Source organism: Ambystoma mexicanum, chromosome 5q (assembly GCF_040938575.1).
Source record: "Ambystoma mexicanum isolate Mex_15411 chromosome 5q, UKY_AmexF1_1, whole genome shotgun sequence".
Lineage (NCBI taxonomy): Eukaryota > Metazoa > Chordata > Amphibia > Caudata > Ambystomatidae > Ambystoma > Ambystoma mexicanum.
In genome coordinates, this window is record NC_090933.1 from 259,993,414 (window position 1) to 261,146,846 (window position 1,153,433).

Below are 1,153,433 nucleotides of genomic sequence, written 5' to 3' on the forward strand. Positions count from 1 at the left end.
ATTTCCTGCATTCAGTTTGAGGTAGGTGATGTACTGTTTCGATGTTTCGGGTACTTGACGATGGACTCTTATGAGATTGTGCATGTGCATCGTGACAGACCCTCACAACCTGCACAAGTCTGCAGTATATGAAGAGAGGAGGATCGAAGTCAACACTGTTTCCAAAACGGATAATCGAACACTACAAGATTCATCTGTACTGGTTGTGGGTTGAAGATTCACTGAGGACCACTCACACTCAATCAGGATCAGTGAATCACCAGACAGCCCCTCACTGTTGCTGGATGTATGTGCACAGGGAATTTAAGCTATCATGGTCTCTTGTGGTGGCAGAGAAGAAGGGGCTGAACCACCCAACAATGACACACAGGATGGAAACTCTCATAATGCCCAAGAGGGCTGGATTAGAGTTAACAGACAAAAAAGAAGGGAGGAAGACAACAGGGTTCTTCAAAAAAAAAGAACATCTCAAACAAAAACAGAGGAAACAACTCAAAGGTCCTCAGTGCTTTTTCAGAAGCAATCAAAAATAACTATCTTCCTTGAAACCCGACACATCAACAATGCTGAGGCTGTGCACCTTTCGATAATTACAACAGAACCTTTAATTGTGGATGAGAGAATGCAAAGCAGCACTCAGGTCCTACAGTGAAATGTGGGGATAACTGTGTTGGGTAAACCAGATGGGAATGAACCGACTCAAATTCATTATTGGGAAACACCCAAAAGAATCTCCATCACAAATGACTTCTGGCACCTTTCAAGAGCTAATAATGGGATAGTCAATAAACCCAGATATATGTGGACAACTGCACATGAACAGGGGCCAAATGATAAAGGGGTTACAAGCAATCCCTGCACTGCGTGCACCGCAATCAGATGACATTCAAAGGGTCGCTTTTCCAAAAAAAGACGCAGAGAGCTCAGTGTGCTTTTTTGCTACCAAACTTTGTGGAATAAACAGAAAACCCTGAAATCTTTGGGGCATAATCTGGTGGACCTACCAAACCAAGAATCGGCTGAGTCATTCTTGCATCCACCATTAAATGTAACACTATTGGAGAAGAACACTTCAGGCAAAACAGATGACCAAGGGATAACTAGAGGTTGTATGGAAGACTGGTCATGGTTGGAGGCGACAATAGAGATGCTTAAGAAATTCAAATCCAACCAGATCAGTCTTTAGGGACATTTCCTGAGTGTGATTTCATGGAATGTGTGTGGGTCCCTAGATCTAATGCAGAGAGTTTAAAATTAGTAGGTGTGATCTGGTTGCAAAAAACCATGTCCCTTGAGGCGTTTGTGAATGAGGGGTTCCTCACTTACTGCAAACATGAGACACTAGGTACTAAAGGTCAGCCAAAAGGGGGGCTTGCTATTGCATTGAATCTAAATTATAACTATACCCACTTTGAGGTTGAGGTAAAGTCTCCTTTCTTGATGGCCATTAATGTGCATCTTCCATGCCTTAAAGAAAACATACTTTTTGTAAATGTATACTTGAATTATGCCACTACAACACATGTGGACACTGAGCTGGGAACTCTATTTTTTGTCATGACTGGTAAAACCCCATAATCAACTTGTTGTTTTGGCAGGTGACTTAAATGCAGCATGTGTCGACACACAGGGCTTGAGAGGGTGATCTTATTGTGACAGGGCTGGTTTGAGTAGCAAGCAATTTGGTTTCTGTTGGGATGAGTTCCTCTCTAGAGGGGATATGCAGGTTTGCATTCCAGAGGAGGCACAGGTTTTAAATGGTTTCTATACGTGGTCCAGGGGCCCTAATAGATCTTGGATTGACCACTTATGTGTCTCCTCTTGCCTGGCCAGCCTGTTATTCCCTGGTTAAAGGTGATCCCCAGAGGAGTGACCATATACCATTAATCCTCTACACGGGCCTCTGAATGACTACACAACAGATAGACTACTGTGCTGCTTTCATTACGCCGACTAGGAGTGATCTCACAGTGAAGGGAATGCAAAGTCATGCAGGACTTTTATGATAGCGTAGGAACAAATGATGCTGAATATGGGCCACTCGGGGGGCTCCTTCAATATTGAAAATTACAATCTGACATTGCAGTCATGCACAAAAAACCTCACTAACATGGGTAAAATACATGGGGGGAAAGCCCATCAGCATACTTTTGACCCAAGGGTGAAAGAGGCAATGTTGGTTAAGAGGAAGGCACTAAAGGCTCTCCCACTTCATACCAAGGGGACGGTTGGTTATAAGACAGCTAAGAATTGGGTAAGACCACATATAAACACACCTTGAAGTCAATTAAAAGGGAAATACATGTTGGTATATATCAAGAGCTTATCAGAACCATCATTGATGACGATTCCTTTAAATCATCGTCTCTACTAGGAGGTCAAATTAATGGCCCGGAAATGAACATGCTATGTTCTATACCTTTGCATGTATGGGTCAGCTACCTGTGGGCAAAATATTCTCTACCCAAAGATGTAGTTGTATCATACATAACTACTATACGAGGGGGAGACACCACTAGATACATTTGGGATGAAGAGGATATTGCTTTGGGCATTGGGCAGGCCAAGGCCTCGAGGGCACCGGGTCCTTATAACATTCCCCTGTACTAATTAAAAGTAATATGAATGCTTGGCTCTGACCGTTAAAGAAATTATTCAACAATGTCTCTCTCACAGGTAGGGGCCCAGAGAAATGGAGCCCGTCTCTCATCATCCCTATCTATAATAATAATTTGGCATGTATATAGCGCTACAAACCCTCGGGTATCTGAGCGCTGCTTATTATTACCCACAGTGTGTGGTGCTCATTTATCAACCTCGGAAGGATGAAAGGCTGAGTTTGGCCCCGCCGGGATTTGAACCTGCGTTAGCAGACTCTGCACTGATGTCAAAGCAAGCACTCTACTTGCTGTGCCACTTGACCGGCTAAGCAAGTGACAAGGCTGATCCCAAAAAATTACAGTCCGATTGCTCTTTTGGTTTCATCAAGTAAAATCTTCATGCCCTTATTACTGAAGGAACTAAGATCAAAAATTGCCACATTACACTTGTTGTCTCCCTACCAAGTACATTTTTGCTCAGGTATGGGGACATTGTTAAACACGTTCACCATGTCACACTTACTGGCAGCTGTAATGAGAGGTGGGGTGGGAACTGTCTACATGGCCTCTAAAGACATGTCAAATGCATTCAACATTGTAAGTAGAGGCAGGTTGTGGGCAAAATTCCTTGCATGTAACATCCCTGAACACTTGGCTCACCTATTGGCACTGCTCCATACAAACACAACTCTGAGGGTAAGGCTGAATGGGGAGGGTGCCCTGTCTGACTCAATATCCACCTTTGTGGGACTAGACAGGGGTGTGTGGTTGTGCCAACTCTATTTAACCTCTACCTAGCGGACATGCACAAAATCTGGGAGGCGGGTGTAACTAACCCTATAAAACTGGGCATGGTAATGCTTGATTGGATAGCCTTTGCAGACAATATAGTATTATTCGATCTCACTCCTATGGGTCTGTAGAGAAAGTTGAGCCTGTTTTTTTAACTATACGGTGGAGAATAAACTCAAAATTAATGGACATAAATCCAAAATAATGGTTTTCATGACAAATAAGAGCCCAAAAACCATTAATTGGAGAGTCTGGGAAAACCCATTGATGAGAGTACAAACGCTAAGATATGTGGGCTATGAGGTTTCTAATAAAAGCTTTAAAGAAGGTTGGAAACTCTCCCTCGAAAAGAAATTTGCCCTGCTACTAATTAAAATGAAGCAAATTAATAAAGTAATAAAGTAATAGACCATACACATGTTCTCTATCCCATTAGAACCTGAGTCCCAATCAGAGCATTTAAATACAGAGGAGAGAGGTTTCAAGACACTTTGTTTCCCCAAGGAGACTGTGAGTCTCTCCAGTATTTTTAACAGGGTGTTTCAAATGAATCTAGGAATTTATAAACATTGAGTACTGTGATTCTGTATGAGGATAACCTCCCGGTCTGTAGCATGACAGAAAAGCTAGGTAGAAATCACTCAGTAAATCTTTTGACCTTTTTGGCAGAGAAGGGTTGCGAAGGGAACACGGATAGAGAGCAATATTTTCAGCAATAACTTGTGTACCTAGGGCAGATTATATCACTGGCAGTCAGGAAAATAGCCCCATAAGGGGCTGCAGAAGAACACACCGCAGCCTACTACAGTCACATGATAGTGGTGCCCGGTGCTCTTTCCTGCTGGATCACTGGCCGAAACAAGAATTCGACAGGTATGCACCAAATTCTGTTTCTAATCCCTGCCACCAGACCTAACAGGATGATAACTCCATAAAAGAACACATCTGGATGGAGTGTTGTGCTACTCAGGCTACTCTGGCTGCAGAATGCTTGTATTACTGCTGCAGTCCTAGCGTGATACATGTCAGGTGTGCAGCACACTATCCCCTCCTTTGAGAATGAAATGGTAATATTCAACTTGCTCATAATGCCCCTTACCAGGAGATTAACTGAGGTGTCTTGTGAACACAATAAAGGGACCGATAATTCATGTGTGCCTATGGTGACACGAAAGTCTTCACTAAATGGAACTGATTTGACAGTCTGTTATTATGTCTGACAATGGGACCATCCCCTCCTTAATGCAGGATTTGGTAGTCCTGTGTCGACCAAAAAAGGGAATCTTCGATCCCCTATCCTCACTCCTATATAGGGTTCCTGGGCATACCAGTGCTCCCAATTGGCTGTCATGCTGCGGTTGAACGTTTGATCCTAGGAGTGGGAAAGGATTACCCCCAACATGCCTGCTCCTGTATAGTGAGTGACTCTGCACTGTGACAGGGAGTTCTTATCCCACGTTTGAGCACTTGCCTGGGTAGAATTGTATGCCAGAGATTGCATGGGTTGTTGTCTGAGTCTGGGGCATATGAGCCGAATGCTGTGGGTTAAAGGCGGGTATTAGGCTGGAATATTGTAGTTAAATGGCATGGTTGGGCTGCTCCTCCATTCTTGTGCAAATGTTTCATCCTCCCTCAGGGCCAAGATTGCAGCCCTGGTCAGGGCCTCATGTTTCCTGTACCTCCCCCTCTGCCCCTATAGAAATGTCATCTTCCTCTCTGATAACCCCCTATTTCCCTCCTAACGTCTCCCTGCCCCTCTACCCATCCCTGTGTTGGGATGGGTCTAGGCTGTCCTTCTGTGATGCCTGTTATAACTGCACCATCAATACTCAACTTTGCTAGCTATTTCTGTACCAACTTTGCTTCTGCCCTCTGTGTTTGTTCCGCCCGATACATATCCATCTCCTGTTTCTGCCAAAAATAATGTTTTTTGTGTGCCTGTATTTCTGACCATGATTTGGCTTCTATTCCAACTGCCTTATTTGAATCTGCTTGTACTTATCAAGGGAGTAAGAAGTAGTAGAAGACTACAGTGTTTTTGTCCCAAGCTTCCCCTATCTCTAAGTGCCACATTTCCAGAATCTGCTGTATCTAAAATGGTGGGGTCCTCTTTTATATTACAGGCCATGGTAGAATTCATGTCTTCTCTGTCCGGGTACATGTCCTTTGATACCTTCTATACTTGCACTTGACAGTTATTAAATGGTGCATCAACAGAAGCGGTGTTGCTTAACGGTATTCCCCGGTACCCCACCTTTCTCCATATCTCGTCTGCCTACTCCCATAACAGGGAAGCAAACAAACATTCCATGTCCTGCACAGCTAGAGTAATAGCTGCTGTGTGTTTATCAAGGGCACACATCCACTTGCCAGCTCCTGCTGTAAGGGAGGGCAAGGCCCACATTAGGTTCTCCCAACCCATTTGAGGCCAGGGCACATAATGAGGTTCTCGTAGTCACTTCAGCAACAACTATGTCCCCATGCCTTAACTGCACCTTACTGTGTTCCTTGTCAGGCTGGGATCCTCACACTCGCTTTTTAGTTTTTGCTAAGGCCATCCGGACCGCCTGTGGTCGAAGTTTGTGCCTCCATGGTATTACCTCCTCTGCTGTATCTTACTCCCACTCATCATCTAATAATTCTCTCTCTGTATATACCAAACCATAGTCTGCAATACTGCTGTGCTCATTCGTACATTTCGAAGCCCCAGTAGTGGCCATTAAATTGCACTCTTCAGGGGTTGCCTTGTTTCAAGCCATCTGAGCTACAGGGATTTGGGGATCTTTAACAACCTTACTATCGATCTTGAAAAGAAGCTGTGCCCCCCTCCATTGATCTTTAGCTATAAATGGGCACTGCATCTCTCCTTTGCCCTGCTGTTGATTTGGGCCTTGCAATGCTTGTGCCAGCTCTTGCTCTGCTTGTTGTAGCGCTGCCTCTAGTTATCAGCAGGCCTTATTCTCAATTTCTTAAATTAACACGTCTCTGGTGGTGTCCCTGGGCTTCCCTGATGTCGCCTTCCTTCTTCTGTTGGGAGAATAAACTGGGCGTTGGTGTACCCTACAGCAGGTTGTAAGGGATAGGACCCATATGGAGTGATGAGGCAGTAGATGTTTTGCACATCGGAGTGGACCCCTCCCCACCATTATCAGAAACACTCTCTTCTTCCACAAACACTTTCCATTAATCTAAAATGCTCTGCCAAATTTTCAACTGTTTTTCCTAATAGGTTGATAGCAAGTACGTATGCACATGTTGTAATAAGCTCTTATTGTGCGTGCCTTCATCAGGCCAGGATCTAGACAGTTTACTTGCAGTCCCTGAACCCACATATTGTGGTACATTAGAATATTATTTTTATACTGTGGAATCTCTTTACACATATGCTCCAATGGTGTACCCATACTGTGACAAGGCTCTGACCATGCTCAAAAGAAAGCCTGCTAACACAGCCCTAGTGAACATTCCCTTAAAAAAATCAGACGGTCCTATTCCAAAAACTCCAAATCCTAATAGCAAATCTGCTTATTCACACAACTACAACCAATATTTAATGAAAAACACTGTCATGTACACAATTGCTAAAAATATCTCACTCCAAACACCTTTGTCTAAACAACTGCTAACAATACTTGCCAAAAAACACCTTTTATGCACACAGTTCCTACCGATACCTAACGACAAGCACTATTATTTAAACAATTTCTAACAATACCTAACAAGAAAAATCAACTTTAGTTACACAAAATAGATCTTTAATCTGTTCCCTTACCTCGAGACGAGGATACTCAAAACCTACTCCAGTTCCTTTTACTCTAGAACTGAAGAATATCCTGCCCTTATCATAGGATGAGTACTCCATATACAATGCTGGTTTCCCGCTAAGAGGAGCTTCCCCACAAAAATTCATCGAACACATATGCAATAACAAAATATCAAAATCACTGTATATTATGAAAATCACATACTCACTTAGTATGTGTCCTCTGAGTTCACCCCAATGTTGTTTCCCCATCAACAGCCTGTACAGCCCTGGGAAAGCACCCCAAGCAAGAAACCAAACAGTCATTTAGAGAAAGACAGCATCTGTTCAATTGTCTGTCTGATGTGTGCACAAACTGCTCTCTGGATGGTTCCATGTGTTAAAACCATGGCAAAAATGACCATTTACACAAATAATTGCGGCAAAAGGGCTGTGGTTTTGCCACCGCAATCCATGTAAAGGATGCGGGGGACACCCCCGCAACCCCCAGACCAATTATTCCATTTAAGGGAAGCAGGGGACACCCCCGCTACCCCAGCTCCCCTTAAATGGTATAATGGGGTACACCTTTACTGGGTCTAACCACAGCATTTTTGTCACGATTTTTTGTAAAGGCAACATTTTTGCCGTGATTTTATTACCGCATACCCTCTGGAGGCAGGTGTCACAGCCTGGGACATGTGGTGGGGGACACTAGCAAACTCAGTAGGCACTGAAGATCATGTCAGGGTCACCAGATGGAGACCCTTTGCACTTTTCATGAACCAATAATGAGATGCACAAATTGTGAGAAAACACAGGTTTATTCATCAATTCTAATGGGTATCTCCTATTGACATATATGAAAAATATTTTCACATTAAGAATGGTTAGCCTCTACCATAGTATTATACAGCTAAATCATCATACGTTAGTAAAGTTTCAAATTTTTATTGTCATAACCACTACTCCTATCACCATCTCTTCTTCCACTGGTGTCAAGTCAAATTACTTTCTCACATGTTTGTCTGTAACCACACACAGTCATTTCTCATATAAGTGCAGTAGTACTGTTAATGCATCTCTTGAAGGAGATGCATATCACGAGTAAACCTATGCCATTGGGAGCCCTTGAATCCAATTTTTCAGTGCAGAATGTTTCTCTCTGGTCAATTCTTCTTGTGAAATCTTCATAGGGGATTCTTCTTGGCACTACTTCTACCACTTTTCTCTATGCAGTGCTAGGCTACTGCTGAGTTCATATTTTTTCATCCACATACAAGATTGATGCTCATTCCAGCATTGCTTGCATTGCCCCTCTTTTTGTCCTACAAAATACATCCTGCATGGACATTGTATTGTGTAAATCAAATTGCTTGTGTCACAAATAGTAAAGCTGTGTATTTTTATCTTCTCTCCTGATCTTGGATGGTGAATAACATTACGTTTGGTTACTGTTATGCGTACAGGTTTTCGTAACGGTCTACGTACATTTCATGTAATCAAAAGACACAGGAGAACCAACCAAACGTCAGGCAGTGGATGACGGGGGAGATTACTTCAGAACTCGGCTTTCCGAGGCGGCTGGAGGTTGCCATGGAAGTTAGGCAATACGTTGCTAAGGAGACACCATGTTTGTGCTGGGTCATGGCAGTGATCATGTGATCCTGGATATTTAACCCCTCCTCCCTGCTTGCTCAGTGCTTCTGATTAAGCATTTTTGTGGCGCTACTCGTTTCTTGACCTTGTTCTTTGACTACCTGGTAACTTTGACCCCCTGATTTTGGACCCGACCTTGATTTTTGGATCTTCCTAGTCTGTTTAGGTAACTCTGTGCTTTTCTGGTATCCGACCTCTTCTTTCCACCCGTGGATTCTGTTTTGCCTACTCCTTAGTCTTGTCTTGCCCATGTGATTTCCGACCCGGCTTGTTTAAAGGATTTCTTTGGATAACGTTGATTTCACGTAACTCTTGTTCTTCTATTCGTACATTCTTGTACTGGTTAACAGCCTCAGCTGCACCGTGGGACAGCCTCCGCTGTGCCGCGGGACAGCCTACGCTGCACCATGGGACAGCGTCCGCTGCAACGTGGGATATCATAAGCTGCGCCGCGAGACAGCCTCCGCTGCACAGTGGGACAGCATCTGCTGCATCGCGGGAGTTGTAACCACATTGTTATACCGTGGATATTCTTGCTTACGCATTCCTTTCATCAAAAACAATTACCAGTTATACTTCGTTATACCACGATTTTGGAATCCCTCTGGTAAGAATTTCTGTGCACTTACGTATTTATTGCCAGTCTTGTTCCTTGTACATAAGTGATTGTAAAATCAGAGGGGCTGTTTGTTTTGCAGAATATTCCTACTATATACAGCCCGTACTCGGATTGTGGTACATCTTCTTAGGATCACTTCTTTCACTGATCAGGTTAGTGTGGGAGGAGTGTTAGTAAATGTTTGGAGCCAGAAGGTATATTTGGATACTAATTGTGCTTCTTTCCTTCTACAGCTACGTTGGTCTAGGAGGGAAATCCAAACATCTTTCAATTAATTGATCCTGCTGTATGTGTGTTTGTACCATTCAGAGGGATACATTGGTGAGAAGAATTCTTCTTCTACACTACGGGGTCAACCAGTGAAGAGGAATTCTGACAGTTACAAACCCGCAGTTTGAACAGTGTAAACATGGAAACGTGCCTGTTCTTTTAGTTTGTGACTGTTTTTTTGTCGGAACAGTCTTAACCAGATGATCTTTCAAATTAGTACTTTGTGTACATGCACATATTGGTGGCTCACAGAACAGAATGTTCTCCAGTTTTTTGGGATTATTTATTTGATCTGTCTACTCTGGATGGAATATTTTGAGACATAAACTAAGGACAAACCTTTTTCTCTTTCCATTCTGCAGCAAGTGATTTATTTGAGGAGTGTTGGCTAAGCGTTTCTTGGATGCGCTGACCTCATCGGGTTTGTATCCTCTGGCTAAAAACGCATCCCCCATTTTCTTTATTTGATCATCATAATCATCTGGCAATAGGGTAAATGTCAAGCTTAGCTGGTGAAAACCGAGCAGGTGTAACTGTTTTTCCTGTCCATCTCTTTATGGTAGATGTTGGTTGTGTATTCATTATCAATCAGTGTAATTACTACATCCAAAAAGTGGATTTGATTCTCTGAGAATTCATTGATGAATTGTATCCGTGAGTCAATGGTGTTCAGAAGACATTGTAAACTTTCCATGGTCCCTTCCCATACTCCAAAGATGTCATCTAAGAATCATACCCAGAACCTCAAATTGGTCTGCTTTACTGAATGATCTGAAACATGTTTGCTTTCAAATTTGTGCATAACACAGTTAGCATAGATTTGTGCCATGATGGCCCCCATCAGGGTCCCTGAGGTTTGAAAATAAAGGTGGTCATTGTATTGAAAATATACATTTTCTGAGACAAATTGCAGTAGAATCAATATAAACTCCTTTGAAGGTTTAATGTCTTCTTTATTCAGAAGCAACCACTCAATCGCTTCCATTCCTGAGATGTGTGGGATCGATGTGTAAAGACTTTTTACATCTACTGTAAACATGATGTATCCAGGTGAGTATGCGATTTGTCTAAACCACTAGAGAAAATGTGTAGTGTCCTGGATGCATGTGCTCGTTTTCTGTATGTTGGGCTGTAAGAAGAAGTCAATTTATGTTCCTAATGGTTGTAACACAATATCCATTCCTGCTACTATGGGTCTCTTGTGGGTTGGTTCGGTGCTTATGTATCTTGGGTAGTATGTAAAATTGGGGACTCAGGGGTGGGTAACCTGTAAGTATTTCTTTGTCTTATAGTTGATGCATTCTAGTTCCTCAGCTTTGTCTAATATCTCTGACAGATTCAATATAATAGTTGGCTTAGGAACTGCTTCAAGCAATGCGTAGACTATGTTGTTATATAGTTGTCTCATATATTCATTGTCATAATCTATGGTGTTCATTATTAATAATGCTCTCCCTTTGTCTGCTGCTCGTATTTTCAGATTCTTGTCACATATAGATTTCGTAGAAGGCCCAATTCATGTGGTTTAAGGTTACTGAATGTTGGATGTTTAAAAAATACTTTTTCAAGATCCTTTGGGGTAAGATTGTGAAGAATATCTCCAATTGGGACCCTGATAGGTGACGTGAAAGTGCTCTTGCCTATAAACTCTTGCCAGTCGTGTACTTTATCACTGGCTACTGCTCCATTGCTATCTTCAATCTCATCAAAAATATGTTCAACTTTACCTTTCATATTAACTTAAATAGTTAAACTTTAGTGTCCAATAATGTAGTGTTATATGTTGGGATAGAATTCAAGCCTTTCTGTGAAAGGGTTAATTTCAGAAGGAGTGAGTCTTCTATCGGACAGATTAATTACTATGTTTTCTTCTGTACTCTGGTTACTCTTCCTGCCCCACTTTTATTTCCTCTTCTCCCCTCTTTGTTATTTCCTTCCCTTGTTTTTTCTAAAAAAGTAACTGTGGAAGTTGTGGCTTGTGCTGCATTAGAATTTCCTGTCTCCACTTTATTCATTTTCTGGCAGGTTCTGAGTCTGAGCTAGAGGCATTTGTGGAGCTCCCTTTTCCAAATGTCTTTTTACTGGCTTGTATTTGTCCATCCACTTGTACACATCTTCATATAGTAGTCATACCTATCCCGTCTAAATGTCTTCACTTTGTTCACCTCTAGTTCTCCCTTGCAACCTTAAAGTCTCTGATTAATATCAAGTAATATGGTGTCTAGTTCTTCTTGTCCCACTAATCTGTTCAAGTTTCTCTTTATTTCTTGTATCTCTGTTGTAATTACCCCTAGATTCTTAGATAACTCCTGTATTATTAGTATAGTGAGCATTCATTCGAATTGCTTCCCATTTCTTCACAACTTCTGTTCTCTCTTTACACAATGTCAGTCTCAATTATATCCTCAAACCCCTAGGTTTTTGATGGTTGTTCTAGCATCTATCCAATTTGATGGCATGCAATTTCATTTTGATATCCTTTCGTTATGGGGCAAACAACCCATTTCACTTAAGGAGAGGTAAGTGTAGGAATCAATTGACAGTTTCCTAGAGACTCTCAGGGTAATTCATAGAATTTCGCAGAAAAGTGTCGCAAGCGGCTGGCGCAGAGTGTCCGCGTGCGATTGACTGCGCCAGGTACGTGCGCTAAAACCGATTTCCGCGCACAGCGTATTCATGGATTTTAGGCTCCCAAACCAGCCGTGGCGCAGAGTATCGCAGCGACCCTGCAGCAGCGCCAGTAACTCCCCCAAGAACGCCCTCGCGCAAGGAAAAGCCATCAGAATCGCTAAATCATCGCAAAGGGCTGCGCTAACCCAGGACCAGTTTACAGGGCTGCCAAACAAGGAACGCAAAGCGGGTAACGTGCATATCAGGGGTACGCGTGAAGTTATACACGCGATTAGCCAGGGTACGTGTATTACAGGGGTACGCGGGAAGTTTAACACGCGATTGGCCAGGGTACGTGTATTACAGGGGTATGCAGGAAGTTTAACATGCGATTAGCCAGGGTACGTGTATTACAGGGGTACGCGGGAAGTTTAACACGCGATTAGCCAGGGTACGTGTATTACAGGGGTACGCGGGAAATTTAACACGCGATTGGCCAGGGTACGTGTATTACAGGGGTATGCGGGAAGTTTAACATGCGATTAGCCAGGGTACGTGTATTACAGGGGTACGCGGGAAGTTTAACACGCGATTAGCCAGGGTACGTGTATTACAGGGGTACGCGGGAAGTTTAACACGCGATTGGCCAGGGTACGTGTATTACAGGGGTATGCGGGAAGTTTTACATGCGATTAGCCAGGGTACGTGTATTACAAGGGTACGCGGGAAGTTTAACACGCGATTAGCCAGGGTACGTGTATTACAGGGGTACGCGGGAAGTTTAACACGCGATTGGCCAGGGTACGTGTATTACAGGGGTATGCGGGAAGTTTCACACGCGATTAGCCAGGGCACGTGTATCACAGGGGTACGCGGGAATTATCACATGCGATTTGGCTGTGTACGTGTATTACAGGGGTACACGGGAAGTTTTACACGCGATTCGGCTGGGTACGTGTATTACAGGGATGCGATTTGGCCAGGTACGTGTATTACAGGGGTGCGCAGGAATTATCACACGCGATTTGGCTGGGTACGTGTATTACAGGGGTGCGTGGGAATCATCACACGCGATTTGGCTGGGTACGTGTATTACAGGGGTGCGTGGGAAGTCACACGCGATTAGGCTGGGTGGGTCCTCACAGGTGTTCCCTGTACACCCTCCACGGCCCCTGCAGGCAGCCTACAAAACAGGGGACTACCCTGCACACCTGCTCATGTCCCCCTGCACCCCCACCCCCCAGCAGTGCAGGGGCAGCCTCCACCAGGCCCCAACCCATGCCTCCCACCACCCCCAACCCCCAGCAGTGCAGGGGCAGCCTCCACCAGGCCCCCACCCATGTCTCCCACCACCCCCACCCCCCCGCCACCAGGGCCACCCTCCACCAGGCCCCCACCCATGTCTCCCACCACCCCCACCCCCCCCGCCACCAGGGGCAGCCTCCACCAGGCCCCCACTCATGTCTCCCACCACCCCCAGCCCCCACCATCCAGGGGCACCCTCCACCAGGCCCCCACTCATGTCTCCCACCACCCCCACCCTCCCGCCACCAGGGGCAGCCTCCACCAGGCCCCCACCCATGCCTCCCACCACCCCCACCCCCCCGCCACCAGGGGCAGCCTCCACCAGGCCCCCACTCATGTCTCCCACCACCCCCACCCTCCCGCCACCAGGGGCAGCCTCCACCAGGCCCCCACCCATGTCTCCCACCACCCCCACCCCCCCGCCACCAGGGGCAGCCTCCACCAGGCCCCCACCCATGCCTCCCACCACCCCCAACCCCCAGCAGTGCAGGGGCAGCCTCCACCAGGCCCCCACCCATGCCTCCCACCACCCCCACCCCCCATCAGTGCAGGGGCAGCCTCCACCAGGCCCCCACCCATGTCTCCCACCACCCCCACCCCCCCGCCACCAGGGGCACCCTCCACCAGGCCCCCACCCATGTCTCCCACCACCCCCCCCCGCCACCAGGGGCAGCCTCCACCAGGCCCCCACCCATGCCTCCCACCACCCCCAACCCCCAGCAGTGCAGGGGCAGCCTCCACCAGGCCCCCACCCATGTCTCCCACCACCCCCACCCTCCCGCCACCAGGGGCAGCCTCCACCAGGCCCCCACCCATGTCTCCCACCACCCCCGCCCCCCCCGCCACCAGGGGCAGCCTCCACCAGGCCCCCACCCATGCCTCCCACCACCCCCAACCCCCAGCAGTGCAGGGGCAGCCTCCACCAGGCCCCCACCCATGTCTCCCACCACCCCCACCCTCCCGCCACCAGGGGCAGCCTCCACCAGGCCCCCACCCATGCCTCCCACCACCCCCAACCCCCAGCAGTGCAGGGGCAGCCTCCACCAGGCCCCCACCCATGCCTCCCACCACCCCCAACCCCCAGCAGTGCAGGGGCAGCCTCCACCAGGCACCCACCCATGCCTCCCACCACCCCCACCCCCCAGCAGTGCAGGGGCAGCCTCCACCAGGCCCCCACCCATGTCTCCCACCACCCCCACCCTCCCGCCACCAGGGGCAGCCTCCACCAGGCCCCCACCCATGTCTCCCACCACCCCCACCCCCCCGCCACCAGGGGCAGCCTCCACCAGGCCCCCACCCATGCCTCCCACCACCCCCAACCCCCAGCAGTGCAGGGGCAGCCTCCACCAGGCCCCCACCCATGCCTCCCACCACCCCCACCCCCCAGCAGTGCAGGGGCAGCCTCCACCAGGCCCCCACCCATGTCTCCCACCACCCCCACCCTCCCGCCACCAGGGGCAGCCTCCACCAGGCCCCCACCCATGTCTCCCACCACCCCCACCCCCCCGCCACCAGGGGCAGCCTCCACCAGGCCCCCACCCATGCCTCCCACCACCCCCAACCCCCAGCAGTGCAGGGGCAGCCTCCACCAGGCCCCCACCCATGTCTCCCACCACCCCCACCCTCCCGCCACCAGGGGCAGCCTCCACCAGGCCCCCACCCATGCCTCCCACCATCCCCAACCCCCAGCAGTGCAGGGGCAGCCTCCACCAGGCCCCCACCCATGTCTCCCATCACCCCCACCCCCCCGCCACCAGGGGCACCCTCCACCAGGCCCCCACCCATGTCTCCCACCACCCCCACCCCCCCCCGCCACCAGGGGCAGCCTCCACCAGGCCCCCACCCATGTCTCCCACCACCCCCACCAGTGCAGGGGCACCCTCCACCAGGCCCCCACCCATGTCTCCCAACACCCCCACCCACCAGCACTGTGGGGCACGTGGCCAGCAGGCAGTCAGGCAGCAGCAGGTGGGAGCGTGCTCAGGGCTCTGGGGGGCAGTAATTTGGCCTCCTGGCCAGGAGCGTGGTCTCTCGTGTGTGAACGTGTGGACAGCCTGATAGGGAGTGAAATCCCACACGTCAGCAAAGGCCCTTAGCGCGTAAACCCGTCAACAGCATATGCGCGCCTATAGTCACCTGCACGTGCAGGAAATTGTTGCGTGATACGTCCCAGTGTCAAAGCGTGTGATTGGTGAAAATGGATCTACACGCAGAAGTGACAAAGCGTGTGATTGGTGAAAATGGATCTACACGCAGAAGTGACAAAGCGTGTGATTGGTGAAAATGGATCTACACGCAGAAGTGACAAAGCATGTGATTGGTGAAAATGGATCTACACGCAGGAGTGACAAAGCGTGTGATTGGTGAACGTACACGCCGCGTAAGTGACGCTGTACGTGTGGGCCAGTATATAAGGTACATGTAGAACACCATTTCCTTGTACGTGCTTTTCGTGGAGAGCGAGTGGGTGAATTCTGTACTTCTTGTCGTTTCACACGCGATTTACTTCACGGCGTTTCCAGTTCGTATTCCCTGTTACCTCTGACAGCTTTTTCTCTTTTTTCTCTTTTACTGGTTTACCTGGGCCTGTTCCCTCAAACAGTGTCCCCTTCTACTGTTGTCCTGTCTTCTCAGACAGCGTACACATCTTCTTTTGGCGGGGGTTTAGCCAGCCAAACGCGCTCATTTTTCACGCTCTTTTACCTGGCAGACGGTGAGTCACGCACGTATCCAACTTCTGTGCTTGCCCCGTGTGTAGCCTACCCCTTCAGAGGTCATTCTAGGCTGCGTGTGACACGCATACGTTCATTCTTGTGTTACTGGGTGCCACAGCGTAGTGCAGGTTTTTCTTTCTGCACACGTGGTCTAGGAGGGGTTGCGTGCACGTCATCTCCCTTTTTTGGGCCTCCTGTGCGTTGCGTGACCCGTCATCTTTCCCCAGGGGTTACAATCAGCCGTGCTAGAGCACTAGGGTACAATTACCATCTGGTACCCAACCCCTTTGACCCCCAATTGCCCAGGACAATTGTCTACAGCCACTCCCATACGCACATTAATATCAGTGCCATGGCTGGGAGGCGAGGATTCCGTAAGGGTGGCAAAGGTGGAAGAGCCACAAGTGGTGGCCGTGGTGGATCCGGTAGGGGACGTGGTCGTAACTTGCAGGGTGAGCCTGTCCCCCCATGTGTGGAGGACCAGTCAAGGGCACCCATCACCCCCCCCCCTTCACCCCCTCCCCCCCTCCCGTTGAGGCTGAAGTGGCTGACACCATCCATGCTCAGCCCTTGTTGGACCAGCCCATTGTGGCACCAGACCTGGCTGACTCCATGGCTGACTTCCAGGTCAGCAGGGCTACGACACGTGCGCTGGTGCATGTTGATGCCATCATGCCACGTGGATCTGGGGCAGCAAGGTCATCTGCTGCACCAAGGAGGCAGGGCGGAGAGGCTGCAGGGGCAGCTGCGGCTCCATCCACCCCAGCCCTCACACACCCAGCCAGGACAGTGTCAGTCCTAGTCCATGCTGCTGACATTCCCCCTGACACCATCACACTAGAGCCAATGCCTGCACCAACTCCCATGCTGAGTGTGCAATCCCACACTCCTGATACAGAGTCCACCAGGGCTCCTGCCCCTAGTGTCCAGAGCGGCGCAGGACACTCAGGATCACCACCACCTTCCAAGCGGAAGAGGAAGAGTGCTCGTCCGGCACAGGCTGATGCCCCAGACACGGCTACACAGTCCGGCCCGTCCAGGAAGCCCAGCTTCACGGATGACGAACTGAATGCACTTGTCGAGTATGTGTCCGGACATGACAACGAGATGGTCATTGTTGCAGGATCCAAGACCACACCTGCACAACGCCAGGCACACTGGCAGACCGTTGCGGACATCGTAAGTGCCCTTGGAATCGTGAGGCGCACAGCCAATGATTGCTATAAGCGCTGGAATGACCTAAAGCGCAGGGCAAAGAGTAAGCTGGCCTCAAGTCATGCCGCAACTCTAGTGACTGGAGGTGGGTCTCCAGTAGTAGACATGGAACTCACTCCACATGAGTCAGTCGCTGGGACCTACGTCACGGAGGAACAGATCCAAGGCGTGGGAGATCTGGCTGATTACGAGGCATTGTCCGGTGAGTGCACATGCATGTGTGTGTCATCCATGTGCATGGTGTGTGTGTGAGGGCTTCTGTTCGGGTGCCAGGTGAGAGTGTGTGCGCCTGAGTCGTATGGGTCAGCCATGTGCTTCATGCAATCCTTCCTGCGCAGCTGCATTTGGCCATAGCAGTATCCCTTCTGCCAACAGTAGACATCTAGCACAACTGCACGCCAGTTGCCCTTGAAGTGTCACCTTGACACAACATATTTGCTTCTTTTTCACTGTTCATTCAGTCAGTTTGTTTGCATTCCACCACTTTCACTAGGCATGTCGCTGTCCACTAGTCACATGTCTGACATGGGTATGGTAAAGTGGAGTGACTTTGTTACCTGGATATCATTTGTACACACATGTCCCTGTGCAATTTGACCATTTCAGACTGGCAGCTCCAGGTGAAAAATCTGACCTGTTAGAATTAGAAAAGCTATTACATGCGGGAACTGGACTGAATGAATAGGTGCTGCCCTCCTCTCCATCTTCACTCAATAGCAATGGTACATGCCATCTGTGTGATGGCATGTGTGTTTCACCTGCCAATCACAGGCCAATGTGTGATGCCACTGCCAGGCAGCATGCAGAAAATGTGTTCATCTTCCATCTTGGTGTCATCAGTGTGTGCCATTTGCCTGCACTTCATACGCAGTGAGGGTGCATGCATGGGAGGGTTTTAGTCATGTGGGACATGTGTCAATCAAGTACTGGTTCTCTTGCTTCTCAGCCCTCAATGTGTGCCATGGTGCTAATGCCTGTTTCCATTTCTTTGTTTACATGTCTTTGCAGGGGAAGACGCACCTGATACTGCTGGGGTTGTGGAGATGGCGCAGACCCAGGAGGTGTCCCAGGGCCGACCAACCACCAGTGAGGGACGTGGTGTGGTGGTGGGGGAGAACCCACAAGTGCTGCAGGTCGTGCTCTCAAGGGGTGTCTCTGGCTGCACCTCCCCCGAGCTGTACTCAGGTGTTGATTCGGATGAGACCTACGTGCCGTCGCAGGTGAGTGTTCCAGGGAGGGATTCTGTTCTGTCTCACCCACCTGCACCAGGGTCAGTACCCTCCATGGGGATGTCAGTGTTGGCAGCTACGCCTTCGGTGGTTACGGATGCAGGGTCACACTCCGCGACATCTGATCCTGTTCCTGGGCCAGCAGATCAGAGGGGGAATGCAGTCCTGCAGCCTCAGGCAGTGCCGGCACAGCAAGGCGCAGTTCGCCTTGCCCCAGACAGGTGTGGTGCCCGCCGACGTGGTGGCCGTACGCCACCCGGCAATACCGCATGGGAGCAATCCATTTACGGTATGGCTACCCAACAGGCTGCATCATCCGAGATGATGGCTCAGGCCATGGATAGGGTGGCCACTTCCATTGTCCCCCCAGAAAGGCTGATGGAGCGACTAGAGCAGGCAACCGACTCCATCTGCCAGTCACACAGGGAGGACATGTTGGGGTCCAACAGGGACAGGCGGGCGGCACTGGCGACTCTGCAGGAGGCCATCTCCATTGAGTCCCAGGGCCACAGGGAAGCCCTGAGGCAGGAGCTCCTACACCTCAGGACGACTCTTGTTGAGCTTGAGGCTTCAACACACCAAAGGACAGAACAGCAGCTGGAGCGTCTCACCCGTACGCTCTCAGCTGAGATGCAGGCAACGAGGGCGGAGGTCCGGGCATCCCGTGAGTTGTTGCATGGGGACCTCCGCACACTCATCCTCCAGAACCAGACCTACCACACCCGCATGCTTGCAGCCATGGAGGAGCAGACTAGGGCCTTGCGTGGGCTGCCTCCCATAGTGCAACCACCTCCGGATGCAGCTGCACAGGGTGATAATAGCGACAGCAGTGATACTCCCACAATAGGGTAGCCGTGTGGGCCATGAGCCCATGGAGGTGTTTTATCTTCCCAGGATCCACGCAGGTGGGTTCTGGTGTGCATCCTGTCCTCGGACCTCCTGGGTGGCCTCCCCAACCCCCCCGGGCCCATCAATGGCCATTTTTGATTGTTTCTTATTTTTATTTTTATTTTGATTTCTTTTATTCCCAATTTTTTTGGGACGATCTGTTGGCTTCGATCTGTTGGCTTCGATCTGTTGGCTTCGATCTGTTGGCTTCCGTGGTTCCTGTGGGCATACGCTGCATTGTGGCTGGGCACATGCAGGCTTGTAATGTATTTGGTTCAGATGCTTGGGTTTGAGTCACACACACCCCTCCTGCTTCCCGTTTCCATGGGCTTGCAAAAGGTGTGCCCAAGTGACAGTGAATTACACAGTGACGTTGGACTCCCATGAGCTGTGTGGCCAGTCTGTAGTCAATACTGTGTATACATTCATAGTGCATATTGCTGTTGTGTTGTACACTGCATGTTGCATTGATGTGTAACTCTTCTTCTGTGTCTACCTCCCAATTTGCAGGTCCCTTCCTCAAGTCCACACAAGGACCTCTAGTCTGGAGATGGGGACCATGTTGGCAGCAGTGCACCTACAACTCTACATGGCGCCAACACTGCACAGTTGGTAGTGGTGGGAGTGCAGGCATTTCCAGGTGGTGAGACTACTAATATGTAACATTTGTGATGTCATGTTAATGGTACTACGTGCTCAAGTATGTTGTTGGTCCGGCATTGCTGTGAGCATTTCAGGTGTTGCAGGTTTCTAATAGTGCCACTGTACATAGTGAGAGTGATGTCATGTTGTGGGGATTACTTTGTTTACCTGCAATTAGCATGACATGGCACGGTGTGTCGTGTGGCAGTGCTGGGGTTGGGTTGGCTGACATGGCACTGTCCTCTTGTTGCATTTTGCAAGTGGGTATTCATTTTAGCTGCTTCAATGTGTAACTTCACAAAACTGCATTGGTGGTGTCTGTGTGGGTAGGGATGCACACATTGTGACACTTCCAGGTGAACAATCTCAGGCTGACATGGTATTCCCGGTTCATTCTCCAGACATTCAGGATCAGTGTCAGGTTGAGTCATCATTGATTGTCAGATGGAATGTGCCAGGGCAGTGTGCACTCCACAGGGGTGTGATTTCTATGTGAAGTAATTAGCCACTAGCTGTGTACGGGCTGCCTCCCCCCGTGCCCTTTCCCCTCCCATGCGCAGCGGCTGTGCATGTGGTTGGGGATGTGGGGCCACCACCATGTCCACGGCCAGGCCCCGGCGTGTTGCAACGTTGTGCAGGACACATGCTGCCACTATGATCCTGCACACTACTGGGGGAGCGTATAACAGCTGCCCGCCAGAACGGTCAAGGGAGCGAAAGCGTGACTTTAGCACTCCGAATGTGCGCTCCACTATGCCCCTGGTTGTAATGTGGGCTGTGTTTTATCTTACCTGGGGTGGCGTGGTGGGGTTCCGAATTGGCGTCATCATGTGGGGGCTGAGAGGGTAGGCACTGTCCCCTGTGGAGGTGGGGATTGGTATCATTGGTGAGGTTGTGACCTTGCTCAGTATCCAACATGCATGCATGTGCAGTGGCATACATACTCACCAAGCAGCCATGTATCGCCATGCCGCCCAGCTTCTAGGTCCCGGCTTAGGGTGGACATTCGGTAAATGAAGCTGTCGTGGGTGGAGCCGGGATAGTTGGCATATACTGAGGTGATGATTCCCTTGGCATTACATGCTACCTGCACGTTGATGGAATGCCAGTGCTTGCGGTTCCTATGATGTGCTCAGATGCCCTGGGGGGACGTAGAGCCACATGGGTGCAGTCGATGGCACCTAGCATTTTGGGGAATCGTGCCACTGCGTAAAAATCCAGGGCGGCAGCATGCCTTTCTGCAGGTGTTCTGGGCAGGTATATGTGCCTGCGGACTGATGGGCGTGCAGTCATGATGTTCAAGACCTGGTGTAGGCAGCGTGACTGGGTGGCCTGTGACACCCCACCCACTATGGCACTTGTCCGCTGAAATGATCCAGTGGCTAAGAAGTGCAGTACATTGAGGACCTTCTCCAGGGGGCTGAGTGCTTGGGAGCACAGGGTGGGTGATGTGAGGTCATCCTCCCACTCACTCACCAGGTCCAGTATGATGTGTGGTGGAAACCTGTACCTCCCATACACCTGGTCATCAGGCATCCCGAAAAGGCTGGTTCTGGGTGTGAATATTCTGGCCCTGACTATCCTCCTCCTCCTCCTTTGGTAGCCCACTGCCACTGCTGCTAGGAACGGTATGTTCATCCTGGCGTCTGAGCTTGTTATTGTTAAAGTCCGCAATTTTATGCTTTGCGCGTGTTCTAGGCGAGCGTGTGACCCGCGCACCCCTGGAATCCAGTTCCCAGTCCAATAGCGTGTGGAAATTCACACGCACCACGGGATACAGCGTGTGACCCGCGCACCCCTGGAATCCAGTTCCCAGTCCAATAGCGTGTGGAAATTCACACGCACCACGGGATACAGCGTGTGACCCGCGCACCCCTGGAATCCAGTTCCCAGTCCAATAGCGTGTGGAAATTCACACGCACCACGGGATACAGCGTGTGACCCGCGCACCCCTGGAATCCAGTTCCCAGTCCAATAGCGTGTGGAAATTCACACGCACCACGGGATACAGCGTGTGACCCGCGCACCCCTGGAATCCAGTTCCCAGTCCAATAGCGTGTGGTAATTCACACGCACCACGGGATACAGCGTGTGACCCGCGCACCCCTGGAATCCAGTTCCCAGTCCAATAGCGTGTGGAAATTCACACGCACCACGGGATACAGGTTCGCTGACGTACTTGCGTGTGTAAGTGGCCGCGCACCCATTAAATACACGTACATAGGCCAATCGCGTGTACGCGCACTTTTGTCCAATTACACGCGATGACACTCTGACGTGCAGTATCTCCACGTGTGCCCCGTCATCACGTGCTGAGTGGGGAACACCCGTGCGGGTCACGTCACAGACGCGCTTACGCGCTGAGGGACTCTGGTCCAATAGAATCGCGTATGCGTGCTGACGCGCTTACGCGCTAAGGGCCTTTCCTCGGATTTCACGCTGACGTGCAGGATATTCACGTGCCAAATCACTCCGTATCAAGCTGGCCACGCGAAAACACACGGAAGCCCACGCTCCTGCCCAGAAGGCCGAGTTACTGCCCCCCAGTGCCCCGAGCAGCCTCCCACGTGCCATCTGCTGCTGCCTGCCTGCCTGCCTGCTGCCACCGTGCCCTGCCATTTGGTGCCTGCACATCAGCCATCTGCAGGGGTCCAGTTGCTGTGTCCACCCCTGCTGGAACTGAAGACTCCCGACTGGGATTACATCGCTCCACAGCCCAGCCCCAGGACCCAGTTGCCCACCCACACCTGCCTCTGGGGTTGCCATGTCGGGCACTTCCACATCTGGCACCAGTGGCAACCCCAGGCCAGAGGGGCAGAGGGGCACCAGCTTCACTGTCACCGAAGTTGGTGTCCTGGTGGAGCATGTCCTGGGGCAGTATGATGCCCTCTTTGGATCGTCCCGCGCCAGCAAGGAAGGACGGCAGAGGATCTGGGCCGACTGTGTGGTTGCCATCAACGCGGAGGGGGTGGCAACCCGCGACGTCCTGAAGATCAAGAAGCGCTGGGAGGACTTGAGGTCCAGGACCCTTGTGAAGGCCCGGCGCCTCGTGGAGGGGGGCCGGGGCCGCATGAGTTCCATCCAGATGAGGGTCCTGGAACGCGTACGCCCAGCGCTCCACGCCCAGATCCTTGAGAGGGAGGCCCGTCTGGAGTTGAGCGGTAAGTGTCCATGCATTACTGTGTGAGACAGGGCATGTTGCGGTGTGCTGGTTCTATGATACTTGCCTGTATGTGTGCCATAGGCCATGTATGCATGTATGTGTGCAGGGACATCATGGTAATGCATGTGCGACCAGTGATGTGTGATGCACATGGTTGTTGCATGTGTTGAAATGCCGCATGGGGAGCCCTATTCAGATTTTGAACATGAGAGCATGCCAGTCTCTGTACCTGGACATGGGTGGGGGTGAGGGATGGGTGCTGATGCCAGGTACATATATGGTAGCCATGTCTGTGTGCCTGACCTGCGTGTCTGTGACTTGTGCATGCCATGGATGCATGACACATGTGTGTGACAATGCAGAGATTCAGTAAAGCAGCCAAATTACCCTTGTATCCGCTGTGTTTGGTGTGTTTGGGGCCAGATGGATGTGACTGAGGTGAAGTGTGTGCATGCGATGGGCATGAGCCATGATGCATGTGAGTTACATATCATTGAATGTTTCAAGAGTCCATTGGACATGCATGGAAATGTCCATGGCATGCACCATGCCTGTTACTGTGTGTGTTTTGCCTGGACTGACCCATGTGTTGTGGAGGGACATGATGGAAGTGTACTTTGACAGTGGTGCTCATCTGCTATTGCTTCCTGTCTAGGGGACCATTGTACAGTGCCCTGATGCTTGTGTTCTTTGTCTCCCTCTACGCAGCGGCTAGTGAAGAAGAGGGCGGAGACGGCGCTGTGGAGCAAGGCGGCGGGGATGCCCCCACGGCTGCAGCGGAAGGGGTGGGTGAGCCCCCACAGGGGCCTGCTACGGTGGGAGACGGTGAGGACCCATCCAGGTTGGTGGTTTGCACAGAGGAGGAGGAGGCCGCCACTGGGGCACACATGGGGCCTGGTGGGGGCATCCCTGCTGGTGCAAGTGGTGCAGTCCAGGGCCAGGGGCAGGAGGCAGCACAGGTCACCGTGGAGGGGCCTGTGCATGTCGCTGTCCCTGACCCTGTGAGTGCACCACCATGCACCAGCAGGGATGCCCCGTCCCAGGCCTGTCCGCAGGTAGAGGGGATGTCCATGTCACCTGACTCCCCTCCACCTGCGGACGTGGGAACCCCTGGCCGTGTGGAGAAGGTCCTGATTGGGGTCGCGATGCGCACGGCTGTGATTCGTGATGCCGTGCGTGCTTCCCGGGAGGAGCACGCACGTCATCACGAAGTGCACCGTGCCGACGTGGCCCAATTGGGATCGGCCATGTTCGGGGGTTTCCTGCATGTGTTGGCCAATGTGGCGGCCCTCTCCTCCTCTGTGCAGGCTATCCACCAGTCGTTCTCCTTGCCGTCTTCCAGCCCAGATGCCACCAGGGCCCCCTGTGGACCTGCCCCGACCAATGCAGCCAGCTCGGTGGGGATCCCATCCCTGCCACAGTCGGGAGTCAGAGATCCAGCAGGGGTGGACACCAGAGCAACTGGACCCCAGCAGATGGAGGATGTGACGGCATCATCGGGCAGGGCACGTGCACGACGGCGTCGGTGGTTTCCATCAGCCTGGATGCCGTCGTGCTGGCACAGGCAGTTGCGTCGGAGGCAGCAGCAGGCTCAACGTGGGAGGCATCATGGCTCGGGGCCATCAACATCAGGGGTGCAGGCATCGGCCCGTGTGGGAGAGGTTGTGCCAGCGGATAGGTGCGGAGCGGCAGCGGGCAGAGGAGGAACGGCTCACGATGGTCAGGGCGGAGGACTCCATGCGGAGGCGCTGAGGCGGGCTGAGTGCCTCGAGGGTCTTCGCAGGGAGTTTGAGCTTGACACTGCGTTATCCCTGCGGGACCTCGGGGCCAGGGAACATGCCCGCCTCCAAGCCATTGACCAGGAGTTCGATGATGCCCTGGCCCATGACAACAACCAGTGAGCCGTCCAAATAGCCCGCTGCCTTTGTATATAGTTGTATAGTTAGGGTTAGGTTTCCTTTGTTTTTTTGATTTTTTTTTGGTTGCAATTGGACAATGCACCACTTTTTTGTATATAGTTCACTTTTTAGTTAGTAGTCAGTTAGGTTTAATTTGGTGGGGCTCATGGACCCAGGATGATCTTCTTCATTGGCTTATTTTAATTTTTCAGATTATTTTCTTGGACATTCATCTTGTTTTGTTTGATTTGCTTTGTGTTTTTTGTTATTTCATTTCCATTCTACTTGCTGTTAAATACATATTATTTTTTTAATCTTCAATGTGTCGGATCATCTCATTGCTTTCAGGCATGTCATGTTGGGTGTTTTGTCATTCACTTGCAGCCATTGTGTGTGACAGACATGTGTTAAATTGCATTATTTAAATTGGGGGTGTAACATGTAATTGCCTTTGATATGTGGGTGGGTGTGATAGTTGGTTGGGCCTTTTGGCAGGGGAGGATGGGCATTACGGACATGATTGGGGAATGTTGGGACCCAGGTGCAGGGGGGCATGGATTGGACATGGGTGGGGGCCTGCTGGCAGGTGCCCCACAGTGCTGGGGGGGTGGGGGTGGTGGTAGACATGAGTGGGGGCCTGGTGGAGGATGACCCTGCACTGCTGGGGTGTGGGGGTGGTGGGTGACATGAGTGGGGGCCTGGTGGAGGGTGACCCTGCACTGCTGGGGTGTGGGGGTGGTGGGTGACATGAGTGGGGGCCTGGTGGAGGGTGACCCTGCACTGCTGGGGTGTGGGGGTGGTGGGTGACATGAGTGGGGGCCTGGTGGAGGGTGCCCCTGGTGGCTGGGGGGTGGGGGTGGTGGTAGACATGAGTGGGGGCCTGGTGGAGGGTGACCCTGCACTGCTGGGGTGTGGGGGTGGTGGGTGACATGAGTGGGGGCCTGGTGGAGGGTGACCCTGCACTGCTGGGGTGTGGGGGTGGTGGGTGACATGAGTGGGGGCCTGGTGGAGGGTGCACCTGGTGGCTGGGGGTGGGGGTGGTGGTAGACATGAGTGGGGGCCTGGTGGAGGGTGACCCTGCACTGCTGGGGTGTGGGGGTGGTGGGTGACATGAGTGGGGGCCTGGTGGAGGGTGACCCTGCACTGCTGGGGTGTGGGGGTGGTGGGTGACATGAGTGGGGGCCTGGTGGAGGGTGCCCCTGGTGGCTGGGGTTTGGGGGTGGTGGTAGACATGAGTGGGGGCCTGGTGGAGGGTGCCCCTGGTGGCTGGGGGGTGGGGGTGGTGGGAGACATGAGTGGGGGCCTGGTGGAGGGTGACCCTGCACTCCTGGGGTGTGGGGGTGGTGGGTGACATGAGTGGGGGCCTGGTGGAGGGTGCCCCTGGTGGCTGGGGGGTGGGGGTGGTGGGAGACATGAGTGGGGGCCTGGTGGAGGCTGACCCTGGTGGCTGGGGGGTGGGGGTGGTGGTAGACATGAGTGGGGGCCTGGTGGAGGGTGACCCTGCACTGCTGGGGTGTGGGGGTGGTGGGCGACATGAGTGGGGGCCTGGTGGAGGGTGACCCTGCACTGCTGGGGTGTGGGGGTGGTGGGTGACATGAGTGGGGGCCTGGTGGAGGGTGCCCCTGGTGGCTGGGGTTTGGGGGTGGTGGTAGACATGAGTGGGGGCCTGGTGGAGGGTGACCCTGCACTGCTGGGGTGTGGGGGTGGTGGGTGACATGAGTGGGGGCCTGGTGGAGGGTGCCCCTGGTGGCTGGGGGGTGGGGGTGGTGGGAGACATGAGTGGGGGCCTGGTGGAGGGTGACCCTGCACTGCTGGGGTGTGGGGGTGGTGGGTGACATGAGTGGGGGCCTGGTGGAGGGTGACCCTGCACTGCTGGGGTGTGGGGGTGGTGGGTGACATGAGTGGGGGCCTGGTGGAGGGTGACCCTGCACTGCTGGGGTGTGGGGGTGGTGGGTGACATGAGTGGGGGCCTGGTGGAGGGTGACCCTGCACTGCTGGGGTGTGGGGGTGGTGGGTGACATGAGTGGGGGCCTGGTGGAGGGTGCCCCTGGTGGCTGGGGGGTGGGGGTGGTGGTAGACATGAGTGGGGGCCTGGTGGAGGGTGACCCTGCACTGCTGGGGTGTGGGGGTGGTGGGTGACATGAGTGGGGGCCTGGTGGAGGGTGACCCTGCACTGCTGGGGTGTGGGGGTGGTGGGTGACATGAGTGGGGGCCTGGTGGAGGGTGCCCCTGGTGGCTGGGGGGTGGGGGTGGTGGGTGACATGAGTGGGGGCCTGGTGGAGGGTGACCCTGCACTGCTGGGGTGTGGGGGTGGTGGGTGACATGAGTGGGGGCCTGGTGGAGGGTGCCCCTGGTGGCTGGGGGGTGGGGGTGGTGGTAGACATGAGTGGGGGCCTGGTGGAGGGTGACCCTGCACTGCCTGGGTGTGGGGGTGGTGGGTGACATGAGTGGGGGCCTGGTGGAGGGTGACCCTGCACTGCTGGGGGGTGGGGGTGGTGGGGGACATGAGTTGGACATGGGTGGGGGCCTGCTGGCAGGTGCCCCACAGTGCTGGGGGGTGGGGGTGCAAGGGGACATGAGTTGGTGTTCATTAGTTCAAGGAGACATGTGCCTTTGCTGGGGGGCATGCCCATGGTGGGTGGGCTGCCTGCGGGACATGACCAGGGATGCAGGGTAGTCCCCTGTGGTGTGGGCTGCCTGCAGGGGCCGTGGAGGGTGTACAGGGTACACCTGGGAGGACCCACACTGTCAAATCACATGTGGAACTTCCCGCGCACCCCTGATATACACGCGCCCAGGCTATTCGCGTGTGGAACTTCCCGCGCACCCCTGGAATACACGCGCCCAGGCTATTCGCGTGTGGAACTTCCCGCGCACCCCTGAAATACACGCGCCCAGGCTATTCGCGTGTGGAACATCCCGCGCACCCCTGAAATACACGCGCCCAGGCTATTCGCGTGTGGAACTTCCCGCGCACCCCTGAAATACACGCGCCCCCAGCCTATTCGCGTGTGGAACTTCCCCCGCACCCCTGAAATACACGCGCCTAGGCTATTCGCGTGTGGAACTTCCCGCGCACCCCTGAAATACACGCGCCCAGGCTATTCGCGTGTGGAACTTCCCGCGCACCCCTGAAATACACGCGCCCAGGCTATTCGCGTGTGGAGGCTGTTCGCGTGTGGAACTTCCCGCGCACCCCTGAAATACACGCGCCCAGGCTATTCGCGTGTGGAACTTCCCGCGCACCCCTGAAATACACGCGCCCAGGCTATTCGCGTGTGGAACTTCCCGCGCACCCCTGTAATACACGCGCCCAGGCTATTCGCGTGTGCAACTTCACGCGCACCCCTGGAATACACGCGCCCCCAGGCTATTCGCGTGTGGAACTTCCCGCACACCCCTGGATCTTCCCGCGCACCCCTGTAATACACATAGCCCGCTCCCCCAGGCCCCATCGCGTGAGGAACTTCACGCGAACCCCTGTAATACACGTAGCCCGCTCCCCCAGGCCCGATCGCGTGAGGAACTTCACGCGAACCCCTGTAATACACGTAGCCCGCTCCCCCATCACGCGAACCCCTGTAATACACGTAGCCCGCTCCCCCAGGCCCGATCGCGTGAGGAACTTCACGCGAACCCCTGATTTACACGTATCCCGCTCCCCCAGGCCCGATCGCGTGTGAAACTTCACGCGAACCCCTGTGATGCACGTACCCTGCTGAAATCGCGTGTTAGACTTCCCACGCACCCCGGTATACACGCACACGTATTTTTTGTCAGCGGGTGTCCGTGTTTGTGGGTACCCCTTTGCACGTCATTTTTCCTGGAGGGCCACAGTATGGGACATTCATCATGGCAGTATATAGGTGCGATTTGTTGGCGCACCTTTTGGCGCACATTTCTTACAGCCGCAGAGACGCTACCGCCTGCTTTCTTGTGGCGGTCGTGTTTGTGCCTGTGCGCTGGTTTGAGCGTGCGCTTTTTTCCCCTATTCTATTCCATGAATACGTGTTGTAGGCGAGCGTGTGGGCGTTCCGCGCACTTGTGCCCTGTACTTCCCCCGTGACGCCCACGTTTTGGCAAGTTGTTCCCCATTCCGAGTGTTACGCCCGTGTTCCGCCTACTTTTGTTGCGTGCGCCGCGCTATGTGCGAATTTCGCTGTGGCCTGTGCGATTTTCGCTGTGACCTGGCGCACGCTGTTAGATGGCCTGTGCGCCAACGTGCGCCGCGCACTTTTTTATCGCACATCCGCTGGTTTTCTCGCGCACGGCCTTCCATGAATCGACGTGCGCTGCTTTTCGTGCGATTTTCGCAATTGCACTGCGATTTTCGCTATTCCACTGCGAATCGCACGTTTTTGCCCACTTGCGCCGCGCTAATTATTCCATGAATCGGCCTCTCTGAGTTTTTCCTCGTTTTGAGCACTGGAACATTAATGAAGGGAAGACCTATTCGACCATTGGATTAATCAAGTTGCAAACATTAGGAAGCGGCTTCTAGTACGGACAGGTTTCTATTGATTATACACTTATGTTTCTTTTTTCAGGAGACTGCAGATCCCATTCTGGCAACTAACCAGGGACAGATGAAAACACAGGTTAATTGTCTAATATACATAACAAGTGTGAACGCTATTTATTATTTTTTTATGAGAAATGAATGATATTAGAAATAATAGCCCAATCTATATCTGCTTGTTTCTTTTGTATGTTCTGTTTGCACATAGGGTGTTAGTTCACAGGTATTAAATTAGCAAAATTTGTGGTAATCACAGTCTGTTTTTTCACAATAAAATTCGGCACTAATCTAATTCTCAATGTGTTTTTTGTATTTTTATTTTGTATGTATGTATGTTTGTTTATATTCCCTTCATGTTTGTTTATTTTAGTTATAACCAAAGGGTTCAGACCTCAGGACGGACAAGGTCCAACATGCATTTGCAATATGAGACACCTGCATAAACACTGACTCTGCTTAGAATTACAAATGTACTGTGTTTCTTAATTAATGTAGCGTTCCTTTTAGTCTTTTAATTGATAAGTAATTTGGATTAATAAGTCAATTGTATTGGGAGTTGTGTAGCCCATTTTAGGGCAAAACGAGAGCACATTTGTTTTCAAGGGCGTAATTGTACTTAACACCCTTGTCCCAAGGGATTTTCACCATTGCACTTCACATAACTATGAGTGATAAGTAAGAGTATAATAAGAATTATCAGCTTGTGAATAAGTTTAGGAGAATATCAGAAAGAGAGCGGTGCACACCTGTTATCAATCTACATTCTATGTGCATCCCATCACAGATGACCTAGCCTGCAGTCAGTGAGGAGAGTGAGACTTGCCCCCCATAGCAACAACTAGATATAGGGCCTCATTACATGGAAGGAGGTAACCATGGCGCTATTAGCGCCATGGTTGTCGCCGGTATTTTACCGAGTCCGCCATGGTGAATGCCATGGTGAATGGCGGAATTACCGCCTCATTCCAAGGTGTGCGGGGGCGGTAATTCCCCATTGACCATGGCACTTCCCCATTCCCATTCTTGCCCCCATAGGGCTCAATGGGAATGGGGAAGGCGGTAATTACGGTACCGCAAATTGCGGTACCGTAAATACCTCCAGGGTCCCTTTGGGGGACCCGTACTTAACGGCTGGTAAAGGGACCTCATAGTAAGGCGGTAAGGGATTACCGGTTCTGGTACCCTTACCGGTACCGGTAATCCCTTACCGCCATCCGTGTAATGAGGCCCATAGTGATATTCCCTCCCATGCGACCAGACATCTTGGCATCCCAAGCAATTCCCAGAACCTTCTGCTCTTCCACATTAAAACATGCCCTTGTTACTCTTGCGTACCCGTCTGCATATGCCAAGGACACAAACCATGATTTCATAGTGTGCTTGACTCTCTTGCGGAGGTTTCATGAGAAAATATAATCGAGGGTTTATTCTTTGGAAAATGACTCATGCATATTTCTGCTGTCCAAAGACTCCCTAGGATGTGGCAGAAATGGAAACCAATTCAATGAAGGGCAAAAGTGAATTCGATAAATGGCAGACCTGTTCACTTCAATGACGTTCAATAACATTTGTGCAGCATATATTTTCTCCTACGTTTAAAATGTTGTACCTGCATGTTTACACGTCATACTGAACATTTGTCAAGTTCACTATGAAAAAGGCCCATTCAAAATGGGTTAAATTGCTTTCTTTTTAATTCAACAATAACATTGGCAAAATAAGTGAACACATGAGTGAAGTCACTTGGTAAATGTGGACTGCTACTTGTGGCTCATCCCTTCCTCATCCCATATTATAACAACCGTCTCTATTAGCACATTTCAATAGGTTTCTTTGGTGACGGCAGTACTATTTGACACGTAGTTGAAATCATGACTGATCAAATTGTCAGTGAGAGGTTGTTCAAATGATTCCATTGTACCTAACTTTCAGAGGTTAGATTGGCAAGTTAGATTGGCAAGTTGGTGTGCAAGGTAGGCAGTTTTTAGATTCTAAGATTACATTCATGACTAGCACCTCAAATGAGTAAGTAGGTTAGCTGATCGTTGATACACTGATTGCATGTAATTGAGTGATAACTGCCTCTTGAATCCCTGTCCTCTATCCCCGTTGTTCACTCTGTTTGCCACAAACCCTTTTTTCATGGGCAGCACGCTTCTCTTCACCTCCCTGAAGACATGTTACCACATTACCCTCGTGCCTCGATGCTGCATCCAGCATTGCGGGACGTTTTGAGGAATCCCCACTCTGCCCTTTATCTGCTTCGCTCCTACTCTGTTCATAAGTGACCTCCTGCAGTGGTTCATCACCATTCTAAAATTCGATATGGCTCTGCCCCAACTTTAGGTGGAGGGGGGCGAGTATTGTCATTGTTGCGTGTGGATGACGGTGCTGAGAGTGTGTTCAGGCTTATGCGGCACACTGTGGAAGACATCTGGGAGCAAATTATAAGGAGTTCAAACCCCACTCATGAATGCATAATAAATGCTGTTGGTTATGAACTGGCAAATGTCCCAGCTGCCCAATGAGTTCCGCACTTGAGAAGGTTCGAGCGAAGTTTAAATTGTGTCCCTGCCTATTAACGAAACCACTGTGGAAGGTGAAATGGGTACCAGGAGTTTTCATATCTCAGGTAGCACTTTCCCTTTGACGCAACTGGGGCACAGTATACGGATTTCAGAGAGAAGGAGGGCAACCGAGTGAAAGAGAGCTCAGAGAAACAAAAAGAGAGTGAGATAGAGAGACAAAGATAGAAAGAGAGATGATGAGAGGCACAGACAGACAGGGTGTGAAAGTACAAAGCGAGAGTGAAATAGGATCTGTTTGCAAAGTGCAGTGGTAGGAGCATGGGAAAGACACCAGCATGCTCTACCTTGATAGGCAGTTATCATGCTTCTGTATGCAATGTTATGACTTCTTTCTTAGAACACCTAATGCTTTGTCATGTCTTCATTCTTTCTTTATACCTTGCTATGCTGCCTTAGGATGTTACATTTACTTCTTCAAAATGTACTGCACCACTCATCAACCTGCCCATTGATCTCAAATTCTAAGCTCCAAACCATTATATGATATACCAACTAAGACACCAACACACAGGCATTAAGCACACCTCCTAAGAGACGTGCATCCTTTTATCGCCAACTAATAAGGCTCTGCTTTGATCACAAATGCCAATTTTCTCTCAACACAAACACCTAGAAACTGACCTTCATGCATTGCTCATGGTGCTTCCATTCTAGACCCATCAATGCAAAAACACATCTATCTTACATTTTCCCTCTCACCCCAAAAACCCAACGCAACACACACGCTATGAGATCTATCAGTACACCTGGAGATCATGCAATTGGCTGTGGAGCACATTAAAAAATCCCCGAAAAATAATTTTACATAACATCTGCCTTTCCTCCTTATTTTCTAGCTTATTTTCTCTTTTGCTCTATTTCGATTCCTCTTTTTCCTTCCCCCTCTCATTGCCTCTCTTTAAAATGTGTTACTTTGGCTGTATCTTTTCTGTCATAATATGTATCTACGAACTATAGCACCTCGATGCTCTTTCGCAGGGTTCTATCGCCAGTTGTTCAATCAATCATTTTAAAAGCATGCTCATTTTAAAAAATAAAAAAAGGAAAAGAAAGCTGTATTTGTTTCTGAGAATTGTATGTGGCTGCCTTCTCTTTCTATGGGACTTCCGCCTAATGTTCTATCTACTTCAGATTTTCACATTACTTTTTTCTGTAGCCTATTTAATCATTGCAAGGAGATGCCGTATATTTCAAGGCCTAGCCTTGCTTCTTAGTAACTCCAGACACCGGTGATAAACAACGCGCATTGTGCTTTCTTTCCAAGGAAAATAATTTGGCACATAACTCACAGCTGTGCGGCATAATTATAGTGATCCATTCCATAAAGTGCAGTGGGTGCTGTATCGCTTCACATTTGTATACACAGCTCACCTTCCTTTCTGCTTTGGAGTTAAATACGTTTGATTTCACCTGCGATTCAGATTGGCTCAATTAACAGAAAACAGAAATGAGCCCACACTTTAGAAATGAATCAGATTTAACTTGAGTAATTGCAGATGCGATTCCATTTTAATGTGAAGACACTGAGAGGCCTCCATTGCTCACGATATGTTCTCTCTGCTATAAATAGCAGTAGCTGGTGATAGAATGGGAACTCCTCTCAAGTGCACGGCGTTTCTAATGCCATATTTAATTTAGATTGAGGTGGAAACAAGGCAATCATCAGCGCCCAGCTGCAAGTCAACATAAGACGTGATCTGCGCCCATAAACAGAGAAAATGAATGACCTCTGGGTCCGTCTATAGCAGTGGCTTTGTCTTTTCACACTGAACTTAAAAAGTGTCAGAGTATCTGTGTATTCTGTCACCAGTGCTTTCAAAGCACCCTGGGCAGTGTGTTCATGGAGTCCCATAGATATGGTATGATAGGTTATTTATAACGCACTTCATACCCAGAGGCTTCTAAGCGCGGACCCGGGAATTGAACCTTTGTTGCTCCGTGTTCTCTTGTTTCCAAGGCAAGCACGTTGCCATTGAGCTATCCTCCTGAGACTCTGTAGGAGTCCATAGGACTCCATGGGTGGATTTGCCGTCATTACCCACACCAGCAATATCGGTGCCGTTAATCACAGAGTTTTTCTCCGGTAAAGCTGCTGCCTTAACTCCAGCTTTTTGCTGGAAATAACTGAGTTGCTCCAATGGCAAGCCTGTAGTAGGACAGTCCAGTAATACCAGCCCACTGGACCATGTAACTTATAATGAAGCCCAATGTTTGAACGTTTGCTGATATTCATTGAAAAACTTTGAAGTACCAAGGGTCATGTTAGGCAAGGGGATAACATGCATCCTCAGTGCTTGGCCTGCTATGGCAGATTGCATACGGCAATGTCTGCAACCTTTAGCTCTCCAGGCACCAGATTACAGAAACTTTGCACCAGTGCAAGTGCAAAGTTTGCACGGTATTAGCACTAGCACAAAGTTTGCCCTATTTTTAAAAACAATGGGACACATTAAAAAACCCTTGCACCTCAACTCGTGCAGTTTGGCATATTAAAAGCACCAGGACTAAAATTGCCCTAGTGCTACAAAGATACAACGTTGATGCATTTTTGCATCAGGGCAATGTTTGCCCTAGTGGTAATACCATTCCATATTAGCACGAGGGCAAACTTTACCCTGGTGCAAAAATGTCATGAAAATGCATCTTTTTTGCACTAGGGCAATTTTTGTGCTCGTGCTTTTAATATGCCAAAATGCACTTCTTTAGGTGCAAGGGTGTTTTAATGTGTCCCATTGTTTTTAAAAATAGGGCAAACTTTGCCCTAGGGCTAATACCGTGCAAACTTTGCACTTGCACCAGTGCAACAGTTCTGTAATCTGGCCTGAGATGTTTTGGACTATAACTGCCATGATCCCTAACTGGCCTAATGAATGGTGAGTAATCATGGGAGTCACTATCCATCTGCAGAACTGTTGGTTACAGACACTGGCGCAGACTATCAATACAACAGTGCGTTGCCTTTATGAAGGATAATAAGCACATTGACATTAATTCAACATGTTTACCCCCTTAGCTTCTATTATGAAGATACATCATAATTACTGCCGACTCATCACAGGCATTACTAATGGATGGCAGAAGATGGCTTTCCCAGTAAAAAATCCAAAATATGTTTAGAAATGTTCTTATGATCTCTAAACGGAATATAACCCATTGCCTGCTCATAGGTTTTCTCTTTAACAAAGCATACCATGTCCCATACCAGGAGCGGAGGGGTTGCCATGAAGACTAAGAGTAATGATGATTAGACTATGTAATCTGCCATTACCTCCCTTCCTCGGCAATTGACTTTAAAGTTAAAGATTTCACAAACAACTTCAGGCCATGTGCTAGCATTTTTTTCAACTGACCTAGGTTACTGCTCGCTTACAATATTATACGAACGGTCAAACAAAATGGGCTTCAGGGGTCTGACACCCAAATTCAGCTGAAACTGAACATCCCAACCGAGCTGCAATGACAGGCAAAGGTTTTGGCGGAGGCCAAATTATGTCTCTTATGAAATCACCTTGTGTGTCATCCCAAGAGGTGGCCAGGCCCCTTGTGGAACTTCCCTGAATACCTCAGAGAACTGGTGTCAAAGTCTTTTCATTTGGAGATTATAGTAAACTGGATTTAACGATTTAGGGTGCCCAGACCAGGTTTCTTGCCTTTAGCTTTTCCCCAATATAGATAAAGGAGTTATTAATTCTGCTGGAAGAAAGTTATTTTCTCCTTGTATATTTGAAGAGCATGACCGACATCCAGACTTTCAAGAGATACTTCTTTGGGAGACGATGGGACAGGTAGAAAGACTTAAAGAATCACTTCTTTATTCAGGTGGTACTGGGAGCCAATTTTAGTTTTGGAACGAATTCCCATCCAGTTTAAAACTGAACCAAATTAAGTGAATCACAGGTAGGGTTTTGAAATCTGGAAGGTTTCAAGGTCACTGATATATCTGGCTGAGGTGATGTCCACCCGAACCAACACATTACAAGGAATACATTTTAAGTACAATTGTTTCAAATGTTTGAAGGGAGGTAGTTGTAGGTCTCTTATTGTCACATCCCATGAAGGGAGAACTGGTTGGTTTACTGAAGATTTTACTGAGGATGTTGCCATACTGTGAGTAGGAGTGATGTATACATCTTAATCATTTCTCAGGCAGGCCTAGGGAACCTGAAGGTGCATTTCAAAGTCATAAGAAATTAAGTCTAGAATCTGCCAAGAGGTTCCTGTTTTGGGAATGATAGCTTCTATGCTACACCATAATGAACAAGGGGACCAGTAGCATCAATAGGCCTCAAGAGTAGAGAAGGAGATGAAAACAAGGCACCCTTGATCAATGTCGAGCAATGAGGATGAAAGTTGCTGTTTACTCTGTCTTTTATTAGCACTCAAAGCATCAGTGAAATTGACAGGAATGCACATAAATGCACATGCAATTATTTGAACTTGAGCATAGACAGCGTGCTCCATTCACACTTTTCTCCCAGTTCATAGGGGTATATACGGTAGGAGTAATGTGTTTTCTTCTCACAAAGATAGGTCCAACTGTGGTTAACACCAACAATGCTTAACAACATTAATCCACAATTGTATGAAACACCTTTGGGCACAGGCAGATGTCCACTGATGACGGGAAGACGCTGCTTAATTAATCTGCGTTCAAGATTGGTTTGCCTGCTAAATATGCTGCAGTTATGTCCTGTATGTTGTTTCAAACATAGTACTTAGAATGTACTAATTATGAATGAAAAACCTATTATGAAAGTACATGAATATTTGAGATTGAATGCAATGAGACATTGTGAACTATCCCACCTAACATATTATACTGTGTTTTTTTCACAAAGAAGCAAAGACCTCTCCTTAATTACCATGTACAGCAGACTCAACCTGTATACCCAATGGTACAGCAATCATAAGTAGTATTTGCACTACAATGGTATTGTGTCACCATGTTACAAATACTATACACTGCCCACACACTATTTACAGTTACTGTACCCATATTATGATAATGGTTGTATCCAATTGCCGGATTTAATTTCTACGGCCATGCACTCAAGAATCTAGGCACTGGCCACAACCACCACAGCATAATACGCCCATGCACCCAAGAATCTGGCCACTGGCCATAACTACCACACCATAACTTGACCTGAACCTCCCAATTCAAATGACATGTGCAGACATCGAAATACACCAGCAACCCTATTTTTCACCTATGCAAATGTCCCCATATCACCTAGATTCCACTCCCCTACCCTGATCAAGCCCTCTTGCTGTCACTAAATAACCCAAAATGTGTGCCCCGCGCTGTCCACACAAGCCTCTAACAATCAACAAATAACCCAAGTTGTCTGCACAAACCCTCTTTCAGTCACCAAATAACCCCAAAAGTCTTTCTCAAGCTGCCTGGCCAAGCCTCTCTTCCCAGACTACCACGGTGTCCGCAGACTGACACACCACCCATGCATGTTTCTTCCACCTACACAAAGAGCCCCATATGATTTTTTTTCTCTCCCCCACCCTTCCCAGCCCTTCTTTCTAACACCAAATGACCCTAAAATGTATTTCCCAGACATTCTCCCCACTGCGCTATCCGCGGTCAGTGCGGCTGTCCACGGATACAACATGGCTGGCATTTTGGAAAATATGATGCACTTCACGCTTATCACCATCCAATCACCGGGTGCACCTGGTGTGCACAGACATCACGCCGCCCTCTGGACCAATCAGAGGCCTGTCCACGGAACTAACAGGGAAGTGAGTCCATGGACTGAACCCACATATCACTCATTTTCATTTACCTACTTTTAGCTCTTTTTAAAGAAAACTACTGGATGGATTAACAGCAAATTTACTAAAGCCAAAAGCAAGCTCTCCGCACCAAGCCGCTGTTCCAGCCGCAAATGTGGTCAAAATCTGTCTAGTGGTTTGGAGTGCAGACGTGAGAAAAACATTTTCTCCATGCGGTCTGTGGAAAAAAAAAATATTGGGACCCTCCTTCAACTTTGCCACACCTTAATGAAACCTCACCAAACTTGACAGAAAAGACAGGGCCATAATCTTTTTTTGCAAAGTTTGGTAAGGATTCATTCAGGGGGTGCAAAGTTATAAGCCGTCCAAAAATTGCTCTATCTATGAGTTGAGCAACTTATCCATAAGTACAGGGCTGCTACTGCAGGCCCTGTAATTCAACTTGACTCTAGTACAATAAGCAGACTACACAGTAGCTCTGACTTGCTCTCCAGCGTAGAATGATTTGGTGCACACTCTTCTCACTAATGATGTGTGGCTCCAAATGTTTTGGTGTACCCTCTCCTCTGCCTATGAAATTAATGTTTGACTAGGAAACCTTTGGCATGCCCTCTACCCACCTACACAAACGATGTGTGCCAAATCATAATTTGGCCTGGTCTCTCCATTGCTGTATAATAATGTTCTACTATGAATGCTTTGACATGCTCTCTTAACACCTTTAAAAATGACATGCACCTATACATGTTTTGTCATGCTTCCATCTTGATATCTAAAATGCATTTGTAACTCAAAATACTTTGGTGTGCTCTCTTTCCACCTGCAAAAAGTGAACACATGAGTAAGAGAGCTGTTAATAATAATAATAATAATAATAATAATAATAATAATAATAATAATAATAATAATAATAATAATGTATATATTTAGCATGGACCTAGCTTCGAGAAGCAATTGAGTGCTTTACATAGTTATACACCAATAGAGATACATAACAGAGCTCTGAGCTTCACAGATTCACAGAGGTGTACAACCTTACAGATGCATAACGGAGCGCTTTTCAGTGGTAACAACAGAACAGATTTACAGCGGGTGGTAGGATACAGAGGAGGGGTGGCGAGGATGCGAGAGGCAGGCTTTGTCTCGTGAGTTCGATGGCACAAGGGGTGACATGATGGCCTAGGTGTTGAGGAGGAGGGACTCCTTGAAGTGGTGGTTCTTGAGTTATTTTCTAAATTGTAGGAATGTGGTGGCATGTCTGATGCCGATGGGGAGGAGGTTCCATAGCTTTTGGGCATATGCAGAGAAGGCTTTTTTTCTGGTCCTTTTATCTTTGCAGGAGCGGATTTCAATTCTGCACATGTCCTGGCTTCTGGTTGTGCACTGTATGCCAGAGATGCAGAGTTTCTCTCCAAGGTAACTGGGTGACTTGAGAGCGAATGCCTTATAGATGATGCAGCAAGTCTTGAAGGTAATTTGTGTGTGCAGTTGGAGCTAGTGAAGGTTGAAGAGGGCTGGGGTGATGTGATTGTATCTGCGTAGACCATTGATGTGGTGTGCAGCCGCATGTAGGACAATTCTCAGGGGCAAAGGTGGGATGACGGGAGGCCTTTGAGGAGTGCATTGCCCGCATCTAGGTGAGATAGGACCAGTGCTTGAACAATGGATCTAAAACTGTCCAGGGGGGAGGAAGGGCTTGACTTTTCATAGGAGGGAGAGCTGATGCCAAGCTGTCTGAGTTTTATTAGCTATGTGTGTCTTGAAGAGAGGTGTTTGTCGAGGTGAAGCCTGAGGGACTTGGTGCAGGAGGTGAGCTTGTGTGTGAAGCCCTCAGAATTCATGGTTGATTATCAGGTCTGTATGTCTGGGTGTTCGGTGTTGTTGGTGAGGAGTAGGAATTCAGTCTTGGATGGGTTGAGCTTCAAGTATGCACTGCACATCCAAGACTTGATCAGTGAGAGGCAGGTGTTGAGCCTATGGATGTCCTTGATGAAGTTGATCTTGAGTTATATCTGTGTATTGTCAGTGTATTGGTGGATATTGGTGTAGTGTGTGGCTTGGAGGGCTCCTGGCAGCTCCATTAATAGATTGATGAGCACTGGGGAGAGGATGGAATCCTGCGGTACTCCACAGGTGGCGGGTAGCATTGGCGATCTAGCAGAGTCCATGTGAGCAAAATGATTGCAATTGGTGAGATAGGACTTGAGCCAGTGTAGGACAACATTCCTGATCCCCATGTGCCGATGTATGTAGGGTGTCTGTGTGTGCCTGGTGGTCTACTAAGTCTAAAATGGCTGAGAGCTTGAGTAGAACCAGGAGGCATGGTTGGCCATCGTCAAGGATGTTGAGGGCATCATTAAATACCTGTATGGTTGCTGTCTCTGTGCTGCATCTGGGTCTGAGTCCGGATTGGTAGGTTTGGAGAAGATTGTTGGTGTCGATGTGTTGTTGCAGTTGGGAGGATACTGGTTTCTCGATGATCTCACCTAGGAAGGGAAGATGAGTGATGCTACAATAGTTACCTACGTTGTCGGGCTCCGAGTGGGTTTCATTAGTAGAAAGAGGATATATCCTGTTTTTAGGGTACATGGGAAGGTGCCTTAACATAGGGGGCTGTTGATGATCTCCAGATATGGAAGGAGAGCTTCTGTGTGAAGGGTCTTGAGGATGGATACTGGGAGGATGCAATCTGCATACGATATGGCTTTGAGGGCCACCAGGGTTTCTACCAGGTCCTCTGTCAGAGTGCCTTGAAAGTTGTCCAGGCTGTGGAGATATTGGGAGGAGGGACGTGAGGTGGGTCTGTGGATGAAGAGATGTCTATGTGCAAGCGAATCTTGCTGGTTTTGTCAATCAAGAAAGTGTTGATGGTGGTGGATTTTTCAATGGAGTGTGGTATGGCAGGGTTGGTTAGTGGGTTGTAGCACTGCTTGATCATTTTGAAGAGGACTCTGTTTTTGCTGTCGGCTTCTGCTATAGTATTCTGATAGTAGGAAGCTTTAGCTGTGTTGATTAGTTGTCAGCGGGTTGCTCAGAGATCCTTGAGGAGCACCAGGTCGGATGCAGTCCTGGACCGATGCCAGGTTTTCTCTTGTTTTCTGATGACTCTCTTACTGAGGTTGAGTTCTTGCATGTACCAGGGTGCTGACAAAATCGGTTTGCAGGTGCATTGTTTCAGAGATGCGTTTTGGTGGATGGAGGCTGAGAGGGTGGCGTTCAGTGCTTCCAGTGGAGAGTTGCAGTTCGGTTAGGGGTTTTTGGTCCATGTAAGGTGTAGGTTGGCAAGGTCTTCTGTGAAGGGCTTTGGCTTACCCCTTCTTCCACATGTAAATGAAAACATGATTAGGAGTGCTTTGGGCTGCTCTCTTTATTCCTACAAATATGGTGTGTGCTTAAGAATGTTTAGATGGTGTCCTTAAAGCATGCATATGGCATAGCATAACAAAGAGTGGCAAGTCAGACATCGGAGATGGACAAGAAGACAGGTTTCATCAGTGTCTCTTTTTTTTTTAAAGGAAAGTATACCTCCCCTGTCCCTACTACTACAAAGATAGTTTTAAATGGAAACAACAAACTGTTTCTTGGCAAGATATCCATCCCCTGTCCAAACGTAATCTAACCTAATGTCTGTCCCTGACACTAATGCAAAAAAGGTAAGGTTAACCTGGTAAAGTGAAATTGTTCCCCCTTTCAGTTGGTTAGTGGTGGTTGTTTTTTTATTCCCACGCAATGAGTTCTTGGTTCTCTCTCAGACCATGGGTCTGCTGATACAGTTCAAAATGCATTCTTACACTCTTCCTGGTGGTACTTCCACCCAAATCCCCTCATCCATTCTCTCTACCACTCTGCTCGGCTAGGCAGTTGAAATAATTCTAGTCTGTTCAATGTCTCTGTATATATGCTCCTCGCCAGAGACAGCAGAGTCTACTGCTATGGGTTTGTGTGCCTGTTCATAAATGGAAGATTCTTTCACCCCAGATTGGGAAATCTTGTGTCTCACCGCACTTTACGTGTATCTCTTGCACACCAAAATTTGGGTTGGTGGGTTTGTCTCCCACTGCTGGGGTATCTCCATTCTCATCCCAGTTTGGACTACCTGGCTCTTCAGCCCTTCTGGAGTTATCAGTTCTCCCACCAGCTCATGGGGAATTATGGTTCTCAGCCCAGCATGTGCTACATGGCTTCTCAGCCCTTCTGAAGTTATGAATATTCTCACCCCCTTGTTGGTATCTTGGTTCTCAGCCAGGCATGAACTGTGTGGCTTTCCAGCCTTGCTGGCATTATCAATGCTCTCATCCCCTTATGGGGTACCTCGATGTTCAGCCTGGTGTGAGCTATCTGGCTTTTATGCCCTTCGATTATCAGTTACCTCACCCCCAGAGAGGGGCATCCCGTGACCTAAACCGCCCTACTCCCATTCCTCAGACTACATCCCGCACATGGTCCTTCTTCAGGGATGCATTGTCTTGGGCCAGCACATAGCCACAACTCCAAACTCTTTCTATTCCTTGATGTTGGGACTCTTGCAGGGGTTCTTCCTGTCTTTAGGGTAGAAGTCTTCGGGATTGGTTCTGGAGGATGTCGGTATGCTAGTATTGGCGCTGTTTCACTCCCTTCTTTTCAGTGGCTCCAAGCTCTTTAGGCTACCTGCCTTCCTGGAGATGACAGCACTCCATCGGCCTTTGTGTTCCCCCTTCCATGATGTCATCTCAATGGCTCTGTCTCCAGGTTCATTGTTAACATGCGGCCTTGGCTCGCTCTCCCTCTGGCTGGTTCTATTCCCTGTTGTCAGGTCCCAAGCCCTTTATGATTCTCCCTGGAACAAGATGGAATAATCCATTGGTGCCGCTCTTCTGGGAAGGACAGCAATGAATACAGCCCAGGCACCAAACCATCCATATTTAAAGGTGCCCTGAACATTATTGCCCTGCTCAATTCCCACTTAGCCAACAAATACTTGGGCTTCAGAGTTAAAGGGAGGTGGAGTAAAGCCCCTTATTGGGGATTCCTTGTCCCCTAAGCGGGGTCACCCCAGTGGGATCCCACTAGCCCTGTCCCCTAGGGGGGTGTAGAGCCTAGCAGAATCATTGGTGCCAAAGGCGATGCCTTCCCCTTGGGGAGAAGGGGCACATTCCCTGGAGTCATCACATAACATAGAACAGTTACATAGCAAACACATGCAATAGATTAGCATAACAAACAAATAATAATGTAACCGAATCAGAGCACACACACACACACATACACACGTACACCGACACACCCCATTCTTTTAGATCTAAAGTGCACTGCCCTGGCACTTGGCAGACAATATGGGAATTGAAGGTTGTTTTGGAGAACAAAGCTCAGAAATCAAAGTCAAAAAGACTCCAACCTTCACATCATTCCTTCAATCCAACTTGGGGCAAATTGTTATTCCCTTTCAGTAGGTGATATCTCCTCAGGATGACTCAATCTTTGAAGGAAAAAGGACACTTAAATTAAAAGAATTTTAGTAAGTGTACTTATGTTTTATATTGCAGTAACATTTACTGTTGATACATAGTGCTTTGAGACAATGTAGTGGGTTGCAAATTCCAGTAAATAAAATAAATGACTTAAAATTTTGAAAACATAAGAGGCATGTGATGCACCCAGGGGTTTGCCCTTAAAAAAGCCCTCTCTGTGCACTAGCTTGCAAGACCTGTGACCACATTCCCAAACATTCACCATCCACCTCACATGAATATTATTTTCATCCATCGAGAGGTATTTTTTCCCTTTTATTTATTCACTATTACAGCTATGGAAACCTTTTCACAAGGGTATCAACAAAAAATCACAAAAGGTTTTGGCATTTTCCATTTTTTATTTTTATTTTTGTGGTTAAAGAAGAAAAGGGAAGGGAAAGAATTTCAAAAAACAAAACATCACAAAGGATTCCTCATAAAGGGAGTCAGACTTTAAGTAATTTCATAAAAAAAGCACAAGAAAACATGAAATATCACCAACAATTAATGAAATGTGAAAAAGCCACAAAGAAATATTTCAGTGGCTACAGCACACAACCGCTTGCTCCTCCTTGTAACTGCCATGCCCAACACACAGAGAATCACAAATTGATTTCAGCATTTTATGAACCCCCCAGGAGATTTAATGGTGTCATTGGGGATTTGTGCTTGTGATCAGATCACTAAAAACAGGTTTGTTTGTTTGTTTGTTTATTTGTAGCGCGCGCCAGACCCGAAGGTATCAGGGCGCGGGAGTAAGAATACTTTAGGCTTACAAATTACTTACAGGTTACATAGACAAAATGCAGATTAGTACAAGTACAACAAGTAATACATATGCATTACAAATGAAAATTCAATACAATAGGTAGTCCAAATGCAGTGCAGGTACGAGTTGCGCACAAAGGTCAAGGGTCCAATTTGTTTGCTAGGTCAACTAGGGTTTGGAGCTGTATTATAGGTCACTTTCTTTAAGCCACTTAATCAAATGTGTTCTAAAATGTAGGTATGATTGGTCTGTCCTTAATGTGGGTGGGAGGGAGTTCCACAATTGGGCAGCTTTGACGGGGAAACTATTTCTTCCAGTTGTGGTCATTTTGAATGGTGGAACTGATAGGCAGTTCGTATAGGCAGCTCTCGTGGGTCTAGATGTAACTCTTCTTTTAAATCTCTCTGTTAGGTAGCTTGGTGCTAGGTTGTTGAGACACTTGAATGTTAGAGAAGCAGTTTTGAGTTTAATTTTGTCAAATGTGGAGAGCTAGTTAGATTGACTTCTAGTCATTGATATCTGAGCTCTCTTGGAGATTCCTAGTGCCACTCTAGGGGCATTGTTTTGCAGTATTTCGATTTTTTGCATGATGTATTTATTATACCCCAAATAGAGGTTGTTGCAATAATCCAGTTTGGACAGCACGAGTGCTCTTGCCAACGTGGTGCAACTGTTTGTAGAGAGGTAAGGTGCAGCTGATCGGATCAATTTACAAGTATGGGCTGTGGAGGATGCCATAGCATTTACTTGCTTGGCCAAGGTGAGACATGAGTCGAGGTAAAAACCTAGTGTTTTTACCTCCTTGGCAACTTTAACTGTATGGCCGTCGATGACAAAAGTTGTGTAGTCTTGGCTAAGTTTCTTGATGTTCAGTGTAGTCCCCAGAATGATGAGTTCCGTTTTGTCATAATTCAGGCATAGACCGTGACGTGCCATCCATGCCGGGATGATGAAGTATATCCTATTCACCAAGGCCAAATCCTGTTTGTAATCCCCAGAAAGTGGGTTGAGAATCTGAGTGTTATCTGCATATTTAGTGTAGGTGACACCTAGAAGGTCCAAATCATCAAACAGGAGCTTAGTAAAGATGTTATACATGGTAGGGGAAACACATGATCCTTGGGGTACAACACACGTAATGGGAGCAGGGTCTGCAGCGGCTGAGGTGCAGAAGACCCTCATGGTTCTTTCACTTAAGAAGGATTTGATCCATGCTATAGCCTGGGGTGAGAAATGTGCTGCAGACTCTAGGTGGTTGCAGGGCACTTTATGATCCACCAGGTTGAATGCTGCAGAGAGATCCAGAAGGGGAAGCAGGGCAGTTTTTCCTTGGTCTCTCAGCTCATCAACCTGTGTCTTAAGATCAATGAGTGCTGTTTCGGTTCCGTGCTGTGGTTGGAAACCTGACTGCTGTGAGCCTAGGAGTTGGTGCAGTTCCAAGAATGTGTGGATCTGTAAGTAGGCCACTCTATCTAAAATCTTTAGTAAGAATGGCACTGTGGTGATGGGCCTATAGTTTGAGTATGGCCGGGTCTAGTGATTGCTTCTTGAGGAGGGGGAGGACCCATGATTCCTTAAGATTACTTGGTATAATACCTGATGAGAATGAGGAGTTGATGAGTTTTGAAATAAATGGTGAAAGGTCTTAGCAGCATCTTTTATTATTTGCGCCGGGCAGCTATCGCCTTGACAATTTGATGGTTTAAGTGATAGGATTATTTTTTCAACCTTCAGTATGGACACTTTGGTGAAGTTGAGTCTTAGTTCAGGTTTGGCCGTAGTACAAAGTATGTTAGTTTGGGCGGTTGTGGGAGGTAGGTTTAGTTTTTTCTTATCAATTTTTGCTTGGAGGGTGGCAATCTTGTCACCAAGGGCTTTCTGGATGTCAGAACACCATGCCTTGTTTTTGACACAGTTATCAGGTACTGGGATATGGGTTCTCTAGTTCCTTTAGGATTGTAAAGAGCTCCTTATTTCCTGAATTAGCTTGCATTATTCTAGTGTCAAAGCTTTCTTTTTTAGCTCGCTTTATTTCAGATTTGTATTTTGTAGATATGTCAGTAAGGGTAGCTTAGTTTGCCTCTGAAGGTGCTAGTCTCCAGGAAGATTCACACTTACATTTTTCTAGTCTTAGTGCTTTCAAGTAGGGGGAAAACCAGGCATTTAGGTGTGCTCTAGGTTTGCTGTTTCTCAATTTTAGCGGGGCAATATTGTAAAGGGCATTGGCCATAATTGTGTTGAATTCATTGACAAGAGATGAGGGATCAAGATTGTTGGGCAGTGAGTTTAGGATAGGTAGAATTAACGGTAATAACCTGTCTGTGGTTATGTTTTTTTTGTTGCTTGTTAGCGTTGAAGGTGCTATACTATTCTGTTGGGGTTGGAGGATTTTAACATCTATAGAGAAGGCTATAAGAGTGTGGTCTGTCCAGACTTGTGGACTGATGGAGGTAATAGTTGTGTTGCATTTATGGTCAGCCACCCAGTCAAGTGTTCAGCCTTTCTCGAGGGTAGGCTGTGTCACTCTTTGGGTGTAGCCGAGCTCCGATAGGACACTGGCAATGTTTGTGGCTTGTGTGTCTTTGGAATCATTGAAGACCAGGATCAGGTCTCCTAATAGAATGGCGTGAGATGTGTTTTTTAAAATATCAGAGAGTATCGTAGAGATGTTCTCTTCGAAAGAACCAATGGGGCAATTCTGAGGCTGCTGAAATCTAAACACAGTATTCTGCTCATCCATGAGATTTCCGGAGTGGAAGTTGGCTGAGCCCTACTGAAATTTATTTGTAAACCTAAAAATAATCGTTCATGGTAGATAGAAACTCAATAATCACCCTCTGTCAGTTAAAGCCTATGTTGAGACAATCAGATTTCTAGGAATGCTGTCTATAACCTCTGGTATAGACGGAATTCTGATCCCACTGATCAGCCAAGCCACAGGCGCCTGTCAAATTTTCTTCATTATCTAACCCCACCTGCTCCAATTATGACACCGCAAAAACAGAGAGGTGATGGTTGGAAGGTTTCAAATGCATATTAACCACTGACATTGCTATGGGCAACCCTCCAGACCATTGTTCTTCACCTGCCAAGCCATTACAGAAGGGGAAAGACCATATGAAAATCAGGCTTGGTCCCACCCCATGTGACCTAGCAGTTCGGGTTGGACTGCCCCTTTTGGGGTGCAACCAAGCCTGATTTGCATATGGTTTTCCCCTTCTGTAATGGAGGGTTGCCCAGAGTTGTGCCCGTGGTTAAGATTAATTCAAAATCTTCCATTCATCACCTTTCTGTTTTGCTAAAGTCACCCAAAGTAGGACAGGTATGCCCAGACGTGGGTCCATAGTCTGCCTGGCTTAGAGACCCAAGCTACTCCTCACTGATGACACCCAATAAGGCTGAAACATGTCTGGGGATGCTTGTGGTCTAATGCAGATAGGATGTGACCTAGCAGTTTGGGCTGGACTGCCCCTTTTGGGGTAGGATAAAGCCTCATTTGTATATGGTTTTTCCCCTTCTGTAATGGCTTGGCAGGATGAAAACAGTGGTGTGGAGGGTTGCCCAGAACTGTGCCCATTGTAATGATTCATTCAAAACCTTCCAGCCATTACTTTTCTGTCTGGCCAGATATGACACCTCCACTTAGCTCTCAAGTCATGAAGACACCCTCCTCTTCTTCCACATTGTCATCACAATACCCCATTAACATAGCAACAATACAGTCCCTTTTATGTATACCACGTGAATAGGTGGGTATCCAGTCATAGTATCGGTAGGAAAAATAATAGGATGCAAAAAATAGTTTTTTTACATTTTGTTTGAAAAAAAAACATTGTAAAGTTGTGATTCTCAATGATAATATGACTGGATACCATTTTAAAGTAATGTATTTGGGATGGGGGTTTGGGAGAAGGGAAGGAGCAGTAAGGGGTTCTTGGGTTGTGTAAAGGTGTAGGATAGGGGTAGGAACAGTAAGGAAGGTTTAGGGGTAGCTAACTGTAAATAAAAAAACAAATATGTAAGACATTAGACACATTTATTAATAAGATCTGTTGGAAGTGACATTGTATAAGTTGTTCAACTGTCTTGTTATGCCATAAAAGTCTACTAGATGGCAAAACATGACAGAGAAGCAATATTTGATATGATAATATTTTTAATGAACATGCCTAAATGTTGTTTATCTAAGCGACTTTGACGTGTAGATATTTATTTAAACTGACTGGGTGTGCACAAGAGCAGTCTCTGTGGAAGGGAAAACTTGAATGTGTAACCTCTCCAAATTGTCTTTAATAACGAAATGTGGGGTTAGACTCATTCCATGCTTTAAGAAAGAAACATAGCAAAGTGATCTCTCAGCCTAATCACAGCCACTACATCATGGTTGGGGAGAAGACCATACTCTAAGTGATTGCTAGAAGGGTGCTGGCCTGGATTTTACGTCATTGCTTCTGGAGTAGTTCCAAGTGGGGACTTTGCAGACAGATTAGGTCGACAGATTGTTGACCTAAGAGGGTCAAATATGTAATTCTTCAAAAAGCCTGTCTAGGTTTATAGTCATTCCGTCAGAAAAAAAAGGAACAACATACCAAAGCATTTAATAAATATGCATCGTATACCAAAGCATTGACAGTCTATCTTTAACATGGAAAAGCGCCTTTCCATCTAAACCAGTCCATCGAAAATATATATGGACTTGTTTCAATGGAAATGCACTTTTACATGTAAAACTTTAATACATTACATGGATGTGTCCAGTGCTGACATATCGGCACTAGCCAGCTCCTGGTCACGTTTTAATTTTTTTTTGGTTGTATATTGGGGGGGTTGCCCCCGCAGCCCTCCCAAGCCCCACACCCAGCCCACCCAACCCTCATGGCCAGCCCCCCAACCCTAACCCTTATGTAAACCTTAATCTAACCCTAGCCCCAACCCTAACCCTAATGTAACCCTTAATCTAACCCTAGCCCCAACCCTAACCCTAACCCTAACCCTATCCCTAGCCCCAACCCTAAACCTAGCCCCAACCCTAACCCTCATGTAACACTTAATCTAACCCTAACCCTAGCCCCAACCCTAACCCTAACCCTAACCCTAGACCCAACCTGAACTCTAATGTAACCCTTAATCTAACCCTAGCCCCAACCCTAACCCTAACCCTATCCCCAGCCCAACCCTAACCCTAACTCTAGACCCAACCCTAACCCTAATGTAACCCTAAATCTAACCCTAGCCCCTAACCCTAACCCTAGCCCCAACCCTAACCCTTACACTAACCCTAACCCTAATGTAACCCTTAATCTAACACTAGCCACAACCCTAACCCTAACCCAAGCCCAACCCTAACCCTAATGTAACCCTTAATCTAACCCTAGCCCCGAATTCTAACCCTAACACTATTCCAGCCCCAACACTAACCCTAGCCATAGCCCTAACCCTAATGTAACCCTTAATCTAACCATAGCCCCTAACCCTAACCCTAGCCCCAACCCTAACCCTAATGTAACACTTAAACTAACCCTATCCCCAACTGTAACCCTAACCCTAGCCTCAACCCTAACCCTAATGTAACCCTTAATCTAAACAACCCTAGCCCCAACCCTAGCCCTAACCCAACCCTAACCCCTAACCCTAAACCTCATCTAACCCATAATCTAACTCTAGCCCCAACCCTAACCCCACTAATTTCAATGGATCCATCAAATTATATACAACCATGGCTATTCAATGGAATGGAATTTTTGTTGCATATAATTTGATGGTTTGGTATTAGATGCTTTGGTGTTCGATGGATTGACCAGATACCCCTGTCTACCTAACAGGGTAGTTTGAATGCATGAATATGCTATTGGGTGGGGTCAAGTGCTCCATGCCCAAAATAATGATTTTATATATTCAAAGGCAAGGTCTAAATATCAGCTTCATTAGTTTGTGTATCAATTCCAATAGCTCTGAACAGTATTTTTCCTCTTTTACAGGTCTTTTAAATCAGTATTTGTGCAATGAAGGGAATATCATTACTGCCTCTCAAAGAGAGAGGATATCCTGCATTAATTATCCTGAGGGCTGCTTCCTCCTATTTGTCTGCCGGATCCAGCTATGTGATGTTATCAACTGACTACATGGTTTTCAAGCTGGTCTGGTAAGAATGTGAACCCTCTGAGATTGGTAGAGATTCCTCCTGTACCAAGGGAGCATATGGTGTAAGCATACACATAAACAATTTCCTTTCATGTAGAAAGCATTGGGCCTCATTACAACTTTGGCAGTAGCCATGCCGGTAAAACCAGCAAGCTGACGCCAAACTTGCGATTTTTTCTGGCACCTGTGAATGGGCAATTACCGGGTCATTATGGCCCCGCCAGACCCAGTAATTGCCCATTCGTGGGCGCCAGAAAAAAATGCTTCCCATTCCCATTGACCCAATAGGGCTCAATGGGAATGGGGAGGTGGTGCCGGTGCATCTGACATGCTCTGCTCGTGGGTGCCGGTATGTCTGCCAGGCGGGCAGGAAGGCACCTGCGAGTAGAACTTGTAGTTAGACCGGCAAACTTATAATGAGGCCCATTGAAGAAGGGCATGCAGAAACAGGCAACTGGAACTACACTATGCAAGGTTTGGATGATGGATCTGGTCCCTAAAGTTGTAGGAACCCCCTCTTGTCTCCTAGGTAAGGTAACCCTTTTGTATGGGATACAGCTGCTGCCTTTTCCTCTGATATTTAAGCAGATCTTGCATCCTGGTTAGAGGATAAGGATGAAGCCTGTTTATCTTTGCTGGACATTATTTTTATTCCCAGATATCTATTTGGCTTTGGTAGACCAGAAGCCAGGAGGGCAGGAGCCCATGCCGTCCAAGATCCTCGCCAGCATCAAATACAATGACACAACGATCGAGGAGCTCAGGCACCCACTGCCACCTGGTAAGCAGAATTACGTCTTTCTTGTCCGCATACAAGTTGCTCCATCCCAGCCTTACCGCCACCTGCCTGTATTTGGCCCATCTTTGCTTTATTTCTGATTCCTGACACGAGAAGGCACCGAAAGTGGCTGCCCCAATGTTAGTGTCTTGGTTGCTAGACAGCTGGGCCATCAGCAGCTGATGCACTACGATTGGCGGGCCATCCTATTTGCAGACCCCAAGGGCGCCGGAAGTTGCGAATCGGCACATCCCCCAAGAGTGTACATAAACGGCTGCACTACCTGTGCCTGCACTGTTGGCAGACCAGAAGCCAGGAGGGCAGGAGCCCACGCTGTCCACAACCCTCACCAGCATTAAATACAACGATGCAACGATCAAGGAGCTCAGGCACTCACTGCGGCCTGGTAAGCAGATTTACGGCCTTCTTGTCCGCATGATCCACCCCAGCCTTACCGCCATCAGCCTGTATTTGGCACATCTTTGCTTTATTTCTGATTCCCGACACGAGAAGGCACCCAAAATGGCTGCCGCAATGTTAGTGTCTTGGTTGCTAGGCAACTAGGCCAGCAGCAGCTGATGCACTACGATTGGCGGGCCATGCTATTTCCGACCCCAAGTGCGCCAGAAGGTGAGAGCCGGCACATCACCCTAAGGCACTCAACTCAAGGCACACGCCTGTCCGTGCCTGCCTGAGCCATTGGAGCCAAGGGGTCCAGGGACGCTACCCGCTCACCACATGCTCATCCAAGGTAGCGTCTGGCACCAACGCACAGATTTCTCCAACGTCTCTCCCATTACCTGCTATCAAGACTTTTAGCCAGTTCCCCTATCAGATGTAAGACTTTTCACATTCTGAACCAACCCACTGCGACAATACAGCTGCACTTTATTAACACTATATTTGAATTAGAAACAGCTCCGCATTCTATGCACCATACGAACGTATACTCCTCAACGTGCTGCATAGTTTGAATTAGCCTATTCTTTCAACATGATGCATAGTCTGAATTAGCATATTTTATCAACATGATGCATAGTTTGAATTAGCCTATTTTATCAACATGATGCATAGTTTGAATAAGCCTATTCTTTGAACATGATGCATAGTTTGAATTAGCCTATTCTTTCAACGTGCTCCATAGTTTGTATTAGCCTATTCTTCCAATGTGCTGCATAGTTTGAATTAGCCTGTTTTTATCAACGTGATGCTTAGTTTAAATTAGCCTGTTCTTTCAACGTGCTGCATAGTTTGAATTAGCCGATTTTGTCAACTTGATGCGTAGTTTGATTTAGCCCATTGCTACAACAATTTAGCCTATTTTCATAGTTTGACGCTCAATCTGATTAGAACTAGCCTTCATACCACTGTATACCCCTAACCAGCATCCTCTACTAGCCCACCGTCACCAAACACCTGCTGTATATGCTTCATCCTCGCTAATCCACTAGCACACCAACATGACATCACTAAGGAGAGCAAAACTTACCATGGCCTCCATCCTACCGCTATCCCACAACATACCTCCTTCAAACCTCCCACCTAACACCTTGGATAAAACTCTCCCTCCTATACCATCCAAAGACGTGCACCACCCTCAGCCTATCCAGTCACCCATAGAATGGATAGCCAAATTTGCCACTCTACCTACACCACTCACCCATGCCCCACTTACTTGAGAAATACCAAACTTTGGCACCCGCCTGAACACAGATGACACCAAAGGCCTTAACATTGCATGTCCCGTGCCGCTAAGAAATACAAGACTAAGTTTCCGCACCAGTCTCAAGCACACGCCCTTGAGTATTCCCACCTACACGCGCAGGGAACATCAAATCACCCCTTCATCCTCCACCAGCAGCCCTCACTGACAATTCCAACAACCTCAGCTCACCTCTAACATGTCAGCACCCGCTAGGGGACTCAGGGACCCCTGCCATGACAACTATCAAAGGTGCCTTCATTAACGCATGCTCTCTAGTAGCCCATGCTCTTGATATTGCAGACTTAGACCTCCTCGCAGTAACAGAAACTTGGTTACACACCGCTGCTGGTCCATCTCTCTCCATTGTTGTCCCAGAGAACTACTCTATTACCAGAGCAGATAGAAGACCCGGGATAGGAGGTGGGGTAGCTGTCATTGTAAAATCTAACCTGAATATCCGAGAAGTTACCAAACCAGAAATTTCATCTGCTGAACTCCTATCCTTTAAACTCCCATTGTCCAGCTCCAGAACTATACTTGCTCACCTTGTATACAGACCCCCAGGTGCAATCACCTCCTTTGAGGAGGACATCTCCCACCTATTGACCACCAATACAAACATAGCTCCCAAATTATATTATTGGGTGACTTCAACCTTGGCCTTCAGGATCCTAATGATTCAGATGCCTACTTCATTAATGACACCATTACACAATTAGATCTGACACAACGTACCAACAAACCCACACGTGCTGAAGGCAGAACTTTAGATTGGCTGGCCGATATCAACTGTGACATCTCTGTGACCGACATAACTCCTTGTGTCTTTTCAGATCATCATCTAATCAGCTACACTATACCCATAACTACACGAAAAAGCCTACTCAACACCATCCCTCTGCAATCCCTAACTAGGAACAAACACAACATCTCTATAGAGAATCTCAGACCCTTACTGCACCCAATCACCTCTGCTATTCCAACCACCCCTAACTCCAATCCCACGTCCTTAGTCAAACTCTACAATGACACACTAGAACTAGCCTTAAACCAAATAGTGCAGCCCTAAGCGAATGGTAAATATCCTATTCAAATTGAATGTGTAACTGGATAACAAATACAGTGAAACAAAGAGTCCCAAGCAATAGATTCTTCAGACAAAAAAAACGCTGTTGAAACAGATTTTATGAGTTGATGCAAAAACAAGACTGCCGACACGTGTTTCGACCCAAAACAACGGGTCCTTTTCAAAGCAAGACTGTGGTGTTGGTATGATTCATATACATTCCAATACAGCAAAATATTATATAATCATGCCATAAGGATAAGAACATTTGAAATATAAACAAAATTAACCAGCAGAGGAAGAAGAGGGGTCCAGAGTTAAAGAAGAGAAATGGAACCAAGAAAGAAAAAAGCCCATATGGACATTACATCATGTCAAAGAGCAAAGCAACCATTTCAATGTGAAACATATTTCAAGTAAATAAGGAGAAAATAAAAAACATTTGATTTGTTACCATATGTTGTCGAGCCAAAAATCACGGTCGAAGTGTCCATATGTGAATGTCCATATAATGAAAACAAAATAATATGTAAAAAAGAGAGAAAACACCATAAGCCTGAATCCTAAATGAATAAACAACTGATACATTTTAACAATTTATTAATCCCATGTACACGCATAGTGCAAAGGTAACAGACTATTGTGCCAAGGATCAAAATGCTCATCTCTCATGCGCCTCATGGTGGTAAAATGTATTATTACATTGTCACCCGTGTGTGATATAAATGTTAAAATGAATAAATGTTTTACCGTATGTTATTCAAACTGAGTTGGAAAACCCAAGCCCTCCTTAGGGGCAGATATATGGGCCAATTCTAAAGTAGTTGATTCTCCTCAAGAATATAAATGGCAAATAACTGAAAAATACATAAACAAAGAAACCCAAGACATGAGTTGTCTTGACAAGAGATCGACATATGACTTAAATGGGTTGTCAAAAATATCGAAATGCGTAAAAATAATGGACAGCGATACCTGAAGCAGTCTCTGTTACTGATACATTGTGGTACATTCCCAGAACATGGGAGTTTGTTCAAACGTTGCAACTGCCAAAAAAAGACAATGCATCAAAACCCAATTCCTCAGGTAGGTCGAATAACATAAATATTTGTAAGAATCAGTCTAACAGCGAGATACTCTGAAAGTACTGTCAAGCCCATACATGTAAGTTCAGGGGCTGGTTCCCCACTGTGGCCAGAGTCCAAACGCTTCACGAAATCAGTGTTGTGCAGTTCATTCCTTCCATGTGTTTAGAGAAAAGAACCTAAAAAGGTGTCACGTGACTCAGTCATGTGGTTAAAGTTAGCGCAAGGAATTATGGTAATGGTAGTCCTTGTATTAAGTAAGGCAAGCGCTTGCATCTTGTTTGTGCCCTAGACAATGTCTACATGTGTTAACACTATTAAATATTAAATACAAGTCTAATGCATAATAATCTGTAATGGCAGTGTGCATGCGAAATAAAAATAAATATAAAAAAAAAAAAATAAAATTGAAAAAATCAAAAAATCAAAAATCTCTGGAATGTTTAATGACGGCGACGGACAGATGAGCAATTTGATACTGGCAAAGATTCCTGACGGTCTTGGTTGTTTAAATTTGACTAGATGTAAATACATGAAAACAAACAAGGAATAATGAAAATGCAGTTGCTGCAAGTATAGGAAATATGCACCAGCATTTGTATAAAGCATTACAAAAATACATTTAGTTCCGTGTCCGTGTTGAGACCAAGACTGGTACAACGAAATTTGGCGATGGTGCGTGCCTCAAGCTGACGTAAAAATAATTGACGGTCCCTGCCTCTTGGGTGGGAATGCGCCTGATGAACTTAAGATCGTTTACTGAATCCATTTGATGATAATGTTGCCAATGCAGGGCAAGTGGCAGCTTCAGATCTTGGCTCTTCTGGTGTGCAAAATGTTCTCAAATGCGGACTCGCAGTTCTCTTATAGTAGAACCAACATATACTTTGCGGCATACACATGAAATGGCCCATCACAATTGTTCACTTCCTCCTAAAAATAATAGACTGAGTAGCATACCTCCAAATTCAACAAAATGTGGAAGACAAAAACCTTCTAGGTCTGTGACAATCTGGCTTTAGACCCAGGCATGAGACTGAAACAGCCCTGCTGGATCTAAAAATCCAAATGGGTGAAGCCAAAGACAAGGGCAACCTGACCATCTTGCTCTTGTTAGATTTGTCAGCAGCCTTTTACCTTGTCGACCACCAAATACTCAGCAAACACCTCTCTTTGGCTGCTGCATTCTCCCAGGATGCCACCAATTGGATCCAGTCCTTCCTATCGGACAGAACAACCAGGGTCTTCGCCCTCTCAGGTGGCGCCACAGCAGAGCCTGTCCCGATCCAATGTGGAGTCCCCCAAGGTTCGTACATCGCTCCCACACTTTTCAATATCTTCACCATGCTCCTCTTTGACCGCCTTGATAACCTGGGAGTTACATATACTAGCTATGCTGACGACAAATAGGTTCTCATTGTGCTAACGGAGAGCTATGAGGAGGATGTTGCTAAACTAAATGAGATCTACCTTGAAATCCAAGCATGGATGGCCACTCATAGCCTCTGCTTAAACGATGACAAGACGGATCTGCTGATAGTTGGGTCACAGTCCCGTCTCAATAAACTTGACCCCAGATACCAATCCAATCCTTTGTCATAGATGGCAACATAATAAAAGTATCTAAAGAAGTGAAAACACTGGGTGTGTATCTTGACTCGAATTTCTCCCTCAAAATACAAATCAACGCCACCATCTCTTCCACAGCCTACACTACTAAACTTGTGCAATCCTTTCTTATCCACCAACAGCTGCCTCACACTGGCCTGGTCCCTCATTCTGTCCAAACTGGATTATTGTAACACACTCTTCCTAGGTTCCACAAACCACAACCTGAACAGAACTACAGATACTCCAAAACAACGCACTTAGATGTGCCCTTAATCTCCCATGCAAGGCCCACATCTCCTCCGGCAGGAAGGAATTCCACTGGCTCCCTATCTGCGAGAGAATTAAGCTATGAGCACTTGTTGTTATTCACAAATGCCTTTACCAGACAGTCCCTCGATACTTATCTGACAAATGTACGAGACAGAACTCCTCCAGACCAACCAGATCTCCATACCTACACCAACTCAATGTCCCAAGGTTCAACCTGAAAACAGCTGGGGGAGCCAGCTTGCCCATGCTAGCAGCCAAATCCTGGAATACCTTACCTATGACAATTGGAGCTGACACATCATTCTGGTCATTTCGAGCTAAGGTAAAGGAACTACTAACAACTCAGCAATAGACTATTAACTGCACTCAGCTAAATCCTGCACCTTGAGCTCTCTACATTTAAAGCTTCTATGATCTAAGATGTATCACAAGTCAGATTACAAGTAGCTTTGTAGCCAATATATGCTTTTTCCACGGACCACTCTGTAACTTGGTCCTTCACACTAACTATTGTTTTGTGCCATCCTATGTTATTTCATGTATGTGCAACTTTATGTAACATTGCTGATACTAAGACAATGCGTCCAGTTACCCCGGGGGTCGGCCGTGCTACACAAATAAACAAACTAAACTAAACTAAGCTAAGATAATCAGAACATCCTTAACAACCAGATAAGGCCAGAGACCTAGAGGGATGAGTATTGGGCAACATAACTATCATTCAATGCCTTATTATTCCAATGAAGATGTTGCAAAATGAAATTAATGTGTGCAGTAGGTGGTAATAAATAATCGCCATACCTGAACAAATATAAAGACGTTACTGTAGATGGTTGGCTCTCCAGTCACCTCGGAGTTGTTTGCTTGGCCTCAAAGTAATCAAACACCTTAATCAAAATTCATCTGTCCATGGCGACGGAAGATTAATACCAAGCATGTGATTTACATACATCAAAGTCGGCAAAAGGACTTAAGGATTGGAAGAGGCTTGATCTCAAAATGGGACACTGCATGGCTAGGGAATGCTGAACATACAAGCTCTTCCAAGCAAGCAATAGCAACTTGCTCACACATGATTTAATCTTTACAAGAGATATTCAAGCGTCCCTTATTCGGCCACGTCTATGAATTCGAGAGTCCATGACCTCCTTCAACCTGATGGGCACTGCTCCAGTGGGACCAATCACCAGAGGCACCACAGACAGCAAGCAAGAAATACTCTGGACCGTATTATGAGTTGGTCAGTAACTGAAAACAATTAGCAGTAATGAAATTAGCACTTTTTTAAGTCTACCTGATTATTAGTTTTCAAGCCCATAAGAAGGTTATCCCTCCAGCATTTGCATGTAGGTGTTAACGTACCTCCAGAAACGAGGCATTAGTATAGCTGGCAGTATTATCAATGGTGGAACAAACAGCATTATCTGATGGTGTCCTTTGAGACTTCACAATGGGGAACACCCAAGTCTCTTAATCTGGCGGAGAGGCATCAGTTTCCACTGTCTGTTCACCTTGCACACCGTTATTTTAGTTGCTTCAAAATTTCAGAATGATTTATAGTAGCACCCTAGTGCTTTTGATAAATTCAAGGTGCAGGGGAGATGACAATCAATCCTGGCATTTGGATTGTGAAATATACGTCAACAAGATAAGTTCCTGATGGAGGAACTCCCGTCCCCTGCACACTTTCACAAGCTCATAGATAAGCTAAACATTTAAGATGATTTTTAGGAGTGAATTTCAAATTCATACATTCAGATATGTTTGTTGACATGCAAGCATATTGTATCTTCAAATAATTAATCTCATAGATGAGGATATTTCTTCAGAAGATGTTTTTATTCTTCAAAAGTTCATAGGTGGCCCAACGCGTTTCGAGATAAATATCTCTTCTTCAGGGGTATATTCAACATTGTGTAACACATCCATAGGAAAATTTCAAAAAACATAATTATATTTATAGTAGAGTACTATTTGTATCTGTTTACATATATAATCATAACGTTATTGTGTTCATAAGGAAAATAAGGAAAATAAGTAATTATAGCTTTATATTCAGTTGCTTTGTCATGCTAGAGATGAGAACTCATAAATACAACATTAACTTTGTTGATACATATTGGAATCTACAATCCATTTTTTCAAGTTCAACACGGTCTACAGTAGACCCTTAGTCTAAAAACCACAATTAAAACAATAAACTCATGGCTGAGGGTGTTCTGTTAGTGCTATTTTCAAAAAATAGATCCACAGAGTTTGTCCAGGGAGTATAAACTTATATATTTATTGGGGCATGGTGCCTTCAGTAAGTCATGAGGGCTTGCTGTTAGTTATAGAATATTCTTAAAGCTACAAGTTTCCCAGAAAAATAATTAAATGTTGTGTTTAGTTACCCTTGACTAAGTTAAGTCAGAGTGGATGAATATGGATACAGGTATTTATGTTGTGACTTAATAGGAAAGGTTTTACCCTAAGTAATGTTCCAAAAGTCGCCAAAACGCACGATGTGAACGAAATAGGAACTAAGTCTTTTGGTCGAAATGTCAGGTGAGTCTATACGATCTTTGGCGTGCCGTTTAAATAAAGAAAAAAAGATTTGAAAAGGCAAAGGTAAGTAAAAGAATAAGGATTAGATAGGGTGGTGTCTACAGAGGCGAAAAGAAGCTTACCTCAAGGATAAAATCCAGGATTGTGGAGGTTCTTTTCGCATTTGTTGCGTGATCTCAATGGGGATCAAAATGGCCGTTTATATTGTGGCGCTTAGTGATGACGTCACTACGTCATGGCGTGACGTGACGTCACCAATGTAAACAAAAAAATATATTAAGAAAATATAGAGAAAATATATTCCTTGCGGGATGTAGGGGAAGTTTAAAAGGATTAGGATTGATGTTGGCTGGGTCATAAAAGGCCCGTAGTGTCCAAATTGTAAGTGACGTAGTTATTCAAATCACGTGTTTAAAGAATTTCGGAATGCCGTTAGGGCGGCTAGCAAGGTAAAGATATCATGGCTAATATGGCTATGGCTATAACATGGCTAATAGGCCAAATGTAGCAAAAAGGTGATGGACAGATTGAGGCGTAAATGGTTGTGACTAAATCAAGGGGAGAAAATATAGTGATATAGTTGTAAAATAGTGTTAATGGGGTCCGATGGATTTCAAGTGAAACCTGTAGGAGACTTACATTCTATATAATTTTTACAAGTATTGTATACAATCGAGTTGTCTTGGTTAATCCAGGTTAAAATAAATCAAACTTTCAAACTGGTAATCTGTCAGAGATTTACAATCTGTCAAGTAATTCAAATGTTATCCAAAATATGATATGTAGAACTTGGTCATTGTAGCTTTTATTCTATTAGGGATACCCCCTTAGTTTTATAGTTACATAACTATTGTGGTATGCAGTATCATGCCTTCCAGATCATAAATATATATATTGGATGAGTTCTCTCCATGTCTGACATACTGGGTAGTGTCTATTGGCATGAGCATTCTGGACAATGGGCAGTCTCATTGTGGCTACTCCTAAAATGGTTGTAAGTAGGTTTGTTGATCCACTAGTGCTGATGCTAATTCCCTTTGGCAGGATCAGCGCTACTAAAACTTGCAAACTGACAATGATGCCCTTTGTGTTGGCCCTCGAATCAACCACTTCATCCCTAATAATCCCTGCCATAACAGAACGTGTAAAGAAAAAACAAGTATAGTATATGATCCAAGTTCTTACATCCATAGTTGGAGGGAACAAATAAAATTCGTACATGTGGGGTGCGACCTCCTGAAAAGTAAAGGACTACCACAAGAAAGTGGCATGGCGGTAATGTGAGTGTGCCGTAGGCTGTTATATATTACACGGCCACAGTAGTGGCCGTGTAGTTATGGTTAAGCTGCTGTTTCCATAGGAAGAACACTTTTTGGGCATCTTAAAACTCCGCTCCCCCTGGAAGAATCCTCACCAAGCTTTGCAAAAAGGTATATGGCCCTCTCTGAATTTATTTGCAAAGTTTGGTTCGGTCTGGTCAAGGGGAGGAAAAGTTATAGGGGGGGTCCCAAAATGTCTTTTTTTTCCCATAGATTGAATGGGGGGAAAACTTTGCGCATGCCTACAGGCCAAACCGCTGGATGGATTTTCACCAAATTTGCAGCAGGGGCTTGGTCCCGAAAGCATGCTTTTGAAAATTTGGTGGTTTCCTTTAAAATGACCAAAAAGTGGGTCTGAAAAAATTAGTGATATCTATGTCCGCTCCACGGTCACACTTCCCTGTTCGCTCCGCAGACAAGAAATCTATTGGCTAATCCATAGCGTCATGTCCGCGGACATGTGACGCTTTCACTGATTGGTTGTGGAACAGCATGAAGTGCGACAGATTTCTTCGCTGCCTCCGCCACCTTTTGTTCATATTTTGGTGTACATGGACATCGCCGGTAACACATACAAAACAAGACACCAATGCACTTGTTATACTTATGAAATACTGTTTCCGAAGGTGAGCTTTAATTAGGTTGGGATGGAATGTGGCAGTGCAAACTCAAAAAGTGGTGTTTTCTTGCCACCAAATTCATAAGGTAAAGTGGAAGTTGGTGCTCAATGCACGGCGACCAATGCCTGCGTCTGTGTTACAATGTTTTCAGATTAATACTGATGTCTGACTGGCGTCCTACGTTTTGAAATCTGAGGATGCCACCTGGAGTGTTTGATGGAAACAGTGGTTCTGGAGGCGTATGGGAGTAGCGGTTCTCATGATTGGATTCTCATATGTTGTTGTAAAGTGAGAATGCAATTGCCTTCTCAGTGAAGGTCAGTTGATTTGCTTTTTTGGTTGCGAGCTCAGTAGGCCCACGCATCCAAGTCAATCCATAAGGGACTATTGTTTTTTTACCTTGAGCGAAAGGGAAACTTCAAAAGCTATGGAAGGAATGAAAGCTTGGAAAAAAATACCATTTGATAAGGTTATGTTGTAAAAAGGTTTGTAAGGAACATGAAATATCAGTTCACGAAGATTATTTGATGCAAACACATTGCTGTCTGACTTTGCCAAAAACAATGGAGGCTGTCAAGATCATGTAAATTTAATTTTGACGACTCTACACCGACCCACGTTTTAATTTTATATTACCAAACACTAATTGTGACAATGTAACTGAAGTATTATCTTTTTGCGCAGTTGTAATTTTCCTCCAATAACAGAGAGTGCACATTGTCCACGTTTGCAGGCTATGACTAGAGTCACCCTTGCTGACCGTTATTCCTTCTTCTTTGAAATGTTATGCTTGCCCACATAGCTTTGTGTATCAGTTTGCACATTCTTTTGGTCCTGTGTAACATCAAGACATGTCATTTTTTCTTGCTTGTCCATTCATGTTGGCTTCATAACTGAATTACCATCTCACTGTGTAGTTGGCCGTTTTTTAACCCTTACGGCGAGTGCTGATTCTCGGCGTTTGTAGGCTGTCACTATATGTACCCATGGTCAACGCTAATATTTCCTTAAAATGTCATGTTTGTCTGCTTCCATTTGTGTACTACTTTCCACAATCTTAGTGTCTTTTTTGGAATTTTTCCCTAAAGGTTGTGTATTGACACAGATTTCCTCTTATGTTTTCCGCCTAGCTACATCTTGCTGTACTGTGCGTCCCATGGTTTCCAGGTGCCGAGTGACGGCTTTTTTCAACACCAGATGCAACTGCTCGTGACCGGCTGCCTGTCCATTACAATGTTGTGGGATGACCGTCCAGGCCCCCTCGGTCCCTACACTGAACTAGCCATTAGGAGTAACATAACATCATTTATGGTGGTGTAAGACAATGGTCATGGTGCTGTCTTGGAAATACCGGTGCAAACAAAGCGGGTGCTTTAACAGAAACGCATACTTTGTGTGTGCGAAAATAACTGCGTGTGTCTCACCATGAACATTTTCAATGTCGCCTTTAGAACCATTGTTACAATTTAATTGAAAATGGGATTAGTCCGATGGTCTCTGACAGTTGTTTGTTAAATAAAACTACTTTACAAATTCTAAAATGTTAACATTTTCTTTTAAAATCCAGTGTATCATTTCAAAATGTAAGGTACCATGTTGCACGTCGCTGTATGTTTATTTACAGGTTCTGCGTCACGGCACGTACTCTTGATTTTTGGAGGCTGTCATGGAAAGCGAAGAGGGGCAATGTATGGAACAACCGCCTTCCCTTTCTATGGTGGCCATCTTGAAAAAGGATTTTGTTTTGTAATCCGGCCTGCCGGATTATAACCAGACATCCTATTTTTCAGTAGCACACGTTAATGCTTTGCACATCTATACTATTACTGACAAATCTTATTGCGTCTATGTCCTTTTCTGAGAAATATAAAGTACATGGAGAGTATGCGTTTTTTTTTTTTATATATATTTACACTGTGAAAGGTGGTTCTTAACGCAACATTTACTTTGTTAACGGATGGCTTTCTTTTTTGGTAGGACAGCTGATAAGGCCATTTGCGAACGGAAATAAGGAAAGAGGCATCAAACAGTGATATGCGGGGGTGGGTGGACGGTGCAAAAATATTGTGCATTTGTTATTCCTAAGGTTGGGGCAGTGTTTGTCATGCTCCTTCATTACAGCAGTGCTGCTGTTTCTTGGCTAGGAGGGATGGCCTTAGCTGATGTTATTTTCAGATAACTAGAACTTTTGCTAAAAGTATGTAATGTGTACTACATTGTAAATGGCTGACTACCAATAAGTGTTGGCGCTGTGCAAGGCAAATGTTGCAGGTGGACGTTCCTGCATCAATATAAAATCTGTTTCCACACTGTCCACGAGGCAAACATCTTACTGTTAAGTGTTTACGGATTCTGGGACACGTTACCGTGCTGTACACCAGCATATTGTCATGTGGTATTCTCCGCAAAGTGTGTAAATAAGTCAGAAGTTACTTTACATTATGGTTACGTGCCACTACTATAAACCGATCAACTTCAGCAAAATAACTTTGCGAAAGGGACGGTATGGTTAAGTTGCTGTACTGAAAACCTGTGAAATTGAGTTAAAAAAACTTTGTTAAAGGGACGTTATGGTTAAGTTGCCCTACTAAAAACCTGCAAAATTCACTAAAAAAAACTTTGTTAAGGGGACGTTATGGTTAAGTTGCGCTACTAAAAACCTCTAAAATTCACTATAAAAAACTTTATAAACTTGACATTATGGTTCGCAGTAAAACCGAAAAAAACCCTGAAATTCGCCAGTTATGGTAGGCTAAGCAACCATAACTGGGCGCACCACTGTGCACTGCTAACACTAACACCCAGGACATCAAAGATGGCATCACAAATGTCATTGATGATATCACTGATGACATCACACATGTGCATTTACTTTTTAGACAAGGGGTTGTGAATGTAAATTTAACAAAACAGTATCGGGGATTATAGGGACATGTGTAATAAAGTACATACTTCATCACGCAATGTAGTGTTCTAAAGAAAATTCCATTACAGTGTTCTTTCTAGTACAGGAACCTACTCATACAGAAATGTAGGTATAGGCTGCAGCATACACCACAGAGGTGCTATGTTTGTACTTTCCAAAGTTGTATAATAAAAAGCTGAATGTTTCTGTATCACACTTTTCTAGTGAAATATGTAGTAAGTTGCTAATAATGCATCACTTACTACATATTTCTAGTAATACACACAAAACATAAATAGACTACAATGCATACAAAGATGGGGCTTATATATGGAGAAAAAAGTAAGCATACAAGAGGCAGTAACATTAGGAACTGTGTATAATCTACATGATTGTATTCACGCACAAAAATGATTCCTGTGTTTCAGGCCTGCTTCTACCTCTATATATGTACATCATAAGATGCGATTAAATTCTATGGAAAGTATTGTAAGAACATGTGAGAATAGCAATATCTATAAATGTAACACCTTTTGAAAGTTAACTTTCTGACTGTCAGTAAATAAACCCACCTGGTCTAGATATGGCAGTGAACAAAAACGGGCTACACATGTGATGTCATCCGTAATGTCATCAATGACATTTGTGATGTCATCTTTGATGTCCTGGGTGTTAGTGTTAGCAGTGCACAGTGGTGCAGCCAGTTATGGTTGCTTAGCCTACCATAACTGGCGAATTTCAGGGGGTTTCTGCTTTTACTTCGAACCATAATGTCACGTTTATAAAGTTTTTTTTAGTGAATTTCACAGGTTTTTAGTAGCGCAACTTAACCATAACGTTCCCTTAACACATTTTTTTTTAGTGAATCTAGATATAGGAGAGGAAAGACATACAGCTCATCCATGTAAATCATGGTGAGGGCCACCTACTGGTTAGGCAACACGAGCAATGCAAACGTTCTTGACATTTGAAGTAAAAACCGCTTTCAAGTGTCCAAAGAAACCAGAAAATCGATCTTCTTGTGGTTTCTGCTGTAAATCAGATTTTCAGATAAGAGAAGACACTTGTGCACATTGCATTTTTAGAAAATGTACTTGCATTATTGATTTACATAATATGAGTAGTGACTATGCATGGCTCAATGCCTACTTGAATACTTGCTCTTCTTGAATATTGATATGTGAATGTATTTACATGCCTGTGCGGGTTCACCAGAAGCCTCTGGGTGCAAACGTATGACAAGCTTTGGACTGGCTTCCGAGTGGAGACGGTTTGTATTACCATCTAGTTAGCTTGAAACTTGATAGAATGTATTACTAATTGATAATGTTTTGTACACAATTATATCATTTCGCACTGGCCCACTATAAGTAAGATGAAACAAATAATGTTAACGCAATTTTGCTTTCATCAACAGGATTAAATAGGACATTTATAATATGGTGCCTTTTTCATAATTTTGATCATGACTCAAAACACATGAGTTTACTAAACATAAGCGCACCGAAGATTGTAATTAGTTCTCCATGACCTTTAAATTGCCCTTCCCCGGTTAATTTGTTATTAATGCATGTGTAATGTATACTGAAAATGCATATTGGAAGCAGCTTCATGATTAGGTTTCCCTTGTGTTTGCATACTAAACGTTTCCAATGAATGAAAACAAAGAACTAACAATACATGCGAACAACTACGTATCATTTATCATTGGAATGACAACACAATAGGCGGTATACATCATCAATGCAAACTTGAGCCATTACATTAATCAAGTAACTTGCTCAGGGTCACATAGAGAGGAGATTGCTTCTAGGTCAGGATAGTTTCTGTTACCAATGTGTTGCGGCTTATAACATATAAAACTTGCTGTCCAATAACTTTTGAAAAAAAAACATGCTGGCAACTGAAGTGATTGATACCGTACGATTTGATAGATCTATAAATTAGTTTATTTATTTATTTTTTGCATAGTTCTGTAAACTATGTTTACTCATAGTTGTGAGTGCCAATCACTGTTCAGCAAACGATGCAGCCTTGTGGTCAGTAAACATTGCTTAACAGAATCTACAACACGTTGTATCATTGTCTCATGTCTGCAGGATGAGTAAGATCAAATTCGCGAGCACTGTGATTTTGGTGTGATGACAACACTGTCACTCCTCCTGGCGCACCTGTAACAGTATGGAGCGGTTCTCCAATCTTACGCTGTGAACCGTGCAGTAACATCCTAGATCAGTGGACTGCAGTGGTGACTGGTGATCTCCTTTCACTGAAGCGTGTGCATTTCCACCCCTAAACTCCATCAACGATTACAGCGAGAGAGCCCCAAACAATGATGCAGGGTGTTCAACAAGTGAGCATTTTTTTTTAAACAATAATTGTTGGCATGTGTGCATTTTACAGCACAATTGTTGGATTTGTAGGGTAACAAATGGAACAATTTAAAAACAAAACAATGGATGCTATAACCAACACCAACAGTACACAACAACACAATGCACTCATTTTTATGATGCTTTGCCTATATTATATACACACATTGTCACTGTAAAACACCACAGGATGCTGTGCACAATGTATGCCAGAAAACTGCCAGAGCAGGATGGCATTTTCTGGGTGACTCTAGTGGCAGGGGAGCTTTTAATGCCAGAGGGGGCGTTAAGATCCTGAGGTTGGGCACCTCCATTGAGAACAATTCAAGGTCGCTAGTGGCTTTGATTTTTTTCATTATCGGTGTGTTCATATTTCCCCTGAATTAGTGTGAACGACCGAGAGTATGGTTATTCATTGGGGTATGGGTTCTCACCCCGGGTTATAGATATATGAATAGGTTGAAATTGTGCCGTTTGAAGCATATTTTTGCAAAAATTGTGTTAAAAGTTTATTATTTATAACTGTTTGTGTAGGGTAACAATATAACAAATTCAATAGGTGAAGGATAACAACAGCTCATAGAAACCTTTTACAACTCATGTTCATGATGCCTGTGATAGGGAGTCTAATTGTCTAGTATTTTGCGGGACTGTTCAGATTTCATGGGATGTGCCCCGCGCCCCGTGCCCCGCGCCCTGGTCTAGCCTGACAGGCAGGTAGAAGTCTCTGTTTCTGAAGACTCAGCTGTCTAATACCTTCCCAGCACAAGTAGGGAGGTTGATGATCAGACACAGGGGCGCCTGAGGAAGCACTGCTGTCCCTTAAGAGGTGCAAATGCTGGCTGATTATAAATGGCAGGCAATGCAAGCTAGACAACTCAAGAAGATGGCCTCACATTTCTTTTACTGTGAGTACAGTTTTACAACCCAAATAAGATTTGTTTTGCGGGCTGATACTCTAATCTTTCCTTCAGGACGGGGGCAACAAAGATTTAAGCATGTGGACTTTTCAAGGCAAGGCTTTTCAAATAATTATCATTTAAACTCCGGAAACTCTGACCTTTACAAATACTCATATGACGTGTATAGCAGTGAAGATATGTGGTCTCGTTCTTAAATCACAGACAACCCAAATTCTGGTTTCACCACTTCAGCAAAGTATTTGATATTGGGAAAATCATTCAGTCTCACTGTGACTTATCTGCCAAAAATTGCAGTCCCTAGAAGTGATTCATTTATCAGCGTTTGCTATTATAAATACTACAGAGCTTTTACAGAAACATGTAATAATAAAAACAATAATAATAATAATTATAATAATAATTATGGCATTTCAAATATTGCACATCAATAGTCATGTGCTCTTGAGTTTCAAAGACTGATGACACTTCTTGTAAAGCTATTTTCTGTGATTACACTGCTGATGATGTCAATACACAAATGACATATCTGCATGTCTTTTACAAAACAGGACCATGAAAATCCCAAGATAGGCTCTAGAGAGAAATTAAACAGGTTAGTCCCATATATGCATAACAGTCCAATAGTGTTTTTTCGTGTGTGGTGTGTGATAGTGTTAAAATGTAAAATTTCCTTTTGACACTAATGTTAACATAACAGTCGATAAAGGGAGGGGTGAGAATGATGCCAAAGGCATCCGCGTGCCACAAACTGCTTCTGATATACCACCTCGTCTAAAGCGCCCTGTGAAGCCACTTCGTAAATGTGTTCACTCTAGCCATTGACCACAATATAAGCCACACTTGCCATTGTAAAACACACTTTCATGGTCACTGTGACAACTACAAGTGCCACCCTTGGCACAGTGATGATGTGGTGCCCGCAATATATGCACATTTCTCCCCTCACCTGCTATTGCCACTGATTTGTAAGATTGTTCACACTAGCTGTGCCCAAATTAAGTCAGCATTATCAGTGTAAACCATTGTCATTCTGTCTATATCCAGAAATACCTGTATAAGGACTCACTTCCAAGCTTGCTGTGGGACCAATTGGTCCACTCCAGATTTGTTAGATCAGCTCCAAGGTTGGACTTGTGGAATTTAAGGACCACTTTAGGACATTTCCCATGTGGGAACTGTACCTCGTGTAGATTTGCTAAAGAGATCAAAGAATTCAACATCAATGATCGATCATAGGCACTGCAGAGTTTGACTAATTATGTAACCAAGCACGCAGTGTATGTAATAGAGTGCCCATGCGGCCTAAGGTACATGGGCCAAACACTGAGACCCATCCACATAAGGATATGTGAACACAGATCCAGGATCACGTGTATAAATCTGAGTGCCTCACTTGTAAATCATTACATTGAGGCCCATCATACAGCAGATGATCTACTTAGGTAGATTGTAGGCACTGTTGGTAACTCGGCTAACACCCTTGGGAGTCTCCTACAAAAAGAAGCTAGATGGATCCATAAATTGGACTCGTTCCATAATGGTCTGAACAAGGAATTAATCTTTTCTACATAAGGTGACCTTTCCCTGTGTATCCCCCTTACTCTTCCCCTACAACGTGGGACAAACTCTGCGCTATGCAAGTACCATGGGACATACTATAAACAATTCCATATCCACCCGGACCAAAGGCAATCAGGGATGATGTACTCCAACATTCAACAGTTTTTTGACTATAGATATGCGAGTTTCCTGCCTCATGTGTATGGAACGATCCAGGGCTTTGCAAGAGGTCTGTGCTACATAACCGGCCTGGCCCCACCACCAGCAATACCAATGAATTGCTAAATAAAAGTAGAATACATGGACCAGATGAACCCCTCTTCTTTTGATGCACAGAGCATCAGGGACAGCAGTCAGGGCATTCACAGAATGCAATCAGAGACGCCCACATGGATACTAACTAGCAACCACTGCTCTGGAGAGATGCTTTTAAGTAACATTGGCAACAGTTTACAAATTCATAACATTATTCCCAAACACGAATGTTTGTGCTGGGTATATAAAAGGTGCACTTCCGCATATGGGAAGTGCATAGTTAGAATTCTGCAAATATTCCCTTTAGGAACAACACAGGGAGTTTGCTTTTTCTTTTTTTTCCCCTCTGTGTCTGTGAATATGCCGAATGGTAGCTCGCGCCCAGGCGTGCCGCGTCCTGTTACCACGGCAACAGGCCCAGCTCAGCTCGATGCTTTTGAGGCTGCGTGTCCATAGCATTGCCGTAGCAACACAACACGAAGACACCAGTGGCCGCCAGGTGTCTTCAAGTCTCTGCTCTGACAAGCGGCAGCCCCTTTCAGGTACGTAGCCTGCATGAGGGATTTCTCAACCTCAAATACAATTATATGCCACACCGAATCTATGGGGCATATACCTGGTCACTCTAATCGAGAAAAAATCTCTTCAAGATATTTCAATTATTCGAGAAAATTCCACTTTTAAATCAAAATTTCAAAAAACATGAAAAACACATACCCCGTAAGTGTCTTTTAATAGGTAATTATATTCATCATTCCCACAGTATTCTACGAAAGTTTCAATTTCAAAGTATTCACTAAACACATCAAAAGTGTTTCAAAACAAAAGAGCAGAAGCTTTTCTTATAACACAAAGCAATCTTTTTATAGAAGATTTCAAAAGGAAATATATTTCAACAATATTTCACAACATTTACTAAATATGTACTTTCTATACTGAATTTCAAGAAAATGGGTTATATTTCCCCACAAAATCACAATCACATGATGTTAGTCCACTACGCGTTTTGGGGTCATTCATACCCCTTCTTCAGGTGTTGATGTGATGTTTGTAACCATGTTCTCGTGTCCTAAAAGTAAATTTAACAAAAAACAAACATTTATGTCAATGTTGTCTCTAAAGCACAGCGAGCGCCAATATCCCAAAAAATTAACTTTCAGACACCAATATGTAAATTTAAATTTAACTGACCTTGGAATTAACTAGAATCTCTTTTAGTCTCTTCCGACTACATCTCGCTTTCTGAATGGTATTCCAAAGGTATACCCAAATTTTCAGACACCCTACAAAAGATGTAATCATAGTGGTGAGTTACTTGACAACCCCCCACCTACTAGTCACTCAATCCATCTCTAGATAAATACATCTAAGAAAAAGGCCAAAACCCCATTTCCCAAACTTACTTGCTTGTAACTTCAATGATGTCCCAAACGCAGTACGATGATGGCCAAAAGGCTGCAACCACAGCCTCCCGTCCTGCGGTGCTCTTTAAATACAATACAAGTAGGTCATGTGATCGCAATTCCGATCACGTGACTTTAAGTCTGTATCTTCCCAACCTAAACCTCCAAAGAAGTACTTATCAATCGACTTTTTTCACATACGCAACACGGGAACGGCATGCTGGCTGTAATCACAGCCTCCCGTCCCGTGATGCGTAAAAGGTAAATTTTTACATGGTCACGTGATTCACCCGATCACGTGACCATTAATGGATATACTGCTCATCCTTTCATTCCGTCCAACATAATAACAGAGTCAAATTATAGTGAAAACGCAACGCGGGAATGGCACGCTGGCTGCAATCACAGCCTCCTGTCCCGCGATGCGTTAAAGGTAAATATTTACGTCATCGCGTGATACACCCGACCACGTGACCATATACAGAAAAAGCTTTCAGTCAATACTGGTAAAACCTGTACTGATACATTTCCAATGCAAAGGATCTCTCTCCCTGGCAAATTAAACGGTCAGAGCAGGCAAACCCTGAAATAATATGTTTTCCAATATAATGCTCACTCAGCAGTAAACTATTCTCAAGAGAGAACACTTTATTTAGTAAATGCAAATTTTTGCCAACCCTATTCTTACAATTAAATCAACTAGAGCATACTTCCTAGATGTTAATCCTCTCTTCACCACATAGGGATATGTCACTAATAAAAGTCAAATGATTAAATGACCAGAATTCTCCTATCTATTCGATGTCTAAATTCATTCAGGTGCCATGGGCACTCGCAATGCTGTCGGAGACAATCAACATTTCATTTGTTCATTTTAACATTTACAATTCTTCATTCTAATTGTTAACATATCCTCTCAAATAAATCAATACTACAATCACAGTTATCAAAATTCTATTTACAATTTAAGCCCAAAAACAATGGATAATTCCAGAAATGAACAAAAAAAGCAGTTATACTCGCAAAAATCCCCCAAAAAGAGCTCAATCAGATAAAACAAGTCCAATCAAAATCATTATTCATACCCTTAGGCTCAAGTGTGTCTAGCCGCTCAATCCATTCCACCTCTTTTTGTCTAGGTAATTTGTGTATGTCACCACCTCTTTTAGAGCATTTTACTTGCTCCAAAATAACCAATTTCATCTGTGCCACCGAGTGTTTATGTTCTTTAAAGTGCTGTGCCACCGGTGAGTGGACTGAGCACAATCGGATGATAGATTTGTGCTCAGTCCATCTCAGTTTGACCTTTCTTGATGTTAAACCAACATAAAATATCCCATATGGACATTTAATTCCATACACTACATTACTTGTGTCACACGTGCTGGTGTGTCTAAGAGAGATCTTTTTGCCTGTATGAGGATGGTTAATACTGGGTCCCTTAATCACATTATGACAATGCAGGCAATTATTACAAGGTAAAGTACCCCTAAATTTATTCGAGCTGGTAGCCGGTGTTTGGTAATCTGCTCGAACCACAAAATCTCTTATTGATTTGCTCTTTCTGTATGCAAAAGTAGGTTCTTTCTCAATCAACTTTGCTAGCAAGGGATCCATTTTCAACATTTGCCAATTTCTTCTAATGATTTTCTTAATCTTGAAACTCTGTTGAGAGTATGTTGTCACATACACCATGGCTTCCGACTCTTCTTTCGATAACCGCTCTAATGTATTGGCTCTTGGGACTGCTGAAGCCTTTGTTAAGGCACTTTCTAAAGTGGTTATCGTGTAACCACGTTTTGAGAATTTCTCTTTCAATTTGTTTGATTGAATCTCGAACTCTGGTGGCTCTGAAATCAGTCTGCGATACCTTAAAAATTGACTATAAGGTATACTTTGGATTGTTGTGGGTGGGTGAAAACTAGATGCCATCAACGTGCTGTTTCTGTCTGTGGGTTTGTTGTAGATAGTCGGTTGCAATTGATTATTCTTGACATAAATTTCCATGTCCAAAAACTAGATGCAATTTTTATCAACCTGAGTTGTAAACTTGATTCTTGGTGCTAACTGGTTCATGTATTCAAAAAATTGAAGGAGACTTTGATGAGAACCTCTCCAAATTCCAAAAATATTGTCTATAAATCTCATAAAACTTCTTAAATGAGGCTGATATTGTGGATTATTCAGCACCATTGTTTGATCCAAGTAAGCCATATATGTGTTTGCAAACCCAGGTGCCATTGCGGCCCCCATAGATGTTCCTGCAATCTGAACAAAGTATCTGTCTTCAAAACGGAAAAAATTATTATTCAAGACCAGTTTCAGCAAACTCAATATGCACATGTTATTAGCCCTGCACTCTTGTGATGATAATAATAGCCATTCCATTGCCTCCAATCCTGCATCATGTGTGATGTTTGTATACAAACTGCAGACATCCATTGTAAAAAGAATGTCTGTAGTTTCTTAAAATTCAAGGTCCTTGATCTTAAGTAAAAAGTCTGTAGAATCCTTAAGGTCTGTTGTGGTATTTTGGACAAGTGGCTGAATGGCTTGATCAATATATTGAGCCAATGGTTCTAAAAGGCTGTCCTTTGCTGGTATAATGGGTCTCCCCGGAGGGTTCTGAAGATTTTTATGTACTTTTGGTAAAATATACAGAACACCATTATTGGATAATCCTTGATTAAAAATAATCTTGTTTTGTCCGTTATCCATTCTTGATCCACTGCTTCATCCAAAAATTAATTGATCAATGTTCTCACACGATTTGTAGGGTCAAATGTGACCTCCAGATATGTTTCTTGATCATTCAATTAACGTTCAACCTCCAATTTATATTTCACTCGATCCATTATTACTAATGCACCACCCTTATCGGCGGGCTTCAGTATAATATCTTGATTCTGCCACAATTTGTCCAATGCTGATCTTTCATTTTTAGAAAAATTACTCATTATGTTTCAGTTTTTAAAAAGAAATAGATTTGAAATCTCTCAGTGTTTGTTTATAAAAGACTTCCAAACCATGATTCTGCGTGTGTGGTGTGAACACACTTTTTGGTGAAATTTCCAGATATTTTAGAGGTTCCAATGGTTGTACTCCTTCTGTAGTAGCAAAGAATACTTTTAATTTCATCTTTCGTATTAACCTAAAAAGGTCAATTTTCTCTTTCAGAAGATTACTTGAGTATGTTGGAACAAATGATAACCCCTTTTGAAGAGTCTTTGATTCAAAGTCACTCAATTGATATGATGATATATTAATCACTAAATTTTCTTTTGAGGTATGTTCACTTGACGTGCTGGATTTTTTCTTCTTGGATCTTCGGGTTTTCTTTTGTCTAAAAAAGACCCTCTTACACTTGTTCCGGGCTGATTTCTCAAATCTTCTCCAACCTCTGTCAAATGTATTTGTTGTTGTCTCAAACAAGCTTCTTCTTCTGTTTCAGTACCTGAAGCTTCTGATGACGTATGTGAAACTGACGTTCTCCTTGGTCTTGCAGGAAAAGGTTGTGGATTCCTCTTATTATAATACTCTTTCCAAGTGTACACAATATCAAGTTTATAGTCTATTGTGTCTCTCCGAAATTTCCTAATTTTCTTTGTTTCAATTTCAGATTTGAACTGATCCAATTTAGTATTGATGTCTTCCAATGTTAAAGAAAGTTGTTCTTTAGTCATAAGAGATGACAAACTTGACTTAAGTACATCTATTTCTTCCTTCAATGATGTTAATGATTTCGATAATTCCTCGATAGTTAGAAGTATGAGATCTAATAAACAACGATTTAATATTTGTCTCTATTTTTTAACGAATCCCGGACTTTCCCTACACAATGTTGGTTCCAGATCCACTCGTAGACCCCTTGGTATTCTCTGTGATTTATAGTACTGTGCCAAGGTACTGGCATGCAATTTCTGATAGATTTCTCGCTTGATCACCCTTTCTAACTGCCTGATTAGTTCTTCTGGATTTTTAGTAGCCTGTGTGTTTTCTTTTTCTGTTGTAGTGATCAGATTGAGGATACGTTTTCTCAACCTCAGCAGATGAAGGTTTAGCGTTTACAATATATTCCACATATGTTTTGCAGCATCGTGCCGACAAGCGCGTACTGTGACCACACATGGACTGCAATAACCCGTGTGCTCCACCACACTAGGGTTACAACAACAACGTACTTCAAAAATTCTCACACCCAATAAAAGGGATTCAGGAACCCGTGCGCAGGTATGCAATGTATATATTACGACTTACCACTTGATAGAATAAAACTCTTTCCACTAACAGCTAAATCTCCAGCTATTTAAACGCAGTATGAATTAACTCGCAAGCATTTCCCACAGTGGTGATGCAGTACAATGGATCTGTATCCACAATTGCAGGGTTACAGGGTGTTTAAACATTAACTGCCTGCCAATATACACATACTGTCACATGACAGATATCATAAAATCGGCGAGGACGATGAACAAGGTGTCTCTTCTGAGAAACGCTTCGCTCAATCCATAAAAACCTATTTATCGGTTTCTCCACTTTTCTCTTTAGAGATCTGGGATTTGGATATCCAAAATCTGTTGTCCATCCTGCATCGCCACAAGTGAGAAGAAAAAATAAACTTCTATGCTCTAAATCCCAAGTTTCTCTGAGCCACGAGCAAGGTATTGAATAGGCAGCGCACCTGCCATTGCTTGATTGGTTTACTGATTTAAAGCTGCCATTAGTGTACTATGCACTTACCATTCTAATTTACATTTGTAAAGGAATGACCGAGCCAGGGTATGTTTTCATTTGTTCCCACAGTGGTTGGGCCCTCCACCAAACAAATCAGTCATTGATAACAAGAGTCAGTCCACTCTATCCATAGGAATTTCCGTGTCTGGAAATGAGGCTGCACGTTCTGCATACCCCTGTCTGAGGTACAGGGTGAGTATTGCGTGGATACTTGTCTCCCAAATTGGTAGCAGTAATAATATTTTTTTGTAAAGAAATGTCTTTTTGTGTTTTATATGAAACACTGATACATCTATGTATCCTTTTTATGCCTCCCTTCCCCCTAGGATCATAAGGTTTGTCTGCCCTGAGGAAGGCTCGACATAGATGCCGCAAATACTGGCACGCCGAAACGTGTACTAGTGCTTGCCATTTTAAAGAAATATGCATGAGCACTGTCTGAATATGTATAGATTTTTCACACACACGTAGGCCAACTACAGACATGATCATTTATTGATTGTGCCTTCAGAACACAGAAAAATAAAAACAACTAATCAGGTACCAGGTACCCTATTCTCTTTTCTAAGTAGTAACAAGTCTACTGTATAGGAACACAAATGATTGTCTGATTTAAGTTCATGTGTTTTTTCTGTTCTTATTTTCTTCTGTTTTGTTTTCATTCGCAAATTGTATCTCATACTCTATGTCGTTTTGAAAATAATTTGTACTCTCACGAAAATAAATATTGGTTTTAGGCTTTAGGTATTGTCACTAAGTATGTACCAGTCATTATTTTCTGCATTATTAAAAATGTTGATACACTTAGACACCTCTCTATGTTTTTTTACTTGTGACTCTTCGAGCACAAAACATTCTTCCCGATGAATTCAAATGAATAACGACAACAAACTGTGTTGTCCATAGTGTGGATTCCCAATATTTGTGTTTAATACGGTGCCCACTAAGTGCCAGTATTTTCACTGACAGAACATATTTTAACCCCTTAAGTGCCAGTCTATTATGCAAGTCTATGCAAAAAGGAGGAGCATACTTGTTTAAGCAGCATGGGACTGTACACAGACTCTCACGCTGGTGGTCATAGTTTTGGGTTGCATTGCATGCTCGCTTGTTATTGTTTATGGTTTTATGGCACGCTGAGAAATCTGGAACAGATTACTGTTTGGTTCGATTAGGGCAGAAAGACAGAACATGCAAAATAGCTTTCCTGTTTTGTTGATACTGTTTTGCTGGTGGGTGCAGTACGGCTCAGGAAACTGTAGGTGGGTGTGTTAGTAGTTTGTTTGTGTCTAGAGCACTTGGCCTATCAGTGTCCAGAGGGGAGTGTTGTGTACCCTCAGTGTGAGATTGCATCTGTTTAGAATGTGATACATGCAAGTTGGTTGCAGAGGTGTAGTGGTCTGATATCTGGCTTTGCAATTTCTTGACTGTGTTGCTTTGCATATTATGTGTTGGAGCATAAAAAGTGAAAGTTTCAGTCTGGAAGCAATCAGTGCAGACCTTAATGGGCCATTGGAGCATCCATCTGGCAAGACTGTGTTGACATATTGTTGGTGGTTGACCCCGGTTAGCTAATTGTGAGAAGTTTTAAGGCACCCTGGAAGGTGTTGGTCTTTCTAGCAAAGGCCAGCATGCAATGCCTAGTGCTAAATCATATTCGAGATAAACGTGAAAAGATCTGGGAGCAGGGATATGTGGGCACCAAGGCAATGGTCCTGTCATAAATTCTAACTATGTACACATCATATTAGTGTGGGAGGTTCTGTGTGGAAATATCACATCGCAGGAACAAAGGACAACCCTTTAAGTAAGATGTGACACAGGGGCCCACAAAGACCACAAACGGGTAAACCCTATCTAGGGTTATGTTTTTAGTTTGATGACAATAAAGCTCCTTGAATGACCTCACTCAAACAGGAGGAAAAGGGGGCGCGGCTTAGCACCGAGCGGGATGGACGCATAGATGTGTGTTCACGCTTCAGCAGGATGTTTTTAACATTTAAACTTACTGCACACTTTAAAAAGAAAAGAATTACTCCCTTACCCGAGCTCCTCGGGGTATCCAGCGGTGACTGGGCCTGCTAGTCTACTGGATCTGCTGGTGTACTTCATGGAGTCTGCTGACAAGGCCTCACACTGCGGTCCCGTGATTCGTATGCCGACGTTCCAGTCAGCTGTTCCGGCTCCAGCACGATGCGTGGTGCTGTTGTGCTGAAGGAAGCACATTTTCTTCACCACACTGGTCTTCAAACAAAAAAATACCTGAAATAATGTAAAGAAAAGAACAAACGTACTTTTTTAAAAGCTGCTTTTTATTTTACAAACATCTGCAGCAATGTTATATTTATTATAAGACTCAAATACAGGAAATTGGCAATCAACATTATAAAAAGGCAGTGTTTTTCTTACAGGCACATACTACGCTCATCTAAAATTGCCTTATATGCACGTCAGATTTCAACGTGTCATTGATATATGTTTTCTCAATGACATCCGGTGCATGAATCCAATATAATTTTTTCATATGCGATATAAAATGGATGTGATGTATCAATAATTAGATTTAGGGGCTGATTCATGGAATTATTTGCACCAAACAAACGGGATTTGTGCGCCATTCTGCCTGCAAATCCCTGTTTAACAAATGGAGATTTGCGGGCAGAATGGCGCACAAATCCACGTTTTTCAGCGCAAATAATTCCATGAATCAGCCCCGTAGAGTTTTCTAAAACTCTTCAGGCCGGAACCATGTATTCATTATTAAAGTAGCACTATGTTGCTGCCTCGCTGGAAATATAACTGTGTTGCACCACAACAGCGCACTGAAGCCTCATCCTAGTCGCTTATGTTTATAGCCAATCAACTCTATACACTCTATTTTGCCCTGAAGATTTAACAGTAACCCATAAATATAGACTACTAAGATCTAAAATGTGTCCCAAGCTGTGTGAGAGAGAAACATTATTGCATCCTCAAAAAAGGGTCAAGCCAAAGGATTCCATGTATTAAAATCATTGCAAAAAAAAATATCGTGGCAAAAATGCTGTGGTTTTGCCGCCACAATCACATAAAAAATGCAGTCGACACCCACGCAACCTCTGGATGCATTATACCATTTAAGGGGATCAGGGGACACCCCCGCAACCAGCGATCCCCTTAAATGGTATAATGGGGTACACCTTTACTGGGTCAAACCACAGCATTTTTGCGGCAATTCTTTTTACCGGCAACATTTGTGCTGCGATTTTATTACCTGAAATCGCCAAAGTGCCAGCTCTGACATCATCTCATACACTTGAGCGGAAAAAAGTGGCTCACCAACACCAAAGGAAATGTTTTGGACCTGGCCATGCAAACCATATTGATGGAGATAAGGGCCTTCAAGCCCTTCATGGAAGCAACTAATGCCAAACTACAACAGTTAGATGGTAAATGGTCTACTTTTGAGTCTGGAAGGGTCGAAGTAGATCAACGCGTAAGTGATGCACATGCTGTCACAGGCAGAATAGCAATATTAGAATTTACAGTTAAATCCTTCGAAAAGCAATCCAAAAACCTTGAAAATAGAAATAGAAGGAACAGCCTACACATTGTAGGTCTTCCAGAGGGGATGGAATAAGACAACCCTATTTTATTCCTCACTACCATGCTCCCAAAGCTCTTGGATCTTCCAACTTCATTGCAACTGAATTTTCAAAAGGCTCATTGTATGGGACCTATCTACTCGGTGTGTAACACTGTCAGGATTAGTCAGGCGAGTACAAAGGCAGCGAATATGGCAAGGGAAATGTGCACTAAATTACACAGTGAAAGTCTTCGAATTAAACTACGTGCACACAGGAACAAAGACTCATGTATGCTAGAACCCAGGAGTGCAAATAGAGTGTGACAACAAAACCAATATATGAAAAGGGATGTGGGGTAAGCACCTGACAGCGAGGAAAGTTGGCAAGCGCCTTACCCCCAATTGCTGTAACAGGTACTGACAGCGCTAAACCCACGTGGAGGGCAAGCAATGACAGGATCTGTGAACTAACACTCTTGATGGTATTAAATAAGGGAACTAAAGAACAGTACTCACAAGGACGAGATAAACCTCTTGAATGTCAGCTAGCCCACGAATCCTGTTGATGAAACTGGGACCCAGAAAGGCTATAACAGCAATGAGAGGAAAACTAAATACCTAAGTTGGAATAGTGTTTACAAATTAGTGAGGAAAACATAAGCATTCACACAGGAGCTAGCTACAACCGCACACCACACCTAAATATCAAATGGGAAATAAATGCAGTTGTGCAATGGAAAACATGGCATGGATCCCAATGGAAAATAAGGATCAGGAGCAGGGAAAAACGAAATAACCAATGCAAACTTCCCCCTACCCCTCCAAGGGAAAGACAGGATGCTAATCTAAGAGGAAGGCTAAGGCATACGGGTTTACAGCAGCAAAGGACAGAGTCAAATAAATATAGAACACAGACAAACTGGGCTGCATCTAAAAGGGGAAAGCACTGAGAAATGCTGCCTGCAAACAGAGGAAGACAAAAAGGGAATCAAGGGAGCAGAAATCAATTAGCGCATGAATCCGAAATTCAGGGCGGAGGAACAAGAAAACAGGAACTAGGAACTAGGTACAAAGGCAAGGAACAAGGGACTAGTCACAACAGGAACACTGCAAACGATGACCAGCGCTGGACTGAAGTAAGACTGAGGCTTTTAAAGCTGCTTAACGAGCACACGCCTCAGGTGTGCTGATTGCTGCACCTGCAGCCACGGCTGTTACATATCCTCCACCCAACCTTGTCCTGCAAGGGTGGAGGTGGAGCAGTGGCCCAGGCATTCTGGGAAGCATAGTCATTTGGTTAAAGAAACATGCTGGCTGCCAAAAACCTCGAATGGATCCGGAAGGGAAGTAGCTTGGAAAATAGGGATTTAGCGCTCCCAATTCATCACAGCACTGTAGCATAAGGTTCGGAGGAAAGGTCCAGTAGGGAATAAACCCCAAATCATGCCCCCAAGTGGTGGGAACGGGAGCGAAGGGAGCGAGTCATGACAAACACCAACAACTCTTTGAGAACTCGTGCGCCCTTTTGGATTATACACATATTCATCTCATAATGAACAAAGTGAAACAAATCAAACAACTCATACGGGATGGCAGAAAAATATACATATATCTCAGCATGTTTCCAATGTAACAGGTGAAAGGAACTACTTACATTCAGCTCAACTTTAAGGAAGTTAAATTCTAGATATGGTATTATCCACCAAGGAATCCTCAAGTTTACCCTCAAAAGTCACACTACTACTTTTGAGAATCCAACTGACCTTAGACATTTTATCCAAGCTCATAGAATGGAAGAAATGGATACGTCGATACCCACTCCTCAAAAAGATTCATAAGAACTAATGGCATATTACCCCTGAATGATCAGTTATGACTTCTGCCTTTAGCCATTACAGAACTTAGGAAATGCAAAGCCCCAGGCCCTGATGTATTCTCCTTTGATTTTTATGCCCACTTTAACAACATATTAGTGCCTAAACTTGATGAACTTGTTTCTCATTTCATCACAGTGAGAAAAAAGCTCAGTGGACTAGTTCAGAAGCCATTTTAATTGTGTTTTCTAAACCTAACAAAGATACCGAACTTCCCCAAAGCTACCAACCGATCTCCCTCATAAATACAGACTGTAAAACCATTGCTAAGATTCTGGCAGACTTCTCCCTTTCTTACCTAATCTGATCAAAAATGACCAGTTAGGGTAATGTTAAAGGTAGATTATCCTCTTCTAATTTAAAATAATTCCTTGATATTTTAGATAATATCCATAAGTCGAAAGGTACTTGCGCAGCTCTGGCTCTAGATGGAGAAAAATCATTTGATAGGGTAGATTGGGATTATATGTTTAATGCAATCAAGTGGCATGGGTTATGTGCCCCTTTTCTTTCCTTGCTTAATGTTTTATATTCCAATCCTAAAACAGCATTTTTTGCAAATGGACACATGTCCTCATACTTTCCTCTATTTAGAGGCAGACGTTAAAGTTGTCCTTTGTCTCCCCTTCTTTTTATTTTGGCAATGAAACATTTTCTACAAGCAATTAGACTAAATAATACTATATACAGTATCGGTGCTGGTGGTGTGGAAGTACAACTTGCGGCGTATGAGGATGATATCCTTCTGTTCCTTTAAAATCCTAACACGAGTTTACGATGCCCGTTAGATGTCATTTCACTGTTTTCTTTAGCCTGTGGCTATAAACTTACTACTGATAAGTGCAAAATACTGCCGCTCAATATATACTGCACCAAACATCACATTCAATATTTTGTCATGAAATGTTGTCCAATAGGAATTAAATATTTAGGTATTCACATTTCGTACTCTATTAAAGATATCATTAAGCAAAACACTAACACTTTACTATCCAGAATCAAAGATTTAACCAATTCATGGTCCCCCCTATATCTGTCTGGTTGGGGTCACATTAAGTCCATTAAAATGATGATTTTTCCAATCATTTTATATCTTCTGTTTATTCTACCAATTTCCTTTCCTTCCTCTTTGTATAAAGCTAGTGATTCATGTCTTACCAAGTTCCTGTCGGGGAAGAAGTGGCATAGAATATCAATATGTAAACTCAGAAAATCTCCTGCAAATGGTAGAGCAGAGCTAACTAATTATAACAATAAATGAACAGAATTCAGCCTTAGTTTTCAAACAAACACAGATGTGGTTAACCTCTGCAAACCATAACAATGTGCCTGTATGTTTGACCTTGGGAAGAGCTATTGTACCCCCTTTGTCACTCTTTGATGGTTATACCATTAAAGGGAAGAATCAATGTATCAAATGCTTATGTGTTATCCTATCTACTTGTTACATCAGAACCTACTTGCATCCTACTGTTCTTGACTCATCGCAGTTCATTTTGCAATTTCTCTGGTTCAACTCGTTGGTACAAGTAAATGGCAAGTCTGTCATTTGTAAGCCATGGCTCTCTAAAGGGATTAAGTATGTACATCCGTTATTTTTTCATGGAGTACTGTTGTCTTTTGATCAATTTCCTACAAAGTTCTCTACTCCGGTTTCTTATTTGCACCAATATGCTATCATTATTAATGCCCTAATGGAAAACTTAGAAGTTTTATTGAATTCATCTTCTCCTCACAAAGAAAGATTACAGTACATGCAAAATCTCAATCTTAGTGCCACCATGTTTTATAAAGTATTATCTGCCAAAACATCTCCTTATCCTGTGTGGGGGTCACAAATTGCATGGCAGCACAAGTGTAACCTAAACAATGCAGATAAAGGCTGGTCCCCAGTATAGAAAGGAATTTACTAGGTTACTTCATCAGCCAGCTTACTCCAATTCCTATACTTTTTCCATCACAGAGCTTTTATTAATCCTACTAAACTCTTCAAGTGCAGGGCAGCTCAAAATGACAGATGCTGGAGCTGCTTACATGCTTAAGGATCATTTAAACATATGTTTGTGGCCTTTGCATTTTTGAAGACTGTGATTCTGGAAATGCATCCGAGGGACAGGGCCTCCGTATCCTTGTCCTTTACTGCTTTTCATCGTGTGTTCTGTCGTGTTTTCCACGCAGGAGTTCATGTGGGACTCCTGGCGGTGCAGCTCTCTTTCTTTTGGTTTGGTGAACGGACCCGTGGGATACCCTTATGGTACCCATGGGTGGGGGTACCTGTGGGTGGCCCACAGAGCAGGGTATGGGCTGGTGGCAGCTCCATGCTGAATTTGACAGGTACATTGGGGGGTAAAACCTTAACAGGAAGAAGTAAGACTATTGAACATTTGGACCGGGCTTGTGCTATATATCTTTATTTACAGGTTGCCCAGGTGGGGGGATCTCCACACAGAACTGTGTCTAGGTAACGGAGCCAGCATTCTGCCTATTGTTTCAACCATCTTACGTTCCTGCCTATCTCTATTGCTGGTTTACTCGTTATTGATCTGTGTGACATTTTAACCGTACAGTTGATGCACTTTAATGAGATTTGATAACATTAGTGGTACCACTCTAGACGTGTATATATTTATCATTATTGACTTCCAAGTACAAAGTGCGTTATTGTGATCGTGTACATACCTTTGAATATTAATTATATAAAGACTGTGTTTTCAGTAATACAGTGTGTGGACATTCCTTTGTGGGGGTTCGGGGACTACACTGTACTTAAGAACCAGCCCGCATCACCTCCTGAGAAGCTAGGCCTTGATTGCTCGTCCATTGCTACCTTATAGAGAATCTTGGCTGGGGTCTTCTGTGCCTCTCCTCTACTATATAGAGAGCAGAAGTACAGACACCCCCTACCAGTCTTTACAAAGATGTATTGGAAGAATGTGTGGAATACAGTAAAACTAACATTCAAGATTCAACATGACTTCTGCTTTAGATTCCTTCTGCTAGGTAGTGCTCTTTTATGAGGAGTTTTAGAGCGTAACGCCTGACATCTGTCTGACCCCTTCATCCTAGTTGCAATTCAAACTATTTTGGCCAATTGGAAAAACCTTGATAGCATTATTTGTACAATTTGGTGGAATTCCATATGCAATATTCATAGACTGGAATTAGGCTTCTCCTAATTCATAATACAAGCTACTTAATTATAGGAGATATTTTTATCTCTAAAATGTGTTGCTTTGCATCAAATCTTATGTGGTTAGTTGCTTTCATGAAATCCTATTACTAATATCTGGATCAATTAGCATCAGCTATTACAACATTACATGTTAGATCCACTGATATTTCGTATTGCCTTGTATTACATTCTTCAAATAAAAACATTTTCAAACAAAAAGAAAACAGGAAGAAGAACAGTCACACAATGGGTTGTGTAGGCTTCACGTAGAATTTAAATAGGTGCCTAAAAGAGGTGTGGACTGATGACAAGCATCTGATCATAGCGGGATGCTATGAACACCAAACCGTGATAGAAGCTTTGAATACATTTTAACCAATGTCAATTGTTCTAAGCATGGATTGAATTGCCTGCACCATATTCTATATAATTATTAGTGCATCATAATCATTTGAGACTAGCACAACCTCTGTTGGTATCACTTAATTGGTAAGGACATTTTTTTTGAAAGATCACAAAACCAATGTGATGCACACTCGCTGTGTTTTGTTGACATTCATGTTTTGTGAAAACCTAAAAAAAGTTCTTCCAAATATTCCTTTTTCAATTGGAGGATATTAGCGATGTGTTAATGGTTACATCCTGCCAATAATGTCTTAATGCAGAGGACTGATTCTTGTTACCCAGTTAGGACGCGCTATGAGACTGTTCTTTCCATTGCAATGTAGAGGGTGTGTGGCATGAGTGGCAATGCCTAACCTCAATTCCCTGGGGTCAAACCTGCACGTGTGGCCAAAGTTTAGCTGTTTACCACATGTTCCAGACAGCTGATGGCTGGGCATATTTGCTTGTTTGATGAAAAAAAGCATGTCAGAAATTTTTCTGAAACAGTAAATGCTATGTTAAATAATACAAGCTGAATGTGCAAAAAAATGACAACAAGCTTGCAACTATCTCACAGAGGCTCTTTTGAGATGTGTCTAAATCTTCATGGTAGTAGAACCAGGCAGGATCTCTTATTGGGCCTTGCCCGTGCCAGGTGTGAAATAATCACGCAGTCTATGCTTTGGCTCACACCGAGTTGCATTTTGGTACTTAATGTACTCACTGTATTTATAAACTATACAACAATGCAACATTACATGTGCTAATCATGCCAGGACTTAGAGAATATGATTTGAGAGGCTGTGTCAGCATATTTTGAAGAAACAGTAGAGTGAAGGAAGAGGCTGGCTGAAAAAAGTGGTAGTGGTTTGTCTACATTCCTAGCTTAAGAACGTTTACACTCAGCAGTAATTCTCCATGCAGATTATTTTTCTGCGACAGAAGAAAACACCTTTCCTAATGTATTTATTTATCAATGTATATCTATGGGATGTATATAAGATCAACCTATCTACCAAGAAACATCCCTATCCATAGAGTGTTAGAGTACAGAGAGAGAATGCTGGGTAGAGCAAGGGAGGACAATTAAGAGGATGCACGTCATGGGACCAGGTTCACATACTTTTAGAGCTCCAGATCAGTAGATACAATAAGTACCTTTCACTTGTGTAATAGTAACATACATTATTTACAATGCAATGAAGATAGCATGTACAAGCTCAACCCTTGGCCTGGTAGATGAGAGTGTGCAAAGAAACCCATTTGATAGTTCATGCGGGTGCTGCCCTTTGACCATTTGCAAAATTCTGGCTAGACTACTAGTTATTTCACAGCTGCCCTCATTAACCACGCTCTGCATAACTAAACAATTCCTGAAGAAGGCATTTATTTGCTCAAAATAATGTGTTCTCACCACATCCCTAGCTGTTGTAAGCTCAGTTTCATCAAGTGACCGAGAACTGCAGCAGCTTAATTACTTCACAATGTTTTCCGACTGCCAAAAGACACAGCTTTATCTCACTTACCTGGAAAAAATACTTGCATGTTTATCCAGTCTTTACGCTACCCAAACGCACTCAACACACTTCCAAAAGACCAACATCACCAATGTATTTTTGTAAACAAATGTGAAGTGTTTCTTTCTTCACACAATTTCACACAGACAGATTTATCACACCATTTACTTATATTCCCTAAGACCACATATTATGTTATGTTATTTGATATTTGTATAGCGCCTTTTGTCATCGGTATGTACTCGAAGCACTGTGGTTGGTGAACGCTCTTCGAAAGACTGTAATCTGAGCAGAAATGTGTTTTGTATTGCTCTCCCCAAAAAAGTGCATGGAACAACCCTAAATCACCAATGCAATTATAGAGCAAATACTTTGAACAATAAACAGACAGACACAATAACTCACAACCACTCACTCTTTTGAAGATAATCAGCTCTTTATGGCTATTTATTCAAAGCTTACACGTACATAGAAATAACTCATAAAAATAACAAGGACATAGATCACAGAAGAAGTAAAGAAGTCAAAAAAGAAATACATCACTGTGAGCGTAACAGGATTCCTCATCTCGTCCAGAAGTGGCTGGAAGACCCCGGGAACAGCCAGGCTGAGAGCACCACAGCTCACAGGAAGGCCGGACGTAAGCGTCCTTCTCCGGCTGAAGTCTCACCTGACCACCTCCGGGCTTCCGCATATATACACACTCCACAAAGGGGAGTCAATTCTCGAACCTTCTGGAGATTGCACTTGCGCAGTTGAGCAACAGCAGTCAGTTGCCAGCTGGGTCAATCGAGAGCTCCCCCCAAGAAGCGCAGGGCCTCTCTTCTCTAAAAACACGCTCCACGGAGAACAGTAGCAAACCATAACAAAGTGAGCTTTCCGAGCAGAAATGTCCTTGACCGTATACCAGGTTTGGAAAGCATGTTTTTCTCGACACTGTGAATCTAACACTCAGCAAAATGTGTGCAGCTTTTCACTGCGGCACAAAGTAAATATCCATCGTGGCTCCGAGCGCTCCCAGAATGCATTGCGCACCAGCGCCATTTTAGATCAAGCATAACAGTTTGTACATTCATAGCCAAAATACTACATCTAAAGCAATTGTTTTTAGCCATGCCGCACATTGCAATGAAGAAGGAAGAGTGCTGTGTCATGGGCTTTGTGACAATTGGGCATAATTACTAAAGACAATTCAAAAATGTATTTTTTGTCTTGGTCCAAACATACTGTCCTCCAAAGGAATGAGGGTAGCACAGCCGCTGATGTTTAGGTTTTGTTGAGGTCGGATTTTGGATGTCTGGTAAAGAGGAGCAGCCATAATGTAGACCCGAGGTATGCTACTAAGGCCAGGGAGGTGTAGAGAGACATATTGTAACCCAAATCTTTTATGTTAAGTAATTGGTCTGCTGTAGTTTTCACGCAGGAACATCTCCTACTAGTTTTAAACTTCTGCACAAGATTTAGTGGATGTTGTAGTTTTTGCACAGGAAAATCTACTACTACTTTTCAACTACTGGGCATGTTGGGGATTGGGAATTCCATTCCTCAGATGTCAACTGACCTAGGAGTGCTCCCTCAGTTTGCTGCTACAACTGAGGAAGGACCCCGTTTTAATAAAGCCAGTCTTCTCTTCGCCCCATACTGGTTGGCAAGGCATCTCCCTGTTGCCCATTATGGACGGGCAGTCATTTATTGATTGTCACATGAGAGTTTGATATTTTTTAACATAAACAAAAAAGTAGTGGATGAACCTGAAGTTTGTATTGATGCTCCCCGCTCACAAAGTGGATTCATTCAAAGAAAGGAAGAACGTCTTTCTTTCAAAACATAGCCTCTTTCATTGAGAAGCCTTTTGGTAAAAGGTGTACTGAAAACAATAGGTATTCAAAGCCTAAACACATTGTTGTTAATGGGAGACACAATACCAAATACAATGAAATACAAGTTAAATTACTGATGGACATTCACTTTAGTAGAACATGCAACCTTGATACTGCATCAGTGAAATTATTAAATACTACAGAAATTAGCAGTGGAATTAGTGAATGAATACATATATTTGTGAATGTGTGTTTGCATGTTTGGGATTGGCTACAGCCCCATTACAGTTGGCGGGATGAAATATTGGCCCATGGTTGACATACTAGTCAGGGGTGTACTGGCAATAGTGACATTTCACCAACCCCACCCATTCACCCTGCACAAGCTGGGGTCCAGCCCTGTGCTATCAGTATAGGCGAATTCAGGAGATTGACGATTGTTTGCTCCAGCCCCACAACAGTTGGTGGGCTGAAATCTTGGCCCAACGTCAGCATATCAGTCTGTGGTGTATTGGCGATAATCTCATCAACCCCACCAATTTGCCCTGCACAGGCCAGGGTCTGGCCATGTGCTATCAATGTAGGCATTTTCTGGAGATTGCTGATTGTTCAACGTTGACAAAAATAGGAAAGTAGAACAAAAGGTCGGCATATCAATCTGGGGTGTAATGGTGATAGTGAAATTTGACCAACCCCACCCATTTGCCCTGCACCGGGGTGAGCAGGGTTCAGCCCTGTGCCGTCAGTATATTGGATATTGGGAGATTGGTGATTTTTCCATTTTTCAATAATAGGAACTTGTGAAACAATGAAACATATGCAAGGCTTTAGCAGACCCCCATGCGCATGTCAGCTACAGACCCGGGCAATTCTGGGTGGTACCGCTAGTACTATATAAATTAGCAGACATGACATGCTCTCTTTACCATGAACCATTCACCCAAGTGATTATTTTGCCTAATGAGCATGATCTGAATGAGGAGTCTTGAAGATCAGTCCTTAACAGCAAAATCTACTCAATGTTTTCCAGCTCCCGAAAGTCAAGCAAAAGTACCTGACAATCAATAGGGATTTGAGCACCCCTGCACTTCTTTTAGGGCTGGTTTAGATCTTTCTGTGGTTGTCCTGTAGCCAGGTTCTCACTTATGTCACTGGAGTGTGGACCCTAACTCTCTTTCGATGGTCCTTCCCAATTGCTAGACTCATGTTTGGACTTGATTCAGATGTTGCTGCATTATTTTCACAATTTTCCAGATCTCACAGGGACGTAGGTCATTGGGGTTGTTGAGGGAGACGTGTTCTATTCTGCCCCCCTCACCATTCGAGCACTGAATAGATCCGGTGTATGCCAAAGGGGGGAAATGCTTTCTTTCTCTCTCTTTCTTATTCGCACTAACTAGCCACAGTAAATGAACGAATAACAAAGCCTTTATCAATGCCTAGAGACTCCATTTTGTGACACACCTGACGCCTTCATTTCACTAGGCCCAGAAATGATCTCTAAAATACTGTCTCTCCCCTGCACAGAGCTTTGCAAAGACAGCCCAGGCCACCTCCGCCTCCTGCCAGCTCCGCACAAGCCCTGTTCTCACGGAAGTCCAGCCATTCATTGTTGTAACATTTAGTATCATCCTAGGACAGATGAGCTCACTGCACAATCTGGATGCAACAGGTAAACAGTGCAGGCCACATCTGGCTTCATAGATACGGTCTCTACACGCGGTTCCTGTGACCACTCTACCTGCACTATTCTGTATGACATGTAAGTGCTTGCACTCCCCTTTATTGATGCCAAACAATAGACTGCAATATATTTTAGTCTCGGCATTAGATTGAGTGATAAAAAGGCAGAAATGAGTCAAGAGATTGATGTAGTAAGATGAAGATGACACAAGGCTACTGATATGAGCATTCATGTTAACATTTTGATCACAGACAAGTCCTAATATTTTGACCTTCTTTTGGACAACAATGTTGGTGTCCTCTAAACAAAATCTCTCATAATCCGATCCCAGTTTTCTAACCATATTCGGGGTACCAACGACCAGAAGCTCAGTTTTCTCCTTCTGTTCAAAGCAAGGTTATTCTGTACAATCCAGTTTTCAATGTAGGTATATACTTCATTAAGGTGGAGTTCATCTTTGTCGTGAGTACCTGCGAGAGGGATGACACACTAAGTATCATCAGCGTAGTTCATGAATGCTATATCATTTTGCTCTAAGAGCATAAAAATGGAACCGTGAAAATGTTGTATAAACACAGTGAGATACACTCTCCCTGTGGTGCACCAAATTCCCAAACTGTAGGAGGAGCTTCTGTTTCGCCACACTAGACCCTGCATTCCCTATTATTCAGGAAGTAGTAGATCCATTGAGCTGCCCTGTTCAGGAAGTTGGCCACATCCCTCAACCTGGGGATCAAGATGGAGTGATCCACCAGGTTGAAGGCCGCTGACAAATACAAGAGCATAAGGAGAGATGGGTGACCCTTATCCATGCGATCTACTAATCTGGACATCAATTACAACAGGGCAGTCTCATTCCCAAACCCCTCCCTAAAACCAGATTGATACTTACTGAGAATAGGGTGGGCATAAAGGTGGACCGCAATCTGGACATAATAAACCCGATCCAGAATTTTTAGCAGCAACAAGGTGTTAGTAATGTGTCTATAGTTCAGCGGGATATCATCTGATAAACCTGTTTTTTTTTTAGGATGGGCATTATCCATGCCTTTTTTAGACGCATGGGCACAGAATTCTCTTGGAAAGAGGCATTGACAAATTTGCAAATAGCCTCTAACAGTGTGGAAGGACAGGATTCAATAATAACCACTGAGCAGTGATCTCCTTTACATGTTGGAGACTTAAGGTGTTCAATGATTTTGGCTAATTCAGCTATCGTTATAGCCTTGAACCTGCAGAGAGGAATCTGTGGATTTTTTACACAGTTGACATTATCACTAAGCCCAAAGGGTTTAATTTGATTCTTTCTTTTTTTAACAATGTCTGCCTTAATTTTGTAGAGTTTACCCTGCATGCCTTCTTGAATTGAAGAACACCAAGCAGCGTCCTCGATAACCAGTGTCCTGCCTATACAGGGTTTCCTGTTCTTTAAGTATTTTAAATAATTCTTTTACTTTAGATTGTGCGTTCTGAATCCTAGCATTAATGCTATGTATATTTTTTTTTTTCGTTTACAATAGCTAGTTTGTAATCTTTAGCTGCTCTTTGATAGGCTACCAAAGTGAGTGGAGAGTAATTAAATTTACAGGCATAAAAATACTTAAGGATAAGAGCCTTAGGTTTCTTGAGTTCTGGCGAATACTAAGTATTCCTATTACAAGCAGCTTTTTAGATATTTCATTTTTAGTTGAACTATCACAGGAAGAAGAAATAGCATTGGAAAGTTCCTCAGCTGTGTCAAAAGGTTAGGTATATTTGCAAGAGTAGAGCCAAGAATGGGTTAAATGCGCTCATGAATAAGATTACTCTGATTTCTAGAAGCAAACTCTTGCATATGCAGGACTTTCAGTTTAATAGGAAATACAGATTGTAAGGTAAAATGTAAAAAAACAAAATGATTTGACCACGGGCATGCATGTACAGAAAGATCTTTGATAGTAATATTAAGAGTAGAGACCCAGTCAGGGGTGTGCCCCTTACAGTGTTAACCTTCATACATCTTTTGAGTAAAAACAAGATTGGACAATGTGCACTCAAGATCTGTAGCTCTACTATCCGATTCCAGCCCTAGCCAAAGGTTAAAATTACCCAGTACAAAAAGAAAACTGGTTTTTGGTTTAAGAAATGGGAGGATAAGATTAGAAAGGGTGGAAGTAAAATCCTCCAGAACAATTGGAGGTCTGTAAGGCAGGAGCAGGTTAACAGTGGACTCTGTGTTGAGGCCAATCTTAACAAATTTCAGCTCTATACATTCAATGGTTTGGCATTTCACCTCCCAAATAGAGAGATGAGATTTAAAAATTAATGTGACACCCCCCTTCCCAAAATCCTATCCTGTCTAAGCATGCTATAGCCATCAGGGATCTCTAGACTCAGTGAAGGGCCGGCTGCCTCATGGCCCCAGGTTTCTGTGATGGCACAGGTATCAATTTCTGTAATGTAAGAGGATCCACAATAGCATGTTTAATCAAGGACTTAGTTATTAACATAACGATTTTTAAATCAGATATAACGGTGATTTTTGGTCTGGAAGAAGTTCCCTATGCTCATTTTCCAGCAACGGGCTACATGTCAACTGGTCCCCCAAAGTCTCTTTTATGAGCGAGGGACCTTTTGGACAGAAAAGCTGATAGTCTTGGTCTATACATTCCAAAGAACTGTGGTTATTTATCACAACAAGCGGGGCAGCTGATACTATAGCAGGAATGGATGTAGAAACAGAGGGTTGGGTACCACATCCATGAGTGAGGGATCAAGATTGGTTTCCTTAGAGCTAACCAGAATACAATTAGCAGTTGGAATTACCTTAATTATTGACCTGTGAGACCCAGGAAGACTCCCAATTGAGACTGGGTAGTGGGGATGACCCAATGCACCACTGCCTGGACTTTGGCCTGGAGACACTGCTTCTTACCACCACCCACTTTGCATCATAGGTAAATTACAGTTCCCTCCACTATCTTGCAATTGAAGGCCATGATAGTCAAGGCAGCTTTCTGCATGTCTTGAAGCAACTGTTTCAGATGGGATAGATGGTCACCCCATATATGACTGTACCCTGCAAAATCATCTAGTTAGTGTGGGCCAGGCATGGCATCAAGAGACGACACAGACAAGTGAAACACAGTTTGAACATCTTTATTCTCAATGGTGAGGATGGTAAAATGCCTAACTTGCCCTAACTCTAAAATGGGACTGTTCCCTAAAGGCTATCAAACTAAGGGAAGTCTAAGTCTGTGAGTCCAAAACAAAATGCTGTCTGTCTCAAAACCTATGCTTGCCCTCAAACCTATCCTTGCTCTCAAAAGGTGATTCTTATATATTTATATATATTTATATCTGATAGATTATGATTATATTTTTTCTACAGACCTCGGGTACGTCAATGGGCGCCATCATGGCGCCTATATACTCCTATTGTTTCATGTACAAATTTGAGCTTGATCATATACTCAATAAGCAGGAATGGAAAAAAGATATCCTTCTATGGACACGATACATTGATGACATTTTTGGAATCTGGACAGGTACTGAGTCAGCATTTGATGCTTTCTATGAGTACCTTAATAACATCGACCAACATATCCAATTTAGTAGAGAAACATCACGCGATAGGATCATTTTTCTTGATGTACAAATAATAAAGAAAGACACCGGCTACAGTACTACTCTCTTTCAGAAGCCTACTGACCGCAATAACCAGCTGCACCGCTTGAGTTTTCATCAACCAAGTCTACTCAAGAACCTTCCATACAGTCAACTACTTCGAGATAAGAAGATTGTTAGTGACCCGAAAGATTACACATCACAACTACTTGAGATGAAGGAGAAATTCCTCACACCTGGTTACAAACAGGATGAACTGAATTCAGCAACTAGAATGGGTCAACATTCTTGACCGCGACACTCTACTGTCCGCCCCTAGGAAATCCAGCAGGGAACTTAAATCACCAGTATATGTGTCGAAATTCTCCATTCAAAGTAACAAAATCAAGAAAACTATCAAGAAACATTGGAGTATCTTTAAGAACGATATAAGGGTACAGAATGTATTCAGTGAATTACCAGTGTTTGCTTATGAGAGGAGTAGGAACCTCAGGGACGAACTGGTATACACAAGACCACCTCCAAAAGAACCAATCACACAACGGACGTGTACATTTCCCTGGCTTCACTGCACTAACTGTAACTCTGTGATCAAAGGCAATGTTGTTTACCACCCTCGCACAGGCAAGAAGATTTTACTTAAAACATATGGAACTTGTGACAGTGTAAACATCAAATATGGCATTAAATGCCCATGTGGGAAATATTACGTGGGTCAGTCAACCAGAGCGGCCAAAACACGGTGGAATGCACACCGGTCCTGCATCCGCAACTCTAATCTCAATTCTGCTGTGGCCCGCCATTGGGTCGAAACAACCACAACCTTACACAAATAAGGTTCTTGGTCCTCGAGGTTCTGACTAAAAATAATCCTCATGAAGACTTAGGCCTGCGGCTTAACCGCAGGGAGACATTTTGGATTGATAAACTGGGCAGTCTGGCCCCGAATGGTCTTAATGAGGAAATTAATTACCATTGCTACATTTGAGACATGTGGTTTAGCCTATTATCCTATCACTCCCACCATTGTGATCATTGGTGAATCCTAGCACTTCCCATGCATATTTACTCCAGCTTTCTATATGAATGTTGCCTCTATGATTGTTTTGTTATCAAATTGATTCAGAATGGTTCCTATTATTATGACTCTGTGGAGCATTTTTGTTTAACCAAGCAGCAATCTCGCCGCATGTCCTGGACTTTATGCCTGGGACCCAAGGTGCCGCCTGCTGGCGACACCTTCCGCGACGAGGTTGCTCCAAAATGCCTAGTGTGTTGTTCCTAATGTGTTGTTCCGTGTCCTTAATGGTATATATATTTACCCCAATTGAGTTGTTTCTTAATGTCCTATGCGCAACTTCTAGCATGGACTTTTCTACTCATGGTATCATCCATTAAGTATTTTTTTCTATTTCCATTGTTTCGATTTTTTCAAATTTTTTGATTTTTGAATAAGTTACATGACAATTTGCACCATTATTACATTTAGCCTGATAATTATTTGGTCAACGCGTCAGGGTACACATTCGCCCGTTAAGCACATTTTATCACAGCCGCCAGCCCTTCCAGGTTACTTGGCAGTCACGTGTTGTATAAAAGGACAGTTGCCCTGGCAACGGCTGAACACGGCAGTCGGAGACTCTGCTGTGTGCAGCAGTACACCGACGACCCGTGCTGCTTACAGTATGTCTGTGTTCCGTCTGGATCCATTTCATTTTGTACACACTCTATTCCCCATTACTCACGCTCTCATCCTGCATTACAGCCGCAGGATCTACGGCATTTGTTTGACCATAATACATTTGGGCACCCGTTACGAACGCCTTTCATTCCCTGCATCACTCAAATACAGAGCTTGCGATTTCATACAGGTAATGGATCTTATTTATATTGCTTCTTGGCCTCATGATGTATATACGCACAGCCCACTAATTATGCATATTTTTTCTTTTCTTTTTTTCTTCGGTACACCACCCTCAGAAATCCCAACTGTATGGTATGCCCTATGTTTTACCTTTATAACAATCATGTGTTTGTTTTACCTTAATGACAATTATGTGTTTTCTTGTTTATGCTCATTTCTGTTGTGATTCTTAACTATTATGATGTAACCTATGGGTGTACCCTACTTACCTGCAATATGACAGACTTGCCCTGAAGAAGGAAATGGCTTTCCGAAATGCATTGGCATATTAAGTCTGACCTATTAACGAGCTATGGCAACTGCTTCCTCACTAAGAATGGATTAGTGATAGCTCTATTTTGAATTTTTCCGATAAATTATTTCTTTTGTAAAATAACAACTCTTTTTATTGAAATTATTGTACTACCTTGGATACATGAATACATTTTTTTCTAATTTGAGATAACTCCTCACCTAGGTTGGGTCCAACAGAGAGCGGCTTTGTGATCCAGTATTGTTACTTGGTCTTCAGCTCTATATGTATTTTGAGTCAGGGTGTCTCCAGACTTATCACAGCCAGCTCCTTTCAAATACTTTTTTTGAACAAGACGGATTGTTACTACTTTGGCATTAATTAATTCTAGAAGATTTTTTCACTCAGTGGTGCCCACTCATTTTTATTTTTTTTTATTTTTTTTTAATTTTTTTAATTCCATGTCCTACCACAATAGATAGATAGATAGACAGACAGATGGACGGTTCACCTTGAGTCAATAGGTTGACAATAATTCCCTTGACCTTCACACCTGAAATCAATCAGAGGATTGGACGAAACTTGTACGTTGAAGCCCATTTCATTTCTGACTGTAAGTTGATCGCAATGTTCGGTATTATTGGGTTGTTTGCTAAGAAAGAAGGCATGAAAAGTATCCTGTCAGAAACAGATGGCTCATTTATATACAGTGGACGTTGTACTCCAGCCAGATTGATATTGACTGCTTCACTAGTGCAAGAATGTAAGTTCCAGTCAATCAGAACTTGGAACTTGAAAACAAGCTGAACATCTGTTTTCAGGCTGCATAAACAAAGCCTGTGCGTTGTCTTCCTGATCTCATTCTTTTCTGATTTACAGACGTGTTTGAGAGAGAGGGAACATTCAGAATGCAGGTAGAACTAATGGGAAGCTGGGAACAAGATATTCTGAATACTATTCTGAAAAAAAACAGATGGTGTGTACCGTCCAATTCAAATTACAAAAATCAAAGGCTACCCAGTTATTTTTCATTGCACTGTCATTGCATCCTAGCACACTGTTAAAATTGTGAAAGTTCAAGTATTCTTGAATGTAGGCCTTAGTTGCCGATTTCAAGTACTACTTTTTACATGTACACTGGTATTTTTGCCAGCACTCTACATTGCTTCTCTGCCTGTCTAGTAAGCATTTAGAATATATTGCAATGAACAGGGGAGTTGCTAGGTCTGGAAAAGACCCGGGGCTAAGATGATGTCGGAACTGTTGGGAGTGGGGGCTAGCTAGTCTTTTGTCTGTAGCTCCTGAGATTCTATCCGGGGCTACAACCAAAAGATCAGGGGCTATAGCCCCCTTAGCCCCCCCCCCCTAGCAACGCCACTGGCAATGAATAAATACAAACGCTTCCATTTCAGAATTAAGGGTTCGAAAGATGAATGCAATAGTCTGCAAAATGTGCAATTTTTGAAAGGGTGCACGTGTCACAGAGCCTACGTCCCCAAAAATGAATGCATGAATGAGTGAGGGAAAATGTATTTATTTGGCACATCAATGATCACAAACAGCAACCATGACACCCAATCCGGCAAACAATTCAAGACAAACATAACACATCGAATAGGAGTAAGTACAAAGGGTCAGGACGCAATTATAATTCAGATTACAAAGAATGATATCTGGCATCTAGCCGCGCTCCTAGAGATAAGGGTCAACGGGTTGGCAAACACTATTATGGGCTGTACCTTAGTGATTAATTAATGAACAAAGCAACACAAAAAGAAGCAGTGACCACCGAACACCTACATGCTCCGACTCCCATGGCTACCACCTAATGAACACAGCCGGTAAACATCCCATAGTGACCACGCCATTTGAACCTACTTAGCCTCCCACACTTAATACCAACCCAATACACAGACCATAAGTGTGCCCAAAGTGGCCTTCATAGGCTTCCTATACAAGGAAGCTAGTCTATTAAGAATCTACAGCTCCTTTTCTTAACGTAAAGGTGCTTTATTACACAAAATGGGCTTCTGATGCTTTCAATTCAATTCTCAAACATGATAAGTGTTATACAAAAGAATAGTGTACTCCAGTTGTTATAAAAAAAGAAAAGTGTGTCCTAACCACACAAATTAGACTTCAGAACAGAATAAAGTATACAAGAGAAAATAAGAATTGGGATAGAAAATATATAAAACATGATTAGTATACTTCACCTCATTACAAATCAATATCAGAATTCAAAATTGGGGCATATCACCTTATGACATAGTGATCCCAGAACTCAGTATCTCTGTGCCATGTCATATTCCTTCCCTGTAACACATTGCAATCCCAGTCATTCGCTGGTCCACCACAGTGTCTTTGTATATTCATGTAGGGTAGCAAGGTCTCTACTTGCTAGTGTCCTATGAGCAGCCAAACACCTGGACTTCCAAGGGTGTCATGCCATTGTTAGTGCAGGTTGGGTAGGTTGGTCTAGTCTCACTGTATTCCCAATTGGTGCACTTAATGATATGTGCTATGACATGCGTCTTGTGCTACCAACTACTCATTTGTATTGTTCCAGACTCACCCTAAACGATCGTCATTACATCTCCTGGTTGGATCAGTGTATGCCAGTTGGCTTACGCTCTTCAAGATTTGTTAATTCTATATTAGGGTAAATAACGTTTCTGTTATTATTTGGTGTACTGAGGCATTCTATTGCGTGATCTGGATGTATACTAATCATGTTTCCATGTATTTTCTATCCCAATTCTTATCTTTTCTTTTTCTTTTTTCCTTTTTCTTTACTTGTTTCTGTGATGTCTACCCAAAATTCACCCAACCCCCATCTCCTCTCATCTCAATATCTTTCTCTATATGTATTTTCGTATGCACCAAAAATCATGTAATGGGTTGCTGATGTAATAGATTTTATGTCCACATACTATTTTTTTGAAGTCACTTGCATATTTTAAAGCCTTGATAAGGACCGGATAGGTCGAAACACATGTCGACTAGGGCACACTTTTCATTTTGTACCACTGGAGTGCACTATTGCTTTGTACAACACGTATCATGTTTGAGAATTCAATTGAAAGGACCAGACGTACATTTTGTGTAACAAAGTAAATTTATATTTCTATGGATAAGCACAATGCTTACTGGTGTACCATTGTTTACTTTCTGCATAATTAGTAATAGGAGGGGGCAGAGTCTTAACACACCAGTGGCTGCAGCTATCCGATCAAACTACTTTTTTTGAGTGATTATTTTACCACATCCCAGGCGCACTCATATCCCTGGGTAGCCCCCTGGACAGTACTACCTATTCTTAACTTGCCTCCATTGCGTTGCTGCTGCGATTCCTTGCTGAACTCTGCACTTTGAATCTTGTGATAGGGAAGCATACGTCTGCATTTAACTGGATGGTTCCCATCTAAGGGGCCTCAATTTAGGACTATATTACTTGACATGATATGATGTGGCATGTATTAAATACTTGGCTTTGTGCTTTGGTTGCATGGTGTCTACTGGGAATGGTTACCGATGTCTGCATGATACATTTAGACATAAGGCAGCTTCCCTCCAGTTGTGACATTGTGCTGGGGTTGTCAATTCATGAATTCTGATTTCTGTCAGCCATCTTTGTATGTGAGCACACACGGTAGATATCTTAGGCACACCGATTTCAAGCTGTTGAGGATTCAGTGTCAGTGGGCCTTGTGCTGGTAGCTCATCTAGAGATTAGAGTATCATTATCAAATGAGAGAAGCAGATCACACCAACGGTCACGACTCTGCGTAAGGCTCAGAACTCTATTTGCCCAAAGGAGCTGTTTAATCGGACAGTTCCCTATCAGCTTGGGAGGTCACCCCACTCCTCGGTGGACAATAAAGTGACTGCTTTGTTGATTTATAACTAAACACGGGCCAGGAAGTGCCCACAGGTGTTGGTTGTTAAGATGAGGTGCTCTGGCTGCTGATCTATATCACAAGATGTTTTACAATATTTTTTGATCAGCGAGCTGAGTATATTTTTATAAGCACGGTTGATTGTATGCCTTTGTTTCTCCTTCCGAATCTGAACTCTGTAGCCTGCACAGAGCACAAACAGGTTTAATAAAATACTAGTGTCAAATGTTTGTGCCAGTGTTTGCACCGTGTTGTGCACTGCGTCAGGGTTTCGTTTGTGGACATGGAGTGGGGGCATGGAACGGGAGATACATTACTCCTCGCTCTGCCTGAAAAGATATATATATATATATATATATATATATATATATATATATATATATATATATATATATATATATATATATATATATATATATTTGCTGAAATACCAATTAATTCCTGGCGAATCCGTCTGCTTTTTGCACTTGATAAAAACAAGTACACATTCCATAAGAATCCATTCTAAATGCGGTCTGCCATGCGTAAATGGCAGGTGGAAATCACACATTTGCAACGTCTAGGGCAGAACAATGTTTCAAGTTCATTTCCCCTGTTGAACGCCACCTCTTGCAAATGTGAAACAATGCCTGGAGTGGACCAAACTGCATGGACATTCTAACGTTGGTCGGTTGTACCCCCGTTGAAATTGCCTCTTGTTGCATAATGACAACCAGAGTTGTATACTGCTGCCTCTGGATGTATTGCCCATTTCAATGTTCTGTTTTTGTTGACTGATGTATTGTGTTCGGTGATGCTGATTCCTTTGGTAATTTGTATGCCTAAACAAATGCATTTGTATCAATCAATCAATCAATTATTTAAGGATGGGTATGTGTGAAGAAGTGTTTCGGTAACTGTATGTTTCGGTGATGCAATATTCAATTTGACTGGGAAAAGAATGCAAACCTTCATGACTCTGCTCGTAATGGCTCTGTGCTGAGATCTGATGTTGCTTATCTCAATGTGAGTGAGGCATTAGGAAAACCAGGACTGAATCCTCGATCGCATGCGAGTGGCAAGGACATCAAAGAGGGACTCATGGTCAACCTTGTTGAATACTGAGAAGTGAGGTGACCTGAAAGGCATGGGCTGGTACATAAAGTTCAGTCAGAAGACAAACTGGTTCTCTTGTGCAATGGTTTCTTTTCACAATACTGCTGTGACCGGAAGCTTTCTCTATTACCTTTTTAAATGAAATGCAGGTGAGCAATGCAATAGCAGATGTTATGGTAGTTGGCCCAGTGAAGGCCACAACATATGACTGGTTTATATTTTACAGTTGCTAAATTCACTCAATCATGGGTTTTTCGGCAATAACTACACCTGTGCCTCACAACCCACTTACATTTGTAGTATTATTATTATGGAAACGCTTGTGTATAGGAGCCATACAAAAGTCCAATGAATAAAACATAAACATTATTATGATATTTATTGAGCACGGACCTAGCTTTGAGAAGCAATGGAGTGTTTACAGGGGTATACCGCAATACAGATGCATAATGGAGAGATTTTCAGAGGTAGTGACAGAACAAGATATACAGCGGGGGGTAGGATACAGAGGGGCACAGAGGAGGGGTACAGCTGTACCAGGTGGTGGGGATGGGAGGAGCCGGTGGTGTCTAGCGAGTCAGGTTGCACGAGGGTTGACGTGATGGCCAAGGTACTGAGGAGGAGAGATGCCTTTAAGAGGTGGGTCTTGAGTTCTTTTCTGGATTGTAGGAGCATGGGGGTGAGTCTGATGCTGGCGGGGAGGAGGTTCCATAGTCTTGGGGCGCAGGCAGATAAGGCTTGTTTTCTGGTGCTTTCCTTTTTAGAGCAGCGGATTGGAAGTCTGCTCGTGTCCTGGCTTCTTTTGGTGCGCTGTCTGCCATAGATGCTAAGTTTCCTCGCAAGGTAGCTAGGTGACTTGACGATGACTGCCTTATAGATAATGCAGCAAGACTTGAAGGTGATTTGTGTACAGTGGGAGCCAGTGAAAGTCGATGAGGGCCAGGGTGATGTTATTGTATCTGCGTAGACTCTTGATGACAAGTGAGGCTGCGTGTAGGATGCTTCTCAGGGGCACAAGGGAGGACAACAGGAAGCCTTTGAGGAGTGCATTGCCTGCATCCAGGAGGGATAGGACAAGTGCTTGAACAGTGACTGTCCGGAGGGAGGGCTTGATTTTCTGCAGGATTGAGAGCTGATACCAAACTGTTTGTGTTTTCTTAGTTATGTGTGTCTTGAAGAAGAGGTGTTTTTCGATGTGGAACCCGGGGGAGTTTGCCCAGGAGTTGAGTTCGGGTGTGAAGCCATCTAAGTTCATAGTTCATTTGCAGCTCTGTACGTCTAGGTTTTCCATGTTGTTGGTGAGGAGTAGCAATTTGGTATTTCATTACGTAACTACACCTAGAAAAAAACATTACAAAATACTTACAAACAGGTTCATATTGTGAATCCATCAGGAATCAATACATGGTGTCTGCATAATGCTTCACACTTGATTGTACAAAAATGAAACTTAATAATTCCTTTTTATCATATTTTAGTTGCCTCTTTTTCAAAGAGGTTTCACTTTTAATTCCAGGAACCTTCACATGGGTGTGTTTCATTTTTTCCCTGTGATATCCCATATTCAAAAATTGTGCTCATAACTCCAAAGCATGGAGTTATGTGAATGATTCATGAATAGAGGATATCACACAGAAAATGTGAAACAAGCCCATGTGAATGTTCATGGAATTAAATGTGAAGCCTCTTGGAGAAGTACTCAATTCAATGCTGATAAAAAAAGGGATCTTCAAGAATTACTAATCACATGGGAAATTTTATGTAAAAGTGATAAGAATATGAACAGACAATAAATGAGGATCGTTCAACTTGATTATGATTGGAAATGATTACCCAATAATATTTGCACACTGATAGTCCAGGAATTCGGGTTATTATTTAGTTGAAACAGATATGTGTTTACAAAGTTCAAGACAAAAGTACTTAACATCAATAAAGGAACTTTTCCTTGCTCAAACTGGTCGATGTGCAATAACGTAATGAAATGGACTGCTGTAAAGCATCCCCACATTGGGAACCATTGAATTAAGCCATTATGCCACATCTATGATCGATTATACAAAGACTCTCATCAAATAACCATGTGAAAAATACTACATGGGAGGAACAACACGAACATTAAGAGAACGTATGTTAGAATACACTCTTGACATTTAGACAGAAATTATGTAAATCATTGGTAGCAAAACAACTCATTAACGCTAATCTATCTGTAGCTAAATTACACTGATGCTTGTTGGGAGTGGTGCCAAGATCTCCAAGGGAGGGGATAGACAAGGGAGATTAAAAATGAGAAGGATATTATGGTTCTGGTTTCTACATAGAACATGGATGAATTATCAAATTGTCCGAAACTCCTGTTTGTGAAATTAATGGACTACAAATCCCAGAACACCATTGACCGAGTGGTGGAACATTTGTTTTCAGTCTAATCTTCCCGTGAAGGTGGGACATCACTGAAATGACTTTGATGGGGTGTAAAGGGGTTGATATTTGAATATGGGATAATCCGGTTGGTTAATTACATGACATGGTCAGAAATATGAGAGTGATATGTTGTTTCACACATAGGTGATGATTGAATAGACCATGCGATTTTGCAATGGTTTAGGAGATTTTGTTCCTATTCTTTGTTCAATTGTAGCCATTTCAAGCGGTTTTCTCCAACATGTTATGGCAACAATTATATAGGGACATGTTTTAATTCCAATGATAAAGACATGATAATTGATAGTATGATTTTAGAGCAATCAAATTCTCTTAACAAATGAATAAGTGTGACAAAGGTGGATCTGTGAGGAATAGCCCTCTGGCAAGGGTGCAAAACCCTGGCTTGTTTGATTTTTAGTATATACAAATTATGCAGGCGATTCCGTCTCCAAAGGGGTAATCTGCTAACTAGGCCCCCTTTTTGCTACTGCTTCATGCCAAAAGCATAGTACACTTGTGCGGGTTGCATCAGTAGCCTGATCCGCAGCACCCGCTCCATGCTTGTGGCACAGAGCAGGTTCAAAGGTCACAAGATGTCCATTCGACGGCCACAGTAACAGCAAAACCTCTTCTGCACAGGGGCAAAATGTAAGATATGCCCCCTATACCCAAACTACGATAATCATAAGTAGCCCATGCTGGTGGCAGGGTAATCTCTAAGAATAAGCTATGCTTGAGTTTAGGCATAGTGCAAGGCAATACTTATGATCGTGGGTGCCACAAACCAATTGATATGACTCATGGGTCAACTCCTGTGAGCAGCTCTGCTGTGGAAGGGAATGTGTTTTAGGGTGAGATGGGCCGATATTGCCATCCAGGAGGACCCAACTTCTCCTTGATTCTCTTCGTGAAGGCTGGTAACCCTCTCCCTCAGAGACCGCCACACAGCAGGCAGTGGTCCTGGGCCCAGGTACAAAACAGCACACCCATTCAGGAGGAGTAGCCTCGCACCTGGGGGCTGCATGTCTAAAGGTATTTTGTTGTTAGTAGGAGGTAATGGGTGCAGGAGTAGGATAAGCAGGAGTGCTCTGGACAATGGATGAAGCCAACCACCATCTTGTTTCTCGTTGTCTCTCTTTCCCTTTCCTGTCTCCTCCACTTCCCCTTGGGCAAAGCACTTTGGGTGCAAGATCAAAAGGGCAATGTCCACTACAGCTAGCAGTAGGGACTGGTCTCCAAAAGCAGGCTAGCTTTAGACCAATCATCTAAGGACGTGTGCCTTTTAAAGAAGGATTCTTGCACCTCTTCAACAGAATTTCTTCAGTTCCTTGAGGATCCTTTAAGACCGAAGAGACATTCTGGGGACTCTCACCTGGACTTCCTATGGAACAGTTGAAATGTGCAAAGCACTCTGCCAGAATTGTAGAAGGAGCCATCCAAACCAGAAGGAAGATCTGTGCCCTATCCACTCCCAGGGTCTTACGGGAATGATCAGAGCTGTAGACCAGGACCGACCAATCTGCAACATATCTTCTTTGCCAGAACAGCAGACCCTTAAGTGGATTATCCTGCCCACAAGCCCTTTGTGAAGACATCACAGCAACCCAGAGGTTCAGACCAGCCAAAGCTCCCTGTTCACCTACACTGAACTGGTCACTCTGTTTTCCCCACATCTTGAGCAAGAGGGAAGGCGCTGTTCTGCTATCTGCATTCATCCAACCAGCTGAACAATTGCGCTGCATCTCCATCAGCCTGACACAGAATTGTGTCCTAGCAGATCCTGTAACCTGCCAGGCTGAAGTGTCTGCTCAGTGCCGGAAACTGAACTGAATATCTGGATGGTCACTCAGCGATCCTACCCAGAGATTACCACTTGGCTCGGCGCAGCTAGCCCGAGAACCGCTGCCTCATTGCTTGTATCTCAACGCCCACTTGATCACCACTTTACAAACACTGCCCACCAACCCGAACCTCTGGAGCATCACTCGCTGACCACAACTAGCAGCTAAATATCAACTTGGCCCGAGCCAATGCTGAAGCATTCTTGGGACCACCCTCACCTGCAGTACTTGAACCACTGCTGTTCAACCACACTGAGCACTTGCATTCGACCCTGCTTGACTCCCGCTATCTGCTAGGGCCTTTTGATCCTACATGCCCGACTGAACCATATCAACTCACATTAACATTCAACCCAAGACTGGTGCATCAGCCCACCAAGTATCAAATTCAGGTAATGTAACACTGTACTGTCCCCGGTCAACTTCGGCCCCAGATACTAGTTAGGTCACCTACAACCCTTGGAACTAAGCTGAATGTGCTACTTTCTCAAGTCTGTCGCATCTTCTTTCCTCTGGGGTGGGTTTATATACAGTAAGCTCTTTTTGTTCTACTTGCAGATGCGTGTTTTATTAAATTAATGGAACCTTGATTGGACATTGCCTTTATTTTGGACTGTGATACTGTGGTGTTTGGGTCACTATTGGTTCACCTTCACAGCCCTCTTAAGAGTATAGCCTGCCCTCAGCACGTATTACCATAAAAGGAGAAGAAGGTATATCGCTTGATCGTCCCTCTTTTACCTTTATAATTGAGTTGTGTTTTGGTCTGTAGAACTGTGAGGGCTGAGTTGGCCATTTTACCCCTACTCATCCTTGTATTCCTGTGAGGCAAAATCCAGTTTGTCACAGGTGTAGAATGTTCTAACTCTGTTTTCATGTTACTGATTGTGATTACTGGCCAGAGTAACCCAGGGATGAACTGCCTAAGAGATACATTCAAACTCTAGCATGCCCCTTGAACATGACTTCTTTGTATTTCATCTCCGGTTGCATGGCCAGCAGTTTTCAGAATGTTGTTTTTTTCCAGATTGTTATCAGTTGTGATTGGCGTCCAGATTAGCAGGAAGTGTGGAATGTTGTTGATGGGAACTGCATTCAGAAAGGATAGCATGGATCTAGCGCACAGCAGGCCCGCTATGAGTACTTGGCCTCCTCGTCATGATTTTTGGTGCTAATCATGTTCTTTCTGTTTCTACTACAAATATACATGTATTCTGTATGAAGAATTTCTGAAACTGTATGTTTTTCTTCATCACGTTTGTGTGTGATAAACTGCATTGTGGGTGTACCGTGATAATGTTAACATGACCTTTGATTAGTCTAATAGGAGGTTTGGGAAAGGGTTTTACCAATGTATAACTTTTCGAGGTGTGTGTACTGGGTGATTGTGTTTGGCGTTCTTGCTTTTTGCTCGATTGATGTAAGGGAACATTTGTTCATTTTTCAAAATGGTAGTGGAGATTCTTTTCATTTTTTTCAAGAGGCACACAACTCAATTTTATTGCCCTTCATAAGGCATGCTTTGCATATATTGTGTTTTCCAGTGTTTTCTTGCAAGGTAAGCTGAGGTAAGGCAAAGTAAGGTATGTGCTCTTGTATAGCACCAATCAGCCAATAATGTTGGACTTACTGCAACAGCTATATAATGAAAAGGGATTTGGAGACTGTTATTGGGATAAGAGTATAGGCAGGAGTGGAACAACTGTTGCGTTGATGAAAGCAGGTCTGCATCACCAATTACCTGGGTATTCGTATAGGTACTACTGTGTTTGGGAAGGTGAGGCAACCTGAGTCGTATTAGCCCTAAAGGTGGTTCAGGGTTAGGACGGTCAGCAGGGGTGCATTGACAGCAATGAAAGAGCAGCAGTCTTTGTTAGAGTGCTGGGCATTGTGGGGTATCTGCTGTCCAGTGTATGCGGTGTATAAAAAACTGTAAAGGATTTAGCAGTGAGACATTAGTAAGGGAAGAGAAGGTGTTGGAGGGATGGGGTAACTGGTCATGATTTTTCAGATTTTGCCAAGCTTGCTTTTTTCAGGATGTATTGTTTCAGAGGTTGGGTGAAAAAGAGAGGTGCAGGACGACCTTCCAAAGAAGAGCTGGTTGAGATTGAGTGGCCATAAGATAGTGGTACAGCAAACTGGTTTCTCCTTATCAAAAAGATATTTTGTTTGGTCGTTGATACGCCCATTTATTTTATGAATAGAGTTACACAGAAGTAGGCCATTTCAGTTGGGTTGATCGAGGTTAGATGTATATCCAAGTTACCTAGAAAAATAGCAATTTGTTGAGTTGTTTAGAACATCTGATGGTTCACGTTCATGAAAAGATGCTTGGGTATAGAGCTCCAAAGTTTACTGCCCAATATGGACAAAGGGGTTGCATCTTTTCTATTTTGTTTAAAGTTGAGAACAAGGGCTAGATTGGATTTGCTCGACCTAAGTGTCCTCGACGGTGTGTAATGCTGAAACAACCTTTCACAGCAAGCTGGAACTCTACTTGGGTAAGCACTATCTATGTTGATGTGTTTTAATTTCTATGGGGAGCCAATGCAGCCTGTGAGGTGCAGGGGGAATATATTTGAAATGTGTCATCCTGAGGAGTACTCTGGCTGCAGAATGTTTCACTGTTTGTTGCTTCCCAAGAGGGGGTCTGGCCATCCAAGGTATAGACTGTTTCATAATCTAGTCCTATATTTCAGCCATGTCCCTGTGAATGGGTGAATGAGTGAAAGGTCTGGTGATATGTGTCATAGCAATCAGAGTTGAATAAAAGGCTTCTAATAATAGCTCTTGCTTGTATCCCTAGCATGAGGTTGTCTTGATGTTCCTCATAGTCGAAGATGGTTCTAGGCATTGTGACAAGGCCAGTAGTCTGGCCTTGTCAAGAGGGCCTGGAATCCCCTCTAATCAGTAGAAGGAAACAAGGGTGAGGTCCAGAGCCCATCCTAAGCTTGTGGACACAGACAGATGAGAGGGCCTCAAGTTCTGACCCCCACTCGCCTCCCTTGTGCAGATATGTTTGTTTGCCAGCACTTTACTAAATCAGGTTATGATCTAGACCAGAACCACAGAAGTACAGAGAAGCAGCTGTAGATTTTCTTGGCCAAGAGGGCTTTGGTGCGTACATGTAAAAAATATTATTTTGGAAATTGGGCACCACGAAGCATGAATAATCCCAGATAATATTACCAGAACCCTAAAAGAGATAGTCAAATCTGATCACAGTCTAAAATGCTGTCATGATACCGGGGACATTATTTCTAGATCAACATGGCAAAGTATGTACTGGGAGGGTGGGGGTGGTGGGAGACATGAGTGGGGGCCTGGTGGAGGGTGCTGGGAGAATACAAATACCATAGTTATGAACCATATCTTGATTTTATGAAACCCAGATTATTGTGCATTCTATTTATTACATTGATGTTTAAACATGTGGTATACTAAGTCGTCAAATATGTGCATGATGTGTACTAACAGGATTATAAATGATGATAATTTCTTCCGGTCTTGTCCAACATATAAGCACTTTAGGCATATGACCTGAGGCCAATGTTTCTATCTAGTGGAATTGAAGCAATGCCCCTTTGGATAAGGCTTTTGCTGTTTCTAAATTTGTATACAGATCATGGCTGAAAAGGGCAGGGAGTTAGTAGCACTGTAATGACCACAATTTTTAATATTCATTTATTTGGTAAAATTAAAACTTTACCAAATCTTTCCACAATTGATAATATGTGTCATAAAACATAATATTACACATTAATACTGAATGGCTAAGTCATTTGAATCATATAATCTCATAACAAATGAATTCAACAGAGATAAATATCTAATTTGTTTGATGAATACATACACAGGGTAATTCATAGAATTTCGCAGAAAAGTGTCGCAAGCAGCTGGCGCAGAGTGTCCGCGTGCGATTGTCTGCGCCAGGCACGTGCGCTAAAACCGATTTCCGCGCACAGCGTATTCATGGATTTTAGGCTCCCAAACCAGCCGTGGCGCAGAGTATCGCAGCGACCCTGCAGCAGCGCCAGTAACGCCCCCAAGAACGCCCTCGTACAAGGAAAAGCCATCAAAATCGCAAAATCATCGCAAAGGGCTGTGCTAACCCTGGACCAGTTTACAGGGCTGCCAAACAAGGAACGCAAAGCGGGTAACGTGCATATCAGGGGTACGCGTGAAGTAATACACGCGATTAGCCAGGGTACGTGTATTACAGGGGTACGCGGGAATTATCACAGGCGATTTAGCTGGGTACGTGTATTACAGGGGTACACGGGAAGTTGTACACGCGATTCGGCTGGGTACGTGTATTACAGGGGTGCGCGGGAATTCTCACATGCGATTTGGCCAGGTACGTGTATTACAGGGGTGCGCGGGAATTATCACACGCGATTTGGCTTGGTACGTGTATTACAGGGGTGCGTGGGAAGTTACACACGCGATTAGGCTGGGTGGGTCCTCACAGGTGTTCCCTGTACACCCTCCACGGCCCCTGCAGGCAGCCCACAAAACAGGGGACTACCCTGCACACCTGCTCATGTCCCCCTGCACCCCCACCCCCCAGCAGTGCAGGGGCAGCCTCCACCAGGCCCCCACCCATGTCTCCCACCACCCCCACCGCCCAGCAGTGCAGGGGCAGCCTCCACCAGGCCCCCACCCATGTCTCCCACCACCCCCACCCCCCAGCAGTGCAGGGGCAGCCTCCACCAGGCCCCCACCCATGTCTCCCACCACCCCCACCCCCCAGCAGTGCAGGGGCAGCCTCCACCAGGCCCCCACTCATGTCTACCACCACCCCCACCCCCCAGCCACCAGGGGCACCCTCCACCAGGCCCCCACCCATGTATCCCACCACCCCCACCCCCCAGCCACCAGGGGCATCCTCCACCAGGCCCCCACTCATGTCTCCCACCACCCCCACCCCCCAGCAGTGCAGGGGCAGCCTCCACCAGGCCCCCACTCATGTCTACCACCACCCCCACCCCCCAGCCACCAGGGGCACCCTCCACCAGGCCCCCACCCATGTCTCCCACCACCCCCACCCCCCAGCCACCAGGGGCAGCCTCCACCAGGCCCCCACTCATGTCTCCCACCACCCCCACCCCCCAGCCACCAGGTGCACCCTCCACCAGGCCCCCACCCATGTCTCCCACCACCCCCACCCCCCAGCAGTGCAGGGGCAGCCTCCACCAGGCCCCCACTCATGTCTCCCACCACCCCCACCCCCCAGCAGTGCAGGGGCACCCTCCACCAGGCCCCCATTCATGTCTCCCACCACCCCCACCCCCCAGCCACCAGGGGCACCCTCCACCAGGCCCCCACTCATGTCTCCCACCACCCCCACCCCCAGCCACCAGGGGCAGCCTCCACCAGGCCCCCACTCATGTCTCCCACCACCCCCACCCCCCAGCCACCAGGGGCAGCCTCCACCAGGCCCCCACCCATGTATCCCACCACCCCCACCCCCCAGCCACCAGGGGCACCCTCCACAAGGCCCCCACTCATGCCTCCCACCACCCCCACCCCCCAGCCACCAGGGGCACCCTCCACCAGGCCCCCACTCATGTCTCCCACCCCCCGACCCCCCAGCAGTGCAGGGGCAGCCTCCACCAGGCCCCCACTCATGTCTACCACCACCCCCACCCCCCAGCCACCAGGGGCACCCTCCACCAGGCCCCCACTCATGTCTCCCACCACCCCCACCCCCAAGCAGTGCAGGGGCAGCCTCCACCAGGCCCCCACTCATGTCTCCCACCACCCCCACCCCCCAGCCACCAGGGGCACCCTCCACCAGGCCCCCACCCATGTCTCCCACCACCCCCACCCCCCAGCAGTGCAGGGGCAGCCTCCACCAGGCCCCCACTCATGTCTACCACCACCCCCACCCCCCAGCCACCAGGGGCACCCTCCACCAGGCCCCCACTCATGTCTCCCACCACCCCCACCCCCCAGCCACCAGGGGCACCCTCCACCAGGGCCCCACTCATGTCTCCCACCACCCCCACCCCCCAGCAGTGCAGGGGCAGCCTCCACCAGGCCCCCACTCATGTCTACCACCACCCCACCCCCCAGCCACCAGGGGCACCCTCCACCAGGCCCCCACTCATGTCTCCCACCACCCCCACCCCCCAGCAGTGCAGGGGCAGCCTCCACCAGGCCCCCACTCATGTCTCCCACCACCCCCACCCCCCAGCAGTGCAGGGGCAGCCTCCACCAGGCCCCCATTCATGTCTACCGCCACCCCCACCCCCCAGCCACCAGGGGCACCCTCCACCAGGCCCCCACCCATGTATCCCACCACCCCCACCCCCCAGCCACCAGGGGCACCCTCCACCAGGCCCCCACTCATGTCTCCCACCACCCCCACCACCCAGCAGTGCAGGGGCAGCCTCCACCAGGCCCCCACTCATGTCTACCACCACCCCCACCCCCCAGCCACCAGGGGCAGCCTCCACCAGGCCCCCACTCATGTCTCCCACCACCCCCACCCCCCAGCAGTGCAGGGGCAGCTTTCACCAGGCCCCCACTCATGTCTACCACCACCCCCACCCCCCAGCCACCAGGGGCACCCTCCACCAGGCCCCCACCCATGTATCCCACCACCCCCACCCCCCAGCAGTGCAGGGGCACCCTCCACCAGGCACCCACCCATGTCTCCCACCACCTCCACCCCCCAGCCACCAGGGGCACCCTCCACCAGGCCCCCACCCATGTCTCCCACCACCCCCACCCCCCAGCAGTGCAGGGGCAGCCTCCACCAGGCCCCCACTCATGTCTCCCACCACCCCCACCCCCCAGCAGTACAGGGGCAGCCTCCACCAGGCCCCCACCCATGTCTACCACCACCCCCACCCCCCAGCCACCAGGGGCACCCTCCACCAGGCCCCCACCCATGTCTCCCACCACCCCCACCCCCCAGCAGTGCAGGGGCAGCCTCCACCAGGCCCCCACTCATGTCTCCCACCACCCCCACCCCCCAGCAGTGCAGGGGCAGCCTCCACCAGGCCCCCATTCATGTCTACCGCCACCCCCACCCCCTAGCCACCAGGGGCACCCTCCACCAGGCCCCCACCCATGTATCCCACCACCCCCACCCCCCAGCCACCAGGGGCACCCTCCACCAGGCCCCCACTCATGTCTCCCACCACCCCCACCCCCCAGCAGTGCAGGGGCAGCCTCCACCAGGCCCCCACTCATGTCTACCACCACCCCCACCCCCCAGCCACCAGGGGCAGCCTCCACCAGGCCCCCACTCATGTCTCCCACCACCCCCACCCCCCAGCAGTGCAGGGGCAGCCTCCACCAGGCCCCCACTCATGTCTACCACCACCCCCACCCCCCAGCCACCAGGGGCACCCTCCACCAGGCCCCCACCCATGTATCCCACCACCCCCACCCCCCAGCAGTGCAGGGGCACCCTCCACCAGGCACCCACCCATGTCTCCCACCACCCCCACCCCCCAGCCACCAGGAGCACCCTCCACCAGGCCCCCACCCATGTCTCCCACCACCCCCACCCCCCAGCAGTGCAGGGGCAGCCTCCACCAGGCCCCCACTCATGTCTCCCACCACCCCCACCCCCCAGCAGTACAGGGGCAGCCTCCACCAGGCCCCCACTCATGTCTACCACCACCCCCACCCCCCAGCCACCAGGGGCACCCTCCACCAGGCCCCCACCCATGTCTCCCACCACCCCCACCCCCCAGCAGTGCAGGGGCAGCCTCCACCAGGCCCCCACTCATGTCTCCCACCACCCCCACCCCCCAGCAGTGCAGGGGCAGCCTCCACCAGGCCCCCACTCATGTCTACCACCACCCCCACCCCCCAGCCACCAGGGGCACCCTCCACCAGGCCCCCACTCATGTCTCCCACCACCCCCACCCCCCAGCCACCAGGTGCACCCTCCACCAGGCCCCCACTCATGTCTCCCACCACCCCCACCCCCCAGCAGTGCAGGGGCCGCCTCCACCAGGCCCCCACTCATGTCTACCACCACCCCCACCCCCCAGCCACCAGGGGCACCCTCCACCAGGCCCCCACTCATGTCTCCCACCACCCCCACCCCCCAGCAGTGCAGGGGCAGCCTCCACCAGGCCCCCACTCATGTCTCCCACCACCCCCACCCCCCAGCAGTGCAGGGGCAGCCTCCACCAGGCCCCCACTCATGTCTACCACCACCCCCACCCCCCAGCAGTGCAGGGGCACCCTCCACCAGGCCCCCACTCATGTATCCCACCACCCCCACCCCCCAGCCACCAGGGGCACCCTCCACCAGGCCCCCACTCATGTCTCCCACCACCCCCACCCCCCAGCAGTGCAGGGGCAGCCTCCACCAGGCCCCCACTCATGTCTCCCACCACCCCCACCCCCCAGCAGTGCAGGGGCACCCTCCACCAGGCCCCCACCCATGTCTCCCACTACCCCCACCCCCCAGCCACCAGGGGCACCCTCCACCAGGCCCCCACTCATGTCCCCCTGCCCACAGGCCCTGACAATCCTCAAGCATGTGCCTCATGGCCAGCCACCACAGCCCAAAGACACAACCATGTATTAGATGTGCCCATGATACTACTCCAATGGAAACAATGTAAATCAACACATGTGTCTCACACACACACAATGGTTGCAAGGGAACCTGAAAACCCATATCATGACATGCATGAAAACAATGAGATGAAACCACACATTGAAGAATGAAAGAATCAAAATAATGTATTTAAAACAACAGCAATGGCTATCAAAATCAACCAAAATACACAAGTAAAATAATTAAAAAATCAAGCAGGCTGTCTCTTTTCAAAATGAAATCAATAAATGACAATATGAAAAAATATCTTCCAAAGTTCAAGTCCATGAAAAGTAAATGAAGGTAAAGAAGAAATAGAAAACCATTGCTCCATGGCAAAAAATATTCATAGTTAAAAAAATATCCAAATCCAAAGTCCAACTATGTACAAAGTATTCAGGGTCCATCATCCCAAGAGAAGAAATGAAACCTACCAAAAAACCTAAAATGGAACTATATACAAAAGGTGGAGCAGTGTCCGTCGACTCCAAAGAAAAATAAACTGCAAAGGAAACCTATCACTAAATAACTATATACAATGGCGGCGGGCCAGTCCAGCGGCTCACTTAGTGGTGTTTCGGGCCAGGGCATCATCGAACTCCTCGTCTATGTGCCGGAGGCGGTCCTGTTCCATGGCCCCGAGGGTCCGCAGGGACGCCGACATGTTCACCTCCAACTCCCTGCGGATTGCCTCGAGGCACTCGGCCCGCCTCAGGGCCCTCCGCATGGAGTTCTCCGCCCTGACCATCGTGAGCCACGCCTCTTCTGCCTGCCGCCGCTCCGCATCTATGGCGTGGCCCAACCGCTGCCACACGGAAGACACTTCCCGTCCAGGGTCCTCCTGCCCTCCGGCCGATGCCTGCCCCTCCGATGTTGAAGGCCCCGAGCTATCGTGGCTCCCACCTACAGCCTCCTGCTGCTGCAGCTGCTGCTGTCCATGTGCCCTGTCCGATGGTGCCTGCACATCCTCCTCCAGCTGGGGTGCAGTCGTTGACGTGGCCACCCTTGCTGGACGTCCGAATCCCGACTGTGGCAGGGATCTGTTGTCCACCAGCCTGGCCGCACGGTCGGAGGCAGCTCCACAGGGCACCCAGGTGACACATGGGTGGGAAGATGGCGTGGAGGACGACTGGGGCATTGGGGGTTCTGTGGAGAAGGGGGTCGGAACAAGGTCCAGGAAACGGAGGAATCCAGCCCTGCTGAGCTGTCCCAGTGGGTCAACGCGGTCAACGAGCCATGCGAGAAGACGTGCAGACTCATCATGAAAAGACTGCAGGTCAGCTCGCATGGCCCGTTGACGCAACGCCACCCCACCCTGGACAGGCACAACCTGGTGCAGGATAGCCACATCCGCAGGGAGTGGAAGGCCAGGTGTCGTAAGCCAATCCTCTCCCTGAGAACGGGTCTGGAGGTAGGCATCCCCGCTGGTGCAAGATGATGCAGTGACAGGAGCAGGGACAGGATTGCACACAGGCACCTCCGCGGCGGCCTGTGCTGCCTCCTGTCCCTGATCCTGCACTGCACCACTAGCACCAGTGGAATCCCCACCTCCAGACCCCGCCACTGTCGCTTGCACGGCCTCCTCCTCCACCAAACCCCCCACCAACCTGGATGACTCCGTGCCATCTTCTCCCGTTGGGCCCTGTGGGGTCCCAGCTGCCCCTTCTGCTGCCGAGGAGTCCAACTCCAACCTCCGCCTCTTGGACCTCCCCTCGGCAGCTGCGGCCTGGGACGCGGCACTGGACTCCTCACTCCCCGACGAGATCACAACCTGGGAGGGGATCCGGGCCTTGCGTCTCCGGCTGGTGGTGCGACCCCTGCCGCTGTGCTCCACAGCACCTTCTCCGCCCTCTTCATCAGTTGACGCTGCAGACAGGGAGAAAGAAAACACAGGCATCAGGGCACTGTAAAATGTACTCATACACACATGACAGTTATACATGAGTGGCATTGGTAAACCTCAGACATGGCATCACAATCCCCAACACACATGTCATTTCAACTTGCACACATGAGCCATACCACAGCCATAATGCAACAGCCAGCACCATCCATTCACATACAACAGCATGAGCAGCCAAAGGTCATCCACACATCACATGCAACATAGGGAGTACACTACACATGCACACACAACACCAAACTTGCATGCATGTGTACACCTCCGCCAACTGTCGGAGTGTTATGATCGACATCCATGTCACACCTGACAATCATTCCTCCACATCCTGTGCCATGCAAGCCCACACACACAAGCACCATCCATGTGTCACACATGAGACCCCTCGCATGTGTCACCCTCACGGCCCTGTACACCCCCCCTACTTGGCCACATAAAAATACATTTTCAACCTGCACACTCCTGGCACACCACCACACGCACAGCTTACAATCAGTATGCATGTACACTTACCGCTCGACTCCAGACGGGTCTGCTTCTCAAGGACCTGGATGTGGAGCGCTGGGGATATGCGTTCCAGGACCCTCATCTGATCTTCCGACAAGTGGCCCCGGCGCCCCTTAGCATCTGCTGCCTTCAGGAGGCGCCGGGCCTTGTTGAGGGTCCTGGACCTGAAATCCTCCCAGCGCTTCCTGACACGTTCGTAGTCGCGGACTGCCACCTCCTCCGCGTTGATGGCAGTCACGATGTCCATCCAGATCCGAGTCCGTCCTTCCTTGTCGGCGCGCAACCTTCCGAAGAGGGCATCATACTGCCCCAGGACATGCTCCACCAGGACACCAACTTCGGTGGCAGTGAAGCTGGTGCCCCTCTGCCTCCTTGGCCGGGGGTTGCCACTGGTGCCAGATGTTGCAGTGCCCGACATGGCAACCCCAGAGGCAGGAGTGGGTGGGCAACTGGGTCCTGGGGCTGGGCTTTGGGGCGATGGAAAATCAGTCGGGAGTTTTTGGTTCCAGCAGGGGTGGTCACAGCAACAGCACCCCTGGCTGATGTGCAGGCAGCAAATGGCAGGGAACATGGACAGCAGGCAGTCAGGCAGCAGCAGATGGCAGGTGGGAGCGTGCTCAGGGCTCTGGGGGGCAGTAATTTGGCCTTCTGGGCAGGAGCGTGGTCTTCCGTGTGTGAACGCGTGGCCAGCTTGATACGGAGTGATTTGGCACGTGAAAATCCAACACGTCTGCGTGTAATTCGAGGAAAGGCCCTTAGCGCGTAAACGCGTCGCCAGCGTATGCGCGTCTATGAAGTCACGTGCACGTTGAATTGGGCACACGTTGGAAAATGTTGCGTGTGAAAAAAATGAAAGACACGTCCGAGTGTCAAAGCGTGTAATTGGTGGGAATGGGCCTAGCGCGTACACGCGGCAGTTACAAAGCGTGTAATTGGTGAAAATGGCCCTACACGCAGAAGTGACAAAGCGTGTAATTGGTGGAAATGGCCCTAGCGCGTACACGCCGCGTAAGTGACGCTGGACGTGTGGGCCTGTATAAAAGGTACGTGTAGAACACCATTTCCTTGAACGTGCTTTTCGTGGAGAGCGAGTGGGTGAATTCTGTACTTCTTGTCGTTTCACACGCGATTTACTTCACGGCGTTTCAAGTTCGTACTCCCTGTTACCTCTGACAGCTTTTTCTCTTTTTTTTCTTTTACTGGTTTACCTGGGCCTGTTCCCTCAAACAGTGTTCCCTTCTACTGTTGTCCTGTCTCCTCAGACAGCGTACAAATCTTCTTTTGCCGGGGGTGTTGCCAACCAAACGCGCTCCTTTTTCACGCTCTTTTACCTGGCAGACGGTGAGTCACGCACGTATCTAACATCTGTGCTTGCCCCGTGTGTAGCCTACCCCTTCAGAGGTCATTCTAGGCTGCGTGTGACACGCATACGTTCATTCTTGTGTTACTGGGTGCCACAGCGTAGTGCAGGTTTTTCTTTCTGCACACGTGGTCTAGGAGGGGTTGCGTGCACGTCATCTCCCTTTTTTGGGCCTCCTGTGCATAGCGTGACCCGTCATCTTTCCCCAGGGGTTACATTCAGCCTTGCTAGAGCACCAGGGTACAATTACCATCTGGTACCCAACCCCTTTGACCCCCAATTGCCCAGGACAATAGTTTACAGCCACTCCCATACGCACATTAACATCAGTGCCATGGCTGGGAGGCTAGGATTCCGTAAGGGTGGCAAAGGTGGAAGAGCCACAAGTGGTGGCCGTGGTGGATCCGGTAGGGGACGTGGTCGTTACTTGCAGGGTGAGCCTGTCCCCCCATGTGTGGAGGACCAGTCAAGGGCACCCATAATCCCCCCCCCCCTCCCGTTGAGGCTGATGTGGCTGACACCATCCATGCTCAGCCCTATTTGGACCAGCCCAATGTGGCACCAGACCTGGCTGATTCCATGGCTGACTTCCAGGTCAGCAGGCCTATGACACGTGCGCTGGTGCACGTTGATGTCATCATGCCACGTGGATCTGGGGCAGCAAGGTCATCTGCTGCCCCAAGTAGGCAGGGCGGAGAGGCTGCAGGGGCAGCTGCGGCTCCATCCACCCCAGCTCTCACACACCCAGCCAGGACAGTGTCGGTCCTAGTCCATTCTGCTGACATTCCCCCTGACACCATTACACTTGAGCCAATGCCTGCACCAACTCCCATGCTGAGTGTGCAATCCCACACTCCTGATACAGAGTCCACCAGGGCTCCTGCCCCTAGTGTCCAGAGCGGCGCAGGACACTCAGGATCACCACCACCTTCCAAGCGGAAGAGGAAGAGTGCTCGTCCGGCACAGGCTGATGCCCCAGACATGGCTACACAGTCCGGCCCGTGGAGGAAGCCCAGCTTCACGGATGACGAACTGAATGCACTTGTCGAGTATGTGTCCGGACATGATAACGAGATGGTCATTGTTGCAGGATCCAAGACCACACCTGCACAACGTCAGGCACACTGGCAGACCGTTGCGGACATCGTATGTGCCCTTAGAATCGTGAGACGCACAGCCAATGATTGCTATAAGCGCTGGAATGACCTAAAGCGCAGGGCAAAGAATAAGCTGGCCTCAAGTCATGCCGCAACTCTAGTGACTGGAGGTGGGTCTCCAGTAGTGGACATGGAACTCACTCCACATGAGTCAGTCGCTGGGACCTACGTCACGGAGGAACAGATCCAAGGCGTGGGAGATCTGCCTGATTACGAGGCATTGTCCGGTGAGTGCACATGCATGTGTGTGTCATCCATGTGCATGGTGTGTGTGTGAGGGCTTCTGTTTGTGTGCCAGGTGAGAGTGTGTGCGCCTGAGTCGTATGGGTCAGCCATTTGCTTCATGCAATACATCCTGCGCAGCTGCATTTGGCCATAGCAGTATCCCTTCTGCCAACAGTAGACATCTAGCCCAACAACACGCCAGTTGCCCTTGAAGTGTCACCTTGCCACAACATTGTTGCTTATTTTTCTCTGTTCATTCAGGCAGATTGTTTGCATTCCACCACTTTTACTAGGCATTTCTCAGTCCTCTAGTCACATGTCTGACATGGCTATGGTAAAGTGGAGTGACTTTGTTACCTGGATATCATTTGTTCACACATGTCCCTGTGCAATTGGACCATTTTGGACTGGCAGCTCCAGGTGAAAAATCTGACCTGTTTGAATTAGAAAAGCTATTACATGCGGGAACTGGACTGAATGAATAGGTGCTGCCCTCCTCTCCATCTTCACTCAATAGCAATGGTACATGCCATCTGTGTGATGGCATGTGTGTTTCACCTGGCAATCACAGGCCAATGTGTGATGCCACTGCCAGGCAGCATGCAGAAAATGTGTTCATCTTCCATCTTGGTGTCATCAGTGTGTGCCATTTGCCTGCCCTTCATATGCAGTGAGGGTGCATGCATGGGAGGGATTTAGTCATGTGTGACATGTGTCAATCAAGTACTGGTTCTCTTGCTTCTCAGCCCTCATTGTGTGCCATGGTGCTAATGCCTGTTTCCATTTCTTTGTTTTCATGTCTTTGCAGGGGAAGACGCACCTGATACTGCTGGGGTTGTGGAGATGGTGCAGACCCAGGAGGGGTCCGAGGGCTGACCAACCACCAGTGAGGGACGTGGTGTGGTGGTGGGTGAGAACCCACAAGTGCTGCAGGTCGTGCTCTCAAGGGGTGTCTCTGGCTGCACCTCCCCCGAGCTGTACTCAGGTGTTGATTCGGATGATGAGACCTACGTGCCGTCGCAGGTGAGTGTTCCAGGGAGGGATTCTGTTCTGTCCCACCCACCTGCACCAGGGTCAGAACCCTCAATGGGGATGTCAGTGTTGGCAGCTACGCCTTTGGTGGTTACGGATGCAGGGTCACACTCCACGACATCTGATCCTGTTCCTGGGCCAGCAGATCAGAGGGGGAATGCAGTCCTGCAGCCTCAGGCAGTGCCGGCACAGCAAGGCGCAGTTCGCCTTGCCCCAGACAGGTGTGGTGCCCGCCGATGTGGTGGCCGTACACCACCTGGCAATACCGCATGGGAGCAATCCATTTACGGTATGGCAACCCAACAGGCAGCATCATCCGAGATGATGGCTCAGGCCATGGATAGGGTGGCCACTTCCATTGTCCCCCCTGAAAGGCTGATGGAGCGACTACAGCAGGCAACCGACTCCATCTGCCAGTCACACAGGGAGGACATGTTGGCGTCCAACAGGGACAGGCGGGCGGCACTGGCGACTCTGCAGGAGGCCATCTCCATAGAGTCCCAGGGCCACAGGGAAGCCCTGAGGCAGGAGCTCCTTCACCTCAGGACGACTCTTGTTGAGCTTGAGGCTTCAACACACCAAAGGACAGAACAGCAGCTGGAGCGTCTCACCCGTACGCTCTCAGCTGAGATGCAGGCAATGAGGGCGGAGGTCCGGGCATCCCGTGAGTTGTTGCATGGGGACCTCCGCACACTCATCCTCCAGAACGAGACCTACCACACCCGCATGCTTGCAGCCATGGAGGAGCAGACTAGGGCCTTGCGTGGGCTGCCTCCCATAGTGCAACCACCTCCGGATGCAGCTGCACAGGGTGATAATAGTGACAGCAGTGATACTCCCACAATAGGGTAGCCGTGTGGGCCATGAGCCCATGGAGGTGTTTTTTTTTCCCAGGATCCACACAGGTGGGTTTTGGTGTGCACCCTGTCCTCGGACCTCCTGGGTGGCCTCCCCAACCCCCCCGGGCCCATCAATGGCCATTTTTTATTTTTTTTTATTTTTATTTTTATTTTTATTTTTATTTTTATTTTTCCCAATTTTTTTGGGACAATTTGTTGCCTTCCGTGGTTCCTGTGGGCATACGCTGCATTGTGGCTGGGCACATGCAGGCTTGTCATGTATTTGGTTCAGATGCTTGGGTTTGAGTCACACACACCCCTCCTGCTTCCCGTTTCCATGGGCTTGCAAAGGGTGTGCCCAAGTGACATTGACGTACATGGTGACATTGGACTCCCACTACATGTGTGGGTAGTCTAGTCAATACAGTGTATACATTCCTAGTGCATATTGCTGTTGTGTTGTACACTGCATGTTGCATTGATGTGTAACTCATCATCTGTGTCTACCTCCCAATTTGCAGGTCCCTTCCTCATGTCTACACAAGGCCCTCTAGTTTGGAGATGGGGTCCATGTTGGCAGCAGTGCACCTACAACTCTACATGGTGCCAACACTGTACAGTTGGAAGTGGTGGGAGTGCAGGCATTTCCAGGTGGTGAGACTACTAATTTATTACATTTGTGATGTCATGTTAATGGTAGTACCTGCTCAAGTTTGTTGTTGGTCCTGCATTACTGTGAGCATTTCAGGTGTTGCAAGTTTCAATTAGGGACATTGTACATTGTGACACTTGTGTCATGTTGTGGGGATTACTTTGTTTACCTGCAAATAGCATGACATGGCACGGTGTGTCGTGTGGCGGTGCTGGGGATGGGTTGGCTGACATGGCACTGTCCTCTTGTTGCATTTTGCAAGTGGGTATTCATTCTAGCTGCTTGAATGTGTTTCTTCACGAAACTGCCTTGGTGGTGTCTGTGTGGGTAGGGATGCACACATTGTAACACTTCCAGGTGAACAATCTCAGGCTGATATGGTTTTCACGGTTGATTCTCCAGACATTCAGGATCAGTGTCAGGTTGAGTCATCATTGATTGTCAGATGGAATGTGCCAGGGCAGTGTGCACTCCACAGGGGTGTGATTTCTATGTGAAGTAATTAGCCACTAGCTGTGTACGGGCTGCCTCCCCCCATGCCCTTTCCCCTCCCATGCGCAGCGGCTGTGCATGTGGTTGGGGATGTGGGGCCACCACCATGTCCACGGCCAGGCCCCGGCGTGTTGCAACGTTGTGCAGGACACATGCTGCCACTATGATCCTGCACACTACTGGGGGAGCGTATAACAGCTGCCCGCCAGAACGGTCAAGGGAGCGAAAGCGTGACTTTAGCACTCCAAATGTGCGCTCCACTATGCCCCGGGTTGTAATGTGGGCTGTGTTATATCTTACCTCGGGTGGCGTGGTGGGGTTCCGAATTGGCGTCATCATGTGGGGGCTGAGAGGGTAGGCACTGTTCCCTGTGGAGGTGGTGATTGGTATCATTGGTGGGGTTGTGACCTTGCTCAGTATCTGACATGCATGCATGTGCAGTGGCATTCATACTCACCAAGCAGCCATGTATCGCCATGCCGCCCAGCTTCTAGGTCCCGGCTTAGGATGGACATTCGGTAAATGAAGCTGTCATGGGTGGACCCGGGATAGTTGGCATATACTGCCAACTATCCCGAGGTGATGATTCCCTTGGCATTACATACTACCTGCACGTTGATGGAATGCCAGTGCTTGCGGTTCCTATAGATGTGCTCTGATGCCCTGGGGGGACGTAGAGCCACATGGGTGCAGTCGATGGCACCTAGCACTTTGGGGAATCGTGCCACACTGTAAAAATCCAGGGTGGCAGCATGCCTTTCTGCAGGTGTTCTGGGCAGGTATATGTGCCTGCGGACTGATGGGCGTGCAGTGATGATGTTCAAGACCTGGTGTAGGCAGCGTGACTGGGTGGCCTGTGATACCCCACCCACTATGGCACTTGTCCGCTGAAATGATCCAGTGGCTAAGAAGTGCAGTACATTGAGGACCTTCTCCAGGGGGCTGAGTGCTTGGGAGCACAGGGTGGGTGATGTGAGGTCATCCTCCCACTCACTCACCAGGTCCAGTATTATGTGTGGTGGAAACCTGTACCTCCCATACACCTGGTCATCAGGCATCCCGAAAAGGCTGGTTCTGGGTGTGAATATTCTGGCCCTGACTATCCTCCTCCACCTCCTTTGGTAGCCCATGCCCACTGCTGCTAGGAACGGTATGTTCATCCTGGGTCTGAGCTTGTTATTTTGTTAGCGCGCAAATGTATGCGTTGCGCGTGTTGTAGGCGAGCGTGTGACCCGCGCACCCCTGAAATCCAGTACCCAGTCCAATAGCGTGTGGAAATTCCCGCACACCCCGGGATACAGGTGCGCTGGCGTACTTGCGTGTGTAAGTGCCCGCGCACCCCTGAAATACACGTACATAGGCCAATCGCGTGTACGCGCACTTTTGTCCAATTACACGCGATGACACTCTGACGTGCAGTCTTTCCACGTGTGCTCCGTCATCACGTGCTGTGTGGGAAACACCCGTGCAGGTCACGTCACAGACGCGCTTACGCGCTGAGGGCCTTTGGTCCAATAGAATCACGTATGCGTGCTGACGCGCTTACGCGCTAAGGGCCTTTCCTCGAATTTCACGCTGACGTGCAGGATTTTCACGTGCCAAATCACTCTGTATCAAGCTGGCCACGCGAAAACACACGGAAGACCACGCTCCTGCCCAGAAGGCTGAATTACTGCCCCCTAGTGCCCCGAGCAGCCTCCCATGTGCCATCTGCTGCTGCCTGCCTGCCTGCCTGCTGCCACCGTGCCCTGCCATTTGGTGCCTGCACATCAGCCATCTGCAGGGGTCCAGTTGCTGTGTCCACCCCTGCTGGAACTGAAGACTCCCGACTGGGATTACATCGCTCCACAGCCCAGCCCCAGGACCCAGTTGCCCACCCACACCTGCCTCTGGGGTTGCCATGTCGGGCACTTCCACATCTGGCACCAGTGGCAACTCCAGGCCAGAGGGGCAGAGGGGCACCAGCTTCACTGCCACCGAAGTTGGTGTCCTGGTGGAGAATGTCCTGGGGCAGTATGATGCCCTCTTTGGATCGTCCCGCGCCAGCAAGGAAGGATGGGAGAGGATCTGGGCCGACTGTGTGGTTGCCATCAATGCGGAGGGGGTGGCAACCCGCGACGTCCAGAAGATCAAGAAGCGCTGGGAGGACTTGAGGTCCAGGGCCCTCGTGAAGGCCCGGCGCCTCGTGGAGGGGGGCCGGGGCCGCATGAGTTCCATCCAGATGAGGGTCCTGGAACGCGTACGCCCAGCGCTCCACGCCCAGATCCTTGAGAGGGAGACCCGTCTGGAGTTGAGCGGTAAGTGTCCAAGCATTGCTGTGTGAGACAGGGAATGTTGCGGTGTGCTGGTTCTCTGATACTTGCCTGTATGTGTGACATAGGCCATGTATGCATGTATGTGTGCAGGGACATCATGGTAATGCATGTGCGACCAGTGATGTGTGAACCACATGGTTGTTGCATGTGTTTAAATGCCACATGGGGAGCCCTATGCAGATTTTAAACATGAGAGCATGCCAGTCTCTGTTCCTGGACATGGGTGGGGGTGAGGGATGGGTGCTGATGCCAGGTACATATATGGTAGCCATGTCTGTGTGCCTGACCTGCGTGTCTGTGACTTGTGCATGCCATGGATGCATGACACATGTGTGTGACAATGCACAGATTCACTGATGCAGCCTAGTTACCCTTGTATCCGCTGTGTTTGGGGTGTATGGGGCCAGATGGATGTGACTGAGGTGAAGTGTGTGCATGTGATAGGCATGACCCATGATGCATGTGAGTTCCATATCATTGTATGTTTCAAGAGTCCATTGGACATGTATGGAAATGTCCATGGCATGCACCATGCCTGTTACTGTGTGTGTTTTGCCTGGACTGACCCATGTGTTGTGGAGGGACATGATGGAAGTGTACTTTGACAGTGGTACTCATCTGCTATTGCTTCCTGTCTAGGGGACCATTGTACAGTACCCTGATGCTTGTGTTCTTTGTCTCCCTCTACGCAGCGGCTAGTGAAGAAGAGGGCGGAGACGGCGCTGTGGAGCAAGGCGGCGGGGATGCCCCCACGGCTGCAGCGGAAGGGGTGGGTGAGCCCCCACAGGGGCCTGCTACGGTGGAAGATGGTGAGGAGCCATCCAGGTTGGTGGTTTCCACAGAGGAGGAGGAGGCCGCCACAGGGGCACACATGGGGCCTGGTGGGGGCATCCCTGCTGGTGCAAGTGGTGCAGTCCAGGGCCAGGGGCAGGAGGCAGCACAGGTCACCGTGGAGGGGCCTGTGCATGTCGCTGTCCCTGACCCTGTGAGTGCACCACCATGCACCAGCAGGGATGCCCCGTCCCAGGCCCGTCCGCAGGTGGAGGGGATGTCCATGTCACCTGACTCCCCTCCACCTGCGGACGAGGGGACCCGTGTCCGTATGGAGAAGGTCCTGATTGGGGTTGCGATGCGCGCGGGTGCAATTCGTGAATACGTGCGTGCTTCCGGGGAGGAGCACGCACATCATCACGAAGAGCACCGTGCCGACGTGGCCCAATTGGGATCTTCCATTTTCGGTGGTTTCCTGCATGTGTCGGCCAATCTGGCGGCCCTCTCCTCCTCTGTGGAGGCTATACGCCGGTCGTTCTCCTTGCCGTCTTCCGGCCCAGATGCCACCAGGGCCCCCTGTGGACCTGCCCTGACCTATGCAGCCAGCTCGGTGGGGATCCCATCCCTGCCACAGTCGGGAGTCGGAGGTCAAGCAGGGGTGGACACCACAGCAACTGTACCCCAGCAGATGGAGGATGTGCCGGCATCATCAGGCATGGCACGTGCACAACGGCGTCGGTGGATTCCATCAGCCTGGATGCCGTCGTGCTGGCAGAGGCAATTGCGTCGGAGGCAGCAGCAGAGTCAACGTGGGAGGCATCATGGCTCGGGGCCATCAACATCGGAGGGGCAGGCATCGGCCGGAGGGCAGGAGGACCCAGGACAGGAAGTGTCTTCCGTGTGGCTGCGGTTGGGCCAGCAGATAGGTGCGGAGCGGCGGCAGGCGGAAGAGGAGCGGCTCACGATGGTCAGGGCGGAGAACTCCATGCGGAGGGCCCTGAGGCGGGCCGAGTGCCTCGAGGCAATCCGCAGGGGGTTGGAGGAGCAGATGGCGTCGTCCCTGCGGACCCTCGGGGCCATGGAACAGGACCGCCTCCGGGACATAGACGAGGAGTTTGATGATGCCCTGGCCCGGAACACTACGGAGTGAGCCGCTGGACTTGCCCGCCTCCTTTGTATATAGTTCTTTAGTTTTAGGTTTCATTTGTTTATTCTTATGATTTGGAGTCGACGGACACAGCTCCACTTTTTGTATATAGTTGCATTTTTGTTAGGGTTTTTTGTAGGTTTCCTTTGTTCAGTTGGGCTCATGGACCCTTGGATATTTTGTACATAGTTCTTCATTGGATTGTTTTATTGTTTAATTTTTTATTTCTTCTCCATGGAGCAATGGTGTTTGGATTTATTTTTTTTCTGTCGGATTGATTTCATTTTTAATGTGACCTTGAAGTACATTTTTTTTGGATTTGGTGTTTTTAATTTTTTTGGACGGACATGCACCTTTTCTTTTTTTCATTGGCATTGTAGTTTGTTTCATTTCATTTGCATTCATATTTTTTTAATACAATTTTGTTTTCATACTTCACTGTGTGGTATCATCTCATTGGTTTCATGCATGTCATGTTGGGTGTTTTCAAATTCATTTGCAACCATTGTGTGTGACAGACATGGGTTCATTTGCTTTATGTACGTTGGGGGTGTAACATGTAATTTCCATTTCCATGTGGGTGAATGGGTTACTTGGTAGGGCCTTTTGGCTGTGGAGGCTGACCATTACGCACATGGTTGGTGATTGTGAGGACCTGGGTGCAGGGAGACATGGGTGGGGGCCTGGTGGAGGGTGCCCCTGGTGGCTGGGGGGTGGGGGTGGTGGGAGACATGGGTGGGGGCCTGGTGGAGGGTGCCCCTGCACTGCTGGGGGGTGGGGGTGGTGGGAGACATGGGTGGGGGCCTGGTGGAGGGTGCCCCTGCACTGCTGGGGGGTGGGGGTGATAGGGGACATGAGTGGGGGCCTGGTGGAGGCTGCCCCTGCACTGCTGGGGGGTGGGGGTGGTGGGAGACATGAGTGGGGGCCTGGTGGAGGGTGCCCCTGCACTGCTGGGGGGTGGGGGTGGTGGGAGACATGAGTGGGGGCCTGGTGGAGGGTGCCCCTGGATGCTGGGGGGTGGGGTGCTGGGTGACATGAGCATGTGTGCAGGGTAGTCCCCTGTGGTGTGTGCTGCCTGCAGGGGCCGTGGAGGGTGTACAGGGAATACCTGGGAGCATACAGCCAAATCGCGTGTAGAATTTCCCGCGTACCCCTGTCATACACGTGCCCAGCCAAATCGCGTGTGGAACTTCCCGCGCACCCCTGAAATCCACGTACCCGGCCAAATCGCGTGTGGAACTTCCCGCGCACCCCTGAAATCCACGTACACGGCCAAATCGCGTGTGGAACTTCCCGCGCACCCCTGAAATCCACGTACCCGGCCAAATCGCGTGTGGAACTTCCCGCGCACCCCTGAAATCCACGTACACGGCCAAATCGCGTGTGGAACTTCCCGCGCACCCCTGAAATCCACATACACGGCCAAATCGCGTGTGGAACTTCCCGCGCACCCCTGAAATCCACGTACCCTGACAAATCGCGTGTGGAACTTCCCGCGCACCCCTGCAATCCACGTACCCTGACAAATCGCGTGTGGTACTTCCCGCGCACTCCTGAAATCCACGTACACGGCCAAATCGCGTGTGGAACTTCCCGCGCACCCCTGAAATCCACGTACCCTGACAAATCGCGTGTGGAACTTCCCGCGCACCCCTGCAATCCACGTACCCTGAGAAATCGCGTGTGGTACTTCCCGCGCACCCCTGAAATCCACGTACATGGCCAAATCGCATGTGGAACTTCCCGCGCACCCCTGAAATCGACGTACCCTGACAAATCGCGTGTGGAACTTCCCGCGCACGCCTGCAATCCACGTACCCTGACAAATCGCGTGTGGTACTTCCCGCGCACCCCTGAAATCCACGTTCACGGCCAAATCGCGTGTGGAACTTCCCGCGCACCCCTGAAATCCACGTACCCTGACAAATCGCGTGTGGAACTTCCCGCGCACCCCTGCAATCCACGTACCCTGACAAATCGCGTGTGGTACTTCCCGCGCACCCCTGAAATCCACGTACACGGCCAAATCACGTGTGGAACTTCACGCGCACCCCTGAAATCCACGTACCCTGACAAATCGCGTGTGGAACTTCCCGCGCACCCCTGCAATCCACGTACCCTGACAAATCGCGTGTGGTACTTCCCGCGCACCCCTGAAATCCACGTACACGGCCAAATCGCGTGTGGAACTTCCCGCGCACCCCTGAAATCCACGTACCCTGACAAATCACGTGTGAGACTTCCCGCGCACCCCTGAAATCCACGTACCCTGACAAATCGCGTGTGAGACTTCCCGCGCACCCCGGTATACACGCACACGTATTTTTTGTCAGCGGGTGTCCGTGTTTGTGGGTACCCCTTTGCACGTCATTTGTCCTGGAGGGCCACAGTATAGGACATTCATCATGGCTGTATATAGGTGCTATTTGTTGGCGCACCTTTTGGCGCACATTTCTTACAGGTGCAGAGACGCTACCGCCTGCTTTCTTGTGGCGGTCGTGTTTGTGCCTGTGCGCTGGTTTGAGCGTGCGCTTTTTTGCCCTATTCTATTCCATGAATACGTGTTGTAGGCGAGCGTGTGGGCGTTCCGCGCACTTGTACCCTGTACTTCCCCCGTGACGCCCACATTTTGGCAAGTTGTTCCCCATTCCGAGTGTTACGCCCTGTGTTCCGCCTACTTTTGTTGCGTGCGCCGCGCTATGTGCGATTTTCGCTGTGGCCTGTGCGATTTTCGCTGTGACCTCGCGCACGCAGTTAAATGGCCTGTGCGCCAACGTGCGCCGCGCACTTTTTTATCGCACATCCGATGGTTTTCTCGCGCACGGCCTTCCATGAATCGATGTGCGCTGCTTTTCGTGCGATTTTCACACTTGCACTGCGATTTTCGCTATTCCACTGCGATTCGCACGTTTTTGGCCACTTGCGCCGCGCTAATTATTCCATGAATCGGCCTGAAAATGTTACACTATTTACATGATCAATAGGTAACATTTAATGTAAAATAGTAATGAATCTAGTTAGTGCAAACAATAAAGGCATATTTTCTCCTTCCATACATCTAAACCATAAACATTTGCCAGCATGTAAAAACAATCAGAAAATCTCTGAAAGCAAATAATTGTGAGATTGCTCATACTGGAACAACAGAATGTAAGATGCTTGCTTGATTCCAAGGATCCAGGTCGACACAGCCTACGAACACCGTTTTCCTGTCGGAAGCCACTTCTAGACCCCACACACTCCGATGTGGGTACCTGATTACGCTTAAATCTATGGTAGACAATTTTAGCCCTGTCACAGGAAAGAGAGAAATGCAAATCTTGCCTCATGTTGGATGACAGAGTTGGGAATGGAATGTGAAAGTCCTAAAGCTTTTTTTTGTCCATGCTATGGCTTCAATGGAGTCAAGGAAAACATAGAGATCTAGTGGAATAGTAGACAGGCCATAACTTATGACAGAAAAGTTTTCATGAGATAATATTTAATCATTGGGAGTAGAGACAATCTGCAAAGACTTTTATAAACATGCTTAATTTGAGATATAAGGGACTTAAGTCTGGGAGATTAAAAAAAACTAAACACGAAATAGAACCAATTCACTCAAGTTTTATATTGCAGACAGACCAATTCATGATTTTCATTGACCATTTGTTATTAAGAATCAACGGCCCTCATTACAAGTGTGGCGGTCTGGAAAAAAGAGTGCCGGTAGCAACATACAAGCACCCTTTCTGGACCATCATACTACAAGAATGCCTGCAGGGGTCGGTGCTCCCGGCATGTCTGACCTGCCGGTAGCACCAGCCCCTGCAGGCATGGTATTCACAGAAGCAATGGTGCTAGTGCGTCCGTGTCCCCATTCCCGTGGAGTCCTATGATTCCTATGAGACTCCACGGGAATGGAGACTTACAGTTCCCAGCACCTGACATCCTGGGTCACCGGGACTTGTAATATCCCGGTGGCACTGGGATAGCAGGTGGCGGAAACAGTGTTATGAGGTCGGTGGCAACCCGCCGGTTACCAGCAGGTTACCATCGACCTCATAATGATGCCCAAATTATCTTTGATTTGTGTCCCTTGATTGTTCGATTATTTAGATGGGCATAAGTAGAGAAAACCATTTGTTTTCTCTGTAAGGCTAACAGAGTGTGACACAAAAAAATCAAGTCATCTGCAAAAGCCAAACAATGAAAGAGAGTTGTTGCAAATTTGACCAGAAAACAATTAATATTCAAGAGTTGCACCCCGTAATGCTTGCGCTGATAATAAGGAAGATGAAGATTTTCTAGTTTTTCACATACAGAATTGAATTAGCGATTTAAGATGGTCAGCCGACACGTGTATCGACGCATCAGAGTCTTTCTCGATACTAAATTGATTCTTGGCTGCCCGTGTTGATGGGTGACTGGCTTATTAGTTGGACAATCTGTGCCTTTCATCCTAATACAAGAGGTGTGGGCAACACCTCTCCCTTCTGTGAACTTGCTGCTAATCCACGGATCAAAACCTCAAAAAAAATATAGCTAAAGACTCATTGCTGCACATGTGGGTTCAACCTCTAATGCCCGCTTTCACCTAGTTACAATTAACATTCACCCATAATTCATCAATGTCGGCAATATAAAAGTTAAACAACATAGGAGTCAAGATACAGACCTGTCTGAGCCCAATATTCATTTTTATAGTACAAGACAGAGAATCCTTCTTGTTAAGTCACACATAAATTTGAGTGTCATTATAGAGTAACATAATAATCCTCAACAAGCCATCTGGAATTCCCCACTGCTTGAGTTTGCAGCAAGGTCGATCGCTATCTACCCTATCAAAAGCACAGGACATTTGCATTCTCTCTAAGTATATTGTTTTAGCATGGTCCTATTTAGTTTGTGCCTTCATATTATGCCCAGCATTTTTCCAAATTCAATTTGAATTTTAGGAAGAAAATCCAATTGTTCAACCCACTCTTCAACATCTTTAAGGAGAAGGGATGCAAAGATCTTACTGCAAGCATCTAAAATAACAATTTCCCGATAATTAGAGGGTTTGTTTCTATCTCCTTTTTAAAACAATGGGATAATATTGGAGATATGCCAAGAAGAAGAAGGTGCTGACATATTTTCTTTAATAATATCCACAAATAGGGTTCTCAAAATAAAGGACCATAGCTCTGCTTTGAATTTGATAGTAAATGAAGCTATGTGGTCTGGACATGGATCCCTAGAAGCTTTGCATTTTTTGATAATGCTCAAAATATCTGCCCCAGCAAATCCACCAGTCCACTTATTCACATCTTCCCACCTCACTTTACTCCAAGGGGTCTTGGGTTTAATGAGGGCATAGGTTGTTTTGAAATAATCTACCAATTTAGAATCTTCAATAGAATTATTAGACATGCACATATTCAAACAGTAGAAGAATTAAAAATGTCCCAGAAAGGGAACCACCTTCTGGAACAAAGACTCTTTGTCCTTGGAGAGGCCTTTTATCAACCCTTTTATTTTCAAATATAGCTAACTTGTTTCTGATTTTCATTCCTGACTTCTTACAGATGGGTGTTGCACCTAGATGGATTATTGGGAGGCGGTGTTGCAATATTTCATTAGCCTGTCCATTTACACAGAGGTTTGTGATGATGTCCTGTACCCAGTCCTTTGAAGATCATAGGGAGAACCAGCCATCACACTTGAAGTCCTTTGAGGACAGACTGTTTATTTGCACCTAGAATATGTATTAGGATTGCTTTTTCTCAGAGTCGGGTCAGCCCTCCGATGGCTTACAATGGCTAAATGCACAAACGCAGTCTAATCAACTTCAAACAAGTGATCAGAGTCCACAATTTGAATAGACCTTGGTGGTGTTTTGGGATTATTTAGCACCCATACTTCGAAATACAAACATATATGTAATCATTTTAATAAAATACAGCCATTAAAACAGAATCGCATGTATGTAGCATGTAGTCTCATACCCTGTAAACACAGCATACCACAAAATAAATAAAATACCACAAGGAACAAACTTAAACCTATTTAGATCAATTACATAGCCATACACTGTAAATTGTCATCATTGGCACACCATTAAGCTAATCAAGGGATAGGCACTGTTGTTTCTTATTTCATGTCACAATGACTATTCTACAATTTACTTATTTCTTCACAACCAAACTATGCAGTGTGTTTCAGCCTCAATAGAGCGGTTTATGTGCACCCAGTATGACAGCCTTCATCGGAACAATAAAGAATTTGTTTAGAAGGGCAGATCCTGTGATAGTGTATCTCTTAGAAAGTCTGTCTTGCAGGAATCCTAACTATATTTGAATTGGGAAGGGATGCTCTATGGTCATTCCCAGACTCTCCTTCCTCTTCATGCTAGATGATGAGGAGTTTGATGAAGATGAATTGCAGGTAACCTCTTGACAGACACCAGGTAGCTCAAGGTTCTCCAGTCACGCAAGTGTAATGTGCTTCCGCTGCTGCAAGGCTGAAAAGAGAACTTTCAGCTACCTGGTGCCCACCTAACAGATCCACTATCAAAGGATTGTTCTTTCTATAAAAAAACACCTTTATTGTCCTGATGAAGGCTGTGGACCCTGATCAATTGTTTGTAGTTGTTAGTCCGCCTGTAGTGCATTGCTAGTATAATAACGGTAAAAGGTGCTATAAAAATGACAACTACAATACAATACACTTGTACACTAATATGTATTATGTGGAAATCGTTTTAAGGTGTAAACATTTATGGTGTTAAGCCACAGTAAAGTGTGTTGACTGACTGTTTGCAGACCCTTATCTCCAGCCTTGCCTCACGTATCAAATACTTGCCATATCTCTTTTCATTTTCAGAAACTCACAGACCAATGCTAAAAAACAACAGAGAATGCCAAGCAAGATAATCCACATCATCACCCTGCACTCCGAATGGGAAGGTATAGCTGCAAAGAGAATCCACAGCCCTGTAGCTACCCGATCTCAGCCGTGAACAGCCAAAAGAGAAAGAGACAGCAGCTGAAACCACACGCAGATACAGTGAAGGGCCAATTTTCCTGGACCAGCAGAGACAGCCAGCAAGCTCGCAAAATTAGTTGCAGGTCCTCTAGAACACAAGGAACAATGAGGGGAAAAGGAACCATCCGTCCTCATACTCACCAGAATAATCAGAAGTCCAAGTGGACAGGAGCTATCAGGAGGGGAGCAGCACTACCTTTATTATTTTACAACCATTTTCACCATTATGCAACTGTTATTTACTGCTTCATAATACCAACATATAGCAGTTACAGTGGAAATTGTATCTTTTTCACAAAGGCTGAATGACATCTAAGCATGAATGAACTCCAGCTGGCTCCATCTTGACTACTGGAAGCTGGAGGAGGCTTTGCTAACACCAAGAAATGATCCCTTGTAACACATCTCCGACTGAGTTTTTTGAAAATCTGTCAATTTGTTATTTGTGGGTAAATACTTGGATGTCACAGTTGATAAAGGTCTGGGTCAATTCAACAGGATTTTATTTTAACATTATGTAGATACATGTGATTTGCCACTGGTCAAGTGTGCAGTTATAGTAGGACCTTTGGTGACTAGGCACGTGGGCTACTGTAATGCACCCCTGATGGGATACTTCAGGACCACAGATTATTCATCCCTCTGACAAACTCAGAGCGGAGGAGACAAATTATGTTCAGTGTCGATATCCAGTTTTTGTAATAAATTGCCAATTTTTATTCACGACAGCAGGCTTTTTTTCTAGTGACAGGCCCCTTTTGAATCAGTTGCTGTTCAGGTTGTTGTTAATTATGAGTACCAGCAGAGTTAATGTCAAGGCCATATACCAATGTTCCAAATGACAATAAGGATGACCTCCTTCTTTTACCTATCCATGACCCTGTCAAACAAGTGTTGCACCTGTATCCCTCCCTCCCGCCCACCCCATTCCCTGCCAGAGTCACAGATCTACTACTTTGTTTGGCACACATGAGAGACATTTGACTTCCTATGCTGCAATCTTCGGTACACTGAAAACCCATTGTGATAAAGTTTGTGAGGCTTAGCCCCCTTCTTCGTATTTCTTCGCACAAATACAAGCCCTGGATGAAGAAGACTGGGCCACATTGTCCAGGGGTAGTTGTCCAATCCTCACAGAAGGAGGGTGATTTAATCAGGGGACAGGAAGTAGGAAGTGCACATTTTTCGTGGGTAGGTCAGATGTGGAGGTGGAAGACTTCTAAGAGACCAGCAGGAGGGAGGAGACAGCCATGTCTTATGGAGGAACTTTGTGGAGGAATTGAGGTGTTGACTTAGGGTTGGAAGATACTCTGCAATGTGAGTGTGCGTGCTTGTGTAAATAGAGAGGTTAGTGTAAGGAGTGAATGTGAATAGAATGGTACAGCATGAAATCAGGGTGATTGAGTAGATGGTGGGAGGAGAGTAGAAGTGAGGATAGCAGAGTGGTAGTGATGGTTGGAAAGTAGTAGTGGTGAGAGGAGTGTAAGAATGGGAGGAGAAGAGTTATTGTCGGAGAAGGAGAGTAGTAGTGCTATGACAAGAGTAGTAGTGTGTTGAGTAGAGTAGGAGTATGGAAGAGGGGAACAGTTGTAGGGAGGAGGGGAGTAATAGGGCGGCAGAGAAATAGTGGAGTGGAGTTGGAGAGAAAGGGTAAGGGACATCAAAGCGCAGAGTTAATTTCAGGAGGAGTGAAACATTGATTGAACACCAGGAGGGAGGAGTGAGCCGGAAGTAGTGAGAGTAGAGATGAAAAGGTTAGAGTGGACATGCAAGGGCAGGCTGAGTCAAACTAGAGTAAGTATCAGACACTATATTACTTCCAGTTAGAAGACTAATTTGTGAATAAACTTGGGCCCTTGTTTCATCAAAGTTCATTATGTTGTTATAATCACTTTAATGCATTTACCTTTTTGTAATGGGGTCCCCCAATATCTACCTACCTGCCTCACACGCACCCTCTACCCTTCTCACCCCATGCTATTCCGCGCACCCCAAAATATACACATCAAAATAACTTCCCCACAAGGTAAATGCAACCAATTGAATTGCAACAAAGTAATTCACTTTGATGAAACAACTGAACACTATATGGACAGTTAAGAAGTTTTGAGATACATTAGACAGCTAGGGTCTTCGAGTACCGTCCTTAGTGTAATACAGTCCACAGACTGTAGTGGTTAACATTTTCTAGCACTAACCATGGGAGAAGAGAGAGAGAGATGGCCCCACAAAGACAATTATGCCCCTTGAACTGCATCTACGTCTAAGTGTGAATTTTGCACCATCTGTGACAGCGTGGGCACAGCTCATTTGGCCAGGGATCTGAGGATGTGTTTTGTGGGGCTGCACTGCACAGAATGCGTTCTGTTTTGGAAGTGTTACATGTTAGTCTCTTTGACATCCTCCATGGGTCGATATTTGCAGGCATAATGTTATGTCTGAAAGCAAAGAAAACTGTCTAAATCTAAAGACACACCCGTCCCCTGCACACCATAACTGGCAAATCCCTTTTATCAATGCAGTCAGAATATGGCCATGCCTACGTATATCCGGCATGAAGGAAGATAACACATCTGAAAGCAAGTTGAAATATCAGTTGTATAAAAGCAGAGCTAACATGAACCCTTGGCATGCTCCTTTGGTCACAGGGAAGGGTGGGGTGGGGGAGGGTGTGTGTGTGTGTGTGTGTGTGTGTGTGTTTTGAACCTTGATAGCGATATAAACATATATTTATCACTCACTCATTTACTTGGATGACTTCTCCATACACAGAGACAGGATTTCCAAATAAAAATACATAAAGCAAACACATGTTTTAGTACATTCTGATTGTTTGCCAAATTATGACAATTTTGTTCAGGGTTGTTTAGATCAGCACTCCTCAAGCAATAGAAATATACTTGAAATAGCTGTCTTCTGACACCTCTCCCTCACTTCATTTGCATCTAGTACCATATGTTTGTTTCTGTTCCAGTTACAGTGCAACTTTACCAAATGTATTGTTCAAACAACGATGCAGGACTGCAAATAGACAAAACGATTTGGGTGTGATTTTCAAATGTATAGAACATCATATTTTGTTTATTTATAATTTTCAGAATTGATGGCCAAGTCCCCATTCCCAACATTTCTTTGTGCAACCTCACCTAATAATAGATCTCTTTCGGCTCTCCACTAAGTATTCCTTAAAATCCTCAAGCAATATTGCTCCTGCTCCCTCCTTAGTCAATCTGTCTTCTAATATTCTGCTCACTACTACTCAAATATGTTCACACAAACTCATTTGCATTTTTCGACTAGCATTTCTCCCAATTCTGTTAATTTCCACACATTTCACATATTTGATTTGTGTGGACATAAATGCAATGTTAAACTGCAAAAAATCATATACAGCCAACTCCGGGAATTCATTGAATCAAGAATCCTGCTTCATGAAGCCGAGCAAGGCGATAGATCAACAAGGGGTACATACTCCACTTCATGCTCAACATGGGCCACAATAAAGAACAACACGGAGGACAACTCTGAGAGTGTGCTCCTTCATCTGTTATCCACAAGATTCACGTAGAGAGACTGGAAAATATTGGAATAAAAGGAGCAGCTTTTTTTTATCGCTCCTACACATCCAATCACCCACATTGGAATACAGAGTTCCATAAGGTTTCACACTGTCACCTCTACTGGTGAGCATTTACATGGCACTCCTACTTGGACCAATCAGCCTAGCTGGACTCACCAGCTACAACTATGCAGATGGAAATCGAATGATCTACAAACTGGTAAATAACACTTTAACTAACTTGCCAGACATAACAATATATATAGGAATGGATAGATGCACAACCAATTCAAGGTCAAATATTCAAAATTAGATAGAAAACTTAATAATTTCGGGTGCTGGGGAGGAATACAGGCCCTGACACGGGGCTTGTGGAAAACATGAAAGCAAAGAAAAGTGTCTAAATCTAAAGACACTCCCGTCCCCTGCACACCATTAAAGCTGATACAAAATCAGTCAAAGTATTTGTAGTTTTTACTTCAAAAAAGTCAATAAATGTTCATACAAATGGGAAAAAAAGTCACAAAATAAATTATAGACCAGAAAACATCTGGTTAATGTTGAAATATCATTCAAATGCAAAAGGGCCAACATGAGACAAGTCAATAATCCAATATAATGATTATAGCAATAAAAAATCAAATAAGAAGAATTAGCAAGGAACAATATTCTTGCGATGAACTGAAGGGCTCTACGCGTTTCGGGGAACACCCCCTTCTTCAGGAGCAAAATAATCTGAAATTATATACATTAAGAATCATCAGTTACAAGAAACATAGCATAATATTTACAGAATACACAGGAGAAAAGAACACAGTACATGTACTAAACATTTTTATGGAGCAGAAAATGTGTACTTTCACATTCATTAATATTTATATAAATGCAATGTAAACTGTCGAAATCAAATGCCTGAATACATCATCCAACATACTGTGAGTGTGACTCCAAAAAAGAGCATAAATGACCTCAGAAAACGAGGTATTAGGGTAAATGAAAAAGAGAGGATGAAAAGGCAAAATACACCTATGTAAACAGAAGTTGACGGCAGCAATGCTTGGCTCACCACATCGATGGATCAAATTGATTCGAGAGTGGACAAACTCCACTACAAGTAGGATATTGATGCACAATGGTAATTCCAAAGTGTTGTAGATACCCTATATGGAGAGAACAAAGATATATCCATCCTTAGTTTATCGTCACTCGCCTTGTAACTACCCTGGAGTTCTCCATTTAATTAAGCATAATGCTTACCAATGGTGCAAAACCCCCCGCGTTCACTAAATTATTTATCACATGAGTAGACAATGTGTCAATCAATGACTCTCCACTCATTGGTGGATGTACTCCCGAGTCCACTGTCACTGTTTGTGGTACCAGGAAAATGCCAACACATACCAAGTGAATCACTAAATCTAATAGAGAAAAAAATCAAAAGGTAAAAAGAAAAGCAACAAAATGTATAAATAAAAAGACCAGAAAACTAGTCTACTCTTAAAACAAGTCTCTAAAAAATATTAGTAAGGTTCAAAATCAACCCAAAAAAGAGGTGTTTAAGGAAAAAATTATTAATGAAATACTAGTTGCACAATGCAACCTAAAAAAATAAATGTATAAACTCAGCTAATTCTAAACCACAAAGAATGTCTACAAAGAGATCGCCAATCTATCCATTAAACTCACCTCAGATTCAAAAAGTACTGACTTCAACGATCTCCACAACTCATACTGAAAAGCCTCTAAAAGAGACTAACGCTTAAATAGCATCTGTTTGGAAGTCATATGACCAAGTCACTTGATAAAGACGTGACATGTTCTGAATAAGGTCGCCCTTTGTAAAGGTGCTTAAACACGTGACTATAAAAAGTCACGTGGCCAAGTCATGTGGCTTAAGCATGTGACCGCATTACTTGTCTCCACGGATACACAAGCCTACTCAAATAAAAAAAATTCTGTCAAACGGCAAGAGCACACAAACGCAAATGACACTCTTCAAGAAAGCAATAATATACATCATTCAAGATAACTCTGTGAGTTAAAAATAAAATTCTAATCTAGCCTGATCCGACGCGGAAATGTGTTCGACACAGAACTGATATATAAATCCAATAAAAAGATGAAAAAAAATGTCCAGTGTAAAACCGCAACAAGTGCGTGCAAATATAAACCAGAAAAAAGTACTCGGCCATATCTTATTGCCATGGTGGCGGAATCGCGGTCCCTATCACGTGGAGGCACCACATATAAATAGTGATTGCTACCAGCAACTGTTAAATGTGGAACAGAGTTACCTGAACTCCTTAATAAAGCAAAGTATGTACGGAGTCAAGTAAAGACTAAATAGATAAAAAGGTAAAGTATGCTTAGAATGTTCAAATATCTTAATAGTGGTTGTTCTAAAATTAATCTCCAGAACCTAATAAACAAAAGGGAATGGGGCAATAAAGAAAAACTAAAAAAAAATACAATTAAACGGATACTGATGAGAAAAATCAAACAGGAACTAAGTAAATTAGCAAAAAATGTAAAGTAAGACTAACTAAAACAAGAGTCAAACAGATCAGGTGAAGAATGATAGAAAATAAAAAAAAGTAAAAACAGAAGATAAAAACAATTATCCCAAAAGGGGGACAATCCACATGTCCATGGGGATTCATACAAAACAGTTGAGGGAGAACTCTTCATTGAGTCCTCCAGGTGAAATAGTATCCAAAGTGTCTATCCAGAACATTTCCCTTTGTGATAAGGTCCTCATATAGTCACCTCCCTGGTGGGTCGTCTAACTACTTCCAAAATGGTGAATCTGATCTGGGCTATTGTATGGCGTGCGGCTGAAAAATGTCTTGCAACCGGTGTGATCCACAACTAATCATTCAATTTATCACCATTATCCTACATAATAGTTTTTTTTCGATATCAACGTGAGTATTACTCACAAATATCTGGTACATCAATGGGGTCAGCGATGGCCCCAGCATATGCAAATATATACATGTACTGGTTTGAAAAATTGTTTGTATTGGATAATTTGGAATGGTCTTCTAAGATTATTATGTGGAAAAGGTATATAGATGATATTTTTGGGGTGTGGCTCTAAAAAAGAATTGGAAGATTTTCTGAACTACCTCAATTCAGTACATACTCGGATTAAGTTTACCTTAGAAATGGGGGAACCCATACTTCTCTTCCTGGATGTTCAATTGGAGATTTTTGAGAACCGAGTTATAACATCTGCATACCATAAGCCTACTGATGTGACTAGCCTATTACACTATGCGAGTTTCCATCCCAATCCAATGAAGTCTAGTTTACCATACAGTCAAATGTTACACTTAAAAATAATAATTACAGACAGTGAGGTCCTAAAGGATGAATGTATTACTCTGTCTAAAAAGTTCACCTCAAGAGGGTATCCTAATGAAATAGTAGAAGGTGCTCATGTCAGGACACTTCCCATCTCGAGAGAACAGCTATTAACTTCTAAACCCAAAAAGGAAAATGTTTCTATTCTTCATATTTCGAAATATTCAAGACAATCATTTCACATCAAAAGAATTTTTCAAAAACATTGGTCAATTTTGCATTATGATCCTTCCTTGCTTGAACTGTTCCCTGAACCTCGAATGATGGTTTATAAACGAGGCACAAACATCCATGATAGGGTGGTAAAGACTGAACGAATACCTAAGGATATGCAATTGACATTGGCCACCAAGAAGAGGGGAACTTTTCCCTTTCTATCTTGTAGCCACTGTAATAATGTCTCTAAGGGGGATTACATCATGCACCCCCATATAGGGAAAAAAATCAAATTGAGTCATTTTGCAACCTGTCGTTCAACTGGAGTTATCTACAGTATCAATTGTCCGTGTGGACTAATGTATATCGAGCAGACTGCAAGGTCTGCCCGAGAGAGGTGGACAGAACATAAATCAAACATTAGATGTAATAATGCTAAATCACCAGTTGCAAGACATTTTTCAGCCGCACAACATACAATAGCCCAGATCAGATTCACCATTTTGGAAGTAGTTAGACGACCCACCAGGGGAGGTGACTATATGAGGACCTTATCACAAAGGGAAATGATCTGGATAGACACTTTGGATACTATTTCACCTAGAGGACTCAATGAAGAGTTCTCCCTCAACTGTTTTGTATGAATCCCCATGGACATGTGGATTGTCCCCTTTTGGGATAATTGTTACGAACAATCATAGTGTTCTTGGCAGATGGTCATTCTGGCGCCGTTGGCGGCGTATCTCGAATATACAATCTCCCCAATCCAAGATGGCCGGGGTTTTACCGGTGGACAGTGCAGTGTTTCGGGAGACCGCAGACCAAGCTCCTCCCATTCATCACAGGAACGTATTTCCAGTCCCGGATCCATCACAGCATCGCGTTGCTACTGTACATAGAAGTCACGCTTCGTGAGTATCGCTTCTAGATTTCTCGGACGCCGAATATCAAGAGGACTTTATCTCACTGCCTTTATTCTTTACTCCCTTCCGTTAGGAACCCTCACATCCACCCCCCGGAACTCCTGAGCCAGCCCTTTCGTAGCTCAACACGACACGGAAACCTCCGGGACCCTTCCACTTTAAGTAGGCAGCATTCCTCAATAGTCTTCCATAATATACTTCCCTCCACTAGTGCTTGTTAACCCTCTCCTCTGTTTTCTCTGCACAGCTCAACCCACATCTTGCACGCACACGGACCACACCTCCCGACTGCCACTGCGGTTGGAAACCAAGTCCTGGCCCGCAGATACTAGTTCCAACACCCAGTCGGGATTACGGTACGGGAAGGAAGGTAGACTTCCTTCATCGCAATACTTTCTCTCTTTGAAACTGCATTCATTTACCAACGTGTCTGTTTTCACATAGATATTTACCTTCGTCCTGCACGTGGGATCCAATCTCTCCGCATCTTCGTGCAGTCTCACTCCAAGGGTAGGTTCCACTTGCTTGGACCTACTTTCCTTTCTCACTTACCTTTCTATCAGGTATAATCTCTCCCCTCTCATTTTCAGCCAACACGGACAGCTGAAGGAAGGAGACGTTGAATTCAACACAAAAGAATAAAACGCCAAACCTACTCTACGGAGATACGCATCTGTATCCTGTCCCGTCCAGCCTCTCCTCTGTTGGACTCCACCAGCGAGGGTTTTCTCCCCCTTGAGGGTTTCCCTGGCGTCTTCACTCTGCGCCGATTGATCAGCGCCGAGAGAGGGTGTCAGGTGAATCACTCCCTTCCTCCGAATACCCTCCGAAGACCAGGTAGGAGACACCTTGTTCATATACTCGTGTGATATTGGGAAGGTGATTGTCGGCGCATCCCTCATATTGAGGGACGCCATTTATATAGGCTGGTTCCCCATTAACAGCCATAACAGCTAGCAACGCCAAAAAAAGAGAGTATTCTACTCGATCACCTTCCCCACGGGTATCCGGACAGGAAATCTCGTAGAATGATGGATCAACAGATCCAACAACTAGCGGCAGCCATGCAGGCCTTGTCCACAGAGGTACAGAATCTCAAACAGGAAAATGCCTCTTTAAAGAGTCAAGTGGGTAGATCGGCTCAAAGCTCAGAGGTACCCCCAGGTCCACTTTCCTCTGGCAGGTTCGATGGAAACCCTCATCTTGTGAAAGAGTTTCTAGAATCATGCACTGTTCAATTTGCATTCAAGGCAGCCTTTTTCCCAACAGACCGTGATAAGGTAGGACATATGATTTCTCAAATGACCGGAGCAGCCTTAGCCTGGGCCACTCCGTTAGTGACCAATAACAATCCTATTTTGGATTCTTACACTGCCTTTTGCAATAGCGTAAAGAACATGTTTGGCAGACAAGAGGTGACTATAGCCTCTCAAGAACGTCTTTTGGACCTAAAACAAGGCTCTCAAGATATCCTGACGTATATCACCCGTTTAAAGCAGATGGCGGCGGATACGGCCTGGGCAGATGATGCCCTAATAACATTATTCCGTAGAGGTCTCTCAGAGGAATTACAGGATGAGGTCTCAAGGGTGCCTCGACCCTACAACATGAGTGAATTCATAGCCCTGGTAATGCAGTTGGACTATAGACTCCAAGAGAGAAACAGAGAGAAAAGAAAGGGAAGAAGCAGTAGACCCCACTTGGAGGGAAGCGTTATGCCACATAAATCCGTTTCCACAGAAGAACCCATGCAGTTGGGTGCCTCACGTGGACCACTTACCCCTGAAGAACGATTTAGAAGAAAGTCTCTTGGGCTCTGCATGTATTGCGGGGCAAACACTCATACAGTCAAAGAATGCCTCCTAATCCCCACCAAAAAGACGGGAAACGCCAGTGCCCGGCCGTAAGGGGAACGACGGTACAGGGCCCATTCCCTTCAAATAGTTCCCTCTTTAGTGCTTTTTCTGATCCCCAGAGCCCAAATCCCGAAAACGGTATGGTGGTTTTAGGAGTATCCATCGCCTGGGAAAACATCTGACTGGAAAACGTTCTTGCTCTGGTAGATAGTGGAGCCTCGGGTAATTTTATAGATGATTCCTGGGCTCAAAGGCATAACAGTCCAAGAACCGCAAAAACTATTTCCATCCCTGTAGAGAGTGTAGACGGTAGTCCCCTCATTTCTGGCCCCATTAAAGATCATACGGGTTCCCTGGTCTTGACAATTGCGACACACCAAGAACCAATTGTGTTAGACATCATACGGACAGCTCACTATCCCATCATATTGGGAATTCCGTGGTTAAAAAGACATAACCCGTACATTAATTGGGCAGCAGGAACTTTATTCTTGGGTTCCGAGAGGTGTGTCCAGCAATGCCTTACGGGAAGAAAGACCTATTCTGGAACATGTGAGGCAGGAAACTTGAAACCTCCTGGAACACTCCTAAACCAAATCTCCATTATACCTCCAGAATACCAGCAATTCCAACCTGTCTTTACCCACTCTGAATACACGGAATTACCTCCTCACCGAAGAGATGACTGTGCCATAGATTTAGTACCCAACAGTCCTCTCCCATTCGGACGCATGTATATACTCTCAGCCAAAGAGAAGGAGGTGCTGAAGGAGTATTTACAAACCCATATCCAAAATGGTCTAATCATGGAATCAACTTCCCCGGCGGCAGCTTCCCTCTTTTTTATACCAAAAAAGAACACCTCAGAGCTCCGCCCTTGCATTGACTATCGCGGCTTAAACAAGATTACGGTGCCAGACAAGTATCCAATGCCACTCATCCCAGACATATTGGAGGCCGTAAGGGGCGCACGCGTTTACACCAAACTCGATCTGCGGGGGGCTTATCACCTTATCCGAATTAAGCCAGGGGACGAATGGAAAACAGCCTTCCGCACTCCATTTGGCCATTACCAATACAGGGTTATGCCCTTTGGTTTATCCAACGCCCCAGCCGTATTTCAGCGGTTTATGGATCACCTATTTGCAGATATTTCCCTACACTATGTAATAATCTATCTAGACGACATCCTGGTCTTTTCCCCCTCATTATCTGAACATATCCACCACGTACAGGAAGTTCTCTCCCGCTTACAACAAAACCACCTTTTTTATAAGATAGAGAAGTGCGAGTTCCATAAACCCTCTGTCGCTTATCTAGGATACATACTTTCAGGGGAAGGCATTGCGATGGACCCTTCCAAAATCTCAGCAATCACAGAATGGCCAATTCCGAAATCAGTCAAAGACATCCAAAGATTCCTGGGATTCGCCAATTTTTATAGGCGTTTCATTCCCCACTTTTCCTCTCTTACACATCCTTTGACACATCTCCCAAAGAAAGGGGTGCCCTTCCATTGGTCATCAGAAGTACAACTCTCATTCAGGGAACTGAAAGAACTTTTTACCAAAGCACCAATACTATCCATGCCTGACCAACAGAAGAGGTTTATTGTGGAATCGGATGCATCACACCAGGCTCTGGGAGCAGTCCTCCTCCAACCAGGGACTAATAACGTGGAACAGCCCATAGCCTATCTATCGAAGACTCTTACTCCAGCTGAACTTAATTATACCGTCCTGGAAAAAGAATTACTGGCCATCAAACGTGCCTTTGAGGAATGGCGACATCTGTTGTTGGGAGCCCGATTCCCAGTTGAGGTGAGAACGGATCACCACAATCTCCGCATATTACAGTATGCCCAAACTTGTAACAGTCGCCAAGCGCGGTGGGCACATTTTTTTTCTCCCTTCCGCATCAAGTTTACTTTTATCCCAGGATCAACAAATCTGAAGGCAGATGCATTGTCTCAGAGAGACCCGGTGGAGGAGACTCCATTCAGGTCCGAACCTATGTTCCCTAAACCCATGAGGGTAACAGTGGTCCGAGACTTCCTTCAAAAGATCAAAGATGCGTCAAGAGAATGGGAAACCTCACAGCTAGACTTAATTGGGAGATACCACTTGATTCCCAGCCAAGGACTGTTCCTCAAAGATCAAAGAATCTTCATCCCTCGCAGAGATTTGCATCTAGAAGTATTACGTCTCTGTCACGATTCTAACTCGGCAGGTCATCGAGGCTGTGCAGGCACGTTAGATCTTATACAAAGACAGTTCTGGTGGCCAAAAGTCAAAGAGGACGTCCGGGAATACATAGCATCATGTCCTATCTGTCTCCAAACCAAGAGCCCTAGACGACCTCCCTTGGGAGAACAGGTCCGAATGCAGATACCTTCCAAACCTTGGCAGATCATATCCACTGATTTTATAGTGGACCTCCCGATCTCGGAAGGATGTAATACCATCATGGTGACAGTAGACTCCCTTACAAAGATGGCTCATTTTATTCCACTCCAAAATATTCCATCCGCTGCTGTGATGGCTAGGGTATTCTTGGATCGTATATTCTCTCTGCATGGACTTCCGGAAGTCATCATATCCGATCGAGGCTCTCAGTACACATCCAAATACTGGAAACAGTTATGTCATATCCTCGGAATCTCCAGAGCTCTAAGCTCTGGGTACCATCCCCAGACAAATGGACAGACAGAAAGACTCAACCAAACCCTGGAAGCCTATCTCAGATGTTACATTTCAGCCGCACAAGATAATTGGAAGAGTCTATTACCCCTGGCTGAATTCGCTTATAACAATGCCCCACATTCAGCAATACGTCTTAGCCCGTTTTTTTGTACCTATGGATTTCACCCTTCGGTATTCACACCGCTTTCCTATTATCCGTCATCCTTTCCGGACATCAACGGGATGATAGACATCATTCAGAAAGGACAGAAAGAGGCAAGGGAAGCCTTGATAGAGGCACAACTCAAAGGCAAGATACAAGTAGATAAGCATCGAACTCCAGCCCCCCCAATACAAGTTGGAGACAAAGTGTGGCTATCGAATAAATTTCTCCCTAAGAGACTGGTCACCTCTAAGTTATCCCCTAAGTATTTCGGCCCTTTTATAGTTGTCAAACAAAAAGGTCAGGCAGCCTTTCAATTGAAACTTCCATACTCCTGGAAACGCATAAATCCCACATTTCATGTTTCTCAGTTGAAACCAGACATACGGAATGAATTCCATTTACAAACCACTAAAAATCCTCTTCCAGTGCTTACGGACACCGGCCTTGAATATGAGGTGTCCGGAATCTGCGATTCCCGCTACAGTAGAGGGAGGTTACAGTTTTTAGTGGACTGGAAGGGATATTCCCTGGCCGAACGATCTTGGGAACCGGCTTCTGCAGTTCACGCCCCTCGACTGGTACGATCATTTTATCGCTTCCATCCAGGTAAACCCGGCTTTGTCGCGTATAAGAGGGGGCATACTGTTACGAACAATCATAGTGTTCTTGGCAGATGGTCATTCTGGCGCCGTTGGCGGCGTATCTCGAATATACAATCTCCCCAATCCAAGATGGCCGGGGTTTTACCGGTGGACAGTGCAGTGTTTCGGGAGACCGCAGACCAAGCTCCTCCCATTCATCACAGGAACGTATTTCTGGTCCCGGATCCATCACAGCATCGTGTTGCTACTGTACACAGAAGTCACGCTTCGTGAGTATCGCTTCTAGATTTCTCGGACGCCGAATATCAAGAGGACTTTATCTCACTGCCTTTATTCTTTACTCCCTTCCATTAGGAACCCTCACATCCACCCCCCCGGAACTCCTGAGCCAGCCCTTTCGTAGCTCAACACGACACGGAAACCTCCGGGACACTTCCACTTTAAGTAGGCAGCATTCCTCATCAGTCTTCCATAATATACTCCCTCCACTAGTGCTTGTTAACCCTCTCCTCTGTTTTCTCTGCACAGCTCAACCCACATCTTGCACGCACAAGGACCACACCTCCCGACTGCCACTGCGGTTGGAAACCAAGTCCTGGCCTGCAGATACTAGTTCCAACACCCAGTCGGGATTACGGTACGGGAAGGAAGGTAGACTTCCGTCATCGCAATACTTTCTCTCTTTGAAACTGCATTCATTTACCAACGTGTCTGTTTTCACATAGATATTTACCTTCGTCCTGCACGTGGGATCCAATCTCTCCGCATCTTCGTACAGTCTCACTCCAAGGGTAGGTTCCACTTGCTTGAACCTACTTTCCTTTCTCACTTACCTTTCTATCAGGTATAATCTCTCCCCTCTCATTTTCAGCCAACACGGACAGCTGAAGGAAGGAGACGTTGAATTCAACACAAAAGAATAAAACGCCAAACCTACTCTACGGAGATACGCATCTGTATCCTGTCCCGTCCAGCCTCTCCTCCGTTGGACTCCACCAGCGAGGGTTTTCTCCCCCTTGAGGGTTTCCCTGGCGTCTTCACTCTGCGCCGATTGATCAGCGCCGAGAGAGGGTGTCAGGTGAATCACTCCCTTCCTCCGAATACCCTCCGAAGACCAGGTAGGAGACGCCTTGTTCATATACTCGTGTGATATTGGGAAGGTGATTGTCGGCGCATCCCTCATATTGAGGGACGCCATTTATATAGGCTGGTTCCCCATTAACAGCCATAACAATAATTGTTTTTATCTTCTGTTTTTACTTTTTTTTATTTTTTATCATTCTTCACCTGATCTGTTTGACTCCTGTTTTAGTTAGTCTTACTTTACATTTTTTGCTAATTTACTTAGTTCCTGTTTGATTTTTCTCATCAGTATCCGTTTAATTGTTTTTTTTTTTTTAGTTTTTCTTCATTGCCCCATTCCCTTTTGTTTGTTAGGTTCTGGAGATTAATTTTAGAACAACCACTATTAATGTGTTATAGATATTTGAACATTCTAAGCATACTTTACCTTTTTAACTACTTAGTCTTTACTTGACTCCGTACATACTTTGCTTTATTAAGGAGTTCAGGTAACTATTCCACATTTAACAGTTGCTGGTAGCAATCACTATTTATATGTGGTGCCTCCACCTGATAGGGACTGCGATTCCGCCTCCATGGCAATAAGATATGGCCTGGTACTTTTTTCGGGTTTATATTTGCACGCACTTGTTGCGGTTTTACACTGGACATTTTTTCATCTTTTTATTGGATTTATACATCAGTTCTGTGACGAACACATTTCCGCGTCGGATCAGGCTAGATTAGAATTTTATTTTTAACTCATAGAGTTATCTTGAATGATGTATATTCTTGCTTTCTTGAAAAGTGTCATTTGCGTTTGTGTGCTCTTGCCGTTTGACAGGAATTTTTTTATTTGAGTTGGGTTGTGTTTTCATGGAGATGAGTAATGCGGTCACATGCTTAAGCCACATGACTTGGCCACGTGACTTTTTATAGTCACATGTTTAAGCACCTTTACAATGGGCGACCTTATTCACAACATGTCACTTCTTTATCAAGTGACTTGGTCATATGACTTCCAAACAGATGCTATTTAAGCGTTAGTCTCTTTTAGAGGCTTTTCAGTACGAGTCTTGGAGATCGTTGGAGTCAGTACTTTTTGAATCTGAGGTGAGTTTAATGGATAGATTGGCGATCTCTTTGTAGACATTCTTTGTGGTTTAGAATTAGCTGAGTTTATACATTCATTTTTTTAGGTTGCATTGTGCAACTAGTATTTCATTAATAATTTTTCCTTAAACCCCTCTTTTTGGGTTAATTTTGAACCTTACTAATATTTTTTAGAGACTTGTTTTAAGAGTAGACTAGTTTTCTGGTCTATTTATTTATAAATTTTGTTGCTTTTCTTTTTCCTTTTGATTTTTTTCTCTATTAGATTTAGTGATTCACTTGGTATGTGTTGGCATTTTCCTGGTACCACAAACAGTGACAGTGGACTCATATGGGAGTACATCCACCAATGAGTGGAGAGTCATTGATTCACACATCGTCTACTCATGTGATAAAGAATTTAGTGAACGCGGGGGGTTTTGCACCATTGGTAAGCATTATACTTAATTACATGGAGAACTCCAGTGTAGTTACTAGGCGAGTGACAATAAACTAAGGATGGATATATCTTTGTTCTCTCCATATAGGGTATCTACAACACTTTGAAATTACCATTGTGCATCAATATCCTACTTATAGTGGAGTTGATCCACTCTCAAATTAATTTGATCCATCAATGTGGTGAGCCAAGCATTGCTGCCATCAACTTCTGTTTACATAGGTGTATTTTGCCTTTTCATCCTCTCTTTTTCATTTACCCTAGTACCTCGTTTTCTGAGGTCATTTATGTTCTTTTTTGGAGTCACACTCACAGTATGTTGGATGATGTATTCAGGCATTTGATTTCGACAGTTTACATTGCATTTATATAAATATTAATGAATGTGAAAGTACAAATTTGCTGCTCCATAAAATTTTTTAGTACATGTCATGTGTTCTTTTCTCCTGTGTATTCTGTAAATATTATGCTATGTTTCTTGTAACTGATGATTCTTAATGCATATAATTTCAGATTATTTTGCTCCTGAAGAAGGGGGTGTTCCCCGGAACGCGTAGAGCCCTTCAGTTCATCGCAAGAATATTGTTCCTTGCTAATTCTTCTTATTTGATTTTTTATTGCTATAATCATTATATTGGATTATTGACTTTTCTCATGTTGGCCCTTTTGAATTTGAATGATATTTCAACGTTAACCAGATGGTTTCTGGTCTATAATTTATTTTGTGACTTTTTTTCCCATTTGTATGAACATTTATTGACTTTTGTGAAGTAAAAACTACGAATACTTTGACTTATTTTGTATCAGCTTTAATGGTGTGCAGGGGACGGGAGTGTCTTTAGATTTAGACACTTTTCTTTGCTTTCATGTTTTCCACAAGCCCCGTGTCAGGGCCTGTATTCCTCCCCAGCACCCGAAAGTCTCTCTACGTGAATCTTGTGGATAACAGTATCAAAACCTCCTGAGATATCCAGATGAATGAGCATACTCTCAGAGTTGTCCTCCGTGTTGTTCTTTATTGTGGCCCATGTTGAGCATGAAGTGGAGTATGTACCCCTTGTTGATCTATCGCCTTGCTCGGCTTCATGAAGCAGGTTTCTTGATTCAATGAATTCCCGGAGTTGGCTGTATATGATTTTTTGCAGTTTAACATTGCATTTATGTCCACACAAATCAAATATGTGAAATGTGTGGAAATTAACAGAATTGGGAGAAATGGTAGTCAAAAAATGCAAATGAGTTTGCGTAAACATATTTGAGTAGTAGTGAGCAGAATATTAGAAGACAGATTGACTAAGGGAGGGAGTAGGAGCAATATTGTTTGCTGTTTTTAAGGAATACTTAGTGGAGAGCCGAAAGAAATCCATTATTAGGTGAGGTTGCACAAAGAAATGTTGGGAATGGGGACTTGGCCATCAATTCTGAAAATTATAATTAAACAAAATATGATGTTCTATACATTTGAAAATCACACCCAAATCGTTTTGTCTATTTGCAGTCCTGCATCGTTGTTTGAACAATAAATTTGGTAAAGTTGCACTGTATCTGGAAAAGAAACAAACATATGGTACTAGATGCAAATGAAGTGAGGGAGAGGTGTCAGAAGACAGCTATTTCAAGTATATTTCTATTGCTTGAGGAGTGCTGATCTAAACAACCCTGAATGAAATTGTCATAATTTGGCAAACAATCAGAATGTACTAAAACATGTGTTTGCTTTATTTATTTTTATTTTTATTTGGAAATCCTGTCTCTGTGTATGGAGAAGTCATCCAAGTAAATGAGTGAGTGATAAATATATGTTTATATCGCTATCAAGGTTCAAAACACACACACACACACACACACACACACACACACACACGCACGAGAACAAATAATGGTCAGCAAGTAAGAGAAAAAAGAATCCTGCAAAAAAAGTTCTTCAACATCCATCAAACTCCTCTAAAACACAGGTTTTGTGTCTGCCCTCTGCACTCCTGCCTGCTCTTACAGCCTAACACATCCCACAATGCACAGTGTGTTTCAGTTTGGAAGGACGTGCTGCTTAATTCTTCCCAGACCGAGCAAGCTGCCTGGAGTCTTTCTACATTTTTCTTGCAGCAGTAGTAGACCTTGAATACCCACACAAGCACTGAGCATGCAGTGTGTGCAGTGTGTTTCAATTTGGAAGGAGGGGCTGCCTCAATTAGCTCCTACTCTCAGAAGCCTGCCACTAGATCATTGAGTGTAGAACAGCGTGTTTGTTCTTGACTGTCCTTTTTTGCATGCTCACTGGGCATGTATAACCTGCGCAGCAGTAGTAGGTCAAAGAGAACTGCAATAAGTCCTGAAACCTCAGAAACTATGCAATGTGCCCTAAATCTACCTTTACCCCAATCCACTTGCGATGGTAGTTCAACTGGTTGGTGCTCTGAAGGAGCTTCCACTGCTGTGGCCTGTGTGCCTGTAGAGACTAAGACAACAAAGTGCAAAGCAAATAACAAAAGCAAAACAAATAATCGCTTGATAACAGCCTTTTTGTACCCAGTATAGAATTGGTAGAAAGTTCTAATTTAGATCATAGTAATACATAAGCAGAACAAGTGTCTATCTCGCTTTTTTACTCACACAGAACAAACATTTCAGGCAATGGCATGTTGAGTACCACTGACTATAGAACTGATCAGTATACTAGTGATCAGGAAAGCTTGCAGGACACCCCAAATATAATGGAAGTTTGTACTCACGACCCAAATTCTTCAATATCATCATAGTCCTCCACGCAGGCGCAGGTTCCGTCCAGGAGCTTGTCAGCATTTATTAAAATGTGTTGACAACAATATTTCTGTGCCTATGGAGTCTGGGGAAGAAAGCCTTCTCTTGGAAATAAATCAAGTGCTATGTGCACTGGTGGCTCTGTATGAAAGCCTGAAAGCAGAGTCTCAAGTCCACTCGTCATTGTTGGAGTCATTGGGCCTCATTACAAGTATGGTGGTAAGGCCACAACGGCACACGTATCGCTACCGGCACAGTTGCTACCGTACCGCCATACTACGAGTTGTGCTTGTGGGTCTTGCTCTGCCCGCCAGTGCCGACCTGGCATGCAGTGCGGCACCGGCAAGCACAACTCGTGGATGCACCGGCACCTTTATGAACGGTGCCGGTGCATCCGAGCTCCCCATTCCCATTCAGCCCTATGGGACCGAATGGGGAGTCCCTTATTGCCGGCACCCGCGAATGGGCAATTACTGGGTCCGCCGACCTCAGCATGACCCGGTAATTGCCCATTCACCGGTGCCGGTAAAATCACAGGTCAGTCGGCAGCCGTGCCTTTGTTACAGGCACGGCTACCACCAGACCCGTAATGAGGCCCATTGTTATTGAACTTCAACCATGTTGTGGTCCACACTAAACTGAAAGAAATCCTGATAACGTCCGCTCCCACTCTGGTTGCCACATATGAATTACAGCGCAGGGGTGAGAACTTGGCTTCCTGCTTTGTGCCTTCTGAAACAGCAGTGCTCACATTCTACATCTTGTTGCAGGCAAGCCGGACTGAGTAAAATCGACGACTCTGTCATTTATGGTGTCGAAAATAGCACACATGATGGGGGGGGGAATCAAAAAATAAATCCTCGCAAAATGTGAAAAAAACAGTAATCTTGTAAGTTCTTACGCATGCTTCTGTGGCAGAGACAACATTTTGGCCGCACTACAGAATGTCCCTCAAAAAAAAATTGAAAATACTATGGGAGGCAGTGGCAGCAATAAATGGGCTGAAAAATCTAAGTCTTTGACCCACTTAGAGCAAGAGAACATCATTACTACAGTGAAAGCCTCGCAGGAGGTTCAACCAGACTCTTCTCTTTGGTCTACTAAAATGGCTTCAGTACCGGAGGTGAGAGTGGCATGTACATCAGAGGGAAATGTTAGTGTTGTCACAGCTGGGCTTCTGGAAAGGCAGACATTGAGTTTCCTATCATCTTCAGGCAATGCTTGAAATACAAAAAGCCCAAATACAATAGCCATCTGTCCCTCAATATCTATTGAATAAGATATCTGTTTCTGGCCTGTCAGTTGGACTGACAACTCATGATCAACATGTTGCAGGCCCGTTTTCTGCCTTGCCTGGCAGGACTTATACTTTAGGAGCCTCTCATTTGCACACTCTTCTGGCGCCCCAATCTGCGATCCATTCTCAATCAGTGCCCTGCCAGTCCTTCAATATCTTGAGGGGCTTTAAGGGCCCAGATAGGCCCGAAGTTAAGACTTGCTCGTTTCAGACTAGCCATAGGGGGCATTTTGCACAACTTGGTTCTCTAAGAGTGCCACCCAGTGTTGTATAAGATAGCTTATACACCTGAAAATCTTGGTTGCTAGCCTGTTCCCTGATAACAGAGATGTCTTGTTAAATCAAGTGAACATACCTTGTCTGCTGGGAGAAGTCCCTGAGTTGTGAGCTCTGTCTTTAAAGGATATTGACATAGTGGACTTCATTGATCTGCACAGAACAGATTGTATTGTTCTATAAGTAAGGTCAAAACTACTCTTTGACGTAATCTTGGGGCAGGTACAACCACTGAGACTATTGGTTTTTGACATGTCACCTTATAAGGGTGTGACTTTAAATGACAAGGAACAAGACTGCTTGGGAGGGTGCCTCCCTCTTCTGAGTGAAATTCAAATATCCACTGGCAAGGCTGGTAGGATGGGCATAGAGGTGACCTTTGCCACACTAAAGCTTGTTACACAGGGCTCAACCCGGGATTGTTTGTGGGTCTCGGCAGCCTTGGGCACATTGAGGCTTGATGGAAATAGACAATAATGTTGACATCTGGGAATGTGGGACCAACATTTGAATCTTAGCCTGGAATACAAGAGGCCACCGGAACTTGTTTGTCAACCCAGCATTGGGAGTTTTTCTCAAACTTCATCCTCTGATATTTTTACAAGCGATATGGCTAACAGAAATTCCAGCATTTAATAGATATGCCTCCTATTGTCAGCCGAGCCACAAAGGGTTGATTGGTCTTCCATCAGGGGTCTCCTAACTTTAGTTAAATCAAGTTTGGTTATAAAAGTTGTAAAAATCAATAGAGATCTTGATGGGTTTCCTAGCCAAACATGTCACATTGCAAGAATCAAGGCATCCTCTACACGTTTTGGGTGTGAATGTTTATTGGCATACTGGTGTTATTGGTCTACAGAAAGCTTTGACGTGCCTCTCGATTCAGCATAATGAATGGTGTAGCAATGTTTCTGGTGGACACCTGGTGGTAGTGGGGGATTTTAATGCAAATTGTATTGAAACAGATCAGGATTGTCGTTTATTGTGTGGGCTGACTAAATCCAGAGGTAAAGACTACTGGGGTCGGGTGTGGCAGAATGGTATACACGCATTTCACCGCAGTATTTTTCATCGCGTGTTTTTTCATCGCCGTTTTTATTTTGAAAAAAACTTTTTTTTTTTTTTGGGGGGGTTAAAAAATTAAATATATGGTTGTGGGTGTAAGGGAATAAAAAAATAATAAAAAAAGGTGGGCTTGGGTGGGTAATCCCCCAAAAAAAGAAAAAAACGATGAGTTTTTCTAAAAAAAACGGCGATGAAAAAACCTGCGATGAAAAATACCACGGCGAAATAACGTAGAACCGGCTGAACACCTTACATGGTCTTAGTTTACAAATGTTGAATGAGACTATTCTTGGTGATATACCACCAAAATATGCATGGAACAATAACAACCTGAGCTTCATAATAGATTATATATGTGTGGGAAGTTTTTTCCATGTTATATGCTCAGAGTTCTGTGTACTTGACACAACTTTTAGCGATCATGACATGCTGAGGGCAATATTCTTACTAGACTATTCTAAAGGCCCTAGAGATCTTCAGGTGACTAGTGCAGGTAACGGGATCTCATGGAATATGAGGAATATCAAACTAGTTAATGAGTCTCTTCAGTTCTCTATGATAGAGACTTCAAATACCTGGAAACTGGAAACATTCACAATCGATCGATTTGAGCCTTTTGTAGCTGATCTTGTTAACAAGTCTGTTGGTACACGAAGATCTAAACAAATAAATGGCAGGAATTTCCATATTTATGATGCTGAGGTGGTTGACATAACGCAGGCCTTAAGGGCACAGTTGAAAGCTATAAAAGGGCAGGGTACTGATGTGCCATATGGGACAGATGTGGCCATTAAGTGGGCCACATTAGAGTACAGCTATTGTTTAAAGGGTAATGGTGGTATTATGTTACAGACTCTGAGGCAATGTTGGGAACTTTGAAAAATTAAAACACCCTTGACTTCTGGGACCTTGTAAATCAGTATTCAAACCAACTGCATGATACCAAATAAATCCGCTATCTGAGTCTGAGTGGGTCCTTCATTTTGAGAAATTATTTAGTGGGCACCAGCTGATGTTGTGGAGACTCCCTCCTATCTAGACAATGATGAAAATATATGGACTCTCTCTTTTGATCAGGACACCATCACAGGCATTTCTTTAAAGTTTACCTAATCCCAAGCACAACGGGCCAACACATTGTCGAATGCACTGTTTAAACATTCTCAGAAAATGTGGTCTATTCTTTTAAATGCACTTTTTAAACACATATTGTGCACTAATACCTTTACTGATTCCTGGCAAGTGGCCCGTGTGGTACCTATTTACAAGAAGGGGCCTCGCACCAGTCTGTGTAATTAAGGCCAATAGCCATTCTGGATGTTGATAGAAAGTTCTTTGCAACCTTGCTGTTGGATGAGCTGCAGACATGGGCCAGGTAAAAGTGGCAGTCTGGCTTTCGTAAATATATGAGCACTACACTTAATGGAGTTCTGCTGAAGCAATCTCTTACTTGGGCCGAAAAGTATGACAGTCTTCATTGCCACCATGGACCTATCTACAGCCTTTGATGTTGTCAGAAGAAATCTCCTTTGGGCAAAATTAAACAACCTGGGTATTCCTAAGGGTCTTCTACATCTCCTAATCGCTTGGCACGAACAGTCCGTGATTCAGGTAATATTAAATGTGACTGGTGCATTGTCCAGACGTATTACGACATTCAGGGGAGTCGGACAGGGACGCATACTGGCCCTCTGTCTGTTTAACCTTTATATGCCATTGCCTTTCTAGTGCTGCCCCAGTGCTGCCTTCTATGATTGCATATATTGCCCTTGCCTAATGCTGCCCCAGTGCTGCCTTCTATGATTGCATATATTGCCCTCTGCCCAATGCTGCCTCAAGATTCGCTCTTGTTACCTATGCCACGCTCACGTTGTCAGTAACTACTAGATGTCAGTGAGGCATCTCTTACTTACTCCACACGCTCTGGCACCCTGTATTAGAAGCACTACACCTCCCTACTACCAAGCTCCACCCACTTATTAACTTTATCCAGTTATCCCCTGCAAGCCATCAACTCGTTAGACCCTAGCCTCCACCTTCTGCCACTACCTAGGAGCGCAGCCTCCCATGATGGTCAACCTAAGAGGAGCCACACTGACCATGGCAACGCACCATCACGACTATTCCTGCATCTCCATGACTCCAGCTACAACAACAGGATCAGCTGGGGCCACGAAGTTCACCGCCGCAGCCCAAGGTCCTGATTTGTTACGTCGGCCCGCCCGCCCCTCCCCTCCAGCTTTAAATGGAGGGGGAGAGGGCCGAGAGGCGAAGCCGACGAGAGAAGGCCAGGAGAAAAGGCCTCCTGTGCTCTTTGCAGCTCTTCGCTGCTCGTCTGCTGTGTGCCCAATCCCGATGCCGTGCCTGGAAGGTAAGAAGCACCACCCCTGCAAGCTTCTCTCTATCCAATGCTGTACCTCAAGGCGCATCAGGTTGCGCGCACGTACATTGCAAACCGACATCAACTCACAGCCCATCCTCACGAGCACCCGTAATACACGGCTTTGCTCACGCACTGTACAACCCTCTATACTCGCTGAAAAGGCCAGGCTCCCCCGCAAAACCTCAAAGCCTGCATCCACTACATGTACTACCAACACAGTGACCAACAAAGTACTTAACTCTTCGTATTACTGTACTGCCCCCATAACGAATGTGACTACAAGTGTGTCCACCATCTCTGAAAATGAGCCCCCCAGTGTAAAATCTGCGGTATGCAATTCTTCTACCACCATTTTGAATGCTATTGTGCCAAATGCTATGCCACATGTGTCCACTACCTCTGAAAATGAGCCCCCCAGTGTAAAATCTGCAGTATGCAATTCTTCTACCACCATTTTGAATGCTATTGTGCCAAATGCTATGCCACATGTGTCCACTACCTCTGAAAATGAGCCCCCCAGTGTAAAATCAGCGGTATACAATTCTTCTACCACCATTTTGAATGCTATCGTGCCAAATGCTATGTCACATGTGTCCACTACCTCTGAAAATGAGCCCCCAGTGTAAAATCAGCATTTTGCAATTCTTCTACCACCATTTTGAATGCTATCGTGCCAAATGCTATGTCACATGTGTCCACTACCTCTGAAAATGAGCCCCCCAGTGTAAAATCAGCGGTATGCAATTCTTCTACCACCATTTTGAATGCTATTGTGCCAAATGCTATGCACCATGTGTCCACTACCTCTGAAAATGAGCCCCCCAGTGTAAAATCAGCGGTATACAATTCTTCTACCACCATTTTGAATGCTATTGTGCCAAATGCTATGTCACATGTGTCCACTACCTCTGAAAATGAGCCCCCAGTGTAAAATCTGCGGTATGCAATTCTTCTACCACCATTTTGAATGCTATTGTGCCAAATGCTATGCCACATGTGTCCACTACCTCTGAAAATGAGCCCCCCAGTGACAAATCTGTGTTGTGTATCTCCCCTAACACCCAGAGCGCAACCCCCCCTCCACCTCACCCTCTTTCATCATGAACCCCCCCAGCCACTACTGAACCCCACCTGAAATGCGCCATGATTAACGCTAGATCCATCAATGCCCACGCTCTAGACATCCACGACCTCCTAACCTCCCAGGACTTAGATCTACTCATGATCTCAGAAACATGGCTACATGAGGCCTCCAGCCCCGCGCTCTCCCTCGCCCTACCCCCTGGCTATTCCATTACTAGACAAGATCGCCGCTCCAAAGGTGGAGGTGTAGAAATTATTGCCAAAGACTGCCTCTCTATCAGAAAGGTAGAGAAATCCCTGACCAACAACAACAGCGACTACCTTCAAGTCAAAATAACCCTCTCTCCCCACTGCACCATTACTGTACACACTGTCTACCGCCCTCCAGGCCCAACAGGAGACTTTCAAGCCTCTCTCATCCACCTCCTCTCTGACAACCTCAAAAAACAGTCTAAAGCCATTCTCCTTGCAGATGTCAACCTAGGTCTCCGGGATAGCAAGGACGTAGCAGCCAAATCCCTTGACTCTGCCCTCAATGCTCTAGGCTACAATAACACCATCCTGAGCCCAACTCACACCCAGGGCAGAAGACTCGACTGGATAGCACAGCACAACTGCCCACTCATCATCACAGGAAACAATCCCACCCCATGGTCTGACCACCACATCATCACCTTTAGCATCCTCACCACTAGTCCCCTGCTGCCCCCTCACCTCAACCGCTCCCACCCTGCCTCGCCAGAAGCTCCCGCCAGCTCACGAAGGAAAGGCTACTGCCCTTCCTCCAAGGCCCAGCCTTCAGACCACATTTTTCATCAGACCCAGAAACACTCGCAACAACCTATTATGTTGCCATTAAAGCAGCTATCAACTCCATTGCCCCTCTCAAACCTCGCAAATCCAAACCCACTACCCACTCCAACTCTTGGTTCACCTCTGACCTCCTCACACTCCGAAATGAGAAAAAAGTTGCACTCACACAGTGGCAAACGTCCCACTCTGAAAAAGACAAGATGATCTTTAAAGCCCTATCCACCAAATACAAAAAGGCAATCACCCAAGCAAAGGCCAAATCCTTTGAATACAGAATCTCGGAAGCCCAATCTAGCACAAAAGAAATCTTCGCCATTTTCAGGGAGCTCGAGACACTCACTCCCGCCCCCCAGAATTTCACCAAAGACAAAGACTGGTGTGATGAAATACAAACGGCCATGCTAACCAAATTAAGCCTCCTCAAAAACAAAATACTAGCCACTAAACAAGCCTTACCCAATAAGCATATCCCCATCCCACCACCTGCCCCAGATCCCCCCCCACCCTTCTCCTTCAAACCCATTCAGGAAAAAGACATCATCAACATAATGAGGAACATCAAACCCACTAACTGCAAAGGTGATGCATGCCCAGCCTCCATTATCAAAGACTGCACGGAAGCGCTAGCTCCCTTCCTAACAGCCTTTGTGAATGCCTCCTTTACGACAGGGAAAGTCCCCGCCTCCCTCAAGGAAGCTTGGGTACGCCCTATTTTGAAAAAGCCAACTCTCGATCCCACCTCCCCCAACAACTACAGACCCATCACCACTGTCCCATTCCACCTCGAAATATTGGACAAAGCAGCCTACCTGCAGGTCCAGCACTTCATTGAAGAGAACAAACTCCTTGGACTCCGCCAATCTGGCTTCCGCCCCAGACACGGGACCGAAACCGCCCTACTTGACCTGAAAAACCAGATGGACGATGCTAGAGACTTGGGTAAACCAGCACTTCTCCTACTCCTTGACCTATCCGCGGCCTTCAACCTCGTGGATCATAGTGTCTTATGCCACCACCTTTCCTCCTCTGCCAAATTCTCCCCAGAGGCCACAGCCTGGATCACCTCTTTCTTACAAGACAGAACCATGCAAGTATTCTCTGACCTAGCCGCCGCATCACCAACCATTATACTTTGTGGTGTACCCCAAGGCTCCTGTCTCTCCCCCACCCTATCCAACATCTTCACACGACCACTCTTCCTCATCCTCGACGCTATTGGCATATCCTACACCAACTACGCCGACGACACGCAGATCCTCCTCACTCTCACAGGGAACTATGACACTGACTCCCTGACCCTCAACAACCTCTACAACACCATCCAAGCCTGGATGGCAGACAACGGTCTATGCCTCAACTCTGACAAGACTGAACTCCTCCTGGTAGGTTCCCCCGACACACTAAAAAATCTAGATGCCCAATTCAGCCACTTCACCATTGACTCCATTAAAATTCCGGTCTCTGACTCTGTCAAAACTCTGGGAGTCTACCTGGACTCCAGCCTATCCATGGATAGACAAGTCAGCGCAATAGCCTCAGCAGCTGGATATCATGCCAAACTTATCAACGCAGTCAGACCCTTTCTCTCCAAAGAGAACTGCACCAACATAGCCAGAGCCATCACCGGCTCTAGGCTAGACTACTGCAACGTACTCTTTCTAGGAACCTCCAACAAAAACTTAGAGAGACTACAAGTAATACAGAACAATGCTCTCCGGGCAGCCCAAGGCATTGCTAAAAGAGAACACATCTCTGAAGCCAGAAAACTAGCCCACTGGCTCCCAATAAAGGAAAGGATCGTATTCAAAGCCCTGACACTGACCCACAAGTGCATTCACCTCACTGCTCCAGCATACCTCTCTCAAAGGATCCACCCCGTCTCCACTACCAGGCCAACCAGATCACTGTACACCAACATGCTCTCGGTGCCACTAGTAAAAGGAGTAAAAGTGGGCGGATCCAGCTTCCCCTATCTCGCGCCCACTCACTGGAATGCCCTACCTCCCACTATCCGAGGGGAGGCCTCCCTCACCACCTTCCGCAAAACTCTGAAAACTACCCTCTTCACATAAGCCCCGACACACCAGCACGAATACTTATCATATATGTTGTAATATACGTCCCAATGCAATATCTGTAACAACAGTATGATATCTTGTATTATTCATAATGTGTTAACAATCGCTTTCATGCCTGTACCATGTAACTAAGTTATTGCAAGTAACAGCGCCTCAATGCCCCTGGGCTTCTTGCGCGCTATATAAATATAAATAAATAAATAAATTCCACTTTACCCAAAACCACTATCACCAGTGGAATGGATAAACAGATTTGCTTGCCCGCCCACACCTCTCATACCATGCCCTACACCTGTAAGAAACACACGACTAGGCTCTCGCCTCACTCGACCTACTACCCTCAACCTGAATGTAGCACCACCCATCAAGTCCAGAAACGCCAGACTCAACTACCGCACTAGCCTGAGCCACAAATCCCTTAGAACGATCACCAACCAGACCAAAAACCATATACACCAGACACTGCACATCGATTCCATAGCTAGCCACAACTGCATAACACCCTACACTGCGGCACCCATAAAAGTTACCCCCACTTCCATTCCCATTAAGGGTGCTCTCATCAATGCCCGCTCCTTGGTAGCCCACGCCACCGATGTTGCAGACCTTATCACCGCAAACAACCTTGACTTCATCACAATCATTGAAATGTGGCTCCATCTAACAGCTGGTCCTACTTCAGCCTTAGCTATCCCTGACAACTATAACATCATCCGTGCTGACAGAAAAACTGGAATAGGAGGTGGAGTGGCCATTAATGCTAAATCCAACCTTAACATCAGAGAAGCAACTAACACAACCCTACCATCAGCCGAACTCCTATCCATCAAACTTCCATTATCTAACCACCAAACCATTCTCCTACATATTATATACAGACCTCCAGGCACCCTATCCGCCTTTGAAGATGATATCTCTCTTCTACTCACCACTAACACCAAACCCAATTCTCAAATTATCATCATGGGTGATTTCAACCTGGGACTCAATGACCCCAACGACAATCATGCCACCTCTCTCAATGACTCCATTACTCACTTAGGCCTTACTCAACAAAATCAACAAACCTACTCATACAAAATGGAAGATCCTTAGATTGGCTAGCGGAAGTCAATTATAACCTCTCACTGACAGACATCACACCTTGTGCTTGGACCGACCATCACCTTATCACCTTCTCACTACCTAGAACTGTACCCAAAATGGAACCGCCATCCAGGACACCACAAATAATTTCCAGAAACAATTGCAACATCACTATAGAAAACCTTAGACCTCTCCTTATGCCCATCACTAAAGCCAACCTTCCCACTCAGAATGACAACCCTTCCACCTTGGTAGATCTCTATAACAACACGTTGGAACTAGCCCTCAAACAAATAGCTCCACTCAAACAACAAAAAGCCAAACCCTTTGCCCATACCAACAAATGGTTCTCAGCAGAACTAAAGGCTCTCTGCAACATCAAAAGAGCTGCGGAAACTAGATGGAGAAAAGCTCCATCTCTCTCTACTAAAGACAAATTCTCCACAGCTGCCTCCACCTACAAATCTGCTATCTTTAACGCCAAAAAAGAGATTTATAACATGAGAATACACAACACCAAATCTGGCATGAAAGAATTATTCTCTATACTAAGAGACCTTGAATCATCATTGCCACCCAAAGAGAACTGCATTAAGGACAAGGCCTGGTGCAATAATATCCAACTCGCCCTCTCAAACAAAATTGCCCTTCTACAAGCTAAGATTGAAGCCAAAAAAGCCAACCTAGCCGCCAAAGACAACCTTAATAGTAAAAAAGACCTCACCATTCCCAACTGCCCCCCTTTCCACTTCTCCCCAGTCACTGAGGAGGAAGTAGTTAAGATAATTGCTAGCCTTAAACCATCCAATTGTAAAGGTGACTTGTGCCCCACTTCTGTCATCAAGGACGGAGCCAAAGAACTAGCGCCTCCCATCACCTCACTGGTCAATTCTTCGTTCAAGAACTCAGTGGTCCCCAACAACCTCAAAGAAGCGTGGGTCCTCCCCCTTCTTGAAAAATCCAATCTTGACCCTAACATCCCCATGAATTACAGACCCATCACAACAGTCCCTTTTCTCCTCAAAATACTAGACAGAGTAGCCTACCTACAAATACAACAACGTTTGGAAGACAATAACCTCCTAGGCCTGCAACAATCCGGCTTTAGACCCAGGCACGTGACCGAAACCGCCCTCCTGGATCTAAAAATCCAAATGGACGAAGCCAAAGACAAGAGCAATCTTGCCATTTTGCTCTTGTTGGATCTCTCTGCTGCCTTCGATCTGGTTGACCACCAGATCCTTACACAACACCACTCTTTGGCTGCCGCATTCTCCCAGAATGCCACCAATTGGATTCAGTCATTTCTGTCTGACAGGTCGACTAGGGTCTTCGCCCCCTCAGTGGCTGCTGACCCTATCCGAATCCAATGTGGAGTTCCCCAAGGTTCCTGCATCTCTCCTACACTTTACAACATCTTCACTAAACTTCTCTTTGACTGTATTGACGATCTGGGTGTCAGCTACACTAATTACGCAGACGACACCCAGGTCCTCATCACACTCACCGGATGCTATGAAGAAGATGTTGCAAAGCGCAACGAAATCTACCTAGAAATTCAAGGTTGGATGGCCACACACAGACTTTGCTTTAACAACGATAAAACAGAACTGCTTATCGTAGGCTCCCAGGCCCACCTCAATAAATTGGACTCCAGGTACCAATCTTTCACTATTGATGGCAACATTATAAAAGTCTCCAAAGAGGTCAAAACACTAGGTGTGTATCTCGACTCCACCCTATCGCTGAAAAAACAAATAAATGCCACCATCGCATCTACCACCTACACTAACAAACTTATCAATGCCTGCAGACCATTTTTATCCTCCTCCAGCTGCCTTACCTTATCCAGAGCGCTGATATTGTCTGAATTAGACTACTGTAACACACTCTTCCTGGGCACCACGACAAACAATCTGAACAGACTCCAGATTCTACAAAACAATGCCTTAAGATGCGCTTTTAACCTCCCGCGTAAGGCTCACATCTCCACGGCCAGCAAAGAGGTCCACTGGCTCCCTATCCGAGACAGAATTAAGTTAAGAACCCTTGTCATTACACACAAATGCCTGTCACTGACCGCCCCACGCTACCTATCTGACAAATTCGCTAGACACAGCACCACCAGACCTACTAGAACACCCTACGTGCACCAACTAAAGATCCCCAAATTCAATCTAAAAACAGCAGGAGGTTCCAGTTTCCCTGTTGTTGTGGCTCAATGCTGGAATACACTCCCTCTAGCAATCAAATCGGAAGCTTCCTTCTGGCCATTCAGAGCCATGGTGAAATCCTGGCTCTCCGTCTAACACTATGCTACTCACCTACGCACCAACCATGTCTCTACACTCTACTAATTATTACCGTATGACTTAACTTATATTTTGAACTGGACCACCATGTAACATGGTCCTTCACTGTCTATCGTACTTGCATCATGTCGCCCAATGTACCCCTCTTTGCTCCATTGAATGTATGTACCCTTTTTTTTTTCACGCAACGATATGTAACTATGTTGTCCACAAGATAATGCACCCAGCTACCTGAGGGTTTGGCCGCGCTCCATAAATAAACTAACTAAACTAAACTCACTAAAGAAAACAAAAATCATGCACTGTTCCTGGAGAAAGAAATTATCTACTTTTAGATGGATTGTAGAAGACCAATCCTTAGAACAGGTGGATAGTTGCACCTATTTGGGATTCCCAATTGTCTCAAGACCATGTACATTTCAGATAAGAGAGTGGTTAAAGGTGTGTTACATTGCCTTAACAAATCAAATGGTACAGGTGGATTTAAAATATGGGAAGTTCTCTGTACTTCCTTTGCTTAGATTTTACAAAGGGAGAATTATAGTAAATCTGTTGTATGGTTTCTGGACCATCCACTCCCAAATGTCAATTGGAAACTCTATTTGGAAACAAGTCCTAAACCTGCAGAAGTCAGTAGTACCTTTAGTCATTATTCAGTTCGAATTGGGCATCAATTCCCTGAGGTCTCAAGAAATATGGAGGCTTTTGCTAATGCATGGGAAGATTGTATATTCTTTAGCTGGCTACTTGTATCAGGACTTAGACTCTACAATGTCAAGTAAAAGGGTCAATTTCTTAAATGAAGTCTCTGACATCCGTGAGCAGGCCCTGGATCAGCTGGGTCTTACACAGGACGATCATAGGAGAAACCGAACTAAGGTGAAAACAGCACTCTACCTGCAGGATTTGATTGACATTACTGTGGGCATGCACTCCTATTGAAACACCTGAGTAAAGAAGAAAAGAAACTGGGGTTGCTAGCTCCTTATTTGTCAATCTACCTAATCGAAACATGAAGAGGACCTTTGTATTATTTAGACATAATCTTTTGCAGAATAAGGAGATTTTGATTCAGTATGGTTAATGTGAGGTTTCCATGGCTAAATGCTGCTTTTTCAGAAACAATTATGTGGTGGATGAACTTGACCTGATTATGCTCTGCCCAGCACCGATAACAAAGCAGCTATTGCACTTTAGGAAGTTTGCACACAGATGTCATGGCACCGGGGCTGCTGATTTTTGGTTTGGATTGTTATCAGGGCGTACCACTACTATAGTAATAGCAGTAGTGGGATGTATTAAAAGCCTTCATTTAGAAGAGATGATGAAGACCGCCTCCGTGGTTGCATCAGTGGTTACTGAATAGGCATCAGTAAACCTTCTACAGTATTATAAGGAAAGGAATAGTTATTTTTTTATTTTTATTTATTTCTACAGGATAATGATGGTCCAATGTGCCTTATTATTGAATGGTTATGGAAATGTTGTTGTATGCTAAATCATTTTTAAATATCTTCTTCTTGTTTTAACATGTTTTGTATTTAAAATGATTCTTCTTTTTATGCCTGTATCTTGATGACTGTATTATGTGTGTGTTGGTTAAAGGTTTTATTGACATTCCAAAAAAAACAACACAAACAAAATACATTAATGTTAAAGTGATCTGGTGTTCATACAGAGCCAACAAACTCCTAAGCAGCTTGACTGACACATTCAGTATTTTTGTTTGACCCACTGATGTTGAACACATCCCACACTACACCTTTGCAAGTTCTTGCAATGTGTGTGGCTGTGAGTTATTCCCAAAGAATCATGACCATGGGATTTGGTTTATCCATGAGATTGGCGATGCAGATATTTATGTAGCCTTACTGAGTGGTGTTTCATTTGGAGTATCTGTGAGGTGTCAATGCGAAATAAAAGGGGAGTCAACACAAATTGAATACAATTTCCGGACACTGAATTTGTCTCTGGCACAGTGCAACCTAACATAACATGACATAGGCTTATATTAAAGGCAATCTACCACCTGCCTCAATCAATAATCATGATAGGCAAGCTCATAGAGACATCTGCCTCAATCAATCATCATCACCTCAATACCTTTTCAATGTGATATCAAATGCAGGGTAAACAGAGCCTCCTAATACTCACTAACTTTAGAAGGTAGGTAGTTGAAGAGTGCTGGAAGAACATACTGGATGCCTGTAAAAATCCCACATTTTAAAACAAAATGGAAACATTAAAAAAATGAAATAATTGTAAAGTGTCCAAATTGATTCCCTATAGGTGTTTCATCAAAATGCATAATAATAGAATTGAATGCTTCAAAAAGATTTAAATGTCCTTTGGACTTAATGGTGTTCAGTATATAGCCAATCCAGAATAAGGTGTATGCTGTTAGGCCGTTAGGACGTGAGCTGAATTGACCTAAAGTGCCTTGGGGAAAAAAATGCAAGAAATAATTCCAAAAAGAAGCTCAAAAAGCAGCTAAAAATGAACTTCTGCTAAAAAAAAATCAAAATAGCCAGGACACTGAATAAGGCTTCAAATCTACACAAAAAGATGAAGAAGTGGGCTGACCCCTCCCATCCGGGAAGCCATTTCTGCTCTTCATCTCCGTCCAGCCATCTGCGTCTGCCCCATTTTCCTGCCATCTCCATTGCCCTGAACAACAATGGCCAGGGGCTGAGCTAAGTCTGTTATATACCCTCTGTGCCTTCCCTATTTTCAAGTCCTCCATGCTTACTGCCTGTCCTTCAAAGGCCACTAGGGATTTTGCCAACAATTACATTTAAGATGAAAAATGTTTTCTCTTTCAAAGACTAGCCAAGGACATGGTCCTGTCCTTCAGAGGCCACTAAGGATTTTACCAACGATTGCATTACAGCTTACATCCTTCTTTTGCAAAAACTAGCCAAGGACATAGAGCTGTTCTTCAGAGGCCACTAAGCATTTTGCCACCAATTGTATTTTTAGCTGAAAGCACCCTTCTTGTGTGCTTCATGACTAAAGACATGGCTCTGGCCTTCATAATAGAACTACAGAAGGACTGCATTTTTTAGTTTGCAGTGTTTGTTACCGCTATCAATGTTTTGTGTTTTGCGAGTACATTGGCTTCCTTCCCAGAGAGGGCCTACTTAGTGGTTAGCAGACACTTTTTACACAATCACAATATGCTGCACCAGACTCAAGGCCATTGGCTCGCTGTCCAAACTTTTAGAAAAATCTAAATGTACTTCATCGCAACATGGAAAAGCAAATCCTGTGACTTGCATTTCACTAAGTTTAAACATGTTTATATCACTCTGTGCATTATAGCATGGTGGCCTGTATTTCAAGTGTTTATATTGCACTGCACATTATAGCAAGAAAGCCTGTATTTCAAGCATACATATTGAACAGTGCATTATAGCCTGCATTATACTAAATACAAATGTATTTACTTAGTACAAGCAGAAGGCCTGTTCTACGCCTCATGGGGGTGACATGTATTTTCTATGTCTGTCAATTTTTTCATCATGCTTAAAATGGCATGTGATTTGAGCTGCAGATCAGTCCTTCAGTTTGTACTAAGTAAATATGGCTAATTACACTAACACTTCAGCCCTAATTTCCACTGGCTGTCACAATCTCAGTATCAAGAATCAAGAGAATATATACCTAGATAACCTAATCACAATCACCTAATCACAAGCATTGTATGACACAATTCACAAATAGAAGAACTAAAGAATAGAAATGAGAAACGTACATTGTTGCCTATCTATATAATTATATATATACATGTTATCTAGGTAATTTGGAATACAGAGAAACTTTTGTGCGGGTAAGAAATGGGCTGGAGATGTAAGTAGAGCCAGGGCTAGGGTAATGGAGGAGTTTCTAAAAAAGGTAAACTCCAGACGGTTGTAAGGAATGTTCACATAGGAGCCTGTCAATTGAAAGGTGAAAGGTGGTTGCCATGATTGAGACAGAAAACCTGAACCCAAACAGGGTGGTAATATGTTTGGAAATTCAATGGCATGGGATTGTGGTGGTAAGTACAAAATTCTGATTGATGGAGGAACCCAGGACACAAATCGAAATCTGTTGTTAAGCAAACAAAAGAAGACATCAAGATGCAGACTTGAGGTCAACATTTGGAAGTCAGTCTGGAGAGAAGGAGGAATGGCCAAACATGCCAAAGCCAACAGATTACAATTTGAGAAACAGTTCAGGAAACTGGAGCACAAATATGTCTGTGTATCGTAATCAGATAAAATGCTACACCTGTCAGAGCCAAATAAAAACATACATTGCCATATTTGTGATAGGCAAGCATCTGTATCCAATTCACCACTGCATGCCTGCTCACCTCCTGAGGCAATACTGTTGGTAGTGCACAATTATTGTAGCACTAAGACAATTCACCAATGCTCACCACATGTTTTCTCACACTGCAGGTCACATAGAGGTCTGGCAATCAGCAGCACTCAGCACAGTGGAGGAAGATTTTATCAGACACTATTTAAACTGTGAATTGATAACAAATGCTGCACAAATCAATGTTTTCATTATAACTGTCATTGTGAACGAATATGTTCATATGCATGTTCATATAAATGCTTAATGTGTGATTTGCCACTTCATATCATCACAATATCCTTCCCAGATGCTCTTTGGTTTCAGGAGCAGAGTGCAGTTTGTGCCAAATACATTCAGCCGCTGCTATATGAAGTTGCTGTTTATTGCACTTTTTCAGCCTATGCCTGTGGTGAATATCTTTTGCCCACACCATTGATTTAGTGGAGGACATTTTCTTAAAAATTCTGTTTGGAGTTGAAACCTATCACGCACATGTTTTTCCATTTTTTAGTTCTCAACAATACAGTTTGTGATGAAAATTTGAGAACTATCACCTCATTTACAAAGTTAATTAATTTCAAAATTACATTCTGTGAAAATTATGAATGCAAAAAAAACATTCAAACCTTTTCACTGGTCAAGCGTACATTTAGTGGAAAACAAAATATGCGTAGTTACATTGACAGATGATTGTTCACTCATAATGTGCATGATGTAGTAAGAAGCCATCCCCTGTGCAGACAAAATGTATATTCAACTCTGGCATCATCCAGGTTATTGGCTACCACATTATCCTGGTGACTGCCACTCTGTGCTGTAGTTTAGGATATGGTGCATGGGAACACACAATTCAGGAAGGTGGAGGTAGCCTGCCTGCTATGATATTTGTTACATTGTGTGCCATTCATGGAACAGTGGACTGTGGAGAGCATACACCATCCCACTAAGGAAGGCATTACGGGAGAAAGTGATCTTCAAGACAGAGGAGAGAAATGGCACACAATGTATCCCAAAACAAGTATGTCAACGGTTGGAGGGTGTGTTGCACCGGAGACAAACCCTCAAACAAGCCTTTGCACGCATGTTCTAACTCTAATCTCTTCAAATGAAATAAACTCTGAACTTCAAATTCTGTCTAAACTCTCCATAAATCTAGACTGTGAACACTATAAACTGCAAACACTCAAACCTTTTATCACTGAACTAATTGTATATTCTAAAATAACTGTAAACTCAAATGTATACTAAAATATATGCTAAATACTATGTATATACATGGCTCCTGGAGATAACTCAATACATTAGTTATCGGTGATCTCCTGTAAAAACAGAGCAATAGGCTTTTAATATAAGTCAGTTTGTGAAAACAAATATTTTCTTAGTGACAGAGTTAAATATGTAGCTGTATAGATATCCGAAAGACTTGTGGAGATTTATGATACCTCAACCTCAGAGTCATGTTTAATCTTTTTCAAGGAGGCTTACTTCCAGCGAGAAGGTCTGAGTCAGTTGTATTGCCATTCCAAGAGCATCTTCAATCTTAAATCAATATTAGCACTACCTCTGCACTCACCCTGCTGGATTTGAGAACGGATTTGGCACAGTGAATCAGTCAAATCCTCTTAGAAGACGAGAATCCCAAGGGAAAACTGAACTTGCCCTACAGCAGACCAACTCCTTTCTAATAGTAATTTCACTAAGTGAATTGTAGTCAGTGTTTTGAACCTCAGGCGATGGAGCACCACAGGCTTTGGCCTACTCACCCTTTTTATTTAATATTTATATCTCACCTCTGATAGACCTCATTAGTAGATATGATATTGTTTTCTATAACTATGCTGATGACACATGGCTTACTTTTAAAATCTCGCAATCTACCTAATCATCCAAAAAGATGGTAGATCACTTTCTATCAACACTTCAGTGAATTAGAACTTTGTTAAACTTAAACTTAACCCATCCAAATCGATAGTTAAGGTCAGACCTCATCCGTATATTTGGTATACAAAATGTTGTCCCAATGAAACCAGTTAATTTCCACCTACTGTTGCCAAATTGAGGAATTTGCGAGACACCTTTTAAAATTATTTTTCTTTCACTCCCCAAAGTACTGCAATATTCCAAATGAGCATTATGCATCTGTGATCTCTTAACGTAATCTTTCCCTTCCTTATTCGGTGGCCCTCAGTGCTTTCCAGAATGTGTTATGCAGATACATTAGGGCTTGCTGCCATCCTTATTCCAAGGTTCCAATCACTATGAAATAAGACAACCTTAGCCATCACGGCCCGCAAGTGCATAGCCCATGTTTTGCACTCACTTATTTCTTCATATAAAGTTCTGTTAGTGGTCCATAATTTTGTAATCAAACACCTTGTTTTATTAAGAACACAATTGAAAAATATTGACCTGTTAAGGATGCAAGATCTTCATAAACCATCCTTTATCCATGTTTGAGAAATGGAATTTCCATGGCCCTACATGAGATTTTCAACATTCATCCTCTTAGATAAAAACAAATTGGAAAGTGAATTTGTAAGTGGATTTGCCTGCTGTCTCGCTGTGGCTCGCTGTTCTGCTCTCCGGCTGAGTTCTGCTGTGACATGCCACCATTGGGCTGGACTTGTGTTGAACTCGTGAATTGAAGGCGCTGATTGGACTGGTACGCGCTCACATTCACAGACTGTTCACAGACTGCCATTTGCCATTTGCCATTAGCCATTAGTCAGCCATTAGTTACAATTGCTAAATGGTCACATAATATTGAGTAATTGTTGCCCTCTATCTGCTTTTTCGTAGTACTAATCCCGCCTCCAAAACCGGAAAACAACAAAAGTAAGGTGCACGCGCATTTGCGCGCACGCATTTGGAAAGTGCATTTGTAAGTGGATTTGCCTGCTGTCTCACTGTGGCTTGCTGTTCTGCTCTCTGGCTGAGTTCTGCTGTGACGTGTCGCCGTTGGGCTGGACTTGTGTTTGAACTCGTGAATGCAAGGCGCTGATTGGACTGGTACGCGCTCACGTTCACAGACTGTTCACAGACTGCCATTTGCCATTAGCCATTAGCCATTAGTCAGCCATTAGTTACAATTGGTAAATGGCCACATAACTTTGAGTAATTGTTGCTCTCTATCTGCTTTTTCGTAGTACTAATCCCACCTCCAAAACCGGAAAACTACAAAAGTAAGGTGCACGCGCATTTGCGCACGCGCATTTGGAAAGTGCATTTGTAAGTGGATTTGCCTGCTGTCTCGCTGTCTAGCTGGAGAGCTGGGAGCATGGAGCAAATTTTGCATACACATTATTAAGGCATAACGTGTGCAATAAGAAGAAAGGTCTTTATTGTAGGCTCTAAAATTGCCCACATCATATATCAAAAGAGAGAAAAAAGGGGAAGAGGTTGAATGTGCATTGACCAGGAGTACCAAGTACAAGGCTAAGAGGTATTTGATGCTACTGCTTCACGGCTATACTGTGTACTGTGTACTGTGTACGAAGTAATAGGAAAGTACATTTTCGAACTGCCTGTGAGGCACATACTGTTAAGTAGCTGTATGCCTGTGACACAAATGTAAGCATATTCTTGAGCTAATCAAAGAATGTGATACCATACAATCACTTTTTAGCGAAAGAGACATTCTGGTAACATATTGAAGTGATAACTTGGTTCATACCCGTGCCAAAATGGAATAGGGTCCATATACGTTGAAATCTGGCATGCCGGTTGTGAACATTGCATTATTTAAAGAAGGAACCACTCTGAACGCAAAAGACTCTGTTGTAATCTCGACTGCATTAATGCCCCAACAACTAAAGAAAAAGGTGATATCTCACCTAGGTGAGAAGAAAATGGGGAATAAAAATAGGAATCGCTTGACGCCAAAGGGATCTGATATCCGCTCATATTATAATCAGAGCATGGGTCTGGGGGATGAAACCCGTCAAGCACAACAAGTGAAAAATAGTCTTGCAAGTCAAGACAAACTTCTTGAGCTAAACACTCGCCTTGATATCAAAGTATCTGCAATCAAGGCAAATGTACCAGTGACGTCAAGTACGGGAATTGGTAATATAATATCAGATACCACTATGGAGCATGAAAGTAAACGTTATGAGAATGATAATGTAGTCACACACAAAACCCTTGATAAAATTGTTGAGTGTCCTCCCAAATTTTGTTCGGTAGAGGCTCAACAGAGACTAAGAGAAGCCTACCAAAATGTACACATTACAGGACAAGTGGATGAGGAAGCGCTCAATTTCATGAATTTGTGCTCTGCCTCTGTTAATGAAGAAGAAGTTGTATTTGTCCACTCTAACACATGTGACCTAATGCAGGTAGATACCTGTCTCCAATTCAAAAGCAAAATCCCAGAGACCCCACAATGCCGAGATTTGAAGAGGAGAATGTAAAGGAAACACCAGTAAGTTGAAAGACTAAGACCTCCTTAGACATGTCTGAGTGCTCAGAAGAAGAAGCCTCTGTAAATTAACTCTCTTTTGTTCCCCCAACTCCCAGGTTATGGCAAAAATCTTGTGAAGGATATCGATCAGTAAGGTCGGCTGATACGAGTACAACCTTATTGGCCATGAACTCAGCTTTGTTATCTCTAGCCAAGCTGTATGAAGCCATGGATCAAAAGTTAAATTATCAGACTTTATTGCTAAATAAATTAACAAATCAAAATAATGACGGCCAGGCAATGGGTGAAACAAGAGAGTGTCAGCCGCAGTATGAGATATTTAGGCACTGCGAATCGAAAGACTCAGAAACTCAGACTGAACTTTTACATGACCGAGGGAACAAGATAGCTCTGCATTTAAAACAATTTCATTTCAGTGGGGTAACTCTCCATAAAGAACCTGTGGAAGCTCTAAACTCACAGCTACAGAATGGTGTAAAGTGTGATAGTGGTGGGCAGCCTAAAAACAATGTAAATACAGTGATATCTGTTGTGGATACTACTAGTGAGAAAAAACAAAATGAAGTCCCTAGTGCTCCCCTAAAAACAGTTGCAGGGCATAACAACCATACTAAAGAGAGGCAACCTCCGAAAAATAAAACGAAAAGGGAAATGACCGCTGAGAAGGCCTGTAAAGTAAGGGCCAAAACGAGACAAATCTTGAAGATAACAAGTGCTGTAAAAGAAAACATTGAAAAGCCAAAGGTGGGCAATGAAAGTAGTGGCCAATGAGAATCTTGGCTGCGAGAAATAAAAATAAAATGACCCCAAGTTTATTTTACAAACCATTAAATTATTTGGTTGCTGAAGAAGCTGCCTTGAGAGAAAAAGAAAGATCTCAAGGTAACTATGGATGCTGAACTTGTAGACCCAAGGCTGAGTGGGTTAACCGAGGCTCAAATGAGAGGTGAAATAAACAAAACTGTTGAAAATTACATGGCCACTAGGCTAAATGTGAATACTCAAATTGCCATAAATAAGGAGGCCTGAAAAAATGTGACATATTGTCCTTCAGTGGGTGATCTCAAACCCAATTTGATGGCCTCAAGTAGGAAGCCGGCGGATACTGACAATATGAGGCAATCACTGCAATGCAAGAAGAACATGAACATGACTAAAGAATACAAATTCAAATCGAGAGCAGTTGCCCAAAATAACAACCATTGTTTCATATTGGAATGTAGAGACCACCCATTCCAGCAATTTGATTTTAATCGAGCAAGTGTCATAAATATCTGCAAGGAGATACCCCAATTGAGAAATATAACAACATCGGACATCGATAGAGTCGAGTTCTTGGATGACGAAGATCTTTCTCGATCCCGAATCTCGGTCCGTTCGAATATCCTTGCAGATATAATGTGGCATGCAAGGGATGATCTCTTTCAGATGGGTTTTAACTTATATCGAGAAGATCCCCAAACAATGAAAGGAGTCATGATGGGTTCTAAGAAATGGACCTGCGTATGTATGGCACTAATACTACTGGACAAAATGACGGAGGAAGTTATCAGTTAGACCATGCATAACAATCTATAACAAAAGAAAGAATCCAACTTACATGTTGGAATACACGTGGACGCACAAATACACAAAGTACAGAACTTGATGAATTTGACATAGTGGTTTTGCAAGAAACCTGGTTGGTGGAGGCCCCTATTTGGGATGGGTATGAGATACTTTTAGAGCCGGCCCTATGCCCGCCTCGAGGTAGACCAATGACAGGGCTCTTGATAGCAGCCAAGAAATCGAGGGGCTTTAAAGTATCAATGTATGATTCTAATACTCCCTTCATTCAAACCATCAAGTTGAGTAGTAATACACATTTGTTCCTAATTGTCAACTTCTATTGGGGAAAATCACATTTGACATCAGATTGTTTCTTTGACTCAGTTCAAGAGGTTTTTGCTAGGATTGCCACTGAAAAAAATGTCGATTATGTAATGGTCATGGGTGATCTTCATTTTCATCTCTTGAACAAGGGTAAAAGGAAAGTAGCATTGGAAGAGCAAAGATGGCTTAAAGTCATGAAAGATATGCAGTTATTCATGTTAAATGGCTCAGTGGAGGGGGACACACAAGCTGCTAGTGCGTGGCACAATGGCCCATTTGAAGCAACAATAGATCACATATTTGTGAATGCAGCGATGATGAACATAGTCCAGTCCATGACTATAGGATCGAATGGAAAAAGTGATCATAGCCAACTCTGTCTAATTTGGGAAATGTAGAAAAGCCAGTGTAAAGGAGATCGTGGTAATGATAAAGGTACGATAACTGCAAATAATATAAGGAACAGAATTAAATGGACCAGTGCATCCTTGATTGACTTTGATAAACAATTATCTATATGTCCAGGATTGGATTATGTTTCATCTATGCAAGGATATGTGTATGTACAAAAATATCACACAAGGACATGGCTATAAACACACATATTTTTGATATTGATGTTAAAATCAAAAAAGCTGATATGAGAAGACATATACATCTGTTAAAATATTCATCAAAGGAAGATAAACTGTCACAAACAAAACATATATTGTCAGTTTATAAAAATTGGACGAGAGGGACAGCGAGGACATGTTGAAAATAATTGCATCCAATTGCATCCAAGTCCTCTGCTGAAAGTGGAATGTTTTAAACAAGGTCACATACAAAGACCAAACTTCTGTTCAGGTCAACTCTATTTCAGGTAAGATCTGGTGCGATTACTTTCAGAAAATATACCAGACCCCAATATTGAATTATCATATGCCCTTTACGAGTGTAAATTGGAATCACATGATAAAATTCGACCAAGAAGATGTACTATTTTACATCTCAAAGTTGAGCTCCTCCAGGGCTCCAGGACTGGATGGGCTTGACAATAGGATGATAAAGGAAAATGCAGGACTCTGGGCTTTAATATTCATGAAAATATTTTAGGAAGTGACGCGTGTAGGAAAGTTACCTGAATCCTGGAAAAAATCCATACTGATACCATTATTCAAGAAAGGGAATAGACTCGATCCTGCTTCCTATAGGCCGATTGCCCTTTTAGACTGCCCGGGGAAGATATTTGCTCGTCTGCTTCTCCGTGAGTTTAATACTTGGTTAGATACAGAAAATTTGAGGGATCCATGGCAGACTGGTTTTCTTAAGGGCCTGGGCACAGGTATTAATTTTTTGATGATAAATGCGATCATTGCAAAACAATCAAGCAAGAAACTTCCCTTGTATCTCACATTTGTCAACTGAGTTCGACTCCATCTTAAGAGAGTTACTCTTCATGAAACTAATGAGAAGCAATTCTCCCTGGAATATCTTAAAGTGGATTATCGAGTTTCACCAAGATACTTCTCTTCAGATAAGGCTAGACAGCGATGGTTTGCTGACAGATCCCATTGATACATCGAGGGGTCTTAAGCAGGGATGCATACTTGCCTCAGCAATCTTCAATGTTTTCATTTATGATATGGGTAAAGAATTTCTTAATGTCATAACTGATTCACTGAAGTTAGGGCAACATGAGATAAAATGGTTATTGTATGCGGATGACCTCCTTTTGCTATCCAAAACTCTGATGGGCTTGCGCAATATGCTCCAAGCACTGGAGAAATATGCCAAATTCAATCGAATGACCATAAACATCAAGAAAACAAAGTTGATTCAGTTTGGAAATCGTCAACAAAGAAATAGAAAACATGGATGGCTATTAGATAAACAACAGCTAGAATTGGTGTGTGAGTACACCTAATTGGGTGTAAACATCAATAATAACCTTAATCAACAATAATCTTAATGACATACCATATGAGACCACCATAATGTTGAAATGGAATAGCTTAACATCACAAGCTAGAATCATCAGTGGTAAATATTGTAAGTTCACCATTGCACCTCTGATAACATATTATAAGCAAAAGGCCCTCCCAATATTACTTTACGGGCTGAAACAAGAGCATGTAAACCAAGTAATTATTGGGATAAAAAAGAAGGGCCTATTGGAGGAACCTTTTGAAGCTCCCTAGATCCACACCTGTAGCCCTCATAAGGCATAAATTAGAACTCATATCAATATATGCAATTTATAAGTGGAAAATATGCATGCTATACAGGAAATGTGCTCTGGAAAACCACCAGAATGGGTTGGTCACGCAGTTAGCAAATTATGTGAGGGAGTCAAATGACAGCTTTATTAAGCATTTGAGGTCTCAAGCGCAGGAGTTCATGCAGGAGGCGGACCTAGAGGATGATCTGCTGTTACAAAATCCAGACAAAGCAAAACAAAAAATGTGGGAAATGGACTGGATTAAGACTAGGGAAATGTGTCATCTTTACAAATGCTTTGAACAACATCCTTTTGCCTTAAAGTCCTTTGGAACCCCTGAGGCGTATCTTTTAAAGTCACCAAGTGTCTTGCATCGGGCAGGACTCCTGCGTTTGAGGCTAAACCAGTGGAGAACGAGAGAAGTTACATCCAAATGGGCCGTTGATAATGAAGGAAACAATTTATGTCGGTTTTGTAATGCATATAAGGAATCTCTGGAACATATTATTACTGTTTGTTTAGAGTCTTTAAGAATCAAATATTTTAAAAATCTCTTTAAACATCTCATACACATGGGGCTGAAAGATGTGTGGAAGTATGTATTTCATGTGTATTCGAGAGCAGTTGGTTATGCAACCATGAACTTCCTGATTGAATTAAAACTTGAAAATGATGTCAAGCAATAAGGAAAAAGTTAAAATTGAAATGGTATAATAATGCTGCAATCCTTCTCACATGTCAGATTTAAGATTCATTCTGATGCACTGTGCTGATCACACTTGACCATTTCTTATCTCTCGTACCAGGGCCATTCTTGTTTTATATTTTTTTTTACTTAATTATTTAAAATTGTATACATTTGGTATCTTTATTTTATCGTTTTACCTACCTTGTGGGGACTATGTGTGGGTACCTACCTTGTGGGGACTATCCTTCCCCAATGTTTTAAAAACATGCAAATAGCAGAAATATATTCAGAAAAAATTCATAATATAGGATCCAACTTCAAATTTGCAAAAATGCCTATTTTTAATCACGTGTCCGGTACCATCATTGTGGGGACTTGAACATGTGTTACCATCCTTGTGGGGACTTATTTCATCATTCTTATTTGGAATTATATACATCCATATATAAATGGCTAAAAGTTTTACAGTGCTCTTTTTACATTATACAATTCTATTACTAACAATTGGTACCTCCCCACCTCCTATGGATGCTCAACAGATACATGGTAGAGGTAGTGCACTTCTTATAAAATATTCGCCTTCCTTAAAGGCTCCTAATTCTGGTATTAAATCCTATATCAAATAGTCTAAAAGTTTCAGAAAAGAGAACTGGCACAGAGAAGGATGACATGCATAACATAGGATCACATACTGTCGTCAAGGTGGGAAGCAGTGATTTGAATTCAGGTTTCAATGTTTCACAGTCACCATCTTGCCCAATGATCTGTATGATTAGTATGATGATACAAATTTCACTCAATAGTTTGGGACTGTATGTGATTATTGTGAAGTGAATTTCCCGATAGTGATGCTGCATGATTGTGGTCAAGGGAATGTCCCCACAAAGATTGTGTCTGATAATATTGTTATTGAATTCCCCACATAGATGGTGTGTGATTAATATGATGCTAAGGTCCTTACAGAGATGGCGCGTCATAACAGTGATGTTAGCGTCCCCCACAGAGAAGTGTTTGATAATAATGATGTTCTGGTTCCATAGAGATGTTTTGTCATGATAATGATAAAGCCCCCACAGAGATAGTGTGTGACAATAATGATGGTAAAGACCCCACACCGATGCTGTGTAGTAATACCACTGTTGAAGTCCCCACAAAGACGGTGTAAAAATTATTATGATGTTAAAGTTTCAATAGACGTAATGTGTGACATTAGCGATGTAGAAGTCCCAATATAGATTGTGTGTCATGATACTGGTGTTCAGGTCCTCACAGAGATGCTGTGTGATGATATGTTCATGACCCCACAGAGATGCTGTGTGATGATACTGATGCTCAGGTCCTCACAGAGATGCTCTGTGATGATACTGATGCTCGGGTCCTCACAAGTATGCTTTGTGATGATACTAATGCTCAGGTCCTCACAGAGATTTTGTGTGATGATACTAATGTTCAGGTCCTCACAGAGATGCTGTGTGATGATACTGATGTTCAGGTCCTCACAGAGATGCTGTGTGATGATACTGATGTTCAGGTCCTCACAGAGATGCTGTGTGATGATACTGATGCTCAGGTCCTCACAGAGATGCTGTGTGATGATATGCTCAGGTCTTCACAGAGATGATGTGTGATGATACTGATGCTCAGGTCCTCACAGAGAGGCTGTGTGATGATATGTCAAAGTCCACATAGAGATGCTGTGTGATTATAATGTTGTTAATGTGCTCACAATAGTATTGTGTGATAATGGCTATGCTAAAATCCCCCTCATAGATATGATGTGAAATTTGTGATGTTAAAGTGCCCATAGAGTTGTGTGATGATAATGCTTTTAAAGACCCCACAGAGCTTCACTGTGTCTTGATGATAGTAAAGTCCCAACAGAAATGTTTTGTCCTAATAGTGATGCTGAAATACGCACAAAGATGGCATGTGATAGTAATGATATCACAGTCCGCACAGTGATGGTGCGTAATTATGATATTAAGGTCCCGACAGAGGTGGTGTGCGATAATGAGGATGTTGAAGTCCCCACATACATGGTGTGTGATATTAATGTAAAAGTCCCCACAGAGATGGTGCGTGATAATGCTCATCTTGAAGTCCTCCAGAGAAATGGTGTCTAACAATACTGATGTTAAAATACCGTCAAAAATGGTGTGCGATGTTGATGTCCCTCCAGATTGTATGTGTACTGATAATGCTGAACATGTCCCTACATGAATGGTGTGTGATGATGGTAATATAAAAATCATTGTATGTTTTTAAGATGGTAAAATTGTCTGCTTGTGTCACAAAGACCAAGCTGGATCCAAGGGTTGAAGGCCAGGAATTGACAAGCTGTGAGTTTCATTATTCAACAAAAGTATTTGACTTACTTTTTTCTGTGCCAAGCAGAACATCTGTCTTTGAGGGATTACATTTTAGTATATTACTTTTCATTGTTGGCCAGTCTCCACAATGCATTTCCTAAAAAGATTATCCGTAGACACCAGGTCACTGCATAGTCACCTCCAAGTCAGAAGACCCCCTAAGTATCATTGGTATACATGAAGAAGGTAAGCCAATGGGAATAGACAAGATCGGCCAGGGGTCTTAAATACTTAACCACAAGTCACTGACACAGGAGTCTATGAATTAACCAGAATAGAGGATTCACAGATAAAAGAATGCAGCTGGGAGGGAATAATGACTTCCTTTAGCTTGCATGGGTAGCGCAGTTGGGGAATTGGCTTACTGTTAGGGTGATTGCTAGGGTCCAAAGAAGGCTTTTTTTAGCAATAGAATGGAAACAGCTGATTTAAGACAGGTTAGGCTTAAGTGAAAAATGAAGTGTTACTAATGGTGCAAAAATCAGAATCAACCAGGGCATGAGCATGCATCAGAAATGTGGATGGCATGGATCATGCAGCAATCCCTGGAGGTAACAGAAGGATATCATTTGAAGATGTGACTTCAAAATATACTGAAAATCTAGAACTGTTTTGTCTGAAACAAAAAGAAAGATCACCACAAAGTTCTTTAAGTATTTTTAAAAGTTCCTTAGATGGATCAGAGCTATTAAATATATGATTTGAAAAATATTTTTATTTGTCCTGGCCTCAGCCTCTTTATAAGATCTAGAAACTACACAAAATTGGATTTTCACTCCTTCTCCAATGCATCCAGCTTGTCTCAGAAGCCATTTCAATGCCCTAACATCTGAAGTAAGCCAAGGTTTACTAGTAGGCTGCTTTTTTCTGCTTCTTCAGAAGCTTGAATTGGTCTAAATGCACTTAGATGCTTTTTGTAGTTAGGATAGCTATTGGATTGTTGAGGTATGAAATGTGTGACCCTAGCTGTATTTTGTGGGCAAGATATTTTTTGCACTTCGATGAATTGCTGGAGGCATGAAATATGTGACTGTAGCTGTATTTTGGGGATATGAAAGGTATTGCGTTTAGAAAATCCGATTATCATAGATCCAATAGTTGCCTGCCTGTCTTATCGTGTTGGGGTTCTAGGACAGCCAGTCCATTGCGCTTAGTAGACTTGAGGGTAGCCTTGCTCATAGTGCCTATAAGAGTCTACTATGGTTGCTGTTTTTGTCCCCACAGACGATCTGATGACACAGCGACTTCAAAGATAAAGCTCCATCGGAGCTCCATGTACGTATAAACGCACCACTTCGGTGGTTATCTGCCGCAGGTACATCTATCCATCCACACACATTAATTAGACTGTAGCTACAACCTACGACAAAATTTGGTCTTGCTGGACACTTAACATTTTTAAGCCTACTGACCCCAGACTTGCCTCAACACCTCTGCCACTAGGATACAGCGACAACCTATGACAAAATTCAGTCAAGCTGCACACATAACGAGTCTCTTGCACTCACACACAGTTGTGACCTCACTCAGCACCCACTCATGTGCCTGACCTCTTGAGTTGCTTCCTGGAGCCTAGCCAGCCCATCTAATCCCTAATATTGGCCAAATGCACACAGGCATTCTAAGCCCTTTGAGCATTTTCCCATACCTGGGCTTCGGTCCCTGAGGGCGTTCGCACCCCAAGCGTGTTGCGACCATAATAGCTGGAAAAGGTGCTTTATAAATGATTACTACTACTGAAGTATCAATAGCAGACGACATTTTCTCATAGAACCTTTTCTGCATTATGTAAAGATTGGGATCTATTTAAAGAAAATGGTTTCAGATGCTCAGGGGTAACATTAGTGGCAATCCCCTATTGGACGGCCTTCAAGTGACCGCTGAGACATCTCCTACATGCTGGATCATGCCTCATAAAAGGTCTGTGCAAATGTGACCACATCATTGAATATCCCTGGCTCCCACTGCAATTATGTATCACCTTCAAATCCTGTTGCATCTTCTGCGATGCCGTAACCCTCAAGTCCCCAGGGTATCTCACTGGAAAGTTCAGGGATTCCAGATGGTTATGAACCACCAGAAGCAAGGACATGTGCAGACTTGAACTCTGCCAGTGCAGGAAGGAAAGTACCAGAAGACAGTTCTTAAATATCTATGCTCACAGACTCTAGAATCTCTTCCCGCTCAATACCAGATTCGTCCTCTCGCTTCTGAATTACAGGAATTACAGCAGCTCAAGGCCCTGCTCTTCAACCAATGGCTCCACCCTAACACCCACATCTGTACACACATACCCCTACCCTCTCTACCCCCAATCACCTACCCTCACTCTCTCTACCCCGACTACCCTAACCCCACTCTCTGTACCTGACTCACCCACACTATCCCCACTCTGTCTACTTCACCCAGACTCCCCCCACTATCTTTACACCCACTCACCCACCCTACCCCTCACTCTCTCTACCCCCACCCACTCACAGGGTGGATTGTGCCTGTAGGCTGTGCCCACCCAGAGCACTCAGGTCTATGCGTTTGTCATGCGGTGAGCATAGAAACATGTGTGTGGTTTAGCCCCACACATTTTGTGGAGGTTGTTTTACCATCATTCAATTTGATTTAAACTTTTTGTCCCCCAGCCTCAACATGTGAACCACCACCCTACTGAGGGCCTGGTTCATCATCTAGGTGAAAGTACTGGCTGAGGCCATCTGCCTTTCAAGCTGGTAGCCTGGCCTGTGCTGGATGTCCATATCTAATCCCTGTAGGGATATGGTCCAACGCATAGCTTAGGGGTCTCCCCTTGCATGGCCATTAACCATCGAAGAGGCCGATGGTCTGTTTGGATAGTAAAGTGCGACCCAATGATGTAGGGTTTCAGCTTCTTTACTGCCCCTACGACCGTGTAAGCCTCTTTTTCAACAACAGCACAGTTCCTTTGCGCTTTTTGTCGATCGCTTGCTAATGTAGGCGACAGGTTGCTCTACCCGTTGAGAGTTCAGCTGTGCTAACACTGCTCCAATCCCAAAATCACATGCGTCTGTCTGGATAATGAACTCATGACCTTAGTCTGGCACTTTCAGAACTGAGGCCCTGCTCAATCCATCCCTTAAATCCCAGACCCAGGCAGGAGTCTCTCGCATAGCTCCCCTCTTTGCTTTTACAAACTTTTGGATCTACCATCGGGTATCTACTTAAACAGTCTAAATTGGCTTGCATTCTTGCATCCGCACAAAAGGAATGGGGCCAAAGGCCAGATGCCCTTCATCAATGTGTGGGTTGATGTCCTTAGTTTATTATACCCCAGTTAATGAAGCATGGCCAAAGTAAACTTGCACCCTCCGAGGTAATATTTGGGAGCTTTTATCACCCATTTAATGGCTAGGCACTCATGGTCAATGATGGCATAGTTAATCTCGTAGAGTTGGAGCTTTTGACTTATAAATAGAATGGGTTCTACCCCTTTCTTGACCTTAGCGAGTATAGTCCCAAACTGACCATAGAAGCATCCATTTGCAGAATTAGCAGGCTGTTAAAGTTAGGCATGATTAAGAGGAGGAATAAAGAAGCAAATTCTTCAAACACCTCCTTAATACTCTCAGATCACTGGTTGCAATTAAATTGTTATCCTTTCAGTTGATCATTTAGAGGTCACACAATGATTGAAAGGTTGTGGATGAACCAGTGGTTATAGCTGACTAGGCCAAAAAATCTCCCAGTTCTCTTTTCATTGTGTGAAGCAGTCTACCCTACAAGCTCTTCACTTTTTCTTACTGTGGCTTAACTGTGCCCATGCAAACTTGGAATCCTAAGTACACTACTAGGAAAGCACAAGATTACCTTTAGTCAGGGTTGGTCTTCAGTCCCACCTTCCTGGGGCTCTGGGCAATTACATATTAGTGTCACTTCTGGTCTACTGGGCTGCAACTTTAGATGACAATGTTGTCCAGGCTGTATTTATTTTGTTAATGCATACTTTATCAACAATCATACAGAGCATATGCTCAAATTATTTTTTGAATGAAGCATTACTGTACATTTATACCATCAGCCCTTGCCGCTGCCAAGGGCTCCTCATGTCTGCTCACTAGATAGCGCCGGAATGGGGCCCATATGTCTTTGGGTCTATTGGTGGTCTCCATATATGAGATAAAACTCTGCTCACATTCAGTGATGTATGCCAAGTCTTTGATCCATGCCTGACCCGCAGCGGCCGTCCTCGCCTTCCGGTTCCTACGGATATTGCGTTTAGCGACTGCACCCGCCACCGTGAACAACCTGCGTGTCTTGATGGATACCTTTCCTATGTCGCCTAGAAGATATTTCAATGGAGTGGCAGGAATTTGAATGTCCAGTATACTGCTAAGAGTGGCACCAACACCCACCCAGAATTGAAAAATGACTGGACAGTCCCAGTACATGTGAAATGAGTTGGCATCTGGAGCTTTGCACTTTGGACAGAGTGCCCTCGATTTCTTATCGAATTTAACAATTTTCTTATGGGTGAAATGTAGGTGATTTAGGATTTTGAATTGAATCAATCTAAGGTTTGCATTAAGGGAAACTGTCTTAGTGAGTTGGCAATATCTTTCCCATTGCGTATCATCTATTGTCATGTCTAGGTCTCTTTCCCATTTTAATTTCATTACATTCGCTGATGGGGAGTGGGCTTGTCTCATTCTATATAGCGTGGATGTGCCGGCTTTGACCCCGTCCTGAGTTATGGTACCCAGTATGAATGGATGGGGGGGATGGTTCAGACGGGAATGAGGGCAACTTTTGCCTGCACGCAGCTTTCAGCCAATGGTATTGCAGTGTAATAATGGGTCAGCTCCCTATTTTTTCCTGAACCTCGTCCAGTGTTACGAATGTACCACCCGGAAACATGTCTCCCACTGTCAATTACATCGATAGATCCCCAGCCCTTTGTAGCATTGTGTCAAGTGTGGGGGCAGAATGAGGGTAATGCCACAGGTGGGAAGTGGCGATATATGGTTCTGTGCTTTCTACCCTCTGAAATAGCCTGGACCAAGCCCGCACCATGCAGGCAACTGGATCTACCTCCTTAGTCTTGCCATATGTCTTAGTAAAAATCACGGAGCGTATGTCTGTGTGAGCGGCTACGTACTTCTCCACCTGTATGTGGGCATATTTTTCCATCATCTGAAACCAATATCCTGCGAATTGCGCTTGTGCAGCATAACAATATAGTTTGAAATCAGGGGCAGCCACCAGTGTCATACCTTTTCGCACAGCTTTGCCCAGCTCATTCTCACCGCCCCCTTACAAAGTTGGATGCTAACGTCCACAGCCTGACAAAAAGTCCTTTACCAGGCCAAATCGGAATGTTACTGAAAAGATACAGCCTTTTTGGTACCACTACCATCTTCAGCCAGGCTATACGGCCATGCACCGAAATCAGTAGTTTGTTCCAGATTTTCAGTTTAGTTTCCAGCTGCGAGATGTATGGTTTATAATTGGCTGTGTATAGAGCGTGTCGGTCAGTGGCCGCGATACCAAGTAATGAGGGGATGATGGGGCCAAGCGAAAATCTGCCATGGCGTCCATATGTTGTGTCCCGTGTGTCAGTGGGATCATTTTAGATTTGGCCGGGTTGACTCTGTACCCAGAGTATTTGGAGAATTCCTTTATATCTGACATTACCAGGACTAAGTTCCTTTCTGGGTCTCTAATATATAATAGGGTGTCATCTGCTTATAGCGATCTGAATTGAGGTGGGCCGTGTATCCGGACACCCTGACACATGTGTCTGTACCGTATTAATGCTGCCATACTTTCTATAGTGAGGGCGAAAATAAGTGGGATAATGGGCATCCCTGGCGTGTGCCCCTGTGTAATGTGAAGCTGGGTGAAAGGGTGTGGGTTGTTTTGATTCTAGCACTTGGGTCCTCATATAGGAGTCGTATAAAACCCAGGGACAACCCCAGCACAGCATACATATACTTCCATGATAATGAATCGAACGCTTTCTCAGCATCGAAGGAGATCGCTATCACTCTTGCCTTGGGGTCTAGTTGGGATATTATGGCAAATAACCTGCATAGGTTTAGGGAGGTGGACTTAGTGGGGATGAATCCTGATTGGTTGAGGTGTACTAGTTTAGTCATGTGGGGTAATAGCCTGTTAGCAATAGCTTTGGCGAGTATTTTAGTGTCAGCATTTATCAGCGATAAGGGGCGGTAGGATGTGGCTTGGGCTAAGGTTTGTTTGTTTTGAGTAGGACTGTGATGACTGCTTCCCTCATGGTCAGGGTGAGTGTTTCCGGTTGACAATGCCTCCTCCCACACCGCCATTAATTTGGGGGCCAGTTCAGACATGTAACATTTATATAGATATACCGGGAGACCGTCAGGTCCGGGGGACTTCCCTGCTGCCAGGTCTTTTATCGCCTCCCCAATCGCCTGCAGTGTTAGGGGGAGTTCCAGTAATTCCATGTCCTCTTGTACAAATTTGGGAAGCGAAATCGATTCCATGTATTGGTCTAACTCGCTTGTGGATACCTGGCCTCCGTGTGAGCAGTTCCTTGCCCTCCAACGATACTTGTGATGGGTTTGACATTGTGCTCTGTTTTAATTAGTTTGGCAAGGGTCTTACTTGCTGTATCCCCCTCCCCGTATCGCCTGGCCCTTGTTGGGTGAGTAATATATAATATTTCCTGGTCTGCCAGTCTCCTATATTACTCTAATTGTGCTTGTAAGGGCACGAGAGTATCCTCCCCAGGTGATATGGCATGTGCGTTTTCCAGGGAGTGCAGAGTGAGTTCAGTGTGTTGCAGTTCCGTTCTTATCACCCGTGATGTACCATGAGCCGGTGACAGTAGATGACCCTGCAACCAGACCTTGAATGATTCCCACACTGTGGCCATGGATCCCACTGATCCAACGTTATGGCCCTGTACTCTGTTATGTCGACTTTAAGGGGTTCTATAATAGCATTGTCCTGTAACAGGGCCAATGGAATCTGCCAGAGATGGGGCCCCTGCTCAAGGTCGGCCATGCCCACCTCCAACAGCACCAGTGAATGATCAGACAGCGCACGTGGGAGGATGACACAATCTTTTACATGGGGAATATATTCGGGCAAACACAGCCAGAAGTCTGTGCAGGAGCTTGAATTATGAACAGAGGAATGGAAGGTAAACTCCTCTTCTCTGAGATGTAACTCCCTCCAGGCATCAGTAAGAGGTAAGTAGGGCATACCCTAAAGAATTGTGTGTGCAGCTTTGGTGAGCACCTGGGGTGCCTTGGTAGTCCTGTGGGTCGAGAATGGTGTTGAAATCGCCTCCCCATATAACTTTGTAGTCATCGAGCGGCGATATCAGATCAATAGAAGTCAGGTTCATCCACGTTTGGGCCATATTTATTGACAAGTACGACATCCTGATTGCCCATTGACCCCAGATAATCACATAACGCCCCAATGTGTCCATTATGGATTTTGTAAGTTGAAACCCTGTGTTTTGGTGTATAAGGGTCATCACACCTCTGGACTGTGAGGAATAATCAGTGCTCACTCACAGCGGACCCCAATCACACGCAAATGTGTCCTCCACCTTATGCTGGGCGTGTGTTTCCTGCAACATCAGAATGTGGATCTTATGTCTTTTTTCATAGGCCTGATTTTTCCGGGCTTTGATAGAACTGGCCAACCCGCTAATGTTCCAATTGAGGAGCCTAATCATATGGTCCAGCTCGGCCATCGCCACCATAAGTCAATATATACGAAGGGCAGTCAACCATAATAAACACTCTGTGAGTTTATTTCCAACACAACCGTCAGTTTTTTCTGAATAACCATTCCCCAACTACCTCCCCTCCATTTCCCTCAGCATCATAGGTCAGGCTGCCCTTTTCACGCAACATCCGGAGTATCGGATTATGGTCACGATAGTTCAATAAACGAGTGATGATAGTGCTTGGCAGGGCCTCTGATTTGGGTGGTGGGGCCAGAGATCTGAGCCCTTTCCACAAGGAATTGTGGAGAGAACTGTGCCTCTGGGAACATTGTGCAGACTACCTCTTCCAGGAACACTTCCATTGGCACATTTATGGACCTCTCGCCCATGCCTTCCACCTGAATGTTGTTGCGCCATGACCTAGATTCCAAGTCATTACATTTGATGTGCACCGCTTTTAAACTCTTCTTTATGTCTTCAATGTCCTTGCCATGTGTGGCTGATGTGTCCTCCAGTGCGCTCACCCTGGTTTCTGCCTCCGTGACTCTTGTGTTTACCTCTGCAGGTCGCCTCTTATGGAGGCAATATTGCTGCCTACATCATCGAATTTGCTGTTCACTGCTGAGAAGCCAGCTTGCAGTGCTGTCCTGTATGTGTCCATGTTCATTTCTGCATGAGCCTGGCTCGCCACCGGGGTGTTCTTTTGGATCAGATCAGTTTCCCCCATGGTGTGCGTATTTGTAAAGGCATCCATGGGGATCTTTTTGTTGCCTTTCATGCCATGTGTCATGTCCTTGCATGGTATACAGGCTGAGAGTGAGGCTTTTTGCTATGCAGGCCTGTATGTGGCTTTTAACCAATTACGTCAGGCAGGGTGTATAATGCTGCAGCTATGTGACACTCTTTCCCTTCTCTCCCAACTGGGACCGTGTTGTTATGAAAGCGGTTACCCACCGTAGTGTTCCGGTAGCATTCTGACGATGGTACTAGTGCCCGCGTGTGATTGCTACAGGGCTCCGCTTGTGTTAAGTGCAGGGCATTGGTATTAAAGGTGTGGGACTGTGTTGTTATGGAAGCGGGTACCCACCGTAGTGCTCCAGTAGGGTTCTGGCAACTGGCAACTTTACTAGTGCCAGCATGTGAATTCTGCAGGGCTCCTTGTGTGTTTATTGCAGGGCTTCGGTATTAGAGGCATAAAGTTGTACCTCCCTGACGGCTCCTATCCCACTGTGTATCTGTGTGGCTCCCAACTCAGTATCACACATGAGACGTTCAGTGTCTGCAGACATGGGGGCTCACCACATACCTTTCATGGCTGCGACAGCAGCTGCCTTGATGAAAGCCAGAGGCCCGGATCTCAGATCAGAGGAGTCCACAAAGGGAGCGGGGGTCACCTTTCCTCATGGGTGCTTGGAACGGTAGATCGCTGTATGCCTCACGACATCCCTCGTCTCACAGGATTTGGCACGCAGACCGCGCCACACCCCTGTGGCGGGCATGATGATCTAAAGTTCGAGTAGGGCGATCCACGGCACAATTATGACAATTATGATTCTTGGCTGGACCCTGTCTGCTAACACACTAGCAGCTGCCATGTGGTTTGGCAAGACAGAAGCACCTCAAGACCTACCTCTTTGATTTTGCTTTCTCTCCCCCTTGCACTTTTCCCTTTTTTCCCTCGATCTCGATCTTTTTGCGCGATCTCTACGTCACCTGGCCTAGTAAGATCCCTGTCTCTGTCTTCCCACTGTTCCCCCTCCCTTGCCTCGTCGCGCCTTGAAACACTTGTGTATAGGCGCGTTATCAATGCCATATCATATCATATTGTGTCCCATCGTGGGCTTACATTATTCACGATACGCTGGCTTCAGTTTAAAACAGGTGGCAGCAGTGTGTACATACACGCAAGCACACTGTCACAAGGCCCTTCAGCGCCTGCTCTGGCCCATGTCACGTCAGTCCCCGATTTAGTGGTCATTGGGATGCCCTATTGTGTTCAGCTTTATGTGGAGTTCTTCCATTTGTGGACAAATGTGACCGAGTTTACTTTGCACCTTCTGTCAGGTTAAGACTGCTCCTGTACGTGGCCAGGATATAGTGTTCCCGAACCTCTATAGCACCAGGTATGCACACCTGGCAAAATTAAGGAGGCATGCAAGCGCAGAAGCTTTTGGATATAAAAATGGCGTGCCCTTGCCACCGCACTCCAGTGCATGAGCCGAATGGATTTCTGAGTGCAAAAGAAAAAATAAATTGAAAAATTATATTTTCTCCACCTCCAAAATCCACAAAGGTTTGAGAACCGTGATTTGAAAGTAAAGTCTCTCTGCCCAATTTACGCTGCTCGCTTATGGGTAGGAAGCACACTGCTTTTGAATAAGGCAGTACATATGTAAAGCACTTGAAGGATGCTCCCCATACTTAAGTGGCTTACCCTTGTACCCAGGGGGTAAGAGTGCCCTAGATGGGGAGCCCTTAATTTCGCACAGTATTGAAAATGCAGTGGGTAGCATAACGTACCAGCATTAAGATAGTTCTGCAGTTCATAGTTATTTGAGGCACTGTACGGACCGAGCACATCACTGCCAGCTTCAACGCGTATTCGATAGTTAGGAATCTGCAGTATTTCATGAGAAAATGCTTGTTAACACAATAATGATGCCTGGTCATTTCATGGCCTTAATATTTAAACTATCAGCCAAAAGTTGTTCACTTCAGTGTGCCCGTGCCTGTCCTTGGTGTGCTGGGCTGGGCGAGCCTCCTCCTTTGAAGAAACATTCCAATTACCATGGATACCAGGGAGCTAAGGTGTGAAGGGAAGCCGACAAACTCTCCATAACAAAGGCTGCACCCAATCACGCCTCATCCCCCTCTCTGCTCTCCTGGGAACATCACAAAGTTCTCCATGTGAATAGATTTAAACTCCCTTTACTTGGGAGGTAACTTTAAAGAAGGAACAAAACAACTGCTATGTACTGCTTGCATTGCAAAACAAGTAATGCATTACTTAAAAGTGAAGTGCAGCAGTGAATTCCTTGTTCAACCCGCACACACAAAATAAATATAAATCACATTTTACCGTAACAGATAAGATTGCTCTTTTTGCCAACTGCAAAAAACACTCGCCCTTCAGTAGACACATGTAAGTAGTAAATCATTTTATACAATTCTAATTGAGTAATATTACTAAATATTATTATTTACAGAGCCGCAAAACAACAAAAGCTGTTTTCCGTTATTATTCTTATCAACTCTGGGTCACTACAGTAGCCAGACATTACCCTTGTGATGTCGAAAACAGCACATGAAACACTGCAGTGAATAGCAAGAATACAGTAACCTCTCTCCATGTCAGTCACACATCCATAGGACACCAGAAGCTTTCCTGGTCTGAGGTGCTTTTGTAATGGTATTGTATCTGTTCCTGGAAATGCAGCCCTGTGCCACAGAACGGCATGTGCATGTTTCCACAATATTAATGCTACAGATGAGAGGTTTATTATAGCAATGGAACAATATGATTGTATTGTATCTGACATATGATGTATACTTCAGTTTTAAAAATAGGGGACAAAAATGCATATTTAGGAATCTTAAAATATACTATTACATGCAGAGGATTGCTCATTGAAAAAGCTTACATTGTTTTCACTCCCGCAAGCAGTACTTTAATTTAATGCCACATGATACTGTAGGCATTATGTCCATGTCCTTAAACCAGATGCCACAATAATGTTGTGCTGGGACCTGAGATTCTCAATACTCGGTTTTGCAGCACACACTAGGGTGGCCAACTGTCCCGTAATTTGCGGGATTGTCCCGTAATTGGGGACTGTGTCCCGCAGTTTGCCGAGTGGCTCTGCGGGACCCGGGTTGTCCCAACTTGCTCTGTTCGAGCAAAAGTCAGGAGTCACAATTAGGCATGTATGTCATATATATACATTTCCCACAAATGGGAATAACAGTGGCTGCCAAGTAGCAGCTAATCTGTGAATAAGAGTCGTATTGCATTACATTGCACTCGCAGCTGCTGGCCTGTCACGTCAGCAGCTGCGGGTGCAATGCATTGATTTTGCCCGGTGAATGACGCTGTGACGTCATCACCGCCTTGTGTCCCGCAAAAGGATCTCACAAAGTTGGCCACGCTAGCACACACCTTACCATGCAACTAAACTCACAGGCATGTTATGCAATTTAAAGGCTCCCTTTAAACCTGTGAGGTGCAGTCTGTTATGAGAAGATCCTACTCTGGCCTGCTTTTTCGAGAAAAAAAACCCGTATGTGAGGTGAAGGGTCAGAAAGCAAACAAATAAACATTAGTTCACATGAAACATTCCGGATTTCAATGAAAGGTGTTGGAAGCATGCAGTCTCTCGCCCGGGGGTCCAAAGCGAAGGGCAGACGAAGAAAAGGGCAATTCCTGTTTGGACCAGGAGGACCCAGGGCCCGACCCCCTGCTGAGACAGCAGGTTAGCGTGGACCAACATGTATTTACTCCCTCTGTCCCCACAGGCCATCCCCACCCCCTCTGGTCCACCCATGACGTTTCCTTGTGCCCCCCCTTCTCGCACACAGGTTTTGCCTGTTTTGCTTGATTCTTCTACCCTGCTCCTCCTCTTTCCTCCAGCCCACTTCTGCAGGAGTCTGTCCTTTTACATTCTGGTTTCATCATCAGCTTCTTGTGGTCAATGCTGGATTTGACTTTTATGGACTTCATTGATTTATGGTGCGTCACCGTTTCTCAACTCTCATGCTGGACTTCCTTTGCATCTTGTACTCATGGTGGCCCTGACTCATGCTGTTCCCATCTTCATCTTGTATCCTCGCTTGCAACATTATGTGTTATTATTGACTTCTGCAATTGTATTCACTCTCACCTCTTGCTTGTCCACTCTGTTTGACTGCTTACTCTCTGTTCTCTCATTCGCTCCCTTTCTCTCTGTTCCTATCTCCTCACCTTACTTTCTTCTATGCACTTACTCTATCAGAATTGTCCATGGCCCTAGTATGATAGCAACCTTGTCTGTCTCCTCCATCTCCCCTTAATGTTTTTTTTCTTCTGCCCCCGCCAGCTCTATCTGAAATGTCATCAGGCCTAGTACGATAGTTGCTTGTTTTGTTCCTCCCCTCCCTTTCTGCACCCCTCTCCCTCGCCTTTTGTTTTTCTCCGACTCTACCAGAAATGTCGTCAGGCCTAGTACGGTAGTCACCTGTCTGTTTCCAATTCCTTCCCTCTCTCCGCCTCCCTTCCTTATCTGTATCTTGCACTATCTGAAATGTCGTCAGGCCGAGTACGATAGTTTCACATCCTTACTGTTCATGGCCTGTAAGAATGTCATTGTATTTTCCCTTGTTCCCTCGCTTCCTTGAAGCACTTTGAAACACATTGTGTATAGGCGCTATATAAATGAACTATCATATCATACCATATGTGTCAAAGCTAAGCATTTCTGGACACTTTCTCCTTTACCAAGCACTCGGTTTACAGATCACAATGAAGCATTGTATTGTGGGATGAAAATAACTCCTAAATACATTTCAAATACATGGCCTTCACAGGAATCCAGTTATTTGCATGTCTCTTCAGCGCTCTTCACTCAATCAAAGTCTGCCCTTTATTAAAACATTGGTTCTAGTGATATTAAAATGGACTGCCAATGCTTTTGCATGTGCATTCAAACTCTTCACATAAACTTCAAAATCTTGATTTGTTGTCTCATAGCTCTCTTCTTTTCACAATTGAAAAGTATGATCCTCCTATTTGGAAATGCTTTTCTGAGGGCAGTGTGGACCGGCTAATGTTTTTATTGGTGGTGTTTAAATGTTTCCAAGGAATATGCTTGAGCAGAATATAGCGTAGTGAAGGCGTCTAAAACAACCAATGTGAGTTTAGGGAGGTTCTCCCCCTGAGAAAGTGTTAAAATGATGCATATATCGTCACGGCCACCATGATGGAAGAAGCGAGGGGGGGCACGGTAGCCTCCTCGAGCTCGGAGTCAGCCTCAGAGGAGGAACTGACCGAGGCCGTGAGGAATCTCGAAGTCCAATTCGAGAAGGTTCGATCCCGTAAGGAAGATCCTCGGGAGATAACCGAGGAAGACGACGATGGCGAGGAAGAGCAGCCTTCCCTTCCGGCGCAGCCGGTACCTAGGCCTCAGGATAGCTTGGTGGCCATTTTGTCTGCGATCCAGTCCTTATGCTCTGAGATAAGGACGAGATTACCACGGCCCAGGCCGGAGGACCCGCAACCTGGCCCGTCGGGAAGTCCTCAGAACAAACGACGGAGGACCCAACCCTCTCCTCCACTCGCCCCCGTAAGGCCTACAGTTCCCTCCTCATCCTCCCACGAGTCGGGAGATGACGGTGCGGTGGGCTCGACGACGGGTTCTGAGTGCGACGGCGACGACGACGGAACAGGTCTCCCGTCGCACGGGCCTCTCCGCCCGACGAGATTGGCTCATTCCACGCCATGATCGCCAGGGCGTCCGAATTGTTCCAGCTCTGCCCGGAGGAGCAGAAAAAGGAAGGTTTTCTCTATCAGCGCCGGGAGGCCAAAAGGAAGACTGTCATTGCGGTGCCTCTAATCGATGACATCTGGGAGGAGGGCCTGTCGGTACTCAAGAACCCCTCCACGGCACCAGCCAAACGGGACCGGTACGAGAAGACCGCTCCCCTGTGCCTCAGGGCCCAGCCAACGCCAGACTCGGTCGTCTCGGCGGCGGCGAAGAAGAAAGCGGCGGGGTCAGGAGCCTCAACGTCGAATTCCCCTCCGGACGGCGAGGGAAAGAAGTTGGACGCCATGGGGCGACGGGTCATTTCGTCTGCGGCGACGACGATCAAAGCGGCCAACGCCCTGGCGATCGTGGCCCGTTACGACAGGGAGCTCTGGTTTAAGCTGGCCCCCATATTGGACTTCCTACCGGACGACAAGAGGTCCGAGGCCCTGGAAATACTTCAAGAAGGCGAGGTGGCGTCAGACCATGCCATAACGGTGGCAACCGATATTGCCGATACCTGGTTCCGCCAGCTGGGCAACAGAGTTTGCCTACGACGACGGGGTTGGCTCCGGGCGACCGACTTCCGTCAGGACGTCCAGACCAGGGTGTTGGACATGCCGTTCGACGGCTGCAACTTGTTCGGGAAGGCGGTGGACGAATCCCTCCAAGCCATAAAGACGGACACGGAGACGGTCCGCGCCCTAGGAGCCCTTCAGCAACGACGGCCCTTTCGGAGCTCCGGAGGCAGACAGGGGGCCTCCAAGGGATCCAGCGGTAGCTCGTCATCCTACCGCCAGGCGGCACGATCCTCGTCTCAGGAGGCCTACAGGGGTCGCGGCAAGCAGGGAGCGCCCCGCCGCCATCGGCAAGGCCACCACCTCTGAGCAGGACTGAACCGGCCGTGGCCTCGGGCCCCCACCGAAGCACCCTGGTGGGATGCCGGCTGACGAAGTTCATCGGCGTGTGGAAGTCCATCTCCACCGATCGTTGGGTGCTGGATACCCTGGCAAGAGGTCACTGTATCGAATTCCTGAAGAAGTGCCCTCACATTCCACCTGTGGCCAGGAAGGAAAATCACGTCCCCCAACTGCTGTTGGAAGTACGGGCGATGCTCAGGAAAGGCGCCATCGAGCCCGTCCCGAAGAGGCTCCGGGGCTCCGGGGTGTACTCAAGGTACTTCCTCGTCAGGAAGAAGACGGGCGGCTGGCGCCCCATCCTGGACCTTCGTCGTTTGAACAAATACATCAGGTCACAAAAGTTCGGGATGGTCACCCTCCAGCACGTGCTGGGACAGCTGGAGGAAGACGACTTCCTATCGTCGCTGGACCTGGAGGATGCATACTTCCACGTTCCCATCCTCAGAAGTCACCGAAAGTTCCTCAGGTTCGTCGTCCAGGGACGCCACTACCAATTCAGAGCACTGCCGTTCGGATTGAAGTCAGCACCCAGGGTCTTTACCAAGTGCCTAGCACCTGTGGCGGCGCGGCTGCGCCTGCAGGGGATTCACGTCTACCCCTACCTGGACGACTGGCTCATCCGCTCAAGGACGAGGGAAATCGCAGTTGAACACACTGCGAGGACCGTCCAGCTACTCACAGACCTGGGATTCGCCATAAATTACCCAAAGTCCCACCTGGTGCCGTCGCAGGTGGCCCTGTTTCTGGAAGCGAAGCTCGATACAGTGAGGCGCCTGGCGGCACCGTCGGAATAACGGACGAAGACCATTCTGGGCAAAGTGCAGCACCTGCTAGCCACGGACGTGGCCAGGGTGAGGTCCATCAAGTCCCTACCTTGTACTTTCTGTAACTAATGCCCAGATGCCTGAGGGTTCGGTGCGCTGTAATAAATGCTAAATAAATACAAATTTAAAAAAATCCAAACAGACGACCATCAACCTGGCAACTTTACAGTTCTACTTCTATTCCCCTACCTTACCCTTTGCACTATGTGTCCAATCATCACATGGCAAAGTAACCAAAGTCAGTCCTGATGTGCACAAGCCTCCTTTATGCCTGTGCTCGGAAAATATGTGAAGGCTCTTATAAAGTGTTTCAAGGCAGATTTTTCCCACTTTTAAACACGGTAATATGTGGTAGTATTACAACATGTAAAGGTATTCAATGTTATGGTATTGGAAGGATGAAAGGCTGATCCAGACCACCTAGATTTGAGCCTTTGACTGCAAGTTGCACATCAATATCTTAGATGAGTGGTTAACCTGCATATCTATCTCAACAAAGTCGCAAACAATTTGACAATGTAGCTCTGTTCTGACATGCAACACCCTCATTTATTATATTGCTTGGACTACACACATGTGGTTCAAAGCACCTCAACCTATCTAATTCTCTGAAGACATGACTCTTCTACATGTTCTGTTTCCCTACCTACAGCATCTGTACATTTTGACACTGAGATCACACACAAATACACCTCTAACAATGCACCTCTGCTTGTCATACAGTGTTCCCCTTCCTGATATCCCACGCATGCTGAAAGGAGGCTATACCAGAGTAATTTCTATCATGTTTTCAGATACACAAGCAATAAAGAGTTACTTTTAAAATTATTTGTACCTGATTGCCCCCTGCAACTAAAAACGGGTAATTGCAATTATGAGCTTTTCCTTTAAAGCAGGACACATACACGAGTTTCAGAAATGTTCTTCTGAAACTTAGGAAAACCCAATGAAAACATTGGGAGTTTTAAATCAAAAGCAGGTTGACGTGTCTATTCAGTAAAATCTTAAAGTACTGAAACTGACAGGCCACTTCAGAGTGACCCTGTCTGCCCTGGATTGATCTGCTGGGTGTGCCTCTTTGGCAGCAGTCAAACTCTAATTGCCATGGTTACCAGGCAGAGAGGTGCGAATGATAGCTGGTCAAGTTCTACATGACAAAGGCTTTGAGCTTTGCGCATATCATGGCCCATCCCCCACCGTAAGCTTTTCCTGATTCTGCAAACCAGAAAGCCCAGTGAATGAACTTAAACAGTTAACTTTAATGAAAAAGGATGGAAAAACTATTACGATGTACGGCATGCCTTTAAAAGCAATGATTTAATTACAGTGTGTCCATTATTCAAAATAAAACCACATTTCACCTAAAATACATTGTGGTATGCAAAAGATTTTGCTCTTTTTGCATCTTTAATGTTGCTGGGGTTGGCTAATTATCTCTTAAAGTTGTAATCCAATACGATGTTCAAATGTTTAAAAATAAATAACTAGGGATAAGCAGCTAAGGTTTGCCTAACAATATATACTCTTTCAAGTAAGTCCGCTAAGTTGATGTGTTCCTAAACTCTGAAATTGCAATCCCACACTCCACACCTTCCTTAAAAAAGGCATGTTTTTAAAAAAAGAAAACCATAGCTCTCAACCTTTTTAATCTACTAGGTGGGTGAAAACACTTGTTTTTGGTGGCTGAGAGCCCATTGAAGTATATGGACGTGCAAGGGGCTTGGCGGGTGAGTGAACTGTTTGAATGGTGGGTGACTGCCGCCAAAAGCATGTCAGCTGAGAGGTATGTTAAAACACACCTTGCAACAGCATGTTTTTTAGTATCATATGATCTATCATATTTTATTTATAGAGTGCCTATACACAAGTGTTTCAAGGTGCGAAGAGGCAAGGGAGGGGTAAATGGGAGGACTAGAGAACAATCTTACTAAACCCAGTGACATTGAGATCGCGCAAGTGCATGGGAGGGTGAAGGGGTGGAAATGCAAAGCGGAGGAGTGGAAAGTGCTGAACAAGGGGTCAAAACAACAAGTAGTGTGCAGGCCGGCAAATGCAAGAGTTAATGGCTGACAACAGGTGTCAGTAAGTTCAGGTAAGTAGACTGTAGGGTTGCAGATACAGACAGACCCAAGTGCAAGGGTTTCCAGGGGGCAGTGTGGGTATGCAGCTGGGTGGGCAGGTACCTGGGCCTGATTTCAGAGGGTAGCCAAGTGCCCAGTGCAGTAACAGACAGATCAGCAGGGGCCGGTACACCCTCTTTTGGCGCCCCCATTTCTCTGCAGGCCGTTTCAGCCCGGCCAGTTCACAGCAGAAGCCGATTTGGTGCGCCTATTTTGTGGACATTTGGATGTGGGTGTGGCTGACATTGCAGCTACGTCTAAACTCCCTCACGCCAAATTCAAAAGCATAATTCTTTTCAAATGCAGCACGTTCACAGGTACTGTTAACATGTTGCATTTGAAAAGAATTGTGGGTTGGTTTAAACTTTGTTTTCCCTCTTTCTCCCCCTTTATCGCCAAAACGTCCTGCTCCACATACATTACAGTGCACTAGCATGCACCTATGCCGAAAATGCAGCCCGCTGCACTGTGTTCCTTCCTGTCAGGACTTCTGCATGCCTCTATCTAGTGAAAAGCATGTTGCGATATGTCGGCATAGTAACACAGAGGATTAGATCGAACATAAAGTAGCGGCAAAAGTACTCAAGAAAGATTGCAATTAAAGCTGTCAATCAATACAGAGCCGGCCCACACTCAGACTTTCATTGGTGAACTGCTGATTGCACATGTATTGTTTCCTTAAAATGCACACATTGAATATCCATGACGTATTGCACCATTGTGACTGCATTCTCAACGCTCGTTTATGGCCATGCAACATACGTCAAACATTAAGAGATTAGACTACAGTATGCATATACATAAAAACTAAGGTTTTGCATCAATAGAAGTATTTCCAAACCATGCCACCTACTCCTCATCTAGCAAGGCCGCTGCATCTACACCTGACATTTGTACTGATATGTGCACATGTGCTGGGCCCATGAGCTCTGTATCCTTTGTACACTGTGCATGGCATATGCTTTGCTGCATAGCAAACCTCTGAATGCTGCCATTGGTCCAGAGAAAGCCAAAACAATGTCCAAAATGAGACAGCCAGGCAGTGTAAGGCTTCACAATGTGTTTTAAATATCACTCCCAGCCGTGTAGCCTCAGAAGTATTCTTGAACTGACTGGAATTCCGTTTATCTTCCCTTGAATATTTCCCAGAACCTCTCATACTAGGCGCTATGTACATAGTGGAATTTAACATCTTGCTTACCTACAGGGCCGTGTTGTCTTCTCAGAAACCGTCATTATGGGATGAGTTCTGCATATTTTCAGCTTGGGAGCACAGTTCCTGACCACAACACTGAAGAATATTCCAGCTGAACAACACCTTACGTTCTGGTTACTTGATAAGCCAACTATTTTGTGGGTTCCCTTTAGAAGTCTTGGCATCGGCCATTAGTAGTTACTTTATCTGTAGTTCCTTTAGTCACAAGGTTGCCCACCCATTCACAGCATCCTTCATTCCAGCCAGCATTGCATCCCTGAATTGCAGCCCATTTTGGCAATGTTTGGCATCACAGCATTGCAGCCCATTTTCATTGAAGCCCTTTTTCTAGATCCCTCCCTTGTGCCAAAAGTTCACTGCGGGGTTGCAGAGATGCTTACTCTGAGTAGCACCTGTGGCGTAGGCTCTGGGTGTGGGCTGCATTGTCTGGGTAGTGCCGGCTGGGATCAGACAACTGCCTGCAACTGCTGCCATGGGAGAATGGGCCCAAAAATAGAAGCTGGTCGAACTTGCTCTCTGCCGCAGTGAAATTAGACCATTGTCTGTAGCAAGCACTCAGTGAGCATGAGTTGTTCTCATTGTCTGTAGCAAGCAAGCTCAAGGAGTGATATTGTTTTACTCATCGATACCAAGTTGGGATCAGCTCCTGATCTTGCCTAATCCAGAGCTCGCTGATGGGGGATTACCGTTAAGGCACACAATATGGTGGGATTCAGCATCTTCAACGCCAAATACCATGCTGTATATATTTACCATTGTTGATTTTCGGAGTACAAAGTGAGTTATCGTGATAGTGTACGTGACCTTCAATATTAATTATATAAAGACTGTGTTTTAACCGATACAGGGTGTGGACATTCCTATGTGGGTGCTCGGGGACTACACTGTACCAGCCCGCATCACCTCCTGAGAAGCTAGGCCTTGATTGCTCGACCACGTATCAATAATAGAGAATCTTGGCAGGGGTCCTCTGTGCCTCTCCTCTACCATATAGAGAGCGGAGGTACAGACACCCCCCTCCAGTGGTTGCTTTACAATCGCTTTATAGCATAACTTTATCTCTCCACTTAAATAACTACACCCAAATTAAAAATACAAAGCATGGATTTTTAAACACTTGTTTATCTGTCAGGTGTCACTAATGAATTGGGTCAGGACTATGTTTTGCCCCGTATCTTGTCCTCTTTTCCTGGCAGGTTTGACAAAATATGTGCTACAGAAACATGCAATTAACTATAGGATATGAAACTCTTAGATAGCAGGCTTATTATATGTGGATGAACCTGTAGTCAATGTATACCTATTATTTTGCAGAGGCAACTATTAATATAGGTAGAAAGCATTCTAGAATATTGGGATCAGATGCTGCTCATTTAAGAACATACCAGCGCCTGACTTCACGGTAACACCAGGGTATTACAACCCTGGCGGCCGCAAAGTCAGGCGCCGGTAATCCTGTTAATCCCCATTCCCTGGATGGGAGTGCGGACCACGGAAGCAACGGCACCATTAATTACGGTGCCGGTACTTCCGTGACGGTTTGCCTACCATGACCGCTGTGTCAGGCAGGGTTTGATGCACCTATAGTCAATGTATACCTATTATCTTGCAGAGGCAACTATGAATATAGGTAGAAAGCATTCTAGAATATTGGGATCAGATGCTGCTCATTTAAGAACGTACCCTCAGATACCCTAGAACACAGTTTTGTAATACCAGCAGACTACAATGTTGACGCCTTATTATCAAACTTCAACCAAACCATGAAGGAATTGATAGACATAAGACACAGAAAAATGCTGCTGAAAAACACATAAACCCAAGGACCGCCTCCCTTTAATGGCATGATGTAGTGCATGCTGGGCATTCACCAATGAAGCTAAAACTCTGTTTGCCATGGCTATCATGGAAGCTGCTAACAGGAATCAAGCCCTTTTTGTGCCAGTCAAACACTGTTCCAAAACATTGACTTACACAGTAATTGCAGTTTCCACAGAAAAATGTAACAAAATTAACACATTTTCCATCACCAACATATATAAAATCAGGTAACATACCGCTCACGGTCAGCCTCATGCAACACAACCCCAGACATCCTTCACAACCCTTAATCACAAGGACTATACTGATACTCTTCCATCATCAATATTGGCCTCATACAAGGACCATCCTTACCACTTCCATCATGAACTAGGTCTCAAAATCTGCCCTTACCCCAGACTCCAAAAACACAATGCCTCACTTGAACTAGCCAATTTCCAGAGCACCTTAAACATAGGGTTAATGTGCCCAATCCTCAGAAACCCCACTCTAAACTCAGACAACCTTACTAAATACTGACCAATCAATATCCTTTGTGTCATTGGTAAAATCATAGAGCAGGCAGTTTCCAATCAACTCTCTAATTGGATTAACCAATATGGCCACGTACATGATTACCTATGTGGTTGTAGACCTAGTCGCAGCATGTAAACTGAGACATCCAGGTCATACAAGATGCTTCTCCAAATCATAAATAAATATGACTCCTGCCTCTTGGTTTTCCCTAACCTCTCTGCCACGTTGAACATGGTTGACTATTGCAAACGTACAAGCCTACTCTTAGATAGAATGTGGTTCATAGGTACAGTCCTCAACTGGTATGTCTCCTAGCTCTTGGAGAGATACATAGCAGTTCAGATGTGTAACTTCAGTCCAACCATCACCCAGTCACCTGAGGAGTTAGGAGGGCCTTAGTCGCAACCACTCATATATATGCCTTGTTGCATCTGGAAGGTATGACTGTCAATCATCTAATGCCTGCTGTACCCTACTCTGGCCAGAATTCTATTATTTTTTCCAGGGTTATTTGACTAATTGCAGGTATTCGTCCCTTTGCCCCAAGGGGGAGCCCCCCTGTGAGGCTAGGGAGATGTTCCCACACTGCAAGACCCCCTAGGGGGTCGAGGCAAGTGCCCCCTTTGGGGACAAGGACTCTCATTCCTTTGAGGAACTCCCTAGGCCATCTAGCATGGCTGCATACATGTTAGATCAAATTGTGTGGCATCTTTACTGTTGGCTGAAGGCAATGCAAAAAAGAAACCCATTTGTAAGAGAAAAGGAAGATGTCTCTTTAACAAGAGACATATATTACCTGGACAAGTAGGAGAGAAGGAGGAGAGCCTTGTGCTCAGGGAAAGCCCCCTGACATCATTACGCCTTGTGGAGGTCAAGCAAAGGCATGTCGCGGAGCCTGCAACTTTCAACTTGGCAGATAACGCCAATACAAGACGCCAGAGGCATGGCGTCTGCAGATGCAAGGAAAACATTGTGAAGAAGGAAGAGGAACAATCCAGTTTAATCCTTACTTAGAAAGAATTTTACAGAAACTGGTGGAATCCATTGGGCAAAATTGGGATACAATGATACCCAGGGCCCTATTCGCAGTCCAGAAGACCCGTCAGACTTCCCTGGGGTGTTTTCCCTTTGAGCTACTCTATTGAAGGGAACCCAGGATGTTTTGGAAATGTTGAAGAAACCTGGGAGGAGAGCAAGGAGGCCATCTTACCCATTTCCCAAATGGCCCAGAAATTAAAAGCGCATATGGTGTCAGTAAGGGAAATTGTAAAAAGACACTTAGGTCAAGCTCAAGAACAGCAAAAGGCAGTATATAATAAACATGATGTAACCCGATCCTTTTCTATCAGGCAATCAGTTTTAGTTCTCCTTCTGACAGTGGATAATAAGATAATTTCCTATGAAGTCCTAGTAAAAAAAGTCCCCTGTACTATCAAATCTCCCAAGCTGGTAGGCGTCAGAAAACTCAAGTCTATCTTGTTAATCTCCTGAAAGAATGGAAAGTAGATCCCAGTGAGAAAGCTACAGTCCCTATGGCACCCCTCCTTACTGATCCAGAAATTGAGACCCAATTGATTTGACCTCAGTTGCCATTATCCCACGAAGAGGACCTAGGCGACTTACTGGCTCAATTCCCTTAAGTGTTTTCAGAACAACCAGGGAGGGTCGATAATTTGTTCCACTTCTTCCTCACACCAGCAGGGAAAACTATCAACCTAAAGCCTTACAGGATCCCTGAGGCCAGAAGAAACATTATTGAACAGGAGATAGAGGAGATGCACAAGGCTGATATCACCGAGCCCTCTGAGAGTCCTTAGTCCTCCCCTATTTTCCTAGTTGCCAAACCTGATAACTTGTGGCAATTCTGTATGGATTTTAAGAAGCTGAAATAAATCTCCATCTTTGACGATTATCAAATTTCATGCATTGAGGATTTAATCGAGAAGTTATGGACAACCAAGTACATTTCTATTTTCGATTAAACAAAAGGATACTGTCTGGTCACCATAAATTTAGCACACATGGAAAAGACAGCATTTTCAACAACACAAGGCCTTTTCCAGTTCAAAGTCTTACCCTTTGGATTACACAGAGCTCCTGCCACCTTTCAACAGCTCATAGATAACATACTGAACCTATGCACTGCTTTCTGTGGGGGGTCTCCACTGTAAAATATCTCAGATACTTTGTGGGGAATATTCTAATCCAACCTCAAGCTGAGAAAGTAAGTGGTGCAAAAAAACACCAACCCCTAAAACCAACCAGGATCTCAGATGGGTCTATCCAGATATAACAGAAGGTTTATCCCCAACTACTCCACCCTAGCTGCTAAACTGACAGTCAAACTAATAAACTCACGCCCACAGAAATTGGATTGGAGTATGCAAGACCAAGCAAGTTTCGGAGGGCTGAAGACAATTCTATATCAGGAGGCTGTCCTTAAGACGCCATACTTTAATAAAGAATGTATTCTGCAATCAGATGCATAGAAAGTAGGCTTGGGTGCAGTGTTCTCTCAAGGGTATGAAATAGTTGAACCTCTGGTCTTATATACCAGCCAAAAACTCTTTTCCAGAGAGCAGTCCTGTGCCACCGTGGAGCTCAAAACACTAGCCATAAATTGGGCCATCGCACATCTGAGGTACTACCTCAAAGGAAGGAATTTCAGGTTGCTTACTGACCACCCACCATTAACCTGGATGAGCCTGAGAAAAGACACTAACCCAAGAGTAATGAGATGGTTCCTGGAACTCCAAACATTTTGCTTCACCACAGAACATCGGAAGGGGAAAGAACAGTGGAATATGTATTTTCTAAATTGATTCTCTCAAGAGATGGGGGATCCACCACTGTAAGGGGAAGGGTATGTGACAAATCACAGGTATTCATCCCTTTTCCCCAAGTGGGAGACCCCCCCACTCTGAGGCTAGTGATGTGAGCACACACTGCAAGGCGTCCCTAGGGGTTGAGGCAAGTGGGACCTCAGTGTGAGAGACTTCTACAACACCACCAACCATAGAGACTTCAATATTTTCGCACAACTTCACTGTGAAGATAATCCATATTATCACAAACTATCCCTGTAAGGTACTTCAAAATTACAAAATATTGGCAATTTAAATATCCTCACACACCATCACTACATTGACCTCTGTATCGCCATTGCACCATCCCTGTGGGGACTTTAATATCATGACACAGCAAACCTGCAGGGACTTCATTAGAATTGCACATAATGTTGGGACTATTCTCATTATAATCCCAACTCATTCAGTACGTAAATCAGTATCACACCCAATTCATGTGAAGTATATGAGGACATTAATATGACCATACACTCTGTGGAGACTTATCACACAACAGTGATGTGAAAACACACACCATCCATGTGGGGCCTTACATATCACAGCACACCATCTCTGTCGGGACTTCAATGTCATTCTGATTCCTACTGAATACTGTAGCATAACTGCATATGTTTGGTGGTTAAAGGGGGCATTTTCCCATCAAGGAAAGCACCTTTTGATTTACAAACAAGATACTATTTTCAATGTAAGGAAAATAAATCCACATAACCCCAATTGTCTATTTGGGAGTGGCTCACCCTATTGAATTGTGGTTGTTTCGAATGAGTTGCTCTGTATCAATGGGGATAATTCAATATGTGCATCTGGCTGGCTGTGTGCCCGAGGCTTAAAAAGGCTGGGTGGCCATTTGGGCTCAGGAGAAAATTCTGCTTCCTCTCTGTGACTTTGTCTATGTCCCATTTGGCTCTGGTGGCTCTAGTAGCTCAATTGGTCAAGCGGTTCTCAGTCAATGATTCTGTCTACCTCTTCTGTGGTGAAACAGTGAGATGGCTTACTCAGGGAAATTCCAGGTTTGGGTCTATGTCTAACCTAAGCAGGAAGTGTCTCATGTGGAGCCTGAGTTTGATTGTGGTGAGATCAGTTGAAGCAGTTGTACCTATTGTGCCTTTCTCACCATACGTTGTTGTTACTGCCCTCATAAAACGTTTGGGAACCATACAAGGAGAGAATGAGGAAGCAGCTTTGCAAGGGTATTGTCCCTAATTAATTTAGAAGGTGGTAGGTGGGTATGGGGAAGAGACCACTGACAAACCCTACTCAGTCTTCCTCCAGGTAACTAAAGCCACTGGCCTAAGGGTCCTGGTAAGCTGGACTTCCTGGTCTCCATGCAGGTGTGGCTCAGATAATGAGCAGCATGGAACTGGCCCACCACAAATTATGGAGGATCAAAGCTAGCCCTGTGATAAGACTGAGTGCTTTCTCAGCTGCGGCAAGCCGCTCAGTAAGTAAACCAGGTCTGGATTTAACTGTCAAAGGGAAGCATAGTTTCCCTTTGACAGCTTTCAGTACCCTAGTAGGCATGCCCAATGGGCAAAATTGATAAGTGTTATTGTGTGGCTAGACTGGCTTGCATTGGTGCAGCCCACCTGAACATCTTTTCTTATTGTGGTATGGCATTTTGTGCCAGGCACCAAAGTTAAAGGATCATGATCAGTGTTATTATATGGCTAGATTTCCCTACATTCGTGCAACCAGTCTGCAAATAGAAATGCTGTGGCATGGCATATCTTAGTGGCATAAGGAGGTAAGCCAACATGAGTGTTCTTAAGTTGACATAATAGCGTACATTGGTGAAGGCAGGCTGGATATAGTCTCTTATTGTGGCATTGCATTTTTTACTGTCACAGCTAACAGGAGTATGTTTTTTATCTGGTAATACTGGCATATATTTGTTCAGTCTGCATGGACTTGTATGGGCACAGCCAGCATGAACATTTTTTTAAACTTGCAAATATTGTGCACAATGGCATCATGGAAACGAATTGGAAAATGCTTCTGTTCATTGTTGGTGACTTGCAGTCATTGGAAGTGTTTGTGTGTTACTATACAACATCTATTGCAAACTGAGTGTCTTTTTACCCTATTTGTTACAGAAAATGTGCTGTAAAATGCACTATTTTAGCCTATTATATAAAAAATGTTTTCAGGGAAGGAACTCACACGAGTCCCCCTTTGTTAGTTCATGCTCCATCGCTATACTCAGTCACTCCACCATATTCCAACATACACCTGTCCAATAAAAAATTCTTACAAGCCACCACTGTCCCTAGTGTACCCACTAGCTCAAGGAACAGGGTCAGGACCCAGACTTTTTCACAGTATGAAGAAAACTGTTGACAAGCACCAATCTGAATAGTATTGTATTAGTTTATTACAAAAACATGATCACTGAGGATAGAATCAAAATATTTCATTGCAAAATCTAAAACGTAGATAACGCTGACATTTACTTGCAGCTTTCCCATCCCTTTATTTTACCTGTGCTCATGTTCTTTCTTCCAGCAGATTAAGGTCTGCATACATTTGATAGGTACATGGTACGCCACCCCATGGGCAAGCCTTTGTGTTCTACTGTGCATACCACTGTGCTGGCAATTTGGCACAGTATAAACCATGATAACATAACATAGCACATAATGCCAAAACCTTGCATATTACAGTACATACCCATTCTGATGTGCACCCACCCGTGCCATCCAGTGCATCCTTCCCTTCAGTGCTAGGATTCCCAAAGCTCTGTCATTGAGTGGATCCCCCATTTCTATAGTGGGGGGATAGTCTTACCACGCTGAATGGAAGACAGTTGTAGACGGGCTCAGCAATATACGTTTATGACACAACTTTTAACTTTAAAAATGTAACTCACCTCTTACCTGTCTACAGCAGCCCCCACTTGCCTAAGATCTGCCAACCAATTCTAGAAGGGGCCAGTTATCTTTTAATAGAATGGACAACTGTTTTGGTCAGAGTGGGCCAGTTTCATTACTACACTAGTCTTAACCAATGTTACTAAGCAAATATGATTTCAAACATGTTAGTTGCAGCATATCTTACCAAAAGGACCACCTTGGTTAATACACAAACAGTCTGTTCTGGATAGTGATGAATTGTAATGTGTGATTGTGGCTGACTTTTTCATTGGTGCCTGGACTAATTGTATGCCCCAGTTTGAACCTGCCTTGGTGCACCATGGTGGGAAGTGGACTTGAGATAATAATGCAAAGGTTAGGATGGGATTCCCCAAAAACCTATTGGTAAGAAACACAGGGATATGACTTTTAGCAGACAGAAAAGGAAACGCAGACAGCAAAATGCTGGTGTACGGTTTGTTTAGTTGATCTTAAGCTTTTTCCCTTCTCCCAGTACACCAGCAGATTTTTACATTTGTATATACAAAGGGGTAATCACACAATACCATTTACATTATTAACCTACCTAAACAGCTGAATTACTAAAAACAGTACAGAAAAGAGTCCTTTTAAAATATAAACAGTTCTTCCAAAATATAAAAATCCTTAAGGATATATGTAAAAGTCTCCATACAGTGTGCTGTAACTATGTTTAAAACAACATTACTTGGGAGCCAGCTAGGCTAGGGCTGTCACAAAGTATTTTCTGCTGTGCGTATTTCTCTTCCTCTGTGGCTTATGCCAGGTGCAGCCCGGCATTGATGGCAGCCTGGGGGCGGGGGCCCAAACCAATGCTCCACCCAGGCTGCGTCTGCCAGATGCAGCCCCAGGAGTCTCAGAGGCCCGTCTTGGCAGGGAGCAGGCCTTAAATCATTACACAGCGCTCCCCTCTCTACCAGAGAGTGCCACGCCTGACAGAGGAGGGTGAGTGGGGGGCAATGACTGGGGGTGCTCCCCGCTCACAGAGCCATGTGGAGCCAGGCCACGGCAGTGACAGGAGTGCCAGGAGGCAGTGGTGGGTTCTGGCACTCCCCTAACTGTCTGGGGAGAATCACCCTTTCAGGTCGGGCCCGCAGAGATGAAAAAGAACTATCAAAGGTGCAGGGAGGAGTGCTGCTCAACCCTCCTCAGTGAAGGTTGAGACCAACTGTCCCCAAGGCGCTCTGCTCACGCCGCACACCTTTTCCTTTTTTAAAGAATCCCTGTGTGGCATCACATGTGGATGTCTTTTACTCTAATTTGTTGCATGCTTCCCCCCCATTAAAATATCCTCAACCTTGAGGATAGTCTTGACCTGAATTATGAATCTATCTAGCTAACAACTAGCTCCACACACCCTCCACTCTGCATCCAACCTGAGACTGGGTGATCTGCTCCTCACTGTTTCCTCCCCTGATAGTTTGGAGTTCCCTTTCCCACCCTCCCCCTCCGAATACCCTAACAATAATAATAATAATAATAATAATAATAATATAAAAATAATTGAGCCATGATTTATATCTACAGTCCACCTGCCACAGTACCCCTGAACGCGTAGACGCCTGCACTAAAGAAGGAAGAATGGAAAACTGAGGATCAGGCAATGGGAAACTCACATTGGACCCCTGGTGAATCCTAAGTTAGTTTCATGACAGTCCTGCTCTCCCTGGTGGCAGGACAAAGATCAGCCGGGGCCTCATCTAGGGTTTGTCCATGGCCCGGCGATCAACCCTGTACCAACTCAGGGTCCCTATATTCCAGTGGAGGAATGGGTAAGGGATCCCTACTGCATCCAACTTAGCAGGAGCGCAATGTGATCAGGAATAGTCTCAAATGAACACTCTCAGATTCAGGTTCACGTCCTCTCCTCTCACTGCTGGTGTCAGCTAAAACTCATCCTGGACTTGGAGCAGATGGTTCCGGTGCAAGGTCTTGATGTTTCTTGGCTGTCCTCCTAACCACAGTCAGTAGACAGGCAGCACTCCCAATTGATGCTCAATGATGAATGGTTGAGACTCCCACGTGTGACTCATCTTCTTCTGTCCACTCTTTCCCAGGCTGTGGATCAACACACAATCACTAGGCAGAACACTTGCATCAATGTGCAAGATGAAAGGCAACTGAGGATCCGTGTAGCCCAGAATTGGTTTGAGGATTCGAGGAGCTCAAGTAGTGAGGGGCCGCTTCTCCTTGAATGCCTCATGGCATTAGTCGGTCCACCTATCATCAAAGGGCTCATGTGGATTGTGTAAATGGTCTGCAGAGTTGATGGTAATCCTGCAGCTCATCTGGTTAGGCAGGTATCCTTTGATGAGGACAACAAGTGGTCGTGCGATGTTGGCAAATCCCACAGCAACTCTACATAGCAGTTAAAGAATTCAAGGTAACTCTGTGACTCCTTCAAGTTCTGAGGTCTTGACCAGGTGAGGAGGGCTTCCGTCTTTGAGGGATCTACAGGAATGCTGTCTACAGCGATAATGTTTCCGCTGCATTTGATGCTTGTCCAGCAACACTGGCATTTGTTCACACTGACCTTTAGCCTTTGCTCCCTTAGGCGATCAACACCTTCATGAGCCCCTTGTTGTGTTCCTCCAGGGTCCTTCTGAACAAAATAAAATCATTCATGTAAACCCTTACCTTCAGGTGGTTCATGTGACTGACAGTCTTTTACATGAGGTGTTTCCTGAGGAATTTGCACAATCCAAGCAAGCAGGAGAATGCTGTTTTCTCAACATCCACCGGATGCATTGGGATTTGGTAGTACCCACTCCGCAGGTCCATGACCAAAATCGGTTTTCCCATCCTGATGTCCACCTAGAACGTCACATAGGACTACCATTTTAATACCAATTTTAATACCAATATAGCTCAACATACGAAATATTTTCCATAGCCTTTATTGATGGAACTAATGACAAATGTTGCCAGTACTTGTAACATAACCATATGTGTTTATAGCTTGCTTGCCACTTCTTTGATATATGAAAATACATGCAAATATCAATCTAATATTGCAGCCGCGTTGAGCATAGAACTGGTATTTACTGCTTACTGTTATTTCTACGCCTTCCCACAATTGCTGATTCTTGTGCATGTGAATGTATACTTGCATGATCAATATTTAGGGAGTCTACTTTACTCAATTCTCATTAGGACACCCAATATCCAGCCATATGTATTGAGTGATCTTAGCCTTGGTCTCCACTTGCTAGGATTCTTTGCCAAGAAGGACCCTTTTTGGAATATTGACTTCTTTGCGCCTAATGGTTGCATTCACCATACTATAGCCAACCTCTTGATACCTATCCACCATGATCCTGATTGATCCTGATTGAGCCCTGCTTTTTGCCTACTGTACTGCTGTAATCCTGGGCGAGCCCCACATTTGCCTTTTGTATTACTGTATCCCTGGGAGAGCCCTGCATTTCCTTATTGCACTATTGTATTCCTTGGTATTCCTTGGTGAGCCCCGCATTTGCCCATTGCATTGCTGTATTCCATAGGGTGCCTCGGACTGAGCCACTGTATTATTGTACTATTTGGTGGGCCCCACATTTGCTTACTGTACTGCTGTATTCCTGGGTGAGCCCCACATTTGCCTATTGTATTATTGTACTAATGGGCGAACCCAGCATTCACCGAGTGTATTGCTATATGCCTGGGAGAGCCCCACAGCTGCCTATTGTATTATTGTATTCCCTAGTGAGCCTCGCATTTTGAGCCCTACATTCCTGTATTCTATGGTGAGCCCCGCATTCGTCCATTGCATTGCTGTATTCTATAGTTGCTTCGCATCGAGACACTGCATTGTGATACTCTATTGTGTGCCCAGCATCTACCTATTGTATTGCTGTATTCTATGGCTATTTCTAAAGGTTTTATACTGCCATTTGAACCGTGCCCCTGATTGTGGGACAGCTCTACTGGCACAGTAGCATACCAGATAGCATGACATACACATCTGCTTCTGTATCGCTTTGAATTACACCTCAAATGCTGCGCAACTGCTTCTGCAAACTTTACTGAGCTGTATCTCACCTGCGTACTGTATACACCATCTTATCACCCCATGGGGAACATCCCCCCCTCTTATATCTCCCAACCACAACATGCATGTTGCCTGCCTCCTCCTAGCCACCTTACTGTTCAGTCTAGCTCAGGCTCGCCATCACCTCACGCTGACCCATCATTCGACCTCAGAGCTTCCCAAAGTCACAACCATTATGACCCTGCCCCCTTCACTAGGGATCAAACCTTAGAAATTCCTACCTTCCCTTAACACCAACTCATGTCACCTCAACATCAGACCCACAACATTCTTACCTGAACTGTCCAAAACCCCCAACGCCTCTAAGGTCAACACCAAACCGGATACAGTAGCAACCCTAACTCCAGCACAATGAATTAATCTATGTGCCAGGAAATGCACTCCTAACCAACCTTGCTCTACTATGGTCAGAAATGACAGGCTCTGCTAGACTTAACAATAACATTGCCCAACAGTCTAACCTGCAAGACAAACCTTACACTCCTAACTTGATACATTTCACAACCTCAAAGACACCTAAGAAAAATAGAGAGTCTCTAGAAAAAATTTAAAACAACCCCCCCGCCCATGACTATCCCCCAGCTAAAAGGAGGTCTAATCAATACCATGCCACAGGCATAGTCTATCTAATCACCACAGGTGACCTAGACTTCCTAGCTGTATCCAAGTCCTGGCTACAGCAGGCCCCTCCCTCGTGTTGGCCGTACCAGTCAACTTCACCATTGTGAGAGTCTCGTTGCAAAGGGGGTGGCATCGCCTTTATCACCAAATCTAGCCTACGGCTCAGAGCAACCCCCTCGCCCACTCTTAAGTCCTCTGAACTACTTACAGTTAAACTTCCCACGTCCAAGACTAGCACCCTTACGATTCACTTAATATACAGACCCACTGGCCCTATTGGTACCTTCGAAAAAGACGTCATGACATTACTTTCAGACAACATCAAGCCCTCATCCCGAATCGTGCTGCTAGGTGATTTCAATTTGGGTTCTCCATGACCCTAACCATACATGAACCAAGGCACTACACAACGTCTTAACTGAACTGGGCCTTACTCAAAGAGTCAATCAACCTACTCACGAGAAAGATAGAACTCTTGACTGGGTAGCGGACATCAATACATAGACCCCCATATCATCTATCCTACCCTTAACTTGGACAGATCACCTTCTCATCTCCTTCACCACTCAGACCAAACTGATAGTGCCTCCCCTCCCTACAAGGAGCAAACAAAATATAACTACCGACAGGCTCTTGCCTCTCCTACTACCAACCTTGAACACCGCTTCAGAATCAGCAGACCCAGCCGAACTAGTTGAAATGTACAACGCCACCATGACCTCTGCGCTAGACGCCATCGCGCCTCTCAAACTGCGTAAAGGCAAACCCAAAGCCCCTCTCAACACCTGGTTCACCCCACAGTTACAAATCATGCACGCAGAAAAAAGAAAACTCGAAGTTTATGGAGAAACCTCCCATGAAAAGAAAATAAACTCCATTTAACCGAATCAGCAAGTAAATACAAAGCTGAAATCCTTTCAGCTAAAAGAGAAACTTACAACAACCGGATCAGCAAAGCCAGTTCCAACGCCAAGGAAATCTTAACGATCCTAAGGGAACTGGAATCCCTCATAACCCCTGAAGATCCCTGTATCAAGGATAAAATATGGTGCAGAGACATACAAAATGCTCTGTAAAAAAAAGACACCCTCCAAAAAAAGATTGTAGCCAAAAGTCTCAATTTTGCCAAACCTGACTCAGACCCAGAACCGGCAAAACCCCAAGTGAAATGCACTCCTGAATTCAAATTCTCACAAGTTACAATCATAGAGGTAGAAAAAATCATCACATCTCTCAAGCCTTCCAGATGCCAAGGTGACTTCTGCCCCCCCTCAAATAATTAAAGAAGCTGCCAGAGACCTTGCCCCATTTATCACAAAATCAATAGACGCTTCATTTCGTACCTGCAAATTCCCAACCAACCTGAAGGACGTCTGGGTCATACCCTTGCTAAAGAAAGCCTCCCTACACCCAACCATCCCCACAAATTACAAGCCAATTACCACGGTCCCATTCCTCATTAAAATTTTAGATAAGGCGGCCTACCTTCAGATCCAGCACTTTCTGAAAACAAATAACCTCCTAGGACTCAGACAATCAGGCTTCAGACCACTTCATGGTACTGAAACCGCCCTGATCAACCTAAAAATGCAAATTGACTTACTCAAGGACAAAAGGCAATATGCCCTGCTCCTCCTACTTGATGGCCACCTTCGACTTGGTGGACCACACTATTGTCTGCAAGCACCTTTCCACTGTGGCTAACGTCTCGCACAAAGCCACTGATTGGATCCAACCCTTCCTTAACAGGTCGATGAGGGTCTTCTCTCAGGCAGCTGCCGCTGACACCTCCCCGATCACATGCAGTGTGCCTCAGAGATCTTGTGTGTCCCCCATGTATAATATATTCACTAAACCGCTATTCGACAAACTGGACCGTCTACGGATCATCTACACCAACAATGCAGATGATACCCAGATACTACTCCCCCTATCAGGCGACTACGACCGAGATCTAGCCTTCCTAAACAACACCTACCAAGTCATGGATGGCGGTCCATGGATTATGCCTGAATGATGAAAAGACAGAAATCCTAATCCTAGGTGCTCCAGCCCAACTCAATAAACTCGATGCACAATACTCTGCATTTATTATTGATGGCATCACCATCAAAGTGGCTAAAGAGACTAAAACCCTAGGCTTCTACTTAGACTCCACACTGAACATGGGAAAACAAGTCAACGCCACTTCATCCACCACAGCGTACACTTGAAAGCCTATACATGCCTGCAAACCTTACTTATCCACTAAGAGCAGCAGCACCCTAGCGATAGCCCTAATTATGTCGAAACTCGACTACTGCAATGCCCTCAATGCCCGATATTCCTCTTCACATCTCGGGTCGGTTTCTCACCTGAGAAGGGTCTCAGGCAGATATAGGGTCCATGTTCTGCTGGTCTCATGATACCCTCATTCAACATATGCTTGAAAGCATTTGCCATGGAGGAAGAGTTCAGTATGGTGCCTCTATGCTCTGGTGTAGAACTGGTGCATGCTACACCCAGGTGAACTAGGGTTGCTTGTTGGTGCAGCTATGATGGCACCTACAGTGGTCACTGCAGGGTGAATGCATGCAGTGTTGGTCAAGGAAGGGCAGGGCAGGGCTTGAGCTAGGCATAGGTGGTGTGGATGGTAGGCTAGCCTTTAACACTGGCCAGATGTTTAATGCCCAAAGAGGATAGGACAATATTGAGTCACACCTGTGGATGGTAAGGGGCAATGTCTCAGCATCGACTTTCTTAGGGCCATGGCAGACCAGGATACTGGTCCTGGCTGGGCCAAGGTCTTTACCCAGGCACTTGACCTAGCCTCTGAGGGACTCTAGGGACACCGGCATTTTGAGCATCTGTTGTAGGGGTGTGCTCCATGCAACATCACCTATAATTTATTAATGGTCAGTCTTAAACCTCTCACGCTCAGCCCAGCTAGCTACTGGAACCCGATTTATGAAGATGGTGCCTGTCTATCTGCTGTGGTGGCAAATCACAATTATTACAAGAATATAATCAAATCCTTTTCCACAAATGTGCCCACCTGGTGCCTTCCTGGTTGCCGCTCTTTTTCACCACTTAGCAAGCCCCGCCCACCTGGTGCCTTCCTGCTTGCCGCTCCTTTCCCTACTTAAGGAGCCCTCCAGCCTCTGTTCCTTTGCAGCTGGGGAGCAGGTGCAAGTGGATCTAGGTCACATGCCCTAAGCCCCGCCCACCTGGTGCCTTCCTGGTTGCCGCTCTTTTTCACCACTTAGCAAGCCCTGCCCACCTGGTGCCTTCCTGCTTGCCGCTCTTTTCCCTACTTAAGGAGCCCTCCAGCCTCTTTTCCTTTGCAGCTGGGGAGCAGGTGTAAGTGGATCTAGGTCACCTGCCCTAAGCCCCGCCCACTTGGTGCCTTCCTGGTTGCCGCTCTTTTTCACAACATAGCAAGCCCCGCCCACCTGGTGCCTTCCTGCTTGCTGCTCTTTTCCCTACTTAAGGAGCCCTCCAGCCTCTTTTCCTTTGCAGCTGGGGAGCAGGTGTAAGTGGATCTAGGTCACCGGGCCTAAGACCCACCCACCTGGTGCCTTCCTGGTTGCCGCTCTTTTTCACAACTTAGCAAGCCCCGCCCACCTGGTGCCTTCCTGCTTGGTGCTCTTTTCCCTTCTTAAGGAGCCCTCCAGCCTCTTTTTCTTTGCAGCTGGGGAGCAGGTGTAAGTGGATCTAGGTTACCGGGCCTAAGCCCCGTCCACCAGGTGTTCCTGGTTGCCACTCGTTTTCACCACTCAGCAAGCCCCGCCCACCTGGTGCCTTCCCGCTTGCCACTCTTTCACCACTTAGCAAGCCCCGCCCACCTGGTGCCTTCCTGCTTGCTGCTTTTTTCCCTACTTAAGGAGCCCTCCAGCCTCTTTTCCTTTGTAGCTGGGGAGCAGGTGTAAGTGAACCTAGGTCATCTGCCCTAAGCCCCGCCCACCTGGTGCCTTCCTGCTTGCTGCTTTTTTCCCTACTTAAGGAGCCCTCCAGCCTCTTTTCCTTTGCAGCTGGGGAGCAGGTGTAAGTGGATCTAGGTCACCTGGCCTAAGTCCCGCCCACCTGGTGCCTTCCTGGTTGCCGCTCTTTTTCACCACTTATCAAGCCCCGCCCACCTGGTGCCTTCCTGCTTGCCACTCTTTTCCCTACTTAAGGAGCCCTCCAGCCTCTTTTCCTTTGCAGCTGGGGAGCAGGTGTAAGTGGATGTAGGTCACCTGCCCTAAGCCTCGCCCACCTGGTGCCTTCCTGGTTGCCGCTCTTTCTCACCACTTAGCAAGCCCTGCCCACCTGGTGCCTTCCTGCTTGCCGCTCTTTTCCCTACTTAAGGAGCCCTCCAACCTCTTTTCCTTTGTAGCTGGGGAGCAGGTGTAAGTGAACCTAGGTCACCTGCCCTAAGCCCCGCCCACCTGGTGCCTTCCTGCTTGCTGCTTTTTTCCCTACTTAAGGAGCCCTCCAGCCTCTTTTCCTTTGCAGCTGGGGAGCAGGTGTAAGTGGATCTAGGCCACCTGGCCTAAGTCCCGCCCACCTGGTGCCTTTCTGGTTGCCACTCTTTTTCACCACTTATCAAGCCCCGCCCACCTGGTGCCTTCCTGCTTGCCGCTCTTTTCCCTACTTAAGGAGCCCTCCAGCCTCTTTTCCTTTGCAGCTGGGGAGCAGGTGTAAGTGGATCTAGGTCACCTGCCCTAAGCCCCGCCCACCTGGTGCCTTCCTGGTTGCCGCTCTTTTTCACCACTTAGCAAGCCCTGCCCACCTGGTGCCTTCCTGCTTGCCGCTCTTTTCCCTACTTAAGGAGCCCACCAGCCTCTTTTCCTTTGCAGTTGGGGAGCAGGTGTAAGTGGATCTAGGTCACCGGGCCTAAGACCCGCCCACCTGGTGCCTTCCTGGTTGCCGCTCTTTTTCACAATTTAGCAAGCCCCGCCCACCTGGTGCCTTCCTGCTTGCCGCTCTTTTCCCTACTTAAGGAGCCCTCCAGCCTCTTTGCCTTTGCAGCTGGGGAGCAGGTGTAAGTGGATCTAGGTCACCTGGCCTAAGCACCACCCACCTTTTAAGCCCTGCCTCTTCTTTCCTGCTCTTAACTCTTGGATCAAGGGCATCTCTCGCCCGGGCGTCCAAAGTGAAGGGCAGTCAAAGAAAAGGTCAGTTCCTGTTTGGACCTGTTCGGACAAGGGGGATCCAGGGTCCGACCCCCTGCTAAAACAGCAGGTAAGCATGCACCAACATGTGTTTACACCCTCTGTCCCCATTTGCCATCCCCACCCTCTCTGGTCCCCCCTTGTTGTTCCCTTGTGCCCCCCCTTCCTGCACACAGGAGTCTGTCCTGATACATTCTAGTTTCACCATCACCGTCTTGTGGCCAATGCTGGATTTGACTTTTATGGCCTTCATTGATTCATGGTGTGTCACCCTTTCTCAGCTCTCATGCTGGACTTACTTTGCATCTTGTACTCATGGTGCCCCTGAATCATGCTGTTCCGTTCTTCATCTTGTATCCTGGCTTGCAACATTATGTGTTACTACTGACTTCTGCAATTGTATTCGCTCTCCCCTCTTGCTTCTCCACTCTTTTTGACTGCTTACTCTCTGTTCTCTCCTCCCCTCCCCTCTCCCTTTTCCTATCTCCTCCCCTCGTCCCCTTACTTTCTTCTATGCACTTACTCTATCAGAATTGTCCCTGGACCTAGTATGATAGCAAACTCGCCTATCGCTCTCCCATCCCCTTACTGTCCCACCCCCTCCAGCACTATTTGAAACGTTGTTAGGCCTAGTATGATAGTCGCTTGTTTTGTTCCTCCCCTCCCTTCTGCACCCCTCTCCCTCACCTTTTGTTTTCCTCCGACTCTACCAGAAATGCTGTCAGGCCTAGTACGGTAGTCGCCTGTCTGTTTCCCTTTCCTTCCCACTCCCCCCTCCCTTCCTTATTTATGTCTTAGCACTATCTGAAAAGTTGTCAGGCCGAGTACGATAGTTAATTTCACATCCTTACTTTTCATGGCCTGCAAGAATGTCGTCGTATTTTCCCTTGTTCACTCCCTTGCCTTGAAGCGCTTTGAAACACATTGTGTATAGGCACTATATAAATAAACTATCATATCATATCAAAAGAAAAATTTAAACTTACACTAGAAATATGTACACTAACCCAGAGAAGAGAAAGAGTAGGTATGCCTAGGTTGGTAGGTAGGGTAGGATAGGTATAGGCACACGAGAGGTGAGCTCTGCAGTGCCCCCAAGAAATGTAAGGGGGGTGATCTTGCCGTGATCCACCCATGCATCCGCATAAGATTTGGTGGTGAAGGTCATGATGGCTAGCTTCCAAACCACATTTTCCTTCTTTTGTCTCCTGACAGGGGGAGCAAGGGACTGGATGCTTAGGGGCACAAGATATTAACTACGGGCATCCTTGCCCTGAACGCACTAAATGCACCCTGCACCTTGGCCAAGTTATCTTTTGAATTTTGGGCCGTGGTCTCTGAAGCAACAACAAATCTCCTAAATGGAGTTGAGGGGCAGCTTCAACATGCCGGTAAATAAGGACAGTCGTGAATTTCATGTTAAATAAATGGGCACAGTGAAGTAGGTGAAATGTGGCAGACGTTTGGCAGAAATGTAAAGGATTCACCTCCAGCTATGAACTGGAGCTAAATCTGCTGACTTTCTACCCATTTTCAGTGAAATTACTGAGGCAGAATTACTGCTGCCAAAAATGCCCCATAGAGTCCAATGTGAAAAAATGGGAACATACTCCGCCACCACCACGTGTAATCCAGCGGTAAATCTTCCAGACCAAGTGAAAGTAACCGAAAGTCCAGTGGATTTACAGACAGAATATCGCCCAACTCGTAATGACCCCCATTGTCAGGTGAGATTTTATTCGATTTCTGATTTGGTCATGTGCTAAGCAGAGTTTGATGTAACGTTACCATTACATGAGTTCAAATTAACATAAAACACACTCAGGCCTATGAATACTTTCTTAAATTATTACATCTTCACAAAACCTCTCTTTTACTTCCTTGAAGCATTATATATCTGTAAGGCATGTAATGTCAAAGAGCCCACATGAAAACTTTAATATCATTATACATCTTCATTAAGGAGACTTCAACATCATCACACACTATCCATGTGAGGACTTCAATATCATCACATATCAACCCTGTGGGGACCTCACCATCAGCACACACCATCCATGTGAGGACTTCAATATCATCACATATCATCCCTGTGGGGACCTCACCATCAGCACACACCATCCATGTGAGGACTTAAATATCATCACATATCAACCCTGTGGGGACCTCAACATCAGCACACGCCATCCAGTTGAGGACTTCAATATCATCACATATCAACCCTGTGGGGACCTCAACATCAGCACACACCATCCACGTGAGGACTTCAATATCATCACATATCATCCCTGTGGGGACCTCACCATCAGCACACACCATCCACGTGAGGACTTAAATATCATCACATATAAACCCTGTCGGGACCTCAACATCAGCCCACACCATCCATGTGAGGACTTAAATATCATCACAGATCATCCTTGTGGGGACCTCACCATCAGCACACACCATCCATGTGAGGACTTAAATATCATCACATATCAACCCTGTGGGGACCTCAACATCAGCACACACCATCCAGTTGGAGGATTCAATATCATTGCATTCCATCTCTATGGGAGCTTGAGCATAATTACACACTATTCTTATGGGGCCTAATATGCCATGACACACCATCCCTGTGAGGACCTCTTTGTCATCAAACAACATCCCAGTGGGGACCTGAACATGACCACGCACCATCCTTTTGGTGGACACAGTACCATCATATCAGCTCTATGGGGAGTTCAACATCATTACATACTATTCGTATTCACATACCTTTGTATGGCCAATTGGGTGCATCTGTGGCTTCATTTGCATCACCTGAATGCATTTTCCTTCGCCTTTTGCGTATTTTTGGTTAAATCGGCCACTATTTTTGGCAGTGTTTCGTTCAGTATTTTAACCTGAAGATAGGATGGAATTAGCATTTTTATTTCCAGCTCTAATTTCACTGGAGGATTTAGCCCCGGGGGAATTATCACTGGTTTTCATTGCTTATTCCTCCAGTGCTAATTTCTTCAGGGTTAATTCCACCAGAGGAATTAGCGTCCATTTTCAATAACCGGTATATCAGCAGATTGATCAAAGTGGCGGCAATTCCACTACTGCCACTTTGACTCTTAGAGATGAACTTGTAATGAAACCAAATTAGTATCAATTAAACATTAACCCTGTGAATTGTTTGTATAATCAGATAAATTGTGATGCCAATATTCAATTAATTCACATATCAGACTATAGACAAGATGACATCAGTGCACATAATGCCTTGTCTTCACAGTGTGGAATTCAATATCATCACACACCACCCCTATGGGGACTTCAACAAAATCACAGAAAAATAAGGAAGTAAAGTAAGTCACATTGTGATTGGTTTGTTACAAAGTAGCCAATGCTTAAAATTAATCTGGAAGTGTGTTGTGCAATGAGGGAAGACTTATGTTGCGTATCAATTATATTCAATTCTGTAAACATACAAAATACACAAAAAATAGCTTAATTTCGTTATTTTACATTTAAACGCAGAGTTCAGGCCATTTAAAACATAATTGTATTTGTGTATAAATGGTTCCCATGAATCTGCTGTCTGCTGCCTAAGCATGTAGGGCATCTGATTTATCAAGTGTGTTTAAATTCCTGTCCGTGTGTTGATGACTGCAATACCACACCCAGCCTGCGGGGGCAGAGCTGAGTAAAAAATCAACACACCAAAATAAACACAGGTCCCCACAAAGCCATTTTTTTAAAAGTTCTAAAAATTGGCACAGATGTCTTTTAAGTTGTTTTAAGTCATTTGGAAGGCATTACCATGTGGGGACTTGGGTTTAGGTCCCCACAGTGAAATCAAGTCCCCACAGCGTGTGCATGTTTACACACCCAAGTCCCCACAAGGATAGTAACACAAACTCACACACACACACACACACACACACACACGTCACCCTTCCCTGTGACCAAAGGAGTATGCCAAGGGTTCATGTTAGCTCTGCTTTTATACAACTGATATTTCAACTTGCTTTCAGATGTGTTATCTTCCTTCATGCCGGATATATGTAGGCATGGCCATATTCTGACTGCACTGATAAAAGGGATTTGCCAGTTAATGTAACAATTCTCAACTGCTAATCATTGGCCATAAAAAATAAAACTCATGGTTTCCTTTTATATGAAAGGAAGCCACTTTCATGGAGTGGAGGAATGCAATTACCCAGGCATTGCACTTTTGTCAACCTAATAGGTAGTATCATTATAGAAAATAAGTCAGCAAGGATGTGTCATGTTAATGAAGCTACATTAGATAGATTTTGAACATAATGATCAAACTGTATGATGGCAGATCAAGGACCAGAGGATCTAGGGCCATGAATGAGATGGCCAAATTGAAAGTGTGGATAACCCTTTCTTTAGGAGAGTACTGATTTTACCACCATTCACATCAACTGCCTTTATCCATAAGGATTCCTGCCTTTGACATCTAGTGGACGCTCTCTGGCCGAGACCTGTCCATTTATGATTTCCCACGCAGAGGACCCACAGGCTACTCTTACACAATCTGTTTTGGTAGATGTAATTTGTAGTGAACAAGCAGATGGTGGAAGTATGTGGACGCTAAATTGACAAAGCGAAAACAAGAGAAATGTTTCATAAACCCTGACTAGTTACTAAGGAAATGAGTAACCCCATTAAACATTCTATCTACACCTGTGTTGTGGACATTTCTTTAGCAACGTTGCATGTATCGCTGTTTTCATGTTACCTAGACATTTATGTTTGTATAGTAATAAACCAGGAGACATGCTCTTTTTATGTTTTGTATTCACACATGTTTTTAGAATTCACATAACATGTTATTAAATGAATTTTGGATAGGAAATTATTTATTGAAATGCTTTTTGGGATTGTATTATTGTTCAATTAAACTGACTGACTCATAGATTGCCTAACAATCTAGGCAAGGTCATCCACTTCAGTATAAGAACGTGCCTGAATAGAAAGCTCTGGGGTGTTGAAACCATGTCACTCTTAATGAAATGTACCAGTTGGCACAGAAAAAACATCATAAGGAAAATATGAAGTTGGTCTAAAGCTAACAACCAAATTATAAATTGCATGAACAATGACCAAATCAATTACCTATATGCTATACATAGCTATCTTGAACATATAACACCACTGTAGACAGAGACCTGCAAAATATAAACTTCTAGGGAACATCACCTGGATCTGACACTCACAAGAATAAGTACTTTCACATGCATGTTCTATAGACTTCTATTTTTCATTCTTAAGCTATATGCAGCTGCAACTATGTTATATCCAGAATTGCTCCTCCAAGAATAAGACATCCAATTAGACAAAAGATGATTCCAATCTTCTAAGCAATGAACCAACTCCATGTTTCAATTCATTTAGGACAAATGCAGGAAGCACAACACTTTACAGTGTTGCTAAAATGGGCATGTGCAAAAGGCTTGCTCTCAAAAGTACTAACAAACTCAAACGCATTCATAGTTTGATTTAAAGGCCCAGATCCGGTTTTAACTACATCAGAGGTTTTCATTTGTATGATACATAGACTGGAAGAGAATCAACACATCTAGCCATTGAAACGATGGCAGTCCTAAAACCGTGGAATAAAAACAATCGACATGACAACATAATTACTGCACATCTTTGTAAAGGAAAGAAAACAAGGTTTATTACATGCAACAAGGGTCTCAGACAGTCCCATAGAGCCAAACTGACACGGAGCGCTCCGATTTTCCAAAGGTTCACAGGTGATACCAGCCAGACCGCAAATTACCAATACTATGCATAATAATGAGTACAGCATAATCCCACCACCCCTCATTGACTCCCACCCCCAGAACATGCTAATTGCCTCCTATAGTTCCTTGACCGATTGGCCATCTACACTACCCCATTGCCCTAGACAATTGATCCCCTGCATTGTTACTGTTGAACCAAATTATAAATTGGTGGCTTCTTATCAATAGGTGTGTACATTTGTGACCATCCCTTGATATGCACCCTCCTATTACTATACACTATCAAAGTAACATGACAAGTCCAGCTCTGCTTGAATTAGACAATATGCTTCCTCATTAACCCAGACGCTGTGGCGCACACAAGCTGCACCCCAGACCTTGTACTAAATGTATTGACATCATCTCCTCTCCTTCTGTCCCAAATCACAAGATGCTCAAGACACACCTTCCCCATATCTGCTCCTGCCCCATGTGCTCATGGAAGACGTGACCAGGGCACCTCTCTCGAGTCCGAATTTAGAGGATTTGTTTGCTTAAGTTGTGTATCTAGGCACAGTTCAAATGGGGTGTCTGCTGTGGGGTGAGGGCAGCAGTGTTCTAAATCTCTATATGGCTCTTTGGCCTCACAGAGCCTTGTGCCCTATTCTCATGAATTGGTCCTTCAATGGGTGCATCCCTTCCTGCTCTTTTACTAACTAACATTCAATTCCCACTAACCTCAGGCCCCATAGCTGGATACAATTAGTGTGTATCTGTGCACCATGGGTGCCTCTGACCATGGCTTCTCTCCTGGAGAATGGGGCATGGGAAAGGAAATGTGTTTTTGGAGCTAAATTACCAGAGCCTCAGCTCCACACCAAGGCCTGCATTCTCTTCTGTTCATCGTGTGCTAGGACTTAACATCAAAAATGGCGACACTTCTGCCACATTTACACACCAATCTCACTTCTACCGCACTGCCATTTTACGCAGCTATGCTGGTGGATGCTTGCAATTGGATGATGGGGTAAATGCACATGTTCAAGCAGTTGGACTTAATGCCATCACCTTGAGTCCCTGCTCAGGCCGCAATGCTTCCTATGCCCTTGATTCCCTCCATATGCAGGATACTGCTGGCTGTCTCCTCCCAGGGCTTGAGGCAAATGTGGTTTGCTGTGCCTCGTCCGGTGGCATTGCACTCCCTCCTGTGCTTGGCAATGAGACCAAAGACCTTTGCCTTAAGCTCATCCCATCTCTTCCTACAGGTTCTATTGTTGTGGGGACAGTTCCAAAGGCTGTTTCCCTTGCCACGACGTCAACCCATATGGCACTCTTTTGCTGGATGCTGGTCCTCCTCATCCTGCTCCCAAAATGTTCTTCAGCATGCTTGACTACAGTATCTACCAAAGTGGTGAGCTCCGCAGCAGAGAACTTGGGCTTTCTGTGCCAGGGATCTGGGGCCTGGGACCTTTTCTCCTGTGATATGTTTCTGGTGCTCTTCTGGGCACGATTGGCAGCAGGAGCAGGGGCTTCAGGACGGATGACATTTTAAAAATGTCCTCACAGGCCTTCTGGTTCAGACAGTGACGCTATTTCCAGCACCTCTAATGCCGGCGACCTCCATCGATGTGCTGGTATCACCGGCAGTCCTGGCCCGGGACCAGTATTATTGTCACTTATCTGCGGCTGATTCCCACAGTTTGTTGTTGTTGCCAGTAATACTGGCATGCCAGGATTACCGTTTCCAGCAGGGGGATGTGCCCACCCCTGTGGACATACTATGTTGGTAATTCCGGCAATCACCCCACTGGAAAAGTGATTACCGGCACAAAGGTATTTTCACCGTTTAATTGGCCAACTCGGAATGAGCCCCTTTTTTTGAACATCTGATTAATACTTAATTTACATACTTAAAAATCATGCACTTTGTGAAACTTGCACATATGCTAAAAAAGAGTCTGCAGCCAAAAGATGTTTGTAATATTTCCGTATCAGAGCGGCATACTGAATACAACAGACAACCTCTAAACATGATATGGAACCAATGACCACCGTTTGTTCTTCCTGTATCTAATAAACACAGACAGTACATCAGAACAGGCTTTGCTGCGCATGCTATACATATGCCATGCATATAGTCAATATAAATGTGTTACGAACATGGCTGTGCACGTTGTGTACTATGCATATGCATAGAAATTCATATGCACATTGAAGAGTTGACATAATTTCATGGCTGCAGACCATGCAATCTCTGTACAATGTGATTGCACTGAAAACAGGAAGAAACCAAAGGTCACTATACATTTTTCATAAGAGAGGTGCACAATCACTTAAGCTGCACTGCTAGTACAGCATACATAAAAATGGAGAGAATGCATATAACGTTTATCCATTGCAGTACCACATGCTATGCACTAGTATGCTGTGCAATTAACATAACAACATTGTAGAAGGAGCTTAGAAGTTCCCTTATCCCTGCTTCTTCCCAACTCATTGTACCTGATCTGGAAGGTGGGGGGCACTTCTTTCCCTCAACAGTACCCTTACTCCTGCTTCTTCTCTACTCATTGTACCTGATCTGGAAGGTGGGGGCACCTCTTTCCCTCGACACTACCTACTGTCGATTCTGTTTACCTGTTCCTCTAGGTCGGGGGCATGCATGGTTGAATTGCTACCTCTGAAACACCATACTCCCACCATTTGTAAACCATAAATAACCACCTTCATCCCACCACCAGAGTACTAATGTTCTCCTGCTTCGCCTGGTGATCACCTGTTGTTCTTTCTGCTCCATGGGAAGGGGGGATACTCTCGGCAGGTTTGGATTCGATTCTTTTGACCAAACCTGAATCATTTACCACCCGGGCCACTGTGTAAACTGGTGCACTTGCTCCTAAAGGCTTGGTTGTCCTCTACTAACATGCTCCTCCCTCTTTTATTTCCACACTGTGAGACACAGTGTTGCCCATCACCTTACATCAGCTTCTCCCTCCCACATGGAGACATCATATTCTTTGCTGGCTTTGAGCACATTCATTCCTCGAAATGGAAAGCCATGGCCTCATTGCCTTTGACGTCATCCACAAACTAGTTTAAACATGTAAAAAAGGAATGGCAGGAGAACATTGTCCATTAAGAAGAGACCTTAACGTCGAGAAGAAGGGTGTGCACTTTTGAAAATGTTTTACGTTCAATAACTAAATTACTGTGTACGGCCTACATTTCTGAATTGGCCGTGAAACCATATGCCTCTGAACTCAGACTCCATTTTCAGCTGCCCCACATTTCAGCCTTTACATCACGCGCCCTAAAGAAAACGTATCAGTTATCAATTATATAACTGTTTATCAGCTATCCAAAGCTGCTGGCATGAAATACTTGAAGTAACTGAAAAAGTTCGCAAGATATACTGTGATACTGAACTGATGAACAATCTCCCCTATACTTCCTCCCATTGAAACTTTGTCTTCTTTAGCATAGCCCAGTATCCACAAATGAGATGGCCTGTGGAGCTTAAGTCTTTTCATCACCCTCTACTAGCAGACACTGACTGCCAAAAGGTTATAACAATTACACTGAGCTAGTGCCCTCTCATCATGGCCACACTTTTCACAATTGAAAAAGACCAGAACGAGCCTTGGCACTGACAGATAACAGGAAGACTGTGAAATCTGTGGCTGGCTGGGAAGTTTGCCCCGGTCACTCCTTTGGATGGCTTCTTCCCAACTCAGAAAAGACATCTTGCATCTCATTACTAGGTCTGGATGAATTTCGCTTAAATTGACGCCCAGCAGCAGAGTCATATTTTATAGATTTGTCAATATAATGAGATCAGCATCTATTTTTTTTTTTTTTTTTGGTGCTGACGAACACATGTGCACCTTGCTTCTCGTTCTTGCACGAAGGTTCATTGTAAAATCAGTAGAGGCAGATCTTGTGGCAGATTGTGGCAGGGTTGTATTTGTCTGTTTAATTTTGCTAACGAGGACCCTTGATATGATGAGTCATTAATAATGTGCCTGTGCACAAGTGTTTCTAGATGCGACAACACAAGGTACGGAGGGAGGATAAAGACAACAATATTACTAGGCCTTGTGTCATTCAGATCGTGCAAGTGCAGGGGGCGAGGGATAGGAGAAGTGCCAGGGGGAGGGAAGAGGTAAGTGCAATCAGGGCAGCATTGCTCTGAGCAAGTGCAGCCAGGGGAGCCGGCTCTGGGTAAGTACAAGGAGACAGGGGACTGAAGGGTTACAGATACAGACCCTAAGTGCGCAGTAAGACAGGATACAGTGCGGGTGCTACTAGTCTTGGAGGAGCGTAGTACCCATAGGGTTCAGAGGGTAGCCAAGCAACCAGTCAGCACAACAGACAGGAAGGTCAGCCAGGGAGGGAGAGAGAGAAAGCAAAAGTGAAAAAGGTCTTGAGGTTCTTCCGGAACCTGAGGTGGTCCTGTGTTTGAAGGGAGCAGGGCAGGGATTTCATTTGGGGGTAGCCAGGGATCGCAGTTGCGACTGCCGAGGTCTCTCTTGATACCCCTGTGGTCTCCTTGCTAACGCCCTTTTTTCCTTTTTTTCCAAATTGAGGCTGCTGGGCTGTGGCCAGTGCCATGAGGCTCTTTGTTTCTAGAGCGGCTGGTTTTATGTGTAGGCTTCTTAAAATAAACAGGGGGCTCCACAAGTGTAACACTTTGAGCAGTGACCCTAAATAAGTGGAAATAGGAATAACAAATCATTTGTCTGTCTGGAATTCTATACAATAATTTCTAGATTCATTAAAGGTATATTTCAGGCACACTTCTGGGGGCGAGTCACTGATTTTGTCTGTTCCTAAACACTTCAAATTCACAATGCAGACAAAAACCTCCAAAAAGCATTTAGAGTAGAATAAGCATTAATTTCGGACTATGGGCCTGAGTCACAGAGTCTGTTCCTATGTGATTGTGCCATTATACAATGCTTCTGTGAATCAGGCCCATAATGTATTTTGCTTTTCGCAAGTTGCAGTTATAGCATGTTTTTTTCTTCCGTTGTCTCTGTTGCGATCATCACAAGACATTCCATCTTGGTGTCCTCCGTCACTTGACAAAATCCTTTTGATATGATATATATGTTATGATATGATATGATAAGTCAATTATAACCGCCTGTACACAAGTGTTTCTGGGTGCACCTAAAAGCTTGTGTACAGTGTAGAAATGTTTGAGCATAGCATATAAAGTGGCCCTTGATTTCATTGTGCCACGATTAGTGCTTTGTTGTAATGTGTCTATCTTTCCTTGCTCCATGGCATGCTGCTTAGGATGTTTGTTTGCATGTAGGAGGTAATAAATGCCCAGAGTACGGGATGTCATGTGAGTGTGCTGCTTTCCCTCCGCTACTCTAAATTATTTAATACAGAGTTATGAACCCCCCCCAATGGTATGCATTTTGCCAACTTCTGAAGCCTGAAAAGTAGATTCACGCAGGCTTGACATGTGGCCAACTTTGCACCAGACCTGCAGATGAACTGGCCTGCTGTTAAATCTAAGTTACCAGTTAAATGGTATCCACTACAGAGTGCAATTTGCTTTCTGACTTTGAGACTATTCAGACATGTAATTGATCATTTTACTATAGTCAGTATGCTAGCTGTAGCCGGTAAGGTAGCTCAGGGGCTTCAGTGATGAGTGTTTGATCTGCAGGTTGCAGGTTCGAATCCCGGCAAGGCCAAATCAGCCTTTCATCCTTCTTAGGTTGATAAATGAGGTGATATTTTGTAAATTTGTTCTATATAAAGGGCTTAAGGGTAAGTTCTATATAATAACACATTATTATTATTTGATAATATGGGCCTTTACACACTGATATTAACAATACATATGGTGAGCCATTCTTGTATGAAATGTATATCACATTACATTGATATTGTAACCTTATCTTTCGTAGTGTACTTAGGAGCAATGCTATGTGATGACCGTTCAGTTTTTTTTAAGGGGTGAAAGGTTGTGTTCCATTGCTTCCTGTGATGTCACTTTGTCGTGGGGTGAAATGGCGGGTGAAATGGCATCACTTCCTGTGATGTCATCAAAGGTCAAGTGCCGTGTAATGTCACTTCCATTACCCCAAGCATTTTGGTGAAATGACGTCCATGGGGCAGGGAGGCCGTTCCATAGGGAGGCACCTGCAGAGGAAAGAGATCTACCCCCCACTCTCTGCCTGGAGAAGCGTCTGACCATCAGAGAGTTGGAGGTAGAAGAGCAAAGGGCTCGAGAAGGAAGGTGTTTAGGAAGAGAGAGATGGATATAGTGCAGGTCAAGCTGAAGAAAGCCTTGTGGACAATACACAGGGTCTTGATCTTGATCCTTGCAGCCACCACGAGACAGTGGAGAGATTCCAGGGCTGGAGAGATATGATCCCTGGGCTTGAGGCAAATGATTCATTTTGCAGTCCTGTTCTGGATTAGGTGCAGAGGGAGGAGAGTAGAGGACAGCAGATTAAGAAAAAGGCTGTTGCAATAGTCCAGCCTAGAGAGAACCAGGGCTCTGCTAGACAGTGAGCTTCTGGGGGAAAGTGTCAGGAGGTGCAGCTGGTAATGGGACATCTTAGTGATGTTGATGATGTGAGAAGAGAAGGATAGAGTGGAGTCGAAGATGACACCTAGGTTTTTTGCCTCACGGGAAGGTGCAGGGAGAGGGCCCAAGGAGGGCGGCCAGAGTGAAAGAGCAAAGCCAGGAGCAGTGGCCCCAATGAGAAGGATCTCAATCTTACCGGCATTGAGGCAGAAATCTTCAGAGGTGCAGCACTCCTGAATCGCGGATAGACTGTCAGGAATGAGCGAAAGAGGGGAGGAGAGGAGGGTGAGGGGAGCCTAAAGGAGATCTGAGTGTCATCCGCATAACATTGAAAGTTAAAGGAGAAGGTAGAGATGAGGTGGCCGAAAGGGGCAAAGTAGACATCGAAAAGCCAGGGTGAGAGGTTAAAGCCCTGGGGAACACCAAATGTGGAGAGAGAAGTGGTGGAGAGAAAGGACCCCAGTTGGACCTGTGAGGGATGGTCCAGGAGGTGGGAAGTCAGCCGAGAAAGAGCCTGATTTTGAGGCTGAGGTATTGGGTGATGGCTCAAGTGGGAGAGGAGGAGGCAGGGCCATCTGAGATGGTCCCAGTGATGATATGTAGAGGAATGGGAGACGGAGGGGCTTATATGGACACCACCACCATTCTGGAAGTGGCAGCAGGCCCTTAATTCGATGCCCCCACAAAGGCATTGTAATTGAAGTATGGCATGTTCCTCATCTGGTGTTAATGGGTCACTGCAGCAAGCACACTGGAGGAGGTGTTTGGGACAGGTCTTTATTAATTTGGGTCATAAAGGGGGAATATGTATCAATGCATCAGGGTGAAATTGCTGCTGAAGTCCAGGAGGATTGTCAGGGAGCTTAGAGAGAGTACAATTCTGCAGAGGTGCCAGAGCAGGAGATTGCTCTACCTGGGGTGGTGGTGGGGTATTTTTCTGCTCCCACAGATTTGGAGTGGGATAGCCAGTAAGAACCTCAAACAGCTGTGACCTCAACCCCCTCTACTTCCCACAGAATCCTGGGGGTGTGATTGACTAATGTTTTATGCCACCAGGTAAGAAAATCAGTTGAAGTGGCCTAGGTCTTCTGCTGGGTCCAGGTCTGTGGGAAGATGGTGAAGTAGAGGGAGAAGACAAGGGTAAAGGAAGGATCTACTTTACAGATGACAACCATGAGGAGCTACACAGTGACACAAGAGGGTGTTTCTATATCACGTGCCCTCAGAGGCTAGAAAACATGTAGATATCACCGCCTTCTGCAGCAGTTTTGAGGAGGAGCACATTAGCATGTTGTAGGGACAAGGTACAGCATGGCAGCAACTTTGTGAACTATGTGACCAAACCACAGCCCCACCCTGCCAGCCCAATTGGTGTCATTGACAACAGCAACTGTGGCCACCAGATGGCCTTTTTTGCTGGTGCTGTCTCCTTGAGTGGTTAGGGTTTGTACACCACTTACAGCATGCATCTTTGTGCAGGACCGCAGACCACATCAGGGATCATGGGGAGACCTACTGCATTTACTGCAGTCAGTCAGTTAGCTATAGGGAGCTGCACTATGTAGTGGGCACTAGCAACTTGAGATGCCATATGGAGCTCCACCAATATTCTCTCAGTAGGGCATTGCAGTGAGGTGAAGGAATGAGGCAGCCTTTGGGTAGGCACTGACCTCCCCGGGGATATATCTCAACTCGCAATACAGTCTGGGGGAGAGCTGTAGAACTGTATGGAACTCTATATGGATGAGCTTCATATCTTTAATGGGTGACTGCAGGAATTCTGGTTGGTTGCCTCCCCCTGTGACAACCCAAGAACGTTAGGTTGTATCTGTGCCATTAGGAAAACTAGATAACCTTAAAGGGTGGCCATGACTTGTGAGGCCTTTTTGAGGCTGTGCCTAATGAAAAACTCAAGAGCCTTAAGGGGTGGCTTTGCCCTTTGAAAAACCAGAGAACCATGGAAGGTTGCTGAACCCTGAGAACAAGCCCAAGAACCTTAGTGGGTGGTTGTGCCATGTAATAAAATCAGAGAACCGTAAGGGGTGGGTTTTCCCTGTGAATGATCCTTAGAAACTTAGGAGGCGGCTTCACCCTGTGAAAAACTAGAGCATGGCAATGGGTTGCTTCACCCTGAGAAAAACAAAAGAACCTTAGAGAGGGTATGTGCACTGTAAATTAGACAGAGAACCCTATTGGTTGGCTTTGCCCTGTGAAAAACCTGAGAACCTTGAAGCGGGTCCTGGTAACTGTGTGATCAGCATTCCTATGATAAATACAATGGAAAATGTGAGACATCAAATTATCAGTGTCTCTTTGTCACAGTCACTACCACAGCTATTAATTTTACAAAAACACAGAGAATGAAAAATCCCTTGCACCACTTATTATAATGGGTAACAATTCATCAGCATGATCATCATCTTCACCTGTGCTTGTGTGTTGGCTATGGGTATGGTATAAGCCATTCCATAGTCTTCAAAAATGCAGTGACTGTTCAATTTTATAAATGTAATTTCTTCAACATGCAACACTGCTAGGCTTCTCCTGCTGTTTGAGACAATAAAGCTGGCTCCACTAAAATCTCCCTTGGACTCCACACCAGCTGCATGCAACTTAGTAATTGAACAGAAACGCACACAAGTGCCACTGTTTAGATGGACTGCATGCTGTATCAATACTGTAATCGGTCATCATGCCAGTCCATGGGTAAAGTATCCAGAAGATGGACATCGATCATCTGTGCGATTGATGTCCAACTGTCTGTTCCTATTGATTACCCATCTGTATTCCATATGCCTGTGTCACTGAGGAGGCTCTCTCACAGATTCTGTCCAGTTAGCATGTGCCAATACTGCTCACAAAGCTTTCAACATATGACACTGAAGCACTGCCTAATAATGAAACCAACATCCATGAGCTTCCCATGCATAGTGCAGTTCAAATCATGTGAGTTGGTTGGTGATCTTTCTTTTGCCTTCATTCTTCCATCATGCACTTTGCATGCACTGCATCAAGACTTTGTGTGTACTGTCTCTGAATGTCCTCCTCCCCTGAAACATGTGGATGAGAATTGGACAATTTTACTTTGAATAGTAGGAATACAAATGAAGCCCACACGTACCCAATAATGCTTTCAAATCCAACCACCTGTGGATCACTGTGCAAGATTAATAGTGGTTCCTTCACCAGCTGTGCCACACCAGAATCACCTGCCATGGCACTGGCCCTCAACGTGTTATTTAGGTTTTGATCAAGCAGGTACACCAGAGAACCTCAATCAGGGACAACAGCTGAAACTGACACAGTGTTGAAAAAGCCTCATCTAGTGCTGTGTGTGTTGTGGTAATGTGTGAGGGTATTGCTCTGCTCATAAAGCCTGTCCAGTAATTGTAAAGTAGAGTTTCAATGGGTGGCCTCTGAGTTCTTCAGATTGTGCAGTGGCAACTTGTGGTGCACTTGCCTCATAGTAAGCCTAGCAAGAATGAGTGCTCATCTTCAGAGCCACAGTGAACATGTATTTCACATGATCACAATAGATGATACAAATGTGTAACCATGAGAGGAAGAACATGCACAAAGCAGGGAATGTGCATTGTCTTGTCAATTTGTAAGGCAGCAAGGAGCTTTGATTGTCTGCTGCAACAGCCAAAATGCAAACTTCAATGCGTAAGCCACTGTACTTCTGCCTCCTCCACTTTCTGCCAAATTATAGCTACCCTGTGGTTTGTCCACTGTAACCCTTGCATGCACAACATTGTGTAATGGCAAACTGCACACACCTGCTTCCCCGTGAATTACTTTGGGACCTCAAGTATCTGGTGGAGGAAGGAAAAACCACTGAGTTTGCAATTGTTGTCCAAGTGGTGAGTGCCCTGATCACTGCTCCACATGCCCATTGAAGAGTCAACTTTTTGGTCCATGGTCAGCCTCCGTTTTCACCCGACTGTAGCCTTAAACTCACCATATAATTACAGTATTGTTTTGCCAGTGTACAAATGTCAGCCAGGAATTTTGCAGCAGCGATCAAAGTGTTCCCCAAGGTGCCAGCAAACAGTTTTGACCACAATTGAGACTGGAAAGAGATGTATTGCCAACAGTATAACCAGGTTAGCATCATGCAGGTGCCATATTTAATTGGACATTTCTGACCATGTATAAAATCTTCCATGCCACTGCCCTCATGAAATGGGGATCAGTGCAGTATGCCACAGTTGTACATGGTGTAGATATTGGTGTCCTTCTCCAAATCCAAGGCACCAATGCACCTGGTAGTGCAAGGGACATTTTGCATTGTCAATGGGATGGGCTGAGATACAATTCAGATCTTTTCACATGTCCCAGTTTCTATTCAAAGAACCACTCTCACTAGGACCACACAGATGTGTTACAAAAGTTGGTCCCTGCATTCCAAAGGTACAACATTTTCTAGAAGAGAGTACAAGTGGGAGAATTTGGTTGCTTTTTATTCTCTGAAAAGTATTGCCAGACCTTTGACTTTCTTTCATAGTGTAGCAGTAATCGTTATTAATACTGGATTCCTCCATTAACAACACATAAACATATGAATACATATACTTTTGCACTTCTTAAGACCTTCTCAGGATGTCAAATTTCATTTTACTTTTAGCCAAGATAAACTAAAAATAAAAGTTAATTTGTACAGTTCATTATTAAAAACAAAGCATCCACATGACATCTAACACCACAGTCCTTAAAATATGCTTTTAGCCACTTCCTTCTTAAATCAATATATCTCCTACAGATTAATAGGAAGTGGCCTAAATCTTCATAAACTCCCATACCACAATGGCACCACAGAGACTCGACTTCCCCTCCCCATCGTCTACAGGCAGTTAGTGGTAGCATATTAAGTCTGGTCATCAGAATTAGGGGATTATTCATGGAATTTGTGTGCCGAAAAACGGGGATGTGTGCGCCATTCTGCCCACAAATCCCCATTTGTTAAACAGGGATTTGCGGGCAGAATGGCACACAAATCCACGTTTTTTGGAACACAAATTCCATGAATCAGCCCCTTAGTCTCTGGCATTCAAGTGAATTTATTTCCCAAACTTCACCTTTTACTCCCAAATGGTGCTGCATGTTATAATTTAATGCAAGCAAGGAGAGATTTCCCACTTGTCTCTTATCTGCCTCCCATTCGCGCATGAGCACTTTTTTAAAATACATTATTTTTACAATGTTTGTACCCATCATTTGTTATACTTTCATTTATCGCATATCCAGTTCCTGTACAAGTTTGCACCCTTCATTATACTATCTGTACTTTCCTTTGACCTCCAAGGCAGCCATTTCTCAGTGGGCATTTTGAATATGTGTGTTCTCTACATGAATCCTCAAAAAGAAAGTGCCAAATTGTAATTTGGGAGGCAATATTAGGAAACCCCAGTTCCAGACGTGTGGCACTGTCCGGGGGGCCGGGCAGGAGACAAATTAATCTTTTCAGTGTTCCATACAATTAGTATACCCCAGTTTGAATTACCATATGATACCATCAAAACTACAATTGCCCTATATACTTCAAGTCATTTCTTTAAAAATATGAGGCTCAAATCTATTTTAAGGTCTTGCTAACTCTTGCCATCTGAGGGGTAGCTTTCTTGATAGTGGATTTAATGTGGGAAACCCATTTTTCATTCTTAGAGAACATGAGACAGAAAGAGCAGCATGTGCATATTCCTTATTTTTACTCTTGTTTTAATGAAACTATAGTGGGCTAGAAGCACTTAGGATAGGTTTGCATGGGTGTGATGATGCTAGAGGTGGTCATGCTGGTGATTTATCTGGATGGCACATAATGATGCAATGTGCTTTCTGGTGTGCATCAGGAGATATGTTTCTCAAAGAAGCTCTATAAAGGAAAGGGTAAGCTTCTATTAATACTACAGCCTATCCCTCTTTGCTGTCATACTCCCTTTCCACCTTATTACCACTGATTTCCAACACAAATGCTTGTTCTCCTTTGGGTTCTAATGTTGCACAATATGTGTCTTGATAAAGACCCATCTGATCATCATCATTATTATGGTCTGACATAGTGGATGGAGCCAGCAGGGATAGAGACCTGGGAGTTTCAGTTTCCTACTGCTGTTCAAGTACTCCATCTCTTGCCTGTTCCTGATCTTCATTGGATGTGATCTGCAGACCTCACACTTCTGCGTCTAAGATACTGGGAGGGTACTGAAAGTTCAATCTCCTCTGCTGAACTATGTGGATTATCAACGCTTCTGTGCAAAACATGTGCCCTTTCTTGTCCCACAGCAAGTACCTCTGAGTGACCTGTGCTTGCGGGTGTTGAACATGATTTGGATAACATCGTTAGGTGATCATGTGCAATTCTGGCCTGCCCAGTGAACACAGCAAGTGCTGCTGCAAATGTGAAAAGGACACTAGTCACATGTATCCCCCTGACTCTCACTTGTCTGGTTGCTGAGATACTTTCCAAATGTGACCAAATGTGTGTCCCCCAATGCCTCACTCAATGGCATTGGTCTGATATACTCACTTTAAAAGACAGACACTGACTGGTGTGTCACCTGCTTCCTCCCTGAATCAATATTGCTCCATCTGAGCAAACTCAGTTAATTGCGGCTCTCTCACAAGCTGCCTTAATGGAGTCCCAGCTCCTCCCTCCTACATCAAGCTGTCACCCCATGGCATCTGTCTTATCCACTCGCTGTATGTCGCCATACTCTCTCTGATGCTCCGTGCAGGCAAAATCAGTCAAGCATGACTCTCTCTCGAGTTCCTGTCAGGCATTGCCAGCTCCTCTCAAATGTAACACAGTGGTATGTGTCTCATATTCCCATTAGTGTCACATCCACCTCCCCACATCTCTGTTGGTGGTACTTATGTTATTCACACACTCCAAATCACTGGGAGTGTCACACAGCACTGAACATGCAAAACCTGCCCTCAATCTCACTCTCTGAATCCGTCAGTCACTCAATACCTCTCCATAGATTTTTCCCAAACTATAAATCAATCCAGTTTATAAAATGTTTCCCCTACATATCCCAAGACTGTCTTCAGGGACAACCTGCTCCTTCTCTGAAAGCTGCCTGAGGCTGACTGGAAACTCCAACCACATGTACTCTCTAAGTCATGTGAATGAGAGTGACTCTCACACAAGGTGGTCTCAGAGATTCTGACTTCCACCTCCTCCTCTCAGGTGTCACTCGATGGTGTGTGTCTCATTCACTCAAACCACTGGATTGTCACCCTCCTCCCTGATTCTCTGTGGCACCCTGTCAGCAAAATCCTGTGAGTCTTACTCTCCCATGATGCGCCCTCATGGATTCCTGGCTCTTCCCACTTCTCCTCCCAGGTGTTTCCTGATGGCACATGTCTTCTCACTCCGATACATGGACAATGACCAGTGATCCCCCGCTGCCTCCCGAAATCTCTGCTGCACCAACCCAGCAAACTCAGGTTAATGTAACACTAACACAGGATGCTGTCAGATATTTCTGACTTCTCCCACTGCTCCCCTCAGGTGTCATCGGATAGTACATGTCTCCTCTATTCACATCAAGAGGCATACACTGTCTATCTCTCAACTGTAATTGACTGGTGTGTCACGCGCCACCACTCCGAATCTCTGCTGATCCCTCACAGCAAAATCCAGTGATAGTAACCCTCCCAAAAGTTGCTCTCAGATATTTCCGGATCTTCCCTTTCTGCTTCCCACGTGTCACCTGATGGCTCGTTATCCTTCCACTCCCTCCAAAACATGAACACTTAACTGGTGTGCCACTTGCGGCCTTCCTGAATCTCTGCAACTCCTATGCAACACATTCAGCCAATTGTGTCTCTTCCACAAGCTGAACGCATGGAGCCTTGGCTCCTCCCACTCCTCTTTCTTGGTATAACTTGATGGCACATATTTTGTTCATTCGTCCCAAGAGACAGACACTGACTGGGGTGCCACCCACCTCCCAAATCTCTGGTGTTGGGACTTATTTGGTTCACTCACTTCAAATCACTGAAAAATGTGCACAGCGCTACATTTGGAAACACGCCCCAAAACTAACTTTCTTACTGAATCCTAGTCACTCCAACTTCTCCATAACATTTTTCCTACAATTGCACTAAATGTTCTCCAGTTAAGTTTTACCGATATATCCTAGCCCTGCCTTCAGGAACAACCTCCTGCCTCTTGATGTTCATTCTTGACAAATCACCCAGAATTCAGGTGAACTTCACACTTACGTTGCTGCTTTAAATAATAGAAATCTATTTCTAATGATGGTGTTTTTCGGTAGCAATGTGTAAGCATTTAAGCTGACTTGCTCTGTTTGTGGGTGTTGTGGCAGTCACTTAATTTAGTGAATTTTACCCTTTTGGGTATTAGTTTTTCTTTTTTGATACAGGCCTTTTACTCTGTAGTATGAGATTTCAAAGAGACAATTACACACACATACAGTGTCACCTTTATCCTAGTGCTTATACATATAATTGGCCAAGATAGCTTTGAGCTCTTTTGAAAAAGTGACAGGCTTCTGAGATGCATGTGTTATCCCATATAGTTGTTATCCCAGATGTATGTTTAAATCAGTGCATGCCTTTTGAGTAATCACAGGGCATATACTGGTTTTGCAACAGTGCCATGTGTAAGTAATGATTTGCGGGAAGAAAAAGGGCAATAAACCCTGTGTCCTCCCCACTAATATATCGGTTAAACTCAGGAAATCATGTTATTGTCCTGTCACTCTGGGATAATGGGTGCTCTTAAAAAGTTAAAGTGGCAATCTAATCATATATAATTAGTGTTTATCATCCAATTGTATAATAATCAATGTTATCCTGGGGGAGTGCAGGGGCAATCCCCCCATTGGTCACTTTTTTCCTGCCGATACGAGTCTCTATATCTCTGGAATCCCGTATTGCTGGAATGTAGCCATTACAGGGTTGCTGCATCATTTCCCCAGGTGGGAGAGCACTGGTGGCAGGAACCTCAACACAGTGCTCCTTCTGATCATGGGAGCGCCACGGAGGGACTTCCTGTCAGAGCCAATTCATTCAGCGGCACTCGGACCTTTAGCACAGTCTTGGGGGAAATAACTCCTGGTATGGCCGTGGGCTGCTTAATTATAAAAGGGACACATTATGAGCCACATCTCCAAGTTGAGAGTCAATGTAAAGTGAAGAAAATAAATCAATACGTTCATTTAAAACCAGTCCATTAATAATAAATCATATATATAGATATATACATCTTAAAAGCAAAAATAAAAGGCGGTTTTATATTTTCTCTGTAATATTACTGTTTTTCACCATGTAACACTGAAACTAAGACTTAGCCAATCACATTTTTTTCCCGCTGTGTTTGTTACCAGTAATTGAGACCCAAAACTGCAAGTCTTTGTTATTGCTTATCATGCTTTTGATTTGCTTCCTATCTCACAATGCAGACATGGCACTTCGCTGTATTCTTTGATTGTATGAGACCATCATGGTCTCTCCTCAACATCAGCGACTCTCAAATGTTCCTGGCACTATAGCTTATTGAGGTCCTTAAAAACATGTATGCCATATTAACCACTGCCACAGGGTACACAGGTGCAGCACTCATATGCTGAGCCAGACGGAGACCAGGCCTTTGCACCCCATTACCCAAAATTAATGTTCATGCAAGTCTGCATACAAACATACACGCAACCCTCAGGCATAGTGCCACTTGAGCCCTCAAGTCTGTGCCCAGTGAAAACTGAAGACAGAAACAAGTGTAACACCCAACTATACATTAGGAACAGGTGGGAGAGAGTGCAGTTTGTAACTACAAACAATCACATAGGCAGGTCTCTATGTGGGCTGAGCCTAGCCGTGACCAAGCCCCGGCAGTCTCCAGAAAGGGCTCCTGAGCCAGGGCCCTACCAAGACGAACCCTACCAGCCCCAGTCATGTGGACACCTCAGGCGGCTGATGTAGTTGAAGCACTGCACAGATACATGGACTACCTGCAGGTGTCAGAAACTTTGGCAGTGTTGGCATCTGCAGACAGTTAGTGTAACCATGGCTTCGGGCTGCCAGATGACTCTGTACTCCGGAACAGGGGAAGGGCTGGAGGGCCCAGTCTCTCCTTTTGCTTCTGAGTAAAGAGTAATCACGCAGCATGAAGTCTTAGCTTCATGCTGCGTGATAACCCTTTACTCGGAAACAAGAGGAGAGACTTTGCCTCCAGCCCTCCTCCTGTTTCGGGGAGTACAGAGTCATCATGCAGCAGACAGCCCTTTCATTGAAGGAGGCCATGGTTTTTAATGACACAATGCCTTAAATGAAAGGGCTGCTTGCTTCTCATGAGTCCTGGGGTGCACTGGTAGCACACCTTTGGTGCGCCCAGCCACAATGGGCTGGCTGCACCAAGCACTCTCCATCCCCCATTTGATGATGGGGACTCTCGTTAAGGGGTGTGTCCTAAGTTAGGCCACGCCCCCTAATGAGAGCATCCCTTCAATTTAGCATCCCGCTTAATGCACTGCACATAGGGCAATCTCTGGAATGCTCCTGCCCCCCTGTATGTTTGCTCCCTCTGGGCACAGATGTGTGTGTGTATGCGTGCATGTGTGTGTGTGTGTGTCACTCCCCCACACCTTACAAGCATATCATGACTGGAACTCTAACCTAATTATCTCTATGTTTCCCCAATCTCATGAAAAATGGAATCTCTTTTTAAATTTCCAAATTCCACTTCTCTCTACTACACCTAATAAATCAATTCATCATGCATAATAGTAATCCATATTTTGCTCAATAATTGTGCCAAGCCCTCCTTTCTCTTTGTCAGCTCCCAGCCTGCTTGCATTTATTCATGAATTTGTTTCATTTAAACAAACCCTGCAAAAATCTAAATAATGCACTTCATTATTAAAAATCATACTAATCAGGGTGTGTGCTCTATGAAAAATACTCCTTTGACATTTTTCATGTTCAGGCCTTAACAATACTAATGTGATTTCTTGTGTGTCTTCATAACTAATCCCTAAACTAGTGCATGTTATCTTCTAGTTATTTACTGAGATATCTCCTCAATACAACTGTCAATTTGTTATAAAATATATCATGCTTTTTTTATCTATAGCGTGTGTAACCTTAGCCCTGGTGCGTTTGAGAGTACTTCATCTCATTACTTACTGCTTCCCCATTCTAAATACAAATGTTTGCATCAATACATGCACTTTTAACATTGTTGCTGAAAAAGGGTGTTTTATCTTATTCATTTTTACCATTCCCCATAAATATTTATCGTGATTAATCTAATATCATTTGCTAGTCTGTTAACCTACTTTTTAATGTAATTTGCATTCATAAATACAGTTTTATTCTCAGTGCATGTTTCACAAATTGTGTAATTCTGGGCATATTTCTTTTTAATGCCTCTATGCTGTGCAGTTGCGGATATGCTGTCCCCCCCTATTGAAGCTTGCTTTATTTTGTTGTGGTTTTGATATGCTTGAGTCTGCATGTGCAATATCCGTATGACTCTCTGTTGTATTATGGTCCAGATCCCATTCCTCCTCTCTCTGTCCTTAATTGACAATATTCTTACTGTTCGGGTTACTTTTAGCACTCTCCTATGCTATCATGTGCAATCTCTGTCTTACTTTTCCTCTCCCAATCATTGTGTGCCCCTCTCTCATCTGCCTTCTCTCCGTCTGTAATCACTATCCCTATTTCCTTCTGCTGACATACTCCCTTGTCTTTTGTTACAACTTCTATGAAAATAAAATGTGTGCATCTGCTGTTCCTTTTGGTAGTGCACTGAAACCTTTTAGCGAAGCACCTTTCCTTTTTCCCAATTATTTTCCATCAATGTGTCTACATATTTTTTTTAAAATGGTTAATTTCCATTGCCTTTTCCTCATCTGTGTAATTGGCCCATGCATGCCTTGTGATATATGCTCTTTCAAAATGCCCCATCTATCACTAATAATATCACTAATAACACATCCCTGTATTGCTTTAAAATGAGATTAACAAAACAGGGGCACTCTAGTGTGCGCCTAACAGAGAAAGTATCTGTCCTTAATTTCAAAATAACTAACAAACCCCTTAAAATGGGAAGTGGCTTGCATGATTTTAAAAAGTGACCTAATGGGACCAATCTGTTCACATGTGTGCAATGACTGGGGACAATTTGTAGTGTAAAACATTAAACTCACAATACGGTTTGGTCACATACAGCTTTTTTGGCACAACAGCAATATTTCAAAATATATACCTTTACTAACTAAGCAACCAAGGGATAAACCACAAATAATCTCATATAATTCAATCAAGGTCTCCTCTATCACCTGGCATCAACAAAATGGTTACATGTCTTTATAATGAAGCATTTTATGAAGAATGCATTTATAACAAAACTTTTATATCGAAAAATATAACACTTTTTTGGGGGGGCCCAAACCCCTGTTTCCCACCCCTAAAGCCCCCAACCATTTCCCCACAAGATGTAACCCTTTACCCCACCCCACACACATTTTCGTTATATTTTTTGTTATAAACGATTCAATATATGTGCATTCTTCATAACATTTTTTTTATAATGACTCTATACCCAACAAAACATGCACAAATACCGTGCAAAAATGCTGTTCTCAAAACCTACTCAATTTTCAGTTTCTTCAACTGGTGTTTGTCATATGGACCTAAAGCTGAGCTTCCCTACTCCAGAAAAACAAGCATACCTATAAAATACTATTGTCAAAGATACCTCCACACGCCCAAAAAGAACATGCCATGCCAACAAACTACGCATCACCTCCATCAAAAAGGCCAAAGCTGGGGTATTGGCTTCCCCACTTATCATAAATTGTGCAGCGCGGACTACCTACATTTGCATGTATGTACAAAAAGTTTCCCTCCTGGAATTTTTCACCAATGACATTGCAGCGTGCAAAAGGGTTGTGCAAATTGCCTTTATATAATACAGAATGGAGTAAACAGACTGAACCCCATTTCATATTATTTAAAAACATGCTCACATGAGCAAATATGAAGCAGACTGTTTTATTTACTATATTTGTTATGTAAAACAAAAACAAATGTAGTAAACACATTTCATTGTACTGTTATGTAGACATCATATTACTCGTCATTTGTTCCTCTAGTGTAGTGCAGTACATAATTGATTTGCATTTGGCTGGGCCCCTTTTGCAATAGTGCAGACAGGCTAAAAACCGTGGTGTGGACATCACTTTTTTGGTTTTAGTATGTCTCCCTGTGTGAGAGACGGTATGCCCAGACATGGATCCCTTGCTCGCTGAGCCACAAGGAACCAAGCTGAACCTCACTGAGGAGGCCCTACAAGGCCAACACATGTCTGGTGCTGCTTGTGTTTCTATGCAGAGGGGACCTGGCTGAGCTGTTTGGGCAGGGCTGCTCCCATTGGTGGCAGTACCTGACTGATTTGCATATGGCTGGACTCCTTTTGCAATGGAGCAGATGGACTAAAAAACAGTGGCGTGGAAGGTTGCCCAGAGCAGTGCCAGTGGTTCAGATTAATTCAAAACCTTCCACCCATCATTTTTTTGATTTTATTATGTCTCCCTGTGTGAGAGAAGGTATGCCCAGACATGGATCACTTGCTCGCTGAGCCACAGGGAACCAAGCTGCACCTCACTGAGGAGGCCTTACAAGGGCCCTACAAGGCCGAAACATGTCTGGTGTTGCTTGTGTTTCTATGCAGATGGTACCTGGCCGAGCTGTTTGGACAGGGCTGCTCCCATTGGTGGCAGTACCTGCCTGATTTGCATATGGCTGGACTCCTTTTGCAATGGAGCAGATGGGCTAAAAAAAACAGTGGTGTGGAAAGTTGCCAAGAGCAGTGCCAGTGGTTCAGATTAATTCAAAACATTCCACCCATCACATTTTTGGCTCTAGTGTAGTGCAACCATTTTGAGATAATATGGATTGTGGTAGAAAGGTTTTTGATCCATTCCATGTGATCTAAGCCTATGCTCTATTTTAAGCACTGGTGCAAATGTTAGACCATCTGGCCCCTGTTCTCTTCTCTAATATCAAACATCAGCTCCGATGGCGCAAAACAGCACAAAGTACATTTTTTTCAGGGGTGCTCATTCGTTAATACAACCCTGTAAACTATGTGAGATTCTACCTGTTTTTAGCAAGTAGCCGAATTGCCCGTTCATTCCATCAGAAAGCCACTTGTTGAAATCTAATCAGTACACATTCAGGGTATGTTAGTTGTTGCATTCTAACAACTAACTTTTCTAGGCAACACATTCCCACGTGGCTCCATTCCACAAGAAGATGTTGAAAAACACCACTCTCTTTTCAGAGTACCACAATAATACAGTAAAGCACACCCATCACTGCGCAGTGCAAATTGCGGAAAAACCACCTGACATTTGCAAATGGCTGTACAGGGTTCCCAATGGATTCCATTGAAATCCGCATCATTTACACAGCATATGTTGACATACATACATGTGGAGTATGTGTACACCATACAAGTCAATGAACATGTGGAGTGGCATGAAATGCATGTACAACATGTTTACGCATGCATTTTACACGCACACTTCACAGTGCACTACCAGGAACACTAGCCCAAAAATGATAGCCATAGCAATAGAGGTGCACCAAAATGGGAGAACAAATCCATTCAGTTGCCCTACCGTCTTGTCAAGTAAACATCAACCTCATCTGTTTAGGCACTTCTGTATGTGTTTCCATATTAGAGCATGTAACATAACACAATAGGTCAGAGTACAACTTGGTTGAGCAAAGTTCCTCCTGGAGACAGACCAATTGATTCCCAAAGCTATTACCGGCAGTACCTCTGACATTTGAACTTGTTCCTCTATTTTCAGAAGTGTGTCGGAGTTAAAATTCGCGTAGCTTCTTTATTACTCGGATAGTCTTTCGGCCAGAGTACGGTACGAGTAAATACGCGGTTATTGACTGTTATCGCATTGTGAATGAATCAGCGACAGTGTTTTTCCATAGCAACAGAACAGGCTTTGCACCTGCATATTCGTAAACATCCAAATGCCGGTACGTTCACCATTAAAATACCTAGCATATGCCTTTACTTAATGGATACTGACAGACGTGCATCAACGTGATGTGTTAGCAATAAACTGTTAGACGATATGGGCATAAACAGAACACGCATTATTAATTCCACACAAGTGATAACTTTTCAAGAAGTGACTACATCGCCAGCAAATAAGTGAACACTGCACTGCTCAAGCTGTTGCCATTCACACTCGCGCGTGATGCAGAAGGTGATAAATATTTATAAATACAAGCTGTGTTTTTTAGAGAAATATTGATTAACAGTTTCAACTCACTTCTATGTTTGTTCTGTCATTTAATCATAGTTGAAATGCTAAATACATTTAGAAGCAAGCTGTTTTTGTCAGAAAGGGCTTTCATCTGATGCTTCTGTATTCTGCCTTTAATGCAGCAGCCAGGAGACAGGGAATAATCAGAAGTGTATTTGCAGATTGTGAAACCATGTTCGTCAGGCGATGCGAGAGACCTGTTATGATTAAATAGAGGTTTTTTTCCAGCGTGAAGTGACGGGTGTGCTTTTGTATCATTGTGGCTCTCCGACAAAAGTGTTTTTTTTTTAAGTATGTTTTCTGGTCGTGTTTACTGGATCAGCGTGGTGATATTAACCCAAATCTCTGTGGAGGTGCAATACAAAGTCACCCTTTTATAATGCTGGGAAACACCTAGAAATGCAATAACTTGTGCAACTAGTGTATGTACCACCAATATCTAAACATGCCAGTTGCTGATTGAAAGCACTGTCATTTCAAAGCAGGTAGACTCTGGAATAGTTCGCGGATCTGGATTGAGAGCCCCTGAGCCAATGGCATTCTTTAATATTAGAGAAGGGACGTAGGGCAAGATTATCTAACATTTGCACCATTTAAAAACAGGAGATCACATGTTCAGACAACTTGGAATGGAGCAAAAAGGGTTTGACAAGATCTGTGTTATCTAACAAAAAGTGTGCATTAGAGTAAAAAAGAATCACAGTTTTTTTGCAAAATGTTTCCTGAAAAACCTAAAAAATATGTTCTCACTATATTTATTTTTGTTTTATGCAGCAAACATTGTAAATAAAACAATCGGCTTGACTTTTCACCTGCTGAAAACATGTTTAAATAATATTGATTGGGGCTAGGCTTGTTTGCACCCTTCCATATCATCTAACGGCAATGTTGGTGCTAACTTCATTTGGCCCACCTATTGCACCAGGGCAAAGTTTTGATAATGTGGCCGCCAGGCTTTCTGTAATATTGAAAATTGAAAACACCTTCACACACACACAAACACCTTCACACACACACGCACGCGCGCGCACACACACACACGTACGTTTTACCTACCTTGTGGGGACTATGTGTGGATACCTAGCTTGTGGGGACTAACCTTTCCCAATTATTTACAGATATGCTAATAACGGAACTATCTTCAGAAAAAATATCATAATATAGGATTCATTTTAAAATGAGCAAAAATGCACTTTTTTATCGCGTGTACATGAATTTCCTTGTGGGGACTTGAACATGTTACTATCCTTGTGGTGCCTTTTCTATTTTTGTTTGACATTGATCGTATTCATAATTAGAAGACTAAACTTTTCTTTCAAAGCACTCTTTATATATTAAAATGTTCTATTTCTTTCTAGGAGGAAATGCCAACATCCTAGGCATAGGCATCGGATAGACGATAATGGCATTGCATTTCCCCTATGATATTCACATGTAGGTCCTTAAATCTGGCATTAGACCTGGTTATTAACACTGCAAATGTGTCTGCAAAAAGAACTGGACATGGAAAGACGACATGAATACCCCAGGATCACACACAGTGGCCAAGGTGGAAGCAGGGACATGAAACCAGATGTATGTGTTCCTACTAGTCACTATCCGGCCCACTGATACACATCTCCACTCCAAGATTCATGTATTGATAAAGATGTTTTGTCTACTTTGAGACTGAGTGTGTGATGATAGTCACATTATTTGCCCAATAGGTATGGTTCATGATTATGGCTAATGGAAATTCCCCACAAAGATGCTATGTAGATAATAATGGAAGTCCCCACAGAGATGGTGTGTTATCATACTCTTATGAATGTCCTCATAGAGACAGAGTGTGATAATGGCAATGTTAAAATCCCCTTTGGAGGTAATGTCTGATAATAGTATTTTAAAGTCATCATAGAGATGGTGTGTGTGTGTGTGTACATTGATGGTAAAAACCCCCTGATAGATGTTGCACGACAATACCAATGTTAAAGCCCCCACAGAGATAGGGTGTGTTTATCATGATGTTTAAGTTCCCATAGGCATTGTGTGTAATGTTGGTGATGTAGTCTTAATAGAGATTGTTGGTCAAAATACTGATGTCCAGGTACTCATAGAAATGGTGTGTGATAATAATAATATTAGAGTCTGCATAGTGATGGAGTATGATAATAATTATGATGAAGTCCTCACTGAGATGGTGTGTGGTAATGGTGATTTCAAAGGGCCTCATTACACGGTATGCTGTAAGGGATTACCGGCACCGGTAAGGACACCGGTAATCCCTTACCGCCCTACTACGAGGTTCCTTACGGGTCCCTTCCTTAACGCCTGGTTTTACCAGGTGTTAAGGACGGGACCCGCTAAGGGACTTCAGAGCTAATAACGGTACCGCAAATTGTGGGGCTCAAATGGGAATGGGGAATGGTTCCCGGAATGGGGACTTACCGGCCCCGCAAAGGTCAGAATAGACCGGTAAGTCCCTATTCCGGGAACTCGGACACGGAATGCGGTAAGGGTGTAGCCATGGCGCTAATAGCGCCATGGCTACCGCCTACCGTGTAATGAGGCCCAAAGTCCCTTATGGAAGCAGTGTGTGATAATAATGATGTTAAAGTACCCATAGATATGATGTGTGTATGAATATTAGTGTTAAAGAACACACACAGATGTTGTATGATAATACCAAGTACACCACAGAGATAGTGTGTGATTATCACAATGTTAAAGTGGCCATACATATTTCAAAGGGCCTCATTGCAAGTTTGGCGGTACAGGAAAAAAGTGGCGATAATTCCATTACGCCACTTTTCCCACACCTCCAAATGATCATTTTGGTGGATTTACCGCTCGTGAAATTAACATGCAGTAAATCTGCAGATTTCTAGGGGTAAGTAATGGATTAACCTCTAGCTTGTTGCTGGTGGTAAATGCTCGACTTTACCTCCAAAAACTGGTGAATTTACCATGTGGTATGGACTCTAGAAATGGGGATTTACCACCACTCCACAGGACCAAGTTGCAGTAACAGTAATGGAGTTTGGTGGTATTTTGCTGGATTTACTGTCCGAATACAGACAAAATCATAATGAGGCCCATTGTGTGTGATGTTGAAGTTTCAAAAGAAATTGTGTCGTGATACTCTTGCCATCAAAGGTGCTCAAAGAGATGGTGTGTGATCATATTGAAGTCCCTGAAGTGATGGTGTGTGATAATGATATTTAAGACCTCACAGAGCTGTTGAGTGATTATGATGATATTAAGGTCCCCACAGAGACGGTGCATGATAATAACAATGTTAAAGTCTCCACATAGATACATAGATAGTGTGTGATAATAATGGTGTGGGAGTGAGTCCATACAGTGATGGTGTGTCATAAAAGGACATAAATGTCCCCACAGAGATGGTGTGTGTTGTGTATGGTACTAATGCCCTCACAGAGGTTGGGTGTGATAATGTCATTATTGGAGGCAGTCCTGTGCATGATTATAATGATGTTTAATACCCTCTCCGATGGTGTGTTATGTTGATGATGTTTAAGTCACCATAGAAATGATGAGTGATTACAATGGTCAGCAGGTCCCCACTTGATTGGTGTGTGATAATGATAATATTGAGTTAAGGATGTATGTGTCCTCTGAGGGGTACTTTGTAATAACAGGAAACAATGTACACTTCGTTGAAGGTCAAGATCCAGTGATCCATTTTTGCCACATTAACAGGGAGACCACATCTACAACAGCAGGTAGACTGCTTCTCCTGAACACATGTTCGTATCTACCTTATTTGCACAACCCACTGATGTTGGTTTACCATGGCACTAGTAACCCAGTGTATCCAATTCAAACTACTTTTTTCTGTGATAAATGTCACCTCTCTAGTAAATGGGACAGTGTTTCAAAACCTCATCCCAAGCACCTCTCAACTTGGTGTACTCATATTGCTCCCTTTCCTGCAGTTCAAGATTCACTCAGAGGTAGGCAGCTGAGTGAGCAGTCCACCTTTAATTCCAATGCAAAGGAAGTTTGTAAGTTGAAGAAATCATATACCAATACTTGAATTTACACACTTCTCAAGAGATGCTGAATGGAAGGAAGATCTGCTCTTTTGCCTTTTGAATGGCTCTCTCCTTCTCGAATCGTACCAATCTGGAGTTTAACATTGTTCAGGTTGAAAAAGTGTTTCTGTTGTGCCAGCTGTTCTTTCTACAATCACAGTAACATTTGTGTTAGTCACTTTGTCTTTAACTTGGGTGTAATTATTACTGGGATGCCCACCGACACAGATAATAGTGTCAGTGGTAATAAAAAGGTCCAGTTCAGGGTCTGTAAGAGCAGGGCTCCTCTTGTTCTTTGGTTATGGTGTCTTTTATTTCTTGTTCCAGAGGCCCTTAGGATTGTTGTCTCTGGTACTGGTAAATGATATCAAGAGTGCCTTTTTGATCAGGTTTCCCACCTTAGACTTTCTCAGCTAATATTATGTTAAAACCTTTCAATCTTCATGGTGCCCAGAAAGAATTTTTAGGGGTGGACATGGATTTTTTAAATTGCATTTTTAAGGACTTTTGTAAACACTGTCTGCTTTATTATTGTATTTGTGTGAAAAGTGCATATTTGTACCGTAACACACAAATAAATAAATATAAATAAATAATCAGCATGGCTTAGATCTTTCTGTGCTATAACTACTGTCTTGAGGCTATGTAGGACTATTTGTCTGAGGGATATAATCAGATCTCCATTGCTGTCACCAGGAGACACTGTAGATCTTTTTCATGACCGTTGGTAGTTGCAATGTTGTGCAAAAGGTCTGCTCATTGGAACTGTCCTCCTTTACACTGCATAGTGTGAAAATGAGGAGTAAACAAAGGCAGTTACTGTCTTTATTCTCCACTTTTCCACCAGTTAGTTCAAAAGTGTAAATGCCATGTACATGTTTTGCAGGAAGCATTTACAATGGATTCCTATGCAATCTGCCTCCTTTTATGATGTGGTCATTTCAGGCAGATTGCATTGGAATACACTTTGTTAACATTAGTATACAATCCATGCTGGTGTTACAGTAATGGCATTTGTTTGGCAGAACGTGAAGAGCAGACAGAGGGCCTCATCACAAGTTGGGCAGTAACGCCGACGCTAATAGCGCCGCCGTTATCTGCCCTACCGCCAAACCCACCGGCGCTAATAGCACCGGATCACGGGTTTGTGGAACGGGAAATCCCCATTCCCCATTGAGCCCATTCGGGAATGCCCCATTCCCCATTGGGCTCAATGGGGAAATTTCGCGCTCTTACCGCCAGCGGATTTCCCGCGAAATTTCGGTGGGGGAAATCAGCCAAAGCCGTGATTTGGTGGACCCTTAAATGCGCATTTAAGGGTTACCGCCAAACTCATGATGAAGCCCAGAGACTATATACCCTCCTCGCTCTCCAACTCTAACACACAAATTGAGCAAGATGAGGCAAATCCCAAAAATTAGGTAAACACAAGTGGTGGTTGAAGGTGAAGATTGCGAAGTGGTGGTTTGAAGCGAAAAGTAGGAGGTGGTTCTAGGCGAACACCAGAGGGTAAAGGAGTTAAGAAATGGTGTTTTCAGAAAACCTAGGATGGACAAAGTGGACAATCATTTCCCAAGGCACGGGCTAGGTACAAGGTCAAATCTGAAGGCGTGGAGTCATTAATGGGATGAGGGGCAGGAGTTCTGCATGATGATGAGAGGAGATGTATCCCTAAGGGAGTAAAGAGAAGGGGGACAAAGACATGGCATCAGGGTACGGCTCAAACCAATGTTCCTAGACTACATTTTAGAGGCTTCATGTGAACCTTTTGTTCCTGGCAGAGACAGAACAGCACTTATGGATAGATGAGGGGGTAGAATTGCCTACTGGAAAATAGCACCACAGAGGTAAACAGGTAGAGATACTGGACAAGCAGGGAGCAGGAACCCTTTCAAACCTATGTGTACTGACTTTGGATTTGTCCCCATTGTAGGTGAGGGATACATTGAAACACTTAAGCCAGAGACTTTATGAAGAGACTGAACTTTTATTGTGTTGGCTTCCTCATCTTTTGGCTGCATAATTAAACTCAGTTCCACTCAATATCTGTTTGTGTGCTGTCTCTTTTGCATACCCTCTAGGGTAGTGGCATTAATATCAATACTGCTACATATTATTTGTGTCAAGGCCCTCAACATCATTACCATAGCACACTATCTAGGTTGAACATATGACCTCATGCTTGACAGGCTCACTATTGTAAAGCATCAACAGGAGATTGCAGAAGATACCTCAGTGTCTAACCAGTTAGAGCTACATGAAATGTAATAGTTGCTTGCTGAGAGAGAATCAATCAGACTGATATCTTCAGGGGACAAGGGAAGTGTTAGACTCTTAAGGTCTGAACAGACAGGCTCTTGCCTACTTTAGAGTGTTTTGAACAAAGAGGGTGTATCCATGTTGTAAATACGATTAAATTAGATAAGAAAATATATTACCACTATTGCTCCATATTTTAAGAGGAGTCTATGGTGCATGGGTCTGATACAAGACTCCCACTTCTTAATGTTGCCAAAAGAAATTGCTTTTAATTCTTAAAGTGTAGACAACTCACTGATACATATAATGCAAACTTGACCAGACAACAAATGTAGTGCTAAATAATACAAATAATTATATTTAAAACATTCAAAATCATCAAAGAACTTAAATACTGGTAATACAAACATGTGCAGTACTTCAAGTTTTGTGACATAGAGAAAAAATAAATATAAACTTTGCTCATTTGTTAATTCAAATGTCTGTATATTCTTGTGTTTGTGTTCTTGCTATGCATCCTTATGCATGCTATTAATGAAATGGCCCAGAAGACGACAGCATTTGCAGTGACTGGACCAAATGTCACAGTGTCAAAAGATTATTATCCTTCAGGATCATAAAGGTGCAAGAAATCTCTACCAAGAAATCTCTGCCCATAAAGGTGCAAGAGGTCTCTATCAAGAAATAAAACTTTATTGCGTAGCCAGTGGATTGTGTTTCATGCTGGAGTAAGGAATCGGCCAAAGGGGTTGCATGTTCACAATAATCTTTACTTAAATAATAATGAAAAAGACCCATCCTTAAAGGGTTTCCCTACCTAACTAAAGAATAACTTGGATACTCATCCTCAGAGTGGTTGTCAAACTCAGTGTCTGCCCTCTGTCCAAACTAACCTGCTCTAGCCCTACCACTAACGAAAGACATTAAAACAAATAGCTCCATGAGAATGACTCCCTTCTCCGGGTTCAATGTGATCAGCCCTACAGGCTTATTTCTATATCTCTTTGATCACTGATAATAGTTCAACCTCTGTTCTTGTAGAGAATACCAAGAGAATGGGCCTCATTATGAATGTTGCGGTAAGGCAGCAACGGCGCCAGTAGTGCGAGGGTGCCATTGTTGCCATGCTGTTACATTACGAGTTTGCTCGCTGGTTTGCCCTATGGGGGCTCAAATGGGAATGGGTACGTACCTGCTCCGGGAGCCGGACCTGAGTTTGGGGGTAGCCATCTCCTTATTAATGGCATGGCTACCTCCAAAGTCATAATGAGGCCCAATGACTCCCTTCTCCTGGTCCAACAGTTCAGCAACTACTATCTTCTCTTAGCCAGTTTAGCGTTGGAGAAGTGTGGATGTTCTTTGGTTTGTTATCTGCTTTCCAGCCCTTAAAGAGTAAGTGATATCAGAGCAGAGAAAGTGCAGCCATCAGATCTATTAAATCGCCATTTCAATTATTAGGGGAGTGGACGCACTTTCCTCTACTAAACCTCATACGATCTATAGGTTTGGTAAACTGCACCATGACCTGTCAACTAGAAAGATGAATCAACCCTCCATTAAATCAATCTGGAAACCCCCAGGCCTCAGTCCAGCCTCCTTAGTCTCTAACCAAAGGTTATTTTACCAGAGGTTGGATGACACCTGCCCACAGAGATCATCAGCAGACATGATTGAGAGGAGAGGCAACTGCTAGGCCAATTGGAGGGCCAACCAAAAGGGGCTCGGATACTACAATTACCGACTTCAGTTAGGAGGTAAATGAAACTTTTCATACTGGGAGGGCCATGCAAATTGTAGATAGGGGAATGTATGAGGATGATAAGAGCCCACAACAAGAACAATCAGTGAACTTGACATGCCGAAAGACAAATGAAAACCTGTGAAATCCCACAGTCCCGTCCCTAATACATCAGCGGGAAAAAACTCTTAACTGATGAAGATATTTTAATGGACATGGCTGCGTCACACATGAAGGACCAGGCATCGACTAAGGTGCAGGTTGATACTAACCATATATCAACTTTAACACTCTCACTATACATGAAATTGTTAGAGTCCCTAAACGATCAAATCAGGGACCAATCAACACTTCTAGCGATTGTTCATTTCAATATGTTATTTCTAGAAGGCTTTGTAACTGCCATTCAGACCAATTTAGATAAAAACACAGAAGACATTGCATCAAAGACCTGATCATTCAAGATAAATTAAAGGGACAGGCCCACTTGGAAAAGTTGCACCATCTGGCAAAGGAAGCAAGTGTGGCAACAGGTCCCTTCTCTGATCAAACTATGCTGACGAAGAGGCCATTAAGTAGCAAAGGAACAAGGATCCATAATGCTCAAGAAGAGAAAGGGCAATTGTCCACCCATGCACAAATGGGGGGAGAAGCCAAACTGCCACTGGTCTTGGGCACAGTGACTCAGGAGGGGGATGGTGCACATAAAGACACTTTTACACTGACCCTTCCATTATTTATCTCTAATAATAATTGACTGGTGACGGCCGTGATAAAAAGTTTATCGGCCCATGTGACCCCCTGAAGAAATATGACATCTTCTTTAAATTGGGCCCAGAGGCAAATAAGGGACATTTACCCCAAACTAAGAGAACATTTCTAAAAAGGGCCTTTACCAAAAACTCTGAGCAACAACAAACACTGAAACAGCACTGTAAAAGGGGACAAACTAAAAGTGCAGGCAGGCATAAAATGGCAATCAGAAACATCATGCTCCAAATACAGTTGGCCTTCTGACGCAAGGTAGAGGCCCGGACAAAGGTCCCCCCGAACAGTCTGGAGCCCGGAAGGTCCCCGACAGAGCATATCAATGCTGAAGACGACATGGAAGACTTGACTAATATCTCGACATATAGCATTACGAAAAGTGAGGATAGCAGTGTGGATGTAGACACTTGCAAAACAACAATCATTTCCCATAAGGATGAAGGAATTGAACATGCAGGAGTGGAATAGACCCTAGTGGATTAGGAAGAGTCATCACCAGTCCACAGGGCTGCACCTAGGAGGGGCACCCCTAAAAGTAAAATCATTGAGCTTGATCTCTCCCCGGCAACACAAAGTAAAAAAAGGAGGCACCTCTCGTTGGCCACGGAAGAAGATGTTGATGAACCACCTTCTTCCTTTATTCCATCAATGTGTCCAAGGTCGACTACAACACTGTCTCGCAGATTTCAAACATTAGAGCAAAAAAGAAACAGCATTAAAGGTCCTTGTGGAAATCGTGAGACTTGGCCGGCCCAAAAGGGTTCCAGGACAGACCCTAGAGGGCAAAGAATTCAAGGTGAAGAATTCAAAGACCATACTGTCCACAGCCTGCTCCTTCAAAGAATCATGCTATGTAAGGATGAACTGATTCTAAACAGAGAAAATACACCACGCCTCCTGCATTGTGTACATCCGTTAAAATGTCTAAAATCATCAGACTTTTACTTGATAGTGTTCTCAGAGGAGGAACGACTTGATAAACTTGTTCTGTATGTTTCAAAACTACAGAACAAAAATCGCCCAATGCGAGAGGGAAACATACTTATGTCTCCAGGCTTTGCCCTATCAAATTATGATAGGGAGGACAAGTTGCCTGATTCCAAGATAGAGAATTTGGCAAGATCATAGATGGAAAAGAACGAATAACCACAACATGACTAACTTGAGGCCGGTGGCCCAGAAATCCCCATGCCTAGGAGATCAGCAGAATCAAACCCACAAGACCCAGAAAGGCAAGCTGAAAACTACAGTCGTAAATACTCGGCCATGGATGCATGTACATCACAGTAGGAACAACTCAAGGAGTGGTACTCAAGAGTCCTCTTGCATGGGCATGGTTGGCAGGGGCATTGGCCGAAAATCAGCGATCAGCATAGCCGCTATCTAGCTATGCTGACATCTCCTGTGAAGAACTGCCCAATGATATTTATCTAGTCTCCTGGAACAGAAGAGGCTTCACCCACCTCTTCAATGGGTGCAAGCTGAACTTCGAAGACCATGACATTGTGTGTCTTCAGGAGACATGGCTTAGAGGTCAACCACTCATATAGGACTTTACTGTCTACATAAATCTGGCCATTAAGGGATCTACTGACCGTCCCATGGTGGGCCTTCTTACGGCATCGAAAAATACATCTGCAATGAGAGTTATTATGGAAAAGTGTCTACCCCCTCTGATCCAAGCACTTTTAATAATTACAGGTGCGACAGAGGAAAGACTTGTGTGTCCACTTCTTCTATTAAATCTCTACTGGAACATTGTATCTCCAGCCACAGAGGCATTTGTTAGTTCTGTTCTGTCTCTAATTGAAGAAGCAATATGGGGTCCTGGACGACCTTGGATATTCTAATTTGTGGCAATTTAAATGTTCACGGTTTCAGCTTGACTGCCAGGCTCATATCATACTGTTCCAATGCCTCTACTCGGCAGGAAATTAGGGGCCTGTCCTGGAGGGGTGACTTGGAGGACAGGAATATTTATATGGCGAATGGCCAGATGAAAGGAGATATTCCTGCTTCAAGTACGTGGAGGAGAGGGGATTACAAAGAAAACCTAGATTACATCTTTTTATCCGAGAACATGTTTTCTGGCCTGATTTTGTTGACAGTGAAGCAGTCTAAAGCAAGTGATCATGGCATGGTATGGAGGAGGACTCATCCAATGATGTTACAGTCCAAGCTTACTGTGAACCAAGGGTGCAACGGACTTCAAATTTCTAAGAGCGTTCCCTTAAGCAATCAACATGAGGACTCATACAACTGCTACTTAAAAGTTCAATCAAACATTCTCATGTTTAAAGAAGGGGGGTGCAGAGCTCACACCCATCTTTTGTAAAATGACACACTTTCCACAGGGCAGATCTCCTCAGGAAGAAAGAACTGAAAAAGCAAATAAAGGAGTCCCTATACAACGACCCAAATAACTTACTCGCTAGGAAAAATTCTATGCAGCAATACAAAAATTGGCTGAAAGGCCACAAGTGGTTAATGCACCAACGGTATGCTGAACAAATGTTGAAAATAGTCGCAGCAAAGAATAGATCAGAAATGTGGAGACTATTCAACAACCAAACCGTTCCTCAAGCATCCATTATTTCTAGTGCTGTTACAGAGGGTGCATGGATAAAACACTTTAGTGACCTCTTTAGATCAGTCAAAGACAGAACATATAACCAGGAAGGAGGCTGGTCATTTCCAACTGATAGAGAGACCATTGAGACACTAATCAAAGCAGCAAGTAATTCTAGGGCGGCAGGCCCTGATGGAATAACTAACATCATATTGAAGAAAGACGCACATAAATGGGCCCACATTTTGCATACACACTTTTTTGAGATTAAAAGAACAGGGTCTATTCCGATCTCTTGGAGCCCCTCTCTTCAAGAAAGGCAATAGGTCAGACCCGGCAAACTACAGGCCTATCGCCCTCTTCGATCTTTCAGGTAAGATTTCTGGGCTTTACTGCTGAAGGCCATTAAATATTGGAGCACGAATATGGGCCGCAATGAGAAGTTGCAGGCTGGCTTCATCAAGGGAATAGGGACTGCCCTTAACCTTTGTTTGATTAATCTCTTCTTGTCAACAATAAAATGGAAAGCAGTGGTCAAGATGTATTTTGCATCAATAGATCTGGCCCAGGCGTTTGACACCATTGAACGACAAAATCTCTGCAAGAAATGAAAATCATGGAACTGTCCCAATGACATTACAAAAGCTCTGATTGTCCTCCACTCTAATACCACTCTGCGGGTCAGACTCGATGGAAAAGGCTCCCTGTCTATACCAATAAACACATCAAAGGGTCTGAAGCAGTGTTGTTCCCTAGCGCCTGCCATATTTAATTTGTTTATCTCAGATATGAACAATGCCTTTAATGCCATCAGATGTTTTCCACCGCGATTAGCAGGTGTACCAGTTAATCGACTGCTATACGCAGACAACGTTATTCTGTTAGATCAAACCAAGGTTGGTCTACAAAGACAATTGAATGCCCTAGAGCTTTATGTAGAGGATAACAGACTGAAAATCAATGTGTCCAAATCGAGAATAATGATGCTGGGAGGAAAAACAAGCCAAAATAAATCTTCAAAAACTGCTGCTTGGTTCTTGAAAGGAGAAAAACTAAACAAGGTCTCATCCATTGCATTTTTGGGAATGACCATGAACAACAGCGCAGCGGATGCTCAAAGGGAGGTTGCACTCAGAAGACCCGAAACTTGGCTTCACTGGCTTGTCTATTAGCAGTTAAATACTGTAAGTTTTAATTGAACCCAATCATTGAATTTTACCATCTTAAGGCTGCTCCCATTCTCACATACGGAGCAGAGACCTTGTTTACATTGCCAGCCTCGGCCTGGCCCAAACTGGAGGGCATTTTTTGGAGAAGGGTCCTCCACCTCGCGATCATACCTATTCAAATAATGCAACTGGAACTGGGTCTCACATCTTTTTACGCCATCACAGTATGGAAATCTGTGGCCTTTTCTAGGAAATACCTATTGGGTGAATCAGAAGGGGGCTTTTAAGTCCTGTGTACTGCACTTCAGTCTACCTCGGAACCAGTGCTACACGAATGGAAACAGATTTGGGCTGCAATACTCCATCATCTGGCTGTTCCGAAGATTTTTTTAAATCTCACCAGGAAAAGTGAAGTGCATGCTATACGACCAAAACTGGATAGACATCTGTGAAAATACAACCAAAAAGAACCACTGTGGTCATCTAAACTTGGAGTGTAGAGCAAGAGGAACACTTCCCCAATACCTCGAAAGATCTCCAAGCCGCCCGCTAAGAAATCAATTCATGATATTTCTCATGAATCTTTTGCCAACAAGAGAAGTTAATGAAATAAGGATCAAAAACAAACATAGGAGAAACTTTGAATGTAGACTCTGCAATGCGCCCCGAGAAACCCTGTTTCATCTGACATTAATATGTCTGTCTCTGGGCGAACAAAGAAGTAGGTGGTTGGGAAGTTTACTGACTCGATTTACAACTTTATCAGTTGAGGATTGGTGGGTGCTTCTACTGCGAGGAGAACAAGTATCTATAACTCTTGCCCTCCTTGCATACTTGAAGACCTGAAGGAAGTTTATTGTATTCTAGATAAGGCAGTTTCACTTTAAAGGAAAACAGAGGAATCAGTTTATATTAACTGTGTTTCATTTGATTATGACTAGGGAGGCTCTTCCCCCTGGTAAGATATGTTACAAAAGATATTTTTTTTCTTTTTCTTACATTTAATTTTTTATGAATTTGATAAAACTGTACGTGTATATAGTTTAAGGTTTGACTTGTTTAAAATATGACTAATAAAAAAAATGGTGTGCCTTTCTTAAAAAGAAAAAGAAAAAAAAAACAATCTTCTCCTGGTAACTTCTTCATGCAACAGTTTTTATCAACTGTTGCAATACTCCTTTGGATTTGAACACACCAATAAGCCTTGCCTTTGTTTACATTCTTCCCATAGTGTCCTTGGTTCCTGCTAACACTCTAACAAAGGAGACTGTTCTAGTGGCACTCTCTAGCCTTAGTGTCCTTCTTGAGGATAGAATTTTGAGGGAGACTTCTCCCGGTATGTTCCTCTCTTTTAGTCTCTTTGACACAACAATGGAGATGAGGGAGATTACGCCTGAGGCTTTCTTTCCATTGAATACTCTTGAAAAAACTACTGAGACGTGGGCGATTGCTTCCAATGCTGTCTTTACATTCAGTATATCTGTCACAAAGACTGAGATGAGGGAGATCACCCTTGATGCATTCAGTACTTCTGTGAAAAAGACTGAGACGAGGGAGATTAATCCTGATGCCATCTTTACATTCCAAACCCTTAAACAATCGCTTACTGTGTCTCCCGTGACTCCCTTTACCTCTTTTCTGGTGGGGACACCTCACCAGTTCTTCCTGGGGTGTTCTGTCACTGTGTTCCCACCGAATCCTCTCCTTGCTTCTAGTTCCTTTCCCTGTTGCCGTGGGTTGGTGCTACAGGGTCTCCGGCCAGGCAGTGTTGGCGCAGTAAATGGCCTGCTCGGTCTACCTCCTTGAGGACATGCCACCGTCAGTTGGTTCCCAGATTGCAGTCAGGTCTGCTCTGCATCATCCTGCAAAAGACTAGTGCAACCTTCTGTCAGCATCCTCCCAACTGTAGGTTAGCTTCTTGCTTCTAGGTTAGAACTTCTCAGGTCTTCCAGGCTTCATGCTTCCTTCACCTCACATTGAGTCCTTTCTCCATTTTTATATCACCCAGCTTGGTCCTCCCCAGCGGAGTATCATAGTCATTTGTTTGTGTATTCCTCATGCCTCCTTGGGGCCACCTCTTCCCAGTACCTTCTGTTCTTGACAAAGGAGTAGTTTGTACAACTCCATCAATCGTCTCATTGCAGTACTCTTGGAAGATGACTTGCGATCCAGACTGTATGTTTATTTTAGACTTCCCTGTCTTGGTGTTATCAATTCGTACACAAAGAAATGAAGGAGTATTGCAATAACTGTTACAATAGCGTCAATAAACCATTACCGGTACACTATTATTACCCCCAGAGTTCATATGAGAACTTGTAATGGAAAACACTAACCTTACAGGACAGTGACTTGTCTGGAGCAACAACTGCAGAAAGCAAGGATCACCCGGAAGCCCCTGCTCCTCCTCCCTACCGGAAATATGAGTACCAGCGAGGAGGAGCACGAACCCCAGGGAAACCCTCTGGGGGGAAAAAACCCTGGATGTCTTGGATCAGTGTCTTGGATTGTAGATCCTTCTCAAGGTGGAGAGTGTTGGAGAGGAGTCCCACAAGGCGAAAGAAGGACAGGCAAGTACAGAGGGCACAGAGGATTAAGGATGGAAATTCTGTGGATAGGAACTGCACTTACTGAAGACCAATGAGGAGGGAATTAAATCATTAGAGTGGACAGTCTGGGAATCTGGGAAGATTCTAGATCGACAGAGAGGGAGTTCCTAACAAAGTTAAGATTATTAATAGTGGCACATAAAAAAAGAAAGAGAAGAGAGAGACGGAAGTTGTGAAAGGGACTTACTTACTCGCAGCAGATTCCCTTTCTATTTTGGGGAGATAACTGGAACCGGTAGCCCAGCTCGGGAGGAAGTGAGCGACTCGAGGAAGTGAGAAGGGAATGAATGGCTAGGAGACCGAGACAAGATCGACTTCTAGGAAAAAGGGAGGAAAGGTATTTAGCAGGAAATGTCAGTTTGTATCAAGGTAGAACTAAAGAAAACAACTGGGAAAGGGTTTCTCGGCAAACTCACGGAGCATCACTTTCGGCCGAAGCGATGCGTTGAAGCGCTGTTCCGTGTTCCTTAAGAGAGGTCACGTGATCCGTGATTTGCGTCTGCCGGCAGCGTGCAACAACTAGACTGCAGAGGCATTTCTCTCTAGTCGCATAGGAAACTTTACGCAGCATGCCTCCGCACAGAGACCAATGCCGCCTAACCTGCCATCGCAGGTATGGTGTAACAGTATGTCCCCTCCTCAGGGGAGGCAAACCCGGTTTACCCGGGTGAATATGAAAAAAACATTGCACCAAACGAGGCGCATGAACCCCCGATGCTGGTTCCCATGTTCTGTCTGTAGGTGAGTAACCCTTCCAATCAATAAGGAATTGCAGTCGGCCCTGACGATATCGAGAGTCACAAATGTTGGCCACTTCAAACTCTGCTCCAGAACTCGTCATAACAGGTAGAGATAAGGGTTTAAAGGATCGAGGGAATCAATCTTGTACATCCAACTTGATCTGAGACATGTGGAACACTGGGTGGATACGGGACCAAGGGGGAGGTAAGGACAATCGAACCGCTGTGGCACCCACCAATCCTAACACCTTGAAGGGTCCAAAGAATCTTGGAGACAATTTAGAAGGAACCAAGTGTTTGGGTAGAAAACGCGAGGCCAACCACACCTTGTCTCCCCTGTTAATGGTTGGTGCATCTCGGTGATGTCGATCCGCACACTTCTTTGCACGGTCTTAGGCTGCTTGTAGTGCTAAAAGAGAAGTCCAGTGTCCCTCTTGTATATCTGCTACCAGACTGTCTACCCCGGGAAATTGTGTAGATACCGAGGAAATGGTCGATACAAACGAAGGATGGTATCAGTACGAACAATAGAAGGGGCTAGTGTTCAACGCTGAATGTCTGGCATTGTTATAAGCAAACTCTGCACATGGTAAGACTTCTACCCAATTGTCTTGGGCTGCTGAAACAAAGCAGCGTAGGTAGCACTTGAGGGTCTGATTTAAATGCTCCGTCTGCCCGTTGGTCTGGGGATGATAACCAAAACTTAGAGCCCTCTTGATACTTAGAACTTGACACAATCTTTTCCAGAAATGTGACGGATACTGAGGACCTCTGTCGGAGATGATAGTATCTGGAAGACTATGACACGAAAATATCTCAGAAATGAAGACTTTGGACATCTGGGCGGCTCCTGGAATTTTAGGCAATGGAGTAAAGTGGGCCCATTTGGTGAAATAGTCGATTGTGACCATGATAGTGGTATTCTGAGATGAGGGAGGAAGATCCACAATGAAATCTGTAGAGAAGACTTGGCGGCGTCTTTCTGGTATGGGCATGCAGGCAAGTAGACCAAAAGGGGGAGTGTGCAACAATTTAGATTGATTACATATGCTACATGCCGTGACATAGACTGTGACATCTGAATGAAGGGTAGGCCACCAAAAATGGCACTTAATCAAGTCAAGAGTAGTTTGAATGCCTCAATGTCCTGCTGCTCGGGTGTCATGGCACATCCAAAGAACCTCCAATTGTAAGGATTGAGTGGGAACTAAAACTTGGCCAGCATGAAAATACAAGTTCTGGTCCCTAGTGAGATGGTGTGAAGTAGCTAGCTCTTCACAATGTTGACGTTGGTGTGCAGTTTCACATTTAAGGATCTGAAGGAAATCGGAGAGAATGGAAATAAATCGGGCTCGGGGAAACATCTTCTCTGAGCAGAAACTGGTGGAATGAGGATTCTTGTGAGGCAGGGCGTCAGCCCGCAGGTTCTGATTCCCTGGTAAGAAAGTAAACTCGATCCCATACGGAAGAAAGAAATGTGCCCATCGTGCTTGCCTGCTGTTAGTTGTTTGGGCTTGTTGAAGGACCTTAAGATTCTGGTGATCCGTACGGCCCACTACAGGGAAGGATGAGCCTAATAAGAGATGCCTCCATTCTTCAAAGGCTCTCTTTATAGCCAGGAGTTCCTTTTCAAGTACAGAATAATGTTCTTCGGACGGAGTGCATGTCTTGGACAGATAGGCTACAGGTCTTTCTTCTCCTTGAATTGATTGCTGTAGTAATACCGCCCCTAATGCATGATGTGAGGTGTCGGTTTCCACGATGAAGGGGCGAGTCTGATCAGGAGTGACCAATACCGACGCAGAAGTAAACAATCTCTTCAAAGTTTCAAAGGCTTTCTGTGCTTCTACGTCCCATGAAAATGTGGCCCCCTTCTTTAACAATCGTTTTATGGGTAAGACGATCTCGGAATAGCAAGGAATGAACTTCCGGTAGAAGTTCGCAAATCCGAGAAATCATTGGATCTCTTTCACCGTGCTTGGGGATGGCCAGTCTAAGATGGCTGAAACCTTCCTCTTGTCCATGGAGATGCCGTGCGCTGACAAGACAAACCCGTGGTAGGTAATTTGTGCTTGATGGAACTCACACTTTTTTCGGCTTTACAATAGAGTTGGTTGGCCTGTAAGCGATCCAGTACGATGTTGACATGGCGGATATGATCACTCTCATTTGCAGAATAAACCAAGATATCATCCAAATAAATGATTACAAAATGAAGAAGGATATCAGCAAACAGGTCATCCATGAATCTTTGGAAAACAGCAGGTGCGTTTACCAGACCGAATGCATCACCTGGTATTGGAAGTGGCCAAAAGGGGTATGGAAGGCTGTTTTCCACTCATCTCCTGGTGCGATTCGAATCAAATGGTAGGCTCCTCGAAGATCCAGTTTGGTGTATAGTGCGGCTCCCTATACTGCTTCCAAAATATCTTTGATCAGGGGCATAGGATACCTGTCCAGAATGGTGATTTTGTTAAGCCCCCGATAATCGATACACGGACGCAACTCTTCTGAGTCCTTTTTGGGAATAAAAAATAGAGAAGCCCCTGCTGGGGATTTGGACCCTGTGATTAATCCGTTCTGTAGGTTAGCCTGAAGATACTCCTTGAGAGCCACCTTTTCTTTCTGTGAAAGGACATGCATCCGGCCAAACGGAAGAGGCTGGTCTGGGAGCAATGTGATATGACAATCATCCCGGTGATGAGGCGGTAAGGTGGGAAAAACAGGTTTTGAAAAGACTTTGTAGTACTGCTGATGACATTTTGGAAAAGTATTTAGCTGCCCAATAGAGGGCACTTCAGGAACATTAGGGATCTCAGACGGGATCTGAATCCCAACAGCATGTTGAGATAGACAGTGGGCTAAACAATATTCAGACCCCAAGAAGAGAGTGCTTGCCGTCCAGTTTATAAACGGGTTATGGATGCGTAGCCAAGGACGACCCAAAATAACCAGGAAGTGAGCGGCTTTATCAGGTCAAACTCCAAACTCTCCTTATGTGAAGCAATCAGGCAATCCACCGGTCTGGTCTGTTCCCGAATGGGCCCAGAGACTAAAGGATTTCCATCCACTCCTTGAATAGGTGTGGAACAGGGCTTAAGAATTCTAGTTATCCCGTTAGTAGCCGCCCATTGGTCATCCAAGAAATTCCCTGCGGCACCACAATCAAGTAATGCAGGAATATCTTGTATTAATCGGTCTGGTAAACTAAAGGTCATAGACAAGACTATCATGAACGGATTGAAGGCAGAGGGTTCAAGAGATAATCCTAAATGATGTGGGGAACCCTGTTCTAGCCTCCCTGTCATTGTTCCCTCTACGGCAGGGACTTGGCATTTCCCGGCATCGGAACTCTTGTCTGACGCGGAGGAACAATTGGACAATCACGTAACATGTTAGAAGAGGATCCACAATACATACAAAGTCCTAATGCCTTCCTCTGTTCTCTTTCTGTGTTTGATAATGGACCTTTGACTGCCCCAATCTGCATTGGTTATTTGGCTTTTGAAGGTTTGCCAACACTTGGGAGTGGGTCGGCTTGAGGACGAGTTCCCTTCAGTTTCTTTTTCTCATGGGCCCGTTCTTGAAGTCTATAGTCGATTTGCATAGTGAGGGTAATCATTTCCACCAAATTAGCTGGCCAAGGAACCTTTGATACCTCATCTTTCAGTTCCTCCGACAGACCTCGACGGAACAAAGTCAGTAATCCGTCATCTGGCCACCCAATCTCTGAGGACAATTGTTTAAATTGGGTGATGTATGATATCAGGTCTTTACTTCCCTGATGGAAGTCTAGAAGTTTCTCTTGGGTAGAAATGGAAATTTCATGACGACTGAACATGGTTCTCAAACTATTGACAAAGGCTGGATATGAGTCTAAGATTGCGTTACCCGAAGTAACTGATGGGGTGGCCCATGCTAAAGCGGGGCCTGACAAGTGAGAGACAAGGAATCCCACCTTATCTTTGTCTGTCGGGAAGTATTGAGATTTAAATGTGAACTGAACAGTCCAGCTATCCAAGAACGCCTTTAATTTATGTGGATCTCCATCGAACTTGCCTGTGCTCAAAGCTATTGGGGGTGTCTCTGAAAATGCTCGGGTAACCTGCTGTCTCAACTGGGCGTTATCCTGTTAAGTGTCTGCATTTATAGTGACATGGATTGCATGGCGGCCATTAACTGTTGGTTGCATTTGTTGCTCCATGATATCGCTGCCCGAAGTGGCAAGGGTAATTTGTAATATTGGGCATCGCTTACTGTTACAATAGCGTCAATAAACCATTACCGGTACACTATTATTACCCCCAGAGTTCATAAGAGAACTTGTAATGGAAAACACTAACCTTACAGGACAACGACTTGTCTGGAGCAACAACTGCAGAAAGCAAGGACCACCCGGGAGCCCCTGCTCCTCCTCCCTACCGGAAATCTGAGTACCAGCGAGGAGGAGCATGAACCCCAGGGAAACCCTGTGGGGGAAAAAACCCTGGACGTCTTCGATCGGTGTCTTGGGTTGTAGATCCTTCTCAAGGTGGAGAGTGTTGGAGAGAAGTCCTACAAGGCGAAAGAAGGACAGAGGGCACAGAGGATTAAGGATGGACATTCTGAGGATAGGAACTTCACTTACTGAAGACCAATGAGGAGGGAATTAAATCATTAGAGTGGACAGGTCCGGGAATCTGGGAAGATGCTAGATCGACAGAGAGGGAGTTCCTAACAAAGTTAAGATTATTAATAGTGGCACATAAGAAAGGAAAGAGAAGAGAGAGACGGAAGCTGTGAAAGGGACTTACTTCCTCGCGGCAGATTCCCTTTCTATTTTGGGGAGATAACTGGACCGGTAGCCCTGCTCGGCAGGAAGTGAGCGACTCGAGAAAGTGAGAAGGGAATGAATGGCTAGGAGACCGAGACGAGATCGACTTCTAGGAAAAAGGGAGGAAAGGTAGTTAGCAGGAAATGTCAGTTTGTATCAAGGTAGAACTAAAGAAAACACTGGGAAAGGGTTTCTCGGCGAACTCACTGAGCATCACTTTTGGCAGAAGCGACGCGTTGAAGCGGTGTTCCGTGTTCCTTAAGAGAGGTCACGTGATCCGTGATTTGCATCTGCGGCAGCGTGCAACAACTAGACGACGGAGGCATTTCTCTCTAGTCGTATAGGAAACTTTACGCACCATGCCTCCGCACAGAGACCAATGCCACCTAACCTGCCATCGCAGGTATGGTGTAACAAAAACACACTAGTGCTTTCAGATTTTTTCCCAGCAAACTTCATTGGTTTCATGGTCTAAACGGCATGAGGGAAACTGAGTTCCCTCATGGAAATGGAGTCCTTTTGTGAGGTTCCACTTTCCCCCACCCCTAGTGGGACTGTTGTATAGCAGGCTCAACTCCATAGCCTCATAGGGAAGGACTTCGCCTGGGGAGAAGTGACATGTTTCCATGAATAGTTACATTTCTTTCCACTCAGGAATTTGCCTTCCTCTTTTAATATTAGATTGCCGGGAAAAAATCTTTTTAACTAGAGGTACTGGTAACCCTTCCAAAGTCCAAGATCGATGGTTCTACTTCAAACCCATTATCTTCCCAGTTATGATAGGCCCTCTCAAAGGCTGTCTATGGCTAGTTTTAGCGGGTGAGTAGGCTCATCACAGTACTTATTGTATGAAGGAACTCTGGCTTTTCACAGTACCCTTTTCGCAAAGATCTTATTTTTAACATTGTATTACTCATCTCACCCTTATGAACCAGGACTAGGCAGCACCTGAACAGTTCCATAATCTTCTAGTTAGTTGTGTGTCTTTCCTTCAGAACAGTGAATCCTGAAAAGGCCAGCTGGGCTTGTCTCTTGTTTTCTAAAAAGGTTGATCACATTGTGGGCCTTTGTGGGTCTAACTCTCTGGTTTGTGAGTTCCCCCTCCGTCCCTGCAAGGCTTGTACTTGAGGAGGTGGAGGGCGGGTGGTGTACAGCCCAGGACCTTGTAAGTTTGGGCATCCCTGGAATTTGGCTGGCTTGAGCACCAGGAGTGGGACGGCTTTTGGGTGACTGCATATGGATAGCGATAGACATGCAGAAGGGCAGGAAAATGGAGTGAGCAACACAATTCAACAGCACTGAATCTCATTGGGGACCACGCTTCAGACATGACTTGAGGAAGGAGTCCTGAAGTTGATGTTGCCCTAACACCATGCCAAAAACCTGGGCTGCTTCAATTTTTAAATGTTCTGTTGCACACATTTATTGGTCTCTAATTCGTACTATACCCACCCACCCTGCCCCAGAAATATTCAGGCCTCTTAAGGGAGGCTTCTACACAATTTGCATACCACTGTCCCACCGTCTGAATACTGAAGGAATGTGTCAAGTTTCTGTTGTATGGTACTCCATTATGTCTGGCATTTTGGAAGATGGTTGAGATGGTTCTCCCTCTCATTCATCCCACACTTTTCGATTAGCTGTGAGGATGAAGTCATTCTCACACTGGGTATGCAGAGGGCTGAGTCCAGTGTTCTTTAAAGTGGCTTTGCAGTGCCTGGTTTCTGAATCAGCCTATATCCTTAGCAAACTCCCACCGCCGATCTTTCCAGTTCTGCAGTAGCAAGAATTTTCTGCTTGGTCAGCATGTTGGAAGTTGCAGTTGGGGGTCTGAATCTGGGCACTTTGGCACCTGTTTCTGGCCGTTTCCATATCTGCTTGTCCAGAACACCTGAGCCCCAGCCTTGCTCTGTATTTCATTAGAGGTCTGGGAGTTTGGATTTTGGCTAGGTTTACTTTCTTTCACAGTCTTTACCTATGGCTTCTATGATTCTCTATGGGTGTCTGGGCTTGGACTGTCTAGTGCTAGGGGTATCAGGCTGCTTATTATAGGACTATTGAACAGACTACATGTCATGATCACCGGGTGGGGGCTCACTAGCCTGCCTGCATGCTATCCCAAGGGGACTCATGTATACCATGGTATCCCTGCCATAATCACAATGGGGCTCATATACACTATTCAAGTACAGTCAAGAGGAAGACAGGCTGGACTCTGTTATGGCACAACTGCAATTCCCATTGTTACACCACCATGCTAGGACCTCCAAGATGGCCCCCACAGAAGGATACTTTGGTCCACCATCATGTCTGACAGGTGAGTCATCCACATTCAATGAGAGCAGCAGGCTAGTTCGCTGGGTGGGCCTCTATAAATGGCCACACCCATGCATGCAGCCTTGCTTTGCATGAGACTGCTTGGTGCAGCTGAATGCTTACCACGGCTCTTCTCCAGAGTGAAGTCCTGATCTCAGAGTTTACCACACATCTATCTGGTGCAGCCGGCCATCGCAGCAGCAGAAGGTGAACCGGAGGCTGCCTTCTGTCTGTGAATCTGCACCTAAAAGGAAGAAAGAATAACTAAGGTTAGTTGACATCCCGCGACAGCAGGTAGCACAAAAAGAACATTACCTGGAGCCAGACACCCCGGCGTATATCCATATCCACTACTACGATCCAGAAAAGTTGGTTGGCACTTCACGCCATCCAGAGCAAGCAGGTGGCTCAGCACCCGCAGCGTGCTATGCTCGCAGTAGAACAGTTGATATCAGGAAGCAAGCCGGACCACTGTACAACTGCGCCTATAACGTCCAAGACATTGAGATTGCTGAAAAGGAATAAAGACTAATGCAGGCAGCGCTTGAGACATTTAGACACGCACAACTGTGCCTACAGCTCCCAAGGCATTCAGCCCTGCGCAATGGCGCTGAAACAGTAAAAACTCGCGCAGACTGCACTAGAGGCACTAAGGCTTGTTATAAGGGACAGCAACCAGCGAATCGTTCCACAGGTACTGTTCCCTCCTGCACGACTCAAGCAGGAAACAAACCAAGCCACAGCCAGACTGGGCTTGCAGCACTTTCCAGTGAAATAACTGGACCCAACAGACTTCTCCCATCGACGCACCTCTGCGCAAGAGAGCTCCATTAAGTAAACACTCAGGTGGGGACCCAGGCAGTAGGTAGCGGTGCAGTGGGGTCACATCGCTCAACACCACAAAGCACCATTCTACAGAGCTCTGCACCAGGTGCCCCCGTGGAGTTCTCAGGTAAGCGTTACACTGCATACATCTTTGTTGATTGTGTGTGGCTTTTACCCCTCTCCTGTTGGTCTGTTGTTTTGAGGGATGTCCTCCGCATTTCCCTCCCTTGATTTTGTGGGTGGGCCACTCTTGTGACTCTCCAAGGGATGGGATGTGCTTCTGTTGTGCATGGAGAGAAATACATTCTTAGTAGTGCGAATATTTGCCAGTCTGATATTTTGAAGGTTGGTCTCCATTGTTGGCTGGGTACTGTGACAAGTAGGTGTAGACGTAATGTGGATTACCAGTGCCGCTTGTCACAGAGCACCTTCATAGTGTAAGAACTGTGATGAGGAGGATTAGGTGGAGATGTAATGGGTATAATCTGTACACAATTGTCACAGAGAGCATTCATAGAGTAAGTACTGTGACAACGATGAGTAGGTGTAGGAATAATGTGAATTACCAATGCATGATTGTGGTGGAACACCTATATAGAGGAAGTCATGTGACGAGAACAGTAGTAGTAGTAGGTGGAAGGGGGATTACAGTACATGATTGGCACTGAGCACCGTCATGTGTAAGTACTGTGATGAAGAAGGGTAGGTGTAGGTGTGATGTGGATTACCAGTGCATGATTGTCACAAATCACCTTCATAGATTAAGTATTGTGACAAGGGAGAGTAGCTGTAATGGAGATTACTGGTGCCTGACTGGCACAGATCACCTTCATAGTGTGATACTGTAAGTACTGTGACAAAGAATAATAGGTGTAGCAGTAATGTGGATTACCAGTGCATGATTGTCGTGGAACACCTTTATAGAGTAAGCACTGTGATGAGGAAAACTAAAAAACTAGAAGTAGGTGTAATGGTTATTACTGGTGCAAAATTAGCACACAGTGCCTTCATAGTGTAAGTACTGTGTTAGGAAAGATTTCTCTTTATAGCACCATTTCTTCCATTTCTATGGAACCACACACTTGTTTTGCTTTTATTTTGTATTCTGACCTACTTCACTACACTGGCTTTTCCTCAATTATCATGGGGAAACTGACATTCAGGCTGTCAGTACTGGGGAACATTGTTTACCTTATTTGTGTTACTTTGGTGCCACTTTTGGTAACTTGTTATCACTCTGGTAACATTTTTATCATTGTACAATGTATCTTACAATGCAGTATAATGTGGTACACGTTTTGTTTTGCCCTAGGGCTAGACTAACACTCTGATGATTTTTCTGCTACTCTCGCTGGTGGCAGCAGTTACTTTTTGCTATTTTTGGTGGCACAAAGTGTGGCTAGTGTCCAAACATGGCTGTGCCACATAGTTTTTCATTTGTTTTTCATTTGTCCCTTGGCCATCTTGTCTTTAACCCTTCTTCCTGGCCTGTGAGGCCAGGAAATTCCTTATATGGACTTCCAGCGCGTGGGAAAACAGAGGCCATTTGTGGGCTACTGCAGGGCCATGTTTGTTTGCTGCCAGGAAGTGGGTTGGGACTGTCTGGTCCGCATCTGGTTTCGATGTGTGAGTGATATTCATGAGGTGTGCCACTAGTGGTCCTGATTGGACCACTGCTGGTGTGTGTGTGTGTGGGCTAGATCTCTCATTGGCTAGTGGGAGCTTCAGCTCTTACCTGAATTTTTTGATAAGAGGAGGACTCCAGGAACCGGACTCCGGACTCCGGGCTCCTACAAGAAACCAAAGGAGCCAAGAATCCTGTCCAGCTGCAAGACCCGCAAGGAGAATGGAGACCCGTTGGAAGAAGGCCTGGCAACCAACTTCTGCTGCTCTCCTGGTAGAGCCCTGTCTAGTTGAAGATCTACAGCAGTCCTGTGAAGGAGCTGCAACCCTTGGAGTGGAGGTAACATCTATTCTCAATGTTTGCTCAGAGTTCTATGGAGAAGTTTCTTTGGAAGTGCCACTGGGTCACACAGTGACTGACCAGCTCAGAGTTTTGGGCACTATGCTGGGATCACTGGCTTGCGTCATAAGACTCACCTTTCATAGTCATAGCATAAAGATGACCCGAAATAGGAGGCAAAGTCTGACCGTGGCAGGTGAATCTACTTGAGTTGCCATGCATCGGGGGCTGTTGTCTGAAACTGCTTGCCTGCATCCAGTCTTGTCCTGAGAGGGGCCCTATAATGAGTTCCTTTGCATTTTTCAACTGGAAGAACTTGCACAAGCATTAGGCACTAACCAGAGAAGTGCTCGAACCTGCAACTGCAGGTTATCAAGGGCTGAAGCTGATGGAGAGGGAAGAGCAACCTCAGAACCTCTAAATCTGACCCGCCAAGTCCTACGAAGAATTTGAGTTTTGGGGGTGAGTTGAAGTGATACTTACCTGAACCTCTAACTCCCTCTTAAAAGTTGATAACTTTTATAAACTTTTGTAATAGTTTGGCTTTGCCAATGCTTGTTCGCGCAAGCACTCCGAATGTTGGGGACACTTTTGTTAGTTAGAACAACTTGGCATTTACCACTTGGAACTCTTCATTGGACCCCAAAGACCCTAGCTTCATTTTATACAGCCTCATAACAGGGCATAAGGCAGCGCAATGTGGCCATACGGCGCGAACTGGTTCTGCACAGGGCGTGTGTTGTGGGCGTGCCCAGCACTACGTATTTTTATTTTGCACCATAGAGGCGCTAGCTGGTTCTGTGCAGGGCAAGTGTTCTGGTCGGGGCCAGCACTGCAGTTTTTGCTTTACACCGTTGAAATCGAGCTGCTTATATTGTGTGAATCGTTTTGGTGCACAATAGGATTATGCTTTGCAATTTTAGAAGGAGCACTAAGGCTTTGCGCTTATTGTTGCACTTTTTTGTGGGTAAATCGGGCCCTTAGAAGAAATGTATCATACTTTTTCATCTTCTAGGCCCCACAAATATTCTTGCAAGTTAATGTATTTTATTGAAGTAAGGAGGTATAATAGTCACATAACATCCATTCACTTGGACAGCTTCACCAAGGCTGCACAGTTTTATATTATATCAAAACACTGCCACGATTAAAAGTGCATTCTTTCCTGGCATGATTCGGAACATGGGCGAGTTTGTAAATGATTGTATTAGAGACCAGTTTGCTTCAAGCTTTCCCTTCCCCCACGCAGTAAAGAATCCAAACCCAGGGGTGTGGTAATGAGGTGCTAAATTCTTCACAGGAGCATCTCAATGACAATAGCGGCTAAAATGGGCTCTCCTTAGGAAACACAGACATGAATGGCAGGCCAAAACGAACATGCAACAAGCCCATAGAAAATAATTCTGCATTTAAAATACATTAAGTTTGTTCTAAAAGTACTTACGTGTTTGTTTTAAAACATAAGCATATTTTGCAGTATTGAATTGGGCTCCTAAAGTGAATCTCCCTTTATTTGGCAACACTTTAATACAATGGTTTTATTTTTAAACTCTTTTCATACTGTGGTCAATTATTGTACAGAAAACATTATTTTGCAAACTTTGCAAACAGTAAAAGCAGCTATTCAGAATTAATTAACAGTGTACTTTCTTCCTACCTGCTGGCAAGTGTTTGTTCAGTGGGTATCTATGCTACCACCTTTGAATATTTTTCCGACTGCAAATGTTTTATACAAAAAGGGGAAAAGCCCTTTACATTTTGATTTTTCCAGCAGAACTAAGGTTTTGTGGTTTCAAGCCAAAGCCTATTTGAAGGACAAAGTGCAGCATGTGAGACATGTGACTGGAGTGTGGAATAATGTCATTCCTAGGATGAATTGTAGATCAAGAGAAGACTGGTGTTTGTCAATGACTGGACCCAGACTCTGGAATAGTCTTAAACTTGTTCTGAGACAGGCTAATTCTTTGATGAGCTTTAGAGCAGGTTTAAAAACATATCTTTTTAAGTAAACTGAATGATTTTTGCTTTCTGTCCAGTTTTTGTCTGCTCTAACACTATTTCTTTGGGCTGTTGCTCCATTCTGCCTTGTTAAATTGGTACCATCTGTGCCAATTCAGTTTGTTGTGTGCGCGCTATAAATGTTTCAAAATATAAAATTCATAGAATGATGGTGATAGCAACATGTGCACATACACACCTGTACATGAATATATTTATAGCTTTGTCCTGTGCAAATCTATGCATCTCGCCCCATTCTGTGACCTTGTAATTGTTATTCTTTAGGAATATTGGACATGAACGTTATTAATTATGTGTTTCATTTGTTGGATGTGGGATATATTGCTGCACCATTGTATGTGTAACCAATCCCTGTGCAGCATTCTACATCTTCCCCTCGGAGGGTCTGCTTCTGGGAGCAACATCTAATGAAGCCATGCTTCCTTGTCTTGTCCCTGGGAAAGGAATTCACCTCATACTCCTGACAAATCACAGCGCAACTTTACTGCCGTGTTCAAGGTTGCTAGCCTTGCCAGTGCATTTCTCATATGTGAACTTGAACTTGAATGCTTTTTACTGTGTGGAGTAATCTATAAGGTTCTGAGGCATGCCAAAATCTAAATGGTCTACAAACTGTCTTCCTTTTGAGGCCTAGTATTTGCTTTATGTGCCTATGAATTATTACTACATGTATGTGGCTGTGTAGTTATGGTTAGGTTGCTAAACCGGTAGGAAGAGCACTTTTTGGGCATTCGCTCCCCCTGGATGAATCCACAACAAACTTTTCAAAATCTGGTGAGGTTTGGTCCGGGGGGGGGGGGGGGGGGGGAGTTGTAGTAGGGGGGTCCCAAAATGTATTTTTTTCCCATAGACTGAATGGGAAAAAAAACTTTGCTCACGCCTAGAGCCCAAACCGCTGGACCGATTTTCACCAAATTTGCGGCAGGAGCAGCGGCCTGGTCCCAAAAAAGTGTGCTTTTGTAAATTTGGTTAGAAACCGTCTGGTAGTTTTTTTTTTAAACTACCAAAATGTAGGCCACAAAAAATTAGTGATATCTATGTCTGCTCCGCGGACGTACTTCCCTGTATGCTCCGCGACAGGACACCGATTGGCTAATCAGCTTGCATCATGTCCACAGACATGCGACATGTCCGTTGATTGGTTGGGATGAAGCGTGAGATGTGTCGGATTGTTTCAATGCGGCAGCCATCTTGGATCCGTGTTTGATGTCCGCGGACATTGCGGTAAAAACATATTAAAAAACACAACATTGCACGTGTCAAACTTATCAAATAATCTCTGGGGAGTTGAGGGGTGATGAGGATGGGATGGGATATGGCTGCAAGAAGCAAAAAACAGGTGTTTTTTTGTCAAGAAAGTCCGAACAGTTAGGATGTTTGTGAACAGTCCTGTGTAGGAACGGAAGAAGTGGTTGATTCCATCTCCGCCTCCACACAAAGCACTTGAGAAGATTGTGTTTGATAAAACTCTCAAGAGATCTGACTGGACTCACAGCATTTTGTCACACGGTAGATTTGGAGGTGTTAAAGTACAGGCCAAAGAGATTGCATTTCGGCATTTAAGGGATGGAGATGTATAATCATGGAATTGTGTGCGATTTTGTTCCGAGTACACGTACATTGTCAGAAAACATTACCAGCGTGCCCTGTCCACCTAAAACAGAGCTCTTGGAATTGTTTAAATCCAGGTACAAATGATTACCATCTGTTTTTTTGATCAACAATGTTTTTAAGAAGTGTCCAAATAAAGCATCCAATTTATATGTTAAAATGTATCCTCTTTGTTATTTTTTTTCAACTATTCCACTTTTTACAATTGTCTTATAATCCCACAAAAGGGATGAGACCTAGGCTACATAAGTGAAGGCGTCTGTCACCTAAGCATAGATGGGGCTATTGCTAGAAACACATTAACTCTTTCTTGTGTACCCTCTACTTCAATGTTGGAGTAGGGCGCATTCTGTCATTGCAAAGTTTCCCTACCCGTTAGCAGCGCCACGATCATCAAGCAAGGGCAGCCCCCAAATTTTTCCTACTGTGAACGTGCACAGGGACGGTCTTAGACCAGATTGCACCCCAGACAGAAAGCATCATTGGCTCCCCCCCAAAATGTTGGCAGAGGTGCTAACTTCAGAGAGGATGGGGAGGGGCAAACGTCCTTGTTTGGGCGCATCTACCTTCTTTACACATTCTAATGAGACTATTCTAGTGCAGCTTCAATGTTACCATCAGTTTTATCTCTTTTTCACTTATAAAATCACTCAGAAACCACACACTTAAGCTCTGCTGTGGAAATGAACGGCCTCCTGCCCCTACACTTACAATCACTCCCCTGACATGCAAGAATGAACACCCATCTGATTTCAATTGCCTAAAAATGTATGCATACGATTGCAGGTGCTAACAATAAAATGGTTTACATGCCGGTCATTTGTTAAATGTGTTGCTGCCACCACCATTTATTTTCTGTGCCTTGTCCTACTACGGCTCTGTTCGTTTTACCAAACATGATGAACGGAAGAGGTGTGATCGCTGGAGTCTGAAATGTCTTACTAAGATAAGGGGAGGGAGTCATGGTGTTTTGATGTGTTGGTGCTTAAGATTCCAACTCTCACATCTGTACCACTGAAGCTGATCATGGGTATTTGGCTGGGCTCTGCTTGATTCACTCAAGGTTAGGGTTTAGGTGCACATGGGTGGGTGGGTGTTCATTGTAACCGGTGGCTGTGCCCACCTTTTATCCACACCCTCTGATTTGTGTCTGATCTGGTGATTCTTCAGTGCCTGTGTGTGCCTCGGCATGTGACTTGGTGCAACACAATGATGGGTGCAGCTTTGTGTCTGTGTGTGTCCTGTGCAGTCTCTTAGCAAAACAAAGCAGCATGGGGAAGCCTGGCTTGGGGCACATTTAAGACAGATTGCAGAGTGCTAGAGAAGCGAGGACGACCAACAAAATATATAACGCATGTGGGTGCTGTATCACTTCTCTGTACCGTGCTTTTAGCCTGCAACCTTCACTAATTTTCAAGTTGATAGCATTATTTCAGTGACAACACAGATGGTGATGCAGAAACGTAAATGGTGGACTTCTAAAATAGATTGTTGCTTCTGTAGTCTGCAACTCCAACCTTACCTTGTGGTATTACAGAGTAATACTACATTTCGAATGCCTGTTCCTCTATATTGTTTATATTGGTTCCCCAATATTTATTAATATTAAATAGAAGCAATTTCAGGTTATTTTACACTCTTAAGTAAAACACTTGATGTTTATAAATTGATGTGCTTGTGCTACACCCAGAGCGTGGTAAAGTAAGGGCTATTCATGTCTGTGTTCAAATGTATTTAAAATAATATTGGAGTCATACTGGCGCCCCCTAGAGCCTGGCACCTCAGGCAGCCACCTGCAGTGCCTGTTGCAAAGACCAGCCCTGCACGTGCATCAGAATTACAGTTCTCATGGATGCGGTGAGGCAAGTTGTTGCAAACTAAGAATGTATTTTGATTCTGAGTGAAGGTCACCAGCTTTGATTTTTTGCTTGTGAGCTAAGGAAGCCCACGCATCGGACACACAGTATGAGGTTCAATTGTTTTTTATCTTGAGCGAAAGGGACCATTCTGAAAGGAATTGAATGAAAGGAGGGTTGTAATAATGTAAGATATGATAAGGTTATGCATTCCAAAACAGGACTAAGGAACATGTAAATTCAGTTTATGAAAAATCGTTGGTGCGAACGGAGTCTGCGTTATGGTCTGAGTTACTCCAAGAGAATGGAAATGGCGAATATAATGATTTTCGACGATTTTATACCCGAACGAGCATCAACTTATCATTATCTGACCATTATTTCTGGGTTACATTCTACTTGTTTGTTCTGTGTGGCATATTGCAATGAAACACAAGTATAACCTTTGTGTGTAATGTTCTTTCTACCGCCCAGATGGGCAGGCCAGGATTGAGATGCATGTAGACCACTACTTGGTTCTCCCAGGTTCAACGCTAATATTTAATTAAAATGCCATCTATGAGCACTTAGAATTGTAGTGTCAGCTTCCGTGCCCGTTTAGAGTTGATCACACTACATAGCAATGTCCTCGGAAGCAAATTGTGTACTACTTTCCACGTTGTTTTCTTTCTTTGGCATTGTTTCATGTCTGTGCTAATTGTTACTTTAAACTCTATGCCGAATTAATATGTCAATAGATAAATTGTAATAAAGATCGGCTAGTGAGACACATTTCTATTATGTTTTCGAAACAGGTACATCCTGCCATTCTGCGATTATCATAGATTCCAGTTGCCAACTGATAGGTTCTTTAACCGGCGGCTGCAGATACTTGTGAAGAACTGGATATATTTGACTATTTTTTGGGACGATTGTCAAGGGCCCATATGCCCTTACGCTGTACTAGCAATTAGGATCAATATAACATCCTTTACGGTGGTCTAGCCCCAAGTTGATGGACAAGCCCTGGAATTCACTGTGCGACCCAAGATCTTCTTTTACCCAAAACAAACACCTTGTGTACGCAAAAAGAACAACGCGTGACTCACGATGAACATTTTCGTATTGCGAGCGAAGAAACAAATTTCCAATTTGATTGAATATGGCAAAGCCGGATGTTCTCGGAGCGTTTATTGTGAAATAAAAGTACTTTACAAATCGTACAGACTTGTTGTTTCCTTTTAAAGTACGGTTTAATATTACGAATTGTGACGTGCTGTGTTGTGAGATGATGTGTGTTGATTTTCGGGTTCTGCTTCATGTCACGTAGGTGATGGCTGGGCGCGTTTGTCTACGCTCCCCAGGAACGTCACCGAGAAAGGCAGAGAATATCACTAGGTTTGTTGATGTGAGGCTCAGGAGCGGGGCATATGATTTAGTGACATCAGGGCAGTTCACCTTAGGTTGGTGCAGCAACGGATAAGATAAGCACAAGGTGGCTGCGCCCTGCTGCCAGAATTTGCATGTGTACAAAAGAGGAAAACTAAGGTATGGTACATTGGAAATGTTTGTGCGATCATATTCTGAGTGTTGCACTTGTCAAACTTATCAAATAATCTCTGGGGAGGTGAGGGGTGATGAGGATGGGATGGGATATTTCTGACCTGATTCCGAATGAGTTTACAAAGTTTGGTGGGATTCCGTCATGAGGGGGCAAAATTAGAGGGGGGGTCCCAAAATAATGTAATGGCTTATAAATGAGGTGCCATTTGACAAATCTACACTTAATTTGGGGAACTGATAATAGATCGAGATATAAATGTTTTTCCGTAGTTTGGTGGGATTTTGTCAAGAGGGGGCAAAATTAGAGGGGGGTGCGAAAATATTGTAAAGGCTTATAAATGAGGTGCCATTTGATAAATCTACATTTTATCTGGAAAACTGATAATAGATCTAGATATAAATGTTTTTGCAAACTTTGGCAGGATTCTGTCAAGAGGGAGCAAAATTAGAGGGGGGGTCCCAAAATAATGTAAAGGCTTATAAATGTGGTGCCATATGACAAATCTACACAAAGGTTTGCAAAAAGATTATAGATCTAGATATAGATGTTTTCGTAACATCTGAATGGATTTTGTCAAGTGGGGGCTAGGTTATATGACGATTGTATGTGCATACATTTGATACTTTTGAAAAAATACAGCATGGGTAGATTTCTAGCAAACTTGCGTAAGGAGCATTGGCAAGGAGCTACAAGCATGGTTTTAAATGTGCCAGTGTTTTATTATTTGACAAGTGTCATAATGTAGCTACAAAAAAATAGCGGTATACCTTTAGTGACTGAGGGGTAGCCTGGGGCTATGGGCAGTGGACAGATTGTCCGGGTCATGGAATAAGGTCATGATCCGGACAATCTGGCTACTGGCCATGACCACAAGGGACAAAACATAGGACTAAAGTGGCCATGTCCACCTGGGACTGGCTTTGTGGTAAAGTTATTCAAAATTAGGATAGATCTGAAAGGAAAGAAAAAATGTGCTTGTGGTAATATGGTCATAGGGTTCTCTTTTTGTCTTCTGCAGGCTGCCATGGAAAGCGAAGATGGCCCTGTATGGAACCCTCACCCTCCCTTTCCATGGTGGCCATCTTGGAAAAGGATTTTCCTTCCTACACCGGGACGCCTGAGAAAAATCCTCTTTTTAGCACCCCGGGTTCCCGCTTTGGGAACCTAGGTTGATAATGGCCTTCATCACCCATTTCAGGGGCTAGAATGGGGGGATAATGGTCTAGAGACCTTGTTATCCACCCTTGCCTTGCTTGGGCTGATAACTTGGGCTGCTGGGCCGGTATCCACTGTTCCAGTCCCTGGAACGGCAGATGAACGCCAAAATTTTCCCATTAGCATAACACAAAATGCAAATGGAAATGTTAGAAAATCTTATTCAGTCTATGTACTTTACTGAGAAATATAAAGTAGATGCAGACTATACATGTTTTTTTAGTTCTATTTTTTAACTGTGAAAGGTGGTTCCTAAAGGAACATGTATTTTGTTGGTTTTGGATGTATTTTTTTGGGCAGGAGATCTGCGAACGAAAGGTGGGGAGGGGAGAAATGAGGGAAGAGGAACCAAACACTAATATGAAGGGGTAGGTGGACAAGGGAAAATGTTGCGGTTGAGTTATTTCTAAGGTAGGGGGCAGTTTTTCTCATGCTCCTTGATTACAGCAGTGGTGGTGGCTCTTGCGGAGGAGGGATGGCATTAGCTGATGCCATTTTAAGATAAATAGCAGTTTTATTAAAAGTATGTACTGTGTACTAGATTGTTAATGGATAATGAGTAGGAATAGGTGTTGGAGCTGTGCAAGGGAAATTTTGAAGTTGAAAGTTCCTAGATCAGTAGAAAATGCAGTTCTGGACTGTCTGCGAAGCAGAGAACATATCATGAAGTGCGGACGGGTTCTCGGACACGTCATCATGCCGCGCGCCAGTGTGTGGTCATGTGGCACTGTCCGGAAGGTCCGCTATGAAGTCAAATGTTCGTAGATGGCTACAGATGCAAAACTAGTTGAATTAGTTGCAAAAAGTGTATAGAAGTGTTAAAAATTATTCCAGAAGGTGGGAAATGGCAGATTTTTAAGGTGACACTTTGTAAATGGGACACAAATATTGCTATATTGGGTAAGTATGATATTAGTAAATTGTAGGAAAATAGCATGCACTGGTAAAAAAAACTATGAAAACCCCTTGTTAAAGGGGCGTTATGGTTCAGGTGGACTAATAAAAACCTATGAACTTCAATGAAAAAACTTTGTTAATGGGACGCTATGGTTAAGTTGCACTAATAAAACCCTATGAAATTCAATGAAAAAACTTTGTTAAAGGGACGTTATGGTTAAGTTGCGCTACTAAAAACCTATCAAATTCAGTGAAAAAACATTGTTAAAGGGACGTTATGGTTACAAGTAAAACCGGAAAACCCCTGAAATTCGCCAGTTATGGTAAGCTAAACAACCATAACTCGCGCCACCACCATGCACTGCTAAGACTTATGGGTGTTTGTTAAATGAAGCTATTAAAACGGTTAACAAATTGAAAAAGGTTCTGCAACACATCAGAGTAATAGGCACACACATAACAGTTTCTCTCTCTATATATATATATATATTACACAGCTACGGTAGTGGCTGTGTAGTTATGGATAAGTTGCTATTTCCATAGGACGAATCCTCACCAAACTTTGCAAAAAAAGTATATGGGTCACTTTGAATTTTTTTTGCAAAGTTTGGTGAGGTTTGGTTCAGGGTGGGCAAAGTTTTAAGGGGGGTCCCAAAACGTCTTCTTTCCCATAGACTGAATGGGGAAAAAACTTTGCTCATAGCCCAAACTGCTGGACGTATTTTCACCAAATTTGGACAAGGAGCAGCGGCTTGGTCCCAAAAGCGTGCTTTTGCAAATTTGGTGAAAATCCATCCAGTAGTTTTTTTATAAAATGAGCAAAAAATAGGTTAAAAAAAAATAGTGATATCTATGTTCATTCCGCGGACACACTTCCCTGTTCGCTCCACGGACGGTGTCCTGATTGGCCAATTGACTTGCATCATGTTCGCAGACATGCAACGTGTTCGTTGATTGGACGGTGAAGAGCGTGAAACCTCAGATTTTCAGGAACGCCAGCCATCTTGGATTCGCGGACGTCCGCGGACAGCGCAGTGAAACTGTTGAAAAATACTATTTAGTACAGTGTTTTGTTGTGTGAAAGTGTTTGGGGATGGTGGGGGAATAAGAAATGGGTTAAATGTTTTATTTATTTAGGTGGTCAACCCCCCTGTTGTGTTTACTTTGTCCACGGACAACGCAGATGTTCTAAAATGTTCTAAATAAACGAAATGGGGATGTTCTGAGGACACTACTCCTATCTGTATTGTTCGCAAGCAAGCTGAAAGTGTTCTAAGAACACATCATGTGTCCTGGGATGTTCGTCAATAAATGAAATGGGGGTGTCCTGAGGATGGTATGCATGTGCGTTCTGTTCACAAGAAATTTCAAATTGTTCTAAGAACACATGTTCGCAAGCATGTTCAAAGTGCTCTTAGAACACATTATGTCTCCTGGGATGTTCGTAAATAAACGAAATGAGGATGTCGTGAGGACGCTATGTCTGTCCGTACTGTTCGTAGGCAAGTTGAAACTGTTCTAAGGACACTCATGATGTCTGCGGACATTAAAAGTGTCCATATGCATAGTTGAAATGTTTGACTCTATGGGTGTGATATGCTGCGATGGTGCATGTCCATATGGCCATGCACCCAAGACTCTATGCCCTGGCCGCAACTACCGCAACATATCACACCCATAGTGGTTTATAACTTTGGGATCGAAGAACACATTTATAAGCAACAAAGTTATAAGCCACTATGGGTGTGATATGTTGTGGTGGTTGTGGGCAGGGCCTGTAGTCTTGGGTGCATGGATAAGATCAAATTTATAGGCAGCAAAGTTGAAACTGTTCTAAGAACACTCATGATGTCCGCGGACATTAAAAGTGTCCATATGGCATAGTTACAATGTTTGACTCTATGGGTGTGATATGCTGCGGTCGTTGTGGCCAGGGCATAGAGTCTTGTGAGCATGGCCATATGGCCATGCTCACAAGACTCTATGCCCTGGCCACAACCACCGCAACATATCACACCCATAGTGGCTTATAACTTTTGGATCCAAGAACAAATTTATAAGCAGCGAAGTTATAAGCCACTATGGGTGTGATTTGCTGTGATGGTTGTACTTAATATAATATACTTACTGTTTGGTTTAGTAACTGTAGTACATGCATTTCTTGTTTATTTCTGTGATAAAAGAAAATATCATGTTAGTGTTGGTATTTTGTAACAACTTATAACATTGAATAATCAACATTTTTTTTACCCTCATATTTAGTAGATTACAAACCAATGTACTGTGCAATTAGCTCAGGTTCTGTGTTTGTTGCTAAAATCGTTGGGTCTGTGGGAGAAAAAAAAATCCATGTTGGATTAAAAAAAAAACTTTTTTTTGTTATGCTACAGTCTATTTATTTGTTTGTTTGATTTCAGTGTTCACTTGTTGTTTCTGTCTAATGCTTTATATATTGGCTTGTTGCAGATTTTTGAAGCAGTTAGATACCTGTTGACATATTCTAACAGTCTATTTTTTGTTATAATGAAGTGGTATTGATTTATCTATTTGGATATTGTAAAATTTTGGGTTAGTTAGATACCATTTGGCGTATTCTAACTGTCTATTTTTTGTGATAATGTAGTGGTATTGATTTATCTGTTTGGTTATTGAAAATCTTGGGTTATTCTGTTTATGTTTTGATATAATTTAGTGGTATTCATTTATCTGTTTAGTTGTTGTAGAATCTTGGGGCAGTTATATAGCTGTTGGCATATTGTAACAGTTTATAGTTTTCTAATAGAAGTTTAGTTAATGTTTAAGTACAGTTTAGTTAATACATTTTGGTTTTAAGAAACTATAATGAAGTGGTATAGATTTATCTGTTCGGATATTGTAAAATTTTGGGGTAGTTAGATACCATTTGGCGTATTCTAACTGTCTATTTTTTGTTATAATGTAGTGGTATTGATTTATCTGTTTGGTTATTGAAAATCTTGGGGTATTCTGTTTATGTTTTGATATAATTTAGTGGTATTCATTTATCTGTTTAGTTGTTGTAGAATCTTGGGGCAGTTATATAGCTGTTGGCATATTGTAACAGTTTATAGTTTTCTAATAGAAGTTTAGTTAATGTTTAAGTACAGTTTAGTTAATACATTTTGGTTTTAAGAAACTATAATGAAGTGGTATAGATTTATCTGTTCGGATATTGTAAAATTTTGGGGTAGTTAGATACCAGTTGGCGTATTCTAACTGTTTATTTTTTTATAAAATTTAGTGGTATTCATTTATCTGTTTAACTGTTGTAGAATCTTGGGGCAGTTATATAGCTGTTGGCATATTGTAACAGTTTATAGTTTTCTAATAAAAGTTTAGTTAATGTTTAAGTACAGTTTAGTTAATACATTTTGGTTATAAGAAGATTAAATAAGTGTTTGTAAGATTTGCAGGTAATCTCTGCTTTAGAGTAATGGTACTATCATTACATTCGAACCATCCACAATTCTTTTTTATATATGCAGTATAGGGACCTGCATTGGTTGTGGCTACTGTGTGGTAGATTATACATATTGTTGTGAAGGTTTTTTTACCAAGTGATACTTGACCATGTGTGAATCCAGTCAGCTTGCAGTTGTTTTTGGTACCATTTGCATTGTAATGTAGAAGCATTAGTATTACGTATTTGCTATGTGTTTGTATTAGTAAGGTGGAGCGATTATCTGAATTGCAGGTAGTACATAATCTACCATGGTTTACATTTTGTACAAGTTGCTGAAATGGAACGGATTCACAATTAGGTATTGATACATACACAAAGCGCTCATTGGGGATTTGTGCTTGTGTCACATTGTTGCACAGAGTGCATGTATGTTTCCAAATGTATGAAATCTGGAAGATTTCATTTATAGGTATGTTTTTGTTTTCCAGTACTTGTAGTAAGTACATTAGAAATTCTTGTGGATCTTCCTGTGAGTTTATAGTGAATTTCACCATTCCAGCACAGTAGTCCAATTGTAGTCTTATTCAATAAACCCTATACGTGTTGTCAGGATTGTTCGTTGCGTTTCTATGAAGTACTAACATTTGCAAACAAAAAATTGGTCTGTACTGTGTAAGTAAATGTTGTCAACTATTGGTGGTAATTGAAATAGAGTATTCATTGCTACATTTGCGCATCAACTTACACCATTTACATTTGAAAGTTTAAATGGACCAGGTAGTTCTGTATCTGAGTGCTTTTTTTGGAGTTTGTCTTCCTTTTTTGAAGAAGTACCTGGTTTACTTTCCCTAATAGGTTCTTTTTTGATTGTGGTACTTGATGAAGTATTAGTGTCATTTAATCTCTTTGGAGGATTTGCAGTGACATCCTGTTGCATTTCTGTTTGATTTAGTTTTCTTTTAGAATATTTTACTTTTTGTGGAATAGGATATGTTTTTAGATGGGGGTGTACAGTGAATGAAGTCTATTGTATTATGAAATTCATGGAATATCAGTGTTTACTTTACTTGCATCAAAGTTGATTAGAAATAGACTGTCAAGTGTACGTAAGCGTGATAGTGCTACGTAGCTCATGCCTTCTTTAAAGACTGTGTTACCAATGTCTATCAATGCTTTGTCTAGGGTAACACTTTGTGATTTATGAATGGTGACTGCGTTGCAAGAGTTAGAGAAAATTGTTCTCTTCGTACATACATGTCTTTGAAGAGAAGGAATCAAGCTGTTGAGCATCCTATCCTTTTCACTTCTGAAAGTTTGTCAAAGAGAATATTGACAAACTGTATGTTGGTGTCACGTGGGTATGTTTGAAAACCAACAACTGTACCCAGCACTTCATTAACTAGTCCTTGATCCACGTCAAGGTTACATTTAAGCATTACTCTGCAATTCAAGGATAATTTTAATATTCTTTCCAATCCAGCTGTGTTGGAGATTGAATTTTCTAAACTATTTAGTCTCCTTGTGGCTTGTTCACACATGGGTAGTGTCATACCATGTATGTCTAGTTTGTCTGTGGCGCTAATTTCATTTATTGGTTGCATTTCTTTTTTTAACATTGTTTCGTTGAATTTGAAACAGCTTGCAAGAGTTGGCATTAAGGCCATACAATTTACATTTTTGTGGGCTTATTGTTCCATAACATCCGTAGCACATGAATTATGGCAATAAAGTGCATGAATGTGCCTGGCTTTCAATATTGTTTGTGCTTCTTGAGATAATATACCAACTCTAATACTTTTTAAGATGTTGGCATAAGGGAGATCTGCAGATTGCCGCATATTTTCTGTTAATTCTCTGTATTGGAAATGTTGCCAAAGGTTGACATTTCCAATGCTGCCAACAGTTTTACGGCAGAGTTTGTGTCCTAAGATTTTAAAAATAGGCTCACCTTTCACTGGTGTTAATTGAAGAAGATCTCCGAAAACAATAATGTGTTTTCCTCCAAAGAGCACTTTGTAGTTTGTTTTGAGTACTTCTTGTAATCTGAGGTTAATCAAGGCCAACATTAGGTTGGAGACCATGCTCACTTCATCTATTAGTAGCATTTTCATTCGTTTTAATACTCTGCGTAGTTCCATTGTAGCTTCTGTAAAAGTTTGTAATAGTCTAATTTGTTTTGGTGTTCTACTGGTAGGAGTAGTAATCGGTGTAAAGTGACACCGCCTACGTTGTAGGCAGCTAAACCTCTGGGGGCAGTGACCACAGCTGACAGTTTGTTATTTGTCAATTGTTGAAGGAATTTACTAATGATTTTGATTAAGAATGTTTTGCCAGAACCAGCTTCGCCACTGACGTACAGTAGTATAGGTTTGTAATTTTGGCAGGTGCATTCTTTGTTTTCATGTTGTACACCATGTTCAATTTCTTTTGTTACTCCTTCAAAAATGCTATGTTGTTCATAGTTTAGTTTTGATTGTAGTATAGTTAAGTCTTCTTTATCTTCATACTGACACATGGTGTTTTCTACTTCTGTCATAGCTAATTCTGCCTCATTTTTTATTAGTGGCTCTCCCAGTGGTTCTTGGCTTCCTGTTACAGAAGGTTGACTACTGTCAGGAATGTCTTTATCTAGTTGGGCCTGCGGTTCTTCTTCGTGTTGCTGTTCATTGTGCAACATTGTTTTGTACTCTGTAAAGTTTACATCAGTTATAGTGCTTTCATTTGCTTTGAAAGCGTCTTCATAGGAGTCATAGTTATCTAGTATTTCTTCATCTTTTCTCCATGGTTTATAGAGTCGTAGCAGGGACATGTAATATAGTTCTTTATGTTGAGGAGTCTTTAATGACAATTTGATATGATTAATTAAATTTGGTTTGGTGAGTTTTACTAAGCTCTGGCTTCACAATTTGACATTCTGAATTTACCTTTTTTTTCATTGGGTTTTATATTATTTTTGTATGTGAAGTTTTGGGCTATGGGGTATAGACACATGGTTTCCAAAGTGGTACTACTGTTAGGGTAGTATGTGTCCAGCAAATTGTTTTTTAAAATGTCTTGGCTGTTGGGATCATGTTTAGCTATTGTTTCTATATCTGCGTATTATTTTAGAACTCTTTTTCTAGATTTAGCAGGACCAAGACTTAGCCATACTATATTTTAAGATTTTCCATGCAAAGCAATACCAGTTAAACGATCTGCTGCTTCATAGGAGCCACATTCTCTATGAGAGAGCATTTTTATGCCGAAGCTGTATAATTGTTGAGACAGTGTTTTGTCTGATGACAGGTCATTCCAGAGGTCTTGAAGCTCTGTTTTTTCTGCTTTGGTTAAGTATGCTGTAACATATCGTGCAACTGCAGTTGAATTGTCTGCAATGTACTGCACATCTATGTTTGCATTCCATAAGTGTGCAATGATTGCATTGTAATCATTGATATATTTTTCTTCTTCTGTTCTTTTTATGTAATATGTATTTTTAGGTGATTTGGCTTTAACACTATGGGCCTCATTAGGACCCAGGCGGTAAGGGGTTTACGGCGGCGTAAACAGCGCCGACCCTTACCGCCTGATTCCGAGGTCCCTTAGCGCCATGGAGGTTTTAACACCTGCTTTTAGCAGGTGTTAAAATCCATGGCGCTAAGGGACCTTGTTGTTAATTACGCCACCGTAATTTACGGTGGCGTAATTAACGCCTTCCCCACTCCCATTATGCCCTATGGGGCAAAAATGGGAATGGGGAAGGGTAAATGGGTTAATGGGGACTTACCGCCCCACTCACCTCGGAATGGGGTGGTAAGTCCGCCAACCACCATGGCGTAAACATAGTTTACGCCATGGTGGTAAAGGTACGACCCAGGCGGTAACTTACCGCCTGGGTCGTAATGAGGCCCTATGTCTAACTGAAGACATGAAGCTGTTCACTTGACCTGTTTTTGTAACCGGTCTAGGGAAACCAAAGCAGCATTTGGTGTAGTATTTCCCTTTGTTTTTGTATTTGCAACGACAATATTCGCCACATTTGTGTCTTTGAAATTGTAAAATTTGTAAATGGAGATCACTATTTGTTGCTTCTGATGGAATTTGACAAGTGACATATTTTTCAATAAACTGTAAAACAGTGGCGTCACTGTCTTGACCAAATTTAGGAGCATCTTTAATCCATAAAAGCATGTGGATATGTGGTGCTCCTCTGGTTTGGTATTCTTTTCTCCAAAAGAAGTGTTGCACTTCTTCAAGGGGAGGAGCATTTTTATTACAAATTAAGTGTAACATAGCAATGAAGCGATGGTGAAAATATCTTGAAACAGGATCTAGAGAACAAAGTTCTCCAGGTGTTAGTATATCTATGTTTGTTTTGTTTTTGTTTGATATGCGTAGGAAATCATGTAAATCTTCCCATGCATATTCTGCACAACTTAATGTAACAAACCAAGTGGGTGGGCCAAGGTTTCTTATCATACAACGTACATCTCTGTGACGTCGAAACCAGTATTCCTCAGTACCACGCATATTTGCTAATAGATTTGTAATATTTGATTGTAAAACCTCATCTTTTGTTGCACTTTTTGTAATAATTGTGTAGCTGACATATTTTGAAAGTGGGATCCTGATTTTAATGTGTGTGCAACTCTGTAACATAAAGTTGCTAGTTAACTTTCAAAGAGTAGGTGGAATATGTATTCCACATTTTGTCTAAATCTGGAATCTTCAGAATACATCCGTAATGAGCGATATTTTGATGCTGTTATTTGAATAGGTCTATCATTGTACCTTCCTCCTTTGCCAGTAGGAAAAAGTAGAGGAAAAGCATGTGCTTCTATTCTTTTTTCCCATATGCTGATTGGTGATCCTTTTGTTTGACGCATTTGGTACGTTTCTAGTGCATCTTCTACGGTGTCATTAGAATGCAATGGGTGAATTGTTTAATGTATTGGATATTGTAGCAGGATCTAGGAGCTCAAATTGACCAGCTTCTTGTATCTCTTGAATTATTTCAGTGGTATCCTTCAAGTTTTCTTCAATATTAATTTCTTTGTAGTATTCATTATTGTCTTTTAGATATTGCAAAGCTTGTCTAACTTTATGTAAATCTACCAGTTGTCAATTATTTTTGTCTTCTGTAGGTACACCATTTACTAAGATAATTAAAGATTGCTCCATTGGACGTTGCACTCCTAGAGTGTGCACATTTTCTTTAAGATCTAATGGTAAATAGACTACTTTTTCACAAATACCTTTCACTAATTCAGAAGGAGGTAATTTTGCTGTTTTTGGTTGAAGGCTCATTATTGCTTGAAAGGGGTGCACTGTTTGAATTATGATGCTCTCATATAGTTGTTGTAGGGGTGTTGGTAGTGGGAATCATTCTAAGTTATTTGTGATAGCACGTGAAGGAGTTTGGTTGTTGTCAAGTTTTGTATTGCAGTAACTGCAAAGTATTAAAGGGTCAGTTATTTCGTATTTGTTTTCTGCTATAAGGTAGAGAGCTAATTCAAACCATTTAGAATCTTCATTGTCGTCTATCTTGTATGTCAACAAACACACAAATGGTTTGGTATTTCTGCAGATGTACTTTTAAATTTTAGTATTTCTTTGTTGTATGTGTGTAGTAGAAGGTTGCCATGTGTACAATTGTTGCTAGTTTGTTGTAAAGGTATTACATTTTGTAAGTGGCTTTCACTTCCAAAATATTTTTTCTCAATATGGTCAATTTCTTCAAGTAGTTCTTTGGCTGTACCATGTAGAAGATTGTTATTTAAATTGGCTAGTGCTAATGCAGGACTTTTAGTATAGTACAGTTTATTGACTAGATTTCTTATAGTTGGATGATGTGTTGATATCATTTTGATATGATGGAAGGTGCTTTTGCAAATAGGTCCTGAAATGCAGGCTAACAAATGTCCTTGTAGCCCTGTCTATTTACACACTGGACGGGTATCCATATTTTGCAGCAGTTTCATTTTGATTTTGTCTTTACCTTTCACATACTGATTTTAGGAATTGGCGTAAAGATTTGAAAGATTTTTTTGGGAATGTTACACATTGACGTGCATGACCATTTGTATACTGTATTTTTTGGTCCAGTCGAATGGAGAGGTAACTCTGAGTTTTCAGGGGATATTTTTGTAAGCAGTATTTCTTGTTCCATTATGGTATTATACATTTTTTCATAACCTCGTCCACTGCTATGAATAGCAATTGTATTTGTTTGCTTTTGTTTGTATGCTTCTTCATTAAAATATGGTTCTGTGTTTGTGCTGTGACTCCATTCACCTCCACAGATATTTAAAAAGTAATTTTTGTTGATATTTCGTTTATTGAGAAGTCTTTTTTGTAATTTAGTAATTCATTTTGTTAGTGGTTTCATTCTTTTTAACATGTGTTTGTGCTGTTACTCCATTCACCTCCACAGATATTTAAAAAGTTATTTTTGTTGATATTTCGTATATTGAGAAGTCTTCTTTGTAATTTAGTAATTTGTTTTGTTAGTGGTTTCATTCTTTTTTGTATGTATTTGTGAAGGTGTAGGTAATAAATTGGAAGGATGTGATTTACAGGGAGTGGTGTTATTACAGTTGGGAGTTTTTCAATGTTAGTGTCTATCTGTGTGAGTGTATGAAGGTGCATGACCTTATCCTGGCTGTGTGTAATTTTATAATACACTATTTAGTGTTTTTCTACAATTATACTGTTATTTCTCACATCTTCTAATATTATACTTTTTTAGATAGCTGTGTGTGTAGAAATGTGTTTAGATAGCAGACAGGTTTGGAAGTGACAGTTGATTTTAGCAGATGGGAAAAATGACAGTAAGTTCATTTTATAGGTTATACAGATTAAGTGACAGTTACTCTCTTTATATGCATTCATAAGAGTTGTACATGTACTGTGCAGAAAATATGCATACCTGTAGTTTGTATTCATGCATGTGGATATTTTGGGGTGGAGAGGCATGCAAAAGTTTGGTGGGTGTGTTGTATAAGAAGACAGTTTGTCAGACAGTTTGTCAGAAGGTATTTTTCCTGAGAGAAGAACAGTTAGCTATGGCTGTGTGTTTCAGAAAACAGATTGTGTGGATTTTGGGAGACTCATGGATACATTGGTTGGAGGTGCATGCACAACGCTGTGGAGTAGCAGCAGTTCTTGGATTCCCTCATGTGGAAGTTCACTGGCATGGAGTACGCGGAATGAAGTGGCTAGACTTGCTACCTCTCTGTGCTAGTTTGCAGACAGAGCATCATCCAGACATAATTATAATTCATTGTGGAGGGAACAGTTTGGGACATGTATCAGGAAGGTCATGGATATGTTTCCAAATGGAGAAAGCGAGGTGCAATGTCAATAAGGCTGTTTGTGCCTTTCTAAGAGATGTTGGCATGTCCTCTTTTCACAATGAAAATATTATGTTTCGTAGAACATATATTTTTTGTAGCGATGGAGTCCATCTTACTTATGCTGGTAATCAGATTTTTCTGAGAAATGTACAGAATGCATTGTGCCCTTTTGTGGAATTACAGCCATCTTTTTTGCAGTAGGTGTTGATTTTTTCAAGTTTTTCAAATATAAAAAATCACCACAAAAGGCTCTTTTCAGAGCCACCACCTCCTCCCAGAGAAAAGTGCAATAATTTTGATAGGGCGGCACCCCAACATTTTTGATGTTCGCGAACTGTCCATGGATTTAAAAATAAAATACACAGGAGCCTGCTCAATTTATTTCCCACTTCTATTTTTTGACTGTGAAAGGCGGCTCTGTAAAGAGTCTTTTGTTGTTTTATATTTCTTTTGTTTTTTACACACGACACACTAGGAGAGGAGGGGAAAGGAGGGTAAGGGGGACACCAACCACAGGGATAAGAAATGGCGGGTGGAGAGAGGAAGATGTAGGGTGGGCCTTACTTAGTTAGTGAGCAGGTCTTCTCGTGCTCTGAGGCCAGAGTCTCAAAAGCACTTCAAAGTCTCTTCCCACAGTACATACAGGTAAGGGTCATCAGCATTGTGAATGGCCGGTGAGGCAGCTGGAGGGATGCACTCTCCTATAGGAGTGTCTCTTGTGGTGAGAGGAGCAGAAACAGAGGATGAAGTAGAGGAACTCAACCTAGTACGCTCCTTGCAAGGTACAACCTTGCGAACGGCCCCACTGTGGAACGACCTTAGGTGTCACTTCATGGTAGTCGACCCAAAGCTGTATGAACCAAGCCTCCCGCGACTCAGTACCATTTTGCACTTGTTGCAGGTGACTTTGTTTGCACGTGCCTTGGATACGTTACCATGAATGGTAAATAACCGCCACACCCAAAACTCACGGCGAGTGCTGGTAGTAGGGACTTCCAATACCTCATCCTTGTCATCCTCTTCATCCTTCTCTGCATCTTCACGCCTGTTCCCCTCTTCAGGCCCTTGGGGAGGTAGTGGTGGTGGAGTGGGTAGGGGTGGTGCTGAGGCAGATGTTGCTCCAGGTAGCAGTAGAGGAGCCATGTATGCCATCAGGTTTCAGAAGAAAATCTGGAAAATTAGCAGCAAAATACACCGTGTTCTGAAAGGTAGCCAGAAACACAATGAGGATGAGGTCTGGGGTGTGGCCTTTTATAGGGTGCTGGTGCACGATTCGCGGACACCCGTGCTGTCCGCGGACAGGACGAACACCTCAAAAGTGCTCAAAAAGTTCTAAAAAATATGTAGAAAGTCATGGTTATTGTCTGGGACATGTGCTATGGTGCATTCTTAGTATAAAATACTGTGGATTGCCCGAAAAGGTACTTTTAAAATGTTTGGGGACACGGACAGTGTCCGCAATTCAGGACACACGCTCAGTGAGGGTGCGGTCACATGATGGCGTTGTGAACATGTCCGCGAATGGAAGAGGTGTTTGCAGGACATCAAATGCACGGGAACGGTTGTGTGCATGTGCGCGGGTGTTCTACGACAGTTTTCGGGTCCTGAAATTAATTAAAAGTGCAACACAAGCGACGCGAACACTAACGGACAGGCGCGATGTTCAGAGAACTTACGGGTGTGGTGCGCATGTGCGTAGATGTTCTTTATTCAGTACGGACAGGTTTAGTGTCCTTAGAACACCTACATGTTGGTTAATTGGACATCCCGGACACCGAGTGTGCTTTTAGAACAATTTCAACTTGCATGCGAACAATACAGACAGATATAGTGTCCTTAGGACACCTCCATTTTGGTTAATTGCGGACATCCTGGACACCGAGTGTGTTCTTGGAACAGTTTCAACTTGCCTGCGAACAGTACGGACAGGTATAGTGTCCTTAGGACGCCTCCATTTTGATTAATTGCGGACATCCTGGACAGCGAGTGTGTTCTTAGAACTGTTACAACTTGCCTGCGAACAGTACGGACAGGTATAGTGTCCTTAGGACACCTCCATTTTGGTTAATTGCAGACATCCCGGACACCGAATGTGCTCTTAGAACAGTTTCAACTTGCCTGGGAACAGTACGGACAGGTATAGTGTTCTTGGGACACCTCCATTTTGGTTAATTTTGGACATCCCGGACACCAAGTGTGTTCTTAGAACAGTTTCCACTTGCTTGCGAACATTACGGACATGTATAGTGTTCTTAGGACACTGTAACGCTCACATGGTATCCAGGGGGACGTCACTCAACATGTTCTGACCTCTTACGACCTCAACCCTTCCCTGGAGTCTACTCGACTGGAGACTGGGCCTGAAACACAGGATTGGTAGAGTTTAACTCCCTATTGTATCTGTGTGCTTGAACCCCTTCTTCCCCGGGGTCCAACCCTTCCCTTTGATCCACAGCTCACCTTGTTTTCTTGGAAAGTGTGCTCTCCATCCTGCTTTCAGCGCAGGGGCGTGTTGATTGATGCGGGCTCGTTGCTGCCTACTCACTTCATTGGCAAGAGTCTGACAGGTAAGTATAATGAGTCTTTTGAGTAGTTCTCTAACTTCGTTCCTTTCCTTTCTTAGATGAAGGCCGGCATCCAGCGATGGCGACGTGCTGTTGAGATGAGTAGCGCTGAAGGTGAGTGAGAGCGCAATGCGACCCTTTTGTATTTGTATTGAACTGAGTAATTTTTCTGTATCTTTTAGGTGCTGCAACATTTTCAGCCTGGATGCCGGTCATGAAGAAGAAATGCGGTGAGTAAGCGTGGTATGCAGCCCCTCTAGATATTTCCACGCTAACCTGGAGTGTCTTTTCCCTCTTGCAGATGGATGAGAAATTCTGGAGACAGAGTTACCCCAGAGCGGCTGGGATTCAGGTAAGCATTTGAAGCTTGAACCGTCTTTAAAAATAAGCAACGATTTGCTGAATGCTTACTAATGCCTTTTTTCTGTTCTTTTCCCTTTTCCTTAGGAAGCGGCGTGCCAGGATGAGAATGACACTGCGAAGATGCCCGCAGAACAGAAGAAGCGATGAATGATGGACAGAAGAACCACAAGGTAATGCTGTTCCTAACGGTGTTCTTGTTCTTGCAGGAACTGAGCACAGAAGAAAGATGCAGGCCTACTGGAGACCAATCCAAACACGGTGAGTGTCACGCTGCAGATGCAGAAAACACAAAGCATGTTTATCAGACTGGGCGTGGCTTAAATAGTCTCTGGGTATCCCAGGTGTCTCTGGGCTGAACCACATCCAAAAGACTAGACTACACATGCAGTTCTGGGAACTGAAATATGTGGGGGCATCCATCTTGTCCCCATCAATGCACTACAAGTCCAATCCCCAATGTTATCCTATGGCAGTGAGTGAGTCTGGTGCCACAAGCGCCAAGTCTGACTCCAAGTGCGTCTTTGGAGGGATGGAGAGGCCCTTGAGGGCCATGTAGGTGATTGTGTCCTGGCTCCAGCCTGACATCTTGGAGGGCTGGGGACATGAGGGGCAGAAATCATGACAGAACTCGCCTCCAAGGCCCCTCTCAAGGTGGCTCTTCTGTCTGGTCCTGGTTTGTTTGGATGGTTTTGATGAAATCGTCTAAGCAAGCGAGGTGCATGGATGTACTCACAAGGCTCCCATGTCCTGTTTTGTGGAGCATACCCCTTCCAGTCTACTAAGTAGTAGAATTTGGATCTGACGTACTTTGAATCCAGGATGTCCTTGACTTCGAATTCTGGCTCCCCGGCGACTACTACTGTCCCAGGTTGAACAGGTTTAAGGAGAGACACGTGGAACACAGGATGAATCTGCATGTTTGACGGCAAAACTAGTCTGACCGCCACAGGATTTATCATGGAGATGACGGTGAATGGACCCAGGTATCTTGGATGGAAAGTTCAGGTTCCTTTAATGGAAACGTGTTTAGACGCCAGCCAGACTTTGTCTCCCACTTGGTAGTTGGGGGCCTTAGCTCAGTGTTGATCAGAAAACTTCTTTTGGAGATTCTTAGCTTGAAGTAGGTGTTCAGCTGCCCTTTTAAAGGTTTGAGAAATGGTCATGTGCAAGGTTTTGACTGCTGGCATTTCCAGGGTTGTAGGAACTTCCAACTCAGAAGTACGTGGGTGCCTGCCATACATGGTATAAAAGGGTGTCTGCCCAGTGCTGGTGTGTAGGGAATTATTATAAGCATATTCAGCTATCCATAATAGGTCGAACCAGCTTCCTTCAGCTTGGTGTAACATGCAAAGCAAATACTGCTCGAGCGTCTGATTTGTCCTCTCAGTTTGACCATCCGTTTGGGGATGGTGACTGGTGGATAGCCGGATGTCGATCTGGGCCATAGAGCAGCATTTTCTCCAGAAGTTAGATACGAATTGAGTACCTCGGTCTGAGACTAAAACTGAAGGAAACCCATGGAGCCGTACAATGCCTTCAAGAAATACCTTTGCCAGGGTGAAAGCATTTGGGAGCCCCTTAAGAGGAATGAAATGTGCAATTTTTGAAAATAGGTTCTCGACCACAATAATAGTGTTAAACCCTTGACTAGGTGGTAAGTCAGTAATAAAATTGAGGGACGACATGTGCCAGGGAGCTGGTGGGATTTCCAGTGGTTGTAATAGCCCAGCTGGTTTCTGCTTGGATGACTTGTTTTGAGCACACACTCCACAAGATAGCATGAATTGGATAATGTCTTTACACCACAAGGACCACCAATAATTTCGTTTTACCTTGGCTAGGGTTTTAGCGATTCCGGGGTGGCCCTCGATCAAGAAATCATGATAACCGGACATGACTTGTTCTCGTAGTTCTTGGTTTGGTAAGAATAAACGATTCCTGAAGTAGGGCAACTGATCTTTTATCATGTAATTTTCTCCTTGTGCACTCCACGCTTATAATTGCTCTGGACTCATCAGGTTTTGGATTTCTTCATGTAATTCTTTCTGAGTTATGGTTGCTGTGATTCCTAGGAGCTTGTCTTCCACCCCCATACGGGAAAGGGCATCAGCCTTCCTGTTTTTCACCCCTGGTCGAAATGTAATCACGTAGTCATATTCAGGAAAAAAAAGAGCCCAACATACTTGTCGTGAAGATTAACGTAGTTGTCGTGAGGATTGGGCCTTTGCCATTTTTAGGTACTGGAGGTTCCGGTGGTCATTTATTACGGTGATTGTGTGTCTGGTGCCAAGAGGTAGTGCCGCCATGCCTTAAAGGCTGACTTAATGGCCGGGAGTTATTTGTCTGTGATAGCGTAATTGAGTTCAGGGTGTGTGAATTTACGCGACCAGAAGGCAACAAGGTGTAACTGGCCCGTTGTGTGGTCCTTTTGTGAGAGGACGGCTCCCATAGCCATGCTTGAGGCGTCAGTTTTTACCAGGTATGGGAGATCAGGGCGAGGATGGCTTAAGATTGGGGCAGATGTGAATCTTGTTTTGAGTTCCTGGAAAGATTCCTTGGCTTCTGTTGTCCACTGGAACTTTGTGTTGCTTTTCCTTAGCAATGACGTGATGGGATGCACGATTTGTGAAAATCCTGGGATGAACCAGCGGTAGAAGTTTGCAACACCGAGCATACTTTGAACCCCCTTGAATTAATTTGGGGATGGCCAGTTCAGGATAGCATCTACCTTGTGTACATCCATTCGGATTACATTCGGGCTGAGAATAAAGCCCAGAAATTCCACCTTGGAGACGTGGAATGAGCACTTTTCGAGCTTAACGTAGAGCTGGTGTTGATGGAGTTTCTCCAATACGGATCAGACGTGTTTAATGTGGTCCTGCTTTGATGCGAAATATACTAGAATATCGTCGATGTACACTAGAGCACAGATATCAATCAATTCCGTAGGACATTGTTCATGAAGTATTGAAATGCTCGAGGCGCGTTGCAAAGGCCAAAGGGCATTACTTGATTATCGTACAAGCCATATTGGGAGCGAAAAGCGGTTTTCCATTCGTCCCCCTGTTTTACGCGAACAAGGTGATATGCCCCCCTCAGGTCTAGTTTTCTGTAGATTTGGGCATCTTTGACTTGATCAAGCAATACAGGGATCAGTGGTAGGGGGTAGCGTTTTTTTACAGTAATCTGGTCCAGTGCACGATAGTCGATGCACATTCTCAAGTCCCCCTCCTTTTTCGGTACGAATAATAGAGGACTGGCTGCTGGAGACTTCGAGGGACGGATGAACCTGTTGGCCAGGTATTGGTCAAGATAGGCCTTCAGGTGCTGGTTTTCTGGTTCCGTGAGTGCGTAAATTCGCCCACAAGGGATTTTTGCACCGTGTATCAGGTTGATTTGCCAATCGTATGGTCTATGCGGTGGCAGGGTATTAGCCTGTTCTTTCTGAAAGACATCTTGTAAGTCCTGGTATTCACTTGGTAGGGTGCCGATTGCCACAGTTGCAAGCATGGAGGTTCTGGTGTCTATTGGTTATTTCTCTTGGCGATAATATGTGTGGGCGCAAGTCTCGGGAAAGGCCAATTCTTTTGCTCGCCAATCGATTAGAGGATTGTGAGCTACCAACCATGGCATTCCCAAAATCAAACGGAACTGTGGTGCCTTAATGAGGTCGAAAACGATAGATTATTGGTGTCCATCCTGGCACAGAAGGGTTAAAGCTGCAGTGCATTGGGATACTGGACCAGAAGCTATTTCTGTGCCGTCGACAGTGGTAACAGTGTCAGTGGTTGATTTAGGGCGTAATGGAAGGCCCATCTTTGCCACAAGATCCTGGTCGATGTAATTCCCAACGGCTCCACTGTCAATGTACGCTCTTACTGCGTGCATCCGAGATGGTTGTTGGTGATTGATCAAGACCACAGTGCAAAATGGGAGGTCTGTAGTTCACTTTCTTCGCTCGACAAGTGGACCCCTACACTTGCCGGGCTGGGGAGTTTTCCGATTCCTTGATGGTATCTTCCTTGTCCATGGCCCCTACCGTCCTCCTCGGTGGCTTTGCAGGGCACTCTTTAAGGAAATGATCTGACCTTCCACAGTACAGACATAACTGCTGCTGTCTCCTTTTATCCCTTTCCGCTTTAGTCAAGGGGCATATGACCCCCCCATATGCATTGATTCTCCTGAACCTTCCGTTGTGCGGGGCAATATTGTCCTTTGAACGCACATACATAGGGCGAGGGTCCGGTCTGGTTCGATCTGCTCTTCGGTCCTGCAACCTATGATCCAGTTGAACAACAAGGTCAATGAATTCTGAGCAGTCTTTTGGGGGGTTCACTACTTGTGCGAGAACATCCTTGAGCTCCCCCCACAACCCCTGATGAAATAACGTGGTTCTCTTCTCCACTGGCCATTCTGCTTCAACTACGAGTCTATTGAACGTGGCTATGTATGTTAATAGGTCTTGATTCCCCTGGCGTAGGGACAGAAGTTCATTGTCTAATGCCTGCCCATGAGTATGACGGGCAAACAGATTTTCCATCTCCTGCTGAAAGCCCCTGAAGTCATGCAGCAAAGGATAGTCTTGGGCCACAAAGGGTAGAGACCAGTCTGCGGCGCTACCACTCAGGTAGGATAGCACAAAAGCGACCCGTGATTGGTCATTCGGAAAGGCCCCGGTCTACAAAGGAAGTGCAGGCGGCACTGGTTCATGAACGTTGCAAACCTCTTGGGATCCCCCATAAATCGTTCGGGCGGGGCCCAAGGGAACTGCCCCAGGAAGGGTTATCTGAACAGGATTGGCTGATGGTGCTGGCATCGAGGGCACACTTCCCTGCAATGGTGCATGCCCTGCTTGTGACTGGAGAAGTTGCCGGCTTAAATCATCAGTGCGTTCTTTGGCTACTAACAGCTCTCTCCTCAGGGTGTTGGTCTCCTGCCTGGCTGCATGTACTTCGGAACGTAGCTGCCCCAACATGTGGGCTAACTGGTCGGTTTCTGACATTTCCATGACGCCCAGGTGGATTTTGACGTGAGGCTTTGTGTTCTGTAACGCTCACCTGGTATCCACGGGGACGTCACTCAGCCTGTTCTGACCTCTTACAAACTTGAACCCATCCCTGGAGTCTACTCTACTGGAGACTGGGCCTGAAACACAGGATTGGTAGAGTTTAACTCCCTTTTGTCTCTGTGTGCTTGAACTCCTTCTTCCCCGGGGTCCAACCCTTCCCTTTGATCTACAGCTCACCTTGTTTTCTTGGAAAATGTGCTCCCCGTCCTGCTTTCAGCGCAGGGGCGTGTTGATTGATGCGGGCTCATTGCTGCCTAGTTACTTCACTGGCAAGAGTCCGACAGGTAAGTATAATGAGTCTTTTGAGCAGTTCTCTAACTTCGTTCCTTTCCTTCCTTAGATGATGGATGGCGTCCGGGGATGGCGACGTGCTGCTGAGATGAGTAGCGCTGAAGGTAACTGAGAGCGCGATGCACGATGCGACCCTTTTGTATTTGTATTGAACTGAGTTCTTTTTCTGTGTCTTTTAGGTGCCACAACGTTTTCAGGGTGGATGCCGGTTATGAAGAAGAAATGCGGTGAGTAAGCGCGGTATGCAGTGCCTCTAGATGTTTCCACACTAACCTGGAGTGTCTTTTCGCTCTTGCATATGGATGAGAAGTTCCGGACTAGATTCAGTATAAGGGCAGCTGGCAAAACCATGAACAGCCCAGGTGGGCGTACTTTAGTGAACAAAAACGAAAATTCAGGGTGAGAGGTCACACCAATCCTACATATAAACACATATCACAGTCATGAGTATAGAATATTTGAACTGAGTGTATTTAATGACATTTATCAAAGAATAGTGGGGATAGAGCACCCAGGGGTATTTTAAAATACAATACAAATCTGTATAATCCAGTAGACAGAAGAGCTGGATTTAAATGTAACCAACATAAACAGAGGCACTGCCAAAATGTAGTCAATTCTTTCAATTGTGCAGTTGTACAATGAACATAAACATAGTTTCATGGACATTTTGAGAAAAACAAACAAACAACACTGCTTAAACTGTGCATTGTTCAACTGGTATGATCGTCGACACAACAGTGTTTCGGCCTAGAGAAGAGCTGTAAGATTGAGCTGTGTGGGCAGGCCTTCATCAGGGCGTGTGATGGGGTAGTCCCGGGGTCTCTATCACTAGCTTATCCAGTGCTTGGATGAGCAGTAATATCCATCTTAGGTGTAGATACCTGGGTAGCACCAAAGTGTGCCACTTCTAGGAACAATTGTGTGCCTAGGGTGGTAAGCGGTGTGCCTTCTTGAGTGGTAGAAATGGAGACACCCACTATGCATGAATAGTGTCTCCTATGGTTGAAAAGACTGGAGACTTTCACTGTGCTCCAAGAATGTTAAAGCTGGCTGTCCATGTCTTCACAATTCTCTCGCTGCCCGAGACGCCGTGCAGCACTGTTCCGCATGTACGCAGAATAAACCCATTGCAAGTTGGGCAACGTATGGACATTTGTGATGTCATCTTTGATGTCCTGGGTGTTAGTCTTAGCAGGGCACAGTGGTGGCACGAGTTATGGTTGTTTAACTTACCATAACTGGCGAATTTCAGGGGTTTTTTCGGTTTTACTTGGAACCGTAACGTCCCTTTAGCAAAGTTTTTTTTACTGAATTTCATAGGTTTTTAGTAGCGCAACTTAACCATAACGTCCCTTTAACAAAGCTTTTTTAATTAATATATATATATATATTTATTTTTTCTTGTATATATAATAATTCTTTTGTGTATCTTTTGATTTTTTTATTGATTTTTTTGTTTAAAATGCATTCTTTGTCCAACTGCTCTTCTTCTCTACCAAATTCGGAGACACGTTTCTTTTCCTTCAGCACTGGGTTTCTTTTTCCACTCAACCTCTTTTTTTCTTTCTATCTTTATACCGAAATTGGGGGGTTATTTCTTTGTTTTTTTGTTGACCACTATCTTTGATGTAATTTGATCCTGCATCTGTACACGCTGACTACAGTGGACCGCATACCAGAGAATTGTTAAAAGTGTCATCAATATTCTTTTCCATTCCAGTTTTATTTGCAGTTTTGATTCATCATTGTTTTGCAAATGTAATGTCCATCGCCAAAAATTGAACGACAATTAAAATAATTATTTATTTAGCACATCACGACATGTGTGTTGTTTTTTGTATAAATTATATATTGAATGAGTTGACTGGGATCTGATTTAGTCGCGGCCCGAGAAAAGGTACTCCACCTATATAGCATAATTCTTAGGTTGCTAGTACCGTTTCCCAGCAGTGCTCTTCCTTTTGTTGCTCATTGATTGACTGGACACTGCCAAATATATCTGCAAAATGTATCTAACGAACGGCTATTGGCAGGTCCCTCTGAATCCTGATGATAAAGCCAAAACAGCCTTCTCCACCACCCAGAGGATAATGTCACTTTAAGGCTCCTACCTTTGGGGTCCATGGAGAACCAGCAACCTTCCAAAGGTTGATGGACCGATTCTTACAAACGTGCTTGAATTTCTGCGGGCCTATTTAGATGACATCATCATACAAAGCAAGAAATGGAAAGAACACATGTTGAATCTATATCAAATAGTTAGAGCCCTACATTGTGGCAGAATAACAGATAACCCAAAAATGTGCCACCTGGCCCAGTCTGCAGTTAACTACCTAGGCTTCTTTGTGGGCAACAGAATGGTCCAGCTGCAACTATAAAAAGTAAAGGCAGTCATGGAGACCTCTATCCCTAAAACCAAGAGAGCCCTAAGGACCTTTTTAGGACTCATAGGGTATTATTGAATATTTATACCTAATTTCTCCTCTATGACTTTCTGTTTAAAAGACAAGTTGAGAAATGCAGAGCCACAGAAAATCGAATGAGTGGAAGAAGATTGTGCTTGCTTTGTCTCTTTGAAAACAAATTTGTGTAGTAAATCCGTTCTTAAAGTGGCCAATTTTAGCAAAGAGTTTTTCCTACAAACTGACACCTCCAAAATAGTTCCAGGAGCAGTCTTATCTCAGTCTATGATGGGATAGAACATCTGATGCTCTTTATCAGTAGAAACTATTTCCTAGAGAGAGGACTTATGCTTCTGTAGCGCTAAAGGCCTTTGATTAAATGGACAGTAGGACATCCCCAGTACAACCTCACAGGGAGAAAATTTACATTAGTCACTGACCATTCCGCGTTAGTATGTCTCAGCTTTATGAAAGAGACCAATCCCGGAATCATGCAATGGTTCCTTGACTTACAACCATAGTTTTTCTGTGTGGAACATCTCAAGGGCAAAAGAACAGGGGAATGTAGACTTCCTCTCCCGCTTTCCTTTAAGGGGAGGAAGTAGTAGAAAACATAAGGGAAAGGGGTTGTGATGAATCCCAAGGTATTGTCACTGCTTTAGATGGGGTGCCCCTTTTCATGAGGCCAGGGAAGTTGGGCCGCTACACGATAGTCCCCCTGGAGATGGTAGTCAGTGAGAGAATCTCATGAAGAGCGAGGACCCCATTGAGAGTAGTGACCAATTTTGGAGAATACAGTATCACTTTGACCCTCCCAACTTCCTGAAAAACCATTCTCTTACCCCCTCACCTCCACCAGATGCCCCAATGTACTGTTGCTATACATCACTCTTGGAAACCACTGGGAAAGAAAACTCCCATTATGTACCCAATGGTAGTACTGGGACGAGGATGAGGCCAAAAGTAAAATGTATTGATACTAAGAACAAAGACATTGGGGGTAATTCATAGAATTCGGCGCACAAGTGGCGCACGAGGCTGGCGCACAGAGTGTGCGTGCGGCAAACTGTGCCAGCCGCGTGTGCCAAAACCCATTTCAGTGCACAGCGTTTTCATGGATTTCAACATCCATAACTAGCTGTGGTGCAGAGCGGCGCAGCAACCCTGCAGCAGCATCAGTAATGCCCCCAACCCCACCCGGTATGCCAAAAACATCGCACAAATCCCCTACGTGACGCAAAGGCAAGTGGACCAGCATACAGCCCCCAAACATGAAAATGCGTGGAAAACTCCCTGCGCACCCCTCGGAATATGTGTACCCCAATCGCGCTATCGAAAACGCATGTAAAAGTCCACGCGCTCCCCTCGGAATATACGTACCCCGCCTGCGCTGGCGAAAACGCATGTAAAAGTCCACGTACACCCCTGGAATATGCGCAGGCAGCCCATCCACTCTTCCCATGCCCCACAGGCAGCCAACACCACAGGGAGAACTTTTTCCATGCATTTTACATAATGCAAGCAGGGTTTGTGTATTCCGGGGGTGCGCATGGACTTTTACACACGTTTTTGCTAGCACGGGTGGGATACGTGTGTTCCGGGGGTGCGCATGGACTTTTACACGATATTTGGCAGTGTGGACCCTCCTGGGTGTGCCCTTTCCGCCCCTCCCCATGCCCTGCAGACAGCCCACACCACAGGGGACTAGCCTACACCCCTGGGCATGTCCAGTAGGCAGCCCACACCACAAGGGACTAGTCTCCACCCCTGGGCATGCCCCATAGGCAGCCCACACCACAGGGTACTAGCCTACACCCCTTGGCATGCCCCGCAGGCAGCCCACATGGCAACATGCACTCTGGAGCACCGACACATGTACCCCACCAACCCCCATTGACGGGCACCTGCCAGCAGGCCCCGACTCATGTCCCCCTGCACCCCCTCCCACCCCCATTGACGGGCACCTGACAGCAGGCCCCGACTCATGTCCCCCACCCACCCAGCCACCCAGCAGTAATGGGCACCTGCCAGCAGACCCCGACTCATGTCCCCCACCCACCCAGCGACCCAGCAGTGATGGGCACCTGCCAGCAGGCACGACACATGGCCCACCAAACAACATGTCCTAACAAAACAGACCCATGGCCTAATGCCAACCCAAATCCCCCTCCCCCAGTACAGGCATGCCTGTACCCACTCCCAAATTACCCATGCCATAACAGTCTTAAAAGTACCACCATGCCCATGCATAAATGCACAACTGAGCCACACAGTGGCAACACATGACTGAGGCAATGTTCAATGTGACATGCACAAAACCAATGAAAGAACACAACACCAACATGAAGTTAGAAAAAAATTATTAAAAACATAATGAAGTAACATAGAGAAATTCAAACTTGAAAATCAATGTACAATGACAGATTTAACCCAAAAAAATGGTAATCCAATGAAACAAAAATAAACGTCATGTTGAATAAATAAGTGGTCCATTGCCAATGTCAATAAGAAAAGAATAATCCAAATAAAAGAAAGCCATTGATCAATGGGAAAATTGAAAAAGAAAGTATGTACAAGTCTGCAACTATATACAATGGAAGTTCAAATTGTCCATGATCCACAAACAAAAAGAAACCTACAAAAATGTCCTATGAATAAAAAACGATATACACGAAGTGGAGCAATGTCCATGAACTCCAAAAGAAAAGAAAAAACAAAGGAAACCTAACGCTAATGAAATATGTACAATGGCGGTGGGCAAGTCCAACGGCTCACTTGTTGATGTTCCGGGCCAGGGCATCATTGAACTCCATGTCGATGTCCCGGAGGCGGGCCTCTTCCCTGGCCTCGAGGTCTCGCAGGGATGCAGTCATGGACTGTTCCAACTCCCTACGAGATGCCTCGAGGCACTCAGCCCCCACAATGCCCTGTGCATGGAGTTCTCTGCCCTGACCATAGTGAGCCGTGCCTCCTCTGCCTGCCGCTGCTCCACACCTATCCGCCGGCCCAACTGCTGCCACACGGAAGACACTCCCAATTCAGGGTCCTCCTGCCCTCCGGCCGATTGCCTGCCACTGTGATGGCGAAGGCCCCAAGCCATCATGGCTCCCACCCTGAGCCTGCTGCTGCCGTGCATGTGCCCTGCTGGTCGATGCCTGCACGTCCTCCTCTTGCTGGGGTCCAGTTGTTGGGGTGGCAACCCCTGCTGGACCTAAGACTCCCGACTGTGGCAGAGATGTGTCCTCCACCAGCCTGGCCGCTGATTCAGGGGCAGCTCCACAGAGTGCCCAGGTGATACTTGGGCAAAAACATGGCACAGAGAATGACTGGCGCATAGGGGGTTCAGTTGAGGAGGGGCTCACTAGAAGATCCAGAACACATAGGAACCCAGCCTGGGTGACCCATCCTAGTAGGCCGATGCGGCCAATTAGGTATTCGAAATGACGTGCATTGTCCTCACGAGAATCTTTAAAGATGTGAAGGCAGGCGCTCTGTTACCAGTCTTTAGCTTCTCCATCTAACGCACGTTTTCATGACTTCATCAATCTTCAGGGAGGCTGAGTTTCTTTGTTTTTTCAGGCATGTCTGCATTTCTGTTTCAGGTGCGACAAGTTAATTAGCTCTGAGGATTCTGGTACCAGGGCCTTTTCAGACATATGTCCAAGCTGCACACTCCTGGCACACCTCAACATGCACTGCGTCCAATAAGTACGCATGGACACTTACCGCTCGACTCCGGACTGCTCTGCCTCTCGAGGATCTTTCGGTGAAGCGCTGGGTTAATGCGTTCCAGGACCCTCACATTCTCGGTGGTAAGGTGGACCCGGCGACTCACTGGACCCGCTGCTGCCAAGAGGTGCCAGGCCTTCCTGAGGGTCCTGGACCTGAAGTCCTCCGAGCACTTCCGGACGTGTTGTATGTCGTGGACTGCCACCCCTCCACGTTGATGGCAGCCATGATGTCCTTCCAGATCCCCTCACGTCCATCCTTGTCGGCAAGTCTTATTCCGTAGAGGGCATCATAATGCGCCAGGACTTCCTCCACCAGGATACCAACTTCTGCGGCACTGAAGCTGGTAGCCCTCTGCATCTCTGGCGGGTGGGTTGCCAGTGGTATTTGATGGTGTTTCCCCCGACATGGCAACCCCCGAGGCAGGTGTAGGTGGGCAACTCGGTCCTGGGGCTGGGCTGTGGAGCGATGGAACTTCAGTCTGGAGTCTTCTGTTCCAGCAAGGGTGGTCAAAGCAACTGGACCCCTGCAGATGGCTGACATGCAGGCACAAAATGGCAGGACACATGGCCATCAGGCAGGCAGGCAGCAGCAGATGGCAGGTGGGAGTCTGCTCGGGGCTCTGGGGGGCAGGAAAATGGCCTTCTGGGCAGGGGTGTGGTCTTCCATGTGTTGTCTCTTGGCCAGCTTGATACGGAGTGATTTGGCCTGTGAGAAAACAGCACGTCAGCGTGTAATTTGAGGAAAGGCCCTTAGCGCGTAAGCACGTCTGTGACGTAACGTGCGCGCAGGCCTTTCACTGGCACGGGTTGAAGGTCCCACGTGGGTTTCCATCGCTGTGTACGTGCTTTTCGTGGAAAGCGGTGTGTGTTTTTTCCAGAGGTTGGGTTCACACACGATTACTTCACAGCGACTACAGTGCGTACTTCTTCTTTTGGTGTGGGTGTTGGCTTCGCGTTCTTCTTCTACATGCAAGGCAGATGGTGAGTCGCACATGCTATTTTTCCTACTGCGGGTGTCCCTGTTAGTCGCGTACCCCTATTTTTCGGGCATACTAGCCTGCATGTTGATCACATATGCATTTTTTGTGTTCCTGGCTGCCACAGCATACTGCGTGTGTTTTTTACACGCACGTGAGCCACAGGGGTCACGTATCTCTTTTTTTTGCTTGCGTGACAAGTCATTTCTCCTAGGGGGCCACGGAATTGGACATTCATCGCAGCTGTATATATGTGTTTGTTGTTTGCGCACACTTTTGTAATGCGCAGGGACGCTACCGCCTGCCTTTGTGTGGCGGACGTGTTTAGGCCTGTGCGGGTCTTTGGCCATGAGCGGGTTTCCCCTATTCGATTCCATGAATACGTGTAGTTTGTGTGCGTGTGGGCGTTCCGTGTATTTCCCTGCAGTACTTCCCCAGTTATGCCTTCTTTCTCATGCGTTGTTCCCCATTCCGTGTGTTCTGCCCTGTGTTCCGCCCCCTTTTTGGTGTGTGCGCTGACTTTGTGCACTTTGGCTGTGCACATTACGCATGGCATTCTGGATGTTTCAATGATGTGTGCGCCCATGTGCGCCAAGCGTGGATTTGGCGCACACCCTGGGGAAAACATGCAGAGGGCATTCCATGAATCGTACGCGTGCGCGTGCGCTTGCTTTTTCACGCTTGTGCCACGATTTTTGGCGCACATTTGTTCCATGAATTGGCCCCATTCAGTCTTGTCATTTGCATCAGCTGATTGCGCAGTATTCATTCTAAGTAGGCATGAACCAGGAGCGCGGAAAACGCTTGTTCAAGGAAGTAGCTGGCAGAGGACAGTGTCAGCAGGACACGCTGGAGGTGCAGAAGGTCTGGAGGCTCACTGACGAGGATCCCAGCAGCATCAGGCAGCAGAGAAAATCATTTGGGTGGTGAAGGACCAGCTGGGTCCAGACAGAAGCTGACAGGCCGTGAACAGACACCGTAGTAAGGGACGAGACCTCCACTGAGCCCGGGTGCTTCCAGGAAGACCGTGGAAGATCTTAATCAACCAGAGGACGAATGCCAAGTCCCCACAGGTACCGGGGTGGCTTATCCAAAGGCTATGGGTCCCCAGAGAGCACAACGGTCACCAGTGGCCTTGAGGCATGGGAAGTGGGAAGAGTCTGGTTTAAACCTGTTTCCCAAAAACTAAGATACCAAGAATACAGGGTTTGGGACCTGCATGCCGAAAACAAATCTCAAAGAGCATTAAGATCAAATATAAACTTTTCGCATACAGTTGCCACTCACAGACCTTCACTGTAGAGTAAACCAAGGCTCTGTCGTCAAGAAGCATCAGATAAAGAGAACAGTGAGATTAACCAAGCAAACATTGTCTGGGACTCTGCTTGGCGCATTTACCCCAAGCAGTGACAAAAGAGAGATACAAAACTAACGTACACAAGTGACACTCAGAGACCTTGGCACGAGAGTAAACCAAGGCTGTGGGTGCACATGATACCAGAGAGAAGGACAATGAGAACAAGTGTGTTGAATAATCCACTTGGCAACAGATTGGACCAAGAAGGGGGTATTGAGAACACAGCACCAAGGTCCGTCAGCTCAGTCTGGGACAGAAAGCTAGACTATTCTTCTTCGTCGCAGTACCATGGGCGCCAGGTCTTCTCACAAAGGGTGTTGGCCCCTCAAAACAGCTTGGTAAAGGAGTCCAGGCCATTCTTCCTATTTGTGGGTCCTGGGAAGCAGATCTGCCAAACATAGTTAAGTGCATATTTTGAGCCTTAAAGAGACAGAAAACATTTTGGATAAAGCTGGAAAGGGAAGCAACCCCTTGAGTTTTGTGGAACCTTTCTTTACATTTCTATAACTTTTTGGAACTTTTCTTTTAAACTGTATAGCTGGAGGTCAGAAGCCAAAAGTCATTTCCCTTGTCACATTATAGTAAGGTTTGCTTTTGCGGGATATGTTAGGACTTGGACACAGGACGGCAAACTTTACTTTGGACATGCTGACAACTTGAGGCAGGGAAACCCCTCGTAGGGGTAGGGTTAGTAAGGATTACCTCTGACTCCCCCCATTTTTGTTGTTGATAACATTCTTTGCCAATTAACAGGCCCCCCTTGTGTCTGCCTCTTACTCCTAGATCCTCGCAGTAGGAACAAGCCCATGCTTAGGTACAACAAGTATGCTTCTGCCTGATGTCTTAATGTAATCTCGTATCATCACACACTGAAGTAATTGCTCATGTTGCACTTTTTCTAGCAAACGGAAGGAAACGTGGGAAACACACATCATGTCTTCTTACATGGTTTCCGTCACACCAATTAATGCAATGTCCGCACTTTAAATAAAAACATCATGGTCAGTTAATCACTATACTCGGCTTGCTTATCTTGTTGTATATCGAGAAGCACCATATTATTTAAATAATAGCCTTATCTATGTTTACAGCACAGACTTCTCCACACTGAGCACTGAGTCAATCCACTCGTACTGCCATTACACTCTCCTCCGTTCATCACCTGATCTTATATTTACGCCAACGAATGACAGTCTGTGGACACTCTGCATTCAACTGCTAAAGGCTTTCTTTCTTACAGGTACAGCATCCCATAAAGTAATGATGATTTTCAATACTAGTCAAGTACAATACCCTGTTTTTACTAACTCCCCTTACAATGTCTCAAAACCTAATATTAGTTACCTGCAAGCTAAGGATTACCTTCCGGGTGCTGTAGAATGCTGCTAGTGTGCAAGTATGAATAGGATGCCATATTACTTACCTAATTTGTTTCTCTTTCCTGCAGGTCTTGCTATTCATTTAACTCAACCCAATGTTTGGATTTATAAAAAAAAAAAATGTTCAGCAAAGGGCACTTATATCCTTATAACCAAACATTATGTTATGACGGATTCAGCTTTGGAGTTTATACCACTTGATCCATTCGTTCAAGCGATTTAGCAAGTGGTTGCTTGTAAGGAAAATTAATTCCTGTAAGTTCCCTAACATAAGATTCTGGTTGGTAGCTGCATCTGTGCCCTTTTGCAGTTTGTGGATAACTGTCCCTGTGAAGGTGTCATGAGTGTGTCCTGCCTCAACAAAATGTGCAACTAGGGTGCACATTATTCCTGATACAGCTCTTGTGTTCAGTAATCCTAATCCTCACTTTTCTTTCTGTCTTCCCTATATACAACGTGTCACAGGGACACTGGATCCCATACACAACCATATCTGTTTTCCAGTTTATGAACAAATTGTGTTGCCATGCATACACCAACCTTTTGTCCACCTCGAGACTACAGAACGTTTGTTCATAATATTTACATTTGCCACGTGGGATGTGTTCCCTTATCTTGCCTATGCCTGATAACTCAGGTAGTGACTTATTGGTCACATCCGTAAGGCTAACATTGTTACTCATGACTTGATCTTTTTACATTTTTGCTGAGTTTTAAAGTGAAGACTGGTCACCCCAAACGATGTGCACCTTGATCAAATGTTTCCAGTTTCGCAAAAATTTATATATATATTTTTTTTTAGATAAATTGGTGTATGTATTCACACAGACCAGTTCATCCTGTCCTTTATTCTGAGGTTTGTTTTATGACATTGCTTCTCTGCTATTATGTTTTGCTCTGTGACATGACTGACTAACCAACTTGCATGGTATCCTCTGTCTATTCGTTTCTTACAAAGTTCCTCAGGTTCAGATGTATAAACCTTTATTGTAATACCATTCCATTTGAGCAGGAGGAATTGTCCAAGCATGATATTTTCCTGAATGTGTCAAGGATGGAAGCTGTTGTAGGTTAGCACTGAGCAGACCCTCCAGGATATTGCGGCATGAAATGGAAAATTTTGCGGCACAAAAAAGAAAAAATTGCGGCACACAACTGCATTTTTTGCGGCATTATTTATTGTAGAAAAATACATCATTTAACATCTTTTTTATCCAAAAACAGAGAACTTGAACAGTACAGAGTGTTGCACATTGAAACAGGAATGTTTGAGGTGATGTGGAGAACTTTTAACAAACCTTTGAGCTAACTTTATCGAGCAAAAGCATCAAACTGTCAGCCTGAAATGCCTGTCATTGTTTTTTCAAAGCAGTCTTCTGAGTTAATGCCTTCTGCCACTTGATTTATAAGCACTATAACGGCACTGATTGCATAGCTTTCTGAGCACCCCCGTCCATTCCTGAGCTACATCAGTTTCAGTACTTGGTCTCAATCCCATCTCCCCTAATCACATCAGTCCAGACTTGCAGCTCCTCTTTTATTCTGTGGGTTCCTAAATATAGCTCTACCAGTCGACCTCAGTCCTGACTTTCAGCACTCTACGCAACTCCTGCTTTGGTACCTTCATAATGCTGCCCAGCTATAACCCCTGCATTTTCAGTACTGGGATGTAGACACATACAGGCACACACGCACACAGCTCTGCTGATCTACCTAAATTCTAAAATGTGCCCCTTCTGCTATCCCCCTACTGAGATCCTCTCACACAGGTGCGTCCAGGCACACCTGTCCCTAGTTAAGGTAACCCTTATGGTCCATTTCTGGAAGCCCATCACTGCTTCACTACCACTCTTTAGTCATGGCATGTGAACCCAATGTGTACGGGCAGTCCTCCGGGGTTAGGTCCACACATTTCAAAACAATGACATTGAAGTGGAGCTAAACACCCTCAAAGCCTAAATTGGCAGATAAGTACCAAAATCGAAAATTTTAAAAGACTGGGGAGTGAAGTGTTGGGTATAGATAGTGGGTGAGTGCAGTGAAGAAAGAGGAAATCCAAAGATGGCATGGGGGTGGTGGGATCCCTATAAAAGTAAATGGAAGGTGTATCTTAATTAAAGATGACAACGTCGATACGATAATCTCAAAAAGACTCAGTCTCCCATCCAAATGAGCCATGAGAATCCTCCCTTCAGCGGAGGACAGGAGCATCCTCTGCAGGCCATCTGGCTTGCCTCCAAGGCTGAAGGCACTTCCCTCGCCAGCATTCGTCCCCCAGATCTATACTCCCAGTCCGTTGCTGCGCACTGCTAGAATTGTTTTGCATAAATCAGGGCATTTATGTAATTCCTTTAGCTCATAGTCTTCACTGTGGGTCACCTGCGTCTGAAAATCACCTCCTTCCCAGTTCCTATTCCAGCTTTCTACCAGATTCACTGCCTGCTCCTCTGGAAGCACTCTCGAAACCGCATAACACTCTGAGGTGCTCCCACAGTCGGTCCATCGCTACTAGTGTTCTGTGAGTTGCTCCCAAAACCTTAATCCTCCACAGCAACACTGTGTTATTTGGGGAAGGGGTCCCTCAAGATGCTTCTTAAGCTCAAGGGATCCAGTAAGCGCTCTTGCCAGTAATCCTGCCAGGTTTCCTGGCACCTTAAATCCTTTAAGTCATTTAGTGCGGTGGACAGGCCACATCACTGGTGAGGGTCACAGCACAGCTGTGGCAGCAATGCGCTTTACAGGAGCTTGCTGCCATGTGAAGAGGATATGGGATACTGCTGTTGCCGAAGCTTGGTCTCGGCAAGCTTGGTGTCAGTGCAGACCCTCCCTAGAATAACCCTGTTACACTTAATCAGGTCCAGTACCTCTGCCAAACACAAAACGTGGGTTCCTTCCCCAAGATAGTTTCTATGAGTGTCCTTCACTGAAGTCCTGCTAAAAACAAGCATTTGCAAATCCAACAGTATTGACTTGATTTTAACATAACTGTGTATAGGAATTGCCAGCTGCTGCTATGGTAATTAATTGCAAGGCCTTTGTCATTTGTGTCCCGTTCTGCTGGCCACGCTCTTTAGGACAGCCAGGCTGAGTCACCACAGCCTAACATTTTGGGGTGTGGAGGGGGGAGAGGGCTACAGCTCGATCAGCTCCATGGAGGGGCTTGAATTCAAAGGTGTCAACCCTGGCTCACACCTTTGAACTGAAGCCCCTTGGTTTATTTGCTTTTTGCTCAGTGGAGTTGTTAACCTTTGAGCTGCTGCAATTGGCAACCCCTCTGTGGATGCTATAAATCATTAAATGAGCGTGAAAAAGATACATAAAGCTAATGTGTCTTTTTTGCGCTCATTTAATGATTTATAGCGGCCATAGCGGGAAAAGGCAAATTTTGCGGTTTTTTTGCAAATCGCAAAATCGCCATAAACTGGGTGGTCTAACCGAGTTCCTGTCAATTGGCTTATGAAATAGTTTATCGCGTAGTTGTCCTGAGTCCAATAAAAAGTATACTTTCCTCCAATATCTCACCATAGAGATTCACCACACTTGGGGCTACAATAGTTCCCATTATGGTTCCATGGATTTAACAGTAGAATGTGTTGAGAAACATAAAGTAGTTCTCATTTAGTGCCATTTCAGTGCACGAAGGAATGAACGAGTTGAGAGTTTAATTTACTTTATGTTTCAAATAGAGAAGAACCTTTACCATTGACAATGTCTTTGCTTGTGGAATCATCTTGTAGAGAGAAGGTATATCTAGGCCTATCAGTTCCTTCTGTAGATTAAACTCTTTAACTTTGAGTGTTTTAAGAGCTTCCACTGTGTCTTGAACAAATGAATGTCATGGTACGTTCAGAAGGATGTATGTACTCATCTGTCAATTTTGATAGTGGGTAATAGATGGAATCTGAACCTGAAACAATGGGACAGCCTGCAGGATTAACCAACGATTCATGAATCTTTGGAGGTATATTGAATTTTGGGATTATCTCTGACTAAAAAGTCTGCCTCTTGCTTAGAAATCCACCCACTTTCGGGTGTCTTACTCACTTTACCAGTGACCAAGAATTTTAATCTATCTTTGGAGTCTCCATCAAAGTTCTCAGAACACATAGTATCGTTTAGGTGTCTCTTGCACTCACTAATATATTCCCTCCTATTCCCTCCTATTCAGAATAACTGTGGTGCCTCCCGTGTCTGCTTTTCATATAATTTCTTTATTGAAGGCAATACATAGTGACCACATTCACATGGCCAATGTCGTGGCAAAGGTATACCTAAACTGCTTTGTCAGCAGAAAATCACACAGTGCACCATTTAGCCATCTGGAGATCTCCACTTGCTGAGGTGATTCTATTGTCTCCTGAATCCTCCTCTATCACAGAGCTGGCGAACATCATGCCAGACAGCTAAACAAGTGTGTTCTTGTCCTAACTTGCCTATTCCTAAAGGGTCCTTGTGTTACGGCATATATGCACTCAATACATTATTAATACGTAACCTGCAATTGCACATTGAGCCCCTACTAATTATTGCTTATTAATGAGAGGAATAGAAGTATCCATATCTTCCATTTTAGATGCTCTAAAAATTGCTGCCAAGTCCCCAGGATTATCGAACACCAATGTTTTCCCTTTGAGTGTAATTTTAAAAGTACATGGGTGAATGAGGCCAAACCCTGCAATGAGATATCTGGCAATTGGCCTCTGTATTAGGAAGTCGTTTCAACGTTGTGCAGTCACTTTGGAGACATCATGTAAAATGGAAATGGTATGACCTTTCCACATCAATTGACTGGCTACCTTCGATTTAGAGATAATCAAATGTACTTGTGAAAATTCTAGAAGGTAGAAAATCATTGTACGCGATGCGGGTCTCCCTTGAAAGTTATTATGATCACAGGGGTACAGTAATTACGGTAGAGGATTGAAGGTCAAGGAGCTGAGGTAACATATTGCTGATTAAATGTCTTGCATTATCACCTTCCATTCCCTTCAGTAGACAATTAATGCAAACATTATTCCTGCAGTTCCTCGTTTTGCCTTTCACGGTTCATAACAGAATTTTCAAGAAGAGTAACACACTGAATGACATCTACAGTGCCACTAATTCTCATTTCGACCGCCTCCATTAGGGCTTCAAAGGAGGATCATTTGTCATCTAGTTGTTGGAGTTTGCTTTTTGTAATTTCCATAAAAGGCTTTGAGGCCCTTAATTCTGACAGGATAGTCTACATAGCCGGATCAGGGTTAGGTTAAATGGGTGTGAGGGCACTTGTGGGACTTTTTAGAGTGTAGAAGCAGGGCTAGCAGTTTCTGTGTTGCCAGAGCCCTTCTGTGCACCATTTTGCGACGACATATGTACATATATTAGTAACTATATACATGGACCTTAACAACAATGACGCACAAGCCACACAATCCACCTTGTGAAAGTTAAGGTTGTTATAAGGAGTCGCAAAGGAGCCAGTTGACACTGCAACCAAAAAAGTAGTTACACATGTTTAAAGAGTGCTTTCGTTGTAAAGGATCAATATTCCAACATATACCACTAGGGGGAGCACTAGAGTAAAAGAAGACCAGAAGTTGTCGACCGGCCTTCCGACGCGCAATGGCTTTACGTGCTGAATCCTTGAATAGTAGACCCAGCCAGGAAGAGCCGTGAAGAATGGTGAAGTGATGACGTCAGCAACTCACCAACGGATGATTCTTACTGCGGCCATCACCGCTGCAGTCCAAAACGTCCACACGTCAGCCAAAGGTACCCGGAGATTAATTTATGTACACATTTCAATATTTACTGTCATTTATAGTGAACAGCAAAGTTAAAATAATGTAGGCAGGCGAAAGAACGGCATTTAGGTGACCACCTTCAGCGTTATTGTTTGTATGCAGTGCTGCCTGTTTAATGCGTTCATTTGTACGCAAGATAGTTCAGTCTCCAAACATATATGCTTGAGAGCCTCCAATTCAGAGTCTGGCTTCGGAGTTGTACTGGTTCTGCACGGTAGAGCCTCACCACATATGAATCCTCAATTGGTTTTGGATTCCACGAATGTAAGTACACATCATGAAAAGATTTTCCAAATCCGTCATTCCATTGCTTTTTCTCACAATCCTACACATCCTACCACACGAAAATCTTTGTGATGACATCATTTCGATATTCTCCACTGTTTATTTGGCCATCTTTTTCGTGTACGTTCAGCTATCTCACTTTTCTATCAGCAAGCACACAAAAAGCACAATCCTTGGTCAGCATCTGCAACGTTACGAAATACCTCCTTTTGGATCCCATAAAAAGCTGTCGGGTAAGAGAGGCAGCTCCGTATGCATCTACGGTCAATCTCCCCTTGCGCTGGCAGTTCCTTTAAAATTACAAAGAATCTGGTATTAGTTATTTAAAGTGATCCCATATTAAGTCAGGTTAGTATGGCGACCATCTCTTGACCTTGGGTGCAAACCAAACAACAACGGTCAGCATGGATAACCTATAATGTCATCATTTGGACACATAACATCAAATCAATGAACCTCAGCACCTTCAATCTATCTCCCATACAAATCTAAGTTTAGGAAATATCGATTGGGCTTTCAAAACAAGACACGTTGAGGCCATGTGCACTAATGATGATATCCATTAAAACTCAACATACACTGAGCAACTTTCATACGAACACAGCGTTACTTTTTCTAGTACACACAGATATAGCTTACTATTTACGTTCATAATATATGTTATATGGGTAACCCTCTGCTCATTTCTATCTTCATTCTGTACCACAGGTGTTACTTTGGAGTACAAGAAGCAGATTATTCTAGTATATGGCATCAAAACAGATTTTCTGCAATAATTGCATGGGAAGGCCTGCAAAAGTGCACTTTTGATGGTTTGTTCTACAAAGTACAATGTGCCGAAACCCAGTGTGGTTTAGGGTTTCACTGCATTGCTTTAATTTCATATTTCAAGAAATTGCAAATGCCCCTCATCATGTACGTGCATGGCGGGAGCCATTTACATGGCTTTCTATAGAAATAGGAAAGAATTACATAGCATTTCGGTGCTGGACTGCCCCAGGGCAGGACAACGGCTGATATGCAGGGATATCTCTCCTCTGTGAAAGATAGTGAGCTAAAGAATCTGGGTAAGGCTCTCCTTAGTGGAACTAATATCCGGCAGAGGGACTCCTAGGACCCCCCATGTTTTTTGCATTTTATTTTTCTATGGAAACTGCCAGTGATTAGTGGGTTCAAAAAGCTGGCAGATCCCACAGAATTCCAATGCATTTCCAGCAGCATCAAAATCAGATGCTTCCAGAAATATGGTGAGATTTGCATGGTGGAGCTGATGGTGGTGGCAAATTTCTAAATAAGAATTCAGGAAATTGACTGGTTCATAAAAAGCAGGCAATACACTATTATGTATACTTTCTACACATGTTTATTATGAAAAGAGTTTTTAAAAATTGCCCTGCTAATGAATGATTGCATACATGACAAGTTGCGAAGTTCAAGTCCAGCTTTGTAATTATAGCATCTCTATTCTTAGTAACCTCCAAATCGGTGTGATGATGTGTGTACAAAAATTCCTCCACTTCCCACTCACAGAATTATTCACCCAGAGTGTGTACTTTCAATTGTGGGGCTATTTATTGAATAATTCACTCTATTAATTAATTGCACTCTATTTCCCTGCTGCTTCTGCCAGGGATCAGCTAGCTTTCTTGGGTCATCCGGAGCCATGAGGAGGTTTTTCACTTCTGAAACTCCACACCCAGAGTGGCGAGGGAGTAGCACAGATGGTGATGTGGCATCCTGCAATAGGGCTCCTGCTGGGAGAAGTCTCCAGCAGCTGCACCCTGGTGATCCTGAAGTGGATCTGTAAGAGGTTGGTTCCTGCTCCTCCCCTTTCATATGGAGCCTCTGGAGGCATACATTTGAGTCTATTGTATTGTATCTCTGTTGTCATTCATATAGCACCTTTTACCAATATTATATTCTCAATGTGCTGAAAGACCAAAGAAATATTGAGGCTTAGTACCAAAAAATGAAATACGCCAATCACGGGTCTAAAAGATACAAGTATCTTTTATTCTGTACAGTTCCAAAGCATATAGATAGCTATTTAGCTCCCAACACCTCGCAGTGTGTACCAGCAGACACAGTGAGGGATGAGAGTGCTGGACAGCTTAACGCAGTCATTTTTATACAGTTTCAAATACGCTCACCTGGTTCCCACGGGGGCGTCGACCGGAACTGGGCCGCTGTTGTTGGTGTCGGAGGGCGGCCGCGAGATGGAGAGAGCGTGATGGAATGCTGAAGTACCGCCAAGCAGGTGAGTTCAGCGCGGCGCCGTAGGAATACGAAGCGATGCTTCAAAGACTTCTGTCTTTCAGTTCCGTGGCGAAATGGATCAGGATTCAGGTAAGGATTAAAGTTAAAACTCCTGTTCAAACCTTTATCCTTCTTTTCTTCTTGTTTCAGGAGTCCCAGGACTGAAGCAGGCGTGGCTGAAGACTGGAGCTGCTGAAAACACGGTGAGCGTTACGCTGCAGCAAGCAGAATAACGCGAAGCACGTGTGGCTGTCCGGGCGTGGTTTAAATAGCCTTGGAAGAAGATCCAGGTAAGTATTCTTCCACAGCCCCACCCAAGTAATAAAATAGTCCCTTCAGTAAAATAGTCCCTCCTAATCCTCATTTGGCTTGAGTCTTCATGCAGCATGGTCTGCCTCAGGTGAGTATGCAGCATGGTCTGCTTCAGGTAAATTATCAATAATGAGCCTGGCGCCCATGGCGCCAGGACTGACTTTATATTTATGAGCCTGGCGCCATAGGCGCCAGGACTGCACCCAAACAGCCCATAACTGGGGCTTTTGGGCATGCTCCAAGTGGCATGATGCCTGCTTCCGGGGCTGCTGGGCCTGGTGTGGTCTTCCGGGGGCAGGCATCATAACAGGTTCATGCTCAGTTCACATGTCAAATAATACAATATTGTAGAACATTACTCAGACATTCGCTTTACTCAAAACCCCACGCCTCAATGTCTGTACATCCCGAAACACATTCTTCAGAAATATCAATCGCCATAAGTTCCTTAATAGTGATATCCTTCATTACAATCACATTAGTAGTTTCTTGGGCGCATGTACCTTTGGTTCTAATGTACCTATAGTTTGTGCACATCATCCTCCTAACATCGAACATATGGCAGGAAGACATTGTATACAACAACAAAAAAACAATAGAACACCAAGAACTATCATTAGGACTGCAATGAGCTTCCAACCCCACGAACGTAACAAGTCCCAGAACCAAGCACTAAGAGGCCAGTTTCCCTCGGGGACATGTACTTCTGTACTCAAGGTATACAGATTGTGTATTGCCTTGAATTTGGTAGGGGAGGAGTCAATGACAAAAACACAGCACACAGATCCCACCAATTTACATACCCCACCACGCTCAGCTAGGATGACGTCTAACACCATCCTATTTTGAAGGGCCACTAATCTAATGGCCTTTTGCTCTAGCATCATGTTGTACAGTATATCGGTGGTTCTGTTGATGGTTTTCTCCAGTACCCTTGCTAGTCTTCTAATATCTTCAGAGTTCATTATTTGTCCCCAAAATGGCACAAAGGATTTTGCTACATCACCCAAGACTTGTAAAGGAATATCACCATTCTCAGCCCACCTTGGACGAGCTCTAGAGACTTCAGAGGTGCTGGCCACATATACCACTGGTAACAGGATACCCAAATAACAAGTACCCTGCCAATCTCTAGCTAACCAAGGATAAGCTTCATCGCCACAGACAAAGTAAACAGGGTCTGCTACATACAAAGGTCTGTCTTCACTAGTTAGGTTTGCAATGTTGGTACAAACCTCGAATGTACCCATTGGCTGAGAACCATCCCTTTGTATGCAGAAGGGAACAGAGTTGGGGATATGATTGATGGTATAGGAAGGAGGCATGGCATCCGGGTTGCTTACGGGAGCTATCTTGAAAGAAATCAGTGATTGCAAGGTCTGGAGAGCCTAACAGAAGGCCTAATAGAAGCAACATTGAGTTTGCTCCTATTTGCAAAGAGGGAACATCCCAAAGGTGTCAGGACTCATCTTTCAAATTCATTCAGATTTGTCCCATCAAAGTTCCCAGAAATACTGCCATTTCAATGACAAAAGAATAGTGTCCTTAGTGAAGCGTAGCATGCAGTAGTTAAAGGAAGAGGATGAAAATACCACCCCAACCCCTTTTCTCCATGTTGTGGCAAGTGCGAACACACCGAGCAATTTGTTCTGTTAAGAATCGCATTGGGGCACATTCATAATCATTAGAAAAGTGTTATTATGATAACCCTGTCTATGTTGGGAGTCCCGAGGAGGAAGAGTGTGCAGATGCACAAATGGTGGAGACACAGTGGAGATAATTTCAGTGGGTAACAAGGTCTCAAGTGGACGTACCCCTTTAACGTACCAGAACCCAAGCGCAAATACAATTAATATGCAGACCAGTACTGTGATATAAAACAATGGTTCCTCAGGGACCATGATCTTTGATGAACAGATTCCTTGTCAGCCACAAGACCAATAATTTGTTCCGCACAAGTAGATTTAGGAAAGGACATTCTTTCCTAGAGTCCATTTAGAAGCCTCTCCATCAGGATCTTTTAGTTCATCCGTCGGTGGCTCCTGACCATGTAGTCTATCTTGCTTGAAGGTAACTTTGCCAGTCGCTGCCTCTTATTTATGTTTCAGTGACAAGAGTGAAAGAGACTGGCTCAACGATGATTCCTTGTGGGCACAGCCGATGCTGTGGTGCAAGTCTGATTCCTTGGATGCAGATCGTACCTCAAGACTCCAGGTATGGCATGATCTGCGAACAGAGTGTTGTCGCTTCCTGAAGGAAGTGATGAAGCAGAAGCAAGATTGCTCAATGATGAAGACATATCCAAAGAAGAACTTGAAGGCAAAGCGACAGTCTTCCCAGGCCCCACGGGATCAGGAAGGATTTCTGGGACATCCTTGGCGTCGGCTAGAAAAGACTTGTGATGCAGAACAGAGTGAAAAGGTATCTTCTTGATGTGCGTTGCGTGGGTCCAGTGTCATTTTCTGTCTACTCGTACAACGGTCTGTGTGGCAAGGAGGACTTGAAATAGTCCTTGCCAGCGAGGCGCGAGACAGGATGCTCTTTCAAATGCCTTAGTGAGCACCCAGTTGCCGGGTCGGAGTCGATGACCTGGCCCCTTGTATTTTACTAGGAGGGCTTCTCGCACCTGTTGATAAATCAAATACAAGTTTTGAGTAAACTGGTCACAGTACTCAAAAAGGGGCAAAATCTCTACATCTTTTAACCGCTTGGGCTTGGGCACATTCCAAATATTGGCTGGTCTCCCCATGATTATCTTATAGGGAGAGAGTCCAGTTTTTGTTTGTGGGGTCGTCCGCATGAAAAATAGAGCTATCGGTAAGGCATCTGGCCATTTCAAATTGCTACTGGGACAAATCTTTGCCAATTTGTTCTTCAATATACCATTGTGGCATTCTGTGGCGTTACGCCAGACACGCTCTGAGCGTGTCTGGCCGAATGGAACCATTTATCGATCTGTAATCCTGCGCATATTTTCAGGATAACAGCAGCGATAAATTGTGTACCATTGTCCGACCAAATGACTCTCGGCAAACCAAACCTAGAAAAATATTCCTTCAGCATGGTTTTCACTGTCGTTATTGCTGTGACATCTTTTAAAGGGAAAGCTTCGACCCATTTGCTGACAGCACAAATAACTACCAGAACATATTTGTAATTCTGACAACACTCCATCTCAATGAAATCGAAAAAGGCACAAAGGGGGTACCAAAACTACCCCTCGTGTCAATGTACGCTTACCCACATTATGCTGTAAGCATACCATGCAATTTTGGACCAAACGCTCAGCAGTTTTTGAGATATTTACATTTACCCCAACAGGTTCTAACAGTTTACAAATCTTTCTAGGACATATATGAGTTGGACCATGAGCCATCGTAACCATATCGGTGACATAAGCATTGGGTAGCATCCATCTTTTCCTGGCATTATTTATCCAACAACCTTCATCTTCTAAACTTGCTAAACCCTCAGCCCATTGCTTAAGCTTTTCTGAAGTGGCATCAGCCCGAATGTATTTTATACAATCAATTCCTATATCTATTACACAAGTATTAGTGACTTCTCTCATTATATACATTTCAGAATACAAATCGGTGGCAGTTTGTTTGGCTATTCTCTCAGCAAAATTGTTTCCTCTCCCCACATCATCTGTTACTTTCTGGTGTGCTGCGTACTTCATTATTGCTAGTTGAGTAGGAAGCGCAAGTGCTGAGAGTAGCCAAACTATCAAAGTGCCATGTTGTATCTTAATTCCATGTGAGGTCAATAAACTTCTATCTGCCCATAATCTACCGAAGTTGTGAACTACCCCAAAGGCATACTGACTGTCTGTAAATATATTCACACTGCGCCCTCGGAAAGTTCACAAGCTCGAGTCAATGCAATAATCTCTGTGGCCTGCGCAGAGTTATTCGGGATTCTTTTGGTTTCCACAATAGTACTTAATGTATTCATGGCATAAGCAGCAGTGGATGTACCATCTGGAAGTTTGAAGCAGGAGCCATCGCAAAACAGCTCTCCTTGTGGATCTTTTGACGTGTGTATCATTTAAGTCAATTCTGCCTTTAGTCTCTTGCTCTGTGGTATGGAGGCAGTGATGTGACATCTCTTCAATGAAAGCTATTTCTTGCGGAAGAGGCAATCGTTAAACCGTATTTAATGCACAACATCTCTTAATTTGGATATGTGGTGCAAATAGAATCAGCTTGTATCTTGTAAATCATGCTGATGTGAGATGTTGCATTTGCGTTCTGTTTAATAGAATGTCTACAGAGTGAGGTACCATCACGGTTAAGGAGTGACCCAGAACCATGCCCTCACTTTGTTTTACAGATGCAGTGGCAGCAGCAACAGCTCTCAGACATCTCGGCAAAGCACATGCAACAGGGTCAAGCGTAGAGGAAAAATAACCGCATGGTCTATTTTTCCCTCCATGTTCCTGCATCAACACAGCCAAAGTGCATCCATCACATTCATGCACATTCAACGCAAATGACTTGTCATCATTTGGTGTGCCCAAAACTGGTGCTGAACACAACGCAGCCTTGAGCAGATAAAAAGTTTCTGTCAATCCAAGTTCCAAGGTAAAGGCAAAGAAATGCCCCTCTTTGTCAATTGCAACATTGGTTTTATCATTAATGAGAAATTAGGGATCCACTTTCTACAGTCCGAAGCCATGCCTATCAAAGCTCTGACTTCCTTCTGTGTATTTGGGACAGACATGCTAGAGATGCTTTTTATCCGTTCAGCTGTCAATCTTCTCCCCTCCTTTGACAGGAGATAGCCTAAATAGGCGACCTCCTGTCGACAATACTGAAACTTTTTCAATGAAGCCTTATGCCCATGCTCTGCTAGATGAATAAGCAGCAACACAGTGCCCACCTTGCAAGCAACTTCTGAGTCTGCAGCTAAGAGAAGATCGTCGACATACTGAAACAAGGCACAAGTGGAAGGCAACGCATGTGTATCGAGCTGCTCCTTCAAACCTTGACTGTACTCTGCTTGGACTCTCAGTGTACCCTTGTGGCACACGAGTGAATGTAAATGAGCGTCCCCCTAGGGTGAACGTGAACAAGTATCTACTGTCAACATGTACAGGAATACTAAAGAAAGCATTCTTTAGATCCACAACACTGAAATGAGTAGCTGAAGCTGGAATCATTGTCAATATAGTAGTCACATCAGGCACAATTGGAAATTGTGGAGCAACAATCTTATTGATAGCACGTAAATCAATAATAAAACGGAAAGGAATCACATTATCCCCTTTCTTGTACACCGGTAGAATCGGACTATTACACAAACTTCCGGCAATTTCCTCAATCACTCCTCGATGTACAAAATCAGAAACTATACTCTTCAAAGCTTGTTCACTGTCAACTGAAATCTTACAGTGTGGAATACGTGGTAGTTTAACACCTGGTTTCAACACAATTTTAACAGGTTCAATTTGTAAAATACCAATGTCATTATCGTCAACTGCCCATAAACATGCCAGAACTTTATCCAATTCAGTTGGTAAAGGCCTTGTCAAGAATTGCGAGACAGAAGTTTGCTGAGGTGAAATCATCAAATGCACTCCATCCGGAGAACAATAAATGATCACATTTAACTCTTTCAACAGATTCAACCCCAACAAGTTTTCACCACAATTCGTCTTCAAAAGAAATTGACATGTATCTGTGAATGGCCCCCATGAAATCGGTACTGGCAAAGAGACAGGACTGACCACTGGCGTACCATAGAACCCTACAGAAATGTTGTTCTGCCCTGACAGTGCAATATCTGGAACCCGCAAATGATCAACAGAACACTTCTGTGCTCCTGTATATATCAAAAATAGATGCTTCCTATTCCCCACCTTCATTTGTACGTAGGGCACTTTCTGATTGATGGGAATAGGTACTGGTTCCAGACTCTGCTTCGGGCTGTCCTAATGGAACAGTATATCATCAAATGCAAGATCCTCAGAAAGATACACAGTTGAAGGATTATCAAAAATGTTCCTATTATCAACGCTATGCTGCTGACTTTCTTGTGAAAATGACTGTTGATTCTGAGCGAACTGACTTCTGCCAGGACCCCCTATCCCAGGACGGCCTCTGGGTCGTCTACCCATGGTACCATATGTGTTATTCGATCTCTGATGAAGCATCAGGCATTGTGCTCGCCAATGATCGTCTTGTCTGCAATAAGCACATTGGTTCATGTGTACAGGACCCATCTACGCATTACTCTGTGGTGCAAAGTGTCCTCTAAACTGTGTACTCCCAACTCTAGTTCCTCTTACTATCCGCTGCAACAATACTTTTGTCTTCAAGTCTCCCTTCTTCTTTTCTATCCTCTCTTTTTCATTATTTACCCTATTTTCATAATACTGAGCAATATGCAATACTTCACACTGCGATCTTGCTTGCCAGGCGCTTTCAGAAGTCATAATTTGTGATTGGATATCAGGCAACAATCCATGCACAAATTAGTCCACAAATAGCCTTTTTCCTGACTCAGTACTCAAGTCCTGACCGCTAAAATCCCAAAACACTTGTTCGAACTGATTAAAAAATGTGGTGGCGCCTACAGTTTTCCCCTGGATGCAAACTGTGAGCTTGTCCAAAACTATTCTTCTCTATAGAACCAAAGTCTTAATTTTTGATACTATCCTGCCTGGCAGTGTCAATATCATCTGTGGTGGTTTCTCACCAGCATTCCTTTCTCCATCTATCCATACCAAGATAAGCCATGTGTCACCCAGTCCTGCCACATCATCTATAGTTCTATTCTGTTTCCATAAATCAGAAGGTAGGATCACAGGGAACAACAAATCTATAACACCCAGCGTGAAAACTGACAAATGCAAGACATATTCTAATTCTTTATAATATCCTGTTTGATATTTCCTAATATCTGGGATCGTCTGTCTAATGGTATTCACTTCCTGTCTAGAAAATGGGACATGTACAAACTGTGAGACATAATGTGCTTCAATATTAATGGCAGCTGCACCTGTTACGGCATTAGCTGGAATTTCCACTTTAGGAACAAATGTCAGAGGAACTTCCCTCATTGGCAATTGAGAGGTAGGCAATTCTGAACGTTCATTAAGCAACAAAGCTAAGTCTAGCGACAAAGTAGTCAAAGCAGTATCAGGTGAAAATCCTCTCCTATAAATGACCATCAAATCTGTGGGGCAACAAACCTCTTTCTTCCTAAACTCATCCTGGAGGTACTCTACCATGACCTGTAACACTTTCCTTTGCATTGCCAGAGTATACCGACTAAACGTGCCATATACTTCAATGGGAGAAATTGAAACATCCAAAATCCATCTAAGCGCATCTCTTGTGCTAATACGCGTATCTTCACTCATTGGTTTACAAGAAGGAAGAAATTGTTTCTGTACATACGAAGCATCCAATCTATCACCATCCATATCATCATTCTGTAACCGATCTAACTCCCTCTTAAACTCAAAAACCCTCTCAACATGCTCATGTACTTTTGTTTGTTTGGGCATTTATATAGCACTACAAACCCTCAGGTATCTGAGCCCTGCTTATTTCTCATGGTATCTGGTGCTCATTTATCGACCTCGGAACGATGAAAGGCTGAGTTTGGCCCTGCCGGGATTCGAACCTGCGTCAGCAGGCTCTGCACGGATGTCAAAGCGAGCGCTCTACTCGCTGTGCTATCTGACCAGCTTGTCAGATAGCACAGGACTTTCTCTGCAGTGTCCCTTGAGTGAGCTAAAACATTCAAATCCCTCAACCCTTGTGGGACTTCCATGTCCGTCAAATCACTCCAAATATCAGCCAAGTGCATTCTCACCCCCTCTATCAAAATTTTCTGTTCGGGAATACTTTCTTGGTCAGAAATTGCAGTTAAGATTTTTCACCTTCTTCTATACATCTCTTAGCCCATGCATACAATTCTCTTTTTCTAACCTTTGATACTGTACTATGAGTCACTACTTTTGAATCAGCACTCGCCCCTTCAATTGCTACAAGTGGAGCAGAACCACTTGGAAAAGAAAGTTCAGACACATCTTGTAAAACAGGTAGTGGAGACACTACAGCTGGTGGTAAAGACGGAATTACGGGAACAGCAACTGGCGGTAAGGGTAGAGATGCAGAAGGGGTAAAAACAACAGGAATTGTAGAAACAACTGGAGGAGGAGGAGCAATGGGAGGAACGGGAGCAACAACGGGAGGTGGTGCAACAGCGGGAAGAGGTAAAACAACAGGGAGAATCACATAAGGAGGTGGTGCAGTCGCAATAGTCCTACGCTCTTTTTAAAAGCTTATTGATTAGTTTGTCTGAGGAATAAAACTCCTGAGACGGATATATTTTCTGTACCCCAAGCTGAAAAGCCCTATCAATACTTCTAAAAGATTCTGACTGTTTCTGTTGATCATACAATAATGCCTTTTCAGAGTTAGACATTTGTCGACGCGTGTGTTTCTCTTTACTCTTAAGTGGCTGCATAGCCTCCTTTCTCCGATTCTTAATTACATCAAATGCTGCAGGCCTAGCCTTTTTCTTTAACAATATAGACTCTAAATATTCTATATGGGCAATTTCAAAACTACCATGAACTGACCACTGAAATTCAGAAGCATGTCTAGTTTGTCTGTGCCAAATATCGTTGAATACTATACTACCAAGGCCGTACTTACAGTACATAGTACATGCCAGCGACCCCTCCAGTGGCGCCAGTCGGCCATATTCCAAAGATTTTCTGTCTCTGCGGAATAACCCCTGAAACAGGCAGACAATTTCCCAGGTCTTCAAAAGAAATGGACATGTATCTGTGAATGGCCCCAACAATATAGACTATATACTTTCTATATGGGCAATTTGAAAACTACCATGAACTGGCCACTGAAATTCGCAAGCATGTCTAGTTTGTTTGTGCCAAATATCTTTGAATACTATACCTACCAAGGCCGTACTTACAGTACATAGTACATGCCAGCGACCCCTCCGGTGGCGCCGGTTGGCCATAGTCCATAGATGGTCTGTCTCTGCGGAATAAACCACCGAAACAGGCACACAATTTACCAGGCATACCAGATCACTGGTGTTACCTGGCGTTATTGGAATTCGCGAGCGCAAATCTACAACCAAATATCAGGATACTTAGGAATTGGGGCACGACTCACCTGATTACAAAGGATCCTCACGGTTGGCGATTTTGGCAAAGAGCCACCTCGATATGGGGACCCTCGTCAAGATGCCTTCTCGAACCACGTGCTCACCTTTCAGGTATTGGCTTGTGCACTACTGTCGAGGTGTTGCGTCTCATACAAAGGGGCCCCCTTTTTTCTCACCCTCCGATCCGGGTCCGAAAGCTAAGTCTTCTTTTCAGCGAGGTGACATCAATCTTGAGGGTCCCTATTCGGGTGCCATCTGAAAGACCAAAGAAATATAGAGGCTTAGTACCACAAAATGAAATACTCCAAACACGGCTCTAAAAGATACAAGTATATTTTATTCTGTACAGTTACAAAGCAAAGAGATAGCTATCTGGCTCCCAACACCTTGGAGTGTGTACCAGCAGACACAGTGAGGGGAGAGAGTGCTGGACATCTTAACGTGGTCATTTTTATACATTTTCAAATCATTGTCCAGCCCCTCTCCAAACGAATAAGTTACATGCTAGGGTTCGTGCCCAGTTCACATGTCAAATAATACAATATTGTACAATGGATTTAACAAGTTTGCATTTCCATGAAGTTAGAATGATGGCGTTGGTTCTCTAATCCATAGTAAGCCTTATTTCAAGAATCACTACAGTGCAGTTCAGCAAAAGCAGACAATCTGAGTTTGTTTATGTGAGGAGGAGGATTGTGAGTGCAGACAACACTTGGATTGCAGTTCATATGAGTCACAAGGTTTCTTTGCATAGAACAAACAGTCTACTCTCAGTCAACCTAGATGTTGACACAACTCAAAGGTCGTTCGGCTCGGCTGCAAGTCGAAAAAACACAGTCCACCATTTTAGAACACAAAACAAGAGTTGAAATCAAAATGGTGGATGATTCTTAAAATGGCAGAAAAAATCTGAACATTACGAATGCGGTTTTCCGGGCAACGCGAATGGGCTTAGGTCAATATTCATAACAAAGCGATATTATATGAACACCCTCGAGGACTGAAGTCCATAGTGTTGGAGATAACAGAGTAGGACTTAATGTGTGTGTGCATTTGGCCATTGTAAGGCGTTGGAGGGCTGGCCGGGTTCCGATAACAAGCATCCCACTAGTTCAGGCAAGTGAATTGGTTCTGAGAGAGAGGTCAGGAGAAAGCTTGAGTGCAAGAGACTCATTATGTGTCGAGCTGGACCGAATTTGGCATAGGTCTTCGCTGCATACTTATGGCTGAGGAGTTGAGGCATAGTCTGGTGTAAGTACACTGAACAATTGTGTGACTAGCAAGACCAATTTCTTGCAGTTATTGCTGTATTTGGATGTGTGCAGGTAGCCATGTCTGTGGCCGGTGGCTACTGGAGTGGTTCATTTATACGTAACTAGATGCTCAGATGGAGATTTGTTATATATGCATCTGTACAGGTAGTGTCATCCTCTGTCAATTCTTGCGGCTGCGATAAATAGTTAGAGACATAGACTAACCTTCACAAATTACCACTAGTACCAAGGCCTGGAGCAGAGGGAAGCTATTTTAACAGATCTTCAAGAACAGAAAGTGCAATCCTAATACATCTTCTGTGTGCAAATGAAAAGTTTGTCCTCAAAGGGCTCCAAGATGCAGTGGCCAGTTCTCCTTATGATCTTCAGAATACTGGGGACAGGACATCATCATAAATATCTGCGTGAAAGGACAGGATAAAAAAGAGTGCAACACCATGCCTACCACCCCCCATATCCATCTAGGTGCAACACCCCTCCCACCTCCAACAATCCATCCAAGTGTGTCACATTGCCTACCCACAAAGTACCTCTAAGAGTAACGCAATTCCTAATGTCAAAATCCAGTCAAGTGCGTTGCATTTCCTATCACCAGCAATCCATCTGAGTGCAGCACACGCCCCCCGAAGATCCATACAAGTACAGCACATTTCCTACCCCCAGAAATCCATCTACGTGCCTCACATTTGCTACCCCCAGAAATCCAGCCAAGTCTTTCAAAGTTCCTACCCCCAGAAATCCATCTAAGTGGGTCACATTTCCTAACCCCTATTTGGCAGTGTAATGAAAAACACTTTGATTCAACTTTGGCAGTGCAATGAGAAACCTGTTACAGAATTAGGCTAGATGCAGGTGGGTATGAGAAATTAGGTAATAAGAGTGTTTGGGTTTTACTGGAGTACAGTAATGGCTGTACTCCCTGGCCCACACCACACTTACCTTACCAGTCGCTGTAGGTTGGCTGCATCATGTGTCCCATGCGAACACTGTCAAGCATGGAGTGAAGCTGCTCAATAGGGAGCTGCCCTTTGCCTCAGGTCCGTTTTTGATGGCTTCCTGGGCGGGGCAGCCCTGGGTCTTCCTGTTAGAATGGCAGCTTTCACCCACCAGCCAAACACACGGGAGATGTGTGGGAAGAGGGAGGGAGGAAGGCCAGTGGAGGGATTTGGGGGAAGTAACCACAGAAAGGAGCCAGGGAAGGAGGGAAAAAAGATAGAGCAAACAAAGTGGGAAGGCATCATTATGGAGGGGGCAATAGGGGGGTACTCTCCTGGGTTTGGGTATCCAGAGCAGACCCGCTTGCACCTGCCCACCACAGATAGAAATGTTGTCCCGATTCCAAATCGATCAAGGGAGCAAGACATCAGCCAATCACATGGGGCAGGGATGGGAAGAGGGAAGGAGGAAGGCCAGGGGAGGGATTTGGGGAAGAAACCACTGAAAGGAGCCAATGAAGGAGAGAAAAAAGATAGAGAAAACAAAGTGGGAAGAAAGCATGATGGATGGTGGGCAAGAGGGGGACATTCACCTGGATCGGTGCAGCCGCAGCAGACCCACATGCAAGATCCATTGCTGATGTTGGTAACTGCTTTGTTTTGGGCCCTGATGCATATGGGGCACTCTGTCCTCCTGGCCCTGGAATGAGAGGACTGTCCTGGCGTTAACTAAGGGATTCCACTTTTCCTCAAAATGCTATTTAATCCCTATGCCTGATTAACCAATTGTTCTCATGGTTCCATGGCCCTGGATTGTTCCCTTATCCTGTGGTCTGCATGGGTGTCTTCCTCCTCTGGTCGGGATCCTGTGAGAGTTCTCCCACCCCTGCCCTCTTCTGTACCTTTGACTTCAATGACCTGCCTCTAACTAATAGATTTGCTCCACTGGGAGCAGCTGAGATCCATGCCACTGGCATCTCTCTGCCACCAGCAGTCCTGGGTAGTCGATACCTACGTTCAGGATGGTCTCCAAGTCCATGAAATCTGGTAGTTCTGGTGATGTCATCTCCATGATGCACCCTCAGGACAGTTTGCATAAAATGGAACACTCAACAAAGGTTCATGGGATGGACACCCCCCAAGGATCAGGCTGATTTGCCAGCTATGGGAACCAAATAGCACCTCCTGCAGATGTTGGCTGAAATGAAGAGAGAGTTCCAGAGCACGGTTTCAGAGTTCACCCAGAAAGTTGCTGCCATACACAGGAGGGTTGAGATTGCAGAATCACAGATAGATGATAAAGAGAAAACAACCTGTGAATTGAGTTATGACATTTCACTCTTCAACAATATCATGTCAGTCAATAAGGAACACCAGAGGCTCCTACAGGAATGCCAGGAGGATGCCGAGAACAGGTCTAAGATAACTAACTTACAAATTTGCTGAATAGACACAGAGGTTAAAAATGTCAATCTACAGTCTTATGTTCAGGACCTTTTCAACACCCTTCACTTGGTCTCAAAATACCTGGAGTCAGGGGGAAAAGAACTGGGCTGCACACATCGAGTTTACTCTGCAACTCAGCTACGGGAAAACTTAATAACAAATATTTTGACAAAAGTCCACTTCTACAAGGTGAAAGTAAAGTTAATGCTTCTTCAAAATCTGGCTCCAGTGACATTGTCAAAGAGAAGAGAATGCATGCGAGTTCATGCAATTTTCTAAGCAGACAACGGGGAGAGGAAGGTGATTAGTTTGGTTCATAGTGACTGTTTCAACAGTCACAGTTTCGAATGACAAAAGTTCTGACACAAAAGTGTAGAAAAAAAAGTTTTGAATTATTTTATTTTGGGGGGTTTTATGGGGTCCCTCCCAAACCCCCGTTTATTTTTTTTAAACAATTATTTTACCATACAAACTTAAAATAAACCCTTTAATATTAAAAAAAGACATTAAAAACGTTTTTTTAAAACTTTTTTTTCAGAACTTTTGTCTTTCAAAACTATTGTTTCGAAACTTTGACTGGACACCCATTCTTTCCATGCAGGAAGTGATGCACATTATGACTCTCCCCTCCTCAGGCAACTCTGATGGCCATCTGTAGAGAATGCATCCAGTCAGCCTGTGACTAGTCAGCCATGTGCGGACCTTGGTCCAGGGTCGGAAGACCCAGGGGGAGGAGAAGGAACATTTGTAACCAGGGATCCTCACATCAGGGACCCACCCGCACAACTGAATGCAGTTCACAAAGCTCGCCCGACCGGCTGCCAGTGAACTTGATTTGTATTGACTCCTATGTTATTTGAATTGGTTGTGGCCAGGCTTAGTTCTGTAGGGCTCTTGTTCTAGCGTTGACATTTACATTTGGCAAGTTTTTGGTGGGCTGCAGGAGTGGTGGTCTGGCTCCTAGGGTGCCATGCAGAGGTTTTGCTCAGTGCCCCCAAATCATGTCAGGCATAGGGTTTGTTTTATTTGTTTAATTTCAGTACTTAATTTCCCATTCCAGTGGGTATTTTGAGCAGCGGATTTTCCAACAAAATGTCATTGGGGTCTTACGTGTTCAGTAATGGGTTTCAGTGGTTCTCTCCCAGGGTCTTGAGGTTCTTTGCCCTTGGTTATTTTCATTTATACCTTCAGGTATGATCTGCCTGAGAGGACACATATGGAAACATTTAGTGTAGTCTCCCTCAATGTCCAGGGCATGAACCTCCTGTAGTAATGCTTCAAGAAACTCATCTACTCGCAAAGTATGAACAAATACTCTATACCAGGTACATTCCAAAGCAATTCTTTGCCTCCTGTTAATCCAAAAAGGGTGGCACCGTGTTCTTCCTCTCTAGTGTTAATCCTTTCATAACTTTGGGGTGTTAAGGGATATCTCCTTCCCTCCCTAATGGTGGGTAGTCTGATTACCTGCTCTTGCTTTTAGCATACGTCGCCTCTTTTCCAGAAGGTGAGACCCTCATGATGGGAAATTTAAAGTTAGTACCTAATCCTGCTGTTGACAAGTCATTGCCCACAACATCAGTGGACTGCAAGAATGCCAAGACCCTGGCAAGATTTCTGAAAGATTTGGGTTTGGTAGCGATTTCTCTGAACATGCTACAGTGACCGATCGGTCAGAATTCAAATAACTATCCATATACCTGCCGAGAATGGAGGCTGTATGATCCCCTTCTCCAAGATTCTGTTTCCACTGGGATATTGGGAAAATAAAAAAATACTTCTGGGATAATGCTGACTGTGGTTCCCCCTGGTCATGATTTGGGATGCTATGAAGGTGGTTGTCAGAGGGGAAATCATCAGTCGTTCCTCTGCCAATTTTTCAGCCAAGTGAAAGACCACTGACACTAGCATAAGGGATTCATGTAAAAAAGAGGATTCATGCATGTTTAGGTTCAGAAAGGAGCACAGGGAGGTATGACAGGCAAGAGCTGAGATAGAATAGCTCTTGGGCGCAGACACAGCTACTTTGTCACTCTGTACAAAACAATTGTATGATTCACAAGGGAATAAGGATAATAGGCTGGTGACCTACCTGCTGCATCTGCTTAAAGGGCTCGCTCTAGCACTCTGAGGAAGCCAGGTTGGGGGCATTGTTTTCATTTTACTGAAATCTGATGACTACTGATGCTTTCTCCGTGGAGGCACAACAAGACTTTATTAAGGAAGCTGACCACTCAAAGGTCTCACAATTATCATGGAATGGTTTGGATAGCCCTACTACTTTAGAGGAGTTACATAAGGCCATCCACTTCCTTTCTCTGCCCTGTTCTATAAGGGTTTTCAGGACCGATTTAAGCCTTCGTAGGTCTCCCTGTTTAACTCTGTTTTATTATCCAGTGCAGTACCTGGCACAATGTGGCAATCCAATATGTTTTTTATCATGAAATTGGCGAAAGATCTAGTCTAGTGCGACTCTTATTGCCTGATTGCTTTGCTCTACTTTGACGCAAAGATCTATGCTGAACTCCTATCTCTCAGGCTGAGTGGGGTGCATCCCCCATTATAGACCCAGATCAGACCAGGTTTATTTTAGACTGTAACACTCAATATACGCAGGGTGATTAATATCATTGAATACAGTAAACGGACCAGCACTCCAATGGCGCTTTAGACCAGGTTGACTGGGGGTTTATTCAACAGGCACTTGGTTTTGGGACTAACTTTATCAGATTGATTAGAGCTGCTTATCGGATCCCCAAATCCAGAATGTGGTTCAATGGTCAGCTCTCTCCCTTTTGTTTGTATCTCAAGGGGTCCACCAATGCCACTTTCATCCTTCTTAATTTTCGTCCAGATTATGGAACCACTAGTAAGCCAGATCCGCCTGAATGCGTGTTATCTGTTTTGGACACAGATATACGTGGTATCTGTGTTGGACACTTGGAATATAAGGCAGCGCTGTACGTGGATGATATGCTGTTGATGATGACTGTCACTCTTTGCACCCTCACTGTCTTGCTTCTTGAAATTGAGGCCTTTCAGCCTTTCGCAGGGGGTTGAGGTACTCCATTATCCTGGTAAAATCAGTGTGACTGAATGTCTTAGAATACCCCAATGCGATAGCTACTCTGAAGCAGTACAAGGCATTTCAGTAAGTGAGGGTGAACTCGACTATCTGGGTGTTAAATTAACATCTGCTGGTGCACTTTACAAGGCTACCCCCCCTATTTTTATAGTACATGGTTTCAGTGGCCTCCCAGTCGACCATGCTGGATGGTGCGTTCTGTGAATGTGGACATGCTGCATCTCCTGCACTAGCTTACATGTATGTCTGCTATTTCTTTTCCCTATGCCCTGTTGATGTACTGACATTGAAGGTTGCATTTGGGATGCCTGTTGGCCTGGTGTATTTTCTTGGCAGTGCAGTTATTCTTTTGGATGTGCATTCGTTAAGCGGTCTGATTTTGTTGGGGGAAACTTATTTTGCTATGCAGTCATGTTCCTCATAGTGAACGTTCTGCTCCATATCACAGGATTGACTGTGATCTATCAACTGCAGGCATAGGTGCTGACATCCTGTCAGAGAGAGTGCACTGCTCTGCCGCTCACAGGGGTGTAGGTGTTGTCATTTCGCTACATCTGTGTGGGGTATGGGATCTCACACTTATGAATACAGTCTTCTGCCAGTGTGATGTGTGGTTATGTGTATTTCATATTCATGGGCTTTATGTCCAGACATTTGGTAGGTGATTCCTTAAGGTGTTGGTTGCAGGGTGTCATCTCCTAATGTACACAGGGTTCTAAGGGTCCTGCATGGTGGTGGTACTGTTGGTGATTTGTATTGTGTGATGATGGCACTGGGTGTCGTCCATATGCTGTTTCTTGGCAGTGATATTTTTGTGTTGCTATTTTACTTTTGGTGTTTGCCCGATGGTGTTATAAGTTTTGTGAATTAGGTTTGGTTTGCACTTTGATGGGCATGTTTGGGAGTTTGCCCGGGGCCTCCCTGCTCACGCCCAGGTCACAAATTAATGATGCTTCTTGCCTATTTTGCCCCTATCTCCACCCTTATGTTGGCAATATGTTTGCTCTAATGTGGCGATAATGCCTCGGGCAGGGTGCAAGGTGTGCAGATCCCGTGCAAAGTGCATTCTGTGAAATGCATTCTGACTTTTTGCACTGTACACTTTTTTGGAAGTCACTTTGCAAGACAGAACACTTTTTAAAATGAGCCCCTTTGTGTTTGTTGGTAAAGCATGAACTGGTACGGTAGCCATCATTTGGTATAGATTACTTTAAAAAAAAATGGAGTGGTGTACAAAGATCAAATGTTTTTTTAATGTTAACCACTCGTGTAGATAGATATACATGCACTAAGTCGAATAGTGAAGATTCACGTTAATTGAGAGAAAAAAAGAAGAAAAAAACATGTCCCTCTAAGAGCGCAATCAGTGTACAGGATGGTTTGAAAGACGTCGATGGGTCCTGTTGTAACATTGTGTCAAGAGTAAAAGTATGAAAACTGAGGGAAGACAGTTAGGCCTATACTCTTCAGCATGTAATTTTGAAATAGCTCACACCATGTGACAAAGCATAGAGGGGCCATATTCTAAATATATTTGCCTGTAAGCAGATTTGACCACTAAGGTTTATATAGACATTCCAATGTTTTGTATGCACCATCTTGGAAATAGTAAGAACTGAAGAAGTATTTCAAACGGATTAGCCAATATGAATGTAAAATGTTGCGAGTTTGAGTTTTCCCTCCATATTAGTATCCTAGCATGGTAAATACGTATTTTCATAAAGATAAAGATTAGCAAATAGAGGTGCAAAATGCTGCCCAGAACAACAATGGCATATGCTCTAGTGCTCAGTTTTGACTCTGACTAGGGTTCATGTTTCCTCTTTCACTAGACTTAGCAGAAAAATCTGATACACGTTTTTGTAATGACACCTCCATCTGCCTTAAAGTTCCACAAATTCTCTATTATACATTGTCACAGTAATCCTGAAAACTGCTTTTTTATAACTTGGGTCAGTCAGCCAGTCCAAAGTGTAAAAGGGAAGGGTAATTTTAAATTGTAACAAGAAATAATGTGCTCCTTGTCCCAAGAAAGAATCAGAAGTGTAATAGAGCAGAGCTGGTAAGCAGTACCTAAAATAGAGGCGTGCCATGCTATCAATAAACTATATCTTGTTATTCTATGAGATATTTTCTGATTACTGCTTGATATTAGCAAAAGTAATCACAAAGATATGCCTAACCAAAACAGCTTTGCAATCCTCTCTCTAATGAGCAAGAGCGCGTTGTCTTGGATATTCAAGGGGCTGCCAGTTGAGTTTGGCAGAGTTCTCCCTTTGGATCTGCCGGCGAGGGACTGCATTCAAGGAACTGCCCCATGTTTGGATTGAGGAAGGGATGCCAGGAGCGGCAGGCGATAAGCCATTTGTATGATAATCCATGTCAACGAAAGGCCAATGGCTAATTGATTAATTACAGCGCCAGTAGCCTGCCTTTCCATCAAAACCTCATTTGGTGACTACATTATGTTCCCAAAACATGTTCACAAGGCTTATCCGATCGAAATATGTTTCTATGATTTGAAAAATACCAACGTCCTTTTCAGGCTTACACAGAGAGGACGATTTGCCAAAATGCTGAAAAATGCACCAGCAAATGCTTGCCAGTAGTTTAACTATGTGAGGGTCTGGAAGATCTGTTATATGACGCTCGTCAAGCAGCATAAAATGGATAACAACCAGTTCCCATTTTACATTGGCCAATGGTTGAGATGTTTCTTCTCTTTTTAATGTGAACGTCGTTTGAAGAAATTACGTTTCCTCTGCATTCTCCCTTTAAGTGTCTATGCTTAAAACTGATAATCACCAATAACGTTAAGGTGTAGTTCCCTTACTTCCAAAAAACTATTGTCTTTCCCATGCAGAGCAATGCAATGCTTATATCTAAGTGTATTTTCCCAACATATGTTCTGTTTATGTGCAATGCTGACGAGTGTAGTTCATCTAACACATATGATGATGCACTTTACTAATAGATTTCTTTTTTTTTTTCATTTGAAATACACATGTTGGTCTTCTCTTGAGCACATTTCCTTTGGGGCTTATCCATAGGTCCTTTTATTAACAATCGCTGTAAATGAGTCTGCATGTTTTCAATTGGCTCGAGGCTCACACATATTGATCATAAGGTCTAAAATACTCTGATAAAACCTGAGGACCCACCCCACAGAAATGCCACTGGGGATACATATAACACCACATTGCAATGTTTATATCTTCTAAATGACCTATCCGTAGTAACATCACAGAGGTGAAGGTAAAATGTGTACAAATGACCCAAGCAACTTTAACGATATCAAAAGTGCTGCCCTTTGATGCCAAGAAACATTTGTGTTATTGCAGACAGTGGATGTCCACACTCTCTCCTCCTCCTTTCCCATTTAATGGCCGAAAGGAAAATAATAGACACGTTCTTGCATTACAAAAATATACCTTGGGGGCACGTGCTCGTACTGCACATTATACATTTATCATTTATTTATAGATGTATTTATTTATTTCTATGGGTGTATTTAGTTCCTAGGAACTTCTACAACTGTTACAGTTATTTTTCATTAAAAAAACACATTTTAGATGTAATACAATACAAACAAATATAGACATTTTTGTAATTTTATACGTAGTTTTCCAATAAAAACATACCTAGTAATATGATATCAGCTAGAAGTCAGAATTAACCCATCTGGATATGAGCATGTATTATATGTCTGGGCATTGAAAAGCTATAAGCTTTCCTCTTTTCTTTATCTCAGATATATAACAACACTACTTCTAAATGCACAAGTTTGGTATGCTGATTGCTTATTGTTGCTGGTCAAAGCGTTTCACAAGATGCAGCCAAACACTATGTAGCAAAATGTGCAGTACTTCCTCTAAAAGCAATTACTCATCCTGAATACCAAATGTTAAGAACTATAGGTAATAACATCATCAATATGTGAGAGACTAATCGTATTAACCTATATGACGATTTGTGCAAAAAGAGCTATACACCCAACTTCATTGGTCAATAGACGATGCCCGTTGTGGCCGATACAACTCCATCAAACATGGCTTCAAAAAAAGACTGAAAAAATGGGCTTGGGAAAGTAATTATATACACATGTGCTCGCTCCATAATTATCCCCAAATAGAGGGAATTATCCATTCATACTTCCTCCCACAGATCTATCTTCTGCGGTGCCCAGATCAAGCGGTGCGCACATTTCGACTGCTAATGCAGACAAATCAACTCCTCGTATTTGCTGTCAAATGGCAACTGTCACTGAAGCAACATTACTGTCGTATCTGCAAATCTAGATCTAATCTTGAGACAGTAAGGCATGTTCTCACTGAGGGCCCGTGTTTGGAGGCGATATATATGGTTGCCTATGGTCGGTTTCTGCACGAGTCCGATGCAATTATATCTGGGCATTTTTGTCACTATTGCCTAAATACGACCACTGATTATACATTTCTACTCTCAAAATATGTCTAGGAATGGATCGAAAAATAGAAGAAATACAAGGTTGATTTTTTGAATACCACTGGCTTATTCCATGAAGACAACTACTGTTACCATATTAGCACGAGTGGTAGTGTTATTTTGTCGCCAGCTATTTTAGTTTTGGCAGGAAAATCACCAAGGCTGTAATGAGGCTCTACATTGGAAGTTAATAAGTGTGATCATGACAGTACTGGTCCTTACACTAGATGGTAAGTGCTTGCATGTATAATTCACCCATTTCTGGAGAACAAAGCCACCACTTAGGGCAGGGCTCTGCCACCTTTGGCTATCCAGCTGTTTTGGACTACAACTCCCATGGGCCCTAAACAGCATAGGCATGGTGAGGGAGTGTGGGTATCCAAGTCCCAATTGTCTGCACAGTCAAAGGTTGCAGACCCCTGGCCTATGGCATCATTACTGCCTTGGAAGTGAGGATAAACAGCCAGTAGGCCAATTTATGAGTTGTAACTGTACAACAGGAATTAGTATCCGGCGAGGGCACAATCAGAATGAGAGAACCATTCTGATTGACCCTCGCCGAGGCCTTACTCGGCCGGGAATCCCTCAACTGGGATTCCACGGCCATTGTTGCCAGCGGGGGCGTGGCAGCCCCTCGGACAATGAGGAGGCTCGAAGCGGGGCCATCCCCGCTCCGAGCCTCCACGGCTGAGAAGCTGCCTTCGCTCCTTGCCGGGGACTCGGGTATGTTGTTTTTTTTTCTCCTACACCCACCCCGCTCCCCACCCCACTTTCCTTTAGCCTGCTTTGTCACTGGTTGGGGCGGTGGCAGCCTCCAGCCATGTGGACACTCCACACGGCTGGAGGATTCTATCGTCCCCTGCCGGGGACCCAGGTATGTTTTTTTTTTACCTCCCTCCCAACCCCAACCCCACTTACCTTCTTGTCTTTCTTTTTCGGGAGCAGACGTGCTGGGAGCAGAAGTGCTCCCAGTGTGTCCACTCCAGATGGCTGCCATGGAAATGGAAAACAGACTCTGTTTTCCCTTTCCCGGCAGCCATTTTCTTGGTAATTTATTTTCGTTTTTTTTCTCTCCCAAAACAGGACAGGAAAAAAAGCTTTTAGTGCCCCGGTCACGCAGATCTTGCGGGCCGGGATACTAAAAGCAATATGACCCTCACAGCGAGGGAATTACCGACTCAGGTAATGCCCGGGGGCCTTTGTTAAGGCCCTCTCTTCGCTCGGGCCTATAACTATGGGCCCCAGAGCATTACCTGAGTCGCTAATGCCCCCGCAAATCGGGTCATATTGCTTAAGTATTTCAGAACACTGCCTGTTTTTCCGCTCTCTAGAATTGTGTTTTGAAATCCATTGAACAAAAAAATTGAAAATACTACTTATTTTAGCACACACCTCATAACTAGCATGGAGATATTTACCACCAGCACTCAGTACCACAAGCAGTGTTCCAGGAGAAACATTATTCTTAACACAATGATAGTCGTAATAGAAATCCAGAGAAATAAACAGTCATTTTTAACTAATATTAGTTAATAGTAGTTAATAGTAACAGGTTAGTCTACTCGACTATTTTGTAATCGCTATTTTGTTTGGCTGATATTCAGCAGGGAATAGTGTCGAAGCTGCTATGGTGCCCTAAGCATTTGTTTCTATGTTCTTTTGCAATTTACATTTGATAACATGGCTCCATGTAGGATCTCATTGCCTTTCTGTTGAAAAACTATAAAATATTTGTTCTTGCCTTTCCTTTGCAGATGTGCTTAAAATGTTTTATGTTAATTAGAACATTTTTTTGCTTCAATCTTCAGTTTAAAAAAAATAATAAACATGTTCCTACATATGCCTTTCCTTGGTTTGTAAACTAGTATTATTGTATTCCTTATTGTAAACGTTTTTTGGAATTTTTGGATCTGATTTCACCTACTATGTCTTCCATAAGTACCTTGTAAGCTTGGCCAAAATTAGCAAATATTAAAACACGGGATTCCATTCAGTTTGTTTGTTTTCCCCATCAGGAACCATCACAACCAAAAGGGGTGATTTGTTACAGGTGCCATATGGTGGTAAGGCACTGCATGAGACCGGCACCTAGTCGTGGCACTATAGAATCATCTGTGAGCCAAAAGTGTGCAGCCTAAACACATGGACCTCAAGAGGTACCTCTAGGCTGAAACTATTTAAGGCAGACAAGTACTACCTTTAAAGTAAAACTAATTGTTGTCACAAACTGCTTCAAGAACAAACCCACTCTCGAAGATAGTTCAAGGATTTGTATTGACATACTTGGGCAGGGGCTCTCTAAGGGCCACCCCTCTCTCCATTGTCTCCCCTGTGTGGCTCTTGTAATTTTTAAAGCCCTAAAACCAGTCCCAACCTCGGTACGACACTGCACTTCAGTTATTCATATTGTATGGTTGTGTCATGGTTCAGGGATCAGAATGCCTGTTGTGCTTCTCCGGTAAGCAGTGGGTGATATATCGAGCCCTCTAATCTCTGTGTCAGCCTGTGGTCTCAGCCACTAGAAGTTCACCAACAAAAAGGCTCGGTCTTTTCTTCTGGTACATTTTTGTAAGGTCATGGGTGGTACAGCTGGTTGTTCTCATATCTCCTTAATATCGCCTTTCAAGTCTCTAAGGGCTTCTTGATGCAGAAGACCAATAGCCAGAGCACCCACTGAATCTCTTAACAGGTCCCCCATGGTCGATGGTGCAGAGACTCCTTCCAAGAGCTGGATTCATCATCAAGGGGGTTGACTATATCCATTATGCATTTTCTTTCCCCTCGTATTGACCCACTGGTTTTCTCCACTGCTGGAAGCAGAGCTGTTCAGAGGGTTCAACAGTGAGCTTGACCAAGTTTCATCTGGCCTAGTCTCTCCCAGGCTTCTCATACTGGGTTTAAGAGACTCTTTTTTGGTTCTTCTTCCAGGGTAACGTGTTCCTCAGGAGGGTTGACTCTGGTTGGGGTACTTGTCTGAACCAGCTGATGCCCACCTGTCTTTTGATTCTTCTGGTAGAGGATCACGACTAAGAAATTCCAGCTGAAATCCTACCTTCAGGCATCACAGTCAAAACGTTTAGTATTTGCAGCCACCCAGGAGACTCGTATCTCTGACTTGACCACCATTTTACATGCAAGGGAGCCTCTATATTTGTGCTTGATACTACCCGCATTGACACCACATGTCACAAATGGCCAAGAACACACCAACTCCTGAAGACAGTTAAATGTTTTTTTCTTGAAATACTTGGGCAAGGGCTATCTAAGGGCAGCCTCTCTCTCCCTTATCTCTGTTGGATGATTCTCTTCCTAGCCAGGTGTTCCTAAGCCCCAAGATGGTTACTAGATATCAGTAGACCCAACAGCCTAATATATGACTGCTTGGTAGTGGTAGCCTACAGGAAACAGCCCTTTCTCCCTCACTCCCTTTGGGGACAATTTAGCTGAATCCTAACCTGGGACCCACAATAAGGCTTTTATCGAGAAGGAGTGACTCTCAATCACCCAGGTTCATTTGGTCTTATCATTGCACACTCTTGTATTCCTTCCCCTGCTATGCAGCCCTTTCTCTCCCTCCCTTCAACGTTCTTACCTTCCCTTCCCCCCACTCTAATGGGTCTCCCCCTCTCTTCTTTTCACTTCTGTATCTCTAATGGTCTCTTATTTGCTCCTACTCTCCTCCACTCCCTACTACTACACTCCTCTCCACAGTACCTTTCTCCTATTCTACAGAAATAGATTAAACAAACAGGTGGGGACAATGGAGCAAGCTTTAAGATTAACATTGACTATGCAGGAATATATTTTCCTGAAAAGTGCTCTCTTATATTTAATATTTGTCAACCTTAAGGTGGCTTTCAGCAAAGTTAATCAATGTTTGTTTTGGGGAACGTTAGCGAGTTAGGGTGTTCAACCGAAGCTGTTAATTAAGTGCATGACGCTGTTCTTTTGTCCACCTCTCACATGGTTTTGAAGAAAGCCTTTAAATAGTTTTTTAGACTGCCCAGTACTGATGTTTTAGTAATTAATGCATTAAATTATAAAATACTCTATTGTCACCAGAAAACTCTACCTTCAATTAAATTAGAATTGAGCGGCATCAGAAATAAAAAGCTGTTTGACAATAGAGGAGCGATGGAGGACGAATACGATGGAATAGTGTGAATCCTTGGCCCTGGTTTTTGCACATGAAGAATGATTTGAAATATATTAAAATTGTCCATCTGTAGGCATTCATAAATTGCTTGTTCGAACATCTCTGAGCTTATTGGGGTGGGGACATGGAGGATCATGAATAAAACCAACGATAACACCTTAGTTGCAAAATATCTCAAGTTGAAATCAGAACTGGGATATGTGCATTACCTTAATTGAGTTCACCTACAGCTGAAAAGAATGTTTTTAAAATGACATCTTAAAATTCTACCCTTGATGAGTTTTACTCATTCTTGGTGTAACTCAAACTTTTGTCTTATTCTATGTTTCACCACTATAAAGAAGACATGTATGATTTCTTATTCTTGTGTCCTATCTTCAAAGATCTTAGATGTATTTGATTGATTTCATTGAGCACCAGAAAATGTCGACTTTGACAGGGCACTAGATTTATGTAAGAAAGCACAGAGGATGGCTAGGGTGTCAGCTGGCTCAGGGTTACTTACCAGGGCATGGAATTCATGCCAGCAACTGTTGAAATACGTTAATATGGAATATAAACTAGGTTTGATTGATTGATTGATATTTTATTTCTATCGCGCTCGTACACAAGTGTTTCAGAGCGTGACAAGGCAAGGGAGGGGAACAGGGGAGAACAAAACACCAATCTTACTAGGCCCAGTGACATTGAGAACGCGCAAGTGCATGGGAGAGGGGGGAGGGGAAAAGTGCATGGAAGGGGGGATAGGTGGAAAGTGCAAAGTAGAGGAGAAACAGATAAATAACAATAAATAAATAATAAAGGCAACAAACAGTGGTAATGCAGCCAGCAATTTGCAAGTGCTAGGTTTAAGGCAGCCGACAGGGTAGGTCTGATAAGTGCAGGAAGAAAAAGGGGGGCTGTATGGGTACAGATACAGACCCCAGTGCAAGGGGTGGCGCGGAGGCAGTGCGGGAGGGTGGCAGGATGAGCAGGTACCTGGGCCCAAAAGACAGAGGGTGGCCAGGTGCATGGTGTCAAGAGAGAACAGATCAGCAGGGGAGAGGGGGAGCGAAGGCAGAAGAAAAGAGGAAGGTCTTGAGGTGCTTCCGGAACCGGAGATGGTTCTCCTCAAGTTTTAGAGTGGCAAGGAGACTGTTCCAGAGGGAGGCCCCAGCTGAAGACAGAGATCTACCCCCAGCTCATTTCTTAGAAAAACGACTGTCCCTGAGTGAGTTGGAGGTAGAGGAGCGAAGAGCTCGAGAGGAGAGGTATTTGCGGAGGGATAGCTGAAGGTATTTTGGACCCAGAGCTGGAGAGATACGATCCCAGGGCTTGAGGCCAAGGACAAGTCTCGCAGTCCTGTTCTGGATTAGTTGCAGAGGGCGGAGAGTAGAGGCAGGTAGATTTAGAAAGAGGCTGTTACAATAGTCCAAGCTAGAGAAAACCAGAGCTTGAGATACTATGAGCTTCTGGGGGAAGGAGAGGAAAGGCAGAGTACCTCTGAGGAGGTGCAGTCGGAAATTTGACTTTTTTAGAGACCTCAGAGATGTGGTTGGAGAAGGAAAGGGTGGAGTCGAAGATGACCCCGAGGTTCTTAGCCCCGCAGGTGGGGGTAGGAGGAGGGCCAAGGGAGGCCGGCCAGAGAGTGAGGGGAAAGGATGGTGTAGGTGTGCCGATGAGGAGGATCTCCGTCTTGCTGGCATTCAGACAAAGATCATTGGTGGCACACCAATCTTGAATGGCAGTTACGCAATCAGAGATGAGAGAGGGAGAGGAGGTGGCAGAGGGCAGCTTGAAAATGAGTTGTGTTGTCAGCCTAGCATTGAAAATTTGAGCAGAAAATGGCAATGCAGTGGGCGAGAGTTGCCAGGTATTGGTTAAAAAGCCAGGGCTAGAGGTTAGACCCCTGGGGAACACCACAGGTAGAGAGGAAGATAGATGAAAGGACTCCATACATTAACACTCCATACATGAAAAAGAGCGAAGGAGCTGTGGCAGGAGCTATTTATTCGGTGTGCCCCCTCACAAGGATGTTGCTGCGATCTGGGTCGACGGGAGTCCATGTTGTGCTGTATTATAGATGCCTGTACTGTTGCGCCTGTATTTAGAACATGCCAGCCACGTAAAAGTGCATTACTCGATGAGTGTGCATCAAGACAGCTAAATCGATGAATGTACATTATCTGCAGAAGCTCTTGTATGCAAGCTTTGATGTTGCGATGAGGGTTAAATGTGGACTTGAGTTGACACACATTAATGTGTTGCAGTACAGTGTCCTGCAATGCTTTGAAGTTGTTGTGGTAACAGTGTAAGAGAGAGCCATATGTATTTGTGAGCCCTTAATGTACTCACGCTCTTCCTAGTATGTCTCCCATGACAACTGACATGACCAGCTGCGAGCAAGGTCTGAGTCTTGGCATGTCAACTAGTATAGCAACACTCTCACTGCATTCTTCTTATCTTTAATAATGGGCTGGTTTAGTATGCAATGCAAATCACTTTGATTTAGCAAAAAAGGGGAAACAACATGTCCAGTTTCAGGGCAATTTACACTTTCTGTTCAGTTCTTAAAAGTGCTGTACTGTGCAGTGAATTTACACGGAAGCCACATGGTAAGCACATGTGTGCAGCTGCTGGTGGGGTGTTTGGATATTGGCAGCTGGGCAATCTGTTCTCCCAGTGCCAATGGGGATGTTTTTCTTTCTACCATAAAGTTATCATGTTTGTGCAATGATACCTATGTATGGCTATGTCTATAGCAGAAGTATGCTTGATTTATTCCATGAAGTGTGTTCAGCAGCATTGCTTCAAACTCCAAACAATCGGTTCCATGTGTTAAAATTGCGGCAAAAATGGCCGTTGTTACAAAATATCGCGGCAAAAATGCACTTGTTTTGCGACCGCAATCCATGTAAAGGATATGGGGGACACCCACATTATACCATTTAAGGGGAGCGGGGGACACATCCGTAACCCTTCCTCCCCTTTAATGGTATAACGAGGTTCACCTTTATCGGGTCAAACCACTGCATTTTTGCCACGATTTTTTGTATAGGCAATATTTTTGCCGCAATTTTATCACTGAATACCAAACAATCTCCACCTGGAGCATACATGTAGTCTTCGATGTTTGTATTTTATCTATTGCCAATTAATAAATAATTTCCAGGATATCATAATTGTATGGATTATTTGATTTGCAATTTGTCATGGTTTCCTGGTATTCTTTTACTTATTCCATTTTAAATTGTCCTCTCTAGTTGTCGTGTGGGGACCGACTTAATGTATAGTTGTTAAAAAAACAAGAATGCATTCATGTTTACATATTTTTTGTGAATTCATTTTAAAACAATCAAGTGCTAACCTTGCACTGAGGGTTCCAAAGCATCATACAAGGTTCAGACGGTTGAGGAGGTAAAGCATAAGTTACAATATTTTTAGGAACAGGATAAAAAGATATTGATAGAAAGTCACTGCGAGGGGAGGTGGTGTGGTTACTATGTGTGTGGAAAAAGGTGTGTTTTTTATGATTTTTTGGAAAGTGGTAATGGAGGGTGTGGTGCAGATGTGGAGTGGTAGGGTGTTACAGGCTCTGGGTGCCTACTGGGTCAATACTTGTTATTCTGTGCTTGTTAGTTTGTGGAGTAGAATGGGTAGGAAATTTTGTCTTGCTTGTCGGATGTTCACCTGGGTGATGGGGTTCAGTTTGTTGTGAAGGTTGGTTGGGGTTTTGGGTTGGATGTTTTCGTATGAAATGCAAGGTCTTTGAAAGCAATTATCTGGGGGATAAGGAGCCACCAGAGCGGGGAGGTAATTGCATTGAAATGTGAGCATTTGAGAAGGTGCAGGATTTGTCTTGCTGCTTTGTTCTGTATGACTTGCAGAGGGGCAAGGGTGCTGTTGGTCAGTCAAGCGAGGAGGGTGTTTCTGTAGTCTGGTTGGGATAGAACCTGTGCTTGAACTGTGGTGTGGAATTTGTCAGGGGTATGGAAGTGTCTATTCCTTTGGAGTAGGTGTAGCTGTAGGTTGCATGATTTGGTGATGGCAACTACATTTTGTGTGATGAAAAGTTGGGAGTCGATGATGAAGCCTACGGATTTGACAGTGTGGAGAGGGTTGTGTATGGGTGACCCATGGTGAGTTCTTTAATCTCAGGGTTAAGGTAGGTTTTGTGCCTGCAGGGCAGATGAGGTATTCCATTTCTGGAGGATTTTGTTTGAGGAGGTGGGAAACTATCCAAATGTTGATGGTGGAGAGACATCCTTTAAGGTTAGCCTACTCGACTATTTTGTAATCGTTATTTTGTTTGGCTGATATTCAGCAGGGAATAGTGTCGAAGCAGCTATGGTTAATCAATGTTTGTTTTGGGGAACGTTAGCGAGTTAGGGTGTTCAACCGAAGCTGTTAATTAAGTGCATGACGCTGTTCTTTTGTCCACCTCTCACATGGTTTTGAAGAAAGCCTTTAAATAGTTTTTTAGACTGCCCAGTACTGATGTTTTAGTAATTAATGCATTAAATTATAAAATACTCTATTGTCACCAGAAAACTCTACCTTCAATTAAATTAGAATTGAGCGGCATCAGAAATAAAAAGCTGTTTGACAATAGAGGAGCGATGGAGGACGAATACGATGGAATAGTGTGAATCCTTGGCCCTGGTTTTTGCACATGAAGAATGATTTGAAATATATTAAATTGTCCATCTGTAGGCATTCATAAATTGCTTGTTCGAATATCTCTGAGTTTATTGGGGTGGGGACATGGAGGATCATGAATAAAACCAACGATAACACCTTAGTTGCAAAATATCTCAAGATGAAATCAGAACTGGGATATGTGCATTACCTTAATTGAGTTCACCTACAGCTGAAAAGAATGTTTTTAAAATGACATCTTAAAATTCTACCCTTGATGAGTTTTACTCATTCTTGGTGTAACTCAAACTTTAGTCTTATTCTATGTTTCACCACTCTAAAGAAGACATGTATGATTTCTTATTCTTGTGTCCTATCTTCAAAGATCTTAGATGTATTTGATTGATTTCATTGAGCACCAGAAAATGTCGACTTTGACAGGGCACTAGATTTATGTAAGAAAGCACAGAGGATGGCTAGGGTGTCAGCTGGCTCAGGGTTACTTACCAGGGCATGGAATTGATGCCAGCAACTGTTGAAATACGTTAATATGGAATATAAACTAGGTTTGATTGATTGATTGATATTTTATTTCTATCTCGCTCGTACACAAGTGTTTCAGAGCGTGACAAGGCAAGGGAGTGGAACAGGGGAGAACAAAACACCAATCTTACTAGGCCCAGAGACATTGAGAACGCGCAAGTGAATGGGAGAGGGGGAGGGGAAAAGTGCATGGAAGGGGGGATAGGTGGAAAGTGCAAAGTAGAGGAGAAACAGATAAATAACAATAAATAAATAATAAAGGCAACAAACAGTGGTAATGCAGCCAGCAATTTGCAAGTGCTAGGTTTAAGAAAGCAGACAGGGTAGGTCTAATAAGTGCAGGAAGAAAAAGGGGGGCTGTATGGGTACAGATACAGACCCCAGTGCAAGGGGTGGCGCGGAGGCAGTGCGGGAGGGTGGCAAGATGAGCAGGTACCTGGGCCCAAAAGACAGAGGGTGGCCAGGTGCATGGTGCCAAGAGAGAACAGATCAGCAGGGGAGAGGGGGAGCGAAGGCAGAAGAAAAGAGGAAGGTCTTGAGGTGCTTCCGGAACCGGAGATGGTTCTCCTCAAGTTTTAGAGTGGCAGGGAGGCTGTTCCAGAGGGAGGCCCCAGCCGAAGACAGAGATCTAACCCCAGCTCATTTCTTAGAAAAACGACTGACCCTTAGTGAGTTGGAGGTAGAGGAGCGAAGAGCTCGAGAGGAGAGGTATTTGCGGAGGGATAGCTGAAGGTATTTTGGACCCAGAGCTGGAGAGATACGATCCCAGGGTTTGAGGCCAAGGACAAGTCTCGCAGTCCTGTTCTGGATTAGTTGCAGAGGGAGGAGAGTAGAGGCAGGTAGATTTAGAAAGAGGCTGTTACAATAGTCCAAGCTAGAGAAAACCAGAGCTTGAGATACCATGAGCTTCTGGGGGAAGGAGAGGAAAGGCAGAGTACCTCTGAGGAGGTGCAGTCGGAAATTTGACTTTTTAGAGACCTCAGAGATGTGGGCGGAGAAGGAAAGGGTGGAGTCGAAGATGACCCCGAGGTTCTTAGCCCCGCAGGTGGCCAAGGGAGGCCAGCCAGAGAGTGAGGGGAAAGGATGGTGAAGGTGTGCCGATGAGGAGGATCTCCGTCTTGCTAGCATTCAGACAAAGATCATTGGCGGCACACCAATCTTGAATGGCAGTTACGCAATCAGAAATGAGAGAGGGAGAGGAGGTGGCAGAGGGCAGCTTGAAAATGAGTTGTGTTGTCAGCCTAGCACTGAAAATATGAGCAGAAAATGGCAATGCAGTGGGCGAGAGTTGCCAGGTATTGGTTGAAAAGCCAGGGCGAGAGGTTAGACCCCTGGGGAACACCACAGGTAGAGAGGAAGATAGATGAAAGGACTCCATACATTAACACTCCATACATGAAAAAGAGCGAAGGAGCTGTGGTAGGAGCTATTTATTCGGTGTGCTCCCTCACAAGGATGTTGCTGCTGATCTGGGTCGACGGGAGTCCATGTTGTGCTGTATTATAGATGCCTGTACTGTTGCGCCTGTATTTAGAACATGCCAGCCACGTAAAAGTGCATTACTCGATGAGTGTGCATCAAGACAGCTAAATCGATGAATGTACATTATCTGCAGAAGCTCTTGTATGCAAGCTTTGCTGTTGCGATGAGGGTTAAATGTGGACTTCAGTTGACACACATTAATGTGTTGCAGTACAGTGTCGTGCAATGCTTTGAAGTTGTTGTGGTAACAGTGTAAGAGAGAGCCATATGTATTTGTGAGCCCTTAATGTACTCACGCCCTTCCTAGCATGTCTCCCATGACAACTGACATGACCAGCTGCGAGCAAGGTCTGAGTCTTGGCATGTCAACTAGTATAGCAACACTCTCACTGCATTCTTCTTATCTTTAATAATGGGCTGGTTTAGTATGCAATGCAAATCACTTTGATTTAGCAAAAAAGGGGAAACAACATGTCCAGTTTCAGGGCAATTTACACTTTCTGTTCAGTTCTTAAAAGTGATGTACTGTGCAGTGAACTTACATGGAAGCCACATGGTAAGCACATGTGTGCAGCTGCTGGTGGGGTGTTTGGATATTGGCAGCTGGGCAATCTGTTCTCCCAGTGCCAATGGGGATGTTTTTCTTTCTACCATAAAGTTATCATGTTCGTGCAATGATACCTATGTATGGCTATGTCTATAGCAGAAGTATGCTTGATTTATTCCATGAAGTGTGTTCAGCAGCATTGCTTCAAACTCCAAACAATCGGTTCCATGTTTTAAAATCGCGGCAAAAATGGCCGTTCTTACAAAATATTGCGGCAAAAATGCACTTGTTTTGCGACCGCAATCCATGTAAAGGATGTGGGGGACACCCACATTATACCATTTAAGGGGAGCGGGGGAAACATCCGTAACCCCTCCTCCCCTTTAATGGTATAACAAGGTTCACCTTTGCCGGGTCAAACCACTGCATTTTTGCCACGATTTTTTGTATAGGCAATATTTTTGCCGCAATTTTATCACTGAATACCAAACAATCTCCACCTGGAGCATACATGTAGTCTTCGATGTTTGTATTTTCTCTATTGCCAATTAATAAATAATTTCCAGGATATCATAATTGTATGGATTATTTGATTTGCAATTTGTCATGGTTTCCTGGTATTCTTTTACTTATTCCATTTTAAATTGTCCTCTCTAGTTGTCGTGTGGGGACCGACTTAATGTATAGTTGTTAAAAAAACAAGAATGCATTCATGTTTACATATTTTTTGTGAATTCATTTTAAAACAATCAAGTGCTAACCTTGCACTGAGGGTTCCAAAGCATCATACAAGGTTCAGACGGTTGAGGAGGTAAAGCATAAGTTACAATATTTTTAGGAACAGGATAAAAAGATATTGATAGAAAGTCACTGCGAGGGGAGGTGGTGTGGTTACTATGTGTGTGGAAAAAGGTGTGTTTTTTATGATTTTTTGGAAAGTGGTAATGGAGGGTGTGGTGCAGATGTGGAGTGGTAGGGTGTTACAGGCTCTGGGTGCCTACTGGGTCAATACTTGTTATTCTGTGCTTGTTAGTTTGTGGAGTAGAATGGGTAGGAAATTTTGTCTTGCTTGTCGGATGTTCACCTGGGTGATGGGGTTCAGTTTGTTGTGAAGGTTGGTTGGGGTTTTGGGTTGGTTGTTTTCGTATGAAATGCAAGGTCTTTGAAAGCAATTATCTGGGGGATAAAGAGCCACCAGAGCGGGGAGGTAATTGCATTGAAATGTGAGCATTTGAGAAGGTGCAGGATTTGTCTTGCTGCTTTGTTCTGTATGACTTGCAGAGGGGCAAGGGTGCTGTTGGTCAGTCAAGCGAGGAGGGTGTTTCTGTAGTCTGGTTGGGATAGAACCTGTGCTTGAACTGTGGTGTGGAATTTGTCAGGGGTATGGAAGTGTCTATTCCTTTGGAGTAGGTGTAGCTGTAGGTTGCATGATTTGGTGATGGCAACTACATTTTGTGTGATGAAAAGTTGGGAGTCGATGATGAAGCCTACGGATTTGACAGGTGTGGAGAGGGTTGTGTATGGGTGACCCATGGTGAGTTCTTTAATCTCAGGGTTAAGGTAGGTTTTGTGCCTGCAGGGCAGATGAGGTATTCCATTTCTGGAGGATTTTGTTTGAGGAGGTGGGGAACTATCCAAATGTTGATGGTGGAGAGACATCCTTTAAGGGTGTGGAGTTGTGAGGGGAGGATATTTGAAAGTATCAGTGTGTCACAACTCTCCATTAATGAAAATGCATTTTGTGGTTGCTAAGGGTCTTTCTGAGTGACTTAACATATACGTTGAAGAGGAGGGTAGATATGAAGGATATTTTCTGAACCCCATACTTGACTGGGGTGGGAATGGGTTGGTAAGAGGCATGGAGAAAAAGTGTGTTGCATCAGTGAGAAAGGAGGTGATCCCGTCAATAACATTTCCTGAGAATTTCATCCTGTTGGGGATATGTTGCTTCGGAGAATGTTGTGGTTGATGGTGTCAAAGGCAGAAAGGTACAGGAGTATGAGAAGGGATGAGTGTCCTTTGCCAGGGATGTGGTGCAGGTCATTGAGGTTGTGAAGTGTGACAGTCTATGTGCTCTGGACTGGTCATTCTCCATATTGGAAGGACTTGGAGAGGTTGTTTTTGATTAGGCGCTGTGGAGTTGAATCATGACAAAGCCATGATTCTGGATATGAATGGCAGGATTTTGATGGGATGTAGTTTTCAGGCGGTGTGGACACATCTATCCTCCTTTGCGTGTGGAGAGGCCCTTAACATGTGAGAAAGAAGGTCTTGATGATGTTGACCTAGAGTAGGTCCAGGGTGGCTTGAGATGGGCATGAATAATCCCAAAAGTGTGCTGGTGTTGTTTTGGTTATGATGGTGATGAGACTATCTTGACTGGTGAGGTGGAATGTGTCTCAGGTGTTGGACGGCTTGGGAGTAGGGTACAGGAGTGGGACTGCAGACTTGAGGGCTCTAGCACTGTTCCACATTAATTATCCTCCTATCTTTCTAACCACTCTTTCTCTGTCACCGGGACTGGCACTCACACATTCTCACTCCCTCACCTTTCTGTCCATTGCCAACTTCTCTGACAACCTTCTCTCCTCTCTATGTGTCTGACTTCTTCAAATCGACCAATGGATGCTCTCTTGCTACCTTCATCTGAACCCCTCTAAAACTGAATGTCTGTTCTTCCCATACACTCGCATCTGCTCATCTCGTTTTACCTCTCTTGCTCTCTTTCCCTTTACTTATAACACTTGTTATTTTGGAGTAATCTTTGACACCTTTCTCTCCTTTTCCCCTCATATATTTCTCACAACTGTCAATTTCAACTATTTAATATTAAAACAATTCGGCCTTTGCTCTCCCTCTGTGCCACTAACATTTTACCTCTGTGTTTCTCTTTTCAAGACTCTTTTACTCTTCTACCATGCATATCGGTCCTCTTGCGTACGAACCGGCTCCTCTTTGTTCTATCTACAATCTCCCAATGTGTGTAATTCTGTCTCCCTCCTCTTGTTCACGTGTCTCTTCAGTCCTTATTGTTTATCCTGGCTCTCTTACGAATCCTGTCTTATTTCCTAATTTCTTTGCCTTTATGGCCTGGCTTTACCCTAACTTTCTTCACTCATCGAATTCTACTCCCCACCTCGTTCGCCATCCTCAATCCCTCTTCTTCTTGCTGCGCCCAAACCACCATGTGCATAGTCCCGCATTAGTTCTTTCTCTCTCCTCGCTCCAAGACATTGGAATGCTTTCTTCTCGCTATTTTGTCCTCTTCTCTTTTTCTATTTCAATCTCACTTAAATTCTTACCTTCTTTCTTCTCCTGCCTAATGCATTACAGTGTCCTAGTTTGTTAATCTTCATTGTTTATTGCACCACAAATGTTTTGCACAACAAATATTTTGTACAGCGCTTAGGTGTAAATGATTTAAAATGAATAATGCATACACATAAACCAAAGTGGAGGGATTTTTAAAGCATGTCACTCTGAAAAGAATTCCTCCTAGGAAATAATACTCTACACAGAAAGTTCCACACTGCAGTGGTAAAAATGACCACCAGTGATATGAATTTAGTCAAATAGTGTGACAAGGACAGTACCCTGAGCTTGTCAAAGAAGGATAAGGGTCCCGCTCCACACAGAATGAGTGGCCTAGGGAAAATCCCAGTGCCAGTCTTAACCATGAGACAGATGGCAGTGGAGAGGTCCACAATACCAACCCTTCACAGTTGCAGGCGCGTTTACGTGCAGGCCACCTTTGACTGAAGCTATGCTTCCATTACAAGATACTTATCAGTATTTTTCTATTTCTTTTAGAATTATGGCATCAGAACGGTAAACCAAAAACACCCCATCATGAGACTGGAACCAGTGCCTGCATTTCTATTAAGAAGCCATACCACCAATCAGCAGCGATAAAACACACAGAATGAGTAGCCAAGAAGGATGAAGAGAAGCTAGGGCACCTATATGGGTTTGCAGCGCAACACTAATAAAGCCCAACAAGGCATTAAGAACCGAAAAGGAAAGTCATATCTACATTATAACAGTACAAGGGCTGTGCATAGCTGCAGGGGGTATACCGATGAGCTTGAGCCAGAATCCAGAAAAACCCTAGACCACCAGAGACAAAAAGGGGCACTCCAGGAATCCCTCCCCACTGTATGTACTGAAGGGGTACCCATAATTGGTCCCAGAAAAACAACCACAAACCACTGCCTGCCTGGGCCGCTATTCCTGTTCAGTGGTGGATCAGTGCGGAAAAATGTGGGCAGAGCTTAGTATGCTATTTATGATTTTTAGCCTTTCTGACATGCGCCATGTGGGGATGACAGTGCCACTTTGGCAAGGATGAGAAGACCAACATCAGGAAAGATAGGGAGGAATAAAAGGAAGCAACAGGAAGCAGAAAGTGTGGGTTATTCTGATAAGGTCAAATGTGGGGGTGGAGGATGACTAAGAAACCAACAGAAAGGAGGAAGGAGCAGCACATTATTTTTGGAGATGGTTCAGTATTGGCTAGAGAGTGAATGTGATTCTGCTGTGTGAATGCACGTGTTTGTGTGACAAGTGTGGCTAGAAAGATACGTCTAAGGTGTGACTGTGAAGTGGATGGTACTTAGTGAAAGGAAGGTATGTGTGTAGATGGAGGGAGTGGTAGTGGTAGAGTGGGTAGGAAGGAGTAGTAGTGAGGAGGAGAGAGAAGTAGTTCGGAGGGGGCTGTAGTAGAGTGGCAGAGGGAGCAGCGTTATGGACGAAGGAGTGAAAGTTAGGAGGAGGGAGAGGTAACATCGAAGGGTGGAAGCAAAGTCCAGAAGGCGTGAGAGACATTGGAGGGACAATAAAGTAGAGCAAGTAATCATGTAGGGGCAACACGTTTGTTTTGGAAGCAATGCAGATTCGAATGTCGGTCCTACGCTTAGATGCTGGTCTCCGGCATTAAGCGCAATACATGCAAATAAAAATATTAAAGTAGAGAAGCGATGTGGGTGGAGCTGGAGAAAGAGGACAGTAGTAGATACAAAGAGGGGAAAGCGAGAGGAGAGCATGAGTATGATAGACCCGAGAGATTATCGAGTAGGGTATCTGCAAGACACATACCCTACCATTGTAAAACACTAATCAATGGTAGAGTAGGGACAGTCTTCGAAAGTCCCTTTGAGAGTTTAGTTAGAAAAGACAACTTGTCTTTAAGTCATCCCATTCTGTGGAAGGTAGAGATAAGATAGTATGGGTTAACATTCACTAACTACTACTACAGGGCTTGGGAGGAGGGTCAATTCAAGATGAGAGAAAGAGGGATGGTTTTAGGGCCTACAAGAAATTCAATGAAACCCCTTGAACCATCTATGAGGGTTGGAGTCATTCTTGTACCATCTGTGACAACCGTCCTTGTCTTACAGAGCAAGGGTGAGATAGTGTCTACAATAATATGTGTTTGATAGTGTTTATATAGTGAATAGGTTAAGGTGTTTTCATAGTTTTTAAGATACAATGTTGCAAGATTGGTAAAGCAGATTAGCATTATTATCCACAATAGTGTGCTTTCTTGAATATTGGCACTTCTCAGGGTCCTCACAAAAAAGGACATAATAAAGGACAGAGTTGCGGATCAAATGTCATCATACTCAAGAACATCAAGTCAGCTTTGTCAGAAGATCACTTTGGTGAAGTGGAAGTGGCTGGCCTGTGTCTGCACTGGCCTGGGCCAGGTGTGGCTTGCCTTAGGACTGTGTTTCCTCAATCCGTGTGTCTTCAGACGATTTTATGAGGATACTATGGGAAAAGGAGGGCATTTCTGCTGATGGATACCTGCCACTGAACCCGGTGGGGAAAGACACCGGGCAGCATGGACACAAAGCAGACCTGCAGATTGCTGTGCTCTCTGCAGTGAGGCAAAAGTCTGAAAATTACTTGTTAGACCTCCTGAAGCTGACTGGGCACTGAGAATGATAATATAGTTCAGACAAAATGGAGGACCATGTTTCACAACTCCCTAACTTCCACTGACCTGCAAATGAGGTTCCATGGAGAAGGTGTCTGCAATTGTTGGAACACAGGCAAAGAAGACAAAGTGGAATAAGTAGCAAGTTGATTTCCTCAGGATTTTGGGCCAAAGCGTGCAGGAGAGTTTAATGCTCTCTTCTTTCTAAACACATGGGTGATGCTGTGGAATCTTGGATGCATGGGTAGCCAAGGAAAGGATGGCTATGAAGGGAACAGGGGAGAGTGTAAGGTAAAATAGCAAGTAGGGAAAGAGGCGGGCTCAGCATTAGTATTCGATGGGAAATTTGACTGACAGGCAACTGCATAGGCACAACCATATCATATCCCACATTCAACTCAAAGTACCTCCAAATAAATTCCGATGGGCCATATAACCCTCCCACTTTATTTAGTTGTTACTTAGCAAAAGATTGTCAGATGAAAGGAAGGGGTCAGTCTGCATGCTTTGTAGGCTGTATACATCTCCATGCACTAGCAGCTACACCAGCTATAAAACCCATCTAAGCCCACTGCTACTTGTACCACAAACATTCAGAAAGTCATTTGGTCTGCAAGTGCTGCAGATAGGAAGGCAATGAACCTGCAAAGTTCACTTATGCAACCCACACAGAACAGCTTTCATCCAGACCTGGACACAGGAGCAAGGAAAATAATGAGGTGTGTGTCCGACTTAATTCACTTGCATATTTTGCAACAACCAGGAACAGTAAACATTAATCATGAAAAGCAAAATGCGATGTTGGATGCTCAGGCCCTGAAGGAACCCTTCTATGAGGCCTAGTATGATGTGATAAAAGGTAGTAAAATGGGCAATAGACTATCAGGAAGACTCCATGAATACACAGTATAAGAAAGAAAACAACAAAGTAGTGTGTGCCCCAAAACCTAGAATCGGGATGAACTTTATGTCCTTCAGGAATAGAAACATGTACCACAAAAGAGGAAGAGGTTCAGCGAGTGATATACTCAACATATACCCCACATGGAAAAAATAGGGGGTCATTGATCTGGTTACAGGTAAAGAGTAGACAGAACACATACATAAAAATAAACTGTATGGAAAAAAAAGGACAGAAAACAATGGGAGATGGACAAAACTGTAAGCAAAAGGGCACACATAACAGGCATTTATTCTCCAGTTTGTAAAGAGATCAGTAGCATCAAGAGATAAAAGTACAAAAAACAAAATATATTTTAGGAATTCATCTTAGCTGGCAGTTGGAGTCAAGGTCCTGGGAACAAAATCACTCAGCATGCCAGCTTGCAACAAGATATGTCCTTTAGACTGCTTAATCATCTTCAAGATGACACTTTTGCTATTTGTCTTTAGAAACTGGAGTCCCATGATTCATGAAGTGAAACTGGTGAAAACCTATAGACTGGTGTATAACAAAAACAAGACTTAAGAGGCAGTACAGATGTATCTTCTTCCTGTAAAATCCAAGTCAATCACAACAAAAGAAATAAAAAGATAGAGGCCCCTTGGCAAGCGCTTGCTGGCAAGGACCAAGAGAGGAACAGGAAGATAAAGTCCCCATTGCTAAATTGGGATCTGGAATGAAATAAAAACAAACATCACATAACAGCTGGATGATTGAAATTGAAAAGTACCAGAAAAAGCCACTGCTGTTTTCACATGGAAAAGGAAAAAATATATTTCGAAGCAGATGGCAAAAGAACCAGGTCTAGGAATGAGAAAAGGAAAAGGAAAAAATATATTTGAAAGCAGATGGCAAAGAACAAGGTCTAGGAAAGAAGAACCCAATTCCTTGTATTCAAAGCATGTTTAAATCAATTGAACACCTAAAATAAAAAGGGGTAGAGTCAAGAAGGTCAGAGGGAACACTGGCTATCGATCTCAGTGGACTAAGGCAGTATGAAAGACAAAGGAACCGGAGCCGTACTGAAATAAGATCCATTTTCATAAAGATCAATGATTCCATCTTTATCAACCCCATTACAACTCAAAAGGGTGGAGAAGGTTATACGTCTTCACAGGAATCATGCATTACAGTGAATAATATAGAATGCAATACTCCATACAATCAAAAGGAGACGTGGGTTGTCATCTACAAATGTAAGGTATACAAGGAAACCTTAGGGGAATATGAACTTTGCTCAGCAACTGTAAATTAGTGTCTATGCCAAGCATCAAACTAAATCTATGCAATAGAAGACCCACTACATGATATGAGAAACCAAAACATTCAGAGTAAGCAGGGTTGTCAAGAAACAAGGAACTTGGTTAAATGACAACATGCTCTTTAAAAGAGAGGGATGAGAAAGCAGGTGGTCTAAGGAAGGTGGCAAAAAGAATATATGGAACAAGTACCTCTTATTCTGCTGAAATGGGAGAATCACCTGAAAGGAAAGGAATAAAAATAGATGAAGACAAACATTTTGATTATCTGGGATATAGAATAAACACAGGAGGTGAATGGAATGAGCAAAGAGAAAAGAGTGCTGTATTACAGGACAGAACATCACAATCCGTAGCCAAATTCAGTGACAGCCTGCAGAAGACATCAATAATTGCAGTTATCATGGTTTACAGCTACAGTGTTGGACCAGGGGCAGTATAAGGGGCAGAATTGTGGGGAATCAGCTCTAATGAGAAACTAGTAAGAGTGGAACATGTCTTTTTAAAGAATGTGTGTAACACTCTAATACATCTTGAGTTAAACCTAAGAGATATAGGTATAAGGATTAGTGTGGTGGCACCTCTACTTTACTGGATTTGATTGTGGATCAACCCATTCCTACAACCAGATTGAGAGGAGCTGATGGAAATTCTTGGCTCTGAAACTGCAAGCTGCTTCAAATGAGCCAACATATAAAGAAGATAGACAGCAATCTAGGTGTCCCTCATCTTTGCGATACTCCAGAAACTATCGGGTAAGGGGCCACCAATAGAGTTAGGGAAGCCAATAAAATGAAAAATTGGGAGCAATATGTAATGAAAGCCTCCAGTAGTGAGAATACTCGAGTATATCTGGCAGTAAAATCCACAGGGACATTTGAGTCTTATCTGGATAAAATATATATAAAAAAAGAGATCTCTCTTCCTAAAATACAAATTGGGGATCTTACCATTGGCAATTAACTTAAACAGATGGGACAAAAAGAAATTGCAATCAATTCTGCCCCTTTTACCCGTGAATCCCTACACCACTTTCTTTGCCTTTCTCCAGGGATATAGAATTCTACAGAGGAGTGACCTGATATCATTGCTTTTAGACACAAATGTAAGAAGGCAATGCAATGCTGAAGGACTGTGCACATCTTCTGACCAACTAAACACCACTATTTTGTTAACAACTTTTCTAGGCAATGCCTGGAGGCTGTAAGTATATCTCCATTGAATAAAAATGCAAACTGAAAAGACAACTTGTGGGTTTCAGGTTGGGCACAACAGTTTGAAAAAAACACACATGCAAGCACAATGTGTTATACTTTCAAGTCCCCTAAAACTAGAATATAGAGACAAGGCTTGAGATGAACATTTCAAGTACCAGAGATAACTCGCAGCATTTGTTAAAATGAGGGAACATGCAGCAATTGTGACTGAAACCAACTTTAAATGGTGCCAGCACAGAATTCCGACACATGGGAATCCTTTCAACTTACAAGGACATCCCCCAAACCCAGTATACAGGTTGAGAGAGCAGGTACGTTCCCTTCCCAAGCTAATAAACTCTTTAAAGCTGCCCACTGCAGATGAGGATCCTCCTTCAAACAGGTATAGCAAACTGGACTGCAGCATAAAGTTTAAGTGTTGAGTTTAAAAAAGAAATAATTCAGAGGAATCCACGGTCCTGCTCAATCAAATCTATTAACACTATCTCACAAACCTACCTGAATGAAAGCATGAAACACTTGACAGGACTGCAGGTCTGGAACGTTTTCAAAAGTAGACAGAATGAACACCATATTACCCCCTGGAACTGCACATTACAAAGGCTCTTTTCATCACACAGGCCTTCCTGAATGAAAGATTGTAACAATGACAGGACTGCAGTTCTGGAAACTTCTCAGGAGGAGTCAGAATTAACATCATATAACCCCCACCCAGAAACTGCACATTACAAAAGCTCTTTTCATTAGCTAAGCCTGGGCCATAAAGACGTGAATCAACAAGGGCAGATTTCCAGTTTTGACTCATTTGAAAATAATGCCATATTTTTGGATGAGGGAAAATGCACTTTAAATGTACATTGCATTGTTTATAAGACCTGAATTTCTGTACCCAAACCTCTTAAAGAACTAATCTATGCGTAGAAATATTCAGCTTAAAATCCTCTATTTGATGGACCAACAACATATTTTAAATGTAATTTTAATATGCACCTTAGGGAAATTTGCATTTTATCACAAAAAATGGGTGCATACTAGTGTGTCATATATTGTAGCATTCACATTGATGAACCAGTTATGTTGAGATGGAAAAATTATTTGAATATAAATGTAGAAGTGAGTGAAAGAGAAACATCTACAACTCAGATATTATTTGTGCTATAATGATAACACTTGCATCAATTGATTTGTGCCAGAGCAAGGAATCTGGTAAGAAAATTATTAAAGTGCTCATTTAGCTGCAGTTTAATGTTTCAGAATGCTATACATTTTAATGCCCAAAACCTCTGAGTTGACATCATATTAAATGTGAGGGAAACAGGGTGTAGAAGGTACTCCCATGGAATTACCCCTTCATTAACATGCCCAATAACCACCAAGGGAAATTTCTACTGTGATGCCACTTTGGGAACATTACCACGTCATACACATTGACCAATTAAATTGGAGAAATCTTAAAAACCTCAAAAGCGTGGGGTTTCTGTTCTATAAAAGGTCAAACACACACACACACACACGGGAGACATAGAGTCTTACTCATGGACACTTACTGAAGAAACAAATTCAATCATTCACTGACTGATGGGGAATAAGGAGGCAACCGAGGATTGATAATAACCAGAGGAGATAGAATAGATAGTTTTCTTTTTGTACCCATTTTGGGCTATATCAGAGCCCTGAAATTGTGACCTAGAAGGAGTTAATGTCTCAGGCCTTCTTCAGTGGAAGAGGAAGCAGGCAGGTTGTGCAAACAAGTTGATCCTATCTTTCTGGCTGATGCCCACCTGTTCCTGGAGGAAGAGAATTGAAGCATTAAAGGTGCCCACCTACCTGTGATTCAACCAAATGAAATCCTGATATGAGTATTATCTGAAAGGGAAGTAATCATGTGGGGAGTGATACTATAAAGGGAATTTGAGTAAATCCTGACCCTTATTATTTGTTAGTAATGAGGGATGGGACTGCATGCATTAACTGTGCATCATGTGAAGATAGGGAACATTTCAGAAGTGTTTGTGCTTCTTTTTTTAATTTAAAAAATACAGTTTGTTTAGTTTACAATTAAACTTTAACACTTTAATAAAAATAAATAAGTAGCCAATTATCAGAACATAATCATACCACAATATCAACAATGAAATGTTCTCCAAGGGCTACTTACAGCTTTCAGTCACTGATCAAAATTAAAATGTATTTGTCTCCCAATCTATGCTTGTGTCCCAGTGCAGGATATTCAAAATAAGTTCCAAAGACCAGAACGGCCCTTTGCAGGAAGGATTAGTCTCCCATATTGCTCTCCAGTCTGCTTCGCCCTGTCACATACTCTAATACAATTCCTCAAAAATGTGCTCAATCAGTGTGTCCAGGGCTATTATGAGGGCCTCATTTGAGGTTGCCATAATCCTGTCCCAAAGATTATCTGACAATACCCAAGTAGTCGAGTGGATGTACCCTCCCAGGAGACGGATTCTCTGCTCCAAGAAAACTGTGCACTTCAGGACCAAGTGAAATAAGGATTTGTTCAGAACCAGACTGCATGCTCGACATCCTCGCATTTCCTTCGGTACGGCAAGTTTCAGACCTAAGACCTCCATTGTTGGAATGATATTCAGTCAAAATTTTAAATATAGGTCTCGAAGCTTTCTAGAAGTACATTTTTGTTCATATGATCTCATATTAGTCGGCAGGATGTGCAGGTGCTGATTCTGTTTATACAGTTGTAATCTATTCAGATCTTCATAGTCTGTATATCTGTGCCAGCATTTGATTTTGTTTTTTTATTATGTAGGCAGTATCTGTGCTCCCCACTTGCATCATGTTCAGATAGGTCTTACAATTTTTCTGAAATTTGTACAAAAAGGACTTGTGCTCCGGGCCCCTACGCATATGCTCTTGTAAAAATGAGCTCAGGGTGTGCTCAGCACCCGCCCAACTTTTTGTCAACAGTTACATGGATCTTTTTATGTATGGAGCACACTATTATGTGGGGCCCAGTTCCAGTCTAATTGCACTAATTGGGGTGGACTTTGGTAATCTCAAGACTGCTTTCCAGTTGTTACCCTCCAGTCTGTCAAGACAAGCCCTATCAACAAACAATATTAGCTGACAGCCATACAATATTTTTGGCGTAATCTTTAGTTTGTATAGTTTAATAAAGTTGCAATAATGAGTGTACACAAAACTTATTTTTGAAAACTTTCATCAATGAGATGGAGGAGTTCATTTTCACTTCCATTCTCCTTTTTTGAATGCTAAAATGGTTCTTCAATGAAATTGGGAAGCCTAGATAGTTAATACGAGTTACTTGTTAGATCAGGACTTGATTTACGTTCCATAAGTAGGTGCTACCTGGGCTTTTCATTGTGAAGGTCATTGTATAAGATTTAAGAGGGTTAATTTTTAAATGATTATTTCCCAGGAAGGCTTAGCCAGCATTAAGCACCCTTTGAAGGCCTGCCGGGGTATAATCCATTAATACCAGATCATCAGCGTAGGCAATGAGGTTCACCCGCAGATCACGCAACCTCTGGGCCTAGTCTCCCCAACTCACACTTTCCTTGCAGAGATCAGCTGAATACAGATTACATATGGTGGGGGCCACAACACATCCCTTCTTAACCCCTTTTGTAATCGGGATGTAATTTGACATGTCCCCCTGACTGTTTAGCCTGACTCTTACTGAGTTGTCCCTATAAAGCATCTGGATAATTCTTAACAGGCCCTCCTTTATGCCCAATCGTCTTAATTTTCCCCATAGGGCTGATATATTGATATTGTCAAAAGCAGCACTCATATCCAGTGCTGCCACATAAACATTCTTAGTATTCGGAAGGGTACCTGGTTACTGCCTTGCTCTGCCCAGGTGGGTACAGTAATATCAACAAACAAAATGAGCAAGGTCAGGTAGAACTGTCTGCTGAGGAGTGACCACTGCTACAGCCCTGAGTAGGTCACCCCATGCGTGGGTGGACAGAGAATTCACATAAAACTGTTATTTCAGCAACATAGGTTTTATTTAAATTGCAGTTAGTGTAGTAACCAATACATAGGCCATTCAACATTGAGGACGTACAGAGTGTAGTATCTGAGTTAGAACAATCAAGTAGTTAATATTTGAGACATCTGATTTTTCAGTTTATTCATTCTCTATAGGTTCCTTGTGAAGGATATGTATAACTGCATCCTCAGCAGCCAAAGCCACTCTGATCAAAGGCACACTTATCAACGCTAGATCAGTCACTGCCCATGCACTAGACATTGCTGACCTTATCACAACCCAAAAGCTTGACTTTATTGCTATATCCGAGACATGGTTACATGCAGCATCTGCACCTACGCTAGCTCTAGCCATACCTCCGGATTACAGTATTATGCGCTGCGATCATAACACTGCTCAATCTAGAGGGGGTGGAGTTGCCTTCATCCACAAAAACTCACTTGGCCTAAGAGCCGTACCCAATGTCAATTTGGAGTCTGCGGAACTAATCTCAGTCAAGCTACCTCTAACACCCAACCAAACCGCCACCTTACACCTTATCTGCAGACCACCTGGCCTAGCTTCCTCCTTTGCGGATGAGATCTCTACCTTATTAGTAGACAAATCCAAAACTAACTCTCAAATTATTCTCCTAGGAGACCTTAATTTGGGATTCCATGACCTCAATGACCCTACTGCCATTGACATTGCTAATACTGTAACCGACCTCAGATTCACTCAGCACATCCTAGAACCCACACAGATTAAAGGAAGAACACTTGACTGGCTAGCCGATACCAATTGCAACATCAATGTACTATCCAATACACCCTGCCTATGGTCTTCCCAGCATATCATTACTTTTACGATTGAAGCAGCCTCACGCCCTCTACCTGCAATGGCTCCTGCCCTCCCTACAAGAAACAAAAGGGACATAACTAGAGAGAAATTACTCCCTCTTTTACTCCCTTGCCTTAACAAGGTCTCACACTCCTGGCCTGATCCTACTATCCTTGCAGACACTTACAATCAAGCGATGCTCTCAGCTTTAAACTCTATTGCCCCCATTAAACTGAGAAAGCCTAAACCGAATGCGCACCTTAACTCATGGTTTACACCGCAGTTAAGAGTGATCCGCAAAGCTAAACGCTGTGCTGAAAACCATTGGAGAAGAAGCCATCTACCATGCCAAAAAAGAGTCTTTTAATACCCGCATCATGCAAGCTGACTCAAATACCAGAGAACTATTCAAGATTTTAAAGGAACTTGAATCTCCTGCCACACCTCCTGACACCTGTATTAAAGTTAGCAATTGGTGCACTAATATCCAGACAGCCTTACTGAATAAAATCGCTTCCCTCCAATCTAAAATTAAAGATAAACAAAACGGACTGAAGCTGGATAATCGTCAGCCCATTCCAATCATGACTCTTCCCTCGGCATCACCTAAGATCAAACCGTTTGCCGTCTCTCCACTCACCATTGCTGAAGTGGAAGTCATCATCAATAGAATTAAACCATCCAATTGACAAGGTGATTCCTGCCCTGCCTCCATCATCAAGGAATCGGCTCATGACCTTGCCCCTTTCATAACGGCCTTTATCAACACCTCCTTTAAAACAGGTATTGTTCCTGACAATCTCAAGGATGCTTGAGTGCTTCCTCTGGTAAAAAAACCTTCCTTAGACCTGAGCATACCAACTAATTATAGGCCTATCACAACTGTCCCGTTCATGCTCAAAATACTTGATCGTGCGGCCTACCTGCAGATTCAAGATTATTTGGAACTTAACCTCCTTGGACTAAGACAATCCGGCTTCCGTCCCAGGCATGGGACCGAAATGGCTCTGATAGATTTAAAAATTCAAATCGAAGTCCTGAAAGATAATGGGAAATTAGCCTTGCTACTACTCCTAGACCTGTCTGCGGCATTCGATCTGGCCAATCACAAAATCCTGTGCCAGCACCTCCGCTCTGCTGACTACTTCTCCGATTCAGCCACTGCATGGATCAGCTCCTTTCTCAGCAACAGACACATGAGGGTTTTCTCCCCTTCATCAGCCGCTGACCCAAGCCCTATCCAATGTGGGGTCCCTCAAGGCTTGTGTGTGTCACCCACACTTCACAATGTGTTCACCAAACTCATCCCATCACAGGTGATCACATTGCGGACACCAAGGCATTGAATGAAGTATATTTGGTAATCCAGGCTTGGATGGGCCAACATGAACTTTGCCTCAATGATGACAAGACGTAGCTCCTCATATTGGGCTCATCTCAACGGATTAATAAATTAGATCACTTGTATCAGTCCTTCATCATTGATGGCAATGTCATTAAGTGTCCAAGGATACTAAAACCTTGGCCATCTATCTTGACTCCACCCTGTCCCTGACAAGACAAACTAATGCCGTCTGATCAGCATCGCCATATACCTGCAAACTCATTGCGGCCTGCAGACCTTTTCTGACCCCCCCAATAGCATCACTCTAGCTAGAACGCCTATCATGTCTAAGATTGACTACTGCAGTGCCCTATATCTGGGGACTAGCCAGGCCAACCTTAACAAACTGCAAATTACCCAGAATAACGCTATTAGAGAGGCTTTAAATATTCAGAGAAAACCAACACATATCCGATATCAGGACTAACCTGCATTGGCTCCCTGTCAAACAGAGAATTGCGCTGAAAACACTTGCCCTTACCCACAAATGCTTGACGAACAAGGCCCCCCTCTACCTGTCCAACCACCTTTCCCTCCACACTTCCTCCCGACCCCAAAGAACTGCTCAGATACACAGCCTATCTTTGCCAAGATTTAAAGTCCAAAAAGCCGGGGGAGTGAGTTTCCCAGTTCAGGCCACTAAGCTATGGAACACTCTTCCGTGCACTATCAGGACTGAGCCTTCATTCAATTCATTCAAACTGAAAATCAAATCTTGGCTTTTTGCTCAAATCTAATGTAGCCTTCTGCCTGTAGTAATCTTCTTGAGTTATTTGGCCCCTCTAAACTCTGTCTCGCTTAAATTATGTTCCTATGATAATTGCCTACTGTGATCACCTATGTACTATACTGTAAATGTACGCTCTGTTGTTTATTTTGTATATGTTGTTTAATCTTTGTAATATGCCTTCTAAGTCTTCGCACCCGGATGCCTCTGGGCCTGGTGCGCGCTACAAATAAAATAAATACAAATACAAATCATCCCCAAACCTCAGGAACTAGGCACTCGCAATTAAGGTCCCCACTATTATAATAGGAGATCGGGGCTAGGTTCCACTTAGTCAGTACATTTTCCAGCTCATTCAACACTACCTCAATAGGGGAAGGTATAGCGTTAAAATAAATGTTCATTATTAGCAGATGTGTGGGCGAGAAATCCGGGCTATCAGAAACTACCATTGCTAATAAGGCAGCAGATTTACAGTACTAATTCCAAAGGGAGCGGAGCAATTTCTAATGCAGTTAGTAGGCCCCCCATTGGACAGCCCCTTAGACCTTTGATGGCCAGTTTACGGTTAATCATGCAGCCTTCCACCACTAGGCTAACAGACAACCACGTTTCTTAAAACATAATAATGTCGTAACATATCAGACTCTTAGCCTGGGCCTCATGCAAGAAGGAATTAAATCCTCTGGGTTCCAGCACAGCAAATCCAAACTAAAAGCCTGGTCGCGCATTTGGGATTTGTGGCAGGGTGTTTGGCAACCATCTCCATCCTGCGCCCGGGTAAGATCGGTTGGTGGGCCAATGTCGATCATAGTCATAGCAAGAGGTGACAGTTAAGTTCTGCTCTGATGTAAACTGATTCTTCATGCATTTAGCAGAGTACTTCCACTCATAACCTTGAAGTAGAATGTCTTCTTGATGCATGTACATTAGGTTTTCAATCAATTTTGAGGCAAAATGAACAATGTGTTTGCCTAGATGAGATCTGTCACTCAGATGCACAAATGTTGTATTGATTGTTGAAATTGAGGAGAAGTGCGGAATCGAGGACAGGAAAGACAATATTCTTGCCTGATTCAGCAGGATATTTCTCTCCTCCTCAAAAACAGATTTGAATATCAGAGGCTTCAAATGACTGGGAGAAAGTTTAAAGTCATCTGACGCAGGCTCTAACAGAACGTGAGGTAAGCTGTTGTCTGCTATAGACCCTGGGCACTTGTTGTGATCTGTCTGGATGCTTAGACAGAGACTCCCTTTCTGCCTCATTAAGCCTAGGTCTGTTCGGAATTGAATTGGCATTGCTCAGCGCTGGATAGGAAGGTTAATCCCTATTGCCTTGGGGACCAGCCATTGTATATCCTTGGGTTATCACATCTGTTCTTAAAAAGGTATTCCCCTCTCTTTTTCTTTTATTTCTTCCTCTCAACCACTTGTCAATCAAACTTCATTTGGACCCTTTCATCCTTATTTTTGCTGATGTTGCTGCTGGGAGAACACAGATTATTATACTCCCCAGCTCCACTTAACATAGCCTTGCTGGCCGGTAGTACTCCAGTCCTGTCACCTTTCATCTTCATTGCCATCACATGATTTGAGACAAAGTACACATTTCTTAAACATTTCTCAGATCCACTGTTCCTTGAATGGTTCGGCATTTGTTTGTTGATATTTTCCTTGGCACCCCATTCTCCCCTGCCAAGTGTGACGTAGATTTGGCTAAGGAAAAGCGAGATACGCTCTTGTGTGGACTTGGTTGGACATCTGCTTCCATGGTAAGTGTAGTAGACTCAACCCTCTTTATCCCAGTTCCAGGGCTCAGACCATGTGTGGGTGGATTTGCCTCCCCCACGGCAAGTTTAGCCTTACTCCAGTTTGAAAGTAAGGTATGAATCTCCCTCAGTGAGATCGAATTTGTCCTGGCTTTGTCCACTACTCTATTATACAGTTGTATAAAGGATTGTAGCACGGTGTTCAGAGCCAACGCACGGACTGGAATTTGGATCTGTTTGTTCCATATCTGTGGTTAAATCACCAGGAAGGGACTATGAAAACTGGCCTGCCTCTTCTTCCCATCTGAGCCACCCTCTAAGTCTGAAGTGTTCGACCTCCATCAAGTGATTTTTTGTTTGAGATTCAAACAGTTGCTGTGAAATACTTAGTCGGCCTGTCAGGGGGTCTTTGTTAATTCTCTCTCCAGGCTGCCCCCCTCAGGTGGCAAAATACTTAATCTGTGCTCTATTTCACCCAGTACAGGTCCAGAAATGTGAAAGACTGTAAGACATGTTAGACATGGGAGACAGAAGCCAGAGATTTCTTTTTTCTGCTACTTGCGGCTTTTCGCACAGCCGTAAACAGCTTGTGAGTGTTGCAGTCGCCTGAGCAGCAGTCAGCTCACTCTGAAGCTTCTTTGTCGCTATCATTTGGGAGTATTTAGCTGTTAGGCTTTGAAAGGGAAAAAAGGAGGGGGGGGGGGGGGCTTGTCAGAATAGCTTCCTGCACAAAACAAGTTCTCAGTTACAAGCGTGCACTGTTCCTTTACACCCACATTTTCTTGTCAAGTTGATAATTACAGTGGCTGATGCCAGTGGGGGGCTACTCTCCATCCCACGTTCTGTGGACTGCCATCTCCAGTAACCACTTTACTGCTATTTTGGGGCACGTTGTGGCCTTAGCGGGGTTATAAAGTGTAGTGGGTGGAATCCCAAGACTTTGCTTTTCACTCTCGGCGCGCAACTGCACAGCACAGCTTCTGACAATAGGTCCTCTGCCAACTGCAGTGACCACTTTAGTGCCACTTTGCAGCTGCTTCGTGGCCCTCACAGGATAATAAGGTAAAGTGCGTGGAGTCTCAGGACTTTGCTTTTTGCTCTCAGAGCACAACGGCACACCACAGCGCAACCTCTGACAACAGGTCTTCTCTTGACTCCAGTAACCACTTTACTGCCACTTTGTCACTTGTATGTGCTTCTGGAAAAACATATATAATTGATAGACTAGCTCCATGATGGGTAGATAGTGAGATTCCCTGGCTGCTTCTCTCTGCATTGTGGAAGCACAGAAGATCATAGAACATCTAACTGTGTGCATGCCTAGAAAAATAAAGTAATAACATTCACTTCCTGGATATCCCATCACATAGAATACTGTTGTTAAAGCTAAGGTGCTCAAGATATAAGGGAGAGGTTGACTATACGCTGGCCATATCTTTCCTCTATTGATGTGCCCATTGATAGGGACAAAGGTATATTTAACACTGTAATTGAATAGAAACATCTCTGAAGGGAATTTTGCCAATATACTGCTAAACGTACGTTTTCTTTTCTGCAGGCCATTCACATACCCAAAGGTCCAGTAGTTAGATACAATTTTATTGAAACTCTGACCTGTCTATTGAGTAAGGGTGTGGTATTTTTAGTAAAGGTTAAGTAGTGAGAAGTAAATAGGCAGGGATATTTTAACTAATTTGTTGTTTTCACAAATGAAAGGTTCCTCTCATGCATCCAAGCCATAGTGCATGCATGCACAGGGTGAATTAAATGCATAGATACCAATGCTGAAGTGTGTGTTATTAAATTCTCTATTTCCATATCTGTGGAATGGACAACTGAAGTGAATAGTCTGTTGATTATTTCATATCATTCACCTGTTGTGAAGAAACAATTTGTTTATCTGTAATCTGATTCAATTATTTTTATTTGGTTAATACGTTTACCTTCTATGGTCCTGGTGTGTTTTTTGTGCCAAAGTGGAGGGAAGCTATGGGGAATCAACTCTATTAAATTGGGGGTGCCAGATTCATAAAAATAACTTTATTAAATAATGGAGAATTGTGCATACATGGTTTGGGATGGGTGGAAAATTCCCCTGAATTAGATATCGCTCAGTTAAAACATCTCACAAGGCTTAGAACGAAACATGTTTCAGAAGAGGGAAAGTTAGAGCCGTCACATTCCCAGGGATCTGTTAGAGGGGAGGGCCTTGGTAATGGAATCTAGATTCATTGTGTAGTAAATTGGGAAAAGATAATACTAGACCAAAAGTTCATATAATACCTCAATTTATTTCCTGGCACATGGCCTTGTGTTTCCTGGCTACAATGTCACAATTGCATGCAGCATTATTTCTATAAGGCATGGGGCTTCCCCTATTATATAGCACTTGCACTATCACCACTGTTTCCCGAGTATGGCCTCAATTTTCAGTAATGGTAATGATGATTGTTGTTTTAAAGTGCTGCTAATCGACAATAGAACATTATTTATTGTATGATCATGTACTATATGCACTTTATCTTGCATCTGTAGTGCTGGTTATTTCTGCAATGTGAATATTTACTGTTTTCTGCTTATATATAGTGCAATTTTCCGATTCCCTTAGGCACATGCACTTTAACCTTTGAGCTTCGAGCATGACCCTAGCTGATACATTTACGATTGTACGATAAATTATGAGTTTGATGTGTTATACATTGTAGATATAATCTGCAATCTGTGAAATAGAATCTACATGTTTCAACCAATGACTTTAGTGGCAAATGCCAAAATAACGTTTTATGATAATGATGAAGTGAGAGATGTTGGAGGTTCTGAGGAGTTTCAATTGGTGCTTTCTATCTCTCACAGACGCCCCTCTGTTCCTATGTTGTCTACATTTTGCTTTCTTTAAATGGGAGATACTGAGGCATAATGGAATATGTTGGGTCATTGTGGGGGGTAGCAATGCACCTAATCCAGCAGTCAGATAGCTGAGCAGATAACACCAAGGGCTATCAGAGATTATTCACCCGAAGTCAATATGGGTGTGAGCAGACGTCCCTATTCTTCAATGCTAAGCCTCCAAAGAAATGACTGCTCGTTTTCAACAAAGGCTTATTTATTTATGTGTTTATTGTTTGTTTGTTAGGCACTTATACGGCAAGTAAAATACTGTTTCAAAGCACCCACAGTGTGAGGGGAGAGAACAAGGGATTGAAATACATTACAAAACACAATATTTAATAAGAGCAGTGATGGGAAAAAAGAAGAAAGGACAAAGCTACTATGCCTTGTTAGTATTCAGAAGGTTCAAGTGCAGCAACGAAGAGGGCAGATGGTGTAAGTGCTGGGGAGTCGGAGCTTATGGGTGAGCCAGAGATGAAGTGCTTGGATTGTTGAGTGCTGCATGGCCTGTAGCCGCGTTAGAAGTAATTGCAAATCTGCAGGGCAGAGTTTGTGCCAAAGCAAGTGCTGAGGGTAGACAGGAGCTGGGCCGATTGGGTGTGGGACGTCAAGGGGCCCTGATCATGCATAAGGTTCCCGGACACCAATCACAACAACTGTGGGATTAGTAGAGGAGAGAAGAAGGGAAAGAAGGAGGTAAAGAGGAAAGCCTTGATTATCAAAACCTACACCAGCCTTTCAGCTGTTTCCAGAAAAGTGAAACCACATTTTATGTATCGAAAGAAAAATGCAGGTTTTTAAAGACATTTCGAACTCTACATTTTAAGTTATATTTGCGTTCAAAAGGATCAAAGGCCAATTCTTAATATTACTTTCCCAAGGGGAAATAAAAAAAAGTAGTTAGGATGCCTCCAAACCTTGTCTCTTTAAAATATATGTGTTAGCTTCAACCTACCATGAAGTAAACACAGCCAGTGCAGTATTTCACATACAGACCGCAATGTCATCTGTCGGACACAGAATCATTGTACTTTTGAAATGGCAACAAATAGGAACCCTGATGTTCAACACATTGAAAACAGGATTATTTTAAAAACGGACAAGAGTGCACTATTTCGGGAATTCAAACAGTTCCAAGTGGGTAAGAGGGCACATTATTCAAAGCATACTTTGAGCTATGCGCTATTCGATAAGGACCCTATGCAATCCACTGGGCAAAGAAACACAATGAAACAATGTTACCCTGCCTGGCAGGCCTAAAACCATCTCACCACAGATGTGGCTGCGCAGCTTGTGTCGGTTGCTCTACAAACACCCGGCTCTGTCACATATGCTGGCTCTGTTAATGTCAACATTATGGGACCCAAAGAAAGTAACTCTGCCTATTCTCAAAGTTATGAAAAAGGCCAATAACCACAGGATATCTGTGCATACGTCTTTGGAATGTCCAACGGTGTCCCTAAGTCACCAGTCCCTCCCTTAAAATAGATCATTTCACAGACATAACCAGCAAATAACAGTGAGCCTAATCTGACACTGTATTTAATATGCGTGACTGGTCAAATATCCTCAACACAATTCATTTCTGCTTCCTGCGAGGGTGGCCTCCCCAGCAGTCCTGTGATGAAGATCCGCCGTCCCTTGCACATCCATTTGGGAGCAGTGGACTAACAGCACGGGCGCATGATCTGTGTGGCACAGGCGGTTCCACTTCAGAGATCCCATAGTGGGTGTTCTAAACAATGGGAAGAGTTCCCAAATTGCCTGGTGCCTGGAAGGAGGGCAAGGCTTAAGGAAAGCCTCACTTAAATGCTGCTTCTCTCAGACTCTCAGAAACTACAACTAAATAGTTGCTTACATATTTTAAAAAAGACACAGCAAAATGCACTTCTTTGAAGTCACTGGATTTAACAATTCCTGCAAAAAATGGGATTTGAGCAACAAGGTCTAACTCTTTCCACATAAAGGTGGAGTTCACACACACGCATGCAGGCATGCACACCTGCACGCACGCCACACATACACATAAAGCATAGGCATTTCAATAAGGGGAGCTTACTGCACGAATTTCCGATTTCATAGATGTCTCGGACACGGCAATAGGGGCCTAATTCACAGAAGCGTTTTACAATGGCAAACCCCCATTGGAAAACGCTCTGTGAATAAGGGAGTAGCGTTTTTCAAGAGTGATCTTTCCTGACCGTTTGCCAAGAAATTGCCAATCGCCTCCCTGTTCTCAATACCTCAGTCCTTAAATGGCCCTGCAGTTATGAAGCTAGCGTCAACCCATGTCGCTTGCTTCCCTGGGCCGGATCACATGAACTTTAAAGAGTACCGCAGGTTGTGGCAAATTCCATGTCTATGCGATTTGGGTTAATCAGTGCGAAACTGCACAAGAAAATAGCCCGCAGGCAGATGACATATTTAAATGGATGTCATATTCCAGTTTCTATGTGTGTTACTTTTGTTTTGATTCTTTATTTCAAATGAGTAGCTGATGTAAGACAAGAGGAACGTGTCGCCCAATTTAATGTAAGACTTTGTGCAATATTTCCCTTTGCAATTTAATACTATGGGGCCATAATAAAACAGAATTGGAATTTAGTAAAGCAAACATAATGTACACGAGCCAGAAACTCTGCATGAGTTTAAAAAAAAAAAAAAAAACATAAGCTTACATCAGAGAAGGCCCCCACCCAATGGGGGGAACACTCGTCCAATTACAGGCTCGCTTGATTGACAGTGTAACGTTTTATTACTGACAACCGTTGCCTGGCAGCAATATGTTTAATCACAGTTTCGCATCTAATTGATGGAGCTGCAATATACATTAACACAATGTTAAACGCATGATTATGAGTGCCTTAATTAATACCTATTTCTGCAAACTGTGGTGATAATAATAATAAAAATAATAGCACCATCTACTTGACACCTATGAAGTCATTTAAATTCTATGTGTTAAGCAAATCATTGCCTAGCAGCCTCCAACTGTACTCGCACAGCTGTCCCTTTCAGCATATAATTGAGGGCGGCCGTGTTTGAATTATAGAATTACCTCAATGAATGAAGATATATTCTTCTTTTAAAATGTTTATTTCCCCTGTCAGTTCCATATATGAAGGCAATTAAAACTCACTCAAATACTAATTTTGGAGAGGAAAAGTCACACGAACAAGAGGATCAAGCTTCATTATGATCAGTGACAGAAATGTCATAAACCCACATTTGCACAGAGTCTAATACAATTTACAAGACTGATTTCTAGGGCAACAGAAAAAAAAGAACTACCAATATAAACACAAAGATGGAGTGCTTCCATTAAGTCTATTTGTTTCAATAAATAGAGATTATACTGTGACCTTTACTTCAGCAGCTCTGGTTTCTTCATTTTTAATCATTATGCGCGAGGAATCTTTACTGACATTTGGCTCCTCGGGGGGCAATTAGCAGTGGAGTGAATGCACTAAAAACCCGCCGAAGCTTCTCACTTTCCACCCCACAACGGCAGTTAGAAATCCGACGCCACCAGACTCTTCTGGTGGGAATCTGTTCGAAAAGGCGATGCCTTTCACAATCGTGTTGCAGAAGATTGTCCCCGGTTACGAGAATGGGGTAAAAGGACCCTGTAAAAAAAAAAAAAACAGTGCCAGTTGGTCAAATGTTATTACTTACAGTGAATGACTACTGCATCTCTGTTTCAGCATACATTCTCCCTATGTGACCCTACACTCTTCATCCCATGAAAAAAATAGGTGCATACCTGTACGGCACTCACAATGTATTTTGTATTTAACTGTACTGGGTTTCTTTGACAGTCATGTGGCCTGGCAGTGGATTGCAGGCTCTTCCAGGAGAGGCCTTGCGTTAGACCGGGACAGCAGAAAATGGAAGAGAATAGCCAGCAAGATCCCCAAGAAGAAATCTGGAGGTGGGTTCGGTGTGCATTTTCAGGCAATGAATGTACTCCATAAAGTCAGGCTCAGGGGAATCATGCTGAGTTAAGAGATTTGGGAACATGCAAATTCCAAGCCAAAAAATTCTAGAAACATCAGCTTCAGGGTCATAGCTTTTTTTCAATAGGCTGACTTTAGTCTATCTGCTGCGCCCCCACACATTATTACTGTTCTTCATAGAAGCAGACTCCAGGCAGGACGTTCCATAGGTCAGGGACTTGAGGGCGCAGAGATCTCACATCAAAACATCAGCTGCAGAGTGATAGCTTATTTTTGGATGACGTCCTTGTGTATCTCATAACTATTTGAGATAACTTACTAGTGATGATTGGTAGGTAATGGCTTGTGACTGCGCTATGCACACTATAATTATTTGGTAAAGTTGAGCTGCGTTGTGTATGTCAAAGCCAGGACCCCACTCTATGCCTGGAAAGTTAAATATTCTGTAGGTTATGACACATAAGTTACGCGCTCTTCCCAAAATTATGATCATATAAGGTAGTAGTTATTGTTCATAACTGGAACAGAAATTTTATTATAAAATATAATCCACAACAAATCAGCCAACACGTGTTTCGACTATGCGTTGTTCTCAAGGCTAATGGATTATTCTTGCAGAAGTTATAGACCTTGGTTTCATGTGCGTTCAATTAATCAAGATTGGATTCTCGATAGTCATATCTATATTCGTGTTTCTTTAATATGGCACAAGTGCCTATTCTCAAAAGTAATGTCCCCGATGGTCCGTCGTTACGTGATATTTTCTTTTTGTTCAGGGTTGAATCCCTCGGTGTTGCCGAGGGAACATTACTTTTGAGAATAGGCACTTGTGCCATATTAAAGAAACTCGAATAAAGATATGACTATCGAGAATCCAATCTTGATTAATTGAACGCACATGTATCCAAGGTCTATAACTTCTGCAAGAATAATCCATTAGCCTTGAGAATGACGCATAGTCGAAACACGTGTTGGCTGATTTGTTGTGGATTATATTTTATAATAAAATTTCTGTTGTTCCAGTTATGAACAATAACTACTACCTTATAGGATCATAATTTTGGGAAGAGCGCGTAACTTGTGTGTCATAACCTACAGAATATTTGAGATAACTGTTTGCTACATCTCCTCATATAATGACTGTCCTTCATAAAAGCAGTCTTGAGCGGGAGTTCCACAGGTAAAGAATTTGAGTCGAAGAGAGTTCCCATCAAAACTGTGATTAGCCATCTGCTGCAAAGCGCTATCCTATTTTGGTAGGCCTACATTGTGTCTGATGAATATTTGCTGCAACCTCTCATACCTGGTCTGTTTCATTGTTTAAATAATGGGTGTATTCATATGTCTGAGAGACTGCACAGACACATGGTGGCAGTTAGATATATATAGGTGTCATGAGTTTAATGTCTTTCGTAGGTGATATTTAAACTTCTGGGTGTTTTTTATGAACTTAGATGTATGTTTTTCCACCATGCATGTACATTATTTAAATATGCTTTAGTAATTATGTTTGGACCTACTTGCCAAATTCGAAGATTGCATTGAGCGAAGATACGGGTGATAGAAGGAACCGTTTAATGTGATGTCATTTTGAAATGATATTTTAGAAAGTATGCCCAGGCATGTGAAAGGCATCAGTGAACTGATACTATATAATACCACAAGCCAAAGTCGGCTTTTGAGGTTAGGAGTGAGGAAAAAAGGTGCTCTGATGATGCAGTGCAAAGCCACACACTCTCTTTGCACCCAGGGATTCTCCAATAAAGCAGGAAAAAAGGGCTGCAGAAAGCCAGCATGATATGGTTATGTAAGCAAGATACCACTGATGGTGTGTGTTGCCTCACAGAGGACAGCCGGACGTGGCCAGTCACTTGAGCACCAATCCTCCATGTGGGTGCCTGTCATTGTGTGGCACTCCCGAAGTGTGCACACCCCTTAACCAAGACCATTTACTATTGACACAATATGAAAGTGGAGTAGCTTAAACCTCCTTAGTGGTGGGTAAAGGCAAGTGTGAGCCATGTAATGTGACATCATAGAGTATAATTTAATGAAAGCTGCAGGCAAATAATGAACATTAGCACCTAGGGAGGTAGCAGTGGTCAATCAGGGTGCTCAGAACATGCACTGTATTGTATGGTACAAGCCCACATTCAGAGAAGCCTGGGTAGCCAGAGCCCCTTCTCTTCCCTTACCCACTCCCTCTACCTCCTCACCTCTTAGAACCTGCGTAATGTCCTACGTTGCTGCTAAGAGTGTGTGTGTTTATTTTTAAAGAAAGAAACATACTTTTGATGCGCAGCCTGGTGATGTTCAGTGCAGATGTTCCCAAAGTCATCAACATTAAAAATAGACCTTGCGAACGGTGCAATGCGCAGCGTTGGGCTGCACAAGAAAAAGTTTGTTTCTATTTTCATTTACAACATTAGCATCCATGTAGGTAACTACACTGGTGCTAATGGCGATATTACCCTCGTCGATTGGCCGACCGTGTCAGTAATGGTGCCACTGCCGACGCTGCCCACTGCCTCGGGTATTATCACCTCATCTTCAAACTGAATCAGTAATATAAATATCCGAATCATACTGGCAGCTATACACAAATATGTCTTTCAGATGCAGAGCAGAGAAAACATTATTAATTATAAAAGGAGGTATATAATAGAGTGAGACACTCCACTGACATATCCTAAATTACCGGGAAATGTCTGACCGTATTCCCTTTAAGGCTTCCCTATTGAACTGAGCATGGTACCTTTTCGTCAGTCCCAGTATATCTACAAATCAATATGAAACACTTTTACTGTAGTCTAAACCACAATGATTTCATGAATGAGCTACAGTGGTCAGTGATGTCATCATTGTGGTCATAGGCAGTGCAAGAGGTGGCACAAAGTTGAGGTGGCTTTAGCTGAATTTCAGGGATTGTTGTTGCATTAAGTTCTCACTTGAACGTCCTGCTTACTAAAGTTGTTTTCCTTGAATTTCAAAGATGTTGTTACAATGTACTGCTCACCTTAAAGCCCCTGGAACTAAAGTTATTTGCTTGAATTTCACGGGTTTTGCTATTTCATACATAATTGACATTAATAGTACAGACAATTGAGCAAATGAAAATAATGTATCATGTCTAGAAAGTAAAATAAGAAGAAATTGTGCAACCACATTTCCCGCCAAAAGCCTGTTCTTGAAAAAACATTGCTTGCATATTTACTTGCATATTTACTAAAGTTTTTGAAGTGTTTACGTTTATATGATAAATATAAAGTTATTAAAGTATTACAATAACTGTGTACAAAGACTACAATCAATGTATCCAAACATATTCTTTACAAGACTAGGGACCCCATATGTATGTACATATGTTGTTGTTTTTTTTTAAAACAGTTTTATAGCTGTAGCTACCAAGAATACATGCAGCAAGGACTGGGAAGTTCTGCCCGCGGCTTCCACAGTATGAGATAGTTCATTTTTATAACACGCACTGGCCCTCATTCCGAGTTGGGCACAAAGGGATACTGGGCACCGTTAAGGACATTGGTGCCGGTAATCCCTTTGCGCCCTAATCCGAGGTCCCTTAGCGGGTCCCTTATGGACGGGGCCCATTAAGGGACTTCAGAGCTAATAACGGTACCACAATTTGCCTTCCCATTGAGCCATATGGGTGCTGAAATGGGAATGGGGAATGGCTTTTTCAATGGGGACTTACCGGTCCCGTAAAGGTTGAAATAGACCGGTAAGTCCCGATTGAACCAGGGCGGACTCGGTACCGGTATTGGAGGTTGTCATTGCGCAAATAACGCCATGACTACCTCCAAACTCGGAATGAGGGCCAATGTATTGGAAAGATCAATTAAGGGTCAATGATCCATATATACAATCCGAACCAACAGGATTGTTCACACTCTGCACACAAGACAGCAGGTACCAACCTTTGATGATGGCAACAAGCCCTGTTTAAAACCTACACTGCCTGTGCGCCTAAAGACATCGTGGGCCACCAAAAGATGCCTCTTTGCTCCAACCACCACCTATTTAAGGATTTATACCTACCAAACTTGAGAAAGACCTTCAGGGTTGAAACACGTATCAAAGATGAAAATAAAAATGAATAAGAAATAATGAATTTTGTGGACTCTACTTATTCACCTATGTTTTCATATTACAACACCAGTGCCAAATGAGTAGAAACTAACCCCAAAACTACTGATCCATATATACAGTACATGATTTTATTGTCTGTTTTTATAACTGAAAAGTTGGTCCTGAAAAGGACTGTTTTTGAGGGTAAGGAAAAAAGAGGTAGGAACTAGGAAGGGAAAAACACAAGGATGCATACATATAACAATCGGTTTTATGAGATACCCAAGGACGGCATCCAAAAATAAGCTATCACTCTGCAGCTGATGTTTTGATGTGAGCTCTCTGCGCCCTCAAGTTACTGACCTATGGAACGTTCTGCCTGGAGTCTGCTTTTATGAAGAACAGTAATAATATGTTGGGGCGCAGCAGATAGTATTCGACTCATAATGATTGGGAGAAGTTAATATCTCAACACCAGAACAACTATCATCTTTACTATTATTTTTGACTCCCCCTTTTTTGAAGAAAAGAAATGATAAAAAAGAAATAACCCCCAAAAATACATGTTCCTTTTTATTTGAGTTCCCTTTCTTATATGTTTCATCCTTATGTGTTTCCTCCCCTGTTTCAACCCCATCTTTCCTTCCCCAAAATCGTCCCTTTTAAGGGCCACCCTTTAAGTTACAAAAATAGATCAAATTGAACACAGACTGCAAAAATATATTAGAATATCTATTGTAATTTATTTTATGAAGTTTGAGTGTCTAAAATCTGACAACATGTTTGTTTGTAACTGCGGTTACAATGCTAAGAGGAGGAGCAATTAGCAGCGGATAGAATCACCACCAGTCATTGCTCACCTTAGCCCTGCCTGCATATACATGCATCTCATTGGCTGATGCTGTAGCCACGTTAGAAATGCAAATATAAAAAATATACACTTCTGTGTGTACACATACGTGCATTTTACATATATATATCTTATTTATCAAATGTTTTACCTAATACCTTTATATGTGCTGTCTTCTTTCTTGAATAATAGTAACTTTGAAACTTAATGAAATGTATTTCATGATAAAATAAAAACAAGAATATTGAAGTTTTTCTGTTCATAATGGTACTAAGTGAATACTGAATGAATTCTTAATACACATCCAATAAAAGGTGGTCTTAATTTATCATGCTACCGAGGAAAATAACTTGTCGGAGAAAATCTCTATTCACTTTCTATAAGTACATCTATATAACAAGTTAAATACAAATGTTAGCAATAGTATAAAATAAACATTGTGTCAACAAAACCTTAAAATAACACTTTAAAAAAGAAGGGGTATCTACATTGTAGTATAGAAAAAATAAATGATTTATGATTACCTCAACTACACTAACCATGTAGGTAACTACAAACTTAGTTTTGTATCAGCAAATTCTAACAAGAATTGCCCTCAATGCCAATAGTTTGTGCACCTACAAAGGCATTTCACTACAATGAAAATATGTTACAATACTGTACAAACATTGTTTAATATTAATTGATGACATATTTGCAGATTAATTTATGCAACATTAACCAGGAAACCAAGATATACAACCTAACTATGTCTTCAGTTTTACAAATACATGTATGAAGACATGTCAACATTGTAACATTATTTTGAGTATAACACTTATTAAAGTATAGTCATACCAATATTTCATATAATAGGTATGGCAATACAAACCTTTGTATGTGTAAAAGTATTAACACTTAGCGAAAGCTAAACTAATAACCTTACCAATGTAATTTCCATAAAATATGTGTGTGTCCTTTGTTTGGCCACATACACACATGAGAAGTTAATAATGACATTTTCAAATGTCCACATCATGTTTGAAATGTTTAAAAAATGAGAATTGTTATTTAAACTTCTATTTGCACACATATTTGTGTGCATTGTGTAATACTTTTTTAATGAAATCAAACTTCATTTTAAAATATAAAAATCATGTCTACCTTGCCATTAAAATACTTCCATTTTAATTTGATGTACATTCTTTTTTTGGCCACCCAAACACTTAAGAAGCTAATGATAATTTTGTATAAACTACTATAAAAAACAAAAGAAACCCATGGTTTAATTACTCAATACATTATACGACTTTTCTGAAACCCTCCACACTGCACATAGAACATCTTTAAACACTGAAGAAAGTAACAATTAAAGTGAGCTGTTTTCATTTTTTATTGGACTGGAATACTTTTTAAAAATGTTGTAGGGTCCCTATTTTGACCACATACACACATAACAAGTAACCACTGTACATCTAAATACTTTCCTAAAACTTGTATTATTAGTTAGATGTAAGTTATTTTACAAACGTTGTACTTTATTGTTTTTGTATCTACATCCTACTGTTTACTTGTTTCATTTGTAAACAGTCATGACCTTCAAAACTCCCTAACACTCAAACTAATGTACATGGAACCATGTATGTAACCTAGCACTTACAGGGAACACTTGTACATATTACAATACGCACTCTTTTACGCAATAACACCAAAGTAGAATGCAGAATACTGTTTTCTCTTTTTCAATTTATATAATCTTAAAAATGTTATCTCAACATTTATTTTGTACACATTTAAAAATACATCCTAGTATCAATCTATCTTCTACTTTACATAAAACACGTATTACCCTACTCTTCAATTTCAAACTTTTATGTTACATGTTTATATTCACAAATATTTGGAACTCCTCAGCCTCTAAAACCCTTTTTTGACATCCGCTAAGCCTGGATAAATCCTCTCAATCTGAGCCCAGTGGTGAGAAAAAGTCTTGCCAAACCTCGCATACCCAGCTTTGGAATCTTTTAGGCCCACAAACGTGTCCTGAAGAGTCTGCTCATAAAGGAATCAATCCTCTGGTTGCTATAACTAAACCTGTTTTTGACTCATCTGATGGACTTTCCATGGATGGTACAATTGTATCCACTAAACCGGTTATTTTGCCTGATCTCCCACCCTTGAGCGATATTTGTCTTAAAAAGTCATCTATGCCAAGAATTGCTGACCCTCTCTTGAGGGATTTTGCCATGGATCCCCGAAACTTCATTATCACCAACGTGGACAAGCCGAGGGATTACGAATCTAGGGAGGCAAGTAAAAATAAAATGTTAGCCTGGCTCAACCAAAGAATGGGTCACAACTATATCAGAACTCAAGATCTGAGAGTCCTTCAAAGAATACAGATCGATAACTGGTGCTCCCTGGACAATACAGACTGTATTATTATTGGATGTGGTTCAAGTAGTCTACCCTCATTTGTGAACAAAAGCATAAATCTGCAGAACGTGTCCTCCTTTACCAAGTTAAAAATTCTAGTGAACTGATGATCTTTATGATTATACATATTTTTTTCCTCCTTGTTAACTTCTTTGTCCCTGATGCCTTTATATTGCCTGATTAGTATATGTATTTTATGTTATCCCGTGTATTTTTGTTATGTTGTGTTTTTTTTTTTTAGCACACTGAGGCCTATGGGTGTGTTGTGCTTTATAAGAAATAAATCAAAATCAAATCAAATAATATAAATCATATATTTTAAAACTTTGGTTCTGACAACATTTAGGGGGTAATTCATAGAATTCAGTGCACAAGTGGCGCACGCGGCTGGCGCACAGTGTGCACGTGCGAATCCCTGCGCCAGCCGCGTGCGCTAAAATCCATTTCCGCGCACAGCGTATTCATGGATTCCAGCCACCAAAACCAGCCGTGGCGCACAGTGGCGCAGCGACCCTGCAGCAGCGCCAGTTACGCCCCCAAGAACGCCTCTCGCGCAGGGAAAAGCCATCAATATACCCAATCCAGCGCAAAGGGCTGCACTAACCCTGTACTAGCACGGCAAGTGGGCTACGTGTATCGCTGGGGTGCGTGGGAAGTACCTCATGCGATTGGCCCCGTGCGAGCAGGGTACGCGTATCTCAGGGGTGCGCGGGAAGTGCCACACGCGATTTCAGCAGGGTATGTGTATTTCAGGGGTGCGCGGGAAATTCCACACGCGATTGGGCCCGTGCGAGCACGGTACGTGTATCTCAGGGGTGCGCGGGAAGTGCCACACGCAATTTCAGCAGGGTACGTGTATTTCAGGGGTGCGCGGGAAATTCCACACGCGATTGGGCCCGTGCAAGCACGGCACGCATATCTCAAGGGTGCGCGGGAAGTGCCACACGCGATTGCAGCAGGGTACGTGTATTTCAGAGGTGCGCGGGAATTTCCAGACGCAATTTCATCATGGTATGTGTATTTTGGGGTGCGGGGGAAGTTTCATACGCGACATCAGGAGCGCACATGTATTTCAGGGGTGCGCGGGAAGTTCCACACGCGATCTCATCAGGGTACGTGTATTTCGTGGTGCGGGGGAAGTTTCACACGCGACATCAGCAGGGTACGTGTATTCCAGGGGTGCGCGGGAAGTTCCACACACGATTCCATCAGGGTACGTGTATTACAGGGGTGCGCGGAGAGCACCACACGTGAATTGCACGTGTGGGTCCTCCCATGTGTTCCCTCTACACCCTCCACGGCCCCTGCAGGTGGCTCACACCACAGGGGCCTACCCTGCACATGTCCTGCAGGCACACCATCCACCATGGCCATGACCCCCAGCCAACCCACATGTCAACTTGCACTACTGCCCACCAACGCATGTCCCCCTGCACCCCCAGTCACCAGGGGCACCCTCCACCAGGCCCCCACCCATGTCTCCCACCACCCCCACCCCCCAGCCACCAGGGGCAGCCTCCACCAGGCCCCCACCCATGTCTCCCAGCACCTGCACCCCCCAGCCACCAGGGGCACCCACCACCAGGCCCCCAATGATGTCTCCCAGCACCCCCACCCCCCAGCAGTGCAGGGGCAGCCTCCACCAGGCCCCCACCCATGTCTCCCACCACCCCCACCCCCCAGCCACCAGGGGCAGCCTCCACCAGGCCCCCACCCATGTCTCCCACCTCCCCCAGCAGTGCAGGGGCAGCCTCCACCAGGCCCCCACCCATGTCTCCCACCACCCCCACCCCCCAGCCACCAGGGGCAGCCTCCACCAGACCCCCAACCATGTCTCCCACCCCCCCAGCACTGTGGGGCACCCACCACCAGGCCCCCACCCATGTCTCCCAGCACCCCCACCCCTCAGCAGTGCAGGGGCAGCCTCCACCAGGCCCCCACCCATGTCTCCCAGGACCCCCACCCCCCAGCCACCAGGGACAGCCTCCACCAGGCCCCCACCCATGTCTCCCACCACCCCCACTCCCCAGCAGTGCAGGGGCAGCCTCCACCAGGCCCCCACCCATGTCTCCCACCACCCCCACCCCCCAGTCACCAGGGGCAAGCTCCACTAGGCACCCACCCATGTCTCCCACCACCCCCACCCTCCAGCACTGTGGGGCACCCACCACCAGGCCCCCACCCATGTCTCCCAGCCCAGCACCCACACCCCCCAGCAGTGCAGGGGCAGCCTCCACCAGGCCCCCACCCATGTCTCCCAGCACCCCCACCCCCCAGTCACCAGGGGCAGCCTCCACCAGGCACCCACCCATGTCTCCCACCACCCCCACCCCCCGAGCACTGTCGGGCACCCACCACCAGGCACCCACCCATGTCTCCCAGCACCCCCACCCCCCAGCAGTGCAGAGGCAGCCTCCACCAGGTCCCCACCCATGTCTCCCAGCACCCCCACCCCCCAGCCACCAGGGGCAGCCTCCACCAGGCCCCCACCCATGTCTCCCACCACCCCCACCCCCCGGCAATGCAGGGGCAGCCTCCACCAGGCCCCCACCCATGTCTCACACCACCCCCACCCCCCAGCAACCAGGGGCAGCCTCCACCAGGCCCCCACCCATGTCTCCCACCAACCCCCACCCCCCAGCAGTGCAGGGGCACCCTCCACCAGGCCCCCACCCATGTCTCCCACCGCCCCCATCCCCCAGCCACCAGGGGCAGCCTCCACCAGGCCCCCACCCATGTCTCCCACCACCCCCACCCCCCAGCCACCAGGGCCACCCTCCACCAGGCCCCCACCCATGTCTCCCAGCACCCCCACCCCCCAGCCACCAGGGACAGCCTCCACCAGTCCCTCACCCATGTCTCCCAGCACCCCCACCCCCCAGCAGTGCAGGGGCACCCACCACCAGGCCCCCACCCATGTCTCCCAGCACCCCCACCCCCCAGCCACCAGTGGCACCCAACACCACGCCCCCACCCATGTCTCCCAGCACCCCAACCCACCAGCCACCAGGGGCAGCCTCCACCAGGCCCCCACCCATGTCTCTCAGCACCCCCACCCCCCAGCAGTGCAGGGGCACCCACCACCAGGCCCCCACCCATGTCTCCCAGCACCCCCACCCCCCAGCCACCAGGGGCAGCCTCCACCAGGCCCCCGCCCATGTCTCCCAGCACCCCCACCCCCCAACAGTGCAGGTGCACCCACCACCAGGCCCCCACCCATGTCTCCCAGCACCCCCACCCCCCAGCCACCAGGGGCACCCACCACCAGGCCCCCACCCATGTCTCCCAGCACCCCCACCCCCAGCAGTGCAGGGGCAGCCTCCACCAGGCCCCCACCCATGTCTCCCAGCACCCCGACCCCCCAGCCACCAGGGGCAGCCTCCACCAGGCCCCCACCCATGTCTCCCACCACCCCCACCCCCCAGCAGTGCAGGGGCAGCCTCCACCAGGCCCCCACCCATGTCTCCCACCACCCCCACCCTCCAGCCACCAGGCACAGCCTCCACCAGGCCCCCACCCATGTCTCCCACCACCCCCACCCCCCAGCCAACAGGGGCACCCACCACCAGGCCCCCACCCATGTCTCCCAGCACCCCCACCCCCCAGCAGTGCAGGGGCAGCCTCCACCAGGCCCCCGCCCATGTCTCCCAGCACCCCCACCCCCCAGCCACCAGGGGCAGCCTCCACCAGGCCCCCACCCATGTCTCCCACCACCCCCACCCCCCAGCCACCAGGGGCAGCCTCCAGCAGGCCCCCACCCATGTCTCCCACCACCCCACTCCCCAGCACTGTGGGGCACCTGCCAGCAGGCCCCCACCCATGTCCAACTCATGTTCCCCACCACCCCCACCCCCCAGTCACCAGGGGCAGCCTCCACCAGGCCCCCACCCATGTCTCCCACCACCCCCACCCCCCAGTCACCAGGGGCAGCCTCCACTAGGCACCCACCCATGTCTCCCACCACCCCCACCCCCCAGCACTGTGGGGCACCCACCACCAGGCCCCCACCCATGTCTCCCAGCCCAGCACCCACACCCCCCAGCAGTGCAGGGGCAGCCTCCACCAGGCCCCCACCCATGTCTCCCAGCACCCCCACCCCCCAGTCACCAGGGGCAGCCTCCACCAGGCACCCACCCATGTCTCCCACCACCCCTACCCCCCGAGCACTGTCGGGCACCCACCACCAGGCACCCACCCATGTCTCCCAGCACCCCCACCCCCCAGCAGTGCAGAGGCAGCCTCCACCAGGTCCCCACCCATGTCTCCCAGCACCCCCACCCCCCAGCCACCAGGGGCAGCCTCCACCAGGCCCCCACCCATGTCTCCCACCACCCCCACCCCCCGGCAATGCAGGGGCAGCCTCCACCAGGCCCCCACCCATGTCTCACACCACCCCCACCCCCCAGCAACCAGGGGCAGCCTCCACCAGGCCCCCACCCATGTCTCCCACCAACCCCCAGCCCCCAGCAGTGCAGGGGCACCCTCCACCAGGCCCCCACCCATGTCTCCCACCACCCCCACCCCCCAGCCACCAGGGGCAGCCTCCACCAGGCCCCCACCCATGTCTCCCACCACCCCCACCCCCCAGCCACCAGGGCCACCCTCCACCAGGCCCCCACCCATGTCTCCCAGCACCCCCACCCCCCAGCCAGCAGGGGCAGCCTCCACCAGGCCCTCACCCATGTCTCCCAGCACCCCCACCCCCAGCAGTGCAGGGGCACCCACCACCAGGCCCCCACCCATGTCTCCCAGCACCCCCACCCCCCAGCCACCAGTGGCACCCAACACCACGCCCCCACCCATGTCTCCCAGCACCCCAACCCACCAGCCACCAGGGGCAGCCTCCACCAGGCCCCCACCCATGTCTCCCAGCACCCCCACCCCCCAGCAGTACAGGGGCACGCACCACCAGGCCCCCACCCATGTCTCCCAGCACCCCCACCCCCCAGCCACCAGGGGCAGCCTCCACCAGGCCCCCACCCATGTCTCCCAGCACCCCCACCCCCCAGCAGTGCAGGTGCACCCACCACCAGGCCCCCACCCATGTCTCCCAGCACCCCCACCCCCCAGCCACCAGGGGCACCCACCACCAGGCCCCCACCCATGTCTCCCAGCACCCCCACCCCCAGCAGTGCAGGGGCAGCCTCCACCAGGCCCCCACCCATGTCTCCCAGCACCTCGAGCCCCCAGCCACCAGGGGCAGCCTCCACCAGGCCCCCACCCATGTCTCCCACCACCCCCACCCCCCAGCAGTGCAGGGGCAGCCTCCACCAGGCCCCCACCCATGTCTCCCACCACCCCCACCCTCCAGCCACCAGGCACAGCCTCCACCAGGCCCCCACCCATGTCTCCCACCACCCCCACCCCCCAGCCAACAGGGGCACCCACCACCAGGCCCCCACCCATGTCTCCCAGCACCCCCACCCCCCAGCAGTGCAGGGGCAGCCTCCACCAGGCCCCCGCCCATGTCTCCCAGCACCCCCACCCCCCAGCCACCAGGGGCAGCCTCCACCAGGCCCCCACCCATGTCTCCCACCACCCCCACCCCCCAGCCACCAGGGGCAGCCTCCAGCAGGCCCCCACCCATGTCTCCCACCACCCCACTCCCCAGCACTGTGGGGCACCTGCCAGCAGGCCCCCACCCATGTCCAACTCATGTTCCCCACCACCCCCACCCCCCAGCACTGTGGGGCACCTGCCAGCAGGCCCCCACCCATGTACAACTCATGTTCCCCAGCCAACATGTCATCACAATCTAGATCCCTGGTCCCTATGGTCAGCCTCCAAATGCAAAACACCCACCCGAGTATTGCATCCACCCACTCATAATTTGCAATTACATCACAGAACACCAATTGCAAGTTCCGAAACAAACCCATTTCCCTCACATACACCCAATGGGTGTCAGTGAATCTCAAAACACATATCATGAAATGCATGAAACCAATGAGATACCACACATTGAAGTTCACCAAAAAAAATATGTATTAAAGGAAACATAAATAGAATCAAAAATGAAGAAACAGAGATGTGAATGTACAAAAATTAAAAGAAGCATGTCCATGAAAAAAAGCAAAACCAAAAATAAAATTCCAAAGTAATGTTGTCCAAAGTCAATGTCCACAAAACAAAATCCAATGGGAAATAAAAAAGAAAGCCATTGCTCCATGGTTAAAATGTGAAAAAATAAATACAATCCAACAGTGAACTATGTACATGGGAACAAGCCAGGGTCCATTATCCCAACAAAAGAAAGGAAACCTATCTAACTACACTAACTAATAAAATAAACTATATACAAAAATGTGGCCAATGTCCGAAAGGTCCAAATAAAATCAAAACAAAAATGAAACCTAACACTACCTACATAACTATGTACAAGGGCAGCGGGCTAGTTTCACGGCTCACTTGTGGATGTCCCAAGCCAGGGCATCATCGAACTCCTCCTCAATGTCCCGGAGGCGGTCCTCCTCCATGGCCCCGAGGGTCCGCAGGGCCGTCAACGTGTCCACCTCCAAACCCCTGCGGATTGCCTCGAGGCACTCGGCCCGCCTCAGGGCCCTCCGCATGGAGTTCTCCGCCCTGACCATTGTGAGCCTTGCCTCTTCCGCCCGCTGCCGCTCCGCATCTATGGCGTGGCCCAACCGCTGCCACACGGAAGACACTCTCTGTCCTGCGTCCTCCTGCCCTCCGGCCGATGCCTGCCCCTCCGATGTTGATGGCCCCGAGCCTTCATGGCTCCCACCATGTTGCTGCTGCTGCTGTGCCTCTGCCCTTGCACTGCCTCCTGCTTCCTGCACATCCTCCGCCGGCTGGGGTGCAGTCATAGATGTGGCCACCCCTGCTGGACGTCCGACTCCCGACTGTGGCAGGGATGCCTCCTCCACCAGCCTGGCCGCACCGTCAGAGGCAGCTCCACAGGGCACCCAGGTGACTGATGGGTGGGAAGATGGCACCTAGGACGACTGGCGCGTAGGGGGTCCAGTTGAGGAGGGGGTTGTAGCAAGCCCCATCAGACGGAGGAATCCGGCCTGGGTGACCTGTCCCAGCAGGCTGACGTGGTCAACGAGCCATTCGAGATGACGTGCAGTCTCCTCATGAAAACACTGCAGGTCACCTCGCATGGCCCGTTGACGCAACGCCACACCAGCCAGGACAGCCTCAACCCGGACCCAGATAGCCACGTCCGCAGGCAGAGGAAGGCCAGTTGACGTGAGCTCATCCCCTGCCTGAAAACGGGTCTGGACGTAGGCATCCCTGCTGGTGCAAGATGATACAGGGACAGGATCAGGGACAGGATTGCACACAGGCACCTCCGCGGCGGCCTGTGCTGCCTCCTGTCCCTGGTCCTGCACTGCACCACTAGCACCAGTGGGATCCCCACCTCCAGACCCCGTCTCTGGTGCTTGCACAGCCTCCTCCTCCACCAAACCCCCCACCAACCTGGATGACTCCGTGCCATCTTCTCCTGTTGGGCCGTGTGGGGTCCCAGCTGCCCCTTCTGCTGCCGAGGAGTCCAACTCCAACCTCTGCCTCTTGGACCTCCCCCCGGCAGCTGCAGCCTGGGATGCGGCACCGGACTCCTCACTCCCCGACGAGATCACAACATGGGAGGGGAGCCTGGCCTTGCGTCTCCGGCTGGCGGTGGGATCCCCGCCGCTGTGCTCCACAGGACCTTCTCCGCCCTCTTCATCAGTTGACGCTGCAGACAGGGAGAAACAAAACACAGGCATCAGGGTACTGTACAATGGACACATACACACATGACAGTTGTACATGAGTGGCATTGGCAAACCTCAGACATGTCATCACAATCCCCAACACACATGTCATTTCAACTCGCACACATGAGCCATACCACAGCCATATCGCAACTGCCAGCACCATCCATACACATACAACAGCATGAGCAGCCAAAGGTGAGCCAGACATCACATGCAACACAGGAAGTGCACCACACATGTACACACACCACCACACTTGCATGCATGTGTACACCTCTGCCAAGTGTCGCAGTGTTCAGACGGGCATCCATGTCACATCTGCCAATCAGGCTTCCACATACCGCTGTCACATGCATCCATGTTGCATCACAGTTGCACCCTTGTCAAATACACACACATGCACATGTACACAGTGCTGATACATGCAGCCGAAAACAACATACATGCGTGACATCACGGACATGTCTACTTACATACACATTCATCCAAACATGTGTGCCCACACAACTGCATTTGGCATGCAAGCCTACACACACAAGCACCATCCATGTCTCACACATACCAGCCCTCGCATGTGTTAGCCCCACGGCCCTGTACACCCCCACCCATACTCGACCCCATACAAACAGATGTGCCACCTGCACACTACTGAATAATCACCACACGCACTGCTCACAATCAGGATGCATGTACACTCACCGCTCGACTCCAGACGGGTCTGCCTCTCAAGGACCTGTACGTGGAGCACTGGGGATATGCGTTCCAGGACCCTCATCTGTTCTTCCGACAAGTGGCCCCGCCGCCCCTTGGCATCCGCTGCCTTCAAGAGGCGCTGGGCCTTGTTCAGGGTCCTGGACCTGAAGTCCTCCCAGCGCTTCTTGACATGTTGTAAGTCGCGGACTGGGGGGGATCTCACAGGCCACGCAGTCACGCTGCCTACACCAGGTACTGGCAATCATGACAGCGCGCCCCTCAGTCCGCAGGCACATATACATGCCCAGAACACCCGCAGAAAGGCAGGCCGTTGTCTGTGACGTGACGCGCGCAGGTGTTTCCCTCATTGCACGTGATGACAGAACACACGTGGATTTCCACCAATCGCGTGTGAAAGTTCCCGGCACCACGGAACACATGTACTCAGGCTAATCGCGTGTGGAACTTCCCACGCACCCCGAAACACACGTACCCAGGCCAATCGCGTGTACGCCCACTCCCCTGCGATCACACGCGATGACACTCGGACCTACTGTCTTACCACATATCCGAATACGGGAAACCCGCGCACGGCAAAAGACGTGCACAGGCGTCAACGCATCCGCCCACACGAAGGAGGAGGAGAATAGCCAGGGCACGCATTTTCGCACCACGGACAAGCCTTTTTGGGATGCCTGATGACCAGGTCTACGGCAGGTATAGGTTTCCACCCCATATCATCCTAGACCTGGTCAGGGAGTGGGAAGATGACCTCACATCCCCCACCCTTTGCTCCCAAGCATTGAGCCCCTTGGAGAAGCTGCTCAATGTCCTGCATTTTTTGGTCACTGGGTCATTTCACCGGACCACTGCCATAGTGGGGGGGATCTCACAGGCCACGCAGTCACGCTGCCTACACCAGGTACTGGCAATCATGACAGCGCGCCCCTCAGTCCGCAGGCACATATACATGCCCAGAACACCCGCAGAAAGGCAGGCCGTTGTCCTGGATTTTTTCAGGGTGGCACACTTCCCCAAAGTGCTCGGTGCCATAGATTGCACCCATGTGGCCCTACGTCCACCTAGGGCCATTGAGCACATCTACCGAAACCGCAAGCACTGGCATTCCATCAATGTACAGGTGGTATGTGATGCAAAGGGAATCATCACCTCTGTCTATGCAAACTACCCTGGCTCCACCCATGACAGTTTCATATACAGAATGTCTGCCCTGAGCCGGGCCCTGGAAGCTGGGCAGCATGGCGACACATGGCTCCTAGGTCAGTACAAATGCCCTTGCACATGCATGCAAGTCACACACAGACAAATATCCAAACCCTAATGATCTCAACTATTATCACCTCCCCAGGGGACAGTGCCTACCCTCTGAGCAACCACATGATGACGCCAATCCGGAACCCCACCACACCACCCCAGGTAAAATACAACGCCGCCCATATTGCAACCAGGGGCATAGTGGAGCGCACATTCAGAGTGCTCAAGTCACGTTTCCGCTCCCTTGACCGCTCTGGTGGGCAACTACTCTATGCACCACCAGTAGTGTGCAGGATCATTGTGGCAGCATGTGTCCCGCACAATGTTGCAACACGGTAGGGCGTCCCGGTGGACATGGTGGTGCCCCCCCCCACATCTCCAACCACAGGCACAGGCGCTGCCCATGGGAGGGGACAGGGCACGTGGTGAGGAAGCCCGGACCCAGCTTGTGGCCACATTTTTCACCTAAACTCCCACCCCTGCGGAGTGCACACAGGCCTGGTACATACCAGGTGACAATTGATGATGACAAAGAGACAGTCAACTGTCACAACCCTACCACCCTGAGATAGTTGCCATGGAACTGCCACATCGTCTGCATCCCTAGCTACTTAAACACAAGCTATCCTGTGTGACCAAAAGGCACACATATGACATATGACATGATATGGGCCATACACAAGTATTTCAAGGCGCAATGAGGCAGGGAGGGGGGAACAAGGGAAGACAGACAACGGTACTACTAGGCCAGGTGCCATTGAGATTGTGCAAGTGCAGGGGTACGGGGAAGGGAAAAGTGCAAGGGGAAGGGTGGGGGGGAGTCCAGTATAGGGGAAGTAGCCCCAAAAAATAATACATAGGTCGGGGAGTGGCAACTGCAAAGGTAAGTGCAGACAAGTGTTGGGAAGGGAGGGCTGTAGGGATAGAGAGACAGTACTGCAGTGCAGGGGTTGCCAGGGAGGCAGTGCAAGTGGAGAGTGGCTGGGCCAGGGACCGAGGTCGGTGAGAGTGGCCCAGTTGCAGCTCCTGTGCAGTTCCAGTGAAGAATTCTGCAAGGGAGAGGCAGAGAGTAAGCAGAAGCAAAGAGGAAGGTCTTGAGGTGCTTCCAGAACTGGAGATGGTTCCCCTCAAGTTCAAGTCAGGCAGGAAGTCTGTTCCAGGGGGAGGGCCCTGCTGCGTAGAGAAAACTACCCCCAGCTAGTTGCTCTGAGAAGCGGATGACCCGGACATGCAAGGTGTGCATCACACACACCTGCAAAACAGGCCATGGCCATCACTGTCATGTCACTCAAACCCTCCCAAACATCAACATGACACGGCAAGCAATACCCATACACCAACACAGTAACAATAAGCTACACAGTGCCATGTCCTAAATGTACAGTGGCATCGGACAATGATGCCTGACCCGGAATCAGATGAAATGACAGACCAACAAAATCTCCCACCCAAAATAAGTCATTTCCAAATGCATTACAACAGTCGTAGACGTAACATAACAATGAATGCCTGTCTACATGCACATTATGCATTGCAAAATCAACACTGCAGCTCATGTGTGCAGTGTCCTACTCCTGCATCACACTGCTCAGCGCACAGCACAGTGAACAGCCATTGTGTGTGATGCACACCCTGCGCATCACATCTAAGTGACAGACCACATCAAACATCAAATTAGGCATGTACTGGATCCATAATCGGTCACAGAACATGTGCTGCCGGGGCACAGTGGGCACCAGAAGGCAAACAGTGTACACATGGATATGCAAGGGTGGGAGTACATGTAATGCATCAGAGTGCAAGTGTGTGGTTCTGCAAGGACATGAACTCCACATATGCATGTGCACTCAAGTGACCATCAGTGTTCCCTACACATCACATGTGAACATCCACCATGTGTACACCCCAGCATGTCAAACCACAACTGTCTCCTCGCACCTGAAAGGAAAACACAACACATGAACAGGCATTGATCAGCAGAACACAACATGTACATAGGATACCACCATTACTATGTCAGAGTTCCCATCACACTGCAGGGCAAGGCAACTATCAACAACAACCCCCCCCCCCCTCACAAATGACCATGACCCACTGAACAACTGCACCTGGGTCATGGAGCCCCCAACCCTCAATTCCACCTGGCCACAGGATCACCTTTACCCTTCGTCACCATCTCCCACCTTGTGTGTAAAAAGATGCCTGAACCCTCAGAATCCACACTCATTTCCAAAATCACAAAATCCAAGGCATAAAAACGAACCCGAACACCCTCCAGTAGATGACTTGACGTAGCAGTACCTCACAAAGGCCAAGTACTACCACAATGATGCAACAACCAAGGTAGCACAGCAAAACAATGTCACGACAGGATGTGAGACATGTGTGGTACATGACATAGGATGATGCACCATGAATGGATGTGTACTGTCACAGGTCCCCTCTACAGGCGCGGGAGTGTCACGAAACAACCACCCCCACCATGTCCCGGGTGCCTGCAAGGTCAAACTCACACAGGCCCTTGAGACCCTGGTGGGGAAGGAGGTTCAGGGATATGCAGTCGGGACAGGTGTTGACACACTGGATGACTGGAATGAGTGGCAGGAGAGGGGAAGAGGAATGACACATGAAACTAGGGAATGCACGAAAATGTACAACCTGCATGAACACATACACAATCCAAACAAACTTGGACATCATTGTCATGGCCTTCTGTAGTCCAGGCTCAGGAGTGGTACGAACCAACCACCCCCTCTAGGGTTTTGGCGCCTGCAAGTTCGGGGCTTACACAGGCATACGCAACCACAGTGGGGAAAGAGGGTCAGGGAACGTTGCTTGGATAGGTACGGGAAGCAGGAACACCGGGTAGAGGGTACAGGTTTCAAAATTGCATAGGATCACGGGTGATTAGGGAGAAAAAACATACCAAATTGAACCACACATACATCCATGCATCAGTACACTCCCCAGCAAGCCTATGCAGAGCAGTTCGAAAGAAAAACAACAAGACGCTCTGGTTTTGAGTGCTGGCCTCCTGCCTGCGCACTCTCAGGTCTGGTTACAGGAGCACTGCAATGCTGCAAAGAGAGCCACAGTCAACAACCTGTACGTGCCAATTACACAAAAACACAACACCAAACATGCCCCATAGCAACAAACTACTCTCCAAACAGACAATCTGTGGTCGATGCTTCGTACCCATATATAACATCACCCCTGTGACGGGTCATACACAGTCAATGCAGTAAGTCAGCCGCTGGTGGGTGCGTGGCAAATGGAATACCAATGTGTCACAATTCACACAACATGCAATGTTCCCTGGGTAAGCAGACAGACCCATATAGCAAGCCATGACTACAGACCAAGTTGCGTACCACCATGACCGAAACAAAGTTGGCAGTGCATTTATCACGAAGTACGTGGAAAAGACATGCACTGCACCCGAGTATGTCCCTTGCTGTATGTCCCTGTGAGCTGCCCCTTTCCATGTCTCGGAAGGCTACATGGTTGATACAAGTGCCTCAATGGACCTTGGTGTACCGGAGGGTATGTGCCACTGCCCCTGAATGTGTCCCTGACAACCCTACTATCAATAGCCATCAGTTCACAAACACATCTGAGCTGCATTGTGTGCTTCAACACCAATATTCGTTTAAGCTCACCCTCAGTGCTGTGACTAAGCCTGCATGTTCAACTCGCCTGGTGCAAGCTTTGCTGTGTCGTGGCCCCCCTGTGATGCTCACCTTGCGTGGAGTTCCTTGGAACATGTCAGCAGTTCTAGGATGTGGGTCTGCAATCACTGTGCCTCTGCTTGTGCACACATGTGCATGTGGGAACCAACAAACAGGTCCAGAATTCCGTCGCCCAATGGGCCATGTCTGCTGGCAAAGGTGCTCTGGAGGCTCATCCCCCTGCAGAAAGGGCATGCAACACATGATTAATGCTGCAAAGTCATCTGTGTGTGTCTCATCAGGCATCTCATTACTTGACCATGTCAGAGAGTCACATCACAAATCACACCATCAGTCCGTCTTTCACCTCCAAAGTGTGGAACACTATCTACAGCATGAATTGCAACAAGCACGTGTACAGGAAAGATATGAAACATACTACACAATGCATAGCAATCAATGTACACATTAATCATGACACACCCCATCTAGAAAAGCTGAACAGTGGACAATGACACCTAAATCATCCCCACTAGGGGTGTCAACACAAGTCACACAGCACCAGACATGCCACAGATATGACAGTCCAAAGCCCTTGTGTAATATTCTGTAACACCGAACCATCCTTGCTAGCCCATGGATAAGGGAGGCAGGAGTGGCAATTGTGAGTCAAGGACCCCAAGCAGCAAACACATACACAAGACAACCATGAAGGGCCCAGCTGGAACAGACAGTGGATGCCTTCAAAAGCCACAAAGCACCGCACTGTCACATGAAAGCACAATAGACTAGCAATTTTAAACTATCTCAACTATTAACTAATTACACTAACAATGGAAAACCTACATTACCTATTTAAACTAACTATCAAACAGAAACTTAACTAACTAAACTAAAAGAAAAATCAAAAATGGCCACATACGACCCGGGGGGAGGGGAGGCACCCAGGAGGGGGGAGGTACAGGGTGCTGCTCAACATCCACATGCAATGATGTTGGGCCAAAAAAAAAATCCTCCATGGGCTCAACGCCTGCACAGCCCGACCTATGTGGGAGATAGATGGTCGTCCGAGTCTGGCTCATCCTGTAAAGGAGGACGTGGCACAGTAGCCTGGTCACGCCTAGCCGCAGCTTGCCCCTCATCGGCAGCAAGTCTGCCGGACGGGTGAGCCTGGTTCTGTGTGGCGATGTGACATAGGTCTGCATGCAGAACCTCACGTGATACACGTGCTTCCTCTTGCAAGGTAGCACGTGTAACACGGAGTTCTCCTGCAAGGCCTGGCTGGACAACCGCTGCACCTCTCGGCAAGCCTGTAGCTCAGCCGAGATGGTTCGCTCAAGCTGTCAAACCTCTCCTCTGCCTGCTGCCTCTGGGACATCATAAGGACACCCAGAGTGGATCTGAGGGAAGCATACTCCTCCCTCAGGGCATCCATGTGCGCCTCTGCGTGAGCAGCAATTGCTTGACGCAGAGACGACATTTCAGCCTGGCGTGCCCTGTCTGAGGCCGCCATGCCCAGCCTGAGCGAGCGGGCCGTGGATCGTGCCGCCTGCTGCTGGAGAAGCACCTGCCTAGCAGGGGGGAGCACAGATCGGGCCACACGCTCCATGCTCTCAGCAATGTTCTCCATTGCTACCCCCTGCCGTTCTGAATTGGCAGTCATGTCTTGCTCCCACTCAGTATAGAGCGGTTGCGCGCGGCGACCGCGTTGCCGGGCTTGACCCCTGCGGGACCCACGGACCGGGTGTCCTCGCTGTGTTGGCACCGCCTGCGGCTGCACGACTACTTGCCCCCGTCGACGTGATGTCCCAGGCACATCAGTGCAGGTGTCGCAGACAGAGGAGTGTCCACATCAGAATCACTCACCCCTGACACATGGACTTGATGCTCATCCAACTCAACATGGACGTCAGAGTCGTCATCAAGGCTGGACTCATAGGCAGCCAGAGACAGGATGGATTGCAGCACTTGGGGGTTTTCGTGGCCTACCACCCCACGACCCCCACTAGTGCAGGGTTGATGTGGTGTTACCAACCCTGTGTCTGGCATGACAACACCATCCTTCGCCTCCATTGCGTCATCACCTGAAAAATAGAGAGAAAAAGGTCACTACACATGTCAGAAGCACACGACACACACACACACCGACAGCAAAGGCATCCGGCAGACATGTGACACACAACATATGACCTGGCATGCATGCTGGGTCTACTTTGAATAGCTTCTGTGATCAGACCTGTTGAAAGGTGGCAGTTTCCATGGAAGTGGGTCTATGCAGTGCAGAAAATGTGTACGCCACTCACTACCTACATGCACAAGCACTCCATGGTGTGTGCCAGGAAATGTGAAGGCAGTGCAATGTCAAATTCAGACATCACGTGCATTGTGCATTCAATGTGTACCATGTCTAGAAGCCAAGCACCCCTCCACCCCAGTACCAAAGCAGGGATGCCTAGCATGGTATCAAAAGGCTAACCATACACCTGTGTATTGACAGGCAGTATTGACTGGCATCAACAGCTTAATGTGATTCAAATTACAACACTGCAAATGATGCTGGGACAGTGGGCAGGACACATGATGAAAACTCCGGAGGCCGCCCATGTGTGAAGAAGACACAACAAGAGTTGGACAGAGTCATTGGCCATTGAACAGGCTGAGGCCTGTGAGCCACACAGATTGTCAGAGCCTAAACATGTGTGCAACGCAGGACTGAGCCACAATTGACATGGGGAGGCTGATGAGATGTCAGGCAATGTATGTAACCAAGGACTCATATTACAGTGATCATCCAGTCAAGGACACATAGGGGCATGCGTGCAATGCACATGGAGCATGAATGGGCACTCATGTCCCTGCGGGACATCTGACCCATGCACAGTACAAGTGGGATACCCTGCATCGAGTACTAAGGCTGTACCACACGGCATATGTCTGGCAGTTTCTACACTGGAAGTTAGCATCTACACAGGACACATGAACAAGAAACTACACATTGGCAAGATTGAAGCAGACCAGTGCAAAGGTGGAAATGGGGTGCAGAATTGTGGAGGAGGGGCAAGGGAGCATGCCCACATGGAGTCCCGCATGCAGGCAGAGGAGACATACATGACGGTAGCATTGCATTACTTACACATCAGAACCATGTACACGTCAAATGTAGCAGCAATCATGCACAACACATCCCACAAGTGAAACACACACGTCCTCAACAAACACGCATCAACACTCACTGGACTGGGCATCAAAGTCCAGCATCTCTCCCACTCCTTCGACCAATTCAGGTGGTATGAACTTCCGCAACGAGAGCCTCATGCGGAGTGAGTTCTTCCTCCTCTGGTGCAGGCCCACCGCCAGTCACCAGAGTCAAGTTGTAATTTGAGGCACGCTTAGCCTTAGTGCTGCGCTTGATGTCATTCCAACGCTTTTTGCACTCCTGCGCCGTGTGCACCTCATGGCCGAATGAACTGACATGTTCCGCAACATGCTTCCAGTGGGTGTCATGTTGGGCGATGCAGAAAAACACACGTAGCCAATACCCCCGCCAAAAGAAGAGATACGTCCTTGATAACTGTGAAGTTGTGATGGCGCGCGCAACAACAGGAAGCAGCAACACACGTCGGTCTCCACGAAAGGCACGTACAGCGAACTGCTGGGCCCGCTCACCTTTAACCCGTGCTGAGGGAAACGCACGCCCGCGTCACGTCACTTACGCGCATGGGCCCTTTCCTCGTATTACACGCGGACGTGCAGTTTTCCACGCGCGCTTACGTGCATGGGCCTTTTCCTCGTATTGCACGCGGACGTGCAGTTTTTCACACGCGCTTACGCGCATGGGCCCTTTCCTCGTATTACACGCGGACGTGCAGTTTTCCACGTGTGCTGAAATGCCCATGCACGTCTGTACGCGTCACGTCACAGGGGTGCTTGTGCTTGAGGGGCCTTCTGTCCAATGAAAATGCGTATGCGTGCAGACGCACTAACGGCCTTTCCTCGAATTACACGCTGACATGCAGATTTTTCACGTGCCAAATCACTCCGTATCAAGCTGGCCACGCGTAAGCACACGGAAGACCACGCTCCTGCCCAGAAGGCCGAACCACTGCCCCCCAGACCTCCGAGCACGCTCCCACCTGCCATCTGCTGCTGCCTGACTGCCTGCTGCCCACGTGCCCTGCCATTTGCTGCCTGCACATCAGCCAGGGGTGCTGTTGCTGTGACCACCCCTGCTGGAACCGAAGACTCCCGACTGGGATTCCATCGCTCCACAGCCCAGCCCCAGGACCCAGTTGCCCACCCACTCCTGCCTCTGGGGTTGTCATGTCGGGGCAAACACCATCTGAGACCACTGACAACCCCCGGCCAGAGAGGCAGAGGGGCACCAGCTTCAGTGCCACCGAAGTTGGTGTCCTGGTGGAGCAAGTCCTGGGGCAGTATGATGCCCTCTTCGGAAGTTCCCACGCCGACAAGGAAGGACGGACTCAGATCTGGACTGACATCGTGACTGCCATCAACGCGGAGGGGGTGGCAGTCCGTGACTTACAACATGTCAAGAAGCGCTGGGAGGACTTCAGGTCCAGGACCCTGAACAAGGCCTGGCGCCTCTTGAAGGCAGCAGATGCCAAGGGGCGCCGGGGCCACTTGTCGGAAGAACAGATGAGGGTCCTGGAATGCATATCCCCAGGGCTCCACGTCCAGGTCCTTGAGAGGCAGACCTGTCTGGAGTCGAGCGGTGAGTGTACATGCATCCTGATTGTGAGCAGTGCGTGTGGTGATTATTCAGTAGTGTGCATGTTGCACATCTGTTTGTATGGGGTCGAGTATGGGTGGGGGTGTACATGGCCGTGGAGCTAAGACATGCGAGGGCTGGTATGTGTGAGACATGGATGGTGCTTGTGTGTGTAGGCTTGCATGCCAAATGCAGTTGTGTGGGCACACATGTTTGGATTAATGTGTATGTAAGTAGACATGTCTGTGATGTCACGCATGTATGTTGTTTTCGGCTGCATGTATCAGCACTGTGTACATGTGCATGTGTGTGTATTTGACAAGGGTGCAACAGTGATGCAACATGGATGCATGTGACAGCGGTATGTGGAAGCCTGATTGACAGATGTGACATGGATGCCCGTCTGAACACTGCGACACTTGGCAGAGGTGTACACATGCATGCAAGTGTGGTGGTGTGTGTACATGTATAGTGCACTTCCTGTGTTGCATGTGATGTCTGGCTCACCTTTGGCTGCTCATGCTGTTGTATGTGTAGGGATGGTGCTGGCAGTTGCGATATGGCTGTGGTATGGCTCATGTGTGCAAGTTGAAATGACATGTGTGTTGGGGATTGTGATGACATGTCTGAGGTTTGCCAATGCCACTCACGTACAACCGTCATGTGTGTATGTGTCCATTGTACAGTGCCCTGATGCCTGTGTTTTGTTTCTCCCTGTCTGCAGCGTCAACTGATGAAGAGGGCGGAGAAGGTGCTGTGGAGCACAGCGGCGGGGATCCCAACGCCAGTCGGACACGCAAGGCCCGGCTCCCCTCCCATGTTGTGATCTCGTCGGGGAGTGAGGAGTCCGGTGCCGCGTCCCAGGACGCAGCTGCCGGGGGGAGGTCCAAGAGGCGGAGGTTGGATTTAGACTCCTCAGCAGCAGAAGGGGCAGCTGGGACCCCACAGGGCCCAACAGGGGAAGATGGCACAGAGTCATCCAGGTTGGTGGGGGGTTTGGTGGGGGAGGAGGCCGTGCAAGCACCAGAGACGGGGTCTGGAGGTGGGGATCCCACTGGTGCTAGTGGTGCAGTGCAGGACCAGGAACAGGAGGCAGCACAGGCCGCCGCAGAGGAGCCTGTGTGCAATCCTGTCCCTGATACTGTCCCTGCATCATCTTGCACCAGCAGGGATGCCTACGTCCAGACCCGTTTTCAGACAGGGGATGAGCTCACGTCCGGGTTGAGCCTGTCCTGGCTGGTGTGACGTTGTGTCAACGGGCCATGCAAGGTGACCTGCAGTCTTTTCATGAGGAGACTGCACGTCATCTCGAATGGCTCGTTGACCACGTCAGCCTGCTGGGACAGGTCACCCAGGCCGGATTCCTCCGTCTGATGGGGCTTGCTACGACCCCCTCCTCAACTGGACCCCCTACGCGCCAGTCGTCCTCCGTGCCATCTTCCCACCCATCATTCACCTGGGTGCCCTGTGGAGCTGCCTCTGACGGTGCGGCCAGGCTGGTGGAAGAGGCATCCCTGCCACAGTCGGGAGTCGGACGTCCAGCAGGGGTGGCCACATCTACGACTGCACCCCAGCCGGCGGAGGATGTGCAGGCAGCAGGAGGCAGTGCACGGGCAGAGGCACAGCAGCTGCAGCAACGTGGTGGGAGCCATGAAGGCTCGGGGCCTTCAACATCGGATGGGCAGGTATCGGCCGGATCGCAGGAGGACCCAGGACAGAGAGTGTCTTCCGTGTGGCAGCGGTTGGGCCAAGCCATAAATGCGGAGCAGCAGCGGGCGGAAGAGACACGGCTCACAATGGTCAGGGCAGAGAACTCCATGCGGAGGGCCTTGAGGCGGGCCGAGTGCCTCGAGGCAATCCGCAGGGGTTTGGAGGTGGACACGTCGACGGCCCTGCGGACCCTCGGGGCCATGGAGTAGGACCGCCTCCGGGACATTGAGGAGGAGTTCGATGATGCCCTAGCCCGGGACATCGACAAGTGAGCCGTGAAACGAGCCCGCTGCCCTTGTACATAGTTATGTAGGTAGTGTTAGGTTTCATTTTTGTTTTGATTTTATTTGGACCTTTCGGACATTGGCTACATTTTTGTATATAGTTTATTTTATTAGTTAGTGTAGTTAGATGGGTTTCCTTTCTTTTGTTGGGATAATGGACCCTGGCTTGTTTTTCATATTTTAACCATGGAGCAATGGCTTTCTTTTTTATTTCCCATTGGATTTTGTTTTGTAGACATTGACTTTGGACAACATTACTTTGGAATTTTATTTTTGGTTTTGCTTTTTTTCACGGACATGCTTCTTTTAATTTTTGTACATTCACATTTCTGTTTCTTCATTTTTGATTCTATTTATGTTTCCTTTAATACATATTTTTCAATGTGTGGTATCTCATTGGTTTCATGCATTTCATGATATGTGTTTTGAGATTCACTGACACCCATTGGGTGTATGTGAGGGAAATGTGTTTGTTTCTAACTTGCAATTGTTGTTCTGTGATGTAATTGCAAATTATGAGTGGGTGGATGCAATACTCGGGTGGGTGTTTTGCATTTGGAGGCTAACCATAGGGACCAGGGATCTAGATTGTGATGACATGTTGGCTGGGGAACATGAGTTGCACATGGGCGGGGGCCTGCTGGCAGGTGCCCCACAGTGCTGGGGGGTGGGGGTGGTGGGGAACATGAGTTGGACATGGGTGGGGGCCTGCTGGCAGGTGCCCCACAGTGCTGGGGGGTGGGGGTGGTGGGAGACATGGGTGGGGGCCTGCTGGAGGCTGCCCCTGCACTGCTGGGGGGTGAGGGTGGTGGAGAACATGAGTTGGACATGGGTGGGGGCCTGCTGGCAGGTGCCCCACAGTGCTGGGGGGTGGGGGTGGTGGTAAACATGGGTGGGGGCCTGGTGGAGGCTGCCCCTGCACTGCTGGGGGGTGGGGGTGCTGGGAGACATGGGTGGGGGCCTGGTGGAGGCTGCACCTGCACTGCTGGGGGTGGGGTGCTGGGAGACATGGGTGGGGGCCTGGTGGAGGCTGCCCCTGCACTGCTGGGGGGTGGGGGTGCTGGGAGACATGGGTGGTGGCCTGGTGGTGGGTGCCCCTGCACTGCTGGGGGGTGGGGGTGCTGGGAGACATGGGTAGGGGCCTGGTGGTGGGTGCCCCTGGTGGCTGGGGGGTGGGGGTGGTGGGAGACATGGGTGGGGGCGTGGTGGAGGCTGCCCCTGGTGGCTGGGGGGTGGGGGTGCTGGGAGACATGGGTGGGGACTTGGTGGTGGGTGCCCCTGGTGGCTGAGGGTGGAGGTGCTGGGAGACATGGGTGGGGGCCTGGTGGAGGCTGCCCCTGGTGGCTGGGGGGTGGGGGTGGTGGGAGACATGGGTGGGGGCCTGGTGGAGGCTGCCCCTGCACTGCTGGGGGGTGGGGGTGCTGGGAGACATGGGTGGGGGCCTGGTGGTGGATGCCCCTGGACTGATGGGGGGTGGGGGTGCTGGGAGACATGGGTGGGGGCCTGGTGGAGGCTGCCCCTGCACTGCGGGGGGGGTGGGGGTGGTGGGAGACATGGGTGGGGGCCTGGTGGAGGCTGCCCCTGCACTGCTGGGGGGTGGGGGTGGTGGGAGACATGGGTGGGGGCCTGGTGGTAGATGCCCCTGCACTGCTGGGGGATGGGGGTGCTGGGAGACATGGGTGGGGGCCTGGTGGAGGCTGCCCCTGCACTGCTGGGGGGTGGGGGTGGTGGAAGACATGGGTAGGGGCCTGGTGGAGGCTGCCCCTGCACTGCTGGGGGCTGGGGGTGGTGGGAGACATGGGTGGGGGCCTAGTGGAGGCTGCCCCTGGTGGCTGGGGGGTGGGGGTGGTGGGAGACATGGGTGGGGGCCTGGTGGAGGCTGCCCCTGCACTGCTGGGGGGTGGGGGTGCTGGGAGACATGGATGGGGGCCTGGTGGTGGGTGCCCCTGCACTGCTGGGGGCTGGGGGTGCTGGGAGACATGGGTGGGGGCCTGGTGGAGGCTACCCCTGCACTGCTGGGGGGTGGGGGTGGTGGGAGACATGGGTGGGGGCCTGGTGGTGGCTGCCCCTGCACTGCTGGGTGGTGGGGGTGGTGGGAGACATGGGTGGGGGCCTGGTGGAGGCTGCCCCTGGTGGCTGGGGGGTGGGGGTGGTGGGAGACATGGGTAGGGGCCTGGTGGAGACTGCCCCTGCACTGCTGGGGGGTGGGGGTGGTGGGAGACATGGGTGGGGGCCTGGTGGTGGGTGCCCCTGCACTGCTGGTGGGTGGGGGTGCTGGGAGACATGGGTGGGGCCTGGTGGAGGCTGCCCCTGCACTGCTGGGGGGTAGGGGTGGTGGGAGACATGGGTGGGGGCCTGGTGGAGGCTGCCCCTGCACTGCTGGGTGGTGGGGGTGGTGGGAGACATGGGTGGGGGCCTGGTGGAGGCTGCCCCTGGTGGCTGGGGGGTGGGGGTGGTGGGAGACATGGGTAGGGGCCTGGTGGAGGCTGCCCCTGCACTGCTGGGGGGTGGGGGTGGTGGGAGACATGGGTGGGGGCCTGGTGGTGGGTGCCCCTGCACTGCTGGGGGGTGGGGGTGGTGTGAGACATGGGTAGGGGCCTGGTGGAGGCTGCCCCTGGTGGCTGGGGGGTAGGGGTGGTGGGAGACATGGGTGGGGGCCTGGTGGAGGCTGCCCCTGCACTGCTGGGGGGTGGGGGTGCTGGGAGACATGGGTGGGGGCCTGGTGGTGGGTGCCCCTGCACTGCTGGGGGCTGGGGGTGCTGGGAGACATGGGTGGGGCCCTGGTTTAGGCTGCCCCTGCACTGCTGGGGGGTGGGGGTGGTGGGAGACATGGGTGGGGGCCTGGTGGAGGCTGCCCCTGCACTGCTGGGTGGTGGGGGTGGTGGGAGACATGGGTGGGGGCCTGGTGGAGGCTGCCCCTGGTGGCTGGGGGGTGGGGGTGGTGGGAGACATGGGTAGGGGCCTGGTGGAGGCTGCCCCTGCACTGCTGGGGGGTGGGGGTGGTGGGAGAAATGGGTGGGGGCCTGGTGGAGGCTGCCCCTGCACTGCTGGGGGCTGGGGTGGTGGGAGACATGGGTGGGGGCCTGGTGGAGGCTGCCCCTGGTGGCTGGGGGGTGGGGGTGGTGGGAGACATGGGTGGGGGCCTGGTGGAGGCTGCCCCTGCACTGCTGGGGGGTGGGGGTGCTGGGAGACATGGGTGGGGGCCTGGTGGTGGGTGCCCCTGCACTGCTGGGGGCTGGGGGTGCTGGGAGACATGGGTGGGGGCCTGGTGGAGGCTGCCCCTGCACTGCTGGGGGGTGGGGGTGGTGGGAGACATGGGTGGGGGCCTGGTGGAGGCTGCCCCTGCACTGCTGGGTGGTGGGGGTGGTGGGAGACATGGGTGGGGGCCTGGTGGAGGCTGCCCCTGGTGGCTGTGGGGTGGGGGTGGTGGGAGACATGGGTAGGGGCCTGGTGGAGGCTGCCCCTGCACTGCTGGGGGGTGGGGGTGGTGGGAGACATGGTTGGGGGCCTGGTGGTGGGTGCCCCTGCACTGCTGGGGGGTGGGGGTGCTGGGAGACATGGGTGGGGCCTGGTGGAGGCTGCCCCTGCACTGCTGGGGGGTGGGGGTGGTGGGAGACATGGGTGGGGGCCTGGTGGAGGCTGCCCCTGCACTGCTGGGTGGTGGGAGACATGGGTGGGGGCCTGGTGGAGGCTGCCCCTGGTGGCTGGGGGGTGGGGGTGGTGGGAGACATGGGTAGGGGCCTGGTGGAGGCTGCCCCTGCACTGCTGGGGGGTGGGGGTGGTGGGAGACATGGCTGGGGGCCTGGTGGTGGGTGCCCCTGCACTGCTGGGGGGTGGGGGTGGTGGGAGACATGGGTGGGGGCCTGGTGGAGGCTGCCCCTGGTGGCTGGGGGGTGGGGGTGGTGGGAGACATGGGTGGGGGCCTGGTGGAGGCTGCCCCTGCACTGCTGGGGGGTGGGGGTGCTGGGAGACATGGGTGGGGGCCTGGTGGTGGGTGCCCCTGCACTGCTGGGGGCTGGGGGTGCTGGGAGACATGGGTGGGGGCCTGGTGGAGGCTGCCCCTGCACTGCTGGGGGGTGGGGGTGGTGGGAGACATGGGTGGGGGCCTGGTGGAGGCTGCCCCTGCACTGCTGGGTGGTGGGGGTGGTGGGAGACATGGGTGGGGGCCTGGTGGAGGCTGCCCCTGGTGGCTGGGGGTGGGGGTGGTGGGAGACATGGGTAGGGGCCTGGTGGAGGCTGCCCCTGCACTGCTGGGGGGTGGGGGTGGTGGGAGACATGGGTGGGGGCCTGGTGGAGGCTGCCCCTGCACTGCTGGGGGGTGGGGGTGGTGGGAGACATGGGTGGGGGCCTGGTGGTGGGTGCCCCTGCCCTACTGGGGGGTCGGGGTGCTGGGAGACATGGGTGGGGGCCTGGTGGAGGCTGCCCCTGCACTGCTGGGTGGTGGGGGTGGTGGGAGACATGGGTGGGGCCTGGTGGAGGCTGCCCCTGCACTGCTGGGGGGTGGGGGTGGTGGGAGACATGGGTGGGGGCCTGGTGGAGGCTGCCCCTGGTGGCTGGGGGGTGGGGGTGTTGGTAGACATGGGTGGGGGCCTGGTGGAGGCTGCCCCTGCACTGCTGGGGGGTAGGGGTGATGGGAGACATGGGTGGGGGCCTGGTGGTTGGTGCCCCTGCACTGCTGGGGGGTGGGGGTGCTGGGAGACATGGGTGGGGGCCTGGTGGAGGCTGCCCCTGCACTGCTGGGGGGTGGGGGTGGTGGGAGACATGGGTGGGGGCCTGGTGGAGGCTGCCCCTGCACTGCTGGGGGTGGGGGTGGTGGGAGACATGGGTGGGGGCCTGGTGGAGGCTGCCCCTGGTGGCTGGGGGGTGGGGGTGCTGGGAGACATGGGTGGGGACCTGGTGGTGGGTGCCCCTGGTGGCTGGGGGGTGGGGGTGGTGGGAGACATGGGTGGGGGCCTGGTGGAGGCTGCCCCTGGGGGGTGGGGGTGGTGGGGAACATGAGTTGGACATGGGTGGGGGCCTGCTGGCAGGTGCCCCACAGTGCTGGCGGGTGGGGGTGGTGGGAGACATGGGTGGGGGCCTGGTAGAGGCTGCCCCTGGTGACTGGGGGGTGGGAGTGGTGGGAGACATGGGTGGGGGCCTGGTGGAGGCTGCCCCTGCACTGCTGGGGGGGTGGGAGACATGGGCGGGGGCCTGGTGGAGGCTGCCCCTGGTGGCTGGGGGGTGGGGGTGGTGGGGAACATGAGTTGGACATGGGTGGGGCCTGCTGGCAGGTGCCCCACAGTGCTGTGGGGTGGGGGTGGTGGCACATGGGTGGGGGCCTGGTGGAGGGTGCCCCTGGTGGCTGGGGGTGCAGGGGGACATGCGGTGGTGGGCAGTAGTGCAAGTTGACATGTGGGTTGGCTGGGGGGCATGGCCATGGTGGATGGGGTGCCTGCAGGACATGTGCAGGGTAGGCCCATGTGGTGTGAGCCACCTGCAGGGGCCGTGGAGGGTGTAGAGGGAACACCTGGGAGGACCCACACGTGCAATTCACGTGTGCTGCTCCTCGCGCACCCCTGTAATACACGTACGCTGATGAGATCGCGTGTGGAACTTCCCACGCACCTCTGTAGTACACTTACCCTGATGGAATTGCATGTGGAACTTCCCGCGCACCCCTGAAATACACGTACCCTGCTGATGTTGTGTGGGATACTTCCCCCGCACCCTGAAATACACGTACCCTGATGAGATCGTGTGTGTAACTTCCCGCAACCCCCGAAATACACGTACCCTGATGAGATCGCGTGTGTAACTACCCGCGCACCCCCGAAATACATGTACCCTGATGTGATCGCGTGTGTAACTTCCCGCGCACCCCCGAAATACACGTACCCCGCTCAATCGCGTGTGTAACTTCCCGCGCGCCCCCGAAATACACGTACCCCGCTCAATCGCGTGTAACTTCCCGCGCACCCCCGATGTACACATACCCCTCTCAATCGCGTGTGTGACTTTCCGCGCACCCCCGAAATACACATACCCCACTCGATCGCGTGTGTTGCTTCCCGCGCACCCCCGCAATACACGTGCCCCGCTTGCACAGGGCCAATTGCTGTATGTTGCCACTTTTGTGATGCGCTGGGACTCTACCGCCTGCCTTCCTGTGGCGGACGTGTTTCAGCTTGTGCGTGTCTTTGGCTGTGCGTGGCTTTGCCCTATTCGATTCCATGAATACGTGTGGTTCGAGTGCGTGTGGGCGTTCCGTCTGCTTCCCTGCAGTACATCCCCAGTTACGCCCTTATTTTCGCGCGTTGTTCCCCATTCCGCGCGTTACGCCCCGTGTCCCGCCCACTTTCTGGTATATGCGCCGAGGTTGTGCGCTTTCACTGTGCGCGTCGCGCACGCCTTTCGGGATGTTGCAGTGACTTGTGCGCCATGCATGGGTTTGGCGCACATCCCGAGGTGAACACGCGCAGGGACTTCCATGAATCGCACGCTGTTTTTTTCCGCTTGCGCCTGTTTGCGCCTGCTTGCGCCTACTTGCGCGAAGATTTTCGGCGCACGTTTGTTCCATGAATCGGCCCCTCAATATGCATTCTTTAAACCATTTGGCAATCTACCTTGATGTGTGACTATAGGGTCATTAGAAACAAGTCAATCTACTTCTGTATGCACCCATTTTGTGAAATGTCCACAGTGAATGGGTGCCCTTCTTGAAAAATAATTGTACACGTCCTAAAAGGTTTCTTAGTAATAGAAACTTGACCATTTACAAAATTAATTGCTGACGTGTTAATTTTCCTACCATCTACACTGTTTCTTTGAAACATAGTCAATACATTCTTGTTCAAAACTAGATTTTTCAGTGTTGATTGTAAATGAGAACCACAGTCACTGCATTGCATGTATTAGAATGCTTTACTTAGAAGATCAGACAAAGGTTCACTTTTTTGATCAGGGGTAGGAACATATACAAATCTTTCACAAATATCCTGAGTAGTGTAATCTTTCTAACACATATAATTCCAATCATAACTAATTCCTACACACCTATCTACACTAACATTTTCCTGTACTGATAAATCGAATTAAGTCATCAAAGATTCTTGACTATCTTCCTAAGAATTTTGAGAAAATTCTTGATTCCTACTTGCAACAACTACTACATTTCGGTTTGACATTGCTGAGAATATGGCCTGTGTGGTTTTTCATCTACAGGTATTTTAAGAAATTCAAGTTCCACACATAACTGCTTGTCTGCTGTGAAAAGGTGTCATTTGAAAGAACATACACAAAGCTGCATTTGAATAGCATTGAACTCCTGTTTCATTACTAAATCTGCAATGGGAGTATGTCATAGTTGAAACTCCGGTAGATTCTGTTGTTTTTTATTCTTAAGAGGCATGATTTTATTAGAAGGTAGTTTCACTGACTCCTTATGTTTCCTGGCTAAGTGCTTAGCAGGTACAGGTATACAGTTCTGGGGCGGAGCATACATATTCTTCAATGCAAGAAACGTCAGCTGGCACTTTTCTTTCGTCAAAGTTTATTAAAAATAAACCTTGAATATTTTTCACACGTGACAGACCTAAATATGACATTCCTTCTTTACACACTGTAGGACCAATCTCAATAAGTGCTGCTTCTAAAGTTAACCCTTGTGATTTATGAATAGTAATTGCATATGCAGAGCACAATTGAAATGTTGACCTCTTCACAAAGGTATCATTAAATAGCATGAAACTTGCAGATGTCTGAGAAATCAAATCAGTTTCTTCTACACGATCAAACTTTACTTCAACATGTTCAATATTTGTACTGTGAGGAAAAGTGTGAAATGCATTCACTTTCCTATCGCTCCATTGACTAGACCAATTCCTACATTCAAGTTCCACTTTAAAATTACTCGTACATTGATGGACAGTTTCAAAACTGCTTCTAGACCTGCTCTTTTAGAAATTGAATTCTCTAGTTTATCTAATCAAGCTTTTGCTCTCTTATCTAACTCCAATAGCATAACATGACCATCTAAAACCTCACACATTTTTATCTCCACAATGTTTTGCTTCTCTAAAAGTAGCATTGTAGAGTTACATTTGTTACACTCTGTCAAGAAAAAACATGTGGCTGGAGGCTTAATCAGGGCTGCTACAATTTGTAAGTGCAGAAAGAAACCTAGAACCAGCCATACCAAAAGAATTATCTGTTTTTATTGCAGGAGGATGGCAGGGAGCAAGAGGAGCACTCTCGGATTCCATTTCCCAGAATTCCTGTGTGAGCTTGAGCCTTCCAGCACAGCCAGAGACACTCCCGGGCACACACGCATGTGTGCCACACCTGCCAGACCGTTGCTCGCAATTCAGCTTTTCAGCTGACCATACGTGTTCCAGTGGAGCTCCGGCAGACAAACCTCAGTGGGGCTGTATCCCACCTGTAATCTCTGCAGGCCCCGCTCCCATTCACAGATAAGTCCACACTTCTTAGATTATGCGCACTCACTCTGCACTTCAGCTATCAAACGGGAATATGCGTTTGGCAACCGAACGCTGAGAAAGGCATTTTGTTGTGCTGGGAACCTAAGGGGAAGAAGTTTGGTCACATTTGAACCAGGGAGACTTGAAGGCCATGCTTTAGACTGCAGCAGCCTCATATTGAGATGATTTACTCACGGCATAAGAAACCAGGAATCAAACAGCCACTGGCGCAGCTCCCGACAGAACAAACAAATGACAAAAGGCAGCTCCGCTTATCAGAAGTTAGGGACTGCTTTTGCTAAGTACTCTCATTGATGCCTTTGTTTTCTAGAAAACATACCCACACTGGAGATGGCAATCAGGCAGTGGCAAGCAGCGCAGAAAACAACTCACAGCTCAGTAGTGTTTATTCTTCTGTAATGCTGTTTATGCAAATCTGTACACATATGCTCAGCCAGAAGCAGCATGAGGAAATGCTGAATGGTTAATGCTTGTGCTCTGGGGAATGTTATTCTTTTGATACAATGCTAATGTCATTAAACCAGAGGGTGTGAACTGTTTGTGACAATCCAATACAAATGTTGTAGCTGTACTCTGGCATGGTGCAATGTCAGGGTTTTAGGCACTTTGGTTCTTCCTAAATCCCACAGGGAATATTAGGCACTAACACGGTTCCCAGATCTGGATCCTCACTCATGTGTGTATGAAAAGTGTGAGTGGGTGGAGATCAGCAATCTAAGAGGGGGCAACAGAGCCAAGGAGCATAAATACAGCCTCTACCTAACCCTCTTTCCGGTTACCCTCCTACCCCTACATATATATTCAACAGACCCTACCATTCTTTCCCCGGTTCGTTACGGTGCCCTGTCGTATATACACTCCTAGGTGCAAAGACCCAATGGGGAGGAAGGAGTTTGTGCTGCCTCTGCGCAAGACTGGGCAAAGGATCTGACACACTCTGCAAGTGTGCACATCAAAAAAACACAAGAAGTCTTTATTTCCTGAACAGTCAATCTGACATCAGATGGACTGCAATCTCTATGAAACATGTTAGACATCAGTCTTCCCTTTAAGACTGCTTTCATATTCCCCTCAAGAACACCTATACAGATCTTATTAAGCATTTCTACATACTCTCAGTCTGCAGATTGCGTCATATTAATGGTAAGTTCCTGGAATTCAAAAAAATTCCAAAGGTTAATATTACCAATACTTGCTATCGTTTTTTTGACTATCCTTAGATTGCAGCATTTTGAAAACTGGTTGACCTTTCAAAGGAGTTAATTGTAACAAGTCTCCAAAAACAAGAACATGTTTACCGCAAAACAATACGTTGTAGTCAGTCTTCAAAACCTGTTGCATTCACAAAGGAATAAAAGCTAGCATCAAGTTAGACACCATGCTCACTTCATCCCAACCAAGGTATTTAATTTTCCTACTTCTAGTGCTGCACTTGATACAAGTTTTGGATACTCCAGCTTGTTGTCATGCTCCACTGTTAGTATCAACAATCAATATAAAGTAACACCTTCTGCATTGCATGCTGCTAAACCTGTAGTAGCAGTTACAATACATGACAAAGAGCAATCAGTTACATTTTGAATCATAGCTCTTATTGCATGAATTAAAAAAGATGTACCTGTTCCTGCTTGTCCACTAACATTCAACAATATAGGTTTACATTAGACACAAGAACATTCATGCTTGTCATGCTATAAACCATGTAAGAACCTCTCTTTGATGTTATAATAAACTTTGTTTTGCTCTTTATTAAGTTTACTATCTATGTCATCATAATATGCATCTGCAACTTTAGTTTGTTGCATTGCACTTTCTACTTCTTCCATGGCAAGCTCAACATCAGTTTGAATAACTGGCTCTCCAAGCACATTTTAACTACCTGCTGAAGAATCTTAACTTCCCTCAGGAGTCTCATTTGCCAATTCAGCTGCCAAAAGTACTTCTGACATAGTTCTTTCTCCAGTAACTCCAGGTACTGCTCAAATTTGGGGTATGTAATTAAGCTTTTTATAGCAAAATATTATTCTTCAAAAGTTTCAAAACTTCCAAGCAAATCACTGTCTGCCCTTCATGGGAAGAACAAATGAAAAAGACAAAAATGACAAAAATGTGGCTTTCCTTCTCATGTTCACTAGACTACCAGTACAGCCATGCACACTGTCCTCTGTCACTGTTTACTACAATATTCCAATATAAGTAGCTACTTCATATAAACAAAGATCCTCCAAATCAACAGATCAATTTGGAAATTATGTATCAAACAATTTAGTTCTCAGAATCTCAGTACTATCAGGTATTGATAACAGCTAACTGCTGAATTTCACTCAGAGGCTTTACATGATTTCTAGTACTAACTGGCCCAAGACTTAATCAAAGTGCATTAATGTAATGCCCATACACAGGCAACCTAGTTAGCTGATCTGCAGCCTTGTTACTACCACACTCTCTATGTGAGAGCATCTTAAGACCAAAGCTTAGAGGTTTCTGACTATGACTTGTATCTCATGATGAATCTGCCCACACCTCAGCTGCATTTCTCTATTCAGCTTTTGTCTTGTATGCTGTAATATAAAGAGCACCAGCAGTTGTATCATCAGAAATATACTGTACATCAGTTTTTGCATTCCAAAGCTGAGCAATGACAGGATTATGATCATTAATGAATTGACATTCCTTATCTCTTTCAAATGATAGATATTTCTTGGTGACTTACCAGTAACACAGTGTCGAACAGATGACATCAAGCTATTCACTTGACCAAATGGTATCACAGGCCTTGGAAAGCAAAATCTGCACTGAGTGTAGTATGTGTCTTTACTTATGTATTTTCTCTGACAGTACTTTCCACATGAGTGCCTTTGGCATTTTTCCACCTTGTTCTCTAGATCAGCATTCACATGCTGAGCAGGAATGGAACACATAATATATTTTTCTGTGAACTCCATCACACAGCCATCACTTTCTTTCCCAAAATGAGGAACATCAGCATATGTATATGAAAAGTCCAACAAGCCTGGCACTCCTTCCTCCAAAAGAAATGTTCTACAGTGCCTAGTGGACCATTTTCTTTATGACATATAAAGTGTAACATTGCTATACATATTTGGTGAAAGAACTGTGATACACTAACAGGGCCCATGGAACATAATTATCATGGTGGCATGTGTTCTATGTCTTCTTTCTGTTGATGACTTTCACAAATCCACTCTGTAAAATCCTCCCAACCATACTCCATGCAACTTAAAGTCACAAACCAAGTTTGAGAGCCAGTTTTCTGATCATGCATCTAACCTCAGAGTGTCTCCTATACCAGTATTCCTTGGTTCTGGTTCCTCTCACTGTAGAAAGAATATTGGTAAGTTTACCCTCTAAAAGGTCATTTTTTTCTTTCACCTGTTGCAGCTTCTCACATGCACGAAGATTTCGAAATCTCCTGCCTGTCTGCAGTGTATGAGCAACAGCATAACATAATGTTGAAAATTCACTTTCGTACAATAAGTTTAAAATATATTCAGCAGTGGTACAGAACTGGCAATCTTCAGAATACATTCTTGGACAACGATATTCTGAAGAAGTGATTGGAATCATCCAATCTTCCGATCATCCAATCTGCCTCCAGTACCTGTTGGAAAAAGCAAAGGGAAACAATGAGCTGCTAACGTCTTTTCCCAGACATGATTTATGCACCTTTCATTGCTTTCATTTCATACAATTCTAAAGTGTCACCCATGACTTCACCCATGACTTCACGTAAGTGTAGCGGATGAATAGTGTAATGTTCAGAAAAAACGTTTCCCTTCTGCAACAGATAGACGTTGGAACTCACCTTCACTGCTTTTGTTTGTTGACTCAACATCAAGCAAAGGCAAGTCGGGTACAGTCAGACTGTCTTTGTATACATAATTCTGCTCCAATAGAAATGCCAATGTGTTTTTCACCTTTCCAATATCTATAAGCTGTTGCCAAAAGTTTTTATCTTTAGTGGCAACACAATTTACTAAAACAAACCAAGTATCTGCAGTGTCACGTTTCACTCAGAAAGTGTCGACATTTATTTTCCAAATTGAGGGGTAATTACACAACTCTGCCTCTCACAACTTAAACTAATGATTTTTTAGGCAGGTTTCAATAACTTTGAAAGGTTGAACAGTTTGAAATGCAAACACTTCAAACATATTCAATTTTTTAAGCACAGCAGGGATATCAGGTACTACTAGGTCATTCAAGACACTTCTTGGAGGAATACTTGTTAGATTATAAAAGCCAACACAGTGTCTACATACATAAATTGACTCATTTCTGTCAAATCGTTCTTCTAAAAACATATACAGATACATTTCTTTCCAAATATCTTCTAGAATGTGCTTAATTTTCCACTCAATGTATACTATTTTCACTTTAAACTTATGAAAAGTAAATTGACAAGATATGCAAACAATGTCAGGTACTTCAGTAGAAGACAACTGAAACATTGCAATTCTTGTTTATACTGTTGAAAAAATCATATATTTTGAAATCATAGGATCCTCATTTCCACTTCTTTTGTTTCATCCACATAATCATAGTCTTTTAAATGCATGATATTAATCATTTGCTTTATAGAAAGTAGACATTCTACAGTTCCAGTCTGAAGAGTTTGATTTAAAAGTGCAAGAGACATACTTGTTTTTTTGCACTCATACAGTTTAACTAGAAGGTATCTGATTTTAGCATTATGTGCAGCCAGCATCCGTATATGATGAAACGGACTCTAACATCTACTTTTATCAAGACAAGCTAGAGTGACCCAGAAGTCCTGTTTTTTTTTTACAAAGTTCACAGTCATCAATTCTTTGTAGCATCTTGATCTGTCTTTGAACATTATTATTTTTGTGCAAAAGTTTGAAAAATCTCTTTAAGACTTTAAAAGAGAACATATCAATATTGCACATCCATAACTCACGTTGCTTTATAGGTTTTATTCTAGACTGCCTTACATTTTTCATTTCTTAATTTCTTAGGATTTCTTCTTTTTTTAGAAATCACACCATTTTGGACTTCATAGCTACATCCAATCTCATCAATAGCAAGGCGCACATTCTTTCCTTGAATGTAACTCACCTCAGTAAAATATCTTTCTGTATGAGAAGTGTGTTTTCACTCACCACCAAACTCGTGACATAAATTGTCACATGTAAGTACATGAACTGTTCCTATATTTCTATGGAATGGTGTAGTCACCTACAAGAAAATATTAACTTTATTCAATATGAAAATGACTAATTTCCTTTTCATATGAAAAGCTTTTTTTAATAATTACTCTACTTTTTTCATTTGCAAAAAACGCTTTACAACATATATAGATTTTGGTTTCACACTTCTTCAAAGATTTGTAAAAACTCGAACGTGGTACATTTTCCTATATATATCTTTATTCCTCTGTTTCAAATTGATAGCAGATCTTTGTTTTTCTAATGGCTACTAAACAGATTTGATATATTTGTTCCTTTGTTACTTTCACTCAAAACCTTCTGGGTTCCATTAATTTGTTCAGTTGGCACATCTCCTATTTAAAATTGCAGATATTATCGATAACAGGTATTGTTCTATTGTCTACACACAATACTATTTGTATCTACAGATTTGAGAACACTACTTTTCAAAATATTATATTGTAAAACATTACTTCCCTGAACAAGATTCTTCCTTCTGGCATGTTGTTGTTGCTTGTTTGATGGCATCTTAGAAAAAAGCTGTAAAAAACAATGTGGCATGGTGAATAACTTGTTAATAAATGTATTCTGTATATTTAGGTTTTTTATTTAATACAGTTTATAGGTATTACTTGTAAAACTGGGTTTCTATATTAGATTTCAGTGTTTTCTGAAGAGGTTTCAAGCAATAGTACATGTTATACTATGGTTATTTTTGAGAAAAATACATTTCCCATATCAAATGTCCTTGCTTCTTTTTCTATAGATATGACCTGGGAAATCCCATACTCTCTGTGTATTTTTCACTTCATATGCACATCCCTTATCATGAATTCTAAGGCAGTAAAACAAATGGTCACTATGATCTACTTAATTAGCTCCGGTTTCATTCAGGCCCAGCATCTTAAAAATGTACTCTACCAACTACAAATGCATCACAAACTGAGCAATTCAGTTCAGTTACCATCCATTCAAACTGTACTTTTCTCATCTTATTCACACTATATGGAATCATTCACAAATGTTCACCAATCATATAAGGCTAATCTTTGAGTGTTATACCAGCCCATTCAGCAAAAAGGAATTCCTTCACCAGAAATGTAAAGGAAGGCACATGGTCTTCTCCCTCTACATTCATTCAATACTATAAACTGAGCATGTAAAGTGGACATCTTAGTCCTGAGCACAATAAACATGGCACACATTAGTATAACCTGTTAATTCACATACATACATGTATTACAAGATAATCTGTTCCATATCTTTGATTTGATGTGGAAACCTGCAATCATTAATCGCTGGTGTGTCCTCAATTCAGGAGAAATGTGATGAGGGAGGAAAGCTGGAAGGTAATGCACTGCAACTCAGTTGTTCCACTCAGCACCAGTTTTCACACCTTACAAGCCTCTTCTTAATGACTGTAGGTCAGCTCCTGGCACACAACATTGAGTAGACTGCTGGTCACATGACATGGCCCTGCCACACACTTGTTCCTCCCACCACACATTTAATCAGCCCTCCTGTGGTGTCCTCATAAGAGGACATGAAATACACACATCTCACCTGTTTGTACCTGTTCAAGCATCCTAGGCCAATGGCCAGACCTGTTATCCTACATTTCACCTACAAACTAATCACTACTGCAGCTACTCAACAAAACATATCACCATGTATGTCCTTCCTCCACTGCCCATCCCCACTCTTACTAGGGTTTGAATGTCCAAGTAGCCTGGACAGCCTCAAAATTCTACCCTAGCAAACCTCATCAGTAATTTGCATGCCCTTATTTCAGTGAATATTACTTCAATAATTCCTGGTATTGTAACCATAACTTCAGGTTACAAATCCCAAACCACTTTTAAAGAGAAGAAATGTTCACTGGAAACTAACCAATTGAAATGAACTTTCACTGTAAAATGGCAGAATCCAGGAGTTGCTACACATAAGAAAAAGAACATTTGCCAACATCAACACCAAGATTGCAATTATCAGCTGCACTCCATCATACGACTTGTCATATTTAAGGCCACATTCAAAAGCCTCCAAAAATCAAACACAAAAGGAGTTACAAATATGGGGTCATACTGAAGAGCTTGTTATCCAACATAGAAGCACAAACACAGCTGCAATATTTGTCAAGGGTAGAGGTATGCTGCTTGTTTAATGATACAAATTACTATGCACTCCTATTCATTGTACATCTCCTTATGTCTATTAATTGTTTAACACAATATGTGATTTCATAGCATGAAACCCACATAAGTTCCTGCCCTTCCAAGCACACCATTTCCAAGCAAATTGTGGAACTTCCAAATACGGTTGCTAACAATGATTTATTAAATACTACCAACATTTTGTTTTGTCTACCACACAGGTTAGACATGTGCACGCATCGGTGCAGAACACTATAGTACGCGTACGGTTCTACATACAACACAGTGATGGAATCTACTTTCAAATCTGTTACCGAAACGTTAGACTCAATTTCACATATATTATTAGTGAAAAAACAAAGCTGAGTTACATAATGCAACAATTATATTAGATTAGAAATACTGCAGTATAAACAATGCCCCATGTAGACCCCTGCTCTAAGGTCTTGAGTAATATGGGATGGTATTGAACAGCTCATATAGCATAAATAAGATGAGCAAAGTCGAGTTTCACTAGGTGGGCACAGAGTTTGTTGGGTTGTGATATATCTGTGGTTGACAAAGTACATTTTTTGGAATGATAAAGCAAAATGAAAAGTGAGCTAATCTTATGCACCACAGTAGGCATTTCTTTCATAACATAACAATTCATCATAACACATGTACATATTACAAGAAAAATGTGCATAAACCATGTGATGTGCAAGGTCATAGCTAAATAAAAAGAGGCAAACACATGTGATGGATTACTGCAGAAAAGCTCAAACACAAACTATGAGGTCTTTGCCACTTAGCCACTATAAATTCACCTTCTTCACTTTGCTTCATAATTTCTCAGAAAACATTTACCTGTTGTATTTTGCCTGAAAGCCAAAAGACTTATACCTGGCACACTCTAGCCATAACTACAGAGTACAATTCCCAAACCACTTCGTAAGAAAAGAAATGTTCACTGCAAACTTACCAGTTGAAATTATCTTTCCCTGTAAACTGGCCGAATCCAGAAATATCTACAAATAAGAAAAAGAACAATCGCGAACATCATAACCAAGTTAGCATTCATTAGCTGCACTGCCTTATAAGACTTCTCAAATGTAAATCCACATTCAAACACTTCCACAACTATAACACAGTCGAAAGTCACAAATAAAGGGTCACAGGAAACACCTTGACATCCAACTACAAAGCACATATACAGCTGCAATATTAGTCAAGGGTAGCGTTATGCTGCTTGGTTGACACTAGGGTTTCGTATGCACTACGATTCATTTCACATTTTCCAATTTCAGTGAAAAACAACCTTTAATTGGAAATATATATGTTTTTCACACATAACCATAGCATAACAGGTACAACTGCTTGATCACTCTCCTCAACACACTGATGTAAAATATGGAAAACCCTACTTTCCAATTAATTCCTTATAAACTTGAATAAATCAGAAACCTAAACATAATTTATCTTGTATAAATAACCAATCACATTATACATTAAATATAGAAAAACACACCTTCAGCTGCTCCAAATAATGAATAGATCTTCACAATAGCCAAACGCAGAACATGTGTGCACGCCGAGCTCTGGAATCTGAATACCAAAGTACACAAAAAGGTCACTTTCATAGTTTTCAGAAATCAATAGCACAAAAAGAGGACTGTACAAAGCAAACAAGTGAAAAGCCCAACACATTTTTTATTATAACCAATAACATTCATTAAACCCCAAAAAATAATTCTAAAGAATACTTTGCAGAACATATAGAAACACATTTAAATCAAACATTTTTTTTTTAAAATTTAAACAGTCAAATTACATAACAGTGGCTATAAACCTGGTTACACTGAGAGGACCCTCCCATAGCCACGGGTACAGGTACATTTTTCAAATGCACTGAAAACACATGTTGCAAATGTATCACACTTAAATCACACATGCCTTGACGTAAGAACATCCAAATTGAAAGACAAGTAAAATTAGTTGCTAAAACATGCATAAAATAATACGATCACTGCATCAAAATACAAACAGCTATAACCATGGGTACAATCACTGAGTTCATATCTGTGGCTACTAAAGACTGCCACAAAGTATGATGTCCAATTGAAGCATATGTGGCAGGGTCTGGTCAACTGGCAGTAGTCGTGGCTACCCATAACATTTTCCAAGATTCAAATAGGCATATTAACAAGGTGTGAAAATGTAAACAACACAAATGTACTCATGAGGGCATAGAATCAAAAACACATGCAAAATTGTGCATTGTAAAATCAATTAAATATCATGATCAATGCACAAAAATTGGTACTGTTGTGCTTGCGGTTAAGACGATAGTTACAGCCATGGCTGCACTGGCCAAAAATACACGATGTCCGATTGGCTCACCGGTACTCACGGCTGTAACCCCTCTGACATGGTGCAATGTTCTCTGGGTGCCTCTTAAAAGAGCCTTTGGGTTCTTTTACTGACATATAACCAAAACGTATATATTTTTAATCTGATAAATAATCTTCACCTATATTCCAATCAAACAATTCTTGAAAAAGTTCTCTGTGCTCTTTCTTTACATGATTAATTCATGTTCTTTTCCCGAAAAGAAAAAATCCTGTGCTCCCTGCCAAAAATATTTCACCAAAATTGCACCATAACGTCTCATTTCGAACGCTGTCTATAATAATATTAAAGAACAAAAAATCTGTGTAAGCCAATGCTTTGACTGCATATCACGTATGTCATCATCATCACTATGAACCCCATTCACAAAATTCTCAAATTCTCCACAGTCTTCTGAACAATGAAATTCCTCTCCTTCTGAAATTGGCTCCATGTTTCAAATATCCAATGAAACAATAAATATACCCCAAAAATAGAACAATTTTCTAAAACTACCCCCCACTCAAACAATAAAAATGTACAATGTAGAAAACATCTTAATATAATGAAACAATATAATCTATAGTTTTATTGGAATATATAAACATCACTCAAAAACATACATTCTCTGATAGGGTAAACAGTTGAACAGAATCTGAGATACTTGACATCCTATTGGCAGCAACCCACCACACAAACAATGAATGTAAATACAAGAAATGCCACCTTCTCTTATCATGTACTATTCCTCCATTGCTTATTCTAATATATGAAGTGACAAGCAGTATTTCTTCTACCACACTAAAATGGAAAACTACATGGAATGGCTGGAGGACAATTATCCTACAGGAAGAAATTAAACAAAAAGATGCCCATGAAAAGGAACATGAAGAAAATATGCTACATTCAGAATTTGCTGAGTCCATTCTTTATATGTATGTCAAATAAGACTGGCAATAATATCAGTCACCAAAAAAATATAGTTTATCTAACTACTATTAAATCTCGATAGAAACAGAACACATTTTTTTAAAGTGTGTATACCTTCAATTGCTTCAAAACATTTCAAATATTTTCAAACAGATGAAGAAGTCATTCAAATATCATTATACGTAAACAAGGAGCACCACAAGAACTACCCACAAAACTAATCATGGATTCATTAACATAATTAAAACAACTATTAATTAATTTAAAAAATAAGTACAATCAAAGAAAAGGGACATTTGAAATGTAAGACAAATCATGGACAGTGAGAATCCAGATAATTGGGCTAAAGAAGATGATGTATCATGTATTCAAACTGAAAGAAAATGAAAACCCACAACCACATCCCCCTCAAATAAACCTGTCTCCAACAAACTTGGTTTGCATATTTATTTACATTTTTCAGGTATGTACACTTATATGGGTTGTTAATTAATCTAAAGTATTACAAATGTTACAATAACTGTTCACAAACAATACACTCAACACATCTTAAAATAACTTTCCAAGAAGACTAACCACACACATGTAACATGTTTTGTCAATAAATGTGTATTTCCGTGGCTACACAAAGCACAACAAACCAGAGGCTTTTCCCATCCTGTGCCTGGACAATACCCACGGGTAACAACCAAGCACATGGGGTGGGTTTGGGATATCCATGGACAAAGAACACCAGTTGTTGCTACTATTAGGAATCAAACTGCTTGTTCCTTATGGAATATATGGAGAAAGTGCAATCCATTCCGATATCAACATCACTCAAGATGGAGGTTACTACATGCCATTCATAACATTAGCAAGACTTCTAGTCTTTCGCAAGATAGCGCTGGAACTCTTACAACTATATCTTTCATGAACGCAGACTAGCTGGAGCATTGCTACATTGATGCTGTTCCCAGTTTCTGCTCCACGCAATTCTGTCTTCACAGAGACGGTTGTGCCCTCTCTCTTGTTTCTTTCTCTGATCTGTCCTGACTCCCTTTCTTCCTTTGCAGTTGCCGGTTAAAATCCATTGCTTTTTTCCATACCTTCTTTCTTAGGTCCACGCCCTGTGGTTCCAGCTCCCTTCTGCCTACCTTTTCTTCTTACTTCAAGGACTTGCGGTTCCAGCTCCCTTCTGCTTTACTTCCTCATCTTTCTTACTTCCGTGACTCGCAATCACATCTCCATTTGGTCATCTTCTTGCCTTATTACTTACTTTCATTATTTCTCTGTCTCTCTTCTGAGAATTCCGGCAATATTACCTGTTACTATTGAGCATCAGACGTTCATCTCTACCATCATCTTAACCTTGGAACACAGTACTTTGCTCTGGACTACAAGCTTCACAACTCTTTTCCAGCAACCTCCTACTCATGGCATACGTTACCTGCCCTTGGACTATACATCCGGGCAGTTCTCATTTGAAATACAGAACTACATTCAGACCTCATTGTTTTATTTTCCGCACAAGGGTTTACCAAGGGCTTAGAGTACACAGAGTCTGTTTTCCATAGGACTCTTGATGTCTGGTGGGATTCTCCCTACACTCATCGTACTCTGCTGCAACAAACTGTGTTTAGTAATATTGAGACTGTAATAGATGGCAATGCCAGAATCGACCAACAGGTGCAGCAGTTGGTCGCAGCAGTTCAATCCTTAAACATGGATATTCAGAATTTGAAGGCTGAGAACACAGTACTAAGACAATTGGTCACACAACTTCATTCTGAATTACCTCCTGGAGCCCTGGCTGCAGGGAAATATGGCAGAAACTCAAAAATACTAAAATAATTAATTGATGCATTTCTGGTTCAGTTCACATTGAAAACAGCCTTTTTTCATTCAGATTGTTCCAAAGCCAGCTTCATGATATCCAACATGTCTTGGTTAACTCATCTGGTAACCACCAACAACCCACTATTGGACACTCACACAGCCTTTGTTAATAGCTTAAAAACCATTTTTGGAAGGAGGGAACTAGTCGTCTCTGCCCAGGAGAGTTTACTATATTTAAGACAAATTATATCAGCCAATTTAATAAATTGGCATCAGAAACAGCATTGCCGGATGACGCCTTACCATTTTCCACAGAAGTTTAAACAATGACCTTAAAGACGAAGTATCCAGGATTCCACTTCCTCACAACCTAGCTGAAATGATTACTTTAGTGCTTCACTTGGATTACAGAATCCAAGAAAGAAATCAAGAAAGGAAGAAGAACCGATCCCTTCTTAACAGTGAAACACCTCAACATGAACATCCTAAGGCATCAGAGAATACAGAAGAAGTTGAGCCTATGCAACTAAGAACAGCCTGAGGACCATTAACACCAGAGGAAAGAAACCGCAGAAGGGCATTAGGCCTCTTCATGTATTGCGGATCGAAGACCCATGTTCTCAGGGATTGTCCCCTCACTCTTGCAAGGAATTCAGGAAATTCTTCTTCCCATCCATAAAGGGAACTATGGATGGTTTGCTTCTAAAAAGTTCCCTAGACTGCATCCATGTAGCATCCATGTACCAAATAACATGGTTCTGTGAATTCCGTCAATATTACCTGTTACTATTCAGCAAAGGACATTCATCTCTGCCATCATCTTATCCTTGGACTACAGTACTTTCCTATGGACTACAAGCTCTAGGATTTTTTTTCCAGCCACCTCCTACTCTTGGAATATCTTACCTGCCCTTGTACTACAAATTCCAAAGTCCTCTTTTGCAAAACAGAACTAGATTCAAACATCATAATCAAGTTTTCTCCCCACAAGGTTTTCCCGAGGGCTTAGACGATTGGGTACACAGAGTCTGTAGTGATATTGAGACTGTAACAGCTGATCCTAGATGTGATCATGAATAAACCAATGATGCCCCATTTTGTGTAGCTGCAGCTATAGGATTGCGATTTCTCAGAAACTGAGTATGGAATATGAATGACAAAAGAGACAGTAATAATACAATTGAAGTTAAAAAGAGTTATGTAAAGTACATGGTAATAAAGAGGGCATGCCAAAATGTCTAAAATACTACAATCAATGTACTCCAAAACAGTCCTTTTAAGGATAACTTATCACATATTGTGAGTAGTGATTGTTACCATGTTAAAATATCATATATCTCACTAACAAAAAAAACAAAAAAAACCAGCATCTCTGCATATTTATCACACTCAAAAAACTCACACAACATCTCTCGCAAAACAACCTGCACGCTCTTCACAACACCGCAACAACACATAAGCCGTACCAACAGCACACGAGGACTGACATCGATCTGATACTCGACCAAAGATCAGCACCCGGTGAATACCCAGTTGAAGCTGCCAACAGAACACTACCCCTCTCACTATCCTACTCCCTCTTTACCTTGCTACCCCACCGCACCTCTCGTTTACAGATCCACCAGAGTGCCTGGGGACCAACTCTGTTGGTGACAGTGCACAGTACAAATACCTTTAACATTTAACATTTTACATACAAATAAGATGAATTGCATATAAATATACAAATCGAATGACATAACATCCAAAAACCTTTTCTAAAATAACTCATCACTCATAACCACAGCTAGAGTTCATTGACTTTTTTTCTAGCCATGGTTACAATATGAAACCGGGTAAGTCACGTAGATTTTTATACATATATACATAGTTGATCATTCTTAGAAAAGGACTCTTCCGGGTACAAACAGTGTCCTTTTTATAGCATTGACAGCTATGGCTGTGAGAATGATCCTTTGAAGCAGTCGCTATGACCCTCCCAAGTCGTTGCTGCATTTAACCACGCCTTAGAAATTCAACACCACATTGGGTAATACCATAGCTGCAGTTATTCATCAGTTTAAAAAAATATATATCCTCCTATCTGTAATAAAAGAAAACATAAATAGTTAGAGAACACACACACTTTAAGAAAAAAATTGAACACACACATTTTAATGACCCTCATATATTGTATGAATTGTATTACATGCACTATTTAACGTACAACATTAGTGCATACAACACAGTTGTTCTCTTTACACATACTTATCATTGAGTGACTGGGAGAAAAAAAATCCAACTTGGATTAAAAACACATATACAATAATATTAATAAGGTATACAAACTACCACTACAATAAACACACAGGGAAATATAAACTTGGTGACAATAAACAAATAATCTTATACTGGGTGGTTTCAGGACAGCAAAATGGTGAAGGCTAAGTAAGCCTGTTGAACAAGAGAAAATATGGTGCAATAAGTAAGCTTGGAGAACCAGGACTAGAACAACAATCTTTAAACTGAGTATAAATAAACAGGGAAAATTGTACTAAGTAGTTGCAATAGAACAGATGATGTAAGTAAACCTGGACAGCAAGAGAATATAGGGTGGAATAATTAAACTTGGAACCTGAGCTGCTATGAGTGGCTTCAGATTTACCTCCATATAAAAAGCTAGGTATGAATAGTGGTTGTGCAGAATCAAACTCCATACATTAAAGGTGCTGACACCAACAGCCACAGACTTGAAACACCTACAGCACTGGAGCACTCCATTTGTAGAATCATTAGAAATGCTAGAGTGGTTCACAAAGAAGGCTTTTATTGAACTATCTACAGATGTGCTGCTCCCATCACCAGCAGTCCCACTATGTTTTGAAAATAGATTGGACTTTCACCGGAGTTAACTGTACAACATCTTGTTAAAGTCCACTGGGATGATGAAAACGATGCAGCTAAAACAAAATACTAATATAAAAAAAATGACTAAAACGAACTTGAAAAAGACCATTAATTGTACTACCTCACAGAAAACTCAAAACAGCTAAGAGTACTACATAGCTGAAAGTACATTAAAATTACAACATTTACAATCAAATAAAACTTTAAGCTCACTAGCATGAATACAAAAAACGAAAAACTGCATATAATTGTCATTGATTCACAAATCTAATTTTGTAGGACCATGTTAGTAAATGTTAAGAAATACATTAAAAAATATTTGCTACGCAGATGAAATAAATGATCATGACCACCATCTAATAGCAGTGTTTATTATAACCAAGACACACAACACTGCAAATTCACCTTCAAATATGTAAATATTAAACCTTACTTTCACCTCAGCCACACTCATGGCATGTGCACAGTGAGAGTTCTGCAATCAAAAGGATGAAACTGCAGAAAATGGTAGCGTTATATACTTTCCAAAATAAATACCAAAAAAGAGGACTATATACAAATAAAACTACTAAAATGGATGACACATTTTCACCACAACCTATCAGAGACACCTACACAAATATAAAAGTAACAACCAATAACAAATAATGAAACTCACAGAAATCTATTTTCCCCACCCAGCATCTTTCATAGCCATGGCTATTCGATGAGGCTGCAGATCTTGCTTTGTATCAGCGGCTACCCATACATTTTCTTGAAAGCCCAAAATCAAACTAAACCGGCCTTCAAAACTTCAAATGAAATAAGAGAAAATAACACACACACATAAAATCCTGTGCTGTATCGTTCACATAAGAATATGATTATTGCACAGAAACTGTATGGTTTATAGATGCGGTTTTAAATATAACTGAGCCAATAGGACAGCTAATAAAATGACAAAAAGTGTTGAGGCACCTAAGCACATGCTTTTTTTAGACGTGGTTATAGAAAAGCCATTCATGGCTGTTTGATGTTAGCTGTGGCTATACTGAAAAAGCTACAAATAAAAAAATGTATTTACACTCCCCCAAACTCCAAACAAGTGACCCTAATATTCCTACCAGCCCCACCTCAACTCCCCATGGTCCTCCTCCACTCCCCTAGTCTCTCCCAATCCCCGAAAAAACACTAAATGCATCTATGATGCTATGCATCAAAAATGTTGGATAGCTGTGGCTACCACACGTCCACAAACACACAACGTGCCATTTTCCAGAAAATAGCCGTGGCTGCATAGGATGCCACATTTACCCGTGGGTAGCAATGCCACACACGAAGTGGGTGCTGGATAGCAGCAGGTAAATACCCACGTCGTTATTGTTGCTGGGTGCGATCCTCAATACAACAATCACTCCCCTGTTTGTATAGCCGGGGCTATAGGAATTATTATTTTTTTTTTTTATTTGAGCATAAAATATAAATGACAGAACAATACATGACTACTCCTGAAGTTATATTTTTGGTGCCTGGCCAATAGGCCTGGCCCTCAGAAATTACTGTAATTTGCTTGTTGGGCACACAGGATGGCCAAAGCCGCATGTGTAAATGGGAAAGAATATTCTGCTGGCGGCTACAGTGTGAAGTGCTGTACTTTATTTCAACAAACTTGTGCGACAAGCATCAGCAAGGACCTGAAAGCATCTTTTTGCAAATCCGTATAGTGTTTTATTTTTCCAAAGTGTTAGAATGATAGACATTTGGTGTTTGGGTAGTGGGCCTGGCCCTCTGCAAATGCAAATGTGTACTCTGGTTTTCTTATTGGAGAATGCAGCATGGTCAAAGCCATGACTCTAGGATTTTGGAAACTGGCCATGGCTGCAAGCCACGAGCAGTGGCCATTGTTCACATTATTAGGGTGTAGTGGACAATGAGCTAGGATGTGGGGTAGGTGCAGTGAATAATAGGGGCAGTTTGATGGGGTTGGGGTCATGTTCGAGCCTCATGCCATAGGCAATTCAACAATGGTTTGCATCCCTGGCATGTGCTGGTGATAATGACACACATAAGGATATGTTGCAAAAAATATGTTTGTTAAAGGAGGTTTATAATTCTTTCATATATGTTAAAAGAGGAATTACTAATAACAATTATGAATAACTTATATACAGTGATGTAACATCATGCAACATTTTCACTCATAAAAACCTATGCAAATGACAGAGAAAACTTTGTTAAAGAGATGATACAGTTACAATGTACCCCACCCTTGAGACTCCTCAACCCCAGAAGTTAGCAAGTGGCCTCCAACATTAGCATCCTTTGGCACTTCCCTACTGGACTCCCATGAGCAGTTGCCCATCCAAACTGCCCCTTCTATGTATGCACTTCCGTCACTGCACAATGCATTTGTGCATTTATAGGAGCACTGTGTACAATGTTTTTGTTTAAGCAAGAGAAATGCAGATGTAAATTATTTGTAGAGCATTGATAGGTGGCAGTTGGTGTGTGGAAGTTTAATATTTTGATAGGTTTATATGTACATGACAGACCGAAGAGTTAAGAATGTACAAAGCCACTCATTATTCTGACAACCCCCAGAGCACCAGTGACTGACACGTATGCAGAGAGGTATTCTCTCAGTCAGCCATTTCAACCTTATCCAGTGAATGTCTTTATGGATACAGATGCCTCAACAGTAGTCGTAGACCCAAACGCCATGATGGATAAAGTTGACTAAATGATGAGAAACCACTGTTCTGACAACATTAGAGACACCACGACGTAGCTATGTTAGTCATGAAGTCCACTCGCAACCATGCATAGCTTTACACAAACACCCACTCGTATATATTAAGAACATGCTTCCACAGTCCAGTAGATAGAGGACAGATACATATACATGCTGCCAATCCTTTATTATTTTTGTCATTAGCTAAGTGCAGAAATGCTGAACGCAAGGCAAACAACAGATGGTGGGCAAGCTTGCAAATGGTGATGGCAATTAATCTCATGGAACTACAGGATCATATAAGGAGACTGGTGGGACCAAATAGGACTAGCACCATAGGCAATATAGCATTATATAAGTGTGCATAAATTATAGTATTAGTATAATGAAAAACACTGCTGCCAGTGGCACCAGTGTTTTCCAGTGGCACTGTTGTTTCCGGACCAGCAAACTACAAGTGCCAGCTGGGGCCGCTGTGCCTGACAGGTCTGACAATGGTACCGGGTGCAGCTGTCATGGTAGGCAGACTTTTCATGGGAGCACTGTCACTGTTAGCAAAGGTTCTCTTGTGTCCCCACTCCCATGGAGTCAAATAGGACTCTATGGGGTGGGGATTAACAAATATACATGCACCTGACTTCCCGGCAGCCGGACTCGGAATGAGCCGGTGGCACCGGGAGGTCAGGCACCGGTAAATTATTCCGAGTCTGGCGGCTATCTGCCGGTAACACCAGCAGGGTTACCACCAAACTGGGAATGAGGCCCCATATTATGTAATCATACAGTTGTAGCTGCTAGTAATGGAAATCATGTGAACCCTTCAGTAGGATGGCTTTTTTCATGTGGTAACAGTACTTACACATACATTTCAGCTAACATTCTGGAGGACAATGTGCTTTAACTGGACTGGGTTTAGTGATGTTTCTTTTGCAGCCAGAACTACATAGGGTTGAAAGATCAGTTTTTGAATGTATAGGGCTATGCCCAGACTGTAATTCAAATGTACACCTTTTATCAGAAATCATAGTGTTAGCTCTTGCATATTCATTGGCGGGAGTTTGGGGATTCCCTGCTGGGGGCTATTGATCTTTGATTAAGTTGGCATGCTTAGTAGTGAAAGGGTTAAATCATACCTCTCACACCTTAGAAGAATTGCTTCTAGATAGCCAAGCTATGAGAAAGCAGCCTTGCAGAATAGAGCTACAATTGAATTTTTGTTATTAACACATAATTTTGGTTATAACGCATTTGAAGGAATGTGTTGTTTTAACTTGTGTGACCATTCCCAGTGTGTACAAAACCACATTCAAGAACTTGACAAAATAAATAAAATATGTGTGGTTGACTGTCTGGTGTTGCTGGGGAGACATAACAGAGCTGCACTTTGTTGGACTTGCGATGTGCTGAGAAGCAGTCTTTCCTCACTTTTATTCATTCCTTACCCCTCCTGCTGACACCCACCGATAATAACTCCATAAACAGCAGGGCAAAGCGGAGTGTGATTGAGTGTCTGGTGTTGCTGGGGAGACATGCTGGAGCTGAGTTGTGTTGGACTTGTGACGTGCTGAGAAGCAGCCTTTCTTCACTTTCATTCATTCCTCACCTCTGCTGCTGATGCCCGCCTATAATACTTGCATAAAGAGCAGAGAGGAGTGTGGTTGAGTGTCTGGTGTTGCTGGGGGTACATATAGAAGCTGTGTTCTGTTGGACTTGCGATGTGCTGAGAAGCAGTCTTTCCTCACTTTCATTCATACCTCACCCCTCCTGCTGACGCCAGCCTAAAATACCTGCATAAAGAGTGGAGCAGAGCAGAATGCGGTTGAGTGTCTGGTGTCCGGAGCCTGGAGCACAGAGGTGGGCCACAGCGTTCCCCACATTAGCTAATTGAAGGAGTAGCTACAGCGCAGGAAATCAGGATTCCCTGCTCTAGTTTGAGTTTTCAATAGTAAGTCTGTGCGGAACACTGTGTGCCTCCCATCTTGACAGATTGCAACTGTGTTCACATAAACTCTGCATTTGCGGTTAATAATCTCCATCGCACCTGCTCTGACACAACCCCCCCATTATGAGGTTGAAGCGGCTGACTGTGGGTAAACGCAGGCTGTAGTCTGGCCGCTCACCTAGCATAGAGGGAGAGGGCAAAGGAATAATACTCAGCAGCAACCAGAACAAATCTGGCACCCCTACCTCTTTATCTGCTTTGGGTATGGGGACATTGATAGGACCAGAATCATCAGAATCTGCCCTTCCTTCTAATCAAACTCCCAGGGTTTGCACACAGTGGACAGTGAGGCTGAATGACACTAAAACCTCCAAGAGCTGTGTACAGGTCATTAAACAACTTGCCACTTTTAAATTCAATAACAAATTGCTACCCGCTACAATCCCCGCTCTTAAGGAGGCATCGTCCACCTTATGTGCAGATGTGATGGGGAACTTATGATTGCAGCACCCTCTCTGGGTTCTAAACTCACTGAACAGATGGTAAAAGCCATGATTAGTCCGGGGGGATGACTTTCTAATGGAAATGGCTACTATCTCACCTATATCAGGCAAAGAACCTAGTAATCTGAGTAGGGGAAGGAGCAGGAACTTAAGCACTATTCCATTGGTGCAGGAAGAGAATGCAAACAAAAAATGACCCTGTCTTGACCCTTGATGACAGATCATTCTCTATTGAGGGTGGCCTTAGCTTTTCTAACGAAAATGCTCTCGAACACTCCTGCTCCTTCTCCGGCGTAGAGTTATCTTGCCCTAGAGTGGAATGCCTTGAGAGGGAAACGATGATGAGCCAACCACGACCTCACTGAGCTTGGACGCTGTGGTTAGCATTTCAGCAGCAAACATGTTCCTTAAAGCACTGTTGATGGACTTGACCCGCAAATATGAGGCCACAGCCGTGAAATTGGATGCTGTCTGTGACAAATTTGACAAAATCGCGCATCCCTGCAATGAACTGTTCAAAGCCTCCTACCCAGTATCTAGGGGAAGGCCTCGATAAGCAAGGAGGTGAGGGATATTCTAGGGTTGTTGACTAACACATTTGTAGGAGTGCAAACAGAAAGAAGGAACACTGTAGAGGCAGAAGTAAATTCTGATGCCATGGTCAGTAGTGGGACTGACCCTGTAACCTGGTATTCTCGGCCAAAGAAAAGAGCACCTATGCAATTGGTGAGACAGGCCTTAATGTATGAACAGCTAGCGGATAAGAAAATGAAGACATCAGAGACAGTAAGCCTGATGTGTAAGGAGCAGTCATATCCAGTTAAGGAGAACAAAAGCTGCTTATCCTGTACTTTGTGTGCCAAAAAAGGAATGCAGAAGGAAATGGGGGGAACAATGGCCCTTGCTCTACCCAGCTGTGCCACTAATTTTTCCATCACCAATCCACAGGCAGTCTGTGAGGGTAGGGAAGGGGAGGAAGCAGTTGGTGTCTCCACCCGGGGAGGTGCAATTTCTGCCAATAGTGGTCGGGCGGTCATGGATCACGCTGAGGCAGAGGGAGTCATGACAAATAGAGCACGGGACGACGCATTAGACCATGCATCGGTAAGCAGAACCAAGGCCCCATTGTTATATAACACGGAAGACCAACTTGAATAGACTATAATTCCCATTACCTCACCTCAGCAGCCGAAGCGGGTACAGATGGAAGCCTTGAAGATCAGAAGTCTTTTTTGTGGAGGGAGTTGGATGTTTCTGAACCGCTCCAGAATGTTGCCACTGCTCCATGAAGTTCCTACCCTCCGCTCCATAAACAGTGAAGACATCAGGCTCGTTGACATGTGTGAATACTCCAACTATGCCACACCGATTATCCACTTCTTTGATAGGAACATTTTGTCCTAATTGCTAACTTCACAGCAAACTATATTCAAACTGGGCTATGAATCTGTCTTGAGGGACCTTTGGGGATAAAATATCCAATGAAGGCATCAAGCAGGGTAATACCTCAGACAATTGATGAAGTATGGGGACTGCCATCTTGCCAGGTCAAGTTGGCTCACTTAACAGGGGACGTACTGAAGGGGAGGCACAGTATAGGGAGGTCAACGAATCATGCTAGGGTTGGCTGGAATCCATGTTAAAATTTAGGGGGCATGCCTCACTCCTAGCCAGGGTACCAGGTCTGAACATCTAATGTTGAGTTGGAATAAAAGGGGCCACAAGCACTTGTTAGAGGATGATGGTTTAATCAAATACATTGATGGGCTTAATGTGGTGTTACTCCATGAAACCTGGTTATTGGACCCTTTGGTAGTTGATGGATGGTCCTTCATCTGCAGAGCCACTAGTACGGTCCTGTGTGGGTGGCCTAAAGGTGGCTTGGCAATAGGGGTGAAGCAGCCAACAGGAATAGTGGAGTTATCATTCTCTACCCCTAATATTCTTGCAGCCAGAGTGACATACTCTGAAAAGCGGGATAAGCTTGGTTCTAGAGAATTGCTCTGGATCAATGTTTATGTGCCAACCTATAAAAGGGACGTCAAGAATACACTGAGGAAAGTGGAAGTGTTGTTGAGGGGCCTGACCCAGGGGAACCCTGTAATATTATGCAGGGACTTTAATGCCATGATCCCTTTCCCTTTAGATTTTGTCCTTGAGGAGGGGGGGCATGGCCTCATCTCTGGCCACCTGGGTAGTAATAGGCATGCAAGTAAATGGGGGATGGACTGGGCCTGCTTGATATCTGTCCATGGGTTTAGCACAATCAATGGGGCATATCCATCTGATGTTGCACCAAATTTCACAAGGGTGGGCAAGGGGGTTTGCAGCATTCTTGTCATGTTAGTCACCAGCTTTCCTAACATTGTGGTGGATATGTGTGTCCAGAACGTGACTATCTCCGCTTATTGGCTGAACTAAGGTTGGAGTGGACTTGACTGTTGTAAGCGCTCCAGACCAATTAAATGTGGACTCAGGCCTGAGTCTTATCAGGATTAGCAACTGTAATCTGGATTGTGCAGTGAGGCTGGCAAGAGTACACCTGGTTCCCACACTTGCTGAGGCATTCAAACCTTAGGGGTTGACACCTGAGGGAGCACTGTATCGATTTGAGGCAATTATGCTTAAAATCCATAAATGGGCCATTATGCCAGGTAAAGATGTGCGTCGGATGGTTCTGGGGAACAGGGGCCCCACCTCTACCATTACGATCATATAGTTAGAGATGCTAAGAAGAAGTTGAGGGGACCCTTTCATAAGACAGCTGCATCTGAGCATCTAGATTGGCCAAGGCAACATATCATGAATGGTTAAAACCCCATAAATGCATCACCGAATGTCAGAGGTGGCAACAGTTGGTACTAACATCATCTAATCAGATGTTAGAGCAGGAGCTCCCTCTCCTCTGCGGCTGCAGGATCAGCCCACCCCTTCACTTAGGCCCTGCTGGGCCCAAGGTAAGCCGGAGGCATTACCACTTGACTGTCTAACTACGGCCTGATTTCTTGTTTGTAGATGTAATTCTGACCTAAGCATCCTGCTCCCCTTGCTGATATTTGTGCCATGGCTGATGCCTGTTTGAAACGATAGCATTCCCCTCCTGTCCTGATTCACATCACCACTGCATCCATTAACCACAAGGATTTGCCATTATAAGATGGCCGCCGCCACAGATTTAATTAGTTTCTTCAACCCAGAGGTCCTGCAGTAACCGGATTTGCTAGCTCGTGCAATACAGCCAATCTCAGGGCACCGGCAGACAAGAGAGAGCCGACCCCCAAGAAAGGCAAATGAAAAAGACTCTGCCTGAGTGAGCCTGACCAAGCGCAAACGTTGCTTGGCCCTCCTTCCCCTCTCGTCTCCCCTCTACACCCACTTAAACTATGATACACCGGAACCAGATTGTGGCTGTAACAACCGTTCATGTAACTAGCTATACGCCAACCCCAACCAGCAGATGGTGAGTCCTGACTCCCTTGCCTTGACTGGCTCTAACAACTTATAACCAAGAATCACTGTCCGCACTTCAGCCTGTGCCTTTGCTGAACCTTTACGCTAGCTATGGTAACTACAATACTGTGTACTCTACTGTACTTGCTTGACTCACTGAATTGACCGATTGCCCTTGCCTATCCTTCATGTACCTCAATGTTACCCATCAATGCTGCACGCTGCCCATCCGACTCGCGAGCCACTGGCTAATTTACACTTTGCCACAACTACCGTGTCATAGGTCTGGTCACCAGCATCACCTAGACCGAATGTGCACATTGTCTGACTGGTATTCTATGCATACACCTTGAGACCTGCATTGCTTATCTCATCAATTGTATATGCTTTAAACTTCACCATATTCACGCACCTCATGGCCAGTCCGCAAATTGACTATATTCATTTTAAATGTACTCTTCATGCACACCACAACGAATATAACTGCCCATCTCACTGCAAACTGAACCCCCGTCATTGAGGACTTCTGTGAGCTATTTGATATCTATCTGGTTCACACCAAGGCCCACCACCCCCTGAAAATACTTCAAACTTTAACTGTAGCTAAGTATTTCCTCTGACCACAATAAATAATCCAGCCTACACCTCTAATGCACCCACCTTGTGTCATCACTGCTCTGGCCCAGAATGGGCACATGCCTGATCTGCAACCCAGTTGGTTCTTTGCAACTTCTACTGTTTACTATGTATCAAATCTACCCACCTTGCTCTCCATAACTGTGTTGTCTACTAGGAAATTGATTTTCACCTGGGCTCACTGTGTTCACTGGGAAGCTCTCTGCATCACGGCTGCTTACTAGGAAACTGAACCTATCCATTGTGTCCACTGCAACCGCTATTGCTTACTAGAAATCAGAACACCCAAACATAGTGTATATTCCAGGTATCTGCACAGTCCTACTTAGGACAATTATGTACCTGATCTACTTGACTAGCCACACTAGTCCACACACTACACCTGCCTGTGCAACTGCCTCACCTTCCAACAACATGACTCTTACTCACGCACGTACACCCCAAGCCTACTCGCCAAATCTCCCTAAAATCACAAGCCCTTGTAGCCCCACCTCTAGAAACCACAGACTAGGTGCCAGATTACCTAAAATATTTGAACCTCTCGCCAGCTCTTTCCCCTTCACCAAAACAAGACACTACAGAATACCAGGGCCCAAAGTCAAACGCTCCAACCATCCCTCAAATGGCCCAATGCACATTCTAACCAAAGCCCCTGTAAAATACAATCCTGTTATTCAGGCTCCTTTGGTCACACCCACTAAGTCCATTATCCCACACATCAGAGGCACCCTAATAAAAGCCCAGTCCATAGTAGCTCACGCCACAGAAATAGCAAATCTTATTCTACCAGAAAAACTAGATTTCTAATCTATTACTGAGTCGTGGCTCCACATCGTTTCAGGCCCGGCCTCATGTTCGCTATTCCAGAGGACTACACGATACTCAGAGCCAACAGAACCGAAACCAAAGGCGGAGGCCTCGCCATGATCGCTAAAACGAACCTTTACATGAGATTTGCCACTGCCAACTTCCAAACCCTCACCATCCACCTCCTTTACAGACCTCAGGCCCCTTGGGATCATTTGAGGAGGACCTAACCACGATCCTCACCAATAACCTAAAAAACACAACCCAGAGCCTTGTCCTAGGTGACTTCAATATAGTGTTCAAAGACCCCAAAGCCAACACCCTGTCAGAACTAGGATTCACTCAAAAAGTGACCCTTCCCACCCACAACAAGAGGAGGGTGGCAGATTACAACTGCTCGGCCTCCATCACCATTGTCTCCCCACAGCCATGGTCTGACCACCACCTCCTTACCTTCTCCTTTGAGGCCCCTACCCCGAACTCCCACAACAACACACTAGCCCCAGCCATCCCCACTAGAAACAAAAATAATATCACAGCTGAAAAACTCATCCCACTCATCCTTCCCACACGGAACTCACTCACAGAATCTACCAACCTCCTCACACTCGTAGATTAATACAACAAAATAATGGCCTCAGCATTAGACTCCATCGCTCCACTGAAACTTAGAAAAAGCAAACCCAAAAGACATCTGAATTCATGGTTCTCCCCCCATCTGAAATCTCTTAGACTCGAAAAATGAAAAGGTGAACAAGCATGGAGACAATCACCTTCGGACAATAACAAGACTAACTTCAACAAAATAACCACCCGCTATAAGAAAGAAATCATACTGGCCAAGCAAGACTCTTAAAACCAAATAATCTTGCAAGCAAACTATATACTAGTATAAAAGAATTGTTCACCATCCTTAAAGAGTTGGAAACCCCCATCCCAGTCCTGGACATGTGTGTGAAAGACTAACACTGGTGTACTAGCATCCAAAATGCCCTCTCCAATAAAGTAGCTGGCCTGGAGGTTAAGATAACCAATAAAAAAGAAACCCTACTCCGCACTGCTCCTACAGCCAACACCACCCCACCTACACAAAAACCCACACCTAAGCCTCCACTCCGCTTCAGCTTCTCTAAAGTATCTACCCTAGAGGTCAAAAAAGTCATTCTCACCCTTAAACCGTCAAATTGCCAAGGTGATCCTTGTCCCTCGCAAATCATCAAAGATGCAGCCAGAGACCCTTCATTTCAAAGATTGTCAACTCCTCCTTCTCTACAGGTATCATCCCCAACTATTTCAAAGATTCTTGGGTTCTCCCTTTACTCAACAAGCAATTTCTGGTCCCCTCCATACCCATTACCATTGTCCCCTTCCTGATTAACATTTTAGACAAGGTAGCTTACCTTCAAATACACCAATACCTAGAAAAAAACACCTCCTGGATATCGGTCAGTCAGGCTTCAGACCACAGCATGGGACTGAGAAAGCACTGATCGACCTTAAGGCACAAATCGACACTCTCAGAGACTATGGGAAAGCCGCACTACTTCTATTCCTTGACCTATCAGCAGTGTTTGATTTAGTAGACCATAAAATACTCTGCAACCACCTAAATTTGGCAGCCCACTTTTCGTAAGAGGCGATAGGTTGGATTCAATCCCTCCTCAGCAATAGGACCATGGGCGTCTTTTCTACCTCAGCATCTGCTGACGCCATTCCCATCACCTGCGAGGTGCCCCAGGGATCATGTGTTTCCCCCACTCTGTACAATGTTTTCATGAAGCCCCTTTTTGACAATCACTTACACCAACTATGCTGATGATACCCAGATCCTCATAACACTGACGGGAGATTACAAGAGGGATTTGTCCTTGGTGAACAGAGTGTATCTCATCATTCAGGCATGGATGGCATCTCATGATCTATGCCTGAATGATGACAAGACTGAGCTCATCATCCTTGGCACCACCCTCAATATAAACAAACTCAGTCCTAATTACTCGAGCTTCATCATAGATGGAAAAACTATTAATGTAGCCAAAGAAGTCAAAACTTTAGCCTTCTACTTAGATGCCACTCTCTCCTCTGACAAACAAGTCAGCTCTATGGCCTCCGCTACAGCCTATACTTGTAAATTAATTAGAGTGGCTAAACCATTCCTCTCTACCAATAGTTGCATCGCCCTGGCCAGAGCCTTAATTCTGTCAAAAATGGATTATTGCAATGCCCTACACCCAGGAGACAACAAATATATTACAAATAAAATCCAGATTTTGCAAAATAATGCTCTCAGAGTAGCACTGAGCATCTCCAAAAAAGAACACATCTCCAACACTAGGAGAGCCAACAATTGGCTCACCACAAAGGCCAATATTTCACTCAAAATAGCCTCACTTACACATAAGTGCCTTAACAATGCAGCCCCTCGTTACCTCATAGATAGACTCAAAAGATATTCCCCCAACCGACCCACTAGAACCGTGAATTCCAACCTCCTCACAGTGACCAGATTCAAACGCACCAAAACCGGAGGAAACAGCTTCCAGGTGAAAGCTGCCCAACACTGGAATTCCCCTCCACCCTCCTTAAGAGCAGACCAAACCAACCCACACTTGTGGGACAACTACATTCATTGGATCAAGTAAAATGACTGCTAACTCAACCCTGCCTATCTATCTATCCTCACCCACTCTGGGACCTGGAGCTCCATCCCCCCGGTGTATACATTGCAAATTGCTGTTTGTTGCATTCTTTTTGTTCTTGTATATATTGTAAACTACTGTTATTCATATCTTTTTTGTATCTGTACTTTGCATTACCCTCTCTGTTTGTATATGTGTATTAATGTACAATATTGTAACCAAACTTAAAATATTCCTTTGCTTTCTGTGCCCTGATATCCCTGGGTCTGGAGCACATTACAAATAACTAAACAAACAAACAAACAAACAAACAAAGTACCCAGATGAAAGACCATGTCGACTTCTGGAAAATTGTGAATGGGAAGGAATCTAGCACTAGAGACCTAAATGATGTCACCAAGGTAGAGTGGGTTACTCATGTTGGGCTAACATTAGGGGGAGATATGCAGAATAGGCTTTTGGAGTTGCAATGGGGGAAGAAATGAGTGTATGATCGCTCTCAGGATGAGATCAAGGGGGTCATTAGAACTAGTAAGGCCTCCAGGGCCCCTGAACCTTATGGAATATGCAGTATTCTCATTAAAGCCGACTCCCCCCCCCCCCAATCTGGGCCACAGCATTACACTCCCTCTTTAAATGTATCGATGCACTGCAGTCAATACAGACATCTTGGTAGGACAGTATTATCGTGCCGGTCCTAAAAAAGGGAAGGCGCGATAATCCCAAGTACTACCTGATTTTATGCAATCTATACACTGCTGACATAGACCAGGCACTGGGCCATTCATCTGCCATGCCACCAAAACTTGGCAAAAAGCAACTCCACTGGCTATGTTTTGCAGATGGCCTGGCCATATTGGACCAAACACCAGGTGGTTTACAATGCACCCTGCGTACCTTTACGAGGTATGCGGATGAGCACGGTCTGATCATCAATATATCTAAGACCAAGATCATGGACTTTAATCCGCAAAGAAAAAAAACAGAAGCTCAGACCAACTTGGGAACCGGCAGGACTAAAACTGGAGGTGGTTAAATATTTTAAATATCTGGGCATCAACTGTACTCTGGACTGAATGGGATGTCACATATTGATTGTGTGAAATTGCAGAGCAATGCCACCTTGGGAAGGATTTGTTCATTCTCGTGTAGGTGGTGGCTACTCGGGATCTATGCTGCATCTCTATCAAGCTAAAGTAGTTCCAATGATGTTATATGGTATGGAATATTGTGCCTTATCCAAAGCCAGGGAATCTGCATTGCTTGAACGAATAATGGTCAAGAGCCTCTTACGGTTACGTAACCATATTCCATTCGAAATGATTGTGCTGGAGTTTAACCTATTTACTATCGACCTAAAACTGGGGCTGGGGTGTTTGTCATTATACTGGAAATTGGCGGTTGGCACGCTGATGAGCCTAATACTGGAAGCATATAACTTGCATGCTAAGTTTATGGCAATTAGTAAAATGGCAAGTTTATGCAAGGTAGCAGGGCTATGGTTAGGGAGAGCACCAAGCAGCATCTTGGGTCAACCACTGAGGCATTTTAAATCTGATGAAAACCACCATAGGGAATGGAGAGGCAAGCACGGTATGGTAAATCTTGCCACAAGAAATAGCACCAAGGGATTTGTATACTTTGTACAACTAAGGCTTGACCCCCGAACATATACATGTGATTTTCTGGGGAACTATTTGATATGGGACTATTTAAAATTCAAATTCAATGTGGTGAGAACTGGGAAATAGAGGGAGATTGGTGCAAGATACCTAGATCAGACTGAAAATGTCTGCTGATAATTTTAACTTAAGGATGGTGACAGGAGTTTTACTCTTAATGTGCTTGGAATTATGTTTTAGGATGAATTTGTGAAAAGTTGAATAAACTGTAACACAATAAAAGAAAATTACAATCAAAATAACATCTTATCAGAATGGGAATTGGTGAGATTAGTTATTTTCTTGGATTCCTGATGTTGGAGGAACTCTGTGTTACACCTTTGCTTGTATGTGTGTGATTGTCATGATTATAATATTTTGTTGTTGTATTCAATGTATTCCTAACTTAGTTATGATGTTTTGTCAGATTCGCAAGGCGACTTTAGTGCCACTGAGTTATGGGAATGAAATGTCCAAGGGCAGATTGTAATGTTTTTGACTAAAACATAGTGTTGTTGTGTGCTTTATACAAAAATATATCTCTTGTGTGCAGTGCAGCCAGAGCTATAATGGACATTTGCTTCATGCCTCAGTGGAAGCTGCACTTGATGCAAACTCTTTTAGTGTTATTCCACTGGTAAACATGTTTTCAGTGCTGTCTAGTACTTATGTTATTTTGCAATGCTTCAAGGACACGATGGAGAGAAGCTACATGTATAGACGTATAGACTGAGCCAGGTGGTGTCTGGTAATTGATAATGTTGTTGTGGAATGTAGTTAATGTTGCTGCTTTCATGAGAAAAGGAAAAGCTTTACTTTTTTGGGTTGCTATGTCCCCATAGGAACCTTTAAATCAGCAGAGACTTGGGAAAAAAGTCAGAAAGTTTCGGAAAATGCCATCGTGCATTTGCAATGGCTTAAAAAGGGGGTCGCCAAGACAGTCAGACAGAGAGAGAAAGCTTTTCTGGTAAATTGACACATCGTACCAGTCCCGTTGATATCAATATCTCTCTGCCTGCCTGCGGGGGACCTTTCCAGTGCAGTTTTTCTGGGCAGGTGAAGGCATTCTTTAAAGCTGTATCAACAGTGATGTTTTTTTTTCGAAAGTATTTTTTATTACTTCTTATACCTGTTGTTTTTACGCATTTATGCATGTTTTTGGAGAATAAATAGGCCATATAATAGCTATTTTATAATTTGAGTGTGTGTCTGTGTATCTCCCAGCATCCAAGGTTGGTTTTCAGTTAGTGTACAGGGGAGAAAAATAAGCAACATATCTGTGCACTTTTTGGAAAGCAAAACACCAATATTAACAGATATAAAATACTGTACTTTTATGGTGCATGCTGCAGCCATTCCCTCTCTGTATGTATTATTAGGTTCCTGTATTAACAACACTCCAATATAATATTTTTCAGATGAATACATTTTTTTATACATTAAGCAGTTCATGATAGGTCTCCCGATCACCCTTGAAATCTTGTTACCAACATTGTAAACACAACCCCTTGTAGGGACCTTTCTTCAAAATAAATGTCATATGCGATGTCATCAGTGATGTCATCATGGCAAATTTCTGGGATTTTTCAATTTTACTTGTATCCATAACGTTCCTTTAACAACGTTTTTTCACTGAATTTCATAGGTGTTTATCATTGCACCATTGCTTTGCTACAAGTTCCTTATATAATACTCACCCAATGTCCCAGCTGTGGAGTCTGTGGACAGTATCAAAGTCCACGGACAGCAGGTATCATCAACAAAACCCAGAAGTACAGGGGACAACAGAAAATGTTATACCCTTCAACCAACAAAAGCATATACATAAAACAACAGTACTTATATTTACTAAACCCTAATATACCTGTGTGTACAAGTCAACATTTCAAAATGTAAAACATATGTTTTCATTTAGCACCCAATATCAAGCAATGCACAAAGCACAAATCATAACTGTACACCTCATATTATCATTTCAGTACAACTCTTAATGCAGACTGAGATACACCAGCAGCTCATTGCAAAACATCCTCTCAACAAATAGTAAGTACAGTGTATTTATTGATCTGTATTAGCATTCATTATGTAAACATTTCAAATAAGCAAATATCACAATTTTTTATTTTGACAGAAATAGCAAACACAGTTGAGTGGCTACAAGATAACTTTTCCAAAGAAGAAATTAGTGATGATGAAATCTCTAATGGTAAATGTATATAAATGTAATTTATATACAGCTCATTGAAATAAAAATGTCTTCTTTTCTTAGAGTACATAATGTTCTTCATGAAAATACACCACAGATTAATTATGAAGAATCCCAACAATCAGGAGCACAAAGCCAATCCCCAACAGAACACAATGAAATCATGATCTTGCCTTCAAGATTGGATGAATTTAGCAATGACTTTAAAGAACTTTTAAATTAAGTTAAAAATCATGTTATTAGAAATGTTGGTTATCAAGGTCCTACATATCCCTGCTCCCCTTCCCTCCAGCAATCACACCATTAAAATTCACACAATATAAATGAAGACAGTTTGATGAAATTCCCCTCCCTCTCTGATGATGACTTTATAGAAATTCCAAATACTCCCATTTATGTTTCCCATTCTGATTCCCCATCCATTTCATAAATACATTCATTTTTATATGATGAATATCTTGTTTATTATTCTGTAAATAATTCTTATTTTTAAAACCCCAATTAATAGTCCACAGTCTATATGACTGTTTGGGGGTCTGTTTATGATAACGCACATCTCTGGACATCGCGTCATGTCTGGACATGTCCAATCTGGAAGGAGGTACTTTTAATAAGTCCGCGGCCAGCATGACCGATTGCGGACATGCCTGTGCATGGAGCCGGTGTCTCCCACTCAACGGGGTCCATGGACACCCGCTGTTGTGATGGATGTCCCTGGACGTCAACATGTGACCACACCCGTGTGGCATGATGGCCTGTCCCCAGACAGTGTCTGTCACTGCAGGCAGTTTAAGATTGCATTTTCAGCCAGCCTAGGGTGTTTCAAGTTGAAAGGTCACCCTTCCAGAGCCCCTAGACCCATTCTTTGATGATCTGTCAATCTTTTACAACTTTCCAAGGCCTATTTTCAGCTAGTTAGTGCATGCATAGTCACACAGTCTACATATGGTCCCTGTGAAGGGACCCACCATTCATGTTTAGTCATTCTCAATCTGACTATCGAGGAGAGAGCACCAGGAGAAGACCTTTCTTGCAGAATTTTAACAGACTGCTCCAATGGCATCTGTCATAGCCATCCCTCCTTCATAGGGGCCACCACCACAAGCTGGAGGGTCCTGATATGGGAACAGGCACAGTGATGCAGAGAATGATGATGAGGAGGACGAAGAGGTAGAGGAAGTTCCTACATCCAGTGCCCGGAGAGAGTCATGGGTGTGGTGTGTTTTTACTACCATTGCAGTTGTGTGAAGGCACGGGCTGCCCAGGTGAAATGCTTTGAGTGCGGGGTCACACTTGGTCGTGGACAACCTCAGCAGAACTCCTTTGGGACCACCCCCATGTGCTGCCTTACCAGATCCAAACATCCAGGTGCTCTGAGAAAGGCTGTTGCTTTCTGAGGGACAAATAGGTTAATATACTCTTCCCCATCTTCCTCAACCACTCCTGACACCACACAGGCTACTCCAGTGGGGCAGAGAATCCCGCTGGCCTCCTTGCAGGCCATATAGGAGGCTGTTGATCCTTACCTTTTGAGGGTCACAGTCAACTGTATGTACTGTGACACACCGTTCTGCAGGGGGAGCAGTTTTGAAGTGCCCCCTACCTTAGATTTAAGGCATGCCCAAAATCTTCCCCTGTCCATCTGCCCACCTTTCTTTGTGGTTGGTGCCCCTTCCCACCCTTCCCTCCTCCAGGTTACAGGCACGCCTCTCCTATAAAAAAACAAAATCCCCCAAAAATAAAAAAGACAGACAGACAAAAGAAATGTGCCTTTTAAAGCCACCTTTCCCAGTTATGAAATAGAGCTAACAAAAACAATCGCAGGACCTTTTGCATCCTGCATAATTCGCAGACAGTACGATAGTCTGCGGGCACACAGAACATTCCAGATGTGGGGTGGAGAAATTAAAAACAATTAACTTGTTTTTGTTAAAAATGAGTGGCTTTTAACCTTTAAAAAAAAATAAAAAAAAATATGCAGGTTTTATATACTAAACTAGAAACTGTTCTACTGAACTTAATTATTTTTTCCTAACATTCGCAAATACTGCTTCTAATTTCTTTTCTGTTTTTGCTTTTTATTTACTACAAATAGTTAAAAAAATGTACTCTACATATTCAATGCATTTTGGATATTCAAAAGAAAAAGCTGAATTGTGACATCAGTCAAATGCACTCCATCTCCTCGCAAAATATTCACAATATTAAACTTGGTATTCTCAATGTGAAAAGATGTCATTCCAACATCCTTCAATAAAGCACATACAACTTTGCTTACATTTCACCTTGCTTTCTCGATTTGTGGCCAAAATAAATTAGAACGTTTCTATGTTTGTCTTTGAGCTATCCGAGAAAAAACAATTGTCGAACGAGGAAGCAGTTCCATTAACTTAGAAAATGTATCCTTCATTGCAAACTGCGGTGACATAGCCCAAACCCTTGCTTCCACAGTGAATTACAATTATGTCTGGATGCTTCAAAGTAACCATACTATCGCAAAACGGGAACAAGTTCCAGGAAACTTCACATTCTTCAAATTCAAAATGTACAGGTAGTCTACACTGCTCACAGTACACCTTCAACCAATGGATCGAAGAATCGCCCACCATCCAGACAATCTGCTTCCTCAAGGTCCTAGCCATAGCCATCTTCTCTGCACACAACAAAGATCTCTTGCTTCACAGTCTTCCAGTATACCACAATGATGAAACCTGACTGGCTAATCCCCCAATGTCTGTGGATGTCCATGACTGTCTGCGGTCACTGCAGTCACCTTTCTGTGCCTGGCGCTCTTAAAGGCCTGGATGGCACATTCAGGAACGCAGACTACCACCTTATCAGCGGATGGCATGGTCAATAAAAGGTCGTGGAGAGGTTTAAACTCAATGTAAATCATTTATTCCACAATGGTGGCTGTTAAAAGAGACGTTTTTTGTTGCTTGTTTAAACGCACACTGTTTTCCTTTTTTTTGCTTTTATCTACTATAGTGACACATGCTTTTATGTTTTTATACTAACTAGTACTTTCCTTTTTCTCATTTTTATATCCTACACCTAGTAAAACATGCTTTAATATATAATCCGCATCACAAACTTTTTCAATACATATTGAAAATTGAAAAGAAAATCTGATTGCCAACATCAGTAAAATGCAGTCCATCACTTTGAAATGTATTTACGTCATACAACTTGATAATTTCATTGTCAAAAGATGCCATTCATAAACCATATAAAAAAGCAGATAGAGCTTAATTGAGATGGCTTCTTTCATTTGTGGAGAAAACAAGTTTGGACATCTCAATATTTGTCTTTCAATAATTTCAGAAAATATAATATTTACAGCTGGAAACAGTTCCATTAGGCTTTTCAACATATCCTTCATGGCAAACTGCAAATATACTGCAGCCATATAGCCCGACCTGCTGCTTCCACAATGCACAATAATAATATATGTCTGTTTAAAGTGAACCAGTAGGGTAATAAGCTTTCCCACTTTGATACACAAACTGCACACTAAGAAATGTCCACTTCCTCAAATCCAATAGCAGCAGAGATGCCACGCGATTCAGTACCAAGCTTCAATGAATGGATCCAAGAATCTCCCACCATCCACACACTCTGCTTCCTCAAATCCATAGCTGTAGCCATCTTCACTGCACACAACAAAGAAATTACTAGCTACCATCTCTTCCTGTACACCACAACCACGAAACATGATTGGCTAATCCTCCAATGTCTGTGTAGATCCACGACTGCCCACTTTCTATGCCAGGCAACCTTAAAGTACCCGAATGACACATCCAATGTCTGCAGGCTACCGCAACATCCGCAGATACCCTAGCACAGGACAGCCATTCTACCCTTTTTATTTTTATGTTTGTAACTCTCCCTTATTGGCTGCTTTCAAGCAGTCACACATCCATCCTCCAATCACATCCAATAACTCTACATGTAACCCTGTCATCTCAGTTCAACACTTAGGATGTACACTTTAACTCTCAGAGTACAGTCTCCTGTTACAGCCACTTGCATCAAAGACTACTGTGAAACTCTAAAATGTCTATGTGCAGATTCAACAAGATCTGCATCTAACAAGACATGGCAGAGGTATGCTTATATTTTTTAAGTATTTTCTTTCAACACTTTTACATATATATATATATGTATATGTATATGTATTATATATATGTATATGTATTATTCAGTGAAAAAACTTTGTTAAAAAGGGACGTTATGGTTAAGTTGCGCTACGAAAAACCTATGAAATTCAGTGAAAAAAAGCTGTTAAAGGGACGTTATGGTTCAAAGTAAAACCGAAAAACCCCTGAAATTCAGCAGTTATGGTAAGATAAGCAACCATAACTCACGCCACTGTGCACTGCTAACACTAACACCCAGGACATCAAAGATGACATCACAAATATATATTTTGATCTCCGATATTCCATCTCTTATGGATCTGGCCTGCCTTGAAGATTCTGACTTTGATCCCTCCAATGCTTGTCTTGCTGATTTTGACATTGACCCTGACTGGGATGTACACACTAAACTCAAGGGTAAATCTAAATTTAATCCACAGTTCCCCGTCGGTGGATGTATCGAAGCATTTTACGATTTGTGTATTAGTGATTTCAGAAAACTATGGAGAAGTACCATCAAGAATAAACACAATCTCACCTCTGCCCAATTTATGGCCATCGGCGAACTACAAAGCCTGCCGAATATTATCATCAAACCGGCCGATAAGGGGTCAAACATTGTAATTCAAGACCGAGTACATTATGTGGCGGAGGCCAATCGTCAACTCAAGGATCGACTATGTTATGCCCAATTTTCAATAAATCCTTTTGGTGACATACAGTCTGAACTTACAAATGTGTGTACTAAATGGGTTGACATTGGCCTTATTGATGATGATTTTGTTAAATTTCTTGTTCCCTCCTGTATACCATACCTACTATCTATTTTTTACCCAAAACTCACAAATCTCTTATTCATCCACTGGGGAGACCTATTGTTACTTTATGTGGTTCCCTCCTTGAGCATTTGGCCCAGTTTGTTAATGAAACCTTATTTCCTCTTGTGTCAGTTTTACCCTCTTATTTGCGGGATACCAAGGACTTTTTGCAACATATTTCTAACACACCCTGGGAGGATTGTCTGCTTCTAGCAACCCTTGTTGTTGTCTCCCTTTATACCTCCATTCACCATCAAGTCGGTATGGGAGCTTGTAAATATTTCCTTGACACCCGCTCACTGAATTTTCATAGTCACAGTTCCATGATCCTTGAAATGCTGTCCTTCTGCCTAAATAACAATGTCTTTTTGTTTGAGGGTTCCTTTTTCCGTCAGGTAAGGGGCACCGCCATGGGCAGTACCTTTGCCCCATCCTATGCAAACGTGACCATGGGATGGTGGGAGGCCACCTTTCTTAGTGATTTGCTTGCATCCAGCTTTGCCACACATATTGTCGCTTGGTGGCGATACATTGACGATGTTTTTGTCATATGGAAGGGGACCAAAGTTGAGTGGCAATCATTTGTGAAACATATCAATACTAACATGTCTAATCTGCGTTTCACAGAGTGTAACAGCATGACTGAAATTGTCTACTTAGATGTAGTTGTGACCCTTGAAAGATCTGGTTTTCACACAGCACTACACAAAAAGCCCTCTAAGACCGGTCTACCCTTACATGCAACCAGTTGTCATCCTACGTCATGTAAACATAGTATTCCATAAGGTGAATTCATCAGATATCGCAGGAATTGTGCAGATCTAGCATCCTTCGACCACCATTGTGCCTTGGCGGTTCTGGACTTTGTCAAGCAAGGCTATGAGTGCAGAATCATAGAAATGGCCTATACCAAAGCACGCGGACTATGCAGGGATCATTTATTGTATGGCATTAAGCCTGCTAGAACTGCTGTCGATGATGAACCCCGACTTATTGTCACATTTGACAATGCCTCTAACTATATCCGCAAAATCATAGAGCGACATCGGCAGGTTCTCATCGTTGACAAAGACTTATGCCCGTTACTTTCCAAACGTCCAACCATCACGTACAAACGTGTACCCTCGTTCAGGGATAAACTAGTCTCTAGTTTTTTGTCACCTATTAACACCAATCCTTCTCTCATGAAATCATTGATGGAATCCCCCATAGGCTTTACCAAATGCTCTAAATGTAATGCCTGTGCTCATGCCACTGTATGTAAATCCTTTTTACATCCGGTCACCCAATACAATCAGTTAATCAAGTATTCAATGAATTGTGATACTGCTTTTGTGGTTTATGTTCTTTCATGTCCCTGCATGAGATGGTATGTCGAGAGGACCACATGTAAGCTTAAGCTCAGAATACTGCAGCACCTTAGAGCAATTAAAAACTCAGATCCCGCATACCCTATGGCCAAGCACTTTAAGCAAGAACATAATAATGACCTCACTCTTCTTAAATTTTTTGCAGTGGCACACATTCTGATCCATCCTAGAGGTGGAGATTGCGTGTTAAACCTAAGACAGCTGTAGACCAGATTCGTTTTAGATTTTGACACCAAGTTTCCTAATGGTAACAATCTCGAACAGGCGCTTTATACGTTTTTGGGTACATAAGAGAGTATTTACCTCCTGCAGTTTTTTGGACTGGTTTGCCTTCTTCTACTAATCCTTTTGATTATATTTAGTTGACGGGATTGTTTTTTTCATTGTATATCTTTAAGAAAAAAATGCTTTTTTCATTTCACTGATCAGTCCCTGACCTGTGTTCAAGTTTCTTCCTTTCTTTTTATCACTATGGTGGTTACATTATCATTATGGTTTGTAATTGGGATTGTTTTTATTTTCAAGTTGCTGCATTCACGACCTAGGAGGACATCAGGCACATTTTATTTATTTTTTCATTGTAGTCTCTGGTGTTTAATAATATGGTATTCAATGTCACCATCTCCACTTTGGTTACTTGGTTTCTTCGTTTTTCTAACTCTTCATTACAACACATTTTTATTCGTGCATTTTGTATAAGTGTGTTCCAAAATTGGGTTTTTTTGTTCTGGTACTCAGTCAGGCCTAAAAAAGTTTACATCTATGGGTCCCATGCCCGCATTATGCAGTTATAGTCATGTATAGGCTGTATGCACTGTTCTCATTTGCGATGTGCTGATGATACAATTTGCCAATTTTCCTGCCATATTGCTGCTAATTGTGGTTGCCTACATGACTTTGCTTATTTGCACATTTTCATGTTGCTCTTGATTGGCTTGCACTTGCACTTTATTTCAATATTAGTTAGCATATGAAATGCTTTTTGATTGACTTGTATAAATTATTGTTGCCTTGCATTTTATTATCAGGACTGTATTTTTGTCCTTTTACACATATTCATGTTGCGATCATGATGGATCTTTGATCATATTGTACATGCCTTCATGCTTGCATTTTTTGCCCAAGATCTATGGTTTAGTTAACTTATAGAAGCCATTATTGGCAGGCACTTAGCCACCGGAACTGCAATGTTGCTCTCTTTGTAATGCAATTTTCGCCATCCTGTACATATTTATGCTGCTATCTTGCTTATTTGCACAAAGCCATATTGTCCTTTCTGGATGCCAGGGTGTCACAGTCTATCTATCTATGTATAGTCTGTGTCGATATGCATATACAGTTTGCTTTGAGAGGACATACTGGTTGGCCCTTTTTAACTTCCATGTATAAAATGGCATTATGTTGCTTTTTAGCCTGATTTACAATTGACTGATCGATTCATATAAGATGCAATCTGATATATGCAAGCGCACTATGCACTCACTTAATTACCAAATATGTATTGTAATGTCTTGATTTTAACCAGTAATACACGGTAGAAATTGGGGTGCATGGGAATTGGTTCAAATGGCTATTTTTCGGTATTTTACCATTTGTTTGTCTGGGATGCCTTTGATCTATATATTTAAAACAGGTATAATTTGATTATTCAATTGACCTCTTCCATCGATCTTTGCTTGCCACATTGCTGGCCAAGATCCAACTTTCCCTTCCAACATGGCCGCCATTGAATCAGTCTGTGTATGCACCTTTATTTCAATTGACATAGATGATGGACTACATGCTTTCTTAACGGTGTCTTTGTCCTTTGTTGTGTTACGTGATCAAGCGCTCAGTTGAGCGTGAAACGCGTTGTAAGCAGGTCAAGCCCATAGGCGTCCTGCCTCTGTTTGTTTTGCTGTTTCCCCAGCCGTTTGTCATGCACATTTTGTGCAGTTTTTATTTCATTAAACGACTTCCTATTATGTGAACTGCGTTTCTTTTCCTTCCCTTCTGGGATTGCAGGACTTCACTGGGTCCACGGAGAGTGCGGTCCTTCCCCTCTCCTCTGTTTTCTTCATATATATATATATATATATATATATATATATGTGTGTGTGCGTACCTCCTCGGAGAAAAGAAATCATTGTTTACTGCTACCGACCATGACACAAAGATCATTGGGATCTGATACATTGGTACTATATAATTGGTACAGTCTCTAGCCAAGAGTCTACGTAATACGATGCAAGGAAGGAACAGGCTAATACACTTTTTAATGAAACCCTAGTAAGTGGATGTTATGCTTGAGCTAAAACATGGCGCTGGTGCGCAGTGCATTCTGGGAGCACTCAGAGCCATAATGGATATTTACTTCATGCCGCAGTGAAAAGCTGTACTCATTTTGCTGAGAGCTGGATTTACTATGCTGAAGAAAACATGCTTTCCAAACCTGGTATGCAGTCAAGGACATTCTGCTGGGAACGCTGGCTTTGTTATGTCTTGTTATGAGTTATGGGACTGTTTTCCATGGCGCTTGTTTTTAGAGGAGGGAAGCACTTTGCTCCTTGAGGTTACTGTTGGATGACACAGCTGGCAACCAATGGTTGCCCATCAATGCGCAAGTGCTTCGCCAGAAGGTTTGAGAAATTACCACCCCTTTTGAGGAGTGCATATATGCGGAACCCCTTAACGGTCAGACAGGACCTCAGTCGGAGGGGGGATGCTTCCCTCCGGCATACCTGTGGGCTGTTGTGCTCTCGGCCTGGCTGTTATCGGGGTCTTCCAGCAGCTTCTGGCGAGATGAGGGATTCAGTTACGCCCACGGTGATGTATTTTCTTTTGAATTATCTGTTTCTTCTGTGATTTATTTCTGTGTTATCACTTGTTGCTTTCAAGCATTGAATAAATAGCCGTATAAGTGCTCATTATTTTCTAAGAGTGTGTGTGGTTGTAAGTCATTGCGTCGTCTACCTGCGTTTAAAGTATTGGCTCTGTAATTGCACTGGTGATTATTGACTTTCCGTGCACTCTGGGCAAGCAATACAGTGGAAGAAATAAAGATACTGAATCAATAATGAATGCTACAGACAACAGTGAGATCGCTCTCCTCAAAGAATTAGAAAAACTACACAAAAAGGAGATCAGTAAATGGTGGGAAGAACATTCCCTACAGACCTATATAGATGTAGGAAGAATTTCCAGGGGGTTGAGAATACTCACTATACCTTTGTTTGAAGAACAGGACCCCAGAATATTACGAGAGTGGGGAGATGCCACCAATTTCTGTTCAAATACTCTCCTCAAACTACTTATTAAACATGCCGGTAGTGATCTTATCAAAATTCTAATACAAATAACAGAGACCGAAGAAAATAAATAACACTTATCAAGGAAATTGATGAAGGCAAGAAATTAAAAGCAAGTATGGAAGAAATTCAAAAAATCTATGAAGATAAAACAAAGCTCAGGAAACACAGTAAATTCCTATGTGACAAACAGGATTATGAAAATGGCCATGTCTACACCTTTGCAGGCAGATTTTACCAATTGAGGCAACAAGGAACAATATGACCAGTTGCATCTACAAGCCATAATGAGAAAATAATTTATCCTGTTGCTTCCACTTCGGAATCAGACGTCATGGAATGCGAAAATGAAGAACCTCCAACATGTTTACATTTTTTATAGGAAATTAGGTTATTTTGCCAAGATGGAAGAACAAACAAAAAACAAGGGGAAGCTATTTCAATACAAAAGGACGCAGGAGAGGAGGAAGAAAAGCACGCGGAGGGGACAGAGGTGCAACAAATACATCCAGCAACCCCCCAGTGAGATCTTTGAGCTCTGGCAAATAAGTAACATCATGACTGAAGAAATGACACTGTCATTTTTCAGATTATGCACTGACGGTGGAACAAATCAAAGCATTGAATTTTGGCCTAAACTTTTGTCCAATGGCTAAATTTGACTATGTACAGACACAGATTAATCTAGGTTTGTGTGCAAACTTCATTTGAAAAGATTCTTTGCAATCAATACTTACAGGAGACCACCCAATCCTGCGAAAGAAGGCAGCACGGATATAGCCATTGCAGACTTGAGTACCCTCTCCGTTTTAGTAGATTTGGAAATAGGTGGTGGGAATCAAATCAGTGAAGAGGCTGTTGACATTGACGAGTTAGGAATAAGTACCAACTGGCCCTCTACCAGCAAACTGAAATTCAAATCCAAGTTTAAACCCTTAGGTATTCCTTGCAGACATATTGAAGCGTTTCAAAATGTAGTCATTGACGACTTAAAGAGCATGAGAAAAACGAGCAGATTTAAATATAAAGATAATCTGTCACGGAAACACAGGAAGGTGCTCATAGAACTTAGTCAATTACCAAACTGTATCATCAAGCCTAAATATTAAAGGCTGCAATATTGTTGTTATGAGCAAACATGACTACATAAAAGAAGCCTATAAATAACTAAATGACAGAAAATGTTATGAAAAGCTGAGTGGGAATCCCTTAAAGGATTTAGAAGTCAAAGTTCGAGATTTCCTGTTGGACAGGGAAAAAGCATGGATTCTAGATGAAGATATGGTGAAGGTCCTGTTCACCAAGAACTCTATAATACCCACCATATAATTCCTCCCTAAAATCCACAAGAATTCCACCAAGCCCTGGGGTGGCCAATTGTAACCCTCAAAGGGTCCCTCCTAGAAAACATGTCAAGTTTGTGTGTGAGGTTCTTTTTACATTCGTCTCATCATTATTGTCATATCTGAAAGATACTACTGACTTCCTGTCCAAAATAGACAATCTGCTATGGGAGCCTTCATACATGTTGGTAACAATGGATGTGGTATCATTATATACCTCGATACAACATCACAAAATTATCTGCAAACACCAGTATGATCATAGGCATGATCTACCTTTGGCTCAAAAACAACATCTTTTTGTTCAATAATGAATTTTTCCAGTATACCCAGCTGACTGCCATTGGCACTACATTTGCCCCATCATATGTGAACTTGACCATGGGGTATTGGGAAAAGTTCATAGTATGGACAGCAGAAAATGAGGCATATACTGAAAACAGTGTGTTGTGGTTACGATATATCGATGACCTCTTTATTATTTGGAAAGGCAGTGAGAAGAACTGGCTAGAATGTGTCAAACTGTTGAATACCAACGATTGCAATTTAAAATTTACTGAACATCATAGTGCATACTCATTGATGTTTTTAGATGTAAAAGTTAAAGTAGTCGACCAACAGGTGCTGTGTGAGCTCCATCGGAAACCAACATGCTCCAACGCCCCACTACACGCTAGAAGTGGACATCCAAAAAACCTGATATGGAGTATACCATTTGGTGAATGTATTAGAATCCAAAGGATTTGTACAAACATTGCAGATTTTGATGCAGCCAGTAAAATCGCTCCATGGGGATTTTTGAAACATCAATACCCTAGAAAGTCATTAAAAGAGTCTTTCTTAAAGCTCAAGTCCTGGACAGAAATAAGTTGATAGTCACACAGGTTTTGGAGACAAATGGTACTATGAATGCAGATGCTACAAGAATAATACTTACCTTTGGATGCCATGCGCAACCAGTGAGACAGATCCTGAATAAATATTGGAAAGTATTGAAGACAGATAAAGACCTCAGAGCAATATTAAATGAATTCCTAGACATTACTTTCCAGAAAAGCAAAACTATTAAGGATTCTTTGGTGAAAAGCTTTATGAAACCCAACAATTGTGGGGAAAGTAACAACTGGCTGACCAGAAGTGGGGATGGTTTTTTCAAATGCACTCGATGCAAAATATGCAAATATGCCTGGAATTGTAATATGTGTAAACATCCAGTACTAGGCCATTCTATATACATCAAAGGAAAAATCACATCTGACTCTGAACTCGTGGTATATGTTTTGGCATGCCCATGCTCTAAATGGCATGTGGGAAGTACCAAATGTAAATTAAAAACACGTATCCTACAACATGTCAGAGCTATTAAAAAAAGGACAGTGCCTATCCCATTGGGCACATTTTTTTCGGAAGTTCATGGATGAGACCTAAATGCCTCATCACGAGTTTGGTGGTAACCCTTAAATGTGGTGGTAACGCTATTACCGCCAAATTTAAGAGTCCGCCAAATCACAGGCTTGGCGGATTTTCCCCCAGCTCTGAGCAATTATGCCGATTTATAGCAATAATAGCGCTGATCATTCCCCGTTGGGCCCAATGAGGAATGGGAAATTCCCGAATGGGCCCAATGGGGAATGGGGACTTACCATTCCACCAAACCCATGACTGGTGCTAATAGTGCCGGGGGGTTTCACGGTAGGGCTAATAGCCCAGGTGGTAATACGCCCGGGGTTAGTGTACAGAAAGTAGATGTGGGACCTTGAGGTGGTAACAAGGAACACCAGTTACGATAAGAGGAGACGAGATACATTATAGATTTCGAGCGCAAGCATCCTTGCGGACATAATATAGATGAAGAACTCTATATATTTCTGGGAGAATTAACATATTTCTATAAATGTCTTTCTCCTATAGGAATTAATTTTCTACTGGTTAGGGGAGGTCAACTGCTACACAAAGTATTCAACAGTTTCAGGATTGCAACTTTGTTATGAATAGATAACTGTCTATTGGTTGGACATCATTTAAATCGCTATCTAAGTATAAATGCAGAAATTATAGATATATATATTACATGGCCACAGTAGTGTAGTTATGGTTAAGTTGCTGTTTCCATAGGACGAGTACTTTTTGGGCTGCTTATAACTTTGCTCCCCCTGGACAAATTGCAAAGTTTGTAGATGTTTGGGCCAGGGGGGGAAAGTTATAGGGGGGTCCCAAAACTTTTTTTCCCATAGACTGAATGGGGGAAAAACTTTGCGCACGGCTACAGGTGAAACCGCTGGACGGATTTTGATGAAATCTGCAGCAGATACAGGGGCTTGGTCCAGAAAGCGTGCTTTTGTAAATTTGGTCACCATCCATGCAGTATGTTTCTTTATAATTAACAAAAAGTTGTTCTGAAATAATTAGTGATATCTATGTTCGCTCAGCGGTCACGCTTCTCTGTTCGGTCGACGAACAAGTTACCGATTGGCTAAGGGGCTGGCATCATGACCGTGGACACGCGATGTCTCTGCCCATTAGCTGCTGCGAGACGTGTTCTGCATCAGATGGTTTGGATGCGCCCGACATCTTGGATCCGCGGAAAGCGGAGCAACAACCAGTATACACATGCTTTTTTCATGAAACTATTTTGCTGTGTCACAGAGCATTGCGAAAGGTTCAGACAGTAAGACATGGGTGATCAATGCATTTGTTCTTCGTTCTATGGATACCTTGTACGCACAGTAAATGTGGGGTGTAATAACGATTGCACTTCAGTCCATGTAGTGGCCAGGAAATTTGTAACACTTCAGTCAATGTAGTGGACAGGAAATTTGTAACTGTAGAAAGCACACGCGTATTGGTAGGCAACATTGAAATTAACATGACTTGAATGCATTATTTTTTCCACTGGCTATTATTATATTCATTAGTACGCCGCCATGGGTGGCACATACTACGGTGGTTATGACCAGGGGCTAGAGTCTTAAGATATGGGTGATGAATACATTTGTTCTGGGGGTCAGTCGTCATCATGTAATTTCTATGGACATCTTGTACGCACAGTACACTTGTACCTACTTAATGACGTATGTTCTATGACCTCCTTGTATGCACAGAACATGAGGGTCCAATAAGGCCAGTATTTCAGCCCATGCAGTGCACGGGGGAGTTGTTACATTTGTAAGGACACGTGTCGTGGTAGGGAACATTGAAACTGACAACGTGCCGTGAATGCATTATTTTTTCCAATGGCTATTATTCTTCAACTTGATTTTTATTGGCATTTCATACACCAACAATGAAAGTGTCAACAGGTCATAACTCCTCCTACCCCCACCTCACCCCTCCCCCTTGCTTGATCCAGGAAATAACCCCCCCAATGATGTCATCGATAAGTTTCAGGCATCCAAACAAGGGCTGAGACCCATATCCCTAAACGATAGATCCTTGAAGCCAGACCACTCTTGATTCATCTTATATGTCCGATTCCTCTCGCGGGTCTATAATTCCCAACAATGTCATAGATTTTGGGCACCAAGCCCTGCACGCTCCCTCCTTTAAATAAGCAATTAGTTATTATACTCATTAGTACGCCGCCATGGGTGGCACATGCTACGGTGGTTGTGGCCAGGCCCTAGAGTCTTGGATGCATGGCCGTTGGCTGAAGGCCGAAGGCCTTATTTCCAAGATTGTAGGCCCTGGCCACAACGACCGCCGCATGTGCCACCCATGCATACACCCGTAGTGTTACATTTTGATTGGCAAGTTGTGGGGAGTGCGTGCAGTGTTGGGTACATGGCCAAAGGCCATGCAACCAAGAACAAAGTGGTAAGTATTAGACGTGGAAGAAACTGCACACCCATCCCATGTAAGATCCACAGACATACAGCTAGGAGTGAAGCCTCTGGGCAGACGGACTGAAGGATAACACACCTACAGAATAACCCCCACTACCACACATCACTGAGGTGGTTGTGGGGAGACCCTGCACTCTTGGGTGCAGGGCCGAAGGCCATGCACCCAATAATACACTTATACCTACTTAATGACCTATGTCCTATGGCCTCCTTGTACGCACAGAACATGAGGGTCCAAAAAGGCCAGTATTTCAGCCCATGCAGTGCACGGGGGAGTTGTTACATTTGTAAGGACACGTATGGTGTTAGGGAACATTGTAATTGACAATATGGCGTGAATGCATTATTTTTTCCAATTGCCATTATTCTTCAACTTGTTTTTTATTGGCATTTCATACACCAATAATGAAAGTGTCAACAGGTCATAACTCCTCTGAACCCCCACCTGCCCCTCCCCCTTGCTTGATCCAGGAAATAACCCCCCCAATGATGTCATTGATAAGTTCCAGGCATCCGAACAAGGGCTGAGACCCATATCCCTAAACGATAGATCCTTGAAGGCAGACCACTCTTGATTCATCCTATATGTCTGATTCCTCTCGCGGGTCTATAATTCCCAACAATGTCATAGATTTCGGGCACCAAGCCCTGCGCGCTCCCTCCTTTAAATAAGCAATTAGTTATTATACTCATTAGTACGCCGCCATGGGTGGCACATGCTACGGTGGTTGTGGCCAGGCCCTAGAGTCTTGGATGCATGGCCATTGGCTGAAGGCGGAAGGCCTTACTTCCAAGATTGTAGGCCCTGGCCACAACGACCGCCGCATGTGCCACCCATGCATACACCCTGTTAGGCGGAAACCTGTGCAGTTCCCTCTGGGACCACTGCAAAAGATTTAGGACTACAGGTGTTGGCGGTGAACCCACTTGGTAGCAGTCTGCACCACACAGATTCACGTGGTAGCTGTGGCTGAGCAGTCAGACTTCTCTCAAGAAAAGTTGAGCAGTATGTGGAGTATACAATATAGGACAATTCTTCACAGCAAGACAAGCAAACACGCAACGAGACTTAGTGTAAAGATATTAAGGCATTTATTTATAACAGAACATCTACGAAAAACACTAAGGCAAATCGCAGCAAACAAATCAAACACAATTACTCTACGAAGTTGAAAACGATCAATCCCCCTAGCAATATTTCGACAACTCTAGGTTCTACCGGTATCACTTATTTTCAGACAGAGGTGTCTACCTCAACCCAGATGACACTCGAAGATTAGTTAGGACGGGAGAGAAAAAGATAGGCAGGTCATGAAATCAACACAGTTCAACCCTACGCGGATAAAATGCAAGGCAAGAAGGCAAGAATCACAATAGATCGTAAAGTTCAGAGGCCAGGCCCACTCGGAGAGAGGCAAGGCGCGATGTCCCAAAAAGTCTCTAGTGGAGATGCATTCAAGTCTGTATAGCAAATTGTTATGGGCAGGTTGAACCAGTTCAGAACAAAGGATGAGAAGAGCTTAGAGGCGACCCAACGGAACGGAGAGGATTAAGACACCTCACTCGCACCGATCGAAAGGGAAGCCAGGCGGACACGGTACCTTGTTGTGGAGGGCAGCTCCGGCGGGGGCAGTTGTTCCTGGTGGTGGATGCACGACGGGTCTTTGCCAAGAGTAGAGATGATCTCGTCGTCGAAGAAAATGAAGTCCGGTGCACCACCAGGGAAGAGACCAGCCGCAGAGTGCTCCGTCACAAGGCACCACCTTTTGGGCGCGGTTCAGGGGTAGTGGCTATCCGGTTGCCGGGGTGCTCTGCACGGGCAATTCGACCACTGCGTCCTGAGGTGAATAAAAAGCAAAGGAGACTGGTTGTTCCCACCAGCCAGGGGAAGAGACTCTCTGGCAGGGAGATCTCCTCTGTCGTCGGGAAGTGGTGAGTCGGTTCTGCAGGGCTCCACCGGAGGTGTCGTCGTGCAGGTCAGCTCAGCGTTACCCTCGTCAGATTCTTTAGGTCCTGTGGCGACTTCTGAAGATCCATTCCCAAAAGCCCTGCTTTTATGCAGAAAACCCCCATTCATTCAGCCTAGCTGTCAATCAACACATGCTAAGTGGTCAGCGGGAACGCTCACCACTTGGGCCAATCACTGCAGAGTGTGACCTGAGTTGGCAAGGCAACTCGGTCCAGGGTGCCTAAACCCCCTCCCACACCCCTGAGGTAACCCAGACAGAATGGCACCACTTTGGAGGGTCTCTGTACAGAGGCCCGCCAAAAGTGGAACAAAGGGCTCAACCTTTGGTTTAGGAGTCACAGAGACAAACACAGACGCCATTTTACAAACCGAGTTCTGGCAGAAAATACCATCCGATAAACTTATTTACGATAAGTAGATCGGTGGTATGTTAGAGATTAACGAGAAAAAGTATTAATCTCCAACAATGGGACGAATCCCATAGGGTTATGCTTGGGGTCGAACATAACAAGTAGTTTCCACTGCCACCAGCCAAAACTCGACGAGGGGGGACGGGACAGTGCCCCCTCGAGTAACAGGTCTAGGAGTAATCGAATTACCCCTACTAGTACGTCCACAATAAGATGGTGTGTACTAGTCCTGTTAGTAAATTTAGGTCTAGTAAAGCCAATGGTGACTTTACATGCCCGGGGAGACAGTAGTCAGTCCCCGGGTATGGAGTCTATGGTGGGGGACTGCTATGACGCCCCAGTGTTACGGCACGTAGGGTGCGGTGTAACACACATAGAAAAACATATGAGACCCTATGGAGTAAAAGACCCCATAGCCCATCAAACACATTGACATTTCAAAGGAATTACACACACATACATGTCCAAGAGTGGGAGAAAAAACTCTCACTCTTGGCAGGATGGAAAAAACAAACTCCAGAAATCCAGCAAAGCTGCTGGGGGACTCACTAGGTTAGGAAATTCAGCCTAAACAGAGAATTCTCCCTAACATACCCATAGTGTTACATTTTGATTGGCAAGTTGTGGGGAGTGCGTGCAGTGTTGGGTACATGGCCAAAGGCCATGCAACCAAGAACAAAGTGGTAAGTATTAGACGTGGAAGAAACTGCACACCCATCCCATGTAAGATCCACAGACATACAGCTAGGAGTGAAGCCTCTGGGCAGACGGACTGAAGGATAACACACCTACAGAATAACCCCCACTACCACACATCACTGAGGTGGTTGTGGGGAGACCCTGCACTCTTGGGTGCAGGGCCGAAGGCCATGCACCCAATAATACACTTATACCTACTTAATGACGTATGTCCTATGGCCTCCTTGTACGCACAGAAAATGAGGGTTTCAATAAGGCCAGTATTTCAGCCCATGCAGTGCACGGGGGAGTTGTTACATTTGTAAGGACACGTGTGATGTTAGGGAACATTGTAATTGACAATATGGCGTGAATGCATTATTTTTTCAAATGGCTATTATTATATTCATTAGTACGCCACCATGGGTGGCACATGCTACGGTGGTTGTGTCCAGAGCCTAGAGTCTTGGATGCATGGCCATTGGCCGAAGGCCGGAGGCCTTACTTCCAAGACTGTAGGCCCTGACCACAACCACCGCTGCATGTGTCACCCATGCATACACCCGTAGTGTTGCGTTTTGATTGGCAAGTTGTGGGGAGTGCGTGCAGTCTTGGGTGCATGGCCAAAGGCCATGTAACCAAGAACATAGTGGTAAGTAATGATGTAAATATGCAGTGCTCTTTCTTACACACAACCCAACCTAATGCTACCTCATGTTCGTATGTCAACTACTGATGCGAAATACTGTGTTAAATGGCAAAACCCTCTCCAGCTTGTGTTCCCATATGAATGTAGACATATGTGTATAATACCAAAAGCTCCAAGTGTTGTCACCAACCCTTGCCAATAGTGCGGGAAGCTGCCCTGTGCAGGGAAACAGGCCCAGAGCTGCAAGGTCGTCTCCCCCCTCCTCACCCTCGCAGGCCCGCTAGGGATAGCTGGTGTTCGGACAGAACAGCCTCACCTCACCTCCCAATCTTGCTGGACCCGCTTCAAGCATTCACCTCCCCCATGCCAAAAGGTGGCCACAGCCTGACTCTATGAATTACGAGCTACCTGGTCCTAAATTCCACCATCTCCCGGGCACCGATTACATGCCCTCCACGGACCATTGCTATCCCCGTTCACTCCAAGTTAATGGCCCTCGCCCACCCTTGTACTAACAGATCATAATACAATCCTTCATTACAACCACCACTACAGGGCGATCGAATAACTTCTCCCCTCTGCGCCCCCGAACCTGCACATGGACTCATGGGACTACCATACCTGAACCCAAATGTCACTACAACAGATGGATAGGGATACCCCCTATCACATATCCATGTCCCTGTCTCCTCCTTCAGCTAAGGTCAATGTGTCACAGGATGTATCAGATACCTGACATTGTAGAATGTGACAAATGATTGCGTATGTGTGGCCACAAAGGCAAGTGTTAGAGCAGCCAGCAATCATCAATACAAGTTATGTCCGGCCGGCAGCTCCACCCCGAAGAGCCCAGCTGACCCGTCTACCCCGCGTGGCACCGCACCGATGTCCACCAATCCTGGAACAGCAAAAGTATACAATGTATACCGCCTAGCCTTCACCACCCAATCCCTAAGACTATGTGCCCCCTATAGATTGTGTCATGCGTGACGTTAGTTCTGTAATAAGTAGGACTGTCTTAGCTATTGTCAGACAGAGCGCTCTCGGAGTTTGCAGAGTCCTTTGCATGCCCTATATTGATTTATATAAAACCCTTTTGATCTCACCCGCACTTGATTAGACGTGTAGATTCCCATGTGTAGAAAATGCCTGCCAATATACTTACTCCTTACTTTGTTCTGATTCCACATTCTTTTTTTTTAATTGGCTATCGTACTTGGCGGAAGTATATCATTTTCAATTTCTGTGATGAAAGAAAAAGATGAGTTGGTGTTTGCATTTTTATAAAATGTACTACATTGCATAATAGACAGTTAACATTTTTTTTACCCTCATATTTAGTTTACAAACCAGTGTACTATGCATTGGGCTCAGTTTCTGTGTTTGCTTTTCTAATCCTTGGGTCTGGAGAAAAAAAAATCCTTGTCGGATTAAACAAAACCTTCATTTCATATGGTACTAACTACTTCATTTTTTCCTTTCAGTGTTTTCTTCATCTTTCTGATCAATGTTATGTTTGTTGCCTTCCTGCCCATTTTTAACAACAGTTAGATACCTGAAGGGCTATTCTAACTGTGCATTTGTTCCTACAGATTTGTGATACTCATTCATGTGTATCATTGTCATATCCTGTTTCCATTATCTCTCCCATTAATGTTTTCTTTGTTGCCTTCTTGCCGATTTTTAACAACAATTAGATACCTATAGGCGTATTCTAACTGTGCATTTGTTCCTACAGATTTGTTATACTCATTCATTTGTGTCATTGGCATACCCTGTTTCCTTTATCTTTCCCATTAATGTTTTCTTTGTTGCCTTCTTGCTGATTTTTAACAACAGTTAGATACCTATAGGCGTATTCTACCTGTGCATTTGTTTCCAACGATCTGTGATATTCATTTATTTGTGTCATTCTTCCATCCTGTTGGGTAGTTAGATACCTGTGGGCGTATTCTAACTGTTTGTTGTCTTTCACATAATTTGTTGACAATTTTGAAGTACACATTATTTCGTACATTTTGGCTTCAAGAACATTAAATACACATTTATTAGGTTAGCTGGCAACCTCTGCTTTAGAGTAATGGTGCTATCATTACATTCAAACCATCCAGAATTCTTTTTAATGTATGCAGTGTAGTGACCTGCATTGGTTATAGCTACTGCATGGTAGATTATTCCTACTGTTGTAAAGGTTTTCTTTCCAAGTGACACTTGACCGTGTGTGAATCCAGTCAGTTTGCAGTTGTTTTTGGTGCCATCTTCATTATAACGCAGAAGCATAAGTATTATGTAGGCACTCTTTGATTGTATCAGTAAGGTAGAGCGATTGTCTGAATTGCAAATACTGCATAATCTGCCACATCCCTAAATGATAGATCCTTACGACATGCGACGTGTTCGGTGATTGGACGGCGTAGAGCGTGAAGCGCGTCAGATTTTCGGTAGTGACCACAATCTTGGATTTGCGGATGTCCGCAGACAGCGCGGTGAAACATGGTTGAAGAATTGTATTTAGTAGAGTGTGTTGGTGTGTAAGAGTGTTTGGGGAGGGTGGGAGAGTATGAGATGGGTTAAATGTTGTATTTATTTATGTGGCAGACCCTCTTGTTGTGTTTGATTTGTCTGCGGACAACATGCTGTTCAGAAATGTTCTAAATAAACTAAATGGGGGTGTTCTGAGGACGCAATAAGTGTCCATGTTGGTCGCAAGCAAGTTGAAAGTGTTCTACGAACACTCACGGTGTCCTGAAATGTTCGTAAATAAACACAATGGGGGTGTTCTGAGGACGCTGTCCGTATTGTTCGCTGGCAAGTTGAAAGTGTTCTACGAACACTCGCGGTGTCCTGAAATGTTCATAAATAAACAAAATGGGGGTGTTCTGAGGACGCTGTTCGTATTGTTCGCTGGCAAGTTGAAAGTGTTCTACGAACACTCGCGGTGTCCTGAAATGTTCATAAATAAACAAAATGGGGGTGTCCTGAGGACACTGTCCGTGTTGTTCGCTGGCAAGCTGAAAGTGTTCTAAGAACACATGCGGTGTCCTGAAATGTCCGTAAATAAACGAAAAGGGTGTGTCCCGAGGACGCTGTCCGTGTTGTTCGCAAGAAAGCTAAAACTGTTCTAAGAACACTTGCGGTGTCCAGAAATGTTCGTAAATAAAGAAAATGGGGGTGTCCTGAGGACGCTGTCCGTATTGTTCGCTGGCAAGTTGGAAGTGTTCTAAGAACACTCATCATGTCCGCGGACATTAAAAGTACCCACAAGGCATAGTTAAAATGTTGCCATGCTCCCAAGACTCTATGCCCTGGCCACAACCACTGCAGCATATCACACTCATAGTGGCTTATAACTTTGGGATCCAAAAACAAAGTTATAAGGATCAAAGTTATAAGCAACTATGGGTGTGATATGTTGCGATGGTTGTACTTATTATAATATACTTACTGTTTGGTTTAGTAACTGGAGTACATGTATTTCTTTTTCATTTCTGTGATAAAAGAAAAGATCATGTTAGTATTGGAATTTTGTAATGACTTATAACATTGAATAATCAACATTTGTTTTTTTTTACCCTCATATTTAGTAGATTACAAACCAGTGTACTGTGCAATTTGCTCAGTTTCTGTGTTTGTTGCTAAAATCATTGGGTCTGTGGGAGAAAATAAAATCCATGTTGGATTAAAAAAAACGTTTTTGTTATGCTACAGTCTATTTGTTTGTTTGTTTTCAATGTTCACTTGTTGTTTCTGGCTAATGCTCTATATATTGGCTTGTTGCAGATTTTTGGAGCAGTTAGATATATTTTATTTGTTTGGATATTGTAACATTTTGGAGCAGTTAGATACCAATTGGCATATTCTAACTGTCTATTTTTTTTATATAATTTAGTGGTATTGATTTATCAGTTTGGATATTTTGGGTTAGTAGATACCAGTAGGTGTATTCTAACCATCTATTTTTTGCTCTAATTTAGTGGTATTCATTTATCTGATTAGTTTTTGTAGAATCTTTGGGCAGTTAGATACCTGTTGGAATATTGTAACAGTTTATATTTTTTTTACTACAAGTTTAGTTAAGGTTTAAGTACAGTTTAGTTAATACATTTTGGTTTTAAGAACATTAAATAAGCGTTGGAAAGATTTGCTGGTAATCTCTGCTTTAGAGTAATGGTACTATCATTACATTCAAACCATCCACATTTCTTTTTTATATATACAGTGTAGTGACCTGAATTGGTTGTGGCTCCTGCGTGGTAGATTATACCTATTGTTGTGAAGGTATTCTTAGCAAGTGATACTTGACCATGTGTGAATCCAGTCAGCTTGCAGTTGTTTTTGGCATCTTCTACATTATAACGTAGAAGCATTAGTATTACGTATTTACTATGTGTTTATATTAGTAAGGTGGAGCGATTATCCGAATTGCAGGTAGTACATAATCTACCATGGTTTGCATTTTGTACAAGTTGCTGAAATGGAATGTATTCACAATTAGGTATTGATATATATACGAAGCGTTCATTGGGGATTTGTTCTTGTGCCACATTGTTGCAGAGAGTGCATGTATGTTTCCACATGTATGAAATCTGAAAGATTTCATTTATAGGTATGTTTTTATTTTCCAGTACTTGTAGTAAGTACAGTAGAAATTCTTGTGGATCTTCCTGTGAGTTTATAGTGAATTTCACCATTCCAGCACAGTAGTCCAATTGTTGTCTTATTCCATGAACACCATACGTGTTATCAGGATTGTTTGTTGCATTTCTTTGAAGTACTAACATTTGCAACCACAATTGGTCTGTACTGTGTAAGTAAATGTTGTCAACAATTGGTGTAATTGAAATAGAATATTCATTGCTACATTTGAGTAGCAACTTACTCCAACTAAATGGACCAGGTAGTTCTGTATCTGATTGATTTTTTTTTAGTTTGTCTTCCTTCTTTGACGAAGTACCTGGTTTACTTTCCCTAATTGGTTCTTTTATGCTTGTGGCACTTGATGAAGCTTTAGTTTCTTTTACTCTCTTTGGAGGATTTGCAGTGACACCCTGTTGAATGTATGTTTGATTTAGTTTTCTTTTACAACGTTTTACTTTTTGTGGAACAGCATATGTGTTTAGATGGGGGTGTATAGTGAGGGAAGTCTATTGTATTCTAAAATGCTAGGAATATCAACGTTTACTTTACTTGCATCAACGTTGATTAGAAATAGACCTTAAAGTGTACGTAAGCGTGATAGTGCTATGTAGCTCAGCCTTCTTTAAAGAATGTGTTACCAATGTCTATCATTGCTTTGTCTAGCGTAAGACCTTGTGATTTATGAATGTTGACTGTGTATGCAAGAGTTAGAGAAAATTGTTCTCTGCGTACATACATGTCTTTGAAGAGAAGGAATCAAGCTGTTGAGCGTCCTATCCTTTTTACTTCTAAAAGTTTGTCAAAGAGAATATTGACAAACTGAATTTTGTTGTCACGTGGGTATGTTTAAAAGCCAACAATTGTACCCAGTGCACCATTAACTAGTCCTTGGTCCACGTCAAGGTTACGTTTAAGCATTACTCTGCAATTTAAGGATCATTTTAATATCTTTTCCAACCCAGCTGTGTTGGAGATTGAATTTTCGAAACTATTTAGTCTTGATGTGGCTTGCTCACACATGGGTAGTGTCATACCATGTACATCTAGTTTGTCTGTGCCGCTCATTTCCATTATTGGTTGCATTTCTTTATTTAACATTATTTCATTGAATTTGAAACAGCTTGCAAGAGTTGGCATTAAGGCCATACATTTGACATTTTTGTGGGCTAATTGTACCATTACATCTGTAGCACATGCATTATAGCCATAAAGTGCATGAATGGGTTTTCAATATTGCTTTTGCTTCTTTAGATAGTACACCAACTCTAATACTTTTTAAGATGTTGGCATAAGTGAGATCTGCAGATTGCCGCATGTTTTCTGTCAATTCTCTGTATTGGAAATGTTGCCAAAGGTTGACATTTCCAATGCTGCCAACATTTTTACGGCAGAATGTGTGTCCTAATGTTTTAAAAATAGGCTCACCTTTTACTGGTGTCAATTGAAGAAGATCTCCGAAAACAATAATGTGTTTTCCTGCAAAGAGCTCTTCATAGTTTGTTTTGAGTACTTATTGTAATCTGAGGTGAAACAAAGCCAACATTAGGTTGGACACCATGCTCACTTCATTTATTAGTAGCATTTTCATTTGTTTTAATACTCTACGTAGTTCCATTGCAGCTTCTGTAGAAAGTTTGTAATAGTCTAATTTGTTTTGGTGTTCTACTGGCAGGAGTAGTAATCGGTGGAAAGTGACACCGCCTATGTTGTAGGCAGCTAAACCTGTGGGGGCAGTGACAACAGATGACAGTTTGTTGTTTGCCAATTATTGATGGAACTTACTGATGATTTTGTTTTGGAATGTTTTGCCAGAACCAGCTACACGACTGACGTACAGTAGTATAGGTTTGTAATTTTGGCAGGTGAATTCATGTTGGACACCATGTGCAATTTCTTGTGTTACTTCTTGAAAAATGCTTTGTTGCTCATTGCTTAGTTTTGATTGTAGTATAGTTAAGTCTTCTTTATCTTCATACTGACACATGGTGTTTTCTACTTCTGTCATAGATAATTCTGCCTCATTTGTTATTAGTGGTTCTCCCAGTGGTTCTTTGCTTCCTGTTACAGAAGGTTGACTACTGTCAGGAGTGTCCTTATCTGGTTGGGCCTGGAGTTCTTCTTCGTGTTGCTGTTCATTTTGCAACATTGATTTGTACTGTGTAAAGTTTACATCAGTTATAGTGCATTTGCTTTGAAAGCATCTTCAAATAAGTCATAGTTATCTAGTATTTCTTCTTCTTTTCTCCATGGTTTAAAGATTTGTAGCAGGGACATGTAATATAGTTCTTTATGTTGAGGAGTCTTTAATGACAATTTGATATGATTAATTAAATCTGGTTTGGTGAATTTTACTAAGCTGCCTTCACAGTTTGTCACTCTATATTTACCTTTTTTTCATCAGGTTTTATATTATTTTTGTATGTGAAGTTTTGCGCTATGTGGTATAGACACATGGTTTCCAAAGTATTACTTCTGTTTGGGTAGCATGTGTCCAATAAATTGTTTTTTTAAAATGTCTTGGCTGTTGGGATCTTGTTTGGCTATTGTTTCTATATCTTCGTATGATTTTAGAACTCTTTTTCTAGATTTAGCAGGACCAAGACTTAGCCATACTATATTTTCAGATTTACCATACAATGCAGTACCAGTTAAATGATCTGCTGCTTCATAGGATCCACATTCTCTATGGGAGAGCATTTTTATGCCCACGCTGTATAATTTCTGAGGCACTGTTTTGTCTGATGATAGGTCATTCCAGAGGTCTTGGAGCTCTGTTTTTTCTGCTTTGGTTAAGTATGCTGTAACATATCGTGCAACTGCAGTGGAATTGTCTGCAATGTACTGCACATCTATGTTTGCATTCCATAAGTGGGCAACGATTGCATTGTAATCATTGATATATTTTTCTTCTTCTGTTCTTTTTATGTAATATGTATTTTTAGGTGACTTACCTTTAACACTATATCTAGCTGAAGACATGAGGTTGTTCACTTGACCTGTATTTGTAACCGGTCGAGGGAAACCAAAGCGGCATTTGGTGTAGTATTTCCTTTTGTTTTTGTATTTGTGACGACAATATTTGCCAAATTTGTGTCTTTGAAATTGTAAAATTTGTGCATGAAGATCACTATTTGTGGCTTCTGATGGAATTTCACAAGTGACATATTTTTCAATAAACTGTAAAACAGTTGCATCACTGTCTTGACCAAATTTAGGAGCATCTTTAAACCATAAAACCATGTGGATATGTGGTGCTCATCTGGCATGGTATTCTTTTCTCCAAAAGAAGTGTTGCACTTCTCCAAGAGGAGGAACAGTTTTATTACAAATAAAGTGTAGCATAGCAATGAAGCGATGGTGAAAATATCTTGAAACATTAACAGGATCCAGAGAATAAAGTTCTCCAGTTGTTAGTATATCTATGTTTGTTTTGTTTTTGTTTGATATGCATAGGAAATCATGTAAATCTTCCCATGCATATTCTGCGCAACTTAATGTAGCAAACCAAGTGGGTGGGCCAAGGTTTCTGATCATACAACGTACATCTCCTTGACTTCGAAACCAGTACTCTTTAATACCACGCATATTTGTTAATAGATTTGTAATATTTGATTGTAAAACCTCATCTTTTTATTGCACGTTTTGTAATAATTGTGTAGCTGACATATTTTGAAAGTGGGATCCTGATTTTAAAGTGTGTGCAACTCCGTAACATAAAGTTGCTAGTTCACTTTCAAAGAGTAGGTGGAATATGTATTCCACATTTTGTCTAAATCTGGGATCTTCAGAATACATCCGTAATGAGCAGTATTCTGATGCTGATATTTGAATAGGTCTATCATCATACCTTCCTCCTTTACCAGTAGGAAAGTGTAGAGGAAATGCACATGCTTCTATACTTTTTTCCCATATGCTGATTGGTGATCCTTTTGTTTGACACATATGGTACGTTTCTAGTGCATCTTCTATGGTGTCATTAGAGTGCAATGGATGAATTGTATAATGGTCTAAAGTGTTTGATATTATAGCAGGATCTAGGAGCTCAAATTGACCAGCTTCTTGTGTCGCTCCAATTATTTCAGTTGTATCCTTCAAGTTTTCTTCAATATTAAGTTTTTTGTAGTATTCATGACTCTCTTTAAGATATTGCAAGGCTTGTCTAACTTTATGTAAATCTACCAGCTGTTGCCATATTTTTTTGTCTTTTGTAGGAACTACATTTACTAAAATAATTAAAGATTGCTCCATTGGACGTTGCTCTCCTAGAGTGTGCACATTTTCTTTTAGATCTAATGGTAAATGCACTACTTTTCCATGAATACCTTTCACTAATTCAGAGGGAGGTAATTTTGCTGTTTTTGGTTGAAGGCGTATTATTGCTTGAAATGGGTGCACTGTTTGAATAATGATGCTCTCATATAAATTAAGTTGTTGTATGGTCTTTGGTAGTGGATATAATTCCAAATTATTTGTGAGCATGTGAAGGAGTTTGGTTGTTGTCAAGTTTTTTAGTGCATTAACTGCAAAGTATTAAGGGGTCAGTTATTTCGAATTTGTTTTCTGCTATAAGGTAGAGAGCTAATTCAATCTTCATTGTCTTCTATTTTGTATGATAGGTCTACAGTTTTTGTGTTACTTTTATAAAAGGTTCTGCGGCAACGTACACACACATGGTTTGGTACTTCAGCTGATGTACTTTTAAATTTTAGTATTTATTTTTTGTATGTGTGTAGTAAAAGGTTGCCATGCATAGAATTGTTGCTAATTTGGTTTAAAGCTATTTCATTCTGTAAGTGGCTTTCACTTCCAAAATATTTTTTCTGGATAGAGTCGATTTCTTCAAGTAGGTCTTTTGCTGTACCATGTAGAAGAATGTTATTTAAATTGGCTAGTGCTAAAGCAGGACTTTTAGCATAGTACAGATAATAGACTAGAGTTCTTATAGTTGAATGATGTGTTGATATCCTTTTGATATCATGGAAGGTGGTTTCTCAAGTAGCTCCTGCAATGCAGGCCAATGAATGTCCTTGTAGTCCTGTGTACTTGCGTACTGGACAAGTATGCATATTTTGAAGTAGTTTACTTTTGATTTTGTCTTTGCCTTTCACATATTGATTGAGGAATTGGCGTAAAGACTTGACATTTTTTTTGGGAATGTTACACATTAATGTGCGTGGCCATTTGTATACTAGACGTTCTGATTCAGTTGAATGGAGAGGTAATTCTAAGTTTTCAGGACATATTTTGGAAGCAGTATTTCTTGTTCCATTATGGTATTATTAACTTTTTCATAACCTCGACAACTGCTATGTATGGCAATTGTATTTGTTTGCTTCTTCATTAAAGTATGGTTCTGTGCTTGTAGTGTGACTCCATTCAGCTCCGCAGATATTTAAGAAGTTCTTTCTGTTAACATTTCGTTTATTGAGAAGTCTTTTTTGTAATTTAGTCATTCGTTTTGTTAGTGGTATCATTTTGTTTAACACTAAAATAAATAACTTTCTTTTGAGAAGAATTCTGCTGTCTATCAACGCTTCTAAGATTAATTTCCTAGATAGGGTTTCAGGTTTGAAGCTGGTTTCTCTCCTGTTTTTATAAGATTTTGAAGGACTCTGTGACGGAACATTTTGGCTAAAATACTTTTTTTGGTATGCTTACTTTGCACTATATCAAGATTTATAGAAGCAGTTTTATCTGTAGTGATAGCTTATTTTTTGTGAATTGTTTTCTGGTTTGTTTTACATTTTGATAGAGGAGGCAAAGTTTCTGTACTTGAAACTAAGCTGTTTTGTTTCAACTTTTTTTTACAAATTCTGCTAGAGATGGATGCTTATGTTGGACACTTTTATTTTCATTTGCTCTACTTCTGTGTTGCTTTCTACAGACTTGATTTTTGGAAGGCATTCTTTAGGGTCTGTTGAAAAAAATAAAGAAGGTATGGGTTGGGGTGTTCTGCAATGTAAGTGTACTGTGTGCATGAGTGTTTGAGTAAGATGATAAAGATGTATGTAATGGTGTATGATTGTGCATTGGGCAACTACAACTAGTAGGGATGGTTATTCTTGAATTGATGTGCTACTAAACTGGGGTTCAGATGACAGAAAAAAGTAAGCTAGTGGTGTGGAGAAGTGCAAGTAGTAAATCTAATGCTATACAATTAAAACAGTTGTTTGTTCTATAACATCAAAATTCTAGCGGCTGAGTTGGGTCATTTGTTTGTCGAGAAATAGGAATTTGTAGTCCATTCTGGCTGTAAATTGCTATTTAATAAATGGGGATTTTTGGACAGAATGGTGCACAATCTCTATTTTTAGGTACAGAAATAGCATGAATTTACCTTACAGTGTGTTTCAGTAATAATACAAATATTATGGTGGTATCCAACTTACTTTATTTTCTAAAATGAGCAGGTTTCTTCTTAGTTGTTCTTTGAACTTCAAATTCGGCTGCTTCTTTTCAGGAGAATGGTCTTCACTGCAATTGTAAAAGAAACAAATTAGTAATTTTGTTTTTATATAGCACTGTTTTTAATTTAGACATTGATTTTTTTAATTGACATCCTCAGCGCTTTCCTCAAAACCATGAAAACTATCTTATTCACATAAGAAACGTTACACCAGTTCAAAACATATCATATGTTCTTAATGAATAAACTGTATTGCAATGACTAACTGTCGCAAACAAAATATCAGTTCTATGCTTTGTGAAATTCATAATGTACCACTGAATACCACTATTCCTGTAACTAAGCTCTTGCAAGTAATAGTGCTCCAATGTCATGGGCTGCTTGCGCTATATAAATATAAGTAAGTAAATACATAAATAAATAAATAAATGTTTATGTTATTGTACAAGTATTGTTGTTTGAGATTTGAACATAGTGTGTGCATGCAATTTTGTTTGACTATATGCACTCTATATATTTTATTTAAAATATATTTGTTCAACATGCTTTGAATATGTGTGTGTAAAAAGAAATTAAATAGTATAAAGGTTTGTAAGTGACACTTGATTTTAGGAGATGGAAAAAAAGACAGTAAATTCATTTTACAGATTTTACAAGCTAAAAGTCAGTTAATCTGTTTATATGAAACTAGAAGAATTGTACTTGTACTTTACAGAGAATATGCATACCTGTAGCTTGTCTTCATGCATATGGATATGCATGGAGCTGCAAGTAGAAATCTTGGAGACTTGTACAGTATTTCTTGTAGAAGGTGCTTTCCAATGAAATGACACTTGTACTCAGAGAGATTAACAGTACATTTGCAGTGTTGATCTATGATGATGCAGTTGGATGTAGAGGTCATCTATGTGATTGGTGGATGGTCATGTCACTTCTTAGCTACATCCAATGAGGGAATGGCATAGAGAGTGAAGTGGAAATGGTAGAAGGCCTGTCCATGTTACGATATGTCCGTGGACATGGCGGTAGTTCGCGGACATCGGGTGTTACATCCGGGGATTTTTGAGTTGGGAAGCCATGCAAATGAGAATGAGCATAGAAAGGGATTGGTCAGGAAAGTGATTGGTCAGGAAAGTTTAGTGGGTGTGTTGTGCCAGGAGAGAGTTTCTCAGATACTCTTTTTGCTGAGAGAAGAACAGATAGCTATGGCTGTGTGTTTCAGAAAACTGATTGTTTGGATTTTGGGAGACTCGTGGATACATTGGTTGAAGGTGCATGCAGAAAGCTGTGGAGCAGCTGTAGATCTTGGATTCCCACATGTGGAAGTAAACTGGCATGGAGTACGTGGAATGAAGTGGTTGGACTTGCCACCTCTCTGTGCTACTTTGGAGACAGAGCAACATCCAGATATAATTATAATTCATTGTGGAGGGAAGAGTTTAGGGTATGTGTCTGGAATTTCTTTGGAATTTGCAATGAAAGAAGGACTTGGGAAGGTCATGGACATGTTTCCAAATTCTCAAGTAATTTTTTCACGGATTGCGCAGAGACAAATGTGCCTTCGTTCTTCTTCATTTGGTCCACAAATGGAGAAAGCAAGGCACAATGTCAATAAGGCTGTTTGTGCCTTTCTAAGAGATTTTGGCATGTCCTCTTTTCACAATGAAAATATTATGTTTCGTAGTACATACATTTTTCGCAGAGATGGAGTCCAGCTTACCTATGCTGGCAATCAGATTTTTCTGAGCTGAGAAATGTACAAAATGCATTGCAACCTTTTTTAGAATTACAGCATCCATTTTGTAGTAGGTGTTGAGTATTTCTAATTTTTCAAACACAAACACCACCAAAATGCTCTTTTCAGAGCCACCACTTCCTCCCAGAGAAAATTGCAATGGTTATGATAGGGCAGCACCCCAAAATTTTAGATGTCCGCGGACTGTCCGCGGACTTCTAAAAAATACACAGGGCCCTGCTTCGTTTATTTTCACTTCTATTTTTTAACTGTGAAAGGCGGCTCTGAAAAGAACCTTTTTTATTTTTGTTGTTTTATATTTTTTTGGTTTTTTATACAAGACACACTAGGAGAGGAGGGGAAAGGAGGGGGGACACCAACCACGGGGATAAGACAGGGCGAGCTGAGAGAGGAAGATGTAGAGTGGGTTTTATTTGGGTAGTGAGCAGACCTTCTCCTGCTCTGAGACGATAGTCTCAAAAACACTTCGAAGTGGCTCCCCCCTGCAGAGTACTGCGTCGCAGTACATACACACAACTGTGACCCTTGAAAGGTAAGGGTCATCAGCATTGTGTATGGCCTGTGAGGCAGCTAAAGGAATACGCTGTCCCACAGGAGTGTTCCTTGTGGTGACAGGATCAGAAATGGAGGATGAAGAACGCTGTCAGAGGTAACAGGGAGTATGAACTTGAAACGCTATGAAGTAATCGTGTGTGAACTGACAAGAAGTACAGAATTCACCCACTCGCTCTCCACGAAAAGCACGTACAAGGGAATGGGGTCCTACACGTACCTTTTAAAGCGGCCCACACGTACAGCATCACTTACGCGTGTACGTGCTAAAGCCCTTTCCTCCAAATACACGAGCTGACACTCGGACGTGCAGTTTTTGGACGTGTACGATGAACATGCACCGGTGTTGATGGAAACCCCCGCGCGCGTCACGTCACTTACGCTCGTTGGCCCTTTCCTCAGATTACACGCATCCACACGCGAACGTGCAGTTTTTTCACGCGCGCTGATCCACTATGCCCACGTTGCGCTAAGGGCCTTTGGTCCAATGAAACCGCATACGTGTGCTGACGCGCTCACACACAAAGTGCTTTTCCTTGAATTACACCCTGACGTGCAAGATTTTCACGTGCCAAATCACTCCGTATCAAGCTGGCCATGCAACAACACACAGAAGACCACGCTCCTGCCCAAAAGGCCGAATTACTGCCCCTCAGAGCCCCGAGCACGCTCCCACCTGCCATCTGCTGCTGCCTGACTGCCTGCTGCCCACGTGCCCTGCTATTTTCTGCCTGCACGTCAGCCAGGGGTGCAGTTGCTGTGACCACCCCTGCTGGAACCGAAGACTCCCGACTGGGATACCATTGCTGCACAGCCCAGCCCCAAGACCCAGTTGCCCACCCACTCCTGCCTCTGGGTTTGCCATGTTGGGCACAAAACCATCTGGCACCACTGGCAACCCCCAGCCAGAGAGGCAGAGGACCGCCAGCTTCAGTGCCAGGGAAGTTGGTGTCCTGGTGGAGCAAGTCCTGGGCAGTATGAGGCCCTCTTTGGAAGTTTGCGCGCCGACAATGAAGGACGGACCAGGATCTGGATGGACATCGTGACTGCCATCAACGTGGAGGGGGTGGCAGTCCGCGACTTACAACATGTCAAGAAGCGTTGGGAGGACTTCAGGTCCAGGACCCTCAACAAGGCCCGGCGCCTCTTGAAGGCAGCGGATGCCAAGGGGCGCCTGGGCCACTTATCCGACCATGAGATGAGGGTCCTGGAACACATATGCCCAGTGCTCCACGTCCAGGTCCTTGAGAGGCAGACCCGTCTGGAGTCGAGCGGTAAGTGTACATGCATACTGATTGGACGCTGTGCGTGTGGTGGTGAGTCAGTAGTGTGCAGGTTGCACATGTGTTTTCGTAGGGCCATGTAGGGATGTGTATGAACAGGGGCGTGAGGCTGCCACATGTGAGTCCTCTTAGGTGTGAGACACATCAATGGTGTATGTGTTCTTAAGCATGCTGTGCAAATGCAGGTGTGGGAGCACACATGTTTGAATTTCTGTGTATGTACTTTGGCATGTTTGTGACGTCACACATGGATGGTGGTTCCTGCAGCATGTATCAGCACTGTGTACATGTGTACGTGTGTGTACTTGAAAAGTGTTCAACTGTGATGCAACATGGCTGCACGTGACACTGAATGCCAGATGTGACATGTATGGCGATCGCATCATTGCGACAGTTGGAGGAGATGTAGACATGCATGTAAGTGTGGTGGCGTGTATGCATGTCTAATGCACTCCCTGTGTTTCATGTGATGTCAGGCTTACCTTCGGCTGTTCATGCTTTTGTTTGTTTATGGATGTTGCTGCCTGGTGCAATATTGCTGTGGAAATGCTCATGTGTGTGAGTTGAAATGACATGTGTGTTGTGGAGTGTGATGCCATGTCTGAAGATTGACACTGCCACCACTCATGTGCAACTGTCATGTGTGTATCAGTCCATTGTACAGTGCCATGATGTCTGTGTTTTAACTCTCCCTGTCTGCAGCATCAACTGATGAAGAGGGCGGAGAGGGTGCTGTGGAGCACAGCGGCAGGGATCTCACCACCAGCCAGTCATCTCGTCGGGGAGTGAGGAGTCTGGTTCCGCATCCCAGGCCGCAGCTGCCGAGGGTAGGTCCAAGAGGCAGAGGTCGGAGGTGGACTCCTCGGCAGCAGAAGGGGAAGCTGAGACACCACAGGGTCCAATGGAGGAAGATGGCACGGAGTCATCCAGGTTGGTGGGGGGTTTGGTGGAGGAGGAGGCTGCAGAAGGGACACTCATGGGGTCTGGAGGTCAGTATTCCACTGGTGCTAGTGGTGCAGTGCCGGGGCAGGGACAGGAGGCAGCACAGGCCGCCGCAGAGGTGCCTGTGTGTAATCCTGTCCCTGATCCTGTCACTGCATCATCTGGCACCAGCAGGGATGCCTACGTCCAGACCCGTTTTCAGGGAGGGATGGGCGCACAACAACTGGCCTTCCTCTCCCTGTGGACGTGGCTATCCGGGACCATGTTGAGCCTGTCCTGGCTGGGATAGCGTTGAGTCAACGGGGCATGCGAGGTGACCTGCAGTCTTTTCATGGAGAGACTGCACGTCGTCTCGCATGCCTCTTTGACCACGTTGACCTACTGGGACGGGTCACCGGTGCTGGATTCGTCTGTGTGCTGGACCTTCATGCGACGCCCTCCTCACCTGAACTCCCTACGCACCAGTCGTCCTCCATGCCATCTTCCCACCCATGTATCACCTGGGTACCCTGTGGAGATAATCAGAGTTATTATTATTAAATTGTGCTACTAAAAACCTATGGAATTCAGTGAAAAAACTTGTTAAAGGGACATTATGGTTAAGTTGCGCTACTAAAAACCTATGAAATTCAGTGAAATAACTTTGTTAAAGGGACGTTATGGTTCCAAGTAAAACCGAAAAACCCCTGAAATTCGCCAGTTATGGTAAGCTAAGCAACCATAACTCGCGCCACCACCGTGCACTGCTAAGACTAACACACACAACATCAAAGATGACATCACAAATGTCATTGATGACATCACTGATGACATCACATGTCTGGCTCCCTCATTTTTCCTTTACTGACATATCAAGGCCACATGGTTTTCTTCAGTAACAGTCAGGAACTAAAAATTGTAAACATACTATATTTGTAGACAGGAGAGAGACACGGGGCATGACCAGGGGTTGGGGGAACAGGAGGGAGACACGGGGCATAACCGGTGGGCGGGGGGGAACAGGAGAGAGACACGGGGCATGAGCGGGGGGTGGGGGGTACAGGAGGGAGACATGGGGCATGAGCGGGGGTGGGTGGAACAGGAGAGAGACACGGGGCATGAGCGGGGGGTGGGGGGCAACAGGAGAGAGGAGACACGGGGCATGAACGGGGGTGGGGCAACAGGAGAGAGACACGGGACATGACCGGGGGGTAGGGGGAACAGGAGGGAGACACAGGGCATGAGCGGGGGGTGGGGGAACAGGAGAGAGACATGGGGCATGAGCGAGGGGTAGAGGGTACAGGAGGGAGACACGGGGCATGAGCGGGGTGTGGGGGGCAACAGGAGAGAGACGCGGGGCATGACCGGGGAGTGGGGGAACAGGAGGAAGACACGGGGCATGAGCGGGGGTAGGGAGAACAGGAGAGAGACACTGGCATGAGCGGGGGTGGGGGGAACAGGAGGGAGACATGGGGCATGAGCGGGGGTGGGGGCAACATGAGAGCAACACAGGGCATGACCGGGGGATGGGGGTACAGGAGGGAGACACGGGGCATAAGCAGGGGGGGCAACAGGAGAGAAACACAGGGCATGAGCAGGGGAGCGGGGGGTGGGGGGAACTGGAGAGAGACACAGGGCATGAGCGGGGTGGGGGCAACAGGAGAGAGACAGGGGCATGAGCGGGGGAGAGGGGAACAGGAGGGAGACACAGGGCATGAGCGGGGGGTGGGGGGAACAGGAGAGAGACACGGGGCATGAGCGGGGGGGTAAAGGGTACAGGAGGGAGACACGGGGCATGAGCAGGGGGTGGGGGGCAACAGGAGAGAGACACGGGGTGAGACCGGGGGGTGGTGGAACAGGAGGAAGACAGGGGGCATGAGCAGGGGGTAGGGGGAACAGGAGAGAGACAAGGGGCATGAACAGGGGCTGGGGGGAAACAGGAGAGAGACACAGGGCATGAGCGGGCAGTCAGGGGTACAGGAGGGAGACACGGGGCATGAGCGGGGGGTGGGGGGAATAGGAGAGAGACACGGGGCATGACCGGAGGGTGGGGGGAACAGGAGAGAGACACGAGGCATGAGCGGGGGTGGGGGGAACAGGAGGGAGACACAGGGCATGAGCAGGGGGTGGGGGGAACAGGAGAGAGACACGGGGCATGAGTGGGGGTAGAGGGTACAGGAGGGAGACACAGGGGCATGAGCAGGGGGTGGGGGGCAACAGGAGAGAGACACGGGGCATGACCGGGGGTGGGGGAACAAGAGGAAGACACTTCCTATGGAAACAGCAACTTAACCATAACTACATGGCCACTACCGTGGCCATGTAATATATATATATATATATATATATATATATATATATATATATAAAAAACGTTGTTATAGGGACGTTATGGTTAAGTTGCGCTACTAAAAACCTATCAGATTCAGTAAAAAAACTTTGTTAAAGGGACGTTATGGTTCCAAGTAAAACCGAAAACCCCCTGAAATTCGCCAGTTATGGTAAACTAAGCAACCATAACTCGCGCCACCACTGTGCACTGCTGCGACTAACACCCAGGACATCAAAGATGACATCACAAATGTCATTGATGACATCACTGATGACATCACATGTCTGGCTCCCCATTTTTTCCTTTACTGACATATCTAGGCCACATGGTTTTCTTCAGTAACAGACAGGAATTAAAAGTGGAAAAGGTAGTATATTTGTAGACTTATCCTTCAAGTATGTTCTTACAATAATTCCCTTAGGGTCCAGTCATATCATATGAAACATATACATTGGGGAAGACACAAGCATGAAAGACAGCAATCCTTTCTGTGCATTAAAATTATCAGTAGAGTTATCAGCACTTTCTGATAGTTCTGTTGTTTTTTTATTACTGTACTTTCCCTGTATATGCACCTATTTTTATATCTTGTATTCACACTACTTTCCTTCGGGTCCAGTCACATCATGCGATATATATACATAGGTTAAGTAGCAGCTTTGAAACAGAGCAATCATTTCTCTGCATAAAGGTAATCAGTTAGGCTATGAACACTGTTTGCTACTACTGCTGTTTTTTTTCTTACTTCAATTTCCTTGTATATACTCATATTTGTATGTGGTGTTGTCTCTTTGTGTTTTGTCTATAATAATGCAATTATGTAGTAAGTGGGTTTTATTATCTACTTATCACATGTTTCACAGTATGCAAAAGTCTAATAAGAAAACAGTTATCATTTCACTATTCAACATGGCAAGCTTATGAATATTGAACCTCCATCATGTATGCTGCTCACAATGCCTATGTTTCTACATGAGCACTTTAGTATACTGGATGGACTAATTAGCCCTTGATATTTATTCCAATGATCCTTGACGCTTTTTTTTAAATTAACATTACAATAAGAAACCCTTCAACAGACTTTTCATGAAAGGTAAATGCACATGTGATGTCATCAGTAATGTCATCAATGACATTTTTGATGTCATCGTTGATGTCCTGGGTGTTAGTCTTAGCAGTGCACAGTGGTGGCGCGATTTATGGTTGCTTAGCTTACCATAACTGGTGAATTTCAGGGGTTTTTCGTTTTTACTTGGAACCAGAACGTCCCTTTAACAAAGTTTTTTTACTGAATCTGATAGGTTTTTAGTAGCGCAACTTAACCATAACGTCCCTTTAACAAAGTTTTTTTACTGAATTTCATAGGTTTTTAGTAGCACAACTTAACAACCTTTTATTACTGAATTTCATAGGTTTTTCATAGCGCAACTGAACCATAACGTCCCTTTAACAAAGTTGTTTTACTGAATTTCATAGTTTTTTAGTAGCACAACTTAACAATAATAACTTTAACTTTATGTACATGTAATATGGAACATACTGAACCCTTTCTAATGAATTTGACTGTCCGCGGACATGTTCGGACAACAGTACCACCACCTAAAAACTCTGGGGGGGTATGTGTAACTGTTATATCATAACATAGGAACATTTAACAAATTCGCAAAGCAGCACACATACAAAGTATATATAGTAATACTTAAGAAATGTAACCCATATATGTAACACACGAACCATTCATTTAAATACAATATGTTCTAAAATGGAATATACCAAAAGAAGATAAAGTGGCTTCCAACATAATTACCTCACAGACACTCCACAACTAAGAGCAAGACCAGACGTACAGACTACTCATCACATACTTTCCTGAAATAGTAAGTCCACTTCATTTTACTCATATATTTATAAACTTTCTGTATTAGATACAAAAAAATATATTACTTTTTTGTTTTCTCACTGAAATGTGTAGTACTCTGGAGTGGCTAGAGGAGCATTTCCCACGAGACAAAATGTCAGAAGATAGTGTACCTAATGGTACACACTTTACTATATAAACCAATTAATAAATAGTATTTTGTATACATTTAACATATACATTTGTTTTTTTACAGACCATACAAAAATTGCCACTACCACAGAAAAAGAAGAGATGGATAACACTCTGGAACACATTAACCAAAAAATGGACCAACTTATTGCAAATTTTAACGATTTAAAGAACTTTGTGGAAGATCACCTAAAACTACCAAAAACATACCATTGTCCCACCTGTACTTGTCCCCCCTCACCATATCCCACTCATTTAACCCCAAACCCTCTCCATGGACCAAAACGTTTTGATGACATTTCCATCCCTTCTTCACCTGATCCCAATTATATTGAAATCCCTAATTCTTCTGTTTTCGTTTCCGTTTCTGCCCCACCTTCTCAGTCATAAATTGTTTATATATGTCAAATAAAGTTACTTTTTATATTGTGTTGTAATTATTTTCAGTTCTTTGTGTTAAAACCAATTTAGGTGTCCACGGACAGCGCGGTTGTTCGGAAATATTCATTAATAAACAAAAATGTAAGTGTCCTGAGGACATTATATCTGTCCGTAATGTTCTCATGCAAGTTGAAACTGGTCTAAGAACACTCGTACTGTCCTGAAATGTTCGTAAATAAACGAAAATGGAGGTGTCCTTAAGAACACTATGCCTGATCGTAGTGTTCACTAGCAAGTTGAAACTGTTCTAAGAACACTCGTGGTGTCCTGAATTGTTTGTAAATAAATGAAAATGGAGGTGTGCTGGGGACGCTATGTCTGTCCGTATTGTTCGCAAGTAAGTTAAACTGTGATACGAACAAATGGCTGTCTGTAACTGTTCGTTTTACGTGTGACGCACTTTCAATTAGTTCAGGACCCGACTACTGTCCGTAGAACATCAACACGCATGCGCAAAACAATGTCCGTACATTGGGTGTCCTGCGGACGCCGCTTCCTTAGCGAACATGCTCATGAAGCAATCATGTGACCACGCCCACGCTAATCACGTGTTCTGAATGCGGACACTGTTTGTGTCCCCGAACAGTTTAAAAGTACATTTCCAAGTAATCCACAATATTTCTCATTAAAAACTCACCATACCACAAATCCCACATACTAATCCTATGTGTCCACATAGTTTTTGTGACTTTTTCAACCTTTTTTGGTGTTCCATCTGTCTTGCGGACGGCGCGTGTGTCCGCGAACCGCGTACAAGCACCCCTATAAAAGACCACCCCTAGAGCTCATTCTCATTGTGTTTCTGGCTATTCCACAGAGCACACTGCATTTTGCTGCATACTTTGCAGATTTTGAGATTTCCATCTCCAAGCCGATGACATCCATGGCTCCACTATTGCCACCTGGTGCTACATCTGCCTCAGCACCACCCCCACTCCCTCCACCACCACCATCTCCCCAAGGGCCTGAAGAGGGGAACAGGAGTGAGGATACAGAGGAGGAAGAAGAAGATGATGAGAATGAGGTACAGGAAATCCCTACTACCCGCCCTCGGCGTGATTCTTGGGAGTGGCGTTTGTTTACCGTTCATGGGAATGGTCCTAAGGCTCGTGTGAACCGTGTCACCTGCAATGAGCACTCAGTCGCGGGAGGCATGGTGTGTATAGCTTTGGGACCACAACCATGAAGCGACACCTGAACTCATTCCACACTGGGGCCATTTGCCAGGTTGTACCTTGCGAAGAGCGTAGTAGGTTGATTGCCTCTACTTCATCCTCCGTTTCTGATCCTGTCACCACAAGAAACACCTCTGTGGGACAGTGGGCCTCATTACGACACAGGCGTTAAGGGTTAATGCCGTCGTTAACCCTTAACGCCTATTCTGATTTTAACGGCTGCTAAAAGCAGCCGTTAAAATCCATGGCGCTAACCTGCCATGATGCTAATTACGCCACCGTAATTTACGGTGGCGTAATTAGCGCCTTCCCCACTCCCATTATGCCCTATGGGGCAAAAATGGGAATGGGGAAGGGAAAATGGGAAATGGGGATTTACCGCCCCACTCACCTTGGAATGGGGCGGTAAATCCGCCATCCACCATGGAGTAAACGTAGTTTACACCATGGTGGTAAAGTTGGCGCAATTAGCGCCTGGGTTGTAATGAGCCCCAGTGTCTTCCTTAAGCTGCCTCACAGGCCATACAGAATTCTGATGACCCTTACCTTTCGAGGGTCACAGTTGTATGTGTGTACTGTGACACAGTACTCTGCATGGGGGAGCGACTTCGGAGTGCTTTTGAGACTATCGTCTCAGAGCAGGAGAAGACCTGCTCACTACCCAAATAAAACCCACTCTACTTCGTCCTCTCTCAGCTCGCCCTTTCTTATCCCTGTGGTTGGTGTCCCCCCTTTACCCTCCTTTCCCCTCCTCTCGTAGTGTCTCGTGTATAAAAAAACAAAAAAAATACAAAATAACAAAAATCAAAAAATAAATAAGGCTCTTTTCAAAGCCGCCTTTCACAGTTAAAAAAATAGAAGTGAAGATAAATAAAGCAGTGCCCTTTGTATATCTTAAAAGTCCGCGGACAGTTCGCAAACATAAAACAAATTGGGGTGCTACCCTATTGTAACCATTGCATTTTTCTCTGGGAGCAAGTGGTGGCTCTGAAAAGAGCCTTTGGGAGGTGTTTGTATGTCAAAAATTATAAATACTTAACACCTACTTCAAAATGGATGCTGTATTTCTAAAAAAGGTCGCAATGCATTTTGTACATTTCTCAGAAAAATCTGATTGCCAGCATAAGTACGATGGACTCCATCTCTGCGAAAAATGTATGTACTACGAAACATAATATTTTCATTGTGAAAAGAGGACATGCCAAAATCTCTTAGGAAGGCACAAACAGCCTTATTGACATTACGCCTTGCTTTCTCCATTTGTGGACCACATGAGAAAGAACGAAGCCACATTTGTCTCTGCGCAATCCGTGAAAAAATTACTTTGGAGTTCGGAAACATGTCCATGATCTTCTGAAGTCCTTCTTTCATTGCAAATTGCAAAGAAATTCCAGACACATGTTCTAAACTGTTCCCTCCACAATGAATTACAATTATGTCTGGATGTTCCTCTATCTTCAAAGTTGCACAGAGAGGTAGCAAGTCCAACCACTTCATTCCACGCACTCCATGCCAGTGCACTCCCTCATGTGGGAATCCAAGACCTATAGATACTCCGCAGCTTTCTGCATGCACCTTCAACCGATGTATCCACGAGTCTCCCAAAATCCACACAATCTGTTTTTTTGAAACACTCAGCCATGGCTATCTGTTCCTCTCTCAGCAAAAAGAATATCTGAGAAAACCTCTCCTAGCACAACACACTAAACTTTACTGACCAATTCCTTGCAACATTCAATCTCATTTGCATGCCTCCCCACCCCAAATTCCACAGATGTAATACGCGGTGTCCTAGAACTACCGCCATGTCCTGAACATATCGTAACATGGACAGCCCTTCTACCATTTCCACTTCACTCTCTGTGCCATTCCCTCATTGGATGTAGCTAAGAAATCACATGACCATCCACCAATCAAATCCAAGACCTCTACATGTAACTGCATCATCATAGATCAGCACTGCAAATGTACGGTGAATCTCTTGGAGTACAAGTCTCATACCATTGGCAAGCACGATCTACGAGAAATACTATACAACTCTCCAAGATTTCTACTTGCAGCTTCGTCCATATCCATATGCATGAACACAAACTACATGTATGCATATTTTCTATACAGTACATGAACACATTTTCTGACCGACTTTTACCTTGTATAATCTGTAAAATGAACCTACGATCATGTTTTCATTGTGATAAAATGAACTGTGACTTACAAACCTTTATACCGTTTAATTTCTTCATACACACACACACACACACGCAAATAATGTTAAACTAACATTTTTGAAATACAATATATAGACTACATATAATCAAACAAAATTACATGCACACTCTATGATCAAATCTCAAACAATAATATTTGCACAAACACATAATTGGTTTTAAATTTTACAATTTATATAATTACTTACATTTATATAGGACAAGCAGGCTATGACATTGACTCACTATTACGTGGAAAAGCAGGCTATGACATTGACTCACTATTACGTGGAAAAGCTTAGTTACAGGAATAGTGGTATTCAGTGGTACATTATGAATTTCACAAGCCATAGTAAAGATATTTTCTTTCCTACAGTTAGTCAAAAGATAGTTTTAATGGTTTTGAGGAAGGCGCTGAGCATTTCAATATAAAAAAATCTATGTCTAAATTCAAAACAGTGCTATATACAAGACAAATTACGAATTTATTTCTTTTACAATTGCAGTGAAGACCATTTTCCAGAAAAGAAGCAGCCGAATTTTAGAAAAAAAGTAAGTAGAATGTTAACATAATATTTTAATTATTACTCAAACACACTGTAAGCTTAATTCATGCTATTTCTGTGCCTAAAAATAGAGATTCTGCACCATTTTGACCAAAAATCCCCCGTCTTAAACAGTGATTTACTGGCAGAATGGCCCACAACTTCCTATTTTTCGACACACAAAGTACCCAACTCGGCCGCTAGAATTTAGATGTTGTAGAACAAACAACTCTTTTAATTGTATAGCTTTAGATATACTATTTATACTTCTGCAAACCACTGGCTTACTTTTTTCTGTCATCTGAACCCCAGTTTAGTAACACATTAATTCAAGAATACCCATCCCTAGTAGTTGTACTTCCCAATGCACAATCACACACCATTACATACATCTTTATCATCTTACTCAAACACTCATGCACACAACACACATGCATTGCAGAACACCCCAACCCATACATTCTGTATTTCTTTCAACAGACCCTAAAGAATGCCTACCAAAAAGCAACTCCATAGAAAGGAATGCAGAAGTAGAACAAATGAAAAGAAAACACTCCGACATAAACATCCATCTATAGCAGAATTTGTAAAAAAAACATTGAAACACAACAGCTAATACAGTCATGTAGTGAAACAGAAGACGTTTCTAGTACAAAAACCTTGCTTCCTCTATCAAAAAGTAAAACAAACCAAAAAACAATTAACAAAAAATCAACCATCACTACAAATCAAACTTCTTCTATAAATCTTGATGTAGTACAAAGTAAGCATACCAAGAAAAGTATTTTAGCCAAAATGTTCAGTCACAAAGTCCTTCAAAATCTTATGAAAACAAGAGAGAAACCAGGTTCAACACTTCAAACCTATCGTAGAAAAGTAATCTTAGAAGCGTTGACAGACAGTGCGATTCTTCTCAAAAGAAAGTTATTTATTTTAGTGTTAAACAGAATGAAACCACTAGCAAAACTAATAACTAAATTACAAAAAAGACTTCTCAATAAACGGAATGTCAACAGAAATAACTTCTTAAATATCTGTGGAGGTGAATGGAGTCACACTACAAGCACAGAACCATACTTTAATGAAGAAGCGCACAAACAAAAGCAAACAAATACAATTGCCATACATAGCAGTGGTCGAGGTTATGAAAAAGTTAATAATACCATAATGGAACAAGAAGTACTCCTTACAAAAATATGCCCTGAAAACGTAGATTTACCCCTCCATTCAACTGAATCAGAACATCTAGTGTACAAATGGCCATGCACGTCAATGTGTAACATTCAAAAAAAAAATGTTCAAGTCTTTACGCCAATTCCTCAATCAATATGTGAAAAGCAAAGACAAAATCAAATTTAAACTACTGCAAAATATGGATGCTTGCCCAGTACGCAAGTACACATGACTACAAGGACATTCATTGGCCTGCATTACAGGACCTACTGTACCAAACCACGTGTGTGTATGTTGCCGCAGAACTTTTTATAAAAGTAACACAAAAGCTGTAGACCTATCATACAAAATAGAAGACAATGAAGATTCTAAATGGTTTGAATTAGCTCTCTACCTTATAGCAGAAAACAAATACGAAATAACTGACCCCATAATACTTTGCAGTTACTGCACTACAAAACTTGACAACAACCAAAGTCCTTCACGTGCTATCACAAATAACTTGGAATTATATCCACTACCAAAACCCCTTCAACAACTTAATTTATATGAGAGCATCATAATTCAAACAGTGCACCCATTTCAAGCAATAATACGCCTTCAACCAAAAACTGCAAAATTACCTCCCTCTCAATTAGTGAAAGGTATTCGTGGAAAAGTAGTGTATTTACCATTAGATCTAAAAGAAAATGTGCACACTCTAGGAGTGCAACGTCAAATGCAACAATCTGCAAAAAGACAAAACAATTGGCAACAACTAGTAGATTTACATAAAGTTAGAGAAGCCCTGCAATATCTTAAAGAGAAAAATGAATATTACAAAGAAATTAATATTGAAGAAAACTTGAAAGATACAACTGAAATAATTCAAGAGACACAAGAAGCTGGTCAATTTGAGCTCCTAGATCCTGCTACAATATCAAACACTTAAAACCATTATACAATTCATCCATTGCACTCTAATGACACCATAGAAGATGCACTGGAAACGTACCAAATGCGTCAAATAAAAGGATCACCAATCAGCATATGGGAAAAAAGTATAGAAGCACGTGCTTTTCCTCTACTCGTTCCGAATGGCAAAGGAGGAAGATACAATGACAGACCTATTCAAATATCAGCATCAGAATATCGCTCATTACGAATGTATTCTGAAGATCCCAGATTTTGACTAAATGTGGAATACATATTCCACCTACTCTTTGAAAGTGAACTAGCAACTTTATGTTACGGAGTTGCACACATATTAAAATCAGGATCACACTTTCAAAATATGACAGCTACACAATTATTAAAAAAGTTCAACACAAAGATGAGGTTTTACAAGCAAATCTTGCAAATCTATTAGCAAATATGCGTGGTACTAAAGAGTACTGGTTTCAACGTCATGGAGATGTACGTTGTATGATCAGAAATCTTGGCCCACCCACTTGGTTTGTTACATTAAGTTGTGCAGAATATGCATGGGAAGATTTACATGCTTTCCTACGCATATCAAACGAAAACAAAACAAACATAGATATACTAACACCTGGAGAACTTTGTTCTCAGGATCCTGTTAATGTTTCAAGATATTTTCACCATCGCTTCATTGCTATGCTACAATTTATTTGTAATAAAACTGTTCCTCCCCTTGGAGAAGTGCAACACTTCTTTTGGAGAAAAGAATACCAAGCCAGAGGAGCACCACACGTCCACATGCTTTTATGAATTAAAGATGCTCCTAAATTTGGTCAAGACAGTGATGCCACTGTTTTACAGTTCATTGAAAAATATGTCACTTCTGAAATTCCATTAGAATCCACAAATAGTGATCTTCATGCAACAATTTTACAATTCCAAAGACACAAATGTGGCAAATATTATCATTGCAAATACAAAAACAAAGGGGAATACTATACCAAATGCTGATTTGGTTTCCCTGGACCAGTTACAAATACAGGTCGAGTGAACAATCTCATGTCTTCAGTTAGACATAGTGTTAAAGGTAAGTCACCTAAAAATACATATTGCATAAAAAGTAAAGAAGAAAAATATATCAATGATTACAATTCAATCATTGCCCACTTATGGAATGCAAACATAGATGTGCAGTACATTGCAGACAATTCTACTGCAGTTGCATGACATGTCACAGCATACTTAACCAAATCAGAAAGGACAGAGCTCCAAGACCTCTGGAATGACCTGTCATCAGATAAAACAGTGTCTCAGAAATTATACAGCTTGGGCATAAAAATGCTCTCCCATAGAGAATGTGGATCCTATGAAGCAGCTGATCGAGTAACTGGTATTGCATTGTACCGTGAATCTGCAAATATAGTATGGCTAAGTCTTGGTCCAGCTAAATCTAGAAAAAGAGTTCTAAAATCATACGAAGATATAGAAACAATAGCCAAACATGATCCCAACAGCCAAGACATTTTAAAAAACAATTTATTGGACACATACTACCCAAACAGGAGTACCACTTTGGAAACCATTTTTCTATACCACATAGCCCAAAACTACACATACAAAAATAATATAAAACCTGATGAACAAAACCGTAAATACAAAGTGACAAACTGTGAAGGCAGCGTAGTAAAACTCACCAAACCAAATTTAATTAATCATATCAAATCGTCATTAAAGACTCCTCAACATAAAGAAGTATGTTACATGTCCCTGCTACAACTCTTTAAACCATGGAGAAAAAAAGAAGAAATACTAGATAACTATGAGTCATATGAAGGCGCTTTCAAAGCAAATGAAAGCAGTATAACTGATGTAAACTTTGCACAGTACAAAACAATGTTGCACAATGAACAGCAACACGAAGAAGAACTCCAGGCCCAACTAGATAAGGACACTCCTGACAGTAGTCATCCTTCTGTCACAGGAAGCCAAGAACTACTGGGAGACCCACTAATAACAAATGAGGCAGAATTAGCTATGATAGAAGTAGAAAACAACATGTGTTAGTATGAAGATAAAGAAGACTTAACTATACTACAATCAAAGCTAAACAATGAGCAACGTAGCATTTTTCAAGAAGTAACAAAAGAAATTGCACATGGTGTACAACATGAAAACAAAGAATGCACCTGTCAAAATTACAAACCTATACTAGTGTATGTCAGTGGTGAAGGTGGTTCTGGCAAAACATTCCTAATCAAAACCATCAGTAAGTTCCTTCATCAATTGACAAACAACAAACTATCAGCTGTTGTCACTGCCCCCACAGGTTTAGCTGCCCACAACATAGGTGGTGTCACTTTACACTGAATACTACTCCTGCCAGTAGAACACAAAACAAATTAGATTATTACAAACTTTCTGCAGTAGATGCAATGGAACTATGCAGAGTATTGAAACAAATGAAAATGCTACTAATAGATGAAGTGAGCATGGTGTCCAACCTAATGTTGGCTTTGATTCACCTCAGATTACAAGAAGCACTCAAAACAAACTATGAAGAGCTCTTTGCAGGAAAACACATTATTGTTTTCGGAGATCTTCTTCAATTGACACAGGTAAAAGTTGAGCCTATTTTTAAAACATTAGGACACATTCATGCACTTTATGGTGATAATGCATGTGCTACAGATGTTATGGAACAATTAGCCCACAAAAATGTCAATTGTATGGCCTTAATGCCAACTCTTGCAAGCTGTTTCAAATTCAATGAAATAATGTTAAGTAAAGAAATACAACCAATAATGGAAATTAGCGCCACAGACACACTAGATGTACATGGAATGACACTACCCATGTGTGACCAAGCCACAACAAGACTAAATAGTTTAGAAAAATCAATTTCAAACACAGCAGGCTTGGAAAAGATATTAAAATTATCCTTCAATTGCAGAGTAATGCTGAAACGTAACCTTGAGGTGGACCAAGGACTAGTTAATGGAGCACTGGGCACAGTTGTTGACTTTCAAACATACCCACGTGACAACAAAATTCAGTTTGTCAATATTCTCTTTGACAAACTTCCAGAAGTAAAAAGAATAAGACGCTCAACAGCTCGATTCCTTCTCTTCAAAGACATGTATGTACGCAGAGAACAGTTTTCGGTAACTCTTGCATTCGCAGTCACCATTCATAAATCACAAGCTCTTACTCTAGACAAAACAATGATATACATTGGTAACACAGTCTTTAAAGAAGGAATGAGCTACGTAGCACTATCACACTTGCGTACACTTGACGGTCTATTTCTAATCAACTTTGATGCAAGCAAAATAAACACTGATATTCCTTGCATTTTAGAATACAATAGACTTCGCTCACTATACACCCCCATCTAAACACATATTCTGTTCCACAAAAAGTAAAACATTATAAAAGAAAAATAAATCAAACAGAAATGCAACAGGATGTCACTGCAAATCCTCCAAAGAGAGTACGAGAAAGTAATACTTCATCAAGTACCACAAGCAAAAAAGAATCAATTAGGGAAAGTAAACCAGGTACTTCTTCAAAGAAGGAAGACAAACTCCAAAAAAAGGAGTCAGATACAGAACTACCTGGTCCATTTAAACTCTCAAATATAGTTGGTGTAAGTTGCTACGCAAATGTAGCAATTAATATTCTATTTCAATTACCACCAATTGTTGACAACATTTACTTACACAGTACAGACCCATTGTGTTTGCAAATGTTAGTACTTCACAGAAATGCAGCAAATAAAACTGCCAACCCGTATAGTGTTCATGGAATAAGACAACAATTGGACTACTGTGCTGGAATGGTGAAATTCACTATAAACTCACAGGAAGATCCACAAGAATTTCTAATGTACTTACTATTAGTACTGGAAAACAAAAACATACCTATAAATGAAATCTTCCAGATTTCATACATGTGGAAACATACATGCACTCTCTGCAACAATGTGACACAAGAACAAATCCACAATGAACGCTTTGTGTATATATCAATACCTAATTGTGAATCCGTTCCATTTCAGCAACTTGTACAAAATACAAACCATGGTAGATTATGTTCGACCTGCAATTCAGATAATCGCTCCACATTAGTAATACAAACACATAGTAAATACGTAATACTAATGCTTCTATGTTACAATGCAGATGGTACCAAAAACAACTGCAAGCTGACTGGACTCACACATGGTCAAATATCACTTGGTAGGAAAACCTTCACAACAATAGGTATAATCTACCACGCAGGAGCCACAACCAATTCAGGGCACTACACTGCATATATAAAAAAGAAATGTGGATGGTTTGAATGTAATGATAGTACCATTACTCTAAAGCAGAGATTACCAGCAAATCTTACAAATGCTTATTTAATGTTCTTAAGACCAAAATTTGATAACTAAACTGTACTTAAACCTTAAGTACAATTGTAGTAAAAAAATATAAACTGTCACAATATTCCAAAAGCTATCTAACTGCCCAAACTAATTAGATAAATTAATAACACTCAAATAGAGAAAAAAACGGACAGTTAGAATACGCCAATTGGTATTTAACTGTCCCAAAATTTAGAAATATCCAAACAGATAAATCAATACCACAAAATTATATAAAAAAATAAACAGTTAGAATACGCCTACTGGTATCTAACTGCTCCAACATTTTACAATATCCAAACAAATACCTAATATCTTACTGCTCCCAAAAACTGGAACAATTCAATGTATAAAGCATTAGCCAGAAACAACAAGTAAACACTGAAAACTAACAAACAAATAAACTGTAGCATAACAGAAAAAGGGTCTATTTTTAATCCAACATGGATTTCTTTTCTCCCACAGACTCAATGATTTTAGCAACAAACACAGAAATGAGTGAATTGCACAGTACTCTGGTTTGTCATCTACTAAATATGAGGGTAAAAAAAAAGAAGAAAATGTTGATTGTACAATGTAATAAGTCTTTATAAAATACTAATACTAACATGCTATTTTCTTTTATCACAGAAATGAACAAGAAAAACATGGACTCCCATTACTAAACCAAATAGTAAGTATAACATGATAAATACAACCATCGCAGCATATCACACACATACTGGCTTATAACAATGCTCCTTATAAATGTGTTTTTGACCCAAAGTTATAAGCCACTATGAGTGTGATATACTGCGGTGCTTGTGGCCAGGGCATAGACTCTTGGGTGCATGGCATATGAGTGTGATATGCTGCAGTGGTTGTGGCCAGGGCATAGAGTCTTGGGTGCATGGCCAAATGGCCATGCACCCAACATTCTATACCCTGGCCACAACCACCGCAGCATATCACACCCATAGATTCAAGCATTGCAACCATTTTAATGTCCGCGGACACAAGGAAGTTCCTAGAACACTTTCAACTTGCCAGAGGACGATACGGACAGCGTCCCCAGGACACCCCCATTTTCTTTATGTACGAACATTTCAGGACACCGCAAGTGTTCTTAGAACACTTTCAGCTTGACAACGAACAATACAGACAACGTCTTCAGGACACCCCCTGTGAACATTCCAGGACTCCACGAGTCTTCTTAGAACACTTTCAACTTGACACCGAATCCATTCTGTTTATTTACGAACATTTCAGAACAGCCGTGTTGTCCGCAGACAAATCGAATACAACAAAAGCGACTAGCACATAAAAAAATACAACATTGCACCTATCTCATACTCTCCCGCCCTCCCCAAACACTCTTACACACCAACACACTCCACTAAATACAATTTTTAAACCAAGTTTCACCTCGCTGTCCACGATCGTCCACGAATGCAAGATGTCGGGCGCCACCAAAAATCTGACACGCTCCACGCCCCACGCCATCCAATCAGCCAACACGTCGGATGTCAGCGGACATCGCGCAAGCCGCTCGGCCAATCAGGCACTGTCCGCGGTGCGAACCGGGAAGTCCGTCTGCGAAGCGAACAGAGATATCACTAATACTTGTGCCTTACATTTTGGTCATTTAAAAAAAAACTACTGGACGGACTTACACCAAATTTACAAAAGCACGCTTTCGGGACCAAGCCCCCGCTCCTGCCACAAATTTGGTGTAAATCCGCACACCGGTTTGGGCTGTAGGCGTGCGCAAAGTTTTTTCCCATTATGTCTATGGGAAAAAACAAAAGTTTTGGGACCCCCCCTGTAACTTTGCCCCCCCTGGACCAAACCTCTCCAAACTTTGCAAAATACCGCGTCCATGTAATATATATCTATACATATATATATACATATTACATGGCCACGCTAGTGGCCATGTAGTTATGGTTAAGTTGCTGTTTCCATAGGAAGAGCGCTTTTTGGGTGGCTTATAACTTCGCTCTCCCTGGACGGATCCTCACCAAACTTTGCAAAAAAAGTAGTTGGGTCACTCTGAATTTTTCTGCAAAGTCTGGTGAGAATTCGTCCAGGGGGGGAAAAGTTATAGGGGGGGTCACAAAACTTTTTTTTTTCCCATAGACTGAATGGGAAAAAACTTTGCGCACGACTACAGCCCGAACCGCTGGACGGATTTACACCAAATTTGCGGCAGGAGGGCGGCCTGGTCCCAAAAGCGTGCTTTTGTAAATTTGCTGTAAATCTGTCCAGTAGTTTTTTTAAAAATGACCAAAATGTAAGGCAAAAAAATTAGTGATATCTGTGTTCGCTTCGCGGACGGACTTCCCTGTTCGCTCCGCGGACAGCACCCCGATTGGCCCATGGCCTTGCGTCATGTCTGCGGACATGCGATGTGTTCGCTGATTGGACGGCGAGGGGCGTGGAGCGCGTCAGATTTTCTGTGGCGCCCGCCACCTTGTATTCGCAGTCGACCGCGTACAGCGCAGTGAAATGTGGATAAAAAATTGTATTTAGTGCCGTGCGTTGGTGTGTAAGAGTGTTTGGGGAGGGTGGGGGAGTATGAGATAGGTTCAATGTTTTGTTTTTTCATGTGCTAGACGTTTTTGTTGCGTTCGATTTGTCCACGGAGAACACGGCTGTTCTGACATTTTGTAAATAAACTAAATGTGGGGTGTTTAGAGGACGGAGTATGTGTCATTTTTGTTCGCAAGGAAGGTAAAAATGAGCTATGAACACTCGCAGTGTACTTAATTGTTCGTAAATACACAAACTGGGGGTGTCCTCAGTACGCTGTCCGTATTGTAATCTGTCTAGTTGAATGTGTTCTAAGAACACTCGCAGTGTCCCGAAATGGTTGCAATTACACAAAATGGGGGTGTTCTGAGAACGTTGTTTGTATTGTTCGTTGTCAGGGTGAAAGTGTTTTAAGAGCACTCTTTTTGTCCGCTAATAGTACAATTTCCTAGGGGAGTCAACCACATTTTTGTCCACTAAAGAAATGATAAATCCGGCTGGTGTGCGCCGACATTATGTGATAATCCTATGACTGGCGCTATTGACCTGGCTGACTTGCTTTTGCGACACTAAATCATATCTCCCGCCCCTAAGCCTGATATTATCAAAGCATTCATATTCCCCGCCTGTCTCCGTGACGTTACAGGGTGCGTAATCAAACGCGCCCAGTCGTCTCCAGTACTACGCGACTTTACACAGAACCCGGAAGACAACACACATTATGTCACAACACAGCGCGCCACAATTCGGAATATGAAACTGTGATTTAAAAGCAAACAGAAAGATTGTAAATGTTGTAAAGTACATTTATTTGACATCAAATGTTTAAAGAATATTCAGCAATTTGCATTTGTTGTCGATCCGCAAAAGTTCATGTTGAGACACGCGATGTTCCTTTGCGGTACAGAGAGTGTTAGATCAGCTTACAACTCAGTGCGCCACAATTCGGAATATGAAACTGTGGTTTAAATGTAAACAGCAGGATTGTACATTTGGTAAAGTACATTTATTTCACATGAAATGTTTAGTGAATATTCAGCGATTTGCTATTGTCTCTGCTGTCGATCAGCAAAAGTTTATTTGGAGCCACGCGTTGTTCCTTTGCGGTAGATAGGCTGTTGGTTTATGATAAAAGCAGTAAATGGTTGCTGTGATAATCGGAAGGTTGCTCCAGTACTGCGTAAGTGCATATTGGTCCTTGGCGATTGTCCCATAAAATGGTGAGGGTCATGAAGCTGCATATTTGGACCTGCACCTGGCAGTTGAAGACCCCATCCGCTGGAGTCTGTAAATCGTGACATAGGCAAAATGGAGCCACATACCTGTTTTAAAAAACATAAATTAGTATCACCAGCCGATCTTCATTAAAAATCATCATTTTATTTATTAGGGCGTGAAAATATTTGCTATTGAAGATAGTGCAACAGAGTATGTTAATAATAAAATAATAATATTTTCCCATTCATATAGCGCTAAGAACCGTGAGGTATCTAAGCGGTGCTTATTATTAACCACGGTGTGTGGTGCTCATTTATCGACCACGGAAGGATGAAAGGCTGAGTTTGGCCTTGCCGGGATTCGGATGTCAAAGCGAGCGCTGTACTCGCTGTGCCACTTGACAGGCTGCAGTGAAGTGGCACAGCGAGTAGAGCGCTTGACCGCCTATGGACCGGTTTAATTATTTCTATTAACCCACCCTGTGTCGTCTGCCTTTTTCAGAGTCCTCTAAATGACAGGGGATCAATTCGGCGGTGATAGTGCGCGGTAGAAAACATTATGCCACTTTCAACTAACAAGTTCAACTTGAGCGGTCTTTAATGCTACGCTATTGTAATTATATTTGGTATAAAGTAATCTAAAGGGTAACCTACAGTACAATTTCAATTTCCATTGTCTACGAGTGGTGCAGTCCCAAAATACGACTCTGCGTGTGCCAACGATCTTTCGCATAGTGATATAATATATAAAAGTGGTTTCGTTTCAGAAATTTCATCTTTATCTTCTCTTACGTTTTAGCAACACTCCTTCAAGAGAAGTCTTTCATCACAATCTCTGTCTGTCAAGGTCAAAACACAAAACAACATTATAGTCCGCTTTGTGAGCCTCTCCGGGGCCCGAGAAAAAAATGGAAGCAGCTGACCTTCACTGTGAACGAGCATAAATTCTTACTTTGCAACATTCTGTGTAAAGCCATCTGTAGAAGTTGTGGAAGCAGCTGACCTTCACTGTGAACGAGCATAAATTCTTACTTTGGAACATTCTGTGTAAAGCCATCTGTAGAAGTTGGTTTTTGCACGCCATGTTTGTATATTGTTTGCGTGATATTAAAAAGAGTTTGTTTAAAGGACGTTATGGTTCTAAGTACAGCCGAAAGACCCCTGAAAATCGCAAGTTATGGTAAGCTTTGAAAAATAACTGGTGCCACCACCGTGCACTGCTAAGTCTAACACCCAGGACATTAAAGATGACATCGCAAATGTTATTGATGAAATCACTGATGACATCACGTGTGTATGTACTTTTCAGGGAATTTGTGTACTAGGGATTTTTATTATAATGTTGCGAAAAAAGTGTCAAGGATATTGCAATAAATATCATACCGTTATTAGTGCTTTGAACGATGCATTGATATAAATAGCATTGTATTATGGGATTCTATCTAGTATACTGAGCTACTAATGGAGAAACATAGCATTGTGTGCAGAGTACAAGATGAAAGTATAATATGTGTAATGTTAATATGTTGAATAATGAAATAATAATTGTCCTGAAATGTTCGAAAATTCACAAAATGGGGTTGTTCTGAGGACGTTATACGTATTGTGTGATTGCTTAGCTGTATGCAATGAGGGAAAGGCACAGAGAGTAAAGTGGATGCCGTCCTCGGACACCGCGGCTGTTCGTGGACAGGGCGTGCTTCATCCGGGTTTTTCCAGGAAATCCAACATTGAAAGAAGACTGTACGGATCAGCCAATCAGATGTCGAGGTTGTGGATTTGTGTTGAAAGAGACTGTGTGTGGTGAAGATGGCAGAAGTGGAGAAAGTCAGGGTGTTGGTGCTCGGAGATATGTTTGTGCATGGTTTACAGCAGTACGCTGAATGCAGGCATGTTGCAAAGAACTTTGATGTGAAAGGAGTGGAGGTGGTGTGGATCAGTGTGCCTGATTGCAATGTACAGGGAATTGTACAAGTTTGTGAGGATATGGCCACGATGAACAGTCCGCATGTGGTAGTTTTGCACTATGGTGCTTTCCATTTGGGCAACGTCAGTGCCCCTACTTTGTTGGCTGATTTGGAACGCTTGGTTCAAGCAGTAATGAAGATCCTTCCAAATGGAAAAGTAATTTTTTCTGGATTACTACCTAGGGCAATATGGGACAACCGAGGCATGTGTGCCTTCATGCTTAGAGCTGGTATGTTCTTCTGTAACAATGAGAATATTGATGCCAGTAATGCTGTTAATTTTAAAGAAGATGGCATTTCTTTATCTTTTACGGGAAATGCCTTTCTATTTTGGAATGTAAGGGTTGCTTTGGAGAAGGTTATGTGAAGATTTTAGGAGTAAAGTAAGAAAAAAAAACAAGAAAAAAAAATACAAAATAACAGGTGTCTTTCAAGCATCTGTAAAAAAAAAAAAAGGCTCTTTTCAGAGCCAACTTCAAAGGGGAAATGGGGCACACTATTTAAATTTACATTCACCACGCTCAGATTTTCGATGTGTCTGCGGACATGGAAATCACTACGAGGGGGTTAGTATGTTCTATGTTACATGTATATGAAGTCAGGGATATTATGGTTAAGTTGTGCACTAAAAACCTATGAAATTCAGTGAAAAAACTTTGTTAAAGGGACGTTATGGCTCAAAGTAAAACCGAAAAACCCCTGAAATTCGGCAGTTATGGTAACATAAGCAACCATAACTCGCGCCACCGTGCACTGCTAACACTAACACCCAGGACATCAAAGATGACATCACAAATGTCATTGATGACATCACTGATGACATCACATGGCTGGCTCTCCCTTTTTATCCTTTACTGACATATCGAAGCCACATAGTTTTCTTCAGTAACAGTCAGGAAGTAAAAATTGAAAAGGTACTATATTTGTAGACTTAGGGTCCAGTCACATCATATGAAACATATACATAGCGGAAGATACAGGCTTGAAAGAGAGCAATCCTTTCTGTGCATGAAGATAATCATTATGGTTATCAGCACTTTCTCATAGTTTCATTTTTATTACTCTACCGTCCCTCTATATGCTCATATTTGTATACATTATACTCACTCTCCATATGGTGAATGGGAACAAAATTTTGCTCGCGCCTACAGCCCAAACCGCTGGACGGTTTTCCACCAAATTTGGACAAGGAGCAGCGGCTTGGTCCCGAAAGCGTGCTTTTGCAAATTTGGTGAAAATCCGTCCAGTAGTTTTTTTTTAAAATGACCAAAAAGTAGGTAAAAAAAAATGAGTGATATCTGTGTTGGGTTTGCGGACACACTTCCCTGTTTGCTCCGCGGAAAGTGTCCTGATTGGCCAATCGTCTTCTGTTTTGTTGGCGTACATGCAAAGTGTTCGTTGATTGGACGGCGTGGAGCGTGAATCGCGTTAGATTTTTCGGTAGCGCCTGCCATCTTGGATTCGCGGACGTCCCCGAACAGCGCGGTGAAACTTTGTTCAAAATGTGTATTTTGTAGAGTGTGTTGGTGTGTAGGAGTGTTTGGGGAGGGTGGAAGTGTATGAGATAGGATGAAAGTTGTGTTTTTTATGTGTTAGACGTTCTTTTTGTGTTCGATTTGTTTGCGGCCATCACGGGTGTTCTGAAATGTTCTAAATAAACTGACTAGGGGGTGTTCTAAGGAGTCAATATGTGTCCGTTTTGTTCGCAAGCAAAGTGAAACTGTTCTAAGAACACTCGCGGTGTCCGGGGAGTGTTCGTAGGGGGTGTCCTGAGGACGCTGTCCGTATTGTTCTCTGTCAAGTTGAATGTGTCCTAAGAACACTCGCGGTGTCCTGAAATGTTCGCAAATAAACAAAATGGGGGTGTTCTGAAGACACTTCTAAGAACACTCGCGGTGTCCGGGGAGTGTTCATAGGGGGTGTCCTGAGGACGCTGTCTGTATTGTTCTCTGTCAAGTTGAATGTGTCCTAAGAACACTCGTGGTGTCCTGAAATGTTCGCAAATAAACAAGATGGTGGTGTTCTGAAGACGCTTCTAAGAACACTCCCGGTGTCCGCGGAGTGTTCGTAGGGGGTGTCCTGAGGACGCTGTCCGTATTGTTCTTTGTTAAGTTGAAAGTGTTCTAAGAACTATCGCCTTGTTCTGAAATGTTCGTAGGGGGTGTCCTGAAAACGGTGTCCGTATTGTTCGCTGGCAAGTTCAAAGTGTTCCAAGAACAGTCACATTGTTCGCGGACATTAAAAGTTTCCCATAGATCATAGTTGAAATGTTTGACTCCATGGATGTGATATGCTGCGGTGGTTGTTGCCAGGGCATAGAGTCTTGGGTGCATGGCCATTTGGCAACAACCACCGCAGCATATCACATTCATATTTGCTTATAACTTTGGGTGAAAAACAAATGTATAAGGAACAAAGGTATTAGATACTATGGATGTGATATGCTGCTATGGTTGTCCTTATTATTGTATACTTACTGTTTGGTCTAGTAATGGGAGTCCATGTTTTTCTTCTTCATTTCTGTGATAAAAGAAAATAGCATGTTAGTATTAGTATTTTGTAATGACTTATTACATTGTATAAGCAATATACTTTTATTTTTTTTCGACCCTCCTATTTAGTAGAGTACAAATCACAGTACTGTGCAATTTGCTCAGTTTCTGTATTTGTTGCTAAAATCATTGGGTCTGTGGGAGAAAAAAAAATCCATGTTGGATTAAAAAAAAACCCTTTTTCTGTTATGCTACAGTTTATTTGTTTGTTTTTTTTCAGTGTTCACTTGTTGTTTCTGGCCAATGCTTTATACTTTGCTTTGTTGTATTTTTTTGGAGCAGTAACAGATTCTTCATTTGTTTTGATATTATAAAATTTTGGAGCAGTTAGATACCAATGGGCGTATTCTAACTGTCTATTTTTTTAATATATTTTAGTGGTTTTGATTTATCTATTTGGATATTGTTAAATTTTGGGACAGTTAGATACCAATTGGCGTATTCTAACTGTGTATTTTTTGGCCTAATTTAGTGGTATTCATTTATCTGATTAGTTGTTGTAGAATCTTTGAGCTGTTAGATAGCTTTTGGAGTATTCTAACAGTTTATATTATTTTAACACAAATTTATAATTTTGGGACAGTTAGATACCAATTGGCGTATTCTAACTGTGTATTCTTTGGTCTAATTTAGTGGTATTCATTTATCTGATTAGTTGTTGTAGAATCTTTGAGCAGTTAGATAGCTTTTGGAGTATTCTAACAGTTTATATTTTTTTAACACAAATTTACTTAAAGGTTTAAATACAGTTCATTTATCAAATTTTGGTTTTAAGAACATCAAATAAGCGTTTGTAAGATTTGCTGGTAATCTCTGCTTTAGAGTAATGGTACTATCATTACATTCAAACCATCCACATTTCTTTTTCATATATGCAGTGTAGTGCCCTGAATTGGTTGTGGCTCCTGCGTGGTAGATTATACCTATTGTTGTGAAGGTTTTCCTACCAAGTGATATTTGACCATGTGTGAATCCAGACAGCTTGCAGTTGTTTTTGGTACCATCTGCATTGTAACGTAGAAACATTAGTATTACGTATTTACTATGTGTTTGTATTACTAACGTGGAACGATTATCTGAATTGCAGGTAGAGCATAATCTACCATGGTTTGCATTTTGTACAAGTTGCTGAAATGGAATGGATTCACAATTTGGTATTGATATATATATATATGAAGCGTTCATTGGGGATTTCTTCTTGTGTCACATTGTTGCAGAGAGTGCATGTATGTTTCCACATGTATGAAATCTGAAAGATTTCATTTATAGGTATGTTTTTGTTTTCCAGTACTTGTAGTAAGTACATTAGAAATTCTTGTGGATCTTCCTGTGAGTTTATAGTGAATTTCACCATTCCAGCACAGTAGTCCAATTGTCGTCTTATTCCAAAAACACTATCAGGGTAATTCATAGAATTTCGCAGAAAAGTGTCGCAAGCGGCTGGCGCAGAGTGTCCGCGTGCGATTGTCTGCGCCAGGCACGTTCGCTAAAACCGATTTCTGCGCACAGCGTATTCATGGATTTCAGGCTCCCAAACCAGCCGTGGCGCAGAGAATCGCAGCGACCCTGCAGCAGCGCCAGTAACGCCCCCAAGAACGCCCTCGCGCAAGGAAAAGCCATCCAAATCGCTAAATTATCGCAAAGGGCTGCGCGAACCCTGGACCAGTTCACCGGGCTGCCAAACAGCAAACGCCAAGCAGGGAACATGTATTTCAGGGGTGCGCGGGAAGTTGCATACGCGATTGCAGCAGGGTACGTGTATTTCAGGGGTGCGCGGCAAGTTCCACACGCGATAGTCCCAGTGCGAGCAGGGTACGTGTATTTCTGGGGTGCGCGGGAAGTTGCACACGCGATTGGCCCAGTGCGAGCAGGGTACGTGTATTTCAGGGGTGCGCGGGAAGTTGCATACGCGATTTCAGCAGGGTACGTGCATTTCAGGGGTGCGCGGCAAGTTCCACACGCGATTTCAGCAAGGTATATGTATTTCAGGGGTGCGCGGGAAGTTCCACACGCGATAGTCCCAGTGCGAGCAGGGTACGTGTATTTCAGGGGTGCGCGGGAAGTTGCACACGCGATTGTCCCAGTGCGAGCAGGGTACGTGTATTTCAGGGGTGCGCGGGAAGTTACACACGCGATTGGCCCAGTGCGAGCAGGGTACGTGTATTTCAGGGGTGCGCGGGAAGTTCCACACGCAATAGTCCCAGTGCGAGCAGGGTACGTGTATTTCAGGGGTGCGCGGGAAGTTCCACACGCGATAGTCCCAGTGCGAGCAGGGTACGTGTATTTCAGGGGTGCGCGGGAAGTTGCACACGCGATTGTCCCAGTGCGAGCAGGGTACGTGTATTTCAGGGGTGCGCTGGAAGTTACACACGCGATTGGCCCAGTGCGAGCAGGGTACGTGTATTTCAGGGGTGCGCGGGAAGTTCCACATGCGATAGTCCCAGTGCGAGCAGGGTACGTGTATTTCAGGGGTGCGCGGGAAGTTGCACACGCGATTGTCCCAGTGCGAGCAGGGTACGTGTATTTCAGGGGTGCGCGGGAAGTTGCATACGCGATTTCAGCAGGGTACGTGCATTTCAGGGGTGCGCGGCAAGTTCCACACGCGATTTCAGCAAGGTATGTGTATTTCAGGGGTGCGCGGGAAGTTGCACACGCGATTGTCCCAGTGCGAGCAGGGTACGTGTATTTCAGGGGTGCGCGGGAAGTTCCACACGCGATAGTCCCAGTGCGAGCAGAGTACGTGTATTTCAGGGGTGCGCGGGAAGTTACACACGCGATTGGCCCAGTGCGAGCAGGGTACATGTATTTCAGGGGTGCGTGGGAAGTTGCACACGCGATACCAGCAGGGAATGTGTATTTCAGGGGTTCTGGGGAGTACTACACGTGAATTGGCCGTGTGGGTCCTCCCAGGTATACGCTCCACAACCTCCACGGCCCCTGCAGGCAGCCCACACCACGGGGGACTACCCTGCACCCCTGCCCATGTCCCACAGGCAGCCCATTCACCATGGGCATGCCCCCCAGCCAACCCACATGTCACCTTGCACTACTGATCAACAATGCATGTCTCCCACCACCCCCACCCCCCAGCAGTGCAGGGGCAGCCTCCACCAGGCCCCCACTCATGTCCCCCTGCACCCCCACCCCCCAGCATCCAGGGTCACCCTCCACCAGGCCCCCACTCATGTCTCCCACCACCCCCACCCCCGGCAGTGCAGGGGCAGCCTCCACCAGGCCCCCACTCATGTCCCCCTGCACCCCCACCCCCCCAGCATCCAGGGTCACCCTCCACCAGGCCCCCACTCATGTCTCCCACCACCCCCACCCCCCGGCAGTGCAGGGTCACCCTCCACCAGGCCCCCACTCATGTCCCCCTGCACCCCCACCCCCCAGCATCCAGGGTCACCCTCCACCAGGCCCCCACTCATGTCTCCCACCACCCCCACCCCCCGGCAGTGCAGGGGCAGCCTCCACCAGGCCCCCACTCATGTCTCCCACCACCCCCACTCCCCAGCAGTGCAGGGGCAGCCTCCACCAGGCCCCCACTCATGTGTCCCACCACCCCCACCCCCCAACAGTGCAGGGGCAGCCTCCACCAGGCCCCCACTCATGTCCCCCTGCACCCCCACCCCCAGCATCCAGGGACACCCTCCAGCAGGCCCCCACTCATGTCTCCCACCACCCCCACCCCCCGGCAGTGCAGGGTCACCCTCCACCAGGCCCCCACTCATGTCTCCCACCACCCCCACCCCCCGGCAGTGCAGGGTCACCCTCCACCAGGCCCCCACTCATGTCCCCCTGCACCCCCACCCCCCAGCATCCAGGGTCACCCTCCACCAGGCCCCCACTCATGTCTCCCACCACCCCCACCCCCCGGCAGTGCAGGGGCAGCCTTCACCAGGCCCCCACTCATGTCCCCCTGCACCCCCAGCCCCCAGCATCCAGGGTCACCCTCCACCAGGCCCCCACTCATGTCTCCCACCACCCCCACCCCCCGGCAGTACAGGGGCAGCCTCCACCAGGCCCCCACTCATGTCTCCCACCACCCCCACCCCCCAGCAGTGCAGGGGCACCCTCCACCAGGCCCCCACTCATGTCCCCCTGCACCCCCACCCCCCAGCATCCAGGGTCACCCTCCACCAGGCCCCCACTCATGTCTCCCACCACCCCCACCCCCCGGCAGTGCAGGGTCACCCTCCACCAGGCCCCCACTCATGTCTCCCACCACCCCCACCCCCCGGCAGTGCAGGGTCACCCTCCACCAGGCTCCCACTCATGTCCCCCTGCACCCCCACCCCCCAGCATCCAGGGTCACCCTCCACCAGGCCCCCACTCATGTCTCCCACCACCCCCACCCCCCGGCAGTGCAGGGGCAGCCTCCACCAGGCCCCCACTCATGTCCCCCTGCACCCCCACCCCCCAGCATCCAGGGTCACCCTCCACCAGGCCCCCACTCATGTCTCCCACCACCCCCACCCCCCGGCAGTGCAGGGGCAGCCTCCACCAGGCCCCCACTCATGTCTCCCACCACCCCCACCCCCCGGCAGTGCAGGGGCAGCCTCCACCAGGCCCCCACTCATGTCTCCCACCACCCCCACCCCCCAGCAGTGCAGGGGCACCCTCCACCAGGCCCCCACTCATGTCCCCCTGCACCCCCACCCCCCAGCATCCAGGGTCACCCTCCACCAGGCCCCCACTCATGTCTCCCACCACCCCCACCCCGCCGCAGTGCAGGGTCACCCTCCACCAGGCCCCCACTCATGTCTCCCACCACCCCCACCCCCCGGCAGTGCAGGGTCACCCTCCACCAGGCCCCCACTCATGTCTCCCACCACCCCCACCCCCCGGCAGTGTAGGGGCAGCCTCCACCAGGCCCCCACTCATGTCTCCCACCACCCCCACCCCCCGGCAGTGCAGGGGCAGCCTCCACCAGGCCCCCACTCATGTCTCCCACCACCCCCACCCCCCAGCAGTGCAGGGTCACCCTCCACCAGGCCCCCACTCATGTCTCCCACCACCCCCACCCCCCGGCAGTGCAGGGTCACCCTCCACCAGGCCCCCACTCATGTCCCCCTGCACCCCCACCCCCCAGCATCCAGGGTCACCCTCCACCAGGCCCCCACTCATGTCTCCCACCACCCCCACCCCCCGGCAGTGCAGGGGCAGCCTCCACCAGGCCCCCACTCATGTCCCCCTGCACCCCCAGCCCCCAGCATCCAGGGTCACCCTCCACAAGGCCCCCACTCTTGTCTCCCACCACCCCCACCCCCCGGCAGTGCAGGGTCACCCTCCACCAGGCCCCCACTCATGTCTCTCACCACCCCCACCCCCCGGCAGTACAGGGGCAGCCTCCACCAGGCCCCCACTCATGTCTCCCACCACCCCCACCCCCCAGCAGTGCAGGGGCACCCTCCACCAGGCCCCCACTCATGTCCCCCTGCACCCCCACCCCCCAGCATCCAGGGTCACCCTCCACCAGGCCCCCACTCATGTCTCCCACCACCCCCACCCCCCGGCAGTGCAGGGTCACCCTCCACCAGGCCCCCACTCATGTCTCCCACCACCCCCACCCCCCGGCAGTGCAGGGTCACCCTCCACCAGGCTCCCACTCATGTCCCCCTGCACCCCCACCCCCCAGCATCCAGGGTCACCCTCCACCAGGCCCCCACTCATGTCTCCCACCACCCCCACCCCCTGGCAGTGCAGGGGCAGCCTCCACCAGGCCCCCACTCATGTCCCCCTGCACCCCCACCCCCCAGCATCCAGGGTCACCCTCCACCAGGCCCCCACTCATGTCTCCCACCACCCCTACCCCCCGGCAGTGCAGGGGCAGCCTCCACCAGGCCCCCACTCATGTCTCCCACCACCCCCACCCCCCGGCAGTGCAGGGGCAGCCTCCACCAGGCCCCCACTCATGTCCCCTTGCACCCCTACCCCCCAGCATCCAGGGTCACCCTCCACCAGGCCCCCACTCATGTCTCCCACCACCCCCACCCCCCGGCAGTGCAGGGGCAGCCTCCACCAGGCCCCCACTCATGTCTCCCACCACCCCCACCCCCCGGCAGTGCAGGGGCAGCCTCCACCAGGCCCCCATTCATGTCTTCCACCACCCCCACCCCCCAGCAGTGCAGGGGCACCCTCCACCAGGCTCTTACTCATGTCCCCCTGCACCCCCACCCCCCAGCATCCAGGGTCACCCTCCACCAGGCCCCCACTCATGTCTCCCACCACCCCCACCCCCCGGCAGTGCAGGGTCAACCTCCACCAGGCCCCCACTCATGTCTCCCACAACCCCCACCCCCCGGCAGTGCAGGGTCACCCTCCACCAGGCCCCCACTCATGTCTCCCACCACCCCCAACCCCCCGGCAGTGCAGGGGCAGCCTCCACCAGGCCCCCACTCATGTCTCCCACCACCCCCACCCCCCGGCAGTGCAGGGGCAGCCTCCACCATGCCCCCACTCATGTCTCCCACCACCCCCACCCCCCAGCAGTGCAGGGGCAGCCTCCACCAGGCCCCCACTCATGTTCCCTGCACCCCCACCCCCCAGCATCCAGGGTCACCCTCCACCAGGCCCCCACTCATGTCTCCCACCACCCCCACCCCCCAGCAGTGCAGGGGCAGCCTCCACCAGGCCCCCACTCATGTCTCCCACCACCCCCACCCCCGGCAGTGCAGGGGCAGCCTCCACCAGGCCCCCACTCATGTCTCCCACCACCTCCACCCCCCAGCAGTGCAGGGGCAGCTTCCACCAGGCCCCCACTCATGTCTCCCACCACCCCCACCCCCGGCAGTGCAGGGGCAGCCTCCACCAGGCCCCCACTCATGTCTCCCACCACCCCCACCCCCCTGCCACCATGGGCAGCCCCCACCAGGTCCTCACAATCCCCAATCATGTGCGTAATGGTCAGCCTCCACAGCCAAAAAGCCCTACCAAGTAACCCATTCACCAACATGGAAATGGAAATCACATGTTACACCCCCAATGTTCATGAAGCTAATGAACCCATGTCCGTCACACACAATTGTTGCAATTGAATGGGAAAACACACAACATGACATGCATGAAACCAATGAGATGATACCACACAGTGAAGTATGCAAACAAAATTGTATTGAAAAAAATAAAGAATGCTAAAGAAAGAAAACAAACTACAATGTGAATGAGAAAAAATAAGCTGCATGTCCGTATAAAAACACAAAACTGGAAATCCAAATCCGAAAATTTTTTGTCCAAAATCAAATTAAAAAAAATCTCCATGCAATAAAGAACTATGTACAAAAATAACAAGGGTCCATGAGCCCAACTGAACAAAGGAAACCTACTAAAAATCCTACCTAAAAATCAACTATATACAAAAAGTGGAGCAGTGTCCGTCGACTCCAAATCATAATAAGAAAGAAAGGAAACCTAAAACTAAAGAACTATATACAAAGGGGGCGGGCAAGTCCAGCGGCTCACTCCGTGGTGTCCCGGGCCAGGGCATCATCGAACTCCTGTTCGATGTACCGGAGGCGGTCCAGTTCCATGGCCCCGAGGGTCCGCAACTGTCATGCGTGCCTCGAGGCAATCCGCTGTGTCCTCCTCCAACCCCCTGCGGATTACCTCGAGGCACTCGGCCCGCCTCAGGGCCCTCCGCATGGAGTTCTCCGCCCTGACCATTGTGAGCCGCGCCTCTTATGCCCGCCGCCGCTCCGCACCTATGGCGTGACCCACCCGCTGCCACACGGAAGACACTCTCTGTCCTGGGTCCCCCTGCCCTCCGGCCGATGCCTGCCCCTCCGATGTCGAAAGCCCGGAGCCTTCATGTCTCCCACCATGTTGCTGCTGCTGCTGCTCGGCCTCTGCCCGTGCACTGCCTCCTGCTGCCTGCACATCCTCCGCCGGCTGGGGTGCACTTGTTGATGTGGCCACCCCTGCTGGACCTCCGACTCCCGACTGTGGCAGGGATGCCTCCTCCACCAGCCGGGCCGCACCGTCAGAGGCAGCTCCCCAGGGCACCCAGGTGACTGATGGGTGGGAAGATGGCACAGAGGACGACTGGCGCGTAAGGGGTCCAATTGAGGAGGGGGTCGGAGCAAGCCCCATCAGACAGCGGAATCCGGCCTCGGTGACCTGTCACAGCAGGCTGACGTGGTCAACAAGCCATTCGAGATGACGTGCAGTCTCTCCATGAAAAGACTGCAGGTCACCTTGCATGGCCCGTTGACTCAACGCCACACCAGCCAGGACAGGCTCAACCCGGACCTGGATGGCCACGTCCGCAGGCAGAGGAAGGCCAGTTGACATAAGCTCATCCCCTACCTGAAAACGGGTCTGGACGTAGGCATCCCTGCTGGTGCAAGATGATGCAGGGACAGGATCGGGGACAGGATTGCACACAGGCACCTCCGCGGCCGCCTGTGCTGCCTCCTGTCCCTGGTCCTGCACTGCACCACTAGCACCAGTGGGATCCCCACCTCCAGACCCCGTCTCTGGTGCTTGCGCGGCCCCCTCCTCCACCAAACCCCCCACCAACCTGGATGACTCTGTGCCATCTTCCCCTGTTGGGCCCTGTGGGGTCCCAGCTGCCCCTTCTGCTGCCGAGGAGTCCAACTGCAACCTCCGCCTCTTGGACCTCCCCCCGGCAGCTGCGGCCTGGGACGCGACACCGGACTCCTCACTCCCCGACGAGATGACAACACGGGAGGTGAGCCGGGCCTTGCGTCTCCGGCTGGCGGTCGGATCCCCGCCGCTGTGCTCCACAGCACCTTCTCCGCCCTCTTCATCAGTTGACGCTGCAGACAGGGAGAAACAAAACACAGGCATCAGGGCACTGTACAATGGACACATACACGCATGACAGTTGCACATGAGTGGCATTGGCAAACCTCAGACATGTCATCACAATCCCCAACACACATGTCATTGCAACTGGCACACATGAGCCATACCACAGCCATATCGCAACTGCCACCACCATCCCTACACATACAACAGCATCAGCAGCCAAAGGGGAGCCAGACATCACATGCAACACAGGAAGTGCACCACACATGTACACACACCACCACACTTGCATGCATGTCTACACCTCTGCCAAGTGTCGCACTGTTCAGACGGGCATCCATGTCACATCTGCCAATCAGGCTTCCACATACCGCTGTCACATGCATCCATGTTGCATCACTGTTGCACCCTTGTCAAATTCACACACATGCACATGTACACAGTGCTCATACATGCAGCCGAAAACAACATACATGCCTGACATCACGGACATGTCTACTTACATACGCGTTTCATCCAAACATGTGTGCACGCACAACTGCATTTGCCATGCAAGCCCACACACACAAGCACCATCCATGTCTCACACATTACAGCCCTCGCATGTGTCAGCCCCACGGCCCTGTACACCCCCACCCATACTCGACCCCATACAAACAGATGTGCAACCGGCACAATGGCGAATGATCACCACACGCACTGCTCACAATCAGGATGCATGTACACTCACCGCTCGACTCCAGACGGGTCTGCTTCTCTAGGACCTGGACGTGGAGCGCTGGGGATATGCGTTCCAGGACCCCCATCTGTTCTTCCGACAAGTGGCCCCGGCGCCCCTTGGCATCCGCTGCCTTCAAGAGGCGCTGGGCCTTGTTCAGGGTCCTGGACCTGAAGTCCTCCCAGCGCTTCCTGACATGTTGTAAGTCCCGGACTGCCACCCCCTCCGCATTGATGGCAGTCACGATGTCAGTCCAGATCCGAGTCCGTCCTTCCTTGTCGGCGCGGGAACTTCCAAACAGGGCATCATACTGCCCCAGGACTTGCTCCACCAGGACACCAACTTCGGTGGCACTGAAGCTGGTGCCCCTCTGCCTCTCTGGCCGGGGGTTGTCAGTGGTCACAGATGGTGTTTGCCCCGACATGACAACCCCAGAGGCAGGAGTGGGTGGGCAACTGGGTCCTGGGGCTGGGCTGTGGAGCGATGGAATTCCAGTCGGGAGTCTTCGGTTCCAGCAGGGGTGGTCACAGCAACAGCACCCCTGGCTGATGTGCAGGCAGCAAATGGCAGTGCACGTGGGCAGCAGGCAGTCAGGCAGCAGCAGATGGCAGGTGGGAGCGTGCTCAGGGGTCTGGGGGACAGTAGTTCGGCCTTCTGGGCAGGAGCGTGGTCTTCCATGTGCTTACACGTGGCCAGCTTGGTACGGAGTGATTTGGCACGTGAAAATCCTGCACGTCAGCCTGAAAACCGAGGAAAGGCCCTTAGCGCGTAAGCGCGTCAGCACGCATACGCGATTCTATTGGACCAAAGGCCCTCAGGGCGTAAGCGCGTCTGTGACGTGACCCGCACGGGTGTTTCCCACACAGCACGTGATGACAGAGCACACGTGGAAAGACTGCACGTCAGAGTGTCATCGCGTGTGATTGGTGGAAATGGCCGTACACGCAGAAGTGACAAAGCGTGTAATTGGTGGAAATGGCCCTAGCGCTTAGACTCCGCGTAAGTGACGCTGGATGTGTGGGCCTGTATAAAAGGTACGCGTAGTACACCATTTCCTTGTACGTGCTTTTCATGGAGAGCGAGTGGGTGAATTCTGTACTTCTTGTCGGTTCACACGCGATTTACTTCACGGCGTTTCAAGTTCGTATTCCCTGTTACCTCTGACAGATTTTTCTCTTTTTTCTCTTTTACTGGTTTACCTGGGCCTGTTCCCTCAAACAGTGTTCCCTTCTACTATTGTCCTGTCTCCTCAGACAGCATACAAATCTTCTTTTGGCGGGGGTGTTGCCAACCAAACGCGCTCCTTTTTCACGCTCTTTTACCTGGCAGACGGTGAGTCACGCACGTATCTAACATCTGTGCTTGCCCCGTGTGTAGCCTACCCCTTCAGAGGTCATTCTAGGCTGCGTGTGACACGCATACGTTCATTCTTGTGTTACTGGGTGCCACAGCGTAGTGCAGGTTTTTCTTTCTGCACACGTGGTCTAGGAGGGGTTGCGTGCACGTCATCTCCCTTTTTTGGGGCTCCTGTGCGTAGCGTGACCCGTCATCTGTCCCCAGGGGTTACAATCAGCCTTGCAAGAGCACTAGGGTACATCTACCATCTGGTACCCAACCCCTTTGACCCCCAATTGCCCAGGACAATATTTTACTGCCACTCCCATACGCACATTAACATCAGTGCCATGGCTGGGAGGCGAGGATTCCGTAAGGGTGGCAAAGGTGGAAGAGCCACAAGTGGTGGCCGTGGTGGATCCGGTAGGGGACGTGGTCGTTACTTGCAGGGTGAGCCTGTCCCCCCATGTGTGGAGGACCAGTCAAGGGCACCCATAATCCCCTCCCCCCCCTCCCGTTGAGGCTGATGTGGCTGACACCATCCATGCTCAGCCCTTGTTGGACCAGCCCATTGTGGCACCAGACCTGGCTGACTCCATGGCTGACTTCCAGGTCAGCAGGCCTGTGTCACCATGCCACGTGCATCTGGGGCAGCAAGGTCATCTGCTGCACCAAGTAGGCAGGGCGGAGAGGCTGCAGGGGCAGCTGCGGCTCCATCCACCCCAGCCCTCACACACCCAGCCCGGACAGTGTCGGTCATAGTCCATGCTGCTGATATTCCCCCTGACACCATCACACTAGAGCCAATGCCTGCACCAACTCCCATGCTGAGTGTGCAATCCCACACTCCTGATACAGAGTCCACCAGGGCTCCTGCCCCTAGTGTCCAGAGCGGCGCAGGACACTCAGGATCAGCACCACCTTCCAAGCGGAAGAGGAAGAGTGCTCGTCCGGCACAGGCTGATGCCCCAGACACGGCTACACAGTCCGGCCCGTCCAGGAAGCCCAGCTTCACGGATGACGAACTGAATGCACTTGTCGAGTATGTGTCCGCTCATGACAACGAGATGGTCATTGTTGCAGGATCCAAGACCACACCTGCACAACGCCAGGCACACTGGCAGACCGTTGCGGACATCGTAAGTGCCCTTGGAATTGTGAGGCGCACAGCCAATGATTGCTATAAGCGCTGGAATGAGCTAAAGCGCAGGGCAAAGAGTAAGCTGGCCTCAAGTCATGCCGCAACTCTAGTGACTGGAGGTGGGTCTCCAGTAGTAGACATGGAACTCACTCCACATGAGTCAGTCGCTGGGACCTACGTCACGGAGGAACAGATCCAAGGCGTGGGAGATTTGGCTGATTACGAGGCATTGTCCGGTGAGTGCACATGCATGTGTGTGTCATCCATGTGCATGGTGTGTGTGAGGGCTTCTGTTTGTGTGCCAGGTGAGAGTGTGTGCGCCTGAGTCGTATGGGTCAGCCATGTGCTTCATGCAATACATCCTGCGCAGCTGCATTTGGCCATAGCTGTATCCCTTCTGCCAACAGTAGACATCTAGCCCAACTGCGCGCCAGTTGCCCTTGAAGTGTCACCTTGCCACAACATTGTTGCAAAATTTTCCACTGTTCATTTAGTCAGATATTTTCCATTCCACCACTTTTACTAGGCATGTCGCAGTCCTCTAGTCACATGTCTGACATGGCTATGGTAAAGTGGAGTGACTTTGTTACCTGGATATCATTTGTTCAAACATGTCCCTGTGCAATTGCACCATTTCGGACTGGCAGCTGCAGGTGAAGAATCTGACCTGTTTGAATTAGAAAAGCTATTACATGCGGGAACTGGACAGAATGAATAGGTGCTGCCCTCCTCTCCATCTTCACTCAATAGCAATGGTACATGCCATCTGTGTGATGGCATGTGTGTTTCACCTGCCAATCACAGGCCAATGTGTGATGCCACTGCCAGGCAGCATGCAGAAAATGTGTTCATCTTCAATCTTGGTGTCATCAGTGTGTGCCATTTGCCTGCCCTTCATACGCAGTGAGGGTGCATGCATGGGAGGGTTTTAGTCATGTGGGACATGTGTCAAACAAGTACTGATTCTCTTGCTTCTCAGCCCTCATTGTGTGCCATGGTGCTAATGCCTGTTTCCATTTCTTTGTTTTTATGTCTTTGCAGGGGAAGACGCACCGGATACTGCTGGGGTTGTGGTGATGGTGCAGACCCAGGAGGGGCCCGAGGGCCGACCAACCACCAGTGAGGGACGTGGTGTGGTGGTGGGTGAGAACCCACAAGTGCTGCAGGTCCTGCTCTCAAGGGGTGTCTCTGGCTGCACCTCCCCCGAGCTGTAATCAGGTGTTGATTCGGATGAGACCTACGTGCAGTCGCAGGTGAGTGTTCCAGGGAGGGATTCTGTTCTGTCTCACCCACCTGCACCAGGGTCAGAACCCTCAATGGGGATGTCAGTGTTGGCAGCTACGCCTTTGGTGGTTACGGATGCAGGGTCACACTCCGTGACATCTGATCCTGTTCCTGGGCCAGCAGATCAGAGGGGGAATGCAGTCCTGCAGCCTCAGGCAGTGCCGGCACAGCAAGGCGCAGTTCGCCTTGCACCAGACAGGTGTGGTGCCCGCCGACGTGGTGGCCGTACGCCACCTGGCAATACTGCATGGGAGCAATCCATTTACGGTATGGCAACCCAACAGGCAGCATCATCCGAGATGATGGCTCAGGCCATGGATAGGGTGGCCACTTCCATTGTTCCCCCTGAAAGGCTGATGGAGCGACTAGAGCAGGCAACCGACACCATCTGCCAGTCACACAGGGAGGACATGTTGGGGTCCAACAGGGACAAGCGGGCGGCACTGGCGACTCTGCAGGAGGCCATCTCCATTGAGTCCCAGGGCCACAGGGAAGCCCTGAGGCAGGAGCTCCTTCACCTCAGGACGACTCTTGTTGAGCTTGAGGCTTCTACACACCAAAGGACAGAACAGCAGCTGGAGCGTCTCACCCGTACGCTCTCAGCTGAGATGCAGGCAACGAGGGCGGAGGTCTGGGCATCCCGTGAGTTGTTGCATGGGGACCTCCGCACACTCATCCTCCAGAACCAGACCTACCACACCCGCATGCTTGCAGCCATGGAGGAGCAGACTAGGGCCTTGCGTGGGCTGCCTCCCATAGTGCAACCACCTCCCGATGCAGCTGCACAGGGTGATAATAGCGACAGCAGTGATACTCCCACAATAGGGTAGCCGTGTGGGCCATGAGCCCATGGAGGTGTTTTTTTTTCCCCAGGATCCACGCAGGTGGGTTCTGGTGTGCATCCTGTCCTCGGACCTCCTGGGTGGCCTCCCCAACCCCCCCAGGCCCTTCAATGGCCATTTTTAATTTTTATTTTTTTTATTTTTGTTTTTCTTTTTATTTCTTTTATTCCCAATTTTTTTGGGACGATTTGTTGGCTTCCGTGGTTCCTGTGGGCATACGCTGCATTGTGGCTGGGCCCATGCAGGCTTGTAATGTATTTGGTTCAGATGCTTGGGTTTGAGTCACACACACCCCTCCTGCTTCCCGTTTCCATGGGCTTGCAAAGGGTGTGCCCAAGTGACAGTGAATTACACAGTGACGTTGGACTCCCATGAGCTGTGTGGGCAGTCTGTAGTCAATACTGTGTATACATTCCTAGTGCATATTGCTGTTGTGTTGTACACTGCATGTTGCATTGATGTGTAACTCATCTTCTGTGTCTACCTCCCAATTTGCAGGTCCCTTCCTCATGTCTACACAAGGACCTCTAGTCTGGAGATGTGGTCCATGTTGGCAGCAGTGCACCTACAACTCTACAGGCGCCAACACTGCACAGTTGGTAGTGGTGGGAGTGCAGGCATTTCCAGGTGGTGAGACTACTAATATTAAACATTAGTGATGTCATGTTAATGGTAGTACGTGCTCAAGTTTGTTGTTGGTCCGGCATTACTGTGAGCATTTCAGGTGTTGCAAGTTTCTAATAGGGACACTGTACATTGTGACACTAGTGTCATGTTGTGGGGATTACTTTGTTTACCTGCAAATAGCATGACATGGCACGGTGTGTCGTGTGGCGGTGCTGGGGTTGGGTTGACTGACATGGCACTGTCCTCTTGTTGCATTTTGCAAGTGGGTATTCATTTTAGCTGCTTGAATGTGTAACTTCACAAAACTGCATTGGTGGTGTCAGTGTGGGTAGGGATGCACACATTGTGACACTTCCAGGTGAAGAATCTCAGGCTGATATGGTTTTCACGGTTCTTTCTCCAGACATTCAGGATCAGTGTCAGGTTGAGTCATCATTGATTGTCAGATGGAATGTGCCAGGGCAGTGTGCACTCCACAGGGGTGTGATTTCTATGTGAAGTAATTAGCCACTAGCTGTGTACGGGCTGCCTCCCACCGTGCCCTTTCACCTCCCATGCGCAGCGGCTGTGCATGTGGTTGGGGATGGGGGGGGCACCACCATGTCCACGGCCAGGCCCCGGCGTGTTGCAACGTTGTGCAGGACACATGCTGCCACTATGATCCTGCACACTACTGGGGGACCGTACAATAGCTGCCCGCCAGAACGGTCAAGGGAGCGAAAGCGTGACTTCAGCACTCCGAATGTGCGCTCCACTATGCCCCGGGTTGTAATGTGGGCTGCGTTAAATCTTACCTGGGGTGGCGTGGTGGGGTTCCAAATTGGCGTCATCATGTGGGGGCTGAGAGGGTAGGCACTGTCCCCTGTGGAGGTGGTGATTGGTATCATTGGTGGGGTTGTGACCTTGCTCAGTATCTGACATGCATGCATGTGCAGTGGCATTCATACTCACCAAGCAGCCATGTATCTCCATGCCGGCCAGCTTCTAGGTCCCGGCTTAGGGTGGACATTCGGTAAATGAAGCTGTCGTGGGTTGACCCAGGATAGTTGGCATATACTGAGGTGATGATTCCCTTGGCATTACATACTACCTGCACGTTGATGGAATGCCAGTGCTTGCGGTTCCAATAGATGTGCTCAGATGCCCTGGGGGGACGTAGAGCCACATGGGTGCAGTCGATGGCACCTAGCACTTTGGGGAATCGTGCCACAGCGCAAAAATCCAGGGCGGCAGCATGCCTTTCTGCAGGGGTTCTGGGCAGGTATATGTGCCTGCGGACTGATGGGCGTGCAGTGATGATGTTCAAGACCTGGTGTAGGCAGCGTGACTGGGTGGCCTGTGATACACCACCCACAGTGGCACTTGTCCGCTGAAATGATCCAGTGGCTAAGAAGTGCAGTACATTGAGGACCTTCTCCAGGGGGCTGAGTGCTTGGGAGCACAGGGTGGGTGATGTGAGGTCGTCCTCCCACTAACTCACCAGGTCCAGTATGATGTGTGGTGGAAACCTGTACCTCCCATGCACCTGGTCATCAGGCATCCCGAAAAGGCTGGTTCTGGGTGTGAATAGTCTGGCCCTGACTATCCTCCTCCTCCTCCTTTGGTAGGCCACGCCCACTGCTGCTAGGAACGGTATGTTCATCCTGGGTCTGAGCTAGTTATTTTGTTAGCGCGCAAATTATTGCATTGCGCGTGTTGTAGGCGAGCGTGTGACCCGCGCACCCCTGAAATCCAGTGCCCAGTCCAATAGCGTGTGGAAATTGCCGCGCACACCGGGATACAGGTGCGCTGACGTACTTGCGTGTGTAAGTGTCCGCGCACACCTGATATACACGTACATAGGCCAATCGCGTGTACGCGCACTTTTGTCCAATTACACGCAATGAGACTCTGACGTGCTGTCCAATTGCACGCGATGAGACTCTGACGTGCAGTCTTTCCACGTGTGCTCTGTCATCACGTGCTGTGTGGGAAACACCCGTGCGGGTCACGTCACAGACACGCTTACGCGCTGAGGGCCTTTGGTCCAATAGATTCGCGTATGCGTGCTGACGCGCTTACGCGCTAAGGGCCTTTCCTCGGTTTTCACGCTGACGTGCAGGATTTTCACGTGCCAAATCACTCTGTACTAAGCTGGCCACACGTAAGCACACGGAAGACCACGCTCCTGCCCAGAAGGCCGAACTACTGCCCCCCAGAGCCCCGAGCACGCTCCCACCTGCCATCTGCTGCTGCCTGACTGCCTGCTGCCCACGTGCACTGCCATTTGCTGCCTGCACATCAGCCAGGGGTGCTGTTGCTGTGACCACCCCTGCTGGAACCGAAGACTCCCGACTGGAATTCCATCGCTCCACAGCCCAGCCCCAGGACCCAGTTGCCCACCCACTCCTGCCTCTGGGGTTGTCATGTCGGGGCATACACCATCTGTGACCACTGACAACCCCCGGCCAGAGAGGCAGAGGAGCACCAGCTTCAGTGCCACCGAAGTTGGTGTCCTGGTGGAGCAAGTCCTGGGGCAGTATGATGCCCTCTTTGGAAGTTCCCGCGCCGACAAGGAAGGACGGACTCGGATCTGGACTGACATCGTGACTGCCATCAACGCGGAGGGGGTGGCAGTCCGGGACTTACAACATGTCAGGAAGCGCTGGGAGGACTTCAGGTCCAGGACCCTGAACAAGGCCCGGCGCCTCTTGAAGGCAGCGGATGCCAAGGGGCGCCGGGGCCACTTGTCGGAAGAACAGATGGGGGTCCTGGAACGCATATCCCCAGCGCTCCACGTCCAGGTCCTAGAGAAGCAGACCCGTCTGGAGTCAAGCGGTGAGTGTACATGCTTCCTGATTGTGAGCAGTGCGTGTGGTGATCATTCGCCATTGTGCCGGTTGCACATCTGTTTGTATGGGGTCGAGTATGGGTGGGGGTGTACAGGGCCGTGGGGCTGACACATGCGAGGACTGTAATGTGTGAGACATGGATGGTGCTTGTGTGTTTGGGCTTGCATGGCAAATGCAGTTGTGCGTGCACACATGTTTGGATGAATGTGTATGTAAGTAGACATGTCCGTGATGTCAGGCATGTATGTTGTTTTCGGCTGCATGTATGAGCACTGTGTACATGTGCATGTGTGTGTATTTGTCAAGGGTGCAACAGTGATGCAACATGGATGCATGTGACAGCGGTATGTGGAAGCCTGATTGGCAGATGTGACATGGATGCCCGTCTGAACAGTGCGACACTTGGCAGAGGTGTAGACATGCATGCAAGTGTGGTGGTGTGTGTACATGTGTGGTGCACTTCCTGTGTTGCATGTGATGTCTGGCTCCCCTTTGGCTGCTGATGCTGGTGTATGTGTAGGGATGGTGGTGGCAGTTGCGATATGGCTGTGGTATGGCTCATGTGTGCCAGTTGCAATGACATGTGTGTTGGGGATTGTGATGACATGTCTGAGGTTTGCCAATGCCACTCATGTGCAACTGTCATGCGTGTATGTGTCCTTTGTACAGTGCCCTGATGCCTGTGTTTTGTTTCTCCCTGTCTGCAGCGTCACCTGATGAAGAGGGCGGAGAAGGTGCTGTGGAGCACAGCGGCGGGGATCCGACCGCCAGCCGGAGACGCAAGGCCCGGCTCCCCTCCCGTGTTGTCATCTCGTCGGGGAGTGAGGAGTCCGGTGCCGCATCCCAGGCCGCAGCTGCCGGGAGGAGGTCCAAGAGGCGGAGGTTGCAGTTGGACTCCTCGGCAGCAGAAGGGGCAGCTGGGACCCCACAGGGCCCAACAGGGGAAGATGGCACGGAGTCATCCAGGTTGGAGGGGGGTTTGGTGGAGGAGGGGGCCGCGCAAGCACCAGAGACGGGGTCTGGAGGTGGGGATCCCACTGGTGCTAGTGGTGCAGTGCAGGACCAGGGACAGGAGGCAGCACAGGCGGCCGCGGAGGTGCCTGTGTGCAATCCTGTCCCCGATCCTGTCCAGACCCGTTTTCAGGTAGGGGATGAGCTTATGTCAACTGGCCTTGCTCTGCCTGCGGACGTGGCCATCGAGGTCCGGGTTGAGCCTGTCCTAGCTGGTGTGGCGTTGCGTCAACGGGCCATGCGAGGTGACCTGCAGTCTTTTCATGGAGAGACTGCACGTCATCTCGAATGGCTCGTTGACCACGTCAGCCTGCTGGGACAGGTCACCCAGGCCGGATTCCTCCGCCTGATGGGGCTTGCTCCGACCCCCTCCTCAACTGGACCCCCTACGCGCCAGTCGTCCTCTGTGCCATCTTCCCACCCATCAGTCACCTGGGTGCCCTGTGGAGCTGCCTCTGACGGTGCGGCCAGGCTGGTGGAGGAGGCATCCCTGCCACAGTCGGGAGTCGGAGGTCCACCAGGGGTGGCCACATCAACAAGTGCACCCCAGCCGGCGGAGGATGTGCAGGCAGCAGGAGGCAGTGCACGGGCAGAGGCAGAGCAGCAGCAACATGGTGGGAGACATGAAGGCTCGGGGCTTTCGACATCGGAGGGGCAGGCATCGGCCGGAGGGCAGGGGGACCCAGGACAGAGAGTGTCTTCCATGTGGCAGCGGTTGGGCCACGCCATAGGTGCGGAGCGGCGGCGGGCGGAAGAGGCGCGGCTCACAATGGTCAGGGCGGAGAACTCCATGCGAAGGGCCCTGAGGCGGGCCAAGTGCCTCGAAGCAATCCGCAGGGGGTTGGAGGAGGACACAGCGTCGTCCCTGCGGACCCTCGGGGCCATGGAACTGGACCGCCTACGGGACATCGAACAGGAGTTCGATGATGCCCTGGCCCGGGACACCACAGAGTGAGCCGCTGGACTTGCCCGCCGCCTTTGTATATAGTTCTTTAGTTTTAGGTTTCCTTTCTTTCTTATTATGATTTGGAGTCGACGGACACTGCTCCACTTTTTGTATATAGTTGATTTTTAGGTAGGTTTTTTAGTAGGTTTCCTTTGTTCAGTTGGGCTCATGGACCCTTGGTAGTTTTTTATACGGACATGCATGTTTTTTTTCATTCACATTGTAGTTTGTTTTCTTTCTTTAGCATTCTTTATTTTTTTCAATACAATTTTGTTTGCATACTTCACTGTGTGGTATCATCTCATTGGTTTCATGCATGTCATGTTGTGTGTTTTCCCATTCAATTGCAACCATTGTGTGTGACGGACATGGGTTCATTAGCGTCATGAACATTGGGGGTGTAACATGTGATTTCCATTTCCATGTGGGTGAATGGGTTACTTGGTAGGGCTTTTTGGCTGTGGAGGCTGTCCATTACGCACATGATTGGGGATTGTGAGCACCTGGTGGAGGCTGCCCCTGCACTGCTGGGGGGTGGGGGGTGCAGGGGGACATGAGTGGGGGCCTGGTGGAGGCTGCCCCTGCACTGCTGGGGGGTGGGGGTGGTGGGAGACATGAGTGGGGGCCTGGTGGAGGATGCCCATGGTGGCTGGGGGGTGGGGGTGGTGGGAGACATGAGTGGGGGCCTGGTGGAGGATGCCCATGGTGACAGGGGAGTGGGGGTGGTGGGAGACATGAGTGGGGGCCTGGTGGAGGGTGACCCTGGATGCTGGGGGGTGGGGGTGCAGGGGGACATGAGTGGAGGCCTGGTGGAGGGTGACCCTGGATGCTGGGGGGTGGGGGTGGTGGGAGACATGAGTGGGGGCCTGGTGGAGGGTGACCCTGGATGCTGGGGGGTGGTGGTGCAGGGGGACATGAGTGGGGGCCTGGTGGAGGGTGACCCTGGATGCTGGGGGGTGGTGGTGCAGGGGGACATGAGTGGGGGCCTGGTGGAGGCTGCCCCTGGTGGCTGGGAGGTGGGGGTGGTGGAGACATGAGTGGGGGCCTGGTGGAGGATGCCCATGGTGGCAGGGGGGTGGGGGTGGTGGGAGACATGAGTGGTGGCCTGGTGGAGGGTGACCCTGGATGCTGGGGGGTGGGGGTGCAGGGGGACATGAGTGGGGGCCTGGTGGAGGATGCCCATGGTGGCAGGGGGGTGGGGGTGGTGGGAGACATTAGTGGGGGCCTGGTGGAGGGTGACCCTGGATGCTGGGGGGTGGTGGTGCAGTGGGACATGAGTGGGGGCCTGGTGGAGGGTGACCCTGGATGCTGGGGGGTGGTAGTGCAGGGGGACATGAGTGGGGGCCTGGTGGAGGCTGCCCCTGGTGGCTGGGGGGTGGGGGTGGTGGGAGACATGAGTGGGGGCCTGGTGGAGGAGGCCCATGGTGGCAGGGGGGTGGGGGTGGTGGGAGACATGAGTAGGGGCCTGATGGAGGGTGACCCTGGATGCTGGGGGGTGGGGGTGCAGGGGGACATGAGTGGGGGCCTGGTGGAGGATGCCCATGGTGGCTGGGGGGTGGGGGTGGTGGGAGACATGAGTGGGGGCCTGGTGGAGGATGCCCATGGTGGCTGGGGGGTGGGGGTGGTGGGAGACATGAGTGGGGGCCTGGTGGAGGATGCCCATGGTGGCAGGGGGGTGGGGGTGGTGGGAGACATGAGTGGGGGCCTGGTGGAGGGTGATCCTGGATGCTGGGGGGTGGGGGTGCAGGGGGACATGAGTGGGGGCCTGGTGGAGGCTGCCCCTGCATTGCTGGGGGGTGGGGGTGCAGGGGGACATGAGTGGGGGACTGGTGGAGGGTGACCCTGGATGCTGGGGGGTGGGGCTGGTGGGAGACATGCATTGTTGATCAGTAGTGCAAGGTGACATGTGGGTTGGCTGGGGGGCATGCCCATGGTGGATGGGCTGCCTGCGGGACATGAGCATGGGTGCAGGGTAGTCCCCCGTGGTGTGGGCTGGCTGCAGGGTCCGTGGAGGTTGTGGAGCGTACACCTGGGAGGGCCCACACGGCCAATTCACGTGTGGTACTCCCCAGAACCCCTGAAATACACATACCCTGCTGAAATCGCGTGTGTAACTTCCCGCGCACCCCTGAAATACACGTACCCTGCTCGCACTGGGCCAATCGTGTGTGGAACTTCCCGAGCACCCCTGAAATACACGTACCCTGCAGAAATCGCGTGTGGAACTTCCCGCGCACCCCTGAAATACACATACCTTGCTGAAATCGCGTGTGGAAGTTCCCGCGCACCCCTGAAATACACGTACCCTGCTCGCACTGGGCCAATCGTGTGTGGAACTTCCCACGCACCCCTGAAATACACGTACCCTGCTGAAATCGCGTGTGGAACTTCCCGCGCACCCCTGAAATACACATACCTTGCTGAAATCGCGTGTGGAACTTCCCGCGCACCCCTGAAATACACGTACCCTGCTCGCACTGGGCCAATCGTGTGTGGAACTTCCCGCGCACCCCTGAAATACACGTACCCTGCTGAAATCACGTGTGGAACTTCCCGCGCACCCCTGAAATACACATACCTTGCTGAAATCGCGTGTGGAACTTCCCGCGCACCCCTGAAATACATGTACCCTGCTCGCACTGGGCCAATCGTGTGTGGAACTTCCCGCGCACCCCTGAAATACACGTACCCTCCTGAAATCGCGTGTGGAACTTCCTGCGCACCCCTGAAATACACATACCTTGCTGAAATCGCGTGTGGAACTTCCCGCGCACGCCTGAAATCCACGTACCCGGCCAAATCGCATGTGAGACTTCCCGCGCACCCCGGTATACACGCACACGTTTTTTTTGTCAGCGGGTGTCCGTGTTTGTGGGTACCCCTTTGCACGTCATTTGTCCTGGAGGACCACAGTATAGGACATTCATCATGGCAGTATATATGTGCTATTTGTTGGCGCACCTTTTGGCGCACATTTCTTACAGCCGCAGAGACGCTACCGCCTGCTTTCTTGTGGCGGTCGTGTTTGTGCCTGTGCGCTGGTTTGAGCGTGCGCTTTTTTGCCCTATTCTATTCCATGAATACGTGTTGTAGGCGAGCGTGTGGGCGTTCCGCGCACTTGTGCCCTGTACTTCCCCCGTGATGCCCACGTTTTGGCAAGTTGTTCCCCATTCCGAGTGTTACGCCCGTGTTCCGCCTACTTTTGTTGCGTGCGCCGCGCTATGTGCGAATTTCGCTGTGGCCTGTGCGATTTTCGTTGTGACCTGGCGCACACTGTTAGATGGCCTGTGCACCAACGTGCGCCGCACACTTTTTTATGGCACATCCGCTGGTTTTCTCGCGCACGGCCTTCCATGAATCGATGTGCGCTGCTTTTGGTGCGATTTTCGCACTTGCACTGCGATTTTCGCTATTCCACTGCGATTCGCACGTTTTTGCCCACTTGCGCCGCGCTAATTATTCCATGAATCGGCCTCTGTATGTGTTGTCAGGATTGTTTGCTGCATTTCTGTGAAGTACTAACATTTGCAAACACAATGGGTCTGTACTGTGTAAATAAATGTTGTCAACTGTTGGTGGTAATTGAAATAGAATATTCATTGCTACATTTGCATAGCAACTTACACCAACTATATTTGAGAATTTAAATGGTCCAGGTAGTTCTGTATCGAACTGCTTTTTTTGGAGTTTGTCTTCCTTCTTTAAAGAAGTACCTGGTTTACTTTCTCTAATTGATTCTTTTTTGTTTGTGGTACTTGATGAAGTATTAGTTTCTTTTACTCTCTTTGGAGGATTTGCAGTGACGTCCTGTTGCATTTCTGTTTGATTTAGTTTTCTTTTACAACGTTTTAGTTTTTGTGGAACAGAATATGTGTTTAGATGGGGAGTGTATAGTGAGCGAAGTCTATTATATTCTAAAATGCAAGGAATATCAGCGTTTACTTTACTTGCATCAAAGTTGATTAGAAATAGACCGTCAAGTGTACGTAAGCGTGATAATGCTACGTAGCTCATGCCTTCTTTAAAGACTGTGTTACCAATATCTATCATTGCTTTGTCTAGGGTAAGACCTTGTGATTTATGAATCGTGACTGCGTCTGCAAGAGTTAGAGAAAATTGTTCTCTGCGTACATACATATCTTTGAAGAGAAGGAATCTAGCTGTTGAGCGTCCTATCCGTTTTACTTCTGAAAGTTTGTCAAAGAGTATATTGACAAACTGAATTTTGTTGTCACGTGGGTATGTTTGAAAGCCAACAACTGTACCCAGTGCTCCATTAACTAGTCCTTGGTCAAAGTCAAGGTTACGTTTAAGCATTACTCTGCAATTTAAGGATAATTTTAACATCTTTTCTAAACCTGCTGTGTTTGAGATTGATTTTTCTAAATTATTTAGTCTTGTTGTGGCTTGGTCACACATGGGTAGTGTCATACCATGTACATCTAGTTTGTCTGTGGCGCTAATTTCCATTATTGGTTGCATTTCTTTACTTAACATTATTTCATTGAATTTGAGACAGCTTGCAAGAGTTGGCATTAAGGCCATACAATTGACATTTTTGTGGGCTAATTGTTCCATAACATCTGTAGCACATGCATTATCACCATAAAGTGCATTAATGTGCCGGGTTTTCAATGTTGCTTCTGCTTCTTTAGAAAGTATACCAACTCTCAAACTTTTTAAAATGTTGGCATAAGTTAGATCTGCAGATTGGCGCATGTTTTCTGTTAATTCTCTGTATTGGAAATGTTGCCAAAGGTTGACATTTCCAATGCTGCCAACAGTTTTACGGCAGAGTTTGTGCCCTAATGTTTTAAAAATAGGTTCACCTTTTACTGGTGTTAATTGAAGCAGATCTCCAAAAACAATAATGTGTTTTCCTGCAAAGAGCTCTTCATAGTCTGTTTTGAGTACTTCTTGTAATCTGAGGTGAATCAAAGCTAACATCAGGTTGGAGACCATGCTCACTTCATCTATTAGTAGCATTTTCATTTGTTTCAATACTCTGCGTAATTCCATTGCAGCTTCTGCAGAAAGTTTGTAATAGTCTAATTTGTTCTGGTGTTCTAGAGGTAATAGTAGTAATCGGTGTAATGTAACACCACCTATGTTGTAGGCAGCTAAACCTGTGGGGGCAGTGACAACAGCTGACAGTTTGTTGTTTGTCAATTGTTGAAGGAACTTACTAATGATTTTGATTAGGAATGTTTTGCCAGAACCAGCTTCACCACTGACGTACAGTAGTATAGGTTTATAATTATGGCAGGAACATTCTTTATTTTCATGTTTTACACCATGTGCAATTTGTTTTGTTACTTCTTGAAAAATGCTACTTTGCTCATTGTTTAGTTTTGATTGTAGTATAGTTAAGTCTTCCTTATCTTCATACTGACACATGGTGTTTTCTACTTCTATCATAGCTAATTCTGCCTCATTTGTTATTAGTGGTTCTCCCAGTGGTTCTTGGCTTCCTGTTACAGAAGGTTGACTACTGTCAGGAGTATCCTTATCTAGTTGGGCTTGGAGTTCTTCTTCATGTTGCTGTTCATTGTGCAATATTGTTTTGTACTGTGTAAAGTTTACATCAGTTATAGTGCTTTCATTTGCTTTGAAAGCATCCTCATATGAGTCATAGTTATCTAGTAATTGTTCTTCTTTTCTCCATGGTTTGAAGAGTTGCAGCAGGGACATGTAATATACTTCTTTATGTTGAGGAGTCTTCAATGACAATTTGATATGATTAATTAAATTTGGTTTAGTGAGTTTAACTAAGCTGCCTTCACAGTCTGTCACTCTATATTTACCTTTTTTTTCATCAGGTTTCATATTATTTTTGTATGTGTAGTTTTGGGCTATTTGGTATAGACACATGTTTTCCAAAGTATTACTTCTGTTTGGGTAGTATGTGTCCAATAAATTGTTTTTTAAAATGTCTTGGCTGTTGGGATCTTGTTTGGCTATTGTTTCTATATCTTCGTATGATTTTAGAACTCTTTTTCTAGATTTAGCAGGACCAAGACTTAGCCATACTATATTTTCAGATTTACCATACAATGCAGTACCAGTTAAATGATCTGCTGCTTCATAGGATCCACATTCTCTATGGGAGAGCATTTTTATGCCCAAGTTGTATAATTTCTGAGATACTGTTTTATCTGATGACAGGTCATTCCAGAGGTCTTGGAGCTCTGTCTTTTCTGCTTTAGTTAAGTATGCTGTGACATATCGTGCAACTGCAGTAGAATTGTCTGCAATGTACTGCAGATCTATGTTTGCATTCCATAAGTGGGCAATGATTGCATTATAATCATTGATATATTTTTCTTCTTCTTTTCTTTTTATGTAATATGTATTTTTAGGTGACTTACCTTTAACATTATGTCTAACTGAAGACATGAGGTTGTTTACTTACATGTATTTGTGACTGGTCTAGGGAAACCAAATCGGCATTTGGTGTAGTATTTGCCTTTGTTTTTGTATTTGCGTCGACAATATTTTCCACATTTGTGTCTTTGAAATTGTAAAATTTGTGCACAAAGATCACTATTTGTGGCTTCTGATGGAATTTCACAAGTGACATATGTTTCAATAAACTGTAAAACAGTGGCATCACTGTCTTGACCAAATTTAGGAGCATCTTTAATCCTTAAAAGCATGTGGATATGTGGTTCTCCACTGGCTTGGTATTCTTTTCTCCAAAAGAAGTGTTGCACTTCTCCAAGGGGAGGAACAGTTTTTTTATAAATAAAATGTAGCATAGCAATGAAGCGATGGTATAAATATCTTGAAACATTAACAGGATCCAAAGAACAAAGTTCTCCAGGTGTTAGAATATCTATGTTTGTTTTGTTTTTATTTGATATGCGTAGGAAATCATGTAAATCTTCCCATGCATATTCTGCACAACTTAATGTAACAAACCAAGTAGGTGGGCCAAGGTTTCTGATCATACATCTACATGACGTCGAAAACAGTACTCTTTAGTACCACGCATATTTGCTAATAGATTTGTAATATTTGATTGTAAAACCTCATCCTTTTGTTGCACTTTTTCTAATAATTGTGTAGCTGCCATATTTTGAAAGTGTGATCCTGATTTTAATATGTGTGCAACTCCGTAACATAAAGTTGCTAGTTCACTTTCAAAGAGTAGGTGGAATATGTATTCCACATTTTGTCTAAATCTGGGATCTTCAGAATACATCCGTAATGAGCGGTATTCTGAAGCTGATATTTGAATAGGTCTATCATCATACCTTCCTCCTTTGCCAGTAGGAAAGAGTAGAGGAAAAGCACATGCTTCTATACTTTTTTCCCATATACTGATGGGCGATCCTTTTGTTTGAGCATTTGCTAAGTTTCCAGTACATCTTGTACGGTGTCATTACAGTGCAAAGGATGAATTGTATAATGGTCTAAAGTATTTGATATTGTAGCAGGATCTAGTAGCTCAAATTGACCAGCTTCTTGTGTTTCTTGAATTATTTCAGTTGTATCTTTCAAGTTTTCTTCAATATTAATTTCTTTGTAATATTCATTATTCTCTTTAAGATATTGGAAGGCTTGTCTAACTTTATATAAATCTACAAGCTGTTGCCATATTTTTTTGTCTTTTGTAGGTACTCCATTTACTAATATAATTAAAGATTGCTGCATTGGACGTTGCACTCCTAGAGTATGCACATTTTCTTTTAGATTTAATGGTAAATAAACTACTTTTCCACGAATGCCTTTTACCAATTCAGAGGGAGGTAATTTTGCTGTTTTTGGTTGAAGGCGTAGTATTGCTTGAAATGGGTGTACTGTTTGAATTATGATGCTCTCATATAAATTAAGTTGTTCTAGAGGTTTTGGTACTGAGTATAATTCCAAATTATTTGTGATAGAACGTGAAGGAGTTTGGTTGTTGTCAAGTTTTGTAATGCAATAACTGCAAAGTATTAAGGGCTCAGTTATTTCATATTTGTTTTCTGCTAGAAGGTAGAGAGCTAATTCAAACCATTTAGAATCTTCATTGTCTTCTATTTTGTATGATAGGTCCACAGTTTTTGTGTTACTTTTATAAAAAATTCTACGGCAACATACACATACACGGTTTGGTACTTCAGCTGATGTACTTTTAAATTTTAGTATTTCTTTTTTATATGTGTTTAGCAAAAGGTTGCCAAGTGTAGAATTGTTGCTTAATTGGTTTAAAGCTATTTCATTCTGTAAATGGCTTTCACTTCCAAAATATTTTTTCTGGATATAGTGAATTTCTTCAAGTAGGTCTTTTGCTGTACCATGTAGAAGGATGTTATTTAACTTTGCTAGTGCTAAAGCAGGACTTTTAGCATAGTACAGTTTATAGACTAGATTTCTTATAGTTGAATGATGTGTTGATATCCTTTTGATATCATGGAAAGTGGTTTTACAAGTAGGTCCTGTAATGCAGGCCAATGAATGTCCTTGTAGTCCTGTGTGGACAGGTATCTATATTTTGCAGTAATTTAATTTTGATTTTGTCTTTGCTTTTTACATATTTATTGAGGAATTGGTGTAAAGATTTGAAACATTGTTTGGGAATGTTACACATTGACGTGCATGGCCATTTGTACACTAGATGTTCTGATTCAGTTGAATGGAGGGGTAATTCTAAGTTTTCAGGGCATATTTTTGTAAGGAGTACTTCTTGTTCCATTATGGTATTATTCACTTTTTCATAACCTCGACCACTGCTATTTATGGCAATTGTATTCGTTTGCTTTTGTTTGTACGCTTCTTCATTAAAATATGGTTCTGTGCTCGTAGTGTGATTCCATTCACCTCCGCAGATACTTAAGAAGTTCTTTCTGTTGACATTTCGCTTATTGAGAAGTATTTTTTGTAATTTAGTTATTAGTTTTGTTAGTGGTTTCATTTTGTTTAACAGTAAAATAAATACATTTCTTTTGAGAAGAATTGCACTGTCCATCAATGCTTCTAAGATTAATTTCCTATGATAGGTTTTAAGCTTTGAACCTGATTTCTCTCCTGTTTTTATAAGATTTTGAAGGACTTTGTGACGGTATATTTTGGCTAAAATACTTTTCTTGGTATGCTTACTTTGCACTATATTAAAATTTGAAGAAGTAGTTTTATCTGTACTGATAGCTGATTTTCTGTTAATTGTTTTTTGGTTTGTTTTACATTTTGATAGAGAAGCAAAGTTGTTGTACTTGAAACTTCTTGTGTTTCACTAAATGATTGTATTAGCTGTTTTGTTTCCACTTTTTTTTACAAATTCTGCTAGAGATGGATGCTTATGTTGGACACCTTTATTTTCATTTGCTCTAATTTTGCGTTGCTTTCTACGGAGTTGTCTTTTGGTAGGCATTCTTTAGGGTCTGTTGAAAAAATAAAGAAGATATGGGTTGGGGTATTCTGGAATGTATGTGTGCTGTGTGCATGAGTGTTTGAGTAAGATGATAAAGATGTATGTAATGGTGTGTGATTGTGCATTGGGAACCAAAACTAGTAGGGGTAGGTATTCTTGAATTTATGTGTTACTAAACTGGGGTTCAGATGACAAAAAAGTAAGCTAGTGGTGTGGAAAAGTACAAATAGTAAATCTAATGTATACAATTAAAACAGTTGTTTGTTCTATAATATGAAAATTGTAGTGGTTCAGTTGGCTAATTTGTGTGTCCAAAAATAGAAATTTGTGGGCCGTTCTGGCTGTAAATCGCTGTTTAAGACATGGAAATTTTTTGACAAAATGGTACAAAATCTCTATTTTAAGAAACCAAAATAGCTCGTATTAATGTTATAGTATATTTGATTAATAATATAAATATTATGGTGATATTTTACTTACTTATTTTTTAAAATTAACAGGTAACTTCTTTCTTCTTCGAATTCGGCTGCTTCTTTTCAGGAAACTGGTCTTCACTGCAATTGTAAAAGCTTCAAATTAGTAACTTTGTTTGTATATGGCACTGTTTTTAATTTAGATATTGATTGTTTTAATTGAAATCCTCAGTGCCTTCTGTAAAACCATTAAACTAATTTATTTACATAAGATACATTGCGTCAGTTCAGTACATATGATATGTTCTTAATGAACAAATTTTATTGAATGACTAACTGTAGCAAAAAAAAATATCTTTACTATGTCTTGTGAAATTTATAATATATTAGTGAATACCACTATTTCTGTAAGTAAACTGTTCTAGGTAATAGCGCCTCAATGTCATGTCTAATTTAAAGTAATTAAGTAAATAAATAAATAAAAACTAAAAATATGAATTTGTATAAGTATTTTTATAAAGGTTTAAACATAGATTGTGTTTGCATGCAATTTTGTTTGAATATATGTAGTCTATATATTTCATTTAAAAAATGTTAGTTTAACATGATTTGAGTGTGTGTGTATAAAGAAAGTAAAAAGTATAAAGGTTTATAAGTGATAGTTGATTTTAGGAAATTGAAAAAAGTACAGTAAATTCATTTTACAGATTTTACAAGGAAAAAGTCTGTTTGAAAATGTGTTCATCTACCATAGCTCTCAACTCACACGCTTTTGGCGGGTGTCACACGCCTTCTAAAGGGCAGACTCACCCGCCAAGCCTCCTGCACGCCCATTCATTCCAATGGGCGTCTCACCCGCCAAAAACAAAATCGGGTGATTTCACCCGCCTGTAAAACAAAAATGGTTGAGAGCTATGTCATCTACTATACAGAAAATATGCATACCTGAAGTTTATGTTCATGCATATGGATATGCATGGAGCTGCAAGTAGAAATCTTGAAGACTTGTACAGTATTTCTGGTAGATGGTGCTTGCCAATGATATGACACTTGTACTCAGAGAGATTCAGAGTACATTTGCAGTGCTGATCTATGATGATGCAGTTAGATGTAGAGGTCTTGAATGTGATTGGTGCATGGTCATGTGATTTTTGAGGTACATCCAATGAGGGAATGGCAGAGAGAGTGTAGTGGAAATGGTAGAAGGGCTGTTCATGTTACGATATGTCCGCGGACATGGCGGTAGTTCGCGGACATCGGGAGTTACATCTGGGGATTTTTGGGTTCAGAAGTCATGCAAATGAGAATAAGCACTGAAAGGGATTGGTCAGGAAAGTTTGGTGGGTGTGTTGTGCCAGGAGAGATTTTCTCAGTTACTCTTTTTGCTGAGAGAACAAAAGATAGCTATGGCTGTGTGTTTCAGAAAACAGATTGTTTGGATGTTAGGAGATTTGTGGATACATTGGTTGAAGGTGCATGCAGAAAGCTGTGGAGTAGCTGTAGATCTTGGATTCCCACATGTGGAAGTACACTGGCATGGAGTACGTGGAATGAAGTGGTTGGACTTGCTACCTCTCTGTGCTACTTTGGAGACAGAGCAACATCCAGACATAATTGTAATTCATTGTGGAGGGAACAGTTTAGGACATGGAATTTTTTTGCAATTTGCTATGAAAGAAGGACTTAGGAAGGTTATGGACATGTTTCCTAATTCTCAAGTGATATTTTCACAGATTGCGCAGAGACAAATGTGGCTTCGTTCTTCTTCATTTGGTCCACAAATGGAAAAAGCAAGGCGCAATGTTAATAAGGCTGTTTGTGGCTTTCTACGAGATTTTGGCATGTCTTCTTTTCACAATGAAAATATTATGTTTTGTAGTACATACATTTTTCGCAGAGATGGAGTCCATCTTACTTATGCTGGCAATCAGATTTTTCTGAGAAATGTACAAAATGCATTGCGACCTTTTTTGGAATTATAACAACGATTTTGAAGAAGTAGATGTTAAGCATTTACAATTTTTGACTTACAAACACCACCCAAAGGTTCTTTTCAGAGCCACCACTTCTTTCCAGAGAAAATTACAATGTTTGTGATGGAGTAGCAACCCAATTTTTTTAATGTTCGCGAACTGTCCGCGGAACTTCTAAAAAATACAAAGAGCCCTGCTTCATTTATTTTAACTTCTATTTTTTAATTGGGAAAGGCGGCTCTGAAAAGAGCCTTATTTTTTTTTGATTTTTGTAATTTTGTATTTTTTTTGGTTTTTCAGACACGACACACTAGGAGAGGAGGGTAAAGGAGGGTAAAGGGGGGGACACCAACCACAGGAATAAGAAAGGGCGAGCTGAGAGAGGAAGATGTAGAGTGGGTTTTATTTGGGTAGTGAGCAGGTCTTCTCGTGCTCTGAGACGATAGTCTCAAAAGCACTCCGAAGTCGCTCCCCCCTGCAGAGTACTGTGTCACAGTACATACATACAACTGTGACCCTTGAAAGGTCGAAAGGTAAGGGTCATCAGCATTCTGTATGGCCTGTGAGGCAGCTTGAGAAAGACGCTGTCCCACAGAGGTGGTCCTTCTGGTGACAGGATCAGAAACAGAGGATGAAGTAGAGGAAATGAACCTGCTACGTTCTTCGCAAGGTACAACCCTGCGAATAGCCCCAGAGTGAAATGACCTCAGGTGTCGCTTCATAGTAATGGTCCCAAAGCTGTAGTTACTGTGCTTCCCGCGGCTGAGTATCATTTTGCACTCATTGCAGGTAACATGGTTCGCACGAGCCTTAGGACCAATCCCATGAATGGTAAATAACCGCCACACCCAAGACTCATGCCTAGTGCGGGTAGTAGGGATTTCCTCTGCCTCATTCTCATCATCCTCTTCTTCCTCCTCCGCATCCTCAGTCCTGTTCCCCTCTTCAGGCCCTTGGGGAGGTGGTGGTGGTGGAGGGGGTGGTGGTGGTGCTGAAGCAGGTGCAGCACCCAGTGGCAGTTCAGCAGCCAAGGATGCCATCTCGATGATGGTGTAGTCTGCAGGTGGCAGCAAAAATCACTGTGTTCTGAAGAATAGCCAGAAACACAATGGGAATAAGCTCTTGGGCGTGGTCTTTTATAGGGGTGCTTGTGCGCGGTCCGCGGACATGCGCACTGTGCGCGGACAGATCGAACACAAAAAAAGGATTGGAAAGTTTCAAAAGGTATATAGAAACTCAAGATTGCTATGTGGGACTTGTGGCATAGTGAGATTTTATTGAAAAATATTATGGATTAACTGAAAATGTACTTTTAAATTGTGCGGGGACACGAACAGTGTCCGCATTTCAGGACACACGATGAGCGTGGGCGCGGTCATATGATCCGTTTGCGAACTAGTCCGCAAAGGAAGTGCCTGTCCGTAGGACACCAAGTGCACGGAGATTGGTTAGCGCATGCGCATTGATGTCCTACGGACACTGTTCGGGTTCTGAAATAATTAAAAGTGCGTCACACGTGAAACGAACATTTCAGGACACCGCGTGTGTTCTTAGAACAGTTTAAACTTGGTAGCGAACAGTAAGGACAGATATAGTGTTTTTCAGGACACGTGTAATTTAGTTTATGTACGAACATTTCAGGACACCAATAGCGTTCTTAGAACAGTTTGAACTTGCTAGCGAACAGTACCGGAAAGGTATAGTGTTCTTTAGGACACTTTAATTTTTGTTTGTTTACGAACAATTCAGGACACCGCGTGTGTTCTTAGTACAGTTTCATGTTGCTAGCGAACACTACGAACAGTTGTACTGTTGTTCAGGACACATAATTTTCGTTTATTTACAAACATTTCAGGACACCAATTGTGTTCTTAGGACAGTTTTAAGTTGATAGCGAACATTACGGACAGATATAGTGTTCGTTAGAACACTTTAATTTGTGTTTCTTTACGAACATTTCAGGACACCAATTGTGTTCTTAGGACAGTTTTAAGTTGATAGCGAACATTACGGACAGATATAGTGTTCTTTAGAACACTTTAATTTGTGTTTCTTTACGAACATTTCAGGACACCATTTGTGTTCTTAGGACAGTTTCAACTTGCTAGCGAACAGTACGAACAGGTGTGGTGTTCTTCAGGACACCTCCATTTTCGTTTATGTACGAACATTTCAGAACACTCGCACTGTCCGCGGACAATTTTATTGTTTTTTAAAAAAAAACATAAACTATTCACAATACAATATAAAAATTAAACTTTATTTAACATATATTAATAATTTATGACAGAGAAGGTGAGGCAGATACAGAAACAAAAACAGGAGAATTTGGGGTTTCAACATGATTGGTATTAGGTGAAGAAGGGATGGAAATCTCATCAAAACGTTTTGGATTATGGAGAGGGTTTGGGGATAATTGACTGGGATATGGTGAGGAGGGACAAGTACATGTGGGGCAATGGTACAAGGTTTTTGGTTTGAAATGATCTTCAACAAAAGTTTTCAAATTATTAAAATTGGTCAACAGTAAATCAATTTTTTCTTTTATGTTGTCAAGCGTGTTTTCCATAACAGCTTCTTCAGAGGTAGTTTCTATTTTGTTATGCTCTGTACAAAAACAATATATATATGTTAAATGTATACAAAATAATAATATTTAAATGGTTTATATTATAAAGTGTTTACCATTAGTTTCACTATCTTGTGACATTTCTTCATGTGGGAAATTGTCCTCTAGCCATTCCAGAGTACTAGACATTCCTGTGAGAAAAATAAAAAAAGATAATATATTTTTTAATCTAATACAGAAAGTTTATAAATATATGAGTAAAATGAAGTACACTTACTATTTCTGGTAAGATAAGTCCTATGTATTCAGTGGGTCTGGTCTTGTTCTCAGTTCTGTTGTGTCTGTGAGGTAATTATGTTGGAAGCCAATTTATCTTCCTGTGGTATATTCCATTTCAGAACATATTGTATTTAAATGAATGGTTAGTGTGTTACATATATGGGTTACATTTCTTATGTATTACTATATATAATGTGTTTGTGTGCTGCTTTTTGAATTTGTTAAATGTTCCTATATTATGATATAACAATCAAACATACCCCCCCCCCCCCACAGTTTTTAGGTAGTGGTACTGTTCTCCGAACATGTCCGCGAACATTAAATAAGTTCGCGGACATCACGTTCATAAGAAGAGATCTAGTCAGTTCCATATGACATGTATATAAAGTCAAAGTCATTATTGTTAAGTTTTGCTACTAAAAAACTATGAAATTCAGTGAAAACACTTTGTTAAAGGGACGTTATGGTTAAGTTGCGCTACTAAAAACCTATGAAATTCAGTGAAAAAACTTTGTTAAAGGGACGTTATGGTTAAGTTGCACTACTAAAAATCTATGAAATTCAGTGAAAAAAACTTTGTTAAAGGGACGTTATGGTTAAGTTGCACTACTAAAAACCTATGAAATTCAGTGAAAAAACTTTGTTAAAGGGACGTTATGGTTCCAAGTAAAACCGAAAAACCCTTGAAATTCGCCAGTTATGGTAAGTTAAGCAACCGTAACTCGCGCCACCACCGTGCACTGCTAAGACTAACACCCAGGACATCAAAGATGACATCACAAATGTCATTGATGACATCACTGATGACATCACATGTGTATGTACTTTTCATGAAATATGTGTACATGGGATTCTTATTATAATGTTGCGAAACAAGTGTCAAGGATCATTGCAATAAATATCATACCCTAATTAGTGCATTGACCAATGCATTGATATAAATAGCATTCTATTATGGGGTTCTATCTAGTATACTAAGCTACTCATAGAGAAACATAACATTGTGTGCAGTGTACAAGATGAAGGTATAATATTCGTAATGTTAATATGTTGAATAATGAAATGATAATTGTTTTCTTAATGGAGTTTTGTGTACTGTGAAATATGTAATAAGTAGCTAGTAAAACACATGTATTACATAATTGCATTACTATAGACAAAACACAAAGACACAAGAACATATACCAATATGGGTATATACAGGGAAAGTGAAGTTAGCAAAAAAGCACAAGTAGTAGCAGAAACAATTCATAATTTAACTGATTATTTTCATGCAAATAAATGATTGCTCTGTTTCAAAGATGCTATTTACCCTAGGTATATGTATCACTTGATGTGATTGGACCCTAAGGAAAGTAGTGTGAGTACAATGTATACAAATATGACCATATACAGGGAAAGTACAGCCATAAAAAAAACAGAACTATCAGAAAGTGCTCATAAGTCTATTGATGATCTTTATGCACAAAAAGGATTGCTGTCTTTCAAGCTTGTGTCTTCCTGTATGTATATGTTTCATATGATGTGACTGGACTCTAAGGGAATTACTGTAAGAACCTACTTGAAGGATACGTCTACAAATAAAATAACATTTTTAGTTTCTGACTGTTACTGAAGAAATCCATGTGGCCTAGATATGTCAGCAAAAGAAAAAAGAGTGAGCCAGACATGTGATGTCATCAGTGATGTCATCAATGACATTTGTGATGTCATCTTTGATGTCCTGGGTGTAACCCTACGCAGTGCACGGTGGTGCCGCGAGTTATGGTTGCTTAATTTAACATAACTGGCGAATTTCAAGGGTTTTTCGGTTTTACTTTGAACCATAACGTCCTTTTAACAAAGTTTTTTCACTGAATTTCATAGGTTTTTAGTAGCGCAACTTAACCATAACGTCCCTTTAACAAAGTTTTTTTCACTGAATATATATATATATATATATATATATCATTGTCGAACAAGAAACGCTGCTCACAAAAATATCCCCAGAAAATTCAGTATCACCTCTCCATCAGACTGAACCAAAACGTCCAGTGTACAAATGACTGTGCACGTCAATGTGTAACATTGACAAAAAATCTTTAAAATCTTTACGCCAGTTCCTCAATCAATATGAAAAAGGCAAAGACAAATTCAAAATAAAACTTCTACAAAATATGGATACCTTTCCAGTGCGTAAACACACAGGACGACATTTCAGGACCTAATTGCAAAAGCACCTTCCATCATATCAAAATGATATCAACACATCATTCAACTATAAGCAATCTAGTCCATAAACTGTACTATGCTCAAAGTCAAGTTTTAGCATTAAACAATTTAAATAACAATCTTCTACATGGTACAGCTAAAGACCTACTCGAAGAAATAGAGCATTATCCAGAGAAAATATTTTGGAAGTGAAAGCCACTTACAAAATGCAAAAGCTTTACAACAGACTAGGAACAATTCTACAAATGGCAACCTTCTACTACACACATATAAAAAAGAAATACTAAAATTTAAAAGTACATCCGCTGAAATACCAAATCATGTGTGTGTGTGTGTGTTGCTGCAGAAATGTTTTATAAGTAGCACAAAAACTGTAGACATAACATACAAAATAGAAGACAATGAAGATTCCAAATGGTTTGAATTAGCTCTCTACCGTATAGCAGAAAACAAATATGAAATAAATGACCCCTTAATACTTTGCAGTTACTGCACTGCAAAACTTGACAACAACCAAACTGATTCATGTGCTATCACAAATGCCTAGGAATTATACCCACTCCCAAAATACTTGCAACAACACGTTTTATATGAGAGCAGTGCATCCATCTCAAGCAATAATACGCCTTCAACCAAAAACAGCAAAATGACCTCCCTCAGAATTAGTGAAAGGCATTTGTGGCAAAGTAGTTTATTTACCATTAGATCTGAAAGAGAATGTACACACTCTAAGAGTGCAACGTCCAATAGAGCAACCTTTAATTGTCTTAATAAATGGTGTACCTACAAAAGACAAAAAAATGGCAACAACTCGTAGACTTACATGAAGTTAGACAAGCCTTACAATTTCTAAAAGACAATAATGAATACTACAAAGAAATTAATATTGAAGAAAACCTGAGGGAAACCACTGAAATAATTCAAGAGTCACCAGAAACTGGTCAATTTGAAATTCTAGATCCTGCTACAGTATCCAATATTTTAGACCATTATACAATTCATCCATTACACTCCAAAGACACCATAGATGATGCACTAGAAACGTAGAAAATGCGACAAACCAAAGGATCTCCAATCAGCGCATGGGAAAAAAGTATAGAAGCACGTGCTTTTCCTCTACTCTTTCCTACCGGGAAAGGAGGAAGGTACGATGATAGACACACTCAGATATCAGCATCAGAATACCGCTTGCTATGAATGTATTCTTAAGGTCCAAGATTTAGACAAAATGTGGAATACATATTCTACCTACTCTTTGAAAGTGAAGTAGCAACTCTATGCTACTGAGTTGCACACACATTGAAATCAGGTACCCATTTTCAAAATATGTCAGCTATGCAATTACTACAAAAAGTGCAAGAAAAATATGAGGTTTTCAATCAAGCCTTTCAAAACTGTTAACAAACATGGGTGGTACTAAAGAGTACTGGTTCCGACGTCACAGAGATGTACGTTGTATGATAAGAAACCTTGGCCCACCCACTTGGTTTGTTACTTTAAGTTGTGCAGAATATGCATGCAAATATTTACATGATTTCCTATGCATATCAAACAAAAAAAAACAAACATAGATATACTAACACCTGGAGAACTTTGCTCTCTAGATCCTGTTAATGTTTCAAGATAGTTCCATCATCGCTTCATTGCTATGCTACGCTTTATTTGTAACAAAACTGTTCCTCCCCTCGGAGAAGTCCAACCCTTCTTTTGGAGAAAGGAATACCAAGCCAAAGGAGCACCACATATCCACATGTTTTTATGGATTAAAGATGCTTCTTAATTTGGTCAAGACAGTGATGCCACTGTTTTACAGTTTATCGAAAAATATGTCACTCTTGAAATTCCTTCAGAGGCAACAAATAGTGAACTTCATGCACAAATTTTACAATTTCAAAGAACAAATGTGGGAAATATTGTTGTTGCAAATACAAAAACAAAGGGAATTACTAAAACAAATGCTGCTTTGCTTTCCCTAGACCAGTTACAGCAACAGGCCTAGTAAACAACTTCATGTCTTCAGTTAGACATAGTTTTAAAGGAAAATCACCTAAGAACACATATTACATAAAAAGATCAGAAGAAGCAAAATATATCAATGATTAGACTGCAATCATTGCCCTCTAATGGAATGCAAACATATATGTGCAGTAAATTGCAGACAATTCCACTGCAGTTGCACGATATGTTGCACGATATGTTACAGCCTACTTTCACCAAAGCAGAAAAAACAGAGCTTCAAGACCTCTGGAATGACCTATCACCAGACAAAACACTATCTCAGAAATTGTATAGCTTAGGCATAATATTGCTCTCTCATAGAGAATGTGGCTCCTATGAAGCTGCAGACCGTTTAACCGGTGCTGCTTCGTATGGAAAATCTGAAAATATAGTATGGCTAAGTCTTGTTCCTGCTAAATCTAGAAAAAGAGTTCTCAAATCATACGACGACATAGAAAGAATAGCCAAAAATGATCCCAACACTCAAGACATTTTGAGAAACAATTTACTAGACACATACTACCCAAACAGGAGTACCACTTTGGAAACCATGTTTCTATACCACATAGCCCAAAACTTCACATACAAAAATAATATAAAACCAGATGAAAACAAATGTAGATACAGAGTGACTGACTGTGAAGGCAGCTTAGTGAAACTTACCAAACAAAGCTTAATTAATCATATCAAATTGTCATTAAAAACTCCTCAACATAAAGAACTATATTACATGTCCCTGCTACAACTTTTTAAACCATGGAGGAAAGAAGAAGTGTTACTAGATATCTATGACTCCTATGAAGATGCTTACAAAGCAAATGAAAGCACTATAACCGATGTAAACTTTACACAGTACAAAACAATGTTGCACAATGAACAGCAACATGAAGAAGAACTCCAGGCCCAACTAGATAAGGACACTCCCGACAGTAGTCAACCTTCTGTAACAGGAAGCCAAGAACTACTGGGACAGCCACTAATAGCAAATGAGGCAGAATTATTTATGACAGAAGTAGAAAACACCATGGGGCCGATTCATGTAACAAACGTGCGCCGAAAATCTTTGCGCAAGCAGGCGCAAGCAGGCGCAAGCAGACGCAAGCGCAAAAAAACGTGCGATTCATGGAAGTCCCTGCGCGTGTTTACCTCGGGATGTGCGCCAAACCCGTGCATGGCGCACATGTCACTGCAACATCCCGAAAGGCGTGCGCGACGCGCACAGTGAAAGCGCACAACCTCGGCGCATACACCAGAAAGTGGGCGGAACACGGGGCGTAAAGCGCGGAATGGGGAACAACGCGCGAAAATAAGGGCGTAACTGGGGATGTACTGCAGGGAAGCAGACAGAACGCCCACACGCACTCGAACCACACATATTAATGGAATCGAATAGGGCAAAGCCACGCACAGCCAAAGACACGCACAAGCCGAAACACGTCCGCCACACGAAGGCAGGCGGTAGCGTCCCTGCGCATTACAAGAGTGGCAACATACAGCAATTGGGCCTGTGCGAGCGGGGCATGTGTATTTCGGGGGTGCGCGGGAAGTTACACACGCGATTGAGCGGGGTACGTGTATTTCGGGGTGTGCGGGAAGTTACACACGCGATTGAGTGGGTTACGTGTATTTCGGGGGTGCGTGGGAAGTTACACACGCGATTCAGCAGGGTATGTGTATTTCGGGGGTGCGCGGGAAGTTACACACACGATTGAGGGGGGTACGTGTATTTCAGGGGTGCGCGGGAAGTCACACACGCGATTGAGCGGGGTACGTGTATTTCGGGGGTGCACGGGAAGTTACACACGCGATTGAGCGGGGTACGTGTATTTCGGGGGTACGCGGGAAGCTACACACACGATTGAGCGGGGTACGTGCATATCAGGGGTGCGCGGAAAGTATCACACGCGATTCCATCAGGGTACGTGTATTACAGGGGTGCGCGGGAAGTTCCACACGTGAATGTCCAGGCTACGTGTATTTCGGGGTGCGCGGGAAGTCTCACACGCGATTCCATCAGGGTACGTGTATTACAGGGGTGCGGGGGAAGTGTCACACGCAACATCAGCAGGGTGCGTGTATTCCAGGGGTGCATGGGAAGTTCCACACGCGATTCCATCAGGGTACGTGTATTACAGGGGTGCGCGGGGAGCACCACACGTGAATTGCACGTGTGGGTCCTCCCAGGTGTTCCCTCTACACCCTCCACGGCCCCTGCAGGTGGCTCACACCACAGGGGCCTACCCTGCACATGTCCTGCAGGCACCCCATCCACCATGGCCATGCCCCCCAGCCAACCCACATGTCAACTTGCACGACTGCCCACCAACGCATGACCCCCTGCACCCCCAGCCACCAGAGGTAACCTCCCCAGGCCCCCTCCCATGTCTCCTACCACCCCCACCCCCCAGCAGTGCAGGGTCACCCTCCACCAGGCCCCCACCCATGTCTCCCACTCCTCCACCCCCCAGCAGTGCAGGGTCACCCTCCACCAGGCCCCCACCCATGTCTCCCACCCCCCCACCCCCCAGCACTGTGGGGCACCTGCCAGCAGGCCCCCACCCATGTCTCCCACCACCCCCACCCCCCAGCAGTGCAGGGTCACCCTCCACCAGGCCCCCACCCATGTCTCCCACCCCCCCACCCCCCAGCAGTGCAGGGTCACCCTCCACTAGGCCCCCACCCATGTCTCCCACCCCCCCACCCCCCAGCACTGTGGGGCAACTGCCAGCAGGCCCCCCACCCATGTCTCCCACCCCCCCACCCCCCAGTAGTCCAGGGTCACCCTCCACCAGGCCCCCACCCATGTCTCCCACCCCCCACCCCCCAGCAGTGCAGGGTCACCCTCCACCAGGCCCCCACCCATGTCTCCCACCCCCCCACCCCCCAGCACTGTGGGGCACCTGCCAGCAGGCCCCCACCCATGTCTCCCACCACCCCCACCCCCAAGCAGTGCAGAGGCAGCCTCCACCAGGCCCCCACTCATGTCTCCCACCACCCCCCAGCACTGTGGGGCACCTGCCAGCAGGCCCCCACCAATGTCTCTCACCCCCCTACCCCCCAGCAGTGCAGGGTCACCCTCCACCAGGCCCCCACCCATGTCTCCCACCCCCCACCCCCCAGAAGTGCAGGGTCACCCTCCACCAGGCCCCCACCCATGTCTCCCACCACCCCCACCCCCCAGCAGTGCAGGGGCTGCCTCCACTAGGCCCCCACTCATGTCTCCCACCACCCCCACCCCCCAGCACTGTGGGGCACCCGCCAGCAGGCCCCCACCCATGTCTCCCACCACCCCCACCCTCCAGCAGTGCAGGGTCACCCTCCACCAGGCCCCCACCCATGTCTCCCACCCCTCCCACCCCCCAGCAGTGCAGGGTCACCCTCCACTAGGCCCCCACCCATGTCTCCCACCCCCCCCACCCCCCAGCACTGTGGGGCACCTGCCAGCAGGCCCCCACCCTGTCCAACTCATGTTCACCACCCCCCACCCCCCAGCACTGTGGGGCACCTGCCAGCAGGCCCCCACCCATGTTCAACTCATGTTCCCCAGCCAACATGTCATCACAATCTAGATCCCTGGTCCCTATGGTCAGCCTCCAAATGCAAAACACCCACCCGAGTATTGCATATTGACGTGGAGCAAGGACCAGTTAATGGAGCACTTGGTACAGTTGTTGGCTTTCAAACATATCCACGTGACAACAACATTCAGTTTGTCAATATTCTCTTTGACAAACTATCAGAAGTAAAAAGGATAGGACACTCAACAGCTTGATTCCTTCTTTTCAAAGGGAATGTATGTACGCAGAGAACAATTTTCTCTAACTCTAGCATATACAGTCACCATTCACAAATCACAAGGTCTTATCCTAGATAAAGCATTGATAGATATTGGGAACACACAGGCCGATTCATGTAATTCCTCTCAAAAGTGTCGCACGCGGCTGGCGCACAGCGTACCCGTGCGAATGTCTGCCCCAGCCGCGTGCGATAAAATAAATTTCCGCGCACAGCGTATTCATGGATTCCCACATCCAAAAGCAGACGTGGCGCAGAGTGGCGCAGCGACCCTGCAGCAGCGCCAGTTACGCCCCCAAGAACGCCCTCGCACAAGGAAAAGTCACCAAGATCGCAAAACCATCGCAAAGGGCTGCGCCAACCCTGTACCAGTTTACCGGACTGGCAAACAGCAAACGCAAAGCGGGGAACGCGTATTACGGGTGTTGGGAACACGCGTGCGCGAGAAGTTTCACACGCGACCTGGCCTGGGGGAGCGTGTGCGTGTATTTCAGGGGTGCGCGAGAAGTATAACACGCGAATGGCCTGGGTGCGTGTATTCCAGGGGTGCGCGAGAAGTTCCACATGCGATTGGCCTGGGCGCGTGTATTTCAGGGGCTTGCGGGTGGTTTCACATGCGATCGGGCCTGGTGGAGCGTGTGCGTGTAATTCAGGGGTGCGTGAGAAGTACCACACGTGATTGGCCTGGGCGCGTGTATTCCAGGGGCTCGCGGGTGGTTTCACACGCGATCGGGCCTGGGGGAGCGTATGCGTGTATTTCAGGGGTGCGCGAGAAGTTCCACACGCGATTGCCCTGGGCGCGTGTATTACAGGGGTGCGCAGGAAGTTTCACACGCGATTGGGCCTGGGGGAGCATGTGCGTGTATTTCAGGGGTGCGCGGGAAGTTTCACACGCGATTGGGCTGCATGCGTGTATTTCAGGGGTGCGCGAGAAGTTCCACACGCGATTGGCCTGGGCGCGTGTATTTCAGGGGCTCGCGGGTGGTTTCACATGCAATCGTGCCTGGGGGAGCGTGTGCGTGTAATTCAGGGGTGCGCAAGAAGTTCCACACGCGATTGGGCTGCGTGCGTGAATTTCAAGGGCTCACGGGTGGGTTTACACGCGATCGGGCCTGGGGGAGCGTGTGCGTGTATTTCAGGGGTGCGCGAGAAGTTCCACACGTGATTGGCCTGGGCGCGTGTATTTCAGGGGCTCGCGGGTGGTTTCACACGTGATCGGGCCTGGGGGAGCGTGTGCGTGTATTTCAGGGGTGCGCGAGAAGTTCCACACGCGATTGCCCTGGGCGCGTGTATTACAGGGGTGCGCGGGAAGTTTCACACACGATTGGGCTGCGTGCGTGTATTTCAGGGGTGCGCGGGAAGTTTCACACGCGATTGCCCTGGGCGCGTGTATTACAGGGGTGCGCAGGAAGTTTCACACGCGATTGGGCCTGGGGAGCGTGTGCGTGTATTTCAGGGGTGCCCGGGAAGTTTCACATGCGATTGGGCTGCGTGCGTGTATTTCAGGGGTGCGCGAGAAGTTTCACACGCAATTGCAGCAGGGTACGTGTATTTCAGGGGTGCCGGGGAGTCCTACATGTGATTTGCGAGTGTGAGTCCTCCCAGGTGTTCCCTGTACACCCTCCACGGCCCCTGCAGGCAGCCCACACCACAGGGGACTACCCTGCATCCCTGGTCATGTCCCGCAGGCAGCCCACCCAACATGGGCATGCCCCCGAGCAAGAGCACATGTCTCCTTGCACTAATGATCACCAACTCATGTTCCCTTGCACCCCCACCGCCAGAATTGCGGGGCATCTGCCAGCAGGCCCCCACTCATGTCCCACTCATGTCCCCTTGCACCCCCACCCCCCAGCAGTGCAGGGGCACCCTCCACCAGGCCCCCACCCATGTCTACCACCACCCCCACCCCCAGGATTGCAGGGCACCTGCCAGCAGGCCCCCACTCATGTCCCACTCATGTCCCCTTGCACCCCTACCCCCAGCATTGGGGGGCACCTGCCAGCAGGCCCCCACCCATGTCCAACTCATGTTCCCCACCACCCCCACCCCCAGCATTGCGGGGCACCTGCCAGCAGGCCCCCACTCATGTCCAACTCATGTTCCCCACCACCCCCACCCCCCAGCATTGTGGGGCACCTGCCAGCAGGCCCCCACACATGTCCCCCAGCCAACATGTCATCACAATCTAGATCCCTGGCCCTTATGGTCAGCCTCCAAATGCAAAACACCCACTCGAGTATTGCATCCACCCACTTAGAAATGGCAATGACATGATAGAACCCCAATAGCAAGTCTGGAAATGAACACATGGCCCTCACATACACCCAATGGGTGTCAGTGAATCTCAAAACCCATATCATGATATGCATGATACCAATGAGATGATACTACACATTGAAGTTTGATGAAAAAAAATGTATTAAAAACAGCATAAATGGAATTAAAAATAAACAAATGACAATGGGAATAAAAAACAAAAAGCAGCATGTCCGTAAAATAATGAAAAATGACAAATCATAATCCAAAGGAAAGGTGTCCAAAGTCACAGTTCAAGAAAGTAAATCCAAGGTAAAAACAAAACCGAAAACCATTGCTCCATGGGTAAATTAAAAAAAAAAAAAATCCAACAGTCAACTATATACAGATAAACAAACCAGGGTCCATGATCCCAACACAAGAAATTAAACCTACATAAAAAAACTACCTAATAAAATAAAACTATATACAAAAATGTGGCCCATTGTCCAGAAGGTCCAAAATAAATAAAAAAGCAAAGGAAACCTACACTAACTACATAACTATTTACAAGGGCAGCGGGCTAGTCCGATGGCTCACTTGTTGTTGTCCTGTTCAATGGCTTGGAGGCGGGCATGTTCCCTGGCCCGAGGTCCCGCAGGGATAATGCAGTGTCCAGCTCCAACTCCCTGCGAAGACCCTCGAGGCACTCAGCTTGCCTCAGCGCCCTCCGCATGGAGTTCTCTGCCCTGACCATTGTGAGCCATTCCTCCTCTGCCCACTGCTGCTCCGCACCTATCTGCTAGCCCAACCGCTCCCACACGGAAGCCACTCCCATTCCAGGGTTCTCCTGCCCTCCGGCCGATGCCTGTACCCCAGATGTTGATGGCCCCGAGCCATGATGCCTCCCACGTCGAGCCTGCCGTTGCCTCCGACGCAACTGCCTGTGCCAGCACGACGGCATCCAGGCTGATGGAAACCACTGACGCCGTTGTGCACGTGCCCTGCCCGATGATGCCGTCACATCCTCCATCTGCTGGGGTCCAGTTGCTGGTGTGTCCACCCCTGCTGGACCTCCCACTCCCGACTGTGGCAGGGATGGGATCCCCACCGAGGTGGCTGCAGTGGTCGGGGCAGGTCCACAGGGGGCCCTGGTGGCATCTGGGCCGGAAGACGGCATGGAGTGCGACTGGTGCATAGCCTCCACAGAGGAGGAGAGGGTCGCCAGAGTGCCCGACACATGCACGAGACCCCCGACCATGACCGCTCCCAACTGGGCCACGTTGGCACTGTGCTCTTCGTGATGACGTGCGTGCTCCCCCCGGGAAGCACGCACCTCATCACGAATGGCAGCCGTGCGCAATGCGACACCAATCAAGACCTTCTCCATACGGCCAGGGGTCCCCTCGTTCGCAGGTGGAGGGGAGTCAGATGACATGGACATCCCCCATACCTGCGGACGGGCCTGGGACGGGGCATCCCTGCTGGTGCATGGTGGTGCAGTCATAGTGTCAGGGACAGCGACATGCACAGGCACCTCCACGGCGACCTGTGCTGCTTCCTGCCCCTGCCCCTGGACTGCACCACTTGCACCAGCAGGGATGCCCCCACCAGGCCCCATGTGCGGCTCAGTAGCGGCCTCCTCCTCCTCTGTGGAAACCACCAACCTGGATGGCTCCACACCGTCTTCCGCCGTTGCAAGCCCGTGTGGGGGCTCACCCACCCCTTCCGCTGCAGCCGTGGGGGCATCCCCGCCGCTTAGCTCCACAGCGCCGTCTCCGCCCTCTTCTTCACTTTGCGCTGTGTAGAGGGAGACATAGAACACAAGCATCAGGGTACTGTACAATGGTCCCCTAGACAGGAAGCAACAGCAGATGAGTGGCACTGTCAAAGATCACTTCCATCATGTCCCTCCACAACACATGGGTCAGTGCAGGCAAAACACATGCAGTAACAGGCATGGCGCATGCTATGGACATAAGCAAACATGTCCAAGGGACTCTTGAAGCATACAATGTTGTTTTTGGACTCACATGCATCATGGGTCATGCCTATCACATGCACACACTTCACCTCAGTCACATCCATCTGGCCCCGTACACCCCAATCACAGTGGATACAAGGATGACTAGGCTGAATCAGTGGATCTATAAATTGTCACAGACATGTGTCATGCATCCATGGCATTCACAAGTCACAGACACGCAGGTCAGGCACACAGACATGGATACCATATATGTATCTGGCATCAGCACCCATCCCTCACCCCCACCCATGTCCAGGAACAGAGACTGCCATGCTCTCATGTGTGCAATCTGCATAGAGCTCCCCATGACGCATTTAAACACATGCAACAACCGTGCGGTTCACACATTACTGGTCGCACATGCATTACCATGATGTCCCTGCACACATACATGCGTACATGGCCTATGTCACACATACAGGGAAGTATCAGACAACCAGCACACTGCAACATGCCCTGTGTCACACAGCAATGCTTGGCCACTTACCGCTCAACTCCAGACGGGTCTCCCTCTCAAGGACCTGGGCGTGGAGCGCTGGGTGTACGCGTTCCAGGACTCTCATCTGGATGGAACTCATGCGGCCCCAGCCCCCTTCCACGAGGCGCTGGGCCTTTATGAGGGTCCTGGACCTCAAGTCCTCCCAGCGCTTCTTGACCTTCTGGATGGTGCGGGTTGCCACCCCCTCTGCGTTGATGGCAACCACACAGTCGGCCCAGATCCTCTCCCGTCCTTCCTTGTTGGCGCGGGACGATCCGAAGAGGGCATCATACTGCCCCAGGACTTGCTCCACCAGGACACCAACTTCGGTGGCAGTGAAGCTGGTGCCCCTCTGCCCCTCTGGCCGGGGGTTGCCACTGGTGCCAGATGTTGATGTGCCCGACATGGCAACCCCAGGGGCAGGAGTGGGTGGGCAACTGGGTCCTGGGGCTGGGCTGTGGAGCGATGTTATCCGAGTCGGGAGTCTTCTGTTCCAGCAGGGGTGGACACAGCAACTGGACCCCTGCAGATGGCTGATGTGCAGGCACCAAATGGCAGGGCACGGTGGCAGCAGGCAGGCAGGCAGGCAGCAGCAGATGGCACGTGGGAGGCTGCTCGGGGCACTGGGGGGCAGTAATTCGGCCTTCTGGGCAGGAGCATGGTCTTCCGTGTGTTTTCGCGTGGCCAGCTTGATACGGAGTGATTTTGCACGTGAAAATCCTGCACGTCAGCATGAAATTCGAGGAAAGGGCCTTAGCGCGTAAGCGCTTCAGCACGCGTACGCGATTTCATTGGACCAAAGGCCCTTACAGCGTAAGCGGGTCTGTGGCGTTTCGCACACGGGCGTTGCCCTGGCAGGGCTTGGAGATCCCGCGTGCCTTTACACTGCTCTGTACGTGCTTTTCGTGCGGTGCGTGTGTTTTCCATCCATTGGGGTTCACACGCTATTACTTCACAGCGGGTGTTGGCTACGCGTTCTTCTACACGCAAGGCAGACGGTGAGTGGTACCCCGCTCCCCCCAGGCCCGATCGCGTGAAAAACTTCACGCAAACCCCTGGAATACACGTAGCACGCTCCCCCAGGCCAGATCGCGTGTAAAACTTCGCGCGCACCTCTGAAATACCCGCACGCAGCCCAATCGCGTGTAAAACTTCACGCGCACCCCTGAAATACACGCACATGCTCCCCCAGGCCAGATCGCGTGTAAAACTTCTCGTGCACCCCTGAAATACATGCGCCCAGGCCAATCGCGTGTGAGAAACTTCTCGTGCACCCCTGAAATACACGCGCCCAGGCCAATCGCGTGTGGAACTTCACGCGCACCCCTGTAATACACGCACACGCTCCCCCAGGCCAGATCGTGTGTAAAACTTTGCGTGCACCCCTGAAATACACACGCCCATGCCAATCGCGTGTGAGAAACTTCTCACGCACCCCTGAAATACACGCGCCCAGGCCAATCGCGTGTGGAATTTCACGCGCACCCCTGTAATACACGCACACGCACCCCCAGGCCCGATCACGTGTAAAACTTCGCGCGCACCCCTGAAATACACGCACCCAGGCCAATCGCGTGTGAGAAACTTCTCGCGCACCCCTGAAATACACGCGCCCAGGCCAATCGCGTGTGGAACTTCACGCGCACCCCTGTAATACACGCACACGCTCCCCCAGGCCCGATCGCGTGTGGGCCTTCTCGCGTGTGTAGGACTTTGGCGCACATTTTTTTCCTGCACAGGGACGCTACCGCCTGCTTTCGTGTGGCGGACATGTATGGGCCTGTGCGCGTCTTTGGCCGTGCGCTGTTTTTCCCTATTCGATTCCATGAATATGTGGTGTAGGCAAGCGTGTGGGCGTTCTGCGCACTTGCCTCCTGTACTTCCCCGTGACGCCCACATTTTCACGAGTTGTTCCCCATTCTGCGTGTGACGCCCTGTGTTACGCCTACTTTTGTTATGTGCGCGCGCCGCGCTATGTGCGAATTCGCTGTGGCCTTATCGCACGGCGTTCGATGACCTGTGCGCCAGCGTGCGCCAGCGTGCGCTGCGCTCTTTCTCAGCGCACATCCCACATTTCGCACGTGCACGGACTTCCAAGAATTGATGTGCGATGTTTTCTGTGCGATAATAGCACTTGCACTGCGATTGTCGCTGTTTCTCTGCGAATCGCACATTTTCGCAAGCGTGCGCCGTTTTTTCGGCGCACGTTGATTCCATGAATCGGCCTGACAGTCTTTAAAGAAGGTATGAGCTACGTAGCACTATCACGGTTACGTACACTTAACCGTCTATTTCTAATCAACTTTGATGCAAATAAAGTAATTGCTGACATTCCTTGCATTGTAGAATACAATACACTACGTTCACTATACACCCCATCTAAAAACCTATCCTGTTCCACAAAAAGCAAAACATTGTAAATGAAAACTACTTCAAACAGAAATGCAACAGGATCTCACTGCAAATCCATCCAAAGAGAGTGAAAGAAGCTAATACTTCATCAATTACTACAACCAAAGAAGAATCTACTACTCAAAGTAACTCAGGTACGTCTTCAGAGAAGCAACACACACTCCAAAGAAATTACTTGGACACAGAACTATCTGGTCCATTCAAATCTTCACATATAACTGGTGTAAATTGCAACACAAAGGTAGCAATAAATATTCTATTCCAATTGCTACCAATTGTTGACAACATTTACTTACACAATACAGACCAATTGCGTTTGCACATGTTAGTCCTTCATAGAAAAGCAAGCAACAATACTGACAACACATACAGTGTTCATGGAATAAGACAAGAATTGGACTACGGTGCTGGAATGGTGAAATTCACTATAAACTCACAAGAAGATCCACAATAATTTCTAATGTACTTACTACAAGTACTGAAAAACAAAAAAATACCTATAAATGAAATCTTCGGGATTTCATACATGTGGAAACATACATGCACTCTCTGTATCAATATGGCACAGGAACAAATCCCTAATGAACGTGTTGTATATGTATCCATACCTAACTGTGAATCTGTTCATTTCAGCAACTTGTACAAAATGCATACCATGACAGATTATGTACTACCTGCAATTCAGATAATCACTCCACCTTACAAATAAAAACACATAGTAAATACGTAATATTAATTCTTCTATGTTACAATGCAGATGGTACCAAAAACAACTGCAAGCTGACTGGATTCACACATGGTCAAGTATAACTTGGTAAGAAAACGTTCACCACAATAGGTATAATCTAAGACACAAGAGCCAAAACCAATGCAGGTCACTACACTGCATATATAAAAAAGAATTGTGGATGGTTCGGATGTAATGATAATACCATTCCTCTAAAGCAGAGATTACCAGAAAATCTTATAAACGCTTTTTTAATATTCTTAAAACCAAAATTGAATAACTAATCTGTATATAAACAATAATGAAACTTCAATTAGAAAACTATAAACAGTTAGAATACGCCAACAAGAATCTAACTGCCCTAAGATTCTGCAACAAACAAACAGATAAATCAAGAAGAAATAAACAGTTAGAATACACCAACAGGTATCTAACTGCCCCAAAAATCTTCATCAACCCAACAGATAAATGAGCAACTTGAAAATATAAATAAAAAATTATAACCAGTTAGAATACACCAACAATCTGTAACAAGCCAACAGATAAAACATTAGCCATTAGCCAGAAACAACAAATAAACACTAAAAAGAAAGAAAGAAGTGTCTTGTACCAGAACAAAAAAAGGTTTTTTTTCCGACAGACCCAATGATTTAAGAAACAAACACAGAAACTGAGCAAATAGCACAGTACACTGGTTTGTAAATTACTAAATATGAGGGTCGAAATAATCCAGAATTGTCTATTGTGCGATGCAATAACTCATTATAAACTACCTACACTAGCATGATCTTTTCTTTTATCACAGAAATTGAAAAAGAAAATCTGCTCCAGTTACCCAAGTCATTAAAAAATATATCCAATCACAAAAAATCAAACAGTAAGTATATTGTAATTCAACTCACAAATACTGCTCCATAACACAACCATTGAAGCAAACATCTAACCATACACCACAATTCAAAATGTTTACTTCCATTGATATGTTATATTGCAGTGCTTGTTACCAAACTCTAAAATCTTAATTATATGACGTAGCCAAAACTTAACATACCAACTATAGAAATCAAACAGTACATAAACTGTAGATTTGTGGATATTAGATGGATGTTTGATTTTATGGGTGTGTTATGCTGCAGTGGTTGTGGCCAGGGCCTAGAGTCTTGGGTGCATGGCCTACAGCCTTCGGCCATGCACCCAAGACTCAAGGCCCTGGCCACAAGCACCGCAGCATAACACACCCATAGAATCAAACATTTTAACTATGCTATATGGGCATTTTTTATGTCCGCGGACAGCCACAGTGACCACGGACATGACAAACACATCAGGGGTGCCTGCCACCTAAACAAATACAGCATTTGACCCATCTCTTACTCCGCACTCTTACACACCAACACACTCCCCAAAGTTGTAATTTCCCCCCGTTTGTTGCTGTGCTGTCCGCGGATGTCCGCGGATCCAAGATGGCGGACGTATCAAAACAATATGACGCACCTCACGCTTCATACCAGCCAATAAGCGAACACGTCATATGCCTGCGGACATGATGCAAGCCGATTAGCCAATCAGTGTCCTGTCCACGGAGCGAACAGGGAAAAATGTCCACGGAGCGGACATAGATATCACACATTTTTGACACCTAATTTTTGGTCATTTAAAAAAATATACTAGACAGATTTCCACCAAATTTACAAAAGCACATTTTTGGGACCAAGCCGCTGCTCCTGCCACAAATTTGGTGAAAATTCTTCCAGCGGTTTGGGATGTAGGCGTGAGCAAAGTTTTTTCCCCATTCACTCTACAGGAAAAAAAGACAGTTTGCCCCCCCATCTATAATTCTGCCCCCCATGGACCAAACCTCACCAAACTTTGCAAAAACATCAGAGTGGGCCATATACTTTTTTTTGCAAAGTTTGGTGTGGATTCGTCCACCGGGATCTGAAGTTATAAGCCACCCAAAAAGTGCTCTTCCTACGGGATTAGCAACTTAACCAGAACTACACATATTTTATGTTTGTGTTAGGCAGAATCACATGCAGTAACCTTGGGGAACACTACATGCTAGTAAGACTACAACTGTAAGTACAATTTCACCTTTGGTACAAGCCTGTACTACACAGTTATGTGGTAGCAGTGGGTGAGCAGCCAGACTTATCTCAAGAGTTGAGTGAGCAGTAGAAAAGTTACACAAAGGACCAACAAATACAGTGATTCAAATATACACTTACTCAAGGTTTCTTGGTAAAAGAATATACATTTATTGACACTGTCAGTTTGAAAACATTACACTAGCAAGAGCAGCTCAATATCACACACTAATATACTATGAATACACAACCAATAAGTTACTGAGCAAGTTCAGCACCCCTGAAGTGGGAGCAAAATGGCATTTCAGATACTTTCAAAAGGTGTAAAAAGACAAGGTTATACAAATCAATAGCACAAATACTTGCATAGGCAGGGCAAAGTGTTTCAGTGAACTACAACAAGCAATTCAGTTCATAGGCCTGGGCCAAAGTCAAAGGTTCAGAGTCTTTGTATATGATAGCACAGTTCTGTTAGTAAACGGTTAATCCTTTGCCACAGAGTTTAGAAGAATTTGGTTAGGTGAAAACTTAGACAAATGTTAAGGGAAGGACAAGCCTTCAAAGTTGGGAAAGTTCAACGAACTTTCGCAATGGCTGAAAAGATTTCCGGACCGCATTTGCACAGTACCTTGAAAGTGAAGAAGAGCTGTAGCTGAGACAGTTGTTCCTGGCAGTTCTAGCAGATCTCTCTGTTCCTGTTGGTTTAAGGTGTGAGTGCCTTGAAGACCACAAACTGCTAACCTTCCCACTGGCTATCCGGTTTTCCACAGCACTCTGCAGAAAATTCGACCAGGATGGGACTGTGTCCAGGTGGCTTACTAGTTGGTTGTTCCACCCAAACTCAAGGGAAGAAGTTAACCTTGAAGGGCTTCTCTGTCGATGGAGTTTCAGGCAATTCGGACCTGCAGCAGGGCTTCAACGGTCATCCAGGAGTCACATCAGTCCTCTTCCTTCAGCTCATCTTCGGTTCTTTTGTTCCAGTGGTCGACTCTGCTTTCCAAGTCCCAGAGACCTGCTTTTAAACAGTTTTCCTCCATTCATTCCAGCCTGGCTGTCACTCACACAGCAGGGTGGCTGTCCTTGCCGGACATCCAGATGGTCAATAACACCAGAGTGCATTCAGGTCTCCGAGCAGACTAAGCACAGGGAGTTTCGGTTACCTCCCTCACATCCTGTCCCCCCAGAAACCCTGGCACCCGAGAAGGACTTCAGCACTGAAGCACGCCAAAGCCCATTGAACAATGGGACCAAACCTGGTTTGACGTGCAGAGACAAACACAAGAAAGACCTTTCCTAATAGAAATGGTGAAATAGTTGACCAGAGTCTGTTTTTACAGATAGGTCCTGGGCGCCATATTGAAAAACATGGCTGACCTTAGCTTCCATTGTTCAAGGTCGGGGAAAATCATGGTATTTTGATGTAAACCACTGCCACTATCCATTTAAAGTAGGCAAGGTGGACATTTGACTGTTAGATGAGTGTTTTGACTAAGTGGAAGCTAGGCAACCTCTCCAGCACTCTATAGGAAGATAGTGTGTGCTGGGTCAGTAAATTTAAAGAGACTAGTAAAGTCAATTTAACTTTACATGCTCTGGGAGACAATAGTTAGTCCCAGAGAATGTATTTAAACCTTGGGAAGTCTGAAAGACATCCCTGTATCACTGCACTGACGTTGCTGTGTGACACAAAGAAAAAGATGATGCCTATGGAGTTGTTTTAAAACTCCATAACCAAAGAACACAAAAGTAAAACACACTGAAAATGAAAAGTTCAAAGTCCCAATATATAGCAAAAGAGCTGGAGGGCTCTAGGGAAGAGGGAATTTGGAACTTGTGTGAGAAATCTCCCTAACAGTTTGATTGTCCTTTCTTTTAGAAAAAAGTTACACACAGTTCAATATAAATGTCATACTTTCCAACCTTTCTCATTACATCTCTTATAGTGCGAACAATCTCCACCTGCTCACACATATGTGTATACTGCCAAATTATCTATATAGAATATAGAATACGTTACCTTACATATAAAATGCTGTTCTTTTCCAACCACTACAATAAGACACGAAACACTGCTCCAACTACAATCTGCCATTGCATTATGACTAGATTACAGTTTCCCTAGTCTTTAAAAACAAACATTGAAGGACATTACAAATGCATTGCACCACAAACACAGCATTTCTCTTATTAAAATCACCAGCACAAAACTAATCTAGATATGCATATTTTTTGCACACACATTGTTGCCCTTTTCCTCATTATGTCCCAAACAGCACTATTCATAGTCAAATTCTTCAAACAACATAGTTAAAATTCCATATTCCCACTTGCAAAAGCTCCCCAACAATTTAAGTTGTATGAGAGCCTTATACTCCATACAGTAAACCCTTTTCAAGCTATAATATGCTTTCAACTAAAAACAGCCACATTGCCTCCACCTGGATTACTAAAAGGCATTTGTGGCAAAGTAGTAAATTTGCCTGTAGATCTTGAAGAAAATGTAGAAACTCTATGAATACAACAACCAATCAATTAATCTTTGATTGTACTAGTTAATTTAATTTATTAATAATGTGATACAGTTTAGATTTAAACTTTACACATAATTATAAATTGTTTGACTATATAATCAAGCAATATCTTGAAAAACAGTAGAAGGAAACAAAAATGAACAAAATTAAATTAAATATACCTAATAATAATAATAGAGAACAGGGAAATATTTCTAAATACTATCATAATTAAAATTTAAAATTTTAGAACTTAAGATTCCCTCCAATTTTTGGTAACACTTTCTATTTACGCAGAATTGTAATATAAAGTGCATTCAGATAGAAATTTCCAAGAGTCTTTCAACAATTAGCCAGACATTAAAAGTAGCAATTTGCAGTTGTAAACTTTGAGTATTGATGAGACGCTGCCAGAACATAGGTTCACGTATAGAATCAATGTTGTGAACATGATTACTATAATAGGGTAGGTACACATCAATCATGTTTACACATTTAGTCAATAAATGTTTTGCAGTTTCTTTGGATCCTCCATCTTTGCATACACAACATGCTCTTTCCAAGGAAGGTCAAGCACTATAGGTGCTTCTATTTGTCAATATCGGCAAGTTATCCAACCTCAGCAAGAGTATGAAGCGTCTAAGTTTAATTGAAGGGCAAAGATTCAGATAATTCTGCATTTGTTTAAACGAGTAAAGCATATGATGGATGCATTGATATTTACAGAGTGACCCAAGATGATCGTAGTTATCAAGCCAATCCCCAAGGTCAACCTTTTTTGACAGAGCATTTTTTAAGGGATGGGTGAATTTAACTTCTATTAGTCCAACAAATTTCCCTCAGATATATTTCAGTTGTAGTTTTCAGGTGGCAGTTGGTTGCTTCTTTAGAGATTTCTGAGTAAATAGCTCTCAAAAGCTGATTCTCTGGGTTATTACTCATCCTTAAATACAGTTCTGTACTCCTTTTCAGAACAATGGACTTTAAAGAGGAAATTCCAACTTCCAGTCTGAGTATCGCCATTGGGATAGATTGGGGAAGTCCTAGTATTCTCCGCCAGCATTTCCCTTCAATCACTTGCAGCCATCTCATGTCCATCTGTAGCAATGCCTCTAGGCCATAGACTACCATAGGGGTCAGAACTTGTGTGTATAGTTGGCGAATTCCACACAGGCTGAGGCCACAGTTGTTACTTGAAAATTGATTTATAAGTGATGTTACTTGAGCAGCCCTGATTTTCCTTGATCCAGGAATTATAGCGGTTCTTTGCATCCACTTCAACACCCAGGTACTTATATTGCTGGGTATATTTAATTTCTAATTCGTGCAGCATAAACCGGGGGCGGGCGATCTTCTTGCCAGAGAAAACCATTAACTGGGTTTTCTCTTGGTTGATTACCAGGTCATTATTCACTGCATACTCCCATAGCTTCATAGCTGATCTTCGGAGTCCGCTGAATGTATGATCCATGATTATGAGATCATCGGCATGTGCTAGTACCGGGCAGTGGGCTATACCAATTGTAGGAGGACAGTTATGTTCCATGGTAATGATAATAGGTAGGTCATACGTGAAGAGGTTGTATAAAAACGGGGCCGTAACGCAGCTCTGCTTAACTCCTCGGTTCTGGGCGATTGCAGGAGTCATATTCCCCTGGCTGTCAAGTCTACATGCCACCAAGTTGTTCTCGTGGAGTAGTTTTAGGTAATATAACAGTATATAAGGGCAGCCCAATAATTCTAATTTAGCCCACAATTATTCTCTTCTAACCGAATCAAAGCTGCCCGAAAGTCGACAAACAGGGCATATAACGGTGGATTGCCGCTCTTCAAAGCCTTTGATCGTAAAATATCGAGAATGATGTTGTTCTGAGTCGTAGAATAACCTTTCCTAAAACCACTTTGAAAGGAGTTAAATATTTCAGCTTTAGTAGCCCACTCCTCCAATTTCTTGAGAAGTAAAGATGCAAACATTTTACCTGTACAATCTAGCATCGATAACAGTCTGAAGTTTCGGGTGTACTAACAAAAGACAAATAAAATGGGCAACAACCGGTCGACTTAAACACTCTTAGACGAGCATTACAATATCTCAAAGAAAACAATGGATGCTACAAAGGTAAACTTAAGAGAAACATCCCAAATAATTAAAGATTCACCACAAACTGGCCAATTTGAATGTGTAGATCCTATTCTTGCAGCTAACATTTAAGACTAGTAAACAACTCACCCACTACATTCGAAAGACACCATAGAAGATGCATTAGAAACATATCATATGCTTCAGGCAAAAGGATCCCGAATGAGCATATTGAAGAAAAGTGTAGAAGCATGTTCTTTTCCTTTACTCTTTCATACAGGAAGAGGTGGAAGATATGATGAAAAATCCACACAAATTACTGCATCAGAGTATCGCTCTTTACAAATGTTTTATGAGGACCCTATTTTCATAGGAAATGTACAATACATTGTCCACCTCCTGTTTGAAATTGAACTAGCAACTCTACATTATGGAGTTGCACACACTTTAAAAACAGACTCTAATTTTTTAAACATGTTAACTACCCAACTGGTTCAAAATATAAAATACAAAGATGAAGTTGTGCATTCACGTATCACAAATCTCTTGGAAAGCACGTGAGGTACAAAATAATACTGTTTCCGGTGTCATGCTGATGTACATTGTCTGTTAAGGAACCTAGTCCCACCCACATGGTTTGTTACTTGTTGTGCAGAATACACATGGGATGACTTGCATGACTTCTTACATACTGCAAACCAAAATAAAGAGGTGGTAGATATAAAAACCTGAGGAGAACTCTGTTTTCTTGACTTGTCAATGTATCAAGGTACTTTCACCATCGCTTCATTGCCATGCTGCACTTCATCTGCCATAAAACAAATCTCCACTTGGTGTAGTGGAACACTTCTTTTGGAGAAAAGAATACCAATACACAGGAGCACCACACAACCACATGCTTTTGTGGACAAAATATGCTCCTGAATTTGACCATGACAGTGAGGCCATTGTTTACAATTTATTCAAAAATATATTACATGTAACATTCCTTCAGAAACCACACATAGGGCCTCATTACGACCCAGGCGGTAAGTTACCGCCTGGGCCGTGACTTTACCACCATGGCGTAAACTACGTTTACGCCATGGTGGTTGGCGGACTTACCGCCCCATTCCGACCTTGGCGGGGCGGTAAGTCCCCAATCCCCATTTACCCTTCCCCATTCCCATTTTTGCCCCATAGGGCATAATGGGAGTGGGGAAGGCGTTAATTACGCCACCGTAAATTACGGTGGCGTAATTAACTCCATGGTCCCTTAGCGCCATGGATTTTAACACCTGCTAAAAGCAGGTGTTAAATCCGCCATGGCGCTAAGGGACCTCGTACTCAGGCGGTAAGGGTCGGCGCTGTTTACGCTGCCGTAAACCCCTCACCGCCTGGGTCGTAATGAGGCCCATAGTGACCTACGTAGACAAATCTTACACTTCCAGAAATATAAGTATGTTAAATGTTGCTGACGTCGATATAAAACAAAATTAAATACTATACCAAATGTCACTTTCGCTTACCTAGACCAAAAAAGGACAAGAAAATAGCGTGCTATCTTCTGTTAGACACAGTGTAAAAGTCAAATCCTCTAAAACACATACAAAATTAAAAGGGATGAAGCATCCAAGCACAACAATGATTACAATGCAACAATTGCCCACTTAGGAAATGCAAATATAGACATTGCAGACAATTCCACTCTAGTTGCAAGATATATCAACGCCTATACCAACTAAGCTGAGAAAACATGGCTAAAAAACCTCTGGGAGGACATATCATCTGACAAAACACTGTCACAAACATTGTTCAGTTTTTGTATACAAATGCTCGCCCATAGAAAATGTCGGGGGTACAAAGCAGCAGACCCTTACATGGGAAGTCTGAAAACATTTTCTGGCTAAACCTTGGTCCAGCTTCATCACTAGAAAGTGTACTAAAATCCTACTAAGAGATAGAAACAATAGCCACAAATGATCCCAACAGCCATGACATTTAAAAAAACAATGTAATTGATACATACTCCCCAAACAGAAGTACTGCTTTGTAAATCATGTACCTTTGTGACATAGCCCACAAATACTGTCACACCAAATGAGACAACTGGCAAATTCTGAATCTCAATTTTTGAAGGAATCCTAGTAAAACGTACCAAACACTGCCCAATACCAGCTGCATGACTAAAGCGCTAAGAAAAATATATCTCCAAATCAGCTGGATTAAAAACAGTATTAAATCAGTAGCTAAACTGTGTCTAAACTGCTGAGTAATTCTAAAATGTAACCTTGACATAGAACAAGGTTTAGTTAATGGAGCAATTGGTACAATTGTTGGATTCTAAACAGATCCACCTGACAACAACATTCAGTTTGTAAACATTCACGTTGACAAACTTGCAGAAGTTAAAAGAATATGCTGCACAATAACTTGTTTCATTCTAAATAAAGACATGCATGTATGCAGAGAACAATTCTTTCTATCTCTTGCATATGCTGTCACAATTCACAAATCGCAAGGTCTAACCCTAGATCACTCATTGATTGACATTGGCAGCACAGTCTTTAAAGAAATCATGAGTTATGTAGCACGTTCCCATCTGCAAACACTCATTGGTCTATTCCTAGTTAATTCTGATGCAAACAAAGTCAATGCTGACATTCATTGCATCCTAGATTACAATCTAGATAGGTACCCTGTACCTCAAAAAGGAAAACCTTTCAAAAGAAAACTAATACAAATAGAACCTATAGCAAATCACCCAACAATACTGCTAAAGAAACTAAGAGCAACTGTTTTTCCATTAAATAATGCAATGACAAAACTCTCTAGTCCAAAAACAACAGATCTTCCATCAGAAGACAACGAGACACATGTCTCTTCTCAAAAAACAACTGCAGGGCCATCAAAGGATACAGAGGCACAACGCTCTGGTCCATTTAAAGTCAGAAACAGAACTGCAGTAAATTGCTATGCAAATGTACCATTCAATCTTCCCTTCCAATTGCCGCCAATTGTTCACAACATTTACTGAAAAGGCTCAGATCAGTTGTGTTTCCAAATGCTTGTCCATTGTAGAAATGACACAAATAATCCTGACAACACTTACAGTGTCTCAGGTATAAGGCAATCATTTGAATACTGTACATTACAATGGTATAATTCACCATAAACACACAGGCATATCCACAAGAAATCCTAATGTACTTTCTACAAGTAATAGAAACCAAAAGCATCCCTATAAATTACATCTTCCACATTTGTGTTCCTGAGTGACCACATTTTCATTTAGATTGAAATAAAATTCGTTTTTTTGCTGCTTGCAATTGTAGTTGGGTCAACTGCATATTTCCTACACACACTGCGCCTGGCTTCTTTACCACCCACCTCCTCCTAGCCTCCCCTCTTCCTACCTGCCCTCCACCCGCGGATTGGTTTGTGCAATCTTGCATAATCGGAAGCTACTTCCAGTAAAAAGGCATTCGCAGCTGAGATCCTAAGGACTATTTCTGCAATTGGATTCAGGTGAGCACTATCAGTGTGCCTAAGGGACCTCCTTTTTCGTTTAGATTGAAAGTAAATTCGTTTTCTGCTGCTTGTAATTGTAGTTGGCACGACTGCATATATCCTGTGGACTCTTTGCTTGTCTTTTTCCCTCCCTCCCACACCCACTCAGCCACTTAGGGACGTTGGTTTAAGGTGAGACCCAAATTTAACTCTGTTTGGGCTGTGAACTTAGATGTGATAGATTAAGGGCAATTTTTTGTTTTGAGTTTCTTGCTTCGTCGGCGCACTGGGACTCGGTGTTGATGCCTCCCAGACAGTGCTCCCACCTCCCTGCCTGCCCCATCCTCGGATTGGCTAATTTCTCCCTTATCACTAAACTCAATAGGGCAGTCCACTGCCTGTCGCAACCCCCTTGGATGAGGGCCAGAGGCCAGGGCCGCTCCTACAGACGCAGCTCTAGATTGCGTCTGCAGGTGTCAGCAAGGGAAGTCAGAAGCCAGCAGCTATCAACCAGCAGCAAACGACAAGTAAGCAAGGTGCGAGCAGGGGGAACAGCCATCACTGTTCCTCATTAAACTGCCCCACCATTCTTATTACCCTTATCACCCTGTATTCATGGGATTGCTAGCATCTCCTCTCTGCTACACACCACACACTGCCGAATTCTATCCATAGCTGCACCCTAGGCATCTTTCCAGGAAACTCAAATCTAAGTGTTTTGTTTCATTGACTGTTATACTTTGAAATCTAGGCCTTCCTCCCAGTTTCCAGGAAACTCAAATCTAGGTGTGTTATTTCATTCAATGCTATGCTTTGAAATCTATGCCTTTCTACCACTTTCCAGGCAACTCAAATCTAGCTGTGTTATTTCATTGAACGCTAGACATAGAAATCTAGGTCTTTCTCCCACTTTCCTGGAAACTCATATCTAGATGTGTTGTTTCATTGACTGCTGTCCTTGGGTATTTGGCCCTTACCCCCATCGATCCCAGAAAGTAAAAGCTTGGGGTTTTTCATACACTGCTAGGCCTAACGCTCAGGTTTTTTCTCTCCCCACCACCCAACCAGCTAACTTCTGGGTGAGTTGCTCACACCACTTCACATAGAAACTCAGGCCCTCTCGCTCCACTTCCTCTTCCTCTTCCTTACACAAGATATTGGAATATTAGGACCCTGTGTTCTCTACTTGGGTGATACCCCAGGCACCCCCCTCTATCAAGATAGTTAGATGCCCCAATACAATAACCTTTGAAGCTCATCAAACCCATCAACACAAACAAGGACTTTACCCCATGGACCTTACCCCTTTACTATAATACCAATACAGTCTATCTGCTGGCTAAGTTCACCCCAGTCACTCACTATCCAGCAACCCTTCCTGCCTATATCCGATCATCACCTCCCAATATCATGCCCCTGATCATACCTTATACCACAAACCACAAACGTAAGGAAACCAAAAACGTGAACAATCCCAAATTCTGCAACGTGTCACACGTGGCCTACAGCCCCTGCATAATGAACAAATTATCTAAACCAACACACTCCAAAAGACTGCTGTATGCCACATCAAAGAACAGTATGTCATGAAAGAAAAACAGAAAATGGACCCACACCACATCATTCCGCCTCGAGATATAGTCATGATTACAGAACACACCCCCACTAAGACGGTGGGAAACACAACGAACTTCGGGAGAAGAAAAAAATTGCTGTACCTAACACTGTACTGTGCAATGCACCACCAACTAGAACAGCTCTTAACTACCAAAAGTGTCAGACGTATCAGTAACATACTAGAACCACTCAGGAAAAGAACAGAAAGATCAAGAAGGAATAAGTACAACATTGATCCCCCTCACCCATAAACACCAAAACCATGAGACACCTACATCAACTATGACAAAATATACAAGAGGAACTGGAGGAAATCAGGAGCCCAATACATAATCTAGCAGACCGACTCAATGAAGAAACCGACATCGATGAACAACCTTCACACCCTGAGAGCAACATGGAAACAGACCAACATGACAATCACAAGACTACGCTAATAACACAAACATATATAAAACATGCCAAAGAAACCCACTGCAGTCTAATTAGCGCTAGATCTATGTCCAAACATGCCACAGCGAACTATGACCTACTTCGCAATGGCAGTATTGACATTCTATTCATCACAGAAACATAGCTAGACAAAAACTACAAAATCATACTCTACAGCTGTCTACCCGACAACTTCAAATACTCACATATAAACAGGAAAGAAAAAAAGAGGAGGAGGACTTGCAATAGCATACAAGGAAGACCTGAACATAAAAACAGATGTCCCACTAAACATCAAAAACTGTGAATCTCTCATCCTTCACTTGACAGCTAACTCTGATCTATGATGCAAGATTCGTTGACACCTTCATAGAAGCCATCACTAACCTAGCCATCAAACATACACACCTGATAATCCTCTGGGACTTCAACATATGATTTAAAGAAGAGAATGCAAACTTACAAAAATCACTAGTCAAGCAACTCAAGACAATGAAACTACGCCAGATGGTTAAAAGAGCAGCACACACAGCGGGGCTCCCACTCGACACATCCTTCACCAAGAAAAACCTTATCAACACTGCGCTACCAATACAGATACTCTGTAGCAACCGCAGCATCATTCCATTTGTGATCATGCTACCAACCAAAGCACCCAAACAGCAACAAAAACCTCCCACAATCATGAAAAGACACTGGAAGACCATCAAATGGATTAACCTAATAGAACAATTGAAACTCACAAAACCATCAACCGCTAACATGGACGGAGCAGACCTTGATGAAAAAACAGACCTATTTCAGAAATGGATCACCAAAACCATCGACAGCATCTTCCCAGAAAAAACGTTCACCCCATCACTTAAGAGTGGAATGGCAACATGGTTTACATCCCTCCTCATTGCCATGAATAGAAACAAGACCCGTCAACTAGAATGGAGAAAAACCGACAACGAGGCAACAAAAATTACATTAACGACATATCCGATCTTACAAAAAGAAAATTCAAAAGACCAATAAGAAATACTGTGACAACCAAATCACCAAAGCAGCCAACACCCAAAAAGAATTGTTCAACATCTTAAATGAAATCAGGAACCCACCTGGATGCAACAACACACAAGCACTGTCACAAAAACTATGCAACAACCTTGCAGATCACTTCATAAACAAAATTAGCGACATACATCGCATCATTCAAAGCAGATCAATCAACCAAAACACAGAACCAACCCCACCAACCATGGAACCACAGAACAAACTCCAAAGCTTCCCCTAAATGACACTAGACACTTTCATGAAGCTGGTAAGACATAGCAGTAAAGCAGGCTCCCCATGGATCCTTGCTTCCAGACATCTTCAAATGAATCCTCACATAGGACATACCCTTGGAATACTAGAGGAACCTCTTAAACCAATCGCTCTCAATAGGGAGAGTACCACGATCATTCAAATCGGCATGTATGAAACCATTCGTAAAGAAAACTACAGGCAACGTTGAAGACTTCTCCAACTACAGGCGAATTGCAAACATTTCCTACCCAGCAAAACTGCTATAACGCTATGCTTATGAACAAACACAGGAGCACGTAGAAAAACATCAGCTACTGGACCAGGAACAAATTGGCTTCAGACCAACAAGAGGCACAGCGACTGCACTCCTGTCCTTCTGAGATGACTTAAAGACAAACACAGACTCCAACACAAACTCAGCACTGATACTACTGGACCTCTCTGCATCATTCAACACAGTCGGTCATGACATCCTCATCAAGGGATTTGAAGAAATAGGTTCCACCGACAAGAAGAGAACACAACACCGGTAGACTGTCTAAAATAACTCTATGAATGGATGAACACAAACAGCTTCATACTCAACCCCGGCAAGAAAAAAAAGGATGGTCCTAGCCAAAAAACAGAAAAATAACTATTGCATCCATTGGCCTACAGAACTAGATACAGTGCCCACACCATCTAAAATGGTCAAAAACCATGGAGTCCTAATGGACAACAAGCTCACCGTCAACACACAAGTCAATGCGATAATCAAGAAGTGCTTTGTCCTTTTACACAGAATAAAAAGTATTCTACCATTACTTTCCTTCACCCACAAAACACGTTCCATCATCATCATCATTATGTCTAGAATAGACTATGCCAACAGCCTATCTTCGGAATACCGAGGTACCTGCTGAAGAAACTACAATGCATCCAGAATGCAGTGGCCAGACTTCTCCTCAAACTATCATGAAGAGACCACATCACTCCAGTCCTAAAGAAGCTACACAATGAATCACATTCAAAATGATGTGCATAATGCACAGAGCAATCCATGGCCAAGGAGCAGAGTTCCTACAAAATAAAATCACCATTTCCCAACTAACAAGAACACTTGGATCGAGCAACAACATCTGCATCTCCATTTTTGGAACCAAAACCATAAACAAGAAATAAACTTGATGGATTCTCACTCTCCAACCTGGCAGCAAAAACAAAGAACTCCCTCCCGAAAAAAATGCACAATAAGATGGATCGCCTAAAATTTAGAAAAATACTTAAAACCTAGCTCATCACTTCAGAACCAGATGGAAACAAATGAAAACACTGGAACCACTGGAGAACTGGGGAGGGAGCCCAAGATACACCTCCTCCCATGTAAAACTCTACATGAGGCATCTGAGACTGGATGGGTACCTCAACTGTAGAAGACTGAGCAAAACCAAACAACAGGCAACTACCAGACCCCAGGGAGCCCCTATAATTCAGAGGGAGGGGACTGTTAGGCAGAATCACCCGAAGTACCCTTTGGGAACACTACAGGCAATTAGGACTACAAGTGTACGCACAATTTCACCTTTGGTACAAGCTTGTGCTACACAGTAAAGTGGTAGCGATTGCTGAGCAGCCAGACTTATCTCAAGTGTTTAAGTGAGCAGTAGAACAAGTTACACAAAGGACCAACAAATACAGTGATTGAAATATACACTTACTCAAGGTTTCTTGGTAAAAGAATATACATGTTTTTTACTCAGTCAGTTAGAAAACATTACACAAGCACAGGCAGCTCAATATCACACACTAATAAAGCACACAAATACACATGTAAGTAAATGAACAAGTTTAGCTCCAAATGAAGTGGGAGCACTTCAGATACTAAATAAAGGGGTAAAAAGACAAGGTTATAAGAATAGACAGCCCAAAGACATTCATAGACAGGGCAAAGGGTTTCAGTTAAATACCACCAGCAATTCTTCTCAATAGTCCTGGGCCAAAGTCAATGGTTCAGAGTCTTTTGTATAGGATAGCACAGTTCTGGTAGATAACGGTTAAGTCTTTGCCACGGAGATTAGAAGAATTTGGCTAGGTGAAAAGTTTGATGAATGTTAAGGAAAGGAGGAGCCTTCATAGTTGAGGAAAGTTTCACACATTTTCTCGATGGCCGAAAAGATTTCCGGACCACGTCTGCACAGTACCTTGTAAATGAAGAAGAGCTCTAGCTGAGGCAGTTGTTCCTGGCAGTTCGAGCAGATCTCGCTTCAGACATGGGGACAAGAAGGAAGATGTTGGAAGGTTCCTTCCTTGCCCAGGGATGAGGCCAAAAGCTTTAGCAAGATGTCGTTTTAAGGTGTGAGTGCCTTAAAGTCCACAAGCTTTTTTCCTTCCCTCTGGCTATCCGATTTTCAACAGCACGCTGATGAAAATTCGACCAGATGGGGACGGTGTCCAGGTGGCTTTCGAGTTGGTTGTTCCCATCAAACTCAAGGGAAGAAGTTAATCTTGAAGGGCTTATCTGTAAATGGAGTTTCAGGCAATTCAGACCTGCAGCAGGGCTTCACCTGTCATCCAGGAGTTGCAGCAGTCCTCTTCCTTCAGCTCGTCTTCGGTTCTTCCAAGTACCAGAGACATGCATTTAAACAGATTTCCCCCATTCATTCCAGCCTGGCCTTGTTCGACAGCCAGCTGGCCAATCACACCAGAGTGCATTCAGGTCTCCTAGGACACTAAGCACAGGGAGTTTCAGGCACCTCCCTCACATCCTGTCCACCCCAGACACCCTCGCGCCAGAGGAGGGCTTCAGCACTGAAGCCCACCAAAGGCCAATGAACAAAGGGACCAAACCTGATTTGGCGCTCAGAGACAAACACAAGAAGGACCTTTCCAAAAAGAAATGGTGAAAAGAGATGACCGGAGTTTGTTTTTCCAGATAGGTCTTGGGCACCATATTGAAAAACATGGCAGACCTGATTTTTAGCTACTGTTGTTAGCAGTCGATAAAATCATGGTAGTTTGATCCAAACCACTGTCACCAGCCATTTAAAGTAGGAAAGGGTAACATTTTACTGTATCATGAGTGTTTTGACTAAATTTAAAGAGACTAGTAAAGTCAATTTAAGTTTACATGCTCTGGAAGAAGGTAATCAGTCCCAGAGAAGAACACAAAAGTGAAACACACATCAAAATACATGGACGAGTGGGAAAAAAGGCTCCCACTCTTCCCAGGTAAAAAAATCAAATCTTAGAAATCCAGCAAAGTTGCTGGGGGTCTCAAAGGGTAAGGGAAATTAGCACATGTTGAGAATCCTCCCTAACAGGGACCCCGACCCTTGGAGGCAAGGGAGGCGGTGGCAGACACATCCCATGATAGCCTAAGAGCAGACCCTTAAACAAATGTAACTTTGCATCACCACCAACTTGCCCCACTGTCCACTAGACGGTTATGGAGAGAAGCCACGACCATGCAGATAATTTGTAGAGTCACCCACCACAGAATTCCACAAAACACAACAGGGGAAGAGGAACCTAACACAGATGTCTGGAGCAAGGAGGTAGGATGGAATGACCCACTAATCTGACCGATAAAACCTTACTCTCTGCATTGACCTCCTAAATGCTAAACAAACACAGCCATCTTGCACATCAATCTGCATGCACTTCACTACACTGCAACAACAAAACAAACCACATATAGTCTCACACAACGTCACATGGCAGACCGCCAAATGAGAAATCACACTAATGCTCAGCGAACAGTGTCAACTGAACTGAAGCTGTCAACAGCACATCACAACTCTTGCTTTGCCTTTTCCCGCTATGCCCCACTCACCCTTCCTACCCTCTTGCCTTTCAAATCTGCCAGAACTCCAGTGGACCACTCCGGTGGTGATAGTGCGCTTTAAATTGCCTTTAACTTTAACATAACATTAATGTTTCATACATGTGGAATCACACATGCATTATCTGCAACCATTTTTCACAAGAGGCAATCCATAATGAATGATTTGTGTATGTATCCATAACAAATTGTGAATATATTCCATTTCACCAGCTTCTTCAGAATGCAACACATGGCATAGTATGCCCTTTTTGCAATTCATACAATAATTCCAGCATACACATAAACTCACATGGCCAATATGTGATACTAATGCTTCTAAGGTACAATGCAGATAGTACCAAAAAGAACTGTACGCGTATTAGCTTCACACACGGACAAGTATCTCTTGGCAAGAAACCCTTCACAACAGTTGGCATAATCTACCATACTGGTGCCACAACCACTTCAGGCCACTATACTGCATATATCAAAATAAGAAGTGGTTGATTTGAATGTAGCAACACTTCTGTTACTGCAAAACATAGGTTACCAGCAAATCTAACAAATGTCTACTTAATATTCCTTTAACACAAATGTATTCACTAAAGTATAGTACAATAAAGAGTTCAAATTCACCAACGGGTATCTAACTACATCCATAATACTACAATAGTACTTTCAAAAACCAAGACATTTAGAATACGCCAACGGGTATCTTACTATATTAAAAATAACCTTCATTGTAATACACTTCAAATATGACATCACAGTTCTTGTTACTGCAATACTTTGTGTAAAATCCTATAGAATTACAATATGCCAATATTATCACTAAATCTAACAAATGCCTACTTAATATTCCTTCACCCCAAACATTTGGACTAAAGAATAGTACCCTAAAGAGTTTGAATACACCAACAGGTATCTAACTACATCTGAAATACTATGATAGTACTTTCAAAATCCAAGGCAGTTAGAATATGCCAACGGGTGTCCAACTACATTAAAAACACCCTTCATTGTAATAGACTTCAAATTATTGTTACTGCAAAACCTCCTGTAAAGTCCAATATAGTTAGAATATGCCAACAAGTATCTAACTACTTTAAACATTCCCTTACTTACAACACACTTAAAAAAAAACATACTATCACACTTACACTCACATACTATATCCATGCTACCATACACAACTATTCTGTAAAATGAAAATACTTTAAAATGATGTAAATGCCAAAAACGGCATGCAATTACAGTAGATCTTTACAAAAACCCACTATGGATTTCTTTTCCCAACGACCCAGTGATTATTTCATGTCAATACAACAACTGTGCAGCACACACTAATGTTGTACCAAACATAGTACAAAAAATGTACTATTTATGAGGGTCAAACAAGTAAATATATATGTACAATTGTATGCAATTAAAGGTTTTAAACTATCTAGTTTAACTGATTATAATAGTTTTGTCACAGATAAAATATCTGGAGATGCCATTGTTATTCCATAGCCAACTAAGCACCCATACAAAGTTTTATCCTATTTATTATCTTCACAAAGAAATAAAAACATGTTCCATAAATATTATCCTCAATTATACTGCAATCATAAATGCCATATACACTTCAATTATATAATTCCTCCATACTTCAAATAGAACTGAACCAGATAACAATAACGTACAATAAACCTTCAAATAACATGACTCGCCCAGAAACCGCCCATCCAATCCAAATGATGCCCGCGGACATTAAAATTGGCTGCGGCCCCCCTGGCACCAAGACACCTTTTTTCACCTATAAAAAAAGCCCCTATCAACTTTATTCCACTCCTCCACCCTTTCCAGGCCCTCCTCCAGTCACAAATGTGTTTTTCAGACTTTGCTCTCACTGTGCTGTCCGCAGACAGTAAAACGGATTGCGGTCCCAGCAGCATCTGAATCGCTTTTGTCACCTATAAAAGCAGCTCCCTCTAAAAATGTTCTCACTCCTCCACCCTTTCCAGGCCTTCTTTCGGCCACAAAATAACCCCAAATATGTTTTCAAGACTTTTTCCTCACTGTGCAGTGCGAGGTCAACGCTGGCTGTCTGCGGATCCAATATGGCACCCGTTTCAAAAATTATGATGCTCATGTTTTTGAACATCCAATCAGTGGGCACTTATGATGTCTGTGAACATCATGCAGGTCTCTGATTGGCCCAGAGTTGCTTGCAGACACCGAATCATGAAATGAGTCCACGGACCGGACCCAGATATCACACAATTTGTTTGACCTACTTTTTTGGCCATTAAAAAAAAAATGCAAATTTGGTGAGAATCTGTCAAGCGGTTTGGGCTGTAGCAAAAGGAAAATTTGTTTTCCATTGCGTCTATGAGTATTTCAAACAATTTGGGACCCCTCATATAACTTGCCCTGCTGGACGAAACCACAGCAAACTTCACAAAATCATACTTCTTTTGCAAAGTTTGGTGAGGGTTCATCCTGGGTAAAAAATTATAAGCTGGCCAAAATGTGCTCTTTCTATGAGTTGAGCAACTTAACCATACCTACACAGCTGCTACCACCGGCCGTGTAAAATGGCTGGACAGATTTGAACCAGATCTGAAATAACTTGGGCATGAAGTGTTGACTTGCAATCAAAGGGTTGGTTGTGGTTATTCCGTGCAGTAGTTATTTAAACATTTGATATAGAATGATAGTTATATCTCCCATGGCGCATTTCAGGATCATGGTTTTCAGAAATGAAAACACTGCCATCTTGTTTTTCTCTTGATGAGAGAGATATTCAAGGTTATAGCTGAGGAAATGGGAAAATGATATGTAGGAAAAATGATATGTGTAGGTAAAAACACTTGCAAATGCCATCAGGCTAAGGGTGGGGGTTGGCTAGAGGGCACCAAATGAAAGGTGGGCGTTGTAGGGGGTCTTGGGACAGAATTTGCAACGCAAAGCTTTCTCTAGCCACGACTATAGCCGCGAATATCCGACATCTCAAAGTAAACTCTCACAGAAACAGAGTCTGTTGTGGGGGGAAAGGGAGAGGGCAGGGAAGGTGAGGAGGACATCTGGAGAGTGGGGGAGCTGTCACAGATGAGTGGGGAACTTGATGAGGGACTTGGGGGCAGGAAAGCATTTTGTTTTCACCTGTTTTTCGCAGATATATTCATGGCGATAAAGGACTACGGATAGCTGATTGTATATGAAGTTCAGTACCCGTGGTTACAGGTTCTTTTTTTAAAAGATATCTTTACAACTATGGTGACGTAGGGGGTGAAACATTACTGGCCGTGGCAAAAGGCCTCAGCCAGTCATACGATTGGCATCCAGCTCTCTCATCTGTGCAGTGAACTGGACAGACCCTGCTTAGCTTCAAAGTGAGGAAGGGGCCATGTTGCCTGATAAATGAGCCAAAGTTACAAGACCACTCATAAAAACAGGCTGGCTTTTTCCTTGCTTTGAAGCTAAGCTGGGTCATTTCCGCTTTGAAACTAAGCAGGGTCAGTCTTGGTTATTGCATTGATGAAAGACAATACACAGTCCGGAATGCTGTGTGTTTTCGTAGTTTTGAATAATACACATGGCATCCGCATTGTTTGTTTTTTAAACCATGCTGCTGTCAGTCCTTGAAGGTTTTGCACTCAGAAACCATGTTTTGCCTTTTGCTGAATTGCATTCCGGTATTTGTAGTCTTCCTGTCAATACTAGAAAAAAAAATATCTTTTTACGGCAACAGTGAGATTCCCATCCCTGGAGTAACAGTGACGAACCCTGCTTAGCTTGAAAGCGAGGAAGGGCTCAGTCCTGTAAGGCCATGTTGCCTAATAAATGAGCCCACTTTAGAAGACCACTTAGAGAAACATGGTCTAAGGGGGCTGGATCGTTTCTCACTTTGAAACCAAGCAAGGTCAGTTCTGGTTGCTGCATGGATGGGAGACAAACCAGAGCTCTGAATGCTGTGTGTTATCTTAGTTTCAAATATCTTATAACACATGGCAACCGCATTATTTTTTTTAACCGTGCTACTTTCAGTCCTTGAAAGTTTTGCACTCAGAGACAATTCTTTTGCCTTTCAGTGAATTGTATTCTGGTATTTGTAGTCTCACAGTCAAGATGGAGGGAATAAAGCCAGAATTGTACACTTTTTGACTAAAATAGTTCTATAAGGATTTATATATTTGAGTGACACTATTGCATGTATACTTTTCAAGTTTGCTATATAAAGCAGAGTCTTGTTGAAAGCCAGACATGGGGGTGAGGAGGGGAACAGGTGAGCAGGCAAGTACATCATGAGTATTTGCCCACGATGTGGCAAGAGAGCTTGCAATCCTGGACACTGGTGCAGTTATTTTTCCCCGAGTGTGGCTCCTTTTCAGGGCACCAGTAAAGGACACATGTGGGTGGAGAGCGTAACTTTCTTTAGAGGGTGGACGCAACCCCTTGGGTTTTTTCAGGTTAGCAAGCTTGCCCACATATTAGGATACCAGGATTGTACTCAGGTTGTCATGTTCCCAGTGCAGACACTTACCTACAAGACCAGAAGCAGATGTTTCATTTTGGGATTTTGTTTTCCATGGAATATTTAACTACAGATTGCTGGGTTTAAAAGGTGGGCACTTTTTATACTTTGGCAGCATATTTATTGGAACATTTCCTCTCTCAGGTTATTTTTCTAGTGTTCATTGCTTTTTTTTTAGAAGTCCAATGCTATTTTGTCTTGCACACTTTCATCTAAGGAGTAGGTCTATTGAACTGCATTTGTATATTTCACTGTAAGATATATGTTTACTTATTGTGCATATATTCATGGGCACCAGCTTTTTATTTTCACTATGGGGGCAAAAGCACTTGGGCATATATTATTTTTGCAGTTGATCATTTTGTTCCTCTTTATGTCCTGCTTAAATATGGTTAGTTAGAATTGTGCGATGTATCACAACAGTCACCAAGAGACCAGCCATAAACAAGGGGCTTGTAGCACGCTGCTTAATCAAAGTGTGTGATCTTTGACAAATAATTCAATCGCATAGGGCATTAACTAAAAACATTGGGAGTTCTCAATGCCTGCAATCTTTTACACATTATAAAAAATAGATATGTTTACAGCTACAGTGACATTGGGGGAGAAACATCACTGGTGACCCGCGTCTCCTATGCATGCATTAATCAGGAATGACCCTGCTTAGCTTCAAAGTAATACAAATACCAGCCCCCTCAAGCCATGGTGCCTAATAAGTGAGGCAAAGTTACAAGACTGCTTACAGCAACATGACTTGAGAGGGCTGGTCCCTTCCTCACTTTGAAGCTAAGCAGGGTTGGCTCCAATTACTACATGAGTGGGAGACAGACATCATCATCATCAAAGTTTATTCAGATAAGAATAAATAAACCAAACATTTAAAAAAAACAATACATCAACACATCAGTAAAAGTCCACAAGCTATGTAAAATCAGAGTACATGTAGGTTTAAAAACAGTAAGAGAAAACAATTCAGGTTAAACATACAAGTTAAAACTTACACTCATTCATGTTTTTCCTTCGATAACAGGCTTTTCAAAAAAGTTCCAGTCAGTCCCAAGCAACTGATATTGTTTCTGAATGCAATATAAAAATCATACCAGGAAGGGCTTGTGTAAAATGTGCAATCTTAAGCAACGTGGCAATAGTGTTCTTTTTAATGTCATGGTAGAGCGTGCAGAATAACACAAAATGCAAAAAAACTTTGTTTGCAGTGCTACACCCCAGGAAAACTGCACTGCTCAATGCTCGTCCAATTCTTAGTGATAGCCCTAAGACATAATATGTTAAATCTTGCCCTGGCCAATGCCCAACAGTCTATTATTTTGTTGCTATGTAAAAGAGAACATTGAATGCCATGGGGGTCTGAAATCAAAAAGTGTTTTGTATTGGATTGAAGCATAAGTCCAGTTGTTTCCCTGTTAGTCACAACTATAGAAGAACACATCTGCTTAAATTTGTTAGCTACAATCAAAGTTAAATGAACAGAGGGGCACTGCAAACCTGGGGCATTCAATTGCAGTAGACACTCAGAGATAAAATTCAACACGGTCATTTGCGCCAAGAAGAGCTTTGCAACAACGTTTTGATGATCATGTGTGTCAGTTTGGCTCTTGGGTTTGACCAATGCGCCAACCAGTGCGAAGGTGGTTTCATATTCCAGTCATCACCTATGTGTGTGGTTTCCAATTCAGTATGTACGGCATAATTTGGTGCCGAATTGGGGAGACCGAGAAGATTTTAAGAAAAATATTCTATGTGACTACTTCTATAGGTGAAGTTTTTTCATTACCCCACAGAGCGGCATCATAGTTTGTTGCAGCCTTGGTCTGTGCTCTGTAAACTTCCAAAATAAAATAAGTTTACTTGGCTGTTGTAAAGACTGGAGGGGTGTTTATGTACTCCTGCCCTCTATATGGCAGAGCAGAAGCACAGAGCACTGCAGCCAAGATTCTCTATATGGTAACGAAGGTCGAGCAATCAAGGCTTCAGCTCTCAGGAGGTGATGCGGGCTGGTTATCAAGTACAGTGTAGTCCCCAAGCCCCCACAAAGGAATGTCCACACACTTTGTTATGTGATAACACAGTTCTTTATATAAATAAGGTTCAATATATATACAATCAATAACACACTTTGTGCGTTGGCAATACTAAAATGATAAATATGTACAATGTCGATGTGGTACCACAGTTAACTCTTGACTACTTTAAAATGCACCAACTGCGGACAGTCTCAATGTCATAAAAATCAAATAGTAAAGTTAATCAACAATAGACAAATGGTGGAAGACAAGTTGGGTTAAATAAATGACAGAATACTTTGTACTAACCCACGACACAGTTCTGTGTGAGGACCTGTAAATAAAGTGTATTAACAAGCCCAGTTCATATACGTTTAAGATAGTCTTGTTTCCTTCTAAAATGTTCTATTATCCCCATTTATCTGAGTTTAGCAGAGTACTATCAATGGTTTGCCGACAGACCCTTCTTGAGTGAACTCCCTTTAAAGCAAGAGCCACAGGTCTTTGAGATTCCTACAAAGAAATGTGAACACTGTTGTCGGGGGAGCAGCTTCGACCTTCGTGGTGCTGGTCGGCGATTGGTCGTGGACATCCTGTGAAAATTAAGTGTGCGATACACATCGATGACAAGAGTTGACTGCCGCAAAGCAGATCGATGAAGAACGTAGGCCCAGCAAGGGCATCAGGTCATCGGCATTGGCTTTGACGATTGGAACTTGACCATGGCTAGCTTCCGGATCTTTGTTGGCATCTTTACAGACTTCGAGTGGTGGGAAAATCTCGACCTTCTCCGGCGTGACAAATCAGTGGACAGTGATGGCAAGGGAGTCCTTAATTTGAAAGTGTCTTAGGCAATGGTGCATTGCGGCTCCGGTCGATGAGGTTACAACGGTCCTCCGAACCTCGGTAGACGTGGTGGTCGTCGACCGCCTCAATGTCCTGCTGCTTTACTTCAGTGTTTCTCAGCAGACCCCGTCTCCAATCAAAAGCTGTTTGGGACTGACTTCCAGGGCGCCTTGATGAAGATCAGCTTCTGAACGATGTTCCCTCATAGCTCGGGGAGAGGTCTCCTAAACAGGTCCTCTCTTGGATCAGTTCTTGGAGACACAACAACTTTTGGAGTTTGACGAAGGAAAGCAGCAGCAAACCTTTTTCTTCCAGCTGGGCTTCAAGGTTAAGCATCAAGTTTTGACTTAAGTTTCTGAACAATTCTGGTAAGTGAGAGGTCCCCAGATATACTGTTCTGTCTCTCATTCACACTGCTGAGCCAGAGTCGGGCAGCCAATCATTCAGAAGGGCATTCAGCAGGCAGGCAGCCAATAAGGCTCACAGTGCATTCATGCCATTCTTCTCCATCCAGACACTCACCACAAGGAATGTGGATTGGGGCAAGCACCCAGCCTTTCAGCACACCATACTGATTCATACCAGTATTGGACAGGACTGTCTCATTCATTGTGTCACACACCAGAAACCAGACACCCATAACATGAAATGTATATTGGTCACACACTCGATTCACCCAGGTCCCGCCCCAAGGGTTTACCCACAACATACAGTCATTGGGAAGACTCCAGCCAGGGTGGCCTGGACGTTCCCACAATACCATATATGGAACTTCCACCCAACAGCCAGTCAGGTGGAGGGACAGAGTCAGGGCTTCCCAGGACTTTGGGAAAACAAGGTAACAGGCAATAGAAAACAAGAGGCCACAGGGGGCATCTTGTCTCCTATCAGGAATCAACTGATTCCAATGACAGGTCCTGGGTATCCCAAAATGGAGGATAATCAGAGCACCTGTCAAATTCAGCATGGAGCTGCTACCAGCCCATACCCTGCTTTGTGGGCCACACACAGGTGCCCATAAACATGCACTAGTGTTACAGGGTTATACCCCACCCATGGGTGCCATAAGGGTAGCCCAAGGGTCTGATCACCACAACCAACAAGAGGAAGTGGAAGAGCTGCACTGTCAGGAGTCCCACATGGACTCCTGTGCAAGAACAACACAAAGCACACATTAAAAGGGAGTACAGGACAAGGACATGGATGCCCTGTCCCTCCAATGCATTTCCTGCATTACAGCTGTCCCTTACACATGTACATTACCTGAGACAGAACCTCAAGGCCTGTTTCATACTAGAACACTGTTTCTCTATGTGTAAAGTCCCCCACCAATTTTAGCTAAAAGTGATGCCCAAGTAATACATTTTTCCACCCGTGGGATGGTTTCAACATTGCTCAGCATTTTTTGCATTTGTGTCCCCCTCCTCCCCTAGTAGAACATGCCATCACTGCTAGTATTTACAGATAATTTTAAGTCAGACATAAAAGCAGTGTAGGCGTCTATTAGCTGTGGCAGAGCAATTGGGGTGCGAGCAATCAGGACTGTGTCATCTGTGCATGCCAGAACAGGGGGGGGCAGTCCACCCATCTTAACAAAATCAGCCATTTTCTTGGTCAGTGCTTTATGTAGGCATTGCTATAGAAAGAAAACAGGACATGGGCTACAACACAACCTTGGCATACTCCCGATGCCACCTCAAAGTAACCTGCGCATCGACATTGTTCCCCAAATCTCACACATACTCTAGTATCCTCTTGGATGATCTGTGATACCTTTACCAGTTCAGCAGGGCACCCCATGGACCTGAGCACCTGCCATAACGTAGCTCTATCAACTTTATCAAAGGCTGTGCTCAAGTTCATGAATGCCAAATAAATTGATTCACACCTCACAAAAATAGCGGATGCTCGAGCAAGTAAATGTTGAGAGCTTGGCCACATGTCCCAGACCTGGCCGAAAGCCATATTGGATGTCTGAGAGGATGTCATTGTCCGAAATCCATTGTTCCAAGTGCTCCAGGACCACGCACCCAAAGATTTTAAAGGAGGTGTCTAGTAGGGAAATGGGCCAGTATGATGGGGGCTTCCTGGAACTCCCTTTTTAAAAATGGGACAGATAATTGTGTTTTCCAGGACGGTGGGTATTCCCCCAGTTCCGGATAGGCATTAAAACACTTGGTCAAAATGGAATCTACAATTCCTTTTTTCTGCCTTAAATAAATCAGCCGGTATTACGTCTGGGCCAGGTGCCCGGATATTTAATTGCAGAATGACAGAATTCTGCACCTCCTTCTCAGTCAAACGAAGTGTAGAACACTGATCTCCATCCTCATATCTGGCTACCTGTACTTTAAACAGAGACTTGAAGTGGTCTGACCAAGACCTAGGGCTCACATGATTTTCTCTTTGAGTCTTACCCCTCTTTAAAGCTGGGCCCCCTGCAACAAATTCCCAACATTTTTTGAGCCCCTATTTTCGACTGCCAATAAAAGCTCTTCCCAGGCAAGGTTTTTATGCAGTTCTTCCTTACATCCAGATTACTTTCATACTGCACCATTGCACTACTAACTTCTCCCCTTGTACTAGCCATATCCTGCAGGGTGCCCTTCAGATTATTCTGTGCTATCCTGTACCTATCATCAAACCAACTCTGCATGTTACTTATTTTGGTTTTAAAATCGTGTTGAAATAAATCTGTCAGGCATTTCCATATTTGTTGTGATGCAAGCCAAATAGCCCTTGGGTCTGCATCATGAGAAAGGCTAAAAGCAATGCAGTCTGCGTTCTATTGGATCGCCTTGCAATGGGTAGACAGCCGGTCACGCCTGGCCCATTTTTTCCTGCATTTACATAAGGTATTATTATCGCAAACGTCCAAATGCGGGTGCTTTGCTATCAAGGTCCCAGTATGATCCAGGCTCAAAACCATCCTCAAAGGGAGATGGTCACTGAGAATCTCGTCTATGACTGAAAATCCCACAATTAACGGCCAATGTTGAACACATATATAAAAATAATCAATAATGGATGTGCCTTGAGTACTAAGAAATGTATTCTTGCCCAGTACATCTGAGCCCACACGTCCATTCAGTGAACGGAATCCCCAATCCAGAAGCCATGTGTTCAGCTGCAGGCCCCTAAAGCAATTCTTTTGTCTGACAATTGGGGACTGGGGATCCCGTTACAAAATCTTCACCTGGATTCACAAATCAATCGGGATCCCATTACGTAGTTTAACATTAAAATCCCCTACCAGGACCAGAACTGTGTGCTCACTCAACATATACAGGTGTTTTGATTCAAAGAGTTCTTTCAGTACCCTAGACAGTCCATGTCAGAAGCATGCAGGCTGTTATAGAAATTGACCAAGAGCAGTTCCTGGCCTGCTCAGGAAAAGCTGCCACACATTGCAGAATCGGGTTTTTCAATTCCATATCCACCATATGATGATTTAGGGAGGATTTAAGCAAAATTGTCATTCCCCCAAAACTGCAACCTTTATGCCTTTGCTCGCTTGGGTACATATTGAAACATAGACCTCAAAACATACAGGGTTCCTGGCCCACATTTCCTGCAGAAGGATGATATCGTAAGACATCAAATAATGTCACCATTTCCTTTTTTAGATGCTTTAGCACCGTACCAATGATATTTCCATTCGAGGAATGTCATGAAAGCCCTTGGGGTGGTCAGGCGCACTCTGTGATAGGGCAACTCTTTGCCCATGGTTCCTCGAGAGGCCCTTGTGAATCCGAGGCCCCATCTCTGAGGGTAACAGGTCAGTCCAGTTCCTCAATGCCTGCTAGGGCATCAAAGCAGTTTGCAGTAACAATTGCCCCCATCCCTGTACAGACTCCTCCTGACCCCTACCCAGCGTGCCACTAAATCACCTGTCAACTTAGCAACCTCCCAATCCTGCTGTTGATTCAATAGGGTTATCATTGAGACTACCACACATTCCCCCTTCATTCTTTTGGGAGTGTTTCCAACCCAAGTCACCCTTCTTGCCATCAAAATGTCCCTAGGATTAATTTTCAATCCCAGTAGATTGTTATTAATCCATTGGGAGGTTTTATTGATCAAGGAGGTTGTTGGTTCTTCCACTCCTTTTTCTAGGTTGGGCTGCCCCGTTATTACTCCTACCAGAGGTGCTGCTTCAGGCAGGAGTCAATAACTACTTGCTTTGGGCCCAAAGCAATGGGTTTCCAAAGTGGCTGTCTAATGGAGGGTGTCAACTTTAATTCTTTATTAACTGTCTCTGCAGCCCCTTTGGTGCCTTCCCTCTGCTGATGGATATGTACTGGCACTACTGGAGGCCCGGGAGTTTTAATACCACTGCTCTCTTTCTGGAGTGAAATAAGGGTTTCATTCCTTGCAATCGGGGCATTGCTAACCAAAATGTGTGTGTACATCACTCTTTAACCCCCTAATTAAATCGTCTATAATGGAGAGGGATAGATGCAGAGATTCTTTCAGTGAGGCAATTCTAGAGAGAAATGGGGCCAGTATTTTATCCAAAACCTCATCTAATATTTTGAAATTACTTGACGCTGCTTCCAATAAGCTATCAGAGAAGCTTAATGATGAAGATGGAGGGGGCAACCCTATACCCTCAATGCCCTGTGTTACTAGGTACTCACTAACCAGTACAGGGTCCTGGCACTGGGTGCCCATACAAGACTGTGCTCCATCACCACTTGTTCACTAGAGTTAAGACATTGGGTAGATTAGGGGGCAATGGTAATAATATACCCTCTGGGTCATTTGTCCTTTCCGTATTCAGGATGCACTCCTCTATTTTTCTGGCCATTTGTTTAACATATTCACTCAAGATTGAATGGTGAGAAGTCGAACCTGTCCCAGGAACAACTTGGCTGGATTTGCCTTTTTTATTTTGTTTGTGGCGAGCGATGGTCCATCCCAGCAGCAACCTGGCTGGGTTTGCTTTTTGTGGTTCTATTTACAACCAGAGGTAAGTTTCGGGATTTACGTTTGGACATAGTGTCATAGGCACTGAGCTGATTACCCAGTAATGCACGCAACAATATAGGGCAGACCAAGTACTGAGAAAGTACAAGTACAAGTGCAAATGTGTCATAAGAGGTATAAAAGGCACAACCTTGAAAATACATAATTAACACAGATTAAAACAGTAACACAGTAAATATCACAATGAGAACAAATTGATAAAATGAGATGGTTAAACACAATGAATTGATAGATTTATGATGAATTAACAATAAATGAATTAGTAGTATTAAAAGAAGGAAGCAGTGTTGGTTGACAAAAAGTTAATTGTTCAAGTGGGCCCGGGGGTTAAGAATTGACTCAGGTTATCGAAAGTTGCCTAGTATTTGAAAGTTTAAACAGCCCAGTAGCAAAATGGCCCTGCAGAACAAAAAAGATAACAACATTTTATATTTTCCATCAATCTTGTAGTCTTGTAGTCTTAATGATCATCCATATATAGGTGGGATCCCAAGTGTGCCTAATTGCAGTCGCCAAGACACTTGCAGGCCCTGAGGAGCAAGCAGAAGGCAAACAAATGTACAGCTCAGGGAGATAGCATGGCACAGAAAGACAGGTCAACCACCAGTAATGAGGGCCAGAGAACGGGACAATGGCACCAAGCTAGTCCATCTCCCACTGCCCCTGCCCCTTGGAACTTGGAACGTAGAGCAATTGTGTTAGTGTCCAGAAACCGGCAGTGGCAGAGGCAGAGTAACAGTAGCAAAGGCCACAAAGACGTCAACAAATTACTGGATTGCCATATTCCTAGCATACAGGGCACTGCCTGTAACAATCACAACGATCACAAGCTACAATGGCCTACAGCACTGGGACACGACCACATCAGCGGTTAGCACATGTTGGTTCTTCTCAGCCTTGAACCATGCACCAAGTCCCAGCATGTGCTGCGTCAATAGAGGTTCCATAGGATCCTGGCTACAAGCCACTTCCAGCCCGCAAACAGCCTCAATCAGCAGCGCCCTTGCAGCAGGCTTACTCCGCAAGTGTAGGGGTAGTTGGCTTTTATCCCTCACTTCCTTCCGCTCACAGGGGGGTGGGGCTTGCACCTCTCCACAGTGCTGGGCTCCAAGGATGGCCTCAACAGCCTCAAACAGCAGCGCCCTTGCAATGGGCTGACGCTGCAAGGGTAGGGATAGTTGGCTTTTATCCCTCACTACCTTCTGCTAACTGGGGGGCGGGGCTTGAGCCTCTGAATGGTGCCGGGTCACAGAGACAGCCTCTACAGCCTCAAACAGCAGGGCCTTTGCAGCAGGCGTATGCCACAAAGGTAGGGATAATTTGCATTTATCCCTCACTTTCTTCTGCTCACAGGAGGGCGTGGCTTGCTCCTCTCTGTGGCGCTAGTTCCCAGGGACAGCCTCTACAGCCATAAACAGCAGCACCCTTGCAGTGGGCTTACAAGGCAACTTAGAACAACATGGCATGAGGGGGCTGGTCCCTTCCTCACATTGAAGCTAAGCAGGGTTGGTCCCAGTTCTGCATGGGTGGGAGACAGTCCACAGTCTAGTGCTGTGCTGTGTGTTTTCATTGTTTTAAATATCTCATAACGCATTAAGAAAACACATGCCATCTGCTTTTTTCTTTTTTTAAACTGTGCTACTGTCGGTCCTTGAACGTTTTGCACTCAGAGACCATTGCTTTGCCTTTTGACAGTTAGTAGATCTGTTTGTTTGACCAACGGGGTCGGATTGGCCCCTCGGCCTCTCGCCCCGTGGCCGGACCAAAATCGTCCCTGGGGAGTGGGGGCCGGTTTGGAAAATAAAATGTTTTTTTTCAAATTCTTTTTTTTTTCATACTGGCCCAGGAGTGGGTAGATAGGTGTAGTTATGACTCTTCATAGGTTCGGACTCCACCAAATCGTGCAGAACTTTTTTTCCTGCAGTGGGGTGTTCCTTCAATGGTCTATTTTGCTGAAAGCCAATAGAAGTGTATGCATTGTGGGTGAGGAAAGTTTGATGTTCCTTAAGTGTTCTCTTTGTCCTGGATTGGTTGTGCAAGTTCCTCTAAGCCTTCACTCGGAAGCTGTTGATTCAAAAGGTGGAGCAGAAATTCAGGCACAGTGAAAATGTTAAGAAAGGAATTCCAGATTATTATACTCTCTGGTATATGAGATGGTAATTTGACGTTCAAAGTGATGACCACTTTACTTTTCCAAATGGTATATCAGTTCCACCTGACCAATGGACGCCAGGGACAGCCAAAGATGGACAAGCGCAAAAGAGTGGAGTATCTACGAGCCACATAAGGACAGTCCATGGGGATGGAAATATGTACTTGTAATGTCAAGTAAATGAGATTTGGCTGACAATAAAAAAACAATGGCCCTGATTCATGGATTATTTGCACTGAAAAAAAGGGATTTGTGCGCCATTTTGCCCGCAAATCCCTGTTTAACAAATGGGGATTTGCCGGTAGAATGGCGCACAAATCCTGTTTTCTTTTTCAGCGCAAATAATTCCTGAATCAGGGCCTCTGTGCATTAAAAAATAAATCAATGAAGTCTTTAAATAAAGACACTAGTATAACATTTGGAAAACTGAAATAGTCATCACTTTGAATGTCAAATTACTGTCTCACACACTAGAGGGTTTAATGATCTGGAAATGTTTTCTTATATGTATGTTGGTGCTTGGTTTGGATATAAATATTAGCTGGGATCTAAGTGATTAAAAAATGAGTGCAATTGGCCCTAATGAAGTTTTCTGTTTCAGTGCGAAGGTTACCCTCATTCTGACCCCTCAAACTGACCTGTTGTGGTATTTCTCCACTATTCCTGCATATTTTCTTGAGGAAAAATACCTGTTGTTATAGGAGATGGTTGACCCTACACCCCCTCTACCCATGCTCACCTTGAGAGCTTGTAATCCGATGACCGTCCTTGTTATCATGAGGGTATTTCTGAGCCCAGTGCTCTGTTTGCGTGCTGCTAAAAATGAGCCAACAATGACTAATCAAAATCAAGTGGATATGCTTCTGTCATTGTTTGCTAGAGAGTAGCATTAACTCTGATGGGATCCAAAGACAATGTCATGTCTTTTGTGTCAAGTTCGACCAGTGCTGACATTAAAATTCACTCTTAGAAAACAAACATGTTTTCTGTATGCAAAACAAAGGGGGTTCTGGGACTCTCTCTACCAGCAGGACTACAGCCCATTGACCTGTTCTTGGGTGGATGGCCCCTGGGAGAGTCTCAACCAAGACTTTAGCTCACTGTCCCTTTCACAGAGAAGAAATATCCCTGCATATCAGTCTTTGTCCTGCCCTGGGGCAGTCCAGCACCGAAATGCTAGGCAATTCTCCTCTGAACAAGAGTACCAACAGCAACCCCATACACATGTTTCAGCCTTGTTGGGCATCATCAGTGAGGTGGAGCTGTGCCTCTCTGAGAACAGTGAGCAAGGGGTCCATGTCTGGATTCCCCTGGTAACTTAGGGTTAGACACAAAGTTACTTAACATGTAAAACAAAGGGGGTTCTGGGAGTCTCTCTACCAGCACAAACACAGCCCATTTACCTGTTCTTGGGTGGATGGCCCCTGGGAGAGTCTTAACCAAGTCTTTAGCTCACGGTCCCTTTCACAGAGAAGAAATGTCCCTGCATATCAGTCTGTGTCCTGCCCAGGGACAGTCCAGCACCAAAATGCTAGGCAATTCTCCTCTGAACAAGAGGACCAACAGCAACCCCATACATGTGTTTCAGCCCTGTTGGGCATCATCAGTGAGGTGGAGCTGTGCCTCTCTGAGAACAGTGAGGAAGGGCTTCACGTCTGGATTCCCCATGTAACTTAGGGTGAGACCCAAAGTTACTTAACATGCAAAACAAAGGGGGTTCTGGGAGTCTCTCTACCAGCACAGATGGTTTCACTTGTGAATTGTATGTGTGGACCTATGTTGTTAAGATATATTAGAAATCATTCTAGGTTTCCTAATGTCCCTTTCCATATCCCAAAAATATCATCAATGTAACAGGCACACATAGACAAAAAGTTATGCCAAATGGAGTGATCTAATACATACTCCCTTTCAAATCTGTGCATAAAGCAATTTGCATATGTCAGGGCCATAGTTGCTCCCACTGAGTTTCCTGAAACTTGCAGGAAGAACTCATCTTTGTACTGAAAATACAAGTTCTCAGAGATGAATTGTAATAAGATGATAATAAACTCTTTGGACGCCTTTATATCTCCTTCATTCAGCAGGAACTATGTTTTACTTCCATGCCTAAATCATGGGGTATGGACGTGTACAAACTCTTCATGTCAATTGTGAACATGATAGACCCTTGAGTGTGGGGTATTTGGTTGAGTTGTTGCAAGAAGTGGGGTTTTTCACTAATATAAGTACTGGTTTTCTGGACTATGGGTTGCAAAAGAAAATCAATGGGCCTCTTTATGAGTATGGCAGTAAGTGGTACAATTGGAGGTCACTGAGTCAATTTTACCATTATGCCAAATTATGAGTTTTGGTTTTGAGTGGAGTATTTACCTCAAGCAAAACCCTGGAGGTAGATCTTCTCACTCAATGCCAACAAATTGGCAAATTCTGCTGTGGTTCCCAATGGACCCAAACTAAATGGGAAATTACACTGCTATCAACACTTGTAGGTGGCCATTCCTCCTGACCAAGTGGAGGTAAAAGTAATTCCTCAGGGCTATTTTTTTGAGGATTTACCACCAAATTATTGCCTAACTCGTAATGAGGCCCAATGTATTTACCTCATTGGTTGAAGAACACTTACCATACCTGCCACAATTGGCTTCCCTGGTGGATTAGTGGGATGTTTGTGAATTTTGGGAAGTGTACACAAGGTAGGGTAGGTTTTCGTATGATGGTTTATCCAGCCTAGGTCTTCCGCTTTAGTCAACATCTCTCTAGGTTGTTCATTATTGACACAGTGGGGTATGAGTTCAATCTGGTGTAGAGTGTGACATCATCTAGCTGACTGCTGCATTCCTGATCATAATCAGTGTTATTCATGATTACAAGGTCTTCCCTTCTGTCTGCTGGGTGGATGGTTATATTTTTATCCCCATAGAGAAACTATAGAAGATTCAGTTTGTGTGGTCTGAGGTTTTTATATGATTTGTATGATATCTTGCTCAGATCTTTGATGACTTGTATGTGGAAAATGTCCACAGATGGTACATTAGTGAGAGGTATAAAAGTATGGTTACTTCTAAACTCCTGCATCTATTCTTCCTGATTGATAATCCCTGTGTTGTCAGTGTCCTCCATCTCCTCAAAGAACACTTTGACTTTCAGCTTCCTCACAAATCTAAATAACTCTACCCTGACGGGATCCCAGCTCCTAGGATGGTGCAGTCCATTAAAGGGACCCCGTGATGGAGGTGCTGGGTGAACACACAGGCGTAAGAACACCTCTTGCAGATGAAAACAACAGGGGAGGACGCTGAGAGGGAATTTGCAAAAAGTGTTTGGGTTTTTGTGTGTTAAAGAGGGAGGGGTGAGAGTCCATGGTGGAATGGTGTGTGAATATGGGGGATGATGCAGACTCCACTCAATATATTCTGAAAGTACAAGAGATGTGGAGGGAAGAGAAGTGAGAACAGTTGGATTGCTCAGTTCTGCTTTTTTACTTTGTTATTAAAAGAGGATTGCCAACGAAGTACAGAGGGCTCTCAATAAGATAGTGGGTATAGAGGCGAAAGGGTGGGCCGAAATGCAGAATATAATTAAACATCACTGTAAGCGGATCAAAGAAAGAGAGAAGGACATGGCACAAAGGTTACAGGCTAAGGAAGTGAAACTGGTGCAGAAAATGCTGGAAAAAATAGCAGGTCAAGGGGCGGTGGTGGCAGTAACTTAAACGGACTCTGCAGAGCAGTGAGTGGCATGAGCAGATGCAAGAATAGCAGTGTTTTGGCCAGATGGAGGGCAATGGAATGGTCTTCTCAGTCACAGTACCATGAGTGGTACCAAGGGGGTCAACAATGAGAAACAGCTGGATCTCAAGGAGGAAGGGGGCAGATTTGGATGGAATGGGTCTGAGAGGAGTAGCAGGACTGGTTTAGTGTTGGGAAACAGAACAATTGGTCATTTTGTAAGGGAGTTGTGGAGCAGGATAGGGACAGGATACAATCGATACGCTCCTGTGTTCACAAATACCACAGCAGCAAGCCAACCAGCTCCCCAGATGCCCACATCATTACCAAATGAGATTCATCAAGCATATACCAAGTTGCCCGCGACCCACTCAAGAACAGCTGCTCGCCCGGTATCTCCACACAAGCTGCCCAGCCAGGCCAGTCACATGGTGCCCAAATGCCTGGTAGCAATGTGTCCCTAATGGCACAGTGACGCATTACCAAGGAACAAGTGTTATGAGCGGCAACCCTTTCACGTTCCCAGATACAAATACATATCCTGACTAGGACAGTCCACATAAATCTCTTGCATGCCGGTCTTGTCCATGGCTACCCACCCAGATGGGTGCTGATATAGGAAATAAACAATTCATCTTTATGGCCAACACTGGTGCCACTAAATAATGCATTAGTGAAGGGCATTTCCCTTTATCAGGTGAAACTCTTGACACGCAGCGGTCCTCTGTGGCCGTAGCAATGGTTCCTTTCATAGGAGAAGTGGCTATCAAAATAGGGGGCACAGTGCTTTACTATATTCAGAAACCTCCCCAGTAAATGTGTTGGGGCGTGACCTCCTCAGCAAGCTTAACATGACTATTTCCTTTACAGATAAAGGAACAGTATGTGCAACCCCAGTAATGTGAGCTGTGAGAGCCAGGATGATAGTACATTCCATGGGAGGAGAGGTGGTGGTCCGTGTAATTCCTGTTCACTCTTATATATTTGTGTATGGGATTATAGTTTTGCTCAGTGCAGTGTCTCTAGTTGGAAAGGTCAGTTTGCGGATACCATTTGATATTATTTTTAATCCTGTTATGTCCTCAGAGCGTGCTGCAGGGACTGATTTCACTGGATTTGTAAGGCTTGATGGTGTCAGAAAAGAGAATTGCGGTAATTGGGACTGATTCAGAAGGGTTTGTGAGTGGAGCACCTTGTGCATTGAGCTGACAGTGCCCTTGAAGGAAGTAAAAGATGCAGAATTATTTGAGGATATAGTTGATGATGGAGAAATAGTATTGGCTATTTGCATACCCTGTGAGATAATGGTACAATATCGTAGAGTACAATGTTCTATGATGGCCCTAGTAAAAATGCATTCTTCCACTGATGATGACCTAGCAGAGGTTCCTGAGAGGTTATGGACAACCAGTGCCCACGATGTAAGCCTTCTGACACTCATTTGAAAAACACTGAAAGAAGGTGCAGTGTTACCTCGGGGGAGACAAAACCCATTGTCAAACGAAGCAGAAGAGGCGATAAGAGACACCATTTCTGCACTCCTAAGCCAAGGGATTACTGTACCCTCTAACTCTCCATGAATAACTGCCATATAACTGATAGAACAGACAAAGGGGGCATGTTGGAGAATAATACAGGATCTCCGCTCCTTGAACAATATTGTAGACATGGAATTTCCAGTAGTTCCTAACCCTGCAACCATTTTGTGTAGCATCCCAAAGCAAGCCACACATTTCACTTAAGTAGATCTCAAAGATGCTACTTTTCTATTCCCCTGCACCTGGATTCCCAATATCTCACTGCGTTTTAACATGGGGAAAGCAGTACGAACACACAAGATTAGCACAAGAATATTGTGAATCCCCTAGCATCTTTAACAGAATACTGTGTACAGATGTGTGAAAGATACAGGTCCCTAGCATTCCCATTTAATATGTGGACGATTTGCCAGTATACAGTGAAAATGAACAACAGTGTCAGAGGGACTCTGTCATGCTCTTACAGCTGTTTGCACATAAGGGTTACAAAGTGGCTAAGGCAAAGCTACGGTACTGCCTCCAGGAGGTTCTTTATTTGGGTTAATTGATATCAGTCCATGGGAAGAAAATCACACCAAACCGTGCTGCATCAGTACTCAGTACTCCCCAGATAAAAAAAAATCAAAGATATGCAGTTGTAATCATGCAGAGCGTAAATCTTGGATTACACATCCTATACTCGGCCCTTGTTGCAAGGCCCAAAAGAAGCCCACAAGATAGACAATAAAATATCATGCACAGATGATGTGGTCACAAGTTTATAATAATTAAAATAGGTTATTTCCACTGCCATAGTGTTAGCACCTCCTGACTATACTCAATAATTGTACATATTCTTCCATTCTGATGGTAAGAAGATGACGGCAGTACTCACTCAAAAGAGCGCTATGGGCCACAAGCCATTGCCCTATTACAGTGGAGTGCTGGACTCATTGATGCAGGTACAGTTACCTTGTGAGCAAGCACTTCCAGCTACTGCATTTGCAAAAGAAAAGAGCTCCCCAATCACCATGCAGTGTTCTGTTACTTTGTATGTGGCTCATGAAATATTTGCTATATTATTCCAAGTCCATGTTAACAGCACAGCAAACATCCATCTATGAGGTTATCTTATCTAGCACAAACATTCATATAACATCCATATAATGTGATGCAAAACAGTAAACCTTGCAAGGCTTTATTATATAATTGTGAAGTGAGGAAGATCGTGCTAGGCATGATTATTCAACATTTGAGGGGGATGAGGAGGACATACCAAAAGCCAAATACAGCCCACTTGAAGAAGGGGAAATACTTTTGTTGACAGTTCAGCAACTATTGACCAGGGAATGGGTCTGAGGCATGGATGAGTGGCAGTGGTCCAGTTACTGGAAGGTGACTATGAAATACTGGTACAAAAAAGGCTGCATATGCATTATTTTGCCCAGGTGAAGGAACTCATAGCGCTTATTGTAGCGGTTCTAGTATCCCAGGGGTGCCGAGTGACTATTTCCTCGGGCTTGACCTATGTAATGACAATGGTGCATTCTGGGCTTGCGAGGTGGAAAATGAGAGGGTTAAGGAGGGCTGACAGGTCTCCTGTTCAATATGCAGCGTTACTAGACAAAGTGATTAACACACTTTCCCAGCACTCCATGATGGTGGTGGTTAAATACACCACACATATGAATGATACTGACAAAGTATACCCAGGCTGCATATCGCCCAGTGCCTAACATCTCAGAGTATCCAGTAATAGTGCAGGTAAGAGAGCAGCTGCCGTCCCCATATACTTCCCTTCCAATAGCACACATTTTGAGCTGCAAGGATGTGCCCCACAGGAGGAGAAGGAGTTATGGCAGAAATGTGGGTGCACACAATCCCCAACGGATCTATTATGGCAGCAAGGGAGTATGGGTAAAGAGATAATGCCACACAAATTGTTGTTGGTCACCTTTGACCAGTTTTATCATCAGTTAAATGTGTTGAAACAACATATTGCTGCAGATATAGAAGAGGACTGGTTTGTCCCTAATCTGCATGAAGTTCTTACCAAAATGGTGATACATTGTCATCATGTGTGAAACCTACACTACTGGCCATACCATGAGAATGATATGAGGTGCACTGCCTCGCCCTATGGGGCCGTTCCGGGAGCTTCACTTAGACTCTGCTGATATGGGAGAGTGGTGTAATGGGAGTAGGTACATGATTGTCGTTGTGTGTCCTTTCTCTCGCTGGGTTGAGGCAGGTCCATGTGCACATCCAGACGCTAAATGCGCTGTCAAATTCTTAGTGAGAGAGGTATTTCCTTGTTCGGGTGTATGCAAATTACTGCGGTCAGACAATGGTACCCATTTCTTCTATGAACCTTTCAAAGAAATCACCACATCATTGGGCATAAAACATTGGATGTGCACAATTTACCACCCCAGGCCATCAGCGTTGTTGAACGGGTCAATGTATTATTGAAGGCCAAATTATCTAAGTTGTGTACCACCCTTAAGAGAAATTGGGTGCACTGTCAGTGTTTTTGCTTTATTCATTTTGTGCACACAGCCCTGTAAGAATCATCCCTTATCACTGCATGAGGTGGTTAAAGGCATTTGTCTCCTATAAGTAGGGCCTCTGATGCTAACTGTTTTGAATCTATCCATTAAATGTATTTGTCAACAGATAGTGCCACAGTAATCTGAAGAAACAACCAGCACTGCACCAACTTCAACAACATCACAGCCTCTCCAATTTTCTCTGGGTTTTTCTGTCTTTGTTAGGAACTTTTTTTGCAGTTGGAGTGAACCTAGATACACTGTTATTTTACTGTTGTTTATGCCACTGTGTTTGCTGTGAAGGTCCGGGAGTACCTTTCTCATGTTAGAAGTGATCTCAATGACACACCCCCCACTAACAGACCTGACAGTGCTACATGAATACTGCCTGAAACCAGTGAGGGGGCATCTGTAAAGCAATTCACTGAATGTACAAACATATGTGAATTATAGGCAGAGTTTTAACATTGCTTATCTTTATTAAATGCAGGGTTGATTTTATGTAGATTTGAACAGTTTTGAGCACTTGTTCTTTTTTATTATTTTATTTTTCTTCTTCTCCCTTTTTTGTTTAATGATCACAGTACAAATACTTATTAATATGCCTATTCTTCATAGGCAACATGATGATGTGAAGCCACCTTATCCTACTGTGCTTTTCTCTGCCTAAATGTGTGTGATGCATCTTACATTGAAAAGATTTTGCATTTTTATGTTTGGTTTTGGAATTTATTTGCATGTAATTTCAATATTGCTAGAGAATATGAAAGGGGGTATTTGAGGGAGGTGTTCCATGGGTGGGTGTACATATCAGAATGGGGACGATAACACAATACTGGAAACTTACACCAATACACCAACAAATGGGGATGCAACAACACGAAAACCTAATACAAGTATATTATCAGATGCAAAGTTATACATGTCATATGCCAACATATAACAGCATTTTAGAGTGCAAACTAGAACTAAAAATATGATGAATATAAAGGTCTAGGTTTTGACATGATAGCGGACGTTCACCATTCAGAGATGACTAACAGCTGGTATGCGGTCTTGAGCTTGTGGGTAAAAAGGGTAAATGGGAGTCGTTACATTTGTTCCTTAATACTATAGGCATCAGGAACACCCAAGGAACTAATACTGCAAGAGGTTCCACTCTAGGATGCTCAATGTCTTGTCCATGTAGCGCTATGTAGGTTGTGAAGCATGTTCCAAGCATACAGCATACTCCTTGTGATGATGGATCCAGATGAACAGCAGTGTGCCTATAATGTCAAAGGTCCACAGTGCCTACAAAAACCATACATGCAGTTGGAAGTTGAAAACGTGTGGCCAATCGTTGGGACGAGAAGGAATTGAGCTATATGACAGGAGGACTCGTAAAATATAGAAAATAATTGATTCAGAGGCTAAATGAAGCATGTCAAGAGTGCTGGGTAAAACATGTGGCAATGCTAACATGGATTGAAGCAAAGGAGAAGCCAGTGAAGGTACATAAACAAGAAGAATACCAGCTGTGCTTCTTTCTACAATGCTGGTCATGTTGTCGTGGGTACAAATGTCAAGTGCAATTCGACAACAAATATTCCAGACCTCAAGATGGGGAACAGCCACAGTAATGAATATGAACTGGTTTTGTGGCTAGCCTGGAATTCTGGCACCTCCCACCATCATGGAGGGGGATATGCTCACAGACAATTCTGCACTCAGCTTGTCTTGTGGTCCTGGATGCGCTCCTAACTATGAGACCAGGGAGCTTGGGTACCCCTACGCCACTGCCAGAACTACCTGCCTCTGCATCGCCACTCAAACCTCCTGTCTTCTGGATTTTGCCAGAGAAAAAGGAAAACATGCTTTTGAGAAGGAAATAGAGATCTAACTATCTGTTGGAAAACTCAGCACAATTGCATAAAGAAATACCTGATCAATATAGACTAGAATAAAAATGAGAAATGTTTTGCTTCTCTGTTGCTGCCAGGAGTATAACAGCAGCCAATGCTAAATGGCTGCAAATTGTCAGGTGGGAACTGATACAGCTTGCAAATGATAATGAACAACTATTTAATGAAATCAAGGTTGAACTGAGAGCCATCCGGTTAGTGACGTTGCAGAACTGGTATGTGCTTGATCTGTTTACGGCTATGGAGGGGGGCATTTGCAAACAAATCAATGAATCCTGCTGTACGTATGTACCTACAAACAATGCTGTAATTGGATCACTCACACACATAATAGAGTTATTACACACCCTCAGAGAATATATGCAGAGAGAAGGAGGGATTCATAAGAGTGATTGGTTCCATGATCTCTTTTCATGGGCACCATCGGGTATGGGAGCAGGCGTGAAGAATCTAGTGCCAGTGGTGGTGTTTGTGCTGGTGATATTCTGCACGTGCTATTTTGAACTTCAATGATGTGCTAAAGCGATCCCTAATAGTACGATGCTGATGGTTTCAGTTGTGGAAATCAGCGCATCTTGTGGTTCACCAGATGGGCAGGTACAAATAGAGGATCCAAATATGCCCTGTATGGTGAAAATTAGGTAAATAATTGACCCCCCCCTGGAAAAGTTACTACTGCACCACCTGACCCTCAAATCTATGAGGAGCACTGGGTTGACCCAGAAGGAGATTGGGGTTGTATATGTCTTACCTGTACTCCAGAGTGGTATGCGCTTACGGAAGAAAGTTTGCATTCAGTTTGTAGGGTGTGGGTACGCAAGAAAGGAACATGGAGGTATGAGGAGGTTGAGAGGTTGGCAAGGGAATTTGTTAATATAGAATATAGAATTAACAAAAGGGGTGACTGTTGGGGGCAGGGGTGGAAGTCCCAGGCCCCTCAGTGATTTAGAACAAGGCGATTGTAGACAGAGACATTGTATGGGAACCTGGAGACTGAATGGGGTCAGAGGGTCACACATAGAAGTATGGCTGTAGTGGAAATGTAGCAAATATTGGTAGCAATATCACTGGTTTTATGAGTTTTCAAATGAGATGCTAGACGCCATCTTGAAATTGAGGCCTAGTGCTATAGCTTTGCCAGTACGCCTGATCCTGTCCCGAGTGTTTGGAGGGTGCCTGTACTTCTTCTCCTCATAGCCCTGGCAGTCCTGCAGAAGGTTGATTTACTGAAGACACTCACAGCTCTTCATTGTGCCTTATCGTTAGTGTATATTACCCAGAAGGAATGTGCCCTGCAAGGATAAGGTAGGGCCGGAATTGATCTTTGAAGAGTTTTCCCACATGAAGGAGGGAGAGGTTTAGGCCTTCGCCAGTCCAGATCATTAAGTTATATCAGCCAGGGACCCCTGATTCCAAGCTCCAAGAATCTGAGTGCACTGACCAGCCCAACACCCCTGGCCATAAAATCATAAACTGGCCAATCGTTTAGGATCATCAGAGAGCAGTGACAGGTCCCCCCACCATCAGTTCATATACATTGTGCTGTGAGGTGCCAGGGTAGAATGCAACAAATTTAAACTATGGTAGGAAAGTTATGGAGGTGCTGGTGTGTCTGGGATGGTGGCAGAGGTACACATAGTTCTGTGAAGGTTATCACAACCTTCAAAGTATCGCCTTCACTCATGTCCTTGGTATCAGGTGCACTATAGAGCTATGAAACAATTAACTGTGTAAATACATTTCCAAATAGAGTCTTTGTACCCGATGACGGAAGAAGAAGACCCCACGTGGAAGAAGATGGACAGAAGATGCTAGGACCAATCACATGGCATTCCATATGGAGCAAGCTATGTATGTATAGGGTCACACCAACCAGCTTTGTACACTATGTGAAGTGCAACATTTGTGACAAAGTGCAACTTTATAATCCATTGCTTATGCTGTTTTGGTGAGAGCACTCTATGTTCTTTGTTGGCACGTATTTTTTTTTGTGAGAAAAAACCTTGTTCTCTTAGCAAGAGGTGTGCTGGGCCTTTTGCCTAGTGGATTGTATTTTTTCTGGTGTGTGCCTTGTGGGATCAATCAACACTACTCTCCTTGGCTCCTTGGTCAAGAACATGGAGAACTTCCCCATTCTTGTCTGGTGTTTTTGACTGAACTAAAGATTGTCTTCTAATTTAGCAATCGAAAGATAGATGATTTATTCCCAGATTCTCTAGTTTCCTGTGGTGTTGTTGGTTTTCCATGCTGCTAAAGTGCCATGTGACATGATGCTTTTGAGAACTGTCCGGTAGCAGCAGAGGTCATGGGAAGGGGAGGGATGAAAGTAAACCAGACAAGGGTTTTTTGTGTGAGATTAGCCGATAAACAATGTTGATTCTAGAGAGTTAGACCCGAAAACTTGTTGTTACTGGAGGAGACCAAAACAAAGTTTAGCAGGGTTCCAAAAGGTGCAGACTCCTGTGTTACATGATGCAATGCTATGCATGGTAGATATCAGATTTAATTTTGTAAAGTAGGATCTTTCTTGCACTCTGGCAGTGCCAGGTCTGACTCTTTGTATGAGCTTTATCATCTCTTCAAATAGTCATCACTGCAAGCTCCAACAAGTATGAACCAAGTCTCCCAAATTGCTTTCAGCATTGCGTGTTTTTGCGGTCTGTTGAATAATTTACAGTGGCTAATGATCAAAACCCTTGAGAGTTCATATGAGTGTGCTGCTTCATGAACATGGTGGCCACTGGCATAATGGCAGACCCCACAGCCCCTGCAGAGCGGGGGGCCCCACCGGGGGAAAAGAAAATTCTTTTCTTTTTTCAAAAAAATAAATAAAACATAAATGATTCTTTTTGAATTCACTCTGCATTCATAAAGGAATCATTTCTGTAACAGAAATAATTTCTTTATGAAGGCAGAGTGACAACAAAAATAAACTTTCTTTTTGAAGTTTCAAGACTCCACCCAGCCCATTACATGGAAGACCCTAGGCTGGGAGCCTCCATGACTCTGCCTTAATAAAGAAATTAGTTCCATTATGGTTTGGTACTTAACATAAATAATTTCTTTTCAAGTCAGAGTGACTTCAAAAAGAAAAAAATATTTTTGAAGCTCCCCTCCACCCCATGCTGTATGTGTGTGAGTGTATGGTGAAAAGGTGCATACTTAAATGTATGCGTGGCTGCCTGTGTGAGTGTATGGAGAAAGGGTGCACACAAATGTATGGGTGGCTGGTTGTGTCTGTGTGTCTGTACGGTGAAAGGGTGCACTCTTAAATGGATGGGTGGCTGCCTAGGCGTGCCTGTATGGCCAAAGGGTGCACCCTTAAATGTATAGGTGGCTGCCTGTGTGAGTGTATGGTGAAAGGCTGCACACTTAAATATATGGGTGGCTGCCAGTGTGAGTGTATGATGAAAGGGTGCACACTAAAATGTGTGGGTGGATGCCTGGGTGTGTATGCCTGTATGGTGAACGAGTGCACACGTAAATGCATGGATGGCTGGATGTGTGTGTGTGTGTATATGATGAATGGTGTGTGTGCTTGTGTACAGGGATGCAACAAAACCTACATTTCTGGGGGCTGACCCTTCAAATGTTGTGAAAGGCGCAAACTTCAAGGGCAGTGGGGGGGTGTATTTGTTTGGGGGCACCTAACTTCTTTACACATTTAAAGGAGACTATTCTTGTGCAGCTTCAATGGTACAAGCAGTTAACTATCTCCTTTGAGTCTGAAAGCACCCACTTATGGACTGCTGTGAGAATGAGCGATTTCCTGTTCCCTCTCTACCCTACCAATCACTCTCCTGGCGTGCAAGTACTAAACCCACATCATAATTTCAATTGCCTGAAATAAAAAATGTGGCATTTGAATGCAGGTACTAACAATGAAATGTTTTAGGTTAGTAATTGCTGGGCCCTTGTTGACAGTGAAACCCAGGTGCTGTTTAACATCTGTGTCCTGTCTGTCGGACAACTGCTCTCAAGGTCAGCCAGGTCGAGTCATCATAGTGCAATATTTCAGGGGGGGGGGTGCTGAAGCCCACCCATCTAAATGGAGTTGCACCACTATTTGTGTTTAATGCCTTGAGTACTTGTTGGTAACCTTCATTTCTCCTAGTCCTATTCTTCCTCATCCCAGTACTTGTGTATGAGGCAGTACCTTTGTTCTAGGCACTCTGCCTCACACACAAGCACTGGGATGAGGTAGAGGTACATGAAGGTAATGCCTGATTGAGCTACCTGTAATCTTCATTACTCCTAGTCCCACTCTTCTTCATCCCAGTACTTACCTATGAGGCAAGGATCCTCATACCTAAGTTCTGGGACAAGGAATAGGGACGTGGAGGTCATTCTGGGCCAAAGAGCTGGTTTTGGAGGTTGGGGTAGGGGTGGGAGGGAGAGGGGATGTGTGAGGGGGCGGGATTGTGCGATAAATCCTAATCGTTGTCCAGGCTAAGCAGGCATGATATGTGGTGTTAGTGGCTAGAGAGGCATTTTGGTGCAGCCATTCTAGACATTCCTCAGTTTGGTATGACTTTTTTTAACTGGGCATTTCTGATAAAGCAGTCCTTCTAAGTGTAATTACCTGGATAGACTGGCAGTTGGGTTCTGCCAGTCTAGCGGTTTCTTACTGCGGCATTGTATATTTTTCTGGGCATCTGTGATAAAATGATATATGATATAAATAATTTATAACACACCCGTACATAAGTGTTTCTACGCGCAACAAGACAAGGGAGAAAAGATAGAGGGAAGACAAGACAAATTATCTTACTAGGCCTTGTGTAACTCAAATCGTGCAAGTGTGAGCACGAAAAGCGCAAGGGGAAAGAGAGGAGGGAAATGCAAGGGAGAGGGCAGGGGAAAACAAGGCAGGAATACTCTGAGTAAGTACAGCCAGGGCAGCACAGGTCTGAGTAGTGCAAGGAGAACAAGGGACTGTAGGCTTACAGTTCCAGCCCCTACGGGTATGGTAGGCCCGGAGTCCGTGCAAGGGTGACTGATCAAGAAAGAGCCTGGACTCAGTGGGACTCTGAGAGTAGCCAAGCAACAAGTCAGTACAGAAAGCAGTTAGGTCAGGGAGCGCAGCAGGGGAGGGAGAGAGGGAAAGCAGAGGAGAAGAGTAACATTTTGAGCATCTTATGGAACTTCAGGTGGTCCAGCTCAAGTTTCAAGGAGACAGGGAGGCTATTCCAGAGGGAGGCACCTGCAGAGGAGAGAGAACTACCCCCACTCTCTGCCTAGAGAAGTATCTAACCTTTAGAGAGTTGGAGGTAGCTGAGCAAAGGGCTCAAGAAGGAAGGTATTTTGGAAGAGAATGTTGGATGTAGTGTGGGCCCGGATGATGCAAATGTTCTTGAACTTGATTCCTTGCAGCCACTGAGAGCTAGTGGAAAGATTTCAGGGCTGGAGAGAAACTATCCCTGGGCTTGAGGCCAAGGATAAATCTTGCAATCCTGTTCTGGATTAGTTGAAGAGGGTAGAGAGTAGAGGAAGGCAGATTGAGAAAGAGGCTGTTTCAGTAGTGCAGCCTAGAGAGAATCAGGGCTCTGGAGACAGTTCGATTATGGGGGAAAGTGAGAAAGGGAAGAGTCCCATTGAGGAGGAGCAGCTGGTAGTGGGACTTCTTGGTGACATCCGAGATGTGAGGTGAGTATGAGAGAGTAGAGTCGACGATGACACCAAGGTTTTTTGCCTCACAGGAAGGTGAAGGAAGGGGGGCGAGGCAGGCAGCCAGAGTGAGAGAGGGAAAGCTGAGGTAAGGGTCCCAATGAGAAGGTTCTCTGTCTTAAAAGGCATTAAGGCAGAGATTGTTGATGGCGCACAAATCCTGAATCACAGATAGACAGTCAGGAATGAGAGAGAGAGAGAGAGAGAGAGAGAGAGAGAGAGAGAGAGAGAGAGCAGAGGAGGCTGAGGGGAGCTTGAAGGAAAGCTGAGTGTCATCCGTATCAACACTGAGAGTTAGAGGAGAAGGTAGAGATCAGGTGACCCAAAGGGGCCAAGTAGAGATTGAAAAACCAGGGTTAGTATATAGAGCCCTGGGGAATGCCACAGGTAGAGAGAGAGGTGGCAGAGAGAAAGGGACCGAGTTGGACCTGGGTGGGGCATTCAAGTGGAAGGGGGTGACCACTCCAGGGCCTGATCCGTGATGCCCAGGTTCTCACTGAGCCCATTGATCAGAGTGGTATGGTTGGCAAAGTCAAAAGCAGAGGAAAGAGGAAGCAGGATGAGGACAGAAGGAATGCTGGAATCAAGGCTAGAGAGCAGATCTTCACAGGTGTTCAGGAGAACATTTTCTGTGCCTCTGGAAGCTCTGAAGCCAGACTGATGGTCAAGGAGACAACCAACAGAGTCAGTGTGGAGAGTAAGTTGGTAGATGGCCAGGTTTTGCAAGAGTTTGCCCAGGAAAAGGGTAATGGCGATTGCGCGATAGTTTGCTGGAAAGGTAGGCTCGGCAGGCGGCTTCTTGAGCAGTGAGTGCACAAGGGAGTGCTTAAGGGGAGAGAGAAACATTCCAGAGGCAAAAGTAGTGATTACAGAAATTGGCCAAGGCTAGAGTGAAGGTGTCAATATGGTCCTTGATGGTTCTAGAGGAGCAGGGAAGCACCTGTTTGGATGACACTTTCATAGATCAGACTTGTCTAGAAACCTCGTCAGGTGTTGCCAGAGAGAAAGAGGAGAACGATGGAGTAGAGGTAGTGATGGCCAAGGGGTTCCGAGAGAGGAAGAGGGAGAGGAAGAGGAGCTAGAGGACAGGATTTCCTGAGTTTTAGCAGAGAAGTTAGAGGCCAGCTGTACAGAGGGCCTGGGAGGGAACATGAGAGGTAGAGACCGCAACAGGATTGACCAGTTCCTCTCAGATTTTGAAGAGTTTGGCCACGTTGTTAGAGGCCGCAGCGACGCAGGCTTGAATGTGTGCTCTTTTCTTGATGAGGGTTATTGCTTTGATTGGTATTTTGGTGCAACCAGTCTAGGTATGTCTAAATGTGTTCTGGCATGATATATTATGATGTCATTGCGTGTCTACACTGGTCTACATTGTGCAGTCAGTTGAACATGTTTTCATTATGGCATGGCATTTTTAATAGCAAAGCATTAATGTTCCTGTGCACTGTTGGTGACTTACATGTATTGTATTGGTGTTACCCTACAAAATAATTGCAAACACTGTGGCTTGTTAGTCAATTTTTCTCAGAAAGTGTGCTGTATATTGCATTAGAACATGTATTAACATCTTTCTCCTAGTGCAGTGTGTGGCATTCCCCTTCAGCAGCACGTTTGAGTATATTGCGTAAGTGTGATAATCTAGGCAGGCCCAGAGTGTGGTGCGACCCGTGATTTGTTGCTGAGCTGGGGGGCCACAGAATGGCTCACAGTGGGGTCCCCAAAATTTGTGTTATGCCACTGATGGTGGCCAAGTTGCAGTTACATCTTCTATACTCTATAGATGTCTTTTTCCCTTCTAAGCCTTTTTGACAATGGTCTAGTGATCTACATTTTCTGAATGGATATTGGAAAACCTTAGAGGGACACTAGCCGACGCACAGGCCTCTGGAAAATACAGACCTTATCGACATCAAATCCAAAGACGTGCACAAGAGAAAACTAATGTGATCCTGGCCTCAGGTTGCCCCTAATCCATATTCAGTTACCATTTGTGCTACAATTATTTGTTCATATCACTTTTTATGAACCAAATTGTTCATTTCACTGTCACATTTTGCCACCATTTTGGCTTTGATTTATCTCTTGTACACAACAGAGACAACCAAGGTGTTGTTTATTATTTCACCACTAGGTGTTTCCTTGGTGGTCTCTTGGCATTCAATGGTTGTCAAAGCATGCATACATTATTGTGTTGGACCTGTCCACAACCTCACTGTTACGAGAAAGAGGGCATGTTAGTGGGGTGCCTGCCGGAATGCAAGCAAGAGGTAAGCAGGTCCTTCCCTACATTTCCACTTAAGTGTGGGTATTGTGGATCACCTGAGTAGAGTAAATAGGACTCTAGGGGCAAAGTGACACCCAAAGGGATCCATGTCACTAGATTTACTTTGTTGAATGTGCATTAGATCCAAAGGAACCAGATCAGAACTTAGTATCCATGGGTGACTGAGAACCATTTCTTTCTGTTACTGGAGTGTAAGTGCTAAGAAACACTATGAGATGCATTCAGCGTATTTGTATTAATGGCCAGAAGACCACTGGTCATCGAGACTCTGGGGCTATCAGGACAGAAGTCTTTCCTTACACCTAATATGCATCAATTATCTAAAGTTATCCCAGGACTCCTGGAAGCACTCTGGTCTGTCTCCCCTCATCTGAGAAGCTCCATAGACTGTACTACCTCGAATCCTGCAACCACAATGCCAAACTCACCTTCCCATCCTTCTTATATGGTTGGGTTCACTCAGGTGAGTTCTTTTTAACATTTATTTGTTAAAATATCTGACCTTTGTTGGGTCCCTCCAAGTCAACCTCATCCTCAGAAGCCAGATTCTGTGCCCTTTTAAAATGGGGAACCCATGTATTGATGGCAAATGTTGACCGCAGCAGACTCACCTACCCTCAGCTCTGACTGTGCCCCTGACTTGTGAATCTCCAAATTAAAAATAACCATGCTTCCCAAGGGAGTGTGGGTTAATTCTGCATTTGTGTTTTGACACTTGAGTCTATGGCAGTCGCTAAGCAACCGGTGAAGCAACCGCCTCTGTAAATCGCTAACTGCATACTGCAGAGCCGCTTATCCGGTGACACAATATTTATCTCCTGTACCTCCAAAACCCGCTAGTAGCTATTTTCTTCATGTATTTCTTTATCTATGGGCCTCTTATTCATCTTCACAAACTGCTGCCAATTTATCTCCAACAGCATCCCTGGAACTGCTATTTAGGAGCACTGTCTCACTGAGGTACCAGTCTCCTGCCAAACACTGTCCCTCTTCAAAACAATGGTCTTGCTTGATCTCAGCCTGCCTGGACAGAAACACATGTTATGCACCCTTTATTGCTACTGCTTTTTCAGCAAGATCTTTAAATCAGAAAGAACCTTTATTTAAAATGAATGCCTGATTGCTACTTTGTGACATGTTTTTTTTTTAAAGTTTTGCTATCCTATTAGGGCATTATGTTTCTCTTTGCATTTTATAAATATTAACACTATCTCTTTTTTGTGCACATATATAGTGTGTGGACTGTCTCTTATTTGGAATGAATTAAAAGCATATAGTGTACCTGTGAAGCATGCTACTCATCCTCCTTTGAGTTAGTCCTGGCCTGCTCTGTGACATCTACTGTTTGGAGAGCCTGGCAAGCTTGAGGGAATCACTGGTAGTCCCATAGTAAGGAAGATGCACCTGAGGATACTGACCACAGAACTTTAAGGAGTATTATCCTAGCAATATTGATATGAAACACTCATGTTAATTATATTCCAGGTGTGAGTAAGTCATCTTGTACTAGGTTTATTTGTGACTTGCAGTCCTGCAAGTATACTATAGGAACTGTAGAGGAGAAGCCTAGTATTCCTACCAGAAGTCCTTCCCCCATTCTGTCTATATTTTGCCAACCGGAAATTGCGACATATGCACGGCCAGTAATGGTACCTACAACGCAAAGAGTCTTTGAAACAAGGTATCCATTGAGAAACCCTACATTTATCCACAAAGTAATGATGGTCTTCTGAAGGAATTTCAGAAAGAAGTGTGAAAGAAAATGAAAGAGAGGACTGGTGATGTCACACGAAGCAGAAATGACGCACCCAGAAGAGATGCCGATGAATAAAGAATATAGACCTTATAGAACCTGATGATGAAGTAGAGAATTAAGCAGCATTTCAGGAGCGAAATGAAGATTGCACATGCGGAGAAGCACTGAAGAAAATGCCAAAACCATTTTCAATTGTACAGACGCAGTAACGCAAGTAGACAAAGTAATCATAAGGCTGGCTATGTAGTAAATAGATTGCAGGCGATGTGCCAATGCATATGTATAGGAATGTATAGAATCTGGATGTTCCACAACGCATTGAAGTAAACTTTGTCCCCGGGAAGGAAAGGGTTGGAAGTGTGGTGCAGCAGAATAGGATAGCTGATGGTGAAGGAAGATTTGAGAATGCTTGCCTGGCCCAGTGTCAAGAGTCAGGGCCGCTGAGAGCCTGGTTATATACTTGAAAGGATACATTAATGTGAGAAGTGAGCTGAGCTCCTGTTTGAGGTGTAATGGAAAAACACTAGAAGCGCCAGGTTTTCTCCATTTAATTAAATAAAATGCAATGAAGGAGCTCAAAAGATGGTCTTGAGTCACATGGTCAGATAAAAATAGACTTTGGGGTGAGCTACACCAAGACCGGAAGATAAGGCAATGCCTCCACTCCCTTTTATTCTCAGGCGCAGAGATCCTGCACAAGGCCAAGTTCAAACATAGTAATTGAATGGCAGACCAAAGTATAGATGATGGATGTTGGGCTAATTGGGTGGGGAGGACAAACTCCCAGCACCTGGGGTACCAGCTTGTGTGTGAGTGGAATATTCCAGAAGGGTACAAGTGTGCCAACCAATTATAGAGGGCCACATATCAAAGAGCCCTATAGTTTTAGAAGCAAATAGGACATTGTGTATTAGTCCAACACAGAAGATGACTTGCACTGGGGGTGGGCTTAGTTGTCCACCTGACTTTACAGACCCAATCACAATCCTTAAACCCATAGAAAGTATATGTAGATGTTCCCCGTAGACCAACCACACTCCCACTTAGGTTTTCTTACGTTGCCATGTAGTATGATGTCACTTATGACATTTTTGCTATTTAAGGGGGTTTTTTATTAAATGTTTTTGAGAACTTGTTGAGTGAGCTCTGTGGCGTCTGTTGATGCCCGTTGTACACCCTGTTTTAAGAAACTTTATTAAAACAGCCAAGATTATTGTCAGCCTGATTATTGATGTAAGAGTAAGGTCTGCATCCTGATCCATCTCAGATACTGTTACCTCATCTTAAAGGTCCTAAACAGGTTCACTTGGTAGCAGCGGATAGTTCAGATCCATCGATCAGTAGGCTTTCAGAGATTTTAGAACATCAGACATCCTCTGCCATTTAGCTGGAGGATCGAGAGGCTCCCTTTGCAGAGCGGCCAATATAGACATTCTTGCAAGAAGACTGATACAGGTGGGACGGGTCCCTCTTTCCCAAAATCCCTCCTGGTTTCCACAGGCACTGAGAGTACTGAAGGCAACAGTGGCCATTTGGAGGGGGAGATGATCCCGAGTGTCAAGAGCCGAAAGGTGAATGGTGAGTAGATTGAGGGGACTGGCAAAAAATATGGAAATGGGGATTGTGGTAAAAGTATATGGTGGGGTATTTGGTTAATATATGACATTGAACGTCAAGACAAGGATAGTCTATATAGAGCCCAGAATCCTAAGCTCAAGGAGCTACTAGAAGGAGTAATTTCAAAACCCAAAGTGGTTTTTTAGGTGACACACAGACAAGGTCTGTGACAGCAAATAATTCAAACTCCTATCAGGGTAGTTTGGGGGAACGAGATAGCAGTAAAGAGCGCTGAGGAGATATATGTTGAAGTCAACTAGTTTGTCTGTTTGTGTATTTTATGTATTAGAAGAATGAGGTGTCAAAGAGCGACGAAGGTAGGCTGTATTGATTAGAGATCAAAAACTGATATCTATTGTTTTAGTCATTGTCAGGTAGATTGGAGTAACTTGAGAAGTAGAGGCTTTGAGAGTCCTTGTCAGCACCGTCAGGTAGATTGGAGTAACTTGAGAAGTAGAGGTTTTGAGCAGTGACTGTTGGCGCATGCTCATATTTGTTATTTTTCTGAAACATATTTTGTGTGAATCATCGGTAAGTATCGACAGTCAATTGAGAGTCGTCATAATGGGGGATGTTACTCCATTGATGCAGATTTGTGAGCAACTGCCGGAAACACGCACCCAAGCTGAAACAGCATAGTGCAGAATGGGTTACGGGTACCGCAGATCAAATCATGCCATGGCCGCAAGGGGGATCGCTGTCAAAAGTGGTTTTGCAATACAAGACCACATGCTTGCACGCTGCGTACACAGGAAAGACAGTGGAAAAGAGGTTAACTAGTTTAGAGATCTGGAAAATGTACCAGGACGAGCAAGAACATCTGCCCCCTGAGGATTAGATGCATAATCAATGTAGGGAGGAAGCTGTTGAGTTTTCTGCTCCCCCTACCGCACCAGAAGTAAAAGGCGATAGTGCAAATGATGAAGGATTGTATCAATCAAGGGAAATAAAAGCGACAACAGTATATAGTAATCCGATACATGAACCGCCTGCTTATAGCAGTGAAGAGAGCCCAGAAAGGACTCTAGAAAAGGAGGTGATCTTTAAGGTCTTACAAGACAAAGAAGAGAAAAACAAACAACCAAACGTATCCTTAAATATTGAATGAGAGATCAATAGATGGCAAGGAGAGAAGGATAAAGATGACAAGTTTACGCTCATACAGAACGAATAGATGGGTGGACAGATATTACTCAAACTTGATGGGAAGAGTATTGAGGAAGTAAGGCAAGGGGAAGATCAAGACACACAAGATAGAAAAGACAGAGAATGAGTAAAACGATTGAAAGAGGATGAACATAAAAAGAAGGATAGACAAAGGCGAGAACCATTATATCAGGAGGAACAGCAAAGAAAGGATGAAAGGGCAGAGGATCAAAGGAAGTATGACAACCGGCAGAGAGCAATCATAGAACAAGATAGGCTAGAAAAGAAGAGAGAAAACGAAGAAGAACAGAAATTATGAGATAAAAGAATGCAAAGAAAAAGAGACAAGGAGGTGTGTAGGGCAAACAAAAGAATGAAAGAGAAAAGACAAGAAGAGGAAACAGTTAGAAGGGAAGTGAAGAAACAAAGGAAACTAGATGAAGAAATGGAATGAAAAAGGAGACAGAGGGCACCCGACATTGATCACATTCAGAAAGAGCTTATGGAACTGAGTCCAGTAATATCATGGGGTGACATAGAGGAGTTTCTCCTGTCGCAAGGAGTAATGCCAGGAGCATCTAGGGTAAACCTAGATGAGAATTTTGAGATAGGAAGCATCAGAGATAGGATCGATAAGGCTTATCAAAACATGAGAGCAAAAGGTGAATCGATCTACAGTTGCCCAGTTACGAGGCAAAGAAGGAATTCTGTTTAGTCTCAAGCATAGAGCCTTGTCTTTAGACAGGCTGACTTTAAATAAGTACAAAAAAGGTAGCAGGCGCCCCTCTCTCGAAAGAACACGGCATGATAACCTGTTCAGTGGTTATTAACCACTTTGAGAGTTCACAGCCATCTGCTTTTTGCTCACTGTACCTTTCACAGATGGGAAATATCCATTTGCATATCAGTCTTTGTCCCGCCCACATGGGCAGTCCAGCACTGAAATGCTATGGCAATTCCTTTCTGAACAAGAGTACCAACAGCAACCCCATACACGTGTTTCAGCCTTGTTGGGCCTCATCAGTGAGGTGAAGCTGTGCCTCTCTGAGCACAGTGAGCAGGGAGTCCACGTCTGGTTGTCCCCATGTAACTTAGGGTGACCACCTTTATGAATGATGTTAAAGATTGACTAGCAGCGTTCTTCCCTCCTGAAGGCCCACACAGCAACAGGCCTCAAAACTGTACAAATGTTGATAAGGAACGGGAAGGAATGATTTCCGTAATGTCTCTCCAAAAATCTTTTTTTCCCCAAAAATGTTTGGGGAGCAAAGAGATAATTAGGTCAAGAAGTTGAACAGTTTAATTCTTAGTATTTGGAGCCGACATGTGTTTCACCTACATAGGTCATCCTCAAGGCTGTGAACTTGAGGCTTTAAGCTCTTTAAGATGAGTAGCAATACCCTGGAGATGGATGGGGATGCAGATTTTAATCAAACATCAATGATTCCGATGACACAAATAGTTTGGCAAAAGTTTGTCTGTTTTAATGCAAGTAATTAAAACATGGAGTACAACAAACATCAGCAATCGCTCGATACTCAATTCTCTTGACATTTCCTAAAAAAGCTGGGTTCTTAAACCCAGAATTTGTCATAGCTGACGTGCTGACCTGCGTCATTACCAACGTCATCCTACGTGGCAAACTTCTAAAACTTATCGGGATGCGGGATTGGTTCTAAGTGAATAACAAAGCTAGGTGTTTTATCTGTATAGAGTAACAAAAAGAGGTAATTGGATAGTCAACATCAGGTTGGGCGACTAAGCCCTCCCTTCAAAATGGACAATATGAACGTCACTAAATGTATGACGTCCCATTGGCTACACAAACTATTGGACCCCCAACTATGTGGTACTCTACAATTGGTTGGCTACTAACCCCTGTCAGTAACTTTCCACCTACGTGAGCAGCATGCAGACCGAACAACTAGTTGCTGGTGAGCTTGCCTTGATACCAGCATCCCACCAATTAAAAGTACACTCCATCATCACCTCAATGTTTCCGTGTCGATTAGTGTTTTGAAGTTGGCCTTGAGTCTGTACTGTTCTCTGGGATTTTTTAAGGAGTATGGGTACTGTCTGGCTTCCATGCGTAGGTGTGATCTTCTTATGCGTCCAACTTTCTTCCATCTTGTGACCGGACACCATGATTTTAGCCTTTTCATGTATTTGATTTTATTCTCCAATAGTCCTCTGATGTCTTTTGTTTTCACTTGACCTTTTTGAACAGGATCTTCTGTTCTTTCACGTTAATTGTATCCACTGTCAACCATTTTCTAGTTTTGACAAGACCTTGGCTGTCTTGGCTCAGCCAACTCCTTAGCTGCACTATATTCAGCTTAATTCAATTGCTTCTGTAACTGCGACACTGAATTGAGGCCTTCCTCGTTGCTCAAGACTGCTTTATGCGTAGCGGAAGATTCATTCTTTATTCAATCCATATGTATCTATGAGGTATATATGTATATATTGGTGCTAGCTGCTGTCTCTTCACTATTAAAAGCATTTGGCTAGCTTCATGATTGCTTTGCTGTTTGGATTTCATTGCATCTGTACATGTTTAAACTAACTAAGTATCTTCATCATACTTTTGGCGTAAGTCTCTTCATCTTGATCCCAAGATGTCACTTATCCTTGGTACTTCTTTGTTCTTCATGAATCGTCTGCCTCTCTGGTCTAGTTATCTTCTATATGGAGTCAATTCAGTTTCATATCTTGTCACCATTCATCCTGGTCATTCAGTGCCTTGTTACATCAGGAATCCCGTTCAAATGGCCATCATATTGTCTAGGATGTAGATACGGTTTCCTCAATGGATACTTTACTTCCCATATTCTCTTAGGTAGAGGTATTCTTATGGGTACTGCACATAGTTGTTCCTCTTCTTTCTTTCTTATTGGTGCAGTATACATCACATGCTTTGGTTCATACTTTTCAGGTAATGTAGGCGAGGTCGGTGGAGTGGAGGTACTTGGCTCCTCCTCCACAGCTGTATAGTCACTTAGAAACACAAGATTTACAGGCAAATTTAACAAAGGTTTGACCATAATGATAAGCAATAGTAAAAAACATATTGATGTCATATGTTTGAGAAACCAAAATTAAGTGAAAAAGTAATTAAACAGTAACAGACACATGAATAAGTTATAGTAAAACCATAGAAAAAAGAACAAGTTGTAACATACCATACACCGGTTTGTAGAATGGGTGTATGGCGGAAAGCACACAGAAAAATAAAAATAATAAAAGAGAAAGTCATGAAGGTACAATCCCAATACATTGAAGTCTGCCACCTCACTTTTCCTACACCACTGTGGTGAATGTGCATATGTCATTGATTACCATGCAATTAAACTCGGTTCTGATAATGGGAACCTATGTGCAAGTAGGATTGTAAATAAATCAGAGTCTCATGCAATCAATCTTAGTTATGATAAATGGAAACTTGGTGAAGGTGAGATTAAATGAGGGTAACACGTTGCCCAAGTTCATTAATAAAGTGAAACAATTATGGAAACCTATGTGCTAAAACGCTGTGAGGAGATCTAAGTGTAAGAGGTATACTTAGGGTAAATTGCCTGACTTTGCCTGACACAATTAATGGGACCTGTCCAGTACGGTGTGAGAGAGTTAGTCTGGTTACTCTCAGTTAACCTCTTCCTTAGCCCAGCGTTTGTGTAAAAAGGGAGAGGACTAGTTGTGACTTTGGAAAATCCTTGAAAATAGGATGTGGTAGATGAACAAAAAAGGAGGGAATACCGCATCTCACCATTGGCTGTCTCTCCCACACTCCCTGAAGACCTCTCACCCAGGTGATCCTCCCACACTGGTCCACCTCCTGGAACTGGATCCAAAAGCGATGGCTGTGTCCTGACCAACTGGATGACAAGTCCCTGAGGACTAGCAGGAGAGATACCCTGTGCCTCTGATTTGTATGCGTTGTGGGTCTTCATATGCATTGTTTGTCCCAGCACAAGTGCCTTGAATTATAAGCTATTTAGTCCATGTTTTACATTACTCAAAACTCTGATAAGGTAGCATTCATTAATTTACTATCTAAAATTACCAGATAAAAAATATGGTACTTCTATGGTGCATGCTGCAGCCTTTGCCTATGTGTATTAATGATTAGGTTCCTGTATTAACAACAACACTCCAATATAATGTTTTGTTTAGATGAGTACATTCTTGAATTCATTAAATAGTTCATGATAAGTCCCCCGATCACCCCTGACATCTTGTTATCTACATTATAAATACAACCCCTTGTAGAGACGTTTAATCAAAATTAATGTCATATGTGATGTCATCAGTGTTGTCATCAGTGACATTCGTGAGGTCATCTTTCATGTCCTGGGTCTTAATCTTAGCAGTGTACAGTGGTGGCACGAGTTATGGTTGCTTAGCTTAGCACAACTGGCACATTTCTGGGGTTTTCGGTTTTACTTGTAAACATAATGTCTGTTTAACAACGTTTTTTAACTGTACTTCTTAGATTTTTATTAGTGCAACTTAACCATAACATCCCTTTAACAAAGTTTTCTCACTTTATTTCATAGGTTTTTATTCTTGAAACTTAATCATAACATCCCTTTAACAATGTTTATTCTGTACATTTCATAGGTTTTCATGAGTGAACATTTTTAAAGATGTTACAAACTGTATATACATTATTAATAATTCCTCTTTTAACATACATGAAACAACTGTAAACCTCCTGTAACAAACATCTTTTTTTGCAATGCATACTGATGTGTGCCATTATATTATCAGCAGCGCATGCTGGGGATGCAAGTCATGGTTTAATTGACTAGGGCATGAGGCTCAATCATGACCCCAGCCCCATCAAACCACCCCCGTTATTCACTGCGCCTACCCTGCATCCAAGTTTCGTGTCCACTATACCTTCATAATGTGAGCAATGGGCAGTGCACATGGCTTTCATGGCCAGTCTTCACAATCCATGGGGCAAGGGCTTTGGCCATACCGCATTCTCCAATCGGCAAATCAGAATAGACATTTATCCATGCTGAGGGTCAGGCCCACTACTGAGGCAGCAACGTTATATCATATTTTTTTGTACATACTTATTGACACTTTCAAAAAAGTAAAACACAGGACAGATTTGCAAATCATGCTTTCGGTCCTTGCTGATGCTCCTTGCCCATGTTTGATGCCATCCCGTCCAGCACTCCGGGCTTCAGCTGCAAACAGAATTTATTATTGTAATTAAACCAAGAGCTTCGCCCATGGCACATGCCCCAATAAGTAAAACAGAGTTGGCATTTGTCCTTCCGGTGGGACAGGCCGTCTGTCCATGCACCAAAGTCACATCACTACTTTTTGTACTTACATTTGGACACTTTGGGAAAATAAAATGCAAGACATATTTGCAAAAGCAAGCTTTCTGGTCCTTGCTGATGCTCCTCATGCAGGTTTGTTGCAGTCTAGTCCAGCACTTCAGGCTGTAGCCAAAAGCAGAATATTTTTTCCCATTCAAACACAGGGTTTCAGCCATGCAGCATTGCCCCAATAAACACATCATAGGACACATTTGTCCATGCTCAGGGACAGGTCGATTGCCCAAGCACCAAAGTGATATATCATTTTTTTGTACTTAGATTTTGACATTTTAGAAAAGTTAAAACACAGATTTGCAAAACCATAATTTGACATCCTTGCTGATGCTTCTTGTGAATGTTTGCTGCAATCATATCCAGCACTTTGGGCTGTATCCTCAAGCAGATCTTTTTTTCACATTGCAACCTATTCTGATTTCAAATAACTTTAACATATAGCCAGTCGATGGTGCCCATGCCCACTTTTAATCCCATTGCCAGTCCCTGATGGTAATGGCCAGTAGCCAGATTGTCCAGCTCGTTGCCATTGGCCATATCTCGAACAATCTGGCCACTGCCCACGTCCAGAGGCTATACCTCAGTCACCAAAGGTATATCACTATTTTTTGTACCTGCATTATGACACTTTTCAAAAAATAAAAAAGAGACACATTTGCAAAACCATGCTTTCAGGTGCTTGCCAATACTCCTTGCACGAGTTTGCTACAAATCCGTCTATGTTTTATTTTTTCAAATGTGTTAAAATGTACATATATAAAATAATCATATACTTTAGCTTCCATTTAACAAAATTCATTTAGACTTCCACAAACATTCAAGGTTGGGTCTATAATGTTTCTGACACATTTTGTTTCTGAATTTTCATCAGAATTAATTTGATATGTGATGTCATAAGTGATGACATCAATGACATTTGTGATGTTATCTTTGATGTCCTGGGTGTTAGTCTTAGCAGTGCACCGTGGTGGTGTGTGTTATGGTTGCTTAGAGCAAATAAGTGGCAAATTTCAAGGGTTTTTCAGGTTTACTTGTAACCATAATGTCCCTTTAACAAAGTGTTTTCTTTGAATATATATATTACACAGCCCAGGGTACTGGCTGTGTCGTTATGGTTAAGTTGGTAATCCCAAAGGAAGAGCAATTTTTGGGCAGCTTATAACTTTGCTCCCCCTGGACGGATCCTCACCAAACTTTGTATATGGCCCCCTCTGAATTTATCTGCACATTTTGGTGAGTTTTGGTCCGGGGAAAAGTTATATGGGGGGTCCCAAAATTAATTTTTTTCCCATAGACATAATGGAAAAAAAAATGTGCGCTCGCCTACAGCTCAAACCGCTGGACGGATTTCCACCAAATTTGTGGCAGGAGCGGCAAATTAGTCCCGAAGGTGTGCTTTTGTTAATTTGGTGTAAATCCGTTGAGTGGTTTCTTTTAAATGGCCAAAATGTAAGGCAAAAAAATGAGTGATATCTATGTCTGCTCCGCAGACACACATCCCTATTCGCTCTGCGGACAGGACACCGATTGGCTAATCGGCTTGCGTCATGTATGCGGACTCGCAACGTGTCCGCCAATTGGCTGGAGTGAGGTGTGTGATGCGTCACATTGTTTTGATGAACCCGCCAACTTGGATCTGTCGACAGCGCGGCGGTGAACAGAGGCAAAATGCAATTTTGGGGAGTGTGTTGGTGTGCAGAAGTGCTTCGGGAGGGTTGGGGAGTAATAGATGGGTCAAATTCTGTATTTGTTTAGGTGGCAGGTACCCCTGATGTGTTCACCATGTCCGCGGTCTTTGCAGCTGTCCGCAGACATAATAAATGCACTACTAGCTATTTTACTTTAGTATGATGTTGGTTTTGGGTTGTTAGTAGAGGATTGATTGTAATTAATATCCCCTGTAAGCAGCCCACATACCACAGTCAAAATGTTTGTTAGTATAGGCGAGTTATGCTGCGGTGGTAGTGGCCAGAGCCTAGAGTCTTGGGTGCATGGCCAAAGGCCCTGTCCACAACCACTACATCATAACACACCCATAGAATCAAACACCCATCAAATATCCACAACCCAAAAGTTTGTGTACTGTTTCATTTGTAGAGTTTGTATGTGACGTTTTGGCTAGGCTATACAGTTAAGATTGTAGAGTTTGAAACAAGGACTGCAGTGTTTGTGAGTCTATTTATTTTATACTTACTGGTTGAGTTTTTTTGTGGTTGTAAGCAGTTTTTACATGACATGGGTAACTGGACCAGACATACTTTTTAGATCTCTGTGATAAAAGAAAAGATCATATGTTAGAGTAGGTAGTTCATTATGAGTTACTGCATTGCATAATAGACATTTTTTGACCGTCATATTTAGTACTTTACAAGTACTATAGTTCAAACCAGTGTACTGCAGAATTTGCTCAGTTTCTGTGTTTGTTTTCTAAAACATTGGGTCTGTGGGAAAAACAAATCCATGCTGGATTAAAAAAAAACCTTCTATGTTGTGGTACAATATATTTCTTTCATTGTTTTACTGTTTATTTCTTGTTTCTTGCTAATCTTCTATCTGTTGGCTTCTTGCAGATTTTTGGGGCAATTAAGTACCTGTTGGCGTATTCTAACTGTATATTTCTTATTTGATTTTAGTGATATTTATTTATGTTTGCTTGTTGCAGAATCTTGGGGCAGTTAGATACCTATTGGCGTATTCTAACTGTGTATTTCTTGTTACATTTTAGTGGTATTTATTTATCTGTTAGCTTGTTGCTGAATTTTGAATCAGTTAGATACATGTTGGCGTACTCTGTGCACAGTTTTGAAGTTGAAGTTTTGCTTATGTTCATACACAGGTTATGTATTAAATTTTGGTTTTAAAAATATTAAGTAAGCATTTACAAGATTTGCTGGCAATCTCTGCTTTAGAGTAATGGTACTATCATTACATTTGAACAATCCACAATTCTTTTTTATATATGCAGTATAGTGACCTGCATTGGTTGTGGCTCTTGCGTGGTAGATTATACCTATTGTTGTAAAGGTTTTTTTACCAGGTGATTCTTGACCATTTGTGAATCCAGTCAGCTTAAAGTTGTTTTTGGTACCATCTGCATTGTAATGTAAAAGCATTACTATTACGTATTTACTATGTGTCTGTTTTTGTAAGGTGGAACGATTATCTGAATTGCAGGTAGTACATAATCTGCCATGGTTTGCATTTTGTACAAGTTGCTGAAATGGAATTGAACCACAGTTAGGTATGGATACATACACAAAGCGTTCATTAGGGACTTGTTCCTGTGCCACATGGTTGCAGAGAGTGCATGTATGTTTCCACATGTATGAAATCTGCAGGATTTCATTTATAGGTATGTTTTTGTTTTCCAGTACTTGTAGTATGTACATTAGAAATTCTTGTGGATCATCTTGTGAGTTTATAGTGAATTTGACAATTCCAACACAGTAGTCCAATTCTTGTCTTATTTCATGAACACTGTAAGTGTTGTCAAGACTGTCGGTTGCATTTTTATGAAGGACTAACATTTGCAAACACAATTGGTCTGTACTGTGTAAGTAAATGTTCTCAATAATTGGTGGCAATTGGAATAGGATATTTATTGCTACATTTGTGTAGCAATTTACAGCAGTTATATTTGAAAATTTGAATGGACCGGACAGTTCTGTGTCGAAGTCATTTGTTCGGAGTGTGTGTTGCTTCTTTGAAGAAGTAGTTCAGTTACTTTGAGCAGTAGATTCTTCTTTGGTTGTTGTACTTGATGAAGTATTAGTTTCTTTTTTTTTCTTTGGAGGAATTGCAGTGATATCCTGTATCGTTTCAGTTTGAAGTAGTTTTCTTTTACAGCGTTTTTCTTTTTATAGAACAGGATTGTTTTTTAGATGGGGCTGTGGAGTGAACGCAGCCTATTGCATTCTAGAATGCAAGGAATATCTGCATTTACTTTACTTGCATCAAAGTTGATTAAAAATAGCCTGTCAAGTGTACATAAGCGTGATAGTGCTACATAGCTCATGACTTCTTTCAAGACTGGGCTACCAATATCTATTAATGCTTTATCTGGGGTAAGACCTTGGGCCTCATTACGACCCAGGCGGTAAGTTACCGCCTGGGCCGTGACTTTACCACCATGGCGTAAACTACGTTTACGCCATGGTGGTTGGCGGACTTACCGCCCCATTCCGACCTAGGCGGGGCGGTAAGTCCCCAATCCCCATTTACCCTTCCCCATTCCCATTTTTGCCCCATAGGGCATAATGGGAGTGGGGAAGGCGTTAATTACGCCACCGTAAATTACGGTGGCGTAATTAACTCCATGGTCCCTTAGCGCCATGGATTTTAACACCTGCTAAAAGCAGGTGTTAAAAGCACCATGGCGCTAGGGGACCTCGTAATCAGGCGGTAAGGGGCGTCGCTGTTAACGCTGCCGTTAACCCCTTACCGCCTGAGTCGTAATGAGGCCCCTTGTGATTTGTGAATGGTGACTGTGTATGCGAGAGCTAGTGAAAATTGGTCTCTGCGTACATACATGTCTTTTAAAATAAGGAAGCGGGATGTTGAACGTCCTATCCTTTTAACTTCTGATAGTTTATCAAAGAGAATATTAACAAATTGAATATTGTTGTCACGTGGGTATGTTTGGAAGCCAACAACTGTATCAAGGGCTTCATTAACTAGTCCATGCTCCACGTCAAGGTTACGTTTAAGCATTACACTGCAGTTTACAGATCATTTTAATATTTTCTCCAAACCAGCTGTGTTGGAGATAGAGTTTTCTAGGGTATTTAGTCTTGCTGTTACTTGTTGACACATGGGTGGTGTCATACCAGGTATGTCCAGTTTATCTGTGTAACAAATTTCCATTATTGGTTGCATTTCTTTTTTCAACATTGTTTCATTCAATTTTGAACAGCTTGCAAGAGTTGAAATCAAGGACATACAATTGACATTTTTATGTGCTAATTGTTCCATGACATCAGTAGCACATGAGCCATGGCCATAGAGTGCATAGATGTGCCTTGTTTTTAATATTGCTTGTGCTTCTTGAGATAGTACACCAACTCTAATACTTTTTAAAATGCTGGCGGATGTGAGGTCTGCAGACTGGCGCATGTTTTCTGTTAATAATCTGTATTAGAAATGTTGCCGAAGGTTGACATTTCCTATGCTGCCAAGAGTTTTACAGCACAGTTTGTGCCCTAAGGATTTAAAAATAGGTTCAGCTTTGACTGGTGTCATTTGAAGAACATCTCCGGAAAACAATAATGTGTTTTCTTCCAAAGAGCTGTTCGTAGTCTGTTTTGAGGACCTCTTGTAATCTGAGGTGAATCAAAGCCAACATTAGGTTGGAGACCATGCTCACCTCATCTATTAGCAGCATTTTCATTTGTTTGAAAACTCTGCGTAGTTCCATTGCAGCTTCTGTGGAAAGTTTGTAATAGTCTAATTTATTTTGGTGTTCTACTGGAAGGAGTAGTAATCGGTGTAAAGTGACACCGCCTATGTTGTAGGCAGCTAAACCTGTGGAGGCAGTTACAACAGCTGACAGTTTGTTGTTTGTCAATTGTTGAAGGAACTTGCTGATGATTTTGATTAACAATGTTTTGCCTGAACCAGCTTCACCACTCACGTATAGCAGTATAGGTTTATAGTCTTGACAGGTACAGTTTTTATTTTCATGATCCACACCATGTTCAATTTGTTTTGTTATTTCTTGGAAAATGCTATGCTGCTCATTGTTCAGTTGTGATTTCAGTACAGCAATGTCTTCTGTAGCTTGTTCATACTGACACATGGTGTTTTCTACTTCTATCATGGTTAATTCTGCCTCATTTGCTATTAGTGGCTGGCCAAGTGGTTCTTGGCTTCCTTTTACAGAAGGTAGACTACTGTCGGGAATGTCCACTTGTAGTTGGGCCTGGAGTTCTTCTTCGTGTTTATGTTCATTGTACAACATTTTTTGGTACTGTGCAAAGTTTACGTCTGTTATAGTGCTTTAATTTGCTTTGAAAGCATCTTCATAGGAGTCATATTTATCCAGTAACTCTTTTTCTTTTCTCCATGGTTTAAAAAGTTGTAGCAGGGACATTTAATGCAGTTCTTTATGTTGAGGAGTTTTTAATGTCAATTTGATATTATTAATTAAGCTGTGTTTGGTAAATTTCACTAAGCTGCCTTCACAATTTACAACTCTGTATCTACCTTTCTTTTCATCTGGTTTAACATTATTTTTGTATGTGAAGTTTTGAACTATGTGGTAGAGACACATGGTTTCCAAAGTGGTACTCCTGTTTGGGTAGTATGCGTCTAGTAAATTGTTTTTCAAAATATCTTGGCTGTTGGGATCATTTTTGGCTATTATTCCTATGTCGTCATATGATTTGAGAACTCATTTTCTAGATTTAGCAGGACCAAGACTTAGCCATACTATATTGTTAGATTTTCCATACAAGGCAGTACCGGTTAAACGGTCTGCAGCGTCATAGCAGCCACATTCTCTATGAGAGAGCATTTTTATGCCTAAGCTGTACAATTTCTCTGATAGTGTTTTGTCAGATGATATGTCATCCCAGAAATCCTGAAGCTCTGTTTTCTCTGCTTTGGTTAAGTAGGCCATGACATATCATTCCACTGCAGAGAAATCATCTGCAATGTACTGCTCATCTATGTTTGCATTCCATAGGAGGGCAATAATTGCATTTTAATCATTGATGTAGTTTGCTTCTTCTGTTCTTTTTATGTAATATGTGTTTTTAGATGATTTACCTTTGACACTATGTCTGACTGAAGACATGAAGTTGTTTACTTGACCTGTTGCTGAAACTGGTCTAGGGAAACCAAAGCGGAATTTGGTGTAGTATATCCCTTTTTTATATTTGTGACAACAATATTTCCCACATTTGTGTCTTTTAAATTGTAAAATGTGTGCATCAAGGTCACTATGTGTTGTTTGTGAAGGGATTTCACAAGTGACGTATTTTTGGATGAACTTCAAAACAGTGGCATCACTGTCCTGACCAAAGTCAGGGGCATCTTTAATCCATAAAAGCTTGTGGATGTGTGGTGCTCCTCTGGCTTGTTATTCTTTTCTCCTCAAGAAGTGTTGAAATTCTCCGAGGGGAGGAACAGTCTTATTAAAAATAAAGTGTAGCATAGCAATGAAGCGATGATGGACATATCTTGTTACATTCACAGGATCTAGAGAGCAGGGTTCTCCTGGTATTTGTATATCTATGTTTGTTTTGTTTTGGTTTGCTATGTGTAGGAAATCGTGTAAATCTTCCCATGCATATTCTGCACAACTTAATATAACAAACCAAGTGGGTGGGTCAAGGTTTCTTATCATACAGCGTACATCTCTGTGACGTTGGAACCAGTATTCTTTTGTACCACGCATGTTTGCTAAAAGATTTGTAATACTTGACTGTAAAACGTCATCTTTTTCTTGTACTTTTTGAAATAATTGCATAGCTGACATATTTTGAAAATGGGTACCTGATTTTAATGTGTGTCAAATCCGTAGCATAGAGTTGCTAGTTCACTTTCAAAGAGAACGTGGAATATGTATTCCATGTTTTGTCTGAACCTCGGGTCGTCAGAATACATTCATAGCGAGCGATATTCTGATGCTGTTATTTGTGTGGGTCTGTCATCGTACCTTCCTCCTTTTTCCAGTAGGAAAGAGTATAGGAAAGGCCCATGCTTCTATACTTTTTTCCCATATGCTAATTGGAGATCCTTTGGCTTGTCGCATTTGGTACGTTTCAATTGCTTCATCTGTAGTGTTTTTAGAGTGTAAAGGATAAATTGTATAATGGTCTATAATTTTGAATTCTGTAGCATGATTTAGAAGTTGAAATTGACCAGTTTCTGGTGACTCTTGAATAATTTCAATGGTTTCATTCAGATTTTCTTCAATATTAATCTCTTTGTAGTATTCATTGCTGTTTTTTAGATATTGCAGGGCTTGTCTAAATTTATGTAAGTGTACGAGTCGTTGCCAAATTATTTTGTATTTTGTAGGTACGCCATTTACTAAGACAATTAAAGATTGATCTATTGGCTGTTGTACTCCTAGAGTGCAAACATTTTCTTTGAGATCTAATGGTAAATAAACTACTTTGCCACAAATGCCTTTCACTAATTCAGAGGGAGGTAATTTTGCTGTTTTTGGTTGGAGGTGTATTTTTCTTGAATAATAATAATTATTATTATTTAGCATTTATGTAGCGCTACAAACCTTCAGCAATCTGAGCACTGCAAATTATTACCCACAGTGTGTGGTGCTCATTTATTGACCTCGGAAGAAAGAAAGGCTGAGTTTGGCACTGCTGGGATTCGAACCTGCATCAGCAGGCTCTGTGCAGATGCCAAGCAAGCGCTCTACTCGCTGTGCTATCGGACCGGGGAAGTAGGTGCACTGTTTGAATTATGATGCTCTCATATAAATTTAGTTACTTCAGGGGTTTTGTTAGTGGGAATAATTCCAAGTTATTTGTGATAGCATGTGAATTTGTTTGGTTGTTGTCAAGTTTTGCAGTGCAGTAATTGCAAAGTATTAAGGGGTCAGTAATGTCGTATTTGTTTTCTGCTATAAGTGAGAGATAATTGGAACCATTTGGAATCTTCATTGTCTTCTATTTTGTATGTTATATCTACAGTTTGTGTGCTACTTTTATAAGAAGTCCTGCAGCAACACACACACACACATGGTTTGGTACTTCAGTGGAGGAACTTTTAAACTTTAGTATTTCTATTTTGTATGTGTTTAATAGAAGGTTGCTATTTGTACAGTAGTTTCTACTTTGTTGTACATCTATTGCATTTTGTAAGTGGCTTTCAATTCCAAAATATTTTATGTGGATATGCTATATTTCTTAGAGTAGTTGTTTGGCTGTACCATATAGAAGATTGTTATTTTAATTGGCTAGTGCTAAAGCAGGACTGTTCGCATAGTAGAGTTTTTGTGCCTGATTTCTTTTAGTTGAATGATGTGTTGATATCATTTTGATATGATGGAAGGTGATTTTGCAAATAGTTCCTGAAATGCAGGCTAATTAATTTCCTTGTATTCCTGTGTATTTGCGCACTGGACAGGCAGCTATATTTTGTAGTAGTTTCATTTTGAATTTGTCTTTGCTTTTTACATACTGATTGAGGTACTGGCGTAAAGATTTGAAAGGTTTTTTGGCAATGTTACACATTGATGTGCACGGCCATTTGTAGACTGGATGTTTTGGTTCAGTAGAATGGGGAGGTGATACTGAGTTTTCTGGGGATATTTTCGTGAGCAGAGTTTCTTGTTGCATAATGGTGTTATTACGTTTTTAATACCCTTGTGCACTGCTATGTATGGCAATTGGGTTTGTTTGCTTTTGTTTATATGCTTCTTCATTAAAGTATGGTTCTGTGGTAGTATTGTGACTCCATTCACCTCCACAGATGTTTAAAAAGCTATTTTTGTTGATATTCCGTTTATTGAGAAGTCTTTTTCTTAGTTTAGTAGCTAGGTTTGTTAGTGGTTTCATTCTGTTTAAAACTAAAATAAATAACTTCCTTTTCAGAAGGATTGCGCTGTCTATGAGAGCTTCTAGGATTAATTTTCTACGGTAGGTTTTAAGGGTCGTGCATAATTTCTCTCCTGTTTTTATAAGGTTCTAAAGGACTCTGTGGCAGAACATTTTTTGTAAAATATTTTTTTGGTATGCTTGCTTGCCACTACATCACGATTTATAGGTGCAGCGTTAGCAGTCATTGTAGCTGAAGTCTTGTTAATTACTTTCTGTTTCGTTTTACATTTTGATAGAGGAGGGAAAGTTTCTGTACTGGAAGCTTGTTTTGTTTTGCTTAATGACTGTATTTGATCTTTTGTTTGAACTTTTTGTACAAAATCTGCTAGAGATGGATGCTTATTTTGGAAACTTTTATTTTGATTTGCTCTACTTCTGCATTCTTCTCTACAGAGTTGCTTTTTGGTAGGCATGTTTTGGGGTCTGTTGGAGAAAAAAAGAAAGTGTGGGCTGGCTTGTTGTGCAGTGTATGCGTGGTTTGTGCATGAGTGTCTGAGTATGATGGTAAGGATGATTGTGGAGATGTGTGATTGTGCAATGGGCAGGTACATCAAGTTGGGAAGGCTATTCTTTTTTTTGTGTGTTACTATACTGGGCTTCAGATGACAATATAAAGTATGGAACTGGTAAGGGGATTGCACTAATACTACATCTAATGGTAACTGGTTAATACAGTTGTTAGTTGTACAATACTAAAATGATAGTGTGTTTGAGTAACAGTTAGAACATTATGTTAGTATTGTACTTACTTTTTTGTATGGAAAGAGTAGGTTTCTTCTAAGTCCTTGTTCGTACTTCAGACGCTGCTGCTTTTCAGGAGAGTGGTCTTCACTGCAATTGTAAAAGAAAGAAATTAGTGAATATTTGTGTTTATAGCACTTTTGTTAATGTAGACATTGTTATTTTTTTCATAGGTATACTGTTATTTCTCACATCTTATAATATGAAATAATATTTTTTTAGATAGGTGTGTGTGTGAACACAAATTTGGAGAGCAGAAAGGTTTGCAATTGACACTTCATCATAGCAGATGGGAGAAATGACAGTAAGATAATTTTAACAGTTTTTACAGGGTAAATGGCAGTTACTCTCTTTATATTTGTATTTATTTTATTTAAAATTTTTACAATGCTCACACAGCCCGTGAGCATCAAGGCGCTGTTACAGGAATTGTTTGTTTTTTAGTTTCGTAATTATTTTATCTTAGTTGCGTATTTATAACACGCTTGAACACCCAGAGTATTCAATGCGAGGACCCGGGGATCGATCCTGTATTGCTTTGTGTCGTCTTGCTCCCAAGGCGCGCACGTTGCCGCTGAGCTATGCTCCCGGGATGTATTGTATTCCTAGAAGAGCTGTACATGTACTGTGTAGAAAATATTCATACCTGTAGTCTGTGTTCATGCATGTGGATGTGCATCAATCTGCAAGTAGAAGTCTTGCGGCGTTTTATAGTAGTTGTTGCTGTAGGTCCTTTGCAGTCACAGCCGAATTGTACTGAGAGTGATGAATCGAACATCTAAAGTGCTGATCTGTGATGATAGAGTTAGATGTAGAGTTCTTGGATGTGATTGGTGGATGATTCTGTGACTGCTTAACAGTAGCCAAGGAGGGAATGGTGCAGAGATTGAAGTGGAAAATGGTAGAAGGTCTGCCCCAGTTTTACGCGCTTCGCAGTCACTGTGGTTGTCCGCGGACCGGGCGTACAACATCCGGGGTTTCTCAGCAAATCCAACATGGAAAAGGGACTGTAGAGATCAGCCAATCAGATGTTGAGGTTGTGGTTTGTGTTGAATGAGGCTGTGTGTAATGAAGATGGCAGAGGTGGAGAAAGTCAGGGTGTTGGTGCTCGGAGATATGTTTGTTGATAGTTTGGAGCAGTATGCTAAATATAGGAATGTGGCAAAGAATTTTGATGTAAAAGGCGTGGAGGTGGTGTGGAATACTGTGCCTGGTTTTCATTTGCAGGCAATTTTGGAAGTTTGTCAGGATATGGGTAGGTTCAATAGTCCAGATGTAGTTGTCCTGCACTGTGGTGCTTTGCATTTGGGCTATGTCAGTGCCCCTACTTTGTTGCAAGATCTGCAAAACGTGGTTCAGGCAATCATGAAAGTCCTTCCAAATGCTAAGGTTATTTTTTCTGCTTTGTTACCTATGGCAGTAAGGGACAATAGTTTATTTTTTGTCCACACCAAAATATTGTTAAGTGTGCAATCAATTGAGGTATGTTTGCTTTCATGCTTAGAGCTGGTATGTTCTTTTGTAATAATGAGAACATTGATTCTTATAATGTTGTTTACTTTAAAGAAGATGGCATTGTTTATCTTTTATTGGAAATGCCATGCTGTTTTGGAACATAAGGGTTGCTTTGGAGATGCTAATGTGAAGATTTTTGGGGGAAAATAAGAAAAGAAAAAACAAAAAAAATACAAAATAAAAAGTATTTTTGAAGCATCTGCAAAAATACCAAAAAAAAGGTTATTTTCAGAGCCAACCTCAAAGGGGAAATGGGGCACACTATTTAAATTTTCATTCCGCACGTTCAGATTTTTGATCTGTCCGCGGTCATCGCGGTTGTCCACAGACAGCGCGTATTACATACATGGATTTTGGGGTTGAGAGGCATGCAAATGAGAATAAGCAGAGCAAGGGATTGGTTAAGAAGGTTTACTGGGTGTGTTATGTAAGGAGAGAGTTTGTAAGTAAGTCTTTTTCCTGAGAGAAGAGCAGATAGCTATGGCTCTGTGTTTCAGAAAGCAGATTGTCTGGATTTTAGGAGATTCTTGGATACATTGGTTGGAGGTGCATGAAGATGGCTTTGGAGTGGCTGCACATCTTGGATTCTCTCATGTGGAAGTGCACTGGCATGTAGTGCGTGGAATGAAGTGGGTGGATTTGGTACCTCTCTGTGCTTCTTTGGTGACACAGCATCATCCTGACATTATTATTATTCATTGTGGACGGAACAGTTTAGGACATATGTCTGGAATCTCTTTGCAATTTGCAATGAATGAAGGAATTGGGAAAGTCATGGACATGTATCCAAACTCCAAAGTAATTTTTTCCCATATTGCGCAGAGACAAATGTGCTTGCGTTCTTTTTCATCTGGTCCACAAATGAAGAAAGCAAGGCGCAATATTAACAAGGCTGTTTGTGACTTTTTTAGAGATGTTGGTATGACCTCTTTTCGGAATGAAAACATTATGTTTTGTAGCAGACACATTTTTCACAGTAATGGAGTACATCTTACTTATGCCAGCAATCAGATTTTTCTGCAAAATATACAAAATGCATTGTGATTTTATTTGGAAATACAGCATACCCTGCTTGCGCCAGCAAAAATGTGTGTACAACTCACCGAGCACCCCTCGGAATACATGTACCCCACTCGCGCCAGCGAAAATGCGTGTAAAAGTCCCTGTGTACCTCTCGGAATACACATACCCTGCTCGCGCCAGGCCTATCGCGTGTAAACTCCCAGCCGACCCATCGGAATACACGTACCCTGCTCACGCCTAGCCTATTGCATGTAAAACTCCCCACGCACCCCTCGGAATACACATAACCCGCTCGTGGCAGGTAAATTGCGTGGAAAAAGTCCCCGCTGTGGTGTGGGCTGCCTGTGGGGCATGCCCAGGGTGGATGGGCTGCCTGTGGGGCATGGGGAGGGTGAATGGGCTGCCTGCCGGGCATGGGAGGGTTAAAGGGTTGCCTGCACATATTCTGGGGGTGCGCAGGAAGTTTAACCCATGATAGAACTGGCACAAGCGGGGTACGTGTATTTCAGGGGTGCATGTGGAGTTCAACACACCATAGGCCTGGCGCAAGCAGGGTACGTGTATTTCGGGGGTGCACGGGGAGTTTTACATGTGATTTTGCTAGCGACAGCGGGGTACGTGTATTTTGGGGTGCGCTTGAAGTTTAACACGCAATAGGCCTGGCATGAGTGGGGTACGTGTATTTCTGGGGTGCACTAGGAGTTTTACATTTGATTTGGCATTGTGGGCCCTCCTGAGTGTGCCCTTTCCCCCTCCCCATGCCCTACAGGCAGCCAACACCACAGGGAACTACCCTACACCCCTGACCATGCCCTGTAGGCAGCCCACACCACAGGGGACTACCCTACACCCCTGACCATGCCCTGTAGGCAGCCCACATGGCACCATGCACTTGTAAGCCCCGACTCATGTCCCCCACCCACCCAACATTGACAGGCACCTGCCAGCAGACCCTGACTCATGTCCCCCACCCACCCACCATTGACGGGCATCTGCCAGCAGGCCCCGACTCATGTCCGACCATTGACGGTCACCTGCCAGCAGACACCGACTCATGTCCCCCACCCACCCACCATTGCCGGTCTCCTGCCAGCAGGTCCCGACTCATGTCCCCCATCCACCCACCCACCATTGACGGGCACCTGCCAGCAGGCCCCCACTCATGTCCCCCAGCCACCCACCCACCATTGACGGGCACCTGCCAGCAGGTCCTGACTCAGGTCGGATGACCACCCACCCACCATTGACAGGCACATTCCAGCAGGCCCCGACTCATGTCCCCCGCAGACCCACCCACCATTGATGGGCACCTGCCAGAAGGCCCCCACTCATGTCCCCCAGATTGACGGGCACCTGCCAGCAGGCCCCCGCTCATGTGCCCCACCTACCCACCCACAATTGACGGGCACCTGCCAGCAGGCCCTGACTCATGTCCCCCACCCACCCACCATTGACGGGCACCTGCCAGCAGGCCCCGACTCATGTCCGACCATTGACGGTCACCTACCAGCAGACCCCAACTCATGTCCCCACCCACCACCATTGCCGGTCACCTGCCAGCAGGCCCCCACTCATGTCCCCCAGCCACCCACCCACCATTGACGGGCACCTGCCAGCAGGCTCCGACTCAGGTCCCCCACCCACCCACCATTGACGGGCACCTTCCAGCAGGCCCCGACTCATGTCCCCCGCAGACCCACCCGCCATTGATGGGCACCTGCCAGGAGGCCCCCATTCATGTCCCTCAGATTGACGGGCACCTGCCAGCAGGCCCCCACTCATGTGCCCCACCTACCCACCCACCATTGACGGGCACCTGCCAGCAGGCCCCGACTCATGTCCCCCACCCACCCACCATTGACGGGCACCTGCCAGCAGGCCCTGACTCCTGTCCAACAATTGACGGGCACCTGCCAGCAGGCCCCCACTCATGTCCCCCACCCAAAGACGGGCACCTGCCAGCAGGCCCCCACTCATGTCCCCCTGTCACCCACCCACTATTGACGGTCACCTGCCAGCAGGCCCCGACTCATGTCCCCCACCCACCCAACATTGACGGGCACCTGCCAGTAGGCCCTGATACGTGGCCCACCAAATACCATGTTCTAACAAAAGAGACCCATGGGCCTAATGCCTACACAAATCCCCCCTGCCCTCTAGTACAAGCACAAGCATCCACTGCCCCCACTCCCAAATTACCCATGCCATGAGAGCCTCAAAAGAACCACCATGGCCATGCATACATGTACAACAGAGCCACAAAGTGGCAACACATGACTGAGGCAATGCTCATTGAGACATGCACAAAACCAATAAGGGTACACAACACCAATAATGAAGAAATATGATTTGTATTAAAATACGTAATGAAAAAACATAAAGAAATATCAAACTTGTAAATTAAGAAATGTTTGAATCCCCCAAAAAAAATCCAATGTAAGCCAAAAATCCACAAGAGGAAAAAAGGGAAGTGGTCAATTTCAAATGTTCAAATAAAGTACATGAAAAAATAAAAAAAAACATTGATCCATGGGATGACAAAATAACTAAAGTATGTACAAGTCTGTGGAAGTCTGAAGGGTCCATGATGCGCAAACAAAATTAAACCTACAAAAAATCCTATAAAAATAACTATGTACATAAAGTGGAGCAAAGTCCATGGACTCCAAAATAAAGAAAAAACAAAGGAAACCTAACCCTAAAGAACTATGTACAAAGGTGGCGGGCAAGTCCAATGGCTCACTTGTTGATGTCCCAGGCCAGGGCATCATCGAACTCCTCTTCAACGTCCTGGAGGTGGGCCTCTTCCCTGGCCCCGAGGTCCCGCAGGGATCCAGCCATGGCCTCCTCCAACTCCCTGCGAGTTGCCTCGAGGTACTCAGCCTGCCTCAACGCCTGCACATGGAGTTCTCCACCCTGACCATAGGGAGCCGTGCCTCTTCCGCCCGCCGCCCCTCTGTATCTATTTGCCGGCCCAACCGCTGCCACACGGAAGACACTCCCAATCCAGGGTCCTCCTGCCCTCTGGCTGATGCCTGCCCTTGTGATGTTGATGGCCCCGAGCCATCATTGCTCCCACCTTGAGCCTGCTGCTGCCGTGCAAGTGCCCTGCCTGTCGATGCCTGCACATCCTCCTCCTGCTGGGGTCCAGTTGTTAGGGTGGCCACCCCTGCTGGACCTCTGACTCCCAACTGTGGCAGGGATGAGTCCTCCACGAGCCTGGCCACTGGGTCAGGGGCAGCTCCACAGGGTTCCCAGGTGATACTTGGGCAGGAAGATGGCATGGAGGACGACTGGTGAATAGGGGGTTCAGTTGAGGAGGGGGTCGGTAAAAGGTTCAGCACACGGAGGAACCCAGCACTGGTGACCCGTCCTAGTAGGTCGATGTGGTCAACAAGGCATCCAGAATGACGTTCATTGTCCACACGGGAACCCTGCACGTCATCCCGAATGCCACGTTGACGCAACACCACCCCAGCCAGGACAGGCTCAACACGGTCCCAGATTGCCACGTCCAAAGGGAGAGGAAGGCCAGTTGTTGTGTGCGCATCCCCTCCCTGAAAACCGGTCTGGACAAAGGCATTCCTGCTGGTGCCGGATGATGCAGTCACAGGATCGAGGACAGGATTACACACAGGCACCTCCGCGGCCGCCAGTGCTGCCTCCTGTCCCTGCCCCTGGACTGCACCACTAGCACCAGTGGAATCCCCCCTCCATGCCCCGTGCCTGGGCCTTCCACGGCCTTCTCCTCAACCAAACCCCCCACCAACCTGGATGACTCCGTGCCATCTTCCTCCATAGGCCCATGTGGGGTCTCAGCTGCCCCTTCTGCTGCCGAGGAATCCACCTCCGACCTCCACCTCTTGGACCTACCCTCGGCAGCTGCGGCTGCAGACATGGCACCAGACTCCTCACTCCCCGAAGAGATGACAACATGAGAGGGGAGCTGGGTCTTGTGTCTCCGGCTGGTGGTGAGATCCCTGCCACTGTTCTCCACAGCACCGTCTCCGCCCTCTTGATCAGTTGACGCTGCAAACATTGAGAGACGGAACACAGGCATCAGGGCACTGTACAATGGTCTGATACACACATGACAGTTGCAGATGAGTGGCAGATGGCATCACACTCCCCAACACACATATCATTTGAACTCACACACATGCGCAAATTAACAGGAATGATGCAGCAGGCAGCACCATCCATACACATACAACAGCATGAGCATTCAAAGGTCAGCCTGACATTGCATGCAACACGGGGTGTGCCGAACACATGCACACATGCCACCAGACATACATGCATCTGTACATTTCCACCACCTGTCACAGTGAAATCATCGGCAAACTATGTCACATCTGCCAATCAGCCTCCTACATGTCGGTGTCACATGTATCCATGGTGTATCACAGTGGCACACATGTCAAATACATACACACACACACACGTACATCGTGCACGTACATGAAGGTGGAACCAGCATCCATGTGTCACACCCCAACCATGCTGTAGTACATACACATAAATGTAAACATGTGTGCACCCGCACATGCATTTGGGCATCATGCATTTGAACACATACACCATTGATGTGCCTCACACATGACTGGACTCACATGCGGCAGGCTCATGTCCCTGTACATACACATTCATACATGGGCCTGTTTTATACATATGTCCAACCAGCACACTCCTGGAACACCTCAACATGCACTGCATCCAATCAGTACGCATGGACACTTACTGCTCGACTCCAGACGGGTCTGCCTCTCAAAGACCTGGAGGTGGAGTGCTGGGCGTGTACGTTCCAGGACCCTCATCTGGATGTTACTAAGGCGGACCCGGCACCCCTCTGCATGCACTGCCTCCAAGAGGCGCCGGGCCTTGCTGAGGGTCCGGCACCTGAAGTCCTCCCAGCGCTTCCGGACGTGTTGCATTTCACGGGCTGCCACCACCTCCACGTTGATGGCAGCCACGATGTCCTTTCAGATCCTCTTCTGTCCTTCATTGTTGGCACGTGATCTTCGGAAGAGGGCATCATAATGCACTAGGACTTGCTCCACCAGGATACCAACTTGTGCGGCACTGAAGCTGGTAGCCCTCTGCCTCTCTGGCTGGGGGTTGCCAGTGGTCTCCGATGGTATTTCCCCCGACATGGCAACTCGCGAGGCAGGTGTGGCTGGCCAACTGGGTCCTTGTGCTGGGCTGTGGAGTGATGGAAATTCAGTCGGGAGTCTTCTTTTCCAGCAGGGGTGGTCAAAGCAACTGGACCCCTGCAGAGGGCTGACGTGCAGGCACCAAATAGCAGGGCACATGGCCAGCAGGCAGGCAGGCAGCAGCAGATGGCAGGTGGGTGCAAGCTTGGGGCTCTGGTGGGCAGGAAAATGGCCTCTGGGTAGGAGTGTGGTCTTCTGTGTGTTGTCGCATGGCCAGCTTGATACGGAGTGAATTTGCATGTGAAAAAATAGCATGTCAGCGTGTAATTCGAGGAAAGTTCCTTAGTGCGTAAGCACTTCTGTGACATAACGCGCACGGGCGTTTCCCTCGTGACGCGTGTTAGGGAGAATTCTCTGTTTAGGCTGAATTTCCTAACCTAGTGAGTCCCCCAGCAGCTTTGCTGGATTTCTGGAGTTTGTTTTTTTACATCCTGCCAAGAGTGAGACTCTTTTTCTCCCACTCTTGGACATGAATGTGTGTAATTCCTTTGAATGTCAATGTGTTCTATGGGTTATGGGGTCTTTTACCCCATAGGGTCTCATATGTTTTTCTATGTGTGTTACACCGCACCCTCTGTGCCGTAACACTGGGGCGTCCTTGAGGATCCCCACTATAGACTCCATACCCTGGGACTGACTACTGTCTCCCAGGGCATGTAAAGTTACCATTGGCTTTACTAGACCTAAATTTACTAACAGAACTAGTGCAAACCATCCTATTGTGGACATACTAGTAGGGGTAATTCGATTACTCCTGGGTCTGTTATTCGAGGGGGCACTGTCCTGTCCCCCCTCGTTGAGTTTTGGCTGGTGGCAGTGGAAACTACTTGTTATATTCGACCCCGAATATAACTCTATGGGATTCTTCCCATTGTTGGAGGTTAATACTTTTTCTCGTTAATCTCTAACATACCACCGGTTTATTTATCTTAAATAAATCTATCAGTTGGTATTTTCTGCCAGAACTCGGTTTTTAAAATGGCATCTGTATTCGTCTCTGTGACTCCTAAACCAAAGGTTGAGCCCTTTGTTCCATTTTTGGCGGGCTTCTGCACAGAGGCCCTCCAAAGTGGTGCCATTCTGTCTGGGTACCACAGGGGGTGTGGGAGGGGGGTTAGGCACCCTGGACTGAGTTGCCTTGCCAACTCAAGTCGCACTCTGGTGTGTTTTTATAAATAAATAACTATATATCATTACACCAAAGCTTTGTTCCGTGTTTGCTTGTTCTACTGTGTAGATTGCCCTATTTTGTATACTCCACATACTGCCTAACTCTTCTTGAGGGAAGTCTGACTGCTCAGCCACAGCTACCAAGTGAATCTGTGTGGTACAGACTGCTACCAAGTGGGTTTACTGCCAAACACCTGTAGTCCTAAGCCTTTTGCAGTGGTCCCAGAGGGAACTGCACAGGTTTCCGCCTAACAACGCATACATAGTGAATCAGCATTTGAAAAAAACAACACGTCCGCATGTTAATGCGTCTAATTTGGAGAAAGGGCCCAAGCGCGTAAGTGAAATGACGCGCGCGGGCGTTTCCCTCAGCATCGGTTAAAGGTGAGCGGGGCCAGCTGTTCACTGTACGTGCCTTTCGTGGAGACCAACATGTGTGTTGCTACTTCATGTTGTTTCACGCGCCATCACGACTTCACAGCGGATCTAGGACGTATCTCTTCTTTTGGTGGGGGTATTGCCTATGCGTGTTTTTCATTATCACACTAGTCTGACGGTGAGTCGCACACACTATTTTTCCCACTGCGGGTGCCCCTGTGTATCGTGTACCTATTTTCAAGGTCATAATAGCCTGCGTGTCCCACGCGTACGTGTTTTTCGTGTCCCTGGTTGCCACGGTGTACCACGGGAGGTTAATTCCACACATGTGGGCTACCAGTGGATGTGTGCAGGGTTTTACTGCAGTTTTGGGGTGCCTGATCGTTGCGTGACCCGTCACTTTATCGCCGGGGTAATATACACACTTGCAGGTGCACAGGGGTGTTGTTAACATATTGTATCCCACCCCCTTCACCCCAATGGCCCAGGACAATTGTTGTGTACACCTCCTATTGGCACTACTCCATCTGTGCCGCCACTACTCCATCTGTGCCATGGTTGGGAGGCCACGAAAGGTGAGGGGCGCCTCAGCTGGGCGTTCTCCACGTGGCAGGCGTGGTCAGGGATGTTGCCGGGATGACCAGGGACTAGGGGGACTCCAGGGTGTCCAGGGTGGCCGCAGAGGGGGAAGAGGCAGGGGTGCGCCAGTTTGGCATGATGTTGTGCCACTTGTTGGTGCAGTCATGCCATCACCCCCTGTGGTTACGGGAGATGCAGCTCTTACATCTGGCACTGGCACCCATGTGACCCGGCAGTCGGTTTCATTGACTGCCACGGGCCTAAGGGTGGTGGTAGCTGCAGGTGCAGCTGTGAACACCACCACCCAGGCTCAGGGTGGGCCAGCGCATGCTGCGTTGGCACTGGAAGAGTCCCTGGATGATTTCCAGGATTTCAGGAGGCACAGGGTAACTGTACACAGGGCTGCCCTGACCGAGGCACATGCGCCTGGTGCCGTATTGTCATCTGCTGCCCCGAGCAGCAGGGTGTCTGCAAGTGCATGGGCAGATGCAGCTGACACCACCCCGGCTGTGAGTTTACCATCCAGGACAGTCCCGGTCAGTGACCTTAGCACAGCAGATGTTGCTGTGCAGGGTCAAGTTGGGGCACCCAGCAGCCACCGACGCAAGTCAGGGCTTCCATCCTTGTTCCACCTGCCACTCCCTTGGTTCAATCCACCAGCGCCACTGCCCATACTGATCAGGGCAGCATTTGCCAGTCAGGGTCCGGACCACTGTCCAAAAGGATGATGGTTGCACCTCCAGTAGAGGCTGGGCCCCCAGACACAGCTCTGCCCTCCGGCACATCAATTAAGAAGCCATTCTGCATGCAGGAACTGGACTTCTTTGTGGACTACGTGCGGGACCACAAACGTGAAATGCTAGTGGGGCCGAATTGTCACACTACGGCTGCCCGCCGTATGTCCCACTGGAAGCAACTTGCGGATTGTGTGAGTGCATTCGGACATGAGGTGCGCACAGCTAAAGAGTGCATAAAGTGTTGGGATGACCTCTGACGCAGTGCTAAGGTGAAGCGTGCCTCCAATTATGCTGTGATTGGGTTGACTGGCGGTAGGTCACCAGCTCAGGAGGAAGACCTCACTTCGCACGAGTCAGTCGTTGCGGGGTTCACACCGGCAGGATTTGTCTAAGGAGTGGGAGAGATGAAGGACTTAGATGCCCCATCCAGTGAGTGTTGTTGTGTATTTGTCCAGACCATGTGTGTTTTGCTTGTGTGATGTGTTGTGCTTGACTGCCACTACAAGTCATGAGTACATCATTCTCATGTGCGAGTCAGGCAATGCTTCACTGATGCGTGCCTGCTGTGCAGCATGCTGGACATGTAGATCAGACAGGGACTGTCCTCATCACCACACTTGCACCCTACTCACATGCTACTCACCCGGCTGCCCCTCAGGTCCATGTTCCAGCTCACTGGTCCTTCTGCATGTAGCCTGGGGTGTCTTTCCTCTCAGCACTGGGACTATGTCGACTATGTCATCGCATGACTGACGTGCATGTGTGTTCTGCCTGCATGCGGGTACACCACGTAGGCATGCTCCCTTGCCCCTCCACCCCCTGCACCCCAATTTCACCATGGCATTGGTGTGTATCATGTTGGAGTACTGCAATGGCCTGTTCAAGGCTCCTGTGTACATGCACACTTCCCCCAGCCAACCTGCCAGACACATACAGTGGGGTACATCCTTTGTCCTTGATGCAGGGTATCTCACTTGGACTGTGCAGGTGGCAGATGCTCCGCAGGGACATGAGTGCCCATTCATGCTCCATGTGGATTCCATGCATGCCCCTATGTGTCCTTTACTGGATGATCATTGTAGTACGTGTCAAGGATGACCTACATTTCATGGAATTTGATCATCCATTCCATGCTCACTCTGGCTCAGTCCTGCATCACGCACATATTTAGGGTGTCACAATCTGTGTGAGGAACAGGCCTCCCCTGTTTCGGGCCCCCTGACTCTGTTCAACTGGTGTAGCGGCTTCTGCACACATGGGTGTACTACTGAGGGTTCATCATGTGTCCTGCTTACTGTCCCATTATCATCTGCTGTGTTGTCAGTTGACTCAGATGATGCAATTGACGCTAGTCAACACTGTCTGCCAATACACAGGTCTCTGGTCACCCTTTTTCTGGCATGCAATGCCTCTCTGCATTTTCATTAAGGGGAGGTGGGGTTTGCTTGTAGCCATGCAACCCATTGCATGCACATTGCACGTGATGCCTGAACTTGCCCTTACACTGCCTTCACATTTATTGATAGACATCATAATGTACTAGTTCATGTAGATAGTGGGTAACGTACACATGTTCTGCACTGCATCAACCCACTTCTGAGCCGTGTTACACCATTCTACATGCCTACTCACTGATGCAATGTCAAAGTGACCTGGCATGTATGGTCAGAATTTCATCCCTTCTCTGTCATGAATGCCACGGGCACAGCTGCATCCTGTGACACATGTACTCAGTAATGGAACTCCCTAGTGGTTGTTTGGCAAAGTTGATTGGTTAATCTGCAGCCTATACCAACTGGCATAGGGCGCAGATTGAATGTAGCCTGCCAATCGGGTTGTAATGACCGTGGAGCTGCCTTCACGTGTGTATGTGTACACTTCCTCATACACCAAAGCAAGCAGCGTTGTAGCTGCTTGTTTTGCTGTATTGGATGCTGTTCATGTTCACAGTACAGGTGTACGGAGAAAGGGGTGTTTTTAAACGTTTTCCTATGTACATATGCAAGCAGCTTCAACGTTGTGTAGTGCAACATTGCGACTACTCACTTATGTGTGTGTGAAAGTGTTCATTTACACATGTGTCTTCCGCATCTTTTTTGTTGACTGACTAATATGTAGTCGATTGACGTTCATGCTGGTCAGATTTCTGCATTGCGCACATTGTGTTCAACTGGTATAATCCTGAAGGTGCACTGTTGTGCAGTATGTGTACGCCCAGGCCCACTTGGCTAATATGGTGGTGCCTGGCCGTGGAGATTTTACACAAGGAATGATGGAATAGGGCATATTCATACACAATGTGCTCAATCAGGCCCTGAGGGGTGTTGTGGAGGCTTCATGTACTGCAGCTCGGACCGTACTGGGCGTTATGGTCCCTCATGCCTGGTTGCAGGCACTTGCTTTGCTTGGGACATTCACTATATCTACATGGCCCATGCCACCCGGTACGGGTCGAGCTGCAGATGGATGGAGCTATTTTGGTGATGATGGTTTAGTGATGCATGTGTACATGCATATTACGTGTGTCATTGTGTGTTTGGATTCACTTGCAGCAGTGATCAATTTGCAGTTCAGGCATGCTTGTGATATGTGCCATCTCTTTGTTGCCATCTGTCTTTTCTGCCTGTGACATGGGCCTGACCGAGGTGGTGTCTGATGAAGTTCATATACTACTTTTTGTACTTGTGTAGGCTTTGCTATTCATACACATCCATTTCTGCTTTTGGGATATCTTTGCATATCAAGACCACTGGATGCATGCCAGGTTCTGATTTGTGTGTGACATGTCTGCTTCATGTGTTGGCTGTCAATGTGATGTCTATGTGTGTGTGGATTATGTGCTTCTGACATGTTTACTCATGTTTGTTTTTTTCCCCTTTTCAGATGATGACGCAATGCAGCCAGAGCATGGTGTTGTCATGCCAGGCACAGGGTTGCCATCACACCAGCAACCCAGCACAATTGGGGGTCGTGGGGTGGTAGACCATGAGAACCCACTTGTGTTACAGACGATCATGTCTAGGGCTGGCAATGAGTCTAGCCCGGATGATCACTCTGACGACAATGTCGAGTTGGATGTGCGTCAGGTCCATTCGTCAACAGTGAGTGATTCTGATGTGGTCGCTCCTCTGTCCGCGACACCTGCACTGAAGGGCCAGATGGAGGTGGGACCTCCGCCTGTGGTGTATCCGGATGCAGGGTCACACTCCACGCCAGTTGCTGATGTGCCTGGGTCATCACGTCAATGGAGGAATATAGTCCTGCAGCTGCGGGCGGTGCCAACACAACAAGGATGGCAGCTCCTTGGGCCCCGCAGGTGTCAAGCCCAGCAACGCAGTGGCCGCGCACCACTGGGGTACACTGTGTGGGAGCAAGCCATGGTTGCCAATTCCGAACATCAGAGCATGGAGCATGTGGCCCAATCCGTGCTCCCCCTGCTAGGCAGGTAGATCTCCAGCAACGGGCATCACAGTCCACGGCCCGCTCGCTCAGACTGGGCATGGTGGCCTCAGACTGGGCACGCTGGGCTGAAATGGTGTCTCTGCATCAAGCAATTGCTGCTCACGAGAGGCACACAGGGAGGCCCTGAGGGTAGACCATGCTTCCCTCAGAGCTACTCTGGGTGTGCTCTTGTTGTCCCAGAGGAAGCGGACAGAGGAGAGGTTGGAACAGCTGGAGAATACCATCTCGGCTGAGCTACATGCTTGCCGGGAGGTGTACCAGATGTCCAGCCAGGCCATGCAGGAAGAACTCTGTGTTGCATGTGTTACCTTGCAAGAGGAAGACCGCGTATCACGCGAGGTTCTGCATGCTGACCTATGTGTCATTGCCACACAGAACCAGGCTCACCGGTCCCACAGACTTGCTGCTGACGAGGGGCAAGCTGTGCATAGGTATGGTCAGGGTACTGTGCCACGTCAACCTTTTGAGCCAGAGGGTGAGGAGAAAGACGACTTATCTCCCACACAGGTCGGGCTGTGCAGGTGTTGAGCCATGGAGGTTTCTTTTTTTAATCTCAACATGATTGCATGTGGGTGTTGAGGTGCAGCCTGTACCTCCCCCCTCCTGGGTGCCCCCACCAGGCCGTATGTTGCCATTTTTGATTTTTATAGTTAGTTTAATTAGTTAATATTGTTTTAAATTGTTTGTCTATTGTGCATTGATGTGACGGTGTGGTGCTTTGTGGCTTTTGAAGGCATCCACTGTCTGTTCCAGCTGGGCCCTTCAAGCTTGTCTCGTGTATGTGTTTGCAGCTTGGGGTCCTGTCTCTCATATGCCACTCCTGCTTCCCCTATCCATGGGCTTGCAAGGATGGTTCGGTGTTACAACCATTTACACAAGGGCATTGGACTTTCGTCATATCTGTGGCCTGTCTGCTGCTGTACTACTTGTGTTAGCACCCCTAGTGGGGATTAAGTAGGTTTTCTCCACGGCATGTCTGCAATCAATTTTGGTGAGTACATAATTGATATGTCCATTTATTGATGTTGATTGTGATGCATGTTCTTTTCTTGCCTGTACATGTGCTTGATGCACTTCATGCTGTAGACAGTGGCCTGCACCCTTTGGCTGTCAAAGTCACACTGATGGTGGGAGGAGTTTGGATGTAGGTCTCAAACATGGCCCAGTGACAACCAGCATGAAGACCCACTCACACAGGCAACTTTCCAGCCTTATTAATAGCTTTTATGCCCTTTCTGCAGGAATATGAGCCTCCAGCCTACCTTTCCCAGCAGACGCGGGGCCAATAACTACTGAAACCTGGCCACGTTGGGTGGTGCACATGTGCGCATGCGTGCGCAAGCAGAAGCACAGGGCTTGTGCTCAGACGTCCGACAGAAGCAGACGTGTTTCCAGGACCTCCAAGCAAGGTGAGCAGCACAAGGGGCCACACCCCAGCCAACCTTCCACTAGGCCCCTTCCACAGGCATGCTAAGTAGCGCCAGTGCTGGGGAGCTTGGCCAGGCATTGGGGAAGAAGAGCACAGTACAGCTAAGTCACGTTGAGGAACAAAAGCCAAGTAGCCTTATAAGATTTCAGGGGCACACGCAGGGGCCATCACGCATATCGTCGAGTCCCCCCTGCTCCATAGAAGCTGAGTTATTAGCGCAGTAGCGTTCCTAGCCAGAAACTGATACAGCACACGGGGGCACCCAGCGAGGCACAGACTTGTGTGCAGTGCATATCATTTGCATGTGCAAATTGCCACATGCACTACCTATTGAAATCCGCGGCTGGCAGAACATGACTTGTACCGAAGTCGCACATCGCCGTATGGGTCTTGCAGCTCACCCAGGGACCATTCTATCATGTGTGATTCTTGACACATTGGTCTTCCATTTACTGCGCGGCCACGTGCGCCTGCCTTACTGCATTGACAGTGTATGAACCATCACGGGGGCAAGCTAAAGTATACGAACAAAGCAGCAGACAAGAGTGCTTGTTTGTGGAGAAGTCACTTAGTTTGAGGCATGAATGGTGGTGTGTGTGTGGTGAAAACACACACAGATTAGTAAATCACGATCTCTTTGCAGCATTGAACTGCTCCTGTTACCGGACCTGAGAGTGCGCAGGCAGGAGGCCAGCACTCAACCCAGAGATAAGTCTCTCTTTGGCTTGCATTTGACTCATTTTGTACAATGTGCATGAAGAACATGGTTTGTCTGATTGAGTATGTGTTATTGTGAATAGCTGTATTTTGTATTTTGCCTACTTTCCCTTGCCCATCCAACTCCCCTCTCCTGCCCCTCTTTCCAGTTATCCTGAATACCAATGCCTATCCAAACAACGGATCCCTGACCTTCTTTCCCTGCTGGGGTCTCAGAGGCCTGTGTAAGTTTAACCTTGCAGGTGCCCAGACCATGGAGGGGGTGGTTGGTTTGTGCACTCCTGCACCTGGAGACCGGAGCTGTGACACTACCCATCGGTTGTTGCATCCTCATTCTATATTGTGTACTGAAAATGGTACCCATCCTGTTGAACCATTGTTGAACTGTGCTGTCTTGGTTGTTCTATCATTCTGCTTGGACATGTGCTTGGACATTTTCTGTGACTTCAAGTCATCTACTGGAGACTCTTCCAGGGTTTTTTTTGGTGGCTACAGGCTTTTTCCCTGGTTTGGGGGTTTGGCTCCTTGGAGTTCTCTGCGATTTGGTATTTTTACCAGTCAAGGTGGCCTCTGAGGGGGCTGGAACCTATTTACACGCAAGGTGGAACATGGAGACCAAGGGGTAGGGGGATCCTGAAGCCAGGTAGACTAGAAGGAAGAAGGCTACAGACCCCAGACACAGTTGTTCAGAAGGTCATAGTGATGTGTGAATGAGGGAAGGCCTTAAGTTGTTGGACAGTAAGCTTGGGCTACAGTGTTCGGACACTCTCTAACATTGTCATTGTGGGGTACGATGTACATGATGTGTTCTGCTGGTCAATGGCTGTTCCTGTGTTGTGTTTACTTTTCAGGTGTCAGGGTATTGTTGTGGTTTGAAATGCTGGGGTGTACACATGGGCAATGTTCACATGTGATGTGTACAGGACACTGAGGGTCACTTGATTTCACATGCATATATTGAGTGCATGTCCCTACTGACACACACACTTACACAATGCTCCACCACACGTACAACCACCCTTCCATGCCCACACGTGCACACAGATAGCCTTCTCTGGCACGCTGTGTCCCTGCAGTGCATGATCAATTACCATTTGGGGATCGTGTACATGCGTCAATAGGTTATTTTTGTTGCTTGTCCTTTTTATGTGATGCTCAAGGTGTATCCCCAACACAATGGCTGCTCACTGTGCTGTGTGCTGAGCAGCGTGTTTCAGGAGACACACACAGCACATGGGTTAGGGATTAGCGGATTTGGCTTGGCCAATGTGCATGAGAACAGGCATTCAGTCTAGTGTTGATGCTACCACTGGTGGCAAGCATTTGTGTATGACTTTGTATGTAATTGGACATGTGTTGGGATTTTGCTGTTGCATGCCATGTCATGGTGTGGCAGGCAAGAACTTTAACATATAACCGGTCCATGTAGCCCATGCCCACTTTAACATGGTTGCCATTCCCTCATGGTCAACGCCAGTAACCAGATTATTCAGCTCATTGCCTTTGGCCATAACTCGGACAATCTGGCTGCTGCCCATGTCTACAGGCTATACCTCAGTCACTAAAGTTCTATGACAATTTTTTGGACCTATATTTTGACACTTTTCAAAAAATAAAACAGACACATTTGCAAGACCATGCTTTCAGGTCCTTGCCAATACTCCATGCACGAGTTTGCTGCAAATCCACCAATGTTTATTTTTTAAAAAGTATCAAAATGTATGTATATAAAATAGTTATATAACTTAGCCCCCACTTGGCACAATCCACTCAGACTTTGCACAAAAATGCCAGGTTGGGTATTCAATCTTTCAATCTTCAATCTTTCTGAAAACTTTAGTCCACAATCTTTCAATATTCAATCTTTCTGAAAACATTCTTTGAACAGCTACAAAGTCATAAACCATCCAAAAAAGCTGAGACCCTAACTCTAATTTTGCCCGTTCTTGATAGAAAAAATTAATATTTAGGTCTAAAATCTTTATGTAAACGTTTGTGCAGATCGTCAAATTGCACCACATTTATAAGTCTTTCAAATATTTTGGGACCCTCTCTAATTTTGTTCTCTCTTGACAAAACAGCACCACCCTTTGCAGAACCATTCAGAGTCAGGTCTAGAATGAAATTCCACGTCATGCAGTGTCATTGAGTGGCGCCAAAGTTATAAGCCATCCAAAAACTGCATTTCACCAACGCTGTAATGCAGAAATAGGCATAGATGTCCCCGAACATCTCAGATGTTCACGAACATCACAGGACTTCCCTGGACATCCAGACTGTTTGCGGATGACAGAGTTGAAAAGAAACCTGTTCATTGGGTTTTTTAAGGCCATAGCCCATCCTCATATCCCATCCTCATGGCCCCTAACCTCCCCAGAGATTGTTTCATAAGTTTGATAAGTGCAATGTTATGTTTTTTAAAATGTTTTAACTGTGTTGTTCCCTGCAACGGTGACTATCCACAATCCAACATGGCGGGTGTTTCCAAAGTCTGATGCACCTCACGCTTTTCACCATGCAATCAGCAGGCGCGTCCAATGTCCGTGGACATCATGCTGCCCTCTGGACCAATCCGAGGCCCATTCATGGAGCGAACAGGAAAAAGAGTCTGCAGACTTGACCCAGATCTCACTAATTTATTTACCTACTTTTTAGCTGTTTTTTAAAAAAAAACTACTGGAAAGATTTACAGCAAATTTGCATAATCAATCTGATGGGGCCAGATACTTTTTTTTTGCAAAGTTCCTTGAGGATTTGCTTATGCACTTTGACCTTTGTCTCTGATCAGGCGTATGTAGTCTTTTAAATTAATGTATGTTTAGATGTTTGTTGTTGTGAGTGCTCGGTTGCTCACATGTTTGGCTACAGTCATAGTCTTTGATCCCCAGTGGTAACTCCAACTTAATGGGTAATGCCTCACACCTCAGAGACACTAATCAATACTTTATTTCTATTCTTCAGCAGGGGCACCTCAGTATAACTGTTCATTTGATTCTTAGCACTCTTAACCATCATCGTGACATGGACATTAATTGCCATTTTCTGTCAAAATAGAGTACGCAGGTTCCTTGCCTTTTCCACCTATTGAGGAGAATCACAAAGTGACAGTAGCCACTTACAGTGTAGGGTGTTTTAGATGCCGTTACTCAATATTGTAATCTCTTTTATTTACCCATTTAGACAGAGAAAGATTGCCCATAGATGCATTTGATCAGGACACAATACGATCTTGTTTATTATCCAAGATGTTTCCCCTATTTTGAAGTTGATGAGGTTGCCACCTCTATACCACTGTAAATGCAGATAATGTGCCTGAAGTTGAGAAATGGGGCCTCATTACGACCCTGGCGGATGGACCATGGTGCTTATAGCACCATGGTCCATGCCGGTAACTCTCCGACTCCGCCATGGCGGAATGGGGAATTACCACCCCATTGCGAGGTTGGCGGAGTGGTAATTCCCCCTTCCGCCATGGCCCTTCCCCATTCCCATTTTTGCCCCATAGGGCATAATGGGAATGGGGAAGGCGCTAAGTACGGTGCCGCAAATTGCGGCACCGTACTTAGCACCAAGGTCCCTTTGCGGCATGGTTTTTAACGCCTGCAAAATCACCATCCCGCAAAGGGACCTTGTAATCAGGCGTTAAGGGTCGGCGCCGTTTACGGCGCCGTAAAACCCTTAACGCCTGACTCGTAATGAGGCCCATGGTGTACATGAACACATTGATTTGCAGCATGGACAAAGGAGAATTTTTGAATGACATTAAAAGGAAGACTCAATATGCTAATGCATTCTGAGGGCATTCTACCTAACATACAGTGTGACAAAAGTACGTCTGCCCTACAGGAGTGAAAGGGTGAGTAGTGGCTAAAGAGCCTACTCTCCCCTCAAACTACTGTAAACCAAGAGTGATTCCAATCATAAAGTCAAAACAGGCACAGTTAAGAGAAATACGTCATTAGCCTTGTGTGGTACTGTGGGGTGAAGGAAAATACACTCTCAAGAGGTGTGTGAATGTGATTCAATAGCAATCCAAACAGCAATAGTGCGACAGTTAAACAAAAGGGAATGTTACATTGAGGTTCTTTAAAAAGTAGTTACACTTTAATGAACACACCATCTGCAAAATTAAAATAAATGAAACAGGCTATACAAAACCCACCCCTGAGGATAGAAGACAGGATATGAACAAGCAGAAAGGTGTAGCATTCTGGACCATGAATCCGGGGTACATGGCAAATAGAAATCACAATGAGCCTCATTCTAAATCGGCCAGTGCTGTAAAAAAGTGCCAGTATTCATGGATACTGGCACTTTACCGCACTGGCCGACTTACCTGCTTGCCGGCGGGGAGGCTGAGTTACTTCCAGCTAAATGCTGGAGGTAAGCCAGGTGCCCTACTGGTAAAAAAGCCCTCATTACCGGCAGAAGAATTGCCAGTGCTGGTGATGACCGCAAATCCCCTCATGGAGTCCTATGAGACTCCAGGAATTGGGATTTACACCGTCTTCCGGCACCCGTAATCCTGGGTGCCAGAAACGGTAACTACCTATCCCGGTATCCTTGCAGCTCTGTGCCTGGTTACCGGCAAAGGTAGAATGAGGCCCTTATACTGTTATTTTAATGGATATGTTCTTGAGTCAATACAGGGAATTAATGATTAATGACCTAACCAATCTTTCAGGCCTGAAACCATCGCGGCAGTTACTAGTCAAAAATATCTTCTTGCAGTTCTTGTTGGTTTGACAGCATCAAACCAGGCTTCTTGGTGCTGTTCAGCCAGTTCAAATCAAGTTCAACTATGTTGGTCACATTGGTCACAGCGTTTCAGATGGAGAACGGGTGTCAAGCCGGGATTGAGCTAAGGTTTGTTGCAGTTTCAAGACATGTGGATCATGAGGGCCACCAGGGTCTTTTTGACGGTTGGTTTGAGGATGAAGATGCTGGTGCGGAGTTAGAGTCGGATTGCTGAAGGGCAGCATTTCAAGGATCCCCAACGGTCTGGTCGACTGTCAATGGAGTTCAGCAACAAATATGTTAGGGGCTTGAAGAGGTGGCTCAAAGGCTGTGGTTGCAGCAATGAGCTATAGTTTGCATCTGGGTCATCAATGTGCTCAGCTTGCATATTAAAACGGTGAGCTGGTTCAATCGTTATTTTTCGTGGCTAAAGGTTCAGCAGTAGTGGTGTAGCCAAAAATGACTGTTTGAAAGTCAGTTCAATGGTGAGGATTCTACGAACTGTTTGTGCAGTTTTGCTTCAACGGTTTGATCAAACGCTTGAAATGCTGTTCATCATTAGAGCCACCAGGGCAAGTTTGACAGTTGATTCGATGGAAAAGAGGCTGGTAAATGGAATTGCAGTTCAGTTTGAGTTGTTTGATGCAGGGTTCAATGGTCATGCAAGAAAGTTCACCAGTGTCAGTTCAACTGGCAATGGAGATCGATCGCAAACATGCAGCTGTGATGAGCAGAGGCTAGGAAGCGAGAGATGCAAGAAAAAGGTTATCGTTTAAGCAGGGGCATTGATGCACCCAGCTAGATGGTGAGGTGGTGAACAGGTTTGAACATGCACTCCAGCGCTTAAAGGTTGTAGACTGCCAAATGCAGCTCCAGAAGGTCCTGCAGGTTCAAAGGTGTCGAACAGGGTAGAATCATGGTTCAAAGTAGTTTGACTGGAGAACCACAGGCTTCCTGGATGTCTTTGCCCACTGGTTGCTGTGGATCCTGATCCAGTGGCTCGAGGTTTAGTTTCAGTCCATGTTCTCATGCTCCCACACACAGTGGTGTGTGGCACACAACTGCCGGTGTCCCTTAACACAGTGTGGTCTTGTTTACTGTGTGGCTGGCAGAGAGGCTGGTGCAGACCACACCCAATGGCCCTTGGGAACAGTTAAGGGGCAAAGCTCACCTCTGCCTTGGCTCAGTCTTCAACTCACGGACATTGCAGAAATCAACTCACCCAACAGAGGTCCAATTAATTCTTCTTCAAGTGTTTGTTCAAGAGTAAGTTAAACAGGAGCTGGAAACCCCTTCTTTTAAAGGGAAAATCCCATCAGTGATGGGACTAGATCTTGCCTGCTTTAAGGGTCGAATCCCTGATCTTAGAACAAGTGGACCTTGCCTTCTGACATCACAGCCACACTGCTTTGTGCTGAAGGAAGCAGAGGGGGCACAGAAAGAACGGTCGAATCAGAGAGAAACAAGATGGAGGAACCTTCCTCCAGCTATAAAGAGCTACCTATGTCTGCAATAATCCTGCCCCCCCTTCTCAACATAATCAAATGCCTTTCACATATGCAGCACCCTGGTATGAGGCCACTCCTACTGTAAATGGATGTGCACTTTGACTCCTTTTCCCAGGACATCTTCCTCTGGAGTGGCTGTCTCTCTGACAAGCGTGTTAACAACACTCACAAAGGAAAAAACAGAGGCAATTCCCAAGGCTACAGTTCTACCAGCAGTAGTAAGACCAGTCTGCATGGAAAGAATGCACATCATCCCTTCATGGTTGAGCTAGGCTTACAGGACCAACTCATGTGTGATCTAAAATTGTTGTGGCTGTGATAATTATGAGAAATACAATCTGTCTTCCACCATACAACAACCGCAGTATGGCTTCTATGTAAAGATCTATCTGCCAGCAGGACAGTAAACTCACAATTATAGGGTTTTGGTACAAGGGTGCATGTCTTAAATGCAGTCCATGTGCTGCAGAGACGTGGCAGTCAATGCAGCTGTGAAATGGGCACTGTGCTCTGAACCTGCTTCATGCAACTTGTGCCACATGTGCCACAGGCGCTGCAGATCCGGATGCTAATACAGAAGGTCACAGGTACACCCTATGTTTTTGGCATGAAGATTATGAAAGGGGAATCTGATCAGGACATTTGCATTTCAGAGATAGCATAACCTGCATCATTTTATTTATAAAAAGCTAGGACTTCTACACCCTTGCCAGGTGACAAGTCGTTGCACCCAGTGCATCTGCTTGTTTCAAATGATTTATTCCATTTGAGTGCATTCTTATGTATTACATTAAATGCATTTAAGATGGCGCCCTAAGTCAACTCTGTAATTGATGACATACAAATATTGTAATAACAGGCTAGTTGGGTGGGTAATGCTCAGTTAATATAGCCTCCTGGATGTCTATCACTAGTGACACAGTCTCGCAAAATAGTTAGAAGCATGATTGACAGTTGTTGAGGATATTATCGACCGCAACATAACCTTTTGGCTGTATACCTAGCTCCATCTTTATGATTTTATGCTACATAATCAAACGTCACATAAAATGTACATGAAAATATCTTCTTTTATCTCCTGGAGTTAGGAGCCATTCATCGAGATGAGATCTCTTGAGAAACATTGCTAATGTCATTTATAATCTATGTATTCTATTTGTGTTTCGTGTTTTTTTTTATTAATACCTAAGTTTGGTTTCTAAGCACTGATCTGGTATTCGTATTTCTGTTGCTCTATGCAGTCCTGCTTCATGCAACTTGTGCCACATGTGCCACAGGTGCTGCAGATCCGGATGCTGTTATTTGTATTGGGGTATTCACGGTAGGGTAACACCTTCTTTCAAAATAATCTTTACTGGCTCTATCTTTAAACATCCTACATCGTTGTCATGCATTGCCCATATAAAGGTTGGTACTTTACTTAGCTCCCCTGGTAACGCTTCAAACATGAATTCTGACACAAGGGCATTGTGTGGCCATATAGTTAGAAACACTCCGTCTGCTGTGCAATGTATAACAGAACCTAGTTTTTTCAACAAATTTAATCCCAGCAAATTTTCTCCACAATTTTCTGTTAGAAGGAAAGGACAATGTTCGGTAAATGGTCCTATGGTAACTGGGACTGGTTTGGACACTGGGTTTATGACTGGTGTACCTGCGAACCCTACAGAAATATTCTTTTGCCCTGACAGTGGTATATTCGGAACCAAGTGATGGTCTATTGAACACTTCTGTGCTCCTGTATCTACAAGAAAGCGGTGTTCCTCATTCCCGACTCTCATTTCTACATAGGGTCCTCTCTGATTCACGGGAATAGACACTGGTTCCGACCCCTGTCCTGGGCTGTCCTATTGTGGAAATAACACATCGTCCGATGTGTAATCATTACTATTACTGTAATACGTGTTTGGCTGTGTATCGAAAACATTTCCACTCTTCCCTCTATTTCCCCCACTCTGATTTCCATATTGTTGATTTTGCTTTCCCTGACTCTGGTTTGGGGCATTTTGGTTTTGGCCTTGGTTTTGATTACCTTCGTTATTATGATGCTGCTGCATACTATTCCTATTTGGTCCATTCGCTCCTGGGTGTCCTCTATGCTGTCTCCTCTGACCAGACCCATTTCTATTCTGTGGATGCGGGCATTGCGCTCGCCAATGTCCTTGCTCTTTACAATATGCACACTGATTCGGTCCCACTGTTCCCCCATGCGTATTCAAACTACTTCTTCCTTGTGCATTCCCTCGCCCTCTATTATATCCTGTTACTTGCTGTAATAGTACCTGTGTTCTTATTAGACATTCTTTCAAGTCTACCCCCACCTGTTTTAGCAATGATAATTCGTTCACCATCTCCTTCTGCCCCGGCGATAGTAATTGCTGCCGTTTATTATGCGACCCCTTTTCCCCCTTCCCAAGTCTCCTGACATACCTATTCCTGTATGCAGGTGTAGCAAACACTTTGACAGGTGCAGTAAACGTTTCGACATAATCATTATCTAATTCATCTCTAAGCTCAAAAAGTCTATACACATGTTTTCTCACTTCTTCATCCCTCTCCCTACAGCGTGCTAATGCATTCAAATCTAACAATCGCTGCGGTGGTAATTTCCCAATTAGCTGTTTCCATTTCTCCACCAAATATTCACCCATGCATTCCAACACTACCTGTCTTTCGTTGCTTCTACAGAAGTCATATATCGAAGCCAATGTTGCCGTCCCATCATTCCCGTCTATATACATCTGTGCCTGTTGCTGCAATTCCTTCTTCCTTTCTTTGCTGATTGCGCTGCGGGTTACCCTCGTGCGCCCCCGTTGGTCAGTCCTGCCTCTTGCCCCCACGGTTTCAACTTCAACCCCGGGAGGAACGGATGGTACCGAGTCTGTGTCTAAGGCGGGAGGTGCGGATGGGACAATGGGAACAGGGAGTGTCTGTTGTGGGCCTGGTTGGCTAATAGGAAGTGTTACGTGCGTGGTCTGTGGCTGTGGGAGGGCTTGAGCTACCGAAGGGGGAGCTTTGGCTACGGGCGGGGTCTGGGCAATAGCTACTGACGTGTCTGGTCTTACTTCTGATCTTGGGCTTTGTTTTGTATGGGTCAATATATTTTCTATCAATTCATCTGCTATGTGTAATTCTCGTTGTGGGTATATCTTTTCTATATTCAACTGGTCACACCTGCCTGTCCTTCTTAGACTGTCCTTCTTAGACTCTCAGTCCACTCCTCCTCTTCTTTTTCTTCCGCTACCTCACCTTTTGATTTATGCCTGCGCGCATGATTTGCTCTGCTTTTAAATCGGAGCATTGCTTCCTTTCTCCAGTCTTTAATAGTCTCAAATGCTGCAGGACGCGCTTTCTTTCTTATCAACACCCTTTCCAGGTTATCTATCCTCGCCATCTCAAAACTACCATTAATCAGCCACTGATGGTCTTGTTGCTTTCTGGTTTGCCTATGCCAAGTCTCACAGAATATTATCGCACCCACTCCATACTTCACATACATCTCATACGCCGGCGTTTCCCCATGTGGTACAATTTGGCCATCTTCCAAAGATTGTCTACCACAGCGGAAAAACCCTGCTAGGGTGGACAATACCCCAGGCATGTTTCAACCTTCCCCATGGTTATTCAACCTTACCTAGGGCGTTTGATTTTGCAAAGTCAACTCTCAACCAATATCAGGATGCTTTGAATCGGGGAATGACTCACCTGATAAATCAAGTCGTCTGTATACTGACACACCAAAGGACGTCGTGTCTGCATTTCTTGGCTTCCGCCTCGTTTTGGGACCGTCGCCTCCTTGTTCTCTAGCCAGGCACGTCGATCAGGGATCAGACGTGTGCAGATCTGCAAAGGAGCCTCTCATCACTTTTACAGGGCGCCCCGAACACCTCTTGATCCCGGCTCGATCGTCCCGTCCTCGCCGTTCTCTGCCTTTCTCAATTACAACGTTACGCGAAGGAACAAGTGGGGGAGGGTCCCTATTCGGGCGCCATCTTGAAAGGGGCCCCTGATGTCTATGGAAACAAGGCGGGTCACCACACACGTTAGAGACGCCAGACACAAGGTTGTATTCCCAAAGCTAGGGTTTTATTGCAAAGCAAAAGTCTCAGTTGGCCAACTCGGTCTCACGCCCCGCGACGTGTATCTCTAGACCTCGAGGGACGCAAGAGAGCGAATTACGTACATCAGTTACATATATACAAAATGCATATCAAACAATCAGCTATGACATGTTTAACACCCCCCCTTTATTGGGTTTCTTTGAACTTGGTGTGATGATGAACATCTCCGACCACTATGACACCTTCAAACATCTATTCTAGTAACAATTTGCAATTTGTGAGTGCGAAGGCATCTTTCGGTTATTGAATAGAACACAGCGCTTCTGTTCTTGGAAGCGAACTACATATGGGGGGGGAGTGGCATTCCGGACCTTGCTATCTATCAGGTGCTATTCGCGTCCTGGGAGCCGACATGCTCTAGCGGGCTCAGCAAAGGGGGCCGTAAGAAAAGCATAATTCAAGCCTTTAGCTGTATTAATCTAACATATCCTACCATATAACGAGACTGGCTGGCAGCTGTGAAATGATTAAATGCCCTGCAGCTCTGCTTCAAGGCTACATTCGGGAGGGAGCCGGGCATTCTTCCTGGCGCTGCCTACATTTCTGTTTCAGCGAACTCTTGTTATCCAAACGGCCCTGCGGCCTTGTCCTTCTCACATACAGACAACAATGTTTCACAGTCGAGCAGTGTAAGTGGAAAATATACTGCGAAGCAATAGGAACAGAAAGCAATGAGCAATGGTTAGAAAACAAAATGGCGATTCTTGTTACATCAAAATGGCCGTTCATTGGCAAACTCGAAAACCTATATTTTGTCACATCGTGCATGAGACGGTTGGCCCACGGCCACCAAAATGCGTTTGCAGTCTCAGAGTAGAGGTATCCATATTTCTAGACTGACACCTTCACGGTTGAGCTAGGTTTACAGGACCAACACATGTGTGATATAAAATTGTTGTGGCTGTGATAATTATGAGAAATACAATCTGTCTTCCACCATACAACAACCCCAGTATGGCTTCTATGTAAAGATCTATCTGCCAGCAGGACAGTAAACTCACAATTATAGGGTTTTGGTACAAGGGTGCATGTCTTAAATGCAGTCCATGTGCTGCAGAGACTTGGCAGTCAATGCAGCTGTGAAATGGGCACTGTGCTCTGAACCTGCTTCATGCAACTTGTGCCACATGTGCCACAGGCGCTGCAGATCCGGATGCTAATGCAGAAGGTCACAGGTACACCCTATGTTTTTGGCATGAAGATTATGAAAGGGGAATCTGATCAGGACATTTGCATTTCAGAGATAGCATAACCTGCATCATTTTATTTATAAAAGCTAGGACTTCTACACCCTTGCCAGGTGACAAGTCGTTGCACCCAGTGCATCTGCTTGTTTCAAATGATTTATTCCATTTGAGTGCATTCTTATGTATTACATTAAGTGCATTTAAGATGGCGCCCTAAGTCAACTCTGTAATTGATGACATACAAATATTGTAATAACAGGCTAGTTGGGTGGGTAATGCTCAGTTAATATAGCCTCCTGGATGTCTATCACTAGTGACACAGTCTCGCAAAATAGTTAGAAGCATGATTGACAGTTGTTGAGGATATTATCGACCGCAACATAATCTTTTGGCTGTATACCTAGCTCCATCTTTATGATTTTATGCTACGTAATCAAACGTCACATAAAATGCATGAGAATATCTTCTTATATCTCCTGGAGTTAGGAGCCATTCATCGAGATGAGATCTCGTGAGAAACATTGCTAATGTCATTTATAATCTATGTATTTTATTTGTGTTTCGTGTTTTTTTTATTAATACCTAAGTTTGGTTTCTAAGCACTGATCTGGTATTCGCATTTCTGTTGCTCTGCGCGGTCTTGCTTCCAAGACCAGCACGTTGCCCCTGTGCACAATGTAAGTACATACTACATGTATTAGGCCAATCTTATCAGTTCAAAGGCACCAAGGGTGGTCTATCGCAGCTATATTGAGATCAAAGTTATCATGGGTTTACCAGTTCCTCTAGTGAAAGAGCTGGTATTCCATATTTCTCATATGGGAAATGTAATATGATATTCACAGTATTGTTTGCTATCAACTCTGTGTTCGAAAGACTATCTTGAAAAGCTCCTTTGCACGATTAGCTCTCTCAGAAATCTTGAACTTGATGGTCATTTTTAGCATGTCTGGCATGTGACATGGGTCAATTTCTGATGGATTGTACAGCAAATTATGTACACCAGTGTCTTCAAAATAGATTGGCCAGATGTGTCTTATTTAACCCAAGTGGAATTAGTATGGCAGTACACAAAATGAATTAGAAACCATACATTAAAAGGAACTGCTGTGATGTACTGCCAGAGATGGCCTCAAATGAATCTTTTGTTTGTGTTTTTTTTGGTAAAATGTCCATATGTTGTGCAATTATAATTCATAGTTTTAATAGCCCAGATCCATTAATGAGTACAACTATCCCTTTCTGAATTACATAAGGGGTAGAGTTCCATTTTCCATGGCTACAGCTGCTGTGCTACAGTTTTCATTCTGACAATTGTTTTTGGCCTGCGTTTTCTATGATGTATGGGAGTTGCAGTATTCAATTTGCATTATTATTATGTTGTTTGGCTCCTTCCTTTGGGTGGAGTTGGAAAATATAGGAGAAATGGCTTTTACCATGCACCGTTTGTTATTGTGTGTGCCTCTGAGCTGCATGCCACATCCACCCCCATGTCTCTCAGACTGCTAGTGTGTTTTAGTGCTGCATTGTATTCAGAAAAGCAAGATGTTGCACTGGTCTTTCCATGTTGGTAGTCAACCAATCATGTGCATTGTTTATCCTCCCTGAGAGATTATGGGCATGAGTCACAGAAAGTTGTCCTATGGGATTGCGATGCGCCATTATAAAACACTTCTGTGATTCACGCCCTTTGTTGGTTTGTACTTTCCATATCAACGCTCTCATCATTTCCAGTCCCTACATTTAGAACGATATTTATGAAGATTCAATTAAATAAACATCTGGTCTTGGTAGTTAAAGGATCTTGGTTGGGAATGCTGAAGGATATACTGTCCTATATGTTAAAATGATGGAACGACAGAGACCCTCAGGCACGTGTTCACCTCCTGCAAAGTGATTTACGTGTACTATATGATATACTAACGTCATTTTGCTGATGGCTTTTTGGGCATTCAGAGAGACTTATTTTGGTGAAATGGTATCTAAGGATGCAGCAGGGCAAAGGCCAGCGCTTTTTCATATGTATTTATTGGGTATTTATAATGCACCTCACAATATGTCTTGCAAGTGTTTGAGCAAGAACTAGACCTGGGAAATACCTCATAGAGTTGGGTGTCTCCTCCCATGGTATTCTATTTTTTAAGAGTTTGTATTATTGATGGATCGTAAGTTATTCTTCTGTCTGTGTCTGTTAAGTTTCATCAGATGATTTTAAATTGAATGTATGGAAAAGTTGTTTGTATGCAAAAAGGGTTTATAGCCTTATTTCATATCTGTTTGTTATTTTATATTTGTGTATCTTTTTCTTTCATTTGATTAAATGTGTGATTTTGTGAAAAGTTTGAAAGAACTATACCACAAAAAAAAAAAGATTACATCAAAGCTCTTACAATATGTGGTTGTGGTGCCATATGAAGTTAGTTGTAGTCACTTCTAGCGCCATATCAGTGTGTTGGCAATATAAGAAACACCTCTTAAATTAAGTTTACAGAAGGGGATCAGGGAAGGAATGAGGCTCCTCCCCATTTTGTTTCCTGTCCACTAGGCTTCACTACAGTGTGGGCCAAATGGTCTGCGAGTCCCCAGACAAGCAGATCACCCTTCGTCCCAGTCTCCCACCTCCCACTGTGATAGAAATCTGGCCCGGACGCTGGAGAAGCAGGGGTGGACTAGCCTACACGGAACCCTGTGGATTTCCCAATAGGCCTCTGCACCCTGGTCCTCTTATCTGTGGTGAGCTTTTTTATTTCCAAATGTTCTCATAGGAAAAGGGTCGGGATGGCTGAAAATGGGCAAATGGGCTTCTTTGAACATTATTTCGAGGTCCTCTGTTGGTTCTCAGTTCACCTTTGTGGAGAGGCCATGGATGGGAAAGCATTCCTCCCACTTCCCTTCCTGTGCATCCTTAGCTTGACCTGCCTGCCTGTTCCATTAGCCAAAGGCAGTAGTGATTGCGGCACAACAAGTAAAGTATGGAAGGGTTCTCTTCATACCTTCTGTAGTTGCACAGCCCAGAGCCTTTACCCAATTGTGCAGGAAAGCAGTGGGGCTAGAAGTGCACTGCAATGCCCTATTGTTTTCCAAAGCTGGTTTCTCTCTCATGCTGGTGAACTGAAGGAAGATGGGGCTTCATTCCTGTCATGTAGCATTTATTTGGAGGGCCTCGTCACAGAGGCACAAGTAAGGCAAGCAATTAAAGCAGCATGTACTTGTTCAGGTGAAGGCAATGGTTTTCAGTGGGGCAGCCATCTTGCATTTTATGGGGATCCATGATGCTGGGGAAGTTGCTGGCCAGTCAATGCAATTCATTATAGTGGCCAATGTCCATGGGGAGATGCCAGCAACTTAAACAATGTGTCAAGCTCCTGAGCATCCCTTTTCCATCTGTGGCAAAGATTCATGTACCTGGGCACCTCCGAGTAGTCATTAGCAGTGGTGCAATACCCTGTGAATTTGATGGGCATCTTTGTCCAAGGAGTAAGTACATTGTATGAGTAAGTACAGTACAAATCCCATCTAACCTAGGAGCTAACATTGATGTCCTCACAATAAACATCTCCATCTCTCCTAACGCCACCATCACCCTAAACCTTGTCTACCGGCCACCTGGCCCACTACTTGATTTCCATGAGAACCTCACACACCTCTTAGCAGATAATCTAAAAACCACCTCTAAAAGTATCCTCGTAGGAGATTTGAACCTTGGATACAACGACAAAAAGGACAGACCTGCCAAAGCTCTCACTGCAGCCCTTCAGGAACTAGGCTTTGACCAAAAAATAAATGTGCCCTTGCATAACAAAGGGTGCAGCCTTGACTGGGTAGCTGACCACAACTGTGATATTGTTATCAGTTCTATCACCCCAACCCCATGGTCCGACCACCTTCTCATACACTTCTTCATTCCCACCAGGACCACCAAGAAAAAAAAAACAACCCAATCCCACCAGTCCTGGCAAGAAGTGCTAAAAACCTCACCAAAGACAAGATCCTATCCCACCTCTGCACTCACCGCCAACCACGAATCCTCAGACCCTTCGGTGTTAGCAGATATTTACAAATCCACTATCAGCACCGCGATGGACATTATTGCTCCTCTCCAGAAGAAAAAGGACAAAATAGTGAAACACTCCAACACCTGGTTCTCTACAGAACAAAAGAAATCCATTCTCAGAAGCGCAAAGCGCTGAACACCTGGTAGAACTCACCTACCTCTGCCACGCTATCCTCATACAAAAAACATGCTTCACAATATAAAAAAAAGCTATAGTCACAGCCAAATCGACTTCATATAATGAAAGGATTACCAATGCCAGCTCCGAATCCAAAGAGCATTTTGAAATCTTTTAGGAACTTACTACTCCAGCCTCCAAATCGCAAGATATCATCAAAGATCAAACCTGGTGTAACACAATACAAACCACCCTACTGAAGAAAATCGAACTTCTGCCAGAGAAAATTCAGGAGCACCACAACCATCTGTCACAGCACATTAAACTAATCGCCAGCACAGAGCAAGTGATAATCTCTAGCGCAGAGCCAGTGACCACCAAAGACCTCATACCACTGTTTAAATTCAGGGAAATTACAGAACTCAAAGTTATCGAGATAATGACCAGAATCAAGCCCTCCAATTGTAAAGGACACTTGCCCAGCCAAACTAATCAAAGACTGTGCAGAAAAAAATATCCCGTTTCTCAAATCCTTAATTAACGCCTCCTTCAATTCCAACACTGTACCAGACAGCCTGAAAGAAGCCTGGAGTGCCCACCTTCTAAAAAAAACACCCTGGATCCAGAAATTGGCAATAACTACAGGCCCATTACCACTGTGCCTTTCTTGCTTAAAATACTGGACAAAGTCGTCTACATGCAAATCCAGCAATTTCTAGAAGCAAACCACATTTTAGGCAAAAGACAGTCAGGCTTCTGTCCAGGACACGGGACTAAGTCAGCCCTACCCGATCTCAAAATACAACTAGGGACCATCATGGACAAAGGCAAACCGGCACTTCTCCTCCTCCTGGACTTGTCCACTGCCTTTGACCTTGTCAACCATGATAGCCTAGGTATGCACTTAAAAAATGAGGCCCACTTCTCTGCAGAAGCCATTGCCTGTGTGGTCTCCTTCCTTAATGGGAGACTCATGAAAGTCTTCTCAGACACTGCCTGCGCCTTCCCCACTACTATCCATTGTGGAGTACTGCAGGGTTCATGTACACTATCTGGTACGTATGAAGAAGATGCGGCAGCCCTAACCAAAATCTTCTCAGCCATTTAGAAATGGATGGCTGCCAATGTCCTCTGCTTAAACAGGGATAAAACAGAGATCCTCATAGTAGGTACCAGCGAAACCCTCAACAAGCTCCCACCTCAATACAAAACCTTCAACATTGACAACTCCACCATCACAGTCTCAACAGCTGTAAAAACCTTAGGAGTCTACCTTGACTCCTCATTATCCATGTCCCGTCAGGTCAATGCTATAGCCTCCTCTGCCACACTCACCACCAAGGAGATCAACGCAGTTAAGCCTTTTCTCTCTACCAAAAACTACCTATCCATCGCCAGAGCTACAGTAGGCACCAAATTGGACTACTGCAATGCCCTATTCCTGGGCACCTCTGCAAAAAACATCAACAAACTTCATGTCACGCAAAATAATGCCCTCAGGCCGGCTCTGAGCATTCCCAAAAGGGAACACATCTCTCAAGCTAGGAAAGATGCACACTGGCTACCAGTTAAGGAACGTATACTCTTTAAATCACTGGCCATTACACACAGGTGCCTCTCATCAGAACGCCCCACCATACATATCAGAAAGAATTACCCTCAACTCCTCCAATAGACCCATCAGATCCCACCTCTCTAACCAGATCTGTGTTCCCACCTTCAAAAGAACAAAAGCGGGTGGGTCCAGCTTCCAACACCTGGCACCAAAACACTGGAATGCCCTGCCCACCACATTAAGTAATGCAAGATCCTACGCTACCTTCTGCAAAACGTTAAAAACGTTATTGTTTTTCTAGGATACCTAACCAATTTACATAAACATGCTGATCAACTGTAACCATAGTATCAGCACAACACACTCATGCTCTTCTGTTCCTCTTCTGCTAACTGTCTGTATAAGATTTACATTCATGTATGTTATTGTTACTGTTCCAAGTTAAGCACTCTGTAACAGTGCCACGATGCCCCATGGCCATTGTGCGCTTTATAAATGCAAATCAAAACATTGTTATGAGATGGTAATGTTGGCCAACATGGCAACTACTTTGCCATTTTAAGTAACCCTTGGCAATGGGGCAAGTATCTAGGCAGTTGATGACAATCATTGACAATGGTAAGGAGCACTGGTAAAAAGTAGGGTCAGAATAATTCTGAGATGCTGATCTGTTTTGCAATGGCAGTCCTGCTTCTGCCAAGATGCCCGATTCCCTGGTCTCACTGGCATGGGAGCTGGCAACACATAGACCAAAACGCTTGGATTTGAGAATTTGCCCATAATGAGTGGCTCTGTGTTAGCAATAAATGTAGAACTATCGGTAAAGTCTACTAAGCGTATTTGCCTTTCAAACACACACACGCCTATGTTTTAAATCTGCATTGCTTACCTCATATTTCATCACATTTACGAGGCTTTAAAAAGCTGAATTTAAATTGTTTTCATAATTTGGGGCGTGTATCTTTTGATTATTTGATATTCATAGAAAGACACATTCGTTAATGAAAATTCAACAGTGTTTAAAAAGCTAGCTATGATGTGCGCTCATCACATACCTCATAAATGAATACAACCACATTAGCATATTTTGTAATATTAACAGCAAAGTAGAATCAGTGTTTCGTATGCAGTGAAAAGTACTGCTAAAAGTAAAATATCAACCTTTTCAATCCATCAATAAGTTAGCTACTGAGCGCAGAGAGTTAAAGGATGGTTAACATTCTCCACTGTTATTAATAAATAATAACAACAATGAGTTCAGAAAGAGGTTGCGCACATATGCAAAATGTAATTGCCACTAATGGGATAAAACATTAAGCTGATCTGCATAGTCATCAGTGCTGTGTCTGGGAGAGTAATTGCACGTGCGGGCATGTGTGCCTCACACATGTTATTAAGCTAAAATAAAGACCTCACAAAGAGCCGAGGATGATTTTCTACGACCTTATCTTCAAATTTGCAGCGCGGTTGGTTATCAGTCAAGATCTGCATTTAAAGCACGATCCATAGCGGGAGGGGCGCCATGAAACATGTTAATTGTGCACTTTCTGGCAATTGTGCTGTAGGATGCAGACCACGAAACAGATGCAAAACAGTAAAATAATTATTGGAAAAATTCAAAAGAAATCTAGTATTTGTGTAATGTAGAGAAAATATTTTATCACTGACCCCTGCCGTAATTGGCATTGACATTTTCATCAGCCCAGTTATGGGCGGCGCAGTGATCACATAGATGTGCGCGCCCTAATGCCAAAAACATTGCGGCTATATTAGAAAACCTTTGCAACATGACAAGTGCATTTTTGTATGGTATTAGCACTAAGGCAAAATGTGCCCTTTGGCAGAAAACTATTCCTTCAATGAATTTTTGCATCAGGGCTACTTTTTCCCTAGCGCTAATACAGAATTGTGGTAAAGTACATTTTGTTTGCACTAGTGGCTTTTTTGGCCTAGGGCTAATAGCAAAACTGCATTTGCCATAGTGCAAATGTTTTCTTACTATGTTTTTGTCACTAGGGAAAACATTCCCCTTGTGATAATACTGTGCAATTTGAACCGCTACAAAATTTCTGTAATCTGGCCCCTGATTACGAGACACAGTTTGCACCATTTCCAAGGTGGCAGGGAATTGTTTTCACAGTGAATGTTTTGGAAACACTGCAGGGTTGATTTGCAAAACAAACTTGAATTATAGTGTAATTTAGTTGGCCTATAATTGTACATGGATGTCTGAGTGTGTGGACTACTTTCAGTTATGCGTATTGTGGGCCCGATTCATGGAAATGTGCGCAAAAATGCTGCAAGGGCCGCGCGCTGAGATGAACTCTGTATGCAGAATAAAAAATGCACGCTCGCGTATTCCTGGAATAGTACACACAAAGGTCCTCACTACACGGTAGGCGGTAAGGGTTTACCGGTGCCGGTATTTTACCGGTACCGGTAAACCCTTACCGCCTTACTACGAGGTCCCTTTGCGGGTTGGAGAATTTAACGCCTGCTTTTTGCAGGCGTTAAAAACCAACCCGCAAAGGGACCATGGTGCTAATTACGGTACTGCAATTTGTGGCACCGTAATTAGTGCCTTCCCCATTACCACAGAGCCCTATGGGGCAAAAATGGGAATGGGGAAAGGCAATGGGGGAAGGGGGAATTACCGCCCCGCCAACCTTGGAATAGGGCGGTAATTCCCCTTTCCACCAAGGGGGTGCCGGTATTTTACCGGCATGGACCAAGGTGCTAATAGCACCTTGGTCCTCCGCCTACCGTGTAATGAGGCCCAAAGTAACCTTATACGCAAGTCGTGGATGGAATGCCCCCGACACGCACACACACAAACCACAAAGCAGATACAGCCATGCCAGCTACCTTTGCATGCTCCCCCAGGCACAAATACATACACCCTTTAAACAATACGTGGGGGCCCCTGCAAGCAGACCTGCATCTCCGGGACCATGCACAGGGTCCCGCGTAACTGTTCATTGCACCCCGACAACCTGCGTATGAAAAATCGTAACTCGTTCTAAACTCTGAAAATCAGCATGCAAACTCCTGTAAACAGTTCCTGCACCCTGCTACACTGCTTACGCACCCCTGAGTTACAGCGGTACCACGATTTAGTACACACACCCCAAAATCTGTCATGCAACCCCACCTCCGTTTTGCAAATCCTACGCGCTAGTGTACTTGCGCCTGCCTTGGGGTGGCGGATCATATAAATTACTTGTGTGGCCATTTCCTGGCCGAGAGGTTGCGCAATCGAATTCATGAATACATCTTGTGCCACTCAACACGGGGCGTACAAGGGACTGCCTGCAGGCCGTCCCTCAGAACGCCCATTTTTTCACAAGTTCGTCCCTATTTTTGGTGTTCCGCCCCCTTCCCAGCCTTATGCACAGGCACGTCACACTCTGCCTGGTGTTTCCCGCAAGGCCCTCGATGGCTCACACAGACATGCCGAGCCAGCACAAACTCCATGCAAGTCCAGGAAAAGTACTGCACATTCGATTCCATGAATCTGCAAAGGTGGATTTGCGCGCCATTTACGTATGCAAGTACCCTATTTTCAGCACAGATAATTCCATGAACCGGGCCCTGTGTTAACTTGTGGATAGAATGGACACGCAGTTTCCTGTTGCATTGCTAGTCAAAGGGCCTCATCACGAGTTGGGCGGTAACGCCGGCGCTAATAGCGCTGGTGCTATCTACCCTACCACCAAACCCACAGGCGCTTTTAGCGCTGGATCACGGGTTTGGCGTATTTGGAAGTCACCATTCCCCATTGAGCCCATTCGGGAATGCCCCATTCCCCATTGGGCTCAATGGGGAAATTTCGCGCTCATACCGCCGCCGGATTTCCCGCCGGCGGTATGAGCGCACATTTTCGGCGGATTTCCCCCAGCTCAGAGCTGGGGAGAAATCCGCCAAAGCCCTAATTTGGCAGACCTTTAAATCCGGCGGTAACAGCGCTACTGCCTGATTTAAGGGTTACCACCAAACTCGTGATGAGGCCCAAAGTGTTAGCAGTGATGCACTTCAATTACTGTGCAGTTGCAGAGAACTAAATGGTTTTTGCTCGATTTTCAGGTGTGGTACAATGCAACTGGAAATGGGCATGTTGCAAGGTTGTGTGATGTGAGACCTTGTCGCTCATGTAGGCTTTGATGGGAGTCTCGTTGCCCCCATCCTTTTCCCCATATTCTCCGTTTGGCGACCAGATATTGGGCCTCATTACGACCCAGGCGGTAAGTTACCGCCTGGGTCGTACCTTTACCGCCATGGCGTAAACTACATTTACGCCATGGTGGTTGGCGGATTTACCGCCCCATTCCAAGGTGAGTGGGGCGGTAAATCCCCATTTCCCATTTACCCTTCCCCATTCCCATTTTTGCCCCATAGGGCATAATGGGAGTGGGGAAGGAGATAATTACGCCACCGTAAATTACGGTGCCGTAATTATCTCCAAGGTCCCTTAGGTAAAAGGTAAAAGCAGGCGTTAAACTCACCATGGCGCTAAGGGACCTTGTAATCAGGCGTTAAGGGTTGGCGCCCTTTACGGCGCCGTAAACCCCTTAACGCCTGGGTTGGAATGAGGCCCATTGTGTGATTATCCCGTGTTACTGGTCAGTTGTGAATAATAAAGGGCATGGTTTACCGATTTTACAGACAATTAATGGTTAGGTGAGCAACAGTATGGCCCTCATTACAAGTCAGGCGTTAAGGGTTTAACAGCTCCTTCGGCGCCGTTAACCCTTAACGCCTGATTCACACTTTAACGCCTGCTTTTTGCAGGCGTTAAAGTCCAAGGCGCTAAGCGACCTTGGTGCTAATTACGGCACCGTAATTTACGGTGCCGTAATTAGCTCCTTCCTCATCCCCATTATGCCCTATGGGGCAAAAATGGGAATGGGGAAGGGCAAATGGTGAATGGGGAATTACCGCCCCACTCACCTTGGAATGGGGCAGTAATTCCGCCATCCACCATGGCGGAATCCGGCATGGACCATGGTGCTTATAGCACCATGGTCCACCGCCGGACTTGTAATGAGGGCCTATGTTCTTGCACCCTTTCTTTATGTGCTTCAGCACTTAAGTTTTCATGCCAGATGTGGCTACCTTTTTTACCTTGACCTGTTGTCGTGTGAGAATTATTGCCATTTTTAATTGGGGGAAAGTGCAGGGAAGTGACCCGGCCACTCATGGTTTACTCCAGTCAAGCCCTTATCTACTAGTGGTCATTACAGCTAGGCATGCACAAAATAAATAAATATGGAATGGGTTTTCCTCAGGTAAATAATCTATACACTCATCTTAATTTTATTACACAACCTTTCCTTGTTCTGAAATTCGTGAATGTAACAGTGCTCTTAGTTACGAAATTGCGTTTTGGCATGCATTCTTTTACATTGAGTGACTGATAGTTTCTTTTCACGATGTTTGAAAGGAGGTAGTATTCTTTAGTTTAACTTTCCATCAGGATTGACATGCCATGTATCACGCTGTGCTGTCACTTTCTCTGTGCACTGTCACTCTGTGCTGTCTCTCTTTTTCTGTGCACTGTCACTCTCTCTCCGCCCTGTCACTCTCTACATGTGGACTGTCACTCTTTTTCTGCACACTGTCATTCTCTGTGTGCTGTCACTCTCTCTGCACAACCACTCCCGCTGGGCTGTCACTCTCTCTGTGCTGTCACTATCTGTCTGAGCTGTCACTCTCTCTGTACATTCATTCTCTTTCTCTATCTGCACTGTCACTCATTGTGCTGTCTCTCTTTCTCTGTGATGTCACTGTCTCTAGGCACCCCCTCTCTCTCTCAATGCCACTTTCTCTCTTGCTTTGTGATGTCTTGCTCTCTCTGTGTGCTCTCTCTGCCGTATCTCTCTGTAAGCAATCTCCCGCTTTCTATGTGATTGTTCTCTCTCTCTCTCTCTCTCTCTCTCTCTCTCTCTCTCTCTGCATTCTCCTGTCTCTGTGTGCAATTACTCACTCTGTGCACCCTCTCTCGGTGCGCTGTCTCCATCACTCTCACTCTTTTCAAACTCTCTCTCTCAATCTGCTCTCTCTCTCTAACTGTGTGCTATATATCTATGTGTCGCTAATCTCTTTCTGTATATTGTCTCTCTCTCACTCTCTCTCTGTGCTGTCACTCCCTCTCTCTCTGCTATCACTTTCTTGATGTTCTGTCACACTCTCTGTTTGTTTGTTTGTCACTCTCTCTGCCTGCTCACTGTCACTGTGTGTGTGTGTGTCCTGTCACTGTCTGTGCACTGCTACATTCTCTCTGTGTGCTGCCACTCTGTGTGTGTGTGTTGTTACTCTCTCTGTGTGCTGTCAATCTGTGTGCTGTCACTCTCTCTCTGTCTGTGCACTGCCACTCTCTATCTGGGTGCTGTCACTTTCTGTGTGCAGTCACTCTCTTTCTCTGTCTGTGTACTGCCACACTCTTCTTTTGTGCTGTCACTCGGTGTGCTGCCACTATCCCTACATGTGTGCTGTCTTTCTCCCTCTCTGCTGTTACTCTCTCTGTGCGCTGTCACTCTCTGTGTGCACTGTCACTCTCTCTACATGTGTGCTGTCACTCTCTCTCTGTGCACTCTCTCTGTGTGCTGACTCTATCCCCCTCTGTCTCTCTGCAATTACTTAATCTCTGTTTTGTCTCTCTCTGACAGTGCGCTATATGTGACACGGCCTGCGGTAGCGGCTGTGTAGTTATGGTTAAGTTGCTCATCTGATAGGAAGAGCACTTTTTGGGCTGCTTATAACTTTGCTTACCGTGGACGAATCCTCACCAAACTTTGAAAAAAAAGTATATTGCTCGCTCTAAATTTTCTTGCTAAGTTTCGTGAGGTTTCATCAAGGGGGGGTAAATGTTATAAGGGGGGTCCCAAAATGTTATTTTTTTCAATAGACTGAATGGAGAAAAACTTTGCTCACGCCTAAAACCCAAACAGCTGGACCAATGTCCACCAATTTTGCGGCAGGAGCGGCGGATCGGTCCCGAAAGTGTGCTTTTGTAAATTTGGTGGAAATCCATCCAGTATTTTTTTTTTAAACAGAAAAAAAGTAGGTAAAAATAATAGTGATATCAGGGTTATGTCGGCAGACCCATTTCCCTGTTTGGTCCATGGACAGGTATCCGATTGACTTAGAGGGTGACGTGATGTCCGTGGACATTGGACGCATCCACTGATTGGATGATGAAAAGCATAAAGTGTTTCAGATTTTTGGAACGCCCGCCATGTTGGATTCACGGACTTCGGCCGAGGTCCGCGGACATCACGGTAAAAATATTTTAAAAAAAATTACACTTGTCAAACTTATCAAACAATCTCTGGGGAGGTGAGGGGTGATGTGGATGGGATGGGATATGGCCATACGAAGTTAAACATGGGCGGTTTTTACTGTAAAAAAAAGGCTGCAAAATGTCGGAATGTTCGCGAACTGTGAGGTTCGGGAACTCTTCAGATGTTCGGGGGCAGTTCTTGGATGGTTTATAACTTTGGCACCACTCAATGAAACTGCATGACATTTTGGAATTCCATTCTAGACCTGGTACTGAAAGACTTGGCAAAGTTTGTTGGATTCTGTAAAGTGGGGATGCAATTTAGAGGGGGGGTCCCAAAATATTGTAAAGGCTTATAAATGTGGTGCCATTTGACAAATCTGCACAAAGGTTTGCAAAACGATTTTGAATCTAGATATTAATGTTTATCTACAGTTTGGTGGGATTTTCTCAAGAGGGGGCTAAAATATAGGGGTCTCAACATTTATAGATGGCTTATAACTTTGTTGCTATTTGACGAATGTGGAAAAAAGTTTTCAGAAAGATTATAGACCCAACCTTGAATGTTTGTGTGAATTCTGAATGGATTTGTTAAGTTCTATTGTATGTATATATATTTTCACACTTTTGAAAAAAAATAACATGGACGGATTTCAAACAAACTCATGTGAGGAGCATTGGCAAGGACCTGAAAGCATGGTATAGCAAACGTACCTGTGTTTTATTTTTTGACAAGTGTCATAAACTAGGTACAAAAAATAGAGATATACCTTTTGTGACTGAGGTATAGCCTGTTGCCATGGGCAGTGGCCAGATTGTCCGAGTCATGGTCTAAGGTCATGACCCAGACAATCTGGCTATTGGCCTTGACTGCGAGGGATTAAAAATTGTGTTAACTGGGCCATGTCCAACTGGGACCGGCTAAGTTATTCGAAAGTAGGATAGGTTTAAAAGGGGAAAAAATGTACTTATGGGAAGATGGTCATAGGGTTCTGACTTTGCCTTCTGCAGGCTGCCATGGAAAGGGAAGAGGGGCTATGTACTGAGCCCTGCATTCTTTTTCCATGGTGGCCATCTTGGAAAAGGATTCTCCTTCCTCCAGCGGGACGCCACAGGCATCCTGCTGTAAGAAGAAAAATCTATTTTTTAGAACCCCGGGTTTCCGCTTTGGGAACCAGGGGTACTAATTGCCTTTATCCCCCATTGCAGGGGGTGCAATGCAGGATAATGGTCCGGAGCCCTAGTTATTTATTTATTTATTTATTTATAATGCGCCAAACCCACGGGCGTCAGGGCGCACACAGACACACTTCACTATATTTTTTGACAAGTGTCATAATGTAGATATAAACAATAGTGATATACCTTTTGTGACTGAGGTATAGCCTGTAGCCCTGGGCAGTGGCCAGATTGTCCGGGTCATGGTATAATGTCATGACCCAGACAATCTGGCTACTGGCCTTGACCGTGAGGGATGAAAAATAGTGTTAAAGTGGCCATGTCCACCTGGGTCCGGCTATGTGATAAAGTTATGTGAAGGTAGGATAGGGTTGAAAGGTAAATAAAATGTGCTTGTGGTAATATGGTCATAGGGTTCAGACTTCGCCTTCTGCAGGCTGCCATGGAAAGGGAAAAGGGGCTCTGTACTGGGCTCCACCTTCTCTTTCCATGGTGGCCATCTTGGAAAAGGATTTTCCTTCCTACGCTTTGGGAACCAGGGGTGCTCATGGCCTTTATCCGCCATTGCAGGGGCTGCAATGGAGGATAATGGCACGGATCCCTTGTTATTTATTTATTTATTTATAAGCGGCAAAACCAGCAGACATCAGGGCACACACAGACATACTTCGCTTGGGCCGATAACTTGGGCTGCCGGGATGTTATTCCCTGTTCCGGTCTGTGGAACGGGGATGAACGTCACATTAACCACAACATCCCTTCAACAAAGTGTTTTCATTGAATTGCATTGGTTTTTATCAGTGCAACTTAACCATAACGTCCCTTTAACAAGGTTTTTTCACTAAATTTCATGGGTTTCTACCAGTGCATGCTATTTTCCTACAACTTATTGATATCATACCCCAATATAGCAACACTTCTGTACAATTTACAATGTTTCACCTTACAGCTCTGCCATTGCCCGACTTTTAGCATCATTTTTAATACTTCTACACACTTTTTGAAACTTTTTCCGCTGGTTTTGCATCCGTTGACTTCCACGAACGTCTGATGTCATCACAGACCTTCCGGACAGTGCCACATGACCATGCGCTTGCACGCTTCATGATGACGTGTCTGCGAAGGCATTCGCACTTCGCGATCGGGTCCATGCTTCAAGGACTGTTTGGAACAGCATATTTCCATTGATCTAGGAACTTTCAAGCTCAAAATGTACACTTACACAGCTTCTACACCTATACATACTCATTATCCATTAACAATCTAGTACAAAGCACATACTTGGAAGCAAAACTGCTATTTCTCTTACATATGGCATCGGCTATTGCCATCCCTCATCCCCAAGAGCCACCACCACCACCAGCTGGAAGACCTACACAACAAAACAACAAAAAAAGTGCAGCACTTCCAAAGACAAAGAAGAGGACCGAGAGGATGAGGTAGACAAAATGCCTACCTCTAGCACCCAGAGACAATCATGGGTGTGGCAGTGCTTTACCACTGTTGGGAGTGTACTAAAGGCTAAAGCTACCAAAGTGAAATGCACTGAGTGCAACTAAATACCCCAGTCATGGACTACCTGGACTGTACTCCTATAGGACCACCTCCATGCACTGCCATGACAAATGCAACTACTTCAATGCTCTCAGAAAAGTTGTTCCTTTCTCAGAAAGTAGTAGGCTGTCTTCCTCCACCTCATCTTCCTCAACCAATACTGTAACCACACAGCCTACTTCTGTGGTACACAAAATCCCACCAGCTTCCTTGCAAGCAATAAAAGAGGCTGTTGATCCATGTTTTGGAAGACAACAGTCCTTTGAATATACTGCAACACGCCACTCTGCATGCAGAAGACATTTCCACATGCGTTTGAAGCTGTAATTAAGGCGCATGATAAACCCTGCCCACTAGCTTAGAAGTAAAACACACGCAACATCTACCCCTGTTCACCTGCCCCTCCATATTGGTGCTTGCTGCCTCTTCCCTCATTTCCCTCCTAATCTTACGTTCTAACCTCTCCTGCAAACATTTTTGTTTAAAAACAACAAAATAAAGGTCAGACAGTTTCACAGTTAAAAAATAGAACTAAAAAAAATCGTACAGACTCCATCTACTTTACATTTCTCAGTAAAGGTCATAGACTCAATAAGATTTTCCAACATTTCCATTAGCATTTTGTGTAATGCTAATGGGAATAATGTTGCGTTCATCCCCCGTTCAAGGGGCTGGAACAGGGATAACGGCTCAGCAGCCTAAGTTATCGACTTAAGCAAAGCGAGGGCGGATAATGAGGGCTCTAGATTGTTATCCTCAGTTCCAGCCCCTGCAATGTGGGATGAAGACTATTAGCACCCCGAGTTCCCAAAACCGTAACCGGAGTGCTAAAGAAAATAAAGGATTTTTCTTCTTACACCGGGATGCCTGCGGCGTCCTGCTGTAGGAAAGAAAATCCTTTTCCAAGATGGCCACCACGGAAAGGGAAGGCAGGGTTCAGAGCCCCTCTTACCTTTCCAAGGCATACTGCAGAAAGAGAAGAGTGACCGCTATCACCATATTACCATAAGCACAATTTTCTTCCCTTTCAAACCTATCCCACTTTCGAATAATTTTACCACATAGCCGGTCCCAGTAGGACATGGGCACTCTAACCCCATTTGTTGTCCCTCGTGCCCATGGCCAGTAGCCAGAATGTCTGGGTCATGATATCATGCCATGACCCAGACAATATGGCCACTGCCCATGGCCACAGGTTATACCTCAGTCACCAAAAGTATATAACTTTTTTTTGTACCTACATTATGACACTTGTCAAAGAATAAAACACGGGCACATTTGCAAAACCATGCCACAAGTTCCTTGCCAATGCTCCTTACATGAGTTTGCTTGAACTCCGCCCATGTTTTATTTTTTCAAAAGTGTCAGAATGGATATATATACAATAGTCATTTAACTTAGTCTCCACTTAACAAAACCCATTCAGACTTTACACACGCTTTCAAGGTTCTTTCTGGAATTTTTTGTCCACATTTGTCAAATGGCAACAAAGTTATAAGCCATTTAAAAAGGTTGAGACCTCTGTCTAATGTATCCCCATCTTGAAAAAATCCCACCAAACTTTTCAAAAACATTTATATCTAGATCTAAAATGTTTTTGCAAACATTTGTGTAGATTTGTCAAATAGCACCTCATTTATAAGCCTTTGCAACATTTTTGCACCCCCTCTACATTTGCTTTGTTTGATAGGTTTGACATGTGCAATGATGTGTTTTTTAATATGTTTTACTGCGATGTCCGCGGACACCGGTGGATGTCCGTGAATCCAACATGGCCGGCGTTTCCAAAAATCTGAAACACTTCACGGTTTTCACCATTCAATCAGTGGCCGTGTCCGATGTCCACGGACATCATGTTGCCCTTTATGCCAATCGGATGCCCGTCTGCAGACCGAGCAGGAAAAGGAGTCCGCGGACCCAACCCAGATATCACTAATTTTGTTTTACCTGCTTTTAGCCCGCTGTAAAGAAACTACTGTACAGATTTACACTAAATTTACAAACACACACTTTCGGAACCAACTCGACATTCCTGCCGCAAATTTGGTGAAAATCTGTCCAACGGTTTAGGCTGTAGGCATGAGCAGACATTTTTTCCTTTGCGTCTATGGAGAAAAAAAGTTGGGGACCCCCTAGAACTTTGCCCCCCCCTTGACGAAACCTCACCAAAGTTACCAAAACAATTCAGAGTGGGCCATATACTTTATTTTTGCCAAGTTTGGTAAGGATTTGTCCAGGAGAGAGAAGTTAGAAGCCACCCAAAAAGTGCTCTTCCTATGAGTTGTGCAACTTAACCATTACTACATGGCCGATACGCAGACCGTTTTATAAATATATATATATATATATATATATATATATATATATATATATATATATATATATATATTCAGTAAAAAAAGTTGTTAAAGGGACGTTATGGTTAAGTTGTGCCACTAAAAACCTATGAAATTCAGTAAAAAAACGTTGTTAAAGGGGTGTTATGGTTCCAAGTAAAACCGAAAAAAAAAAAATGAAATTCGCTAGTTATGGTAAGCTAAGCAACCATATCTCGCGCCACCACCGTTCATTGCTAAGACTAACACCCAGGACATCAAAGATGACATCACATGTGCATTTACTTTTCATGAAAAGCTGTACAAGGGATTCTTATTATAATGTTCACAAATAAAAAAAAAAGGATCATTGGAATAGATTTCATGAGCTATGTAGTGCATTAAGCACTGCATTTATATTAATAGCATTCTATTAAGAAGTTATTTACAGTATAATAAGCTACTCATGTATAAACATAAGCATTGTGTGCAGCATACATGATGGGGGTGCAATATTCATAATCTTCCCATGTTGAATTGTGAAATGATAAATGCTTTCTTATTAAATTTTTGTGTACTGTTCAACGTGTAATAAGTAGCTAATAAAACCCACTTACTATATAATTTCATTAATACATACAAAACACAAAGACACAGCAACACATACAACTATGAGTTTATACAGAGAAAGTGAAGTACGCAAAAAAGCAGCAGTAGAACCATAAAGTGTTCATAACCTAACTGATTATCTTTATGCACAGAAATGATAGCTCTGTTTCAAACCTACTACTTCCCTATGTTAACTATACATGATGTATAGACACCTTAAAGAAAGTAATGTGAATACAAATATGAGCCTATCCAGAGAAAGTACAGTAATAAAAAAGCAGCAGAACAATAAGAAAGTGTTGATAACCTTACTGATTGTCTTCATACACAGAAAGCATTGCTATCTTTCAAGTGTGTATTCTCCCTATGTATATGTTTCATATGCTGTGAGTGAACCCAAAATGAATTACTGTAAGAACATATTTGAAGAATAAGTCTACAAATATAGTCCTTTTTGATTTTTTTGTTCCTAAGTATTACTGGCCAAGATATATCACAAAAGGAAAAAAAGAGGGAGCCAGACATGTGATGTCATCAGTGATGTCATCAATGACATTTGTGATGTCATCTTTGATGTCCTGGGTGTTAGTCTTAGAAATGCACGGTGGTAGCGCGAGTTATGGTTGCTTAGCTTACTATAACTACCGAATTTCAGGTGTTTTTCAGTTTTACTTGGAACCATAACGTCCCTTTAACACATTTTTTTTACTGAATTTCATAGGTTTTTAGTAGCGCAACCTAACCATAAAGTCCCTTTAACAAAGTTTTTTTACAGAATTTCATAGATTTTTAATAGCGCAACTTCACCATAACCTCCCTTTATCAAAGTTTTTTTTTTACTGAATATACATATTCATAATGTGAATTTGATAGATGTTTACTAGGATTCCCTTACTTTATATACATGTAACATAGAATATACTGAACCCCCTGCTAGTGATTTGGTGTCCACGGACTGTGCGTATGACCGCGGACGGCCACGGACAACATCAACACTACTCAAAAACTCAGGGGGTATCTTAAATTGTTCTATCATGCCATATAAACACTGAACAAGTTAAAAAAGCAGCACATAAACACATTATATGTAATAACAAATAAGAAGTGGAACCTATATATCTAACACATCAACTGTCCATTTAAATAGCATATGTACTATATAAGCAAATTAATAATCATTACTTTGGGCCTCATTACAACCCTGGCGTTTTAGGGGTGAACGGCGCCGTAAAAGGTTGCGGCGATGTTAAACCCTTAATGCCAGATTCACACTTTAACGCCTGCTTTTTGCAGGCGTTAAAGTCCAACCCGCTAAGGGACCTTGGTGCTAATTACGGCACCGTAATTTACGGTGCCGTAATTAGCGCCTTCCCCATTCCCATTGAGCCCTATGGGCTAAAAATGGGAATGGGGAAGGGGCCATGGTGAATGGGGATTTACCGCCCCGCCAACCTTGGAATGGGGCGGTAAATCCGCCATCCACCATGGTGGAATCCGGCATGGACCATGGTGCTAATAGCACCATGGTCCAACGCCAGGGTTGTAATGAGGCCCTTTATGTGTACTTAACATATATATATTTTTTATAACAGACCATACAAACATTGAAAATAATATAGCAAAAGAGACATTAGAAAATACTCTGCAGCGCATGGAACAAAAAATTGATATGCTTATGGAAAATTTCAATCTTTTAAAACATTTTGTGGAGGACCACATAAAAGAAAAAAATAAATATCATTGTCCCACATGCACCTGTTCCCGCTCTCCATGTCCCAGTCAACTATCCCCAAACCCTCAGTACCTAGAAAAACGTTTTGATGTAACTTCCATCCCCTCATCCCCTCCCATCCATCCTCCCCAAACCCCCAATTCCCCTGTATTTGTGTCAGTTTCTGCTTCCCCCTCTCTTTCATAAATTTTATATCTGTATATAATTAAAAAAATATTATGTGTGTTTTAATGTAGTCCTTTGTGTCTTATTTTTTTTTAAACGGTTGTTAGGGTGTCCACAGACAGCGCGGGTGTCCGGAATGTCCCCAATTAACCAAAATGGGGGTGTCCTAAGGACACTATACCTGTCCGTACTGTCCGCAAGCAAGATGGAACTGTTTTTGGAACACACTCGGTGTCCGGAATGTCTGCAATTAACCAAAATGGAGGTGTCCTAAGGACACTATACCTGTCCGTACTGTCCGTAGAACATCTATGCACATGTGCACCACACCCATAGGTCCTACGAACATCGCACCTGTCCGTAACTGTCCCTCTCACATGTGTCGCACATTTAATTAGTTTGAGGACCTGAACACTGTCCATAGAACACCCTCGCGCATGCGCACGACCGTTCCTGCGCATTTTGTGTCCTGCAGACACCCTTCCCATTCGCGGACGTGTTCGCGATGTCATCAAGTGACCCCACCCACCTTGAGCGTGTGTCCTGATTTGCGGACACTGTCCGGGTCCCTGAACATTTTAAAAGCACTTTTTTGGACAATCCAAAGTATTTTACAGTAAAAATTCACCATTGCACATGTCCCAGACAATGTCCCTGGCGTTCTACATAATTTTTGGAACTTTTTGAGCCTTTTTTGGGTGTTCGATGTGTCCGGAGTGCGCACCTGCACCCCTATAAAAGGCTACACCCCAGAGCTCATCTTCATTCTTTCTTTCTACTATTGAAGATTGACCTGCTTTTGCTACCTTTGCTGCTCTTGCTGCGATTGCTACATCATACCTGATGGTATCCATGGTTGCTGTTGTTCAAGCTAGTGCTACTTCTGCCTCAGCAACACCCCCACACCCTCCACCACCACCACCTCCCCAAGGGCCTGCAGAGCGGAACAGGCGTGAGGATGTAGAGGAGGAGGATAAAGAGGATGAGGTAGTGGAATTCCCTACTACCAGCACTCGCTGTGAGTCTTGGGTGTGGCGGTTGTTTACCACTCGTGGTGAAGTGCCAAAAGCACATGCGAATAAGGTCACCTGCAATCAGTGCCACATGGGAGGCCTGGTTCGTACAGCTTTGGTACGACATCAATGAAGCGACACCTAAAGTTGTTCCACGGTGGGTCTATTCACAAGGTTGTACCTTGTGATAAACGTAGTAGGTTGAGTTCCTCTACAACCTCCTCCATTTCCGCTCCTGTCACTACAAGAGACACTCCTGTGGGACAGTGCATCCCTCCAGCTGCCTCACAGGACATTCATGATGCTGTTGACCCTTACCTTTCGAGGGTCACAATATTGGGTATGTACTGCGATGCAGTACTCTGTAGGGGGGAGAATCTTCAGAGTGCTTTCGAGACTGCGGTCACGGAGCATGAGAAGGTCTGCTACCTACCTAAATAAGGCCCACCCTACATCTTCCTCTTTCCACCTGCCCTTTCTTATCCCCGTGGTTGGTGTCCCTTCCTTACCCTCCTTTCCCCTCCTTTCCTTGTGTGTTGTGTTAAAAAAACAAAAATATTATAAAACAACAAAACCCCCCAAAAAAGGCTCTTTTCAGAGTCGCCTTTCACAGTTTAAAAATAGAAGTGGCAAATAACAGGAGCAGGGCCCTGTGCATTTTTTAGAAGTCCACGGACAGTTTGCGGACATATACAATTTGGGGGTGCTGCTCTATCCAAACCATTTCACTTTTCTCTGGGAGGAAGTGGTGGATCTGAAAAGAGCCTTTTGGTGGTGTTTTTTTGTGTTTGTAAAACTTCAAATGGTGAACACCTACTGCAAAATGGATTGCTGTAATTCCCAAAAAGGTTGCATTGCATTTTGAACATTTCTCAGAAAAATCTGATTGCCAGCATAAGTAAGATGGACTCCATCTCTGGGAAACATGTATGGGCTACGAAACATAATATTTTCATTGTGAAAAGAGGACATGTCAACATCTCTTAAAAAGGCAAAAACAGCCTTATTGACATTGTGCCTCGCTTTCTCCATTTGTGGACCAAATGAAGAAGAACGCAGTCACATTTGTCTGTGCAATACGAAAGAAAATGACATATCCATGACCTTCCCAAGTTCTTCTTTCATTGCAAATTGCAAAGAAATGCCAGACACATGTCCTAAACTGTTCCCTCCACAATGAATTATAATTACGTCTGGATGATACTCTGTCTCCAAAGTAGAACAGAGAGGTACCAAATCCAACCAATTCATTCCACACACTCCATGCCAGTGCACTTCCACCTGAGGGAATCCAAGATCTGCAGCTAATCCACAGCGTTCTACATGCACCTCCAACCAATGTATCCACGAGTCTCCCAAAATCCAGATAATCTGTTTTCTAAAACACACAGCCATAGCTATTTGTTCTTCTCTCAGGAAAAAAACTTTCTGACAAACTCTCTCCTTGCACAACATACCCAGTAAACTTTATTGACCGATCCCTTCCTCTACTATTTCTCATTTGCATACCTCTCCACCCCAAAACGCCCTGTATGTAATATGCGGTGTCCGCGGACATATCAAAAATCTGAGCGTAATGAATTTAAATTTAAATAGTGTGCCCCATTTCCTCTTTGAGGTTGGCTCTGAAAAGCGTAATTTTTGGGGGGTGGGGGGGGGGGTTTGCAGATGCTTGACAGACACCTGTTATTTTGTATTTCTTTTTCTTTTTTTTTCTTATTTTACTCCTAAAATCTTCACATAACATTCTCCAAAGCAACCCTTACATTCCAAAACAGCATGGCATTCCCCATAAAAGATAAAGAAATAACATCTTCTTTAAAATAAACAGCATTACTGGAATCAATATTCTCATTATTACAGAAGAACATACCATCTCTAAGCATTAAAGCACACATGCCTCGGTTCATTGCACACCTAGCAATGTTTTGCTGAGGACACAAAACAGAACTATTGTCCCATATTGCACTAGGTACTAATCCAGAAGAAATTACTTTGGCATTTGGAAGGATGTTCATTACTGCTTGAATCAAGTGTTCCAAATCTGCCATCAAAGTAGGGGCACTGACATAGCCCAAATGCAAAGCACCACAGTGCATAACTACCACATGGGGACTGTTCATCCTGCCCATATCTTCACAAACTTGTACAATTTCCTGTACATTGCAATCAGGCACAGTGCCTCACACCATCTCCACTACTTTGACATCAAGATTGTTTGCCACATGCCTGCATTGAGCATACTGCTGTAAACCATGCACAAACATATCTCCAACGACCAACACCCTGACTTTCTCCACCTCTGCCATCTTCACTACACACAGACTCTTTCAACACAAATGCACAACCTCAACATCTGATTGGCTAATCCCTACAGTCTCCTTTCCATGCTGGATTTGCTGGAAAACCCTGGATGTGGCACGCCCTGTCCACGGACATCCGCGATGTCTGCGGACTGTGTAACGCTTAGACAGCCCTTCTACCCTTTCCACTTCACTCTCTGTGCCACTCCTTCATTGAATACAGCTAAGCAGTCACACAACCATCCACCAATCACATCCAAGACCTCTACATCTAACTGCATCATCAGAGTTAAGCACTTCAAATGCACTGTTGATCACTCTGAGTACAAGCCTCATATCATTGGAAAGCACCTACTACAAAAACTACTGTACAAGTCTCCAAGATTTCTACTTGCAGCTGCATGCATATTCACATGCATGAATACAAACTAAAGGTATGCATATTTTATGCAGAGTACATGTACAACTCTTATAAATGCATATAAACAGAATAACTGTCACTTAAATTAACTTACTGTTATTTTTCCCACCTGCTATAATCAACTGTCACTTCCAAACCTGTCTGCTATCTAAATTCTTTTTTTACACACACAGCTATCTAAAAAATTATAATATTAAAAGATGGGAGAAATAACAGTATAATTGTAGAAAAACACTTAGGATGTAATTCATAGAATTTAGCTCACAAGTGGTGCACGCGGCTGGTGCACAGTGTGCACGTGCGAATCTTTGCGCCCGCCGCGTGCGCTAAAATCCATTTCCGCGCACAGCGTATTCATGGATTTTAGCTACCAAAACCAGCCGTGGCGCACAGTGGCGCAGCGACCCTGCAGCAGCGCCAGTTACGCCCCCAAGAACGCCCCTCGCGCAGGGAAAAGCCCTCAAAATCCCCAATCCATCGCAAAGGGCTGCGCTAACCCTGTACCAGCAGGACAAGCGGGGAACGTGTATTACTGAGGTTCGCGGGAAGTTTCACATGCGATTGGCCCTGTGCAAGTGGGGTACGTGTATTACTGGGGTTCGTGGGAAGTTTCACACGCGATTGGCCCTGTGCAAGTGGGGTAAGTGTATTACTGGGGTTCGCAGGACATTTCACATGCGATTGGCCCTGTGCGAGTGGGGTACGTGTATTACTGGGGTTCGCGGGAAGTTTCACACGTGAAAGGGCCTGTGCGAGTGGGGTACGTGTATTACTGGGGTTCGCGTGAAGTCTCACATGTGATATGAGCAGGGTATGTGTATTTCAGGGGTGTGCGGTAAGTTTCACACACGAAAGGGCCTATGCGAGTGGGGTACGTGTATAACTGGGGTTCGCGGGAAGTTTCACACGTTAAAGGGCCTGTGCGAGTGGGGTACGTGTATAACTGGGGTTCGCGGGAAGTTTCACACACGATTGGAGCAGGATACGTGTATTAGGGGGGTTTGCGGGAAGTCTCACATGCGATTGGAGCAGGGTACGTGTATTACGGGGGTTTGCGGGAAGTCTCACACGCGATTGGAGCAGGGTACGTGTATTACGGGGGTTCGTGGGAAGTTTCACATGCGAAAGGGCCTGTGCGAGTGGGGTACGTGTATAACTGGGGTTTGCGTGAAGTTTTACAAGTGAAAGAGCCCTGTGCGAGTGGGGTGCGTGTATTCCTGGGGTTCGCGTGAAGTTTTACATGAGAAAGGGCCCTGTGCGAGTGGGGTACGTGTATTCCTGGGGTTCGCGTGAAGTTTTACACGCGAAAGGGCAATGCCCGTGCGTGATACATAACAGACGCGCTTACGCGCTAAGGGCCTTTGGTCCAATTAAATCGCGTACGTGTGCTGACCCGCTTACGCGCTAAGGGCCTTTCCTCGAATTACACGCTGATGTGCAATTTTTTTACGTGCCAAATCACTCTGTATCAAACTGGCCACGCATACACACACGGAAGACCATGCTCCTGCCCTGAAGGCCATTTTCCTGCCCCACAGAGCCCTGAGCATGCTCCCACCTGCCATCTGCTGCTGCCTGACTGTCTGCTGCCCACGTGCCCTGCTATTTGGTGCCTGTACATCAGCCATCTGCAGGGGTCCAGTTGCTGTGTCCAACCCTGCTGTAACAGAAGACTCCCAACTGGGATACCATCGTTCCACCCACTCCTGCCTCTGGGGTTGCCATGTCGGGCACATCATCATCTGGCACCACTGGCAACCCCCAGCACCCCCACACCCCAGCAGTGCAGGGCACCTGCCAGCAGGCCCCCACTCATGTCCCACTCATGTCCCCCTGCACCCCCACCCCTCAGCACTGAGGGGCACCTGTCAGCAGGCCCCCAATCATGTACCCCTGCACCCCCACCCCCCAGCACTGAGGGGCACCTGCCAACAGGCCCCCACTCATGTCCCACTCATGTCCCCCTGCACCCCCACCCCCCAGCACTGAGGGGCACCTGCCAGCAGGCCCCCACTCATGTCCCCCTGCACCCCCACCCCCCAGCACTGTGGGGCACCTGCCAGCAGGCCCCCACTCATGTCCCACTCATGTCTCCCTGCACCCCACGCCCCAGCAGTGCAGGGCACCTACCAGCAGGCCCCCACTCATGTCCCACTCATGTCCCCCTGCACACCCACCCCTCAGCACTGAGGGGCACCTGCCAGCAGGACCCCACTCATGTCCCCCTGCACCCCCACCCCCCAGCACTGTGGGGCACCTGCCAGCAGGCCCCCACTCATGTCCCACTCATGTCCCCCTGCACCCCCACCCCCAGCCGTGCAGGGCACCTGCCAGCAGGCCCCCACTCATGTCCCCCTGCACCCCATCCCCCAGCACTGAGGGGCACCTACCAGCAGGCCCCCACTCATGTCCCCCTGCACCACCACCCCCAGCACTGTGGGGCACCTGCCAGCAGGCCCCACCTCATGTCCCACTCATGTCCCCCTGCCCCCACCCCCCAGCAGTGAAATGCCGATCTCATGACACAAACCAAAAGTCAACTATGTACATAAACACATGTCAGTCACACACATACACTGGTTGGCATTGCTTGTGTAAACCCACATTTTCACATGCATCAACCCAATGAGCGAATCCCACACATGGAACTAAAAATGAAATTGTATTATGTACATAAAATCAAAAATGAAATGAAAGCATACTAAAATATGAAACATGAAATGAAAAGCATGTGAAAAAGATGATTGAATGAAAATGATAACCAATCCAAAAAATTTAGAAAGAAAAACAGTCCAAAGTCACCCTCCAACAACACAAATCCAGAGGAAATGTTAAAAAAAATCTCCATTGCTTCATGTTCATAATAAAAAAAAAGAGAAATCAGTCCATAGTCCAACTATTTACAATCCATTGTCCGTAAAAAATAAATCCATTGCTCCATGTCCATAATGCAAAAAAAAAAAATATGAATACATGATGAAACTATATACATTCCATTGTCCAAGGATATAAATGGTCCATGATCCCAACCAAACAAATGAAACCTACCTAACAAACTACCTAAAAATATAACTATATACAAATTTGTGTGGCATTGTCAATTGTCCACAAATAAAAGGAAAACGAAAAGGAAACCTAACTCGAAAAACTATTTACAAGGGCAGCGGGCTAGTCTGACGGCTCACTTTTGGATGTCCCGAGCCAGGGCATCATCAAACTCCTGCTCGATGTACCGGAGGCGGTCCTCTTCCATGGCCCTGAGGGTTCACAGGGACGATGACATCTGGACCTCCAGGTCCCTGCGAATTGCCTCGAGGCACTCGGCCCACCTCAGAGCCCTATGCATGGAGTTCTCCGCCCTGACCATCGTGAGCCGTGCCTCTTCTGCCCGCTGCCGCTCCGCATCTATAGCATGGCCTAACCGCTGCCACATGGAAGACACTTCCAGTCCTGGGTCCTCCTGCCCTCTGGCCAATGCCTGCCCCTCCAATGTTGAAGGCCCCGAGCCATCATGGCTCCCACCTTGTTGCTGCTGCTTCTGTGCCTCTGCCTCTGCCCTGGCTCTTGCTGCCTGCACATCCTCCTCCGGCTGGGGTGCAGTTGTTGATGTGGCCACCCCTGCTGGACGTCCGACTCCCGACTGTGGCAGGGATGTGTCCTCCATCAGCCTGGCCGCAGGGCCAGAGGCAGCTCCACAGGGTACTCAGGTGATACATGGATGGGAAGATGGAAGGGAGGACGACTGGCGCATAGGGGGTTCAGGTGAGGTGGGGGTCGGAACAAGGTCCAGCAAACAGAGGAATACGGTCCTGGTGAGCTGTCCCAGTAGGTCTACGCAGTCAACGAGGCATTCGAGATGACGTGCAGTGTCCTCATGAAAACACTGCAGGTCACCTCGCATGCCCCGTTGACGCAACGCCATCCCACTCAGGTCAGGATCAACCCGGTCCCGGATAGCCACGTCCGCAGGGAGAGGAAGGCCAGTTGTTGTAAGCGGATCCCCTCCCTGAAAACGGGTCTGGACGTAGGCATCCCTGCTGGTGCAGGATGATGCAGTCACAGGATCGGGGACAGGATTACCACAGGCACCTCTGCGGTGGCCTGTGCTGCCTCCTGTCCCTGCCCCTGCACTTCACCACTAGCACCAGTGGAATCCCCACCTCCAGACCCCGTGTCTGTCCCTTGCACGGCCTCCTCCTCCACCAAACCCCCCACCAACCTGGATGACTCCGTGCCATCTTCCTCCGTCGGACCCTGTGGGGTCTCAGCTGCCCCTTCTGCTGCAGAGGAGTCCAACTCCGACCTCCGCCTCTTGGACCTACCCTCTGCAGCTGCGGCCTAGGACGCAGCACTGGACTCCTCACTCCCTGACGAGATGACAACCTAGGAGTGGAGCCGGCCTTGCGTCTCTGGCTGGTGGTGCGATCCCTGCCGCTGTGCTCCCCAGCACCCGCCCTCTTCATCAGTTGACGCTGCAGACAGGGAGAGATAGGACACAGGCATCAGGGCACTGTACAATGGACTGAAACACACATGACAGTTGCACATGAGTGGCAGTGTCAAACTTCAGACATGGCATCACAATCCCCAACACACATGTCATTTCAACTCACACACATGAGCAATTCCACAGCCATATCACAACAGCCAGCACCATCCATACACATACAACAGCATGAGCATCCAAAGGTGAGCCAGACATCACATGAAACACAGGGAGTGCAGTAGACATGCACACACGCCACCACACTTACATGCATGTCTACATCTCGTCCAATTGTTGCACGGATGAGATTGCCATACATGTCAGATCTGCCATTCAGCCTTCTACATATCAGTGTCACATGCATCCATGTTGCATCACAGTTGCACACTTGTCAAGTACACACACATGCACATGTACACAGTGCAGATAAATGCTTTAGGAACCACCATCCATGCCACAACCATGCCAATGTACATACATAGAAATTCAAATATGTGTGCTCCCACACCTGCATTTGTCCAGCATGCTTACCAACACATACACCATCAATGTGTCTCACACATGAGAGGACACACATGTGGCAGCCTCACGCCCATGTTCATACACATCCCTACATGGCCCTAGAAAAACACATGTGCAACCCGCACACCACGACACGCACAGCGTCCAATCACTCTGCATGTACACTTACCGCTCGACTCCAGACGGGTCTACCTCTCAAGGATCTGGATGTAGAGCGCTGGGCATATGCGTTCCAGGACCCTCTTTTGGTGGTCCGACAGCTGGCCCCGGCGCCCCTCGGCATCCGCTGCCTTTGCGAGGTGCCGGGCCTTGTTGAGGGTCCTGGACCTGAAGTCCTCCCAGCACTTCTTGACATGATGTAAGTCGCGGACTGCCACCCCTCCGTGTTGATGGCAGTCACGATGTCCATCCAGCTCCTGGTCTGTCCTTCATTGTCGGCGCGCGAACTTCCAAAGAGGGCATCATACTGCCCCAGGACTTGCTCCACCAGGACACCAACTTCCCTGGCACTGAAGCTGGTGGCCCTCTGCCTCTCTGGCTGGGGGTTGCCAGTGCTGCCCGATGGTGTTCTGCTGGACATGGCAACCCCAGAGGCAGGAGTGGGTGGGCAACTGGTTCCTGGGGCTGGGCTGTGGAGCGATGGAATCCCAGTCGGGAGTCTTCAGTTCCAGCAGGGGTGGTCACAGCAACTGCACCCCTGGCTGACGTGCAGGCAGCAAATGGCAGGGCACATGGGCAGTAGGCAGTCAGGCAGCAGCAGATTGCAGGTGGGAGCGTGCTCGGGGCTTTGGGGGGCAGTAATTCGGCCTTCTGGGCAGGAGTGTGGTCTTCCGTGTGTTTTGTGTGGCCAGCTTGATACGGAGTGATTTGGCACGTGAAAAAATTGCACGTCAGCGTATAATTGGAGGAAAGGCCTTTAGCGCGTAAGCATGTCAGCACACGTACGCGTTTGCATTGGACCAAAGGCCCTTAGCGCGTAAACTCGTACGCGCGTGGGCGTTTCCCTCATGACGTGGGCATAGTGGTTCAGCGCGCGTGAAAAAACTGCACGTCCGCGTGTGAATGCGTGTAATCCGAGGAAAGAGCCTACGCGCATCAGTGATGTGATGCACGCGGCCGTTTCCCTCAGCACGGGTTAAAGGTGAGCGGGGCCAGCACTGGGTGCCACCGCGTACTGCGGGAGGTTGATTCCATGCACGTACGCTGCAGGGTTGCGTGCACGGTTTTACTGCAGTTTTGGGGTGCCTGAGCGTAGCGTGACCCGTCACTACATCACTGGGGTCACATACAGCCTTGCAGGTGCAGGGGGGCTGTTAACACTTGCATCCCACCCCCTTCACCCCAATTGCCCAGGTCAATTGTGGTGTACACGTCCCATTGGCACTACTCCATCTGTGCCGGCACTACTCCATCTGTGCCATGGTTGGGAGGCCACCAAAGGTGAGGGGCGCCTCAGCTGGGCATACTCCTCGTGGCAGGCGTGGTCAGGGACGTGGCCGGGGTGATCAGGGAGTAGGGGGACTCCAGGGTGTCCAGGGTGGCCGCAGAAAGGGAAGAGGCAGGGTTGCGCCACTTGAGCACGATGTTGTGCCATGTGTCGGTGCAGTCATGCCACCACCCCATGTGGTTCTGGGAGATGCAGCTTCTGCATTTGGCACTGGCGCCCATGTGACCCGGCAGTCCATTTCATCGACTGCCATGGGCCCAAGGGTAGTGGTAGCTGCAGGTGCAGCTGTGGACACCAACACCCAGGCTCAGGGTCTGCCAGCGCAGGCTGTGTTGGCAATTGAAGAGCCCTTGGAAGATTTCCAACAGGCCCGGAGGGAAACCGTAGGGGCACGCAGGGCTGCCCTGACCAAGACACGTTCCCTGGGGCAGTAATGTCATCTGCTGCCCCGAACAGCCGGGTGTTGGCAAGTGCAGGGGCAGATGCACCCAACAACACCCCGGTTGTGAGTCTGCCAACCAGGACAGTCACAGTCAATGACCCTGCCACAGCGGATGTTGCTGCGCAGGGTCCATTAGAGGGAACCCAGCTGCCACTAATGCAAGTCAGGCCTTTGGTCGTTTCTCCACCTGCCACTCCCTTGGCTCAATCCACCGGTCCCACTGGCCATGCTGATCAGGGCGGCATCAGCCAGCCAGGGTCTGCGCCACAATCCAAGAGGAGGAAGGTTGCACCTGCAGCACAAGCTGGGACCTGCACGTTGAGGAAGAAGCCTTTCTGCAAACAGGAACTGGACTACCTTGTGGACTACGTACGGGACCACAGCCATGACATGCTAGTGGGTGCCAATTGTCAGACTACGGCTGCCTACCGTGATACCCACTGGAAGCAAGTTGCGGAACATGTGAGTGCATTCCGCCATGAGGTGCACACGGCGCAAGAGTGCAAAAAGCATTGGAATGACCTCAAACGCAGCGCTAAGGCTAAGCGTGCCTCAAATTACAACTTGACTCTGGTGACTGGTGGTGGGCCTGCACCAGAGGAGGAAGACCTCACTCCACATGAGTCACTCGTTGCGGAGTTCATACCATCAGAATCGGTCGAAGGAGTGGGAGAGATGCCGGACTTTGATGCACAGTCCAGTGAGTGTTGATGCATGTTTGTGGAGGACGTGTGTGTTTTACTTGTGTGATGTGATGTGCATGACTGCCACTACATGTCACGTGTACATGGTTATGATGTGTGAGTAATGCAATGCTTCCCTGATGCATGTCTACTCTGCTGGATAGTGGACATGTGGAGCAGACGGACACTGTCCACATCACCACTTTTGCATCCTACTCAGATGCTGGTTACCAGTTTGCCCCTCCGGTCCATGTTCCAGCTCACTGGCACTTCTGCTTGTAGCGTGGGGTGAGCTCCCTCTCAGCCCAGGAACTATGCATAGCATGACTGACGTGCATGTGTACTCTGCCTGCAAGGGGGTACCCAATGTAGGCATGCTCCCTTGCCCCTCAACCCCCTGCTCTGCACCCCAATACTACCTTAGCACTGTTCTGCTACAATATTGCCCTTGGGTACTTCCCTGTTCATGCCTCCTGTGTAAAGGCTAACATCCAGCGGCCAATCTGCCAGACATATCCATTGTGGCACATCCTTAGTACTTGATGCAGGGTGTCTCACTTGGACTGTGCAGAGGTCAGATGCCCCGCAGGGACATGAGTGCCCATTCATGCTCCATGTGCATTCCACGCATGCCCATATGTGTCCATGACTGGATGATGACTGTAATACAAGTCCAGGATGATCTAAATTGCATGGCATTTCATCTGCCTTCCCATGTCAACTGTGGCTCAGTACTGCGTTGCACACATGTTTAGGGTCTGACAATCTGTGAGGGTCACAGGCCTCAGCCTGTTTAAAGGCCAATGACTCTGTCCAACTGGTGTAGTGTCTTCTTCACATGTGGGTGGACTCCAGGGGTTTCATCATGTTTCCTGCTTACTGTCCCATCATCATTTGCAGTTTTGTCACTTGACTCACATGAAGCTGTTGATGCTAGTCAACACTGTCTGTCAATACACAAGTCTATGCTCAGCCTTTTGATACCATGCTAGGCATCCCTGCTTTTGCACTTGGGTGGAGGGGTGCTTTGCTGGTAGATATGCTACCCATTGAATGCACATTGCACGTGATGCCTGAAGTTGACCTTGCACTGCCTTCACATTTTCTGACACACACCATGGAGTCCTTGTACATGTAGGTAGTGAGTAACATACATATTTGCTGCACTGCATATACCCACTTCAGTGCAAACTGCCACCTTTCAACAGGTCTAATCACAGAAGCAAATTCAAGTTGACCCAGCATGCATGCCAGGTTCTATTTTGTGTGTCACATGTCTGCCTGATGTGTTTGTTGTCTGTGTGTGTGTGTGTTGTGTGCTTCTAACATGTGTAGTGACCTTTTTTCTCTCTATTTTTCAGATGATGACGCAATGGAGCCGGAGGATGGCGTTGTCATGCCAGGCACAGGGTTGTTCTCACTACAACAACCCGGCACAAGTGGGGGTCGTGGGGTGGTAGGCCACGAAAAACCCCAAGTGCTACAGTCCATCTTGTCTCTAGCTGCATATGAGTCCAGCCCTGAAGAACACTCTGACGAACATGTCGAGTTGGATGAGCATCAGGTCCATATGTCAGGGGTGAGTGATTCTGATGTGGACACTTCTCTGTCCACGACACGTGAACTGAGGGGTCAGACAGACTTGGTACCTCCGCCCGTGGTGGATCGGAACACAGGGTCACCCTCCACACCAGTCACTGATGTGCCTGGGACATCACGTCGACGGGGGCATGTAGTCGTGCAGCCGCGGGCGGTGCCAACACAACGAGGACACACAGTCCTTGGGTCCTGCAGGGGTCAAGCCCAGCAATGTGGTCGCCGCGCGCAACCACAGTATACTGAGTGGGAGAAAGACATGACTGCCCATTCTGAAGGGCAGGGGGCAGCATTGGAGAACATCGCTGAGAGCATGGAGCATGTGGCCCAATCTGTGCTCCCCCTGCTAGGCAGGTGCTTCTCCAGCAGCAGGCGGCACGGTCCACGGCCCGCTCGCTCAGTCTGGGCATGGCGGCCTCAGACAGGGCACGCCAGGCTGAAATGTCGTCTCTGCGTCAAGCAATTGCTGCTCACGCAGAGGCACACATGAAGGCCCTGAGGGAGGAGTATGCTTCCCTCAGATCCACTCTGGGTGTCCTTCTGATGTCCCAGAGGGAGCGGGCAGAGGAGAGGTTTACACAGCTTGAGTGTACCATCTCGGCTGAGCTACATGCTTGCCGGGAGGTGCAGCAGTTGTCAAGCCAGGCCTTGCAGGAGGAACTCTGTGTTACACGTGCTACCTTGCAAGAGGAAGCACGTGTATCACGGGAGGTTCTGCATGCAGACCTACATGTCATCACCACACAGAACCAGGCTCACCCGTCCGGCAGACCTGCTGCCGACGAGGGGCAAGCTGCGGCTAGGCATGGTCATGCTCCTGTGCCACGTCCTCCTTTCCAGGAAGAGCCAGACTCGTACGACAATCTATCTCCCACATAGGTCAGGCTGTGCAGGAGTTGAGCCCATGGAGTTTTTTTGTTTCCTCAGCATCATCGCATGTGGGTGTTGAGCAGCACCCTGTACCTCCCCCCTCCTGGGTGCCCCCCCTGGGTTTTAGGTGGCCATTTTTGATTTTTCTTTTAGTTTAGTTAGTTAAGTTTCTGTTTGATAGTTAGTTTAAATAGGTAAAGTAGGTTTTTTATAGTTAGTGTAATTAGTTAATATAGTTTAAAATTGCTAGTCTTTTGTGTTTTCATGTGACGGTGTGGTGCTTTGTGGCTTTTGAAAGCATCCACTGTCTGTTCCAGCTGGGCCCTTCAAGCTTGTCTTGTGTATGTGTTTGCTGCTTGGGGTCCTTGACTCACATATGCCACTCCTGCTTCCCTTATCCATGGGCTCGCAAGGATGGTTCGGTGTAACAGCCTATTACACAAGGGCAATGGACTGTCATATCTGTGGCATGTCTGCTGCTGTGGAACTTGTGTTAACACCCCTAGTGGGGATGATTGGGGTGTAATTGTCCACTGTTCGTCTTTTGCTAGATGGGGTGTTTAGTGATTCATGTGTACATTCATTGCTATGCATTGTGTAGTATGTTTCTTATCTTTAATGAACATGTGTTTGTTGCAAATCATGCCGTAGATAGTGTGTTCCACACTGTTGCTGTGGAAGACGGACTGATGGTGTGATTTCTGATGTATGTCTCTGACATGGTCCAGTCATGTAATGCCTGAAGAGACACACACAGATGAATATTAAGCATTAATCATGTGTTTCATGCACTTTCTGCAGGGGGATGAGCCTCAAGACCACCTTTACCAGCAGACATGGGCCATTTGACATCTGGAATCAGGACACGTTTGGTGCTGCCGACATGCGCATGTGTGCGCAGGCAGAGGCACAGCGATTGCGATCATACATCCGAAAATAGATTACGTGTTTGAAGGGACTCCAGGCAAGGTGAGCAACACAGGGGGGTCACAACACAGCAAACCTTTCACCTGGCCAATTGAACATGCATGCTTAGTAGCAGCACTGACGGTGAACTTGGACAAATATTGGTGTAGAAGCGCACAATACAGCTCAGATGTGTTAATGGACTGATGGCTAGTTGATGTGAAAGTTGTCTGGGGCACCTGCAGGGGCAGAGGCACATACCCTCCGGTCCACCATGGTCCATTGAGGCACTTGTATTAGCCATGTAGCATCCCGAGACATGGAATGAAGCAGCTCACATGGACAGACAGCCAGGGACAGACTCGGGTGCAGTGCATTTAATTTCCAAGTAGAAATTGATACATGCACTGGCTAATTTATTTTGGTCATGGTGGTACAGGACTTGTTCTGAAGTCAGACCTTGCTATATGCGTCTGTCTACTTGCACAGGGAACATTGCATGTTGTGTGAATCATGACACATTGGTGTTCCATTTGCCACGCACCCACCAGTGCCTGACTTACTGCATTGACTGTGTATGAACCATCAGAGGGGTATTGTTACGTATGGGTATGAAGCATCTATACAAGTTTGTCTGTTTGTAGTGTATTTTGTTACTTTGGGGCACATTTGGTAGTGTGTTTGTGTGTTTTGGGCACGCACAGATTATTAACTGTGGCTCTCTTTGCAGCATTGAACTGCTCCTGTTACCGGACCGGAGAGTGCGCAGGCAGGAGGCCAGCACTCACCCCAGAGATAAGTTTCTCTTTGACTTCCATTTGAGTAATTTGCTGCTATATGCATGTGGACACGTTTTGTCAATGTGTGTATGTGTTAATGTGTGTACTACATGTTGGTGCATTCCCTACTTTCCCATGTCAATCCTACTCCCCTCTCCTGCCCCTCATTCCCATTTTCCAGTATGCCAATGCCTGTGCCAACTGCATATCCCTGACCCTCCTTCCCCTCCAGGGTCTCAGAGGCCTGTGTGAGTTAGAACTTGCAGGCACCCAGACCACAGTGGGGGTGGTTGTTTTGTGCCACTCCTGCGCCTGTACACGGGAGCTGTGACAGTAGACATCCGTTTGTGTTGCACCATTCTATGTTATGTACCACACATGGTTCAGATCCTGTAGTGACATTGTTTTACTGTGCTACCTTGGTTGTTGGCATCATTGTGGTCGTACTTGGCCTTTGTGGCGTACTGCTACTTGAAGTAATCTACTGGAGGCTGTTCTGGTTTGTTTTACTGCCTCCAGGGTATTTTCTTGGCTTCTGTGTTGTCCTGCTTTGAGTTCTCTTGGATTTTGTGCTTTTGCAAATCTAGGTGGACTCTGAGGGTGCTGGGAACTTTTTACACACAAGGTGGGAGATGGTGACAAAGGGGAAGGGTGATCCTGTGGCCAGGTGGAATTCAAGGATGTACGATGAATGACCCAGATGCAGTTGTTCAGTGGGTCGTGGTGATTTGTGAGGGAGGAGGGGGGTTTTGTTGTTGATAGTTGCCTTGCCCTGCAGTGTGATGAGCACCCTGAAATTGTAATTGTGCTTTCCTATCAGTATTCTGCTGATCAATGCCTATTCATATGTTGTTTTTACCTTTCAAGTGTGAGGGGATAGTTGTGGTTTGACATGCTGGGGTATACATATGGTGAATGTTCACATGTGATGTGTAGACGACACTGATGGTCACTTAATTTCACATGCATATGTTGAGTGCATGTCCCTACTGACCCACACGCTTGCACTATGATCCACTACATGTACAACCACCCTTCCATGTCCACGTGCACACTCTGTTTGCCTTCTGGTGGCCACTGTGTCCCTGCAGCACATGTTCTCTGACCATTTGTGGATCCTGTACATGCCTTATTTGGTTTTTTATGTAGTTTGTCGCTTAGATGTTATGCAAAGGGTGTGCATCACACACAATGGCTGTTCACTGTGCTATGTGCTGAGCAGTGTGTTGCAGGAGGTGGACACGGCACACAGTAGCTGCAGTGTTGATTTTGCAATGCACATTGTGCATGTAGACAGGCGTTCATTGTTATGTTTCAACTACAACTTTGGAATGCATTTGGGTTTGAATTATTTTGGGTTGGAGGTTGTTGGTCAGTCATTTAATCTGATTCCATGTCAGGCATCATTGTCTGATGCCAATTTACATTTTTCACATGGCAATGTGTACCTTATTGTTACTGTGTTGGTGTATGGCTATTGCTTGCCATGTCATGTTGTGGTTTTGGAGGGTTTGAGTGACATATCAGTGATAGTCATGGCCTGTTTGGCAGGTCTGTGTGATTCACACCTTGCATGTGTGCCTTTTGGTCACACAGGATTGCTTGTGTTTAAGTAGCTAGGGATGCACACAATGTGGCAATTCCATGGCAACAATCTCAGGGTGGTAAGGTTGTGACAGTTGACTGTCTCTTTGTCGTCATCGATTGTCACCTGGTATGTGCCAGGCCTGTGTGGACTCCGCAGGGTGGGGAGTTTAGGTGAAAAATCTGTCCACAAGCTGGGTCTGTGCTTCCTCGCCACGTGCCCTATCCCCTCCCATGGGCAGCGCCTGTGCCTGTGGTTGGGGATGTGGGGGCACCACCATGTCCACCGGTACGCCTTGCCGTGTTGTAACATTGTGCAGGACACATGCTGCCACAATGATCCTGCACACTACTGGGGGTGCATAGAGTAGCTGCCCGCCAGAGCGGTCAAGGGAGTGGAAGCGTGACTTGAGCACTCCGAATGTGCGCTCCACTATGGCCCTGGTTGCAATATGGGCCGTATTTTATCTTACCTGGGGTGGTGTGGTGGGGTTCCGGATTGGCATCATCATGTGGTTGCTCAGAGGGTAGGCACTGTCTCCTGTAGAGGTGATAATGGTTGTGATTATTGTGGTTTGTATTTTTGTGTGTATGTGTGAGACATGCATGCATGTGCACGGGCATTTGTACTCACCTAGGAGCCATGTGTCGCCATGCTGGCCAGCTTCCAGGGCCCGGGTCAGGGCGGACATTCTGTATATGAAACTGTCATGGGTGGAGCCAGGGTAGTTTGCATAGGCAGAGGTGATGATTCCCTTTGCATCGCATACCACCTGTACATTGATGGAATGCCATTGCTTGCGGTTTCGGTAGATGTGCTCAGTGGCCCTAGGTGGACTTAGGGCCACATGGGTGCAATCTATGGTACCAAGCACTTTGGGGAAGTGTGCCACCCTGTAAAAGTCCTCGACAATGGCCTGCCTTTCTGCAGGTGTTCTGGGCATGTATATATGCCTGCGGACTAAGGGGCATGCAGTCATGTTTGCAAAGACCTGGTGTAGGCAGCGTGACTGTGTGGCCTGTGAGACCCCTCCCCACTATGGCAGTAGTCCGCTGAAAAAACCCAGTGGCCAAAAAATGCAGGACATTGAGGACCTTCTCCACGGGGCTCAATGCTTGGGAGCAGAGGGTGGGGGATGTTAGGTTATCTTTCCACTCCCTGACCAGGTCTAGGATGATACGGGGTGGAAACCTATACCTGCCATAAACCTGGTCATCAGGCATCCCAAAAAGGCTTGTCCGCGGTGAAAAAATACGTGCCCTGGCTATTCTCCTCCTGCGGTGTCCCACGATCAGTGCTGCGACAAATGGGGCATTCATCGTAGCTGTGTATACGTGTTTGTTGTTTGCGTGCACTTTTATACTGTGCGCGGGGACGCTTCCGCCTGCCTTCCTGTGGTGGACGCGTTGACGCCTGTGCGTGTCTTTTGCCGTGCGCGGGTTTCCCGTATTCGAATCCATGAATACGGGTTGTTTGCATGCGTGTGGGCGTTCCGTGTAGTTCCCTGCAGTACTTCCCCAGTTACGCCTTCTTTTTCACGCGTTATTCCCCATTCCGTGTGTTACGCCCCCTGTTCCGCCTACTTTTGTTGTGTGCGCCACGCTATGTGCACTTTCGCTGTGCGCTTAGCGCGCGCTGTTTGGAGACGTGTGCGCCATGCACGGATTTGGCGCACAACCGGTGGGAAAGTAGCGCAACGCCTTCCTTGAGTTGCACGCGTGCGCATGCGCTTGCTTTCTCACGCTTGCGCCTCCTTGCGCCTGCTTGCGCTGGGATTTTCGGTGTACGTTTGTTCCATGAATTGGCCCCTTAGTAGTGTATTATAAAATTACACACAGCCAGGATAATTTCATGCATCTTTATACACTCACACAGATAGACACTATCATTTAAAAGCTCCCAGCTGAAATAACACCACTGCCAGTATATCACATCCTTCGGATTTATTACCCAGACCTTTACAAATGCATACATTCTATGGTTTTCTGTACAGTTTCTGCCTTTTACCCTATAAAAATAGAAAATAAGTATATGATTATTTCTTCTATCTCCTAACATCCAATAACACAGCCTTAAAAAACAAATGAGTTTCATACGCTTAGTATTATACTCATTTGCAAAGCATGTTGAACTAACAGATTGTAAGTAAAATATAAAGGCTGCACATAGTCAAAGAAAACTGCATGGACACACTATGGGCCTCATTACGACCCAGGCGGTAAGGGGTTTACGGCGCCGTAAACAGCGCCGACCCTTACCGCCTGAGTACGAGGTCCCTTAGCGCCATGGCGAATTTAACACCTGCTTTTAGCAGGTGTTAAAATCCATGGCGCTAAGGGACCATGGAGTTAATTACGCCACCGTAATTTACGGTGGCGTAATTAACGCCTTCCCCACTCCCATTATGCCCTATGGGGCAAAAATGGGAATGGGGAAGGGTAAATGGGGATTGGGGACTTACCGCCCCGCCAAGGTCCGAATGGGGCGGTAAGTCCGCCAACCACCATGGCGTAAACGTAGTTTACGCCATGGTGGTAAAGTCACGGCCCAGGCGGTAACTTACCGCCTGGGTCGTGATGAGGCCCTATGTTCAGTTATCTAACAACAATACTACTACAAAAACCTAAAAAATCAGCGTCTAAATTAACAACAGTGCTATAAACACACAAAATTACTGACTTCTTTCATTTACAATTATAGTGAAGACCACTCTCCTGAAAAGCAGCAGCATCTGAAGTACAAACAACAACTCAGAAGAAACCTGCTCATTCCAAACAAAAAAAGTAAGTACAATACTACCATAATGTTCTAACTGTTACTCAAACACACTGTGTGGTTGATTCATGGAATTTGTGCGCCACAAAACGGGAATTTGGGCACCATTCTGCCCACAAATCCCCATTTGTGAAACAGGGATTTGGGGGCAGAATTGCACACAAATCCCTGTTTTTTGGCACACAAATTCAATTCCATAAATCAGCCCCTAGACTATTAGTATTGCAAAACAAAGAACTGGTTTAATTCTATACCATTAGATTTAGTATTAATGCTTCTCCTCACCAGTAGCTTACTTTGTATTGTCATCTGAACCCCAGTATAGTAACAAACAAATACAAGAATAGCCTTCCCAACTAGTTGTAGCTGCCCATTGCACAATCACACACCTCCACATACATCCTTACCATCATACTCAGACACTCATGCACACAGCACACATACATGGCAGAATAGCCCAACCCATACTTTATTTTTTTTTACAACAGACCCCAAAGAATGCCTACCAAAAAGAAAGTCAGTAGAAGCAACACAGAATTAGAGCAAATGAAAATAAAAGTGTCCAAAATAAGCATCCATCTCTAGCGGAATTTGTACAAAAAGTTCAAACAAAAGATCTAATAGAGTCATTAAGCGAAACAAAACAAGCTTCCAGTACAAAATCTTTGCCTCCTCTTTCAAAATGTAAAATGAAACAAAAAGTGATTAACAAGAATTCAACTACCACCACTGCTAACAGTGCTCCTATAAATCTTGATGTAGTAACCATATCAAAAAAAGTATTTTACAAAAAATGTTCTGCCACAGAGTCCTTCAGAATCTTATAACAGGAAAGAAATCATGCACATCCCTTAAAACCTACGGTAGAAAATGTATCTTAGAATCTATCATAGACAGTGCTATCCTTTTCAAAAGGAAGTTATTTATTTTAGTGTTAAACAGAATGAAACCACTAACAAAACTAACTACTAAATTACAAAAAAGACTTCTCAATAAACAGAATGTCACCAAAAATAACTTCTTAAATATCTGTGGAGGTGAATGGAGTCACACCACGAGGACATAACCATATTTCAATGAAGAAGCATACAAACAAAAGCAAACAAACACAATTGCCATACATACCAGTGGACGAGGGTATGAAAAACCTAATAATACCATAATGGAACAAGAAATGCTGCTTGCAATAATATCCCCACAAAACCCACTATCACCTCTCCATCCGACTGAACCAAAACGTCCAGTGTACAACTGGCCGTGCACCTGCAATGTGTAACATTGCCAAAAAATCTTTCAAATCGTTACACCAGTTCCTCAACCAATAAGTAAAAGGCAAAGACAAATTCAAAATATTACAAACTTTCTACAGAAGCTGCAATTGAACTACGCAGAGTGTTAAAACAAATGAAAATGCTACTAATAGATGAAGTGAACATGGTCTCCAACCTAATGTTGGCTTTGATTCATCTCAGATTACAGGAAGTACTCAAAACAAACTACAAAGAGCTCTTTGGAGGAAAACACATTATTGTTTTCGGAGATCTTCTTCAATTGACACCAGTGAAAGGTGAACCTATTTATAAAACCTCAGGACACAAACTCTGCTGCAAAACTGTTGACAGCATAGGAAATGTTAACCTTTAGCAACATTTCAATACAGAAAATTAACAAAAAACATGTGCCAGTCTGCAGACCTCACATACGCCAACATTTTAAAAAGTATTAGAGTTGGTGTACTACTCAAGAAGCACAAGCAATATTAAAAACCTGGCACATCCATGCACTCTATGGCCATAGCTCATGTGCTACTGATGTCATGGAACAATTAGCACACAAAAATGTCAATTGTATCTCCTTGATGCCAACTCTTGCTGTCAAACAGGAAATTATGTCGTGCCTCCTATTGCAATGAATATATGTATATTGGCTTACGCCAAGCTGCTTGTAAGCCACTTGCGAAGAAGTCCATGTTACAAGGTCCTGACCTTAGAATCAATGTAAGCCGCCATTTTAGGTCAATCCGCCATTTTAGGTTCTCTCTGTAAAGTCACCCTGTGAGTTAAAATGGTGGACAACGTCATTCCGAAATACAACATGGCCGTCTTGACCTCTGTGTGCAATTAATATGTAACTTGCCTGCAGGTCACTTGTTGGGGTCATGAACTGAGACCTTGTCCTTCGTAGACCTGTGTGTAAAGGATTACTTGTGCCAATGAAACTAATCCACGAGCATATGTTAAGAACAATGTATCCAGATACTGAACTGTGAACACTTGTTTAACTACATTGTATTAATTGTATTAATGTTTGAAGAAGACTTTATGAGAAATCCTAAAATACACTGTTACCGTGTAGGCTTGTTGGCGATTGTATTGAAGGCAAACTCTAAGCATATAGGTGTGTGAACTCGGCATGAACCCTAGATCAGTAATGTATTAGAGGAATATTAACCCGCATTAGGGTTGGACATCATGTTTGCAAATAGTATAAAAGTGTGCCTAATTCTAATGTACAGTCCCACTCACTGAGTACACCGAACCACGCTGGAGTTAATTGTGTTGTACTGAGGGCCGATAGCTATCCGTTACTTTTGTCCTTTGAAACTGTTCAGTATAAAATAAAAGATATTTGTATGTTCCTTTGTAACCCGTGTTCGGTGTATTTCCTTTTGGGGTACTCAGCCTCAATATTATTTCTTTGTTTTCACAGTTGGTGCCCGAATAGGGACCCTCAAGATTGATGCCGGATTATCGAAGGTTGACACGTGCTATCAGACTGGGATCGGACGGTGAAGGGGCCCCCTTCTGAACGAGACACGATACCTCGGCAGCGCTGCACGACCCGATCCCTGGATGATTAGTGTGTGGTCCGAGACGGCATCTTGACGAGGGTCCACTTATCGAGGCGGGCAGATTTGCTGAAATCACCAAACACGAGGTAAGATTAGTTAGGTAAGATTCTTTGTAATCCGATCGGACCTCCTTAGGATTGATCAGGTGAGTCGTGACCCGATTCTTAAATATCCTGATAATTTAATTTTGGCGTATTGTATTTGCAGACACAATTATTGACCAGGTAACAGCAATATTTTGATATGCCTGGGAAATTGTCTACCAGCTTCACAGCGTTATTCCGCAGCGATAGACAATCTTTGAAATTTAGCCGTCCAGCACCACAGGAGGGGTCGCCGGCGTGTACTATGTACTAAAAGCATGGCATTGAAAGTATAGTATTTAATTATATTTGGCACAGACAAACCAGACATGCCTCTGATCTTCAGTGGTCAATCAATGGTAGTTTTGAAATCCCTCGTATTGAGTATTTAGAGTGGATTCTATTAAAGAGAAAGGCTAGACCTGCAGCATTTGATGTTTTGCAGAATTGGAAAAAATAAGCGTTACAGCAGTAGTAGGGAAAAACATGCGCGCTGTTATAAGACGAACGCCGAAAAAGCATTGTTGTATGACCAAGATAAACAGTCTGAGTCAACTAGGAATATGGATAGGGCTTTCTCACTTGGTATTCAGAAAATCTATCCTTCAAAAGATTTCCATATTTCTGATAAATGTATTAACAAATTGTTAAATGAACGAAGGCCTGGTGCCTCTGCGCCATCTCCGTATGTTCCTCTTCCTGCTAAGTTGCCTCTTCCTGCTGTTATTCCTGCTCTTCCTGCTGTTGTTCCTATTGTTCCTGCTCCTCCTAATGTTCCTCTTCCTCCAGTTGTTGTTCTTCCACCTATTCCTCCACCTCTTTCTATTGCACCAGTAACATTACCTCCATTGAATTTGCCTACTCCCCCTCTTCCAAGTGGTCTTGTACCGCTTATAGTCGATCAGGGTGCGGGGTCAAGGGTTGTCACTCGTAATACTGTATCCCCAGAAAAGAAACATGAATTGATTGCATGGGCTAAGCATTGTATGGAGAGAAATGATCAAACTAACGTTTTTGCCACACTTTCTAATATGGATAATTTTCCTGAGAAAAATGTTTTCATTGAAGGATTAGGGATTAATTTATGTGTAATGTGGGGCAAATTAAATAATACAGATCTCCCGCAAGTGTTAACAGATCTAAACAATTTAGCATTTTCAAGAGACACTGTGGAGAAAGTAAATGAGCATGTTGAGAGGTTATTTGAGTATAGAAAGGAGTTGGAAAGGTTACAGCATGAGAATGACAAGGGGGAAAGTATGTATGTACAGAAATGGTTCCTTCATTGTCGAAAATCGATATCTGAAGAAGTACGAAATTGTACGAAAGGTGCGCTTAGATGGATTTTAGATATATCGATAACTCCAGTTGAGGTATATGACACATACAGTCAGTATACGCCAGAAATGCAGAGGAAAGTGATACAGGTAATGATAGAGTACCTACAGGATGATTGTGTGAAGAGAAAGATTAGTTGTCCCACAGAGTTATTGAGTAGATATAAGAGAGCTTTTTCACTTGACACTTCTTCAACGGCTTTAGCGCTCGACTTGGCTCTGCCACTTAGTAAGCATTTGGAGTTGCCTTCTTCTCAGTTGCCTATGAGAGAGGTTCCTCCGACATTTGTCCCAAAGGTTCAGATTGCGGCCGATGCTGCAGTGGCTATAGTTGCTGTAAACGTTCCTGCACATTATGTATCACAGTTTGTTCACGTCCCGTTCTCAAGACAGGAAGTGAATACTATTAGACAATCTATTCTTGATATTAGGAAAAATCTGACAGGATTCTATGAAGAAATATAGTCTGTCGTGCAGTCCTCAGTATTCCCCCCAGGTGATGTTGATTTGTTATTCCCTGTACTCCTGCCCATAGATGTGTGGAAACAAGTTAGGACTATAGACGACGTACCAGGGTTGGGAGATACGTGGACTAACATAACTAGACTCGATGGAGAAAGGCCAGCTGGTGAGAGACTGCCCCAGGTGATACTAACTTTGCCTGATAGAATCATTGCAAAATTGAAAACCATAATTCCCGAAAAGATGATTATTTGGGACAAGCTTACGGCCTGTGTCCAAGAGAAGTATGAGGGTCTACCGAGTTCTTTAATCGGTTCGAACAGGTATTCTCGGATTTCAGTGGACAAGACTTAGGCACAGAGTCTGGGAAAAGAGTATTTGTCGACAAATTTGTGCGTGGATTGCTGCCTGACATCCTGTCACAAATTATATCTTCTGAGAACGCTTGGCAGGCGAAGTCCCAATCAGAAGTACTGCACATGGCTCAGTACTACAAGAATCGTGTCAACAATGAAAAAGATAGAGTTGAAAAGCGAAAAGGTGATTTAAAGACTAAAGTATTATTACAACAAATTGTTAGAGGCCCCAGAGGGGGTAGTTCACAGATTAGAGGTCAGTATGTTCCACAAGGGAATGTGCCCTTGGGTCCTGTGAACATTAACCAGTGTGCCTTTTGTCGACAAGAGGGTCATTGGCGTGCACAATGACCCGTCCTTCGACAGTGGTCGAGTAACACATTCGGAAATATGGGTAGATGATCCAGAGGTCGCCCGGGTGTAGTTCAGTTTGCACAGGATCCTCAGCAACCTTTTTCACAGGATAATAAGGTACCAAGTGTGGATACTAGAAACATATTTGATCATCCTTCTGCTGCTTACCTCTCTGAAGAGCTCCCTTTTGATGATATTCTGTTTCGTTAGGATTGTCCGAAGCAGGGTTTGGAACCTACACCTATTCCCGTCAATCAGAAAGGTCCCTATGTTGAAATGGTAGTGGGAAATAGGAAACATCTGTTTTTGATAGATACTGAAACCTGCTGACAAGGGCGGGGGCATTGTAGTCATGTCAAGAATTAAATATCTAGACATGATGTATGACCTACTGCAAGATCAAGCGAGTTATCAAAAACTCAGGAAAGATCCAAAATGCGACATTCGATCAGAAATTGAAAACATAGGCCCTCATTACGACCTTGGCGGAGATCCATGGTGCTATTTGCACCATGGTCCATGGCGCTAAGCTGCCAACTCCGCCATGGTGGTTGGCGGACTTACCGCCCCATTCCGACCTTGGTGGGGCGGTAAGTCCCCAATCCCCATTTACCCTTCCCCATTCCCATTTTTGCCCCATAGGGTATAATGGGAGTGGGGAAGGCGTTAATTACGCCACCGTAAATTACGGTGGCATAATAAACAACAAGGTCCCTTAGCGCCATGGATTTTAACGCCTGCTAAAAGCAGGCGTTAAAATCACCATGGCGCTAAGGGAACTCGTACTCAGGCGGAAAGGGGCGCCATGGTTTACGCCGGCGTAAACCCCTTTCCGCCAGGGTCGTAATGAGGGCCATAGTGAATTATGCTCATGAGCGAAGTTGGATCACAGATAATGAATCCAAGTACCTTATTACAAGCCAAGGACGCATACCCACTATGTATGCATTTCCTAAGATACATAAAAACATTGGACAGGCTGCACGGCCGACCCATAGTTTCCGGATGTGGATCCATACTTGAGCCTTTGTGCAAATTTATAGACATCTTCTTGAAACCTTTACGTATTCACACAGAAACCTACTTAAGGGATACTACTCACACGATTAAGATCTTTGAAAACCTCGTTTTTGATAAATCCACTCAAAGATTAGTGACAATGGACATTCAGTCCTTGTATACCAGTATACCGCAGGACCAGGCAATCGACTGCATACGAGAATTACTTACGGAATCTGACACACAGGAGCGAGTTCCACATAATTTAATTCTTGAACTTCTGACATTAGCATTAAACAAAAACTACTTTGAATTCAATGGCCAATTTTACCTCCAGATCAAGGGTACAGTGAGGGGATCAGTATTTGCCCCGAGCTTAGCGATACTTTTCATGTTCAAATTTGAATCACAGCACATTCTATCAAGTACCAACCCCTATCGCAATCATATAACCCACTGGAAAAGGTATATAGATGATATAATTTTCATCTGGAGTGGAACAGATTCATACCTAGGGCTATTTCTAATCTGGCTAAATAATTTAGACCCCAATATTCAGTTTACAATGGAATCCAACCAACAACAGATAGCGTTTTTAGACCTTTTCATCAAAGTTGAAACAGGCAAATTACAATGCTCTCTATATCGAAAGACATCTGCACGTAATACCTTGCTACACTACTCTAGCAATCATCCACGCCATCTTCATGACAACCTGCCCTATGGGCAGTTTCTCCGTATTCGAAGGAACTGCTCTAATTGGAATGATTTTTATGAACAATCAGACAATTTAAGTGCTCGACTTAGTGAAAGAGGATACCCGAAGAGACTGATTAGCAAATCAATGAAAAGAGCTCGCTTTACGGATAGGGATATATTACTTTCTCCTGAGAGAGTACCTCACCTATCCTCTGGAATCGATAAAGCCAAAATGACATGTGTTATCACTCACAGACCACAAACTTTCCAGATTAAGAAACTGATTTCCAAATATTGGCCCATTGTCAAACTAAGTATTCCAGGTACCCCTCTACCCAGGTTTGCACTCAAAAGGGCTAAAAATATCAAAGATAAACTGGCACACTCCAATTTTAAGAAAGACCCACCAAGAATGGGTCTGTGGGACCTCAGAACTACTGTCGGTCACTTTCCCTGTGGCTCTTGTTCGGTCTGCCAGTTTACCAAAAAAATTGAAGGAGTTTAACATTGTTACAAAAACATGGACACTCTCCTCTCTCACAAACTGCAAAACCAAACAGGTGGTGTACTGTATCGAGTGCCCGTGCGGGCTCCGGTATGTAGGACAAACTTCTCATCCTGTTCATATCAGAATCTCAAAGCATCGCTCTAGAATAAGGTGCAAAACGGAATCTGCACCCTTAGTGAGTCACTACTTTGAATTACACCACTCTGCCAATGACATTTACTGGTGGATTCTAGATGTCGTGAAAATGTCCACAAATATTTCCCGCAGCCTCCTACAGAAGGAGACGAGATGGATTTATCGATTATCTACACATACCCATGGTCTTAACAAGGATTTCTTCCCAACCAATAAAAATATCTCTGTGCTTTTGATGGCTGGGGAGCAGCTCTATGATCATCTGTGACCCCTTCTGCCCATTTTTGAACTGTTTCCGGTTCTCATTGCTACCATTTATACTCTCTATTAAAGGGTTTGTTATTCATTTTAATAACAAGTCCGGAACACATAGCTGGTGTGATGTTGTCACATGCATGCATACACACTCATGCAATCTACGTGTTAAATTTGTTACTAATTGATACATCTACATACAGATTAATTCCATTTTACTTTGTTTTCCATCAATCATTCGCATGATAAATGCTCGGTGGTTCATTCTTTTTTTCCCTTCTTTTCGCGGATTTCCTTTCCGAGCCATCTAAATTAATATCAGCGCCCTTTAGTTCTGCATGCGCTAGTTACGTCAGTGGCCACACACGCACACTGCAGGATGAGATGCAGTAGTATGCTTCATTTCCCTCACTTTTTACTAAGTGAAACGAAGCTTACATACACGGACGTGACCAGGAGTCCTTGACTGACATGCTGGCAGCGGATGCAACGTCAGCTGAGAGAGGCTCGCCTCGTCTAACCAGTAGCAATATAGACGTCGGCAAGCATGTCTCTCACCATCCAATCATAGCGCGACACACATGCAGCCCAATCAGATGCAGTTATGCAATTTGTCTCTTCCGTTTTCTGCGTCCTCTCGAACAGTGCTCCACAAACCTATCAGACTACTGCTGTCAGGACGCACTTGAGCTCGCTTGAAAATCGCGCGATTCCAATCTTGGAAGCATGGTAAGAGAAAAAACATTCACTGTGCACACAAGCGGCATGTTAGGTTTTCCGCATAATAATATTATTGTTCCTCTAACGCAAAGCGTTTTCTATTTTATGGTTTCCTGCAGAATGGACCAATCACCTTAGGGACTTGAGTTTAGTGGACCGTTGTCTCCCATTTTTCATTTTTTCATTACTCCAAACACAACTGGGTCCAACAAAGCAATTAAAGGGAAAGCTTCCTCCATCATTTTGGCTAAATCTACATGAGAACTTAAGGCAGGCAGTTTTTAACTATTTTTAACTACTTTCAAGCTCATTTTGTTTGTTTGCTTTTCTCAAGCATTTGCACTCGTTCAGAGTGACACACGCATGATTTCTCATGCATGTTCCTTTATTTTTCTTACCTATTCCTAGGCCATCAACACGGAAACTAAGAGCCGTGTCAAAAAATTAAGAACTCTCCATTCAACAAACTTGTTCCATTTGGTAAACGTATGGACTCATTCACTAAAACAGCAAAACAGCCAGGTATGCCAATTGTATTTGGCCAGATGGCATTTCTATAAACAAAGCTTTTTAGAAACAATGCATTTTCTCCTAAAAATATTTGTGAGCCCTGAACTACCTAAAATTATTCTCCTTAGTGGTTGCTTCTACTGCCGCACCACCTGTGAGGTCGACCCGCGGCTGAGATCATCTCTGGCCTATTTTTCCATATGCCCTGCTCCGTTTTTTGCCGGTGAGCACTGCATTTGGTTAACTCTACTTTGTTACAGTCAAACTTTGTGGCATTTTTTGCCGTATGGTTTAAACTTACTTTATAAGCAATCTGGAACAAATTTGTTCTCAAATTCAGAATGAATTCATGTTCTCTTCTAATTTAAAAGGAATATTTTTTTGTCTGCTTCCCCACAGGGTCCAGTTGTTGTTGTTTCTTTCGCCCTGAGGAAGGCAAAACTTGGAAATTAATTGCCAGACAGGTGGCTTATTTGCCGAAACGTGTTCTAGATGTCTGTGAAATAATTTGTTTTTCTAATAAATCTCAACAGAACACTTTTGTGAAAGACACCTGCACGTTGGCAGACCTGTTCTAAGTTACAAATTGAGAAATTCACCATAACTTGTTCTAAGTTATAATCCTTTTTTTAACCAACCATGATCTATTATGTTTTTCTTGTTAACGTTTAATGTTTTTTGGTTCAAATATTCTGTCACATTATTGTTTAATCCAAGATTGTTTAATAGGTGTTGCAATGTTTTCACTGATTTTTTATATGTACTTTCTTATTGGTTTTTTTATCCAATTTGGACTTTCGTAAACACAAATATCAGAATAAAATAAAAACTTTCTTTCTTTTTTCCTTTTTTCAACATTGTCTTGATTGCTTCTAAAGTTTGATATAGCCATCAAATTTGTTTTTAGTGATATCATTATATGATACACTGTATATTTAAATTACTTTCTGAATTATTTAACCAGCAGATTGGTCCCTTTTTGTTTTTTGATATATTGTTGTCCCGCCCCACTGCTGTGTTTCGGACACTCCCCCAATTCTGTGTTTTCTTTGATAGATACTGGAGCACAGAAGTGTTCCATTGATCATTCTCGGGTTCCAAACATTCCACTGTAAGGGCAAACCAATGTTTCTGTAGGGTTTTCTGGCACACCAGTTGTCTGTCCAGTTTCTTCACGGTACCTATTTCTTTGGCACCCTTTACAGACCACTGTCCTTTTCTGTTCACTTCGAATTGTGGAGAGAATTTGCTGGGGTTGAATCTATTGAAAGAATTAAATGCGGTAATTTATTGTTCTTCTGACGGAGTGCTTTTGATGATTTCACCACAGCAACTTTCTGTCTCTCAATTCTTAACCAGACCTTTGCCGCCAGAATTCATTGATGTACCAGAGTGCTTATGGGCAATTGATGACAATGATGTCAGTGTTTTACAGATTAAGCCTGTTAAGATTGTCTTGAAACATGGAATTGAGCTGCCACGCATTCCACAGTATAAGATTTCAGTTGAGGGCGAGCGATTTTGTGCATCGCGGGGTGATTGAGGAAATTTCAGGAAGTTTGTGCAATAGTCCGATTTTACCCGTGTACAAAAAAGGCGATAAGGCAATTCCATTCCGTTTCATAATTGATTTACGTGCCATTAATAAAGTCGTCGCTCCACAATTTCCAATTGTGCCTGATGTGATGACAATATTGACCATGATTCCAGCTACAGCTACTTACTTTAGTGTTGTGGATCTGAAGAATTCTTTCTTTAGTATTCCTATACACAAGGACAGTAGATACTTGTTCGCGTTCACCTTAGGGGGACGCTCGTTTACATTTACTCGTGCACCTCAAGGTTACACAGAGAGTCCTAGCATCTACAGTAGGGCTTTGAAAGAACCGCTTGATACCCTTGAATTGCCCTCTACTTGTACATTGCTTCAGTATGTTGATGATTTGCTTTTAGCTGCTGACTCTGAGAGCGCCTGTAAGGAGGGCACTGTGTTGTTGCTTATTCATCTGGCTAAACATGGTCACAAAGCTTTGCTTAAAAAGTTTCAATATTGTTGCCAGGAGGTCGCCTATTTAGGCTATCTCCTATCAAAGGAAGGAAAAAGATTGACACCTGAAAGAATAAAAACATTTCTGGCATGTCTGTCCCACTGTCTCTCACACTCCTTCTCTCAACCACCCTCCTACTTGACCAACAGAATTACCTTCAATCTCTCTCTCACCCACACCCAATTGTTAACACTCTCTCAATCCCAACACCTCACTTTCACTCTATCTGTATTACACTGCGCCCTGGCCTTGTGGTAATCCTGCTCCCCCTCTGACCTGACCTGAACAACTATTTTGGAACACTATGGGCTTTTATTGACTTCCTTTCCTGCTTCGAAACTCCCCTATGCTTTGGGCAGTCTGGCCAAAGGACCTCCTCTGCAAATCCCTGTTTTACATTAACCAAATCCCTCCTGTTTCCTCCCTGAGTAGGGTGGTTTTTCAGAGAGATTTCATGAGGGGGATGTTAGCCCCCGTCCCCATTCAGCCTCCATTTGTCTTACACCAAGACATGCTGATCCTAGCTTTGGTTTCTGTCTGTTCCCCTTCACCTCTTACTGTTTCTGACAAATTACTGTCTATAGATTACTTGGGGAGTGTTCACTGCTCTCCTTTCTGCTATATATCTCCCAATGGGTTCTAGCTTCACTGCCGCTGTTCCAGTGTTTCCTTTTTAGCAGGTTCTGGAATCATTGGGCCAGTATTCCCCCATCCTGTAAAGGATGGGGAAATTCCACAAAAATCAGGGAAACCATTTCTCTCTTTCTATCTGGGCTAGGTTTTAGTAGTTGGACCCAGGTGCACTGTTATACCTGTAGTCTTTTTACATGCAAGGCTTCTTCTTTCCTAACTGTTGGAACCTCTGTTGGGACCCCAAATCCTTAGTCTTTGTTGTTGGTCTATGGAAGAAGCAGCTCCCTGTGGTTCACTGGACCTTACCATGGTATAAAAAGGGTTGTGCAAGCTGGTAACTATAGTCCATCAGAATATCAGGCCGCTATGATCACCATGGCTCTAACAGACTGTCTGAAACATTAGAGAGCGAGAGAGAGCGACAAAGAGACAGAGAGCCAGAAAGACATGGCCATGATAGAGGGTACTAGGCGCCGGACACAGGCAATGCTACCAATAACCATGCACAATTTCAAACATGGAGGGGAGCTAGAGACTCTTAACTCCCCCTAAACATCCCAGGGCAGATCTGGCTATGCCCTGGAAGGACACGTACTCCTGGTTGACTGGGGTACTTGACCTGATCTGACAACATTATATTCATGACCCTGTCACAGAGTTCCATTTTTGGCTGAAACAGTGTGGGCAGTCATCATTTCCAATAGCCAAGTAAGTTACCCTGTGACCGAATCACTTACAATTTCAGAAAAGCATCAACGAAATTCAAATATACAATTGACTATGGTCAGTGATCCAGAACAAGTACATTTCCTGAATTTAACTTTGATCCATAGGATTGACGCTATTGTATGTAGCCTCTATAAGAAATCTGACTGTAATACCCTACTACATTACAATAGCTTCCACCCAATCACGCTAAAAGATAATTTGCCCTTTGGTGAGTACTCTGCCTCAGACGAAACTGTACTAGTCTGGAGGATTTCTACACACTTGCGAGGGAGCTGGACAAATGATTTCTAGTAATGTTTATCGAAATAAATTAATCTCTAAATCCCACAAGAGGGCCCGGTTTTGAAACTATTGGAACCCAAAATACACAAAGATGCAAAGGGCGGATCAACATGTCTAACCATGTACTGTCCAAATACTGCACAATTCCGCAGGCTGATTAAGAAATGCTGGCCACTTGTATGCGCAGGACTACCCAATGAACTCTTGCCCTTCATGGCCTTAAAAAGATTTTGAAAATTTAAAGAATGCCTAACGCATTCTACATTTCAAAAGCAGGCTACTAAAAGAACGCTTTGGAACATAGGCTCTATAGTGGGCCACTACCACTGTGGGTCCTGCGCTGTGTGCAGGTTTACGAAAACATGTATTGCATAGAATGCCCATGTGGAAAACAATATATAGGGCAAACAACTAGACCTGTGCACCAATGGATTGTGGAGCATAGATCACGCATTAGGTGCAGGAAACTGGAACCACCCATGGTGACACATTTTGTCACAGACACTCCACCGATGAAATCGTCTGGTCGGTGATAGATGTTGTGACACCAGGAGTATATTCACACAACACTCTGTCTCATAAGGAGCTGTAGTGGATCTATAAAATCGGCACATATATAACAGCCTCAATGAAGACCTTCTTTTTAACTAACATGTTCATCAAGGTTACTTGTGAGTTTGGTGGATGGAACTAAATACACAATATACTCCCACGCTCATACAGTGCTGAAACTGAGTGGTGTGATATTGCACTGCATAATATGGCTGCCATTATAGTATGGCCCAGAGGCACAAAATGGCCACCTCACTAAATGCTTTGAATGGTCTAGTCGATCTCTTGCCTGGACGAGACAGCCTGTTTTATAACAACAAGATTGGACACAGCAAATGTGATCAGACACACGCAAAGTGGCCGCCCAATAAGTCCGGTAGTACACCGAACCCTGATTGAATTGAGAGCAGGTGAGCAAATTCAGGGATCAGTGTGACCATGCAACTGCTGGAGAACAGCAGGTTCCACGGTACAAACCATATGCGCACACACCGAGTGTAGCGGCTCCAATCCAATTTTTAAAATGCAATTTCAGTTGGTTTACCTGCATCTACAGAGTGATTGTTTTATTCACAGAGTGAATGGAATTTGTCCCAGGTGGGGAGTTTGACATCCATAAATCCATTGATGCGGTTAAAGATATGAAGGATCTTTCACAGATAGAAGCACAAAGCTTCTTGACAAAGGTACGCTAAATATACATATGTGTTTGACATGATACACGTGTTGTGGAGTGCTATAAACTGAGACACCACCTATATGTCGTTGGAGGTGCATGTACATTTGAAATGGTGACTGAGACGACATAGGAAGTAAAGATACTATGACAGTGAGCTCGGGAAACTGTGGGTGGAAAACTGTATTCATGATAACAAGGTTAGTTTTAGAGCACTAGCAGTAACAAGAGATCAATCATAGATATATTATTTAATACACTCTTTTAGCACTGACACTGTGGTATTTTTCATGCAAAGTCAATTAAACATAGTGTCTGTCGACCTGAGGAAGGCAAAGAAATAGAGACATTGCCAAAACGTCCCAGGGTGCAGCATGTGTGATATTTCCAGCTGATGAGCTGGACCATGTTGCTACCTTACCTAGTTCTTCAGTTCAATTGGAGACGTTGACCCCAAGCACAGACTATAAGCCAGAACTTGCGTTGGCTTTCAAATATCAAACCTACGGCAGAGTCTAGTCTTCATAGAGACTACAGGCTACACAAGAGGTTATATAAAGAGAAAGTATTAATTTGAGCCTGCATTCGTTTTTTAAAAATAGCATTCGTTTTTTAAAAATATGATATAGTTTGGCAACAGTGCATCCTGATTCTGATTGCATTTTTTGACATTTTGTAGCATTCGGTTTGTACACACATTTTAGACGAGTAATGAACTGACCATAAAGTTCGAATAACTGTGGTACTCAAGCAGGAATATTGGTTGCTCTTAAACTACATTAGTTAAATGTAGATTTAATGCCACATTGGTAACTTGGCTCCTATTCTTTCATTTTTCCATCTCCTTTTATACATTCCTTTACACTTTTTTGTTTTGTTTCCAAGAGAATGATTGCACGTTTTTAAAGAAGCAAGTGCAAGTCAAGTGTACAATACATTTGTCATTTTGTTTCCATCAGAGAAAAAGAAAACAATAATAATATTTTGATAAGATCCGCATATGAATATGGTAGTCTGAGTTTTCTTGATCCATAAACATTAGATTCATACATTGGTCTAAGTAAATGTATAAATGTTAAGAATCAAAGTACTACTGGTGGAATATTCTGTACATGGTGGTTTGATTTCCCCAGCTACCAGTAGCAGGGGCACTCCCTCCAGTACACTTGTCTTAACCAATATGGTGTCTGTAGACCTCTCCTTTTAAATTGCAGGGAAGCGCCACAGACAATTTACGTGGGCAGGAAACTCCCAGCATCTCAGAAAGCCTGGAGATCACGTAGGGCTGTCTCCAAATGTTGGGGTGGACACCAGATCTCTTTACCCCAAATAAGTCCACCTCTCAATAAGTGAGTGCACGTTTGTCACTAAGCAAGTTTATTGTACAGAAGCAGTCGGTAGGGACTAGACGACTCCTTACAGACAGAACTAATACAATTCTCCTCAAACCACATCAATATTACAACTTAAATATATTGTTGCACCTTATAATACACTCCTCATATTCTGTTACAAAGTCATCCCCCCAAATATGATTGCCTAACCCTGTACAAGGAAATATAAACCCACTTAGTTTCCATGAGTTATTGAACTCATTCACCTTAACACGATCCCCTTTAACATGCATTCCTAAATGAAAGTACAACCTCTTTTGGGCTCTTTCTATTGTCAGTCATGACATCATCACATGATTACTTATTCACCTACAACAAACCTAATTTATTGCAAGTTCAATGTGCTCAGCGAACTGTAACCCTGGGTGTGATACGCATCGTTTACAAGAACACTTCTTCAATATGAGGAAGGAGAGAAATAAACCTGTTTCCTTCGAACCAGTAATAAACAACTTGTATTAAGTAGTAAACATAAGACCCATTAGCACTTCATTTTGTCCTAGCCCCTACAGACCCTTTGATATTATCACAGCTGGTTGAATGCAGTTAGCTTCCTTCCCCATCCTTCGACCTCTGTCAACCAACTCTCCAGGTCACACAAAGTTTATCTCGCCAACACAGGCTTATGTGGCCTACACACAACCCCAGCTATGAGGGACTTGTGGTATTCAGCCTTCCCATGTCTTGACCATGTACATCCTTGTGGGATATATTGACCCACTCAGATGTGCTTTACCACATCACTTTGCTGCATTGGTGCAAGAAACGGCAAAATGGCTGCCCTAACTCCTGTGCACGCCAGGATCTCAAAATTGCGTTTTTAAAACCACCAAAAAAATGGCTGCATCACCCTGCCACACACATTTCAGGCGTGGAGGAACAGAGTACACACGACAGGAGTGTGCCAGTGTGTTCTACAACGTTTAACATTGAATTAAGTGAAATAGGAAACATTGTCTTGCTGAAAACCCCAAAATTCCCTTTAAAATGACACTTTTTCCAACCTTTAATAATGCTGTTTTGAGGCTAAATCCATCCGTGTACTATGAAACTGCTGTGATTGAAAAGGCTCGGCCATGCCCAGGAGAAGTCTTTGTGCATTAGCAAAACCATATCTAGTTTCTGAATGACAGGTCCAGTCATCTTAGCTTGGAAATAAATCAATCAGAGGCTTTGTTTTCAGTTTACGTGGGAAACACGTCTATTTGCTTTGCAAAAGTATGTAAAAATCAGCTGTTCAGAGAAAGACTCTATATAGCCGAGCCATGCCTGTTTAAATGTATCCATGCTGCAGAACAACTTCGACATTCAAGAGAATAACCATAGCTGCATGGCAGTGTGTGAATTTGCTGGAGATGAACATCGAATTAAGAAGAAAGAAATGTTAGCAGTTTTTAAACACATGTGGTAAAATGGGCTTTGCTGACTGAAGAAAAATGGCCTATTTCAAAGTAAATTGTTGAGTGACGGCCTGCTTACTTAGCAATGTAAAGGGATTATGTGGCTGGTGATAATACATGCATGGGCTATTTTTATTCCACAAGTTTGTTAAATCAAGACTCCAAAATCATGAAATAAAGACTTTTAAATCAACTGAGCTGAGTTGGCAAGCTCTAAAAAAAACTGGTCTTCCAGTTGTTCAAGTTCCAGCCCTGTAACTTCCTTTAGGAAGTGAGGCACAACATCAACTTCCAGGACACCAAAAGTGCTAATTGCCAGCTTGAAACACTTAGTATGGGACAGGACAATGAGAGTTACAAGCTCATCAGACATTCGTCTGTGCTCCAGGCTAGGACAATAGCAGTCTTGGGACACTCACCTGTCAAGTGTGAAGGGCAATAAAACCTTCAATTAAGAGTGAGGTCTCCCATCCGGTTTAGAAAAACTGCCAGTTGGTGTTAGCTGGGAAGAAAAAAATGACTGACAATGACTCCCATTTGTCTTAAGACTATCTTATAAAGAACTTTAAAAAGACTTATATCTCACCTGAGAAAATTTGTAAAAATGTGGAATTTTCACAGCGTAAAAGTGGAATGGTCGGCTGTGTTCAAAAACTTGGTAGAATGTCGTAACACACTCTGGACAGAAATGGTGATATATGTTGTATTACCGGAGAAGCATCCTTGTTGCAAATGTTGAATTTTGAACATACATCCCTGGGGACAATTCACGTCTGTGTATAAAATTGGGGAATTGTGGGCCAAATCTTTAATGTGTAAACTTACCAAAACGTGTCAGAAAGGCAAAACAAGGTCGCACAGACTGAAAGTTTGGACTAATCTTTGCTGCACAAAATATGTAACCTGTGTATCTGAGATTTACTAAGAGCTGGCAACTGCATAAATATCTGTTGTTGGCAAAATCGGATTTTCAATATAGTAAATGTTGGAGTTTCTAGATACAGTAAAAAATCACCTCATAAACATGACATGCTTTTCCTGAAATCCAATCAGCGATGAGCTAGGCGTAGACTTCTACCATTGCCCAATCCTGTTATTAGAGGCGGGCACAGTGAATCCTGCCCCTGTCATATACTTTAATGATGTCATTGGAAATTATAAATAAGGACCCCTGACTAGCACTCAGGACACACTGATTCCTGACTGATTCCTGACTCTCTTCCTGAATTTCAGTGTGGCTTCCGGTTCCTGTTTCCTTCATCCTGTTTTGATCCTGATTCCAGATTTTCTTTGCAACGCCAAGGCCTATGCATTGCTGTCCCCATTACCAGCAAGATATCAATCTGAAACCTCCATTCTAAAATCCAATTATCCAAATTTTGGAAAGCATCCTGATCTAACCTGGCTTACCGCTCTCTGCAAGCTGATGCCATCCTGCTCTACTGATGAACTATATTATCCGGTAAGCAGAAGTGATGCCCAGTATCCAGTCCATGCCCGCTGATTTTGTCTGGCTGTCCTGTGTTAGAACAGATCTGTGTGGTGATCCAGAGCGCTGATTGTCCAAAAATCCAAATTAAAAGTGGACTGTGAGTATCAATAGGAACCATAGAACCATAGCATAACTTGCATTGCCTTGTCCTATCCCAATCTCTGAACCATCCTATCCTTACCTTAATAACTTGTAACATCGTCAGAATCCTTATTGAAAACCTGCTATTGATTTCTAGTGTAAGCGCTATCTATTTAGTCATTATTGTAATTTAAATCCTAAGCAATCAATCCTATTTTGAGTGATCGGACTGGTTCAGCCAGGGCAGACGCGCGGGAACTAGGGTTGAACTCATGAATCAACCCTGGAGCTTGCTGTGTCCCTCTTTGGTATTTTAGCCTGAATGCTCTAGTCTAGAGTAAAACTATTCTTGTCCAAATTGATTTTCATTCTGTTTTCACTACCCGATTTTTGTAAAAAGGCACCTAATACTACCTTGCATATCTCCCTCAGTTTAATAGCTAGAGACTTCATTTCACCTCCTGATTGCACGTAAGATTTAGGCGGGAACAAGCATTTTTGCAAAGTTTTACCCGTATTATTTTTACTATCAATTGTTTTAAACCTTCCATTCATTTTCGAATGGTATGCTTTTGCTCAATCTATTGCTTATGATTGCTTGTAACTTTCCAGTGTTGCTCCCGTAGAGAATTGTACTTATTTAAAGATTTTTGCACATATTCATTGTTTTATTCAGCCATTTCCGAGTTTCATTTTAACCTTGCAAGGGTTCAAATCTGTTTTTCTCTCTTGTTTGGGGAGGGAAGGTTGAATTTGAATTGTGTTCCTTATTCCTCATTCCTGATTACCTGCTTCTTCCTTATATCTATATAGAATTGATTATTTGTGGGTTGAGGAATATTGCAGGGGGAAATCCAAACTTGAGTGCATTCTTTTCAAAAATTCAAAAGTATCTCTAGTCTCTGGTGTTTTCTATGTGTTGTTAAAGGGTTAATTTAAGTGCATTGCCTACATTCCCATTGTATTATCATCACATTGGTGATTGCTGCCCCATTTTAAAAAGCATATGATTTTCTTGAATTTTAAATAAATATTGCCTTTACCAACCAGCCTGATTCCTGGTCCATCGTGACCCGGGGTATTTGAAAAAGGGGTGTGATATGAGTGGTGTATCTTTCAAATATTGAAGCCACATCAATAACAAAATAAGCATTTCAGTTGTGCGCTGCATACTAGGCTAAGACCAGGGTTTATCGCCTCATGGAAATACTTAACAGATTTTGGGGCTTGTGCCGGGATTTTGAGTTTGGTTACCAGCCGTGACAGTCTAACACAGCAGACTAACCTGCAGAGTGGTAATACTTTGTGTGGTGGGAATACTGTGTTACACTGTACAAACACCTCCTAAAACAAATACTCCAAGATCAGGCCTGTCTGCAAAAGTAAAATGTAATCAACCTCGAAATAATTAATAAAGAAAGAGCATTGCCAAGATGGCTGTTCCAGTAGAAATCAGTATGGCTAGGGAGCCATACAAGCTTTTTGTCAGAGGTGAGTGGCCAGAACAGGATGAAAATGTCTGGCTACAGGAAATCACACAAAAGGCCACCGCATGCACCTATACATGGCAGGACAATGGCCGATTATACCATGCTCTGATTGAATTATACATGGCCCCAAAAATTAAAGAGGAGCAAAGCAAAATTGCCAGAATTGCGGCCTAACTATACCTCCACAAAGGAGTGACACAGTTCTGGCACACAATCAGATTGAATTATTAGAGAAAATCCAGACTGATTTAAACTCAGCAGAAGAAAGGCTACAGAAGAGCCAAGAATTGGAGGCAGAATCTAGAGATTATGTCACCAAATTAAAAGAGGATTTGGATCGCCAAAAGCAGGATAATGCAGATCAAGAGACCCAAGTGGAGGCATTGAAAGAGGAGTATAGGGAAAAGGTTGACTCTCTGCAAGAGAGTCACCAGAGGTTAAATCAACAGATAAAATATAATAAGGTCTGCACAGAGCAGATAGTTACTCTACAAGATCAGATAAAGAAATTGGAAGAGGAAAATAATAAATTAATTGTGAAAGACGGCCACTCTCAAGAAGAATTTCATCAGGAGCGCCAGAAATCCCATACTATAAAAAAACAAAGAGACGACCTGGCGGAGCAGGGGGGCACCCTAAATCAAGAGAAAGATGCCCTAGGGCAGGAAATAAGCGAATTGAAAACCGAGATACAGGAAAGTAAGTTGGCCCTCCAGGAGTTAAAGGAACTAAGAACTGAGCATGGGAAGCTAATGGAGCACACCAGACGGGTAGAAGGTGCTCTGAAAGAGAACACCCAAGCCAAAGACACTCAAACCCAGGAGATAAATCACTTGCAAAAGAGAATGTCCAAGTACTCCCAATACATGCAGGAAGCACAGAGGGACAATGAGGCCCTCTGTGAAAAGATTGATGGACTCCACCAACAAGTAGAAGTGCAAGAGCAAATCATTGAGACTAGTAAGGCCTTGATAGATGAACAAAAGGCCCAGATGTTTGCTTATCACCAGGAAATAGGGGCAGAAAAAGAAAAGGCAGCAAGATTGGAGAAATAGGGTTCAAGACTAAATTCTAACTGGGGGGGGACCCTGAACAGGTAGAGAGGGACAGGGAAACCCCTGATCATAACATAAGGACCTCTGTACTCAGGGACTCAAACCCCTTCAATACCATGAACACTGCCAGCTACATGTATACTGGCTGATATGAACCGAGGGGCAATGGGGATGGCAGAATTCAATAGGGTTGGTAAAATGGGACTGACCGATCAGCGCCCCCCAGAAACTGATGGACTGGCGTCCCTGTACAGATACCCAAATCTTAGGGCTGATATCTCTGACAAGGAAGGCTCCTATGAGGGGAGGGCCAGGGAATTAGATCCACTAAAATACCTACTTCCAAGGGACCAAAAAGAGTATCCCGAAGAGCTCTACCCAGGTAGGGCAGTGGTGGGGATACTCTGCCAATCCTGGGAGCAGGGAAGAGTCAGAAGACTCTTCTGAGCACCACAGGAAAAGAGAAACTAGGCCCTAACATTCTGTGAGCCCTTCTCAAACTCGCAGAATCAGGGAGTGCCTAGAGGATCAAGAAGCCATCTCCAGTAGCAGCGCCTCCGAGTCTGAGGACGAGTGGATCGGGTGACTGAAACAAAGAAGGCAAACAAACTTAAGAGAGCCATGAACAAAGATCCCATTAGGCAGATCAAGGCCATTAGAAGTGTGATAACTACATATCATAAAAATGCAAAGTATTCTGTCTGGGAACACCTAGAATTATATGAGCAAATGATGGATACTTTTCATATGAAGGACAGTCAGAATCGCATAGAGTATGTGAAATGGAAATTCTCCCCTGAATACTCCAGTTTCTTTGTGGGACTGGAGGACCAGAACCACCCCAGATGGTCCATCTACAGGGCAGCCATCTTAATAAATGTTCTGCTCGCAGAAACCCCCAAGAGGCCCGCAAGGCGGCCTACAAGCTGCAGTGTGAGGAAGATCATGCTCCCAAGAATTTGTGCAGGAGCTCAAACGAGCCTTTGCACAGACCACCAGGAGGGTGCACACAGATAGTCTGGAGTTCATCACCACTTTCTTTCATGCCCTCCCAAAATATATAATGACCCAGCTGGTGAGGGACTTTCATGAGAAAAGATCGCTGGACTTGGTCATAGAACAGGCGACCCGCATTTATGAGGTACAAAAACCGGCGGATAATAAAAATCCAAACCAAAACCCTAAACCTGCCAACACCCCTGCTGCTGCTAAGGTGGCAGAGGTGACGGTTGCCCCCATCCTAGACCTGGAGATGGAGGGGCCTGAAAATATACCTGTACCAAATCCATCCAATCAAAGAACCAGGAGGCCCTTGGGCCAATCCCAGACAGGTGGTAGTTGGAGAGGTAATCCCACAAATGGGACCCTAACTCCCCTGATTACATCAGCCCCCGATACAAGGGTAACAGACCAATCCTGGGGTATGTGTGGACTCCCCCAACCCAAGGGGGGGATCCAACTAGGTAGGTCCCGCCCCAGGAAACTTCCCTCCTAACTTTACCCAGGAGGGCAGTAATCCCCAAAATGCTGGGTTGAGTTTCTTTCCCCATTACCCACAAAACTCCAACCTGCAGAACAACCCTCCTTTCTTTCCCCACTTTCAAGAGCCCAGACATCCCAATCCGGGAGAGGGGAGGCCAAGGGTGGAGGGTTACACAAATTCTCCATACCCAGGGAACTATGGGAGAAGGGATAGTTACCCTTCCCGTGACTCAACCAGGGTTGACCAGAGACCCCCGTACCAGTTGGAACTTGTGTCACAACTGGAGCGACAGGTCCAGAATCTGTCCCAGGATCTGGGTCGCATGTTGAGGGCTCAACAGAATCCACAGCTGAACATGGAGGGCTCAGAACCCCACAAACCAAGGGTCTGGTACTCCAGAACAATGACAGGGAGAGCACCTCGACAACACACTGGTTCCATAGGAGGGGGCACGGGGGAAGGGTGGTGTAAAGCCCTAGAGCAAGCTTCCTTCCTCACTCGTGGAAAACCCCTGGACACCCAGGAACCGGAATAAAAATCTCCTGCCTCCGAAAACCTGCCACCCAAGGTACAGAGGGCGGGTAGGAGAAATAAAGAATCCAAAAAAGGCCCATTTTGCGGAGGAAGTCAGTGTCCTCCAATTTGAAGGGGAAGAATCCTTAGAGGATTCTGGGAAAAGATCTTCTCCTTCAGGGAAAGGGAACTTCTCCAAAAAAAATGGGTCCCAAGAGATCCGAATGAAGACTGAGTGAATGTGGGGACTGAGTTAGAACCACTCATCATTGAACCCAAGAATGATAATCAAGGAAACAAAATTGTCTAAACCAAGTCTGGGGACTGCCTCCAAAAAGCGGGGGTCGGCCCAGAACCAGCACAAGAGAAACCCCAAACCTCACCAACCACTTTGGTAGACTGCTTCCAAAATGGGGAGGCAGCCCAGAATCAGAAAAAGGGATCCTGAAACTCCCCAAATAGCGGTGTGTCAAAATTTTCTGTCAGATTCCCCAACTCCAACACAGAATCATGACCAAACTATCCTTGCATTGGTGTCAGAAATAAAGAAATTGGCTACACAACTTGCTCAGAATGCCCATTACCTTTGCCCATTGGAGTAGAAAGAAGGTAGATTCTATGCCTCCGTCAAAGTGCATGGGCAATGTGCAATTTCAGCACTGGTGGACACTGGATTCCAAGCCACTCTTCTGTCAAAGAGGGACTTTGAGCAGCTGAATTCAGGAAGGGGGAGAGATACCAGATCCCTCTCACCCCTCCTCCTGGAAAACTCCAGAACTTCGACGGGAAGGAAATTCCTGTCGAAGGGTCTGCAGAGCTGGAAATTAAAATAGGTCGACACAAGATGAAGTACCCGGTCATAGTCGTGGCTTCCGAGGGAACCCCCTGTCAATTAGGGAATGACATCTTCCGTAGGTTGACTCCCATAATAGACTGTGTGAATAAAGTACTCTGGAATTAAAACAGATTGTCAGCCATGTTCGTCTAAAGGGCACATGCCACATAGTTGAACAAAAACCAGATCAAATTAAGTTTCATCTTCAGAATAATGAAATACCCAACGTTACAATAATTGCTGTGGGACAACAAACTGGGGATGGAAACTCCTCTCCCTTTCTGAAAATCAACCTTCCTTCCAGTCTCAAGTGGCATTCCACACTGGAATGAAATACTTTGAAATTGTATACCAATCCACAATCTGAAAATCCCAATTCTATAGCCAAAACTGATAACAAACCAGCACCAAGTGTAGCTGGCATTCAGAAGAAGGGTGAACAGCTCTTCTTCCTGATTCATTTAAATGACGGGAAGGAGTCTGTCCTCGCCCAAGTTGACTTCAATAGCAAATAAAGCTTCATCAGCGAAGTACTATTCAAGAAACTCCCAAAACACGAGCCCCTACCCGCTGTAGGGTCAGTGTATCAATTGGTATGGGGCCTGGGTATTCCCCATTCCAAACATCTTCTGCTTAGCAGTTGTATGATCAAAATTTCTAGAGGTGACAAAAGCGTAGAACACAATTGTTGGGTCATGCAAGGTGTTCCTTCTGCCTTTTATATGGCAGTCACATTCTCAACCGATTCGAGATTAATTTGACCCTAGTTATTGCTAAGCTCGCTCCCAACTGGAGAGTAAATCTCAGGGCCCTGGAAGTCCTAAAAGAAAGCCTTCCGGTCATGCCCAGTGCTACGGTAGGAAATTGAAGTTCAGAAATGGAGGAGAGGTCACCATCCCAGGCCTCGCTTACAGAATCTGCATCCCCAAAGGTGACTTGTCAGATGAGAAGTGGGTCCACATCATTCAGCTAAAGAGTTGCCACCCCAGGCACACTTTGCGGCAAATGGAGGAGCCTACTGAAAACCCAATGGGGGATACATCTGAAACATAGGAATATTTCAATTGTCATAGAATGCATGCATATCCCACTGCTGTCACCTCGATTGGGTGCAGTTAGTGGGAAAATTGTAATAACCTGTTTGTGCTTCATTACTAGATTTGCACGGAATGTACCGTCATTACCAAGGAGAACCTCCTCGGGGACCCGGAAGGAAAAAACAAAGAAATCCAGGGCGTCGCTCCACACCAGAAAAGAAACACCCAAGAGAAGGCTGGGGGTATCGTTCCACGTTCCAACCAGAGGAAGCGAGTGGAGCATGCCACATCGTTCGCTGATGGAAGAAGGACTCATACCCGACTGAACCTGCTTTTTCAAGAAAGAAATCACACTTGCCCAACTCCCCCACGACTGGAAGTCCAGAAGAAGTCAGGGGGGAATGTTTGGGATATATTGAACCACTCAGATGTGCTTTACCACATTACTTTGCTGCATTGGTGCAAGAAACAGCAAAATGGCTGTGCTAACTCCTGTGCGCGCCAGGATGTCAAAATTACATTTTTACAACCACCAAAGAAAACGGCTGCATCACCCTGCCACACACATTTCAGGCGGGGAGGAACAGAGTACACACTGCAGGAGTGTGCCAGTGTGCTCTGCAACGTATAACATTGAATTAAGGGAAATAGGCAACATTGCCTTGCTGAAAACCCCAAAATTCCCTTTAAAATGACACCTTTTCCAACCTTTAAAATTGCGGTTTTGAGGCTAACTCCATCCATGTACTTTGAAACTGCTGTGATCGAAAAGGCCCGGCTATGCCCAGGAGAAGTCATTGTGAATTAGCAAAACAATGTCTAGTTCCTGAATGACAGGCCCAGTCATCTTAGCTTGGAAAGAAATCAACCAGGGGCTTTGTTTTCAGTTTACACGGGAAACACGTCTATTCGCTTTGCACAAGTAACTAAAAATCAGCTGTTCAGAGAAAGACTCTAAATAGCTGAGCCATGCCTGTTTAAATGTATCCATGCTGCAGAACAAATCCAGCATTCAAGAGAATAACCATAGCTGCATGGCAGTGTGTGAATTTGCTGGAGATGAAAATCTAATTTAGAAGAAATAAATGTTAGCAGTGTTTAAGCACATGTGGTAAAAGGGGCTTTGATGACCGTAGAAACATTGCCTATTTCAAAGTAAATTGTTGAGTGAAGGAAGGCCTGCTTACTTAGCAATTTAAAAGGATTATGTAGCTGGTGATAATACAGGCATAGGCTATTTTTATTCCACCGAATTGTTACATGAAGACTCAGAAATCAGGAAATAAAGACTTTTAAATCAACTGAGCTGAGTTGGCAAGCTCTAAAAAAACCTTGGCCTTCCAGTTGTTCAAGTTCCAGCCCTGTAAATTCCTTTAGGAAGTGAGGCACACCATCAACTTCCAGGACACCAAAAGTGCTAATTGCAAGCTTGAAAAACTTTGTATGGGACAGGGCAATGGGAGTTCACAAGCTCATCAGACATTCATCTGTGCTCCAGGCTGGGACAATAGCAGTCTTGGGGTACTCACCTGTCAAGTGTAAAGGGCAATAAAACCTTCAATTAAGATAGAGCCCCCCATCCTACTTGGAAGAAACGGCTAATTGGTGTTAGCTGGGGAAAAAAAATGACAGATGATGAATCCCATTTGTCTTACGACTATCTTATAAAGAACTTTAAAAAGACTTATACCTCAGCTGTCAAAATTGGTAAAAATTTTGAATTTTCACAGCATAAAAGTGGAATTGTGGCCTGTGTTCGAAAACATAGTAGAATGTCTTGACACAGTCTGGACAGAAATGGTGACATATGTTGTATTGCCAGAAAAGCATCCAGGTTGCAAATGTCAAATTTTGTACATACATCCCTGGGAACAATTTTCATCTGTGTATAAAACTGGGGAATTGTGGGCCAAATCTTTAATGTGTAAAATTACCAAAATGTGTCAGAAAGGGGAAACAAGGTCGCACAGACTGGAGGTTTGGACTAAACTGTGCTGCACCAAATATGTAACCTGTGTATCTGATTTACTAAGAGGTGGCAACTGCATAAATATCTGTTTTTGGCAAAATCAAATCTTCAGTAAAGTAAATGTGGGAGTTTCTAAGAGCTAGGTGGAGACTTCTACCCTTGCTCAATCCTGTTAATAGATATGATATGATATGACATGATATGGCATTTATAACGCACTTATACACAAGTGTTTCAAGGCGCGACGAGGGAAGGGAGGGGAAAACAGTGGAAGACAGACAACGATCCAACTAGGCCAGGTGTCTTTCAGATCACGCAAGTGCGAGGGTAGGGAGAAAGGGAAGAGTGCCAGGGGAAGGGAAAGGGGAAAGTGCAGTACATGGGAAAGAAGAATAAATACGATAAATAAAACGGCTTGATGGTGGCAAGTGCAAGGTAAGAGCAGACATAACTGCTGGTAAGGGGACTGAAGGGATACAGAACCAGTCCCCAAGTGCAGGGGGTTGCCAGGGAGGCAGGGCAGGTGAGCAAAAAGCGGGACCTGGCCCCAAGATCAGAAAGGGTGGCCAGGTAACCAGTGCAGAATTGGCAGGGAATTTCAGCAGGGGAGAGAGGCAGAGAAAGCAGAAGCAAAGAGGAAGGTTTTGAGGTGTTTCCGGAGCCGGAGATGGTTCTCCTCAAGTTTCAGGGAGGCAGGAAGGTTGTTCCAGAGGGAGGCCCCAGCCGAGGAGAGAGATCGACCACCATCCCGTTGCTTGGAGAAGCGGCTTACCCTGAGGGAGTTGGAGGCAGATGAGCGAAGAGCCAGAGAAGGAAGGTATTAAGGAAGAAAGAGTTGAAGGTAATGGGGTCCCAGGCCCCAGAAGACCTTGTGGATAATGCAGAGGGTTTTTAACTTAATCCTTGGAGCCACAGGGAGCCAGTACAGACATTTCAGTCCTGAAGAGATACAATTCCTGGGCTTGAGTCCGAGGACAAGTCTCGCAAGTCCTGTTTTGGATAAGTTGCAGAGGGCGGAGAGTAGAGGCAGGCAGATTTAGATAGAGCCTGTTGCAATAGACCAGCTTAGAGAGAACCAGGGCTCTGGAGACGGTGAGCTTCTGGGGGAAGGAGAGGAGAGGAAGAATACCTCTGAGGAGGTGCAGCTGGTAGTTTGACTTCTTAGAGATGTCAGAGATGTGAGGAGAGAAGGAGAGTGTGGAGTCGAAGATGACCCCAAGGTTTTTAGCCTTGCAGTTGGGAGCAGGAAGAGGGCCAAGGGAGGCCTGCCAGAGAGCTGAAGGGAAGCAGGGAGAGGGGGTGCCGATGAGTAGAATCTCAGTCTTACTGGCATTAAGGCAGAGGTCGTTGGCGGCACACCACTCCTGGATAGCAGACAGACAGTCAGAGATGAGGGAAGGAGAGGAGGAGGCCGAGGGTAGCCTGAAAATGAGCTGGGTATCATCCGCATAGCACTGAAAATTAGGGCAGAGAGCGGCGATGCGGTGGGCAAGGAGTACCAGGTATTGGTTGAACAGCCAAGGAGAGAGGTTAGAACCCTGGGGGATGCCACAGGTATAGAAAAAGATATCGGAGAGGAAGGACCCAAGTTGGACCTGGGAGGGTCGGTCGGAGAGGAAAAAAGTCAGCCAGGTTATCACGGAGATGGTTAAGCAGGATGGTATGGTTGACATTGACAGTGTCAAAGGCAGAAGAGAGATCAAGCAAGATAAGGACACACAGGGTATTTTGGTCAAGGTTGGAGAGAAGGTCTTCATGGATGTTCAGGAGAGCAGTTTCCGTGCTTCGGCAGCCCTGAAGCCAGGCTGATGGTCATGAAGACAACCAACAGATTTGGTGTGGAGATTAAGATGGGAGATGGCCAGTTTCTCCAGGAACTTGCCCAGGAAGGGAGTGATGGAGATTGGGCAATAGTTAGCCTGGCAGGAGGGTCAGCAGAGGGTTTCTTAAGAATAGGGTGTACAAGGGGGTGCTTCCGGGGGGATGGGAAGACTCCAGTGGAGAAGGAGTGATTGCAGAATTCAGCCAGGGCAGGATCCAGGAAGTCGATGTGGTCCTTGATAGTTTTGGAGGAACAGGGCGAACCTGTTTTGACAAGACTTTCATAGATTGGACTTGTCGAGATACCTCGTCTGCAGAAAAAAGGGGAAAGGAAAAGAGGGAGGGGGGGTGGCAGCAGAAGGGCCAGAGGAAGGCGTAGTGAATCCTGTCCCTGTCATGTACTGTAATGATGTCATCTGACATTATAAATAAGGGCCCTGACTAGTGTAGGCACCCTCCCCGTCTTTAGACGTGCAAAAGAATAAATGAGACACTCCCCGGACGGGCAATAAAGCTAAGAGGACAGGTTGCGTGAGTTCAAAAATAGTTTATATATTTGGCATCCAAAGAACTCTGCTGCCTGAGAGCGCTCTAACACAAATCACAGTTACATCATATTATAAAGGTACATTTCAACATACATGACGCAGTTAGTGTAGGGTGTTGAAGCGGTACATGATTGGACAGTCAGTATAGGTACATATGGCGATGACGTTGCGGTTCCATCTGGATTGGTTGCTCCTTCGTTGGGAGGATGGACTTCGCGTGACTCGTTGCCAATGTCCAGTAGGGGTGAAGATCAGGTTGCTGTGAGGTGGAGGTGATCACTAACTAAGCTAACAGAATACATTTCTATGAAGCACACACTAAATAATGACTTTGCTATTTGTTTGAACAAATCACTGTAACCTATACATTTCTTATATGTATTTACATCGTTAATAACAGAGGTTTTTTATTGAACTTCAGGTTAAAGGGCTATGTTGTCCATCATGATAACAGTGATTGAAGCTTGGGTCTGGACTTGTAAAGCCTCAAAGGCACTTTGGCATTTGTTAGTATTAGGAGGTGATATACTGTGACAGGGACCTAATGTTAGTCGAGGGTCTACTCAGCGGGTCTCATGGTGGGGTCACATATTTGGTACATCAAGTGAATACCTTGCAGGGACATGGGGTTACACTAGCAGTCATTTTCCAATGGCGAGGGTGAGGGGGGCATGGACAGATTTGTGGAGATGGATGCTTGGTTCAAGCTGGTTCACACAAAGGGCAGTGATCTCAGAGGAAGAGTGAGTTGTTACATTAGTTCTTTGTTGCAATTTACCTCCAGCTTCAGCATGAGAATGGAGCCGCAAAGGTTTTCAGATACAGGGAGAGAAACGGTGGGGGCCATATGTTCTGTGTGCGGCACTGCAGAGGGGAGATAACCTTTTCTATTATCACAGTGAGGCCTAGTTACCAAGATGGCGTCAAGGGGGCACAAAGATGGATGCCTTGTGTCCTGCGCGATGGTCCCATCTACACAGATGCCAGCCAATACTGACATTGCATAAGGGCAACGGAGGCACCCCCCCACCATTGGAGGCACATGGTCCAAGTTTGTACTAAGGAGAGGAGGGGCGGGAGGCCTACTGGCTCCTCAGCTCCACACCTTCCCCCCTTTTGTTACATCTAAAGTAACAAACTATTAGTTCTTTTTATTCTCCCTTTGGTAATGCTTAGCTTCGGCTACAGCTTCATCCCATGAGGGTGTTCCTTTTATGGGCATCCATGCTCTACATATGCTTTTCAGACTATGCCCTTTTCTTGCATATTCGTCAGGGGTGCATGTCATATAAATCCCTCCGTCCCCATCCAGGTGCACCCATACTTCAATGTACCATTGCAGCTCTCTGGGTTCTTTTATGGTGGTATGATATACATTGTCAACCCTGTCCCCATTCTGGTGGTATATGGCTGTCATGCGATATTTGATTGGATTAAGTTCCCCAGTTTGCATTTGGTCATCTATCATAGTTGTTACCGTTGTCTGTCAGCCCATCGTTACCATCATCATAGTTGAGTTAGGCACAGATTTTGCACAACATCGGATACCTAATTGGCACACACAGAAACATAGCATTATGAAGACGATGGTGGGAATGAAAATTGTCATCACTGTATTGAACCAGGATGGTATCCAGCTGAACATGTAGTCAAACCAGGTAGTTGGTTCTACTCCCCCTTCTTTCTCCCAGGCTGTGTACTGCTGATATGACATGGGAAAATGTTCCATTATCTGCATGTTCAGATGGAAAAAATGTGCAACATGCGCTCCCGATTTTTTGGCAAACACCACCGTCCATCGCCGTGAGGAGGTCTAGGAGATACCGGTTCTGTATTGTCATTAGGCGCAAGGCACAGAGCTCCACCTTTATTACGTTAAACCTCTCTTCAGTATCGTTAGCCATTTAGATCAGCTCCCCGCGCACTATTTGTAACCACTTGGCATTGGTTCGAGCTTGGAGACCTGGCGTTAGGAGCGAAGCAAAGAATGTCTCTGCGGAGTTGAAGAGCTTGTATTTTGATAGGATTGCGGCAAGAAGAGTAGGCCATTCATTCAGAGGAGATGTAGTTGGATGATCTCCTTTTGTGAGAACGTTTTTCTTTTAAGTCTTTTTCTGACAACAGTACATATGCTGGAGGCTCTGTTACTTCTGGTCGGGGCGCTGCCGATATGCCAGCCAATTGTCCTGCTGCCGATATGCCAGCCGATTGCCCTGCTGCCTATATGCCAGCCAATTGTCCTGCTGCCGATATGCCAGCCAATTTTCCTTTTCTACCTTGGACGTGACTTTCTGGGATTACCATCAGAGCCGAATGCATGGTTGCTAGGGCGCAAGTGCCCTTCCATGACGCCGGGAGATGCAGGGGTGCTTGTTTACCACAGATCCAATACATGTCCATGAGGTCTGCTTTCCTTTCTTCAAGTCTGGAATTATGATTGTCTTATTGCATTGTCTGTTGGCGCCCATGGGCACTTTCCCTTCCACATGGAAGCACAGTTCATGTGGTATTTCTTTCTGTGTTTTGATTGGTTTTTCTATTGCTGTGACCCACATCAGTTTGGCAATATGCTGAGACCATACGGGGGTGCATGTTCCTTTTACCAATTGAATGTTCTCCTCAGTCAGTCCTCTAAGTGCCTCAGATTTGCACTGGATTGTTATGTCATGCCATTTGTTCTCTGCAAATCTCGTTCCTTTTATGATGAAGAATAGTTCTTTGATGCAAATCACTCCTTGGCGTCTGCTTGCGCATGTCCTCTCGTTCTGCAGCATCTCTATTGTAACTGTGTGTGCCTGGAAGGTGCTCTGAATCCTACACAATACGAGATGAACTAAACACTGAGCATCTGACAAGGGTACTTCTTGAGGCACAAGTATTTTGGACGTTCCTTATGCGTGCGGAATAAGAGAGCAAACGTAACAGCTCTCATTTGTGGCTTGTTTTGCTGTTGTGCTCATGTCTGAATACCATTTATTTGACTGATCAGGATGGTGGGGATCTTCTATTTCGTCTAATCCCAAGCCATGGTAGATATCATACCTCTTCCTATGCGCCCCCTTGTTTCCCTTCCCTTATAACTTCTGACCTTTCGATAATGTACTGGGAACACCCCAGACTATGCTGTGTAAGTAATGTTATTTACTGGTCATTTGATTGGTGGACCTGGTGGTTCGCGGGTAGCAGCAATATAAAATGAGGTAGGGTCATTGGTTGTTTGTGCGTTAATGTTCTGTTCAGTTAGTTAATTGGGCCAGAAATAATCGCCATCATAATTTATTGTTTCATTCTTATCATGCCACCTTATTACGGCAACTGGGGAGAGGGGGACAAGTGTTGTATCATTAAATTGCATCGTAATGCGGGTTACATTGCCTTCATTGTCATCAGCTGAATAGTTTTCTTTCCACATTGTTTGTACACCCTTCCAAATTAACGTTGACCCTTCCCGTATCAGCTGTGCCCCACTCCCTCCTCTGTTCATGTCATGGACAAAGCATAAGAGCGTGTAATACCAGGCCATAAAGAATAGCATTACAGATAGCAAAACTGCAGAGTACTTCAACTTGCATTTGACAGTGTTATATTTGTTAGCTCTATTAACAATCCTATCGCTAACTAACAGTAAGCCATTTTCTGGGAGTGCACTCCTTTCGGCCATTGTGTCACCTGGAGGAGTGATATAAAATTATTAAGTGGCAAGCATATATTCATTTTTCACATTGCATAATTTTACTACTTTTGTAACATTTTGCTTTATCTCATTCAAGTAATGCTACATGTCCTTACCCCCCCTTTTTATGGTGCACTTTACTTGTATTGAGACATTGATGTTATTATATCATTTATGTCATTCCTTAATTCATGCCTGCATTGTTACCGTTATAGAGGGTTCAAGGTGAGTAAGCAAGATATAGAGAGAAGGAACAGAAGGAAGGATACAACAGATGGAGGGAGAGTGACAAAGGGAGAGAGAGAGATTCATGCAAGCACACTGTTGTACTTTGTTTCTACTATATCCTTTATACCTATGTTTCATCTGCATTCAATATTTCAGTGTTGCTCACTTGGTCACACTGCTGTATCGCGTGCCCTTCTCACATCTGAGAGGTGCACCCAATACTTCAGTGTCTTCACCTTGACGGCAGTGGGTGTGCAGTAGACCACCTCATACGGTCCATGGAACTGTGGCGAATTACATCGCTGAACAAAACTCCTCATGTAGATATTATTTCCTGGCATTAATGGGCCATTTGGGCTGTCTGGGGCTGGAGTTACAGTGTCTGTTGCAGTGCTTTCAGTAAAGGGTGGTGCAATTTGGCGTGCTATTCTACGCACTGCTCGTGTCAACTGAGTAAGGTATTCTTTAAATTCTTCCCCCAACACTGTGGCAGCCCAGTGTGCATCCAATTCTTTTCTTATCGGGGAGAGTGGCGTGTATATACGCCTGCTAGTTACAATTTCGTGGGGGCTTAAGTGGTGGTCTTTGCTTGGTTGTGTTCTGAGCTGGAACAGTGCTAGGGGTAGCCAATACATGCAGTTTTTCTTGAGTGTGTTGCACAATTTGGACAATTTACTTTTGAGCAGGCCGTTGATCCTCTGCACCACCCCATTAGCAATGGGATGATAAATAGAACACAGTTTGTGCTAAATTCCTAAAAGTGATGTCACTTCCCTGAAGAGGTCATTCACAAAATGTGTGCCATTATCTGATCTGACAACATCACAAATCCTCCATCTGGAGAACACTTCACGCACCAAGAGCTTAGCCGCACACTTCGCCTCTGGGTGGGAGGATGGCCCTGCCTCCACCCATCTCGAAAAGGGGCATACCACCACAATCAAATACCTTGCTTCATTACACCGTTCTCCCATGTCTGCATAGTCTATGTGGAGCTCTCTGAAGGGCCCCACAGGATGTGGTAAAGTCCCTCACAGTGTTCTTAGTTTCACCCCTGAACTGTATGTTTGACATGTGGTGCATTCGATGATGAACTTTGATAGGTGCTCCTGCAAGTTGGGGACAAACCAGTGCTCTTGTATGTCTGCTGCGATGTGTTGTTTTGTCACATGGGCTGGGAAATGTAACTGTTGGAACGCTACTTCTAATAATTCCACCAGCATTACTACCTTTACAGTAACCTCCTGTCTCCAAATCAGGTCTGTGGGGGATTGCTTACATCCTTGTTTAGTCCATAATTCTTGCTCTTCTACTGGTGCTCTTCTCTGTAGTTCTATTATCTGTGATACTGGTGTGTTGCTATACCCTTCTTCTACTGGTTGTGTAACAGGTGTTTTAACAATACATTCAACTGTTGGGGGTACATTGAAATACGAGGCGTCTTTCGCTGTTGCGTCTACCGCCGCGTTTTCAAATGAGATCGCTTCTGTGTTGTTGGTATGGGCCTGGCATTTCACCACTGCCACTACTGATGGTTTTGCTAGTGCTTCTATTAGTTCATTTAATAATGTAGCATGTTAGACAGGCGACCCATCAGCTCGATGGAACCCTCTCCGTCGCCACTGTGATAATCCTGAATGTACTGTTGTGGTAGCATAGCTTAGTCTGAATATATCGTCACTGAACATCCTGTTGCTGCATGTACTGCTTCAATTAATGCTACCAATTCAGCTGCTTGCACAGAAAAATGAGGGGGGAGTTGCTTTTGGACAATCGTTTCCTAGCTGTCTTCTTCCATTCTTACCAAGGCCATCCCTACGTGTTTTTTCCCCTGTTTCAGTGTCTATGGATGTTGACCCATCTATGAAGTATATGTAACCTTCCTGTAATGCATTCTCACTTGCTTTGGGGATATCATCTTCCTCTCCCTCGTATGCGGCACAGTCGTGTTCCTGCATGTCTTCTAAAGTACATGGCTCTGTAATGAATGTGGCGGGATTCACTTTCTTACAAATCACTACATGCACATTTGGGCTGGAAATTATTATTTCATAAGCTGTTGCTCTCTTTGTTGTTGATTTGGATCACTCTAGGATTGTGAAGAGCAAATGCTCTGTGTACAGTGTTAGCGAACAGCCCATTACAATTGTGGCGCTCTTTTCAATTGTGAAGGCCGCTGCTTAGAGAGCTTGTTCGCACGCAAAGTGACCTTGCATTACCAAATCCAGAGTTCCGCTGTAGCAGGCCAATGGCTTGTGGCCTAGGGATATTTTCTGTGTCAATACTGTAGTAATCGGTGTGCCATTGCAGTGTGAGAATAGGTAAAATTCCCTGTCAAAATCTGGGTTCGCGAGAACTGGGGCATGTGCAATCAAGTCTTGTAGCTTGAAGTATTGCGTCATCATTTCGTTGGACCATTTATTGGGGCATTATTCCTTTGGGATTCTTTCAATGCCTGGAGCAATGGGCAGGTGTAAGCTGCATAATCGAGTATCCATGCTTGGCAGTAATTGCAAATGCTGAGAAATTTCTGCATATCTTTTACAGTTTTCGGTATTATCATGTGACGTATGGCCGCTGCCCTGTCAGGTAGTATTTGTTTGCCGTCTTTGGATATAAGCTAAGTATAGGACCTCAGCTAGGCAGTATTGCAACTTTCCTTTGTCTACCTTATATCCTTTTTGTGGCTAGTAGCTTCAGCAGCGCTATAGAGTCTTTTCTGCACTTCTCTTCAGTTGTTCTGCAGTCGAGCAAGTCATCTACGTATTGTATTATCACACTTTCTCCATCAATATTTCCGAGATCTTTATGTAAGATCCTATTGAAAATGCTTGGGCTCTCACAATATCCCTGCGGTAGTCTGCAGTGTTTGTACCTATTCCCTCCTAGCGTGAACGCTGTGAGGTAACGGGAGCCTGGATTGAGTGGGATGGAAAAGAAAGCATTTTTTCAAATCCACCATGGTAAAACATGTGGCTTCCTTGGGGATGCTGCACAAGATTGATGCAGCGTTAGGAACCAGTGGGAATTCTTTCTGAATGATGTCATTGAGTGGGCGGAGATCTTGGATCATTCTCCATGCCCCTCCTTTTGCTTTTTTGATCAGAAAAATCGCTGTATTACATGGGGAGTTGGATGGTACAATTATTGTCAGGAATCTGAGGAAAGGCACAGGTCGGCGCTTCTTGCTTTGCAAGAGGCGATAAACTACATTTCCCATGAGGCGTTGGGAAGTGTGTATCGCATGCTACAACAGCTGCTTATTAGCAGCAACTGTTAAAACTCGCTGCCGCCCGTGCCTCGGTGCAGGTAATTAATGATTCTCAGCACGGGCGGCGGCAGCTTAGGAGCAGGCATGCGGAAATTCTCAGACGCCGAAGGACTGATGGAGCTTCCCCGGGCCACGACGGTGACGAACACCTGAATAACCACGGGCCGCGGCGGTGAAGCGGGCTCCCAAAAGCTTCGGGCATCGCTCTTCAGGGTCTGGATGTCCTTGTGAGGCATCCGGACCATCAGTTAAGTATTTTTGACCCCAGTGTTCATATTCTGGAGTTGCTATATGCTTACTTTGTTTATTAATTGATTACTTCAACGCGGCAGTGGGTGTGTGATGTAACACGCCCTAGGATACATGCCATGCATTAGACACGCCATGTGGAGAAAACAAGCTATAAAGCTATGAACGGATAAAACAGGGCACTGGGAAAGATATAGAGACTATTTAAAGCACACGCATGTGTGCACACAGTACAAGGGCATGTTCTTGTGTGTCTTTTTTCCTAAATCATGGTTTGTGGCTTCATTTTGCCCGACAGGCCATGTGTCTCATGTCTTCATAAAAAGGGACACCCCTTTGTTTGTGCCATTTAGCTTGTAAGCCAATCTATGTGTGTTCAAGAAATGACTGTCCAAGTCCTACGTTATGTTCAAGCCCTATGTTATGTTCAAAGTCCATGTTCTAGGTTATCAGCTTATGTTCTGTGAGGTGCAAAGTGGAGTTTAAAGAGCTCCTATGGTTCGTATGTAGCAAGGTCATTACAGGTATAGGAGGTATAGGAGGTCAGGTTAGGTGTTTCGCTGTATTGTATGTATTTGCTTGTGTATGTTCCCCTCCTTTCCTTTGTCACTCCATCCCCTTTTCCTTAACTCCATCTTCCCCCCACTCGCTGCTACGTGGCTTCCTGTGATATCAGTTTTCAGGCGCCTGTGCCCGTGCCAACCACGGTGGGTGGGGTCAATCTATTTGGCTTCTGTGGTTCGGAAGAGGGGATTGAGACCCCTATTCCCTTATAAGTTTGACAATTATCCTTTGTTTCAACAGGGCACTTATCGTTTCTTTTATTCCCTCCTCCGCTTCTTTTGATAGTGGGTACCCGTTTAACTCTTGGGGGTATAGCACCTGGCTTCAATTTTATCTTGATGGGTGTTACATCATGCAATAACCATTACATCATGGGGGCCTGTGGTCCAGACCACTGGCAGTACCTTGTTCATATCTTCTTCAAAAATTGTAGGCAGGATGTTAACGCTGGCCATGAGTGGGTTGTGCATCTCCCTGTATTGAATCATAATGTCAAATTATATACTTATTTCCATTATTATTTCTCCATCACTCTCATTGTCAGTAAACAGTTCTTCATCAGTTAAATCATGCAACATTATGTTTGGATCTATGCAGAGTACTGTTCTCCATTCGCAGCCATGCGTGTCCAGTCCTATCACTGCAATACGTTTACCTGAAACCTGAACCCATTCTATGTTAATGGACAGAATGGTTCCTGGTACAACATCTGTGTTCACAATTGGGCAGAAAATGAAATCTGCGGGCACCCTCCATTCCTTTCTTGTTATTTCTGGCACTACCCGGGCCAACACCCTGATGCCGTAAATGAACATGTCCATGTCGATGGGCACCCCTCTCACTACAACTTCATATGTCATTGTGCTGATCATTACCATTGCTCATATGGGGCATACCCCTGGAGTTGAACACACTATCCCCCGCTCCGTAAAGGAGATGGTCATGTTTAATTTACTCAACAAATCTCTTCCCAGTACATTGATTGGCGCGTCTTCATGAAACAGTAAGGGTGCGCGCTCTGTCTTCCCCCCTACCATTATGTCAAGATCTTTTGTGTAAGGAACTTTTAAAATAACCTCAGAGAACCCCTGCATTTCTAAATTTTTTCCCGAGTGCAGAAACCGCCCTTCCATGAGACATGATTTTTCTGCTCCTGAGTCTACCATAAAGATAAACTGCCTGTTTCCTATCTCAGCTCCCACTAGTAGTTCCTCTTCTGCACGTAGGGTAGTAGATAGGACTGGACACGCAAGTGCTCTCTGTGGGCTGTCCTTGTCTGCATATGTTTCAGTTCCTGGCACCGAAAAAACATTATATCCTACAACTGCTGCACCGCGAAAAGGTGCGGACGCTCCATTGGCCGATGTTGCAAAAATATTGTTATTTGCATTACCAACTTCTGTCTGGCCATGGGCTGTGGTGTCCCTCTCTGCTGTGGCTGTTGTTGTTGAGGCTGCAGCCTTTGCTGCATCTGGGGCTCACTATAGTATTGATCACCTTGTCCGCCCCCTCCCATAGGTAGGCCGTAGGGGCTGCCTGGATGTGGATGTCCGTATTGTTGTTTGTTTCCCACTGGAGGCTGCCCTTGGTAATACCCCATAGGACGCATTCTACAATCTTGGGAATAGTGCCCCGATCTACCACAATTCCAGCACGATCCTTGTGGTCATCTTCTCATCCAGGTCCTCCGAACCCTCTGTTCCCCATTCCTCCAAATCCCCCTCTTGGCCCTCTGTACCCACCTCGTCCTCCTGCTGGTCTTCCTTGCCACTGGGGTCTTCTGTACTGTTCTTCTCCGTCCCACTGTTCTTGCCCTCCTGTAGCCCATGCTGCAGCCATCTTAACTGGTACATTTCCTGCTCCGTCATCTCCCTCACTTCTCCTATCAGTTGATGTGGTTGCATTCAGTGCTGCGACCTTCACTAGCTTGTTCTGTACTAATTTCACTTTGTCTGCCAACCTTTTCTGTGCTATCTCTTTTTCCCTTTCTTTGATCCTCTAGCAGTGGTGTACAATTATGCTTTGAATCTCCGACCAGCCCTTGGCTTCTATCCCAGCTATTTTATCCAAGGCCTTCTGCACCTCCTTCGGGAGCCCTTTTTAATTATGAAATAGAACAGGGCAGTGGACTGGTCCCACGCCGTACTCGTTTCACTTCTCCACAGGTCATGCACTCGGAGGATGAATTGCGTAGGCTCCTCCTCCTCTCCCATCATGCACTGCATCACTAAGTGTAAATCTGGAATGTCTGGAAATGTTCGCCGCAATGCATCCCAAACTTGTGTTCTGACGTTATTAAACGGTGATCCATCATGACGGTCACAACTCATTGTTACTCCCGGGAACCCCACCTTCACCCACACTGCATCTGATTGATCTCCGACAGCGGACACCACCAAAGTTTCACGTCCCCTATTGCTAATGGCACTCCTGCTGTGTTCTTTTCGAATGCGTGTATCCATTTACCCACCCCACCTGAAAGTGGTGGGAGGAGCTTCAGCAAGTTGTTTTCGTCCATTTGGGCCCACGGAATGTAGTGCGGGCTTCCTGCCCCTTTGTGTATTAGTGGCATCTGTAGTTTGTGCTTTCTCCCTGTTTTACTTACCGTCCCCTTCTTTGTCTTGCTCACCAGCAAATTCCCAACCCTTTGTCTTAACCGTCCCTGTCATCTTGACAGTGATCTTTCATCTAATTCATCAAAATGGAATGGCAGAGGGGATGCCGCTGCCGCTACCCATTCTTCATATTCATTGAGATCGCTCCATATTTCTTCTACTTCTTCTTGCTCCCTCTCTTCTTCTTGTCTTTCTCCACGTTGACTATCTGGGGTTGTGGGGCATATTATTCTTACTGGTTTGCCATTCAAATGGAACAGGAACTCTCCTGATTGCCATTCTTGTTCTTGTCCTCTTGGTATGGGGGCTGACTGTGATAGTGCTGATTGTGATGGTAATGGCGTTGCCAGCGCCGACTCTCCTGTGACACTTGGAGGGGGCGTTAGGTCCGCTGCTGCTAATGGTGGCACTTCCCCTCCCCTTGGCAGCATCTAGCCTTGATGGCATAACACTCTTAATTGTGTTATTTCCATCTGTGCGTGTGCAAGCTGTCTATCTAAATTCCCAGTAGCTGTGCTAAGTTTACAGGTGGGGCACTAGTTGGGCCATACAGCCCCACTTTGTCATATGGAGGTGGTGCAGTTCCACTGAGGCGGTCGGGGCTGGGCCCACTGGCACATATCGAGGCTCGCTATAACCGACTGCAGGTCGTGTTAACAATGGATATATTTTAGTGGTATCACTCTCTGTTCTGGTGGTCGTACACTGTCCTCTCGCTGGCCCACCTACCTCTTCTGGTGCTTTGTCCTTCTCTGCTTATTTGTTTGTACTTACCTCACTTACAGGCATTATTTATTCAAATATCCACCACAAGTTTAACACTTCTCTTCTGTTCTCTAACTGTTTTCCTTTGTATTTGGCCAGCAAGTGTGTTAATACTAGGTCCAATACTCTCTTATCAAAGGATCCTCCCTCTGGCCATATGGGGGTTGCACTATCTCCTTTTATGTCTGTCATCCACTGATCGTGGTATTTCTGTATCTCTTCACTATACAACGGGAGATGTTGACAAATGTGCGCTAAGGGTGTCACTTCCCCCATGATGACACAATTACCTACGTATGAATGCACAAACACTTTGTTTACTTTCTCCTCTGTTCAATGTTGGATGTAACCTTTTTCCTTCCCATTGGCACGAGTATTTTTCAACAATGTTTCCTCTTTCACCACTTACCAAGACCATAAATTATCTCAACTATGAACATCCGTCATTCACTATTATTTAAAACATTTTCATATACATTGCATTTTCAATTTTCTTAATCAACCTTAATTTGTTCTTCACTTATTGGCACGTAAACAGTTACTGACAGATCAACATGTAATACCTTGAAGTACGTAAAAACATACAACATGAAGACATGCCACACATAACATGTACTACCTCTGTGCTTTTACTCGCGCTTTTGATTATTTCAGTTTGTTACCCCTCTGTTCTATCTTTCTCACGCACTCCCCACCTCTTATTCCCTCTTACTATCTCACCAAGAATTCTGCTCACACAGAAAAAGAATATTCTAAATTACTACTCTGAGTCTACTAGATATATGAGACCCCTACTATTTTCTCTTTATCTTTACTTACTTAACTGCACTGGACGAGACAATGCTACGCGGAGCCGCCTTCTACCATGTTCGGGATAGGTTTCCTCACTCTTCTCTTACTTCTTTATCTCCAAAAAAACTAATGACCATATAAAGGATATGTCAGAAAAGCTTCAGTATCATTCACACAGATCCTAACTTTCTTTTAGTCTATTGTTACCTGTTCCCCTTTGCCCTTAGCCCTTCCCTTACCTCTTGGGAACTTTCGCAACCGGTACTTACGTGTTCAGTCGGGTGGTCCGAGAGTCACCGTTCACTGTTCATCCACAATCTGGTCCGCACCCCAACCAAGCCGTAGCCCGCCTCGGCGAGCAGCTTTTACAGTTGGGTATTCATTAACCGGGAACCCTTGACCCCTTCTTGTTGTGCGCACAGGATGGTCGGCCGCAGAGGCGATGGTTTTGCTGGAGGGCATCCCGGATCTCGCCACACTGCATGGGCCTCAAGAAACCTGTCCCAAATCACGTCGTGGGGGTCACCAAAAATGTAGGCACCCTCCCCGTCTTTAGACGTGCAAAAGAATAAATGAGACACTGCCCAGACGGGGAATAAGGCTAAGAGGACAGGTTGCGTGAGTTCAAAAATAGTTTATATATTTGGCATCCAAACAACTCTGCTGCCTGAGAGCACTCTAACACAAATCACAGTTACATCGTATTATAAAGGTAAATTTCATCATGCATGATGCAATTAGTGTAGGGTGTTGAAGAGGTACATGATGGGACAGTCAGTATAGGTACATATGGCGATGACGTTACGGTTCCATTTGGATTGGTTGCTCCTTCGCTGGGAGGATGGACTTCGCGTGACTCGTTGCCAGTGTCCAGGAGGGGTGAAGAGCAGGTTGCTGTGAGGCGGAGGTGATCACTAACTAAGCTAACATAATACTTTTCTATGAAGCACACACTAAATAATGACTTTGCTATTTGTTTGAACAAATCATTATAACCTATAAATGTCTTATATGTATTTACATCTTTAATAACAGAGGTTTATATTGAACATCATTGATTTGTAGTGCAAGCACTATCTATTTAGTAATTCTTGTAATTTAAATCCTAAACTATGAATCCTATTTCGAGTGATTGGACTGGTTCTGCCAGGGCAGACGCGCGGGAACTAGGGTTGAACTCATGAATCAACCCTGGAGCTTGCTGTGTCCGTCTTTGGTATTCTAGCCTGAATGCTCTAGTCTAGAGTAAAACTATTCTTGTCCAAATTGATTTTCTTTTCTGTTTTCACTACCCGATTTTTCTAAAAATGCACCTCATACTACCTTGCATATCTCCCTCAGTTTAATAGGTAGAGACTTCAGTTCACCTCCTGATTGTACCTAAGATATATAGCTGCACCCCAACAAAAAACTGCACTTCAGAATTTCACCCATTTTTATCAAAAACCGTTTGGTTAATTTCAGGTGGGAATGAGCAGTTTTGCAAAGTTTTAAATGTGTTATTTTTACAATCAATTGTTTTAAACCTTCCCTTCATTTTCGAATGGTATGCTTTTGCTCAATCTATTGCTTATGATTGCTTGTAACTTTCCAGTGTTGCTCCCGTAGAGAATTGTACTTATTTAAGGATTTTTGCACACATTCATTGTTTTATTCAGAGGGGGGGAGGAGCATGCAAGGTTATTAAGGGAGCGGGCGGAGGGGGCAGCTAGATCCTCAAACGGCCTCGAATGGAAAATCGGGCACATACCTCCTGAGGCTCAGGGTGTACAAGCATCCCGTCGGGTAAGATTACACGGTTCAGTCCAGGATAGAGATGACTAACGAATACCACTAACAATTTCCTTCTCTGCATACACCTCTCAAACTCCAAACCAAACACAACCACAAACCTCTAGCGCAGCAAACCGCACGAACTTCACTACACTGCAACAACAAAACAAAAAAAAACACATAGACTCGCACATCAGCACACGACGACTACCGGCCGCATACACCCCAGGCCCAGCCGACGGAACCACCGGGCTGAGGCTGCCAACAGCACATCACTGCAATCTTGCACTTTTCCAGCCTCCACCCACTAACCCACCATCCCCCCCCTCTTTCAGAGCCGCCAGAGCGCCAGGGGACCACTCCGGTGGTGATAGTGCGCGGTACAAATGACCTTTAACATTAACATTAACATTAACATTTCGGAGTGTCATTTTAACCTAGCAAGGGTTCAAATCAGTTTTACTCTCTTGTTTGGGGAGGGAAGGTTGGATTAGAATTGTGTTCCTTATTTCTCATTCCTGATTACCTGCTGCTTCCTTATATCTATTTAGAATTGATTATTTGTGGGTTGAGGAATATTGCAGGGGGAAATCCTAAGTTGAGTGCTATCTTTCCAAAAATACAAAAGTATCTCTAATCTCTGGTGTTTCTATCTGTGTTGGTAAAGGGTTGCCTACATTCCTATTGTATCATCATCACATTGGTGATTGTTGCCGCATATTAAAAAGTGTATGATGTTCTTGAATTTTAAAAAAATAAAATTGCCTTTACCAACCAGCCTGGTTCCTGGTCCATCGTGACCCGGGGTATTTGAAAAAGTGGTGTCATATGAGTAGTGTTTCTCTCAACTATTGAATTCATGCATATAACAAAATAAGCATTTCAGTTGTGTGCTGCATACTAGGATGAGACCAGGGTGTATCGCCTGATTGAAATACTTAACACCCTGTCACACAAATGTCCCGAACACATTTCCCTGCAAGCCTCTGTATGTACATGTTTGTGTACATGTGTTCAAGAATACTGCATTCCCTTGCAGTTGTTTCCCCATCTGTGGATCTCCCCTCTCACATGTGAATATAAAGCTCCTTGCTTCCCATCTTGAGGCGCTACGTTGCAAGCCACACAGCTTCATTGTATTCACACTGTATCCGCATGATTGTCGTTATGTTGGTAAGTGTATGCAAAATCTAAAATGTATCAGCTATGCACAAAATAACACGGATAGGGACTCATACCATTCTCATTAACTATAATAGATACATACCAGATTGCAAAATCACGCTAACATTGCATCTACCCCAGTCAACAATATGGCGTGTGCAATGCAAACCTCTATTCTGCATTGGAACCCAATTCGAACATCCCAACATTTTGCAAAGCCCCTGCCCTATTTTCACATTTGGCACTAACAGCAGCCCATTGACAGGAATCAACCTTGTTAAAAAGCTTCTGCAGGTGAATTACCTGTACTGCCAGATGGTGCTTTGAGAAGTGAACCACCTGCTCAGGGCGGGCGGAGGCAGTACCATTCTTATCCTCTGCACAAATCTTTGAGATACCAAATGAATTCACTCCACTTTTCACAAATGCTCTGCCAATAAAAGGGCCTTTTGCTGCCATTTCTGATGCCTGAAAGAAGTGCCTGAGGGGGTTCCCATAAAGCTAGCAGTGGCAGTAAAAAACCTACCGACAGCCGCCCATCCTTGGCCTTTTCACTGACATGAGAGGCAGTTTCTGCACACTTCAGTAAAGGCAGAATGAATGTGGGTGGAGGCAGAGAGGATATACTGCAAAGAATATATGCTCACCCAATGTCAATAAAGTTGCTCACATTTGCCCCGAAAACTGTCTATCCCAGGGATGGGGGAGGAATGATAATGCCTGGTGGTCATTATTTTTAACTCTACTCAGTACCATGGATTTTTCCTAGTCCTTCCTGCTATATTCTATTTCTCATCTTGCCTGATCTTTCATTGTTGCTAATCTGGCCACTGTGTTATAAATTGTATGTATAGGACAGTGACAGCATTTGACCTTGGTTTAAAAAGAAGGTCTAAAACAGGACAGTGAAATAAATGGTGGCAACATCATGTGAGCATATTTATAGTTTGGGCTAAGCAACAACTATATAGGTCAAAACTATTGCATTAGAACACAAATGGGAGGAATGGCATATGACGAGGAGCACACAGAATGTAGGTGCTGTTTGGTTATGTTCCCACCCATTAATTGGACTCCTGGACTCCATCGGCATATCTTACATCAACTATGCAAATGACACCCAAATCCTCCTTCCATTGCCAGGCATTTATGACATGAACTCCCTCAACATCAACAAAATATACTCAACAATTCAAGCTTGGATGGCCACGAATCATCTTTGCCTTAATGAAGACAAGAAAGAGATCCTATTGGGGGATTCAACGGCCTTGCTCAAGAAGCTCAAAGCCCAATTGACAGCCATCACAATAGATGGTATTCACATCCCCGTCTCAGCTTCCATAAAAAACACTGGGTGTCCACCCGGAAGCATCCCTCTCCCTCACCAGACAGGTGAATGCGATTTCCTGGTCAGCTGCCTACACAGCCAAAATAATCAGCGCATCCAGACAATTCCTTACACCCACCAGATGCCCTATCATTGCCAGAGCATTCATTAGGGCTAGATTGAACTACTGTAATGCAGGGGTGTTGCTAGGTCTGGAAAAGACCTGGTGCTACGCTAATGTCGGAACTGTCGGGACTGTGGGCTAGCTAGCCTTTTGGTTGTAGCTCCTGAGATTCTATCCGGGGCTACAACCAAAAGATCATGGGCTATAGCCCCCTTAGCCTCCCCCCCTAGCAACGCTTCTGCTGTAATGACCTCTTTGCAGGGACTTCCAAACAGAACATTAACAAAATGCAGGTATTGCAAAACAATACCCTACATGCAGCACTCAACATACCGAAAAGAGATCCCATCTCATCAGCATGAATGGAGGCTCGCTGGCTGCCATAATTTGTAAATGTCTTTCTAGCGCTGCCCCCGAATACCTGTCTCAAAGAATTGTGAGAACCAAGTCTACCAGACAGGTAAGATCTATCCACGCCCACCGCCTTGCTCCACCGATATTCAAAAAAGTCAGAGGAGAAGGTTCTAGCTTCCCTGCAGTGGCAGTACCCCACTGGAATGTCCTTCCTCCCTAAGACCTGAGGAATCAGACTGGCCCTTCCACCAGGTCCTAAAAGCTTGCCTCTTTGCCTAAACAACACTGTCACATGGCTGAGTAATCTACTTAAATTACTTTATGAGGGTTGAGCGTATCCTGCAGAGCACTGCCTGTTATGATGTTTTTGTGTGTAATTGGTTTTCACAAAAGCACCCTGATAGGGTTTTGGCACTTAACAAGTGTAAAATAAATAAATAAATAAATAAACAAATAAACACATTGTCCATGGCCAATCCCTATGGCCATCCCTAGTCAGCTCTTGCCCCTCCCTGCCCAAAATGCCTCCCAAAGCACCAAACTTTGAACTTGAAGTGCCTGCCAGTGTTCTTTCAAGGCAGTCTTCTGAGAGTTAATGATTTAATTAAAGTTGTAAAACCGCTATTTGTGTCAGAAAAAAATGCCTTAATCAGTCAACAGCCACTTTATGTATAAGCACAATGTCTATCATTCACTGAAGTCCTGTTAAAAACAATAATTGGCAAAGTAAAAAGGTTTGACGTGTATAGAAATCTTAGGCATTTGTCCAGCACTGTTATGAGATGCGATGCCCACATACTCCTACCATTTTGCAGCTGCTACCATCAATGTCCAGTTAATACCATTACGGATGTGCCTGGCAAGTGCCTACACCATGCCTACACAAAAGCCCAAACTGTTGGCATTTCAAATGGTTGCTTTAAGTGGGAGCCATGCTCCGTTAATGTTTGAAAAGTATTTTTCATGTTTTATGCATCCTTTAATGTCCACTTCTTAAAGAGGTTTTGGAGATCAAATATCTCTTTCTGTTATGAACACACGTTTTATTTGACAGGCTGCAGTGCTTTGTACTAGTTTGCATCTAGCTGCCTGCAGCTCGGTTTCATTTTATGTAGGTCAATTGTGAAGCAAGGCATGACAAGCCTTGCACCCTCTTCTTTTGAAATGGGGAATGGTGTTAGAGGTAAAACGACATGAAGTTGTTGTCGCAGAGAGCCAAACAATGCTGCCAGATTCAATCCCTATAAACACGTTTCCTGAAACACAAGCCATCAATAACACCTCTAGAGCCCTGTGCAGCGCTCATGAACACGTCGCATGCAGCTCCACCATCAGCGTCATGAATTCAGCAGATCAATAGAACAGCGAAGTGCGAAACAGTTAAAGCAAGCCGTAAACTTCCACAGGGTGCAATTAAACTGAGTGAAAACGATCTGCCTCTATGCAGCTGCTGCGCATCAGACACGAATCCAGCAGCCTGAAAGAAAAGAACCTGCCCGTCCACTAAACAGCCACACTTGAAACAAAAGACGGAAAACAGGCCTTGGCAATACCAAACAGTTTGGCCTTTTGTGTAGGCCTGGGATAGGCTTTTGTGGGGCCTTGCCGTAAAGGTACTAACTGACCATTAATGGCAGCAACTGCAAAGAGGTGCATGAACCTGTGCATGTGATAGCAGTGGGTGGACAAATGACTATCTAATGCCTATTCACAGGCCTCAACTGTTGGTTTTGCCAATGCTCATTTTTAACAAGACTTTGGTGAAGGACACGCGCAGTCCTTATAAATCCAGTGGCTAAAAGCACATTTGGTTAAGTTATTGTTATTGCCTCAGTAGTGCATTTAAATCTCCAATTAAGTCATTAACTCCCAGATAACTGCTTTGAAATAACATTGGCAGGCAGGTCAAGCATGATGTTTGACGTTACTGTTTGATAAAGCTAAGTCAAAGAGATCCCAGGAGGATGTATTTTTGTTGGGGAGGGGTACAACATAGGCTGGAATGATCGTAGGGATTAGCAGACCAAGGGCAGTCAATGGTGAGTAAATCTCCAGACAACCCTTGCAAGTGGTGTGTCTCTACTCACTTATCGCCCATAGCTGTATTCCAATAGAATGATTTCAGCTTATACCACCTAATAGCCAAAACTAACAACAGGAGCATTGACGCCCAAATGCAAGCCCATGTTAAACCGGAGGCAGGACATGTGTCTATTACATAATTTGATTGGTCAGTATAAAGCACATTTTCTAAGTGCTCGTCAATTGTATGGGGAATGCCTACATTTGCACTTGCATGCAAACTGGACCCATCAGTGCAATTTTCATCATTGTGAAGAAGGGAGCAGTTAACTGGAGATAACATCTCCTTTATATGTCCATTTTGCACTCAGTAGTCCAAATTGAGTAAACACGCCCTGCCACATACACATGGCTGGTATCATTTACACTTCATTCCTATTGAATGCCCCTGTTTTTTGCTGGTGTAAAAAAGTAGGCAGATTCCGTAGGAGTCCACCATATGCATGCTAGCAAGAACAAGTCGTAAACATTGGAGTATTTATATGGAGGGGAGAAAGGTGGCGACTGATTCGTAAATTACATTTGTGCCCGCTCTCTGCCATACACATCAATAAAGGTGTGGTGTGTGGGGAAATGCATGGATACAATCATTATGCATGCACTTTACGCATTCATTCCATATATCGAACATGAGCCCCACTGACTTCTCAGCAGTAATAGAAGTGAGTGCGAACGGTCGGGAGCGGTGTTCCACTGCTTTTATTTGTTTCTGTTTTCCATTCCTCTACTTTTTACAACCATGTTCACCATTCTATATTATGTATTTGTCACATTAATGTCCCTTGTAAGTGTAAAGTTGTAATCGGAGCCTTAGTTACAGTCGTTTAGACTATTGGAATGCCCAGGCCACAACACTTGTCACATGTTCCACTATGCTTCCGCCTACCCTCTTCCTTACCCAGACCACAGTCCTACTACTTTTTTCGGTGCACTTCTACCATTGCTTCTCAGTCGAAATAGCTGGACAGAGCAGAGTCAATTGCTGCGGCGTAAGAGTGAAAATACTGGGTAAGGTAATATATGGAAAGACAAGCCATGAAAGAGTGAGGTGGGGGATATTCCAGAGCCAGAATAATATTATAATAATAATAATTTAGCATTTATATAGCGCTACGAACCCTCAGGCATCTGAGCGCTGCTTATTATTACCCACGGTGTGTGCTGGCCATTTATCGACCTTAGAAGTAGGAAAGGCTGAGTTTGGCACTGACAGGATTTGAACCTGCATCAGCAGGCTCTGCACAGATGTCAAAGCGAGCACTCTACTTGCTGTGCTATCAGACCGGATTTCCCGCATGAACAAAGGAGACCAGTGCTGGGCTCTGAACCTTTCAAGCCCGTCTCTTCATATAGTCCTCCCTCAGACCTTGTCACCACCAACCGCCAAGACCCTGCTAAAGATGACTCGCTTTTCTGAGGTGATCATTTAGGGTTTCCGTTCCCCTGATGGATACCTTTCTCGATTCTGCTGTGCCCATGGCAGTAGACATGCCCGTTGATGATCTGCACGCCACCAACCATCTGGACTGCTTTATTTCAGAATTATGGTATCTCGGGGTACCTGAAATTCAGGAAGAAAGGATTTGAACATGTCGCTCAGTGTGCGAAACCAACCAAAGATTTGCCACGGATACTTAATCCTCATTAAATGCATGGGTGGAAACCCCATTGTTGAGGGTCAACAATTGTTAAAATCGTTATTTCCCCTAAAGTGCTTTACAGCTGTATAATCTCTTGAATCCTATTGAATGCTGGATTAGATGAATGCATTGTGGATGCAAAATTGCAACAACGGAAGTGGCCTATGGTCCAAAGAACTGCCCTGCTGCTTTTGAAGGCTTCAAACCGCACTACCCCAATCCATGTTTGTTATAACATATGCAGGCATATTTACCCAGTTGAAGGGAAGAATAATGTTGAAATATTAATCAGCACACCTTTAGCTGGCCCCGTAGTACACAGCTGGCGCTCTAACGTTTACTGATTGCAAAGTAGGAGTGCCATTCGAACACAATTCAAAATAATATCGGCCTTACATGTGACAGTGGAGAGAACGTTCGTGTGTTCCCTTGTCCCAGGAAGTGAACAAGAGGGCGGGGCTTCCAGCCGCACAATCAGCCCCAGCCAATGATGACAGCACCCGATGCTGGGTTTTGAGTTTGCAGTAGGGCAAGCGATGCAAGGGCCGAGGTGGAACACAAGAGAACAAAGCTGAGTGCTGCCCTGTTGGGAGGGACTGTTCCCTTTAAGACAGTGTGCCCCTGACAGCGTCAGGAGCGGAAATGACATGGGGGAAAAGGAGAAGGTTGAAGGGAGGAGGAAAGGAAGGGAGAATCCTGTTGTATTATGAATAAAGAAGACGTGTTCCAAGATTGCTGGTGTGCGTCCATTATTATTCCATAGCCTCAGGGGCTAACACTTGGTGACGAGGCATATCCTGCATACCAGCGTCCTCCTCCACATGCGCTGGCAATCCTGCCGTGCATCTGCAACCTGTACCAGTGATCCGGCTGGGCTGCTGCGCTGGCTTGTGGTACCGCACTCCTAACATCCGTACAAGAGATCCCGCTGTACGTCCAGGCCACTCCGGCCCACATGTGCCAGCAATCCTGATGTGTGCCCAATGCCCACCTGTGATCCGCTGGGCTCCTACAACGGCTGGAGAAGCCACGTTCCGCACATCTGTGCTAGGCGATCCCACCACATATCAAGGCCGGCTCAGCTCTGAGAGCCCGCACCTCATCCCACCTTCCAACAGGCCACTCCCAGACTCCCACAGAGCACCGGAGGACCGCTCTAGACACGTCCCACCTCGAGTGCCCCCCCTGCAACAAGCACCAGTGAACCGAGCCCCCAGGGCTGAAGTTCTCCTCCTGGGAGTGCCATCGGGAAGCGGCTGCACATGCCCCACACAGCACAGGGTGGACCACGCGTGCTGGTCCCTTGACTATGCCACAGCCTACCATCTGCAAGTGAATGAACGGACATGCCCGCATTGAAGTGCCTCATTTCATGACCATAACTGCTATAGCCCTGCACACCACATTGCTGCTCACAGTACACATGTGAGGTGACAACCACCCCATGGTACTCTGTGAAGAGGAGCACGTATCGTCATAAGGAGACCCAGACACTAGGGGTTGCCCAAACCATCAAGAAGTGCCCATTGCCCACGCAACCATGAGTTCCTCCTCTGATCGAGATGGCCAGGCCCCGCCGCCTTCGACACCGCCGGCAAGGTCCATGTCCACAGCATGGCGCATGCCTTCACCATTTTCTATGACCCTGCAGGCTGACAAGGGCCCCCGGTGGGTCAAATAGCTCGAGGACCTAAATAACTTTAAAGCAGCTGCAGGCAAAGAGACAGCTCCATGCCTATGCAGCATGTTCATCAATACGGCTGGCACCGAAATAAAAACACTAATCAAAACCATCCCGCCAGCAGAACACCCTGACTTCGCAGCTTTAATAACAGCTCTCAACAAAAGACTGGTCATAGAACCCAACAGGGAATATGAAAGATATATGTTCAATCAATGCACACAATGCATTAACAAAACCGTGGATGAATTCATCACTAGACTCCAAATTAAAGGGGCACACTGCCAATTTCACGCACTTTCCCTGGAGGAGGCCATTCACCTAACTATAATAGAAAGGTGTCTTTCACTCACACTGAAAAAGCAGCTTCTCAAGAAACCCCTCACCATTGACGAAGTAATCGAAATGGCCAGAATCCTCGAAAGGGTTGACAAACAAGTGACGCAGATGACCAGCACGACAACACTGAAGCAAGAAAGAAGTGATGTGATAGCAGCGGTTCACACAAGTGGCGCCAGAGGGGGCGAAAGTACCAGTGGACCAAACTATCCATCGGCCCCAAGAATGCAACGAGAGTGCTACAGGCGCGGGATGGCCTTCCCCCACGCCGGGTCATGCCCTGCACTCACCCAAAAGTGCGGAAACTGTGGCAGAGAAGGACACTTCCAAGCTGTCTGCAGAGTAGCAAGACCTTTCCCAACGCCAAGAACAACATTGTCACCGCAATACAGATCACTTCAAAGGACACCCCAAAATCAATCATACCAAGTGCGCCCATACCAACAATGGCCAACGAGATACATGAGAGTGGTGGAAGAACTCTATCCAGAAGATGAACTTCAGGAATACCAGTCACAAGATCTGAACCCACAAATTCATGACGAATATGACGGTCCACCTCCATCACGACCAAACAACCACGCCATGTCACAAGTCGGCCAAGACTATGAAGGTGAATAATATGACCTATATGCACAAGACAAATTTGTGAACCTCATCATGGACGAGGGCGAGGCAAGAGAAGCACCAAGGATACCAGTAGATATCTGCGACAAACAATTCTGTTTCCTCATTGACTCAGGTGCCACAGTAAACATCATGGGGGAAAAGGAGTTTCAACAAATCCAGAACAAACCCCCACTAATACAGACATCCCCCTTGAATATTCCAATGGGGCGCCTGAGTCAGCTCATCCATGGTGACTACTTAACAACAACCATAATCCATGTAATAAGGAGCCTGACCAAAGGGCAAGGGAGATGCTTGTTTATCTACAAAACAGCCTCCTGCTTAGGCCTCATCAACATCCATGGGTAGGACGGCGACACCATTCGCTCAACAGCACCCAGATGCGAAACCCAAGGACACATCCACAGCATAGATCACACACCATCCATGGGTACAACCATCACAAAGGAGGACATCTTAAGGAGTTTCCACGTCTATGCCAAGGCCTGGGCAAGATGAAGGGTCCCCCAGTCAAGCTACACATTGATCCAGCAGTCCGCCCGTTCCCACAACACCTGCGCAGGGTGAGATTCCACCTCCAGGTGGCAGTATCAAATGAACTTAATCAGCTTCTACGGGAAGCCATCATTGAACCGGCCACTGGACCGACACCATGGGTCTCCCCATTTGTGATTGTCCAAAGGAAGGAGATCGTCTACGACTATGTGTGGACATGAGGGTGGCCAACACAGCCATCCAAAGGTAACATCATCTGGGACCCAAGATCGAGGACATTATCGTTCAGCTCAACAAAGCTGTTCTCTTTTCGAAACTTGATCTGAACCAGGGGTACTCCATTCTGAGTCGCAAGCGATCACCACTTTTGCATCTCATGACGGGCTGTTTCGTTAAAAACCACTGAATTTCGGAATCTCGTCAGCAGCTGAAATTTTCCATGAAACCATCAGGCAGATCATCAGACCTGTGAAAGGAACCTTGAACTACAGCAATGACATCCTTGTATTTGGGAAGACTTGCAAAGAACATGACAAAGCCCTCTGTGCCGCCTGTGTGGCTGTGCATGACACAGGTCGGACCCTAAACCTGGAGAAATGTTGATTCAGCAAAGCCAAGCTCCAATTCTTTGCGCATATTTTCTCAGCTGACGGGATGGCCCCCGATCCAGATACATTTTCCACCATCTTCCACCTGCAGAAACCCAAAAAGGCTGCCGACGTAAGATCATTACTGGGAATGGCCGGATACTGCGCCCGGTACTTGCCTCATTTTGCCACCATCACTTAACCCCTAAGACACCTGTTACAAAAATAAGTTCTGTTTGCCTGGACGGATGAATGCCAAAGTGCGTTTGACACGATCAAACAAGCGCTTGCTGAAGCCCGGAAGCCTGCATACTTCGCTCCCGAATGGCACACTGCAATAGTTGTAGCGAATGGCACACTGAAATTGTTGTAGATGGCAGTCCAGTGGGCCTAGAGGCCATCCTTGCACAAAGCAGTGGCCCCGATACCAACCTGAGACACATAGTGGCATACGCCAGCAGGGCACTGGCTCCCCCTGAATCGGCATACTCCCAGGAAGTGAAAGAGAGCTTGGCAGCTGTCTGGACCTTTGAACATTTCCACAATTTTGTAATCGGGAAAAAGTTCACACTCATCACGGACCACCAGGCGCTGCTGTCCCTCTTCGGGAACCCAAGAACGGAAATGCCCCAAGAATCTAAAGATGGGGCATTCGCTTGCAGGAATTCGACTTCCAGATCATCCATCGACCAGGAGGCGAGAACAACCCTGCCGATTACCTCTCAAGGCACCCAACCGGCGATCCAGTCCCCAGGCCCGGTGACACGGAATATGTCAACTATGTAACAGCTAATGCGCTTCCCCCGACATCTCCATTGAAACCATTGCCTCGGCATCAACAGCAGACCCCTCCATGGCGTTGGCAATAAGTCTGACTGAGAACAATATGTGGAAGGACTTTCGCCGGGCAGTTCGAGGACACACAGGTTCCTGCAGTGATGAGCTTGAACGGCTTGCCAAAATACATACCGAACTGGCCATCCAGGACAAAACAATCTTGCTAAAGGCATGCTGATTAGTTATTCCAGAAACACTCAGGTCTGAAGTCATCAAGACCACCATGAAGGTCGCAGGGGTGCTGACAACACCAAAAGACAACTCATATGCCATGTCTGGTTCCCCTTCATGTACGATATGGTCGACCGGTGGGTGAAGAACAGTTTAGCCTGTCAATGCACTGCAAAAGCAGAACCAGCAGTCCCGCGCAGGTTGACCACAATCCCGGATCACCCCTGGGAATGGGTGGTGTTAGATATCTATGGGCCACTGGAAACGGGCGAGTACGTGTTGCTCTTCATCAACGAACACTCCAGATTCCCCAACGTGAAGAAGGTGAGATCCACAGCATTTGCCCACATAGTGGCCACGTTCGATGAAGTCATCAGTGAATGGGGGATCCCCAAGTTGGACAATGGTCTGCCTTTCAGTGGACACGAATTTGGAGTATTTGCTAGGCTCATGGGGTTTACTCATCAAACAATCACGCCACACTGGCACCAAGCTAACGGGATGGCAGAACGGTTCATGGCCTCAATCAAGAAGACAATGTAAAGAGCACAAATTCAAGGCTCAGACTCACACCAGGCGTTGTTTCAAATGCTGAGAGATTATCGCAACACCCCCCATGAAGCCACCAACAAGACCCCAGCTGAACTCATGATGAAATAGCAAGTCAGGACCAGAGTCATCAACAACCCCTCTCCTCCTCCTTTCATTCATATTTCTCCCTCTAATCTTACTTTCTCCCCCCATGCTCGCAACTTAGGCTTTCACTTCGACTCTTCTCTCACTTTTTCCCACCATATCTCACTCACCTCTCATGCCTGTCGCTACCACCTCTATAATATTTGCAAAGTCCGCCCCTCCCTTACTTTCCATGCTACTAAACTTTTAATCTCCTCCCTTATCTTCTCTCGCCTCTTCTACTGCTCCTCCTTACTTTTTGGTCTACCTACTTCACATCTAGCCCCCCTCAAATCTATCTACCACGTTGTCATCCCTACCCTCTGCCTCCTCTCCCCCCGAGACTCCATCTCTGCTTCCCTATCCTCCATTGGCTGGCTCCCCTTTCACTCTCAACTTAAATTGCATTTTCTCTGCCTAGTCTTCAAATCTCTCTCTCAATGATCTTGCCCCCCCTTATCTCTCTTCCCTTCTCTCTTTCTACACTCCCTCTCGCTCCCTTCATTCTGCTGACCACTTCCTCCTCACTGTTCCTCCCTTCCCTTGTGCCTCCTCTCGTTTCCGCTCCTTCCAACTCCTGGCCCCCCTCCACTGGAACTCCTTACCTCTCTCAATCCGCTCTATTCCTACCTTTTACTCTTTCCGCATGTCCCTTAAATCTCTCCTTCTCTATTCCCCACCATGATACCCCTCCCTCTTCTCGCTCCCCCTCTCCCACCCTTTCCCTCTTCCCACCTTAAGCCTCTCCCTCCATTTCCCCCCACCCCATCCTCACCTTCATCCCTTCCTTTCCCTCCTCCTCCTACCCTTCCTCCCTCTTCCTCCTAGCTCTACTCCACTTCTCTCCCCCTTCCCTCTGTCTAATTTCTCTACATACTGTTTTGTTGACTGATTCAAAATTATAATTTGCTTCTATTGTTACTGTTATTGTTTTGTTAATTGTATCCTGTTGTTGTTAAATGTGCAGCACTTTGGTGTAAAGTGCTATATAATCCTAATAAATACAAATACAAACCCAACAGCCCGGCCTGAACCAGATCGAGAGGTCATCCTAAGGGATGCCGAACGGAAAGAGAAAGCCAAAGTCGACAGAAGAAGGAGAGCTCAAACAAAGGAGATCCAAGTAGGAGATGAAGTATGGGTCCAACAAAATATGAACAAGAAAACAGACTCACAGTTTGCACCGGAGCCCCTACAAGTTTATTGCTGTCAAAGGGACAACGATAACAGCAGCAAATGAAGCAAAGGAGGTAACCAGGTACAGTTTGTTGTTCAAGCACGCCATGAAAGGAGAGGAGGAGAGACCTCCACCCTCTGACAAGGACCCTGAACACTTTGATGTGTACGACGAGGAGTGGGCCCCCCTCAAACCGCAAGTTCTACGTCAGTTGGATCCGTTAGGCAATACTGATGGTGGCTCAAGTCAAGAGCCATGAGGACAACCCCAAAAGGTCATCAAGAGACCTCTGAGACTAGTAGAAGAATGTTAAGCCACAGTTAATAATGTTCATGTTAAAACCCTTGCAAGGACATTTGTCCGGCGGTGTTGTTGCGAGGGACTGTTCCCTTTAAGACAGTGTGCTCCTGACAGCGTCATGAGCGGAAATGACGTGGGGGGGAAAACGGGAAGGTTGAAGGGAGGAGGAAAGGAAGGGAGAATCCTGTTGTATTACGAATAAAGAAGACGTGCTCCAAGATGGCTGTTGTGCGTCCATTATTATTCCATAGCCTCAGGGGCTAACATGCCCTACCTGGACATCAGGCAGAGGACGAGTTTGGATTACAGAGACATTCGAGACCTAACTGGAATTCATGACCTTTGATCTGATGAGAACACAAGAAGTGCACTGTTACTCTGGTGTATAAGAGTCGTACATACGAGAGCATCAGCTGTGGCCAGAAGCTGTGGGAATTCTTAAATGACCCACCTGCCATCAGTCATAATTCCGCACGATCAGTTCTGCTTCCTATGGGTGAAATGTGACGCACTAAAGTGGTGCCATGTCCTCCTTGTAGGCACCGGAGACTCGAGAGAAAGCTCACGACCTGCACTGCTTCCTCCCCACCCCAATCACTTAGTCAACATGAGAGGAGTGTTGCCCACTGCTCCTGTGGTGCATAATGCTTCCGTGCAATGTGTTTACTGGTTAATGCTTCGGCAGTGGTACAGGGACCTGCTCATTATTGACGGTGATGAAGCTCATCCAAGGTGCAGCTGCTCAAAGCACTCACGTGACGCTTTTCACGCGCCTCACTCTTCCCCGTGGCGTCGGTAGAGCAGTGGAGCAACTGATAGCGCCCTTCAGTGGCAGCGGTGGCAGCAGCCAACCCTCCCTTTAAGACTTTCATGATTAATTCTTTGTGACATTGAACGTCGCTGATAGAATAACCGTGCAGTCCACAGATCAGTTCACAGGCGCCAACGTAAAGCCCAGTTCACGTGATTTGCAAATCACCAAACATGTTCGTCCAGCACTGGCCTCCACAGACATGGAAGGAACCACGTTTAGTCTGACTGCACGTTGCGTCATATCGAATGGAGGAAATGTGGGTATTCCCACAGGCAGGTCCCTGGGGAAATAACAGTAACCGGGAGAAACTCAGAGTCATGTCTTGTTTCCCAAAGACCACAAATACTTAAGACTGTGGAGCAGGTGTACACAGACACGAATATAATGGGCCGCGGAAATCAGTAAAGCAAATGCCACCCTTGTGAGCTGCGCCTCTGCCAGAAGATCTATTTCCGTGTTTTATGCTTTCCTGACTCTCTGAACACCAGAGAAGAGAGAGCATAAAATGAGGTTTATTTCAGTTTGCAATGTCTCCTTTGAGGGCAGTCAGAAATGCTGAGGCGGAGCTAGCTTATGGTTGTTTTCAAAGCAGTAAATACACACACACACACACACACACCAGTGCATTACAATGTTCTAGTTTTGCGCAATAAAAGCACTTGATTACAGGGCTGTTTACGTCACGAGTGGCCCTTTTCCCTAATCTATGTCGAAACTTACATGTACCAGTTAAGGCGCTCAAACTGTATACATTAGTTTTATATATATTTGTTTGGTTAGAGTCGCTATATGTGTATCATGTCAAAGCCAGTGTGTGTTGCTATGTAGCGGTGAGCCAGTGTGTGTTGCTGTGTAGCAGTGAAGATCTCCCTGTCAGAAAAAAGTCAGTCAGGTATAGAAAAATCTAAGAGCCTCTCAGAATATCACTTTATAATAATATACATGCCAGGTGTGCACAAGGGAAAGGTGGATGATATGTAGTGTTTGAGTTACAATGAACAAGAACGTGCATACAAAATGACACCACCCCCCGTATTTTACTCAGATCGCTTCAATGAAGCCGTTTTTGAGTCAGAAGCAGTTGATAATTTTCTCTGGGACATAAGGGCTCAGTTTAGGCCAGTCCATTGGCTGCCTCGGCATACTGAAAATCCAATCGAATAGGTTATCAATTACTACACTTCCAGGGGAAAACTTTATTCCCAAACTCTTGAGTTACAAAACATAGCCTTAGGAAAGCGACACAATGCCCTATTAGCAGGGCATCCAGGAATAAAGAAAAAACATCCAATTTATTAAACACGCATATTAGTGGCCTACCCTGTTACGAGATGTCAATAACTAAATCAAAATTTTCAGTGTCTGTGCCCCATATAAGGTGCCCAAGTCTGATTACAGCTGGGCTATTCGAATCTCAACCAACACCTCCAAGGCCACGGTCCACGTGGGCTATGGACCTCATTATGAAAGTCCGCAAAGGCAGAGGATACAACAAACTCTTAGCAGTAGTGGATGAGTTAACTAAGATAACTCTTGTATACCCTTTTGATGCCTCCCCATGGCCAAGACTCTGGCCAAACAAGGAGTCAAGCTATATGGCCCACCAGCCGTTGGAATCACTGATTATGGGACATGATTCATCGCCAAGTTCTGGATGCATTTCGTTATCAACTGGGAATAGCGGTCAGTTTTCCACTAGCAAACATCCACAAACAGAACACACCAATCAAGCATTTGAACAGTACTTGTGTTGCTTGATAGCTCAAGAGAAAAGACACTGGGGTGAATGATTGTGGGCATCCACGTGTGCATATAATAATGCAATGTCAGGGTACATACACCCTGTATTCCATGTTTCAATTCTCAAGCCTGTACATCCTTAAATTCTCATGGCAGTATCCCCATCACATCTAGCTGAGATAGAGGGCCACGTAGAACAGGAAGCCAGTAAAATCGTAGAGCCACAAATGAGCAGGGAGAATTATATGATTTAATCATCTGGAAGGGTTATGGGCCAGAAGAGCGGTCATGGCAACCTGAAGATCATATTCAGGCCCCCCGATTGGTTACCCAATTTTGCCATCACTATCCTCCCAAGCCTCAAGGAGGGAATGGAGCCTTCGGGCGTACTGTCAGGGAAAGAACAAACCCTAATCCCCCACAAAGGTTCATCAAGAGGATTGGGTCCAGGGCCATGGTTTGCAGTCACATTGGGAAGATTGAAAGCTATACACGTAGCCAGAAATCTACTCACTTTCACACACAAGGGAGTTCCAGGAGACCTCTTGTCTCCAGAAGTAATTCCTGGACCTGGACTAAGGCAGTCCAAAGAGAAGGAAAACATATAGTTACCAGACACCCAAGGACTTCTGGTAATTCTTCTGCTTAATCTTGCAAGATATGCAACTCTATCTTTTCAAAAATATTGGATTCTATTTTGTGATTGAAGCCTATTAAAGGCCACACTCCTGCGAGTATGTGCTTGGTCTTAGCTTCTGTTCAATCTGCTCAACTTGGGGTACCAGGTCCTGACAAATTAAGGTGTTACACCAATGGTAGCACCCACTATGAGTTCCTTTGCGGACCTGAGACATAGCTGTAGGCACTCACTTAGCATGAGAATAGATGGCCATGGACACATGCTATTAGTGGTCTTGCAGGGACATGTGGGCTACTTTCCTTGGCCAAAGGCATGTGGCCTGTGTCCACTAAAGGTTGCTTGTGGGGACCTGTGGGCAAAGCAAACATCCTGCCTGTGATCACTGGGCATTGCCAAAGGCTATGCACATTCATACCATCTGCTTGGGGGTTCGGGGTGCTAGGGCAAGGCCAAAGTGTATGCCCTGGTCAATGTGGCCAATGGTCATGGCCAAAGGCCATGCCCAGTGGGCCCATTTAGAACATGTATTGTGCCTGGAATACAATGTTGGCCATGCCCAATGTGCTCATGGATCGATCAGGGATTTACCAGGCATGGGTTGCGGTATCCAGTCAGTATGTCGAATGCATTTTTTCGAAATGCAAATATGTCAAAAACATTTTGTCGTAAAAAAAATGTAAATGTATTATTTTTTTATTTAATACATTTTTTGGGGTTTTGTAAGTAAAATAAAGTGTACCGTGGTTATTATATGCATATGATTTGGTCCTCCTGTCGCGAACCCCCATAGGACTGCAAAAATTGTTGGACGGCTTGGCACATTATACTGATGTGAATTCTCTATCTGTTAATCAGGAAAAGACACAGATTTTAATCTGTAAAAAAAAGTCGGTAAATCGATATTATAAATATAACTGGCATATTCATCAAAAGGTGTTGCTTATAGTATCTGATTATAAATATCTGGGTATACATGTCCAAGACACTATGACATATGCAAAACAATTTAATATTCTTGATTGTAAACTAATAATGCTAATCTCCCAAGCAAAAATCATGGTTCATAAGTATGGAAAGTTCTCATACAAACATATTTTGGCTTTCTATGAACAAAAAGTTGTGCCAATTTTGGTATATGGTATGGAAACCCTACTAAATATTGAACAACCAAAATGGCATGTGCTGGAAGCCAGATTTTGCAAAAAGGTCTTAAGATTACCAATATGCCGATTCTGCGATATGAATTGGGCTTGTCATCATTAGCAAACTATGACCTATGGCAAAGATGTGCCTTTTTCCGAAAATGTTTATTGAGTTTACACCTGACCAACATCTTGGGGATAGTAGCACACTATTTGCTGACTTCTAAACATTCTTTTTCAGAACAATGGCGTCTAGAAGTCTATAAAATCTTATCAGACACAACTATTAGTGTGGAAATGTTGATAGAGAATCCAACGCAGGCCAAAAAGAAATTGCACCAATACAATTGAATTGTGAATATAGACAAGTGTATTACATATAAAGACTTCTCTATTCCATTATTTGATCATAAGAAGCATCGCCAAATGTCGGACTATCTGGTCAAATTTCCATCACCATATTTAAGAAACAAATATATAAGATTCAAATTAAATTTATGGCCCACAAATGATATTTTGGCTAGAAGGAAACAAATATCAACTGAGGAACATTTCTGTCGGCATTGTAAAAATAAACAGCAGAAAGAGACACTGGAGCATATCATAGTGTCTTGCCCCAACTTGGAGTTGCAGAGAAATGTATTTTTCTCAAATACCTTACATATCTATGCACCGACCAGTCACGAGGACATATGGCAACATCTGTTCTCCACTACAAAATTTGCTGTAAGGAAAGCGATTGTTCATTTCCTAATTAGTTTATTTCATTATTGATAATTCACACAACATTCTGTAAAATGTAAATAGAATTGTATGAATTATGTAGTATTGTAAAAATGAATTGAATATTTGAAAGGTTGAATAAACTCAGCCATACAAATAAAAAAATAAAGTGTTAAAAAAACAGGGGTTAAAAATCGAATTTATTTTTAGACAAAATGTTTTCGACATATTTGCATTCGAAAAAACGTCATTCGAAATACTCACTATAAACCATGGGCAGCATGTGATGCATAGTGGGAGTCTTTGGTGGATTGGGAGTAATAGGGCAGGGTTGAAGGCCTTGCCTCCGGGTATGTGGTCATGGCCAGTGGGTCATTGAAGTCTAACCCAGTTAACATGGTCATAGCATGTCCAGAGGGTGACTTTGGGATCCCATGACTTGCCTGAAAGCCAGGTCCTGGGCAGAGTCCCACTGGCAATAGATGTGATTAGGTAAATTATAAAAACAAAAACTTTGAAGAGTGGTTGATTAAATGGACTTTATTTTTAAGAAGTGTTTAGAATATTCACATTTTGAAAAACATCATTATTAAAGGAACATTACATTTACAAAAAAGCTCACCAAATGTGTCAACTATGTTTTCTGAAATAACCATAACCATGCCACTGCTGTCTAAAAAACAAAAAAGTGGACATTGCCATGGATTGTCTCCACCTTTCAAAGCTTGAGGGAGCCACGCATTTCATGGAGAACTATGGCATTGTTGAAAGCAATTCCCCATGCAAAGTCAGCACTGGCTACCCACCAATGTCCACTGCCATTACAAGAGGCAAGGAGAGGTCTGGGCCTCGGCAACGCCATGCCGCGGGCAAGGTAACCTCTGGCCATCGTCATAAACCATGACCAGTAGCCGGTGGAGGGTGCTTGGGGGGCCTGAGGCTTGATCAAAGTCTGTCCCTTGGGTACTGGGCCACTTACCTTGGATCCAGGCCAATCACAAGTGTAGGTGGCTTGTTGGGACTTGGGGCATGATTATTACAATTGAATAAAAACGTTTTTTCACAGTATTTTTATTTGTGATTGTTGCAAGAAAGGGGATTCAGATAAAAAAAAAAGCGATTTAGAGGGCATTTGAAACAGCGGGTAAACCCAGGCATGGTGCATACCAATGACGCAATATTGAAGTATTATGAACAAAAAACACATGATCTATGTGATGGTGAAACATGGAAAGCGGGCAATACCAACAGGACATTATTTATGTGTGGTAATTGTTGGCAAAGGGAATGAACGCTGTATGTACATCTCATATAACAGACAGAACAGTTGAGTCACTAGTGGGAGATGGGATTAGGGAGGAGACACTGAGGCATAAGTAGGTGGGAGCGCTTAAAAGAGATACGTTTTTAAGGCATTTATAAGGCCATCCACTCTGGTAGTGTGGAATTTCAGCAATGAGGTGCAAGTAGTAAGAAGTAATAGTAAGAAGAAAAGGAAGCATGACGCAACACTGGAGGAGCACAGAACAGAAATGTTGTTAGTTGATAATAGCAACATGGATGGATTTATTAACATAAAAGAGACATCTGAAAATTGACTGTTTGGTGTTGATGGCTGGAGGTAGTAGAAAGTTGGGAAAGGATGAAGATCATATGGACATCTTAATCAATAACTTTGTCTAGATGGATGAAAGAAAGGGGAGTCCCAAAAGTAGGCTCAAGCAATATTCTAGACGGCTGAGGACAAGGGTGGAGATTAGCATTTCAGCGTAGAGGAAGGCAAGATGGCGGTACATTTTGCAGATGTTATAGTGGTTAAGCCTGGTAGCTGTGGCGGTGGAGGTGATAAATAGTGGAAGTTTCAGGTTACAGTCACTAAGAAACCAAAGAGGATAAGGTTAGGATGTCTGGGGAACATGTTAGAGGATATAAAAGGACAAGATGGGCATGCGAAGAACGAATATTTATTAATTTGGTCATCTGTGAGATGGGCATGAGAGAGTGCAGTGCCATCCAGTGGAAAATAGTGACATGAGTGGAGAGCTCCCAAGCAGAGTAAAGGAACATATATATATGGGTGTCAGCAGCAAAGTTTTTGTATAGGATTGTGAATGAGGATTAGAGCTCACCCAGTGAGGAGGTGTGGAGAGTGAATAGGAGTGGATGAAAGACAGACCTTTGGCTGACCACAACTTGCTCTGACACCCATTTCTTTGATGTGGAATGTAGTAGGGCTAAGTTTGCCTTATGGCTTAATGCCAGATCTGATTAAAAAAAAAACACAGCAGGTGCTAGTTATGCGTCTAAGAGAGATTATAAGAAACTTCTGAGCCTAAAAAAAATGTTGTTTTGTGAATCTCAGTGGGAAAAACTCAAAGCCGTGATACGTGACAAAGAAACACAAAGGTTTCTGGAACTTTGTGGCATGTGGTTTCCCAGAAAGGTGCTTCTGCTTCAGTCTGCCCTATATTAGACTGTGAGTGGGCTGAGCACTTCAAGACTATTATGTTTGATGAGCATGAAACACTCCCTTTACTGCCTAAGGTTGATATTGATCTTACATTCTCACTGAATGAGGTGGAGAAAGCTACTATGGGTATCAAACCAGGCAAGTCATCGGGCCTGGACAATATCAGACCTGACATATATTGGTGGTTCCCTGAATGGTGGCTACCAGTCTTGTTAACATTTTTCAAAGGATCGCTGCTTCACTGTCGATGCCTCATGCTTGGTCTCTGAGTCTAATCATACCAATCTTCAAAAAAGGCTTGAAGCTGGAATTACACTGCTTTCTACCCATTTCATTGTTAAATTGTAGCTCAAAAATGTATATTAACTCTCTCCTGGACAGGCTTCAGTAATACATACTCTGTATTTGTCTAAGGAAGTTGTTAGGTTGGATGCCCAGCACTGCGGGAAATCCTCTTGCACTAGAGACTTGGGTTTCTAACATTGGCGTACAGGCTTAATTCAGGTTTTTGGAATATTTCTGAAACTCCATTCTTCTCCATTGCTGAATCCTAATCTTTTGAATGTAGAGAATAAATAGAAAAGGCAGAGATGTATGCCATATATCCCTTGTATAAGTACCAGCCTGTACTGAAAGCTCTTGCAGTGATCCTGCTGTGCTCTGCTTGATTGTTTGCATTCTCTTTATTTCGTTTTGTTTTCAGGTTGAGCTTTTCATAGGCTTTCTCCGGGCTTTAGGTATTTATTTCTGGCAGCTGACACGCATTTCAGCGCTGTGTATTTGCAGCGATATTGCAATTTATGGTCTCATTGTTTGCCTCGGTCTACTTTTGGTTTTAGCTTTTGGTGGTGCCCGTGTGACAGCATTCATCCTGACCTTGCCAGGGTCTCCATCCTGGGTGGCCTGGCTGATGATTCATTCGCATTAGGTACCTTTCAGCTTGTGTAAACAGTATGTGCGAATAGTGTTTGTCTTCATGTCCTTTGTTCATTTTACTCATGGTTGCCATCCTGTTTCTTTTCCAGGAGGCTTCCAGCTGTCAGTGTTGATTTCATCCTGACCATCGGAAGGCACTTTTGGGATGTACAACGTATTCACTGGCCTTCCCCAATTTAAACTGTGCCCAAGACTTTATGTGGCCCTGGAAGGATAGGATTACCATTTCCTGGTACATGGGGTGGTTTGCTGCTGCCTCTTTCATCTTCTTGCTCTTTTTGGGCTTTCATCTCAGGGGTCCTTCTCCTCATTTTTTTTTTTTAACTTTTGGTGATGGATACATTTCTTTACCCACTATGACTGGAGTAGGTGTGTCATCCTTTGTTTTTTAATGATATCCTGCCACATGTTTATGTGACTGTTTCTACTTTTGGAACCAAAATGATCGTCGTTGGCTTGTTCTAGCCACTGGATTTCAATATTAAATGTTCATGTTCACAGGGTCACTCATCAGTTCTGGTTCTGACAAAGGTGAAGATTTAAACAGACCACCAAAAAGTGTTTAATGTGCCCCCTTCATGTTCCATTGCCACAAATGTGTAGTTGTGCTCCTGCTTTAGCCTTGTCCATAGCATTTATGGTTTGACTGGGGGTACGCCCCTGTACATAGACCTGTGATGTGTTAGCGACATCGATTGTCTGCTTTCGACCCCTCATCATTAGTTCACACTAACTTTAGACTAGCCTTTACATGGACACCCCCATTAAGTTACCTGAGGTCTTGATTAGGTAGTTGTTACTGTCGACCTTATCATTAATGTTGGTATGTTATTTTTGCCTCTCTTTTTGATATTCTCTGTTTTTGTTGTTTTGAACAATTTTAATATTTGTGTCATGATTATTTCTCATGTTTCTGATTTTTTCATTTGAACTAAACTAAAAACAATGATGAAGTAAACACATTGTATTTTTGAATTAATCTCTTTCTTCTCGTTGCATTAACTGCCTAAGTTAAGCTATCCCAATATAATATCCTTCTGTGATTTCTTACAATATCTGTGGTACCATTGTGAGAGAGGAGGCTACGACGCAACTCATGGTTTTACAAATTATATTAGGAATCAATTGTTTATAATTTCCGATGGGAACATCTCTTTTTGCAATCATAATTGTCTTTACTCCAGTTCCTATTGGAGATGGAGTTAAACCTTTGGTATATGAAAGGCCATAGATAGACCAAGAGGGTTACAATCGAGGACACATGAGAGTCGTGAGCAGTGATGAGGAATATAGAGATGGATCTACATGAAAAAACGAGATGCAAAAGAACGCAGCGGAATAGAACATGTCGACAGCCTGCATTCCCTCTACCAACCATCCCTTTAGCCCTTAACACTGCGCCCTGCGCAATTTACCTTGTTTCCTTTTCCACGGCAGCCTCTCACTGCAATGGCAGTTACATCTCCCAATTATGGGTCAGAACTTCCGCTGCAGGGTCCCTTTCTTTTTTTTCTAATTTTTCTTTATTGTCCCCTGCTTTTCTATGTTATGGTGTAAAAGCAAAGGAAATATCGAGGCTGAGTACCACAAAAGGAAATACACCAACCATGGGCTATAAAGATTCACAGATCTTTATTCTACTGCGCAGTTACAAAGAAACAAATTCAGATAGCTATCTGGCCCTCAGTGCATCACAATGAGTACCAGCCCTTCAGAGTGAGGAGTGAGGGGTACTGGACATCTAGACATTCACATATTTAAACAATTCAGTAATAATGTCCAGCCCCTCTGCAGGTTAATAATCTGTCGTCTAGAGTTTGTGCCGAGTTCACTTATGGCTCATACAATAATATGCACACAGATTACATTGGTTTACATTTCAAACAAGTTACTATGGCAAAGTATATTCCTGGATTTAGCAGTAAGCCTTAGCACATATCCCTTCACAATGTTTTTCTGCCAGTGTCCACGTTCATCATTTGCATTGCATTGTCCTCGATGTGTGTTCGTGGATGAGGCTTGTTAGTGCAGACAATCCTAAAACCACAAGTCTGTCTCATTACCTAGTCCAAACATTCGGCCCTCGGACAGTCTAACCATTAACTTGGCACAAAGGTCGGAAAGGCTCGGTTACAAGTCGGAAACACAGTTTACCATTTTAGAACACAGAATTACATATGAACAGAAATCAAAATGGCGGATGATCCTAAAATGGTGGCAAAGTCGATCTAAATCGAAACTTTGCAACGCGATTTTCTACGCAGAGCAACTAGGCTTCGGCCAATATATATTAGAAGGAGGCACAACATGATTTCCCATTTAACAATGGAAGTGGGGGACATCCGTGCAGCCCCTGTAACCATAATGCCGAACAAGGGGGCAGAGGACACAATTGCAACCCCTGCTCCCAATGTTTGGCATTAAATGAGCATTCAGCTTTGTTTTCTCAATAGTTTTTCGGAGAAACGATAGAGACATGGTTGACAGCAGTTTCTTGATTGGATGCTTACAGAAGGTGGACTGAAAAACCACATGCTTGAATATCTTAGTGCAATGGTGGAAACGAGAGGCAAGCTGAATGATACCTAGATATATGGGTTCAGCTGTAGATTTCATTAGAATGAGTAGCGCAGTGAGTACTTTGCAACAGGGGGGGAAGATCACAGCAGATAATGAGAGATTCAGGAGAGAGGAGGGATATGTTGCAGTGAGGGGTGCATTTGCCATCATAGTTTGTTGTGCAAATGTATCGTTTGGAGCACAGGTGGGGATAGCAAGCAGAAGTGGAAAAACATTTGGGGCCTAATTCACTGAAGCGTTTTATAATGGCAAAACCCCATTGGAGAACATAGGTAGAATGCAAGCGGGCATGATTGTTGCAATGCTAAACAGCAAAACCTGAAGTCATGCCCATTTATATGTTTTAAAGAAATCTTATCCCAGCCACCATCATAATAAAAGAGCCATAACTAAGTGACCACCGTGCACTCACTGCATACAATACCACATATAGCAACAGAAATGACATGCACATATCCTCACTTCACACACAATTTGAAAAACAAAAAGCACTTCAAATGAAGTGTGTGACAAACAGGTTAGGTTCATTTGAAATATCATGTTATGGCCAACAAGAAAAAGAAATAAACAAAAATAAAAGCAACTGTAACAAAAATGTCAAACACAGTTTTCCAGCAGAATCAGCACAGCAGGGGGCCTCTTGAGCAGTGCATGCCCGTGGGTTATTTATGTCTCGTTTACAATGCTGCTGGTGGAGTTATGTCTTCATTAGAATCCGTAACTGCTAAAGTTGGTAGGCTTTGTTTATTTTGTTATGCAACAATAATGTGCTTTTCACAATTCTTCTCGCTCAATATATCTGGTATAAAGTATATGCTGCAACATGGTGTTAGGATACTACAAGTCATTGAAGAGTTTTATGGCCAAATAGAAAATAAGGCCAACGGCCAGGTTTCTTCAGAACATCACAGAACTCCAAGGTGACTTCCAACACCCTTCTTATGTACGATAGAGGGATCGTTTATTTCTTTTAATACATGGCCAAGCACTGCCATCACCTTTAATACCTGGCCTTTTAGTGAATCTAATGTACAGATCTGCCAGTTGTTGATATATATAATCAGTGTAGAATCTGTCTGAAAAAAGTGCAGCTTATGTGTTGCAGACATTTTTTTGTATTATTATTTGTAATGCATCCAGCACATTTTGTAGTTTAAAATAGGTAATACCATGCAGATAGATTCCTGCTCTTCTTGCATGTTAAACTCTACCCTTTGCACAAAATAAACATGCTACCAAAATTTTTCCTTTTCAATTCATGGCTGCAAAGTGTCAGCAGATGACAGTTTAGAAGCAATGTATTTGAATACAATGGAGCTCATTACAGGCGCTGCGTTTACGGTGCCTGTGCTTCCGTGACGGGTCTGCCTACTGTGGCCGCTGTGCCCGGCAGGGTCAGACCTGTTGGGCACGGCAGCTCCGGCAGGCAAACCTGTAATATGCCAGTCAGGAAACAGCAGTGCCGGAAAGCTTACTGTCACCCTTGTTTCTGGACTGGCAGGGTCTGAATGAGGCACAATGTCACTGCTTTTAACCTGGGGTATTAATGGGAGTGTACAGGCACAAAGCAGCTGTGAGCCTTGTCGTTATGAAGTCCAGGTAAGCTTGTACATATGTATTGTAGCTCATAGGTTCTAGTAACTCTGAAGTATATACAGCATTTGACCACCCAGCGGCGTCCTCATGCACTCCAACTCAGGCCCCCAACGGACACATGTGTGAGCCACAACTGACACATTCACAGTCAAGCACTCATCAACATTCTCCTAGGCTGTCAGTCAGAGCATGCACCAACTTTCTAATAGTATTCACAGATGCCAATCAGAACAAGAAAACCTTCACCAAGTCACTATACTGATTTAATTAAGTGCTGCAGTGTCAGCTGACAGTCTGCTTTGTGCTAATCCAAGCAGCCGGTGTTGTAATTGTAATACGTTATTAAAGTTCCAGTAGTGATTACATGGTCTTATTACGAGTGAGTACTTTAAAGAAGATGACATACAAAGGGCATGAGTACTTTTAGCATAGAACACATAGCGGGGGCTTCATATATCCTATTGTGCATTGAATGGATAATGTGTGAGTGATGGACTTTGGGAAGGAGTGTTTTACTGGGGATGCATGAGAATTCATTTTTTATTCCATTTTTAGAAATGTATATTCCTTATGATTTTGTTATTTTTAAAATCATATTTTCAAGATAAATTGCAAACTAGTCATGGTATGCAACATTGCCTTTTTTAATGGATTGTTTTGCAGTAACGGTTATAACATGGGTTCTTTTAACAATGTCTTCATGTTCAGTGTAATACAACATGCACGTGTTATCAGCACCTTGTATATAGAGCGGGAAATGTAAACATTTAGTTTGCAGTACTATGGCGTGTTTCTATTGGGAATGTTTGTTTTACTAATGATACTAATAACATAATAATAAGTGCAAGGATGGTACTGGGAAGAGATCTGCCAGGAATGTCCAACATGAATGCTATCCCAGGTGCAACCAGGCTGATGGGCACACTGATATTCTCCTGTGCTACGTCAGAGATGATGATTTAGGAACTTCTGTCTGGGCCAAAGCCCATAGAACTAACATTACCTTTTGATTGTTCTCTGCAAGCAATTTCTCACAAGATTGCAACCTATTAAATCACTTGGGCTATCACCCTCAGTCAATGAGGGCATGGACTACATGCCTACAGAAGCAGCTGGCATGAGGTCATTCTTCTTTGCGTGCAGTCCAGGCTACCCTAATGGGGATACGCAAGTGGGTGTTCTCCTCTGATGTGACATAGAGAGCTGAATACTGATTAAGCCCCCCCCACCCGGGGGTATCTCACAGCAAAGAACAATCGAATAGTTTTTTTCTCATTCTATGTAGATTATTTTCACATTGCTAGCTTAGTGCAGATATTTAATTGTGTAAAGGGTTATGAACATTTATCACATCCAACGACAGTGTGAAAATGATATGTAAGGATATATGAAGGTTTTTCCCCAGGCTCTGGTCTTAGACAGACGATTGTACCATTTTTCCACCACAGAATATCAGGCATTTGGAAAGAAAGAATGAATGAATAAATGAATCTTTTATAACAATCTTAATACCGGCGACAAGTCTCTAAGAGCGGGACTGGGATTCAAACCTTTGTTGCTCTGTGTTGCTTCCAAGACAAAATAGTGGGCGCTGGACCCCATCCACTGCAATTGGGATGCTGATTTGATACAACAAAAATCAATGGTGATAACCATATTTTACATTAGCACCCCACATTTGCTTAGCATAAGTAATCATGTTATAACGATATGTGCCTACTTCAAGGGTAATCTTTCTCTTCACACTACGTAGATGGATGAGTGAATCACTATGTCATTTCCTGAGTACATGTATTTTCTTGATGACTTCTGTCACTCGTGGAAAGCAGGAATCAGCAATCCCCCAATTGGAAATAGTGTGTCTCTCATGCTCGATGAATTTGCACCTATCAAGAGTTGTTTATGGAGTTTCTGGAAAACCAGGCCTGATCAATGCAAATGAGTTTATTCTGTGATAGTTGCAGTGTCAATCACTGGGGGATGAAGAGTATCCCCATGGGTAACCTGCACAAGGGTAGAATTTCTCAGACCCAGGGGCTGGATTGGGCAGAAGCAGAGGAAATCCAAAACATGTTTTACACGGATTTCCTCCACTTCTGTCTTATTCAGATTGAGGGTTTACTTGCAAGTAAACCTGTCACAGGAAGGCTCTAGTCTCATGATGTGGAAAGAAAACAATACAGGAGGGATGCACAGGTAATGACATTTATAACATGCAGGATAAATATTGAAACAAGACATGGATATCCTGGATGTGAGAGTGATACTGGGTTAGGAGAGTGCCTGTGAACACCCCATCCAATTTCAGCACTTTTAAAAAGGATTTGAAGACTTTGAGATTCAATACACCTTTGTCTGAGGAGTGATACAATATGGAAATGACACTCCGTTTTTAAATTAATTTCGGTCAATCAGGAAGATTATGAGCCTCATTACACGGTAGGCGGTAAGGGTTTACGGTACCGGTATTTTACCGGTACCGGTAAATCCTTACCGCTTTACTACGAGGTCAAAATTGGGAATGGGGAAGGGCAATGGTGGAAGGGGGAATTACCGCCCCACCAACCTTGGAATGGGGCGGTAATTCCCCTTTCCACCAAGGCGGTGCCGGTATTTTACCGGCATGAAGCATGGCGCTAATTGCGCCATGGTTCTCCGCCTACCGTGTAATGAGGCCCTATATATTAAGAGAAAATAAACATGAGAAAAGTGATTTTACAGTAAATGGATGTTTTTCAAAGATGATTGTTCCTGTGGTAGAAATGTGGGGATGCGCACAACGAGTAGCACATTGTATCGCCTGTAACATTCTTGGAAGAATGTAGAACGACATGAAGGATGTGGCGGTATTTGTGGTATAGTTTTGAAGTCTGTGTGTGTTTGTGCACCTGTGAGTATTGAGAGAGAGATAGGGAGTCCCTGCATGACATCTTAAATGTCCACGAGGTGGAGACGACAGGAAAAAGCACAATCGATAAAAAAAAACTCCCTTTTACATTTTCCTTGTTCCACTCCTGGGTCTCACGAACTTGTTACTGCTTCCTGCAAATATGCTTTGCAGGCATCATTTACAATGGTCCTCTAAGGAAGCCGCCTGCTCATTAGAAGGAGGAATTCATAGACCTGCATCAACATCTCCTGCAGGCGTACTATTGCGCACACTATGGAGACGGAGGAGGAATGCATAGCAGTGATCTTATCTTCACTTCATCTCGTCCGTACACCAGAATGAGGCATAATGTAATATGGAGGCACACAAGCCTTACGCCTCGCTTTCATGGCTCAGCTTGAGGCTCCGCTCCATGCAAAATGAGGCAGGAAAGGTGGTAGACCCATGAGGAATGTTAAACAATGTGCTTCTTTTGTGTTGCACATCCTGTTTTATGCATGGACCCATTGTGCTGCATACATGCTTTTTTGTATTATGTGTATGTTTATCATTGGTACAGGGAAAGGACAAGTTTATTGTGTGTGATGTTAGGTTCGCTGCCATTGCCCCTACCCCATCAGGAAATCTGGAGGGCATAGGAGGAACCTAGGAGGGTTTTTGTGAACCCATACGTATAAGATTATGGTTGTTTCAAGTATCATCAGATAAGTGAGTGCAGACTCGAAAATAGTGCATTGCTAGATTCCATTACTTTACTCACAACTACAATGCAAAGCAATGGCACCTAACGCCATAAACCTTTAGAAAATACTGTCTTCTAAATGTAACGGGCCAGCGCATGTCATCGCTTGCAACAAGATAAAAGGATCCACCCAATCCACAAAAGGCACCTGGAAGTGTGCATCGTAGATCCACGCGTACAGGTCTTCCTTTGCACCCCATTTGTGGGGGCATTTATACACATTTAAAAGAGCATCCCAAATTCACAAGTCAGATGTGCTTTTTAATGTGCAGAAATTAGGCATATCCCCCTGTGCCTGTTGGAAACAGGCACAGAGGGATGCACAATTTAACCCTGCCTCTCACGTGTGCAATTCTATACAAAAAATGCTTTTTTGGGGGGTGTTGACGTTTGACAATGAAAGTCCCTTTAAGGGCGTCTCTGGTGAAATGCATCCCCATGTGGGGAGCCTGTAGAAGATTATTATGGAGAGCAAGGGACGTCATTTCACCAAAATGCCAGGGGTAGCGGAAGTGAATACACAAGACCCTTGACCTCTGATGACATCACGAGAAGTGATGTCATTTGACCCCAACCCGAAGTGCTATCACGGGAACCGATGGAACACAACCGTTTACCCCTTGACAAAACAGGAAGTGGCATCACATAGCATTGTTTCTAAGTACACTATGAAAAAAATGCTTACAATAGTATTGTAACGTGATATACATTTCATACAAGAATAGATCACCATATCTATCGGCAAAAAAAAAAAAAAACATGCTATAACTGCAACTTGCGAAAAGCAAAATACATAGTCCGAAATTGATGCTTATTCTATTCTAAATGCTTTTTGGAGGATTTTGTCTGCATTGTGAATTTGAGGTGTTTAAGAACAGACACAATCAGTGACTCAACCCCTGAAGTGTGCCTGAAATAAACCTTTAATGAGTCTAGCAATTATTGTGTGGAATTCCAGAAAGGCAACTAGATCAAATAGGCGCATGGCATAGACCACAGCCCAGGAGCTTCAATTTGTAAAAGGAAAAAAAAAGTTGTTTTTCTGTTTTTTTTAGGGGTAGCATGTGAGTCCACAAGGGTAGCAAGGGAAACCACAGGGGTCGCAATTGTGACCCCTGGCGACCCCTAAATGACGTCCCTGTGGCGAGCACTCTCCCAACTTTAATGTATTCGAGTGGGGGGGGGGGCGTTCAGGGCATCATTCGCGGTACAGTTCCGCCCCCTGGAAATGTGCAGATCACATTTGAGAACAAGATGACCGGCACGATTCCTAAAATGGCGTGTCTAAAAACAAGGCAGCCGTTGCACTACTTTGGGATGCTCCATTTTTTGAGAGTTTGCCCCTCTGTGTTTAATTGTCATGATACTGTGTGCAATGTCAAACAAAGATCATATATATACATACACAGCTGATAATAGCAGTAACAACTAAATAGCTGTAATTCATCCGCAAAGCATAACAGTGGCTAAACACGGTGCAATTTTATATGCATTATAAATAAGGATGTGCGATGGTGGTTTCATTACTAATTAAGAAGCACATTTTCTGTCTCTAGCTTATTCCCTTGTAATAATGACGAGGATGGATCTAGGCGCTCAGTTGTGTGCATGCACACGGAGACTCTGGCGCCTTTGTTTGCCATATTTCACGTGTCTTTTTTTTCTGCAAGCTTGCACAGTGGCAGACAGGTGCTTCATTCATGTTCCTGCTAATAAATTGCCTGGGAAATCAGTGATGGTCGGTGCTGCAAACTGCATTTTTATATCTAAGTGAGTTAAACAACACATACAGATAAGAATATTGCAAGAAAATACAATGCCATTGTTAGCATTGCAATAAAATAATGCGCAAAAGTTACAATTAGGACATGTTGGAATTGTACTATGTATTCTGTCCTATACTTTCTAAATATGTGAAAATATGCACACGAGTCTATATGTATCTCTTAAATATCTATTGATCTAAATATGTGGGAATTTGCATGCACTAAACAACAAGTCCTTCATCTTCAAGTATGTCAAACAAATCAATAAAGTTTAACACTGTTAAAAACGCATCCATATAATTCATAGTGTAGGACATTTTACCTCTACGGCTAACCCGAAAATCTCACATTACATTATTTAAATTGTCATCAAGCAATTTCAATGTCCATTTCCTTCACTCTTGGATCTTCATTTCTATGTTTCTCCTCAATGCAGTTCTGTCAATAATTAATATTAAACAAAATGCAATCTGCAAAGAGAGTTAGTCAAGTTGTAGGACATTTAGCTAATTCATTTTATCATCTTTTATGCACCCTGCCAGATATTTTCAAAGGGCAGTGTTGCTTAAAGTTTGCAAAAATCATTTCCACCCCATATGCCATTCTGGCCAACTGCACAAATGTTATGAAAGGATTCTAGAATGCTGGCCGTTGGAGCAGCAGCCTGAGCCTGCAGCTCCAGCACCTCGCCTGGGAAAGATTGTAAACGGATGATGAATACCAAAAAAAGGATTGACGCTGCATAGAACCCCATCCCCAAAAAGCCTTAACAGGTTCCCTGTCATGGAAGAGGTGCCAGAGATTCAGGACCTTTACACCTTGTTGCTGAAAGTGGCTCAGGATGTGGGAGACGTCATGAGCACCCTATCTGATCTGGCTCAGAAAGTTACCCAATTTGAGGGCCCTGTTTCTCAGCTTGAAGTGGACACTGGCAGCCTGGGTTTGGAGATCACTGGCAGTTTTAGGGCCTATAATGACCTTAGAGCAGAACATTTGAAGGAGAAGGAGAAAATCCTTGACGTGGATGTGAGACTTGGTGGGAGGAATTTGAGGCTGGCGGGTCTGGAGGAGCACAAGGAAGAGGGTACCTGCCTGGCCTCCTATGTGGTGAAGATTGTTGCAGAGGCACTGGGCCCTGATGTCTTAGCCCTGCCTGATTTGGACTTGGCTTATAGGCAGACAAACCCTCTCCTGTTAAGTCACAGCAGGTCCTTCTGTCTTTTACTAATATAAGATCTAAGGAAAAGGCACTGAATGCCACTAGAGGAATGGGTTGTATTGTGATTAAGGGTAAACTGATGTCAATTTACCCGGATTACCCCAAAGACTTGTTGGACAAACAAAGGGCCTTTGAATGAATTAATGATATTTTATTTGTAACACCCTCATACACAAGTGTTTCAGAGCGCAACAAGGCGAGGTTGGGGAAACAGGGGAGAACATAACAACGATCTTACTAGGCTCAGTGACATTGAGAAAAAAGTGCAAGGTATGGGGGGGTGGAAAGTGCGGAGCAGAGGATAACAGATAAATAAATAATAACAAATAAAACTAACTGGAAAAGCTGGCCATCTCTCAGCTTAAACTTCATTCTGATTCTGTTGGCTGTCTCCATGACCACCAGTCTGGCTTCAGAGCGGCCAAAAGCACACAAACTGCACTCCTGAATATCCATGAAGATCTGCTCTCCAACCTGGACTCTAACATTCCCTCTGTCCTCATCCCTCTTGATCTCTCTTCTGCCTTCGACACAGTCAACCACACCATCCTGCTCAACCGTCTCCGTGATAACCTGGGCATCACCGATCAGGCTCTGGCCTGGCTGACCTCTTTTCTCTCTGATCGACCCTCCCAGGTCCAACTGGGGTCCTTCCTATAATTTATCTTCCTCTCTTCCTGTGGGGTTGCCCAGGGGCCTAACCTCTCACCCTGTCTCTTCAACCAATACCTGGTAAATCTTGCCCACTGCATTGCAATTTTCTGCTCAAATTTCCAGTGCTACACTGATGACACTCAACTCATTTTCTGGCTGCCCTCGGCCACCTCCTTTCCCTCTCTCATCTCTAACTGCCTAAATGCCATTCAAGATTGGTGTGCCACCAATGATCTTTGTCTGAATGCCAGCAAGACTGAGATCCTCCTTATCGGCACACAATCTCCATCCTTCTCCCTCACCCTCTGGTCGGCCTCTCTTGGCCTTCCTCCTACCCCTATCTGCAAGGCTAAGAACCTCAGGGTCATCTTTGACTCCACACTTTCCTTCTCCTCACATATCTCAGAGGTCTTCAAAAAGTCAGACTTCATTCTGCACCTCCTCAGAGGTACTCTGCCTTTCCTTTCCTCCCCTTAGAAGCTCACTGTCTCCCAAGCTCTGGTTCGCTCTAGGTTGGACTATTGCAACAGCCTCTTTGTAAATCTACCTGCCTCTACTCTACGTCCTCTGCAACATATCCAGAACAGGACTGCAAGACTTGTCCTTGGCCTCAAGCCCTGGGATTGTATCTCTCCAGCCCTGAAATCTCTACATTGGCTCCCAGTGGATGCAAGGATTAAATTCAAAACCCTCTGCATTGTTCACAAGGCTTTCTGGGTCCTGGGTCCAAAATACCTTCAGCTATCCCTCCACAAATACCTCCCCTCTCAAGCTCTTCACTCCTCTACCTCTAACTCCCCCCGGGTCAATCGTTTTTCAAAGAAATTAGCTAGATGTAGATCTCTATCTTCAGCTGGGGCATCCCTCTGGAACAGCCTCCCTGCCAATCTAAAACATGAGGAGAACCAACTCTGATTCCGGAAGAACCTCAAGACCTTCCTCTTTGCTTCTGCCTTGACTCCCCCTCTCCCTTGCTGATCTGCTCTCTCTTGGCACTGTGCACCTAGCCACCCTATGTCCCCTGTGCCCAGGTATCTGCTCACCCTGCCACCCTCCTGCACTGCCTCCTGGCCACTCCTTACACTGGGGACTGTATCTGTACCCATGCAGCGCCCTCCACTTTTCTTATTTGTACTACATTGATGTTTTCGGGACACCAAGGTTTTCCATTTGCTTGACTGTGAAGCTGCTCCCGGGCATACTGTTGGGGTATGTGCTGGGGGTTGCTATGCTGTTCAAGTGAGGGTGGGTAAAATGTGGTTTGGAGGCATGTGTTCATCTGCTTGTTTCAGCATTGATGTTTGAATTGGCTGGGTTTCTAGTGAATCCCCCAAACAGGCTTTCTAAGCCCGAGTTGGTATATGCTACGATTTGTACATGTCTGGGTTTTGGTGCAACCCACCCGCCCTAGTTGTTGGTTCTGTGTTGAATGGGTGTGTGCAGTGTAATTGGGGGGTATATTCACTCTTGGGGTATGTGATCTTCATGTTGTCCCATTGTCCAGCTTCCTGAGAGCGAGGGTGGGGAAGACTGTTTTTGGTTGTGTATTGAAAAGTTTGAGATGAGCTGTCGAGGAATGTGTTTCTAGATTTTTCGGAAGTGGTGCATTTTGATAGGTCTCTGCAAGTCTAATGAGATGATGTCTGCCTCTTGAGGTGATCTCCAGATGGTCTCCTGGAATGTCAATAGGGGTAAGCAATCCCCTTAAGAGGAAGAAGATACTGAATAATTTACAGAAACTGAAGCCTGACATAGTGTTTTTCCAGGAGACTCACCTCACTTAGTCAGAAACTTTGAAACAGCAGCGAGTTCTGGAGGGATTACTGAACATAACTTCACAGATGCCTGAGGGGTGGATCACCCGGTTGAAAGGGAATATAGTTTTGTATTCTAAAGCATATGATACATATTCACAGATTGATCTATTGCTCACACCCAATTTGGTTACGTCAAACTATCTGGGGAGTGTGATTAGAACTATACACATTTCAGACCATGTGCCTATTAAAGTTGTTATTTCTCAGCACTTTGCTAGTCACAGAAGTTTTCTCTGTAAGGTGAATACATATTTACTTGATGAGGCTGAGGTTGTTGGGACATTCACAAGTACTTTGCAAAGGAGAACCATACTGGGGAGATCGACCCCGGTACAGTTTGGGAATCATTCAAATGTAGGATGAGAGGTCTCTTGATTGGTTTGTCGAGCCAGAAGAAGAAGGACGAGGAGGAGGCGATGAGGGAAATGGAGTATAGGATTAAGAATTTGGAGCAGGAGGTGATGATGACAACAGATGAAGGGAAGAGGAGAGCATTGCATCAGCTTAAATGTGAGTATCATAAATTAGTATCTGAAAGGGTGGAATACATGCTGTTTCGCACTAGATGCACATAATTTGATAAAGGTGAGAAGTGTGATTGATGGTTAGCACAAAGGCTTAGGACTCTGGAGAAGGATAAGGCCATCATGTCTATTGAGAAATCAATGGGGTGGTTTGTAGCTTCTATAACAGCCTCTATGCAATGGAGAAGGATGTTATGAGAGATATCCCTGAACTTGGTCAAAACTTGGAACTATCTGTTGAAGATAGAGAGAATATATATGAGGAATTTTCGCTTGATGGGTTGCAGGAATCGGCTTTGTGACTTAACTTGGGTAAATGCCCGGGTAGGGATGGTTTACTTGTCACACGTCAATCTCGCTGATTCTGAAGAAAGATAAGGTTCAAACATTGCCTGCAAACTATCGACCAAAAAGCCTCATTAATACTGATAATAACATTCTAGGAAAGTCAATGGTGAGATGGCTGAAGATGGTTTTACCAAAGATGATACCCTCAAATCAGTCTGGCTTTGTGACGGGAAGGCATGTCCCCACAGGGCTAAATGTCACTGAGTAACTACTTAATGGTTTGATGCCTTGAGGGCCATTCAAGGCATACAAAGGTGAGCACTTTGCAGTTTTAAAGTTCAGATGCATTGAAACCTCACATAAATGCAGCTTCATGGTTGGCATCTGCATTTTACATATTTGTAAGTGCTTCCCTTTTGAGGTGGAAGTTCTGTGAAATAAACAACAACTCTGGGAGTATATGTCATAATATTTAGGGATGGGTTGCATTTGAGCTTCAGGAAATCACCTACCAGGAGTTCTTTCTATTTGTCTTTGTTTAGTAAGTGCTTCCATGTTTTGCTTGATTCTTCTATCCTGCTCCCCCTTCGCCCCCCCAAGCCTAGTTCTGCAGGAGTCTGTCCTGATACATTCTGGTTTCACCATCACCGTCTTGTGGCCAATGCTGGATTTGACTTTTATGGACTTAATTCATGGTGCATCAACTTTTCTCAACTTTCATGCTGGACTTCCTTTGCATTTTGCACTCGTGATGGCCCTGAATCATGCTGTTCCCATGTTCATCTTGTATCCTGGCTTGCAGCATTATGTGTTACTACTGACATCTGCAATTGTATTCACTCTCCCCTTTTGCTTCTCCACTCTTTTTGACTGCTTACTCTCTCTTCGCTCCTCGTCTCCCATTCTCCCTTTCCCTATCTCCTCCCCTTAATTCTGCTATGCACTTACTTGATCAGAATTGTCCCTGGACCTAGGATGATAGCAACCTCGTCTGTCTCCTCCCCCTCCCCTTACTTGTTTTTTCCCTGCCCCCCTCCAGCACTATCTGAAATGTTATCAGGCCTAATACAATAGTCGCTTGTTTTTTCCTCCCCTCCCTTTCTGCACCCCTGTCCATCACCTTTTATTTTGCTCTGGCTCTACCAGAAATGTTGTCAGGCCTAGAATGGTAGTCACCTTCCTCTTTCCTTTTCCTTCCCACTCTCCCCCTCCCTTCCTTATCTATGCGTTAGCTCTTGCACTATCTGAAATGTCGTCAGGCTGAGTATGATAGTTAATTTCACATCCTTACTGTTCATGGCCTGTAAGAATTTCATTGTATGCTCCCTTGTTCCCTCACTTGTCTTGAAGCGCTTTGAAACACATTGTGTATAGGCGCTATAAGTAAACTATCATATCATATCATGTGACATCTACTTTGAGCAGGTTGCTTCAGACTGTGTCATGAGCAAATGACATGGATCGAGAGGCAACTGTTTTCTGCTTGGACACAGAGAAGGCATTTGATCAGGTGACCTGGAGTTACTTATATGATGTGTTGAGGAGAATGAGCTTTGGTGAGGCCTTCATGAGTTGAGCCAGGTAATTATTCTCATGTCCTACTAAAGATGTGTTGACTAATGGGGTCCATTCTGAACCCTTAAACTTGGAACGGGAGATTTGACACTGCTGCCCACTGTCACCTTTGTTATTTGTAATTGCGATGGAACCCTTGACCTCACACAGCAGCGGGAATGAAAGGATACCTGGAGTTGGTTATGGAGGGGTCGCACAGAAACTTTGGTTGTATGCGGATGACCTACTATTGCTATTGAGTGACCTGGACCACTCGCTTCCGGCTTTAATGGAACAGATGACCAAGTTCAATATTAACTGGTACAAGCCAGAGGTGTTACCTGTTTCAGTAACAGTATAATTACTGTGAATGCAAGTGATACTGGTATAGGAGTTGTCTTACCCTAGATGAGGAAAAATGTTGATGAGGAGATCATTTCCCATTCCTAGAGAGCTTTGAGGGGTTCTGAAAAGAAATATTCTGTCTTGGAAAAGGAGGTGTTGGTGTGCCATTGGGTGGTTGAGAAGTTCCAAAGATTTGTATGGGGTACTGAGTTTGTCATAAGAACAGACCATTAACCTCTCAAATGTATCTTTGAGTGTAAGGTCTGGATTAAGTATCAAGACATGTTTCAGGTTGGGTGACAAGAATGCAGAGTCACAAATTTGAATAGCAGGTTATACCTGGAAAGAAAAATGTAATGGCCGACTGTCTTTCGAGGTTGGGAAGTCACAGTGAAGAGGGAGATGTCGTGGACATATCAGAAATGTTTTTTTGTGAATCATGAGGGAATTGTAAGCAGGGAAGAGTGGTTGGAAGCCATGAATGATGATGAGATGTTGATGCATGTCAAAGGATACGTGGGATTGATGTGGTCTATAAAAAATGACTTATGACAGGGTGAGAGGACTTTTTTGGAAGTGCGTGATGAGTTATGTTTAATAAATTATTTGTTGTTTCTGTGGGAACGTGCTGTTGTTCCTGTGTCGATTAGGAAGAAAATAGTGGATTTAGCCCATGGAGGGCATGTGGAAGTGACAGAGACCAAGGCAATTTTTAGAGGAGAATATTGGTGCCTGGATTTGCCAAATACGTGGAAAGAAGTTTGGTGGGTTTCGTTGAATGTGAAAAGGAGAAGTTGCCAAGGAACATCCCTTGGTAGATGTTGATATTTCGAGAAAGGTTTGGGATGAGTCAGCAATGGATATCTTAGGGTCTGTGGAATTGGGAGGAGGACGAGGAAGGTATATGTTATTGTTCTTGGTTTACTGTCTCAAAAGACAGAATACAAAATTGTGTGTGAGATTAAAGGAGAGAGCATTGTTGAATTTATCCAAGAGGTTTTTGCAATAGAGGGTCTGCCTGGAATCATTTTGACGGATAATGTTACACAAGTTACTGCAGGATATTTTGTGGAGTATGTGAGGAGGTGTGAAATAGATCATTCAAGATCAGCTTTATACCATCCTGAAGGGGAATGGCATGGTGGAGAGGATTAATAGATGTATCTTGCATGCCATTTGCATGGATGGTGCTTGTGTAAAGGATAAGAACGTGGCCATTCAGGAGAGGCTGTATGCATTGCGTATGTCGCCACATGCGGCTATGGGCATAAGTCAATATGAATTGATGAGAGGTCACAAAGCAAACACACAGGTGGTTCTCCTGTGGCTTTGGAAGGGCGATGGACTCAGATTGTGTTGTAGAGGAATTGAGAAGGAAATTATAAAACAATGAAGAAATATGGGTGATGAGGGAGAATACGAAACGTGGAAAGAAGGAATTGAGAGTGGAGTGTGGTGATTGGGTGAGAATAAAGAAAGGTGTGTTGAAGAGGAAGGGAGAAATGTTGTACTCTGACCATGTACAGGTGGAGGCAGTGTTGAAAGGGGCTATGAGTGTGAGAGGGGGTCAGGTGTGGAACAAGAATATAATTGCAGTGGCAAGGAGGGTTCATTTTTTAATTGAAGGGCGTGTTATGATATGTTCTAGATGCTGGTGGAATCTGAAGCATTGGACACTCTCATGGAATGTAACTAATGAATTGTCTACTAAGTTCCAAGCACAGAAGTTGGATTAATGAGTTGTGAGGAGGGAGCTGTGCTGTGGGTTGTTACCCTTTTATCTTAATAAAATCCTTTATTAAGAGACATTGTCTCACAGCGTACCTTTATATCAATAGGTTTGACAGATCCGGTCAAAGGCTAGGAAAATAATTCATAACAGAACCAGCCTTTTCTTTTTTTTTGTCCATTTTTAATCAGCAACATCATAGAGATGCCAAAGAACATGCACTGTGTGAGAGGATGACAAAGACCTATTCCACCACTTAGAACAATCTATTTAGCAGGAGCATTTCCTACCCGTGGTCCAGTAGACCACCATACAGAAATGGTCATCTAGTTATCAGTGAGAAGCTTCTCCGTGATATTTCTCTCCATCTTTACACATTTGATTGTATAAAGCTCTTAAATTAGGATGTTGGAACCCTTTAAATAAGGTGCCAATTTGACCAACGCCCTGCACAAAATAAGCTCACGAGCCATGCTTCACTGAAGTGCTGCACTGCATATTTTCAGCCACAATTAGGAGTTTGTTTGTTTGTTTCCTCTTTCGAAATGGTATAGCTAACTGAGATATAATGCTGCCTATAGTTAAGTGTAAGATGATCAGCTGCAGCAATTCATACTAACTTTCTTACTACTTTTTCTGATGTAGCTGAACTCAAGGTGATGTTGGCAAAAATGACTGGCCATTCGACCCAGTCCAGGCATCATTGTTACCGTGTCCATCTCCAGGTAATTACGCCAACTTCAAATGTGTTTTTTTTTGTTTGTGTTTCTATATATTGAGGAAGCATGGATTTCCATTCACATAGTCGCACCAAAGACTGCAGCAGTCCCATCGGAGGGTGTTTTACATGATGATTTATTTATTTATTTAGCCATGGTACTTATAGTGTGCAGACTTTAGGAACTGAGAGTAAGAGAGCGGGTAGGGCACAAAGAAAAGATAGCTAGAAAAGATGCTTTTTCAAAACCTTACAAAACCAGGCATGATCAGTGATCTCACACAACATGGGAGGCAGGGCGTCTCACAAAGGGTGGCCAAAACCTAGAAGGAATGACCACCTAAGCACACTCTGCAATGAGGATGTAGACACCCACTGGGCTGGTAACACGCTCTCATGCAGATATTCTGAACCTAAATTGTGAATATCTTAGTGAGTCATGCACAGAGTCTTAAATTTAATCCGGGAGATCAGCAGAAGCCAGTGGAGCTGATGTAGCATGACAAATGATGTGAAATGATGGGCATCAAGAGCCAACTGCGCTGCAGAATCTTGCAGATTGCAGTCCCTGAGCGAACCGATAATGGATGTTGTGATCACCTGTGCTCTGTAGTTGGAAGGAAGACAAGAAAGAATCTTCCTGCGTGTTTTGAGTTTGGCAAAGCCAACATTACACACTGCCGTAATGTGTGTGTCCCTGGAACCTGATGGAAAAAGCTTCACCCCTAAGCTCTTGACTGAGCTACTACGAGTGGGACATGGCCCCAGGGAATCCAGGTGGAATCATATGAACGTAACGATACAGTTTGCAAATGATCAGATAGAAAGGGGGATAGCCATGCAAGTGGAATATGCAATATGCCAGCCTGCTCCAGTCGTTGCAAGAGAATTGCATGATCAACTGTACTGAAGGCCACAGAGAGGTCAAGGAGAATCAGCAGCTCGATCTCTCCGCAGTCCAAAAGCAGCACAAAGTTGTCTAATAGTGAGACCATGAACAATTCCGTACCCATACGTGGGCTGAAACCCGACTGGAAAGAGTGTAAAAGTGTATTAGCTTCCAGGATGTGAGAAAGCTGAGGTGTTACCATCTCCTGCATACGCTTCATAAGAACTGGGTAAATGGATATTGGATGAAAGTTTACCACTAAGGGTGGGTCTAAGTGAGGCTTCTTTAGTGAAGGAGTGACACGTGCATGTTTCAGGGAATGAAGAATAGTACCAGATGTGAAGGAATGGTGATGACACACAGTGAACATAGGTATGATATTTTGAGGAAGAACCTGAGGAATATGAAAGGGAATTGGGTCCATGGGGGAAGCTGACTCAAAGCTTGTTAAGCACAGTGACCACTGTCTTGACAGTAACTGATTCAAACTAAAAGGGTTCCACAGAGAAGGTCAACATAGGAGAAGAAGTCCAGCATTTGGAATGAGGGCAGTTCTACATGTCAATATCAATAGCTTGCCTGATTGTACCAATTATCTCCAAAAATAAGTCACTGATTGCATCACATTGAGTTTGGGAGCCAGAGGAGTGACTTCCTGATGGGGCAGTGAAGATTGCTCTTTCACAAGTTTAAAGAGCGTTTGTGAGGAGCAAGATGCAGAGGTGATACAATTGACAAATATAAGAGACTGTACTTCTTTAATCACACTGTGATAAGGATACACTACTTGCTTATATGCTATTTTAGCTTCAGGATCATATTCTGTGCACCATCTATCTTCTGTGAGTCAACCGACCCACTTTCAGGCCAGCAGATTTGGTGTGAACCAAGATGCAGAGGGCTTAGAGCGACATACTTGCATCTTCACTAAAGCTAGAGTGTCAGACACATCTGTCATAGCATAAATCTAGGTCATACGGGGCTCCTGGCCATCTTACGAAAAAAAAAAAGATTAATACTGACCAACAAGAGGTCAGCCACAGTGGGATGGTGAGCCCTGCCCCAGAAATGCCATATTTTTGTCAATATAGGAAGGTGGCCCAAGGGGACCGGAAGGGGTAATAGCCAAAGGAAGAAGAAAATGATCCAACCAAACCACAAGAAGTGGGTTAAACGTGGTTAATAAGGCTTCCTCTGAGAATATTAAATCCAATTCATTGTCATGACGGTGAATACGAAGATAATTATGTATGACCATGGCAACGTCAGCTTAAATGGTGGTCAGATTCCTAGCATGTACATCAGTATAGATATTAGGGTGCACATTAAAATCACCCATGACAATAAGATTGGGGTGAATTAGGGCCAAAACAACCACAAGCTATGCAAAAGCACTGATAAACATAATAAATAGCTGTGCTGGATGGCGGTAAACAGGCAGGATATGCACTGCCCAATTGGATGTATGATGGAGCCTCACCAATTGTAGCTCACAAGGAAGAGAATGGTCTAAAGGGACCATAAAACAATTAATAGAAGCCACATAGGGGGGGCGTGTCTAACTGCCGACTGATGAGCAGGTGAATCTTCGTAGCTCCCGTGCAGCTGCTGAAATCCGGCCTAAATCCTGTATACAAACTCCCCTGGAGAATAAATAGATGGCTGGGGTCGGTGCCTGAAGTGCAGGAGCAGCGGATGGTGTACTCGGAGGGCGGTGGAGAGAAGCGTTTTTCCCCCGGCGGCTCGCCGAAAATCCTTGGGGCTCGGCAGGAAGGGGCACTCAAAATGGCTCCTGTGGGGCAGTGAAGGGGAGAGAGGAGGACTGTCTGGCGTATGCTGCTGCCCCAGGAGAAGTGGGAGCAGCGGTAGTTGTGGGGGCAGCCCGAGCGAGAATGTGTGGCGCCCCGGGAAGGACGTGGAAGGAGGAGCTACTCTCCCGGTGTCCTCTGAGTGCCCGTGGCTCGGCGGGAAGGAGCGATCGGAGGATCCCTGTGCCGCAGCGAGTGGGAAGGAGGAGATCGGTGTGACCCGCGCTGAGGCTCCAGGTGGTGCAGGGCCGGCTGCGGCGGTGGAGGCAAGTTTGCAGGAGACCGAGACTGAGCGCTGCCTTGCGAGCGGCGTTCGCGCTGGCTCGTCTGCATCCCGGGGAAGCGACCTGCGGGAAGGATCCGGGCTCAGCCCGGCATGGAGTGACTTGCTGTGTCGGCCAAACGGGAGTTAGCGGCTCCTCTGGAGGGACCCGGGATCGGCCCTGTACGGAGGGGCACAGAGCAGCGGTCAAGGGCGATCCACCGGTGAGTCCCGGTTGGGAGGTGTGCTGGGGCTGCGGTGAGAGAACTGAGACAGCGAAGCCTCGAGCGGAGGTGAGGAGAGTTCGGTCCTGCGCAGGGAAGGGGCTGTGAGCCCCCTTAGGGATGGCAGCCCTTCCGGAGGGGAAGGAAGACGTTGTGTGGTGCTTGGCCCAGACTTTTTCTTGTCAGTGGGGGGAGGCAAGGTGAAGAGAGAGCTCCCACTACTGGATCTGTTGAGGAGCGCCTTTGATGACGGTGGAAGGCAAGGGCTATATACTCTGGAATCCCCTTGTTGGACAGATTTTGAGATCTGCTGCTCCTCCCCTGTGCTTCGGGGCGGGCGGGGACCGCGGCAGAGACTCGGGACAACTTACTGCCTGCGCAGAGGAGGGAAGTGACCCCCTGAAGATTGAGGTGGGGGTTTGAGCTACTGAAGCGCTTGCTGCATGGTAGGAAGGGCCTGCGGAGAGTCATAGAAGAGTCAATGAATTATAGACCTGAGAGGGCGGGCTGCGGCCAGCGGTGGATAAACTACAGACCTTACGCCTAGGGGTGGAAAGAGAGCAGCGGTATTACAATGGGCAAGAGCCAGCGGCGGATGGACAGGTATGCCGAGGCTAAGGACACTGCACGGAGGCAGGAGGGCCCAGATCGGCAGGAGACTCCCCCGGGGGAGGACAGAAATGCGGTGACCCTGGATGCGCTAATGGAGGCGATACAAGTCTCAAGGGATACCCTCCAGGAGAGCATCAAGGAGGTGGGAGTGGATGTCTCTTTGGTGAGGGCGGACCTCCGTAAGGTGTCTGAGAGGGTAACAGAAGTGGAGCACAGGGTCAGCACGGTGGAGGATGAGGTCAAGAAGTTGAAAAATCAGGTGGCGGGCTTGGTGGGGGCTACCCGAATGCTGGAAGAAGAGCAGAAGATGCCGAGGGACGCTCCAGGTGGGGTAATATCCGCCTGGTTGGCGTTCCGGGGAGGGAGGAGGGACCTAGCGCAGAACTTTTTGTTGAGAATTTGATGGTGAAGGTCCTGGGGAATAAAGGCCTGTCTCATTTTTTCACTGTGGAAAGGGCGCATAGGGTTCCGGGGAGGCCCCCAACACCGGGTGCGCCGCCGAGAGTCATTGTAGCTAGAATTAGGAACTTCCGAGACCGGGATGCTATTTTGCAAGATGCTCACAGACGGGGCTATTACGAGATTGGAGGCACAAAGTTGAGGATCTTCCCGGACTTCAGGCTTGAGGTGCAGCGACAAAGAAGATCTTTTGATGCAGAGCGAAGTCGGCTAAGGGATCTCAATTTGAAATATATGATGTTTTTTCCGGCTAAATTGAAAGTGTTGTCGGGGGGAAAGTCGTGGTTCTTCACATGTCCGAAAGAGGTGTGGGACTGGCTGGATGCAGGGCAACATCAAGGGGAGTCGCGGAAGGGGAGTCCTATGAGAGGGGTGGATCAGGAGGTGGAAGGATGTGGGTAATGCCCAAGGTAGCGTCAGTGGTGGAGACCCCAGCAGACATTGGCCCTCTAACAGTGAGGAGGCCCTGGCTAGAAATGGGAGGAATACGCTGGTGGAGCTGCATTCGGCGGTTGGTAACGCCCTTACTTGAACTGACACTACTGACCGCTAACCCCAAGAGAAGGAAGGAAGGGGTGTTGAGTAGGCCAGTGGGTCTATAGTTTTGGAAGGGGAAGGGGCAGGGGGGAAGTTCAGGGAGGTATGCAGGGTTTAGGGGTTGGGGAGGGGAGGGGGGAGGCGGGAGGGTCAAGGGGCACCAAGTTGGGGTTCGGTGCAAGGGGGTGGGAGGACTATAAGAATATTGATGGGGAATTTAGGCACAGGAGTTGGAGCGGAGGAGGATACGGGAGGTTGGGTCAGGTGGATGGAGCAAAATTCTGATATACTGAAGGAGTAAGATGCGAGGTCTGAAGATTGGGTCATGGAACGTCCATGGGTTGGTTAGCTATCAGAAACAAAGGAGGGTGGGGGAATATTTGAAGAGGCAGGGGATACAAGTGGCCCTATTGCAGGAGACACACACGAATGTGGAGGTGCTGGGGAAGCTAGAGAGACAGTGGGGGGGGTCAGATACGGGGCACAATGTACTCCACTCAGGCGAGGGGGGTTCTTATCTGGGTGGCACGGGGGTACCGTTGAAATTGGAGCGGGGATGATGGATGGGGGAGGTAGGACGGTTTTGGCAACGGGTACATGTGTGCCCAATGTGGATGACAAAGAGTATTTCCCCTCGGTGCTACGCATGATGGGGGCCTATAGGGGGGACATGATCATATGGGGGGAGATTTTAACTGTCATTTAGATGAGCGGGTGGACGGGCAAGGTACTAGGGGGGGCAAAGAAGAATATGGCAGAATCACTACTGGAGGTGACTCGGGAATTGGATCTAGTGGAGCTCTGGAGGGAGAAACATGTGGAGGAGAGGGGTTTCTCTTATTACTCGAGTGTACATGGCTCCTACTCACGTCTAGATTATATGGTAGTGGGAAGGGAATATTGCCATTATTTTGGGGAAACTACCTATTTGGGGCGCACTCTAATGGATCATTCCCTTCTGGTGACGACGTTGTGCGAGCCCAGTGAGACCCCACCGAGGCAGCTGTGGCGGTTGCGGATGGAGGCGCTACGAGATGGGGCATTTGTGGTGGAGCTTAGGTAGGAGATTGTGCGGTATTTTGAACTAAACAAGGGTACGGTGGGCACTAGGGGGATATTATGGGACGCCTTTAAGGCGACCATCAGGGGGAAGTGTTTAGCCATGATAATTGGGATGAGGAAACGCCTCTCGAAAACACTACAGCGGATAGAGTCCCAGATAGTGAGACTGGATAGGGAGGCAGCAGGCGGGGAGGAAGTGGGGGAAGCCCTGGTGCAGGCATTGGAGCTCCACCAGAAGACCTTGGCAGAGCTGTCACATTTTGATGATAGCAGACGGGATGTGAGACTCCACGGGGAGGGGGATAAGGCGGGCAAGCTCTTAGCATGGCTCATTAGTAGGGAGGCCCCGAGCCGCGTTATAAACCAGGTTCTTTCTACTGACGGAGGGATTGTTGGTACGCAAAGTTAGATCAATGCGGCCTTTGTGGCATACTATAAGGAACTCTACACGAGTGAGAGGGGATACATAGAGGTGGAAGTGGAGGACCTTATGGAGATGCTCCAGCTGCCGAAATTGGGGGAGGATAGTCGGGAGGAGCTGGAGGCCCCTGTAGGGGAGGAGGATATACGGTGGGTGATACGCGCTTTGAGGACAGCCACAGCGGCGGGTAGCGATGGGCTCCCGATGGAGTTCTATGCGGAGTTCTCTGATTTACTTGTCCCGCAACTTCAGAGGGTATATGAGGAGGCGTTCCAAGGGGGTTGTTTCCGGAGTTGATGAGGGAAGCGGTGATCACGGTGATCTTAAAGGAGGGGAAGGATCCGAGGGACTGCACAGCGTACCGGCCCATCTCGCTCTTAAATGTAGATGGGAAAATCCTGGGGAAGATTCTGGCAGCCAGGCTGGCGGCGGTTGCACCGATTCTGGTACATCCTGATCAATGTGGGTTTATAGGGGGTAGGAGTACGTTGGGTAATATCTCCCGGTTGCACCACGTGATGGACCGAGTGAAATCCTAAAAACGAGATATGGCTATAGAGTCGTTTGACGCTATGATGGCGTTTGATTCTATGGAGTGGAAGTGGCTATTTCGGGTGTTACGGAGTTTGGGTTTGGGGAGAACATTTGTAAATGGCTGTCTTTGTTATATACTAAACCGCGGGCGATGGTGAAAACTAATAACTGCGTTTTAGAGACATGGGAGTTGGAGAGAGGGACTAGGCAGGGCTTTGCGGCTTCCCTAATTTTCTTTGCCCTGGCCTTAGAACCTCTGGCAGCGCATCTACGGCAGGAGATGGGTGAGACTGGAATCGAAGTGGATGGGCAGAGGCATATTGTATCCTTATACGTGGTTGACTTGTTGTTATATGTAGGGGACCCCAGGTTATTCCTCCTGGACCTCTTACAAATTCCACGTAATTTCAGGGCTACGTCGGCGTTGTGTATAAATCCAGAGAAATTGGTTCTATTCCCACTGGGAGGGTTGCAGGGCTGTCCAGTGGAGGAACTACCAGAGTTGGGGATAAGTTGGGAGACGGAATCCTTTCGGTATCTGTGGGTCTGGGTGTTTCATGACATCGTGGACACGTTTGTACACAATACTGGGGGGGGGCGCTGTCCAAAATAGGGGACTCCATCCAGTTCTGGAAGGTTTTACCACTCTCATTGATGGGTAAGGTTGCTCTATTTCTTCACGAACATACTGTATGTGGCAAAGAAGGTGTTTTTTAAAATGTTGGATGTCAAGGTCAGGGAATTGCTCTGGAAAACAGGGAGGAGACGGTTGTCCCTGTAGACTCTGCTGAGACCGAGGGAGGATGGGGGATTGGGCCTTCCGGACTATGAAAAATACTTTGTGGCGGCGCAATTACAATCAGTGCTGGTGTGGGATCACCCGGAGGCGGAGCTCCTGGGCACACTAGTGGGGTCTGTACAGCGTGGATGCCGGACGGCGGAGTTCTTGTGGTACCCACAGTGGTTTTTTAAGTGGTAAGGGAGACATGGAGGAAGTATGTGGCCGGTAAGGGAGTTAAGCGCCGTTATGAAACCAATCTCCCATGGGGGGCTTACCAGAAACTCCGGCAGGAAATTGGGAGTGTAGGGATATGAAGAAAATGATGCGAAAGGTGGGAGACCTTTTTAGGGGAGGAAGGCTCCTTACCTGCAGGGAGTGGTGTGAAAAGTTTGATTTGCCACAGGGGGGTTTTATGGCATATGGGGCGGTGGCTCGGAGGATGGCGCAGCTATGGAAGGGGATCCCTGAGGAGCCGGTGTCATGCCCGGTGCTCCGAGTACTACTTGATCGGGCACGGGGGAGGGGACGTGTCTCACGGATATATAAAGCTCTTGGAGAGAGGGAGATGGAGGGGGAGTTGAAAGTGAAGGAGAAATGGGAAGCGGATATGGGACGCTCGATTTCGAGTGAGGAATGGGAGAGGGTTTGGGACTTGGTTAGGAATTCCTCGAGGAACGCCCGCTTCCAGTTGGTTCAATTTAACATTCTACATAGGGTGTATATTACCCCATTGGCACTCAAGGCGATGAACGGGGAGCATCTGGGGGATTGCCCTAGGTGTGGGTCGGAGGAGGCGGGGATTTGGCATATGGTGCGGGAGTGCGGGGCAAAAGTGGAGTACTGGGGTGAGGTGCTTAAGGGAATAAATGAGTTGCTGGGAGTTGCTGGGAGACAATCTGGAGCGGCGTCCAGAGATCTGTTTGTGGGGGAACCTACCGGGGGGGAAACGTAGCAAGTTACGGAACAGAATGGCTTCATTTCTACTTATATTGGCAAAACGCTGAATGGCGATCGCGTGGAAGTCCCCCCTGGGTCCGACAATCCAGTTATGGAGAAAGGATGTAAGGAGGTGGGGTTTAGCGGAGTTGACGGTGTTGCGTAACTTTGAGGTGGGGGAGGATGTGGGGGAGGTAACGGTTCAGTGGTCCCAATTGTTGAATGATCTGGCAAAGAACAATGACCTACGCCCGCCGTGAAATAATGTATGCTGGGAAAAGGCCGCGATGAGGGGGGAGAGCTCGGAGATGGGGGTAACACATGGAATGCCTCTAACCTCACTGGACTGTGAACTTTTGGTGCTCGACTGCTGTGCTTTATGGAAGAACGAGGACTTCTATGGGATTGGGAAAGGTAGAGGGGAGGCTTAGAGGGGGAAATGAGTGCTGTTGGTTAAGTTTTGACAATTTGTGGGAGGGACGGGTTTTGGAGGTGGGGAAGGGTGGAGGGGGAGTTTGATAATTGTTATATTAAAAAGCCAATAAAGAGTGTTAAAAAAAATAATAGTAGCCACATAGATTAGGGCTAATCCCCCTCCTCTGATGGGTGGCGGCCTGTCCAAGCGCAGCAGCCTGTAAGAGTCGGGAAGCATTTGAACAATGGCATGGTCTGATGTACAATTAAACCGGGTTTCCAGGAGGCAGAACAAATCAAGGGCAAAATTCACTAACAAAGAGTGAATGTCATCCTGTTGCACCACTGCCCAGCTAGAATTAATCAAAAAAGCCCAATAACATCAAAGTGCTGATGTCCACAAACTCTATGACATGGAGGGCCTCTCTAGGTTGGCTCTCTTTTCACTCCCAGCTCAATTTCAAGGTCCTCTGTCTTGTTTTCAAATTCCTCTATGGTCTTGCACCCCCTACCTTTCCTCCCTTTTTACTTTCTATACCCCTTCTCGTTCTCTCCTCTCTTTTAATCTTTTCCTACTCTCTCTTCCTCCACCACCCTGTGCCCCCTCCCGCTTCCACTCTTTCCAACTCCTCGCTCCCTTCCGCTGGAACCACCTCTCCCTCCACATCCGCTCTTCTCCCTCCTACCCTTCCTTTCGCTCTTCTCTAAAATCTTATCTTTTCCATTCCCCTCCTTAACACCCTTCGCTTCCACTCCTACTTCGCTCAAAAACCTTATACCTCACCTATTACTCCTGCACTTCCTTACCCTCTCCATCCTCTCTACTACCTTCTACCCCATCTCCGGCTCTTATCTAGTCTTATTCTTTCCTATCTTCTTCCTCACACCTTCTCGCCTTCCCTCTTACGTCTGCTTCTACCTCCACTAATACCTCCCATTCCCTCGCACACCTCTGTCCCTCTTCACTCCCTCCTCACCTCAGCAATATTGTAAATTGTTCCTTACACCGTTCTCGAGTTGTGATTCAATGGCCATCTTCTGCTTGTTGTATTTTTGCTTGTTCTCATGTAAAGCACTTTGGATTAAAGGGCTATATAAATTCAATAAAATACAAATACAAATACATTATAACACAACTGCACCCATGTCCATGATCATGCTCACTGTATCTGAATGAATATAAAGCCATTTTTTTTTATTTCTACAAACCTTTCAATTCAATCTATGTTCTTGCACATGTGCAACTACAATTTCTAGCTATTCTCTTCACTTTGTTAAACTTTTCCAGACTCTCACATCCGTGGGCAGGGAACAGAGACAACAGATAGCACATCCAGAGGGAGCCACCCATTCCTTCTATTCATTTGCATTCAGACACACATGAGGAACAACTACAACTATGATATGATTGTTTATTTATATAGCGCCTATACACAATGTGTTTCAAAGCGCTGTGATGCCCATTACTCCCCTCAGGGGCCTTTAGGGGCCACCAACACCACCACCATCACTTGGAGGACATGGTGGTGGGAATGGCAGTGGCACTGGGGCATTGCACATGAAACAGGAGGATGAAGATATTGTAGAAGAGGTCAGTGAGACTTCAGGTGGCTGCACCGAATATTGGTTGTGATTTTTCTTCACGACTTCAATACAATGTCATCGCCTTCCACCTCTGCGCACACTCACAGAACTTCACTTGGGCAGACAGCTCCTCCCACCACATCATAGGATATAAAAGAGTCAGCTGACTGATACCTCCAATGGACAACCATCCGTTGCATATACTGCACCAGGGTAAACAGACTGTAGTGCCTTTAAGGTTGCAGTCAAGGTACATGTGAGTAATTTTCTTTCCATAATTTAACATTAAAGGAGCCCCAGTTCTTCTCTCCTGCTGTCCTGCTCTTTCGTTTCTGGTGGCTTCACCTCCCCCAAAAAAGAAATGTAATAAAAAGCCATTAGAAATGTTCACAAAATAATATATTTCTAGTAAAAAAGTAGAATAATTCAATGAATGTAACCCACTGTGTATTCCTCTGTAGTGTTCCCACTCCATGGCACGTAAACAGCTCTGCTAGACCTCAAGACACAAATTGAGGAACTAAAGGACAAATGAAAAATAGCTTTGCTCCTCCTACTGGATTTGTCGGCAGCCTTCGACTTGGTATACCATGTAGTCTTATGCAACCACCTCAGATCTGCCGCCAACTTCACCAGAGATGCTATAGCTTGGGTCCAATCCTTCTTAGCGAATCGCACTATGCGAGTCTTCTCCACCTCCAACTCTGCTGACCCCATCAAAATAACCTGCGGTGTCCCACAGGGATCTTGTGTCTCCCCTACCATGTACAACATCTTCACCAAGCCTCTGTTTGACAAGTTGGACAGACTGGGTGTCACCTACACAAACTATGCAGATGACACCCAGATCCTCATACCCCAACTTCGAGGTAGACTGAGCCTTGGTGAACAAGATCTACACCCTCTTTCAGGAAAGGATGGCATCGCATTGCCTCTGCCTGAATGGCGATAAAACGGGGATACTAATCTTAGGCTCTGAAGCTAACATCCAAAAACTAAGCCCAAACTACACATCTTTTAACATTGATAACAATCCTATCAAGGTGTTGTCTGTGGTTAAACCCATGGATTATGTTTGGACTCCTCAATCACTCTTAAGAAGCAAGTCAACTCCCTTGCCTCCTCTACCACTTACACTTGCAAACTCATCCGCACATCCAGACCATACCTCTCTAGTGCAGGCTGTATCACCCTAGTCAATGCTCTCATCATGTCTAGATTAGACAATTGCAATGCCCTGTACTCAGGAGCCAATAAATACATCACAGACAAAATTCAACAACTGCAGAACAATGCCTTGAGAGCAGCATTAGACATCCCTTACAGAGAGCATATCACCAAATTCAGGAAAGAGGTTAACTGGCTGAAGATAACGGATAGAATCCTCCTCAGAACAGCTTCCCTCACATCCAAATGCCTGAACAACCTAGCTCCCCCGTATCTAGTGGAAAAAATCACTAAGAAAACAACCACCCGCCCCACTAGATCTGCTAACTCCTTCAAGCTAGAGACTCCTAGGTTCAAACGGTCGACAGCGGGAGGAACCAGTTTTCCTGTCAAAGCTGCACAATTTTGGAACAAGTTACCACTTGACCTCAGACTTGAAATACCTTACCCTAAATTCAGACATAACATACTTAAATGGCTGCACGCAAATGACACATAACCTGACTTACACCAAGCCCACCACACTTTGCCCATACCGAACCCTTTGCATCCGTGAACAACTCTGTACTCTAGGTAACTGAGCATGCTTTATCACCCACAAGGCCCTATATGATACATAGATATATGAGATTGATTTATAAACTTGATTATATATTTGTCTATATAGATAGACATGCTAGAGTTCCCTGGACATCCCAAGATATGCCCTGTACTTTTATATATTTTTGCCTATGTGTTGTATATACTTATGCCAAATACTGAAATGAAGCTTAAGATTTCTTGTGTATACTGTTGCGCACGGCTACCTAAGGGTTTGGTGCGCATTACTAAATAAATAAACAAACAAACAAACAAAGTGTCAGCAAACACATGGAAATGTACACAAACTAAATGATCAAATACAAATATTAGAATTTATATCAATACAGTGCATTTTGTTGACTCTTTAATTGTGCCTTTTAGAAAAAGCCAGAAGGACAACACGGTTGGCTTTAATATAAACTGGTCAAGCGGTGACTCCTCTGTTTAAGCCTGTTAGTTTGAATTAGTTATAGAGTTATTTTCTATTAGTTAATATGTTGTTTAGACTTATCAAAAACTGCACCAAACAGAAATTAGTGCACCAACTTAACTGGTTAGTATGATTGCATTTCTGTATTTATTATTTTGTTTTACATTGCCCTTATACTTGACAAGTGTTTCAGCTGTCTGCAGCCTTTCTCAAAACTGGGCATGGTCTGTCATTTTTCAATTTTTGTACACATGAATTCATTTCAAATAAAGTACCCAAAGCGCAATTTGTAGATCAATATTGAAACAATTGAGTCGGTAGTTGGATAAACAAAAGATTGTAAATCGGGACAACATAATACACATACATAGTTTGTAAACAACTGCAAGTATCCACGGTCATTGGGTGAGGGGCAGAGGGCATCCCTTCTTCTATTTTTAAAATGTAATCTCTGTAAAACACTGTGATTGGCTGCATTTAAGCTGTCACAGGGCCATTCACTAATCACATCCACAAACCATACATCTAACATTCTCATGTCAGTTAAACTGTTCAGATGTGCCTTTCAACTATGAGACTCCATGTGTGCCGTGATTCAGACCCTGCTCTATCACAAGCTACCTTTCAACGCAAATGTCTTTGGCCTTGAATGATTGATAAATGTTCAAAAGGAAAATGCACAATTCAAACACAAATGTTCCAGAAGAATAGAGTTCTTTATTCCAGTGGGTGTTTCCCTTCACCTGGTATTCTCTTCACTCTATAGGATATCCATTATTTGAGTTTCACTTCCTTCACAACACAACTGATATTTAAACAACTTGGTTCTTTATCTTTTATCTTGCTAGGGTACCTGGTGTACTCACCTGCCAGGTTTTCCCTCCCCATTTCTATGGTTTTATACAGCCTTTGGCTAGTCCTGATATATCCTTCTCAGGAGCCTTTTATAGGGATGTATTTCTTATGCACTTTTCACTTTGCCCTTTCCTGGTATGTTTCCCTACCAGGGCTTTCTTATTCAATATATAACTGCCTGCTATATTGTCTTAACAGGAATTTCTTGCAACTGCCAGGTATACTCTCCTGCCAGGGCTTTCTTGAACACACACCCTTGCAGCTTTAGCACACTCATAACTGCCTGATATGCTCTCCTGCCAGGATATTCTTGAAAAAAACACATTTGCAGCTTTACTTTATTTGATTTACCCTTTTGTCAGGCATTTTCTCTTGTGGGCCTTGCAAACACTTCCAACTATGATGTCCTCCTGACTTTGTGGTGTCTAGTACTGAATCTGCCTGGTATACTATCCTGCCAGGACTTTTCCCATGTGTTATCCCATGCACTCGCAGGCTGGTAAGTCTTCAATTTCTTTTCAGTATTTCCTTTTAACAGAATGCCAACTGGCTTTATCACTTTTCAATACTTTGTTGTTTGCTTAATGTTCATATCCATGCGGCTGACACTTTTGAATACTTTTTTTGTTAATGGTGGAATGCCTACGGCTGTTACTTTTTAGTACTTAGTTTGCATTAATGTTTATTTGCATGAAGCATGGTTGCCCATACACCCCAGACTCACCAGTTCTGTCTGGTTTATTTTCTACCTTCTGCGACAAACTGGTAATAAGTGATTGGCATCTCTTTTCCTCCTACCGCTATCACTCTTTGGTTTCTCTGGCTGCTGTGGTCCATGCTGGGCTTCTCTTCTCCAAGTCATGCTTCCTTCAGGTACGCAGGGTCTTTCAACAGCTGCAAATGCCCAGGAGCTCTGGGTTGGCTATTGGTGTTCCAGCACCATCTCTTCTTTCATGGACAACCTCCTTCTTCAACCTCTTTGAGCGGGATGGCTTCACAGCAGCTCCTGTAGACCCACTGTCTCCAGGTTCCAACGAGAGAGTCTGCCTTCTACTTCCAGTAACAATGTGCTACACTCAGCTGTGTTCACTATTTAAATTTCCGGGCTTTAGGTATGCACATTGAACAACTGGAATGCAGCCTGCACTCTTGTTTTTTTCTGCTCTGCATTACTCGGCTGCTCTTCCTCATCCTAGTATCTTTGTAGTTATGGGAAGTCCATTCCTGATGCTTTACATCAATATTCTAGATAAGTATTCTTCAAGGCCAAGTCAGCTGAGTGACTTGCAGGCATAGTTTGGACAAATATTTGTATGAGACTTCCATACACTTCTAGAGGAAAGATTCTCCCTGTTCCTCCTAAATGGATCAAGGGAAGTGTAACAATATGCCATTAAGACATTGGGTATGGATGGGGTATCTTCAAGAGAGGTAGGGGAATATTATGGGCCTCATCACGACTCTGGCGGTAACCCTTAAATCTGGCGGTAGCGCTATTACCACTGGATTTAAGGGTCCGCCAAATCAGGACTTTGGCGGATTTTGCCCCAGCTCTGAGGAAATCCGCTGCCAATTTGCGCTCATACTGCCGGTGGGAAATCCGCCAGCGGTATTAGCCCAAAATTTCCCCATTGAACCCAATGGGGAATGGGGCATTCCCGAATGGGCTCAATGGGGAATGGGGACTTACATTACCGCCGAACTCGTGATCCGGTGCGAATTAGCGCCGGGGGGTTCGGCGGTAGGGCAGATAGCGCCGGCGCTAATAGCGCCGGCGTTACCGCCCAAGTTGTGATGAGGCCCTATGTCTTGTCCGATGATGCCCTGCTACCGCCCCAGAGTTGTTCTCCCCCATGTTATTCTGCATCATATAGTCACCCCCAGGTGGGATCTGGTAGTGGCTGTCATTCCCTGGCCACATGAGGAGAGGTCACCGCTGGGAAAAGAGTGATGACACCATCAGATTCATCACAATACATTTAAAATGGATGATGTAAAATAGTAATTTTACCATGTGCAACATAAATCTCTTCCAAATTATAAAATGTTACTCCAAACCAACACTGTTTTGAAACTACACATAAATACAACTAGTGAATTAGTTATATCCAACAGTGCATTTAAAATCTCTTCTGATGACTTTATATACATGTACTTACACTTCGATTCCTCAAGTGTAACTGCTAAATGTCCTACTATACATGACAGTGTCCAGTTCCCTCATTTCCAAGTAACTCAATTAACAAGACACAGTAAAACAAATAAACCTACCTTGTCACATATTAACTTCCATGTCGGAAATCTAGCAAAGTATTTCAAGGTATACTACAATATAATCTATCAGATTGCTTACAATATGGGGTAAACTATCAAATCTGTTCTGCACTCGAAACATAATTGACTGATGAACCATATGAAGATATAAAATCATGCATGCGTTATACACTTATTCAAATTTTGCAATCTTAACAACATGGCATTTTATTAATTTCCAGACAAACAGAACATTACAATATAACATGTATCTAACATGTCAACTGTGTTCATTTCACAAAATTAAGTATATGTATGTAATATATTCCAGTATAATTGGTATATTTTGCATTACACCCTAGCTATCTCCCTTGTCACACTTACCCATTCATAATCTGTTCATTACCCTCACCTGATTGTTCCTCATCCCAGTAGTCTAGTAGTAATATGTTGCATTACCCACACCTCCCTCTTTCTCATCCCATTACTCTATCAGTAATCTGTTACATTATATTCACCTCCTTCTTCCTTGTCCTAGTACCCCACTAGGACTAAGAGGCATTACCCGAACCGCCATCTTCCCGACTGCACTAACCCAATAGTCATCCATTGTATGACCATTGTATTACTTTCAGCTCCCTCTTCCTCATCCCAGTAGCCCAATAGTAGTCCATGGAGGTACCTCGACCTCCCTCTTCTTCAACACAATAACCAAATGGTAGTCTGTTGCATTTCCACAACATCCCTTTTATTCATGCCATTATGACATTAGTGATATGTTACATTATCTCTTCCTCTTTTCAGTTCCCCAACAGTAATCCATTGCATTAGGACCACCTCCCTCTTCCTCGTACTAGTATCACAATATCAGTCCCTGGAATTACCCCCTTCCAGCTTCCTTAATGCAGTACCCTCCATCTTCTGCATGCCACTATCCCATTAGTAATATGTTACTCTAACCCATACTACGCCTTCCTTATCTCAGTAGTCCAATAGTAATCTGTTTATTACAACCACCTCCCATCTCATCCCAGTACTCTCTTTTAATCTGTTACATTATCATCACCACCCTCGTCCTCATGACAGTACACCACAACTCAAAACTCTCTCTTTCTCACCATAGTACTCCATTAAATAACTCCCATCTCCCTCTTTCAGGCCCCAGTACCCCATTAGCACTCTGGGGAATTATATCCACTCCCATCATCCTGCTCCCAGAACCCCAATAGTCTGTGGAATTACCCCCACCTACCTTTTCCTCAACACGATTCCCCAATGATAGTCAATTGCATTTTCACAACCTCCCTCTTCCTCGTGACATTATCCCATTAGTAAAATGTTACATTATTCCTAAATCCCCTCTTCCTCATTCCAGTACCCCAATAGTAATCCTATGCTTTACTTCAACCTCCCTCTTCTTTGTCTCTGTGCCCCAATTGCAGTCTGTGGAATTAGCTCACCTTCCCTCTTCATCAACACAGTACCCCAATGGTAGTATCTTGCATTCACAGAATCTTCCTCTTCCTCAAGTCACTATCCAATGAGTAATATGTTACATTAACCCCAACTCCCTCTTCCTCATCCCAGTCATGACTTGCTTTTCATTGTTACGGATTCATGGCCGGTTGTGTTAATCCAGAGATTTCACTGCTGAAACTAAGGTAAATAGCACATCGAGATTTCAGCTGCATTTAAAGTGACAACCATTAAATTAGATAAAAATGGTCTGTTGTACTTTTACTGAATCAGAAGTTGCTATGCAGGCCTTATCAACAAATTTAATACAATTTCTATATTGCACAGTGCATACTAAATTTAGTTGTTACCTTTTTGCGCATATTAAAATACTCTTCTTGGGTCATGTATTTAACATTGCTGAATACACTAACAAAGTTTACAATGTTGTTTTGGGAGATTCATATTAAAGGGATACAAATCCATGTTCAATACATTTTATTTAGTAATCTATGTATAGTTTACATAACTTTACACATGGCTATAAAATAAGGCTCATGTAAACATTCACAACCTCCCAAAATCTATACATCTAATGCTGGCTATCTTCTCCTGCAATGACTCTGGACACAATATAGAAGCCGACAGAGTCCAGCAAACAGGCAGTTTATCGAGGCCCACATTCACATGCAGCATCATGGAGCAGGCCTGTGGACTCCTCAAAGCAATGTTCTGTTGCCTCCAGTTAACTTGTGGAGCTTGTGGAGCCCTAATGTGTGCCCCACAGATTGTGGGACAAATTGTCATTCGATTTTGCATGCTGCATAATCTATGCATATCTCACAGTCTTCTCTTGCCTGAATGCGGGCATTTTTCTGAGTGTACCATTGAGATACCAAAGCTGGTGCTATCACATTTAAGGGTGTCCAGTGTGTTTTACTCTTAGAAACGTTTTCCTTTTTAGCAACTTTCCCTCCATATTCTAAGGACTCCCAAACGTGTTGCTATGGTTTTTCATCCTATACTGATTTTTTACAGTGAAGGTAAGCCTTCAGCTTCATCCCAATGGGCTTTTGCTCATTTTATGGGGACACTGACTAGTCCGTCAGACTGTCAGTATTGGGAAACTGAGTTTCCCTTAGTCTTCTTACTTTGATAAACTTTTGGCAACTTTTTGTCATCGCACAACACATCCTCCAATGCCATGCAATGGTATCTCTTTTGTTTTTTTTTCCCTAGACATACCCCCAGGGAATGTTTGATTACTTTTAGAATGCAAAGGAACAGACTGTTGGCAGTAGTTGCTTTTTCTCTATTTTTGAAGTATTTTGGGTTAGCCTAAATGTGTTTCTCACATTTGGCTTCTGGCTGTGGCTAGTGTCTAAACATGGCCGTGTCACAAGGTCTTTGTCTGTACATTGGCCACCTTGTAGTTTGAAGGGCTTGCATTTCCCTAGGAAAGCTACCTTATTCACAAGTTTGTACATGTCGAGTGTGGTGGCTCCAAGGTACTGGGTTGGGACTATCTGGTCACAATCCACGTACTGGTGTCAGTATGTCTGATGTGCATTTGTGCATGAGGACCCCGGTGGTCCCTGATTGACCACTGCTGGTGTGTATTTGTGGGGCAGATCTTGCTATTGGAGGACTGAGGGTGAACACTCACTTGACTCTGGACTTTAGGAGGGGTCCTGCAGGTGTGCCATCACATGAGATCAGAAGAAGGAGCAAAGAATCCTGATAAGCTGAGCAGACAAAGGAAGAGCCAGAGAAGATCTGGAAGAGGCCAGTCATCCAAATCCTGTTGCTGGCATTGGGAAAGTAATCTGTTCATGTGCACTAAGTGACTGTATATATATTTTATAGTGTTATTTCTTTGTGATAATATTACCTGCTTGTAATCATTTTCCATAGTTTGTTGTTTTAGGCCTATAATACATGTGTATTATTTTTATATGTCAGTGTAATCCTCTCCTCCTCCTAAGACTTAGCCTTACCTGCTTTCCAAGCTACCTTGAATTGGTCTGACTATATTGAAGTTGTTCCCTGTTCATCTAAGAAGAGCGGTCTCCTAAACATCTGTCCACCCAGAATTTAGTAATCTATTCTAACATATATGAGCACTTCTCCCATAATTCTCCACCCAGTGGCACCTGTGCTAGATAAGGCAATGGAAATCAGGTAATAGGGGATAACAGCAATTCAGCAACTATTGACACCTTTTCTTCACTTTCTTGAACTCCTGGGAAAGAACTTCTGGGAAGGAGCCACGCTGTGAGAGCTGCAGGAGCACTCTCCTTACCTTTGTTCCACCTTGCATAGTGTACATTTTGGAAGGGTAAGCCCTTCTGAATTCTAATGTTCACTGCGCCCGTAGCATGGATTCCATCCATTTCTGCAGCAACAAATCAGAAAACCATGCAGGCAAGTGTGGGTTTGAATTTATTCACTAACCACTGTATTGCCTTATCCCATTGTGGGATATTTTTATTTTTTGTTTCTTAACTTTACTTTATGGGCTTCAGTGTTTCTGGATACTCAAAGATGGCTGTCCCGCTTTGTGTTTAGAGGGCTTTCTTGTGCCTGGCCTGACCCCCCCATTGCTTGCTTTGGCAAAGATGGGCCAATCAGAGCTACTGGGAGGCGGGAGCCAGCCAGACCTACCAAGGCCCACGATGAAGGCCCCTGTCTACTCCCTGTTCGCTACCAGAATGCTACTTGGGATCCTCCCTGCACCCTAGTATCTAGTACCTCAACTTCAATGATGCTGCCACCTCACTCGTCTAAGAATCCCCTAAGCCTTGACATTTCACTTCCTTAAGTATGGGCTAGTTCCCTTCTTCTGGACTCACTCCTACCTCCTTTTAACTTTCACTGTCCCATCTGCTTGTTTCTCTCATGTTTACATTCTGATTTGCACTGCATGTTTAGACCCTTCTAACATCTGAACCCAATCGGAGAGCCAAATTGTGCGGTTTTTGCTTTTTAGTTCAAGAGTCAAATCTTGCTGTTATTGCTTTTTGGTTCAAGAGTCAAATCTTGCTGTTTTTGTTTTTTGGTTCAAAAGTCAAATCAATCTGTTTTTGCTTTTTGGTTTAAAAGCCAAATCTTGCTGTTCTTGCTTTTTGGTTTAAAAGTCAAATCTTGCTGTTTTTGCTAACTTGCTCTGCACTTTGCTTGTAACTGTTGGTTCTCTGTAACTTTCCAGCCCAGTGACTTCACCGCTCTCTTTGTTCCACTCCTACCTGCCTTCACCACCCACCCACCCCCCTGCTTCTCCCTCCTTCGCTAGCTACCACTCCCATGGCGCTTTCTGTTTCTCCTATCTGTTCCAACTGCTTTTCCATTGACTATCCTTCCCATCTCTCTAAATCTGGTAGGAAGAAGTTCAAAAATGATATCATGGCCTCCAACACTGGTCTCAGATCGCTAACACCTATTCCAATGCTTCCTCCAGACAGACCATCACTGACATCCTCTTTGTTGTTCCTTCGCCAGATCTATGGACTCTTCATATGATCCCTGTGCTCTGTCCTGTCTCCTCCTCTCCCATTAATGGTGGCACCCGCTGGGAAATTCTTATGGCTTCCTTCGACTACTATAAAGTCATCAGTAATGCCTACCTTAATGGCACCACCATGGTCCAAGGACCTCAGGCCATTCTCCTCCTCTTTGATAGGCATTTTCCTCACCTCATCAATTTCCTTTCATATCCTGCTGTCCCTTCCTCTCCCCGCTTGGCTAACCTGTCCTCTCTTTCCTCCTCCTTTGGCCCACCTCTGGCTCCTTTTCCTCTGCAGGCCATACCTCTGATTCGGACCCCTCCCTGGAAGGTTCTTAAGGCTGGCAACCTTCTTCATCATGCCACTCTCAACTCTCGCTCTGCTGTCAAACAATCCTCTGACATCTGCCACCTCTTTGAAGAACTTGACCTTGATGTCCTCGGTCTTACCGAGACATGTTTCACGGCCAGTTCTGTCCTGAGCTTTGACACTCTCCTCCCTGATGGCTACAAGATTCTCTCCGCACCCACCTCCTCTCGGTCTGGAGGGGGTGTAGCCCTGATCTTTCCTGAGTGGATTCCTGCCGCTATCATTCCTACTCAGACCTACTCCTCTTGTGAATGCCTTGTCTGCAGGCTCTCTCTCTCTCATAGCTATTCTCTTACCGTGGCTACTATCTACTGGCCTCCTGGTCAAATCACCTAATTTCTCTCTGAGTGGCTGACCTCTCCTCCTCCCTCCTAGCCTCAACCACTCAACTCCTCCTCCTTGGTGAGCTCAATATCCATCTAGACTCTCCTTGTTCCTCCTCTGTACTCTTCCGTGACCTCTGTGACTCCCTCTCCCTTTCTATCCACCCCTCTTGCCCGACACACTCTGCAGGGCACACACTTGATGTCTTGATCTCCTCTGACCTCCCCTTCTCCATCCCTCTGACTACTCCTCTCTCCTGGAGCGATCACTTCCTCCTCTCCTCTCATCTCTCTCCCTCTCTTCCCCACAGGCCAAGCCTACCCCAACGCTGCCACCTACCTTCTCGGACATCCGGCCCATGCAGCGTGTGTCATTGGAGGCTTTCTCAACCACCCTATCACCCCCTCCACCACTGGCTGACTCACATCCTGACACAGCCTTGTCTCTGCTCTACTCTTCTATTTCTGATACTCTTGATGCTCTTGCCCCTGTCATGAGTATCCGTGTGAAGCCCAAAGCCAAGTGCAATTATTGTTATGACTCTGACCTAGCTACACTTAAATGTAAGTGTTGGGCGGCTGAGAGGAAATGGAGGGCTTCTTGTTCATCCTCTGACAAACTGGCCTGTCGCCTGCTCCAAAGGCAATACCTATTCTCTTTCCCCACCAAGAAGAGAGCCCACATCTAAGCCTGTGTCTCTGCGGCATCTAACAACTCGGCTGAGCTCTTTAAAATCTGCAAGGAGCTGGAAAAACCTGCTGCAGTCTCTACCCCTCCTGTCAACTCCCAGGCCCTTTGCAATGCCCTTGCCTCTCACTTCACCTCAAAAACCCAGGACATCCTATACCCCTCCCTCCTCTGCCCTCTCCTTCTGTGAATTCTGGCCCTCCTTCAGCCACCCCCCACCCACTTTCTCTTCCTCTCTTCCTTTCCTTTTTTCTCCCCTGACAAGGTTGCTAGATAAGTCCGATCTATGAAAGCCTCCTCAAAACAGGTTCATCCCTGTTCCTCTAAAACCATCAAGGACTACATGGATACCCTTTCTCCGGCCCTTGCAGATTTCTGCAACATATCCTTCACCCGAGGAGCCTTCCCCCTCCCCTTTGAAACATTCTCTTGTGTACCCTCTTCTCAAGAAACCCACAGCTGACCATTCTTGCCCGGCTAACTATCGCCCAATCCCCATCACTCCCTTTCTGGGCAAACTCCTAGAAAAGCTGGCCATCTCGCAGCTTAACCTTCACTCTGATTCTGTTGGTTGTCTCCATTACAATCAATCTGGCTTTAGAGCTGCCAGAAGCACGGAAACTGCTCCAAGAAATCTGCTCTCCAACCTTGACTCTAACGACCCCTCTATCCTCATCCTACTCGATCTCTCACCTGCCTTTGACATGTTCAACCATACCATCCTGCTCAACTGTCTCCATGACAACCTGGGTATCACCGATCAGGCTCTGGCCTGGCTGACCTCTTTCCTCTCTGATCGACCCTCCCAGGTCCAACTTAGGTCCTTCCTTTCCTCTGTCTCCCTTTCTACCTGTGGTGTTCCCTAGGGGTCTAACCTCTCTCCCTGGCTCTTCAACCAATATCTGCCAACTCTCACCCACTGCACTGCCATTTTCTGCTTCAACGTTCAGTGCTATGCTGATGACACTCAACTCATTTTCAGGCTCCCCTCAGCCACCTCCTCTCCTTTTCTCATCTCCGACTGTCTGTCTGCCATTCGGGATTGGTGTGCTGCCAAGGATCTCTGCCTGAATGGCAGCAAGACAGAGACCCTCCTCATCGGCACACATTCACCCTTCTTTCCTGTCACACTCTGGCCAGCCTCCTTGGCCATCCTCCTATTCCCACCTGTGAGGCTAAGAACCTTGTGGTCATCTTTGATTCCACGCTCTCCTTCTCTGCCCACATCGATCATGTCTCAAAAAAAGTCCAACTTCCACCTGCACCTCCTCAGAGGTATTCTGCATTTCCTCTCCTTCCCCGAGAAGCTCACTGTCTATCGAGCTGTGGTTCTCACTAGGTTTGATTATTGTAAAATCCTATTTCTAAATATACCTGCTTTTACTCTCCATCCTTCGCAGAACACGACTGCGAGACTTGTCCTTGGCCTCAAGCCCTGGGATCATATGTCTCCAGCCCTGAAATCTCTCCATTGGTTTCCCAGTGGCTGCAAGGATTAAATTCAAAACCATGTGCATTGTCCACGAGGCTTTCTGGCGCCTGGGTCCAAAATACCTCCAGCTTTCCCTCCGAATATACCTTCCCGCCCGAGCTCTTTGCTCCTCTACCTATAACTCCCTCTAAGAAACGAGTTGGGGATAGATCTCTGTCTTTGGCTGGGGCCTCCCTCTGGAACAGCCTCCTTGCTACTCTGAAGCTTGAGGAGAACCACCTCCGTTGCCTGAAGCACCTCAAGACCTTGCTCATTGATTCTTCCTTTGCTCCTCCTCTCCCTGCTGATCTGCTGTGTCTCGGCACCGTGGACCTGGCCACCCTCTGACCTCCGGGCCCAGGGACCTGCTCACCCTGCCACCCACCCGCACTACCACCAGGCGATCCCTTGCACTGGGGTCTGTATCTGTAACCATGCACCCCCCCCCCCTTTTTTCTGCACTTATCAGACACAACCTGTCTTTTCCTTATACCTAGCACTTGCCACATGTTGGCTGCACTACCACTGTTTTTTGCTTTTTACTACTTATTTATTAATTATATCATTTATCTGTATTCCTTTGTTCAGCAATTTTCACTTCTCCCCCCTCCCTTGTACTCTCCCCTTTCCCTCTCCCATGCACTTGCGTGTTCTCAATTTCACTGGGCCTAGTAAGATCCTTGTTTTTGTACTCCCTTGTTCCCCTCCCTTGCCTCTTCGTGCTCTGAAACACAAGTGTACGAGTGCGATACAAATACAAATATCAACACAATACAATATCAATACCTATGACTTTAGGGACTGTGGGCCTCATTCCGAGTATGGCGTTAAGGGATAGCGGCCACCGGTAACGAGACCGGTGGCGGTGATCCCTTACCGCCATACTCCGAGTTCCCTTTGCGCCCTCGCCCTTAACGCCTGCTTTGAGCAGGTGTTAAAGTCGAGGGCGCAAAGGGGCCTCCAAGCCAATAACGGTGACCGTAATGAACGGTCACCGTTATTTGCATCTTCCCCATTCCCATTGAGCCCTATGGGGGCTCATTTGGGAATGGGGAAGAGCCTTGGTGAATGGGGAATTACCGCCCCGCCAACCTTGGAATGGGGCGGTAATTCCGCCATCCACCAAGGCGCTGCCGGTCCGGGTACGGCATCAACCAAGGCGTTAATAGCGCCATTGGTTAGCGCCGTACTCGGAATGAGGCCCTATGTGTCATGAACAACAATCTGAGCTCTACAAATTCATAGGGCCTCATTACGACCCAGGCGGTAAGTTACCGCCTGGGCCGTGACTTTACCACCATGGCGTAAACTACGTTTACGCCATGGTGGTTGGCGGACTTACCACCCCATTCCGACCTTGGCGGGGCGGTAAGTCCCCAATCCCCATTTACCCTTCCCCATTCCCATTTTTGCCCCATAGGGCATAATGGGAGTGGGGAAGGCGTTAATTACGCCACCGTAAATTACGGTGGCGTAATTAACTGTATGGTCCCTTAGCGCCATGGATTTTAACACCTGCTAAAAGCAGGTGTTAAAAGCACCATGGCGCTAGGGGACCTCGTAATTGGCGGTAAGGGGTCGGCGCAGCTAACGCTGGCGTAAACCCCTTACCGCCAGGGTCGTAATGAGGCCCATAGTGTGCTCATCCAAGTTCCAAGTTCTGAATTCAGTTAATTTGCTCTACAAAAAGGGTTCTTCCCTTTGAGAAGTGATATTGCCATTTTTGGTTGGGTACATCTGTGCAATTCAATCCACAGAGAGGATATATTATAAATGTATTGGGGCGTGTCAGGCCCTACAGTATGTTTACACCTGTGAAATCTCCACCTGCAGTAAGCCGTATATGTGAATGCAGAAGTAAATGGGCATGTCGTCTTAAAACGAGTACATGCATGCACGTGCACAGTAGAACAGACAATCCTAAAATTCCACCTTCAACATGAGCATCTTGCCTGCTTAAGTAGAAAAGGTGACACCAGTAATTTAATATTGTGATGCTTATGTCTGATCAACTCCCTGGTATTCTAAATGACAGACTCGAGTGCGTTTTATTTTACACTCTCCCCTTCTGCTAGATGTCAACTCCAACACGCTCTCTCCATCTCCCGCAGACATCAACACCAACACACCTTCTCCCACTTCCCCAGAAGTCAGCACCAACACATCCCACTCTTCCTCCACCAGATATCGGCCAAGCACAACCCCAACCAGTCTGCTTGTGAGAACACTGACAAATGTAGGCACAGATAGTGGTGTGTTTTCTTCCCCTTCCCTTGTGGGTTTGGGGCTGGGGGATTTGTGCGCTGGAAAGAGTGACATGGACGGGTGCCAATGACAGACTCATCTGTGGTGTTTTTAGAGCTTGGTGTTATGGTGGTGCTTGACACCGCAGACTGGAATTGCTACAGGTACAGCCCCATCAACTTCAAAACCCGATATAGCTGGTGGTAGCACAATGCTCTCCCTAATTTGCTGTCTTTGAAGTTTCATAGGATCCACAACTCCATCGATGTTCTGTGCCAGACAGAACACACGCTGCCCCAGTGTCTTGCCATGTAGCATTATCACCATTCTGCTCTTCTGCAGCAGATTAATTTGTTTTGTTGCATCACTTGGTCCTCCTGGCACTGGATCCATGTACCCATCTCTCTGAGGTTATTGATGGTGGACTGGTGTTGTGCTTCATGGAGTCCTCCAACTGGCACACTGGCCAATCCCAAGTTACATATTGACTGATAGTGGAAGTGTGGACTGTTGTGCAAAACCACATGGTGAGGATAATCAGATAAGTAGAGATCAGCTGAGGACCACACACCTGTACTACCTTTGTCTCCATCTTAGTCATCCACGCCTACACCTGTGGGTGGTTTGTGTGGGGTGCTGCTGTCTATAACCATGCTATCTTCACATATGTCCAGAGACACCAGTTGGGAAGGGGGTATTCTGCAAGACTTCTTGGATCACTCCCACCGCCACATGTCACTGGTTTCTGAACAGGTTGTTTGGCTTGCACTGCATGAGCTAGATAGGCTGCGGTGGGTCTGCTGGTCTGGCTGGACATGTTGAGCTTCCTAGGATGACTAGGCTTGCTGAGCTGGTTGGGCAGGCTGTGCAGGCAGGGCAGGTGACACTGCTTCGGTGGCGGTCTTCTCCTTGCCTCCTTTCCGTTAGCTGCAGGAGTGGATGGCCTTCATCCCTGCTGTTGATGGTGCTGTGGCGGCTTTGGATGTGCTCGTAGGTGGAGCATGTGTTGCATAGTATGATGTAGCTGCTGTTTTCGTGCTGGACAATCCCTCTGCATCGCCGGCCAATCCCTCTGTAGATAGATACATGTGTTAGATGTGGTAACATATGCAATTACGCGGCATATGATCGTTTGCCAGCTTGACATCTCTATACGCTAGTCTAAATATGTCTAATGGTGGAGCGTATGAGTGCATGGTTTGGGTATGGTGCTGGGGGACCAGGGTCTCTGAAATAGGGCGATGGGTCCCTGTTGTTTTGTGGAGCTTTGTTAAAATATGATCATGTGGATGATGCTATGCCCTTCTGCTTGGAAAGGTGGCTGATACTGCTAGCTTTACATCCTAAGCCATGAAATGGGTAACTTGCATGAAATTATGGTACACCCCTCCACCTCCACTCTTCGGTTCTGCCCCAACCTTTTTTTCACTGATTCCTGTGCCACCTATGATGTGCATCATAGTTGAAATCTTTGCCTTCCAATGGTGTATGCATAGGTTTTGCATTGCACCCTCTCCAGTGGAAATGCACTTCTGCCTGTGCAGCGATATGATGATGTGTGCCCACCTCTTCAGGTTATCATTCCTCTTTAATGTGTTTGTTGCTGCAGGGATACACAGACACACATGCAAATTCGTGATGTACCCTGTCCCATAGTAAGGCACATTTGGCAGGTGCAGTGTTGGACTTATGGTGTCCGGCTAGCCTGGGTGGATACTTGCAACCTCCTTTTCTAGTATAGTGAGCTCCTGGTCTGTGTAATTGTGTTTCCCTAGCATCCATGACTCCGCTTACTTCGAATGGGTTCCAAGGAATCCTGGAAGTTGGTCATTTTCCTTGGATGGCATACTGGAGATGTGATGTTCTATAGATTGTAATCTTATCCTGTGATGGGTGCCTTGGTGTCTGCTATTTGTTGGATGTCTGTTGTTTCCGCTTCAGGTATCATTATTTCTGCATGGAGCCCTGCATCTCTGGTAATATCGGATGAATTGCCAGTGTTTTAATGCATCCAGTAAATACCGTTTGTACATGCTTGATGGTAAAATTGTAATCATCCGGAATGCCTGCACTTACCGCATGTGGTAAAGGTAATTAGAAGACTGATGAGTTCTTGGTGTTCTACAGCTAAACCTCTAGACAGGCCCTCTATCTGGTAACATAGGAGTAATGGTGCAGCCATTTGGAGAACACGGAACAGACCATTACATCAAAATGATGGAACATTTTGCCACTGTATTTGGGTAAACGTACTCTCCCCTAGTCCTACCTCAATTTCTCTTACCCTCATGTTTCTCCTCATTCAATACCTTGGGCCTCATTCCGAGTAGGGCGGTAAGGGATACCAGGCACCGGTAAGGGGACCGGTGCCGGTAATCCCTTATCGCCCTACTACGAGGTCCCTTAGCGGGTCCCTTCCTTAACGCCTGGTCTGACCAAGTGTTAAGGACGGGACCCGTTAAGGGGCCTGGGTGCAAATAACGGGCTTGGCATACGCCGGCCCGTTATTTGTGCCCTCCCCATTCCCATTGAGCCCTATCGAGGCTCAAATGGGAATGGGGAATGGTTTGGTAAATGGGGGCTTTCCGGTCCCTCCAAGGTCGGAATGGACCGGTAAGTCCCTATTGTACCAAACCGGAGTCAGTACCGGTATGGGAGACAGTCATGGCGCAAATAGCGCCATGACTACCACCATACTCGGAATGATGTTTTTCAATGTCTTTTTTAACACTGTTCTGGACCTTCTGATTCCTGTGCCATTATGGCTTCATTTGTATGATTTCCTAAGTCCACATTCTTTACACTCCTCCAATCAAACTCCCGCCCAATGTTCCTTCCACCACCCTCCTCACAATGCCTTACCACCTCCTCTCCAATGACCTTTCCACCACCATCCTCGCAGCTTCTCGTCACCCCAAAGCCAATCTCTTTCCACAACTCTCCTCAAACCCCTTTATATCTCCTCTTGAACACTCTTTCTACTATCCTTTTAGCAACTCCTCACAATCTCCTCATTTTACCCCCTCCAACCTCTATTGAAGGATTCCTTTTATCAGTCCTCAAACTCAGAGTTGGGCCATGGTGGTCGGGTCCTGCGGCTGCCGCATATGACATCTCGGGGCCATGCATCACCTTTCAGCTCATGACAACGGGCCCCTCCGGCCATCCCATGAAGCCTCACAGTGAAATCCAGGGGTCTTTGTTATCCAGGATACCTCAGAACTTTAGTCTGGGTAATGGCCTGTCCCATGAGAGAATGTATCGTGACTGCTACTTTTCACACCATAGATGCAATGGCAAATATTCTGATCGATACATACAGTCCAACCTCAAAAACGAACCTACAGCTTGAACAGGACAAGGTATACTTAGGTCTCTGGGGTTGATATATATTTATTTTCTAATGAAGAGGCGCGCAGCTTATCGAAAAGATTGTGTTCGGAGAATTTATACTTAGTCGAAAATCATTGGACGCCTTCAGTGTAAATAATTCTTTAATACAAAACACAATGTGCCGTGAATCCACAGGAGATAGAAACCAACCAGCAAACTTTATATGGAAATTCATCATTTTGATACCTGTGCCCAGCTATTAACTTTAATTGCCTCTCCTCAGCCTATAGGTATTAAGTTAAAAAAGCAGACCCTAAACACTTTAAAAAGACCAGCCTGTTCATTTCTGCAAGTAATTCCTTCCCAGGTGCTGTTATAAATGGAAATCCAATTACATTTCTCCCAACAAAGCATTTCCTGTGATGCACAAGTGTACAGTAGAAGCTCAGAACCGTAGATTCTGAGGGTTATGGTCGAAGCTTAGCAACTAGTGTATTAGCACTGGCTGTGCCATAAAGCAAACCGATTCTCTTAAGTCCCAACCTTGGATTGTAATTCTCCTAATATGGAAAATGCAATAATCAACAGAAGCATAAGTGATCTCCAGATGCATTAGTCAACACGGAAAAAAACACTTTTGTATGACTAATGATTTAAACATCAAAGCAAACGCACAATGGTTTAAAGTGTAAATGTAATTACGCATCACTCCGACAATAGACCCATGATTGTAGATTGCTGGTCAGTAGTTGTACATTGCAGATGTGTCCAGGAATTCCATAGTATTCATATATTTATGTTTTTTTAGAAGAGAAAGGAAAGCATTAGCAAGTGGTTCTGCTCTGACATGAGCTGACCAGGTGATCTCGTGCCTTACGATTTATTAAAAGATGAAGTTGAAGGATATTGTCATAAGGTCACGAGAAGGGAATTCTGATGCCATCAAATACAGTGAATGTCGATTACGTGTTTGTTTGTGCAGATGATGATGCAGCAGATTTGTGGAACAGGGGTGGGGCAAATGATGCTACAAGTCAAGCCTGGCAGAATGCCAGAGGCAAGGAGCAGGGACTTCATTTTAGAGTTGCCAAGGGTAGCAGCTGCTACCCCTGGCTCCCCCTCTGCTATCCCTAGACCTGTCCTTGCTACCTCTGGGCCACTGGGCAAAGAGGCAGTGTCAAGAGCAGATATCTGTGTTGCACCTGAAAAAGGCAGTTGTAAACGCAGCTAAATGTGCCACGACTTTTTTTCACCTGGAATCTCGATCCCGTTAGCTGGAGAAATAACAGGGATGCAGGAAAAACCATGGAGCTGCCATCACTAACAGGTTGGCAGTCCATTAGTGAAGAATGCCTGAATGGTAGGGTTCAAAGGAGGCGGGACTGTCTGTGCAGCTCATACCCAGTACAGTAGCATCAGGAAGGGTATGAGGCCTAGGTCTCGCTCTCGGGGAATGGGTAAGAGCAACCTGAAGTACTCAGCTAAAGCACAGCATAAATACAAATCTCATCAGTGTTTCACATTGTCTGCTTTGCACATCGTGTGAGCCACTGGACCTGTGATGAGAGGGGTGTGCCCCAGTGGCTTCTGCCACCAATCTTGCCTGGCCACTGTGTGACCTGGCCCAGATCTGCAAGACTTGCATCACAGGCACACCGTAGATAGATGCAAAGTCAAATAATTAATTTACATGAAGTTGCCCACTGCCTTTGAAGTAAACCATCTGTTGCTCCCGCAAGCAAACAAAAACATATGTTTGGAAGGATTGCTCAGGGCAAATACACTTGCTTAGGAACACGAGGATGCAGTGCAATATGGGTTCAGTTCTGGTTCCAGTGCTTAGAAGCTGGAAGGGGCTGGCATTAAGCAAGATATGAAGGACCAACGACAATAAAAATATGTGCCTTTTCTAAGGGTGATGCCATGGAGCTGTTGCTGCTGTCTACATTTCAAAATAAAAGAAACCTGCAATTACTGTGACCTGCAACACATCCTTCCCTTATAACAAATAAAACAGTGGATTACTTACCAAATAAGCAAAACAGAAAGGTGGTGGCTGGAAGGTTTCAAATCATTCATACACACTCCCACAGCTCTGGGCAACCATCCAGACCATCGTTTTTCAGTCTGCCAAGCTAGTACAAAAGGGCAAAGACCATATGCAAATCATACTTGGTCCCATCCCAAAAGGGGCAGTGCAGCCTGAACTACTAGGTCACATTCCTTCTGCAGGAGACCACAGGCATCCCTGACATGTTCCAACCTCATTGGACGTGTTGAGTGGGGAGTAGCCTAGGTGTCCAGGCCCAGCAGCTTTTCTAGGGTGATGTGGAGCTGCTGCTTACATTTTAAAATACAAATCCCTGCAATTACTGTGGCTAGCAACACATCCTCCAACGTGTCCCCTCTGCCTCCCATCTAGCAAAAAGAATTGTAGGTACTTACCAAATAAGCAAAACAGAAAGGTGATAGCTGTGAGGTTTGAAATCATTCATAACCACTGGCACAGCTCTGGGCAACCCCCCAGACCATCGTTTATTTGGTTGGACTTGTGTTGGACAGTTGCTGTTTCCAGTCTATGGCCAGACACTTGGCAGGCACTGGATGTCTGCGCTTTGGAGGTATGGCCTCTTCAAGACACTCTGAGTATTTACAGTTTAGCCCAAATAATGAACAATAGTCCAGGTTGTTGTTTTGGATGTCTGCTTACATTCACAGTAATTTGGTAATATGGACCTACACACACTGATATTAAAGCTACACATGGTGATTCATTCTTGTTTTAAATGTGTATCATATTACAGTGATATGGTAACCATATTTTTCTTAATGTACTGAAGAACAATGCTATGTGATGCCACTTCCTGTTTTGTCAAGGGGTGAAGGGTTGCATGTCATCACTTACCCTGATGTCACTTGGGAGTGAAAGTGATGTCATCAGAGGTCAAGAGTCATGCGATATCACTTCCGCTACCCCTGGCATTTTGGTGAAATGACATCACTGGAAAGGAGGTGCCTTTTCTGTCGAGTTGTGACTCATTCTTGTAACTTGTACCTGGTCTAGATGTCAAAGGTTAGGGTGTTCGAATGGTGGGGAGCTAGGATGCCGAAGGAGCGAGATGGAGATCGGGAGTTAGTACAGAGTGAACAGGGAAGAAAAAGGATATGGCGGTAATGAGAGTCTTAGTGATATGGAAAGTTGACATAATGTCAGATCTTTTGGATATTCAGGCGGATAGGCCTGGCAGCAGTATTAGTGAAGGCAATACATTGTTGCAGTTTGGGATAACTATAAAAGGGAACATCCAATGTTTGTGACTATGTGGATGGTGAAAGTCTCTCCTCTCTATTGGATAGGGCTCATAGGGGAAGTGTTTGGCATAAGGAGCGAGGATAGCTCAGGGTTAACACACTTGTCTTGAAGCAGGAGCAACACAGGTTCGAACCCCACATCCGCCACATCATAAATAACGAATTATAACCAGTTATTATTATAGTTCAGTATATCACCTCTCTTCTGAAGAAGTTAAGAATCAGGAAGCACATTGACATTCAGTAGTGGAAGGCTTTGAGGCAGCTGTGATGCAGGAAGAGAACTCTGGGGTGAACGAGGGGAAGCAGTAGAAGATCTGTGTGTCATCACCAAAGAAAAGGTAGTATAAGCCAAAGGTAAAGATGTGGTTTGCAGGGGACGAGTTGCAATGGAGATTATGTTTAGGGATCCTTTCAATAACCAGCAAGCCATTGCTATCATAGTTGGGAGGGATTTTAAAATTAAACGTGGGACAGGTGAAAATGTGCTTGCCTGTCTTGATGAGGAACTTGATCCGATTACCACAGATAAACCGTTACTTATGGGTGATATTGGTGGAATCAGGCTTTAGAACAGTAAATGGTCACCTTAATTCTGGAATAGATGGCAACTATGCCTTAGATAATGGCCACCTCCTAAGTATTATTGATTATGGGCTTGCCCCAATAAGATGGTGGGGATGCATATTGGGTTTTTTATGTCTTAGGCAGGATGGAAAACAGCCATAAACTGTATTACTAATGCAGGCCTTAGATTGGATCTCATTTAGGAACTATTTTGGAAACTCTCTTCCAATTGTCAGAGGGGCCAGAGACAGATTGCTCGGGTGGAACACCAAGAACTGTGGATCTCTTAGTTTCAAGGTGGTGTCCACAACCTTGCTTGACATTAAGACTAATATAATTTAAGGACTAGACTTACCAGAAATTATATACACTTTTGAGGAGTTTATTACAGCCTGCAAGGCCATTTTCAGATTATCATCATCATCAGCCAGCAGTCAGTATCTTTTGACACCTCGCTCCTGGTTGTCAGATGACTGTAAGGCTCAAACATGGTGTCTCTTAAAACACCCCATTTCCAGCATAGAGGACATCTGGCATTAGCTCCATGAGTTTAAAAGAGCCCTGTCAGTAAGTAGGGCTGGGAGTTTAATCATTATTGGGAAGATTGATGTGAAGTGGCAGATACAGCAGACTCTAAAGCCTTTTGGTAAATTGTAGCAAGTAATAGTGATGGGCTAGCAATAGGTACTATTTCGTCCACTCAAGTGTGCATCTCAGAGGAGACTTTGAACAGACATTGTGAAGTTCTGTACGATTCTGGTGGTATCTCTGTAATCCAATATCAGATATCCCCTTACCAGGAAGAGGCGACTTCTTTCCACTGTATCTCATTGGAGGAAATTGAAATTATCTTGAATAGACGGAAACCCTATAAGGCAACAGGAATGGATGGCATCCTTATTGACCTATTCCGGTCTCCTTTGGGTTTATGGTGCCCGTTTCTAGTGCAAATCTTTAATCTCTAATGCCATTGCTTTCACATACTGCATTCCGATGAACCAGAAAACAGGGATGGCTGTGCCTATTTACAAAAAGGGCAGTAAGTCATTTTGCACTTCATATCGTCCAGTTACCTTATTGAATGTGGCCTCTATGCTGTTTTCTGGTCTGATTTTGCACCGTCTGGAGGAAAGGGTATCTTCTAATAATATTCTTTCAGACACCCAGCTGGCTTTTAGGATGGGTATGGGTTCAACTCATCAGCGCCTTAATCTGTATCGAATTCTGCCTAAATATGGCCTGGTTTAGAATGTTCCTGTCTATGTGGCCTTTATGGACCATAGTTCTGTTTTTGAAAATGTGAACAAGAGCCTTCTGTGGGAATCTCTGGATGTGAAGGGGCACCCTAGGCTGCTAATTCGTGCCATGGAAGCCAGTAATGACAACACTGGGGTCTGTGTTGGATATGGCCCTGGAGGTGAAATTAGTAAACAAATTGTGGTTAATAAAGGAGTTCACCAGGGGTGTGGGATGGCCCCCATTATTTTTAAACTTTATGTACATTCTTTGGCATCCCATCAAGAGTCTATTCAAACTGATGTTAGCTGGGGAGCGCTGTTGAGCAGCTGAAGGATGTTGACGTGAGCTGTCGGTGCTCCACAAGGCTGCCAGAATCCTGCATAAAAATCCTGGCTGAAGTCAACATAGTTGATACCATGACCAAACCACAGTGAAGCGGAGGCCGGGAAGCAAGATAATGTTGAGGTTGCAGAGGCGACTCCCTGCTGCAACGAGGGAGGAGCTGGCATCTTGCATGCCCTCTGGAGGGTCAGAGCTCTCCGGAACATGAACCAGCCCATGTGGAGCAAAGGAGACATCAACTAGTAGCACAGAGGAGCATAATACGGCAGTGGGGAGAAAGCAGCAACGCAGCCAGCCTTGTCAAACGGTACCTGGTGGGAACAGAGCAGGTCTGCCACGCTTAGCCTGGGGGTCCGGAGTACACTCTGGACACTGACAGGCCGTGTGCCCTACAATTGAAGTTGACGGGCAACATCAGCAGGGGCCAAGATTGTTTGACAGTGCTCCAGGGGGAGCCAGAGCTGGCCTTCATGAAGAACAGTGGGCCTTGACTCCCAAGACACAGAGGCCACCAGCAGCAAATTCCCCATAGTAGCAGAGGAGGGGAGGGGCGGCCGCCATCTTACCCACAATCGACCCGGGTCGTGGGGCCCACAGGCTCTGAGAGACAGTGGTTGAAAGGCACGCATTGGTCCTGCGTGAGGGCCAACGTTTGGGACAGCTGCAGGAGGAGAGCAGAAGGGCACAGAGGAGAGACTGGAAGAGGCTACTCGCCCGGACACCTAGGTTAGTGGTGCCTGGTGCCCGGGGTTGCATTATCCGGCACATCATCCAGCAATAGTGCTCCATCCTGCCGGGTGTCCTAGCAGACGGGAGCACCAGGCCCAGTGTGTAGGCCCCACTGACATGGGGATGATTATTTGGGAGTAAAGACTTGCAGCAAAGGCATTGAAGGAGACCTGGGGCCCCCCAGAATTGCAGCTCTGCGGGGAGAAAACGGTACCTACTGGAAGATGGTACTGGACAACAGGCCAGCCAACGAAGAGGAGGATAAAGTCGGGATCTGCTCGAGGCCATCCTGAAAGGTCATTGGACAGCCTAAGATGCACACATTGACTCTGAAGCTGGGGTAGGAGGCTGGGCCCTGGGACCCACTCATAAGCCAGGGAGGAGAGTAACAACCAATGCAGCAGGGGGCGGATGGCCAAGTGACAGAGAGACTGTAAGGATCCCTGTGGGCCAGTGAGGGGCGCAGGCAGCCTGGGCAGTGGAGGACGTGGGGGACTGGGCTTGTCTCATCCGAGAAGGTGCCTGATGGCAGCATGGCTAAAGAAAAATGCATGAAAGTGCCTCAGCAAAGCAAAATGGATCAATTCATGGTAAGCGGTCCGACAGCCTCACAGCCTGTTGCACCGGCACTTCTGCTATTGAGGCTCTGGCCCATGACCCGGCCATATATCTCACAGACATCATGGGTGCCATTGCTGAGCCCAGATCGTCAGTGGTGGAAAGATCAACAGGCTCTCTTCAGAGGTCTCTTTTCTACGGCAGGACATTTGCAAGCTTTCCTCGAGAGTGGGGGAGGCGGAACAGAAAATATCTGACACATAAAATGAAGAGAACAAAATGGAGAAGCAACTAGCGGTTGTAACGCAAAAGTCCAAGACCTTGGAAGACTGTGCGGAGGATTGCGAAGGCAGGTAGAAACAAAACATCATTTTTGAGCTACCACAGAAAGCTGAAGGGCCCTGTAAGGAACTCTTCCAGGAGCAATGGCTCACAGACCTTATGGCACAGAAGACACTTTCCAATTTCTTCTCAGTAGAAAGAACACACAGGGTGGCCACTGATCGAACCGTCCCAGTTATGGACACGCGTACAGTGATCACAAGGCTACTGAATTATTGGGATAGGGATGCACTCCTGCAAATGTCCAGTGCCAATGGTCTAATTGCATTCAATGGCTCCCGAATATTTTTTCCTCAGACTACATGTGGGAAGTACAGCGGGCAAGGCAGCCCTTGAACACGATCAAGAATTAGTTGCTCTCTAGTGCCATCAAGTATGCCCTCTTCTTCCCCTCACAGCTAAAAGTATGCTATTCAGGATGCCACGGGAAGCATGGGAGTGGTGTTAGACCAATGTCCAGTCAACATCGGCCCAGATGACACGGAGGGGGACGACATGACAGATAACGGAACATGTAACAGCCTCCGGCCCGTTATATTTGCAGGACCCGATGACTGCAGAAGATAGGGACAACTACCCAGAATGGGTGAAGGACAGGTGACTATAGCTGGCAGTTGCAGTAGGTCATGAGTTAGCAGATAGGTCCGCTCTTTAAGACAGATCTACTTCAGCAAATTGGGCCTCTTTTCTGAGGATCTCTGGCAAGTGCACAGGGTGGGGTTTATTTCTCTCTTGCTGTATCCGTAGGCACTCCACTCATGTTTGAGATAGTTAACCCGTGCAGGGTTCTCACAGACTTTGGGTGACAGGCTCTTCAGTTATGGCGGAAGTGTGGAGTGGGGGAGTTGGAGAGATTGGTTGTTTCACTCCGGTTGGGGTTGGTTCACACTGCTTGATGGGGGCCGGGGGCGATGGTGGAAACAGCCGGGCGTGGTACATGACTTTCAGAGAAAATGAAAAATGGCAAAGGGGTCACACTCTTAACATGGAATGTTAATGGTCTGTGTTCGAGTATTAAGCATAGGCTTGTTCTCAAATTTCTTAACAGGCACTCACCAGACATTGCCCTCCTTAATGAGATCCATTTAGCGGGGATGCACTGCAGGATCTTCATGAGATCCAATTACAGGACAACCTTCCATGCAGGTTTTTCTAGGGGGGCACCATGGTTCTAATACATAATAGAATGCCGTTGTCACTTATTGAGGTGCACCCAGGCCCTAGGGGGAGGTCTGGACTGATCTGGGGGAGCTATCAGGAGCCACATGGCGTATTATGGTGGTCTATGCACCCCCTGCGCTCATGCAGGAGTTACTCAAAGACCTCCAGAAGCTCATTGTGTAGCCACAGGCAAATGTATGGGTCCTGGGAGGGGACTTCAATGATGTTATGGAAACATTGTTGGGCAGGTCTCAAGCGGCTAGCAGGAACTTCGGGTTACCCACTAAACTGTGTTAGTTTGCAATGAGCTGGTTGCATGCCTCAAGGTGCTTACATTTGGGGAAAAGAGATTTTCTTTTTGGGGGTTCACTCCTCTATGTCCATGTAGGATTTTTTTTTTTATATCCCTGAGAGCAACATTTTTTTTTGTTGAATATTTTTATTTTATTTTGAAGTCAAACAAACACACTACAACTGTTTCAAAACATAGAAAGCATCATAGTACAGCACATTTTCATTAGAACTCCCCAACTCCCCCCCCCTTAAACTAGAGCCGGTTCTCACATGTCATTTAGGGGAGCATCATTGGGTAGCACAGTACTTAGGCAGTCATCATCCGGGTCCTCTGTTCCGTTGTTACCCTGGTGAGGGTTTGCCATAGAGGTCACCAATTGCCTCCAGGCCAGCAAGGGCCCTACTTCCTCCTCGCCCCCCCTGGTGACCGCTTCAAACCAGACTACAGATTCAGCTTCCGCCCACCTCAAGAGGTCCGTCCACCATAGCTCCACCCTAGGTCTGCGGGCCGCCTTCCAGCCCATGGCAATCCTTCGTTTGGCCAAAACATAAGCCAGGTCGTTCATCTTGCTTATGTGTTTTGAACGCCGGGGTCTAGGGAAAAGCCCAAGCATGCATGACCAGGCCGATTCCACATCCAGCACCACCCCCCACCAGCCAGTTTCGTCCTGACCTCGTCCCAAAATCTGTGCACCTCCGGGCAAGCCCAAAACATGTGTAGCAGTCCCGCATTCACCTCCCCACACCTGGGGCATTGCTGCGTAGCTGGTCCCACAAACTTTGCAATCTTCCCGGGGGTTAAATAAGCCCTGTGGGTAACGTACAATTGCAGTTGTTGGAATCTCGCATTTCTGGACACCTTTTTGTGGTACCTCTGGGCCCGTTCCCATTGCCCGTCCGTCATGGGTCCTCCCACCTCCTCCTTCCAATCTTGTCTCAATTGAAGCAACTCCTTCCCTGCCCTTACTCGCAGGAGCTCGTATATCCTCGATATTTCGTGCCTGCCCACCGATACATCATACATGGTTTCCAGGGAGGCGTCAGGGTCTTCCGCTAGCACTGTCTCAGGCCATCTTTCTCTAGTCTTTTTCACAAGCCTAGTGTAGGTTATATATTGGCCACCATGTACCCCCGTCTCTTCCTGGAACTTCTGAAAGTCCACTGCCTCCCCTTCCTGCCATATGTCCCCGAGGGTGGCCAGGCCTACCTGTTCCCAGTATCTACGGACCGATTCAAGTAGTTGAGAGTCGCTCCCGCACTGCGCCGCCAACGGGGCCTGCTGAGAGTACGGCTCCGAGTTCCCCTCAATCTTCCTTGTCCTGTGCCAGATCTCCCAGCCCAGCCTCAGTAGTCGCCCATGCTCACCAGTTTGTCTCTGCACAACCACACCACTTCCATCAGAAAGTATGGGGCTGTATCTCCACGCAGAAGCCTAGCTTCCGCCGAGTCTTCAGCTGAAAGCCACCTGGCCATGTACTGCAGCTGCCCCGCCAGGTAATAGAGTTCAAAATTAGGCAGGCCTATCCCCCCCCTGTCACATGGGTTCTGGAGCTTCCACAGAGCAACCCTATTCCTAGAGCTGCCCCACACGAAACCCCTACACACCCTATGAAGTTTCGCGAATAGGCTCCTAGGTATCAAAAACGGGACGTTTACAAAAAAGTGCAAGAGTCTAGGCAGGACCACCATCTTGAGCAAGGCTGCCCTCCCCATCATGGTCAGGGGCAATCTAGACCAGAATACCATGCTGTTCTTGATCCCCTCTATCGCCTTTTCCGTGTTATGCTTGTGTTCTGCCTCAACCTTGTGGTAAATATTTATTCCCAGATACCTAAATGTCACGGGCTGCCATGGTATTGGCAGGACAGGCATCCTCTGTACCGGGACATTCCTATATCTGCCCAAAGGGAACAGACTAGACTTTCCAGGGTTCACCGATATGCCCAAGAGGATGGCGTACCGTTCTATTACCTCTAGCACGTACTGCAGCTTTTCTTCTGGATAACGCAAATAAAGGAGCATATCATCCGCATATAATATCAGATGCTCTCCACTGACAGTGCTTATGCCCACCTCCCCATATTGTTGTCGCAGGCATATTTCCAGCGGCTGTAATGCCAGTATATATAGCAGGGGTGACCAGGGGCATCCCTGTCTGGTCCTCCTGCAAAGTTGCCAAGAATCTGAGACTGTGGACCCTGTTTTGATTCTCGCCTTCGGGGTGCTATAAAACAACTGGACCCATCTGAGGTATCCAGGTCCCATTCCGTACCCCTTCAGGACCGCTTTCAGCCAGGGCCATCGTACCGAGTCGAAGGCCTTGACCGCGTCTAACGACACTATAACCAACTCGCCCGTGTCTTCCTCAGTTTGGTCTATGACATGGTGTAGCCTCCTGTGGTTATCGGTGATGTTCCTGCCTGGAACATATCCCGTCTGATCTGGATCTATCAGTTTCTTAATCACCTTCTTCAGTCTATTAGCCAGCACCGCCGTGAGTATTTTACTGTCCTGGTTAAGCATGGACAACGGTCTGTAAGGCCCGCACTCCACGGCCGGCTTGCCTGGTTTCAAGAGTGGGATGATTACAGCCTCGCGGAGGGACAATGGGAGTTCCCCCTGCTCATAGGCCTCGTTGAAAGTGGCAAGCAGTGGATGAAGCAACTCTTGCTTTTATGTTTTGTAGAACTCGCTGGGCAGCCCATCCGAACCAGGCGCCTTGCAAGTGGGCAAGTCCTGAATAACTACCTCCAGCTCATCCGAGGTGACGGGTGCGTCTAACTCGGTGCGTTCTAGATCATCCAAGGTGGGCAGCTCTATGTCCTCCAATGTGTCCAGTATGTCTTGACACATATCCTCCCACGTGTCCTCATACAAGTGTCTGTAAAACTTAAGGAATTCCTCATTTACCTCTTTCTGGGTGTTGCATATGCAACCTCTCTCATCCTTAATCTCACTAATCACCGAGCGGGGGGTCCCACTCTTATACAGCCAGGCCAGAAGCCTGCCCGGCTTGTCGCCCCCTGCGTGTATCCTCTCCGTATATTTCCTGTAATTGAGTCTGCATAGTCTATCCCAGAGTGCGCTGCAGGACAACTGTAGCTCCTTTACTTTGGTTCTGTTATCATGAGCGGTGCTCTCGCAACGCGTGAGATCCTCTAGTTCCCTTTCCACCTCCTGGAGTTCCCTTTCGACACCCCCCTGTAGCCCCTTAGCTTGGGAAATGGCTACCCCGCGCACCACCACCTTAAACGCTTCCCACAGTGTGCCCACAGAGCTTACGCTTCCCGTATTTATATCAAAGTATTCTTCGATGGCATCCCTCAGGCCCTCCCGAAACCCCTCGTCCTGCAAAGCCTCGGTCCTGAGTCTCCATGTAGGGATCCGCGGTCTTGGGGGCTGGTGTCTCCAGTCTACCACCAAGGGCAAGTGGTCAGATAGTACTCGGGCCTTGTATTCCACTCCTTCTATGTCTCTCACTATCTCGGCTGTTACAAACATGTAATCTAACCTTGTGTGCAAATCATGTGGCGCTGCATAGTGTGAATACTGCCTATCCGTGGGATGCAGCCTTCTCCACGCATCTTCTAGGCCTAGGTCTTTCAGTAAGTTACCCAGCGCTTTAGCCGCCGGTGCCGTTTTCCCTGCCCTGTCCTTGGACCTGTCCATTCTGGGATCCACTGTACAGTTAAAGTCCCCCCCCACACTACTGTACCCCCTGCCAGGGGGCCAAGTTTACCATAGAGGGTCCTAAAGTAAGCCGCTGTGTCGTTATTGGGGGCATACAAATTTATGATGTGCACTTCTCTGTTTTCCAGGAGACCCGTTACCACCACCATTCTACCCTCCGGGTCCACCGTAGAATCAAGCATCCGAAACGGCACATGAGGCGCCACCCAAGTAATGACCCCTCTAGCATACGACGAGTACTCCGCCCCCACAACATTGCCCTTCCATTCCCTCCTGACCACCTCCAGCCTTTCCCTAGTGAGGTGGGTCTCTTGCAGCAGGGCTATGTCTACGCGCATCCTCTTAAAGTACAACATCACTTTGTTACGTTGCAGGTATCTGTTAAGGCCCCGTACATTCCAGGTCACAATTCTGAGATTACCCGATGCCATCCAGTCGGACTATCTCCATCCCATGCCTTCCCATAATGCTCCCCATGTTGGGTCGTTCCCTGGCTCTCTCCCTTCTATTCACAAACAATACCCCCCTCCCCCCTTCCCCAACTTCACACCACTGCACACAACTCCCCCCTCCTGCCTCCCCGCCAACCCCCAACAATAGCCCAGCTCCATCCCTGGATCTCAGGCCTACCCACGTCTGGACCCGTCTCGTGTCCGAGGACGAGGACCCCGCGGGGTGTAACCAATCTAACAGTGACCTCACTAAGTGTACTACTATTGGGTGCAGAGGGTGCTCCCTAGGAGCTCACAGTCGTCTATTTGGGAGAAGTGCATTCAACGGGACCCGCCGGCAGATACCATGACTTCCTCCCCACAAGCACAATATCGTACTATATTCCAGTCCCAATGTCATGGCCTCACGGGTGCATCTGCGACGTGCTACTTATCTCCAGCTGCTTCTGTCTGGGCATCCGATTCCTGAGGTCGACCTTGCATATCCAACCACTCCATCGCTTCGGTCGGCGTCTCAAAGAAGAGGGTTCTGTTCTTATAAAACACCTTTAACCTGGTGGGGTAGAGCAACATGTAGCGGTGGCCTGCTTCTCTAAGCCTCCTTTTCACCGTTCCGAAGTTCATTCGACTCGGCTGTACGAGCAGCGTATAATCCGGATACGCCGTTATTTTCGCTGACCCCCTTTCTATCGTACCTCCTTTACGGAAAAATTCGAGAATCTTTTCACGGTCACGATAGTTCAAGATCTTCGCGATCAATGGCCGCGGGGGGGCTCCTGGGGCCGGTCTCCTGGTCAGGGTCCTATGTGCCCTTTCGACCGAAAACCCCTGGGTCAGCTCCCACCCGTAATCTCCTGCAAGAGCATGGTTTCAATGTAATCCTTGGGGTTCGATCCTTCCATTCCCTCCGGAACACCCACTATGCGAATATTGTTGCGCCTGGCGCGCCCCTCTGCCTGCTCTGCTCTGTCCTCCAAATTGCCCACTCGTTGCACGAGGGCATGAAGCTCCTTAGCGTGTGCATTGCACGCCTCTGTGGTCGGGGCCAACTCCTTCTCCAGTTCCCCAGTGCGCTCCGCGATCATACGCACGTCCTGGCTCAACAGGTTCACCTCTTATTGGACCGCTCCAATCTTAAGGTCTAGGCCCTCCTGCAGCTCTTTCATGGCCTGGCCCAGCTTCGTCTCCCAAGCCACCTTCAAGTCGGCAATTGCTGCCAGCACCTCCTGGATAGTACCCAGTGGGTCCGCCGCTGCCGCAGGGGCTTCTTTGCTCTTGCCCCCTTCCGCGCCCGAGGGCGACCTAGCGTAGGCCTCCATCGTGGGCTATTTGATCCGGGGTCGCACCACCTTGGAGGACATCCTGCTGCGTCGGTTGGGCCCACGCGCCCAGCTGTATCTTCAGTGATGCGGAGCGCCTTGCGGCTTTCGCTCGCCGGCCCCTTCACAGCAAGGTTCTGCTGAACTCGGGTTCACTCTGCTGGCCCACCACGATCCAGGGCCTCCTCAGTGGGGGCTTGCACTTATGTTCTTGCCTCCAGCCAGAGGCGCATGCGACGCGTCTATCTGGTTGGGCTCGCCCATGCTCCTGCCAACTTTGTCTTCCTCAGCTCCATGGACCATTTATGGTCCTTTGTCCACAGGCGGCCATCTTGGGTGCTGCCCTTCCACTGTGCGATCGCCACCTTCTTCCAAGTCTAGTTCTGTGGATATGCAGTCTCGCTGGTGGTGAGGGCACTCACAATGGTCCCCCCACTTTCATGCACCCTTAGATGCACCGTGTGCTCGAAAGTCCGCCAAAAACCATCACTTCTTCCCAGGATCAAGATCGGATCATCGGGAGCTCCTCCAAGGAACATCCTCTCACGTAGCCATCAAGCCACGCCCCCCGAGAGCAATATTCAAAGTCTTCTTTCTGCTACGTTTTTATCTATGGTATTTCAAGCCATTCACCACTGCTCACTGAATTATAGAGTGGGCAGGTGGCACAGCCACGCGTGTGAAGACCAAACTCATCTTATTGGGTTTCCCTGAATTCTCTGTGGCTTTATCAAATACTACCCAGGAATACGTCTCCATTAATGAAGGCTCTGCGGTTAGCCCTTTCACCATTTGGGAGAGATTCATAATGGTTCTCTGGGAGGAGGCGATCTTGTAGGTGGCGGCATGGCTCAAGCAATTTATATCGGTGGTGATGGAAGCAGAGGAGACATGGTGAAGGCAGAGGCTAAATTTGCAGAGCTGGGAACAAGTGTGGCGCAGTTGTTGCTGCAGATGGCGCAGTTAATGCTCAGAAATGTAGCACTAAATAATGCAAAGCAGGCGCACTGACCTAAACAGAGTCAGGTTTACGAGGTGGAGGATAAGGCAGGGAAGATGTTGGCATGGCTGTAAAAATGGGTGCAGGTTAGTACTCATGTGAGGATCTTACATACAGAGGTGCTCCTGGAGGGGGTGGAGATTGCACAGGCATTTGCAACATACTATGAGGCCTTATATCTAGCACCACAATGACACTACCCGGGCAGGCAGACCAAGGGGGGTTGATCCGGCAGTTCTACCACAGTTGACAGCACAACAGCGAATAGACTTGGAGGCTGATTTATCAGAGGAAGTAATGGCAGCAGCTATTTCCCAACTCCAGTCCGGGAAGTCCCTGGGAATGAATGGATTCCCAGTAGAGGTCTAGAAATGGTTGTTGCAAGTGCTGGTGGGACCACTGCACTGGTTATTCTGCCAGAGCAAACAGGATCGTACACTACCTGAAGACCTATGGGTTACGGGTATTGTGGTGCTTCCCAATCCGGGGGAAACCACCAGTATATTGTGCCTCATACAGGCCAATTTCACTCATAAACGGGGAGGAAAGAATTCTGGCGAGGGTCTTGGTCAACCGCCTTTTGGGAGTTGTTGGGCATCTAGCTCACCCAGACCCATGTGGATTTTTACCATCCAAATCTACTCACATGAATATTTGCAGGGTGCACATGGCCATGGGACAAGCCTGACCATCTCAGGTCCATTAGCCTTACTGTCAGCAGACTTCGAGAAGGCATTTGACTCTGTGTATTGGGATGCACTTTGGTACACAATGGAGGGCATGGGGTTCAGGGAGAACTACATGGGATGGGTATGCTTGTTAAACAACTCGCTGAAGACGGAAATCAAGGTTGATGAGATCTCCTCAAAGATATTTCCCCTGGGACTCAGGATGAAGCATGTCTGTCCCCTCTCTCCCTTACCTATTCATGCTGGCAATGGAATCCCCAGTGGTGGAGCATAGATTTAGCTCGGACTGGTTCGTTTTCAGATGGCCACGGGGAGGACAAGAGCAGGTCTCCCTCTATGGGGATGGCCTTCTGATATACATGGGGAATCCACCCAAGACTGGTCATGCAGTAACACAAATCCTAAATGAATACCAGGGATTCAGCAGCATCAAGGTCAATTGGCAGATATCGGTTCTTGTTCCCATACAGAGCAGGGACAGGGCAGTTACTCAGGTCTGCCGATATCAGATATTGAAGACAGAATTTTGATATTTAGGGATCCAGCTGGGCAGACAACTCTCTGAGTTTCTTGGGCTACACGTGCACCCAATAATTAAAAAGTTCAGGCTTGATGCTAATGTTAGTGCCCTCCCTGTCTAACACGTGTAAAATAAATAAGACCGACACTCCCTGGACAGGGAATAAGGCACAAAAGCGCAGGCTGCGAGAGTTCCAAGGAAGGTTTATGTAGATCTCTGAGAGCACTCTGACCACATACAAGTTACAACACACTTATAAAGGATTTCTACAAGTTTGACATATGATGCTACGTTGGACCAGGATTGGTCAGCCGTGGTGGTGACTTAGGTGTGGGCATCATCTCTTCCTTCCATTCCCTCCGGAACACCCACTATGCGAATATTGTTGCGCCTGGCGCGCCCCTCTGCCTGCTCTGCTCTGTCCTCCAAATTGCCCACTCATTGCACGAGGGCATGAAGCTCCTTAGCGTGTGCATTGCACGCCTCCGTGGTCGGGCCAACTCCTTCTCCAGTTCCCCAGTGCGCTCCGCGATAGTATGCACGTCCTGGCGCATCAGGTTCACCTCTTCTTGGACCGCTCCAATCTTAAGGTCTAGGCCCTCCTGCAGCTCTTTCATGGCCTGGCCCAGTTTCGTCTCCCAAGCCACCTTCAATTCGGCAATTGCTGCCAGCACCTCCTGGATAGTACCAGGTGGGTCCGCCGCCGCCGCAGGGGCTTCTTTGCTCTTGCCCCCTTCCGCGCCCGAGGGCGACCTAGCGTAGGCCTCCATCGTGGGCTGTTTGATCCGGGGTCGCACCACCTTGGAGGACATCCTGCTGCGTCGGTTGGGCCCACGCGCCCAGCTGTATCTTCAGTGATGCGGAGCGCCTTGCGGGTTTCGCTCGCCGGCCCCTTCACAGCAAGGTTCCGCTGAACTCGGGTTCACTCTGCTGGCCCACCACGATCCAGGGCCTCCTCAGTGGGGGCTACCACTTATGTTCTTGCCTCCAGTCAGAGGCACATGCGAGGCGTCTATCTGGTTGGGCTCGCCCATGCTCCTGCCAACTAATCTTCCTCAGCTCCATGGACCATTTATGACCCTTTGTCCACAGGCGGCCATCTTGGGTGCTGCCCTTCCACTGCGCGACCGCCACCTTCTTCCAAGTCTAGTTCTGTGGATATGCAGTCTCGCTGGTGGGGAGGGCACTCACCATGTGCCCCCCACTTTCATGCACCCTTAGATGCACCGTGGGCTCGAAAGTCCGCCGAAAACCATCACTTCTTCCCAGGATCAAGATCGGATCATCGGGAGCTCCTCCAAGGAACGTCCTCTCACGTAGCCATCAAGCCACGCCCCCCCGAGAGCAACATTCAAAGTCTTCTTTCTGCTACGTTTTTATCTATGGTATTTCAAGCCATTCACCACTGCTCACTGAATTATAGAGTGGGCAGGTGGCACAGCCACGCGTGTGAAGACTAAACTCATCTTATTGGGTTTCCCTGAATTCTCTGTGGCTTTATCAAATACTACCCAGGAATACGTCTCCATTAATGAAGGCTCTGTGGTTAGCCCTTTCACCATTTGGGAGAGATTCATAATGGTTCTCTGGGAGGAGGCGATCTTGTAGGTGGCGGCATGGCTCAAGCAATTTATGTCGGTGGTGATGGAAGCAGAGGAGGACATGGTGAAGGCAGAGGCTAAATTTGCAGAGCTGGGAACAAGTGTGGCACAGTTGTTGCTGCAGATGGCGCAGGAAATGCTCAGAAATGTAGCACTAAATAACGCAAAGCTGGCGCACTGACATAAACAGAGTCAGGTTTACGAGGTGGAGGATAAGGCAGGGACGATGTTGGCATGGCTGTAAAAATGGGTGCAGGTTAGTTCTCATGTGAGGATCTTACATGCAGAGGTGCTCCTGGAGGGGGTGGAGATTGCACAGGCATTTGCAACATACTATGAGGCCTTATATCTAGCACCACAATGACACTACCCGGGCAGGCAGACCAAGGGGGGTTGACCCGGCAGTTCTACCACAGTTGACAGCACAACAGCGAATAGACTTGGAGGCTGATTTATCAGAGGAAGTAATGGCAACAGCTATTTCCCAACTCCAGTCCGGGAAGTCCCTGGGAATGAATGGATTCCCAGTAGAGGTCTAGAAACGATTGTTGCAAGTGGTGGTGGGACCACTGCACTGGTTATTCTGGCAGAGCAAACAGGATGGTATACTACCTGAAGACCTATGGGTTACGTGTATTGTGGTGCTTCCCAATCCAGGGGAAACCACCAGTATATTGCGCCTCAGACAGGTCAATTTCACTCATAAACGGGGAGGAAAGAATTCTGGCGAGGGTCTTGGTCAACCGCCTTTTGGGAGTTGTTGGGCATCTAGCTCACCCAGACCCATGTGGATTTTTACCATCCAAATCTACTCACATGAATATTTGCAGGGTGCACATGGCCATGGGACAAGCCTGACCATCTCAGGTCCATTAGCCTTACTGTCAGCAGACTTCGAGAAGGCATTTGACTCTGTGTATTGGGATGCACTTTGGTACACAATGCAGGGCATGGGGTTCAGGGAGAACTACATGGGATGGGTATGCTTGTTAAACAACTCGCTGAAGACGGAAATCAAGGTTGATGAGATCTCCTCAAAGATATTTCCCCTGGGACTCAGGATGAGGCATGTCTGTCCCCTCTCTCCCTTACTTTTTCATGCTGGCAGTGGAATCCCCAGTGGTGGAGCATAGATTTAGCTCGGACTGGTTCGTTTTCAGATGGCCATGGGGAGGACAAGAGCAGGTCTCCCTCTATGGGGATGACCTGCTGATATACATGGGGGATCCACCCAAGACTAGTCATGCAGTAACACAAATCCTAAATGAATACCAGGGATTCAGCAGCATCAAGGTCAATTGGCAGATATCGGTTCTTGTTCCCATACAGAGCAGGGACAGGGCAGTTGCTCAGGTCTGCCGATATCAGATATTGAAGACGGAATTTTGATATTTAGGGATCCAGCTGGGCAGACAACTCTCTGAGTTTCTTGGGCTACACGTGCACCCAATAATTAAAAAGTTCAGGCTTGATGCTAATGTTAGTGCCCTCCCTGTCTAACACGTGTAAAATAAATAAGACCGACACTCCCTGGACAGGGAATAAGGCACAAAAGCGCAGGCTGCGAGAGTTCCAAGGAAGGTTTATGTAGATCTCTGAGAGCACTCTGACCACATACAAGTTACAACACACTTATAAAGGATTTCTACAAGTTTGACATATGATGCTACGTTGGACCAGGATTGGTCAGCCGTGGTGGTGACTTAGGTGTGGGCATCATCTCTTCCTTCGGGTTGGTTGCTGGGTTGGCTGGAGTATTGACGTCAGACTTTGTGCTCTGGATGGGTGAAGGTCAGGTCGCTGTGAAACACGGTGGTCACTATCTAAGCTAAGAAAATACATTCTGAATAATGCATGCACTAAATAACAGTTGATCAAAAGACTCTTAGTAGTGTCTCATGTCGTTATACAAATCACTCAAGGGTTTACACCATCTACACATTTCGGTTACACAGGTCACAGGTTTAAGGGCCTTTACCACTATAATACTGTAATTGAACTATAGGGTTAGTCTCACAAGAATCTCAGGTATGTGGCACTTGTTAGTATTGGGCACAATATACTACACCGGGGTCTAATGTTAGTTGGGGGTCTGTTGGGTGGGCTTCATAGCGAGGTTGGCAGTCTGGCACATGAAAGGGATGCTTTGCAAGGACACAGGGTTAGAATGGCAATAAGTTTCGATTGGCGAGGGTAAGAGGGCAAGGACACTTTTGTGGAGATGGACGAGCTATGTGCTTGGCTCATGTTGGTTCACATGCAGGACAGTGATCTCAGAGGAAAAAGGATGTGTTACATTTATTATTTGTTGCAAGCAGCTCCGGCCTCAGCGTGAGAATGGAGCCGCAGAGTTTTCCAGTTGGAGTGGGGACGAGGGTGGGGGCCATGTGCTCCGAGCTACAGCGGCAGGCAAAAGGGAGAGATGCATTTTGTACTATCGCAGTGAGGCCTAGTGACCAAGATGGAGTCGATAGGGGGTACAGAAAATGGATGCCCTGTGTCCTGCTCGGTGGTCCTATCTATGCGAATATAACCAAAAATTAGTATCGCATAAGGGCGAGGGACGTACCCACCACTAGAGGCACTTGGTCCAAGTTTTGTACTGAGAATTTATGGTAGAGAGGGGCCCTTTGGCCCCTCACTCCTACACATTCCCCACTTTCGTTAGATCTAAAGTAACAATTACTTCTACTTTTTATTCTTTTCTTTCTCCCTTTGGTAGTACTCAACCTCTGCCACTGCCTCGTCCAATGCGGGGGTACCTTTTATGGGCATCCAAGCTATGCAAAAACTTCTAAGGCTGTTCCCTTTTCTGGCATATTCATCTGGGGTACACGTTAAGTAAATACCTCCGTCCCCATCTAGATCTACCCATACTTCTTGGTAACATTGCAACTCTCTTGGCTCCTTTGTTGTCATGTAATGCAAATTATCCACTATGTCCCCATATTGCCCGTAAATTGCTGTCATCCTGTACTGTGGTGTGGTGTACTCCCCTGTTTGCATTTGTGCATCTATCATGGTAGCTACCATTGTCGGTCGGCCCATTATCTCCATCATCATAGCCGAGGCTGGCATGCTTTTCTCACAACACTGCAGTCCCAGTTGGCACACACAAAAGAACAGGAGCACAAAAACAATGATAGGGATCAGTATTTTCATTGCCACATTTACCCATTATGGTATCCAGGTGAACAAGTTGTCGAACCATGTACTTTCCTCTGCTCCTCCTTCCACTCTCATCCTCTCCCTTAGGTTGTGTACTGCACTTATCACATGGGAGAGTGTCCCGTTATCAGTGTCTTCAGTTGGCACGAATGTGCAACACATCCCCCCAATTTTTCGGCAAACACCACTGTCCATCGCCGTGAGGAGATCAAGGACATATTGATTTTGCATTGTCATTAGGCGCAGCGCCCGGAGTTCTATCTTTATCACGTTGAACCCCTCTTCAGTGTCGTTAGCCAGTTGAATGAGCTCCCAGCGCACGATCTGTAACCATTTGGCGTTTGCTCGTGCTTGTATTCCAGGGGCGAGAAGTGAGGCAAAGAATGTCTCTGCTGATGAAAAGAGCTTGTATTTCTGCGGGATCTCAGCAAGTAGTTTCGATGATTCGGATGAGATGTAATTGGAGGATCTTTTACTTCATGTCAATCTTTTCTTTAGTTCATATTCTGACAATAGTTCATATGCTGGACCTTCTGTTAGCGTTAGTTGGGGCGCTGTCAATGGTTCAGCCGATTGCCCTGCTGCCGATATGCCAGCCGATTGCTCTGCTGCCGATATGCCAGCCAATTGCTCTGCTGCCCCTTGGATGTGGCTCTCCGGTATTATCATCAGGGCTGTGTGGAGGGTCGCTAAAGCACATGTTCCTTTCCACGATACGGGGAGGTGCAGGTAAGCTTATTTGCCGCAAACCCAATACATGTCCATTAATGCAGCTGTGCCTTTCTTCATGTCGGAGATTATTACCGTCTTGTTACATCTCCTTGCTTCTCCCATGTTTGCCTTTCCTTCCCCACGGAAACACAGTTCATGCAGCACTTCTTTTTGTATTTTGATAGGTTTTTTTAGTGCTGTGATCCATGTTAGCTTTGCGATGTGTTGTGACCAGATGTGGCTACATGCCCCTTTTATCCACTGGAAGGTGTCATTTGGTAGGCCTCGAAGCGCTTATGCTTTGCATTGTATTGTTTCTTCGTGCCATTTATTGTCTGCAAATCGTGTCCCCTTGATGACAAGAAATGGTTCTTCGAGGCAAACTACTCCTTGGCGTCGGCTTGTGCATGTTTTCTCGTTCTCCAGCTTTTCCAATGTGACAGTGTGCGCCTGGAATGTGCTCTTTATTCTGCATAGAACCAGATGAATCAGACATTGGGCCTCCAACAAGGGCACTTCTTGGGGTACTAACATTTTCGGTGCTCCTGATGCGTGCGGCATGAGTGAACAGACATAGCAGCTCTCATTGGGTGCTTGCTTCGCCGTGGCACTCATGTCAAAATACCATTTATTTGATTGATCAGGGTGGCGGGGATCTTCTATTTCATCTAATCCCAAATCATGATAGATGTCGTATCTTTTCCCTCCTGCCCCCCTTTTTCTCCTCCTCCTCCCTTCCTGATCATTGTTTTTCACTCTTTTGTAATGTATCGGAAACATCCCAGCCCATGTTGTATCATTATTATTTAATATGGCATATTTATCATCATCAGTAGCAGCAATTTTGTGCGAGGTAGAGTTTATGGTTGTTTGTGCATTAATGCTAGTGTTAATTGAATTATTTGTCCAATAATAATCTCCATCATATTCATTATATCCATAAGCATTGCTCATAATTACATTGAAACGCGACATTGACACACTTGTTGATTACACAGTTATGTATTCTGAGGGGTGCATTCCATCTGTTTGGTTAACATTAAGTCCATGTGACTCCTGCCATATTGTCCTTACCCCATTCCATATCATTTGTGATCCTTCTCTTATCAAGTTAGCCCCGCTTCCTCCCCTTTGCATGTCATCAACAAGAGACAAAAGGGTGTAGTACCACGCTGCAAAGAACAGCATTACTGACATAAAAATTGCAGCTCATTTTAAAATGCATTCAACATCACTGAACCTTTCAGCCCAAGTGGCGACCCTTTCGCTATCTAACATTAATTTGCTCTCTCCAATCATGGGTCGTTGGACCATGTTTCACCTGGAGGGCGATATAAATTTGTTAAGTCATCATAATATATACAATTATTTACAGTCTTGTTCAACTTCACATTTAATCATTATTTTCAGTCAGGCTTGTTCTGTTGCTCTGTTGTTCTTTTACAGTAGAGACAGCCATTAAAAAATAAAGGTGGGAGATAGAGTGGGTGAGATAGGTGAGGTATAAATAGTATGCTTGCCAATTGAAGAAGAGAGTGGGGAAGAGGCAGGAAAGAAGGAAGGAGGAAGTAGGTTGTGCAGAACAAAATACATATCATTTTATCTTTGCATGTTCTTTTACTGACTCTTTTGTTATTTTCCTACGACCTTGTTTATGGTCCCAGTGGCGCTGTCTTGCTCCTCTGGGGGGATTGTACTACTGTGTGCCCTCCTCACATCAGATAAGTGCACCCAATAGTTCAATCCCCTCACTTTCACCACAGTGGGGGTACTATAGATGACTTTGTAGGGGCCATGAAACCTGGGTGAATTCCACCTTCTCACAAAGCTGCGGACATACACATGTGCCCCCGGCATTAGTGGCCTGCAGGAACTATCTGCGGTGGGTATAGTAGTGTCAGTCATCACATTTTCAGTAAAGGGTGGTGCTATTTGTGGAGCTATGCTACGCACTGCACGTGTTAACTGAGTTAGGTAGTCCTTGAACTCTTCCCCCAGCACTGTGGCAGCCCTGTGCGCATCCGAGGCTCTCCTGATTGGGGATACTGGTGTATGTATTCGCCTCCCAGTCACAATTTTGTGGGGGCTTAAGTGGTGGTCTTTGCACGGTTGTGTCCAGAGTTGGAACAGTGCTAGGGGCAAGCAATAAACCTAGTTCTTCTTCACTGTGTTACACAATTTAGACAACTTACTCTTCAGTAACCCGTTGATCATTTCTACCATCCCATTCGCCATTGGGTGATAAATCAAGCATAATTTGTGCTTCACCCCCAAAAGTGATGTCACTTCCTTAAGAGGTCATTCACAAAATGCGTGCCATTATCTGATCTGATCACATTGCATATCCCCCATCATGAAAACACCTCCCGCACAAGGAATTTGGCCGCACATTTCGCGTCTGGGTGGGGACAGGGGCCTGCTTCCACCCACCTTGAAAAGGGACACACCACCACAATCAGATACCTCGCTCTGTTACACCGCTCTCCCATATCAGCATAGTCTATGTGGAGCTCTCTAAATGGTCCTGTTGGGCGCGGCAAAGTGCCACGCAGTGTTCTTAATATTATTCCAGAATTATATGTTTGGTATGTTATACATTCTACAATGAATTTTGACAGGTGCTCTTGTAAGTTGGGAACGAACCAGTGTTCTTGGATATCTGCAGCAATGTTTTGTTCTGCTATATGGCCGGGGAAATGCAACTGCTGGAATGCTATTTCCAGTAACTCTATGGGCATTACAACCTTCCCTGTTGTCTCTTGTCTCCAAATGAGATCTGTGGCTGATTGTGTGCATCCCCGTTTGTTCCACAGCTCTTGCTCCTCTTGGGATGCACGTTTTTGTAACTCTATTATCTGTGCTATTGGGGTATTAGTGTATGCTTCTTCTCGTGGCTCTACTGTAGTTGCTTTTGTGATACACTCAAGTGTTGGTGTCACATTGAAATACGAGGCCTCCTTTGCGGCTGCGTCGGCTGCTGCGTTTCCCAAGGAGATTGCGTCTGTGTTGCTGGTATGGTCTTGGCACTTCACCACTGCCACTACTGATGGAACTGCTAATGCATCTATCAGCTCAATCAACAATTTTGCATGCTGTACTGGGGAACCATCTGCCCTCCTAAATCCCCTTCTACGCCACAGTGACAGTCCTGAGTGCACTGTGGTAGTTGCATAGGCTGAGTCTGAGTATATTGTTACTGCACAGCCTTTAGCAGTGCGCAGTGCTTCAATCAGTGCAGTCAATTCTGCCGCCTGGGCTGAATAATGGGATGAAAGGCGCTTTTGCACAATTGTTTCATATTCATCTTCCTACATTCGCACTACCGCCATTCCGACGTGTTTTTCTCCTGTCTCGGGGTCTATTGATGCTGACCCATCTATGAAGTATATTTCTCCCTCCTGTAGGGCATTCTCATTTGCTTTAGGGATATCGTCACCTTCCCCCTCATACGTGGCACAATCGTGTTCTTGTATGTCCTCTGTCGTGCAAGGCTCTGCAATAAATGTTGCAGGGTTTACTGTCTTGCACCTCACTACGTGTACGTTGGGGCTTGATATTATTACTTCATACACTGTTGCTCGTTGGGTCGTTAGTGTTGCTTTTGTTCTCTCAAGGATGGCAGACAAGGAATGCTCCGCATATAGCGTTACCGAACATCCCATGACAATGGTGGCGCTTTTTTCAATCGCAAAGGCTACAGCTGCGAGGGCCTGTTCGCATGCAAAATGACCTTGCATTACTGGATCTAGTGTCCCACTGTAGTAAGCCAAGGGTTTGTGACCCAGTGATGTCTTCTGTGTTAGTACTGCTGTCATCAGTGTCCCATTGCAGTGCGAAAATAAGAAAAACTCCTGCTCATAATCTGGGTTCGAGAGGACTGGGGCGTCTGCGATAAGGTCTTTTAATCTCAAATACTGCACACACACTACACACTGGCAGACTCTTCCAGTGAATTTGTTGGGCAAGGCAGCACTCTTTAAGATGATTTTGCAAAGCAAATGTGTTTGTATGTGCTGTCCCTCTCCCAGTTCCCAGGTTAGTCTTTTGGAGGACTGATAGGGATCTCAGTGTGCTCCTGTGGGCTAGGGGTGTGGGAGACAGGAGGGTGTGCATCACTCTGACAACGCTGCAGCAAGCCATGTGGGAGGGGGGTGGATCTTCTGTGTCTGCAAATGTATTTTTGGGCGGCTCAACTGGGGGTGGTGAAATATTTGCTGCATGGGGATCCCAGATTACCACACATTGCAGGGGGACAAGGCTGGATGGTGGGGAGTTCCCTGATGCAAGTGCTATACGGGAGGAGGAGGAGAGGGCTTGAGCTCCCACTTATGATGAGTTATCTGAAACACATTTGGGCTGAGGTGCATAGGCATGTGAGATGGGGAGTGACCCACCCTAAATCAGCTTCTTTGGAACAACTCATATCTCCTGGAGCTTCTCAGGATGGGTCACTTTAAGAATTGGGAGAATCTTGATATCTGGATCCTGCCAGACTTTGTGCAAGAGGGTAGCCTCCTCCCATGGTCATGGTTTCAGATACATTCAGCTGGCACACACAATAAGGTTGCAGTTAATGGATCTACAGGAGATACCGGAGGGCTCCACTCTAGAGGCCAATTTACTCCCAGGGCATATAAAGACCAAGCTCACCTCAACTCTTTACCAAGTGGTATCACCATTTGGGGACCTCAGGAGTAGGTGGAAAAGGGATGTATGTGCATTGGACCCAGAGGAGTGGTCAGAGGCGATGATGTTCCCTAGGGAAATTGGTATGTCTGCGAAGTTACGCCTCATGCAATATAAGATTCTACACCAAGCTTACTGCTCACACACAATGCTTTATGAATGGGGACGGGTCAAAAATTATGACTGTTTAGGGTGTGGGAGGCCCAGAGGCACGTTCATTCAAATAATATGGGAGTGTACACAGGTGCAGCTCTTTTGGGAAAAATGTATTGATAGACAGTCAGCAATGATGGGATCTGAGGTCCATAGAGATCCAAGTGCGTATTGTTGAGAATATGGGAGGAGGAGGGGGTCACTAAATATGATAAATCGTTCCTATCAGTCACCCTGGGGCACAGCAAAAAAGTAACTGTGTCACTCTGGGGGGCCCCAAAACATCCCGGACTGGTCGGTGGGTATCTGAGGTGGATCACGCACAGAGTTGTCCGGAGAAAGTTACGAAAGTCTGGGGCAAATGGGAGGATGGGAACGGGGGTAGCTCAGGAATCCTTTGATGGGGAGCTCATGCTGGGTGGGACTTGCAGGTGGCCCTTTGGGTTCTTTGTCATAGGATTGGTAATTGTATTTCCTCTCAAATGTCACGCTAACATGTCAAGCAATGTCTTTGTGTTGGTTATGTTTACATCAAAAACAAAAAAGTTGCATACAATTTTTAAAAAATGGATTTTCCCCACTGTGACACAAGGAAATTGCCAGTTATCTGCTATGCTGCTGTTGCTGTTCTACTTGCCAGAACTCCAAGTTCCTTACAGATTCTGGTGAGGGAATATTCCACTTACAAGAAGGCTAGATATCTGATGGTCAGTCTTGCAAAAGGCTGCTTAATGTGCATCTCTCACTCTGCTGTGAATTTTCTGGCCGTGGCCTTAAATGTCAGAAGCTCCTACACTGTGTCTCCTTGGATTATTTAGGACTAAGATTTAATAGCAGATGGAATTGGGTTGATCATATTGCTAGGCAAGCAATCAAAATGAGGCAATAGTGGGGGGCATTTTAAGATTTACAAAGACTTTGAAACACAGTTTGGTTCAGCATATGCTTACGATCTACAGGGGTAAAGCTATTACAGTGGTTGTGAGTTATACGAAATTTGGGGATATAGTAAACTGAAGTGTCTCCAAAATGTGGAGAATTATTTTCTTAAACAGTTATTTATAGCTCTTCCTTCCACCTCATCATATTCAGTGCTCATCGAAATGACTACCACACACCTGAGTGATACCATCATGTTGAGACCAAGCATGACAAGCTTCATGGTTTGGTGACTAATGGACTTTACCAAATGATTTGATTAGTAGTATAATCTCCCTGGGAGGATATCATGAAGTTGGCTGGCTTACCCATATAAAGCCCATACTGAAATGATATGATATGATAAGTCATTTATAAAGCGCCTGTACACAGGTGCACTGAATAAATGTTCTATGACTTCCTATTTGAAGAATACCAATGCGATTGGTAGAATCTCTAAGAGGGAGCTTAAAATTAAGGGTTTGCTCTCTCTGGAGGCTATCAGAGAAGAAGCCATGCTCCTACAATCCTAGGCGAGATCATTTAGCACCTGCAGAAGATCTTGCAGCTTACCTCTTGCAGGTTTCTATAAACCAGCATAGGGTTTTTCTTACAAGAGCCGGACTCAGCATCCTACCAGTGAGGGCAGTTGTGTATGAATGGCTGAAGAATCCCACTGAAGGATTAAATGGATGTTTTTTTTTGTGGGGAAGTTGAGACTTTGACTAATTTAGTGCAATGTTGTCCTTTTTACACTGATATAAGGAAACATGTATTACTATTTTTGCAAATTTCTAGAAGCAGTGGCTTTAGGCACATTTCACCAGCAATGATATTTCTGCTGTCATCGTCAAATGTCATCGTCAAATGTGCTGGTTAATTTTGATTTGACACGTTTTGTAAAGAAGGCATGAGCAAGGAGAGTTATTTTTATGGGGATGGGGGCTGAACAGTGTTAACAATCTTATCATTTTATAATCTGATGCATATTATTTTTGAGGTTGTATACTATTTTAAGATATAGTTATTGGATGTATTTTGTGACTATTATGATGGTTTTCATCATTGCTGTTATGTATGTTTTATTCATACAACAATCCAAAATAAACTTGATTGATTGACACTTCATGCATCCCTAGAGTAAGAGAAATGAAAGGTGGTGCCAACATTGCAGGGCTTACACATGAAGAAGCAGGACAAAAATAGATCATGCAGACAAGCAATGTCATCTTGATGCAGTGGTGAAATAGAGTGACCATGAGAGATATGCAGAGAGTGATGAGAAAAGTTTGGAACTCGGATATGCATTGTTTGCTATGAGGTGATGATCGCTGGAGAACCCAGACTGGATGCAGTCACTGAATCTATGACTTCCCCAGTAGAGATTGGATGTGGTTGCATTGAAAGTGCTCCAGAATTTTTAAATTGTGGTGTACAATCAAGTGATAGTGAAAGGTGAAGGTTGTTGTATTCAGCCATGCTCTAAAATTGACCTGGAGTGGCCATCTGAGAGCTAGCTTAGAAAATTCCAGGTGACAAGGAGAAGTTAAAGATAAGGGAGGGGTAGATCCATATTGTTGCAAGTAAGCAGCAACAATTCCTTTAACATTCTGGGATGTGACATAGTCTGCAGAAGAGTAGCAATGGTTAGGAGACAGGTGTTTGGGAATAAGTTCAATCAGAGTGGGAGGAGAAAAAGAGAGTGAATAGAAAGTGTAAGGTTTGAGGGTGGTGGGGGAAAGGCACACAGTGGAGAAAAGAGAGCATGTTTCATATTTTAGAATGTTTATTAAGAAAATAGCACTCAAGGACATTGGCAAATAGAGCTGAATAATGGAAATGCATTGAGAATGGAAAAAAACAGCTCGAAGGTCCAATAACACTTTGGATGTTGGACCAGAGAGAGAATGTTACGCTCACCTGGGTTCCACAGGGGCGCCGAACGAAGCTGGACTGCAGCGGTCTCCACCAATGTGACTCGTAGTGTAGTGATGAACGACTGCATTTACCCACTCAGTTTCGACTGTCTGGCACGTAGGAGGATTTTCCTAAAGTAGTAAAATGGTAACTAGCTGACCGTGGTAAAAGTGGTTAACTTTGTCTATTCCAAAACCACCTTGTGGTCCCCTCATCATGTCTCACCTTATTGTTAGGAAGGATGGGCTCTCCATCCTGCATCGGCGTGCAGGGGTGCGTAGAAACCAGTTAACTTCACTGGTCCGTAAGCTTATGGCAGAGTTTTCAAACAACGATGACTCCGAGGTAAGTTTTATGCCAATCCAAAGTATAATGCAAGTCTTAGAATTCGATTGTCTTATAGTTCACTCTTGCTCCTTTTATATATTTTTTCCCTTGCAGAATGGCCCAAGGTGAATGTTCCGTCTCCAAAAGGATTGAGGTAGCGCCAAGGTAAGAGTCAGTTTTGCACCAAGCACTAATCTTAGCAAGCGATATTGTTCATTAAGAGATTAACCAATTGTCCTCTCTATATTTTGCAGGTGTGGCGCTTTTCCGGAATGAGGGATGTAGGATGACTAGCGACACCTCGAGCGGTAATGTACCAAGTAAGTATCTTGCGGTATGAATTTGAATGTCTTTTGCAGAGCGCAGCTCACCTGTTGTTTGTATTTCTTTTGCCGATGCAGATGCTCCGAGTGGCGATTTCAACAGAGTGCCTCGCGGGATCGTGTGGATGAAAGAAGCATTGGTGAGTATGCCGCGGCGCTGCTGCTGACAGTGCAGCACTGTAACAGATGTTTTCTTTTACTCACAGGTGCGGCGACTCCCCGAAGAAAGCAACAACTAATGGTGTGGCTCCTGTTCTAATCTGCTTTTCCTCTTCTCTTTTGCAGGTTTGGTTCACAGAGAACAAGACGGATGTAGCTGTAGACTGGAGGCTGAGCTGCAGGCACGGTGAGCGTTACGCTGCAGAGACGCAGAATAACGCGAAGCGTGTGCTGCTCTCCAGGTGTGGTTTAAATAGCCACCATAATGTAGTTCCCAGGTAAAATAGTTCCAGTACCACACCCAAGAAAAATGGTCCCTGGAAGAAAGTAATCCCTTCAAGGCCTCACGGTGGCCTGTACATGATTTCTCTACAGGATGTCCTGCTTAGTTTAAAAAAAGGCAATATAAGCCTGGCGCCAACGGCGCCAGGACTGAGTCCATGAAGCCCCTAGACGATCCCTTGAGCCTCCCTAAATTCTCATGGGTGCCTGCACTCTGGGCAGATGGGTCTGCTCCTGATGTCTGGGGGCAGGCATCGTGACAGCACTCCCCCCCAAGTCCCCAAGGTGGTCTTTCTTGCTTTTCCCGGTTTGTCTGGGAAGTTCTGGTGGAACCGTTTTACCAGTCGAGGTGCAAGAATATAGTCACTTGGTTCTCATGATCTCTCTTGTGGACCATAGCCTTTCCAATCAACTAGTAAAAAAGGTTTGATTTGACTAATTTTGAGTCCAAAATGTTTTTTACTTCAAATTCTGTTTCTCCATCTACTAGGATGGGGCTAGGTGGTTTTGTTAGTCTTGTTCATGGCTGTACTGGTTTTAAAAGTGAAACATGAAAAACCGGATGGACTCGCATATTCGGTGGTAACTCCAATTTCACAGCGACAGGGTTGATAATTGCCTTAATGGCATAAGGTCCCAAATACCTGGGGTTAAATGTGTGAGTCCCCTTTAATGGTATATGTCTTGAAGCTAGCCAAATTTGGTCTCCAACCTGGTATTTTGGAGCCTTGCTGCGATGTTGATCAGCGGTTTTCTTGTACCTCTCTTTTGCTTGTTTTAAATGTTCAATTGCCTTTTTGAAGGCCTGTGTTATAGTGGCGTGTAAGTTACTTACAGCGGGCATCTCCAAGTGTTGAGGTGGGTCGAGTTCAGAGGTTCGAGGATGCCGTCCATATATGGTGAAAAATGGACTTTGTCCTGTCCCAGAGTGCAACAAATTGTTGTAGGCATACTCGGTTATCCATAAAATATCTTTCCAGTTGCTTTCAGTTTGGTGTAACATGCACAGTAGGTATTGCTCTAACGTTTGGTTGGTCCTCTCGGTTTGACCATCAGTTTGTGGATGGTGGCTGGTTGAAAGTCTTACATCAATTTGGGCCAATTGACAGCATTTTTTCCAAAATTGGGAAATAAACTGACTGCCCCGATCTGAAACTAGCACAGAGAGAAATCCATGTATTCGGACGATGTGTTTAAGAAACTCTTTGGCCAGGGTCGAGTCTGAAGGTAAGCATTTTAATGGGATGAAGTGGGCCATTTTGGAAAAAAGATCCACCATTACTAAAATAGTGTTGTACCCATTACATGGGGGAAGATCTGTGATAAAGTCAAGAGATAAGGTATGCCAAGGTGTAGGTGGAATGTCCAAAGGTTGTAATAGCACCGCTGGTTTTCTCTTCTGGGTCTTGTTTTGGGCACAAATGCCACAAGATAATACAAATAACTGAGGGGCCGATTCATGGAACAAACGTGCGCTGAAAATCTTGACGCAAGCAGGCGCAAGCATGAAAAAACAGGCGCACGTGCACGCGTGCGATTCATGGAAGTCCCGGCACGTGTATTCCTTGGGATGTGCGCCAAACCCGAGCGTGGCGCACACGGGCGCACACGTCATTGCAACAGCTCAAACGCTGTGTGCGATGCGCACAGGGAAAGCGCACAACGTCTGCGCACACACCAAAAAGGGGGCGGGACACGGGCGTAACACGCGGAATGGGGAACAATGCGTGAAAAAGAAGGCGTAACAGGGGAAGTATTGCTGGGAAGTACACAGAATGCCCACACGCACGCAAATCACATGTATTCATGGAATTGAATAGGGCAAACCCGCGCACGGGCAAAGACATGCACAGGCCTAAACACGTCTGCCACACGAAGGCAGGCGGTAGCGTCCCTGCACATTATAAATGTGTGCGCAAACAAAAAGCATGTATATACAGCTATGTTGAATGTCCCATATTGTGGCCCCCTAGGATAAATGACGTGCACGCAACACACAGACACACCATAAAAAGAAGAAAAGAGACAAGCGCCCCCCAGAAGCCCACGTGCATGCAAAAATGACACACGTAGAATGGTGTGGTAGCCAGGAGCCCAAATAAAACATACGCGATCAACAGGCAGGCCAGTATGGCCGTAAAAAAAAAGGGGTACGTGACAAACACGGACACCCGCTGTGTGAAAAGTAGCGTGTGCATGTATTTCGGCGGTGCGCAGGAAGTTTCACACGCGATTGACCCTGTGCGAGTGCATTAATGGGGTTCGCGGGAAGTTTTACACGTGAAAGGGCTCTGTGCGAGTGGGGTATGTGTATTACTGGGGTGCGTGGGAAGTTTCACACACGATTGGCCCTGTGCAAGTGGGGTACGTGTATTACTGGGGTTCGCGGGAAGTTTTACACGCGAAAGGGCCCTGTGCGAGTGGGTACGTGTATTACTGGGGTGCGTGGGAAGTTTCACACGCGATTGGCCCTGTGCGAGTGGGGTATGTGTATTACTGGGGTTCGCGGGAAGTTTTACACGCGAAAGGGCCCTGTGCGAGTGGGGTACGTGTATTACTGGGGTTCACGGGAAGTTTCACACGTGATTGGCCCTGGGCGAGCGGGATACCACTCACCGTCTGCCTTGTGTTTAGAAGAACGCGTAGCCAACACCCACCCGCTGTGAAGTAATAGCATGTGAACCCCAACGGCTGGAAAACACACGCCCGCACCCCACGAAAAGCACGTACAGAGCAATGGAAAGCCACGTGGGATCTTCAACCTGTGCTAGGGCAGCGTCCGTGCGCGATACGTCACTGAGGCGCTTACGCGCTAAGGGCCTTTGGTCCAATTAAATCGCGTACGTGTGCTGACGTGCTTACGTGCTAAGGGCCTTTCATCGGATTTCACACTGACGTGCACTTTTTTCACGTGCCAATTCACTCCGTATCAAGCTGGCCACATTTACACGCACAAGAGACCATGCTCCTGCCCTGAAGGCCATTTTCCTGCCCACGAGAGCCCTGAGCACGCTCCCACCTGCCATCTGCTGCTGCCTGACTGCCTGCTGCCCACTTGCCCTGCTATTTGGTGCCTGCATGTCAGCCAGGGTTCCAGTTCCTGTGTCCACCCCTGCTGGAACAGAAGACTCCCGATTGGGATACCATCGTTCCACAGCCCAGCCCCAGGACCCAATTTCCCACCCACGCCTGCCTCGGGGGTCACCATGTTGGAGCAAACACCATCTGAGACCACTGGCGACCCCCAGCCAGAGAGGCAGAGGACCACCAGCTTCAGTGTGAAGGAAGTTGGTGTCCTGGTGGAGCATGTCCCGGGGCATTATGATGCCCTCATCGGAACATCACGCACCAACAAGGAAGGATGTGAGAGGATCTGGGACGATGTAGTGGTTGCCTGCAACACGGAGGGGGTGGCAACCCATGACATCAAGCACGTCAAGAAGCGCTGGGAGGACTTCAGGTCCAGGACCCTCCACAAGGCCCGGCGCCTCGCGGAGGGGTGCCGGGTCAGCATGAGTGACAACCAGATGAGGGTCCTGGAGCACGTATGCCCAGCACTCCACACCCAGATCCTTTAGAGGAAGACCCGTCTGGAGTTGAGCGGTAAGTGGCCAAGCATTGGTGTGCGAGACAGGGCATGTTGCAGTGTGCTGGTAGTCTGATACTTGCCTGTATGTGTGACATGGGAAATGTATGGATGTGTCTGTGCAGGGACATCATGGTCATGCATGTGAGACCAGCAATGTGAAAACCACATGGTTGGTGCATCAGTTCCAATGCTACATGGGGAGCTGTATGGCAAATGCACACATGAAAGCATGCCAGTGTCTGTTCTTGCACATGGTGGCGGTGTGAGGGATGGGTGCTGCTGTCATGTACATGTATGGTGCACATGTGTGTGTGTCTGAGAAGTGTGTCTGTGACTTCGATACGCCATGGATTCATGACACATGTCCGTGATGATGTGTAGATTCACTCATGCAGTGCAGTCACTGTTGTATGCACTGTGTCTATCCACTGTGTCTGTGGTGTACAAGGCATGATGCATGACCCTCCGGTGATGTGTGTGCATGGGATCAGTGTGAGCCAGGATGCATGTGAGTTTGAAGGCAACATTTTGGTTAATAGAGGCCCTTGTACATGGATGCTGATGTTGATTGCAGGTGCCATGCCTGTTTATGCATGTGTGTTGTGTGCATTCACCCATGTGTTGTGGAGGGACAGGATGGAAGTGACGTTAGACACTGCCACTCATGTGTTATTGCTTCCTGTCTAGGGGAATATTGTACTGAACCATGATGCTTGTGTTCTATGTCTCCCTCTATGCAGCGTCAAGTGAAGAAGAGGGCGTAGACGGCGCTGTGGAGCCAAGCGGCGGGGATGCCTCCACTGGGCGGCGACGCAAGGTCCAGCCACCCTCCCAGGACTTGCCATCATCCGGGAGCGAGGGGGCTGGTGCCGCGTTTGCCACTACGGCTGTGGCGGAAGGGCCGGGTGAGCCCCCACAGGGGCTTGCAATGGCAGAAGACGGTACAGGGACATCCAGGTTGGTGGTCTCCACAGAGGAGGAGGAGCCCGCTACTGAGCCGCACATGGGGCCTGGTGGGGGTAGTACCACTGGTGCAAGTGGTGCAGTCCAGGGCCAGGGTCAGGAGGCAGCACAGGTCTCCGCGGAGGGGCATGTGCATGTCCCTGCCCTTGACCCTGTGACTGTACCACCATGCACCGGGCAGCGAGGCCCCGTCCCAGGCCCGTCCGCAGGTAGGGGAGAGTGCCATGTCATCTGCCTCTCCACTACCTGCGGACGAGGGGTCCCATGAACGTATGGGCTCTGTCCTGATTGGTGTCGCGCTGCGCACGCGTGACATTCGTGATGACGTGCATTCTTCCTGGGCAGAGAACGCACACCATCACAAAGAGCAGCGTTGCGACGTGGCACTGTTGGGAGGGGCCCTGGTTGGTGGGTTCCTACATGTGACGCGCACTCTGGCGGACCTCTCTTCCTCTGTGGAGACTATGCGCCAGTCGTTCTCCCTGCCGTCTTCCAGCCCAGATTCCACCAGGGCCCCCTGTGGACTTGGCCTGACCAACACAGCCAGCTTGGTGGAGATCCCATCCCTGCCACAGTCGGGAGTGGGCGGTCCAGCAGGGGTGGACACCACAACTGGAGACCAGCTGATGTAGGATGTGCAGGCATCATCGGACAGGGCACATGGACAGCAGCAGCAGCAGCAGCAGCAGGAGAAGGCTCTAGGTGGGAGCATGATGGCTTGGGGCCATCGACATCAGGGGGGCAAGCATCGGCCAGAGGGGAGGAGGACCCTGGAATGGATGTGTCTTCCATGTGGCTGCGGTTGGGCCCGTATATAGGTGCGGAGCGGCGGTGGGCGGAAGAGGCGCCGCTCATCATGGTCAGGGCAGAGTTCTCCATGCGTCGGGCGTTGAGGCGGGCAGAGTGCCTCGAGGCGACTCGCAGGGAGTTGGAACAGGCCATGAGTGCCTCCCTGCGAAACCTCAGGGCCAGGGCAAAGGCCCGCCTCCGGGACATCGACATGGAGTTCGATGATGCCCTGGCCCGGGACACCACAGAGTGAGCCGCAGGATTTGCCTGCCGCCATTGTATATAGTTAGATAGTGCTAGGTTTCCTATCCTTTTTTTTTTATTTTGGTTGCACTTGGACAATGCACCACGTTTTTGTATATAGTTTTTTATTAGGTAGTATTTTTGATAGGTTTAATTTCATCAGTTGGGCTGATGGATCCTGGATTGTTCATTTGTACATAGTTCACCATTGGATTATTCTCCTTTTTTTTATTTTCACCATGGAGCAATGGACTTCACTTTCTTTTTTCCCTTGGATTTGCTTTGTTGGACTGTGACTTTGGACACCATTTCTTTTGGATTTCTTTGGCTTATGATTTCTTGTTTTTTATTCTTTTACGGACATGCAGCATTTCTTTAATTTTTCCCATTGTTGTGTTTTCTTTTAATTACATTCATGTTGTGTTTAATACATTTTTTTCGTCATACTTCGATGTGTGGTATTATCTCATTGGTTTCATGCATGTCATGATATGGATTTTCACATTCACTTGCACCCATTGTGTGTGTCTGACGGACATGTGTTCATTTGCATACTTGCCTTTAGGGTTGTATCATGTAATTGGCTTTTCTCTGTGGGTGGATGCAATACTTGGTTGGGTCTTTGGGCTGGGGAGGCTGGCCATAAGAGCCATGATTGAGGATCGTCATGACGTGGGGGCAGGGGGACATGAGTGGGACATGAGTGGGGGCCTGCTGGCAGGTACCCTGCACTGCTGGGGGGTGGGAGTGCAGGGGGACATGAGTGGGACATGAGTGGGGGCCTGCTGGCAGGTGCCCTGCACTGCTGGGGGTGGGGGTGCAGGGGGACATGAGTGGGACATGAGTGGGGGCCTGCTGACAGATGCCCTGCACTGCTGGGGGGTGGGGGTTCAGGGGGACATGAGTGGGACATGAGTGGGAGCCTGCGGCAGGTTCCCTGCACTGCTGGGGGGTGGGGTGGGGGTGCTGGAGGACATGAGTGCGACATGAGTGGGGGCCTGCTGGCAGGTGCCCCGCATTGCTGGGGGGTGCTGGGGGACATGAGTTGGTGATCAGTAGTGCAAGCTGACATGTGGCTTGGCTGGGCGGCATGCCCATGGTGGATGGGCTGCTTGCGGGACATGACCAGGGGTGCAGGGTAGTCCCCTGTGGTATGGGCTTCCTGCAGGGGCCATGGAGGGTGTAGAGGGAATACCTGGGAGGACCCACACTGCCAATTCACACGTAGGACTCCCCGCGCACCCCCGAAATACACGTACCCTGCTCAAATCGCGTGTGAGACTTCACGCGAACCCTAGTTATACATGTACCCCGCTCGCACATGGCAAATCGTGTTTGAAACTTCCTGCGCACCCCGCGAAATACACGTACCCTGCTCAAATTGCGTGTGAAACTTCCTACGTACCCCAGTAATACACGTACCCCACTCGCACAGGGCCAATCGTGTGTGAAACTTCCCGCAAACCCCAGTAATACACATACCCCACTCGCACAGGCCCTTTCACGTAAGAAACTTCCCGCGAACCCCAGTAATACACGTACCCCACTCGCACAGGGCCTATCACGTGTGAAACTTCCCGCGAACCCCAGTAATACACATATCCCACTCGCACAGGCCCTTTCACGTGTGAAACTTCCCGCGAACCCCAGTAATACACGTACCCCACTCGCACAGAGCCGTGGAGGGTGTAGAGGGAATACCTGGGAGGACCCACACTGCCAATTCACGTGTAGGACTCCCCGCGCACCCCCGAAATACACGTACCCTGCTCAAATCGCGTGTGCGACTTCACGGGAACCCCAGTTATACACGTACCCTGCTCGCACAGTGCAAATCGCGTTTGAAACTTCCCACGCACCCCCGAAATACACATACCCTGCTCAAATTGCAAGTGAAACTTCCTACGTACCCCAGTAATACACGTACCCCACTCGCACAGGGCCAATCGTGTGTGAAACTTCCCGCAAACCCCAGTAATACACATACCCCACTCGCACAGGCCCTTTCACGTAAGAAACTTCCCGCGAACCCCAGTAATACACGTACCCCACTCGCACAGGGCCTATCACGTGTGAAACTTCCCGCGAACCCCAGTAATACACGTACCCCACTCGCACAGGGCCATGGAGGGTGTAGAGGGAATACCTGGGAGGACCCACACTGCCAATTCACGTGTAGGACTCCCCGCGCACCCCCGAAATACACGTACCCTGCTCAAATCGCGTGTGCGACTTCACGGGAACACCAGTAATACACGTACCCCACTCGCACAGGGCCAATCGCATGTGAAACTTCCCACGAACCCCAGTAATACATGTACCCCATTTGCACAGGGCCGACCGCGTGTCAAACTTCCCACGAACCCCAGTAATACACGTACCCCACTCGCACAGGGCCAATCGCGTCTGAAACTTCCTGCGAACCCCAGTAGTACACGTACCCCACTCGCACAGGGCCAATCGCATGTGAAACTTCCCCCGGACCCCAGTAATACACATACCCCACTCACACAGGGAATATCACGTGTGAAACTTCCACGAACCCCAGTAATACACGTACCCCACTCGCACAGGGCTGACCGCGTGTCAAACTTCCCACGAACCCCAGTAATATACGTACCCCACTTGCACAGGGCCAATCACGTGTGAAACTTCCCACAAACCCCAGTAATACACATACCCCACTCGCACAGGGCCAATCGCGTGTGAAACTTCCCGCAAACCCCAGTAATAGACGTACCCCACTCGCAAAGGGCCTATTGCGTGTGAAACCTCCCACGAACCACAGTAATACACGTACCCCACTTGCACAGGGCCAATTGCGTGTGAAACTTCCCGCGAACCCTAGTAATACACGTACCCCACTCGCACAGGGCCTGTCGCGTGTGAACCTTCCCGCGAACCCCAGTAATACACGTACCCCATTCGCACAGGGCCAATCGCGTGTGAAACTTTCCATGAACCCTAGTAATACACGTACCCCACTCGCACAGGGCCAATCACATGTGAAACTTCCTGCAAACCTAATACACATTCCCCGCTTGCCGTGTGCTGTGTGGGGCAATGTATACTGGTACAGGGATAGCGCAGCCCTTTGCGCTGGATTGGGGATTTTGATGGCTTTTCCCTGCGCTAGGGGCATTATTGGGTGCATAACTGGCGCTGCTGCAGGGTCGCTGCGCCACTGTGCACCACGGCTGGTTTTGGTAGCTAAAATCCATGAATACGCTGTGCGCGGAAATGGATTTTAGCGCACGCGGCTGGCGCAGAGATTCGCACACGCACACTGTGCGCTAGCCGCGTGCGCCACATGTGCGCTAAATTCTATGAATTACTCCCTTAATGTATTTTCACCAAGTAGGCCACCAGAAATGTCTCTTGATTTTGGCTTCGGTTTTAGTGATTCCAGGATGCCCTTCTACCAAAGACTCATGATAATTGGAGATAACTTGTTCTTGTAGTTATTTACTAGGTAGATAAAGACATCCTTGGTAGTGCGGTAGATGATCAATGACCGAATAAACTTTGCCTTTGTTTGACCAGTCTTGTAAGGCTTCTGGATCGAAAAGCTGCTGGATTTTCTCATGGACATCGTTTAGAGTTAACAGAGTAGTTATTCCTAGAATTCTTCTTTCTGGAATCATGGGGACTGGTTCTGGATTTGTATATGCCTCTACCATTCCAATGCGGGATAGAGCATCCGCTTTGCCATTTCGACAACCAGGTCGGTAAGTGATCACAAAATCATATTCCGCAAAAAATAAAGCCCATCTAAGTTGACATGATGATTGAGCCTTGGCTGTCTTCAAATATTGTAAGTTCCTATGATCTCCGTGATTACTGTGATGGTGTGTCGGGCTCCGAGAAGATAGTGCCGCCAGGCTTTCAATGCCGACTTGATGCCCAGGAGTTCTTTGTCGGTAATGGCATAGTTTAGCTCAGGTGCTGAAACGTTCGTGACCAAAACGCCACTGGATGAAGTTGACCTGTTTCAGGATCTTTTTGGGAAAGAACTGCCCCCATGGCCAAACTGGATGCATCAGTTTCTACCACGTGCAGGAGTTCTGGGCGTGTGTGCTTCAAAACAGGAGCTGAAGTGAATTTCTGCTTTAGATATCTTGGAAGGCTTTTTCTGCTTCTTCTGACCACTGGAAGCGTTTATTCTTCCGCAATAAAGATGTGATGGGGTGCACCAGATGTGAAAAATCAGGAATTAACCTGTGGTAGAAATGTGCAAATCCAAGCATACTCTGTACCCCTTTTTTTGAAGTAGGTGAGGGCCACTTGAGGATAGCATCTACCTTCCGTGAATCCATTCAAACTCCATTCAGGGTCAGGACAAACCCAAGAAATTTGACCTCAGAAGTTTGAAAAAAGCATTTTTCTAATTTTGCATATAATTTATGATGGCATCTTTTTTCTAATACTGCACGAACATGTTTCACATGGTCTAGTTCAGCAGAAGAGGAGTATACCAGGATATAGTCAATATATACGACGACACAGACATCAATGAGTTCGCGAAGGACATCATTCATAAAATATTGGAACGCTGCTGGGGCGTTGCAAAGCCCGAAGGGCATCACCTGGTATTCGAATAATCCATATTTGGTACGGAAGGCGGTCTTCCACTCTTCACCTTTTTTCACACGTACCAGATGATATGCCCCTCGGAGATCTAGCTTAGTGTAGATACGAGCATCTTTTACTTGGTCCAATAATTCTGGAATTAGGGGCAAAGGGTACCGTTTTTTTACAGTTACTTGATTTAATGCGCGATAGTCAATACAAGTTCTTAAGTCCCCTTCCTTTTTTGGGACAAAGAACAAAGGTGATGCCGCCGGAGACTTTGACGGGCGAATGAAGCCATTAGCCAGGTATTGATCTAAGTATTGCCGTAAATGAAGATTCTCGGGTTCAGTGAGGGCGTAGATCCTACTGCATGGAATTTGTGCGCCAGGTATGTGGTCAATTTGGCAATCATATGATCTGTGGAGTGGTAAAGTGTTGGCTTGATCTTTCTGAAATACATCCTGAAAATCCTGGTACTCATGGGGTAACAGAGTTGCCGGGTTTGTGACCGTGGCTAGCTTCTTGGTCGAGAAGGTCACTCTTTTTTCACGCCAGTTTATACAAGGATTATGCCTTTCTAACCATGGCATTCCCAGAATTATTTTGAACTGTGGGGCCTTGATGAAATCAAACACAATGTTCTCTCGATGTCCATCTTGGCCCAACTGTGTCATCTCCATCATCGAATGAGTCACTGGGCCGGACGCTCTTTCGGTCCCATTGACGGTGGTGATTACATCAGTTGTGGTTTTTTCACAAAGAGATAGATTCATCCTTGTAGCCAATTCTTGATCCATATAGTTACCTGTGGCTCTGCTATCGATGTATGCTCTAACTGCATGCATACGAGATGGCTGTTGGTGATCAATAAGGATCATTGGTATGGTTAGGTGTGAGGTCTAAGTGTCCTTCTTCTCGCTCGGCAAGCGGACATCTACGCTTGTCGGGCGGGGTCGTTTCCTGACTCTGATTCAGTATTGATCTTGTCGGCGGCTCCTACTGCCTTCTTAGGTGGTTTCACCAGACAATCCCGTAAAAAATGCCCTGAGGTTCCACAATATAAGCACAATTGAAGCTTTCGCTTCTTGTCTCTTTCGGTTTTGGACAAGGGTCCTCCAACCCCCCCAATTTGCATGGGTTCAGATATGTCCGTTCCATTGGGGATGTTGTCCTTGGGTCTTACCAGTACTCGATTCTCGAATCTAGCCCGATCATCATTTCGATTCTGAAGTCTGTGGTCTAGCTGGACCACCAGGTTTATATATTCCGCACAGTCTTGAGGTGGTTTCACTACCTGTGCTAAAATGTCTTTTAGCTCGCCTGGTAACCCACGATGGAATAACGTAATTCACTTGTCTTCAGGCCATCCAGTTTCTACCACCAACCTATTGAAAGTTGCAATGTAGATTAACAGATCCTGGTTACCCTGACGTAAGGACAAACGTTTATTATCTAATGCTTGGCCTTGAGAATGTCGGGTGAATATGTTTTGTTTAAAGCCCTGGAAATCTCGAAGGAGGGGGTCATCCTGGTTGACTAGTGGAATAGACCAATCGGCTGCACTGCTGCTGAGATATGACAGTACGAAGGCCACCTTCAATTGATCATTCTGGAAAGGCTCCAGGCCTACATAAGAAGTGCAGGCGTCACTGGTTCATAAACACTGCAAATCTTTTAGGGTCCCCCGCAAAGAGTTCTGGTGGTGCTAAAGGGACAGCCCCTAGTAATACCACTTGTACAGGATTGCTGTATTGAGTTTGGGCTGAAGCTCCCCCCATTCCAGGTAGTGGTGCATGCCCAGCTTGGGCTTGAAGTAATTGCCTGGCGAGATCATCTGTACATTCCTTCGCCACAATCAGTTCTCTTCTGAGAGCATTGGTTTCTTGGCAGGCGGAATGCACTCCAGCCCTGAGCTCCCCCAGGAGCTGGGCTAATTGGTCATCTCCGAGGTTTCCATGACGCCCGGGTGGAAATTTGTGGTAAGGCTTCACGTTCTGTTATGCTCACCTGTGTTACACAGGGGCGCCGAACAAAGCTGGACTGCAGCGGTCTCCACCAATGTGACTCGTAGTGTAGTGATGAGCGACTGCACTTGCCCACTCAGTTTCGTCTGTCTGACACGTAGGATGATTTTCCTAAAGTAGTAAAATGGTAATTAGCTGACTGTGGTATAAGGGGTTAACTTTGTCTTTTCCGAAACCACCTTGTGTTCCCCTTATCATGTCTCACCTTATTGTTATGAAGGATGGGTTCTCCATCCTGCATGGGCATGCAGGGGTGCGTAGAAACCAGTTAACTTCACTGGTCCATAAGCTTATGGCAGAGTTTTCAGACAACAATGACTCCGAGGTAAGTTTTATGCCAATCCAAAGTATAATGCAAGTCTTAGAGTTCAATTGTCTTATAGTTCACTCTTGCTCCTTTTATATATTTCTTCCCTTGCAGAATGGCCCAAGGTCAATGTTCCGTCTCCAAAAGGATTGAGGTAGCGCCAAGGTAAGAGTCAGTTTTGCACCAAGCACTAATCTTAGCAAGCGATAGTGTTCATTAAGAGATTAACCAATTGTCCTCTCTATATTTTGCAGGTGTGGCGCTTCTCCGGAATGAGGGACGTAGGATGATCACTAGCGACACTTCGAGCGGTAATGTACCAAGTAAGTATCTTGCGGTATGAATTTGAATGTCTTTTGCAGAGCGCAGCTCACCTGTTGTTTTTCTTTCTTTTGCAGATGCAGATGCTCCGAGCGGCGATTTCAACAGAGTGCCTCGCAGGATCGTGTAGATGAAAGAAGTATTGGTGAGTATGCTGCGGCCTGCTGCTGACAGTGCAGTGCTGTAAAAGATGTTTTCCTCACAGGTGCGGCGACTCCCTGATGAAAGCGACGACTAATGGTGTGGCTCCTGTTCTAATCTGCTTTTTCTCTTCTCTTTTGCAGGTTCCGTTCATGGAGAACAAGACGGATGTAGCTGTAGACTGGATGCTGAGCTGCAGGCACGGTGAGCGTTACGCTGCAGAGATGCAGAATAATGCAAAGCATGTGCTGCTCTCCAGGCATGGTTTAAATAGCCACCATAAAGTAGTTCCCAGGTAAAATAGTTCTACTACCACACCCAAGAAAAATAGTCCATGGAAGAAAGTAATCCCTTCAAGGCCTCACAGTGGCCTGTACATGATTTCTCTACAGGATGTCCTGCTTAGTTTTAAAAAAGGCAATATGAGCCTGGCGCCAACGGCACCAGGACTTAGTCCATAAAGCCCCTAGGCGATCCCTTCAGCCTCCCTGAGTTCTCATGGGTGCCTGTACTCTGGGCAGATGGGTCTGCTCCTGATGTCTGGGGGCAGGCATCGTGACAGAGAAGATGAGATGTTTGTAATAGCTTGTCTTGGCAGAGACAAAGCTTGATGGAAAGATAGAGAAGGGGGTCCTTGTAAAAAAGGAGGCAAAGAAGGAGATCGGTATTTTTTGTACTAGTGCCCTATTTGGAGGCACATATATGTCTGCAGCCGGAGAAAAGCTAAGGAGCTGCAATGTTGGAGACCAGGCCAGGAGGGAGTGAAAATTATGCAGGTCTTGGTGCCTGAAGGAAGTAAAGTTTAGCGCAAGATAATCCCTATTAATCATTTTAGCAAAAGGTGGAAAGAGCACCTAGATGGATACACTCTCTTGATTCAGTTAGGGAACAATAGAGAATAGTGAATTTTACATTTCATCATTATATAATGGTGTAGAGAACAAGTATGAGGATGACTGGCCACCGTGATGCAATGTAGATATAGAATTCAGTAGGAGAGGGGCTAATAGGGGCGTCTCATGACTTATGGAGTATGAGAGAAAATTAATTCCAGTGAGTATGCCTTAGGAACTTTAGATGGCAGAGAATATGGTGTTCTACAGGTTGCGTGGAAGACCAGGAGAATATTAGATGAGAATTGAAGAATGAGGATTTTAAACATTTAACTGGACACCATTGTCTTTAAATGTAAATGGAGCAAGGTTGTGGGGAGGAGAGGGGTCGATTAGGCATATTCACTGATCAAGAGACCTACCCCACCCTGTATCATGGATAAGCTAGGCAAATGGGTGAATGTGGCATGGCCATTGTGTAAGGAGGATCACGTGGTCGCTTCAGAGGAGGTGATCCAGGTTTCAGTTATGTCCATTGCTGAGAGCTACAGAAGATGGATAAAGATAAAGTGGTTAGATAGTAGTCTTGATACAGAAAGATTGTACATTCTGAATTCACGGGGAGCTGGCCCGTGATGAGCATAGAAGGGAGGGATATTTCCAAAACAGATACAACAAGGAAAAGGAAGAATTTCAAAAGTAAATCAAGACACAAAATAAATTACATTTTGATTAAAAAAAGAGCACCTTGAGGGTCACCTGGAACCCAGGAGAGGAAAGGGATGGTATATTTTGTAGACTGCCAGAGAGGTTTATGCTATGCAGGTTTAATTCCTGGGAGCTAATTGTGAAGAGTTGGTGGTATAGATTGGCTAGGTGAAAGGTAAGTATGGGCAATTGCATGATCAATGTGGCTGGAGAAAGATTGATGATGGATTTGGTGTTAAAACACTGGTAACCCAACCAAAATACTATGGGCCACTAATGGCCAATGAAGCAAAAACAGTTTAGTTGATCAGGCCACATGTTATCATGGAAAGGGGCTATTGTGGTCCATGCCTTCATACCATCCTTTCCTGGTACCCTCTCAAACTTGATCAACTGTTCCCCTGTGGGCAGCACCTCATTTTAGATGGGGTCACCTTGCAAGTAGCACTCTCTTTGAAACTGCCTCTGCATTAACAAGATGCACAATACATCTCCCTCTCTAGTATCAACCAGACAGTGGGCATCAACATCAGCAAGAACATGTTTATTAACGGCTCACACATATGATATGATATGATATGATATTATGTCATTTATAATGACCCTGTACACGTACAAGTTTTTCTAGGTGCGTCAAAACAAGGAAGGGAAGAAAGAGGCAGGACAAGACAAACAATCTTATTAAGCCATATGTCATTCAGAGAAAAGAAGTGCAAGGGGAAAACAGAGTGGGTAGGATGTGGGAAAAGGAAAGCAGGGCAGCATTGCTCTGGGTAAGTGCAAGGAGGCAAGGGGCTCTAGGGGTTACAGTTACAGGAAAGAGCCTGGAGCCCAGGGAGAATCTGAGCCAGGGAGACTCTGAGGGTTCCAAGCAACTTGTTGGTACAGCAGACAGATAGGTCAGCAGGGGAGGGAGAGAGAGAAAGCACAGGAGAAAAGGAAAGTTTTGAGCTGCTTCCGGAACTTCAGGTGGTGCAGCTCAAGTTTGAGAGGGGCAGGGAGGCCATTCCAGAGGGAGATCTATCCCCGCTACTCTCTGCCTGGACTAGCGTTTGACCCTTAGAGAGTTGGGGGTAGCTAAGAGTAGGGCTCAAGAAAGAAGGTATTTTGGAAGAGAGCATTCGATACAGTGTGGGCCCTGGCCCCGGAAAGCCTTGTGGACAAGGCAAAGGGTCTTGAACTTGATCCTTGCAGCCACCGGGAGCCAGTGGAGTGATTGCAGGGCTAAAGACATACAGTCCCTGGGCTTGAGGCCAAGGATACATCTTGCAGTCCTTTTATGGATTAGTTGAAGAGGGCGGAGAGTAGAGGAAGTATGAGAAAGAGGTGGTTGCAGTAGTCCAGCCTGGAGAGAATCACGCTCTGGAGACAGTGAGCTTCTGGGTGAAGGTGAGAAAAGGAAGAGTACCTTTGAGGAGGTGCAGCTGGTAGTGGGACTACTTGGCAATGTCCGAGATGTGAGGAGAGAAAGAGAGAGTGGAGTTCAATATTAGACCAAGCTTTTTAGCCTCACAGGAAGGTGAAGGAAGAGGGCCCAAGGAGGGTGGCCAGAGTGAGCTAGGGAAAGCGGGCGCAGGATTCCCAAGGTGAAGGATTTCTGTCTTACTGGCATTAAGGCTGAGATTGTTGGAGGCACACCAATCCTGATTCGTGGTTAGACAGGCAGGAATGAGCAAGAGAGGAGAGGAGGCTCTAGGGAAGCCTGAAGGAAAGCTGAGTGTCATCTGCATAACACTTAAGGTTAGAGGAGAAGGTAGAGATCAGGTGGACCAAAGGGGCCAAGTAGAGGTTGAAAAACCAGGGTGAGAGGATAGAGCCCTGGGGAACACCACAGGTGTAGATAGAGGTGGCAGAGAGAAAGGAACCGAGTTGGACCTTGGATTGGCGGTCCAAGAGGAAGGAGGTCAACCAATACAGGGCCTGATCTGTGACGCCCAGATTCTCACTGAGTCAATTGATCAGGATGGCATGGTTGCCTGTATCAAAACCAGAGGAAAGATCGGGGAGGACAAGGGCAGAAGAAATGCTGAAATAAAGGTTAGAGAGCAGATCTTAATGGGTGTTAAGGAAAGAAGTTTCCGTGCCTCTGGCAGCTCTTAAGCCAGACTGATGGTCATGGAGACAACCAACAGATTCAGTCTGGAGAGTAAGCTGGGAGATGGCCAGCTTTTCCAGGAGTTTACCCAGGAATGGGGTGATAGAGATCAGGAAGTAGTTTGCCGGACAGGTAGGTTCCGCAGACACCTCCTTGAGGAGGGGGTGCACAAGGGAGTGCTTTAGGAGAGAGGGGAAAGTTCCAGTGGCGAAATAGTGAATACAGAATTCAGCCAAAGCTGCAGAAAGGGTGTCAATATGGTCCTTGATGGTTCTGGAGGAGCAGGGGAGCACCTTTTATTTTGATGACACTTTAATTGATCGGATCTGTTCAGAAACCTCTTCAGGTGCTGTCAGAGAGAAAGAGGAGAAAGGAGGATAAGAGGGAGAGTTGCCCAAAGGGGGGCCATGAGAGGAAGAGGGCGAGGAAAATGAACAGGAGATAGATGACAGGATGCCCTGGGTTTTAGTGGTAAAGTGAGAGGCCACAGCCATACAGAGGGCCTGGGAGGGAACAAGAGAGGTATAGACTGCAGCAGGATTGGCCAGTTGCATCCAGATGTTAAAGAGTCTGGCCGTGTTGTTAGAGGCTGCAGAGACACAGGCTTGAATGTGGGCTCTCTTCTGGACAGGACAGAGTCTGTATTGCCTTTCAAGTAGGCAGCAGGCCAGTTTGTCAGAGGATGTGCTGGAAGCCCTCCCCTTCCGCTCAGCTAATCTGCACTTGCGTTTCAGGACGGCAAGGTCAGAGTCATACTAAGAGGTGCACCTGGAGGTAGGCTTCAGCTGGATTCTCATGACACGGGCAAGTATGTCCAGAGTGTTGGAGATAGAAAGATGCAGATTAGAGAGTGCTGTGTCAGAGTGTGAGTCAGCCCCAGGAGTAGGAAGACCAGAGAAAGTAGAGGCAAAGGCATCCACTGACACATGCTTCATGGGCTGACTGACCACCAAGACAATGGCAGTGCTGGGGTGGGATTTGCCTGAGGGACAGGGGGTTTCAGGTGAGAGGAGAGTAGAAAGGGATCAGTCCAAGAGAGAGGAGTGGTGAGAGGGTTAGAGAGGGGGGATGTCTGAGCAGATGAGAACACCCAAAGTATGACCGGCAGAGTGTGTCAGAACAGAGAGCAGAATGGAGAGAGCAAGCGTGTCACATAGGTTGTGGAAAAGCCCTGAGGTGAGATTAGAAACATCCAGTTGGATGTTGAGGTTTTATAGGAGGAGAAGTTGAGAGATAGAGGCAAGGACAGAAGAGGCAAGGTCAGCCACTCTGAGAGTAAGAGGGCAACCTGACTAGGTGGCCTGTAGATGGTGGCCACAATCAGAGAGAGGCCAGAGAGATGCAGAGCCTGCAGACCAGGTATTTAAAAGAGGAGTAGGCCTGTGTTGGAATGACAGAAGCAAGGAGCCACTCAGGAAAGATCAGAGCTTCTCCACCTCTGGGTCGCTTGATTCGGGACTCGTAGAGGATCGTGTAGCCATAAGGAAGGAGAGTGTCAAAACTCATGACGTAGTTTGCCATTAACCATTTCTGATTGAGAGCCAGGACATCCAGGTCAAGTTCTTCTAGGAGGTGACAAATGTCAGAGGAGTATTTGACAGCAAAGCTAGAGTTCAGAGTAGCAACATGGCGCAGGTTGCTGCACTTGAAGGACCGTCAAGGAAGGGGTACAGACTTGAGGTGCACCAAGTGGAAGTGGAAGAGGGGCCCAAGAGTGGGCAGAGGTGGAAGCAAGGGGTAGCAGAGGAGCCACAGAGGCCCTAGTAGGAGTAGTGGGAGAAGGAAGGACGTTGATAAAATGCAGGAGACGCTTATCAAACAGGAGGAGATTGGGCTGAGGGCCCTGGACCAAGACAGTGCTATTAAGATAGACGTTAATGATGACCTTGGAGGAGTGGAAGGAGGTCATGAGGTCCTCCCACTGAGTGCAATTATTAATGGGAGAGGAAGAGATAGGAGAGAGAGCCAAGACCATACAATGGGTCCATAGGTCTGGAGAAGGAATGACAAAGAGGATGTCAGTGAGAGTCTGTCAGGAGGAAGCACTGTTGTTGGTATCAGCGATAGGGAGGCCTGGGTTGGAGACCAGGATGTCACTCTTGAATGTCTTCCTTCCAGACTTAGTGAGAGTGATAGGATAGGAGATAGAGTAGCAATTAGAGAAGATGGGAGACATGGAAAACACCACAGAATGTGCAAGGAGACGAGGAGGAGGAGGGAGTGAGAAGAGAAAGGAGAGACGCACGGTATCAGGTATTAATATCCCTAACAAAAATTTCACCGTAAATATGTCCGTTTGATTCGCCAAAGGCGATATTTTTATTGGTGATATTATTTGGGAGCGGGTGTTGCGGCTGTGTCCCCCGCACATTAAAAAATGATGCAGGGGTTGTGGGGGTGTCCCCTGCAGGGTGCATTGTGCATTTTGCCGCAAAAATATGGCGATATTTTTGTATCGCAATATTTTTGCGGCAGAATTATCACATGGGACCAGATGCACAGCCCCACGCTGCAACGCATGGAAGACACAAAGGGGGGGTAGGTGGGGGAGATCACACTGGGTGTCAAAACAGGGAGCAGGCAGGTGCCACACAACAGTACAATGATAACCACAGTTGAAGGGGACCTAGGAGATGGAGAGATCCAATGGGACACAGATTCACAGATCAACAGTACATAATATAAATGGACGAAGAAGTGGGAGCTTGCCGAATGGCGCACAGATTCTCAAATCCACAGTAGCACAGTAGAAGGGGACCTTGAAGTGGGAGAGAAGCCTAGCAGGTCACAGATTCACACATCAACAGTAAAACAGTACAAGGGGACCTAGAAGTTGGAGAGAGCCTAATGGGGCACAGAGTCACAGATCATCAGTAACATAGTAGAAGGGGACCTAAAAGCAGGAGAGAGGCCTAATGGGGCAAAGATTCACATAGTAACAGTACCACAGTAGAAAGAGCAGGAAATGCACATAAACACAAAGTACGGCTAACCACTAAGGAGGGTAGAGCTTAAGGTTGTGCAAAGACAGAGTAAGAAATGTCACCAGGCTTAAGGGAAGTACACACAAAGGCCAGGTAGTTAGTAGGGAGCACCCATAGCTTCTCACCCTTTCCGCACCTTCCTTATCTTTCATTCGCTAATTGTCGACAACTGCGTTGCGCACTCGTACTCTGCATATCAGCATGTCCTCACAAGGAATGCCTAATATAACTGCCTGTCTTCTCTCCAGCTCACTAAAAGTACCCTGCCGCCCTAGTGTTCATATCATGCACAAATGGATAAACCAATGATATCCACATGTAGGTGAATATCCAGCTTATGTTTACCATTCAGTCACATTCCAAGCGTCAATATCTTTGGATGCACCAGTCAGCCTTTAGCTTATCTGGTACAAGGCCTCAGTGCTGTCATAACTGGCACATATAGGTCCCTTTGTAATCATCTGTTAACAATTTGGTGCTTTTAGACTAATGGCTTACCCATGCACTCTTTGTGATAAACTATAATGAAATAAAGCCATTTACACATTTACCAGTAGCAGGACAACTATGTTGGCATATACAATGGTGTGTTGTCTAATACTTCCTAAAGGTAGTTTTTATTTATGGGTTAATATCAAATTCTGCAAACATGCTCCTTTACATCTGGTCTATGCTATATGGAAAAGATTCCTCATCACGTTAAATGCCACTTTAAAAATTGCTCCAGCGATTAAATGTGAAACTGAAAACACTCTAGTGCCAAGCAAATAGAACTTGGCAATACGTGGTTTAGAAAAAGACTTCAGTGTGGAACCATTTCACCATACATGTATGCGCTTACTGAAGCTCCATCATTGCATCATTAATGACATCTTTATCCAGTATGTCAGCTGTCATTGATTTTAATATGCAGAATTTTATTTAGCATGTGTATCCTTGCATGAGTACTGTGTAGCTGACTCAGACAATATTTCGGGGCATGGGATGAGACACAAGGATATATTGTCTATCCATTTTTCATGTTCTGCCAGGATGCTTGCACAAAGATACAATACCTTCAATTTTTGGCAGCCAGGCTCACTACGGGCTGTCTTTGCCAAGTTACCTTTCTAAAGTTGCCGGTGTGGTGTTGTTCTAACTTGATGGGTCCGACTTGATGGTCGTGCAGTTATGTAATGCCTCCGTCCCCAAGTACCGCTCGAGCAGAATGTAAAATACTGCCCTAGCAATCTTTGAGGCCACAGGTGGGAGTGTCGTCGTCAGCCTGGTACCGGGAACGCCGGAAGGACCCCTGAGTGCTGTAAAGCAAAGGGTTATAATCAAGGAAACACCCAAAAAGGCAATTGGCAATTGGCAGAAGGAGTAAACAAGATGCAGTGACACCAGCTTACCTAAAAGGGGTGGAGTATAGGTAAGAAACCTATGCAGACAGCAGGGGAACCCACAGCAGGCTGAGATGATGTAGTTGGCACTCCTGAAAGCACCTGGTGGAGCAAGACTGGATCCGTGGCAAAACGTGAAGCAATCCGAGGGTTGCAAAAACAGAAGGGCAATCCAAAAAGCAAGTCCAGAGTACAAATAGGTGTCAGATGTCCGGGAAATCAGAGAGCACACCAGAGTCCAAGGGTAATCCAAGAGCAGGTCCAAGTGAAGCGTTCCAAGGTCGAAGCAAGGAGAGAAACAAGAAGCAAAAGGTAACGCCTGGCAGTCCTCCGTAGAAGTAGCTGTGAAGCAAAGAGTCTTGTTTGCCGGCTTCTTTTGAAGCGGCGAGCGGCATCACGTGACGCATCACGTGACCGCTCGCGCATGTTGCTTGGAGCGCAACGCGGCCAGCGATTGGGGCTGCCGGTACCTCCTGGTATCCTGGCGTCGCCGGCTGTGCAGGAGGGGCCATGGAAACCGCCAACGCGGAAAAGGGCGAAAAGAGGCGGGTCCGCCCAACATGGTATTCCGCCTGCCGTGCTTCCCCCGCTGATGTGAATGGAGAATACGACGACGAGAAGCGCCTGATTAGGGAGACAGGTGTGAGGGGGGAAGTGAGAGATGGGTTGTGTGAGAGGGCGTGACAGGTGTCTCTGTTACAAAGAATCACTTTAATTCCATATGATCGGGTTTCATGTGTAGACAACTGTTTCCTTTTGAATTGGCATGTTATTCATCTATGTAATTCGCTTTTTTTTGTGGGCCAGGAATAACTCAAGCATACCCAGAGTCATTTGATCTTCAGAGACCTTACTACTTTTTGAAGTTAGTCAAATTATCATTGCTCTTATGTTTATGAATTGGAGCACACGCCACCACCCAGCCCACTGTGTGCTATGTTGTAGGACAGACCACATGATGTATGGGCTACAAACAGTTCAGCAGAGTGTCGATACCACTACCCCCTATACTGTCCTTTGTAGTTCCTCAAATTCATTTACCACATTGTCCTCCATATTCACTGTTAAAGCATGTAGCATCTGGCAGATTTGCAAAGGTCAAAGTTAGGTTCTAATTTTACTGAATGCTTCTCAGTTCCTTGACCCCTTCCAGTCAGGGTTGTGGTCGGGGCATGTATGGGAGAGTATCCGGTGTCTTAGGTGGACGATATGGCCAGGTTGGTAGATGGCAGGGCAGTGGGTGACCTGATTTTGCTGGATATTTCAGTGGCCTTTGACACTGTTGACCACACAATCCTGCTTTCCCGCCTGGCCTTGGCAGACCTCTCTTGGCCCGTCCTGGCCTGCTTTGCCTCCTTCCTGGCTTATAGGGGCCAATCTCTTTCTCTTCCTCCCTTTTTCCCCCTTCTCACTCATTGACCTGCAGTGTTTCCAGAGGGCACCGTGCTGTCCCCATTGCTTTTAACATCTATATTCAACCTCTTGTCTGTATTGTCCACTCCTTCAGCCTCCGGTGCTGCTCTTAGGCTGATGACGCCCAGATCCTGGTTCGACTCCATCTTGCCAGGGCTGAGGTGTCCTAGCGTTTGGGTCGGTGCATGGCAGCCATGAGGGGTGGATGAACATAAACTGGCTGAAACTGAATAGGGACAAAACAGAGATTTTGGTGGTGGGTTCCCCCACTAATTCCACTCTTGGGACTCCTTCTTTCTGCCTCATGCAGTTGGTGAATTGTCGTCGGTGAGAAACGTAGGGGTAATCTTATTTTATACTCTTTCTATGGCTGCCCAAGTTGGTGCAATCTGCATGGCTGGGAACTTCCATTTGAGGATATTACATAAAACCTTACAATGTTTGCCTAGTCATCTGCATCCTCTGGTTGTGGCATCATTGGTCCAGATTATAGTACTGCAGTGCCTTGTTTCTGGCTCAGCCTGTTGGCCATCGATTAAAGATGTTTGAGGATCTAGCTGCCTGGGTAGTGACAAATTTACCTTATGGAACTCTGATTTTATGGTCCCTTTATTGGCTCCCGGTGCATAGGTGAGCAGAGTTTAAGGACCTATACCTTGTTCATCGGGCCTACTATCAGGAGGGGGCAGACTACTTCTGTGACAAGTGTTTCCTGTATATTCCCAACTGGGCTTTTCGTTCTGGAGATGCATGTTTGGTTGTAGTTCCTAGGTTTCGTCTTGCAAGAGTGGGAGGCTGAGCCTTTTCTATATCAGCTGCTAAGTTGTGGAATGGGCTACCACCTTCCTTGAGAAGTATCCAGAATCATCTGGAATTTAGACAGCTTCTGAAAACGTTTTTAGGTCTGATTGTTAGCTAGCCATCTGTGTGTGTTTAGCACTAAGATACCTATGGGCCTACAAGCGCTTTATACTTGTTATTAACGTAACAGGATGGTTATGTCAGCAATGTTCACAAGAGTGATCTCCTTTATACCACATTCCAGAAATGCCATTCGTTACCTTATGTATTTTTTCGATTTTCATTTACACACTTTTTATTCTAGGCAATCCGATATTAAAGATATTAGTATAACAATACGCACACTTGTAGCCAGCCTTTGTTATGCATAATGTGTGTAACATTATCTATATTTGAGTATTATAAAATTACATGCTGTGGTCATACTTATCTATGATCTAACTGTTTTGTACTCCTACTCTTATCCTGTTTTATCTGTGGACTTTGGTCTATGAACATGACAGAGCAGTATTATCAGCCAAGAGTTCAATGTACATTATATTTTTTCGCCCACGGTTTCTGTATCACTGAATATAATACACTGTTTGTTGGTGCACCCATCAGTTGCAACCGCATGTTACACATGGAAAAATCTTTGCTCACTACTGATTGAATCATTGTGCTTAGACCCCACCCTTCTAAGACGTGACAACAAATTAATATTAGATCTGTTTTCTTTTAAATAAATAATACATTGATTACTGTGCATACAATTATCAATATTTATCGCACACATTAATGTCACATTTGTATGTGTGTCTTCTAGAAATGATGTATGCTCTCTACATCAATGTTCATGCTATGTTTCTGAAAGGGGGTGGCTGGGGAAGGTATTATCAAAATACATTGATTTAAATTGGAAATATTCAGTGCAAACACCAGGCTACATCACACATAAAACTCACATTACATGCACTTTTCAAATGGTTATTGTAGAGCCTAGCACAACCTGATACCCCCTAGAAATCTAGAAATTCTAGAAATGATGTATGCTCTCTACATCAATGTTCATGCTATGTTTCTGAAAGGGGGTGGCTGGGAAGTTATTATCACAATACATTGATTTAAAGTGGAAATATTCAGTGCAAACACCAGGCTACATCACACATAAAACTCACATTACATGCACTTTTCAAATGGTTATTGTAGAGCCTAGCACAACCTGATACCCCCTAGAAATCTAGAAATTCTAGAAATGATGTATGCTCTCTACATCAATGTTCATGCTATGTTTCTGAAAGGGGGTGGCTGGGAAGTTATTATCACAATACATTGATTTAAAGTGGAAATATTCAGTGCAAACACCAGGCTACATCACACATAAAACTCACATTACATGCACTTTTCAAATGGTTATTGTAGAGCCTAGCACAACCTGATACCCCCTAGAAATCTAGAAATTCTAGAAATGATGTATGCTCTCTACATCAATGTTCATGCTATGTTTCTGAAAGGGGGTGGCTGGGAAGTTATTATCAAAATACATTGATTTAAATTGGAAATATTCAGTGCAAACACCAGGCTACATCACACATACAACTCACATTACATGCACTTTTCAAATGGTTATTGTAGAACCTAGCACAACCTGATACCCCCATTATTTCAAGATTAATCAGATATTGTGACTGATTGCAAGCATATTGTGGGAGAGAAAACGTGAACAAAGCATTAACAAATTCAAGGATCTGTTGAATGTGAAGCCAAATGTGGTACACAGTGAAAATATACACATCAGCAATCTGATGCAAACTCTTCCTGATATGGGATGCATGGAACTATTTGAGCATTCAGAAAAATAGTACTACATATAGAACTCCCAAATGTATATTAAGCAACACTTGTCCACAAGTAAGCACAGTTCTAATCCTTATGGCTCAAATAGCATAAGATTGACATGAATTGCAATAGAAAACCTGAAGTGACATTGTTTAGTCATTGGTCTGGAGACAGTCCCTCTCGTTACCAGATTCCGGCAGCTATATCACTTCATTCCAATAGGAATCACAAGTGGCATGCATCTCCACTCCACTCAGTGGGATATACCAAGGTACAGTTATTGGCTTGTAACCTTGAATCCCAGCACCCCAAAGGCATTCAAACGTGTTATAGATACTTATTTAACTCCTATTTAACAGAAGCAATGTAGTCAATAACAAGAGTTTTTTGACTGGAGTTTCGTAATGAAAGGTGTCTAATGATGGCGAGCAAAAGGAAAGCACAGCTTACACACGACACAGCTTCAGGTTTACAGAATATGAAAGGAGATAGTGCGTACTCAGTTGATAATAAAAGATGTGTCATTATTGCACGCACAAAGTGAGCATAGGAGAGTGCAAACCACCCACTTACGGCAAGGCAGAATAATTGTGCTGGTAATATATTTTATGTTTCTGGTGCAACTTCAATGCTAATAAGAACCAGACAACAAAGATGGACATTCCTTCAATGAAAGCCGTCAACTCTGCATTTGGTGCATTTAAATTGTAAACAGGGTCTCATACTTTCAAAGATGAGGCATGCAATAGCTCACAAGAGGCCTCTCTGCAAAGCCATGTGTCAATGATTGGTCAGACACTTATGAAAGCCCCCATTGTCCTGCTTGAATTAATCCCAGCAGACGGCTGATTTCTATGAGAGAGAAGGGTCAAAATGTTGCAGCTAATGGATGAATTACTTTTTTCTTTTGGTGGGGAATCAATTTGTGGCCGCCCATGTCCGAGAATACAGAGCAGGGGTCGGAATCTACCTCGCTAAGCTCCTCTAAAAGAGGGTTCGAGGAGATTGAGTGGTTGAGCAAGACTGGGGGCGATATATCAAACGCCCTTATTTCCCCAGTGTCTGCGATGTTGCCGGGAGGGGCTGGTGCCGCAGCTGACCCGGCTGCCGTACGAGCGTCCAAAACAGATGAGTGGATGGTCTCATCCGGCGTAGCCGAAACCGCTGGATTCCCTGGGGGCCCTGCACCAACATGGTCGAGTTTGCCCGGTATACCCTCCGCAGCCGGGTGAATCAAGACCCTGGTGGTCTGGGCGGCTGGAATGAAGTGTGAGATGGAGGTCTGGGCCTGGGCAGATGAATTGACAGCCGGGTGGAGTAGATGGTGTGCGTCTTGGGATTGCTGAGACAGATCGGAGGCAAATGTACTTTCTTGGGAGTTGGTTGGCGGTCGGGGATCCAGGATGGCGTCCGGAGATAAACAGAGTTGAGAAGTGCGTGTAGCTCCACTTGCCGCTGGGCCCACCCCCAGACCTCCTGGCAGGGGCCCTCCGGCCCCCGCACAGGACTGGTCACTCGCCGAGGCGGTGCGAGGGCGGGCAGTAGCGGATTCTGTTGCCACAAACTGACGGTGGCCCAAAAGACCTCCAAGATCTCTGTCTTTGGTCTCCTGTGAAGACAGAGAAGTCCGTGGTTCCCTAGACAGGGAACAAGGAGGTACTGCAAGCCTGATGTCTTGGACCACCGGGTGGGGTACTGGTGTTTGCCCGTGGTCATTGCCTCTCCCGGGCAATGGCAATTCTTTAAAAACCCCAGAATGAGGTTGGTCCAAGTTTACTCGAGGAAGCGGGATAATGTTCGCTGAAGCACTCACTGGAGACAGTAGCGGGGCGGAACCATCGGCACTGCCATACCTCAACGAAGGCGCAGTCAATAAAGTTTTCCTTGTGCGGCTCCTTAGGAGACGGTGATCCGGATCATCCTCCATCGCAGGTACGGCAGGGGAAAAAGAAGGGGGGGGGGGGGTGGTAGGGAAAGGAAATAGGGGAGGGGAAAGGGGAGAAGCAAACAGCGGGTCAGCGGTGAGACGGGAGAAAGAGGTGTCAGAGATAGGAAAAAAGTAAAGGAGGGGGAAAGGGGATAGGGAAAATGGAGGGGGGAGCTTGGCAGAGGTAGAAAAGGGATAAGGGAAAGCGAAGGTAGAGCGAAGAGAAGGAAGAAACAGGGTCAGTTGCTTGCCGCTAGGTAGACTGTGGGCCGCCGACTCACAGACACAAGAATCCAGAAGGCTTGAGCCAGGGGGGTCAAAGATGAAACTGCCTGCTAATCACAGGTTACCAAAAGATGCCAATCGTCACAAGAAAACGCAAGGGATCCTACCTCTTGGACCTTGTTTGCACGGTTTGCACACAATGCCCTTAAGTCCTTGAGGTCCTTGAGGTCCTTGATGGAGCCGTCAGCCCTCAGCTCCCGGGGCGGACTGGGGCAGACTGGAACTCAGCTCGGAACTCCGCGTGCGCTCCGCGCGGCCACAAGCTTTTTAAAGGCCCGTTGGGCTTATTTTCTTTAAAGGTGTACACCACGCACACAGTAGAAGTGGATCACCACCACAGCAAAACACGTCCTCTCACAGCAGAGCTCTGGGGCAGACTGGAACTCAGCTCGGAACTCCGCACGCGCTCCGCGCGGCCACAAGCTTTTTAAAGGCCCGTTGGGCTTATTTTCTTTAAAGGTGTACACCACGCACACAGTAGAAGTGGATCACCACCACAGCAAAACACGTCCTCTCACAGCAGAGCTCTGGGGCAGACTGGAACTCAGCTCGGAACTCCGCGCGCGCTCCGCGCGGCCACAAGCTTTTTAAAGGCCCGTGGGCTTATTTTCTTTAAAGGTGTACACCACGCACACAGTAGAAGTGGATCAGCACCACAGCAAAACACGTCCTCTCACAGCAGAGCTCTGGGGCAGACTGGAACTCAGCTCGGAACTCCGAATTACTTTTGAGGTTTGGTCATGAATCAAACCATAAGGCCACACCTGATCCTAACCTTCTGTGAAGACCAGATATTAAATGTTCTTGTTATTTCTTTTTTTTTAAGAATTTCAACTGGAAAACACAAAAAGGTGGGAGTCAGTTTATACTGAGTTGAAACCTGGGTAAACTTGAAGACTTGAAGTGGCCACACTATAGAATTTATATTTCAGGTAAAGCAGGGGAACTGTATTTCAAAATGAAGATATCTGTACTACGGGGCATGTTCCATGATGTGCAAAGAACGAGCAGTATCTGTTGAAATGTATAAATGCTCTGTGTTGCACCAATAGTTTGAGTTTGTAGAATGCCCTCAGTCATATTTTCCAGTGCGTCTGGCACAGTTCTCTGGTTTTCATGTTAAATTATTTTTAAAAATTCAGCCCTTCGGTGAAAGGTAATCAAGGGCAATTGTTGTTCCTGAGATGGTTTAGATCGTGGCCCTATCCATACCATGTTTCGAGTACTGTCTCTTAGGTGTGCAAGTAAATGCTACTATCCCACAAACGCATTCAACTTATATCAGTGGAAGAACAATGACATAAGCGAAGCAGAAACAGTCACTGGGCCTCATTCTGAGTCTGTTGCTCTAGAATTAAGGGTGTCGGCAGCAATATACTGTCATTCTTTCTAGAAAGGCAGACTACCACTCTGCTTTACTGGGCCTGTGCGCTGACCTGCCAGGCGCAATATCCCATGAAAGCAGAGTTGTCACAGAAGCACCTGCACCTTTAGCAACAGTGCCGGTGCTTCCGTCTCCCCACTCTGATAGGGTCGTATGGGGCTCCAAGGGAATGGGGAACAACATTTTCCGCTGCCTGATATCCTGGGCCGCTGGGACTTGTCTGGTGGCACCGGGATATCAGGTGGCGGAACAGTGTTTCAGTCCGGCTGCAACCCACTGGTCGCATCAGTGGGTTACCGCAGACTTATAATGAGTCCCACTGTCTGGACACCTATTACTTTGAATTCAGGCAGTCTTCATTTGCCTTTAATTCTCCCCACAGTTTGTTTAAGACGTTGTTTCTTGTTTTCAAACCAGACATATAACATTAATGCAATCTCTATGTTGAGTAAAATGATAACATTGTGAACCCCTGTTTAATATCCTAATGCCTGATTTCCTATTTTTTATTTATTTGTATGTTTCTACATTTGGTGCAGTGACTCTGCATGAACATGGTAACGAGAATAGCAGACAGCTTCCCCTTAAATAGGTAAAATGCCTTATATAAACCTCTTCGGCATAGCAAGAGTGGGCTGCCTCTCAAGGTTGACCGCTCTTCTTGGGCTGCAGGAAAGGACTTTTAGTTATTCTGAAAGGCAGCAGGCCAACCTAGCTGGGAAATATGGGACATCTGAATGGGATACAAGAGGGCAAAAAGAAAGTAGGTGATGTTCAAACCAAGAGGAAAAGGAGAACCGTGGGTGGGTGCTGGAAAGCGAACAATACAATCTGTTTAAGGTTGGCTTCACACTATAACATATCTCATGCAGATCTTTGCTTAAAAAAGGAATTGAAAGGGACGGGAGCATGGTAAAGGAACAATCAAAAGAGTGCTGGTTCGCAGAAAGGTGCACTCTGCACATTGCATTATCTCCCAAAGAATTGGACAAACTTTACACTATACACAGAAATATGATGGTAAGATCATAGTCTCAGCTGTAGAAGTCTATAAAGAACAGATGCACAGTGACATTTTATATGAGGCTGCAGAGGTTGCATTTTCAGAGGAAACTAAATCACTTGTGATTGCGCCACTTCTTGGGGTACTGTATTATAAGAGTGCTTTCATGTTGTATAGTCATGAGAACGATGGGTATGCACAAGCAGTAGTGACACAGAAACATGATAATTAATGGTCAGGGCCAGTTCGGCAAGAGGATATTCTAATGTAGTAACTAAAGAACACATCAGAGGCTTGCACTGGGGGACAAAACGGACGAATGTGTGGTAGGGATGGAAGTGTGGGACTGCATTACGTGTCTGTGTAATTACAGACCATTTTGGAATCCTTAGGTGAGCCTTTGAATGTAAGTTTGGCCGAGTACCATCAGTTTGCTGGACAGTTCCAAACTGGATTCCAAATGACTGAGTAAGGGAGGGCTATGACAAAGCAGTACTAGATTCCGACTGGGGCAGGAGAAAGGTGCTACTAAAAGTTGGGAAATGTCCTCCAAAAATCATAAGACATTCTGTCAAGCAAACTGATTGGCCTAAACCAGCACAGAAAATTAACCTTAGCTCCTGTTGGTTAACTAATCAGTATTTCGTCAGAATGGGAACATTTCACAAGCAAGCGATCTAATGGATGACTTGGGAAAGAATGACAGAAGTAAATCATCTCTGTAATGTGGGAAGCTTACTTCAAAGGTGAATAATTTTAATGTGTGAATTGAGCTGTAATAGCCCCAGGTTTTTGTGTGCTGCAAGAGGACCGGTATGCATCCAGTAGGAAACTTCATGTTTCAACACAAAGTGCACACTAAACTGTCAATGGAATGCCCTTATGTGGGTGATAGGGAAAGCACACTGATCAAAGGAATCAATACACTAGTGCAGTCTAATCGCTAGCTTAACAACCAGGGTCCAACTCCTGATGAATGTTCTGGATTGATCACCCATATGAACTGAAACATGTTGAGTTGATGCTGTATAATTGAAATGCAGTTACAAATGGATGCAACTAACCACCAAATGTTATGCACAAACTCTAGGTTTCATTGAAGTCATGCAAAAACCAGAAGGTTGTTCGAGATACCCTGGTCACGGAGGTGGCATTTTGTAAATGTGTTTTGATCCATAACCAGAATTCAGGTGTTGTTTTTTCTTTTACAAATTTTAGGACATTTAATGTATTTAATGTATGATGTTTGATGTTATAATTTAAGAAGATTAAAATGTGTTTTAATTACTGAAAGCAACCCCACTTTCATTGGTCCACCCTATTAGACTTTGCCTCTATCTCCCTTTTTCTTCCATGGTTTACCAACACTCAGGACTAGATAGAGGCAGCACTGTAACATGTAACATGTGTTTAATGAGTGCATAACCAGGGTTCCTTCATTATCTAAGGATGCTGTATTCTAAACATATTTTTTACCCAAATAGGTAAAACCCTATATCAAAATTATTAGTTTGTCCCAAGCAGAGTAAATGAGTCAGTCCAAGTTAATACATTTGTTTTGAGGATTAGGGTTTGAATTTTGCTAGATGGGTTATGGAATATTTTTAGACGGACAAATGATTTGACTAATAAGTATCTTGTTAGTCATACTCATAAGGAAATATCCTTCATGATCTAATGGGAGTGGGGAGTGGAGAATTTGATAAAATCAAGTGGAAACAAAATACAATTCAGGTTCAGGCAATATGAGACATGCAGCAGTTACAGCAGCTTCTAGATTAACTTCCAGGTTTCGGCTTCACATTATTCCATATACATTAATTAAGGTCTGTCCTAAAGGTTCTCCACAAGCAAGCCTGGAACACAATTGGCAGCATTCCAATGATATAGATTAGTTTGTAAATACTTCCCCAAAATAAGAGTTGTAGTGAGGTTGATTTGTGTACCTTCATATTTATATTCCTCCAACTCGTTGGAAATGACCTTCCAAGATTAGCCAGTTCTCTGCTCAACAAAATTCTACTTCAGATTTATCTCCACTCATTTACAATTAAATCCTGATAGTTAAGTGAAAGTGGGGTCTATTAGGGCCTCATTAAAACTTTGTTGGTGCAAACTTTGTTGTTATTAACATATACTGGAATGTGTCCGCACTGGCAAAGTACAGGTTTGCTATTCTGGTGAAGCAATTCCTCCATTCGACTGGCAATAAATAGCCGTTATTACCAGCACTGGTATTACTGGTGCCAGTAATACTGGCAATCCCCCCATGGAGTTCAATGCTGCCAGAGTGAGTGGCAGTAACTGTATTACCATTTGCTAGTATCCTGGCAGTATTACCACCAGAATAATGGCATAGTTGTAATGAGGTCCTATGGCTTCACTTTCTCTCAGTTTATTTATAGCTGAAAACATACTAAACTCATCAATCATTGCGATGGTATATTAAACCAACATCCCAGAGTCTCTCACTATTAGCATTACAGTGTTTGCATATGGTGTCTCCTTAACGTCTTCTATGGGGTTATGAATGCATATAACGTTCCCATCCTGAGGTATCACTATGTCCAAGGGTTGCAGTGCTTGTAGGAACAGTAGGAGAGTTAGTGGGCAATTCTGAGAATCCCTTGTGTTATACAAAAAGGAGATGACATACATCCTCTACTGATGGAACTACTTAAGTGTCACTAGACAATGCTTGAATGTATAGCATTCATGAAAAAGCATGAATAGATACTGCATCACACATTTCTTAAACACCTCAAGGAAGCAGATATAAAATGGAGGTGCTTTTATGGTCAACTTCAAATACTTGACTGCTGACGACTTAGGAAGGCCAGATCAAGGGTCCCATAGTCTCACCCTCATTGTTCCCTTGGGGCTCCCTCCTCTTTAGCCCTTGCTCCCCTTCTCCACATCTGGATCTTGTAATGGAGAACCGGATGCAAGTAGGTTCAATAGTCTGATTTTAACATAGCCTTGGGTAAGGGTCTAAAGGCTGTAGTATTTTCTTTCTGACATTCTTGGGGTCACTCTTACGGTTACCTACTCTGGTGGATTCCCAGTTTCTGTATTAATGATGTTATGAAGGAGGCTCTACACTCTCAACCATACTTCCCTTCTACTCTCTCCCTGATTTCTCTCTTCATCTACACTCGGTTTCCCATCATCTGTGATCTCTATCTCTCTAACTGCTGTTTTTCTATGCTTGTCCCTTGGATATCCTTAGGTCCACTGCCATACTCGCCCTCTTGCCCTCTCGCACTCTCTATCTCACCCCTCTCTATCTCACCTCTCATCCTACATGTCCTCCTCTCCTCTTTTCCCCCACACTCTTGTCTCCTCTCTCTCTCTCTCTCTCTCTCTCTCTCTCTGTCTCTGTCTCTTTCTCTCTCTCTCTCGTTCTCTCTCTCTCTCTTTCTCTCTCTCTCTCTCTCTCTAGCTCTTTCACTCCAACTTCACGTCTTTCCTACATTATTCCTTGCTCCTCTCTCTCTCTCTCTCTCTCTCTCTACTCCTCTCTCCTTCCTACTACTGCCTCGCTCCTAACTGCCTGCCTCGTCTCTCCTACTAACCTCTCTGCTCTCCCTCGTATGATCTCTTTCTCTCTCACCATATCCAATTTAACTTAAATCCACTCCCCTACTCTCACACTCTCCTCTCTACCATCCCTTTCTCTGCCCCCACACACTCACAACACATCCCAACCACTGTATACTCAATCCTTGATACCACCCTCTTTTACAGACATTACTTTACCTTCACTTACATCCAATACTTCCACAACACTCTCGGCTCTCCACTCAACCTTCTGATCTCCATTGCCTGGTCTCCCACCCCACCAACTTGCCTCTCAATCTCACCAGAACATGCTTTATGCATGGGACGGGGTGTGGGGTTTTTAAACCCAGTTGTTCCTGGTTTTCATTGCTTCCACCTTTACATTGGTTCCCTTTGTCAAGTACCCATTCGGGCCAATTTCCCCCTGCACTTTTGACTCAGAGTTGTGTCTGTGATACTCAGAATCCAAAGTCTCTATAATGCCCCACCCATTTCCATTCACAAATGTCTGCTCCATTTTTACATTTTAGACCACTTGATGTTGGCGGGTTGACCTCCTTTCCCCCAGCATGGGGAAGTCGAATTCTCAGTGGATGGTCTGATTGTGGCTGATGAGTTGGAAGTACCAGCAGATAAACCGCAGATTTTTCTTGGCACTCTTTTGTCTTGGCACAGAGGTTCCTGGGTCCTGAAGTCATGTAGCAATTGGAGAATATATCTGTCCAGAAAAGAGGTTGACAGGTATGGTTGGGAGGCCTGCAATACAAACATGTTCATGGTTTAAGGCACACTCAGAAGAGTCAGGGAGTGGCCCCCCACATTTACCTCACCCAACCTCTCGGATGATATTTCCAGGCTGGGAGGGGTCCCTGACCCCCCTGACAGGGTGAAGACCCTGATCCTGTAATCTACCTCTACCCCTTATTTATGCCTCGATCCTCTTAATATGTATCTACAAAACCCATTGAGACCTATTTCATGTTGTGTCTTTAGAGTTTTAAGAGAGTTATTAAAGTGAGAGAAATCTGTGCCAAAGAATACTTCCCAGGTAGGGCAGGCATTACTATCATTAGGACTTTGAGCTTTGTTCTCAGCATGGTGATCCTTCGCTGAGCATAGGGTAGAGGTCCAAATGATGATCTGAGGGAGGAGTCCAGAAGGTAGGTCTTCCTGGTATACTCGGTCTGTGAGAATAGCGTTTCTTCATCTCCCTGAGTCTATTAAGGCAATAACGGTCCTCTCCTTGATCCTCACAGGAAGATTTCATTTTCAGTTTGCTTCCCTTGAAGAATACACAGATCAAGATGAGGGCTGTGGGAGCTCCTGTTCTTCTGAGGACAGATTGGGAAGATCATCTGCGACTCCTAGTTCCTCTTCGGAATCCTGTGGATCTGGGGTTAGAAGTTCGATCTCCATGTGTTCCTCCTTTTTCTGAATGGGACCAAATTGGGCAATATTTCTGAGTTTGCCACAGGCATAGCGACAAATTCGCCCTTCCAGACGAAGCCCTGATCTTGAACAAGATCAGGGCTTCGTCTGGAAGGGGGAATTTTAATTCATCCAATCCCAGATGAATTCTGGTCATCCGGGATTGGAAAGCCACTTTTATTTTATATACTTGTCTTTATTGGACTGAATCAAGTCCCAATGGAATTCCCTTCTCTCGTCCAGCTAATGCGTTTCTCCTCACCATGTTTCTTTTCTCCAATTGGAGAAACTTTGTAGTATATTGCTCTTTAATGAGATGTTGCTGTTTTGATGGCGTTCTCATAGAGCTCAGAGATTTCTTTCTGGATGTAAGGTTGCATGGTATCAATGTAATGCCATAGAATTAGGATTTCCTTGAACTCTTCATAGGTTGTCTCCCCTGGCCATTTTGTATGAGAGCCCTCACTCAATAGGACAATTGTCTTGGGGTCTTATACTTGTGTAATGTATGTAAGTAGTAACTCTAATTTCTACATGATAATCATGCTCTCAACATAATAATTAAAGGCAAATCCTCTGCAATTGACCTTTCCCACTCCATATCACCTCCTGTGTCATTGCATTCACCCCTCGACCTTGCTCTTCTGTCAGTTGGCTCACAACTGAGATCTTCCATCCTATTTTACAGGCTGGATGTCTTATATTTGCCATTTGGAAACAGACTAAGTACTCCAGGGATCACTTGAGCATATCTTAAGTGGATCACACAACAATGCACTGACTATTGCATGGTTCATTCTGGAAAAGAAATTGGAACACGCCATCAACAGTAATGCTCTAACATTCAGAGAAGGGATTACTTGCCTCTTTTCTGATTAAGACAGTTGCAGATTCAACTAATTTATATTCAAGCACTCACAATTACACCCTCATAACCCCCTTTCCATTATTCCTCTCTCATTTTGTCACCTATGTGGCACCTCTGTATGTCTTCCTATTTTTAGTTTTTTCTTGGATTCCACACTGCCACCTTCTCCCAAAGGTCAAGGTCTAGTTCACGCCATGCAGGGATATACTGTAGCATCTTCAAACAAGTGTATGTGCTGTAACACCACTATAGTGTCATTCTTTTCGTCACTATATCATAAATAAGCAGGATCATCCAACATAAAACATATTTGTATAAACAATTTCAAAGATGCATCTTTCCCATTTCTTATGAAATTGGCATATATTGATACAAGCAGATGTGCATGATCCATGCACAGAGCAAAGCTGCAGCCATAGTAACAGATGATGTGACAATCAAAGGCAGGTAGCCCAGAGACAAAGTTGATTGATTGCCAAGCTCTCTTCTAGGCTTAGGTATACCCAGTTTCCCAGTTCACCATCATTGCTTAAGGGGGGGCTGCACTGCCTGAGAACATGAATGAGATGAAGATGGAAATATCTGCAAAAGGCAGTGTTCTGCATCACATGTGTAGGACAAACTGAATAATACAGAGCTCAAATGGGGCAGGAGCAGGAAAAGCATGTCCTTCAAGCCCTGAGGATGAATCGTCATTTGTTTTTACTGTATCTGACTAAATGTATCAAACTGACTTTTCTGTTTAAGGCTTATTATGTTAACCCTATAAACACCTTGAGGTGTCTCTGTTCAGAGGCTACCATTTCTGCCCAACTGTATGGACAATTTTAAATTAAATTTAAAATGTGCATGTAGATAAATGGTAAACCCCACACAGTGGCCTATACAGATACAAGTGACAGTTATAATACATTGGAAGATAATGAATTGCAATCTAAATATCTGTTTGTTAACAATGTTAAATGTTAAAGGTATTTGTACCATACACTGTCACCACCGGAGTAGTCCCCAGGCGCTCTGGCAGATCTGAAAAGGTGATTGTGAAGAAGTGGGGCTGTGGGGCATTAGTAGGGTGTGGTGGGAATAGGATAGTGAGAGATTGTGATGTTCTGTTGGCGGCTTCGGTTCGGTTTGCACTGTTCGGTGAGCCTAAGTGCAGTTTTAGTGTCTTTGCAAAATCCCGTGTGCTGTTGTGCAAGGTAACAAATTGTTTGTCTGTTGTTGGAAAGTGGGGAAGTGTGTGCTGATTGCTCTGCTGAGAGGTGGTTGTGTGAGTTTCTGCATGAAAGGTGTAGGCGGCAAGTTAAGGTTTTAGAGTTGGGTTAGCGGGATGTCCTTACCTCTTTGTCTTTGCGATTCTGTGCTCAGCATCTCTGTTTATTCTGTGTGTTTGGTATTGTAGTTTGTCTGCATAATTTTCAGGCCTGTTGGGGAATGGCAATTTTCTTCTGTGTTACTCTAGTGGTGCGTGTATGTGGCTGATGCAAGTGTGGTTCCCTGCCCTGCGTTAGCAATGTTTAGGTTAGGGGGTTCTGGTCCCTCCCTGCCCATCCCATGTCGTGTCCTTACCTGCCTAGTTTTCCTCTGTGAATTAACGGTATGTGGACATGGGTGTTCTTGGTGTCCCCTCGCCTTTTGGTAAGGGAAAATTAAGTTGGGGTCATGGGTAAGCACGTGTACATGGTAGTAATGGGTGGTCAGAGCATCCCCCTGCAATTTGGTTAGGGAATATTAAATTAGGGGTCAGGTTTCCTCCATGGGATTCAAGTTTCCCACCGGGTCTATGTTTCTTAGTCATTTCCCCCTCTTTCTGGAGCGAACAGCCAGGTTTTGAGTAGTTTCCTAAATTCAAGATGATCCCTTGTGTTGTGTATGTTTTTTGGTAGGTCGTTCCAGGTTGTTGCTGCCAGGTGAGAGAAACATGATCCTCAGAGTTTTCTTTTTCTGTATGGTTTTGTTTCTAAGAGCATGTCATTGCTTGATATGAGTAGTCTTGTCGAGGAGTAGACAATTAATTCCTCAGTTAGGAACTCTGCTCCTTGGCTGTGGATTGCTCTGTGTGTTATGCACATCGTTTTGAACTTTATTTGCTGTTTTATTGGTAGTCAGTGTAGCATTTTCAGTGCTGGGGTAATGTGTTCTCTTTGTGGTAGTTTCAGCAGGAGTCTGGCCGGAACATTTTGGATGCGCTGAAGTTTTGTTAATAGTCATCTGGCATTCCTAGGTATAGGTTGTTGGCATAGTCTATTCTGGACATGATCAGTGTGATGATGGTGAGTATTTCGTGGGTGAAAGAGAGGAATGGTAGGATCCTTTTACTGCATGTAGGAGGAAGAAACAATGACAATGACAAAAGATTAACAATTCACAAATACTACATTTCATCTACCTGCAATTAATGACTAATATTAGACCAGAAACATAGCACATCCATTACCATATATATTTTATTACCATTTTACTTTTCAAGCCAAAAGTTCTCTGTTTTTAAAAATATCAGTTTCTTGACAAATTTACTCAAAACTCCACTCCAAAGGGAGCCTGAGTGCAGTGGATCATATGATGCATAGCCGTTTCAATGTCCATGCTGTTTTTGCATAATCTACATATTCTGTTAATTCTAGGAACTCATTCCCTTGCATCTTTAACTTCATATGTTTAGAGTCAATTCAAATGCAGTAACATTAAAGTTCTTCTACTTAATCAGGAAACATGACAAATATGTTTGCATGGCAAAATAATCTGTAGTGCTTTAAGATATTCCTCAAAAAGCTTTTTCCCTTGCCAAATGATCTGGATGTGTTTGTGTAAAATGAAATATAGCACACCTTTTGCACTCCCTCATAGAGGAGAACAGGATTTCCTCATTCCTATCTGAGACAGCCATATCTTACTTGACTGAGTGAAAGAATTTAATTTACTACAATTAACTTTAGGCAGGATCAAGAAATAATTCTGAAGTGTTTGAGTATTCAGCTTCTTCATAGTTATGTACACGTTGGATTTTCTAAGCTTAAGCATCAATGCTAGGGAAAAACAATATTTACTTTGCTCCTGAACAATTAGATGGGTACAGGGGATATGTATGTGGGAGTGTGGCCCCTTTCCTTTTATAAATAAATACATAAATCAATGCATGAAAGTAGTAGGGTGAAAACAATGAGTGTGGGTGGGTTTTTTGCACCTCACATATGAACTTCAGCGATGGATACCCTACTGCTATGATACCGTCCCCTGTTTGTCCTTAGTTTATTTATTTTTTCAGAGTGGACTTTCATTGCGCTCTTCATTTCCCTGAAGGCAATCATCTACATTAAACACATTCTCAATAACTACAGTCCATCCCCTCTTGGGTTACTGCAGAAAGTGTGCTCACTTACAATGGATCCAGCCAGTCTAAAACAGTATAAACAATGGACTCTAATATGATGCTGGCAGTTCTCATGGGGAAGGTGTAGAGATGCCCCAATGGCTGATCCAGCAAGGCAGGAAGGACCTTCCTGCAAGTAATCACCATCCTCTTACAGGTTATGTCACAGCCTTCAGTCATGTTGATGGGCGTATCCCAATGATGGATGCATTTTTAGTGGAGGGTTTCTCAAAATGTTTATATGGGCAGACTTTATTAAGCACAGTTTCCCCACATGTCTACATTGAATTTTAAATCTTCCTGGATTAATTTGAGTGATATAATTAAAAGATCATTTGAATTTTAGACAACTTCTTATTGCTAGTTTTTGAATAATTATAATCCTTTCCAAAACTTTTGGTGTAGTTGATATCATCCTGATGAAGATGTGATGTGCAAAGATTGCACGATACGTTGAAACCAGTCGATGCTGATGGTGGTGATTTAATCATTCAGTCAGATAAAGTTTGGTGCTGATCAAGGTTATATCACATGACAAACCTTGCTGTTGATGATGATTTAGCCCTCTTTTGTTGGATGAACATAAGTTATTTGGCAAAGAATGTAAAGGACATTTAAGTGCAATCCCCAAGATGTCATGATTTTTATGAATATGAATTATTCCATGAATGAAATTGTGAAATGGCTGTGAAATAAATGGGCTCCTTTACCCCCAGCTTTTCTCTGGAGGTGAAAATCTCATTTAGCCCCTTGTTTTTGGCATAATTAACGCTGGCGGTATTAGCGCGCAGTATTTGCTCTGAAAATTGAACCAAAGGGGAATGGGGATTTACTGTTAAAGCCCAAACCGTGATGTGGCAGTAATACTGCTGGACCGGTTGGTGCTATCCCTATTACAGTTGGGCAGTATTACAGCCAGGATACCGCTCAACTCGTGATGAGGCCCTTTGTCTGACGTGAGTCTCTTATGGGCAGGGGATACCTGCTTTTCTGAAAAAAAAGTCATATACACTCATGGAGAGAAACAGCAGACATTTTGATACATGAACAACCTTATTGTCTTCGGGAGGCAGTGTGAATATGGCCATGTCCTACAAGGGAGTTATCTTGTATGTTTTATGATCAGCTTACCATAAAGGTGTATAGATACTGGGTCTGGACAGAATATTGATGATTATAGGTTATTTATAACGCAGTTAATACCCAGAGGTTTCTACGCGCGGACCCGGGGATCGACACTGTGTTGCTCCGTGTCTCCTTGCTTCCAAGGCGAGCACATTGCCCCTGAGCTATCCTCCTAAGACAAGATATTAGGTTAATTAAGTGGGATAAGTGTGGTTGCTACTTCCGTTCCTTGACATCCATGCAAATTAGTGAATTCCCTTTGTTCACCATCTAAAGAATAAACTAGTGAAACTAATTTCTTCCACAGATTGGTGCCGCAACTCAGATATGCCGAGCAACCCATGTGAGCATCCCAGCTTGTGATTGACCTCCTTCCGAATGCCAAACATGCATTACAGAAAAGAGGTAAGGAGTCCTGAGTAAAAGGGAGAAGGGAGGCCACAGGTAATTGCAAACCCCACAATGGAGTTGACATTTTACAGGATGGCAAACAAGACATTTGTTTCAGGGTATATGAATCTGGGTTGGACATGTTAGGTTGCTAATTATCATGATTTTCAGAGTTATATAATTTGTGTGTCCTGATATAAACCTGGGAAAATACTTACAGCTTTAGTATAGTTGGGCTTGTATGAAAAGAGTCATTAGTCTCTCTGATATATCTGGTCTCTGTCCTGGTAAAGGTTTGTGGATCGTTATCTGTTTCTGATTTTCCGATAAACTAAACAGTAAGCGACAGGGCAAATATAAAAGAGGCATGCAAATGGAGTCAGTCATTTTGGGGAATTATTTAACGTCCAAAATGAATAGCGAGAGCTGGGGTGAGAACAGAACGGGTGCCCAATAGACTCTTTCAGGACCACTCAGTGAAGTCTGTGTAAATCCTCCTTTTACCAGGACCACACACAAGTGGAGTCAAAGCATGAGTTCTACATGGGAAACTGCTATATAATGAGTGGAACTAAAGTAAGGGACAAACAATTGGCAAGGAACAAAGTAAATAGGCATAAACCCCACCTAACGTGCACAGTTCATGCACATAATTACTGTAGAAGGTTGATGAGTCTGAGGCAGTGGAGGGCATATGCAATGAGGCTTCTGGAAACTATGGCGAGACACAATGCATCAAAGCTTGTGGGATTTAAAGATACTGATACATGGGGACACATTTGGCTTCAGAGGGGGAAAAAGGGCTGGTTGATCGTACAGCCAATTATACTCAAAGATAATAGATAAGAAGGGTAATGAGAATATGGATGAAGAATCCCCAGAGGACATTGTTGATGTTTTCACTATTGTCCATAGCATGACACTGGGGGGTAGGCAGAAGGGTCAAATACCCCAATGCCAAGTGCTGCACAGGTGCTTTCCACAGGGCTACTAAAATGCTGGCAGCTGTTGCACATGTGCAGCTACTGAAAAGAACAACAGGTGCCTCGGAAAGCAGCACCGATACCGAATGCACCTGCCTCCTAACCTGCTAAACACAGTCAGTGATGATGGCAGGTAAATCTATGGACCTGGCTCTACCTTATTACAAGTGCCAGGAGCACTTTTAGCATAAGGTACGGACACCCAAATTCTCACTGTCCATTTTCATTTTCCATCGACATTGGCAGATTTGGGTAACTTAACTAAGGAGTTTCCAAAAATTTCAGAGGATGCACAATTATTCATTGAGGAAATCCTTTCTGTTATCTACCTTTATAACCCTGCATGGTCTGTTCGCTCATGAGAATAGTAATGTTTCCAGAGGTTAGGCAGAAATTGACACACAGTGCTAATTGGCCAGCTAAAGACACAGCAGCAGGTCAAACACCTTGGTCAAAGTCAAAATAGATGGATAGCAGCCATACGTGAGATATTCCTAAGAAAATGGATTAGTAACTGCAAGCGGAATAAAGGGAAATCACTGGCACAATATTTATATCAACACCCATTTGTTTTTGCTTATTCCAACTGCTCCAGACAACTTACTGCTTAGGGATTTGTTATGGTGTTCTTAATTTATTTTGCATTGTTCAAAGTGCAGACCTAGCGCGAGAGCAGTAGAACGCTGTACCGAGTGTGGGTAGCCAGCATTTGGGCTGCCATCTTTTAACAGTGGGCAGTACTGTGAGGTCTGTGCGTCGATATGTGCATCCATTGGAATTAGTCCTTGGTCAGGTGTTGTTGAAAGAGCCATGTTATGAGAGATTTGCTAAATTGAACAATCGTGGGGGCATTCCAAGGCAACCATGAGATCGAGTACCAGAGGGTGGGTACACGACAAAAAAAAGAATTGTTTGCAGGTCCTCTCTTTGCAGACAAGTTATTATTATTATTATTATTATTATTATTATTATTATTGTTATTGAATTTATTGAGCGTGGACCTATTTTTTGGAAGGAATTGATCACTTTACAGAGGTATACAACAATACAGATATGCAACCTAGCACTTTACAGGGGTATACAAGAGTACAGATGCATAACTGAGCACTTTTTAGATGTAACAACAGAACAGATATAAAGCAGGGGCTAGGATACAGAGGGGCATAGAGGAGGGGTACAGATGAACATGGTGGGGTGGATGAAAGGGGTATACAGTGTCTAGTGAGTCAGGTGGTGCAGGAGGCGTCTTGATGGACTGGGTATTGAGGAGGAGAGACTCTTTGAAGAGGTGGATCTTGAGTTCTTTCTGAATTGTAGGAATGTGGGGGCAGCCTGATGCTGATGAGTAGGGGGTTCATTGTTTGCTGGTCCTTTTCTTTTTGCAACAGTGGATTTCAAGTCCGCTCATGTCCTGTCTTCTGGTGGTGTGCTGTCCACCGGAGATGCTGAGATTCTCTGTGAGGTAGCTGGGTGACTTCCTTATAGATGCAGCAAGACTTGAAGGTGATTTGTGCATGCAGAAGGAGCCATGAAGGTTGACGAGGGCCGGGGTGATGTGGTCATATTTGCATACACACCTCATGAGGTGTCCAACCTCATGTAAGACACTTCTTAGGGGCACAAGGGCAGTCAACGGGAGGCCTTTGAGAGAACTGCCCCTATACAGGTGGGATAGAATCAGTGCTTGAATAGCAGATCTAATGCTGTGTTAAGTGCTCCTGACCGAAGGGGAACCATGAACTAACTTGAATTATCTTATATATACAGTACCACAGTCTTTATGGTATGTACATGATATCAAGTTTGGATACATTGGCAATGCAGAACCAGTAAAGCTCAGGGTAGATTCTTCGAAGAAGCTATCTTGCATTTCCAGTAAACTTTGAATCCTGAATCGAAGAAGGCATTACCCCAGTTGATGAATACCATCTGTCACGAGGGATTATTTTCCCCACCACTAGCCCATGCAACACCCCAAAATTGCAGAGTAAGAAGCCTGATGAGAATACATATTTATTTGTGCAGAGCTTGAGGGCAGTGAACTCTCTGGTTATACCATTCTTTCATGTGGTTAGAAATCCAGCTACTATCCTAGCATGTATACCTCCTCCTGACTCCCATTATACTGTAGTCAATTTGAGTTCAGCTTTCTTCTCCTGATCCTTTGCATGTGGATAGCCAGTACCTTTTTGTATTTTCACATAGGGGAAACCAATATACCTGTACCCGTTTGCTTCAGGGTTACAGTGAATCCCTCAATTGTTTTCCCAACAATTGAAGAAGGATTTGGATGATATCCTGCTTCCTGGCAAATGAGTTCTGGTGCAGTTTGTGGATGATCTTCTCCTGGCTTATTCATCACATGAGGCTTGCAATGACTTGCAATGAAGATATTAGAGTACGACTAACTGCTCTAGATAGCAAATGGCAAAAAGCCTCTAAAAAGACACTTCAGTTCTGTGGAGAATGAATACATCATTTGGGTGATGATATTGTTATGGCTCATTAGGTCATAGTCTCTTCTACAAAAGAGGCAGTATACATGAATCCAACACCACAAATAATTATACAAATGAGTGCATTCCTTGGTGTGGTTGGTTATTATATGCAATGGCTTGTAGGATATGAGGATGTGTGATGCTCCTGAAAATAAATATGAGAACCATTACTACGAAACACTTACAATGGTCTAGAGAGCCTGAGGGGGCATTCTCTGAGGTGAAGAGACAATTTGTTCAGGAACCTCATTGGGTTTACCTGATTACAAGACAAAGTTTACTTTGTATTGTCATGCAAAATGGGTGTTTGCCCTAGCGGTGCTAATACAAAAACATGGGTTTCATCAAAGGCCTATCATATATTAGAGCAAATAACTAGATGATGTAGCTGCAGGCATGCCACTTTACTTGTAGCTGTAGCAGCTATAAGAGAACAACAAAATGAAAACATTGAATCAGGCTCTTGTTCTTTGATATATTTGCCATTGAAAACCATAACACGATACATATCTATCTTTTCAGCAATCACATATGAGATCCTATTGTTGAAATCTGTTGAAGAAATTGCTTAGTAGATTGGTCTCTTCACTGTGTGGGCATCACCAATTTAATTCCCCCTGATTCGCAGTCCCACCGCATGATTCTCGGGCAAGAAACAGGCTATGCTATACAATAAATCAACATTGATCCACTAACCTTATGCAAGGGAAACCACTGCAATCAAATATATGGGCATGAGAAATTATATAACCAATTAGAGTGTTCCTGACTGCGACAATCTCTGTATGAGGTAACACATACAAGCAGTCACACAATAATGTCAAACTGATATGTTTCTAATATTCTTATCCTTAATAATTTCAGAGGCCACCTCTGAACAGCATTTTCTATGCTAAATATGATTGCCACCTATTGTCCAATTTATTCAAGTTATCCTCAGGTAACATTTATGCAAAATCAACTTCAGCCAATATATAGCGAGTACAGAATATTGTATTTGCCCCACTATCAAAAAAGTAATGGTACTAGAGAAACATTTGAAAGAAAAATGGCATTTATGTACGCATATCTACATAAGTTCACCCGCCCTGGTGTGAATGTGGGGTTGTGGATTTCTAACATGTGCATTCAGTCTAAAAGTGTAGCGAATTCTACAGTTTTGGGTTAGGAAAACAGTGCTATCAATTTAGATGCAGAAGATTGTGATGAACCCATCCTACCTAGGATAATTTGTATGCAATTTCCTGATGGAAGGATAAGTAGCCCTCCACTGTGCTAAGCAGGGGGTGAATTAAAATCACATTCACACAATTTTCCATTGGACACACCCTTTAATTCCCAAATTCGTTTTTATGGATATCAACGATCACACATTAGCAAGCAATTCTTCATTAGGTTCTGGTTTGGGCCATATTTGAACCACAGCCCAATATTGAATACATCTGGGAAAACTGCAGCAACGCTGCTTATTTAAATAATCATTTAACACATGTTGCATTGTTGGCGCTGGGAAAAATGCCCTGTTTTATTCAGCGGAACACATATTTATTTTATTTTATTTTTTAAATGTATAGAGCACGCAAACAGCCCAGGGGAAATGAGGCGCTGTTACAAGGAAATTATTTAGTTACATGAGGCATACATCAGATACAAAACAGGGTGAAATACATGTAGCAGACATAGTAGAAATATTGCATACACATAGCTTCAGCAGAATGGGATAAGGGGAATAGAAATGTTTTGATGGCTTTGCGGAAGGCTAGGTGGGAGAAAACATATTTTGTTTCTTACTAAAATATCATCTCCGTCAGGTTTAATACATTGAAAGAAGGATATAACTCACACTATCAAACTACAATATCCTATTTTCTTACTGTGATTGATAATTTGTCAGGCATGGCACTCTATGAGCAGGAAACGCCATGTTTTCTACAGGCACTACAATCTCCTTGGGTGTTTAATATAATTGGAAGCTCTGATGCATTTCACACAAACATTTCAAGATTTTCTATTTAGAATGATCGTTCCCTAGTGGAAATGATTTCCCCAATTCACTCACACCCACATATTTAGCATGTCAATGATTCTAGGGTGTTTACCTAATTACATTTGGAAAGTTGGTATACTTACTTTGATATACTCTTGAAAGCACTGAGTCATAAAGGGGTTCTCTTGAGTTTTCATCAGAAATCCCAGCCAGGCTCCCCTTCCTCTTGGAAAGTAAGTCTGCTCCAGGTAATATTCTCCTCATTAATTTGGCCCACTTCTCCAGTTACTGTCCAAATTCAGCATATATCTATTTGGAACAGGTAGCAACCCTTTTGTGTAGCATTTCAATGCAGATTCAGCTCTGAATCCTATTTTATGTGTGTTCCTGCTTTTTAAAATGGGGATTTGCTTTTTACGCTGTGTCTAACAGAAGAAATCAAGCTATTTACTTCCATTTTTGCAAACTGGTCTAGGGAAGACAAAGCTACATTTGGTATAGTATTTTCCTTATATTTACGTTGGCAGTATTTGCCACACTTATGTTTTTGGAAGCGTACAATTGTGTACATCGGTCACTATCTGTGGTTTCTGAAGGGATGTTGCAGGTAATGTATTTTTCAATAAACTGTAAAACTGGCATCACTTTTATGGCCAGATTTAGGAGCATCATTTATCCACAAAAGCATGTGGCCGTGTGGTGCTCCTCTGGATTGATATCCTTTCCTCCAAAAGAAGTGTTGCACTTCTCCGAATGGAGGGGTAGTTTTATTGCAGATAAAAGGCACATGGAAATTAAGCGATGGTGAAAATACCTTGATGCATTGATGGGGCTAAAAGAGCAGAGTTCTGCTGGTGTTTCTATATCTATTCTGTCTTTATTTTGGATTGCAGTGCATAAGCAGTCATGCAAGTCATCCCATGCTTACTCTGCACAACTTAAATTAACTAACCAGTGGGCTTAAGTTCCTTAGCATACAATGTACACCAGCGTGACATTGGAACCAGTATTCTTTTGCACCAGGCATATTTGCTAAGAAATGTGTAATACATGACTGCAAAACTTCATCTTTGTCTTATCTTTTGAATCAATTCGGAAGCGGACATGTTTAAAAAGTCAGAGCCTGTTTTAATGTGTATGCACTTCCATAACATAGAGTTGCTAGATTACTTTTGAAGAAGAAGGTGGAAAATGTATTCCACATTTTGTCTGAACCTGGTGTCTTCAGAATACATTCTTAAAGAACAATATTCTGATGCACAAATTTGTTTGGACCTTTCATCAAATCGTCCTCCTTTTCCTGGTGGACAGAGTAGAGGGATAGAACGCGCTTCTACACTTTTTTCCCATATGCTCATTGGGGATCCTTTGGCTTGATGCATTTCATATGCTTCTAATGCATCATCAGTGGTGTCTTTGGAGTTTAGTGGGTGAATTGTATACTGGTCTAAAATGTTGGCTGCAGTAACAGGATCTATATGTTCAAGTTGGCCAGTAGCTGGTGAGTCGAATTATTTGGTGGTTTCTGTTAGGTTTTCCTCTATGTTTATATCTTTGTAGTATTCACTGTTTTCTTTTAGATATTGTAGGGCTTGTCTAACTTTGTTTAAGTCAACAAGTTGTTGTGAAACTGTTTTTTCTTTTGTTGGACACTATTAACTGGTACAATAAAAGAGTCATCTATTGGTCACTGTACTCTTAGAGTTTCTACATTTTCTTTGCGATCTAATGGCAAATATATTACTTTGCCACGGAGGCCTTTTAGTAACTCGGATGGAGATAATTTGGTCGATTTTGGTTGAAGGCGTACTATAGCTTGAAATGGGTATACTATTTGGATTATAATGCTCTCATACAAGTTAAGTTGTTGGATAGCATAGAATGTGATGGCATTTGGTTATTGTTAAGCTTTGTGTTGCAGTATGTGCAAACTGTTGAGGGGTCAGTTTGTATTTATTTTTTATTTATGCATTGCATGGCATAGATTAAAACATAGTTTAAAACATAAACCTTTCTGCTGCTAGATATAAAACTAATTGGAACCATTGGGATTCCTCATTGTTCTCTATTTTGTAGGTTGTATCTACTGTTTCTGTGACCTTTTATTAAAAGTTCTGTGACAACAGACACATGCTTGGTCTGGTATTTCAGCAGATGTGTTTTGAAAAGTACCTATTACTTTTTTGTATGTCTTTGTTAGTACTGTAGGGTATTTTGTGGAGATTTGGGGCCTGACGGTATTTTATTACCGCCGAAAAATAACTTAGCAATAATCACTCTTTGTATTCAGATTTGGCCATGTGCAACAATAATACAATGGACATGCATTATTTCAGCACCCAGACCTGCATATTTGGTATACGTGGTTGGTGGTATTTTGGTGAGCATAATTCCCTTGTTTTATTTGTGGCCCCAATGTCCAGAATCCATCTTTGCTTAGATTTTTCGTGTGATCACTAGAGAGACCTCAGACCTGCATTCTAGGAATACCACATTTCCAGTGATAGTGTTGGTGTGCCACCATGGGCGAACTCACTGACTTATTTACGACAGAGAGCTATATGTGGTAGTCTTGTGGTAATTTCCACTACCTTATATACGGTAGGGAGCTATGTTCAGAGAGTCTCTCTTCCCGTTGGCTCATGTACCTCCAACAAGCTATGCTACAGTCACTCACAATTATTCATACTGATTCTGACATGCACACATCTGTCTTGAAATGACCATTGCACTGTTTAAAAATCTCCCCACATCATTGGCATTGTAATGGTAAATAGAAAATAAACCACCCGTCTGTTTTCAAATATTTTCTGTATTATAAAAGTTGCATTTAGACATGATCTCATTCTTTACAGAAATAAATAAAATGGTACAGTAAAAGCATTTTCTATGTCACACTGCAAAGAGCGTGGCGGAGAACAGAACTCAAATTGCAACATTGGTATTTGATTAAGACACGCACAGGAATCCTACACTGACTGCATATTTTCGTGCACACACCCGGCTCCCACGCTTAGGTAATTACCTTATCTGAGTGTTCTTCAGTTGTTCTCTTTGTGAATGTGGCTCTCTTGGATTAACTCCAGCAAAAAGGAACGCTTGCCTTCTCAAGCCGGGGTCATTGCCTGGAATTCTCAGCTTTTTCAGATAGGAATGCCTCAGCCAGTGGAAAGGTTTTTCTTTCAGCTCTCCCCAGTCTCGACTGCAGCAGGACACAGGAATCTGCATTCAGTCAGGACCCCACAGCCAGGTCTTCTCCCCAGTAGTGCAGAAAGATGTCTGCCTGTCTTTTTCCCTGATACTGCCCACTAAAACTTTCCTCTCAGCCCTCTGTATGACGTGTCCCAATGAAATCCATCATCTCTCATCCTCCTACTCTTCAACAATAGCTTCGCTTATACATTTGCAATTGTTGCAAATCTGACTTCCTTCTCCTGCAGTTACTGTGCACAAAAACACGGAGAATCAGGCAGAGAAGAGAAGAAAAAAAAATCTGCACACGCATTTAAATGGTTTTCAGAGTATGCCTAATTCTGCAGTGGAGAACACATTTTATTAGTGGGTTATGTTAAATAAGGTTTTATTAGTCAGGTTAATTGTTAATAGGTTAGCTGTTAATTTTCAAATGTGTCTCTAGCAATATAGGCATTTCAGGTGAAAAATAGTGTGCATTTTTAAATGAGCACGTGTGCTTTTAACTGTAAAAATAGATTTGCATCTTATATGTTAAAATCGTTTTTGACTGAATAGCCTGTCTTTCCTTGTTAATCTGGCAACCCATATAGCAATGCACCGCACCCTTGTGGTGGTGCTGCAAAAAAATGTGCTACTTGTGCAGTATTACTGTACTCTGTACTGTAACACGCCAAATATCCTTACATATACCCTCCTTTTGTTTTTAGAACTTGGCTATAATCCAAGCCAATTCCTAAAAACAACTTGTTCTATTTTTTTTTACAATATAGCAATCCAACAAAATGAATATTCATGTGCATCAATGAAAATTTGCAATCAACATTTCATCTGAGTCCATCAGTTCATAAAATGTTCCACATTTGCCTTCTCAGTGGAAGTGGCATTACTTTAAGTTTAAATTTTCCAAGTCAATTAAAAACAATGAAATAAAATAACTAACTAAAACAAATAAGTAATATAACAAGTTAAAATAAATAATTAAAATAATAAATACGTGGAACTTCATATGCCGGAACTTTTGTTTTGTCTCTTTTGGTATGTCCCGACCAGCGATGTTATTCGGTTCATTCGAGTACTCTTTCATCTTGGCAATCTTGAATCCACAGTAGTCATCTCTTTTGGCATTCCGGTTATTTTGTCTTCACCTCCACCTGGAGGCAGGCATCTTTTGGTCTTCATCCAGGGGACTCCAGGACTCCATCGTCTCCCGTGGCCTCTGATCCCGGAACCTCCGACCAAATAATGTTAATTGTCTAAATCAAAATAGAAAATAAACAGATTAAGTACATAGCACAATACTAACTTCCACCTTTTGCCAAAAATAAAACATGCTTGGTAAAAATATTTCGTTTATATTTTTTTCTGTTTTTTTTTTCTGAAATCAAATACAAGTTAAAAGAAAACAAGCATATATAAAACAGCATTCAATATTTAATACACTTTCTCTCTGCACACCAACCACGAGCTTCCGTTATATGTGCATTTATTTATTTATTTATTTATTTATTTATATTATATATTTTTACATATATTACAGTGTTTATGTGCCATCATAACAATCAACTTTTTTTAACTTCTTTGTCACTGCCTCCTGATTACACCCATTTATTTTCTCAAGGGACTCTATCTGTTTCTACATGCTCAAGCTGCCTGATCTCATGTCTGGGATGGCATGGTTTGATTTGATTTACATGGACAAACTGCTCTATTGCTGTTTCACCTTCATTTTTCAAAATTTTATACACTACAGGAGAGACCTTATCTATAATTCGAAATGGCCCCTGCCAGGCTGCTAGAAATTTAGAATTTTTCTGTTTACTTTTTCCAAAATGAAACTTGTACACCTGATCCCCTACATTGTATTCCTTTACTGATGTCTTTTTGTCATAATATGACTTAGCACTGTCAGCAGCTCTTTCCAGATTTCTCTGCACAAAAGCAAATGCATGTTGCAAATGCCTCCTCAGTTCATCAATATATTCATGAACTGTGGATGCACTCACTAGAGTTTGCTCATGTGTTCTGTATAGTAGGTGTTGTGGTAACACCATTTTCCTACCTGTTAAGACCTCATGGGGGCTAACACCTGTTGCTTTGGCAGGAGTCGACCTGATTGCCATCAGAACCAATGGAAAACGTAAATCCCAGCTGGAACCTGCTTCTGCCACAAATTTCTTTAAAATATCCACAACAGACCTATTGCTTCTTTCAACTGTACCTGAAGACGCCGCCCGATATGCGATATGTAGTTTCCTTTTCACACCTAGTATTTGCCATACCTTGCTCATTAGAGTACTTGTGAAATGACTTCCTCTGTCTGACTCAATTCTTTGCGGCAACCCAAACCTTGAGAACACATGGTTCACCAGCAATGTGGCTGCTGTTTGCGCACTACAATCTGGTGCAGGAATGCACTCAATCCACTTTGACATCAAACATACCACACTCAAAATATAACGGTGTCCCCTGCTCGACCTTTTTAAAGGACCTACATAGTCTATTTGCAAATCTGACCATGGGAGAGTTAGGCCTCTTTTCATCAATGGTGCTCTATGCATTGGTGAAGCAGGTTTAAATTGGGCGCATACTAGACATCCTCTAGTATATAATTCCACATCTTGGGACATATGAGGCCAGTAAGCATAATCTTTTAGTATTTCTAATGTTTTTTGTGAACCTCTATGGCCTGCAGTTATGGCATCATGTGCATGGTGTAGCATTAGTCCTCTGAATGAAAGGGGTACTACCCACTGTATTTGCCCTGTTATGGACTCTCTAATCATGAGCCCATCCTGTAATCTAATTCGTGTTTTGTTCTTTAATAACACCCTCAACTCTTCTTTTCCCATACAATCTTTTTCTGTTACAGGATTTTGTTCAGGATCTATCAAATGATTATAATAGATTCCCAAAATTTGATCATTCTTTTGTGCCTCAATCAAATCTTGGTCTGGGGTGTCATGACTCCACTGCACCACCGGTTGATCTACCTCCTTTGGTGCTTTAGAACGTGTGACTGCATCTATTTGTATTTCACCCATTAAATAATCAATAGGTAGCAATTCTCCCATCACAGCCCCAATCTTAGCCAGATGGTCTGCCTTATCATTTCCCTCCTTATCCTCTCCTGGTGTTTTTAAATGTCCACGAATTTTTCTCCAGTATATTGTTAAATTATTTTCTGACACCAATTTGTCTATGGCTTGTATCATTTTTCCATGTTTAAGTGGCTTTTTGTTGTATGTAACCATGCCTCTTGCTTTCCAACCAGGCAAATACTCCACAAAGCTATTCCGTGCATAGTCAGAATCAGTCACCAGGACAATTTCACTGAACTTTTTATCAACTGCAGTAGCAATTGCTTTATAGATGGCTGCCAATTCCGCCACCTGACTGCTCCTATCTCCAATCCTCATCCCTATACTAGGAACGCCTTCACATTTCAACCAGACATTTCCTATTCCTGCCACTAATTGTTTATTATTGTCATTTTCAATGTGAAAAGCACAACCGTCCACATATACAGTTGGCAAATCCTTGCATGTTTTTTCATCAAAAGCTTTGTGTGGTGATTGTTCAAATTCCTGTAAACTAGCTTCCACATCCATTTCATTTGTTATTTGTTCAGCTGCACAGTCATGTAAGTCAGCTAACCCTTGAGCAATTGGGCTCTTTTTATTTTGTCCATATCTTACTTCTACGGGAAAACCTTGTAATGCCAGCGTCCATGAAGTGATTCTGGATTGCGCTAGATTGCCTGATCTAATTCTTTTACTCTCTAAAAATTGCAAAGGTTGATGATTTGTTTCAATAATCACCTTTTCTCCCTGAACAATGGGGCGAAAATGTTGTAGCGCCCACACAGTGGTTAATAGGGCCTTTTCACATTCATTAAATTTCATTTCAACTTGGGAAAATGCCTTACTTGCATATGCAATGGTTTTGTGATTCAAATCGTGTTTTTGTGATAACACTGCTGACATACAATGTTCAGAAAAGCCTATTTCTATAAAGAAATCCCTGTCCTTTATGGGGTATGCTAAACATGGTGCCTTTACAAGACATTCCTTCAATCTAGCCACTGCATCAGACTGCTCTCTTTCCCATCTCCAGGGAGTATTTAGTTTAAGCAGTTTAGTCAATGGTTGAGTGATTTCTGCATAATTCTCAATGAACTTTCTGTTATAGCCTGTCATCCCTAATAAACTTTTTACTCCTTTCACATTTTTAGGATCTTTTAATCTTTGTATGGCCTCTATTTTTTTCCTTTGTGGATTTAGCCCATGTTCAGTCACTTCATGCCCTAGAAAGTTCACTTTTTTCTTGCACCATTGTGCTTTTTGCAAAGATACTTTGGCTCCTGCTTTCTGCAATTGGCCAAGCACATGTCTTATTTCATCAAAATGACTTTTAATGTTTTCATTTTTTATCAGGACATCATCCAGATAAACTATTGTTCCTCTTTCCGCTGCATCTGGCATGGCCTTTCTCAAAAATATGCCAAATTCACTCCCACTATTGATGTACCCGAACGGAGCTCTAAGCCAGGCATATTGAGTCCTGTCAAATGTAAAGGAAAATAGGTGTTGTATCTCCTCTGCCAATGGCACACACCAATATCCAGATGTGAGATCTAATGTGGTAAATACATTTGAACCATGTATCTGAGCTAGGCCCTGATCAATGAATGGTAGTGGCCATCTAGATACTGGTACTCTTTTATTTAACTCTCTTAAGTCTGCACACAGCCGCCATTGACCATTTGGCTTTAACACACCTAAAATAGGCGTATTGGATGTGCTATGAATGGGCCTAATTATTCCCCGTGATTCCAAATTTTTAATAATCTCTGCCAATGATTCTAAACATGCCAGCGGTAGTCTATACTGGCGTACAAACACTGGATTTCTGCTACAACCTTCTGGTAGTGTGGCCACATGTAAATCAGTTAAACCACAATCATAAGCATCTTTTGCAAATACATCCTTAAACTCCATAAATATTTCCCTCAGGTCGTTTCGATCCCCATCGCTGTCACATGCATCCGCTAAGGAGATCTGCTCTTCTACCATTCTGGAAAATTCTGGAAACTCTTCTGGTAAAGGAATCTCAGCGCTTTCCTCTAACTGTGTGGCTGTGTCTTTTTGTAGAGCTGCCACTTTCAAATATTTTGGCATATCAGCTTCCACTTCAATGGGCTGATTTCCTGTTTCATTTTCATTTAAATTAAATATTATGCAATCCTCTTGATGGCAGCACACTGTCTCATTTGAATCATAAGGATACACAGAATGAATTTTAAATATTCCTTTGGGCTGAGAGTCCAGGTGTTCTGGCAACTCGCCCTTGGCATCTACATATTTTTCAGGAATATTCCCAATCACCATGTTATTTAAATCTGCCGTATAATGTGATTTTTGTATGGCCATTCCTAATGGGGAGTTTTCCTCTAAATGAATATCCTGACAACCTTTATTATTTACCATGATTTTTACAGATCCCTCACCAATGTCTACCAATGGAATGTATTCATAATCCAGGCCTTGCTGTTTTATGGATTCATTCAGGCATACAAATGCATCAGAGCCTTTCATCTGCTGCCCATTTTTGCATTTCAGTGTTATTGCAAACTGTTTTGTAAATGCAGGAACAATAGTATTTTTCCTCATTTGTAATTCGACTGCATAAGGAACTAGTTGTGCACAATGATAAGCCCTTCTTTTGTCTTCAAATTCAGGTGCCGGACCACCTAGGCGTGACCATATTTTTTGATTAAGGAAATCTAACACCATACACATTCTGTGCATGATGTCATTGCCCATGTAAAATTCATTTTGTGCTCCACTCACTATCCATACATTATGGTAAATTATTTTCTGCCCAATGCTAATTTTAAGCATGCATCTGCCTGCAATTCGGTTTTCAAAGTCTGGACTGTCCAACCCAGAAACATATTGGTTTTTAATCCTAAATTTCGGGATTTCTTCCCTCTCCATAATTTTTTGCAACAATTTCTCATTAATGAAACTCCTTTCATGTTCAAGCGCTAAAGTGGCTTTTATTGTTTTAAGATAATCATTTATACCAACGTGAACCCATGGTTGCTCATCTTCCATGTGTATTTCTGCCAGAGTGGTAATGTGTTTTTCTGAATCTGTTTTAGGAACAATATTCTGTTTGCATGTATTCTCTTTTAAGTAAAAACGTAATGTGTGCTCATCTATAGCAGTCTGCCAATCTTTCCTTGGGTCCAAGTATATTTGTACAGGTAGTTTTTCATTGTCGCTCTGATCTTTGTCTTGACACATTAATATAACAGTGACACTAGGTATGCAGCTATTCTGGAGATATACCTCCACAGCATCATTTGTTTTGGCAACGGTGTGACATTCTTTTATATTGCTGTTTTGTGATTTTAGTTTCTTAGGCCTCAATGGTTTTTTGGTTAAGGACCACAGCACTCCATTCACCCCATCTATGAGAGGAGACAATCTTTTCAGGCAATCTGTCCCCATCAGAAATGGAATTTCACAAATAGATGTGATCAATACCTCTTGTTTCATTCTGTGCTTTCCTATTTTTATGTCAACCTCAGTTACACCTATGATGGGCACCTCCTCCCCATTAAAGTTATGCACTGGGCCTTGATTTTCCTTCACTGTGATCTGACTCTGTGGAGGCCTCCCTTCATTGATACTCTTTACCAGCTCCTTGGACATAATTGTGGCCTGTGCGCCAGTGTCAATCATAGCGAAGGTGTGGCATTTTTCTTCTACAGTGATGGGTGCATAATATCTGTCCTCAACTTCCTCTAATACACATAAGAAATGTGAATTCTTACTGATTTCAGGGCTCACCTTTCTCAGGTCTTTTTCACTTTTGGCTAAGCACATTGGTAAATGAAAAGACATTTTTCCCTCCTTTTTACCCATTTCTGTGCGAGATATTTTATTCATTTCTCCATGATCAGAAGTTTTTTGGAGTGTGGCCACTGTTCGCCCATCCATCTGGGTAACATCAGAGACCACATTACAACCTTCCAACTGAACATGTGTAACAACATCATTCAGCAATTTGTCATTTTTTAATTCTGTGCATTTGTGATCATTTAGTGTAATACCAGCCCTTGCAGCCTCTTCAAGAATATGTGGCTCAAAGAATTCTTCAGGTGATTGATTTGTACCCTCCTTGTGAGTATTTCCTTTTTCTGTCTGTGTTTGGTCATTGTTTTGCTTGCCCGGGGAAGGAGCTATGGCATCCCCACTTACTCCCTGTTCACTGGTATTCCCCATGCATGAGTCATTTTTCTTAAATCTGTCCCTTTGTTCTTTTGGAATTCCTAATGTTTCTTTTTCATTTGTGCAAATCTTTACTGTTTTATTTAGCTCTAAGTTAAACCGTACCTCTTTTTTAGAAGTATTTGCACTTTCTATCACAATTTCATTTACTGGTACTTTCATTTTTAATCCATTAGTCACCTCAGAGTTTTCATGCAAAATTATATCAGAGCAATCTGTCATTTTGGCACTGCGATTATCATGAGTACTTAGTCACTTTTCGGAAGCCCCCCGGTCATTGCTATGGCCATCAGCCCCCTCTTTGGAAGGTTGTTTTTGCGCTGTATAGAGCTTTCCTATTTGCTCAGCTAACATTTTCACTTGGGCCTCAAGGCACTGGAACCTTTCCATCTCTCTAGGATCCTCTTTCTGTGGCCTAGGTCGATATTGGTTGTTTTCCCCCTGATTGGATCTATTCTGATACCTCTCAGGTGATTGATACCGGTTGGGATGGTTTCTGAACTCTTGATTCATTTGTGGAGGGGAGCGGGTTGCACCCATCCTTTGATTATAGTCCCCTGGTGGGGAATCATTGTACTGGCGTGGACTGTAGTTCACGTTTTGCCTCATGTCCTGTCTCTCAGATTGTGGGTACTGGCCCCTATGTTGATTTCCATTATCAGTAAATCGATCCACATATCGGGGCCTATCCTGATTACCATATATCATGGTGTTGGGATCAAACCTACTCTGTGTCCCCAATGACTGGTAGGGACCATCATTTCTTTGATCTTGATTTTGTCTCTGGTTATTGTTCATACCTGCCATATCAGGCCGATATCTTACCCGGGGTCTATCCCCTAAATATCTAGGGCTGATGTAGCTCTCTCTATTACTAGGATCATGTGTTTGGAACATTGGTACAGGAAATGGCGATCTTTGTTGATTACCCCTTTGTTTAGGTGTCACATTATTTTTATCTTGGCTTTGAGCAGACTCAAGGGACATTTTGGCTGACCTGATTTCCATTACTGTGGCTGAGGGTTCTTTAGATTTAGGCCTAGTATCTTTCATGTTATCACTTTCTCTACCCTGACAATAGAGTACCTCATATAGCTTGGTGCTTTGATGTACAATCCATTCAAGGGACTTGTCACGGTCAAATTCACGGACCAATTGGGATATGATGTCTTTCTGTAGCCCATAGAAGTATGCGGTTTTAAACTCATTGGAATTTGAGTCAAAAGATACATCAAAGCGAGAGAATGCTCTTTTTAAGTCTTGTAAAAATTGGCGAGGGGATGTATTAGGTCCAGCAGTAATAGTGTACGCGACTTTCTTTGCCTCCTGCAATGACTGAAAAGGAGAAAAATGACGCCTAATTTCTTTTTCAAACTCCAGCCATGTCATATTCTGCTGTTCATTTAATCCCCTTATGATGCTGGCCGTCGGGGCATCTAAAGTTAAATGAAAATATTGTCTGTACTGTTCCCTAGGTATCTGGAGTGCTTTAAAAATGTCATGCACCGCTTCTAAGTGATCCTCAATGCAGCATTCACCTCCCTTTTTAAATGGTTTGATCAGGGCTTTAATGGATTTCATTATTTTTATGGGGCTACTTGTTGCAATACATGGAATTGCACTATTTTGTGAGTCAATCCTGTTTTCAGGTGTATGAGATTGGTGACTGCCCCCAATGGGAGTATCAAATCCCCCAAGGGCGCTGCAACCAAGTTCAGTCACCGGCCCAGTCACTGGGGCACTAGCTCTTTGGGCAGAGCTAGAATTCACCTCCACTCCATTGAATGTGGTACCCTGCCGCCTCTCTTGGGACCTGGGAATGCACATTTGCTGTTCTAAGTCCTTACACTTTTTAAGGAGTCTAGTTGCTTCATTCTGCAAATAATTATTTTCATCGCTCATTTTATTAATCGCCTCCTGCATGTCGCACATTTGCATTTGGCATTCATTGAACTCTTTATTTCTTTTGTCTCTTTCTTGAATCATTTTAATCATTTCTTGTTCTGCACTCTGGAGATCACTTTCTTTTTCACAATGTTCTTTTTGTAAAATCTGCATTTCTGAAACAACCTCATCTTTATCCTGCCTAATGTGATCCACTAAGGCTTTTAAGTGTGTCAATTCTTGCTCACTATCTTCAAATTGTTTCTTGCTTTTGGATAACTGAGTATCAAAGTCTCTGCATTTTAATTGCATGTCTTTTTGGCATACATCCAATTCTGCTCTCAACATTTCCTGATTTTTACTTGCCCCATCTAATTCAGTCTTTAACCTGTTAATTAGCTGAGTATCATTCTCTTGCATTCGCAGGGACTTGTTTAAAATAAACCATATTTTGCCGCATAGCCGTATTAAACAGTCTTTCTCTGCACTTTTATCGGCTGCATTCAATAATCTTGTAAGGCAGACCTGAATTATGCTGCCTTCTGCAAAAATATTGTCTAGTTTTTCTTTCTGCACCTCACCCTGAATGCGGTTACTCCATTCTAACGTGCTATTCGAAGACCAATTCCCATGTGCAAATAACTTTGCCTCTAAATATTGCACTAGATCTGAGAATGTGGTTTCCCTTTGTGACATTCTGAAATTCGTTTTTAGTGGCACACTGCTATTATAAAATGGGTTCCCTTTAATGTGCAAATGGCAGTGTGAGACACGCTTGCCACGCCCAGTAGGTACTCTGTGATCACTTTCCCGGCCTGCAACGCACCATAAATATGTAGGGTATTTTGTGGAGATTTGGGGCCTGACGGTATTTTACTACCGCCGAAAAATAACTTAGCAATAATCACTCTTTGTATTCAGATTTGGCCATGTGCAACAATAATACAATGGACATGCATTATTTCAGCACCCAGACCTGCATATTTGGTATACGTGGTTGGTGGTATTTTGGTGAGCATAATTCCCTTGTTTTATTTGTGGCCCCAATGTCCAGAATCCCTTATCTTTGCTTAGATTTTTCGTGTGATCACTAGAGAGACCTCAGACCTGCATTCTAGGAATACCACATTTCCAGTGATAGTGTTGGTGTGCCACCATGGGCGAACTCACTGACTTATTTACGACAGAGAGCTATATGTGGTAGTCTTGTGGTAATTTCCACTACCTTATATACGGTAGGGAGCTATGTTCAGAGAGTCTCTCTTCCCGTTGGCTCATGTACCTCCAACAAGCTATGCTACAGTCACTCACAATTATTCATACTGATTCTGACATGCACACATCTGTCTTGAAATGACCATTGCACTGTTTAAAAATCTCCCCACATCATTGGCATTGTAATGGTAACTAGAAAATAAACCACCCGTCTGTTTTCAAATATTTTCTGTATTATAAAAGTTGCATTTAGACATGATCTCATTCTTTACAGAAATAAATAAAATGGTACAGTAAAAGCATTTTCTATGTCACACTGCAAAGAGCGTGGCGGAGAACAGAACTCAAATTGCAACATTGGTATTTGATTAAGACACGCACAGGAATCCTACACTGACTGCATATTTTCGTGCACACACCCGGCTCCCACGCTTAGGTAATTACCTTATCTGAGTGTTCTTCAGTTGTTCTCTTTGTGAATGTGGCTCTCTTGGATTAACTCCAGCAAAAAGGAACGCTTGCCTTCTCAAGCCGGGGTCATTGCCTGGAATTCTCAGCTTTTTCAGATAGGAATGCCTCAGCCAGTGGAAAGGTTTTTCTTTCAGCTCTCCCCAGTCTCGACTGCAGCAGGACACAGGAATCTGCATTCAGTCCGGACCCCACAGCCAGGTCTTCTCCCCAGTAGTGCAGAAAGATGTCTGCCTGTCTTTTTCCCTGATACTGCCCACTAAAACTTTCCTCTCAGCCCTCTGTATGACGTGTCCCAATGAAATCCATCATCTCTCATCCTCCTACTCTTCAACAATAGCTTCGCTTATACATTTGCAATTGTTGCAAATCTGACTTCCTTCTCCTGCAGTTACTGTGCACAAAAACACGGAGAATCAGGCAGAGAAGAGAAGAAAAAAAAATCTGCACACGCATTTAAATGGTTTTCAGAGTATGCCTAATTCTGCAGTGGAGAACACATTTTATTAGTGGGTTATGTTAAATAAGGTTTTATTAGTCAGGTTAATTGTTAATAGGTTAGCTGTTAATTTTCAAATGTGTCTCTAGCAATATAGGCATTTCAGGTGAAAAATAGTGTGCATTTTTAAATGAGCACGTGTGCTTTTAACTGTAAAAATAGATTTGCATCTTATATGTTAAAATCGTTTTTGACTGAATAGCCTGTCTTTCCTTGTTAATCTGGCAACCCATATAGCAATGCACCGCACCCTTGTGGTGGTGCTGCAAAAAAATGTGCTACTTGTGCAGTATTACTGTACTCTGTACTGTAACACGCCAAATATCCTTACAGTACATTGGTGTTCATGGGTTTTTGGTAATGTTTTCTGAAGTTACAGAATGTTCTAAGCGAACTTCAGTTTCAAAGTATTTCCTTTGTATGTGCTCTATTTATTGAAACAGTTTTTTGGCTTTTCCATTCAGGAAAATATTGTTTACATTTTGCAGTACTAGAGCAGGACTTTTTGCACAGTGACGTCTGTGCACAAGATTCCGTGTAGCAGAATGGTGTGTTGCTAACATTTTGATGTGGTGCAAGGTGCTTTTGCAAGCAGTTGCTAAAATTAAGGCTAATGAATGTCCTCAAATCCAGTGTGTCTGCGCGCTGGACAAGAGTGTGCGGTTTGTACAGTTTTCATTTGACTTTTTTCTGTTAGTTTCACATAGTGATTGAAGAATTGTCAGAAAGATTGTTGGCGTAAGTTACACATTGAGCTGCATGTCTATTTGTACACAGGACGGTTTGCTTGGGTGAAAGGCAAATCTGGTTGAAAGTTTGTTGGGGGCGTTTTTTTTATAAGGGTTTCTTTTGCCATAATTTTGTCTTCTACAATTTCATACCCTCCACCATTATTGTCTATGGCAATTGATTTTTGTTGTTCTTGTTTATAAGCTTCTTAATTCAAATATGGTTCTGTGCTGCTTGTGTGAATCCATTCACCATCAAAGTAGTTTGAAAAGGTCTCTATATTGACACTGTGCATGTTCAGATGTACTTTTTGTAATGTATTCATTAATTGAGTTTGTGGTTTCATTCTGTTTAAACTCAATATAAACAATGTTCTCTTTAGTAGAAAAGTGTTTTCAATTAGAGCTTTGAGAATTCATCTTCTGCATTCGTTTTTAATGGTAGATTGTGACTTTTCAGCTGTTTTTCTAAGATTGTGAAGAACTCTACGGTGGAAACATTTTTGTAACCTACATTTTTTGGATTGCTTTACCGTGACTATGTTAACACTGGTAGATATAGTGTTAGGTCTGTTAGTAGGTCTGCTTTTCTTTGTAGATATTTTTTTAATTGGCTGGTTTAGTTTTGTTGAGGGAGGGAACTAGGTCTTTTATGTTCATGTTTTCAATACATTGTTTTAGAGGTGTATGATTATAAGGTTTGCTTTTATTCTTATCTGCTCTATTTATCTTTTTATTTTTTACAGAGTTGCTTTTTAATAAGCATGTTGTTTTGTCTGTTGGGAAAAGAGAAAGGTTGGGTTTGAAAGTTGTGCAATGTATACAAATGTATTGTGAATGGGTGTGTGGGTGTGATTGGGGAGCTTATTACAGTGCTATTTGATTGTGAGGTAGCATATCAGGTCTAGTTGGGAAGGTTGTGAGATCAAGAGCATGTAGAGGTGTGATGGCATTGGGTTAGTAAGGGAGAGGTAGTGTGATTTAATCAATCAATATGGGCATTGTGCTGTTTTCAGGAGAACTGTGGGTGTTGCAATGGTGGTGTTTAGATGGGAATAGGAAGAGTGTGAATGGTGCAATATAATGAGTTAGAGTGAAACAAATGTTGGTTTGAAAAGAGTAGTCTGGAGTAATATATAGTGGAACTATGCTGTTGTAATTCCATACATATACATTGTGCATTAATGTACTTACTTTGTAGGATATGAAGGGTATGCTGTTTTTAGTTCTTGTCTTCGGCAATGTGTTTCTTTACTATAGTTGTAAAAGAAAGATAGTGGGGATATGTAGTGATGGTGAAGTACTTTTAGTAAGCAAGGGTGTTATTTATGAAGTTAGGAGGAGTTGTTGGGAAAAACTGTTAATGACATTTCTGGACATTTAAAAATATTTGTTTTTAGGAGAATTTTCATGAAAGTTAAGAAATGCATTTATAGAAGCACTTTGTGTAAAGTTTTGTAAAAGAGAAGAAAAGTTGACGGAAAATATTTGTAGTACACTTTTAAATGGTGCTTGGTGGGTGGAGGTTTAATATGTTAGGAGTGTATGCGTACAGAATGTTTGTTTGCATTCTTTGTAGTTACACTTTTCCCATTATAAAAGTTGAAGTATGAGTCACCATGGAAATGGAACTTCAGAGACCAGGGGACACTTGATTTGTCCACAGACATCAGGGGATTGGCCAATCAGGGTTCCTGGTTGTGGTGTACAGGAAGAGAGGGTAGCAGGAGTTTTGTTAGCAGAAGTTTTGAGAGCACTGACAATGGCTCTGGCTATGTCTTTGATAAGGCAAAGTGTGTGGATTTTGGCAGACTCTTGGGTCCATTAGTTGAAGGTCTATGCTGAGCAGTGTGGATTGGTGGGATATCTTGGATTCCATGAATTGGAAGTGTCATGGTATGGAGTCCGAGGGATGAAGTGGGTGGACTTGCTCCCTTTTTGTGAAAATATGGTTCAATCGAAACATCCAGACATTATTATTCTTCATTGTGGAGGGAACAGTTTGGGTTAGTTGACTGGAATTTCATTGCATTTTGCATTGAACGAGACATTGGCAAAGTTGAAGGAAATGTTCCCAAATTCGAAAATTATGTTTTCTCCCATTGCTCAGAGACAGATGTGGGTGCGTTCGAGTTTACTTGGTCCACAAACAGAAAAAGGAAGGCACAACGTGAATAAAGCTGTCTGATATTGCCAACATATTTTGGAGGGATGGAGTCCATCTAACTGATGTGGGTAATCAGATATTTCTGGAAATTATTCAAAATGCTTTGAAGCAGTTTTTGTGAACATGTAAAGTATGGATTTAAGTATATTTTTTTTTTATTGAATATAGTTGAATGAACAACTTTTTCAATCTTTAAACAAATTCATTTACAATTACATACAAAATTCAACGTTAACATTAAAAGAGAAACAAGAAAACATTTGGATAAAAAAATGAAGTACAGTAATTAGTCCAAATAGGTAAAACATAGTATCTGAAACAATTCGGACTTAATATTAAAATTTGAAACAATATAAAATCAATTCAAAAGTGGACAGAGCTTTAAAAGCAATTCAAAAGGGAGAATCTTTGAAAAATAGAAGAAAAGAAAAGGGCCTAAACCAATAACGCACTTAAATAAATCTCAAAAAATGTTGTTCTTAGATTAGTTAATGCTGGACAAGCAGATACAACATGCTGGAGTGTTTCTTTAACTCCCTCAACCTCACAAAATGTACAACAGTTTTTATTAGCCGGTAGCAACTTTCTTCTAACCAAAACATCTCTAGTTGGAAAGACATTAAATCGCAGCCGTAAGATAGTTGACCTTAACTGCAGAGAGGGAGCTTGTTTTAGATAAGGGGCCAGCGTTCCTCGAGTTTTGTGTTCATAGGCTAGCATTTTGAAGTCTTTATATGATAAACACCCCATTCTTGTATCAATCCAGTCAGATCTGTACAATTTTTCTTTTGCCTTTTTTGGTTGACCAATAAGCATTTCTAGGGACAAATCAATTCTTGCCAAGATGTTGAAAATCTGAGCCATCCATGTTTTTACAAAGTGATGGTCTGAGGTTAACATATAATGAGATAGAGATGCCAATATAGTGTTGGAATTATCACAGATGAGACATTTCCGAAACAAGGCACATAATTGCCAATGGTATTCAGCACTCAATGATGTCAAACCTAATTCAAATCTTAACCAAGGACCTGGAACACAATTAGGAAGTTGTAATACAGCTCGCCAGTATTTTGCCTCTAATTTATGCAAGCTTTCTGAACAAACCATTTTTTTTGTTTCAAGGCCATATAATATAGTTGGGACTACTTTCTGTTTCCAATATGTTATGGCCGGGCTAATCGTAAATTTTCCAAATTTGTGCAGAATAATTTTAGATTGTAAGATAGCAGACTTGACCTTATGGTCCAACGTGATTGAGTGCGAATCCACAAATGAGGAGCCGTCAAACAAGATTCCCAGGTATAAATATGTTGGAACAACTTCAACAATTCTGTTATCGATTCTCCACTCAAAAGGTCTTCTTTTGGTGGACCTTGGGGCATAAACAACCACTTGCGTCTTATTTAGGTTGATTATCAACTCATTCAATGTTAAATATTCATGAAGAGCAGCCAGAAGTTTCTGTAGGCATCTTGGATACCAACACTAAGTCATCGGCGTACCACAGGGCTTTGATAGGGGTACCAATCATTTTTGGCGAATCTGAGATCACATCAGAAAATATGTATTTAACATCTTGTATAAAGAAATTAAAAATAGCCGAGGCCAACACACAGCCTTGTTTCAACCCCCAAAAAGTTGGAATTGCACTTGACAGAAGGCCTGAAACAGTCAGACGGATCACGATGGAGGTCGATGAGTGTAAGGCATGTATAATGTCACATATGGTTTTAGGACAATTAGCTAGATGTAGTTTGTTCATCAGTCTGGTTCTAGATACAGAATCAAAGGCTGTGTGAAGGTCAACAAATGCAAAATACATTGACTGTTTAGAGGACTGTGCTTGGGCTTTCAAGGCATTAAGGGTTAGTAAATTGACAGACGTACCCAAACCGGCTACAAAGCCCGTTTGGCAAGGATCTCGCTGTTGATAGGTCTCAGTCCAACGCGAAAAATCCCGTAAGACAAGGCGAGCAAAAATCTTCCCGGGAGCATCGAGAAGGGCAATGGGACGATAGCTCCCCGGGGATTCCCTATCGCCCTTTTTAAAAATAGGAACCAGTATAGAACTTTGCCATGATGTTGGAATTTTTTTGCAACAGATAATATGGTGAAATAAGTTGTTCAAAATCAATGCCCATTCCGTGGGGTTCTGCTTAAACATAAAATTGCTTAGCCCATCCGGTCCTGCAGCACGAGAGGAAGACGACTTTTTAATTAAACCCTCAACTATAGTGGGTGAGCACTCCAAATCCCAGTGATTCGGTGTAGTAGATATATACTTAAAATCTGCATACATCGGGTCAGAGTACAATTTCAGGAAGTGCTCAAGCCACTGAGGTTCAGTGACTCCACATAATTGTAGGTTCAGTAGAGATGGAGAAACCGCACTGTTAAGTAAGGACCATATTTGGGCTGAGTTTTTGTTATTTGCAGCCGCCAGAAAGGCTTCACCATCCTGCTGATATAAAGTAGCCCTTCTAAAGCGGCACCAGTCTCTATACTGACATTTAATTCTCTGTTGTGTCACATGTCGAGTACCCAAAGGCATTTTTCGTGTAGCTCTTATGGCTTTTCTGTAGTCACTTTTTGCTTGTTGCATAGTTTGGTCAAAATGATGTTTGTGTACGCGAATATCATATGATTTGTCAGCAAACATTGTACCAAAGCTTGGAAGGATATCTGTATAGAAATCCTTTTTAGTGATGAGCAATCCTTGAGTACCAAGCTCGAGATCATAGAGGGATGCAGAGGTCCATTTAAAGCAGGTTCTCGCAGTATTGATGGTTAAGACATGTTTTGACCATCGTTGAGACGATGTTGTAGAATCAAGAAGGCCCTCCCATTCAAAAGTTATCATGTGGTGATCACTGATGGTCTGAGTTATAACTTTCAATTGAGTAGCCTTATGAAAAAGGCTATCAGATACGAATACATAGTCAATAATTGACTGGGATTTTCCTCTTTCCCAAGTTGCACTGGCCGGAATATTGCCTGAGATAGCACCATTGGCCAAATATAGATTATGATCTTTCACAAACTTTAGCCATCTTCTGGTCTCACGCTTCTGACTAGGTGTTTTTGGGCTAATACAATTAAGATTTAGATCCCCAACCATCAATATGTCACTCACAGAGTTGTCACAAGCTATTCATTCCAGCATTGCAGTCAGATCCTTATAAAAGGTGTTCTCAGTCAGCCCCAACGGATTACGGTATAGATTAATAAGGCCAAAGATAGCACAGAGCTTTTGATTTTAACTAATTGGATGAAGTTGTTGGGAGAGGCCCATTGAGTGATCCTTAATCCTTTGCTCATTTTTACCGCCACTAAAAGGCCAGATGTTGGTCTCCCTCTGGAGGCCGTAGAAGCTGGGAGCAGAATAACATCGTGATCATCCCATGTGGGAGTAATCACCATCCAAGTTTCCTGCAGGGCCACAATATCATATTTATTAATGTTGGGTGAACCTGCCCATTGCAAATGGGAGTGGCCTCTCGTGTTCCATGAAAGTAAACTATATTTTACCCGAGGTTGTTCGATTAATGGTTATGTTTGGAAGTTACTGGAAGTACATTTATTTGGAATTTGTGCTGGACCACAATAGGAACAGAGACATTCAGAGGAGTTTTGCGACACAATTGGAGTGGGCACAGATGGTTCAGACTCTTTCTCTTCTTCGATCAAACGCTCCGGATCTTGGGCAATAAGGAAGCCCATTTTAAAGAGTGCCATTTTTTCCTTCCAGATCGAATTTAGAACTAGCCCAGATTTGATCCAGAGACGTACAATTGCGAGACTTTGGTTACAAACAAATTCAACCTGATCAATATCACTTGACGCAATGTACTGGAGATTGCTTACGTCCCCAAAGATGTTTAGGACGCTAGCCCTACATAGATCATATTGTTCATGGGGCGCATCTCTACATTTTAAGATTAAAGAGTGACAATTTGCAAATGTATTGCCATTCGTCTGCTTATGTTTTTTCACACCTTGTTTTCTGGGTGTGGGGGCGGAAGCAATGTCCTCATTTCTTTTGGTGGAGCCAACCTCAGCTGCAAAGCTTACTTTTTTCCAACCACCCAAGTGTTCATTTGAAGGATTTTGCACAGTATTCATGGGGTTAGAATTAGTATGTATTAGGTGAGTAAGTGTTTGCAAATTCAAATTGGAACCATTTGCAATATTAGCAGAGGGGCATAATGCTGCACGTTCATTCAAATATGCCTCTACAGCCACCTTTATAGCTGACATCTGTTCTTGTAATTCAAACTGACTAGTAGATTGCCTCCCCATTTGACATCCTACAATAGATTGACCATGTTTAGTATTCAAGGCAATATTCATCTGAATTTGTGAAGGATGAGAAGAGGCGGGGTTAGTCGGCAAATTCCTATTATCTGATTCATTAATTAAATCAATAATTTCTGACAGAGGAGCATGTTCAGTTGGTGCGTGGGGTGTCATTGGATTCACAACGGGTACTGAGCCCACACCAATGGAGACAGTGGATTTAGAGATGGGAGGTACTGGGATATTGTTTGGGACATCAAACATGCAAACTGGTGATGAGGTTTGCAAGACCACCTGATGTTGACTATTCATCACATCCTTCTTTTTAGTTCTAATTTTGGATTTTGCCTTTGTTAAGTGAGCGCTGCGGACTTTGGCTATTTTTTGCAAGTCAACAAGTGAAACAAAAGGCTATCTGGTAATACCTGTATTTTTTTTTGCTATTTGCTTTGGACTCCTGTCGAGATTGATCCAAGAGTCATTTATAGACACACAGTCAGGGGCAGGAGATGTTACAGGGCGAATGATATTTTCGAAATAGGGTAACCCCGAATTAGGGACGGCAGGCTTCTTAGGTTCTTGTGTAATAATCATAGGCTGATCAGGACCTACAGCCATGTCAACCTTGCTACTACACTTTGGGAGCGATTGGACAGTATCTGACAAGCTCGCGATTCCTTCAGCCAGCTGCTGTATTTGAAAAGCTTGAGATGATGTTTTTTGATCAAGAGATTCAAACAGTTTATACAAACTGGCTAGTGTAGTATTTACAGCTGCTAACTTGATCTCAATTAGAGCCACATTTTCTGTTGGGTTTGCAGAAGTATTAATTGGTAGACAACGTCTGGACATGGGTAGTAAAAAGGAATTATGTATAGAATTAATAGTTGAGCCCATGATACCTTGATTTGCTGCCCCAGACGACAGGTCTTCATGGGATTTATTTATTTTTTCATCATTAACGTGTAATGATATGTTAGACACATCAGAGAAATCCGGTAAGTCATGCCCTTGGCTAGACACCTCAAAAACTGTGGCTAACGGACAAACCATGGGCAGAACATTTCTTACTTCTTGACATATCGACTCAGATTGCATGTTTGCTAATATGGTATTATCTGAGACAATAGGCAAACAATTAATAGACTCAAGTCCTACAGGCATACTTGATACAGTACTTACGGCGTTAGCCTTGGGCGCTGTCAATGTGAGCAAAGGCGGCACATTAGAGATTTCCTCAGATATACATTCTTTACATTTTGCACAGAAAGTGCGGATATCTCTGTTTTCAAGTGGTGTTCGAAGAATGGGAGTCAGGATAATAGACTTTTTGGAAATACGGGCTAATTTCCTTTGTTTTGGAGTTGTTAAGTCATTGATTCCTGAAACGCTTATGCCGTTACCTGTATCTGGCATGTTTGTATTTAGAGTATACGGACAAAAAAGCATGAATCAATGGTGTATTCTTTGTAATGAGTGCGTATAATGTGGCTAACCATGCAATCCCCGCAAGGTTTTGTGATTTGTTAGTCTCAACTTATTCGCACTCTAAGACCATAAAGTTCAACACACAAATAGCCTTTCCTACTCCCTACTCGCAACGCCGCGGCGAAGCGGCAAAGCGGGACTTAAACCGGGACTTACTCCGATGCGTGCGCGCGGTGCGCGCGCTGTTGTGGTTTTATAGCGCCGCCCACAAAAGTGCAAGCAAAGCCTAGAAAAGAAAAACACAGTAAATATAAAGTCCAAATATACTACTTTCAAAGGTAGTATACTGCTGTTCAGAATCACCTTCTGGAGGCTGTAGTATAAATGTCCAAAAGTTAAACGTTAATGCAGCAAACACAAGGAGTCCAAGTGAGCAGCAACAGCATGTAGCGGCAAAGTGGGACTTAAACCGGGACTTACTCCGGTGCGCGCGCGCGGTGTGCGCGCTGTTGCTGTTTTATAGCGCCGCCCACGAAAGTGCAAGCAAAGCCTTCTGGAGGCTGTAGTATAAATGTCCAAAAGTTAAACGTTGATGCAGCAAACACAAGGAGTCCAAGTGAGCAGCAACAGCATGTAGCGGCAAAGCGGGACTTAAACCGGGACTTACTCCAACTTTAGTAGTTGAAATAAAGAACATGGAAAAACCAGAATAAAAATACACACGTTTTGTGACAGTTCAAATAAATAATTAAGTTCATCAGTAAAATGTTCCTTAGTTTAGTTTATAAAACACAAGCATTTTACAAAATATATAAATGCCAAAGACAAAAAAGGTTCTTTTAAGAGCCACCCTTTTAGAAGGCAAAACAATTGAAATGATTTTCATGCCCTCACCCCACACCTGCAATTTTTCTGATGTCTGAGGACTACTACGCTGTCCACGGACTATGTAAGCTGCACAGAGGGTTGTGTTTTCTTTTTCTCAATTCTATTTTTTAACTGTGAAATGTGGCTCCTAGGGGAACCATTTTCTTTTTTGTTGCTTTTAGGTTTGCATTGTTTTTTGGCTTTTTTGGCTTTTTTGGCTTTTTTCAGTTTTTTGCAGGAGAGGGAAGGTAAGGTGGGGAAGGGAAGGGAAGGGGTACCAACCACAGAGATGGTGGGACACATGGACAGGGGAAGATGTTGGGTGTGCCTTAAATTTAGGTAGGGTGCAGTGTTTCTTGTGCTCCTTGACATCTGCCTCAAAAGCTCTTTGAAACTGCTGCCGCTCTGTTGTCTCAGTACATGCTGAGCACTGCAACCCTTGAAAGGTAAGGATCTACGGCAACCTGTATGGCCTGTGTGGCAGCCAGTGCGATCCTCTGCTGCAAAGGCGTACCCTGTGTGCTGGCTGGAGCAGTTGAGGAAGATAGCCTGCTCTTCCCTGAGAAAGGAATAGACTTTCTCAGTGCAACTGTGTGGTTAGAATGGATGTGGCAAAGCATTGATGGGGTCCCAAAGGAGTAGTGCCCCTGCTGTCCGTGACTGAGTTTCACCCCATACTCAATGCATTCTACTCAGGACCCCACCCACGGTCTTAAAAAAGCACCATACCCAGGACTCACTCCGGGTGCTGAAGGTAGGCAAAGTCTCTACCTCATCTTCATCTTCCTTTTGATCCTCCTCTACATCAACACACCTGTTCCCCTGTCCAGGCCCTCCAGATGGTGATGGTGGTGCTTGGAGAGGGGAAATGGCCATAGCAGGTGTTCTCTTCTGGATAGCCAGATTCAGAATGAGGAAAACAATTGGTGGGTCCCATCAGAAGAACCTGATGTGCTGTCCACGGCCATTCAGGTCAAAAATAGGCCTTGGAAAGTTGTAAAAATGGTCAGATCAATCAAGAATGGGTATGGGAGCTGTGAAAGGGTAAAATGTTTGCTTGAAACTCTCTCGATTGGCTGAAAATGCACTTTTAAACTGTCCACGGACACTGTTCACAGAAAGGCCATCATGCCACACGGGTGCAGTCATATGATGATGTTCGGGGACGTTCGCAGCCATGATGGCTGTCCACGGACACCCTTTGGGTGGGATTTGCGGGGCACATGCACGTGGGTGTCCATAGAACAGTGGCAGTGTTTGTGGACTAATCAAGAGTGAGTCACACGAAAACAGACATGTCTGTAAATCACTCCTGTCTGGGGGCATCTCCATTTTGTGTGCGGACACCCCTGACAGTTGTAGTTTCCGTGCACTCAAAATTCAGGTTTTAAAAAAAAAAAAAAAGATAGAGCAGTATACACAAATATTTACAGTATAATACATTTATTTAGGAAAGAGATGGGGTATTGGAATGGGAATCATAATGGGACAATTAGGAATTTCTGTTCAATAATCATGAGGGGAGGGAGGGAATGAGGTTTCATCAAAGAGTCTTTCATTTAAATCTGGGGAATTGATGGGGATGATTGCTGGGGAGAAGGGGGACAGGTGCAAGAATGATAGTTATAGGGAACATTTTTAATTACATGATTTTTGACATATTGGAAAAATTCCTTAAAATCATTACTTAGTTCATCCAATTTTGTAGACAGGCGCATAATTTGATTGTGTGCAGTTGGGGTTAAGGCTTCTCTTTGTGATTCTCGGCATTGTGTATAATTCATTTGGGGTGTGCTTTCTTCATGAAAACTATGTACTGTAAGAAAAGCAGAAATTATTATTTTAGTAAGGTGTGTACAAATGATATTATATGTTTACATTAAACTATGTATTGTGTACCATTAAAGATGTTATCGTCACTAATTTCTTATTTTCGGAAGTTCTCTTCTTATCAAAATGTGCCTCTGTCTTATAACAAATGTTTATATAATGAATAATTATGATAGAGAAATAAATACAATGCACTTACTATTTAGTGAGAATTTGTTTTCCAGTAAGCACATGATGTTTCTCAATCTGTATGCAAAGTCCTACTGAGGAGATTATATGAAGAGTACAGTTATGGTTTCTGAATGGTCCATTCCATTATAATGTGTGCTAAATGAAAAAAATACTTAGTATTTTTTCAAGTAATTGTGTGTACAAAAAGGTATATCTGCGTGTCATAAACATTAGTAATGATGTGTATACATCTGTTTGTTGGTTGTTGGGTACAACTTTTTTAGGTCTCCCCTATGATTCTGAGCTTTGTAAATGCGGTCCGACATCGGTGGACTACAGCCCTGTCCGCGGACTCCATATCTGCTACATAGATGTTGAGTATAAAATAAGGAAGTTGTAGCAGATTAAAGTCCACTAGTAAAAACCTATACAATTAACTGAAACAACTGTATAAAAGAGACATGATGGTTAAGTTGCCCTAATAAAAACCTATCAAATTCACTGAAAAAACTTTGTTAAAGGGTCCTTATGGTTAGGTTACTAATAAAAACCTATGCAAATCACTGAAAAAACGAAGTTAAAGGACATTATGGTTAAGTTGCACAAACAAAACATTGTTAAAGGGACGTTAGGGTTACAAATAAAATCAAAAAGTCCTTGAAATGTGCCTCTTATGGTAAGCTAAGCAACCATAACTTGCACCACCTCTATGCACTGCTAAGACTAACACCCAGGACATCAAAGTTGACATCACAAATGTCATTGATGGCATCACCAGCTTACCATAACTGATTACCATAACTGATGAATTTCAAGGGTTTTTTGGTTTTACGTGTAACCACAACGTCCCTAAACAACTTTTTTGTTGTTGAATTTCATGGGTTTTTGTCACTACAACTTAACCATAATGTCCCTTTAACAAAGTTTTTTTTTCAGTGAATTTACTGAAAACACTTTTTCCATTGCATCTATGGTAAAAAGCACAACATTTGGGACCCCCTATAACTTTGCCCCCCTGCACAAAACCTCACTAAACAATCTGACAGGGCTATACACTTTTTTTGCAAAGTTTCATAAAGATTTGTGAGGAAAGTGCTCTTCCTATGGGTTGAGCAACTTAACCATAATTAAAGGCTGCTACCACAGGGCTTGTAATTTTCCCTATACTTGATATTTCCTGCTCTAGTCTCTACATCAAATTCCATAAATACGACTAAACATGTCATCTTAGTTTAATTTTCAACAGTACAAAAGCATTCTCACCTGGACGAGGAATTGATTCCTCAATCTGATGCTTCAACATTAGGAATGAAAAGTCTTGTCCAGCTTCAGATGGACCCATTACTATTCTGTCTGTTTCCCTTTTGATATTGTCCTTTAATAGGCAACAACAGAGGGAGTATGTGTGATCTTGAAAGCCTTCAGCAGGTTAGAATGAATGTGTGCTCTTTGGATTGGTTCCTTTGAAAATCATAGAGGTAAACTCTATCACTAAGCTTATATTAGTTTTTGGAGGTCTTCATAGCATATTAGAATTTCATAACACAGCCTTCTCCAAGTTCCTTTGAACTTACACAAAAAGCATGTAGGAAATGCAAACATATTCACGAGTGGTAGAGTCTCTGATCAACAACTGTTCCTGTGTTTGGTACAACAGAAGTTGAGCCAAGACCATTTTTTACCTGTCATAAGTTTAGAAGGAGACATCTTAGTCACAGAAATATGTGTAGACCTCAAAGCCATCAGCACTAGTGGTAATCTAGAGTCCCAACTGTGTCGGAAATCCACCAGAAACTTTTTTTTTAAATTCCCACAATCATCTTATTATATCTTTCCACCTCCCACTACATGCTTGGTGGTAGGCAATATGCAAACTCCGCTTTACCCCATGAATTTCCCAAATTTTAGTCATTACCTCACTGATAAATTGACTTTCCTGATTGGACTCAATACGTGGAGGAAGGCCACTTGGTGAAGAGGCATGTAACAGTCAAAATATGTTTGATGTCATATGCAGAATAATTCACTGGACCAAAAATGTTGAAACGAACGTCAGACTATGCTAATGTCATTCCTTACTTTTTCTGGGGAGCTCGGTGAGGGGAAGAACCTGGGTGGAACTGAGTGTAAACCCGACACCCTTTTAAATAAATATTTATGTCTTGTCTAATTTGTAGCTAGTAAGTGACATTTCATTGTATTTTTAAAGCTGTGATGACTAATTGTCATTTAACAATATGCTTCAAAATGAGGAAGGTACCACCGACTAATGGTAATCCAATTGGGGTTTCCTAACCAAAATATAATCTTGAATTTTTAGCATTTTTTTAAACTTTAAGACGTGAAGATCTTCCTTTCCCTGCCAATCTTGTTCAGTTAAGAGTATGTTTTTTGGATCTTCTATATAATTATAGAATTTTCCCAAAATGTGGTCTTCTTTCTGTGCAGCGATTAGGTCTTGATCTATGGCATCTCTACTTAACTGTAGAGTAGAGAGCTCCCCTTGAGCTTGAGATTGTGATCAATTTACTGCTGTTTTTTGTTATTCTCCAAGGACAAGTTCCGTATGTCAATGTATTCTCCTGCGATTGATCCAGTTTTGGCAAGTTGACCGGCCAAATTGTTTCCTGTCTTATCCAGGCACTTTATCTTCTTCCAAAATAGGGTGGTATTGTTTGATCTCACTAAATCACTAAATCACCTATCCTTTGGATCCACTTCCCATGTTTCAGTGGTTTGTTGTTTGCACAAATTATACCTTTGGCTTTCCAGTTTACGAAGTGCTCAACAAATCCATTTCAAACATAATCTGAATTGGTTGATGATTCATGACAGTATTGACAGCTCGCAATATGCCAAATAGTTCTGCCACCTGACTACTCCACGGACCACTTTTATAGCTAGCTGAGGGTCCAGGTATGTCATTGACCCAAGTAATTCCTAAACTAGCTTCTAATTCCTTTTTTATCATTTTCTTTAAAATGGTATGAACATACACCCACATTAACTATTACATTCCCCGATAGTTGTTATCATCATGCACCTTACAGAGACAAGATGGATAATCCACAGGGTGATCAAAGTAACATTACTACAGAAGATGTAATACAATGAATAGAAGAAAATGTGACCCTGAGAGAGAAGTAAGAAACATTAAGGACGATTGTGATGATGGAATGTCAGATATTGACCACCTGAAGAAATAATAAACAGTCCCTGCTGCCAGCACAGAAAAGGTGCCGTTATACTTGTGGGGCAAGTACATTTAAAGGCCCCCTCCCTGGCCTGGCCAGAAGCCACCTACACAGAATGCTTGAGCCACGCCCCTGACCCTGGACATCCCTTTACTGCTTGCACTCCAGGAGGAGTGGTGCTAGGCTGTGGAAAGGGGGGGTAGAGGTGCAGCCCACTTTGTTAGCTACATCTCTTCCACCCCCTACAGGGTTAAGTGCAGACTTCAGAAACAATTGAGTCTTTGATTTATTAATACCCTTCTTGTCTTCACGGAGGAGGGACTGATGTACTGGAAGCCCTAGGAGGATGTTTCCAGAATGTTTTATGATTAGGTGACCATGAAGGTATAAGGATATTGGGTCTGAAAGGTGGGTTAGGTCAGTAAATTGGGATTGGTGGGGTTGCTACTCTGCAATCCTTGACATTCAAGCCAATGAATAAAAACACTTCTATTTGCCATTAACAAAATACATGAGTAGACTGATTTCTTCCACAAGTCCAATAAGATAGCCACAGTTTGCCTTCAATATGATCAAGCACTCTCAAAATTGAGGTTTGTTAACTCTTAAACAGAAGATTGAAACATAGCTTTGATCTATAGCCTTTGATGCAATGGATTAAAGAGAAACACTTTGTTATTTACCAAAATGTTTGTTTGCCAACCTTTCCCTAATGTCTTTTGGTCATAAATAAAGGCATATTAAATGAAGAAACCAAATATGATGCCAAGTAACAAAATCACTCCACAATGTCAAGCCTACGTGCTTCAAAATGCCATTTTAGAGTTATGTTTTGTTTTCGGTGGTGATCAGTGCAATAAATTACCTTTTCTGGAGACCTATCCATGTCACATCTAACAGGACATGGTCATCTGCATATGTTAGTTAATGAATAAGTACATCACTTACTTCCGATGGGAACACCTTTGCTTCAGTCCACTGTCATTTTTAATGGTAGAAAATAAGAGTGCCTTTGCATCAAGGCAAACTCTTACCGTATTGTTAGTAATGCTATGGCCAGAAGATTTGGTTACTTACTAGGTAGAGCGATGTGGGTCTCAGATGTAGACTGGTCCACTGGCCAACGCCAGTGGGTCCCTGCCTTTTAAAATCATTGGTGCTACAAGGGCACTGGCTAAGGCTGAAGGTCATGGCCCTTCTGCCCAGAAATGGGCTGTGGTCATAGGCCACAGGCCTCAGCCTCTTTGCCTTATTGTTGCCACATTGTCAGTGTATACAGGCAAAGGATGTAGATACTGCCACCGGGATCTGGTTACTTATTAAGAAGATATTGCCCAAAGTCGTAGGCAGGGGTCACTGGCCATATCTGAAGACCATGGTCAGTGGGCCTCAGTCTTTTTATAATAATTGGGGATACAAGAACAGTGGTTATTGACCATTGACATTCAGTGAAAAATCTTTATGTAAGACAAGTTTAAGACGATCCAATTAATTGCAGCAACCTCAATGAAATTCAGCCGATGTGGAAAATGACAGTGTTCTAATTTGGAGTCATCACTGTTGCTCAGCCCATAAACACATGCATGACAGCACAGTCGGGATCAACAATCAGTTAAAAAGGGGGAGGCGAGTTTAGATGGTCGTCACTTCCCACACCAGCTGAATTTGATGTGAAATCACTGCTTAAAACTCCTTTCCCATTTTTGAAATATTTAACACGAGACATAGCAGCTAATTCACAGAATGGTTTTTATAATGGCAAAACCCCATTGGAAAACGCTCTGTGGATTAGGACCATACTGTTTTCACTTACTCAACCCAATGAGATTTGAATTGTCATTTTTCACAATAGATTTTCGGCACAGTGAAATTCATACTATTCTGTAAATGCAATTTGATAAGCTGATTGTTCATTGTTAAAACATACATTCATGTTTTGATGCATGTTAACAATCCCTGTTTCTTTACAGGCAGGTATAGTTGGTACTGCACTGGTTACTTAGAGAAATGTGTCTTTATTTCACTTTATAGATAAAAAAAAAACAGAAGTCTGTTCGTGAAAACGTCAGTCTTTGGACACATCATTATTCTGGGTGTCACATTCAGCCGTTGTCTTTGTTAGTGTGCTTGCGCCCCTGACATGTGCAGACGTCTCTGCTGCTTAGTCCAGAAACAATGCAGGAGCACGTCAGTGGCTGACATTGCACATGCCAGACACCGAACACACTGTCTGAAAGCTCCCTTGATGCCAGACCCTATATAGTCTAGGGAAAGGCAGGTCCCTGTTTTCAAATTGTCATATGCTGCTGAATCAGCAAAGGAACAATTGTCTGCAGGTGTTATAGCATCTTTACACATTTTCTGCTTGCTGTACTTCGGAAGATCCTCATTATGCCTCCTCTGCTCGGGTAACGAGGAACTACATGGGGTGTGGATGGAAGTGAACATAACTATATTGTAACGTAAGACACATGAAAATAAGCTGGTTTACTTGATGTACCATTTCAAATGTGATAACCATTACTTTATTTGCATTAAATCCATCGTGTTATGATCATTGATTAAAGGTCAGCAATGGATCTACTTTTTCCATACGATTTACAATGTTCGTATTTCATCTTGATTAGGCACCATTTTACTAAAGGCATAACACAAATAAGTGAAGTGCGTCCAGGTCCCACATACAGTTTTCCTCAGCTGCAACGTCAACTAATTGCTGTGTTTTCTTTCAGGTCGCCACCTTCCTGCTTTTGGCTACATCCGTGAAAGCAAAAACTAACAGTGCTCCGATTGAGTAACATTTTTGGGAAAGGCCACAGCCACATGCACGATCCACTGTACTTGGGGATATGTCTCAATTATGCAATTCACTTACGATAAATGCTATAGAAGACACCAGTGGTAGGAGTGTACAGAAAAAATCAGTGGAACTGTGGTCTCGACAGGGGAGAGGATAGGTGGAAGCATAGTGCAACATGTGACAAGGACTTGCAGCTCGGCATTGCAATAGTCTAAGTGGCTAGTAACTAAGGCTCCTATTACAATTTTACACTTGCACGGAGACATGAATGGACACATCCTCTATCAGAATGGTGAATATGGCCCTAAAAAGTAGAGGAATGATAAACAGGAAAACATAAAAGTAGTGGAACATGCTCCCGACCGGTTCCCGCACACGTCTATCACTGGAAAACACTGCCACTCATACGCCGCCGTCAGTAATTAGGATTGACAATTCAAGGGATGAGGGCGTGGCATGTGAAACTGGAGGTAGGGGTTAGTTACATATGCCATGGTAACACTACATCAAAGTGAAAACAACTGGTCTTATAAAACAGCCTCATTGCGAACGTTGTCTGCTGTCTTCCTCATGCTTGCAGGAATCAGCTGGCGAATGATAGAACAAAACGGTTACAATTTCTTAGTGGATTCTAACCACCCGACTGCGGTCCAACAGTAACAACCACAGATTGGCACGTATTACTAACAATTGTGCACATCTAGTTTGATTTTTACTACAGTTTGCCCATTTGCAGTTTGTGGGTTACAGACATGTTTTGCAATATCACTACTGTGCCTCTTTCGTGATGGGCCAGATATCATGTGTGCAAGGCACATGGCCATATGAGGGAAATCGTTTTCAAAAGGAAAGTCCTATTGAAAAACGCATTGCAAATCAGGCACATAGTATTTTACATAGATAGTGCGTGTGGTTTCCTTTTGAATTGATATCCACTTTGTCTTTTGATTTTTTCAGTGCAATGAGCTTCTGTTTGAATCTCTAAGTACACTAAGACGATGTACCTACAACTTAACTGTTCAAAACTATTTGTAAAATGCACATTTATTTGAAACTACAGCAACGTTGTATCAACATTGTATCACACCAAATCAGGTGTGAACAATTTTCATGTATTTAATGCATTTCTTTGTATGAACCTGAAACCCCAATTTAACAATATTGATTAACTAAAGCTTCCCTCCTCTTTCAGGAGAAGAAACATACAGGGCTGCATAGAACAATAATCAATACACTGGTCGCATTACTTTTCTATGCACCGTTTATATGAATGTGGAGTTATGTAAGACAACCACATCAACATGTACACATTGGGGATAATTCATGGAATAAATGTGCGCCAAAATTAGTGGCGCAAGCATGAAAAAGCTGGGACACAACGTGCAAATCGCATGCGTGCGATTCATGGAAGGCCCTGCGCGTGTTTCTCCCGGGATGTGCGCCAAATCTGTGCGTGGCACACACTGGCACACAAGTCACTGCAACATCCCGAACTCTGTGCGCGACGCGAGCAGCAAAAGCGCCCAATGTTAGCGCACACACCAAAAATGTGGCGGAGCACGGGTCGTAACACGCGGAATGGGGAACAATGCATGAAAATAAGGGCCTAACTGGGGAAGTACTGCTGGAAAATACACGGAATGCCCACACGCACGCAAACTACACGTATTCATGGAATGGAATAGGGGAAACACACGCACACCAAAAGACATCCACAGGCTTAAACACGTCCGCCACACAAAGGCAGTTCGGAAGCACCCATGCACAGTATAAAAGGGTGCACAAACAACAAACACGTATATACAGCTACGATGAATGTCCCATTCTATGGCCCCTCAGGAGTAATGATGTGTCACGCAATGCTCAGGTGTCCCAAAAAAGCAATAAAAAGAGATACCCGACCCCTGTAGCCCACGTATGTGTAAAAAAACACACGCAGTACGCTGTGGCAGCCAGGAACACAAAAAATTTGTATGTGAGACAGACCACCAGAGGGTGCGAGGCATGACGGACCTCTGAGGCTGCGCTCCGCCACCACCATAGGGCCTAGTTGGCTGTAGAAATCCCCGGCCGGGATTTTAGAAGAGAGCCGAGAAAGTGCCGGCCCTGGGCGGGCCGCTTAAAACGCTGTGCCGGTGTGGAGCCCGCATTACGCAAAAACTGCATGAATTCGCCCACGCGCATGGGAGAGCGGCGCAGAACGTGTGCGACGGCACTGGCACCCACAGCGGTCTGCACTGGACGTCTCGGGCCTGGGAGGCGACCTGTGCCCCAGGACCGCGGGACCCAGTGAGGAGACACGGGGTGTCTGGGCCCCTCACCGCGCACACAGAAGCAGCGCCAGGGCCGGGTGCCGGGCGAGGCACCCCACCTGCCACGAGCCCGGGAGAGGAGCTCCCTTCCAGAGAAGTCGTCGGGGGATCCTGCTGCGTGTCACAGAGGGTGAGACAGGAACGCCCTGGATAGCCAAGGCGTGCGGAGGAACACCGCGCCAACAGAGGTGTAGGGAGCACCTCGGAAGCCCGTCGGCGCCTGGGCAGGACGTGTGCGCCCCTCCAACCCGAGGCTTGCCTGGAGCCCAGAGACACGCACCTGAGGAGCAGGGGAAACCGGAGACAGAGAGGTGAGGAGAAGGAGGCGGGAGACCAGGTTGACGGGGGTGCGGGGAAGAAGATCCCAATCCCATCCATCGGTCCTGGCAAAGTGGACTCACTTCTGCCCTGAGAAGGGTCCCGGGTGGCACCACCAATACGTGGCCCCCTTACAAATGTGTAGCTGATAAGGCTTCCACGCAGCAGTCGGAGAGCCCTACGCTGAAGCGGAGCTCCCCCCAGGGCGGGGAGGAGGCCCCATCACTGTGAGGTCCCGCGGTGCCTTGCCAGGAGGTCCCCCCCAGAGCCATCTCCTCGGGGGGATTACAGGAAGAGCCACCCTGGAGCAAGCTTTGCCCAATAATACTATCCTCTCGCTTCAACATTTCCGTCGGACACCCTCAACCCGAGACGACAATCCCGAGGCCACCATGCCTGCGGAGGACGCCCCCCCTCTGTGGCGCTCACCAGGGAAGACCTTAAAGACATCCTCCACGAGATCAAGGCCATCCGTACAGTCATCCAGGCCTCCGTGGTGGACCTCAGGGGGAGGGTGGACACCCTTGAGGATAAAATGAGGCAATGGAAAACAACCATCTCCAGGTGGATCTCTTAGATATGAAATATGAAGCAAGGTTAACGGATCTAGAAATGAAGGAGGAGGACATGGTCCTGAAGGTAGACCACCTCGAAAACAGGGAACGCCGAAACAACCTCCGCATCTTAGGGGTTACCCAGCAAAAAGGAGAGACAGCAGCGGGGGTGGGGCGGAAGGTACAGGGCCTAATTAACCAGCTCTTTGCGTTGGAAGGGTGAAAGGAAGTCCAACTGGAGAGAGCGCACAGAGGAGGTAGTGGAGGAGGGGGAGGCCCTAGATCGATCGTGGTGCGCTTTCTTTGCTACAGGGAAAAAATGGAGGTCCTGGAAAAAGCTAAGAAGCTGGGAAGCTTTCAATTTGAGGGGGACACGATCAGGGTTTTCCAGGATCTGTCTCCACTTACACTCACCCGTAGGCGAGACTGTCGCCCGCTTACACAGTGGCTAACAAGTAAGGACATAAGATACGGATGGTCGTTCCCCATTGCATTATCTTTTGAGAGGGCAGGAGTGGACTATAGAGTGATCAACGGTAAAGAGGCCTTGCAGGTCCTACAGCTGTTAAAAGGGGACACCCCCACTGAAAACAATGATGAGGAGACAAAAGCATCGACAGAAAACAGTGGGGAACCGGAAGGCCCCTGTGCCACGAAAAAAAAGCAAAGGGGAGAAGAAAATTCAGAAATCCAAATACCCAGACGAATAATGAAGCAGAGGTCCAGGCCCTTGGACACTCTCTGACGAAAGGAGTAAAGGTAACAGTCTCAAACCCCCGGCCGGGGACACAGAGTTACTCAGGAGAACTGTGATGGTTAGGTGGAATTTCACCCTGATGGCTTGCCCGTTGGCAGGCGTCCGAAATTTTTGGGGGAGGAGGGGAGATAAGAACATTAGAGTTACACACTTGCAGATTCAGCGTGGTTACAATCATAGATGGAACCAAGGTGACTCCCAAGATACCGGATGTGAGAGGTCAACAAGAAGAAATCCTAATGTTAGGCAATGAAAGAAGGGGTCGGGTCGAAACCCTCAGGCTGGGTTCACTTAATGTTAAGGGGTTGAACTCTCCAGCGAAGTGCTCCCTTCTGGGCAGGGAAATAAAGAATGCGGGACTAGACATCCTCATGGTACAAGAGACTAGAACGATAAAAGGACAGGAGAGGGCCATCCCTGGAGCACATGTGGGTCAGACTTTCTGGGCATCCGGCCAATCCAAAAAGGGGGGCACAGGCCTTATACTAAGTAAAAATCAAAAGCTCACGGAAATTTCACGGTGGGAGAGGGAAGATGGGAGAGCCATGGTGGTGTCGGGTAACCTATGCAATTCAAGAGTTTCCCTGGCAACAATATACTGTCCTAATGTAGGCAAGATTGAATTCCTCTGTGAAGCCCTAGGAGAAATGATGACTAAGGTGGAGGGACTCATACTCTTGGGACGGGATTTTAATATGTGGGCAAACCAGGAGCAGGACCATAGTGGTAAGACCGCCCCTCACGATGGTAGGGGGAGAGGGCCACGGGGGGGTTTCCGAGACCTGATGTGCGAGTATGGGCTAGTAGATATCTGGAGGGAAATGCATCCGACCAGGAGGGGGTACACATTTTCTCAGCGGCTCACGGTACTAGACCCAGAATTGACTACCTATTTACGGGACATCAGTATATGAGTAGGATAGAGACCTGCGAGATAAGACCCATTAGCTGGTCGGATCATGACATGGTCTGGTCTGACATCAGCATTTCCGGTCTAAAGCCCAGGGACTCCCTATGGAGATGCAATGACTTTCTCCTTAGGGATGCTGTGTTCAAGGAGGAGATGATAACTGCAATCAACAAATTCTTTGAATTCAATGACACGGGCGAAGTTAGCTGGAGGAGTCTTGGAAGCGGCGAAGGCCACCTGGAGGGGCAGACTGATCAGAGAAGTGGCCTCCAAGAAAAGGCTCAGGACCCTATATACATATAAGTTGAGGTCTGACATACTTCAGCTAGAACAGTCGGAGGACAAGGGGAAGGATGAGATAAAGAGGAATCTGGAAGGTGCAAGAGGGAAGAGGTGGGAATTGAGGGAATTGGAGATGGGCAAGGTGGTAGCCGGCCTACAACATCTCCGCCAAAGATACTATGAGAAAGGCGACAAGGCCGATGCCATGTTAGCAGCCAAACTTCGGGGCCAGAGAGCGGATAGGTGGGTGTCGCGGATAGCGGATAGTGAGAGAGGAGAGAGATCGGACCCAGAGGGCATAGCCGAAAACTTTGCTAGCTACTATGAGAGCTTATACACAAGGGAAGGGGACTTGGATCAGGAAGCTCTGGGTGCATACCTCAACGGGATCACTCTCCCCGCCCTCAGCTCCGTGGTGGCGACCACATTGGATGCCCCGATAACGGATGAGGAGGTGCTTAGGGCAATTTCGGGTTTGAAGCTGGGAAGGACCCCGGGGGAGGACAGGTTCACGGCGGGCTTCTATAAGGCCTTCCCGGGGCACTTGGTGGGTTTCTTGGCATGCCTTTTCTCCAACATATTGGCAACAGGGAAAGCCCCCCCTCTTTTGGCAAAGCCCTAATCACAGTGATTCCGAAGGAGGGAAAAGACCCTACGGACTGCCGCTTCTATAGACCAATTTCACTTTTAAATGTAGACGCCAAATTGTTCACTAGAATCATTGCCACTAGACTCGAGGATCATATAGCTGGGCTCATCCACTCAGATCAGGTGGGCTTTATAAAATGGAGACAGGGGGTGGACACACTTAGGAAGACCCTACATCTCATGAGGGGGGCAGCACCAAGGGGGAACAATCCGGTCCTGGTGTCTATCGACGCCAAAAAGGCATTTGACCAAGTGGATTGGTGCTTCCTGCATGGCGTGCTCCAGAAGCTGGGATTGGGTGAGGGACTCTGCCAGGCAATCAAGGCCCTATATGCGTCCCCATAGGCTAGAGTTACGGTAAATGGGCACCTGTCTCACATCTTCTCCCTTCAGAGGGGGACCAGGCAGGGCTGCCCCCACTCCCCGCTTCTGTTTGCCATGACTATGGAGGTCCCTGCAGAATATATTAGAGGATCTGCTAGAGTGCAGGGGATTGACATAGGTGACCGCACCTTCAAGCTGGGACTGTATGCTGATGACATTTTGCTGCATTTGAGGGATCCCGCCAGGTCGGTCCCAGCCACCCTACAGGAGATTGAACGTTTTGGCAGTTTCTCTGGCTTTAAGATAAACATAGGTAAATCAATGATCTTCCCCTTTGCATCAGACATGGACAGGAATCTGGAGGAACTCAACCCCCTGGGCCTACAAATCTGCACTGAAGGGATAAAATATCTGGGAATCAATGTGGTCAGACCTAACAAAGACTTAAATCAAGCGAACTACCCAGCTCTGTTTGACAAAATATTCAGAGATATGGAGAGATGGGGAAAGGGTCAAGTTTCCTGGACGGGAGGTATAAATGCTATAAAAATGAACCTTCTCCCCAGGGTGCTCTATGTCTTTCAGATGCTCCCGCTTGAGGCCCCTGATGCGTACCTCATTAAAGCAAAAAGGCGAATCCTAAATTTATATGGCAGGGCCAGAAACCCAGAGTAGGGTATGAAACACTCACGCTCCCTAAAGATAGAGGGGGACTTGCCCTCCCAGACCTCCAGACCTACGACAGGGTGGCCCAGCTTAGAGCACTGGCACCCCACCTCAGAGAAGACCCCGGCAAACAATGGATATATCTAGAAAACTCCCACCCAAGCCCAGACACAGTAGGGGAATGGTTATGGGTCCCTCTGAAAAAGCTCCCCAATAGAATTAAGACTCACCCAATCCTGGGCACCATGTGGAGGGCACTGGCAGGAAAGGGCTCCAGGAACAAAATCACCACGTGGCCCTCCCCTTTGAGTCACATCTGGTCCACACCGGTATTGGAAACAATACCAGGGCACGAACACTATCAACCCTGGTTCGACGCCGGTCTGAGTAGGGTCGGACAACTTGTGAAAAAGGAGATGTTCATAGGAATGCAGGAACTTGAAGAAGCACTGGGAATTGGCACCCTCTTCCCGCTTCTTTACCTTTGATTGAAAGGAGTCCTAATGAAGCCCAATCTAAAACCATGCGTGCAACGAAAGCTCACCCCCGTCGAGAGAATTTTGGACACTCATGTAGAAAGGAAGGGTCTCATATCCCTTCTTTACGGAGCGTTACTGTCGACCAGAAAAGGAACCACCAAAAGTCTTAGGAGGAAGTGGGAGGCGTGCTTAAACATTAGTCTTGGGGACAATCTATGGAGGCGCCTCTGTAGTAGGGCATACAAAACTCCAGTACAAAACACATGCCGTCAAACTCCTCCACAGATGTTAAATGTTAAATGTTAAAGGTATTTGTACCGCGCACTGTCACCAACGGCATTGGTCCTCAGGCGCTCTGGCGGATCTGCAAATGATAAGGTAAGGTGGGGTGGGTTAGTAAGGTCAAGAGGGAGTAGGATAGTGAGAGGAGTGGTGTTCTATTGGCAGCTTCAACTCAGTATACACCAGATGCTGAGCTTTGGTGCGGGTATTGGATCGGTGACAGGCCGCGTGTGCTGTTGGTCCGGCTTATGTGTTGTTGCTGTGTTGTGAAGTACGTGCGGCTTGTTGTGTGAGAGATGGTTGTGTGAGTTTTTGAGTGAGATAAGTATGCAGAGTTTGAGCTTATATTGGTTAGTGGGCTACCTGACCTTTGGCATGTTGGCATTTGCAGTTCTATCCCAGTGTGGCACCCGTTGACCCCCACAACTCTATCTGGATGCGGCGCGGGCCTATGTTTAGAATTCTATCCTGGTGTGGGCAAGCCAGCATTCACAGTCCCATCCAGATGCGGCGCAAGCTAGAGTCCAGAAATCTGTCCAGGTGTGGGCATGCTATCACTAGCAACCCTATCTGGATGCTATGCAGGCTAGTGTTCACAATTCCAAGTGTGGCACATGCCAACATTCAAGCTTCATCTGGGCGCGGGCTTGCTATCCTGGGCAGTATGACCCAGTCAAACTTTCCAGGATGTTCCCGGATGTTGCCCCCATGTGTTGGCATGGCTGTGGAGAAAAATCAAACTACTGGCACATGTGGTGGACATGTGATAGGGTGCAGGCTTTTTGGACGGAGGTCCTTAGCTGGCTCAAGGAGGCAGGAGAGGAGCCTTACCCACTGGACCCCATGGTACTGATATTCGGATTACAACTGAAGGAGGAACATTGGGAAAAGCTCCCAGACTTGACACACTCACTATTATTGGCGGCCAGAGCCGTTCGAGCTAGAACCTGGAAGAGAGACGCCCTTCCCGGAAAGAGAGAATGGGTGGCAGCAGCCAAGGACATCTACTATATGGAAAAACTGACTGAAGCAATGCAGGGCTCGAGCTCGCATAGAGAATCCGAGTGGCAACAGTTTATGGAGGCTTTTGGCTGCGAAGGTAACGAGACCTGAAGACCCCATGAGAGGGTCACCCGGCCCGCAAAATTCACCCGAGCCTAGAATTTCTGGGGTGTGACACAAGCGAGTCAGCCTAACTCTGACTTACGTGAGCCCAGGGGGAGCTGTCCGGAGAGGTTTCTGAGCGGACCAGCTGAATCTGAACTCTGAGATAAGTGAGGGAGGGGGGAGGAGGGTTGGGAGGAGGGAGAAATGGCAAAGATTGGGGGCATGTTCATATGTGTATCTCATTTTCTTTGGGATCCAGCCCACAGTTATTTAACTTTGATGTGTCACTTACTCTTGTGAAAACCAAATAAAAATTGATTTAAAAAACAAAAAAAATGTGTATGTGATCAACACGCAGGCCAGTATGCCCGAAAAAAAGGGGTACGCGACTAACAGGGACACCCGGAGTAGGAACAATAGCGTGTGCGACTCACCATCTGCCTTGCATGTAGAAGAAGAATGCATAGTCAACACCCACCCCAAAAGAAGAAGTACGCACTGTAGCCGCTGTGAACTAATCGCGTGTGAACCCCAACATCTGGAAAACACATGCACCGCTTTCCAAGAAAAGCATGTACAGAGCGATGGAAACCCACGTGGGACCTTCAACCAGTGCCGAGGGAAACACCCACGCGCACGTTACGTCACCTACGCGCTTATGCGCTAAGGGCCTTTCCCTGGAATTCACTCAAACGTGCTGTTTTTCACGTGCCAAATCACTCCATATCAAGCTGGCCACACGACAACACACCACGTTCCTGCCCAGAAGGCTGAATTACCGCCCCCCCCCCAGAGCCCCGAGCAGCCTCCTACGAGCCACCTGCTGCTGCCTGCCTGCTGCCACTGTGCCCTGCCATTTGGTGCCTGCACATCTGACATCTGCAGGGGTCCAGTTGCTGTGACCATCCCTACTGGAACAGATGACTCCTGACTGGTGCTCCACTACGACACAGCCCAGCCCCAGGACCCAGTTGCCCACCCACACCTGCCTCGGGGGTTGCCATGTCCGACACAACACCTTCGGGCACCAATAGCAACTCCCCAGCAGAGAGGCAGAGGGCTACCATCTTCAGTTAAAAGGAAGTTGGTATCCTGGTGGAGCAAGTTCTGAGGCATTATGATGCCCTCTTCACACCATTGTGCACCGACAAGGAAGGACAGAAGAGGATCTGGAAGGACATAGTGAGTGCCATCAACGCAGAGGGGGTGGCACTCCGTGACACCAAATACATCCAGATGCACTGGGAGGACTACAAGTCCAGGACCCTCAAGAAGGCACAGCGCCTCTTGGAAGCAGCGGATGCAGTGGGGCGCCGGGTCCAGCTTACCACCCAGCAGATGAGGTTCCTGGAGCGCATTCGCCCAGTGCTTCACCACCAGATCCTCAGGATGCAGGCCCATCATGAGTCAAGTGTTAAGTGGCCATGCATTCACATCTAAAAAAGGGAATGTTGCAGTGTGCTGGTGGCTGCATGTATGACATGGGTCATGTTTGGATGTGTGTGTGCAGGGACACCATGGTGCTGCATGTGAGTCCAGTCAGGCGTGACCCACATGGTTGGTTTATGTGTTACAATGCATCATGCGGAGCAGCATGCGGAATGCACACATGTATGCATGCCTGTGTCTGTACTTTGACATGTTTGGGGTGTGAGAGATGTGTGCTGCTGTCATGGGCATGCATGATGTACATGTCTGTGTGTCTGAGTAGTGTGTGTGCCACGGATGCATGACACATGTCCGTGACGATGTGTTGATTCACTGATACAGCCTAGTCATCCTTGTATCCACTGTGTCTGGTGGTATACGGGGCCAGATGCATGACCCTCCGGTGATGTGTGTGCATGTGACCAGCATGTCCCATGATGCATGTGGTATTAGCCCACCATTGGATTAATCTACGGTGCTTTGGACATGGATGCCAATGTTTGTTGGATGTGCCATGCCTGTTCCTGCATGTGTGTTGCCTGCACTGACCCATGTGTTGTGGAGGTGACTTGATGGAAGTGACGTTTGACAGTGCCACTCATGTGCCATTGCTATGTGTCTTGGGGACTATTGTTCAGTACCCTGGTGCTTGTGTTGAATGTCTCCCTTTACATAGCAGCAAGTGAAGAAGAGGGCGGAGACAGCGATGTGGAGGAAAGCGGCAGGGATGCCTCCACCAGCCGGCGACGCAAGGCCCAGTCACGCTCCCAGGACATTCCATCATCCGGGAGCGAGGGGACTGGTGCCGCATCTGCCACTACAGCTACAGCGGAAGGGGAGGATGAGCCTCCACAGGGGCTTGCAACGGCGGAAGACGGTGCAGAGCCATCCAGGTTGGTGGTGTGTATAGAGGAGGAGGAGGCTGCTACAGAGCTGCACATGGGGCCTGGTGGGGGTGGTACCACTTGTGCAAGTGGTGCAGTCCAGGGGCAGGGACAGGAGGCAGCACAGGTCACCGCGGCAGTGCCTGTGCATGTCCCTGTCCCTGACACTGTGACTGCATCACCATGCACCAGCAGGGATGCCCCATCCCAGGCCCGTCCACAGGTAGGGGGGAGGTCCACGTCATCTGGCACTCGCACTCCTCTAGCTGGACTTTTACATGCGTTTTCAATAGCGCGAGTGGGGTACGCGTATTCCGAGGTGTGCTCATGGACTTTTACATGCATTTTTGCTAGCACGAGTGAGGTAAGCGTGTTCCGAGGGGTGCGCATGGATTTTACACGTGTTTTTGCTAGCGCTTGCGGGCTACACGTATTCCGAGGGGTTTGCAGCGGGTTTACATGCGTTTTCGCTAGCGGGAACAGGGTATGCATATTCCGAGGGGTGCGCATGGAATTGTACACGCGTTTTCGATAGCGCGAGCGGCGTACGCATATTCTGAGGGGTGCTCGTGGACTCATATACGCGTATTCCGAGTGGTGTGCATGGACTTTTACACGTGTTTTTGCTAGTGCGTGCAGGGTACGTGTATTCTGAGGGGTGCGTGGGGGGTTTTACACGCGTTTTTGCTAGCACAAGTGGGGTACGCGTATTCCGAGGGGTGCATGTGGACTTTTACATGCGTTTTTGCTAGCGCGTGTGGGGTACGCATATTCCGAGGGGAGCGCGGGGGGGTTTTACATGTGTTTATCGCTTTCGCAAGTGGGGTACGCGTATTCTGAGCGGTGCACGTGGACATTTACACGCGTTTTCGCTACACATGCGGGGTATGCGTATTCAGAGGGATGCACGGGGGGTTTTACATGCGTTTTTGCTAGTGCGAGTGGGGTATGCGTATTCTGAGGGGTGCGCGGGGGGTTTTACCTGCATTTTCGCTAGCACAAGCGGGGTATGCATATTCTGAGGGGTGCGCTTGGGCTTATATATTCGTATTCGCTATCGTGGGTGGGGTACAAATATTCAGAGAGGTGCTCGGGGGGTTTTACATGCGTTTTAATGGTTGGGAGGCTGTATGCTGGTCCACTGGCCTTTGCGCCTTGTAGGGGATTTGTGCAATGTTTTTGGCGCACAGGGCGGTGTTAGGGGCGTAACTGGTGCTGCTGCAGGGTCGCTGTGCTACTCCACGCCACGGCTGGTTATGGATGTTAGTATCCATGAATATGTTGTGTGCTAAAATGGGTTTTGCGGCACGCGGCTGCCACAGACTGTCACACGTGCACTCTGAGCACCAGCCGCGTGCACCACTTGTCTGCTAAATTCTATGAATTACCCCCATTGTATTTACCCTGACAGCACATGCACCATAGATTGACAAATACATGCAGGTCCAACAGAAGGCTTTCATTTGTTAAAAAACAGATTCAATCAGAACATCCCTGCTTATATAAATTTCTCTACTTCCGCATTACTGAAAATACCTCCCCTACTCAAAGAACTAACAGCATTGTAGAAAACTCAATTGAAATACCATCTCTTTGACTTTCAAAGATCTACATGACTTGTAATTAAAACATGTATGCTTGCTAAATTTCCTTCAGTGGTATTTCTATTGCATGAAAATGTTAATGTGTACATTTGTCATTTTTATTGGACAACTTAAAGGTGCGAAAATTGGTAGCAAATAATAACCCTTTTTCTTTTGTTTTGAGCAAGTCAGCACTGATAACAGGATTCTGCTTGGTGGTGCACCCAAGGAATGACTTCAATTACATTATTTTTCAGAGGTGTGCATACAGTGAAATGTCCTCTTGTCTGCCACCATACTTATTCTGTGCTAGGCATCATACAGTGAAGCAGTAAGGTGTTCTTGTACACACACCATAGGATCTATTCTATCAAATATATACTTCCAGAAGCCCATACACTTCTGAAATAACTTCTAAGAATGTAAAGGACATTTATATACCCCACCCATCAGTACTTACAAATGTCAGGGCCAGTGTTTATTCGATTTCTCTTCAGAGTATGTCACTATTTAGAATGGTATTCCCCTTGGCATTATAATTTCACAGGACTTTCCTTTGGCTGTCTCACAGATAGGTGGATACCCTCTTAAGGACTAGTTTAACTCTCCTCCCCTAGAACAGTTGTGCATCAGTCAGCAAGGTAGTGTTAGCTTCCCTCCGCAGCCTGGTCTCCCTCTTTATGTATTGTGACCTGTCTGCTGTCTTTTACACTAAAGAATGTCTGCGACTTTAACTCCAGGCAGGCTGCTCTTACAGTGCTGTGTCCAAAAAGAAAGCAATCTATTCCATGCTATGTTTTTCTCAATTCTTCTGTCTATCCTTCTTCCCCCTCCATCAATGAGATAGCAAGTGAGTCCCTAGGATCTATGGGTTTGAACTTGTATAGAGGAGAAACCACAACCCTTAAAGATGTGTATCATTTCTCTAATCTAATTGGTCAAAGTACGAGGAAAGCAGTCTGACAAGAGTAAATTCTACACCTAGTTTCCCTCCCGTTTGATGTGATATAATTTTAGAGATTTTGACATTAAACAGTTGTGACTTTCTATAGCATCATATTCCACACATATATAACCAACTGGTTCATGAAAATGTGCTCACTTAGTTGATTTGAATGGTGATAGTCTGATCTCGGCACGACAAAGGATGTGTGTGCTACACATGTTTGTCTTTTTTGCTCAAATATTTTTACACACATATTCCATTTCCATCTCAGGATAACAGGCTCTCTAGCACAGATGCTAGGATATATACATCATTAACGTGCACCATTTCTGCACAAAACTATCCATATTCACGTAATTTACGTATTTGCATGTATAACAACATTTGTTTGTATTCAGCTGATAAGACCTTTCAAGCTGAACATTGGTTTAAAATAAAGTAAGTCTCTAGGAACTACTGTTCTGAATTTGCAATTGAAAACATGAATCCCAATGCAATTTCAACTGTGCATTTTTCATATTTTCAAACTATTATCAGTAACTCTAATATATCTGTCCAAATAAGAACATATGGATTGATTTCCTTACAGCTTAGAGTTGGGGAATTCATGACTCTGGTGACTGCTTGGACACCATGGAAATGTTCTTTGTAGTTGAGCTGTCAGGGCCATGTTTGAATTTAATCCCACCACTTTGACTGTTTTCAGGACCTTGCTGTGCCCTTCGAATGATATATCCAGTCCGCTCAGGTGTGAAGAGCTCCCCACTAGAGATTGGGAATTTGATTACTTGAGAGAGGACCACTACTGACTAATGCTCAGATATATTCAAAGTATATTTGGTTGTATAAGAATTGACCGAGTTACAATTGTCCGAATGACAATTGACCTTTTGCACAATTGACCGAATTTTAAAGGTCAATTAGTACATATATGCGGGGGGGGGAAACCCCCCCACAACCCACCACCCAGTACAAAAACCCCTGCGACCCCCCCACCCAAACCCCTTGTATTATTTATAATACGAAACCAACCCACTATATATATATATATAAAAAAAATAAAAGGTCAATTGTGCAAAAGGTCAATTAGGACCATTATAATTCAACCAATTAGGTCATTTGGTCAATTGTATTTGGTCAATTTGGGTAATACCGTATATTTAAGGATTTAAGTCCAAGCTCAGAGACATATGTTAGTTGTAAATGGGAATCATTTTGTTTTATTGATGGGCCTGAATTCCTTGAAGAAACTCCAAACACAGGCATAAGGTTTGTTATGGTTCAGATTCCAAAGCCTTACGTTTCATTTCTTTCCTGGGAAGGCAAATGTCATGTCCTGTGGCTTGTTGGAGGAGATCCGACAAATATAACTTTGATTTCTTTTCCCAAAAGCTGCTATTTCCTGAATGTAGCTTTGAAAAATCCTTGTAGTCTCCTTTTTGCAATTGTCATTTCAACAGAACAACTTTATAATATTGTATTTGCTTATCAAGTTCCTAACAAACACTTTATATTTGTAAATATTTGTAGGTTTTACAATGCTGATTCTTAATCTTGTAAGAAAATACAAATACACACCAGCAGAAGAATGCAGACTCAGATTCGCTTTTCGATCTTCTATGAAAGCATGTGCTTTTTGTCTCAGATTGAACTGTTTCCATATTAATAAAGGTGTACTGGATTCTTATGCATTTATTTTTAATGAGCTGCAAACATTGCACATTTCCTCACCCTTGTGTTTTTCAGGTGATGTGTGCAAACTTCAGCTCACATGTTTGTTTTTAAAATGTCCCTTTTATTTCTTTGCAGTCTTTACTTCGTTATAGATTTCCCTACAACCTATACCGTTCTGATTCTTTCATATGGAAAAGCAACCATGTTCCTTCTACCTGTAAGGAAAGAACACATCAATGGTGGGTAGGGTTCTTACTGCCCAAATTTGCAAATGGTGAGTATGTTGTTCACGTGAACAAATTGCTGAAAATGGAAAACCCAATCCTTCCCAAACCTTCCTCCCTATATATGGGGAAGGAAGAATGTATGAACTGCACAATAAAATGTTGTGGATGGGACCAGGCTCAGTATTCTTTCTCTCCCTCAGTCATCATTAGGTCTTAAATGGTCTCATTAAACACAATTCACTATGATCTCCAGAATTTAACATGGCTGGATTGCCATCACGTAAACTGGCATACTAGGGCTTAATTACAAGTACGGCAGTAACGGTTGCTGCCGGACTCGTAAAATGTTACCACTGCTGACTTCCCACCGGGAGATTACAACTTCGGCGGCCCGGGAAGTCAGGCGCCAGTAAATGTAAGTTCCCACTCCCATAGAGTCCCATAGTTGCTTATGGTGCCGGGGCTTCTGTGACCGGTCTACTAATTCTGTTGCCATAGCATCATTCGTTTTGTCTCACTTTTCTCTGAATTACGAAAATTCCTAGTGATTTATGACAAACATTCATTATTGTAATGCAGGCATAGGGATGAGAATTATTCCTTTCTTTTTTCTTTAATACATTTACATCAGCAAGTAAAAACGGATTGTGAAGGCTACAACACCACTAAATCCTATACACAATAGTCCTTCTTCACACCTTCTCTCCAACAATGGTATGCTGATCCTCAATTACAAGTTTGTTGTGTACTTTTTTTTTTACCAAATAATGCACATCTGCTGTTATCACTGATGCAAAAGTTCTAATGTTCCTGCAGGCTGTTTTGATGTAATGTCTTCCAAAACATCCATCAACAAATATTAGAATACCATTTGGGATTGATCCTCAGTAGGTTCAAAAAAGAAGAAAACACATGTTTAAAATGTTTTTGGGATCGTGGGTGGAAATGATACGCAATTATATGTCTTTAATGTAATCATGACTGTCGTTTATAACTTACAAGGACTGATTGCATTTAGCTTGGCATGGAGGCTTCTGTTATGCTCACTTAAGTGCTGTGATAACAGATCATGCAGATCTAAGGATGTCTAATAACGGTGGACATGACTAAAAGTCGTTATAAGCCATAATACCTCTAGAAGCATGTGCCCCAAAAACGAAAGTCTACTCCAGGTTCCTTCATGCGGCCCCTAACTTATCTATCCAACGAGGGGGAAGAGACTGCAGGAAAAAGGACTATGGAAGGAGATAAACAGAGAAGTATGAGAACCATCCAGTTAAGTGCGCTTTTGTTTTAAGCAACTACAAAACAAAATTAAGTAGATGAAGGAAAATCATTTTAGAAGCTGTGTTGGTGACAATACAAAGGAGACACCTGAAAGAGTAAATAATCTACCTTTAACAGTCATGGCACAAATGTCATAGAGCCTTCAAAAAGTCTCCACAGACCCATAAATGTTTCAAATTTAGCTGACGGGTCTTAAACACAAAAACCTGTTGCTGTACCAATCATAAAATAGTGAAATTACCAGGTCAACAGCTCATATGTAAGCATATTTATAAAGAGTAGGTGTAGAACGTTGCAAATCCTTCAACAGACAACATTCCAGTGGATGCTCCCCAGCCAGTAGGATCTCCACAAACCCAGGAGAAGTGTAAACAGCTGATCAATAAAGATTAACTGCATTGTAAGAAGTCCTTAACGTTAATTCTGCCAAAAAAATCAACATCTGAATGATATTGGCTGAAGCGAGATCTTGATCCCTTTGCAAACAACACCTAGACCAGGACTTCTACATAGAGATCTCGGGCATAATGATACTCAGAGCCCTGGTCTACCTGAATAATGGAAAACCATCTGCAAATAATGCTTGAAGGATTCAAACGTTCCTGAAATGTTCCAAGCTATCAGATCCAACCTATTGAACAAGACAATTGGATGACATGCATCAATGGTATCTGTCAACAACTCAGGTAAGATTTGAAGTATGTGGGTACTATCTGTCATCATTTTCAGAATCCATGGATATCAAGAATAAGATAGCCAAAATGGTATTACTACAGCCAAACTGTCTTGTTGACTCTGAGCATGTATCATTAATCTGGTACTCAAGACAAAGGGAGGACAAGCATAATGGATCCCTCATCCAATGTCTGAAAATAAAATGCTTTGATAGTGAAAGAGGATCAGGCCTACAGCTCACAAAGCACGGACTCTGAGAATTGTGCCATGAAGTGAAGAGCTCTCTCTGGAAGGGAATATGTTTTGACTTAATAAGAAGAAAAGGACATTGGTGGATGCTCCAGTTTTGGCCTGCTGGGTCATTTCAATACTGGATCACCGATCCTCTGTCACATTGTGACTGCTTCAAAGAAAGCACTGTTCTTCCTGGGGAGGAAGAACCCCCGGAGATCATGGGCAAGAGCCTACATTTTGTTAGATTTTGCCCCTCACACTTCTAAATGTATCTGACATCAGACAGATTGTTCACCGTTGACAAAATTGTTCACTTGTATTTGTCTCTGTCCTTGCAAGCATCTCTAAAAAATGATGTGACACAGTTGAAACGTTCCATAATCAATTCCTCCATCCACCTGACTGACATTGAACTTTAGTTGAAGGCCTTGCAAGGAACTAAAGATGACTTTTTGCTGTTTTAACCACCAGTGCAACCCCACTTGTACTTCTTCAGAAAGATTTTCCCAGTGCAAATATCCTGAATCTGAGCATAAACACTGAATGTTTGCTCTGTGAAGAGCCCCTTAATGAAGAGCGGCCTGAAATATTGCCTGAATTGAAGCAGATGACACTCCACCATTTCCAATCATAATCATGTTTGCTAAAAACTGTGCATGGTTTCCCTTTTTTTACTAGAATTTTGGTCCAGGGCAATTGAAGAGTTTAATGTCTACATTTGATCTGTAAACCCAGAAATTGCAACTTTTGGACAGGGATATTTTCAGACTCCTTCCAACTTATCAAGGAGGCTATTCCCTGAAGTAACCTGGTTGTAGTCTGAGAGTGGCTGATCACTGATGTGCCATCACTTAAGTATAATCTAAATAAATCATCATCCTCATTCCTTTTGCTTTAAAAAAACCAAGTACAAGTCACTGTAATTATGTAAATCATCAAAGCCATGAGGAAATACCAAATAAGAGTGAGTGTAACTGAAATAACTAACGGCTCCTCTGGAACCAAAGAAAGTGATTGTGACTAGGTGCTATCGGGACATTGACGTAAGCGTCCTTGAGTGCTTATTAAATTAGCGAGTCTTCTGGTCTCGATATGTCTCTCAAAAACACAATCATCTCCATCTGATTGAGAAGCCCGAGATTGATGTTGCTTAAAATATTATTCTGCTTCTCCGACCCAGTTTATATGGCTATCTTTTCCAAAACATGTTTGATCTCCTTGAGAACTTTAATAAAGACGCTTTGTAGAGACTTCATTGTAACTTACACATAAGTCCTTTGTTGGGGAGAAGCTGGACCCCCACCAGGGCAGTGGGGGGCCAGCAGCCATACCCTCACCATCTATGGGAGACCCAAACACCTCCCATATGGCCCCCAGAAATGCAACAGAGACCCCAGCAGGCAGCCACATGTTCCAAACTGCGTTTATTCCTGGGCAGCAAAAAAGAAAAAAAACACGCAGAGCATCGTGCACATAGAGAGTTCTGGCGCCGTCTCCCCCGGGGCTGGCTTGCAAGCCAGCTTTGTAATCACACTGCAGGCTGACCTCACAGAATTGGATCAGCTCCCAGAAACCTATCTCCTCCTGCTATTGGCTGCTAAGTGATAGGTTACCTATGTAGCCCTTATAGAGAGCCTGACAATTGGATGTTAGCCTTTTGCATCAGTGGGTTGGTTTAGCTGTGCCAGCCCCCCATTACCTAATTCTAACTTGTTGCATTATGACTTTGTTCCCATAACTTTTTAGCTGAAGCAAGCAGTTCGCACCTGAGCTCTGAGCGCTGATTGGCTGGGCTGAGCCATTCTTGTTACAATTATGTTTCAAATGTTGTGCGAGTCTTTGCGAAAATGTCTTTCTTTCCCAGTTTATTCGCATTTGTGGAGAATTAAAAATGTTTGTCTGCAGAAAGCAATCTTATCTTGAATGCGCGACCTTGGCTGCTCGTGGGTTTTGCGAGAAGCATTGCTGAAGGCTTCTGCAGCCAGTGTTCAGTGAGAGAAATGAACTTGGCTGTAATTTTCCTGAAACATGGCTTTACACTGTGCAATTAGACCATGTTAATTCATATAGGCATTTGCAAGCCTTTAAACAGGGATTTTTGTGTTTGTAGATTCTGATATTGCAGCATTGATTCTAATGTAGCATGGAAGTTGCACTGTTGGTGAAGTGGGTGTGTTTCAGCATATTTGTCACCCATGGGTGCGCTGGGGCCTGGTTCAAATGATAAGTGCGCTCCTTGTTCTTCCTGCTGTTCTTCTATATATGCACCTGCGGTAAGGGGGCATGGGTTTGATCTCGATTTTCCCTCTTCAGTCCCCCCTCTGGTCGACTTTGTCGACCACACCACCAACCAACATTCACCTCCTTCCGGTCTGCATATCTTTGTCAATTCCTTGAAGTGTCCATAATTTTTTACATTGTTGTTGATGAACAGTACATATAGGAGTGTTCTCCTTCTGTGTTCCACCACACTCACTTCCCTTCGTACTTCTTTATTTATTCTTTATTACTGCTGGAACCATGTTGCACACCGCTATCTTCTCCCTTAGTCCGGCTCTTCCTTTCACCATGTCTCTTATTTGCATTCCGATGTATTCTTCTGTTGTTCTCTTAAATCTTGCAATGTATCTCTATCTTGCACAATGATGCTGTGCTCGGTACTAGTCCTTCCGTTATCACCTTCAATCAACCAGGCAGTCATGATGTCATCCATTACCATGCAAACACTAGCTAGTTCTTTGCTTTCTCTTTTCAGATGCATTTTTTGCTGATCATTCTTTAGTATGCTGGTACTTCACCCAATCATTCTTCTGTCTCGCTTGAGAAGTAATTCCCCCCTCTTTTTACTCCTCTGTCTGTTTCTCTTCTTCCGTTGTTTTCCATCTTGGTGAAGGTGTCATTCTTCACATCTTCCTTGGTCATCACTAACAAGGGCATGCTGATGTGCACCAATGAACAGTCTCCTCCCCAATTCAGTGGTAGTTTCTCTTGATCTTTGGATGCATGTGTTCAATAGTAGTCCATAAACTTCTCTCAACCTTCTTGCATCCAGCATGATTGTCCACTTCTTGTCACTGTTGTGCTGGTAACATAAGGCTGGTACCTTAACAGTATTTCATTTTAAAATTTATTTAACAGTATACGTCCTTCTTCATTCTCCACCCAAGTGACTACCTTCTCTCTTTTGTCTCACTCCGTTAGGCACTTATCATATTTTTGTCTCTTTTATTTTATTTTTTCTTCTCTCTTTTTGTTTTTCTTTCTTCTTTTATTATTTATTTATTTATTTTTTCTTTGTTTTTTTTTTCTCTTGCAGCTTGCTCACTGGTGCATTTGTTCGTTGTTTCTTCTCTCTCTGGTCACTTTCCACATACAGTTGTTCTCCAATTAGCTGCTTTATGTACTCATCTTCCACAGGGGATTACCCCCCTTTTTCTTTTTTAAATGTATTATTATTATTATTTTTTTTTTTTATCAATCTTTTTTTTTTTTAATCAATCTCAATGTTGCTGTCTTCCCTTGCAATCTTCTTCACACCTTGGGATACATGGGCGCAATGCTCTGCTGTAGTAATTTCTGTTGTAATCAATTCTCTTCCGGCATATGTTAAAGAACAGTCAGGACAGCTCTCTCCAGTGGTGTCCCTACCAATTATGTACATGTGTGCATGTTGTTGGTCACTTCTGCTATGTGTGTTATGTGTATGTTTTACTCCCTTTGTGTCTGCCGTTAACTCTCCTTACTTTAGCAGCAGCTTTTCCTCACCCACTGACGCCGTAACTCTTCCTGCTTAGGTTAGGGAATGTTAGCAGGGGATACAGCGGTAATGCTCACTATTACATATAATTTTCAAATTACCACCCCCATTATTTCGTTCATCATTAATAGTCCCATCGTGGAGGTAAAAGTCCTTATTTGCGTGCCCATAACCACTTACGCTGCTGGGTCCTTGCAGCTGATGAGATGATAAAGTTGCCCGCCTGAAAATCGCAAGAAAGGCGTTAATACATTAGTACTTGTTAGTAACCTCATGCTCCGCGAACTAAACAATCACTAAGGGCAAAAATGAAACCTCCCCCTGGACATTTCGTGTTTTCAAAATTTCTGAATATGGGTAGGGAAAATCTTGGGCTGTTTATTCAATGGAAGCAAGGAAATATACTTCAGGGAAACATGCTCTAAGGGGTCTGAGGTTCCTGATAGGGTGGGCAATTGAGTGGGGAATGCTTCACGATGTTTTAATCAGTAGGCCTCACAGTTTCTAATGGAAGATAACATTAAGGAAATTTCCTACACATTTCTAACAGCATACATACGCAACAACCTGCATGTGCGGGGAAAAGAGAAGGAACAAAACAGTGTTACAGCTGTAGGTGCACAAAATGTAATATGAAACTCAATTAAACTTTGGACATGCGTCTGTCAGTCCCTATTCTAGTTGCTAGTGTGCGTTGGACCATAGGATGGCCATGTTTCCCTAACTCGGGAGTGTTCGTGCTATTTTGCAGTTCATGAAAATCTCTTCCGTTGGCTCTGTTGATCGTTGCTCCCTCGTTGCCAGGGTGGCCACCGCTTTGTAGGGCGTGACGCATCACACATCTAACAAAGTCTGTTAGGAGGGGAAAATGTCCCACTGTAGTCCATAGCCATTGGGTGTTGGTTGTCCGTTGTCTTCAGGCCTGCCCTGGGTCCTTTATATCTGGCGAGAAATTAAATGGAAGCGCTTGAGACCTGAGCATTTACAAATTCTTCAATTTCTTGACCTAACCTCTCTGCACTACTCTTGCACTATTCAGTGTCCTAGTGGGAGGAGGCAATGGTACATTTATGCACCATCCTGTCACCACCTGGTGGCGTTCAATGACGGTCTGACCGTAACTTGTTGCGCTATTCGAAATGTACCCAGAAAATGGGTAGGCACTTAATTTATGTGAAGATACTCATTACACACTTGGATCATATATACGCAATTTAGGTGCTAGTGTACAAATGGGCCTTTGGATCTTTATATTTACTGTAATTTTGTTGTAAGCTATTTATAGTGCGTGCCTTTGTCCCGTGGGTCATCAGGCACTGACAAGCTAAACAGGGAAACATCACGGTGGTAAATTTGTCATATAGGGTGGCTGTGTTTCTAAATTAAGTGCACCATGTTACTTAGTTAAGATAATCGCAGGGTTTTTAAATCTTTTTTTTTTTTTCTATGGCTCCTCTCTCAACTTCTCAGGGCGTGTCTAGCAGTGAACTGCAGGCACTTTAAGCTGGTACTAATGAAATTTGCTACCAATTATTCGCTACCTGTCTCTCCCCCCTCTTTTGTATTTATTTGTTTATTTATTTATTTACTTCCTCTTTTCTTTCAAACCCAACCGTCACAATTTACTCCCATTCTCTCTATCCCACCCCATGTCCACTTGTTAAACCCTACCTACTCTGTTAATTACTCATTTAGTCTAGTATTTTATTACTCCACTACTTTAATTACTGTTACATTTAAACAATATATTTCTCCCCCCAATATCTGCTCTCAAATTTTAATACAACCGTTATTCTCCAGTTCGTGCAGCAATGACCTCTTTCCCTATGTGTGTTTGCTAATGCATTTGTGACAGTGCTGTGTTCAAAAGCGCTAGTGGCATTACTACTTGCACTGTGTTATTTAGTCGCCAAATTGAGTCTGTTGGGAACATTGATCATCCACCCTTTACCTCTATTTCTCTCCTCCCGTGGTGAACTGTCAATGAAATGTACGCCCCGCCTCAAGTGCACCTTCCTCCACCTTGTGTGTCTCATTTAATTGTTCTGTGTTATTCGTGTATTCATGAGCCCAGTCTCCTCGCTGAAAGATGTGTGCTCAAAATGTAGCTAAATGTACTCTCTTGTGATGCGCTATCATTATGCACCCCCCCTCTGTACCGTGCACCCCCATTATGCTTAAACAATCTTCCTTACTTTCAACATGTGTATGCCTGGTGTTTAACAAGTTATGGATTTCTCTGTTAATAAGGTGGTCATACCCACATCGCTCTAGATGTCACAAATGTCTCTTCCCTAATGCATGGCCTAGTCACCCCACTGTCACCCAGAAAAGAAAATGGTTTGATACCTATCACCACCCCTATGCAATTGTCCTCTGCATTATTGAGTGTGCGTGAGTGTGTGTGTCGGCGTGCGTTTCACCCGCTCTGTCGGGGAGGTGGAGCATGAGTGTGTGTGGCAGAGTAAGTCAAATCAAGTTTGTCTTGGGCTGTCCTATTAGGGGTATAATGTCAATCTATGTCCTTTGAAAGGTTTGTTCCCCATCAGGAAGACCCCTCCCAGTCATGTAACCGGTACCGTTGCTATTGTGTCAGTGTTCTGTATGGGTGCTTACTGCTGTGCAGTGCCCCTGGGTTGTTATTCTTGTCAGTCCTGGTGTAGTGGTGCTGTCATTTGTTGTGTCTGTACATGTAGTGGTGACAGTGCCTGCGTTGGTGCTTGTGGTGTCTGCTGAAATGATCCCGTCCTGCCCCATGTATCCTCCCCACATGGGTGGTGCATATTGTGGTGGTTGTTGACACTGCTATTGTGATGCTTGCGCGTGTGTGTTGAGGCTGTTTTTAACTGCCCCTCCCATTGCATACTTTAACAATTTATTTTGTGCCTGCTTGTCCTCATCTGCCTTTCTCTGCCTCGCTGTTCTCTTGCCACAATCTACAATGCACACAGTCAATGTCTAGTGCGCTATCCTTCCTTCCTCCCTTCCATAACCCCATGCATGCTGCACCACCCCTTACTGATCCTCTATCATGTTTGGCTCTGCTGTCTCGTTCAGTCCTTTTCTCCTCCTCCAATCCCTTTCTTCCCTTTCCAGTTCCCCCTCTCTGTTGCTATTGTTACTCCTTGCACCTCCCCCGTTATCTTCCCTTTAAATTTAATTCCTCTGTACCTGTGCCTTCAAATCTGCTTCCATGCACTGCAGCCCTCCCTTGCTCACTCCTGTGCTGCTAGTGGGTTGTTCTGCACCTTCCTGTTTGTTCGCTTTAGTGTATTGTGATTGTGTGTGTGTGTGTGGTGTTTAAATGTCCTTCTGCTGTTTTCAGTTCTCACATGCAATGCATTCCTTGCTTACCATCTATGTCATCAAATATTCCACTCCCGGAGGTTCAGAAGGGTGAGTCCCCTCTTCCCTCTGCTCGTGCTGGTTCAGCATCAGCTGACCCCTCGCATCTTCCCTTTCCTTCGTGCACACAGTTCAACTGTAGCCATGTGCTTTTAAAGCTATTCCCGTGTAAGTGCTGTGTATGTGTGTCCTTAGCGATTGCTGCACGCTTCTGGAGAAGCCGCCTATGAGCAGCCATGGTCTTTTTTAATTTACCTTCAGTACTTTTGAATCTTTGCACACTATGTTTTACTGACTTATTTCGGCATGGAAGCTGTGTGCTACATAACAGGTGAAGGGGAGTCATTTCTGTATTGTGTGATACATTTTACCTCTATTCAATTTGAAAATTTCAATAGTCCGCTATTCGGGGAGCAAAAGTTAGAAGATAATTGAACATTTTTCAACTTCTGTGAGCCTTCCTGGCTCCGCACCTTAGCCAGTGCACTCCACGTGCAGCCCATCTTCACCAAACCATTGCCTTCTCCGGTACACCCCCACAATCTTGCTCATGTGTCTTCCACACACCGCCTCTGGGTCACCTTGTCTCCAAATCCAAAACCACACCACTATCTCCTCACCATCAAAACTCTGTGTCCTATGCATCAATCTGAAGGTGACTTCACCAAACTAAAAACACAGTGCAAATGAACAGACAAATGTGCATACACAGAACAATAACCCATTTCTCCCAACCCCACAAAAATCCCAAAATAAAACCCCACATTCTCCACAGCTGTCTTCCTGTCTCAACTGGAACAAGGTAAACCACAATAAAAACTCTTATAATTGGACTGCGCACACTGCGTCGCCTCACGTGTGACACGCCGCTCACAAGGTGAGCTTAACCAGTCAATTATCTTCCGCACTCGGGAACAATCTAGCTACCTCCTGCAGGGAAACATCATCCACTCACTGAACTAAAACGCTCAATTAGCAGGGAACCTCATCTACTCATTGATCTACAACGTCAATTCATAGGAAATCCAGACCCCCATACATGAAATCGCCATCCGAACCAACCAGCGCGGCACTCCTTTCTATATGTGGGGAGTCACTACCCCACCCAATATCCTCATAAACACAAGAAGGGACCACTGCCAGCGCTCCAGTCCCAACTACAATTTTCGTGCCGATCACCACCAATGCGCCAAATTTTGCGACAATGTACAATCACCCACCACCCAATTTACAATGCCTCCCCCAGTTTCTACCCAAACAAAAGAACTTAACATTTCTGCAACATACTGATCAACAATGCATCATAATACTTTAAACATTTCCCCCCCTCAAAGCCCATGTTGCTGGTTGACTTACATTTCCTATGCTGCACTGGCACTTGCTCTGCTGCTGGACACCCCCTCAAGGCGCTTCACCGGATCCCTTCTCCAGCAGGGCTCTCACCTGCCCTCAAGCGGGGTATTTCCAAGTGGCCCCCGATGCCTTTAGCCGGTTACGCGTTTTCCGGTGGTCTTCAGGTGCAGGCGAGGGTCCCACAGCTTCCTTGAGTCGGCGGCAGGGAGTGCAGTTCAAAGCAGGGCTTGCGCAGGCAGTGCTCATTCACCCATGTTACAATGAGCAATGAGCCTCACAGAGGGCACCAACTTGTTGGGGAGAAGCTGGACCCCCAACAGGGCAGTGGGGGGCCAGCAGCCATACCCTCACCATCTATGGGAGACCCCAACACCTCCCATATGGCCCCCAGAAATGCAACAGAGACCCCAGCAGGCAGCCACATGTTCCAAACTGCGTTTATTCCTGGGCAGCAAAAAAGAAAAAAAACACGCAGAGCATCGTGCACATCGAGAGTTCTGGCGCCGTCTCCCCCGGGCTGGCTTGCAAGCCAGCTTTGTAATCACACTGCAGGCTGACCTCACAGAATTGGATCAGCTCCCAGAAACCTATCTCCTCCTGCTATTGGCTGCTAAGTGATAGGTTACCTATGTAGCCCTTATAGAGAGCCTGACAATTGGATGTTAGCCTTTTGCGTCAGTGGGTTGGTTTAGCTGTGCCAGCCCCCCATTACCTAATTCTAACTTGTTGCATTATGACTTTGTTCCCATAACTTTTTAGCTGAAGCAAGCAGTTCGCACCTGAGCTCTGAGCGCTGATTGGCTGGGCTGAGCCATTCTTGTTACAATTATGTTTCACATGTTGTGCGAGTCTTTGCGAAAATGTCTTTCTTTCCCAGAAAGAAAAGAAAAAAAACACACTGGGTTGCCGTGGTTTATTCGCATTTGTGGAGAATTAAAAATGTTTGTCTGCAGAAAGCAATCTTATCTTGAATGCGCGACCTTGGCTGCTCGTGGGTTTTGCGAGGTGCATTGCTGAAGGCTTCTGCAGCCAGTGTTCAGTGAGAGAAATTAACTTGGCTGTAATTTTCCTGAAACATGGCTTTACACTGTGTAATTAGACCATGTTAATTCATATAGGCATTTGCAAGCCTTTAAACAGGGATTTTTGTGTTTGTAGATTCTGATATTGCAGCATTGATTCTAATGTAGCATGGAAGTTGCACTGTTGGTGAAGTGGGTGTGTTTCAGCATATTTGTCACCCATGGGTGCGCTGGGGCCTGGTTCAAATGATAAGTGCCCTCCTTGTTCTTCCTGCTGTTCTTCTGTATATGCACCTGGGGTGAGGGGGCATGGGTTTGATCTCGATTTTCCCTCTTCACCTTTATTCCTATTACTCATTAAGTCATTTAGTTACATAGGATAAACCCACCAAGGCTACATCTTCCAACTGCCTGTGTTAGAAAGCCATCGGCCTAGCATTCTCTCACTCATACATCACCACTCCAACATTCCACTATTCTCTCTGACCTCATGCATTCCATACCAGCTTGCATCAATCCATCCAGAAAATCACTTCAGAGGGGGAACTAACTGAACCTGGGTATGATTCATATGGAATGGGAGTGGCAAGTACGTTTAACAAGGATGATCTCCAAACTATTTTGATACCCCTTAATCGTATCTAATTCTGAACAACCTACCAAAATGTACATCCATTTTTTTTAGAATAAAGTGAGTACTTTCCCAAACAACATAGGAATAAGAGTAGGTAACATTGTACTCATGTCTAAAATAGAAGGTGCTCTCTTCTCTGGAACCTCTACCACAAAGCCCCTGACCATTTTACAGGAAAAGAAGCAGTTTGTCACATGAGTAAGCATGAGAGTTTTGATTGCTTTGTCCATAGGGACCTATATTCTGAGATGTCCAGGGCATCTCGTTATGAATAGTTGAGTGGACCTGACCTCGACTGGTCTCAGAGGAAAAAAGACCAACATTTCTGTCAAGAGAATTCTGGGATGTATCCAGTGCATTGGAAGCAGAGACAATGTTGCCAATCAATTTGACCATCCAATCTCAAAATAGTATATCTAGTACCATTGCCTGGAATACTGTCAAACCCACGATATTTGGGTTAATCTTCATAAGGACACCATTCTGTCTCATGTTCATGGTGGAAGTATAAGCCTTGCCAATAAAACACATAGGGCCTCATTACGGCTTTGGCGGTAGCCATGCCCTTAATAAGGGCATGGCTGCCACCAAAATCAGGTCCGGGTTCCCTGAATGGGGAATTACTGGGCCATTCCGAGTTTGGAGGGCCCGGTAATTCCCCCATAGGGCTCAATGGGAATGGGTGCAGGGAGCTAACAAGGGGCCGATTACGACCGGCCCGGTGTTAGCTCCCTGGTCCCCTCACGGGACCCGGTAAGGACATCTAGTAAAACCAGACGTCCACATTGGGTCCCGCGAGGGAACCTCGTAATGAGGCGGAATGGGTTTAACGGGTCCACCACCATTAGCTGCACCCGTTAACCCATTCCGCCAGGGTCGTAATGAGGCCCATAGCTTTTGAACTGATAAATGCAGGGTTCAAAATGTACTTATTTGCTGTTAAATCCTCAGATAAACACAATATTTTCAAGAGAAATCCTGATGACTTTAAAAGACTTTCCTGACAGGTATCCCAGTCTTTGTCTACTCCATGAGAAACACATTTTGCATATTGTGAAAAACCACATGATAAGCGTCTAGTCAATTATTAAAATGTTCAACTTTTTACACTTGATTGCTGTTCTATAACAGTCAACATCCATTTTCTTTCTAGATATAACATCCAGCTTTTGGAAATAAAATATTCAGCAAAGCCTTCTAGATGTAGGTGAGTAAGTCACAACAAAGAATTGGGTTCAGTAAGGTCACAAGGATTTAACATGGTCTCCCCTTGTGCTCTTGAACCTCCGAAGTGCAGGGCTGGAGTTTCTTCCTAAAAGGAATCAGAGATGTCAGTCAATCAAGGAAGTAGAATCTGAGGCATCCATTGGACTAAATAGCTGCCACCATGCACCACAAGATGTTGAAGATTATGGATTGATTCATTTGTGCCCTGTTAAAAGGATATACTACATCTCCTGGAATATGGTGCTCTATTTGGTGAACCTGTGCCACCTGGCAAGAGCCGAGATTGATATGCTACAGTACTCAGATGGCTGGACTGTCCCTCATTCCAACACACACCTCGCTGGCTGTATCTAAATGACATATTTTCTGCATTGGTTTTACATCCCCAAATTCTTTGTATTTATTGTACCATGGCTCGCAATCATGGCCACATATATCCGAAAGGCACTTTCTTACAGTTTAGGAAATTCATACTTCAAAACTAAAAGACATGACAGTAATTAAAGATTGAATGTCCATCTGAACATGACACTTTGCATTTTGTTATCACATCTTTAGTAATCAATGTATACAAAGATGCAGCAAAACTAGCTCGATATTCTTCCTCCTTGCTTGGCCCTGCACTTTTCCTGTGTGCCTATCTCATTTATCCATGTATCCCCTCCACAGTCCCCCTCCAACCGTACTCTGAAACTGTCAGACACATGGAACACATTGGACCCCATCCTCCAAGGAACTCTTTTCACCTTCAGAGGCAAAAATAAACTTGCACACTTCCTGGATGATACATGACCAGCTCATGCCACATCTAAATGCATCACCAAACTGGCTGTCGAAAGGGGGCAATATCTGTCACATGGTACCATTCCCTCCTCACTCAAAATTGGTCAGATAGCCCCCTCCTCAAGAAACCCTGCTTCAACCCCACTTTCCTTGAGAAATGCTGTCCCATTAAAATCTTGTCATACCTCAATAGAATCCTGAAATGCTTTATCACAAGCCACTTCCAACAAAACATCACCACACACATGCTCCTCAATCCCTTCCTACCAGGTTTCCACCTCAGGCACTGCACTGAGACTATCAGACTTCACATCTTGGATGAACTCCACTACATCACTGACCAATTATGCACAGACTGATCTCAATGCATCTTTTGACACTGACAGCCTCAACATTCTCATAAATGTCCTATTGCACAGGATAAAATTGTCAGACACTCTGCGGGTTTAGCTCCTTCTTCACTGTCAGAGCACACTGTGGCTCCATGTTCCCTATTGATCAAACCCCACCCCACCCAAATATGCTGTACAGCAGGGAACCTCCTTTTCATCCATCCTCTTTAATCTATATTATGAGACCCACAGACAAGACTCTTAGCAAGCACAACATCCACAATATGCAGATGACACAAAATAAACCTCCAAATCTTATCCCCCTCAAAACTCCACACCCGTAAAAAGTTTCTTTCGACCATCACCACCTGGACGAACATCCACTTGCTCAAACTCAAATCATCCAAACCAAAGGACTTCTTAATCTGTCCCTCCTCAGGCTCAAAACGACCTTCAAAGAACTCTTCACAGACAACCCACAAACCTCCACTCCACAACTTTTAGGTCCCTAGGCTTCACCATCAATCACCACCTACCCATCACATACCACATATATGCAATCACCAACACACAGACATGTAGTTTCTCCTTCGATGCAAGATTACACACATGCTTTCCCCTGATGTCTTCTGTACTCCGTTCCAGGCACCCTTTCCCTATCCAAGCAATACAGAGTGAAACATCATGACTATTTCTACAAATACCCAAATACTCCCGGATCACTCCAGGCTTTTTGAACTACTACTGCTAACAATGGCCAAGAGGATCACTTTCAAGGAAATCTGCATCATATGAATATGTCCAACTTCATCGCCTCTGCTAAGCACCCCAATCTATCCTCTGTCCTAATTCTCGTTGACCTTTAATCTGCCGTTGACAAGGTTGATCGCTCAGATCTCCTTGGTACTCTCTTTCTTCTTGGGATTCTCAATTAAGCCCTTTCATGGATTTAATCCTACCTTGCACCTTGCCAATTCTCTGTCTACTGGAGCAACAACACCTCTCAACTCACTCCTCTAACGGTTGGTGTTCCACAAGGCTCTGTCTTGAGTCTGCTCCTCTTTACACTCTACACATCTGCTGTTGGGGCACTAATCACCTCCTTTGAGTTCTCGTACCAACTCTTCGCAGATGACACACAAATCTTCTTCTCGTTTCCTGCTGATCTCTCTATCAAAATTTCAAACTGTCTCCTTGTCATTACATATTGGATGGCTTTGCACTCTTGGATGTTAAACTCCACTAAAACAGAGATGCTCTTCTCCCCTCCCAAAAACTCTCTCTCATCTCTTCCTCAGCCTCAGCCTATGCAGTTCCCACCTGACACTCTCCCCTACTCTTCTTCTGCTAGAAACCATAGCATCATCCATGACCAATCTCACACCTTCTCTATCATCTCCGAAACTGCAACAGCAGCTCGTCTCAACCTCCTAAATATTAGGAAAATAAAGCACCTGCTGTGGCAGCATTTTCTTTGTTCCCTCCAATTATGCTTTCTGTTCTCTTGAAAAGATCATTAACTTTGCTACCAGAACTCTCTTTGAATTCCCTCACTTCACACCTACTTCCTCCTACCATCACTAGGCAAGATGGCTGTTGATGCAAAGCAGGGCAAGATTTAAGTATCTTCTCATGATTCACAAATCTATCCACAGCAAAGCACCACCATATCCTCCTCTATCCAACTCTACAGCCTTCTCGTAATCTCCACTCTGCATCCTCCTAGCCCTCCCTGTGCTTCCTCTCACTATCGATCTTTCTCTCTTCTTGCTCCACTTTCTCTCTTCTTGCTCCACTTTCATGGAATTCTCTTCCCCCAGACATCCGAGAAACAGTCCACATGCATTTGTTCAAAACCAAACTCAAAGTCTACCTTCTCGCCATTGAGTTTACCTCTTAACCTACCTCCCATGTGCGTCCTAGCTAACATTTTCCCTCACCCCTAACCTGCCTCTGTCGCTCACTTCCTCTGCTTCCACTCTAGCACTTCACCCATTATGGTCACATCCCAAGCACAGCTGGCCGTACCGCCTACCTGCACTTAAAATAATTAAAAACGCCCAATGTTGTTTGTACTTAATCTATGTATGTCCATTTATGTATTGTCCCTGGTCAGTGTTCCATTTATTCCCCTCCACAACTAGGTCAGCATGTCCCTGAAAATCACCCCAATGTAGGAAGCTCACTGCTTCCTGTCAAATCTGATTTCCTATCTATTGTATGTTCTTTTGTGACCAACATAGTATTGTTCCTCCTGTACATATAAAAATTCTATCACAAACAATATGACTTGTGAAATGCTCTATGTGTTTCTGCAAATGCCACCATGCTGAGGTTAATTTATCCAGCGTTCCACAAATTAAAATTATATCCACAATACAAAGGTAATGTTTCTTTGCTTTCCATTTCAGTCGCTTCTATGATAGTGGTAGACTGTGTTGCTTAAGTTTGTTCTTATCATATTGATGAATGGAATGCCAATCAGGCTGCTTGAGTACAAATCTACAACATCAAAAGTTTTATTACAAAAGGATACTCAAATATTGTTCTGTGAACACAATCAAGATGTGCCTATTAAAACCCTGTTTATGGATTTGTGAAAGTCACTATTATTCACAGTTTTTCTTGTAAGTTCTTATGTTCTGTAAAGTGTGTGCCCTGAGGCCTGCAGACGTGTGGCTTGTTATACAAATTAAATAATATTATTAATAATAATAATAATAATAATAATAATAATAATAATAATAATAATAATAATAACCTGCATCTAACCATTAGAAATGCTAGCAAGCACAACATTTAAACTATCAGTAATACAACCTGGCATCTTTAAAAGTTAAATACATGTATCCCTTTCTTAGAGACAGGTACATATTTGTGTCAGTGTGAAGTTAATACACTTCTGATAACTTGGAAGACCTTTTTGATGTTTTGGTTTGTAATGTAGCACTATTATGGTTTTCCGCAAACCTTCACATGTGGTAGGTTCTACAAGAAATTACCCTACGATAATTGAAAACCTCTTTAAACACAGTTCTTTAGCGCCCAACTTGACCAACCCAAAGAGCTAAAAAAGGATTGAAGTTTACTATATTTTTCTTCTACCCACATTATGAATAGTGAGTGCCATTGGTTAAACACATTTCACTCAAGTGCACTGTATTACATATAAAGAGATCACACTCTAAATAGACCTAGATACAGAATTATCCACTAAAATTTAGCACATTGTCAGTTTCTACTATCAGTTTTAACAGATTTCAGCAGTAGAAACTGAAAGTAGTCAATTTCCTACACAGCTATTTATTTGTTTCAGGCAGAAGTTAATAATCATTCAACAACCTGATTGTCTTTACTCTAAACTCACTGCATGACGCTGCAATTTGATGCTGTTATTCTGAATGAACTGTTTTCTTTCTTTTTTCTTTTTTTTCCCTTTTTTTCTCTTGAAACCATTGTATCTTTGCTAATAATCTTTTGGTGAGATTGCTAGTGATCCGACTCTTTTTCTGAACTCTTTGTATACTGCTTTTGAAGCTATTACTTCACACTGATTGAGAAAAGAGGTCAGAAATATTCCTTATTACTTGAAAAATAAAGCAAACCACAATATGGCCTCGAAAAATCACTAATCCTTGAGAGGACAAAAATAATCTAAGATCATGGTAGATGACCATATTCTATCTAAATGCAGTAAAGCTGTTCAGACCAAGAGGGGGCGAAATAGTGGTAGTTCAAGTACATAAAACCCCACTAAAATTACAAAATATTTTGGCCCCCAGGAGGAACTCCGAAACAAAACCTTGGAAAACTCCAAATGAAGAGTTTGAATCACTAACACAGCATGAATCTTTACTGTTTGATAATGAACAATCCCTATTGAAGTTCTGTGTGTCTTTAGCGACAGGGAATGAAAAGCCTATACAAACCCAGGAGCAAACACCAAAGAGGAAGTCTGAGAGAAAGGGATCACAAGTGATAATTCAAGAAAGATTATCTATTTCCACATGTTTAACTGGCCTAATAGATGACGTGAGCGCGCTATCCCATGAAAATCCTACATTAAACGATAGACCAGAAGTCACTGTGATTTAGGAATCTATAAGACATTCTAAAATTGATAACAGATCCACACAGTTCGCTTTAAAAAAATGTATTAAAACAAGGACATTTTTTTATAAATGAGGTGGCTAAGCATACCATCTTATTGAAACAGATTTCACAAGATATGGGAAAACTGAAATTGAATATAGACCTGGTCAAAGAAACAACCACCTGAATAAGGAAAGGGGAAATAAGGAAGTGGAAGAGATTCTCCCTGACCCACAGAGGGCCCATTGTAATCTACTATGGGTGCACCTCAAAAGGAAATGTCTACTCTTCCTAGACTATCACGAAAGGAATTTAGGAGAAAAATAAAGAAAAATCAGTTAAATAGCGAGCTGGGGGAGGATACCCCAAAAAAAGGATGGATGAAATAATAAATTTGACAACTCAAAATAAGGATGCCCCATCCAAAAAGGCAAAGAAAAAAGCAGTAAAGAGAGCAAAAAGAACATTAAATAAAACTGGAAATTTAACATCATGGCTGTTAGCAAAGAGACAAAATGAGAAATTAGAAATTTCCCAGTCAATTGAAGATGTAACCATCCAAGAAAAATCAGACCTTACATCTACGGATGAAGGATCAGTGGATTTGAAGCTCATAAACTCAGCGAAAACTTATATCAGATTAAAGAAATTGCGGATAAAGAAGTGGAAAAATTCAGTATGAGCAATTATAACTAACTGTGTGTGTTGTAGTCTGCCGGAGGTCTATTAGTCGGCAAAAAGGGAGGCCCGGGACATAGTTCACTACCGTATATAAGATAGTGAAAATACCACATGATAGCTCGCTGCCGTAGATAAGACAGAGAGAAATTGCCCATGGTGGCACACTAAAAATGAAAATGTGGTGTTCCTGAAATGCAAGCCTGAGGTCTCTCTAGTGATTACACAAAAAATCTAAACAAAAATAAGGGGTTCTGGATATTGGGGCCACAAATAAAACAAAGGAATTATGCTCACCAAAATACCACCAACCAGGCATACCAACCACGCATATCTGTGTGCTGAAATAATGCATGTCCACTGTATTATTGTTGTACATGGCCCAATCTGAATACAAGGAGTGATTGTTGCTAAATTACTTTTCGGCGGTAAGAAAATACCGTCAGGCCCCAAATCTCCACAAAAATACCCAACAGGGCCCATTGTAATCTAATATGGGTGCACCTCAAAAGGAAATGTCTACTCTTCCTACACTATCACGAAAGGAATTGAGGAGAAAAATAAAGAAAAATCAGTTAAATAGCGAGCTGGGGGAGGATACCCCAAAAAAAGGATGGGGAAATAATAAATTTGACAACTCAAAATAAGGATGCCCCATCCAAAAAGGCAAAGAAAAAAGCAGTAAAGAGAGCAAAAAGAACATTAAAAAAAAACTGGAAATTTAACATCATGGCTGTTAGCAAAGAGACAAATGAGAAATTAGAAATTTCCCAGTCAATTGAAGATGTAACCATCCAAGAAAAATCAGACCTTCCATCTACGGATGAAGGATCAGTGTATTTGAAGCTCATAAACTCAGCGAAAACTTATATCAGATTAAAGATATTGCGGATAAAGAAGTGGAAAAAATAAAGGTGGAAAGGGTATGATATTTAAGGAAGGAAATGACAAACAGTTTCATCAAATTAACCAACAGGAACCCCAAACTCACCCTACATGCCTCACTATATCCCACTTATTTGATAACCAAAAGTATTCTATAAATAGATCCGTCTTATTAAAACTCTTTGACCATGTCCCTACATTACAAATGCTGAAAATCAGGGACTTTGACTTCATAGAACGTTTAAAAAACATGGAAATCAGTTGCTCAAAAATCCATTGCAAAGATATGGAAGTTGCAAAAATAATAAGAGCTAATGCCCGCTCGCTACTAAAATGGGGTTATGATCTGGACCAACAAGGCATAATAAAGAATACCAGTTAAGTAAAATGGGCCAAACCAATAATGAATGAAAATAAAACAGCCCATGCAGAACCCCTAATAATATTTACCCAAGTATCTGCTCTTAGAATTCCAGAGAACATACACATTTGATTTCTGAAAATGTCTCTCTCACTTCTTTACAGTCTACTTAAATTATATTGATTGAAGAGACTTTGAAAATGTGTTTGATAGGTATCAGAACTTTTGGAGGGCTGCTGAGAAAGGACCAAAGGGACGACCTTATGGAGGGCTCCTTACACTGTTGGCAAATGATATAGAACCCAAGGAACTTAAATAGAAGGTCAATCTATTAATATCTGAGGATATACAACTACAAATCATTAATATCTATGATCCTCCAAATAAGTCTATGAAGGAGGAAATACAAGATAACATCTTAGCGGCCGTTGTAACTGTGGGCCTACTTGATAAGGATATGGAGAGCTGAACGCTAATTGGCTTGAATATAACATCACGGATAAGGGAGTGTTGCATGTAGAACAAAGAGAGAGGAAAGGAAGGCCCAAGAAAGGGAGAATGATAAAATGGATTAAGGCTTTAGATTTACTGGAACTAAAAATATGCAATGGTAATGTAAGAAGTGACATCACCCTACTAACCCATGGAGGGGTAACGGTATGCTGTCTATATTGGATTATATATGCACGTCTGAAAACCTTTTTTTGGAGACTACTCAGATGTGCGTAAAGTTCTCTGAATATAGTGACCATGCTATTCTTCTGATAAAGATGAATGTGCTAAAATTGGGAAACGCAAAAGAAGGAATATTAGGGGAAGTAGTAATAAATAATGGTAAAACCAGATTGAGCTGGTGTCTGAAGAATCTTGAAACAATAAATAAATATATAGCTTGTTTGGACATTGATCTCATTGCATGTAATTCCCCGGAAGCACCAAAGAAATGAATTGGTCTAATGGCCAGACGATTTCTGGGTCAAATTAATTCTTTAAGTGTTACAGATAAGAGAAAGCATACGCATCCCCTGAAAATGAGATCATAGGAAAGAAACAAAAACTCTGCCAATACTTCCCTTAGGAAAACGGAAAGAATGTTTATAAATAAAGAAGAGAAAGCCATAATAAAGACAAAATTAAAGTCTTATTATATTAAATTGGTGAAAAGACACTTAAGATTCCTAAAAACTGGTGCATGGCAAAGAATATATACTAAGCCATGAGAACAAAATTACATCAAACACCTATGGTTTCAATAATAGAACTACCCAACCTAAGGAAGCCACACTGAATACTGTATCAGTCAATGTGTGGGAAAAACATGTAGGGTATACATTTAAAGCAGAGAGAGAAGTCAAAATGTTGTAGAAACAAGAACTGAATCTAAATATCCCATATGAAGATATCCTTAGCCTTATTAAGAATTTTAAAAAATCCAGCGCCTCGGGCCAGACGGGATCTCTAACTTGGTAATACTACGGAATCCCGATAAATGGGTGGTGATTCTAAAATTACTCTTTGACAAGGTTTTGAGAACAGGTTGGTTTAATGCCTAAATCTTGGACCTTATCTTACATGGTCCCTGTACATAAACATGGGAGCAGAAATAATCCAAACAATTACCGCCTGTTATCTCTATTAGAATGGTCGGGCAAGATTTTTGCAGGATGGATACTGCATGAAATAGAAACATCGATTAATAAAAATTGGATATTAAGTAGATTTCAGATAGGAATTTGGAATGGCCTGTTCCCATAGCATATTGGTAATGAACACTTTAATCCAACAGACCACCTTCAAAAAAGACCCACCCCTTGCATATCTTGTTCATAGATTTCGCTAGTGCATTTGATACTATTAATCGGGACAAGCTATGGGATAAATTAGAAAAGATGAAAATGCCACACCATCTATTATATGCCTGCCAATTTTTACATCAAGATACAAAGGCGCAGGTGTGACTTGGAGGATCGGGAGATATATCATATCCTATAGAAATAGGCAGAGGGTTAAAACAAGGATGCTTATTTGTCCCTATATTGTATAATCTATTTATTTGTTATTTGGATTCACATTCTACTGGCCGTGGTTCCTGTGCTCCTAAATTAGGTAAAGAGACAATTACATATTTGGCCTACGCAGATTTGGCGATTTTCCATAATATAGTGGTAGGACTAAAATGATCTGCTGAAAAATTAATGGAATATGCCAAAACCAATTATTTATCCACAAACATTGGACAAACTAAAATAATGGCCTTTGGAGGCACAAAGAGAAAAAAAAGTTATTGCTGCAAGTGAAGAGTGGATCGAAAGGGTAGATGAATACAAATATTTGGCCTATTAGATAGTGTCTAAAAGAAATGAAGCCGATATGGTAGCACATCGGAGAACAAAAGCCTTATTCATTATGACCCTGCTGAAAAATGTTGTAACATCTGATCTGGGATATAACTTAATAGGAATAATCACTCTGTATCACCAAAAACCGGTGGTGACGGTATCTTATGCAATGTAGTCCTCCTTCCTGAATTTGGACAAATGGGCCGATGGACTGGAAGGTGTGATAATGCACCAAATGCTGGGCCACTCTTAGGCAAGTCATTTGTACAGAGCTAGGATTAACGTCATTGGGTACCTTGATTAAAATAAGAAGAGGAACAATGTATTAAAAGATTATGCTAGCCAATGATGATACTGTTCTGGAAATAATAAAAAGGGGAATACATGATGATGCATGTAAAAGCTTGAGAACATATTAAAACCTAAAATTAGACCTCTTTAAAGAAATAAATTGTACACCGATTTGGATGGATGAATTGGGGGCCTTAAGAGCTGAACTCATAAAAGAAGCAACAAATTGGGATTGGGTATACAATCATGAACATGTTAGCTGATTGAAATCTTTAGAGGAATAATAAAAAGTTTTCTTTACCTATAGAACCGCACAAAAATACATATACTTTTCCCAGACCCTAGATTTCGCAGGATCTTTCTGCAAATAAGATTCAATAAACTCCCAGTCCTAGAGATCTCAGAGAAATGGTTAAATATTCCAAAAGAGAAAAGAACATGTAGATTATACAAAGATCCTGGTGAACTGCAATCGCTCAGACACATTTTAACTGATTGCCCTTATATGCAAAAAAATTATTATTATTATTATTATTATTATTATTATTATTATTATTATTATTATTATTTTAGACATCTGGTGGAGGGCTATCAAGATATATCAGGTGAAATGTTCTGGTTAAATGGTATAAGCAGATAGGGTTTAGCAAGAGCCATTGCACTGATCCAAGTATGAATGATATTCGAGAAGGATATACTGGTGATGAAATAATAGGTTAACTTGATACAAATTGACCTCTAGAATGTAGCTTAAATGAAATGAAATGTTAAAGATTTTGTTTGTATATGTGAAAAGTTAAATGAACTAAAATACAAATAATAATTTTAAAAAAATCTTTCAGTTAGTGGAAAGGTTTTCTAATTGTTTTCATTTGCAATGTATCATTGGGGTGCCTTTTGTGCAAACTGTGTCAGCGATTAAATAAACTGCTACTTATCCCCCCATAAAACCTGAGAATGGGGTGGTAGGGCATACACAGTCTATAATCTACCAATGTGAAGCATGCATTTTATTTTTCTTTGAACAATGTGATTCCTTAAGTGCCATAGGTTAAGTGGCTATGAGCCAGGAGACTCAGGGAGCTGGGTGCCTAGACAAACCAGTAGTGAAAACACAGATTTCCCACAATGCCCCACAATGCCCCTCAGAAACAGAAACACAACCCAGGCCATATCCGAGAAGCAGAAATAGGGGCTAAGGAGACAGTAAATCTTGAAACACACACAGAAAACCTGTCACCAGACACAAATATGAACATTAAGCCATCAAACCACCCTGATCTCCAATGCCCTTCTCTCTCAAGCAGAAAACCCAGAACAGATTAGGGAAATGTAAGTTTCCCTTCATGGACCTGGATGACATAGCAAAATCTTGCAATGACAGGGAGAACCTGTGAGAACCTTAAACACCCCTAGAAATCTCTTAACACACTTGCCTTTCCAACAAGAGCACAGCATGATATCCTCCACACTAGGCATCTGTTCTGCTTACCCTGCATACAGAGCTTCAAAATGGCCACCAATGTTTGTATAGAGACAGCCCAGGACTCTCTGCCTCAATCTGTCCATCAGAAAGTGAGAGAGCCCAGCCAACCCCAACCCTCATGCCTTATAGGCTCACAGCTGCAGACTATCAGCCCTAATTCCAATGAAGGGGATGGGGATGTTGCTAAAAAAAAGCCAAGCAGCCCAATTAAATGTGGTGGCTGACAGGAGCAAGCAGCTCAGTTTGGAGAAGGTTGGAGAGGGGAGGTTGCTGGAGAGGGGAGGTGCTGCAGAGACTTTGGAGATTGGAGACAGGAGTGTCATAGAGAGGGGAGGTTGGGAAGTGGTAGCAGGAGAGAGGAGGAGGTCATCTCTACAGAAGAGAAGAAAGTGGTGTGATTTAAAGGTGAGAGAAAGTAAGGAAAGAGGAATGAAGCAAACCCAAGAGTGCAGTCTAAGGTGGTAATACCAACAATAGAAAAGGAGGAAGTAAAACATGGAGTGGAGTTGCAGGAAGAGACAGGAGCAGATGGAAGGAGGGCCGAAATAAAACCAGGAGTGGAGTTGAAGTTGGTAGTAGGAACAATAGAAAGGGATGAAGTAAGACTCGCAGTTGAGCGGCAACAGTCCAAGGTGGAACTAAAGACTCAATGATAAATCAGCAGACGGAGGCAGTAGGCAAGAGTGAGGAAAAAGAGGTTTATACTTCTTCAATGGAAGAGAGTGAAGAAGATTGTCCAGGGGGTGATGAGCATTGGAAGTGAAAGAAGAAAGCCATAGAGAAAACAGATCAGGATTTTATTTAGATATTGAAAAGAGATGCAAGAAGCCAGAAGCAGGCTAGTGTTCTACAAGTAGGAGGTTCGAGAGGGCCTGGTCAGGTCCTATGCCGGTCTACCAGGTGGGAGGATTTTCCAGCGGAGGTCAGGGAACCTAGTGGTAGTTCAGAGAGTTGGTGGGAAGAACACAGTCAGGACGGAAGGCTATTAGGGATTGTTCCTTTTGCCTCTCTCCTTGCTCAGCCAGATGTGATCTCTAAGGGACATATGAACGTCCTGTGAAACACCAAGGACTGGTTTAGTCTTGGAGTACGGGAGCCTTTAAATCCTGGAACTTCTCAGAGGAGCAGAAGGAGAGTTTTCTACACATTGGACGGAGGAGTGAGGTAAGTCCTCAGAGATTTTGGAACAGTAGCTGACGTTTTGAAAGCATGACCTCCCATCTTGACATTGGGAAATTCATTGCAAGAGACATTCGTCGAAGGAGGCAAATGCTATATTGTAATTTAATTGGGGAAGATCCTGTTTATATTGAAGTTGGTCCACCCTGTGCAAAGTCCCTAATAAAAGGGTTTAACTTTGAGCATCTACTTTTTGGGTCTAAATGTACAGGTGTAACAACTAATTCTGGTAAAATACAGAAGAGTACTACTAAAGTAATCCTTGTTTCAGTTCCACCAAGTATTTCGTTTGCTTACATTCTTCATTTTCATTTTTGGAGTGCACTTTAGTGTGACACTTTGATATCTTTTTTATTTTATATTTAATATGATTTGGTTTTAAAAACCTGACACATTATTACATAAAAAAATAATAACAGCCTTTATAAGTCATAATAGTTGACAATAGCATATAAAGTACTTAAAGATGAAAATAAGAAACACAATGACCCTATCCATACATACATCACAATTCGATAAGTAATTATTATCTTATATATCATTAACATGTAATTTCATTAATATGTACATCAGTGCTTTGATATAAAATCCATCTTATCAATACTCAACGATTCTTGGGAGCAAAAAGTATGTAACAATACAATCTAAAATCCTTCTGTAAAAGTCTCACCTAACAGCAGGTATAGTGCCTGAATAAAGTGAACGAGTGCAATCATTACAGCTGTGTTTGTGCCTACAAAGAGTAGGCACCACAACTTCTCAGCTTAATCCATAAGTATGTCAGATATTAACCACCAATGTCTAATGTTCATATTTCCTGAACATTCAAGAATAAGGTGCTTCCATGTCTCTTTTTTTGTGTTTGCTGGGAGGACAACCGCTATCAATTAGCTTGATCCCTCTTCAGGGCCCTATAACATCAAAAGTGCACATGATGTTTAATCTAAATCTAAAATATGTCATTCTCATTCTGCACTAGAAGAAACAAAAAGAAAGGTTATGAAATAGTTTAACTATGGAAGAATTCTTGATATTTAAGGGATGAATTGAAGTCATAATCCTGTTTGTTGTGGTTTTTAATGTGTATGATGTTAGGTTTTGATATAAATGTGTTAACGTTTCTTTAAACTAATGACACTATAAAACAAAAATATGATTCTGCAGTCAGAGAACACACATAGATATCCAGGTAGAGTGTTGATTTTGTCAATTACCTGTTTATAATGCTCATACACTTTGCACTTCTGGATGTGTTCATTCTGATTGCACCAGTCCCACAGTTTTACTTTAGTGTTTACCCTATTGTTATTGTAGTTTACATGTTCGCAGTTGGAGCCTATTTTTTCTAGTGTTGTCAAACCCCCTGCCTGCAATTTACCCATGATAACAGATGTACCAATCAAGCTAATATTTACCAGGTCTACATATAGAGATTTTTTGGTGGGTGGAAACAGTAAAGACAGTAACAGTAAAGACAGTGTCCCTCATTAGGACCCTGGCGCTAAGTGTTTAACGGCGCCGTAAAAGGCTGCGGTGCCGTTAAGCACTTAGCGCCTTACTACGAGGTCCCTTTGCGGGACCCGACCTGAACGGCTGGTCTAGACCAGCCGTTAAAGTAGAGACCCGCAAAGGGACCTTGATGCTAAGTACGGTACCGCAATTTGTGGTACCGTACTTAGCGCCTTCCCCAGTCCCATTGAGCCCTATGGGGCAAAAATGGGAATGGGGAAGGGCCAATGTACAATGGGGAATTACCACCCTGCCAACTTTGGAATGGGGTGGTAATTCCCCATTGAACATTGCAGACTCGTTACGATACCGGCACCAACCATGGTGCTAATAGCACCATGGTTTAGCGCCAGTATCATAATGAGGGACAGTATCAGTAAAGACAGACACAAGTGATCACAGTTCAAGGGTGCTTATTAAACTGGGTGGAAAAATGCCTAATCTAAACCTAATTCTAAATCTAAGATGGGAGCAAGCTTCGACCATCAAACAATATTAAGGCAGTCTGAGTGGTGTCTTGTCAAAATAAAAGGGTCTACACTAAAAAAAAGTGTGGCATAATGTTTTTAAGAAAGAAGGAAGTGTTCACAAATAATTAGTCAGGATGCGGTAGTCGCAGTCTCCCTTCCCCACATTTTCAACATGGGACAAGGTAGGATTTGGAAGCACAGCAAATGCTTAAGCTTTCCCAGCACAAGCCAACAGTTCCACTCTCAGCAATCAGTGCCTTTGATGGTTAAGTCTCTTTTCTACAAAAAGTCTCTTTCCTGCGAGCACCTGATGGGTTTTTAAAATACACAAAAGTTGCTTTCTGCTTATGCTTTAGGTGATGTCTTTTTACTTCTGGGCCCAGATCCACAAAAAGTTCTTAATTATATAAGGACCTTCAGTAGTTACATTTTCTTTCTTCCGAGGGCCTAAAAGGTTCAAAGTACTAAACAAAAGTTCAACAAAAAGTTCTAGAGTTCCTCTCTGAGTGTATTTGGGTGATAGCTTTTCACCCCTGTGTCCTCCTCTTCCGGGCTCAGACCCCTCTCGAATATTAGCTTCTCTCTGTTGGGCTCACTCAGGCATGGCATGCATTCAAATACTTTTTCCTGTTATACTTTTCTTTGTTAAATTCACAGATCGGTGGGTGTTGGCTTCTCATCCTTGGATCTCCCTCGTCCGGGCTTAGATCCTCCTCAACTATTTGCCTCCCTCTGTCGGGTTCACTATGGCTTTCAATGCAATTTTGATTTGTGATATTCACGAATCTTAATGTCCTTTTAAACAGTTTACTGTGGACATCCCTCTGCCGGGTTCACTCTTGTCAATACACTGTATATCAGACTTTAGACTTCTCCTCTGTTTATCAGCATCCGTCCTTCGGGTTCACTCTTGCCAACTTTGTCAATAAGTTCTCATGATGCAGGATTTGGTTCCCTTAGTTTCACAATCTTCTGTCGATCAAAGACTTTCGACTGTACAGAGGATTTTACTGTAACGCTGTATGTCCACTTTGACCCCCTTTGCGCCTTTCCCACAGCCTTCTGGTAACAGTAGTTTCAACAATCAGATAATCAGCCAGAGTTTCCTGAGTGAGCACCTATGTGGTGCCGGAATCCTCTGTTGCTGGTTTTCCCCATTCTAGTGTTCACAGTTCTTTGTATTCTTTCAAAGTTTAATCAGTTGTTTGCTACTTTCGTTCAACACAGTCGGTTTCTTATCGGCTTTCCCTTTGACTCACCGGCTATGATGAACTGCTTGGGTTTTCTTCTCTCTTGAGTCAAGGTTGGAACCAGGAGAGAAGCACCTCTCCCCGGCTTGGTTATCAGCGGAGGAGGGTTCTGTGTACCATTGACATCTGCTGCAACACACGCTAGCTATTGTTCGCTGTCTTACGATTACTTCTGCGGATGTTTCACAGACTTTGGTCGGAAAGCGCAAGGTCGCTTCTCCCCTTGTCACCCTCTCACTTCATGCCGTCTTTAGCCTCCTCTTGGACTGCTGTGCTGAGTTAGCTCTCTCGACGTGTGGTCTGCCTTCATTGTCTTGTGCTCTTGTGCTCCACCTTTTACCCATGTGGGGAAGGGAAAGGGCCATGAGGTGTGTGCAGTTTTGGTCAATTGCCTGACTTTGCCTGACGTTTGTGTTGGGATATGTCAGGTAAATAGATTGGGCGGTAGTCCACCATCCTTCATGATATGCGAAAGTGTTTGCATCTGAAATGAGGGGTGGGGGGTAGAATGTTTGAGAATCCTATTTGGTATGTTGGGGAAAGGTATTATAAGAAGGGGGATACCACAGCTCATCTGTCTGTGTCCCACTTCCACTCCCCAAGGAACTTCCAATCCGGTGATCCTCCCTCACTGGTCCACCCCCAGGAACTGGATCCAATAGCGATGAACGTGTCCTGGCCACCTGGATGACAGATCCCTGGGGGCTAGTCAGGAAGACATCTTCATGTTTCTCACAGTATGCAACAAGGAAGACGTAAGCATTGCTTCCAAAAGTAGCCGTCCAATTTGTCCAGGGAGAACTCTGCTGGAAGGTTTAAAACTTCGAGACCATAAAGTAGCATGGGGATGAGTTCCCCCTTATAATAATTTATAAGGGGTTGTAACGTGTATGCCCAGTATTTAACATATATCTTATGCATTTGAGCAGACCGATGGATTAGCTTACCATGCAATCTTTCCATGATTAACCTAGGCTTCATTGGTAGAATAAAGTGGGACGCCTAGGCAAACAATGTGATTTTATATGCTCAAAAGAGTATTTTCTAGGCTACTTGTACTTTCATGGCGATGTTCCCTTCTTCTAAAGCATTACAGAAGATTTTGCAACATTTATTTTCAATTCAGACCATTATCACTAATAACATGTTTGAATGCTTCCACTGGAAGGATCTATTGCATTATAGTGAGTCAACCATATTGGCTAGATATGAGTTAAAGAGGCATGGAGCTAACACACAACCCTGCCTCAGTCCCAGCAACATCCACATCTCCCTGGTGATATGACATGATATGTTGAGCCTTACTTGGACAGTAGTGTCCTTATGGAGAGCAATCAAAATGTTAAGGAATACCGCCAGAATACATCACTTGTGGAGTTTATTACACAATATTTTTGTTCCACACAATCAAAAGGTGAGGTGAAATGCAAGCCATATGAAGTGTGGTCCTTAAATTAGACAATAGCCTGTTGCTCAAATAGGCTTACTATGAGACCATTCAGTGTGCATCCCAAACCCAGTTTAAATCCAGTTTGATAGTTGGGTATGATGTTTGCCTCAAGGACCCATTTATCAAGATCCTGCAGGAAGGGTGCTTCAAATATTTTACTGCAGGGATCCGCCAGATCTATCAGAAGTTAGCTCTCTGGGTTTTCCTTTGTTCCTTTCTTGTACATGATAATGATATAACTTTGGTTCCAGGTTTTAGGGAACAAGCACCTCAGATTTATATCCGAGAATAAATCACACAGATTTTGAAAACACAACTTTGGGTTTGCCTTTAGGGACAAAATACTTAGACCACCAGGTCCCATCACTCTATATTGTTTTGCTTTAATAATGAAACACTCAGAGGGTAATTCATAGAATTCAGCGCACAAGTGGCGCACGCGGCTGGCGCACAGTGTGCGCGTGCGAATCCCTGCGCCAGCCGCGTGCGCCACAACCCATTTCCGCGCACAGCATATTCATGGATACCAGCCACCAAAACCAGCCGTGGCGCACAGTGGCGCAGCGACCCTGCAGCAGCGCCAGTTACGCCCCCAAGAACGCCTCTCGCGCAGGGAAAAGACATCAAAATCCCCAATCCAGCGCAAAGGGCTGCGCTAACCCTGTACCAGCACGGCAAGCGGGCTACGTGTATCACTGGGGTGCGCGGGAAGTACCTCACGTCATTTCAGCTGGGTATGTGCATTTCAGGGGTGCGCGGGAAGTTCCACACGCGAATGTCCTGGCTACGTGTATTTCGGGGTGCGCGGGAAGTTTCACACGCGATATCAGCACGGTACGTGCATTCCAGGGGTGCGCGGGAAGTTCCACACGCGAATGTCCAGGCCACGTGTATTTCAGGGTGTGCAGGAAGTTTCACACGAGATATCAGCAGGGTACGTGTATTCCAGGGGTGAGCGGAAAGTTCCACACGTGAATGTCCAGGACACGTGTATTTCGGGGTGCGCGGGAAGTTTCACACGCGATATCAGCAGGGTATGTGTATTCCAGGGGTGTGCGGGAAGTTCCACACGCGATTTCAGCAGGGTACGTGTATTACAGGGGTGCGCTTGAAGTTCCACACGCAATTCCATCAGGGTACGTGTACATCAGGGGTGCGCGGGAATTTTTACACGTGAATTCAGCAGGGTACGTGCATATCAGGGGTGCGCGGGAAGTTCCACACGCGAATTTCCTGGCTACGTGTATTTCGGGGTGCGCGGGAAGTTTCACACGCGATATCAGCAGGGTACGTGTATTCCAGGGGTGTGTGGGAAGTCACACAGGCGAAGTCAGCAGGGTACGTGTATCACAGGGGTGCGCTTGAAGTTCCACACGCGATTCCATCAGGGTACGTGTATTACAGGGGTGCGCGGGGAGCACCACACGTGAATTGCACGTGTGGGTCCTCCCAGGTGTTCCCTCTACACCCTCCACGGCCCCTGCAGGTGGCTCACACCACAGGGGCCTACCCTGCACATGTCCTGCAGGCACCCCATCCACCATGGCCATGCCCTCCAGCCAACCCACATGTCAACTTGCACTACTGCCCACCAACGCATGTCCCCCTGCACCACCAGCCACCAGGGGAACCCTCCACCAGGCCCCCACCCATGTCTCCCACCACCCCCATCCCCCAGCAGTGCAGGGTCACCCTCCACCAGGCCCCCACCCATGTCTCCCACCACCCGCACCCCCCAGCAGTGCAGGGTCACCCTCCACCAGGCCCCCACCCATGTCTCCTACCACCCCCATCCCCCAGCAGTGCAGGGTCACCCTCCACCAGGCCCCCACCCATGTCTCCCACCACCCTTACCCCCCAGCACTGTGGGGTACCTGCCAGCAGGCCCCCACCCATGTCTCCCAACACCCCCACCCCCCAGCACTGTGGGGCACCTGCCAGCAGGCCGCCACCCATGTCTCCCACCACCCCCATCCCCCAGCAGTGCAGGGGCACCCTCCACCAGGCCCCCACCCATGTCTCCCACCACCCCCACCCCCCAGCACTGTGGGGCACCTGCCAGCAGGCCCCCACCCATGTCCAACTCATGTTCCCCACCACCCCCACCCCCCAGCACTGTGGGGCACCTGCCAGCAGGCCCCCACCCATGTCCAACTCATGTTCCCCACCACCCCCACCCCCAGCACTGTGGGGCACCTGCCAGCAGGCCCCCACCCATGTACAACTCATGTTCCCCACCACCCCCACCCCCCAGCACTGTGGGGCACCTGCCAGCAGGCCCCCACCCATGTCTCCCACCACCCCCATCCCCCAGCAGTGCAGGGGCACCCTCACCAGGCCCCCATCCATGTCTCCCACCACCCCCATCCCCCAGCAGTGCAGGGGCACCCTCCACCAGGCCCCCACCCATGTCGCCCACCACCCCCACCCCCCAGCACTGTGGGGCACCTGCCAGCAGGCCCCCACCCATGTCCAACTCATGTTCCCCACCACCCCCACCCCCCAGCACTGTGGGGCACCTGCCAGCAGGCCCCCACCCATGTCCAACTCATGTTCCCCCCCACCCCCACCCCCCAGCACTGTGGGGCACCTGCCAGCAGGCCCCCACCCATGTCCAACTCATGTCCCCCACCACCACCACCCCGCAGCACTGTGGGGCACCTGCCAGCATGCCCCCACCCATGTCTCCCACCACCCCCATCCCCCAGCAGTGCAGGGGCACCCTCCACCAGGCCCCCACCCATGTCTCCCACCACCCCCATCCCCCAGCAGTGCAGGGGCACCCTCCATCAGGCCCCCACCCATGTCTCCCACCACCCCCACCCCCCAGCACTGTGGGGCACCTGCCAGCAGGCCCCCACCCATGTCTCCCACCACCCCCATCCCCCAGCAGTGAAGGGGCACCCTCCACCAGGCCCCCACCCATGTCTCCCACCACCCCCATCCCCCAGCAGTGCAGGGTCACCCTCCACCAGGCCCCCACCCATGTCTCCCACCACCCCCACCCCCCAGCAGTGCAGGGTCACCCTCCACCAGGCCCCCACCCATGTCTCCCACCACCCCCATCCTCCAGCAGTGCAGGGTCACCCTCCACCAGGCCCCCACCCATGTCTCCCACAACCCCCACACCCCAGCACTGTGGGGCACCTGCCAGCAGGCCCCCACCCATGTCCAACTCATGTTCCCCACCACCCCCACACCCCCAGCACTGTGGGGCACCTGCCAGCAGGCCCCCACCCATGTCTCCCACCACCCCCATCCCCCAGCAGTGCAGGGGCACCCTCCACCAGGCCCCCATCCATGTCTCCCACCACCCCCACCCCCCAGCACTGTGGGGCACCTGCCAGCAGGCCCCCACCCATGTCCAACTCATGTTCGCCACCCCCAGCACTGTGGGGCACCTGCCAGCAGGCCCCCACCCATGTCCAACTCATGTTCCCCACCACCCCCACCCCCCAGCACTGTGGGGCACCTGCTAGCAGGCCCCCACCCATGTCTCCCACCACCCCCACCCCCCAGCAGTGCAGGGTCACCCTCCACCAGGCCCCCACCCATTTCTCCCACCACCCCCACCCCTCAGCAGTGCAGGGTCACCCTCCACCAGGCCCCCACCCATGTCTCCCACCATCCCCACCCCCCAGCAGTGCAGGGTCACCCTCCACCAGGCCCCCACCCATGTCTTCCACCACCCCCACCCCCCAGCAGTGCAGGGTCACCCTCCACCAGGCCCCCACCCATGTCTCCCACCACCCCCACCCCCCAGCAGTGCAGGGTCACCCTCCACCAGGCCCCCACCCATGTCTCCCACCACCCCCACCCCCCAGCAGTGCAGGGTCACCCTCCACCAGGCCCCCACCCATGTCTCCCACCACCCCCACCCCCAACAGTGCAGGGTCACCCTCCACCAGGCCCCCACCCATGTCTCCCACCACCCCCACCCCCCAGCTGTGCAGGGGCACCCTCCACCAGGCCCCCACCCATTACTCCCACCACCCCCATCCCCCAGCAGTGCAGGGTCACCCTCCACCAGGCCCCCACCTATGTCTCCCACCACCCCCACCCCCCAGCACTGTGGGGCACCTGCCAGCAGGCCCCCACCCATGTCCAACTCATGTTCCCCACCACCCCCACCCCCCCAGCACTGTGGGGCACCTGCCAGCAGGCCCCCACCCATGTCTCCCACCACCCCCATCCCCCAGCAGTGCAGGGGCACCCTCCACCAGGCCCCCACCCATGTCTCCCACCACCCCCACCCCTCAGCACTGTGGGGCACCTGCCAGCAGGCCCCCACCCATGTCCAACTCATGTTCCCCACCACCCCCACCCCCCAGAACTGTGGGGCACCTGCCAGCAGGCCCCCACCCATGTCCAACTCATGTTCCCCACCACCCCCACCCCCCAGTACTGTGGGGCACCTGCCTGCAGGCCCCCACCCATGTCTCCCACCACCCCCATCCCCCAGCAGTGCAGGGGCACCCTCCACCAGGCCCCCACCCATGTCTCCCACCACCCCCACCCCTCAGCACTGTGGGGCACCTGCCAGCAGGCCCCCACCCATGTCCAACTCATGTTCCCAACCACCCCTACCCCCCAGCACTGTGGGGCACCTGCCAGCAGGCCCCCACCCATGTCCAACTCATGTTCCCCACCACCCCCACCCCCCAGCACTGTGGGGCACCTGCGAGCAGGCCCCCACCCATGTCCAACTCATGTTCCCCACCACCCCCACCCCCCAGCACTGTGTGGCACCTGCCAGCAGGCCCCAACTCATGTTCCCCAGCCAACATGTCATCACAATCTAGATCCCTGGTCCCTATGGTCAGCCTCCAAATGCAAAACACCCACCCGAGTATTGCATCCACCCACTCATAATTGGCAAATACATGACAGAACACCAATTGCAAGTTTCGAAACAAACACATTTCCCTCACATACACCCAATGGGTGTCAGTGAATCTCAAAACCCATATCATGATATGCATGAAACCAATGAGATACCACACATTGAAGTTCGATAAAAAAATATGTATTAAAGGGAACATAAATAGAATAAAAAATAAAGAAACAGAAATGGGAATGTACAGAAATGAAAAGAAGCATGTCCGTGAAAAAAAGCAAAACCAAAAATCATAATCCAAAGTCACTGTCCACAAAAGAAAATCCAATGGGAAATAATAATTGAAAGCCATTGCTCCATGGGTAAATTGGGAAAGAAAAATACAATCCAACAGTGAACTATGTACAGACGAACAAGCCAGGGTCCATTATCCCAACAAAAGAAATGAAACCTATCTAACTACACTAACTAATAAAATTAACTATATACAAAAATGTGGCCAATGTCCAAAAGGTCCAAAATAAATTTTAAAAAAAAGGAAACCTAACACTACCTACATAACTATGTACAAGGGCAGCGGGCTAGTCTGACGGCTCACTTTTGGATGTCCCGGGCCAGGGCATCATTGAACTCCTGCTCAATGTCCCGGAGGCGGTCCTCCTCCATGGCCCCGAGGGTCCGCAGGGCCGTCGACGTGTCCACCTCCAACCCCCTGCGGATTGCTTCGAGGCACTCGGCCCTCCTCAGGGCCCTCCGCATGGAGTTCTCCGCCCTGACCATTGTGAGCCGTGCCTCTTCCGCCCGCTGCCGCTCAGCATCTATGGCGTGGCCCAACCGCTGCCACACGGAAGACACTCTCTGTCCTGGGTCCTCCTGCCGTCCGGCCGATGCCTGCCCCTCCGATGTTGAAGGCCCCGAGCCTTCATGGCTCCCACCACGTTGCTGCTGCTGCTGTGCCTCTGCCCGTGCACTGCCTCCTGCTGCCTGCACATCCTCCGCCAGCTGGGGTGCAGTCGTTGATGTGGCCACCCCTGCTGGACGTCCGACTCCCGACTGTGCCAGGGATGCCTCCTCCACCAGCCTCGCCGCACCGTCAGAGGCAGCTCCACAGGGCACCCAGGTGACTGATGTGTGGGAAGATGGCACGGAGGACGACTGGCGCGTAGGGGGTTCAGTTGAGGAGGGGGTCGTAGCAAGCCCCATCAAACGGAGGAATCCGGCTTGGGTGGCCTGTCCCAGCAGGCTGACGTGGTCAACGAGCCATTCGAGATGACGTGCAGTCTCCTCATGAAAAGACTGCAGGTCACCTCGCATGGCCCGTTGACGCAACGCCACACCAGTCAGGACAGGCTCAACCCGGACCCGGATAGCCACGTCCGCAGGCAGAGGAAGGCCAGTTGTCGTTTTCTCATCCCCTGCCTGAAAACGGGTCTGGACGTAGGCATCCCTGCTGGTGCAAGATGATGCAGGGACAGGATCAGGGATAGGATTGCACACAGGCACCTCCGCGGCGGCCTGTGCTGCCTCCTGTCCCTGGTCCTGCACTGCACCACTAGCACCAGTGGGATCCCCACCTCCAGACCCCGTCTCTGTTGCTTGCACGGCCTCCTCCTCCACCAAACCCCCCACCAACCTGGATGACTCCGTGCCATCTTCCCCCGTTGGGCCCTGTGGGGTCCCAGCTGCCCCTTCTGCTGCCGAGGAGTCCAACTCCAACCTCCGCCTCTTGGACCTCCCCCTGGCAGCTGCGGCCTGGGACGCGGCACCGGACTCCTCACTCCCCGACGAGATGACAACATGGGAGGGGAGCCGGGCCTTGCGTCTCCGGCTGGCGGTGGGATCCCCGCTGCTGTGCTCCACAGCACCTTCTCCGCCCTCTTCATCAGTTGACGCTGCAGACAGGGAGAAATGAAACACAGGCATCAGGGCACTGTACAATGGACACATACACACATGACAGTTGTACATGAGTGGCATTGGCAAACCTCAGACATGCCATCACAATCACCAACACACATATCATTTCAACTCCCACACATGAGCCATACCACAGCCATATCGCAACTGCCAGCACCATCCATACCCATACAACAGCATGAGCAGGCAAAGCTGACCCAGACATCACATGCAACACAGGAAGTTCACCACACATGTACACACACCACCACACTTGCATGCATGTGTACACCTCTGCCAAGTGTCGCAGTGTTCAGATGGGCATCCATGTCACATCTGCCAATCAGGCTTCCACATCCGGCTGTCACATGCATCCATGTTGCATCACTGTTGCACCCTTGTCAAATACACACAAATGCACATGTACACAGTGCTGATACATGCAGCTGAAAACAACATACATGCGTGACATCACGGACATGTCTACTTACATACACATTCATCCAAACATGTGTGCCCACACAACTGCATTTGGCATGCAAGCCTACACACACAAGCACCATCCATGTCTCACACATTCCAGCCCTCGCATGTGTTAGCACCACGGCCCCGTAAACCCCCACCCATACTCGACCCCATACACACAGATGTGCAACCTGCACACTACTGAAACATCACCACACGCACAGCTCACAATCAGGATGCATGTACACTTACCGATCGACTCCAGACGGGTCTGCCTCTCAAGGACCTGGACGTGGAGCGCTATGCGTTCCAGGACCCTCATCTGATCTTCCGACAAGTGGCCCCGGCGCCCCTTGGCAACCGCTGCCTTCAAGAGGTGCCGGGCCTTGTTCAGGGTCCTGGACCTGAAGTCCTCCCAGCGCTTCTTGACATGTTGGAAGTCGCGGACTGCCACCCCCTCCGCATTGATGGCAGTCACGATGTCAGTCCAGATCCGAGTCCGTCCTTCCTTGTCGGCGCGGGACCTTCCGAAGAGGGCATCATACTGCCCCAGGACTTGCTCCACCAGGACACCAACTTCGGTGGCATTGAAGCTGGTGCCCCTCTGCCTCTCTGGCCGGGGGTTGTCAGTGGTGCCAGATGTTGCATTGCCCGACATGACAACCGCAGAGGCAGGAGTGGGTGGGCAACTGGGTCCTGGGGCTGGGCTGTGGAGCGATGGAATCCCAGTCGGGAGTCTTCGGTTCCAGCAGGGGTGGTCACAGCAACAGCACCCCTGGCTGATGTGCAGCAAATGGCAGGGCACATGGGCAGCAGGCAGTCAGGCAGCAGCAGATGGCAGGTGGGAGCGTTCTCGGGGCTCTGGGGGGCAGTAGTTCGGCCTTCTGGGCAGGAGTGTGGTCTTCCGTGTGCTTACGCGTGGCCAGCTTGATACGGAGTGATTTGGCACGTGAAAATTCGGCATGTCAGCGTGTAATTCGAGGAAAGGCCCTTAGCGCGTAAGCGACTCTGCACGCATACGCAATTTCATTGGACAGAAGGCCCCTGAAGCGCAAGCGCCCCTGTGACGTGATGCGCACAGGTGTCGATGGGCATTTCAGCGCCCGTGAGAAACTGCACGTCCGCGTGTAATACGAGGAAAGGGCCCATGCACGTAAGTGATGTGACGCGCGCGTGCGTTTCCCTCAGCACGGGTTAAAGGTGAGCGGGCCCAGCAGTTCGCTGTACGTGCCTTTCCTGGAGACCGACGTGTGTTGATGCTTCCTGTTGTTTCGCGCGCCATCACAACTTCACAGCTATCAAGGACGTATCTCTTCTTTTGGTGGGGGAATTGGCTACGCGTGTTTTTCTGCATCGCGCTAGTCAGACGGTGAGTCGCACACGCTCTTTTTCCCACTGCGGGTGCCCCTGTGTATCGCACCCATTTTCGATGTCATAGTAGCCTGCGTGTCCCACGCGTACGCGTTATTCGTGTTACTGGGTGCTACCGTGTACTGCGGGAGGTTGAATCCACGCACGTAGGCTGCAGGGTTGCGTGCACGGTTTTACTGCAGTTTTGGGGTGCCTGAGCGTTGCGTGACCCGTCACCACATCACCGGGTTCACATACAGCCTTGCAGGTGCAGGGGGGCTGTTAACATCTTGCTTCCCACCCCCTTCACCCCAATTGCCCAGGTCAATTGTGGTGTACACCTCCCATTGGCACCACTCCATCTGTGCCAGCACTACTACATCTGTGCCATGGTTGGGAGGACACCAAAGGTGAGGGGCGCCTCAGCTGGGCGTCTTCCTCGTGGCGGGTGTGGTCGGGGACGTGGCCGTGGTGACCAGGGAGTAGGGGGACTCCAGGGTGTCCAGGGCAGCCACAGAGGAGGAAGAGGCAGGGGTGCGCCACTTGAGCACAATGTTGTGCCATGTATCGGTGCTGTCATGCCACCACCCCCTGTGGTTCCGGGGGATGCAGCTTCTGCATCTGGCACTGGCGCCCGTGTGACCCGGCAGTCCATTCCATCGACTGCCACTGGCCCAAGGGTAGTGGTAGCTGCAGGTGCAGCTGTGGACACCGCCACCCAGGCTCCGGGTCTGCCAGCGCAGGCTGCGTTGGCACTTGAAGATTCCTTGGTAGATCTCCAACAGGCCAGGGGCGAAACCATAGGGGCAGCCCGGGCTGCTCAGACCAAGACACGTGTCCCTGGGGCAGTCATGTCATCTGCTGCCCCGAACAGCCATGTGTTGGCAAGTGCAGGGGCAGATGCACCCAACAGCACCCTGGTTGTGAGTCTGCCAACCAAGACTGTTGCGGTCAATGAGCAGCTGGTGTTGCTGCACAGGGTCCATTAGTGAGCACCCAGCTGCCACTGAACAAGTCAGGCCTTTGGTCATCCCTCCACCTGCCACTCACTTGGCTCAATCCACCGAACCCACTGGCCATACTGGTCAGGGCGGCATTAGCCAGCCAGGGTCTGCGCCACAGTCCAAGAGGAGGAAGGTTGCACCTGCAGCACAGGCTGGGACCCCACACACAGCCACGACCTCCTGCACGTCGAGGAAGAAGCCTTTCTGTAAGCAGGGACTGGACTTCCTCGTGGACTACGTGCGGGGCCATAGCCGTGACATGCTAGTGGGTGCCAATAGTCAGACTACGGCTGCCCAAGTGACACCCACTGGAAGCATGTTGCGGAACATGTCAGTTCATTCGGCCATGAGGTGTGCATGGCGCAAGAGTGCAAAAAGCGTTGGAATGACATCAAACGCAGCACTAAGGCTAAGCATGCCTCTAATTACAACTTGACTCTGGTGACTGGCGGTGGGCCTGCACCAGAGGAGGAAGAGGTCACTCCGCATGAGGCACTCGTTGCAGAGTTCATACCACCTGAATTGGTCGAAGGAGTGGGAGAGATGCTGGACTTTGATGCCCAGTCCAGTGAGTGTTGATGCGTGTTTGTTGAGGACGTGTGTGTGGGATATGTTGTGCATGATTGCCGCTACATGTGACGTGTACATGGTTCTGATGTGTAAGTAATGCAATGCTTCCGTCATGCATGTCTCCTCTGCCTGCATGCGGGGACTCCATGTAGGCATGCTCCCTTGCCCCTCCTCCACCACTCTGCACGCCAGTTCCACCTTTGCACTGGTGTTCTACAATCTTGCCAATGTGTACTTTCTTGTTCATCCGTCCTGTGTAGATGCTAACTTCCAGCGTAGAATCTGCCAAACATATGCCGTGTGGTACAGCCTTAGTACTTGATGCAGGGTATCTCACTTGTACTGTGCATAGGTCAGATCTCCCGCAGGGACATGAGTGCCCATTCATGCTCCATGTGCATAGCACGCATGCCCCTTTGTGTCCTTGACTGGATGATCACTGTAATACAAGTCCTTGGTTACATACATTGCCTGCCATCTCATCAGCCTTCCCATGTCAACTGTGGCTCAGTCCTGCGTTGCACACATGTTTAGGGTCTGACAATCTGTGTGGCTCACAGGCCTCAGCCTGTTCAATGGCCAATGACTCTGTCCAACTGTTGTTGTGTCTTCTTCACACATGGGCAGAATCCAGAGTTTTCATCATGTGTCCTGCTTACTGTCCCTGCATCATGTGCAGTGTTGTCACTTGAATCACATTAAGCTGTTGATGCCAGTCAACACTGCCTGTCAATACACAGGTGTATGGTCAGCCTTTTGATACCATGCTAGGCATCCCTGCTTTGGTACTGGGGTGGAGGGGTGATTGGCTTCTAGATATGGTACACATTGAATGCACAATGCACGTGATGTCTGAATTTGACATTGCACTGCCTTCACATTTCCTGGCACACACCATGGAGTCCTTGTACATGTAGGTAGTGAGTGGCGTACACATTTTCTGCACTGCATAGACCCACTTCCATGGAAACTGCCACCTTTCAACAGGTCTGATCACAGAGGCAATTCAAAGTTGACCCAGTATGCATGGCAGGTTATATGTTGTGTGTCACATGTCTGCCTGATGCGTTTGCTGTCGGTGTGTGTGTGTGTGTTGTGTGCTTCTGACATGTGTAGTGACCTTTTTTCTCTCTATTTTTCAGGTGATGACGCAATGGAGGCGGAGGATGGTGTTGTCATGCCAGACACAGGGTTGGTACCACTACATCAACCCGGCACTAGTGGGGGTCGTGGGGTGGTAGGCCACAAGAACCCCCAAGTGCTACAGTCCATCTTGTCTCTGGCTGCCTATGAGTCCAGCCTTGATGACGACTCTGACGTCCATGTTGAGTTGGATGAGCATCAAGTCCATGTGTCACGGATGAGTGATTCTGATGTGGACACTCCTCTGTCTGCGACACCTGTACTGAGGGATCAGACAGTCTTGGTTCCTCCGCCCGTGGCGGATCGGGACGCAGGGTCACCCTCAACACCAGTCACTGATGTGCCTGGGACATCACGTCGACAGGGGCATGTAGTCGTGCAGCCGCGGGCGGTGCCAACACAGCGAGGACCCCCGGTCCTTGGGTCCCACAGGGGTCAAGCCCGGCAACGCGGTCGCCGCGCGCAACCGCAGTATACTGAGTGGGAGCAAGACATGACTGCCAATTCAGAACGGCAGGGGGCAGCAATGGAGACCATCGCTGAGAGCATGGAGCGTGTGGCCCGATCTGTGCTCCCCCCTGCTAGGCAGGTGCTTCTCCAGCAGCAGGCCGCACAGTCCACGGCCCGCTCGCTCAGGCTGGGCATGGCGGCCTCAGACAGGGCACGCCAGGCTGAAATGTCGTCTCTGCGTCAAGCAATTGCTGCTCACGCAGAGGCGCACATGGATGCCCTGAGGGAGGAGTATGCTTCCCTCAGATCCACTCTGGGTGTCCTTATGATGTCCCAGAGGCAGCAGGCAGAGGAGAGGTTTGCACAGCTTGAGCGTACCATCTCGGCTGAGCTACAGGCTTGCCGGGAGGTGCAGCGGTTGTCCAGCCAGGCCTTGCAGGAGGAACTCCGTGTTACACGTGCTACCTTGCCAGAGGAAGCACGTGTATCACGTGAGGTTCTGCATGCAGACCTACGTCACATCGCCACACAGAACCAGGCTCACCCGTTTGGCAGACTTGCTGCCGACGAGGGGCAAGCTGCGGCTAGGCGTGGCCAGGCTACTGTGCCACGTCCTCCTTTCCAGGATGAGCCAGACTCGGACGACCATCTATCTCCCACATAGGTCGGGCTGTGCAGGCGTTGAGCCCATGGAGGTTTTTTTTTTGGCTCAGCATCATCGCATGTGGATGTTGAGCAGCACCCTGTACCTCCCCCCTCCTGGGTGCCTCCCCTCCCCCCCAGGTCGTATGTGGCCATTTTTGATTTTTCTTTTAGTTCAGTTAGTTAAGTTTCTGTTTGATAGTTAATTTAATTAGGTAATGTAGGTTTTCCATAGTTAGTGTAATTAGTTAATAGTTACTATAGTTTAAAATTGCCCGTCTATTGTGCTTTCATGTGACGGTGCGGTGCTTTGTGGCTTTTGAAGGCATCCACTGTCTGTTACAGCTGGGCCCTTCAGGCTTGTCTTGTGTATGTGTTTGCTGCTTGGGGTCCTTGACTCACATATGCCACTCCTGCCTCCCTTATCCATGGGCTCGCAAGGATGGTTCGGTGTTACAAAATTTTACACAAGGGCCTTGGACTGTCATATCTGTGGCATGTCTGGTGCTGTGTGACTTGTGTTTACACCCCTAGTGGGGGTGATTTTGGTGTTATTGTCCACTGTTCAGCTTTTGCTAGATGGGGTGTTTCATGATTAATGTGTACATTCATTGCTATGCATTGTGTAGTATGTTTCTTATCTTTACTGTACACGTGTTTGTTGCAATTCATGCTGTAGATAGTGTTACACACTTTGGATGTGAAAGACGGACTGATGGTGTGATTTATGCGGTGACTCTCTGACATGGTCAAGTAATGAGATGCCTGAAGAGACACACACAGATGACTTTGAAGCATTAATCATGTGTTGCATGCCCTTTCTGCAGAGGGATGAGCCTCCAGAGCACCTTAGCCAGCAGACATGGCCCATTGGACGACTGAATTCTGGACACGTTTGTCTGTGCCCACATGTACATGTGTTCACAAGCAGAGGCACAGGGATTACAGACCTACATCCTAGAACTGCTGACGTGTTCCAAGGAACTCCAGGCAAGGTGAGCAGCACAGGGGGGCCACTACACAGCAAAGCTTGCACCAGGCGAGTTGCACATGCAGGCTTAGTCACAGCACTGAGGGTGAGCTTGGACGAATATTGGTGTTGAAGCACACAATGCAGCTCAGATGTGTTGGTGGACTGATGGCTGTTGATTGTAGGGTTGCCTGGGACACCTGCAGGGGCAGTGGCACATGCCCTCTGGTACACCAAGGTCCATTGAGGCACTTGTATCAACCATGTAGCCTTCCGAGACATGGAAAGGGGCAGCTCACAGGGACATACAGCAAGGGACATACTCGGGTGCAGTGCATTTCATTTACATGTACTTTATGATAAATGCACTGCCAACTTTGTTTCGGTCATGGTGGTACGCAACTTGCTCTGAAGTCATGGCTTGCTATATGGGTCTGTCTGCTTACCCAGGGAACATTGCATGTTGTGTGAATTGTGACACATTGGTGTTCCATTTGCCACGCACCCACCGGCGGCTGACTTACTGCATTGACTGTGTATGACCCGTCACAGGGGTAATGTTATATATGGGTACGAAGCATCTACACCAGATTGTCTGTTTGTAGAGTAGTTTGGTGCTATGGGGCATGTTTGGTGGTGTGTTTTTGTGTAATTGGCACATACAGGTTGTTGACTGTGGCTCTCTTTGCAGCATTGCAGTGCTCCTGTAACCGGACCTGAGAGTGCGCAGGCAGGAGGCCAGCACTCAAAACCAGAGCTAAGTGTCTTGTTGTTTTTCTTTCAAACTGCTCTGCCTAGGCTTGCTGGGGGGTGCACTAATGCATGGATGTATGTGTGATTCAGTTTGGTATGTTTTTTTCCCCCTAATCACCCGGAATCCTATGCAATTTTGAACCCTGTACCCTCTACCCGGTGTTCCTGCTTCCCGTACCTATCCAAGCAACGTTCCCTAACCCTCTTTCCCCGCTGGGGTTGCGGATGCCTCTTTAAGCCCCGAACTTGCAGGCGCCAAAACCCTAGAGGGGGTGGTTGGTTCGTACCACTCCTAAGCCTGGACTAAAGAAGGCCATGACAATGATGTCCAAGTTTGTTTGGATTGTGTATGTGTTCATGCAGGTAGTACATTTTCGTGCATTCCCTACTTTCATGTGTCATTCCTCCTCCCCTCTCCTGCCACTCATTCCAGTTATCCAGTGTGCCAACACCTGTCCCGGCTGCATATCCCTGAACCTCCTTCCCCACCAGGGTCTCAGGGGCCTGTGTGAGTTTGACCTTGCAGGCACCCGGGACACGGTGGGGGTGGTTGTTTCGTGACACTCCCGCGCCTGTACACAGGACCTGTGACAATACACATCCGTTCATGATGCATCATCCTATGTTATGTACCACACATGGTTCACATCCTGTTGTGACATTGTTTTACTGTGCTACCTTGGTTGTTGCATCATTGTGGTAGTACTTGGCCTTTGTGAGGTACTGCTATGTCAAGTCATCTACTGGAGGGTGTTCGGGTTCGTTTTTATGCCTTGGATTTTGTGATTTTGGAAATGAGTGTGGATTCTGAGGGTGCAGGCATCTTTTTACACACAAGGTGGGAGATGGTGACGAAGGGTAAAGGTGATCCTGTGGCCAGGTGGAATTGAGGGTTGAAGGCTCCATGACCCAGGTGCAGTTGTTCAATGGGTCATGGTCATTTGTGAGGGGGGGGTTGTTGTTGATAGTTGCCTTGCCCTGCAGTGTGATGGGAACTCTGACATTGTAATGGTGGTATCCTATGTACATGTTGTGTTCTGCTGATCAATGCCTGTTCATGTGTTGTGTTTACCTTTCAGGTGCGAGGGGATAGTTGTGATTTGACATGCTGGGGTGTACACATGGTGAATGTTCACATGTGATGTGTAGAGAACACTGATGGTCACTTGAGTGCACATGCATATGTTGAGTGCATGTCCTTGCAGACCCACACACTTGCACTCTGATGCACTACATGTACTGCCACCCTTGCATATCCACGTGTCCACTGTTTGCCTTCTGGTGGCCACTGTGTCCCTGCAGCACATGTTCTGTGACCAATTATGGATCCTGTACATGCCTAATTTGCTTTTTGATGTGGTCTGTCGCTTAGATGTTTTGCTCAGGGTGTGCATCACACACAATGGCTGTTCACTGTGCTGTGCACTGAGCAGTGTGTTGCAGGAGTAGGACACAACACACAGAAGCTGCAGTGTTGATTTTGCAATGCACAATGTGCATGTAGACAGGCATTTATTGTTATGTTACGTCTACAACTCTTGTAATGCATTTGGAAATGACTTATTTTGGGTGGGAGCTTGTTGGTCTGTCATTTCATCTGATTCCTGGTCAGGCATCATTGTCTGATGCCACTGTACATTTTGGACATGGCAATGTGTACCTTATTGTTGCTGTGTTGGTGTATGGGTATTCCTTGCCATGTCATGTTGTGGTTTGGGAGGGTTTGAGTGACATAACAGTGATGGCCATGGCCTGTTGTGCAGGTGTGTGTGATGCACACCTTGCATGTCAGGGTCATCCGCTTCTCAGGGCAACTAGCTGGGGGTAGATCTCTCTCTGCGGCAGGGCCCTCCCTCTGGAACAGCCTTCCTGCCTCACTTGAACTTGAGGGGAACCATCTCCGGTTCGGGAAGCACCTCAAGACCTTCCTCTTTGCTTCTGCTTTCTCTCTGCCTCTCCCTTGCAGAATTCTTCACTGGAACTGCACTGGATCTGCAACTGGGCCACTCTCACCGACCTCGGTCCCTGGCCCAGCCACTCTCCACTTGCACTGGCTCCCTGGCAACCCCTGCACTGCGGTACTGTCTCTCTATCCCTACAGCCCCCCCTTCCCAGCACTTGTCTGCACTTACCTTTGCAGTTGCCACCAGCTGACATGTGTATTTGTTTTTTGGTCTACTTCCCCTGTACTGCACCCCCCCCTCCCCTTCCCCTTGCACTTTTCCCTTCCCCCTACCCCTGCACTTGCACAATCTGAATGACACCTGGCCTAGTTGTACCGTTGTCTGTCTTCCCTTGTTCCCACCTCTCTGCCTCATCGCACCTTGAAATACTTGTGTATAGGCCATATCATGTCATATGTCATATGTGTGCCTTTTGGTCACACAGGATAGCTTGTGTTTAAGTAGCTATGGAAGCAGAGGATGTGGCACTTCCATGGCAACATTCTCAGAGTGGTAGGGTTGTGACAGTTGACTGTCTCTTTGTCATCATCGATTGTCACCTGGTATGTGCCAGGCCTGTGTGCACTCCGCAGGGGTGGGAGTTTAGGTGAAAAATGTGGCCACAAGCTGGGTCCGGGCTTCCTCGCCACGTGCCCTGTCCCCTCCCATGGGCAGCGCCTGTGCCTGTGGTTAGGGATGTGGGGGCACCACCATGTCCACCGGTACGCCCTGCCGTGTTGCAACATTGTGCAGGACACATGCTGCCACAATGATCCTGCACACTACTGGTGGTGCATAGAGTAGTTGCCCGCCAGAGCAGTCAAGGGAGCGGAAACGTGACTTGAGCACTCCGAATGTGCGCTCCACTATGGCCCTGGTTGCAATATGGGCGGCGTTGTATCTTACCTGGGATGGTGTGGTGGGGTTCCGGATTGGCGTCATCATGTGGTTGCTCAGAGGGTAGGCACTGTCCCCTGGGGAGGTGCTAATAGTTGAGATTGTTAGGGTTTGGGTATTTGTCTGTGTGTGACTTGCATGCATGTGCAAGGGCATTTGTACTGACCTAGGAGCCATGTGTCGCCATGCTGCCCAGCTTCCAGGGCTCGGCTCAGGGCGGACATTCTGTATATGAAACTGTCATGGGTGGAGCCAGGGTAGTTTGCATAGACAGAGGTGATGATTCCCTTTGCATCACATACCACCTGTACATTGATGGAATGCCAGTGCTTGCGGTTTCGGTAGATGTGCTCAGTGGCCCTAGGTGGACGTAGGGCCACATGGGTGCAATCTATGGCACCGAGCACTTTGGGGAAGTGTGCCACCCTGAAAAAATCCAGGACAACGGCCTGCCTTTCTGCGGGTGTTCTGGGCATGTATATGTGCCTGCGGACTGAGGGGCGTGCTGTCATGATTGCCAGTACCTGGTGTAGGCAGCGTGACTGTGTGGCCTGTGAGACCCCCCCACTATGGCAGTAGTCCGCTGAAATGACCCAGTGGCCAAATAATGCAGGACATTGAGCACCTTCTCCAAGGGGCTCAATGCTTGGGAGCAAAGGGTGGGGTATGTAAGGTCATCTTCCCACTCCCTGACCAGGTCTAGGATGATGTGGGGTGGAAACCTATACCTGCCATAGACCTGGTCGTCAGGCATCCCAAAAAGGCTTGTCCGTGGTGCGAAAATGCATGCCCTGGCTATTCTCCTCCTCCTGCGGTGTCCCACGATCAGTGCTGCGACAAATGGGGCATTCATCGTAGCTGTATATACGTGTTTGTTGTTTGCGCGCACTTTTGTACTGTGCGCGGAGACGCTTCCGCCTGCCTTCGTGTGGCGGACGCGTTGACGCCTGTGTGCGTCTTTTGCCATGCGTGGGTTTCCCGTATTCGGATCCATGAATACGGGTTGTTCGCGTGCGTGTGGGCGTTCCGTGTAGTTCCCTGCAGTACTTCCCCAGTTACACCTTCTTTTTCACGCGTTGTTCCCCATTCCGCATGTTACGCCCACTGTTCCGCCCACTTTGGTTGTGTGCGCCGCGCTATGTGCGCTTTTGCTGTGCGCATAGCGCACGCCGTGTATGCCTGCGTGCGCCATGGCTGGATTGGGCGCATGGACAGCGGGAAACACGCGCAGCGTCTTCCTTGAATCGCACGCGTGCGCTGCGTTTCTCACGCTTTTGCTCCCTTGCGCCTGCTTGCGCATGGATTTTCGGCGCACGTTTGTTCCATGAATCGGCCCCTCAATCTCATCCAGCCTAAACTCAGAATAGCTCTGCTGCACATGTTCTTATGTGGCCCAGATTTAGAGCTGGCATATATCAGTGCGTTAATTTAATGATGGTTACGGTTACTGTGCACATGTGAAGAAGTACTTGTGGAATCCAGGTGGCTGTGAGTGCAGTGGTCGTCAGAGTCTGGCACCTCCGTCATATCACTAAGCTTTGCCAGTGCACCAAAATCCTTATGTTGATGGCGTCTTGCTGCTGGTGAAGGGCACTGTACAAGGGACATTATAATTACTTTGCACTAATAACAACCTATCCATATTATGGTTACAAGTAAAACCCCCAGAAATTCACCAGTGATGGTAAGCTAAGCAACCATAATTCATGCCACCACTGTGCACTGCTAAGACTACCACCCATGACATCAACAATGACATCACATGTCTGGCTCCCTCTTTTTATGTTCACTGACATATCTAGGCCAGGCAGTTTTCTTCACTGACAGTCAGGAAATAAAAATTCAAATGGAACTATATTTGTAGACCTTACCCTTCTCATATGTTTTTGCACTCCTGTCCTTTGTGTTCAGTCACATCATATGATACATAGGGAAAGAAGCAAGCCTGAAACACAGCAATAATGTCTGTGCATGAAGATAATCAGTTATGTTATGAACACTTTCTGGTAATACTGCTGCTTTTTTGCTTACTTGACTCTCCCTGTGTATGCTCATTTTTGTATGCTTTGTGGTCTCTTTATGTTTTGTGTGTTGTAGTACAATTATGTAGTAAGGGAGATATTGTTAGCTACTTATTACATGTTTCACAGTACGCAAAACTCTGAAACGAAAGCATTCATCATTTTACTATCCAACATGGCAATATTTTGAATATTGCTCCTCTATGGTGCATGCTGCAGACAATTACTACGTTTCTACATGAGTAGGTTCATGTACTGGACAGAACTCTGTAATGAAATGGTGTTTATAGCAACGCATTGCTTAATGAACTATGTATCTCATGATAGTTCTCCCAATGACCTCTGATAGTTTTCTGCCAACATTATAATGGCAATTCCTTGTGGAGGCTTTTCATGAAAACCAAATTCACATGTGATGTCATCAGTGATACCATCAATGACAGGTGTTAGTCTTAGCAGTGCACAGTGGTGGCGTGAGTTATGGTTGCTTAGCTCACCATAACTTGCAAATATCTGGGGGTTTTTGGTTTTACTTGTAACCATAATATGGATAGGTTGTTATTAGTGCAAAGTAACTATAACGTCCCTATAACAAAGTTTTTTCACTGAATTTGATCGGTTTTTATTAGTGCACCTTAACCATAAAGTTCCTTAAAAAAGTTTTTTCATTGAATTTCATAGGTTTTTATCAGTGCAACTTAACCATAACATCCCTTTAACAAAGTTTTTCACTGAATTTCATGGGTTTTTACCAGTGCATGCTATTTTCATTCACCTTTGTAACATTATATTTACCCCAATATAGCAACACTTCTGTCCAATTTACAATGTTTCACCTTAAAGCTCTGTCATGTCCCACCTTCTAGCATCATTTTTAACACTTCTATACATTTTTTGCAACTTTTTCCACTGTTTTTGCATCCGTTAATGTCCACGAACGTCTAATGTCATCACAGACCTTCCGGATAGTGCCACATGACATAGAATGATGACTTGTCTGCGAAGGCGTCTGCACTTTGCGATCAGGTCCATTCTTCGAGGACTGTTTGGAACTGCATTTTTTGACTGATCTAGGAACTTTCAAGCTCAAAATGTACCATTGCACAGCTCCTACACCTTATATTTACTAATTATCCATTAACAATCTTGTACAAGGCACATACTTGGAAGAATATTAGCAAAACTGCTATTTCTCTTAGAAAATGGAATCAGCTATTGCCATCTCTCCTCCCCAAGAGCCAACACCACCACCACCAGCTGGAGGACCTACACAACAACAAAAAGTGCAGTACTAACTAAGAAAATGAAGAGGACCAAGAAGATGAGGTAGAGGAAGTGCCTACCTCTAGCACCCAGAGAGAATCATGGGTGTGGCAGTTCTTTACCACTGTTGGGAGGGTACCAAAGGCTTAAGCTACAAAAGTGAAATGCACTGCGTGCAATTTGTTACTCAGTCGTGGACTAACTGGACAGTACTCCTAGGGGACCAGCTCCATGTGCGCCACACTAAATCCAACCAGTGCAATGCTCTCATAAAGGTTGCTCCTTTCTCAACAAGTAGTAGGTTGTCTTCCTCCACCTCATCTTCCCCAACCAATACTGTAACCACACAGCCTACTCCTGTGGTACACAAAATCCCACCAGCTACATTGCAAGCAATAAAGAGACTGTTGAAGACAACAGTCCTCTGTAAATACTCCAACACACTACTCTGCAAGGGCTAGCAATTTTGACGTGAGTTTGAAGCTGTAATCAAGGAGCATGAGAAATACTGCCCACTAACTTAGAAGTAACACACGCGCAACATCTTCCCCTGTCCACCTGCCCCTCCATTTTAGTGCTTGGTCCCTTTTCCCTCATTTCCCTCCTCACCTTACATTCTAACCTCTCCTGCAAACGTTTTTATTTAAAAAAAACACACAAAAGAAAGGTTCCTTTAGGAACCACCTTTCACGGTTACATAATAGAACTAAAGACTTATAGACTCCATCCACTTTACATTTCTCAGTAAAGTACATAAACTCAATATGTTTTCCAACATTTCAGTAGCATTTTGTGTTATGCTAATGGGAATAATGTTACATTCATCCCCTGTTCCAGGTACTGGAAAAGGGGATAACAGCCCGCCAGCCCAAGTTATCAGCCCTGGCCACCATGGAAAGAGAAGCTTGGGCTCCGTACAGAGCCCCTCTTCCCTTTCCATTTCAGCCTGCAGAACCCTATGACCATATTACCACAAGCACATTTTTTTTCCCTTTCCCTTTCAAACCTATCCTACATTCGAATAACTTTACCACATAGCCAGTCCCAGGTGGACATGGCCACTTTAACACAATGTTTCATCCCTCTCGGACATGGCTTGTAGCTAGATTGTCCGCATCATGACCTTATACCATGACCCGGACAATCTGGCCACTGCCCATGGACATAGGCTATATCTCAGTCACCAAAGGTATATCACTATTTTTTGTACCTACGTTCTGACATTTGTCAAAAGAGAAAACACTGGCATGTTTGCAAAACCATGCTAAAATGTCCTTGGCAATGCTCCTTACATGAGTTTGCTTGAATTCTGGCCATGTTTTATTTTTTCAAAAGTGTTAAAATGTATGTTCATACAATAGTCATATAACTGAGCCCCCCACTTGACAAAATCCATTCAGTCTTTACACAAACATTGAAGGTTGGGTGAATAATCTTTCTTGAAACATTTGTCTGCATTCGTCAAATGGCAACAAAGTTATAACCCATCTATAAATGTTGAGGCCCCCTCTAATTTCAGCCCCTCTTGAGAAAAGCCCACCAAACTTTAGAAAAACATTTATGTCTCGATCTAAATCTTTTTGCAAAGTTTTGTGTAGATTCATCAAATAGCACCACATTTATAAGCCTTTACATTATTTTTGGGACCCCCTTCCAATTTTGCCCCCACTTGACAGAATCCCACCAAACTTTACTAAACCATTTATATCTAGATCCAAAATTGTTTTGCCAACTGTTGCGCAAATTCGTCAAATGGCACCTTATTAATATCCCTTTACAATATTTTGGGACCGCCCTCTAATTTTGCCCTCTCTTTACAGAATCCCACAAAACTTTGCAAAACCATTCAAAATTAGGTCTAGAATAAAATTCGAAAATTACATGCAGTTTCATTGAGTGGCGACAAAGTTATAAGCCATCCAAAAACTGCATTCAGGGATTAAAACCACCAGTTTTCTGGCTTCTTATGGCCATATCCCAACCCATCCTCATCCCCCCCACCTCCCCAGAGATAATTTTTTGAGTTTTACAAGGGCAATGTTGCTTTTGTGTTTTTATTTTTTTTGCCGCGGTGTCCGCAGACACCGGTAAAAGTCACTGAATCTAACATGGCGGCCGTTTCAGGAAAACTAACACATTTCATGTTTTTCTCCATCCACTCAGTGGGCACTTCCGATGTCCGCGGACTTCATTTCGCCCTGGCTTACGTTTAGACTGTTTTAAAGAAAACTACTGGACGGATGTACACCAAATTTACAAAAGCACGCTTTCGGGACCAATCCGCCACTCCTGATGCAAATTTGATGATTGGTGAAAATCCGTCCAGCGGTTTGGGCTGTAGGCGTGAGCAAATTTTTTCCCATTATGTCTATGGAAAAATAAAAAATTGTGGGACTCCCCTATATCTTTGACCCCCCCCCTTCATGAAACCTCACCCATCTTGGCGAGAAATTTTTTGGGGGAGCGGGCCATATACTTTTTTTGCAAAGTTTGGTGAGGATTCGTCCAGGCCGAGGGAAGTTATAAACTGCCCAAAAAGATCTCTTCTCTTGGGTTTAGCTACTTAACCATAACTACTGGGCCGCTACTGCATATATATTATGGATTTTCACCAAATTTATGGCAGGAGCGGTGGCTTGGGTCAGAAAGCGTGCTTTTGTGTGTTTGGTGTAAATCTGACCAGTACTTTTGTTGCTAATTACTGAAATGTACGTCACACAAAATTTGTGGTATCTGGGTCCGCTCTGTGTACCCATTTCCCTGTTCACTCCGTGGATCGAAGTGTCATTGGCCTGCGTTACGGTGTGATGTCGCTGAATGTTGGACGCGACCGGTGGTTGGCTGGAGGGAAGAGTGCTGTGAGTCAAAGTGTTTGGGAACCACCGCCATGGTGTGTTGGAGGACAGTGCAGCGAAATGTACCGTACGGCATGTGTTGGCGGCAAGAAGGGAGGGAACAGGTGGGGGAGTGAGAAGTTGTGCATGTGACATATGTAGGTAGGTGGAAGAAGACGAAGAAGTGCCTGCAGTTTTTGTGTGTACTTCATCAAGTCGCCAGTAGCTAGAGAGGCTAGTACTTTGTCTGAAAGGGTCTGCCGCAAACTGTTTGCATTGACCTCTTTCAATGGTGAGTGGTGGTACAGCAATTTTAGAAGGAAAGTGAAGTGTACATGACATAGATTGGATGGGAGCGCGGGTGGCTCTGCTATGCAGATGGAATGTGGTAGTTGAGCACATGGTGGCATGCATGGGTGTAGGAAGTTGTGTTGGGTCTGTGGAAGGATTACACTATTGAGTGCATGGGCAAAGGCTGTAGACCGTATGCATGCACTGAAGAGCGTAGGGCTTTAGCATAACCACTGCAGTAACGCAGGTGTGGGTGTGCATTTGGTACAGGGTGGTGTTTGCATAGTGCAGTGTGTGCACATTGGTTGCAGTAGGGCAGTGTTGCGACCCGATTGTGGGTAGTTTGGCAGCAACACAATAGTTTGTGAATGGAAGTGGGGATGGCCATAGTATGTGAATGAAATTGCAGAGGGGTGCAGGAGATAGTGTTTTCTTTGTACATTATGGTAACTGGTGTAATTTGTTGATGCATGGTTAAATGGTGGTGCGCAGTTTGGATAGGAGTGCTGGTGGTATTGCTGTGTATGTGGATAGTTGAAGTTGGTGACATGGTGAAATGGATGGTGCCATTATGTAGTAGTGACAGTGTTGAAGGCCTAGACTGTTGGGTGCCTGGCCGAAGGCCATAGGCCGTAGGCCATGCACTCAAGAGGCTAGGACTTTAGGACACACATGGCAGTTACAATATGGTAAAGATTTTGATGTGTACTTTCCGATGGTGCTGTGAAAAGTAATGCAGTGTGGGCACTGGGTGCTGGGTTTGCATAATGTTAGTATGGAAGAGGATATGGTAGAAGTGCACCTTGCTTGTGCTTGGCTACCATGGTATGTGCCGATTTGTTGTAGTACGGCCAATGTTGTGAAACAGTTGGTGTTAGGTTGGTAGAGAGACAATACTTTGACATTGGTTGTAGGTAGGGGTGGTGGAGGTTGTGGTATGTTTGTGGATTCTGTTGCTAGTGACCTGTTTTCGTGAATGGGTGCAATGCAGAGGTTCAGTATGTGATTGGTGGATGCGTGTGTACGTTGGGTAGGACTGTGGCGGTAGTGGAGTGTAAGTGGAGTGGCGTAGTTGGCGATATGGTGAACATGCATGGTGCCATTATGTTGCAATGCGTGTGTTGAAGGCCTAGCTTATTGGGTACAATAGAGCAGTAGAAGTGAGCTGCCATGCATGGATGTTTCTTTTCGTTGGTGAGGACACTGTTACAAAGTGGTCAAGTTTTTGATGTGTACGCAGGTGCGGACACTGTTACAAGATGATAGCGAGGTGAAAAGTCATGCAGTGTGGGCATTGGATGCTGCGTTTACATACTGTCAGTATGGGAGAGGATATGGTAGAAGTGCATCTTAAATGGGCTTGGTTACTTTGCTGTGTGTGATTTGTTGAAGTAGGGCCAATGTTGTGAAAAGGTTGTGGGTAGGTTGGTAGTGAGAACAGTTTGTGAATGGGTGTGGGTAGAGGTGGTAGAAGCTCTGGTATGTTTGTGGATTCTCCTGATAGCGACTAGTGTTCGTGAATGGGTGCAATGCAGAGGTTCAATATGTCATTGTCGGATGCGTGTGCAGGGTGGGTAGGAGTGCTGGTGGCAGTGGTGTGTATGTTGATTGGCATAGTTGGTGATATGGTGACATGCATGGTGGCATTACGTTGCAGTGCCTGTGTTCAAGCCCTAGCCTATTGGGTGCATGGCCGAAGGCCGTAGGCCCTGGGCCATGCATTGAAGAGCCTATGACGTGAGGAAACCCACACTACTAAAGCAATTTTGACTGTGTATCTGGTAGAGGGTGGTGACCTGTAGAGAATGGTTGTGGAGTAAGTACATTTCAGATGCCATAGAGCAGCAGAAGTGAGCTGGCAGGTGTGTGCAGTGTGGGCACTGGGTGCTGGGTTTACATACTGGCAATATGGAAGAGAATATTTTAGAAGTACACCTTAAATGTGCTTGGTTACTATACTCTGTGCTGATATGTTGCAGTAGGGCCAATGTTGTGAAAAGGTTGCGGGTAGGTTGGTAGTGACACAATACTTTGTGCATGGGTGTGGGTAGGGGTGGTGGAGGCTCTGGTATTTTTGTGGGTTCTCCTGATAGCGACTTTTTTCGTGATTGGATGCAATGAAAAAGTTCAGTATGTGACTGGTGGATGCGTGTGCAGGGTGGGTAGGAGTGCTGATGGCAGTGGTGTGTATGTGGATTGGCGTAGTTGGTGATATGGTCACATGCATGGTGTTATTACGTTGCACTGCCTGTGTGCAAGGTCTAGCTCATTGGGTGCATGGCTGGAGGGCGTAGGCCGTAGGCCATGCGTTGAAGTGCCTAGGACTTGAGGAAACCCAGACTAATAACGCAATTTTGACTGTGTATCTGGTAGAGGGCGGTGACCTGTAAAGAATGGTTGTGGAGTACATTTCAGACGCCATAGAACAACAGAAGTGAGCTGGCAGGTATGTATGTTTGGTTCCGCAGGTGAGGTTGCTGGTAGAACATGGTCAAGTTTTGGATGTGTGATTGGAGATCGTGCAATAAAAAGTCATGCAGTGTGGCCACTGGGTGCAGTGTGTGCATACCGGAAGTACGGCAGAGAGTATAGTTGAGCTTGTGTGGGTTCTTTAGTATCTTGTGTGCATATTTGTTGAAGTAGGGCCAATGTTGTGGAAATGTTGTGGTTAGGTTGGTAGTGACACAGTATTTGTGAATGACAGTGGGTAGGTGTGATGGAGGCTGTGGTATGTTTGTGGATGCTGCTAATTACCACCTGGTTTTGTGATTGGATGTTTTATGGTGTGAGGGAGTTGGGTTGAAGTGGCGCTACATATGTTACGTTTGTGCACAATGTTAGCTTCCCACATGGTTTCATGCTTGGAGTCATAGTATTGTGCTGTGTGTGGGCAAGGGTAGACTGGTGTGTGCATGGTGAAAGGTGTGCTGGGGGCATTGCAGGTTTACTGTGGATGCTGAAATAGGGCATCCTGTAGGAAATGTTTCTGGTGGAGGGGCTTTGGAAGCAAAGGGAACGTGCTCTCAGAGTGTTTAATGGTACATATGGAGTTGTGTACAGAAATGATAGTGTGCAATGCTGAGGTTTACTATATGATTGGTGCAGGCATTTTTGAAATGTTATAGTCACCAATAGCCGTCAATAAGGGAGTGTTGGAAAATTCTACTGCAAAGGTAAGAAGTATTCTGTCTTCTTTACTGGGGTGTGGCCCTAGTTGTAGCTTGGAAAGCGCACATGCCACATCATGGCCTTCTGAGCATGGAATCTTCCGAAATGGAACTCTGGGTATTCTCAAATGAGGATTTGAGGGTGTGGGTCACCAGAAGGGGTGGTGACCTATTTACCCAAAGTTCGATGCAGTGAGGTTGGCAGCGATGGACAAACGGCGAGTGCTTATAGTTGGTGATACTTGTGCACAATCTACACAGGTATGCCATGGAAAGAGGCTTCGATACTGACTTTCAGTTGGAAGGAGCGCAGGCTTTTTGGGGCACAGTTTATGAGTGGGGTTTTGGATACATGGATCTCCTTTGAAAATGTGTGGCTTATGTTGGTTCTGTAGATGTGGTGGTTGTGCATTTTGGAGGACTACATTTGGGGAACATGTCGTGCTCACGTTTGCTCGCTTTCTTAAAGAAGTTGATGACAGCTGTGATGCAGACATTTCCTACTGCAAAGGTGATTTTCTCATCGATGACACCAAGAGGACAATGGGAGAACGCCGGTGTAATGTGTCCAGAGTCAGAGGTCGACAGATGTTGGATAAACAGAAGCGTGTGCCACTTTATGTGCAGTGCTGGGATGTTCTGCATGGACTATGAAAGTATTAGTAACCAGCCAGATTCCCAGTGGTTTCAAGGAAATGGCATTTATTTGACCTCCATTGGCAATGCTGTTGTGTTTGCCACTTTGCACAAAGCGTTGCAGAGAATTCTGTAGAAATGTAACGTTAGCATTCATCTTCAGTCGAGAAAAATGTCAGGAGGAGAAGCAAACTGACAGTGAGCATGAGAGAGAAAAACAAGAAAAAAAAAATGTCTGAGTGCACATACATAATAAAAACATGACAAAAGATATATATATAAGTATTTTTAGAGACAATCCTAAAGGCACAATCCCCACCCCTGTTTCACATTCCTATACCCCCCACCCCCTCAATCCACTCCCCTTCAGCTTCTAGCACGTTAATGCTGCATATTCCGCTGGACTTTGAGGATTAGACGTGGAACATCAGGCTCATTTTAGGATGGCAGCTATGGCATTGGCCATGTGGAGGAGAAGCCATTGGGCAATGTGGTTGCTGGTTGTAGTGTGTACAAAAACACTGTGACAGAAGGTCGGCTAGTACCCATAAATGTAGGAAGTAATGGTGAAAGTGTGCAAGGAAAGGGGCATGCATACTGTTTGGATGCATGCACTGCAGGCACTTGCTAAACATTGCTAATATACATTCCCTTCTGGTTTTGTGGGATCACTTTTCAGACATTTGTAGTACATGCATTAAAGTGGGAAGACAATATTGTGAAGTGTAGAAAGTATGTGGCAGGCATCATGTTGTTATGAATGCAGTGTGTGCATAATATGATATGATGTGCTATGGTGATTTCTGCCATTTGTAGAGCACCTATATACAAGTGTGTGAATGCGCACCTACGAAAGGGAGGTGGAACGGAGGCCACACAGAGACATAGATTCCTCTAGGCCAGCTGACATTGAGAGTGTGCAAGTGAATGGGAAGGGGGAGGGAAAAGTGCAGTACATGGGAACAATAAAAAACAGAAATACATGCAAATACCTCCGGTGCTGACAAGTGCAAGGATAAGTGTAGACATGAAGTGGTGGATGGACTGTTAGGGTTATAGAAAACCGTCCCCAGGTTTGGGGGTTGGTAGAACGCCGGTGCAGGGGTGGAACTGTAGGGAGGGAGGTGGCCTTGGACACAGATTATAGGGTGGGTACGAAAATAGTGAACAGTACTTTTTAGCCAGGAAGTGATTTGGGGGGAGGAGTGGATAAAGAAGAAGCGCATGGAAAGGTTTTCAGGGGCTTTCAGGCCCTACAATGCTTCTCCTCAAGGTCCAGGGAGACAGAGAGTGTGTTCCACAGTGAGGCCCCAGCAGGAGAAACACATAAACCACCATCTGGTTGCGTGTAGAAGCAACTGACCTTGAGGGAGTACGAGGCAGATGAGGGAAGAGCTGGAGCAAGCAGATATTTAGGAAGTGAGACTGTAAGGTATTGAGGTCGTAGGGACTAGAAGGCCTTCTGCATTATGCACAGGGCTTTTATTTTATTATTCGCAGTCACTGTGAGCTATTGCAGACATTTTAGTCCAGCATAGATATGATCCCTGCCGTTCAGGCCAAGGACAAGTTGTGCACTCCTCTTATGGATGAGATGTTGAGGGCGCAGATTGGAAGATGGCAGATTTAAAAAGAGCCTGGAGCAACAGTGCAGCGTGCAAAGCACCACAGTCGTGCAGACACTGACCTTTTGGAAAATGATTGTAGTTTGCTAAGATACATTTAGTGGTGGCTGTAGTGCATTCTTTTTACGAGTTGTGTAGTGGGTGGGTTTGTGGGGAACAATTTTCATAGCATTGTTAGAAGGAAAGAACAGAGTTCCTGTTTCACGAATATAGTGTATGAGTAAATGAAAACATTGCAAGCACATACCAACAAAATGGAACTTTACGGTAGGAGATGGGAGGAACATCATTTTGATTTTTAAACACGTAGGCTTAGAGACAGACATCATGCGCAGAGGCACTTATAACAGAGTTGTGAAAATACTGCGAAAAAACTGCTCACACTTTCTTTTGTGGTGATGGGTGTTTATGTGGATGAATGTGCATGTATAACTCATGCAATTTTTGTAACATACATATGAAGTCTTGTGAAGAACTGACATTGTAAAATGCTGAAGTCTTGGATGGCAATGATGGATGTGTGTGTGAGTACTTAGCAGTACCTAATAAGGGTGTGGTGGGAAGAGGATAGTGGAAAGGGAAGAAGAACTGTGCATGATTTACTGGGGTGCTGCTCTTACCATATTTCGCACGTGCAACATTCTGCACTTTTGAACATGCTGGCCAATGGAAATGTGATTGATGCAATTGTGCAATCAGGTGGTTAAAGTGTGTGTCACAGGAAAGGGTGGCCATATTTTGTTTCATTGCTTCATTAGTCTGTGTAGTGAGGCTGTTAGAGATGGCCAGATGGCCAGATGCACAGTTTTCATAGTGGGTGATCGCTTTGTTCTAGAGCTGCTCCAGTATGCCGTGGAAAGAGGCCTTAATAGCAATTTCAATTTGGATGAAGTTGAGACTTGTGGTTCAGTGTTGCTGCTTGGAGAATGTTGATGAGTGGCCACTTTAGGTACTGTACACATTGTGCTAGTGCATTATGGAGCATTGCTTTTGGGTTTCATAGCTTGTCCAAGTGTGTACCGGCAACTCAAAAAGATGATGAAAGAAGTGTAGCACATTTTTGCCACTGAAAAGGTGCTTTTCTCATGTATACCGCCAAGTCCATTATATAACTATCCCAATGATTGTTGTTAGCAGCCTGAGGTGGGAAGGCGTCTTATCAACAGAAGCATGTGTAACTTTTTGCGTGCTGCTCGGATGTACTCAATGACAACATTGGTGATCTATATGTGCACCTTATCAATGGAAATGGCATTTCACTGTCGCCCAGTGGCAATGATATGATATGATTGTTTATTTATATAGCGCCTATACACAATGTGTTTCAAAGCGCTTCAAGGCAAGGGAGGGAACAAGGGAAAATACAACCACATTCTTACAGGCCATGAACAGTAAGGATGTGAAATTAACTATCGTACTCGGCCTGACGACATTTCAGATAGTGCAAGAACTAAGACATAGATAAGGAAGGGAGAGGGAGAGTGGGAAGGAAATGGAAACAGACAGGCAACTACTGTACTAGGCCTGACGACATTTTTGGTAGAGCCGGAGGAAAACAAAAGGTGAGGGAGAGGGTTGCAGAAAGGGAGGGGAGGAACAAAACAAGCGACTATCATACTAGGCCTGACGACATTTCAGATAGTGCTGGAGGGGCGGTGGGGAGGAAAAAAACTGTAATGGGAGGGTGGAGGAAACAGACGAGGTTGTTATCATATTAGGTCCAGGGACAATTCTGGTAGAGTAAGTGCATAGAAGAAAGTAAGGGGAGGAGATAGGAAAAAGGGAGAAGGGAAAGGGGGAGAAAAAAGAGAGTAAGCAGTTAAAAAGAGTGGAGAAGCAAGAGTGGAGAGCGAATACAGTTGCAGAAGTCAGTAGTAACACAAAATGTTGCACGCCAGGATACAAGATGAAGATGGGAACAGCATGATTCAGGGCCACCATGAGTACAAGATGCACAGGAATTCCAGCATGAGAGTTGAGAAAGAGTGACGCACTGTGAATGAATGAAGTCCATAAAAGTCAAATCCAGCATTGGCCACAAGACAGTAATGGTGAAAGAAGGCACCAGGTGGGCGGGGCTTGCTAAGTTGTGAAAAAGAGCAGCAGGCAGGAAGGTACTAGGTGGGCGGGGCTTAGGCCAGGAGACCTAGATCCACTTGCACCTGCTCCCCATCTGCAAAGGAAAAGAGACTGGAGGGCTCCTTAGGAAGGAAAACAGAGCGGCAAGCAGGAAGGCACCAGGTGGGCGGGGCTGGCTAAGTGGTGAAAAAGAGCGGCAAGCAGGAAGGCAATCCAGGTGGGCGGGGCTTGCTAAGTGGTGGAAAAGAGCTGCAAACAGGAAGGCACCAGGTGGGCGGGGCTTAGGCCAGGTGACCTAGATCCACTTGCACCTGCTCCCCATCAGCCTATACTTGACCTTTACTTTTCCAATCTATAGGCTGCACTGAAGACTGTATTGTAAGGATGTGAGGTGCAGTGCAACAAATAAAAACAATTATAAAAGCCCCAAAAAATAGTTATTACTGTGGAAGCTATTTTGAAAAACAAACAAAAAATGTGCTTTTTAAAGAGCCACCACTACAACGGAGATCCCCTATCCTTGGTTCACTTTTATTCTCCTACTCCCACGCACACCTGGAAAAATCAGCAGACATTGCGACAGTGGCAGGGTTGTACGTGTAACATACGCCCCTTTTGCACATGGCCACCTTATATTTGGGATTGTGGAGGACACAGGATTGTGCAATAAGCTTTCTGGGTGTGGAGTGCATGCACAGACTGTACTATGCGGTATATCTGTCGACCTAAATGCAGAGGGTGAGTTATGGCTGTGTGTTGTATGAGCCACAGCGTATGCTTTGTGGGTGAATTGCACATATATTACTTGACAGGTAAAGGAAAACATAGTCTGGTGGGAGTTGTGTGGAGTGTAGCATGTGGGTGTGTATGCCTATGAAGCACCTACAAGGAAGTGATTGTTTTTGGTTTGTCTGTGTGAGACTTTGGTGACGCTCAATCACGACAATATCATTTTTGTTGTTTGTGGAGGGGAAATGAACACCATGCAATACAATTTTCAGTGCTGTTTGTGCTGAGGGAGGCATTAGGTCAGGTAATGCTTCTGTTTCTGATCTCCTGCATAATTGTGTATCCCAATATGCAGACACCCAGGTACGCGCGTTATTTTTTGTTTGGTCCGGAAATGGAGAAAGCGTGGTATATTGTGAAGAACTGTATGTGTGTCTTTTTCTAACTTGTGCCATAGTAGTACTGTAAAAATGGTAATCTATCGTTTCACAGCCCGAACAGTTTTCCCTACAAATAGCGTTCCTGATGATATTACTGCATTTGCGAATTCTGCACGCTGTACACACATTGCTTTGCTGTCCCTGACATGTCGGTCCAGGCACCGAGTTTGCATTTCATAGCTTCATCCTTATATATATATATGTGTATCAACTTCATTCTAAAATGGTAAAACATTAAGTTAAATATAAAATTAAATATAAAACGTCTTAAATACTTTTACATCACATGGCATTATAAATAAGCAACTAATCTATTCATTTTTTAGTTAAATTCTCATTAAAGGGAAAAACTCCTGTTATATTTTGGATAACTTTATGGCTGGCAATTTCATTGTAATGTTTGCCCATTGACAATATATTACTTTAGTAAAAACTACAGATCTTCCTTATACTATGTATGGTCAGAATTCATGTGATACAATTGAATTAATATCATCTTCATATATACTATAGAATTGTTCATACTGGATTACCAATAATGGACACTACCAACTTGTTTGCAGCAATGAGATATCAAAATGATTGCTTAGAGTATTTCACCATTCTACTTAATGTGGCTAGAAAATGTTCATTGTTCCTGGACCAATCTTAGGCATGAACCTTTTTTATAGTCTCTTTCCTCAATCTCCATTACTACTTACTTAAATTCAAATCCAAATTGATACTCTCATGGAAGTTATAAAAAGAGTTAACAAAATGTAATAATACTTTAGATCCAACAGTTTTTTTCAGCCTCAATTACATTTTGAAAGATGCCATGAGGGAGTTATTATTGCATGTCATAATTTTGAGTAAAATTAAACTCTGGTTGATTTTATAGTTAATTCACAAAGATACAATCCTAATTCAAGACTGATAGCTTCCACAGGTGTACCTTTTCATACACCTATCAGACTCCAGCACACATTGCACCTCGCCAGTTTTCTAGGGGTCATTACGAGTTTGGAGGCAGCCATGGTGCTAATAGCACCATGGCTGTCTCCAGGTCTGTGGTGTCGGAATGGGGACTTACCGGGACATTTCGACCTTGTCGGACCCGGTAAGTCCCCATTCTGAATACCATTCCCCATTCCCATTTGAGCCCCCATAGGGCTCAATGGGAATGGGGAAGGAGCTAATAACGGGCCCGCAAATAGCAGGCCCGTTATTAGCTCCTTGGTCCCTTAGCGCCTCCCACTAAGGGACCTCAGAATGCGGCGGTAGGGGGTTAATGGCACCGGCATCCTTACCGGTGCCGTTAACCCCCTACCGCCGTACTCAGAATGAGGCTCTCTGTCTCTCTGTAGCAACAACATGTCTCAACTCACTCCAATAACTGTTGCTGTTCCACAATGCTCTGTCTTTAGTCATCTCCTCTTTGCACTCTACACCTCTGCTCTTGGGGCACCAATCTCCCAATTTGAGATCTCGTACCAACTCTTCACAGATAACACCCAAATCTTGTTCTCTTTTCCTGAACTCTCCTCTGATCACTCTATCAACAGTTTAAGCTACCATTTCTCTCTGCCGTTAATTATTGTATGGCTTTGCACTCTTTGATTTGAAACTCTACCAAAACAGAGATGCTCTGCTTCCTGGCCAAATGCTCTCTCTCATCTTTTCCTCTGCCTATCCAATTCCCACCTGACACCTTCCCCTACTCTTCCTCAGCTAGAAACCTCAGCATCATCTATCACACTTCTCACACCTTCTCTACTTTCATCTACAAAACTGGAACAGCAGCTTGCCTCAACCTCCTAAATATTAGGAAATTCAGGCACCTCCTTCCTTTCCACACTGCCAAATGTCACTTAACTGCTCCTGTCTTCTCTATACTGGACTACTGTGCGAGCCTCCTCTTTCAAATCCCAAACTATGCTTTCTGTCCTCTCGACAAGATCATAATCTGCACTACCAGGACTCGTTTTGAATAGGGCCAGATTTAAATGTATTCTCCTGGTTCACAAATCTCTCCATAGTAAGGCATGACTTTATCTATCCTCCTCAATCCAACTCAACAAGCCTTCTTGTAATCTTGGCTCAGTCTCCTCGACTACCCTTATGTCACCTCACCCTCTCTGTTCTTCCTCTCGCTTCTGCTTTTTCTCTCTACTTGCTCCACTTGCATGGAATTCTCTTCCCCCGGACATTCAAGAAATAGTCCACATGGACTTGGTCAATACCAAACTAAAAGCCTGCCTCCTCGCCTCTGAGTTACCCTCTTAACCTATTCTCTCATCTGCGTGCTACCTAACATGTTTCCCTAACCTCTAATCTGCCTCTGTCACTCACTTTATCTGCCCCCACTCTAGCACTTCACCCATCATGGTCATATCATGAGCACAGCTGGCCATACTGCCTACCTGCACTTAAAAATGTCCAAAGTCTATGGGCCTCATTCCGAGGCTGGCGCTATCCATGGAGTAAAGAGCACCATGGTAAGCAACCATGGAGCTATTTACTCCATGGAAATCCGGCATGGTGAATGGAGTATTTACCGGTCCATTCCAAGGTTGGAGGGACCGGTAATTCCCCATTCACCATACCGGTTCCCCATCCCCATTCCTGCCCCCATAGGGCTCAATGGGAATGGGGAAGGAGTAAATTACGGCACGGTAAATTACGGTGCCGTAATTTACTCCAAGGTCCCTTTGCGGGTTGGATTTTTAACGCCTGCTAAAAGCAGGCGTTAAATGCCAACCCGCAAAAGGGAACTCGGAATATGGTGGTAAGTGTTAACGGTCACCGTTGCCATTAACGGTGACCGTTAACCCTTACCTCCAGCCTCGGAATGAGGCCCTATGTCCACTTATGTATTGTCCCCAATCCCTTTTTCATTTACTCCTGTCCGCAACCTGGTCAGAATGTCCCTCAAACTCACTCCATTGGAAGAAGCAAACTGCATCCTGTCAAATCTGATTTCTTATCTAGTGAATGTTCTTTTGTGATCAAAAGAGCATTGTTTCTCATGTATATAAATAAATGAATAAATATATATTGAAAAATGTTTCCTTCTACTACCTTCCTGGGCATCATATGTATTATTCACTCTCATTGCAACTATCTACCCTACTTTGTTCCTCCCTACCACTACTCAATGCTCTATCATTCTCCTCCTTCGCCTTTCTGACACGCAAAGGCACATTGACACCAAAAACTATGGCAGGAGGCGCTATACAAATACAAGATAACATGAATTAACCTATACTTGGACTTCAAGTGTGATGCAATGCTCCATCCATGACATATAGGTAGTATATAAACAGTTTTCTAGCTCAACATTTGAATTAATATTAGTTTAACCATACAAATTCTCACCAAAAGAAATAATAATGAGGCATCATGAATTTGTCTACCTATATTTACTACTTTCAAATCTTTATGCCACACAAATAAAATGCTGACTTGGTGTACATACTTTGCCAGTCTTTGGGCTAATAGTTACCATGATTCATCACCCTGATGAATATTAAAAAATATATTTGTCTCTGCTTTTGAAATTACAAAAAGCTTCAAGTTACCTTTTAGCAGTTTATGGGCAAAGGTTCTCCATTTTCCATGTTTAATATGACCAGCAAAGTATTATGTCTTCAGTTTGGTTCAACTTCAAGGGATCCCAGATGCCCTGGATATCAACTGACCCATGATTTTCCTATGGGAAATGTTCAATAATTTGTCTGATTTTCTCAAAAAATTCCTAATCTTTTAATAGGCAGGGAATACATCTCCAACACAACTCACTACTTTTCGCTATCTGCAATCCCCCAATTACTATACTTGCATGATCAGATTAAGAAAACCTTACCAGTATGGGTTTTGTTTATCCTCACAATGTATTTTTAGACTCAAAAAATCATCTGACAGGTGGTAAACTTCATGGATGGCAGACATAATAAGTAGACTCTTTGAGTGAGATAACAGGTTCGAAAGATGTAATTCAATTCGATACACTTTACCACATCTTGAACTCCATCTGTAATGATAGAATATATTATGTCTGTTAAAAGCTACATGAAAACAACTTAAATAATTAACTGGATCTTGATTTCAGTTCATACATTCTGGCAAGCATAACAAGAGGTTTTTACAATAGCCACCTCAACTCAATCAAATCTACCGCCATCAACATACACCAACCAGGCAACTGAGGAACAAACAGCTTTTTCATGTAAGATCATCACAGCACATGGACGGCTTAGGACCTAATTCTGAGTTTGGCAGCATTGGTTAAACAACTGGTAATGACCATTACCAGATGTTTAACAACTCCGCTAAATTGCAATTTTTGTTTTCAGAGATCGCATGTCCACCTGCTTTTGTGCACAGGTAATTTTTGCATTCAGTCAATACCACATACTAAACTGTTCTATTGAAAGGGGAATAATGGTATTGCCCAAATGAAAAGCAATTTTGTAGACCTTTCTGTGAACACAGTAAATTACTGCATGTTGTATCAGTAAATGAATATGGTGACATTACCAAGATAATACCACAAAACTCATAATCAAACCCTTAGAAGTTTAGCAACTGGATCATTCTGTTGCATGTTTTCCATTCAGAATATATGACTTGGATCTCTCCAGTATGTTTCTTTTTTTGTAAATGAAAGATATCAGGCTTCTTCACCAAGAAGAGAGCCCATATCCAAGCCCGCATCTCTGCAGCATCTAACAACTCGGCTGAACTCTTTAAAATCTGCAAGAAACTGGCCAATCCTGCCGATGCCTCTACCTCTACTGTATCTTACCAGGCCTTCTGCACGGCACTGGCTTTCCACTTAATTTAAAAAATCTCAGGACATCCTGTCCTCACCCTCCTCCTATCGCCTCCCTCCCTCTATTCCCTGCTCTTCCTCTGGCCCTGCCCCCACCCCCTCTCCCTCCTTCTCTGCCTTGCCACTTTTTTCTGCAGACGAGGTTTCTAGACAAGTGAGATTTATGAAAGTCTCGTCGAAACAGGTTCACCCCTGTTCCTCCAAAACAATCAAGGACCACATTGACTCCCTGGCTCCTGCCCTGGCTGATTTCTGCAATCACTCCTTCACCACTGGAGTCTTCCATCCCCACTGAAGCACTCCCTTGTGCACCCTCTTCTTAAGAAACCCTCTGCCGACCACTCCTGCCCGGCTAACTATCACCCAATCTCCATCACTCCCTTCCTGGGCAAGCTCCTGGAGAAACTGGCCATCACCCAGCCTAATCTCCACACCAAATCTGTTGGTTGTCTTCATGACCATCAGTTTGGCTTCAGATCTGCCAGAAGCATGGAAACTGCTCGCCTGAACATCCGTGAAGACCTGCTCTCCAACCTTGACTCTAACACCCCGTGCGTCCTCATCTTGCTTGATCTCTCTTCTGCCTTTGACACTGTCAACCATGCCATCCTGCTCAACCGTCTCTGTGATAACCTGGGTATCACTGGTCATGCTCTGGTGTGGCTGACTTCTTTCCTCTCCGACCGACCCTCCCGGGTCCAACTTGGATCCTTCCTCTCTGATATCTTTTTCTCTGCCTGTGGTCTCCCCCAGGGATCTAACCTCTCTCCCTGGCTGTTCAACCAATACTTGGCACTGCTTGCCCACCGCATCACTGATCTCTGCCCCAATTGTCAGTGCCATGCAGATGATACCCAGCTCATATTCAGGCTACCCTCGGCCTCCTCCTCTCCTTCCCTCATTTGATTGTCTGCTATCCAGGAGTGGTGTGCCGCCAATAACCTCTGCCTTAATGCCAGTAAGACTGAGATTCTCCTCATCGGCACACCCACTCCCTCCTTCCCTGCAGCTCACTGGGCGGCCTCTCTTGGCCCTCTCCCTGCTCCCCCTGCATGGCTAAAACCCTTGGGGTCATCTTTGACTCCACACTCTCCGTCTCTCCTCACATCTCTGACGTCTCTAATATAATATGATATTTTACTTGTATCGCGCTCGTACACAAGTGTTTCAGAGCACGACTAGGCAATGGAGGGGAAACGGGAGAAGACAAAACAACAGCGATCTTTCTAGGCCCAGTGACATTGAGAACGTGCAAGTGCATGGGAACGGGAAAAGGGAAAAAGTGCATGGAAGGGGGAGAGTGGAAAGTGCAGAGCAGAGGAGAGCAGATAAAATAAATAATAAATGAACATAAATAGAAAATGGAGGCAATAAACAGTGGTAGTGCAGCCAGCAAGTGTCAAGTGCTGTGTTTATGGCAACAGACTGGGTAAGTCTGATAAGTGCAGAAAGAAGAAAAAGTGGGGGGCTGTAAGGGTAGGTACCAGGGCCCAGGGGGAAGAGGGTGGCCAGGTGCACAGTGCCAAGAGAGAGCCAGTCAGCATGGGAGAGGGGAAGAGAAGGCAGAAGCAAAGAGAAAGGTCTTGCGGTGCTTCCTGAACCAGAGATGGTTCTCCTCAAGTTTTAGAGTTGCGGGAAGGCTGTTCCAGAGGGAGGCCCCAGCCGAAGATAGAGATCTACCCCCAGCTTGTTTCTTTGAAAAAGGATTGACCCGAAGGGAGTTAGAGGTCGAGGAGCGAGTGCTCGAGAGGGGAGGTATTTGCAGAGGGGTAGCTGAAGGTATTTTGGACACAGGCCGCAGAAAGCATTGTGGACAATGCAGAGGGTTTTGAATGTAATCCTTGCATCCACTGGGAGCCAATGGAGAGATTTCAGAGCTGGAGAGATACGATCCCAGGGCTTGAGGCCAAGGACAAGTCTCACAGTCCTGTTCTGGATAAGTTGCAGAGGGCGGAGAGCAGAGGCAGGTAGATTAAGAAAGAGGCTGTTACATTAGTCCAACCTAGAGAGAACCAGAGCTTGAGAGACAGTGAGCTTCTGAGGGAAGGAGGTTCAGTAGGAAGTTTGACTTTTTAGAGCCCTCAGAGATATGGGTGGAGAAGGAAAGTGTGGAGTCAAAGATGACCACGAGGTAGGGGTGGGAGGGGGTCCAAGGGAGGCAGGCCAGAGAGTGAGGGAAAAGGATGGAGATGGTGTGCCGATGAGGAGGATCTCAGTCTTGCTGGCATTCAGACAGAGATCGTTGGCGGCACACCAATCTTGAATGGCAGTTGGGCAGTTGGAGATGAGAGAGGGTGAGGAGGTGGCTGAGGAAAGCCAAAAAATGAGCGCGTATCATCAGCATAGCACTGGAAATGTTGCCAGGTATTGGTTGAAAAGCCAGGATGAGAGGTTAGACCCCTGGGGAACCCCACAGGTAGAGAGGAAGATAGATGATAGGAAGGACCCCAGTTAGACCTGGGAGGTTTGATCAGACAGGAAAGAGGTCAGCCAGGCCAGAGCCTGATCAGTGATACCCAGGTTATCACAGAGACGGTTGAGCAGGATGGTGTGGCTGACCGTGTTGAAGGCAGAAGAGAGTTCAAGAAGGATGTAGATAGAGGGAATGTTAGAGTCCAGGTTAGAGAGCAGATCTTCACGGATGTTCAGTAGAGCAGTTTCCATTTTTCTGGCCGCTCTGAAGCCAGACTAGTGGTCAGGAGACAGCCAACAGAATCTGAATGAAGGTTAAGCTGAGAGATGGCCAGCTTTTCCAGGAGTTTGCCCAGGAAGGGGGTAATGGAAATTGGGTGATAGTTAGCCAGACAGGAAGGATCAGCTGTGAGTTTCTTGAGAAGAGGATGCACAAGGGAGTGCGTCAAAGGGGAGGGGAAGGATCCTGAGGCAAAGGAGTGGTTGCAAATAACAAGCAAGGGCCAGAGCAAGGGTGACAATGTGGTCCTTCGTGGTTTTAGAGGAACTGGGATGAACCTGTTTTGACGAGGCTTTCATAGATCAGTCTTGTCTAGTGACTTTGTCAGGGGAGAAAATCGGAAAGGAAGAGAAGAACAGTGGGGAGTGGTTACAGGGAGGTCTGCAAGCACAGACTGAGAGGGAATAGGAGGGGCAGGGGAGGAGAGGGTGGACAGGCTGTTCTGGGACTTTGAGATAAAGTGTGAGGCAAGGGCATTGCAGAGAGCCTGGGAGGTAAGAGGAGGGGTGAAGACTGCCGCAGGGTTGGCAGATTTTAAAGAGTTCAGCAGAGTTGTTAGATACTGCAGAGACATGGGCTTGAATGTGAGCTCTCTTCTTAGTGTGGACAGAGAGTCGATATTGCCTTTGGAGCAGGCAACAGGCCAGTTTGTCAGTGGATCAGCAAGAAACCCTCTATTTCGTCTCAGCCACCCTTCACTTACATTTAAGTGTAGCTAGGTCAGAGTCATACCAGGAGTTGTACTTGGCTTTGGACTTCAAGCGGATCCTCATGACATGGGCAAGAGCATCAAGAGTATCAGGTATAGAAGAGTAGAGAAGGAAAAGGGGTGTGTCGGGGTGTGAGTCAGCCAGAGGAGGAGGGGGGAGAGAAGGTGGCAGAGAAAGCCTCAGCTGACACAAGCTTCATAGGTTGGATGTCCGAGAAAGTAGGTGGCAGTGTTGGGGTGGGGTTGGCTTGGGGGGAGAGAGTGAGAGATGGGAGGAGAGAAGGCAGTGGTCACCCCAGGAGAGAGAAGTGGTCCGAGGCATAGAGAGGGGGAGGCCAGGGGAGATCATGACATCAACTGTGTGTCCAGCAGAGTGCTTCGGGCCAGAGGGAAGGATAGAGAGGGAGAGGGAATCACAGAAGTTTCGAAAGAGCAGAGGTGAGTGACAAGGAGAATCGAAGTGGATGTTGAGGTCACCAAGGAAGTGGAGTTGAGTGGTTGAGGCCAGGAGGGAGGAGGAGAGGTCAGCCCATTCAGAGAGAAAATAGGTGATTTGCCGGGGAGGTCGGTAGAGAGTAGCAAAAGTAAGAGAGTGGTTAGGAAGAGATTGAGAGCCTGCAGACAAGGCATTCAAAAGAGGAGTAGATCTGAGTGGGAATGATAGTGGCAGGAATCCACTCGGGAAAGATAAGGGCTACGCCCCCTCCAGGTCGAGTAGATCTAGGTGCGGAGAGGATCTTGAAGCCATCAGGAAGTAGAGTGTCAAAGCTTGTGACAGAGCTGGCTGTGAACCATGTCTCCGTAAGACCAAGGACATCAAGGTTCAGTTCTTCAAGTAGGTGCAGATGTCAGAGGAGTGTTTCACAGCAGAGCGAGAGTTGAGAGTGGCCAGATGAAGAAGGTTGCCAGTCTTAAAGACATTCTGGGGAGGGGTACAAATCAGAGGCACGCCGTGCAGAGTTGTGGAGGTAGCCTGAAGAGTGGCAGAGAAGGGGGAAAAAGTGGGCAAGGTAGCCAAGGAGTGAGTGGAGGGGACAGCTGAAGATGAGAGGAAGTTGATGAGGCGAGGGAAATGTCTATCGAAGAGGAGGAGATTGGACTGAGGACCTTGGACCATAACAGTGCCATTTAGGTAGACATTAATGATGACTCTGGAGGAGTTGAAGGAAGCCATTGGCATGACCACTGTGAGGGGGCACAAGTTGTGCCACAAGCAGGCTCCCACCAGAACCCTTAAAACCACTGCTGAAGGGCTCCAGGAGGCTCATATGTAGGAAGGAAGGGCTGTTCAAACTAGGTCCCATTTATGTACATGGGCCTTTAAAGCACTCACACAGTCTAGTTCTAAGAACCAAGCCATGCGGTCTAGTGTTTGGGGTGTGGCAGGCCTGGAACTACGTTCCCTGGTACTACTTTACCAGGGCTATATAAACCACACCCTGACTGCAGAACACGCTTTGTGTTATTCTGCCACCAGCAGCATGACGCTCACCGTTTCCAGCTCCTGGTCTTCAGCATCTTCCCGTAATCCTGCAAGAACAAGATTATTCTGTTTTACCTAAGAAAACACCATCCAGCACTCAGCATCTCAACTAGGCTGCAATCTGTGGAAACCGAGAGAAGAAGAAGCATCACTCACCTGTGAGTACTAGCTTAAGGTCTTCCGGCGAACTGCTACCACAGCTGCTGTTTGAACATTGCGACCTGCAATAACGAGAAAGGATAAAACAATATTAGAACGCGCACTTCCAAAACAGCAAATTCCAAAAGTCTTACCTGAATTCCATCACGCTATGCCACGCTTCCATCCGGAGAACCACAGCAACATCTGCAAAGGAAAAGAGACATATTCAGGGTTGCTTTCAATATTAAACAACCGCACAGCACTGTACTTACCTTAATGGATTCCGGAGGCCTGTTTTTCATGGCGCTTTCATCCACTCGCAGCACCACAGCGGCCTGTGAGGAGAAGAAGAAGAAAACACAGGTTAGCTTTAAAAGACAATAAAGGCACTGCGCTTCGCGCTTTCTCTTTCCTAGAAACGTGCCTCTCCATCCAGCACGCCAGCTTCATGACGTTCACACCTGAAAAGAAGGAGATGAAGTCATTAACGAATTCCCACCATAAACAGACAGAAGACTTACAATTAATAAACCTCCCTGCCTACCAGCAGATTCGGGGACACAGCAGGCCCGGACATCCCAGCGAGTGCTGCCATTAATGGGAGAGGAGGAGACAGGACAGAGCACAGAGATCATATGGGGGGTCCATAGATCTGGCGAAGGAACAACAAAGAGGATATCGGTGAGGGTCTCTCTGGAAGAAGCGCTGGCATAGGTATCAGTGATAGGGAGACCAGTGTTGGAGGCCAAGATATCCTTTTTAAATTTCTTTTTTCCAGATTTAGTGAGAAGGGAAGGATAGTTGATAGAGAAGCAGTTGTAATAGATGGGAGAAACAGAAAGCATCATGATTGGAAAAGAGAGGAAGCAGAGGGAGGAGTAAGCAAGCCAAGCTGTATTGAACAGTCACTGGGCTAGCAAGTTGCAATCAGTGGCCAAAAGTTAGATGCAAAATTACACCCAAGTTTGACTTTCAAGTCATATGGGAGACCAGTAGTTATGGAATTTAGAATGGTAGTCAGATGGTAAAAGTGAGTATAGATAAAGCTTCAAATGAGTACATAACAGGGAGAGTAGAGAGTGCCATCCTAGAAAGAAGTAGAAGTAAACCAAGAGGGAGGGAACTAACCCAAAGAGACAATGGTAAGAGAATCATGGCAGTCCTATAGTCCGGGGGTAGCAGCCTCACTGAGGGTTTGGCTGTTGCAGCCTGTGAAAGCAGACATGGTAGCTGACAGGGCCTTAGAAATGGGCCTTTGAAACAAGGGCCGGCTCTCACCTCCCGGACCAGCCAATGGAAATATGAGGGCCAGGTTAGCCAATGGTCAGTAGGTAGGGACAGGCACCAGAGAAACTTCAGGAAAAAAGGACACCGTTTTGGACTGAGTCAGTGGTCACTGCAACAATGTGGCAAATGAGTGAAAAAAGTCCAGCAGACTAAGGAGCAAAGATTTTAATGTAGACCGAAAAATGTGTGCTTCTGCACAACGTGGTTTTGTCAAGAAAGTGCATGCATTACCAACAAAAATGCCCCATTGGAATGCGTGACACTAAGAAGTCACACTACCAGCTGCACCTCTTCAGAGGTATTCTTCCTTTCCTCTCCTTCCCCCAGAAGCTCACAGTCTCCAGAGCCCTGGTTCTCTCCAGGCTGGAATATTGTATTAGCCTCTATCTAAATCTGCCTGCCTCTACTCTCCGCCCTCTGCAACTCATCCAGAACAGGACTATGAGACTTATCCTTGGCCTCAAGACCAGTGATCGTATCTCTCCAGGACTGAAATCTCTGCACTGGTTCGCAGTGGCTGTGAGGATTAAGTTCAAAACTCTCTGTATTGTCCACAAGGCCTTCTGGGGTCTGGGCAGCAATACCTTCAACTCTCTCGTCCTAAATATCTTCCTTCTCAAGCTCTTCATTAATCCGCCTCCAACTCCATCAAGGTCAGTTGCTTCTCCAAGCAACAAGTTGGTGGGAGATCTCTTTATTCGGCAGGGGCCTCCCTCTGGAACAGCCTTCCTGCCTCCCTGAAACTTGAGGAGAACCATCTCCGGTTCCAGAAGCACCTCAAAACCTTCCTCTTTGCTTCTGCTTTCTCTCCCCCTCTCCCCTGCTGAATTCCTGACTGACACTGCACTGGTTACCTGGCCACCCTTTCTGCACCTGGGGACTGTTTTCTGTATCCCTACAGTCCCCCTACAAGCACTTATGTTTGCACTTACCTTGCACTTGCCACCATCTGGCCGTTTTTATTTGTCCTATTATTCTACTATCCCATGTACTGCACTTTCCCCTTTCCGTTCCCCCACAGACTTTTTCCTTTCCCCCTTCCCATGCACTTGCCTGATGTGAATGACACGGTATTTCCCCTTTCCGTTCCCCCACAGACTTTTTCCTTTCCCCCTTCCCATGCACTTGCCTGATGTGAATGACACCTGGCCTAGTAAGATCGTTGACTGTCTTCCCTTTGTTCCCCCCTCGCCTCGTTGCACCTTGAAACACTTGTGTATAGGCACATTATAAATGCCATATCATATCATATCATTAGGTTACAGTCTGTCATTTGGGGTATATATTGAAGGGATGCAGATCATTTTCAAAGGTTGTGGTCCTTATCAATGTTGATCATGTACTGCCTAACAGTGGGCATACAACATGAATATAGTTCACATACATTTTTCATTGTTCATTTCAAAGTCATCTTTATTCATTTTTAAAAGAACATTATTAGTGTTATTAGGTAAAGCAGCTAGCCTTCTACCCACTAAATACATAGATCAGTACGTAGCATCATCCTTATACATATGTATATCAACTTCATTCTAAAATGGTATAACATTAATTTTATATACAATTAAATATGAAACGTCTTAAATACGTTTACATCACATGGCATTACAAATAAGCAATTAATCAATGAATATTTTAGTTATAATCTAATTAATGGGAAATGCTCCTTCTGTTGTATTTTGGATAATTTTATGGCTGGCAATTTCATTGTAATATTTTCCCATTGACAATATATTACATTCGTAAAAACTACAGATCTTTCTAATACTATGTGTTAAGATGGATTTCTGAACTCTGTCCTGGAGGGGCAGAGGTTCAGAATGCCAGCCTAGTTTCTTGGAACAGGGTAACCTCTGGACAAGCCAGACAAATCAAGGTACTGATCGCGGCAGTCAAGACTAGTTCTCAAGAGGGGTGAGGGTGACTGAAAGCCCGCAATGAGCACACAAAGCAAGGACGCTTACAAATTACTCCAAGCAGGTGTTATATTAAAAATATAGACACATTTATTACAAGGCCTTTGTAACATTGACCATAGTAAAGAATCACAATAAAACTCAAGTAAACCAACACATCACAATCAAATACAATATGTACACAATTACCGAAGGGTCTAAAGAGTTTGAAGCACGAAATATGCAGACCGCCTAGATGGGGAGGAAAACAGGCAGTGCAAGTAATCGTTAGACCCAGTTTGCCTTCAGAGGCCACCTAACTAGAAGGAAGTCCGAGCCCTACGAAGAGTGGAGCCTTGTGCTCAAAAGTACCTGCACACGCTGGTGCCAATGGGCCAAGGGGAGTCTCTTCAAGGAAGTCAGGCAGTTCAGAGCGGTGAACAAAGGAGGGCGAACAGATCTCCGCTACTCAAGCGCGGCCTCCACTTGCGGGCAGAAGCATAGCGCGAGTGCGAAAAATGTGTGCTGTTTAACACAGCGAGGAAAAGCTACGGGCTACTGCAGGAGGGCGACCAGTTCCTAGCGTTGCTACTCACCGGTCCCCGATGCAGGCAGACCCAGACTTCTCCACGTCAGTTTCAGTGCTGGCAGGTTCAGATACGAGCAGGGGATGTCTCGGCGTCGTGTAGATTCCGCGGCAGCAGAAGTTAGAGTTGAGGATGTCCCAAACTCATGAACACGCACAGTTTGTTACCACAGCAGGGCAACGAAGCGGCTGTGTGTATTTCAGCCCAATGTACACTTCTCACTTCAGACCTGGGAATGCCAACTGTACGTATCGTGTGAGAGTGTCAAGGACTCAGAATACAGCAGCAACCTGACGGCGGTTACAGAGCAAGACTCCGGGGTAAGCTGGTCAGTCCACTGGATGGCCCAGAGACGCTTCCAAAGGCTTACGTGCAGGAGATGATGAAGATGCCGAGAATGGTTGTTCCCACTATTCCAAAGGGTCGAAGTACCAGTACAGGCCTTCTCGTTCGATCAGAGGCAGAATGGTTTCACAGGGCGACAGCAGTGCAGAGGAGAAGTCCTTCAGCGGGTCACCAGCGATTCCTCGGTTCAGCCTCTTAGTTGCAGGATACTTGGCTCCTGTATCCGTTGTTCGTGAGAACTCAGGAGATCGACATGGTAGTGGTGTTTCCAGCCTCCTCTTATCCAGAGTTCCCTTCGCTCCAAAACGGAGAGGACCCAATGGGAGATCTGCTCACAAAACACTCACACCATACGTGGACCTATCACGGACCACGGTGGTCTCAGGCATTCAAGACACACTAGACTCTCTGGCACCCAGGATGTGTATTGGGACCAGACATCCCAGCCCACATCCTGGAGGCAAACATAAGGCATGCAGAACCCCGCGAAAGCATCTGTGTTTCTTGGGAAACTACATGCCCAAATAAGTATGGCCCCGGGTCGGCTCGACCTGGGGGAAGCTGAAGGGGCAAGACGGTCAACGGACAGGACAAAGAACCTCGTGGCATGGCCATTTTGGAAGCCAGTCCACCCATTTTGGCCAAACGCGAGAAGCGCGGTTAACAGGGCAAAAGGGAGTTCAAAAAAACAAAGAAACGATCGCTGCCACCAGTCCCGTCCGTGACATACTTGCACAGTTCGTTATAAATCCATCGAGAGTTTCTAGGGCCCGTAGAGTGACTACAGACCCAAGAGCGCAGTAATGTAAGTTACGGTGCACTCTTGTGCCATGTTGCGTGAAAGCTGACCTCTCCTCTTCCCTCTAGGTCTCAACCATTCAACTCCTACTTCTTTGAGACTTCAACATCCACCTTGATGCTTCCTGCCCTTCCACTGGACTCTTTTGTCACCTTTGCGACTCTCTCTCACTCTTTATTCTCCCTTCTGGTCCGACTCACCCTGCAGGGTACACTATGGATGTTCTGATCCCTTCAGACCTCCCCCTTTCGACCCTTCTCACCACTCCTCTCTTCTGAAGTGACCACTTTCTCCTTTCCTCCCATCTCACCCTCTCTACCCCTCAGGCTAAGCCAACCCCAGCACTGCGACCTACCTTCTCAGTTATCCGACCCATGAAGCGTGTGTCAGTTGAGGATTTTGCCGCCACTTTCTCACCCCCACAAACCCCTGGCTGTCTCACACCCTGACACAGCCCTTTCCATGCTCCACTATGCTATATCTGATACTCTGGATGTCCTTGCCCCTGTCATGCCAATCCGCTTGAAGCTCAAAGCCAAGTGCAACTCTTGGTATGACTCAGACCTTGTCACCCTTAAATGCAAGTACAGGGTGGCTGAAAGGAAATGGCGTGCTTCTGGTACATCCTCTGATAAACTGGCCTGCCACCTGCTCCAATGGCAATATCAGCTCTCTGTCCAAACCAAGAAGAGAGCCCACATCCAAGCCTGCGTCTCTGCGGCATCTAACAACTCGCCCAAACTCTTTAAAATCTGCAAGGAGCTGGCCAAACCTGCTGCTGTCTTTAACTTTCCTGTCCCCTCCCAGGCCCTCTGCACGGCCCTGGCTTCTCATTTCATCTCTAAAATTTAGGACATCCTGTCCTCTCTCTCTTCCTCTCCTCCTCCCTCTACTACCTGCTCTTCCTCTAGGCCTTCTTCAGCCACCTCTCCTCCCTCCTTCTCTGCCTTTCCCCTGTTCATCTCAGACAAGGGTTCTAGACAAGTCTGATCTATGAAAGTCTCATCAAAATAGGTTCACCCCTGTTCCTCCAAAACCATCAAGCACCACATTGACACCCTGGCTCCTGCTCTGGCTAATTTCTGCAACCACTCCTTCACCACTGGAGTCTTCCCCTCCCCCCAGGAGCACTCCCTTGTGCACCATCTGCTGCAACATGAGAAAAGAACTACGGAAAACAACAATTCCCGGTACTGACTGTCTTAAGGGCATGTCAGTTTCCCCGTAAGAATGGAGCGAAAGCCCAGAGGAGTGCGGCGGAAGGCTGCGCTTCTCTGGCCAAGTCTAGATCAGGGTGAAAACAACAGCAAAAAGTTTAGGAGTTGCCACATGGAAGGAAGATTACCTACAATTAAGAAATCTTTTCTAACACTATGTATGATCAGAATTCATATGATACATTTACGTTAATATCATCTTCATATCTACCATAGAATTATTCATACTGGATTACCAATAATGGACACTAGCAAGTCGTTTGCAGGAATGAGATATCAAAATGATTTCTTAGAGTATTTCACCATTCTACTTAATGTGGCTGGAAGATGTTCGGTGTTCCTGGACCAATCTCAAGCATGAGCCTTTTTTAGCATATTTTCTCCATTACTAATTACTTAAATCCATGCTCCAATTGATAATCTCATTGAAGTTGTAAAATGAGTTAACAAAATGTAATACTACTTTAGATCCAACAGGATTTTTCTGCCTCAATTACATTTCGAATTAACCCATGAAGGAGTTATTTCTGCATGTCATAATTTTGAGTAACATTAAGCTCTGCTCGATTTTATAGTTCATTCACAAAAATGCCAATCCTAGTTCATGACTAATAGCTTCCACCGATGTACCTTTTCATACACATATCACAGTCCAGCACATATTATCTGCCATCCAAAGCCTGTAACCATCCAACTTCTACGTCACAGTAGATTTCAAGGCCATATAATATACAGGGTACAAGACAGGTTCGAAACAATTGTATAAGAACTTCAATTGAGAAGCCACTAGGGTTTTGAATAAATCTCTTAATCGTCATGAATGTGTTATTAGCCTTGATGAATATGTTGCTTCCCAGTACAGGGCCAATGTTATTGGAGCTTAATAGCATTTCCAAGTAGATTAATTGTTCCACACTATGTTGCAGTACTCCCTCCAAGGTCCATGTAAATTTACAGTTTTGTGTTTCTTTTCCACATTCCATAGTTTTTGTCTTATTATGATTTATTTTCAGATGGTTACGTTTAAAATCTAAGGCTAGAGAATGCAGAGACTGTTGTGGTCCTATTGGTGTACAATCTAAAATAACAATATTTTCTTCATATCCTGGCTATTTTATGTGTTGTTGATTGATTCAAGATGGTAAGCAATTTGTTGATTACATTGCATAAAGCAAGTACACTATATATGTAGATTTAATAAAAGGGGTGACATATTGATTCTTTAATTTCATGGCATACAACACAATAATAACATTAATTTCCCAGTTAAAATACAAGGATAGTTCAAATTAACATTTATAAAAGATACGTTGGTTTACAATATTGCAATCTTAATATCATAATACTCTATAATATATCAGGATACATACACATATTCTTCATGACCAAAAGTATGAAATAAGACATTTGCAATCAGCTTATATGTCTCTCTTTAATTTTGTCACAAGGTTTTCCATACTGGTTTTCAGGTCATACATGTGAAAGAATAGTGTTTAATATGACAGAATTTCTTTTTATCTTTATTTGATTTAATTGTATTACAATTTTTACAAAAGGATTTGAGGTGCATGCCGCCTGCACAAGCACTCTCAGGTAAACGTAATTTCACCATTTGAAACTTCTTTCATCTGTACGCTCCGAATGGCAATCTTCATCAAAGTCCAAGTTTCTCTAAAAAGATTGCCACTGCCAGTGTCCAGTTTGTTTTTTCACCACCCATAAACTGTGTCCACTGTTGTTCTTCATCCTGTGGGGCTGCGGTTTTCAATATTTTTGTTAAATAGGTCTCTCTTATTCCTTGTGCGCCCAGGCATGTGAGAAGTAGGTGCCTTACTGTCTCTACCGCTTTTGTCTCACAAAAGCGGCATTCATTGGATTTCCCGTCTTCTCTGGTTTCCTTTATTTTGTTTGTTTTCGTCAAGTTTAGCCTGGCTCTCAGGAAAGTGCGGCTAAGGTTTCTGTCTGGAAACTTTTTTAGATAGCCTCTCACCTCGTTGATTTTCATCGGGATGGTTGAAGATATTCCCAGTCTTGTATCTTGAGACCTCCTCCTGAGTTTTTATCCAGTCTAGTCTCATCATTTTCTTAGCAACCTTCACCGGGTTCCTTATAAAGATGTCTTTAGACAGAGCTACTTCTTCCAGCAGGATGGTGTTATCCGCCGGCCATGCTGCCAGCATTGTGTTCTTACCTCAGTCCTGTTCTTTTTTTAGGATTTCGAAGATCTTAGGGCTGTTTGCCATAATTAGTTTCCTATATAACATCATGCTGTTTCTTCTGACCGTGCCTTTCAAGGAAGATAAACACAGTTCTCTTCTGATTAGCACTATCAGGGTCGATTGTGGGAGGTCCAACACATGTCTCCAGAATAAGCCTTCTAGTTTATCCCAAATTGGTTTTGGCAGGTGGAGCATGGCTTCAGTTCCATATGTCACACTTGGGACGATAAGGGAGAAACGTTCGCACTTCCAATCCACCATCTTGGCCTGCTGTGCCAGAGCTTTCATTTTCCCTCTCAAAACCTCTTGCATGGGTACTTCGGTGTTACTGTTGCTCATTGTCACACCCAGGTATTTAAAGCTTTTTACGGTTTCAAGCTTTTCATCCTCAACGTACCATTTCCCTTTTCCCGATGTTCTAGAAGGTCGTTCAAACTACATTATTTTGTTGTTTTCCCTGTTCGATTACAGGTTTTTTATCTTTAGATATTCCAATAGGCTTTCCAGTTGTCTTTGTAAACCCACGTCCGTTTGGTCGAGTAATATAATGTTGTCTGCATATAGGATCCATGGCACTTTTGATTCTCCTATTGTCGGGGGGAAGCTTATGATATTTTTGGCCCACTCCTGGAGATCTGCAGTGTAAGCGTTATAGAGCATCAGAGCCAGGGGTTATCCCTGTTTCACTCCCCAAGACGTTCTAATTTCTCCTGTTAGATCACCGGCCCTGTTCCATCTAACTCTCATCATTGATCCTTCATACAGGGCGTTGATGGGCTCCAGCAGATCTTCGGAACATTTTTTTTCTTGGAGTTTAACCCAAAGGCAGTTCCTGTTAACACGGTCAAACGCTTGTGTGAGGTCAATAAACGCCATGAAGACTCTTGGGCTGCTTAGGTGAATTTTGGCTCTCAGACAGAATTAAAAAATAAAATAACATTTTAAAATAAGTAGACCGATGGAATGTATACACAAAGATGGCAGATAAAGCTAACTATACTGTTATACAATATCCATATAATGAATTAGTTAAAATGTTTTCAGTTAATGGGGTTACTTGAGCAGAGCTTGTGTAATTCTCTTTCAGCAACAATCGTCTCTTTTTCATGTTCAGTGCATTTCTAAAAATGTTTTAACAGTTACTGAAGCATGTGACTGTTTCACTGAGCAGTATCAAACACAATAGGGCAGACTGACACTTACAAACACCCTGTGATATTGAGATCCGGAGGAGGCATCTTTTACAAAAAGACTTTGCATAAATGTCTTGATAAGAAGAGGAAGTTTCTAGAGGGTAGTTGTGACAGGTGTCAGACAACCTACCTTTCAGTTTGGCAAGTGCATTTCCCAGAAATACAGATACTAGAAAAGGAATCCAATATGTATGTAGGTAGGAGAATTAATCTTCCATGGAAGGACACACACTCAGGAAAGATATACATCTATAGGAAAAATCACCAGAGACATTGTCCCCCTCTTATCTCTAGGATGTCTTACATTACTTGTGATAGAGTCCTTTTGCTGCTGGACTTGCCTGGCTCAGGAGTTCTGAAAGCACGTCTAGATTTATAAGTGTGTTATTTCATTTGTGGTACATCTTAGATGGCCAAATTTCCATGTAATATCATGCTCCGTGATACATTTCTTAATCGTTTGATCTGCAATGCATCAAGGTGGGTCTATATACAATCAGTGGTTGGGAAAGTAAATTATCAGATATATAGCATTCTACTCACACTGAGGGTAGGTAGCTCAGCCAATCAGGTGGCTGGAAACTTGGGCAGGAGCTCAAGACATACCACACACATTTTAACGTCAACCAGAGGCCCTTCCCTAGCTGCTGCTAGTTTTTTTTTTTTGTTTTGCCTCCTCTAGCCCATCCTCCATCCCATCAGGCCTTTGTCGAAGACATGGAAAAAGGACTTAGTGCAGAACCTGTTTCCTTTGGAAAACAAAATAATAGTATTTGCAGGCCTGATTGACTTTCTGCGTGCAAATAGTTATCACCACTTTGTTGGAGATTAACCTGTCCAGTAACGGCCCTGATTCCTCACCTAGGTTTGTGCTCGCTGGCCGTTGCCACCTGGGTACATCACCCGACGCAGGGGTGATTGTGATAATAGCTTATAATGAAAGTGTGAAGAAAGGTAGATTGTCGGTGTCTATAATGAGAAAAAGAGAGAAGAGGTGCACAACCTAACGTAATAAGCCAGTTTTAGCTGGTTCATCAAAGACCCCTAATTAAGAGTGGTCATTCTATTTGTTCACTGTAGTTAGTTTATTGTAAAAATGTAGCTTCAGGTGCAGGAAGGTGCGGTCTCTAGGCCGCCTGAGACCCCCAAACTGAACATATAACCCCCAAAGCCCGTTTTTGCCAACAGGGACTCCTTCTTGCACTCCTATTGAGCAAACAGCTCCGTATATGATATATACACAATCAATATTCTTTCCTGCTTCGAGGGAACCAGTGTACAATGTTCAAATCATAGATTAAAGAAAAGGTGACTTTATTGATTCAAACACCATGGGCATTATCAACAAACCCACGTCTTTTTTTAAAAGAAAACAATTTCAAAAAATCATATACATCCGACATTCAAATCTATTGGAGAAAAGAGTCCCAACTGTAATTTCACAATGCGTTCTGCAATCTACACATCATTTTCAAATTTTAGACAAAATCAAATAGAGATGAAACACTTTACGTCCCAATAAACCCCCTCAACACTATATGTTCCAAATGAATTAAGAACTTTCTTGAACATTTCCAGGGTCAATAACAGGTGGCCCTATATTTGTTTCTCATAGTCTCTACTGTGTAGCACACATCTGCATAAGCTTCAAAGCGTTGTTCACTGGTTAACAACTTTTAGCCAACACATTTCGGAATCATTTTCCTTCTCCAGGGCCATTGAAGCTAAGAGGTCTCTGTGTACAATAGTCGTTCTATACCTGTAAACATAACAGGTACCGATATTTATTAGCAAATTCAATATTACCACAGTCCCATGAAAGGCATTGAGCAGTCCAACTCCAATTTCTTACTACTAACCTGTGTGTCTTAATTCCTGTTTCCCCTCCTCTCTTCACAGACCCTACAAAAGAGTGGGCTTGGGTCCCATTAACAATATGCGAGTTATACTTTTAGAACCAGACAACAATAGTGTCCATGTCTAAAGTCAAAATGTTCATAGACAAACAACATAAGGCAGAGTGTACTCACCCGCCTAGTGAGTCGTCCTTGCTCGGCGGGGGAGTGTAGCTCGAAAGGTGTTTTCCAGAAGTTAAAGAAACGCTATGATGGATAATGTGTGTGATAAAAAATCGCATAGAAATGTTTATTAAGTGATATGTCAATAAGGAATTATATGCAGTATTGCCAGTAACTTACAATACATGCTGAATCTACTAGAGAGTTCCTGTGATCCATTTTGGGGCCAAGCACCCCCATTTCCCCATATCTGTGAACTAAAGAGTCCAATCTGGGGTTACTAAGTGTTGTCCCAACCCTCGGAAGATTCTGTCTGCTGGCTGTCTGGGACATACATCTCACACTTTCATGCGGATAATATTGTGAGAGAATGTTTGCTTACAGGTATTCATATGGATGTCCCACTGTTAGCCTTAACTATTAAGACCACTCCAATTGTTTCTTTCCTGTAAAAATCACAGAGTCTCTTGTCAGAACAGCAGCGCGTCCAGCGAGTCCGACTGCCCAGTGCGGCGTGGCTCTTGGGAAGTGTATATGTCTGTTGGCATGGCAACCCCACGCATGTCTGTTAATCAATCTATACGTGGCCATCTTGGTGTGGGCTACACTAACCGCTTACAAGGTGGGTTACCTAGGTAACCTCCATGCTTGTTAAAAATTTCTTGCCATTCGTGATTCCCTTGGAATAGGTAAGCGTGGGTACATCCTAGAGTGTATGTATCAAACATTTTTCCTATATGTTATATAAGGCGTGATCATTCTTGGCACAATTTTCTTGTGCCTGTGTGTGTCACCTTGCTCACGATTTAGGGCAGTTAAAATATGTGTAGGCACGGCTGGGGAAGTGGATCAGAGAGACAGTTGGCCAATCGGTCATGTTGTCTCTCCTCCGCACCTCAGAGCGTGCGAACATGTAATGGTAGTAACTCTAAACCTAAAGAATTAAGCCCTCAGGGCAGTAAAACAATGTATAGCCACGGCTGGGGAAGTGGAACAGAGAGACTGTCAACATTTGGAAACAAGCAGGAAATGCTGGTGTGATGTATGGCAGACTCTCAGAGTGTAAAACCACAGAATATCAGACATGGGTGCGATTTTGACTAGGGAAATGGGGGAAGATGAAGAACATGTTGGTTATATTCAAGATATTAAAGAGTAATGCCGCCTTGAGAAGCCTGAACCAAAGGATAAAACAGTAGCATTATTCTACCACATTTTATGTTAGGGACTGCCCGAGCCAGTGCAATGGCAATTGAAGAAACTAGTGGGATTGGAAATGAAGCCATGGCCAGAAATACAATTGACGATCGTGCATCACTGCTGATTAATGCAGGAGAAGAATATGAAAAAACACAAGAATAGAAAGCAGGAGGAAGCAAAGTTAGTCCAGAAGAAGTTGTCAAAAATAGCCATAGAGGGAGCGGTATTGCAAAGTAATGAAGGTGGGGTTGAAAGGGGCCCCTAGGGGTCCCTCGTGCTATGGAAACAAGGCAATGACCATACACGAAAAGATGCGCCAGACACGAGGTTTCAAATTCCCAATGCTAGGGTTTATTGCAAGCAAAGGATAGTATCAATTGGCCAATTCTGATCTCACACCCCGCAACGTGAGTTTCCTAGACCTCGAGGGACGCAAGAGAGCGAATTACATACATCAGTTACATATATACAAAATGCATATCATTCAATCAGCAAAGTCATGTTCAACATCCTTCTGTATTAAGTTCCTTTGAACTCGGGATGACGATGGACATATCCAATGAGTATGACGATTATAATGCTTCCGATGTCTATTCTAGTAACAATGTGCAATTTAGAAAGTGCGGAGGCATCTTTTAGAACACGGTGGTTCTGTTCTTGGAAGCAATCTGTACATGGGGAAGAGCCACATTCCAAGCTTTGCTATCTATGAGGTACTATTCGTGTCCTGGGAGCTGACACTTTCTAAAGGGTTTGTGAAGGGGGGCCGTAAGAGAAGCATAATTCAAGCCTTTAACTGTATTATTCTAACATATTCTACCATCGTACGAGACTGGCTGGCAACTGTGAAGTGATTAAATGCCCTGCAGCTTCCTCCAAAGGCTACAGAGAGGGAGCGTGGGCATTCCTCTCTGGGCTACTCATGAGGAGTTTCAGCAAACCCTTCAGTCCCGCGATCTTGTCCTTTCATATTCAGACAACAATGTTAACAGTTGAGCAGAGTAAGCAGAATTCGCAAGAATTGCAAGCTGCAAAGCAGTTTTTAGACAGAAAGCAATGAGCAATGGTTAACAAGCAAAATGGCGATTCTTGCTACATTTAAAATGGCCGCTCAGCGGTCAAGCATAGCAGTTTATATTTCTATAATTTGGTGCATAAGACGGTTGGCCCACGGCCATCAAGTTACGTCTATCATTCAAATGAAGGGTATTCATTTTTCCAGATTGACAAACCCTCCTTTTGGCTGTGTGCCAAACGTCTTATTTATTCATTCTATCCTCTTCTTCTGAAGAGGAGTCTGGGGTATCTGCATCTGAATCATCTACATCATTAATGTCTATCGCCATGAATTGTTTTGCTATCTTTGTTTCCTCAGTGTCTCTGTTATTCCGGCCATGCGTTTGTTTTCCTCTCAACACCATGTGCATACATCCCTTAGTACATCCATCAGTTATTTCAGTGCATATTATTGGTAAGTTTTGTATGCAACAGCAGCATGTTATGAATATCCCGAGTACCATCTTTAGTATCGAAATTAACTTCCATCCCCAAGACCGCAATAATCCTCATAACCAGGATTCTATCCCCAAACCCCCTGCTTCAGTAGAGAGTGTGGAACTTATGACATGTAATTTCCGGATCGCTTTAAATATCGTAGGGGAGTAGTCATCTATATACACACAGCATGCAGTTTTTACGAGCTTGCAAACTCCCCCACGATCAACTAATATTATATCGAGAGCCATCCTGTTTTGAAGTGCCATCAATCTTATTCCTTTTTCTTCTAACGTCATATTCAATAAAATATCCGTTGTGGAATCTATTGTTTTTTGTAATATTCCAGACAGTTTTCTTATATTGTAAGAATTTTCTATTTGGGACAAGAACGGTATAAATGATTTGGCTATATCCATTGCTATCATTCCATCCTCACTACTCCTTCGAGTTCTACCTTTTGTTCGTCTGGCTACTTCTGCTGTTTCCAAGAGGAACACTCCTGGAAACAGTAGACCTAGGTAGCATGTACCTCCCCAGTTCCTAGGTAACCATGGATATGCTTTTTCTACACATATAAAATAAACATGGTCTCCTACGTACACGGGTTCTATTTCATATTTTAAAACTACTGTGTTCAGGCAGTTGCTAAACGTTCCTACTTTATAGGAACCCTTTTTCTGTAGACATAGGGGAGCAGTTTTGGGGCTGTGATCCACTGTATAGGCAGGGGGCACAGCATCTTTGTTCCATTCATCCCTCATCCGAAATGGCATTACTGATGTTCTTTCTGCTGACGGGGTTGGTCTATTCTGCCTATGTAATCTATCTAGTCTTGTTATTTTTCGTGTATCCTTTCTCACAGGTTCTAGTGCAAATACGCAAGCTTTTTGGAATATGGAACAACCCACAGGTCTCATGATTACTTCCTCAAATTCATTCATATTGGTCTCATCTAGCTGACCCGTATTACTCTTGTTCCATTTCCCAAAGAACATTGCACTTAACGTTACTTCACAGGAATAAATCAATGGCAATGGTTGTGCATACCAGCCTATCCCTTTCCCACCGTGCTGTGGTAAATGGGCGCAAACCCAGCAATCTTTTTTCTTTAACACCGCATGGGTCATGTTTATGATGAGCGACAATGTATTGTTGCCGTAACCTTCTCTATGTCTTTCTTCCATTGGGGGCAAAGTACCAGTGATTACATGAACCGGGCTTTCAGTAGCTGTTTTTGGCAAAAGTGTTTCGAATGGGTGTACGTACTCCAGGAACCATACTGTAATAGCTGTTATTGTTGGTACTATCATACTTAAGAAACATAGGACCAATGTCCAAATCAGTACCTTATTTCTTTTATCATGCTTTTTCCCTAAATTTACAGTCTCTAAATCTATTATTTTTTTAGCAGGGGTGCAGGAGGAGGCTGAAACCGGTCTTGACTTGTTCTTCATCGTCCTTCTTCTTGCTGGTGAAGTTCGTCGTGAATGTCTCTCGTTCTTGATGCCAGAAAAGTTCAACGAAAAATGTCACAGTTCAATTCTGCCAGCCTTTTCACAGCCTGGATCATTTACCCACTCCCAAGCAAGATTAGTTGTTCTTTCTCCCACTGCTCAGACGATTTCTGAACAGTTCTTTATTGATAGAGTACCATGTGCATCCAGCTTGTCCCGCTCTGGCTTAGGACACATGTACTCTATCAGCCTTAGTACTTATGTGCGTCCAGCTTGTCCTGCTCTGGCTCCTGACACATGTACTTTATAAGCGCACCAAGGAGCCGTGAGTTTTGAATTGTCCGACTTGCACAATTTTCACACTTCTCTCCTCTACGCCCCTGGTTCCTACTCCGTCCGTGAGTAGAACCAAAGGCCAAAAAGAAAAGCACCAAAGATCTGTGGATCACTTTGCCTGTCGAGGCCGCAGATTATATCGATTCACTCCTGCTATTGTATGAACCTTGAATAGTGCCCTTGCATTTCCAGTATCAGGCTCAGTGTCAGCCTGTGGCACAATGATGGGCAGCGATGGGCGTCGTGGCAATGATGTAGTTTCTTTCTCTGGCTTTGGTGCATTCGCGAGAACTGGTGGGCACCAAAGGGGTGCACGCGTTGTTTCTGCTCGTGTTTGCAATGCAGGGTTTGTGTCGTTCGGCAGTGATTTTGTTTCTGCTGAGCAACGTTGGGGCACTTTTTGCCCTTCCCCCTTACTGGCAGCCTCCTCAGGCTCTGTTTCGAGTTTCACTTCTCGTTTGCGCTTTGTTTCAACTTTCACTTCTCGCTCAGGCTGATGCTGTGGCACTGGACTGGCAACAGTTTCTTTCGTTTCCGAGACCGTTGTCTTTTTCTCGTCGTCTGGATCAGGCAAAGTTTTCAGTGACGCTGGGAACCTTTTGGCATGGGTAGCATGGATCCATGCCTTGCGTCCGTCCACTCGGATGGCCGTCTCTGTTGCCAAAAGTACTTGATAGGGTGCTAATGCTGTCTTCTGTTCAAAGTTTTTGATTAGCACCCAGCTCCCAGGCTCCAATGAGTGTCCCGGTCCTGTATATCGCATTGGCAACGCCTCCTGCACCTGCTGATGAATCAACTTAACTTTTGTATTAAAAGTCCACAGTAAGTGCTTGACATAGGGTGCTTGACCTCACATAATTTTCTGGGCTGCGGTGCGCACCATACATTTGCTGGTCTCCCCATTATAATCTCATAAGGGGAGAGCCCAGTCTTAGCCTGCATAGACGTGCACATTCACAACAGCGCTAGGGGTAATGCATCCACCCAACTTAACTTGCTCCCAGTGAAAATGTTCGCTATCTTTGACTTCAGGATTCCGCTGTGTCTCTCCACAAGCCCGGCAGAACTGGGATGCCTGGAACTGTGGAATCGCTTCTCTATTTGCAGACCTGCACAGATCTGTAGCACTACTGCGCCCACAAAGTGGGGGCCGTTGTCTGACCACAGGACACGAGGCAACCCAAACCGGGAGAAATACTCCTTCAGCATTACTTTTGCTGTGGACATGGCAGTACAGTCTTTTAAAGGATATGCCTCCACCCACTTGCTGAATGCACAGATTACCACTAACACGCACTTATAGTTCTGGCACCTTTCTATTTCTATGAAATCAAAATGGACCACCTCAAACGGCCTAGAGGGTGGGCCGAAACTACCTGCAGGAGTCACGGTTCCCTTTCCTACATTGTGTTGCAGGCACGTGATACAATTCTGCACTAGCCTTTCTGCATTCTTTTTTATGTGCTCATTCTTCCATACTGTGGATACATGCTGTACCATTTTCTCTGCGCAAATGTGGGTTGGGCTATGCGCCATTATAACCATTGCAGTTACGTAACAATTTGGCAACATCCAGTTCTTTGTTTCCTTGTCCACCCAACATCCTTCCAAATCTAACTCAGCAGAGACCTTAGCCCACCCCTGAATCTCTTGGGTCGTTGCCTCAGCCTGCATTTCATTGACCTTGGCAACTCCATTCTCTATCATACAAGGTACTTCCTCAGTCTGTACTGTCATCATTTTATTCCCCAAATCTGTGACTGTTTGCTCGCAATCCTGTCTGCAAACGCGTTTCCCTCTCCCACTCTGCATGTTACTTTCTTATGCGCCTCGCACTTTACTATAGCTAGGCACTTTGGAAACTTGAGCGCAGACAACAATCGCACAATCAAAGGGCCATGCTGAATCCTGGCTCCATGTGATGTCAAGAAACCCCTCTCAGCCCAAAGTCGGCCAAAATTGTGAACCACGCCAAAGGCGTACTGGCTGTCAGTATAAATATTTACGTTCAGATTCTCAGAGAGTTCACAGGCTCGAGTCAGTGCTATTATTTCTGCGGCTTGTGCCGAATTGTAGGGGATCCTTCTGCTCTCTACAACTCTCTTTAGGGTAGTGATTGCGGATGCAGCCGTTGATGTGCCATCAGGTAATTTAAAAAAAGAGCCATCGCAAAATAACTCCCCATCTGGCTCTTTTTGTGGGATATCGCTCAAATCAATCCTTCCCTTTGTTTCTTCTTCAGTGATCATTAAACAATCATGGGGTGGTGATTCGTTGTCACCAATTTCTGCTATGGGCAGAGGCATTAATTCTTCAGGATTCAATGCGCTACACCTCATAATTTGGATGTGGGGTGCAAACAAGATGAGCTCATACTTGTCAGTCTAGCTGAGGTGAGGTGTTGCGTCTGCGTCCTATTTAATAGGACGTCTATAGCATGTGGCACCATTAGAATTAAAGTGTGCCCCAATACCATTCCTTCCGTTTGTTTCACTGACGCAGCAGCCGCTGCGACGGATCGCAAACATTGTGGTAGTGCGCGCACTACAGGGTCCAACGCACAAGAAAAATAGCCGCACGTCCTATTTCTTCCACCTTGTTCCTCTGTCAAAACCGCCAATGCACATCCTTCAATCTCACTCACAAATAGTCTGAAGATCTTTTTATAGTTGGGAGTGCCTAAAACTGGCGCAACACACAATGCAGCTTTCAATTGCTCAAACGCTTTCTGACATTCCTCATCCCACTGTAAAGGCATCTCTGCATCCTTTTTAGTCAATTTCATCATCGGCTTCACAATCAACGCAAAAGTACTGATCCACTGCCGACAATAAGAGGCCATGCCTATTACAGCTCTCACTCCTTTTTGAGTTTTTGGAATAGGCATACTAGAAATACTTTCTATGCGTTCTGGTGTTAATCTTCTCCCTTCTTTCGAAAGTAAGTAACCCAAATAAGACACCTCCTTTTGATTATACTGGAATTTCTTCAAACTTGCCTTATGACCATGGGTCGCTAAATGTGTCAAGAGTAATACAGTACTTTCTTTGCAGATCTCTTTCGTGTCAGCAGCTAATAACAAGTCATCTATGTACTGCAAGAGTACGCAACCTTCGGGTAGTTCTAGCATGTCTAGCTGCTCTTTCAGCGCTCTGCTGTAAATGCTCGGGCTTTCTGTATATCCTTGTGGAATGCGTGTGAATGTGAATGATCGACCTCCTAGAGCGAACGCGAACAGATATCTACTGCTTTTATCCACTGGGATGCTAAAGAATGCGTTCTTCAAATCAGCAACACTAAAGTATTCTGCAGTGGCCGGTATCATTGTCAGTATTGTTGTGACATCTGGGACCAAAGGGAATTGTGGGTCTACCACTTTGTTTAATGCGCGCAGATCAATTATGAAATTATAGGGTACTTCATTGCCTCCTTTCTTGTAAACTGGAAGAATCGGGCTGTTGCACGTGCTCCCTGCAATTTCCTCAACCACCCCCAATCTCACCAGGCCAGTAACAATGCTTTTCAATCCCTTCTCACCTTCAACAGAAATTTTATACTGGGGAATTCGTGGTAGTGTTACACCTTCTTTCAAAGTTATTTTTGCTGGCTCTATTTTCAAGCATCCTACATCATTATCATGCATTGCCCACAGACAGGTTGGTACTCCACTTAACTCTTCTGGCAACTCTTTTGACATGAATTCCATCACCGGTGCATCGTGAGGCCACATCGTGAGGAACACCCTGTCTGCCGTACAGTGTATGACTGCCCCCAATTTTCTCAACAAATTTAATCCTAGCAAGTTCTCTCCACAATTCTCTGTCAAAAGAAATGGGCACTGCTCCATAAATGGTCCTATTGTAATTGGGACAGCTTCGGACATGGGGTTAATTACTGGTGTACCTGTGAACCCTACAGAAACATTCTTCTGCCCCGACAGTGGTATCTCCGGAACCAAGTGGTGGTCTATCGAACACTTCTGTGCCTCTGTATCTACAAGGAAACGGTGCTCCTTATTCCCGACTCTCATTTCTACATAGGGTCCTCTCTGATTCACGGGAATAGACACTGGTTCCGACCCCTGTCGTGGGCTCTCCTATCGCGAAAATAACACATTGTCCGATGTGTAGTCACTGCTACTGCTATAATACGTGTTTGGTTGTGTATCAAAAATATTCCCATTTCCCCCTCGATGTCCTCCACTCTGATAATTTCTCTCTTGGCGCTGCCTGCCCTGATTTTGATTCGAAACACTTTGGTTCAATGTCTGGTTCTGTTGTGCTTGGTTTTGGCCATATGATTGGGTTTGAGTACCTCCATTGGTATATCCCTGCTGCTGCTGCATGTTACTTCTGCTTGGGACGGTCGACCTCTGATGTCCTCTGTGAGGCCTTCTCTGACCAAACCCACCTCTATTCTGTAGATGCGTACATTGCGCTCGCCAGTGTACTTCCTCCTTACAGTACGCACATTGATTTAATCCCAATGACACCCCATGCATATTATTCAAATTTCCCCGGCCTTGTGCATTACCTCTACCTCTATTGTATCCAATGACCTGCTGCAGTAACACCCCTACTATCGTTTGCATCGCTTCCTTTCTTATCTCCAATGGGTACCTATTACATATCTCACTTACTTCTTTTACTGACGTTCTTTTGTTCGACATCCATCGCATTGTTTCCCCTACCCATACCTGAAATCTTTGTTTATCGCCTATCTGTCCCGGTACCGGCAAATGCTTTGTACCACCTGGAAAAACTCTCGCCATGATTTTTTCATACTCAACCTTGACGCCTCCTTCCTACCTTTCTTAATAAACTCTCTACTATACTCAGGTGTAGCAAACATTTCAGCATATCTGTCTTCCATTTCATTTTTTACTTCAATCAGTTTATGCACATGTTTTCTTACATCCTCATCTCTTTACTCACTGCGTGCTAACTTATTCAAATCTAACAACCGCTGTGGCGGTAAATTCCCAAGTATCTTTTTCCATTCTCCCACCAGAATTTCCCCAATGCATTCCAACACTACCTGTCTCTCGTCTCTTCTTCGGTACCCATACAATGAGACCAATGCTGCCGTCTCATAATTTCCTTCTATGTACATTTCTGCCTCTTGCCGTAATTCAATCTTTCTCTCTTTGCTGACCGCACTTCGAGTTACCTGTCCAAATCCTGTTCCTTCAGCCCCGCCTCTCGCCTCCCCGGTCTCAATCTCGACTTTGGGAGGGGCGGATGGTGCTGAATCTGTCTATAGAGCAGGTGGTGCGGATGGGACAAGTGACACAGGTGGCATCTGTGAAGGGCCTTGCTGGGTGCTGGGAAATTGTGTGTCCGCAGTCTGCGCTTGTGGGAGTGCTCGTGCTGTGGGCGGGGCTTGGGTTAACGCTTGCGTGAGGGGAAGTGCTCGGGCTGCGGGAGGGGGTATGAGAGCTATTGGTTGGGCCCACGCAGACACTGCTGGCGCGTTTGGTTTTGATTCTGGTTTTGGGCCTCTACCCGTGTTAGTTAACAAATGTTCCATTAATTCATCTGCTATGTGTAGTTCCCGCTGCGGGTATATTCTGTCTATGTTCATCTGATCCCGTCTCTCTTCCCGTCTTAGACTCTCAGTCCACTCCTCCTCTTCCTTCTCTTCTGCTATCTCAAGCTTGTTTTGTGCCTACGCGCATGCTTCTCTCTACTCTTTAGTCGGAGCATCGCTTCCCTCCTCCAATCTTTGACGGTCTCAAAAGCTGCAGGTCGCGCTTTCTTTCTAATCAGCACCCTCTCTAGGTTATCTATCCTCCCCATCTCAAAACTACCATTGATCGGCCACTGATGATCGGGTTGCTTTCTAGTTTGCCTATGCCAAATTTCACAAAATATTATCGCACCCACACCATATTTCGCATACATATCATAAGCCGGCGTTCCCCCAGGCGGTGCACTTTGGCCATATTCCAAGGACTGTCTACCACAGCTGAAAAGCCCCGCTAAAGTGGACAGTACTCCAGGCATGTTTCTTTAACCTTCCCCTTTGGTTAGCCACTTTTACCTAGACGTTTGAGTTTGCAAAATCAACACTCTACCAAAAATCAGGTTTCTCTTTGAATCGGGGAATGACTCACCTGATAAAATAAGTCGCCTGTTCTAACGCCACCTCTCCCCAAGTCGTGTCTGCGCTTCTCTGGCTTCTGCCTCATCTCAGGACCCTCGCCTCCTTTGCCCTTGGCCCGGTACGTCGATCAGGGATCAGATGTGTGCAGATCTGTGGAAGGAATCTCTCCTCTCTTCTACAGGGTGCCCCGTACACTTCTTGATCCCGGCTCCACCGTCCCGTCCTCGCCGTTCTTCCGCCTTTACTCCGTTACAACGTATACGATGGGGCAAGTGGGGGAGGGTCCCTATTCGGGCGCCATCTTGAAAGGGGCCCCTAGGGGTCCCTCGTGCTATGGAAACAAGGCAATGACCATACACGAAAAGATGCGCCAGACACGAGGTTTCAAATTCCCAATGCTAGGGTTTATTTCAAGCAAAAGACAGTATCAATTGGCCAATTCTGATCTCACGCTCCGCGACGTGAGTTTCCTAGACCTCGAGGGATGCAAGAGAGCGAATTACGTACATCAGTTACATATATACAAAATGCATATCATACAATCAGCAAAGTCATGTTCAACACCCCTCTGTATTAAGTTCCTTTGAACTCGGGATGACGATGGACATATCCGACGAGTATGATGATTATAATGCTTTCGATGTCTATTCTAGTAACAATGTGCAATTTAGAAAGTGCGGAGGCATCTTCGAGAACACGGTGGTTCTGTTCTTGGAAGCAATCTGTACACGGGGGAAGAGCCACATTCCAAGCTTTGCTATCTATGAGGTACTATTCGTGTCCTGGGAGCTGACACGTTCTAAAGGGTTTTGTGAAGGGGGGCCATAAGAGAAGCATAATTCAAGCCTTTAACTGTATTATTCTAACATATTCTACCATTGTACGAGACTGGCTGGCAGCTGTGAAGTGATTAAATGCCCTGCAGCTTCCTCCCAAGGATAGAGAGAGGGAGCGTGGGCATTCCTCTCTGGGCTACTCATGAGGAGTTTCAGCAAACCCTTCAGTCCCGCGACCTTGTCCTTTTATATTTAGACAACAATGTTAACAGTTGAGCAGAGTAAGCAGAATTTGCAAGAATTACAAGCTGCAAAGCAGTTTTTAGACAGAAAGCAATGAGCAATGGTTAACAAGCAAAATGGCGATTCTTGCTACATTTAAAATTGCCGCTCGTCGGTCAAGCATAGCAGTTTACATTTCTATAATTTGGTGCATAAGACAGTTGGCCCACGGCCTTCAAGTTACGTCTATCATTCAAATGAAGGGTATTCATTTTTCCAGATTGACAGGGTGACACAGGAGATGCAATCAGTGAGGCAAAATAACGTACATTATCCCACAGATCAGAGTGGGTCACAAATGGGCCTAGAGGAGGAAGAGGTGGATTTCAAAATCCTCAGGGAAAAGGAGGATTTAATTGTGGACAACCATGACGATGTTGGAAATGTGGAAGAACAAAACACATTGGCCCTCATTACGACCCTGGCGGAGTGGGTTTACGCCAGCGGTATTTGCGGCGGACCCTTCCGCCCTACTACGAGTTCCCGTAGCGCCATGGAGCGGTTTCCGCCTGGTTTTTCCGGGCGGAGAAATCCATGGCGCTACGGGACCTTGTTGTTAATTACGCCACCGTATTTTACGGTGGCGTAATTAACGCCTTCCCCACTCCCATTATACCCTATGGGGCAAAAATGGGAATGGGGAAGGGTAAAATGGGGAATGGGGATTTACCGCCCCGCCAAGGTCGGAATGGGGCGGTAAATCCGCCAACCCCCATGGCGGTATCGGCAGCTTTCCGCCGTGCTCCATGGTGCATATTGCACCACGATCTCCGCCAGGGTCGTAATGAGGGCCATTGCTAGAATATGTAGAAGCAGAGGAGGCATGCAGCAAAATTGTCAAGCTCCAAGAGGGGGGATGGGCTATGCTCCGCAATATAATGCAGAACCACAAGAATATTATGCCCAAGATCATATGCATGTTCAAACATATGCACTGCAACCATAGCAAATGCAGCAAGCACCATTAAAAATGCAATTGCCATATGGGCACTCATAGCAAATTCCCATGCAAGGACAGCAGGTACAAACGCAGCAAGCACAGACACAGCAGGCTATTGTACCACAATGGAATATGATGACAGGAGTTCAGCAAGCACCTACACCCAAATTAGGGAGTGTGACTGAGGTAGGAGGTAATCCTTTCACAGGTACAGGGATTCATTTATATCCACAATAGGACAGCCCACAGAGCGACCTGATGTGTTCAGTACTATCAGTGACACCAGACCCCCAAGAGGAACCAAAGGCCAAGGTGACAAGAGGAAGCAAGAAATTTGTATTTCCTATGGACACCGGAGCAACTTGTTACTGTGTCTATTGGGGTCATTACGACCCAGGCGGTAAGTACACCAACTTTACCACCATGGTGTAAACTATGTTTACACCATGGTGGATGGCGGATTTAATGCCCCATTCCAAGGTGAGTGGGGCGGTAAATCCCCATTTCCCATTTACCCTTCCCCATTCCCATTTTTGCCCCATAGGGCATAATGGGAGTGGGGAAGCCGCTAATTATGGCACCGTAAATTACGGTGCCGTAATTAGCACCAAGGCGGTTTAGCGCCATGGATTTTAACGCCTGCTGAAATCAGCCGTTAAAATTGGAATCAGGCGTTAAGGGTTAACGACGGCGTTAACCCTTAACTCCTGAGTTGTAATGAGGCCCTCTGAGGGAACATACACAATGTCAGGTATTGAAATGAATGTGCAAGGATTCTCTGGGGCGATCAGTTTAGTTCCTTTTACAGATGAATTACTTAACTGTATAGGAGAACACGACATGTCTATGCCATTATTATATTGCAGGCAACTGCATTTAACATATTAGGGCGTGACTTACTGACAAAACTTAACTTGACAATGGCCCTCATTACGACCCTGGCGGAGAGGGGTTTACGCCAGCGTAATGCATGGCGTACCTCTCCGCCAGATTACGACTTTCCGTAGCGCCATGGTGATTTTTACGCCCGGATTTTCCGGGCGGAAAAATCCATGGCGCTACGGGACCTCTTGTTAATTACGCCACCGTAATCTACGGTGGCGTAATTAACGCCTTCCCCACTCCCATTATACCCTATGGGGCAAAAATGGGAATGGGGAAGGGTAAATGGGGATTGGGGACTAACCGCCCCGCCAAGGTCGGAATGGGGCGGTAAGTCCGCCAACCCCCATGGCGGAGTTGGCAGCTCTGCGCCATGGACCATGGTGCAAATTGCACCATGGTCCTCCGCCAGGGTCGTAATGAGGGCCAATATCTTTTACTGAAAAGAAATAGTGTGTTCCACTCCAGGGATACATTTTATGAATGTGAGAAAGCGTATATTAGTTTTTAATGGCCAGAGAGCATTACGAGGGGTCCCTTTGTATCATGAAGAAGCACAGATGATCCGCTTGGAGTTAGAAGCAGCAGTGGTTAGAGAGGAAAGGGTGGTTCTTCATGGGACAGATGATGAGGGAAGAGTATGGAGAACAGTGATTGCCCTCAGTTAAGGATATAGGCTGACAGATTTGACTGACAGGAGTTGTTTAAGGATGAGTACTCAGATGATAAATTATTATTTTTCATAAGTCTCACTTATTGTATAAAAGTAGAAAATCGAGAAATACCACAGAGAATTTCATTGGTAAAAAAAGACACCGTAATTTTTCCAGGAAGATTTGGGAAAAGTGTCAAAGATTTTATGCACCAGAAGTCCATATGACATGGGTCAATTAAAAGGAGTAGGAGCAGCTAAGAAAAAGCTTAAACCAGGAGCATGTTTGCCACATGCAAAGTAATACGCCAAGTCCAGAGAGGCGGATGAAGGCATATTCGAGACCGTTTCTGCTTTGACGAAGCAAGGAATATTGGTAGCATCTGATTCTCCATGTATCACAGCTCTGTACCCAGTGAGAAAATCGACGTTGGGTCGGGGGTCATGGAGATTTATTCAAGACCTTCACCCTCTAAACAATGTAGTCAAAGCTGAGGTTCCTTTAGTTCCAAATCCTGTGACAATATTGTGTAACATCCTATATATGGCTAATTATTGTACATTAATAGATTTAGAAAATGCATTCTTTTCAATTCTTCTCCATGAAGACTCACAGGATTTGACTTCCTTTTCGCATAGAGTGATCCTCCTGAAATATATTCGATTACCCCAGTGGCACTGTGAGTCCCCTTCAATCTTTAGTAGAGTCCTCCAGATGGACTTAGACAATGTTCATCGTGAAAGTGCAATAGTTCAATATGTGGATGGCATTTAGGTGTGCAGTGAGACACAAGAAAGATGCAGAGAACATTCAATTAAAATCATGACTTTCATCTCAGAGAAAGGATATACAGTGGATAAAAAGAAGTTACAATACTGTCAGGAAGAGGTCTTGTATGTAGGACAGTTGATTTCTCATGAAGGGAGGAACGTGACCTCTGAAAGAGCAGAAGCAATTATGAAGGCCTCTGAACCTAAAACAGTGAGGGAAATGCAACAGTTGTAGGCCTATTTAACTATTGCATGGCCTGGATTTTTTTTTTAAGTACTAATATTCAACCACTTTTAAAAGGGCTTAAGGAAGCACAAGTGGGCAAGAGTAAAATAATATGGACAGATGAAATGACTGTAGGATTTGAAGAATTCAAAAGGAGATCAGTAGAGCCCCTGTGTTGGGAATTCCAGATAATCATGAAGAATTGTATTATTTTCTCATTCAAATGGAGTAGTCATGAAAGCAGTCCTTATAAAAAAGATGACATTAGGACATGGACACAAACCACTAGCCTATTATAGTGGGTTTTAGATACAGTTATGAAAGGGCATTATCCTTGTGAGAAGTCTAGCTGCTGCTATATTAATGATTGAAAAAGCTTCCAGTATAACAATTGGGTTTTCAGTAACATTATTAGTTGAACATGCATTAGTTATGGTGTTAGAGAAAACCAAAAGTAAATTGACCACACAAAGAGCATCAGGATACGGGGTAATAATATTGAATCCTGAAATTGAAATTGTCAGATGTAAGACAGTGAACCCAGCAACATTCATAGCTGAACCAGTAGGAGAGGATGATTATGTACAGGATTGCACAATTTACACTGAGAACTATAATGAAATTCCCCAAGCTAGAGAAAATGTCCTCCGGCAGGGGGAAGTTGTTTTTATTCATAGTTCTTCAAATATTGATCAAACAATAGGTGAAAGGCATACTGGATCAGCAGTAGTAAAGATGAACCAAGAGGGTGAATTTGAAGTAGTGACAAGCACAAGATTGCCTTCGCATTGGTGAGCACATGCTGCAGAATTAGTGGTGTTTATCGCTGTGCTTCAGAGATTCGAAGATGAGGAATTGACGGTCTACTCTGACTCTGCCTATGTGACATCAATCATACACGCAGGTCTGTAATGCTGGGAAATGAGGGGCTTCCTCCGCACAAACGGCATTCCAGTGCAACATGCAGACCTATCGGATAAACGTAATGAAGTACTAGCACTCCCATGGACTCTTGGTCAAAAAATGTGCAGCACATTCTAAACGGACAGCTTCTTCCTCAATCTGCCTCTTTCCTCTCTCCATCCTCTCCAACTAATCCAAAATAGGACTGCAAGATTTAACCTTGTCCTCGAGATCAGGGACTGCATCTCCCCAGTCCTTAAATCTCTCCACTGGCTCCCGGTGGCTGCAAGGATCAAATTTAAGACCGTATGCATCATCCACAGGTCTTTCTGGACCCTGAGAACATACTACATCCAACCTTATCTCTCTAAATACCACCCTCCTAGAGTCCTTCGGTCTTCTAGCTCTAACTCTCTGGTGGTCAGGCGTGTCTTCAAGTAGAGAGTTGGGGGTAGATCTCTTTCGTCAGCAGGAGCCTTCCTCTGGAATGGCCTCCACACCCCTCTCAGACTTGAGCTGGATCTCCTTAAATTCTGTAGGTTTCTCAAGACCTTCCTTTTTTCTTCCTTCTTCCAAAGCCCCCTTTCCTTGCTAATGCCCCACTGCTGCTATGACTGGCTGTCGGATCCCTGTGAGTCATACAGGGGCCAGGCCCTCTCTCAACACATCTGCCTCTGCATCTACCAGCACTTGCCTTCGGGCTCTCTTCCCTGACTTGACTACTGAGCCTGGTCCACCCCCCTCCTTGCACTAGTTGACCTTATCCCGTCCCTACTGCACTTGCCCTCCTGACCCCTTTAGCACTCCTGTTTCCTCATCCATACCCCCTTCCCTTACCTTCCCTTCATCCTGACCTGTCCCTCCCTCCCCCTACACTTCCTGTTTGCTGCACTTGCACGATCCGATGGCACAAGGCCAAGTAGGACTGTTTATTGTCGGTTTATCCTCCTCTGTTCCCCTTTCCCCCTTAATCTTGTGGCGCCTGGAAACACTTTCTGCTGTATAGGTGCCATACAAATGCTAAATAAATAAAAAAATAAAAAACACTTTGACTCTGCGGAGGCAACAAGGACTATGTTTATTACATGGAGTAAAGGAAAAGATTATCTTTGTGAATGACAAACCCATGGCAGAATCAGGGCCACCTGATTCCAACTTGCACCCCAGCAGTTAATGCGCTTGGCCCGCAGAGATGTGGGCCACACATTAGAAATAAACACATCATTAGCTACACTGAGATTGAAAGCAGGGCCCAAACCAACGACTAATGTGCAAACTTAATACATCCTTGCAGGTGCCCCAGATGAACTGATTATCAGATTCATCATGAAGGGGCTGAGAAAATAGAGGGAAGCTGTTGAGCAAAAGCTCAGAGTTGAGCAAAGGTAAGTGGTAGAGAAGAGAGCAGGCAAATGAAGGTGTATTAGGAGGGCAGATAGGGAGGAAGAAGAAAGGAGGGAAAGTAATGGTGGGTAGGAGGGAGAAAGAATGAAAGAAAGTGAAAAGGGTCCCTGATACCAGTGCTGTGATAAATATGAGCTTAGTGGTACAGTGGACAAAGACTGGTGGGGCTCAAGCTCACAGATTGTTGATACTCAGAGCAACGTAAAAATGTGTCTAGCAATCTATAGTGAATGGCTGCAAACCAGGAGACTCAATGGGCACATGAAATACATTGTTGGCCTTGGATAAAACCCAGGTGTAACATACCCTAAAAGAGGGTTGCACCTGTGGTGGGCTGCAAAGACACCAAACGTGTAATGAGAGACTCCTACCAATGATCAGTGATGTAAAATTGATTGCTCTTCTCAGGAAGGAATAATAATCACAACATTTAAATGTACCTCAAACAGAAGGGGATGAAATAGACTGTCACTGGCAACAGGACAATCATGTCCTGGGGAGCAGCCATTTCTAATCACTGTGGGAGATATTGAACATGGGAACAGAAATTTAGGATAAAGGAATAAGTGAGTAAATCATGTTGGTCATCAACAAGCTCACAACTCTATCAGCCAATGTTAAATTGGCAATACGATTTTTGCATATCATTGAGTCTCAGGGACCAGACCCCATCATTTGAAAAGAGACTATTTTTTTTGTTAAAAAATACAATTATTTAAGCATTTGGTTAACAATTGAAACCTTTTAGCTGTTTAAGAAAAGAAAAAGAAAAAGTAATAATCTTAAGTAAATAAATATAGAAAATAAATGACCTAAAATGTCCTGTTTCCCAACCAATAGAGAAAAGAAAGGAGAAGACAACTCATTACATACTCGCTCTTAAATGTTAATAACATGAACAGCAAAATACACGTTCATCGGTCCCAAAAACTGTCCAAGGACACCGAGTGAAAATGCTGCCAGTATCTATCCATGCGGGATCTTCCAAGTCCAATGTTGTTAAACTTTAGTTGAGTTCTCTCCTGGTTCAAGTCTCTGGATCCATAATAGCGAATTCCCCCTTTACAAACGCAAGTAAGTCTGATATCAGTGAAATCTTAGTGCCTCTGATCAAAATCGTCCACCAATCGTCAACTGTCAGAGTGCTTGCTTCATCGATGTACTTGCCCATATGTTTTGAGTGGAGCGAGTTCAATGTCAGACAGAGTATTGCAATGTGGAATGGGGATTCACAAGAGTGATTACATAGTCTACAAGTGAAATCCCGAGTTGTTTTGTCTTTCCAGAGCTCCCTCCCTTGTCTAGTAGGGAACAGATTCAAGCGAAATCGCAGGATTTGCCTCCTTAGCTTACTGCAAGGAAATTTCACCAAGTAGCTGGGCAGAGTTGCTTTCTTTCACTCATCTTTGCCCAGTTTACCCAAGGTTTTGAGCTTCCCTCTAGCCTCCATGGTATCCGTCCAGTCCATTTCGATTAAAGTATTCTTGACTAGCATAGGGTTGGTAATCAATATGACTACTATCTGGTGCACACTGTCCAGAATCGCTAAACAAGCCGAATTCCAAATCCTCAACAATGGTTCTCTGTTGGCAGACAATGCTATTTTAAGTATACCAAAACCACCTTCCTCCTGCACCATTAGACACTTCTGATAAGGACCCAAACCGTTGGGGTGTATAATGAAGGGAGTCCAAGCTCTGCTCTAATAAGCAGAACTGAGAAGCCCTGAAGTAAGGCCAACACCTTTCTCCAGAATACACCCTCTAGTTTAAGAAAACTGTCTCTGCCCCATAGGTTAATATTGGAGTCACTTTCAGTCAGTAAAATTCCCCCACCGGTAATGGTGTAAATCTACAGTGGTGAGCCAGTATCAAGCTGGCCTAAGCAGCCACATTTTTGGCCTTGATACGTAAATTAGACTCTCTATGTGCATTACTGATGGAGTAGCTCAAACAGACTAATACCTAACAAGGACCTCTGGAATCGAAGTCCCTCTAAGACCAAAACATTGGGTCTCATTACGAGTCTTGCGCAAAGGGATTACCGGCACCGGTAAGGACACCGGTGCCAGTAATCCCTTTGCGCCCTATTCCGAGTTCCCTTAGCGGGTCCCTTCCTTAACGCCTGGTCTGACCATGTGTTAAGGAATGGACCCGTTAAGGGACTTTAGAGCTAATAACGGTACTGTTATTAGCTACTTCCCCATTCCCATTGAGCCCTATGGGGGCTGAAATGGGAATGGGGAATGTTTTTTTCAATGGGGTCTTACCGGTTCCTCCAAGGTCAGAATGGACAGGTAAGTCCCCATTGAACCAGGTCGGACTCGGTCCCGGATGGGAGGTAGTCATGGCGTAAATAGCGCCATGATTACCTCCATACTCGGAATGAGGCCCATTGTCTTGAATGCCATTGCCTCGGCAATTCAAAGCAAAGGGACTTTGACAGTACCTTTTTCTGGACTCAACCAGAACCAACTATCCTGCACAGGAACTGTTGAACTTTGAATTTTAACTCTAGGATCCAACCTAACAAGCGCTAGTGAACACTCACCGCATTTTTTCTGATTCTCTTTATCCTCACACTTTTCTTAGGTGGGATATCCTGTTTAATTTAACTTGTTCTCCCAACCTGCCTCCCTTTGTGTCAATTAAAACATCTTAAGATGTAACCACTACTTTGGTCTCTGTTGATCACGGCACATGCATCACTTAGAAGCAAAGAGTGTATTTATCGTTAAAGGTTCAGTCGGTGGGGCTTTCTGGCAGAGGCAGCACTGATATGGCCAGGATGATTGTGGGATCTTTAGTAACAGCTGCAACTTTTCATCAACAGGGCAGACTGGTTGAGTTGAGGCTCTTCTCTCGTCTCAGGCTCTGGATATCAAAAGTATAGGTTTGCTCCAAGTATCAGAGATATTTGCTCAATATTCTCATTGCTCAACATGATCTTTAATGGAGATAGGGTGGGATGTCTTTGCTGAGGCATCATGGCTCTGCCCAGGAGCATTATGCAATCCTTGCCAGGGATGACTGAGATCAGGACTCACTCTGCATCTCTGGGCTACAGGCAGGGACGTGATTAAGGGGACCCCTGAATTCTTCTTTGCTACCCCTGTGGTCTCCCTTGCCACCCCTCACCCCCCCCCCTTTTTTTTATTGAGGCTCCTGGGCTGTAGCCAGCAGTATGTGGCTCTTTGTTTCTTGAGTGGCTGGTTTTCTGGTATCTATATCTGGTAAGATAGCTCAGTGGGTACAGCACTCACTGTTGCAATGTGTGTGTGATCTGCAGGTTGCACATTCGACTCCTGGCAAGGTCAATCCAGTCTTTCTTCCCTCTGAGGTTGGTAAATGAGTACCAACACAGGTTGGGTGATATTGTATGTATATTTTCTCTATATGATGCGCTCAAGTCTAAGTGCTATATAATAACACATCATTAATGTTTGGAGCTCGACGTCTGCTTGCATTTACAGTAATTTGGTAATATGGGCCTATACACACTGATATTAACAAAACATACAGTGGTCTATTCTTGTATGCAATTTATATCACTTTACAGTGATACGTAACCATATTTTTCATGGTGCACCTAGAGATAATGTTATGTGATGCCACTTCCTGTTTTGTCAAGGGGCGAAAGGTCGTGTTCCATCGCTTCCCGTGATTGCACTTCAGAATGGGGTCAGATGACATCACTTCTTGTGATGTCATCAGAGGTCAAGGGTCGTGCGATGTCACTTCTGCTACCCCTAGCATTTTGGTGAAATAACATCCCTCGCTACAGGTGCAGTGGGGCCTCATCTCACCTCACACTCAAGATCTCAGAAGTCTAGCTTTTCCCCCCAAGACACAGGAAATACACTCCCTGTGCTGCATCTAGATTGCATAATTAATACTTTGATTAAATACACATCATAATGTAATTATGATGCAAACACTTGCAACATTCAATGTCATGTATTTCAGCGTGCGACAAACATCTATGTTGAACGATGAAACCCTGTGTATGTTTCAAATAATACTATATTATTTAGTTGTAAATCATTTTTCAATTGATTTTGCAGTTTGTTAATTAGCTTGCCAAATAAGGTTGCTAGGATAGAGCTACTGTTTCCTTTATGTAAGTTGATCATTTTGATTGTTGCCCACACCAGCCTGTGCATGTGCAACACATCACTTTGAAATGAGACAACACTCAAAGGGGTTATTTTTTTTATTTTTTTACTATGCACTATGAAGTAAAATCACTCGTTTCTATCCAATTGCATCCGTTTTAGTAGTATTGTTATTTAAATAAATTGCCTGAGTGGTTTCAGCAATACACTTGTTAATGAATGCAATTCAAAAGAAGTGAATGGTTCCTAAGAGACCATTTTAGATAGTAAAAAATGGACTATAGTTCAAACTGATAAATACATTCTGAACCTAAACGATGTCCTGAATAATGGGGACTAGCCGTCCAACTGACTACAGCTGCCGCTATTAGCTAAGCTTTACATTCTCACGCAGCATTTCGTTTCCAGGCTGAAATAATTGGAAAAGTGAAGACTTTCCGAGGCGGGTAGAAGGCTTGTTACCTCACCCGAGCGTAATGGCGGATATGTCGCAATGGAACTCAAATTTAGAACTCACTTTGATCAGGAAACATTGACGTCCCAAACAAAAATATAATTACACATGTTCACCAAAAGCAACGAGCTGTCAGCTACATTAAAGTTTAATTTGCAGGCTTATTTTAAAGACGTCTATACCCTGTAATGGCAGCGTGAGTAACATGAACGTTTCTCACTTCCGAATACCATTTCCCGGAGATTAACGTGGCCCACTTGTTTGGTGTCTTACAGCATGGACCCAATGCTCGTGCACTTCATCAAGCTGGCAGGTTCTGCCTTGCACCATCAGTGCGGCATGTTGCCATGACATACACACATGCGTGTCTTCATTTATCAGTGCATTACTGCATCTGGTTAAAGCAGGCAACACAAACCTAATTGTAAAAGGAGGGCCTGGCAGATTGTAAGCCAAGGGAACGTGAAATGCCTCTACCGGCCTACTGGCTCTTTAGATCTGCCACCGCGACGATGGACGTGTACAATCTCATTTGCTACTATCTGAAGGTGCGGAGCAGTCTGGCCTCTCCAAGAAGAGCGTCCACCTTAATGGAAGGCAGTGATCTGGATGAATGTCGTTCCAGACAGATCTGCTCCTACGCACGACACGGACTGCCGATAGTGTGGGAAGGCAATGCCCAGAAAGCAAGCCATTGACTTGGTGCCAAGACTAGCCTGTCATTTTGCCAATATCACTGGCACAATATGTTTACAAGTACACGAATTTTCCAAATATTTCCCCAAACATGACAACTAGGTACTTATCAAACACTGTATTGCTGAAAACAACGAATTGAGATTCACAGACATGGACAGTGTCTATCACTATTTGATGTCTCACTACAATTACTGACAGGGTCAGAATTTGAGTTGCTGACCCAACCACATTTCTCAGATGGCCAGAGTCAAGATCTGCCCTGGTGCATGCTGCTGTCATGTCCGATCACACATCCACCACTCGCCCAGTCCCTTGTGTTCCACAATCTCACTCACGTACCCAACGGCAGCGGCTCAGACAGAAACAGGGTTTTCCAGCTGGTAGACCGGGATCCTTGCGGCCTTTTCTACATTGGCATTTGCCGTGGCGATGCCCCCATGCTCAGCGGCGCTACACGGGCGTTTGGGAATCCTCGCGTCACGTGATCGGGAAACCACAGCAGCATCACGTGAGGCAACACCAATCCCTGTCTACATCGCGGGACACGTGGCAGACTGCCCGCGGTCAAGTGACCCGCGTCATGTGATTTGCCTCGCATTCAAATGGATTGAGCAAACGCAGAATCAACGCTTCACAGCTGCTTCCTCGGAGGACTGTTTGGCGTTTTGGTTTTCTCTTGAAATTCCTTCCTTATCACGACCACGGAACGTTTACCTGGTCTGTGTTTGATTCATCCTTGGATTTAGGCGCAACTTTTGGTTTTCTGGAATCAACCTCTGGCCTGTTTACTGGACACTGAATTGGACTTCTGCGACTCTGGTTTATGTTTTGGTTTTCGACCTTGGATTGTGTTCTGGACTGATCACGAATCAACGATCTTGCTCTATAATTGGCTCAGGTGTGTCCTCAGAGTGTCACAAGATCCTCGCCAGCCTGCTGCTGCCGCCGGTTACTTTCCTGCTTCCATTTCTTCAGAGTCCCTTCCCGTTCCCACTAGGTAAGCTCCTGGTATTAACCCTTATCACACTGAAGTACTTCTCACTGTCACTGTGTAATATAACCATTCATTGCCTTGCAGTGGACGGAGGGTTCTTCTGGCGTTCCCGGTTCAAGGCTGACGACACTCTACACCTGTGGCCTCAAAGATTGCATGAGTAGTGGTTTTCCTTCTACTTGTGTGGTACTTGGGGTTGGAGGTTCCTACTATCTGCACGACCATCAAGACAGAACAGACTGTGAAGCCTTCTGGTCGTCCAGATAATGGATACCTCAGCCGGGGACCCTGTGGCCGCTGTAATGCAAGCAGTTGCGGCTCTCAGGACTGACATGGCCTCAGCCACAACTGCAATACATCACCGCCTTAACACTCTACAAAGTTCCTGCACCCTTTGCCCGTGGATGCCGAGTTCGCCCCCTCCTACACCAGCTGCTCCTGTGGTTCTCCCAGCCCTGTTTCCTCTTGCTGCACCTGAAAGATTCCAGGGAGATCCCAGAAAGTATCGCACCTTCCTGAATCAATGCAAACTCCAATTTTTGTGCCGGCCCCAAGCATTCCATCACTCCGTTAGTAAGGCAGCCTTTCTGCTTTCCCATTTGTCAGGTGTGACAGCCACCTGGGCGAAACCTCTGCTTGAAAGTGATCACCCTGCCCTCTATGATTTCAATCTGTTAGTGAGTGAAATGGCCAAAGTATTCGATACCAGGCACAAGGCACAATCTCGAGATATGGAGTTATTGGATCTCTCCCAGGGCAGACAGACACTCATAGAATACTTAACTCGGTTTAACCAACTATCCGCCGAGACATCCTGGCCTGAGAATAAAAAGGCAGTTGTGTTTTATCGAGGTCTGTGTAGTACCATGAAGGACGCCCTGTCGGTAGTTCCATCTCTACCAGCCGTCTACGCTGATCTGGTTGACCTGGCTCTGCAGGTGGATGCCCGAAGGACCAAACGCAGGGTGGAAGTAGGTCTTTCTCACTCCCAGACACCTCCTTCACCAGACCCCACTAGTGAACCCATGCAGATAGGAGGGATACGTAGCCTCATAACTCAGGCCGAACAAGAACACAGAAGAACCGCCAATGCCTGTTTTTACTGCGGTCTCAACAGCCATTATGTCAAGGAGAGTCCTTGCCACCCAAAGAACAAGAATCCGGATTTTCAGAAGGCTCGCCCTTGAGATCAGGAGTAAGGGCGAGTCCTTCTCAAAACCCCTTTGAACCCGCTTTTGGCCCTATCAGACCGGTGGTTGTTCAGGCTTTGTTAAAACCCACCACGGGCTGCATGAATTTAGTACACATAGCGATCGACTCAGGGGCTACTGGGTGTTTCATAGACATCACGCTAGCCAACGCTCTAAACCTACCATTGGTACAAAAAGACACCCAGAGCCGGTTCAGGTTGTGGATGGGACATCCCTCGCTTCTGGCCCAATCATGCAACAAACCGCCCCTTTGGAGGTGGTGATTCAGGAGACCCACAAGGAAACCCTATCCTTCGATCTCATCGCTACGCCTCAATTTGGGATCATCCTAGGCATTCCTTGGCTAAAAAAACACAACCCTTTAATCAACTGGGGTACGGGCCAAGTCTCCTTTGAGTCCGAGATATGTAAACATTATTGTCTGGTAGAGTCTAATATGGTGTCCAATCCAGCAAATGCCCTTGGGGTGGTGGCTTCTTCAGCCCTCGAGGAGGGCGGTCACGGCTGGAATACCCTCAGTATACCATGACTTCCAGACTGTGTTTGACAAGGGTTCCGCAGAAGGTGTTCCGCCACATAGGCCTTACGACTGCGCCATCGATCTAGTTCCTGATGCCCTGATTCCGAAAGGCCAGGTCTATTCACTAACACGAGCGGAAGAACAGGCTCTACAGGATTACATCCAACAGGCGTTGCGGTTGGGTCACATACGCCCCTCATCTTCGCCAGCAGCGAGTCCCGTCTTTTTCGTCCCAAAGAAGGAGGGGGACCTCCACCCCTGTGTGGACTACAGGCGGCTAAATTCCATCACCATTAAGAACCGTTACCCTATCCCTCTCAACTCCACATTACTAGACAAACTTACACATGCTTCTATCTATACCAAGCTGGATCTCCGGGGGGCTTATAACTTGATCTGCATGCGAAGTGGGGATGAGTAGAAAACGGCTTTCTGCTCCCGACAGGGACTGTTCGAATATACAGTGATGACATTTGGCCTATGCAACGCCCCGGCTACATTTCAGCGCTTTATTGATGACGTGTTCAGCGACATCCTGAACGTCTATGTGGTGATATATCTGGATGATTTTCTGGTTTTCTCCTCTTCTTTGGAGGAACACGTCATGCACGTTAGAGAAGTCTTGACTCGACTCCAAAAAAACGCGTTGTTTTCAAAACCCGAAAAATGTCTTTTCCACACTAATGAAGTCGACTTTTTGGGTTTTCACATATCACCTGGGGGTTTGTCCATGAACCGATCAAAAGTCCGCGCAATCACAGATTGGCCGGTTCCAGTGAACCTAAAACAACTACAGTCTTTTTTGGGGTTTTCCAACTTTTACCAGCGGTTCATCGCTGGTTTCTCTTCTATCGTAGCCCCTCTCACTGCCCTGACCAGCCCTCTTACCCCTTTCCATTGGTCCATAGAGCAGCAGGTAGCTTTCGATTCCCTAAAGACGGCGTTCACCACAGCACCAGTGCTTCAACACCCTGATCCTGAACTCCCGTTTGTCTTAGAAGCGGATGCTTCGTCTTTTGCATTAGGTGCTGTGCTTTCACAACCCTGTCCAACAACTGGCCATCTACATCCCGTAGCATACCATTCACGAAAGTTTACGTCAACTGAAGTGAATTATACAGTCACAGAGAAGGAGCTCTTGGCCATTAAAGATGCACTGCAGGTCTGGAGGCACCATCTTCTGGGGGCCAAACACCAGACCGTGGTGTACTCTGATCATAAGAAGCTACAAGATCTTGCTTCCCTTAAATGCACGAACAGTCGACAGGTGCGGTGGCATTTATTCTTTGCGGCATACGATTTTGTGATTAAGCACAGACCCATGGGAAGGCGGATGCCCTGTCTCGCTCCCCTGGAGGGGAGATTCTCCCATGCTTTCCTGATACCTTGTTAGAGAAGGGCCACATTGTGTGTGCTTGTACACCATCATGTCCATGTTGTCCACCATACGCCAGTGGGTCTTTCAGTATCCGCACACAGTGGCAGAATGGGATCCGGTTTTTCAAGATGGGTTGCCTTTCGTACAGGGGAAGCTTTACTTACCCACGAGTGAGACACGTAATCAGGCACTGGACTGGTCCCATGATGCTGCCATTAACCGTTATCCGGGCCAAAAGTGCACCTTACGCTGGTGCTGGTGGCCATCGATGAAACATGATGTAGAGAACTATGTAAACACCTGTTCAGTGTGCCCTCAGTGTAAATCACACAGGGGTCGTCCACTGGGACTTCTTCAACCACTTCCAATACCCCCAAGGCCCTGGCATAAGGTTTCAATGGATCTGATCACCGACCTACCCCGTACACAGGGTTATGACACCATCTGGGTGGTGGTAGATTCCTATACTAAGATGGCACGCTTTACACCATGTATTGGGAGACCCTCCTCTCCAGCATTGGCTAAGCTGTTATTCAAGTCAATTTTATGTCTCTTTGGGTTACCACATGTCTTAGTGTCAGATCGCGGTACGCAGTTTACATCCCGATTCTGGCAGGCCCTCACCAGGTTACTTGGCATCGATGCTCAGTTCTCCTCCGCCTACCACCCAGAGAGTGATGGGCAGACGGAAAGGGTGAACCAGGCATTGGAGCAGTACTTACGCTGTCTGACCCTCCAATACCAGGATACTTGGCTCAATTTACTACACCTTGCAGAGTTCGCTTACAACAAAACGCTGCACTCTTCCACTGGTTTTTCTCCCTTTTTCGCCCTTTATGGTCAGTATCCCCGCACCCTTCCTCTCCCAGACTTTTCCTCTTCCAGCACCCCTGTGCCTTCTGCTTGTGCCCGCTATTTGGTTGCGGTCCATGACCAGACCCTGGTCCACCTGCGCGAGGCTTAGGCTTCCATGAAGGCGGCTGCTGATAAGAAGCGAGTGGCGGCACCTATGTATCGGGTGGGGGATCGGGTGTGGCTGTCATCCGTGGTTGCTGCAAGTTGCTCCCTCGTTTTGTCGGCCCCTATCGGGTTGCCAAGATCCTGAACCCTGTGGCCATACGCCTGACGATTCCTTCCGCCTGGTGGATCCACCCGGTTTTCCATACCTCACTGATTAAACCATTTTTGGGTCCCGCCCGCCCTGTTGCCCCTCCTGCTCCTGTCTCGGTTTCCTCCCCTGATGTGTTTGAAGTGAGTGCCATTCTGGGTTCCCGTGTCTGCAGGGGTCGCCTGCAATACCTTGTGGACTGGTTGGGTTATGGTCCTGAGGACCGCTCATGGGTTCCCTCCCGGGATGTTCACGCCCCTCGATTGGTTGCCCACTTTCATCGTGATCACCCGTCTAGCCAATGGGGTAGTGGGCCTTTGGGGGGGGCTCTGTCATGTCTGATCACACATCCACCACTCGCCCAGTCCCTTGTGTTCGCCAGTCTCACTCACATACCCAACGGCAGCGGCTCAGCCAGAAACAGGGTTTTCCAGCTAGTAGACCGGGATCCTTGCAGCCTTTTCTACATTGGCATTTGCCGTGGCAATTCCCCCGTGCTCAGCGGCACTACAAGGGCGTTTGGGAATCCTCGTGTCACGTGATCAGGAAACCACAGCAGCATCACGTGAGGCAACACCAATCCCTGTCTACATCACGTGACACGCTGCCCATGGTCGCGTGACCCGCGTCATGTTATTTTCCTCGCATTCAAATGGATTGAGCTAACGCAGAATCAACGCTTCACAGCTGCTTCCTCGGAGGACTGTTTGGCGTTTTGGTTTTCTCTTGCAATTCCTGCCTTATCACGACCACGGAACGTTTACCTGGACTGTCTTTGAGTCATCCTGGATTTAGGTGCAACTTTTGGTTTTCTGGAATCGACCTCTGGCCTGTTTACTGGACACTGAATTGGACTTCCCTGACTCTGGTTTATGTTTTGGTTTTCGACCTCGGATTGTGTTCTGGACTGATCACGAATCAACAATCTTGCTCTATAATTGGCTCAGGTGTGTTCTCAGAGTGTCACAAGATCCTCGCCAGCCTGCTGCTGCCGCCGGTTACTTTTCTGCTTCCATTTCTTCAGAGTCCCTTCCTGTTCCCAATAGGTAAGCTCCTGGTATTAACCCTTATCACACTGAAGTACTTCTCACTGTCACTGTGTAATATAACCATTCATTGCCTTGCAGTGGACGGAGGGTTCTTCCGGCATTCCTGGTTCCAGGCTGACGACACTCTACACCTGTGGCCTCAAAGATTGCACGAGTAGTGGTTTTCCTTCTACTTGTGTGGTACTTGGGGACAGAGGTTCCTACTATCTGCACGACCATCAAGACAGAACAGCTGCCCACAGACTTTGAGTGTCACAGTGAACACTCTGGCCCGTTAACAAATGTACTGAAATCTAGCACAAATTGTTGACCAAGCCAAGAGTGGCCAAAAATGAGTACTCCTCCAGCGGGGAATGGTCGGCCTGGTTCATGTTCTTTCATGGGACATCACCAATCCGTTAGAGGCTCTGATAAGCACAGGTACAGGATCAGCAGATGCATAAGGAAGAACTGCCCATATTCATGTCATTGTACAGGGCTTCATTGCTTCCCAGCTGGGCACAATCTTTATAAGACACATACAACTGATCTGGTGCATTGGTCATTATGGATGGACCAGTTTGTAGTATTCTGTAATACCAAGCAATGCTGGACATTGAAACGCATTGTGGAAACAGAAAAATAATATGAGGCCGGGAAGCCCAAAAGGAAACACACCAACACAGGTTACAAAGAACATACAAGTGCTTTATTTAAAAGCTACAACAGTTACCAAAGTCAATTGACAAACAGATAGCTATTCGGCTCTCAGAGTAACATAACGAACTTCAACGAGGGTTCGATGCGTTAGTGAGAGAGAGAGCACGTTGAAATACCTGGGTCTTTTATACAATTTGTCCAGCCCATGGCCAACCCTCTCGCGGGTTAACCATTCTATGAGCCGGGCCTGTGGGTTCTTTGCCAGGTCAATCCTGTAATAAATGCGTTTTGATTAGTTTCGCTGATATAGTTGTACATTTACACATAGGTCAACGGTAGGACAAGGTCTCAGTTCGCGACCCCGACAAGTTGCCTGTAGGCATATTAATTATTCATGTGTACAGAGGTCACAACGGCCAGAATCTTACTCAAAATGTCATTTGGCCTCCATTTTGATGTTCAGGGTGACTTCCATATAACAAGAGAACCTAAAATGGCGGCTTAATCCAAGATGGCGACTTGCATTACTTTCTCTAAGGTCAAGACCTTGCCGTGGAGTTTGTTCGCATATGATGTTTAGACAACTTGGCGTAGGCCAATACACATACATTGTTGCGATAGGAGGCATAATATTGTTTCAATTCCGAAAAACCCTCCTTTTGGCCTATGCCAAGTGCTAATATCATTTCTAATATCTTTGTAAATAACTCCATGCATTGTCGTCCATACATCCTGAATCATTGTCTGTAATGTCTATAGCCATTAGGTCGTTCATCAGAACCTCTTGTAACACAAACTCTTTAGATGCTGTATCTGGGGCATACATTTTGTGCCCTATTGTGCTCACTGCCTGAGCACAACATCCCCCTAGCATTGCACATATACTAGGTAGACATTGGAAACAGCAACAAAGGAATAGCAGTATTCCCAAAATAACCAGTATAACAGAAAGCACCTTCCAACCCCAGGATCGTAGAGAATCCCAGAACCAAGCGCTTATATTCCAATCTCCCACAGGAACATGCACTTCAGAACTAAGGATGTGCAAGTTCTGTATTGCTTTGAAAATTGTCGGTGAGGAATCTGGTACGAAAACACAGCAAGCGGACCCCCTTATTTGCATACTCCACCACGTTCTGCCAGGATGACATCTAATGCCATCTGATTTTGGAGCGCTACCAATCTTATTGCTTTTTGTTCTAGTGTCATATTGTAGAGTATATGTGTGGTCCAGTTGATGGTTCACTCCAGTACTCTTTCTAGCCCCTTAATGTTTTCAGAATTTGCTATCTGTCCCCAAAATGGCACAACTGATTTCGCTATATCTTCCAATACTTGCCCAGGGGTATCTCCGTTCTCGTCCCGCCGTGGGCGAGCCTTAGAGTCTTCCAATGTACTAGCTATGAATACCCCAGGTAACAGGATTCCTAAATAACAGGTTCCCTGCCAATCCTTGGGCAACCAGGGAAATGCTAAATTACCACAAACGAAATAGACAGGCCCTCTGCATACAGAGGCCTGTTCTCCCCGGTCAAATTTACAATGTTCACACAACCTTCAAAATCTCCCATTGACCGAGTGGCATTTCTTTGTACACAAAAGGGGACTGAATCGGGGCTATGATTAATAGAGTAGGAAGGAGGCACAGCGTCCTTAATTGCCTATCAGAGCCATTTTAAAGGAAATTAGAGTTTGAAAAGGAAGAGATAGTTTATCAGATGGCCTAATAGAAGCAACATTAGGTTTACTTCTATTTGCAAAAAGCGAGCATCCCAGGGGAGTCAATTCACGTTTCTCAAAATCATTTAAATTAGTTCCATCAAAGTTCCCTGAGATGCTATCATTCCAGCGGCCAAAGAATAGTGCTCTAAGAGAGGCATAGCAAGCAGTCGTTAAAGGTAAAGGGTGAATATACCATCCTAGCCCCTTGTTCCCATGTTGCGGTAAATGGGTGCAAATCCAGCAATTATTCTTATTAAAAATGGCATGCGTTGAATTCATTATTATCATTAAGGTGTTATTATGGTATTTTCGTCTATGCTGGGAGTCTCTAGGTGACAAAGTATGAAGGTGTACAGAGGGAGTCAAAGCAGTAGGTACAATTTCAATTGGCAGTAAAGGTTTTAGAGGGTACATTTCTTCAAAGTACCAAAGTCCCACAGCGGTAATTATACAAATTCCTATCACTATTAACACAACACAGCAATGCGTTTTCAGGGCCCAGGCACATTGTTCGTTGTCCGAGTTGGTCACCCCCTTATTTACAAGTCCAATGCGAGTAGCAGCAGTGGAGGTGGCAGGCATCGTAGTTTCTCGATCGACGACCCCAATGTTCGTTGCTGGCGACACTACGGTCGCGTGCCTTCTTAGTCCTTAGCCAACCCTAGCCAGCAGAATCACATTTTTTTTCCTTTTGTTCAAAAGGAACTTTCTTTTACAAGAGAAAACTTTCAATCACTTCTTCTTTCCAGATGCACAGAAAAAACCTGTGCCGTAGTTCTATTTTCTTCGTCGAAGGTCGTACCTGGTGGTACCCAGTATTGGTTGATATGGAAATAAGGTAACGTCACTTCCTGAGGGAAGCAACGTATCGGAGGTGACAGAAGTCGCAGAACTTGAAACAGTGTTTTCCGGAAGTGACCTTTTCAAAGAGTGCAGAGGTGAAATGGACTGTTCCCCAAGCTCCACGGGCTCAGAGAAATTCTCCGACACACTCACAGCTCTGTTTGCTACTCCAGGATCAGAGATTGTAGCCTCAGTGAGGGGTTCTGCTTCTTCTGTAACATGTGGCGTCGGGTGAGGAAGTTTCTTGACATGCGTCGCGTGGATCCAATGCTTCTTTCCAGCCACCCGCACTGCTGTTTGGGTGACCAACAGCACCTGCTAGGGTCCCCTCCAGCGAGGCGCGAAACAGGAAGTCCTTTCGTAGGCCTTCACTAGGACCCAACTTCCAGGCTGAATATCGTGTCCTGGGCCCGTAAACCATACAGGTAAAGCTGATTGGACCTGATGATAAATGAGATACAGATTTTTAGTCAATTGCTTACAGTAGTCTACAAGCAATACATTTTCAACCTCCCTCAAGGTTTTGGGCTTCGGAAGGCCCCAAATGTTAGCAGGTCTCCCCATCACTACCTCAAATGGAGAGAGCCCAGTCTTAGTTTGAGGTGTGGTACGCATGGCTAATAATACAATAGGTAAGGCATCTGGCCATTTCAGTTTGGTGCCGGCACATGTTTTGGCAAGCTTATTCTTTAGGATACCGTTATGTCTCTCTACCAACCAAGCATTTTGAGGATGCCTAGCTGAGTGAAATCGTTTTTCAATGTGTAACACTGTTCATATCTGCAAAATTACTGCTGCAACAAAATGGGGACCGTTGTCCGACCAAATTACCCTTGGAAGCCCAAATCGTGGAAAGAATTCTTTTACCATAGTCTTTGCAGTGGTCATGGCAGTAGCATCCTTAACGGGGAAAGCCTCGACCCATTTACTAAAAGCACAAATAATCAAAAAAACAGATTTTAGATTGTTACACCGTTCCATCTCAATAAAATCAAAGTGGATGACCTTGAAGGGGACAGAAGGGGCCCAAAACTACCCCTTGGAGTTACTGTCCCCTTCCCCACATTGTGCTGTAAGCAAATCATACAATAATGAACATGTCGCTGTGCAATCTTCAAAATTTTATCATTCACCCAGACTTGTTCTAACATTTTCGTGATCTGCTGAGCACACACATGCATAGGACCGTGTGCCATCGTAACCATTGCCAGCACATATGAATCAGGGAGCAACCATTTCCCTTCAGATGTATCCACCCAACACCCATCGTCATCTAGTTTCCCCATTCCTTCGGCCCACTTTTTAGACTCTTCTATTGTGTCGTCAGTTTGGATATCTCGCACAGACCCGATACCCTCATCCATTACATAGGCATCTTTTGTTTCCCTTAGAGCATACATGTCTGCGCTAAGGTCTGTAGCCGTTTGCCTGGCTATCTGGTCAGCAAAAGCGTTCCCTTTTCCCACATCATCTATGACCTTACGATGTGCTGCACATTTCATGATCGCTAACTGACTAGGGAGCGAGAGTGCCGAGAGCAATTGCACTATCAGGGGACCATGCTGAATCTTGTTCCCATGTGAGGTTAGGAACCCTCTTTCCGACCAGAGCCTCCCGAAGTTGTGAGCCACCCCAAAGGCGTACTAGCTATCAGTATATATGTTTACTATATGCCCTTCGGAGAGTTCACAAGCTCGGGTCAACGCTATAATCTCTGCGGCCTGCGCAGAGTTATGCGGAATTCTCTTAGTTTCAACAACCGTACTCAATGTAGTAACTGCGTAGGCAGCTGTAGATGTACCATCGGGGAGTTTGAAGCAGGAGCCATCACAAAACAGCTCCCCTTCTGCATTGCCCAAAGGAGTATCTATAAAGTCTATCCTGCCCTTCGTTTCCTGTTCAGTGGTATACAGGCAGTCATGTAATTCTTCCTCACCGCAAACAGTATTTTGTGGGAAAGGTAGGAGTTCAGCCGGATTAAGAACACAACACCTCTTAATTTGAATGTGAGGGGCAAACAGAATTAATTCATACCTCATCAGTCGTGCAGAGGTGAGGTGTTGCGTTTGGGTTTTATTCAATAGAACATCTACAGAGTGAGGTACCATCAAAATTAAATCATGGCCTAGGACCATTCCCTCACTCTGTTTTACAGACGCGGCACTAGCAGCAACAGCTCGCAAACATCTTGGCAAAGCGCATGTGACAGGATCAAGGGCGGAAGAGTAGTAGCCGCACGGCCTATACTTCCCTCCGTGTTCCTGTGTTAACACAGCCAAAGCACATCCATCACATTCATGCACAAACAACACAAAGGCCTTGTCATAATTTGGAGTACCCAGAACTGGTGCAGAGCATAACGCGGTTTTGAGAAGCTCAAATGATCGTTGATGTTCCGATTTCCATGGCAGCGGCAGAGATATGCCCTTCTTTGTCAAAGCCAACATCGGTTTTATCACTAGTGAAAAGTTCGGGATCCACAACCTACAGTAAGAAGCCATACCTATTAAGGCTCTGACTTCCTTCTGTGTATTTGGAACAGACATGCCAGAAATGAGTTTTATTCTTTCAGGTGTCAATCTTCTCCCCTCCTTTGACAGGAGGTAGCCTAAATAGACGACCTCCTGACAACAATATTGAAATTTTTTGAGAGAAGCTTTATGACCGTTTTCAGCCAGATGAATAAGCAACAATACAGTGCCTTCTTTACAAGCACTTTCACAATCTGCAGCCAAAAGCAAATCATCGACATACTGAAGCAGTGTACAAGTAGGTGGCAATTCAATGGTATCAAGCTGTTCTTTCAAAGCTCTACTATAAATGCTTGGACTTTCAGTATACCCTTGAGGTGCACGAGTAAATGTAAACGAACGTCCTCCCAAGGTAAACGCGAACAAATATCTACTCTCCTTGTGTATAGGAATACTAAAGAAAGCATTCTTTAGATCCACAACACTAAAGTGTGTAGCTGTAGCAGGGATCATTGTTAGTATCGTTGTTACATCAGGTACGATTGGAAATTGTGGGGTGACAACTTTCTTAATAGCACGTAGATCAATTATAAAACGGTATGGCATTGCATTGTCGCCTTTCTTGTATACAGGCAAAATCGGGCTGTTACATAAACTACCTGAAATCTCTTCAATCACTCCTCGATGCACAAAATCGGAGACAATGCACTTCAAAGCACGCTCGCCCTCAACTGATATTTTATATTGCGGCATGCGTGGTAGTTTAACTCCATGTTTCAAAACTATTTTAACGGGTTCGATCTGTAGCACCCCGACATCATTGTCGTCAACCGCCCACAAACATTCCGGAACAACGCTAAGCTCAGGAGGCAATGGTCGAGTCAGAAACTGGGAAGTGGGAAGTTGCTGTGGTGAAACCGTCAGTCGTACTCCGTCAGAGGAACAATGAATTACTGCATTCAATTTCTTCAACAAATTTAATCCCAGCAAATTCTCTCCACAGTTCGAAGTCAGAAGGAAGGGACAATGGTCCGTAAAGGGACCCAAAGAAACAGACACCGGCGAAGAAATCGGACAAGCAATTGGTATACCAGAAAACCCTACAGAAACATTTCTTTGCCCTGACGGTGGAATGTTTGGAACCCAGGAATGATCAATGGAGCATTTCTGTGCTTCAGTGTCTATCAAAAACTGATGTTTCCTATTCCCCACTAACAATTCAATGTAGGGACCTTTCTGATTAACGGGAATAGGTGAAGTTTCCAAACCCTGCTTCGGGCAGTCCTAATGAAATAAAATGTCATCGGAAGGAAGCTCTTCAGAAAGGTAGGCAGCAGAAGGGTGATCAAATATGTTTCTCGTGTCCACACTCGAAATCTGATTTTCCCGTGAAAAAGGTTGCTGAGGATCTTGTGAGAACTGACCTCTATCAGGGCCCCCCGCTCCGGGGCGACCTCTAGGTCGTCTACCCATACTCCCAAATGCATTGTTTGACCTTTGGCGAAGGACGAGGTACTGTGCTCGCCAATGACCTTCCTGGCGGCAATAGGCACATTGATTAACATTCACAGGACCCAAAGGAGCGTTACCTTTCGGGACATACTGACCTCTGGTCTGTGAAGTACCTCCTCTGGGATTTCTAACAATTTGTTGTAACAATATTTTAGTCTTCAAATCTCCTTTCCTCTTCTCTATTTTCTCTTTTTCATTATTAACACGGTTCTCATAATACTGAGCCATGTGCAAAACTTTGGATTGGGATTTCGCCTGCCAAGCGCTCTCAGAGGACATAATCTGTGACTGGATGTCGGGCAATAACCCACGTACAAATTTGTCCACAAACAACCTTTTCCCAGACTCTGTGCCCAAGTCCTGTCCACTGAAGTCAGAGAATACCTGTTCGAATCTATTAAAGAACTCGGTGGCACCTTCAGTTTTTCCTTGAACACAGGCCGTAAGCTTGTCCCAAATAATTCTTTTCTCAGGAATTATGGTTTTCAATTTCGCGACAATTATTTCAGGCAAAGTAAGTATTACCTGAGGTGGTTTCTCACCAGCTGGTCTTTCCCCATCAATCCTAGTCATGTTAGCCCACGTATCTCCCAACCCTGGTACGTCGTCTATTGTTCGAACCTGCTTCCATAAATCTACGGGCAGGAGTACAGGGAATAGCAAGTCAATGTCAATTAAGGTGAACACAGAGGACTGTAAATCGGACTCTATCTCTTTGTAGAATCCTGTCGGGTTTTTCCTAATATCGGGAATTGATTGTCTAATAGTGTTCACTTCCTGTCATGAAAACGGGACGTGAACAAATTGTGATACATAATGCACTGGAATGTCCACAGCGGGCGCACCAGCGTTAGCAGGAATTTCAACCTTTGGGACAAATGTCGGAGGAACCTCTCTCATAGGCAACTGAGATATAGGTAACTCTGACCGCTTACTAAGCAACAGAGCCAGGTCGAGCGTTAAGGCAGCTGAAGAAGTGTCGGGCGAAAAAGCCCTCTTACAAATACCCAATAACTCTATTGGACAACTAACCTTCTTCCTTACACAATCTTCCTGCAGGTACTGTAACATTACCTGAATCACCTTCCTCTGCATTTCTACTGTATACTGACTATACGTGTCATATACTTCATCCGGCGGTATCGATGAATCCGAGATCCATCGAATCGCATCTTTGGTACAAATTCGTACTTCCTCAGATGCCGATCTACGACAGAGAAGGAACCGTTTCTGTACATAGATACTGTCGTCTTCACCATCCTCATCCCGTAATTTTTCAAAGTCCCTCCTATACTCAAACAATCTCTCAACATGACCATGGAGGTCATTACAACCTTGGTGCTAAGTGCACCAACTTTACCACCATGGTGTAAACTAGTTTACACCATGGTGGATGGCGGATTTACTGCCCCATTCCAAGGTGAGTGGGGTGGTAAATCCCCATTTCCCATTTTCCCTTCCCCATTCCCATTTTTGCCCCATAGGGCATAATGGGAGTGGGGAAGGCGCTAATTACGCTGCCGTAAATTACCGCGGCATAATTAGCACCATGGCGGGTTAGCGCCATGGACTTTAACGCCTGCCAAAAGCAGGCATTAAAGTGGGAATCCGGCGTTAAGGGTTAGCGCCGTCGTTAACCCTTAACGCCGGGGTTGTAATGACCTCCCATGTACTTTCTCCTCTGTGACCCTCGAAAGCGCTAAAGTATTTAAATCCCTCACCCCTTGTGGGAGATCCACATTATGTAATGTAACCCACATTACGCATAAATGAGTCCCCAAACCTTCGATAGAAACATTTTTCTCAGAAAATTGCCCATATTTAATAATGTGGAAAAAACGTTAACTTGATCACCTCTCTCCATACAGTGCTTAGCCCATGCAAATAATTCCCGTTTCTTGTCTGCAGAAACAGTATTACGAGTGACAATCTTTGACCCCGCACCCTGATCAACTTCAGTCAGTTCAGAACCACTCGGGAGCAGAGGTGCGGGCAAATTCAATGGGGGTGCAACTATCGGCGCAAGAGGAAGGCGTGGTGGGATAGGTGGAGGAACAACAACTAGAGGAATAGGAACAATAGGTTGTACAGGGGGAACAGGAATAACAGCAGGAACAACAGCAGGAATGGGCAGAGCACCCGGGAGAGGATCATACGGAGGTGGCGCAGAGGCACCAGGCCTGCGTTCGTTTAACAATTTTTCAATAAATTCTTCAGAAGTATGGAAATCTTTAGAGGGATACATTTTCTGGATACCTAGTGAGCAAGCCCTATCCATATTTTTGACTGACTCCGAATGTTTTTCCTTATCATATAACAATGCCTTTTCGGCATTTGTTTTATGACGGCGTGCATGTTTATCCCTACTTTTAAGCTGCTGCAACGCTTTTTTTTCTCCAATTTTGCAAAACATCAAATGATGCAGGTCTGGCCTTCTTTTTTAGCAAGACCGATTCTAGGTATTCAATACGGGGGATCTCGAAACTACCATTGATTGGCCACTGAAATTCGGAGGCATGTCTGGTTTGTCTGTGCCAAATATCATTAAATACTATACTTCCAATGCCATACTTACAGTACATAGTACATGCCGGCGACCGCTTCATGTGGTGCCGGGCGGCTAAATTCCAAAGATTGTCGATCGCTGCGGAACAGAGCCCTAAAGCAGCTAGACAATTTCCCAGGCATTTCACAAAAAATTGGTGTTACCTGGTCAATAATTGTGTCTGCAGATACAATACGCCAAATTCAAATTGTCAGGGTTAAATTAAGAGCAGGGTCACGACTGCACCTGACCAAACCTAAGGAGGACCGTACGGTTTACCTAACGAATTTTACCTTGTGTTTGGTGGTTTCGACAAATCTGCCCGCCTCAAAAATGGACCCTCGTCAAGATACCGTGACAGACCACACGACTATCGTCCAAGGATCGGATCGTGCAGCGCTGCTGAGGTATCGCGTCTCGTTCAGTCGGGCCTGCAGTATCACACCGTCCGATCCCGGTTCGATACTCTGCGTCAACCTTCAATGATCCGGCATCAATCTTGAGGGTCCCTATTCGGGCGCCAACTGTGGAAACAGAAAAATAATATGAGGCCGGGAAGCCCAAAAGGAAACACACCAACACAGGTTACAAAGAACATACAAGTGCTTTATTTAAAAGCTACAACAGTTACCAAATTCAATTGACAAACGGATAGCTATTTGGCTCTCAGAGTAACATAACGAACTTCAACGAGGGTTCGATGCGTTATTGAGAGAGAGAGCACGTTGAAATACCTGGGTCTTTTATACAATTTGTCCAGCCTATGGCCAACCCTCTCGCCGGTTAACCATTCTATGAGCCGGGCCTATGGGTTCTTTGCCAAGTCAATCCTGTAATATATGCGTTTTGATTAGTTTCGCTGATATAGTTGTACATTTACACATAGGTCAACGGTAGGACAAGGTCTCAGTTCGCGACCCCGACAAGTGGCCTGCAGGCATATTAATTATTCATGTGTACGGAGGTCACAACGGCCAGAATCTTACTCAGAATGTCATTTGGCCTCCATTTTGATGTTCAGGGTGACTTCCATATAACAAGAGAACCTAAAATGGCGGATTAATCCAAGATGGCGACTTGCATTACTTTCTCTAAGGTCAAGACCTTGCCGTGGAGTTTGTTCGCATATGATGTTTAGACAACTTGGCGTAGGCCAATACACATACAATTGTTGCGATAGGAGGCATAATATTGTTTCAATTCCGATAGCATGTACAAAAGGAAAGTTATGCCTACTTCCTGCTCCACAGAGAGTTCCCTTAATAAATATGTCTTCCATTTTTAGACATCTTCACGCCCCTGCCTCCCCAAAACATCAGGCTTACGGTAAAGAAAAATGCAAACACAATGGCGGTAATATTTCAAACACACGCGGAGAAGTTTTTCAGTAAATGTTGCATTAAGGATTACCACCAACTTTACCTATCCAGAGTATTTTGCATGATTTTCCATTTCGGGAGAGGAGTGGACTTTACATGTTCAGCTCCTTTCCTGCTCTGGCTGACATATATGACAGCTTTCCTGCCAGCTGGAGATTTTCCTGCTTGGGGTAAATCAATGAATTCCAATTGAATCCATTGTTTTTCCATGAGATGAACGCAGGCAGATAGTGTTGCAAACCATTTTAAATGCCTGCCACAAGTGTTAATTATGCCAATCGTTTACACTATTTGCATTTGTAAAAGGAATTGTAAGGGAGATGCCTGTGTTTACAGATTGTGTGTGCAGTTCTGAATAAAAATGCTGGTGGGGCCATTTTGCACTTAAGTGCAAATGTTCATTGCAATTTATGATTTTCCTAAAGTTACCCCTTCAGTCTGTGACTCTGCCCTTGCTTCATGCATGCAAAACCCCAACCAGCAGATAGCAGATATAGTCATGGCTCTTCAGAGCACACATATGTCACTTGGAAACAATTTACTTCAAAGGCGTTCACATTTCATAGATTGTATCAATTAGGACCTCTGGACACAAAATGCCGCCCAATCCAATTAGAAAGAAGTACCAATTATGTCATTTTGAAAATATTGCTTGGGAAATTATAGAAGGATCAGAAAATTCCCACATTTAATCTGATAGGTAAATGGAAATCTGGACTTCATGTGATGAATTTAAAGCAACTGGTTACTAGAAGGTGTGGGTTTGAGACCAAAGTTGTAAACAGAAAGATCAATCATATTTGTTGGGTCATAAGAGATGCAATTTCTGATGGATATATTGATAATGACATGTTACATTGATTCACAATTAATGCCGAAGTTTAGTCCAGAATTGGGAGGGGGGGGACCTAGTGGAATGCAATGATCATGAAAAGGAATTTAGGTCTGCCCAATTGTTGCCATATGCTGCTGAAGTCAAATCAAAGATGCAGGAAATACTGGATAATTCACGTTTGACAATAAAGATCTGAAAAAAGGACAGCCTTTTATTAAATGAAGAAACTTTTATCAATTTAAATATTCTTCAGCCACAGGGCCTGTCTCTACGCCCATCTCCATCTCAAAGCTAATACCATCTAAATATTGGTTTACAATAATGATCCTCAAATATAAATGTATCCCAGAATACCTCCATTTGAATCAATGTTCAGTTCAGCCACTTTTCCATGGATTTAGCCATCCCCGTCATTAGTCCCTTACCTGACACTTGTTATAACAATATTGATGGTAGTCGACCAGAAACTATATTCAATAAGGAGGGATTGTATGATGTACTGCCTCTGCTCTTATGGAGTGGAGGATGTTACCTGTGACATGCTAGAAGATAAGATAGCTTTCAGAGTCACTAGTAACAACCTCAGCATTAAAGAATCAATCACGAAGGTAGACACCATAAATAAGGATTGATGCACTCGATTACAGGATACCTCAGAAATAGCACCCCAGGCATGTTTCCAGGCTTCCATCGCATGGCTGAAGAAGACATCAGCATGACTGATGCCTTTGAGATGGAAGAACAGAAGCAAAAGTTAGGGTAGGTATTTCTAAATTTCACAAAAATATTCTTTGGCGATTCCTATGATTATATGTCAATTATTATACAACCATTACATCTGGACCCTGATGTGGTGCCATTATTTGTACGCATATGAAAAAAGATGATATGGGGTATGACTTGAGTCAGTCAACATATAAAACCAGGGATCCAACAAACAAATACAGGAGAAGGGCTAAATGGCCAAGTCAAGTGTTATAATATATGAATTGCCTGCACATAGATTATTCATGGGCTATATTTATTAACATCTGACTTAATCATGGATCACATATTTAATGATGATATATGTGTGTAGACAAAATATATGCATCACAATGAACAATGTTTTGTATTTGTTTATTATTTGTATCACGCACCTAACCCTGAGGTAGCTGAGCGCTGGAAAGCTTAACATATTACAGGCATACATAATTACATACATAAGCATACATAAGAAAATCAACATGTGGGTCGACCAAGGTTACAGGAAGTGTGGAATCAGAAAAAATACAATATTACTGCTGTTACACCAAGCAAAGGAAAATACACCGACACAGGCTTGTAAAGATTCCCAGAATCTTTATTACAAAACTGAACAGTATTCAACAAAGTACACAAATAGCTATTTGGCCGTCAATACATCACAGAGACCACCAGCAGGGTTCAATGTGAGCAGTGAACAGAATTTCCTAGCTGGACATCGACGCATTTATACAATTTGTAAAATGATGTCCAGCCCTCTTACAGGTTAATCATACACTGGGCTGGGGTCGCGCCAGGTTCACTTTCCTAATTTACATATCTCGTGCATGCGGTTTACTTTAGAATATATTTACTAAAACACTCCATTATTCTTTAATTTAACATTTACACTCTTTACATACTGTTTTAATACAGACCAAACAAATGTATTACATATTATATTCGGATAGCATTATTGTTTGTGTATACTTGTAGATTAACATTGCTAATTCAAGTAATCCCTTGGTCCTGAGGTCAGCAAAGGACAAGGTCTACATGACCCTAACATGTAGCCTGAAGGCAGGTTGGACATTAACTCTCCTACAGAGGTTGGAGAGGTTAGGGCAAGAACAAGGGCACATGAGACGGCCATTTTAGATTACAGGGTGACTTTGTACAAAAACCCTAAAATGGCGGTTCTAACCTAAAATGGAGGCTTGATTCAAGATGGCGGCTTGCATCAATTTCTAAGGTCAAGACCTTGCCGTAGAGAGTTATTCACGTACAATTTTAAGCAAGTTGGCGTAGGCCAATATACATACAAATCGTTATAATAGGAGGCATAATTTAATATCCGGTTTGAAAAACCCTCCTTTTGGCCTATGCCAAGTGCTAACACTACTTCGGATCTGCTTACAAGTAACTCCATACGTCATCGTCCATACACCCCAAATCAATGTCGGACATATCTATTGCCATAAGATCTGACACCAGAGTTTCTTTCAACACATACTCTTTGGAAACCTTTTTTGGGGCATATATTCTATGTCCTAATACACTTGTTGCTTGCATGCAATATTCCCCTAACACTGAGCATATACCAGGGAGACACTGTATACAACAACAAAGAAACAGAAAACTTCCCAAGATAATCAGCAGGGCCGAAAACAACTTCCATCCCCATGACCGTAGGAGGTCCTAAAACCATGTGCCAAGTTCCCAGTTTCCCTCAGAAACGTGTACTTCTGAATTAAGAACATGTAGATTTTGTATAGTCCTAAAGATCGTCGGAGAGGAGTCTGTTGCGTAAATGCAGCAAGCAGACCCGACTAATTTACATACTCCTCCTCGCTCTGTCAGGATGACATCTAATGCCATCTGGTTCAGAAGAGCCACTAATCTTATCGCTCTCTGCTCTAAAGTCATATTATAGAGTATGTCAGTGGTCCGGTTGATGGTTCTCTCCAATACTCTCGCTAGTCCCCTGATATCTTCTGAATTTGTAATTTGTCAAAACAAATGGCACAAAGGATTTCATAATATCTCCTAGAGTTTGTGCTGGAGTATCCCCTTTTACACATCGTCGTGGATGAGTCTTCGAAATTTCTACAGTACTGGCAATAAATACCCCAGGTAATAGAATCCCTAAATAACAGATTCCTTGCCAATCCCTGGGCAACCATGGAAATGCCACATTACCGCAAACAAAATAGACAGGTTCGCCTACGTACAGAGGTCTGTTTTCACTAGTCAAATTTGCAACGTTTGCGCACTTTCTAAAATTGCCCATTGACCGTGTTCCATTCCTCTGTATGCAGAAGGATACTGAATTGAGGCTATGATTAACAGAATACGATGGAGGCGTGGCATCCTTATTGCCTATAGGAGCCATTTTGAAAGAGATTAAAGACTGAAAGGGACGAGACAATCTATCAGAGGGCCTAACAGAAGCAACGTTTGGCTTACTTCTATTTGCAAAAATCGAGCATCCCAGGGGCATCAAAACATTCTTTTCAAAACTATTTCAATTTGTACCATCAAAGTTCCCTGAGATGATGTCATTCCATCGACCAAAAAATAGTGCTCTAAGAGAAGCATAACAGGCAGTTGTCAAAGGTAAAGGATAAATATACCAACCTAGCCCCTTATCCCCATGTTGCGGTAGATGTGTACAGATCCAGCAATTGGTCTTATTAAAAAGTGCATGAGTGGCATTCATTATTAACAAAAGTGTATTATTCTGATAGTTCCGTCTATGCAAAGAATCCCTAGGCAACAAAGTATGCAATTGCACAGAAGGAGTGGGAATAACAGATACATTTTCAATAGGTAAAAAGTCCTCTAACGGATATGCTTCCTCCAAATACCATAACCCAAACCCAACAGTTACTAAAAATCCAGTAATTATCACAAAAAGGCAACAATATACTTTGGGGGTCCCCTTACATGCTTGATCATTGTCTCTGCTAGTCAAATGTTTATCTAAAAGTTCGGTACGAGCGGTAGCGGGTGCAGGCATTGTAGTCTTCAACCGAAAAAACACCAATTGTTCGTTTGCTGGCGACTCCAGTCGTGCGTCTTCTTAATGTCTTTCCCACAACTCTTAGCCGACAGAATCTTCCCGTACAGTTGGGCCAAAAAGGCAAGCCCTCAAATGATTTTCTCAATCGCACAGTCAGACCATGCTGTACGTTTACTTCCTTGGGCGCAAATTATATTTTGCAGTTTCTGGTGAGAACAAAGTGTCGCCACTTCCTCCTGGAAGTGGCGAATGAACCGAAATGGGATCAGAAAAGGATTGATCCAGAAATTCCACTGTTGGGGAGTGCGGAGACAAGATGGCCGTTTTGTCCGGCCTTGCGGATTCTGAAGCGATCTCCGATTCTCCCTTGTTGGTTGTTGCTTTTTCAGGCATGATAGTTACAGCAGTGGGAAGGGATTCTGTGTCTTCTGAAACGTATGGGCTGTGGGATCCGTTTGGTGTGCGTCACATGGATGCAGTGTTTACAACCCGCTACCCGCATGGCAGTCTGGGTGACTAGCAGGACTTGGTAGGGACCCCTCCACTGAGGTGCAAGGCAAGACGACCTCTCAAAAACCTTCGTGAGGATCCAGTCCCCCGGTCGTAGACTGTGACCAGGACCCTCATAGTGCACAGGTAATGCCTCTCGCACCTGGTGATAAATTGAAAACAAATTTTAGTCAACTGGTTACAGTAATCTGAAAGAAGCACATTTTCTATATCCCGTAATGAGCGACTTTTTGGCATTCCCCAAATATTAGGAGGTCTCCCCACTACTACCTCAAAGGGAGAGAGCCCAGTCTTAGTTTGAGGGGTTGTTGTCATCGACAGTAACATGATCGGTAAGGCGTCCGGCCATTTTAGCTTGGTGCCAGCTCACGTCTTAGCGAGTTTGTTCTTTATAATGCGGTTGTGCCTTTCCACTAATCCGGCACTTTGGGCATGTCTAGCTGAATGGAACCGCTTGTCAATTTGTAATCCTTTGCAAATTTGTAGGATTACAGTGGCAATAAAGTGTGGCCCATTATCTGACCAGATGACTCTCGGCAGCCCGAACCTAGGAAAAAACTATTTCAACAGAGTTTTTGCCGTGGTTATGGCCGTTGCATCTCTAACCGGGAAGGCCTCAACCCACTTTCTAAAGGCACAAATAACAACCAATACATATTTCAGATTGTTACACCGTTCCATTTCAATAAAATCAAAGTGAATAACCTCAAACGGGACAGAAGGTGGAGCAAAACTTCCTCTAGGAGTCGAGGTACCTTTTCCTACATTGTGCTGCAAGCAAACCATGCAGTTCTGGACAAAACGCTCTGCAGTTTTGAAAATCTTATCATTGGCCCATACACTGTGTAGCATTTTTGTCAATTTTCGTGCACAAACATGTGTCGGACCATGAGCCATAATAACAATCATTGTAATGTAGGCGTCAGGGAGTAAACATTTCCTTTCAATATTCTCTACCCAACACCCATCGTCATCCAATCTCCCTGCACCCTCGATCCATCTCTGAGTTTCCTCTATGGTAGCATATGCTTGAATATCTTTTACAGCATCGATACTTTTACCCAAAGTGCAAACATTTACAATTTCTTTGACAGCATACATTTCTGAACTGAAATCAGTGGCAGTCTGTTTAGCTATCTGATTGGCAAAAGCATTCCCTTTTCCTATATCATCTGTAACCTTTTGATGTGCTGAACATTTTATGATAGCTAACTGAACAGGGAGTGCAAGTGCTGAAAATAATCGCACTATTAAAGTGCCATGCTGGATTTTCGTTCCGTGCGAGGTCAAGAAACCTTGTTCTTTCCAAAGTCTACTGAAATTGTGGGCAACCCCAAAGGCATACTGACTATCATTATATATATTCACTGTAAGCCCCTCAGAAAGTTCACAAGCTCGAGTTAACGCTATAATTTCTGCGGCCTGCGCAGAGTTATGCATAATTCTTTTAGTTTCCACAACCGTGCTTAAGGTAGTAACAGCATAAGCAACCGTGGATGTACCATCTGGAAGTTTAAAACAAGAGCCATCACAAAATAGCTCTCCTTGTGGGCTATTCAAAGGCGTGTCTTTCAGATCGATTCTGCCTTTAGTCTCTTGTTCTGTCATATAAAGGCAATCGTGTGACGTATCGTCACCATCAACAGTATCTTGCGAGACAGGTAAAAGTTCAGCCGGATTTAATACACAACACCTCTGAATTTGAATGTGGAGGGCAAACAAGATTAGTTCATATCTTGTCAATCGTGCAGAAGTGAGGTGTTGCGTTTCAGTTCTATTCAATAGAATATCTACAGAGTGAGGTACCATTAGGGTTAACGCATGACCCAGGACCATTCTCTCACTCTGTTTTACAGACGCATCAGCAGCAGCAACAGCGCGCAAGCATTTTGGCAAAGCGCATGCTACAGGATCAAGGGCGGAGGAATAGTAGCCGCACGGCCTATTCTTCCCTCCATGTTCCTGCGTTAACACAGCCAGAGCACATCCATCACGTTCATGCACAAACAATACAAAGGCCTTGTCATAATTCGGAGTTCCTAAAACCGGCGCCAAACACAGCACGGATTTGAGCAAATCAAATGCTGTCTGGTGTTCCAAAGTCCATGGCAATGGCAAAGAAATGCCCTTCTTTGTCAAAGCCAGCATTGGTTTAAACGTTAACGAAAAGTTAGGGATCCACAATCTACAATAAGAAGCCATACCTATCAAGGCTCTAACTTCCTTTTGTGTATTTGGGACAGACATTCCAGAAATGGTCTTTATTCGTTCAGGTGTCAACCGTCTTCCCTCCTTTGACAGGAGATAGCCTAAGTAGGCGAGCACCTGACAACAATATTGGAATTTTTTAAGTGAAGCTTTGTGGCCATGTTTTGCTAGATGACAAAGCAACAACACGGTGCCTTCTTTACAGGCGCTCTCAGAATCAGCAGCCAAGAGGAGATCATCTACATACTGCAGTAACGTGCAAGTAGGAGGCAACTCGAGGGTATCAAGCTGCTCTTTCAATGTCCTACTATAAATACTTGGACTCTCAGTGTACCCTTGTGGTGCACGAGTGAATGTAAAGGAGCGTCCACCTCGGGTAACCCAAACAAGTACCTGCTATCCTTGTGTATGGGAATACTGAAAAACGCGTTTTTAAGATCAACAACGCTAAAATGAGTGGCAGAAGCCGGAATCATGGTTAATATCATTGTAACGTCAGGTACGATAGGAAATTGAGGAGCCACAATTTTGTTAATAGCGCGTAAATCAATTATAAAACGAAAGGGAATCGCATTATCACCTTTTTTGTATACTGGCAAAATGGGGCTGTTACATATGCTACTCGTAATCTCCTCAAATACTCCACGATGTACAAAATCAGAAACTATACATTTCAAAGCCTGTTCGCCTTTAACTGAGATCTTATAATGCGGGATGCGAGGCAATTTTACTCCATGTTTCAAAATAATTTTAACAGGTTCAATTTGAAGAATGCCCACATCATTATCATCAATTGCCCATAAGCATTCTGGAACATTACTAAATTCTGGCGGTAAAGGTCGAGTCAAAAACTGAGAGGCGAGTGATTGCTGAGGTGAAATTGTTAGCTGAATTCCGTCCGGAGAACAATGTATTACTGCATGCAATGCCTTCAACAAATTTAGCCCCAGCAAGTTCTCCCCACAGTTTGTGGTAAGTAGAAATGGACACTGTTCCGTGAAGGGACCCAGTGTTATTGGTACCGGCAAAGAGACCGGACAAACTACAGGTGTGCCTGAAAACCCTACGGAAACGTTGGATTGCCCTGACAGGGGAAAATATGGAACCCGTGAATGATCAATGGAACATTTCTGTGCTCCCGTATCTACTAAAAATAGATGCTTCCTATTTCCCACCGCCATCTCAACATAGGGGCCTTTCTGATGAAGGGATATAGGCGTAGGTTCCAAATCCTGCTTCGGGCAATCCTAGCAAAACAGAATATTATCAAAAGGACCTCTCCAGAGAGGTACGCGGCAGAAGGGTGATCAAAAATGTTTCTATTATCCACATTCGAAACTTGCTTATCTTGTGAAGGAGGTTGCTGTGATTCTGGTGTAAACTGACCTCTGCCAGGGCCGCCTGCACCTGGGCGACCTCTGGATCATCTACCCATGTTCCCAAATAACCTTTGCTGTAAGGTCGGACATTGTGCGCGCCAGTGGTCTTCCTGTCGGCAATAGGCACACTGGTTAATGGTTACCGGAGCCAAGGGCGCACTTCCCTGTGGAATGTACTGACCTCTAAATTGATTACCCCCTCTGGGGTTTCTAAAAATCTGCTGTAATAAAACTTTAGTTTTCAGGTCACCCTTTTTTTTTCTCAAGTTTTTCCTTTTCAGTATTTACACGATTTTCATAGTACTGAGCCATATGCAGTACTTCTGATTGAGACTTCGCCTGCCAAGCGCTTTCAGAAGACTTAGGGGCCGATTCATGGAACAAACGTGTGCCGAAAATCTTGGCGCAAGCAGGCGCAAGCAGGCGCAAGCGCAAAAAAACAGGCGCACGTGCACGCGTGCGATTCCTGGAAGTCCCTGTGCGTGTTCACCTCGGGATGTGCGCCAATCCGTGCATGGCGCACAAGTCACTGCAACATCCCGAAAGGCGTGCGCGACGCGCACAGTGAAAGCGCACAACCTCGGCGCATACACCAGAAAGTGGGTGGAACACGGGGCGTAACGCGCGGAATGGGGAACAACGCGCGAAAATAAGGGCGTAACTGGGGATGTACTGCAGGGAAGCAGACAGAACGCCCACATGCACTCGAACCACACATATCCATGGAATCGAATAGGGCAAAGCCACGCACAGCCAAAGACACGCACAAGCCGAAACACGTCCGCCACACGAAGGCAGGCGGTAGCGTCCCTGCGCATTACAAAAGTGGCAACATACAGCAATTGGGCCTGTGCGAGCGGGGCACGTGTATTTCGGGGGTGCGCAGGAAGTTACACACGCGATTGAGCGGGGTACTTGTATTTCGGGGGTGCGCGGAAGTTACACACGCGATTGAGCGGGGTACGTGTATTTCGGGGGTGCGCGGGAAGTTACACACGCGATTGAGCGGGGTACGTGTATTTCGGGGGTGCACGGGAAGTTACACACGCGATTGAGCGGGGTACGTGTATTTCAGGGGTGCGAGGGAAGTTACACACGTGATTGAGCGGGGTACGTGTATTTCGGGGGTGCGCGTGAAGTTACACATGCGAGTGAGCGGGGTACGTGTATTTCGGGGGCCGCGGGAAGTTACACACGCGATTGAGTGGGGTACGTGTATTTCGGGGGTACGCGTGAAGTTACACACGCGATTGAGCGGGGTATGTGTATTTCGGGGGTGCGCGTGAAGTTCCACACGCAATTTCAGCAGGGCTCGTGTATTTCAGGGTGCGGGTGAAGTTTCACACGTGATTTCAGCAGGGTACGTGTATTTCAGGGGTGCGCGGGATGTTCCACACGCGATTGGGCCCGTGTGAGCAAGGTACATGTATCTCAGGGGTGCGCGGGAAGTGCCACACGCGATTTCATCAGGGTACGTGTATTTCGGGGGGCGGGGGAAGTTTCACACGTGACATCAGCAGGGTATGTGTATTTTAGGGGTGCGCGGGAAGTTACACACGCAATTCCATCAGGGTACGTGTATTTCAGGGGGGCGCGGGAAGTTACACACGCGATTGGCCCCGTGTGAGCAGGGAACGTGTATTTCAGGGGTGCGCGGGAAGTTCCACACGCGATTCCATCAGGGTACGTGTATTACAGGGGTGCGCGAGGAGCACCGCACGTGAATTGCACGTGTGGGTCCTCCCAGGTGTTCCCTCTACACCCTCCACGGCACCTGCAGGTGGCTGCCAGCAGGCCCCCACCCATGTCCAACTCATGTTCCCCAGCCAACATGTCATCACAATCTAGATCCCTGGTCCCTATGGTCAGCCTCCAAATGCAAAACACCCACCCGAGTATTGCATCCACCCACTCATTATTGGCAATTACATGACAGAACACCAATTGCAAGTTCCGAAACAAACACATTTCCCTCACATACACCCAATGGGTGTCAGTGAATCTCAAAACCCATATCATGAAATGCATGAAACCAATGAGATGATACTACACATTGAAGTATGATAAAAAAAAAAAGTATTAAACCAAACATAAATAGAATCAAAAATAAAGAAACATAAATGTGAATGTACAAAATGAAAAGAAGCATGTCCGTGAAAAAAAGCAAAACCAAAAATCAAATTCCAAAGTAATGGTGTCCAAAGTCACTGTCCACAAAACAAAATCCAATGGGAAATAAAAAAGAAAGCCATTGCTCCATGGTTAAAATGTGAAAGAAAAATACAATCCAACAGTGAACTATGTACATGGGAACAAGCCAGGGTCCATTATCCCAACAAAAGAAAGGAAACCTATCTAACTACACTAACTAATAAAATAAACTATATACAAAAATGTGGCCAATGTCCGAAAGGTCCAAAATAAATCAAAAAGAAAATGAAACCTAACACTGCCTACATAACTATGTACAAGGGCAGCGGGCTAGTTTGACGGCTCACTTGTGGATGTCCCGGGCCAGGGCATGGTGTGCCGCCAATGACCTCTGCCTCAACGCCAGTAAGACTGAGATTCTACTCATCGGTACACCCACTCCCTCCTTCCCTGCAGCTCTCTGGCCGGCCTCCCTTGGCCCCCTTCCTGCCCCTACCTGCAAGGCTAAAAACCTCGGGGTCATCTTCGACTCCACACTCTCCTTCTCTCCTCATATATCTGACGTCTCTAAGAAGTCACACTACCAGCTGCACCTCCTCAGAGGTATTCTTCCCTTCCTCTCCTCCCCCCAGAAGCTCACTGTCTCCCGAGCCCTGGTTCTCTCAAGGCTGGACTACTGTAACAGCCTCTATCTTAATCTGCCTGCCTCCACTCTCCGCCCTCTGCAACTTATCCAGAACAGAACTGCGAGACTTGTCCTTGGCCTCAAGCCCAGGGACCGTATCTCTCCAGGACTGAAATCCCTTCACTGGCTCCCAGTGGCTGCGAGGATTAAGTTCAAAACCCTCTGCATTGTCCACAAGGCCTTCTGGGGCCAGGGACCTAAATACCTTCAACTCTCTCTTCCTAAATATCTTCCTTCACGAGCCCTTCGCTCATCCGTCTCCAACTCCCTCATGGTCAGCCGCTTCTCGAAGCAACGAGCTGGGGGTAGATCTCTCTCCGCAGCAGGGGCCTCCCTCTGGAACAGCCTTCCTGCCTCCCTGAAACTTGAGGAGAACCATCTCCGGTTCCGGAAGCACCTCAAAACCTTCCTCTTCGCTTCTGCCTTCTCTCTCCCTCTCCCCTGCTAAACCTGCTTAACCCCCCACTGAATTCAGCACTAAACCTGCATCTAGGCCACTCTCAGCAACCTCGGTCCAGGGCCCAGCCACTCTCCACTTGCACTGCCTCCCTGGCTCCCCGTGCACTGTGGGACTGTCACTGTACCCTACAGCCCCCTTCCCAGCACTTGCTCTGCACTTACCTCGCACTTGCCACCAGCTGGCCCTTTTTATTTATTATTTATTAATTATTATTTTTTACGCTACTTACCTTGTACTGCACTTTCCCCCCACCTCCTCCCCCTGCACTTCCTCCTTTTCCCCTTACCTCTGCACTTGCGCGATCTGAATGACACCTGGCCTAGTAGGATCGTTTGTCTGTCTTCCCCTTGTTTCCCTCCCTCCCTGCCTCGTCGCGCCTTGAAACACTTGTGTATAGGCGCGTTACAAATACCATATCATATCATATCATATCATCGAACTCCTGCTCAATGTCCCGGAGGCGGTCCTCCTCCATGGCCCGAGGGGCCGCAGGGCCGTCGACGTGTCCACCTCCAAACCCCTGCGGATTGCCTCGAGGCACTCGGCCCGCCTCAGGGCCCTCCGCATGGAGTTCTCCACCCTGACCATTGTGAGCCTTGCCTCTTCCGCCCGCTGCAGCTCTGCATCTATGGCGTGGCCCAACCGCTGCCACACTGAAGACACTCTCTGTCCTGGGTCCTCCTGCCCTCCGGCCGATGCCTGCCCCTCCGATGTTGAAGGCCCCGAGCCTTCATGGCTCCCACCACGTTGCTGCTGCTGCTGTGCCTCTGCCCGTGCACTGCCTCCTGCTGCCTGCACATCCTCCGCCGGCTGGGGTGCAGTCGTTGATGTGGCCACCCCTGCTGGACGTCCGACTCCCGACTGTGGCAGGGATGCCTCCTCCACCAGCCTGGTCGCACCGTCAGAGGCAGCTCCACAGGGCACCAAGGTGACTGATGGGTGGGAAGATGGCACGGAGGACGACTGGCGCGTAGGGGGTTCAGTTGAGGAGGGGGTCGTAGCAAGCCCCTTCATACGGAGGAATCCGGCCTGGGTGACCTGTCCCAGCAGGCTGACATGGTCAACGAGCCATTTGAGATGACGTGCAGTCTCCTCATGAAAAGACTGCAGGTCACCTCGCATGGCCCGTTGACGCAACGCCACACCACTCAGAACAGGCTCAACCCGGACCCGGATAGCCACGTCCGCAGGCAGAGGAAGGCCAGTTGACTTGAGCTCATCCCCTGCCTGAAAACGGGTCTGGACGTAGGCATCCCTGCTGGTGCAAGATGATGCAGGGACAGGATCAGGGACAGGATTGCACACAGGCACCTCCGCGGCGGCCTGTGCTGCCTCCTGTCCCATGTCCTGTACTGCACCAATAGCACCAGTGGGATCCCCACCTCCAGACCCCGTCTCTGTTGCTTGCACAGCATCCTCCTCCACCAAAGCCCCCACCAACCTGGATGACTCTGTGCCATCTTCCCCTGTTGGGCCCTGTGGTGTCCCAGCTGCCCCTTCGGCTGCCGAGGAGACCAACTCCAACCTCTGCCTCTTGGACCTCCCCCCGGCAGCTGCGGCCTGGGACGCGGCACCGGACTCCTCACTCCCCGACGAGATGACAACATGGGAAGGGAGCCGAGCCTTGCGTCTCCGGCTGGCGGTGGGATCCCCGCCGCTGTGCTCCACAGCACCTTCTCCGCACTCTTCATCAGTTGACGCTGCAGGCAGGGAGAAATAAAACACAGGCATCAGGGCACTGTACAATGGACACATACACACATGACAGTTGTACATGAGTGGCATTGGTAAACCTCAGACATGTCATCACAATCCCCAACACACATGTCATTTCAACTCGCACACATGAGCCATACCACAGCCATATCGCAACTGCCAGCACCATCCATACACATACAACAGCATGAGCAGGCAAAGGTGAGCCAGACATCACAGCAGCAGGAGGCAGTGCACGGGCAGAGGCACAGCAGCAGTAGCAATGTGGTGGGAGCCATGAAGGCTCGGGGCCTTCAACATCAGAGGGGCAGGCATCGGCCGGAGGGCAGGAGGACCCAGGACAGAGAGTGTCTTCCGTGTGGCAGCGGTTGGGCCACGCCATAGATGCAGAGCGGCAGCGGGCGGAAGAGGCACGGCTCACAATGGTCAGGGCAGAGAACTCCATGCAGAGGGCCCTGAGGCGGGCCGAGTGCCTCGAGGCAATCCGCAGGGGTTTGGAGGTGGACACGTCGACGGCCCTGCGGACCCTCGGGGCCATGGAGGAGGACCGCCTCCGGGACATTGAGCAGGAGTTTGATGATACTCTGGCCTGGGACATCCACAAACTAGGCCGCTGCCCTTGTACATAGTTATGTAGGTAGTGTTAGGTTTCATTTTCTTTTTGATTTATTTTGGACCTTTCGGACATTGGCCACATTTTTGTATATAGTTTATTTTATTAGTTAGTGTAGTTAGATAGGTTTCCTTTCTTTTGTTGGGATAATGGACCCTGGCTTGTTCCCATGTATATAGTTCACTGTTGGATTGTATTTTTCTTTCACATTTTAACCATGGAGAAATGGCTTTCTTTTTTATTTCCCATTGGATTTTGTTTTGCGGACAGTGACTTTGGACACCATTACTTTGGAATTTGATTTTTGGTTTTGCTTTTTTTCACGGACATGCTTCTTTTCATTTTTGTACATTCACATTTATGTTTCTTTATTTTTGATTCTATTTATGTTTGCTTTAATACATATTTTTTTTATCATACTTCAATGTGTAGTATCATCTCATTAGTTTCATGCATTTCATGATATGGGTTTTGAGATTCACTGACACCCATTGGGTGTATGTGAGGGAAATGTGTTTGTTCCGGAACTTGCAATTGGAGTTCTGTCATGTAATTGCCAATTATGAGTGGGTGGATGCAATACTCGGGTGGGTGTTTTGCATTTGGAGGCTGACCATAGGGACCAGGGACCTAGATTGTGATGACATGTTGGCTGGGGAACATGAGTTGGACATGGGTGGGGGCCTGCTGGCAGGTGCCCCACAGTGCTGGGGGGTGGGGGTGGTGGGGACATGATTTGGACATGGGTGGGGGCCTGCTGGCAGGTGCCCCACAGTGCTGGGGGGTGGGGGTGGTGGGAGACATGGGTGGGGGCCTGGTGGAGGGTGCCCCACAGTGCTGGGGGGTGGGAGGGGAGGGGGAACATAAGTTGGACATGGGTGGGGGCCTGCTGGCAGGTGCCCCACAGTGCTGGGGGGCGGGGGGGTGGGAACATGAGTTGGACATGGGTGGGGGCCTGCTGGCAGGTGCCCCACAGTGCTGGGGGGTGGGGGTGGTGGGAGACATGTGTGGGGACCTGGTGGAGGGTGCCCCACAGTGCTGGGGGGTGGGGGGATGGGGAACATGAGTTGGACATGGGTGGGGGCCTGCTGGCAGGTGCCCCACAGTGCTGGGGGGTGGGGGTGGTGGGGAACATGAGTTGGACATGGGTGGGGGCCTGCTGGCAGGTGCCCCACAGTGCTGGGGGGTGGGGGTGGTGGGGACTTGAGTTGGACATGGGTGGGGGCCTGCTGGCAGGTGCCCCACAGTGCTGGGGGGTGGGGGTGGTGGGGACATGAGTTGGACATGGGTGGGGGCCTGGTGGAGGGTGACCCTGCACTGCTGGGGGGTGGGTGTGGTGGGAGACATGGGTGGGGGCCTGGTGGAGGGTGCCCCACAGTGCTGGGGGGTGGGGGTGGTGGGAGACATGAGTTGGACATGGGTGGGGGCCTGCTGGCAGGTGCCCCACAGTGCTGGCGGGTGGGGGGGTGGGGAACATGAGTTGGACATGGGTGGGGGCCTGCTGGCAGGTGCCCCACAGTGCTGGGGGGTGGGGGTGGTGGGAGACATGGGTGGGGGCCTGGTGGAGGGTGCCAGTGGTGGCTGGGAGTGCAGGGGGACATGCGTTGGTGGGCAGTAGTGCAAGTTGACATGTGGGTTGGCTGGGGGGCATGGCCATGCTGGATGGGTGCCTGCAGGACATGTGCAGGGTAGGCCCCTGTGGCGTGAGCCACCTGCAGGGGCCGTGGAGGGTGTAGAGGGAACACCTGGGAGGACCCACATGTGCAATTCACGTGTGGTGCTCCCTGCGCACCCCTGTCATACACGTACCCTGATGGAATCGCGTGTGGAACTTCCCGCGCACCCCTGGAATACACGTACCCTGCTCACACGGGGCCAATCGCGTGTGGAACTTCATGCGCACCCCTGAAATACACGTACCCTGATGGAATCGCGTGTGGAACTTCCCGCGCACCCCTGGAATACACATACCCTGCTGATGTCGCATGTGAAACTTCCCCCGCACCCTGAAATACACGTACCTTGATGTAATCGCGTGTGGAACTTCCCGTGCACCCCTGAAATACACGTACCCTGCTGATGTCACGTGTGAAACTTCCCCCGCCCCCCGAAATACACGTACCCTGATGAAATTGCGTGTGGAACTTCCCGCGCACCCCTGAAATACACGTACCCTGCTGAAATCGCGTGTGGCACTTCCCGCGCATCCCGGAGATATGCGTACCCTGCTCGCACGGCCCCAATCGCGTGTGGAATTTCCCGCGCACCCCTGAAATACACGTACCCTACTGAAATCGCGTAACTGGATGTCAGGCAGCAATCCACGTACAAATTTGTCGACAAACAACCTTTTCCCTGACTCTGTGCCCAAGTCTTGTCAACTGAAATCTGAGAATACCTGCTCGAACCGATTGAAGAAATCGGTAGCACCCTCAGACTTTCCTTGGACAAAGGCCGTAAGCTTGTCCCAAATGATTCTTTTTTCTGGAACCATAGTTTTCAATTTTACAATAATTCTATGGGGCAAGGTTAATATCACTTGAGGTGGTCGTTCGCCAGCTGATCTTTCTCTGTCTAGCCTAACCATGTTATCCCATGTATCTCCCAACCCAGGTATGTCATCTATAGTCCTAATCTGTTTCCACAAATCAACTGGCAGGAGTATGGGAAACAATAGGTCAATATAACTTAAAGTAAATACCGACGACTGTAAGACCGACTCTATTTCTTTATAGAATCCGGTCGGATTCTTTCTTATATCGGGAATAGATTGCTTTATGGTGTTCACTTCCTGTCTTGAAAACGGGACGTGAACAAACTGTGAAACATAATGTGCAGGAATTTCTACGGCGACTATTCCTCATCCAGCATCGGCCGCAATCTCAACTTTCGGGACAAATGTCGGAGGGACCTCTCTCATAGGCAACTGAGAAGTAGGCAGCTCCAAACGCTTACTAAGCAACAGAGCCAAATCAAGCGCTAAGGCGGTCGAAGAAGTATCAATCGAAAAAGCTCTCTTATAAACACTCAACAATTCTGCGGGACAACAAATCTTTCTTCTTACCCACTCATTCTGTAGGTGCTCTACCATCACCTGTATCACTTTCTTTTGCATTTCTATCGTATACTGACTATATGTGTCATATACTTCATCTGGAGTTATCGACATATCCAAAATCCATCTTATCGCATCCTTTATACAAATTTGCGCTTCCACTCCTTTTAATTCACGGCGAGGAGAAAACCGTTTCTGTAAGAACATAACATCTGCTTCCTCATTCTGTAACCCTTCCAACTCCTTCCTATACTCAAAAATCCTCTCAACATGCTCATATACCTTCTCCGCAGTATCTATGGACAACGCAAAGGTGTTCAAATCCCATAACCCTTGTGGGAAATCTACATCATTTAGTCTATTCCACATTATACTCAAATTAGTCCCTAATCCTTCGATAAAAAACATTTTTCTCGGGAATATCTTTTAAATTTTCAAGTGTGGAAAAAACATCAGCCTGGTCACCCTTCTCCATACAATGTTTAGCCCAAGCAGTCAATTCACTCTTTTTGTCTGGGGACACAGTATTACGAGTCACAACCCTTGGTCTTGCTCCCTGGTCTACTACAAGCGATGCAAAATCACTTGGAAGAGGAAGGGTAGGCACATTCTGAATAACAACAGGTGAAGGCAAGGGGGCAGGCAAAGGGGCGACGGCTGGAAGAACAACAGGAAGAACAGCAGGGAGGACTGGAAGAACTATAGGAGGGGGAACTACAACAGGAAGGGGCAAAGCGCCAGGAGGAGGGATGTATGGAGGTGGCGCGGAGGCATCGGGCCTTCGTTCATGCAAAAGTTTATTAATCAATTCATCTGATGTATGAAAATCTTTTGAAGGGTAGATTTTCTGAATGCCTAATTGAAATGCCCTCTCTGTGTTCCTAACTGACTCCAATTGTTTATTTTGATCATATAACCGTGCCTTTTCGACACTTGTCATATGTCTACGCATGTGTTTCTCTCTACTCTTTTGTTGCTGCAAAGCTTCTGTTTTCCAACTGTGCAACGCGTCAAATGCTGCATGTCTAGTCTTTTTCTTTACTAATACATACTCTAAATATTCTATACAAGGGATTTTAAAACTACCATTGGTTGGCCACCGAAGTTTAGAATTATGTCTGGTTTGTCTGTGCCAAATGTCATTAAATGCTATACTACCAAAGTCTTTCTTACAGTACATAGTACATGCCGGCGACCCCTCCTGTGGTGCGGGATGGTTATCTTCCAAAGATTGTCTATCGCTGCGGAATATTGCCCTAAAGCAGGCAGACAATTTCCGAGGCATGTCAAAATTCTGGTGTTACCTGGTTAAATAATTGTGCTCGCGAGTACAATGCTCCAAATTCAAATTGTCAGGGTTAGATTAAGAATCGGGGCACGATTCACCTGACCAAAGGACTGGGAGGCCCGATCGGGTTAATAAGTACAATTCTAAGGACCCACGTGTCAGATGATTTTCGGCAAATTTACCCACCTCAAATATATGGACCCTCGTCAAGACGTCGTCTCGGGCTACAGCTCACCGTCCAGGGATCGGATCGTGCAGTTTCGTCGAGGAATTTGCTTCTCGTCTAGAGTGGCCGTTTCTGTTGGCACTGTCCGATCCCGGTCCGATAGCCGAGCCAACCTTCAACGAGACAAAGTCAATCTTGAGGGTCCCTATTCAGGCGCCATCTGTGGAATCAGAAAAAATACAATATTACTGCTGTTACACCAAGCAAAGGAAAATACACCGACACAGGCTTGTAAAGATTCCCAAAATCTTTATTACAAAACTGAACAGTATTCAACAAAGTACACAAATAGCTATTTGGCCATCAATACATCACAGAGACCACCAGCAGGGTTCAATGTGAGCAGTGAACAGAATTTCCTAGCTGGACATCGACGCATTTATACAATTTGTAAAATGATGTCCAGCCCTCTTACAGGTTAATCATACACTGGGCTAGGGTCGCGCCAGGTTCACTTTCCTTATTTACATATCTCGTGCATGCAGTTTACTTTCGAATATATTTACTAACACACTCCATTATTCTTTAATTTAACATTTACACTCTTTACATACTGTTTTAATACAGACCAAACAAATGTTTTACATATTATATTCGGATAGCATTACTGTTCTTGTATACTTGTAGTTTAACATTGCTAATTCAAGTAATTCCCTGCTCCCGAGATCAGCAAAGGACAAGGTCTACATGACCCTAACATGTAGCCTGAAGGCAGGTTGGACAGTCACTCTCCTACAGAGGTTGGAGAGGTTAGGGCAAGAACAAGGGCACACAAGACGGCCATTTTAGATTACAGGGTGACTTTGTACAAAAACCCTAAAATGGCGGTTCTAACCTAAAATGGAGGCTTGATTCAAGATGGCGGCTTACATCAATTTGTAAGGTCAAGACCTTGCCATAGAGAGTTATTCGTGTACAATTTTAAGCAACTTGGCGTAGGCCAATATACATACAAATCGTTATAATAGGAGGCATAATTGAATATCCGGTTTCACAGAAGGTCTGGTATAAGGGCATATCAAACAGAGCAGTGAAGACAAAATGCAGGTCCAAAGGTAGCCAGAGGCTTAGCTATTAGACTTATCAGTGAGCCAGGATTTTACTCTGGTTTTGAAAGCACTGAAGGATGGTTTCATTCTAATGGTGGAGGGTAGAGAGTTCCAGGACTTGGCAGCTTGGACAGGGAAGATGGAACCTCCTGCTGTTTTTAGGTTGAAGCTGGGTACTAGAAGGAGGTGTGTTTGGGAGGATCTGGTGGGTCGGGCTGGTTGGTATTTGGAGAATGTGTCTGACAGATATTTATGGGCCGAGTTAGACAGACATTTGTGAGTGATTGCCAACCTGCAAAGTGATATTCTATCGCACACTGGGAGCCAGTTAGATTTCTGCCTAAGATTGGAGATTTGGCTGGATCTAGGAACGTTTAGTGCTGATCTTAAGGAGTTGTTCTGTATGACTTGAAGTCTAAGGCTCTAGCTTGCGTCATGCAACTAGTGGGGGACAAAAAAGAATTACAAGCATTAATAAGCTTGTTGGTGTAGGCTTTTGATGATGCATTAGAGCTCACTTGTTTCTTTAAGGACAAGGTGGAATCAAAATAAACTCCTAGGGCCTCATTATGAGTTTGGGGGTACCGGGTTCCTGCAATGGGGACTTACCGGGTCATTCCGACGGTAATTCCTCCTTGCAGGAACCATTCACCATTCCCATTTGAGCCCCCATAGAGCTCAATGGGAATGGGGAGGGAGGTAACAATGAGCATATTACAAATGGCCTGTTATTACCTCCCTATTCCCCTCGCGGGACCTGGAAAAGACGTCTGCTTTTGACCAGACGTCTGGTCCGTGTCCCGCAAAGGGAACCTCGTAATCAGCGCTCCCGTAATAAAGGTGCCGGTCCCATACCGGCACCCTTCATTAGGGGAGCGCCACCCTTGTAATGAGGCCCCTAGTGTTTTTATCTCTTTTGCAACTTTGATCTGGTTCCCATCAATGTTGAAGGACATATACTGCTGGTCAAGCTGAAGAGAAGAGAAGTCTGCTGCTGTGGTCAAGTGTTCAGTGAGGATCTGGTGATCGCCTAGATCAAATGCAGCCAAAAGATCTAGCAAAAGGATCATGGCCAGTTTGCCTTTGTCTTTTGCCTCATCCATCTGTATTTACAGATCCAGAAGGGTTGTCTCGGTGCCATGTCTAGGCAGAATCCGGATTGCCGGAGAACAAGTAAATTATTGTCCTCGAGGTGTTTCGGCATTTGCAGATATGCAACTCTGTCCAGAATTTTCAGAAGGAAAGGGACAGTTGTGATTGGCCTGTAGATTGTTGGAACTTTAGGGTCTAAGTTGTTGTTTTTTTTTAAAAGGGCATGACCCAAGCCTCCGTGAGGTTGTTATGGACAATGCTGGCCTTGAAGGAGGAGTTTATCACTGTGCTGATGAAAGGGACAACTCTTTTGCGCCTTCCTTGATGATGGGAGCCAGGCACGTATCTCCTTGACATCTTGCGGGCTTTAGACCTCTGATGATGTCCTTCACTTCCTTAGGAGTGACCGGAGAGAATGTAAACTGAGGGCACTGAGGAAGTTGATGAACAGGAGAGTGATTGGAGGAAGAGCTGTTCGCGAGGCTGTTCTTTTTGGCTTCTATTTTGGTTTGGAGTGAAGCTATTTTGTCCACTAGGGCTTGTATTTTGGCACACTAAGCCGCATCCTTCGTGCAGACCTCTGAGGGCGGAGCTGGGGATTCCAGTTCCCCTAGGATGCTGAAGAGCTCCTTAGTTCTTGATCTAATGTTAAGGATTATGTTGTTATAGATTTCTATTTTGGTGGTGAGAATGGCAGTTTTGTAGGAAGTAGCTGCTGTGGTGAAAAATGCCTTGTTATGAGTAGTGGGTGATTTACGCCATGTAGATTCTGCCACTCTTTTTTAATCCTCAGGATTTTTAGTTCTGGAGTGAACCAATTGTTAAAATGGGCAGCTGGCTTGGCCATTTTTAGTGTGGGTGGTGCGATAGTGTTCTGGGCTGACTCTAAAGTATTATTATAATTGTCGAGCATGTTGGAAGGATCTAGGTTATTGTACTTGGAGACGTCCAAGATGTTGTTGATTAGAGGGCATAGATTGGGTAGTGTTATGTTTCGGGAGTTCCTGGAAAGAGATGGGGGGCCGATGATAGGGCTCGGGATGAGGTCCCCTGGATTGCAAAAGATATGTAGTGGTGATCTGACCAGGCAGTGGGTTTGTTCATTAGTATAGTAATAGAGCAATTGAGATCGGACAGCCAGTCTAACGTACGCCCGTGACGTGGGTGGGCTCTGTGATACAGTGTTTAAAGCCGAGCTGGGAGATGCAATTTTTGAGAGCTTGTGACTTAGTGTCATTATGGTCCTGGAACCCAAGGTTAAGATCTCCAAGAAATATGATTTGGGAGCCTAGTTTTATATTCGATGTTGAGAGGCCTGTGATGTCTTCCTCGAAGGAGTATGTGGGACCTGGGGGGTGGTAGATGAGGTGAAGGAGGATGGTTTGGGTGCTGTTAATGGAAGATTAACTGATAGGAATTTAACTGATAGGAGTTGAGGTAAAAAGAGGTGAATACAGTTACATGCATATTAGCGAAATATGCAGCTGCCAAATTCATAAGACATTGGCCCTCATTACAAGGTTGTAGGTAACCATGCTGCATTTAGCGGCATGGTTACCTCCTTACTGCATACCGGGCCCAGGTTCCTCAAATGAGGACTTACCAAGCCAACCTTGGGACCCGGTAATTCCTCGTCCAAGGAACCCGGACCCGGACCACCCCTATTCCCATTCGAGCCCCCATAGGGCTCAATGGAAATGGGGAAGGAGCTAACAACGGGCCCGTTTTTAGCTCCCTGGTCTCCTCGTGGGACCCAGTAAGGACGCCTGGTTTTACCAGGCGCCCATTGCGGGTCCCGCAAGGAGACCTCGTAATAGGGCAGGAAGGGTTTACCGGCACCATTACCGGTGCCGGTAAACCCATTCCACCAACCTCGTAATGAGGGCCATTAACTATAATATATATATATATATATTACATGGACGCGGTAGCATCCATGTAGTTATGGTTAAGTTGGTGTTTCCATAGGAAGAGCACTTTTTGGGCGGCTTATAACTTCACTCCCTCTGGACGAATCCTCACCAAACTTTGCAAAAAAGTATATGGCCCAAAGTTGGAGAGGTTTGGTCGAGGGGGGGGCAAATTTATAGGGGGGTCCCAAAACTTTTGTTTTTTCCCATAGACAAAATGGTAAAAAACTTTGCGCACACCTACAGCCCAAACCACTGGACCTATTTAGACCAAATTTGTGGCAGGAGCCGGGGCTTGGTCCAGAAAGCGTGCTTTTGCAAATTTGGTGTAAATCCGTCCAGTAGTTTTTCTTAAAATTACCAAAATGTAATACAAAAAAATTAGTGATATCTCGGTTCGCTTCGCGGACGGACTTCCCGGTTCGCTCTGCGGACAGTGCCCTGATTGGCCGAGCGGCTTGCGTGATGTCAGCGGACACCCGACGTGTTCGCTGATTGGACGGCGTGTGGCGTGGAGCGCGTCAGATTTTCTGTGGCGCCCGCCATCTTGCATTCACGGACGACTGCGGACAGCGCAGTGAAACTTGGATTAAAAATTGTATTTAGTGGAGTGTGTTGGTGTGTAAGAATGTTTGGGGAGGGTGGGGGAGTATGAGATAGGTTCAATGTTCTGTTTTTTTATGTGCTAGATGCTTTTCTTGTGTTCGATTTGTCTGCGGACAACACAGCTGTTCTGAAATGTTCGTAAATAAACAGAATGGAATCGGTGTCAAGTTGAAAGTGTTCTCAGAAGACGCGTGGGGTCCTGGAATGTAGGCAGGGAGTGTCCTGAAGACGTTGTCTGTATTGTTCGGTGTCAAGCTGAAAGTGTTCTAAGATAACGTCCCTTTAACAAAGTTTTTTCACTGAATATATGATATATATATATTGCTGATTATTGCTGTGGGATCAAACTGTTTTGAGTGCGCTTGTTACCACTCACGTTTTAGTGTGTTCCATCTAATTAAACCAAAAATTTGAACATTTGAAAAAGGAAAAGTGTGGCAGTGATTACACTCCACCCCTCAAACTTCCCACAAAGTTTGAGATAGTTAAACAAATGAGATTAGGGTTCAGGAAGATATCTTGCGCTCAACACCCCTAGAGTTCCAAAGAGCCCACTAATATAAAGTTAGTGTCACTAAATAGACCAGGATGATGATGAAATTAGATGTTTATTCTTCAAATGTAAACAGCTGGCACGGGTTTTGACCACTGGTCGTTTTCAAGGCTGTTATCAGTAGGCACATTGAACAAATATAAACGTGAATGATACAATCATATATATAATAGCATATTGGTCACATGGCAATATACATAAGGAAAGAAATCAAAAGAAATATGGTTTTGCCGATCATTACATATTGAAAAACATAACATATGGTGTCACAAGAGAGATAAAGAAATTACGTAGGCCATAGATTACAATATATGCTCTTTCCTTTCGGTCACTGTTTTAAAATGGGTGACTTAACTACTTACACATCATGTGATGGTTCATAAACTCACTGAAATATGTTTGTGGTTGTGATGCATCCTGTGTGCATCCTGTGTGAAATTAAAAACAAAATATGTATTAACTATCTGTTACACTCAGACTTGAGAAACATTAATTGGCACCCCATTTAAAAAAATGAAAAAAATAAGTACCTGGTTAATGTCCGAAGGTTACTTAATAGGATGAATATTTCTCATTACTAGGATTGTAAAGATACCACTGGTAATACACCATATCTTTGGTAACAAGTGACAATAACTCGAGGGGATTCTGATTATGCCCGAACTGGGTATACCACTGCAAATTTCGATTTGACCTTGAATCCAAAATAAGTGTACCTTTGCTAGGTGTATCCCTCAGGTATGGCTTACAAACCATATACATATTCCACGGTCAAAGGGATGGGACATTTTTGTCTCACTCTTGAGGTGAGCACTTAGGCTCCTTTTCTGTGCATTGTATTTCTCCAGAAGCCATGAATTATTTCTTTTGGCTTAAGAGCATGATCCTCAAGTTGTGCCGGTATTGGCCACTACTTCTGGTTTACAAGCCATACTTGCGGAATACACCATGGGAAGATAGACTTATTTTGGACTTAACGTAAAGTCAATAATTTGCTTTGATATGCGCCTAGTTGGAGTACTGTGCTTATTGGTATCTTGGAATCGTGTTCCTTATCATCAGAATCCCCCAATCGGATTGAGGAATCAGCTCCTCTTCCCTCAGTGTAGTGGGAGGATAATTGGAAGGTGATTATCATTAGAGAAAACACATTCAAAATAGCAGAAGTTCATATTTTAGTGTGAAATGCAACAATGCATTCTCGCTATATTTAAAGCAAGTTTATACTTGACTTCCTGTAAAAGACATCACATTTTTTACTGTACTGAGTGCATGGGCTGATAAATTATTGCTAACAGAATGTTAACAGGATATTATAGTTCTGTTAGTGTGAGCTAAATCCTGCTTTCACTATACTTAAAGCTGAGTGAGATAACATTTCTATTTGAACAAAAATGGTTTATCTGTGTTGTGTACATTCTGTAAAACAGGGAGCAGTTATTAGTGTGAGAGTCGAACATTTTGTAAATGATAGATAAAGTAAATTGAATTCTGCTGTGTTAAAGGGTATAGTGAACATATTAGGCGGTGAATCAGTGGCCACGCTTTATAGCCTAAAACGAAAATGGAGTAATCAACAACTGTGAAAGACATAGATATTTAAAAAGGCAGATTGGAATGGGGGTTCAGAATGTTATTCCTGTTGAAAAGATGAAATTCCAAATAAATGCTAGGATTTCACCAATGGTTTTGTGTTGAACTAAGAGAACCCCTAACTAAATATACTCAAGTAATTCAAGGGAATCGGGGAGCAGGAATATAGTTTTTTTTTCCAGAAATTAGAATTTTAGGTGGGTATATAGAATAGATAAATCAAAATGTACACATTCTAAATGATTAGCACAGTTGCCCTAAATGCATGCCTGTAGATCCTAATGCAGCCTGTCATAGTCTGAATTCTATTTCCATGCACATACTAGAAACCCACAAACCTACATTCACACACGGGAATTCATTTGGAAGTGTTTATATCAATGTCATTTTTCTAGGCAACATTCCCTGATACCAATATTTGTTTTTGATATAGGTGAAAATAATGTTCGTTTATGTTATTTATTAACAGAAGTTAGTTTCAATTAAATGTTTACTGACAAGAGTGTTAATACACTGACAGATAAGCTGCAAGGTTGTCACATAATTAAGTGTGATGCTTAGACTTGGCATTGTGTTTTGTAGGAAATGTTAGCAGTATATTCACTGGATATATGGCATAACTGCATTCCTGCTCTATTTCTAAGTTGGATATGACAGGCAAGGCGATTTCATTTCTGTATATGAGCTGTTAACGTGCATCGAGATTTAATTGTGGTAACTTCCCCAGCTTAAACAGAGGGGACCACCTTTGATTTGAAAGATAGTTGAGTTTTGATTATAAACACTGCCTGGTTTCTGTCCCAGAATTGTGGGATAGGATTAGATACCAAGGAGCAATATATCTGGGACTGCCACTTAGTGAAAAGCTTGCCTTATTAACAAGTATCTCAACAAACACAAGTAGAATTAATGAATGCATCATAGAAGAGTGGAGGCTGGAATGTTTCGAGTTAATCAAAATCCACTGGCTGGCAAAGTTGTCAGAGCAACTCTATAGACTGCCTATTTAGCATTGGCTATTGGGTAGCACTGTAAGCGCTGCCTACAAGCTGAAAAATGATTGTCATATTGTCATCTAAAATGAAGAGAGGAGATAAAGATGGCATGTGAACAAGGGCACACAGCCACTGGGTGTTGATTGGTTATTGACACACTCATTGACTACACAGAGCCCTGTCGGCCTTTTTGGCCGTTTCCACACCCTACCAGTCCTTCTCTGCCCTAAACACATCCCACTGGGGTCTCTTTGAGCTAACGCTGTGCTTTCAGCCGTCTGCAATGTCCATCACCTTCTTTTGTTTTGGGCTCACAGCTAAAAGAACATGAGGAATGCACTCACATTCAGAAACACTCAGATCATAACTCATACAAGTTCTTATTCATCTAGACACTTTAGTAAAGGTGCTTGCTGACGGTTCTGCCCTCCAATGAAGCACACATGCACCATCAAAGAATGTCCAGACAAAGCTGTCTGGAACCCAGCAGAACACTCCAGAACTGAGCTAAAAAGCTCTGATTTTAAACCAGTTCAGTAAAACAATCTGTATGAACAGATAAATAAGTAGTAAGTGAAAACGATATTTTTAATAAAGCACAGTGAAAATGTCCATACAAATGCAAAGATCGTGCGAATAGGTTCTGCATTCAAAATCAATAATATTAATTTGTATTTTATTTACTTTATTACATTTGTTACTCACCCAGACCCTTAGGTATCACGGCGAGGTAATGAATCAAACATTATAGTTGTACACCACAAAAACTCTCAAAACAAGTCCTTATTGAAAGCCCAAAGTAGGACTCGATATATGTTGCGCAATAAGATGCATGAGGCATCAGATTTTATAATCCTCCTATGCATTTCGGGCCAAAAGCCCAATTTTCTGGGAAATACTCTCAAGCTCCCTAAACAAGTAAATCTGTTATTTAAACCAGCATCACATTAGATGAAAGGAGGCATAGTCTCACATTCGCAACATGTATGCAAAAAAAATATGTGTGTCGATCAGTCATCAACAGTCAGTTCCTATCCAATAATGTGGTCAAACTTTCAAAATGCCTGAATCAAGTTACAGAGATTTGTTGTCCAAGCCTATGAAGAAAAATGGAAAAAAAGACCATGTCCGGATAAATCAAAGAGAAGGGGAAACAACTCCTTCAAGACCCGAAAAACCTCGAATTGCACAAGCGTACCTGTTTGAAGTTTAGTGAAGACCCATGAAATGCAAACCAAAGAAATCAGCAAAGCGCCGTAATCATCACCAGACATGCCTTTAACTATTCTAGTATACCTATTTGCAGTTACTAAAAACCTTAGAGTAAAGGCTACAAAAAGCCGTTCGCAACATCTCTGAGGAAGCAAAGTCAACAGTTTTGGCTCTTGTACATGCTTTTTACTGCTGCTATAGCCTCAGGACCAAACTTGCACAGGAGGAAAAATAAAAATAATGGGAAAGAGGCCTTCTCAGACTTGCCCTCTGAAACACAATCCTGGTCACATTCTTGTGGGATGTCTTGACCCACTTGTTGCTCTGCCATGCGGCATCACCGTGTTCTGATGGTGCTAGAAACATCAAAATGGCAGCAAAACCCTTGTGTGCGCCAAAAACTCTGAAAACCACACTCTGCAAAACACAAAAAGATGGCTGCCCAATCTACCATGCATGTTGTCAGTGGTGGAACAGAGATCTCACTCCTGAAACATATCACTGGGCTCCACAACAAGTGAAAATGGAGTACAGAGGGAAAAGCAGTGCTCTGCTAAAGGAAATCCAAAAATCTTACTTTAAATCTTTTTACTTTGTTCCTGAAACTGCAGAATGCCGGTACAAAACACCCTCAAACATCCAGAATTCTTGCTGGGTGCTACAATTCACTTAGTTCAAGAAATCATTGTGAACATACAATGTCCTGAAAAGCTGAAAGTATCAACGAAATATCCACAGCAAAAGTTGCCTGCCTGGGAAATCTGTCAAAATCTGGGTGCAGTACCCTCGGCCGCCTGAATGACAGCTGTCAGAAGCCTGCATGATAAACTTTAAAACCTGTATAAACTGAAGTCAGATGTTTGAAATCTAAGTGGCCTGTTCCTGAGAGTAACCTATGTTGTAATTGTTAATCCCATGGTTTAGAATCTGAAATAAGTGTTCTAGCTGCTAGTTTGAAATCACAAGTTTGTTTTTAAGCCAAGGAAAAATGCAACAGAATTAACATTTAATTGTAAGCCTGGCTAAAAGCCACCCAAACTGGAATAACAGCTCTCCTTTCAGCTTCTCTCCACCAGGAAATCAAACCTATGTGATGATTATAGGGTGGGGGAAGAATTTGGTCTGCAGTGGGGAAGAAGACAATGGGCTTCCTCCAGCTAAAGGAAAGGCTAAGTGTGAAGGGTCGTAAAATGCCCTCTGCCCAGGAGAAACAGGGAGGAGACTGCTTCTGAACTGCTGGGAGACAGAAGGAGGTGGAGACAAACAGACATCTGTGGCTGAACATTCACAAAGAACATTTTGTTTGTGAAAAATATAGAAAGAACAGCATTGTTAATGTAATTTTTGGATGCACGGGTAAAAAAGCGCCAGAACTCTGTGGCATGTTCTGGGAAGAAAGGGCGGAAAATGTGGCATTACACAAAATGTATTTCTGATAGAAGTATGAAACATTACACAATTATGCCCATGTTATACACGCACACTTGTACAAATTTGCTGATAAACTGGACATTGTCTTCCTGATAGAAAGCGCGAAATTCGGTGGAAAGCAGACACAAGATCCTACAGCGACAGTGTTTTGAGGAGTATCTCCTACACAAAATATGTAATCTGTACATATGATTGCTATTGCGGTTGCACATGTGGAAATATGTATTGTACCAAAAGTAGATTTTGTGTACAAGAGGTGAACTCTAGGCCTCATAAACCCACACCATTAAGGTGATACCCTGTTTCTCTCCTCCTATCAAGGAAGAGAGGAGACCTTGACCAATCCCAGTCCAAGGGGCGAGCTTAGGATAAACCAGCACACACACCCCTTTATAATAAGCACAAATAGAGACAGCTCAGCACTCAGAAAGACACAGATTCACCCACTATCCCGTTGCTGGCGGAGCACCCTGCTGCAGAACTATCCATCTTACTTGCTCCAGACTCCAGAAACTTGTCAAAGCAGAAAAGCCCATTTTATAGCTGAACCATTCTCAGCTAGGCCTTAAATTCCAGAACTAGAATCCCACCACCTAAGGGGAAGCTTCAAAATATATACAGCCGGGCTGTGCTGTACTGCTTGCCTGCTGAAACAATTATCATCAGAAACAAAAGATCCAATCCAGTTGTGCCGTGCTGTGACCAGAGCCATTGCAGATCAGATCCAGTCCAGTTGTGCTATGCGGTGTCCAGATCGCCTTAACGCTGCCCAAATCCGATGTGCCCAGCAGTCTGTCCTGACCAGAATCCCTGACCAGAATCCCTGACTAGAATCCTTGACCAGAATCCCTGACCAGAATTCTGACAGTTCCATTTGAAACACATCTAGTGAGTATCTATAGATAGAACTGTGTCACTAGGCTATGTACCTTGCTTAGTTAATCCCTATCTTAAAGCCTTTCTCTATTTCTTTCCGAGCCAGTATTGTCAGAATTATCTTTGCGTGGACTCTTCTCTCATTTGTGTTCCTAAACCCTAACTTCCTATTGATTGATTAAGAAAGTAATTCCCAAACCAAACAAAAAGTAGAGTATCACACCTGAACTGCTACGATCAGCAGTGAATGACCTACCTGTGTGGCATTATACTTTTTTCGTGTGAGAAATCCTTTTTGTCATTTTAAAAGTGCATTCCTGTTTTCCATTCTTGCACCTATCTCAAATAACAACCTCCACTAAAACGTCCATAGCTTCCTCATTTTTTGTGCTAGAAACAATATTTCAACTTCTGCTTGTAGTTAACATCCTCAGCTTTCCATAGAACCTAAAACCGCAATCCATATAGTTCTCCGGTAATCGTGATTATCGTGCACTTAAAGTTTTGCCGCAAATTTCATTTTAGGGAAATTCTGACACGTGTAAAACAGCTTTTGATTGCTTCCGACCTTAATTGTAAGATTTAACATTGTTTCTCAGTATCAAATCATTGCTAGTGTTTGTGTGCAACTATCCAAAGTGGCTGCCATAATAATTTATACAATTTCAGCGATTTAAACCCTATTTAGTGTTTTGACCCAATCCATTCTCAAGATAACTTTAAAACCATTCTGACCGCTTGCCAATCAATTCTGTGTTTCTCTTGTGTTGCTGGGGGGACATTGCGATTGATATTTTGTTTGAATTATGTCATTCCTGAATACCTGCTCTCTCTCCTCTTATCTATTCATATTGCCTGTTGGGCAATTGACGGGTCTGCAGGGGGAAATAGTAACCACACTGCTATTTAATCTGAACACACACACAAAAGTTTTATTTCTGTGCTGAATTGTTTTGCTCACTGTTACTCCTTGTATATTAAAGAGATTATTTAGAGTTACATCATCCCATTGGTGATTATTGTGTACCTATTAAAACATAGTGTGATTGAATTGTAAGTACATAAATAAATATTTTAACTTTGCAAACCAGCCTGATTCCTGGATCAGTTTGACCGGGGGGGGGGGGTTCCAGGAGAGGGGCGTGATGTGAGTGGCACATCGTTCAGACTAAAAGAACATTTAGACACAAATAAATAAGGATTTCCGTTGTGCATTACACGCTAGGCGTTGACTTTGTTGAGTGCCAGATTGAAATCACTTACAGATTGGGGGCTCGTCACGAGATCCTGAATTAGAATTACCACTTGTGACAGTCTAACACAGTGTGCTAACTGACGGGGTGCACACACCTTGTTGGGCTACCACACTGTGCTACATTGGAAATAACACCCTTCAAGAGAAATATTCAAAGGAGTTGGGACTGTTTGCAAAATTAAAATAACTCTGAGATAAGTCAGAAGGAAATTTATATTTCCGGAATGGCGACCCCAGTTGAAATTAATATGGCAAAAGAACACCTACTGCACAAATTGTTTGTCAGGGGTGAATGGGATGAGCAGGATGAGAATGTTTGGCTGCAAGAAATCAAACAAAAAATCACTGCCATAGAATTAGATACATGGCGCGACCAGGGTCCATTACACCAATCACTTAGTGAACTGTATATGGCCCCACCCGTAAAAGAAGAGCAATGTAAAATTGCCAAAATAGCGGCATACCTATACCTCCACATTGGATCAATACAGGAAAAATATGCCGAAAACCTAGATCTGCCAAAAAGGCAAGTCCAATACCTAGAGAAGGCCCAAACTTATCTCTACTCTGCAGAGCAAAGGCTACAAAAGAGCCAAGAATCAGAGAGTGAAACCAGACAGATCGTGACAAAGGTAAAATAAGATCTGGATCTCCTGCAGCAAGAGAGGGTAGAGCAAGAGACCAAATTACTGACACTGCAAAAAGAAAATCAAGAAAGGTTGGACTCTTTAAAACAGATCCAACAAAAACTGGCGCACCAATTAACTTTTAACAGAGTCTGTGCAGAACAGCTCCACGTCTTACAAGACCAGATAGACCAAGTAAAAGAAGAAAATAATAAATGAATTCTTAAAGACCTTGAATCCCAAACAGAATTTGATGAAGAGCGCCAGAAAGCTGGTTCATTCAAAAAACAAAGGGACAACCTGGCTGCAGAGAGGGGTGCTCTAATACAGGAAAGGGATGCCTTAGGCCAGGAAGTCGGCTATTTAAAAACCAAGGTGGAAGAAAATAACCTGGCACTTCAGGGGCTGGGTGAACTCAAAATGGAATATGACAAGCTGTTAGAGCACACCAAGAGGGTGGAAGAGACTCTGACAAAGAATGACCAGGCCAGTAAGGACAGAACTCAGGAGGTGAGGCTCCTGCAGCAAAAATTGTCCCAATACTCCGAAATCAGACAGGAAGCACAGAAAGACAATGAGGCTCTCTGTGAAAAAAATGACAGGCTCCATAGACAAATAGCCATGCAGGAACAACTAATAGAGACCAGTAAGGCCTTAATAGAAGAACATAATGGTCACATTCTTGCATACCATCAGGTTGTAGGGGCTCAGAGAGATGAGGTCAGATAGGAGAGGGCAACCACTGAGCATAACCTCAGGAGCCCTGGCACCAGAGACATTAATCTATTCCATTCCATGGACTCTGTCACCCCCATGTCCACTGGCTCACATGAGTCAAAGGCCAGGGGGATGGTAGACTTCAACCCAATGGGGAACATGGGGCTAATGGGTTAGCGCCTCCCAGAAATGGATGTACAGGCATCTATGTACAGGTTCCCAAGTGCTAGGGCCATCTTCTCTGATCAGGGAGACTCCAGTGAGGGGAGAATCAGAGAAATGGATCCTCAGAAATATAACTCATCAAGAGATCAGGCAGTGAGATTTTGTGGGGTAAGGGCATACTAAAAACCTCTTCCCAGCTAGGACATTTGGGGGGGCACTCAGCCAATCCTGGGAGCAAGGAAGAGTCAGAAGACTCATCTGAGTACCACAGGTCCCAAGGAACTAGGCCCCCACATTCTGCTAGCCATTCCCATGCCCGCAGAATCTGGGAGAGCCTAAAAGACCAGACAGCCACCTCTGGTAGCTGTTACTCTCCGGTCAGGGGAGCAGGAAAGCCAGCGAGCCAGGGCTTCTGGGTATCGGATCAATCTGTGTTGATTGAAGGAGCTCGGTGTGGAGCCTCCAACCGAGCCTCCTCTCTATGAGGGATGTTAGACCTTTTCAATGATATGACACCCTGTTGTATGCATGTAACAATCAAGGTGACCGATCACTTAAAAGAGCAGGGAGAATGCACCGCCACGGACCCAGCTGTAAGAATAAAAACAGCAGGCAAGTAACACAGACACCAAGAGGGACCACCCTTTTAACCCCCTCTAGATTAATACCTGAATTGAACTGTGCTGGAATTCCCACAAACTAATCTGGAGACCACCCTATAACCACAAACCAAGAATTAGGAGTTGACTATGATAGGAGAAAAGAACAAATACTAAATGTTTCCTTTACCCTTACCAGTGATGTCCAAAGATAAAGTATCAGAAAACAACGATAGTGTAAAAAAAATAAAGGAAGGTTAGTATAGGGTTCTGTACCCGGACGACACGAGGAGCGCACTAGATACGGGATGGTGCACCTACCGCAGAGCGTCCTGTGTGCACTTGATGCCAATAATCAATCCAAGGAAGCAGAGGGGAATTGGAGTCATCAAATGGGTAGCACATAGAGTACAGAGTCATGCAGTCTGTGGTACTTAAATCAACAGCTAACAAGATGAATGCTGGGATCTGTAGGTTCGCAGCGCAAGTGAATCTGTTGTTAGAAAGCAGCAGCAGGCGGAATGCTGTATATTAGGCAGGAGGTTTTACCTGTTCCCAGACGAAATGCAGGTATGATTTGTTCCGTCAAAAGGAGAGTCTTCTAGCAGGCCAACAGGTTCGGTACACAGGCAGAAATGTGTCAAAACAGTAGACAGTCAATCCGGAAGCAGGCAATGAGGTCAGGTTGAGGGGCAGGCGGTAGCAAAATGAATTGAGATCCAAATCAGTCCTTTTGCCAAGCAAAGGTCCTGGTGCACGGGGTTAACACAGTGTTAAGGATACATCAGAAGGAAGTCCGTAAGGCGGAAAAACAGGGTTTGATACACAGGAAAGCAGTTCCGAGAGAAAAAACAAAGATTTCACAAAATGCCGAGGTAACGGTAATCAGAAGCTGCGAGCCGCCGACTACTGCAGCTCATATTCCAAATCGGGGCGTGCCTGAATGAAAGTGAGGCACCATGCTTGGACACTGAACTACATTGAGGGGGCAGGTTTTCTGGTTAATGTAGTTCACTTTGCTTCCCCTAGATGCGACTGCAGCGATCTTCCAGGGCAGCTGTCAGCACGAATAGAAAGGAGCCACAAAACGCTGCACGTTCTTCGAGAGAGCAATAACCCTCCTAAGAGATCTATTCTCCATGCCCTTATTGGATGAAAGAGCCCGAGGGGCATGTGGTGGAGAACTGGTCAGGCCCTTAGGTGTAACAGTAGCAGTACCTCTGAGTCAGAGGATGAGTGGACCAGGGTGACAAGAACTAAAAAGGCCAACAAAGTCAAAACGGCTTTACTCAAGGATCCCCTGAAACAAATAAAAGCTATTAGGAGCATCATCACGCCCTACCACAAAAATGTTAAATATTCGGTTTGGGAGCACCTTGAATTATTTGAACAGATGATGGAAACATTCCATCTGAAGGACAGCCAAAGCTGTATTCAGTATGTAAAGTGGACTTTTTATCCTGAGTACTCGAGCTTCTTTGTGGGGCTGGAGCATCAGAACCATTCCAGATGGTCCACCTATAGGGCGGCCATCCTGAAACATTTCATAGGAACCCTCAAGAGGCTCACAAGGCTGCCTGCAACTTTCAATGTGGGGAAGACCAGGCCCCACAAGAATTTGTTCAGGAATTGAAACAAGCCTTTGCGCCGACCGCTAGAAAGGTGCGCACTGACAGTAAGGAATTTGTGAACACCTTCTTTCATGCTCTCCCTAAATATATTATGACCCAGCTAGTGAGGGACTTGCATGAGAAAAGATCACTAGACTGGGTCATTGAACAGGCATCACGTATCTATGAAGTACAGAAGCCGTTGGAAAATAAAAATAGTAGCAAAAACCCCAAACCGACCAACACTTCTGCTGCTGCTCAGGTGGCGGAGGTGAAGGTTGCCCCCATTTTAGATCTGGAGATGGGGGGCCTAAAAGCCTTCCCGCACTGAATCAGACTAACGCCAAACCCAGAAGGCCCTCTTGCCAATCGCAAACAGAGAGCCAGGGGGGTAACCCCACAAATGGGACCCCTAACTCCCCTGGCTACATCAGGCCATGCTAAAAAAGGAAATAGACCCATCCTGGGCTATGTGTGGACTCATCCAGCCCAAGGGGGGTCCAGCCAGACAGCAGGAAACCCAGGAAACTTCCCTCCTCACTTTCCCCAGGAGGGCAGTAATCCCCAAAATGCCAGACCCAATTTCTTTCCCCTATACCCGCCAAACTTCAACCCCCAAAACAACCCATCCTTCTTTCCCCACTTTCCTGAGCCCAGGCAGCCCGGGAGAGGGGAGGCCAAGGGTGGAGGGGTACCCAAACTTTCTGAACCAGGGGTATTGTGTGAGAAGGGATAGTTACCCTTCCCGGGATCAACACAGGGTAGATCGGAGAACCCTGTACCAGCCAGAGCAGGTGTATCAACTAGAGAGCCAGGTCCAGAACATGGCACAGGATCTGGGTCGCATGCTGAGACCTACACAGAACCCTCAGATGAGCATGGCAACTCAGAACTCCTCGAATCCAGGGTCTGGTGCTCCAGAACAATGACGGGGGAAGAACCCCGACAACCCACCGGTTCCCAGGGAGGAGGTGCAAGGGGAAGGGGTGTGTAAAGCCATAGAGGAAGCTTCCTTCCCCACTTGTGAAAAGCCCCTGGAAACCCAGGAACCGGAACCAAATTCTCCTTCCCCCGAAAGTCTGCTACCCAAGGAGCAGAGGGTGGGTAGGAGAAATAAAGAGCCTAAAAAGACCCAATTTGAGGAAGAGGTGCAAATCTTCAAGTTTTAAGGAGAGGGATCCTCAGAGGATCCTGGGGAAAGGATCTTCTCCTTCAGGGATGGGGGAACTCCTCGCAAAGAAAAATGGGTCCCGAAGGATCCAAATCCAGACTGGGTAGATGTGGGGATAGAGTTAAAACCGCCCATCACCAATACCCAGAATGACCAGCACGAAAATCCCCTGGTTCAAACCCATCCTGGTGACTGCCTCCAAAAAGGGGGGGGGGGCAGCCCAGAATCAGAACCAGGGGAGCCCAAAACTTCCCCTATATCTAACTGTCACCTTTTTCTTACATGTTTCCAAGATCCCAAACAGAATCCTGCCCAAATCACCTCTCTGTCAGTATCCAAAGCAAAGAAACTAAGCCAGCAGTTGGCCAAACATGTGCATTATCTCTGCTTCCTTGAGGAAAATGAGGAAAGATGTTATGCCCAGGTCCAAATACAGGGGAAATGTACAATGTTGGCACTGGTGAACACTGGATCCCAAGCTACCCTTCTGTCAAAAGGGCCTTGACCAGCTGAATTCGGGAAGGGGGGAGCAATACCAAATTCCTCTCACCCCTCTTCCTAGACAACTTCAGAACTTCGACGGGAAGGAAATTCACATCGAGGGGACTGCGTATTTGGACATTAAAATTGGGCAACACAAGGAGAAGCACCTGGTCATAGTTGTGACTCCAGAGGGCACACCTTGTTTACTAGGGAATGACATCCTGCGTAGGTTATCTCTCTTCATAGCTTATGTAAACAAGGTCCTCTGTACCCAGACTAAATGACCAATAAAACTGAAACAGAGTGTCAACCATGTTAGTTTAATTGGCACCTGCCACATGGTTGAACAAAACCTGACCAAATAGAATTTCACTTCCAGAATGATCAAAACCCAGACGTGATAGTAATTGTAGTGGGACAACAAACTGGTGATGGGGAGTCCTCTCTATTTCTGAAAATCAACCTTCCTTCCAGTCTAAGGTGGCATTCCACACTGGAAGGAAATACTCTGAAATTCTATACAAATTCACAATCAGAAAAACCCATTCCTATAGTCTAAAAAGATGAGAAATTAGCTCAAAGCTTGGCTGATATTCAGAAAATTGGAGAGCAGTTGTTCATCCCTGTTCAGTTAAATGAAGGGAAGGACTCTGTTCTCGCCTGAGTGTGTGTGAGCAACGGTAAGAACTTTATCAGCAAGGCCATGTTCCTCAAACTCCCAATCCAGCCATTCCCACATTTAAACTGTTAGATAAATGGGAAATGGACCTGGAAACACCCAATTCCAAACATATCCTGCCTAGCATGTGTATGCTCAAAATTACCATAGGCAACAAGAGCATAGCCCATAATTGTCGCTTTGCCATTAGTTTGGACCTAATAAACTTCAAAGCGTGGTTCCGATTAGCAGGTAATCCCATGGACTTTGATGACCCAGAGAAAGCATTTCGGTCAGCTCAACTGCTGCCATATGCAGTTGAAATTCAGATTGGAGAGGAAGTCACCATCCCAAAATGGACCCGACAATTCAAACTGGAAGTAAAAATTAAAAGAGGACAGAAACTGAAAAACCCTGATGCCTATGTCCATCTTAAAGCTAATTTCCAACAGCCAGGGTTGGGAGTAAACCCAACACCACTAGTCAACATAGAACACAACACCATTCCAATATAGGTGGATAACAGCGTCCTAAAGGGTATCACTCTGGCCGCAGGCCCCATTATTGGAATGGCAGTTGATGACCAACATTTTTCCATAGATTTAGGTAATGAACTGTTAGGATTAATCCCCAAGGACTGTTTTGACAGTGATAGTGACGAGGACACAACACCAGACAGGATCTTCACCCGGCATGGTGGGAATTCCCTGGTGTATTCTTCCTGCCCTTATGGTAAGGAAGATGTGACCTGTGACTTCAGGAGGGATGAGGTGATCTTTCGAGTCCATGAGGACTGCTTTCCCCACCTGAATCCATCAGTCCAAATCAGCACTTTGACCAGGGACTTCTTCACCCAGCTGGAGGAGGCCACTGAGATAGCCAAACCAGAAGTCTTTCCAGGCTTCAGGCATATGGTTGAAGAGAGAGTCAACCTAGCTGATGCCTGTGAGACTCTGGAGCAAAAGCAAAAATTGAAACAGGTTTTCTTAGATTTTCAAGATCTCTTTGCGGTGGACTCATATGACTGGCCACACCGACATCCACACGACAACAATTCCCTTGGACCCTAGCATGACTCCAGTGTTTGTGAAGCAATATCGCTTGCCTCTCGCATCAATGGAGTCCCTTACTGAAATATTTAAGAACCTTGAGTCCCGGTGGATAATTTGTCCAGTTCACAGCACCTTCAATAATCCGGTGCTGGTGATTTTGAAACCAAGCGGCTAGTGGAGACTCTGTGCTGACCTAAAGGAGCTCAACAAACGGGTCCATAATTCCTGATGGCCTCTTCCCTACATTGACCATTGGCTGGCCCAGATCCAAGGGTCAAAGGTATTCACTGCCATTGACCTGACCAATGGGCACTGGACTGTACCTGTCAGTAGGGACGACCAATACAAGCTGGCCTTTACATTTGGAGGGCAGCAGTACACTTGGACCCGGACTCCCTTCGGATACATCAACTCCGGCAATTAATTCAACATTTTTCTACACAAGGCCATGCCCGACCTGGGTGAAAGGGGTAACCTGGCCTATGTAGATGATATTTTAGTCAAAAGCTCAGCTGTGGAGGAACACATAGTGGAAATCCATTATGTTCTGACACAGTTGAGGGCTGCCGGAGCAAAACTCTCCTTTCAAAAGGTACAGTGGTGTAGAACCCGTGTCAATTTCTTGGGGCATGAGATAACTCCTCAGGGTCTTTGTCCCCAGGAAAAGAAAGGGAAAGCACTCCGGAAAATAAAAGACCCCACAACTCTGCAGGAACTAAGGAGACTCCTCGGACTGACTAATTGCAGCAGAATGTTCATTGAGGACTATGCAGAGATCACAAGACTCCTGATCCATCTTTTGAAGGGGGGGTCAAGTGGGAGTGGGGTCCAGAACAAGCCGAGGCAGTAAGACAACTCAAAAGAAGCCTATCACAAGCGCCTTGCCTAGCTTACCCTGTCAAAAACAAGGAGTTCTTCTTGGAACTCTCAAACTAACCTCCGGCCTAACCCAGTACTCGTCAACGACCAACTGGAGTATGAGGTCTCCAGAATTTGTGATTCCAGATATAGACGTGACCAACTCTATGGAAGGGATATCCCCCCAGTGAACGCACTTGGGAACCTATCTCAAACTGAAATACCCCCAGGTTACTCAGAAGGTTCCATCTCATACACCCGTGCAAACCCGGCGGGACGGGTTTTCGGAGGAGGCATGCTGTCATGAACCATCGAACTCGCCCTTTCTGGGCCTCCTTTCTGGGCCTCCTGGTCCTTGACACGTCGAGGTCTACACTCCATAATACTACCAACATGGCTGCAAGCCCAGAACGCCGCTCACCAGTCTGCGTGCTTTATAATGAGGCTACACCCCCGCAGCCCAGCGTGTCTCAACGCTGCTGCTAGCTGCTAGCTTGTACTATTCTGTTGTTTCCTGGTTCCAGGAAACCCTTCTCCCAATCTACCTTTCCTCCTCCTTATCCAGCCTTCCCGGAATCCTTGCACCGCCTCCGCATGCTTCTTATCCCTTTCTCTGAGTTTCCTGGAGTTTCCCCTTGATCCCAGACATCGAAGCTGAGCGAACACTGGAAGCCGAGGACGGCCGAGCGGGCTTGTATAAGACCCGAACCATAAGAAAGAAGACACCTCCTAAAGAAGTCATCAGGCAACGAAAACAGGTGAGAAAGGGGGAAACCTGTGACAAACCGTGCAAATTCCTCCCTACTTGGCGGGGTCCTTTTGAAATTGTAGACAGAATCTCACCAGTCGCCTACAAAATCTCCATCCCCAAGGCAAATTGGCAGAAGGGGAAGACAAATGGGCCCACATCAACCAGCTGAAGTGTTGCCATCCTAGGCATACTCTGCGGCAAAAAGAGGAGCCATTAGGAAACCCAGAGGGGGACATTCTGGCCCCCTAGAAAATTCCAACTGTTAAAACCATTCCACCTGTCAAAATCATTGGGAATTACAGATGGGGGGGTATTGTAAACAGTATTCAATGTATGGATCTGCCCCACTACCTGAATACTAGTGGGGAAAATTCCATAACCATGCTCTGTTCTGTCTCATAGCACTGAAACCAAGGATTCTAAGTACCAATGAGGACCATTTGGAGACCGGGAGGAAAGACCAAAGGGGCCCGGAGTATCGCTCCATACTCCCATCCAGAACCGGCGAGGAGAACCTGTCGATCCAGCACTGATGGGAGAAGCAGACAACTTTCTCCACCTGGACCAAAGAAAGAAAGAACATCCCAATCTCCCGATTTGCCTTGATGGGCGGTTAAACTCAAGTCAGCAGGGTGGGCTCTTTGGGATGTCTTGACCCACTTGTTGCTCTGCCATGGGGCATCACTGTGTTCTGATGGTGCCAGAAACATCAGAATGGTTGCAAAACCCATGTGCGCGCCAAAACCTCTGAAAACCACACTCTGCAAAACACAAAAATATGGCTGCCCAATATACCACGCATGTTGTCAGTGGTGGAACAGAGATCTCACTCCTGAAACATATCACTGGGCTCCACAACAAGTGAAAATGGAGTACTGAGGGAAAAGCAATGCTCTGCTAAAGGAAATCCCAAAATCTTGCTTTAAATCTTTTTACTTTGTTCCTGAAACTGCAGAATGCTGGTACAAAACACCCTCAAACATCCACAATTCTTGCTGGGTGCTACAATTCACTTAGTTCAAGAAATCATGGTGAACATACAATGTCCTGAAAAGCTGAAAGTATCAAAGAAATATCCACAGCAAAAGTTGCCTGCCTGGGAAATCTGTCAAAATCTGGGCGCAGTACCCTCGGCCGCCTGAATGACAACTGTCAGAAGCCTGCATGCTAAACTTTAAAACCTGTATAAACTGAAGACAGATGTTTGAAATCTAAGTGGCCTGTTCCTGAGAGTAACCTATGTTGTAATTTGTAATCCTATGGTTTAGAATCTGAAATAAGTGTTCTAGCTGCTAGTTTGAAATCACTGGTTTGTTTTTAAACCAAGGAAAAATGCAACAGAATTAACATTTAAATGTAAGCCTGGCTAAAAGCCACCCAAACTGGAATAACAGCTCTCCTTCCAGCTTCTCTTCACCAGGAAATCACACATATATGATGATTATAGGATGGGGGAAGAATTCGGTCTGCAGTCGGGAAGAAGACAATGTACTTCCTCCAGCTAAAGGAAAGGCTAAGTGTGAGGGGTCGTAAAATGGCCTGTGCCCAGGAGATACAGGGAGGTGACTGCTTCTGAACTGCAGGGAGACAGAAGGAGGCGGAGACAAACCACCATCTGTGGCTGAATATTCACAAAGAACATTATGTTTAAATACATATAACTTACTATGTAAAACTGTGAAAAATGTAGAAAGAACAACATTGTTAATGTAATTTTTGGATGCACGGGTGAAAAGGCGCCAGAACTCTGTGGCGTGTTCTGGGAAGAAACAGCAGAAAATGTGGTATTACACAAAATGTATTTTTGATCGAAGTATGAAACGTTACACACTTATGCCCATGTTATATTCGCACACTTGTACAAATTTGCTGATAAACTGGACATTGTGTTCCAGATAAAAAGGGCGAAATTCGGTGGAAAGCAGACACAAGATCCTACAGCAATGGGGATTTGAGGAGTATCTGCTACAGAAAATATGTAATCTGTATATATGATTGTTATAGAGGTCGCACATGTGGAAATATTTATTGTACCAAAAGTAGATCTTGTGTACAAGAGGCTAGGGGTGGACTCTAGGCCTCATAAACCCACACCATTAAGGTGACACCCTGTTTCTCTCCTCCTATCAAGGAAGAGAGGAGACCTTGACCAATCCTTGTCCAAGGGGCAAGTTTTGGATAAACCAGCACACACACCCCTTTATAATGGACATAAATAGAGACAGCTCAGCACTCAGAAAGACACAGATTCACCCACTATCCCGATGCTGGCAGAGCACCCTTTTGCAGAACTGTCCATCTTACTTGCTCCAGACTCAAGAAACTTGGCAAAGCATTAAGGCCCATTTTATAGCTGAACCATCCTCAGTAGGCCTTAAATTCCAGAACCAGAATCCCACCACCTAATGGGAAGCTTCAAAATATATACAGCCAGGCTGTGCTGTACTGCTTGCCTGCTGAAACAATTATCATCAGAACCAAAAGATCCAATCCAGTTGTGCCGTGCTGTGACCAGAGCCATTGCAGATCAGATGCAGTCCAGTTGTGCGGTGCAGTGTCCAGATCGCCTTTACGCTGCCCAGAACAGCAGTCTGTCCTGACCAGAATCCCTGACCAGAATCCCTGACCAGAATCCTGACGGTTCCGTTTGAAACACATGTAGTGAGTTTCTATAGATAGAACTGTGTCAATAACCTATGTACCTTGCTTAGTTAATCCCTATCTTAAACCCATCCTCTATTTCTTTCCGAGCCAGTATTGTTAGAACTATCTTTGCGTGGACTCTTCTCTCATATGTGTTCCTAAACCCTAACTTCCTATTGATTGATTAAGAAAGTAATTCCCAAACCAAACAAAAAGTAGAGTATCCCACCTGAACTGCTACGATCAGCAGTGAATGTCCTTCCTGTGTGGCATTATATCTTTTTCGTAGTCTTTAACATAGTGTAAGAAATCCTTTTTTTTTCATTTTAAAAGTGCATTCCTGTTTTCCATTCTTGCACCTATCTCGAAAAACGACCTCTACTAAAACGTCCACAACTTCCTCAGTTTTTGTGCTGGGAACAATATTTCAACTTCTACTTGTAGCTAACATCCTCAGATCTCCAGAGAACCTAAAACCGCAATCCATATAGTTCTCCCGTAATTGCGATTACCGCGCACTCAAAAGTTTGCTGCGGATTTCATTTTAGGGAAATTCTGACACGTGTAAACAGCTTTTGATTGCTTCTGACCTTAATTGTAAGATTTCACATTGTTTCTCAGTATCAAATCATTGCTAGTGTTTGTGTGAACTATCCAAAGCGGCTCACATAAGAATGTATACAATTTCAGCGATTTAAACCCTATTTAGTGTTTTGACCCACTCCATTTTCAAGATAACTTTAAAACCATTCTGACCGCTTGCCCATCAATTCTGTTTTTCTCTTGTGTTGCTGGGGGGACATTGGGATTGATATTTTGTTTGAATTCTGTCATTCCTGAATACCTGCTCTTTCTCCTCTTATCTATTCACATTGCCTGTTGGGGGATTGAGGTGTGTGCAGGAGGAAATAGTAACCACACTGCTATTTAATCTGAACACACACACAAAAGTATTATTTCTGTGCTGAATTGTTTTGCTCACTATTACTCCTTGTGTATTAAAGAGATTATTTATTGTTACATCACCCCATTGGTGTTTATTGTGTACCTATTAAAACATGGTGTGATTGAATTGTAACTACATAAATAAAAATGTAACTTTGCAAACCAGCCTGATTCCTGGTTCAGTGTGACTGGGGAGGGGGGGGGTTCAGGAGAGGGGCGTGATATGAGTGGTATATCATTCAGAATAAAATAATTTTTAGACAGAAATAAATAAGGATTTCAGTTGTGCATTACACGCTAGGTGTTGACTTAGGTGAATGCCGGATTGAAATCACTTACATTCTGGACCGTGCCAATGCTCTTGCAGTTCCAGAATGAATTCAAGACCTTAGTCTTCAGTTAATACCTATGTGTCACCTAGTCTTCTTGAATTCCGCATCACATACAAACCCTACAGCCCGAACATTCGTGCCACATATTATAATCCCATTTATCTCATATTTCAATCTCAAAGGCACATACAGCACGTCATTGTTTCCTAGCTAGGATTACGCTTCATGAAATCCAAATAGCTACAAATGCAAAAGAGTATATAATGAGCATTTATCATCCACAGCTGGAATGTTCCCAGGTTTTAACACCTTTGTCCAACATTTGCCTTCTTAAGTAGTACCATTATGGCAGTGCCTGAAAAACGTGCATTAAGTGTCTTAGAAAAAGCCCAAACTGTAGGCTTGTTCATCTTTCTATGTCATTACACAAGTGGTAAGACCATATGCAAACCAGGCATGGCCCCAGACAAAAAAGGTAGCCCGGCTCAAAATATTAGGATACATGCCTTCCTGTACAAGAGCATTAACAACCCCAGATGTATTTCAATCTCATTGCGGTTATCTGTGATGCGTTGCCTCTAGTTGGTCTCCATCTGCAATGGCACAGTTGGGCAGAAAAAGCATTGGTGCAGTAGGATGCCAAGAGCACTGGCTGTGGTTGAGATTAATTCTACACCTTCCACCCAAAAGATGTTTGGTTATGGATTGTTCCTCTATGTGAGAGAGATTATGCCCCGACTTGGGTGCCTTGGTCGCTGCACCATTGGGAACCAAGGTAAATCTCACTGATGAGAACCAATACATGCGAAAACATGTTTGTGGTTGTTAGTGCTTCTGTTCAGCTGTGATGTGGCCTAGCTAATTGGGCTGGACTGCTCCCATTGGTGGCTGTACCAGAATGATTTGTGTTTGTCCTGTTCCCTTCTGCAGTGGCACCGGTTGGCTAAACAATTGTGGTGTGGTAGGTTGCCCAGAGAACTTCCAGCCTTTCAGATGAATTCTAAATCTTCCTCCATCTCATTGTTTAGTTATCGTTTGTCTCTACGCAAGAAAGGGGTCCTTTGCTCACTCTACCATTGGGAACCAAACTGCACATCTTTGATGAGTTCCAATAAGGGTAAAACATTAATTTGTTTGATTGTATTATTTGTGCACAAAGGGAACCAATAGTCTGAGCTGGACTGCTCCCATTGACCACTGTGCCAGACTGATTTGCATATGGCTGGTCCCCATTTGCACTGGCATTGATAGGATAAAAACATTGTGAAAAGATTGCTAAGAGCACTACCAGTGGTTCAGATTAATTCTAAATCTTCAACTCATCAAATGTGTAGGATATAATTTGTGCATGTATGTTAAAGAGGGTATGCCCAGACATGGTTATTTAGCTAACTGCACCATTAGGAGCCAAGATCCACTTCACTGAAGAGGCTCCATATTTCCAAAACGTGCCTGGTGTTCCTTCTGTTTCCAAGCAGAGTGGACGTATATAGTGTGTCAGGTTGTACTTCTCACCTTAGTGACCATACATTGCCCACTTGCATATGATCAGTCCCCTTTTTCAATGGCTCAAATGGGATAGAAAACCGTAGTGTTGAAGCTGACCTGAACACTTCCAGTTTTTACAATTAATTCCAAACCATTCATCCGTCGTAGGTTTTGGTTGTCAATTGTCCTTCTAAGTGAGAGAGGATAAGCCCAGACATGGACCCCTTTCTATCCGTACCATAGCTAACCAAGATGCACCTCACTGATGAAGGCAAGGAAGGTTCACATATATATTTGGCTTACCTTTGTTTCTGGTCAACGGAGACGGTGACGAGCATCTTATTCAGGACTGCTCCCATGTGTGGCACTACCAGACCAATTTGCATTTATTCAGACCTCTTTTCCAACGGTGCACGTGGGTTAAAAGCCATATTATGGAAGGTTGCCTAGAGTACTGCAAGTTTGTTAGATCTATTTGAAACCTTTCCGTATCATATTTTTTACCTATACTTTGTTTCTCTATGGGAGAGCGAGTATTCCCATACCTAGCCCAATCACTTGTTGCGCTAACGGGAACACAGCTGTAATACTCTCATGAGGCCCAATAATACTCAAACCTGTGAGGGTACCTGACAGTTCCAATCAGTGAGGACATACTTGGTATGGAGTGTTCCCATTGGTGTCAGTACCAAACTGAGCTGCATATGCATGGCCCCCTTCTGAAATGGTGCAGACGGGCTAAAACACGGTGATGTAGACAGCTGCACTGAAATTAACAATGTTTAAGGTTTATTATAAACCTAGCACCTGTCAAATGTTTTGGTAACCGTGTTTAAGGTTTATTCTAAACCTAACGCCTGTCACATGTTTTGTAAACCGTTTGTCTGTCTTTGTGAGAGGTGGCAGGCCCAGACATGAGTCCCTTGCTTGCTGCAACATAGAGAACCACAATGCACCTCACACACGAGACCCAAACGAATAAAACGTGTGTGTTACTATTTGTGTTTCTGTGCAGAGGGGACTTGGCCAGCTAGCAGCTCAGTATGGACTGCTCCCGTTGTTAGTACCAGACTGATTTATACAGGGCCAGTAACTTTTTTGCAGTGAGACGTATGGGTAAGACAGGTGGCCTTGGATTATCGAGTGAGCTGCCAGTAGTTCTGATGGATTTTAACCTTTGCCCATCAAATATTTGATTGGAAATAATTAATACATTCTTGATATGTAATATTCTGCAACAAGAGTTTATGTTGTGCAACATACACATTTTCAATGTGTCCTGTATCCGTTTCTTTACATAATGACTGATTTAAAATGTTACAGTGGAAATGTGTGTTGGTGTAGTAAATATCACAATTAGGAGCTGCCCAATGATCCCCTTTCTCTCTGTCTACTAAGCTGTACGATGCATAGCTCTGTATACCAAGCGATTGGTGGTCCTTTATCAGTTCACAATGGGGAAAGGACAATGCTCTCTGACTATGGCCCCAATGGAAGCATTGTGCACAGTAGACCACACCCAAAATGGTCCACAATCGTCATTAGAGTTAGTCTACTATAAGGCATCTTCTAATGATGATTCAAGCATTCTTTAGGTTAAAGATACAAGCCTATCCTGTTTTGCCACACATTGCCATCCACAATCATCAACAAGTCTGACAGCACTGCCCTTTGTAGTACAATAAATGGGCCCCACTAATGGGACACCAATTCAAGCAAAGTCACACACCTGGTGCATCCTATGTGCCCCAATCCTGTTGGCATCTCTTCAGCCAGGGCATCTAGCAAACTGCTTGCTAGCACCGCCACTCTCTTATGATCCCCTTCTTTCAGACTCTGGAAAATGTGGGTGCTGGTAAGTACCCTAGTTACATCATTCAGCAGCTTCGAAGGTTGAGCTGAGATCACAAGCTCCTGTGATCTGTTGAAGATGTAAAATCGAGATCAAACACCTGCCCCCTCACCCCAGGCGCATAAACAGAAGAACAGCAGGAAGAACAAGGAGCGCACTTATCATTTGAACCTTTCCCAGCGCACCCATGGGTAAACATGCTGAAAGACACCCACTCCACCAACAGTGCAACTTCCATTCTACATTAGAATCAATGCAGCAGTATCAGAATCTACAAACACAAGAATCCCTGTTTAAAGGCTGCAGATGCCTATAGTAATTAACATGAACTAATTGCACAGTGTAAAGCAGCTAAACCAACCCACTGACGCAAAAGTCCAATGTCCAATTATCAACATGCTAGTCTCTAAAAACCTATACCCCTCTGACATCCCACCCAGCCATTTCTTACCTTCCTTCTTCACTCTATGCAAAATCCAAACTACACACCACACTCCTGTCAGAACTACATGCCTCAGACCCACCATAAAAAGAAACCAACTATTAGGTCTCCGCCCCAGGACCCCTCGCAGTATGGCGCAGACCTGCGCAGATATCATGTCTCCACTAGACTCACGGCCCTCACTGACCACCTCACCGGGCCGCCCAGATGCCCAGACCACACACCTATCCCACTACCAAACCAGACCTACCTAGACCACCACCGACACCTCCTAACGCCACAATAACACCCCCTATAACCAAACCAGCTACCAACAAACTGAAAGAAGCTCCAACTCCCAAAAACGTACAATGCGCGCTAATTAACGCTAGGTCTGTGCCTGCACACACCACAGAGATCCACAATCTGATTACCAACCTAGACCTCGACATCCTTGCCATCACCGAGACCTGGCTGCACAATGCTGCAGGGCCTGCTCTCACACTAGCTATCCCACCAGGATACTCTATCATCAGGCAGGACCGACTCACCTCCGTAGGAGGGGGTGTCGCTCTCATAATCAAGGACCACCTAGAGGTCAGACAAACCCCATCCAACCTGGGAGACAACACTAATGCCCTCACAGTTAAGATCACCCTTTCCCCCAACACAACGATCATCCTCAATCTTGTATACCGCCGACCGGGCCCAATACTAGACTTCCACGATAACATCATACACCTACTCGGGGAAAACCTAAAAACATCTTCTAAAACAATCCTCATAGGTGACCTTAACCTCGGCCTCAATGATAAGAAAGATAAACCAGCCAAAGCCCTAGCCCTCACTCTACAGGAACTAGGCTTTCACCAAAAAATCGACTCTCCGACACACTGCAAAGGGCGTATCCTCGACTGGGTTGCTGACCCCAACTGTGATATCGACATCAGCTCTATCACCCCCACACCATGGTCAGACCACCTTCTCAATCACTTCTTCATTCCCACCCTAGCCTCCAATACGAAAAACTTCAACCCTATGCCCTCAGCATTGGCAAGAAGTGGAAAAAACCTCACTAAAGACAAGATCCTACCCCACCTCAGCACCCTCACCACCAACCCCCCTGACTCCACAGACCAATCGGTACTAGCAGATGTTTACAAATCTGTTATCAGCACTGCTGTAGACATTATCGCCCCCTTGCAGAAGAAAAAAGCTAAAAACATCAAACACTCCAACACTTGGTTCTCCACCGAACTAAAAGAACTCCATATCCAAAAACGCAAAGCGCTGAACAACTGGCAAAAGAGACCAACTCCTGCCACACAATCCGCGTACAAAGAACTTGCCTCGCAATACAAAAAAGCTATCGTCACTGCCAAATCAGCCTCCTATAATGACAGAATCACCAACGCAAGCTCTGAATCTAAAGAACTCTTTGCAATCTTTAAAGAACTCTCTACACCAGCCACCAAATTGCAAGATATCGTTAAAGACCAAAACTGGTGTAACACAATACAAAATGCCCTACTAAAGAAAAACGAACTCCTACAAGACAAAATCCATGAGCACCACAAAAACCTAACACAGCACGTCAAACTAACCGCCAACAATGAACATGTGCTCACCACCTCCACAGACCCACTAGTCTCAGCCGAGCACATAACACCATTCAAATTCAGGGAAGTCACTGAACTTGAAGTAATCGAGATAGTGAACAAAATGAGGCCCTCTAGTTGCAAATGAGACGCATGCCCAACAAAACTAATCAGAAACTGTGCGCAAACACTTGCCCCATTCCTCAAATCTTTCATCAATGCCTCTTTCAACTCAAACAATGTACCCGATAGCCTAAAAGAAGCATGGGTGTGTCCTCTGCTAAAAAAAAAGCACCTTTGACCCTGAGATCGCAAATAATTATAGGCCAATCACCACCGTCCAGTTCCTGCTTAAGATACTGTATAAAATCGCCTACACTGAAATTCCACAATATCTTGAAAAAAATGGTATCCTAGGCAAAAGACAGTCTGGTGTCAGCCCAGGACATGGCACAGAGTCTGCGCTACTCGATCTCAAAATCCAATTGGGTGTCATTATGGACACAGGCAAACCGGCACTTCTCCTCCTATTAGATCTATCCGCTGCCTTTGACTTAGTGAACCATGACATTCTAGGGCTGCACCTAAAAAAAGAGGCCCACTTCTCACCAGAAGCCATCGCTTGGGTAGCCTCCTTCCTGAAAGGAAGACTCATGAAAGTCTTCTCAGACACTGCTTGCGCCTCACCGACCACCATCCATTGCGGAGTCCCCCAGGGCTCCTGCACTGCCCCCACACTCTACAACATTTTCACCCTTCCGCTTTTCAACGACCTGGACCATCGCAACATAGCGTATACTAACTACGCTGACACTACCCAAGTGCTTCTCCCTCTATCTGGCATATATGAACAAGACGCCACAGCACTAACCAAAATCTACTTGCCATCCAGACTTGGATGACCGCAAACGGTCTCTGCTTAAACGGGGACAAAACAGAGATCCTCATAGTAGGCACCAGCAAGACCCTCAACAAACTCCCACTACAATACAAAACATTCACTATTGATAACTCTACCATCACAGTTTCAACAGTGGTAAAAACACTTGGAGTCTACCTCGCCTCCTCTCTCTCCATTCCCGCCAAGTCAATGCCATAGCCTCCTCCGCCACACTCACCATCAAGGTTATCAATGCGGTCAATTGTTCCTTTCCACCAAAAATTGCCTATCCACCGCCAGGGTCACAGTCGGTACCAAACTGGACTACTGCAATGCCCTCTTTCTGGGCACCTCGGCCAAAAACCTTCATAAACTTCAAGTCACACAAAACAGTGCTCTTAGAGCAGCCCTTAGCATTCCTAAGAGGGAACACATCTCTCAAGCCAGGAAAGAGGCCCACTGGTTACCAGTCAAAGAACGCATTCTCTTTAAAACAATGACCATTACGAACAGGTGCATCTCCATGGAAGCCCCACCTTACCTGTCAGAAAGAATTACCCTCCGCTCTTCAACAAGACCCACCAGATCACATCTCTCCAATCAGATATACGTTCCCACGATCAAAAGAATTAAAGCGGGAGGGTCCAGCTTTCATCACCTTGCCCCCAAGAATTGGAATGCCCTGCCTACTTCACTTAGAAACGAAAAATCCTACCCCACCTTTCGCAAACTCCTGAAAACAAAACTATTCTGCTAGAACCACATGTATTGATACGATGTCGTAAACTGTATCTTAAGTAACTATACATTTTATGACTTTAATGTTTGTGTCTAAACTGCTATAACCATGTCACGCATTTATCATACGAAAAAGCTTCTGTAACAGCGCCTCAATGCCCCCGAGCTGCCTGTATGCTGTATAAATGCAAACAAATAAAAAATAAAAATGTCATGCCACCACCCCCTGTGGTTCCGGGAGATGCAGCTCTTGCATCTGGCACTGGTGCCCATGTGACCCGGCAGTCCGTTTCATCGACTGCCACAGGGCCAAAGGGTAGTGGCAGCCTCAGGTGCAGCTGTGGACACCACCACCCAGGCTCAGGGTCGGCCAGCCCATGTTGCGTTGGCACCTGAAGAGTCCTAGGATGATTTCCAGGAGGTCAGGAGGCACACAGTAAGTGCACGCAAGGCTGCCCTGACCGAGGCACGTGTCCCTGGGGCAGTATTGTCATCTGCTGCCCCGAGCAGCCGGGTGTTGGCAAGTGCATGGGCAGATGCAGCTGACACCACCCCGGCTGTGGGTCTACCATCCAGGACAGTCCCGGTCAATGGGATTGGCACAGCACGTGTTGCCACGCAGGGTCAAGTCAAGGGAACCCAGCAGCCACTGACGAAAGTCAGGGCTTCTGTCCTTGTTCTACCTGCCACTCCTTCGGTTCAATCCACCAGCGCCACTGCCCATACTGATCAGGGCGGCATTTCCCAGTCAGGGTCCGGACCACTGTCCAAGAGGAGGAAGGTTGCATCTGCAGCAGAGGCTAGGGCCCCAGACACGGCTCCGGCCTCGAGGAAGAAGCCTTTCTGCAAGCAGGAACTGGACTTCCTTTTGGACTACGTATTGGGACACGACCGTGATATGCTAGTGGGCCCGAATTGTCACACTACAGCTGTCCAGCGTTTGTCCCACTGGAAGCATGGTGCTGAGGGTGTCAGTGCAATTGGCCATGAGGTGCGCACAGCTCAGGAGTGCAAAAAGCATTGGGATGACCTCCAACGCTCTGCTAAGCTAAAGCGTGCCTCTAATTACAACATGACTCTGGTGACTGGCAGTGGGCCACCACCTGAGGAGGAAGATCTCACTCCGCACGAGTCAGTCGCTGCGGAGTTCATACCGCCAGAATTGTATGAAGGAGTGAGAGGGATGCTGGATGAAGGGATGAAGGAGTGAGAGGGATGCTGGACTTTGATGCCCCATCCAGTGAGTGTTGTTGCGTGTTTGTACAGACCATGTGTGGTTTGCTTGTGTGATGTGTGATGTGTTGTGCTTGACTGCCACTACATGCTATATGTACATGGTTCTCATGTGCGAGTCAAGCAATGCTTCACTGATGCATGCCTGCTGTGCAGCATGCTGGACATGTAGAGCAGACGGGGACTGTCCTCATCACCACACCTGCACCCTGCTCACATGCTAGTCACCTGGCAGCCCTTCCGCTCCATGTTCCAGCTCACTGGCCCTTATGCATTTAGACTGGGGTGTCGTTCCACTCAGCCCTGGGACTATGTCGTCGCATGACTGACGTGCATGTGGGTTCTGCCTGCATGTGGGTACTCCACGTAGGCATGCTCCCTTGCCCCTCCACCCCCTGCATCCCAATTTCACCATGGAACTGGTGGGTATCATGTTGGAGTACTGCAATGGCAACGCTCCTGTGTACATGCACACTTCCCCCTGCCAAACTGCCAGACACATACAGTAGGGTGCATCCTTTGTCCTTGATGCAGGGTGTCTCACTCATACTGTGCAGATGGCAGATGATCCGCAGGGACATGAGTGCACATTCATGCTCCATGTGCATTCCATGCATGCCCTATGTGTCCTTGCCCGGATGATCATTGTAGTACGTGTACAGGATGACATACATTTAATGGCATTTGATCATCCATTCCATGCCCACTCTGGCTCAATCCTGCATCATGCACATGTTTAGGGTGTCACAGTCTGAGTGGGGCACAGGCCTCCCCCTGTTTCAGGCCCCCTGACTCCGTTCAACTGGTGTAGTGGCTTCTGCACACATGGGTGTACTACTGAGGGTTCATCATGTGTCCTGCTTACTGTCCCATTCTCATCTGCTGTGTTGTCAGTTGACTCAGATGATGCAATTGACACTAGCCAGCACTGCCTGCCAATACACAGTTCTCTGGTCACCCTTTTGCTGCCAAGCAATGCCTCCATGCATTTTTACTAGGGGGGGATGCCTGTAGCCATGCAACCCATTGCATGCACATTGCACGTGATGCCTGAACTTGCCCTTACAGTGCCTTCATGTTTATTGATTGACATCATAATGTACTTGTTCGTGTAGATAGTGGGTAACGTACACATGTTCTGCACTGCATCAACCCACTTCTGAGCCGCGTTACACCGTTCGACATGTCTACTCACTGCTGCAATGTCAAAGTGACCTAGCATGTATGGTCAGATTTTCATACCTTCACTGTTAGGAATGCCACGAGCACAGATGCATCCTGTGACACATGTAGTCAGTATTGGAACACCCTAGCGGGTGTTTAGCAAAATTGATTGGTCAATCTGCAGCCGATATCAACGGGTTTAAGGCGCATATTGATTGTAGCCTGCCAATCGGGTTGTGATGACTGTGGAGCTGCCTTCACGTGTGTATGTGTACACTTTCAGATGCTTCAAAGCAAGCAGCATTGTAGCTGCTTGCTTTGCTGTATTGGATGCTGTTCAGGTTCACAATACAGGTGTATAGGGAAAGGGGTGTTTTTGCACACTTTCACATGCACATATGCAAGCAGCTTCTACATTGTGTAGTGCAACATTGCGGCTACTCACTTATGTGTGTGTGAAAGTGTTCATTTGCACATGCCTTCCACAGCTTTTTGGTTTACCAATGTGCAGTTGATTGACGATTATGCTGGTGAGAGTTCAGCAGTGTGCCCATTATGTTCAACTGGCATAATCCTGAAGGTGCACTGTTGTGCAGTATGTGTACGGCCAGGCCCACTTAACTAATATGGTGGGGCCTGGCCGTGATGAATTTACACACGGAATAATGGAATAGGGCACATTCATAGCACAATGTGCTCAATCAGGCCCTGAGGGGTGTTCTGGAGGCTTCATGGCCTGCAGCTCAGAGCGTACTGGGTGTCATGGTCCCTCATGCCTGGTTGCAAGCCCTTGCTTTGCTCGGGACATTCACTATGTCTACATGGCCCATTACACCCGGTACGAGCTGATCTGCAGATGCATGAAGCTATATTGGTGATGATGGTTTAGTGATGCATGTGTACATGCATATTACGTGTGTCATTGTGTGTTTGGATTCACTTGCAGGTGTAGGCATTTAGCAGTTCAGACAGGCTTATGGTATTGCCATTTCTTTGTTGCCATCTGTCATTTCTGCATGTGACATGTGCCTGACAGAGGTGGTGTGTGATGGAGGTGATATACTACCTTTTGTACTTTTGTAGGCTTTGCTATTTAGACACATCCATTTCTGCTTTTGGGATGTGTTTGCATATCAATGCTACTGGATGCATGCCAGATTATCATTTGTGTGTGACATGTCTGATTCATGTGTTGGCTGTCGATGTGATGCTATGTGTGTGTGGGTTATGTGCTTCTGACATGTGTACTCATGTTTGTTTTGTTCCACTTTTCAGATGATGATCCAATTGAGGAAGAGGATGGTGATGTCATTCCAGGCACAGGGTTGCTATCACACCAGCAACCCGGCACAAGTGGGGGTCGTGGGGTGGTAGGCCACGAGAACCCACTTGTGCTCCAGACCATCGTCTCTAGGGATGGCAATCAGTATAGCCCGAATGATCACTCTGACGACAATTTTGAGTTGTATGCGCGTCATGTCCATTTGTCAACGGTGAGTGATTGTGATGTGGATGATCCTTGTAGAAGCAAAGGACCAGGCATATAAGTTCATCAGTTGGTTTATTGCTTATATGGGTAAGCTGGATAGCAGGGATCCCCAACCATCTCCACAGAGCAGCATAAACTGATATAACTCAAACAGTAACATTCTAATAACAATGCATAAGAACTACCATGGTGTCATCACTGAACAAGGTTCTATTCAACATACAGAAGCTGCCCAGATAAACACCATAACACACCCCCCTCCCTTATCTGAATAACAAAACACTATTTACACAAAAATGTGGTTTAGTTACACATACTATTAAAATAGATACATAGTGCAGGGCATGAACACCTTAAGTTGCACGATGTGAGATAAGACGTATGCATGTCCTCAGCAAATCTTACCTCTTTACCCTTGCAACTCTCGCCAAACTCCACACCTGTCCACTCTCCAATTTCACAGCTCCCTCAAAAACATGTGCAACCCTATCGAGCTCTGAATACAATAGATCACCCTTTCTCTTTATGACAGCTTTCCTTATCCTGACTAGATCACCAACTTCAACTGTCGTTCTTTTTCTTGGAAACTTCTCATTGACCTTTTTGACCCACTTTTTCTTTCATTCATCCATACTCCTTTTCACTTCCTCCACCACTTTATCTGTCTCTCTCGCCCGGCCTAACCAAGCCGGGGACAACATCGTACTACCCCTCCGTCCTCTCATTAACTCAAATGGACTGACTCCTGTTTCAGCGTTTGGGGCCATCCGCAAAGCATACATTTGTTCCTTTACCGCAACCTTCCTGTCTAGCCTACTCACAATTGCATTCCTAATGCCTTCCATTATACAGCGGTTGACTCTTTCGATCATACCATTGGCTTGAGGATAATACAATGCCGTCTTTTTATGTTTGACGCCACATTTGTACATGTACTCCTGAAAGAAACCTCCCGTAAACTGTGGGCCATTATCTGTCAACACACTCCTTGGCAACCCTTCCCTCTCGAATATTTCTTCCAAAAATGCCACAACAGACTGACTCGTGACTTCTCTCAATATTTTGAACTCCGTCCACCGCAAGAACATATCCACTAAGGCCAACACAAACCTACCTCAACCTCTGCCCATATCCACTGGGCTCAAAACATCCATGGCCAGATCCTGCTAGACACCCTTCGGACTTTCAACTTCTCTCACAGGTTGCACCACAGCGGATATACGTTTTCCTGACCTTATGCCGTCTACACATCCTCCTACAGTCTTCTCAATCTCGCGGTCCATACCCGGCCACCAATAATCAGCCTTAATCACCCCTTTGGTCGTATACGTGCAAATATGACCTTGATGAGCAATAGCTATAAGTCTTTTCCTTAGACACACAGGAACAACAAGTTTGTCCCATCGATATATTAGCCCATCTTTCACTGAAAATTCAACTCTCACCTCCCACAGAGCTTGTTCTTCACCAGATAACAATCTTTTCTCCGGCCAGCCATCTTTAATGAAACTTGTTATGGGCCTCCACATCTCATCAGACATGGATGCTTCAATCCATTCTTCTTTGTGAAGCACACCTTCAACCATGGCAAAAACCATGTTCTCATTTTCAACAGACCCTTTCTCATCATCCTCACCTTTAACTCTTACTCTGGATGCATGATCAGCCTGCACATTGTCCTTACCAGCCACTACTTCAATGTTAAACCTGTGGCATTGCAATCTTGTCACCCAACAGGCAACCGTTCTCGACACCTTGTCCAAACCTTTGCTTTCAAAAATGGCCTTCAACGGTTTGTGATCCGTTCTCAATACAAATTCCTGTCCCCACACTAAGTTTGTCAGCTTCTCTATGCCCCAATGACATGCCAAAGCCTCTTTTTTCAACACAGAATAGTTTAGTTCAGGACCTCTTAACATGCGTGATGCATGCAACACCACTGACCCTCCCCCTCCAATTCCTACTTGTGACATAACCACTCCGATGCCAGTTTCACTCGCATCAACAGACAATATTGTCTTCTTCTTGGTGTCATACATTGCCAAAGGCTTGGCCATATCAATTTTGGACTTAATCTCAACAAATTCCCTTTCACATTCTCCATCCCAAACAAACTCCACCCCTTTCCTCAACAATGCTCTGAGAGAGTTCACACTATCAGCATAGTTTTCTATGAAACGGTGGTAATACTCTATTGTTCCCAAGAATGATCCTAATTCTGCCTTATTTTTCGGAGACTGCAATCTCTTAATACCATCTACTAGAGCTTTCTTGGGCTTTAAACCATCTTCCGATATTTTGTGTCCTAAATATTCTACAACCTGAGTAGAAAAAACGCATTTCTCACTTCGCAAAGTAAGGCCTCGTGCTCTGAATATTTCCAAAACCATACACAGTTTCCTTTTTAGATCCTCTTCAGTACTTCCACAAATTAACACATCATCTTGGAAACACCATACATTTGTAATACCTTTGAATATTCCATCTATGACTTTTTGGAAAACTGATGAAGCTGATATTAATCCAAACGGCATGCGCCGAAACTGGTAGATGCCTTTGTATTTAATAAAAACCGTCAGCTTCCGTGACTCAACATCTAGGTTAATCTGATGGTAGGCGCTCGCCATGTCTAATTTGGCAAAGTATTTGGCGTTCCCTATTCTGGTCAAACGTTCTCCCATATTCGGGAGCGGATGCCGGTCAGCTACTACACACCGATTTAATTCTCTTAAATATATACATACCCTCAAATCCCCACCAGACTTTTTCACAGCCACCACAGGAGAAATCCATTCAACAGCCTTCGCTGGTTCAATAATGCCAGCTTTTTCTAATTTCTCCAACTCCACCCTCACAGCATCACGCATTGACACCGGCAACGGCCTGAGTTTTGCTGCCACAGGCCTGCAACCATCCCTCAAAACAATCTTATGAACCATCCCTTTTAAGCAACCAACACTTTTGTTAAATACATTAGGATATTTGCCAATTAAACTCTTGGGACCATCATCCAGACCGGAGTCCACAGATATTCTCTCTACATTCAACACCTGTTCTTTGCTATTAGGATCTAATTTAATACCTAGACCCCTTTGCTCTTTCCATCCCAACAATGTCTCACCTTTCTTGGTGATGTATAATTTACCATAGGTAATTCTGTCTTTAAATTTGAAAATTGCAGGACAACATCCTAACACATCAATTCTACTGCCACTATATCCCCGCAGGGTTTTGTCCGACGGGCTTAAATCATCCATCCTACCGCCAACAACATTTTCATATACAGCCCTCGACATTAAGGTAATTTTTTAACATGAATCTGCCAACATTTTAACCTGGCAACCGTTCACTTCAATCCAAGCTGAAGGATGTTCGCATTCATCAATTTCTGAACATTGGACCATATTTACAGTAACAATTTCATTTTCAGACCCTTCATATTCATCTGAGGAAGGTCCATCAGCCTCCTCGACTATCATGACACTCCTCCCAGCTCCGACACTGTAATTGGAACAACAATTTTCAAAATGTCCCCATCTTTTACAATTATTACATAAAGCTCTTCTCCCAGGGCATATCGGAGAGTTAGATAGGTGACGGGCACTCCCACACCTAAAGCATAAGCGTTCCTCTCTCCTTTTTCCCCCTTGTGCATTTTCTCTTTGCATGGCCTTATTAGATACTGGGACATTATTGCCACCCTTTACTTGATACATGTCGCCTCGTTTGGACGTTTTCCCATTTCCTTTTCTTTTGGTCCTTGACCACATCTCTTTTTCTATCGCCAATTTTCAAAACTTTGATCTGTTGACAAGTTTTGGATTCTTTCACAGCAAGCTTCGCCACACATTTTAAAGTATGCTCAATTCTTTTTGCAATGCCCACTACTTCATCTAAGCATGGGTCATCTTTTAGCCATACTTCCTCCCTAATCTTGTCGTTGGCACAGTGTAACATGAACTTTTCTCTAATATGCTCATCCAGTTTTTCACCAAACTTGCACTTCGGTGACAAATGCCTCAGCACAGTAATGTATTCCTCCACTGTCTCACCCTCATGCTGATATCTCATTCCAAAGTGATAACGTTCCAGCACAGTACTTATTTTTAGTTCAAAATGTCTGTCCAGTTTCGCCAATGCCAAATCAAAATCATTTGCACCTTCCTCAATATCCAATTCACTCAATTCTGGCAGTGTTTCAAAGATTCTCTGCCCTTCATACCCAACAAGATGCATGAGCATAGACACTTTTCTTTCAACTGACATGCCATTACCACATGTAGCCTTCACATAATGTAAGAACCCTCTCTTCCAGGGCCCCTATTTAATTCTTGGAGGGCCAGGAGTCGGTAAGAACATCTGCGGCCCTGGGACTCCAGACAAAGCCATGGCGCTTATCAAATGTCTGTAGAGCGCTCCAAGTCTGCACACCAAACCACACAGCACAGATAAATGTCTAGTATAAGTTCACCTTCAGTGGAGTCAAAATCCCCAAAGAAATTGCATCAGAGTAAATGTACCTTCCAATGTTTGTCAATGCTCACCTCCGTCACAGTGACTTAAAACCATCTTGCTGGGTAATGTTCACAGCAAACAATGCAGCGTTAGGATCCGACTTCACAATCCAGATCCAACTAGACGATCCGACAACAGCTGTGATGCAACTCACTTCCGCAGCCTCGATGCTGCGTGCGACGCGCACCCGGCTGCCCTCCAATGTGCACAATACCTTTGGGGATGGTGGACCGCCCCCCGCGCACGTGACATCTTGGGCTGCTCTCCGTGCGCATCACATCTCAGACGCTACTCAGCTGCTCTCCTCGAACACACAGCGGACGACTTCCGCACGGCTTGGGCTGCTCTCCGTGCGCGTCGCAGCTCAGACACTACTCAGCTGCTCTCCTCGACGCATGGCGGACGCCTTCCGCACACGTGACATGTCACGTGTCTACAGCCGAGGTGCCTTCCTCGAGCTCTCCAGGGCGCGCGTCTCCTCCACTGCAGGCGCGTCTCCTCCACCCCCCAAAAAGACACGCTTACAGCACCAAATGCCGGATGAGCCCAGTTCGCTCACCCCGGACGCAGGCGGACCACAAGCAATGCTGCGACGTTAACCGAAGCCTCAGTGGTGCAAGCAGTCTGTTTTGGGTCATGGCCAGCGGCCAGATATAAACACCTCAGGTAGGCGCTGGTGGGTGTGGGCACTCTCCGTCGATGCAGACGACACAGGGGTTATTGGAGGGAGGGCAGCTCCCCTTTTACAGGCCTGGCGGTTGGGGGTCTCAGACTGGATTCAGAATCCTCTCTCACACTCCAGCTGCTGCTTTCCTGCTGCAGCACATCCCATCCTCGTCGCCAATGTAGAAGCAAAGAACCAGGCATATAAGTTAATCAGTTGGTTTATTGCTTATATGGGTAAGCTGGATAGCAGAGACCCCTAACCATCTCCACAGAGAAGCATCAACTGATATAACTCAAACAGTAACATTCTAATAACAATGCATAAGAACTAACATGGTGTCATCACTGAACAAGGTTCTATTCAACATACAGAAGCTGCCCAGATAAACACCATAACAATCCTCTGTCTGCGACACCTGCACTGAGGGGCCAGACAGTGGTGGGACCTCTGCCTGTGGTGGATCGGGACGCACAGTCACACTCCACACCAGTTGCTGGTGTGCCTGGGGCATCACATCAATGGAGGAATGTAGTCCTGCAGCCGCGGGCAGTGCCAACCCAACAAGGACCGCATCTCCTTGGGCCCCGCGGGTGTCAAGACCAGCAACACGGTGGCCATGCACCACTGCGGTATACTGAGTGGGAGCAAGCCATGGTTGCCAATTCCGAACAACACGGGGCAGCAATTGATAATATCGCTCAGAGCATGGAACGTGTGGCCCAATCCGTGCTCCCCCCTGCTAGGCAGGTGGATCTCCAGCAGCGGGCGGCACAGTCCACGGCCCGCTCGATTAGGCTGGGCATGGCGGCCTCAGACAGGGGACGCCAGGGGACTCTGCATCAAGAATTTGCTGCTCACGCAGAGGACAACATGGAGACCCTGAGGGTAGACCATGATTCCCTGCGATCGGGGTGTGTTCTTGATGTCCCAGAGGCAGCGTACAGAGGAGAGGTTGGAACAGCTTGAGAATACCATCTTGGCTGAGCTACGTACTTGCCGGGAGGTGTTCCATATGTCATGCCAGGCCATACAGGAAGAACTCGGTGTTACACGTGTTACCTTTGCAAGAGGAAGCACGCATATCACGCGAGGTTCTGCATGCTGACCTATGTGTCATTGCAGCACAGAACCAGGCTCACCGGTCCCACAGACTTGCTGCCGACGAGGGGCAAGCTGTGCATAGGCGTGGTCAGGGTACTGTGCCATGGCCACCTTTTGAGTCAGAGGGTGAGGAGGACGACGACTTATCTCCCACACAGGTCGGGCCGTGCAGGCGTTGCGCCCATGGAGGTCTTTTTTTTATCTCAACATCATCGCATGTGGGTGTTGAGGTGCACCCTGTACCTCCCCCCTCCTGGGTGCCTTCCCCCCCAGGTCGTATGTGGCCATTTTTTATTTTTATAGTTAGTTTAATTAGTTAATATAGTTTAAAATTGCTTGTCTATTGTGCATTCATGTGACGGTGTGGTGCTTTCTGGCTTTTGAAAGCAACCGCTGTCTGTTCCAGCTGGGCCCTTCAAGGTTGTCTCGTGTATGTGTTTGCAGCTTGGGGTCCTTACTCACATATGCCACTCCTGCTTCCCCTGTCCATGGGCTCGCAAGGATGGTTCGATGTTAAAACCATTTACACAAGGCATTAGACTTTCATCATATCTGTGGGCTGTCTGATGCTGTATTACTTGTGTTAACATCCCTAGTGATGATTAGGGACGTTTTCTCCATGGCATGTCTGCAATCAATTTTTGTGAGTACATTATTAAAATGTCCATTTATTGATGTTGATTGTGATGTATGTTATTTTCTTGCCAGTAGATGTGCTTGATGCACTTCATGCTGTAGACAGTAGCCTACACCATTTGCCTGTCAGAGTAACACTGATGGTGGGAGGGGGCCTGATTTGTATTTATTTGTATTTATTTTATTTGTATAGCTCACCAGGCCACATGGCATCCGGGCACATCACTTAGTTACAAGCATAAAAAACAGAGAATTGAAGTATGTACAGACATGGGATTAGGGGAGAATATACAAGAAATACAAGTTATACAAGAAGTAAGGTGTATATAGACATTTCATCAGGAGATAATATACATATTGCACAAGTTAAATAAGGTATAAAAGACAAAATACAGTACATGTACAAATTGCAGTAAGGGAAATAGCAGAAGGTTGTTGCCAACGTTGTGACTCCAGGCCTGGAGCAAGATCATGGCAAGTCTTGGGTAGACAACCAGGTTTTGACTTTGCACTTGAAGGCCGGGAAGGTGGGTTCAGCTCTAAGCGGATTTACCAGTCAAGGTGGCCTCTGAGGGGGCTGGACCCTATTTCCATGCAGGGTAGAACAAGGAAACCAAGGGGTAGGGGGAGCCTGAAGCCAGGTAGACTAGAAGGAAGAAGCTAACAGACCCCAGACACAGTTCTTCTGAAGGTCATGGTGATGAGTAAATGAGGGAGGGGCTTTTGTTGTCGGACAGTACCCTTGGGCTACAGTGTTTGGGCACTCTCTGACATTGTCATTGTGGGGTACTATGTACATGATGTGTTCTGCTGGTCAATGGCTGTTCCTGTGTTTTGTTTACTTTTAAAGTGTCAGGGGATTGTTGTGGTTTGACATACTGGGGTGTACACATGGGCAATGTTCAAATGTGATGTGTACAGGACACTGAGTGTCACTTGATTTCACATGCATGTATTGCGTGCATGTCCCTACTGACACACACACTTCCACAATGCTCCACCACACATACAACCACCCCTCCATGTCCACACGTGCACACAGATTGCCTTCAGTGGCATGCTGTGTCCCTGCAGCGCATGATCACTTACCATTTGGGGATCGTGTACATGTGTCAATGGGTTATTTTTGTTGCTTGTCCTTTTTATATGATGCTTAAGGTATATCCCTAACTGAATGGCTGCTCACTGTGCTGTGTGCTGAGCGGTATGTTGCAGGAGACACACACAGCACACAGGTTAGAGATTTGTGTATTTGGCTTGGCCAATGTGCATGCCAACAGGCATTCTGTCTTTTGTTGATGGTACCGCTGGTGGCATGCATTTGTGTATGACTTTGTATGCGGGGGGTTGTTGGTCAGTCATTTGACCAGATTCCATGTCAGGTGTGATTGTCTCAGGCCTGTTTCCAGTTATCACATGTCACTTTGTATGTAATTGGTCATGTGTTGGGTTTTTGGTTTGCTCTTTTGCTGTTGCATGCCATGATGTGGCAGACAAGGGTGATGTGGGTTGGGAGGGTTTGGGTGACATACCAGTGATTGTCATGGCCTGCTTTGCAGGGGGTGGTGTAATGTACACATTGCATGTGTTCCTTTTGGTCACACTGGATTGGTTATGTTTAAGTAGCTAGGGATGCACAATGTGGCACTTCCGTGGAAACATTCTCAGGGTTGTAGGGTTGTGACAGTTGACTGTCTCATTGTCATCATCGATTGTCACCTGGTATGTGCCAGGCCTCTGTGCACTCCACAGGGGTGGGAGTTTAGATGAAAAATGTGGCCACGAGCTGGGTCTGGGCTGCCTCGTCACGTGCCCTTTCCCCTCCCATGGGCAGCACCTGTGCCTGTGGTTGGGGATGTGGGGGAACCACCATGTCCACCGGTACACCCTGCCATGTTGCAACATTGTGCAGGACACATGCTGCCACAATGATCCTGCACACTACTGGGGGTGCATATAGTAGCTGCCTGCCAGAGCGGTCAAGGGAGCGAAAACGTGACTTGAGCACTCCGAATGTGTGCTCCACTATGCCCCTGGTTGCAATATGGGCAGCGCTGTATCTTCCCTGGGGTGGTGTGGTGGGGTCCGTATTGGCGTCATCATGTCGTTGCTCAGAGGGTAGGCACTGTCCCCTGGGGAGGTGATAATGGTTGTGATTAGTTGGGTTTGTGTATTTGTCTGTGTGTGACATGCATGCATGTGCACAGGCATTTGTACTCACCTAGGAGCCATGTGTCGCCATGCTTCCCAGCTTCCAGGGCCCGGCTCAGGGTGGACATTCTGTATATGAAACTGTCATGGGTAGAACCAGGATAGTTTGCATAGACAGAGGTGATGATTCTCTTGGCATCGCATACAACCTGCACGTTGATGGAATGCCAGTGCTTGCTGTTTCGATAGATGTGCTCAGTGGCCCTAGGTGGACGTAGGGCCACATGGGTGCAATCTATGGCACTGAGCACTTTGGGGAAGTGTGCCACCCTGTAAAAGTCTAGGACCATGGCCTGCCTTTCTGCGGGTGTTCTGGGCATGTATATGTGCCTGCAGACTGAGGGGTGCGCAGTCATGATTGCCAACACCTGGTTTAGGCAGCGTGACTGCGTGGCATGTGAGACGCCCCCAACTATGGCAGTTGTCCCCTGAAATGACCCAGTTCCCAAAAAATGCAGGACATTGAACTCCTTTTCCAAGGGGCTCAGTGCTTGGGAGCACAAGGTGGGTGATATGAGGTCATCCTTCCACTCCCTGACCAGGTCTAGGATGATACGAGGTGGAAACCTATACCTGCCATAGACGTGGTCACCAGGCATCCCAAAAAGGCTGGTCCTGGGCAAAAGAATGCGGGGCCTGGCTATTCTCCTCCTCCTGCGGTGTCCCACGATCAGTGCTGCGACAAATGGGGCATTCATCGTAGCTGTGTATACGTGTTTGTCGTTTGTGCGCACTTTTATACTGAGTGTTGACGCTTCCGCCTGCCTTCGTGTGGCGGGCGTGTTTACGCCTGTGCGCGTCTTTTGGCGTGCACAATGGGATAGTTATTTACCCAAGAACATCCTTTCCTGCTCATGTACCTCTTCGGTTTAACTGACATATTCAATCACAAAGGGGAATTTCTGACCTTTCAGTAAATACTGCACGATGAACAGAGCCCATTTCATGGCTAAGCATTCCACTTCCACCATGGGATAGTTATATGCCCTGGGAAATAGTTTAAGGCTGATGTACATATTCAGTTGTACCTTGCCCTCCTGCATCTGTGATAGTACCACGCAAGGCCTATAGTGGAGTCATTGGTTTGTAGAACAAATTCCTTAGAAAAAACTGCCATGGTCAACACCACCCTTTTGCACAGGGCTTCCTTCAATCAGCTTGAGTAGCATTGTCTCACTGGGCGATATTTGGATGGCTCTTCCCTAATCGGTTGGCCATGGGTCAAGCATTCACTGAGAAGTGTGTTAGGAATCATCAGTAATAGCCGACTAATAGCAGAAAAGCTTTTATGTTTGTCTTTGTTATCAGTTCATGTGGTTTTTTGGACTGCTTTCATCTTTATCTTTTGAGCTAATACTTGTCTGTTACCAACTTGGAAGCCTAGACATTTACAGTGGAATGGGTGAGGAAGCGCTTTTGCCAGTTTTGCAGTTATGTGGATCTTCCACAGTTGTTCACAGACAGCGTCCATGTGTGTTCGATGTTCACTCCAGGTAGAACTGTAAAAGACAATGGGGGTCATTCTGAGTTTTGAGGTAAGTAACGTCCCTTACCGGCATGGCGTGAATAGCGTGTCCATGCTGGCACCAGTCCGGTAATAGAGGACTATTATGACTTCGTGGGCACAAGCTTTACGCCATGCTGGTAAGGTAACTAGCGCCATGCCGCAAAAGGCTCTCAAAAAGCCCTTACCGTCATCATGCGTAGGGCAGATAACACTACCGACATAGTCCAAAGCGGCATTAGCGGTGACTGTAAATAGCGATGACCGTAATTAGCGGTCACCGCTATTTATAGCCACCGCTAAAAATCGGAACCGGAAATAGCGTCATTGCGCAGGAACGGGAAGGAGCACGGTGGCCATTTTTAAGAACACAATCCATTGCCATCCTCAGCACACATGAGTCCTTGGAACACTGATGATCATCAGAAAACTTACTCCTACAAGACCAGAAAGCTTAAGGCCCTGAAGAAGGGAGCTGCATGCCTGAGAAAGGAACATTTTAATGAGGACGACCTCCAGATACTCGTGGACACATTGCACGAGCATGCAGACACAGCCTTCTCCAGCAACATGAGGAGAGAGGCAGTGCTACACAAAAAAGAGATCTGGGCACTTGTTGCCCAGAAGGTTAATGCTGTGGGCAACACACTACGCACAGTGAAAGACTGCTGTAAGCGATGGCACGACCTGCGCCTAAGGGTGCGCAATATACTATCCATCAATCGCAGCCAGGCCATGGTAACAGGAGTAGGTCCTAGTTCCCCCATAAAGCTCACCCCATGGGAGGACGTATGTGCAGGCATGATTTGGACGGAATCCATCGAAGCTGTAGGCGAGATGGAGTGTGGCGCAACATCGTGCGATGGAGGTGAGTGTCCAAAGTAAACACTGCTATGCCAAATCTGATGAAAGTCAACCCCAATATCAGTCCAAAGAGTCACGCCATGGTCACCCACACACACACACTCCCCGGAAAGAAGGCCGAAGCATCACAGACACATGCTGATGCCTGGTGCAAGGCAATATCGTACATGACACATAGCACACAAAGTAGGAAATTCCACAAGGCACACAGCTTGCATAACCAAAATAGTATGCATGTCAGACAGCACTGTTACTGGCCAACATGAGTGAAGGTGACATATGCCTGCATTTACCACCCATGTATCAAATGACGTGCCCTTCCAAACAAACAAATGCCTATTGCCCCCAATTGTGTGGATGACCAATTGTCCCAATGTATGTATGATGCCTATCAAAACATCACTCATGCCGTCACTACGGAAGAGGTCCCTGGAGGACAGCAACCAGCCGTCAACCTCCAGGGGACAAGCCAGGGGGCACCGTGTCCCAGCATCAAAGCCACCGCAGGTACACATTGCACCTGTGCCACCAAGACCTGTGGAGGGCAAGCACCACCACCACCTCCACCCACTGGTCTGCCTGGAGACACCTGTGAGACACCCCATTCGGAGAAGTCTAGTGTGGCTGGGGAGGTGGCAGCCACGGCACCCCTGACAGTGGATGACAGCGGGAGGACATCTGGGGCACCATGGAGGATGATTTATAATGGATGTGGTCCGTACCCCAACCCAAATTGCATCCCCCCAAGTATCATCGATCGATACCGGGAATGCCACCACCCCAGAGCAGTCCGGCCATGACCACACCCAGGGACATCTCAGTCCAGTTTTCAGCGTTGGGGAGGATGAGCAGGCTGGGCATGACAGCCAGGTTCCCAGCATATCCACAGGTGCACCCGCAGGGCTGCAGCGGACTGACCTGCTCACTGCACTCGTTCGTGAGTTTGTACAGAACAACCGTCAGGCCAGAGAGGAGTGGCGTACAGAGTTAGCTGCACTAGGCTGGTCCATTATGGACAGCACTGCCTCCATGGTGAGTTCCTTCTCAGACAACACCAGCCGCCTCTGCGAAGAGGTCTCGGCCCTCCAGCAGGTTCTAGGGTGCATTGCAGATGCTTTGGAGGCAGGGCATCCCGCCACACAATCTCAGTAGGCGGCCACACCTCATCCTGCAGCTCCACACAAACAAGCCCGCTCCGCAGGTCGGTCCATGCACAGCGCCAACAAGACTTGCCGCCCCCTGGGTCAGGGAGTGCTGAGTGACAGTTTTGGCAGCCTCATGTAGGCTTTGGGGACTCAATGGAACTTGTGTGGAGGAATTATGGGGGGAGGGGTTAGGGGAAGGGGGTGAGGGTGTGTGGGGGAGTTGTGGGGGGATGTGGAGGGGGGTGAGGGTATGTGGGGGAGTTGTGGGGGGAGGGGGAGGGGGTTGAGGGTGTGTGGGGGAGTTGTAGGGGGAGGGGGTGAGGGTGTGTGGGGGAGTTGTGGGGGGTGGGGGGGAGGGTGGTGGAGGGTTTTGTCACTTACATTGATATTGTTACATTCAATACACTGGTTGTGTGAAAAAGAAGAGGACATTCATCATTGCGCATGTGTCATTTAATCATTTACAGTGCATAGTGTACATGTACCCCCACACCCAGTGCCCTATGTCCAACCATTATGTCACCCTCTGCTGACATGTGTGTCAGAAATATTGTGCGATCACTGACTGGCGCACAGCACGTCCCTCCTGTGCATCGGCACCGTGATGATGTCCTGCTACATCTTCCTCCTCACCTTCATCATCATCAGGTGGTAGCAGTTCCATGTCAGGGGCAGGGGCACGTTCCGGCAGATGCACATATTGTGCAGCATTACACATTCCATGATGATCTTGGCCACCTTCTCATGCCTGTAGAGGAGTGCCCCACCCGACCGGCTGAGGCAGCGAAATCGTGCCTTCAACAGGCCATAGGTCTGCTCGATGACCACATGGGTACGGGTATGGGAACAATAGTAGTCCTCCTCGTGCATGTTCTGTGGGTTTCGGAATGGGGTGAGGAGCCACGGCTTCAAGGAATAGCCACTATCACCTGCATGAGAGGGAAATGAAGGTAAATGTTAGGCGAATCATGATGGACAGCTGTACTAGTCACACATGCCTGCAGGTTATCGTTGCCCACATGCACATGTCCCTGGATGCATTGACGCCATTTTAAGTCCCTCAATGTGTCCTCTGCCATGCACTAATGGTGTGGGTTGCATCTTCAAGATGATACATGGTGTGCACTGACATCTTGTTGCACATGCATCGTGTATGCATACAACAGTGTTGGCGTCAAATTAGTGAGGTGTTTGTCCTGTGAGATTTACTTAGAGGGAGCGTTGGCAGTAGTCTGTGCAATATTGGGCAATCAGCATCGATCATTCCCATGTTGACATGCATCACTCCTGTGAGTGTGCCGCCCCTGTGGCAGACAGTGGATTCCCTAGTAGGATCAGTATGATGCACTCCCAGGGATGCTTGTCCTGTGTGGTGATATGCTGGAGACAGCAACATGTGCATATGCACTGCATGGTGCAGGATGGCGTTACAGAGGTTGAGGGTCGCTGATGAGTGGTGCACGTGTTGTGGGATTTGGGGTGGTTTCCTGTTAGTCATGTAGTGATAGGTGTCAACCTTACTTCATTCATATGGCATTTGGGTGTCATGTACGGTTGTGATGGTTTGGGGCACAGTGTTCGGTGCTGTGCACATCGTGCAGTCACATCAACATTGGCAGCACTGTTGTGTGTGCCTCTCTCTCCCCATTTCAATGCCATGTGCCAGTCCTACTACTTACCAAGCAGCCAGGCACGTGGTCCAGCATGTCTCTCCATGAAGCATGGTAGCGTGGAGTTTCGTAGGACCAAAGAGTCATGAGTTGATCCAGGGTATTGGTCACAACAATGTGTGATGATCTTGCTGGCATCACGTACCATCTGCACATTGATGGCATGCGGGACCACCAACTCCACGTGGGTGCAGTCGATGGCACCTACACAATTTGGCATGTCTGTCAGTGCATGGAAGCCAACTTTTGTATCAAATATCTCCTAGGGAGTCCGTGGGAGGGATATGTAGTCCCTTGTGTGCTTGAGGAGGGCATCCAGCACTTGGTTCAGAATCTGGGAAAATAAGGGTTGTGATATGCCATGCATATGCCCCTCTGTGTACTGGTAGGTGCCTGTGGCAAGGAAGTGGAGCACAGACATTACCTTCAGTAGAGGGGGGATGGTGGTGTGTATTTCAATGAGGCTCACTATGTCGTCGTGCATCAGGTCCACTATGGTGGTGATGGTGTCCCGGTCCGGACGGTACAGGGTGTGGATCTGCTCAGGGGTTAGGTTGAAAAGAATGGCTCTGATGCGAGGGATTGGGGGCTGCCAGCATGGTAACGGTGGCTGCACTGGTGGGGCATGCTGGGCCTGTCTCACCCTCCTTCTCATCCTGCGTCTCCTCTGTGGTGGCAGCTGTTGTTGTTGTTGATGTTGTGGCAATGCAAGCAAGTCCTCCAGCTCCAGTAATGCTACTACTATTGGAATCATCTTGGTGTGGGAGGGAGTGTGGTGTGTGGGTGTGCTCCTTGTGTACTGGGCCTGACTCCATTGCCTCCACCTGTGCTGATTGTGTGCACCTGTGGCAGTTGGGAACACTGCTCAGGGCTTTTTACGGCAGGTCAGCGATGCCGGTATTTACGGCATGCCGGTAAGCATTTTTTCCGCCTTCATGAGGCCGTTATTTGCATGTCTGCTTCACTTGTGATCTACTCCGGTTTACGGCATGCCGCTAATGCCAGCATGGTGGGTCGCGTGCCATTAACGGCATCATGCTTTATGATGCCGTTAATAGCGGTCTGGTTGGTCAGAATATCCCGTAGCGGTAATCGATGCCGGTATTCCTTTGCCGGTATTCCTTTACCAGCATAGTTTTCTCTTTAGCACCAACCTCGAAATGACCCCCAAAATCATCAAAATAGCACCCTGTGAAAGCATGACACGGAGACTGACAAGACTCTGTTCATCACTCTGTGAAATGTTGCTGGTGCTCCTTGGAAATCAAAGGGCACAATGCTGAATTGAAACAGGGCTGCAGGGGTGGAGAAGGTGGCCATAGGTTTGGCTACTTCATCAAAGGGTACATGCCACAAACCCTTTTTCAAGTTGGGTGTTGAAAGAAATCATGCCTTTCCTAGTGTCTTCACCTATTTTTTGATCAGTGGCATAAGATACGCATTGCACCTGGAGATTCCATTTATCTAGCTGAAGTTGATGCAAAATCACCCTGTGGTGTCAGATATTGGGATGAGGACGATGGAGGAGCACCACTCGCTGTCTAACTTCTCAATGACCACAGGTCAAACATCTCCTTCAATTCCTTGCAGAATATTTTCTTCTGGGACTTTGGTAGCCTATAGGGCTTGAGTCGTATAATTATTCATGGGGCCGTTTGGAGCTGGTGGACTAGCTCATTCACTTGTCTGGGTTTGGGGAGAATATATCTCCATATCCTTCAATCAGCCAGCCCAATTTTTGATGTTTGGTTGTCAACCTTCCCAGTGGCATGGTAACACCATGCTCCTGCAACGGGAAAGTTGTCTTTCTTGTGCTGTTGGCATGTAACAGGAACATGGTTTTCTGATTTCTTATAACTTTTCAGTTTATTGATGTTGTATAGCTTGAATTTCCTTCATCGGTCGACTTGTGGGACGTTGCCAGTTAAGATGGAAATGTCTTCTGTAACTACACAGGGCCAATGTCATGTTGGGTGTCCTGACCCACATTTGGACTATTATGCAGCAACATTTGGTGCTGTGGGCTTAGGAAATCCAAGAGGGCGGAAAAATCCACATTTGCGCCAGAATCCTGGAGAACCGTGCAGTTTTGCGCACCGCAACATGGTCCCCTGACCTGCCACCCACCAGTGCAAAGATAGATGGTTCTGTTCAAAACCCATTTTTATTAATGTCAAAAATTGCTAAGAACATGGGCCCGGAACCACCAAACAAAAATTCAACTATGGTTGAGTGTTTTACTTTACTCTACTACAGATCCACATCAATGCCATGTCAAGCAAGGATCATATACTATCAAGTAAAATCTTTTCCTTTTGAAATGTATTAATTCAAGACAGCTGTCAAAAATAGGTGCAGTACCGGCATTGGACACAGGCTGGCACTGGCGCTCTATAAATCCTGACAGGAGAGCTGTTTTACAGAACTGTGCAGTGAACATAAGGGGGTCTTATGTAATTAAAAGTTCAAAAGACATGCCTTTACTGAGAACTCTTAACACCCCTGAGACCCACACCAGGAGGCAGGATATCACATGGCCCTGTTAATTGAGAGGGAGCGGTTTTTCCTCCAGCCTGCAGGACCCAACACAATAGTCTCTTTCAATTGAATGGGATATGCTGATTTGGTTGTGGACTGTAAACAGAGCTCTGCCTGGAAGGAGAGACATGTGATCCCTGACTCACCCAGTTCCTAGGGGCGGGCCAGACACCTTTTGTGAATTGAATTCAAGGCAAATATATGTTTTATAAAAACACTGATAACTAATTGTAACCAGATGACAGGAATGTACAATTTGGAGATCCTTAAAATGGAAAATGTACCCACAATTTGAGTCTAAACTCAATTCCGTACGATGTTCTGGGACCGAACCCCGCAATTTATTAATGTTGCAGACACTGGGTTTAAGCTAGAGACATGGACATTTACTGGAATATGTGTAGAAAGGCGGTGTACATTTGTGCCATTGTTGGTAAACGTCCGATATTGGTAAACCAACTAAAAACGAAAATAAGTTGTCATTTTTTAAGGCAAGCTCTTAGGAACATCAGAGTTGAACAAGAATGTACCTTAAGTCATCTGCAATCTGTACATGTAATGTGAACAACTTGTGTATCTGGGAAATGTGTTTAGTTATGAAAATTATTTTCTAAGGTAAAAGCAAAGGGAAGTGTTCTTTCTGTATGCCATAAAGATGACTCACTCTGACTCACTGCTCCCTTCTCAAATAAGGTCAAAGAGAAATCCTTGACCTATCAAATCGTGAGTGGGTTGGGCAAAGAAAGTTAGCATCCACACCCATTTTCAAAAGACATAAAAAGAGCCACTGGAAGCCAGACAGGGAGATTCACTTTCCACTTTCTTGCAGGACGCTTTGCCGGGAGACTCCAGACTAAAAAATCCATCAATCTCCAGAGACCAGAACTTTGAATCCAGACTCCAGAACTTGTAGCAGAAAGGCCTGAATCCACAAGCTGAATCCTTTTTCAGCAGGCCTCAAAATCATTTGCAAATTATTCAAACATCCGGCTGAGCTGTCGGATTCTGGCCTAGAACCCTGTGCCAGAAACACCCGGAAAGCAGAGCTGTATCCAGAACCGCAGACCGGACCCAGACCAGATCGCTGTGAGCAGAACCAGAGATCCAGAGAGACCAGACCCAGACCAGATCCCTGTGTAGTGCTGAGAGCTGACCCAAATCGCTGTGCGCAGAACCATTACCAAGTGGCGAGAGAACCGCAGCCAATCCTGACCCGATCCGTGACGAAGTCGCATTCCTGTCAAAATATAGTGTGAGTACTCAGCCAGAACTGTGCAAAACCAATCTCTTAGTTTAAAATAATCTAATTCAAACTATTTTAACCTATTGAGAACTGCATCATAGAAATCGTGTCCCTCCTGTTGATTCAAAGCTGCAAAACTGTCATCTGTCATTCTGAGCTTTACTTTTATTTTGAGAATCTACCTGCACGAAATTGTCCGTATCTCTTGAACCGTTTGTGAGAAGCGAGATCTAACTTTCTTTTTAAAGCTAAGATTCTGGGCTTTCCAACGAACCCAGAACCGACTTTCTATTCATTATACTTTTTCTGTAATCGCGCTCGACGCACTCGGAAAAAGTGCCGCGATTTGTGATTTAGCTGAAATTTCTTCACGTGTCAAAATAGCAGCCTCTTGCTTTCCTTTGCTGAAATTCATTTGCAACCTGACAATCATTCATAGAGCATTGCTAAAGTGATCCTGAACTAATTTAAAGTAGCTATCACCCGCCCTGAATCTCTTATAGGGAATTAAAATCATTTTTAGCATATTTTTCCCTTCTTTGCATACCACCTTTAAAGTACTTTGCCTGTGTTCAAAATCATCCCGGTTTCTCTAAGCTTGCTAGGGGGGAACTGAATTTGTATTGTACTGTGATTGTATTCCTGAAGACTGTGTGTGTTACTTCCATCTCCTTACATTGCATAGGGGGGGAGTGAATTGTCAGAGAAAAAGTGATTCTATTATCTTTTGCTGAAATCATATCAAGTTTATCCCTGTGTTGCTTCTTTTCCACCTTGCATTTCCTTGTACCATATAAAGCATTCTCAGCTACCGTATCCTCTATACTACTCCTAAGTAATTAAACCAGTGTGCTAGTATAACATCATCCATTGTTGATCACTGTCATATGTCTAAGTGTGATATCAAATATTAATTTATTATAAAAGTGTGATATATATCTATTGTTTAATTTTTCAAATAAACCTTTTCAATTTGCAAAACAAGCCTACTTCTTGGCTTAGTGGGGTCAGGGGGATTCTCAGAGAGGGGCGTGATACAAGGGTTCATCATCCAGATTATAACTTGTCATAAAAATATGTAAATAAGGGCTTCCCTTGAGCAATCCCAGTCAAGGCACTGACTTAGTGGGAATGCTTGATTGGAGTCATTAACAGTCACCATGCTATGACCATTTTCTGCATCATTGGGTGAAGGGCCATTACCCTATTACCCACTTACAATAAATGAAGTAGGGCTTTCTTGATGTATGCATATTCATGTCTGGTCTGGGCATCTTGCATTTGGGTTCTAACCATTTGGGGTACCCCGGCCATTCAGTCAGCGCTTAGGTCCTTCCCATTCCTCTTGCATGATGTCCAGTACATCATAGGGCCTGTTCCCAGAGACCAATCAAAATAATGACACCTGTGGATGACTTGCATTTTTCAGACTGCAAAAATAGCTCACAGAATTAGGTTATACCATTTCTGATCGTCTTCCGAGATCAACTTTCTAAGGATGCATTTCAGGGTTTAATTAAACCATTCCATTAGTCCACCTGTCTGGGGCGATAGACTGAGGATGGGAGGGTCTTCATAGTCATCAGCATCTTCATCTTACTCTTCAATTTCTACATTAAACTCTTTTGCCTGGTCCGCAAGAGTTTCTGCTAGTAAACCCACTTGAGTGAAGAAAGATATGAGAACCTTTAGGATACCATTGATGGTATTAATTCACAAAGGGAATGCTTCAGGATATTGGGCTGGATATATATCTATCACCAAGATATATAGATTTCCTGATTTAGAAATGTCCAAAGGGACAATTATGATCAGACTGACCCTGAAGAAAGGGATCTCTATATTTGGCAGAGGCATTAAGGGCGCTTGCGGCACATCATCAGGAGAAGTCATTTGGCCTCTGGGACAGCAGGCACAAAGCTGTTTGATTGGTGGCACATAAAAAAAAAAATGAAAGTGTAACCCTGGCACAAATATGGAAAGTGAGTAGTAGTAACTACAGATAAACAATGTCTCCCAGGAAACACCGGCACATTTTCAGAAGCATTCTGGGTCTTAAAAAGCTGTTGAAAATGGCAATCAGGATTTAGTGAAGGAATCAGAAGTCTTGATGGCCACTAATCGCTGATTAAGCACAATGATACAATGCAAACATTCCAGAGTTATTTAATGTACCAGTGACACTATCAAATTGAGAACTCCCACAAAAAACACTTTAGGGGATGCCTCATGAAAACATAGAAAGGACAAGAACTATAAGCAGGGCATTGGTTCAGCATAGTAGGACGGTCTATATTTACCACCACTGAAATTTTTTAGCAGATGAGGTTTGATCATATTTGAACAATATTTGAGATACTGCTTATACAGTCAAGATAGACTAAGCTACCAAGATTTCTAATTAAAAAAAATAATGAGGCACACAGTTCTAAGAATGCTAATAAACAAAGTAAGATGGCTGCAGAAGTAATATCATTGTCAATCCACCAACAGTAGAAAATAGAAAGTGAGGATAGAGCGAGTCAAATATATGAACATTCGAACAATTAATAAAGTTGGGTGGACACTAAAAAGAAACAAGGCAAGAATGAGGTAGATTGCATAAAGTAGGGTGGGTTGGGTAGTTGTATACGTGGGAGCGAATCTTGTATGTCTGTCACAGCTTCAGCACTATTTTGTAGGGGTGATAGTTGATCAGTGAATAATACATAGTAAACTGAATGTAAGAGCACAATTTAAACTGTTTCTCCAGTGCTACAATATGTATTTGTTTACATTCGCTGTAGAGGACTTTACAATAGACATGTGTGGTACCATATAACAGATAGGTGCAAAAACACACTTCTGCTTTTATAAGTATTGAAGTTGGCTTGGTTAAAAACAAGTAGAACAAGTGAAGATCTATTTAAATGGGACAACTAAGCCCAATATATTGCTACCTAATATGTGATAGCGAAACACAAGACAAGTGATCATAACAAAAGGGACAGATTGACTGCTTACAACCCAAAAGAAGTGATGTATCATGTACAGAATACCACAGACTAGAATGTATGTGCAAATTGTAGCAGTTGGCAATGATATTATATTAAGTTTGAAACTCCCTGGAGTGATTGTGCACAATGTAATAGTTTATATAGCTTTCACGTGATCTGCACACAGGATAAAAGCTAACAAACTCAAAAGAAAAATCGGATTGGTACTGAAAACTGATCAAGATACATGTGCCCCTCGAATATTACCTGAAAAAGTAACATTCATGAAAACATAAGGTATTTCTATAGAGGAGGAAAAATATATCTTCATCCAATAATTTAATATAACTGTTGACCAAAGATTAAAATGTTCTACATGACGCAAAAATAATCCCATTAATATAGACAAAGCCCTGAAGAAGCACGAACTTTGAGTGACAAATGTAAGCAAAAGTAGTGTTAAACATGTGCATGACAAAATATACATGATTTAATAGTGTTGCTATTTGAAGGGTACATGGATGCAATTTCTTTAGGAGAAATCTGTCATTACTCTGTTTGGAAATTAATAAACCAATTTTATAAAATAAAGTTATATGAACTATGAAATTTCACACAATCAGTACAGAGAGTATTTATGTTTATTGAATACTAGCAAAAAGTACCCGTTCTCCAAACGGGTTCCGTGGGCAGACATGACAACACTCTCATCAATTGTTGAAAAGCAATGATCCCGTAGGTTGCTGTTCCTCACTTATCGATTGATGTGCTTTGCACTCTGAGGTAACCTGCACTGAGAATGGATGTGTGTGGCTGGCTGACATACCCCAGAGCAGACGTTGGGAGAGGCGAGAGTTGTTGTGTTGCTGCATACTGGGACCTACTGTGCTCTCTCCCTACCTGTTGCCTAACCCTGGCATTGTGAAATTTATTGTGGTGCATTGTGGTGTAAAAGGCCCAGAAACCGTGCCTTCTAGGGTTGAGGACCAGTCCTTTAGTGACCACATTGATGTTTCGCCAATTTCAGGGAACCATCTCATGTGTGAAGGTGCTGAAATCCAGGGAAGGGGTGGTGTGTCCAAATATTATGTAGCCAATAATGTCTGGATGCTCCTAACAGGCAACCACAATTTTGAGCAGACTGGTGAAATGGTGTGGAATTGTATAGGGAACAATGTTTCGCCAAGACACAAAGCTACAAACAAATTTAGAGTTTTGCTGGAATCTGGGGAAAGGGGTGGGCTGTCCAAATGTCATGTATCCTGTGATGTCCAGAGGGTCCCAATAGGTAACTATGTCATATTTGGTGAGATTGATGAAACGGTGTGGAATTGTATAAGGAACAACGCTTCACATAGCCACAAACCCACACATTTTCACTTTTATAAATATAAATATAGATATGTACCTTCGAAAGAGGTTATTTCGCAGTTGACTGTTGTTCAGCTTTCTATAGTTGGTTTGATATGATACATTATGACATATGAATAATCATACAGATGAAGTTAGCATATCAGGTTGTGCCACAGTGTCCCTGAAGCCTTGTCGAAAATAATACACCAATTGCTCTATTTATATCACAGCTTGTATGACAGGGTCCATGGGGTCTGAAACATGTGTGATTTTATTTAATGTCCACATAACATTTTTTCCACGTGATCATAATGTAATTAGCATTGATACAATCGAGTGTTAACACTTGAGTGAATTGAACATTCGGTTAAAGCATGTCAATTATTACACTACCCCAGGTAAAGTTCATCCATATGTACACTTTTTGTCATTGCGCGATTATTGATGTAGATTTAATACTTAATCACATTGTTTGTCCGTATCTAGAAAATATGTCTGTTTTGATGATCCATATTTGACTTTTATCCATTTTTATAAATGCACTAATTCCGTGTTTTCACATTTTCAGCTGTAATGTCGCTAAATACAGAAATACACAATTATCTGTCCGTTTTATTGGTCTATGAAACCAAGGCTCGTTTTCTGATCCGGTGGGACACAAAAATTCATGTTGTAATATGAGAATTGATCCGAAATGCAGCAAACGGTGTCTGAATTGCAAAGACATTCAGTTCAAAACAACTGAGCTTTGCCATAAGTGAGAAAAAAGAAATATTGGGTTTTAGGACAGCTAAATTATATTGCACGGCAGTAGTCAGTCTGCCAGCAAATGCGATTAGGCCCACTCCTTTTGTATAGATCTGTCTTGAACCATAAACTAGTAGAACATTCTCCAGTGAAAAACTATAAAAAAAATACCGCAGTTAAACGGTAAATCTAATAAGTATCGATTGGAAGGAGCTTTAGAATTCATTTGTGTGATAAAAACGGTTTTCTGCTTTCTTTAATAGTTTGACAATATGACTTGGACGGAGCAAAAATGCAATCAAGAAGATTGTTTAATATGTACAGAAATATTGCTCCAATTTTGTCTTAGCTGAGAACCGTATACAGTAAATGTTGTCTTTCCAGTTCGCTGCTGACTGTTGTTGATCTATTTTAAAGTGAGCAAGTATAACCACAGAAAAGAACTGCAAAGAATTTGTGTGTTTTGATTTCTTGGGATGTAGCGCAAATTGTATTCAAGCTGAAGGGATCTATCAGTGTGTATGTGCAGTCCGTCTGGTCTTTCTGCTCGCTTTCTAATATATCTATATCTATATATTATAGGGCGGTGGTTGTTGCCGTATGGTTAAGGTAAAACAGAGATACAGCGGAAATTGAAAAAATGAATTGCGAATAACTTTTGAATTGTGGGACAGATTTGGCTGACATTTTGTCAAGCCAAAAAAAAAACTGTTTCGTCCTAGTCCCCATTCATTTTCCCATAGACAAAATAAAAGTCAATTTCTGCCGGATGGCACACCCCAAACCAGGAGATGGATTTGGACCAGGTCCAAAACAACTTGGGCACGAAGCGTTGATTCACAATACTTTTGTGCTTTGGGGTTATTCCATCCAGTACTTTTGCCCCCTACTCCAAAATAGATAGCTATATCTCATGTAAATGGCCAAGAAACCAGGTGTTTATAAATGACACAGCTGACATCTTTTTTTGTTCTCAATGCAAGAGATTGCTTCGTCTATAACCTCAGTCAGCTTAACATGAAAATGCAGGAAAATGTCATTTCCAGGTGAAAAAAACAGGTTAATGCCTTTAGAGCCGAAGTGGGGGAAGGTAATATGACATCAAGTTAAATTGTTGCATGAGATGTAGAAACTTAATATACAACACAAAGCTTTTCTGTAACCTGTGCTATCAGTCATAATAGCCGTGAATAGTTGAAATTTCAAAACAAACTACGTCACACAAACAGCGAGAGCAGAGGGGGAATAGATGAGGGCTGGGCAGGTGAGGAGGCTATCGGGGGAGCTTGGTGAGGGGGGGCAGGCATATATGAGAGGGCGCTTGGTGAGGGTCTGGAACAGCTGAGGAGCATTTTTGGGATTTGGCGTTTTTACATGCAGTAACGGGGATGACCCTGTTTAGCTTCATGAAAAGGCCAGCCCCATCAGGCCATGTTGCCTAATAAATGAGCACATATTGCAAGATCTCTTAGTGCCACATGGCCTAAAGGGGCTGGCCCCTTCCTCACTTTGAAACTATGCAGGGTTAGTCCCGGTTACCGCATGGATGGGAGACGGTGAGGGTCGGTCTCAGTTACTTTATAGATGGGAGACCATCCACAGTCCTGGATGCTGTGTGTTTTCTTATAATTTTTTCAAAACTTTATTTGTTAAATGCTTGACATTGCAATACAGGCTACCGTACGAACAGTAGTAAACAAGTCACTACACACATTTCAATAAACACATTGACACATAATTATACATTCCACTGAATGAGAGTGGACCGCAGCTTAAAGTAAGAGAATTGTCGCAGGGAATTTTTCAGGCTCACAGGGGATTGGGAGGATTTATGTCTCCAGGTCCGTCATTGGCAAGTGTTTGCATATACACACAGAAGGGGGGGCAGATGTCAAGAGGCCTGCTACAGACCCGTTGCAAGGAGTTCCAGGCCTCCTCCATATCTGATGCCCAAGTAACGTCCCAGACCCATTGTTCCACGGTGGGGCCAGAGGATATCAGTCACAACAGTAGTATGCAGCGCACTGCAAGGATCATACAAAGGCTAGCAAGTTTGCGATGGGCATGCTGAAGTGATGAAAACTCATGACACAGGCAGTTCATAGGACACAGTACAATAGCACAGTTCATCATCTCAGATACAGCAGCCCAAAACACTGTAATCCTGGCGCAGGCCCAGACATTTGTAGGTAGCCTGCGGCATCTGAGTGGCATCTGTGGCAGAGGGTGGAATGATGCCAGGACATAAGGTGCAATCTGGATGGGGGTAGAGGAATCTGTGCAATAACTTAAATTGAATTAGTTGGAACCTGGAAATAAGGGAAACCCCCCTAGTGTGCATACACATCTCCTCCCAGCCCACATCAGTAATATTCATACCCAGACCCAGGACCGCCACAGCTTCGACAGTGGTTTGTTAGCTCAGTCCTGCAATGGGCTGTACAATCTCGATACCCTCCCAGTGATAGACATATCTCCCATAATCAGGGCCAGGAGTGGTTCATCTGGGGGCAACGTGGGGAACTACCTCCATGCCTACTTTACCGCACGGTGCAGTCCCGCATATTGCAGCAACCAAGAGATCTGCCTACCGGATGCCTCGGCGGGTCTTGCCACTCGAGAAAGGAGCCCATATCAAAAACATCACCCATGGCGGAATAGCCATTGGTTGCCCACATATTCACAGCAGTTATGCTTATCTTGGGAAATTCCACGCAAAGGTTCCATAGCAGTAAATCCCTGTGAAATGGGAAAGGGTTGTCTACCAGCCTCCATATTTTACCAGATGCCAGCACCATGACAGCCGCCGGACTAGCCACTGTGGTGTCTTTCCACAGTGGGGGAAGAACTAAGGAGCAGATGTCACGCGGTCCAGCCATGCATCGCTCAATCTTCAAATGTGGGAGAGGCAGATTATCCATGAACCAGTAAGCTGCATACTCTGTCTGGGCTGAAACCATTATATCACAAAGTGTGGGGCAGCCAACCCTTCCTGACTGTATGGTCTCGTCCTCATGACCCATTTGAGTCTTACCACCGCAGCATGCCAGAGGAAGCTGTTTACAGCCAACTTTTCGAAAACCTGACCATATCGCAAAATTCAAAAAGCGGTATAAGAGTTGAGGCAATATCACAATTTTAAGGAGTGCCAACCCTCCAGCAAGCGTTAAAGGCAATTTCACCCAAGTGCAGAGTTTTTGCATAAGTTGTTGCAGATAGAGCCCGAAGAGTCGGTCATACAGTGATGCTTAATGTCTCATGATTGTGGCCCTGAGATATTTCATCTCAGAAGGGGACCAAGCAAATACCATGAGGTCATGCGGGCCACAGTGGTGTCTGTTAAAGGGAACAGTTCAGACTTGGCGCAGTTGACCCGAAGTCCAGACTGGAGCCCGAAATTGGGGATGTCACACATTATAGGAGTGAGATTCACCTTGGGGTCTCTAACATACAGCAATGCATCATCTGCATATAGCAATATGATCTCAGGTGAGCCCAAGAACCTAACCCATCTGTGTGCCTGATTTTGGCGGATCAGATCGGCCAGTGGCTCCATAACTACTGCAAAGATGAGTAGGGAGAATGGGCAAACCTGTCTGGTCCCCCTGCAGATGTCAAAAGGGGGCGAGAGCAGGCCGTTAGTGCACACCTGACCACGGGCAGTATGCAAAGCATCCATATCCACAAGCTTAATCTGCCCAGAGGAAGCGCCAGGATACCAAAATGAAGTCCTTCTGTACGTCCAGCGCCGCTGCCACCAATCTGACCCGGGTCCACCCGGGCCAGGATATTAAACAGTCGCCTCAGGTTGAGGGCCATTGAACAACCAGGCACGAATCCAGACTGTTCTGGGTGAATAAGATACAGCATATAGGGGGAAAGTCAGAGAGCCATTACTTTCGCAAATATTTTAACGTCACCATTGATGAGTTAGAGTGGATGGTATGAGCTGTATCGTGCAGGCAGTTTGTCTTGTTTAATGGAATCGTGATCACTGCCTCCCTGAGTGTGAGGGGCAGCAACCCTCTCAAGCAGGATTCTTCCTACAAAGAAGACAACTTGGGCACAAGGTGGGACCTGTAGCATTTATAAAAGTCCATGGTAAGGTTGTCCGGGCCATGGGCCTTGCCAGAAGGCAAAGCTTTGATGGCTCGCAATATTTCATCCATGCTCATGGGGGAGTCAAGGACGTCTCTAGCCTCATCAGAGAGTATCGAGAACCGGAGCCCATCTAGGAACACGTCTATGTCTGGGTTGGGCACATCACCATTATTAGCACAGAGTGCAGTGTAAAAGGACCGAAACACCTCATCCACCTCTGGGGCAGTGCGGACCAGCACTCCAGCAGTGTCCATGATGAGTGGGATATGGTGGTCCCCCTCCTCTTGCTGCACAATCCTGGCCAACAGTCTACCCGGGTATTGCCCCTTGCCATATTGCATTGTAGCCCCTAGGCTGTCCAGGAACTTATGCTCCCTGTCAGTGTGGCTTCTGAAACTGTCTAGTTCAGTCTTGATGTCACCGAGAGTGGTGGTGGCAGGGTTTGTTGCACATTTTGGTTCAAGTAATTTGAGGGAGGCTTTGTTGTCCCGGATGTTCTGGCAGATGGCCTTAACAATTCTGGATTCTTTGGCCAGGGCCATACCACAGTTAGAGGCCTTAAAGGCAATCTCTCAGAATAGCAAGTAAATCCACGGTTCCAGCATCCATTTCAAAATAGTCATCAATGCATTCCCCCAGCTCGATCTCAAATACTGGATCCAGCAGTGCCTGTGACTTAAGCCTCCAAGGGTGTCCTGTGACATACGTCTTGCTCCAAGCCAGAATCAAGGTGATCGGGGAATGATCAAAGAATGTCCTAGGCAATATGTCCGCCCCCACTGTCCAGTTTATTAGCATCCCAGATACTAGACACCTGTCGATTCTGGAGTGTGAGTCATGCACAGTTGAATAAAAGGAGAACCTGCCGGTTTGAGGATGCAGCAGTCTCAAGGTTTCTTCTATCCCCAGCCTGGCTTGCCCCCGAATTATGGCCCCGGGGGCTCGAGACCGTGGCCTTGCTCTGCTGCCAAACCTATCGAGATTATGATCAACTATGGAATTAAAGACCCCACCCCGCAGAATGGGTACAAGAAGATACGTTGCCAATAGGTCTATTACCTGAGAATAGAAACCGGGGTCATCAACGTTGGGCCCATAAATGTTCAACATAACCAACTCCAGACAAGACAGTGTGCTGTGTACCAAAACATAGCGCCCAAGCAGATCAACATGTGCAGCTTTATGTACATATTGAAGTGATTTATGAATAAGGATCATGACACCTCGACTTTGAGTGGAGTAGTGTGTGTAGAAACAATGTGTTATGTTATGTTATGTTAATGTTTATTTATAAAGCTTCTATACACAGGCAAGTGTTTAAAAGCACTCAAGGAGGGTCGGAACACATGGAAAAAACAACAGTCGCTAAGAGCCCTTGAATTTCTGAGATGATAACGATCTGCACAGGCAGAGTAAGTGAATATGATACATTTAACATTTTAGATAGAGCATATATGCCTGACAGTGTTTCTGCGGTTTTTCAATTGCACATTAAGGGGTGAAGACAAGGGAGAAAATGATATGATATGATATGATATGATAGTTTATTTATATAGCGCCTATACACAATGTGTGTCAAAGCGCTTCAAGGCAAGGGAGGGAACAAGGGAAAATACAATGACATTCTTACAGGCCCTGAACAGTAAGGATGTGAAATTAGCTATCGTACTCGGCCTGACGACATTTCAGATAGTGCAAGTGCTAAGACATAGATAAGGAAGGGAGTGGGGGAGTGGGAAGAAAAATGGAAACGGACAGACGACTACCGTACTAGGCCTGACAACATTTCTGGTAGAGCCGGAGAAAAACAAAAGGCGAGGGAGAGGGGTGCAGAAAGGTAGGGAGGAACAAAACAAGCGACTATCATACTAGGCCTGACGACATTTAAGATAGTGCTGGGGGGGTAGGGAGGAAAAAAACAGTAACGGGAGGGGAGAGGAGACAGATGAGATTGCTATCATACCAGGTCCAGGGACAATTCTGATAGAGTAAGTGCATAGAAGACAGAACAATCTTCAGGCAGAGTTGTATACATATCATGCAAGTGCAGGCCAGGCAAGGGAGGTGCAGGGATACAAGGGGTCCAAGTGCACCCAGTCAGTAGAGACTGGGGAAATGCTGAGAGAGATGCTCTCTAGGATTTATTACAAGTGCATTGAGGGGGTAGGGTGCAGGGCCCTGAGGCAAGTGCAGAAGGACTAGCAGGGGTGCCTGGGGCCTGTGAGAAGACTCTGAGGTACACCAGGTGGCCAGTCATTGAGCTGTATGGAGGATAATGGAGGATGGAAGAGCAGAGAGCTAGGTTAGCAGGGCAGGGTGAGAGAGAAGGAGGAGAAGAGGAAGGTCTTGAGGAGTTTCTGGAATTTAAGAATTCAGGCTCAAGATGGACGGTGGCAGGGAGGCTGTTCCAGAGGGAGGCCCCTGCTGTGGAAAGGGATCTCCCTTCAAATCTCTGCTTGGAGAACCGGCTCCCTCGCAGAAGGTTGCAGGTACATGAGTGGAGGGCTTGAGAGGGACAGTATTTAGGTAGGCAACATTGAAAGTAAGTAGGTCCCAGGCCCCAGAAAGCCTTGTGGATAATGCAGAGGTCTTGAATTTGATCTTTGCAGCGATGGGGATCCAGTGAAGGGATTTCTGAGCCAGAGAGATGCATTCCCTGGGCTTGAGGCAAAGGATAACTCTTGCGGTTCTTATCTGGATGAATTGCAGAGGGCGCAGGGCAGAAGCAGGGAGGCTGAGGAAGATGCTGTTGCAGTAGTCCAGCCTAGAGAGAAACATGGCTATGGAGACAGTGAGATGCTGTGGGAAAGTGAGAAAAGGTAGAGTGCCTGTGAGGAAGTGTTGTTGACTTTTTTGAGATGTCAGAAATGTGAGAGGAGAAGGAGAGAGTGGAGTCCAAGATGACCCCAAGGTTTTTGGTCTCACAGGTGGCGGTGGGTGCAGGGCCAAGGTAGGCGGGCCAGAGGGAGAGGGGGAAAGTGGGAGCAGGTTTCTCAAAGCAAACAATCTCAGTTTTACTGGCATTGAGAGAGAGTTCATTTGCAGCACACCATGACTAAATAGCAGACAGACAGTCAGGTATGAGTGAGGAGGAGGAGGTGACTGATGGTAGCCTGAAGGATAGTGGTGTGTCATCCGCATAATACTGGAAATTAGAGGTGAAAGTGGCTATCACATATGCCAGGGTAGCCATGTAGACCATGTGTTCCCCAAACTTTAGCACGCATATAACTGCCCTTAGCTAGAGTGTGTGTTTTATGTAGGAAAAGAAGGCGTGCCTTGTGCCGTTCAGCATATAACTGTACCTTTTGCATTTTGGCATGATTGCCCAAACACATGACATTCCAGGTCATACATATCAGAGAATCAGCCACCAGTGTAAAGCACCCTGCAAAGAAATCTTCAAAGGGTGGTCACCCACCTGATACTCCATTGCATAAATCAAGCTTTTCCGGTTTAACTTCCCTCAACCCTACAACCCCCTTCAACGCCCCCTCCCAGTCAGGGGAGTGAACACCTGATACCAACAAAAGCAACAACATTTTCAACTTTTCGTTGGGGGACTGCTCGCACCTTACAGTCTGGCCCTCGACAAAGCAAGAGTACTATGTGGCAAACATGATGTGCAGAGTTCTATGTGGGCAATTCCTTAATAGGATGGTAACAGTTGTCAGAACTGGGTAGACCCCAGCAACTAAAAGCATATATTGTGTCTTGCATCAGTGCCCTTACCAAACTGTGTATCAATTAACCAGCAGCAAGCCAAAAGGGTGGACAGGGTTACCCTGGGAAGTGCTGATCCAGAAATGTCCTTGCCTCCTAGGGAATTGTAAAAAAGTAAACCTTCTCAGAGTGTTTGATCCTAAGCTCGGCTAGGAACAGTATTGCATATTTAACCCCTAGGTCACAGAGTCTCCTCTTCACTCCCATAAAGGACTGCCACTCCTGCTGCACAGTGATTGATTGATTGATTGATTGATTGATTTATCATTTGTATTGCGCATATCCCCGGGGACCAAGCGGCGAACCACATCTAGGCGCAGATCTCATCTGAATTAGATGTACTGTCGTCATTGACATAACATTATTCAAATAAGTATGTATTTAGCTGCTTTCTAACGGCTGTCAATGATTCTAGCTTCCTTAGTTGATGTTGAAGACCATTCCATGCACAAACACCAGCTACAGAGAACCTACTGCCCCCCCTCGACCCCAGTGGACAGATCTGGAGGTAGGAATCACTAGCTGATTCAAAGCCATGGATCTCAGTGGTCTTCTAGGGATGTACATTGGAATCTTGTCCGCTAGGTAGAATGGGCCAAATTATGTACACACTTGCTTGAAGATCAGACACAGTAGCATAAACTGTATCCTTTTGGTGGCCAGTGTCATTTCTTCCTGGATTCCGATACCCGACTTTCTACATGAAAGAGCACAGACTACCCGTACAGCAGCATTCTGTGCCACCACAAGGCGTTTTAACATATTTTGGGCACCCAACCAGGAGGCCATTACAATAGTCCAACCTGCCGTTGAGCAGTGTGCCAACCAACTTTGCTCAATCACCTTCTTTGATGAGGGGACTGAATGGTTTCACTAATTTCAGCCGGAAGAAGACTGATTTGACCATTTAGGTCACCTGCCAGGTGCACTCTACATTTTTTACAAAATCAGTGTACACCTGGGTATTGCCAAATATTGGTGGACAGGGGACCAACTGGGTAGTTGTTCCGAGATGCTTTTTGGAGCCAAAAATAATAATCTAGGTCTTGTTAGGGTTCAACTGAAGCTTGTTGTCTATCATCCATCTTCGTACTGCCTCTGCAGATTTTAGAAAGTTATACACTGCTTCCATAGGTTGTTTCAGGCTCAAGTAAATCTGTGTATCATCCGCACGGGAATGATATTGCAGATTGAATCATGCTAAAATTACCAGAAGGGGGCTAATATAAAGATTGAAGAGGATTGGGGACAACGAGGTGCCCGTGGGTACTCTGCAGATTGTAGTCAACATATCTGAAATAAAGGAGCCCATCTTGACCTGCTGTTTACGATCACACTAGAAAGGAATCAAACCATTTCAGCGCTTCTTTTGTGATGTATGCTAATTCACTCAATCTTGTGATCAGGAATTTTGGGTCAACAGTGTCGAACGCCACCGACAAGTCCTGCGTTCCCCAGTATGTCATCCCAAACCTTGATCAATGCTGTTTCTGTTCAATGTCCGGCCCTAAACCCGGACTGGAATGTGTCGAGAATTTTGTTTGTCTCCAAATGCTTTGCAATTGTAGCATTACTACTTTCTCAATCCAGCAATACGGCGGTAGTTTGCCAGCTCATGGGGTTCCAGGCTGGGCTTTTTTAACAAGGTCATTTTAATTCCTGCAACGCACATCCCTGTGCCAATGAGGTATTGACAAAACTCTGCATAGGCCCACCTAAAAGCATCTGCATGTCTTTGTGCTAAGTACACTGGGAATCAAATTATGATTTGTAGGTTTCAATTGTTCCAGCAGTTTATTAATAATCTCTTTATCTACTGGAGAAAATTAGAACTCCATCTTTGAAACTGCTTCCTCTACCAAATACGTTGCTGTGGAAGAATTATCTCCCCCTGGAGGTTGATTTTCCAAGTTTACTCAGATCTGCTCCACTTTATTTAAAAATAAGTTATTGAAATTGTTGGCTGGTTCCATACTGGGGTGCACCCCAGTACCAGTACAGTCATGGTTCACTAAATTTCCAATTACCTTACAGAGTTCCTTTGGTCTGTTCTGTGCTATATTTATTTGATTCTGTGGGTGCCTTTTTCAGTTTAATCTCCTCTTTAGTTTTAGTGCTGACGTAGCTTTACTGAGGTCTTCCTTTGATTGAGTTAAGCACCATATTTTCCCGGCCTTCCGATATTGTTTCTGAGCTTCTTTGAGACTTTCGTCAAACTATCTATTCATTCTCTTAGTGTTTTTTTTTAACCTGTTTAACCTTTTTTAGATGTCGAGAGATGTCACAATTTGCCTGTAGTTATTTCATCAGGCACATATACTCCTCCTCTACCACCGACATATTAGATTTTTCCAAAATCTGTGCCATAAGATCAGTGTCTGAGATCTTATCTAGATCTTTCTTTTGCTGTACAGTGATGGAGAAATCAGGGTAAAGATGAATCCTGTTAGAACCCAGTTGCAGGACTCCTTTAGCACTGGCAGCCCGAAGCAGAGCGTCCCTGTCATGGTAGTTCAGGACTCGGGCAATAATTGGCAATGGGGAGGCTACTGGCTTGGGCTTTATGGTGAGTGAGCAGTGAGCATATTTGATCGCAAACTGAGGTGACAGCTTAGAGCTGTCCAGCCGGGAGAGGAAAATGCAATCTACAAAGTCTTCCATGGGGCCCTCAATGTAATCTCCAGGCACCCCAATAATGAGTAGTTAGTTGAGTCGGGAGCAAGAGCCAAAACCTCATTTTTTCTGCTGACAACTTGCACCTGCTGAGTTAAGTTACGTCGGCTCTGAGCAAGATGATGTTATCCTCCGCCAGCCCGATTCTGGTCTCAGCCTCTGTGACCCGGGTTTCAGTTCTTTCCATGCCGGCCTTTATAGCGCTGATTGCGCCACTCATGTCATCAAGCTTAGTGTTGAGGGTAGTGAATCCCTCATGCATGTATTCCCTCAATCACTGTATTTCAGTATATTCCCCAGATGCGGGTGCTCCTCCTTGGTCATGGCTGCATGTCAGGTTGAGGGCTAGTTAAGCAGAGAGGCAATATAGTAGCTGTCAGGGTGAGGTCGAGGAAGGCAGCAGATGTGGCGGGTGACACACCCTGTGTCGCACATTCCGGGTGGGAGTTAGTAAGTAAGCTATGTAATGTAGCTCTGCAGAGTGGTATCCGTGCTTGATTGGAGGCTCGAAAGGGCCCCCCACAGGGGTGGCCCTGGTGGTCTGGCAACTCAGCAGGCCCCCACCTATGGTGCTGTAGTGTGTGCGGCCCGGCTCCACTACCCGGTGCAGCCCCAGCTGAGGCACAGAGTCAGTTGCGGCGAGCGGTCTGCCAGGAGCAAGCAGTTCAGGAAGAGCAAGTAGAGGCTGCAGGGCGCACACCAGTTGGAGCCCAGCCACCCCAGGAGCAGGTGAGCCACCTGTAGAAGATTACAGAGGAAGGCAAGTAGGGACCTCAAGGTAGCACCCCAGGCAGCTCAGGGTAAAGGTGCGACCAGCGCAGAGCCACTCACCACGTCAGTGTTATGCCAGTGATGTAACCAGCTGGGGCAGCTCCAGATATCTTGTGAGCAGCCCAGGCTCCAGGAAACTCTTAGCGATGAGGGCGTAGTGTCCTTGGAAGATGGGAACACCTGCAAGCAGGCCCCCGCAGGCCAAGCACACCACACAAGTGGGCACCGACATCCGGTCGATCCAGGCTCTACTGCAATCGGGTACCTCATGTGGGCGAGAAGTGCACAGCAGCTTAGGCACTAGCAAGGAACAACCTTGTTGCAGGCCAGCCGTGGCATGGAGGGGCCGCCATAGCCCAAAGTCATCCAGAAAGGAGAGGTTGGCTTCCGATTTGGTAATTCACCATTTTGGATTAGTATTATGCACAGCAAGTGCATGTGCAATGCTGCAGAAGGGTACTGAGCTGCAGAGCCTCAGACTCATGTGGCCATCTTGCTTTGCATGCAACATTACCCCATGTTCTCTTATTTTTAAATACTTATTACACACTAAGAAAACACACAGCATATGCATCATATTTTTTTCAAATGATGCTTCTGTCCGTCCTTGAAAGTATTGCACACTAAAGTTCAAAATGCCATGAGGCCCACATAAAAAGGACAGCTATTTTTGGGAAAGGAGCTGCAAATACATGGAGAAATGCAAATCCAGCTTGCACATGCAAGTCAAATTAGAATAACCTTTTTTATATATAGATCTTACAGTTTAGTTATTTATATAAGCTTTATCGACATCTGTGTAAAACATCACTGGTCATGGACACGATTGTCATCTAGGTCTCCCATCCATTCAGTTACCAAGACAGCCACTGCTTAGCTTCAAAATGAGAAAGAGGCCAGCCTTCTTAGGTCACCTTTCCCGATAAATGTGCAAACCATACACAACCACTTAGAGAAACAGGCCTGCCCTTTCCTTGCTTTGAAGCTAAGCAGGGTCAGTCCCACTTTGCAGCTAAACTGGGTTAGTCCCAGTTACTGCATGGATGGGCGACCAAAAATGCATCCAGATTATTTTATTTTTTTAAACCATGCTTCTGTCAGTCCTTGAAAGGTTTTCACTCAGAGACAATGTTTTGCCTTTTGTTAAATTGCATTCTGGTATTTGTAGTCTCCTTGTCAATAATAAACAAAATAGATATTCTTACAGCAACACTGGGTTCCCCATCACGGCAGTAACTGAAACAAAATCTGCTTAGCTTCAAAGCATGGAAGGGGTCAGTCCCCTCGTGACATGTTGCCTTATAAATGAGCACACCTTATGAGACCTCTTAGAGAAATATGGCCAGGGCCGGTCTTACACCAGATTGCACCCCAGGCGGGAAGCATCGTTAGCACCCCCCCTCCCCACACTGGCTCACATGATTTCCAAACTACAACTCAGTCGTGCGACAATATGACTAAATAATTGCTATATAAAAGAAGCGAGTTTTGTAATTTAAGTACTTTACAGAATAATTCTAATGTGAAAACTCAGCTGTTGCTGCCCCCGTAAATGGTTTTTCTTTCACCCGCTCTTAGGGAAGGTCTTGCCTGAAGGCAGTTTCAAACTGTCAATACTGCAGTGTGACCACTCTGCAGGGGTCTGAGGTCCCAGTGGCCACTTGCCCTGTGTTGCAGCCAGGTATTCTGTTTGACCACCAAGGATTTCACAAGGGGCAATACTAGACTAACCATATGAATAATTTTCTGAGAGTAGGTTATCATTCCAAGATGGACAGTCTGGTACACTCTTATTGTACTCTTTCAAAATACCTCTCTGAGAGTGGGAAAGGGGACAAATAGCACCAATGAGTATTCCTGTATGCTTTGCATTAAATCACAGAGCATTTCAGGACTATAAGAGTGAACAGATATCTCTACATTTGATAAACAAATCTGTGATAAAAGGATTGTTGTATGTGTGAATATCTAAATGCGTAACCGATGCATGGCTTGGTGCTTACATCACGGTTCACAATACTTCACAATACTCACCCTAACATTAAAATGTTTGTAACCATGAACCATACATGCTCTTTTGGACAGCTTAAATTGTTGGATGCAAGTATTAAATGGCTGCAACATCTGGACTACAATAAGGTAAGCAAACTGCCGCAGCCGGCAAGCTCGCATCTTGGCACGTTGCCGCACCCCTTCACAGTGGTTATCTTAGCAGCAGCAGAATTAGCAACACACTGGGCTTCATTACACGGTAGGCGGTAGCCAGGGCGTTATTAGTGCCATGGCTACCCCCTGCCACCGTCGGAGTCCGGGTAGGCGGTATGGGGACTTACCGGGTCATTCCGACCCTGGAGGACCCGGTAAGTCCCCATGCCAATTACCATCCCCCATTCCCATTGAACCCGCATAGGGCTCAATGGGAATGGGGAAGGAGCAAATAACGGTACCGCTACTAGCGGTACCGTTATTTGCTCTGAAGTCCCTCAGCGGGTCCTGTCCTTAATGTGTGGTCTGACCACACGTTAAGGATGGGACCCGCTGAGGGACCTCGTAGTAGGGCGGTGGGGGATTACCGGCACCGTAGCCCTTATCGGCAAAAGGCAGAAGAACTCGACACCCACAAGATGCACGGACCAGTCAGCAGGCTGTGGCTCACTGGGCCTGGCTGCGGCTGGGCCTTCTGATCCGTTCATGATTCGCAATTTCCAACTGACACAGACTAGTCTCGGGACAGCAGATCAAGGAAGGGCAGGCTGCCCATGCCCAGCAGCTCTCCTCCAAGCTGAGTGAATAAACTCTACTCAGCAGGGGTCAAGTCCTAAAAATTAAAGTGGGGGACTGGCCCTCCTTCTATTCCTCGACCTTTCAGCAGAATTCGATCTGGTGGACCATGAGACCCTTTGTCACCCTCTTTCAATGTCTGGCAATTTCTCTCCAAATACCACCGCGTGGATTGCATACTTTCTCAGTGGGAGAGCAATGAAAGTCTTTTCAGACCAAGCTTGCGCACACCCACATCTAATCAAGTGTGGGTTTCCTCAAGGGTCCTGCATCTCACCCACCTTGTACAACCTCTTCACGAGATCCCTATTCAAATACCTCGAACTGATGGGTATTTCATACACTAACTATGCCGACGATACGCAGGTACTCATGCCCTTGTCAGGTGACTATGAAGCAGACCAAAAAACCCTCAATTCCATTTACACCACTATCCAGACCTGGATGGCCAAAAACTGGCTCTGCCTCAACAGCGAAAAGACTGAACTTCTTATCATCGGCTCTCCATCCACAATCAAAAAAATGGGTCCCCAATACGAATCCTTCTTCATAGACAGCTCTCGTATTCCCGTATCCCAGTCAGTCAAAACACTGGGAGTGTACCTGGATTCTAACCTCACCATGACAAGACAGGTGAATGTTATCTCATCAGCGGCAGCATACCACTCAAAACTTATCACTGCTGCCAGGCTCTTCCTAATGCAACAAAATTCCCTCACCTTTGCTCGAGCAATCATAGGATCTCACCTAGACTACTGCAACACACTCCTACTAGGCACATCAGCAAAGAACATCAAGAAACTTCCAACAGTGCAGAACAATACCCTCAGAGCTGCCACAGGGATCTCCAAAGGAGACCACATCTCGGCCACCAGAAAATCCGTCCACTGGCTGCCCGTTAAAGAACGCATCCTCTTCAGATCCCTTGCATTGAACCACAAGTGTCACCATGACACAGCACCTCGCTACCTCGCACAAAGATTCTCTGTGCCCCCGTCAAGCAGACCTGCTAGATCTAACCAAACCAACCGTGTCTCTATTCCCAAAAGCCACAGGATTAGAGCAGGCGGCTCTAGCTTCCCAGTTCTACTGGCGACTAACTGGAACCTGCTTCCTCCCGCATCAGAGGCATTGAATCCCACATGGTCTTCAGAAAAACATTAAAAACTCTGCTGTTTGTATAAGCCGTCCGCTCGTCACGCCAACCTGCAAGCTTATGACCATTGGAACACTGCCTGTAAAAATGTATAACTCATGACCATTGGAACACTGCCTGTAAACAATGTAGATCCTATGATCCAACCTTTACCCCTGTAACTAAGTCACATTCTTGAAACAGCGCTGCAATGCCTCTGGGCTGCCAGGCATGTTACAAATATAAATAAATAAATAAATAAATAAATAAATAAATAAATAAATACATAAATACATAAATACATAAATACATAAATAAAATAAACAACTGCAGTGGGATGTCACGTTGCCAGAAATTAGTATGTCAAGGTGAAATATGCACATTTCATTAAATTGGCTTTGCATAACCACCCAAATTGCACAGGAGAATAGCATTTGCCTTTTCATAAAATCAACACACACACAAAACCAAGAGAGGACATTTTATTCTAATAGTGTTTTTAAAAACGTTAAAAGGTGTTCATGTTTAAAACTCTAAGAACTAATAGAAATGTTTTCCATGGGCTTAGCATTACCGAAATGGGACATTTCACCTTTAGCTGTTTGTTATTTTTCATCAGGTTATATAATGCAGTGGTGAAGTGTCCGGCCTACACGCACCCGCTGCCGAATTCTTACCCTTGTCAGAGGGGTCCTGACCTATTCGAGCGTTTGGGCAAAACCAAGTCTCTGAGATGATGAGGTTTGACATCACAGCATCTCTGGGGCATCTTTACTCTCTAAATGGCTAACTGCAAGATCACGGGCGCAAGGTGGTGTCCCACTCCCTCCTGTTAACAATCTCCTGTGCTGTAATGTACAATAACGTGCAATGAGAGATATCGCCTGTCCTTCCTCTGTCGCTGCTGGGGGGCCTCCTGAGCTGCGAGGCTTCCTGAGCCTCGAGGCCCCTTTCATTTGAAAAAGCTGAAAGGCCCTGACACCATCCCTGTCATTCTGGCCACAGTAATCATGAACTTACCTCCAACAGACAGTGGTTCACTGCTCATAATGGCCACTGAATCAGTACACACGGTGGTCATGCATAGATACACGCAAAGACACAGACACTCAACCTGGTGGCTCTGCAAACACTCACTGCCCACATCTCTTTCTCACCCCACAGCGGGGATTGCCCCTGCATGCTTGTAAGTAGGGGATTTAACGTCCCACACAGCCCTCCCTCAGCATATTAAGGCTGGGTTGTTCAGTGGGTTTTACTATCTCCCCAAACCACAGCAGGGTGGCAGGGCTGGAAAAGATTGCTGTGTGATTCCGGGTCCCAGTCCATCCGGTATATGCTAGGCCTCACCTGAGGACAGGCACTATACTCCCCCTGTTCAGTGGCAGAGCCAAGGGGGGGCTGTGGTGGAGGTCCCCCCTGGTGCCCAGTGATGCCCCCCACCTCCCGCTGGTGCCCCATTATCTGACACCCCCAACCCCCCACACCAAAAGCTTCCTCCGCTACTACCCTGATTGTGGGGAGCACTAGAGCACTACTGGTCAGTGCAGTAGGCAGTCTCACTGGCTCTTTACCGTATGCTCAGCAGTGCAGCCTAGTCAATAATATTGGGGGGAGGGGTCTGCGTTGTTCCCTCCAAGCTATGCTGCCTACCCCACTAAAAAGCGCAGTGTGGCGTGTTGGTAAACATCGCTTTATTATGTCGTTTTATTACAAACAATAACTATAGATCACTTTGAATACGGTCTCGCGGGTTCTTCTGTTGTGTTGCCCAAAATGTACAGTGTGCATCTCAGCCGTAACCACATCCAATCATGCCTCCTGCATGCTCAAATCACCACCCTCGCCATCCTACACCCACAGTAATAACATTGTAGTGTTATCTATGGGGAGAGAAGCATGGCTCAGAGTGATGTAGCATTGTCTGTTAAGCCATGCAGGAAGGGGTTATATACCTATAATAACCCCTTCAAGGAAATAAGAAAACTAAAGCATGTTGATGTAAAGTGATTTTCACAGGATCACATACCTTGGTCAAGTGGCAGAGCTGAGATTTTAGGCTGCCTTTCCTGGTTCTATAATGTGTAATTCAGGAAGTAGACAATGAGGTCATTATGGGTATGTGTTGAGTAAAAAATGGTGATCATGAAAGTATCTACACTTTTACCACACCACCATACTAAAAGTGTGGCAGTAAAGTGGAGGAAATATGTCCAGCACTTGCCTGGAAGTATTTTCTCTAATTTACCTGCAACAAAATGCAAGAAATTAGAGCAGGGGGAATTACCACCTACGGTAATTTCGCAAAGTCTGCAATGGAGTCCCAATAAATGGGACTAACTCCATGTTACCAGCATCTTACCACCACTCAGGTCAATTTACCACTGCTACGAGGGGCAGTAACTGTAAATGAGCATGGCAGTATTTCTTTGGGAAATGTTGCCATGCTCGCAATGACTCGTTATATCGATTCCCATCCCATCTTTAGTTTTATATCAACATTCAATGCTTTCTGCATAGTTGTTTAAAATCTACATTAGTCCTATGAGTTCAGTAAAGTTGACTTGCAATGTGCCAAACCACATGGTAAATCAACATGAGAATAACAATGTATGATTCCATCTGAAAGTGCAAAAGAGCACAATTGAGAATGTGTATCTGCACAATAAAAATGCATCTGTAAATCTCCAAACTGCAATTCAAGGAAGGGAAACAAGTGTATATTTAATTCAAATTAGCTCCCTACACTCATTTATCATGAATAACGATTTGAGAAGTTGACAAACTTGGAAAAACCCATGTGCCTACATATCATTTAACAAATTAGTGTGGAGTGTTTAGATACATACAACAGCATACAGCTTAAAATGCAAGACAATGAGGGCAACATAGCTCAGTGCGCTGAGCCCCTGCTGCAGACATGTCCCTGTGTGCGTGCGTGCGATTTCTAAGTCACAGATACGAATCTTGGTAGGAAGGATATGGTGTTCATTGCTTCTGGTGCCAGTAAATCGATAGTCATTGTGCACCTGCTGCCTGCAGTGCTAGGCGCTCCCTGCCCACAAGCAGTCAAGGCTCATGTGCTCACACCGACCACCACCACCCCCTGCCCATAAATTCATAATGCAATCACTGCCTCCACTGCTCTCTCCCCTGTCCACGGGGACCACCATGCACGTACCTGCCTGCAGTGATCATGCACTTGCCTGTCCTCAGTGACCACAGATTACACAACTGTGAGCACGCACTCACGTGACTCACCTGCCCGCAGCGTACTCTGGCATCTTGGGCAGTTGCAATGCCGGGCTGCGCAGGGCTAAACTCGGGTTACTATAGTGCTGTGTTGTGTGCACTCTGCGGCTTCTGTGTGCATTGCACACAGGCACATATTAACACATGTTAATACGCACTCACAAACCGCCAACGACTTCTGTCTGTCAGGCCATTAGGTCACTTCTGCGCATGGAGGTGACTTCCACAGGATTGCAGTAACTCCTTTTCTTCATCCTGGCAACCAGCTAGGGACGCCCCCCACCCAGTTGTGTGCCTGGAGGAGGGCATGAGCGTCCATGGGCCTGGCTGGCACCAACAGCGCCGGTACCATCCGGAGCCCGGGAAGTCAATAAAGCAACAAATGTTGCTCATTTGCAAATTGCCTCCCTGCCTGAGGGCCCAGGGTGGCTGCGGGCTGTGTGCTACTAGCAATATGACTTTGCAGGAGCACCAGCTCGAGGTGAGCTATAACAAATACTCTAGCGCCACACTGGTGCAGCACCCCCTAGAGGCTGGCTGACCTCAGGCAGCCGCCTGAGCTGACTGACGCAAAGACCGAACCTGAATATGGCCTAAGGGGCCTGGATCCTTCTTTGCTTTGAAAGTAAGCAGGGTTGGTCCTGGTTATTGCATTAGTGGGAGACAGTCCACAGTCCCAAATGCTGTGTGTTTTCTTAGTTTTAAATATCTCATAACAAACAGCATCCACTTTATTATTTTTTAAACTGTACTACTGTCATACCTTGAAAGTTCTGCACTCAGAGACAATTGTTTGCCTTTTGCTGAATTGCATTCTGGTAGTTGGAGTCGCACAGTCAAGATAACAATATCATATCATATCATATCTGTAGGAGTGTTAGCGTGTTTTGGGAGCACAGAGTACAGCACCACTGCACAGGAACAATGTATAGCATGTTTTTTTTTTTTTGAAGTGCAGGGCCACTGCATGGGTTTGGTTCATTGGTATGATGCAGTTGTTTCAAGCTATGTGTTGCCAGTGTAACATGGACATATAAGTAAGGGCAGGTTATTTAGTCAAAAACGCTTTTTACATATAAAATGCAAATACATTTTTCACAGTTAAAAGCACACATTTGTACCTTCAAAATGCACACCATTTCTCACCTGAAATGCCTATGTTGCAAGAGACACATTTGGTAATTAACAAACTAATCTCACTAACAAGATTATTAATTATAACTCATTAATAAAAGAATATGTCTTCGCTGCAAAAAGAGGCAGACTCTGAAAATCAGTTTTAAACACACATTCAAGTTTTTTTTTCTTTGCCTTTCTGTGCTCTGTCCACAGTAACTCCAGGAAGCAAAGACTTCGAATAAGCAGGAAATCTGCTTGTTACAGTTGCAACTGTACAAGAAGAACCATTCTTAAAAGTAGGAGGATAGAACATGATTGATTCTGATTGGAGCACGTCACATCAAGCATCATGTTAGAGGCTGTGACTAGTACTTTTGCTGCAGAATCTGGGGGATGTGGGCAGAGACATCTTGACACAGCTTGAAGAAGGACGGGGTTGACAGCTGGGGATGCCTGATTCCTAAAGCAGATTCAACTTGGTTGCAGAGACTGGCTTTTCCAGTCAACAAGTCCCAGTTCGAGTGGCAGCAGATGCTTTTCCTTGCTGGGTGAACCCCTCCAGAAGGTGAACAGCCAAAGAAGTTACATGCTGAATAATCCTGGTAATTATCCCGCTGAGGTGTGGGGGCTGAGTGTGTATGAGAATATTCAGTCAGTGTAGGAAAGGAGATTCTTGTGCTTTACTCACGTGTTTAATGTTGCAAATTGAGTTCTTGTCTCTGCCACTCTCTTTTCAGTGTTTCACAGAGAATGCTGTTACTGTGCTATTTCATTTATTTCTGTAAAGAGTGAGATCGTGTTTAAATGCAACTTTTATAATACACAAAAATATCTGAAAGCCGACGAGTGGTGTGTTTTATATTTACCATTACAGTGCTGATGATGTGGGGAGATGTTTAGACAGTGCAATTGTCATTTTTGTGGTAGCTAAACATAAGATTTGGCTGCAGCTGTGTGCACAATGTCATTTAGTATGAGCAATTATAACTAACTGTGTGTGTTGTAGTCTGCCAGAGGTCTATGAGTCGGCAGAAAGGGAGGCCCGGGACATAGTTCACTACCGTATATAAGATAGTGAAAAATACCACATGATAGCTCGCTGCCGTAGATAAGACAGAGATAAATTGCCCATGGTGGCACACTAAAAATGAAAATGTGCTGTTCCTGAAATGCAAGCCTGAGGTCTCTCTAGTGATTACATGAAAAATCTAAACAAAAATAAGGGGTTCTGGAATTGGAGCCACAAATAAAACAAAGGAATTATGCTCACCAAAATACCACCAATCACGAATACCAACCACGCATGTCTGTGTGCTGAAATAATGCATGTCCACTGTATGATTGTTGTACATAACCCAGTCTGAATACAAGGAGTGATTGTTGCTAAATCATTTTTCGGCGGTAAGAAAATACCACCAGGCCCCAAATCTACACAAAATACCCAACATATTTATGGTGCATTGCAGGCCGGGAAAGTGATCATAGAGTACCTACTGGGTGTGGCAAGCGTGTTTCACACTGCCATTTGCACATTAAAGGGAACCCATTTTATAATAGCAGTGTGCCACTAAAAACGAATTTCAGAATGTCACAAAGGGAAACCACATTTTCAGACCTAGTGCAATATTTAGAGGCAAAGTTGTTTGCACATGGGACGCGGTCGTCGAACAGTACCTTAGAATGGCGTGACTGCATTCAGGGTGAGGTGCAGAAAGAAAAACTAGACAATATGTTTGCAGAAGGCAGCATAATTCAGGTCTGCCTTACAAGATTATTGAATACAGCCGATAAAAGTGCAGAGAAAGACTGTTTAATACGGCTATGCGGCAAAATATGGTTTATTTTGAATAGGTCCCTGCGAATGCAGGAACATGATACCCAGCTAATTAACAAGTTAAAGACTAAATTAGATGGGGCAAGTAAAAATCAGGAAATGTTAAGAGCAGAATTGGATGTATGCCAAAAAGACATGCAATTAAAATGCAGAGACTTTGATGCTCAGTTATCCAAAAGCAAGAAACAATTTGAGGATAGTGAGCAATAATTGGTACACTTAAAAGCCTTAGTGGACCACCTTAGACAGGATAAAGATGAGGCTGTTTCGGAAATGTAGATTTTACAAAAAGAACATTGTGAAAAAGAATGTGATCTCAAGAGTGCAGAACAAGAAATGATTAAAATGTCTCAAGAAAGAGACAAGAGAAATAAAGAGTTCAATGAATGCCAAATGCAAATGTGCGACATGCAGGAGGTGATTAGGAAGATGAGTGATGAAAACAACTATTTGCAAAATGAAGCAAACAGACTCCTTAAAAAGTGTAAGGACGTAGAACAGCAAATGTGCATTCCCAGGTCTCAGGAGAGGCGGCAGGGTACCACATTCAATGGAGTGGAGGTGAATTCTAGTTCTGCCCAAAGCGCTAGTGCTCCAGTGACTGGGCCGGTTACTGAACTTGGTTGCAGCGCCCTTGGGGGATTTGATACTCCCATTGAGGGCAGCCACCAATCTCATACACCTGAAAACAGGATTGAATCACAAAGCAGTGCAATTACATGCATTGCAACAAGTAGCCCCATAAAAATAATGAAATCCATTAAAGCCCTGATCAAACCATTTAAAAAGGGAGGTGAATGCTGCATTGAGTATCACTTAGAAGCGGTGCATGACATTTTTAAAGCACTCCACATACCTAAGGAACAGTACAGACAATATTTTCATTTAACTTTAGATGCCTCGACAGCCAGCATCATAAGGGGATTAAATGAACAGCAGAATATGACATGGGTGGAGTTTGAAAAAGAAATTAGGCGTCATTTTTCTCCTTTTCAGTCATTGCAGGAGGCAAAGAAAGTCGCTTACACAATCACTGCTGGACCTAATACATCCCCTCGCCAATTTTTACAAGACTTAAAAAGAGCATTTTCTCACTTTGATGTATCTTTTGACCCAAATTCCAATGAGTTTAAAACTGCATACTTCTATGGTCTACAGAAAGACGTCATATCCCAATTGGTCCGTGAATTTGACCGTGACAAGTCCCTTGAATGGATTGTACATCAAAGCACAAAACTATATGAGGTACTCTATTGTCAGGGTAGAGAAAGTGATAAAATGAAAGATACTAGACCTAAATCTAAAGAACCCTCAGCCACAGTAATGGAAATCAGGTCAGCCAAAATGTCCCTTGAGTCTGCTCAAAGCCAAGGTAAAAATAATGTGACACCTGAACAAAGGGGTAATCAACAAAGATCGCCCTTTCCTGTCCCAATGTTCCAATCACATGATCCTAGTAATAGGGAGAGCTACATCAGCCCTAGGTATTTAGGGGACAGACCCCGGGTAGGATATCGGCCTGATATGGCAGGTATGAACAATAACCAGAGACAAAATCAAGATAAAAGAAATGATGGTCCCTACCAGTCATTGAGGACACAGAGCAGATTTGATCCCAACACCATGATATATGGTAATCAGGATAGACCCCTATATGTGGATCTATTTACTGATAATTGAAATCAACATAGGGGCCAGTACCCACAATCTGAGAGACAGGACGTGAGGCAAAACATGAACTACAATCCACGTGAGTACAATGATTCCCCACCAGGGGACTATAATCAAAGGATGGGTGCACCCCGCTCCCCTCCACAAATGAATCAAGAGTTCAGAAACCATCCCAATAGAAATCACTCACCTGAGAGGTATCAGAATAGATCCAATCAGGGGGAAAACAACCAATATCGACCTAGGCCACAGTAAGAGGATTCTAGAGAGATGGAAAGGTTCCAGTGCCTTGAGGCCCAGGTGAAAATGTTAGCTGAGCAAATAGGAAAGCTCTATACAGCAGAAAAACAACCATCTAAAAAGGGGACTGATGGCCCTAGCAATGACCAAGGGGCTTCTGAGAAGTGACTAAGTACTTATGACACCTGCAGTGCCAAAAAAACAGATTGCCCTGATGTAATTTTGCATAATGACTCTGAGATGCCTAATGATTTAAAAGTGAAAGCACCAATAAATGAACATATAACAGAAAATGCAAATACTTCTAAAAAAGAGGTACGGTTTAACCTAGAACTAAATCAAACATTGAAGATTTGTGCAAATAAAAAAGAAACACCTGGAATTCCAAAAGAACAAAGAGACAGATTTAAGAAAAATGGCTCATGCATGAGGAATACCAGTGAACAGGGAGTAAGTGGGGATGCTATAGCTCCTTCCCTGGGCAAGCAAAACAATGACCAAACACAGGTAGAAAAAGGAAATACTCAAAAGGAGGGTACGGGTCAATCACCTGAAGAATTCTTTGAGCCACATATGTTTGAAGAGGCTGAAAGGGCTGGTATCACACTAAATGATCACAAATGCACGGAATTAAACAATGACAAATTGCTGAATGATGTTGTTACACATGTTCAGTTGGAAGGTTGTAATGTGGTCTTTGATGTTACCCAGATGGATGGGCGAACAGTGGCCACACTCCAAAAAACCTCTGATCATGGAGAAATGAATAAAGTCTCTCACGCAGAAATGGGTAAAAAGGAGGGAAAAATGTCTTTCTATTTACCAATGTGCTTAGCTAAAAGTGAAAAAGGCCTGAGAAAGGTGAGCCCTGAAATCAGTAAGAATTCACACTTCTTATGTGTATTAGAGGAAGTTGAGAACTGATATTATGCACCCATCACTGTAGAAGAAAAATGCCACACATTTGCTATGATTGACACTGGCACACAGGCCACAATTATGTCCAAGGAGCTGGTAAAGAGTATCAATGACGGGAGACCCCCACAGAGTCAGATCACGGTGAAGGAAAATCAAGGTCCAGTGCATAACTTTAATGGGGAGGAGGTGCCCATCATAGGTGTAACTGAGGTTGACATAAAAATAGGAAAGCACAGAATGAAACAAGAGGTATTGATCACATCTATTTGTGAAATTCCATTTTTGATGGGGACAGATTGCCTGAAAAGATTGTCTCCTCTCATAGATGGGGTGAATGGAGGGCTGTGGTCCTTAACCAAAAAAATCATTGAGGCCTAAGAAACTAAAATCACAAAACAGCAACATAAATGAATGTCACACCGTTGCCAAAACAAATGATGCTGTGGAGGTATATCTCCAGAATAGTTGCATACCTAGTGTCACTGTTATATTTATGTGTCAAGACAAAATGCATAGCGACAATGAAGGACTACCTGTAGAAATCTACTTGGACCCAAGGAAAAATTGGCAGACTGCCATAGATGAGCACACATTACGTTTTTATTTAAAAGAGAAAACAATCAAACAGAATATTGCTTCTGAAACAGATTCAGAAAAACACATTACCACTCTTGCTGAAATACACATGGAAGATGAGCAACCATGGGTTCATGTTGGTATAAATTACTGTTTTAAAACAATAAAAGCCACTTTAGCGCTTGAACAGGAGAGGAGCTTCATTAATTAGAAATTGTTGCAAAAAATAATGGATAGGGAGGAAATTCTGAAATTTAGGATTAAAAACCAATATATTTCTGGGTTGGACAGTCCAGACTTTGAAAACCGAATTGCAGGCAGATGCATGCTTAAAATTAGCATTGGGCAGAAAACAATTTACCATAATGTATGGATAGTGAGTGGAGCACAAAATGAATTTTACATGGGAAATGACATCATGCACAGAATGTGTATGGTGTTAGATTTCCTTAATCAAAAAATATGGTCACGCCTAGGTGGCCCGGCACCTGAATTTGAAGACAAAAGAAGGGCTTATCATTGCGCACAACTGTTTCCTTATGCAATCGAATTACAAATGAGGAAAGATACTATTATTCCTGCATTTACAAAACAGTTTGCAATAACACTGAAATGCAAAAATGGACAGCAGATGAAAGATTCTGATGCATTTGTATGCCTGAATGAATCCGTAAAACAGCAAGGCCTGGTTTATGAATACACTCCATTGGTAGATATTGGTGAAGGATCTGTAAAAATTATGGTAAATAATAAAGGCTGTCAGGATATTAATTTAGAGGAAAACTCCCCATTAGGAATGGCCATACAAAAATCACATTATATGGCAGATTTAAATAACATGATGATTGGAAATATCCCGGAAAAGTATGTAGATGCCAAGGGTAGTTGCCAGAACACCTGGACTCTCAGCCCAAAGAAATATTTAAAATTAATTCTGTGTATCCTTATGATTCAAATGAGACAGTGTGCTGCCATCAAGAGGATTGCATAATATTTAATTTAAATGAAAATGAAACAGAAAATCAGCCCATTGAAGTGGAAGCTGATATGCCAGAATATTTAAAAGTGGCAGCTTGACAAAAAGACACAGCCACACACTTAGAGGAAAGCGCCGAGATTCCCTTACCAGAAGATTTTCCAGAATTTTCCAAAATGGTAGAAGAGCAGATCTCCTTAGCAGATGCGTGTGACAGCAATGAGGATAGAAACAATCTGAGGGAGATATTTATGGAGTTTAAGGATGTATTTGCAAAAGATGCTTATGATTGTGGTTTAACTGATTTAGATGTGGCCACACTACCAGAAGGGTGTAGCAGAAGTCCAGTGTTTGTACGCCAGTATAGACTACCGCTGGCATGTTTAGAATCATTGGCAGAGATTATTAAAAATTTGGAATCGCAGGGAATCATCAGGCCCATTCATAGCACATCCAATACACCTATTTTAGGTGTGTTAAAGCCAAATGGTCAATGGCGGCTATGTGCAGACTTGAGAGAGTTAAATAAAAGAGTACCAGTGTTCAGATGGCCATTGCCATTCATTGATCAGGGCTTAGCTCAGATACATGGTTCAAAAGTGTTTACCACATTAGATCTCACCTCTGGATATTGGTGCGTGCCATTGGCAGAGGAGACACAGAATTTATTTTCCTTTACATTTGACAGGACTCAATACGCCTGGCTTAGAATGCCGTTCGGGTACATCAATAGTGGGAGTGAATTTGGCATATTTTTGAGAAAGCCATGCCTGATGCAGCGGAAAGAGGAACCATAGTTTACGTGGATGATGTCTGGATAAAAAATGAAGGCCTGAAAAGCCATTTTGATGAAATAAGACATGTGCTTGGCAAATTGCAGAAAGCAGGCGCCAAAGTATCTTTGCGAAAAGCACAATGGTGCAAGAAAAAAGTGAACTTTCTAGGCCATGAAGTGACTGAACATGGGCTAAATCCACAAAAGAAGAAGATAGAGGCCATACAAAGATTAAAACATCCTAAGAATGTGAAAGGAGTTTAGTTTAGTTTATTATTTGTATTGCGCTCCAGACCCGAGGGTATTCAGGCGCAAGGCATAAGGATATTCAAAGCTTGGTTACAACATGTAAAATACAATTATGTGCAAGTGCCGCTTGGTTACATGTTGGCACAATGAAGTTACAATATATACAGGCGGGTACATTGATGGCATGCATAGTTTTACACAGTGGTTGGTGCATGCGGTGTAGAGAGAGGTGCCGGGCAAAGTCAGCAAGGTATATGCCTAGATGTCTGCATCTTTGAGCCAACTAGTGATGCTTTGATGGAACTTGTGATAGGATTGATTAATTCTTAGAGGGGAAGGTAGTGAGTTCCATAGGAGTGCTGCCTTGACCTGGAAGCTGCTGCCTCCTATTTTGACATGTTTGTATCTGGGGATCCAGAGGTAGTTGGTGTTGGCGAGTCTGGTGATTCTTGTTGTAGGCTTCAAAGTGAATCTGTCGGATAGGTAGCGGGGTGCTGCATTGTTCAAGCATTTGTGCGTGAGGGAGGCAGTTTTTAGTTTTATTTTGTCGTGAGTGGAGAGCCAGTTGTTGGCTCTTCTGGTGTTAGAGATATGTTCTCTCTTGGGGATTCTTAGGGCTGCTCTTAGAGCATTATTTTGTAGGAGTTGGATTTCTTTGATGGTTTGTTTATTGGCTCCTATGTATGGCGCGTTGCAGTAGTCCAGCCTGGATAAGATGAGGGCTCTGGCTAGGGTGATGCAACTGCCCTGAGACAGGAAGGCCTTGCCTGCTCTGATCAACTTGCATGTGTATGCCGTGGCCGAGGCCAAGGCATTGACCTGCTTGCTGAGGGAGAGAGTGGAGTCCAGATAGAAACCCAGTGTTTTGACCTCCTTGGTGACAGTAATAATATTATTGTCTATGTTGAATGCTGAGTATTCGGAGCTGAGTTTTTTGAGGGTTGAGGGAGTGCCCAGGATGATGATCTCTGTTTTGTCATCATTCAGGCATAGACCGTGGGTGGCCATCCATGCCTGGATGATGAGATATATCCTGTTCACCAATGCCAAATCCTTGTCGTAATCACCGGTAAGCGGTAGGAGAATCTGAGTGTCATCTGCATAGT